General features: G+C 42.1%; 9 protein-coding genes across 22 annotated transcripts; 4 read left to right on the plus strand and 5 right to left on the minus strand.

The window, feature by feature from the left end:
* Window positions 1–15,027: 15,027 nt before the first annotated feature.
* On the minus strand, window positions 15,028–543,095 carry MCTP1 (multiple C2 and transmembrane domain containing 1). 9 transcript variants are annotated; one of them, XM_069962934.1, is made up of 21 exons: window positions 542,072–543,095; window positions 381,727–381,841; window positions 357,681–357,823; window positions 348,230–348,309; window positions 338,526–338,637; window positions 328,377–328,415; window positions 305,344–305,514; window positions 302,536–302,666; window positions 285,083–285,269; window positions 255,158–255,251; window positions 230,988–231,090; window positions 219,529–219,631; window positions 219,028–219,129; window positions 218,565–218,639; window positions 207,109–207,228; window positions 102,325–102,444; window positions 69,759–69,812; window positions 21,503–21,612; window positions 20,840–20,949; window positions 18,818–18,915; window positions 15,028–15,692 (listed from the first exon to the last, which is right to left on the minus strand). In XM_069962934.1, the coding sequence occupies exons 1-21, from the start codon at window positions 542,684–542,686 to the stop codon at window positions 15,621–15,623; spliced, it is 2,754 nt and encodes a 917-aa protein (XP_069819035.1). In that variant the 5' UTR covers window positions 542,687–543,095; the 3' UTR covers window positions 15,028–15,620. The 9 variants fall into 9 exon arrangements, with proteins under 9 accessions (XP_069819035.1, XP_069819027.1, XP_069819032.1 ...); XM_069962926.1 differs by lacking the exon at window positions 328,377–328,415; XM_069962931.1 differs by lacking the exons at window positions 328,377–328,415; window positions 542,072–543,095 and adding an exon at window positions 477,258–477,340.
* A 52,017-nt stretch (window positions 543,096–595,112) lies between these two features.
* Window positions 595,113–623,710, plus strand: FAM81B (family with sequence similarity 81 member B). Its single transcript, XM_069963539.1, has 8 exons — window positions 595,113–595,141; window positions 596,866–597,103; window positions 598,073–598,191; window positions 601,138–601,267; window positions 616,127–616,233; window positions 618,736–618,868; window positions 621,606–621,801; window positions 623,384–623,710. The coding sequence occupies exons 1-8, from the start codon at window positions 595,113–595,115 to the stop codon at window positions 623,515–623,517; spliced, it is 1,086 nt and encodes a 361-aa protein (XP_069819640.1). The 3' UTR covers window positions 623,518–623,710.
* A 4,431-nt stretch (window positions 623,711–628,141) lies between these two features.
* On the minus strand, window positions 628,142–712,195 carry SKIC3 (SKI3 subunit of superkiller complex). Of its 3 annotated transcripts, none has more exons than XM_069962935.1 (41): window positions 712,124–712,195; window positions 707,304–707,404; window positions 706,724–706,867; window positions 705,797–705,888; window positions 703,752–703,827; window positions 702,512–702,652; window positions 701,016–701,114; window positions 699,995–700,103; window positions 697,329–697,469; window positions 695,344–695,445; window positions 695,122–695,261; window positions 692,604–692,690; window positions 691,897–692,000; window positions 691,663–691,789; window positions 682,225–682,404; window positions 681,222–681,346; window positions 680,129–680,382; window positions 678,404–678,506; window positions 678,018–678,194; window positions 676,586–676,730; window positions 674,467–674,545; window positions 673,952–674,013; window positions 671,882–671,938; window positions 670,478–670,546; window positions 669,969–670,043; window positions 668,019–668,160; window positions 667,768–667,861; window positions 665,480–665,557; window positions 663,372–663,496; window positions 662,131–662,254; window positions 659,455–659,676; window positions 656,833–656,905; window positions 654,181–654,234; window positions 653,986–654,097; window positions 651,552–651,680; window positions 647,851–647,975; window positions 646,662–646,820; window positions 644,109–644,261; window positions 641,946–642,073; window positions 632,189–632,312; window positions 628,142–628,317 (listed from the first exon to the last, which is right to left on the minus strand). In XM_069962935.1, exons 2-41 carry the CDS (start codon window positions 707,391–707,393, stop codon window positions 628,240–628,242), a joined length of 4,698 nt encoding a protein of 1,565 aa, XP_069819036.1. In that variant the 5' UTR covers window positions 707,394–707,404; window positions 712,124–712,195; the 3' UTR covers window positions 628,142–628,239. The 3 variants fall into 3 exon arrangements, with proteins under 3 accessions (XP_069819036.1, XP_069819038.1, XP_069819037.1); XM_069962937.1 differs by having other exon boundaries at window positions 712,147–712,176; XM_069962936.1 differs by having other exon boundaries at window positions 712,115–712,133.
* An 8,515-nt stretch (window positions 712,196–720,710) lies between these two features.
* ARSK (arylsulfatase family member K) lies at window positions 720,711–756,091 on the plus strand. The gene is made up of 8 exons (XM_069962938.1): window positions 720,711–721,007; window positions 729,638–729,767; window positions 732,918–733,077; window positions 736,099–736,381; window positions 739,015–739,186; window positions 746,834–747,058; window positions 747,614–747,841; window positions 755,709–756,091. The coding sequence occupies exons 1-8, from the start codon at window positions 720,864–720,866 to the stop codon at window positions 756,047–756,049; spliced, it is 1,683 nt and encodes a 560-aa protein (XP_069819039.1). The 5' UTR covers window positions 720,711–720,863; the 3' UTR covers window positions 756,050–756,091.
* Window positions 756,092–765,190: 9,099 nt separating this feature from the next.
* Window positions 765,191–766,453, minus strand: GPR150 (G protein-coupled receptor 150). Its single transcript, XM_069963540.1, has one exon. The coding sequence runs from the start codon at window positions 766,451–766,453 to the stop codon at window positions 765,191–765,193; it is 1,263 nt and encodes a 420-aa protein (XP_069819641.1).
* Window positions 766,454–783,056: 16,603 nt separating this feature from the next.
* On the plus strand, window positions 783,057–788,146 carry RFESD (Rieske Fe-S domain containing). Its single transcript, XM_069964654.1, has 4 exons — window positions 783,057–783,121; window positions 785,914–786,097; window positions 786,331–786,365; window positions 787,435–788,146. Exons 2-4 carry the CDS (start codon window positions 785,920–785,922, stop codon window positions 787,702–787,704), a joined length of 483 nt encoding a protein of 160 aa, XP_069820755.1. The 5' UTR covers window positions 783,057–783,121; window positions 785,914–785,919; the 3' UTR covers window positions 787,705–788,146.
* A 54,667-nt stretch (window positions 788,147–842,813) lies between these two features.
* RHOBTB3 (Rho related BTB domain containing 3) lies at window positions 842,814–881,430 on the plus strand. Of its 3 annotated transcripts, none has more exons than XM_069962940.1 (12): window positions 842,816–843,132; window positions 846,073–846,268; window positions 850,813–851,005; window positions 854,751–854,905; window positions 860,716–860,821; window positions 863,855–864,202; window positions 867,032–867,138; window positions 869,068–869,167; window positions 870,338–870,511; window positions 873,639–873,805; window positions 875,903–876,028; window positions 878,182–878,303. In XM_069962940.1, coding segments are annotated over exons 1-12 (1,728 nt in total). In that variant the 5' UTR covers window positions 842,816–843,130; the 3' UTR covers window positions 878,236–878,303. The 3 variants fall into 3 exon arrangements, with proteins under 3 accessions (XP_069819042.1, XP_069819041.1, XP_069819040.1); XM_069962939.1 differs by having other exon boundaries at window positions 842,819–843,132; window positions 875,903–875,999; window positions 878,182–881,430; XM_069962941.1 differs by lacking the exons at window positions 875,903–876,028; window positions 878,182–878,303 and adding an exon at window positions 872,924–872,993 and having other exon boundaries at window positions 842,814–843,132; window positions 873,639–873,714.
* A 4,597-nt stretch (window positions 881,431–886,027) lies between these two features.
* Window positions 886,028–892,703, minus strand: GLRX (glutaredoxin). Its single transcript, XM_069964655.1, has 3 exons — window positions 892,399–892,703; window positions 886,428–886,544; window positions 886,028–886,111 (listed from the first exon to the last, which is right to left on the minus strand). The coding sequence occupies exons 1-2, from the start codon at window positions 892,603–892,605 to the stop codon at window positions 886,431–886,433; spliced, it is 321 nt and encodes a 106-aa protein (XP_069820756.1). The 5' UTR covers window positions 892,606–892,703; the 3' UTR covers window positions 886,028–886,111; window positions 886,428–886,430.
* A 25,753-nt stretch (window positions 892,704–918,456) lies between these two features.
* On the minus strand, window positions 918,457–960,282 carry ELL2 (elongation factor for RNA polymerase II 2). 2 transcript variants are annotated; one of them, XM_069962942.1, is made up of 12 exons: window positions 960,009–960,282; window positions 941,016–941,063; window positions 935,074–935,195; window positions 934,463–934,626; window positions 933,520–933,779; window positions 930,252–930,376; window positions 929,845–929,929; window positions 927,491–928,052; window positions 926,362–926,431; window positions 924,694–924,865; window positions 923,290–923,334; window positions 918,457–922,303 (listed from the first exon to the last, which is right to left on the minus strand). In XM_069962942.1, the coding sequence occupies exons 1-12, from the start codon at window positions 960,138–960,140 to the stop codon at window positions 922,187–922,189; spliced, it is 1,902 nt and encodes a 633-aa protein (XP_069819043.1). In that variant the 5' UTR covers window positions 960,141–960,282; the 3' UTR covers window positions 918,457–922,186. The 2 variants fall into 2 exon arrangements, with proteins under 2 accessions (XP_069819043.1, XP_069819044.1); XM_069962943.1 differs by lacking the exons at window positions 941,016–941,063; window positions 960,009–960,282 and adding an exon at window positions 936,779–936,841.
* Between the last annotated feature and the right edge of the window lie 193,151 nt (window positions 960,283–1,153,433).

The following is a 1,153,433-nucleotide window of genomic DNA, read 5'->3' on the forward strand; positions in this document are numbered from 1 at the left end:
AATGATGCTAAACGGCAGAGAGGATCAGAGCCTTATTGTGGGGCTCAACTTCAAAGATAACAGATGCTTGATCATAATATGTGCGTGGAAATGAAAAGAAAAAAAAAATCAAAAAGTTCTTTACTTTATTCCAATATCACCGTTACAGGTAAAGAATACAGCGTGCTGTGTGGTGTTACAGGTAGAGAATACAGCGTGCTGTGTGGTGTTACAGGTAGAGAATACAGCGTGCTGTGTGGTGTTACAGGTAAGAGAATACAGCGTGCTGTGTGGTGTTACAGGTAGAGAATACAGCGCGCTGTGTGGTGTTACAGGTAGAGAATACAGTGTGCTGTTACAGGTAGAGAATACAGTGTGGTGTTACAGGTAGAGAATACAGTGTGCTGTGTAGTGTGACAGGTAGAGAATACAGCATGCTGTGTGGTGTTACAGGTAGTAACTGTGCTGTGGTGTTACAGGTAGAGAATACAGTGTGCTGTGTAGTGTGACAGGTAGAGAATACAGCAAGGTGTGGTGTTACAGGTAGAGAATACAGTGTACTGTGTGGTGTTACAGGTAGAGAATACAGCGTGCTGTGTGGTGTTACAGGTAGTGAATACAGCATGCTGTGTGGTGTTACAGGTAGAGAATACAGTGCTGTGTGGTGTTACAGGTAGAGAATACAGTGTGCTGTGTGGTGTTACAGGTAGAGAATACAGTGCTGCGTGGTGTTACAGGTAGAGAATACAGCGTGCTGTGTGGTGTTACAGGTACTAACTGTGCTGTGGTGTTACAGGTAGAGAATACAGCGTGCTGTGTGGTGTTACAGGTAGAGAATACAGCGTACTGTGTGGTGTTACAGGTAGAGAATACAGTGTGCTGTGTGGTGTTACAGGTAGAGAATACAGTGTACTGTGTGGTGTTACAGGTAGAGAATACAGCGTGCTGTGTGGTGTTACAGGTAGAGAATACAGTGCTGTGTGGTGTTACAGGTAGAGAATACAGTGTGCTGTGTGGTGTTACAGGTAGTGAATACAGCATGCTGTGTGGTGTTACAGGTAGAGAATACAGTGTGCTGTGTGGTGTTACAGGTAGAGAATACAGCGTGCTGTGTGGTGTTACAGGTAGAGAATACAGTGCTGTGTGGTGTTACAGGTAGAGAATACAGTGTGCTGTGTGGTGTTACAGGTAGAGAATACAGTGCTGTGTGGTGTTACAGGTAGAGAATACAGCGTGCTGTGTGGTGTTACAGGTACTAACTGTGTGCTGTGGTGTTACAGGTAGAGAATACAGCGTGCTGTGTGGTGTTACAGGTAGAGAATACAGCGTACTGTGTGGTGTTACAGGTAGAGAATACAGTGTGCTGTGTGGTGTTACAGGTAGAGAATACAGCGTGCTGTGTGGTGTTACAGGTAGTGAATACAGCGTGTTGTGTGGTGTTACAGGTAGAGAATACAGTGTGCTGTGTGGTGTTACAGGTAGTGAATACAGCATGCTGTGTGGTGTTACAGGTAGAGAATACAGTGTGCTGTGTGGTGTTACAGGTAGAGAATACAGCGTACTGTGTGGTGTTACAGATAGAGAATACAGCGTGCGGTGTGGTGTTACAGGTAGAGAATACAGGGTGCTGTGTGGTGTTACAGGTAGAGAATACAGCGTGCTGTGTGGTGTTACAGGTAGAGAATACAGTGTGCTGTGTGGTGTTACAAGTAGAGAATACAGCGTGCTGTGTGGTGTTACAGGTAGAGAATACAGCGTGCTGTGTGGGTGGAACCACAATGAAATCATAAATTCCTGAAAATAATTCAGTAACACAATGAAACTGCAATGTGTGAACACAGCCTAGATGTTCTGCAAGAGCTTTGGGCGGGGAATAGGCAGGGTGGAGGACTGTGATGAACAGCTGAGAAAGCATTGCATTCTGGAACCTGTAGTCCTGTGTACAACTGATAAACCAAGAAGTGCAGAAACACAAAACAACAAAAAAACCCAAAATAAATGGATTTTTGGTAGTTTTAAAACTGGAATACATAGGTAAGTAATGCTTTATGCTTCTGCAGAAGTTTCATTTTTTTTTAACCTCTACCTGGAGTTCCCCTTTAATGTCAGGTGGCTGTGGATGCCAGTTTGTCTGCACAGGCTGCAGGGCGGTATAGTACTGGGGGCACAAAGGGGTCATTTTAACCTTGTGGGAGAAACAAAGAGAATTATTAAAACGTTGGTTCTCAAAGGCAGGGAAAGTATCCATAAAGAAGACAACATGGATATTAGTACAAAGGAGGTAGAGTAGAATTACTTGGTGGTGAGAACAAGTGTGTTTGCTCTGAGAGGAGTAGTGGCAAGAAGGAGGAATTTATGTGTGGAGCCTTAGTTGTGGCTGGAAAAAGTCTTCACAGTCATCTTGGTGTGAATACAAAGGAAGACTGAGAGCCAACAATACCATACATAGGGCTTATCTGCTGGTTTGTGCCCCTGACCCTAGCCATGTCCTTGTCTGCTAGTGTGGCCTTGATGTGACCTCACAATGTAGTTGAAGGTTACAAACACCTGGCAGTGGCCATGAAGAGACGTTGCCTTGGCGGGCAGGGAAGGATGTCCAAGCCGAACTTTTGCACTGAGGCCCATGAGCCTTTAGCTACACCCTTGCACATACACACACACACACACACACACATATATATATATATATATATATATATATATATATATATATATATATATATATATCACAGCTTGTAAAGAAGAACAGATTTATCAGGTTGAACATTTTCCGTAAACGGCCTAAGAAAAATAAGCTAATCGCTCAAGTCTTGATGGTAGATAGCAGTTGAGCCTGTTAGTAGCAATAAGCTGGTAAGATACTGGGGTGAACCATAAAGTTTATAGACTATCAAAAGTTATTGTTAGTGCTCCTGTTTTATGACTGTACTTATAACAACTTTCAATTTGTCCAGATGGTGAGTATATCCAGACAGATATTAATAGACAAGGTCTTTCTTGACAGGTACAAAAATAGATATTTCTCCATTGACAAATTTTGACTTCAATCTTCATCCATGATTGTTTGATTGTTCCTAGGAACATAAGAAGAGACAATAAAGCCAAGTATATTTTCAGCCTTTCAAGGGTCCTCTTAAGGAAGTTTAGCTTTAGTCAGCTATACAGAGGTGAATGTCACCTTCTGTATGAAGTCCGGTGAAAATTTTTATTAAAGTATTGTATTACCCCCCAAAAGTTATACAAATCCCCAATTTATACTTATTACAGGAAAAACTTTGTGTGTGTTTCCCATAATAAGTGTATATTGGTGATTTGTATGATGTTTGAGGGGGAAAACAATACTTAAATAAAAAATTTCGCCGGACTTCTCCTTTAAATCCTCGTAGAAACAGGCACTTACCAAATTCTAGCAGTTAACAAGCAGAACAGGCTCCATTAGCAACAAAAACTTTACAAAACTTGCAAGACAATCTCACAGTTCTACTTTGTGATAACCAAACATTGCAGCCAAATATTCTGATATTTCAGTCAATAATTCATCCTGACAATATGTGAAAACTTTAGTGTTGGCTTGGCCCTAGGCGGTGTCTATTATTTATCAGCTCGATATTGTTTTACTTTTTAATGATAAAATGGAATGCTAACCACTTCCTTTCATTGTCATTTTCTAAAGAGGATAAAAGCAGTAATTCAATTTATTAGCAGCATGTGTATCCAAGCTCTTCAAAGAAGACTTCTGTGTATGAGGTGAATGATCTGAGCAATGGTAATTTCAGGTTTTACTGGGAGAATGTTCAATCTTTTTCTTTTTTTTTTTTTGTTTGTTTCAAGGAGGTTCTATCTGTATTATTGCATTATTTATATAGGGGGCTTCTAGATTCTTTGTAATCTGCAACAGATAGAAGGATTTTTCTACACATCCTAAATACTATATGGAATGTATTTACCATATGCTTATCCTGAATATTTCAGTGGCCTGCTTTCATTTGTACCATGTATTCAGCTTAATTCAAGAGAACACTTGAATATAAACTGCACATACAGTTTGTCTTTGACACATTTGTTTAGTGTGAAGTGTGAATTACATGTCAAAAGTTGGGGTCTGGCTGCTCAGGCTAATGCACATCAGGGGAAGCATTCAGTGAAGTGCTTCTCTCCCTGACTCTCTCCTCACTGCAGTCTGCAAAGCCTATTTTATGCAGCAAGCTGCGAGACAGGGAGAAGAACTTAAAGGGGCTATCCAGCGCTACTAAAACATGGCCACTTTTCCACCTACTGTTGTCTCCAGTTCAGGTGTGGTTTGCAATTAAGCTCCATTTACTTCAATGGAACTGAGTTTCAAAACCCCACCCAAACTGGAGACAACAGTAGGGGGAAAGTGGCCATGTTTTTGTAGCGCTGGATTACCCCTTTAACCAAGCACTTCTCACTTGTAATAGTGGAGGCCTGAGCACTCACACCTGTCAAAAGTCAAAAGATTTTTTTAGGTGACAGTGACACTTTTAAAGCAACTCATAGAGAAGCAGATCCAACAGCATCTGTAATGAAGCCACTTAAATTAATTCACATATCAGGGTACAAGGAAGCAACAATTCGACCCTTACATTTTAGTTAAAGCGAATGTACCATCAGTACATTTACTTTGAGTTTTTCCTACTGGTAGAACAACACTGGCACGGGTTTTTTTTTAACTAAAGCCCGGTTCCCCCATATGGCAACCTTCTATTCCTGGGCACCGGCTGGGGGTAGAGCACTAGAGGTGGGCCGGCACGCCCCCAGTGGAAGGAAACCAATGCCCCACTATGATACAGCTTCATTAATGCGGCTCTCTATGGAAGCATCATAGAGGGGCGCAGGTTTCCTCCCACTGGGAGCGGGTCGGCCCACCTCCAGTACTTCACCCCTGCTGGTGCCCAGGAATAGAATGGCGCAGTATGTGGGAACCAGACCGTGTTTCAAAAAACCTGCAGCACCGACTTCCCCGTGCCAGTGCCGTTCTACCCGTGTGAAAAGCTGTACTGATGGTACATTCGCTTTCACAAACACCTAAGGGTCAAAACGTTGCTTCCATGTACCTTGATATGTGAATAAACTTACGTGGCTTCATTACAGATGTCGTTGGATTTTCTCTCTGTATGAGTCTACAGTGCCCACACTGAGGAGTGTGGGCCTACCTGCGTGCATCCTATCTCTCTACACAGTAGCTGTTACAGGACATTTTCCATAAGGTGCTGTTGGACTTTCTTTTTTGTTGGAACTTTTAAAGCAACTGTCTAGACTCTTACTTACTAAAGATAGCCATTTACATTAGATAAATGTTGTTCAAACTAATGATTTCAATGCTGTGGTATCCTAACTGTACCTCAAAGTCACAGGGAAGTGTAGGGAGCAATGCAAAATGGGAGTCACACAGGAGTGTTCAGCAGAAGAAGGTTACCCAGTTTACTCACTGGACAATTAAAGAGGAACGGAGAAAGAAGAATACGCTAACAGATGAAAATCACTGTGAGGTCAAATGGGGATATAGTAGTATAGTTCAATAAGATAGTAAGGTACGTGAATTTTCATGAAATGAAATTCTGGTCTATCCCTTTAAATGACACCTTCTTATTATGTGCGTAGCTTCTGCAATTCCAAGTCTATGAACAAGTGCTTGTACCTACCATCAGAAGTCTCTTCATATATATTTTCTGGTCTTGTGACCCAGTTTGAGAACTAAATTTTTACTTCTAATTTTGAAATTGGTCATGTGATTTGGAAATATCTGTAGCAGATGCTGACCTATGTGTAAGAGCTTATGTGCTACCTACCGATGTCAAAGTCATTTGGCTTCCACAGGTAAGTACTTGTGTAAAGTAATATTGAGTTCAGATATGGCCACATGTTTTAACATCCATGTTATGTCCACTTTAAAGTGGACTTGATTCAGATTTAGTTCTTGGTTCCAGATTTTATTTACTGTAAATTACATAATAGCACATGGATACAAATAATCAGAATCCTAATATAGGTTCCACTTTGTCTTTTATTAAAATAGATGCCAGTCTGAAATGCATTCTGGATACATTACTGGATGCTACTTGAACTCAGACTATAAAATAAAACATAACTTGATGTCACCAGCAAGGAACCTTCAAGTACCTATGTCACATTCCATCAACTTTATATACAGGATACAGGAGGTGCGGGCATATGTCACTCTGCTTGATGGCCCTGATAAAAGTTATTAATCCAAACTCTTTCTGGAATCTGATTTTGCATTATAATTCTCATAAAAGACAAGAACCACTGTGTAACTCAAAAGAAATGTGGCATTTATAATGCATCCTGTGATAGTCTGGTAATTGCACGCATCTACGCATGACGTAAATCTGCTGGCTGATATTCCCGCAGCACAATGTCTTTCCGGTGATCAGGCTTACCCTGCACCATAAAAAGGTGGAGAATAGCTTTTCTGACTACATTTACCTAGAGATGATCGAACAACGCAAATGTAATACCTAGGCTGTATTCCTGTTTTCCAGGCGGTACTTGGGCTGTCTCTACTTTCCCCACGGAACGGGAAGGCAGCGGGAGTCAAATGCTGATGGTTCAAGTTCGAACAAAGAGAAATCACAGATGCACCACCTCGTATGGGCGTGCAATAACCACGGGCCAAATACGTGTAAATTATATTTAATTTCCCAGAATCACTTATAAAATCTAACTTTTATTAGATATGCATAAAAAGTAAAAAATCTATTAAAACAAGTGTTCTACACATATGAAATAGGCACTTCAAAACAGATCTAGGGTGTTGACCCTCTGATAGACTGGTATACTTAGGGATAGATTAGCCCAGATGTATAAAGATGAAACCAGACTTCAGAAAAAATTGCGATAAACAAGTATCTCTGTCTCAATCCAAATCTCTACGCGTTTCACCCAGATATATCCCTGGGATCATCAGGAGACCTTCACAAAACACAGTGGTTACTGTTTAGAGATTATATAGAATTGTTGTGTTTAAATAAATACAAAAATCAAATGAATATAGAAAAGGGTAGGAGACAAGTGGGGGTATATATAGTGTGTGCACTCTGTGTGTGCGTCGGGTGTTCACCCTGGCCCGGCCTCCGATAAGCACTTGGAGCGACTGAAAATTCACGCTGTTTTATCATCTTTACATTTACTATGGACAGGAATAGGAGGAAGGTGTCCCTTAAAAATACGTGTATGGAAAGGACAGGAGAGATGATTGATGGGTATTGAAGGTGTATGGTCATGTTTGTCACAGTGGCTCATGCTCAGTTTGTCACATCTTTAGACTTTGAAGTTGGCAATGACTATATTTTACCACATCAGCTCAGTAAGCCACACATTACTACTCCCTCCAATGGCACCGCTTCCCCCTTTCCCGCTGAGCCTGCCCCTTTTTGGTGAGCAATATAAAATGTTTAAATAATGTAATAAATGTGTTTTTGCTAAAATCTAGGAAAAATGCACAAAGATAGGTCTTTCCCCTTGTTCTTGATTTGCAATGATGTTCTGGCTCTATGTTCCCATACACTTTCTACTGATGGACGAACCTGCCACAAGTGGCATGAGTGTAAAGTGTATGGGACTCTCCCAAGACTCCACTGACAGATGACAGGCGTGATGGAAAATCACTGCTCAACTACTTTGTTCTCTGAGAGATAAACCACCATTAGAGCAGTCTGGCTACAGCTTACCCCTCCCCGAAGAGAAGACATGAACCTTTGTATGGGAGTACAGGAGAGAGAACTGCCGGCCAGCCAAACAAAGGTGGATGGCCACCATAACACATCTAATATACATGTTACACAATTGTCTGTTCCAGTTGATTATAATTTTTTAAGTCAGGGGTGGGGAACCATCAGGTTGAGGGCTGCATCCGGCTCCTGGGTAAAGCCCGTGCACAAAACCTTCCTGTGCTTTGTAGACGGTGTGCACAGTATAACACTGTACGTGGGGGGCACCAGACACAGAAGGGTTTTGTGTGTCCTGCCTCCTTTATACCAGAGCGGCGCAAGTCTTATCTTTTCCTCTCCAGGCTACTTGATGATGTAATATCATTGGAGAATCTTGGCGGGTTAACAATATTAACAGGGACATCATGGGGGACTGATTTTAGGTGGAATCTTGGGGTGCTAACTACAATGATAGGGACATCAGGGGACACAATACTTTGCCTTGCCCCAGACACTGCCAACCCATGCTATACCACTGCCATCCCACACTATGCCACTGCCATGGACAGTATACCATTGAGTGTGGTGGCTGTGTAGTGTATGGCCCTCAAATGATTGAAAAATGAAAAAAAAAAAGAAAAAGAAATATTGAACATGGTTGCCTTCACACTACTACAAAGGAGAAGGGAGAAGAGCCTAAGACCTGGGGTAGACACAATTAATAAAATAAATTCAGTTTCTTACTTGCAGAGATATAGCAAAAAATAACATCAGATTGTTGAGTGTATTGCATTTATTTTATTAGACAAGCAACAAGTGAATACAATTTATAGGAAGCAAGCCTTTCAAGCCAGTCTACTGCAAAGAATAAGGGTGATGGGCACATCTGTCGTGCGTATTGTACACAAATCCCGAGTTAGTCCAGTCTACAGATGTCTGTGAATCTCAAGTCTCATACTGAACCATTCTGGCTCGCCAATTATAGCTTCACAGGTTAGAGATCAGAGACCTGAACCCTGGGACAATGGATAGCACATCTATAAGGCTCAAAAGGATATGGCTTAGTTATATTATCCCCCGTTTCTTCAGAGGGGAATAAATGTTTCGAGGGTCACCATGGAAAATAAATAGGTTACAGTGCAGGCAACAACTGCAAGCATCTGGTTAATATTGTCGTATTACAATCTCATTTATTAACACAATTGTAAAATTTAATGAACCCCAAATAGTTGTTTTAAAAACAAATTCCTTGTAAATTATTGGTTAATATTAATACTATGAAAGAGTCGACACACAAAGACATATTGGACATCAAAGGGACATGCAGCATATAGGACAGTAAGCTTGGAGCTAGTAAATGGTCGGAGCCATCCTTGGAGTCACAAACTTTTCCATTTACATCTGGTACTTAATAAATGTGCTGCTTCTGTTCTCTAACTACCCCACATGTAAACTTCTGGTGGTGATGTGATCTTTGGTGAACATTTATACAATAAGCTAATGGTTACCTGAAAGGGCAATAGAAGAAAACAAAATACTCTATTATATTTAATTTGGTCAAGTCTACCGTCACAGCATGCGACGTGATATGGCTCCCATAGAAAACAATGGTCCCATGCAGTACTGAATTCATACATGGTAGGGCTATGTTCAAACACCGTTTTATTTTCAGCCTTAAAATACTACTGTTTTTCATGTAAAAAAAAAATCTGAAAATGTTAACCTATATTTTCAGCCAGTTTTAAAATTGGAAATTTTGACTAAAATTGGCTGTTTTATTGGTTGTAAATGGCAGTAACAGGACAGGACACTTAATTTTAATACATTTTCAATTAATTTTTCAGTTCAAATGAATGTTTTTTGAGCTGTAAAACAGCTGGAGGTTTACAACTGAAAAAGGGTCCAGTTATTGTGTGTGAACATAGCCTTATATGAAAGTTTTTCTTACAAAACTGCTAAAAAAACAATTGCCATTGTCTATTAACTGATAAAACCACTGCTTTCTGAGAGACTATGGCACCATACTGTGACACATGAAGAAACCACAACTGTGAGAAAACTCAGTAACTAGTATCAAACTATATACAATATGACACCAGAAAACGTCTCTAAGAGCAAAGGACTTCTAGTAATTGTAAATCTATCACTACTGGCATGCATGGGCAGCTAGGTGGTGTCCAGTTATGCTGGGAGTTTTAGTTATCTAATCAAAGGATGAGATCTAAGATTGAATATACTATAAGAATTTGGCTTTTACAGCTAAGTCCAGACAATAGAATAGTAGTTGAATAAGCTTCCATTATATCAGGGATGGGAAACGTGCGGCCCTCCGTCTGTTGCAAAACTATAATTCCCATCATGCCTAGCTTACTGTAGTTTTGCAACAGCCGGAAGGCCAAAGGTTCCCCATCCCTGCATTAAATGATGGGTAGGGGCCTATCTTTAAGGTAACTTAAAACAGCTGAGTTGGCAGACATGGATGGCAGATGGCACAGTGCGATACACATGACAAGTTTTGCATATTGATGTTGTCCTACTGTACATAGGTCGGTATAGCACAACATCATAATTTATGGAGGCTACTAACACGGGGGACTAGGTACTGGGACCAGCAATAGCTTTTGCTTTGGGGCTCATAAGCTTTATAATATACAATTCATTATGTATATGAAAAAAGCATATAAAAATGCTCTCCTCTTGTAAAGCTATTATTGATATTTTTATTCCAACTTTAACCGCATGTTATAATATATATATTCTATATGTGCTAGATAAAAATAAACTGCTTATACATAACAAGATACATAATAATTCATTATGCCTGTAGATAAAGTGCTCAACTATCTAACCTATAGCTTTGTCCATTCGTAACCATGGTATATTATGTATATCAGTCCATGACCATTCAATAACAATTCTAGCAGTCGCTAGTAATGGTGGTATAGTCATTGAGTCTTTTCCAGTATTTGATTATTAATAATCTGCGCTCTTTTCCATTCAAATTCAGATTTTTAAAATTTTAGACAAATTTAATTTTTATTACTATATTATTACTTTTAAAGGTCTTATTGTTCCCATTTTAGCTTTTCAGCAAATCTGTGTTATATAAACCCCCCACTATTTCCTTATCTTTTCATTTTAGGTAATTTTAAGATTCATTTTATTATTTTTTAAGGTGCTTCCATGTCATTAGGTCCCCTACTAAGTATTACATTTGTGGCCAGTTATGGACTAAGTATGATTCTACTGCGCTGGACAGGGACGCAGGCACATAACATACTAATATGCAATATTAATCGTCTGCAATCAAGCTACAAAGAGTAATAAAAAGTAGAGAAAATTTCTAATTACAACAATATATTACAACAGAAAATTCCCTTTTTTTGTGCAGAATTCTTCCTCACGTCGCCTCTTATTGAAAATTATGGCCTTTTTTCAATATTCAGGACATTATCGTATAATTATTACAAAATAATTGTAAATGTACAGAAACATAAAGTTGTACTTTGGCAACGGTTTACAAGGAAGGTATTTACCCGGTGGGTTAGAAATGACAAGAAAGGGTTCAAGGTTACACAGGCCACTTATATTCCGGCTGACTGTAGAGGTAGAGGAGCTGCAGTAGGCTAGTTCATTCACACGTCACATACCCATATCTTGTAATCAGAACCAATGTAAAGATAATTCAAACAAAATGGACATATATGGTTTATGAATTTTTCATCTTTATCAAAGTACATTCTAAAAATTGCATGTTAAATTTTGACATTTAGCTATGATAGTTTGATGGGGAGGAAGGTACTTTTTAAACATTCTTATTTAAAGGGCTAATGAGACTGGAAATGCCAATTTAGCCAATCACTGGTTTAGGTGTTTGGAAGAGGGGAGCAGCTGTGATCGGAAGATACCAAAATGGCAGCTGCAGGGAATGGTTTAGTAGGCCTTAGAGATGAGGCAGAGGTGGTGCTGTTTTTGGAAGAAAGTGACTATGCTTTTCTAATCCTGGTTATGCTATTTTCCCACAATGGAAGCCATTTTTCTGGACAGCCAAAAGTTCATGATCATTATTTGTGGCAGTCATTAATAATAGATGCCATCCAGAAAGACCGGCATCATTTTACCATTGTGCAAACATAGCCTTAAAGGGAACCAATCAGCCCAATTGGGCTGATATGGTTTCCTAAACCGCTGTATACAGCCGCAGCCGTGGCACATACCGGTCGCGGCTGCAGCAGAAGCTGTATACCCAAGAAAAAGAGGTTTAATAACCTGGGCGCGTGACAGGCAGAGATGGGGAGGTAGTCATCTGGGCAGCTCCCCGCCGTTACTTGTAACTAGAGATGAGCAAACCTCGAGCATGCTCGAGTCGATCCGAACCCGAACTTTCGGCATTTGATTAGCGGTGGCTGCTGAAGTTGGATAAAGCCCTAAGGCTATGTGGAAATCATGGATATAGTCATTGGCTGTATCCCTGTTTTCCAGACAACCTTAGAGCTTTATCCAACTACAGCAGCCACCGCTAATCAAATGCCGAACATTCGGGTTCGGATCGACTCGAACCCGAACCCAGATCAGTCATCTCTACTAGTAACCCTCTCTGCCTGTCATCAGGCTCAGCGGGATAATGGACAGGCAGAGAGGCCAGTAACTGGCCTCTCTTCCTGTCAATCATCCCCTCCGAGCGCACAGGCAGAGAGCGGTGTCTAGTGACGGGCGGGGAGCTACCCAGATGACTACCTCCCCATCTCTGTCTGTCACGCACCCAGGTTATTAAACCTCTTTTTCTCGGGTATACAGCTTCTGCTGCAGCCACGACAGGTATGTGCCACAGGCTGCGGCTGTATACAGCGGTTTAGGAAAGCATATCAGCCCGATTGCGCTGATTGTTTCCCTTTAATGTAAACAATGAAGCCTATGTATATTTCATAATCAGATGACCCACATCTAGGGTGTGTTATAGATCCTTTATAGGACAATCATTTCATTTTAAAAAGTTTTTTTCTCAGAAGGGGCAGCTAATCTCAGGGGTCCTACCAAGATGTTCACTGGGATCAGATAACCTTGGGGGCACCTGCATTATGCAATAGGGCTACCCAAATTAATAGCTAAATAAGATTTATAGAGGTGGTATAGATGGAGAGACACAGGGAGGAAATGACTGAATAGTACGATCAGCAGAGGACAGTCAGCAGACATAGGCACAGGTTGTTGGACTGACAAATATCAAACTAATTCATAGAATTTGACCCTTCCTTCACACCTCATACGTTACCAATTGTGTTTGATATACCAATTATTTAGCTTGTGTGTTGTTGTACCGGTGTGTTCTATAACTCTTTGCCATAAGAGATGTGGCCAGTTCATGCTGTGGCCTACATTATGTCTATAAATCCCTATTTCAGCCAGATGTTAAATACTCCCCTCCCCAAAAGAAAGGAAATCTATTGGCTTCATACCCCTTATACTAATATTTCTATAGCCTTCCAGCTACTTCATAGAGTGATGTGGCATAGGGGGTTAAGGATCTTATGGTAGATGACATCTTCAGTCCTCATGTATGCTACCAATTTCCCCATTGGCCTTAAATGTAAACATTACACATATTATGCCTTTATACATTCTATATTCTATGTGATGCATATTCTGTATGGTCCACAAGATTTTTTAGAAAAATCTTAAATATATAAAAAAAAAATCAGTAATCTGAGGCAGACTGGTTGGCCACAGTAAAGAGGAAAAGCAGCTTGGCAGTAGTCAGGCCATGTCATCCCTATCTGGGCTTGTGTTACTAGTTTGGGTTGGTTATAAATTTAGTGTGGATAAATGATATAGATCCATATAAAAAGGAGTAACCTTGCAAACACATTGCACTGTACTGATCCTAGATTGTAGCATGTATTGAAATCCAGAGCTGCATTCAGAATTCTGCTATCTTCTAAGAACTTGGCTTTTCAGCAATATCATTTGTTACACTACTCAGACAATCTCTTCCCATGGGCCCATGTACGTGGCCATAGTGTATGGATCCATAATACCGCACCATTGTCTGCTAATGGACTAAATTTAAATGTGTTCCAACAAATTTACAAAGAAGCAAACAGGTTTGTTAACATGTTAGAGATGAGTGTACTGGCTTCGAGTCGATCCAAACCCGAACGTTCAGCATTTGATTAGCTGGGGCTGCTGAACTTGGATAAAGCTCTAAGGTTGTCTGGAAAACATGGATACAGCCAATGACTATATCCATGATTTCCATATAGCCTTAGGGCTTTATCCAAGTTCAGCAGCCACCGCTAATCAAATGCCGAAAGTTCGGGTTCGGATCGACTCGAGCATGCTCCAGGTTCGCTCATCTCTATTTCCAACACATGTTGTACTGCCGAGTTCTTCAGGTCCTTGCCTGGTATACAGATTACACTTTTCAGAAAGTAAATGATCAGAATAAGCTCTGTACAAACGTTGAAACAGCAGGAAATGCAAGAATGCTTGAGCACCATGTCTGCAGAATTCTGATTGCAGCTGTGAGTCTAAAGGGACTGTTAGGAAAAGGAATTTTCTCTCTATTTTGCTGGTGGCGTATTAAATGAACACTGCCATTTTGAAAAAAAACGTTTGATATGTTACACTGAAATTATGACCCTCGGTGTCCGTGTATGGCCAAACTGAGTGCAAGTCAGTTGTAGTCCACGCTTTGCGTGTTCTCTCCTGGCTCTGTGTCGCGCAACCAATGTAATTCTATGAGGCTGTCCTTGTCTACTAGACACAGAGTGGGGAGATCAGCGTGTGGCTGTTGGCTTCTCTTCTTGCTTGTTCTTATGATCGCCTAGGCACGTAAACAGTTTTTTAGAAGGACGGGTATGCTTTAGGTATAAACAATAAGCTATACTCACCTATTCCATTCCCCCTGCAGCTTCCAGTCTGACGTTTACAGGTTCCCCTTCATCACAGCAAATTCACGGTTGATCCTTTGTCTCAGCTTGTTGCTAGCTCAGTCAGAGAGTGGACAGAAGTTGCTGACACATGGCTTTAATAGGAACCAGAAAGTAGCGGTGATGAGAAGGAACATGAAGATGCCAGACCAGTATTGCAGAGGGAATGGGGTGAGTTTGGCTTTTTTAAAACACCCCAAGCTAAATATTTATAAAAATTCTCTCCACGGCCAACTTTAAATGATTTAGTTTGGTATAAAATATTCTAATATATTTTCAAGGTTAATCTAAATATCAACTATATAATGATAAAATGTAAACTTTTGGGTAAATTTTCATGGGTAAATTAGACATATGGACTTATGTATATATATATATATATATATATATATATATATATATATATATATATAAACTTTTTCTGTGCATATTAAATCTTTTCCTACTATATTAGTATAATGGCTTAAAGTGGGTGATTATATGTGTTATTGGTCTAAGCAACTGAAGAGCTTGAGGGACAAATCACAGAATGTATCACACTATAGCTTTAAATCTTCTAGTAGCCCACACAAGCCTGAGCTACCACACCAAAACCAGGGAACCTCTAGGCACTGAATCCAAAAGTGCATATTATTCTTTAAAAATTCCAAAGAGTAGCTCTGTATAATAAATATAGTTTTTTGGCTAAAGCATATGCATATAGTGTGCAGCCTTTAAATGCCTAAATCTCAGCCATAGATTAATAGTAGATAATATCTACACTACCATGAATGCTGCTTCATCGACAGCATCACACTACTGACCCGGGCAGAGCATTCACACAGCAAGACAAGAACTCCCAAGTTTATATCAAATTAGTATTGTACAATGGTATCTGCCTTTATACAATATATACAAATTTTCTCAATCATGATAAAAATACAGTATAAGGTAACATAAACAATGAGAATGCGTGTGAGGCCGTAGGGCTTCCCTTTTTCAGCGGTGAGCAGATGCCTTTCTTCTCCATGCGTAGCATTGGCTAACCAAGATTATTTTTCTTCCTTTTGCTGGGGCTGTGACTGGGGTCTGGTTTTAGTTCTCGATATTGCACCTGTTTAAACACACAGATTGGGAGACAAAGCCGGTCAGTGGATGCATCCCCTTAATAAAAATAATATGGCGTTTTTTTTTTTTTAAATCAAGGCTACAGCCAGGACTGAGAAAATACAAGATGGAAAGATATAAAGGAAGAAGTTGTTGCAGAGAGGAGACAAGTGAGCCAGAAATCACAACACGGATTCAGACAAAGTTATTTCCCACCAAAATATACTACATAAAAAAATAACTTTAGAACCTGACGTTATCAGATATTTTCGGTTACAGATCAGGTACAGGTTGTTTCCGACATTGGGTTCTTTCCTAACGGCAGCCAAGAAAATAATAATTCTTCCTTCACATTTACTCTACCCTTATGCGTTTTACTCAGTCCTATCACCCTTTACACTAATTAAGACAACTGAGAAAAGTAACTTAATAACACATGGCTGGGTTGTGTACAGGAAGTAGTGGCACTTAGAGTACTAGGAAGTCATAATCCACATATTGTTCTCTACAGCACCAAATTTTTTAGATGTTCTCCCCTGGAGGCAATGTTTCTAGAGGAGAAAACTACCTAATACAATGCATACTATGAAAAAGAAATCTACATTTCTCTATTGTACTGGACCAGGTTCCTATGTATAAGGTGTTACTAATTTTTTGTAGTTCATATATCCAACCAGCCTATGTCAGAACTGTCCATGATGTCACAACAATGATCACAAGTAAAGCCAAATCACAATTTATCAGACTGTTATATATAGAACATACTGTACGTATAGTATTAACATGATATATAAACTGCTTTAATGGACTGTATCTTAAGCGCTTGTGCTGTGCTGTGCTGTATAATGAGAGTCATAGAAGTGTCCGTATGGAAGGAAGGTGTTTATCACTACTTGTTGGATATAGATACTTTGGATGACTCCGCTTGTCAACTATAAATTAGTAGGTTAAGGAGCAAGACCTATCATTTTAAGCCATAGCTTTGAGAGGGCTCTGGGCTGTTTGCCATAATCTTCCCTATGGAAAAGCAGCAACTCAAAAATAACAGGGATCAGCACTGTACGGAAAATAGCTGTATTTATAAAGGTTCTTCTCTCTATGCAATTTGTACAAAGTAATGCAAAGCATAAAATGTAAGACACCTCACCATATACAGCGTACATTAATAACAATAAAGTCTGTATACACTAAGGAGAAGTTACAGACATCTAAAGCTAAGCTACTATATACTATTTCTGTCCCACAACAACTTAAGTAAAATGTTGTATGTTGTTCAATAACAGTGGGATTTCTAATGGGTCCATAACTGTTAAATACTGTATAGTAAGCATTCTTCAGCTCATATATAGGAAGAATACTCTCCAGGTGTAAAAATGACGTTCCTGAAAAGGTTTCTAACCTTTTATCAGGTGGGGAGACACATTCAGGGCAATGGGGGAAGAGATACATAGATGTATATAGCTATTATTTAAGGGTTGTCAAGGGAGCAGAAGATGGCTGAGGCATTCTTCTTCTTGTGATCACTTCTATAATAACACATCTTTTAAGAAGGTACTGTTGCCTTCCGAAATGAGCCCACCCCTCAACATCTTGGAAGACTTGCTTCCAAGACATCAAAAAGATGGGAATGAGCACTGGGGAGCCAAAGGGTTATCTGGCACTGGCAAATTTTTAACATGTTGCTGCCATATAAGAAAATATAACAAATATTATATGCTTACCTCTCTGCGCTCCCCAAGTTTCCAGTTGCAGTGTCGCCATGTCCCCCGCTGATCATGGCCGCCGCTACTTCCGAGACAAGCCAATCTCGGGAATGACAGCCTGCTCAGTGAATCACTGAGTAAGAAAGGGCAGCTGAGATGAGCTCATCTTGGAAGTAATATTGTATGCGAGCCACAACGGGCTACTGGACCATGGATTCCCGGCTTGATGTGGGCGCAGATGCTCAGTAAACCACACTGTTACGTGGTTAATCCGTAGGTAAAATTTATTATCGGCAGGAGCTGCGCTGTCTGTCCTACCTTTCCCTTCCATGTGCTGCATAGAGTTGGGCCTATCCTTGCACAACTCTATTAGGTGAGTGCAACTCATCTTTTATTTTGACAAGATTATCTTCTTTTGTCATATTACACTAGGAGGCGCCCCCGCCTTTTCTCTTCCTTCTTCATCTTGGAAGTAGTGTCAGCTGCAGTCATTGGGGTACACCAGCAGGACACCAGCAGAGCGAGGAGAGGTAAGCATATCATGTTTGTTATGTTTTGTTATATGGCAGCAACTTGTTAAAAATTGCTAGCTGTGGATAACCCCTTTAACCACTGTGCAGGTTTATACCACCACACCCCTTTCCACTTGGGAGGGACAACTGCTTTGGTTGCTTCTACCTTGTTTGTTGATGATTGTGCAGCAGCCAAGAAGAAGGAAACAATGTGCGGGTTCTCCTTCCAGGGGCCCTATAACAGTCTTTATATTGCATTAAGCTTTATTTTCCCTCCCAAAATACCAGATGGTCAAAGAGACATAGGGGAAGGTTTATCAAACTGTTGTAAACCAATCAGATTCCACTTTTCGTTCCTCACAGATTCTTTGAAAAATAAAAGGTGGAATCTGATTGGTTACAAGGGCAACTAAGACAATTCCACTATACACCATGTTTGATAATTCTCCCCCATAGTGCATAAAGACTGATGTCCACAGATTATGTACAGTATATATGATTTTCATTGGCTTTGGTAGTATTGCAGTAAGAACTCATAAAATAATATACGAGCCTGTACGCACCATACATAATATGATTATGAAATAGTAGATACAGTAGAGTGGGTACTTCTATGCTGCTGGGTGCCAGACTCACCTATCCTGGAGCATTATTTCTCCAGCTTTCTAGAAAGCATCCAAGTTAAACTTGGGTTACTGCCTAGAAAACGGTCACAAATTATCTTTCAGACGTTCTAGTAAAACATTGTACTACTATTACTTCTTCCAATGCATTGTCTTGTTGTGTATGTGGTTGTCAGGAGAAATAATATCTTTCTTCCAATAATTGATAGCTTCCAATATACTGACATTTCAGGAGCAGAGGGCGGCAGTGTTATAGAGGTGGTTGTGTACAGACCCCAAGGTGGTGATACTCACCAGCTGCACATCGGAAGGAACTCTGGAGAGGAAGTCGAGGATCTCGTTGTTGTCAATCGTATATGGACTACGAATTTTCTTTGTAAACTTATTAATTCCTATAATTGCAGAGAAAAGGAAAGCACACCAAATATATTAATACCATGTAGTCTAAGCCATAGTGCAATATGTAGATGTTTTGAGGACAGAAAAGGTTCATGCTTAAATTATATTTTTCTTATTCGCATCTTATCTATGGAAATCCCCCCCCCCCCATGCAGGGCACGTTTCCTAACAAATGATAGGGATAGATAACACTAGCAGCTGTTACACCTGACAGATCAAGTCCTGCCATGTATTTATCGACTACTATCGATTATGGGAGTTCCTGTCAGTATTTGTGGTTTTCTTGCATCTATGCCAGATTTTAGTTGTATGGAGTTTTTGTTGTGATTTACGCCCCCCCTCCCCCCCAGATTATTGGATTATTTTTGGAACCATTTGCCCCTGTTCTGCTCCCAAATAATTGTTCCTGATGTTTCTACCTTGTTAAAATTGCTTTACTCTACCCCTTTATATTCAGGAAGACAATGTATAAAAGTATAAAGGATAATAATAATAATAAAAAAAAAAAAATCTACTGGAAAAGAGTGGTAGAAATGAATCCAGCTTTCTGTAGCCCGCAATACTTCCAATAGCTGAATATTAAAACCAAACTCTATTTGTCATGCCATCATGCAGCAGAATTAGATATGTTGGCCCCGCTTTATGTGTTTTGGCAGAAGTGCTGTCGTCTGGGAGAATTCTGTAAAAACCTTTGTATGTAATATGTGAAGGGAGCCAACACTTTGCTTCAATCTCTTTAGTGCTGGCGTGGCATGTCGTACATTATATTGTTCTCACTACCATAAAATACTATTAAATATAAAGTGCTCCATGAGGAACGGGGCAACACAGACACTTGCATTAGCAAACTGTTCTTGACTAAATTAATTCTGTGACCCTTTACCCTATGACGTGTGACCTAATATAAAAGTACACCATGCAGTTAAAAGGGCTGTAGTGGGACTAGTAGGGGTCCAGTATGTGATATCTATCTATCTATCTATCTATCTATCTATCTATCTATCACCTGTGATACTCTCCTGCAGGTACCAGTGGCCTTTCACATAGGGCAAAATGGTGTTATTATGATTTAACAATGAAAATTTTAGGTTATCCTCTCCAAATACTATATAGTCTGATGTAACAGTCTATCTATCTATAGACTATCTATGAGTCTCTCTATCAATCAATCAAATGACGGCATAGTCAGAGGTTCCTAAGAAATTTCAGCTGCTTTATGCCTTTGTCAAATATAGTAGAAATGATAATAGTACAAAAAAAACAATTGAAGAAGGTTATAAGATTTGTAAATTACTTTAATAATAATACCTTCAATAGTATTCCCTGCAGGAAGTGGTGTATTCTTTCCAGTCTGACACAGTACTCTCTGCTGCCACCTCTGTCCATGTCAGGAACTGTCCAGAGCAGTAGCAAATCCCCATAGAACACCTGTCCTTTTCTGAGCAGTTCCTAACATGGACAGAGGTGGCAGCAGAGAGCACTGTGTCACACTGGAAAGAATACACCCCTTCCTGTAGGACATACAGCAGCTTTTTATATAAAGATCTCTCTCTCTCACTATATATGTATATATACTATATATATATATATATATATATATATATATATATATATATATAGAGTTAATACCCACAAACAATGTATAAATAAATATGATAGATACACAGACCTATCAAACTTTTGGTCTTTTTTTGGTTATCTTAATAAAACAGATGCATACAACATAAGGGGGGCCTATAGTTATACTGTAGTCTGTATCCAAAGATCGTCAGATCTCCTGAACTGTTAAAGGTTGGTTGTGGGGTTTTTTTTCTGCCTTTTTAATTCGGTCATGGACGCTCCGGTCACTATAACTCATCCTCTTAAAAACCACTTATCAGGGAGCAGCATCAATAGCTCAGCCAATCTGTTACCTACCCCACAGAAGGACGATGTATCTGAGCGGGATAAAATATAGCACTGCTGTGAGTAGACAGAGGGCGATAATTGCCAGCCAGGTTAAGAATGGGACCGTCCAGTTGAATGTGCTACATGGAAAAAAATTGCATGAGTCACACGGCTAATCCTCTCATATATCTAATAAAAGACATAACAAATAAAGTGCGGATGTCTAAACGAGACATGCAGGCATATTACTCTTCATTCCCTCCTCCTGGATGTGCACGAGAGGAAACGCAGAGATAAATGGTGCCAAATAAATTGTATCTCAACAACATTACAGACAATGGCATCTATTAATCATTGCTCAATACCCAATAACTCACTTACTAGAAATAATATACTTAACTGGGAATATTGACCGTCGAGCTCTTCATCATGAATAATAACTTTCTATCATGTCTTCATACAGCAGCAAATGTATATGGGTATAAATCAAACCATTTCATCCAAAGCTCTATTAATATATGCTGTACTGTAGCCATATACAATAACCGATGGAGGAGCTGAATTATACATTATGTTAGCATAAGACATGCAGTACTAATAGAATCTGCTAGGGCCAACAAAGTCATGAGAAAATCCTTGTAAGACACGAGGCAAGATGTAATAGAAGGCCTTTCATATATTGTAGGTACTTACTTCTTTATTCTTTCACCAATGGAAGCTACTTCATCGAGAACACTCTGGACACTGACGCAGACCTCCTGGATAGCATATAATTTATTCATAAAACCCTTTTTCTCACAGTCCTAAGGATAAAAAAAAAAAGATTATTTATCAAACTATTTTATACTACTCAACAAATAGGAGGGCACTGGTTGATTTACTAAAAGAATACAGTTATATAATACAGCCCTTACATATTAAACACAGCAATCACTGAAGTCAGCGAGTATTGGGACACAAATAGGGAAATACCAGTCCCATACGAGTGGGACTTAAGGGGCTACGTACATATTAAGGAGCCCTTACATATTAATACATTGGAGATGGGTGCAACAGAAACAGCAGGAAACTATGTATTTTAATGCAGTCATAAAACTTAACAGGTACATTTTTATTTTAATGTTATTTATCCTGTACTGTGAACACAATTTTAGTGCTGCTATAGTTAGAGGAACGTCCAGCCCAGGGCCTACTATACACTTAATCCACCAATGCATCCTGTACATATACATAGATTGGTAGCTACAGGGCCGTATTTGCCACTAGGCACCCGTGGTCCGGTGCCTAGGGCGGTGCCCTGCGGGGGGCGGCACCCGCGGGCAACAAAATATTTTTTTATTAAAAAAAATAATAAATTTACCCCCCCGCCGCCCTAGGCACTGGACCACGGGTGCCTAGTCCGCCCCCGGGGGGGTACTTTGTACAGCTTCTGGGCCGGCCGGGCTGAGCTTCTGGCACCTCAGCATGAAAAGTGCCCAGGGCAGCATGAACGCTAAATACAGGCCACTATGCACAGTGTGTCCAGCCACTATGCACAGCTCCACTTGGAATACACTGTAGATAGTAGATGTTATTTAAATAGTTGTGAAATTTTTTTAATGTACTAGTAAGTATTACAACTTTTGCCAATGTTTTCCAGAATTTGCAGTGAACCCCTGCAGCACAGATAAGTGACAGTCACCCACACTGTTTATAGACACACATATGCACAGATGGATAAACACAACAAGAACAGAAATGTGGTGATGTAGGAAATGAGAGATGAAAGAAATGAGAACTGTGTAATCCTGTGACATTTCGAGAGGTGGGTAAAAGTGACAGAACTGACTGCTATAAACAGAATGACTGAGGAACAGACTCTTCATAACCTCCATAATTCTAGAATACTCCAAGGAATTGATGTAGCAAAGCAAAGCAGGAGTGATCAAGGCACAAATAAGCCCGCCATATGTACAGTAGAAAAGTGATGACTCCAGGTGAACACTTTACAATGTGTTACTCAACTTTCTTTCCCATAAGTTAAAAGCTCAAGAGGCTCCATTATTCAAGCCTGGTAGAACGAGAGGGGCCTAGATGTTGCATAAATATTCACCCCATATTTCCGAGAAGATATGATGCACAATATCTTCCTTGAAACCTGCAGTGAATCTGAAAACACTAAGCGGCAGATTGATCAATGTATCACAAAACAGAGTTAAAAAGTTCGGAAAACTGTCAAAAGTGCAGAGCACAGTATCTATCACATAGCTGATACTTTGTAAGGCTGGTTATATCTTTATCACTGTTGTCTTTTCAGACCAAGGTAAGGTATGTCGAAACTGATGTTGGTGTCAGTCATGTTCAGATAGGAAATCTTGTCTTACATTAGTGAGGTGTGTTTGGAACGATACAGGTCAGACCACACAAATAGTTTATGTATGTTATATTTAATTTTATTTTAATTTTATTTTGTTAAATTAGTCCTATTTGGCTGGGTAAAAACCAAACTAATACTATATAGAAAAGTGGCACATTTTAGACTTACATTTCCACCTATGTCTCCAGGGTAAGTCTCACATGGTTATCAGTGTCCACACTTACCTTTCCTTTGGTTAAAGGAGAAATTCGGTAATTCAAAAAATCCTGCAGCCCGCTAGGGGGAAATTGATTACAAGTACTAACTTACCTCTTCCCGTGCACAGTGTAATGACATGCTACCTGAATGCTTAAAAACACTTGGCGTCCACTGTGTGTTAGTGATATGTGTGGCGTCCATTGTATGTTAGTGATGTGGGTGGTATGTAGCCAATTGGTTAGTGATGTGGACAGCATGTTGATAATATATTAGCCGTGTGTGGCATGTGATCAGTGTTTTAGTGATGTGCATGGTATGTGACCCACCACTCACTGCGGGCACGGGCAGAGATAAGTTACTAATTGTAATCAATTTCCCCCCTGCCCCTGCTAGCTGGAGGATTTTATATATCGCCGGACTTCACCTATAAGGATTGTAATATCTGATGAAAACCTTTCAGCACGTAGTAATGACATGCTAACTGAATGCTTAAAAACACTTAGCGTCCACTGTGTTTTAGTGATATGTGTGGCCTCTATTGTGTGTTAGTGATGTGGGTGGCATGTAGCCAGTGTGTTAGTGATGTGGGTGGCATGTAGCCAGTGTGTTAGTGATGTGGGTGGCATGTGGCCTGTGTGTTAGTGATGTGGGTGGCATGTGGCCTGTGTGCTAGTGATGTGGGTGGCAAGTGGCCAGTGGGTTAGTGATGTGGGTGACATGCGGCCAGTGTGCTAGTGATGTGGGTGGCATGTGGCCTGTGTGCTAGTGATGTGGGTGGCATGTGGCCAGTGGGTTAGTGATGTGGGTGGCATGCGGCCAGTGTTCTAGTGATGTGGGTAGCATGTGGCCAGTGGGTTAGTGATGTGGCTGGAATGTGGGCAGTGGGTTAGTGATGTGGGTGGCATGTGGCCAGTGTGCTAGTGATGTGGGTGGCATGTGGCCAGTGTGCTAGTGATGTGGTTGGCATGTGGCCAGTGATGTGGGTGGCATGTGGACAATATGTTAGCCGTGTGTGGCATGTGACCAGTGTGTCAGTGATGTGAATGGCATGTGCATAGTTGCCCACATTTTAAATATCCAGTCCTGTGAAGGGGAGGGGAGGATCGGCATGGAGCGGCAGTGAGTTATAAGGCAGCAGGCTGATCAGTGGATTTTAGAAGTGCTTTGCTTTGTTATTAATATAAATTCTCTAGTAGCAATGGCCTTAGTAATGATGCTGATGAACTGAACCTGAATGAGGCAGATACCAAAACCCTGCCCTTGTGCAACACTGATCGGAATAAATAATATTAATGTAACAAAAGTTTAAACTGCATTGAGGCTTTTTAATATTGACAGCGATATAGGCTTTATGCGGTTATCTGTAGGTAGTGACCCTGTGTACCCCATGCCGTATACCTCACTCATTATTATATATATTATATCATATAAAATTAAGGACATTGGGCATCGCTGTCTTTATACCTTTTCATTTCTGCCTCTCATTCATTTATGGCTGCTGTCTCACACATTTCCGTCTCATTGTTATCTGCAGATAACAAGGCAGATAGAGGCGAAGCCGAAGCCGTTACTGTCAGATTAAAGTGTGCTGCAATGTTCAAGGGCCACCTTGTGGCAGAAACCTCTGCAACCAGCGACAGAGACGTTAATTAAGACGTCTTGGCTCGGTGTGATAACCTCTGACGCCACCCTCTCTGACACATCAAATGATACAGGGGAAAAAAACAAGTCTTAAAGCTTTATGAGATCACACTAATCTTCTAAATAGGATTCGAGAAGAGGCAATGTTCTCAAACTCTTTTGTTTGTTCTACTTTAGTTCTGGTGGGAACGCGGCCCATACTCCCAAAGCTTCAAAGCTTTTTCTTGTTTATTATTTTGGCTTTATAGTGCTTTATTTTCTACAGTATAGAGGTTAGAGGAAACTAATATTCAACATCAAGAGATTTAGCCTGGTTTAAATGCTCATATTCTATATACGCCTGATGTTCTAAGTTTACTAACTATGCATGAACTTTATATGTTATATGCTGAATTCATTAAATATTTAATATAATATTGAACTATTGGACTAGCTGTACATAGCTGCTGACATGTCAGATCTGCTTCGGGGTAGTCACCTATGATGGATTAATATCACATTGCTTGGATGTACCATCACTTAATGATCGGTGGTGGTCAGATCTCAGGAACTCTCACTAGTCCAGAGAAGGAACAGACCTAAAGCATTGCAGACTCTGCCCAGTGGTCGCACAGGGAACTGCAGCTGAGCCCCATTCATTCTCAGGATTGGTGGGGGTCTCAGAAGGCAGGAACCTACAACGTCATGGCATATACCAGCAATATACCATCAAGATGGGAATAACCCTTTGTGGACTAAAAACCCTCTAAATTTCTGGATGGGATCCATCAGACCTCAGCATTTTCAAGGATATATTTCTATAAAAAAAGTAATTAACCTGTTCTAGATTTTAATTCCTAATAATTATAACATTTATTAGAGAGACATTACAATAGGAGAAATTGCCTCAGTATTTCTGATCAACTGGTGCCAGAAAGGTATACAGATTTGTAAATAACTTATAATATATTTTAAAAATTCAAGCCTTCCAATATTTAGCAGCTGCTGTATGCTACAGGAAGTGGTATATTATTTTCAGTCTGACACACTGCTCTCTGTTCCTCTGTCCATAACAGGAACTGTCCAGAGCAGGAGAGGTTTTCTATGGGGATTTGCTACTGCTCTGGACAGTTGCTAAAACGGAAAGAGTTGGCAGCAGAGAGCGCTGGGTCAAAAACACTATTTCCTGCAGGTCATAAAGCAGCTGATAAGTACTGGAAGACTTAATTTTTTTTTTAAATAGAAGTAATTTACAAATCTGTATAACTGTCTGGCACCAGTTGATTTTAAAACATTTGTTTTCTCCGGAGTACCCCTTTAGGGCTGTGTTCACACTACGTATATTTTAGTCAGTATATGTATATTTCAGTCAGTATTGCAACCAAAACCAGGAGTGGATTAAAAACACAGAAAGGATCTGTTCACACAATGTTGACATTGAGTGGATGGCCGCCATTTAATGGCAAATATTTGCTGTTATTTTAGAACAACGGCTGTTATATTGAAATAATGGCCGTTATTTACTGTTATATGGCGGCCATCCACTTAATTTCACCATTGTGTGAACAGATCCTTTCTGTGTTTGTAATCCACTCCTGGTTTTGGTTGCAATATGAGGACCACAATACTGACTGAAATATACGTAGTGTGAACGCAGCCCCCAGGCAGAAAGGGATGCAAACTATATAACACAATTACTCCAATAGCAGGTGAAGAGTACAAGAAGCACCACGTTAATCTAGAGGCATATGTCTCTTAAAGTGACTCTGTCACCCCCTATTTGCATTTTGACTGCTCTCCACAAGTGTAAAGGGTAAATGTTACAGCTTTCATTACTTATTTTATATCACACCTCATGGTGCTTGTTCTGGTAAAAAGTTGTTTTTATCACCTGTGGATTTGTATATGTGGGCGGGGACTCACAACCTTTGTGCCACATCGCTCCGCCCCTAGCACCACTTAGCCCCGCCCCCATTCGCGACGCCATGGCCCCATAGGCCCGCCCCCTCAGCAACCATTGGAAGGGCCAGCCTAAAGCTCTAGTGTTATTCAGTGTACAAGTACATAGCAACGTTTCAACACCCCCCCCCCCCAGGTTTTTTTTTACAGCATACTTTTTTCAAGATATGCTGACATTGGGTAAAAACTGCTTCTGAAAAGGACCCGGGGGTATTGGTGGACAGTAAACTCAACTTTAGTGATCAGTGCCAGGCAGCAGCTGCCAAGGCTAATAAAATAATGGGATGCATTAAAAGAGGCCGAGATGCTAAGGATGAAAACATAGTTTTGCCTCTTTATAAATCACTGGTCAGACCACACAGGGAATACTCTGTACAGTTTTGGGCACCGGTATATAAGAAGGACACAGCTGAACTGGAGCGGGTGCAGAGGAGGGCGACAAGGGTCATTAAGGGAATGGGTGGGTTACAGGACCAGGACAGGTTATCAAGCTTGGGGCTATTTACACTAGAAAAAAGACGTCTTAGAAGATGTGATTACAATGTAAAAATATATGAATGGACAGTACAGAGACCTTTGTAGTGGTCTTTTTACTCCTAGGCCTGTAACCATGACAAGGGAAGGTTTCACCATGACAGACACGGATTCTTTACTGTAAGCAGTAAAACTGTGGAACTCTCTGCCACATGATGTTGGCAGATTCATTAAATAAGTTTAAGGGAGGCCTGGATGCTTTTCTTGAAAAATACAATATTACAAGTTATGGGCAGTAAATTACACGTGGTAGAACGTTGATCCAGGGATTTATTCTAAAAGGGGTATGGCTAAGGAGTTGTTAAATTTACCAAATTATATTATAGTATATGTTTATTATATTATATTTATAATATTGCTGTAAAGTAACCCAACCAAAAGGTGACATAAGGGGAAGTGGCTAACATATCTCTAGCATGATGTGCCAAATCTATCACATGGCATGGATCACAATGATAAAGCAGGTATAATGTGTGTCTGTCTCATCTAGTTTTATGCTAGTGTTGCTAAACCTCTTGCATTGTGTTATTTCTAGTGCAGATCACATATTCAAGCAGGGGCGTAACTAGAAATGGCTGTTCCCCATAGCAAATATTTGATCCCCCCTCTTCCCAACTGACCACTATGCCGTCAAGTGTAGTCATAACTGCATAGGAGTGTTTTTAGTTAAAGGGACACTTACAGAACCCAGGAGGCCTACTTGGCCCCCTAGTCCTGCAAATGATGTCAGCTCAGGGGGCCAGTGTATTGCAGGAGCGGGCCACAGATCCCGCTGGTGCGGGGGGCCCCATAGAAGCTGCTATGGCTGCTACAGTGATAGTTACAACCCTGGATTCAAGGAACAGTAAAGAAAGAATGCAGGTGTCATGTACCACCCCCTGTGCCCCTAGTCATAGTCAACTGAGTGTTCTTATTGCCTTCATTCTATATATACACACAAGCTATTGTGTGTGAATGCACCGGTTTGACCTTTGTAAACTCCTTAGTTCCAACTTCCAAAAATCTGAAAAAAAAAAAGATAAATGATGTACCAAAGCAATGTTTAATCCTAAAATCTGCAGTTCTGTTGTGCACTGAACATTAATATTGTCTGGATCGATGAATTAGCACCGCACAGGTGCCTCCAAAAGGAACCCAGCAGCTGTACAGCAGCCAAGTGCTCCGAGGTTATGCTGTATAGCGTCTGAGGAGTCGGAGCTGGACTGCTCAAAAGAAAAAGGAGAACTGTTTGATTTGCAGATTTAAAAATCTCTTCCAATAATTTCACACAGCCGTGCGGGCTTGAAATAAAGGGGTCATCCTTCAGTTAAACCCTGCTGTCAGTTATAGCTGCAACAAACGTGTATTCTGAACAGGAGAGCTTTTTTATTATTAGGTTCTGCAGGATACTTGTAAACTTAAAAGGTGAGCGACAATTAGGCTTTATATTCTCACAAATCCCAGCATTGTCAAAGATTTGTCCTCGTGCCCCTGCTCGCCCCCTGGTACTTAGATTGTTTGAAGTCATTATTACCATAGACAAGCGCACATAGATAAGAGGTCAGTGCACACGATTTATGAAGACAAAAATACTCTTGGAGGTTTTCTTTCCACTTGAAAGTTTTTCATTCTGACATTTCATTTCATATTACTTGGGACTAGTCAAAAAAGCGCAGTGAGGATGTACTCCGTCCATGTGATAAGTTTCCTGCTATCGCCATCATCTCACATCAGAGAGACGGAGAGATCTGAGGCCTGACCATCTCTTTGTGCAGCTAATTAGACTCTACTGTGATTTCCATCAAACTATAGTCTTACAAAACAGACATAAAGACTAAAAAGACATAGATTAGACAGCACATAAAAATGTTATACACCCATTCAGTACAACCTGTTACCTAGCAGTGTTGATCCAGGGGGGCAATAAAATCCCTATGAGGTAGAAGCCAGTTTTCTTCATTTTAGGGAAAAGAATTCCTTCCCAGCTCCAAATGTGGAATAATTCAGAATAAATCCATGGATCCATCTCTGGTAACAGCCATAGCAAGACAGAATACAGGAAATGGGGGTTTGTTATGTGCTTAGATGGGGCGGCCTGAGAACTGAGTACTTGCAAGCTGTGAGCCTCCAGAGGATCTAAATTCTCTATACAATGTAAAGGCTTCCTTGTCATCCTGGCAGCAGCATGACTTATTGTAACCCTTTGCTTGTGTTGCTGTTTAATTCCCTTTTGCTCACATAGCACCCTGCAAAGCCATTGCATCAGCAAGCCCTCTGCCATTTATAGTACTGTACTGTAAATCCATCACCATGCACAGTACAGCTTGTTTATTGGTTATAGTTCACAGCTTACTGTGATGCTGCTGCTGTTTCTTTCTTTTGAGCACACACGGCACCTTGCAAACTTAGTGTATCACTAACCTCTTCTCCCTCCACATACCATCTATAGTACTGTACAGTGTAAATCATCCTCTAGAACAGTGCCAGCTAGTTTAGTGCTTTTCCCCTAGCAAGTCATGGCATAGTATGGAGAAGTATGTGTTGTGTTGTGCTGTGATTGACTAGAAAAGGAAGTCCTGTATACTACAGTAAAATAGTCTAGCTCTGGTGCCCCAGCCTAAAATTTTGAGAATTATATATAATTATTCATAAGAGAGGGGACTCTCAGGGACTATATAACAGAAAAGCTAAAATCACCTGGGAAATGGTGATGTACCATATGTTTGTTGAACTGGTATTTGCAATGTCCTTTATTTGGTACACCTTTATATAAGAGATCTGATTTATACAGTACAAGAATAAGCACACAATCTATATACTGCATATGGAGTGCCCACCGTTGTTGAATATGGATTAGTCAAGGGTGTAGGATCTCAGTAACTGCACCATTTCCAACCACCCAAATCATGTCCTTGATATAGCTATACATTTCTACCTAGATTTATTTACCAGAATTAATAAAATAAGTGTGTGTGATAGATACAGAAGCACTAAACATATGCACTATAATGAGGAGCATATGGTGGTCATTGTACAACACTACCGTAAATCACTGTTAACTATATGCCAAATGTGTGATCAAAATCATAAAACGCCATCATAACATCTAGTGTGCACTCCTGGTTTTATATTATAATGATAAGAACAGGGCAACAGATGGGAAAGAACAAATGTTTTCCAATGTTAAAGCAGAGGCATGTCAATGGTGTCGCAGCTGCTTCATTTCTCATTGGACCAATATGGTGATTCTGTGACCTCCCCCCCACACCATCACTGACTCTCTCCTTTTAATTTCTGCCAGTGACTCTATGGCCTGCTGGGTGCGTATCACTCAGAGAGCTCTATGCCTTTTGCTTTGAAGGTTCTGACTCCTGGAACTCCAGGAGCCAAATGGAGTTCACAGAGGGAGCTGAAGGATAGGCCTCCAGATGAATATAATCCAAACCAGGTTTCACTGGTTACAGGAGGTGATACAGGTGCAATGTGCAATATTTCATAAGTGAAAATATGCAGCAGCAATTTACACTACAGAATCTGGGCTCTTTCTTCTCCTGGACACTTGATTTCTCCCATACAGAGCTGTCCAGGGATTGCGTATATTCCTGTGATATGGAGATTAGACTGTAAGGACCTATGTCAATGCATCCTATGTGTAGCACTGCACATTATATCAGCAACATATACTGATGTAGAAGAGTACGTTTTTTACGGGTGAAGAGGACAAAAGGGTCTGGTATAGGCCTGGAATGTATTGCTTTTTATAAAATAATTCAAGACATTGTGACATAACATCTGTTGAAGCCATGCCCATATGAGACTGATTTTTTTTAAAGGGAATCTGTCACTAGGTTTATGCTGCATTAAATGAGGTCAGCATAACCTAGTGACATAAATGCTGAACAGATCGGTGTATTACTTACATCATTCTGTTCAGCTGTTCTCCTAATATGCAGGAGAATAGGATTCTTGCCACACCCTACCCCTGCCCTCGAGCTGCTGATTGACAGTTGACTGCCTATATACAGTATGAAGAGATAACTGCCAATTAGCAGCTGGTGGGCGGAGTTTTCTACCTCTCATGAATATCCAGGACTACTGAGCTCACGCACATAATTGAGAGGACACCTTATTGTCTATGTTATTCAGGAGGATATTTCTGGATCAGCTGCACAGAATAATGTAAGTGATACATCATTCTGTTTAGCATCTCTGTCACTAGTTTATGCTACACTTAGATTGGACAAGATAAACCTACTGACAGAGTCTCTTTAAGTATCTTAGTGTCTAATCAGCCTCTAATGTGTAACTGGTTTAGGGTCAAGCTTCTTGTATTATGTCAAAGCACTAGCCACTTTGCAGTGTCCCATTGGTACACTGGGGTCTGTTGTTGGGTGTTGGTTATCTGTGCTTTATTTTATAATGTTTGTCTTACTGCATTGTAATGCATTGTTACTGCATTTGTACCAGTCCTGGTTGAGAGTAAGGGGTTAACCAATCTAATAAATACAATAATTTATACTGGAACCATTCTAGAGTGAATAGGAGCTTGCTTTGAACACTGCCTCTCTTTCTGCAAGGCCAGGGATTTCCATTCAGTTGTGTAGAGTAGTGTAGGAAATGACAGGAACTCCCTATCTTCATCCTTCTGTGAGTAAGGCCTAATGGTGTTTTATCGTAGTCGCTCGTAAGGAAGAAAGGAAGAATCTGGGTGAGGGGGGGAGTTGTGGAGGTGCCCCAAAGCTTACCCAAGGACCTCACAGGGCTTTAAATTACATCTAGGAACCAAGCACCTACCTGAACTACATTTCTTCAAGGAGCCTGCACCTTACAATGGGCAGTGCAGCTCAGATTGGGTAAAGACATCTAGGGATTCACTTGGAGACAACCAGAAGAGTAACTTGGGACTAGTCTTAGGGTAGGTTCACACTACAGAATAGGGACGGATAGTCTGCCGCAAATTTCATTGCTCGCCCCCACTTGTATTTCCGCCCATCCCATAGACTCCATTCTGTCGTCGTGCGGATTCCACCATCCACCGAAAGAATTGACAAGTTAATTCTTTCGCCGGATGGTGCAATTCGCCCAACCATAGAATGGAGCCTATGGGACGGGCAGAAATGTGAGCAGGGGCGTGCGACGGAACTTCTCTGTGTGGATTCCTGAGTGTGAAAGCCACCCTAACAGTACAGGATAGAATAAGATCTTAGACCAACCAATGATTTTAGAGCAGAGCGGTGGTCAGTACACTAGACAATGAGCTGTTACCAATGGGAGGGAAAGAGAAGCATATCAGGAGAAGGAGATAAGTTTGCTTAATGTGTTTGTAAAAATATTTAACTTGACGAGCTCTACAACAATCCATTCTACCAGTGCAGACGCGTTTCGTTGTTCCAACCCACATGTTTGTAACAAACCACACCTTAAATGCAGTGAAGTAAGTAGGGTCAAGGATCCAGTTCCTGTATCTAAATACCCTGGGCAAAGCATGCCTGGTCAGCACCCCTATAACTCCCAGTATACATGCCCTCCCTAGCTGCACCCTTGCTGTACTGATCTTTGTGACCTTTTTCCACAGACAACACCCAGAACATCAGAAGCAGAAAAGTTAGCGCTAGTTCTGAGGACCCTCATATACTGCTTTTCGAGAGAAAACTTAAACATTTCCCCACAGTATATAAAAACTGTGCTGTACTTAATCTGTTAATGTGAACAATATGAAAATGAATAAATGGAGACAAAAGTGTTGCCAGAGTTGTATTCACTGCTTCTTTTCTGATGGGAAGCTTCTCCCCATACAAGGTGGCATAAGCCTTGTGCACCTGAATACAGCAAATAATTAAGATTTCATTGAAAGAAGAAAGACATCTATCTCCACTTGTAGCATTGCTAGATGTGGATGCACAACAGGCTTCTACACCACAGCTCGAGTGAAATGGCAATGTATTCATATAAATAGAAAGACCTGTAAACTAATTATCAGCTTGGAATGAAAAGAATGAAAGAAGACTTTGAAAGCAGATGCCGAAAAATTCAAATATGAAAAAAGAGAATCGTTCCGCTTAGTTTTGGAAATTGTCTCCTCTCGTATTGTAGAAAATTCAGAGCGATCATCAGTGAGCAGACCATTCCATAATAGGATGTGAATGTATGTTACCAAGGGCACAGGGGCTGGCAAGCCTCTAACACACTCGACAGTAAATTACCATGAATTCAAATCATCTTTATTAGTGTAACCCCCTGGCCATTGGCAGAAGGGTTACATTGGCACTACTGAGCACCATCTGGCACCATTGAACGCCACTCTGCGGTGTCACTCAGGAATGAGTGATTGGGTGAATCTATAATCTTGAATTGTTTCAGTGCATATGCACAGAGGAGAGTCCAGTAAAAATAAAGATACGTAATGAGCCTTAATATCTATAAATGGGGGGAGAACGCTTTGCTTAAATAATCCCATAACATTTACATACTGGATCTGATGAATAAAACAGCTCATACTGGAAATGAGAAAAGAGACTGGCTGGAAGTTGGAACAATTACATCAAATTTATAAAGGCTGCAACATATTTAGCGCAAGAAAATATAAAAAAAAATATATCACATAAAATGTACAATGTACAATTAAGAAAAAAAAAAGTGAAAAACTATAATAATGTGGTACACCTTAGGGCTATGTTCCCACAATGTAAAAATGAGTGCAAATAACGGCTGTTGTTGCAGAACAACGCCGTTATTAATGAACATGATCACTGATAACAGCTGCTGTTTTGCAACAGTGGACGCTATTAGCCCTTATTTTTACATTGTGGAAGAATAAGCCCTGTAATAGATTGGCGCTGTGTGCGGGAACTGGGCCACAGTTCCAAAAAAGGACCGGGGCATCGGCTTCCCCGCACGGGCGCCGTTCTATTGATATGGTTCACTTAAAGCGAGTGTACCTGATGGTACATTCGCTTTAACCTTGGTCTCATCAGACCATAGCACATTTACGTTTTGGCAAGACATAGTCATACTTGGATGTTTTTGTAAAAAAAAGGGCTTGACTTGCCACACTCCAGACATATATAGGAGATTGGTGTCACATGCAGTACACAACCAGTACTTGCCAGAAATTCCTGTAGAACTCTTGGCAGCATAAATGCCCTAACAGAGTCACAAGGTTACTCCAATCGGGCCACTTAAATGAATGCTGTCACTCACAGTAGACAACATTCTGGCCAATGGATAAATGTAACGGACAGAGAAAATGCTGTTTGGACCTACCCCTAGTGTATATTCATATACAGCAGATTTGTTGCAGAATTTTTTGAAACTGTCTCGTTTATCTCAATAGAGTTTAAAAAAAAAATCCTTGCACGTCTTTCGGAACAAACCTATTCATATGGAATTGATTTTTAGTCGCAGCTATTTTTTAAACCAATCTGTCACAGGTGAATATACCCTTAGGTTATTTTAACACTGAATATTTTTTTCTCTCGGGAAAAAATACACTGAAAAATAGGATGGAGAAATTCCATGGGTAACAATTGATCTTTGCAAAGTATTTTGACATTTTGGATTGTGTTTTTGGATGCAGATTAACCCCTTTTCAAAGAGGCTAATCCGATGCTCACTCCAGAATGATATGCTTAGAATAAGTGCCATGTCAAAAAAATATGTGTTGAAATTCAAAGTGAACTGTAGCATTTATTCAACTTGAAAACAATAGGCATGCATTGTACTTTTTTCAGCATGTATTTTGGTGTGTAATATGCAGACATATGAATATGCACCCTAGCGTACGCCGTTACAAAATTCTGCTCCTTTTCCGAGCTGTAAGCCTAGCTTGCCTAATGGAGGGGCAGGGGGCACATCAAAGTAATCCTACCGCACCTGATTTATCATGGTTTAAACCTGCAAACAGGTGTGAATCACGGCACAAACCTCTCTGCTCTGGAGCAGGTGTAGATTTTTGTGCCCGCAATGCAGCAGGCACAGGTCCCGCCAGATTTACTAAAAGGCATGTGCTTCTTAGTATATCCTGCAATGTAAATGGGGGAGTAGGGCTTTATTGAAGACTGGCATACTCATGATAAATCTCCCCCTATATACACAGGATAGGGCTAAGATAGGGAACCTATACTGATTTTGGAAATGAAGCACAAATGTCCTATGAATGCTGGCAGTGTGAAAGCGCTCAGAAAACTTTGGAAGCCCCACAGAGAATGCCTCAGTTGCTATCACTCCATTCATTTAGCGGAGGTCCCAGCAGTTGAAAATCTATTCCCTATCCTGTAGATAGAATACAACTTTGGATAGTGGCACCTCCTTCCTGTCTCAAAACACGGGAATAGCCAAATATCCCTCCAGGGAAGGAAACCGGTTGCTTAGGAGTGATTACCAAACTACCCTGATATGTAGCCGCTTAAGTCGCACTCGGTTGCGAGTATTTGGGACTATTTGACACTATTGGGACACTAATAGGGAAATATCACATTTTGGCTTTGGTAATCCTTTGTCATGTCGCAATACTCACAACTAAGTTAGACTTTGACACAAAAGGGGCCACCCTGGTATTTCCCTATTTCTGTCCCAATACTGGCAACCGAGTGGGACTTAAGGGGCTACATATCAGGGTAGTTTGGGGATCTCCACACTGGAAGGCACTCCTTAGCAATAGGTTTCCTTCCCTGCAGAGATATCTGGCTATTCCCCTGTTTTGAGACTCACAAGTGAAGCATCACGGACCCCTTTATTACATATTCAAATTTTTTAGGGGACAATGTATCAATGGAGATTCTTGAATGAGTACTTAAAGGACAAGTGCCATGAAAAACTTTTTCCCAGTATTTGAAGCACATTACAAAGTTATATAACTCTGTAATATGCTTCAATCACCTATCTGCCTCCCTTCCCTGTCTTTCCCCCCTCCACCAGGAAGTGTCCTGACTCACACAGACCTGATTACTGTCGTCACCGTCACCAAGCTCTTCTCTCAGCTCCTTCTCTTGTTACACTAGCCTCCCCCCTCCCCTGCCTTGTCAGGTGACAGGCTTGCTCACCTCCGATTGGCTGAACAACTGCAAGCCATCACTTTTCACTTCTCACTTGCTTATCTTCCCTCCGGCTGACTCCGGCACATAGGCAGCTCCCCCCTCCCCTCATCCCCTCTCTCCCCCTCCCCTCATACCCTCTCTCCTGCTGCCGTGGACTCAGTGAAGGAGTCATGTCACTAGAGAAGATAAGCTGAGCAAGCAGAGTCACCTGACAAGGAGGGGAGGGGGAGGCTGGTGTAACAGGAGCTAGAGCAGCCCTCCTGCTGATGACTCACAAGAAGGAGCTGCCTGGTGACGGTGACGACAGTAATCAGGTCTGTGTGAGTCAGGACACTTCCTGGTGGGGGGTGGAGGGGGGAAAAGACAGGGAAGGAGGACAGACAGGTGATTGAAGCATATCACAGAGTCATATAACTTTGTAATGTGCTTCAATTACTGGGAAAAAGTTTTTCATGGCACTTTCCTTTAATTTGATTTTTTCGCTGTTCTCCCTGAGATCAGTGATTGTTGCGTTTTGCTAAATATTATTATCTTAAATATTATTAATTTCAGTTGCAATAGAATATACTCACCCCTTCAATACTGTCTATATACATGACACAGTAAGGATGGGTGTCACTGTCAATATGGCAGCCTCCAGGAATGTTAAAAAAAAAAAAAACTAGCTTAAAAATCTTAAAGGGGTATTACTATCTCATTGAATTACACCCTAGGATAGGGCATAACAACTGATCCTGAATACAGAGAGAATGAATGGGCATACACAGTACACTTTAGCTACTCAGGGGAGCCCCACCAATAAGCTTGTTATCCCCTATCCTATGGACTTAGGGTGTGTTTACACAGAGAGATTTATCTGACAGATTTTTGAAGCCAAAGCCAGGAATGGATTTCAGAAGATGAGAAATCTCAGTCTTTCCTTTATGACCTGTTCCCTGTTTATAGTCTGTTCCTGGCTTTGGCTTCAAAATCTGTTAGATAAATCTCTCTGTGTAAATGTACGCTTAGGCCATGTTCACACAAAGTTAAGTAAAGTATAATAGTTGCTGATTTGCAACATGGTCGTGACTAATACTTAACTTACAATGTGCTGCAGCTAGAGGGAATCCCTGGCGGAGTGTATACACATAGTATACAATCTGGCCGGGATCGCTAGTGGCCACGCCAAAAACTGACATGTCAGTTTTCTGTGGCTGCTATTCATTGAATAGCAGACGCAGAGAACCTGTCAGTTCCCACAATGGAGCGTGCGGCTACGGCCGCACGCTCCATTGTGTGCAGCAGGGAACATGGATGCGGGCGCACACTGATGCGCCTGCATCCAAATTCATTAGTAGTGAAGAATATCCGGCCAGTACTGCAGTACCGGCCGGGATGATCTTTAGTAACACCGGCTGTTCTGTGATCCGGCTGGGTCATTGAACAACCGGTGTTATACGTAATGTGAACATGGCCTAAAAGTGTAACTCTCAGCTCTTATTTCCTTCCGTTAATAAAGCTTTTATTAAATGCATGAAACATTCCCTTTAATAATATTGTACATTTACCTGCAGTCCTATAGAGAGTAAAGACAAGACATTAGCATCAGAGATGAGCAAATTTACAGTAAAAACTAAATGAATTGCTTTGTTAGCTCGGCAGTCGGCTTATCAGCTGGCTGCCTTTGAAGTCTGTGCCACTCCGGATGCTGGGAAAAGCTGGATCCAGCCCTGGGAAACTGGGAGAAGTTTTCCAGGACTGGATCCAGCTTTTCCAGGCACCCGGGGAGGAGCGGCATAGAGCAGCATGGACTTCACAGGCAGCCGACTCGCTTTATTTTTACTGTAAATTCCCTCATCTCTAATTATGATGCCACCATAAACCGTGCCAAGTACCAGACTATATAAACCATATAGTATATTTCTTATCTGCTTTCTAAACCTGTAAATTCTGGAATGATATGTCAGGCCTGAAACATCTCTTAGTCTGTGTCATGAAAAACCTCTGGTTCCCTTTATAAAGAATTATTTCCAAATCAATAGCACAGTCTCATTCACTGCCAGCCCCGTCTACCTTTTTAGATCATCTTCTTTGTCAAAAACTCACAATATAAATATGTGCAATATTGTTTTATGTGCTTTGCCTTTGATACAGAGGCTTCTCCATTGACGCTTTGTACCATCAGTCTTTTCCTTTGTAGATTTATCACAGTAGCTAAATAATCCTACTTCATTTATGTTCACATTCCCATCACACCGAGAGATCAATTGGTCTGCTGTAAGAAGCACTGGTCTTCAAAGTGGGTGACAACTCTGTGCTCACAGCTTGCTGCCTACAAACTTTTCTCTCTTTTTTTTTTTAAACATTTGGTTCCTTGATTAAAGATTTCACGTATTGGGAAGTAATAGCATTTGAATGCTTTTTGCCATAGGTGTGAAAAACTGTGTTGGTTTGCTGTCAGTGCAGCATATGAATGTGTTGTCAATATCTGTATTTGCAATCACAGACGTCTTGACTGAAATATGTTTTCTTGGGGAAAAAAAAAAAAGAAAGAAAGAAAGACGGAATATGTAAATTATTCAGCAATGCGCAAACAAGCTGGCAGTGCCTATTCCGCTGCAAGATCAATATAAATGTATTTTCTTTTGTGACTTCACCGTTCTTGACATTAACATGAATAATAAAATCCCTTATGACATCAGGATAGCATCTGTAATGAGTAACACTTGTGTTTTCCAGGTCAGCGTCATTAGGACACAGTAGGTTACATGACTGAAAGATGAAGGGGCCACTGTTCTAGATGGATACCATTATTTTACATTACAAATCCCCCTTCTCATCTGGAAGTAGGTCACAGGGGCTACACGATCTACTTTCCTTACAAGTGAAGGGAATACTCAGATAGCAAAAAAAAAAAAAAAATCCCTCTCGCCTGCCACGGCGTACAGATTCAATAACAGCTCTCATCTCCAGCACTTGGCAAAACGTTTTTGTATTTATTGTGTAGTAAATAAAGCTTAAATGCTTTGAAGCCCCGCTTGCAATCTATCCAGCCATTCACAGCCCAGTAACAGCAGGGAATAAGAACTGCCATCATCTAATGTCTTTCTTTTCCCTCCTCTGTGCACATCTTTTCCCAAGATTTCATTATTTTTTTTTTCTAGTGGATCTGTACACGCTGTCATATCTAGGGCACGGCAACACTAAATAAACAGGGAGATACGATTCGAAAATAGTTTATCACCGCAGAAAACGGTTTGGTCGGAAACAATAGCGCCGAGGCTGAAAGGTGGATTTGAGAATACTGCTCTATTCAATGGCTTGCCAATAGAGGGGGAATCAGAGGCAGAATGCATCCCCTCCCTCTTGGAAAATGATCTGCCTTTCCTTCTTTCTGACACATAGAGATTACATACAGTAACACTTCAGAGACGTTTTACTTTGTCACAGACCGGGTAGAACATAGATTCCCATACTGCTAAACCAATCACTGATGTTTCAAACAGCATGGAGAAGCAGCCTGCCATTCACGGGGCCGTTCTGAGCATTTGCCGAGCGCACGTGTTAAATATTTGCTGTCGGTTGTCAGTCAGCAGCTTTATCGCTTATTTCATTACTAACTAATCTGTATTTACCAGGAATTATTGGCAGAATTATCATTATGTATCACTGGTGAGAGCCATCCAAACCTGAAATATAATTCCTCCTAATGGTCTGAAGTCAATCTCATTATGATATTAAGGCGGAAAAAATGCATGAAAAAATTGTGCATGACTTTAAAAGGGGTAATGATTTTTTTTTTTTTTTTTTTATTTTCTTTATACATTAAAGTTTTATTAGTTTGTATTATACCTTCATATTTATACATTATTTGATGATGAGTGGCAGCAGTGGGGGGCAGGTACAGGCTCCTGAGTTTGTGCTGGAAACTGCAGGGCTGTCCAAGCCCTGCTTCCTGCTCCCCCACACTTATCCATATATTGATATAGAATAGGATATCCCCCCCTCCCCACATACAATGTATTCTTATTAGAATGTACAACACACAGAGGGAAGCTGCCTGCTGTTATCGCCGCATGGGGCATCCACTAGCAGAGTGAGTAGTCATAGTCATCACTGCCAGCTGTGCTGAAGCTTCTCCACTTTTTATTGCCTCCCATTCTGATTTTGGTTCAAAGAAAGAAAAACAAACTAATAAATGTGAATGAAATAAACAAGACGATAAGTTCCAATTACACATTGGTGCAGAGTGTTTGTATGTAACAAAGCCCCATATTCACCCTATGTCAAGGCACAAGGAGCCCCCACAGATTCTTATTACTACTATTTAGTGGGCATTCTGTGTATCATAATAAGGTGTTTCTAGAAGTAATGCAAAAATATATCACTAATACTGTATGTTAAGGAGCATGCCATGTTTCTTTTCCCACAGATTTATATACTGTAAAACCCATAAGGGAAAAACAGTCCACTACTGTCTTCTGCTAGCTATGGGCACCACATTACATTGTGAAGTTCAGCGTGGGGCCATATGCTACCCATGCACCTTATACTAAATAACTATAAAGTTATATAGCGACCTCCCAAGTCTCCAGATGATGTTTGAAGAAGAGAATAGTCAGGCGTACTGGATTTTTGCTGCCTGACCCTTTTGATCTTGCAGGGGTAAGCTGGAGCAAGAGCAATCTGGATGCAGCTTACCCCTCCCCTCCTCCTAGAGAACACATGAAGGTTCGGCCGTGAGATGACAGCTATTGGCGGTGTATGGCAGTACGTGGTGTATGACCTTTCACACCTTCCTATTATAGTCCTTGGTAAGACAGTATATTGAAAAGCAAAAACAGGACTGGTTCCCATCAGTGAATAGCTCACACCTTTCCTACTTTCCTGTTAGAGTAGCTACTCTTCTTCCCATCCAAGAAAATGGTTTGCTGTTAATACACAATGTAAATGTAGCCTTAGGCTTCATGCATACCTTGCAGTTATGATGCATTTCAATGCCTTTCAGCCAGAACATCTTCATGCTAATGGCATCTGCCATCTTTTTACTATGATATCCTCCATGGATAAGTATGCTTTTTCAAAAAACATTTGTAGAATGAATGTAAAGTAAAAGTAGAATGCCTGTATTCACACATTACCTATTACATCATGTGACTGACAAAGTAATATGCTTCTCTGATAACAATACAATGCGTCTATGTCTTCTATTCTGATATTACAATGTATCCCTCATATACTGACATTGCAATCTTTGGCAGTGCAGTTCATTCTACATGCTTGGAAAATACAATACATTCCTCATGCTGGATGACATGTATTTGTGCCACCACTCTGACATTACAATGTATTTCTCATATTCCAGGAACACGTCGTCTGCCTGTTCTGACAATACAGATTACCTTAGTTACTAACCGTCAATCGATGAGCAGACCTTTACTTTTTCCAGTAAGCTCCTCGGTTTGCTCAAATACATCTCAATTACTGCTTAAGAGCCCTGGTTTATTGAGCACAATGCATTTATTGAATAGAAAGACTTGGTATAGGAGGGTTACTTCTGAGAAAGAAGTAGGTTCCTAAACTGACTTCTATTTAAGATTATGGGGAGAATTTATGCTAAAAGCACACAATTTTTTTTTTTTTGCAGAAACTTTTTTTAATTTTACTTTTTGATGCTTTAACACCTTTTGCAGAAGCCTTTTTGTACAAAATGTTTTGACTTTCTTAAGGCTTTAAGGGGGTATACTTAAAGTGACTGTACCATCAGGACCAGGCTGAAGCACTGGAGGCGGGCCGACCCACTCTTAGTGGGAGGAAACCCTAGCCCCTCTATGATAGGGTTCCATTGATTCTAATGGAGTCACGTCATGGAGGGGCTGGAGTTTCTTCCCACTAGGGTTGGTCGGCCCGCCTCCAGTGCTTCAGCCTGGGCCTGGTGGTACAGTCACTTTAAGGAATGGGTCCACAATACTCATAGTAAACTGATTGCAGTTCAGATTTAGAGGATAGAGAAGAGACGAATCATATACCCATGTAGTTCAAAATTTACTTTGATTCCTGACAAATGCTAAGAATTTCTGGGTACCAAATAAACATTTTTATTCCAGATACATATTAAAATCAAGCAATATAAAGAAACACCTAATCTAAATTTACTAAGACACATTATCAGGATATGGGATATGTAGCTGATTGGTTGGGGTCTTATCACTAGGACCCTCACTGATCATGAGAACAAAAGTCAAATGTTCCAAGAGTTAATGGAGGAAAATTGCAGAGTACTGAACTTAGATTTATTTATTTCAAAGTGAATGGGGCAACGGGCAACCATACATGTTGCCATTCCACTGTGCATAGGGGATATATTTCAATCTTGGGATAACCCCTTTAAGGCTATGTTCACATTTGGTAAGAGACCGGCTGTTCCGTGACCTGGCCGGGTCACGGAATGGCCAGTCTCAGAAAAGATCATCCTGGCCGGATGATCTTTAGCGCCGCTGAGTTCTGACGCGGGAGCATCCGTGCACGCCCGCATGAGAACTTCCCACTGCACACAATAGAGCATGCGGCCAGAGCCGCACGCTCCACTGTGTGAACTGACAGGGTTTTGTGTAAACTGACATGTCAGTTTCTCACGGCGCCGCTAGGGATCCCGGCCGGAGTGTATACGATGTGTATACACTCCAGCCGGGATTTCCTCAACCTGCAACACTACGTAAGTACCGCAGAAATCATGTCCGTTGTAACAACGCCCGTGATTTCTGCAGAACTTATGTAGTGTAAACAGCCCTCATTTTGAGCTCAAACAACGGGTGTAATTTAGGTTCATAATGAGAGCCATCCAAAAAGACAGCCGTCAAACGGCCAAAAAAGGCATGTGGTTGTGCCCCCCCCCCCAAAAAAAAAGCAAATAACGTATATTCAGATCCCCTGTATAATAATATCAGACACTGCAAATTTTCGGTTCAAAGTTAAGTTTCCCCATAAGGCATTGATTCAAACTATCACATGTTATGACCATAAGCTTAGAAAGGATGTTCTCCCTCTGCCATGGTGAGATAGATCTTGTGTTATACCAAGACACAATGTCGCTTCCTGCAAGGGCACATCAGCTTCTTTAATCACAGAACCTTACGTCTCAGGCCTTTACTATACTAAAGAATTACTCCTGTGCAAGCATATCACTGACCTGCTGTATGTCATACACATGGCTCCTACTGACACAGCAGGGGTAATGAAGGAACAGATGCACAATGTTCTACCAATACATCTTTTACACCTCCCCTGATAATACATTTGGTAGGACATGACTTCGGCACTAGTCCTGGCATCCAGGTCAGTTAGCGGCTGGTGCAGGCTCCTTCTTCTGGTGTCAAGGAGAAGGAGCCAATGCTGGGAACTTTAGGGAGCCCGGGGTCATGGGGCAGTGCACTTGACCTCAGATCTGGGCTGCTGTCTGCTTCTAAAGTAGCGCTGGTGCAGGGAAAATACAGTAAACTGTTAAAGTGATACTAATCTACAGCCAAGAACTATTTATAGTGTTTGTGCTGACAAACACTAGTACCTGTACAGTATTTGGCTTTGAACTATTGGACCAGTTTTTAGTCTTGTTAATTGTCTTACACCAAATGTTTATAATTATCATTAATTCTATTTTGGAACTAACAAACAATAAAAAGAAGAAGAAAAAAGAAATATAGAAAGAAAGAAACAGAAGGTGAAAGTGAGAAAAGTGCAGATGGCAGTACATGTCATACATCATGCATACACAAAAAGAGTAACAGTAAATCATATGTTATATTATCTCCCCTGTGGGCTTTCCTTACTGTTGAAAACCAGGAATCAGCAGGTAGCTTTGGGCCATTCTTATATAGCGCTATAGCACAAAATGGCCATTATAACATATAAATATTACTTTACATTAAAGGGGTTATCCACCTAAGAGTGAAAAAAAGAAATTATAGCTGGTCTTACTCACCAAGCCCCCCTGAGTATTTTGAGCCCCATCTATCTAGCTGCTGCCATTCTTGAGTTACAAGTTTTCCTAAAAGTCTATCTATATCCAAGATGGCGCTGTCCAGGAAACACAGGACTGCACAGTAAACACAGGACTGTTTTTTTCCACTGATTTTGCATAATATTACCTCAGTATGTATTCCATACTAGCTGATGTAGCAGAGCTGTTGCACGCTTGGTGTAGCTATGTGCTGCATAATGGGCATCTGTTTACCAGGGGGTGGGGGGTGTAGTGTAGGTTTAGATCTCTACAGAAACCTAGGCTCAGGGACACGTGTAAGTTTATGGAAGCAGCACTTTTACCAGTGAACAGGTGCAGATGATGTCTCCTGGGGGCCAGGTTACCAGCTTACAGCTAACCCAGCCCCCAGAGAGGAGATAACATCTCCTGTTACCACAAAGGGAGGGGGGAAGAGAGAGCTCAGCATGGTCAGTGCTGAGTGGAGGATTTTAGACATACAGAGCAGATAAGAATGAGAAAAAACAGGGAATGGGTGCAAGATAGGTTATGCATGTAAATAGACATTGGGTGCTATTGGAAAAGGCGACTGTTTAGAGCAGTGCTTCTCAAACATATTCTACTGGAGCCTCACCCACCAGACCAAGGCAATGTCTGGGCCTCACCAGACTGACCAAGAGGATGCCTGGGCCTCACTACATGTGGTGAAAGTCCATTTAAAAACTGAGAATGATGCTAGGGTTGCCTTTCATCCATCTCCCAAGCTCTATATACTAATAAATTAAGTACAAAATTAATTACTAATGTTGCTAAAAAGGAGATTTTTCCTTACATTTCTACATAACATGTATTCAAACTAGTGGGTTCACCCAGATAAAGCAAATGGATCATAAGTAGAGATAAGCGAACCTGGAGCATGCTCGAGTCGATCCGAACCCGAACTTTCGGCATTTGATTAGCGGTGGCTGCTGAACTTGGATAAAGCCCTAAGGCTATGTGGAAAACATGGATATAGTCATTGGCTGTATCCATGTTTTCCAGACAACCTTAGAGCTTTATCCAAGTTCAGCAGCCCCCGCTAATCAAATGCCGAAAGTTTGGGTTCGGATCGACTCGAACCCGGTTCGTTCATCTCTAGTCATAAGCAACATAAAGTCAAATCCAATAAATACAACAGAGAAGGGCACAAAGAAAGATAGTAATTAAAGGGATTATCTGTAGAGCAGAGAAGGTCCTGCCTTTACTGCTCTCCATAAGTCCACTTCCTTCCTCTGCCCGTCTTAAGAAGTGAGAAGTGGGAAAAATATCTGGATAACTTGTCATTTATTAATGGAAATCCCTGCCTATTCTGGGCTAAGTAGTCAAGTTGGCGGTCCTCTATATGCATGGATGTACAGTAGGACCAACTAATTGACTACTTAGCCCAGAAAAACACGAATTGTCCGTTCTCAGAGAGTGATTGACTGAGTGGAGCTATTCCTGCATAGTTATGATGTCACAGGAAAGAAGCTGAGAAATTGGAAGAGGGGGAAGTGGTGGGGAAGCAGGAAGGGTGAGTATAGCTAGTTTTTTCCATGGCCATGGCTCATTGTGACAACTGGGTCCATATGAGATCCCAAAGCATTGCATAAGTTTGTTTTGCTATCCTGCCCTCTTCTGTGCTTCCCGACCATTCCAACAACCAGACTACACTTCTAAAATATAGAATATGTTAAATTATACGCTGCAATATTCTCTTTAGTTTTGACTTCCCTGTGCATTGAGGGAACTTTGCAGAATCTAATCCCTGAACTTTATGTGATACAGAGAAACAGTTGAGTTAAAATGTTATTTTCTCCCAAGTTGACATTGATATTTAAATCACATTAGTGATAGCTGGGTGAGCTCGAAAATAAACAGATTGCTGGCGGATTTTCAATAGTGCAAGAGATTTCTATTTCTCAGTACACTCAGTGCCGGAGGTGATGACTTAACTGTAAACCTGGGAGAGTGTTAAATACGATAATATTAAAAATGATACATTGAAGATGTATTTGCAAGTACAGAGGAAAGTAAATCCTATGTGAGATGCTGCCCCCGTCGTGACCTCTTTCCTCAATAGAATATATGAACAAATAGATTGACCGCATTAATTCATACCACACTTTACCTTTTAACGCATTCTACTTTTATACACACTGACACACATAGCATTGAGGTCTCCATTATTTTTTCATCAAAGGAGTTTCCTCCTCGAGCAATTAGTCAGTTTTTGCTGATGATTATTATTCTGAGCAGAGAGAACTGACAGCTCCTGTTATAAGGAAAATAAGCCTGGGAAAAATAGTGGTCCTAGCAGATCATGATCATCCTCCTCCTCTCTGTAGCAGGAAACTTATGTCATTGTGCCGGCAGAACCTTTTACAAATGTATATTTGGAGAGGAAGGTACTGACTTGCTAAACTAGTTCAGCTGACCTCTTCTTCCAATACGGCAGCGCTCGGTCACTACTGGGAATAGATCACAACCAACAAAGCATGGCGGACACTTTTTAATAAAACAGCCACTTCCAATTAGACGCAGATACAAACAGGAGTTTTTTGTTCTGGCGAATGGTATTCTGCTTATAAAGTTTCATCTACTGGAATTTATACATTTGACTTCAGTTTGGGGCAATGCAGGTGAATGTCATTTTAATCTATGCTTGGATATATCCCATGTTGATAGACCTGGGTAAATATATTTGTAATTACAGTTTGTTTTACATTTAGGCTATGTTCCTACAATGTCTTTTTTTATGCAAAATAACGGCCGTCCTTTTAAAAATACAGACCATTATTTTACAATGAGAATATTATATTGAAAATATAGGTGTATTTTCACTTAAAAATTACAGTCGTATTTTTATGTTATGGTTTGTAAACAAAATGAAAGGCAGCTTTCAAAACAATGTCTGTCATTGTGTAAATAACGTCCGCACCGTACATTATTTGCACAGTGACGGCAATTGTTATGAAAGATCATAGTTCATTCTCAGTTTTGGGGTCTATACAACTTCTCTTATTATTGACAGCCAACATGTTAAACTACATGTCATTACTCTACTTAGTAAAACTATGGAAATATACATAAATGTAGGGGGCTCTTGAAATGTATAGAACAATTCATCCTAATAGTACTAGCATGCTTTTTATAGATTTTAGCATGTTTCTTTCCATTTGCCATCACAAATATCTCACAACATTCAGGATATATTCACTGTCCATAACCCATATTTTCTTCCAATCTGCCTGCCATGAGTATCCAGGTCCATAAAATACATGTTACCACTTATGTCTTTTTTTTTAAATAATTTGTCGTCACTGTCGTCACATTCAATGTACTATAGTTAATACAGTCTTAGCTGTTGTTCCTTTTTCTCAAACAAATGGTGTGATATGGGAAGTGTACATATTAGAGTATGCCATATGTGTGTGTTTATTGTACCTAAGCTGCTAAGAGCAGACAGGAACCCTCAGATACAGAGTGCCACCTCTAGGAGAAAGAAATTAACATACTGCCATAGTAAATTTTCCTAAAAATTTTTTTTGATACTTTTACACACAATGCAATCCATTTAATTCATAATAGAACAAAGAACAGCTTCACATACAGTATTTGTAAATGTACAATTCTGCTATTGTGGTGCATATATTGCTACAGTATAAAGCTATGGTATAAAGTAATGCTGGGCACACTATAATGGCTTACCTAGCCAGATAACAACAGTTCCACTGTCCTCTTATTTGAAGCTTTGCAGATTTCATTTCAAGGTGTGCTAGTCTCTCTAGTACTTTCCTGCTCCTCAGTTACAAAAGCCAGCTCATATTTAAGCTGGTCTCAGTATCGGAAAATTAAGCCAAAACCAGGTCGGGGTCACGAGCAGCTGGTTTCCTTTCTGGCATCAGTTTTCTATTTTCTGCCCTTGTTTAGCTGATAGGTGGCAGGGATAGTGGGAGTTGTGCCAGCAAAGTTCTACTTGGCAGTAGGCAGGAAAATCCTATGCCAAGAGCCAAGGGTGCTAGGCCATCAGAAAGGAGACAATGGAACAGCTGTGAATGAAGACTTGAACTGAAAACTGCTTCTTTTCTGATTCAATTACTTAGCCAGACTCCAGCTCTACCAATACCAACGCCGTCTGTAATTCTTCTTCACGGTGAATTAGGATATGCGTCTGTCTGAAAATATGCAACAGCTTAAAAATTGCAGACATATCTGAAGTTATGACATACACCATTATAGCTAATCTGTCAAAGAACTGGCTTTAAAGAAAGACTTTGTTACTATGAAAACTACCCCCTGAGTCAGTGTAATGCCTAGATAGATCCCAGATATGGACTTCTTACCTTCAAGCTACCCGTCATTCCTCTACAGTAAACCTGCGAACACTCTATGCTTTGTATATTTATACCATACATACATCAGACTCAAATGCTGTTCAGGGCAGTTCTGGTTTTATAAAATTCAAGTTCAGCCATGTTTATGGAATTTGTATGGAATTATCGGAAATTATATGTATAATTATGTATACATGCACATACATGATATCTACAGGTGGACTTAAATGGTCACTGTCATTTCAAACAAATACCCGCCATTTTATAGCCAATGTGATCTATATTTCTAAATCACTTTATTAACCGAAAATGACTCCTTACCCCAAAAAACACCCTCTAAAGTCTTGGCCACTAGGTGTCACCATTCCCTGCAGTCTGCTGTCCACTGGAACATTATCTTAAGTAACAGCTGGATCAAGACAAATTACAGGAAGTATGGGTGGGGCATATTGTTCTATGTGCAGAAAATAGATAGATAGAAATAGATAGAAAGCTTGACAAAGCCTAGGCTGTATACCTTAATATAAGAGATCCATCTGCCTGTGGCGGAGACCAAAGTGTCCAGGTTTTGCCGAATTGGGGAAATCTCTTATTTGTTATGCAATTTTTCCTTTATACATATGACAGGATTAATTAAACACTTATATGCCTGATATATCTGATTTATAAAATTTATATACTATCTTATGAAAATGGCATGTATAAAGATGATGTCATTTCATGTTATTTCTTTTGGTACTTTAAGAAATTCAATAAAAAGTAGGCCACTGTTAAAATCTATCTATCTATCATTTATCGTTCATCTATCTATATCTATCTATTGATCATCTATTGATCATCTATTTTTTATCTATCTATCTATATATCTATCTGTATCTATCTATCTATCTATCTATCTATCTCCTATCTATCTATCGATCTATCTATCTATCTATCATTTATCAATTATCTATCTATCTATCTATCATTTATCGTTCATCTATCTATATCTATCTATTGATCATCTATTGATCATCTATCATCTATTTTTTATCAATCTATCTCCTATCTATCTATCTATCTATCTATCTATCTATCTATCTATCCATCTACCTACCTGCAATGGCCCATTTAAAGCACCTTGTCACCATACACATTAGTGTAACTCTCGGGTATAGCATGTCACACAACAGGGCACATTGCTCTTGCACTGTCATATCCATCAGGGAAGAAGGTTATTTGTATTCTTATGTAAAACCACAGATTAAACCCCCTAATATAAGGAGTTGTGCCAGATACAAATTCTACTCTGCTACTTCTGACAGACTCATCTCCGCCACAGAACATCTGTATACTTGCACTATCTTTGCCAGTAAAATAATGTGTTTTCTATTCCATATGTAGTTACCATCATGAAAAGGCTGGGAAACACGGCTTCAACAAAGCTTCCAGCATGTACGGAGAATAGAACGATCAGATCAATTTGCACATGGAATAGGAAAGCCTGTTTGTAATTTCCTAAGAGCCTGACAAGTCCTCTATTACAAGCTCATTCTCCTCACCCCAATGAAGCCCCTTGTATGCATTACTAAATCGCTGGCAGTCTCTTTCCTATAGTCACTGTCTATTATTATAACTAATGGCAGAAAAAAAAGCCATGCCTTCTAGCCGGTGGTAATTGTGTGAACATATAGAGAGAGTTAGGGCAGAGAAATCTGTCCAGTCACACATCAAACAAAGCTGGCGCGAGAATGCCCACAAGGACTTCATCTACAGCCACCGGACTGGCCTGTGAGAAAGGGACTGATATCTCCGCTGGCTTAAAGACAGACACTTTTTATAATCACCCCACAATCTGCTAAGTGATAACATATGGACGGGCTTAGGCAGGGCCTACCAGGGGTCTTTGTAGAATATAAAACAGGTGCTTTTGCTTTGTGCCACATAAGACCACATTTACCCCAGTGTCTAAAGGTTACAGGACTAATAGCTGCCTTGTGGCAATCAGGCAAACTTCAGGCACTAGCCAGGGCGGAACATCTGGGACATATTTGCATACCTGCGACATATGCTTCAACTCCAATTAAAGAGAGGCTTTGGCACATTTATTAATCTTTTTCACTTTTATCCCATTCACCAGTCATCTGACCTCATTTTACAATTCCACCACATGAGAAAACAGAGAATGTAATAAAAGTCTCGCTTACAGAAACTTTTTTTTTTTTTTTTTTTCGGTGGAATTGTACTAAACGGAATAGCAGAGCCAATAAACCCAGACATACATAGACAATTACTAGTGACGTATAAATACTGGGAGAATCATGAGAAATATGTGTGCTATAGTGTAACTACTATCCCCACAACTTCTAACATGCCAGCAGTTATCACTGGTTGTAGAGCTCTGCTATGTGACATAACTCTCTGGCTTCGGAGCTGTGTGAAGGCAGCTGGGCAGCGGACACACAGAGATGTTGTCTACCACCATATGGTGCTCTGTTGGATGCCAAATATCATAGGTATTCTGCCCTAGAGGCAAGTCGCACTGAATTAGACGGGACAGAAAACAAAATGCGGCAGATTTATGATGTTTATAGAAAAGACTGGAGTACTAAAGATAGCATTTTTGCGTAAATTAGCAAATTTTTGACATGTTTGTGAGATGCTTGCTAATTTTTATATACTGTAAAGTGGTCAGGGTTAGATTGTAATTTGTGACACGTGGACTGGCGTAGATGCAATAAACTTTGTAAGAGGCCCAGACATCTCAATAAATTTGTTGCATCAAACGCTAGCTCAGTACAATACAATCTTAATCACTTTTTTCCATTGCAATTTTTTCTTAAAAAAGGCACCGAAGACTAATGTCTGTTTTTTTTTTTTTTTTGTTTTTTTTTTTTGGGGGGGGGGGGGTGTCTTATGGACTAACTGGTGCTTAAAGAGACTATCAGTAGGTTTCTGTTGTCCTTGTCCTATCTCAGGTAGCATAAAGTAGTGACAGAGAAGCTGAACAGAATGATTCACTTACATTGCTCTGTGCAGCTGATTCAGAGATCTGTTCTGAATAACATGGACAATAAGTAGTTCTCTCCATTATGGCCATGAGACCAGTAGTCCTGGATATTCATGAGAAGCAGAAAACTCCGCCCACTAGCTGCTGATTGGCAGTTGTCTATCCATGCTGTATATAGGCAGTCAGCTGTCAATCAGCAGCTGGAGGGCGGGGGGAGGGGTGTGGCAAGAATCCTATTCTCCTGCATATTAGGAGAACAGCTGAACAGAATGATGTAAGTAATACACCGATCTGTTCAGCATTTCTGTCACTAGTTTATGCTGCCCTCATTAAAGGCAGAAGAAATCTAGTGACAGATTCCCTTCAACAAGCTATTTTGTGGCTTCCCCCCTTAACATAGAATGTTTTAGTAAATGCTTTTTTTTAATTGGGGTTTTTCTCATAACATGTAATTCTTTCGTCAACTGATTCAAAGGTTCTATTAAAGAATGTGAAAATAACAGAAACAGATAAATGCAGGACAAGAAAGAAAGATGGGTGCGTCTCCTCTTTTTAAATCCATTCCCCACTTTGTATGAATTAACTGCAATAAAAAAAAAAAAACCTCAATGTGTGAACACACCCTGAGCTGGAAGGTACTCTCAACCGAGTATTAGGCTATGTTCAGTTTTTATTGGATAGCCATCATTTAGCAACAAATAACGGCCATTATTCTATAACAATGGCTGTTATTACGAGATAACTGTAGTTGTTATAAAATAATGGTTGTTAATTGTTTAAATGACAGCCATGCAATAAAAACATCTATCATTTGTACAGCGTGTGAACATAGCCTGAAACCTTTATCCTTGCAGATCACGTAGCTGCTGTCCTCGGTCCTAATAGTGTGGCTCCACTGTGTAATCTAAGTGGCCTCCCCACATACCCTGGTATATACCATAAACCCTGTATACAGTACATATAGTCTCGATGCTGAAGACACTAGCTCTCTGTGTGCATTTTTATAATAATAAACAATTAGGGGTAATATATAGAAAATGAGGGGCCCCTTCAACCTCCTCCTGGCTTTGGATAATGTAAGATGGATGTCACTTTATTTACATTTATTATGCAGATAAATGCCAGGTATGTGAACACTGCTGTCAGTTACTTTTTACTTAGGGACATGTAAGATGAACACTTCAGATGCCAGATGTTCTTGACATGCAGGAGCACAGTGCGTGTGCTGGGAACATCTGCACATAGCAGATCCCTGTCACATAAGAGTGGATATGCTCTGCATGCTTTGGATATGCTCTACATCCATTGCTCACAGGCTGTATCAGCTGTAATGCACCAGAAACTCAATGTTTTCACCTTCTGCTATGCACAGACTAGCTCATAGTGTAAGTGCTGGCTCCCTGCTCGGTCGGTATCCTATGTGCTGGAAACACCTGTCAGACATAGCCTGTAGGGAAATCATTACTTGCATCTGATTAAGATGCTTCTGCAATGATCAAAGTAGCATCGCATAAAATATAGTTTTATATTTTAGTAAGATTTTTAAAGTTAAACTTCTCTTTTGGGGATGCTGTAAAAAACTTTTATTAGCTAGTTTTATAAACAGCATACAGTATTTCTAGTTTCCCTATAGCCTATGATAGCCTATATGATTCTTAACTAGAGATGAGCGAACCGGGTTCGGGTTCGAGTCCATCGGAACCCGAACTTTCGGGATTTGATTAGCGGTTGCTGCTGAACTTGGATAAAGCTCTAAGGTTGTCTGGAAAACATGGATACAGCCAATGACTATATCCATGTTTTCCACATAGCCTTAGGGCTTTATCCAACTTTAGCAGCCACCGCTAATCAAATGCCGAAAGTTCTGGTTCGGATGGAATCGAACCCGAACCCGGTTTGTTCATCTCTAGTTAAGAATCATATAGGCTATCATAGGCTATAGGGAAACTGGAAATACTGTATGCTGTTTATAAAACAGCATTGTAAATAATTGTAAATCACTTCATTTACCAAAAATTACTCCCTACCCTAGAAAAAAAAAGCTAAAGTCTTGGCCACTAGGTGTCTCCTTTTTCTTCAATCTGCTGTCCACTCCCTATTGTTAACAGACCTTTGTCTCTAATAACAGCTAGAACAGGAACAAAAGTACATGAGATGGGGGGGGGTGGCTTACAGTTTACTGTGCAGGAAAAGGACAGTGAGAGCCTGGGCTGTGTACCTGCGACCTGAGCCAGTCTATTCATAAGGGTAAATTAAGGCTTCCATCTCAAAATATCAATGTGTCTATTGCTGTATGTCCACAATACTGCAGTGTAATCTCCTTGACCCTCCCTTTAACTTCTCTGCAGCAACAGTGCAGTGCCTGATGTAACCCCTTCCTTGCTGTTCCTTGACCTGCTTCTTTAATTTCTGCTCACCTTGTAGAGCTAGAGCACTAGTAACCATTCTACCCCAATACCATCAGTAATGTACTATGTATATCATCCCCTGTTCAGTATTTTGCAGTTTCACCAGCACTTTCTCTTGACATGGCAGCAGGGGTGTAGCTAGCGGTTCAGCCTCGGGGGGGCGAGTGAGTCTCAGTGGGCCCCCAACCGATTATGTTACCCATGGGGAACCTCAGTAGATGACAATGCTTTCCGAATAATAAAGGGTATTTCCTACTACATTATACATAGTGAACAGGGACTGAGAACAGTGGAAAAGACTTTCTACATTTCACATATATAACCATGTAAAAATTAAAGGGGTTATCCAGCATTACAAAAACATAGCTGCCTTTTTCCAGAAACAGCACCACTCTCCTCCAAAGCTTGGATGTGGTAGTGCAGCTCAGTTCCACTAAAAGAGAATGGAACCAAGTTGTAATACCACACACAACATAGAGGAAGCTATGGCGCTGTTTCTGTTTTCTAATCCATCCATTCTTCTATCTCTTTTTCTCATACCTATCTGTCTAATATCTATTGGGCAGCATGAGGACTACACCATAGCTGATGGTCAATGACCAAATAGGCAACATCCGAAGGGTATACCCGCAAAACTAATAGATTAAATGTATAGTACAAATGCTGGGTAAAAGCAATAAATAGTCCCATGCAGTTCAAGGCAACTATACTAAATAATCTATATACAAAAAAGCCAGACTACTGCAACATAACTAAATGGAATACAGTGGTGCCTTGGATTACGAGCATAATTTGTTCTGGGTCCGTGCTTGTAATCCAAATCCACTCTTAAACCAAATCAAAACTTCCCATAAGAAATCACTGAAATGCAGACAATTGGTTCCACACCCCATAATATAATGATTTTTTATTCTGAATAGCATGTAAAACAAATGAAACAAAGATTTAGAAAATGCTGGATATGTTATAAATTCCATCACAGTATAGCAATCGGCATGTGGTGTATAATGTATAGTAACTGCATAAACCTGAAAAAACATCAGCTATTTGTAGATACAGGATGGAACTGCAGATCCCCATAATGGCTGAGTGTGAGTGCAGGCACAGTATAGCAGCAGTGTGTATAGCTGAGTGTGAGTGCAGGCAGATTATAGCAGGAATGGAGAGGATGGGAAACAAGGGCTGACAGAGACTGCAGGGAGCATGAAAGAATGAGCAGGGTAGATGTGGGCACATAAATGCAGCACTCTCTGTCTGGGGAGAGAGGGGTTACAACTATGAAGAGATTACCTCTACAGTCCTGTCCCTGATGTAAGCCCCAGCCTGAAGTGGATCTGCTAAGATTTGGAAGGTGAGGGAGACTTCCTGGGTCAGAGTACAGTGCTGTAGATCACCCTGCATTAATTGGCAAAATCTTCAGTGGGCCCCCTGCCTGTGTGGGCCCGGGAGCGGCTGCCCCCATCTGCCCCCACCAAATTACGCTACTGCATGGCAGGGAATAGTTTGTGCTGTACTGTGCTGTGTTGTGCTGTACTGTGCTGTGTTTTGCCAGAGAAAGAGAGAATAAGAAATAGCCGTGCACCATGGAGGGAACTTCTCAGAGGCTCAGACCACTAAAATTCCATTGTGACCACTCTGAATGGGTTCTAATGTGCTGTGTAAGCAGAAAAGAAAGAAGCAGCGGCAGGATTTCAGGAAGAAAAAGGTTTACCCTAAGCACTGAGCTGCCACTGTTTTTGCCGCTGCTGCTGAGAGGCTTCTGTAGGGAGGAGAGTAAACAGAACTCAATACACTGTTATTTTCACAAAGGTAACCGGTCAAGAGCTTGAACAGTGGTGAGAGATGAGACAGAAATCTTAATTTACCTTTGAGGATTAGTGTGGATCTCCTGGAGGCGGGCAGACCCACCCTTAGTGGGAGGAAACCCCCGCCCCTCTATGATAGGGTTCCATTGATTCTAATGGAGTAACGGCATGGAGGGGCTGGGGTTTCTTTCCACTGGGGGTGGGTCGGCCCGCCTCCAGTGCTTCTGCCTAGGCCTGGTGGTACAGTCACTTTAAGGCAGTATTTTGCAAATATGTTAGGAATCACATACAGCAGGCCATCAGATAGAGGGAAGACGTTTGGAATCACAGTGCCCATTTAAGCTTTGAGCGATATTGTCACCCCTTTACTCTATGTGCTGTTCTCCACATCTTCCACAAGCTCAGATGCTGCACATTCAATATCTATCTGTATAAAACTTCTGTATCTTCTTTCTGCTCTAAAAATTTTTAATCAGTGGACAGTGGCGATTAGGTGGTGCTTTATGGCATTTAGGCACTCTACACACCCAGGAGATAGAGCCTAGGTGCCACTGTCCATATAGGAGAGATGGCCCAACTGCCACGAAACCCTGCCTAGGTGCCACGGCCCATATAGAAGAGATAGCCCAACTACCACAAAACCCTTCCTAGGTGCCACTGTCCATATAGGAGAGATGACCCAACTGCCACAAAATCCTTCCTAGGTGCCACTGTCTATATAGGAGAGATGGCCCAACTGCCACGAAACCCTGCCTAGGTGCCACTGTCCACCGATACAATTAAGCGATTTTAGAGCAGAAAGAAGACACAGACAAGTGTTATACAGTATATTGGATGTGTAGCATCTAAGCTTGTGGATGGTGCAGAGAAGCGCACAAAGAGTAAGGGGGGTGACAATACCACTTTCAGTACTAAGGTACTCTATGCTGCTACACACTAAATCATATAACGTTCCGTAAGCAGCAAAAAGATATTACAAATCTTATGAAAAATAGTTTTGTGTTTTCTACAACCAATTGTTTTCTACAACCAATTCAAGGGTAATTATCCCATATCTTCCGCTGTAAATCACCTCCCAAAAAAAATCAAATATTGTTAACACAAAATTTGTAAAAGCAATGCAACAATTGCTACAGATGCCTAAAATGTGTTAAAATATTTGCTATTTTCCCTTCAACTACCACAAATGACTCTGAAAACACATCAATCATTTTATGTGGTAGTACATCTGCCATTTCATACTGTGTAAGGCTCAGGGAACACGAGTTTCCAGTTCGGCAGCAATCACCAGCTATTTTTAAAAGTAAGAACAGATTCTGCTTTATCATAAAACTCAAAATAACTTATTTCTCTGTATTCTAGAGAAGTCAGTTTTTGAAACACTCAATAAAATGTTTGGTTTCTTTGCTGGTTCCATAATGGGTCTCCCAAGACCACACAAAGTACCCTCAGGAGAAAGCATAATAAAAGCCATGAATGCTATAAGGTTGGTCACCACTAAAAAAACTGTGTGCATTCAACTTTTTATAGTATACCGGGCTAATATGTTACCTGGACACGCTCCTGCTTGTGTCTTAGGCTTCCGGTTCCTTGACATCAGTGGCTGTGGTCGGACAGCGCACTGATTGGCTGAGCGGGACACCAGGGAGCCGGGAGCCTGAGAAGCAAGCAGGGGTGCAGCCAGGTAACAAATTCGCCAGGCAGTTCTGGGTTAAGTGGGAAGGAGCTTTAAATACTCGCAGAAGCATGAAAAATCCACTGGTAGTATGTAAACCCATACAAAATTACAGTACCGGGAATCGCAGCGGCTTTCGCAGTGTGAAATCCACTGCAATCCGGTATATGTGAGGCTATCCTCTCTCACTCTATGCATGCTGAATGGGAGGCCTGTTTCTGCTGTGAGGTAAGAGGAGGGCCTATGTTGTGAACTAGATGTGATCCCTGCTGCTCCTCCTCTTCCACTCAGACAGTTTCAATAAAACATTAAGTACCTGCAGCTGCATCCCCCCCTTTCCAGCATTTATTAATTTATTATGCTCTATCTAAACAAGCATCATACTCCTCCCAGGTAACATAAAAAACAAAACAAAAAATTAACTGACACACTTCTAGAGTAAGCTGAATGATAGGAATGAAAAGTATCCTTCCAAAACGGCCTCTTAAAATAATGAACGAAAATAAATTTAGTAATAAAGTTTAAAATAAAGTTTCTAGAAATCAAAGTATGCCGGCCACCCCTTTCTTAACATAGTACAAAACCTGCACTCTTCATTACCAAAGCCCAGAACATTCCACATTAAAGGGGTTATCCAGCGCTACAAAAACATGGCCACTTCCCCCTCTCTTGTCTCCAGATTGGGTGGGGTTTCAAACTCAGTTCCATTGAAGTAAATGGAGCTTAATTGTAAACCACACCTGAACTGAAGACAACAGTAGGGGGAAAAGTGGCCATGTTTTTGTAGCGCTGGATAACCCCTTTAAGACCTGTGTATCCATCCATCATTAATTCCTGCCATCCTATATATTATAGAACAAGGATAAAGAAGGTCTTGCCACTCCATACTCTGGGGAAATGAGGAAATGAAAAATAAATAAAAAAAGTAAAAAAATAAATAAATAAAAAAAACAAAGCAAAACAGGACGCTTTTGAAGTTTTCAGCTTTTTCATTATAAAAGCAGGAAAAAAAAATTCTGAATCCATTGCACAATGAACACCAACAGAAAATGACAGACCTTAATGAAGTGCGATATGGTCCATCAGGTTTTGTTACATACATGTAATGGGGAGCTTACATCACTGTACCATATGTCTTCCCTATGCATCTGTTCACTTCCTGGTTTCCTGTATTTGGTTACACAGACCTGTCTATGCAGTACCGACTACACACGTGTCTTAGGGCTGAAAACTCAATAAAAACTGCCTGTAATGTCAGTCTGTATTTATTTACACACATGTCCACACGTCACACTTTATGGACACACAACTTACAGATATACAGCGCATCTATATAAAGTACCCTATGGAAGTGTACTGTATGTAAGTAGCCACATCCTGTCTATCTGAGATCCTGCTACTTTACAAAGCTCTAGTACATAGTGCTGAGTGCATCCTACTTATTAATACTATTACAAGACACATGGAACTATTCATCATGGATAGTCTCATAAATAGCATCAATGTCCTAGAGTCTGCCAGTTGTTCATCAACATATACATTTGTTACTATCACATCTGGAAGAATATAGTTGTAGTATGTGTTGAACATTTTCTTGCCAACATATGGCATAAATTCCAGATCTTTTGCAATAAAATGTTGGGGCTATACCAGAAGTACAAATATAAGTACTAAGCGTATACTGAGAAAAATGTTTGAATTTTCAGCAGATACCATGTTGGATGTGTTTATCATATTATTATGTCTTACAACATCTGATGTCATCACTAATTGTCATTAAAAATAACTTTTGACATGTCAAAAGTTATTGATCACAGCAGATCTCACTGATCTGGAGATACAGCCGGTGAGACAATCCACTTCCTGGATGCTTGCTAATTCCGACAATATAGTCTCAAAGAATTACATTGTCAGAATTAGCCAATATTGAGATACGCCCAGACAGCTGATCACGCTGCCGCTCTCTCTCTCCGGCTATATCTCCAGTCATAGTGAGTCTAAACAGTGAGACCCACTGTGATCGATAACTTTTGGCATGCCTGATGTTTTGTCAAAAGTTATTTTTAATGGCAGTGACTTTTTAATCTTTTGTATGATATTTTATATATTGTGGTTCTATCCGAGAACTAAAAGTAAAATTTCTATCTATAGAATAGAGGATAACTAACTGATTGGTGGGATTCTAACTGCTGGGACCACCATGACCATCAGAATGGAAGTGATATGTGCTCTGGTATGAATAAAGCAGTAGGATAATCAATTATATTTTGTATAGTTAGGATTTTTATGATATCCATGATTTCCTTCAACAGCAAAGGACAAACTATGCTTCATTTCAACATGGAATTTCCCATGAACAGCTTTGTGACTCTATTACTCATATTATCAGCGGCTGATGCTCAGGAAGTTGGTAGGTTTAGCTGACTAGCCATCCCCTATTATTAATAGACAAAAAACAAGATTTGTATGTGGCAAACAATTCTGTGATGTATAGGACAGTGACTTGGTGGTCTTTACACAGGGGTGGTACACACAGTTCATAAAAATTTAAATGGGGATCTATTAATGGTGTTAAGCCAGTTTTCTGGAAGAAAAAAAGTTGCAAATTTTAGCGCATATCCTTTAATATTTAAGCACTGTATTATGTTGAAAGGGTTTTGACTGTTATTTTACTAGCATTATGTCTTCTTTACCTGCTGTACACTCTAATTGGAAATTTAGCCAACATTATCTACTTCTTGACTATAACCCTGTCCAATACACATAGATGCCTCCCACATAGTAGGAGAGGGTAAAGTTGACTAAATTTCAAGCCAAATGTGAATCAGGAAACAATGTTGATACCAGTTTGACAGTTTGCATCAGAAGGAAAAGGAAAGTATTAAAATTGAACTCTGGTTAAGAAAGATTTAATCCTGTTCAATCCCCACCAATAAGCTTGTTTGTAATAGGTTTCTATTACATGAATTGGTCCATTAGTCTGCAGAACATCCTGACTCACCCCTTAAGGCTGCTGAAAATCCTCACTTCCTGGCCTACTCTGTCCTCCTCCTCCCTTCTGAGACAGAGGTCACATGATTTCTGTCTCTTCTGTTGCCAGGCAAGTTGTAACACCACATCTGTACCCCGCCCACCACTGACATCACACAGTGATCACCCGACCAAAGGCGAGAAAACAACAGCATCTCCTGAGTAGTATAGGGGAAAGGAGACACTGTTGTTTCATCTCTGTCGCTCTCTAATCTATCTATATAGATGAACAAATTCATAGATGGATAGACCATAAAAATAGACAGATACAGTGTTTACTATGTAAAGCAGAAGCAAATCAAACCAGTGTGCAGATAATACAAGAGTGGGGAAGGTACCCATTAGTTAGCTCTGAGGCACAATGCAATCAGAGAGATGTAGTTTCCTAGCCGGGGGCCATTACATACAACTGGAATCATTTGTAAAAGCTTGAATCTGGGGCTAGGAGCAGCATTGACAAGTGATAAAGGTGTCAAACAATCAGTGGGGTATCAGTGAGTGCACATGTATACTTTTTACACATTTTTTATGGGATTGCTGGAGTTTCCCTTTAAAAAGACCAAAGAGTGGTAGTAAAATAACTTTATATATCAATATATGTTTATTTATTAGACAGATGAAAATAGGTTTAATTGGAATTGGCTTTTAATATAATATATGAATTGTAAAACATAAAACAAATAATAATAAGAAGATATAAAACCTCCCGAAAATTTTTACAGAATATGCCTGTAAATACCTCTATTCTATCACTATTCCATCATTCCTACATTTTTATCCGCCATCCAGACTAGGTTGCTGACAAACATTGTTTGAATCTTTGACTTGTACTCTCTAAGGACTACTTACAGTTCTACCACTGATACAACTAGAGTTAGGTTATATCCAGAAAAAATTATAGTTTGAAGGAACAAAAGAACAATCACTTAATAAGATTCTGCTAATACGCTGATATATTTTTCACTATATCCAGTGCTCCCGCAACAAGAAAAAACAGCAATAAAACGATGGCCGTTAACTGCGTCTAAGTCCTAGTGGTTATGTTCAATTTGTAGAGAGTTAAAATACAGCCAAGTGATCGCAATGACCTTTGCAATAAATTGTCTATTTATTGCCATACATGGATACTTATTACCGCTTAACACTAGAACCATGACTCACATATGCTGCTTTTCCCCATATCATAATTTGATGAATTTTAAAGGATGGGAAGAAACCAGAACATTCTATAGGGATTTCTCATCCAATCTGTTGATTTCCAACTGTGAGCTAGTCAAGTCATCTGGGAGCATTACGTCTCCATCCTTGTTGAAGTGTAAGTGCATACAGGAGATTGTTCGGGGGATAACAAATCACACACAGTTTTTTGACATTTCTAATGCTTTCTGCCAAAGAGTAAGTTCTTACTGTGTTATATAACTATACATCTCTACTAGAAGCAAAGGTCGAGGGCATAAATTAAGGCACAGTTTTTCTCATCTCTTAAACACCATCTTCCTTTTAATAAAACATAATTCAGGAGGTCGGCAATTACAATTTTGCACTGACTTGTTATACGAGCACTAGATTTTCTATCTCTGAACAAGCAATGGGTATTAGTACTCCCTTGTCATATGAAAACACTCACAGATACAGGTTTTAAAGTGCATCTGTCACCTTATAGAGCAGCATGTAAAGGAGGTGATAGGAAGGTGCTAAATGGGCAAAGTGCCCCATACCAGCCAATAGCTCTGATAAGGAGTTCTCATCTGGTATGGCACACATAATGCACATACATGTAGTAACAAATACCACCATAAACTACAAAGATAGGTAGAGTAGTATTTATAAAGTGTACACACACCCTCTATCTTCCATTGAGTTGGGTGACCGAAAATAAAGTGTTCGTTGAGATACTAATTTATTTTCCAAACTTAATTTTAACTTTTTTCAGATTACAATATTTTGCTAAACACCACTACAAAACAGCTAAAACACCTTTAACCCTTTAAAGACCGGACCGATTTAGGTTTATGCATTTTCGTTTTTTCCTCCTTCGTTTTTTAACCTTTTTTGAGCCGCAGCACACTTTTTATACTTAAAAAATCCCGGGGCACACCACGAACCAAAATGGCACAAAATGACATTAAAACAGTACATATTATACATATAGTTAATAATATAGATTCTAAATGTATTTATACTCACTCAGTGTGAAACCTGGGCCTGTTTTCTTCTCCCCCCTGTGCTTCTCTCCACCATACTTCTCCTCCCTACTTCTCTCCTGTGCTTCTCTCCACCATAGTTCTCCCCCCTGCTTCTCTCCTGTGCTTCCCTCCACCATACTTCTACCCCCTGCTTCTCTCCTGTGCTTCTCTCCACCATACTTCTCCCCCCTGCTTCTCTCCACCATGCTTCTCTCCACCATGCTTCTCTCCCCCCTGCTTCTCTCCGCTGTTTCTCTCCCCCATCTCCATGTTTCTCTCCCCCCTGCTTCTCTCCCCTGTTTCTCCCCCATCCCCATGTTTCTCTCCCCCATCTCCAGGTTTCTCTCCCCCATGCTTCTCTCCCTGTCTCTCCCCCCCCTGTTTCTCCCCCATGCTTCTCTCCCTCATCCCCATGTTTCTCTCCCCCATCCCCAGGTTTCTCTCCCCCATTGTTTTCTCCTGTTTCTCTCCCCCATCCCCAGGTTTCTCTCCCCCCTGCTTCTCTCCCCTGTTTCTCCCCCATCCCCATGTTTCTCTCCCCCATCTCCAGGTTTCTCTCCCCCATGCTTCTCTCCCTGTCTCTCCCCCCCCTGTTTCTCCCCCATGCTTCTCTCCCTCATCCCCATGTTTCTCTCCCCCATCCCCAGGTTTCTCTCCCCCATTGTTTTCTCCTGTTTCTCTCCCCCATCCCCAGGTTTCTCTCCCCCCTGCTTCTCTCCCCTGTTTCTCCCCCATCCCCATGTTTCTCTCCCCCATCTCCAGGTTTCTCTCCCCCATGCTTCTCTCCCTGTCTCCCCCCCCCCTGTTTCTCCCCCATGCTTCTCTCCCTCATCCCCATGTTTCTCTCCCCCATCCCCAGGTTTCTCTCCCCCATTGTTTTCTCCTGTTTCTCTCCCCCATCCCCAGGTTTCTCCCCCCCCTTCCTCCTCCGATATGGTCGCCGCTGCTGTCCACCTCACCTACTGGCCACCCGTAGGGCCCGGACGTGCTCCTCCAATCAGTGGGGACCGGTAGCGTGGTGCGCTGCGGAGGGACGTAGCGCACACGTTGATTGGATGCTTGCATCACGGCCCGCCGCAGCGCACCACGCTCCCGGTCTCCGCTGATTGGATAGGAGGAGCACGTCCGGGCGCTACAGGCGGTCAGTAGGTGAGGCGGACAGCAGCAGCGGGGCGATCTGCAGGGGCACCATAGTTTGGGGAACTTTCCCCGCGGCACACGGCACACTGGTTGAAAATCACTGGCATAGATCAATGAGATAGGCACTCTATTGCTTTCGGCTGCTGCAGCTGAAAACAATAGAATGCCGAGCCGGGATCAGCGCCATTACTGTGCAGACTCCGGCCGGCACCAGGCGTTTCTCCCACTAGACCACCAGGGCACGGCTGCAGTAAGTATTCAGATGCAGCTGTCAACGTTGTCAACGCACGGTATAGCGGCTGGACAGGGAGATGAGCCTGGCCGCTGCATTGAGAACGGACTGGAGAGAGGAGAGTTTAGAGGAAGGAAGGCCGATTAGTAAGGAATTACAGTAGTCAAGATGGGAATGAATAAGAGCGACAATAAGAGTTTTAGCAGATTCAACAGTAAGGAAGGGACGGATTTTAGAGATGTTTTTTAGATGCAGATTACAGGAACATGAAAGAGATTTAATATGAGGAGTGAAGGACAGATCTGAGTCAAACATAACCCCAAGGCAGCGGGCTTGTTGTGTAGGGGTTATGGTTGCACCACAGACAGAGATGGAGATGTTAGGTGGGGGGCGGTTATCAGAGGGAGGGAATACAAGAAGCTCAGTCTTAGCAAGGTTTAGTTTTAGGAATAGGGAGGACATAACGTTAGAGACGGCAGACAGACAGTTACTGGTGTTCTGTAGAAGAGCGGGGGTGATATCACAGGAGGAGGTATAAAGCTGGGTATCATCAGCATAGAGATGGTACTGAAAACCAAACTTGCTGATGATTTGTCCGATAGGTAAAGTGTAAAGTGAGAAAAGGAGAGGACCCAGGACTGATCCCTGAGGAACCCCAACTGTAAGGGGGAGAGAAGATGAGGTGGAGCCAGAAAATGATACACTAAAGGAGCGGTCGGAGAGATAGGAGGAAAACAAGGAAAGAGCAGAGTCCTTGAGGCCGATAGAGCGGAACATGGAGAGGAGGAGCTGGTGGTCTACAGTGTAAAAAGTTGCAGATAGGTCCAGGAGGATGAGCAGAGAATGGTCACCTTTAGATTTGGCGGAGAGGAGATCGTTAGAGACTTTAGTAAGGGCAGTTTCTGTAGAGTGGTGAGGACGGAAACCAGATTGAAGGGGGTCAAGGAGAGAGTTGTCAGAGAGGTAGCGGGTTAGGCGGGAATAGACCAAACGTTCTAAGAGTTTGGAGATAAAAGGGAGATTAGAGACAGGTCGATAATTAGCTGTACAGGATGGGTCTAGAGAGGGTTTTTTCAGTAATGGAGTGATGGTGGAGTGTTTGAAAGTCGAGGGGAAGATGCCAGAGGAAAGGGAGAGGTTGAAGATTTTAGTAAGGTAAGTAGTGAAAACAGGAGAGAGAGACTGGACAAGGTGTGAGGGAATAGGGTCACTAGGGCAGGTGGTGGGATGAGAGTAGGAGAGGAGTCTGGAGACTTCCTCCTCTGTTACAGGTTCAAATATTGAGAGGGAAGAGGAGGAAATACAAGAGGGAATAGGATCAACACTACTTGGGGACTGGGAAGTAGCAAAATGCGCCTTAATTTTTCAAGCTTTTTTTTTTTTAGTGCTTCTATGCACATTTATGTTTTATGGGCCACTTCTATTTTAGGATTTTTGTAAGTGTTTTGTGCAAATCAGGTCATTGCTTGCTATTTTAAAGGGAATCTGTAATCATAGTCCAAACTGCTGACACTGATGTCAAGAGACACATGGTGCCTTTCATAAATCTCACTGTTCTTCAATAACATAGAAAATGTTTTTTTTTAATAAAGTACAAAGAGTCAAAGAGGCTTTCCTGAGCTCCTGAAGTGCAGCAAGCTGTAACGCCTTTACTCCCACCTCCCTACCTGATCCTGTCTGGGACTCAACTTCCAGGTGTTAATCTACCAGGAAGGGGTGAGAGAGGAGACATTGCAGTTTGCAGCTTCTCAAGAGCTTAGGACACCACTTTGACTCCTTGTACTAGAGAATAAAAGTATTTTTCTGTGTTCTGGAAGCCCAATCAGATATGAAAAGTACCATGTGTCTCCTTACCCCAACAGCTACCTAACTATGCCAGCCATATGGAATGTGAATTACAGCTGATCTGTAAACTATATATAAACTATCTGTGAACTGTCACACCTTTTCCCATTAATGCAATTCAATGGAGGAGGGGGGGGGCATATGTAAACTGGATGCTTTTTTGGGGGTGATAGCAGATATTTTACACCTTTAAATGCACTCTAAAAAACTGTGTGTGAACATAGCCTAAGGGCCTTACTACAATGATTTCCCTGTGTAACAGACCCTGCAATGAGGAAACAAAAAATATGGGTCACAAATATGTTTAAAAATCCTTGTTTGTCGACGAATAAGGACGGACAAATGATCCAGCTCATGTAGCCCTACACACAAGATAAATAATCGTTGATCTAGTAGATCTGTGATTGCATTGGGCAGTAATGGTGTCACTGTGTGGGAGAAAGGGATTAACCATAATTTCTAGCACCCATCCAATCAGCTGCAGGCCCCTCTGTGATGTCAGCACCTCCCCATCTATATAAGGCGGTTTGGTAACGGAGGTGGCCAGTCGGCTGTGTGTGGAGGAGAGAGCAGGATGGCACCAGGCAGTTAGAGCAGAGCAAAGAGAGACTAACAGAGAAATATAGGGACAGAGAGGAGAGGAATGGCAGATACTGGATGATTGACTGGCTGATTGACATTTTTTTTACATTGTGATTTTCCTATTTTTGAAACTTTTACAACAACATGCTTTAACAAATTTGCCCTTCTGTAATATGAAAATTCATTAAGATTTGATTCTTGAATCTTAGCAAGTTTGACCAAAAATTTGCAAAGCTCACAAAACGAATTTCCATCTGCTTCGCTCATGTGCTTTGGCGAGTCCTACGGAGACCTAAGGTCCAAAGTGCAACCAATAAAGCATAGTAAAGTCAGTGAATTGCCAGTGGTTTTGCATACATCACATAAGCCTTTGTTATTTCCAACTGATGAACATCAAGGGCTGGAACCATTTTGTTCAGTTTTTGATCTTTGGAATCCACAGATGTCCCTAGATAATAAATGTCATCCACACCACCGCTATGACGTATATATCACTTATGTCCTTAGTCCACAAAAGACCTAGAAAACTTAATTTTAAGGCTATGTCTCCTAGCTTATTATAATGATCTAATTTCCTAACCCTGATCAATGCTATAATACAGTACTTGACTACTAAGGAGATACATAAGAAGGATATGTAAGAGGGTAAAGCCTCCTAAAACGAGTCGTGCTGCAGAAGAAGACCTTTCGGTACTTTTATGAATATAAGCAACAGTCTTCAAAAGTTTAATTGTAACATCTCATCTTTTGAAGGTTCTTCCAGCAGCAGAGAGATTTGGGGTATTGTAAAAAAGCAGACAGTTCCAGACCTTTATCACTGCGCTCTTGTGTGCAGCAAAGTAGTCCTGCTAGCACAATCCATAGCTTTTGTGGTACAAGGTCACTCTAATTTCCTCCCTCTGGTTTTCATATTCCCTCAAGGACGACTAATGCAAGTGCTATCATATCCTGACACAATGAATTGTGGAAACAGGCTTGTATTTCTTTCTTCTGCTTCTCTTTTCTATGCTTTTTTTTTCTTTCTCTTTTTTAACAGTGGTTGAATTGGTCATGTGTCGACAGAGGAGCTAAAAATTTAACTCTTGAGAGCTGGGCAACCACATGCATGCCTAATGCCTACAATTTACTACATACATAAAGAGAGACAAATATAATATCATTATACTGGGTCACATGTCATGTACATTAAAGATTTGGAAGAAATGGAGTTATGCTCTTACATTATGAAGAAATTACTGAATATTATTTTTAACAACTTGGCATAAGAGGATGCATTAAAGACTTATAGGTATAGGCTTTTTTTTTATAGCATATGCAAACTTCTAAACGGAAGAAAACTGTCTACCCTCCAAGTCTATATCAAGATGCAAAGTTATACCCTACTCAAAGAATAGGGGACACATAGCTAATCAGTGAGGGTCCGACTGCAGAGATCCCTTACAGGTCCCAAGAACAGAAGGCAACTGTTCTCCCCAAAAAAAGAATGATCCAGTAACATATACATGTGGTCAGTGCCCCATATATTTTCTAGGGGGCTTTTAAGAATTGCCAAGCTCAGTGCTTGACAATGGAGATTGCTTGCTGCCAATCCCTTCAGTTGGGGAACGACTGTCCTCCATTCTCACAATCAGTGATGGTTGAACCCCTACTATGCTCTATCTGTAGATAGGAGATAAGTTTGCACCTTGGTTTAATCCCTTTAGGGCATGACTAAGAAATAAATTTGGCACAGCGTTTTCTTAGGCTAAAAAAAACCCATAAACCCAAAAAGCCATAAAATGCCCAAAAGGATTGCCATTTTTTTTGCGTTTTTCCAGCAGTTTCCCATTTTAGTGCAAATTAGTATAGGCGTTTTTTTTTTTTTTTTTTTTTTTTTTTAAGTCATCTGATCTTTACCACGTGATTCCATTATTTTCAATTGAAGAACTGGGGGTGTGGGGGTAGTAATACCAATATACTATAAGAATGGCATTAATTATGGTGTTTTTACCTTTTGTGTAAGTTCATAGGGTAAAATGCCAACATTTTTTGAAAAACGCACCCAAAGGCATAGCCTGCTGCAAAACTGCAAGAAATAGCTGAAAAAATCCTAAATTTCCTAACAAAACACGAAACCCAAAAAGATAGTTTGGTTATTGCATTTCACATTTCCCCACTCCTCTTAGCTAACATCTGGCCACAGCGTTTTTGAGTCAAAAAACACCATGCACTAATTTGGCCATTTTTATTTTTATTTTTTTATGCCTAGTCTAGTCTCAAGCGAACGTATCACCTACATTTATTCACTGAACCAGGTACTAAAACGTGCACTTCCTAACTAATCTGTCTCTATTTTCTTATTGTGTTTTCTTCTTGTTTTATTTTTGTGGGCCTTTTTGTTATTATGTGGGCTTTTCCATCTTCTTGCTATCCCGCCCATTATACATACACCACAGTCCTAGTCTTCACTGTCTGCTCTCTGACTATTGCTATATATATAACATATCAAATAAAGAAGAGCTGCCTCCACTGGCAGTATATAATAGCTCTATTTAATAAATGTGTCACTATGGCCTGTTAGGTGTACTGTCTGTCCATGGGATGAGAGGCCATTATAGTTATTGCCTTGTACATCAAAGACACCACATGGAAGAACTACTCCTTATTGTACCATCACAAAGACACAATGATGTACGGTACTGCTCTTTGGCTGTATGTAGCCCTTCATAGTCATCCCCGCAATTTATCCCATTCTTTTCATAGCCAAGTCTGCTATGTGTGTAAGTTTTGCGGCAGGACACATATTTTGTCCTTCATCCTCAGTTGTCAGTGCAATTATCATCAGAAAAGCTATCACATTCCAGACAGGTGGAATCATATTTGTTCTTGGCAGAAATAAAATATTTGACCCGGCTCTAGACAAAAAAAAAGATGAATTTATAGCTTACGCGGTAGAGGGGCATTGTTAGAATGATAAACAGAGCGTCCAATGTTCTGGCCTGAAACCTTTCAATTCCGTCTCCCTCTGTCTGTGTCATGCTTACATTCTGATAACCTCAGGTACCCATGTGTACAGAAGGATAATTACCTTGTCATCTTTGTCATCCTCCTCTTCCTCATCCTCCAGCATGTCCTCCATTACCTGCGGACAAAACACCAGCATGTTACTACTGTATGTGTCTGTCAAGCAAAAGGCAATCAATTCCACAACACATTCCGACTGATAAAACTTTAGCCTTCGAAATAAAAACCTAGAAAATATTCATAAGATAAAGCATATTTTCCTCCATTAAACGCCCTCAGGTTGTAGCGTTTTTATCTTCTTTCCCCATGTTTTATGCCATGATCGGTATATGTGCTGATCGTATAACACTTTATATTATGGCAGCAGCAGGGAGTAATCGGCTACTTATAAAGGGGGAAATTTATTAAGGCTGCACCTGGAAATTGCCCAAAAGATGCTAATTAGTCAGAATGTTCGGGTTCGGTAATGTTACTCGAGCCTGAATGCTCGGCGTTTAATCCCCTGCATGTAACGCTGAGCGTTCAGGCTGTAATAATTTTGACGCACCCGAATATTATGACAAGTGATTCGAGTGCCCAAGTTCATTCAGCGTATGAAGAATATTCCCACACAACCAGTATTAACCTCATTGATGTTGATATGTGTGTGCAAAAGAAGAGCCTGTGGAGCCTCATTTAAGAGTCTCAAAACACAGGACTAGCCAGATATCCCTCTGGGAAGGACCCAGGCAAGGGGTGGCTTCTGTAGGGAAACCGCCAAAACAACCATATTAAGTGGCCCTATAAGTCAGTGTATTGACAAGGGAAAAACCAAGGCCAGGTATCCATCCCCCATACAGCTGTTTCAGGGTGTTGCCCATAATCAGTGTGGAGCAGGATTCTGGCTAGGTGGGAGCAATGCCTAGTAAAGCTGATATGTGTGTATACTCGATACTGACTAAATCAAGATGTTTTGAATATTTTCTTTCTATGTTTTATTATTTGCATATTATTAACATCGACCCTGTAATTTCCATAATTCTATGGCTTTTTCTTGGTGTTGTAAATTCAATGTTGGAAGATTGTATCAAATACCCCCATAATTAATGCTTCTGTATGATCCTATTTGCAGGGCTCAATTTTATTCTGTCAATAGGTCATGCCCGTTTTAAGATGTCATTATTAGAGATGAGCGAACCTCGAGCATGCTAGAGTCCATCCGAACACGATTGTTCGGCATTTGATTAGCGGGGGCTGCTGAAGTTGGATAAAGCCCTAACGTTGTCTGGAAAACATGGATACAGCCAATGACTATATCCATGTTTTCCACATAGCCTTAGGGCTTTATCCAACTTCAGCAGCCACCGCTAATCAAATGCCGAAAGTTCGGGTTCGGATGGACTCCAGCATGCTCGAGGTTCGCTCATCTCTAGTCATTATGTATAGGGTGACATCACGGTGCATGTTATTCCTCCACTTTGATGTTATTGTGTGCATTATGCCCATACTATTATATTTCAGAGCTGTGATGTCAGTGTTCATGGTGACTTTGCACCAGTGTTATTATGATATCGTTGGGTACGTTATTTCAGCACTGAGAACTTTGGGTGCACATGATCATATGATTTATGAGATGTAATTGCTGTGATTATCCCTACCCCATGACAGGGTATCAAATGGTGCACTATCACTACATAACATAATGATGCCACTGTGTGCTGTGGCATTATTTCTGCAGTGTAACATAACTCTGTGAATGATCCTGCTGCATTAGGGTAAAACAGATGGCAGAGAGCAGAGACCAAAATCAGCATAAGCTTTTCATACTCTCACAGTCCCAGCAATAGCTGCTATAGAGGTAAAGGGGGAAATCACTGGCATCATCAGGTCCTTGATTACATTTTAGCTGATTTCTACAAGGAAGTGACTGCTTGGGATTAAAGGGGTTGTTCACCAAAAATTTTTTCTTTCAAATCATCTGGTACCAGAAAGTGCCAGAGATTTTTAATTTACTTGTATTAAAAAAATGTCACGTTTCCCAGTACTAATCAGCTGCTGTATGTCCTGCAGAGAGTGGTGTATTCTTTCCAATCTAGAGAGCAGGAAAGGTTTTCAATGGGGATTTGCTACTGCTCTGGACAGTTCCTGACATTGACAGAAGTGGCAGCAGAGAGCACTGTGTCAGACTACAAAGAATACACCACTTCCTGCAGGACATACAGCAGCTAATAAGTACTGGAAGAGTGGAGATTTTTTAATAGAAGTAAACTAAAATCTCTGACACTTTCTGGTACCAGTTGATTTAAAGGGCTTGTCCACCGAAAATCTTTTTCTTTCAAATCAACTGATATCAGAAAGTTATATAGATTTGCATTTACTTAAATTGCATTTACTATTAAAAAAATCTCAATTCTTCCCATACTTATCAGCTACTAAATGTCCTGCAGGAAATGTTTTATTTTCAGTCTGACACAGTGCTCTCTGCTGACATCTCTGGCTGAGACAGGAACTCTGCCTTGGTTTTATATGAATCCCTATAGAAAACCTCTTCTGCTCTGGACAGTTCCTGACTCGGCCAGAGATGTCAGCAGAGAGCACTGTGTCAGACTGAAAAGAATGCACCACTTCCTGCATGACATATAGTAGCTGATAAGTATGGGAAGACCTGAGATTTTTTAATACAAGTAAATTACAAATCTATATAAGTTTCTGATATCAGTTGATTTTAAAGAAGAAGAATTTCGCTGGATAACCCCTTTAAGTAGAAGTGGATAACATATAGATATTTTGCACTCTATTCATTTTTCTCCTGATCCAATATATATCATTCCAATATATACCACTGTGTCTCAATGCCTAACCCACTGCCTGGTTGTGCAACCATCACTCATACCGGTGAATAGGGTCACAAGTAGCCATTACTGTGCAAAGTTGAAAACATCCATCCATTTACTTGTATAAGTGATGGAGTCATGCTACCAGGCAGCAACACAGGTAGTGCAAAATGGTGGTTCTCAATTTATGGGCAAATGGATAAATGTAAGGGTGTCTTTAAACAGACAGATTTATCTGACTGATTTTTGAAGCCAAAGCCAGGAATGTATTTGAAAAGACGTGAAATCTTGTTATCTGTTTATAGTCTGTTCCTGGCTTTGGCTTCACAAATCTGTCAGATTAATCTCTCTGTGTAAACGCATCCTAAGATGCATCAGTTATTCAATCACTTCTCCACACATAAGAGGTGGATCTACATCAATCTAATTTTTTAAATATATATTTCCAAGTTACTTCATCTCTAGACGAACCAACAAAACAACATCTGCAAAAGTCCACAAAGTTTCTGTCTCCTTTTTTCGACCTGCGTCAAGGCGGCTGAATCCTCTGACAACACACACTTGCTCGGAATTAAATTGAAAAGAAAAAGCAATTTTAAAAAAGTGGCTGGAGTGAATGTAAACCTCCATTCTGACAACACTTTGGTCACAAAATTGCAGTAATTGCTGCAGCCACAAAAGTTTGATAAATTTGTCCCCATTTATTTTGTCCATTTTGATTTGTTCCATCCAGATGCCTTTAATAGGCTACTATTCCTGACACCGGCTTTCAGTGCATGCTGAGAAGCTGGCACAGTCTTCAGAGTCTTTTCAGATTCTCATCCAGAGAGCTTTGTGGGTCTTGACCTGCAGGATAAATGCGCTGGTTCACCTCGGTATGATAGAGGTGTTTATCAAGAATACATGCTGCACATTATAATGTTGTCTGCCTCCTGTCCATCTTATCCGGGGTGAGAAGGTCATTCGAATCGCCCCTTAAGACCTTTAGGGATAAAAAATGTGGTGATTTCTGGGAAGGTAGTAAATTATATGTCAGCCGCAGATGATCTCGCAGTTTGGAAATATAAAAGAGAGGGAGATGAAGTTTATTTTTTGTCACGGGATGTGGTGCTTTTTGTAAATGTTTTCATTTATCAAGGAATTCAGAGGCAAAGGGGTCAGCGAGGGGATGGAATGACTTTATAAAGTAGTGAAATTATTGAGTCTCCTGTCAGATTCCATATACTTAAGAGATGGAACGATTCTTACAGGCAAAATAACATGGGGCAAGCTGGGAATGACAGTTTAAATGTCAGCTCAAAGTGCTGCCTATTTTATCCCTGATGCCTTACGAGAAAAGTGCGCGGTTACTGGGATTGTGTGAGCAAATGGGCTATTTAATGGCCGTCCTTCGGCCGGACACTGACATGTCATTTCATGACACTGTATGAAGCTAATGTGTGTCAGTCATAGTCAATGACTGGTTCTTTAATTAAATGTCTAACACAGGGATGAAGAACCTTCAGCCCTCCAGTTGTTGCAAAACCACAATTTCCATCATGCTTGGACAGCCAAAGGCTGTCCAAGCATGATGGGAGTTGTAGTTTTGCAACAGCTGGAGGCAGGGGCGGATTAACTTTACTATGGGCCCTGGGCTGTTCACCAAGCTTGGGCCCCCCCAACCCACTGTAACTATGGTGGCACTAACTTAATTCTTTTTCCTCCATAATGCAGCCTGTAAAGGACCTGTGATGACATCATTGTCACATGATAAGGTCCTTCAATATATTCTCGAAAGTTACTGCATTGTTTCCTGGCTGCAGTTTTGCCCTGATTTGTGAACAATTGTGGTAAAAAGCAGCGATTTTTATGCAAATTATGACTGAACATAAGTCTGTTTGGGGGGCCATAGGCCCCTCAGGAGCTCAGGGCCCTGGGGTCCTGCCCGAAACGGCCCTATTATAGTCCGCTACTGACTGGAGGGCCGAAAGTTCCCCATGCCTGGTCTAACCTAAGGAAACCCTATTAAGGACCAGTGACTATATTTGAGTGTGGAGCTGGAGCCCTCTACGGAACATTTACAAGCAGCTCGGCGGCGGGCGGTCGCTGCTCTATCGGTTTATATTAATTCAAAATTTTAACATGCGGACCAGGCGGCCTCTGGGATTGGCAATCGGGGCAGCCCACCAGACATTTGCTCGGCCCGCCAGATTGCCAGTCCGGGCCTGCCCATGACCAGAAGAAAGCTCTGTCTCTGTTCCATTTGAACGACGACAAGCAGACATCATAAAATTGTGAGGAACTGATGCAAGACAATATTTTGGAAATTGTAGAATTTCATCTTATCTTAATTAATCAAATTTCCTAAAACCAGAATCTAACTGTTTGTTGACATCATCAGCGCTGGTTATTACCGCTAGGGATGAGCGAACCGGCCGAGGTTCGGGTTCGTATGAGCTTCTGATTCCCGCTGTCTGCCCGCTCTGTGGAGAGGGTGGATACAGCCTGAGGACCGCCTAGAAAACTGGGATACAGCCAATGGCTATGGCTGTATCCCAGTTTTTAAGGCAGTCCTCAAGGTTATATCCCCCCTCTCCACTGAGTGGGCAGACAGCGGGAATCAGAAGCCGATAGTTCAGGTTCATGCGAACCCGAACCTCGGCTGGTTCGCTCACCCCTAATTACTGCCTTAAATACATAATAGAATAAGAACTTGTTCATTAACATGTTTGGTCAACCAGGTTGTACTATATCACTGTTGTTTTCGAATGGCAGAATAAAGCAAGCTTTCTCAATGAAATTTCATGCTATAAAAAGTAGTCTCACTAGAGCTCTGTAAAGTGGGATCAGATTCCTTCTTTTCCTACTTCTTTTCCTAGTGCAGCACTTGATTAGTTTCCTTGCCGACTGACTGCACTGGTGACTCATTTTGAGGTTGTCAGTAATAACTACCCCTAAATCCTTCTCTTCTGAAGTCTTAAGAGCTGCTGATACAAAAACTTGGACAGAGAATGCCTTTCCCCTAAGTACATCACTTTACATTAGGGAAAAAATTTACTAAAATATACCTACAAGAAAATACACAAGAGAAGTTACGGTAGATTTGCTTCTAAATGGCTTTTCCAGCCGTATATTATATACAGCCTACTCTCATGATAGACCATCGATCTTAGATCGTTTTGTGGCCCGACTCCCGGAACCCCTGACAATCATCTGTTCAAAGTGGTTGCATCACTCATATGAATGCTGCAGCCTCTTTAATACTTACCAGTGCTCACACCTGCATAACGATACTTACATTGTTGTGACATGTACTGCAGCATTATGCCATTCACTTGAATTGGACAAAGCTGCAGTACCTTGCACCACCAGTACTAAAAGTATGGCGATACAGGTACAAGCATCATGGCCCCTTCAATCAACTAATTTAATATTAATGGCCTTTTATGATTAAAGAAGGCTAGATAACCCTTTTAAAGTAGCACTCTGGTTTGTATAGTTTTTTTGCCGATGCCGCTCCACCCTAATTAATGCTCATGTGACTTGGTCTATAACTTTCTGTTATCTACAGTTTCTATTACATAGATTAGAAGTTACTGCCACCTATGTATCTTTATGAGATGCGGATCGACCAGGTCATGTGGGTAGTCACTGAAATAGAGCAGGAACAAAAAACTTTAAAAGATTAACCTACAGACGTAGGTAAGCCTTGTGCCTTAGTGACAGGTGTGCAAAAATATATAAAAAATGAAGTGCCCTTTAAATGTTTAAATATGCTATTCAGCTTTTTAGATCAGCTGTATGAAGGGGCCATGATGCTCACACCCGTATTTTCTGTCTGGATATTCAGGGAGATATAACTTTTTTATTTTTCTATCTTTGCGCCTAGCTTGTTTTTTGCAGGACAAGCTGTCATTTTCAGTGGTACAATTTGAAGTTACATACAACTTTTTGATCATGTTTTATTCCATTCTTTGACAGGTGTGATGAACAAAAAACACAAATCCTGACATTGTTTGTATTTTAATTGTTTTATTTCTTTTACATAATGCAGCAGCAAGGGGGGAGGGATTTTATTTTCAATTTAACACCTTATTATACTTTTTTTTAATGCCACTTGGGGATTCAAGCATGCAATCTCCTATAATACCTTCATATTGCAGTGTAATATATCTAAACAGCCCTGGCAGAGCCTGATAGTAGTAGTAAGATGGCAGACAAGGAGGTCTTTATTAGTCATCTGGCTGCCATGATAACCCATTGGCATTCTTCAATAGGGCAGGTGGGCCAGGCAGGTAGTCCCTTACCTCTATAAACCACTCAGATGCCCTGGGCACTATTGACCATGACATGTACAAGGGTAAATGGCTGGGACAAGGACTGCATTGGGTGCTTGGCTCTACTGTGACTGGCTTATAGTGAGGCTCCTGCTGCTATTGCAGAAACTCCAGTGCCAGCCATGAAAGCTTTTACATGACACGGCCAATAGAGGTGTAAATACACAGCAGATAGTGATAAGGGGTTAATGCCCCTTAAATAGATGCATAGGGAACAGCTCTAACCCTAAGTACTTTATGATAAGCACCAGTTTGTTTTTATTGTCTGTGGGATGCGGCTGGCTATAGGGTCATGGCATTAACTATACTGTAGATGTATACTGTAAACCAACTGCTGGAATCATGTTGTAAGTAATAAGTCTGGTCTATGCTACATTAGGCATCAGAAATTAGGAATAACTTCAATACAACAATTTTCATAGGCTGTGAAACTCTTATTTTCTCCGATATTACTAATATTGTAAAGTGTCTCCATCTACTGGATTAAAATGCTCGTACCTAGTAGAATGTGCTGCAATAAGCTCTGCCCTGCCTGCGCGCCGCACTGCACTATGCACCAATTATTACTGGGGAAGAAACAATCCACCCAGCGTACAGTGCTTGCTTTAGATAGGGCTTTCTTATATCTAGGATAGGATAAAGTAGTATTAATCAAACAAAGGCTGGGCACATGGGAAATCAGACAGGTTTAATGCAAGCAGTTACAAGTGACATGACCTTCTGTAATGTCACTTGTCACAGACTTATATGCCACATACTGGTGGAAGGTCTTGAAGGAATCTGATGCTTGTTTCTATTCCCTGAATGTAAAACTAATACAAATGACATTTTAAGATAAAACAAAGAACACAATGATATATGGCACGCCACCTCCCCTCTTTCTGTAAAAGGACAAAGCTCAGTTTTTACCAGTAAGAGATCTTGCAGCATATCTTATTCACTATGGCTTTCTTTGTCCTACATTGTGTACTGTCTGTAATGCGGAGTTATCCTTACACAGAGAAGCTGATGAGCATCGGATTTACAAATTGTTTAAATGGGGAAAATAGCTGAGGGCTTACCGGAGCTAAGGGCTAACAAATACAATCCCTACTGATGGGATCTAGGTGGCAGCGATCACAGAGTAGATGCTGTATACAACAGAATCCTCTATGCAATAGAATTCTTATTAAATGTATAAGGATAAGGCTGGATCACACTGCGTTTTGCAATCCGTTCTCCCTGCCGCTGGTAAGCATTGCCTCCTAACCTTTCCTCCATCCTGTCCTCTACCTAACTATACTTATCATACCTTAGAAACTGCACACTAAAAAGGCCAGTTGTATTGCTTCTCCTTGTAGCTCCCTGTCTATTACCATTTTTCTGCCAAGAGTAATAATAAGGTTGTTTACGCCTTCCCTCTCCCAGATTTGAGGGTACTATTACACGGAACGATAATCGGCCAAATTGACCCTATCTGGCAGATTATCAATCTGTGCTTGTTTACAGCTATTACCAGGCCCCCATCGGCTCGTGTAATAGTACCCCTAGAGTTGGTCCTAGGGTCCTAGACCCACTTAGCAATGCATTATAATATATTTGCAAAAACAGCAGCACCCCCGTATTCCTTAATTGTACATTTTTTAAAACTAAATATCATAAAGGTTGGCCTGCAACTTGGTCCAGGCTTTTAATTTTGGTCCACTGTGTATTTGAGTTTGACACCCCCAGGGGCGTAACTAGCACTGTAGCAGCCATAGCGGCTGCTATGGAGATCACTGCATCAGGAGGCCCCATTGCCTGCTCCTGCAATAAACTGGGCCCCCTGAGCTTTCATTTGCAGCACCAGGTGGCCAAGCAGGCCTCCCTGGTTCTGCAAATGTCCCTTTAATTGCAAGCACTCCTGACGAGCACTTCCATTTATGAATACACTTGACAACTTAGTGGTCAGTTGGAAAGGGGGGGGGAGGGGGAATGAAAAGTTTGCCATGGGGCCCAGTCATTTCTAGTTACGCCCCTGGACGCCCCCACTTTGTGTCATCCTGCTAGAAGTCAAAACTCAACCCAACGTGTGGCGGTCCAGCTGCAAAACTACAATTCCAGTCATGATTATACACAGAGCAGTACAGGAGCAGCAGCAAATCCCCATAGAAAACCTTTCCTGCTTTGCACAGAGGTGGCAACAGAGAGCACTGTGTTTAACTGAAAAAAAAAACGAATTCCATGCAGAGCATACATCAGTTGATAAGTACTGGAAGGCTTGAGATTGTTTAATAGAAGTAATTTACAAATCTGTAAATCTGGAAGCACCCCTGTAAGTAAACTTTAAAATAAAGTGTCTAAAGAAACAAGCAGAATCCCCAATAGGTACATACAGAAGAAACCCAGATACACAAGAACTAGTTAAAAGAATTCTGCTAAATGATGGAAGGTAATAGCCATAAATGAGTCTGTACTGTACATGCTGAAATTTCTTGTTTATAAACAACATTGTATTAAAAAAGCTGAAAAACTGTATGGTAAAGTGAAGTTATACAGTGACATTATAGGCTTATTTGTGGTATTGGCTGTTCGTTCTGGTAATGGAGCTGTACTGAGGAGGTTTCAGCTTTTCAGAAGTAAATTATTAATACGGTGACAAAGAATGAAATGTTTAATATTAAAAGCTCTAAATTTCCATAGTGCACTCCATGTTTCTGCAATAGATGTTAGTACTTGGACATTTAATAAACTGCACAACTATATCTATGACTGGCTGGATGAGAACTTATTTTCTGGAGTTAATTAAGATAATTTTTTCCTGTCTTTGCCTCAACTAACTGCAACATGTGTTTGTATGTCATTGGATTTACTGTACTTATGTGAATACATGTCATAAAGACAGCCTGGATATTGATGGTCTGAAAGGAAGCTGATAGCTGCAATGTCTTCACAGGTCATTCTGCTGGACCTCCACCTAAAATCCATAAGGTTTTTGTCAAACAGTCCTCTATAACTGTGCCAAGGTGTGACCCTCAAAGCTTAACATCTGCATAATCTTCCTTCTTTAAGGCTTTGACCTGTGATACTGACTTCAGAGTATGAGACAATCTGATGCAATTATACACTGCCTGTGTCTGCATATAGTACACAGAGGGTGGCGCCTCTTCACCCAGGTCACCAATGTCCTGCACACTATGATGAAAATGTGTTATTCCTTATATGTAATACTGTAGCACATCCAGTATGAGTAGTTCATACACTCACAAGTTAAGGCCATGTTCACACAACGTGCAATTTGCAACAACGGCTATGATTAATAGGAAACATATTGTGCTGCCGTCTATGCAATTATGGCCGGAGTGTATACACATAGGGGGACATTTATCAAGCCAAAATGGCATTTTTTTTTTTGCGGAAAACGGCCAGATGGCTGTTTTGCGAAAATATATTTGCATCTGGCAATTTTTCGCCCGGTCCACAAGGGGGGCGGGGAAGGGATGTGGTGGGGGCGGAACGGGGTCCGCTTCATTTAACATTTTTTTCGCCAAAAAATTTACCAGAAACCTCCGGTGTAGGTTTCCTTGGCGCACACACTGGTGAGCACGGGATTTATGTAGAGGCAGCCTGCCTCTACATAAATCTCTGTACTGTCTGCGCTACGGAAACAGGCAGAAAACGCCGGACTTTATAAATGTACCCCATAGTATACACTCCGTCCGGGATCGCTAGCGGTTGCACAAAACACTGACATGTCAGTTTTGTGCGTCCGCTATTCATTGAATAACGGCTGCACAAGCCAGACAGGTCACTCAATGGAGAGTGCGGCTCCAGCTATGCCGTGCTATGGTGAATTGGGATGGGGGCGAACGTGGATGCCCAGCATGCCCAGGGATGCCCGGGATGATCATCACTGACAATGGCCGTTCTGTGACATGGCCGATCACAGAACAACCAGTGTCTTACGTAATGTGAACCTGGCCTGAAATTGCATAACAAGTACAATAAATGAAAGACTGCAAAGTTAGTTGCACATCCAGGAAAAAAAAATCTTGAAAGAAACCTGGAGAAGTTCTTCTTTCAAGGGAACCTGTATTATTAAAAGTGCAGTCCAATCTGCAGACAGTCTGATAGAGAACAGGAGGAGCTGAGCAGATTGATACAGTGTATATTTTGTTGGGAAAAGATCTGCAATAACTTTCGTTGATGATGCGGCTCCATTATAATCAAAGGAGCTCTATCATAGAAGGGTTCGGGTTTCCTCCCACTGGAGGCGGGCGGGCCCACCTCCAGTGCTTCAGAATGGCACCATACACGGGAACTGGACCGCAGTTTAAAAAGAGGAACGCGGCAGCGGCTCCCGTGCGCTATTTATGTGCAAGACTTAAAGCGATTTTACAGATGGTACATTTGCATTAAATTCATGTAAATCTCTGCTCATTCTGGGCTAAGAGGTCATATAGGCAGTCTTTATATACACACATATACACAGATAACTGTCAACCATGGATTTGGACCTCCCACTTGATTGCTTAGCAGATTTACATGAATAAATTACAAGTTCTTTTTAAACCTGTTAGCAAAAAACTTTACTCAGCTGCTCTGGCTGATTTACTAACATGTTCCCGGCAGCAAATTGATGGTTTTTTTGTCCACTTTCCCTGTCAGTTTAGTGTTCCAACATATTTAATAAAGGTGTGCCACACATCCTGATGGAAAACCCATCAAACCCGTAAAATTTTGCCCGAAAACCAGCCACTTCTGGAGTGGCAGGGTGGTCGGGTATTAGTTTTGCCCTGTGAAAAACCTTCCAGATTTACATAGTGCATGCTCCACATTAATAAATTTAACATGAAAAAACAGACACAACTGACAGCATAACGGCCTAAAAATAAGGCAGTTAGTAAATGAGGCCCATTGTCTGCAGAGTGGACTACATTTTTAGTGTGGAATTAGGAAATCAAACAGTGGAAGCAACAATCTGAAGAGATTAAGTTGGTTGATATGGATGGGTACAAATGTGTAAACATACGCACATTGTTACTCTACGAGACGTACAGTAAGTGTACAGGGTGACCCAAAAGTCTCAGGACACCCTTTTATTTCAGAAACAAAAAGTAAAATGACATATCTGAATACACCAGCAAATAATGGGTGAAGGGGCCTATCTTTTAGGCTATGTTCAGAACATAGATGCCATCTTTAAAGCTGTCATACTGGATCAAGGGTGAGTTGTTCCAATGGGAAGGTGGTCTGGTAGCATATGAGAGAAGACTAGATTTATCTCAGAAATTGACTGCTGTAAGACTTGCAATATCTCTAGTAGTTCGAAAGTTATCAACACCGAAAATGGCAACAACAACCGGGAACATTCCGTATGATGCACAGCTATTTGACATGTTCAATGTGTTGTTCATTGTGCTGAACACAAAGCAACTTTCTGTTTCATCCTCAAGAGATATTGCAAATCCGATTGCGGCAATTGTGGGACAATTCTATGACATGCTTCATGACCACCTCGACCATTGTTAAAACTTGCTCTTGATCCAAGATGGTGGCTTTCAAGATGGTTTCAATGTTCTATGCATACATGGACACTGACTGGTGACTGGCTCATATGGCCTTATGTGTACTAACCAGTTTTATATAAAAAGATGTCAGGATTTCAGAATAGGTGAGATCCGTGGAGTCGGTTGCTGGAATCACAATTTTTGTGTTCGCTCATAGATTGAGTAGAGAATTATAAACATACAGATATGTAAGTTTTTTTTTTTTTGGTGTGTTTGTATCTCTCTTCCTAGAGATGGGGGGGGGGGGGGTTGTGTATATGTGTCGGGTAAACAATTATAGTATTAGGGAGGAGCTTAGGTGTTGCCTATGGGGGAGATTTATCAAAGGGTGTAAAATTTAGACTGGTGCAAACTTCCCCCAGCAACCAATCACAGCTCAGCTGTCCTTTCAGCACTGCCTAAAGCTGAGCTGTGATTGGTTGCTGTGGGTAGTTTGCACCAGTATAAATTTAACACCCCTTGATAAATCTCCCCCTATGTGTTCGAACGCTTGGATACAAATGTTTTGTTAGGTAAAATGGATAATTGTTGTATTTGTAATATTTGTGTGTTATGTTGTCTTTTTTAAAAAAAATTATATGATAAACAAAGATTTGAAAGAAAAGATGTCAGGATCATTTCAAATAAAATCTTTCAAATGCCTCTATCTCCAATAAATGACTGCAAGGGGAAATCTTTAAAATGGTGCAAAGTTGGAATCAATACTTATTGAACAACCAATGAATGAAATCGGTTTTCCCACCTCAAACATTGATGCTAATGTTATTAATGAAACATTCTAGTCATGAATTTTTGGCAACAATTTCTTGTAACAGTCATTAATTTCATTTATCTATCTATCTATCGTTCTATCTACTATCTATCATTTTATCTATCTACCTGTCTCTCCCTCTGTTCATCTATCTCCTATCTATCTATCTATCTATCTATCTATCTATCTATCTATCTATCTATCTCCTATATGTATATATATTGTTCTATCTCCTATCGTTTTATATATATCGAGTATATATTTTAATACAGCCAAAGCTTACCACATAGAAATGCTATAAACACATTTGGATTATTCATTTAAATAAAAGTGTTAAAACCAATGTCCTTGGCCTATCACAGGCAGGTAAATGACTGTGCATACAGGGACTAGATATAATAATAATTAGTATCAGCTCCCAGTATGAAAGCCTTACCGCAATGGAGAACAAATGGTGACAGAATAAAAAGAAGAGTATTAGCACACTAGCACTGGAAATATCCTGATTTTGTCATAGACATTCAATTACAATTACTTGCGTGAAGAACACATTTCATCTGCTGCTCAGTCACTGTATTGTAATTCACTGACTTTTAATAGGGGACGTCTCTTTGATGTGGACATCTGATGACTTCAGATGAATGGCACTTCAAGCTTGATGTGATCAACAGCTACATTCTTATTAACAGTGCACTAGGCATATCTGTAACGCTTGTAAAGTAAATACCCTTTTGTGAAGGGAATGATGTGTAACCTTTGGACTAATGTCAGCTCGATATTCACACAGCGCTCAGCTGCTCAAGCAGTACAAGAACAAACCACAGCTAATTCACTTTGTGTCAGTAATGTGTACACCTATAAGTACTGCATGTCGTGTGTTTGCTGCTGCCCCAGTACTCTTATTAAGTGATCGCCTGAAAACTTTACCCTACTGTTAAGAGGAACCAATAAAACACAAAAACATTTGGATAAAAAAAAAAAAATAGAAATCTAATATGCATAAAAAAAAAGCTTTAATACTTTACTTCATTAGCACATGTAATATATGCACATCTAATGTTGTACATAAAACCAGCATTATATACAGATATAGTATAGTAATACATATAGGCTATGTTCACACAATGTTCTTTCATCTCCATTTTTTAAAAGAAAAAATTACATCTGTCATTTTGAGTTTAAAACGTCCGTCATTTAGCTGTTTGGGCGCCTGTCAGTGCAATGGCGGCTGTTAGTACATTATTCTAGTTCAGGTGGACAAATTGGCCTTTTGCTTAGTCTTTAATTGAAAGTCCATTAAATTTAATAGTAAAAATGTTAAAAAAAAGTAAAACTGTGTGTGAACAACTAAAAAATAACGTCCACTGTTTGCAAAAGACGTCCGAAAATAATTGTCATGATCATTATTTTGTTGTCCGCACAGAGAATGTCCGTCATTTTATACACTGTGTGCATTGGACGCCTGTCATTCCATTGAATTCAATGCATTGCATTAAAGTCCATAAAATAGCGTCTTTTTAAATAGAGAAGGTGGACGCTATTTCTCTTTTTTTGACATTGTGTGAACATAGCCATATACTGTACATAGATATGTCTCAAACTCCTCAACTCAATTTTCCTTTAGAATGGGCACAACGAAGGATCTTACTAGAAACGATAAAAAAAAAAAATAAATAAACTTAAATGCTGGGAAAAGATCAACCAATAAAAAACAGCCTTGTAGTAAAAACTTTCCAAAAATGTGTTTCTTTGAGATGACCACCTCCTTATCCAGACTAGATGTCATGTGACAGATTTTCTATCTATCGTATTTCATGCGTAGTGTCCATTTTTATTCTTTTTTTTTATTCTTTTTCTCAATAGAAAAACAAAAAGATCAGGCACTGAAATTTATTTTTACATATTAGCCATATACGACTAGGTTCATGTAAATTCATGAAACAACATGCTGTAGCCCAACTATGTAAGGGTGGGTAACAAATCTGGACAAAGTCTGGATATTGTATTGGAAAAATGTTTGCAATATATATATATATATATATATATATATACAGTGGTGCCTTGGTTTAAGAGTAACTTGGTTTAAGAGCATTGCTTTGGTTTAAGAGCTCCCTGTACTCGGTGGGAGGGCGAGTGAATGAGGGGCATGGTCTGCATAGCGGGGTCTACATCCCTGTACTCTGACCCAGGAAGTCTCCCTCACCTTCCAAATCATAGCAGATCCACTTCAGGTTGGGGCTTACATCCGGGGACAGGACTGTGGAGGTCTTTTCATATCTGTAACCCCCCTCTCCCCGGACAGAGAGTGCTGCATGTATGTACCCACATCTGCCCTGCTCATTCCTTCATGCTCCCTGCAGTCTCTGTCCACCCTTGTGTTTCCCATCCTCTTAATTACTGTACAGTAACTTATAATATCACATATTTTGCTGTTTCTGAATGTTTGTTTCATCTGTTTTACATGTTATTCAGCATAATAAATGATTATTTTGGGGTGTGGAACCAATTGTCTGCATTTCTATGATTTCTTATGGGAAAATCTGCTTTGGTTTAAGAGTGTATTTGGATTACAAGCACGGTCCTGGATCGAATTATGCTCGTAATCCAAGGCACCACTGTATATATTATTATATATATATATATATATATATATATATATATATATATATGGAGATAGTTTCCACTTTACACCAAAGCCATGAATCTGATGCTGGATCCACTATTCCACGGATATCTCTGGTGTCTAATGGACCCCTCTGACATATAATTGGGTCTGTTAGATTTAGTAGTTTTTAACCATAGTTTTAAATAAATAATCATATCTGACAGCACCAGAGACGCCAACACAGATGTCAACACAGCCTCACTTAGCTTTAGTTGATCAGATGTTATATGTATCAGTCATGGTTTATGTGTATAGTTCCTTTACTATGTTAATATTGCATAAGATGATCTATATGTATATGTGTGCGTATTCTTCCTCCATTGTCAGTTAGCTCATCATCATCATCATCATCATCATCCATACATACAGTGTTCATTAATAACTTAATTATAGGCTTCCTTTTCGAGAAGTCGATCTGAACCAAATTAATCCTGGCATCTGCAAGCAGTTTCTGAGATTTGCTAAATGAGCTCAAATAGAGCTATTTTACATTGCAGCCGAATTATCAGTCTCATTGGTGAACCAGTAATGAAGAAGGGGGGAAGGTGTCCCATCATGACTGGTCTGCTTTACATCAGCTTTGCGCTTTTATACTCTGCATGGATCATTACCATTGTGCGACATGAATATATATATAGGAGATCTCTAAAAGAAGACATTGTAGTGTATACACAATATAGGACATATATGTATTGTGAATGGAAGTCTTTATGTAAATGCAGAAAACATATATGCAACATAGATTTGCTCACAGATAAATAATCTTTGTTCATGTGAACATAGAGAAATGTAAGAAAAAAATGTCAATGTTAGAGGACAAAGCCACAAAGGTCTCACATGCTACAGTATGTTTTCGACTACTAGTTGGTAGTTTTATTGGCGCAAGTATGCACTATACCAGAATAGGGTGAATAACAGTTGTTGTTTTTTTTTAACCAAGTTATTATATACACTAGGTATTTTGAAAAATCTTTTATCTGACCTTGTAACTGAGCACACAAGACGCCTGATGTAAAAGATCACCCATGCCTATCACTGTTCTGGAGACGGCCGCAGTACAATATAATGTGCCTGCCCATAGGGTCCCATCAGGCCACAAGTTGGGCATCATTGATCCTAGTTCAATTTACTACTTTTATGCTTTCCTTGATCCTAATCTAAGGTAGGCTTATAGGATTGACAATCTGAATTATAGATAGTAGGGTAGAGCACTTGTAAGATGAGATCCAATTAAATTTGGGGGTAAATGATGAAATACTTTCATAGAAATTGGAGTTAAATTATTTAAAAAAAAACAACTTTCCAGCCTCTTCAGCTGTGGCAAAATTACAATTTTCATCATGTCTGGACAGCCAAAGCTTTTGCCTTGGCTCTCCAGGCATAAAGAAATTGAAGGTCCAAAGGTTCCCCTTCCCTGCTTTATAGAATATAATGTCATGTAATATTACTTTAAGGTCTCAGATACATTACTTATTTATTCATTCATTCATTCATTTATTCATTCATTCATTCAATTAATCGATATTTGAATTTTATTTTTCACAAATATAAATTATTGTTGAAGGAACTTAAAAATTCCTGTTGTGTATTATTATGCAGACCTAGTCTAGGGTCACACATTAACAAGCCAACCCTCTGTAGTTTGATTCTGCAATAAAGAGGACTTGTGGTCAATGCGGCAAAAATATAGTTAAAAAAAAAAAAAATTGTTGTGTAGCCTCAGGTGTCCTGGTTTCAACAATGTTTATATTTTGTCTCTATAGCCCCTTTATCCCAAAATTTATGGAGCCCATAGGGAGCCTGACTAACACCCTCTGACCCTTTATTAACCCCCTTGAGCCAAGCAATCGTTCCCCCTTTTTGGAATAAGGTTACTGACCATCTGACAATCCAGGCAAAAGTGCAGATAGTCAAACAGTAAAAAACCCTACTTTATGTCTTGGAAACAAAAGGGCTAATAATAGATTGGTAAATCCACAGGACTCCAATTCAAAAGAATCCACCTGTGATTTATATAAACATAAGAGCAGTACCGTGCATCCAAACATTTTGGTCCTCACAATGGAACCAATTTCGAGCTTGGAAACATTGTGACAAGTTTGGATGCTCTTACGCTTAAATAAATCCCAGTTGGATTAATTTGAATTGGAGTCTTGTAGATTTACCAGTCTACATATCCTCCATTTTTTGTACTGGCCACAGGTCCTCTTTTACATAGTTTTTTCTTTTTCTTTTATTTTACTTATTGCTAACATACTCATTGATATGCCAAGAAGTAGGGGACAGAGGAAAGGAAATATAATTTTCTAAAAAAGGTTTGCTTATAGTTTGAATCCATAAAGACCAAAAGGTCTGCATTGGAACAAAAACAATAGATTTTTTAAGAACATAAATACTGTACCATTTGCAAGGTTTGTAATATTTTTTATATTTTTTATATTCTCGATATCCCACTTTAAGCTAATTCTATCCACTAACTAATAACTAATAAGGACAGATACAGCAAGGATAAACTATATATTTTTCTATAGTACGATAACTTAGTAGCTATACAGAAGGTATAAAAGCAGCTCATAAAACTACGGACTTGGCAATATATAAATATGAGTATATATATATATATATATATATATATATATATATATATATATCATAATAAACACTAAAACTTTGAAGCCTGGATAATGAAGAAAGAAAATTTTAACAAAATAAATTATTACAATGCTGTTAAATTGCACCGAGATTACGATACGGGGGTTATGTCCCAACACCTTGGCTGCAAGTCAACAGAGCATAAGTAATATGCGGCACAATTTTAATTTACAGAGGTGCCAATTGTCCTCACCGTAAAAAGGGAAAAAGGTCATCAGGCTTATTAGACAAAGATATTGGATGCCATTTTAGGTACTGTCGCTTGTCACAGAATCAACCCCCTCCGCATCTCATTCTGTGGATATGGCTTTGTTATTTTTTAATTGTAGCGGCATAGGCGGTGGGGTCATTGCTAACTCATTCTGTTGCTAAAGAATTGAAGAGGCTTGACTAGACTCTGGAGTGGCATTTCCACAGGGACACGTGTCCAATGAGAATAGTGGCTGATCTTCTGATAATGGACGTCCTTATTAAGCTTTCTGGATGGCTGATGACGAGCACTTAATGGCAGAAATGAAATGAGGTCCCAGGTGGCAGATCACTGTTATACAGTCGGCTTGTTAAGGGGCTCTCTTTTTTTTCCAGTTAATGTTAGCTATGCAGCTTGCTAATGTGTTACAGCCTAATAAGTGTTGGAGTATAGTCCCGGATATTATGCCTTATGTCATACACAAGAAACCTGGAATTACTGTAAGGGGTTAATAATACACTCCAAATGTAAGAATACTTTACACTGCAGATATTACGTTTTATTTACTTAGATAACAGCAGCGGTACGTGTCATGATTTGTCTTCTTTTCTATGTAAAAATATGTTACTCTATCATTTACATTAGAGGACTGGGTAGGAATCTATAAAACCTCTATAGCAGGCCCAACATTTAGCTTTCATAAACTCCTGAATTGCAAATGTGCCCACCTATATAGTAATTCACCCCATGGCCTTGTATAACTACCCAATGAAACAGATATGGGACATTCAGAATTCTGCAAAAGGTGAAAATCCACAATGGTTTTTTAAATATCTGATGCAGAGTTTTCAATTGTTTTGATTTTATTGGAAAAAAATTGGACAAGGAATGGTACGGTTACCACAAATCAGTGCTGAATATTGCCATGTGGATAGGGCCTCAATTCATTCAAGACTTAGGGCCGTATTACATGGAGTGATAATCACTTATCTCTTATCACTTCATGTAATAGAGGCAACGATCAGCCGATGAAATGATTGTTTCTTTAGGCCCAGACCTTAAATCATTCCCGTCTGACTGTGCATTACTACATGTAATAGCGATGCGTGGCCAACGGCTGATGATTGCCCAAACATTTAATACTTCTCGGCACAGCTCGCTGTAGCTTCAGAGCGGCCTGTCTGAGCCGACAGCCAATTACTGGTCACTACAGAACTGTGGATAGGTAAAGTATTAACTGTTAAGACAAAGACAAAAGACAATGGACATTGATAACGATGTCTGTGCAGCCCTTGCTAAATGATTATTGGGCCATATAATAGACCCAGTAAACAAGTGCTGATTTAGCAGATAAGCGCTAGTTTACAGTATTGATCAGGCCTTCCCCGGCCCGTGTAATAGGGTCCTTAGAGTACGTTCGAATGTACTTAAAGGGGTGTTTCCATGTCAACTAATATAGTTAAACTTTGTAGAGCACAGTTAAATATTTTTCAAAAACACATCCATTTAACTTTACTTTTTCTGATTTGCCCAGTCTTTCCCTCCCATTGTTGACAGCTTGTTTTCTAAAAGAGTAGTTGGACTGATTATATATATATATATATATATACAGTGGTGCCTTGGATTACGAGCATAATTCGTTCTGGGGCCATGCTTGTAATCCAAATCCACTCTTAAACCAAAGCAAATTTTCCCATAAGAAATTATAGAAATGCAGACAATTGGCTTCACACCCCAAAAATAATGATTTATTATTCTGAATAACATGTAAAACAAATGAAACAAACATTCAGAAACAGCAGAATATGTGATATTATAAATTACTGTACAGTAATGGAGAGAATGGAAAACACAAGGGCGGACAGAGACTGCAGGAAGCATGAAGGAATGAGCAGGACATATGTCGGCACAGTATAGCAGCACTCTCTGTCCGGGGAGAGAGTGGTTACAGCTATGAAGAGATTACCTCCACAGTCCTGTCCCCTGATGTAAGCCCCAGCCTGAAGTGGATCTGCTATGATTTGGAAGGTGAGGGAGACTTCCTGGGTCAGAGTACAGTGCTGTAGACCACACTATGCAGACCATGCCCCTCCCCCACTCATGCTCCCACCCAGTACAGGGGGCTCTTAAACCAAAGCAATGCTCTTAAACCAAGTCACAATTTTGAAAAAATGTGAGCTCTTAAACCAAAACGCTCTTAAACCAAGTTACTCTTAAACCAAGGTACCACTGTATACATATTCTATGAAAAAAGGACTTATTCATCTCTCCCCCCTCTGTGTTTGGCCCATGTACCCTCCATTTCCCTATATTCAGTGTCCCCTACTGTGCATCTTCTTACAACTCCTGCATCCCCTGCAGCTTGTGTGGAGCAGTCGGGGAGCAGTACAAGTCTGCCATGATGCTCAACCACCCAGGATCAGGGATCTAGTCTAACTTTAACAAGGGCTTATTATTAAAGTAGGGCTTATATTTTAAACCTACTCCAAAAGCCTGCAAAATAAAGCTAGGTCTTACTTTTGGGGTATGGCCTATTTTCAGGGAAGAAAAGAGGGGGGGCTGTCAGGAGAAATTAGGCAAATTTGTTAAACGAAAAAATATTTAATTTGACAAGCTCTAAAAAGTTTAAAGGAAAAGTCTGGTGAAATTTTTATTAAAGTATTGTATTGCCCTCAAAAGTTATACAAATTACCAATATACACTTATTACGGGAAATGCACATAAAATGTTTTTCCCTGCACTTACTACTGCATCAAGGCTTCACTTCTTGGATAACATAGTGATGTCACATCCTGGGTAACATGGTGATGTCACTTCCTGGATAACATGGTGATGTCACGCCCCGACTCCCAGAGCTGTGCAGGCTGTGGCTGCTGAAAAGGATGACACTGGGGGACACAGGGCACTGGAGGGACACTGAGCATCCCTCTGCCATCATCCTCTCCAGCAGCCACAGCCCGCACAGCTCTGGGAGTCGGGGCGTGACATCACCATTTTATCCAGGAAGTGACATCACCATTTTATCCAGGAAGTGAAGCCTTGATGCCGTAGTAAGTGCAGGGAAAAAAACACTTTATTTCCCGTAATAAGTGTATATTGATGATTTGTATAACTTTTGGGGGCAATACAATACTTTAATAAAAATTTTCGCCAGACTTCTCCTTTAATTCTATAAGTTGAGAATAACACACTCCTCCTTAATCTGCTGATTTCATTCTGTGGAATTTATGCTGAAGATTTTGCTCCTATTGATTATGTAATTCAAATCTGTAACATAAAATCCATAACGTGAAAACTGCTAGGTGAAATCCACAGAGGATTAAGTACATAAGAACGCACCCATAAGGGTTTATGTCTGACAGCAGCTAACCTTAAAGCGCAACTATAAAATATTTTGACCTTTCAGTTTTAGTTAGCTTAGGTCATGATAAGACTTTTTGCAATATACATTAATAACCTAAAATGAACAGTTTTTTAAATACATAAGGCTGATTATGCCCTTACAGTTCTGTCTGGCTGTGACTTATTTCTGCATTCCTGCTGGACACCCCCCCTCCCTGCAGATCCGTCCTGAGTGTACGGACTCTGACAGGAGGATCAGATAACAGCCCTGACACAGAGAGAAACAAAACCTCCTCCCCCCTCCTAGCAGCACGTTCTCCCCCCTCCCCTCACAGAGGTGATTAAGCAGAGCTGAGGGTGTTGTGTGTGAGGTGCAGCGCAGGGGAAGAGATGGATGGAGGCACAAGTGTATCCAATGCCACCATGACTCCAATATACTGCATGAGGGAGAGTGGGTGAGTCACTGAGGGGAGGACTACAAGTCCCAGCACAACACAGCTGTAGTCCTTCCATAGTACATATAACACTCACTATCAGATGTCTGCAGCAGGTGCCCCCACCTCCATGCCTGACATTATCCTACAGTGTTATGAGAGCAGGTGACTGTATCTAACCCCACTGTGTGTGATACCATCTGCTGGGGCTCTGTATCTAATCTTACATTGTGATACTGTATGCTGGGGCTCTATCTGATCCCACTGTGTGTGATACATCTGCTAAGGTGCTGCTCAGTGACTGGAGGGACGCAGCCAGAGAGATGAGGGATAGGCCACGCACATTTTTCTCAGCCAGAAGAAAAATTCATTTATTCCTCTTAGCCAAACAACTGGGGATATCTCAGCGAGCGTACATGTTATCCACGCAGTTTAGGGCTCTTTTTAAAAGGTAACACGTGGGCTTTTTATTTGAGGAATTTCATTTTTTGGCTACTGAAATTATAGTTGCGCTTTAATGTTTCAGTATCCTCAATGTCATATGTATAGGACTCCAAGAAATTCAGACCAATAAAAACAACAAAAAAAGAAGAGCTACTTGAATGTTATTATAGGAACAAGTCTTATATCTCGGAAAGAGGGATTCTTTGGGGGTTTATTGCAGTCACATGTAAGCTTTTAGATTTTGAGTGAAGTTAAGGCACTCACACACTTTATATTAAAGTTGGCCGAACTCAATGGCTTTGTCAGGTTTGGCCAACTGTTTAGGCTATGTTCACACTTTGTATGTGTGCAGCTGAAACTATGACCGTGGGAAAAAATAGACATGCGGCTGAAAACATACGGTCATTTACTTGGAAATCTGGTTCAACTAAAAATAACAAATAAAATCTTAAGAAAGTGATGCAAACACCTCTGGATGCATCTGGGAAAGCAGGGAAACAGTTTACATGAATTGCTATTACCGGGGTTTGCGATCCTCTGCAGTATGCCGATGTCGATGCCTCTCATGGTTAATATATTGAATTAATAAAACACATTTTCGTTGTAATAAAGTCCCTTTCATTGTTCAATAATTAAATTTAAACGAATCCATCATTTTGCAATTAAATATACTGTTAAAATAAATATATATATAAATAAATGTATATTTATATATATATTTATTTTTTGACAGTATATTTAATTGCACAATAATGGATTCATTTAAATTAAATTATTGAACAACGAAACTGATTTTATTTCAACGAAAATGTGTTTTATTAATTAAATATTAATTAGTACAGGAAGCTCCATAAGCCGTTAATTCATATTGCCTGCAATAGAGCTTTCTGTACTAATCATCACTTTACTTTAATTAAAACATCAAATGTTTCTTCTAATTATGTTATCACAATAGCATTATTAGAAGAAACATTTAGAATTATATGTGCGCTCAGCTGATTGGCTGATCGGCTGAGCGCACATATAAAGAGCCGGTCCGCAGTACAGTCACTTCATTGTGCTGTGGACCAGCGAAGAGACAACATCGGGGTGAGTATAGAGCTCTCCCCACCCCCTCCCCAGCACTGCACCCCTCCCAGCAAGGAAGGGGGGGTCAGTTAACCCCTTCCTTGCTGGGATGGGTGCAGTCTGACATCAGTCTGGCCCCCAAGGGGTTAAGGGGGATGCAATACATCCTCCCTTAACCCCTTGGGGGCCAGACTGTAAGCAGCGATCTGTAAAGATGCTGCATACTGTAAGGAGCACAACACCGCTCACAATGATGGGTGTTGTGCTCCTGTTTGTGTTTTTTGTGTGTTTCTCCCTTTTTGTTTTTCAGATATCGGTATCCTGGGGATTACGTCGGACTCTGTGGACTACGTCGATGACCAGCGGTTGTTTGTTGTTGTTTTTTTTATAAAATGGTCAATGAGGGGTGTGGGGGTGTTTTTATTTGATTAAAAATTTTTTTTTAACTTGTGTCTTGTCTTTATTTCTTTACTTTATAGACTTAGTAGTGGAAGCCGTCTAAAGTCGGGGCCTAGTGTTAGCCGGTATAAAATGGCTAACACTAACCCCCCATTATTACCCCAGTACCCAATGCCACCAGGGGTACTGGGAAGAGCCGGGTGCCAGTGGTCCCGGAGCGTCAAAATTGGCGCTCCTGGACCGGGCGGCAGCAGGCTGGTAAGATTTAGGCTGGGGAGGGCCTAAACCAATGGCTCTTCCTACCCTGGTGTTACCAGGCTGCTGTTTTTTGGTTTTTAACCTGGCTGGTTATAAAAATAGGGGGGACCCTATGCGGTTATTTTTAAATAAATAAATAATTTAAAAAAAAAACGCATAGGGTCCCCCCTATTTTTATAACCAGCCGGGTTAAAAACCAAATGACAGCAGCCTGGTAACACCAGGGTGGGAAGAGCCATTGGTTTGGGCCCTCCCCAGCCTAAATCTTACCAGCCTGCTGCCGCCCAGTCCAGGAGCGCCAATTTTGACGCTCCGGGACCACTGGCACCCGGCTCTTCCCAGTACCCCTGGTGGCATTGGGTACTGGGGTAATAATGGGGGGTTAGTGTTAGCCATTTTATACCGGCTAACACTAGGCCCCAACTTAGTAATGGATTCCGTCTATTAGACGGCTTCCACAACTAAGTCTATAAAGTAAAGAAATAAAGACACAAGTTAAAAAATTTTGTTATTCAAATAAAAACACCCCCACACCCCTCATTAACCATTTTATAAAAAAAAAAACAACAAACAACCGCTGGTCATCGACGTAGTCCACAGAATCCGACGTAATCCCCAGGATACCGATATCTGAAAAACAAAAAGGGAGAAACACACAAAAAACACACAAACAGGAGCACAACACCCATCATTGTGAGCGGTGTTGTGCACCTTACAGTATGCAGCATCTTTACAGATCGCTGCTTAGTCTGGCCCCCAAGGGGTAAAGGGAGGATGTATTGCATCCCCCTTAATCCCTTGGGGGCCAGACTGATGTCAGACTGCACCCATCCCAGCAAGGAAGGGGTTAAGTGTCCCCCCTTCCTTGCTGGGAGGGGTGCAGTGCTGGGGAGGGGGTGGGGAGAGCTCTATACTCACCCCGATGTGTCCTCTTCGCTGGTCCGCAGCACAATGAAGTCACTGTGCTGCGGACCCGCTAATTATATGTACGCTCAGCCGATCAGCCAATCAGCTGAGCGCACATATAATTCTAAATGTTTCTTCTAATAATGCTATTGTGATAACATAATAAGAAGAAACATTTGATGTTTTAATTAAAGTAAAGTGATGATTAGTACAGAATGCTCTATTGCCGACAATATGAATTAACGGCTTCCTGGAGCTTCCTGTACTAATTAATATTTAATTAATAAAACACATTTTCGTTGAAATAAAATCAGTTTCGTTGTTCAATAATTTAATTTAAACGAATCCATCATTGTGCAATTAAATATACTGTCAAAAAATAAATATATATATATAAATATACATTTATTTATATATATATTTATTTTAACAGTATATTTAATTGCACAATGATGGATTCGTTAGAATTAAATTATTGAACAACGAAAGGGACTTTATTCCAAAGAAAATGTCTTTTATTAATTTAATATATTAACTATTAGAGGCATCGGCATTCGGCATCAATGCCGGCTATTTTTGAAGTACTCCGTACGGACCGCCTGTCAATCCACGGCCGCATTTCCAGCCGCAAACAATGGTCTTGTTCATTTTTTACGGGTCCGTTTACCGTAGGGCCGTAGATTCATACATAGTGTGCACTGTGCAGCCGTATATCGTATACTTTCCAGCGTACGCATGAACCGCCAAAAATACCGCCGCACAATTACAGCCGCAAATACAGCCGCACAATTACATAGTCTGAACCTAGCCGTAAAGTGTATAGTAGCCTCCCAACTCCCAGTGACAGATGATGTCATTGGAGAGAAGGGTCAGGTGTGTTGGATTTTTACCACCTAACCTATTGTTCTGGCTGCTGCTTACCCCTCCTCTTTCCTTAGAGGAAACATAAAAGTACAGCCATCATTTGGTAACACTATAAAACAAAAATACCCCCCCCAAAAAAAGGATTGTGCTTAATGGCAAAAGATCATCCAAATCCACCTGATCTCACCACTTGTATTTTCAGCTGACCACGTCTAAAAAAATCTAAACCTCTTCTGTACTCAATCCACTACTAGATTGACTATATTCAATGGTAGCCATTACATCCACTATAAATCAATGAGATCCATTAGGGATCCGTTTGAACACAGATAGTTCGATAAATGGAAACACTAAGTTGATTGGTTACTATAAGCAACAACCCCGCTTTCCCCCTTTTACTAATTTTATATGTCTCTCCCATTTTTAATATATAGAATATTTTATTTGCAATGGTCTTGACTATAAGTATTTAGTCGGATCCACAAGTGAAAAGATAAAATTAAAATCGAAATCCTTCCCTTTCCCCTTTATGTAGTGTGCAGTCTGATGGCTAAATTAGTGCCTAATCCACTTGTAATATTTATGGCGCCAACACTTAGTTAAGCAACCTTTATGTAAGATTTATGTTGATTTTTTCATTTCTCATTTAATGGCGAATTATAAGGACCATGTTTCATAAAGATAATTCTCCATTTAAATTCATCAGCCCATTAAATATTAAAATTATGTTTCTTATGCAGTCTAGAACAAATTTGTCCAGCTTCAGCGATTATTTGCACTCATAAAAATTAGGCCTGATTAATAAAATTTAAATGCTTGATTAAGTTGACATTTTCATGTTTCACTTCTGATTTATGAAAATTATTCCGTGTATGAGCCTCCAGATTTGCGTTGCTGCGCCTTGGTCTCATCTTTTCTAGTGCAGCAAATAGACAGATACCTTTCTAGGTACCAAGGGGTGATCTGGTTGCCAGATACCATTAGACTCACTCATCAGACTGTGAGAGTTTGTTAAGAGCATAACCAGGATTTATTTTTATTTTTTTTGCCTTTTCACAGGATTTTATGTAATTGCTTATTAGGTTACGACCTGGAATGACTCCTGTTAGACACTTCTGTGCTGAAAAAAAAAAAATCATTTAAAAATCTGCCGTACTAATATGTCACATAAGTCCACACTCCTTTCTGGTTGTTTGTCACACCGATGCTTAATGAGACTAAATACTGAATATTTTTGATCGACAAAAAAACAAAGCAACCATGAGCCCGTTATTTATATGACATGGGTAACCACTAGGGGACATCTGATCGCTACAAGTATCATTCAATGATGCAGAGGTCACAAATGCATCCCTATACTCCACTGGGTTACAGGTCGCCATAGTAGATAGCCATAGTTAGTTCAATAGGTAAATGCACACAAGTAGTATTTACTTATGGTCCTATTGATAACCCACAATAGAAACCTTTGAATGTAATCCATCTATGCCTAGAAATGTAATCCCAGAAAGGGAAAAATAAACATGTTCCAAAAACATAAAACAATTGGTAACATAAGGAAAAACTGGCCCTGTGAGGTCATAGTCAACATGTGAGTGACTTGTGCCCTTCTTATAATATAATATAATTTACCTATGTGCCTATTTACCATTATTTTCCATATTTATGATGTATTTTATCATATGTTGTGGGGGCTAAATATTATTGTAGAACTGCAGTCTCCATCCCCCAAAGGAAGTGTGTGTTTTTATGCCTGAGATCTCTTAATAACATATATACATTGTAATGAGATTTGGTTATTTCATGAGAGAATTCTTTTAGGTGTATATATTGTCCTTAGGTTCCTGTATGTTTGGAATACTTAGAGCTGTAGGCGTTCTTCAAAACTTTCGTATTCTTAGACAGTATAAACTTAGACTAGACAGTCTACAATTGCACTAGTGACTCTGTCAAATCTTTAGACTATCTAGTCTCAGTTGCACAATTGCTTTAGTTTTATGCTAAAAAAAAGTGAATCAAGATGTGGCAATCTAAGCCCTGCCTCTTTTCACAGAAGCTCATGCCCACTTTCTGATAAGCTCCACCCGTTTTTATATTCTACACCAGTATCGGGAGTGTAGCTATAATTGGTTCAGAGCCTACAGTGACACTCTGAATAGATACAAAAACGTATTGAGAAGACCAGTCCTATGAACGACAAGTAATAGTTTGGGGTCCCTGTTATATTTTGCATTAGGGACCTTGAGTGTCTGGTCGGTACAGTTTGATATTACAAGATCTGTAATGATGTTTATTACATAATTATGCAGAAGAACATTTTCCACCATTATAGCAGTAGCCTATGGGTAAGGTCATCTGGAATATTTACAATGATAAGTAGTAAGTCATTGCGTAATTTGCACTAGCTCAGAGAGGAGCGACTGGAGCATAGACTGCTGTAAATTAAAGGACAGTTACTCTAACATTCTACCATATGCTCCTATCTAATAAAATCTCTAACACGGCTGCAATCAGACCATAGCAAGAACTATCTGTGACTGTTATCCATTTTATGCCTGTGGCTAGCAAACTGAGCAGCCAGCAAAGATATTAAGATGTCTCTATTTTTGGCACTATACAATACTGCTCTGCTGTATCATGATGCTATTGCAAATAATTAAAATATGTGCCTAGACTGGGGATCGACTTAAAAAAAAATGTGAGCAATTCTGTCTGAGAGTCGCAGAACACATTTATTTATGAGCCAGAGAAACGCTTCTGTTTCTAAGGCAAAGGTTAAAACATTTATAACCAAATGAAATGCATATGGCCCACTATCTAACATTGTATTCACAAGTTGGTATCTATTTATTAAAATGTATCTATCTATCTATCTACAAAAAGATGTTCTGAAGCACACCAGCATAGATTAAAAAAGTGCTATTTATTACAAAAAGTGCAAAAAATACACAGGAGATGCAACGTTTCGATCTTCTCACAAGATCAGTATCAAGCTTGATAATGATCTTGTGAGAAGATCGAAACGTTGAAACATTTTTGTATTTCCTGGGATCCTGAGCCAAGTGACTTACTCTGTATAGCACCTGCTCCACCAGATTTGGAAGTGCGGCTTTCTCTTGCATCTATCTATCTATCTATCTCTAATCTATCTATCGCTTTAAAATGATGATGGAGATCATCGAAACGTCGCGTCACTTCTTATGCCGTGTTATGTTACTTCACTGATGGAATAAATTGCACTAGTTTTTTCAACGACTTTGTGTGCTGTGGGACATATATTATTGAATTATCTCCTATCTATCTATCTATCTATCTTCTATCTATCTATCTATCTATCTATCTATCTATCTATCTATCTATCTATCTATCTACCCATAATATGTCTGTAATATAGCATGACTAATGTTGGGTACCAGAACCTGTAATTTAATGCTAAATTACAGATAAGACCACACAAGGCTTTACCCCTATATAAACTTGCCTCTGTCAATTTAATCTGCAGACCCAAGACTATTTTCATTTAGCAATTTCAAGGTTGGGCTACAAAAAAAAAATCATGTAAATGACTATCTACATTGTAATTTCAGAAGCAGATTACTTGATAATACCAGTAGCAGAAAGGTCATTAGAGTGAAGATAATGCACAGATTGGAGTGGCTTATTACTGTACACATTTAGCATTGCTAAACACTGCTTCAGGAAGTTTAGAAATTTGCATCTCCTGATGCAGTATTAGATGAATCTGGACACTCACTTCTATAAGTCACCTTGCAAGGAAGGGTAAGCCATACTGCCCCTTAGGCCTTATTCACACGTTCTGTGCTTAAGGACAACACGGATGTGGATGAACGCCCCCCCCCCCCCCTCACACAGCAGAATCTCCAATATGATGCTGGGAGCGGGAAAACTGTATAAACATGTGTGGCACTGTAACAAAGCAGCCGCCAGAGTGTGCCATTACAGCGCCAAGCATATTCATACATTTTTCCCGCTCCCAGCATCATATTGGAGATGCTTCCATGCGGAGGAAGGGGGGGGGGCCTTCCACATCCTTGTTGTCCGTGAAGCACAGAACGTGGGAATAAGGCCTTACTGTTGTCACTGTGTCCACTGTTTTATGCCGCGTTACTGTTTGTAAGTACAGTGTTTATTCAAGTTACTATGTTAGTTGGTTCCAGGACGACCATTGTATGTTGAAAATATTGTATCTTGAGACCAAAACTCTGTGGAAAACTGGTAATTGGTTCTGAAGCCCCCAAAATGTCATCCCAAAATAAAGTTTTAAAAAGAATTAAATAAATAAAAAACAGATAACTAGTATGGATAAACCTAGAAAGAAAACAGGGTGGGTCAGCTTGCCTCGCAATTGTAGACAACTAGCCCTTGATTGAAGTGGGTGGAGGGGGGAGTGCATGGATCCTAACGGTAGCCGGCTGTGGGTTCACAGTTAAAGGGGTTATCCAGTGTTACAAAAACACGGCCACTTTTGCACTGCTCTTGTCTCCAGATTGGGTGGAGTTTCAAACTCAGTTCTATTGAAGTAAATGGAGCTTAATTGCAAACCACACCTGAACTGGAGACAAGAGTGGGGCAAAAGTGGCCATGTTTTTGTAGAGCTGGATAACCCCTTTAAGACAAAAGAATTCGGTGTCTAATCTAGCACGTCCAGATGTGTAGAAATTCTATGTTAAAACTTAACTTTTAATACATTAGTACAGCAAAAATCATAGGACCAACGCTTTCACACCATGGAGCTTAATCAAGGTGAACGTGTTGGTCCTATAATTTTAGCTGCACTAATGTATTAAAAGTTATGTTTTAACATGACACCAAATTCTTTTGTCTTCACGTCAGTATGGATAAAGCAAGTCCTTAGATATAACAGTCATAAAGAGGTACTGGAGACTGTAACTTGCTTCCTATGTAGAGGAACCAATCGTTTTCAGGGTCCCATATAGATCATGCAGGGTCCCAGAAAAATAAAAAGAAGTCATGCTCGCCTGGTGCCCAAAGGAGCAACTCACCCTGGAATATGGCTGCATGCAACTTCTTCAGCCACTGGGAGTCAAATGCCAAGTGCCTGGGTTGGATGAACCCGAATGTTTGGCAAGTTTGTTCATCACTACTCCAGGAGGTAATGCACTTATCCTGGATGTCTAGCCATCTTCCATTTGCTCTACTGCCAATATAACATCATGATGCTGTTCAACATGAGGCTGTAACATTACTGGCCATGCTATGTACCCTATTTGTGGCAACAGTGACTAATGAAAAGTAACAACCTTCAGATCTACCAGTATCTACCGGTACTAATAAAATGGACACAAAAATTCTGTTTGTTGTTTTTTTATGGCATTGGAGTGCTCTCCCAGATGAAGTAAGATCCCTTCTTACCCTAACAAAAATAGTTGCACCGAGATGTGTCTGAATGTTTTTACCTGGTAAGCCGAACATGTTAGGGCGGGTTCACACTAGGAATTCTCGCAGACAATGTCCGCGGAATTCCGTCAGCTGTCCGCCCGCACATCTGGGCGCCTTTCCGCCGGCCCCATAGACACCATTCTATGGGCCGGCGTATTCCGCTATACGCTGAAAGAAGTGTCATGTCACTTCTTTTAGCGGATCGCGGAATACGCCGGCCCATAGAATGGTGTCTATGGAGCCGGTGGAAAAGCGCATGCCCATGCGGGCGGACAGCTGACGGAATTCCGCGGACATTGTCCGCGAGAATTTCGTAGTGTGAACCCGCCCTTAGCGGGGAACCAGAGCTGTGGGATGATCAGTACTCTGATGCCTACATCTTACCTACACCGAGCATTGTTATCAGATGCACAAGATATGCTGACTGCTCGTACATTCACAACTCAAATGAAATCCACAAACCGAAGGCTTCAATTTACATCGCATTCCCTCTGCTATTCCGACATACATAGTTTGTTCAATTCAAGACAAACATTGACTATGATTACATTTTGTGAAGATGCGATAAGTATCACTCACCATATCCTGTGTTCTGTTATCTTTTCCTGATATGATTAAGAAATAGTTCCAAGCCAATAACAGCAACAAAGCCAGCGGGATCATGTACACCTCAAAATTCCACACCACAAGGAGGAAGATCTGCAGACACAAAATACATGCAATTTTATCATTGTATCCAATGTTATCTGATGTTTCTAATGTGTATATCACAGGGCAGATGAACAATTTCACTTTATTTTTTACAATTTCACTATTTCTACAAATAAAACCAGTTGCCTTTAAAAATTACAATGTAACAGTAATACACATGTAACAGGGCTGGATGTTACTGCAACTTTGTGCGATGTTATAATTCATTATTTTTACCTATAGAGGAAATTTACTGATAATACTTTCTGATATCAGGCTGAATCTTTCAGTGTAAATGGACCTATTAATGGATAGATAGATCGATAGGAGATAGATAAATAGGAGATAGATATCAAACTATTAAAGGCATTATCCAGCACTACAAAACCATGGCCGCCTTCTTCCGGAGACAATACCACTCTTGTCTGAGGTTCAGGTGCGGTTTGCAATTAATGCTGTCTCTGGAAGAAAGTGGCCATGTTTTTCTAAGTAGAGATGACCAGTAATCCACACCTGTCCAATACGTCTGCCATCTCCAAAGGTGATAGAGGGTGATAACACACGTGCCATTCTTTTTCATATATTTTTTTGATTGTTTTACATTTACCAGATTATAATGTTCTCTGTTTTCTATCATAGATTCAAGCCATCATTGGAAACGAGTAGTCTATCATCCCCTGCAGAGGAACATACGGCTGACATCACACATCGGTTTTGCAACTCGAACTTTACAGCTTTACCATCATGAATAGAGATCTAACAAGTTTATTTTGATCACTACGTTTTGGTCATATGGACAGAATCTATATAGGAGATCATACTCACCTCCTATCCTGGGACCAGAGAGTGTAGCCCCCATGGACTACAGCGGGAGGTTGTCCGCTATTCACATGATGCGGTTAATGCGGCATCTGTGGTGATGCAAAGGATTTTCCCAAAGGGGATGATTACGAGACCTATGTCTCCAGTCCCCGAGTCAGTGCTAATGCGACGGCTCACTTGACAATCCGGGTCCAGTTTATTGATATATCACTAATGTAACGTGAGTTTTATTTATTGATTTTTTCTAACATATGCATTTTATTTACGCCTAAGAGGTTGAGAAATATCACTTAGTTGCTCATTACCTAGTTTGCAATGTATTTTATTACAGTCCCAAGTCAAATAGATCTCTATACATATGTAACTTCATTAGTGGGTGTTCCTTTTATTGTCCGAGTCATCTTCATACCACGCATGCGCAACTCGTACGTACACACACCGAGTTGCGATCCATTCGAGCTTGCGTTCCACGGCAACGTGGATGTCTCTGTTGGACTGAGCTGTATGTTTCCTGACGCATCGGGTGAGCGATTTAACCTGATTCCTTTTAGATAATTTACAATGCATCTTCTTTCATTATATGAACACTTTCTGCACTGTTGTACATTTGTATATACATATGGTAACACAGAGGTATCGGGAGTGCCCGCCCATGATTTTGTAACTTGTGTGATGTCACGATTGAATACACCTGATTATGATGAGTATCACTTTTGCTGTGTATAAATACCCCTATATGCACGTGTGTTTTAGTAGCTTTAGAAAAGACCACAGTTGTGGTCAGAAACGTCGCGGTTTACTTTTGGGATGTGAATAAAAGCACGCTGTTTACTTTTTGAACACTATTCTGGAGTGCTGCTGCTTTTTTGGATTTAGATAGATAGATAGATAGAGAGATATCAAACTATTAAAGGCATTATCCAGCACTACAAAACCATGGCCACCTTCTTCCAGAGACAATACCACTCTTTTCTGAAGTTCAGGTGCAGTTTGCAATTAAGCTCCATTCACTTAAATTTAAACTAAGTTAAAGTGACTCTGTACCCAAAATCTGACCCCCCCAAACCACTTGTACCTTCGGATAGCTGCTTTTAATCCAAGATCTGTCCTGGGGTCCGTTTGGCAGGGGATGCAGTTATTGTCATAAAAACAACTTTTAATCCTGCAGCGCTGTGTCTAACGGCTGGGGCTTACATTTGTATACCCATTAGGCTGGCCATCATAGAAAGTCAAAAGTTTTGATCAGTCTGGGTCTTATTGTGTGTTTACACAGAGAGATTTATCTGACAGATTTTGGAAGCCAAAGCCAGGAATGGATTTGAAAAGAGAAATCTTTTCTTTATGACCTGTTCCCTTTTTATAGTCTGTTCCTGGCTTTGGCTTCACAAATCTGTCAGAAAAAAACCTCTCGGTGTAAAGTCACCATTAGTGTTTAAACCTGTAACGATCATCAGCTCCCCACTCAGCATAATCAGTATGGCTCCATAGACTTACATTATAAGCCTGACTGATCTCGTGATACAGAGAGAGAGAGCACATCAGCAACACAATCCACTCTCCGGCCATACAATTCCAACAATGGAAGTCTATGAGACTTCATTGTGGGAATTTAGAGTCAGCCAGGGAGTGGATCATGCTGCAGTGAGCAGTGAGACCCTTATTGATCAATAACTTTTGACATGCCTGACGACATTTCAAAAGTTATTTTTTTTGACAGGTACTTTCTCAATATTATTACTTGATTCTCAATCTAGTGATGTCATATCTATTATTAACCCCCAGACGACCCTGGGCATACCTGTACATCCTGAGTAGTTTATGTGTTATGAAGCGCGCTCCAGACGGAGCGTGCTTCATAGCAGGTGGGGGCCGGCTACAGTGAGCAGCCAGACCCTCACCTTTAACCCCTTAGCGACCCATGACGTATCTGATACGTCATGGTGCCGCTCGGGGTGTTCAGAGCGGGGTCCCGCCGGGACCGCGCTCTGAACGGCGCTGATCCCGGCTGACACGTGCAGCCGGGCAGTGCCTCTATTAGCCGGCGCGGGTCCCGTTGCCGCGCCGGCTAATTAAGCCTCTAAGTGCAGCTGTCAGGTTTGACTGCGCCGCACGTCCCCGGTGTCGAGTGGGACGGATCTCCCCCCCCGCGATGCGATCGCGGGGGGGAGATCCGTTCTTCTGCCCGTGCCGGGCCTCAGCGTCGGAATGACGCTGATCCCGGCTCGGCAATAGATTGCTATGGCCTGCAGCAGGCCATAGTAGTCTATGACCGATCTAATCGATCTTTGCTGTGTATATACACAGCATTGATCTCTATGAGAGATCAGTGCTGTCTATATACAAGTCCCCCAGGGGGGCTTCTAGTTACAGTAAAAAAAAAAGTAAAAAAAGTGTTTTTATTAATAAAAAATCCCCTCCCCTAATAAAAGTCCAAATCACCCCCCTTTTCCCATTTTATAAATATAAATAAATAAATAAACATATTTAGTATCGCCGCGCGCGTAATCGCCCGAACTATTAATTAATCACATTCCTGATCTCGCACGGTAAACGGCGTCAGCGCAAAAAAATTCCAAAGTGCAAAATTGCGCATTTTTGGTCGCATCAAATACAGAAAAAATTTAATAAAAAACGATCAAAAAGTCGTATATGCGCAATCAAGGTACCGATAGAAAGAACACATCATGGCGCAAAAACTGACACCTCACACAGCCCCATAGACCAAAGGATAAAAGCGCTATAAGCCTGGGAATGGAGCGATTTTAAGGAACGTATATTTGTTAACAATGGTTTGAATTTTTTACAGGCCATCCGATACAATATAAGTTATACATGTTATATATCATAGTAATCGTAACGACTTGAGGAACATGCATAACTAGTCAGTTTTACCATAGGACAGACGGCGTAAATGCAAAACTCCCCGAAATCAAAACAAATTCGTTTTTTTTTTCAATTTGACAGCGCAAATGATTTTTTTCCGGTTTCGCAGCATATGTTATGGAAAAATAATGCCTGTCATTGCAAAGTACAATTGGTTTCGCAAAAAATAAGCGCTCATATACGTCTCTAGGTGAAAAAATGCAAGCGCTATGGACTTTTAAACTTAAAATGGAATAAGCAAAAGCGCAAAAACGAAAATAGGCTTTGACCTTAAGGGGTTAATGAAAGGCTGCAGCGATTACTCTGCAGCCTGTCATTAACCACTTAAACACCTCGATCACTACGCGATCGCTGCGTTTAAGTGTGACAGAAGCAGCTCCTGTCACTTACTGATCACACTGCGGGGGTCCTGATCACTGTGTCAGACCGCCGGAGGTCTCTTACCTTCCTCCGTGGGGTCCGATCGGCGCTCTGTTGCTTGAGTCTGTCACAGGTAGGCTCAATCAGCAGAGCGCCTATTACACTGATCAATGCTATGCCTATTTTTTAGCAGTGATCAGTGTATGCAATCTAATGATTGCATGTAAAAGTCCCCCAGGGGAACTTAAAATGTGTAAAAAGATAAAAATGTTTTTAAAAATATCCCAAAGCCCCTCCCCACTAAAAGTTAACATCATCCCCCTTTCCCAGTATACAAATAAAACATGTAAAAATTAATATATAAACATATTATATACTGTAGCATGCATAATTGTCCGTTCTATTAAAATATAACAATCGTCATCCTGTACAGCAAACAGCATAAACTTAAAGAGGGAAAAAAGCTCCAGAATTGCTCATTTTTTGTTACATTATACAAATAAAAAAAAAAAAAAAAAAAGTGATTAAAACATCCGAGCTACACATATATGGTATTACTAAAAACTAGAGCTCTAGCACAAAAAATAACACCCTAACCAGCCATGTAGGTGAAAAACTAAAACCGTTATAAGAGTCACAATATGGCCATTTTATTAATACTTAAATTGCAAAAAAAAAAAAGGATTTCATTAAAAAAATATATACCGTATTTTTCGCTTTATAGGACGCGCCTTTTGATAAGACGCACCCCTGATTTTAGGGGTGAAAAATAGAAAAAAAAATATTTTGCTCATTGTCACAGTTTGGAGATAGCAGCAGTGTGATCGGTGCCAATCCCCCCATATAGTGCCCCACATAGTAGCCAATGCCCCCATATAGTGCCCCACATAGTAGCCAATGCCCCCATATAGTGCCCACATAGTAGCCAATGCCCCCATATAGTGCCCACATAGTAGCCATCGCCCCCATATAGTAACCAATGCCCCCACATAGTAACCAATGCCCCCATATAGTAGCCAATGCCCCCATACAGTGCCCCCATATAGTAGCCAATGCCCCCATACAGTGCCCCCATATAGTAGCCAATGCCCCCATACAGTGCCCCCATATAGTAGCCAGTGCCCCCATAGTAGCCAATGCCCCCATACAGTAGCCAATGCCCCCATACAGTAGCCAATGCCCCCATATAGTAGCCGATGCCCCCATACAGTAGCCAATGCCCCCATAGTAGCCAATGCCCCCATACAGTAGCCAATGCCCCCATACAGTAGCCAATGCCCCCATATAGTGCCCCCCATAGTAGCCAATCCCCCCTGCGACCAGAAAAACAACAAACATGCTACTCACCTGTCCGCCGGCCCCAGCAGCTCCTCTCCCGACAGTCCGGGCTCCCGTCATCCTCTGGCACAGGCAGCGGGGGACAGAGAGACTGCCTGTGCCAGAAGTGCCCTGCAGCCGCTGCAGAACACTTCCGGGACACAGGCAGCGTCTCTGTACCCCGCTGCCTGTGACGGAGGATGACGGGAGCCCGGACTGTCGGGAGAGGAGCTGCTGGGGCCGGCGGACAGGTGAGTAGGACAGCGATCCCCTCCGCCCGCCCAGCCGGCCCCCTCCATCGCCGCTTAGCCGATCAGGAGCCCAGGAAAGTGCTGCTCATTGCACTTTCCCGGGCTTCTGATCGGCTCAGGTGAGCGGCGATAGAAGGGGCCGGCTGGGCGGGCGGAGGGGATGGCTCAGGGCCGCTCACTATGCATATGCATAGTGAGCGGCAATACAGGGGGCGGGCGGGACGGCTTCCTTGCGGTGCTCAGCACTGCTTGGGAGCCGTCTTCGCTTTATAGGACGCACTTGGTTTTTCCTCCCACTTTGGGAGGAAAAGAAGTGCGTCTTATAAAGCGGAAAATACGGTAACATTAAAGAATCAGTGTAAACCTGCATATGGTTGTGTCCGGGATGATCTATAGAATAATGGTATCATGTCATTTTTACCGTATAGTTCATTGCATAGACACAGGAACTCCCCAAAAGTTACCATATTGCATTCTTTTTTCCAATTTCACCAATTTATATTTTCATAAATAATATTTTGGGGTTCCATCATACATGTTATGGTAGAATGAAAGACGGCATTACATACTGTAGAACGCCTATTCCTGTAAAAAAAAACAAGCCCTTACATGGCCCTGTATGTAGGAAACTGAAAGTGCTAGAGCTCTTAGAATAAGAGGAGGAAAAAACAAAAAAGAAAAAATCAAAATTGGCACGGTCCACTGGGTCATATTGGGCTTGGTCCTCAAAGGGTTAAGGCTCCACATGACCACAGAAAACTTATGACATCATTGATTTGTGATTACTATCATGATGTCTCATTACATTTGACGTGATTACCCATGAATTCTGACATTCTCCACAATGGAAAGGTTTCTAAAATTCTACCTTTTGAAAGGAACTTGTCACAACGAAAAAGAGGAGCCCAGTGGGTGAACTCAAAGTCCCCTCTGTGTGTAAGGATGCATACACAGGTAGCTGTCAGTCACTGCTTACTGGACTCCTTAGGGACTTCAACATTGCAAGCAATACTGAATCTTTCTGTTTTTTTTGTTGACCCTTTTATTGGTAAAACCCCGGTATTAGTGAACTGCATGCACTGATTGGCTGTCTAGTATCTCCTCTGTACAGTATAGTGTCATACTACATGTCCTGTACTGCTATGTGTGTGTCTAGTATCTCCTCTGTACAGTATAGTGTCATACTACATGTCCTGTACTGCTGTGTGTGTCTAGTGTCTCCTCTGTACAGTATAGTGTGATACTACATGTCCTGTACTGCTGTGTGTGTCTAGTGTCTCCTCTGTACAGTACAGTGTGATACTACATGTCCTGTACTGCTGTGTGTGTCTAGTATCTCCTCTGTACCGTATAGTGTGATACTACATGTCCTGTACTGCTGTGTGTATCTAATATCTCCTCTGCAGTACAGTGTGATACTACATGTCCTGTACTGCTATGTGTGTGTCTAGTATCTCCTCTCTACAGTACAGTGTGATACTTCATGTCCTGTACTGCTGTGTGTGTCTGGTATCTCCTCCCTACAGTACAGTGTGATACTTCATGTCCTGTACTGCTGTGTGTGTCTAGTATCTTCTCTCTACAGTATAGTGTGTACTACATGTCCTATACTGCTGTGTGTGTCTAGTATCTCCTCTCTACAGTACAGTGTGATACTACATGTCCTGTACTGCTGTGTGTGTCTGGTATCTCCTCTCTACAATACAGTGTGATACTACATGTCCTGAACTGCTGTGTGTGCCTGGTATCTCCTCTCTACAGTACAGTGTTATACTACATGTCCTGTACTGCTGTGTGTGTCTGGTATCTCCTGTCTACAGTACAGTGTGGTACTACATGTCCTGTACTGCTGTGTGTCTAGTATCTCATCCCTACAGTACAGTGTGATACTACATGTCCTGTACTGCTGTGTGTGTCTAGTATCTCCTCTCTACAGTATATTATGATACTACATGTCCTGTACTGCTGTGTGTGTCTGGTATCTCCTCTGTACAGTACAGTGTAATACTACATGTCATGTACTGCTGTGTGTGTCTGGTATCTCCTCTGTACAGTACAGTGTAATACTACATGTCATGTACTGCTGTGTGTGTCTGGTATCTCCTTTCTATAGTACAATGTGATACTACATGTCCTGAACTGCTGTGTGTGTCTAGTATCTCCTCTCTACAGTACAGTGTGTACTACATGTCCTGTACTGCTGTGTGTGTCTGGTATATCCCCTCTACATTACAGTGTGATACTACATGTCCTGTGCTGCTGTGTGTGTCTGGTATCTCCTCTCTACATTACAGTGTCATACTTCATATCCTGTACTGCTGTGTGTGTCTGGTATCTCCTCTCTACATTAGAGTGTGATACTAGATGTCCTGTACTGCTGTGTGTGTCTAGTATCTCCTCTCTACAGTATAGTGTGATACTACATGTCCTGTACTGCTGTGTGTGTCTAGTATCTCCTTCCTACAGTATAGTGTGATACTACATGTCTTGTACTGCTGTGTGTCTGGAATCTCCTCTGTACAGTACAGTGTGATACTACATGTCATGTACTGCTGTGTGTGTCTGGTATCTCCTTTCTTTAGTACAATGGGATACTATATGTCCTGTACTGCTGTGTGTGTCTAGTATCTCCTCTCTACAGTACAGTGTGATACTTCATGTCCTATACTGCTGTGTGTGTCTAGTATCTCCTCTCTACAGTATAGTGTGTACTACATGTCCTGTACTGCTGTGTGTGTCTGGTATATCCCCTCTACAGTACAGTGTGATACTACATGTCCTGTGCTGCTGTGTGTGTCTGTAGGAAGGAGATACTAAACACACACAGCAGTACAGGACATGTAGTATCACACTATACTGTAGAGAGGAGATACTAGACACACACAGCATAACAGGACATGTAGTATCACACTCTACTGTAGAGAGGAGATACCAGACACACACAGCAGCACAGGACATGTAGTATCACACTGTACTGTGGAGGGAATATACCAGACACACACAGCAGTACAGGACATGTAGTACACACTATACTGTAGGAAGGAGATACTATAGTGTGATACTACATGTCCTGTACTGCTGTGTGTGTCTGGTATCTCCTCTCTACAGTATAGTGTGATACTACATGTCCTGTACTGCTGTGTGCGTCTAGTATCTCCTTCCTACAGTATAGTGTGATACTACATGTCCTGTACTGCTGTGTGTCTGGAATCTCCTCTCTACAGTACAATGTGATACTACATGTCCTGTACTGCTGTGTGTGTCTAGTATCTCCTCTCTACAGTATAGTGTGATACTACATGTCCTAAGCTGCTGTGTATGTCTGGTATCTCCTCTCTACATTACAGTGTGATACTACATGTCCTGTACTGCTGTGTGTGTCTAGTATCACCTTCCTACAGTACAGTGTGATATTACATGTCCTGTACTGCTCTTTACCTGTGCCAGGATGAGCTGTTCCTTTAGGCACCAGTTAAGTGCGACTTTGTTTTATTTTTCTAGGACCCAATGGAACTGTACAGGACCCTGAAAACAGTCCAGTCTTCTACATAAGAAGTAATTTACAGCTTCCAGCGGTTCTTCCTGACTGTTGTATGTAAGGACTTGCTTTATCTATCCATTGGGGTCATATTTTACGGCTTCAGAGCCAATTATCAGTTTTCCATAGGGTTTTGGACTCATAATACAGTAGTTACAACATACAATGGTTGTCCCAGTACCAATTAATATTGTATGTTGAGGGACCACTCAGTTAAAGGCAACCTGTCAAGCAGATCAATCTGCCAGCAGCATGTTATTTACATATATATACTATATATATATATATATATATATATATATATATATATATATATATGTAAATAACATGCTGCTGGCAGATTGATCTGCTTGACAGGTTGCCTTTAACTTACATCCTGATAATCAAATAATGTACAATGTTACAAAGTGAGATGTATAGGGAAGACATGTCACACTCCAAATCACTGACAATCTCTTGTGATCTACTATTACCAGGGCAGGCCATAATATTACACTGTACATATTTAGGCTATGTTTACACTACGTAAAAGTATGGCCGTTGTTGCCATCGGCAACAACGGCCGTACTTTATGCAGTGTGGAACATTGCCTATATTTCTATGGGATCCTGGCCGGAGCATATACACATCGTATACGTTCCGTCCGGGATCCCGTGCGGACCCGCAAATAACTGACATGTCAGGCCGTAGGAAACCCTGTCAGTTCACACAATGAAGCGAGCGGCTCCGGCCGCTTGCTTCATTGTGTGCTGTGGGAGGTTCTGATGCGGGCGCGCGCTGATGTGCCCACATCAGAACCCTGCGGCTGGAAAGATCATCCGGAACGGAACGGCCGTTCTCATACGTAGTGTGAACATAGCCTTACACTAATGGGTGCCAGAGTATGTAGGAGAACCTATTTTAACAACACACCCCTAGGATACATCCACCTCCATAATGATATGTGTATATGTGTGTGTATATATACTCGAAACTGTGAATTCTGAAAACAAAAGCTTAACAATGATTGGTAATGCTCCTTATTAAATGGTTCTCGTTACATCTTTGAGACAATGCAACATTATTCAATGGTGAAATTATTGATAGTGGAGTAGATGCAATGTGTGAGGAATTACAATGACTTCCACCATGAATTCCAGAAGAGTTCGACCTATTTATATTACTGATTAACACTGAATCATTATTTAATACCAAAGACCTTCATCTCACTGGTGTAACAATGTCAGATGAGCCGGCGGATGATGCAAATGTCAAGTCTGGTACAGCTTGCCTGAAGGTCCTTTTGTTGGAAATCAGAAGTGATTAGGAAAAATTCTTATGCTGCGGTTAACAGTAAACATACATAAGAAGAAATGAAGAAATTGCTTTTAGCAGAGCTGCCTGGAATAATAACGCTACCAGTGATCACAGCATTTAAAAGAAAGTCATCAAGTATTTCACTGCAGAACAAATCCTGCGGGGCGTTCTCACACTGCAAGGAGGAAGAAGGAGATACAAATCCCCCAGGTAATCCAATGATTGAGCAGTGATTACACACAGACTATAGCAAAGTGAACAAAACCTGTTTAATAACATTCGATAATTTGGATGAGTCACAAGTGACCGCTAGTTCATTATTAACAAGTCTTACACATTTACTTCTTACTGCTCTCTCAACATGTTTTTTTTTGTCTGAATATAAAATTGCCTCTAAAAAATACTATGGGGGAGATTTATCCAACATGGTGTAAAGTGAAACTGGCTCAGTTGCCCCTAGCAACCAATCAGATTCCACCTTTGGAAAATGAAAGGTGGAATCTGATTGGTTGCTAGGGGCAACTGAGCCAGTTTCACTTTACACCATGTTTGATAAATCTCCCTCTGTTTTTTTTCTCACTTTTTATTTTACCTGCATTTTTTTTTATACAGTGACATTTTGTACAGTGACATTTTGTACAGTGACATTTTGAAATATACCATACCTGTGTTGCTATAGACGTTAACGTAAGTCACTATTAGTGGTCTAATACAAACATGATCAGAAACTAATCTATAAACCTGAACTTACATAGCTGCTTTTGTAATAAATTCATAGAAATAATGGAGAAAGGACACCTTTCTATTAATCCTGCTCCACTTCCCCAAGTTCAGATCCACAGCTCTCAGACATTTAAGACATAGGCTATGTTCACACATAGTCCAAAAAAGTAAAACGTTAAACTAAACTTGCAAATAGGGTAAAAATAAGATTTTTGTTTTAAAAAGTTGTTGCATCATTTTAAGTGACTTTAAGAAAATGCATTGAAATCTATGGATAAACGGACGTCTTTTTAGCGCATTGTATTGAATGACGATCATTTTTTAAGCGGACGTCATTCAATACACTGTGTGAAAAAGACGTCCGTTATTTCATAAACTTCAATACATTTTATTGAAGTCACTTAAAATTATGCAACAATGTATTTCTTTTTTAAAACAAAAAGCGGATGCCTTTTCCCATTTATGGACGTTGTGTGAACATGGCCATACCCTGTCAATATGCCATTAATGCCTGTGATGAAAATACCCCCTCTTTAAGGTGAATGGCATCTTTCTCATCTTCTTAACAGTTTGAAGCTCAGATTTCCTATTTGCAAGTTTATACCTCCTCAATCACCAAAAAAAACGTCTAATGTAAAACAGCAAATAGAAGACACTGCACAGTTCCATACAGAGCCATCCTGTAAAAGAAAAATATATGTTGCTCCTACATATAGTACAACCCTCTATGTATCTCCTACTACCTTGCCTAAGGAAATGGCCAGTTATTGGGCAAATGTCCTAGGAACGCTCATTTCTGATATTCAGCCCATATAAGAGGGACAGCAATCAGCTGACGAGTGTGAAAATCATCTCTGTCAGCTGACCGCATCTTTTGTACGGACATTTAAATCATTGTTATTAACCACACATTGCCCTGCGCAACCGGGTAATGTGTGGCCAACAATGATGAAGTTAAAGGGTAGCACGATTAATCAAGCTATGTGAAGCTTCTTTAGATGAGCGCTGATCTCATGGTTGGTGCCTGCTTTAACCATGTAAAAGGGCCTTTTGTCTGTCTGGCATGACCATACTGCTGGTGTTTGTTTTCTTCTTCTGTTATGTCTTGTAGTTTGCAGTGCTTATGGCTTCTCTCCCCTTCCCTGTACTACATCCAGGCTAAGAAAAACATGTCTGCTTTCTACCAGAACCAGCACCACTCTTGTCCTTAGTCTGGGTGTGGTTTGCCGCTCAGTTCCATTGAAATGAATAGAGCTGAATTGTAATACTACACACAACCTGGGGATAGGAGTGATGCTGTTTTTGCAAGAAAGGAGCTGTGTTTTCTCTAATTCTAGATAACTCCTTTAATGTTCACTGGTAGGAACGAACAAATTTAAAGTACTCGCAAACCACTTCGCTAGTCTCAGTCGTCTAGCCGGCTGTCTTTGAACTCTGTGCTGCTCCTCTCTGGAAGCCTGGAAAAGCTGTATCCAGTCCTGGGAAACTGGGAGAAGTTTTCTAAGACTTGATCCAGCTTTTCCACACACAAGACACCGCCTTTTCCAATAATTTTGCATAGTGGAAACATAGCCCTATAGTAGTCATTTAGAGAGCAGTCAGATTGTACTACTTTCCCTAGTTTGGTAAAAATCCATTTACCTTATTTTGGTACAAGAAATGTAAGGTAACCTCATAGCTCTTACACCAGACTGAACCTTTTTTTTTTGCCTCTTGCTGGAGGGAACTACCTTAAAGGGGTTATCCAAAGAAATCAAATTTCTTTCAAATTAACTGCTTTCAAAAAGTTATATAGATTTGTAATTTACTTCTATTTGAAAATCTCCAATCTTCCCATACTTATTAGCTGATTTATGTCCCGCAGGAAGTAGTGTTTTCTTATCAGTCTTACACAGTGCTCCTTGACGCCACCTCTCTGTATGATAGGAACTGTCCAGAGCAGTAGCAAATTCCTATAGAAAACCTCCCCTGCTCTGGACAGTTCCTGACATGGACATGGAGATGTCAGCAGAGAGCACTGTGTCAGACTGGTGAGAATACACCACTTCCTGCAGAACATACAGTAGCTGACAGTGTGGGAAGACGTGAAATTTTTAGGCAGATGTAAATTACAAATCTACATAACTTTTTGAAATCAGTTGATTCGAAAGAAAAAGATTTTCACTGGAGTACCCCTTCAAAGTGGACGTCTGCTCAAAACATACAGTGTATCTTTAGACAATTAATATATCTGTACAACTTGATCACATCCCTAAGATACATCTTCTCATACCTAATAAATGTCATTATTTCAATCTTTCAACATATCAGACATTCTCCATGCCCCTTATTAGTTTAGTTGCCCTTTTTTGCACTTTAATTCAATTCACTTCTTTTCACTTTGTATTTGTTTGTTTTTTTCTATATATCCTGAATGCACGGTTATAATTTACCTCAAACTAAGGCCACGTTGAGATGCCTTGCTTCTAATATGTAAATAATTGAATATTAATAGTCACAGTATGAAGAAGCATAATAAATATAAGCAGCATGAAATATCAAGAATCTGTGCGAGAGAAAGTCTCCTCCTGACAGTGTATATCTAGGAAACAGCTTGACATGCAGAATAATAAGGGTAATATCTTGACACTAAAAACGCCCTTTTCATCAGGGAGAAGGAAATGTTGAGCAAAACATCACAAACAATACAGAAAATATGGAATGATTTCTGCTCATGCAAAACTAGTAACCTTTACAGAAACTCAAATACTAAGTTAGTGTCAGTAATTTTATATTTTATTATATATTTATACATTTTATAATATATCTTAAATCAAATGTACCATCAGGTACATTTGCTTTAAGTGTTGCATATCAATAGAACGGAACCGGTGCGGGGAAACCCATGCCAATGTCCTTTTTTTGAACCGTTGCCCGTTTCCTGCGGCCGCTCTATTACCTCTCTAATGGAGCCGCGTCACAGAGGGGCAGGGGTTTCCTCCCACTGGGGCGGGCTGGCCTTCAGTGCTTCAGCTTGGGCTGGTGCCCGGAAATAGACCAGCACATGTACCGGATGGTCCATTCACTTTAGCTGGGTTCACACTACGTATATTTCAGTCAGTATTGTGGTCCTCATATTGCAACCAAAACCAGGAGTGGATTAAAAACACAGAAAGGCTCTGTTCATACAATGTTGAAATTGAGTGGATGGCCGCCATTTAATGACAAATATTTGCTGGTATTTTAAAACAACGGCTGTTATATTGAAATAATGGCCGTTATTTACTGTTATATGGCGGCCATCCACTCAATTTCATCATTGTGTGAACAGATCCTTTCTATGTTTTTAATCCACTCCTGGTTTTGGTTGCAATATGAGGACCACAATACTAACTGAAATATACGTAGTGTGAACCCAGTAAGGGTATATTCACACGGACGGGCTCGCAGCGAGATTCTCGCTGCGAGCTCGGCAGGTTCTGGCAGTTCCCATACACTACATACTTGCTGCGGTCTAAACGACCGCAGCGAGTATGTAATTATACTGCCCTTAACCCCTTCTGCGCCCCCGCTGTAAGCATACTTTACCTGTCCTTGCTGCACGGGTCCGGCGTCCTGCTCTCCTGTCCGGCCAATCAGTGTGTTGCCCAGCCGCAGCCACTGATTGGGCGGGCGGGAGAGCAGGACGCCGGACCCGTGCAGCAAGGACAGGTAAAGTATGCTTACAGCGGGGGAGCAGAAGGGGTTAAGGGCGGTATAATTACACACTCGCTGCGGTCGTTTAGACCGCAGCAAGTATGTAGTGTATGGGAACTGCCAGGACTCGCTGCGAGCCCGTCCGTGTGAATATACCCTAAGGGTGCGTTCATACGTACAGGATCTGCAGCAGATTTGATGGCGCAGATTTGAATCTGCAGCAAATCTGCAAAAGATTTGATGGCCCAGAGTTACTTTGCATTGAATCTGCAACTTCAAATCTGCGCCATCAAATCTGCTGCAGATCCTGTACGTGTGAACGCACCCTAATGGTGCATTCACACCGACAGGATCTGCAGCTGATTTTCTGCTGCAGATCCGCAGCAGATCTGCAGCAGATTTTATTTAAATAACTAAACACAGCATCAAATCTGCACCATCAAATCTGCTGCAGATCCTGTAGGTGTGAACGTTGGCGTTCACACGTACAGGATCTCCAGCAGATTTGATGGCGCAGATTTGAAGCTGCAGATTCAAAGCAAATCAATTCTAGGCCATCAAATCTGATGCGGATCTGCTGCAGATTCAAATCTGCTGCAGATCTGCTGCAGATCCTATACGTGTGAATGCACCCTAAGGCTAGCTTCACACGTACCGTAACGCTGCGTTTTTATTGCTGCGTTTTTGGTGCGATTTTTACATGTGAGTTTTGATTTTCACATGAAAATCATGTAAAAATCAAAACGCGCATGTAAAAAAACGCAGCGATAAAAAACGCTGCGATAAAAAAACGGTACGTGTGAAGGCACCCTTAGGTGGGTTCACATGGGACTGAGACACTGCAGCATTTCAGTACTTTGTGAACATGTCCTTAGATTATGCAGATCTACTGATGATCAATTGCAGATCATTTGCAGAAAATCTGCAGTGTTTCCGCACCAACTTATTCGATCAATGGGGGGGGGGGGGAATCTGTGCCTTTTTCCCCGAAGTATGTCTAGGTATACAAAGCAGCCATATTTTTATTTCTAACACATGTCTGTGCATATATTGTAAAAAAATGCACAGACCTTTTTCCATAGACTTTAATATAGCACATTATTAGATTCAAAATACGGCTGCGTTTTATATCTGTTTTACAACCAAATTTTACTTTTATTTTACTGTGTGCAAACATAACTTAAAGCATACCAGTCACTAAAAATATCTTTTGACATCTTATAAGTTATTGATCAGAGCAGGTCTCACTTCTGACACCCGCTCTGATCAGAAAATATAGCCGGGGAAAGACTGCAGCAGCACAATGCAATCCCCAGCCAGTAGTGCTGTATGTCAAAATTCATAATGGAAGTCTTTACGAGATTCTGAGCTGCCGACCAGGGAGAGGATTGCACTGTAGCGATCTTTGTCTGGCTATATCTTCTGATCAGAGCAGGTTTTAGCAGTGAGAGCCGCTCTGATCAATAACTTTGGACATGTCTGACATTTAAAGTTATTTTTAGTGACAGTGCCCATTTAAGTATGCAACCCTCATTCCTTTATCATTATTTCTATCTACACTTGCCTATAGCCCAAGTGATTCTCTCCTGCAAACTGCCTTGTATTTGCTTTCCACCCTATCTACAGCTGAGCTGCATTCCACATATACTCTCACAACTCTTCAAACCCCAAGCTGCTTTATATAACCCCTATCTCCATACATAAGCTGCACCCATTTAGTTCAGTGGAACTAATTTAGTCTAAAAGTGGCTACTTTCAGTCCATTTGAGCGTACAGCATACTGTCGCTCATATCTTAAATAAGAATGATATCGATGATATCTGCAGACATCTGTGCACATCGACATCATGAATTTTATTTATAATGGAAGCCACAATGCACAGCCATATCCATTGTATGATGAATACCAATGTCAGTTGGCTGACCCCACTAACTTTCAATGGAGTATTAGAGAGCTGTTATAGTGTTCTGATAGCAAGAGTTGTACTGCAAATGTGGATAGAGCCCTAGTGACTGCAATCCATTGATTCACTGGTTGGCTGGATGGGAATGACTAAATTATCTCCAGCATTGGACAGCTGATACAACCCCCCCCCCCCCCCCCCCACTTACGTAGACACAGGCTGTGTACTGAAGGGCAATTTAAGTCTGTGACTAATTAAAGTAACTTCCTTCCAATCTATATTTTATTCTTCACCTCAGATAATGAGGGTTATAAATGAATATATACCTTCTGCGGGATCAAGAGGTTTTATTCTAATGATGAGACAAGATCTTTAGCTGGGACAAAAGACGTCAAGAAGAATCCTCTCCTCATGGTCTTTCGTTTGCTTCATTCGAGCAAGAACAATGAACTTCTACAATTCGCTCGGCTTCAAGGCTTTATCAATTGAAATCTGCAGTTGAGAGTTTTGATAATGCATGCATTAAATGATCATTCAGAATGACTTGTGAGAGTATCCCTTGTGTAACACACTTCAAAAAAATAATTTAAGTTGGAATACTGAACATCCTCCTCTTACTGCAAACCAGAGCGTCTATAAAAGAGACTATCATCCGAAATGATTAACACCTTACAGCTCAAGAAACAAAGCCTGCCCTTTTATACAGACAGCTGTGGATCATTAGCTCTAGTGATGGGACCTATGTGATGGGAATTTTTCTTTCTAATTAAGAGATGAGATTCTCCCTGTAACTATCTCTTCTCTGCAAACGGAGAGGTGGAATTTCCATTTTGCACAGAATAGCTCTTTGCTCTTCGACAATAAGTTAAGCAGGTTGCTGTTTTTTTTTGTTTTTTTTTAATCTCCGTCCATCAGCTTTTACAGCACAACTTTACTTTTTAATTTTGGAATTTAATTTCATCCATTACATCTAATACATTTCTGTTCATAAGACTATACGCTATATGTCGCTGCCAGTGAACCAATACAGGTTACATGGATTAAGTATATAGCAAAATGGAAACAGGTATTAAGTATCATTCAATGGGTCCATTCTAGATAATGACAAGCGCTAACTAATCCATCAGTCTCAGAAAGCTATACAGATTTGTAAATTACTTCTTTTTAAAAATCTCAAGTCTTCCAGTACTTATTAGCTGCTGTTTGTCTTGCAGGATGTGGTGTATTCTTTCCAGTCTGGCACAGTGCTCTTTGCTGCCACCTCTATCCATGAGAGGAACTGTCCAAAGCAGTAGCAAATCCCTATAGAAAACCTCTACAGCTCTGAAGTAAATGGAGCTTAATTGCAAACCACACCTGAACTGGAGACAACAGTAGGGGGAAAAGTGGCCATGTTTTTGTAGCGCTGGATAACCCCTTTAAAGATTGAGTAGGCCCATGATATAAAGTTTTCTTTGCCTACTCCAATATGATTAGATCCATGCCCAAATATTATCTTAACATATGATATATATATATATATATATATATATATATATATATATATATAGAGTAAATAATTTTTTTTATTTTATATAAATGTCCATACCATCGCTTCTATAAGCTGTGATAGCTATTAGGCTTTATACTGCTCAATATAAATAAGAAGCTATGAATATGTGATTGGTGATGATCTGACCATTTCCATGGTCACATCACAAGAACAAAGTTGCATGAGTGTTTAGTTTTGTAAGACACAGTGCCATTCTTGCCCATTAACTGCCTCCGATATTGCACTTTAGCCTCATTTGCACTGCTGAGGGTATGTTCACACAGTCAGGTTTCTAACCGCAATCATTGAAGCAAAAGACAGGAACAGATTTTAAATGGAGGACAGGTCATAGAGAAAAGATCAAGACTTCTCTTTAAAAATCCATTCCTGGCTTCGTTTTCATTATTTGCAATTAAAACCTGAATGTGTGAACACACCAAAAGAACTGCAGCTCCCTAATTTTTAATTGGGTGTCCTTGGGAGTCTTTGTAGCAATCCCACATACAGTCAGATATCCAACCTACAGTATATATCTTGAGATATATGGGACGCCCATATAGAATTTTGAACACGGGGTCGCTTTACTAAGTACTATACTTATGCTGTCACTTGGAAGTTCCATAAGTTTTAATAAGGTTCTGGAGAGTGAATAGGAGTTATTCAAATAAAAACTTTCCAACACTGTCAGTTACAGGCTATACTCACACAGAGTAAACATAAAAAAATAAATCTAAATACAGTTGTAATTTTGAGTAAACATAAAACAGTGTGTGACCAGATGGAAAAAAACAGCTCTATTTTGCAAAAGTAGGTTCTAAATAATGAGCATGTTCAATCAATGAATTACGGACACTATTCTGTGTGGTGTGTGCACTGACGTCCAATTTCCCAATGACTTTAAAGCTATGTTCACACACAGTATTTTTGCTCAGTATTTTGGTTAGTACTTTTCAACCAAAACCAGGAGTGGATTGAAAACACAGTAAGACTATGTTCACACACTGTCGAAATTGGGTAAATGGCCGTCATTTAATGGCAACTAATTGCTGTTATTTTAAAACAACAGCCATTGTTTTGAAATGATGCCCGTTATTTGCTGTTAATGGCCATCCACTCAATTTCAACAGTGTGTGAACATAGTCTTTCTGTGTTTTCAATCCACTCCTGGTTTTGGTTGAAAGGTACTGACCAAAATACTAAGCAAAAATAATGTGTGGGAACATAGCCTAATAGAGTGCATTATTATATTTAAAATACGGACGTATTTTAACCTCAGAATTACAGCCATATTTTTATTTTCTTTTATGGGGTGTGAACATACATAGGAGGGTTGAAAAAAGAGACATGTCCTTCAAGTTCAACCAATGAAGAGGATGGAACTTGTTTAACTAAAACTGCATGCAACTTTGTGCATAATCCCTAGCGCCCATCCAATCAGCTGCAGGCCCCTCTGTGATGTCAGCACCTCCCCCTCCCCCTCTATATAAGGAGGTTTGGTAAGGGAGGTGGCCAGTCGGCTGTGTGTGGAGGAGAGAGCAGGATGGCAGCAGGCAGTTACAGCAGAGCAGGGAGAGACTAAGGGCCCTATTCCACCGGGCGATTATTGTTCGCATAATCGTTAACGATTAACGATCTCAAACGACTGCTATTCTGAAAGACCTGAAAACGTTCACTCATTTCCATGGAACGATAATCGTTATTTATGATCGCATTTGCAATAGTTTTTTCTGCACTATTTCTTTGATTTTCTTCGCTATTTCAAACGATTTAACGATAATCTGAACGATAATCATCCGGTGGAATAGAGCCCTTACATAGAGATATAGGGACAGAGAGGAGAGGATAGGATAGGAGGGCTAATTATGGGTGATTGTTTGTTGTAGCTGTCAACCAATTGTCCAGTTTACCAAGTAACTGGGTGCCTCTAGGAATTCACTGGGACCAGTGAAGACACATATTATTCACTCACAGGGCACTGTAAACTCCTGTAAACTCCTATTGAGTTATACCAATTTACTGGGATCAGTTAATGGAGTGTGCGCCTGACATAATCAAACGCCACACTCCTACTGTGTTTTAAAAATAAATTTTCATTAGTAATGGGTCTTTCTACGTCTAAAATTAAAAATCAATTGAAATTAACACATATTGGTGCAACGTAAACTAAATGGGGATACAAAGGGTGGCACACAAGGGGTGGTAAAGGGTACTTGAATAGGGATTGGGATGTGGTAAATGGTTTATTCAAAAATTTAGATATTTTATGCCACTGTTCCACCGATGTCCTTCGTTGCCATGGCTGAAACTGGATGATTGACAATTTTTTAAATTGTGATTTTCCAATTTTTGACACTTTTACAAGAACATGTGTTAACAAATTTGCCCTTCTGCAATAGTCCCAGTACTGTAGCTACTATAGTTTGGCTGTTTTATTGAAATCCGTTAGAATTCGATTTGCGAAACTTAAAAAAGTTTGACCCAAAATTCACAAATCTTGTGAAACTAATTTTCGGCTACTTCGCTCACCTCTAGTCTTCAGTATTGTTCAATTGCACAAAAATTATGTAATGACATAAACGTAAAAAAGATTGTACTAAAAACATACAAAACATCCACTGAGATCCCAGAGAGGACTTAAAAAAGAATTTGTTTTTCAGCGGCTCCTTGTTAGAGTAGTATAGTTCTTCCCAAGTGCTCTCTTCTTGATGTAGTGAATGTATTATTTCCATTACTTGATGCATTATACAAACCATATTAATTATGGTAATTTGTGCTCTTACAGCAGGGTACTACATTTTAAATAATGCTCGAAAGAAACGTTCATTACAGTCATCTCTTATATTCAGCATGTGGAGCACAAAATAAGACATAGCAAAAAAAACAACAACAAACTCAGCTCTAGTCCTGCTGTTTACACCCCTGAGGAAGATGCAATTTGGAGCAGAGAGATGTGAGGACATGGTCCTAGAGATAAATGGTTCTTTCAGAATCTGCTTAGTTTCAGGGCCCATTTAAAATGTAACATGTAAAAAGTTTTGATTGGTCTGGGTGCTCACACCTGTACTGATCGGGAGAAAAAGCGGGAAAAGACCGCACTGCAGTGCATCCTCTCCCCGCTCTGTGTAAGAAAAAAAAAGAGTTGGTTTCCATAGAGCTCCATTATAAGCTCAATTCTTTTTTAAAACACAGAGTGGGAGTGAACCATGCTGCAGAGTGGGAGTGGACTCAACCCTTCTCTCCACAGTCATCTTCCCTTCTCGGAGAGTCGGGAGGCCGCTGTACACCATAGAAAAATAGTGTAAAGTCTATAAGCACCTTAAGTTTACACTAAGAACTACAAACATCAGTAAATCCTCCCTTATTGTTCTTTATCTTATAGAATTATGACATCTGACAATGCACTTAAATATAATATAATAAAAATCTTATCCTTACCTCTGCTAGTTCGCTTGTTGTCCTCCTGCATCATCTCTGGGGCTCAATCTGACCACTGCTGCCACTTCCAATAAAAAGTCATCTCAGCAATGACAGCCTGCTCAGCCAATCACTGACTAGGGCTAGTTATTATGAAAGAGGGCTGTCATTTTTACATAGAGTGAGATTGGACAGTGATGGGGCAGCCAGTGATTGGCTAAGCAGGCAGCTGAGGACCCGAAGATGCTACAGGAGGACACCATGGGAGCATGGTGGGGTAAGAATAGCATGTTCATTATGTTTTGTACAAGTACAGCTCTATATAAAAAGTTTTAAAGTGCCGAAGTTCCCCTTTAAAAAAGGACTTTTTCTAACTGAACAAACCTTTCCTCAAAAAGAAGTAACACCGGTAATGTAGCTAAGCAGACATTTATGAATAACAAGGGGACAGAGGAGAGGGGGCAGACATAGGGACATCAGCTTATGGGATCATTATGATCCCATAAGCTGATGTCCAAAGACGACCTGGGCATTGAGGAATCAATGACCCAAGGTCGTGAAAGGGTTAATATGGCATCACTACAAGGAAATTATTACCCTGCTCCGCAGCTTATTTCCTTGGCCAATAGAAGAAGGTCCTTATGGTGGTGTGCCAGTTGGGACAAACCAAAAGTCAAATTAATCTCTGCCACGTCTTTAGATAAAAAAATATTTATGTAACCATCATTAATATAATGTAATGAAAAGTAAAATATTTATCCAATCTATAGAATAAATTAGCAATTAACAAAGCTATCAATGTATATGTAAAACGTCCGTCCGGATCTGAATACGGCATAATCGCAGCGTGCAGACAGCCCTCACATTGATTTACTTATCAGACAAATATTAGCCACTAAAAGTACATTAATTTAGCGCATTAAATGATGATAAATGAACATAGCTCTCTGTGGCCAGGAGCTAATATCACCATCTGAATAAACATGGCCAGTGTTTTCCCTGTGAAACCAAAAATTCAATTTAATTGCTTTTGTTTCAATGTAGCATTTTATGATACAAAAAGCCCTGCCTCATTTCTCAAGGGTTTCTGTACTATTATTCATTATGCATCAGCTTAGAAACATAAAGATTTCATTTCACATTCCCGAAAGGCATTACTGAATTGACCATTTAAAAAAAACTCCAATTTTTTTTTTCTCCTTATTTTTTAAACATGGACGGTATCTTCAGCATCCACATTTGTCTCATCTGGCAAAATGCCATTCTCTGCTTTTGGAGGGAAAAAGAAGACTTTGTACAATTTCTAGCCTTTATATTAAACAACAAAGCCTCGTTCAATGGTTAAGAAAGTACAAGTGATAATAATGCTTACACAGCTAAAACATAGAAACTTGACATCTCGCCTACAAGAGTGACCTTTCATCTTGAAAACCCAGACAGAAAAGGATTCTCAGCAATGCTCAACTCCTTATCCTTATAACTTGAGGTGTACAATGTTTGGTTCTCATGACTGCATTAGCGGTGACCTTCTATTACCAAGTGAATATCCCCAGTTATTTTGATGTAAGATGCTTTAGATTATCTTCAATTGTCTGGCTCAGACTTAATATCCTCCATAAGAGCACCTGGAAACAAAGTCGGGCATCCTCTTTACTTCCTGCTTCGACTTCAGGTTTTAATTTAAATCCAAAGGCAAACATTGTAAGTGAGGGTGAAAGTGATTGACGGGATCAGAAGCGCAAAGAGCGTGGCAGATCAGAAGAAGATTTACTAATGTAAATACTACACATACAAACTAATAATGGGATCACATACATACTCATAATTTGTAACATGAAAATTTAAAATTGTGTATTACATAGAAACCCCCCCCCCCAACTCCATATCTCTTCCGCCATTGTTCTATTTTTTAAGTAATTGATTATTCTAAAGCATTATAAACCAGCAAATATGCAAATCATCGATGATGCAAAACAATGTTTTATAGAGGAATATTTTGGCTTTATGAAATAAGCCATAAAAAATTTAAGGAAATCATAATTTTTTTACATAATATTTGCTTTTCAATATACAGAAATATAAGTAGAAGAAAACATTTTTTGCAGTCTTCAGATTCACACATATGTTCATACATATATTCACACACATATTGTCCGTGATTGACAGTCCGTGATATACTGACAAAAAAACAGAAGATGCAACAGCAACCGACAGGTGCAGGGGCTCACCGTATATACTCCTCCCAGCGTAGACACGCGGCAGATAAGTGGCTCACTTATTTGCTCTATAGACTGTAATGGAGTGAAACAGCTAACTGAAAATGGCAGGGGAGGGGACAGCACAACCAAATTCTTTACCCCTTTGTAACTAGCAATTTAGTAGCTTATTTCGTAGCCCATGGGCTGTTTGTGCAACTCCCATTATAGTCAATAGGATTTACACAAATTGTGCAACTCGCCAGATTTGGTAGTTTTCAGCTTTCCAACCTCCTCTGGTGGCAACACACAGGTTAGAAGGGAGTGCTAAGCCCCCCAATCTGAAGATAGATGTTGGTTCCAAAGGTGGGAAACACATCTAGGGGACATTTATGGCAATATGAGTATACCCCTTTAAGTCTATAAAATGTACAGCAACAGCCAGGTGAGTTAAGACTGGACTGGGCACCTGTGGCTCGGGATCTTTGGACATCCTATGGGGTTAGATTTCAAATGATCAACCATTAGTGCCAAAAGTACCAGGCTTATTAAAGAATGACAACAGATGGATTTAACTGGTCTGTCCCCTAAAACACACCTTAAATGCTTGACAAATTATATAAGTTTGTACGAATAAATTCCATCACATCAGAAAAAAATGTTAAATATTGTATCTGAGTCTATTTATTCAAGTCTTTCTGCTCCAGAGGCCTCACATAGAAAAACAAAATGTATTTTTTATGTTTATATAAAAAAATAAATTCTTTCCTAAAGCAAAACTATATTTTGGAAATAGACCTAGGGGATATCCTACAGTCTGTCTCCATCAGACATATAAAATATACTTAATGAAATTTTAAAAGGTGCAGTCGAATAGATTATCTACATTTGGAAATGGTCTAAGGGATTTCTTGTATTAGTTTTTATCACACTTTTTTAGACAGTTTGATATCTGAAATATTTGAATACAATTTGAAATTCTGTACCCTATATATGTGTAACAGACTCCATATTAACGGGGTATTCCAGTGACTTACTTTTCTGAAATATTATTCTCAAGCAAGTGATAGAAAGACACAAGGCTTATCCTTACCTTCCTCTATCCCCTGATGCCTCCAGTATCATGGAGCTTTTTTTATACGTTTTTTTATCCGTGTTTGCAAAAAACTGAACTGCATTTGTGTGCATCTGTTTTGATCCGTTTCTCCATTGACTTCCATTATAAAAAATGTGAATCAAAACAAATCCGTTTTTGTTTTTAACGTACACAAAAATAAGATCAAGTTTGTTTTTTGTGTACGTGAAAAAAACCTGATGTATTTTGATCCTTTTTTTTATAGTGGAAGTCAATGGAAAAACGGATCAAAACAGATGCACACAAATGCACCCGTTTTTACATCAGTTTTTTGAAAAAAACGGATGAAAAAAACGGATTGCAAGAACGTAGTGTGAACCCAGCCTAAGTCTATCTGTGGATGACGCAGAATAACAGTGCAGCCACTGATTGGCTTCGGCTATTTCTAGCTGACAGTTTCCCTTTAGAGAATGGGCCAGCACAGTGTCATTCCATATGTAGTGCCCAGTGTGGGCCAGAAGCTGATTTTAATATGGGTGTTTTGGGTGGTTGTCCACACTGTAGGCCATACCCCCCAAACATCTTAATAATACCAAGTAGATGTGTAGACCCTATGTCATACTAAGAAATTGACAAGTAATGTCATTAGTCATGGCCTGCAGCAGCCAATGTGTCTAGTGAGACCTGTTTTGCAAACATTTTGACGTCAGCATTTAGGCACCAACAGCCTTCTACAAAGGTTCGAGCACATTTCAGAATGACTTGCCCCATGCTGCAGCTACAGCGTTCTGCTCCCAATCCTATCCTCTTCTCTTCTCGCTCTCTGATTAGTAAAACTTTTCCCTTTTATAGGTCACTGCATAAAGCAAAAATAATTACTCCAAAGATGTTCACATTTTTATGTAGGATTTCACAGGTTCTCACTTGGCAATGTGCTCACTTAGCCTCAAGAAATATGAAACCTTTACAGATTCATATGATCATCTTCCTTATTACACCTACCTTCAAGGATCTAGCAGACAGCCAAAGTCATTGAATTTTGTCAGGCTGGAAAAAGGAACACTTAAAAGCCTCAGCTGCCATGGCTTCATGAAAACAAAAATGGCCTTTGCTTACATCAACATAGTATAAAGCAACATAGTCATATGGATAAAAACCTATGACTACTGTATGATACATATTATCGTCGCTTATAGGCTATGTTCAGACTATATTGTTTTTAAGTAAAGAACGGACACTGGTTGCAATGGAATCAGCATCCGTTCTTTACAGTAGGGACGGCATTGCATTAAAGTTAATGCAATGTCGCCTGCTGTGTTCACACAGAGTTATGTTGATGCCTGTTCTTAATGTACATGGCTATTATTTCCGGATGCTGTTCAGTGTCTGGAAACAATAGCTGTTCACACAATGTAAAGTGCAGTGGTGGCTGCACATTACATTGAAGTGAATGGCTAATTGATTTGCGGGCACACCTGAAGGTGCCACAAGGCAATTGTAAAAAAAAAAACTACTCCTGCAGCCGGTAAAGAGGCATCAGCTGCTGGAACATCCTGAATGCAGCCGTGCAACAGCCATGCAACACTATGCAACGGACGCTGTTAAACCAAGAGGGAACATAGCCATACACAGGGTTCATACTCTAAAGTACTGCAGAGCAAGATTTAAAGGTAATCCAATGGCTCAAAACTGCTTATATCCCTATACAGAGGTTGGAAAGGGGAGTTGAAAAATACCTGGCGTCTTAGTCATACAAATTGCATGACTAGGAGAAACACTATTTCCATTGCCGATAAAAAAAATGTCCTGGACCCTCCTCTGAGCAATGATTGGCAGCTCTGGTGTTGAATCAGAAAATAACTAAAATTGACAATCATAGCTGATAAGAGGGGATAGGAAGCTCTGTATACACACAGGTCTGTACTGTATTAGAATGTCTACTTCTTATGTCAGCCATGAATAATATATAGAGGAAAAGTGTCAATATAGGGGTTTTTGTTGAGATTTGTCAATTATAATTACTTCTTTAGCCATGATCTTCTAAATAGCAGAATGCTGAAGAATGCAAGAGGAAGGGGTTTGGGATGAAAAAAAAACCCACTAGATTTATATTGGTGGTATGTTCTATTTCACTAATTCTACTGGGAATGGGTATGGCCTCAGATATGCTGTAGATTTAATATATACTGTATATATTTATGATACAAACCAAAAAACTAAAAATTTACAACATGATCCACTGAGGAATATTTGCACCAAATAGTCCAGATTTGTTCTAGATATTTATTGCTGTGGATTTTGGTGGTAAATAAGGAGCATGTTCATTATTTCAACAGTCATCAATTGTGGACGTTATTCTATACAGTCTGTGCATTGCCAGCCAATTTCCTAATGAGTTTGAGGCTATGTATTTTTAGGCAAAAAAAAAACAAAAACGGCAATTGATTGGTAATGGTGGCAATTATTAATGATCATCATTTAGGGTTGCCACAATAAAATAACGACCGTTATTTTACCTAAAAAACATTGTGGGAACAAAGCCTAATGGAAACATTATTACATTGAAAATAAAACCATATTTGTACATCAAAATTATGGCTGTATTTTTTTATTTAAGTGTGTGTGAACATAACTTTACCATATGTTCACCCACCGTAAAAAGAGGAGAAAATATGGCCATATTAACCCCTTCGTGCTGCAGCTAGTTTGGGCCTTAATGACCAGGCTAATTTTTCTAAATCTGACCTGTCTCACTTTATGCTCTCATAGCTCAGTGATGCTTTAACGTATGGCACTTTATGTTAGTGGCAAAATTTGGTCACTACTTTGTGTGTTTTTTGTGAAAAACATCAAAATATCATGAAAAATGAAAAAAATTGGCATTTTATGAACTTTGAAATTCTCTGCTTCTAAAAAAAAAAGTCGTAGCACATAAATTAGTTACTAAGTCACATTACCAATATGTCTTCTTTATTCTGGCATAATTTGGTAAACATATTTTACTTTTTTATGGTGCGTTCACACCTACAGGATCTGCAGCTGATTTTCTGCAGCAGATTTCAGTTAAATAACTGAACACAGCATCAGATTTGATGCTGTGTTCAGTTATTTAACTGAAATCTGCTGCAGAAAATCAGCTGCAGATCCTGTAGGTGTGAACGCACCCTTAGGGTGTTATGGGGCTTAGAAATTTATCAGCAAATTATCACATTTTCGTGAAAGTTTCCAAAACTGATTTTTTTTAGCGACCAGTTCTTTTTTTAAATGGATTTAGAAGTCTGGTATCCTGAAAACCCCCATAAGTGACCCCATTTTGGAAACTACACACCTTAAAGAATTAATCTAGGGGTATAATGAGCATTTTAACCCTACATGGGGCTGGAGGAAAGTATTCACAATTAGGCAGTAAAAAAATGGAAAATTAAAATTTTCCAATAATATATACGTTTAGATTAAAGTTTCTCATTTTCAAAAGGAGAGAAAAAGCACCCCAAAATTTGTAACACAGGTTCTCTTGAGTACAACGGTACCCCATATGTGGGCGTAAACCACTGTATGGGCACACAGCGGGGCTCAGAAGGAAGGGAGCGCCAATTAGCTTTTCCAATGCAGATTTTGCTGAAGAAGTTTCTGAGCGCCAGGTGCGTTTGCAGAGCCCCTGTAGTGTCAGCAGAGAGAAAAACCCCCATAAGTCACCCCATTTTGGAAAGTGCACCCCTCAAAGAATTCAACTTGGTGTGTGGTGACCATTTTGACCCCACAGGTATTACAGGAAAGTATTCAAAAGAAGACAGTATAAATGAAAAACTCGAATTCTTCCAATAATATGTTCGTTTAGTTTGAAATTTCTTAATTTCACGAGGAACAAGAGAAAAAAAGTACCCCAAAATTTGTAACGCAGGTTCTCCTGAGTACAATGGTACCCCATATTTGGGCGTAAACCACTGTATGGGCACACAGGAGGGCTCAGAAGGGAAGGTGCGCCAATTAGCTTTTTCAATGCAGATTTTGCTGAAGAAGTTTCTGAGCGCCAGGTCCGTTTGCAGCGCCCCTGTAGTGCCAGCAGAGTAAAATCTCCCAATAAGTCACTCCATTTTGGAAAGTGCACCCCTCAGAGAATTCATTTTGGGGTGTGGTGAGCATTTTGACCCCACAGGTATTAGAGGAAAGTATTCAAAATTAGACAGTAAAAATGAAAAACTCAAATTTTTCCAATAATATGTTGGTTTAGTTTGAAATTTCTCAATTTCATGGGGAACAGGAGAGAAATGTCACCCCAATATATGTAACACAGGTACTCCTGAGTAGAACGGTACCCCATATGTGGGCATAAACCACTGTATGGGCACACAGCCGGGCTCAGAAGGGAAGGAGCGCCAATTAGCATTTTCAGTGCAGATTTTTCTGAAGAAGTTTCTGAGCGCCAGGTGCGTTTGCAGAGCCCCTGTAGTGTCAGCAGAATAGATTCCCCCCAAAAGTCACCCCATTTTGGAAAGTGCACCCCTCAAAGAATTCATCTTGGGGTGTGGTGACCATTTTGACCCCACACGTATTAGAGGAAAGTATTCAAAATTGGCCAGTTAAAATGAAAAACTCGAATTTTTCCAATAATATGTTGGTTTAGTTTGAAATTTCTCAATTTGACGAGGAACAGGAGAGAAAACTTACCCCAAAATCTGTAACACAGGTTCTCCTGAGTAAAACGGTACCTCATATGTGGGCATAAACCACTGTATGGGCACACAGCAGGGCTCAGAAGGAAGGGAGCGCCAATTTACTGGAGCAAAACCGCAGCTAGTAATGGTTATTAGAATAGCGCAGTTACTAAAATAAAATAAAAAAATGAGATTACTGGTAATGTGGGGTGGTTACGGGCAACCAGGGGTGGTTATGGGCAACCTGAGGTGGTTACAGGTAATCTGGGGTGGTTACGGACAACATGGGGTGTTCACGGGCAACCTGCTGTGGTTAAGGCAACCTGGGGTGGTTACAGGCAACGTGGGGTGGTTACGGGCAACCTGCAGTGCTTACACACAATCTGGGGTGGTTACGGGCAACGTGGGGTGGTTACGGGCAATGTGGGGTGGTTACGGATAAACTGAAGTGCTTATAGGTAATCTCGGTTGGGTACCTGTAATCTGGCATGGTTACCGCAATCTGGAGGGGGTCATTGGCAATTTGGGGTGGTCAGAGGCAACCTGCGGTGGTCGGAGGAAACCTGCGGTGGTCAGAGGCAACCTGCGTTGGTCAGAGGCAACGTGGCATGGTCAGAGGCGACGTGAGGTGGTCAGAGGCAACGTGCGGTGGTTACAGGCAACGTGGGGTGGTTACGGGCAACGTGGGCTGGTTACGGGCAACCTGCAGTGTTTACAGACAATCTGGGGTGAATACGGGCAACGTGGGATGGTTACGGGCAACCTGTAGTGCTTACAGACAATCTGGGGTGGTTACGGGAAACGTGGGGTGGTTACGGGCAACCTGCAGTGCTTACAGATAATCTGGGGTGGATACGGGCAACGTGGGATGGTTATGGGCAACCTGCAGTGCTTAGAGACAATCTGGGGTGGATACGGGCAACGTGGGGTGGTTACAGGCAACCTGCAGTGCTTACAGACAATCTGGGGTGGTTACGGGCAACGTGGGGTGGTTACGGATAAACTGAAGTTCTTATAGGCAATCTGGGGTGGATACCTGTAATCTGGCATGGGCACCGCAATCTGGAGGGGGTCATTGGCAATTTGGGGTGGTCAGAGGCAACGTGCGGTGGTCAGAGGCAACGTGCGGTGGTCAGAGGCAACGTGCGGTGGTCAGAGGCAAGGTGCGGTGGTCAGAGGCAAGGTGCGGTGGTCAGAGGCATCGTGGCGTGGTCAGAGGCAACGTGCGGTGGTTACGTGCAATCTGGCGGGTTACATGTAATCTACCGTGATTACGGGAAACCTGGGGGGGTTATGTGCAACCTGGAAGGGTTACAGACAATCTGGGATTGTTACTGATAAGCTGAAGTGCTTATAGGTAATCTGGGGTGGGTACATGTAATTTGGGGTGGTTACGGGCAATCTGGAGGGGGTCACTGGCAATTTGGGGTGGTTACGGGCAATGTGCGGTGGTTACGGGCAACGTGCGGTGGTTACGGGCAACGTGCAGTGGTTACGGGTAATCTGGGGGGGTTAGGGGTAATTTGGGAGTAAACTGCAATTATTACTATAATAAAAAGTGTGTGTTTTATTTTTTTTGTATGTTTGTCACTTTTTGTTCTTTATACATTCATTTTCACTGTATTACTATGATTAATGTGATATTTTCTATCACAGTAATCATAGTTCAGTGACAGAGACCAAATTGGTCTCTGTCACTTTAAATTTTCCAGAGTTGGCTGGTTGTGAAGCGCATGCGCACTTCACAACCAGCCAGGACGCCGAGGAGGAAGGAGCTCCAGGATCAGGTAACGTATATGGGGAAGGGGGGGGTGACTGGGGGACAGGGGTGACAGGGGGGTGGGGGGCGACTTGGGGGGTGGGGGACATCACTTTTTATCCCCTGTCACCAATCATTCATGGTGACAGGGGATAAAAAGTGCCGGCGGCACATGGTACAAGCGATCAGCGGTATATAGTATATACCGCTGATCGCTTGTACCGGGACCTCACAGGAGGGTCCCCGATGACTGCCCCATGCTCTCCGCTACCTCTGGTGTCGGAGAGCATGGGGCTTTCATTCATTTAAACTTTGCCATCCCTGCGAACAAACATCGTTTGTTCGCAGGGATGGCGGCGACCATCTTGGAAATGATGGCCGCCGGGGGAGGGGGGTTAGTGATCGCCCTACTAGGGGGGGCTGATCTGAGGTCTGGGGGACACTTATTTCATCTCCCCCCGCTGTGGATTCACGGCGGGGGGAGATGTAAGGCGGCAGCGGCACCGGTAATCCCCTTTACCGACGGCCGCCGCTATAACGTTAATAGCGGCGATCGTCGGTAAGGGAGGGGGCGGGACGGACCCCACTCACTGCCCCAACCCCTCAGCTACCTCCGGTAGCTGGGGGGATGGGGTGGGGTCCGTCCCGGCCCCGCAGCCTTATTCTCTGCCATCGCCGTAAAAAGCTGATGGCAGCAGAATAAGGACCCTTAGTGACCTCCGTAAAAAGCCGTATCGGCGGTCACTAAGGGGTTAAGAAAGTTACGGCTGTAAATAAAGAGCATGATCGGTATTTACCGCCGTAATTATGAAAATACGGCTGTATTTTTCCCTTATTTTTAAGTTATGTGAACATACTTTTAGGCTACGTTCACACATAGCAAAAGTGGCGGAATTCCGAGGCGGAGTTGACCGCAGCGGAATGCCACCAGCCTCATTGTCATAATGACAGTCTATGGGAGGTTCACGTGCCTCCTCTCTTGGCGCTGAAGAATAAACATGTTCAAGAAGCAGGAAGCAGAGGCACGGGCCTCTCGAACGATCCTTAGATCGTTTGGGCAGCCCATTGCAGTCAGTGGCTCCTATTACATGAAACGATGTGCTGCATACCATCGTTGATCTTTGAAAAATGTTGAAAGAGCACGATTGGCTGATCATTGCCTTTCAACATGTGCTATACTAAACGATTAATGACCTAAATGGTCGGTAATCAGCCAAATAAGGGCAATATTCATTCAGTATAATAGGGCCCTTATCCTGGCTATAAATGTGAAATAGTTGTGTTCATTTGGCCTACAGTTATCTTCCCTTATGCCTCCATACACATTATATGGTCAGTCAATGCCACTGAAATCGGGAGCAGTCTGACTTTATACAGACTACATTTAACTATATATCATCCTGTATTTAATTGTGACGTTTATCTACTAAATGATACATTATTACCATCAAATATTAATATCCCATTTCTTTCGATAATTAACAAGCTCACAAACTTTTTTTTCCCCAGCATCTAAAATTTGTGTCAATTTATTTGACTTTAGAGAGGAAGTTTTTCTGCCAGCGGAAGTAATATCAAGGCACGTCCTTTATCCGGGACGCGTGCACTCTGACAGAACTGTCAGCGAGAAGAAAGCCTTTCTGACACCGAGTCAAGAGTTTGCTTTGCTTTTTATTTTTCTTGTGATTTTTTTTTTCTAAACCTTACACCTTATAACTTCCCTTGACATTTCAAATTACTTTATGCAAGTCAAAAGATAAAAGTGTTATGCATTTGCTTTGTGAATACTGACATTTAAAGAAATTTAAATCTCAGATCCTCTGATCACAATCATTAGAGCAGCAACAGCTGAATCTCTGATGTAACATCGCACCATATTACTGCAGTTTTTTTTCTTTTATATTTTTTTTATATAGACCAAAACTGCAGTGCTGGAAGGAAAATCTAAAAAAAAAAAAAAACATACAAAAAGAAAAGTATTTGCTATTGTACAACGTAGCCTCAGCTGAACTGCTCGCTCACAGTGTGCAGTGCCATAAACCAAATACCTTTCTAGTTTTCACGGAACTAAAGGACAGGAAATCATTTTACAGCATCTGAGGCCAGAGTTCTGCAAGCTGCCCATCCACTTAAAGCGCATGTGACCTTCACAGACAGGTAGAGGCCACCCAGTAACCTGAAGATAATCAGCAAGTGACATCCCTGACCCTTGCTGATTATATATTTTGAACAGCTGATAAAAATGATAGGATGGAGTCAGCTGTATCTGTACAAGCATAAAAACCACATCACCAATTCATCCGAAAGGAACCACATGAATGTATTACATTAAAATGATGGTATTGGTCCCAAGAATTCCAAAGTACGGTACTTAGCACCAAATCCGGTAGGCACCGGCCATAAAGCTTAACTTGGTTATTGCATCTGAGGTTAAATCAGAGCTTATTAGGCAGAATGGAGCATGGAGCAACAGTATAAGCTGCAAAGTAGACAACAAATAAGGTACCAGGTATGTGATAATATATGTACATTGTGATATGTCTTAACAGGTGGCCAATGGTTTCAGTAATAAAATGGGGTAAACATGTAGACCAGAGCTTCTTAGACTTTTTGTGCCTGAGCCTGGTTGGCCCATCTATGGTGATTCACGCCCAGGCCTCACAACCAAGGAGATTTTATTATTTTGCTCCACATTGTCTCTGTATCAGCACAAAACAGATAGAGCAGCACATATAATACCATGATAGCAGCACCAAATATCATAGTGCAACAAAGCATACCTTCCATTAGCGCCAGACACCACACTGAATCTCCCTAACAGCAACAAACACCACACACTGCATATCTGCCTTGCAGTATCACACACCACAGTGCAACAGAATATACCATCTCAGCAGTACCACACACCACAGTGCAACACAATATACCATCTCAGCAGTACCACACACCACAGTGCAACACAATATACCACCTCAGCAGTACCACACACCACAGTGCAACACAATATACCACCTCAGCAGTACCACACACCACAGTGCAACACAATATACCACCTCAGCAGTACCACACACCACAGTGCAACACAATATACCACCTCAGCAGTACCACACACCACAGTGCAACACAATATACCACCTCAGCAGTACCACACACCACAGTGCAACACAATATACCACCTCAGCAGTACCACACACCACAGTGCAACACAATATACCACCTCAGCAGTACCACACACCACAGTGCAACACAATATACCATCTCAGCAGTACCACACACCACAGTGCAACACAATATACCATCTCAGCAGTACCACACACCACAGTGCAAACGCAATATACCACCTCAGCAGTACCACACACCACAGTGCAACACAATATACCACCTCAGCAGTACCACACACCACAGTGCAACCCAATATACCACCTCAGCAGTACCAAACACCAAACACTGCATCACACTATACTTCCCCAGCAGTACCAAACACCACACCACAGTGCAACACAATATACCACCTCAGCAGTACCAAACGCCACACTGCATCACAGTATATTTCCCCAGCAGTACCAAACACCACACCACAGTGCAACACAATATACCTTCTCAGCAGTACCACACACCACAGTGCAACACAATATACCATCTCAGCAGTACCACACACCACAGTGCAACACAATATACCACCTCAGCAGTACCAAACACCAAACACTGCATCACAGTATACTTCCCCAGCAGTACCAAACACCACACCACAGTGCAACACAATATACCAACTCAGCAGTACCAAACTCCACACTGCATCACACTATACTTCCCCAGCAGTACCAAACACCACACCACAGTGCAACACACTATACCACCTCAGCAGTACCAAACACCACAGTGCAACACAATATACCACCTCAGCAGTACCAAACACCAAACACTGCATCACAGTATACTTCCCCAGCAGTACCAAACACCACACCACAGTGCAACACAATATACCACCTCAGCAGAACCAAACGCCACACTGCATCACAGTATACTTCCCCAGCAGTACCAAACACCACACCACAGTGCAACACAATATACCACCTCAGCAGTACCAAATGCCACACTGCATCACACTATGCCACCCTAGCAGCAACAAACTAGGGATGGTCCGAACCTGCCGAGGTTCGGGTTCGTTTGAACCCGAACGCTCGGCAGCAGATTCCTGCTGTCTGCCCGCACTGTGGAGCGGGCAGATCCAGCGGGAGTAATGCCCTGAAAACTGGGATACAGCCTATGGCTATGGCTGTATTGCAGTTTTCCAGGTGGTCCTCCTGCTGGATCCGCGGGAATCATTACCGAGGGTTCGGGTTCGTACGAACCCGAACCGAACTCGGTTCGGACCATCCCTACAACAAACACTCACATTATTCCTCCCTAGCAGCAACAAACACCACCTCAGCAGTACTAAACACCACAGTTCAACACAAGACACCACCTCAGCAGTACTAAACACCACAGTGCAACACAATATACTCTGTCAGCACCAAACCAAAAAACACAACATTGCTGCACAACACTCCCATATGATGTGTTTTAGCTGTGCCTATATCCATACCTAGCAGAAGAGCAATACACTTATCGCACACCAGCACACTCTTATTATCTATGTAAATGTTCACAGTAATGTATAGTACATATCTTGACACGGTAAAATGTGAGCAGCTCATGTTATTTTGACTCCCTATGCCCATCGTAAGGCTTCTCTCAAACCGAGCAATACACATGACTATGATAGTAATATACTGCAGACTTTAAAGTTCTAAAGTTATCGTAGTTGGCAGTAAAAGGGTTACTGATAAGGTGTTGGTCCAGTGGCACCCAGCGGCTGCAGTCAAGCATGAGAACAAGAGATAAAAGGGATATTATATATCAATGTATAGTGTAACAGCCCCTCTAAAATACATTAGTGACTGGATCAAAGAAATGCTTTAAAATGAAATAGAGCTATTAGGCTCAATGAAGCATATCCCATCTTAGCTCTCTATTTCCCCTATATGAGTATCCAATTGTTCAGGAATGACCCACGCCTTTGTCTCGGCAGCAGTGCCTGACAGACCATTCCATACATTAATTATGTTCAAAGTGGAAAAATGATTCCGATAATGTCCCTCCTCAATTTGTTTATGTTTTACTTGTCGTTCGGCTGCTTTACTCTCTTATCTGATTTTAATTAAGAACAGTTACCTGTTACCCACTGTCCACACACACACATACCACACACACACACACACACACACACACACACACACACACACACTACACACTCACATACACACACTCTTTCCTTGACATTTAACAGTAAGGTTACATTTTAATGCAATCATTTTACTACTATATTGTTATCCCATTTTGCCATCTTTAGGGCTGATTTTTAAGCATGCCTTTTACTCGGATTGGATAAATAATAAAAAGAGTTTTCATGACTGTGACAGGGACAATTATCAGACCTGGCATGAGGGATAGGTGAGTTAAATAACCCCCAAGGTGGAACCCTGTATCAGGTGGGGTGGTACATTTTTCTAGAATAAACAAACTGTCCTTTATTGTGCATCCAAGCCGCTTCTGTCTTCATTTAGCCCGCTGAGCATTTTTTGTCCAACTATATAATAAGAATTATTCAGGGCTACAGTATCAGGGCAGCCGGCATCATAATAGCTTAATTTGGTCCAATGAGTGACACCATCATTATAAGGAGGAACATGCTCAATGGTCAGTGATTTCCTCTTCAGACTGATGGAGGCTCAGGGCAATGTGAATCTGTCCATCAGGAGATGTAAATCCCATAAGAATCACACCCTTAAGCCCAAGATTCATGACACTTTGTGAAAGAATGGTACAGCCCACTTGACTTTATGGGGAAACCTGAGACCAAATACCTCAGGAATGGTTATATAGATAACTCCAGGTTTTCTTAGACCTGTTACTGGTCTCTAGCTCAACTAATGTTTGATTTGGCCAGATTAATATCAATAATGTAGTGTAACTATTTCTCACCCTGAGTCTAGATGAAGCAACAATTTCACAGTTCTCGGTGTGGATTATACTATGGTTTTCTGCAGCCGAAATAAGAAACATGAACATGGATATTTGAATCTGCTTCATGCCCATTACAGCTGTCATTGCACAGAAAAACTCTTTACGTGGACTCAAAAAAACTCTAGGTGTATCAACCATATAGAGTAAAATTCTGATGCAGTGGTAGCTCGCCCCAAGCAGACTGGCACACACGACCCCAAATTACTCTAATCTATGTTGGCGTGGATGCTCCAAAAAGCTACACAATTACATATGTGAGGGAGAATCGCCACCTTATTAGCTCATTTTAATGCCCATCTCAATCAAAACCCCTGCCTTTGCTAATTTAAATTTACATCTATCTGACATCCCTTTTACTTACAGAGCAGTAGTTCATCATATTCTGACCAGACTTGCAATAGCACAAAAATGGGAATCTCTAACTCCTCCCTCCATCAATCACATCAATCAGGGGATTTGTAGAGTAAATCAACAATGCTACAATGAAACTACTCTCTCTCCCAATGCCTTGGATGTACAACGTTTACATAAAAAATTGACCCTCTGGATAATCTTCAATTATGCTAATTGATCTCCGTTTCCAAGTAAAATCTTGTCAACTTGGTTCATCGTTTGTTAGGGCTGGGCTTGTTTTGTAGATTTGCAATTTAAAAACTGAATAAAGTAAACAAATAAAAATGGAGCTGCAACACATATGTGTGAACTGCAGTTCTACTCTGCAGGGATTTCGGGTTCCACGTTTTTGAGATCTCAGGGGGCCTAAGCAGTTGAACCTCTGTAATCCCTTACTTATGCCTTATTCTGAGCATAATCTGGATAGGGCATAACTATCCCAGATGGGAAGATCTCTTTGGGCAGGTTCGAACTTGTAGTTTTTAGACTAAATATCAACTAATACCTTATTTTTATCATTTTTTTCAGGATTTAGTCTGGCCCCTTTTCCTCGCTAATAGGGGTCCTAAACTAAAGAAATAAGTCTACCATGTTTATATTTCCTTCTGGGGCATTATCTAGATAAGATAACCATTTTAAAGCCCCCCCAGGTGCTGATGCATCCAGTCTTCACTGATCTCTGCTACTTCTTGGTTCCTAGTGGCACAGCTCCTCAACAGAAAATGCCACGCTCCCACCTTGGCCAGGGACACATCTTGTGAAGATAAACGAATAAAGAGTAAGTAGGTACAAGGACAATTGAAAAGTAAGGACCAGAAATGAAGGCGCAATAGCTGAGGGGGCTTGGGGTAGGTGAGTATTCACAACCATATATCACACAGTATACCAATAGCATGTAGTGCAAAACAGGCTTATATTGGAGAATAACATTCTCTAATAAAATTCTTGTATAAGCCTAGAGTATACCTGTTCTAGTTGATGCATGGGTTTTCAGCCATCCTGATTCATATTTTGCCACTGATATGGTTTCCTAATGCTGGCTACATTTTTCATGATGCCTCTGGCTTTGCATAAAGGGGGATGGAGTCTCATTACTGCCCTTGCTCCTCTTTCAGACATCACTAATGTTTTTTTCTTTCCAGGTCTGTTGTCCACAATTATTTATTATTAATATTTACAATTATTGTAATTGTACTGTATAGTATTTGCAGATCCATTAAAGAGAAGGAAGTTGCCTGAAAAGAGGGAAACGGAAGGAAATTGTCCAAAAATTGAGGATGCCTGCGGACGTCAATTTGTAAGCTGTCTGCAATTTGCCTAGGCCCATTTATTTCTTCAGGCAAGTTTTTGGGCCCATACAATGTCTTTTCAGTAAGTTCATGGCCCCAGCAATAAACATCATTGGGTGAATACTGTCTGCCATAACGGATCTATAATTGCAGACAATATTACACTTATGTGTGAAAGGGGCCTAAGTGCAGTAACTTATATATTCTGTCCTCTTACACTATACAGTATGATACTTCACAAGATAAATCTTCAGACGCTCCCTTTTTCTCCATGTTAAAGGGAAGGTACCATCACCAATTTTGAATTTTTTTCTTGCAGTACCTGCTCGTCCCGGCTTGGGGATTTCGGTGGTGTGGTCCTTTTTTTTTTTAAATGCTGCTCGGTTCCTGCGCTCGGTGCAGTTTTCTGCTTGAGCACTGGCCCAGTTCGGAGCACTGGGGGCAGCCCCTTTGTCCCCTGGCGTGACAATAACCCTTTCCAACGGTGACACATTCCTGCTTGATCCTAATGGAGACTTGTCACTCAGAGCAGGGGTTGTCGTCACACCAGGGGGAGGGGAAGCACCGAGCCTGCCCCCAGTGCTTCAAGCTGGCACGGTGATCAAGCAGAAAATGGTGCCAAGCACAGGAACCAGGTGGCACTTTGAAAAAAGGACTACGCCACCAGGATCCCCATGCAAGCACCGAGCAAGTACTGAAATTTATTTTTCAAGATTGGTGATGGTACATTCGCAAGTCCCTATACACTGTATACTAATGTCAGCCAAACCTGCATCTTAGTAATTAGATTTATCTGTCAGTGCAAAGTGTATGAGCCGACTGCCAAGAACATTGGGTCCTATCCCTGGTAACAACCCTTTGACTTCTGAGCAGATTATCAGATATCACTCACAATCCAGATCATACATTCTATATTAGCCAATTAGCTTTGATCAAACCACAGTCATTAAATAATTATATGTATTATACCTACAATGCTTTTTTGGCTATAATTTCCCTGTGATATGAATGACATCAATGAAATATGGAGAACGTAGACGTGTTGCACATGTCATTTCAGCTGACTCATTTACTACTGCTAAACAAAAGCAAACAAAACATCCAGCCATTCTTCCTTTATTGCTGTATTCATCCTTCTTGTTTTAGTTGTTTTCATAATATTATTCCTGGCTTCAAATATGATCAAATTGTCATTTTTCTTCAGATGTTATTATTTATTCCTTTCAATCACATATTGTTTAAAGACACACATCAAACACAAAATGCCACATCTGTCATTCAATATAATTATGTATATTTCCTAGCATCCTCAATTACCTGCTTATAGTATTTAACCAGCTTACAGACAGAAAGATAGAAAATGACACAATGCATGTTGGTAAGGATTTCAGTCCTCGATATTCTGAGAGGGAAATATATTGAACACGTCCTCCCATACCCAATGTCCACCTTAGATAATGCATGGAGAGGCTTGGATGATTGGGGAAGTAGTCCAGGTCATGTGGTCATGTCGCAGTAAAGTTATAAGGTCTGCTAACCTTTGTTCCTCACATGCCAAGGACTGGCACTATAAAAGTAGCCACCTGTTTGGCTCCAATGCGTTTGTGCAGTATTTGAAGAGAGGAAAAATTTGGGCATTAAACAAATTATTTTCCTGTTAAAAATGATCCACAGACGGACAGTACACATCTCCCATTAAAGTCAATGTGAGACGTAAAGGATGCATCCATTTACATCAGTTTAAAACCCATTTAATACAGTCAACAAGAATGGATCTGTATTGAAGTACAGATGTGAATGGGCCCTGATAAGTATTAGGCTAGGTCCCCATTACTTTGCCTGTACAGCTAACACTACACATTTGAAGGGGTATCCCCATATTAGAATGATATGATATATCCCTTGTTTATGCCATAAAAACTTGATTAGTAAAGGTTCCACCTCTGTACATTGAAGAGACTGAAGTTGCTTTTGCATTTCTTCAGCATAAGGCCCCGTTCACACAGAGCAAGAGCGGCGGAATTCCGCGGCAGAATGCCGCCAGCCTCCGTGTCATAATGACACTCTAGGGCGGCACACTCTATGGGAGGCGCACGCGCCGCATCGCTCAGCGTCTTTACGTGCTGAAGAATGAACATGTTCATTCTCCAGTGCCGAGAGATGCAGCGTGCGCTCCTCCCACGGTGGCAATCTTGGTCTTGGTCTGCTCTTGGCCATCCCTATGCAGGGAACTGCATCATAGCTCAGTTTAAAGCACTGGGGGGCTGTGTTGTAGTCCCCTGGATATCAGTGAAGAAGGATCAGTGCTTAAAGGGGTTGTCCAACCATTAAGACCCCTATTCACATGACTGAGAACACATGTATGATTGCTGGGGTACAAATGCTAGGAGTCTCCAAATTCTTCTATCAAAAGAAGCCTGATCAGGTGTGTGCACCTTACTTGGAGGGATGACAGCTGTAATCTGATTTCCATGGGGTAACTGCCTTACTTTACACCAGTTTAAATAAATCATTCCTTTAAAACTATTACAGTTTCCAGTTAAAAGGAACAAATTACAGATTTATAACGCTGTTAGCAACTCCTAATAAGAGCAGCTATAGCGTATTCTTACCATACTTGGTGTGCCATCCACCTAGGCGGTATATAGGAAACAGCCAAGCATTGTACTAGGTATATAGGAAACAGCCAAGCATTGTACTAGGTATATAGGAAACAGCCAAGCATTGTACTAGCACCAATCATACACTCATTCCCTATCTTGTGGTTTGCCTATTACACAGGGCGTTCAGAGGGAACAAGCGAACACCGATCTTTTAGATCAGTGCTCACTTGCTCCTTGTTCCTGCAAGTGGTGGCAGCACAGAGCGATGGTAGAAGATCGTTGCTATCAAAGTCGCTTGTCTTTCAAAATATTGAAAAACAACAAAAGACAACAATCAGCCAACATTGTGCATATCGGCTGATCATTGCCTTTTATTTCACTTAGCATTTATCGGCCGTAATGGCTGATATTGGCCGAATACAGCCGATGATCGTTTTGTGTAATAGGGCCTTTAGACTTGGTTGTACAGTCCCTTTAAGGAAGGACCATAACCTTATTATATTTAGCTGGGATACCAGCAATCGACCCCTCATCTATGGGAGAGCAAATGTTTGCATTCCCTACGACATAGCTTTATTTTAATGTCAACTTCTGTATATAGCCAAATGTGCTATAAACTTGCCATTTTAGACAAGTATCTAAATTAGATGCAAAAGCATGACATGATAGAGACAGCTTACTAGCAAGAACCAAATAGACTGTATTATGTACATAAACCATAAGCAGAGCAGCAGCTAAGAAAAACTGCAGAATATTGACATCTATATAACAAAAGCAAACAGCAAACATATTGAGCTGGTGATATAGATTGACACAGGTTCATCCATCTTTACTAAATAAAACAATGACTGTAATAAACATATCACAGTGACATAATACCATGCTACTGCACTTCCCTGTTCCCAGAAACAAGGTGTCAGCTTCAGCTTCTACAAGTTAGATCACAGATCACAACAGGGCCTGTGCAAATCCCTCCGCTTCCTGCACCTCAGGCACAAATATTAAAATTCAGAATTCTATTTAACTCTTGTACAGCTTGACAATGAAGAACACTGTCAAATGTTTTTGAGAAATATAGTTATGCTACAATTACAATTCTAGGCTATGGAGGCAGCAAATTCTACTCCCATCTACTAGAGGGCCCATGCATGCAGATTTATGGCAAATTCACAGCAATGTACAGTACATGTGGATTAACGTGAAATGTGAGTCTCAAATCTGTAGCATGCTCATTGTTGTGTAAATAGTCTTGCAACTGATTCATTGATTTTCCAGTATCTTTCCCCACTTATCAAATTCATTTCCCATTCCCATCGCTCCTAAACTTGTAATTCTCATGGCTCAAATTCCTTTCTAGACGGAGAAGTTAAGTGAAGTGTTTACAGTTGCCTGCCAGTATAGAAACTTGTAGAAACTTGTGGCAAGTGTTTCTGGATTCACCCCTTACACTGCTAAGTATTGCCTTATAATGTCCTCCGTTCTGCTATTGCTGTTATAAAGGTAAGGTGATGTGCAGAATATGGGGGACATCATGACAGCAAATTTTCACTGTGTAGGTGGACAATTGGAAATTTGATAGAGAAGTTACCAGAGACAAGTAGATCTAAACTCTGCATAGACCTTGTTAGTAATAAGTAGTACAAAAAACAAAACAAAATGGGGTCTTCTCATTATATTATAGTGATAGAATTATTCTATAATATAGCATATCACAGAAATCCTGATTCATTACACGAAAATTACTCAGAATCTAGGATAAGGCTATGTTCACACCACGTAAGTTTTGTAATAATCATGGCCGTTGCAACAACGGCCATGATTACTACGGAACTTATGTAGTGCTGCAGCTGAGGGAACCCCGGCCGGAGTGTATACACATAGCATACACTCTGGCTGGGATCCATAGCGGCGCCAAAAAAAAACCCTGACATGTCAGTGCACACAAGGGAGTGTGCACTTCATTGTGTGCAGCGGACTCTGATGCGGGTGCACACGGATGCGCCCGCATCTTAATTCAGCAGCAGTGAAGATCATCCGGCTGGGATGATCTTCTTTGACACCGGTTGTTCCGTGACCTGGCCGAGTGACGGAACAGCCGATGTCTTACGCTGTCGAAACATAGCCTAAAAGTGTGGGGAAAAAAAGAGGCACACCATTTGTCCATGGAAGGTGATGGGTGCAGATTGGTATGATTTGTATATATATTTATTGATAATATAGTTTGATGCCACCAATGCTTACATTAGCAATAACACAAGGCATTGTAACACAAGTAACATTAAAACTAAATAATTTTATCATATATTTAGATCTCTACATTTATTACTCTATGTAGCATGTAGATGTTGACCTGATCAGATTTGTCCCATGAACCCCAGCACCAATGAGGGATGCATATGGTCCATAAAGTCAGGTTACTAAAGGTCAGATTGAGACTTTTACGTCGTATATGTGCTATAACCCTCATAGTAATTTATTGTACTCTGGATTCAGTCTTTAAATTGATGGACTGAATCGGGGCTATAAAAAACAAAAACTTCATAGGCAGATTATAGGGTTTTTCTTGAACTCTCTAAACATGTACCAATACCTTTAGATAATAGAAAGACAGTATTTATGCTAGCTCTATAATAGAGTGTTTTTTTTTATTTTACTATGCAATGTGTCTTATACAATGGAAAATATCATTACGCTCAAGTGTCTGCATTATTATCATTATTATATTACCCCTACAAACATCCTGGTGCACATGGGCAATGTCTTCTACGCTGCTTTCCATGGTCATATAATCCCATCATGGACATATACAATATGCCCATTTAGAAGGAGTAAGCTTATTACATGTGCCGAGAGGGAGACAAAGGTATCTGAGGAACATAGAAGACAGGTGCTCCTTGGCTCAGTTCCCACTGTTTTTATTGGCATTTCTCACTCACCAATTGCTGCAATCTAAGATGGCTCTTTTCTTCCTCTGGCTCTTTTTTCTGCAGCCAGTTTTCTCCTGCCGGTCTCAGTCCCGGTGAAACAGGTGTGGCTTTGTCCTCCTGCTCTATGACACTTGCCGGATTGAAGCTCACCTTTCAAGGCTTAGGGAACATTACACTTCATTGAAAATAGCTTTCCGTCCCAGACATGTTTGGTCACACTTCAGAAAATAAATTTTCAAGCTGTACCCTAATTGCAAACATGCTGATAATACAGATACAATTTTAGTTTGACTCGGGGACATTGAACTGTTCAAGCCCCATGTTGCTGGCACCACATAAGAGAAGATGAATACAGAATAAATGTAAAACGAAATAATTTTTTTTTCAAATGAATTTTTGTAATTTTCTTTCGTTATGTCCAAGGAAAAAATAGTAGAAAATATTACAATAATCATGTGCTGATGCCAAGTTATAGATGAAACTACATCAGGACATTGGATATTGGGTGGGCAGATTACCTAGTTGCCTTGAGTGCTATCTGGGGTCTGTACATGTGTGCAAATTGATTGATTAAAAAATATTCTTTCTTTCCATTTCTTTGTCCGTGCTACTTCTACAGATTCTGGGGTATGACATGTACTTCCCCAATGGGATATTCTGGCCTTTAGATAAAAATCTTGAATGAAGGCTGCAGGGTCATTACATACCGAACAACAGTGTAGGACTAATCCTATAGCCTATATATGTATAACTATCTTTTTGTCACTTGTTGCGTCAACATAAGGAGGTAACAGTCTACAGTTCCCATCATGCACTGCTGCTATGAACTGTAGGCTGTTCTCCCTGTATCTACCTGTCTGCTGCTCATTCCAGCCTCTTGTACTCTCTCACTGTTGGGCCTCTCACATTAGTTCCCATATTCTAGTGCAAATAAGGTTGGGTTCACACAACGTTTTTGCAATCCGTGTTTTCCATTCTTTTTTTTTGCAAAGAAAAGGAGGCATGTGTGTGCATCCATTTTGATCCGTTTTCCATTGAATTCCATTATAAAAAAAAGGATCAAAACGGATCAGTTTTTTTTTCGTACACAAAAACGTAGTCGACCTCATTTTTGTGTCCGTTAAAAAAAACTGATCTGCTTTTATCCGTTCTTTTTATAATGGAATTTAATGGAAAAACATCAAAACGGATGCACACACATGCATCCGTTTTTAATCCGGATGAAAAAAAAAGGATTGCAAAAACATAGTGTGAACCCAGCTTAAGCACCTGTGACCAGTAAACTGAAATTGAACTACAGGTCAGTCCTAGGTGACCAGCTAGACCAGTTAGACCAGTATGTGGAAATGAATGAATGGCCCTCCAAAAGTTACCATGATAAAATTTACAATCCAAAAATCCTATGCTATTGACTATATTAGCACTGAAACATGGATATTTTTTAGAGATGAGTGCAGAATTTGATAACCGGTGGCTGCAGAAGTTGGATGCAGCAATACTGACTCATGGAAAACATGCTTTGAGGTTCGCTTATCTCTGTATGTTTTCCCCTCAGTGTTCTAGAACCCAATTTTTTTTTTATTCTAAATTAAAAATAAAACAGTGCCAATTTGAGTATTCTAATTGTTTTCCCCCATTCTAAAGTTAGACATAGACATTAGGCCAGACATGCTGATTTCAGTTTCGGACTTGCTGACCTCATGTACGGTTGCCTTATGACATTCTTTAAATATCAGGGAAGAAAAGGATTAGGAAAGTTGGAGTTCAAATGCCTGATAAGCCGCCATTGGTAATATGTTGGCAACTACACCCACCCCCTTTACTAAAAACAAAAGGCGTTCACAAGGTTTATCTCTACTTTTTACTTCCTTACAAACAGTGGCATAGCAATCTTGGAATTTACAAGACCCGGATGAGGCCCTTAATTTTTGGCAGCGAACATGTGAATGTGAACAGAGTATAACACTTTATGGGTGCCTCTAACTTGGGCCTCGGATAACTCACCAAACTGGTTCCAACTGAAGCCTCCCTGGGTTTAAGTTCAGCCCTAGTGATGAGCGAACATGCTGGTAAATTTTGTATGTTTGTACGAACCTAACGCTAATTGTTTGTGTTCGCAGATCACAAACAATTTGTTTGGTGATCAGAATGGTTATAACAATGATTTTTGAACATATTCGAACATGTGAACGTTTACCTTGCGATGTACGCAACTGCATAATTTACGCTTTGCACCTGATAATCTGTACGCATGTCCGTAACCTTAGACCGTAACGTACGCAACAGCGTAATTTACACTTTGCACCTGATAATGAGAGCCAAATAATGTAGACCAAAACGTACACTTCTACTGTTCTTTTGTTGTTTTTTCGTGAATGTTCGGTGAACACAAACTGAACCGATCACGATCATTTTTTTTTTAATGTTTGGGATCCGAACCAAACATCGGGATGTTCGCTCATCACTATTCAACATCCAATAGCCCTCCCTGGCTCCCTCCAGCCAATCCTTCCTCAGCAGACTCAGCCAGAGCTGCCCTTTACTTAGGCTGACCATGCACTTCACCTATACCGTTCATGGTAGGCCTACACTGAGTTCAGTACCACATACTCATCCACAGTCAGACTCCCCTAGGCTGCAGGCATCACACCAAAACCTTTTATCTCATACAAACATTATTACCCACCGCCCAGATGACCTGTAACATAAATGCTCTATATATGCTTAAAGGGGTGCTCCAGCATGGGGGCACTTTTCTTTGGGGAGTGGACGTCTTTTATTTCAGCCACCTCCTCCCCGGTTCCAGCAGCGGGCCAGCATCACGACGCTCCGGTGCCCGGCCGCTTCCGGGTGTCTGACGCCGCACGAGACGCTACGTCTCAGGGCTGCTCAGCCACTCAGTGAAGGAGGCGGGATCCGTTTGAAGTCCGCTCGGATCCCGCCTCCTTCAATGAGTGGCTGAGCGGCCCTGAGACGTAGCGGCCGGGAACCGGGCACCGGAGCGCTGTGATGCGGGACCCGCCGCTGGAACCGGGGGGGTAAGTGGAGGTCTTTTATTTCAGCCACCTCCTCCCCGGTCCCCCCAAAAAGTGCCCCCACGCTGGATAACCCCTTTAACACTGTAGAGTAAATGTATATACAAACAGAAACAAGAACACCATTAAATGGATTATCCAGCGCTACAAAGACATGGCCACTTTCTTCCAGAGACAGCACCACTCTTGTCTCCAGTTTGGGTGGGGTTTGCCACTTAGTTCCATTGAAGTGAATGGAGCGTAATTGCAAACCACACCTGACCGGGAGACATGAGTTGTGTCGTCCCTTTAAATGAGTTATCCAGCGCTACAAAAACATGGCCACTTTTCCCCCTCTCTTGTCTCCAGTTCAGGTGCGGTTTGCAATTAAGCTTCATTTACTTTAATGGAACTGAGTTTGAAACCGCACCCAAACTGGAGACAAGAGAGGGGGAAAAGTGGCCATGCTTTGGTAGCGCTGGATAACCCCTTTAAGAAATTTCTCAGATAACCATCTAATCCATTTAAAAGAACATGCAAACATATAAAAAGCATATAAAGAATACATCCATGTACTCGATGGCAGAGCATAAGATTCATCCCTCACCCCCTACTTCCAGGTGTGTCCATTGGACAATGGGTAAGCAAAGTAAGACTGGAGTAATACAACCAGTAATGAGTTTTCTATAGCTTTATCATCCTGAAGACAGTGTATCAAAATACGGGTAAATAATCTCCTTGTAAACCTGGCCAATCAATCTTTTTTCCACAGCGCATTGGCCATGTAAAACCATGAATGTGCTCTTTGACTGCCAAAGAGCAAGGCACTATCTGACAAGTGGCTGCTTGAGTATCAAGGATGAGGTTTCAGGGTAACTGGGAATGACCTTTGGATTTTATTTTTTGCCCATGGTCACACATAACAAATTAAATCCTTTCCTGCCTGAGCACACTTAATATAGGCGAGCAACATGATCCAGAAGGAAAAGTATTTATTATTCTTTCAACTTGCTTGTTCATGGATGTCAGCAGTCATATACAACAGAGTACGTCTTGATTATGAGATAAGAACATAAACTCTGGTTACACCGCTTCCAGCCATCCAAAGCACAGTCATCTCGCTTCCTCTCGTATTCTAGGAAGTCAGTACGAAGAGAAGCTTAATTTTATTGTGATTAAGAAGAATTGTAAGTGGAGAAACAAACATGAGATTCTACTCTGTACAGTCCGGTTCCGGCTACAGGTTTAACTTTATCTATAAATCAGAAAGCATATCCTCAAGTACAGAAAGAGACAAACTGGACGGCTAGGATTTTATTTTCTTTCTTATTTACAGCGATACAGATCTGTATCTAATGAACTAGTATTATGGATGAATTACTACATTCATTTATGTTACCAGTACAGGTACATAACAAAGAATATACATAATCCATAACTTAAAGGAGACGTCCAGGGAAAATTTTTTATTAAAGTATTGTATTGCCCCCCATAAGTTATACAAATCCCCAATATATACTTATTACGTGAAATGCACATCAAGGCTTCACTTCCTGGATAAAATGGTGATGTCACGACCCGACTCCCAGAGCTGTGGGGGCTGTGGCTGCTGGAGAGGATGATGGCAGGGGGAACAATAAAAATATGCCCACCATAGCCAGGGGCAACCACAACATCGACTGAGGTTGGCCTGACTGTATTAATAAATTCTTGTATTCCCCATAACATAGCACATCTTTTATTCTTACTGGACTAGACTAACCAATCAAAGCTATCAGGGCCAGACAATGTAGGAACAACCCCCCCCCCTCCCAACTTGTAACACCCAGTTGGCTATTTACTTTCACCTTTTCATAGTAAAAATATCAAAGGAATAGCACTACACAAAGCTATATGAAAAGATGGTCCATAATTGTCATCTCATGGGGAATACAAGGATATACAACAATAGAGAGGTCAGAAGAGGTCACATCTCTTCTATTAAAGGCTATTTGAAGGAACAAGGTTGTGGAACCCTCCAAACTGTATTTACAGAGGAGTGGCTGATACGCTACTACTACATGATATTCAGATGAGCTTGTGAAGAATCTCAAATAACCTAATAAGTAAGGGGATAAAACATAAATAGTTGGTTCTTCATTATTTATATAATAATGGGAATATTATCGTCAACATACAACTGCAGGGGGCGCTCTTACAATGGCTGTTACATTTTATTTTGACTTCAAGAACTGACTACAGACAACAGAAAGACATTTAACTGCTCAGGCTTCGACTGTACACAATTCTAACACTTTAATAATGCAAAAGCCAGAAGTCATAATAGCCTTGTTCTTACCAGCAGGAAGATCTCTAAACATCTCCAATAATGAGGCAATGTATGCAAACAAAAATCTAATTTGTGCTCTGTGTAAAATACAAGCAAACATGAGAGGCCCCCGATATCTTTTGATAAAATTGACCGTGACCACTTCAATGACAAGCCGGACACGAGGTGACATTCGAGGGTCTCTGGCTTATCTCCGGTACGGCGTATTTGGAGGTGTTTTCACGAAATCTAGCAGAATTAGCCCAAGCAAACACCCCTGAGGTGATAACTGGAAGCCACACTGAGAGTTTGCCTCAATACATGAAAATAAACATGAATTTCCCAGCACTCCAGACGCAGTAAAAGTCGCCACAAACACTGTCACACGGGGGATAATCTATTTCTGCTAATTAACACACAGTCGTGCACGACACATGGAAACTGTTTCATAAGTTGCTCACTCCGAACTACAGCGATGCAAAGAACTAATAGATGACGGAGATGGAGAAGTGGGAGCTTAGCAGGTGTCAAATATGCACCACTTGTAAATAAGGCCTCGCACGTTACTTGCAAGTTTTTACATTAGAGAGAGAAGTCATTTAAATGCTGCCGTTAGACACATCAAGACCTAATGAGTAGCCTTGAGATCTGGTGTCATGTTAATGTAAGCATTACGCTTAATATTCCGGCACGCTGCAACATTAAATGGCTCCATATTTACCGTGTCTACACAAATGCATAATAATGAGCTGTGTAGGGCAGGCGCACCGTTTTAGGAGGGGAGGGGGGGGATATGAGTCAGACACAATGTTATACTCAGAAAAAAAAAATCTGTATTTAATACATATTATTGGTGTATTAAAGCAATAAATCCTCGCTGATAGAGACGACTGAGAAAACAGAGTCATCTCTCTAATGCTTCCATCCAAAGGAAAGATAGGTTTGTAATAATCGTTATGACGAGGAATCTGCTGACATTGTGAAATATTCCATTTAACATGAGGCGATGACGGGTGCATCGTGGCTTATGTGCTGCTATAAGACACTAGTTAGCACTATGGGATCCATTAGCATTGTCATTTCATGGGTGCATTTTCTTTTTTTTTTCTAGACGGATTACTCATTTTCTCTCCGCTGAAATGTTTTCGCCTTTCTCCTCTTTTCTAAAAAGTAAAAAAGGAATTTTGAAAAAGATGTTGTTGTGTTTGTTCTTTCTGAAAGTTCCAGATAGACTTAAAGGTATTTTTGGAAAGATATTCCTCATTTACATATTTTTCAATTGTTATTTGTCTTATAGTAAAATTTCATATCAATTCTCTATTCTCGTTACTTTTTTGCATTGGATTTTAGTCCTCTAAGCTTAGCAAAGGCAAATGCATCTTCCATTACTGGCTTTAGCTTTGTGGGTGCCTTTGCCCTTATCTGTGACCAATAGGAGACTAGACTTCATGTTCTAGTTCTGGTCTTCATGTTCTGAGGCAAAAACAGATGCCATGTATTGGGTAATTTAAAGATGCGCGAACAGTCGGACTTTTGGTCTGACGGCATCTGAGCTCAATCGTGATGCCTGCGATCCCGGGTGCATACTTGCTATCCCGGGAATATGCTGCCAGGATATTCCAGGGAATTTATCCATTCCCTGGAATATCCTGGGCACATATTCCCGGGATCGCAACTATGCACCCGGGGTCGCAAGCAACACGATCGAGCAAACTGCTTTCGGAACAAAAGTCCGAAAGGTTTGCTCATCTTTAGTAATGTTCTGGCAACAGTACCTCCACTATTGAAGACTGTTAAAAAGTTCCATCCTAGGGGGCCTTTCACACTGTCTGAGCATTACTAGAAACCCTCCTTTGCAGGTGGGGATTAACTTTACCATGGGCCCCGGGCTGTTCACTAAGCTTAGGCCCCCCAACCCACTGTAACTATGGCAGCACTATCTTTAGTCTTTTTCCTTCATAATGCAGCATATACAGGACCTGTGGTGACATCATTGTCACATGATAAGGTCCTTCAGTATGTTCTCTAATGTTACTGCATTGTCTCCTGGCTGCAGTTTTGCCCTGATTTATGCAAAATTGCAGTAAAAAGCAGCGATTTTTATGCAAATCATGGCAGAACTGTAGCCATGGGCCCCCCAGGAGCTCAGGGTCCCAGTCTGCTGCCCAAAACTGACCCACTATAATCCGCTACTGCTTCTTTGGTCTATACAGCCTCATATCATTCAGTAGCATAGCTCCAGGTTATTTTTTGTCCAAAAGTTTGCAACCACATGTTCCATTACTGGAGCTGCATCACATGACCAGCAGTCAGACCAAAAGAAAATTTTTAATGTGTCAGAGAAAGTGGTCTATCCTGTGAACTATACTGATGACATCATGACCTATCAGATTCCTCTTGGCAGCTCTAGCCCCCTTCCCACCTAGCTCTATCTGTATACTGCTGCAGCTGATGCTATCTGTTTAAGTAAGTATAGTACATACAATAAAATGCAACTGGTAAACATAGAATATAGAAACCAGATCTTCATAAAAACACTTATAATTGTGATTAGAGGTCAAAACACTGACCCAATCCCATAGCTCCCAAAGGTCCCGGATTCCGCGAGACAGTCCCGTTTTCGGGGTGCTGTCCCGCAGTCCCGGAACGGCACCCAGTGTCCCGCATTATATGTGGCCCCACCAAAAAAACAATAAACCAGTAACTCACCTGTCTGCCGGTCCCAGCAGCTCCTCTCCCGGCAGAGCGCGCACTCCCGTCATCCTCCGGGGTGGGCAGCGGGGTACAGACACTGACTGTGCCGGAAGTGACCTGCAGCCTCTGTCATTAATTACTTCCGGCACAGTCAGTGTCTGTATACCCTGCTGCCCACCCCGGAGGATGACGGGAGTGCGCGCTCTGCCGGGAGAGGAGCTGCTGGGACCGGCGGACAGGTGAGTTACTGGTTTATTGTTTTTCTGGTCGGGCCACACAAATGGGGGGATTGGCTACTATGTGGGGCGCTATATGGGGGATTGGCTACTATGTGGGGCACTATATGGGGATTGGCTACTATGTGGGGCACTATATGGGGGATTGGCTACTATGGGGGGCACTATATGGGGGATTGGCTACTATGTGGGGCACTATATGGGGCATTGGCTACTATGTGGGGCACTCTATGGGGGATTGACTACTATGTAGGGCACTATATGGGGGGATTGGCTACTATGTGGAGCACTATATGGGGGGATTGGCTACTATGTGGGGCACTATATGGGGATTGGCTACTATGTGGGGCACTATATGGGCATTGGCCACTATGTGGGGCATTATATGGGGGCATTGGCTACTATGTGGGGCACTATATGGGGGCATTGGCTACTATGTGGGGCACTATATGGGGGCATTGGCTACTATGGGGGCACTATATGGAGGCATTGGCTACTATGTGGGGCACTATATGGGGGCATTGGCTACTATGTAGGGCATATATGGGGGATTGGATACTATGTGGGGCACTATATGAGGCATTGGATACTACATGGGGCACTATTTGGGGGCATTGGATACTATGTGGGGCACTATACGGGGGATTGGCTATTATGTGGGGCACTAAATAGGGGGATTGGATACTATGTGGGCACTATTGGGGGGATTGGATACTATGTGTGGCACTATATAGGGGGATTGGATACTATGTGGGCACTATTGGGGGATTGGATACTATGTGGGGCACTATAATGGGGGATTGGATACTATATAGGGCATTTTGGGGGGAATTGGATACTATATCGGGCACTATTCAGTCAGCAGCATGTGGTGACTGTAGGGGAGTGGCTATGGAGGGTTGCTATGGGGGCGTGGCTATGGAGGGCCGCTCTGGGGGCGTGGCTATAGAGGGTTGGTATGGGGGCGTGGCTACGGGGACCGCGGCGCACATGTCCCTCTTTGCTCCTTGCAAAAGTTGGGAGGTATGCAATCCCAAAGCACTTACCCCAACCCACTTATGAGTAATCAGTTCACCGGTCTGAACGCCAGGAGCCTAAATAGGTGAAATACATCAATGACTCCAACCCCTTCTCACTACAAAGCCAGAGAGGCTCCATGGGACATGTAGGCAGTAGTAGAAAATTGGAAAAGTGCATTGAAGTAAGAATCAGCATGGCTGAAAACTCTGAAAAAATGCTGGCCACATCACCTAAAACAGGTAACACAAGGTATACACAATAACGTCTACATTATTCTCTAATACTAGCCTATGCTGCACTGAAAAAAAAAAAACCTGGAGTGATAAGAAAAGAGCAGGAAACAGACTACTAGAGCCGACACATTATCATGATAAAAAGTGACATATAAAAGAAAAAAATCATAAAAAAGTGTAATACAATATAACTGAACTGAAGTTAAATGAGATTTGCTCACGGCCTTCACTCCATGCCTTAAAGCGCTTTTTATATGAGGGTAATAATGTATGTTATAGCAGGCTGGTGATAACCTGTTTAGTTATATCTGTTGATACATACAGAAGCATGTGAAGTTGTGAAGAAATAGTTGTATGTTCCATGCTGATACTATAGTCTGTCTTCTGCACTGCCTCTAGAGGGGTTGTGTAGTATCATATAGTCCTAGAGGTCTGTAATACTGAACTGCAAGCTAGGGCTACACAGCAATTTTGGTGTAATACAAGCAATTTAATGTGTAGCTGTCGTTTAATTAATTCATTCATTTTTTTGCAGGAAACAATAGTACAGGCGATTTTAAGAAACTTTTTAATTGGGTTTATAAGCCGAAAAATGCATTTTTATCACGAGAAAGCAGTTTGAACCTCTGCCCCATTGTCTTCATTGTTCTCTATGGAGAGGGGAGGGGTGGAGGGAGATGAGGCCCCAAAACAGGACAACAAAGAGTTAATTTACAGCAACATCACTGGCCTTTCTTCTCTTAAGTCAGCACTGACCTCTCTGACCTCTGAATACGGGCTTTCACAAAGCTCCCGCTGTGTAATCCTTTGTTCTCTACTGTCTGTTGGTGAAGGTGATGAAGGTTGATGAAGGTAATCTCCCTCCTTCCTCCTCCCCCTCCTCTCTCCATAGAACAGACAGGGTTGTGTCTGATGCAACAAGTCACAATTTCCTGATAATGAACAGTGAATGAGAGAGAGGAAGGAGGGGGGGACCTGGGAAAAGTCCTTTTGAATGCAGATAATGGCATATTTGCCTAATAAACCCAATTACAAAATTTCTTAAAATCACCTGGACTATTGATTTCTGGAGAAAAAAACAAAACAAAACGACAGTGACACTTCAATGTTAGATGCAACACTGTATGTAATGGTGCCACAAAAACTGATTGGTCATACTACAGTATATATAAAGCTATCATATATGAGCACTGTGGATCGTGTTTTAATACATTTAGTCTACACAAAGTATTTTAGATATTGAAACCTTCTTCACTGGTGGGCCCCCAGGATCATTCCCTCTGGTGGGCCCCAGATACCCCAGTCTGACACTGAACATAACATAAGGCCTATTCTCTGCAGAATGTTTCTTTTACCATGTACTGTACCTTTGAGCTCTATAAAAAAAATACAAAAATTCTCTACAACTACCAATCCATTCTGAATATATCCGCTAATGTCTGCCCTCATGTAGTGATGTATTAGTATACCAATAATCTATCATGTATATATGTTTAGAAGAATATAACATGACATTAATAAATAGCAATACTAGAGAAGAGAAATACACCGAGAATCCAGACACACAACAAAAAAAACCTGCAGCAAAATCTGCATGTAACATACGCAGATATAGTGAGAAATTTCCGCCAAGTACAGACTTGACCTATAAATGCTTTTGTGTCGTCAAGGTGCCTAGATATTCTCCATGTCTGTGTAATGGGTTTTTACAACTCTTCATTTAGCAGCGACAAATGAGCACATCTTCAGGGAAGGTCCATAACAGCAGAACATGTCACGTCTGAAAACAAATGTACTGCGCTCCTTGTGGGTTCTCTCCCCCCCCCCCCCCCCCCCCACACACACACACACAAAATTGGTTTTATTATCTCTATTATACTTCCAACCAAGAGGTAACTCCCTCACAGCACAGCTGGCATGGAGGGCACAAAGGCTGAAGACTGTTCTTGTCCTAATGTTTAACAATGTCCTGCCAGCCAAGAAAAAGGAGAAGAAAAAAATCATCCTTTGTGACAGGGCCACCGCTCCCACTGTCATTTTTCATGCTGGAGAGCTGAGGATTGCATTCCTTCAGAAAAGTGAAAATGTTATCCTGTGGCCTGATAATGACAAATCATCCTCGTTCTACTCAGCGGTCGACTTTAATATCAGAGAATATTCCTCAGTAGGAGAGCAAAAGCTTAGGCAGACAAGGAAATTTACATGGGCCTGAACAGCATCCCTCATGGAGGGAAGTAAATGTGACCTTATTCCTAAAGGACGTTCACTAGGGAGCAGTAACAAAAGCTAGAGCTGTGCGTCTAGCCAAAACATATTCACACCAAGAAGTACAAAAGAAACATTTAAAAAAACAATATAAAAAAATAACAGTTGTTGGATATCTCCTTTAGCTTTTTTGTACCCCTATCTTCAACCTGCTGGTAGGTGTAATTTTTATTGGAAAATCTCAAATAGAAGAAAAAGAAGAAGAAGAAACAGCAGCACAGCACTAGCTTGGTGAGATATAGGAAAAGGCGAGTATAATGTACTTATAAAGCCAAGCAATATATACTTTGATCAGCCATATCACTGAAACTATTTGCCTAGTATTGATTCTATAATAAATATGTATAAGTATAGTAGACAAGCGGCACTCACTGATAATTCAAATGGTAATTTACTTGAATAATTGGTGAGTACCGCTTCTTTACTATACTTACAGTACATAATCTTTATGGAACTGTTACTTGAAGCTGAGCAGGTCACCCGATTCATGTCCCCACTGGGTTGGCAGCACCTGCATATGAAACGTGTTTGCTGAATGGGCTGTGATTATTAATGTGAGCATTAATGTGCCGGGATCTACTCTATAATATCTAGTATTGATCCTAACCCCCAAAAAAACGTTCTGCCATGGACGAGGCATGGAATCTACATATTCTTGTTCTATGGTGTTGTCCTATGTTGTGCTATGTTATAGGCTACCAAGACATTAGCAGCAAATCCTTTTACGGTTTACAACAACATTCATTTTTACAGCAGTTATTGTTGCAACTCCTCCATGGAATTGGATCAAAAGGGCTAGCCAGATTGTGATAGCCAGAGCAAATCTAAGGTAGTGGTTATTACCCACTAAAAGTGGTTCAACTAGTCGCAGGGTCACAGCTTTTGGATCTCACTGTGGAGCAAAGGCACACCTGTCTAGTCTGGACTCGCAAATTTCAGAAAAAGTTAAAGGGGTACTCTGGGCTGGGGTTATTTTAAGTGTATGGGCGGGGAGGGTGTGGATTTAGAAGCCACTGGTAACTAACCTTCCTGGTTCCAGCACCGGGTCCTAGGTTGCGCCGCCCCATTCTCCTGTCTGGCAGCTGCTTCTTGGTCTGAGCTGCGGCTTGAGATGTGACGTCTCAAGGCAGCTCAGCCATTCAGCGGCTGCGTCGAGACTCTGCCACAACTTCTGAATGGCTGAGCTGCCTTGAGATGTCACGTCTCAAGCCGCAGCTCAGACGAGGAAGCGGCAGCCGGATGGGAGAACGGGGTGGCGCGATCCGGGACCCGGCGCTGGAACCGGGAAGGTAAATGACCGGGGGCTTCTATATCCACCTCCTTCCTGCCCGTACACTTAAAATAACCCCAGCCCGAAGTACCTTTTTAATGCTAGCTATGATCAATGGAGGTCAGATCGTATAGTGAATATGCAAAAGAACACTGCAGAGACACCATCACATGTCTCGACGTCAGTGAACTAGCCAGACCTTCCCTCCGGGAAGGAACAACCGAGCCAAAAGCGTTCTCCAGTCAAGGAAACCACCTCAGCAAGGTATCCATCCACAGACAGCTGTTTCGGGGTTTTTGCCCCTCATCAGTGTGGAGTAGGTTTCTGGCTAGTGGGAGCAATGACTAGTAAGTGCATGCAAAAGGATGCTGGTTGACATCAGGGAGATCAACCAAAACACCGCAGAGACAACATCACGTGTCTCAACGTAAGTGTATTCTAGAACATTGCCCCCTGGGAAATCAAATATGCAAAAGAACACTGCAGAGACACGATCACATGTTTCGACGTCAGTGAACTAGCCAGACCTTCCCTCCGGGAAGGAACAACCACGCCAAAGGCGTTCTTCAGTCAAGGAAACCGCCTCAGCAAGGTATCCATCCACAGACAACTGTTTCGGGGGTTTTGCCCCTCATCAGTGTGGAGTAGGTTTCTGGCTAGTGGGTGATCGTATAGTGACTCATGGCTTGCTGCATTCAGGGCTGTGGAACATCTGGCATCTATGTGGATGTTGCTGTGACACATACAGTACCACCTACCTAAACACAGTGCACCTAATAACAAATACATTACAGACCATTCCCCACCACTGGACGCACCTAACACCCTCATTTACATATTAATTAACTTGAAGATTTAGCAAAACTGTAGACAAGGATGAAGGTAAGAAAACTATGCTTATTCTCAGAGTCCCGTGTACTATGGAAACATAAAAGCAGGATAGAGTCTTCTAACCTGCTGTAAGTTTCCCCTTAAGCGATTCACCATATTACCGCACAATATAACACAATACGCTATATAGGCTGAAAAAGCAGTGGTGCTACAGTACAATGTTAGAATTCCTCTTGGTGTTTGAAAGCCTGTATATTGAGCTGATTGCAAATAAGAGGCTGCGGAAGGACATGGAAAAGTACATGTTTTCATACTGAGCGGAATGTTCGGCTTTGTCCATCAAAATGTCGGAATGTATGAGTATTGAATAATAGGACTATCACTGCTACATAAAACATACTTCATTGTAAGCAAATCCAGACATAACACTTTACTGCTTCCCGTTGTAGTTTGCATCTTATCAATGCAAACAAACCTTCAGGCGTCACTGTCACTCAGCCATAAGTGTCAGAACAAAGCACTGAGCTGATTATTTTGTTCCTGTTGGAAACACAAGTGTCTGATACTTTACAAAGTTCTCCGCACTCTTCAGCAGGCAGTGCTTATTCTATACCAATATGCAAGCTACTTACTTGGAGAGATACTCAACACCTGTCTCTACTATAGAACTACTCGTAAACTCTGATATAGCAACCTGCATTATTTCATGCATCAAACCTACTTATCTGGTTTCAGGTACTTAACAAAGACTGTCAGTGAAGGAAAACAAACACCACTTTAGATCCAGAGCTTTTAGCCTAGTTTGGCAATGGAGATATGCCTTATTAAAGTGACTCTTTACCCACAATCTGCCCCCCACCCCAACCGCTTGTACCGTCAGATAACTGTTTTTAATCCAAGATCTGTCCTGGGGTCCGTTCAGCAGATTATGCAGTTATTGTCCTAAAAACAATTTTTAAACTTGCAGCCCTGCGTCATATTGATGTGGCCTAAAGTGTCTGTGCCCTAGGTTTGCACCACCTCTCCGTCCCTCCTCATCATTAGGAATGCCCCAGGCAGGATTTCTCCTAATAATCACCTGTCTGAACACTGCACATGGGCCTTAACGATCTAGCACATGTGCAGGGTTCAGATAAGTAATGAATAGGAGAAATTCTTCCAGGGGCATTCCTAATGAGGAGGAGGGCAGGGAGGAGGGACAGGCCTAGGGCACAGACACTATAGGCCACACCAATTTGACACAGCGCTGCAAGTTTAAAAGTTGTTGTTTAGGAAATAACTGCATCACCTGCCAAACGGACCCCAGGGCAGATCTTGGATTAAAAACAGCAGCTACAATCGGTTGGGGGGGGGGGGGGGCAGATTTTAGGAATATAGTCGCTTTAAAGGCTATGCTGTCTTGGTCATGTTAATGCAAAAATGGCAACAATATTTAATGTTTCTAACAGCCAAGTATATCCAGTATCCAGTTTGAATTACAAAAAGTTACTGGCAGTATGGGAACAACAACCATTACTGTTTCTGTATTTAACGTGTTACTGTAAACACTTACGGAAAGGTTTTTATTTAGGTCTGGGTATCCAGACGCCCACCAATCACTAGATAGAGATGGGAGAAGCATGCAGTCTAGTGCTTTACTGGTCCCCAGTCTCATTGCCTAAGAGTCTGTGACATGTCAAAAGATTATTATTTTTTTAAAGCTGGCCATACCCATTCAATACCTCTCTTGTTAGGCTCTTCCAATTACCAATACTCAGCTTGACCTAGCATGTAGTCTTTGTTATTGAGGAGAGGGGCTAGGCTGCCGTCAGACTCCAGTAGAGGTGGCATATCTCAGCTGAGAACACAAGGCAGGGGCAGTTGAAATCTAACACACCTGATATCTCTGGGGGAAACTTTAGAAGTAAACATTAATCTAATGTCAACTTAGATGGTCAACTTTAAACATAGAAATAAGAGTGTGGGAGCATAAGGGTAAAGATTTACATAAACTGAAGATGCATGTGAGATTGCTTAATAAACAAGGCTAATTGCCAGTTGTTAAAATTCATGAAAAAAAAAAAAACCCTTCTCCTTCAGTCTCCTGAAGCCAATCTAGCATAAAAGTAAGTACATAAGGAGTGGATTATGTTGCTAAAGCAAAGATTGCTGCACCTAGAGAAAAGCCTGTGCAGCATGAGAGATCAGCACATCACGGCTCCTGTCAAAGCTTCCTCCCCTGTCGTGCTTCACTGGGGATGTCTCACCACTGAGGCCACCCAACAGTTTGAGAAGCGCTGGTGTAGTATAGAATTAAAAATGATGCAGTTTAATAATTTGTGTATGAATTCTTCACAGACCTCTTTCTGTAGTCATTGAACAGGAACCATCACTGTTTTCTAGTTTCACATGACTTCTGAGCCCATATGTTGTCCGTATGTTCTTATCTGACCATGTGTTTTATAAACCTAAGAACATCATAGATCCCAGTGAGGCTGCTGTCACACACAGACGATTTTATTTATTTATTTTTTTTTAAATTGCCATCATGTTGTTTTAGCCAAAACTAAGGGCTTTATTACAGACAGATTCAGCAGATTATCACTCTGTGTAATAAAGACAAAGATCAGCCGATCATCGGCCTATCATGACTTATGGTCCTGCTTAAAAATCATTGGCTGTCGACTGTGCATCACTACGTTTAAAAGCGATGTGCGGCCGACAGCTGATGACTGTGTAAAAAAAATTAACAAACTTTGTATGTACCTGCCCATGCTCCCCGGTGTCCTTCTCGCTTCTGCCCACTCACCACCATGGCTGAAGCGTCTACATCTTCTACACACATTTTTAAAGTGACAGGCTGCTCAGCCAATCACTGGCCGCGGTACTGTCCCATCTCAGCCAGTGATTGGCTAAACCGTCTGTCACTTCAGACTGGCTCTCAACTTGCACCATCGGCTGTGGGGAGAAGCGAGAAGGACACCGGGGAATGTGAACAGACAGATGATCTGATTGGGTCATAGTCCTAAAATGTACTGCACTAAGATCATAATCACTCATTAGTGTTGCATGACTATGTTGGTTGCAGTCTGACTTACATTGAAGTCTATTCACCATGCTCTCTTACCTGTAGACCATGGCCAGGTGCCACAGGAGGAACTATGAAGAAGAGGGGAGCAAGAGCGGGAAACATTACATATTCCCTGCTTGTATGGTATAGGATACGGACACTGCTTTAAACCAGCTGTGATATTCACAACTGTCTCACAGGAACTAGGAAGAACCAACTGGATTCAACCACTGAGTCTGTGCGACCTGCAGCCTGCAATGTATATTCCAAACGGCTTGGCTTTCTTGACTATCACTTCCGATTGCATGAGATTGCATGTAACACACGACTCCATTCACATTAATATCTTCTGATATCATAATGTGTCATTGTGATCTTCCAATCCCTTGACCAAAGACACCATGTAGCGTTATTCTTTTTGTTTATATTTTGAGTACATGAAACTGAATGAGTAATATCTGTAAAAATGTAGTTATTAAATTATATGTTGTACCACTTGTATATGAGAATCCCTTGAATGTTTGAATTTCTTCAGTCTCACTATGTAATAAACTTGTTGAACATTGATCTTTTGCATTTAAATGTTGGAATCTTTTCAATTATTGACTGAGTAATAATCCCTAAAGTACTGCAAGTAAATGAAAACTCAAGCCAGATGGATACAGCAGCAGGAACGCCAGGAGACAGACCAGGACTGAAAATGACTGTCTCTACAGAAAGAGCCCTCTTACACTTGACGATTATTGGCAATCAGTGTTCCTAGAAACGTTCATTTGGCCAATAATCTGCTTGTGTAAAAGTAAAAGCTCAGGATTGTATCTTTTCTGGGCAGTAAAATTTATTGTAACCTGCTATTTATCTCAAGATGAGATGTGCGGCCGATAACATTGAATATTAAAGGGTACCTGTACAACTTTCAAAATCTAGATTAACAGGGGATGTGAAATAAAGCAAGTTTGCAATTTACATTCATTATTACTTTTTTTGTTGTTATCATGCTGTAAAACAAAGCTATACTTACCAGAAATCCAGGTCCAGAAATCCAGGTCCAGTCTAATGAAGGCAGATTTTTATCCTTGTGCTGGTTAAAAAAAAAGAGACTAAACGCAGGAATTTCTGGCCAGTACAGAGAGTCACAGCTCAATGCATGCATTAATCAAATGAACTTCTCTGTGGGTGTGCAGATGACCCTTCTTGCCTTCGGTCTCTTTTTAAGCCAGCACAAGACCAAAAAGCTGCCTTCAGGAATCTGGACCTGGATACAAGTAAGTATATATTTTTTTAACAAAGCATTATAGCTATGGTTAATTGGAATGCGGGCACACCCAAATGCGCCCGCATCCCAATTAAAAAGAAATAAAATTCATACAGACAGTACTGCAGTATTGGCCGAGATGAACTTCACTGACACTGGCCGTGTCACAGAATGGTTGGTGTCATGCATAGTAGGAACCCAACCTTAGGCTGTACATTGCTGGTATATGTGATTCAGCTCTGCTACAACAAAACAACTGAACTGATTTTTCACTATTGAACAGCAGCACAGTATAGTTGATCTACTTTTGTACATCTCTCATCACCTCATTCTCTTGTTTTCATCCTTAAAAGACAAAATCACACTCTTTCGGCCTCTTTTGGATAAAGGGGATCTATAAATATGTTTTCTGTGGGAGATTTTTCTGCGGCAAATAGTAAGCAAGCATTGTGAATATTGTGTGAAAATAGCTTAATAAAACTTATTTGGAAAGTAGTGTGTATGCCCAGCAGCACTCCTGTTATAGGAATATATGGCACAAATGTTTACCATAATGATTTATTTATATGCACCGGTTCAGCAAGCAAACTTTCCCTTCAAAATGGTTTTAAAATGTTACCAAGTATAGAGAAAGTGCAGAGAAGACAGTGAAGTCTAACCAAAGAGAGGAAAGTGATTTTCAGTAACGTAATAACTCTGATACAATTAGAGTTATAGAGAGAATGAAATACTTGAGTTGCTGAGTTTAATAGCTATGCTCCAGTAAGCATTTCAGCGGTGTCATATCACTCGCTAGCTACGAGATGTCTGAAAATGAAGATGACTGGTTTGAAAACTCGTACCTAAAAGCTTGAGATATCACACTGAGTAATCTTCTCTTACTTTTCTCATGAGAGATGTTGCTTTCTATGTGAAACAAATACCTATGTTCGGATAGAGCAGAAAGTAAGGGGGGTGGGGGGTGGAATTGGATTTTTACACATGTCAAAAACTGTGTAAACATGATACTCCGAATGTACAGGGGTGGAGGTGGCAATGTGTGCAAGAAAATAACAATCCCCTTATGTTATGTTTTAAGTTTTTCATTAATTGTTGGTATATATATATATATATATATATATATATAATCAATATAAGCCGACAATAGATTAATGCATACATGGACTAATATCCTGCAAACCCTGTAATGAAATCCAAAGAACACATACAATTAAATGGTGACCAAAAATTCAACAAACATTATATAAATCAGTAGTACAGGTAAATGTAAGAAACTCTGCAACATATGTTATCAGAGAAATACATCTCTATTCTTCCCATACAAGTCTATAGAAAAGTGAGTTCAGTGAGCAGAGGCAGACATATAGAAACACACAGACTGCAAAAAGATAACATAGAAACATAGAAGAATGTCGGCAGAAAAAGACCACTGGGTCCATCTAGTCTGCCCTTTTAGTATTTTCTTTCTTATTATCTTAGGATAGATATATGTCTATCCCAGGCGTGTTTAAATTCTGTTATTGTGGATTTACCAACCACCTCTGCTGGAACTTTGTTCCAGGTATCTACTACTCTTTCAGTAAAATAATATTTTCTCACATTGCTTCTGATCTTTCCCCAAACTAAACGCTTACTGTGTCCTCTTGTTCTTGAGCTTAGTTTTTTACTAAAAACACTTCCCTCTTGAACCTTATTTACTCCCTTAACATACTTTCAGGTTTCAATCATGTCCCCCCTTTCCCTTCTTTCCTCCAGACTATACAGATTCAAATCCTTAAGTCTTTCCTGATATGATTTATACCTCACACCCTCCACCATTTTTGTAGTCGTCTTTGGACCCGTTCTATTTCTTTTTTAGATGAGGTCTCCAGAACTGGACACAGTATTCCAGATGTGGCCTCACCAGAGCTCTATACAGCGGGATTACAATCTCCCTCTTCCTACTGGTTATACCTCTAGCTATACAGACCAGCATATGATTTGCTTTCCCCACCACCTGGTTGCACTGGTGACTCATTTTAAGGCTGTCAGAAATCACTACCCCTAAATCCTTCTCTTCTGAAGTCTTTTCCAACACAATACTGCCGATGTGATACTCGAATAAAGGATTCCTCCTCCCCAAGTGCATTATTTTACATTTGGAAACGTTAAACTTCAATTTCCACTGTTTGGACCACTTATCTAGCAAAGCTAAATCATTTTCCATATTACTGACACCTCCAGGAATATCAACCCTATTGCACACTTTTGTGTTGTCAGCAAACAGACAAACTTTACCTACCAACCCTTCTTCTATGTCACTTACAATCATATTAAAAAGAATAGGACCCAGAACAGACCCTTGTGGCATACCAATTGTAACCAGTCTCTGCTCGGAATATACACCATTAACAACAACCCTCTGATATCTATCCTTCAGCCAACCACAAATCCACTGAACTATCCAGGGATTAAGTCCAATTTTCTCCAACTTCTCTATCAGCTCTTTATGGGGAACTGTATCAGAAGCTTTGCTGAAGTCCAGATAGGCAATATCCACAGCACCACCTTCATCCAGCACTTTTGTGGCATAATCAAAGAAATCAATGAGAAGAGCAAGTATTAAAGTATTGAATCTCACCCCAGGACTCACTCACATCTTAAAAATACATAAATTGCAACAGCAACCCACAGGTGCAAGATCTTACCGTATATACTTCCCCCGATGCTGCCAATTTTTCCTTTTTCCTCACTCACATCTTAGACTGCTTAGTACCGTTCTATAATGCCCTCCATGCTATTACTGCTGTTTTGTATATATGGCCGCCCATCAGTGCAATGGCGGCCGTTGGTACATTATTTTAGTTCAGATTGACTGATTGCCCTTTGGATGTGTCTTTAAATGAAAAGTCCATTGAATTTAACAGTAAAGATTATGAAAGGACGGTGAAAAAAGAAAAACTGTGTGAACAACTAAAAAATAACGTCTGTGAATAATTGTTATGACCATTATTTTGCCATCCGCGCAAACAACGTCCGTTATTTAATACACTGTGTGCATTGGGTGGCTGTCATTCCATTGACTTTAAGTCATTCCATTGACATTTATTAAAATGCTGCTTTTAATAACAGACGACATTTTAAAAAGACAAAAGAGATGCTGTTCTCTTTTTTTTTTTTTTTTTTTTTTTTTACTTAGTATGAACATAGCCTATGGGAGACAACAGAGAGCTTATAATGTGCTGAATATTTGTCCAGTTACATTTTATTACATACATTACATACACTTGATAACATTATCTCTATTGTATACCTGGAAAATAGTATAGTCTTTACTGGACTATATATACAAATATAACAAAAAGTTCTGTCCTCTTTGCTAACATACATTGGGTGGTTTAGGTACAAAGGTAGACACAGCTTTCAATGAGTCACAACTGGTGTTGAATGAACTTGACTATGGCTGTATAAATGTTTTTCGGGACCCCTAGGGTGATATCCAACTTCTCAAGAAGCCGGTTCGGAGAACTCAAACAGTTCGGCAAGTCTGGTCAACATTAGTTACAACAAAAGTTATGTTACCAGGGACACAGAAATCATCACAACTAGCCAAATGTTCTGGATGGTATTCTACATGGTGGATCTCTTCCAATTTGATCTTATTGCTTCACCCATGAACCTAGCATTTGCCAACATTTCTATTGTAAGAGTAGAGCCGAAGCCCATCCACTCACTAAAACTAATAATACCAATGTAGAAATAAGTATGGGCTCTAGTATCAGCCATATTTATGTACAACCTACATGTAAAATAACCAATGTTACCTAGTTTGATCTAAAGTCCTATCTGGATGTCCCCTAATTCTTTAACCCAATGATTATAGCTTATATTGACATGCGGGAACGGTCTGATTAGCTGTGATTTGAAGAAGGAATAGTTAAGAACAGAAATAAGCTTGCAAAATTTCTCTTCAATAGTTGAAGAAGAAATAAGCCTAAAACAAGAAAGAGATAGTAAGTCTGCAATGTTTTATGTACGTGTTTGCTAATTGACAATTAAGAAGAGACACAACAAGCGGTGGCACTATCACACTTCAAACACTTGTTAAACAAAACAATAAAAAGAATTCTTTATCTGACTCCAGAGTATGACTCCCTTGTTGTCTCACTAGTTCACAAAACAACCTGCGCAGAAAGAAATAGCCATCATTTTAGGGACAATAGAGTCCCACTAGGGCACTCACAGCATAATAGGTTCCTATCATTAACTTTCCTGTACTTCCAGACAATAAAACTGAAAAAAAAAAAAAAAATCTCAAATTCTGTAAGGTTGCAGGAACAAACTTTACTATGAGCCATTTTCTTAGAACATATTTACAGATATAATCAGGTTTAGCATGCCCAAGAGCAAGAAAAAAGCAACCCCAATATTAATATTTGACTGCAAGGTACACAGGGGTGCCCAGCATGGAGAGGACTTTGCTACACTGTGATACTGGTCAATACTGGAAATACAATTGGTAGGCTAATAATTTAATTATAAGCCCTGTATTGTGTTATTATCATTCATATATTAAAACAAATAATACTTTACTATGGGACAGAGTATACTACAAATCTGCTATGTTCCTTAAAGATGTCATAATGCTGAACTGCATTGCCCAGCTTAACAAGCTGCAAGATGGCTCACTGGGGGGCTATGAATGTGTGTGGGCAGTCTGTAGCTTTTGTGGTGTGCTGGGATTAGGAACTGGAGCTCAATGCCCTGAGGTATGCTATGAACATTGCAGTCACCTATAAGTCCCGTGTGTTGTGGGTATGCTGTGACTTTACTGTGACTTATGGGAGCCGCCATGGGGCACTAGTATTACACACTTAGCACTGTATTACACAGCCAGATAGTAGCTGTAACCAAGCACAATACTGCTAGATCTGTGCTTGCTTACTGAGCATATGACATGGCTCAATGATCGCGTAGCTAGGGCTGCATGGCCATTGTAGGCAATGTTCTTGAAGCCCTTGCTGTGTATATAGAAAATAATAAAGAAATACGTACATGTCAACACTCTCTGTGACCTCCTGGGCCCTCCCCACTGCCGCTGCTGACACTTCTCTGAAATTATAGGCCTCTCAGCCAATCACTGACCAAGATGGGACAGTGCCGCAGTCAGCGATTGGCTGAGCAGCCTGTCACTTCAGCAACAGCCTCAGGCGCTTCAGTGGCAGCTGTGGTGAGTGGGGAGAAGCCAGGAAGACATCGGGGAGCATGGACATGCCAGTATTACTTTATTATTTTGTATATGCCATGTCATCGGCCGCCGACCATGCGGCTGATGATTTTTTAACCTGCTCAAAGACAATGATCAGCCGGTGATAGTTCCTTGGCTGATCGTTGTCTTTATTACAAGGGGTGAAAGCTGCCCAATACAAACACATTTTTGTTAGTTTTTTGATCATTGCCTGTATACACACAAAAAGGATATTGCTTAAATTCGAAAGATAAAATGATTTTTTGCACGACAATTTTTCCGTGTAATAGGGCCCTTAGACTACATATGATAGCTGTATATAAGAATAGGAGTGATATTACACAGCCCGATGATCAATGTAAGTGATGTGCTAGATTGGCGCTCACTTACAGAGCCTATTACACGGCTCAAGAATCATGTGGCAAGGGCTCTCTCTCTATATATATGTTGTTAGCGATGTCCATGCAACCCTGGCTTTATATAAAAAATAATAAAGTGCCTTTCCCCTGCTCAACGCTAAAGCTTCTAAAGCCATGTTTGAAGTGACAGGCAGCTCAGCCAATCACTGTCTGAGATGGGACAGCGCTATAAGATGATGGCGCCCTGCTACTCCATCCCTCAATCCTTCACAATGGCCAAAAATCCAGTGATAGGGTTGTTAATCACTAAAAAAACATTGGGCCCTTTATAATATTTCCATTTCATCCCACCAAAACCTCTACTTCTACCTATCACAGAAGCCAGATGTGTAGCAGGTATACCATTCCTGCCATGTATCCTTCTGTGAAAATGAGACAGTGTCCTATACGAATTTATGCTCCCAAAGATGCGCAAGGTCTTATTTTCAGGGGATGTTTAATTTTTTTTATGAAGTCACATCCCATGCACAACAGGGACAGAGTGTACGTTATGGTGGCTTCTGGTCACCAGGGGGAGCTCACAACAGCACAATCGTACAGCACAGCAGGGACAGTGCACGGTATGACGGCAGGCAACAGGTTAACGGCAGACTGTGTACAGCTTTACATGTGGCGGTAAGGCACAGCTGGGGTGGCGGCAGGTGATGGGCCTCTTGATGCCTTGCCTGCACATTTACAAGTGATGGCGGCGGAAGGGAATCACAGCTGGTGTTCTGATGGCCGGGCATGTTTTCAAGCAAAAACTTTGCTAGCTCTTACTTTTAGGGGAGGCCTTATCTTCAGGAAAACAGGGTATAGAACGAGAGGGTTTTCCTGAAGCACTGACCCACACTGCTTATGACTCAATAACAAAGTAGACAGTAGTAAAATATATAGTATATATTCTATACATGGGTAATGGTCTGCAAGGAATTGGGATACACATTCTCTTCCACTCTATGTTTCAGTCTAGCTTTCTTGACTGCCAGTCTCAATGGAGAGCTATTGAATTCTATTTCAGCTAATAACAATGTATTACAGAACTAAAGTTTCTTCAGTTTAATAAGTCTATAAGCACCAACACATCTCCCAACAAAGCAGAGAAATTGTCACCTTTCACATCACTTCTATCCCCAATGAGTCTCACAATGTAATTTGGAACGCATCATTGAACCAGAAGAATATACACTTATTGTAGCAAACCCCTAATGACTGCATATACTGCTCGCTTATAAAGAATGATAGCTGATGAGTTAGCGAAACCTTAAATGCATGTTTTACTAAACCAACTATACTAACTATGGGTAATTATTATAGTTACTTATTATAATATAGAGACCATAAGAGAAGATAGTATAATGTTATACAATTCTGTGTTGGGGCAATGCTGGCCTATGAGACTAATCAGTGCTTTCTGCACATTATGTGGAATGATGCTGCCCTCTACAGCCTAAAAGAAAAACAGCAGGTAATCACAGTGAGATACACATCACATTTGTAGTTTTATATGGTCTAATTTATTAGGATGTCAAAAATCTTACAAGAGTGTCATACACAATGTGGTGGAGCACTAATGCACTAGTGCAACTAGATATTCTTTACAATACCACATCTTGGTAACTGTACTTCACGCATTTAATGTAAAGAATGATACTAATATGATATATACTGTTTAATAGTTAATCCGGTCATAATGGGTTGCATGCCAGGATATATGTACCATAAGGGCAAACTATGCGGATATATATATATATATATATATATATATATGCTGTAAAGTTACCTCTGAAAGGTGTTAGGACACTATGCTTTCTTAGCCTATGTTCACACAATGTCAAAAATAGAAAAAAGGTGGACATTTTTGCAATTTAAAATAACGTCCGTTTTCAAAAAATTGTTGAAGTAAATGGAAAGACAGAAGTCCAATGCCCACAATGTATTGAATAATGGACATTATTGCCGCGGACGTTCGTGTTCATTATTTTTGGACGTCTTTTGCAAACAGCGGACGTTTTTTATTAGTTGTTCACACACAGGTTTTCTTTTTCCACCGTTCTTTCTCCGTTTTTACTATTAGGCTATGTTCACACTACAACAGCCGTAGAATTACGAGCATACGGGCTGGTCGTGAAACAATTTTTAATCGGGCTGAAACATGTCATTTAATTTAAATACTGCGACTAGCCCAATAAACCAAATTAAAATCAAGTTTAATTTGGCCGAAATAAAATTTACGTGTGCGGCGCATTGAAATTCACGGCCGTAGGTGTAACATTACCGGACGCAAAAAAATTTACATTTTCATTTTTCACAGGTCCGTATGAACTACAGCCGTAGGCTTATACGCTGTGTGCATTGTACATCCATAGTTCGTACGAATTGCTTTATCGTATCTTCCTTAAAACAACGGCCATAGTTTTACGGTGAAAACTATGGCCGTTGTTTTATGTAGTGTGAACATAGCCTTAAAATCTATGGACTTTTCAATTAAGACACACTAAAAGGGCAATTAGTAACCAAACTAGAATATTGTACTAATAGCTAATAGGGAAGGCCAGACGGCTAAATGACGTCCGTTATTTTAGACTCAAAATGACAGACGTCATTTTAAACAGAGCAGAAAAATATTATGTGAACATAGCCATACAATGAGAATAAAAGTGTTTGATCTTATAATGACCTTATATTCTGTATACAGCATTCTGTAATTCATCATCTTCTATCTTATAGAGCCACACACAGCCATGATACATAATGTACATGGGAATATGTTATAGTAAAGTATTCGAGTAACATTCCCTAGCTCCATTGACAGAGACCAGACTGTGGCATCATCCCATACATTTTAATGAAAAAGAGAAAGGTTATCACCATTAATACAGGGAATCGTATAATCAGTGAATGGTTCTGGCAGATTTAAAGCGGCGGCGCAAGGTACAATAATCACATAGGAGAGATAGCATGCAGGCGCATTATCACTAGAACAACAACTTCAGGACATCAATATAATATTGCATATAATCTATAATCTTGTTGTGAAGATAATATATCCAAGGCTGACACATGTCACTAGAAAATAATCTACTGGTACATGAAGCGTATCCAGAGTAAGGGTATTGAAAACAGCATACTGTCCATGGAAGCTCAACTGGGAAGAGAGGCTGAAGTGGATGAGCCACAGGGAAATGTAACAATTATATTGTATTGTATGGTATACCGAAGATTCTGATAATCAGGACATAGGCCGACAGCATGGCACATTATCATTTACAGTCAGGGTGCAAATAGCAGCCTACATACTGTATAAGATTTTTTACTGGATTCACACTACGTTTTTGCAATCTTATTTTTTTTGTAAAAAAATTGATGAAAAACCGAATGCATTTAAGTGCATCCGTTTTGATCCGTTTTTTCCGTTGACTAATGTACACAAAAATGTGGTCGACCACGTTTTTTTTTTGTGTACATTAAAAAAAGAGTGCCCTTTGATCGGTCTTCTTATAATTGAAGTTAATGAAAAAACGGATCAAAACGGATGCACACAAATGCATTTGTTTTTCCATCCGTTTTTTCATCCTTTTTTTTGCAAAACCGTGTGAACCCAGCCTATCACTACTTAGGGTAAGGCATTTAACAGTTGACTACTCCATCCCTAAAGAACCCTTTCCTGTACTAATGTCTACATAATAACTAAAAGGGGGAAAAAAATACACAGTCCCACCTACTGAAGTCAACTTTCCTTTAAATCAATGTTCAACCCTCAAAAAGCTTTAAAATATTATTAGAGATTTTATGTGAAGCCAAAATCTCCTCCAAAAAGGGGGGTTACCCATGAACAAGAACTCTGGAACAGCTGTCTACAGATGGATAACTCCCCCTTTTGGAGGAGATTCTGGCTTGACATATAATCATCATCACATGTCAAAAGACATGATCAGACATGTCAAAAGTTATTGATCACAGCGGTTCTTACTGCTGACACCCGCTCTGATCAGGATATATAGCCATGTACAGATGGCAACAGCACAATCCACTCCCTGGCCGCTTATTCCATCAATATTTTCTCATAGACTTAAATTCAAAAATATTGATGGAATACGCGGCTGGTCTGGGAATAGATGGTGCTGCTGCCATCTCTCCAGGACTATATCAGCAACTTTTGACATTTCTGATGATATGTTAAAGTTATTTGTAGTGACAGGTACGCTTTAACAATAATTTTAAGGGAAGTGCCCTTGGTCCTCTGCACAGTTAATAGCTAAAGGGAACCTGGTGGAGCCCCTTATACTTACCCCTTCCTCGAGTCCCGGTCCCGGACCCTGTTCCGTCGCCAAGAAATCCCCGTCGGAAGCAGTGCGCGCACTTACTAAAGATAAGTCCGACGCCCATAAAGAATGACTGCTCCAGTCATTCTCTATGGGCGTCGGACTCATCTCTGGTGAGCCCGTGCACGGCTTCTGACAGGGATTTCTTGGCGGTGGGACGGGGTCCGGGACTGGGACTCGAGGAAGGGGTAAGTATAAGGGGCTCCACCGGGGGGTCGGATGGGCTTCACCCCGGCAGCCAGGGTTACAGGTCCCCTTTAGGCTATGTTCACACAACGTGAACACCCGTCCGTTCCATGACCCCGGCTGGGTCATGGAACGGACGGTCTCAGCCCAGATCATCCCGGCCGCGCATCAGCGCGCGCCCGCATCAGCGCGCGCCCGCATCAGCACGCACCCGCATCAGCGCGCGCCCGCATCAGCGCGCGCCCGCATCAGAGCTTCCCATAGCACACAGTCAAGCAAGCGGCCGGAGCCGCTTGCTTCACTGTGTGAACTGACAGGTCTTTCTGCGACCGGAATTCACTGAATTCCGGCCGCAGAAAACTGACATGTCAGTTTTTTCCGGTGCCGCACACGATGTGTGTACACTCCGGCCGGGATCCCATTGAAAATAAGGCTATGTTCTACCCCTCAAAACTACGGTCGTAGTTCTGCGGCGAGAACTACGGCCGTAGTTTTACGTAGTGTGAACATAGCCTTAAATGGCAACTAAAGCTGAAAAAGACATGTCCATAAAATTCACTTTTTACCCATAAACAGTACTACTTTTGAGTCAAGTATTGCATGGGGCTAAGTGGCCTTTACAATTGATAATCGCTACGTGTAATAGAAGACAACAATCAGCCGATATGCACAATGTGACAGTGATAAGTTTATATTGTATTCTATGAAGAATGAGCCATCAATGCTGTGAATGGAAGAGGACAGAGACATTGGTACAGTGGCTGGATAAATGATGAGCCTGGTTGCTGCATTCAGGATAGATGTTCGCAGAGGGGAAATTTCCTCATTAACATATTATAGTGTGCGGTATATTACCTCCGAGATTTAGCTATCCCAACCAGTGTTAATAAAACAAGAGTTGGTAAATAATATAATAGTCTGTACCTGCAGAAAGCTGTATTTCCCCTGCAGCTGGGAAGGTTTGCTATATTCATATGCCTGCTGAAATATCAACACTTCTCAGGAGTTTTATTTGGGTGTCCTGTACTTGTCTTATTTCTTAGTGATTGGAATTACTGTCTTGGAGGATAAAAGTGCCAGTCTGCCAGTTTGAAAGACTGGCTCACGATCATGAGAACATTTTATTCAGGTTGATGTCATGCAGAATGAAAAAAAAAAGTGTAGACATCAACAAACTATACTAGAAATCATATTTACATCTTAATGATCTATAAGTCACTGTATGTTATGGGGGTAGCAGAGACGGGTTTGTCATTTAGCTGCATGCATTGTGTAATCTGTACATTGTACAGCATTGTCCCACAGTACATATTCAATAAAGAATCCTAGAAGTCATTACACAATCCTTATTTAGAGGACGAGACTGGTTATACCAATGGGCTTATGTTCTCCTTCGAGATTCCACTGCTTTTTGACAGCCTTGTGGATCCATTATTAGTCAGTGGGATCAGTCAGTATCTGTTTAGCTATTCTCACATGGTTTGCCCAAGGTAGGAGGAACCTAGGAGGAACATGCATACATCACTCTGGTTATATGTTTTTTTTTTTACGGTATGTCTCTCTACAGAATAGCATAGTCTACCGCACTATGTCATGCAACAACGTAAACCCAAAGTATACCACCCTAATAGAGGTTAAAATTACACTGCTTTGACATCCACTGGATCAAGGTGGTCCATGAATACATTTAGGCTATGTTCACACAATGTACTATATAAAAAAAAAAAAGAACGGCCGTTGTTCCATTGACTTCAATGCATATCATTGCAGTATGAAAAGAACATCCATTCTTTAAAAAAAAATAAAAAATAGTACGTTTTGTGAACATAGCCTTATAGTGTATCCTTCTTTTATTAGAAATACACTACTTATTATCATGAGCAGTACTCAATGCTGTTCTCCTGCTGTAGGCTTATACGCTGTGTGCATTGTACGACCATAGTTCGTACGAATTGCTATATCGTATCTTCCTTAAAACAACGGCCATAGTTTTACGGTGAAAACTACAGCCGTTGTTTTATGTAGTCTGAACATAGCCTTAAATCTATGGACTTTTCAATTAAGACACACTAAAAGGGCAATTAGTAACCAAACTAGAATATTGTACTAATAGCCTTCGTTGCACTAAGGGAAGGCCAGACGGCTAAATGACGTCTGTTATTTTAGACTCAAAATTGACTTCAATGCATATCATTGCAGTATGAAAAGAACATCCATTCTTTAAAAAAAAATAAAAAATAGTACGTTTTGTGAACATAGCCTTATAGTGTATCCTTCTTTTATTAGAAATACACTACTTATTATCATGAGCAGTACTCAATGCTGTTCTCCTGCTCTAGCACTGTATTTTTGCGTCTGCTGAGTGTGTGCACCACTTTACTAAGCAACAGGCATCATGATACTATTTGATTCCAGCCAGACCCTTGCCTGAACACCAGCATAGCCCAGCTCAGTTTGCTTGGAGTCCTGTTCTAGCGAGTAATGCCTTCCACTAGTCTGCTTTTGATAAATTCATTAAGACATAGTTATTTGAACCCATCCATGTATCTCATTCACTATCTGAGTGCAGCTTACAGTTTACAGTGCATTTCCTGATCCTTTCAATGGTTCCCTGTGGATCTAATCTCAAGCTGCCTGGTTCTTTCTCTGGAAAGACTACCTGGCCTTGTTTCTGGTCCCTTGTTTCCAATTGGATTCTCCATTCTGAACTTGTAGTACTGTATGTCCTGGCTATTCCTGACTATGCTTCTGCCTTGTTCACCGAAACCCTCCTGATTACTACTTACTGAGCTCCAGCCCCACCCTTGGTCTTAGAAGTGAACAGTATGGTTCTGCTCTATTCCTGGTGTAATACTCATCATATTTAGCATTATTATTAGTAGTAGTATCATTATTATCAATAGAGGGAGAGACAGATGGCCGGCACTACACCATAGATATACAGGTCAGGAGATCGGACTGCGGTAAGCTGTGTCCCGGTTGCATATAATACAAAGGTGTGTGGAGGTGCTACACGCTAAAACGATCAGTCCAATATAGGCAACAGTAAGGAAAATAGAAGCGGGCACTCACCACTGTATCACCGTGGAATGCTTTATTAGTCCGGGTGGACACACAGCTCCTCCATCTTCCCCTTTCCCTGCTGTGTGTCCACCCGGACTAATAAAGCATTCCACGGTGATACAGTGGTGAGTGCCCGCTTCTATTTTCCTTACTGTTGCCAGTATCATTATTATGTTGGCTGTACTCCACATTTGGCTTTCCTAGTTCTGTTTCATGTCTTATGTTTGGCATTGTCTTTGTCTTATTATCATGGCGATATCTGGCTGCCAACTGGTGACAATTCTGGGGATCATGATCTTGAGATCGTTCTACAGTGAAGTCCATATCTCCTTGCATGAAAAGTAGCCAATAGAGATAAGCGCAACTCAAGCATGCTCAAGTCCGATTGTCCAGCATTTGAATACCTGTGGCTGAAGAAGCTGGATGCAGCCCTAGGCAGTCTGGGAAAACATGGCTACAGGCTATTGCATTAGGGCTGCATCCAAATTCTTCAGTCACCAGTATTGGCGAACAACCAGACTTGAGCATGCTCGAGTTGCACTCATCTCTAGTAAGGATCCTTAAAATTTTGCACCCTAATCTATTTTTTGCAAAAAATCTGCCGAAATCTTGCATAAAATGTTAAACCAAAAAAACAAAGTAACACAACTTAACTGGTATAACTGAGACTGTGCATCGATAACATAGCAATGGTTTTATTATGCTCAGAACTGACTGGAAACACATATGTTGTATTGTTACAAAGTTTGTCTTTGGTCATAACAATGGTGATCCCAGCACCGGAGTTTCTTTGCCCCATAGGCCTGTGTGGCTTTAATGGAGAACATCATTTGTTGGGGGATGCCTGTTATGGTTACTGACATCCCCATTTGAGGACAGTCTATAACTCTTAAAGAACATCCTCATTTTATTGTCAGTTTAAATTTACTGTTGGACCAACTTTTATCCTTTCCATATGAACAGTTTGTCAAAGTGATGTTCAGAGGTCTGAAGGCCACAACATGTCTCCAGGAAATATTGTGATTTACAGCGTTCAGAAGGATTTATTTTAATCCAGAAATTGGTGGGATTATTCACTAAGTCCACATGTGCTTGTGCCAGGTTGTTTTAAATAGAAAGTATATCTAACACAGAAATTCTGTATGAACAAATTGCAAACGTTTTTCAAAAACATAATGTAAAAAATAATAATAATAATAATAATAATAAAAAATTTATATATATATATATTTTTTTTTTTTTTTAAATGCATTTCTATTTGTTGTGTAAAGTTAGTTTCAGGAAACACATTGGGGGAAGAGTTATAAAGGCAAAGGCAAATTTAACGAGAGGGAAAGAGTGTAACAGTCGGCCATGTGCTTCTCCCTGCTCTATCTGGCGAACAATGGGGGAATGAACAGCCAAACTCTGACCAAACAAAACTTATGTCAAAAGCTTTTACTGTGAAAGTAACACTTCAAAGTGTCACTGTCGTTTGTAAAGACTTTTGACATATCATAGAGACATGTCAAAAGTTTTGATCGTGTTCTGAGTGTTCAGACCCATACCGATCAAGTGTTGGGCTCATAATGTAAGTCTATGGAGATTGAGTCTTTTTTTTTTTTTCTTACACAGAGCAGGAGAGGACACACTGCAGCACGGTCCTCTTCTCACTCACTCTCCAAATCGGTACAGGTCTAAACACTCAGACCCGGATCGATCAAAATTTTTGACGTGTCTCTATGACATAGAGAAAAAAAGACAAATTTGGTCAGCTCTCCTAGAACGCCATTCACACTAGGCAGGAGCACGTTGCTATGGCTAAAGTTGCAAACACACAAAAACACAAAAAAATGCAACAGCTCACCGCAATGGCAAAATGGGTCTGTATTTTGCCATTGCGGTGAGCTGTTGCATTTTTTTTTTTGGTTTTGTGTGTCTCTATGACATGTCAAAGGTTTTAGAAATGTCAGGTACATTTTAAAGTGATTATCCAGCGAAAATGTTTTTCTTTCAAATCAACTAATTTCAAAAAAGTTATATAGATTTGCAATTTACTTCTACTTAAAAAATCTCAAGTCTTTTTATACTTATCAGCTGCTGTATGTCCTGCAGGAAATGTTTTCTTTTCAGTCTGACACAGTGCTCTCTGCTGACATCTCTGTCCGAGACAGGAACTGTCCAGAGTAGGAGAGGTTTTCTATGGGGATTTGCTAGTGCTATGGACAGTTCCTGTCTCGGCCAGAGATGTCAGCAGAGAGCACTGTGTCAGACAAAATAAAACATTTCCTGCAGGTCATGCAGCAGCTGATAAGTATGGGAAGACTTGAGATTTTTAAATAGAAGTCAATTACAAATCTATATAACTTTCTGAAACCAGTTGATTTGATAGAAAAAGATTTTCGCTGGATAATCCCTTTAAAGTACATATAAGATATAGATAAATATACAATAATTAGCTCACAAAACAGCAATTTAGAAAAAATAGCAGTATCCAAATTTTGCGATTTGCTCCAGAATGCAAGAAAGATTCAGCTACGATAGGGAGTGATTCCCATAAGAGAATACACCTGCTTCTATGTTTTTGAGTTAGATGCTTTCACTGGACTCTGTTAGTAGCTTATGCTGCACATTGAGCACCGAGCTTCACATTAGATTTCCAGTACATTTACATTGCTTTGGACATATTAGATTTCCATCGCCTATATTACCCTAGATAGGCAAAAAATGTATGCGTTGCATATTGCTTCCCTCTAGCCAAGCAAATGTAATAAACACTATGTACTACAATCCTCGGCTCCTTCAAATATGCTTTACATGCATGTTTCCTAGTGCTAACATCCCCCACACTAAATAGAAAATAAAATTACCTTGTAATGTAATAAGAGCAATAAAAATAACAATAAAACTCTTGGTGGTTGGTATCTCTTAGTATTTAGAAAGTCACAAAAGAAGAGCTAAAATATGACTTACAAATGATCAATTATGAGAAATAATCTGTCGGGTGATGCTGTGCTAATACGGAAAGATGGATTACTTGCCATAAACCAATAACTCCGCTGTTTGCTTAGTCTATAGGTAATTTTGTTTCTACAGGGTAACGTCAAATGATTTCAAGACTGCATTACTTTAAAATAAATGCACTTGTCACTCAGGTGTGCACTACAAGGAACAACAATGCAATATCGCATGTCAAGTGTCATGTATCCATTCACAATGCACAATTTAACCATTTAAGTAGACAGGTACATAATCAAACCTAAAAATAAAACCCCACAAAGAGAAGAAAATATAGGGCATGGACATCTGTGCGATGCAGTGCTTACATGATCAGAACTTTTGGACTTATAGGTTGTTACTAGACATCTGCTGTTATCTAATGCTATGGAAATAATGGTACAACAAAGTCTGGGGAAAGGATACAAAATACGTCCCTTGTTATCAGTTCATCACTTTGTATCAGTTGAACCTGCTGACATCTCCCTGTAGCACAAGGGTGCCGAGGATGAGGTAGGTTTCTTACCTTCATCCTCAGGGCCGTTTCCATGTAGTTATCAGTTTCATCCTTATACTAATTAGGTGTTTCCTTATGCTTATCTGCCCCCCCCCCCTCCTTTCCAAGCTGGCCCTCTCTGCTGATATTCTTTAGAAGGTCCGGGCCGGCCAGGGGCAGATCAGTGTACTGGGGGTGGCGGTCCAGATACTTCTAACCTGCTCATGGTTTCCCTTTGGCTATGTTCACATAACATCAAAAAAAGAGAAAGGCTATGTTCACACAACGTCAAAAATATTAAAAAATAATATTTAAAATAACGTCTGTTTTTGCCGAGATGGAACTGACTGCAATGCAATGCATTGAAGTCAATGGGAAGACGGACGTCCAATGCACACAGCGTATTGAATAACGGAGTTTTTTGACGCGGGCGTCAAAATAATGAACATGATCATGATTTTCGGACGTCTTTTGCAAACAGCGAAGGTTTTTTTATTTGTAGTTCACATACAGTTTTCCTTTTGTCACCGTTCTTTCTCAGTTTTTACAATTAAATTCAATGGACTTTTCAATTAAGCCGCATCCAAAGTCCAATTAGTAATCCAAACTAGAATAATGTACCAACAGCCGTCATTGCACTAAGGGGAGGTCAGGCTGCTAGATGACGACCTTTCCCCGTTTTTACTATTAAATTCAATGGACTTTTTAATTAAAGACACAACCAAAACACCAATTAATCCACCTGAACTAGAATAATATACCAACAGTCGTCATTGCACAGACAGCCAATCCTTAAAATAACGGACGTCATTTTAAAAATTATAAACCATCAAGAAAAAGGGTTGTGGGAAAATATCCTTTAAATACAAAGCCAGGAGTGGATTTTAAAAGAGAAGTCTCATTCTTTCCTTAAGACATGTCCTCAATGTATGATCTGCTCTTAGCTTTGTAATCATTAATTGCAATTAAAAACCTGAACATGAGAACACAACATTGTTGGTTTAAAAAGGGTATTTTTTAATTCCTTGTTGGGGAATTCTACACCAATAATGGGGATCCCCTTGTTCAGGGTTCTCCTCTATTAAAGGGGTTATCCCACAAAAATATTTTCCTTTCAAATCAACTGGTTTCAGAAAGTTATATGGATTTGTAATTTACTTCTATTTAAAAATCTCAAGTCTTCCCATACTCATCAGCTGCTGTATGTCCTGCAGGAAATGGGGTTTTCCTTTCAGACACAGTGCTCTCTGCGGCCACCTCTGTCTGAGACAGGAACTGTCCAGAGCAGGAGTGGTTTTCTATGGACAGTTCTGGACAGTTCCTGTCTCGGACAGAGGTGGCAGCAGAGAGCACTGTGTCAGACTGGAAAGAAAACAACATTTTCAAATAGAAGTAAACTACAAATAATAACAAATATATAACTTTCTGAAACCAGTTGATTTGAAAGAAATTTTTTTTTCGCTGGACAACCCCTTTAACAGAAGGGGTGGGAAGCTACAAAGAGTGTCTTTCCCTATATGCTCATTTTATATACTGGCATAATTTAATGGACACTGTGTAATGCAGGAACGGGGAACCTTCGGCCCTCCAGCTGTTGCAAAACCGCCAAAGGCTGTCCAGGCATGATGGGAGTTGTAGTTTTGCAACAGCTGGAGGACCGAAAGTTCCCCATCCCTGGTGTAATGCATATTTGTTTTAGTGAAGGCTCCGTAGGAAAAACTTACGGCCAGGTCCCCCCATTAATTATACTGGATCCACCACATGTTCATGTTTTGTACATAAAAATACTGAAATGAAGAAACTTTCACAGATTTTATGAATTGTCCTTTTCAGTAAACTTGTGAACTTATTAGTTATGGCTACAACCACAACTACCATGGCAGCCAATATATCAGCCATTGCAGCTCAACACAGGTTGTCGGTCGTTCAGATTTCCCGGAGTTCTAAATAAAAAAACCTGCAACCATGTAAGAACAGGGATACACCAGTATAACCAGCTCTAATGGTAGCCATATGACTCAGCTTTTCCAGAAACAAATAGAAGCATAGACCAGTTAGTCTGACTCCTGCTGTCTGTAAATGATGGGGAGGTAATGTAAGAGATGACTTGCTAACACACAGCAGTAAATAATCTCCTAATGGATAATCGGCGTGCATTCATGAAAAACACGTCGTCTCTACAGCATGCTCAGTTTTTACGAGGAGGTAAGTGCAAACCTGGATGTTGGTAATGCTGTGCATGTGATATAGCTGGAGTTTGGAGAATCATTTATTGACCATGTGCTGAAGTTTCAGGCACATGGACTAGGGGAGAATGTAGTTAAAGGACAGATGGAGCTGACAATGGTGCACTCAAAGTTCAGCACTGGCCTCACTGGTTTTTGTTAAGGGTACAAACACACACACCGTATTCGCAGCAGATACACAGCAGATCTGCAGCAGATTTGATGGTGCAGATTTAATGCTGTGTTCAGTTATTTAGATCTAATCTGATGCGTATTTGTTGCGTATTGCAGCAGTAAATACGCTGCGTATACGGTGTGTGTGTTTATACCCTAAGGGTGCGTTCACACCTACAGGATCTGCAGCAGATCTGCAGCAGATTTGATGCTGTGTTCAGTTATTTAAATGAAATCTGCTGCAGAAAATCAGATGCAGATCCTGTAGGTGTGAACGCACCATAAAGGGGTTTTCTAGGCATGTACTTGTCACTAGTAAGATAAGTAGCACCACTCAATGACAACCAGCAGCTGCAAACACAATAAAATGGAGTTTATAACTGGGGAAGGAGTAAGAGATTGCCAACCAGGCATTGGGAGTTTTTTTTTTTTATGTTTTATTGGAGTTTTATATATTTTTGAATACAAACAAATCAAAGCGATAATACTTGTTGCCACATGGTATTTCACATAGTATAATGCAAGCAGTAGATTTATTATTCAAATTTATATGTACATTAAGGGGGGAATTTATCAAGGGCTTTACGCTTTTTTTAGGTGAATAATTTTATTTTTCACCCATTTGTGGTCTAAGTTCTATTTATGAACCAGTATTCAATGGGCAAATATTTGTAGATGTGACTTTTTTTTTAATCTGCCTGTTTTGAGTATTCACCCAAAAAGTTTGCATAATCCGGGTTTAGCACCTAATTTATTATTTGCGACTTACCAGGTGAATATGCTTGCACAATTTTCGCGACTTTTTCCGTAACTTTTTACTAGATGCATTAACTATGGCAGTGCTACATTTTAATAAATCAGTCACAAGATAATAGAACAAAACATACACCAATCCTCATTAGAAGAGTAACACACATTAGACTCCTTAGTAAATGTCCCCCTAAACTGATACAATGTTGCATTATAAGGCCATGTTCACACAACGTATGTTCTGCATAAATCATGGCCGTTATTTATGAAAAACATACGTCGTACTGTATATACGCTCCGGTCGGGATTCCAACCGGCCGCACATAAAACTGACATGTCAGTTTTCTGCGGCCGCTATTCATTGAATAGCAGCTGCCAAAAAACACGTCAGTTCACACAATGGAGAGTGTGGCTCCAGCTGCACTCTCCATTGTGTGCAATGTTGAATTGGGATGCGGATGCACATGGGTGCCTCAGCATCCGAATTCAACATAAATGAAGATCACTGTAGTACCGGGCGGGATGATCTTCACTAACAGCAGCCGTTCCGTGACACGGGCAGGTCACAGAACGGCCAGTGTTTCACGCTGTGTGAACCCAGCCTAACTCTGTAAATAGGTGAATATATGTAACCAATTCAGATGAATTTTAATGAGACCAAATGCTTGCTGGTCATGTTCCACTGGTGTAGGTGGTCTAGGCCAGGCAATGTTCCCTGGGAAAAGGTATGTAAATGAGTTCTTGTCCAGAAGGAGGACAGCTAAAGGAAGTATCTACCCTGTACCTCAATGTCCGATCCATAAAACAGCCTTGAAACATGAAAGGTAATTATCAGCCATTCCAGAATCTCATCTGTAGCTGTTTCTGGGTTCTTGCCCCACATCAGTACAGACCAGTAGCTGGTAAGAGGTCTTTGACATGGAGGATAGGAAATAATATTTCAAAAATCTTGTCAGCAAGGACTTGGGTACCTACCTCCGATAGGTGGCACTAGAGAGACAGAAGTCTTCCTTCTAAAGGAGAGCTAATTTGCATAAACAGGGAAGTAAATGACTACAGTCCCTGATTCTAAAGACTTAATTCCTATCTATTTAGGCTCTGCTCATCATTGTTTCTATTTTTTAGAATATATATATATACAGTATACATATAGAATACAACTGAAGTCCTGTATCTAGTTCCCAATAAAATGACAATATCAAAAAATGCAGCTTCTGTTCAGTATTAGGAAACAGAATATATGAATATAAATAAAAGAAAAAACAGATATAAAGACTATATTTAGTCACGGGATGTGAAGAATTACCCATTTTAATTTCCAGGTGTCTATATTTTTAATAGCACATAATAGAAGGTAACCTGACTACTTACGTTCAGAGAAGCAGTGATTTCATGCTTGTATGCACCCACCATGTGTGCTCTCCAGACAAACCCCCCTCTCATCCAGACTACTTTTAACTAAAATGCTAAACAGGTGTTTGGAGCTAAGTCTGTAACCAAAATATTTCCCCTTCTAACCTGCAACTCCAATAAGGCCTCTGCGGAAATATAGTGGTTACACATTCCTGTTATACCTTTAACAAACCACTATTTTCCTCCAGTCATGCCGCACAATGTAGCATCTATTTGTTCCTCTCTTGTACCAAATTACAGATAAAGTTTCAGCAAATTTGTTTTCTAAAAAAATCACTGAGGCCTAATATCCCCGGGGGCAATGACAGCCTTGTCTTTCATTTGGAAACAGCAACGGCATAATTTTCTATCAAACAAACTCGACTTCCTGTCACAATGGGGCTGTTCTTAAAATTCTGAATGGGATACAGCTCAATTTGCAGGTGTTCAGGTAGAAAGGTAAAAGGGCGTTTGACCCCTGGTGGGCAGTTGTTACCCTGGAATGTAACCTAAATCTCTTTATGTGGATCATTCCACTGGCTAAAGCTATAGACTTACCGAGTAAAAATCAAGTCAATTCATACTAAAACTGATACAAATACATGAGGTGAGCGAGATACTTTTACATGCGGAGCAAAAACTATATAATACAACAATACAATAAAGCTATTGTTATTTATACATACAAAAGCACTTAGAAAAGGTGCTAGCTATAGCACTTAAATAGTTAGATTAGTTATATTAGCTTTACTCATGCTGCGTTTACAGAGAACGATAATTCGCCCAATCGTACGATGAACGATTTCAAAGTAACTAATTTTTTTTTATAAGGATCAGCATTTAGACGGAACGATATACCGTACGGAAAAATCGTTTTGCGATCGCTTAAGCCTATCTCGCATATAGGTAAAATCTGTGAACGACTGTTTACATGGAACGTTTTTTGCAAACGACAAACGACGATTTAAGAGCATGTTCAAAGATCACAATGAACGATTTCTCGCTCGTCGTTTGATCCTTCGCTGCATTTACACGTACGATTATCGTTCGAATTCGATCGTTATTGTGCAAATTTGAACGATAATCGTTCCGTGTAAACGCAGCATAAGGCTATGTTCACACAACGTGAACAACCGGCCGTTTCGTGACCCGGCCGGTCTGTGCCCAGATCATCGCGGCCGGTACTTAAGTAGCGGCCGGACGATCTGTCCGGCCGCAGAGCTCTGATGCGGGCGCATCAGCGCGCCCCGCATCAGAGCTTCCCCCTGCACACTATGGAGCGAGCGGTCGGAGCCGCTCGCTTCATAGTGTGAACTGGAAGGGTTTCCTACGGCCGCAATTCATTGAATTGTCAGTTATTTCCGGCCCCGTACGGGATCCCGGCCGGAGCGCATACAATGTGTATACGTTCCGGCCGGTATCCCATTAAAAGTAAGGCATTGTTCCTCCGCACCAAAAGTACGGCCGTTGTTGCAGTTGGTAACAACGGCCATACTTTTACGTAGTGTGAACATAGCCTTAAAGAGTACCTGTCTAGAAAAATAACTTTTGACATGTCATCAGACAAAAGTTATTGATCACAGCGGGTGTCACTATTGACACTCACTGTGATCAGGAGATATAGCCAAGGAGAAACTGCAGCAGCCATAGTATCAATTCTCTAATTGTATCTCCTTTACAGCTGAAAGCCTCAGTGGAAGTCTATGAGACTACCTAGATGGACAGAGCATGTGGTCTCTCCCCAGGTATATCTCCTGATCAACTACCCTGACTCTCACTAATTCTGTCAATATAATACTATGAAACTACACTGACAGAGACCCACTGCAATCAATAATCTTGAGATGTCTGATGACATGTCAAAAGATGTTTTTCGTGACAGGTACTCTTGACAGTTTCCTAGTAGAATAGGCATCTGTTTGAACCCTGTTTTTTTCAGATTGTACACTGACCTGGTAAACATATATAATATAACAGGGCAGGTCACCTTTGTACAGTGCTGTACAGGCATAGGTTAATTTATTTTTTATGTTGGAAGCTGAAAGTATAATTTTCATTTCAGGCACTTTTTAGGATAAACTGTTATGAGTACATGAGGAGTAGCACTACTTCAGGCCATTAAATAGCTTGCATGTTTCATTATTATGTGGTTTTCCACTCTGCAGACTCCATCTTTAATTTTCAGTTGTCCTTGAGCTAGTGGATGGATACTAACGGTTATTGTAACTCACATAATCGCACACACGAAAAGAGGGCATCTTGCTTGCCAGTATTTTGATAGAACACCCTCAGATGCAGCATTGCATTGGTGACATTATGTGGAAGTACTGATCAGTTTAAGCTGTAGCACTGAAATGAGGAAGACTCCTGCAGTCTGTGTGCGTCCCTTTGTCTATCTGTTCTTGTCTCTTGTGCCACTCTTCTCTCCTTCTTTCCCACATGCCCACTTTATAGAATTAGGCACCTGTAACCTGTTCCCTCAGCGAGCTGATCCATCTCAAGTTAGATTTGACCATCTTTTTTTAAAGTGAATGATGAGTATTGGCAGAAAGGGGTGAAAAAAGACGCCTCAAAAGTGATGAAAGTGATAAGATAAACTACAAAAGCAAAGGGATGGCTCCTGTACGGAGTCCACCAATACAACCACCATCAGTGGCCCTGGGCATGTATCATCTAAATTTTCTTTTTCTGATTAGAGTCAGATGCTAAAACTTGTTACTTTATTCCTATCTGTTTCTATTTTCTGACTATATTTTTTTATTTATTTCACTTTTTGTACATTGGTTTGGGGGCTCCCATCTTGTCTAAGCTGTTTTTAACAGCACTTAGTGACATGCTTTACAGCAAGACTCATGGACATAGACGACAATACACAGAGTCTGCCCCTTTGAGATGAATGTGAAGCATTACCGAGCAAGCGCTCTGTGACCTTGAAGAGGTCATTCTACAGGGAGCTGCTTTTGTCTCCTCTATCTACTGGAATCACATGTTGCTGCAATGCTGTACAGATCACTTTACAGCAGTCTCCTCCTATCAGTACAGACAGAAAAGGAAGTCTCAGCTTAATTTTAGCCCCAGTGGTGAGAATGAAAACTGCAACATTTTAGGATTATTTTATATTATAGACAGAGAAATGCAAAATTAGAAAAAATGTCACTAAAAATGATGACACATTCCCTTTAAGTCAATATCCAACTCAGTTATGAGTTAAAGATATGAAAAGGGAAATACCTAATCACTAATAGCTGGGAAAGCAGCTAAAGAAAACACTGTATGTCCCTTGTTAAAGTGCTCAACACAGTATCTCTTGTCATATACTTAGACTTGTAACTTGGCTGGATATTGACTTAAAGGTCCACTTATAGTGGTGGTTTTGGTGGCTTTGGTGTCTTTACAGGAGTCACCCCTTTGCTTGGTTTTTCTTCCCTGGAAGAATATCTCCGAAAAATATCTGGCTGTTTTGAGACTCATTAAAGAGGCTCTGATGACTTTTTTTTGCATATTTTATTTTCCCAGGCGGCAATGTACTTTGGTGTCTTCTTTAGATGGTCTCCCTGAGATCAGTGATTGTTTTGTTTGAGTGCTCCACCTAGCCAGAATCCTACTCTACACTGACGAAGGGCAACACCCCAAAACAGCTGTCTGTGGATGGATACCTGGCTTCTCTTCTCATATCACTAGACTCCTAGTTCGATATTGACTTAAAGGGCCACTTATGGTGGTGGTTTTGGTGGTCTCCTTACAGGAGCCACCCCTTTGTTTGATTTTCCTTCTCTGGCGGGATACCTACCTATTTTCATGTTTCGAGACCCGTTAATGAGACTCCACAGACTTTTTCTTTGCTTAAACAAAATAAATTACAAAGTTCCTCCCATAAACTTCTGGACTGCCTCTATTGGCAGCAGCAAGTAGCACCAAATTTGCTGTTTACTTTTGTCTATGAGCTCTACATCAAAAACCTGATGTAGTTCTTAGAACCCAACAACAATTATAAAGAAATGACTATCAAGAATTTTGTTGTTATGTATATTCACTTAAACATAGTTCAGTAAATCTTAAAAACAATAGATCATTTATTAAGACAAATGTTTTGGTCTTTTTAATTTTACATTCCCTGTATAGAAGACCAGGATTCCTACAATGTAAAAAAACCCATTATGCATTCCAACTTCTATTGAAAGGAAGAGTAATAATTCTTTGCACGTTTCTTCCCATTATTTTGAGAGTAAAATATATTAACTTGCAGATTACATGGAAATGGAAGAGGGTAAATGTGAAAAAGAACTATCATTTGTTTCTTATTTCCTTGCTATACAATGTAATTGATCTCCTCTAATAACCGGCTTTATTAGTATTTTATTTTATTGATCCTATTTGATGTTTTTTCAGATTCTGCTTGTATCTCCGGCATTAACATCTCCGAAACTAAATTAGTTTCGAAAAAGAGAAAAATCAAATGCGTTAGGGAATTGTTGTTAATATAGCTTGATAATCTTAATCATTATATCGAGGAAATTATATTGTATTTCACACAATAATAATTTGACACTTTTATTAGCTAAAAATCCCCGGGCTAACAATGGTGCGTAAGGGATGTGTTAATTAAGAGTGCCGCAAATATTAAAAGTGCCTGCATACAAATTCTTCAATCATCCTAACAAGGTGTTCTACAGCAAAGGCAGTTTAATGCATTTCTTCCTGGCCAAAAAAAAAAAAGAAGTCGAACACAATAAAGTGCGGCGTGTTTCATGGCGAAATAAATTACACTCTGGATTATTTTATTCAGCCAATTTGTATGGTGCTACTAAATTAGACGAACAATAAGTATCACGGATGTAATTGGTTTACTGTAAAATATCTGTGCAAAAGACTTTAGCCGAGACTATAAATCATATCTTGATCTGGGCTTACTGTACTGTCTCCTCAGTCACCAGTATTTACAGCACCCGCAGTCTTAGCATCTTTCTGTGGCTTTATTACTGTCACTGTACTACAAAAACTACTAGCGTGTTTTACCAATATGGGGGGGGGGGGTATGTTTAAAAAAAAAGTTAAAGGGGACCTGTCACAATGAGAAAGTTCCATGGCAACTAGTAATTTCTGCATGTAGTTCTCTGATTCTTCTGGGCTAAGTGATCATGTGGGAGGTTCTACTGACAGCTAAGTGTGTATAAGTGTGCGTAGCAAGACGTCAATCACTCAGCAAGACCACCTACATGACGACCAGAAGGAGGAGAGATTTCTAGGGATAAATGACAAGCGATAGTCGAGTTTTCCCCACACAACTATGTATCAATCTATGTTACATGTTCTCTTTGAATAAAATAATACTGCTCATTCTGCTCTTCCTGGTTCATGAATCCCTGAACTACAGTAAATAATAAAAATTGCACAGTTGAGAAACATGGAGTATGCAATTCTGGGTTAGCAAAAAGCTGGTTTATAAATCCTTATTGCGGCAAAATGCTAAAAAAAATAATTAACAAAGGGGTTGTCCAGCAAAAAACTTTTTCTTTTAAATCAACTGGTATCAGAAAGTTATATAGATTTGTAATTTACTACTATTAAAAAATCTCAAGTCTTCCCATACTTATTAGCAGCTGTAAGTCCTGCAGAAAGTGTTGTTTTATTTTCAGTCTGACACTGCTCTCTGCTGACATCTCTGGCCGAGACAGGTACTGTTTAGAGCAGGAGAGGTTTTCTATGGGGATTCATAGAAAACCGAGACAAAGTTCCTGTCTCGGCCAGAGATGTCAGCAGAGAGCACTGTGTCAGACTGAAAATAAAACAACATTTCCTGCAGGACATATAGTAGCTAATAAGTATGGGAAGACTTGAGACTTTGTAATAGAAGTAAATTACAAATCTATATAACTTTCTGACACCAGTTTATTTGAAGGAAAACGTTTTTCTCTGGACAACCCCTTTAATGCAGGGCATTGGCACACTGTCTTAGGGTATCTTGCCCACTATATCAGTTTTGTCTGGAACACTACCTTAAAGGGGTAGTCCACCCAAAAAAAATTTCTTTCAAATCAACTGGTGCCATAAAGTGCCAGAGATTTGTAATTCACTTCTATTAAAAAATCTTAAGTCTTCCAGTACTTATCAGCTGCTGTTTGTCCAGCAGAAAGTGGTGTTTTCTTTCCAGTCTGACACAGTGCTCTCTGCTGCCACCTCTGTCCATGTCAGGAACTGTCCAGAGCAGTAGCAAATCCCCATAGAAAACCTCTCCTGCTCTCTAGACTGTAAATAATACAACTTCCTGTTGGGCATACAACAGCTGATAAGTACTGGAAGGCTGGAGATTTTTTTATAGAAGTAAATTACAAATCTCTGGCACTTCATGGCAGCAGTTGATTTGAAAGAAATTTTTTTGGGGTGGAATACCCCTTTAAAGTGGGTTTTTAGGGCTTTTATATTGATGGTTATTAATACTAAGTCAGAAAAGGTTTAACTTCCAGCTCCCTGCTGATCAGTTCCTTGAAGGTTCGTAGTGGGCAGGTGATAACTACTTGCTTCTTACCACTTGCCAGGAACAACTCTGTACATTTGACAGTGGTTGCAGCTGAAACTGAGGTCATCCCATTGAAGTGAATAGGACTGAGCTTCACTACCAGCTAATTTCAAATGAGACCTGCCTAAGCCCCTCACTGGTTAATCAGATATTTCCTGTGTGATGACATGTGGACCAGTAACCCCTGCACTTCTGAAATGGCAAAAATGGGGGAACATAGAGCTGAGTATCTATTTTATTAAAAGCGAGACTAACCTGGTCACAGTGGCGTAGCTGCCATAAAGGCAGACCACGCCACTGCCACGGCACCTTTAACTGTCAGCATTTTTGATTAACACTCAGTTAAATTCTGTGGCACTCTATCTAACAAAGCAGGGCCTCCCGCCCTGCCAATCTCTCTTGTCACATTGCACTTCCAGCCACAAGAGGCCAAGCCAGGTGAGTATATGGGAGGTGCCTGTACAGGATACATGAGACATCATACAGTTTTTTACTATGGGGCCCCATGAATCCTAGTTATTCCCCTGCTTGCTGCTATCTCCTTATGGTAAACAGGGTGATGAGAATGAAGGTGAGTTCATTTTCCATAATAAATTTAATCCCTAGGCAAATTAGCCATTTTAGTTCACTGGGGGTGGGGCTACTGCCCCCAGTGCACTGACCTGCCCCCGATTAACCCGATCTGCTGGTATTAATTAGAAATGGCAGGTTGGTGCACCAAGGCGCCTCTAACAGCGTAGATGATGAAGGTACAAGAATCACCTTCATCCTTCATGCCCCGTGCGCTATAGGGACATTTCAGCAGGTTAGATTCTTTTAATCTGCTGATAATCTTAATGAAACAACTTCTTTGCATATAAAAAGAGGCCCTCTCTCTAACCCAGAGCAAGGTGCCATGACAAGGGGACAAAAAAAGACAGCTCTGGCTCTAACAAATAGTAAATGGATAGCCATTCATCTTAGTTGATGTATATGTATATATTTCGGATATGTGGCTGTAGTAAGGATGTCAAAAAATTGGTCAACAAAATGTGAGACTATGTTACTGTGCAACATGCATAAAATTCACAAAACCATACATGACCCTACACGGAATGTTTCTTTACTTTCTGTGCAGTTTCCATTGCTGTAGTGTGTGGTTCCATGCATGTGTGTGACTAGCCACACGTTCCAGGAAAGGTTCCCTCTGGCTGCACAGCTTGGATATGGAGCCCTCTAGTGTTTCTGTCCATGGCAATAATTGCACAGTCCTCTCCATTGATTTCCTCTAGCTCTGGGCTGTCAGATAAGGACGAGTCACTCGGAAATTATACCCTCTCAATCAATCAGGGGATCACTGTTATCTCAGCGTAGTATACATGGAAGTGCATATATAATGTCATTAGTTTTCACATGATAGTCTTCAGGTGGGTTGATATGTACTCGAGGAGGCTACAAAGTACCATTTTCTGATCATCATGTGGGCATAGTACTTCTCTCCAAGTTAAGGGGGATGCTCATTAACATATAAATGAGTATGATGTGCGAGGAGACGCAGTCCCTAACTACTTTAGAAAAGTATTAAATCTATAGTGCAGAGTAAAGCATGACATCACACAAGGTATCTGTATATGTATGAAAGAAATCATATTTTGGACAATGGACTGAAATTTATGCTTATTTTACATTATACAAGCTCCCCGTCCACAGTATAGGTCCACTTTTAATGGATCTCAATTAACACATTAGGGAATCGCTTAAAGGGGAACTCCATATATGTGTGTGTGTGTGTGTGTGTGTGTGCGCACGTGCGTGCGTGTATACAATATTAAGCACATGAAATCACAGGTTTTATAATTAAAGACTTGAAGGGGCACTCTACAGAAAAAAAGGTTTTAAATAAACTGTTGTCAATAAATTATACAGATTTGTAAATTGCTTCTATTTAAAAATATCTCAATACTTATCAGTTGCTGCATGCCCTGCAGGAAGTGGTGTATTCTTTCTAGTGTGCCATGGAGCTCTCTGCTGCCACCTCTGTCAATGTCTGGAACTGTCAAGAGAAATAGGATAACTCCGTAGAAAACCTTTTCTGCTTTAGACAGCTCCTGACACAGACAGAGGTGGCAGCAGAGAGCACCGTGTCAAAGTGAAATAAAGTACCACTTCCTGCAGGACATACAGCAGCTTAACTGGACTTGTATTGGTAAAATACTCCTATTATAGGGATATAACTTTAATCACTTCCTTAAAGTCCCCCGCCCTCGGGCTCTGGATGTTCAGCTCCACACATAGATAAGGGGAAGCACATGGCTGAACACTTTACAGGAAATGGCCTCCACTGTAAGTCTATAGAGCCTGTCTCTTGCACTAATACAGAGGTCGGGGAGAGAAGTGCTCGGTCATGTCCTTCTTTTGCCTCTTTTTAAAGATCAGTGGAGGTCTGAACACCCAGACGCCACTCAATCAAAACATTTGACAAATCAGTGTGACATGAAGGAGGAAGTCAAGCAGCACTGCTGTCAGGGGTATACAAAGAAGGCAGACCACGCTTTCCCAGTCCCCCTTACTGCAGAGGCCCCATAGCAGTGGCAAGGTCTGCCTTCATCGCAGCTACTCTACTACTACTAAATACTGCTTCACTTGTAGTAATCCAACAAATTGTTTCACATTTAGTAAACTAACACCATACTGCAGAAATACATACTGCTCCACCTATAGTAACCCAACATACGACTCCAACTATAGTAAACCAATACCACACTGCAGATTTAAATACTGCACCACCTGTTTTAACCCAGCCCTGCAAGGCAAAAATGAATAATGCTCCCCTTGTAGTAACCCAGAATGACAATGAAGTAATAAATTCCTCTTCATTTCTAGTAAACCTACACCACTGTGAAGAAATAAATCCTGCTCCACCTCTAGTAAAAAAAGACCACAGTGCAGCACTAAGTACTGCTCCACTTGTAGTAAACCAACATCAAAGTGTAGCAGTGTAACCCCACGCACACTAACTTCAATGGTAGCTTCTCTCCTCATGCCGTCCACCTCATTCTCCCATTCCCAGCTCCTAGATCTGTTGTAGATGAGTGAGAAAAGGTGGGAAGCCTCACATGTGGAAGTGTTTATGATTGCTTTTGAATCTACAGTATTTATGGCTTTGTCTAAAATAAAAACATTAAAAAGTGTGCAACTCCAAACTAACATTGATCTCTTTATATGGTGGTGTTTGTCATTATTATTTTAAGGCATTATTAAAGGGGATGTGTTACCATTTTCTTTTGCGGATTAGAGTCAGATACAAAAAAATTGTTCTTTTATTGTACTCTGTTTCTATTTTCTGACTGTAATTTCATTTTGCTCATTTTGTGTACATTGTTATAGGGGCCGCGATCCTGCCTGAGCTGTTTTTAACAGCATTTAATGACATGCTTTACAGCACGACTCATGGACATAGACAACACTATAGATGAATGTGAAACATTACTGAACGTACTCTGTGACCTTTAAAGAGGTCATTCTATATGGAGCTGCTATTGTCTCATCTATCTACTGGAGTCACATATCGCTGCAATGCTGAACAGATCACTTTACAGCAGTCTCCTCTTATCACCACAGACAGAAAACGAAGTCTCAGCTTAGTTTTTTCCCCAGTGGTGAGAATGAAAATTGAAAGATATAATGATTACTTTATAATATTGATAGAAAAATGGAAAATAAGAAAAATTGTCACCAAAATGTTATGTTTAACATAAAAACATTAGTTAAACAATAAGTCATTTTCTGATGACACATTCTCTTTAATTCCAGGGCTCTGGATATAAGAAAAAGTGGTTTAAATACATATAATGAAACCAAATATACAATAATTGTAAATTTAATGCATGACAGAGGGAGAGACCTTGTCCAATTGGACTTACTATCTCCAGGAGTAGGGGGAAGCAGACAGTAACAGTGTACTATGATGGTTATGGCATTGCACTCTGAAAGTACGTACGGCATATTTACCTGCTTGACTTGTATTTTGTATCTGGTTACAAAAAAAAGAAAAGAACTGAAACTGAAACTTTGGAGATTGAGATCTAATATTCATACAATAAATAAAAATGTTTAGCCGGCGTTGCCGAGTACGGCGCCTCTGTTTGGCTGATTTGCAATTACAGCTAATTAGAAAGTGGCCTACCTGTTGCTACGTCTGCTCTAATGTGCGGGCCACGCTCTGAGATAAATATACACTGAGCAAATGTTCTTCCAATGCAACAACACTGATCAATCATAAGCAATGTGTTTTAATTAAAATCGCAGCCTTTCCTGTGCCGCACAGCAGGCTGTCTATGGAGGAACACTGCCCTCTGCTGCTCACATTCATTACACATCACCTTTGTGTTTTAGGGTTCAGCACTAAGAAGAAGAAGTGCCTTTCTGGGATGCTAAACTAATAGATTAGAGCTTAATAAATCATTTGCTATTACGTTGGAGACACAGCAGCTTATTAAGTGATCTTTGCAAAGTTTCTAAAGATAGAAGCGATATAAGTTACAGCGACAATGACCTGATTAAGGTCGTAAGATTCTGACAAAAAGAAAGATACAAATTACCCGTCGCTAGGCACAACATCTGGTAATGTATTGTTTACACCGCGACAGCAGGAAGAACCAAAACCCTACAATCACTCGTCTGACAAGACTTCTATTACACAGCTCTCCGCTACATGTGATGCACACTTCTCCAGTCTAATTGCAGGCTTAAAAAAAAAAAAAAAAATTATTTCCGTCAAAAGGGCAAGTTTTCTAAAAAAAAAAAAAATTATATATATATATATATATATATATATATATATATACACACACAGTGGTGCCTTGGATTACAAGCATAATTTGTTCCAGGACTGCGCTTGTAATCCAAATCCACTCTTAAACCAAAGCAATTTTCTCATTAGAAAGCATAGGAATACAGTCAATAGGTTCCACCCCCCAAAAATAATGATTTATTATTCTGAATAACATGTAAAACAAATGAAACAAACATTCAGAAACAGCAGAATATGTCATATTATAAGTTACTGTACAGTAATGGAGAGAATGCGAAACACAAGGACTGACAGAGACTGCAGGGAGCATGAAGGAATGAGCAGGGCAGATGTGGGCACATACATGCAGCATTCTCTTTCCGGGGAGAGAGGGGTTACAGCTATGAAGAGAATACCCCCCACAGTCCTGTCCCTTGATGTGAGCCCCAGCCTGAAGTGGATTTGCTATGATTTGGAAGGTGAGGGAGACTTCCTGGATCACAGTACAGTGTTGTAGACCCCGCTATGCAGACCATGCCCCTCCCCCACTCCCCCTCCTACCCAGTACAGGGAGCTCTTAAACCAAAGCAATGCTTTTAAACCAAGTCAAAATTTTGAAAAACTGTGAGCTCTTAAACCAAGATACTCTTAAACCAAGGTACCACTATATATATATATCTCAACTTAAGGTTTACTATAATTAAAACTGCATCTCGGTTGACCAGTAATCCCAAATCAAACATCCATTAAAACTGCAAAAAGCATTAAACTTTTATTGCATCACCATGCATAAGAGAAGCTAAGTTTTGACTTTAGATGGCCTCGACAAGGACCACGTATGGTTGAAATGTTTCTGCTCAATAGAAGTTTGACGATGCTGTTGGATTCCTTTACACTTGCTGTCTATGTGATACATCAGGATTTGGTTTTAAATGATCGTAAGACCCGAAAAGATACAAGATGGCAGCATTGAGACTGTCTGATGTCACCTCCTGTCAGTTTTTTATAGAAAGAACCACAAACAATGAGAGGACAACTCTAACAATCAAATGCAGCCTGTGGGGACATCTTGCAACAAGTGTTTAATTTCCCTACAGCACCACCACAGGCAGAATTAAGCATTACACAATACCTACTGACATCAATGCACACACTGGGTCCCTCAGGGCAAGACTCTTAATTCCTCTGAATAAAAGTTAAACATGCAAAAAAGAGCCAGTGGAGCCTCACAGGACTAGCCAGACATCCCTCTGGGAAGGGTAGGCTCCTGTAGGGAAGCCCCCCAAAACTACAATCTTAAGTGGCCCTATAAGTCAATGTAATGACAAGGGAAAAACCAAGGCTAGGTATCCATCCACAGACAGCTGTCTCGGGGTGTTGCCCCTCATCAGTGTGGAGCAAGATTCCTGTGGGGACATCTTGCTACAAGTGTTCAATTTCCCTACAGCACCACCACAGGCAGAATTAAGCATTACACAATACCAATTGAAATCAATGCACACACTAGGTCCCTCAGGGGAACACTCTGGATGACTCAGATGTGTTTTCTTCTCTAATGTATATTGTAGTCCAAATGTCTGCAGTGCTAATCTGATACATCAGTATGATTTGTATGATTATATGAAAACTCCTTAAGGGTGCGTTCACACCTACAGGATCTGCAGCAGATCTGCAGCAGATTTGATGCTGTGTTCAGTTATTTAAATGAAATCTGCTGCAGAAAATCAGCTGCAGATCCTGTAGGTGTGAACGCACCATAAGAAAGTGTTCCTTTGGTATCTCTGTCACTTTAGTAATAGGACTATTCTGAACATATCAAACCGACCTGCTATATAATAAGGGGACACAGACTTATGAGTTGACAAGAACGCAGTGGGGAATAGTCTCCGGCCTTCCTGCTATTTTATCACAGCATGTTTGCTACAAAATGGAGCAATTTTAATAATAACACTATATTATGGAAGTGCTATTTAAGGGACTTCTCATGCTGTGTCTCACAGTGTCCGTCGGAGTAATTGTTGGGGGAATTCCCAGATGTATACCTCCAACATATAGCTATGACTGGTGGAGATTAGTGAAATCCAATATATACAGATGTAAAGTATATACCACAGGGTGTACTTTACTGCCCGTATAGTATAGTGCTTTACAGCAGCCTGTATGAAACAAACATAAACCCCAATGTAAACCACCTGAATAGAGACCAAGTATTCAGAAATGGGGGGCAAAAGTAGGGAATGAATCTCCCTATACTGTATAATAAAAAGTGCTACAGCATGAACAAAGTTTCTTGGCAGAAAACTTTGTGACTCTCCTGAGTTTTTGCCCCCAGCACTACTGTAACAAAGTGGGAGGAGCTTAATAAACAGAGGTGGGGCCTCCAATGCCAAACAGATCTATAGCTCACGCCAGTAGCTGATGCAAAGTACAGTATACAGCTATATAGAGTTAGAGATCTCTATCTCCTGTGCATGGGCATCAGCTGTAGTCACAGATTTCTAATGAATCTGAAATAGCCAATAACAGTGGAGTTTACTTAAAGGCATACTTCAGAGAAATATTTTTGCTTTTGAATTGAACTTAAAGTTATACAGATTTGTAAAATATTTCCATTTCGAAATCTCAAAAAAAAAAAAAAAAAAAAAGTATTTATCAGCTGCTGCATGCCCTGTGCTGTCCAGGCAGGAGCAAATTCCCATAGAAAACCTCTCCTGCTCTGGACAGTTCCTGACATGGACAGAGGTGGCAGCAGAGAGCACAATGTCAGACTGGAGAGAATACACCACTTCCTGCAGGACATACAGCAGCTGCTAAGTACTAGAAGATTTGAGTTAAAAAAAAAGTACAAATCTGTATAACTTGACACTAGTTGATTTGAAACCTTTTTTTCCCCTCTGGCATGCCCCTTTAAGGTGAAACACCAGTCTCTGCTAATGTTTCCCTTGGTATAGTAAACAGAGGTGTAACATGTACTGTAGCTCCTGAGATCCAATGCAAAACCTGTAACAAGGCCTAACCAGGGTTTGGATGCAACCACTACTGCTGCAGCACCTGTAGCTGTGTCATTTACACTAAATGATAAAAAAGCCAGAGGTTATCCTCAAAATGACACAGAAGCCTCACAAGTATAAAATATGCCTGTGAACACGAAGTAGGGCAATGTATATAAAGTGTCGTTTACATGTCAGAGTCAGTGCAAATAAGTCTCAAAGTATGCAAACAATGATGTACTGTATGAGTGTATGAGTCATGTCATGTTGTATACAGCCTTTAAAATGTTGCTTAATATTTTGTCACACACAGCTCCTGATTTAGAGTTTTCTGGCATTAAAGGGATAGTTCACCGAAAATTGTTTTCTTTCACATCAACTGGTACCAGAAAGTGCCAGAGATTTGTAATTGACTTCTATTAAAAATATCAAGTTTTCCAGTACTTATCAGCTGCTGTATGTCCTGCATGAAGTGGTGTATTCTCTCCAGTCTGACACAGTGCTCTCTGCTGCCACCTCTGTCCATGTCAGGAACTGTCCAGAGCAGTAGCAAATCCCCATAGAAAACCTTTTCTACTCTCCAGATTGGAAATAATACCACTTTCTGCAGGACACACAGCAGCTGATAAGTACTGGAAGAGATTTTTTGAGATTTTTTAATAGAAGTCAATAACAAATCTCTGGCACCAGTTTGATAGAAAACATTTTTTATTGAGCAACCCCTTTAAGGAAAATACAAGTAAACACTCCAAAGACGAAACAACAACATTTTCACGTTTTTTTTTTTTAAAGTTCTCTAACTTCAAAAGAACATAGAATTCTTAGAGATCTGACCCGTTTCCAAATCAAAGACTAGAAAACTACTGTATCCTATAGAAAACTTCACTTTCTTCCAGAAGACTGAAGCCATTATGACAGAGAGAGAGAGAGAAAGCAATTGAGGAAAGTACCCAGTGAGATAAATGCAGTACGCAGCACACCGGCACTCTAATGCGGAGAGCGAGATTGATAAAAGCAGAAAAGAGACAGGACGTATAGGTCAATGTTTGCCGCTTTCTGGTGCCAAAGAAGATTTTAATGACACTTATTTTAATGGAAGCGATCTCTTGTTCGGCTGAAGCTGGAATCAGTCTACTCAATAGGGGCACGCTGGCAATGTACGAGAGCCGTGTAAAGGAGGGAATACATCTTGTTTTTCAAGTGGAGCAAAATGCCAGTCAAGTCTCTAATTGTCCTAACTATACCAAGGGTGCTTTGTAAAAGCAATTTCTTAATACCAAATCCAGTTAGATTAGGCTCCTCTTCATATTTCATGTTCAATGTTCCTCTAAGTAAAATATGCACTTTCCTCCTCTCATTCGGTTACGAGCGCTGTGTAAAAGGCAAGGGCGCCTTTTTTTTTTTCTTTTTTTTTGATAATGCACATCTTAAACTTTTCATTAAACAACCACATTTAAATTCTACCTTTTTCTGCACTCTGACATTTTTGTCTGGCATTTTCATTAATTTTGCGACATACATAAATGTAGCTGAAATGTTAACTGATCAATACTTTGTCTCTCTCATGTAGCACTAGAACACCGTTCCCAGAGGAACACACAGCAGTACAGAAATTAAATGTGTAAAATATCAAATGTTAATGTTAAACACAGCAGCACTTAGAACGACTGAAAAGGCTAAAACAATTCCAAATGGACAGATGGTACCACAAATTATCTACAATCACTTTTAAAGATTAAAGTTTGTCCTGCAGAATAATTCATCGACGCTCGCTTAAGTGTGTCCTTTCACTGATGGCTCGCTTGGCCAATTATTTTTTTGTGCTCGTTACAGTGAGGAATGAAAGCAATAGAGGGAGAAGAAAAGAGCAAAGAAGCAAGACACGGGCACGCGGCGTTATGCCTCTCCTGAAACTAAGATTTCAAGATAGGAAGTTCAAGGCACATGGGCGTAGCAGAGTTAAGTCAGTGCAGGTGAAGTAGAGCAGAGTTTGTCATTTAAGACTGGGCTGATAGTAAACTAAAATTGGCTTGAAAAGGCCATGTCCACACGGTCCTGTTAGTATTATGGCCCTGTTCATATCACAGATGGCTATCCTGTCGAAAGACTTTTCTTTTTTGTGTTCAGATAAGCGCCATTCGAAGGTTCAGCATTTGATTGCAGAAGTTGGATGCAGCCCTAGGGAGTCTGGGAAAACATGGATGTGACCTATGGCTGTATCCATGTTTTCCAGGCAACTTCTTCAAAATCTTAGGCTATGTTCGCACAACGTAAGTTCTGTAGTAATCATGGCCGTTGTTGCCGATTTTCAACAACGGCCGTGATTACTACTGAACCTACATTGTGCTGCAGGGAGTATAAATAGTATACGCTCAGGCCAGGATCGCTAGCGGTGCCGTAAAAAACTGACATGTCAGTTTTCTGCGGCTGCTATTTATTGAATAGTGGCCACAGAGAACCTGTCAGTGCACACAATGGAGCGTGCGGCTCCGGCCACACGCTCCATTGTGTGCAGCGGCGAATTGGGATGCAGGCGCGCTCGGATGCGCCTGCATCCCAATTCATCAGAAGTGAAGATCATCTGGCCAGTACTGGGATGATCTTTTCTGACACTGGCCGTTCTGTGACCCGGCCGGGTCACAGAATGACCAGAGTCTTACGCCATGTGAACATTAAACTAGATGCAACAGGATTCCTACAGAAGGAAAGAGGAAAATCTTTGTCCTGTTGCATTCTCACATTCCCATCAGAATTTTTTCATTTATTTCTCATTTTTCTGGATCCCAATGAGCCAGTTTTTGCACTTGACTATAATACCCATAAGAAAAAGATAAACAATGAACAAGAACAAGAATGTTGTTTAAAATCCAAACAAACAGATGCAAACTGATACAACAGATACATAAAAAAGTAGAAAAAAAAGTTCTTAAAAAGCCCCCCAGTAAGAAAAAAAAGAAAAGTAAGAAATAAAACTGGATATTCCAATAGGATGTCAAAATGTGATTTGAACCTAGCCTAAGTCATACCTAAAAATAAACAACAAAAACTCATGCCCCGGGGCCGCAATTCGTCCTCTTGCAGGTACTAGGATCCATGGACTGATCAGTTATATAAGCACTACCATGAACAAGTCCTTCATAACAAATTCAGCTCTGCTACATCTGTGTTCGTTCCAGGGAACTTAAATAGCATGGGAAATGTTACCAAAGTTCTACACCTGCAACCATTATTTTCTTTGCATTTTAATTCAATGCAGGGCCCTTATGATACCAAAATACTGTACGTCATCTATAAATAAAATGGAAATTAATACCCAAATAAACCAGAGCTCAAACATAAGCTATCCTTTTTTTCCTTTAACATTACGCAGATTCATGACAACATTTTGGCCACTGACAACTTCATTCTATACATCTGAATGTGGTCCCATTCACAGTATGTACATACAGTATTACCAGCCCCTTTCAAATGAAAGCTGCTATTGCAGAAATTCCGCAACAAATAAATATTAAGCAAGAAATTGCAAAATGAGTAAAGATTTAAGACAATGTCATAGGTTTACCTGGTGTACTTTGTAAAACCGCAGATAGAAAGTTTGTAACAATGGAGAAAACAGGTGGTTTAAAAAAAAACAAAAAAAAACACTCAACTCCGCTGCATCAAATGATTCGATACCATTGTACATTCAAATTCACAACAATAATCCGGTGTAACAACCTTTCTATTCTCATTGATGCATCAAAAGACACAGCAGGACGCTCCTTTAGTAGCTTACTGCCTGTAACACTGAGGATGAACGTTCACGCAGTTCATTACATAGAATAAAGAAAGGTAAGCTCCACAATACATGTGTCTTTCCAAAACTCCAATTTACAGGTAAGTTGCTATAAAAAGACTATTATTATTTAAGATATATTGTCTAATAAATTCTAATAGATTATATATATATTATACAGGCTAATCTGCATATGAATTTACTGAATCTGCATATGTATTATAGATATACGCTCGTAAAGTGGAAGGATATATATATATATATATATATATATATATGCTGTAGCTGTAACCATAAGCGAGGAAGAGGAGGGCAAAGAGGTTTTAAGGACTACACGCCTGGAAAGTATGTGTATAAAGGGCCATTTATGGCTTATACGTAGCACAAAAGGAGCTTAGTATGTTCATTTGGCCCAAGTCATTATGATATCATGATGATTTAAACAAAAAAAAAACATGAAAATGCAGAAGAGCCCTAAGAGTTAAACGACCAATTCCGCACTGCTATACCATAGCTCTTAGTATTAATGGTGCCTTTTCATAACTGTGCTTTATATAAGGTAAGTAAATATTACATTACAGCAAATAATAACTAAAAAGGAAATTTATTTTTCAACCTTTTAATATATTTTAGATATTTAATCATTCGCTTTATAAATTGTAACCATATCAACGTTCTTAATAAGAAGCCGACGTCAGATGATAACAAAGCAGTCCTTGGCGGCGGTGGTGTCCCTGCAGGGGTTAATTTCCTGAGGTTTCTAATCAGCTGTTTAGTACTGTATACCTTCCTCTACAGACAAAGGTGAAGAGCACGTACCTACCGCACCGCCGCCATGCATAAAATATATCACATAAATTATAAACTACATTTTCTCATTAAAACTTAGTCTCACGTTATTTTCTTCAGTGCGTACCCAGAGATGACCTTTACCTGCTGCCAGTGAAGACCTGGCATAAGGTACATTATACGCATATGGCACTGATGTTCAATTTCTTCTCTTCAAATTAATTATGATTCTAACAATGTTCCAAGTGAAGGGAAGCCCCATCAGGCATATAGAGATTAAACTTCATTTTTTCAAATACCAAACCAAACCATATTACCTTAAAATGTCCTTGCACACCAGCTAAGTAAAACATTAAAGCAACAGTGCCTCCCGAATAAGGGCGACATAGAAGACGTCCTCTGGAGTCATTTTAATATTTATAATAATGACAGATTTAATGCCCGGTAACTGATAAAAAAAAAAAAAAAAAAGATTAAATGGCTGCTCTGCGGTAAATGCTCACAAACAGTTTTAACTTTTACCTTTTAATATTTACGTCGGAGAAATACATAAGTGAGATTTCATTTATCTTAAAGTGACACAGATAAAGAGCAAAGGCACGATAAGCCTTCCTGCAAATACCAACTCCAAATAACTGGAATTATAGACGTCCCGGAAAAGTAGATGATAAAGGGGAGAGATATATGAGATAAATACAGTATGTCATAGATAGATAGATAGATAGATAGATAGGAGATAGATAGATAGATAGATAGATAGATAGATAATAGATAGATAGATAGATAGATAGATAGATAGATAAATGTGAGGCAGGCAGCTAGAGATGCAAGGTAGATAGATGTGTATATACTGTAGCTACACAGAATGGAAAAAGGTAGCTATATAGAAAGATAGATAAAACTAAAGAAAGATAGATGAAAAGAAAATCAAGAGAAAGACAGACAGATAGATAGACAGATTATAGTTATATAGATAGATAACAGGTTAATAGACAAATAGATAAATATGAGATAGAAAGATAAAAGAAAGATGATGGATAGATAGATAGATAGATAGATAGATAGATAGATAGATAGATAGATAGATAATAGATAGATAGATAGATAGATAGATAATAGATAGATAGATAGATAATAGATAGATGATAGATAGATAGATAGATAGATAGATAGATAGATAGATAGATAGATAGAAAATAGATAGACAGATAGATAGATAATCTATAGATAGATATATAGAAGATAGATAGATAGATAGATAGATAGATAGATAGATAGATAGATAGATAATAGATAGATAGATAGATAGATAAATAGATAATAGATGATAGATAGATAGATAGATAGATAGACAGATAGATAATCTATAGATAGATAGGCAATAGATAGATAGATAGATAGATAGATAGATAGATAGATAGATAGATCTGTCTTTTGTATGTAGATACCTCTGCCCATTCAAATTTTCATAATTTTCATAACAAATTCTAAAGACTGACAGATGAAGATGAAGACATTAGACAGGAAAGCACACTGCTAGCTACCTGGTGCCAAGCAGCCTGGCCGGGCACGCAGATGGGGGGGTGCAGTAGTTGACGTTGCGCTCCTCCGCTTGGAGGGACTGGGAATTAGAGGCTGAGTTACTGTGGACTCTGCTCATTAATTGTTGTGCTCGGAGTTAGGGAGATGACATTTATAACTTACATTCCTTTTAGAAAACAGAACGGATGAGATAATTATGTAAGACAGAAGAGGATTATCATACCAAGAAAGCAGCAAGACTCCTTTGGGGTGAGTCCCAATCAAAGCAACTGTTAATATAGTAGGCTGCATTGATGAGCACCATGACACAACGCTTCATGCGGATAAAGTTCCTCAGCAGTAACTGTGAGAAAGATGAAAAGATGAAAATATTATCAGAACAATTAAGTCTCAGAATGACCTGGAAGGTTGACAGCTACTTCTAGACAATCATGCTTAAAAGACATCTTGTAAAGGGAGATCTTGAAAAGGTTCAACACAGGGATCAGTTTAAATCAATAGAGAAAAAATAACTAAGCTCAAATTACACACTGCGCCCTGGAAGGAGACTTAACATCCAATGAACTGTTTGCGGCATAAATTAGACAAAGCTAAGTGGGAAAACATCATTATTTTGCTGCTGGAAGTGATGCTAAGTGATGGTGGCGAGTCACAGGTTACCAGACAAGGAGACACCACATGGAGGCCAATGGATGGGGAATTGCATTAATTACAATGGTAAATCGCAACAGCGCAGTATAACATCAGATCATTTCTTCTGCAATACAGAAAATAGGTCAATGCCTTATTTTAGTATATTATTTAAATTATTATTATTATTAGTAAGAAATATTATTATTTTTTGTTCCCTGTGGTCAGCTACTGGTATATAGCACTAACCGAAACTAGAAGTACAGAGCAATTCAGAAAGAGCAGTTTCAGGCCTGGTAGCTATATATAAACCAAAACTTCTATGGCAGTTGCATAGCCCACATGAAGGCAGACCACGCAACTGCTACGAGTCCATGCACCAAGAGGGCCCGTCCAGCCAGTGGCACATTATAATATGGGCCCGAACTACCCATATTCACGTCGGTGTCCACTCCGTCATCCAGGGGCCCCACCGCCGCAACACCGGGCCTTTGTGCAGTGGGCCTTTTAACTGTGAGCGCTCCTTACTGTGAGCACAATCATTAACACAGCGAGGAGTCATTGGCACCACGCTGTGCTATTCTCTCTTGTGACTCCAAGCCACAAGAGGTCGCTACCTCCTCCAGTGCTCAGGAAGCGCAGGAAAAAGGAAATGGCGGAGGGCGGAGCAAGATAGGTATGTGTTTATGTGGGGTTTTTCTGTTATTTATACAGGGAGTTGCCTACTTGGGGGATGGGGGACCTATACAGTTTTTTTTTGTTATGGGGCCTCATGAGTCTTAGATACACCCCTGCTCTGTGCAGTAAGAACAACTAGACAGGACAGTCATGGAGAAGAGGGTTGCAAAAAGCAAACTAAAATGTGGCATAGGATGTACCCAGGGGCGTAACTAGAAATGGCTGGGCCCCATAGCAAACTTTTGATTGGGCCCCCCCCCCCCCCCCCGACTGACCACTAAACGGTCAAGTGAAGTCATAACTACATAACTGCTAGCTCTGGTCAGGAGTGCTTGCAGTTAAAGGGACATTTGCAAAACCCAGGAGACCAGCAGGGCCACCCGGTGCTGCAAATGTTGACGGCTCAGGGGGCCCAGTGTATTGCAGGAGCAAGCTATGGGGCCCCCTGATGCGACAGGCCCCATAGCAGCCGCTATGGCTGCTATAGTGGTAGTTACGCCCCTGGATGTACCATAGGAAGGTTCACAAAGAGTCTGTAGATCCATACGTGTATCTAAGTTCAGTTCTGTATAACAATAGTGGAAAGGGTCGGAGATTTCGGACCTTCTAGCCTTAATATGGATTCTGAAATGCAGCACGAAAGTATAAAAATATTCATTTAACTTCCTAATGTGTATTAGCACCTACCAAGAAAAGACTGGAAACCATTGCTCTATAAGACTGAAAGACTGTAAAGCGACGTGCCCACACTCATTTAATGGTAATGTTCAATATCATTTCATATCTGTAAGTATTACGACCTTAAATTATTGCAAGAGACTTCCTTTGGGCAATGTTTCTGCCATGCCTTTTGAGTCATAAACATCCCCCCAAAAGTCAAAAAATCCTTTGGCTATAAAAAAAAAAAACAACAAAAACACTGTTCAAAAAGTGTAAAAAAAAACAAAAACAACTGTCTAAAAGCAAAATAAAAAAAAAATTTAAAATGTTTTCAATTGCAGAAAAAAGTAAAATATCTGACCTTTTTTCCGTAAAACAGACTTTTTAAAATCTCAAAATATGAACCATAAAACTGTGCACAACGCCTTTAACTAAATGTAGCAGGTTTACTCCTCCTTTTCAGGCAGTGAGCAGAGTGAACACGCTGTATTGTAAGAGTTCTAGATGAAGGAGTTTTCTACATATGAAAAAAGTGCAAATAAAAAAACTGAGACAAGGAAAATTTTAGAAGTTGCCCATCAGCAGTCAGGTCAGAGCTTTTAGTTCCTAACCTGTCTAACAAATATGAGTGCTTTAATCACATTACTTGCTGTGGGCAATGTCTCTTTGTTTGCAAAAGTTTTCATCAATCTTCCCTAGTTTTTCCTATATTAGTATGCCTTTTAAGTGTCGACTCTGCCATCTACTGGTCATTTTCAATACTACAATATAAAACTGGTTCCTCCAGAGTTTGAGGGGGACACTGGGAAAACTATAAGATAAGAGGGTCACACATTTGAATTCACTAGCATGCATTATACTAGATCACTTGTTCTATTATGGAATAAGATAATTAAAATCACTTTATTCTGTTTGGTTATGACTATGTTATTAAAAATAAAATAAAACAGAATGGCATTATGAGAGAAGGGAGTATCTATGGTGAAGATAAACGTTAGTTCTGTATAGCGTAACTTTTTTCTGTATATTGGAATGACGCTCTGGTTTTGACACATACTATATAATTACATCTAAAATATGTTATAAGTAACTTCCTGTTAAATCTTACTTTTGTTTAAAATTTTTGAAAGGTTGTTTAAAAAATAACAAAACACAATACTTTTTTTTTCTATCTCTTGTGTTTGATCCCCATTACTTGACCAGTAAGATATGATGATACTGGTAATCTATGGACATTGATAAATGGGTTGCTACAAACCACTCCCATCTGCAGGATAGGCAATAAAAATCTGATCACTGTGAGTCCAACTGCTGGGACCCCTACTAGGGGAGAGATAGAGGGTTGCACATGCCCTCATTTGTATTAAGTGACAGTCAGTCAGACACTTCTCACCTAAGTTTTTACCATCATAATTCATCAGTTTAAGCCACTATTTTTCTTAAAGTGTCACTGTACAGAAATCAATAGTACAGGTGATTTTAGGAAACTTTATAATTGGGTTTATTAGCCGAAAAAAAAATGCATTTTTATCATGAAAAAGCAGTTTGAAGCTCTCCTTCCTGTCTTCATGGTTTTCTATGGAGAGGGGAGGGGTGGAGGGAGATGAGGCAACAAATCAGGACAACAAAGTGTTAATTTGCAGCTACATCACCGGCTATCCCCTCTGAAGTCAACAGTGACCTCTCTGACCTCTGAATACAAGCTTTCACACAGGTCCCAATGAGAAATCCTTTGTTCTCTGCTGGCGACTAATCTCCCTTCTCCCCCCACCCCTCTCCATAGAACAGACAGGGCCCGACTGATGTAAACTAGTCGAGATTTCTTGATCATGAGCAGTGTATGAGATAGAGGAGGGAGGGGTGGGGAACATGGGGAAAGTCTTTTTGAATTCAGATAATGGCATATTTGCCAAATTAAGCCAATCACAAAGTTTCTTAAAATCGCCTGGACTATTGATTTCTGCAAAAAAACACAGTGACACTTTAAATTCAGTACACCCAATGCCCATACACTAATATATAATATATTTAATTGGCCAAGTGGTTTATAAGATAGAGAATAAAAGGGAGGGAAGCTTATTGGATGAGGAAAGCTTATTGTATTTGCTAAATCAGAATCCTACATAATAACAGTAATAGCTTGCTGGATGTAGTATGTCAGGAACTGGACTTGCTATCAGGTGGTCAATGTTAAAGGTGTACTCCAAAGAAAATCTTCAACTGGTGTCAGAAAGTTATATAGATTTGTAATTTACATCTATTTTAAAATCTCAAGTCTTCCCATACTTATCAGCTGCTTTATGTCCTGCAGGAAGTGGTGTTTTCTTTTCAGTCTGACACAGTGCTCTCTGCTGCCACCTCTGTCCGAGACAGGAACTGTCCAGAGCAGCAGCAAATTCCCATAGAGAACCTTTTCTGCTCTGGACAGTTCCTTTCTCGGACAGAGATGGCAGCAGAGAGCACCATGTCAGACTAAAAAGAAAGCAACACGTAAAAACGTCCATTATTCAATACATTATGTTCATTGGACGTCCGTCTTCCCATTGACTTCAATGCATTGCCATTTGGGCTTTATTAAGCAAAAGGCGGTTGCATTCACCGGACCGTTGTGTATTTATGGTGGACTGAATAACCCTCACTGGATGCTGTCCCGAGACCCTCTGCCTACAGTTGTACAGGGTGTGCTATCCTTACTGTCACACACGGAGTAGAGGTGACCTGTGCTGGCTCTTTTTTGCAGGGGGTGTCTGTGATGAGACAACTCCTTTAATGTTTGGCAAAACTCACACAGAGTTCTCTCTCCCTTGAAGGTCTACACTTAATAATGATTTCCTGCTGGATAGGAAAGACACATAGTATCTAATCAAAGTATGTATGCCGGTATGGTGCACAATTATTCATGATATATGCATATATAATATATACTCCCTTGTTACACCACTTTAATGCACAACTGATCTACTGTTGTAATTTGGTGTAAACTATGGACATTAAAAACTTCCTGTTAATATTCAGTTATATGTAATTTTTTTTTTTTTTTTTTTTACCAAATCTTATTAATTCCTCAACATAATTGACTTCTGCTTCCAATTTTCAAGTCTATTCAGTGTAGGAGGAACATGGCATAAATTGATTTGCAAAAGATTGCTGTCCATCACGTTCTCAGCGGGTGCAAACCATGGAACACCTTGCTCGGGGCTGATTTGCAAAGTTGCTTCCTTCCACCCTGTTGGCTCTCTTAATTGCCAGGGTTCAAGGACGGGAATGAGTGAGATGTGACAGTTCTGGGACAAATACAAATTCTTTTCTAACCCGTTGTGTGCCGCAATGTCCAGGGCCATTCTAGTAGTGTAAATGGAGAGATGGAGAGTGGAGATGTATGCCAGCCCATAAGTGGCTACATATGTAATGTTAGAATAGACAACTAGCTCTGTCATTTCCTTATAGTGCTGATGTCCTTGGTGCATGGAGGGTACATAGTATTACTTAAAATACAGAATATAAAATTCAGTGCAGACATCCTGGTGTTAATATTAGTTTTGCAATCTAGACATAGCAAATACTGTGCATAAAATATCATGCAAACAGTAAGGGCCTTATTACACGGAGCAATAATCTGCAGAATCCGGTCAACTCAGCAGATTATCGCTCTGTGTAATAAAGGCAACGATCAGCTGATGATAACGATCATCGGCTGATCGTGTCTTTTGATCCTGTCTAAAACTCCGGGCACAAGTTGTTAGGCCATGTTCACATGGCGTAAGAGACCGGCCCTTCTGTGACTGAAAAGATCATCCTGGCCGGTACTGCAGTACCGGCCGGATGATCTTTGGGCCTGCAGAGTTCTGATGCGGGCGCATCTGTGCGTGCCCGCATCAGAACACCCCACAGCACGCTATGGAGCAGGCAGCTGCAGCCGCTCGCTTCATAGTGTGCACTGAAACGGTTTTCTATGGCCGCTATTCACTAAATAGCGGCCGCAGGTAACGGACATATCTGTTGTTTGTGGCACCGCTAGGGGTCCCGGCTGGAGTGTATACTATGTGTATATGCTCCGGCTGGGATCCCTTAGACACCCCGCCAACATATTTTCTCGTATTAAATACGGCCATTGTTGCAATCGGCAACAACGGCCGTAGAAATACGAAAAAATATGTTGTGTGAACATAGCCTTATGTAAAATATGGATGCACAGGTGGCGGCTGATGATTGTGTAAAAAAAATTAAATAAACTTCATACATACCTACCCATGCTCCCGTTGTTCTTCTGACTTCTGCCCGCTCCCCCGCTGCCACTGAAGCTTCTACACTGGTTTTTGAAGTGGCAGGCCGCTCAGCCAATCACTGGTTGCCGTGCTGTCCTGCCTCGGCCAGTCATTTGCTGTCACTTTAGAAACCAGCTTTGGCGTTTCAGTGGTGGCTGTGGGGAGCAGGAGGAAGCTAGAAGAACACCAGGGAGCATGGAGAGGTATGTATAAAGTTTCTTATTTTACATTTAAGGCAAGGGCTGCACGGACATCACTAACGATATATATACAGCCCTTGCTGCACGATTATCGAGCCGTCTAATAGGCTCAGTAAGCAAGAGCTGATCTAGGAGATGGGTGCTCACTTTTCCGGAATAGTGGGCCTAACACTGATAACAGCCCTAACACCTGTTACTGTATGTATATTATATTAGTTAATAGTTAAAAAATGGTGCATAGAACCAGGGCTGTGTAAAGCCCCATTCACACTACTGCACACTGGGCACCAATGCTAATTCTGGACACAGTTGTTGTTGGTTGTTTGATAGCTCCAGCACTAAATTTGTTTTTCTGGGGGAACTAGATCTTAAAATAAATTGTCCAGTGCCACACTATTGTGGTGTATGGATGCTTAAGCTGGAATAAAAGAAAAAAAAAAATCATGCTTACCTGCCCGGATCCCCAGCCTTATCCATCCCTATGGTCACTAGACCGGGCTGAGCAGTGCATTCTGCTTCCCTTTCAACTCACAAGAAGTGGCTGCTCTGCTATTCGCTGGCCAAGGTGGTGCTGCGGCTAGTGATTGGCTGAGGAGTGCTTCCAAGATGCTGAACGGAAAGTAGGGGGCAGGATCGGGGACTTTCAGAAGAAATATGGTGGGGGATCAGGGCAGGTTAGAAGCTTTAAATTTTTTTTATCTTGGCTTGAGCCACATTGGCATCAGACTACCCATCTTAGTATTCAAAGCACATCTGTAAGGAGTTTTAAGATAAAGGGCCAGGATCACACATTTTTTTTGAAGTTACAAATCTACAGAACTGTTTTATAGTAAGTGTTTGTTTCTTACCTTCATAGCAGATACCCGTTCTGCTAAACTGAGTTCAATATTAAGGTAAGCTTAGTTAGTGAAGTTCAGGGAGTTTATTCTATGTAAACAGCAGAAATACAGTATGCCTGCAATCCACATCCAATAATCTAATAAAGCTCTACTGTTCTATGCTCTGCAAACAGCTATGACAAGAAGAGTGTCTTTTATAATGTTTTCAATGTCATAAAGCAGAAAAGCATTTATAATTAATATATTAGCAATATCTCCCTACTGCAAATCTTATTAATGCTGATGAACATGCAGGGAAAGCAATTTGGGATGTGACGGCATGCTGTGCAAGTAATGCAGCGCAAGAGGATGTGGAGTAAAATGTGACAGTTAGAGCAAAGACAAAAACACAAATGCTCCAATAAAAGTGTAATGGTGATATAGGGCAAGGCATGTAAGTGCGCCCATAAATACGCACTGGAAAGCAATAGGGCATTTACAGGAGTAGAAAAAAGTACAGGCAATCTTTTATAACTTATCAGCAACTACATTAAAACAAAAACCTCTATTCAGTGGATGGAAAGTAAAGCAAGGAGCGTAATAGTGGAATAAATTACACAAGTGCAATATTAAAGATGAGATGTTTATACTGGTTAACAAAGATGGAAATCTGCATAATAGTAAAAGACTCCCTTATGGCAAAAGTTTAAAGTGCCATTAGATGGCTGGCACAGAGTCTTCAGAAGTGGAGTTTGGGTATGCTGACTGCTTTCTATTTACTCCTTATTAATGGCCTATTTTTTGTTTATTTTAGGAACCAAGGTTTCGGTTGGATCTATACAATTTTTTTTAAGCTGATCATATTGGATTGGTCATCAGTTTTTCAATAAATTTTAAAGTTTTATAGGCCCTAAGATTTTTGTAAGTGGATCTGGTAAATATATGTACAGGCGCATCTTGTGTCAAACATGTTGTGCTGGCACATGTCATTATAACATACCAGCATGACATGCCTAAAACAAGCACAGTATACTGCCCTGTTTCTGACATATTGAACATTTGTTGCATATACAGTAAGCTAGGGATGCTGTATGAGTTCCTAGTTTACTGTCAGTAGCACCTCACTGGGGCTTCTGGCCTGGCCCAGTGACTTCATGGCTGCCAAGCCACATTATTGCAGAAGACCTGCAGCCTGCAAGGGGCACTCAAGTTCAGTGAGGAGCCTGTCTTTCTGCACTGCAAACATCAAGGACACCCACACACATACCCACACTCCTAGATACTTGGGTATTTCCCTTGCTGCTGAGACAGCCTGTGTATCCACTGGGCTTTAGTATGTGAGCGATGTTCATCTTCCGTGTTTTTTTTATCACTGATCCTGGAACAGGATCACTTTTTGTTGGATGTGCCAAATATGAAAGAATATGGCCTTTCTGGTATCAACGCCTAACAATATTTTAAAAAGCGAGGTAGATATTGCTATGACCATTATGGCATTTATAGATAATCCTATTAAGCGGGGTCTAGTGTTCCAGGCAAGAGTCAGTTCTAATGATCCCTGGCTAAGGGAGGTACATAATGTGAGTCTAGGTTAATAAGCATACTCATGTGCAACACACAAACTTTAAAAAATACAATAATAATAACAACAACAGTAAAAACTTCTTGTGTATATACTGCCTGAATCCTTTCTTAGGACTCTAGAGCCATATTTCTTATGCTGTGAGATGGGCCTCCCTGCCGAGGTACGCTCCAGCTGTTGGTGATGTACAGGAGGGGAGGGAGGTCTGACAGAAGTGATCACTGGCTGCAGACACCTATCTCCAGCTGCAACAATCTGGAGTTTAGAAACAGAACCTATTCCTTTTGGCTTCTATATTCTTGGTTTACTGGACTCAGGAATCTTTAGGATAAATTAAGGTAATTTTTACAACTTTTGTAATTAACAATGAATTACAGTATAATGAGGCCATCAGCTAATTGTGAAAAGGTTGAGAAGCCGGGCTGCACAGAATAAATCCTTAGGGTACAAACCCACTTGACGTATTTGCTGCGTGAATCAGTCTTAAAAATAAGCAGGCAAAACGCAGGTTGGCTTTATACAATTGTTCTGTGCAAAAATACGCAATTGCATATTTTAAAAGCGTGAAGCTACATGCGTTTTTCGCACAGGTTGTTAACAACTGATGCTTTGCTAACAACAAGCTTCACGCTTCAAAAATACGCAATTGCGTATTTTAACGCAGAACAATCGTATAAAGCCAACCTGTGTTTTGCCTGCTTATTTTTAAGACTGATTCACGCAGCAAATACGTCAAGTGGGTTTGTACCCTTAGGGTGCGTTCACACCTACAGGATCTGCAGCAGATTTGATGCTGTGTTCAGTTATTTAAATGAAATCTGCTGCAGAAAATCAGCTGCAGATCCTGTAGGTGTGAACGTACCATTAAAGTTTATCCGTAAGACAATTGTCATGATGTGCTTCCTAGTGTACAGTGCTGTGACTGGGAAGAGAATTGTACTTATAAGATAACTAGCTAACTATGGGCCTCACAGCTTAAGTTTCCTACTGTTCTGTGGACAATAGTGAATGTCACAGAATAGTTCGGTTAGGGCCCTACTACACAGAAAGAATATTGGGCAAAAAATTGTTAAACAGTATCATTCGAATTCAATCGTTAATCTTTGCGTATGTCATTCTTTTGAGCTTTCCATAAAAATCATTTTTAATCATTCGCAAATCTTTCAGTGTAATCGTCTTGTGTAATAGAAGGCAAATATACGATGTTGGCTGATCGTTGCTGTCGTTTGTCTTTCAACATATTGAAAGACAAAGGACTGTGGTAACAGCGATTTGCTGCCGTGGCACTGTGGAATAGGAGTGGCGGCAGCAGACCGCTGCTACCTGTTATAAGCTGCTCGGACAATCACCTGGGCAGTCCCCTCAAAACTCCCCGCGGCACCCGCTGCACTCACCCGCTTGCTGCAGACACGTGTAATAGCGTCGGCAGCCAGCGGGGAAAGAGGAGCGTTGACAGCCCTCGTTTGCTCCTCTCTGTCGCCCTGTGTAATAGGGGCTTTAGTTTTGCTCACTTATATTATCTGCTAACACATGATAACCTATGGATTTTAGTACTCATATGACCTTCACTATGCACTTTGTATATTCTTCCAATTTTTAAACAGCGACATAGGCTGAGTGGGAATTTCCTGGGTGAAGATGAGACAAGGAAATGATGATCAGTGAGGTCCATTTAGCATTGGAAAAGCAGTAATAAGAAAATTGGGGACATGAATGACGATTTTTTTTTTTTGTACCCCAATCGGTCCCTTTAAAAGGAGATAGACCACTGGACAATCCCTTTAATTACAGACTATCAAATTGATGATTGGAACAATAAAACCCCCTACCGTTATTCAGCATTGGTTCCCTTTCTAAGCTCCACACTAACAAGTCATTTATTCTCGATCTTTCACTTAATATTCAATCTTTGACTGACTCTTGCTACTTCCCGTGCCCTTGTCTCACAATGTTATCACCGAAATGTAAATGAAGACCCATATAATAAAAAAATATTAAGTGTAATTAACACAAAGCACATCATTATCTACAATGAAGAGCAGAATTATGGAGCTAAATAGCAACCTGGGTCAAATAAAGGATGACAAACTTCTGCATTAGCGGGTTATGTTTCTCCATTGTATCTGAAGACGAAATAAACAGGACTACCATCAATGTGATAGATGGGGCAGGATTAGCAGCTCGTACTTCATATGCGTTCTGTCACTGACAGGGTGCAACTTCTAAGAAAATTAGGACCAAATATTTGCATATGTTTGCTTTTATGCAATTTAGTTTTTTTTTTTTTACCATGATATCATCCTGGTTCTTGTAAACCTAGTTTTCCCATGAGAATATTTGTCCTTATGACAACCTCCCAACCCCCAAGCATCAGATGGTTCCATACAATTCTGTTATTTACGCAGTCTGAGACAAGCATAATTTAAGTTATGATTGAGGTACATTGTCAGGATGGTGTCGAGGAGCTCTGCTCCCCTGTGTATAGCTCTATCTCACTCTTATTGTTATTATTTTTTCACACAACATATGCAAAGAGCGGCCTTATTAAAGGAATCAGTGCTAAGCAAGATTCATGCTTGAGATACAGTCTGTTCACCAACGCTCGCTATATGTAAGCATTGTGATTACGCGTGAATAATAGGAAATAGGCTCACTTTGTATGTAATATTCTAGAGAGCTGATCGTATCTTCTGACATATGATGAGGTTTGTTGTGGTTTTGCAGGTAATCCTATTACATTGCCTAATTAAGATGCAGGCTGAAACCGTTTCAGCTCTGCTACATCTTTTATCAGTAGGGCTCTTTTCACGGAGCGTTAACTTGTCAGCGGACAGCGGCTTATTTACCTGTTTAGAAAGTCTCTGTTCTTCCTCGACATATTTCTGTTCTTTTGGTATGAGTGTGGCCAGGCTGGCTCTTACCTGCACATAATAATACATATTGGCAATGAGAGGACTCACACAAATGATCACTTTTCTAGCTTAATTGTAATCTGTGACCGACACATGCACCCTGATTGAAAATTCACAAAAGCAAAGCGTATAAAGGACATAAATGTATAATACCAAGGGAGGGTAACTCGCATGCATACTTAACAGGAGCAATGTCATTGCTAGCAACAACAGCTGAATTGAAATTTGTGGGGAGGGTGCGCCATGCTGTGGCTGTGTCGCTCCTTGTCTCCACTCGCGGGGAGGTTGAAATAAAACGTCTAAGTCTAACATTCATATACTTTATATATAAGGAACAAAAGCGTTCAAGGGGCCGAGCTTTTTGAGAAGCGAGAAGAAAGGCAAAGTTAAGACTTACAGCATTAAAAATCACATCTATTTCAAGATAGATGACCCCCTTTGTTGGCCCTGTCAGCTGCTTGTTTTTCAAGACGTAGGCTTTCTGTTCACCATTTTGAATCTGTGGGAAGAAAGACATGACAGCCGTCTGTCTCATGGTCTCTACTGAATACACTCCCCCGGCCACCTTTGACCCCCAGCTGCTAAAACTGACAAGGAGCCCAAAACAACTGTGGCAATTCTGACAAGTACCTGTTCATTACCAGCACCGAGCCTGTCAGGAGAAATTAACTACCGTGGGATTCAACATGGTCGTGGACCGAGGGTGTTAAATTCCATTTATTATTTATTTTCGTCTTTTTTTTTGTGTGGGTGTGTGTGTCTGTGTTTGTGTGTATGCGTATGAGAGATTTTTAATATCTCAGTTGAGGATTGACTGACGCACGGCAGAAATTTTCCTTTTTTTTGCCTTATGGATTGAGAGAAACATTGAGATGTATGGCAGGTGAATGAAACTTACTGACAGCAAGGGGATGGCAACTTTGCCCAGGAAGTCGGCACTTCGGTCTCGGTCTTCGTCGTATACCGTCACTTCAAGGACGGAGTGGATATCATTGATGTTGCTTTATGGCAAAAGGATATAAAGAGAGGAGCAATGAATTATTCATTAGCAAGTATATATTGAAGAATAATAAGCTTCCTATGGATAATTTAATTTAACTCAAAGTTATATGAATCTCATGTTTTCAATGTATTTTGTTAAAGAAGGTTCCTGAAAATATTAGAAAACTACTGAAATAACAGCAAAGAATGTAAATCGACCAATTTCTTTTTCTCACTGCGCATGCATGACAATGAAGCCATACATGGCACTTTCTGTACAAAAGTACTGATTAGTATTCAGTTTTCCAGCTCAGCCATAGGGAACTACTTAGTAAATGTTTAAAATGTGACAACTGTATTTCAATAATAAAATAATGGCTGCCTGAATCTGTCACTAGGGACAGCTTAAAGCAACATAAGTGTATCCATGGGCCACATTGAAAATTAAAAAAGAAAAAAACTTTTACTCACCCTCCCTGATGACCCCCTACATCCATCCCATGATGCCTGGTCCTGGTTGGCAACACCTCCTACCCACTCAGCCAATCAGTGGTCACAGAGATGACCTGCCTTGGCCAGTGATTGTCTGAATGGGCACTTCTTGCATGTCACAGAGGAAATGAGGTAGTGTTGCACCATGGGATGAACACAGTGGGGAACTGGGCTAAGTGTGCAAAAGTTTTTCTCATTTTCGTCCCAGCCCAGAAACACGGTTTATTTTCTGTTAGAAAGGACTGAAGATGGAGTAGTGGTAGAGTATGCATGATGCTGCTCCATTCACCTTCTATGGGATTAATGGAGGAGAAAGCCGAGTACTGCATGCTTGCTCACATGTCGTAAGAGACCGGCCGCTCTGTGACCCGGCCGGGTCACGGAACGGCCGGTCTCTGAAAGGATCATCCAGGCCGGTACTGCAGTACCGTCCTGGATGATCTTTCAGGCCGCAGCCGCTCGCTTCATAGTGTGCACTGACATGGCTTTCTACGGCCGCTATTCACTGAATAGCAGCCGCAGAAAATTGACATGTCAGTTGTTTGCGGCGCCGCTAGGGGTCCCGGCCGGAGTGTATACTATGTGTATACGCTCCGGCCGGGATCCCATAGACACCCGGCCAACGTATTTTATCGTATTAACTACGCCCGTTGTTGCAATGGACAACGGCCGTAGAAATACGGAAAAAAAAGTTGTGTGATTATAGCCATAGAGTGGACAAGGGATTACTTCCAGGAATTGAGACGTGGCATTGCAAGCGTAGCATAGATATTCGCCTCCATACAACTTACCTGATTTAGTGAGAAGAGAATGACACTTTATAGGAGGCACTTTTAGAATTTTGATTAGTGGATGATATTGAAGGGGTATTCCGGTGGTGGTGTGGAACACCATATATATATATATATATATATATATATATATATATATATATATATAATTATTTTTTTTTTAAAGAAATTCTTTAATAAAGCCCTCTTTGCTGCCACCAATAGCTGTGGTGGGAACTGCAGGGCTGCTTTAAGAGATTATCTGGTATCAAAAAACTGTATCTAAACAAAACTATCCTCCAAGACATACAACTTTCTAATGTAGAGTACTGGCTTTAGAATGCTTTGTGTGCTTTATCTTCTTTAGGACATATAGGAAGAGTGAGGTATGATTACAACATGCTGCCTTGTGTTGAATGATGCTGCAGGTGCTGCTACACAGACCCCTATGTATGTGACTAGTGATGTGAACTGTATGCATTGGCAATCACTTCACAGTACATTCCAGGTGTGAATGTGTGACTAGCACAACGAACATTCACTCACACACACACACACACACGGTCCAGAAATCAGTCAGTAGATTGAGGAATTAAAAGCTACACAAACAAAAAAAAAACTATGTAAGTGCTTCTACTCACCAGAGAGGACTGCAGTAGTTTCTACATATATCACTCTGCACTCTATGCGGTTATTTTAAGACACAGTAGCGGTGTATATATTGCCGGATTAAGTTTAACTTACTGTACCACCTAAGCTATAAAATATTTCATATTTCCTTTCATTTATATTGTAGGAGTATTTGATTTTCCGAGTCTCCAGCGTGTGAATAATAACCCCCACTCTGTTTTACAGCATGTAATAAGTAAGCCAAACCGCATTAGAGGATCCCAGTCAGTGGCTGTAAATCTGCATTAGTCTTGTGACTCATTTAATCACTCAACTAAATAAGATATTCTGGATCCCTCTCCTGGAGTTAATCTTAAAATCTTACACCTCTAAAATGAATGCTATACTACATAAACAAATTCAGAAATAAGGTGGAATTTACGCGCATTTACAGAGCTTTTGAAAGTTAAAGAGAGGTGATATAAAATATAAAGCACATACGACTTGGTTAATAAGATGTTATTGCTAACCACTTTGATCATACAAACTTCCGCAATATAGCGTGTCTGCAGCAATCAGGGAAAGTAAGATTCAAGGATGTTATCTCTTTGCACTTAAATGCCAATTTCCTCATGCATTTCAAGCCTCACAAGACTACAGAAAAGGTTGCAGTGACATTGTTTCAGTACATCGGAGAAGTCATCAGAAATTCCATCCAGCAAAGAAAAAGAAAAAAAAATGGAAAAAGAAAAAAAAAAACCATAAAACCTCTAAGTAACATTACAAGTAAAATTTCACACTTGGACATAAAGTACTGAGGTAATAATGTAATTGTAACTTTAAATGAAAATGACTCATATATTGCAAGTGCCATTTGTTACGCTTGCTCATGGTAATGCGGAAACATTATCGTGAGGCTAATTTTAATCCTGAGTCACTTGAAATTTGGTCTCAAAAATAATCCCAAAGGCATTTTAATCCAGTGTAACATATGGGTAGTAAGGTGGCAGAATAGATGATGTGGTGTATTGGTTCTAGGTACAGGAAAAAGGTAGCATTTTAGCATTTAGCATTATGGCATTTATTAGCACAACATAAGTGCCTCCCAGTTTTTTTCAGTTGTACATATACCACATTGCTCCTTCTTCGAGGGCCAGGACCAAAGGTTGGAGAAGTAGGCATCCTTCTATGGTGCCTTTAAGGACTACAAATGCTGACTAGTGATGAGTAAACCTCGAGCATGCAAAGTTTGTCCAAACTTTAAGGGCCCTATTACACGGAGTGATAATTGGCCAAATCAGGCCGATTATCGCTCCGTGTAATGGAGAGAACGATCATACGATAATACGATCGGCTGATCTAGACCTAAAATCACTGTGCGTTGGGGGTGCATCGCTACATGTAATAGCAATGTGTGGCCAACAGTTGATGATTTAGTACAAAATAATAAAGTATTTACTAACCTTACCACATTCCCGGGTGTCCTTGGGTGCCCTTGGGTCTTCCCTGGTCTTTGCACCTCTGCCTTTGGTTCCCTTCTAGTCCGGTCTCTGCACTGACTGGTCGGTCAGCCAACCACTGGCTGAGACAGAACTGTGGCCAGTGATTGGCTGAGTGGCCTGTCAGTACAGAGACCAGACCAGAAGAGAACAGAAGATAGAGCTGCAGAGACCATGGAAGGGCTGAGAACACTGGGGAAGGCCCAAGGACACCCGTAAATGTGGTAAAGTAAGTAAATACTTATTTTACACTCAGTAAACAAGCACCCCTTTAGCAGATCAGTTACACTTTATGATCGAGCCGTGTAATAGGACCCTAGAACAGGGTGGCTGAAAAAGTTGGATGCAGGAATCTTGGAGACATGGATACAGCCTATGGCCTTAGAGCTGCATGCAACTTTCTTAGTCAGCAGTTTTTGGACTTTTAAATAGAAGTAAATTACAAATCTATATAACTTTCTGACACCAGAAACATTTTTGCCAGAGAACACCTTAAAGTCCTACTTAGCAACAGTCTGTCAGCTACCTACAGCCTGAAATCTGCTTTTCCCAGCTTTTCCATGATGATACTCAGGCCTTACTAAGGGGTACTGCTAATTGTCATTAGTCCAGTTGCCCATCCACTAATCCTCTATCCTCAGAAATACAGCTTTTTCCCAGCCCATGACCTCTCATGACATTTCCCAGCCCTTGACATGTTCTGACTTTCATTACTTCAGTATGGTTATTGTACCTCGGGCCTGCTAGAGCAGCTACACAGATTACCTATATATTACATGTGGCTTCATCCACACACTGACTACACTTCCTGCTATCAGCTCCCTTACATCACCTCATCCTGTCATTTCCTATATACTAGTGGAATCTAGTGGTGACAGGTAAAGTATAAACTATATACATAGGATTACCAGCAAACAGTAACAAATGAGAAAACAATGGAGACAATCACATAAGCAACATTTATTTACCACCTTTATGTACAAACAATTCCTATTCTTTATAGCTCTGCTAAGGACCTGACCTGCTTTTTTTTTCTCTCTTGTGCCCTAGCTCCTCGCCACATGACTCCTTAACCAATCCTGCTATGTTCCATCAACTACTTTTCCCATGCCATAGTCTAGAAAATATCTCTCTCTCTCTCTTTACAATGAGAGAAAAAGTTCCTCCCCCCAGCCTTACAGATCTGCTCTTGTAAAGGACACAGGAAAGTAAACTCACCGAGAAATCAATTCACTGTGCAGCCACAATGAAAATAAAACATAACTAGTATAACTAATAACTAATAATGTAAATTAGCCATAATCGGCAGTGCCTTCTGCTTGGCTTCACCAGTGAGTGATGGAATGATAGTCACTCACACAGTCTGCTAAAAGTGACTAATTGTTTTGCTTATCACACGGGTGACTGGTCTGCATGAAGCTGACCATACTCCCTAATGAGATGACACAGTACTAGAACGCTATCAGTGCTATAGGTCCGCAGAGTGCAACTCCATCGCCAGTAAAAGATCCAAATTACATTTTCATGCTTATTATTCTTTTAATTGCCATCCATATGTAATTCCAACTGCATGTTCCTAGGTTGTGCTTTTTCTTCTATTATCACTTATAACCACAGATGAGCATTATATATACTGTAAGTTTAAAAAACAAGAAGCCGCACATCCAACGGTAGAACCAGTAAGAGAGTGCCAGCAGGAAAATGCCTTATTCTAGAATTCAAATGTGCAAACAACCAAGAAGGAACTGCAGCACTCCAGTGGATTTATTCAACTCTGTATTTATTTATTCACAACACATAGTTGTGCATCAAGCACAGAGAAAAGATTTAGGTGTCAGAGTTTTAGTTTCCCTCCACGAAGCTATAGACCCAAACCAACCAAAAGGGCTCTCCAGGACCTAAGCCACACAACCAAACCAGCCATACATTCCCTCCAGGAGCCAACTACACAACCCAACAGCCATACAGTCCCTCCAGGAGCCTAGCCACACAACAAAACCAGCCATACATTCTCTCCAGGACCCAAGCCACACAACCCGAACAGCCATACATTCTCTCTAGGAGCCAAGCCACACAACCCAACCAGCCATACATTCTCTCCAGGAGCAAAGCCACACAACCCAACAGACATATGTTCCTTCCAGGATCCAAGCCATACAACTCAACCAGCCCTACGTTCCCTCCCGGAGCCAAGCCACAAAACCAAAGCAGCCATATGTTCCCTCCAGGTGCCAAGCCACACAACCCAACAGCCATATGTTCCCTCCAGGAGCCAAGCCACACAACCCAACAGCCATACATTCCCTCTAGGAGCCAAGCCACACTAACCAATCAGCCATACATTCCCTCCAGGAGCCAAGCCACACAATAAACAGCCATACGTTCCCTCCCGAAGCAAAGCCAAACTACCCAACCAGCCATACATTCCCTTAAGCAGCAAAGCCACACAACCCAACCAGCCATACATTCTCTCACGGAGCCAAGCCACACAACCTAACCAGCCATACATTCCCTTAAGGAGCAAAGCCACACACAGACACCAACTAGCCAAACATTCCCTTCAGGAGCCAAACCACACATCCTAACCAGCCATCAGTTCCCTCCAGAAGACAAGCCACACACACACACACACACACACACACCAACCAGTCATACGTTCCCTCCAGGAGCAAAGTCAAACACCCCAACCAGCCATTGATTTACTCCAGGAGCAAAGTTAGGCTATGTTCACACGTTTTTTATAACTGATGTCAGTTAGATGCCTGCAATGACTGGTGTTTGTACATTATTTTAGTCTGGGATTACTAATTGCCCTTTGGGTGCGGCCTAATTGAAAAGTCCATTGAATTTAAAAGTAAAAACGGAGAAAGAACAGTGACTAAAGGAAAACTGTGTGTGAACAACTAATAAATGTCCGTGAAAGACGTCCAAAAATAATGATCATGTTCATTATTTTGACGTCCGCGGTAAAATGTCAGTTGTTCAATGCACTGTGTGCATTGGACTTCCGCCTTCCCATTGACATCAATGCATTGCCATTGCAGTCAGTTAAATCGCGGCAAAAACTGTTTTTTTAAATATCAAATTCGGACGCCTTTTCTCTATTTTTGACGTTGTGTGAACATAGCCTTACACACAACAACTAGCCCCTGGAGACAAGCCACACACTCCAACCAGCCATAACATTATAACCACTGACATGTGGAGTTAATAACAATACGATTAGAGATTAAACAACAGTAAGATTAAATTCACAACCTACATTAAGCTAAATGGCTGCCAGTTGCCTTTGCCTGATTTGGATGTGTATTTAATAGCATGATTCTAAACCCTTTAAATCTTGCATCCCATTTAACATTATGCCTGTTTAATTCCCATTACTTTCATTGTACAAGTTCAGCAAACAGTGAGTCAATGCTAGGCAGGCACAGTGAATTGCAACGGCTCTGGGTTTCAGACGGCCTAATTTGCGGCCATCTCCTGAACACACATAAAAGACCACAATAAGTGTATTTTCTGAAAGATTTCTTCCATTCAGAACCCAGACAAGATGCTTTTGAAAGCTGCGCCTTAGGTGACACAGTTCAGGAGAAGTAACAGCAGCAACAGATTTTTTCTTTGTTTGTTTCAAGTTCATCATTAGGGCGCCTGTGCTAAAGAAGAGAAAGCAGAGTTTAGATCTATTGTCTTTTTTCTTTTCTCGGTGTACTTTTTCGCCCAGAAATGACTGGTTTTTAAAAGCAGAAGATAGCCAAATCCACAGGTGGCTTTTGAAAGCAAGTATGTACTTAATTTCACTATTAAGCCTGGGACGCAGAATACTTTCCACAAAGAGTTTGTTTGTCATTTATAAATGGTAAAAGTCCTTATGATCAGATCTGTCGACTGTCGAGAGCGTTTTAATATTGAGCAATAAAACATTTTCTCTCTGTATACGATCAGGTGCTATAAGGACACTTGATGGAAGTTTTCTTCTCTTTGAAAAATGTGAACTTGAACGCCACAAGAAAACGTAAGAATCGCCTACGTCTTCTTACACGCTGGTACTTGATATGTCCCCATTATCTGTCGTCTCGAGTGCTCGATTTCTCTGTTGATAGCTGAGTAGAGCTTCTTATTACTTTTCATTAAGGTATTGTAATGTCTAGAAGGTACAGCCATGTGACTAATGAAGCATCTTGACCATGGATCTCACTTAGAGAAATGGTAATGCTTTTGGCGTATGATAAAGCATGTCATCTAGCTGCTTCAAATATTACATTGTCTTAACGGTATGCTCTGTCAGTAAAAATGTAAAGGTGAAGACAGTGGAAAAGAGTGGTAAAGCTTGACGGCCCTCTTGAAGCTCAACCTGGAACCCTAGTTTACCATCAATGACAACCAGCACACCAGTACTATAAAGTGTTATCATAGTAAACCGCAAACGAAAAAAAAAATGTAGTACAGCAGATTGGTGTAAAGTCACACTCATCCATCTCGATACTCCAAAGCCACCAATCCACTGCTTTTCTCATTTATTTCAAAAGTTTCTATGATGTCATGGCACCCCTGAAGCTGTCTGCTAACCCAGTCAGTGACTAATGCGGGATACCACTGCAGATACTGACTGGACGATTACTGTGGTGACTCAACGTAATAGGAACCAGAAGAGAAAGGACACCAACAGGGGACCGAGAGTGGTGGCTGTGGTAGACCAGGATAGGTCAACATGAAACAACTTAAAGGGTTTGTCAAATGAAAATTAAAAAAAAAATGGAGGAAAGTAGGGTGTGGTGTAAACATAAAAAAACAAGTTGCACTCATTCATGTCCACTGCAGCCACCACTCCCAATCTCTGGTGATGGTGGTGTTCCACCTCAGTCAGTGACATCACAGGATCTTTCAAATAAATGAAAAAAGTGGGGGATCAGGAGTGGCGACTGTGGAGTACTGGGCAGGGTGAGTATAACTTTTTAAGGTTACACCAACTCTTGCTTGTGTGCATTTTCTAAAGTGTGACTTGACAAACCGTTTAAAGGGGAAATGACAGCATGGATATGCATACATATTACACATGCAAACATTGCACAACTATCTTCAGCGCTGCTGTGTGATCTGGCATTCTAAAAAAAAAAAAACATTCTTTATTCCAGGCTGACAGAGTCACAGAATCTCTAAAGTTTCCCTTTAAGTTGTTGCAGGTTGACCACTGTGATTTGACAATGCTGTAAATTAAATTTAAATAACCCCAAACCCTCACCTGCAGTCCAATGGAGTAACTCATCCTGTCACAGGTGCACTACATGTAGCATTAGAGGGGTGCTACTAGACAGTAGAGCCCACTCAAACAGTGTTCATGTACTAAGTAACATAACATCACCCAATGTAATCCCATCGTCCACAGACCATTACCATCACAGACAGGTACTTTAGAAAGACGGCCTATGGGCCTTGGCTGCAATTATTACCCATGCAACTCCAAAAGCTATAAAACTCATAGAAAACCATACCGTTCTAAGCAAGAGAAGTATAAATCACAGCAAACCATTATAATATTAAGAAGGAATATCTAATACTCAGAGATACCTTAAAGCTTAAAGCAATAATTACTGGGTAGACAGTCAGAAATATTGTTTTCTCTTTGATATATAGAGAGGAAGTAAAGATTTAGTAGATTTCTTATCACCAACAGAGACTGGATATGGCTTCTGCACAGTCATTCCTTTGGGAATTCATACAATATGTAGAAACTAATAAAACTCAGGGCAATATTCTTTGCTAGATAAAGAATGAAGCAAGGGGAGGGTAATTGCCTCCTAGGTCGCTGTTTGTTTTACAGATGATGACTAGCGGAGACCACCACAGAGCACCATCTCTCTACATACCACCATATATCATCATGTATCATCATATAGCTCCATACATTAAAGGGGTTATCCAGTGCTTCAAAAACATGGCCACTTTTGCTCCTCTCTTGTCTCCAGTTCAGGTGTGGTTTGCAATTAAACTCCCTTTACTTGGAACTGAGTTTCAAACCCCACCCAATCTGGAGACAAGAGAGGGGGAAATGTGGCAATGTTTTTGTGGCACTGGATAACCCCTATAACTTATAATGTAATATATTATGTAAAATTACCATGTATCAACATTTCTAATATATCCTTATAAGGCTAGGTTCACACTGCGTTTTTGTTGTCCCTTTAATGTATTTTTAAAGGGGAAAAAACGGATGGTAAAGATGGATGCAGTCGTGTTCCATCCTGCAGTTGTATGCCATCAGTTTTCCATTGATTTAAATTATTAAAAAATTATGGAAAAGCACCCAGAGTTCCAAACTTTGTCTATAGCTAAAGGCTTAAAGCGAATGTACCAGGTATCAGGTACATTCGATTTAAGTGTTACACATGACTACACTGGTGCGTTTAAGTGTCACACATGAATAGACTCGTTCGAAAAAAGGACCGCGGCACTGGCTTCCCCGCGCTGATGCTATTCTATTCACGTGTAACACTTTAAAAGAATATACTGCTGGTATGTTTGCTTTGAAGGAACGTGGAAACAGAAAACGACCTATTCTCTAAATTCGATTTTTATGTTAAACCTATTATTAAGAATTTTTGGTGATTTTGCTTTATTTTTTAATTTTATTTTCCATATACTAAAGTAATCCTGTAATATTAAATCGTCCAATGAAAGAATGGCAAGGGATAAAGAAGGATCTGACCACAGATACATATACTGCTTTCTCTACTGCTTTTCTATATATGCAACACTGTTAATATCACACCCGCTGTGTGTCCTTTATGTGTCTCCATTGTTGACTCTCTCACAGCACGATAGCTGAAAAATAATAAATTCACTCAAAAAAATATTGTCCCTGTGTCTGAACGTGTTTGCCACATTTGTATCAACGTGGCACATCAGGGGACCAATGATGACAAACAGCTAAGCACTGATAAATGTGTCCCACTGCTGGCTACTCTATAGCTTTCTGCCCTATAGACCAGGCAACATGATGCATTGTACACACGCTTTACTATGCCCTGATAGTGTCTAACCTAACTGAGCCAGAGGTGTAAGGTGTGTGCCTCTGTCCTGAAAATACAAAGGCCTAAAAGGTAAAAAATATGCTGCCACATATTGTTTCTCTGTGCATTTTATTAGTTTTACCAGCAGGGCTTTTCTCGGTTATACAACATATTGTATAGCAATTGTATGATGACAATCAACATGTTCTTGCAATAGTAGTAATATATAGGCTAGTTTGCACTTTTGATGATTTGATGATTTTCACTTTTATATACTGTACGTTATCCATTATATCAAATGGACAACAGTGAAACCTTTAAGAGGGAAGTGTTTTGTAAAGAAAAAGAGGGACACAATCTGAGGTTAGTTAAGGGAAAGATAAGGAACAAAATATTACTTAAGGCCCTATTCCACGGGGCAACTGGAGGAGCAAACAGGCGCTGTCATCGCTCGATTGCTCCTTGTTACCCGTTCGCTGCCACCGCTATTACAGGCGGCGAGTGCGGGAGGGGCTGCAGGGAGCTGTGGGGGGGCTGCCCGGGTGATCACTAGATTGTCCGGGCAGCTCATAGAGGATGGTGGCGGTCTGTTGCCGCCGCTCCTATTCCACAGAAAGAAAGCAGAAGATCGCTTACATGTTTGTAAGACAAACCACTGCAACGATCACCCGACATGAACGATGTTGGCTGATCGTTGCCTTCTATACCAAGGGACGATTATCGGCCGTAACGGCCGATAATCGTTCTGTGAAATAGAGCCTTTAACTGAAAGAGTAGTGCTTAGAGCAAACTTCCAGCAGATGTGGTAGGTAAACCTACCACAAATTATTTTAAACCTGCCTGGGATAATCATATATCTCTCTCTATATATAATAGGAAAGGAAATCATAAAAGGGCAGACTAGATGGACCAGGTGGTCTTTTTCTGCCGACCATCTTCTATGTTTTACAAATATTTATTACACTAAAGCGTTATCTATGAGTATAAGGTAAAACTTACAAGGTAAACACTTTTTTCCACTCGGGGTTTAGGTTCTTGTAAACGGTGTGTGTCATCAGACGGTCATTGTTCAACTCCACTACACAAAATGGGTCACTTTTACCTGCAGAGAACAAAAGAAAAGCAATTAGTGACATAAGTGGCATATCCAATTCACCATGTCTAAAAATAACTGAGAGCTCTAGTATACAGGAGCAAGAGAATAGGCTACCTTTTCCAATTTGATTCAAGAATACTATGCATGGCTAATAAACACACATACATATATATGGAATATAATATAATACTCAGCACATGAAATCACAGGTTTTATTATTGAAGTATTTTGGACCTGTGGCCAACCCCAAAGAAATTAGATACTACTATAATTAAATATCTTAAGAGGTCCTCATCTCACAGCTTTTTACAGTTTCTTGATATGCCTTCCCTTTGGGTTTGTGGGTTTACAATTTGCCTGACATTTAGTTAACAGATGAGGTTGGTGAATATCAGGTATACTGTATATGGGATTATACATTTAGGGAGTTTAAATATTTTTTATTACATACTAGTACATACTCCCCCACTGTATAATCACACCTATCACCCGATACTCACATTACTAAAATAATTTATGCCCACCTGACTTTTAAGCAAAGTGTCAGACAAACTGTAAACATTGGGTGAACAAAGTACAGAGCCACTAATCTAAGTTGCTTGGGGAAAAAAAATCATATGGTTAAAGTGTCCATTTTGGCTTCTTTGTTATCTGGGGCTAAGACATCTACATTGGAGCCATTATCTGCTACGTGTGACACTGCATATACTCAAACAGGAGCTCTAACCACTTTAACTGGGAATACCTAATGAACACATATAAATATCTCCCTGTTACACAGTACATGCTTATTCACCAGAATAGGACTAAAGCATTAAAGCTAGAAAAACGAAATCCAGGTACCAAACAACTACAGTAATAAAATAAGATGGCTAAGGTTTAGGCTGAAACTACAGTCCTCTACTTATATATTTTTTCATAGATGCAAAATGTAATCAGTGTACAGCAATAAAAATTCACTTGCACAATAGCATAAAATATGATCAGAAATATTTGCAAACAGGACAGATTTTATAAATTCTCCAGGTCTATAGTATAATATAGTAAATATGTCAGTTATAGCTAGTTTACATGCAGTCATATGCAAAATGTGACACAAAGAAGATCAGGGACCCTATCACTATATCACCCTTATTCGTTTAGAGTTTAAAAGATATATATACACACACACACACAAAATTACAGCTGTTTTCTTTTTTTTTTAACAAGAAAAACCGCTGACCCCCCCCCCCCCACACACACACACACACATACACATACGGAGGCTGAAAATAAGGACCAAAATCAGTGTGCCTTATTTTGACATTGCCATTAAATTTCTATTAATTACTTATCTTTTGCCACTACACAATGTCAATGAATATATTAATTTCGTTTTTTTTTCTAGTTTTTCCCTTCTGCATCAAATCAAATATCCACACAGATCATAAGTAATACATGAATATTACCACCCAGTGACCAAAGTTTTGTTATACTGTATCTGCAGTACCATTAAAAATGAAAGAGCCATCCTTTAGATAATGGCGTACCCATATGCTAACCAGCAATAAAAAATAAAAACATAAATGGCCTATAAAGAGAAACATTTGCCTATGTGGTTGTTATAACAGTAACAGTAATGGTAACACAATCGTGTTCCCCTGCATATAAATGTCAGCAGCATTTTGCACCATAGGAGTCCTTTTCATCCTGAGTGATTCCGTACAGTATGCCATTTTCTCGACATTTCTAAAGAGTTCCTTATAGTAAGTGCACCATTACTTAGGAGGCATTCAAGCATGGCTCCCAATTTCCCATAAAAAGCAATGTGTAGGTATTTCAGGGGACACATATATAATTTTGCTCTTTTGGGGTAAAGTGTCCAGGGTCTTTGGTTGCTTTAAAACACTGCAATTTTCTGGAAAACGGCTGGAGCGGAAACATCAATTATTAAAAGGGAAGATTGAAGTGTGCTGTCTTTAGTTAAATCTTTTTTTGGGTAGTTTGAAATACTAGGTTTTGACAATAATAGCAACTTCTTTTTCCTCTCTGTGCAGTTTACCATCTGTTTGATTGGTAGAAAAGAAGCCGATCCTGCTGTGTTTATTGACTCCTCGATGGGTAATTTAAAAGTAAAGTGCAGCATTGCTTTGTACATCTGTAGGGGTGCATTGCTGTGGTACCACCATATTAATGCCAAATCACACAACTAAATCATGCCCTCATGGCCTCGATAAACTGCTAGCCTGCTGCACACAATTTGACATTAGTAGCTACGCGGCATGAGAGCTGTCGTTACATTCAGGGCGAGGGATATGAAAGTTATTGAAATCTGCAACTTGGCTCCATTAAGATAATATCTAAGACACTCGGCAATTGTATTCTGTCAGTTGTTCAATATGTTAGTGATGCAATTTGCGGAGCACGTTGGGATGTGCAATCGATTATACATCTCTGTTTGCAGAAGGTTTGAACCCTTTGATTTGTGGTGGAAGAAGAGCTGCTAAAATGAAACAGTTTTATAAAATGGTGACTGCGGGGGGCGACCATGAATAAAGCAAAATCTAATATTAAATTGGAAATCTGTGTAGTCGCTAAGTCTACACTCATTTATTTTGTTTACAAAATGTCATTTGCCTCCAGACTCATTAAGCCTCCAGTTAACTCTCTCGCTGCACTCGGCTTTGTGACTCGTCTGCGTTGTAGAAGCGCGGCTTGGCTTTCTCCGGCACTGAAGGAGTACATTTTATCTGCTGTTCTTGCAACAAAAAAGGATTAGTGCTGTGAAATAGCAATATGTTTGAAGCTAGCAGACTCCAAAAATTGCTAATTTCGAGGTACGATTTGTGTTGGCAAAGAAAGGACAATGCCATTCACTGGTTAGTATGAGGTTTTAACTGTATGAACGGTACACGAGGCATAGAGTTACACGAGATCTTTTAAGGAGCACAGTATTGATATTATAGTTACAATTAAAGGGGGTGTGCAGGGTTAAAAAAACATGACTACTGTCTCCTAAAGACAGTGCCACAGCTGTGCTAAGGTGGAGAGAGGTATTGCAGCTCGTGCCTTAAAACTCTTAAAAAGAGTTGAATTGAAATACAATTATTATCTCACGCTCCGTACTCGTTGAGCTGAAATACATGACACAACATGGACAGGTGTGGCCCTGTTTCAAGAAGCAAGCAGTCAATTTTTTCATCTGTACATCCTCTTTATTTCTGTAAAATCCCTTTTAATAAAAGCTATCTTTATGGTTATCATTACAGCACCCAGAGGGGTTACCTCCTAAAGATGTCAGATTCCAGTGATAGCCAAGATTTACTAAAACTGTCTAATTCTGGTACTGCATTCCAACTTAGGACACACCCTCTTTATACACAAACCATGCACATTTCCAGTAAGCCACACCCCCTTGTAAGTTGGTTACATTGCTTATTTCCATTGGCTATTACCCGTGGTGTGCTTTTGCACTATGGGCCGCACTTACACATTGGGAGCTGGCTGTAATATTACAGAGCAGGGCCAGGGATTGGGAGTACACCTGTGCAGTAGCCTTCCCTGAAAGTTTTCCATCACAGGAAAAATTATGAAAGCTGCCCGGGTCTTTCTATTTCAGTGCTTTTCCCCAATTCCCAGAGACTGCAGAGTGCTTACTTTCTGCTCTTTGTATTACTGATGGTCCAGCTGTATGGTTTGGTTTACAAGCTGAACAAGCTACCTTCTTCGTCATGGCTAATTTAGAGAGGCTGGGTTATCTAGCTTCTATTCTTCTTACATTTCTGTATTGTTGACTCCAGAATATTTTCTGGTTCATTATCATCATTATCACTGAACTTATAGACTACTTTCAGCTTGAGTGGCAGGTTCAAATCCCACCAAGGACTAGAGATGATCGAACATCAGGATTTTGCAGGTTCTATCGAATTCAAACTTTTCGAACCTTCTACATTTGATTCCCACTGCCTTCCCGTTCCGAGGAGAAGGAGGAGACAGCCTGGGTACCACCTGGAATTCCAGGATACAGCCTAGGTAATAGGCTGTATCCCGGAATTCCAGGCGGTACTCAGGCTGTCTCCTCTTTACCCACGGAATGGGAAGGCAGCGGGAATCAAATGCGGAAGGTTCGAGTTCGATGTTAGATCATCTCTACCAAGGACAACATCTACAAGGAGTTAGTATGTTTTCTCCATGTTTGCGTGGTTTCTGGTTTCCTCTCACACCCTAAAGAAACATACAGATGAGTTTGTATCTTATATTGTGAACCATGACTAGCTATGAAAAGTGCTGCGGGATAAGTTTGTGCCACATGACTAGCTATGTAGTGCTGCGCAATAGGTTTGATCTATTTTATGTATAATGAAAAGAATTAATATTATTATCCACTGATCCGTCAATAAAGTAGCAAAATAAAGAAAAGGTAGGTTTCAGTCACTCATGTGCCCTGATGTCAAGTTCCCTTTTGGTTTTCCTTAATCAGTTAGGTGTCCTGAGCTTTAAATAGTAAACCTTCCCAAACCCATCGCTATCGTAATGACTGGATTCTAATAGGAGATAAGGTACCAACTTAGAAAAAAGTAATGCCACTTTTCTGTGCAGTACCACTTTGAAGCTATTGAAATTAATGGGAGCTCTAGGACATGACCCGCAAACTTTAAAATACAACAAATAAAAATGTCCTCATTGATAAAACCCTGTAGCTGCGGGTCATCTACTATTCAAAGTGACATCATGAGACCAAATCATCTATGATTAGAGGTGATCGAACCTCAAGCGGGCTTTTCTTTCCCAAACCCGAGCGTTAGGGCTGTTTACTGTATTTATTTTTTTCTAATTTGGGATGACATTTTTGGGGCTCCAGCAGCAATTACCAGTTTATCATAGAGTTTTGGTCTCAAGATACAATATTTTCAACATACAATGGTCGCACTGGGATCAACTGATATTATAAGTTGAGGGACCATGAATAATGATAATAATAATTATCATTAACCCCTTATGTCAGCAATACGTAGATATACGTTCCTGCTGCACATACCAAGTGCAGCAGGAATGTATATGCACATCCCTGACACTAAAGTGGTTTGATGTGTGCGGGACCGCTGCAGTGAGAGCAGCCCCGCATACATCAGTGTCCGGGGAGCTGAGGGTAAAGAGAGACAGCAGAGACCCCGCAGCTGCGTCTCATTTACCCCTTGAACGTCACGATCTATAGCGATCTCGGCATTTAAGGTACTCAGTGACAGAACAAGCATCTGTCACTGAGTGATCGGGACCCTCTTACCTCCATCCTGTCGGTTCGGCATTCTATGCATAGAGTCTGCTCTCAGGCAGGCTCTATGCATAGATCGCTGATAACACTGATCTATGCTATGCTATGGCATAACATAGATCAGTACATACAATCTAATAAATAATATAATAATAAATGCATGTTTTACTAAAAAAAAAAAAGTGTAAAAAAAAAAAGTGTAGTAAAAAAAAGTTTTTAAAAGTAATAAAAAAAAAACCCTTATACCCCCCCCCCCCCCAATAAAAGTTTAATATACCCCTTTGCTCACTATAAAAATAAAAATATTTTATAAAATGAAATAAATTAACCTATTATATATCGTAGCGTGTGGAATTGTCCGATCTATTAAGATATTACATTACTGTTCCTGCACGGTGAAAGGCGTAAACAAAAACAAAAAAAACACCAGGATTGCAGATTTTTTTTAAAATTATGTATCAGAAAAAAATTAATAAAAAGCAATCAAATTGTTTTTGTTACACCAATATGATATTAACAAAAACAAGACATCATGGCACAAAAAAACGACAACCCAACCAGCCCTGTAGGTGGAAAAATAAAAGCACTATGGCTCTTAGAAGGTGGGGAGGCAAACTGCATTAATTTGACCAGGACTTTTGTGCATCAAAAGGCTCAGTCTTGAAGGGGTAAGGATTATCTTAGTTACTATAAACATAATGGTAGATTTTGATGACCAAAACTAAGACCTAGTAAATACATTAGCACTAACTAAACCATATCACCTACTAAGCAGATTATTATATTCCCATAAAATGTATACTTAGATGTATATGTATCTGCACTACATAATCCCTTTTAAACAAATGGAGGTTATTAATGTATTAACCTGAATGCAGCAGTCATTTCCTAACATTTATGAATGCTTTTCTGAGCGTGTTATTCAGCTGCTGTTTGAATATCTGTATTAATTTACAAATGCTACACAGAGCTGACCTTTTATAGATGAAAAGAACATCAATGCCACATTACCAGGTTGTTCATCATGCATGTTACCTGACCTTATCATCTGAGCAACTAGACATCAGGACTACAATTAATACACTGTCTATTGTCATAATACTCTTACACACTTACCATACATCTCAATATGTATTTTCAACATTCTGTGAATTCACACAAGACAAACAAGGGATAGGAAAGGCCATCTATTGATGGAAATGATGGAAATGTGATTAATGTCTTATCTGACGTGCCGTAAGTTCAGGGTTTTTATGCTACATCAATGTAATAAATTACAGTATAGCAAGTACAAAAAAAAGTACATTATAACATTTATTGGAATGTGGAACAGAACAACAGAGGTATTCATACTTTCAAAGAGAACCGGGTCAACAAGCCTGTGGATATATATAGGCTCTACTAAGATAACATGTTTCAACATACTTTGGAGGGGAAATTTATTAAAACTAGTGATGAGAGAACCTTCCAAACTTTTGGGTTCAGCTCAACCTGAACGTTCCACATTTGACTCTGTGGCAGAGATGTTGGATGAAGCCCAAGGGAGCCCTGGAAAACATGGATAGAGCCATAGGCCCTAGGGCTGCATCCAAAATGTCTCACACACCAATTTTTACTAGAACTAAAGGCCCTATTACACCAAGCGATTATAGGCCATATTCATACTATTATCGGACGTTACTGCTGATAGGCAATGATCAGCTGGTATGCACGATGTGGGCTGATTCTTGTCTTTCAACATATTGATAGATTTTTGAACGATAATTAAGATATACTGGCCGTCACTCTGAGTAATAAGAACGGCGGCAGCAGACCACCGACATCTCCCATGGGCTCCCTGGATGATCTAAAGATTGTCCTGGGAGCCCCCCTGCAGCTTCTTGTGGCCCCTCCTGCTCTGACCCGCACACTGTCTGTGCATGTAATAGCACTGGCAGCGAGCGAGGAATGAGGTTGGCACTCACTTTCTCCTCACCATTGGCCCGTGTAATAGGGGCTTAAAGGGGTTATCCAGTGCTTCAAAAACATGGTCACTTTCTTCCAGAGACAGCACCACACTTGTCTCCAGCTTGGGCAGTTTTTTTGCTGCTCAGTTCTATTAAAGTAAATGGAGCTTAATTGAGAACTTCACCTGAACTGAAGACAAGAGTAGTGTTGTCTCTGAAAGAAGGTGGCCATGTTTTTGTAGCACTGGATAACCCCTTTAAAGGAGAAGTCCTGCGAAAATTTTTATTAAAGTATTGCATTGCCCCCCAAAAATTTTTTAGAGCTGTGCGGGCAGTGGCTGCTGGAGGGGATGATGGCAGGGGGACACTGAGGGACACAGGGCACTGGAGGGACACTGAGCATCCCTCTGCCATCATCTTCTCCAGCAGCCACAGCCCACACAGCCCTGGGAGTCGGGTCGTGACATCACCATTTTATCCAGGAAGTGAAGCCTTGATGCAGTAGTAAGTGAAGGGAAAAAGCACTTTATGTGCATTTCCCGTAATAAGTGTATATTGGTAATTTGTATAACTTTTGGGGGGGGGCAATACAATACAAAAAGTTCACCAGACTTCTCCTTTAAGAGTTAAAATAACAGAAAAGTGCTAATCTTTCCAATACAGTTTTTCTCTATGTCAGTCCCACTGGTTTTGCACAAAGTGCACATAGCCTAGAACTGTATACTGTGTGTGAACTCTTACCTAAGGCCACAAGTTTAGCAGAAAGTCAATGTCCTCCCTAGACTGTATTTCTATGATACGGCAATAACACAATGGATATTTTTATCCATTATTCGCTTAATATTTTTCTAGGCAAAATTTTATAACAAGCAAAAGACAAATTAATTTCCACCAGTGTTGCACAAATAATTAAAGACAATCCAGCTATTATAGTTCTTTATGATGCAAACATATTATAGTGTAAGCATGGCAGGTCCTCAGCTTGAAATGCCGCATAAATGATCCAGAAAAAAACCCAGGGTTCAGGGGTCTCTCATTTTTCAGCTCTATTGTAAAGCTTAGTACAAAAATGATCCTAATTAATCTTCTCCCGTTGTGTTTCCGCTCCCGCTCACTAATTGCACTCTTGTGCTCTTTATCATTAAAGCGCATGGCATCTCCATGTCTAACTGAAGATGAACATAGTTATCTCCATACTCCACCGCTTGTAAACCTGCTCTCCCCCTTCTGTTGAATTTATCTCTTATTTTTTAACCTCATTATCTAACAAATCCCATCTTCAATAGCACAGCACATCTTTATACTGGCCAAGCCTCTCTTATTAAGACCTGTAAGCTGTCATGTGTTTACGGCTAGGGACACTCAGTAGGGGGAGGTCACAACTGTATTTTATTGAGATATTGTGGGTGATAAAAATAACTATATAATAAGAGAAAAAATAGCTGGGAACCTTGGATTAGTGCTTGTAAGAAGGTAATTCCTAGGTTCTGTGTGCTGCCCGCCCGGCTCACCAGCTCTTGCTCCGTGCTGCCCGGTCCCGGGTGTAGTCGTTCCCCCGGCTCACCAGCTTTTGCTGCCCGGTCTGTGAACAGGAGCGGGGCGCTGCAAATTAGGTCAGAGTGGTTCAGCGTGCCACAATCCATGTGACACGGTTGGGGGTTAACTCACTACCCACTGGCCGACCTCTCCTTTGCAACCCGCCGGGTCCGCCCGGGTAGGGCTGCATGCCGCTGTCACCATGGGGCGGTATTCATACTGGGCTGTGTTCCGATGTGACTCCCGGCCCCCGCACACAAGCCGCAGCCTCCTCACTACTTGCTTCTCGTCACTGTACATCGCCTGTTGTGTACGGAGCGGCTCGGCTGCTGCTGACATTTGACAGCGGCATCTACACAGTTAAATAGCGCTGTCAAAAGTGTCAGCAGCATTCGAGCCGCTCCGTACACAGCAGGCGATGTACAGTGACAAGAAGCAAGTAGTGAGGAGGCTGCGGCTTGTGTGCGGGGGCCGGGAGTCACAGTGGAGGGGGAAGGGAGGGGGAGTGACGCCGGGACCGGGCAGCATGAAGCAGAAGAGGCTGAGCCAGGATGTGAAGGTTCTGCTCCACTACAGCTATTACTATCCCCAACATACTATACTAGTGCTATGGGTCAGCACTAGTATAGTATGTTGGGGGTAGTAGTTGTATAGCTGACACATAACACTAGTGTAGTATGTTGGGGGTAGTAGTTGTATAGCTGTGTGTCAGCCATACAACTACTATCCCCAATATATTATACTGTGCATCTGCCATACTATTACTCTCAACATACTATACTAGTGTTATGTGTCAGCCATAGAGCAAATTTTCCCTAACATACTATACTGTGCATCTGCCATACTATACTAGTGCTATGTGTCAGCCATACAACAAATACCCCCAACATACTATACTGTGTCAGCCATACAACTACTACCCCTAACATACTATACTGTGTCAGCCTTACTACTACTACCCTCAACATACTATATGGTGTGTCAGCCATACAACTACTACCCCTAACATACTATACTCTGTGTCAGCCATACAACTACTACCCTCAACATACTATATGGTATGTCAGCCATACAACTACTACCCCCAACATACTATGCTGTGAGTCAGCCATACTACTTCTACCCCCAACTACTATAATAAAAACAAAAAAGGGGGAAATATTGGCATCATAACCTGTGTAAATGCATGTAATGCGTGTAAGTTGTAAATTAAAAGGAACATATATTGTACCTTTGTAATAGTACCGACCTGAAGAATATAGATGACATGTGAGGTATATTACATGGTGAACATTGTATATGCAGTCGGGGGAGTGGGGGTGGGGCACTTTATAGAATTATTATGGGCGGGTTATACGCTAAGTATCGAAATGGTATCGAGTATCAAAATAAAACAGTTGGTATTGGTATCGAACTCAAAATTCTGGTATCGTGACATCCCTAGTGACAATGACTTAAAGGGATTATCCCAAGGTTAAAAGTTTTCCCCTATTCACAGGATAGGAGATAACCAACTGGCTGGTGAGGATCTGACCACCGGGACCTACACCGATCAAAAGAATGGAGGTTAATTGTTCCCTAAAGTCAATGGCCAGTTCAGCACTTGGCAACATTTGGAATTCCCCTAGAGAGTAAATAAAGGTGGTGGAGAATGCATTTAACATTGGGAAATAAGCGCTGCACGTGAGACCCAGGACAGGACATAAGAATAAGCTGGATTTTAAAAGACAACTGTGGCTGGCACACAAGGGAGATGTCTGTAGGATACACCTTGCCAAATATCTATAGCTGGCACTGTGTAGAGTGATCTGTAACAGGCACTATTGGAGTTATCTATGGGTGGCACTCTGAGGGGGCACAAGTGGATTCTGGAAGGGGTATCTATGGCTAAGGCACTTAAGAAAGTATCTGAGATACAAGTTCTGATACGGGCAAATAAGCACCATTGAGCCCACCTGAGATCAGAACATGTTAAAGGGGTTGTGTTGTAACTTTTAATATACAGCTGCCAGGTAGGCTTTTACTCCCAAGACAAGTTAGTCTCGGAACTCTGAAGAAGGACTCTGGGGGAGCATGGAGAGGTAAGCATATGCTTTTTTTTTTTATATATATATATATATATATAACAGTAGCAGTATATTAAAAGTTGTCTAATGCCAGATAACCCCTTTAATAAATTATTTGTGTTTTCTTGTTTTAATTGTTGGAGGGATTGTCCTATGTAGCTTGCTTACTTTGTATGTAAACTCTTTTTTTTTCCCAATCTGACTTTTATGGTGTCTGACTTTGCTTCACTTATAGCAGACAGAAATCATAGCGTGTCATGTTTTGCTGATGTTTCCACAGCAGCAAATATGGCACTCTATTGTATTACTTCCATTTCATGTTACTGGAACTGGGATGTCATTGTGACAGCCTGACCTATGTGACAGCAGTGTGCACTGGAGCACAATCTATCATCAAACCTAACATCCTTCAAGCACTAGGTTCTTCCTTAAGAGAAGGACTTTAATGACATTGCACACACTAAAGGATTAGTCCCACCTTAGAGGTTTAGAGATCAAATGGAAACTTGAACTTTTTTTCCACAAAAAAAACCCCAAATATTTACTGGCTCATATTTTTAACCCCTTCGCCGACATTCATTCTGAGCCTTAATTTTTTTGTCCACGATCGCCTCCCGAACAGTGTAAAATAATTATTTTTCAATCAACATTATTGTTTTACTGAACAATTTGTACTTTTTATTAGTACCATAAGTGGTACTAACTGGTACTACGAATGTGGTAATACCTAATATGTGTATTAGGTCATTAAGAGGTTAACCAAAACATTTTTCTAAATACTGCAATATATACATTATACTATAAAGACTGGTGTCATACCAGCATCAAGATGTGTACTTTGTATCGCAAAAGCAGCAACATGTAATTGGAAAGACCCAAACAGAATATGGGACAATGTAAAACGACCATGTCATTGCTAAGTATTTAAGCTGATTTAGATTAGGTTCACATGTAGAGTATGTCAGAACTTTAGTCAGGGAGATTCATCCCAAGTTCCCGTAAGCAGTATTTTGTTTGGTCAAATCCTGCAGAATAAATGGACACCAGACGGAAACTCAATGGACACCGCTGAAGCCAACAGGATCTCTCTGGATGCATCTGGAACTGTTGGTTTCTATTTTATGGTGCTGAACAAAGGCTGAGGTGGAGGATTTTGGATTGGCTGCTGAAACCAGTTTTTAAAAATATTCCCTCTTATGTACATGACACGGATGATCACTTGACAACACTAGAACCCTTTTGCTGGCAAAGTAGCTTTTAGTTGCTCAGTATTGATGTAGAAAGCCTGTACACCTGCACATCTAAGAAAAAGTCACTATACTTTGGACCACTCTCCCCCAGTATACTGTTCTATTATTCTTATTATGCCCCTTTTGCACTCTCTATTCCTTAAATAACTTTAAAAATTAAATTATGCCTCTTCCCTTTAGTTAGTATAGGTTGACAAGGCAAGATGACAAAGCTGGACCTGCCAGTTCAGTCAATCACTGGCTGAGGTGGGACACTGTTACAGCTTATGACTGGCTGAGCAGGCAGGTCCTTCTCTGACACCTTATCTAGATAGCAGGGAGATGAGATGAGCAGTGGGGGATCAGAAGGAGCCTCAATGGGAGCTGATGGGTCCAGGGTATGTAAGTATGACAGAACTAGCAAAATATATAAAAAAAAATAATACTAAATTACTCTTTAAATACATGTGATGTAATAGAAAATTCTTTATGTTGAATATATATATATATATATATATATATATATATATATATATCATATAAAAGAATCAAGTAGTGTGGTAACTGTGGCAGACAGGGGCCTGGGGTGGGGGAGAGGCCCACTCAGGCCCTCCCAGGAATCCAGAACACATGTCCCCGATATCTGGGCGACCACTTTGTTAATCAGTTTGTGCCTTTGTCTCTTTACCAGGTCGCCAGCACTGGTAGCTGAGAGAGGAGAGTGTACCAGGAAAAGAGATACACAGCTATGGGGGAGCAGAGTAAGAGGCAAGTTTTTTGGGGGGACACAGAAGAGGTGCCCTATATATACCATATGAGGACACAGACGGGATCTATATTTACCATATAGGGACAGAGAAGGCCTCTATTTGCACAATATATGGGGCACAGAGGGGGTCTATATATATATATATATATATCATGTGGGGGCAGAGAGGGGAATATATACTATATAGAAGCACAGAGGGGCCTATATAAACTATATGGGGGAACAGAGGAGGCATGTATACTATATGGGGGCACAGAGGGGGCCTTTATATAATGTGGGGGCAAAGAGGAGGCCTGTATAATATATAGGGACACAGAGGGGGCTTATATACTATATGGGGGCACAGAGGAGGCCTGTAAACCATATGTGGGCACAGATAAGCCAAACTACTGTAAAATGGCACAGATGGGAACTTGAACCCCTCTCCTATACTGTACCTGCTCTGGCCTATAACCCCTCCCAGCACACATAACCACACCTAACCAATCTTTCTACCACTAATGACCCATCCCAGCCTAATCCCTAGCCCTGTCATGTCAGACGGCGGCTATGCTACACCCTGCTCCATGCCTTCTCACTAAGGTCATAACAATACATGTGCAGATTATGACCCATATAACATATATGTTTCTGTACATTCTCAAAGTAATAGAAAAGAGCGGATTGCTCAATAATCCACACACTGGACCATGGAGGGGGTTCATTTTTGAGTACAAGTGCAAATGTAAAATTCGAAAATGTAAAATTTGATCTCCCCTTGTTATAACTGAAAAACAGACATAAAAAGTTCAAATATAATCTGAATCACAAGTTTATATGTGGCCATCAATACATCTACAAAACCAAACTATGGAGTGTTAAATATCAGACGTTGGCTGAATCCGCCTTGCCAATAGATTTGTAATTCAGCCACGTAGAGGTCATGTAAAAGTTTTCATCCATCACATTGTTTTTTTGCCTGATCTCTCGCTGCTTGCTCTGTCTCAATAATTAACCTTTGGAGGCAGGGGGTAGCAGAGATGGGCACATGTTTATATCACTATACACATTCACTTTCAACATTGAGCTTGAAAGAACCTTTACGTCTTTGAGATACCAATAAAAGTTGAGATTGGCCCCGAAAAACCTTAAAAGCCATCACTATGTGGTTCTATTGTAAAGCTCCTTATGTTGTCAAAAATCCTATCTCCTTCCAGCCATGACACAGTATGTTTCCTTTGTTTGTACGGAACAATACACGGAGCACAATTCTTTTATCATCACCTAGGCTACTTTCACTAGAAAGGCATTTTTGAAATTCTCAGGCTATCGCCGATTAAGTTTGGGGACATGCGAACGTCTCCGACACAAAGCTCCTTAATTCAACTGATTTTTTTTCTCATAAAACATCAGCAAAAATGTAACATTTTTGTTATGTTTCACCCCAATACCAATACAGCTTTCAATCACAGCCAAGTGTCTCTTCTCTTCAAAGTTGTGCAAATGTGAAAGGGTAGCTGGCTTCACCTCAGAACATTTTGTATGGGGCAGCACTCCTGCCGTTCACATTCTCTGTGTCGGCCATTGAGGATGGAAGCATTTGATTGGCATTCCTTAGATTTGTGCACCGATTAAATACTGCAGCTCTGACCTGCGATAGCTGTGAAGATGAAAAGCTCTGAAGTAACGAATGAAACACTGATGTGACGCTGGCAACATGCTCTTGTTAGCCCAGGCACAGAAATATACCAAGTAAGCCAAGAGATATGACAATGCCAGCGATGACTAAAGAAAGGAGAAAACTACAACTAATACTAAAGCATTTTCTTCTTGCCGGTAAAGAAGTTCAAAGCTCGGAGAACGAAAATACTGAATTTGATTTCTATGAACAATACCTTTAACTGCACCTTGAATCCATGAACCTAAAATATTTTTGTTCGTGTTGAAAAGGGAAAAAATCTATTATTTGGATTTCTGTTGCCGTATCAGACCAAGTGCAGAAACATTGTGTAATACACAAATCTAAAGGTGGTCACATGCCTTCAAATAAGGACAACCAAAAGAGTGGCGGCGGGTATGGACGGCAAAATTATAAAGTTTATGGGGACGGCGCGGCGTTTAACATTTATTCACTAAATAACACACATTAAAAAGGTATACAACCTTGTAACGTGTGTTATTTAAGTGAATGGCCCCCTTCCCCATGTTCCTCCCACCCCGGAAGTGTGAAGCGGTACTTACCACTCCAGCCACCCCTCATGCCAATCTCAGCCAATCGTGGCTGAGCAGCTTTTGACGTGGCGGGGGGGGGGGGCGGCATGAGGGACGGCTGGAGCGGTCTGGACGGCCTCCAGAAGAGCATGTCGTCGACCCAAGATAGTGGCCAGGGTCGACAGCGAATACGTAAGTATAATGCACCACACTTTCGTGGTGGAGGGAACACGGGGAAGGGGGCCTTTCACTTAAATAACACACAAAGTTGTATAACTTTGTAATGTGTTTTATTTAGTGAATAAATATTAAACGCTGGACTACCCCTTTAAGGGATGCGGTCACAATCTGAATGCTGTCCAAGCAGATAATATAGTAGGAGAAGTTCAGCAGGATGATACAGAGTTTTGTTAGAAAGTTTCCAGGATAACTTAGAATTTATTCATGTACAGAAAGGGTGACATGGGCAGAGGGGGACCTAATAATACCTGTAAACGAGCGCCGATCTGCTAGATTGGCACTCGTTTACTGTGCCTATTACATGGCCCGATAACGATGTCCTTGCAGCCCTTGCTTAACCCCTTAGGGACGGAGCCAGTTTTCATTTTTGCGCTTTCGTTTTTTCCTCCTCATTTTTAAAAGGCCACTGCGCTTGCATATTTCCCCCTACAGACCCACATGAGCACAAATTTTTTGCGACACCAATTATACTTTGCAAATACAGACAGATTTTTCTATAAAATATGCTGAAATAACAGAAAAAAAATGATATGTGCAGTGAAATTTGAAAAAAGGTGCAATTCCTTTTATTTCGAGGGGTTTCGTATTTACGTCGTTCGCTCTATAGTAAAACTGACATGTTATCTACAGTATGTTTCTCAAGTCAGTATAATTACAACGATATGTAACTTGTATAACTTTTATATTATTTTATGGCTTTTAAAAAATTTAAACCTTTTGAGAAAAACTAAATGTGTTTAAAATCGCTCTATTCCAATCCTTATAGTGCTTTTATTGTTAGGTCTATGGGGCTGTGTCAGGTGTCATTTTTGGCACCGCGATCTGTTCTTTCTTTCGGTACCTTGTTTGCATATATGCGACCTTTTGATGACTTTTTATTACATTTTTTTCTGGATTTAATGTAAACAAAAATGCACAATTTTGCACTTTGGCGGGGTTTTGCCCTTATGCCGTTTACCGTGCGAGATCAGGAATGTAATCATTTAATAGTTTGGGCGATTACGTACGCGGCGATACCAAATATATTTATTTATTTATTTTTATTTATAAAATGGGAAAAGGGGTGTGATTCAAACTGTAAGGGGAGTTTTTTTTTTGTTTATAAAAACATTTTGTTTTATTTTCACATACAGTAATTAGAATCCCCCTGGGGTACTTCTATATACACAGCACTGATCTCCCATTGAGATCAATGCTGTGTATATAATAGAGCAATGATCCATCAGATCGGTGCTCTATTATACTGTCTGCTGCAGTTCATCTACATAGATTGCCGAATCGGGATCAGCTGCATTTGAATAGTTGATTAGCCGGCAGCGTCGATCGGCCGCATCAGCTAATACCTGCAGCCCCTAGCTACTGCAGAGAGGGCTCATGCCGGGAGCCCTCTCGGATCCCCCTTAACGGCCGCATGACGGGTATACCCGTCATGAGTGGTTAAGGGGTTAAACTCTATACATTACCTATCCCATGCGCTGCAGCTCCAGAGAGGCCTGTCTGAGCAGACAGGCCACTCAGCCAATCACTGGCCGCGGCGGTCCCGGGAGAATCAGAGCGCAAGAGGAGCCCTGCAACATGGATAGGTAATGTATAGAGTTTGGAAATCGTCAGCCACCAGTCGCACTCCGTTATTACACGTAGCCAACCTATATCAACAATCAGCTGATTCGGCCGATTTATCGTTCCGTGTAATAGGGCCCTAAGTTTTAAATGAGAAGTTTTACAAAGAACTTTTCTGACATAACTCAGCACCTCCTGCTTTAGAACATGATGCTTGTAGATTGCCCCACATTCTCAATGTAACAGGTTCACTTTATGGGTCATCAGTGTGGTCCATAAGGGCTACTCTTAACTAGTGATGAGCGAATAGTGGGATATTCAAACATTCGATATTCGTACGAATATCCCACGAATATTCGATCGAATATTGGATCCCATTAAAGTCTATGGGAACAAGTATTCGATTTGTGAAAAACATCTATTTGACCTTTTGGAGGGTGAAACCGGAAGCTGGGGGATTTGAATGCTTATCGAATATTCGTCGAATATTCGCGGGATATCCGTACGAATATCGAATATTCGAATATCTCGCTATTCGATCGAATATCTATTCGATCGAACAGTATTTGCTCATCACTACTCTTTCCATGTTTGGGTATAGGGATAAATAGGGGTGTCAAAAGGTGCATGGGCCCCAATGCAAATGCTTGGGTTTGGGCCCCCCATCTGTCTCCAATAAATACACTTACATATATATCCTTCTGTTTATGGTGCGGTGTTGCAAGAGGTGATACTCGGACCCCGTAGCATTACTTGTGCAGACCTGGAATTGAAGGTCCAAGAGCTGTAATGCTTGTCCTGGCCATGACTATAGTCAGAAAACCCAATCTATATAATAAATAAATGACTTAATTTAAACCCTTGTTGGTGAACATCATAGACAGATACCAAATTAAAGGATAACTCCCAGGAAAAATTTTTTAGCTTACTTAGCACACATTACAAAGTTAACTAGTATAACTTTGTAATGTGTGTAAATAAGGGTTCTGGCCCCCTTCCCCCACTTTCCGACCCCCCCCCCCCCCCCCCCCCCCCGGTAGTTAAATAAAGTTTACATTAATAAATTACTGTCGACACCATCCTCTTCTCCTGGGCGCCATCTTGTGACAATGTTGTCATAGCTGGGGGGCGGGCAAGGTCTTCTTCCTTCTCGGCGTCTTCTTCTGAAGTAAATGGGAGAGGAAAAGGCTGCTGGTGCATCAGCAGCCTTTTCATTGGCTGGAATGCATCACATGGCTTCCAGCTTGCTCAGCCCTGATTCACCGGCAGCCTTTTCTCTTCCATGGACCCAAAACTGAGGGAGATTGCAGGACGGCGGCCTGAGGAGACGGAGATGCGGACAGCGGGCAATTTAAGTGGCGATCATCACCAGAGGGATGGTGAGTATGGTTTGTGTGAGTCTGTGGGTTTTTTTATTTTGCAGGTCCCGCGGGAGCTGTCCTTTAAGAGAAAGTGGTTAACACGCAGTTTCTATCTCCTCTGTTCCCGTCAATTCAGTTTCTTGTTTTATGACTTTACTTCTCTGACCTCTTTTGGTTTGGAGAGCCCAGTACGTCTACATGCAATATCCTGACAACACATGGGTTTCAACTGACACTGTGTAGTGCTTCATTTCACCTGTAGTAGTGCTAAAGGGGAATTAAATACATCCTACCAGGCTAACCACAAAATGCACCTGACCGCTCTTTGTCTCAGTGGTGGGACATACTAAAAGTGTGTCATCAGCGCCAATCCATTTACTAAAATAAAAGCAACAATATACCTGGCCCTGTGTAATTTTATGATGGATCAAAACCTGATGACTCCATCTACCTTGTACAGATATAATAATAGCTGTTCTCAACAGCTGAATATTTTTTATACACTCCCTAAAAATAGCATTAATAAAAGTTGTATGTGCGTCAAAACCTTGTCCCACAAAAGCAAAGCCTTGTGTGGTCCATGAGTCCATCAGAAAAATACAAAAGTTACAGCTTTTGGAATATGAGGATGAAAAAGACAAAATTGCTTGGTCTTCAAGGCCAAAAATAGAACAAATGAGTTAAAGGGGTCCTCTAGCTAAAATTATCTTCTTTCAAATCAACTGGTGTCAGAAAGTGACAGAGATTTGTAATTTACTATTTACTTAATTAAGTCTTCCAGTACCTATTAGCTGCTGCATGACCTGCAGGAAGTGGTGTATTCTTTCCAGTGTGACACACAGCTCTCTACTGACACCTCTGTCTGTGACAGGAAATGTCCAGAGCAGTAGCAAATCAGTAAATAAAACCTTTCGTGTTCTCCAGGCTGGAAATAATACACCAAGTCCTTTAGGACATACAGCAGCTGATAAGTACTGGAAGACTGGAGATTTTTAAATATCAGTAAATTACAAATCTCTGGCACTTTCTGGCACCAGTTAATTTTAAAGATTTTTATTTTATTTTTTTATTTTTTTTAAGGTAAGTCCACTTTTGGTACAGTATGGGCCATACATTTGCTGTATACATTGGCAGAACAATATGCCAATGTATAATGGTGCATAGCTGTGCCATGCTCATTCATTTCAGTGGACCAAACATTGTCTACTTATCACTACGGCCATGCTTTTAAATCCCACAATATTAATCTCAGAAATGGACTGTGCATAAGTACTTTGAACATCACTGTAGTCTTGGTGCCAAGTAGACTGAATCTGTGACATGCTGATTTGCCCTCTTTTGCATATATTTGTGGTGCCCCCCTTGCCTTTGTCGCAATCCCTTTAACTAAACTAAAACTCAAAATTTTTCTATATTGACTGCATTGCTTTTGATGTTGTTCAACCACTGGATAGTCCACCATGCATTCTACAAACTAAGAATTTATAACAATTTGTACATGCACGTGGGCCATACACCACAAAGCATTTATATGGCGGTATTTGCATATTGAAGGGCTGAATTATTCTTCGGTGTGTCATTGCCATGTGTCTGGGGGTGTACCGGCCTATAAATGTGCAGCATTTTTAATGAATGCTAAAAGGCTGACCTTTATGGCATCAGGACAGTAATACACTGTCACTGGCAAAGCTGGATTTTAATCCCTCTGCATTAGCGCTATGCTAAAGACAATACTTATCAGAAATTTCTGGCGAGAAATATTGAGGTGTAAGATGATTCAGATAAATGGCTCAATTAATTGAATTGAAGCAGACTCCATCGCACTGAACCAGAGCTATGAGCTCTTTATTAAAAGCACTGTTCTGTAGCCCATAACCTTGTTCCTTGACTCCTCTCTAGTTTCCAATTTAAACAAGTCCCCACGCGGCCTGCTCTAAAGGCCTTTGTCTCCCTGTCATTGTTAAAAGAGCCGAGGCATCCTGGAAGTGTGAAATCAGAACTCATGAGTTGAACGGTTCCCCCGGGAACGCTGTACTGCTCAGAAGGTCAAAGTCATGGGCTGGACCATCTAAAAGTGTCTGATCGCCAGTCTGTGACACAGCGGGTGGAGGGCAAAGGAGCTAGAACTGAACACATCTTAATTAAAGCCCGCAGAAAGCAAAACAGACTGTTTTTAAGTGGGCTGTCAAGAAGGACTTGGATGTAACCCTGTTAATGAATGTGAGTCTGCTAAATGTTAAACCATAAGCTAATAGGGATGTTCATATGATAATTGTTAAAACTGCATTATAACTTCTGCAGATATGTCTTTATTTCGTATTACATTCAGATTTCATGCTCTATTTGTTTTAGGCTTTTGTGTTTTGCCTAGGTTTAGGGACATATATAGCCATATAATTTCTTTTAGAGCCCCATAAAGATATAGATATTAAGGGGGAGATTTATCAAACATGGTGTAAAGTAGAACTGGCCCAGTTGCTCTTAGCAACCAATCAGATTCCACCTTTCATTCCTCACAGGCTCTTTGGAAAATGAAAGGTGGAATCTGATTGGTTGCTTGGGGCAACTGAGCCAGTTTCACTTTACACCATGTTTGATAAATCTCCCCCTTTAAGTGTTTAGGGGACTGTGAAAATTCACTATCCAAATTTGAACCTGTCGATAGTAACAGGACTAGCCCATAAAAAATAAAAATATTTAAATTTTCATTTGAATGTGACCCCCTCCTTTAAAGGGGTTGTCTGGGAAAAATGTATACTGAGCCATGCTACTGGGGCTGCGGGGACATATCTGTAATGTATACTTAGCTAAGCATACTTATTTGGTAATAGACACGTATGAAACCTAAAAAAATATATAAATAAAGGTGATAATAATGATGATAGTAGTCGCAAGTATCTCACTCTCTATGAACTACCTGTTGATAACTAAGATTATACGCATCACCATATAGCTTGCATTCCTTTAGAAAGCTCAAATTAACTTGTAGACTTGTAGAATATTACTTTCTTCTATACAGAAAACAGCTTCCCTATACCTCTCTGTTCACAGCTTTCATCCTACCTTCTGAGGTCTTAGCTCCCACTCCTTATGCTCAGGGCCGGCATTTGGGTATGCGACCTGTGCGCTTGCACAGGGCTCCCGGCCACCTGGGGGGAGGGCGCTTCAGCAGACAGCTGCACATCTAACTTAGAAATAGAAGTTAGATGTACTGTCTGTGTGCCAGAGAACCTGGCCTCCTCCCATAGTAGTTTGTTCAAAGCGCTTCGGCAGACAGACAGCACATCTGGGGGGGGGGGGGGACTTGGGGCTGTAGTTGTGCTGGGGGGACTGTAGATGTGCAGGGGTCAAGGGGCTGTAGTTGTGCAGGAGGCTGTAGTTGTGCTGGGGGGCTATATTTGTGCTGGGGGCTGTAGTTTTGCGGGGGTCAGGGGGCTCTAGTTGTCGGGGGTCTTGGAGCTGTAGTTGTTAGGGGGGCTTGGGGCTGTAGTTGTGAGCAGGGCCTAGGGCTGGAGTTGTAGGATGGCTTGGGGCTGGAGTTGTGGGGGGCCTAGAGGCTGGAGTTTTGGGGGGTCTTGGGGCTGGAGATGTGTGGGAGACTGGGGGGGTACTTGCTTGTATAGCTGGGAGGGGTCGGGTAGTTGTGTGTATGGCGGGCGGGTCGGGTGATGGGTGTTGATTGTCGTCTGCAGGGGTGGGAGGCTGAAGGAGCTTTATGTTACCTTAAGGGGGCGGGCACCGAAAAAAAGGTTTTGCACAGGGCACCATTTACCCTAAGGTTGGCCCTGCTTATGCTATCCCCCAATCCTTCTTCTCATGACCCTATTTTACAAGGCTTCAGGGATTTTTGGTTCTCCCATCTTCAGTGTTTTACCTTTTTACTACAAAAGATTTGATAATATTTTATGATGCTACTGCTAATGCCCCATGCTAATGCCCCATGCATCCTTTACATCCATCCTTATAGCGTTACACAATTGTGACAATGTACACATACATGTAACAGTGTAACAAAACAACCACCAAAATACTATAATTGTGTCATATAGTAACACATGGGTTAGATGGTAGATAAGCCAACTAAGTTGTAGATATTGGAGATTTCTTTGGGAAAATTAATATAATTTTTAGTGGAAGAATATGTCAATGCTAATATTTGGGCACAGACTAAGAAAGCAGGGGCAAACAAAGGGATTTAAGATTTTGCTTCTTAAGGCCCATTCACACAGAGGAAAACAGGCGGAAATTCAGAACAGAATGCCCGCCTCCCTATACTTATCATTAAGACACTCAGGCAGGCGGGATTCCAAGCGGAGTCTGTAGCGGGTATTCTGCTCAGAATTTCCACCTGTTTTCCACAGTGTGAACGGGTCCTTATTTGGGAAGATAACACTGATGACCACAACTACTGTAGTTTGTCTTCTAAACCATGCATTTAGGGTTCTATTCCACGGGCAGATGGGGGGGCCTGATCAATAATGTAAAGGAGCGCCAATCTGCTGGATCTGCAGGCCGTGGCGGTCCTGGCCAGTGATTTGCTGAGCAGTCTGTCAGCTAAGACAGGCCGCACCAAAGCTGCTGCTGCTGCGCGCGGGACCGGAAGGAAGAAAGAGCACAGAAGAAGACCTGCGGTAGGTGTCCGATGATTTTAGGTTTGAACCTAAACAAACGATCAGCCGATGACACGATTATCAGCTGATCGTTGTCTCTATTCCACGGAGCGATAATCGGCAAAATTGGCCCGATTCGGCCGATTATCGCTTCGTGGAATAGGACCCTAAGGAGTCGCTCTTCATCACTCTTGATCCCATCATGCGGATATGGCCTTTGCTAGTCAGACCATCATAATGATACATCTTAAACACAGACTGATGTTTTTGCCCAGATACAGCAAGGCCTGAGACATGCCCAGGACATGTACAGGAAATAAAGTGAGCAGGGAATAAAAGCAGACTAGTAGTATACTGTATGTACATGTATAATCTGGACCGGCTGGGTGGGCACAGGGGACATGGCAGAATAACATCCACAAGACACATACTTGTCAACCTACAAATCTGCAAATTCTTTCAAAAAGATGTTTATTTCCCTTTGCTTAAACCACTCAGTGTTACAGCCCAGTTAAACTATGTTGTAATGCTGCCTTTTAAATACAACCTAAAATGAAGGGAGGGATCTGGCAATTTGTTGGGCGACAAGTTTGTGTCTTGTGGATGACATACAAGCACCAGGGTCGGCCCGCTCATCTGTGCAATGCACACTTCAAGACCGACATGGTGGTGAGTGTAATTACTTTGCTTATTGCATATCAGAGCAGGATAGGCCAGGAACATGGAGTATACAATATATAGAAAGTACAGAGTAACAGGCACCCAGATTGCAAATCAATCAAGATACTCAGTCGTAGACTGGCACCAACAATCACCAAAATAATGACATTGTGTGCCAAGCACCTGAAATAATAAGCCCAACAGTGTCACCAGATTGTAGGCTGTGCCAGTATACATCAGTCACTTTGCTGTCTTTAGCGGTGACAATCCCCCAGCTTGTATATTCATAACGCAAATATTTCACCTGTTATTTCATGCAAATGTATCAGGATAGGGATTAACAAATATTAGACCTTAGAGGGGCCCATGGTACATGTGAAGCAAGCTGCCATAGTTATTCTTCACAGTCCATGAAGACATGAATTTAATTACTCTCCTCTCTATCTCCACCTCTAACAAAGCTGCAAAAACAGCAGCGGAAGCTTGTCACCTTTACTCCTGTCATTGAGGTATTGTATGTGCCCCAGAAGTAAAATCTAACAAATACATGTCACCAAATCACAGCTAAACATTTCACTCACAGATTTTCCCTGTTTTAATTAACAGCTGCTTGGAGAGTATATATTAATCCCGAGGAAATCTCATTGCCTCTTACCTGTGACATCAGCTGCCATCAATCCCTCTGCTCTTATGACTTTCACTTGAAGAAAACCCACATCATTAAAATTGCTGAAGGACCTCATAAGACTCTGCAATAAACAAAACACATGCACATAGGTAATTACACTGGATTATTTTTCATCTACATACTAAAAATACTCCAATATTAGAATTACTACATGTTATCGCCACTCAAACATTAAATCGACTCTGTACCCACAATCTGACCCCCCAAACCACTTGTACCTTCGGATAGCTGCTTTTACTCCAAGATCTGTCCTGGGGTCCGTTCGGCAGGGGATGCAGTTAATGTCATAAAAAACAACTTTTAAACTGGCAGCCCCGTGCCCTTTGTCCGTGGCTTACATTGTGTATGCATTAGGCTGGCACAACCTCTCTGTCCCTCCTCCCCACCCTCATCATCATTAGGAATGCTACAGGCAGATTGCCTCCTATTCATCAGCTGTGCGAGCACAGCACATGGGCTAGATCGTTAGGGCACCTGTGTAGTTTTCACTGCAGAGAAAAAGGAAAAATGGTGAAGAGGGTGGGGAGGAGGGACGGAGAGGTTGTGCTAGCCTAATGCATACACAAACTAAGCCATAACCAAAGGGCATGGGGCTGCCACTTTAAAAGTTGTTTTTTTATGACAACAACTGCATCACCTGCCGAACGGACCCCAGGACAGATCTTGGATTAAAAGCAGCTATCTGAAGGTATGAGTGGTTTGGGGGGGTCAGATTGTGGGTACAGAGTCGCTTTAAGGGAACAGGCACTTGTTTCAATGCAACTAAAATAAAAAAAAATTAAGCAACTCAGGAAGTAGTCTTGATTTAGGAAAATCCTAAAGTTTAGTGTATACTGGTCCTAGGCGGATGTCATGTGTCTTTATGGCTACAGACTAGAAAGAAACACTGGTGCAGATTTACACATTTTGAAAATGTGATGAATATTGATGTTATTTACACTAAAAAAAACTGATTTATTAATTTGACATTTATTAATTTAGCCAGTTTTCCACCAAGTCAATGCCACAGAGTAGGTGTAGAAAGGACAGCACTTTCGCGGGTAGGTGGTGCTTGTGGTGGAAAAGCCAGATGTATGATAGAGAGGACCCGACACTCACCAAGTTAGTTCAGCTGTTTATTAAGGTACAGGAAACATCAGGTACATACAGGATGCCTTTACCTTTACTATCTCTAAGCTGATGAAGGCCATGCTTGGCCGAAACGCATCCTGTATGTACCTGATGTTTCCTGCAGCTTAATAAACAGCAGAACTTACTTAGTGAGTGCCCAATCCCACAGGAGTGTCCGCAACAAAAGAGAAGTGGCTTCATTAAACGTGCATGGCTGAGGAAGTGACATAATGTCCAAAAAATGGCAGAATTCTGGTGGAAGCTCCGGGTACAATGTAAGCCAACTAATAGTTGGTCTAAATTAAGACTAGGCAGCCTAGATTTATACAGCCAGCAATAGATTTATACAAAAGTTGAGCAAAGTTAAGTTTATACTGTAAGGTCCCCATTCAGTTTATACTTGTTGTTGCTGCTGCTTGCTGTAATAGAAAGTGTACAAAGGGTAGAGATGGGCGTGTTGAAATTTCAATGCTCGGCCCCTTTGTTCTCGGTGAGATAAGCCACCACCAGAGCAGTCCGGCTGAAGCTTACCATTCCCTTCCTAATAGCGAACACATGAACATTCAGCCTTGCCGATCGTTTAAGTCTATAGGAATGAAAGAAAAGATAACAGTCAGCCAAACAATCATTTGGCCAACAGTTACTGAAAGTGTATGGTTTATTAAATCTGGACCACTGTGTGTAGTCTGAAACCCTTTGTACATCATACATCTGTGTTGGCATATATGTTGGCATACCAGCAGAGCAGAATGTCAATGTATACCTTAGCGTAACCATCCCTTTGACCCAGTCTATTGACTTTAATGGACTGAATATGGACTGCTAATGACAGCATTCATTCCTTTTACAAACACATGCAGTTTTTTAAAAGAATCAAAAGTGTAGGTGATCACACTTTTGAGTCCTGCAAAAAGTTGTTTAACTTTGGAAATGCCCAGAACAGAGTCCCTAGTAGACTATGTTTGATCTATTGAAATGAATAGACATGGAATGGGTGTGTCAAGGTATACAGTGGCATACCATTCTGCTAGTATATACGCAAATCCCCAGAATGTAGGCTACTTATATGATAAGAACATAGCCTTCTCCTGTAGTTAGGTTAGTAAGAAGAAGGGAGGTGAAGTTAAAGGGGTTATCCAGTGCTACAAAAACATGGCCACTTTCTTTCAGAGACTCTTGTCTCCAGTTCAGGTGTGGTTTGCAATTAAGCTCCATTCACTTCAATGGAACTGAGCAGCAAAACCCCGCCCAAGCTGGAGACAAGAGTGGGGCTGTCTCTGGAAGAAAGTGGCCATGTTTTTGCAGCGCTGGATAACCCCTTTAACACATGGCTGCAGGATCAGACTACACACAGAGTGTGTTTGTAGTCTGTAACCATGAAGACAAGTTCTATGTAGAAACTATAGACACAAATTTAAAAATATTTGAACAAGTGCTTCATTTTCTTTTTTTCTTGATGCGTTGGAGCAATAAAAAAAATAGTTACAAGTTCCAAATAGTTCACACACCTTTTAACAAGGGAAACAAAGTTTTCAGCTTTTGAATAAAGCCAATACAAGCAAATAAAATAAGTAACTCAAAAACTTCAAACGTTTTTTAGTAGTTGCTGTAAAAAGTGAATCGTGGGTAACATATTCTTTACTGTTATTCTTGTTTTCATTTGAAAATTAATGAATATGCAACACATCTTCCAAGGTCAGCCAAGCCGAGAAAAATTACCAGGATAAAGAAGCGGCAGGTTCCTGGCTTAAAAGTTCTCTCTCGTAAATGTCACATACAAAAAGTACTGACACAATTATTTTTAATGTAAAGGGAAAAAATGCTGAACTAAAATTTATTTTGTACAATATGCATTTGTTTCAGATACTTTTTTCCATTTTTGTATGTTCACCATGATTTGAATGTATAGAAAAACAGTTATAGCCTTCATAGTGCAAGAAATTGTCACTGAGCCCTACTACATCTTTTTTAAAATGTGATGTGAAACTGATAAGGTAAACTCTCTCCACCTCTTTGACCACCCCCTTATCCAGGCCAGATTTCCTTAGTCCACCAAATATCTTACTGGATATTTCTTTGAGAAGAACAACTTTACTGAAATTTCGATGGTCATCTCAAAGAACAATTCAAACTACGGTATGTACATCCTAAATTGTATTTTTTTTTAATTTATGTTTTTTTTTTTGAACCACAAGAGTAGCAGTAACAAAATGGTTTTCTTGAAGGGTATAGAGGGAATTAGAGGTACATCACAATTTGACACAGTCATAAAGTTAGAATTCTTCACGCCCTTCTATTTATCTATTTATGTAATGAAAGTAGGTCCAGAATGGAGTGTAGGGAACAAGAACATTGCCCCAGTAGCATCACAAATAACTTTCAAAGTCAGCAGTGGAAGATGCCTAGGCTCTGAAGGCTTAAGAGCCAAAGTACAGTATGTTTGTAGGCGTATATGTAATTTGTATATCTACATACACGGAAATGTACAGTATTTATGAATGCATATATGTTCACACGACTTTTAAGGGACTTTCTCCATAAATAGTTTTTCCATAAAGGGCACTTATTCACAGAACGGTGTCTGATCTGTGGGAGGTTGACCATTGGAACCTCCATCGATAATGAAACACACAACTCCCATTCATGTAATCAGTTGTGGTTCCAGTGGTCAGACCCCACCAATCATACACGCATCACTGATCTGGTAGTTTTGGAAAGCGTATTTTAGTTTATTCATAAGAAAGTTTTCCTAGGGCAGGATGGAAAACCCATGGGCAAACCATGGGTTTACACATACAGTAGTATTTCTGTCAGTCTTTTTTCAACCAAAATCAGAAGTGGGTTGAAAACAAAGAAGTGGAAATCTTTCCATTATAATATTGCCTTGTCAGTTCCACTCCTGCTTTTGGTTGAAAAAAGACTGACAGAAATACTATGTGTGAACATAGCCTAGGACTGCCTATAGACCATCTTTACATTCTAGTGTCCAATCCCTTGCAAACTAGTGTACAATATTATAAGTACTAAGAACTAAATTTAGGTACTGATTAGGCACAATTTTCCATCGTGCTGCTCCTTTACTTTCTTGCTGGAGATGTATGTATAAATGTACACTAATGGCTATAGCAGAATTTGCACTTGGCTAAGTAGCTTTACTCAAACCAATTTTGGTGAATTCACAAGTCTCTCAATGAGTTCACAAATTAAAAAAAAACATGTTAACAACACAACAGGGATGCACAGTGTGCATTATGGCAAGATCCATTCAGACAGAGAGATGAGAGCATCTTAATGTATGAGCGCAGGATGGCATATTTACTAAAGGGAAACTGTCAGCTGTTATACTGACATACTCCGCTATAGTAAGGGTTCTCTTCCCTATTTCATATTGACATGTTCCCTTTAAAACGGCCATTCTTCTGTCAGTGCTTTATCATCTTCCAAAAGGCTACACAAAAAACCTTGACCAAGACCATGAACGTTAATAAGCCAAACAACTGGTCCTAGCATTAAGATTCATGAGAAGCACTGATCTAGAATTTTAATATGTGTCTCATTTACCAAGACCTTGGATATATTTTTGGCATTGGAAAAGGTTAAGGACATCACACAAAAATGTGTCCAACAAAAAGAAAGACAAAATGTCCTGAAATTAGTATTCCTGAGCATACGCACATTTCTGGATCATAATACGTTAAGTATGCCATTGTGCCAGTGAAAATAGTAGTTTTGGAATGTAAAATTATCAATAAAAATGTTATGGAAGTAAAGAGCAGCCCATGTTTTTATTAATAATATGAGAGAGCTGACAGTCAGAGCACACCATGATATTAACATTATACGTCCCAAGTGACTGCTCCCTGTTTACAGTGAAGATATGACCTTGGTTTTCTGAGACGAGAAATTATTAAGCTAGGTATATTCCCCTATGTGTATTAATATGATATTTCTTTATATAAAAAGTATTTATGAGCCCTGTTAACTTTCAATCTTTTTACATTTGTTTATTTTTCAAGCCGAGTCTCAGAGGTGCTTAAATGAAAATAGGCTTCTACATTGACACGGAAAAAAAAAAGGTTGTGAATGTTAGAGTAATGACTTTAGGAATTACTGCCCATGAACATTTATTTATTACCATTACCAACCAAACAATACCCATTAGCTTAAATTTTTAACCATATACTGAGGCAACTGAGAGTTCTATGATGATGTTTTTTAAGCCGTATTTGTCTCTTGTGATTTACTGTACACGTGACTGACCTCCTAATAAGTGTTACGTTGAATAAAAAGTGTCTTTCCGTTATTTGGTTTCACCTGTTGCTTATATACGACCACACAACGTAAATTTTCTATTAATCACGGCGGTTGTTGACGATTTGCAACAACGGCCGTGACTAATAGAACATTTACGTTGCACTGCAGTCAATGGAATCCCGGCCAGAGTGTATACATGTCAGTTTTGTGGGGGCGGTCATTGAATAGCGGCCGCAGAGAACTGTCAGTTCACACAATGGAAAGTGCGGCTTCGGACCGGACGCACTTTACATTGCTATGGTGAATTGGGATGCGGACACACACAGATGCCCCCGCATCCCAATTCAGTGCAAATGAAGATCATCCAGCCGATACTGCAATACCGGCCTGGATGATCTTCTCTGTGAAGCCGGCCTAAAGCTGTACAGACCTCCTCACCATTTACTTCCCCCAATGGGGGTCACAGCCCCATTCTCATTTAAATACAATACACTCTAGAGTCAAAGTCTTAAGAAGCTAATTAACCAGTATGTGTTCAAAGAAACTTAAAAACTTATCAAAAACCCACAAAAAACATTGAAATTGCAACACCAAGAAGAAAAAGTCCTGGCATTATGGAAATCCTATTTTATGCAAAAAATGACAGCAAAATAATAAAAATTATTATCATATAATGATTTTTTTTAGTATTGAATATAAGCGCCACATGTAGTACACTTCTATGCTTTGGCATGCTATCAATGAGGTAATTGCAGAGACTGAATGAACTTGGGCTGTAAAGTCACCTAGATCTGTTGCTGGCAGCTCTCTTTGCAGTTGTCGAGCAATGACGTCCCAGATGTGCCTGACTTTAGAAAAGTCCAGAAATGCTGCAGCTTTTTGAGGCTAAGTAGGCTACTTACAGTAGCACGAACATGCGCCCTGGTGTTGATGTCCAAAAAATTGTCCCTAGGACACGCTGAGAAGGCCAAATAAACATGACGCAGAGCTGCTACTGTACCTGAAATGAAGACTAGGGTCCAGCTATCATACATTATTCAGCCTCACACAATAATGCCAGGAGTAATGTGACGTTCCTTACTCAACTATGACATTGCACCAAGAAGGACAAGCTGTAAGGTTATAGTGCAAGGCAAGATGGCGGATGAAGGCCGAAGATGGAAGCAGGGATAAAATATATCCCTGTCAGTAATGAGTGACACTTTTGTCTCTGACACCAGAGATTGACCTGGAGACCACATGGGCAATGCCATGAAAAGGCCCTTACAAGGTATGGGGGTCTTTCAAGCCTTCTCAGATAGATGTTGGGGGAGAGAAGGATCAAGAGAGTTGAATTTCAATGCCTGATTCTTTAGCTCTTAAGGAAATAAGCCACCACCTGAGGAGTTCGGCAGAGGCATACCCCATTAGCATTCAGAATGCTGAGTTTAGTGTGGGTGGATTGGAAGGGATAGACAACCAAACTAGCAATCAGCCAACAGTTATTGTATGCATTTGGCTAGCCTTATTTTCCATTGGTAAAGGTACACTTCTTAGGGTATAAGCACATAGAGTAAATGTGGTGGAACACTCCGCGGGTTTCTGACGCTCATTCCCGCGTGCTCCCGTTTGGCTATCCGCCTGTGCCATAGACTCCATTCTATGGTCCATTCCGCAGTCCATCCAAAGAACTGAAACGTCAATTCCTTGGGCGGACGATGGAATCCGCCCGAGCATAGAATAGAGTCTATGTGACGGGCAAAACTTTAAGTGGGGGCATGGAGGGGAGGCGACGGAATCCTTGCAGAGTTATCTGCCAAATTTACTTGCTGTTGGGAAAAGCTGAAATAAATTAGATGGAGGAGACCCCTCAATTGCCCTCCCTATAATCCGACCCTGACTATATAATACAGTATCTAAAATGACTTTGGTCATAGAACAGCGAAGTAAGGGGTAGCAATACCATGCAAAGTTATTATGTGAAATTGATTAATATGCTTCAACATTTCCTTCAGAAAGTGAGAAGTGTATAAAATATAACGTTGTACAATTCAAAGTTGGAAGCAGCATTTCTACAATCCGTCACAGCTCAGAGCTTTTTAACCATGTTGTGGTCTAGAAAACAAAGGGCATATACTACTTGGCCTTAACATTAAAACCACTACTTATCATGTGACAATTGTACCTAAGAGGTGAGATATATTGTACCAACAGCACAGGAACAGTCAGTTTTTTTTTAAGTTGATGTATTAACAGCAACAACAAATGGGTAAAAGTAAGGACATCAGTGTCAATGGCCAAACTGTGATGGCTAGACAACTGGGTCAGAGCGTCTCTAAGATGGCATGGGGTTCCTAATATACACTGTTCAGTACCTGAAAAAAGTGATATTGGACAAAGAGAGAGCTGTTATCAGGGTCATATGTGCGCAGAGCTTTTATTATAGTGCTTGAAAAGCACTATATTGTAATCCGTATTCTTCTTCTTCTTCTTCTTCTTCTTCTTCTAGCCATTTTTCTGCGCGTAATACAGCCCGAACCGCTTTGTGCACACACTCCGTTCAAATTGCGTTTCGAAGCCCTCGGCGGTGTGTGGTGTGCTATCTATTTTTCGTTTCGATCGGATTTGTCGTTTTTAAGAAATTTACGTTAAACGACCCCAAATTTCCCATAGAAAATAATGGCCCATTGCAAATAATGGCCACACTCTAACCGCTGACAGCCAATCACAGCACATATGCAAATAGCTGAAATATAGCAGCCAATAGGAACTCTAAGGTCTCGTCATGCAATGTATCACACCATCCACAGTCACATGTCCACTATTGGCCAATAGAAGATGTAATATATGGAAGGTCCTTAACGATTTTGTCTCCCCGACATGAGTAAGATTGTCATGGTAACCGAGCAATGATCTTTACCATTATAAGTACTCAGATCGCTCTTAAAGGGACCCAGGTCACCCTTAAAGGAACGCAAGTCGCTCTTAAAGGGACCCAAGTCTCTCTTAAAGGGACGGGAGCCATGTCGCTCTTAAAGGGACCCAAGTTGCTCTTAAAGGGACGGGAGCCATGTCGCTCTTAAAGGGACCCAAGTCGTTCTTAAAGGTACCCAAGTCGCTCTTAAAGTGGCGGGACCCAAGTCGCTCTTAAAGGGTCCCATGTAGCTCTTAAAGGGATCCAAGTCGCTCTTAAAGGGACGGGACCCAAGTTGCTCTTAAACGGACGGGACACTCCAAAAGGTATGGGACCCATGTCGCTCTTAAAGAGACCCATGTCGCTCGAGCGACCTGGGTCCCTTTAAGAGCGGCCCGGGTCCCTTTTAAGAGCGACCTGGGTCCTTTTAAGAGCGAAATATGTCCCTTCAAGAGCGACCAAGGTCCCTTTAAGAGCGGCCCGGGTCCCTTTTAAGAGCGACCTGGGTCCTTTTAAGAGCGAAATATGTCCCTTCAAGAGCGACCAAGGTCCCTTTAAGAGCGAAATTAGTCCCTTTAAGAGCAACCTGGGTCCCTTCTAGAGCAAAATATGTCCCTTTAAGAGCGACCTGGGTCCCTTTAAGAGCAAAATATGTTCCTTTAAGAGCGACCTGGGTCCCTTTAAGAGCGAAATATGTCCCTTTAAGAGCGAAATATGTCCCTTTAAGAGCGACCTGGGTCCCTTTAAGAGCGAAATATGTCGCTTTAAGAGCAAAATGGGTCCTTTTAAGAGCAACCTGGGTCCCTTTAAGAGTGAAATGGGTCCCTTTAAGAGCAAAATGGGTCCCTTTAAGAGCGATCTGGGTCCCTTTAAGAGCAAAATGGGTCCCTTTAAGAGCGAAATGGGTCCCTTTAAGAACGAAATGGGTCCCTTCAAGAGCGACCTGGGTCCCTTTAAGAGCAAAATATGTCCCTTTAAGAGCAAAATATGTCCCTTTAAGAGCAAAATTGGTCCCTTTAAGAGCGACCTGGGTCCCTTTAAGAGCAAAATGGGTCCCTTTAAAGGGAACCAATCACCCAGAAAATCAATGTAAAGACAAGGATATGTGCTGATAGATCACCCAGCACACTTCCCAAATATGCCCCTGTAACCTCTGTGCCCCCCTCAATTAGACAGTAATCTTACTTTGTTCAGGTCACGCGCTGTATGTAAATTTTTGCTAAGTAGTCCTGGTGGGCGTATGTAGTCCTGGTGGGCGTATGCAGTCACGGTCCGGGGGCGTATCTAGTCACGGTCCGGGGGCGTATGTAGTCACGGTCTGGGGCTGTAATCACGCCCAGAGGGGCGTGATTCGGAGGCTTGCGGTCCAGTGACGTCATCCGGCGGCTTGCGTTCCGCGTCGCGGCCGCGCTGACGTGTTCGGGAACCTGCGCATGCGCAGTACGTCAGCGTCGTCTCCCGCCGTACTGCACATGCGCGGGTTCCCGAACACGTCGGCGCGGCCGCGACGCGGAACGCAAGCCGCCGGATGACGTCACTGGACCGCAAGCCTCCGAATCACGCCCCTCTGGGCGTGATTACAGCCCCGGACCGTGACTAGATACTCCCCAGGACCGTGACTAGATACGCCCCCGGACCGTGACTACATACGCCCACCAGGACTACATACGCCCACCAGGACTACTTAGAAAAAATTTACATACAGCGCGTGACCTGAACAAAGTAAGATTACTGTCTAATTGAGGGGGGCACAGAGGTTACAGGGGCATATTTGGGAAGTGTGCTGGGTGATCTATCAGCACATATCCTTGTCTTTACATTGATTTTCTGGGTGATTGGTTCCCTTTAAGAGCGACCTGGGTCCCTTTAAGAGCGACCTGGGTCCCTTTAAGAGCGACCTGGGTCCCTTTAAGAGAAAAATGGGTCCTTTTAAGAGCGACCTGGGTCCCTTTAAGAGTGAAATGGGTCCCTTTAAGCGCAAAATGGGTCCCTTTAAGAGCAAAATGAGTCCCTTTAAAAACGACCTGGGTCCCTTTAAGAGCAAAATATGTCCCTTTAAGAGCGAGATATGTCCCTTTAAGAGCAAAATATGTCCCTTGAAGAGCAAAATGGGTCCCTTTAAGAGCGACCTGGGTCCCTTTAAGAGCGAAATTGGTCCCTTTAAGAGTGAAATTGGTCCCTTTAAGAGCGACCTGGGTCCCTTTAAGAGTGAAATTGGTCCCTTTAAGAGCGACCTGGGTCCCTTTAAGAGCAAAATGGGTCCCTTTAAGAGCGACCTGGGTCCCTTTAAGAGCAAAATGGGTCCCTTTAAGAGCGACCTGGGTCCCTTTAAGAGCGAAATGGGTCCCTTTAAGAGCAAAATGTGTCCCTTTAAGAGCGAAATGGGTCCCTTTAAGAGCGACATGGGTCCCTTTAAGAGCGACCTGGGTCCCTTTAAGAGCAAAATGAGTCCCTTTAAGAGCGAAATGGGTCCCTTTAAGAGCGACCTGGGTCCCTTTAAGAGCAATCTGGGTCCCTTTAAGAGCGATCTGGGTCCCTTTAAGAGCGATCTGGGTCCCTTTAAGAGCGAACTGGTTCCCTTTAAGAGCAAAATGGGTCCCTTTAAGAGCGACCTAGGTCCCTTTAAGAGCAAAATATGTCCCTTTAAGAGCGAAATATGTCCCTTTAAGAGCAAAATATGTCCCTTTAAGAGCGAAATATGTCCCTTTAAGAGCAAAATGGGTCCCTTTAAGAGCGACCTGGGTCCCTTTAAGAGCGAAATATGTCCCTTTAAGAGCAAAATATGTCCTTTTAAGAGCGACCTGGGTCCCTTTAAGAGCGAAATTGGTCCCTTTAAGAGTGAAATTGGTCCCTTAAAGAGTGAAATTGGTCCATTTAATATGACCTGGGTCCCTTTAAGAGCGAAATATTTCCCTTTAAGAGCAAAATATGTCCCTTTAAGAGCAACCTGGGTCCCTTTAAGAGCGAAATATGTCGCTTTAAGAGCAAAATGGGTCCTTTTAAGAGCGACCTGGGTCTCTTTAAGAGCGACCTGGGTCCCTTTAAGAGCGATCTGGGTCCCTTTAAGAGCGAAATATGTCCCTTTAAGAGCAAAATGGGTCCTTTTAAGAGCGACCTGGGTCCCTTTAAGAGCAAAATTGGTCCCTTTAAGAGCGAAATTGGTCCCTTTAAGAGTGAAATTGGTCCATTTAAGAGCGACCTGGGTCCCTTTAAGAGCGAAATATGTCCCTTTAAGAGCGACCTGGGTCCCTTTAAGAGCGACCTGGGTCCCTTTAAGAGCGAAATATGTCCCTTTCAGAGCGAAATATGTCCCTTTAAGAGCAAAATGGGTCCTTTTAAGAGCGAACTGGGTCCCTTTAAGAGTGAAATGGGTCCCTTTAAGAGCGACCTGGGTCCCTTTAAAAGCCATTTGGGTCCCTTTAAGTGCAACGGGGGCCCTTTAAGAGCGACCTGGGGCCCTTTTAGAGTGAAATTGGTCCCTTTAAGAGTGATCTGGGTCCCTTTAAGAGCCAAATGGGTTCCATTAAGAGAGACCTGGGTCCCTTTAAGAGCGACCTTTGTACCTTTAAGAGCGACCTGGGACCCTTTAAGAGTGACCTAGGTATCTTTAAGAGCGACCTGGGTCCCTTTAAGAGCGACCTGGGTTCCGTTAAGAGTGACCTGGGTCCCTTCAAGAGTGAAGGGACCCACGTCGCTCTTAAAGTGACCCAGGTCGCTCCTAAAGGGACCCATGTCGCTCTTAAAGGGACGGGAGCCAAGTTGCTCTTAAAGGGATGGGACCCAAGTCGCTCTTAAAGGGACGGCACCCAGGATTAAAGTTAAATGGAAGTCACTGGTAAAGGGGCGCTCTTTTCAAGCACTATGTATTTCCCTGGAAATGCAAATCTAGTTATTATTATTATTATTATTAGTAGTAGTAGTAGTAGTAGTAGTAGTAGTAGTAGTATTCTGTCTATGTAGCTGTGTAAGGGCTCATTTTAGCAGGGTGAGCTATTGTTATTGATACAATTATGTGTGCGTACATCTTTTTCATCACTTTTTAATCCATGGTTTCAAGCGGTAAAAAAAAATAGTATTGGTTAAATGATTTTAACAATTCAGAGATTTGTGGATGTGATAATACAAATTTGGTTCTGCCCCTTCTTATATTCTCTCTCATGGCAATGCACTTAGGTTATTTAAGGTAAAGTGCCCGTGTTAGAGTTGTTAGTCCTTTTTATTGTATTTCTGATTGTTCGTCTCACATTGTAATGTAAAATATCGAATTGAAAAAAAAATAAAAAAGTAGTAGAATTTTTTTCTACTTGAAAAATGGGAAACTATTCTTTATAGATTACCCTTTGACCCTTCAGCTGTTGCAAAACTACAATCCCCATAACACCTGCACAGCCAACATCAAAGCTTTGGCTACCCAGGCATTGTGGGAATTGTAGTTTTGCTACAGCTGGAGGGCCAAAGATCCCCCATCTCTGGTCTAGATGCGGCAGTTAGTAGAGACTAGTCAGGATAAAAGTTATCTCTAGAGATGAGCAAACCTAGAGCATGCTCGAGTCGATCCGAACCCGAACTTTCGGCATTTGATTAGCGGTGGCTGCTGAAGTTGGCTAAAGCCCTAAAGCTATGTGGAAATCATAGATATAGTCATTGGCTGTATCCATGTTTTCCAGACAACGTTAGAGCTTTATCCAAGTTCAGCAGCCCCCGCTAATCAAATGCCGAAGTTCGGGTTCGGATCGACTCGAACCCGAACCCGGTTCGCTCATCTCTAGTTATCTCCAACCCCAGCCTCTCATGGCAAGTGTCAGCTGCTGAGCCTGTTCCTCCCCTCTAACGCCTCTATAATGTAATAGCACATTATGGTGTATTTGGTAGCATGAGGGACAGTACAGATGTAAGTGGGTTCATAGACAGTGTATGGCCTCTTCTATACTAACCCTGCCTCTGGCTGGAGAACCTATAGAAAAAAAAATCCAGGAAGCCAAAGAATCATAGAGCTCAGCTAAGCACTTCTGTACTTTCATTCCATCAATTGCTGCAGGTCACAGAATTTCGAAGCTTCTGACAATTACATGTTTTGAAGGCAAGCAAATGGATTTTTGCAAAAACCCATTCAGATAAATGGGACAGTTGTAAAATTTCTTCCACGTTTGATTTCACCTTTAACTTTAGAAATTGTGCACACATCTGACAAGGGGCAACTGTATTCATACAATGGTAGAGAAAAACATGCCATTGGTGTGAAAATAAAATAGAGAGGGATAGAGGGGAGGTAATAACAAATAATAATAAACTGATAGTAGCAAATGCATAAGGCCTTATGCTCACTTCAGTATATTTTTGTCATGTCTGTAGATTTTCCCCGCTATCCTCTCATACAATCCGCCAAAAAAAATTACGGATTGGGCACCTGTAGTGTATCCGTATTTACGTAAAACCATTTTTTAGAAACACAACCTTTCAGCATGTGACTAACGACTCATCCTTATTTTTTACAGAAATACGGATGCAAAAAAGGTTACAATCCATAGAAAATAGCGGATCCAATTGATTTCTATGAGAATCTGCAAAAAAAATCTGGGTCCGCACTAGGACATTTTTTCAGGATTGGTTTGCGTCCTGCTGGTTGTGTCAATACCCTTACAGAGATCAAGTACAGAAATACGGATCCGTAGATTACGGGACGTGTGAATAAGGCCTAAGGTGCCAATATATCATATAAACAATACTGCTCTATAAGTATGAAACTACTGTATATATCACAGAATGTATATACTAGCAGACAGGAAGAATAATTTTGAAACAGAAAGTATGATATAATAAAAATAGAGTAAGGTCCTTACAGTGTTAACACTTACACACACTTTTATACACATCAAATAGTGTTTTTATCTGTGAAACAACCAGAAAAAAAGTATCCCTTTAAACAGCCTGTATTTAATTAATGCGTTGCTATCTCTGTGCGGAATTATTATGAAAATGCAGATTCAAGCCCTATGTGTTGCCTCTTCCAGCAGCCCACTCATTTTCATAGGAGTGACCTGGAAATGAACTGCCGCTCTGCTCTAAACTCTTTGAAGTTTCGCTCTGTATTCACCCGGGAGTTTGTAGGACAACAGAAACCAGGGGCTCATAAACGTCTCTTCCTATTAACTCCATGCCTGACACAAAGGTGACTGGATTTCAAGAAAAAGTGCCAGGATGCAACTTTATAATCTGCAACTCGTATTAAAAATTTTTATGTGCCATTAATGGTAGAATCCTAGAATATATAAAACACTATGGGTAATTGTATAATAACATACAGGTTATGATGACTTGGTTAGAGTTGAGTGAACCTCGAGCATGCTCGAGTCGATCCGAACCCGAACTTTCGGCATTTGATTAGCGGTGGCTGCTGAACTTGGATAAAGCCCTAAGGCTATGTGGAAATCATGGATATATTCATTGGCTGCATCCATGTTTTCCAGACAACCTTAGAGCTTTATCCAAGTTCAGCAGTCACCGCTAATCAAATGCCGATCATTCGGGTTCGGATCGACTTGAACCTGAACCCGGTTCGCTCATCTCTAGACTTGGTCCATATAGGGTCAGTTTATCAAATTCTAGATGGTAAATTATCTGGCCGGATTCTATTTTGTGAAGTCAGAACTTGTAGTTGGATGTAGATCCTTTCCAGATGATGTTTTTTGTAATGTCCAGCGGGGGTATACAAGTGGTGACTCCCTGACGGATATTTCTGCCATAGGCCTAGATGCATACCTCTATTGTATAGCTATAACAGATGCTACTCCTGGCGCCCATCAGGTGATTGGGGGCTATGAATATGTTTGCAGTATTCATCAAGCGATTTTCTAAGGCAAACAGAAAATGGACACCATAAAAGGACTCTTGGCAAAGCAAAGTCAGGCTCTTTTTACACCGCCATAAGACATGTTCATAAACCACAATCACCTGTAATGAAATGATTGAACACAGCATCAAATCTTTGGCCGATCCAGTACATGTAAATGTAACCTACAAAAATAATAGCTCTAGAGAAGGATTGTAACTAGAGATGAGCGAACCTCAAGCATGCTCGAGTCCATCCGAACCCGAACTTTCGGCATTTGATTAGCGGTGGCTGCTAAAGTTGGATAAAGCCCTAAGGCTATGTGGAAATCATGGATATAGTCATTGGCTGTATCCATGTTTTCCAGACAACCTTAGAGCTTTATCCAAGTTCAGCAGCCACCGCTAATCAAATACCGAACGTTCGGGTTCGGATCGACTCGAACTCGAACCCGGTTCGCTCATCTCTAATTGTAACCATACTGATGTCCCACTCCCACCTACACTAGAGACCTTTCCTCTCACAGACCACAGAACCAGCAGGGTGGAAATGGTATGTGCAGCAGTGTGCGTCTCTCCTCAGCTGTCAATCAAATCCAACTCTTTTGCTTCATTACACTCTACAGAATAAAGAATTTGGATGTTCTGTCGGCTAGGGACTTCTATATTTTTTTTCCAGCCTAAAGTGTCCCTGTCAGGGCCTTGGTGTTCAGAACCCCACAGATGTCTAGAGGTTGCTGGGAGAGGCATACAGCTGGGTGCTTCTGTCTCCAGCTTGCAGTGATGTCCATCTTGCTTTATGAGACATGGTCCATTATAAGACTGAGGAGCGAGACAGTAACCACTGCCTCATTGCAGTGGGGTTCTGAATACCAAGGCCCTGATCCATCAAAACATTTGACATGTTTCTGCTCAGCTTTATCTAGAGGTTAGTGGAGATCTGAACACTCAGACCTTGACAAATGAAAACTTTTGATCCGTCTCTATGACATAATAACCAGTATGGAGTGTATTAAAAAAAAAAAAAAAAAAAAAAAAAGCTTTAAGTGTCACTGTTGTTATAACTTTCAAAATCTAAATCAACAGTAGATGTGATATAAAGCAAGTTTGCAATTTACATTCATTATTTTTTTTTAGTTATCATGGAAAACACGGAACTTCCTGTTTTATGACTCTTTTTTTCTAAAATAAAAAACAACAGGAAACAGGAAGTCCTGTGTACCCCAGGCCATCTGAGCACTCACAGAGAGAAGGCAGTCATGTGATTAATGGACACATTGAGCTGTGACTCTCTGCACTGGCCAGAATTCCTGTGTTTAGTCTCTTTTTTTCAACCAGCACAAGTTAGAACATCTGCCTTCAGGAGACTGGACCTGGATTTCTGGTAAGTTCAGCTTTGTTTTACAGCATGATAACCACAAAAAAATAATGAATGTAAATTGCAAACTTGCTTTATATCACATCTACGACAGGTACACTTCAACTTTTACATCTCACCATTGACCAATCCTACCAAGAGAGTCAAGCTTATATAAATTATTATTGTATTACACAGGGGCACTGTATGAGATACCTCTTGAGTGCTATTCAAGTCCTAGTCCAATAGTATTATCTTTTTTTTTTTTTTTTTTTTAGAAATGGTGCAATTGCCCTAAAAAGGCATCCCCATGCTGAAACCTCACAATACCACTCATGGGTCACCCTATTTGAGAGGTAGGATTGCTTAAACAACAGTGGCTACACATAGGATCTTTCCCTTACTACTTAAAGAAGTTTCCTAACTCTCCCTTCACACGAAGGCACTGTTAGGGGATACCTGTTGAGCCTTATTACAGTTACCTGTCATACCCTTCTTGAGGAGTGGTGGAATCACACTTAGGCTATGTTCACACATCATAAAAGTACGGCATGGAACACTGCCTATTCTTTTATGGGGTCCCGGCCAGAGCGTATACACATGGTATACGCTCCGGCCGGGATCCCATGTGGCGACACAAAGAACTGACATGTCAGTTTTCTGCGGGCGCAATTCAGTGAATTGCGGCGGCAGAAAGACCTGTCTGTTCACACAATGAAGCGAGCGGCTCCGGCCACTTGCTTCATTGTGTGCTATGAGGAGTTCTGATGCAGGCGCACGCTGATGCGCCCGCATCAGAACACTGCGGCCAGAAAGATCTGCAGTACCGGCTGGGATGATCTTTTCAGAGACCGGCCATTCCATGACCCGGCCAGGTCACGGAACGGCCGGTCTCTTACGTAATGTGAACATAGCCTAAAGTGATCGGCTTCACTTGAGAATTTTCCCTTGCCATTCCTGACAGGGGATGGGAATAAGATTTAATAGGTATCCTAATGCAGATGGGGGGGAGGTAAAGAGTGGAAGGGAGAGAACAAGATGGGGGGGGCATTGCTTTGCTGAGATGATCACAGGAAACAGTCACTTTCTATTTGTAGTCTCTAGGACTTCACAGAGGATCTCTCCGCTCAGGTCTGCGGATGCGTTCTTCATTGGCATCCAGCCAATTTGCTGCTGCAGCTGGATCTTCAAAATAGTGAGTAGTGTTGAGGGCAACAACCCGCAGTCAGGCAGGGTACATAATTGAATACGGCATAGTCAGGGCCCTCAGTCTCCTCTTCACATCCTGATACTTGGCACGCAGTTTCTGGACCTCTGCAGAGAAGTCTGGTAAAATAGAGACATCAGCGCCCTCTATGGTTAGGCGACCAATCTCACTCGCCCTTCTTAGCACAATGCTGCGGTCCTTTTAATGTAATATACAAATAAGAACAGCTCGAGGTGGCGCCCCTTAAGGCAAGGGCCGAGAGGGCACTCTGTGCGCTCTTTCCACAGCAAACAGCGGAGTCAGTGAGTCCTTACCAATTGTAGTTAGCAGCCAGTTTTCAAAAAACTCCCCAGGATTGCGACCTTCCACCTTCTCAGGCATGCCAATAAGCCACACATTATTTCGTCTAAGTCTGTTTTCTATGTCATCAGCTTTAGCTGCAAGGGCTGAGACATGTGTGATTACTCTCTTCTTGTCCCTTCTTATAGGGGGTACTTGGTCTTCCAGCTCACTAACGCGGCCCTCCACCATTTCCATGCGGCCTAACATTTTCTGGAGGATGGAGGATTAATGTCCTCCATCATAGTACCCATAAGCATTTTCAGGTCAGCGTTCCCCGTGGCAATAGCTTTCAAAACATCTTGCAGGGTAGGCTCAGCAGCAGCATCATTCTCAGTATGTTCCTCGGCCACCCGTCCATCTGGGTCTCCCTCAGTCACTCCTCCTCCCCCTCCATGCTACTCACTGCGCCCTTTGTGAGCATATATCGCTGTGCGGCCAGACTCAGCCAGTCTGTGTGAGCTGCTCGGAGGCCCCGCCAGTCCTCATCCTCCTTCCCCTCCATCTCCACCTCGGCAGCGCGGGCATACTTCTGCCGCCGCGCCTGGATAGATGCCACTTGCTAGGCTTCAAAGATGGCGCAGACGGGCCCGGGCCCGCCACGCTGCCGGCCTTTCCTTCTCCTTGTTCTGCCTCACGCTGCTTGCCGGACATTTCACTGCAGGGTGGCTCTCTCACTTGTCCTCTCACAGATTTGGGGTAATTTGCCGGTTTTTATGGCCAGATGCCTAGGATATTTGTCAGATGAGGTGAGGAGCTCTCTGCAGCACGTCCGCTCACCATGCCATCCAAGCCATGCCCCCCATTTCAATAGGTATCCTGCACAGTGTTCCTATGTTATTCTAGTGTAGGTGTGCTGATGAATAATGTATTTACACTGACTAGTTATTGGTGGGATTTTTTTGATTACTCTGTATACACTTCCGTTGACTGGCAGCAGTAAGGGACGACATGGCCCCTCTGCTGCCACCAACGTTTGTGTCAGGAATTGCAGGGCTATCTTACAGATCCCCTGCTCTATTCTAGCGCTATTCTATTCTAGCGGTATATATTTTATTTTATTCTAGCAGTATATAAGAATATAATGGGAAATGGAAACCTGCTCTGTATGGCAGCACTAAAATAAAGCAGCCCTGCAGTTTCTGACATAAACGTTGGTGGCAGCAGAGGGAGCCATGTCACCTCTTACTGCTGCCACTGAGGAGTAGTATATACTGTATGTAAATTAAAAAATATATTTTTTAATAAAGGTTATATCACAATGCAATGTACAAGAAAAAAAAATTGGTCAGTCTCCAGAGTACCCCTTAAAGTTTCAAAAATGCAACTTGAGGTTTAGATTACTGTTTATATTTCTATTGACAGTTACGAGAATTGTCATCTCTACTACTATATACCTGTGTGATACATTGCAGGCACACTTAAAGGGAATCTGTCAGTACCTGGGCCCTACTTCAGGTGCTGACAGTGTGCTGTAGTTGGCAGTCCCCTTTGAGCATGTTGCCTTTTGGTCATTTGTCTGTGCAGTGAATTATGCATAATCTTACGTCTCCTACTGTAAAGAAGAGTCAAAGAGGAGATGTGCCTCAGCATTTGTGTCGCATTCTAGCATGCCTCACCACTCCTTCCTCCTCCCTCTTCTTTATGAATAATCAATGCTGCCCGGCCATCTGCTAACTCACGTTGTCAGTAAGTATCTGCCAACAGAGCAGTGATCTGCAATCAGACATAGTTAAAATTCCTAGCCTGTGTTAGAGCTGCGGTCTAGGGGTAAATCACCTGTCTAGAGACCAGCACTAGTTTGTTTTCTTTGGTTTGAATCCCCTGATGGAAATTAAATATATTTTTTTCTCATCAATGTATCATTTTTAAAAGTGCAAAGAATTTCCAATCAGGTCCACATTAGTTTTTACTTATGTTTTTTTTTTCTATACAATGATTGGAAAAATATTTATATATTTTTTTTCTCATTAATGCATTAAAAAAACTAAACTAGCCACTCGCTCCATAGTGTCCACTGACAGGGTTTTCTGCGGCCACTATACACTGAATAGCGTCCACAGAAAACTGACATATCAGTTGTTTGTGGCGCTGCTAGGGATCCCGGCCGGAGCGTATACTATGTGTATACACTCTGCCCGGGATTCCATAGGCGGCAACGGCACGTAAATTTTCATATTAATCATGGCCGTTGTTGCAATCAGCAACATTTGATAACGTTTGACAGGTCCGCCCAACTCTAGTTTTAAACAAAAACTTATTGTTATCGGGCCAATAGCATTTTCTCATACAGCAGCGCACCTAAAGGATTTGAAAAACACCAAGAAAAAACAGCTTGCACATGTTAAAAATGATAAAATACAATGAAAACATTTCAAATTCATGGCATTTTTCCAAGCAAAAATAAAAAAAACAAGTCAGTGTGAATCCGGCTTTAGAGAAAACAGCATTACGGCCCTCTTACACATTTATTTCTACCTCGGAGTCGGAACATTTGAAGAGAAAAATACTCCATGAATTCTATAATTAATAGCATAATCTCGAATTAAACTGCGACACAAAAATACGACATTGTTTACAGCGCTATATCTTAGCGTGTGAGAGATATTAAACAAATGCAAAGCATGGAGCAACAGACATAACCATTTTTATTGGAAAGATGTTAAAAAGTTAATGAAAAAGTATTACACATACAGACTGCAATGTGTTTGGGACAGGGATTTATTAGAGGCTTATTACTAGACTGTGCAGCGGTAGGATTGCATAATAATAAATATGTATTAACTTCTGTACAGAGTAAGCACCCATAATAAACTCTCAGCTTTGTAATAAGCAAATATAAATGCTAGATTATCATAAATACCTGGCTCTACAGAGCAATTTGTTATCGGAATTTGTGATGTGTTATTTATGAATATTGTCATCGGGAAAGAAAAAAAAAATCTGGATGTTTTCCTGGGACTAGAAAATAATACCACTGCATTGGAATCTATGATTTGCTGTGAATTCGTTCTTCCTTCAAAGGATGGGGAGAAGAAAAAAAAATTGAAATGCTCCAGAGATGAGCCCTCTTTATTTTTTTAATGAAAGGCTGTATAATATATTTTCTGTATGGTTGCTGCAGCTGTCAAGGAGAGAGCCTCGGCTCAGCTCCATTATGGGAGACGCAATACCCGTTCCTATGGCATTGAGTTCCACAGAGGGGCCAGTGCTGATTGACAGCTTGTCACTATGACGTCTTATTCCATCTCTGTTATGGAGAAAATTAATGTCACACCAGCAGCCTTATGACTCGCTGTCATCTTGGAAGCGCTCACCTTTTATCAATGCTCTAAATAACATTTCAAGCCCATCGTCTCACAGTGGACAATCCGGTCAAGGGACATTAAATCGGATGACTGTGAAATGTCATAATAGAAATCGAATGCTAACAACTTCTTTTCTAAACTAGCTCCTACGGTTTTTAAACTGTGACAAGGGGAACCGAGGGTTCAGCACTCCCGTTCTGAAAAGGTCACACAATCTCTCTTGGTCTGCTAGCCATTAGTGGACCTTATCCTTAAAGGAGAGGATAAAAAAAAAAAAAAAGCTTGTGTAATCTTTTCAGGCATTTTACATTATCAGCTCAGGGTATATGTCCATTTAATTTGCAGGGCTCCAAAGTCCAACTACCAGTAGGCTAAACAGCCCTAATCTTGTCTTGTCTGAGGACTTTTCCATCTAGATGTAGGGTCAACTCATTAGCTGTCTTATCCATGAATATCTTGTAGAAGTATGCATCGCGAAGAGGGAAAAGTCATCCATGAATACATTTCGTTTCATAGCGCTGCGATAATTTATACAGGTTTTTTATAAAAGACACAAGGCTAGGTGAAGAAAGAAGCAAATAAAACAGACTATCAATAGAAATGATGGCAATTGTGTCATTACTGTAAGAGGCTTAGCCATCTGTTTCCACTCTCTAGTACAGTATCTATGGGTCATTGGTCACAGAAGGAATTATGGCAATTATAACGGAGGCAGACTAAAGGGCCTTTTATACGGGAAGACCCATGCCCAATACGAGCGCCAATCTGGCAGATTGGTGTTAGTTTAATAAGCCTTCTATACAGCTAAATGATTATGTGGCCAGGGCAGCAAGTACAATCATTGCATCATTTGTTTAGCCCATCATGTATATCATTGTTGGGCGCACATCCCCATTTACATAGGGAGTTTTGTGGCTAACAATGATTTTTAGGGCTGCATGATCCCAGTGGTCAACCGGCAAAGGGGTGGTTGCTTATTCTTTGGCTAATTGTTGGGTCTACTTGGGACAACATTCAACCTGTTTGGCGATAGTCACCCCATGTAAAACGTGAGAAACAGAAAAAAACATATGGTACTCTTGGTTAGCGCTGTCCCAAAAACGAGTTTTCAATGGTTAAATAACATTAAAAGAATTTATTAAATAAATAAAATAAGCACAAAATATGATGCGTTTCGAAGACGTGTCCTCTTTATCAGATACAAGCACTTGAAAGAAAAAACTCTTTTTTTTAGGGGGGGGGGGAGCATTTGTATTTACGCTGTTCGCCCTAGGGTAAAACTATCTTGTTATATATGTTCCTCAAGTTGTTATGATTACAAAGATATGTAACTTGCATAACTTTTATTTTATTTGATGGCTTTCAAAAAATTAAAACCTTTTTTAAAAAATTAATGTTTCTTTAAAATGCTCTATTACCAGGCTTATAGCGCTTTTATTCTTTGGTGTATGGGGCTGTGTGAGGTGTAATTTTTTGGGCAATCTGTACTTTCTATCGGTACCTTGATTGTGCATATGAGACTTTTTGATTGCTTTTTATTACAATTTTTCTGGATTTGATGCGACCAAAAATGCGCAATTTTGAACTTTTTGCGCTTACGCCATTTACTGTGCGAGTTCAGGAGTAAAAGAAACTAAAAGTTCAGGCAATTACGCGGGCGGCGATACCAAATATGTTTGTTAGTTTATTTATTTACTTTTATAAAATGGGGAAAGGGGGGTGATTCAAACTTTTATCAGGAGAGGGGATTATTTATTAATAATAAAACATTTATTTCCCTTTTTACATATATACTAGAACCCCCCCTGGGGGACTTCTAGTGTATGCACACTGATCTCTCATAGAGATCTATGCAGTATAGATATACTGCATAAATCCATGAGATAGGCACTCTATTGCTTTCGGCGCAGACCCCGGCCGGCACCAGACGCCCCCCACTAGACCATCAGGGAAGTGACAAAGCAGCATTTTAAATGCAGCTGTCAGCTTTGACAGCTGCATTAAATATGCTAATTAGCGGGCACAGCGATCAGACCATGCCCGCTAATTGCCGCGCTCCCGGGCTACAAGAAGCACCCGGGATCGCGGCGGTTAAGAGCGGGGTCGCCGCGCCCCCCCCCCCTCTGAACTCCCCCATCCGCATGGGGACGTACAGTTACTCCCTCATGCAGGAAGGGGTTAAAAGCCCCAGCAATATTTAAAAAATATGTGTTCAGAATACCCCCTTCTAGGTCATGTTCACATACCAATAATACCAAAATACAATAATTTTGAGGTAAAAAAAAAAAGCCATGTTTTCAATGTAAAAATGTGCTTTATTGAAGTCAATGGGAAATTGCTCAGCAGTGCACACACCATATAGAATAATGGCTGTAAAAGATTATAACTAGAGATGAGCGAACCTCGAGCATGCTCGAGTCCATCCGAACCCGAACTTTCGGCATTTGATTAGCGGTGGCTGCTGAAGTTGGATAAAGCCCTAAGGCTATGTGGAAAACATGGATATAGTCATTGGCGGTATCCATGTTTTCCAGACAACCTTAGAGCTTTATCCAAGTTCAGCAGCCGCCACTAATCTAATGCTGATCGTTCGGGTTCGGATGGACCCGAACCCGAACCCGGTTCGCTCATCTCGAATTATAACCGTCAGGTTATGTTTCCATAATATTTTGGCGGCAAAATACAGGCACATCATGCAAATTACTGTTGTAATTAGCATAATATGCCCATATTTTGGGACCAAAATGTTGTCCATTCAAAAAAGCAGCTATAAAATGGTCAAAAAAGAACATTGAGAAAACATACCCTCAAACTAATACACAAGCTCACTATTTACAAGCTTTTTTTTTTCCAATTGGATTCCATTTTCTGTAAATTTTTTTATTTAATCTTTTTTATACATTATTATGAGAGCAGTCTCCCTGTTTGAGCTGTTTTTAAACAACATTTTTAGATATATGTCCAATGGACATGGATATAATGGTCTGGACCTGACCTCAAAATTCATTAAAATGAGAATGTTTAATGGGCATGCTCTGTGACCTGGGCAGAGAGCATCCGTGTAGAACCCACAGTCCTCTAGCTTTTTGAAAACTACAATTCCCATCATGTCAGGCCAGCCAAAGCTTTGGCTGTCCAATGATGATGGCAATTGCAGGTCTGAAACAGCTGGAGAGCAACAAGAGTGACGTGTGTGCTCTAAGGAAAGAGCAAGGCTGAGTTTTAAGCTTCAGCTATTGTAAACGGTGTCTTATATATGTACTGGTATCACTTATTACAGTCATCCTTTCTGTGTTGGTAACAAGCATACTCTTGGAAATCGATCTATTCAGACTGGGAAGTGTCAACTGAGTTTTAGGCTTAGTAGTCAGAATGAAAACTGCAAGATTTCTGGACTAACTTATCAGCTAGTAACATAAAAAAAATAGAAAAAACATCACCAGAAATTCTTTAAAAATATGTTTAACATAAAAAAAACTGGATTTAAACTATATGTAATTTTCTGATGACACAAGAGGCTGTCAAGGATCAGTAAAACAGGTGTCTTTTTGTCAGAAACAGTACCACATTCGTCAATGGGTTATGTTTGGTACGGTAGCTTACCTCTATTTTAAAAGATTGTCTTATGATGAATACCAATTATCTATGCAGAGCATAGGTGATAAGTGTCTTATTGCTGGAGGTCCCCCCTCTAGACCCCCCCAACAACAAGAACTGGGGTTCTGGCTTATCACTTCTTAAAAGTCTATGGGTTTGACTGACTTACAGATATAGCAGGTGCCAACTGTTTCTGTGACACACACATTGTTTCTGTACCTTGAGCACTAAAACTTACAGCGGCGATGCACACTATACAGCATATAGAGCGAACAGGGTGGCAGTGTGCCTGCCTGACTGCTATTTTATTCAAACAAGACGAGACTCCTTTTATCATTACTGTTGGGAGTAATTACACCTATTCTGTTAATAGGAGATAAGTGTGTATTTTGGGACAACCCCTTTAAATTTGAGTAGAGAGAGAAGATCTCCCCCCAATTATAGACAGCCCCTTCTAAACAGACCACTTCTCCCCTGCCTCAACTGGTCATATATAGTGATGAGCGAGCATGCTTGTCCGAGCTTGGTACTTGTTCGAGTATTAGGGTACTCGATAGTGCTCGTTACTCGGACGAGCATCTCGCGATACTCGAGACAATCCCATTTTCCTCTCCCTGCATGTTTGGCGGCTTTTTCTCAGCTAATCATCATGCAGGAGAGTCTTTGGGAGCTCGTAGCATCACGTGGGAACCCTAAATGTCGATATCAGCGATAGGCTGGCCAGATCAGATGACCAGGGCATATAAGATTTAGGTCCCGCGATGCTTGCGTCAGACGCAGGCTGGATGAGCTTAGGGAGAGAGCTGTTGTCTGTCAGGGAAAGTGTTAGGCAGGGAATTAGTGTGCAGTTAGGCAGGAATCCAACACAAAGAACCCAACAGTCCTTCTAAGGGATTAAAAAATTTTAAAACATTTTTTTTTTTGCTACTCTTGGCTGCTGCCTTGGACTTGTAGTGCAGCTGACAGTAGTCAATTTGTCCTGTTGCTGACATTCTCTTGGCTGTCTGGGATCTGTAGTCGAGCTATACCTATCCTCACTGTGCTGTGTCCTGTGCACGTGGTGCCTTAAAAAAAAAAAACACCAGTTACACACATACTCTATACGTTTACCCCAAAACTGCTGTCAGTAGTCAAGTTGTCCTGTTGGTGTAATGTTGTGATTAGCCAGCTCCAGAGGTGCCCATGCATGTTGCCCCTGCTGTTTCCTGTCCATTTCCGTGTTGTTTTCATCATTTTCTGAGGTTTCCAGGTTTTCAGGCAACCTTCCCTGTGCAGAGCTTTGGTCCCCCGTAAAAATGCTCAAGTTTCCCACTGACTTCAATGGGGTTCGTTACTTGAAACGAGCACCCAAATATCGGGAAATATTCGTGTTGAGTATAGAGCACCCAAGCATTTTAGTACTCGCTCATCTCTAGTCATACATAATACAAAAACAACCAGACCTAGTAATGTCCTTAGTAATATATAGCCCTATAGTAAGCATGAATAGGCATAGATAGCACCCTCCAGAGATTCTCAACTAAAAAGACTATAAAAAATGGCAAAAAGGTATAATCAGTGCTGGCAATGTCATTCCATGTAATGACGCACCCTATTGATATGGGGAAATATACAATATGTAATATGTATAATATATAATATGAGGAGGAAAATCACAACACAAAAATCTAAAAAAAAGTATTCCTATGCTATGTTCCCACAATGGGAAGACGGCCATCTTTTGGTGTCAAAATGGCGACCGCAAGTAATGATCACAGAAATTATTTGTAGCTGTCATTACCAATAGAAGGTCATAATTTTCCCATTGTGGGAACATAGCCTAATACTGCTATTTCATAGGTAATACAAGTATTTTCTTCAACAGGTAAGTCAGGAATGCTGACAGGGCCTTGACCTAAAATCTGTACCATATTACCTATTACTATATTATAGTTCTACTTACATACCTAGGAAACCCAAGTCTGCTATTATCAAAGTAAAAGCAACCACTCGGGATATTCTTACTGCACAGCACAGGTGGAAAATTTATATTAGTCTCACTTTAGTAGTGGTGGGATCTAAAAAACCCTTCTCTAAATGAGCGGCCCACAAACATACCAGATAAGCTTTTTATCTGTATATTCAGCAATCGTTTCCACACATCCTGCCCTACAAGATACCAGAGTTCTCATTCTTATCTAAATAGAATTTCTATGCTACAAACCTTCCGCAGAGGTGATTAGGTTTTTTTTTTTCAACTTGTAAAAAATGTTATTATCTTAATTTCATGGGATTTCTTTTCATATGACATCTTTAATGGAGCTACACAATTAACAGTGAGCGCAAGACTATGCATTTCTATAATATTCAGATAATAAAATAGCAATGTACAACTGTCAAAAACAGATGTATATCTGTGGCTAGGTTCACACAGGGCCCTACTGGCACAGATAAAAATTATTTAAAAAAACCCACAAAAAATAGACATGGGGGGATTTATAATGCCTTTCACATCAGTTTTCTGGTATACAAAGGCAGTGCAAAATGCAACCTTTTGCACAGAGCTATTTATTGCAGGAAAATCTGGAATTATGTGCTCTTACTGCATACTTTTTAAAATGTGGGAGGAGCCTGCTTATACATGACAGGTTTCAGTGTGTGGCCCATAGATAGTCACTGAAGAGCCAATCATAAAATAATTTTTACATATTTTTGTTATTATTACCTTGAGTTAAATTGTGGCTTTCAGTCTGTATTCTTCATTCCTTCATTTACTTTCAGACTCCCTGATATTCAGTTTACAACCTGCTGTAAGATTCAGAATTTTTTCATGTGGATGTGTCCTCTCTATTCTTTTACACATACCATGTGATTCTCTTCTACAAACAATCTTGTGAGTGCTTTCCTCCCTATCTACAGCTGTATGAACTGCCCTCCATGTATGCCCTCCCAACTCTCCACACTCTGATCTGCTGTGTATAATCTCCTACCTGCCATTATCTCTAACACTAGGAAAAGGGACGGGTGGAGGAGAAAGCCATCAGATCAATGACTTCCACAGACTGCACAGAAGCAAAATAGTAAGAAAAGCTTAATGAAAGTATAATCCTTTTAATTTTGCATTTAGGAAACAAAAGAAAATTAAAGCGAATGTACCAGCTTCAAGATCTTTACATCAATAGACTGGCGCCGGTGCGGGGATCAGTCAGGTTTTTAAACCCCAGCCCGATTCCTGTGCCGATCAATTTCCAGGCACCAGCTTGACCTGAAGCACTGGAGGTGGGCCTGCCCACCCCTAGTGTTACAAACCCCTCCCCTCTGTGACACGTCACAGAGGGGAGGGGTTTCATCACACTGGGGACGGACAGGCCCTCCTCCAGTGCTTTAGGCCAAGTTGGTACTCAGGAACAGATTGATTTTAAAAGTAAATTCCCTCATAGTATTTCCAGCATAGTGTACATTATGAGTAAAAAAAAATGTGAAAGGGTTATTAACTTTTCTTAAAACACCTTAATGTTGAAAGACACAGGCTCTAAGAGTGGGATTCCCATCAACCCTTTGACTGCTGGGCTACCGAGAAGTAATGGAGAATACACAAGAAACTATCTGAGGATATTGATGTCTTCCACTTGTTATGATAACCCTAAGCTCTTGGCCTAGATAGTTCCGAGCCATGACACAGTAGGCTATCCCGCATGCTCTGATATAGGAGGCGGCTAAGGGCACTAAAAACCTTCTAAGCATGATTGCTGTTATAATACATCCGCTTCAACTGACTAAATACACTCACTTCAGTTTCCATTAGTTTTCCTGAATGAAAGGTTTTGTTTAGCGGCGCTAAGTCACCTCTATTTAAGTGTGTTTATGATAACGCTATTGGTGTATGAGTTGTACAAGCATTAGCAGACAGCTGATTCAGTGCAGATAGCCTGAATACATTTACCGAGGCGCACATCCAGCTAATCTGTTTGAAGAATATTGTACGGCATTAGTACCAGCACTTCATGTTATCTGCACTGCCTGATAAGGTACATCTTTATTAAATTCAGTTATTGAAAGGGTACCAGTCAGGGAGTAGGAATATTTTATAATCTAGAAGAAAAATTAAGCGTCTCTTTGTTAGGCAGAGTTTGGTTTAATGGCTGAGTGTCTAGAGAAGCCTTCTAAACACCTGCACTATTGTACAATAAAAGCTTTGTGATATTAAGTGGAAATAGCTTTTTCTCTCCTCTTGTACATCCTTTCCAGTGATAGTCTCCGAATCCATACACTGTATTAGAGCTCCACTCTCTGTCCTATATGTAGAACTGCTGAGGACTGCTCCGCTCTATTCCATATATGTCAGACCTAAGACCCCATAGAGTAATAATAATATAAAGCAAGTTGTTTTTTTACATAGCAATCCTTGAAATGTATTATGATGTGGCTTTCTATATCTTTATACATACAGGAGGTAACAAATATGTGTGTAATATGACATTTAATATGAAATGCTTATATGGGTGTCAAAATAATAGTGGTTTCGTATATATATATATATATATATATATATATATATATATATATATATATACACACACACACAGACATACATTTATGTATGGACATGAATAAAACTGACATGAATATTTGATATGTATTAACATACATATATATAAATATATATACATATACAAACACACACATAATATATATATATATATATATATATATATATATATATATATATATATATATATATATATCTTTTAAATGCATCACATAAAAAATATACAGACATATAGATTCTGTATTCTATTGTTAAACTAATGGTGCAGCCTCATTTCAATTTTACTAGCGGGAACATCATTTTCATATTAATTGCTGTAATTTGTATAGTTAATAACTATGTATTAGTCTATATATTTCTATACAGCTGCATATAATTACATGACTGCTTTAACCCCTCTTTATAGCATCCAATCAGGGTTTGCTAGCCAATAAAACACCGTTTGATAGACAGCTAATTGGTATTACGTACGTATCTCCGCAGAATTTCCTTACGCTCTTTTTGATCCTCCGAGCAGCTGACAGAGAGGTCGGAGACACTGATGGCAGCTGAAGCTGTCAGAGTCACTAGAAGAACCAGACAACCTTCCCCTTCTTCCAAATTCAGCTTCAGTTTGTGAGTTTGTTCTTTGCTTAAGGCCGACAGGTCAATCTGGCACCTAGAAACAAATGTGTGGAATAAGCAAGTGGCTCTCTGCACCAAGTGAAATAAACTGGGCCTAATGTAATGTGGATGATGAAGCCAAGAAGAAGACAGATCACACTCTGAGATGGGGAATACAATGCATATTTCCAGCCTCTCTACCTTTACTCTTTAAAGTATAATTCAGACACAATACCAGGGAAGGCTCATAGTAATACAGCTCAGCCAACCATGGACATGGAGAGAAATTGAAAAGCCCATTCATTTCAGAATGTAAGGAAAATACAGAGTGGCGCTTCTCCATTTCTGAGCTATAAAGAGATGATGGTTGATCTTTTACTGTATAGAAAAAAAATTACAAAGATCATTCAGCATAGCGGGCGCACAGGGTATTTTATACAATACAGTGAGCTATAGCTAAAGTACTAATGTTACGACCACTACTCTATCATTGTAAAACTTGTACACCAGTCAAGTGAACTGTTATAACTGTGGACAGGCACCAGTGGTGTTTCCAGTCTATTTAGATGTATTTTTTTCATGTATGTAAAAAAGAAGCATTTGAATACCGGTGGCTGAAGAAGTTAGATGCAGCTCTAGGGAGTCCAGCCACAGGCTATATCCAGGTTTTACAGGACTCCCTAGAGCTGAGTCCAACTTATTCAGCCACTGGTATTCAAATACTGAACAATTGGACTCGAGTTGCACTTATCTCTTTTTGTTACATTTGGAACTGGTTGCCACCATATTCTCCTCCAAGGATCGCTTGGGTTTCCTGGAACCTTAGATGGTAGCTCTCTCCATCCTAGTTAAAGGACATGTATCACCTAGATTTTCTTTTACTAATTAGAGTCAGATTCTAAAAGTTGTTCTTTTATTTGTTCTGTTTCTATTTTCTGACTGTATTTTTTACTTCACTTTTTATACATTTTTAACAGCCTTTGATGACATGCTTTACAGCAAGCCTCATGGACATAGATGACAATAAGAGAAACAGATCTGATCTGTTTCTATTTCTATTATGGCTTTACTAGGCATTGCTCCCACCTAGCCAGAATCCTGCTCCACATTAATGAGAGGCAAAACCCCAAAACAGCTGTCTGTGGATGGATACCCAGCCTTGGTTTTTCCCTTATAGGGCCACTTATGGTTTTGGTGATTTTCCTAGAGGAGCTATCTCATGGCTGAGTCCTTCCTGGAGGGATATCTGGCTAGTCCTATGTTTTGAGTCTCTTAAATGAAGCTCCACAGGCTCTTTGTTTGCATATACAGTAGATGACAAAAAGAAGTCTGTCCCCTTAAGATGAATGTGAAACATTACTGAGCCTACTACCTTTGAAGAGGTCATTTCACAGGGAACTGCAATTGTCTTAAGGGCCTTTTAAACAGGCTGATTATTGGCCAGGAGCATTGCTAGAAATAGCTGATAATCAACCCGTGTAAAAGTGACACCGATCAGCTGGGGACAGGGAAAACATCCTTGGCTGATCTTGTCTTTAGAACAAGCTATAACATTTATTGTTGTCAGCCACATATCTCCCTGTTTAAACAGGGGTGTGAGGCCCATAACAGATATGTACATATCTGTGCTGTCAGTTTCCAGATAACAAGCAGCATAGTTGCCAGCCAAGCTGCTTGTGATCCGGCATTTAGGTCTTCGGTCCTCCAGATGTATCTTCAGGCCCTGCCTCCTCCAGAATGATTGACAACTGGAGAAGGTGGGACATGAAGACACAGCAGGTGATTAGAAGACTGGAGACCTGGATGGCGGTTCACAAGCAGTATGCATGGTGAGTATGTATTGTTTCTTGTAACATGGAAACTGACAGCACAAATTTATACATATCTGTGCTGTCAAGGATTGTCTGTGCAGCCTGGCCGCCTGATTTGTCGTGCCGTGTAAAAGCACTGCAAAAAAGAGTTGATCTCGCTGACCGGTGCTCTTTTGCAGCAACAGCAGCCAACAAATCTGTGCATCTAAAAGGACCATAATACTGGTGTTATCTATCTACTGGTATCACCTGTCACTGTAATTCTGTACATATCCCCACACAGCAGCCTCCTCCTATCACCACAGAAAGAGCAGGAAGTCTCAGCTTAGATTTTAGGATTATAATATAATATAGATAGTAAAATAGAAAATTAGAAAAAAAAACATAACTAAAAATTCTTCAAAAAGATATATAACATAAAAACATTATTTAAACAATAAGTCATTTCCTAATAACGTATTCCCTTTAAAAAGTGGACCTTGCAAGCTGGCTCTAAGCAACTCAACCTCAACTGATAAAAACTTCTGACATGTCTGTGTATCATGAATGTTTTTTAATGACAGAAATGCCCCAATTTTGGTAACTATACTGTACACAGAATCTGGGCTCTGCCGCTCATTATACTCTATGTACCACTTTACTTAGTTTCTCATACTCTTACACATCTCTTTTCCTTGTCCATTTATTTTGACGTGGGTCTTAAAAAAAGGGGCAAACAACCAATTTATGACAACCACTAAAACTGCAATGAAAATGGTTTTCTAGAGTTGCGTCCTCTTAAAAAGGAGATCAACATACACAGAAAATAAGGGGACTGTAGAAGAGAAATGTGGTCAAGATGGGGCGTGGTCACAGAGTTGAAGAGGTTTCACTCTACATTTTTCCATTTAAAGTGGGAAAAAAGCAGTTTTTAGTTGGAATTTGAATGTGAGCACATTAGGGTGTGCCCACGTTACAAATTAGCCATTGCAGACAATGTAAAGTCCGTCCGGAGCCGTACTTTACATTGTCTGCACAGTCAATTTTGTGTGGTCGCTATTTAATGAATACATATATACATTGTGCAAACGTGTCCTTAAGCAGGTAATAAAACACCCATCTGTGAATCCAGCAATGTGCTGTACATTTGGGTACTTTGGTAAAATAACCGTGACAAAACTGAGACTCAACCATGATGTGTGAACGGGGCTGTAATAATAAATGTATACATTTGGCAAGTGATTTCCGGCAAGATGATCCCAAATGCAGAAGTAAAACTCATTTACCTATAGAGAAGAGATTGGAGCAAACTGTGAATTGCTCTTCCTAGCTGAGGCGATTTACTGTCTAATGTGAATTTCAGGACAGTAGCTCTTAGAACCCTAATGTATAACAAACCTTATTCTTCATATAAATGCCAATTGAATTTGAAAGTAAAAATAATGAAGTGACCGAAAGGCCATGGGGCTGAGGTAAATATGGGAGACAGGAATAAATAGGTTTTTAATGAAGGCTATGACCAATTACTGAGCAAATCTATTGCATAATATTTGCATCAGCGCTATATGCAAAGAATGTCATAATGGACCTTTTCTGCGCTCTAATATCTTCTGCTTGAGTTGTCAGATTTGGCAATTTATATTGGAAAAAGACAAATAGTTTATAACATATTTTGTGGAAAATTGAATATTAATTCCTTCTAACTCCCACTCCTAAAGGTCATGATTTTGGTAACAGAATTAATCTATATTAGAGATGTATTACATTATGTACCTTGATTCTCCTTTGGCTAAAAACTAAACCTTTTTTATATATGTCAATTTTGAAAGTAAAAAAAAATGTACTTAACAATCTACAGGTATGGACTTCACTACAGATCCATGGCAAAATCTGCAACACTGCTGATCTATTGACTTTTTGCAAAGACTGATTCCCCTATTGAAGTCAGTGGGTGAAATCTAAAATACATTCACAGCAGGTCTGCAAAAAAAAATAAAAAATTGACACGCTGTGGATTAAAGGGGTTATCTAGAATTTAAAAAAACACAGCTACTTTCTTGAAAAAAATAAATAAATAAATAAATAACACCACCCCTGGTGGCATATGGTATTATGGTTCAACTCCATTCATTTCAATGGAATTGAGCTGCAAGACCAACTCCCAAAATGAGGAAAGGAGAGGTGCTGTTTCTGGAAGAAAATGGCCACGTTTTTCAAAGTCTGGATAACTCCCTCAATCTCTTTACCACAGTTCAGTATCCACTGTAGATTTTTGACAACCTAATTCACAGTGTCGGCACTATATAATTTGCTCTGGATTTTTTATGCACGTAAATTCACAGTAGAAAATCTGCAGTGGTTATAAGATGAGCGAACTGAACCTGCTGAACCCAGATTTGTTTTGAACTTTTTTTTTTTAAAAAAAAGGGGTTCCGCAAAAAAAAACATTCTCACCTGTTGATGGTCCCCCAGGCTCTCTGGTCCCAGCCCAGCCTCCTTAATGGTGAAGGCCCACTCAGCCACTCAGGATGGGGCAACACCGTAGCCTGCGATTGGCCGGCTGTCACTCTTGTCTCTAGTCAGCCTGTGATTGGCTAAGCGGGCCTTCATTGTAGAAGACGCCAGGATGGAACCGGAGAAGTAGGGCCCCGAGGGTGTAAGTGTAAAGGGTGGCTTTTAAAAGCTGCATTAAACCTGCTAAAAACCTGGAGTCGTTTAGCTGTTTTAATGCAGTTTGTTAAAGTTTGGTTTGGCAACTTTACATTAAAGTTCGGCAAACCTTAAAAGTTTGCTCTTCTCTAGTTATAACCCATGTGAAAGTACCCTAATTCAGATTATGGGTGCAAAGAAGGATACCTTGTTTATTGAGCAACAGTAAAGTCCGATTCCTGTTTTTGGTATTTGATATAAAAATGAACTTCAACAAAAAAAGGCAATAGATTTTAAGGAAAAAAAATTATTTCGTAAGGCTTGAAACAAACACTGCAGTTTTTGTGCCAAAAACAGAAGAGGATTGTATGGAAAAGGTAAGTACAGGTCCTCTCTTTGTATTTTCCATCCCATTTGAATTCACTTTTTGTTTTGGCACAAAAAACTGCAGTGACAGTATTTCAAAAACTGCTGTGTGTGTTTACAGCCTAAGGCTATGTTCACACTACGTATATTTCAGTCAGTATATGTATATTTCAGTCAGTATATTTCAGTCAGTATTGTGGTCCTCATATTGCAACCAAAACCAGGAGTGGATTAAAAACACAGAAAGGATCTGTTCACACAATGTTGAAATTGAGTGGATGGCCGCCATTTAATGGCAAATATTTGCTGTTATTTTAGAACAACGGCTGTTATATTGAAATAATGGCAGTTATTTACCGTTATATGGCGGCCATCCACTCAATTTCAACATTGTGTGAACAGATCCTTTCTGTGTTTTTAATCCACTCCTGGTTTTGGTTGCAATACTGACTGAAATTTACTGACTGAAATATACGTAGTGTGAACGCAGCCCAAAAGAAAAATTCTTGACAAGAAACATAAGGGCAGTGGCTTAAATATGACCATATTATTAGTAAGCTATCAGAATGCAACAAAAATGATATAATTGTACACACACACACATATATATATATATATATATATATATATATATATATATATATATATATATATATATAAATAATTGTACTGTTTACTATAAGTCAATGGCATACAAAATAAAAACTGCTTCCAAAAAGCCTCATCCCATATTGTAAATAACTTGTAATAAGTTATTACACTGGAACGTATCACTTTTTCTTTTCTTAAGGAATAAATTTGTCCCACAAAATCCCCGGCATACACTAAAATGGCTTCATGATTGTATGCTACTGTATTATTCTGCGGGTAAAATACAAAGGCTAAGTGGGTCAAATAGTCCTTGTCGCCTATGATTTGATATGAAAGAATTTCTTCTATTGAATCCAGAAGACGTTGGCATAGAGTGTGATTACAGGTATGTCATCCTCCATCCAGCTCTATCTTTTCTGATATATTGTTTTGCTTATTTAGGAGTAAAGACTGAAGAGAGACAGAGGAGAAGGAGGATTAAGGCAGAAGGTCATGGGATGCGAAGACACTGATGATCAGGCACAAAACAGGAGAAAAGGAATAAAGCTATCAATTGCAATATTTGTATAATATGTATGTGTATGATATATGCACCTTTTAGCTGCTCCCATATTCAAAGGTTCAGTGTTGAACCATATGAATTTCAGTATATTAGTGGTGTTTAGGGTAAGTATTTGGGCTGCATGTGAGAATGGAAAGATTAAACTAAAAAGTTCTAGTATTGTGAACAAGCTTCATGTTATCCATAATATCAGAGATGCGACCTCCAACTTCTGGAACCTCTAATGCTGAAACCTCTAATATTTCACCCCTTCATAATCTATAAATATTTAAGGCTTTTTATGTGTCCTATTTTATGCTCACGTAATATATTATGGAGGTATTCCTTCCTAAAGCATTACAGAATATATCTGCAACTTGGAGTCATAAATAGGTGCCATAACAAGGAGTGCCTAGACCACTGTAGCCATAGGACCTAATGTACCACTTAAAGCATCAGTGCACACAGTGCCAGACCTTTGGGTAAAAACTGGTGCCTAAAAATGAACGGTACTGCTGGTGTTGCTAGAAAATTAAAGAAAATTTTTATTAAAGTATTTTATTGCCCCCCAAAAGTTATACAAATTGCCAATATACACGGTAAATGCTTATAAAGTGCTTTTTTCTCTGCAGTTACTACTGCATCAAGGCTTCACTTCCTGGATAACATGGTAATGTCACTTCCTGGATAACATGGTGATGTCACTTCCTGGATAAAATGGTGATGTCACGACCCGACTCCCAGAGCTGTGCGGGCTGTGGCTGCTGGAGAGGATGATGATAGGGGGGTGCTCAGTGTCCCTCCAGTGCCCTGTGTCCCTCAGTGTCCCCCTGCCATCATCCTCTCCAGCAGCCAAAGCCCACACAGCTCTGGGAGTCGGGTCGTGACATCACCATGTTATCCAAGAAGTGAAGCCTTGATGCAGTAGTAAGTTCAGGGAAAAAAGCACTTTATGTGCATTTCCTGTAATAACTTTATATTAGGGATTTGTATACTGTAACTTTTGGGGGGCAATACAATACTTTAATAAAAATTTTGCCGGACTTCTCCTTTAAGGATTTCCATTATTTTGTTCCATTATAGAAGCAAAGCAAGAAAATATCGGAAGAGTTGGACCCCGACAGGACCCAATGGCCCTCAATCAATCTAATGGGGTCTGTCCGGTTTCTATCACAAAATTTAACATTTCACTGGACAAACTAACACTCTATGCTTTGCTATTTTGTCCGCCATTTTTGGTGAAATCTCTGAAGGTGGAACATCTGATGTATCAACTTAGCTTTTGCTAACAGCACTTCATTTTGGCCGGACTTTTTCTTTAACATAGATGACAACTGGGCTAAGGTTGGGTTTACATATATCAGGCGATATTAAACCAAAAAAGAAAGGGGGGGGGGAAAAAAACAAAAACGAATGCAAGACCAGATATAATCAATTGTTATTCTTTATTAGATATATATCAAATGTATAAAAACATTGCCCATGATAGTAAAATACACAATAGGAGCTGGAGCATATAGAAATCCCCAAGAAAAAAGGTGGATGGAAGTAAATTACGTTACATAGTAAAGCCATACATTATTGGAAAAACTGAATGTATTCAGATTACAAAAGCTTATTTACATACGCATGTACTGGGCACTGGGCATATAACTATAACATAACACAGTGGATAAAAGAGCATGAATCACACAAAAAACTGATACGCATTACCCATATATCGTGCGCGTTTCACCCTCGATAAAGCAACAAAGAAAACGCACGTCAGGTGAGTGGTGGCCATTGTACTAAGGACACAATGAATGGGTAATGCATATCAGTTATGTTATAGTTATATGCCCAGTGCCCAGTACATGCGTATGTAAATTACCTTTTGTAATCTGGATATATTCGGCTTTTCCAATATGTATGGTTTTACTATGTAACCTAATTTACTTCCATCCACCCCTCTGTTGCGGATTTATATATGCTCCAGCTCCTATCATGTGTATTTTACTATCATGTGCAATGTTTTTATAAATTTAATATATCTAATAAAGAACAACAATTGATTATATCTGGTCTTGAATTAGTTTTTTTTTTTTTCTTTTTTCCCCCTTTCTTTTTTCGTTTAATTTGTGAAATAGGTGCGCATATGGACCAAGTATATTAGAGCCCCATATGGAAGTATATATCAGGCGGTCCGGCATCCTTCTTTTTTGATAACTGATGCCACAACTGATGGCCCAAATGCATCAGTTGTCATCAGTTGTCTTATCCTTTTTTTTTACATTAAAGATCAATGACGTACGGCAGAACGCAGCAAGCAATGTTCTGATGTACGGCGGGTCCAGCTGTCTGGCAGCACCATTAACACGTTTTAAATAATGCTTTGAACTGTGCCATTGAAATCAGTTCAAACATGCACTTCCCTCCTGTACTTTTCTACTGCATTGGAGGGAAATGCCACTGGATCGCCGGATAAGTGAAAACCGGGCCTTAAAGTGTCACTGTCGTTAAAATTTTTATTGCCGAAATCAATAGTCCAGGCGATTTTAATAAACTTTGTAATTGGGTTTATTAGCCGAAAAATGCATTTTTATCATGAAAAAGCAGTTTGAAGCTCTCCCCCCTGTCTTCATGGTTTTCCTATGGAGAGAGAAAGTAAAGGCAGCAAAAACAGGACAAGAAAGAGTTAATTTACATTAACATCCGGGGCTCTCTTCTCTGACAGGCACCATGGAGCTATCTGACCACTAATTAGGGCTCTGAATAGCTCCCCTGCTGTGCAATCCTTTGTTCTCAGCTCTCTGCTGCCCGCTAATCTCACTCCTTCCCCCTCCCCCCTCCCCTCTTCATAGACCAGGCAGGATCCCACTGATGAAAGAGATGAAAAAACACTCTGAGGAGTGGACAGCAGAAAGGAGAGGAGAGGAGGGGGGGCCTTGGAAAAGGCTTTTTACATGCAGATAATGGCAGATTTGGCTAATAAACCCAATTACAAAGTTTCTTAAAATCGCCTGGACTATTGATTTCTGCAAAATAAAAAATTAACGACAGTGACACTTTAAGGTGTTTTTTTAATATACAGTGCAAAAGCTTTATAAAAGACCAATCACAAACCAAATGGCAGTCAAAAAAGTCAAGGCAGGCTGCCACTTGGTAGAACAGGGTCTCTGTCTATAAAAACAGATTTGGCTAGGGTATAGCAATTTTGTGCCATTTTACAGATGTTAAAAATAATTTATAAAAAAGAACATCAGGACCAGAATTGATGTCTGTACTGAGCATTTCTTGGTCATCCATGATAATCTTTGAACAACAATTGAATATTTGACAATTTTAAGCCTATTTTTTTATGTGAAACATAATGACCAGGGCAAAGCTTTCTTTCCCCGGACAAAAAGCCTCATAAAAACAATTATCATGTGAAAAGAGGTCATGCTATAAAGATGTCAAAAACCTAAAGAGCCAAACAGAAGTCAGGACATATGGTCACTTGAAACCATAGTGGACTTAAAGGAAATGACTACAATTAGTAATGATGAAGATGTTGATAAAAAACTGCAGGGCTGTATTTTTATATTTTCCTTCTTAATGTAGGTATATATGCATCAAGGCTGCATAAATCTTGAAAACTGTAAAAAGCAATATCACACATTGTAGGGGAAAAAAATCCACTTGCCCTGAATGATATATGAAGAAAATCAATGTCCTTTTCAAGATAAACATGCATATTTTCACACCAATAAATTCAGCCATAAAGCCACCCACACTGGATTGCAAACAGCAGCTAAATCAAAATTGCATGACACAGGATTTACTTATTCTACGGGTTCAGAGACACAACTTGCTCCCTGACAGCGCTCATTCAAAGCAATTTATTGCACTTGTCAGGAGGCAATTTGTTCACATTACCACTATGCATAAAGGTGTAACAATCCTCCGGATTTATCTGCTGATTAGAGTTAGGTGGCTCCAACATGATGTGGTCACAAACAACGCCGCTGACATGAAAGTGAAATAATTACATGGAGATTAAAATTGCTTCACCTCTGCCTGATAGTTTAATCCTAATGACATTTACATTCATCTCTCAACTGGGCCCGGAACTTTAATCAATTCCGATGACACAATATTTCCTAAGGTAAAATAAAACATGCATGGCTGCTTAACGCTTGGTGACATTAACAATGCCGCCATCACAAAACCACCGAGCAACAGACAACATTGTTCTTTCTCATCCGTTCAATTAAGATGTGGGGTTGTAAATGACTAATAACATTTAGAAAAAATTGTAAAAGTACAATAGTCAACGGTAATGAGAATTATGAGAAGTACTGTGTTGCATTTAATAGGCTCTTTTTCTTTATTATGGATCACGATTCATCAATTTTATGTGGCCTGAATCAGGAGGTCCCAGCGACTTCTGTTTCTCTATTGGCATTGATTGATTTTTCCCCTATACATTAAAGCGAATGTATCATCAGGTACATCGATTTGGGTTGTTTACATGAATGGATCGGCACCAGCGAGGGCATGCCGATGGTTCAGTGCTTGGTTTTTGCACACAGTCTACTCCCGAACACCAGCCCAGCATGAAACGTTGGGGACGGGCACGCCAGCCCCCAGTGTGATAATCTCCTCTCCCCTCTGTGACGCATCTCCATTGATTCTAATGGAGCTGTGTCTTAGAGGGGAGGGGGTTTTGTCATACTGGGGGGTGGCCCCAGTCCTTCATTCCAGGCCGGTGCTTGGGAATAGACCATTGCCATGCACAGGAACCGGGTGGCAGTTCTAAAAAAGCTGATCAATTCATGTAAAAAAAAACCTGATGGTACATTTGCTTTAAGAGGGAGAGATCTATCAATCAAAACTGGTGGGGCAGGGAGATGCCACAGGGATGGTCTGATGACTGGTGGTTCCTTTTAAAGAGGTGTTTAACTAATGTTGGGTTAACACCTGTGTTGGACTCTCTGTTGAGTGCCTCCGTACAATATTCTGTCAAAAGTAGCAGACAAAATAGCACATAGGGGGAGAGTTATCAAACTGGTGTAAAGTAGAATTGTCTTAGTCGCCCCTAGCAATCAATCAGATTCCACCTTTCATTCCTCACAGATTCTTTGAAAAATGAAGAGTGGAATCTGATTGGTTGCTAGGGGCAACTGAGCCAATTCTACACCAGTTTGATAAATCTCCCCCATAGTGCTATGCTATTTTGTCCAATAAAATGGCAAACACCACAGCAGACCCTTAATGGCTGCCATTAAACATGGGGTTTGTCAGGCACATTATTTTTAGTTCTGCTTCAATGATGAAATGCTTGGAATAAACTTTCAGCAGATGTGGTTGGCAAATCCTCAGTAAATTAATATAAATATGTCTGGAATAAGTAAATATCTATCCTACAATAAAAATAAGGGAAATAATAGACTAGACAAACTAGGTGATCAGACATGTTAAAAGTTATTTAAAATGAAAGTAATGCTTTAGTTATCCACAATACAGGTGATAGCTGTAGAAGCACCAGGACCTCCACTGAGGCTGGGTTCACACTAGGTTTTTGCAATCCGCTTTTTTTCATGCGTTGAAAATGGATGAAAAAAACGGATCTATTTGTGTGCATCCCTTTTTCCATTGTAAAAAAAAAACTAGACAAAGCGGATCCTTTTTTTTTAGCTGACACTACTTTTGTGTCCGTAAAAAAGAAAGGATCACTTTTGATACGTTTTTTTACAATGGAAGTCAATGGAAAAACGGATCAAAATGGATGCACACAAATGCATCAGTTTTTTGCAAAAAATGGATGAAAAAAACGGATAGCAAAAACGTAGTGTGAACCCAGCCTTACCAGTAACGGGCTTGTATTATACTAGTGGTACTCTACAATAACCTCCATGACGTCATTATTGTTACATACATGGCTGTAATATGGCAGCAAGCAAAGCAGCAGCTATTGGTTCCAATAACTAAGATGGCTCATCTCAAGGTGGAGGTGGTGCAGTCAGTGATGGAGGCTGATGATGGACAAGAATGAAAAGGGCAATGGGAAATTGAAAGCAGATCTTTGGGAAGCCGATAAAAGAAGGAAATTACCCATAAAAAAGAATGGAGAAATAGCAGCATAAGCTTGTAATATCATAAGCTCAAATGCTGCTGAAGGTGGTCACTGTGCCAAGAAACAGCTTGGTTACTTGTAATGTCCCTGTACATAAGTATTAATATCATCTCCTTCGTATGTTATTATGTCAGCTCTCACAATAATACTATTAGTACATCATCATTATTGGTACTAAGGAAAATCTCTTAATCTCAAACAGCTGTATTAATGTGTTATATAAAAAAAATGAAGGATGGAGCCAATAAAAAGTTCAGTTCGGTGGAAAGAGCAATGAATATTAGGAGATTTCCATTTCTATTCCATACCCATGGAAAAATCCGTCCGTGATCATAAACCCTTAATCCGTGCAAGGTGCTTTTTATGCATATAATGTGCCCTCTATAAATATTCTATGAAGGCCCTCAACATTCATTGCCATTCCCTGCACACGTAACTACTGTACCTTCAGCGCGGATACATTTAGGGAGACAGGAAGGGGTGATTATTTTAGCATAATGCATCAGTTCCTGAGCTACAATGTGACAATCTGATAACCTTGAATTCTACATTTATCATAAAATAAAACAAAATAAACCACCTTCTTCAATTGAGTCATATGGTACAATTGTGACAATCTGCAGTAGATTCAATTGAAGCAACCTTTTATTATTATTGAATAAAATTGTCTATGTGTCTTTGGTTTATCGGGAAGATAGACGCCATCAATGCCAACTTTACATATTACTTTTTATACTTACGTTTTCATTTACAAATGTGGTTGAATAATATTGGACATTTTTGAGGACTACCCAGCTAGCAGCCTTGTTATCAACTGGTGTCGAGGGAGGGAGGGTCCCTGAGCAGGTGATTGGAAGGCTAGGATATGTATATTGAAAATGTATTGTGAACAATAAAGAAGAGGAAATAAAGGAATAGAAAATAAGGTTGGTTTCGTCTCTCTCTCTGAACCAGTAGTGCCTGATAGAACTGGAAGGTGGGAGGTAAAGAGGGAAGAACTGGAAGTTAGGAAAGTCTTTGGCTGAATTGTTGCCTGGTTTGTGCAATGGGATGCCTGGGTCTATGGTGAGAAGTAGAAAGGAGGGAAGGCATACTGTAGGTGGTGAGAAGGTGAAGAAGAGGAGATTGGAGATGGTCTTGTTTTCAATTGTTTATTGTTAATTGTTAAAAATCACTTTACTCTAATAGGACCCTAAGCTGAGAGAAACATAGGGCTGGGTGCTTTTCTACCCGACTCTCTGCATTACCCATCTCGCTGCAGGTATTAGGCCAATGAGACTTACTATACAATCTGTCTTTTTCAGTGATACATGGAGAGCAGCAGTTTGGGGAGAGAAGAGCTCAGCTGCATGCTTCTCCCAGCCAGAGCAACACTGTGTACATGTTTTGGCTCCATTTGGTCTGCTTCCTGTAGTTTTTTCCTGTTGCCATGAATGGGGACTGGCTAGGAATGGCCATTGTGCAATTAAGGGAGCCAGGTGATGCAGTTATTGTCCTAAAAAACAACTTTTAAACCTGCAGCCCTGTGCCCAATGGCCGTGGCTTGGAGTATCTGTGCCCTAACTTTGCACCACCCCTCTGTCCCTCCTCCCCGCCCTCTTCATCATTTTTCCTATTTCTCTGCAGTGAAAACTACACAGCTGCCTTAACGATCCAGTCCATGTGCCGTGCTGACACAGCTGATGAATAGGAGAATACCTGCCTGGGGCATTCCTAATGATGAGGAGGGCGGGGAGGAGGGACAGAGAGGTTGTGCAAGCCTAATGCACTCACAATCTAGGCCACGGACGTTTGGCAGAAAGCTGCAAGTTTAAAAGTTTTTTTTTAGGACAAAAACTGCATCACCTGCTGAACGGACCCCAGGACAGATCTTGGATTAAAAGCAGCTATCTGAAGGTACAAGTGGTTTTGGGGGGGTCAGATTGTGGGTACAGAGTCACTTTAAATGTGCCCTGGCTATGTGATGCTCACACAGGTACTGGTTACAATACAGCAATACAACAAAGATCTTTCCGTCCACCAGCCATTCACTAGCATGAGGGTGATTTTACACACAATGGGGGAGATTTATCAAACATTGTTGTTGTAAAGTGAAACTGGCTCAGTTGCCCCTAGCAACCAATCAGATTCCACCTTTCTTTTTCCAAAGCGTCTGTGAGGAATGAAAGGCGGAATCTGATTGGTTGCTAGGGGCAACTGAGCCAGTTTTAAGACACCATGTTTAATAAATCTCCTCTAATGTCTTTCTAAAAAAAAAAAACAGTCCAGAAAAATGCATTGCCTTTTTTAGGTTAAAAAAAAACAAAAAAAATCTGCAACCAGAAGTTTTCAGAAATCAAAACAAACATATAAAGTGCTATATCTACAATGTTCTTTCCTTTGTGGCATTGGCAAAAATTTAACAAAAATGCAGCAAGCTCTAGGCGTGGCAATTGTATGTGGTGTTTCTTGGCCATACACCCAGGGCCGATTCTGGCTTCTCAGGCGGCCGCCCCCTCACTGGCACTCCCCCATCCCCCTCGCGCGCGCCCATAACAACCCGAATACTGCCACCAGCACCGCCATCCGCCACCCCCCCTGCTGACCACACTCACCCCCCGCCGTCCCGATCGCCTAAACGCGACCCCCGCCGACCCCTGGCACTCACCACAGCCTGGAGGAGGATGAGAGCTGCTGGGTGATGTCACTAGAGCCCGGCGGGAAATGCGGGACATCTGTGAGTGTGGGCGTTAAGTGAAACTTAACTAAAATGACAGCAGGGGGAACATTTTGCCGCCCCCTGCAGGACCGCAGAATCTGCCGCCTGAGGCGGAATGCTCATTCCGCCTCATGGCAGAAGCGGGCCTACATACACCTCCATACGGGTAAGGCTTTTTTGTTTTTTTATTTTATTTTATTGCTTTATCAAAGAATCACATGCCTTGTAACAGGAAAAATGCCACAGGAAAAAAAAACATAAAAAAACAACAAGATGTACTACAACATGAATTTAAAAAAATAGAATTTTTCTTTTTACAAAAGCAAACACAAAGTACAGTAAAGCACAAAAAAGCATGTGTGAAGGAGGCCTAATGATAAAGAAGATGTAACACAGAGGGTGAAACCTAACTATAAAGTCAGAAGTTGCAGGTTTTTGCCAGCAACAAATCAGTGTAAAACAAAGTAATTGGAATTTTTTTATATTATTATTTGTTCTCTATAGGCCAGGAAAAAGCCATAAAACCCATGTTAAGTAAGCCTAAAGGTTCTATGGTACATTACTAATGTCTGCAAAGACAAGCAGACAGAAAAATGACTCCAAAAATCTCATGATAAATGAGCCCCTTAGTGCCTCCTCCCAACATGTTGCGCATCAAAGCACCATGGCAATCCTAGTAATAGAAATGTGTTGAGGAGCAGGTGTGACCTTTGACAAGTTATTATATCTTATAATATAGGCGCCTGTAGCTTAATATATTTATTTTTTGTGGAGCTTAAGTGAAGTGGCTGGAGCAAAGTTTGAGCTCAGCAGAACTGCCAAATAGGCAACACACTGTGACATCAGAATTTACTATAAGACCTCCCTGTATAAGCCCACCGCTCCTCACCCTCCTCTGACTAGATTTCTGCCTTTACTATCTCCGTCTGGGTCTTAAGTATAAGATGCCTCATGGTTCTTATTGAGGAGACTCAGAGATCTGTAGAAACGTTAGTATTTAGGGCTAGCTCAGCTCCTGAGACCACTCTATGTGCAGTGACTGCTGAGACCCTATAAAAGACATATCAGCAGTTGTTAGGAGGTTGGTATTATTGCAATATTAAAAAAGCAGAATAAAAGTAAAGTCACACTTTTCCTGCACTGTGAAATCAGAACTAATATGGTTTTTTAAAAAACAAAAAACAAAACATTCTTTCAAACTGGTGCCAGAAAGTGCCAAAGATTTGTTATTTACTTATATTAAAAAATCTACCAGTACTTATCAGCTGCTGGATGTCCTGCAGGAAGTGGTGTATTCTTTCCAGTCTGACACAGTGCTCTCTGCTGTCACCTCTTTCCGTGACAGGAACTGACTAAAGCAGGAGCAAATCCCAATAAAAAACCTATCCTGCTGTGTAGACTAGAAAGAAAAAAAAAAAACATTTCCTGCAGGACATACAGCAGCTGATAAGGACTGGAAGACTTGAGATTTTTTAATAGAAGTAAATGACAAATCAATGACACTTTCTGGCACCAGTTGATTTAAAAGAAAAAAAGGTTTTGCTCAACTACCCCTTTGAAGTAGCCATTTTAAAGGGGTTGTCCGGCGATAAAAAATTATTCACAGAATAACACACATTACAAAGTTATACAACTTTGTAATGTATGTTATGTCTGTGAATGGCCCCCTTCCCCGTGTTTCCCCCCACCCACGCTAGACCCGGAAGTGTGGTGCATTATACTCACCGCATGTCATGTCGTCCACGGTCTCCGATCGTCAGCAGTGACGTCTTCTTCGTGAGTCCGGCGGATCTTCCCGAGTGCCGGCAACCCTCTGCAGCGTCATCCGAAGCTCAGCCGCGATTGGCTGAGCATAACTGTGCTCAGCCAATCGCGGCTGAGCGGCTGATGACGCGGCCACGTCATCAGCTGCTCAGCCGCGATTGGCTGAGCACAGTTATGCTCAGCCAATCGCGGCTGAGCTTCGGATGACGCTGCAGAGGGCGGCCGGCACTCGGGAAGATCCGCCGGACTCACGAAGAAGACGTCACTGCTGACGATCGGAGACCGTGGTCGGCACGTGAGAGGTAATGTATAGCGCACCACACTTCCGGGTACACGGGTGGGGGTGGTGGGACACGGGGAAGGGGGCCATTCACAGACATAACATACATTACAAAGTTGTATAACTTTGTAATGTGTGTTATTCTGTGAATAATTTTTTATCGCCGGACAACCCCTTTAATGTGCCATTTATCCCCCCTCCCACCCCCAAATACCTGTTGACTAAATAAATAGAATAAAAAGTAATACATATGTTATTCATCTCAGAAAGTAAAGAGGAAAAGAACAAAATAAAATAAATACACTGCAATGGGAATGGATTAAACTTCCGACGATAATATTATTTAGATGCAAAAGTAGAATTTATAACTTCAGAATAATGTAAAAAAAGACATAAAATGGAAAATACATTTATAAAAGCTTGGGAAATATGACATCTACTGGCTAAAAGCTGAACTTCCGTTGGCTGATTTGTAACATAAACAATGAAAAAATCAAAAGATTAGATACACAAAAGCGATGTGTTTATGGTTTCTAGTCACCCACCTTCCAATAAAATCATCTCTCTTGCCGGCATCTTTGTCCCACACTGTGATGTCAATTATTCCTCCATGCTCCTCGAAAAGATGCATGTTAAACTGCTCTCTCCACTGAGGATTCAGGGTCTTTGGAAGAGTCTAAAAGGGTGGAAAATACAATCATAGTTTAATCATGGCTTAACTGTAACAATAGTAAATGTTCTTATTATGTCCTAGAAGGGGTGACCATCAAACACACTACTACTGGGGCCTTTTCCCTCTGGCGGAGCTGGCACATTGGTCTATTACCAACTTGGTCAGTTAATTTTACTGGAACTGTGCAATGCTTCATTTCACCTGAGGTGGTGCTGTAAGTGAAATAAACAGTGACTACCAGCTTCCTCCGCCAATTATACTGGGGGGATACTCTGTGATCAGCTTATCAATGGGAAATCTAGCAAAATTTTCCTTTTATAAAGAGAACCAATGAGCACAATTGTACTGATATGGCTCCTGGCTGCATTCTACAGATCTAGAATGCAGCTCCCCTACCATATGAGCCGCATCAGCCGAGGTATCCTTATACTGGGGAAAAATGTGTTTTACTGTGGGGTGTGGGGCTGGTAGTTTCAGCAACTAGTCAATCGGGGCAGAGAGCCAGTTAGTGGCTTCTCTGTCTTTCAACCATCCCCGAAGAGCGTGCTGACCAGCAGAGAGCCGTAACTAGTCGCGGATGGCTCAGCGCCCAGGTGACTAGTTGTCGCCCCTTCCTCTGCCTTGCTGCCTACAGTAAAACACTCCCCCCCCCCAGTATAAAGATACCCCGGAGACGCTGCTCGTAGGGTAGGGAAGCTTCATATTAGATCTGTAAGATGCAGCTTGGAGCCATATCAGTACAATCGTGCTGATTGGTTCCCTTTAAATGTAGAGCCAATAAAGGATTGTGAAAACGACATGTGTTTATATCAAAAGTTACATCTTGACTAGAGATGAGCGAACCTCGAGCATGCTGGAGTCGATCCGAACCCGAGCGTTCGGTATTTGATTAGCGGTGGCTGCTGAAGTTGGATAAAGCCATAAGGCTATGTGGAAATCATGGATATAGTCATTAGCTGTATCCATGTTTTCCAGATAACCTTACAGCTTTATCCAAGTTCAGCAGCCCCAGCTAATCAAATACCGAAGGTTCGGGTTCGGATGGACTCGAGCCCGAACCCGGTTCACTCATCTCTAATCTTGACCTATCAAAAAATGGACTTAAAGGGGAGATTTATCAAACATGGTGTAAAGTAGAACTGTCCCAGTTGCCTCTAGCAACCAATCAGATTCCACCTTTCATTCCTCACAGACTCTTTGGAAAATGAAAGGTGGAATCTGATTGGTTGCTAGAGGTAACTGGGCCAGTTTCACTTTACACCATGTTGGATAAATCTCCCCCCAAAATGTTGCAGCAACTTTTGATATTGCATTGGATCTTACTCCTAGAACCCACAGCGATCCTAATATAAAGCTGGGAGGAGGAGAGAGCGCCTCAGATTCTGGCCTAGATTATAATAAAATGTGCCACGCTGTCTTGGCCCCACCCCCTTTTCACAGAAAGTCCTGCCTTCTTTTTCAAAAGTTTTCTGTGACATTTCTTGCATAGATAAGCTTTGTGCAAAAATTATCTTTTTAGCCGTATTTTATACTTGAATTTTACAGTTTAAGGACCCTTGCACGCCAAAGTAATCACACAGATAACTTGCTGCTTTTGCCAGTCCCATAGGCTCTATTCTATGGTCAGGCAGAATCCATTTTCCTCCCAAAAACTTAACATGCCGGCTGAATCTGCCTGAGCATAGAATGGAGCCTATAGGACAGATGGAGAGTGAATCGGGAGTGCGCATGGAATCAGCCACAAGTTATCCACGTGATTTCTGTAGTGTGCAAGGGTCCTAAGGATGTTCACACACTGTTGAAACTGAGTGGATGGCAACCATTTAAAGGGGTACTCCAAGTAGAGGTAAAAAAAAAAATGAAACTTCTGCAGAAGCATAACGCATTACTTACCTGTCTATCCCAGTTTTGAAACTACCAAAAATCCATTAGTTTGGGGTGTTTTTGTTCTGTTTTGTGTTTCTGTGTTTCATGGTTCAGCAGTTCCCAGAATGCAATGCTTTCCCTCACCTGACTATCACAGTCCCCCACCCATCCCAATCAGTAAAATTAGTGCAGCAGCTGCTTCTGGCCGGACAGAGATGGTGAATCAGTCAGTGGATTAGCGGATCCAGCCAAGCCTCCTGTAACATCACGCTCTGCCCCCTGTCTGCATCATCAGCAAACACACATAATGTGAGACAGAGGCATGGAAGATTTGTCTCCTAAGGGGGGAGAGCAGAAGGAGCAGGAGACAATGTGAATTGGCACAGGGGCCATTTTTTTCACTTCAGTTACCAGTGTGGCAGAACCGTACAGGTACAGTAATACATTGTATAGACACATCTATATAACTTTTAATGTATTTTTAATAGAAAACAAGTTTTTCTTATCCGGAGTTCCCTTTTAATGCCAAATAATTTCCATTATTTTAAAACAACTCCCATTATTTTATAATAACGGCCGTTATTTGTCATTAAATGACGTCATCCACTCAATTTTAACAGTGTGTGAACGTAGCTTTTCTATGTTTTCAATCCACTCCTGGTTTTGGTTGCAAAATACTGACTAAAATACAGTGTGGGAACATAGCCTAAAACAAAAATACATCAAATCAGTAAAATGATACACAAGTGCCCGATCTTTTTTATCTTAAACTAATAACAAAACCAACAACAACTGCAAATAAACTTATATTTACCTTGCTCTTATATTTCTGATGCCCTAGTCGAAATTTCACATAAGGGTCACTTAGTCCATTTGTATCCATGGCTTTCAGATCCTGTCCCTCGATCAGGGTGATGCTTACTACCCCTCTCCATAAGTGAGACTTCCGATGTAGGTCTGTAATTCGTAAACTTTGTGTCTGAAACTGCAGAAACGAAAAAAGAAGCAAGATAAAAATGTTATATGGAAGCAGACATAAGCACACTGTCATCTAATGCAAATACAACAGTAACAAAGGGGTAAAATGGATTTGTGATGTCCTCTCCTCTTCTCATTTTTTTCCTGCACCCCTTTACTATTAGTGCCATTATTTTCAGTGCCCAATATTTTGAAGAGATCTTACAACTGGGCCCCGATCACCACTGATAAGTTCTCAATGTTGAGAGAGCTTAAAAGTTACTGCTGCTCAGTTCTCAATGGCAGAGCTCAGTGGTTACAACTGCTCAGCAGTCAATGGGCCATGAGGCTATTGAGTAGTTCACCCCCCCAAAAATTATTTAAAATCAACTGGTGCAAGAAAGTGCCAGAGATTTGTAATTTACTTTAGTTAAAAATCTCAAGTCTTCCAGTACTTATCAGCTCCTGTAGGAAGTGGTGTATTCTTTCCAGTCTGGGGGGCAGGAGAGGTTTTCTATGGGGATTTGCTGCTGCCCTGGACAGTGTCTGACATGGACAGAGGCGGCAGCAGAGAGCACTGTGTCAGACTGGAAAGAATACACCACTTCCTGCAGGACATACAGCAGCTGATAAGTACTGGAAGACCTGAGATCTTTTAGTAGAAGTAAAATACAATTCTTTGGCACTTTCTGGTACCAGCTGATTTGAAAGAATTTGAAAAAATGTTTGGCGAACAACCCCTTTAGTATCTAAAGCATGGATAATATGCCTCCTGATCTATATGTGTTAGTTTATCTCTTATACAATACACAGCATCTCCAATGGTTATGACTGATTTCATACTGTAAGTTATTCCAATACTTAAAGAGAAAAGAAAAACAAATATTTTCAAATCAATTGGTGCTAGAAAGTTATACAGGTTTGTAAATTACTTCTATTTGAAAATCTTAAGTCTTTTCAGCTGCTGTATGTCCTGCAGAATTCTTTCCAGTCTGACACAGTGCTCTCTGCTGTCACCTCTGTCCGAGCAGAAGAGGTTTTCCATAGACATACAGCAGCTGCAGGACATACAGCAGCTGATAAGTACTGGAAAGCTGGAGTTTTTTTTACATAGCAGTAATTTATTAATCTGCATAACTTTTTTTTACAGGAGTAGCCCTTTAATATTGCATAATTTAGTTAGAGTATAGTTGTTCAGGTCCAAAATATTATGAGACTATTGAAAAACCAAAGTTTTTTCGCCGTATACATATTCTGATATTTCAATTAATTCAAATGAATGTCTGATCATGTTACGTTATACAATATATAAACATGCCAGGTCTGCTCTTGCCTGTAGATGTAGTCCAGAGCTGGAGACCTCTCGATATGACAACCTCTTTAAAGGGGTACTCTGGAAAAAATCATTTTAACTGGTGCCAGAAAGTTATACAGCTTTGTAAACTGCTTATTAAAAAAAACAAAAGCCTTAAGCCTTCCTGTACTTATAAGCTATTGTATTCCTCAGAGAAAGTGGTGTATTCTTCATATTCACACATGGTGCTCCCTGCTGCCACCTCTGTCTGTGTCAGGAACTGTCCAGCCCAGAAAAGGTTTTCTATGGGGATTGCCACTGCTCTGGACAGTTTACAACTTTCTCCAGGGCATACTGCAGCTGATACTGCAGCTGATACTCGAAGGCTTAAGATTTTAAATAGATGTAATTTACAAATCTTACTGGGACCAGTTGATATTTCTTTTATCTACAGGGTACCCCTTAAATGTTGTGAGCTGGGACAATCCCCTAAACCTGGTTGCAAAAATGACAAAGTTTACATTACATGGTGGGGGTATGGCCATTCCCAGGTGATGTCAGGGCGGGGCTTAAATTTCCTCACTATGGCTAGTAAAATGTTGGCAGTTGTGCCATCGCTCATTTAATATTTGGTTGTTCTTTCATTCCAGGACACATTGGCTTTAAAGGGGTACTCCAGCGAAAATCTTTTTCCCAGTAATTGAAACACATTACAAAGTTATATAACATGTAATATGCTTCAATCACATATCTGCCCCCCATTCCCTAGCTTTTCCCCCCTCAACCTCCCACCAGGAAGTGAACTCATTCTTACCTAATGACTGTTGACCCCAGGCTTTTCTGTGGCAGCCATTTTGTGACAATTACATCATCAAGAGGGAGGGGGGTCTAACCCCTGTTAGGCCAGCTGACTCAGATGACTCAGGTTGCTCAGCTCTGAATGGCTGAGAAAGCTGTAAGCCATCTAACAGTTCTACAGAGTCAGTTAGACATCACAGGAGACAAAGTGCATCATGGGAAACCCCAAACCAGGAAGTAAAGAAAAAACTGGAGCTTAAGTTCAGGGGTTTTTTTTTATCAGTGTCGGAGTTGTCCTTTAACTTCTGACTTTCTAATAATGGGTATATAATGAATTTTCACTCCTTTATGAGCATCTACAACTAACAAAAAGGACAAAGTGATCGCTTTAAAAAAATGAGAGGTTTCACTTTCCTCCTGACATACACAGATAATTTAATACTGCACATTGTAAAGTGAATAATGAATGCATATATTAAATGGTCGCATAGTCACAGTATTATATGTGGATTAGTGCCAAAAGTCAGACGTTCACATTGTCTTATTCTTATTTTATTCAAGTGAAACACAAAGTCAGACTCTATTTACATAGAGAAGTGCATTTGTGTTTCCAATCTTTCATTTATATTAATAGTTTCAGATTTTCTTATTAGTAATGTGAAAAAATGCATGTCTAGATTTTATAATATCAGTTGTGCATAAATAAGGATATAGAGAGGATAGTGTGACTCAATGGGACATGTCTATATATTCTCCATAAACTTAGAGTCACTGTCATTAAAGGGGTATTCCAAGAAAAATTAAGGATCTCCATATCAGCCCGCGGCTTCTGTGTTATGAACAGAGCCGCAGATACGGCATGTGACCAGCGGCTCTATTCATTCCTATGGAGGTGCCGGAGAGAGCAGAGTAAGCTGTAAGAGTGTGCGCACTCGGCTTTCTCCGACACCTCTAAAGGAATGAATATAGCCGCGGGTCTCATGCCGTACCCGTGGTTCTATTCATCTATTGATAACACAGAAGCCGGGGAGCGATACGAAGATCGCCGGGGGGTTTCTTACTTCCTGTGGATTGGGGACAAGTTAATTTTTCTTGGAATACAAACTCACTGGGCGTATCCACATCAGATTTTTCGCTGCGGATCCCTGCCCTGTACACTCTATAGGGCAGACAAACTCGCAGCAGGATAGACATCCCGCTGCGAGTTTCTCAGCAGTCCGCCCCGTTAATCCCTCCGCCCCCGAAGCATATACATCACCAGGTCCCAGCTCCGGCTTGCTTCGGGGCTCCCGGCCTCTTCACGTCCTGCTCAGCCAATCATTGTGTTGCGTGAAAGCCGGAATTCAGAGGTCAGAGAGGTCAGTGCTGACTTCAGAGGAGATAACCTTGTGATATAGCTGTAAATTAACTCTTTGTTGTCCTGTTTTGGTGACTCATCTCCCTCTCCACAGGAGAACCATGAAGACAAGGGGAGAGCTTCAACCTTCTTTTTCATGATAAAAATGCATTTTTCGGCTAATAAACCCAATTACAAAGTTTCTTAAAATCGCCTGTACTATTGATTTCTGCAAAAAAAAATAATTAAACGACAGTGACACTAAGTAGTTATATATTGTCTGGATAGCAGTCAGACCTGGGCCCTGGTGTCAAAGGCAACCCATGGGAACTGTTATAGATTTTGCAATAAGAAGCTTCAAATTATGCCATACACATCTTTTATTTTGTATATATTATTTTGCATACTAGATGTCTATATCATTCCCCATAGAAAACAACTAACTGTAGAATTTCACTTACTTTCTATATAAATTTAACTCTACAGAAACCTCTTTGCATAACATTAAATTAAGATATATACAGTGGGGGAAAGAAGTATTTGATACACATCAGATTTAGCAAATTGGAGAGATCTGTAATTTTAGGTACATTTCAACTGTGAGAGACAAAATCACGTTTAATTTGTAAATAATTTTGCATTTTATTGCATGAAATAAGTATCTGATCACCTACCAACCAGGAAGAATACTGGCTCTTACAGATCTGTTAGTTTTAAAAAAAAATCTCCTCCTACTTTACACTTAGTACCTGTATTAATTGCACCTGTCTGGACTTGTTACCTGTATGAAAAAAAACACCTGTCGCCACAGTCAATCAATTACACTCCAACCTCTGCACTATGGCCAAGACCAAAGAGCCATCCAAGGGCACCAAGGACAAAATTGTAGACCTGCACAAGGCTGGGATGGAATACAGTACAATAGGCAATCAACTTGAAGAAAAGGCAGTCCTATTTCAATACGAAGAAACCGATGCAGATGGTGGGATTTGGGTGGCCATTCGAAAATTTTACTTCACCAACAGGATCCCTGTGCAGACGCAAACCAGGATATATATATTTATACCATTTATACCATTCATTAGCCTTAGTGGTACATTCGCTTTAAGGCTTAATAATAAATCCCCACCCCTGCATAAAGCAGGTCATAATGAGCACGTTTATTTATGCCATTACCTAAAGAGTGCTGTCATTACCAATAAATAATGTTAAAGCAGCAGGGGAGGAGGTATTCTAAATTTTTTACTTGTTTTCTATATGCCACTATGTATCTCACTTTCTGGAAAACTGTAGTCGAGGCTCCAACACTAAGGCCATTTGGTCTTAAAGCGAATGTACCATGATGTACATTAGCTTTAAGTGTAGCATATCATTAGACCGCCACTGTGTGTGGGAACTAGCCGGCGGTGCAGAAAAAGGACCGTGGCACTGGCTTCCCTGCACCAGTGCTGTTCTATTGATATGCTACACTTAAAGCGAATGTACCTGATGGTACATTTGTTCTAAGTAAAAGCTGCTCTGACCAGGCTGGCCCAGTGAAGATGAATGCTGATTTGCCTGCTGCCGTGCACACCCCTGTACATGCCCCTGTGCACTGAGTAAGCTCACTGATCTAAGGGCCCACCCAAAAGCTCAAAAATGAAATGCTTAGACATAAGCAGCTTAATAGGGCACCACATAGACTGCTGGAGCAGTAATATTAAAATCAAAATGGACAGCATACATAAGGCAAGCATTAACTACTGTATATATGTCCGCCAGTTCCTCATAGACTTCAATAGAGCGCATAATACAATGGGAAAAAAATGTATTCTTCACAGATTTAAATATGCACTAAAACGTAGACTAGGCAATTTATCTTTGCAAACTATTATATCCTACACATAGGTGCCATAGTCTCCCTCACCTTCCAAATCATAGCAGATCCATTTCAGGCTGGGGCTTGCTTAAGGGGACAGGACTGTGGAGGCAAACTAAAACATTTAACCCCCTGCACCCCGGACAGAGAGTGCTGCATGTATGTGCCCACATACTGTATACCCTGCTAATTCCTCCATGCGCTCTGCAGTTCTTTTGTTTTCCATCCTCTCCATTCCTGCTATAATGTGCCTGCACTTACACTCACCTATATACACTGCTGCTATAATGTGCCTGCACTTACCCTCAGGTATACACACTGCGTATAGAAAAGTCTCGGTCAGTATCCTCCTGCACAGCTCTGTGATTCTCACTTTCTGATTGGTAACTAATGGGCCCTATTCTGCTGCCATCAGCTCTTTATGGCGATGGCGCAGAATAGTGCAGCAGCGCCAGTAAGGCCCACAGCCCCCTCCTCTCAGCTATCGGAGGTAGCTGAGGGGTTGGGGTAGAATGTGGGGTCAGTCCCGGCCAGTCCCCGCACCGACGATCGCCGTTATTACCAGTATAACGGTGGCCACCGGTAACGGGCATTGCATGCTTTCATGTCCTCTCACCGTTAATCCACAGTAAGAGGAGATGAATACATGTACCCCCCCTGTCCCCCCCCGGAATAACCTTAGTGTTCACAGTGAGTAATTCCTTAGGGTACAAACACACTTGCTGTATCGGCAGTGAGTTTCTCGCTGCGTATTCGCAGCGATACTCGCTGAGGATCCCGGCCCTGTGTACTCAGTGGCAGACAAAGTCGCAGCAGGGATGTACATCCCTGCTGCAAGTTTGTCCAAAGGCCGACCCATTAACCCCCCGGCGACTATACATCACCTGGTCCCGACTATACATCATCTGGTCCTTCGCTGATTCCCGGCACGTCCCGCTCAGCCAATCAGTGCGCTTCCCCACCGCAGCACTGATTGGCTGAACGGGCAGTGAAGACGTCGGTAGCCCCGTAGCCGGGATCAGGTGATGTAGAGTTTCCGGCGGCCGGGGAGTTAACGGGGCGAGCTGCGGACAAACTCGCAGCAGGGATGTACATCCCTGCTGCGACTTTGTCTGCCATTGAGTACACATGGCCGGGATCCTCAGCGAGTCTCGATGCGAATATGCAGCCAGAAACTCGCTGCGGATACGACAAGTGTGTTTGTACCCTTAAAAAAAGATCAAACTCTCATTCTCTCCACTACCAGAGGTGGCGGAGAGCATGGGGCAATGATCAGGGACTAGCCGATGTGGTCCTGGCACAAGTGACCAGCGGTATATACTATAAATGCTGCCGGTACTTTTTGTCCCCTGCCACCAAAAATCATTGGTGACTGGACAAAAAGTCAAGTGCCCCGGATTACCTGTAACCACCTCGCATTACCTGTAACCACCCCAGGTTACCTGTAACCACCCCACATTACCTGTAACCACCCCGCATTACCTGTAACCACCCCGCATTACCTGTATCCACCCCGGATTACCTGTAACCACCCCGCATTACCTGTAACCACCCTGCATTACATGTAACCACTCCGCATTACCTGTAACCACCCCAGATTACCTGTAACCACCCCGCATTACCTGTAACCACCCCGCATTACATGTATCCACCCCGGATTACCTGTAACCACCCCGCATTACCTGTAACCACCCTGCATTACCTGTAACCACCTCGCATTATCTGTAACCACCCCAGGTTACCTGTAACCACCCCACATTACCTGTAACCACCCCAGATTACCTGTAACCACCCCGCATTACCTGTAACCACCCCGCATTACCTGTATCCACCCCAGATTACCTGTAACCACCCCGCATTACCTGTAACCACCCTGCATTACCTGTAACCACCCCACATTACCTGTAACCACTCCGTATTACCTGTAACCACCCTGCATTACCTGTAACCACTCCGCATTACCTGTAACCACCCCACATTACCTGTAACCACTCCGTATTACCTGTAACCACCCCAGATTACCTGTAACCACCCCAGATAGCCAGTAAACACCCCCAGATTGCCCGTAACCACTTCATATTGCCACAGGCTACCCATAACCACTACAGTTTGCCACAGATTGCCCGTAACCACCCCAGATTGCCGGTAACCACCCCAGATTGCCCATACCCACCCCAGATTGCCTGTCACTTCTCCCCCAGATTGCCCATCACCACCCCAGTTTGCCTGTGACCCCCCCCCAGATTGCCCATCACTACCCCAGATAGGAGTACCCCATATGGGGTACCATTGTACTCAGGAGAACCTGCGTTACAAATTTTGGGGTGCTTTTTCTCTCCTGTTGCTTGTGAAAATGAGATACTTTAATCTGAACGAACATATTATTTGAAAATTTCTATTTTCCTTTTTTCTCTGGCCTAATTGTGAATACTTTCTTCCAGCCCCTGTAAGGTTAAAATGCTCATTATACCCCTAGATTAATTCTTTAAGGTGTCTAGTTGGGGTCATTTATGGGGGTTTCAAGTATACAGGCCTCCTAAACACACTTAAAAAAGAACTGGTCCCTAAAAAAATTAGTTTTGGAAATTTTATGAAAAGTTGGTAATTTGCTGATACATTTCTAAGCCCCGTAACACCGAAGAAAAGTAAAATATGTTTACGAAATTATACCAGAATAAAGAAGACATATTGGTAATGTGACCTAGTAACTATTTTATGTGATACAACTTTCTTTTCTTAGAAGCAGAGAATTTCAAAGTTTGTAAAGTGAAAATTTTTCAAATTTTTCATGATATTTTTATGTTTTTCACAAAAAACACAAAAGACAGTGACCAAATTTTACCACTAATATAAAGTACCATATGTTACAAAAAAAAAAACAATCTCAGAATCGCTAGCATATGTTAAAGCATCAGTGAGCTATAAGCGCATAAAGTGAGACAGGTCAGATTTTGAAAAATGAGCCTGGTCATTAAGGCTTAAATAGGCTTGGTCCCTAAGGGGTTAAAACAACGGCCGTTGTATGGAAATAATGGCAGTTATTTACTGTTATATGACGGCCATCCACTCAATTTCACCATTGTGTGAACAGATCCTTTCTGTGTTTTTAATCCACTCCTGGTTTTGGTTGCAATATGAGGACCACAATACTGACTGAAATATACGTAGTGTGAACATAGCCCCATCCTGAATCTACAAACTACTGCAGTTTTTTCAAGTTTATGCACTTACTATACATTATACTCATATACTATATATAGTATACTGATTTGCTTTGGTTTAAAAGTGATTTGGATTACAAGTATGGCCCCGGAACAAATTATGCTCATATATGCTTATATATATATATAAAATAATTATTTTTTATTCTGAATAACATGTAAAACAAATTATATAAACATTTAGAAACAGCTGAATATGTGATATTATGAGTTACTGTACAATATAGTAACCAGCATATGGAGTATAATGTATAGTATGTGCATAAACCTGAAAAAAGACAGCAGCAGTTTGTAGATACAGGATGGAACTGCAGATCCCCATAATGCAGTAGCATAGTACAACAGGCTAGAAGAGAGAAGCAGGGCTGCTGCCATAGGTCTGTGTGGTCACATGACAGCAATGGGGAAGCTGGGTGTATTTAGCATGGACAAATCAGAAAGTGAGAATCACACAGATGTGCAGGAGGACAGTGACAGAAACAGCAATGTGTATAGCTGAGTGTAAGTGCAGGCACATTATAGCAGGAATGGAGAGGATGGGAAACACAAGGGCTGACAGACTGCAGGGAACATGAAGAAATACGCAGGGCAGATGTGGTCACATAAATGCAGCCCTCTGTCTGTGGAAAGAGGGGTTACAGCTACGAAGAGATTCCCTCCACAGTCTTGTCCCCTGATGTAAGCCCCAGCCTGAAGTTGATCTGCTATGATTTGGAAGGTAAGTGAGACTTTCTGGGTCTGAGTACAGTGCTGTATACCATGCCGTGCAGACCATGACCCTCCCCCACTTCCCCTCCCACCTAGTACAGGGAGCTCTTAAACCAAAGCAATGCTCTTAAAGTCACAAGTTGGAAAAAACGTGAGCTATTCTTGCCAAAGGCTCTCAATTCAAGTTACTCTTAAACCGAGGTACTACAATACACATATATATAATTTTTTCATATCCCATAGTTTGGAGAGAAAGAAAACCTTTTATCTTGAAGCAGGGCATGCCACAAAGCAGGTATGTGTACACAATTTGGATTACAGGCATCTGCTCTCATTATACTGTATTTCTATAGCTTTATATTTCAATCCACTGCAGACAATGATATCTGAACTCTCCTACTCTTGCCGGTTAAATATGAAGACTTGCAGAAGCTCAAATTGTCTTTCACATTATAATCATTTGTCTTCTCTATGTGTTTTGTTTGGAGAAGCATTTATGAAGAAGTGAAATGGTCCGGAGGCAGTCCTCATTAGGAAATGTAAGTTATCTTGAAAGGTCAGTAATGCAGCTTGGTATAACTTGCACCTGGAAATGAGAGTCCTATCAGAGAAATGCTAAAGCTTTTATCAGTGAAAATGTGTTCTCTCTTTGCTAAATGTATTTCTGTAACAATACAAGTCAGAGCAGTCACCCATGTAACAATTCATCCAATGATCAAAATTGCTTTTCAAACTTTACACTAAACCAATCAAAAGCCCATAGCATACAATACTGAGCAGATACCGAAAACTTGGCCACAAAGGTAACTCAAGGTTATGGCAACAAATTAGTAAAGGATTTATGGATTCTAAGAGACCTCGAAAAGTTACTTTCTTGTAGAAACAGCATCACCCCTCCACCAGGTTGTGTGTGGTATTACAATTCAGCTTCATTCACTTCAATGGAACTAGCCTGCAAAACCACACCCAAACTGAGCACAAGAGTGGTGCTGTTTTTGGAAGAATGTGGCCATGTTTTTTGTTTTTTCTATTCCTGGATAACCTCTTAATGTTAAAGAAAGGAAAAAAATAAAAATAAAAGAAGATGATTCAAAATGTATCAAAAAAGATGACCGCTAATTAAATCTACCAATCAAGAGTCTACAGGGTATTCCTCAAAACATGGTTTGTACAGAAGATAACATGACTTTCTGATATGGTGGTGTGACTCCCAGAACCCATTTTATCTTGGTTTGTTCACTTTAATAGACCAAACATACTCTACTTGTGACCATGTTTAGGTTATCTGTCCAAGTTTTGTGGGGCTCTAGAGCACGGTCAGACCACTGTGCTTAGGTCCTGCAAAATATAACCATACGTTTGAAAAACAGACTGAACGCAGTAACTAGTCGACCAGTTTTCTTCCATTAAAGTCAATGGGAATGCTGTCATATACATTAGCATTCAATTTTGACAGCATACCATTTTGCTAATATCCCATACTGTACAACCTGAATGTGATGTGAACCCCGCCTAAAACAGCATTGTGGTGTCTTAATCCTTAATCCTCACTGATCAGAAAGTTATTGCCTTTGCAGTCCCTCCATTACACCTTGAAGCTACCTTTGGTATGAGATCAGCCATTCCTTGACACGGCCGGGTCACAGAACGGCCGGTCTCAGTAAAGATCACCCTGGCCGGTACTGCAGTACCGGCGGTATGATCTCTAGCGCTGCTGAGTTCTGACGTGGGCGCATCCGCATCAGAACTCCCCACTGCGCACTATGGAGTCATATATGTGTATACACTCCGGCCGGGATTCCCTCAGCCTGCAGCACAACAAAAGTACCGCACTAATCACTTTTTACTGCGGAACTTACGTTGCGTGAACATAGCCTGAGACTGGATTGAGAGAACTGCTAAGTAACTACAACACAATCTCCTAGATTTGACAGGAAAGGGATAAAGGAGAAATCCAATGAAAATCTCGTAAATGTAGTCATGATTAGTGAAATTCTATTTGATTGTGGTTCTGAATCATCAATAAACCCTTTCTGCTAACTCTGTTAGGTTCAGAGCCCAGGCCTAGGCTCATTTGACACAATGTTATGCAGTGCAGGTCAGTTGTACACATGGGGGACTCCCTGACATACATACATCCTATGTATACCTATGACAGATGGCACTTTTTTTTTTAGTTGGATCAAGTTCAATTAAATAGTGAGAATGTCTACGATATTCCATCCAGCAAGCCTCAGTGGTCCCAGCGCCTATATCTAAAACTCAATCTTACTAAGACTAAGCTGCTTGTACTCCCTCCCTCTGCTAACTGACCCACACCTGACATCTCCATCTCTGTCTATGGTGCAACTATAACCCCTAGACAGCAAGCCCGCTGCCTTGGGGTTAAGTTGGACTCTGATCTGTTTTTCACTCCTCAAATTCAACCCTTTACATGTTCTTGTCACCTGCACCTAAAAAACATTTCTAAAATCCATTTCTTCTGCACTGCTTAATCAGCTAAAAATCTCATTGTCCCTCTGATTCATTCCCTTATAGAATATTGCCATTCTCTACTTATCGGCTTTTCTTTTCTAAACTCTCCCCTCACCACTCCATTCCTAATGCAGCAGTCAAGTTCCTCTCCCTGTCTAACTGCTACACCAAAGCCCCCCCCCCCAAGTGCCAGTAACTACACTGATGCCTCCGCTTGTGCAAGTCACTACACTGATGCTTCTTCCTGTGCCAGTCACTACACTAATCCTTCCCCCTGTGCAAGTCACTACACTAATCCTTCCCTCTGTGCAAGTCACTACACTGATGCCTCCCCTTGTGCCAGTCACTACATTGGCTCCCCATTCAGCACAGAATACAATATAAACTCCTCCTGTTCATCTACAATGCTCTCCATGGTGCTGCACCTCCCGAAATCTTCTCCCTCATCTCTGTATACCACCTACCTGTGCTTTATGCTCCACTAATAAATTACACCTACCATCCTCTATAGAATGTATTAGCCAAGAAAATTAGACTCAGGCTTATCAAGTTCCCTAATTTGGTCCCTCCCTCCCCTTCCCCCTCCCACGAGATTTCCATGACTTGGCCCTACCTGAAGTGCTGATAGTGTACTGTAGTTGGCAGTCCTCCAGTGAGCATATTACCTTTTGGTAATCTGTCCATGGAGTGGATTATGCACAATCTAAGGTCTCCTAATGTAATGAAGAGTCAAAAAGGAGTTGTGGCTCAGCGTTTGTGACACACTCTGTTTTCTGGTGTTGGTCTAAACCTTTGAACCAAAGAAAACAAACTGGTGCTGGTCTCTAAACAGATGTTTACCTCTAGACCACAGCTCTACACTGGCTGGGAGATTCAACTATATCTGATTGCAGATCAGTCATCTATTGGCAGATACTGGCTGACAGCTGAGTGAGCAGGAGGCCGGGCAGCATTATAAAGGAGAGGGAGGAGGAAGGAGTGGTGAGGTGTGCTAAAGTGCTGCACAAATTCTAAGCCACAACTGTGGGAGATCCAAGATTGTGCTTACTCCACTCCACAGACGGATTACCAAAAGGCAACATGCTCACTAGGGGACTGCCAACTACAGCACACTGTCAGCACCTTAGTTAGGGCGTAGGTGCTGGCAGATTCCCTTTAAGTACCTGTACATACATTTTTTATAATAGATGGTGGGGCCATGGTAACAATGAAGTACTTTAGCCCCTATGCCTTTTGTTTCCAACCCCTTCCTCATAGATTGTAAGCTCTTGTGAGCAGGGCCAAGTCCTAGAGAATCTATTGGCGCTGTATAAACAAAAATGATTATTAATTACTACATATCAGAAACACATTTATATTAAACCATCGATAGGACAGATTCTATAAGAGAGATAATTTATTCTGTAATACATCATTGTGTAGCTACTGCATTCTGTATTTATCACACTGTCATAATCGCTCTATCTATATAGCTGCACATAGTTATTGGTAAAACAACGCTGTATATTTTAATAATGCTTTAGCTTCTACTGAGACCTGGATTATTAGGAGCATAAATAACGTTATACCCCAAACTTTCAGAGATGATCACATTCTTGCCTTGTCTAGTATGGCAGGAAGATATATGGTTTCGGAATTATAACACATTTGTTACAGACTTTCACTAGCGACTAAACCAGATCTGAACAGCAATTACTTTCCCACTGTCCAGAAGCCGGCTATTTATCCCTCTCATTCCAGCAGTAAATACCATGTCACATTATCATAGTGCTAGGAGAAGCCAGTTCTCCATAGACACAGACCATTAGTGGCATCAATGCCTGAGCAAAATGAGAAAAGACAAGTTGGCCTCAGTTCTTTGTGGGGTTTGAATTAACTCTCCTGCCGCAATATGATCCCATAATGATCACAACAAAATCACTTTGCTAAGCCGTCTTAACCTAGCAATACTATATCATTACTTCCCTTGCTTCTGTGTGTCTCTTCGCTTTATGACACACATTTTATGTATAAATACTCTCCTCACTAGAAGACAAGAGGACAAAGGAAGGAAGACTGTCTACATGCGGCAACTAGCCTCTTCTCCTCTATAGTAATACCTCCGTTCCTGAACACCTCGGTGTTCTAACAAATCGGTGTTTGAACTAAATTTCCCCCTAAAGTTTTGCTCAGTATCCGAACAAAAACGGGGATAACTGTCAGCTAAACTATTGTTCAGCTGCCAGTTAGAGGTGTTCATAATGACGGGAATCCCCGCTCCCTGTTCCCTGCAACAGAGAGAAAGGCAGGAGCGAGTGGCTTTTAAAAACTTGCCGCCCTGCACCTGCTTCTCTCAGCAGAAGGGGACACCCTGTAAAGAAGGGGGATTCCCATTCCCCCATAGCTGAGAGAAGCAGGAGCAAAGTGGCAAGTTTAAACAGCCATCCGCTTATTCCTCTCTCTGGGGAACACTCTGTAAAGAAGGTGGATTCCCATGATATTGATGGGAATCCCCTGCGGCTGGCCCGCACTGCTCTCCTATCTCCTGCTGCTCCCCACCACCAGTTACATCTGTGCTCGCTGCAGGGATATCCCGCGGAGGCCCGGGGTACCTCCCGCATTCTTCCCCAGCCCGTATGCACCCATGTACCCGCCCCATTTACCTACTCTTTAGCCTTCTGCTCTTGCTTCTCCTCACTGCCTCTGCAGACTGTCCATCACCTTGCAGAGGCAGCGGGGAGCAGCGGGAGCAGGGGGCTGGGGCGAAGGGCCGCCAGCGCAATAGCTCGGTCCTCAAACTGCTTGGTTCTGAAACAGCCTATAAGAACCAATTAAGTTTGAGAACAGAGGTACCCCTGTATATAAAGTTCATTGTACTGAACCTAATTCTTATTGATTTTTAAAAAAAGTATTAGCCTTTCTGTTTCTGTCCCGGTATACTAAATAGACAATCATTTGGAATATATGTTTGGTAAGGTTGCCTGAGAATACATTCTCTTTAAAGGGGTATTCTCATCTCAACTAAGAGTAGGAAACAAAGAAATCAGCGCAGCTCAACAACTACTAATTGGGCCAAAGTTTACTGTGCTATGACCACCCTAGTCATAAATATTTATTTTTATCATACCATAACATTTGTGAACCAAGTAAGACATTTTTTGTAAATACATTCATTAGCAAATTTGCCTCCCTCTCCTGATATGCTCTTTTCTTCCCAATGTCAACAGCTCGTTGTCCAGGTTACTGACCACCACTCTGCTCTAAAAGCAGTGTCTGGCTGGTGTATATACAGTGTCGGACTGGAGTATCAGGGGCCCACCAGAGAAAATTATCCTGGGGCCCCACCAATGAAGAACCAATGAGAAACAACATGTCAGTAAGTGTTAGTGCAGGTTCTAAAGCTGGGGGCCCACCGGAGGATCCTCCGGTACTCTGGTGGGCCAGTCCGACACTGTGTATATATTGCTACAGTGTATATGTATAGAGATACTGTATATCTACAATATCTATATAAACACCTGCCACTGCTTTTAGAGCAGAGTAGTGGTCTGCAACCTAGACAACAAGTTGTCAACAATTGGAATGAAAGAGCAACATATTGGTAAAAGGAGGAAAGTTTGTTAAATGAATGTTTTTTTGTTTTGTTTTTTAACTTGACAAGCCCAACAAGTATTACTATATTAATTGGGATGATAATACCCTGTACCGTGTAGGTGTTTTTACAATAGAGGGCAGTGGGTAAGAACAAAAAAACGCGTTTTGTAGCCTATAGTGCCCTGGTTTCAACAATGTTTATTTTGCTGCTGTGCCACCGTTCCTAAGATATAAAGAGTCTCTATTTTGAAAAGAGATGTGAACACCAGGCCTCAGGGGGGCCGGGGGGGGGGGGGGCGGTATTAATCAGGATCAGATGGGTATGAGTAATAAGCTTTCGAATCAGGGAACCAGGGACTATCAAATGATTTTAAAAATTTTAAATATTAAATTTTAAATATTTTTTAATACTGTCCTATGACAAACACTGACCCCTGTTTCTACCCATTTGGTTTTTCAGTTGTTATGCAATGCATTTTCTATTTTCAAGGCATTTTGCTTTCAGCTTTCTTTCTTGAGATCTTCAGCTGTTTGAGGTTCATTTCCTGTAGCCAGAATATTCAGCAAATGTTGTTAATATTGCCATGGGTTTAAGGTTTTGGTAAATGGTAGGCCTTAGAGACATTGTTAGGTTCTTGGCTACCATGGTATTAATGGGCTTGGTGTGTTCTCTCCTGTTTCTGTGTCATGTGACCTGGATGGACTCCTAATGGAAGTCTATGGGATACAGATTGGGAAAAGGAGTACGCAGCTTCATACTTCTCTCCCCTCTCATCTGACATTTCCTTAGGACATCAAAGATGATGAAATCCAACATCATCCAGTACAGTGTAAACATTTAAGTAATTTATTAAATCTCGTATCTCGTAAATTACTCGTATGATACATACAATATACTGTGTTGTATGTACCATATTAGTAATGCTGATTGCACATCTGATGTATGCATGATAAAGACCCTTGCAGGGTCAAAAGGTAGCTCACATGTGTTTAAAGATTTACTGAATCTCGAAGATGTACACTATCCTGGATGCTGTTTGATTTCTTCATCTTTGATGCATCAAGGCCTTCACCTGGGATTGTCGGCCATCTGGCGTGCATCTACATTCCACTTTGCCACTCTGATTCTATTTTTATGCTGTCCTATTAGCTATGTCCATGGGACTTGTAAAAATTTTCTTTTTTTATTGGCAGGTATGCTTTAAACTTGTTGCACTGCTAAATTTTAGGAGACACAATTTGCCATAGAAACCTATAGCACTAATATATATATATATATATATATATATATATATATATCTATATCATAAAAATCAAAGTCTGTCTGTCTGTCTGTCCTTCTGTCTGTCTGTCCTTCTGTCTGTCTGTCTGTCCTCTATAGACTTCCAAACGCCTGAACCGTTTGACCCCAAATTTGGCACACAGATACATTGGGTGCCCGGGAAGGTTATTGCGAAGGTCCCGTCCCCGCCAGATGTACAGGAGGGGAGGGGGAGGGGAAAGAGAGGCGCCCCATAGAGATGAATGGGAAAATCTCCTCACTGCACACACAGGTGATATAATTAGCTGCAGCAGACATGGCAGTTGGAGCCTTAGCAACCAATAGGATTACTGCTTTCATTTTTACAGGGAGCAATGGTTGCTAGGGCAGCTGCCTCACAACATCCACAGTAATAACTGGTAGACTCCCTACTCCATCTATACAGTACATGTATATACAGGACCTCCTACTCCATCTATACAGTACATGTATACAGGAGCCCCTACTCCATCTATACAGTATATGTATACAGGACCCCCTACTCCATCTATACAGTACATGTATATACAGGACCTCCTACTCCATCTATACAGTACATGTATATACAGGGCCCCTACTCCATCTATACAGTACATGTATATACAGGACCCCCTACTCTATCCATACAGTACATGTATATACAGGATCCCCTACTCCATCTATACAGTACATGTATATACAGGACCCCCTACTCCATCTATACAGTACATGTATATACAGGACCCCCTACTACATCTATACAGTACATGTATATACAGGGCCCCCTACTCCATCTATACAGTACATGTATATACAGGACCCCCTACTCCATCTATACAGTACATGTATATACAGGAGCCCCTACTCCATCTATACAGTACATGTATATACAGGACCCCCTACTCCATCTATACAGTACATGTATATACAGGACCCCCTACTCCATCTATACAGTACATGTATATACAGGACCCCCTACTCCATCTATACAGTACATGTATATACAGGGCCCCGTACTCCATCTATACAGTACATGTATATACAGGACCCCCTACTCCATCTATACAGTACATGTATATACAGGGCCCCCTACTCCATCTATACAGTATATGTATATACAGGACCCCCTACTCCATCTATACAGTACATATATATACAGGGCCCCCTACTCCATCCATACAGTACATGTATATACAGGACCCCATACTGCATCTATACAGTACATATATATACAGGGCCCCCTACTCCATCTATACAGTACATATATATACAGGACCCCCCTACTCCATCTATACAGTACATGTATATACAGGACCCCCTACTCCATCTATACAGTACATGTATATACAGGGCCCCTACTCCATCTATACAGTACATGTATATACAGGGCCCCCTACTCCATCTATACAGTACATGTATATACAGGGCCCCCTACTGCATCTATACAGTACATGTATATACAGGACCCCCTACTCCATCTATACAGTACATGTATATACAGGGCCCCCTACTGCATCTATACAGTACATGTATATACAGGGCACAACAGGTATACCAAACTGTGACTGGGTAACACTGCTACACCAGACCTGACCAATACTGCCATACTGTGCTGGATAACACTGTCATACCAGACCTGACCAATACCGCCATACTGTGACTGGATAACACTGCCAGACCTGACCAATACCGCCATACTGTGACTGGATAACACCTCCATACCAGACCTGACCAATACCGCCATACTGTGACTGGATAACACCTCCATACCAGACCTGACCAATACCGCCATACTGTGACTGGATAACACTGCCACACCAGACCTGACCAATACCGCTATACTGTGCTGGATAACACTGTCATACCAGACCTGACCAATACCGCCATACTGTGACTGGATAACACTGCCACACCAGACCTGACCAATACCGCCATACTGTGACTGGATAACACTGTCATACCAGACCTGACCAATACCGCCATACTGTAACTGGATAACGCTGTCATATAAGACCTGACCAATACCGCCATACTGTGAATGGATAACACCGCCACACCAGACCTGACCAATACCGCTATACTGTGCTGGATAACACTGTCATACCAGACCTGACCAATACCGCCATACTGTGACTGGATAACACTGCCATACCAGACCGGACCAATACCGCCATACTGTGCTGGATAACACTGTCATACCAGACCTGACCAATACCGCCATACTGTGACTGAATAACACTGCCATACCAGACCTGACCAATACCGGCAAACTGTGACTGGGTAACACAGCCACACGAGTCCTGACCAATACCACCATACTGTGACTGGATAACACCATCATATCAGACCTGACCAATACTGCCATACTGTGACTGGATAACACCGCTATACCAAACCTGACCAATACCACCATATTGTGACTGGATAACACCGCCACACCAGACCTGACCAATACCGCCATACTGTGACTGGATAACACCCCCATACCAGACATGACCAATACCGACACACTGTGACTGAATAACACTGCCATACGGGTAAATACAACCCTGCAGGTATACAGGACACTACAGGTATACAGGACCCCAAAACTATACACTACAAGTGCACGGGACCTCCACAAAACTATATACTACAGGTATACAGGACCCTAAAACTTTACACTACAGGTATACAGGACCCCAAAACTATATACTACAGGTATACAGGACCTCCACCAACTATATACTTCAGGTATACAGGACCTCCACCAACTATATACTACAGGTATACAGGACCCCAAACTATACACTACAGGTATACAGGACCCCAAAACTATACACTACAGGTATACAGGAACTCCACCAACTATATACTACAGGTATATAGGACCCCAAACTATACACTACAGCTATACAGGACCTCAAAACCATACACTACAGGTATACAGGACCTACACCAACTCTATAATACAGGTATACAACACCTTCACCAACTCTATACTACAAGTATACAGGACCCCAAATATACTACAGGTATACAGGAACTCCACCAGCTATATACTACAGGTATATAGGACCCCAAACTATACACTACAGGTATACAGGACCTCCACCAACTCTATACTATAGTTATACAGGACCCTCAAACTATTTACTACAGGTATACAGGACCCCCGAACTATATACTACAGGTATGCAAGACCTCCACCAATTATACACTACAGGTATCCAGGACCCTCAAACTATAAACTACAGGTATACAAGACCTCCACCAACTATACATTACAGGTATACAGCACCAACTATATACTACAGGTATACAGGACCCCCGATCTATACAGTACAGGTATACAGGACCTTCACCAACTGTACACTGCAGGTATACATGACCTCCCTCAACTATACACTATAGGTATACAGCCCCCCCAACTATGCACTACAGATATGCGAGACCCCTAAAAACTATACATTGTGGATATACAGAACCCCTCCAACTATGCACTACAGGTTTACACTAATTCCACTGATTAACTCAGATGAAACAATACCTTTAGCTTGGCCTCCTGGGCACCTTAGAACAAATCTAATTAACACACTGACACTTTATACCCGGGCAGCGCCGGGTACATTTTCTAGTATATATATATATATATATATATATATATAATACGTAAAAACAAATCGCAGCACTCTGTTAATCCAGGTGGGTGCCTGCAAAAGTACCAGGATCCTCTGGTGCTTGGCTAAATATGTAACAAACTGTAGCTTCAGTGAAATTAGTAGTGATTTATTCCATAAACAAAAAACAACACAGCAGCGACGTTTCAGTCCTATCAGTAAGGACTTTTTTCAAGCTAGTGAGCACACTCCCCTCGCGGGGTTATATATCACTTCATCTCTTCATGTATGACTATTTCTCTGGACTTTCCAGGATATTTTTGCACAAAGAACTTGTTACACTTACGGACTTTGGCACTAATTTGGGACTTAATATAGTCCCCATAAGGACACTTTATCTTCATGAAGAAGGCTAATACATATTCATGTATCTTTGTAAATTATATGCACTTTTGTATGGCACTGAAATGATGTTTACTATTTTGTAGATCACGTGATGTATTTAATTGATTACACTTGAGTGGAGTTGTGTGATATATAACCCCGCGAGGGGAGTGTGCTCACTAGCTTGAAAAATGTCCTTACTGATAGGACTGAAACGTCGCTGCTGTGTTGTTTTTTTGTTCATGGAATAAATCACTACTAATTTCACTGAAGCTACTGGAGTGCCGCTACAGTTTGTTACATGTATATATATATATATATATATATATATATATATATATATATATATATATTATTGTGACATAATTAACTTTGTTATCGACTACAATAAGTAAAAAGAAAGCAAAATTTGACCTATGACCACCTTTATGTTAAAAATAGAAATTCACTAAATTACCTTTTACTACATTGCTGGAAAATGGTTGCAGTCATGTGATAATTAAGCTCCTCCCAAGATAATAAATATTTAAAAACAGCAGCAATTAGGTATTACTGACCTAATTTAAAGGGGTTGTCAGGATTTAAGATTTGTTCACATATTCAGGTTTTTAATTACAATCACTGACTATAAAAGCCAGGAAAGGCTTCTTTATTTATTATCTGTTCCCGGCTTTGTAATTAATAATTGCAATTAAAAATCTGACCTTGTGAATACACTCTAAAGTAACATTGCTGCTTTCTTCCAGAAACAGCAGTAAACGTGTCTATGGGTGGTGTCTAGCATCTGGAACTGCTTTTCAGTCAACTAAAGTGAACAGGGATGAGATATGAAATGACAGCAATTTGCAGACAGTTATTATATGGCACTGTATTTGAAATAAAACAGCCAAATATATGTAATCCTTACTTTAGCAAGTAATAAAGTATTTATTCATCTTAAAGAGGTTATCTGGCACCTAAAAACTTTTTTGGGGGGGATTTATGAAGACTGGTGTACAAGTACGCCGGTCTTATATAATGCCCCGCCCCCTTTTCCCTGCAGGATTTACTAAGAGGTGCACGCCTCTTAATGAATCCGGCCGGCAGGACGCCCGAACCTGCGCCCGGTGTACTAAATCTACACCTGCTTCCAGCAGGTGTAGATGTGGATCATGATTTACGCCTACGCCTCCTGTTGGCTTGCACTCCGCCCATGTCCCAAGGCTGCTATAAAAGAGATCATTTGGCTCCTATCTGCCCAGTTGTAGGCTTATTCAGCCCAGGAGAGGCCATTGCTAGTGTAAATATGCTAGAGTAGGGACCATGTCTCAAGGACGCCTTAACGTTGGCGACATGGTACACTCTGTTTGATCAAATAGTTTGCTAGGATCCTCATTTAAAAAAAAAAACAAAAAACATTTTTTATATTTTAATATCTACAGAGCGGGTGTTTACCGTGTGTACGCTGGGAGGAGTATATACAGTAGGCCCTTGCACCTGTCGGTTGCTGTTGCACCTTCTGTTTTCTGTTTACGCCTGCGAGCAGGCATAACTCATGATGAATGTGGCGCAGGAGGAGGCCACGCCTCCTGCCCACCTCGTCAGGTCCCCTTAAGCTCCCCCAGGCGGCCCATCAGGCAAGCGGGGCGTACAGGAGGCATACGCCAGGGAGAAAGGGCGAATCTACACCTTTTCCCTGGTGTATGCCTTGGGCGGACGCTTCGTAAATGCCCCCCCTTTATATGTTGATTTCCTTGCATAAAATATAACATAAATCCTATTCATACTTCTCCATGCTCCCCTGGTTTTCATCTGCGGTGGCTAGGTATCCTGCTGAACACTGCCGCCATTACTTCCGAGGTGAATTCTTCTTGGCAGTGACAGCCTGCTCAGCCAATCACTGGCAACGGTGCTGTCCTGTATCATTCAGTGGTTGGCTGAGCAAGCCTGCACTGCTAAAGAAAGTTTGTCATAGAAGTGGCAGTGGTTGCGGTCAGCGGATGACCCTAAGAGACCACAGATGGACACCAGGAAAGCGTGGAGAGGTAAGGAGGAGATATTTGTTATGTTTTATATAAATGCAGCAACATATAAAAACTTTCAAAGTGCCAGAGTCCCCCTGTAACCCAGTTTTTTTCTAGGATCTTTTGTAAGAGGTATCCTACAGTGAATTTAACAATGTACAATTTACTGACTAGAGTTGTTCTTTAACTTAATTTATAATTCTGAAACATTAGAGAGAAGATTAGAGAATGCATATATAGGAAGGGCTATAGACACATAAAGACCTCTTATAATTATACAGTGCCTAACAATACCTAATTAAACAGTGATCTAACTATCTACTTGCAATGTTAAAAATAACTTCTCAACTACCACAAATTACCTTACTTGATCTCTTCCAATTCTTCTTTGTAATCATGTTCTGCAAACAAAATATATTGTAGTAATGATTTTTTCCAATAAGCACCAAAACGACCAGAGGGATCATTCCTTGTTAAGGCCTATTCAGTACAACGTATTCAGGGCAGTTAAACGCAACAAATACATGTTGTTATTTGTAAAGAATTATGGAATGACTGATAAGGGTTACATTTATATTGCAGTACTGAGCAGAAATGTGGTAAAACTCTCCAGTTAAGGTAAAAAAAAAAAAATCCTTCAAGTGAATCATTTTGCTTTTAATGTCAAGTATAGGTAAAATAATATGTAATAAGTTTTTATATATACAGATATTTCTCTGTTTAAAATAATTTTAACCCAAATAACACAATAAGGCTGAGTTCGCACTACGTTTTTGCAAATCTGTTATTTCAATCCATTTTTGCAAAAAAACAGATGAAAAAACTGATGCACTTGTGTGCATCCATTTTTCCATTGACTTCCATTATTAAAGAAACAAATCAAAACGTATCCGTTCTATTTAACGTACACAAAAATAAGGTAAAGTACATTTTAGTGCACATTAAAAATAATGGTTGCGTTTTGATCCTTTTTTTTTTTTTTTTTATAATGGAAGTCAATGGCAAAACAGATCAAAAAGGATGCATCTGTTTTTTCAAAAATGGGTGAAAAAAAAACGGATTGCAAAAACATAGTGTGAACCCAGCCTAACAAATTAAATGTAAAATAACTTTTTAATAAATGTGATCAAAGGTTTAATTGTGTAGTAATAGCCAAATCTAGAAATGATGCACTGGCATATACAGTATGCTACTGATGTATTCCACTCTGCATTTATAAACTACAGTTATTTTTTCTTTTCTTTTCTTGTAATTATAATTTAAACTTAGAAAGTTTAGTATGAGGAATGGGTTAACTTTTCCAAATTATTCTCATTTTCAAATACAGAATTTTCTAGTAATGGACTCTCTGTAAAAATAGAATTTGAATTTAATTTATGAACATAGTTGGCCATAAGATGTCAATCAAAACTAAGTATTATCGTCTACTGTATATGAAACCTATGAATGCTGCACAAAGCACAGTTACCCTGAATATGTCCTTATAGACCAGTACTTGGCGAGACCCTCTGGCTGAATGAACATAATAGTCGTGCATGGATGTACTGTATACAGAAAGCAACAGCATCAGATGCATGATACACTCAACACAAATGTACAACACAAAAGAAGATCAATTCATGCAGTTGCGCTGCTGGTGTCTATACCGCGGAAGGCCTGTTCTCATATGTTTAAGGGTAACCTAAGGATAATGTTATTGTGAAGTGGAGCAGCATGGAAAGACATCTTTTCTATTGCTTTAAACAGCCACTCGATTATTCCTTATATCTTACTCTTATATACTCAGAAGCCACTGACAAAATGACGTTGATTTTTTTGGATGGCCGTCATTTAACAACAAATAGCGTCATACAAATATCGACCGTTGTTATAAAATAACAGTTGTTAAATGATGGACGTCCAATAAAAACACCCATCATTTCAACGGTCTTAAAGGAGAAGTCCGGCCAAAATTAATTTTTGATATGTTGTTACTTATGAAAAGTTATACAAATTTCTAATGTACATTAATTATGGGAAATGCACATATACTGCTATTTCCCTTAATGTAGTAGATCAGGAAGTGTTAGAAATATCTCTGAAGAAGTGACGTCACGACCCAGGGTGTAATTCCTATGGAGTGTCCAGCAGGGGGTGCTCTCTATATAGAAGTCTATGGGACTTTATTGTTTCTATGGGTTTCTATGTAATGTAATGTAATGTAATGTAGTGTACAGTGCTTTATTGAATGAATACATCTATGGAATACTTTGGGGAGCAAGTGTCCTTGCTCCCCAAAGTATTGCATAAATGTATTCATTCAATACATTCAATACACAGTAAGCCCGCCGATCCGCCGCATTTCCGCCGCATTCCCGCCGATCCGGACCATATACATTGAACTACAGCTCCCATCATCTGCTTCTAGTATGAACAGGTGATGGGAGCTGTAGTTGGGTAAGGGATATCACATGCCGCCGGGCGCAGGGGGGAGCCGCTCAGTACACAGGAGCGCTCCCCCCTCCTCCTCCTCCTTCCGTGATAACTTCCGCCTATACCAATGCTGACTCCCTGCCTGGCCGCCGCTCTCCGCTCACATATACCGGCTCCCGGCATCAGCGCGGACACCAGGATGCATCGGGAGCCGGTATGTATGGGGGGGAGAGCGGAGAGCGGCGGCCAGGCAGGGAGTCAGCATTGGTATAGGCGGAAGTTATCACGGAAGGAGGAGGAGGAGGGGGGAGCGCTCCTGTGTACTGAGCGGCTCCCCCCTGCGCCCGGCGGCATGTCATATCCATTACCCAGCTACAGCTCCCATCACCTGTTCATACTAGAAGCAGATGATGGGAGCTGTAGTTCAATGTATATGGTCCGGATCGGCGGGAATGCGGCGGATCAGCGTGTGGCGGATCGGCGGGAATGCGGCGGAAATTCGGCGGGCTTACTGTGTATTGAATGTATTGAATGAATACATTAATGCAATACTTTGGGGAGCAAGGACACTTGCTCCCCAAAGTATTCCATAGATGTATTCATTCAATAAAGCACTGTACACTACATTACATTACATTACATAGAAACCCATAGAAACAATAAAGTCCCATAGACTTCTATATAGAGAGCGCCCCCTGCTGGACACTCCATAGGAATTACACCCTGGGTCGTGACGTCACTTCTTCAGAGATATTTCTAACACTTCCTGATCTACTAAATTAAGGGAAATAGCTCTATATGTGCATTTCCCATAATTAATGTACATTAGAAATTTGTATAACTTTTCATAAGTAACAACATATCAAAAATTAATTTTGGCCGGACTTCTCCTTTAAGCAAAGCCCTATACAAATGCCACCATTCCCTATCTAAGAAAGACATTTGATCAGCTTGTCAATAGTTACGTCTAGCTCCCTGTTAGGTGAAGACATTTCCAGATATTTTATAACGCAGCAAATACTATTAATAATTATTTTTATTTTCAACTGCACATGCTTTTCACCTCCAAGTATGCATTAGCTTTTTTGTAAAAGAAAAAAGAAAAATTATAGGTGGCCTTAAACTGATAACTATATCACTATGACACCATTACATAAGTTTGTTCATGAAAAGACCTGAACAAAACTGAATATTTTAGTTTCGTAAGTGCGTGAGCACCTTTAAGGCTTCTTTTTTTCTCGGCTCTTCCTTTACCTTGCTCGCAGCCATGTATTAGACACCTTAAGGCTATGTTCGCACTCAATAAAATATGACTAAAATATGGCTGTCATTTTGAGCTAATAAAAACTATGGGGGAGATGTATCAAACATGGTGTAAAGTGAGACTGGCTCAGTTGCCCCTAGCAACCAATCAGATTCCACCTTTCAATCCTCACAGACTCTTTAGAAAATGAAAGGTGGAATCTGATTGGTTGCTAGGGGCAACTGAGCCAGTTTCACTTTACACCACGTTTGATAAATCTCCCCCTATGTTTTTACTATGTCAGGGGGTCAGAATTGTGTTGGCATTATATAGGGGACAATAATTATTGGCAGGTTCTAATGTTATGGCTGATCGGTGTATTTACAAAGAGTTTACATAAAATCTAGTATTTAAAAAATACAGAACGTACTATAAAGTAAGAGTAGAAAACAAGGCCTATATGACGTACAATAATTTGGATGCACATATTCTCACAACTGTTTGTACTTGACACAACACCACTGAGGCCACTTTTGACGCGCACATGAAAGATACACCATCTTAGCAGCTGAAAGCAAATCTAGGAACTGAGAATTTGATTTAGGCGAAAACTTTGGCATCAATAGGATATGTTAACACGTACTTAATCTGCTGCAGATTGGATGGTACAGATTTAGCCAATATAAATAAATATCTGAAACCTGCAGCAACAAATCAACACCATCAAACACCCATAGGGGTGATTTATCAAACTGGTGTAAAGTAGAATTGTCTTAGTTGCCCCTAGCAACCAAACTTTTCATTCCTCACAGATACTTTGAAAAATGAAAAGAGTCTGATTGGTCGCTAGGGGCAACTAAGACAATTCTACTTTACACCAGTTTGATAATTCTCCCCTATAGGGCCTGTTTAAACTGAGCAAGAACGGTGCGGGATTCCACAGCGGAGAGCTCCACAGCAGAATTCCTCAGTGTGAATGGGGCCCTAGACTCCAAACCTGAAGAGCCTTGCATAGCAGGTCTACTGTCAGCCTTTTGCTTTGTGCAGTTGTGAAGATGCACCTCATTTATCAAGTTCTTCAAAAGCAAAGCAAACTAATTGTCTGCAAAATCAAAGCAGGGACACAATTTCAAAAATACACAAGGGAACTTCTACACTGCAAATTCTAAAACACAAAGGAAACACCGCAAACCAACCTGTGTATGCACAGTGAGAGAGGAACATCAAATGTTCTGTAGTAGAATCTTCCTACATTTTTAAAGGGGTATTCCAGCAATGCATTAAAATAAAAAAGCAAGCATACTCACCTGCTCCAATCCCTCACCACTGACCACAGTGCACTCATCTCGGTTGCTCCAGCGCTGGCACTCCAGTCTGCCCCCTCCCACTGCATACTTACCTTGTTGATGCGCTCTCCCTGCTCTAATGATGCTGTTCTAAATACACTAGATGCAATCATTGAGGCTAATATGTGTTCAGAACAATATGAGGAGAACTGGGAGAGCAAGTAGACCGGGGCAGACCTGAGCACTGATGCCGGGGCAGGTGAGTACAGTGTAGTTTAAAGCCCTAGCAGGCAACAGTTGTTTTTTTTTTTTTTTTTTTTAGGACAACTCTTGCCTTTATTACCTTCAAGACATATGGACATTGGAAAGAGGGTGCACTGCTCAGCACCACCCTCTATGGGCCAAAAAAGCGATGAGGTCCAGCCACACATAACAAGGAAAACCATTCTTTTGAATGGCTATCCTATAATGTAAGATTTATGTTGTGGTGGTCATGCAGAGGGAATGAGGGCCAGAACCAGCTTCGCACAGCAATGGCAGCTAATCTATTACTATAGTAGAAGCTAAACCCAAGTCTTGATTTTAAAAAAGTTTTGTTTATCCCCCCACTCCAGTTCCCAAAAGAGTTTGTCTCAGTTTCAAAACGGTGAAAAGCTAAAAACTTCTGGTCTCCAAAAGCAATGTTTATTACCATCCATATAGGTCCCAGGACAACAAACTCTCTACTTGGGTGTGTCTGAAAGTAGACACCACCTTCATAATAACAACTTATAAAGAAAAGATTCCATATAAGACATGCAATAATAAGTAATGGTAATCAAGACAATAAAATCATGCAATGACTTTCACAGTGAAAAAAAAACATGGTCATGCTTCAATGGATGCAGCAACAGCACAATGGCAATAGGCTTCACAGCGAACACACTGCTTACCGGCTCAGATGACTTGAGCATAGATAAAGGCTGTGAAAAAGGTTAATGTGTTATGGAGGTTATCATCAATGTTCACATGTTAGCTATAGTCAGTAGTTATTTTTTGTCAAACAAGTTCTACACCTTGCTGGTAGCAATAGCCATGCTAAGTATATATACTACATACAAAAAGGGATATGTGACTTGCAAGTGAAATTTTTGGAAAAAATGTAAAAAGTTCACGCTACAGTGATATTATATCATGAAAATAAGCCATTTAACCCCTTTAGGACTGGCTAATTTTTACTTTTGCACTTTAGTTTTTTCCTCCTTTTGTTTAAAAGGCCATAGCGCTTGTATTTTTTTTACCTACAGACTCACATGAATGCTTATTTTATGCGCCTCTAATTGTACTTTTCAAGGACAGACTTAATTTTTTCATAAAATATGCTGCCAAACCAGAATAAAATTATTTGCGCTGTGAAATTGAAAATAAACCACAATTTCTTTTTTATTTGAGGTGTTTTGTGTTTACACCATTCGCCCTATGGTAAAACTGACATGTTATCTGTGTTCCTCAAGTCAGTACGATTACGATAGGAAACTTGATGGCTTTTAAAAAAAATTAAACCTTTTTAAAAAACTAAATGTTCCTTAAAATTGCTCTATTACCATTCTTCTAATTGTTGGTCTATGGAGCTGTGTGAGGTGTCATTTTTTGTGCCTTGATCTGTAGTTACGTCCTGGGTCGTGAAAAGTTTAAGTAGTTGCATGCAATGGTGACCTCCTTAACTTTTGAATGCACATGTCCAACTTTACTTCCAATAACCTTTGCACGACTTGCTGTTATCTAACAAGTTGATTGTTAGGTGGTGGTGGAGGCGGTGTTACAGTGTGGGCAGGTGTGTCTAGCGATAGTGTTACAGTGTGGGTAGGTGTGTCTAACGATGGTGTTACAGTGTGGGCAGGTGTGTCTAACGATGGTCATACAGTGTGGGCAGGTGTGTCTAACGATGGTGTTACAGTGTGGGCAGGTGTGTCTAACGATGGTGTTACAGTGTGGGCAGGTGTGTCTAACGATGGTGTTACAGTGTGGGCAGGTGTGTCTAACGATAGTGTTACAGTGTGGGCAGGTGTGTCTAACGATGGTGTTACAGTGTGGGCAGGTGTGTCTAACGATAGTGTTACAGTGTGGGCAGGTGTGTCTAACGATGGTGTTACAGTGTGGGCAGGTGTGTCTAACGATGGTGTTACAGTGTGGGCAGGTGTGTCTAACGATGGTGTTACAGTGTGGGCAGGTGTGTCTAACGATGGTGTTACAGTGTGGGCAGGTGTGTCTAACGATGGTGTTACAGTGTGGGCAGGTGTGTCTAACGATGGTGTTACAGTGTGGGCAGGTGTGTCTAGTGATGGTGTTACAGTGTGGGCAGGTGTGTCTAGTCAACACAGAACTGTCCTACACTTTGTGAATGGTACAGTGACAAGCCCATACTACTTGTATAATGTCAGTAATCTAGTGATTGTGCCTCTGCATGAACAACACAGGCCTAATATCATGGTTATGGAGGACAATACTCCAGCTCATTGAGATGGCATCTTTAGGGAACGGCTGCTGGAGACTAGGTGTCCTCACATGGAGCAGCCTGCACTTTCTCCAGACCTGAATCCTATAGAAAACCTATGGGATCAGCTGAGTCACCATGTAGAGGCTCGTGTGGGATGCCATGCCTCAGCAGACAATAAGTCGAAGAGCATGAGATGTTTTTGTCAAGCTGTAATTGATCCTCAGGGTCACATGACAATTTAAAGAGATATTGACATTCTTTGTTTGGTTATGTCCACCACTGGTGTTGGCTTTTGTTTCAATAAATTGTTTTAAATGAGGAAATCACCATTGCTGCTTCTACCTAAATGCCTTACATTCATGCTATAACATCACTGTAGCGTGAAATTTTTAGATTTTCCATCAGATTTTCCATCAGATTTTCACCCACAAGCCAAATATTGCTAACTTTTTGTGAGAAGTATATGTGTATCAGTATAGAGTGTGTACTGTATATAGACCAATCAGCCACAACATTAAAACCAGGCGAAGTGAATAAACACTGATTATCTTACTACAATGGCAACTGCCAACAAGTGGGGTATATATGACGGCAACCGCACAGTTCTTGAAGTTCATGTATGTAAGGATCTGAGTGTGTCTTTGAAGTGTTCCTTCTATAATAGAAGTGGTCCAAGGAAAGACAACCAGTGAACCAACAAGGGTTATAGCCACCCCAGACTCACTGACTAAAGCGTGAAGGCTAAGCCTTCAGGTCCATTCCCACAGAATAGCTACAGAAGCATAAATGATTTTGGTGTTCTGGCTGATCAGTGTATATATGTATATTATAAGCATTAGGCTAAGTCACAATGCATTCCTGAAGTGGTTATCAAAGAGCATAAAAGATATTACTACCCCCCCCCCCCTGCTTTACCTCTACTTTGCCGTCATCACAGAAACTTTTAAGACAGGGGGAGTGGGTACTTTATCACAATCATCACGTGTGAGCGAAATGTGCAAGGTGATCAGTGACCGGACAATGTTTCCCCCACAAGCAATGACTGATGACTGTGTTATAGTAAACCCCCCTATTTTAGAAAATAAATATACTTTTGAGGTGACAGCAGGGTGAGGGTGGAGGGCCGGAAAGTGAGGAAAGGTAATATTTATTCTGTGCCCAAATAACTTAGATAACTATTTGTTGCTCTGTAATATAGGTCAATACACTCAGACATTCAAAATTGAAGAATAGGTTGAACCCCAACTTATGACCTAAGAGTGAAGGGAAGTCAAGGCACAGTGCACAGTTTTATTCTATTATAATTTGTATAGCCCAACATTCATTACAGCAATCTATAGAGGAAGTCACCTAAACCAGTGTGCCTTAAGTGTATGTCCTCAACAGATGTCCGGTGCAGATTTTTATTAAAGTATTGTATTGCCCTCCAAAAGTTACCCCTCACCCATATACACTTATTACGGAAAATATGGTGATGTCACTTCCTGGATAACATGGTGATGTCACTTCCTGGATAACATGGTGATGTCACTTCCTGGATAACATGGTGATGTCACAACCCGACTTCCAGAGCTGTGTGGGCTGTGGCTGCTGGGGAAGGTTATGGCAGAGGGATGCTCAGTGTCCCTCCAGTGCCCTGTGTCCCTCAGTGTCCCCCTGCCATCACCCTCTCCAGCAGCCACAGCCCGCACAGCTCTGGGAGTCCGGTTGTGACATCACTATTTTATCCAGGAAGTGAAGCTTTGAAGCAGTAGTAAGTATAGGGAAAAATACACTTTATAAGCATTTCCCATAATAAGTGTATATGGGTGATGGGTAACCTTTGGAGGGAAATACAATACTTTAATAAACATTTTGCTGGACTTCTCCTTTAAGTACCAACCACTCCTTCAGAATGTCCCAGAAACAACCTCACAGTGCATCAGCCACAATATCTCTATAAGAACTAGGCCCATTCTCACCTCTGCACAAGGGCTTCCATCTGTGACTGATGTTAGCCGTTCACATTCACACATTAGATGCAGTAACGTCCATATGTGTCAGTATCAGTTACAATGGAGATTCCAGCAGCATGATATTATAGCTGCCTCCCCATGGTATATAGTTAATTCTGAGAAATACAAGCTAGAACTAAAAAGATGGGGCTTAAACCATACTAGTCAATCAGGTGACTTTTTTAGCATAATCCTGTGTATACACATGAGGAAAAGTACTATATCTGGCCATTATTTATCTGGCATATGGCATTTTTAGCAGATTTCTGTGTCTTTTAGCTGTCTTTCTTTATGTCTTCTTCTTCACTCCCCATCTCATCTTCCTCCTCCCTCCCTCTATAGACTTATAATGTGATCACTGAGTTAGCTACAAGTCCTAACCAGTAAACACAGGTCGTTGCTAAGCTGATTCTGAGAGTAGACGTCAGTTTATCAGAAAGAGGGGGAGATACTTAAAAACAGGAGAAGGAAGAATTTTTGTCTTATAAGATATATTACAAAGTTTCCTTGCTTGTGCTATTGATCTGTGCAAAGTTTGTTGAAATGACATATTGTATTTAACTACAGAAGGTGCTGGGGTGGCATTCACACCTGGGTCCAAGAGACTGAATCACCTTTGCCACGAAAGAAGGCACCATCATTATAAAAGGTACATGGTAGACAAGGGGCTTTGTTACAGAATCTACAGGAGCTACAAGTTATATCTATGATTAAAATGTTTCCTTTCTTTAATGCTGATGACCTATCTTTAGGAGATCAAACAAGTGGCAGCCTGACTCCAAGAACCTCCACAATCAGCTGATCGAGGGGGGTACATCACTCCTGTTTTACATGTACCAAGAATGTACCATGTACCAGTTCATATTAATAATTTGGCTATAAAAGTAATTGTAAAATGTATATATTTATATAACACAGAGTATATATATATATATATATATATATATATATATATATATATATATATATATACTGTATTTCTATATATATATATATATATATATATATATATCCACCATATTATTAACTAAACATTAACTAAACTAAGCATGATAGTCTGTCCAATGCTACTAATAATTTTTTACTATGAAGTATCTCACCATATCCATGCAGACATTGTCCTTCTGCGATAGAACGACCGATAAATATATCGTTCCCAAAACATGCTCAGGATGCTGGGGGTCCTTTAAATGTAATGCAACGTCTTTTGGGCTGAAATACAAGAAGGAGAATAATAATGAGAAGAAGTGTTACACTGTGGTAATGATTAGTACTATGGTAGATGACTAATGAAAACTCTTCCTACTGAATTGCATATACCTTATTATTAGATCTTCTATCCTGACACAAACATATTATCCTTATTGTGTGCACTGCATGTCAAGCCCAAGCACAGCAACATAAACTAATATAATTTGCCTTGACACATTTCAACCTGGATTCTATAATTGATAGGAATACAGCATAGAAACAGGATACATACAAATATATATTTAGCCAGAGTTTTATCAGCGTCTACATCAGCAATACTTAGCCGACAAATGCTTATATTCCCTGGCGTCCCACAGCGGCACAAATGGGGTTTATTGCCCCTGTGTACTGGGCAGGACAAAAAGAAATTTTAATAGACAATGAAAGAAATAGCTCCTCCCCTCAGGAGTATAAATGAAGCATTGCCCCGGTACTTACTCAGTTTTATTTTTGTCCTGGTGTAGGGCAGGACTGACTGTTCTCCCCTCCCCCGGTCTTTTTCTTTCTGCAGTAATTGTGGACGGCGCGTGGAACGCAATCTGCGTTCCACTGCGCCGCGCCGCACCGGAAATGACGCGCATCGCGTAGTTCCGGTGACTAAGCGCATGCGCAGTTCGCCGGCAGGGACGCGATGTGCGTCATCAACTCCGGCCGGATGTAGGCCCTCGCTCGGGCTTATACAGTGCCTGGAACGCCATCCTAATTGCAGGTAAGCCTGGCTACGGTCGGTAATTCTGCTCGGAATCGCTACCTGTGTTGGTCGCTTCCCTTGTGGAGATACATCAAGTAGGTCTTGCTGGAGTCTAGGTTAGTAGGTTATAGAGCCTTGGCTAATTGTACTCCCTCCATAGCATGTCGTCTAGAGAATCATCTGGGAGAAAGAGTTCTGCTAAAAGGCAACATCTTGTCTGCAGAGAATGTGGTATGTGTGTTACTTTTTCCTCCCTCCGTTCTGCCACGAAGGAGGTATTGATTATCTGTATCTTTTCAGAGACACCTCTCCCTGATGATAGTGATTACACCACCTGTCTCTCCTGCCGTCCTAAGATTCAGGACAAGAATGAGCCTAATATCCAGGATGTGGTTATCTGGGTCAAGGATCTCATGCAGTAAGACTTCTGGAATAAGGTTGGAAAAAAATTACATTATTATTAGGAAGACACTTATAGTGTGTCTCTTAGGTCTTCCATGAAGGATATGCGTGAAACCATTAAGGGAGACATTGCTGCAATGATTCCTAAAAAGAGATCCAGAAGAGGTTATACTTCATCTCCGTCCGCATCTGGTGAAGACTATACCATCTTGGATGAGGTTCATTCCTCCCCCTCCCACAGAGAGGTGGATGAAAAGGAGGACAGATTTATATTTAATCCTGAAAAAATTTCTAGACTGCTAAGAGCTATTCAAATTGATAATCCTGTGGATTATGCTGAGATGCCAGGGTCCTCTAAGGGCCCCAAAGGTTTTTGTATTGATGAATTTGTCTCTGAATTGATTGATTCTGAATGGGATAAGTTAGATAAGGCCCCCCCTATTAGTAAGAGGTTTTGGTCCTTATTTCCTCTAAATGAGCAACAATCCAAAGGTTGGATTAATCCCCCAAAGGTAGATAGAGCCATCTCTAAGTTAAATCGTAATATTATGGTACCCTCTGAAGATGGGTCAAGCCTGAAGGATCCAATGGACCGCAGGATTGAAGCCACGCTTAAGAAAGCCTACAATACTGCGGCAGGTCAAACAGCTATTGCCGTTTCTAATCATGAGGTTTCAAAAACTCTAAAGAAATGGGTGTCAAAGATCCAGAATGATATAGATTCTGGTATCAGTAGAGATTCTATCCTAGATTCTTTTAAAAATCTCTCTCTAGCGGTAGATTATCTGTATGATTCTGCATCACATCAGGTAAGGCTGGGAGCCAGAGCCATGGCTCTGTCATCTGCATCCCGTAGGGCCTTGTGGTTACGTCCATGGTCGAGCGACAATCAGTCCAAATATAATGTCTGTAATTTAGAGTATACTCCAGGTAAACTTTTTGGAGCTGAACTAGATACACTTATGGAAGAGTTATCCGACAAAAAAGGTAAATCCTTACCTAGTGCTCGGAGTTCCTTTCGGAGGAGACAAGCTCGTTCCCCCCCCAGGAACAGACAGTATCGCTACAGAGGCAGAGGAAGAGGTTATGGCAACTATAGGAGAGGAGGTCAGACCAAGGGAGCCAAGTCTCCAAATAGAAAGAAGGAGTTCTGACGCCACCTCAGAGGTAGGGGGTCGCATTGCACAATTTCTCCCAGCTTGGGAAAGGGTTGTGTCCGATGTCTGGGTAATAAACATAATAAAAAGAGGTTATGTATTACCACTGCACCCCCTGCCTCCAGAACGTTTTCTTGTATCCTCCCGTTTTTCTCCCCAAAAACAGATCATTCTAGAGGATTCTATCCTACAGTTGGTCAAGATCAGAGCCCTGGAAGAGGTTCCTATGACGGAAAGAAAATCGGGAGTTTACTCACCGGTTTTTCTGGTTCCAAAGCCTTTAGGGAAATGGAGACTGATCATAGATCTGAGGTACGTGAATCAGTTTATGACAAAGAACAGATTCAGAATGGAGACAATAAAGTCGGTAAAATCACTTCTGAACAGAGGAGACTATATGGCGTCATTGGATCTCAGAGACGCATATTTCCATATTCCCATATTCGAAAACCACAGAAAGTTCCTGAGGATAGCCGTATACATCAAAGGTCGGTTACAACATTTTCAGTTCAGGGTTCTTCCCTTCGGGATTACATCTGCCCCCTTTGTTTTTACGAAGGTAGTAGCTGCTGTCGTTGCTCCTCTCAGGTTACAAGGGATATCTATTATCCCATACCTAGATGATTGGCTTCTCCTTGCAGAATCAGCCGAACGGCTAAGTCACAGTGTTATAGTGACATTGGAGTTTCTATCCTCTCTAGGATGGATAGTCAATTGGGAGAAGTCAGACCTGACCCCCTCATTGACCAAGAGATTTCTGGGGTTTATAATAGACTCGGAAGCTATGCAGCTTTTTCTAACCCCAGAAAGGAGAGGCAGAATCCAAGAAGGGTGCAGTTATCTGAGAGTGCCTCATCTAGTTACCCTCAGAACTCTGATGCGGTTTCTAGGTCTCCTTTCCTCCTCAGCGGAAGCAGTCCCCTGGGCCTTATGGCATATGAGAACTCTCCAATCAGAGGTTCTTCAAGCTTGGAACAGGAGACCATCAGGCCTAGAGAAAAAGATAAGATTATCTCTGGAAGCAAGAACTTCGCTCCGCTGGTGGTCTCGAGTAAAGGATGGACTCAGTCTAGAAGAACCTATTTGGAAGATCCTGACGACGGACGCTTCAGGCTCAGGATGGGGAGCACACCTAGGAGACCTAAACATTCAGGGCATCTGGTCACCCTTAGAAAGAACCCTCTCTTCAAACGAAAGAGAGCTAAAAGCCATTTACAAAGCCCTGCAACACTTTTCTCCTCACCTTCAGGGGATGGCGGTGAAAGTGAAGACGGACAACATGGCGTCAGTCTTTTATATCAACAAGCAGGGCGGCACCAGATCGAAACCTCTTCTGATAGAAGTAGGAAGGATCTTGGATTGGGCGGAGAAGAATATACATCGCATCATGGCAGTCCACATCAGAGGAACTCACAATATGTTAGCAGATCGTCTGAGCAGGCAGATGACGATCCCAGGAGAATGGTCCTTGAACAAAACAGTCTTCGATCAGTTAGTCGAAAGATGGGGTCGACCAGAGATAGACTTAATGGCAACAAGAATGAACACCAAGGTCCCAAGATTTTGCTCTCTATATCAAGCAGATCGCCCAGATTTCACGGATGCGATGTCAATAGAATGGAACTTCAACCTAGCCTATCTATTTCCGCCCACGGCCTCGATGATAGTGGTCATACCCTTTTGGCCAAAGAGGTCCTGGTTTGCCCAACTCATGTTAATGAGCCAGGGAGACTACTGGAAACTACCAATGATACACAATCTGGTGTCTCAGGGCACTCACTTGTGTCAGGACCTGGGGGCTCTCCATCTCACAGCTTGGAGATTGAAAGGTCCCTACTAAGAAGTAAAGGGTTTTCCAATAGAGTGTTGGAAACACTATCTCATACGAGAAGTGAAGCTACCAACAAGTCATACTCTAGAGTCAGAAGAGTTTTCCAATCTTGGTGCTCTTCTAGACAGAAGGACTCGACTAATCCTTCCACACCGGACATACTAGAGTTTCTACAAGAGGGATTTGATAAGGGCCTCTCTCCTAGTACCCTTAAAGTTCAATTAGCCGCCATGTCGGTTTTTCTACAGAAAAGACTTTTGCTAATTCCTGAGGTGAAAAACTTTGTTAAGGCTGTATCTCGTCTGCGCCCGAGAATATCCAGACCGGTGTGTCCATGGGATCTGTCTTTAGTCCTAAGGGTCCTGGCTGACCAGCCCTTCGAGCCTATTTCGGAAATCTCCCTTAAATTATTAACGTTAAAAACGGTTTTTCTGTTAGCTATCACATCAGCTAAAAGAGTTGGAGAATTACAGGCCCTATCCTCAACCGAGCCTTATACAACATTTTTTCCAGATAGGGTGCTCTTACGGTTTTTACCTACTTTCACCCCCAAAGTACCTACCTTCTCAAATCTTAATCAGTTAATTTCAATTCCTATTCTGTCCCAAGAGGCCATTTTGGAAGACAAGACGTTGGAAAAATTGGATATAGTGAGATGTCTGAAGGTATACCTACAGCGCACAGAACAGATCAGAACAACAGAGAATCTATTTATCTCCTTTGGAGGAAACAACAAGGGAAAGAAAGCTTCAAAACCTACACTCTCAAGATGGATTACAGAGTGTATTAACATGTGTTATTCACTCTCTGGCAGTGAACCTCCAGAATTCACGAAAGCACATTCCACACGGTCAGTGGCTTCCTCTTGGGCAGAAAAAGCTTTAATTCCGCTGGATCAGATTTGTCTATCTGCATCATGGTCTTCTCCCAAGACCTTCTTTAAATATTATAGGATTAGTTCCTTGTCTTCTCCTGTTTTCTCGTCTTCCGTCATACAGGCTGCGACGCAGACCTCCCGCCCTGTTGGGGTTAGTACTAGCTAAATCCCCATTTGTGCCGCTGTGGGACGCCAGGGAATTTAACATTATGTATGTTAATGTGTTTTCCCTAAGTCCCATCAGCGGCACAAGTCTCCCTCCCATTGGAATATTGTTAAGTCATGTTTGTAATTTCTTTTGTCTTTATAATAAAACTGAGTAAGTACCGGGGCAATGCTTCATTTATACTCCTGAGGGGAGGAGCTATTTCTTTCATTGTCTATTAAAATTTCTTTTTGTCCTGCCCAGTACACAGGGGCAATAAACCCTATTTGTGCCGCTGATGGGACTTAGGGAAAACACATTAACATACATAATGTTAAATTCTCATACAAGAGGCTGTTTCTTAAGAGAAACCCATCAGCAGAGTCCACCTCCATAAAAGTCTTAAAGGGGTTTTCCAGGATTAGAAAAACATGGCTGCTTCCTTCCAGAGACAGCATGACTCTTGTCTCCAGGTTGGGGTGTGGTTTTGCAATTCGGTTTATTCACTTTAAAGTGTCACTGTCGTTAAAATTTTCAAAATCTAAATCACAACAGTAGATGTAATATAAAAATAAAATATATACAGTGGTGCCTTGGATTACGAGTATAATTCGTTCCGGGACCGTGCTTGTAATCCAAATCCACTCTTAAACCAAAGCAAATTTTCCCATAAGAAATCATAGAAATGCAGACAATTGGATCCACACCCCAAAAATAATGATTTATTATTCTGAATAACATGTAAAACAGATGAAACAAACATTCAGAAACAGCTGAATATGTGATATTATAAGTTACTGTACAGTAATGGAGAGGATGGAAAACACAAGGACTGACAGAGACTGCAGGGAGCATGAAGGAATGAGCAGGACATATGTGCACACAGTATAACAGCACTCTCTGTCCGGGGAGAGAGGGGTTACAGCTATGGAGAGATTACCTCCACAGTCCTGTCCCCTGATGTAAGCCCCAGCCTAAAGTGGTTCTGCTATGATTTGGAAGGTGAGGGAGACTTCCTGGGTGAGAGTACAGTGCTGTAGACCCTGCTGTGCAGACCATGCCCCTCCACCGCTTGCGCTCCCACCCTCCCACCCAGCACAGGGAGCTCTTAAACCAAAGCAATACTCTTAAACCAAGTCACAATTTTGAAAAACTGTGAGCTCTTAAACCAAAACGCTCTTAAACCAAGTTACTCTTAAACCAAGGAACCACTGTATATATTTTTTTGTTATCATGGAAAACACGGCACTTCCTGTTTTCTCCGCCGGTGGTGCTGGCTGGGTTTTGGTGTGGCATTTTTGGGTCTGGTCCTGTGGCATGGGGGTTGCAGGGCCGTTCCATGGCCTCCCTTCCCTGACTGTGCACGCCTGCGGGGGTGGTGGTCGCTGACTGGCGCAGTGTGAACTTAGTGTAGGGACCCATGTGTATCAGATACCTGCACGCGGTACATGGGGCAGTGTGGCTTGATCAATTCACATACAGAATTCTGATGTTTTTTATGCAGCCAAGAGGTACTAGTATCAGCCATAGGTGTGAGGTGCAGCACTCTTTTTCTTCCCTGAACCGTACTTCCTGTTTTCTGACTTTTTTTTCTCTCAAAGAGTGAGAAAACAGGAAGTCCTGTGTATCCCAGTGCTCACAGAGAGAAGGCAGTCATGTGATTGATCGACACATTGAGCCGTGACTCTCTGTACTGGCCGGAATTCATGTGTTTAGTCTCTTTTTTTTAACCAACACAGAAAATCTGCCTTCAGGAGACTGGACCTGGATTTCTGGTAAGTTCAACTTTGATTTACAGCATGATATCAACAAAAATAAATAATGAATGTAAGTTGCAAACTTGTTTTATTTCACATCTACTGTTGATTTAGATTTTTAAAGTTACAGTAACAGGTACACTTTAATGAAATAGACTTGCAAAATACTGGAGTCAAGAGTGGTGCTGTTTCTGAAAGAAAGCAGCCATGTTTTTCTAAGTCTGGATAACCCCCTTAATACCGCTAAATGGTGCCTGGAAACAAGGTAAAACAGCCCTATTCTATGATAATCCAAGTCATGTGCCTTAGGCTAATGAATCTTTCAATGGGGGTATCCTAAGATCAAACATTATTCACAGACTACCACCTTTCACAAGGATGGAGGTCGGTTGTCACGCGACTGAATGAAGTGGCACTGCTGGTGCTCACAACCTGCTCTGTTAATCGTCTATGGAGTTTCAGAAGAGAGCTGAGCACCGAACTTGCACAAATTTCACCTATTTTATACTGGTGTAATGTGATGTGGCCACATAATATTATCTACATGGTGAGTCAAAAGTCTCAGGACACCATTTAATTCAGAAAGAAAAGGGAATATGATATATCTGAATACTCCAGCAAATAATTGGTGAGGGGGTCTATCTTTTAGGCTATGTCTGGAACAAGGCCTCCATCTTGAAAGCCGCCATACTGGATAACAGGCAAGTTTTTCTTAGAAAGGTGGTCATGTAGCATAATCAAAGAAGACCAAGATTATTGCAGAAATCGATTGCTGCAATCAGATTTACAATATCTTTTGTGGTTTACAAGTCATCAACACAGAAAGTTGCTTTGCGTTTAGCTTTAGCTCCGTGTTCAGCACCAGGGACAGTTGCAACAATACTAATGGTCCTTTTACACGGAACGATTTATCGTTCGAATCTGCACAATAACTCGTTCATTTTGATCTTTCAACATGTTTTCAAATCGTTGTTGATCGTTTGCAAAAAATTCCCAGATCGTTCCGTGTAAACATTCTTTCCACGATTTCACCTATGTGTGAGATAGGGTTAAGTGATCGCAAATAGATCGCATAACGATTTTTCCGTACAATGTATCGTTACGTCTAAACGCTGATCGTTATAAAAAAAAACATTGTTCATTCAAAATAATTAATCGTGCGATTGGGCGAATCATCGCTCTGTGTAAAACCACCATTAGGAACATTCCAAGTGATGCACAGCTATTTGACATGTTTAATGTGCTGTCTCTGGTGCTGAACACAGAGCTGAAATTGAACACAAAGCAACCTTCTGAGGGAGATTTATCAAAGGGTGTAAAATTTAGACTGGTGCAAACTGGCTCCAGCAACCAATCACAGACCCTCCTTCATTTTACCAGAGATGAAAGCTGAGCTGTGATTGGTTGCTGTGGGCAGTTTGCACCAGTCTTAATTTTACACCCTTTAATAAATCTCCCCCTCTGTGTTTATAACCTATAAATCACAAGAGATATGGCAAATCTGATGGTCTTTTGGTCTTCTTTGATATGCTACATGACACCTTCCCATTGGAAAAACTTGCCCTTGATCCAATATGGCCGCTTTCAAGATGGAAATTAGAAAAAGTGCTCATACATTTTTATGAGCAATCTTTCTAATTTATTCTCAACCTCTATTGGGGTACTTGACAGCTTGGGACACAAACCATCCTACACTGGTACGCTGCCACAATACACTGCTGTATTGCATTTATTTCATTGTAACCACCATGCTATTGACTTGGGGGTCTTTATTAGGCCCTCGACTGCCATCTTAACTGCTTGGAAAAAGGTAGACAGTGCTCCGTAGCAAGGTTCAGTGAGAAATAGGTTGGAGAACTATAACAGGTAACTCCCACCTGGTAGGGTTGTGCAGACCAAGGAGGCACAACTCTCAGTAGGGCGTGTGTTGGACCAAAGCCTCTACCGATATCCTCTAGGGATAAAATATGAGAAAACAACACCTTCCACCTTGTAACGGGTATAGCTGCCACAGGTCCACTGCTGTCGGATTTAATACAGCCATCCTAGCAGCCACTACTCAGGTCTTTAACTCAAAGCCGTATTAAATCCGACAGCAGTGGACCTGTGCCAGCTATACCCGTTATAAGGTGGAAGGTGTTTTCATCTTAACTTTTTTTTTTTTAATTGCTTGGCATTGCCAACAGTAAGCGGTATCCTGTAATTATTGGATCACCTCTTTAAGATGTTACTGGTAACATTCATGGTGGTCTCAGGTATATAAAAAAAAAGTGGATTAAGATAGTCCGAAAATAATGCCTAGGAGAGTGCAGGGATAAATGTTATCTGCTATGGGAGTTTGGGCCATTTGGAGGTTTAATGTTAGCACCTTTGGTGTTCCAGAAAAGCAAGGAATGTCAGAATCCCTGATGGTCTAGGGTGGTGAAGGGATTAATATTAGCATTACTAATAAGGTACAGCATGAATGAGGTTGATGTTTGCATTTCTGGTGGCCTAGGGTGTTCAAGGAGTGCAGGTGTAGAGCTTCATTTTAACTGGGTGAGGATAGGAATATGCAAACTAAAATTCATAATGACATTTAATTAACTGTATCTAGTATATACTGTATATATATATATATATATATATATATATATATATATATATATATATATATATCTCCACACACCCACACACACAAGGAATTCTGTTACCTTTGTAGTTCCAGTGTTGTAAGATCCAAAAATGCTGACCCCATAAAGTCATCTTGAAGTCCAAAGTCATAGTCAAATACCTGTTAAAGTTAATAAAAATGCTTATTAGTGGCTATAAATATAATAATAGATGATCAATGTGTTAGGTCTTAAAGGACAGGTGCAAATTAATTTACTATAAAAACAGAACCAACTTTGAAAATAGTTACTTATGCAGGCCTATGTGGTCTCATGGTGACAGACTACAAACAGTAAGTCTATATAGTGCAGCAGTCTTCCTCCCTTCCGTCTGTCCACTAAGTCTTACTAACAAGTCAATGTTGTGTAACAGTCATAAGCCATTGTCTGCTCTGCTACACTGACAAGAATGCTCAAAAACATTTTAATTGCACATATGTGTTTGTACTATATGTACTGTATGTAGGTTTGGTATACTCCTTTTTTATATAAGCTTTTTTATAAGGTTTTATGTGGCATTGCCTGTGCGTTTGGCTCTGTTCAAAATAGATATAACAGATACAATAAGGCCATGTTCACAAAATGTAAATTAAAGGAGAAGGCCTGGAAATTTTTTTATTAAAGTATTCTATTGCCCCCAAAAAGTTATACAAATCCCCAATATATACTTATTACGGGAAATGCTTATAAAGTGCTTTTCCCCCTGCACTTACTACTGCATCAAGGCTTCACTTCCTGTTCCAGGATAACATGGTGATGTCACGACCAGACTCCGAGAGCTGTGAAGGAGGACACTGAGGGACACAGGTCACTGGAGGGACACTGAGCATCCCCCTGCCATCATCCTCTCCAGCAGCCACAGCCCGCACAGCTCTGGGAGTCGGATCCTGACATCACCATCACACTCCATTGTGTGCAGCGGAGAATTCGGATGCTGGGGCACACAGGTGTGCCTGCATCCGAATTCATCAGAAGTGAAGTTCATCTGTCCGGTACTGCACGGCTGGTGTCTTACGCCATGTGAACATTACCTAAAGTGGTACTCCGTTTAAAACTTATATACAGTCATAAGTTAGCAAAAACATCACCAAATAGTCTTAAAAATATGTTGAACATAAAAACTAGATCTGAACAATAATGAATTATTACTAATTTTACTTAATTTTAATTCAATCTCTTTTTTTTTTTTTTTTTTTAACAAACCTACAGTACTTTATAGTGCAGTTTCTTTGAATGGTCACTAGATGGCAACATTTCCATAGGATTTAACCTGATTACTGCAGGGATGCTGAGTGTTCAGGCTTCTTGATTGTTACTTTGCAATTGGGAGCTGTTTATATTTGAACCTTAATTTCTGTTTCAAAATAGAGAAGAAGAGTAACTCCCTTTGGTTGGTCTGTGGATCACAATGTCCTGTCTTGACTAAGGTCAATAAAATAAAAAAGTTTGTCGCTGGAATGGAGATATATATATATATATATATATATATATATATATATATATATATATATATATAATATAGCTGATTATGATATATATGTATATATATATATATATATATATATATATATATGCCTGATAATGATTCTGGATTGAATCGAAAAGTTGTATGTACCTTGATGATGGAATAAACACTATTCACCTTTACTCCGGTGTGCTGCAGTCTCTTGCCGTTTCTACATTGGGGATCCTATGCCAAAGGACTTTCACTGCACAGCACCCACTGCTTTGGAATTGGATGTGCGGCTGCTACTCTGCTCGCTCTCTCTCTCTCTCTCTCTCTCTCTCTCTCTCTCTCTCTCTCTCTCTCTATATATATATATATATATATATATATATATATATATATATATATCTGTCCACTTCTATCCCCAGCATCCAGCTTCTGACTTGATAGCTTTGGGATCCATTAGAATAGATAGTGGCTGACACATCTTTACAGGAGCACTGATAGGGTTGGAAACCATCTGTATATTCCCAGACAGTCCATAAATTTTTTCCTTATCATTTCACAATTCAATATAAAGGCTACTAATGCCTCTACAGTATATTAGTCTTCTGGATTGAAGGCATGTATTACTTTATTTCTTTATGATTCGCTATAATTTCCCAGGATGTCCATAGAAATTACTTTAATTTTCCATGATCCTTTGATAATATGCCAGACTGGCATCTCTGTGCGGGGAACCCTGGCTATGGACTCCGTATAGTTGTGAAAGGGGGCGTAGTGAAAGGCTTGTAGGCCCTGAAGAAAAATTTCAGCATGCCCCCCCCCCCCAGTAGACACAGTCAGGGACAAATTGTTGTGCCACCATACCTGGGTGCTGTGTAATGGAGTGGAACCAATCGCTCTGCTCTGCATTACACAGATAGTGCCCAGGGGCAGGACAGGGAGCATAGGACTCCCCATCTCCTGCCAGGACTCAGCTATTCCCCTGCAATGGAATACAGGGAGAGCAGCCTGCAGGTTTTCTAAATGCAGTTCTCCTAAAACAGCCATTATTTTGGTAGCCAATTTAGGAGAACTGCAAAGTGACAGGATATGGTGAGGGGGGCTGACGGGACACCTTAGCGTACAGGCCCGGTGTGTTGCGATCCCTATAGCTATGCCATTGGTTGTGAAGAATTAGGGATGAGAAGTAGGATGGGGAGCAGTGACTGACACTGCTATCCAGTTGTGATTTGGTGGGGACAGGACTGTACAGGGACCACCCAGGACTTGTATGTTTTATCCAACTGTGTAAGTGTTGTGTTGTTCTGTATGACATTTTTAGTGGGATGAAATTGGCATAACTATGTAGAATGTGGCCCTCCATACATTTTATAGGACTATTGACGGTGGCCACAATTATGTAGATACATGTTTTCAATTCAAACTAAAATTTCCTGTGATAGGACTGCTCATACGTCTCTTGAGTGTTCATTTAGACATATGCATTGGATTTTCCTACATATACCTATGACTGAAGACTGAATGCCACTGTAGGGTAAACACTGCCCAATGGCCATAGGACCCTATATGGTAAGAAAACACATTGCACTATTTATGGTTGTTTTATTTTTTATTTTACTGTATACCTCTGAATTGAATAGTATTGTCAACTACATTATTCCAGTGTGAAAAAAAAGTATCCAGACACATTCTCTAGATTCCTATATTATTGTCCTTGCAAGATTCTATATGATTTTTGCAGAAAAATTTCTACTCAGAATGCAGTTTTTAGAAATTAGAGCTGGTCTAATACGGAGATCAAAAGATGCCAAGTAATCTGCAATTTCAATGAAAAGTAAGCAATCCAATTGTTCCAATTTATATTGGACTTGTAATTTCATAAACTGCCACTAGATGGCGCTCAAGTCATTATTTCTGGAAAGAATGTAAAGCATTTGCTGTGGGTTTACATACAGGAATGCATCCTACTCTATCTTGGGACCCTTTGTGCATCAATATATAGTTTTACAGAAGAATGTTAAGCACAATAAATTGTATAATATTGTATAATATATTGTATAATTAAATATACAGTTTTCTAATTAACTTTGTCAATTTTTTTAAGATCTCAGCCTGCACTTCAAACACATAAAATTTAGTCTAGGTCAAGTAGTGTAAAGGAACTTAACTCAACTCAAAAATCAACGGCCCCTTGCAGACTGCCTTGCCTCTGCTTCCCTGATTTGTCTCTACAGCTTGTGTAAGCTGCCCTCCATGCATGCTCTCCCTTCTCTGCACACTCTAGTCTGCTGTAAACACCTCTTCCACTGCCGCCTCTAACGCTAAGAGAATAGATAGCATATCTGATGGATTCATGTTATTTCTTTCTTAGTAGCAGCAAAATTCTAGCTGCTGCTGTTCCTGAGTTCCAAGTTTTTCTAAAAGCCGATCTATATCCAAGATGGCACCGGCCAGGAGATACATTGTTTCTCCCTAATCGGTCCCTTTAGGTACCTGCCCCCTTAGCTTTCTTTCCCATTGCTCCTCATTAGTAGGCTGCACAGTAAATGGGACAGTGCAAAAGTGTTCATAAGCTTTAAAGGGGAACTATCAGCAGATTAGACAAATCTAACCTGTTGATAGCCCCCTATAGCGCTGAGGATGAAGGTATATGTCTTACCGTCCTCCTCGGAACCAGTCCCGTCATGTTAGTCGGGTAAACTTTACTCCGGAGCACCCTTAGGTGCACTGCCACGTCATCCAGCCTCCTCCTTCCAATGATAATCAATGGAAGGGGCAGGCCAGATTATGCGGCAGCAGGGTCAGTTTTAGACTTAGGCTATGTTCACACTACGTAAAACTACGGCCGTAGTCCGAACCGCAAAACTACGGCCGTAGTTTTGAGGTTTATGCCTTGGCTGCAATATATACGAACTACGGTCGTACAATGCACACTACGTATCAGACAACGGCCGTAGTTTTCACGGCTCCGTGAAAAATGAACATGTCATTTATTTCCGGACGGAAATGTTCCAGCTACGGCCGTGGATTTCAATGCGGCCGCGGACTGAATATTTCTTTCTGCAAAATTAAACATGGTTTTGAAATAAAAAAATTTCTGTGTGGTTTATTGGGCTGGGCGCAGTATTCCAAATAAATGACTTGTTTCATCCCACTCAGAGACAAGCTAGAAAGCTAAATTATACAACGGATGTAGTCTCACGGCTAGCCCGTATGGCCATATTTCTACGGTCGTAGTTTTAGGCGCACACGTCCGGCCGGATGAAAACAACGGCCGTTAATTTACGTAGTGTGAACATAGCCTAAATGTGGCCCTGGGCAAAGTTGAAGGTGAGGCCCCAAATGCTGAAATATTGTAGCAACAATGGTACCTGTTGCTCGTGGTGGGTTCGGCCATCAGTGTAAGGTGCATGAAGTTCTCTGGACAGTTCTCTGAGATGATGTCAGTGGACGTGGGAGTCGGACGTGATGAAAAATCAATGCCCAACCTCTTTCTTCTCAGAGAGATAAGCCGCCATTAGATCTGTCTGGCTATGGCTTACCACCCATAGAGAACACAGGAACACTCAGCTGTGCCGAACATTCCTGTGTATGGGGAGGACGGGGCCGGATGGGAGAGATAATCGTCAGCTGAAGGATTGTTCAGGCAGCAGTTATTGGAAGTGTACAGCCACTTTAAGGGCCCTATTCCGGATAATTCCGGATAATTGAGCGCCAATCTGGTAGAATGGAGCTCGCTAAGAGAGCCTACTAAATTGTGCAGCAAATGTTATATATATATATATATATATATATATATATATATATATATCATTAGTGATGTCAGTGCAACCCTTGCTGTATATAGTAAACAATAAAGATATATACTAACTGATCGCGTTCCCCGAAGTCCTCAGGCCTTGTCTGTGCGATCTCCCAGTCAACACAGCTGTCACTTCTGGTGTCCTCTCTGATGTGACAGGCCGCTCAGCCAATCACTGGCCGTAACAAACAGACAAAGCCTGAGGACACCGGAGAGCGTGATCAGGTACGTAACAGCTTTATTATTTTATATGCACAGTCATCAACCAATGATTTTTAAACTTGCCAAAAGACAATGATGAGTTGATGATTGTTGTCTTTATTACACAAAGCGATATCGGCCTGATTTGGACAATTTTCGCTCCATGTATTAGGGCCCTTAGTCACATTGAGTCAGTTCAGAAGGTTACATGCCATAACTGCCGCTACATGCCAGGACTGCCGCTACATGCCGGGACTGCCGCTACATGCCAGGACTGCCTCTACATGCCGGGACTGCCTCTACATGCCGGGACTGCCTCTACATACCGGGACTGCCGCTGCATGCCAGGACTGCAACTACATGCCGGGACTGCCTCTACATGCCGGGACTGCCTCTACATGCCGGGACTGCCGCTACATGCCGGGACTGCCACTACATGCCGGGACTGCCGCTACATGCCAGGACTGCTGCTAGTGATGTAAACACAAAAACTATTTATATGCATTGTTTAAAAAAAAAAATCACTATATCAGGACCAAATATTACCCCCATACCGTTATTGATGAAAACACACGATATACAGGCCAATATTACCACCATAGAGCGACCACTGCATAATGACACTATATACAGGCCAATATTACTACCATAGACTGACTACCATATAATGACTTTATATACACTATATACAGACCAATATTTTGTGGATGTCACTCCTCTACACTTCTGATTGACAGTGGAGTCAGCAGTGCTGGTACACACAGACACTATATATATATATATATATATATATATATATATATACACAAACACATCCACGAAAACACATACAGATCCAAACCATACAGTACACATTATACACCTACATTCATACACATTAACAGTACATATACATTATACCTACTCCCACTAGCAGCATGCTGGGTGTAGTGGTGCATCCCCCTCATGTTCATTGCAGCATGCTGTGATCCTCATACCCTCTCCTCCATCGTCCCAACTGCTGTACACCAAGGGTAGTGACTAAATGCCATACCGTAAAGGGACCTTGCTGGGGGTGGACACACAGCTCCCAAGCAAGCCCCGCCCCGGACGGATTTCATTGGCTTCTCCACTTCGGCCTTCCTAGTAGCCAAAATCAGACCCTTCCGGACCCCCGACCCTAATCCGAACGTTTAGCATTAGGGTTAGGGTTGGGGGTCGGATTGGGGTTACTACAAACATGATTTAACTATCCCCTTCCCACACAACCCTAACTCTCCGGGTTGGTGCTAATCAGGAGGCTTCGACATGAGAAATCAGTGGGACGTAACCCTAATCCGCCCCCCAACCCTAACCCTAATACTAAACGTTTGGATTAAGGTCGGGGATCCGGCAGGGTCTGATTTTAGCCGCTAGGAAGCCCGGAGTGGAGCCGCCAATAAAATCCAGCCGGGGCGGGGCTTGCCTGAGAGCTGTGTGCGCGCCCCCAGTTACACAGGGATCAGACACCGGGAGCACAGCGTCCTGTAGCCTCTGTGTGACCCCTGATAGCAGCAATTAGCTGCAGCAAAGGATCACTGCCAGAGGCTGCAGGACGCTGTCTGTGTGGTCCTGCCCCTTACACTTAACTGTAACTGCGGTAGGGGGCCCCTTGGGAAATTGCCCTGTCCCCCCCCCCCCTAACGCCGACCCTGCGCTGCAGTGCTTCTAACAGTGCACTGGAGCAAAGATTACTCCAACTAACAGTGTGGGAGCGGTGTCGAGAATGAAGGTAAGACACATACCTTCCTTCTAAGCGTTCCTGGCACTATAGGCGGCTATCAGCAGGTTAGCAAATCTAGTTAGCAAAATAGTTCCCCTTTAAAGCAATGTTCAAATATTCATTTGCAGGTATGGGATTATACTGTCTTTTGGCTCCATTAAATCCTATGAATACCCAACTGTACATCTAAAATATGACAGCTGTGCTTTATTTATACAAAACCTGAAAGTGGAAGACACCAGGGATAAGAGTCACTGAATTATAATAGAAATCTACAATGGATTTCCTGCCATTGAAAGACGCAGACAATGTAATCAGTAGGCTAATGCATTAGACGTCTCTTATTTCTCATGACACAACAGCTACAATTCAATACATATTTATGCTGCAGCACAACTTTACACAGAGCTATTAATACAGGGATACGTTACCAGTCAGCAATGTCTATTATGTTAACATACAGTAGTTTACAGATTTGTAAGAAGCTATACAGACATATTACACCAAGAATCTTTATTGTCTGAAACAGATATAAACCTTTAAAGGGGTTATCAAAAAATTTTTTTTCCAAATCAACGGTGTCAGAATGTTAGATGTATAGATTTGTAAACTGCTTCTATTTAAAAATCTCCAGTCTTCCCATACTTATCAGCTGCTGTATGTCTTGCATGAAGTGGTGTATTCTTTCCAGTCTGACACAGTGCTCTCTGCTGCCACCTCTGTCCATGTTAGGAACTGTCCAGAGAAGGAGCAAATTCTCTCCTCTCCTCCTCTACACAGTTCCTGACATGGACAGAGGTGGCAGCAGAGAACACTGTGTCAGAGTGGAAATAATACACCACTTCCTGAAGGACATACAGCAGCTGATAAGTACTGGAAGGCCTGAGATTTTTAAATCGAAGTAAAAGACATACCTTTCTGACAGAAAAATAATTTTGCTGGAGTACCCCTTTAACACATCCATATAAGAGGTCACTGTATTTTTTGCCACTTGAAGGATGTTCGCCGTGAATACACTGAGAAATCTGCACAGAATTTCTCAAACCTAAAGTATTTTTCCCACCAATGACAATAACTACCTATCCACAGCTAAAAGTAATCTAAGTATCTTCTATCTATCTATCTCCTATCTATCTATCTATCTATCTCCTATCTATCTCCTATCTATCTATCTATCTATCTATCTATCTATCTATCTATCTATCTATCTACTCAAAAGAAAGTCCTGCAGCACTCCTTAAATGTCAAACAGGTAGGTGCCAAGCAGTCAGCACAAGGGACCAATAGTGCCAAATACGTAGAAAAATAGAAAACCGCAGAAAAAAAATATGGTATTTATTTTAACCCAAAAACTTGCAACATTTCGCTCTCCACTGAGAGCTTTTTCAAGCAGTGTCATTGTGTCAGTGTCAGTGACACTGCTTGAAAAAGCTCTCAGTGGAGAGCGAAAAGTTTTTTTGTAAAAATAAATACCATATTTTCTTTAGTGCATTCGGATTGCTGCGGTTTTCTATTTTTTTTATCTATCTATCATCTATTTACCTCTTATCTATCATCTATTTACCACTCAATTATCAATCTATTTCCTATCTATCCACCATGCTTCCACCATCTCATGTAAGGGCAGCGAAGGGCAGCAAAAGTTCCTTTAAAATGGCCAAGTGGCCATGTAGCAAACATACTTTTACCCAGCCATTAATAAGGTGACAGATATGGCAGCCGAATCTCTCTCACATGTGGTGTAGTATATTTAATGTCTATTTTTGTCATTGTCTGTAAATCGTCTAATAAGTACAAATTCTTAAAGAATGTTATATTGTTAGTACCCTTTAAATCCAGGGGAGAGGCAACTCTCCAGCCATGGTTCCCTTGAGGTTTCTTCCACAGGAGGTTTTTCCTCACCTGAGCGCTAAAGGGTGACTCTGAGTCGGGGGTCTGTCATTTTTTCAGCGTCCTGAGATTTTAAATAAAATTTTGACCCCTGATAATGTGTCATGTTCTTTATTTTGTGTTCTTTAATTTCATTCATTTTGCTTAGGACTTGGCTGTCCATCACATATTGCATAAAAACATCTGCCACCAAAGAAATACCTCCTCGTTCCATCTTCACCATGGGACCGGCTAATATCTTTCTGTAAGCCCGTATCTGCTCTCCTCTCTTTAGCCTGCATGGGCTACCCTCCATATATGCTCTCCCTCCTCTACATAACATAAGCTGGTGTGTAAAGGTGTCCAAGGCTGTTAGGATCATCCCATTATTTTCTTGACAACACACTTGCTGAAATTATGTCCTTACCTTAACATATAAAGGCTCTTTACGATTTTCAATAAGTAAGGAAACTTTTTCTTCCCAAACAGGGTTAAGGTTCTTGTGTATTGTCTTGCTTCGAAAAACTTCTTTTCCTCCAATTTTGAACTTGACATATGGGTCACTTGTCCCTTTAATGAAAAAAAAAAAAAAAAATTCCATAAAGTAATATGTAACATAACAATGCATTTATATTTATACGACTGACAGATCGCCTGGGCACATAAGCCAATTTGCTTATAAACAATCATAATTAGTAATTAGAAATTAATAGAACGGTTTAGCTGAGGAGTCAGCTCAGATATAATAACAGGGCTGAAAGGCAGTAGTCATTGTGATTGATATCACTGTGACCTTCAGACTGCTGCCTCTCTTCAGTGACAGCTCCGAGTAAGGATTAGTCACAGACTCCCTTTAACCCCCCCCCCGCCTCTGGCCACCCGCCCGCAGCCCAGGCTCCTTTAACACCCTTGGTACCTTTCACCCCCCCCCCCCCGGCTGCCTGCAGCCCCGGCCCCTTTAACCCCCCCCCCCCCCCCGCTGCCCGCAGCCCCGAGCATACATTACCTGCTTGGCGCCACAGCTGTGTGCGACGCTCCCTGCTCTCCTAACTCCCCAATTACTGATTGGCTGATGGGGAACGAGGATAGCGGGGAGCGTCCCATACAGCCGCGGCGCCGAGCAGGCCGGGGATACGGGTGAGCGGGCGGCCGGAGGGTTAAAGGAGCCGGGGCCGCGGGCAGCCGGCGGCAGGGGGGGTTAAAGGGGCCGGGTCCCATACATGCAACCGATCCGCTCTGTGTATGGGACCTATTCACCTTCACAGTACAGGATTCGCAGCGGGTCTCGCTGCGAATTCGCAGCAAGAAATCCGCTGCGGATCCGGTACGTGTGAACGTACCCTTATGTGCATTTTCCGTAATAAGTGTATATTGGTGATTTGTATAACTTTTGGGGGGCAATACAATACTTAAATAAAAAATTTCACCGGACTTCTCCTTTAACATACTGTATGCAAAACTATACAGCAAGAGCAACTGTCATTAGGAAAAACTTTTGACATGTCCTAGGAACATATCAAAAAGTGGAAAGTCTAACAGAACCTCTGGCAAGTTGATTTGATGCACACAGGAGGCCACCAATCCCAAGCTAGGAGGCCCATAAATGAAAGTAGAAAAAGTCGAACATGATTAATTGTGGTTTAAAGGTTTCACCAGGTGGCCTGGTACAAACACGAACATACAACCCATTGGATTATACATCAAACAGATCCCTGGAACGCAGTGGAATACCATCTTTATAAGGATTCATCGCAACAGAATCTGAATACATAAGAAGATCATAACAACATTACAACTTAATCTGCATGCATACATATGACATCTAGTGGCCAGATTGTATAACACACTTTATAGTAGACAGTGGGGCGCTTAATGCAATATTAAATATATTTGCACTTCCTTTATATTGCAAACACAGGACTGGCAAACGGCATTTAGCAGTGTACATGTACTGCACGTATAGTGTTGTGTATAGACCCTCACCTTTTTAGTCCTGAGTCAACTTCTGAGTTATTATCTATTTAATCCCCTTCCCCAGTTCTGAGCTGCTGCTTTCTGCTAAATACACAAAGAAACTGTGAGCTTTTATCTCCATCTCCCCCTCTTTCCTCTTCCTTCCTAGACGGCTGATGTAAACAATACATGGCAGGCTTTATCTGCAACTTTGTAGCTTTTTTTTCATAATGCAGGGAGCATTAATCTGAGGTTAAGTTGCTGATAAACTCACTATGATTAATTCTCGTGGCATTACAAACTTGCAGATAGAGACATGTTTACACCAGCCGTCTGGGAAGGGGGGAGGGAGATGGAGAAAAAAGCTTTCACACAGTATTTTGTGTCTTCAGCAGAAAGGAACAACTAAGAACTAAGGGGAGGAAACTGAATAGATAATAAGTATGGGATAAATTGTTAGCCTTATCATGGGCAGCAACATATGAAAAGTTATGTTTGAGTGGAATACCCCTTTAATCTCTGCCCTGGAGCCACATTTTTTTTTGTACGCTACTGCCCAGCAACAATGAAACATAAAGAGATAAAGAGATATTGTATCCAACAAAATATATACCGTACAAAAGAAATAATCTATTTAAAGAAAAGAGAAGAAGAAAACAAAGTGCAGAAAAGAGCAGTACTACAATAGCTGCTGTAAACCAGTTCAGCCTTTCCATGTTTCAGCCACAAGGTGGCAGCCTACACTAACATAGCTCTGAACACCAACATAAAAAGCTGTTCTGGGCAAACTTTTCAGAGAAGTATCTTCAGCAAGTAGAACATCATCAGACAATATCAGTGAAACCAGCAGACAAAACGCTCATTCTTAATTCATGGAGTCCCAAAGAAAAGATTTTCCTCACAGCTTAATAGTATCTGTGTGAATGCTGCCTTATAGAACTGCAGCTATTAGTTTGTAGTTTTCAGGAAGTACGTGAACTATTGATCAGTGCTGGGGGACTTTAAGGGGAGTTCATTCATTTATTGGTTCATTTTGGCAGAAGTTTTATAGAATCAATATGAAGTGAAAAGCAGTGATATTCATTTTTGTATCACTTATCCAGAAATAACAGTGAATGAATATCATGAATGGCTCCACTGTTAGGCTGCTATCACAATATATAGTCACAGTGGTATTCGTATGATATACAGCATACATTGTGAAATCCTCCTACTATGATTATTATTATTATTATTATTATTATTATTATTATTATTATTTGAGTATAACCATAATTCCTGAGATGGAGAGACCTACTATGTGAAGAAATCCTTACAGGATGCTCGTCTGTATGAAAACAGCAGCTATTCTACTTCTATGTGCATAGTAATCTAATGGTTTCTCAGGTCTCAGTCAGAGCCACCAGTAAGATTTATTCCCTTTAATAAACTTCAACCTCTCTGTGTGTAGATACCAGTCATCGCACACTAGGTGGCAGTAAAGTTCTATTGTCCGCCAACACACCTCTGTAAAACATATACTTGTTGTTTATTCTTTTCTAACTAAAAACAGAACACGTCCCCTACACGCTCTACCAATAAACTGGTTTATAGGGATGAAATTGCTACAAAATGAAGAACACTAAAAACGGTAAATATTGCAAACCTGTAGACTGCGCATGCTGCTTGGTGACTGCATAGCGTCATATCTGTTGTTTTTCATAGGACTGCAGAAAAATCTAGTTTTTTATTACGAACAACTATTATTTTCATGGTAACTCCATGACCACTTTAAGGGGTATTCCACTCAAACATAACTTTTCATATGTTGCTTCTCATGGTGAGGCAATTCATACTTATTATTTTCTATTCAGTCTCCTTCCCCCAGTTCTGAGCTGCTGGTATTTTTTGGTGAAGACAAAAAAAACTGTGAGCTTTTCTCTTTGTCTCCCCCTGCTTCTCCCTCTTTTCTGTGAAAGTCCCAGGCAGGCTGTAATGCAGGGAGGGTTTATCTGCTGATGGACTCACTGTGATTAATCCTCCTGGCATCACAAAGTTGCTATTAAGTTTTAGATAGGGACTTGTTTACATCTCAAAAACATATGAAAACATATGTGAAGTTATGTTTGAGTGAAAAACCCATTTAAAGGGGTCATCCAGTGAAAGTCTTTTTCTTTCAAATCAACAGCTTTCAGAAAATTATATAGAGTTGTAATTTTCTTCCAATTAAAAATCAAGAGTCTCCCCATACTTATCAGCTGCTGTATGTCCTGCAGGAAATGTTTTTTTTTTTGTTGACACAGTGCTCTCTGCTGACATCTCTGGCTGAGACAGGAACTGTCCAGAGCAGGAGAGGTTTTCTATGGGGATTTGCTGCTGCTCTGGACAGTTCCAGTCTCGGCCAGAGGTGGTAGCAGAGAGCACTGTGTCAGATTGGAAAGAAAACATTTCCTGCAGGACATACAGCAGCTGATAAGTATGGGAAGACTCTAGATTTTTAAATAGAAATAAATTACAAAACTATATAACTTTTTGAAACCAGTTAATATGAAAGAAAAAGATTTTCGCTGGATAACCTATTAAACTAATCGGAGCTTCTAAACAGCAAACCCTTACAATCTACTAATCTGTTCCCACAAATGTTCACTTAAGCAGTGTGGGTTTTTTTTCCCTTAAAAACCATGCTGTTTTATCTTCAGAGCTGTTGCCTACTAATATTTGTATGTTTTCCGTCTGCTTAAAAAAAAAGCGACGTGTTACTCTCGGTGAGGTTCCCCCTGAAAGCAGTGTGGTTTTCTCCCATTCAAAGCAATGGGAGAGCTCCAAGAACACATCTCATGTACATCTTGGGGCCCAAAACATACTAAAATTAAAAAAAAAAAAAGTCTTGACTAAAAAAAACTCTGAAATAGAAGTGGTATCGTAGCTGCTTAATAAGGTGGATTTTAAACAGGAAAATATTAATTAAAACTGAAAAAAGTTTATTAATAGTTTTATTAAAATTGATGGAAACTGTCCAGCAATCGAAAAAATTACACTTGTCCTGTGTTTTGTGCAATAATTTAAGAGCATCAAACACTACACTATGACACGTCCCTTAGCATAGTAGTAGGAGAATGGGGGAGGGGGCAGAGGGAATGCACACCCACCTGTTTAACCGTTTAAATGCCATGGTAGTGGTTGACTGCATTCAAGGGGCTAAACATCCAGAAGAAAAAACAGCTTAGCTTTCTCTATACTGACATTATGATGTTCGGGAAGAGGTTATACAGGAAATAAACTTGCCCCCATTTGTCAGTCTGCAGCATCTTCTGCATGTTCCAAGTAAAAACATAGAGGTTACCCCACTGCTGATCTTTTCTATATTCTGGCAGGCCATGGCCAAGTGGGAGAGTTTAACCATCATTTTAGTCCTTTTGCAGACAGATAATAGAATTAGCAGGAGGAGATGGCTGAGCTGCAGAAACAAATATCTATTTCTTAGATTTTATTATATCAGACACAATAGGAGAAATGATAGGGAGAGATAAAGGGAGGAAATGCCAGGATATTTTTATTTTATTTTATTGAGCATTTTATTTGTTTAGTCTTCCTTTAAGTCGATAACTGTGTGAAGGGAAGTCGGGGATTTAGAGGTCTGCATCGTAAGAAATGAGCCTAAGCCCTATAAATATATGTTTATACTATAGCTACGTTTTATAGGTAGCTATAAAATCTGCTGATATTCTATGCATGCCATATGAAAACATACACAGAATTATACATCGAGAATTGAACATCCCTGCATCTAATAGAAAAAAATCATTATATCGGCATTGCCATCAGACAGTGACGTTGTCATCAGCCGTTGGTTAGCTCAATGTCACACATTCACACCTATTAATCACTATTAATCACTACTTTACTTTTTTAATTTAACCATACCAGGACTGAACTATATAAGGTAATAAGATATAATGGAAAGCTTTAGGCTCTGTTCACATCTGTGTTGGAGGCTCCTTAATAGAATTAGAATAGAAAACAAAATCATACTTACCTAGTGCTGGTCCCCCTGCTACTCACCTGAGAAGAAAGATAATTAGGAGACCAAATACAGGCAAACCGGAGCAGTAGGGGGGCCAGCACTAGGTAGGATTTTGTTTTCTATTCTAATTCTATGAAGAAGCCTCCAACACAGATGTGAACAGAGTCTATAGCTTTCCATTAGATCTCATTTTGGAAGCAAGAAGAGGAGAAACAATTGAGGGACTGGACAGAGCAGTGGGGAACCAGGGATAGGTAAGTATGATATATTTATATATATACTGTATATATTTTTTAATTTACCCACCTCCTCCAGCCTCAGCAGCATATAAATGTTTACACTAGAGCCAGAATACCAGTTTAAGGCACTGCCAGCAGAAGAATGAAGTGGTCTGTCCAGAGAATTAACAATATTTAGTTGCTATTGAGGGCAGCAGTGAGTGATCTGATCACTGCCAGTTCTACCTTCATCCCTACTATAGCAGATACGAGAAGTACAGAACAGGAAACAAAGAGATCCATAGGTTGGGAAGCACTACTGTAAGGACCCTATTACATGGGACAATTATTGTGCAAAAAAACGTTCAATCGTTCGCATTTAAACGATAATCGTTCTGTGTAATTGCAGGCAACGATCGAAAAATCGTTCGTATGTCGTTGATTGTTGATTTAGATCTGAACCTAAAATTATCGTTAATCGTTCACTAATCGTTTGCTAATAGTTTACTGTAATTATGCATTCGTTCGCTCAAGTTTCGCGTTTGTTCACTAATCGTTCAGTGTAATTGCACATTGTTCATTGTTTTGCTGGGATCAGAAGGAGTAAATGATCATAGTAACAGTCGCAATAACGATCGTAGTAACAATCGTAACGACCGTCGTTCTGTGTAATATGGTGAACGATTTCAGGTTAACGATAAACAATCTGGTTTGCGATCATTTATCGTTGGTCGTTAATCGTTAAAAATCACTCCGAGTAATAGGACCCTTTAACATAAGAATGTAATAAAGGGTGGGTTCCCTACTTGGGACTTCCCTTTATGAGCAAGAATAGAGAGCTGCTCTAACAAAATGCAACTCTTATTCTGATAGACCAAAAGTAGATTTCCCCAGTATGGTGGCAGACTACAATAAAATGGAGGTTAACTGAGGACAGAAATATAAAAAACTAAGGTGTCTTTTGGGATTATATTACAATCCAACAGGGAGAAGAAAACATTAAGATTAATAAAAACATCTGAGAAAGTAAACTCTATTTTCAGACTAGGAAAAATGCCCGTAACTCTCCTTACTAGGAGCCATAAAACCACAGACTGGCAATACAACAACAGTAGAAGGTATGAAGCATGAAGCAATCTGCCCAGCCAACAAAGGCTAAAAGCAATCCTAATGCTGTACTGCAGGTGAAGAGCGACTACAAGGGAAGAACCCTTTCACTGCAGATAGATTAATAACTAATTATTCAAAGGCAATGTGCAGAGTTTTAGTGAAGAGTTTTTTCTATTTATTTACAGAAGAGCACATTAAAGAAAGCAGAAATATAATCGAACATTTTCCCTTTTTATCCAATCCCAATTTTTTACAGACTTATTTCCATAAATTTGTAGAATTTGAAGTAAAAATCAATGCCAGTTCCTAAATGGGGTAGATTCTATTCATGGTGTATGGACAGCCACTGATGCAACAAATTTAAAGGCGAAGTCATGCAGAAATAAAAAATCATAGTAACTATAGGGATAGTGTGAGTTCTACTGCTATAGTACCTCCTATATAGTCTCTCCTATACCCTGTGGAGAGTGACGGAAAGAGAAAAAAAAGGTCCAAGCGGCATTCACCAAAAATATTCTTTTCTTGCAATCTTTATTGTGGCATATGAGGAGTTTTTTCATCGGGGCAGGGAGAAACAAGTAGAACACTGTGCACCAAGGCTAAAGACTGTTTCGCGGGTAAAGCTTCCCGCTTCCTCAGGCCATGCAATCAGCCGGGTCATGACATTGCAGCATCAGGAGCCGGGGCTATAACTTACAAGGATGCTGGGAGAAAATTACATGCGGTGGCTGTCAGAGAGTGGCGAGAGTGATGCTACGGGGATACGGAGAAGGGTACTTATTAGGTTCCCGCACCGCCTGCCTGCAGATGATTTTTTTTTTTTTTCACAGGACTTCTCCTTTAACAATAGATGGTTGCCTCCTGATACATTTGTTGCATTTTGTCCAAACACTTTCCCATATGAACAGCATATGAAACGCTGATCTTTAGTAAACTTCTCTTGTAGATTATCTCCAACTGGTTCCTGTGTATCTACGTACACTGCAACCCGACAATTAGAGGACCAGAGCAGGGACGTATTTATCACTAGGCACCCATGGTCCGGTGCCTAGGGCAGCACCTTTCAAGGGGGCAGCATCAGGGAGCAGGGGGGAAGAAGCAACTTTTTTTTTATTTCCCACCACCTATTCAGACCGGTAAATCTGGTGAATTTTCAAGGGGGGGTGTGCTTATGGTGGAATTATTATTCAGGCCTGGTATGGCAGTGTTATCCAGTCACAGTATGTCAGTATTGTTTAGGCCTGGTATGGCGGTTTTATCCAATCACAGTATGGCTCCAGTCACAGTATGGCTCCAGTCACAGTATGGCGGTATTGGTCAGGTCTGGTATGGCGGTGTCATCCAGTCACAGCATTATGGTATTGGTCAGGTCTGGTATGGCGGTGTCATCCAGTCACAGTATTGTGGTATTTTCAGGTCTGGTATAGCGGTGTTATCCAGTCACAGTATTGTTTAGGCCTGGTATGGCGGTGTTAAATGTGCCACCTGGAGCTATTACCTACCAATCTACCAATCCTGTGGTGATAATTCCTTCAGACAATATGCAGAATGCTCTAATCATTGATTCGATGTGGAAATGTGTTTATGTTTTAAGCCGTTAAACACCATAAAAAACGTGATTCCGAAACCACTCTCCACCATGTTCCCCAAGATGGGGATTTTTCAGGTTTAGTGCCTAGGGCAACAGCTATTAATGTGCAGTATAATCTGATGGCCACTCTTTTCCAGAGACAGCACCAGTCTTGTCTCGAGTTCAGGTGTTGTTTGCATTTACAAATCCCCACCGAAACTGGAGACAAGACTGGTGCTGCCTTAAGGGTGCCCTTACAAATAACAAGTATGTAAATCACCCGCCCTCAAAACCCACACGCTGCCTACGCATACATTACCCGTCCTCGCTCCAGCTTGCTGCATGGGCTCCCAGCTTCCTGCTGTCCCGCTCAGCTAATCAGTGCGTTGCGCAGCCGTAGCCACTGATTAACTGAGCGGGAGTGTAGAAAGTTGGGAGCCCATGCAGCAAGCCTTATTGAGGATGGGTGATGTACAGTATGTACAGGCAGTGTGTGGTTAAAGGGGTGGGTGATTTACATACTCGCAGCAGTCTGAAAGACTGCCAGACCTTGGTTCGTAACAGATCTCGCTGCAAAACTCGCAGCGAGAAATCTGCTGTGATCCGTTATGTGTAAAGGCCTCATTAAAGAGGAAATAATTCCATAGTGGCAATTGAAAACTCTCTACAGATCCGTCTGGATAACTATAGGGTAAACTGAATCTATATAATTTTAGAGCGGTGTTCCCTTCCCTGGAGAGGCTGGGGTTTGCAAATAAAAAAGGTTAAACTTTATGAACTGTTTATTTGTTCGTTATAAGTATAATCTGTTCCCGGTCCGCGCTATACTGTGGGGATATCCTAAGATATATTAATGTTAGCAGTCTGGTGAATCAAGGTGTTAATGCATCGTGCTAAATGATACTAGTGGCACTAAGCTGTGTGGAGATACAATAAGTGAGAGCGGTACAATAGTGGTAAAATAGTGGTAAAATAGTTGACATCACAGCACTACTATGAAACAAGCTACCATGTCGAGGGAGCTTGTTCCTCCACAGAAACCATAGTAGTGCTGTGACCTTACACCTGCCTGAACTGTTCCAACTTACAGAGTAAGCGGTCCACAAGTTACCAGCCAGAGCGCGCCCCTTGCAGAAAAAGGACTATCACCACCATTATCTGGAGGAAACCTTCATTGCCATTCACCAGGAATAATTGATCCATCTCACCGAGGTTGGACTGCGGCCGTGAGCTTGCTCTGGGGTGAACCAGTGGGATCCATCTGATTTGATACAACTATACAAACCTTACGATACAAACTGCTTCCACCACTCTCCGTGCAAAGAATCGACATGTATGCATGCATGCGGAGGCACGCAAGCCCTCCCATAGAGAAGTGTCACACTGAGGCAGGAGGGATTCTGCGCCACATTTGCTTAGTATGAACTGCCCCTTAGGCTATGTTCCCATACAGTATTTTTGGTCAGTATTTTGAACCAAAACCAGGAGTGGATTGAAAACACAGAAAGGCTATGTTCACACACTGTTGAAACTGATTGGATGGCTGCCATTTAATGGCAAAAAATTGCCTGGTTTTTAAAACAATGGCCGTAGTTTTGAAATAATGGCCCTTATTTGCCATTAAATGACGGCCATCCACTACATTTCAACATTGTGGGAACATAGCGTTTCTGTGTTTTCAATTCACTCCTGGTTTTGGTTCAAAATACTGACCAAAATACTGATAAGGGGACATATTTAAAGTATTTTAGTCTGTTCCTACATGTCTTGGCTTGACCTTCAAAGGGCACCTGGGAATCCCCTGATACAGTCACTGTACATGGGCTTGATGTTCCCCATATATCCCCCTAACCTTGGCATGGCTTTCATCTGCTAAATGTGAATTGAAACACAGCATGTTATAAACAATCAGGAACTAAGCTCAGTAGGAACTTCCAGTTTCTTGTAATAGAAGTCTGGTACAATGGATTTGGAAGGTCTTCAAACGCTTTTACTATTTTCACCCTTTATATTGCTGCCTTATGCCGAAATACATTCCCTCATCATTCTGTACTCTATACCCCTTTATGACAACATGAAAACAGAATCTTTGCTAAGTTATTAAGAAGGAAAAAAACTACATATTGTACTAATGCACATGTACCTATTAAATTCTATAGAAAGGGGAGGAGAGAATAAAGATAGAGGAAGATGGAGACACATCCAGAAGCTTGTAGTACGTTGACAGCTTACACTGCTTAGTACTGCTATATAACATCCTCCATGCTGCTGCAGAGGAATCTCCTCTTCTATATGTGAGAAGAGTATGGGAGCCATCAGAGACATTATTCTACACTCAACTGCTCAGGGACAACTGAAAATAGCAGATGGAACTTTGAGAGAAACCTGGTGGATAATGCCACACACAAGTTATATAACAGCCAAAAATAGTGCTGCTCCTCATGTAAACACAAATGACAGCTTATCCTGAAAAGTTTCCTGGTGTTCAGCACCAGGAAGAATACATTGAACCTGACAAATAGCTGTGCATCGCAAGGAATGTTCCCCGTTGCACATTCCTGCGTTAATAACTTTTGTCATAGTCTTAAAGATAGGCCCTGTCCCTGTTACTTCCTGGGGTATTCAGACATGTCATTTTCTCTTTTCTTTCTGAAAGGGTGTCATGAGACTTTTGACCCATCCGATATATGCTAGGTGCTTAATATTAGAGATGAGCAAAGCGCTCAGAAATTTGCTTCATAAATTTCACAAATTTCACGAATATTCAGAAATGAAAACTAAACGAACCACACTAAAACATATTTTCATTTCAATTTTGCTTTTGTAAATGAATTATGCTGTTTAAGTAAATATAAACTAATATGACTGGCGGCAATGCATATAGACGAGATAACCTTTCTGCTTGTCATTTTAGTTTATATTTACTTAATACAGCATATTTTTATTCCAATTTTGATATTTTTCGATTATAATAGCAAAACTGAAGCGAAAATTTATCAAAAAATTGACCAATATAGAGATAAGTCTGTGGGGATTCCTTGTGTGAACTGGGCAGGTGCTCGGCAGGTAGCGCGCAAGTTCAAACAAGGAATCCCCACAGACTTAACTGCATGAACAGGAGCAGCTTCTAGGATTGGGACATTACACCCTTGTATTGCTCATCTATCCAAGTCAGCACTGGTTGCCATAGTGTGATACAATGTGAACTACACAGTAACAAGTTGTTTTCAGCTCTGGACATATTGACAGATACAGTGTCCACTCCATTTGTTGCAAGTTGGCACACATTGCAGTCAGTTTGACACACTACTTGCCACCCAGTAACAAGTTGCTTACAGCTCGGCACAGATTGAGATACACAGTACGTACTCTATGCATTGTAGCATACACATCTGTTCAGTGCTGACAGTTGATATATCACACAGGACTATCTGCCTCTTCCTTTCTACTTATTCACAGTTTGGCTATGTTCAGACGCTGTATGAGACCGGCTGTTCCTCGACCCGGCTGGGTCACGGAACGACCGGTCTCAGAAAAGATCATCCCGGCCGGTACTACAGTACCGGCTGGATGATTTTTAGTGCCGCCTCTGTGCGCGGACGAATCAGAACTCCCCACCGCACACAATAGAGCGTGCGTCTGAAGCTGCACGCTCCATAGTGTGAACTGACAGGGTTTTCTGTGGCCGGTATTCATTGAATTGCGGCCAAAGAGAACTGACATGTCAGTTTCTTGCGGCGCCGCTAGGGATCCCGGCCAGAGTGTATACTATGGGGGACATGTATCATCCGGCGTATTTTTTTTTTTTCGGTGTTAAGAGCCGATTTGCGAATATTTTATTTGCAAAACGGCCGATTTGCGAATAAAATATTCGCAAATCGGCTCTTTACGCCGGGTACGCTGGGGGGGCGGGGAGGGGGTGTGGAGGGGGAGGAACGGGGATATGCGGACTCATAGTCCCCGCGATTTATCTTTTTTTTTAAAGATACGCCGAAAACCTACTCCAGCCCTCAGCTGACGTAGGTTTTCGGCCGTGCGCACCGGCTCGTACGTGCAGTCCGCCTCTACATAAATCTCCGTAGCGCCGTAGATGCGGGGGCATTTTTAAGTCCGGCGCAGAAAACGCAGGACTTAATAAATGTCCCCCTATGTGTATACACTCCGGCTGGGATTCCATAGATGGCAACGAAAACGATATTTTCGTATTAATCACGGCCATTGTTGCAGTCAGCAACAACGGTCAAACTTTCACGAAAATATACGTTGTGTGAACATCGCCTGACTGTTTTAGACCAAGTTGTGCTGGGTTTACACACATTAATACACTTTTACAAATCTATCTTTCCCCTGGAATAACAAGCAAGCTGTACAGAGAGTATGGCTATGTTCACACAATGTCAAAATGATTGAAAAGGCGGATGATTTTGATATTTAAAAAAACGTCCATTATGGCCGCGATTTAACTGACTGCAATGGTAATCCATTGAAGTCAATGGAAAGATGGACCAATGAACACAGTGTATTGAATTACGGACCTTTTTACCACGGACATCAAAATAATGAACATTATTTCCGGATGTCTTTTGCAAACAGCGGATGTTTTTTATTAGTTGTTCACATACAGTTTTTCTTTTTTCACCGTTTTTTTACTATTAAATTCAATGGACTTTTCAATTAAGACACACCCAAATTCAAACCTTTTTCTACCCGCTTTGGCTTGCCCACACGGCATTTCTTGCTGTATAATCAAATTAAGAGTTATTGCCAAGGAAGGGTGAAACGTATAGCGGATGCTGAGAGTCCGGGAGACTTTGATGAGCTACTGGGTTCCGACCACACGGCAGCTTCTATCTCCTCATTATACCCTACACTGAGAAAGCAGATGTTAGGACGGGAGAAGGAGGAGGTGTTCCAAAAATGGGCCAGGGAATTAGAGGATGAAGATCTCCCCATAGGCATATTAAAAGAATGGGAAGGGGTGCGCAAAGCGATGGTCAACGAACAGTGGCTGGAGATGTATTTTAAAATCATTCACAGGGCGACTTACGCCTTTGAATTTCCATATACAGACGCTCCGGCTCATTACCTTAGGGCCTGTCCCTCCTGCAAAGAAGATAGAGCAAATCTCATACATGGCCTTTGGTCTTGTCCGGAGGTGTCAACGGTCTGGAGGGAAGCGATTGAATATGCCTGAACTAGTATGGAAGGCTACCTTGCCATTCATCCCCCAAGCTGCGATATTCCATGTTTTATTGCCAGACATGCCTGGATTGGATTTAAACAGCGATCCAGTCCCGATCATTCATACATTTTTGTTGGTAGTGAAGAAATGTCTCCTCAGACACTGGTTACAGTCTTCAGTACCAACACTAGCAGAGATCACGGACACCATGAATCAAATATTGCACCTGGACAGGCTAGAGACAGAACGTCACAAAGAAAAGAATGCAAAAGGTTTCTTCAAAAAATGGAAAGCGTTTATTAAACACCACTACACAACCAGGGAAATTGAGGAGCTCATGTTAGTCTTCAGATACACAGAGTGGTACAACAAGGAGGTACTGAAAAATACACTGGGCAAGCTACGACTACCTGACAGAAGGGGAGACAATTAGCGGGAACTCTATGGACGAGAGAAGAAGGGGGGGAGGGGGGTAACAGTTGGGTTATGGGGCGGGATATAGTTACCTACTAATACTTTTCCTGTACAACACTTAGTCACTTTTTCCGAATCCGGTGTCACAAATGTTTCAGTTATAAAAATGTATGAAGAGCTGTTCAGACATTATTCTGATGGTCAAACTAATTATCTCAACGGCTATATTACTTTTCTGTGACGCAATTGAAATGTTTTCATGGTTGTAACTCTACTGGAATGTGGCATTGTACATTATGAATATGCCAAGTGTTGTGACGTTGTATATTCTAATAAAAAGATTTTGGAAAGAAAAAAAAAGACACACCCAAAGGCAAATTAGTAATTCCAAACTAGAATAATGTACAAACACCAGTCATTACACTAAGGGGAGGCCAGGCTGCTAAATGACGTCCGTTATTTTAGACTCAAAATAACGGACGTAATTTTAAACGGAGCTGAAAAAACATTGTGTGAACATAGCCTTATACTGTATTAAGTGCAGCTCACTTAAAGTTCTAAAGAGGATATCGAGGTGCCTGGATCAGGCACTAACCCCAATGCAAGCAATAAGAATACTTTAAGAAAAGGATAAAGTCAGCCTTCAAGATATCTAAAAAAATACCTATAATTTAATAGACACATATAAAATATAAGTCATAAATCATGAAAACATATTTCATACAGATGCCACAGGGCCGTTGTGGTGTCATGAAATCAACCAAATAGGAATAAAATCAGAGTTTACACTACATTTTTGCAATCTGTTTTTGCAAAAAACGGATGCATTTGTGTGCATCTGTTTTACTATGTTCACACTACGTATATTTTAGTCAGTATTGTGGTCCTCATATTGCAACCAAAACCAGGAGTGGATTAAGAACACAGAAAGGATCTGTTCACACAATGTTGAAATTGAGTGGATGGCCGCCATCCACTCAATTTCAACATTGTGTGAACAGATCCTTTCTGTGTTTTTAATCCACTCCTGGTTTTGGTGCAATATGAGGACCACAATACTGACTGAAATATACGTAGTGTGAACCCAGCCTTAATCAATTTTTCCACTGACTTGCATTATTAAAAAAAGGATCAAAACGGATCAGTTTTTTTAACATATACAAAAGCGTAGTCAACCTCATGTTTGTGTCAGTAAAAAAAAACAAAAAAACGAATAACTGAATGATAATGGATCAAATGGGATGCACACAAATGCATACATTTTTCCATCAGTTTTTTCATCTATTTTTTTGCAAAAATGGATTAAAAAAAAGATTGCAAAAACGTAGTGTGAACCCAGCCTTAGTCTTAAAACCAGTTGATTAGCAGTCACAGTTTCTGTGAAGGCATTGATTTTTTTCCACTAAATCGCTGCGTGGTTAAATGCCATATCAGGAGACAAATGGCCAAGTTCAAATAGTGTGGAACATGGTACTTTGACACGATTGGGGTTATCAGAGCTTTGGAGTTGTGTATATGGCCCTGCAGCGACGTGCAGCAGCTCTGTAACTCTCAAAATTCTTAGATGCAAGTGTATTAGAGCCAATGAATAGCAAAAAAACTGCACCCCTCTGAGCCCTCGAGTTGTATATGTAACTCTGAAACAGAGTGTAGCACAGTTAAATATTCAACTCGAGGGCTCAGAGCGCAGGATTCCCTTCGCTCAGCTCTACTTAATGTCATTACAGAACATGAGTATATGCAAAGTGTAACTCATTACTGAGCACAGCCAAGTTTCCTTATTCTTAATAGAGCACTAAGCCTGTGCTTACTTGCATTAATTATCCTGCTTTCAGTAATTAGTTTAGTCTTTTTTTCCCCAATGAAAAGTTATACAATTTTTAATTATAGTCTCTATCAGTTATTCACAATTTAAAAGGTCTCTGCGTCCTGCAATGGCCATAGTTAAGGCTAATGCTGCCCTGGGCACTGACCCTGAATACACCCCTGTACATTTACACTTGCTAACTATGTAACATCCCCAGTACCTGAATAATATGTCCATACTGTGACTATGTAACATCCCCAGTACCAGAATAATACCTCCATACTGTGACTATGCAATACCACCAGCACCTGAATAATAACACCATACTGAGACTATGTAGCACGACCAGTACCTGAATAATATCACCATACTGTAACTATGTAAAAGCACCAGTAACTGAAGAATGTCACCATACTGAGACTCCACCAGTACCTACATAGAGTAATAGAGAATAGAGAGTAAAAGAGTCCGTGAGGCTCAACCTAGAGAAACCCTAATGTGTTGATCCAGAGAAAGGCAAAAACCCTTATGAGGCAGATGACAATTGCCCCATTACAGGGAGAATATTCCTTCCTGATAACATCATGTGGCAGAGAGTTCCATAGTCTCACTGCTCTTACAGTAAAGAATCCGCATCTGTGCTAATGGTGAAACCTTCTTTCCTCTAGACGTAGAGGATGCCTCCTTGTCATGGTTACAGGCCTAGGAGTAAAAAGATCACTACAAAGATCTCTGTACTGTCCATTCATATATTTGTACATTGTCTTTTTTCTAAACTAAATAACCCCCTGTCTTGGTACTGTAACCCACCAATTCCCTTAATGACCTTGGTCGCCCTCTTCTGCACCCGCTCTAGTTCAGCTGTGCCCTTCCTGTATATCGGTGCCCAAAACTGTACACAATATCCCATATGTGGTCTGACCAGTGATTTATAAAGAGGCAAAACTATGTTCTCATCTCTAGCATTTATGCCTCTTTTGATGCATCCCATTATTTTATTAGCCTTGGTAGCTGTTGCCAGGCACTAATCAGTTGAGTTTACTGTCCACCAATACCCCCAGGTTCTTTTCAGAAGCAGTTTTACCCAGCTTTTTATTATTTAGCACATAGCTGTACTTATTATTTCTACGGCCCAAATGCATAACCTTACATTTATCCACATTAAAATTAATTTGCCATTTATCTGCCCAAGCCTCCAGCTTCTATAAATCCCTCTGTAATATGATATTATCCTCCTCTGTGGTGATTACTTTTTCCAGTTTAGTATCATCTGCAAAAATGGAGATTCTACTCTGTAGCCCACCATACTGTGACTATGTAACACCACTAGTACCTTTATTATACTGATATACTGTAGTTGAATAAAAAACACAGAATACAAACTGATATAGACAGCTGAATGCTTATCTTCACTAGTCCTAATGACTAGTGAATGATGTGGCAGCATGCATGCCATTTTCACCATACTGCACCCACAGAAATAAGTTAAGTGTCTTAGAACTACGTTTATTAATTCTGGCAATTCCTGAATAAAGTTTATTAACATTTATTTTATTGGAGATAAGTCCAGGACTAGTGTTGAGCAAAAGATACCAATACAAATAGCAGATGCCATATCCGTATTGTTTATGCAATCTACAGGTACATTTCTTGTTCTCCATGTGTCCTATGGCTCTGCCTGTGTGTGACTGTACTTCAGCAGTTCTGGCGTTTTGCTTATTAACCAGAAAGCCAAGGATGAAAAGATTTATAATTCCCTTCCAGAAAGAAGAGAGTGGATTTATGAGAGGACACAGAAAGAGATTTCAAATAGTAAAGTGAACAATCTTTTTCTTCTCAATTCTTTATTAGAGTCTGCTGGATTTCTGGCAATATGTTATTTTACTCCAATACCCTGAGTTTTTATACAATGATCACCTGAACACCTGAGAATGTAAGAAATACATCATTGTGCCTACTGTATATGTTATTATCACAAAATGCTCTACATTCCCAAATCTGACAATTTTATGGAATTTCTGAATACCTGAGCCCAGAGGATTCCTTAATATATCAGTAAAGGACATCCCTGTAAATCCACAAAAGCTAAGTAATACGAATCGATCAATGCTTTAGCTATTGTATCACAGGATTCTGCCATTCCTGGAGGACCATCTCATAACACAGCCTGGATATTCTCTGTATCACATATATTTTCCAGCTAGTGTAAAGTCCAACAGCACCAGTGTCAGATATGTGAAGAGAATCCTTTGCCGTAGTAGTGGTGGGACGCACGTCACAGTGTCTCCAATCCCAAATAGAGACCATATGAAATCCACAAAGAAGCAATCCAAAAGCATCCGATAAAGAAGAAACAGTGACATTTTTTCAAGCATCATACACAGGGGCAACATTTCAACCCCATTGGGTCTTTCTCAGGCTTCATTATCGAATGATCGCTTCTTTGTGGATTACATATTTTTCAGCTTTCACATTTCTACAACTGTAAAGTGGCTAAAAATCACCTTGAGCCAGCAAATCCCATAACTTTGCAACATGTACTGTACCTGTGTGTCCACCACATTACCTAGAGAGATTTATTTAATCTCTCATTTTCTCATGTCCATAGACCATCCTGGACCAGCAGGATGTTTATACCATATGGATGCTCTTTTGGCATATGTTTGGCTAATAGGTGTCTACAAATACATTCAGCAGTGTAGCTAAAGGGTGCCATGCTAGTCAAAACTGTGATCAATGTGCAAAAATGTATTCCTGGGTTTCTTAGCAAATTTTATGGACAAATTTAAAAAGTAATTGAAAAGTACAATTGATGTTGCAAAAAATAAGGGCTCATGTGGGTCTGTAGGTGAAAAAATTCAAGGGCTATGGCCTTTTAAACACAAGAAAAAAAAAGGGCAAAAATTAAAACTGGCTCCGTCGTGAAAGGGTTAATGAATCCCAAAAATTCCTTAATATTCCTTATGACAGCAATCTGTCACTAGGTTTATTCTGGCTTAAATGAGGGAAGCATAAACTAGTAATAGAAATGCTGAACATATCTGAGTATTATTTATATAATTTTGTTTAGCTGATCTCCTAATATGCAGGAGAACAGGATTCTTGCCACACCTCTCCTCCTGCCCTCCAACTGCTGATTGACAGCTAACTGCCTATACACAGCATGGATAGATTACTGCCATTCAGCAGCTGGTGGATGGAGTTCTCCGCTTCCGATGAATATTGAGGACAGCAGGGCTCATACACATAATGGAGGACTACTTATTATCCATGTTTTTCAGGAGGATATCTCTGGAACAGCTGCACTGAGCAATGTAAGTGATACATCACTCTGTTCAGCTTCTCTGTCACTAGTTTATGGTACCCTGGAATAGGACAGCATAAACCTACTGACAGAGTCTTGATTACAGTCCCTAACAAACTATTTTATCAGCAACCCTACACATCTAGGATATATAAGGCCACTACATCTTAAAGAAGATACCTGCTATCTTGGAGCTTGATTTATCACTTCATGTAATATCTTACCAATTATATGTAGAGAAAAGCAGACAACACTTCAAATTGTAACTCAATATCAGTTTATGACTCCACCTAACATGTTATGAGGCACACTGCCTTTACCTGCTCTAGACCTCTCCCCGAGCCAGGGTAATGAGCTCTTCTCAAGGAGCCGCCCTGACTCTAGTAGATCCCCAATTCTTGATGTATTACATAGAATGCCTTGTCATGTTTATCCAAGAAATCTCAACCAACATCACTCTAGAGTGCCTCGGAGCCTTTCTTCTCACAGTGGTTGGACAGCTATGTTGACAACCTCACTGGATGGGCCATCAATAAAGAAGTTCTGAAAAACTTCTTAACTACGTTACAAGCTTGATGTTTACTCTGGGGAAATCTTTCAGCATTCATGCACAGAACAAAAAGTCTAAGGGCCCTATTACACGGCCGATTATCGCTCTGTGTAATAGAAACAATCAGCTGATGAAACAATCATTGGTTGAATGTTGGTTTAGGTTTGGACCTAAAATCGCCGGGGGCATCGTAATAGCGATGCACGTCCGACGGCTAACAATTGCCCAAACACCTTATACCTTACCTCTCCCCACTCCCGGTCTTCTCTCCTGTGTTCCACTGTTTCCCGTTCCCGGCAGCAGCAGCGTCTGAACTTCCTGTCAACTGACAGGCCGCTCAGCCAATCACAGGCTGCGGAGGTCCCCTCCTGTAATTGGCTGAGCGGCCTGTGAGCTGACAACTCAGGAGAGAAGACTGGGAGCGGGGAGAGGTAAGGTATCAGGTGTTTGGGCAAGGGCTGCATGGACATCCATGCAGCCCTTGCTGTTCGATTATCGGGCAGTCTAATAGGTCCAGTAAACAAGCAGATCAGCCCTTGTTTACTAAAATGATCGGGCTGTAGTTAGCCTGTGTAATAGGACCCTTACTGTATGCCGTATAATGGCATATGTCATCCATAGGGTCTCAGGGGAAAGAGACACACAGTATATAGTATCACACCATTCTGCAGACTACACATTTCAGAACAGCTGAATAAAGGCATTCGTGCACATCCTCACCAAACATATGCTGGATAATTTGGGCCCAATGAACAAGGTCTAAGTAGATGCCAGGAATACTGCCGGTACATATGCCTTACACAAACTACACATAGCCCTGGGGAATTCTATATTCGTAAACTCATTAAACATGTTGTGACATATGTAAATAGCAAATCAGAACATTACAAGTGGATGGGAACACTAAGTGCCAAGTGACAGCATCTACCAAGATCAATTTATTGGCATTTTACCTGTCTGTGACCAAAGTATGTACTATATCATTTGCAGCTGTCTGTCATTCATCAATGCTTCAATGTGGAGTAAACTCAGACACACAAGGCAGGGAAACAGCACAATTACTGCAGCCAGGAGAGCAATTATACACTTTCATCTCAGCATCGGAGATGTCAGCGAGGAAGCAGAAATGTTGTCTACAGAGAAATAATCAATTTTCATTAAATGCAAAGAAGCGGCTGTAAAAAAAAACATTAACTGAATAAAAGGCCTCAAACCGAGCGGATCTAAATCAAACTGGTTATCTCAATGTAATACTTCTATACGCTATGCAACGTCCACCGAGAAGGAATAATATTATATTAAAGCTTTTTTATATGTGTCAGTGTCTATAAAAAGACTGTCAAAGGTCACATCGTAGTTAACTGCTTTATGATGTTCTTCTAAAGGTACCGCTTTTATATGCAGTAAAGACATAACTTACTTTATTTCAAATTCTACACTAGATTGAGTTATTTTCCTGTCCATGTATTGGTCATGTTTTATGCATGTATTATTGTATCACACTTTATTTTTACCAGTATTGCTGGCAGACAGGGAGGGGGTTACCATACACAAACATCCCACTAGTTAGGCAACACGGCCACCTACTGACCTTTTTACAGTATTACTGGCATTGGTTGTTACAAGGAACTTTCTAGACTAGGGAGGGGATATGGTAATTAGCCCCTTTATATATCCAATAATCGAATAGCACAAGTAAGTTGAGGGAGAGAGTCAGACACCAGCTGCCCCATCTGGGGATAAGGCCCATTTAGGCCATTGATACACAGGACCGCCTGATGCTGCTAATATATGCTACAGAGGCATTCTGGTGCACTGGGGTGCACCCCCTTAGTGCACTGACCTTCCCCACCATTCTAAAGAATACTGGGGCAGTGCTCTTCTAATATTTGTTTGGTGGAGGATGGGCTGGGGCCAATCGATGGGCTAAGGGTGGTAGTCCCAACCCCAGTGCACCAAAAGACCTAATTGGCATATTGAGTCATAAAGTTCATAAAGTCAAACATTTTTCTGGCCTTCAAGAAATGTGTAGTCGAATTCAAACTACTGCAGGGTGCGGAAGCTGTGGTCACACCTATGGCCTAGGGCCAGAAGGAAGCCAATGAAAACTCTGCCATCCCCAGTAACACCTATGCTGTAAAAAAAAATTTGGCTAATTGTGCCATATGACAGTTTAGAATTTTAGCATAATTTGCGCCAATAAACACATCCATGCTGTGTATGGTGAAATGTTTAAGTACTGCCTATGGGGCAAAGGGGGAAAGCCATAACAAGACAGCACTGCCATTGCTTATCCCTCTCAGAACTATAGGGTCATACGGTGAAAATCCAACAAACCCAACACTTCTCTCCACCCATTTCATCTGTTGGGGGCGACTCGGAAGTCAGCATACTGTACACCTTTAACTGCAGCAGTCATCTGACTTTAGCCCAAGTATGTGGGCACTTTTAGATTGGAGGGAGAGTGTTGTGGAGAGGCTTAACATGCAACGCAATGCACTTATGTGATTGAGACATAACAAATTTGTCAAAATAATGGAAAAACCTGGAATACTAAATATATATATTTTTAGTTTTTTTACTTTTATGCTTTCATTATGAACAAGACATCTGTGAGAGCACTGCCAGTGCCAAGGTCTCTGTTGCAGGGGCGTAGCTAGGATTCATGGGGCCCCATAGCAAAAACTGTAAGGGCCCCCCTCCCCTATGCACAACACAAAGCACTGTCTCTGTGATGTGGCCAAAAAACAAAATCACTTGTGGCAAGAGGCAGAATCCCGCCTGCAGCCACAAGAGTGACTGGCAGAGCAGATAGCCAATGGCTGCTTGCTCTGTCACTATACTGTTTTTAACTATAGGGGCCCATTAGGAGCCCTTATGGTTAAACATATGTGTATAGGAGCAGACTACCTTTTGCTTAACCCCTTATGAACTGCAGTGTGTAAGTGACCCAAAGTTCAAAAGACAAGGAGATATTTTATTTTACAGCTGGTGCACTGATAACCCTTGACCTCTGCAGGGAGCTCTACACATTTTCCTACTTGATAGGCCAGGGGTTATCAGTGCAGTGAAGCAGAGCTCTCTTTGTCTTCTGCTTATTAAAGTGACTGTACCACCAGGCTCAGGCTAAAGCACTGGAGGCGGGCCGACCCACCCTTAGTGGGAAGAAACTCCAGCCCCTCTATGACGTGACTCCATTAGAATCAATGGAACCCTATCATAGATGGGCTACGGTTTCCTCCCACTAAGGGTGGGTTGGCCTGCCTCCAGTGCTTCAGCCTGGGCCTAGTGGTACAGTCAATTTATCCCTTTTTTGTGTTGCAGTATGTAAGTAAACATTAGGTCACTTAGACACTGCAGTACATAAGATATTAAGTAGAAAGGATGGGTCTTATCTTCTCCCCGGACCCCCCCTCCTGCACGGGCCCCATAGCAGCTGCCTACCCTGCCTCTATGGTAGCTACGCCACTGCTCTGTTGTATATACAGATCGCTAGTACAGAAACACATCTATATCTTCGCTATACTAGTTCTGGGTTAAAGCCCATATGTTAGCCCAGAGCTAAATTTACAACTATTCGGGATTCAGAGTTGCAACCTCCCAGCATCCTTTGCTGTTTGCTGAGGTTATATTCATTCTCAGAAGTTTTCAGCTTCCATTTACTAAGCACATTGGGTTGTTGTAGCAATAATCTCAGGAGGCTTTGTTTTGTTCTTAGGTGAACAGGCCGCACCTCCTACCTGACCTTTTCCTACTTAGTAATTATTTGGACTGGATTGAAAATTAAACTTTATCTGTAATGGACAATATAAATCTCTTCGCCATCAACTTGTCATAGCTGTAACTGCGGTGGATCCGGCTGCCTCCTACTGAAAGTAATAATTCTGGTGTGACTTATGTTGACATTTCTGGGAACATGAACAACTATAATGTAGAAAGGAAAAAAAAAAGCTAAGACAGCATTCCCTAATCTGGTATCATGACTTGTCTGACTATACTGATAAGGCAAAGATCTCAGATCAAGAAAGTGTAAGCACTGGCAGTAATATACAGTATTATGGATGGCGTCTGGGAGATAAATGTTGGCTAGGGCTGGTAATACGGCGTGGCCTTAGTGTGTTGCCATTGTGAATTCAGAAGTGTTTATTTGTCACGCTGTGAAATTACTGCAGATAAAACTCGACAGAGACCAAAGTGCTCACAATGCAGACTAAGCAAAAAGTGCAAATATTTCATTCGGTGCCATTTATAAAACAAGGATAATGGCATTCCACTTTACTTTCTGTTAATTTGGCTTTTATATCAGATTGTCCCATAAAACAGAATAAGCACTTAATCATATAGTCAGGGAATGGACTGTACCTCCTCGATCCCGTGCCGCTAGATTGCTTCCTCGTTTTAATGTAACATCCAACTGGTACATTCCGGGATTAGGGAGTGGAAGATCTGCATTACTATTTCCCACACTGTTGTTTTTCTGCCAAAAAAAAAAGAGAGAAAAAGTTAATCCCCCATCCACATCACAGCATATGTTATGGTAAAAATCAGCAACCTGTCAAAACCAGATGTGGATGTATAACCCAAAGTCTTCCCAATGGGCCTATTAACGTCAATGTGCTGAACTTAGGATAATTGTGATTACACTCGGGCCGTTTCCCGTACGTGCGCTGTTTCTGGGAAATGGGCAAGGCTCAGGTACGTGGCAGTATATGCCAGTATACAGCGAACATATGGTCCGTAACCAATGTGAATTTGCCCTATGAGGACTGCACTCTATAAACGTATTAACAGCATCCAGATATTACGAGACGTGATGTTTGTTGTGTGATAATGACTCACTATACTGGGGACTACAAATGACTTCAAGGTTTTCCCATCAGATACATTACAATAAAAAAGACAGTTGCATAGACTTGGCAGCAGTAAAGACCGTAAAGGACACCAGCTTTACCACTGTAATGACAGGCAGACTTCTCGTGACAATCTCAATAAAGTTAATTCTACCCGAGTCCCCCAGTGACTACTCATAAAGATGCCTAGAGACTAGAAAGTGATAGAATGCGCAGAATACCCTGGTGTTTGCTTATACAGTAATATCTTTCTAAACATCACTTTAATAGCAGGAACGAACATTATGTGCAGTCTCAACAGTCAATTCCCAGAGCCCCTGTGGTTAAACCATAGATGTTATACAGCTCAACGTCATCCCGATGAGTTCTATCTGGAAAACACAGTTGAGCAAATTATCTCTCTTATAAGAAACAATCATGGAATATGGTTTCGATAGAGAGATCACAATAAATTCCCAGAGTAGTAATAAAGTAATTGTATCATCCAAAAGAAATAATTACAACACTTAATGATTGCTTGATGTGGCATCTCCCATTGTTCCTCTACAAATTATAGAAAAAAGATAGGGATGTCCCAAAATATTAATTTCATTAAAAAAAAAAAAAAAAAAAACAGTATTTTGCCACAAGAAGGCTGTTGGCCTTTATGTTTATATTTTTGGCCATATTTTCAGATTGGGTTCACACTATGGGGGAGATTTATCAAAGGGTGTAAAATTTAGACTGGCCACAGCAACCAATCACAGCTCAGCTTCCAGCTCTGGTGAAAGGAAAGAGGAGCTGTGATTGGTTGCTGTGGGCAGTTTACACCAGTCTAAATTTTACACCCTTTGATAAATCTCCCCCTATGTTTTTCCTATCGTTTTTTTTTTTTTAAACGGAAAAAACGTATGCATTTGTGTGCATCCGTTGTGATCCGTTTTTTCATTCACTTCCATTATAAAAAAAACGGATCAAACACAAAATGTACACAAAAACGTAGTCAACTTACAAAAAACTGAACCGTTTTGATCCTTCTTTTATAATGGAAGTCAATGGAAAACCAGATCAAAACGGATGCACACAAATGCATCCATTTTTTCCATCCATTTTTTGAAGAAAAAAAAAACTGAAAAATGTAAAAATGTAGTGTGAACCCAGCCTAAACCTTTTAAAGATTTTGGTTAAAATCCACATATCTTTTTGCGATGTAAAGGAGGTGAGGGGGGTGAGGATTTGTGTCATCCACTATGAAGCAAACAATGAAGACCTGTGATAATGGTGGGGTGCAATGGATGGTTGTATGGTTCAATCACATATTATCAACCAACAGATGTACAGACATTTTGCACAAAGGGGTGCTTAAAGACCAGCTAAAGTGAGAAGTACAAAACGTTTTCAATTAAATAGATTTATTTTACAAACTTTGGGGGAGATTTATGAAACATGGTGTGAAGTGAAACTGGCTCAGTTGCCCCTAGCAACCAATCAGATTCCACTTTTCATTCCTCACAGACTCCTCTTTGGAAAATGAAAGGTGGAATCTGATTGGTTGCTAGGGGCAACTGAGCCAGTTTCACTTTACACCATGTTTGATAAATCTCCCCCAACATGTACTGTATATAATGTTGTGGAATTGAGGGGAAGGAGGCAATGCGTCAAACTGAACCTTATTTATTCCAAGAGTCACATCTGAAAGGCCTCAGAATGTTTAACGTGATCCATGGATGCAATACCGTAAAAAATGTGTCAGCGCTATCTTCAGCTATTAAAAGTCCCTTTCACACAGGCTCACAGGATTCTCCGTGATCAGCACTAGAGATGAGTGAATATTGAGTACAATCGCGTTTGTTCAAGCTGAACGCTCTGCATTTTATTACTGATGACTGAAGAAGTTGGATACAGTCTTATGGCCCTTTGATACAACCTATGGCTATATCCATGTTTTCTAGGCAGCCTAAGGGGGTTCATCCAAATTCTTCAGCCATTGGTACTCTAATATAGAGCATGTGGGTTCAAACGAATACTAGTGTGCTGAAGATTCACTCATCTCTAATGATCACTTTCTGATTTTGACTGCATGGACAGGTTGTACCAACGATTAAGCAGTTACCATCTGAATGAGTCCTCCTACTTATTTGCGATAATAGAACCAATTAAAAGGCCAGCAATCAGCCAATGAACACGCAAAGACTTGTTTGTTGGCTGATTGGATTGTTCTTGTGGCCCTTTAAATTAATAATTTGTGACCGCACAGGTGTAGAGAGGAACCATTAGTGAGATGTTCTCCTCCTGTGTCTAATGACCTAGATGTGCCAAGCGGTCAGACAGACAGATGAGTGACGGACACCTGAGTTAAGGGACAGGGATTGAAAGACAAACCAGTTTTTAGAGTTTGTACATCCCATGACAATATTTTTAGAGATGAGGACACACTTATTCAGAATACTGTAGCTACCTCACTGGTACATGGCAGCCTATATAGTAAGTAGGCAATGACTTGAATGAATGTCACACCAAATGAAAACTTCAGGAAAAAACGATACTGCAGGCGAACCCCGTGAGACAGTCATGCAATGCCTTTCTGGGCACAGAGTATCAATGTCCCATAAATGTATAGATATCTAGTACCAACGTAAGAAGTAGGAAAGAACCTTGTGTAACATGAATCTTGCCGTCTATCTGATCTTGCTTGTAAACTACTTGATCTTACTTGTAAATCACCACTCTCACGCCTCCACCGTGTGATCAAATTCCGTCACTACTCAGAATTAAGTTTCTGTCGCACAGCAAATTATTTTCTAACAAGGATCTTTGCCAAGTCTTTTGGGAAGTTGGAGTTCAGACTGCAGAATATTTATGGCATGACTATGAAAAGCTTAAAGGCAAGTGACACCACACGTTCCCAGGAATTGTAAGCACTGTGTTTGTCCATAATGTATTAGATCTGTTTTCTGAAAATTTTGTGTTAAATTCAGAGCACGTTGAACTGTTTGCATAGTAAGGGCCTTCATAAAAACAAGCCTTTAATTCTGAAACTGGAGTCTTTGGTGGACGGATGGTGCATGGCTCTACATTCATCATGTCAACAAGTAGGACAAAGCTTAAGAGGCTGTGTTACCACTTTATGACTATATATTACATAACAGGCAACACCTATTCAAACACTTGTACACACAGACTAATTCTCATATGAATTACTAATCCTATTCATTTCTAATACACTACTTCCTACAGAACATACAGCAGCTAATAAGTATGGGAAGACTTGAGATTTTTAAATAGACGTAATTTACACATCTATGTAACTTTCTGACATCAGTTGGTTTTAAAAAAAATCTCTGGAGTACCCCTTCAACAAAATTGAGATATGTGCTCTAGAATTAGTAGGATCATGATAAAACAGCATGGTGTGATCTGGCCACATTGGGTTGATGGCATTGTTTCTCAGCTTTACAGATGAGTTAGGTATTCTGAGAAATGACTCTAGCATTACACATTTAGAACAGAATTCTAGTAGAAGTGGGAATGTGGTGAATGAGTGTCCCCGTACACAGACGGAACTGAAATATAATAAGCGCTCAAGAGGATAACACACATTCATTGTCCGCCTCTTTTCTGCAGTACTACATTAAGGCGCAAGTCATCTAGGAGCAAGTCTTTAGATATCATACTGTGAAAATGTCACGCTATTATTCTTCTACACAACAGATTAAAACACTGAGAGATTTCTATGCATATGCTCGCTCTAAAAATATACAGAAATATATCATGGCCATAGTTCCGGGGCTCAGCCATATACCGGTTCTTTGTGCTGGTACTGTAGTATGTTTTTTAGATGATAAAACTAAGGCTGGTTGACAAAACGCATCAGAAACTGTGTTGTCTCCATGCTGTCAGCTGATTTTACTTTTTTTTTTCTCCAGATCACTAAGTTTGGGTTTTATCATCTAATACTATTCTGTATGCTGCTGGATATGGACCTTTCTCTTGGGAATCCGTGCACTTGGTGGGACTTTATTATGCAGCGAGCTGGCTTGTGTCCAGGAACAAAGTTGATTTACTATGTTCTAGATCAGGGATAGGGAACCTTCGGTCCTCCAGCTGTTGCAAAACTACAATTCCCATCATGCCTGGACAGCCGAAGCTTTAGCTTCAGCTGTCCAGGCATGATGGGAATTGTAGTTTTGCAACAGCTGGAGGGCCAAAGGTCCCCCATCCCTGTTCTAGATGTTGTATGACTGTAGAATATTCCCCCCAAAAGCACTGCTTCTAGGGAAAAATACCTCTGTAATATGTAATCATATCAATGCACTACACAACAGTTCATGGTCTTTATTGACTTTACATGACTTTACTGTACCACAACGCAGAGCCATATTTCCCATTGCAAAAGAAGAGCCCTAGGAGCCTCATCAAGGAGTCTCGAAACACAGGACTAGCCGGATATTCCTCCAGGCTGGGTCCTTCCCAGTGGGATGTCTGGCAAGTCCTGTGTTTCGAGCAGGGGCGGATTAACTTTACCATAGGCCCCGGGCTGTTGACCAAGCTTGGCCCCCTCCCCCACCCCACTGTAACTATGGCAGCACTAGCGTGGTGCTCATAGTACAGGATAGATAATGTCATGATGCTCTGATTTGTGCAAAATTGCTGTAAAAAAGCAGTAATTTTTTGCAAATCATGGCAGAAATGTAGCCAGGAGACAATACACCACTGAAAGCATGTCTGTTTGGATGGCCATGGGCCCCCCAGGAGCTCAGGGCCCCGGGCTACCGCTCAAAAAGGACCTATTGTAAAGGACCTATTGCCTCTTTGATGAGGCTCCACGGGCTCTTCTTTTGCATATTCATGTTTCCCAGGGGGCAATGCACCTAGGACTTCACTGCACTATGCGCTTTTACTAGCAGCAGCCACTGTTGTCGTTTGGCTGGTCTCCCCGAGATCAGCCATCTATTTCTCTTATATTTCCCATTGGGCAGGGTGTCTGTCAGTGTCATTCTATCTTATAAGAACAGGGCCATGGACCGCACCGCAGGGAGCTGTACCCCCCCCCCCCCCCCAGCGGTTCACCGCTCTGCCTGGGGGCCCATAATGCTGTTAAGACGGCCCTGCCCCAGTAATTTCCCATGCTCTGCTCTATCATAGGAACAGAATAACAACAAAAATGTCAGGGCTGGATGCCTCACAAAGTAGATACGGACAGCACCCAACGGAGTGCACTGACTAATGGGGCCTGATGGGATTTTACTAGACAAAATGGCAACAGTTTCTATGGAACAGAGGAGATGGCAGATTTCATTGGCAGCATTGTCTTCCGCTATACGTATTAGGCTTTGGTACTTCCCCTGCATCTGTATATAACTTTAAAGACTTTAGTACAACCCCTGGCAAAAATGACGGACTCATGTTTAGTCAATAACCCCTTTGTGCTGAGAAGCGCAAACAACGGCCACTGTTGTAAAACAACATCTGGAAGTAAGTTCATGATCATTAATTCTGGCCATTGTTTTACAACAATGGTCGGTGTTTGGGTTAATCAGTACGTAGTGGGAACATAGCCTTACAGGGGGTTACCCCATCTTTTTAACTTCATAGCAGATACACAAATAACACAAAACAATATCCAACAGCTGAATAATTGGCCTTTATAAAACATAATCTTAGAAGACAGTCAGCAGAAAAAGACCACCTGGTCCATCTAGTCCGCCCTTATATTATTTCCTTTCTTAAGATATATATTTATCTCAATCAGGTTTACATTCAGTTACTCTGGATTTACTAACCACATCTACAGGAAATTTGTTTATTCTTTCAGTAAAGTAATGTTTTCTCATGTTGCTTGAGATCTTTCCCCCAACCAATCTCAGACTATGTCCCCTCATTCTTGTGTTCATCTAATATACCTTCTTAGACCCCCAAATCCAGGAAAGATGGATTGAAGCTTGAGAAGGGCACTGTATTCACTACACTTCCAGTATCGGTTAAGATCCTAGCATGCTGCAATATCTGGACGGCCGTGGCTTTTCTGGCAAAATCCAGCAGAAGCTGCAACCATTATCATAGCAGTACCTGTGTCCTTCACTATTAACTTCATCTCCAAACCTATTTTCTATTGATTGATTTAGAAAAGTATATATGTATTTCTACATATACATGTGCATTGACTGTTCAGGTAAATATCCACAAAGAAATAGCAACCTCAACACTATTCACACTGGGAGCAGGCCTGTATTTAGAGTTCATGCTGCCCTAGGCACTTTGCACGCAGAGGCGCCCCCCCCCCACGTTACTGTACATGCATGGTATATACCCTGGCACTTGTGTGCCGCTCTGCTTGATGCCCGCTGTTCTCATCAAACAGATGTGATGGAGGAAGAAAGGAGGCCAGGGACATCTTAGTTTGGGGACTGGTTCTGTCCAGTGTTGGACTGGGGTACCTGGGGCTCACCAATATACAACCAGTGAGACACGACATGCTGACCCGCTCCTTTCCTGAATTCATCTGTATCTGTGACAAATCTCAGAACACCCTCAATTTATACAGCTCTCAGGGTATGCTGGGAGTTGTAGTCTCTGAGAGGACAACCCTGTAATAAATCACTGTGTGCAGAGTCTCCTGGTGGCTGCAATCTGTGGGTGACAACCATCAGCCCTGAAGGTCCAGCAATACATCTATCTACAGCGGCAGCTATTAGAGGATTGTACTTCTGTACTACAACTCCCAGCATATCCTGAGGGCTGCAGACTGTCAGTACATGCTGGGAGTTGTAGTGCCTGCAGCTGTTAGGTCCTAGGAGGCTTGGTGGAAGATCAGAATATATAGATCTGTGGGGGCTCAGTGCAGGGAAGTGACCCCAGAACATCACTAATAGGGGATAGAACAAAAACATCCCCCCTATCCCCTATTAGTAATGTTCTGGGGTCACTTCCCTGCACTGAGCCCCCACAGATCTATGTATACTTATATGCCACAAAGCATCCAGTGTGTGATGCACCTAGGACCCAACTACAGCAGCTGCAGGCACTACAACTCCCAGAATATCCTGAGGGCTGCAGACTGTTCTGGGAGCTGTAGTGCCTGCAGCTGTTGTAGTTGGGTCCTGGAGGCGTTGCGGGAGATCAGAATACATAGATCTGTGGGGGCTCAGTGCAGGGACGTGACCCCAGAACATCACTAATAGGGGATAGGGGGAGATGTTTTTGTTCTATCCCCTATTAGTGCTGTTCTGGGGTCACTTCCCTGCACTGAGCCCCCACAGATCTCTGTATTCTTATATGCCACAAAGCATCCAGTGTATAATGCACCTAGGACCCAACTACAACAGCTGCAAGCACTACAACTCCCAGCATGTACTGACAGTCTGCAGCCCTCAGCATACGCTGGGAGTTGTAGTGCCTGCAGCTCTTGTAGTTGGGTCCTAGTTTAAAAGTTTGCACTAGTGTACTGTAGTGACCGCAGGGCTGCGTCAGTACACTACCGCAAACAATACACTGACCCTTATAGACCCCAATGGTACACAGGCTCTGCACACTATAGAAGTAATTACAGTGCAGTTACTAATGACTCACAGGTGACGTCTTCTCTGATTGCCGTCGCTAACTTTTTGCTTTCTTCTCCATCTGGCGCAGCATCATGAAGACTTCTCCGACCACAACTTGTCTGCAGTGTGGGCAGCTGGGGGTGACAGGGGAAGGGAGGCAGCTGGGGGGGGCTGGGGAAGGGAGGCAGCTGGGGTGACTGGGAAATGGAGGCAGCTGGGGCAACAGGGGGACTGGGGAAGGGGGGCAGCTGGGGGTGACAGGGGAAGGGAGGCAGCTAGGGGTGACAGGGCAAGGGAGGCCGCTGGGGGTGACTGGGGAAGGGAGGCAACTGGGGGTGACTGGGGAAGGGAGGCAGCTGGGGGAAAGGGAGAGCAGCTGGGGGAAAGGGAGAGCAGCTGGGGGGCAGGGGACCAGCAGGGAGGGGCAGCTAGGGTGGCAGGGGAGAAGCTGGGGTTCAGGGGGAGCTGGGGCTCAGGGGGAGAGGCTGGGGGTCCGGGGAAGCGGTAGGGGGGCAGGGAAGAAGCTGGGATTCAGGGGGAGAGGCTGGGGGTCAGAGGGAGAAGCTGGGGGTCAGGGGGAGGGGCTGGGAGGCAGGGGACCAGCTGAGAATGCAGGGGAGAGAGGCTGGGGGCAGGGGAGAGGCTGGGGGCAAGGGAGAGGCTGAGAATGCAGGGGGGAGAGGCTGGGGACCAGGGGAGAGAGGCTGGGGTCAGGGAAGAGGCTGGGGTCAGGGAAGAGGCTGAGAATGCAGGGGGGAGAGGCTGGAGACCAGGGGAGAGGTTGGGGGTTAGGGGGAGAGTCTGGGGGGGGCAGGGGAGAGGCTGGGGGGAGCAGGGGAGAGGCTGGGGGGCAGGTGAGAGGCTGAGGGGCAGGGGGAGAGGCTGAGGGGAAGGGGGAGAGGCTGGGGGGCAGGTGAGAGGCTGAGGGGCAGGGGGAGAGGCTGAGGGGCAGGGGGAGAGGCTGAGGGGCAGGGGAGAGGCTGAGGGGCAGGGGAGAGGCTGGGGGGCAGGGGAGAGACGGGGCGGCCAGGAGCAGGATGGGCAGGCAGGCTGGTTCCCTCCCCCCATGCAGCGCCGAGGTCCGGGGTGCGAGGCAGGGGGTGAGCTTCCGGCACACACAGTCTGACAGAGGCCGGAAGCTCACAGCTGCAGCCCCGCGGTGCAGGATCTTCTCTCCTGCTCGGCGATGACGTCACATCACGTGAGCACCGCTGAGCAGGAGAGAAGATCAGGGACCGCGGGGCTGCAGCTGTGAGCTTCCGGCCTCTGTCAGACTGTGTGTGCCGGAAGCTCACCCCCTGCCTCGCACCCCGGACCCCGGACCTCGGCGCTGCATTGGGGGAGGGAACCAGTCTGCCCACCAGCCTGCTCCCGGCCGCTCCGTCACCCCCCCCCCCCCCCCCCCCGTCGCGGACTAGGCACCCGTGGGCCGGTGCCTACGGACGTTTTTTTTTTGTTTTTTTAATAATAAAAAAAGTGTTCCCTGCGGGTGCCGCCCCCCCCAGGGCGCCGCCCTAGGCACCGGACCACGGGTGCCTAGTGACAAATACGGCCCTGACTGGGAGGTGACACCAAGGCGATCACAGCTGGACTTTAACCCTGGGTCGAGGTGCTCAACACTAGGAATAGACAGACCATACGTAAATTCTTCATATAAAGGGCAAAAGAAGTGTGGCACTCACCAACAGACTTTAAAGGGAACAAGTCAGCCCCACTGTATAAAGCTCCTGTGCAGCTCGCAGCAATAATCAACCACGGCTGCAGCAGTAGCTTTATACCAGAGAAAATGAAGTTTAATCCCCCATCGCTTGGCAGTGAGAGGGGAGGGAAGTAGTCATCTAGTTGGCTCCCCACCTGTGTCTAGTCACGCTCTCTCCCTGTCATCACACTCAGCAGCATGATTGACAAGCAGAGAGGCGCCAGTAACGGGTCTCTCTACCTGTCACTAATCCCTGCCAAGCTCGCTGACAGGCAGAGAGCAATGACTAGACACGGGCGGGGAGCCGCCCAGATGACTACTACCTGTAGGGTCCCATTCACCTCTCTGCCCCTGAGCTTCAGTAACAGAATAAAGCTGCATTTTAAAACCCACTGGTGAGAGCTATACTTCTTCTGTACTTTCTATGAGGAATTGTTCAGAGAAATGTCTTTGTTTTCTTCAGGGATCAAATTTATATTTCATTGATGTAACCAGACAAGTTGTTAGTGTTGATTAAATATTGTGCCCAGTGCAAATATTCATATCTCATAGGATACCTCCACCAGGAAAGAGTGCCCCTGAGCTCTCCCCTTAATGATCAGGCACTCTAATTATACCATACACAGTGTTCTATGTCTCCTCCCTGAACTCATTTCTATGATCACTATAGGGAGGAAACTGGAAGCTGAACAATTAGTGTTCAGTATCCTGCTACTGTCAGGACAGTGCTGGGGCATGGAGGGGTGAGTAACAACTGGACCCCTCATATGTATCATTAACATTTCCATTGCCTTCCAGCTGTATTCTTAAAAGTATCCATTTGACTGCTGTATACGAACAGGAATCCTTACATTCTTACAGGAATCACTTATGGAGATCTACAGATTGGCACTCATTGTTTTACTACTGTAGTCTTACATGAAAATTGATATCACCCATTCACTTACCATAATCACCAGGAATAAAGACACAATACAATTTTATTGCAAAGATCACTAAAGATGTAGACAACAACCTGGACTGGGATGCTTTTAAGTACTATTTACTTGGATGCTATGTGGCCCTATGCAGTTCTGTACAGCACTCAGGCCCCATTCACTAGATCTGTGGAGGAAACACTGCTCACAGCTCCTATGGAGATCCAAAAAAGCTGGGGAGGCAAGCCACATGTCTCTTCAATATTAAGCAAAATCCAAATCATCTATTAATTTTAAGAACTCGGGTAGTTCTTTAGTGCTGAGAATGACATTACCTTACATTCCCCCTACAATAGATAAAACGGCCATATGGCCAGGAGTTGCCTACATCAGATTACCCAATTAATCAGAAACTAATTGAAAAAATACTTTCAGCATACAAAATATCCCCTGCCCATAGCTGTCAGTGTGTGTTTGTTGTAGAAAGACATTTAATGCTGCTCTCATAAATTGCTAAATTAATTATAAAGAAACTCATTCCTAATGCTGTATACATGGTCCAGACGTCTTTTCCAATTAATAATATTTCATCCTGAGCTTAACTGTGAATTTCTTGAACACTGGCCCAATATCGGGTACATTTAGGCTGGGTTCACACTACGTATATTTCAGTCAGTATTGTGGTCCTCATATTGCAACCAAAACCAGGAGTGGATTAAAAACACAGAAAGGATCTGTTCACACAATGTTGAAATTGAGTGGATGGCCGCCAAGTAAATAACTGCCATTATTTCAATATAACAGCCGTTGTTTTAAAATACCAGCAAATATTAATTAATTAATTAATTAATTCCAGGCTTGGTTTTAAAACAATGGTCATTATTTGCCTAAGCTGCATGTAGTGGGAACATACCGGCTTAGGGTATGTGCACACTACAGAATCCGCGCGGATAACTTCCAGCAGATTCCACTGCTTGACCCCCTGCGCTCTGGCTTGAAGTTCGACCCCCCGTGCACGCAACTGAAGTTCCACCCATCTCATAGGCTCCATTCTATGCTCAGTCAGATGCCGTTGTCCGTCCAAAGAATTAACATGTCAATTCTTTGGGCGGACGGTGAAATCTGCATAGAATGGAGCCTATGGGATAGCGGAACAGAGGGTTGAACTTCAAGTGGGAGGGCAGGGGGTCGAGCAGTGGAATCTGCTGGAAGTTATCCGTGTGGATAATACCCCGTGTGGATAATACCCTTAGTGTGCACATACCCTTAGGGTGAATAAGTAGAAGGTCACTGCTGGCTAGGGAGTAGAGTGCACTGCTGTGCACCATCGCTGGTTGTATCTTGTGATTGCAGCAGTATTAGAAGTGAGATCCAGTGTGATCAGTAACTTTTGATATGTTAAACACTTACATAGAGCTGATCGCTGGGATTCCTAGCACTAAGACATCTTGTTATTAGAGATGGGTGAAACTCGAGCATTCTAGAGTCCGGTCATTTGTTTACTGGTGGCTGGAGAAGTTGCATACAGCCCAAGGGAGCTACAGATTCTCTAGGGCTGCATCTAATTTCTTCAGCCACCAGTATTCAAGCAACAAACGATCAGACTCGAGCATGCTCCAGTTGTGCATTTCTACTGTCAAAAGTGAACCAGACCTTTATTTATTCAGTAAATAACTTAAAATTTAATCAATTACTGCCCACTTTATAATTTACACAAATTTTTGCAGTTAGATAGTTTCATGCTTCCTTTATAGGGCTGACAGGGCAGTGAAGGGCTTGAATTTTAATGCAAGACTCTCAATCCCCCTGCCGATAAGGCTTCTGAAGAGGCTACGTCCCTGTTATTCCCAGGCACAGCTCTGTACTTTTAGTAGCAGCTGTTGAATGGAAAACCAATTCAAATTGCTCAAGTTCAATACTATACTTTACTTTATACAATTACACGTACACAGATGTATATCAATTGTAAAGTGATTGCCAACTTAAGGGGAATTTAAAGGGGAACATTGCAAGTAAATGTAAAAGTACACAGAGCACTGGGCATACATGTAAGCTGGATATCATAAGGATGCTAGAAACCTCAGCGATAATATCATATACGCTGTGTCCCTATGATACCTTTGCGTTTTCTTGCCTATGTTGGCCGTCTGCTTTCATAATCTTGAGTTATTCACCCTTGACAGTCATAGTCTTCAGAAAACAATTTCTGAGTTGCCAGTGGAAAAGGATAACCATCTAATGTAACATGGCTAGAGATGATTCACTGAACATGAGCACAGGGGGCATATGGAAACACAGTACCGTAGAGAAAAGCCGGAATAAACTAGATTAGTGATTGTGACCGAACACATCGAAAAAATGGCAGAGTTAATAGGTCCTGAAATACCTGCAGTGTGATAAAATAAAATAAATGCACGGCCTCATTCTCTCTCTGCTTTTGGCGCTGTTTTTAATATCCAATCATAGTACGGCAGAACACACAGCGGTACACCATTAACCCCTCAGCGACCAAGCCATTTTGGGTCTTATTGTCCAAACCGGTTTTATTTTTTTCCATCATCACATTCTAAGAGCTGTGGCTTTTTTATTTTTTTGTCAACACAGCCGTATAGGGGGTTGTTCTTTTTTTGCGAGACAAAGTGCACTTTTTAATGGCGCCATTTGGGATTCATATTGCTGTGTTTTAATACACCATTCATTGTGAAGTAAAAATAGTAGTACTGTACTTTTATTACAGAGGCAGAACAATTACAGTGATACAAAACATATAGGGGGAGATTTATCTAGATGCGCCATAGCATATATTACAGAAAAGGGGCAATTACATCTCTTTTCTGTGGTATACCCAGGGGCACGGCAAGGAGGGGAGAAGGCTTGGCCTTCTCGCAGGTGTAAATCATGATATAAAATCTACACCTGCCCCGAGCCACAGCTCCCATAGGCCCTGGTAGTTCCACCAGACACCAAGCAGACAACTCCTTGCCACTGTAGGGTAGTCATCCCATACACTGTTGGGAACAGATACCTTACCAGTTCCCTTGTTTGTTTTTATTCACCTACGGTCTTTAGTGTGCCTCGCTATCTTGAGGACCCCGGCATACCCAGCAGAAACGCGTCAGAAGGTGGGAGACCCACACACTAGGTAGGGAATCAATAGGGATCACAACAAAGAGGTAGTTCTGGGCAGGGGTCACCCTTTTTAGGTCTAATCCCTGTGTGTGCAGGTGTAGTTTGTCCATTAACCCTGGATAGGGCATAATAGGGTCAGAGGGTCCCTACTACCTGGATGTTGGACTAGTTCTACCACTGCTCACTCACTATGAGAGGAGATCCATGATGCCTGCCAAGGACATATGACTGGTGAGATAAAACCTTTTTCCAGCCTCTCATGGTGTTTATTGTACTTGGAGCCCCCATGATTCTATAGAAGTGTTGTTTTTGTGTATTAGGGGGATATTAAAAGTTATGTTATAAGTGTAATACCCCTTCTGTAACAACAGGTGTAGATTACTGCACTATGCCAGGCGCAGAGCTGGCCCACTGTACTAAGAGCTGTGCGCCTCTTAGTAAATCTGGCTTAGGAAGAGGGACGAGGCTTTAAGACTGGGGTATGAGTATGGCGTATGCCAATGTTCATAAATGCCCCCCATAGTTTTTTTTAAGGTTTTATAAAATCTGTAAAGTTTTTTCTTGATGGAGCTAAAGGGGGGGGGGTTGTATTTTTGCATATCATTATCCAGTATGTAGCATTTTTCCCAGATTAACAAACTTCGGGGGGAAAACGGATGAAAAAATTAAGGCATTTGTTTGCATCTGTTTTGATCCGATTTTCTATTTACTTCTCGACCAGAGATGTCAGCAGAAAGCACTGTGTCAGACTGAAAATAAACCAACATTTCCTACTTGAAATACAGCAGCTAATGTATGGGAAGACTAGATCTTTTAATAGAAGTAAATTACAAATCTATATAACTTTCTGACACCAGTTGATTTCAAAGAAAATGTTTTTCGCTGGATAACCCCTTTAAAAATAAAATTCGGAGCACAGTGCCTCTAATAAACAGTACTATCCCACAGAAAGAAGAAGAATACCCCCAGTAAGTAATACCCCCAAGAGAATGCATACCAATAAACAACACTACCAGTAGATTGCCCCCTATAAATAGTACCAGTAACATGCACACAATAAAATAATACTTCAAGCAGAGAAGCCCCTTACAAACAGGTCCAGCATTAAAATACATATAAAGTTTGTTTACCACCCTGTTTACGCCAATGGGCTGCAGGGACACTGCCCAAAATACTGCCTATCCATGTGCTCACAACCAGGGCAATTCTGTTACATTAGGAAATTGCATATACATACAGTACACACAAGAGAGCCAACATTTGTCCTAGAAGATGGGGTTGAAGTTTATTGTACAAATTATAAATATTTTTTTTTCTGCAGTGAAGATTTATCAGGAATACCCTCCAGGCATTGTAACGTTAGACAAATAAACCACACAGTATATACCTGATACAGATAACAGAGGAAAATGTGTGGGCTTAAATGAATCTGACAAGATACAGAAGAGGATTATTACTACAATCATAGGAGCCTCTTATCAAAAATAAGGAAATCATAACAGTAATTACAGGCAAATAGATAGATAGATAGATAGATAGATAGATAGATAGATAGATAGATAGATACTGTATATTGTATATAAGTCACAAGACTTGTTACTGCAATGTGAGTGCATGTTCTTACTAAAAGATAATCATGGAAGGATGGATTATAAAGCATAAAACAATATAAAAACTTCTAACCAAAACATTTGTTGAAGGTGGCATCTAACACGACAGGATGCTGGGGTATACAAAGTAAAATGAGAGCGTAAAAGAATAAATGTCAGAAACAGAATAGTATGAATCAGTATAAGCTGTAACTGATAATACATTTACAGTTTTAATATCTACTGGAGGAATTGAAAAGTACAATATGTGTATAACATCCGGTTATTGAACATTATTTCCATTTGAAGATTATGAAATTGATCTGTTTAATTTACTACAGTGAGGTCATGTTTGTTACGGGATATGTCATGTTATTAGACATTATTTATATGTAGCTATATGGTGGCGGTTAAAGTTCCGGGAAATACTTTTTATGTTATGTTCTGATGATGTTTTTGCCCTACGCCTGCAGTATACATTGGTAACCTGTCCAAAGAAGGCTGCAAGCATAAACTGCAGCTTCATCCCAACAGGCTCATAGACTTTAATGGGCTGATGGAATCGTTTAGTTACTATATACTCTACATTTCGTTTTATGAACATTTATGTTCATGAACATATACGTTTGTAAAAAGGACCGATAGTCACTAATTGGCTCAGTTGGTGCCTGACAGGAATATGCTGCAGTATACGTAGGCAATCTTTTTAAACAGGTTGCCAATGTATACTGTGGACGTAGGCCATGATGTTTTCCAAAATGTAATGGGAACAAAGCCTTACAGTGACATGGGCTCAGGCTGTAGGGGGTGGGGGGGACAATAAAAAAAAAGGCCAGTCAGTGAGTGAGATAAGTGGCTGATCGAGAGCTTGTGTCAAGACTGGAATCGGAATGGTATGCAGCAAGACCGGCCTCCAGCTGTACCATAATAATATATGCTTTTATTTGTAAAGTGCACACAGATTCCGCAGCACTTTACATAGTTTACCAATTATTGCTCCATGAAGGAATAATATACAGTGGTCCCTCAACATACAATATTAGTTGGTTCCAGAACAACCATTGTATGTTGAAACTATTGCCTGTGGGGCAGATCTTGACTGTCTGTAGCATTGTAGGCTGTATGTTGAATTTGGTCTCAAGTTACAATGGTCCAGAAAGGAACATTGTATGTTGTAAATATTGTATCTTTTTTATAATATATGTGTCCCTGTTGTTATAACTTTCGAAATCAACAGCAGACGTGATATAAATTTTTTTAGTTATCATGGGAAGCACAGCACTTCCTTTTTTTTTTTTTAAAGTGTCTAAACACAAGAAGTCCCATGTTTCCCAGGTTATCTGAACGATCACAGAAAGCAGTCATGTGATTGATGGACACATTGAGCCATGACTCTCTGTACTGGTCAAGTCTTCACTGTTTAGTTTTTTTTTTTTCAAACAGCACAAGACAAGCGGTCCTTTAGGAGACTGGACCTGGATTTCTGGTAAGTATAGCTTCGTTTTAAAGCAGGAAAGGTAAAAAAAAAATTAATTTAAATTGCAAACTTGCTTTATTTCACATATACTGTTGTTGATTTAGATTTTTAAAGTTAGGTACACTTTAATATTATTGATTTATTTGAAAAAAAAATGTATTTCTCCTCTTTTATTAGTTTTTTTTTCTTTTCAAATGTACTGCCATATATAAATATAAATTTCTAGACCAGACAGCCCTTGAGTGTAGATGTCTAATACAATGACACTCCCCCTGATCACACAGGCTCAGCTGGCAGACATGTATGGAATTCTTTAGGAACTACAGTCCACCGGTGAAGTAAAAGTATGTGACTTTGCAATAAGGGGTTAAGAGTGGGGAAAAAAATACATTGTTTCTTTACAAAATGAAATGCATGGACAAAAGTGATTACCAGAAATAAAGCCCCATTTAAGCATGTTGTATCTGTGTGTATGGCTACGGCTACCTCTTTTCTTGGCTCTGGCTAAATAAAAATCCCTGTAATGGAGTAAAATCCTATATTACTGTCTGTCATAATGTGTCCAGCTGACCAACAATGTTTTTACACAGAAAAAAAAAATCTAGTGTCTAAAGCCATTTAAGTGTAGCAGAAATACCTATGGGCCTCAGGATTAGAAGCCTGGATGTGATTAGAATTTTTTCCACTCCTGTTGCCATGCAGTTGGCACGATATTCTTATAAGTGAGAATAATAACACATTTAGTAGAAGTTGCTGAGGGAATCAATGACTTGGAGCATTAGATGGTATTTAATTCAGTTTTCCGATTACACAGCAGAATTAAAATATTCACACACATCTATTAGAAAACTATTGACTGTTTTATGACAGTGTCCGTCTCATTTACAGATGGCATATAAAGCAGTCTATAGCATGCTGACAAACACTGAGGAAAACAGGGGAACACTCCAGGCACAGCTGATCCGCTGTATTATAAATAGGGCTGAAGAGTGGTGCACGGCACAGGAATCTAAAGAACGACATAGTGAAAATCCTTATGTCATACTTGCATCTTCATTACCTACACTAGCCATAACACAGCCTTTTGCTGGTTCATTGAATCCCATAATAATATGTCACAAGAGTAAGGCAATATGCTATGACAACAGAGGGGTAACTGTAGCAGCCTTAGCGGCTCACATGGGGCCCACCACATCAGGGGACCCAGTGGCCCGTTCCTGCAATAAGGTTGGTGGCCTGAGCCGTCATCATTTGCAGCACCCGGTGGGAGAGTGGGCCTTCAGGGTGCTGCAGATGTCCCTTTAACTGCAGGTGCTCCTGACAAGCTCTTGCAGTTAAATGTTAGAGGTTATGACTGCACTTGACGGGTTTGTGGTCGGGGGGGGGGGGGGGGGGGGGGGGGGGAATCAAAACTTTGCTATAGGTAGCTCTGAAAATAACCATGTGCTATGTTAATGTTTAGAGTCCTATAGTGTTACATGTGTCAGGAGTCCTCCTACTATTTCTTTTTTTTCAGCGTTTTAAGCATTAAGACATTTGAAAGGCAAAAGTCTCTTAGGGACCAAAAACTGGCCAAACAGTCCGATATCACCCTGTGTAAGAGGGTCAGAGATCAGCAAACGCTCATTTGTCAACTGATCAGGTCTTCTGACCAGTCAAAAAGAATAATAGCGAATGTGCAGACAATGACTAATGGCAGCAAAGGGCCAGATGAACGATCTAGCAATCGTTCATACAGCTGTGTAAATGATCTGTAAGTTGATCCTTTTCTGTCCTATTATGAGTCCTAAGGGTATCTGAGTGCTGGGACTGTTATTTTGATGCAAGTTCTGAAGTCCAGCAACCATCATGGTGACATATATCAAGTAAATTAAAGTTTTTTTGCCACTATCAGTTACAGACAGTGCCACTAAGGTGGAGCTTAGTATTCTTTGACCCCCTCTCACAGAGGAATTGTGGATAACAGCACTGGACCAAGGCAAGGATAGGGGGCTCAATGGATGCTTAGCCCCCCTAGGTGACACTGTCCAACAATGATAATAGCACCCAGGAAAACTGGGTTTACAGTATCACCTTAAGTGGCAGCCGAACACGTGTGTTGTCACTCCATGCAGTCGGGGGACCCTCAATCATGTGATCAGTGTGGATAGATGCTACATTTTGGGATATTTTGGGTAATTCTATTTTCACACTTTCATAAGTGTTTCATGTCAGTGTATCATAGAGGAATATTCAGAATTGTGTTAAATGTTGGTAAATGAACATTTCTGCTTCCTCCACTTGGCAATTAGTATTCACTATATCATATGGGTTCTCTGGAGGTCTGCCAGTGACAGGTCCACATCAGAGTATTAATGCTAATTTATATCTTTGGGCTCCTCTGACATATTGTAAAATAATATTATATTGCACTTCTAAAAGATGACAATATTAAAAAATACTAGAGTTTAACAACACTAAGTAGTTATATGAAACCTTACTGAAAGAACATATTTAATGTTGAAAAACTCTGTATATCATAGTTACAGGGTGAATGTGTCAGGTACATAAAAGCCTGTTAGGTATACAAAAAAAAGTTTAGTTTATTTGTTTATTACACTCTGCCAGTGCTGAATATTAAAGAGTACCTGTCACAAAAAATTATTTTGACATGTCATCAGACGCCAGGGGGGAGTATGTACTGTAAGCTCCTGCACCTGTTGCTGTTGCTCTTTTTGTTTTTGTCTGTACTTCAGCAACATGCGGCGTGCTACCTGCAGTGTGAAGAGAGGCATAGGAGTGCTGCCAATTTCAGCTTTTTTTCTGTTGTATGTGGGGCGGCCAGACAGTGAGACCGTGTTGCTGCCGCTGCTTCTTCCTGGCCAGTGGGTCTAAGCAGTTTTTTTTTTTTGAGAGGTATATATGGAGCACTTAGCACTATCTATATATATATATATATATATATATATATATATATATTACTGTTTTTGGCATTTATTCATATGTATTGTTGACTATATGTCTTGTGCTCGGTGTATTTATATTATCACATTAGCAAGGTCCTTTGTGATTGGTTATTTTTAGCCTTATCTGGTATATTACTTGTTACTCCAAGTATTTGGTTCTATGTTGGCTGTTTTTTTTGGCCACTCTTTCAATTTTTTATAGCATTGTTTTGATGGTAGTGCAATGATAAAGATTTGTAGATTTGTGTATGATTTTTGAGTGTGCAATTCTCTTACATAGCTTAGTTGCTTGCAATCACATGGCAGGGGATAATCCAGGCGCCACTATACCACACTTGATGTGCTTTTAACAGCATTTAAATGCACGCTGTTATTTTTGACAGCCGCATTTAAAGCAAATGTGTCATCAGGTACTTTTTTTTTTTTTTTAGACGCTCAGCTAATCATTGGAGCCACGTCACAGAGGGAAGGGGATATGGTCACCGTGAGGGGAGGTAGGCCTGCCCTCAGAGCCAGTGCTCCGAGGCCAGTGAGGAGCGTGGGAATCCGATGCTGTTTAAAAAGACAAAGTACAGCACCACCGGGATCACCATGCTCGCTAATGTAAAAAAGGTTTTTAAACGGTTAAATAGCCAGGGACGGCTCTGTACAGAGGAGGCTGACATCGTGAGCCCTCTCTGTACATCCCTCAACCCATAAATGACGTCCCTGGACATTAAAATGGGTTTAGGGGTCATAGTAATATCTACATCCATACCAGTACACCAACATATTTCAGGGTGGTGACCCCTTAATCATGGCACATATGCATATGGTTACATTTATTAGTGATCTATATTCATGTTGCAAGTGTGAACAGGTCCCTATGTATAGGTCGGAACATCTAAGGTATTCTAACCTTTGTTATTTCCCTATTTCCCACTTTCCTCCCTCCGGGGGTGGAGTAAACTAGGTTGTGTATTTCACTTTGTGTATTTTAAATGATTACGGGGTCACCACTCTGAAACGCGTTGGTGTACTGGTGTTTTATGGACGTCGATATAATTTTAATATGATGCAATAAAGATTTCTTCAATTAACCATTTTTTTTCATAATTTATTTCATATCATTATACCCATGAGTGATTATTGGGTAATGCTAATGTTTATGTCTGTAAAATGGATTCATCGGGGGTCAATGAATAAAAACAGCTCTAAGAATAAATCTATTAATGGTTAGTGTGTAAGTTGAACAACTGTCCCAGTCACTTATTTGCTCAAAAATGTGTTTCCTGTGTTTTGTGCAAAAATTTTGAAGTTTACAAAACAATTTGTGATATTGAGTTTAAAGGGGTTACCCAATATTAGAAAAACAACTAAATTCTTGCAACAACAGCAGCACCCCTGTCTTCAGGTTGTGTGTGGTACTACAACTGAACACCATTCACTTCAATTCACTAAGCTGCAAAACCGCTGCCAAACTGGAGACAAGAATAGTGCTGTTTCTGGGGGCCATGTTCTTCTAAGCCTGGATAACTCTTTAAGAACTAGGTGAATAAAGTTCATAAAGGGTTCCATGGAGCATACATTGTGGAATCTGTATCATCATCACATTAGCCTACGCAGACTCAATTAGTTCAGCCAAAGCCTACATGCATTGCACAGGTCATCATAACGTGTAATGCCAAAGGCTGTGTCACATGTCATTGGCTTTACGATCACTGGAATGCATGTAAAACAAGGAATCACATGGGGAGAGTACTAGCAATCTGCTGGCACTGGATTACAGAAATGTTTCTGCTGGTCTGTATAAATTTCCTTATCTTATGTTCTATATTCATGTCAGTTTTCATCATTATAAGTTTTCTTCAAAATTTGATCTCTGATTTGTTTTTCTTGTTAAACATAAAAGAAACTGTAGAGTTTGGAAGGTTTATTAAATATTAACCTGTTTTCCCACATTTACCGCCATTCATTATTTATGGCTCCCACAAGAGTTTACCAATTTAAGTACATTACTTTATTTAAAACATCCACTTACTGCTGAATAAATTCCACCGTATCATGCAATTGTATATATAATGGACCTGCATGTGAATAGTAAAATAAATTGTTTAAAAAATATACAAATTCATGATGTCAGATCACAAATACAGAGTTAGTTATACATTTTTACAAGTTTATGCACTCAATATCTGTTAGATATAAAAAAAAATGTATAAAAGGTCACCCATAGGTGGCGCTATAGCAATGCAAATGTTGAATATGTCTGATTTGGTTTTTAAAAACACTCTCCATTCATCTGCTTTCCACGTCTGAACCCCCTAAATAAACTTTAATTGCTACACAAATGCTCAAAAATGCTGTTCTTCAGACCTGAGACCAAAGGGGTAATGTTTCTCGACATAAAGCGACATACAGATTCAGTCCATTCATGCTCCACTGGGTATTCTGGGAGGAAAGGATATACAGAAGCAGCTTTCACACCACCTTTTCAGGGTAGGTTTCCCATAAAGGGATACTCTTGGCATAGGCCTGTTTAATATATATTTGGGGATGGGTTGTTTAAAAATAATTCAGGATACTTACCTCCCTGACACCACTAGTATTATACTGCTCCATCCCACTGTTCGGCGGCTTATAGGACCTGTTGTCATGGCATTGCAGCCCTGTCCAGCCAATCAGCAGCTGCAGGGGTGTCCCACCTTTTTAGCTTATTGGATGTGTGGGCCTGCAAAGACAAGACAACAGGTTCCGGGAGTGGCTGAACAGCAGGACTTAGCAATAACATACTGGCAGGGCCGCAGGGGCCAGGGAGTAGTAGCTGAAGGGGCTAGCTGGGACTGAACAAAAAGGAAGAAATAGGTCCCATATGGAAAGTTGTGCACAGTCACACTATAGTATAATATTACACAGTGAGTCACCCATGGTCATCCATGTACTGCATAAGCCAGACTGCCTGAAGCTGCTGAAACTTACAGGCTATATACTCTGGTTCATAGAGGGAGTTTGCAATCTGAAGAAGCCGCTCCCTTGTGATATCCTTATTCTCCTATAATAGCACTACTTTTGTCACACTATTATTGAGAAAGTTGTGGTGGGTTATAAGTGGCCTTACTTTGCACGTGCCACATGATATCTATTACTTTTAGTATTTGGGCATTTTTTTTCATAAAAATTATTGAGAAGTATTTTCTTATATCTAAAAAAAAGTACACAAAAATAAATAAGTGTTGCACAATGCTCTAAAAAAAAATCTGCAGCCTGTTAACCCTTTTTATACTATATTTACATTATCCCTCGCGATAGCAAATTGTTTAAGGAACTTGAAGGAACAAAGCTTGCTTTGCAACAAGCTTTTGTCACACGTTTGTTTTTGGACAGCGGTCATTTTGAGAAAGAAATTTGTCCGAAATATGCAGAATACGGCCATGTTCACATGGTTTAAGACACCGGCTGTTCCGTGACACGGCCGGGTGACTGAACGGCCAGTGTCAGAGAAGATCAGTACATAGCGGCCGCAGAAAACTGACATGTCAGTTTTTTGCGGCACCGCTAGCGATTCCCCTAGCCTGCTGCACAATGTAGGTTTAGTAGTAATCACGGCTGTTGTTAAAAATCGGTAACAACAGCCGTTATTACTACTGAACTTACGTTGTGTGAACATAGCCTACTTCTGCATTTTCACCTCAAGTACAGCCAGAAAACGACATTGCTGTCTTATGGAGGTAGCACCCCTCCACATCAATGCTTGACCCTTTAAAGGGAGCTTTGAAAAACAGCTAGGGAATATCAGTTACTTATTTTTTGCTCATGCATACTTATATTTTTTGAGTATTTTCCCAGTAGAGCATTGCCTTTAAGGCTTCACATGCCTAACAGCACTCTCTTCGAAGAGAAACTTTATTCCTCATAGTCATATATTTTCTACAAAAAAATTGCCAGCTCCTACCCAAATAACCCCTAGAAATTCTGCCCGTTTCCACTTAAATAATTAATTTTAAAAAAGCCCCAGGCCTATAGTAAAAAACAAATAAAACAACACACTGGTTTAATCAATATTATGAGGAAAGTTTCTGAAGGACATAAAAATATTAGGATATGTTCCAAACCCGTCCAGTTCCATGCACAACCCCTATTAATTAAAATGGGACTCGCGCACAGAACTCGCTCAGCGTCCTTCCAACAGCAGCTGCTTCTGCACACCAAACGTGAAAGATCAGGTCTGTGACAGATTCCCTTTAAGACTTTGTTCACATATAATCTCTCTTAGGATTTAAAGCCTCACTGTCGGGGTTTTTTCTTTTTTTGCAGAAATCAGGTACAGGCAATTTTAGGAAACTTTGAAATTGGGTTTATTAGGCAAATATGTCATTATCTGCATTCAAAAAGACTTTCTCCCAGGTCCCCCCCTCCCTCCTCTCTCTCATTCACTGCTCATTATCAGGAAATCTCGAATCTTTTACATCAGTCGAGCCCTGTCTAACCTATGGAGAGGGGAGGGGGGAGAGAGATTAGTCACCAGCAGAGAACAGAGAAGAAAGGATTTGACAGCGGGACTTGTGTGAAAGCAGGTATTCAGAGGTCAGAGAGGTAATTGCTCACTTCAGAGGAGATAGCCGGTGATGTAGCTGTAAATTAACTCTTTGTTGTTCTGTTTTGGTGCCTCATCTCTCTCAACCCCTCCCCTCTCAATAAGAGAACCATGGGGTGGTGACGTATTTGAATAAAGGCAGCCATATTCTTTAAAATGATGTTTTCTATACACATACAATTAACATCTAGAAGCACATAATAATAAATTTCCATATGTCAGCCTGGCTTACTACATAAAGAAAAGTACCCAAGGATAAATGCAGCTGTTGAGGCGTATTCTGAATAATTTCTCAGGGTAGCACCAGCTGTATACAGTATATTGCACTGACTACAATATACTGTAGTGTTACATAAGCATTATATCATATAAAATAAAATTATATATATATATATATATTTTTTTTTTTATAATTTATTTTATTTTTTGTGAATATTTTTCTTCACACTAATAATTTATTTATTATTATCCCTGCGGAATCTGTTGACGCTATACAAATAAATATTATTTTTATCACTATTACCATTTTCTTAGGCATACATGTAATGTTTTACAGTACTAACAGAAGCAGAGTATCCAAGTGCTTTCCTAACACAGGATTGTGGCATAACAGAATATTAATGATGTCAATCAAAAATCAGTCCCTTCCACCCAGATTGAGTTATTTCCAATTTTTTTTACTTCAGTTTCACTCCTGACGATCCCCCTCCCCCCTTTAAGTTTCTAAAATAAAACGAATGGCATGGCTACAGTGGAAGGACCAAAGTTATCAGTTACAAGCTCCTGAATAAATCAAAGCTCAGGTACCGATGAGAATGCACTTGTGATGATGAATGGTGTATATATGAATGGCGTATATATTAACAGTGTATATATGAATGGTGTATACATCATAGGATATTTAGCAGGAGAATGGTTAAAGTAGCCTTTACATCTCCACAATAGTATCAGTGATGTGTGGTATAGACGTTAAACTGAAAATGCAATCAGATAGATCATATCTACCATTCTACAATGTGTCCAAGTTTGATATCCTCCAGAAAACGCTTATCATTCACCAACATGAGTATATACTGTGAAGCTTTATGATGTCTGCTAACACACAAGAGATTGCTATTACAGCCCTAATGCAATATATGAATGTTTAGGATGCTGACTCCCTGTTTGCATATAGCAAGACAAAATTTCACAGAACAATGATAGATAGATAGATAGATAGATAGATAGATAGATAGATAGACAGACAGATAGGAGATAGAAGATAGATAGATAGATAGATAGATAGATAGATAGATAGATAGATAGATAGATAGACTGCAGAAAACCACACAAATGCTGAACACTTGCCAATAGAAAAATACAGCATTGAAAGTTCCAATAAAATGAGGGTATAAACTCTACCTGAGCAGACTGCAATGGCAAAGTACCTATATTTTTCAGCTTGCAGATGTCTAACATAATGCCGCAATAGTGGATAACACATCTTCAGACTGGTCCTGCTCCTCCGGATTCATGACTAGCCTCCTCTGATCTGTGCCTGTAGTGACAGCCTCTTGTACAGATAACACTTGCCTCTGCTTTCCAAATAGCATGCAGTAATATAGAGGGATTGGGACATAACGGAGAGGCACTGTTGCTTCACGCTATAGGAAGGAAATGATTTACTGTAGAAGTGGCAGGCTTTTTTTTTTTTTTTATGGAAGCGGAGATCTGTGCAGTGTTATAAGATTGTTGTATTCCATAAGGCTGTTACACTGAGATGATCACATTTTCTTCGGCTTAGGATTTGCAATCAGTAATTTAGGCAGAAGCGAAATGTTTGATGTCAACTAGTTACATTTTAAGGATCTCTAGCTAAAAAAAAGGAAAAGATGACTGGCAGCACTTACCATAATATCCGTAATCTTCTCAATCTTGCTGTGTCCAGTTTCACAAGGCAAATGGGTAAAGTGTGCGTCTTCTATGTGTGTCCCAGAGGGCATCCATCTTACCTCCCCATCCTTCCCACTAGCGCTAGTTCATTTTAAAGAAAATAAATGGGGTGAAAAGGTGGGACTTCAGCTGTTCCTCTGCTCTGTCTGCCACAGAGACTGGGGGAGCTACAGCCAACCATGTGATGTACACCACGCATTTTAACCAGTCCCAGGCGAAATGTGGAGAAGACAAAAAGATCAGATCTCTTATCTTCTCTGTCAGATTCCCTGCAGATTTCTGCAAAACTTTATACTTGAACTTGCAGAATATTTTACAGAATGATACACAGTTGTTTTTTTAATGGTCATCATAGTTTTAACTAAGTTTGCATAAATTACCAAGTAATATTATAAACTTTGCATTGCTAGAAAGAAAAAAAAAAGCTTTCCTTTCCTAAACGTATTACTGTAAAAACAGCTAAAATCTGTCCTGGCACGCAACATGGAACTACAACTTACTGAGGGATTAGATTACAGCTGCCCTTGCAAAACATGAGCAAACAGAGACTGCAGCAAGACTACAAAAGTAAAAGATTCCATTGAGTATTTATTTTTACAGGGCTTGACTTACAGTTTACATTGCTCAGTACTGCTTTATAATGTCCTCAATGCTGCTGCTGCATAAGAGAGAAATAAAAGAGAAGGATCCCCTCCTTTGTGTGTGTGTGCAGTGTATAAGACCTCACAAATGTTAGGCTGCACCCACTAGCTTAGGGACAACTGATAAGTAGAGATGGAGTTAGAAGAGGGGAAGACAGGTGTAAAATGCCATATACATGTTATATTATGGCAAGAAAAATGTTACTCCTCATGGACATACACACGAGAGCTTATCGTAAAGTTATCTGAAATGACTGGGGCGCTTTGAAGTGTACCTGTCGTTATAACTTTCAAAATCTAAATAAAAAGTAGATGTGATATAAAGCAAGTTTGCAATTTACATTCATAATTTTTTTAAGTTATCATGGAAAACAAGGCACTTCCTCTTTTCTCACTCTTTGAGAAAAAAAAAAAGAGTTAGAAAACAGGAAGTCTTGTGTATCCCAGGCCATCTGAGAGCTCACAGAGAGAAGGCAGTCATGTGACTGATGGACACATTGAGCTGTGACTCTCTGTACTGGCCAGAATTCCTGTGTTTAGTCTATTTTTTCCACCAGCGCAAGTCAGAAAAACTGCCTTCAGGAGACTGGACCTGGATTTCTGGTAAGTTCAGCTTTGTTTTGCAGCATGATAACAACAAAAAAATAATGTATATTGCAAACTGCTTTATTTCACCTATACTTCACCTAGATTTTGAAAGTTATAACGGCAGGTACACTTTAAAGAACCACTCCAAGGCAAAAGAGGTACACTGTGTTTTTCATAGTAAAGAGTCTGAGAAAGTAACATAAAAGTTTAAAGTGTAGGAAATAGGGAACCTGTGTGTCATGCATCTTCCCCTCAGGCCCTACACTTAGGGTGGTATTACGCGGGCCGATGGGGGCCCGATAATAACTGTAAACGAGCAGCGATCTGCTAGATCGTCGCTCGTTTACTGGGCCTATTACATGGCCCGATAATTGTTTAATAAGGGCTGCAGGGACATAGTTACTGATGTCCTAGCAGCCCTTGTCTAAACTACATACATTACCTATCCACGCTCCAGGGCTGCTTCTGCGGTCCGCTTCTCCCCAGGTCCCGTGCGTTCTAGCTTCGAAGTGGCCTGTCAGCTGACAGGCCGCTCTGAAGCTAGAGCGAGTGGGACCCGGGGAGAAGACCGAGCAGCCCTGGAACGTGGATAGGTAATGTATATCGTCAGTTGCCGGCCGCGCACCGCTATTACACGTAGCGGTGTGCGGTCGGCGCCCGACTAAAATAGGTCAAAACCTATATCAAAGATCAGCCGATGATCATTGTCATCGGCTGATCCTTGTATTTATTACATGGAGCGATAATCGGCCAAATCGGGCCGATTCGGCCGATTATCGTTCCCTGTAATAGTACCCTTAGAATACCATGATAAGCTTTGTGTACAGTGAAAAAATTATTCCACCAGTTTATAGACTTTCATTAAAGTTTTTTCTCTATAATGCTGTTGACCACTACAGCGTATCCACATAATGTGCAAAAAACGTCACATAGCCTGTACATTTTCTTTTTCTGTATCTACCATACAATTGAATGCAGTGAGCCAACTACATGTATGACCAGCTTTCCATTTATTCCCTACCTAGATGTGGTGGTCACCTAACCACCAAGGACAGTAGTTGTGGGGCCACCATCTTGGATGTCCCAATGTAGGACCTGAATCTATCCATAGTATAAGTGCTAAAAGTCTAGGATGGGAATACCACTTTAGCACATAACACTGCTTTTCTATACGTAAACCAGCATTTGTCATGAGGATTCTCTGTATTCTTTGGCCTTTTTCATAACTGTTTGCTTTTTCATTAATGTGACTAAACACTTTAGATGTCCCAGTTATCATTTATTTAGCAGACAGAAGTGGCACTAATGTTGAAATGACTCAGTTTAATATTGCATGACTGGTTATGGATTACACATTTGTAAAAGATGCTGGGTTGGATCCAAAACCATCCAGCAAGATATAATAAAGCATTATTTTGTATGCCATGAGCTCTGCTATTCTTACAGCTGGCTCACAGAGCTTGGAGGAATTACATTCTCCTTAGGTTACAGCCAAAAACATTTATGGATTACTTATGATTTTGAAGGTATTTACAATAACCACATATGAGCAGCTCATACAGCTCTGCTCCAGGGCAGGTAAGAATATCAATAGTCACCTCATACTGCGCAAGACTAAACTGCATCGGATCCAACTGTTTGGTGCCTGGACAGAGCAGCTGGGTGTCTTGGGGTATTGCGAGGATTGTATATGTGTAAAGGCAGATATTTAGCCCTCATTTCATCATTTGTTAAAGAGTCACTGTCGTATTTTTTTTTTTGCAGAAATCAATAGTTCAGGCGATTTTAAGAAACTTTGTAATTGGGTTTATTAGCCAAATATGCCATTATCTGAATTTAAAAAGCCTTTTCCCAGCCCCCCCCCCCCCTCTTTTCCATCCACTGCAAAAAAATCAGGAAATTGTGACTTGTTGCATCAGACATACCCAGTCTGTTCTAGGGAGAGGGGAGGGGGGGGGGGGGAGGGAGTTAGTCAACAGCAGAAAGCAGATAACAGAGGATTACAGGCATGGAGCTGAGTGAACGCTGTAATCAGAGCTCAGAGATGTCAGTGGTGACTGTCAGAGGAGATAAAGGGTGAGGTATTTGTAGATTAACTCTTTGTTGTCCTGTTTTGGTCTTTTATTTAGGTCTCTCCATAGGAGAACAATGAAGACAGGGGGAGAGCTTCAAACTGCTTTTTCATGATAAAAAATGCATTTTTCGGCTAATAAACCCAATTACAAAGTTTCTTAAAATCGCCTGGACTATTGATTTCTGCAAAAAGAAAATTTCACGACAGTGACACTTTATGCTGATTGAAGTGTATACTTAAAGGGAATCTTTCACTAGGTTTATGCTGCCTTAAATGAACATAAACTAGCTATATAAACACTGAACAGATCGGTGTATTACTTATATCATTTTGTTCAGCTGTTCTCCTAATATGTAGGAGAATAAGATTCTTGACACACCCCTCCCTCCACCCTCCTGCTGCTGATTGACAGTTAACTGCCTATACACAACATGGATAGATAACTGCCAATCATCAGCTGGGACTACTGGGCTTATGTACATAATGGAGAGGACTACTTATTGTCCATGTTATTCATGTGTGAATACAATCCTCAATAAAAACTGGTAATCCGGCACTTGCAAAGAAGAATGCTGTATCTCCAAAAATACAGTAAGAACAAAAAACACCTTAGTGCAGTGACCCAACAGAAACAGACGCGTTTCAAGCGCATACGCTCTCTTGCTCAGCTCACACTCCACCTTTTCCACCCTCTCTAAATAGCAACCACACCAGGTGTATACTACAGGTGTGTGGCTCTGTGATTAAAAGAACACACAACCAGAATACAATTACTACAAAACCACAAATTGACAAAATCACAAATAAATAAATAAATGTATAAGGCAAGACAGAAGTACGCATCTTCACAGTATAGATAATAGTAATAATAATAATAATAATATAGACAGCACAATTATATAAATACCTTTAACTTTTACTTGTATATAGTCATTTATCAACGTTTAGTACATACTCAGCGCATGTCATATGAAAACATGTGAGAGGCAAGAGAATAAGTGATAGATGATAACTGTGGCACTATCAGCTGGCATTATATATATATATATATATATATATATATATACACTATCATATATAAAAACTGCCTTTGTAAGCTGACATTTCTGCTCCACAGAGTGTGAACAGATTCCAATGAAAAAGCGACTGCTAACTATATTCTTCCTATGTCCTGCAAAGAGCAAAAAATGCATGCTAGTATTTTTGCAGGAACACGTTAAGATGTGAACATGTACCAAGGAAAATGATTTTTTTTAAAGAATCATGTGTACAAGTCTATGGCAAGAAAAGTGATACTATTTGCCATGAAATAATTAGTAATGAAATAATAATTCACGGCCTATGTTCACACCCTCCAGTGATCTAGTAAAGTATATTGCCAGTAAGCCTCTCTGTCTCTTAAATATTTTTCTCTATCTACACCCCTGATTTTAGGAATACTTTTTTCAATGCCATTTATTACAAAATTACTGCATTTTCCTTGATGATTTTGTATAAAATGTAACCATGATTTTATAAGCCTTGGCAGCCACTACCTGGCACTGATCACTTAAAGTGACACTGTCACCCCATTTTTTCATTTTTACATAATCAAAAAAGTTTAAATGACTAATTTAGTTGTCTCCATACCTTATTTCAGATTATTAATCATGGTGCATGTTCTTGTGAAAAGTGTACTTTTATCCGCTTGTTACTGCGCTAAAGGGGCGTGGCTTCATCTCTAATGTGCCACATCGCCCCGCCCCCATCCATGACGTCATTGCCACATAGGCCCCGCCCCCTTAGCAGCCATTGGTATGGGTCAATCTAGGGGGTGGGGCCCAGATCTTTAGGCTGGCCCTTCCAATGGCTGCAGACTGGGCGGGGCCTATGTGGCGATGATGTCAGTGATGGGGGCGGGGCTAAGTGGTGCTTAGGACGCGAAGCCTTGCCCACATATACCAATCCACAGATAATAAAAAACACTTTTTACCAGAACAAGCACCATAATGAATAATATAAAATAAGCAATGAAAGCTGTAACAGTTACCCTTTACACCTGTGGAGAGCAGTCAAAATGCAAAAAGGGGGTGACAGTGTCACTTTAAGTTTAGTTTACTGTCCACCAATACCCCCAGGTCTTTTTCAGAAGCACTTTTACCCAATGTTTTATTATTTAGCACATAATTGTACTTATTATTTCTATGGCCTAAGTGCATTACTTTACATTTATCCACATTAAACTTCATTCCCAAGCCTCCAGCTTCTCTAAATCCCTCTGTAATATTATATTATCCTCTTCTGTGGTGATTACCTAGTTTAGTTTAATCTGCAAAAATGGAGATCCTACTCTGTAGCCCCTCATTAGGTCATTAATAAATATAATAAAAAGAAGTGGATCCAATACTGACCCCTGCGGTACCCCACTAGTAACTAAAACTCAATCCGAGTATGTTCGATTAATGACCACCCTCTCTTTTCTATCACATTTACATATATTTTCCCCTAGTCCCAGCATCCTCATTTTATAGACCAACCTTTCATCAGCACAGTATCAAATGCCTTTGAAAAGTCCAGATACACAACATCCACAGCCTCCCCCAGGTCCAGTCTATAACTTACCTCTTCATAGAAGCCGATCAGATTAGTCTGGCAGGACCGATCCCTCATAAATCCATGCTGGTGCTGCGTCACAAGATTGTTTTCCATTTTCCAGTATAGCATCTCTTACAAACCCCTCAAATACTTTACCCACTATAGATGTTAGACTTATAGGGATATAGTTTCCACAATCACTTTTTGAATGTTGGTACCACATTAGCTATGCACCAGTCTCATGTAACAATCCCTGTTATTATAGAATCTATAAATATTAGGAATAAGGGTCTGAGATGGATACCTTCTGGGCCTGGGGATTTATGGATTTTAATGTTTTCAAGGTGCCACCTAACTTCTTGTTGTGTTAGGCAGGTGAGATTTATGGGAGGATTTACATTACCCCTAGTCATGTTATCTGCTATAGGATTCTCCTCTGTGAATACAGTAGGGAAGAATGTATTTAGTGGATTGGCCTTTTCTCCCTTCACCATAACACCTAGATTATTTTTGAGAGGACCAACATTTTCAGGTTTAAATCTCTTGTTGTTTATTCAGGCGAAGCAATTTGCTTCTTTTATTTGTTTTTTTCTTTTTACACAGTCTATTCTTCTGCCTGTAATGGTTTACTGCCTCCCCACTACCTTCTTGTTTTAGTAGTCTGAATGATTGTTTTTTATCATTTATTGCACCCTCAACAGTTGCAGTAAACCACATTGGGTTTCTCCTATTTCTATAATGTTTACTCCCATAGGGGATGTGTTGTTCACAAGACCCACCTAGGATGCCCTTAAAAATATCGCAATTCCCTTGTGTACTTTTACTTTTGAGGGCATTGTCTCAGGCTATGTCCCCAATGTCCTCTCTTAGTTTCTGGAAATTAGTCTTTTTGAAAGTTAATGTTTTTGTTGCCCCCCCCCCCCCTCCCCCTTCTGCTTCTTTAACTATACTTAGAGATTTATAACTCACTCCTAAGAATTTTATTATTCTTCCTACCTCCCTGTATTTCCACCCAAAGAGACTCCATATTATCATCACATACAGTATATCCTCCCTAGTTAAAACACTCCTCCAACCTATTAGCCATCTTTTCCCCTAGCACAGCTGCACCCCCACCTCCCCATTGAGATGTAGCCTATCCCCACTGTAGAGCCTCTAACTGACAGAGAAGTTGGTCCAGTTCTTCATGAACCGAAATCCCTCTTTTCTACACCAGCTCTTGAACATCTTATTTACTTCCCTAATCTCCCAATGTCTCTCTGGTGTGGCTCGTGGTACAGGTAATATTTCGGAAAATATTACCTTGGAGGTCCTAGTCTTATGCTTCCTGCCTAAGTCGCCCACCTACCTCTAACCACCTTATCTCTACCTCTTACCCCTATCATTGGTGCAAATGTGCACCATTACCACTGGGTCATCACCAACCCCTTCCAGTAATCTATGAAACCAATCTGCAATGTGACAAACTCGAGCACCAGGTAGGCAACACACTGTTCGATTATCCCCCTCATTTGCCAACTTGGCAAATTTGTTGGAGTGTGCCAGATTGGGACTTGTCTTCCTGGCACTCTTCTCTCTACCCCGTTTTCTAACTGTCACCCAACTAGCTGCCTCATCCTCCTGCACCTCTTACTATCACCCACTCCCCCATCTACCCCTCCGAGTGCTTACTCAGTGAGCAGCAGACTCCTTTCCAGTTTGCCAATGGCTCTTAATCTTTGCATTCAGTAGAAAAAGAGACTTACAACTTCATTGGTATCCCAAAATGACACTTATGGCCTCATGGCATCCTGGGGTGATCTTCCCTGCCACCATATTGCCAAACTGCAAAAATACTGTTGCCGCAGCACTGCCAGTAGTCTATAAACGTCACCATCCTATACTTAGAAGGGTTAGTTAGCTCTATTAACATTTGACCCTACTTACACGTCTATGACCCACAATAGATTTACTGTATAGGCTACAGTATGACCTGCAGAAATATTCACTACTTCAATGTTATTTGGTATAATAGGATAACCTAGCCTTAGAGGAAATTGTATTAAGATAACAAATTATTCAATTTATAAGGAGCACAAAGTTGCTTTTTAATATAATGTAACTTTTTTTCTATTGAACTAAAGCACCTGAGGTCCCGTATCCACTCGTTTTAATTGGATTATAAGCAACCTTGAAGCATTCCATCTACAGATAACACCAAATTATATAAGATAATGAACTGAGAGCAGGAATCTGTTCCTCTCAACATTGATTTCAATAAAAAGCTTTTCCACCTTTAGCTTTCTAGATCTAAAGCACACAGCACTGCCAGCGGTTGTTTCGGGCTGTTTTTTCACAAATATGGGTGATGGAGAGGACAAACTGGGATATTGCTGTAGAACCATATGATGTCAATGTATGCCATTAATTATTTTTGGACTCAAGGCACCATGTTATATGGAGCTGAAGGATTTATTTGGTACATAGTTTAACTCATGGAAGTCATCTGTTTTTAGGTTAGATAACACTTTTGCATACTTTTTAGGGCCATGTTTACAAGGCATAAGACACCGTCCTTGTCACAGAACGGCCGGTGTCAAAGAAGATCATCCCAGCCGGAACTGAAGTGCCGGCTGGATAGTCTTCACTTCTGCTGAATTCGGATGTGGGCACACCTGTGTGTGCCCGCATCCAAACTTACTGCTGCTCACAATGGATCCATTGTGTACAATGACATGTCTTCTGTGGCCGCTATTCAATGAATAGTGCCTGCAGAAAACTGACATGTCAGTTTTTCCTGCGACCAGATGGAATCCCGTCAGGAGCGTATACTATGTGCTCCGGCCAGGATTCTATTAATTCCAACAGAACGTGTGTTTTGCAAAAATCGCGGCCGTTGTTGCAAATTACAACAGCGGATGTGATTTATATAAAACATACGTTGTGTGAACATAGCCTTGATCAGCGTAGGGATCCTTGACTCTCCAGCTGTTGCAAAACTAAAACTCCCATCATGCCTGGACAGCCAAAGCCAAAGCTAAAACCCCTGTTTTAGATGGACAAACACTAATCTAAGTAACATGGTTTTCTGACCCACAATATGTGACCATTAAAACTCCTATTTCTCCCCTTCACAGATTCCATGTCAGCAAAGTTGTTTAGTGTGTCTACTTTGTACATGACACAAGCAATTTTTCCAACACATTTTGACAAGCAGACCATTTAATTTATAATTCACTATATCAAAATTGCAGTCGGTCAACTCAGAAGGCTACACAATGTCAGCTGACTGTGCTAAATTTCCAGAAAATAACGCCATAGCTTTAGAAGCGTCTGACAGTGTGCATGTGGCAGGATTATTAGGCCTACTTGCCTCTATGTTGGTCACAATAGGAAAATATAAAAAAAATCAGCAATAACATCCGAAAAAGAACTGTGAAACGCAACAAGTTTGGTACAGGTCAGTAATTTCATTAAGTTCCCAAGTTCAACTGTTTACAAGGTAATATGCAGGTTTAAACCTCATGGGACTAAGCAGCTATTATACAGCACAGGAAGGAATCACAATCTGTCTCCTAAAGAAGAACATTTGTGCAAGAAAAGTACAAATCAATCCAAGAACAAACGTTAAGATCCTGGAGGGATAAATGTTTCTACAGCCACATGACCTGAACGACTGCTCAGCAAGGAACAAGCCTCTTCCCCAAAACTGATATCAAAATTCATAAAACAAAAATGGAATTGTAGGGAGGTAAAAGACAACATTGTAGAGTGAAAAACACCATCCCAACCATGAAGTTATCTTCCTCTTCTCTGTCCGATGACGGTAATAGAAACAGGCGGTCCAGTGAATGCCCACGATCCTATGTGTGGGCATAAAGACTTTAATAGAAGAACATCCAACAGCATCAGTCTTGTGGTCAGTTTCCAATCTTTACTTACGGTACATCATTAAGTACTGGGAAAATGTCACATTTTGTGAGCATGCTTGAAAAAGACCTCAGGGTTAGAGATGCACTCGACACCTTGAACCCAAACACTCAGCATTTGATTAACCCATAGGCTGTATCCATATATTTTCAGGATTCCCTAGGGCTGCATTCAAATTCTTCAGCCACCAGGAGTGAAATACAGAGCGTTTGGGTTCGGACAGACCATACGTCGCATTTTCCCGGTACCTGATGACGTAATTAAAGCTTGAAAAGTAATCTTAAGGGTAGCTTCAAACATACCAGATTTGCAGCGTATTTCACGCCCGGAGTTTGCAGTGAAATCCGCAGCCAATCCTGATACTGTCACTTCAATCGGGTTACATACCCGCAGCGGAAATTTCTTTCCGCTGCAAGTATGTAACCCGGCCCCTTTAACCCCCCGCTGCCCGCAGCATACATTACCTTCTCGTCGCCAAGGCTACATGTGAGGCTCCCATCAGTCCCGCTCAGCCAATCAGTGCATGGCCCTCTTCTACCTGCGTCAAGACCTGCTTGCTCAGCAAATTTCTGGCCTAGACCAGACAATGTAAGTATAACTTTTTTCTATCTTTTATGGTCCTAGCAAAATATATATTTTTTTAAAAAAGGTCATAAAAATGTAGTCTGCCCATTTGGGACTGAGGTACCAGGCTATATGTTCAGCTATGTGTTATCAAAGCATAATAAATACCCTCTACATTGATTCATTTAATATTGTACTGTATTGGGGTCCTCAGTCACCTTTACAATTTTGTATTGGAAACTTTCTACAGCAGAAGGGCTGTGACTAGAGGGAGTAACATGAAGCATTGCAGTACATTGCTACTTCTATACTCCATAAGTATAAATGACTTGAGAGCTGTATAATAAGTGCTTTTTGTACCCGTTAGATTAAAGGACAAGTCCCACGAAAATCTTTTATTCAGTAATAAAAGCACATTGCAAAGTTATATAACTCTGCAATGTACTTCTATTACCGATTGGTAAGCATTACAGTGTTTTCAGTAACACTCACCCACACCAGGAAGTATCAAGTCTGTAGAATTGCGTATGCTGCGTCGTCACCGTGTATCCCCGGATCCGCCATTTTGGTGACGAGGACGTCACTGTGCCGATTCCACCCCCTGGGCTGGGCTCCATCTCCTCTGACCGGCCCCCCTGCCCACGTCACTGTGCTGATTCCACCCCCTGGGCTGTGCTTCATCTCCTCTGACCGGCCCCCCCCCTGCCTACGTCACCCGATGATGTCACAGGCGCTTTCTGATTGGCTGGTAAAGAGAATGGCCATGTGATCTATTTTGTCCAATGGAAACTGCCCGGGCGAGCATGCTCAGAAGCATGGTATAATTTTCTATCAACAGGGTATATTCACTGCTTCTGCGCTTGCGCAAATAGCGCAGAAGCAGCGAATCGGCTTTCATCTTTATTCTAGTGGGCTTGCTAATGTAATTAGCAAGCCCAGGTTATAAAAGGGACTGTAAAATAAAAAAGATTTAGAAAAATTCATTGTGGTCTGGTGGTCTGGTGTTTTCTTCACAGCGGCGGCGGCGGCAGCAGAAGAAGTTTTTTTGTATACAAATCAAGTTTGATATTACACCTGGTACAGGTAAAGAATAATGCTGAGAAAGCATTGTATTTTATTAAGATAGTTATTTTAAACAATATAGTATAGTGATTTATTATCTATATGTACAATTTTTTAGATTTATTCTATTATGCTAGAATATTTTTTAAAATATATGTAGAGATATACATATATAGAGATATATTTGCAGTGCAGCAAGATATAATTTATGTCTATTTGATAGTATTTAGACACTACAGTGCTATATGCTGTACCCCCATCTCTACATGTAGGAATTCATTAGGACAACATTCTGCAGAGCATTGCACTACGGTGTCCTAATGCATTCCTATATGTACAGTTCACTCTGCAGAGCATTGCACTGTAGTGTCTCTATACATGCATATATACAGACACTACAGTGCTATATGCTGTACCCCCATCTCTACATGTAGGAATGCATTAGGACAACATTCTGCAGAGCATTGCACTACGGTGTCCTAATGCATTCCTATATGTACAGTTCACTCTGCAGAGCATTGCACTGTAGTGTCTCTATACATGCATATATACAGACACTACAGTGCTATATGCTGTACCCCCATCTCTACATGTAGGAATGCATTAGGACAACATTCTGCAGAGCATTGCACTACGGTGTCCTAATGCATTCCTATATGTACAGTTCACTCTGCAGAGCATTGCACTGTAGTGTCTCTATACATGCATATATACAGACACTACAGTGCTATATGCTGTACCCCCATCTCTACATGTAGGAATGCATTAGGACAACATTCTGCAGAGCATTGCACTACGGTGTCCTAATGCATTCCTATATGTACAGTTCACTCTGCAGAGCATTGCACTGTAGTGTCTCTATACATGCATATATACAGACACTACAGTGCTATATGCTGTACCCCCATCTCTACATGTAGGAATGCATTAGGACAACATTCTGCAGAGCATTGCACTACGGTGTCCTAATGCATTCCTATATGTACAGTTCACTCTGCAGAGCATTGCACTGTAGTGTCTCTATACATGCATATATACAGACACTACAGTGCTATATGCTGTACCCCCATCTCTACATGTAGGAATTCATTAGGACAACATTCTGCAGAGCATTGCACTACGGTGTCCTAATGCATTCCTATATGTAAAGTTCACTCTGCAGAGCATTGCACTGTAGTGTCTCTATACATGCATATATACAGACACTACAGTGCTATATGCTGTACCCCCATCTCTACATGTAGGAATGCATTAGGACAACATTCTGCAGAGCATTGTACTACGGTGTCCTAATGCATTCCTATATGTACAGTTCACTCTGCAGAGCATTGCACTGTAGTGTCTCTATACATGCATATATACAGACACTGTAGTGCAATGCGCTGTACTCACACCTCTACAAATAATAATTTATTTCAAAATAAATGTGCATCAAATAGCTAGAAATATGTTTTTGTTTTAGTCTATATAGATATATCATTTTTTTTTTTAGATTTACACCTTTAAAAAAAATAAGTATAGCAGGTTCAGTTTAGATTGTCCTATTGTCTCCATCGCAGACGTCTAGGCTGCCTAATCAGATAAAGAATCTTTTCTGTTCCCAGCCGCCTCAGTCATTCGATACTCCGTCTATTGTTTAAAAAATAATTAGGTTAGCTGGATCCTTTGCTTATCTTGTATCTTTTTTTTTTTTTTTTTCAAGGGATGTTCTACAGTTCTTGTTTTCCAGTTATATAAGACTAATACCTTATACCTTATAAGTTGTGTATTATATTAGGTCTAATTATGCCCTTAGCCAGAGACACTGAGAGCCATTGAGGTAGTCATATGTCCACCTCAATAGACTTAAAAAATATCATCTGTAGGCAAGAGACATAAAAGTTGAATTATGAAAGTATAAAGCCCTATTCCACCAACACATCTCCAGACAGATATTACCCCACACTATGCTGGCAGATGTAGTCCTGTATATTACCACACCATGCTGGGAGATGTAGTCCTGTATATTACCACACAACATGCTGGGAGATGTAGTCCTGTATATTACCCCACACACCATGCTGGGAGATGTAGTCCTGTATATTACCCCACACACCATGCTGGGAGATGTAGTCCTGTATATTACCACACACACCATGCTGGGAGATGTAGTCCTGTATATTACCACACACACCATGCTGGGAGATGTAGTCCTGTATATTACCACACACACCATGCTGGGAGATGTAGTCCTGTATATTACCACACAACATGCTGGGAGATGTAGTCCTGTATATTACCACACAACATGCTGGGAGATGTAGTCCTGTATATTACCACACACCATGCTGGGAGATGTAGTCCTGTATATTACCACACACACCATGCTGGGAGATGTAGTCCTGTATATTACCACACAACATGCTGGGAGATGTAGTCCTGTATATTACCACACACCATGCTGGGAGATGTAGTCCTGTATATTACCACACACACCATGCTGGGAGATGTAGTCCTGTATATTACCACACAACATGCTGGGAGATGTAGTCCTGTATATTACCACACAACATGCTGGGAGATGTAGTCCTGTATATTACCACACACACACCATGCTGGGAGATGTAATCCTGTATATTACCACACACCATGCTGGGAGATGTAGTCCTGTATATTACCACACACCATGCTGGGAGATGTAGTCCTGTATATTACCACACAACATGCTGGGAGATGTAGTCCTGTATATTACCACACAACATGCTGGGAGATGTAGTCCTGTATATTACCACACAACATGCTGGGAGATGTAGTCCTGTATATTACCACACAACATGCTGGGAGATGTAGTCCTGTATATTACCACACACACCATGCTGGGAGATGTAGTCCTGTATATTACCACACAACATGCTGGGAGATGTAGTCCTGTATATTACCACACACCATGCTGGGAGATGTAGTCCTGTATATTACCACACACACCATGCTGGGAGATGTAGTCCTGTATATTACCACACAACATGCTGGGAGATGCAGTCCTGTATATTACCACACAACATGCTGGGAGATGTAGTCCTGTATATTACCACACACCATGCTGGGAGATGTAGTCCTGTATATTACCACACACACCATGCTGGGAGATGTAGTCCTGTATATTACCACACAACATGCTGGGAGATGCAGTCCTGTATATTACCACACAACATGCTGGGAGATGTAGTCCTGTATATTACCACACACACACCATGCTGGGAGATGTAATCCTGTATATTACCACACACCATGCTGGGAGATGTAGTCCTGTATATTACCACACAACATGCTGGGAGATGTAGTCCTGTATATTACCACACACACCATGCTGGGAGATGTAATCCTGTATATTACCACACAACATGCTGGGAGATGTAGTCCTGTATATTACCACACAACATGCTGGGAGATGTAGTCCTGTATATTACCATACAACATGCTGGGAGATGTAGTCCTGTATATTACCCAACAATGCTGGGAGATGTAGTTCTACTGTGCCACTGCCTCCCCCCTCCTATACTATGTCAACCTCTAATCCGTTGCAGAACTTCAACCCCCACTATGAACCGTCAATAGGGCATGATGGCAGTTGCAGTTCAGCTACTTGAATGTCCACAGTCTGCAAAACTACAACTTCCATTATGAACAGTTAGAAGGACATAGTGGGGGTTGTAGTTCTCTGGGGGTAATCTCACCCGTCCTGGTTCCTGCTCAGTCCTCTGGTCCTGTGTGGCTTCTGTGCCCGCCTTCCTCTTCTCTCTGGTCTGTGGGGGGCAGTGTGGGGGCCCTGCAGGTCATGAGGTTGGGGGGAAGGCTTCACAGGGGCCTCTGGTACATTGGGGGGGGGGGGGGGGTGGCTGGCACACTGAGTGGGTGGGGGGGGGATTGGCCCTGGGAATCTGTGGGGGACACTATATCGGGGGGCTGTTGCTGGGGACACTATATGGGTGACTGCTGCTCGGGACACTATGGGGGGGCTACTGTTGGAGACACTATATGGGGGGCTGCTGCTGCGGGAGCGGGGGCCGCAGGGGGACACAGGACGGGAGCGGGGGCCGCAGGGGCCGCAGAGAACGGGGGCAGGGGCCGCAGCAGATGCTGGGGACAGGGGCCGCACGGCGGTAGTTCCGCCACTGGCCAGCCCTCCAGAATACTCTTATATAGTAACCAGTCCTCCACCATAGTCTCATATAGTAGCCAGCGCTCCCCAATAGTCCCCTATAGTATACAGTCCTCTCCCATAGTCTCCTATAGTAGCCAGTCCTCCCTCATAGTCTCATATAGTAGCCAGCGCTCCCCAATAGTCCCCGATAGTAGACAGTCCTCTCCCATAGTCTCCTATAGTAGCCAGTCCTCCCCAATAGTCTCATATAGTAGCCAGTCCTCCCCAATAGTCTCATATAGTACACAGTATTCTACCATAGTCTAATATATTAGCCAGCCTCTTGCCCAGCAGTAATATCCCTGTTAATGCTCTTGGCGGTTAGCCACCACCATCACTGTGAGTAGACTGTAACTCAAAATTTGGTACCCCCCTTTGCAGTTATTGAGCACATCCCATACCCAAAACCCAACAATAAATTGCTTCACATCAATTAGGCCCAGCCAGATTGGTCTCCCACGGGTTTACAAACGGGGGTAAAAAGACAAAACTTACTTGCTGTGTGTTTGCAGTACTGTACTCTTTTCATGTGTACTCTCTCGCTGCTTTGTGAGCGCATGAGTGATATCACTAGCTCTAAGGGAGGAAACGGCATATTGTAGCCAAAGCATTGATCAGTATGATGCAGAGCCAATGCTCTCCTCGCCTTGTCAATTTCCATGCTGCATTCATCTGTATGTTCTATAGGCATAAATGCGCATACAGTTAAATGGTCACACTCAACCTTTGGTAGCCATGTGCGACCCCTCTGAGCACTGTTTACTCGCCAGTGGCCAACTATAAACAATCCACAGTTATGTCTGTCTGCAAAAGCAATATCACTAACTGGCAAATTCTTCAGTGGGCACCTTGCCTGTGTGTGCCCGGGAGCGTACACTCTTTTTGCTTTGTACTGGATAGGTACACCGTTCGCGTCCCATTGGAGGATGAAATTTACAATGGTTCTTGTGAAGTCCACTAAAGCTGTGCCCCCACCCACCCCTTCAACCTCAATGCCCAGGCATGCTTAGTCATGAATAGGCATTTGTGCACTATTTGCATTATGTGTATAGTTCATGGCACCCTGTTTAGGGGAACTTATACTAGATACATTACTCAGTGCATCTTACTCGAATAGATGCAACCCAGATTGATTCAAAACAAATCCTAAGGACATAAGAACAGAAAATGTATTATACAGTCCAATTTTTTTAAAAAAATTTACTTTATATTTTAAATGCAACCCTGTATATATCAACGAAAAAATGATGTCTATTTATGTAGGTCGGCTTATCTAGAATTATGTAATCTACTTTTCACTATCCAAAAAGAATGGAAAATCAAATCAAAGAAGAAAAGTTTACATTAATAACAATGTTTGTTCTATTGTTACTATAATTTTAGCATGCCATCCTGTATTGTGAAAGGATGTACCAGCAAGTGGCGCAAAAGGGATCCTACAATCATTTTTCACAGTTTTCCATGGGACAAAGCAAGAATTCGTTTATGGCTTGAGAAATCCGGACAATTTCCAACAAATTTGGAAGAATGGGTGGAGAAGGTGCATTATGGCAAAGTAAACGACACCTATCGGATGTGTTCTGCACACTTCACTCCTGACAGCTACAATTATGATGAACACCGTCGTTATCTACGTAAGGATGCATGTCCTACATTATTTGCAAATCTGCCATCAACATCTTATGTTACAACATCTGCCAGCATTGTTCCATTAACGTCAACGGATCCTGTCACCGCAGTTGTGTCGATATGCACAAGTACTAGTTCAACTTTAATACCAACTACTTCTGTTACGTACAGTACCTCACAAATAATCACGAGTACTGTAACGTACTCTACATCGTCAGTTGTTACCAGCATTCCTACTTTGTACCGTACTGATTCTTCAATGACGTCTCAATCACAAGGCTCAATGGAAGATGAACCATCAAAAAAGCGTCAAAAGAAAAAACATACTCTTACGACAGATCCAACTTCTTCATGTTTGGAAACTGAACAAAGTCTAGAATCCACACCTAAAGATTATTCAATCTCGTCTCAAACCTTTTCATCACAGCTATCTCATATTCTTCCCCAAACAATAATACGCCCAGATACACGAGATTTTGCTACCAACACTATACCATCAATCTTTAGTAAACATAAAAAAATTCAAACAAGTGTCAAAAAAAAAAACAAAAAGGTTATGTGCCGTCGTTTAGTTTCTAAAGATGACATCTTAAGGTCTGATTCAAGGTCAACCAAAACTTCAGCCGTGGAAAGTGTGGAAGCGCAACAACTGTTACCTTCAGAATTTACAACTGGAGCTCCAACGGAGGATTATACAGAAACAATTTCAAATCCTACATCAGTGTTCCAAACAGAACAGATTGAGGAATTTACATCTGTAAGTACTATGACTTCCCAAACAGAAGGATATACATCTGCACCAACCACTTCTACTCCTTTTAAATTGGATATTCCAACATCAACAAAAATGTCAAAAAATTTTTCTGATCATACCTATTCTTTAAATTTTGAATTTGACACTAACCTTATTGAACAAGAATTCTGTCCAGAAACTATGACTACTACAAGTGACATTAATTTAAAAGGCGCAAATTTGCCACCAATATCACCAATTATGTTGAGGCCTGTTTCCTCAAGTCACCTAGTGGAAAGCCCGATTATTGCGCCAACAGAGCATGACACTTCAATTTCAACTTATATTGACCCAGAGGACACAACCTTCAACATCAGTGACTGTGAGGATGACCCAGAAGAATCCTTTTTGGTTACAACAGACGATGAAACTGACTTAGGAAAAGATTACGAAGACATTACATCTCCCGATAAAGACGCTGTAAGGGATCGAAAATTTTTGGTGTTTGAGTCTTGCCTAAAAAAATTAATTTCCTTGATCCCTTGTCCATCCAAAAAGAAATGCATAGCACCAATTGTCAAATACAAAAAAAAATTACAAGGCAGTTACATGTCCATTCATGTTTTGTGTGCTAATGGACATGAGCGGCCATTGTGGGAAACACAACCTAAACTAAATAATACACCTGCTGGAAATATATTGTTAACCACGGCCACTGTTTTAAGTGGAAGTAGTTTTTTGAAAGTGCAAAATTTTTTGAAATTACTCAACATGTATAGTATTTCAAAAACAACATTTTTCAGAATGCAAAGGGAGTACATTTTTCCAGCAGTGGACAATGAATGGAAAAAGGAGAAATCCAAAGTATTACAAGAATTAGGCAATTCACCTGTCTACCTAACAGGTGACGGTCAGTGTGACTCTCCAGGATTTTCGGCCAAATACTGCATTTATTCACTTATGGATGCAGAAAGCAAAAAAATATGCAATTTTTCAATAGAGCAATTGATACCGTCTCTATCATCTGTGGCACTAGAAAAAAAGGCCTTTCAAAATTGCCTTGAAGAATTAATTGAAAATAACGTACGCATTGCAGTGCTTGCCACCGACCGCCACGTGGCGATTAGAAAACTTTTGCGCGTTCAATATCCTGATATTGAACACCAATTTGATGTTTGGCACCTTTCAAAGTCTGTTGGAAACAAAATTTACAATGCTTCTAAATCAAAATATGCAGACATTTTAAGCAGTTGGGTACAGCCAATTAAAAATCACATGTGGTGGTGTTCACGACACTGTGAAAAAAATAAGGAAGTATTGTTAGAACGTTGGAAGTCTGTAGTCCATCACGTGACTAACGAGCATTCTTGGACTGAGGAAGATTTGAGCAAAAGCTGTAACCACCCAACATTGTCTGATGAAAAAATTGCAAATACAATGTGGCTCTCCAAAAATACACCATCACACGATCTTTTGGTCAAAATTGTAATGAACCCTGTCATTTTACGCGATATTCAACAGATTTCACATTTTTGCCATACTGGTGAACTGGAGGTGTATCACAATCTTTGCCTCAAATACCGCCCTAAGAGATTACATTTTTTTTTTGACTCTATGGTTGCCAGAACCCAACTAGCCGCTCTAGACCACAACAGAAATATTGGAAGAATCCAAGCTACGGTGAGGAAGGAAAGTGCACATGGTGATGCTGTTGGGTCTTTACGGCACAAAGTTGTGTATTCTAAAGGGCGCAGGGCGTGGGTTGTCAAAGCAATCTATGAACCCACGTCTCAAGAGTTTCTTTATGAGGTGATGGATACCGTTGTTGAAATGGTCATGGATCCAACAATTAGCACTTGGCAGTCGAGACGTCCATCTTTGCCAACTAACATCGCTCCAGTGCCCCGACCTGACAAAGCTGCAATCATTTCAGAACATACATCAAGATTTGAATAAAACTGAGATTACAATGACTGATGTAGCTAACTTGAAAAAATATTGATTACAATATCTGCTGTTATTTTGTTCAATAAATTTATTTTTTAAAAAGAATTGTTATATTTTGATGACTAAGATAAACACCACCAATACTGATTTATTGTAAACATGTTTTTTTTATTCAATATTTGAAATAAACTTTCTATTTTGTTAAATAACAATTTAAATTTTTTTTTATTAGATATGTAAACAACTTATAATATCATAAATAACATTATAACTTTAATAAAAAAATATTTTACTAACAGGTTAAATAAAATTGCCTCATAAAAAAAAATAAAGTGCTTTATCGCAGTAACAAAATAGTAACCTTGTAAGTAAAGATCAGCAAACAGGCAGAGGTTCATGTTTTTATGATCGTGAACTGTTGGCATCTGATTCCCGCTGTATACCCGCTCGGTGAAGAGGGTGAATACAGGCTATCGACCGCTTAAAAAACTGGGATACAGCCATTGGCATAGGCTTTATCCCAGTTTTATAGTCGATCTTTAGGCTGTATCCACCCTCTGCAGGGAGCAGGCAGACAGCGTGAATCAGAAGCCAGGAGTGTAGGTTCATACGAACCAGAACCTGTGCCGGTTCCCTCATCTCTAATAGTAATTAACTGAACATATTTTTTAAAAATTCAATGCAGAGTGCATATGAAAGGAATTATATTCAGTAAACCATTTAAAACCTGTGTAGCTGTCCGAGGGATCTGGATATCTCTCCCTTATTTTGTGTACCGCGCAAGAAGGAATTGGGACTCGATTATGTTTGCCCAGTAGCCCATAAATCAACGAGCAAAAAGATCTATAGGCTGCCCAACGTAGATGTCTAAAAAAGAAAAAAAATATATATATCAGCCACTTTAAAAAAATGAAACAATAGAAAAACACATTAGTAATAAATGTTTTAGACTAACCTATTTTGATTTTTAGAAAAATCTTTTTCAACGACAACATTTCCCATTCCAAGAAAGTGTCGCAAAGTTCTTTCATCAAGAACCCATGCATCAAAATCAGGGTGTGAACATACACATTGATATTCTCCTTTAAAATGCATAATCTGGGAAAACTCATGGCAGCAAAGACTCTCCTCCACGTTCTGCATGACCCGGCATTCCATACAGTGACACCAATTATTATTTTGCAGCCTTCCCTCGGTGTCTGGTATAATAACTGGTCTCCGGTCATTTGGACCCCATTGAGGGTCGTTTTGAAAAGAGTAGGGATCCAATCGGTTCTCAACATCCACTCTTTCTTGTAGTCTATTTAAAAGTTGTTGAAATGCCTAAAAAAAATAAAAAATAAAATAAAATCGTCAAAGTAAGAAATAATTATCGGCTGCAGACACGTTATTTTTTCACAACTGATTTTCAAAACAGCCTGTTTAATCCGCCATGTGAACATGGCCATGTACTGCATTATTGGCCGGATGATCTTTCATGCCATGTTCATATGGCGTAAGAGAGCGGCCCGTATCTTGAAAGATCCTCTCGGCCCATAATGCAGTACCGGCTGGATGATCTTTTCGGCCGAAGAGTTCGGATGCGGGCACATCCGCGTGCACCCGCATCAGAACTTCACACAGCACACAATGAATCAAGCGGCCGGAGCCGCTCGCTTCATCGTGTGAAATTACAGATCTTTCTTGCGGACGCAGAAAAATGACAGGCCGGTTGTTTGTGCCACTGTATGGGATCCTGGACGGAGCGTATACTATGTGTATACGCTTATGCTGGGATACCATAGAAAATAAGGCAGTGTTCCACACCGTACAAAGTACGGCTGTTGTTGCCAATGGGAACAACAGCCTGATTCAATAGACAGCAAAAATCTCCCTCTATGTGTATAAATTCCTGCCGTGATTCCATAGGTGGCTATTTATTATTAATCTTTTTTGTGTGCATATATATTTATATATATATATATATATAATTATATTAGCTTACTGTATCATTGGCGTATCTATTTGGTGTTGGAGGTGGTATTTCCTCCTCTTCTTCCTCCTCAGTCTGCAATATATGATAAAAATCAATCTAACAACAAATTATGACAAAAATAAATAAATAAATTAAAAATTGTACTTTATGGATAGGGCCTTTTAGCACTAGTATTATATATATACTTTATTATACTCACCAGATTTGAATTCCACTCTGAGATTTCTGAAACCGTTTCAGTGAGGACACTGTCCTCTTCACTCGACAAGCCGTATGTTGACTGAATATAAAGAAAATGAAAATATAATCTTTGTTGAATTGTTATATATATATATATATATATATATATATATATATATATATGGGAAGTATATATAGTGAGCTGGTGAGTGGTAGTATATATAGTGAGCTGTTGAGGGGTAGTATATATAGTGAGCTGTTGAGGGGTAGTATATATAGTGAGATGGTGAGGGGTAGTATGTGTAGTGAGATGGTGAGGGGTAGTATATATAGTGAGATGGTGAGGGGTAGTATATATAGTGAGCTGTTGAGGGGTAGTATATATAGGTAGCTGTTGAGGGGTAGTATATATAGTGAGATGGTGAGGGGTAGTATGTGTAGTTAGATGGTGAGGGGTAGTATGTGTAGTGAGATAGTGTGGGGTAGTACGTATATTGAGCTGTTGAGTGGTAGTATATATAGTGAGCTGGTGAGGGGTAGTATATATATTGAGATGGTGAGGGGTAGTATGTGTAGTGAGATAGTGTGGGGTAGTACGTATAGAGAGATAGTGTGGGGTAGTACGTATATTGAGCTGTTGAGTGGTAGTATATATAGTGAGCTGGTGAGGGGTAGTATATATATTGAGATGGTGAGGGGTAGTATGTGTAGTGAGATAGTGTGGGGTAGTACGTATAGAGAGATAGTGTGGGGTAGTACGTATAGTTAGCTGGCGAGTGGTAGTATATATAGTGAGATGGCGAGTGGTAGTATATATAGTGAGCTGTTGAGGGGTAGTATATATAGTGAGATGGTGAGGGGTAGTATGTGTAGTGAGATGGTGAGGGGTAGTATATATAGTGAGATGGTGAGGGGTAGTATATATAGTGAGCTGTTGAGGGGTAGTATATATAGGTAGCTGTTGAGGGGTATTATATATAGTGAGATGGTGAGGGGTAGTATGTGTAGTTAGATGGTGAGGGGTAGTATGTGTAGTGAGATAGTGTGGGGTAGTACGTATATTGAGCTGTTGAGTGGTAGTATATATAGTGAGCTGGTGAGGGGTAGTATATATATTGAGATGGTGAGGGGTAGTATGTGTAGTGAGATAGTGTGGGGTAGTACGTATAGAGAGATAGTGTGGGGTAGTACGTATAGTTAGCTGGCGAGTGGTAGTATATATAGTGAGATGGCGAGTGGTAGTATATATAGTGAGCTGGTGAGGGGTAGTATATATAGTGAGCTGGTGAGGGGTAGTATATATAGTGAGCTGGTGAGGGGTAGTATATATAGTGAGCTGGTGAGGGGTAGTATATATAGTGAGCTGGTGAGTGGTAGTATATATAGTGAGCTGGTGAGTGGTAGTATATATAGTGAGCTGGTGAGGGGTAGTATTTGTAGTGAGATAGTGTGGGGTAGTACGTATAGAGAGATAGTGTGGGGTAGTACGTATAGTTAGCTGGCGAGTGGTAGTATATATAGTGAGATGGTGAGGGCTAGTATATATAGTGCGATGGTGAGGGGTAGTACGTATAGTGAGATAGTGTGGGGTAGTACGTATAGTGAGCTGGTGAGTGGTAGCATATATAGTGAGCTGATGAGGGGTAGTATATATAGTGAGATGGTGAGGGGTAGTATGTGTAGTGAGATAGTGTGGGGTAGTACGTATAGTGAGATAGTGTGGGGTAGTACATATATTTAGCTGGCGAGTGGTAGTATATATAGTGAGATGGTGATGGGTATTATATATATCCATAGAGATAAATATATATGTATATATGTATTTTTATATATATATATATATATATATATATATATACACACGCACACTTGGTTTAAAAGTAACTTGGTTTAAGAGCGTTTTGGTTTAAGAGCTCACAGTTTTTCAAAATTGTGACTTGGTTTAGGAGCATTGCTTTGGTGTAAGAGCTCCCTGTACTGGGTTGAAGCGCGAGTGGGGGAGGGGCATGGTCTGCATAGCGGGGTCTACAGCACTGTACTCTGACCCAGGAAGTCTCTCTCACCTTCCAAATCATAGCAGATCCACTTCAGGCTGGGACAGGGACAGGACGGTGTTTACTGAGCAGCGTCCGGAAATAATGGACACGCACATTATTAGAACATTATTAAATATCGGGCGTTAGGGGATGTATGAACACTGCCGGCGGCATTGCATTGACTTCAATGCAATGCCGCCCTTGAAGAAAAGGAACGACGCTGAGGCAATTGCAATCTGCGTCAGTTCTTTACGTAAAAATGAAAGTTGTGTGAAAATAGCCTTATAGAGAGAGACATAAAATTCTATATTTAGATATTTTTTTTAATCAAAGTGTTTGATGTTGTGTGATATATATATGTATATATGTGTGTGTGTGTGTATATATATATATATATATATATATATATATATATATATGCATATATATATATGTGTTTATACATATATACATATATATATATGTAGATACATATGTGTGTATACATATATATATATATATGTGTGTACATATATATATATATATATATATATATATATATATACACACATATGCATGCATATATATATATATATATATATATATATATATATATATACACACAATTTTTATGTATAAACAGCTATGTATAAATATATCTTTTAGTTTATAAAGTATTTTTAGGGATGATATAATCATTTCGAGATAATTACCATTTTATTAGGTAATGTGGAATGTGCAGGCCAGGCCGTGTTGAATCTGCTGCTCCCACTGTGCAGTCTGGAAAACAGATTGCACAGTGAGAGCATGCTCAGAAGAGAATTCAGCTGTGTATTGCTATAAGTAGGTTAGGGAGTTTTCAAGGGGCGGGCTTGAGGAAGGAGGAATACTAGAGGAGGGGGGAGGAATACAAGATGAGGGGGGCGGAATACAAGATGAGGGGGGCGGAATACAAGATGAGGGGGGCGGAATACAAGATGAGGGGGCGTGCTGGGACAGCCAATAGGACGACGATTGAAACGCAATGGGTTATGGGACGCGTCGCGTGACGTCATCACGCGCTACGCACCCGAAACCCGGAAGTGAGTGGAAATTTGAACCGGAGCCCGGGCTGCTGACGGGGCTCAAGAAAGCGGCGATTTCAAGCGCAAACAGTGTCAGGTAGGACATAAAGTTATATACAACAGTTGGTTAAGTTTATTTGAAAAAATTGTATTGTGGGAGTTGTCCTTTAACACGTAATTGGTATCTTATAAATAACCTTGTTTAAGGGAAAAAAGGAAGTTGAATCCAGTTATGTGTTTTCCATTTCCCCACAGTAGAAATGTTATCTATTATATTCCAATTTTGTAGAATCCTTTCAGGTTATGAAGCAACTATTTCTATATATCACAGCTGAATAGCCTATAAGGCAGAGTAATAAATAAATACCCCCAGTAGTCTGGTAATACATCTAGTTACTCCAAGTTTCATTAGCAAAGGGCTCTGGAATTAACTCCTTCCTGATAGTTATTGCACAATGTTATGGTGTGTTTACACGTAACTATTATCGTTCGCATTTCCGCGATAACAATTTCATTTGAGCGATGATCGGCTCGTGTAAACACATCGAACGATCAAGCGAAGAATGATAAATCGTTCATTGTGATCTTTCAACAAGTTCTCAAATCATCGTTAGTCGTTCGCAGATCGCTTCGTGTAAACAGTCTTTCAACGAAAAATCAAAATTGTTGCTTCAAAATCGGTAAACGATCAATTGGGCGAATTATTGCTCCGTGAAAACGTAGCATTCGGAAGTGACTATAAAGGGAGTTCCATGTTTTTGGCTGTGTATTACAACTGGAACCTGTTGGCAGTGATTGGGATCAGAGATAACTCTCATGTCCCAGAACCCCATCATCACGTAAGAGCAAAGCAGAGTTAGAACAGGCTTTACAAGTCCATGACGGGAGGAAGGGCTATAGGTGAATAAGTGAGCAGGAAGTGCTGAGATGTAAAGAAAGAGCAGGGATTCTGAGAAATGGCCGCAATCACAGATTGGACAGGTCCGTTCTTTTGTGGGAACCTCTGAAGGTTTGCTACAGTGAGGTAGGATTGCAGGTACCCATTTTAGTGTGTATGTAGTGTATAGGAGGCAGCACAGAGGTTGGTCTGGATCCACACTGTGGCTGAGCATAGGGAAAGCAGACAGAGAGAGAAGCTTATACCACACTAGTGATATAATGGCACAATAATATCAGCAGTAATTATAACAACAATATTTATTTAACCACTCCGGTCAGGGGGGGTAGCTAGGATTCATAAGAATCAATGGCTGCTTGCTCTGTCAGTCCCCTGTATTTAACTGTAAGGGCACATTAGGAGCGCTCATGGTTAAATACATAGATGAAGGAGCCGACTACTCTCTGCATAACCCCTTATATACTGCAGTGTGTCAGTGACCCAAAGTTACTGCCACATGCTGCAAGACAAAAAAAAAGTTTAAAAGGAAGACAAGGAGATCTCTGCTTCACTGCTCGTGCACTGATAACCCCTGACCTCTGGCACATTTTCCTACTTAACTGCAGCAGCTGGAGAACTGTTCGACGATCGTTCACCGATCATTCGCCTATTTGTTTGTTTGATAATCGCTATGCGTCATACGACCTTTACACACAGCAGTACATAAAGAGTTAAGCAGAAGGACATAGGAGACTCTTATCTTCCCTCTACATCCCTGGGCCCCCTCCCCCACTGACCCCATAGCAGCTGCCTACCCTGCCTCTGTGGTAGCTTTGTCACTGATTCCGGTTACATCATCAGTCTGGGGGCCTAGGCCCAATATCTAATGATAATACTTACTCTCTTATTAGGTCTCACTTCTGGTATTGGCTGAAAAAGGCTGCATAAAGAATTGCACCAGTGTGTGAATTAGGTTTTACAATCTGCTTTAATGAAATCACATAATATTCTTGTATCAGGTATATAATGTACCTGTAATTTGTTTGACAGATACAATATAAAAAATTGTGACATTACCAACCTACAAGCAAATAGCTAAATTATATCTAGTATTTACTTATATTTGTAATCAGTATCATATATATATCATATATATATTATAACATTTTATATCTTGTCATAGAGCAGTCCTGACTGGGCAGCGCACATAGAGGCTTCACAAGGCCTGATCTGACATTTGCTGTGTGGGATGAGTTTGGCAGGAAGAACGCCATTATTAGTATCTGAGGCTTCGTGACTTTTAGATGATAGGGATCTTCATATGCTGCAATAAAATACTACATGGAGGTCTCAAGAGGTGAGCTGTAGTGCCAACAGTAAAAGCAGAAGAAACAATGCTCACAATGAGAAGACTGTGAGCTAGAAGCAATGTATATATAGTATAGTAAGGAACTAATATGTGTCGGGCAGTAATTATGGCAGGTAATGTAGCCAGCCTTGCAGGCGACACCAGCGGCTCTGGGAGCTATCTGTGAGCTGCTGGCAGTCAGCAGTCGTGGGGGAATGGATGAAGGCAGAGGCATAACTTGTAGCTTTGGGACCCTAATGTAAAACCTATAACAGGCCCCACCTTGTCACATTTGTAATACTGCTTTCTTATGGGGCAGAAGTGCCTGGGGACCCCCTCAAGCGCCAGGCCCACAATACAACTGCTATCTCTGCATCCCTTACAGGTCTGTCTACTTTCTGCCACTGATCTTTATAACAGAGTCTGTTCTACTAATATTAGGGACATTCTGTAGGTACCCTTGCCCCTTTACATATACATCATTTGTAGTGTATATGTGCGTATGTTTATGTGTCTCTGCAAATTTGTGTATGTGCTTGCCCAGATGCTACTGTCCCACCACAACCTCCATTCCTCTACTACAACACCTCTGTTAAGGCTATATTCACACTACGTAAAACAACGGCCGCAGTTTTCACCGCAAAACTACGGCCGTTGTTTTGAGGATGGTACGATAGAGCAATTCGTACGTACTACGGTCGTACGGTTCACACTGCGTTTAAGACTTGGTTTATTCGGCTAGTCGCAGTGTTTCAATTAAATGACATGTTTCAGCCGATTAAAAACATGCTAGGAATCAAAATTAAACAACGGCCGTAGTTTCACGACTAGCCCATACGTTCGTAATTCTACGGCCAATGTTTTGGCCTCAAAATAACGGCCGTTGAAAATAACGGCCGTTGTTTTACGTAGTGTGAACATAGCCCAAACCCTCACAGCACTACTATACCACCTTTACATTTCTCTGAAGCACTATCACTAGATAATCCCATTAATACTACTATACTGACAATTCCTCCCCTACTCTCACACTTATTTTCTCAGCAATCCTGGCAATATATAAATGAAAAATAAAATCGGAATGTTTAGAGTCCCCCTTTAATATGTAAAGTAAATGTAAGGATGGATCTGGAATGGTTTATTTTTTTTTTTAAATGCCAAACCCTTTGTAAAATTTATCTTACAGTCACAAGTAACAAAGATTTATAGATAATCTAATCCAAGCCCCTGTAACAATAGATAACCATAGCATTGACAGTGCAGACATGTCCCATGTTATAACTGTGGTATTTGTTCTCTCATTAGCAGTATAATTTATCAGCTGCTTTCTGACAATTATCCATCAAATATCTGCGCCCATAAAGAATTGGCAGAATTCAGAAGATTAAACATCTCGGCAAATTGAACTATATAAATCTATATTGAAAAGAACTGATAGCTTCATTTTAGATTAGATTGTACGTCAATCTACAGTACAAGGGTGCCAGGCATAAGGCTCTAAATAATTCATCCTCATAATAAATGCGACATCTCCCGGGTAGAGCCTTACAGCATTTTAACCATCTAAATCAATATTATCAGTGTGTCTGAATAGATTTGACTGTAGTCATACAGTGCTAATACCGTGTCTCTGTGAGTCGCACATGGTGGCCTAGCCTAAGTTCTGCATGGGAGTACCAGGCCAGTGCAGCTGATGCTGAGAACTGTGTCTACTGAGAACTGTGCTTCTAACAGCCAAGATGGGAGGAACTTTAAAGTGTTAGTCAATTGGGAAAAAAAAAAAAAAATGTTATGTCATGCTGAGACCATGACAGATCTCTTTCTATATAAGTCTATAAAGCAAGAACCGATCAGTGGGAATTTTCGAACATTTGTCATGCCTATGTGATATGTCAATAGTTTTTTTCTTTATGACAGTAACCCAATAATCCGTTAGATCCAGTTAGTTGCACCCACAGCACCCAAGTAGTTCATAGAGGAAGGAGGTTCCCTCTCTAAGTCAAATGGTGACTTTTGGGGCCAAATAATTGCCGTTACTTGTACAATGGCGGCTTTTGATATTAAATAAAGACTGTTAAAGGGCTGTTAAATGGCCAAAAAAGACATTAGCCAAAAGCTGTCACTAAATCAGTATTGCAAAAAACTCTAAAATGATTATATTACAATTATTATATATCAAAACTATGCGAGAATTGCTGTTTCTTTTGTTGAAAAACAAAAACAAATTTAAAGGTTAGCTGTATGCGTGCCAAAATGGTACTAATATATGTAAGTTATGTGTATCCCAAAATGGGGCTTTAAAAATATTACAATAAAAATATAAATAGAAAAATTATGATTTTTCTAACGTGTAAAAAAATGGTAAATTGCTTAGTCATTAAAGGGGATGTCTGGAATAAAGTTATATTTTGCTTTTCTGCCGGGGAGGCGGAGGAGATGCCATTCCCGGGTCCTGAGCCACTCTCTCTTCGCCACCGCCAGCAATTTCAAAACATCCGGTGATGCGCCATTCCTGATGGAAATGGAAGCTCAGTATAGCCAATATAGAGTCTATACTGAGCTTCAATTTCTGGTGGGAATGGCACGTCTCCGTTTTGAAATTGCTGAAGGTGATGGAGAGGAACAGGTAAGTAAATGCTCCTGACATCTCCCCTGAAGAAAAAGCACAATACCTTTAAGGCCCAAAATCAGGTCATAAAGGGGCTGATCTACTGAACTATAAGTAACCATAGAACATTAAAGGGAACCATTCACCCCGTGGCCCCCGGCAGAAACTGACATACAGTGACATAAAGGTCAATATACTTACCACATCGCTCCCGGTCCCGTCCCGGATCCCGTTGTTGACACGGAGAAATCGCCGATTCTTCTTCTCCCGCCCATTATGGTAATGAGCTGAGATAAGTCCAACGTCCATAGGAAACGACGGACGAGTCCAACTTATTCATGAGGTCCTCTTCTCGTCGCCGCCCATCCACGCCTCCTGGAACTTGATTGACGTCTTCAGTCTTCAGTCTTCTGCCGAATTCCCGCGCAGGCGCCGCTGTGATGGTCTCGTCACCTCTTCTGCGCCTGCGCGGTAAACAGGATACGGTGTTCGAGCAAATCGGCGCACGCGCAGTAAACAGTGAAGCTGCGGAGCGGCTTCAATTGTGAACTGCGCATGCGCCGAAAACGACTGTCACGGCGCCTGCGCGGGATCCGGCGAGAAGAAAGAAGACGAGGAGGAAGAGGACCTGGCGTCAATCAAGTGTCGGAGGCGGGGAGAAGGCTGGACTTCGGACCCGGCGGCGCTCATTACCATAATGGGCGCGAGAAGAAGAATCGTCGATTTCTCCGTGTCAACAACGGGCTTCGGGACGGGACCGGGAGCGATGTGGTAAGTATATTGACCTTTATGTCACTGTATGTCAGTTTCTGCCGGGGGCCACGGGGTGAATGGTTCCCTTTAAAGGAAAAAAAAATATTCTGGGCTGGGAAAGGGGGAACATAAAAAAGAGGTCATACTTACCTGTCTTGGCACCAGCGCAGCACAGCATCCCGCTCCTGGACCCCAGCAAGCTGCCTTCTTAGCTTCCCTCCGGCTACGTCACCACCCGGCTGATGGATGCCCCACTCAGCCAGACAGTGACTGGGGCAGGACACCGCTGCAGTCACTGATTGGCTGAGCGACCTAAAACCTATCCACTTATGACGTTTCAGTTGTGACGTAGCCGGAACCCGGGAGAAGATGACACCTGGCGGATACAGGAGCTCGGTCATGCCGCACAACACGGGCAAGGAGACAGGTGAGCTTAGTGTCTTTTATTAACCTCCCACCCCCTGACCATAATGATTCCCCCCCTCCCCCGACTTCTCCTTTAACTACTCCTGTGCATACAATGGTAAATGTGAATTTAACAGCTGTAAAGCTAATTTGTCCCAGAGCTTCTATATTAGGAGACAGAATAGCTCTTGGTACTTTTTTCCAAGGTATATATCTTAGTGCAGGACTTTACCATTTTCACTATTAGCACCTCATCAGTCAGAAGATGGTGATTCCATTAGTGGTCAAAGTTCAGAGCAAAATATAACATTTATCTCTGCCATCCAGAATATTATTCAAATACCATAGGCATAATAGGAGTCAATTCTGTTGCCAAACTTAGAGAACTTATGAGATCTGCACAGAACACTATACAGTCTGCCAAAAGTACCCCCCCCCACACACACACACACACACACACACCAGCAATCCATTACAAGCACCTGGGCAGGACCACAGCTTGAGAAGTACTGCCTTACTGTACTGGATGTACTTATGGAGGTAATGTTAGAAGCACTAATGTGAAAGTTATCTAAGTAAAACTATTTAGATAAGGTACTATCTTTGCACTCCTGCAGTCTTTAAGAGCAGAAAAGAAAACTTAGTAATGTTAGACTGTAGATAAAGAAACAGCATTCTTTGCTCCTCAGATCATTTCCTCCTGTCATAGACTCGGGAAAACTGCTTCTTGCACCTATTTTTTTCACGTCATCACTTACAGAATAAATATAAAGAGAGCAAGATGACACCTGAGAGTCTAATGTGTTGTTCCAAATATTTCATTGAAGGAATGGTTCCAAAGAAGATATAATGTTCACCAATTTATAATAAAATCAAAGTCTACATTTGAAATGTTATTTTAAAACGGCATGGTTTTGTTAGATTTACTCTTCAGAGTGGTGATAAGATGGTTATAGTGCTGTCACTGCTGTTATTGAACTCATGAGAGTCACCACCAGGGTGCACAGCTCTTATTCTCCTTATTTCAGAGGGTGGGACCAAAGCTGGGCTGTATACAAATAGCTCTCACACAGGGACTTCCTTTCCATTACTTCTCTGGCCAATCACAGGACAGCATCAACTCCTCTCAGCTATGTCATGACATATTTCTGATGAGTTGGATTTACCACATCTTACGCCAAGGAACTGGTATAAGTTGCAGCTAAAATCACTCAAGGGCAGCCACAGATGTAATTTATTATGGCCTTAATAGTACTGTTTCATAAATTAGCTAAAGAGATTTTTAGTAAATCTTGGCCTGAATATAATGTCATGGGGACACTGAAAATGAACAGCTGCAAGCGTCAGACCCGTAACACCAGGTACTCATCTGCACGCAAGAATAAAGTAATAATACTTATTTGCTGAGTTATAAAAGGGCTTTAATATAACTTTTTAGAGTTTCCATAATATGTTATAATAAATGCTGTTCTCCTCATCTTAAAGGGAACAAACAAGCACATTTGTGCTGATTGGACTCTCAGGCCGCTAACGGGCCTCCTTGCCTGTCAGTCACTCCGTAGAGCACTCTGACAGGACAGAGAGCCACGACTAGTCACAGCCCAGATAACTCGATCACAGCTCTCCTCCTGCATTTTAAAATGCATTTTACCAGAAATGAAGACCATGTAGCCCGAAATCCCTGTCACAACAGGAGACCTGCGCGAGCATATGGCTATGGCTGTATCCCAGTTTTCCAGGCAGTCCTCCGGCTGTATCCACCCCTCTCCACGGAGGTGGAAGACAGCGGGAATAATTGCCGAGAGTTCAGGTTCGTACGAACCTGAACCTCGCCACTTTCGAAGCCATCCCTACTTTGTAATATACCCCATGTTAAACTCTGATCAATGACTTCTATGTACTGTGAGGGGGCTTGTCCGAAGCATGGCATGCATAAATGAGCTTGTAAATTCCTACTGCAAATGTATCACCACTGTCCATAGTAATATTTTACGAGAGTATATTAATATGTTCCCTCATTAAGCCATAATAAACCATAACATTAATTGAAGAGAATACAGGGTTACCTCTAACCTCTATCAGTTAACCCCTTCTCTGCATCTTTTTAGATTTTCTAGTTCTGATGTAATAAAAAGGTCTAGGTCTAGTATTTACAGTCCAAAATGCAGAGTCACTTTATGTACGAGATCAAATGCCCTCTTTGGAAATGGCGCACCTATGAAGGGCAGGGAATACGATGGGTCTCACAGATTTATTCTGGCTCTGCACCATTTCCAACTGTGGTCTCTAAGGACAAGCATGCAGATGAAAGCCATTGGCTCCTAGCCTCATTTTTTCATCTTGTGGGCTACAGACAGCTTCATGCCAGTGGCCTACAAGAGGCTGGCAGCATCTCTGCACTCAAACACAGGCATCCACGATGGCACCACTCATTATGCAATGTGCTTTACAGCAGAGAGTAAAAAGAAGACTCTGGTGTACTGCATGGAAGCGCGGAGAAAATGTGTACTACCTATACTATGTAATGGGGGAACCTACCTACCTAGCTTAAAGAGAACCTGTCACCGGGGACGCGGGCACAGAGCCCGCCCGACCCCCCGATGCAGCTCCCGGATACTTACCCTTTGCGATGAGTCCCGTTCCTGGAGCCGGTCCCGGGATGAAGATATGAGCGCCCGAAGCCGTGCGCGCGCCGGTGAGATGAGTCCGACGCTCATAGAGAATGACGGAGCCGTCATTCTCTATGGGCATCGGACTCATCTCTGCTCATTTGCATACAGCGCGCGCACGGCTTCGGGCGCTCATATCTTTGTCCCGGGACCGGCTCCAGGAACGGGACTCATCGCAAAGGGTAAGTATCCGGGAGCTGCACCGGGGGGTCGGGCGGGCTCTGTGCCCGCGTCCCCGTTGACAGGCTCCCTTTAAAGGAGAAGTCCAGCAAAAAATTTAATTTAAGTGTTGTATTGCCCCACAAAAGTTATACAAATCACAAATATACACTTATTACCGGAAATGCACATAAAGTGCTTATTTCCCTGCACTTACTACTGCATCAAGGCTTCACTTCTGCATCAAGCTCTGGGAGTCGGGTCATGAAATCACCATTTTATCCAGGAAGTGAAGCCTTGATGCAGTAGTAAGGGCAGGGAAAAAAGCACTTTAAGTGCATTTCCTGTAATAAGTGTATATTGGTGATTTGTATAACTTTTGGAGAGCAATACAATACTTTAATAAAAATTTTCGCTGGACTTCTCTTTAAAGGGGGAACCTACTGGGACAATCCTAATGCCTAACAAATCTAACAAACTGTAAACATACATTGATATAGAGTAAACAGTTAATCACTTTACATATACAAATTAAAAAAGGCATGCCCATACTAGTAGTAGTAGCCATTGGAAATATTATACAGTGGTGCCTTGGATAACGAGCATAATTCGTTCCGGGACAGTGCTTGTAATCCAAATCCACTCTTAAACCAAAGCAAGTTTTCCCATAAGAAATCACTGATATGCAGACAATTGGTTCCACACCCCAAAAATAAATATCTATTATTCTGAATAACATGTCAAACTAATGAAACAAACATTCAGAAACAGCAGAATCTGTGATATTATAAGTTACTGGACAGTAATGGAGAGGATGAGAAACACAAGGCTGACAGAGGCTGCAGGGAGAATGAAGGAATGAGCAGGGTATATGTGAGCACAGTATAGCAGCACTCTCTATCCGGGGAGAGAGGGGTTACAGCTATGAACAGATTACCTCCACAGTCCTGTCCCCTGATGCAAGCCCCAGCCTGAAGTGGATCTGCTATGATTTGGAAGGTGAGGGAGACTTCCTGGGTCAGAGTACAGGGCTGTAGACCCCGCTATGCAGACCATACCCCTCCTCCACTCGCGCTCCCACCCAGTACAGGGAGCTCTTAAACCAAAGCAATGCTCTTAAACCAAGTTATTCTTAAACCAAGGTACCACTGTATTTTGTTTTTGTACCAAATTATGAATAGATTTCAGCATAGAAAAAGAGGAAATAGTACTGGATTTTTTAACTGAACAGAGAGATGGACAAGAGATCGATAGATGAGAACCTGATGGTGTCTGACGCTGGTGTGAGCTTTAATTGTACAGTACATTAGTATTTTCTTACTTCCTCCTTAAGTGCTATAGTAGAAAGCTGTTTTAATGGATTCCTGATAATTGGGATACGGAGAATATTACCAGCACATCAAGCACAGACCTATTTGAACAGTATTGCTTACTTATCCTCAGCATCGGTGCATAAGAGCTACTCACTGAGCTTTTCTTTTATTCATAACTAACTATATTATATAGTCTTACTCAACGAGCTGTGGAAAAAAAGCCATTACCTCAAGAAAATTGAAAACCTCAAACCTGCCCATTAACTGATAGTCAATATTCCCCAATCAATACAAAATAGTAGATAAATAACGATTTACAATGAAATCCCTGTCTGATGGGTTAATGTCCGTTTGATGTTTATGGTCTTACTGTTTGGCATGCAAATGAATGTCAAGTGCGGTTTAACCCCTCATAGATATATAACAGCCATAAAGATCATGAAGAAAGTTTAATTGGGGAGAGGTTAATTGCCTGTAAATGTTTCCATCAAAGCTAATACTTCTCTGAAGGCCAATGATAAAATGTCAATGCAAGCCTAGATCCCTAGGGAAGCCTGACACATTTCAGAAATGATGGCATTTCATCAGCCAATCTATCTTCTAGACATTCGCCAACAGCTAGACCAACACAACCTACTGTACACAGGTTTATCAATAATAAAATGGTAATGCGGTTCCGTGTGAAGTGTGCCACCAATAAATTTAAAGGAAATTTATACCTTGAAAAATTAATTTAGAGACAACAAATATCTTGGATATAAAGAATCCTGTCGTACCGAAGGCTGAATTATAGAGTGGCGATCTGCAGAAACACATAGCTACTGGGTTCCTGCATTCATCTTTGTAATAACATTCCGAAGCATCGCTCGTCCTGTGTCTTCAGATGCTTTATTTAAGCAAGTGGAAAAGTAGCAGGTATAAAACTATAGAGAGGAGGCTGGGAAATCATTCTTGCTGAACTTAAAGCGGTTGTCTGGAGAGCAGTAGATAACTGAAGCCTTCTATTCCACAGCGCTCACTTCCTATGATTCCACATCTTGGAAGAAGGCCTTCGGAGAGATGGAGCTGCAGTACATCACCAATGTAGAGGTGACATCGTACAGCTATTTGACATTATTAAAAATCTCATAACATGTAATAGTGTAAAACGCCGAAACGTGCGTCGGGGTTACAGACGCCAGACTCCACTATGGGTAAGGGATATTTATATTTTCCATCTTAGATATACATCCTCAGGTTATGCAAGTCTGCTTTTAGCAGCCCTGAGGCCATGTGGATACACTGCATGTGCTGATACTTATGCCCTGTAGACGCTGGCCCATACTTGATTATGTGATTATATGACCGTAATACTGTGGTTTCTGTTGGTCTCTGCTGGATCCTTTTTACACTATTACATGTTATGAGATTTTTAATCGTGTTAATAAAATTATGTAATTTTTAAAACGCATAGCCTTGCTTTGTGTAATTGTTTATTAAGAAAGGCTATTATATGGTAAATTCCTGGACAGAGTAAAATGTGGTGAATCAATCTCTGCTAGGCAGAAACCAATATAACAATGTAAATGTCCATTGGAACTATTGTGTATAAGCTATTTGACATTGCGCGTGATGATTGCGATATACACCGATATAGACATTACAGGAAGTGAGCACTGGGGAGCAGAAGGCTTCAGCCAGGTCTACTGCTCTTCTTTAAGGCAGAAGCCATTAGTTTGTTTTTTAGCTCTGTTACTTTTGAGTTCACTGACTCCAGCTTAGGCCCTATTCACATCAAGTTTTGCTGATACGTGTGAGGTATACTCTCATGATTCTGGCAAAATGGTATGCCGCCATATACCATGGTGTACTCTCAGTAGGCCCACTGAGTTTCATAGAGCAAACAGTGTACTCTTGCCTACATTTGGTCCATTTTGTAAATTTATATTTTAAGAAGTATTATTTACTGCACTTTTGAGTCCGACATAAAAAATATATTTTTGGTAAATGAACTGAACAGTTACTTGTAGACTAAATTTGGTCTATCAAACTCAGTGATAAACCTAGCGGACCCAGAGCCTGTAACCCCCCCCCCCCACACACACACACACACACACACGTTCCTACCCCTCCCCACCTCCTCCCTGCCCCTCTGGCGCAACAGGCATAGAGGGGCCAGATGAGAACATTTATTCCCTCTACACCAAAAAATAAAAAAAATATTGGCTTAATAAATCCCCCCTATGTGCTTTAAAGTCCTCAATACGTTTAGATTAGATGAGTGCATGAAAGTGATTATTTGCAAACTTTCATAATTCGTAACTTGGAAATTTACATACCAGAAATTTTCATTAAATTATTTTTTTAACCCAAACATATTAGTGCGTTATTTGTCTGGGCGTTCCAGCTTAGATAATTTAGTTCATAATGGTTCTGTTACTATGCTAAACCAGGTTCTGGTTCAATACAGCTCATCTGTACACTGCACAGTATCTGTGGCCTTGCTACATTATACCAGTGTATGTATAGGCAGGGAGAGAGTAAGGTGGTTGGCACTACTGATACTGTCTGATTGCACCCACTCCTCCCCTTCCCCCTTCCTAGCCGTATTTCTATCTAGACAAATAAAGCATTCAACGGCTATATCGTGGTGAGTGACCGCTTCTATTTTCTTCATGCACCTATACCAGTGTATGTATTCTCAGTCACTAGGCAGAAAGCCAATACAAGCTTTCTAGACCATCTAGGTCTCGTTACCATGTCCGGCATCTAGAAATCTTGCAATGTCTTTGCACTGTGGAATCTGTTAGTGCTATACAAATAAATATTATTATTACCTTATAACAAAGAAATCTTATTATTATTATTACCTTCTCTTTACCATCAAAACGTATCAACTACTGACGTCTCTCAATTTTATATAATTTCATGACCCAACAGGCGAAAACTACTACTGGAGCACTAATGCCCTAAAAAAGGTTTTCAAATATATTCTTATATGCCGAGGAGGGCTTGAATTATATTAGAAAAAATCTTTTGAAAGGTTTGAAGAGGTGGTCCATATTATAAAAGGGCAGTGTGGTATCCTTATACAAAGCCTAATAAACCTTGTAACATATAACACCAACCAGTCGCCTGTTCTGTTCATACATTTATGTTACATGTACACATTTACAGAGCCATGAATGAAAAAAAAAAAAACACTTTGGTTTTAAAGGCCACAGCAGGTGGACATGTAGAAATATAAAAGACCATAAAACACTAAAAGTGACCCTGAAGGGAACATTCACCATCTGCAAGATTAAAAGAGATGTAATGGGAATTTCCTCCAATACATCATCAACGTATCTGCACTATGAAAAAGAATCAAGCCCTCTAATGCAAGAGCCAAGCCCTTAATAGCACATTACCTCACGTGGAGTAACAATCGCTACTTAAAGCCTGTGATTTCTACTTTACTTCATTTTGTTAAAATAGCACATTTTACAGCTCATATATCTAGCTTATTTAAGTCATTACACTTGCCAATGCAATTTTCAGATCAAATTAGCTTGAAATTACTGTGTTCAGTCAACGTTACGCTAAAAGGAAACCACTGCCATTTGTCAAATTTATTTATCTATCTATCTCCTACCTATTTGTCTCTTGTATTTATAAAGTGATAGCCTGTCCTCTGAGCATTTCACAGATCAGACTATCAGGGGCATGGCTTCCATGATGGGGCTTATGGGCAGTGTTGAGCGAATTTGATGAACGTTTGACTTCAGCCATACCAGAATGCTTGGCATTTGACTTCCAGTGGCTGGAGAAGGTGGATGCAGCCAAGTTCACACAACGTAGTTTTTTATTAAACAACGGCTGTTGTTGCAGGTTTGCAACAACGGCTGTTATTTAATGACAATGGCAAATCGCATTGAACTGTATACACTTTGGCCAGGATTCCATGCAGCCGCACAAAAAGCTGACTTTGCATTGTCTGCAATTGTTAATTGGAACACGGTCACCCGAATGTGCCCGCATTCCAATTCAAAAGAAATGAAGTTCATCTGGTTGAACTTCATAGACAGCGTGTCACAGAATGGCCACTGTTATACAGCGTCTGAAAGAGGCCTATGACTATATTCTAGTTTTCTATGACCTATGAGGGCTACATCCAACTTCTTCAGGTGTTCAGAGCGTTCAAGTTAGGCATATTTGCTGAACACTACTCATGTACAGTAAGCTCTCCAGTGTCTTTAATGTTTACTTCAACTAATAGATGGCTCATACTTATTATTTGGAGTAAAAGTTCAGTATTGCAGTGTTGTCCTGTTCTCTTGAATGGCAAAAAAAAACATTTAAAAGAAAATTACAAATAGTATGGTGTCTGTAATAACGAACTTGCCTACAGCTAATCTAGACACTGAAGAGGGTGGAGTGCTACCATAAACACCATGGGCAAACGGAAGGGCTGTCGAGAGTCTTGATTCTTACCAGCTAGCCATGGGTGGGGATGCAGCCACATACTTTACACTTTAGGATTGATAGGAGGAAGAGGTGGACCTTATAAATGACAAACCATTAAAGATGAGCGAAACAGCTGAAAATTTGTTTCATGAGGTTCATGAATATTGGGTCGGATTCGATAAAATTCCCAAAACAAATGCAAACAAAGTCATTAAAACAGCCAAACTATAGTAGCTACAATAGGGAGACTATTATAGAGTAGCAATTTTTTTTTTCAACAGATGTTGTTGCAACAGTGTCAAGAATTGGAAAATGCCAAATAAAAAAAATGTCAATCAGCCTGGTGGATCGGTGGCATAAAATCAGAAAGCTTTCTACTAAAACATTTCATATGTTCCAGTCCCCCTTCAAGTACCCTTTCACCTCCCCTTTTGGGGCAACCTTTGTCTCCCCAAACAATTTGAGTTGCATCAACTGAATTTAATTATTTCAATTTAATTAAATGTATTTCAATGTGAATCCAATTATACGTTTAATTAATTTTTTTTTTTTAGATTCAATTTCAATACAACTGGAAGTTTAATTTTTATATTTTTTACATTCAATTTCAATTCAATTAGAAGTTTAATTTTAATAGTCTTTACATTCAATTTTAATTCCATTTAAGTTTAATTGTTATTTGTTTAATTTAATTCAATTCGCAAAATGAAGCAAATTGACAGCGTGATTCGCAGCGAATCAGCTTCGCCGAATTCGCTACACTCATCTCTACATAGCATCTTAGCCATTTCCCATTCACTGACAGCAAACTGTTGTAAAAAGGAAGCTTCGAAGATAGCTGTGGAAAGTTTCGTTTACATAAAGATGTAAAGACCCTTTAAACAATCTTAAAAAGATTCTAAGCAAATGGTATATCTATAGCAAGTAAATAAAAGGCTGGGACATCACAGAGCAGCCGTCCAGCTGTTCTGGTTAGAAGTGAAGTTAATCACACATGCAGTAATTGTTTCCGTATTGGAAGTGAATATAATAAGGAATACAAAGATTTTTACTCCTTCATATCAGACTGAAATAAATATTAATGTGTTACCTATAAATATTAATAAGGAAACTGAGCTGTACAAAAAAATCGAAGCACGTCAGTGAATAGGCATTGAAAAATGAATACAAATAGAATTTACCTTCATGTTCCTCTATTTAAATAAATAGGTATCTATATATCCCGTTGTATGAGTGTCTTTACTTCCAGTATCCTGCTGTGTAATAATACAATGGGAATGATTAACATGATGAATGACTCTTTAATGCCCACTTCCATACTATTCCAGGATTACTGTAATTCCTGACGTAAAAGAAGTTTATTCTTTCTGCTTAAATGTATGACAAAGTTTAAAGAAGCACTCAAGTTTAGTTTTTTTACCCTCATACAATGCACACTTACTATCACTAGTCCTACAGTGCCATCTGTTTCACTCAGTTGTATCCATGCATTTCATTATTGTAACTTTAAACGAAATGCAAAAGGACAGCGCTCCATAGCGTGGATCAGTGATATAACAGGGAGAATTTAGTGTGTCCAAAAAACTCTCACCTGGTGGGGTTGTGCTGTAGTCGAGGCACAACACTCATTAACGCATGTGTTTGAGGACCGCAGCCACTCCCGCTATCCCAACGGAATAATAAATGTAAAAACACCTCCAACACCACAAAACACGGTTCCAAGGGGCGCAGGTCCAGAAAGAATAAAATGATAATAAAATACTTTGCTTTATTGAGACCCAACGCGTTTCGGAGCCGTACCGGTTCCTTTTTCAAGAGTCATAATGTTCTGGAAGGGTCGTACACAGTTAGGCAGGACTCTAATGTGCGCATGTAGTTATATATAGCAGGGTTGCTGCCGGCCACCTTCCAATCCCCAGATGGGTAATCGGTGCAATGTAGAACTTCAGCAAGTGAGAGAAAAAAAGTGGTGGATTCCTATTGGCTCCAAACCCTCATTTGAAAACCATCCAGGTGTCTCCAACTTCCCAGAGAAATGGCTCACGGCTTCTGAAGTCAAGCCACACTTTATTGGTATGCTACGCGTTTCGAGGGTGAAAATCCCCTCTTCATCAGGCATCAGGCATGCCTGATGAAGAGGGGATTCTCACCCTCGAAACGCGTAGCATACCAATAAAGTGTGGCTTGACTTCAGAAGCCGTGAGCCATTTCTCTGGGAAGTTGGAGACACCTGGATGGTTTTCAAATGAGGGTTTGGAGCCAATAGGAATCCACCACTTTTTTTCTCTCACTTGCTGAAGTTCTACATTGCACCGATTACCCATCTGGGGATTGGAAGGTGGCCGGCAGCAACCCTGCTATATATAACTACATGCGCACATTAGAGTCCTGCCTAACTGTGTACGACCCTTCCAGAACATTATGACTCTTGAAAAAGGAACCGGTACGGCTCCGAAACGCGTTGGGTCTCAATAAAGCAAAGTATTTTATTATCATTTTATTCTTTCTGGACCTGCGCCCCTTGGAACCGTGTTTTGTGGTGTTGGAGGTGTTTTTACAATTATTGTAACTTGGTCATGTGATCAACAGCCTGACCTACAGAAAGTCATTGTTCAATATGTCAGAGGAAGTGGTCTGTGCTTCCTTTTCTAAAAACTGCACATGATATAAACTAAACTGACCCACAACCCACTTATGAGTCCCAGCAGTTTAGGCTGCTGGAGTTTAGACTATAGGTTATTAGATAAACAGGTAATATAATTGGGGAAACTGTAGTGATGAGACACTACCCCCTACTATAGCACAGTTCCATAATTTACTATCCATAAAGAGTGAACGGAACAGAAGCCAAGTATACGTGCTGCCACTTCTTGTAATCGGTGAAGGCCCCAGTAATCAGATCTCCACATCTTTCCTGTGTAATCATTTTTATTCTGGGAATATTCCTTTTAGCCAGTTCCCCCACCTTGACATAATAGTAGGTAGTTTAATGACTATATTGTTATTTCAAGGTGATTGTGAAGATACTGAATTGTGAATGTAATACACATCTGTACCTCGGCCATAACTGCTAGGATCATAGAAAACTCTGAATCTGACAATAAACTCCTTTTAGCTTTGACATAAGTGTTGATGTTAGTGTTACTGTTGGAATAACCTGGGGTGAGACAAAGGTTACCCAAGGCTGTCTCTTGTAAAAGCCTCTTATGGCATAACAGTGGCATACATATCTTTGGCAGTAAGGCTGCGTTCACACTGCATTTTTTCATTAAAAAAATGTGGCCGATCACATTTTTGTGTACATAAAAAAAAAAAATGGTTGCGTTGTGATGCTTTTTTTTCTTATAATGGAAGTAAATGGAAAAATGGATCAAAAGGGTTGCAAACAAATTAAATCGATTTTTCATCTATTTTTTGCAAAAAAAAAAACAGATGAAAAAATTAGAATGCGAAAACATAGTGTGACCCCAGCCTAAGCTTTGATAAAAAAAAATGTATGTGTACAAAAATTCCTATATGGGTTACGTATTATAACAAAACAGAATTAGTATTTCATTTTCAGAACATATTTAAGACTAACATAATTCCCATCTATTTGGCATCCCCATTCTCTGCCGCAACTAGAACTTGCCCTACAAAACCTAAGGCCTCATATCGCTATACAGTGGAAGATAATCTATTTAATGACTGGTGAGGTCACCTGAAGTTGAGGATCCTGACTGTGTATTGGAAGACAAAGCCTTAGATTAATATACTACATAAAGTTTTGATAACAGCCAATGTAACCTTTTTCATCCGGATCATATACTCAATTATGTGTTAGATATTAAGTATGCACAGTAGTTCGTAAATCACTATGGACACCAAAACTTTCTTTTGACAGCATTTATTATCCAACCAAAAAGAGGATTGATGACTGGGAATATGCCATTTTAATAACGGCATTACTCATGAAGTTGTTCCGCAGACACCGGTAGTCATAATTACAGCCCAGACTCATAGTTATACATTGTATGTCAAATATTTAAATGAAACTCATTTTCTACAGTCTACAGAGTATTCATTACAACCTCAAGTATGATATTGCTAATGAATTAATTATAGTATTTTACTTTTATTTTCCTGGATAAGAATTAACTCTCTCTAATTTATTCCAGCCATATTCCGTAATTGAAAGTAACTACTGATGAATTATTACCAACAATAAAACTATCCTCAAACATTTTACAGTTGCATAGTTTTATACTCTCTTTTAAAGTGTTCCTGTACTTTCAGGTAACTTTTCAGGGTAAGCTGTCTTGCATATGTACATGAGGAGTAACACTATTTCTGGCCAATATACTGTTTAACATTAGGCATTCTTCACCAGTTCTCTCTCTAATAAATGATCCATCTTTAAATTTCCTGAGCTAGTAGGTGGAAACTAGCTGCTATGATGTGCCCCACTGTACAAATACAAAAAAGGATATCCTGCTCTCTACAGTACATCCTTATAAGCAGCAGCAGCATGGAGGACACAATAGAGAAGTACTGAGCAGTCTAAGCTATACCCAGAACTGAGGTAACATACAACATCAGGATTTTGAGAAGCTTTTCTTTGTCACTTTCTGCTTCAGCCTCACTCCCTACCCCCCCATAGACTGTAGCATGAAGCCACTAAAGCATTAAAGCTCATCTCTCTTCAGATGCATTTTAATGCATGTTCACTTATGCTATTGATTTATGCAAAGTTTGGTAAAACTGCCAATTTATGATTGCTTAATAATTACATATATAAACCTCAAATTCGTGACTGCATTAACGTTATCAGTTCTCTTATGATTATTTTTTGATGAGACCCATTCAGGTTGTTTTGATTATTGAGGTCAAAAGGTGTAAAAACGATACAGTTTCCCAACATGCAAAATGGTACAAAATAAGTGGATTTACATCTTAGACTCTGTATTAGTGTTTTTATGTGTGACAAAGTCAATTTAAAGGGGCTTTCCAGGATCAAACAGTAGGTAGGGTGGCAACACCAGGCACACCTTCCAGTCAGTTGTTTGGTGCCCACACTAAAGTGAGAGTGGAGCTGGAAGCAGTTGGCTCTGTTCCTTGTATAGCTGCGGTGTCGATGGACTGAAGCCTTAAGGCCTTATTCCACCAACAGATCTGACAACAGATTATCTGCCAAAGATTTGAAGCCAAACCCAGGAGTGGATTTGAAAAGAGGAGAAATCCAGTCCTTCCTTTATGACCTGATCTCTGTTTATAGTCTGTTCCTGGGTTTGGCTTTAAATCTTTGGCAGATAATCTGTCGTCAGATCTGTTGGTGGAATAGGGCCTTTAGCTTCTACTTAAGTAAACAGGAACTGAGATAACAGTAAACTGGTGCCACCGGTACACAGGGAAAAACTGCTGTTAATATAATTGGCCATATATGCCAACAAGCAAATGCAATGGCCAATGTACAGGTATCTTATGAAGATCTGAAACGACAGCATTACGGATGGGAACACTTTGCATGTATCCAGAGGTCTTAAAGTACAGTGATCCGTCAAGTTACAATATTAATTGGTTCCAGGGTGACCATTGTATGTTGAAAATATTACGACATGGAGAGAGGAGCAGCTGCACATCCCACATATGGCTGACACTAGTGCCGCTAAGCCTATTTTAAAAACAGTCAGGGTGTCGGTATATAATTTGATCAAACCTTAATAGCCCTGTGTACCACGTGCAGATCCCCTGGTTCACATGGGTCCCTACGCTAACTCACCACCGTGTTGGTCAGCGACCGCCACCCCCGCAAAGCGTGCACGTGCAGGGAAGGGAGGTCATGGAATGGCCCTGCAACCCCAATGTCACAGGACCAAACCCAAAGTGCCCCCCCAATGTTGAATATATTGTATCTTGAGACCAAAACTTTATATAAAACTGGTAATTGGTTCTGAAGGCCCCAAAATGAGAAAAAAAAGTTTTAAAGTAAAATAAGCAGCTAACTAATATGGATAAAGCAAATCCTTATATACAACAGTCAGAAGGAACTACTGTAAACAGTAAATGGCTGTTTAGAGGGCTGGAGCGTTTTCAGGGTTCTGTACAGATCACACAGGGTCCCAGAAAAATAAAATGAAGCTGCCCTCACCTGGTGCCCAAAGGAGCAACTCATCCTGGCACAGGTATAGAGAAGTGCTGGACATGTAATATAACACTGTACTGTAGAGGTAAACAACAAGAAGCATTAGGTAGGGCACTCAACATAAAAACTTGACTTTTATTCTATTTCATTAAAACCCATTACCGTACAACGGACGGCCGGGATTCCAGCACCATGCGGTTAACGTGACAGCTGTTCCTTGTCCGTGAGCATGCTTCTCCAGACGTCTGGAGAAGTGTGCTGACGCACGCAAAACATGTGTCAAGTTTTAGGTTGAGTGCCCTATCGAATACCTCTTGTTGTTTACCTATACACGTTTGAAATCTACACTATTTTTTGGAGTAAGCACCCCGTTATGTGACTAAAGGCAACATACTGTATCAGCATGACATTGAATAAGACTCTCTACACATAACAATAGTGCCAATCCCTTTTTTTATTGCTTTGGACGTGACAATGTACTGTAGAGATACTGTAGACATACTAGACAACCCCAATCACTGCAAGCACTTCAGTAATACTGGGATTTTACCTGTAAAAGGGCCACAGATCTTGACTGTCTCTGGCATTGTCTGTTGAGTCTGGCCTAAAGTTACGATGGCCCAGGAAGGACCGTTGTATATTGAAAATATGTATGTTGAATTTACCTGTGGATCCATCCAGACAGGTGAAATCTACTACACTGTACCGATACCAGCCAATGTTGAAAATAAAATAGAGCATCATGGGAATCTATTCTGCATCATAAACCCGGGATTACATAAAAATAAAACAAGGAACTGGCAATACATGGAGGTAGCCACATTATTCACTACAAGGAGAAATAGAGATTCCACACTCAAATACTGCTCTCTCGGGACACCTTTCCATGCAAGGTTGCCACCAAGTAGAGGAATAAGAGGAGTGAAACTACTCTTCTTTAATAAGATTATTTTACGTTCTTCCTAGTTGGAGAAGGCATTCTAGACTAGAGGACATATAGACAAGTTATTCTTACGAGGCTACAACAAGGCAATATACAATCCTTCTAGTACTTGCCCAGTCATTATTACTCCAATAAATATAGAAAATTCTGATCTGCAGGAACAGACAAGTTACTTTCTGCTGAGAAGCATGAAAACAGCAAATTTATTTCTGAAACAAAATGTTGCATTAAACGGATGTTATCCTTCTAACATGAAGTATTTCTCCAGGCTGCAACATTAAAAATGTTTTTATAGCAGATCTGAGAGATCCGAGTGTTCAAAGCAACATTTAATGGCAAACACTATTTCCAAAGTAACTAAAAACTTTGTTTACAATATGCTGAGTCTAGACTTATACTATAAGGACCTATCCTGTAGGACAATGGTGACTAGTTTCTGCCTCTCCACACTGATGATGATGAGCATAGGACCATGACATAGACATTTTATTCCACAAATCCAGTCTCCTGTGTGCACAAGCCCATAAGATGGCAAATTTTTTAGAAGCTGCTAAAATGATTGTTCTGACCTAAAAGTCATCAGTAGGAGCTTCAGCCAAGCCTCTTATTTATGTCAATGAAGACGGAATATGGCTATGTTCCCACAACAGGATTTTAACAGGAAAAGGGGGCTGTCTATTTATATCGACGGCCACAAATAATCATCTCAATCATTATTTGCGACAAACACCTTTTCCAGCTACATGATGGCTCGTTCCCATATTGAGAACATAGCCTCTATTTTCTCTATTGTCTGTATGAGAATCCTAAACCAATACCATGGTCTTAGATTCCCCTTATCTTAGTTAATAGTTGGATTACAAAAAAAAGCAGGAGACAGGAAGAATAAGATTGGCTGACAAGTCCAAGTGTCTGGGTTGACATGGCACCTCTACAATCATTTATGAGGACTGTCTCTTTACAGTTTCAGTGAGATTTTTTTATCTTCTTTTTATTAGAAATAAAACCAAAGTAAATTATACAAACATATTGTAAAGTATACAGATATACAGTATGTATATAGCCGAGATAGTTTCAGAAGCTAATAACAATAATATCTATACACAAATAGAGGTGTATAGCCAAAGACTAAAACATAGTCAAATGTGTATCCAGTGTTTTTACCAGAGTTGGAAGAATGTCCGTGAACCAGTCTTCCACAGAGCTACATTCATATCGGAGAGATCAGCTGCAACACATGTGTCAAAGTCCTGACGTAGTTTCTCTGGGATTTTTAACCATTTTAAAGAGGTTATCCAGCGCTACAAAAACATGGCCACTTTTCCCCTTCTCTTGTCTCCAGATTGGGTGGAATTTTAAACTCAGTTCCATTGAAGTAAATGGAGCTTAACTGCAAAGCACACCTGAACTGAGACAAGACAGGGGGAAAAAGTGGCCATGTTTTTGTAGCGCTGGATAACCCCTTTAATTGGATAGTTAGAATTACCATATACAGTACCTCAAATGGTTAACCTCAGTACAATAAATCTCTATGTCCTCTAGACAAATCTAAAGCTATAACAAAGAATGACTTTATATTTAAAGGCAATCTGTCATCTGCAATTCATGTTCCACACAGCCAACACTGTTAGACAGCTGTCAGGGTAAGGAGACACACAGTACCTCTCATATAACCAGCTGTGCTTCCAGAATGTAGAAAATGTTTTTATTCTATAGCACAAAGAGTAAAAGAGGCTTTCCTTAACTCCTGAAGGGCAGCAAGCTGTAACACCTCTGTACTCCCCACTCTCAAACCTGACCCTGCTTGGTACTCTGGGGGCTTCCAGGGGGAGAGAGAAGACATTCCAGCTTGTAGCTATTCAGAAGCTCAGGATAGCCTCTTTGACCCTTTGTACAGACAAATATATGAAAAGTACCATATTTCTCCTTGTCCGAACAGCTATCTAACAGTGACAGCGGTTTGGAACCTGAATTACAGCTGATTCACATGACGTTAATAACCAAATTTTCCTATCTGTTCAACATCTAGTTTTCCTTTCAACAATCTTTATCATAATCAAGGATGCATAACCCTCCTTGTAAATCCTGTGAAGCTTACCGTTCAATAAAATGAATTTTTTTCTCTTCAAATTCATAGAGGGAATGATTTACAGGACACAACCGCATATTAATAAGTGGTTGGCAAAACGCACATCCCTTTTAATAATCTATTCTATTAAAAACGAGTCAGCAGTTTTATTGCACAAAGCCATCTGGACTGCCTCCAGTTTCCTACTGTCTGTTCACATTTCCTTGCTTTGTTTTTGTCATTAGAAATATTCAAGTGGCATGGCCAAAATGTTTAGTCTGAGTGGATGGAACGGTGATGGATTAGTGGTTAAAAGCCAATTTCCATCAGAATTGGACTTTTTAGATGGAATTAAACTCAGTTTTGGCTGGAGTTTAAAGTTCGCTATTACACACAGCGGCAGCGAACGGGTAAGTGCAGGGGAGGCAGCTTGGAGCTGCAGGGGGGCTGCCCGGGTGATCGCTAGATCGTCCGGTTAGCCCGTAGGGGATAGCGGCAGTCTGCTGCCACCACTCCTATTCCACGGAGCGACAGCAGCAGATCGCTGCTATCCCAGTCGTTTGTCTTTCAACATGGCTGTTGTTGTACGAAGAACAGCCGCTGTTATAAAATACCGGCCGTTATTTGACGTTAAATGATGGCAATCCAATGAAACAGCCGTCATTTTGACGGTGAACATAGGCTAACACAGCATCACAAAATGCTACCAGGACACTCAAGACTTCACTTACATAACAATCACTGGGTGTCCACACACAGCCAAACCCAACATAACATACATCTCATGATAAAGGGCAGAGTCATGCAATCATGATGCTGTGAAAAGCTGGTAATCTCAAACCGTACATCTATACATACATTTATAGAGATTTTTAGAGATAAATTAAGAAAAGACATATATATATATATATATATATATATATATACACACACATATATCAGTATGAATGTGTGTGTGTGTGTGTGTGTCATAGTGTAAATGGTATACACTCACCGGCCACTTTATTAGGTACACCTGTCCAACTGCATGTCAACACTTAATTTCTATTCAGCCAATCACATGGCAGCAACTCAGTGCTTTTAGGCATGTAGACATGGTCAAGACAATCTCCTGCAGTTCAAACCGAGCATCAGTATGGGGAAGAAAGGTGATTTGAATGCCTTTGAACGTGGCATGGTTGTTGGTGCCAGAAGGGCTGGTCTGAGTATTTCAGAAACTGCTGATCTACTGGGATTTTCATGCACAACCATCTCTAGGGTTTACAGAAAATGGTCCGAAAAAGAAAAAACATCCAGTGAGTGGCAGTTCTGTGGGCGGAAATGCCTTGTTGATGCCAGAGGTCAGAGGAGAATGGGCAGACTGGTTCCAGCTGATAGAAAGGCAACAGTGACTCAAATAGCCAACCGATACAACCAAGGTAGGCAGAAGAGCATCTCTGAACGCACAGTACGTCCAACTTTGAGGCAGATGGGCTACAGCAGCAGAAGACCACACCGGGTGCCACTCCTTTCAGCTAAGAACAGGAAACTGAGGCTACAATTTGCACAAGCTCATCGAAATTGGACAGTAGAAGATTGGAAAAACATTGCCTGGTCTGATGAGTCACGATTTCTGCTGCGACATTCGGATGGTAGGGTCAGAATTTGGCGTCAACAACATAAAAGCATGGATCCATCCTGCCTTGTATCAACGGTTCAGGCTGGTGGTTGTGGTGTCATGGTGTGGGGAATATTTTCTTGGCACTCTTTGGGCCCCTTGGTACCAATTGAGCATCGTTGCAACGCCACAGCCTACCTGAGTATTGTTGCTGACCATGTCCATCCCTTTATGACCACAATGTACCCAACATCTGATGGCTACTTTCAGCAGGATAATGTGCCATGTCATAAAGCTAGAATCATCTCAGACTGGTTTCTTGAACATGACAATGAGTTCACTGTACTCAAATGGCCTCCACAGTCACCAGATCTCAATCCAATAGAGCATCTTTGGGATGTGGTGGAACGGGAGATTCGCATCATGGATGAGCAGCCGACAAATCTGCGGCAACTGTGTGGTGCCATCATGTCAATATATAAAACAAAAAACATATTATTCTTACCTGTCTGTGCTCATAGAGGGGTGGGGGGTTTCCTCCCACTGGGGGGTGGGCCGGCCCATCTCCAGTGCTTCACCCCTGGCCGGTGCCCGAGAATAGAATGATGCTGTACCTGGGAACTGGGCCGCAAATTTAAAAACGGAAGGCGGCACCGGCTTCTCTGTGCTGGTGCCGTTCTATTCATGGGCAGAACTTAAAGTGAATGTACCTAATGGTACATTCGCTTTAACCTTACACTAAGGAAGTCTTGGGTTTGGTTATAGACAGTACATACTAGTGGAAACTATTCTGGTCTAATACTATAAAACAAAAGTACAAAACAAACAATTATAGCCATGCATTGAAACATCTACAATGCTAATAACAACCCTTGTAAATATATTCATATTGTCTGTCATTTTGCTTTCCATATGAAATTTTGCTGGGGCAGAGGAGATAACAGACTGTCATATCTTCTAGTGATTTTGATAAATGCTATGAAAAAAAAAACTAAATATTTATCTCCCAGCAAGAGTGAGCTGAAACAAACAGTTCTGACATGCAAAATGTCACATAAAAAGTGCTTAAAGGTCACCTGCAGAATTACTAAATGATTAACCAATTCATCACAGCCAACAGTATACGCCAGTATGTCAATGCAAAGGTTAGAAGACCACATAAGAAAACTAACCTGAAGTAAAGCCCAAGAAGTCCTGGAGTGATGGAGCACCAGATACTACTGTACACTACTACTATAACTTACATAACAATGAAATAACTATTCATACCCAGGACAGTATTTTGTGATGGTGCTTTATGGCTGAAAGTAAAGCCTAGAATTATCTATTCTTCATTCTTTACTGCAAAATCGTTCTTGATCTGTCAAGGTTGGCTCTATTCACATGCATTATTAGATTAGTTGCAAGATAGATTCCAGCTATACATGGGAGACACCATTGATTTACAATGTATTTATCTGGCTTCATTACAGTTTTCATTCTCTTGATGAGAAGAATTGTGCTACATGCTGGGTCTGCCAATATACTAACGTAGAGAGCACAGCCTAGCATGGAAACCACAAGTTATTGACCAGGTATTCCCAGCCGCAGACATACATCCTTGACCGCATTTTTGGCTTCAAGTTTGGCATTGTTGTCTTGCTGGAAACCAATGGTGCGTTTGCACAGACAGATTTATCTGACAGATTTTTGAAGCCAAAGCCAGGAATGGATTTAAAAAGAGGAGAAATTTCAATCTTTCCTTTATGACCTGTTCTCTGTTTATAGTCTGTTTATGCAGCAGTCAAACCAGCGCCCAGCTCTAGTACCGCAAGATGTGAAGGAACAGAGGCGTCTCAGTACTGAGACGCCCCCATTCCTTCACATCTTGTGGCACCAGATTGGTTGTTGTGCAACTTGTTGCGCTCAATCTTCCAAAGAGCTTTCTTCTATGGGTCCTTGTTCCCCCCTAGTGTTGTTTCTACAGTGTAATTCATTACCTCCACACCTTAATCACTTGTGTGATTTCAGCTATACTATACCAGAAAGCGCCCTTATCTTTTCTGTTCTCTATAGTCTGTTCCTGGCTTTGGCATAAAAAAAACGCACCATTAGTCTCCTAAATTGCAGTATCATTAGACCAGGGAACGTTCTTCCACTTGATTCCACACAATCTCTGGTGAGGTCATTAGATTCAGCAGCCAGTACATTAGGGAAGGGGTCACACATGGTGGATTCACTGCAAATTTACCATACAGAATTTTACTGCAGAAAAATGTCAATGGTTACAGTAGTGGGCGAGATCTGAAAAACTTTAACCGCACATTCGGCAAGAATAATGTGGAGTGGAAGTAGCTTTTACATCTACAATATGTCAATTGTTGGGTTTGATCTGCTGTAGATTTATTGCAGCTTTCCCACTGTGACTTCAGTGGGGAGGTCATACTCCATAATAAATCTTCAGGTGTTGCAGATCTATAATGCATGCCCCACTGCAGATTTATATGACATTTTTCATATTCTTCCCCAAATCCACAGAATCGCATCCTTGCGGACATGCCGCTGCATTGGCACAATGTATGGCTGCACCATTTGGCGATTTTATAGTACAAACATCCAAACAGCACATAGGTCATTAGGTCATTATTACAGGATAGTTCATGTGTGCATTCAACTCATAGGATAGGTGATACATGGGGGACCAAACCAATAGATCACAAGAATAATGAACCCCAGTCCCCACTTTTGCTATTAAGCAGTGAGATATGTAAGGAACGATAGTCAAGTGGGTCAAGCCATATAACTTGTAGGGAACTGATAGAAGAAAAGCATCAACACTAGCATACACCTTATAGTACCACATGTATTGCATATACAATAGTAACAGAGGCAGCAAACAATTTAATCCAGTTGTAATTCATATACAATCTTAGCCATATAGTACCAGACATTCGACTACTTAGTGACCAAATAATCGTAATATAATAATAAGTAATAATAAGTAAAATAATAAGTAATATAAAGCAGAAATAAAACCAAACAATGCTCACTATCATAGTACCTTATGCCATTGTACTTTACAAATAACTGTGACGTAGATTTTACATGCATGTGGTCTTACACAGCTCTTCCGCATTAGGAGAAGTCGAATATTAGCTGTGAATCAGTGTCTCTGAGTTAGGATATTCCATGTCTCTCTTATTACACATAGGCCAAAACTTTGCTAAGATTGATGTATTTTAGGCCAGATGAAAAATTAACACAAATCTGCAGCACATCACAATGGACACTATAAATGTGACCACTATCTTTTATGATGCAAATCAGACTTCAATAAAGACCTTAGCAATGTTGCATCCCGGTGCCATCTCTTCCCCAGGTAAATGATGCACACACACCCAGTAATCCACTTGAAGTAAAGGCCATTAGACGGCCACCTTGTCATTAGTTCATAGCCCAATTCTGATGCTTACATGGCCATTGTGTCTAGTTTTATAGACTTTGCATTGGGGCCAAGGATATGTACATAAAGCAATCTGGACAGCTGCTACAGTATCTGGTCCATCATTGCGGCACAACTTCACTTCATTACAGTCCTAGACTACTGTACATGCTATAAAGGCAGATGATTTAGAAGTAATCTCAGTTTGCAGCTGCTGGTGGGATTCTGCCTCTAGAATCAATTGTTTCTTATTATGACTTAATTTATGGATCTCATTCAGATGCACATAGAGCAATCCGGGCAGTGATAAGAACCAGTGCAAATCTGGGAGATAACACAAATATATTACACATGGCTTTCCTCCCTTGTATACTAGTTGCATGAAAGTTAATGAAATGGAAAGGAAATGTTTACTCTATGGTGGTTTCTGGTATAGGAAAATACTGGGGATAATGATCATACATTTTCCATGTCTGAGCCTGCACATTTCCAATATTTGTCCTCACCTGCTATGCTGATAATACATATATATCACCTGCTCCCGAGCACAGGAAAAGCCTATGCAAATGTCTGATTTATGATGTACTTAAATCACATGCACTGTTATTGCTTCTCCAAGATTACGAAAGTATATTTCCCTGCCAAATATAATCAAATCCATGTTTTTTTTTTAATTAAAAAACACAGACATGACAAAGATTTTACCGGATCTTAGTACCGAGACCCCCACAATCTCTAGACATAACCTGTAGCTGTGCATTTTATTCATCTTATCGAACACTAAACCCAATGGCACATGGCCTGGGGTACAGAACCCCTTCTCAAAGTAAACCCCCTATATCATATAATAAATACAAAATAATCATTTCAATAAGTTTTATTTTATATAAAGGGTTTAGTGTGAGATGGGGTTCCGTAACCCGGGCCATGTGCCTGTGGGTTTAGTGCTTGATAGATACGTTGGGTGTGTAACCCCGGACCCACCTGTGAGAGAGAGCTGTGTGTCATTTTTTACTCCTCTTGCCACCATAGACAACTCCATAGACTTTAAATAAAACCCATTGCCTACAAGGAGCTGGATAGAGCACCAAGCTAGAGAAATAAAGCATGTTTCTCACAGCTATATGTAACAGAACAAGACATAACAGACAGCCTACGCCCCCCCCCCCCCCGGGTCGAAACTTTTAACATGTCAAAATTGTTTTTTTTTTTTTTATGACATAATTGAAATATACAAAATGATAATTCTAATACAAAAACTTTTGCTATGTAAAACATGTTATACTCCTCTAGGCACAGTAGCTAATAAATAAGGCATAAATAACAATAAAGTATAGGCCCAGGTACAGCACAGAGCACACAGTGTAATAACACATACCTCACGTGCTCGACACAGACTAGTGATTCTGCTGTATGTAGCTGACAATATATTGAAGGGTACATATCTGCCCTTCAGTTTAACTATATTAATAAACCAATGAGTCTCAAAGGCTTACACTGCACTACCTCCTGAAAATAGCAGATACCACCAGAAGAAGCACAGTAAGTAGATATAGTTTTAGGTGTTCACATGTTCACCTGAACAGTAGCGGCAGAGGATCAAAAGGAGAGTATGACTTCTTTTATTATTTTATAACATATTGAGCTGTTTTGAAAGGAAAAAAAAAAAATTTTCACGACGGCCTGTGACCATATGTGCTGTCAGGGAATATGCCCTTGTAGTATTCTCCTCTATGAGCCATTGTGTGTTACCATTTATAATAAAAAACAGCTATTATTATTATGTCATGTACTGAACATTGGGTGGCACTTGCTCCCCGACGTGTGAAAGGCAGCAGATAGCAATACTGCATTTTATCAAAACATAATGCTTCAATAAGAAACTCTTGGCACATAACTGGAAAAATATAGATAACGTCATATTTATTGAATGTAAAGGTCTCCAGCATTTACTGGTGTAAGGGATTATTATTATTATTACTATTATTATTATTATTATTATTATTATTATTATTATTATTAATATTATTATTATTAATGCACTGGACCCCAGTGACACAATGCATGTACTATATATGGGCCTAAATAGCATTAGTTTATTTATTAGTGTAGGTATGAGTTAGGGGCCGTATTAGACGACCCGATGCCACCTACAAGGGAGTGATGATATGCTCAATAATCTTTTGGCATGGGCTGCACAGACATTGATAGCGATATCCGTGCAGCCCAACAATCCATTACATTTGCATTTTGACTATTGTGTCAGAGTCGTGTTTTGTGCCAGCTGACCACATTGGCAGTCATTAGATACAATATGCCTAGGTAATATTGCAATGTTCGTACTGTAGCACGACCTTCATGGTCTTCTTTCTTTACATCTGTTAAACTTGTATTTATCATTCCCATTTTATAAATTCTCAGTACATCCCCAACAAGAGTTTTCAATCGGTGCGGTAGGGGGTTAATTCCATCTACTATGGCAGCTTTAGTCACCTTTACACACCCCGTCTTTTATTAGACCCACATGTGGCTGACTTACTTTTCACATGGTGTGAACTCCAAACATAAAAATAACAGTTGTCGCTGACCATTAGTCAGCATACATTTCCACCATCACTTATAAGCTGTCAGCACTCAGCGGGACCACAATGAACTGGCCAAAGGACAAATACTTTCCTATTACATAGAGGTAAATTAACTGCTACATTGAGGAACGACGCTAAATATAAGCTAGGTAAAATACAAATTCACAGACAAGGACTCAGACTTTAAACAAAACCCAGACAGCCATCACTGACATGTTACCTAAAGATCAACACTGGAAGCAAAACTGAATGTATCCTCTAAATCACTCAATACATGTGGTGTGTATAAAACCAGCCTAGCAGCCATTGTCCCACAATGGTGACATGGTAATTCATTGCCTAGAAATCAATAACTGTCCTACATTAATTTCAATTTTTAAACAGGAGCTCTGCATAAGGCGCTGTTCACATCTATGTTGCAGGTTATTTTAGGAGGACCAGCTGCAAACTTTGTCAAGAATACAGAACACAATAGCACAACATCCTGTGTTGTTTTGTCTAGTAAAATACCATGATTTAGAAAATAAATAAATAAATGACAGACCTTATTAGCCCCCTAACATACCATGACACCTGTACCTTGAAAGCTGAGTCCACTCCATACCCAGAATTTGCCGGCCTCACAGACTTCACAGCATGCAGATGTGAAAACAGCCGTAGGCCTTATTCCTATATACATTCCTATATAGAGCTGCCCTCTATGTTTTCTCTACCTTCTGTCTATTATTAAGGTGGCAAAAAATTCCATCCCTGCTGCTGTCTCTAGCACTGAGAAAACTGAAAGACCAACAGATTTTTCTTATCTTTCCCCAAGTAGCAGCTAAATCTTGCATTTAGGTAACAAATGAATAGTAAAAAAAAAAACTATTCAGTTTAAATGTGTCCACAACATTAAATTTCCAGGAACAATTAATCCCCATCCAGTTAATGTAGTTAACATGTTTGCGGATGGCTGACATTTGGATAAAAACAATCGACCGAAAAGAAAGGGACAAACCGTATTATGTTTCACTAGTGAATTTCATTGCAGGGCCATGACAATGAGACAATGAGAAAAGAAGTTTCACAGTGTATAAAAATATCACTTTATAAATCTAGAACGACATATTCCAGGGTGTCTAGGGATGGTTGTCCAATTCACTATGCAAGGAAAAGAGTCATGCATCCACCTTATTGGATCAAAACTGTCTACGTTAACTTTGAAAATTTCAAAGTGTTCATAAGTAAAGGGGTTGTTCAGCGAAAATCTTTTTCTTTCAAATCAACTGGTGTCAGAAAGTTATATAGATTTGTAATTTACTTCTATAAAAAAAATCTTATTAGCTGCTGTATGTCCTGCAGGAAATGTTTTTTTTTTAGTCTGACAGTGCTCTCTGCTGACAACTCTGGCCGAGGCATGAACTCTCCAAAGAAGGAGAGGTTTTCTATGGAAATCCCCCTAGAAAACCTCTCCTGCTCTGGACAGGACATACAGCAGCTGATAAGTATGGGAAGACTTGAGATTTTTTAATGGAAGTAAATTACAAATCTATAAAAGTTTCTGAAACCAGTTGATTTGAAAGAAAGAGATTTTCGCTGGACAACCCCTTTAAAGGGTATGCTCAAAATGTCACGGAAACAATTACTTTCATATTTATCAGGATAGTTTCTGGAGATTCTGTATTGCTGCTTCATCATTAAGACTAGACATGAGCGAATCTATAGTAGCAACAAAGCAAAGCATTTTGTTCTTATTGGCATTCTGCTCATCAGGCTGTGGGCTGCTCCGCTCCCTGTCGCTCCTCCCTAGGTGTTGGAAAAAGATGGATCCAGTCTTGGGAAACTGGGAAAAGTGTCCCAGGACTGGAATCATCTTTTCTCAGCACCCAGGGGGGAGCGGCCGTGAGCGGAGCAGACTTTAAAGCCAGCAGCCCAATTAGCAGAATGCAGATAGGAACAAAGCTTTTCTCTTCGTTCCTACTGTAGATTCATTCATCTCTTATTAAGACCCACTTTACTTTCATGTCTAAGCTTACACATGACAGGTACAGAATACCAGGCTTTAATGAAACTCTAGAAACTTTAACTCTAGATCTAGATCTATGGTTACCTGTCCATTAGGAAAATCGAAAATTTTAAAACATCACAAGTCAATATAATAAATGACGCAATCCGCAAACTCCCCATGCCTGATCATTAATAAGATCAAATAAGACAACATTTGCGCGGCTCCCCGTAGTTTCTATTTGTTTGCACTGTACAAATGCCAAGCACTAGTCAGTAAATGTTTAGTGACTCTCTTCCGTTGGGATATGCTAGACTTACTTGCTCGCAGTATACCTTGTCTGCACTAATAAACACATCAGTCAGTCTGCACAGACTATCCGCTCTAGTTTGGCTTACTTTCCTTTATAAAACTGCAGAATTTATCTGGAAGCCCCATAACACTTCACTGCATTATACACCGGTGCCAAATGCTCCATCAGATGCCGCAGTGTTTGTCTTCTGAACTGTTACTTCCCAGTCGTAATGCTTGCTGCTCAGAATGTGACTGCGTTCTCAAGTGTTCCTCCTTCCCATTCAAACATAAGATTCGTAAATGCCAAATTATGAACAATACATGCTTTCCATTCCACTGTACGTCAGCAAAACACTTGTTAAATACATAAAAACCCTGTCTTTATGCCCATGTTTGTAGATTTTACATGCATAAAACACAAATAAAAGTAGCAGTCACTCATGAACCGGCTATAAAAGTGAAGGTCTTGTTGGATTGGCATCACTAACAATTCCCTATATAATCCCAAATATAATTTAAATTTTGGAATGACTACATTTAAGAACCATGGGGTAGATTTATGAAACCTGGTGTAAAGTGAAACTGGCTCAGTTGCCCCTAGCAACCAATCAGATTCCACTTTTCATTCCTCACAGACTCTTTGGATAATGAAAGGTGGAATCTGATTGGTTGCTAGGGGCAACTGAGCCAGTTTCACTTTACACCGTATTTGATAAATCTCCCCCCGTGTCTGCTTATTATCTGGGCATGGTTATGTGGGAAATCCCTTGACTGAGCACAAAAACATTACAGAGGGCCTTAGGGGACTAGACAATCTGCTCATGAGTAGTAATGTACTATATGTGAAATCTCTTTTTCAGCTTTTTGGATCTTTAGTAAAATTGAAATTACACAGCTCAGTGAAATTGATATAATAACATAATAAAACGGTCAGTAAATTCATAAATCAATAATGGAAGCGAATGTAAGAAACTGTGATATACCGTATTAGAGAAGAATGCATTTCTCCATAAGTCCATAAGATTGCATTTCTCCATAAGTCTCGTGCCCCTTCCTAAACTCAGAATTTGCTTTAAAAATCGGCAAATATCCATCAGTCAAACATACAACATACAAGTCACTAAACAGCAGAATATCAAGCTGCCGTTAAAAGTCCATGGGGAGGAAAGGGGGCTGGAAGAGTTAGCTACAGAGTTAGACAGAGGGAAAGAGAGAATATCCTGAAAGCTGGTAATTTACACTGCTCAGTAGTGATCTATAATGTCCTCCATGCTGCTGCTGCTTCTGAGGGTAGTGATAGAATTGTGGAGCAGAATCCCCTCTTCTGTGTATGTGTGGTGTATGGGAGACATCACAGCATATAGTCTCAACCCACTAGTGCCAGGAAAACTAAATACTGGAGATGTAACCGATTGACAGTAAAACTGGTGAAAAATGACATATATAAAATCTATAATATTCAATGTAGAAATTTGGCAGATACAGAAATTGTTGTATGATAAGATCCTTTAAGCTTCAGGTCTTTGAAGGCCCCTATTACACGGGCCAATCAGCAGGTGAAGCGAGCGCCGACCTGTCACATCAGCGCTCGCTTGTGCCTCTTTCCCTGCTCGCTGCAGGAGGGGCTTCCCCGCGGGGGCTACAGGAGTGGGATCCCCAGACAATCTTTAGCTCGTCTGGGGAGCCCATAGGAGATAGTGTCAATCTGCTGCCGCTGCTCTCGTTCCACGTGGCGGCGGCCAGCAGACTGTCGTTATCGTTGAACAGTTTTTGAGTTCTACGTTTTTTCTTTCTCAATATTCACTGCCTCTGATATGCAATGTGTTCCACAGACCCGAAGATTCACCACATGTACTTTAACTGCTGTAGAACAGGTAATTCATCCTAGCTTTGCCACATATAGTATACTTATTTATCCAGTCTGTGGGAGGATATGATTTAGCTAAATTACATACATTTACAGCAATTCTAAAAAATGCTTCCTCTTTTATGATATTGCAGGTGTGTTTTATAGTGGAAGAATCCAGGAGTGAGGAAACATATTGCAAGACCCATTATTAACATGAGGACGATTGTGTAGCTCCCTATCCAGTACAAGTATCGCACAGTTTGATATAGAAGACATTATCTTGACAACTAGAAACATGAACAATAACTTTTTTTGTACACTGCATATGTAAAATAGCAAATTTCCTCACCACTTGTATATGTGAAGACAATATACACTCCACAATTTACTTTTTACAATGAAACAATTTTCTCATAGGGGACTTTCCAATGGCACAACATATGAGAAAATATTTGCCACAAAACTTTCTAATAAACATGGATGCTTTCTTCCAGAGACAGCAAGACTCTTGTCTCCAGAATGGGTGGGGTTCTGTAACTGAAGTGAATGGAGCATAAATGCAAACCACACCTGAACTAGAGACAAAGGGAAACATTACTCGTACGCCAGTCTTAAATAAAACCCACCCCTTTCCCCCAGCCGGATTTACTAAGAAGCTCTTAGTACAGCCAGCCGGCCCAGCGCCTGGCACAGGCATTGCAGTTAGGGATGGTCCGAACCCGCCGAGGTTCGGGTTCGGATGAACCCAAACGCTCGGCATCGGATTCCCGCTGTCTGCCGCTCCGTGCAGCAGGCGGATACAGCGGGAGGACCGCCTGGAAAACTGGGATACAGCCTATGGCTATGGCTGTATCCCAGTTTTCCAGGCGGTCCTCCCGCTGGATCCTCCTGCTGCACGGAGCGGGCAGACAGCGGGAATCATTACCGAGGGTTCGGGTTCGTACCATCCCTAATTGCAGTACAATTCTACACCTGCTTGGGAGAAGACGTGGATTTGTATCATGATTTACGCTTACGGGCATAAATCAGGATAAATGAGGCTTAGGAGAAAGCCATGCCCCTCCCCCCCCCCCCCCGCCCACACATCAGGTGAGTGGGGGATACGGCTGGTGTACATGAATCTTCCCCTTTTCCATGAAAATATTTTTGGAAATTACTTCTGTGTGCTTACTATTGCCAACTCTGTCTATGTCAGGAACTGTCCAGAGCAGGAGAGGATTTCCATGGGGATTTGCTACTGCTATGGACAGTTCCTGACACAGACAGAGGTGGCAGCAAACATGTCAGACTTGAATATGAATACATATTCATTTGAATATGAATACAACACTCCCTGCAGAACACAGAGCAGCTGATAAGTACTGGTACACTTGAGGATTTAAAAAAACCCTGAAATTTACAAATCAGTATAACTTAAAGCAGTACTCTAGCTAAAAGCTTTTTACCAGTAATTGAAACACATTACAAAGTTATATAGCTTTGTAATATGCTTCAATCACCTATCTGCCCCTTCCCTATCTTTTCCCCCTCAACCCCCCACCAGGAAGTGAAGTAAACTCATTCTTACCTAATGACTGTTGATCCCAGGCTGCTCTGTGGCAGCCATTTTGTGACAATGACATCATCAAGAGGGAGGCGGGTCTAAGCCCTGTTACACCAGCTCCCCTTTGTCAGATGACTCAGGTTGCTCAGCTCTGATTGGCTGAGAAAGCTGTCAACCATCTATCAGTTTTACAGAGTCAGTTAGACATCACAGGAGACAAAGTGCATCATGGGAAAGCCCAAACCAGGAAGTGAAGAAAAAATGAAGGCACCAACTGGAGCTTCAGGAACCTGCAAACAGCGGGAAATTCAAACGGAGACAGACTCAGTAGGGATGGTAAGAGTAAAAATTATGTTTATGATTGATTGTTTTTTTTTTATCAATGCCAGAGTACACCTTTAAGCTAGTATAAAATGTTAGTATGATATGCACTATATCTATAAGCACAGCATATGAAGAATACAACACATAGGTTACTGCCATCTGTGTGTAAGAGCAGTAGAAAAGTACAGCACAGCCCCTTTGCAAATGAACAGTATAAAAGGTTGTACTCTCTTAAAAGTAATCATTAAGTAAATAACTATATAAAAGAACACCATCACAGGTATCACCACAACCACTTGATGGTCAAATATATGGGCCTTGAAGTTTGCTATATTATTCATCCATACTTAAGGGGGTATTCTAATCTATATAGTCTTTCCAATGCAAGTAGATAATATAATCCATTTTAGAATCAGTGATTTTTTTCTAAGCAGGATCCTTTGATTTCTAGTGTACAATGCTGTTCAGTTCCAAGTCAATTACCCATCAACTGTATTTATTACAGATGTCACCAAAATTCAGATATTCATAAACCCCCAGTAGTAAATGACATGCCTAGTACAGGGATGATTATATAGTAATGCACTATTTCATTGGATTTGTTTGCTTTTATAATATTCTCATTTGGAATTAAATAGAAACTACAGGCTTATGATATGAATTGAATCTCTTAAAGAGTTTTCCTCCAACTCTAGAAGGTGAGTAGTAGAGCTGCATAATACATCTATCAATCATCCAGCGGAACATGCAATGTTCCATGAATCAATAAAAAAAAAAAACTATTTACTTTATTGTGAGGCAGCTCTGTGCCAAATGTACTTTTCTACTGTGTCAAGTTCAAACCATAAAATAACAATGGTAACTGAAGTAAATGAAGTTTGAAGGATATAAGGCTGTGTTAGGCTGGGTTCAAAACACATTCGTTTTTTTTTGTGTGTGTTAAAAAAAAACGTGGTTGACCACTGGTCAGACCCCCATTGATCAGCTTGTTATTCCCTATGCTATGAATATAGGATAACAAGCTAGATCCAAACCTAGGTACATACAAATCTGCTGATATGTACCTGTAGGGGGAGAGCTGCAGAATCAAGCACTGTTCCTATTATCTTCCTCTGTGGCACTTTTTTTGGTTATTATATTATTAGCCAAAAGAAATATGTAAATGAGCCCGTTTGGTGCACCAGCCCCCCCAGGGCACTGTCCCGCCAGACCGTTGGCCCGTTTATTGCCTCCCACTTATGCATATTCATATATGCATAAGTAGTTATGTCCACTTCCTTGCCCAGATCTCACTCCTGTGCAGTAACAGTAGCTCAGCGGTGTACAGATGCTGTTACTGTGCAAGATCTGGGGAAGAAGACTTCACTATTTAACCCCTTAACGATATATATATATATATATATATATATATATATATATATATATATGTAGAAGGCAATGAACAAGCCGACTGGCAGGCAGGACGGTGCACAGAGGGGCTCATTCACATATTACTTTTACATGGCTACATAGGTAAAAAGGTTAAAAAAAAAGACAAGAATCCAGCAAGTTCAATCTTTAACCCTACTGTGTTGCTCCAGAAGAAGAAAACCCTGATGCCAATTGCCCCATCACAGAGGAAAAAAATTCTTTCCAACTGCAAAATGGCAATCAGAATAAATCCCTGGATGAACGTCCTATCACACAAAGTCTAGTGCCCATAACTTGTAAAGTTATATTTTGGCTAATAATAACAAAAAAACTGAGCCATGGAGGAATATAAGAAAAGCAATGCCGGAATCGGCATGTCTCCACCTATAGGTAGTTGATAGTTTACCTATAAAATACATTATAAAATACATTATCTTGGATTTCCTTGTTTCCATCTCAATTACTCTCCCATAAAGTTCCGTGAACTCTATAAAATACTGAATTGTGGCATGCTATGACAATCTGTTTGTAAACCGTATCTGTACCTGTACACAGTATGCCTACCTGTGCTCTCTATACCAGCACTAGCCACTATAGCATTACAGTATATTGGAGAGAATAGTAAAGCTGCAGAATATAACAGCTAATACACAAACATTTAGCCAATTTCCCACTGATAACACAGCCCTTACATTACAGTACTAATAGATAATGGGGAGAAAACAGCTGCTGGGATTCTCCCACTGTTCTGGCAATGACATTGTGCCAGCTGTTCTAGCATAACACTGTTGTAATGCCCAAGATTCCAGCCAATAACATTTATCACTTTCTTAACTCCAGTGGAGTTGTATAGAGCATGTAGATAAGCATGGAGGGATGAAGAAAAATTATTGGCTGAAATACCCTTGCAGAATACACGTGTCTATTTGTTTTGCCCGAATGCTAAATGTAGCAACTTTGCAAATACTTTATACATCTTCTATGAAGATCAAGCCCAGCTTTGTTTTTGTTTTTTAGGTAAAATTAAATCACCAGACAAGCTCTTTAAAGGGAAAGACGAAAGACAACTCTAACCTGCTGTTATGTCCCTTTTGTGCATGGGCCGCCGAGGATGGAAGTAAGTTTCTTATGTAGTTATATCCTTAGGCTATACAGCGATTTAGAGCACTGAGTGTGGGAAAACCAGCTCCCAAGCACCAACCCACCTCCGGCCGGCACACCCCTACCAATAAATATCAATGGAACCGGCTGGCTGGTTCAGTGCACTGAGGGTGGGATTCCATTAGCATAAGGATATGACTACAAACTACATGGAAACGGTACTGAGGATGAAGGTAAGGAAACTTCTTTCCCACTCAGCACCCTGCAGGGACATATCATGTGATTAGATATGTCTAACCTACTGATAGTTTCCCTTTCTAACACACACAAATCAGAGGAAGTCATAGCAGCTTACAGGTGATCATTTGAATGTAATGAATCATTTTCTGAAAATACAAAAAGCAGATCCACTAAGGAAATTATGCATAGGACCTGCACCTGATGTATTTGCATGGCACTGCTTGTTGTGTTTCATGGTACCTGCAGCAGTGAATTCATAATGTGTCGTGCTATACATGTTTGCTCACGCTGCTCAACTGACTGTGACATGGTACTCAATATAATAGTTATACTAAGTCAACACTGCTGCAGTAGAGGTGCAGCTCAGGTTGAGGTGCCTGATGTCCAAATGATCACTTTTTTTTCTATTTTACTTGGGGTCTATACTAAGCATCACATAAAAACAGACTGCACTTCAAAAAGATCCTGCAGGATTTTCCTTCCCATCTAACCCGGATGACAGCAATGTTCAGCCTGGCTGGGCTGGCACTTTCTTCCATCAAAAAGAGGCCAGGAATTGATGAGTAAGGGAAACAGTCAGAATGGCAGTGGGGGGGTCATGGCACATGTGTACATATGTTTTAATTTTTTTTTAAGCCCAGTTTGACCCATTTTAAACATAAAAACGAACAGACAACTCCTATAAGAAGCCCAAAACCTTCAGATACTAAGGAGTCATGGTGTGTGGACCAGGGCTTACATGGGGCAAAATTTACTGGTCCAGCTAAATTGTTGCCACTAAGGTTTCCAAAGAGGGGTAGTAACTGGTAGAGGACACTGCTCTGTCCATAGACACCAAAGCACAACAGATGACTGTGTAAAGAAAATAAAGTATATACATCGCCTCTCCATGCAGTTTTCTTCCTGGCCTCTCCCTGGTTCCTGCAGTCTCTGAAGAGACAGGCTGCTCAGCCAATAGCTGGTCACGGCGATCCAGGAAGACACCGGAAGCGCGGAGAGGCATGTATAAACCTAAAGCCAGGGCTGCACGGACATCACTAATGATCTCCATGCAGCCCTTGCTGTACAATTATCGAGCCAGGTAATAGGCACTGATTTAGCAGATTGGTGCTCGTTTACATTACTAATCCATGTAAAGCCATGTAATACAGTGCTGAGAAGTAGGGGATTTAATACAGAGAATCTAAGACAATGCAGAGGAATGAAAAGCCATTAAGTTTGACCTCAGGGAGATCAACCAGAACTCAGCGGAGACTCCATTACATGTTTCACAACATCAGTGAATCTAGGATTCTAGGATGCAATTTGTCCTTGATCATGTAACTGTGCACCTAGGCAGTAATAAAAGGGGCAGTTTATATATTCCATAGCACATAGGGAGAGATATATCCAGTGGTCTTACAGTAAGATTCTCTTAGTTGTCTGTAGCAACCACATCACAGCTCTGCTTTCATTTCTCACACTGCTCTGGTATAATGCAAGCTGAGCTGCGATTGGCCACTATATGGGAAGTAAAAAGAATCTTAAACTTGTAATAATAAGACAGCTTGATACCCCCCCCCCCCCCCCCAATAACGTTTTCTACCTCTTAGGTTGGGTTGTTCTACTCCCCCCCCCCCCTTGCTAAAGTACAATTTTACGTATAGTAAATGTTTATAGGATATACATTTTTTTTTTATTTATAAAAAACAGGTTTCATTAGAATGATTGTTTTGTTATTTCTGATGCAGCATAAAGCAGCTAGATAAATGGCCGCCCAGTGCATTAGCGTTCATGAGGAGGACAGTAACACAAATCATACTCTATTATGAGAGTGAATGCTGAAATAAAACATTGTATCTAAGTCAGTTTATTCTAATTAACTAAATGCAGATTTCAATTAAATTTAATGGAGTAAAACAAAAAAAATAATAGCAGCGTGATATTATACATTGTAATAATCAGGTTGGCACACAATGGTTTGTATTGAATTAAGTTTAATTCCAGTAAATCATCATAACAACTGCTGGGACTCAGCCAGGACTTCAGACTGATACAAGATACACTCCTCAGCCTGTAGTATACAGTTACCGGCATTGGTAGTGTCATACGGATAGTAAGGCTGCATGCAGAAAGTTTACAACGTCTCTGCTGCTCCATAACATTAAACAGCAGGCTCTCAGTGTGCAACTATAGTGCTGACTAGCATGGCTTCTGTAATGGATGGAACACAGTGGATCCGCTGAACATCCACAAGCAAAGGTAGTAAGCCACACAGGGGAGCGGAATCTAAGGGGTCACTGGTCATCATATATATATATATATATATATATATATATATATATATATATACTGTTTGTATTGTCAATACACAAATAAATCACTTAAAAGACAGCTGAATATACTGTGACTCCTTTTAGCTACAGTGCAGCCAAGTAGGGGCTGAGTGTCTGCAATAGATCAGCAGTTGTTGAGAGTCCAGCACCTGCTGCAGGTCAGGATCAGTCACTAGTGATTCCTTTCTAGTAATAAACGCAGCGTCAGGAGAGATGAGGAAAGAGGGCTGTCCTCTTAATTACAATAGCCTCTTTATTTTCCTGCAATCCATATTTCATTTGCATGAGACCTCATGTCTCATATTCAGTGACGGATCATTTGCATTCAGTCATTTGAACAGTTTTTACATATCAAATTTACAACACGGATAAGTGAGAATTGTCAATTGGCTTCTTTCGAAATAGTCATTTTTTTACTATCTTAAAATTATTAGAAAAAAAGTCAAGGAGGCAAAGGGAAGGAAAGGAGCACTGCTTCTCAGGTTATTATAAATGAGAGATCTGTTCTTTTAAGAAAAGTGGTATATGGGTAAATACTACAATGTTAAATAAAAAAATTTTTAAAAAAAAGATAAAAGGAAAATCAAAAGGAATTTCATAATAAATATGAGCCCTAAGAGAGTATATAATGTAGCACCAGTGCCTGTACAGACCTTAATGGGTTAGAAATGTCCATTGAAGTGTAAATTACTGCTAATAGGACCGTTCATATATTGATTTCAGTTAGTGATGGAGAGAGGTGTGTAATGGCCTTTCACTCACATACTGTACAGATTTCCAATATTAAGTGGTAAAACATAATGCATACTGTACGGAATATAAAACAGAATACATAGCAGTTCACATATAATAACTTTGACTCGGTGACCTAAAATGTAACCTATGACACAGTGTTCAATGCTGGATTACCGCAGTATAATGCATGGTCATACGTACCTACTACACAGCTCGGAATCATTGCACTTGCATGACATCTGCTATCTATTTTTGGGACAAACGAGGAGACCAAATACTAATGTAAATGTATCAAATGACACGACCTTCCCATCACATATAAAACCGGTCGCCACTTGTGAAGGCTCAGAAGTACTAGAAACTCATGTCTGAAATATGTGCATTGACACACATACAAGCACAAATATATCTCTATCTATCTATCTATTATATATCTATTAATCTATCAATTATATATCTATCCATCTATCAATCTATCTATTAATTATCTATCAATCAATTATCTATTAATCAATCAATCAATCCATCTATTATCTATCTATCTATCTATCTATCCTGATGTAAAAAGAACATAGTAAAATGCTATATAGTTTGCAGTATGGTGACTGTGAATGTACCTTAGTCGTTCCTCACAGTTCTATATAAAGGGGTTACAGCTGAAGGCTATAGATCACCATGAACAACAGTAAAAAAACATTTCTTACCATGACATGTAAAGAAGAAATAAGCTCTGGAACAGTTTCAAGATAACTGGCTATGGTGCTATTCCTCTGGAAATCTGCCATCTACAGTAAGCATCAGGGTCCAGGAAGATCACACACAGCTGCCAGACTGAGAAGTGATGTTCAGTGATAATCTGGAAGAACCTCAAGGACATAGAGGTGTGGTCCTAATCTAAATGGCATTTCCATGTGGACAACACTTTGCCTAACCCATAAGAAATGACAGGACAAGTGTGTCTTGTCAACTATATGTTAGTCAAGTACTCTACAAGAAACATTATCTATACAGCTAATTATATAAAAAAAAAAATAATGTACCTGATTCATCTGAGATGTAACTCTAAGGCAGTGATCTCCAGTCCGTAGCACTTCAGCCCCTGCAAAACTATAACTCCCAACAAGTGTTCCTACTGCAAGGATGTAATAGCCAATTGGTGTCCACCACTGTGTTACTGAACCGGAGTCTAAGTACCCTCTAAGTTTTCACCCTTTTCCGCCCTCCAAAATACAGAGGCTGTACTTCTGCTGCTAGAGGGAATCAGGTTACATACCAAGGGTGGTTCCAGGGTGGGTTGCAGGTGGCCAAGCAGCCTACAAACAAGCAAAAGTCCTCTGATCGTTTTGTTTGGCCTTGCTAAAAAATTGTTATTTGCAGGCTTCACATCTCCCCATGTAATAGGGGATGCACATCCAATCAATGATGGAAGCAGAGCGCCATGCGATCAATCAATAGCTCGTGTGGCCTTCTCTGCATGACAGGTGAACCTTATAGTGATGTCTTTAAACAGGTGCAGATCTATGTTTTTACTTTTTTTTCATAGATGGTCATACAAACTAGTAATCGAAACAGTGACTTAAATCCAGTGACTCACAGTTGACGCCTTCCCTGATCGGAGTCGCTCACTTTTCTTTTTCTTTTCCACTAAGTCCGAGCCATGACTCTTCTCTTCAGACTCTGCCGGAGAAACATTTTAGGTTCCTTGCTCCAACACAGAGTAGTTAGATCCCCTCTGTGCACCCATAAAGTAGTTTGTCCCCCTCCCCCTGTGCCCCAGAGGCCTTCTCTGTGCTCCCATATAGTATACGCCTCCTCTCTACCCTCACACTGTATAGGCCCCCATTGTGCCTCTAAATAGTATAGGCCCCCACTGTACATTCATTTAACAAAGGCCCCATCTGTGCCCTCATATAGAATATGCCCCCTATTCAGCAGTTCCCATATAGTATATGACCCCCCTCCCATGCAGCATTTCCCATATAGAATATGCGCCCCCTATGAAGGAGCCTCCATATAGAATATGGCCCCCCGTGCAGCAGCTCCATATGAAATATGGCCCCCCTGTGCAACAGTCTTCATATAGTTAAGGCCCCACTAAGCAGTAGCCCCTAAATAAGGGCTAGGGAACCTTGGCTCTCCAGCTGTTGCAAAACTAAAACTCCCATCATGTCTGGCTGTCCAGGCATGATGGGAGTCGTATTTTTGCAACAGCTGGAGAGCCAAGGTTCCCTACCCCAGCCCTATATGGCATAGCCCCCCTTTGCTACAGTCCCAATATAATATATGCTCCCCCCCTTTGCAGTCTCCACACAGTATATGCCCCTTGTGTAGTAGCCCCCATATAAAATAGGCCCCTGTGAAGCAGTCCCCATATAATACAGGTTCCCACAGTGCAGCAGTCCCCATATAGCATCTTCCCGCCTGTGTAGCATTCCCCAAATAGAATAGCCCCCCTGTGCAGTTTCCTTATAGTATATGCCCCCACTGCTGTGCAGCCCCCATGTGGAATAAAAATAAATAAATAAATAACATACTCACTTCTCACATTGCTCCCCAGTAGCATCTCTCTTCTCACAGAGCTCTGGCCCCCTGCAGCTATTCAGAGAGCTTCTGATGCAAAGATCCTAATACTGCCTGCACCAGAGGTTCCCTGCTGCAGCGTCTTCTGCCCTCTCCTCCTGGCTCCTCTTTGGTATTTTGTAGCAGATGTGAATGCATGCACCAAGTCTGCTACAGAGGTAGAGGCAGAGGTGTAATTGGGTGTAATTGGGTACCGGGCTGGGGTGGTCTATGTATTATTTATTTGGTAGCACTCCTTGTGAAAGCTTACATTTAAGAAGCCAGGCGCAGCAATCTGTGGCTGGGTGCTGTTGCTGGTCGTGCCTGCCCCCTTCCAACAGCAGGGGGTGCTGCCTGAGGCCAACAATCAAGTGGCAGCATGCTTGTTATATTGGAAGAGCTGGAGACCACCACCCTAGACTCTTTCTGCCCCCACACTCTTCCTTTTTACTTATGTTAGTATATTATGGCAAAGTAGCTAACATACGAAATACGGATTTTATGGCACATACTGTAGATAAACATTTAATTTCTGATGATGGATCTAGGCCTATCTTATCAATAAGGATTCTCAACCCGGAAGGCAAAATGCATTGCATGAAGTATAATCCAAGAGTAAACACTCTGCCGGTAGATAGAAAAGCAAGCTCAATCAGTAATCGGATGAATCCTTTGACATCTTACAATATCTGGATTGCATCCAGTTTTACACATAGGGATTATATAAACATCATCGAAAAAAACTCTGAAATCAAGATGAAAGAATTACTTGTTTTATCGTGCAGGTTACCTGACTGTATATTACTTCTAGCATAAAGGCCTAAGGCCGTGGTAAGGGTTTCAGAGGTATAGCCTTCAACCAGGTAAAATAATGGAAGCAATAGAGTTCTAGCCTGTGGTATACGAAATGATCAGCAGATCTGAAGGGGGAGACAATGACAATCTGTGACAAGAACATAGTTTTGACACTTAATACATTGCCTGTCAGATCGCACAAGAACTACTGTATACAGTTTACAACACCAGTGTACAAAAAGGACACAGTAGAGCTTGAATGGGTTTATTAATGGTGGCTGTTATGGTCTCATTCAGGTCTAACGAGAGGCTACAGCTTTATCCACTGGCTGAAGAGGGGCAACTGGAAACTCCTCTTCTGTCTTCAATCAGGTCCCTTCTGTTTCCAAATTATACTCTATCTCTCGCTTTGCATTTATCGCCTGGTTTCTGTGGTTTTATTCCTGAAAATTACTCCTGGCCTCGTCCTAACCACTTTTGCACTGATAACCCTTGGCTACATGCCTGACTTGCTACTTCTTTTCGACACAGATGCCTCCAATCCTTGACTATTCTGGGGAGTGCAACCTAGAAATCTGACGAAAAAAAGATTTCTATCCCAACATAGAATGGGATTTTTACTCTTTGTAAATTAATTTAAAAATTTTTATTCTAAAGCGGTCTGGGTGACTTTATTCAGTATAATGATATTTAATGTACAGATGAATAAATTTACACTATAAACGCAGCAAAGTGCTTTGTTAGCTCGGGATTCGGCTTTCCAGCCAGCTGCCTTTGAACTCTGTGCCACTCCGCTCCGGATGTCTGGAAAAGCTGGATCCAATCCTGGGAAATTTCTCCCAGTTTCCCAGGGCTTGATCCAGCTTTTCCAGGTACCCGGAGCAAAGAGACACAAAGCAGCACAGAGTTCAAAGGCAGCTGGCTGAAAAGCCGAATGCCGAGCTAACAAAGCACTTTGCTGCGTTTGTAGTGTAAATTCACTCATCAGTACAAGCTATAGTTACTGGATTAATAGTCAGGGGTTGTTCCCATAGTTTAAATTGACAATATTCTTTAAGTCCTGTCATACTGTGGTCAGTGTAATTTTTTTCCTTGGATTGATGAACATTGCAGGATATTAGGCTAAAATTGATGGATTTGTTTATGTACGGTAAGTGGTTGGGTAATAGTTAAAAGACCTGAGCAGAAGTTTGCCCACTAAATTATGATTCTGTCTATAGTAAGAGAATCACACAATGTTCTCAAGTCGGCACCAGGATCATATTCAGAAACAATAGATAGCAAAGAAATCAATACAAAGAGCCAGCAAATAAAAATGAGTGTATATGAGATACAATTGAATCAGACAAAATGAATATTCAAAATGAGCCCATGCTTGTAAAGATGACACAGATGTGTCCATTAATAAGGAGACAGAAGTATTTTAGCCCAAAATGACCTGAAGAGTTTGGCCAGTTTAAAGGGGCAAATATGTCAAAAAAGTGATTTTTCTTTAAATTTATTTTAACTAAAAGGAGAAGTCTGGGGCTGCAACTAATCTTGGAAACAGCAGGGACAGGGATGAGGGGGAGGGGGATATAATAACAACCACTACTCACCCATCCTCGTGCCTGTCCAGTGCCAGATTGCCGCTTGGACCCCCACTGGCCTCTTGGTTGTTCTTCTTAGCTGCCTCATTGACAACCCACTCAGCCAGTCAGTGACTTGGGTGGGACGCCCCTCCAGTCACTGATTGGCTGAGCGGGCTGTCATCACAACCCCTATCTCCACCAACATCATCTATTGGACGTATGGAAGACTCTTATACACCTTACACCTTTGACTGACTTTTGTAAAAAAAGTGTATGGAGATCTTTAGCTATAATCCTGTTTTCCAAGTCTCAAAAACAGTCTCTGAACGTACAGTATCATCACTAAGCAGCAACTCAGCCCTCCTAGTCTCTGTTGTGGTCTAAGAAGAAGTCATCACTGAGTGGCAACCGAGCTTTCCCAGTTGCAGAAAATATCATCATATAACCAAGCTTTTCCAGTCTGTAAAGTTCTAATTTACTGTTCCTTGGAGGCCTCCTATTATATGAGTCACAACCTCTAACTTCTCCCTGGTCAGGCAGATGGCCTCCCACACATATAGTACTCACATAGTGCCTATTAAAATGTGAAAAAATTGAAGTGTTTCTTTAAAGCTTCACTCCAGAGATATGGACCCACACATTCTGCACATTACGGCGTGCAGAGTCACTGTTTACATTGGCAATCAGCATGCCGAGGCAACTCTATGACACCCAGCGAGTTATGTACATGTCTTATTAATTAGAATAGGGCTTGTGCACGGAATATGCAAGGAGTGGTACAGTTGCTCCGTCAACCCAACTGCCCGGCTTGCTCTGCTTCTCCATGGGGCAGAATCACTCAAAATACACTATAAATAGTCATACAGTGAGGTGCACTGATATGTTAAATTGTGACCTACATTAGGCGGACTACACTTATAGACAGCTCAGTAAGGCTAGGTTCACACTGCGTTTTTGCAATCCGTTTTTTCAACGGATGAAAAAAACGGATGCATTTGTGTGCATACGTTTTGATCCGTTTTTCTATTGACTTCCATTGTAAAAAGCTGACACTACTTTTGTGTCCATTAAAAAAAACGTATCCGTTTTGATCTGTTTCTTCTACAATGGAAGTCAATGGAAAAACGGATCAAAATGGATGCACACTAATGCATCCGTTTTTTTTCAGCCGTTTTTCATCCGTTTCATTCATTTGTTAGTAGAACTGACATAAAGCCTATGTTCTAGAATCACCCATTCAGGAGTGAAAGGTCAGTCTGCCTGGTTTCTCCTCTTCCAGTAATAACAATAACGGGAGGTGGATTCCACAACTTCATTGCTTTTGCTTTTCCCAGTTTTAATCATCAGATATTTTGCTCCTGGATCCCTCAGCTTGGTGACAGATGTACAATTCTCTCATTATGTTCCAAAACCTAATGCAAAATGGGCTGAGCAGTCTGACGGTACACTCCAATACATTACTGGAGAGCAGTAGAAGTCTGTTGTTTTTATTAAATACAGAACAGATTTTTTATTGAATACAGGAAATTACCACAGTACATTAATTCCGAGTGGCGAGAATTTAACTGAAACCAGAAAATTCATGGAATAGAAAGGGAATCTGTCATTAAGATAAACCTTTTAGAGAGTCGGAACATCTCTTAAACGCGATATATAAAAAAAAACAGCTTAGCCGTTGCTATTGCTTTTCATGGATCTTTCTTGAAAAGTACATTACATGCAAATGACACCGGTAGGCGGAGCGGCTCAACAAGACCACATCCATAACTCTGTTAGCTTACAGTGCACCTGTCATTTCAAAAGATTTTAATAAACTTGTACAGTATGGCTTTTTTAGGGTAACGCTTAGGTGATTTTAATGCTCTCACTGCTGTTATTGAGACCCTGAGTCCCCTCCATGGTGCACAGTTATATGGAAGGGGGTATAGTAAACACACAGAGACTTCCTTTTCCTTTCTTCTCTCTCTTCTATCATTATATAGCAATGAAAGTACACTGGACTGAACAGGCTGACACTCTGCTAAGTTTATATTATACACAGTAGGGTACCAGATGGCATGTGGAAGAAGAAGGGGTTACTGATGCACTGAGTTTGCAATGTGCTACGTGCAGAAAGTAAATAAACTGTGTCAGGTTTACAGAAAGAAAGGATTACACTAGGTTACTACTGTTGCTTTAGGTACACTGGCATATACACAAAGGAAAGCTGCTTAGAACTTTAGGACTGTTCAGAGATAAGAGGGAAGCCTTTAAGAAACTGTATGGACAATCTTCAGCAGGTAGACTGGCTCAGCTTGGAGGTGCACAGCCCTGACACATACTCCCAACCCGATAACCCCCTTCCCCTGAGAGATGAGGAAATTTGCCAGACCAGCCTATATACCATATCAATAACGGTTAATCTCTTAACAACAGCTGATACACCATTTCATGGTGGCTCAGTCCAGTTATTGCACAGCCAAGTAGCCAAAACCAACCTGCAACTACCAGGAGTGGAATTCAGTCCCATCCTGGCAGTTTAACCCTCTACATGCTGTGATCAATAGAGGGTATGGAAAATCTGCTTATACAGTCTGTCTCAGACAGGCTGCGCAGAGTATCAATTACACTGATCAATAAACATAAAATAATACCAAACACTAGAATCATATCATATATGCGATAACATAGAATAAAAAGCTAGCAAAAAGTCAAATCTAGCCCAAATTGGCACTGATAAAAACAGATCATGGCACATAAAAATCAGATTGTTCTGTAGAATAAAAAATCAAAAGCTTATAGAGATGCATAATATATGACAAAGGAGTTAACCCCTTCATAGTACTTTTGCCCAGGGGCTTCATCCAACCTTCCATTACTGCTCAAACTGGTCAAAACCGCTTATATATTGGATCTTCAGGATCTTCCGACAGGAAACTAGTGATCAATAATGACTCATTATGGCATTAAGATAATCCCATCTACAGCCATCTAAGAGATTTTACTACTTGTTTTCCTAAAGCAAAAACAGAACTTAAAGACTCCATTTCCACTTGCATGGCCATTTGAAACCAGCCTGACAGTCTAATGTTGCAAGTAAACTAATACTAGCACTGATCCAGTTGTTCTCAATGGGATGATTTAAAGAGAATCTGTCACTATTTTTATGCCGCCTTAAATGAGATCAACATAAACTAGTAATAGAAATGCTGAACAGATCGGTGTATTACTTCCATCATTCTGTTTAGCCATTCTTCTAATATGCAGGAGAATAGGATTCTTGCCACACCGCTTCCCCAGCACTCCAGCTGCTGATTGACAGTTGACTGCCTATACACAGCATGGATAGATAACTGCCAATCAGCAGCTGGTGGGCAGAGTTTTAGGTTTCTCATGAATATCGAGGACTACTGGGCTCATGCACATAATGGTGAGTACTACTTATTATCCATGTTATTCAGGAGGATATCTCTGAATCAGCTACACAGAACAATGTGTTACATCATTCTGTTCAGCTTCTCTGTCACTACTTTATGCTACCCCTGAGATAGGACAGGCTAAATCTACTGACAGAGTCTCTTTAAGGCTTCCAGTGTATCAGTGGGGATACCAGGCTGGTTCAAATGCCGAATAGAAAAACACTTACTTTGTGGCTCTAAAAATTCTCTAGAAGAAAGTGTGGAAACAAAACAAATTTGATTGGTGAGAACATCATGTATAATAGATAAATGATCTGTCTAGTTAATTATTTATCAGTCTGTTATTAATTTCTCTGATGTGTGACCCTTGTCTGCTATATGCATTCTCACTATCAAAGATAATGGATTGGAGGCTGCATATGCACATCCTGTCCCATCAGACGACTCGGACCCCAGATATCAACAGGAAGGAAGAGGCAGGAGAGCCTCTTTAACCCAGCCTGGTTGGTATTCTGGGAATCCAGCATTGTCACTGGCACTTTATACGGATTTAAATCTTTATTCACAGCAATGTACACATCCTGCCGTACACATAGAAGTACTGTATATAGGTAATATTATTGTATATGTAGATCTGGATCCATACAATTTTGCTCTGACAAGTGAAAATACAAGTTCTCCCTCTTCTCCCACTGCACAGGACTTCCCTCCCAGCAATGAGATCTGTATGTCAATCAGTGTTAACATGGCGGTGTGTGGGGGGGGGAGGGGGGGGGGAGTTGCTGCTCCTATGCACCTCTATGGCGCTTTGGCTGTGCAAATAATTGTATGTGCATCCATCTAGACAAAAGTAAGATTAGTTTTCTCTCCGTAATAGCTATCCACTGGTGCCTAATGCTCTGTACCTAGTATGCAGCTGACAAATTCCCATAACCTGTTCCTTCAAAGGTCATAATGATATATGTTACATTGGTGATCATGAGAGGAAGTGCAGCTGTCCCCAGTTCTTACAGCAGAGATCAGAGAAAATGTTCACCTCTGTGGTTTAGCCCCTTAAATGTATTTAAATAGTATAACCTCATATATTCTATGGACAGTATGACCCAATGTCTTTATTTGCAGACCTTTATATATGTGTATCTGTGCTATTATATATTTCAAAATGTACTGTGATAAGTCCCCTTCCCCAACTACATAATGTATTGATGTGCAGGGGATTCTTCTCAGGATCTAGTATAGTTAGAGTGGGACGTCTACCCAATCCTTTAGAGAACCAAGATGGTTTTTAGATGAAGCACAAGACAAGTGAATCTCACAAAGAAACCTGAGGGCTACTCTGGAGAAGCTGTGAAGTACAATTATTACAGAGAGAAATAACCGTACAGCTCTCATAAAACGAACGTATCACCTCGATTTTTTATTGATTAGACCCAGATAGTAAAACATGTTTCTTATTTTTTAACTGCAAATACTCTGTACATTATTATAGGGGCAGCCATATTGCCTAAGCTTTTGATTCCCTCTGGTAACAGTATTTAGAGATATGTTTATAGACCTTAGGAAACAATAAACTGGAGAGGAAACAATAAACTAGATTGGTTGACTTAATTTTCTAGGCATGCTCTGTGACCTGTGCAGAGGTAGGGGTGTAGGGACAGAGAGGAGCTACTCTGACCCTAACCAATGCATTAGTGTCCATCATTTCTTTATTATATGTCTATCCATTTATCAGACTACAAGACAACTTGATTTAGTGTATAGAATGCAAATTACCATGCTGACAATTTCCTGCCTTTTAAAAAATTATTGGTCAGGTCCACTATGTTACTTTTGACCCATTATTCTCGGTATACTACCCCATAAGGAAACACTATCAATCCCTGTGTGTGCAGGGGTGCAGGACTAGCTTTCTCTATGTGTTTGTACACTGGAGGAACCATAGAAGGAATTGTCCCAACATCATAAATGTGCAATGATTACACGCATTTGGATCTGACATCTGAATTGCACGCATAGTCCCCGGAAGATCGTTTTTTTTTTTTTTTTAAATTCTTTATTTCTTTTTCATTTATAATATATAAAAAATATCCAACATACAAGAATTGCCATACATTCCATTGGTCAACATGACCCTCTGGCTCAAAATCAATATTCATTGTTAAGCGCTTAGCAATTCTATCCCCAAGGATCATACCCACTCAAAAACCCTCCCTCCCACCCAGACCCCGGCCAGGAAAGCAGGGAAGGAAAAAAAAAAAAAAAAAAAAAAAAAAAAAAAAAACATCCGAACCACAACGGGTCCTACCATGCATCCCACTTCTTCATCAGTTTTGTCTTTTTACTCCACACTTCAAACATCTTAGCTCTATTAACTAAATTTAACCATTCATCTCTAGTAGGTTTTTTATCATTAATCCAGTTCCTGAGGATGGTCAGCCTGGCCAGAAACAGCACGGAGCTAATCAAGCTGCTGCGCTCTCCCAGGCCACCCGCATCCCCAAGGACTCCTAGCAAGATTGGGATGTCCCCTTCATAGATACCTCTATTATTTAACTCTTCATTAACCTCTGACCAGAATTCCCCTATGACTGGGCATGTCCATAACAGATGCAACAACCCTGCACCTTCCATCCTACACTTACAACAGCAAGAGTTGTCCCTAATACCGATCCTTTCCATAAAAACCGGAGTGTAATGAGTCCTGTGAATAACTTTAAATTGGGTAAGGTTATGCTCTAGATTCGTGGAAACCTTAGCTACACTGCTAACGATACTATCCCATTCTTCAGTGGTCAGTGGTCCAAGATCCCTCTCCCAATATTTCTTATAACCCTCCTTTATTAAACTGTATTTTTGTGTTAATAAAATCTTATATATCTTAGAAACTATGTGTTTAACACCACGTATTCCCATTATATCATGAATTCCATCATTATAATAAACAAAAAATAAACTTTTATCCGGTGTTTTATCATGTGCATTTTTTAGTTGCAAATATCTAAATCTATGTCCCCATTCATTCCCTCCCCCTAAGGACAGTGAACCTATATCTTTTAGAGCCCCATCTACAAAAAAATCTTTTACTTTAACATAGTGTAACTTTTTCCAGTACCCTTGTGAGGTAATTTTGGCAAATTCTGTCAAATATGTATTCTCCCATAAATCAGTGCATTCTAAACTCCCCCTAACCCTACATATCCTTTTTATTTCTTTCCAAACTTTTACCAAACTTTTACCAAACTTTCAACGTTTACAGTTGAAAAGCATTAGGACAGATACCTAATTATCTTCAATCAATGACAACCATTATGGCAGACTATGCAGCTGCTATGGGGCCCATGTACCGTAGTAAGTGGGCCCGGGAAAGCAGAGTCTCCTTCATGGTATGCCACTGACAACACTCATGATGTCACTCGTGCGCCGGGGAGATAGGAGAATGAAGAACAGGCCGTACAGGACCCATTGGGTTCCTACAGTTTTCTGCTGTGGGGCCCCATAAATCCTAGCTATGTCCCTGATGGAAACCGCAAGGTCTGAATATTACTTTAAAATGTAGGCAGTAACATGGAAAATTAGAAAAAGAAAAAAAAACATAAAAATGTTTATCATAAAAACTTGAGTAAAACAATACATGGCGTCTTAAAAGTAAGGAAACAGTAACGTCAGGTAACACCCATATAAGATGATTCCATTTTAGACAGAAGTTGTGGGGAAGGGTGAAACCTGTAAGGCCATGTCCCCAAATGCCACTATCTTGGATTCATCTGACTTATGGATGTCTCCTAAAGGCTAAGGAGACACCAAGTAAATCACGGGTGTAAAACTCAGACCTCAGCTAAAACTTTGGCCATCCAGGCATGATGGGAATTGTAGTTTTACAACAGCTAGAGGGCCTGAGATTGACACCCTGATAGTAGATCATTTTCTGATGACACATTCCTTATAAAGAGCTATATGATTTGTATCTGAAGATGTGATATAGAGATGTGAGAAAAGCTGAATTTCAGAAGTCTTCATACAGTACTTTTCATATATGTGTAAAAACCTGTGCCTATCAGATGAAATATCTATGATCTGCAGCCTGCCCCCCCCCCCCCCCCCCCCCCGCCTAAATAATCTCACTATACAAGCTTTTGACTTTCTTGGACAGGTATCCATTGCTCAAACAATCAGAATATTGTGGCACTGTTCTATCCAGCAAAAATGATGATAAAACCTGAAATCTGACAGTATAAAGTAAAAAAAAAAGTCAGTAAGATCTGTCAATCTGCCAATAGGCTTTGTTATGAAATGGATCATAACAGATCTGTCATATCAATCATGGCTGAAGTAAAAATAGAAGCCAGAACACTTGAGTTAGCAGAGCCTCACATCACCTCCTTGTGCTTGTCTTGGAGTGCACTAGATAACATTGTAAAGAGGACAAGATCTTGTAGTTATTGTATTGCAGCACACATTGCTTATTTGTTGTACGTCTAACATATTTTCTTTAATTCTTCTGGATAAGGCATTCTGTCCCTTTTCACTTCCCACTGTATATTATTCTTATAAGTTACATATTTTATGCAGTGATTATTTTGCTAGACGGTACAATAAATCATACTACATTCAGAGACAAGAGAGCCCCCTAGTGGCACATTCTGTTTAAACTATATAGAGCCAGCTTAGTAATAGGAAATTGCATATCTGACTTTAATGATTTGTTATTAAAGCTTACTCATTCTGTAAATGAAAAGGTTTCTAATATATTTTGTGTTTCAGTTATTTAACATTTTCTAGATACTTGTTTGCTGAGAGTTAATGAGAATATTCTTGTCTACAGAAGCAGCAATCCAGTACATAGCTAGTCCTGCACTATTTCTGTGTCCACCCTACACATGTACCATAGTAGCTCTTCTGGAAAGTATTAATCACTCTTGTATTCTGTAGATATGTAATGGCACAGTTAATTATAGTATGCTAGAAGTATGTTGTATGATACAGTAGATGATACAGCGGATGAGTCCATACAATAATAGCCTGTCAAACTGCTATGTGCAGATTCTCCAATGTCTTCCTGATACAGTTTGACACAAGTCTCCCTGCCTCCCTTGTAAAAGCCAACAGGGCAAATCTTCTTACAAGGAAACTGAAGCTGCATCACATAGGAATACACAGAGACTCTGCATGCTAATTCTGGGAACAGAAGCTGTGTGGCACTGATCTATTAATCGCTGCACTTAGAACTTACATCTGGTGCACTGACAAGACGCTGTCCCCTCTGTTTCTGCAAATTCAGTTACATCATGGCACTAGGAGATTCAAATCAAAGGGCAAGAAGGAATTAAGATAGGAAACAAATCATGGATGAATGAAATTAAGCATGCACAAGAGACTGTACTTTATTCTATAAATTGTTCCAAAAACTTTTGATATGTTGCAGAGACATATAACAAAGTTCCCATTGGTCAGGGTTTGAGTGTTCAGACCCCATTGATAATTAGAAGAAGCCAGTCATTCCCTGGGGTAATGCAATGAGTCAATGGAGCTTGTCTCCTGTAGTGAGAGGGAAAAGACAGGAAGCCAGGGAGTGTTTCTCCAGACTCGTTCTAATGATTGGTGGGGGTCTGAACACCAAGCCCTCAACAGATCAAAACTTTTGACATGTCCCTGTGACATATGTGATAAATCATTACAGGCCACTACTCATTGCCTGTTTATCTGAAAGGATAATACATTACTAACTATAAGGGTTATGCTGAAAAGTGTTTCCACACCAGTTTTATGACCACACCGACCGACGGACCATCTACAATAAATGTAACTGTATGGGTGCTGTAATAGAGATTTAAAAAAAAACTAAAAAATGACAGGGTATGCTATAGCATTTTTGACTACAATATGTGACCAGAATATTATCAGTAGATGATAGGAATAACTTTCTCAATAGAGGGCAGGAGTTTCTAGCGTCAGGGTCCTGTACAGAGGACATGATATAAACCAGGTTGTACTTTTACCAAATTAAAGCACATTAGGTTTTCCTCTGGAGTACCGTAATACAATCTGACAATGTGATTCTACCACTAAAAGGTTTTCCGTCCCAGCTATAACTGTTGCTTCATCTTCAAGGTCCCTTAGAATAGGGAAGTGAGAAATATCTTAGTATATGACTTTTTCAACATCACTAAATTCAAATGGGTGGAAATGGCCTTGAAAAAGAAAGAACAATTGTATTTTATTCTTTTCACACATATCATGCATGTGTCACAGGTTATATACTGAGACAACTCATCTTTTCCCATTTACAGCAGACATGAAAGTGCAACTTACTACTGAATATAAAAGTTCATGAACACTTCTAAAGAGTATGTAAGCCAGTGGCGTAGCTACCATAGAGGCAGGGTAGGCAGTTGCCATAGGGCCCGTGGAGGAGGGGGGCCCTGGGGAGAAGGTAAGAGAGTGTGTCCTTCTGCTTAACCCTTTATGTTTTGCATAAGTGACCCAATGTTTACTTACATGCTGCAACACAAAAATGGGTTAACAAGCAGAAAACAGAGATCTCTGCTTCACTCCACTGATAACCTCTGACCTCTGTTCTCCAGCTGGCAATGAAGTAGGAAAGGAAAATGTCTTCTCCTTGTCTTCTAAACTTTGGGTCACTTACACACTGCAGTACATAAGGGGTTAAGCAGAAGGTAGTCTGCTCCTGCACCTATGTATTTAACTATAAGCGCTCCTAATAGGCCCTTATAGGTAAAAACAGTGGACTGTCACAGCAAGCAGCCATTGGCTCTCTACTCTGCCAGTCACTCTTGTGGCTGCAGCCAGAAACATCACAGAGCATACACTGTACATATATGTGCAGTGCTTTGTGTTGTGTGTAGGGGAGGGGGGCCCCTTAAAGTTTTTTGCTATGGGCCCCCGTGAATCCTAGCTACGCTCCTGGTTTAAAGTGACTGTATCACCAGGCCCAGGCTGAAGCACTGGAGGCGGGCCGACCCACCCTTAGTGGGAGGAAACCCCTGCCCCTCTATGACGTGACTCCATTAGAATCAATGCAACCCTATCATAGAGGGGCTAGGGTTTCCTCCCACTAAGGGTGGGTCGGCCCGCCTCCAGTGCTTCAGCCTGGGCTTGGTGGTACAGTCACTTTAAGCAGTTATATATTATCATACACACTGATGTTTACATAGAATATCAGTAAACAGTAAAACACCGTCATACTATAACCAAAGGGCAACATTTTCCATCTCTGCATAAGCAATCTGCCAGCATGAGGCCCCCATATATACATGGCAGTCTATGCTAATTCAATACTGGAATTTTCTGACCTACTTAATCAATACATTAGTGTATTGTATTTCTTCATTATATATCAATTCAGACTACAAGACAACTTGATTTATTATGGAGAATGCTAATCAACATGCCGACATTTTCCTTCCTTTTAAAAAATCATCGGTCAGGTCCAGTATGCTACTCTTGTCTGTATACTACCTAATGCAGGAAAAGCTGTCAATCCGTGTGTGAGCGGGGGAGCAGGACTAGATTTTTCTATGTGTTTGTACACAGGAGGAACTAAAGAAGTAATTGTCCCAACATCATAAATGTGAAACCTGTATACTCAAGAATTTTGGCCTCTTGTGGATTCAGGTATCATTACTCCCACTTGGATCTGACATCTGATGACATGTATGCATGGTCCCCTGAAGACACTTTACAGTTGAAAAGTTTTGGGACAGATAAGTACTAAATGATTATCACCAAGTCTAATGGGTATTTTTTTTTCTTTCTGGAAATCTTTCTTTTATTTATGACTGAGGAATTTCTTACATGTTGTGACCATTATATGTTGTTACAATTAGTTAGTTTAGGCTAGTTCCAAGGAGTAACATCCAGGATGGTTTCCCTGAGATAGTAGGGCAATTCAGGGAGTGTCGGGTTCAGGAGCAGTGACACCCTCAGGACTTACACTCCGCCTAGGACTAAGGACTGGTATATTCCCATAAGCTCCCTTTCCCATGTATTCCAGTTTGGTTAGAGAGTCGTGTCAAGCTTTATGGTAATAACATACGATATAATGTTGTCTCTGTACTGATCTCCTGTTTGATATTGATCCAGATCCAGGCAAATCTGTTTTTCGTCAGTGGAGCCTCGTTGGTAGAGCAAGGAGAGCATGTCATCAGAGAAGTAAACAGAGGGACCGGGGTAGAGCTGTACCAGGTAAGGTGAGTATGCTGCAGTTTGTTACTTTATACTTGTACCATGCTATAGTTATGGTCTTAGGTAAATTGGAAAACCACTTTAAAACTAAGAACCAGACTGATTAAATTTAGACCGTAAAACCCTACATTAATGGAAACCCCAGATCCTGATCAGGTAGTAGGTACTACTGATCTGTTAGATGATTTTCTCTGGCATGTTTAGACAGTGAAAGCCTAGACTAGATAGTCCAAGAATGCACCATATTTATCTGTTGTTCTGGCTGTTTGATAAATTTCTTCTGTTCTTCGATTGTCTAGTCTACATTTAGACCAATTATTACTCCTCTCAAACTACGACAGAATTCTGGAGTATTGTTGGTCACAAGGTCACATGCTATACCTTGCTTCTTAAGGAATCCCACCCCTAAATAATCTCACTATACAAGCTTTTGACTTTCTTGGACAGGTATCCATTGCTCAAACAATCAGAATATTGTGGCACTGTTCTATCCAGCAAAAATGATGATAAAACCTGAAATCTGACAGTATAAAGTAAAAAAAAAAGTCAGTAAGATCTGTCAATCTGCCAATAGGCTTTGTTATGAAATGGATCATAACAGATCTGTCATATCAATCATGGCTGAAGTAAAAATAGAAGCCAGAACACTTGAGTTAGCAGAGCCTCACATCACCTCCTTGTGCTTGTCTTGGAGTGCACTAGATAACATTGTAAAGAGGACAAGATCTTGTAGTTATTGTATTGCAGCACACATTGCTTATTTGTTGTACGTCTAACATATTTTCTTTAATTCTTCTGGATAAGGCATTCTGTCCCTTTTCACTTCCCACTGTATATTATTCTTATAAGTTACATATTTTATGCAGTGATTATTTTGCTAGACGGTACAATAAATCATACTACATTCAGAGACAAGAGAGCCCCCTAGTGGCACATTCTGTTTAAACTATATAGAGCCAGCTTAGTAATAGGAAATTGCATATCTGACTTTAATGATTTGTTATTAAAGCTTACTCATTCTGTAAATGAAAAGGTTTCTAATATATTTTGTGTTTCAGTTATTTAACATTTTCTAGATACTTGTTTGCTGAGAGTTAATGAGAATATTCTTGTCTACAGAAGCAGCAATCCAGTACATAGCTAGTCCTGCACTATTTCTGTGTCCACCCTACACATGTACCATAGTAGCTCTTCTGGAAAGTATTAATCACTCTTGTATTCTGTAGATATGTAATGGCACAGTTAATTATAGTATGCTAGAAGTATGTTGTATGATACAGTAGATGATACAGCGGATGAGTCCATACAATAATAGCCTGTCAAACTGCTATGTGCAGATTCTCCAATGTCTTCCTGATACAGTTTGACACAAGTCTCCCTGCCTCCCTTGTAAAAGCCAACAGGGCAAATCTTCTTACAAGGAAACTGAAGCTGCATCACATAGGAATACACAGAGACTCTGCATGCTAATTCTGGGAACAGAAGCTGTGTGGCACTGATCTATTAATCGCTGCACTTAGAACTTACATCTGGTGCACTGACAAGACGCTGTCCCCTCTGTTTCTGCAAATTCAGTTACATCATGGCACTAGGAGATTCAAATCAAAGGGCAAGAAGGAATTAAGATAGGAAACAAATCATGGATGAATGAAATTAAGCATGCACAAGAGACTGTACTTTATTCTATAAATTGTTCCAAAAACTTTTGATATGTTGCAGAGACATATAACAAAGTTCCCATTGGTCAGGGTTTGAGTGTTCAGACCCCATTGATAATTAGAAGAAGCCAGTCATTCCCTGGGGTAATGCAATGAGTCAATGGAGCTTGTCTCCTGTAGTGAGAGGGAAAAGACAGGAAGCCAGGGAGTGTTTCTCCAGACTCGTTCTAATGATTGGTGGGGGTCTGAACACCAAGCCCTCAACAGATCAAAACTTTTGACATGTCCCTGTGACATATGTGATAAATCATTACAGGCCACTACTCATTGCCTGTTTATCTGAAAGGATAATACATTACTAACTATAAGGGTTATGCTGAAAAGTGTTTCCACACCAGTTTTATGACCACACCGACCGACGGACCATCTACAATAAATGTAACTGTATGGGTGCTGTAATAGAGATTTAAAAAAAAACTAAAAAATGACAGGGTATGCTATAGCATTTTTGACTACAATATGTGACCAGAATATTATCAGTAGATGATAGGAATAACTTTCTCAATAGAGGGCAGGAGTTTCTAGCGTCAGGGTCCTGTACAGAGGACATGATATAAACCAGGTTGTACTTTTACCAAATTAAAGCACATTAGGTTTTCCTCTGGAGTACCGTAATACAATCTGACAATGTGATTCTACCACTAAAAGGTTTTCCGTCCCAGCTATAACTGTTGCTTCATCTTCAAGGTCCCTTAGAATAGGGAAGTGAGAAATATCTTAGTATATGACTTTTTCAACATCACTAAATTCAAATGGGTGGAAATGGCCTTGAAAAAGAAAGAACAATTGTATTTTATTCTTTTCACACATATCATGCATGTGTCACAGGTTATATACTGAGACAACTCATCTTTTCCCATTTACAGCAGACATGAAAGTGCAACTTACTACTGAATATAAAAGTTCATGAACACTTCTAAAGAGTATGTAAGCCAGTGGCGTAGCTACCATAGAGGCAGGGTAGGCAGTTGCCATAGGGCCCGTGGAGGAGGGGGGCCCTGGGGAGAAGGTAAGAGAGTGTGTCCTTCTGCTTAACCCTTTATGTTTTGCATAAGTGACCCAATGTTTACTTACATGCTGCAACACAAAAATGGGTTAACAAGCAGAAAACAGAGATCTCTGCTTCACTCCACTGATAACCTCTGACCTCTGTTCTCCAGCTGGCAATGAAGTAGGAAAGGAAAATGTCTTCTCCTTGTCTTCTAAACTTTGGGTCACTTACACACTGCAGTACATAAGGGGTTAAGCAGAAGGTAGTCTGCTCCTGCACCTATGTATTTAACTATAAGCGCTCCTAATAGGCCCTTATAGGTAAAAACAGTGGACTGTCACAGCAAGCAGCCATTGGCTCTCTACTCTGCCAGTCACTCTTGTGGCTGCAGCCAGAAACATCACAGAGCATACACTGTACATATATGTGCAGTGCTTTGTGTTGTGTGTAGGGGAGGGGGGCCCCTTAAAGTTTTTTGCTATGGGCCCCCGTGAATCCTAGCTACGCTCCTGGTTTAAAGTGACTGTATCACCAGGCCCAGGCTGAAGCACTGGAGGCGGGCCGACCCACCCTTAGTGGGAGGAAACCCCTGCCCCTCTATGACGTGACTCCATTAGAATCAATGCAACCCTATCATAGAGGGGCTAGGGTTTCCTCCCACTAAGGGTGGGTCGGCCCGCCTCCAGTGCTTCAGCCTGGGCTTGGTGGTACAGTCACTTTAAGCAGTTATATATTATCATACACACTGATGTTTACATAGAATATCAGTAAACAGTAAAACACCGTCATACTATAACCAAAGGGCAACATTTTCCATCTCTGCATAAGCAATCTGCCAGCATGAGGCCCCCATATATACATGGCAGTCTATGCTAATTCAATACTGGAATTTTCTGACCTACTTAATCAATACATTAGTGTATTGTATTTCTTCATTATATATCAATTCAGACTACAAGACAACTTGATTTATTATGGAGAATGCTAATCAACATGCCGACATTTTCCTTCCTTTTAAAAAATCATCGGTCAGGTCCAGTATGCTACTCTTGTCTGTATACTACCTAATGCAGGAAAAGCTGTCAATCCGTGTGTGAGCGGGGGAGCAGGACTAGATTTTTCTATGTGTTTGTACACAGGAGGAACTAAAGAAGTAATTGTCCCAACATCATAAATGTGAAACCTGTATACTCAAGAATTTTGGCCTCTTGTGGATTCAGGTATCATTACTCCCACTTGGATCTGACATCTGATGACATGTATGCATGGTCCCCTGAAGACACTTTACAGTTGAAAAGTTTTGGGACAGATAAGTACTAAATGATTATCACCAAGTCTAATGGGTATTTTTTTTTCTTTCTGGAAATCTTTCTTTTATTTATGACTGAGGAATTTCTTACATGTTGTGACCATTATATGTTGTTACAATTAGTTAGTTTAGGCTAGTTCCAAGGAGTAACATCCAGGATGGTTTCCCTGAGATAGTAGGGCAATTCAGGGAGTGTCGGGTTCAGGAGCAGTGACACCCTCAGGACTTACACTCCGCCTAGGACTAAGGACTGGTATATTCCCATAAGCTCCCTTTCCCATGTATTCCAGTTTGGTTAGAGAGTCGTGTCAAGCTTTATGGTAATAACATACGATATAATGTTGTCTCTGTACTGATCTCCTGTTTGATATTGATCCAGATCCAGGCAAATCTGTTTTTCGTCAGTGGAGCCTCGTTGGTAGAGCAAGGAGAGCATGTCATCAGAGAAGTAAACAGAGGGACCGGGGTAGAGCTGTACCAGGTAAGGTGAGTATGCTGCAGTTTGTTACTTTATACTTGTACCATGCTATAGTTATGGTCTTAGGTAAATTGGAAAACCACTTTAAAACTAAGAACCAGACTGATTAAATTTAGACCGTAAAACCCTACATTAATGGAAACCCCAGATCCTGATCAGGTAGTAGGTACTACTGATCTGTTAGATGATTTTCTCTGGCATGTTTAGACAGTGAAAGCCTAGACTAGATAGTCCAAGAATGCACCATATTTATCTGTTGTTCTGGCTGTTTGATAAATTTCTTCTGTTCTTCGATTGTCTAGTCTACATTTAGACCAATTATTACTCCTCTCAAACTACGACAGAATTCTGGAGTATTGTTGGTCACAAGGTCACATGCTATACCTTGCTTCTTAAGGAATCCCACCCCAATTGCATAGTACACAGTCTTTAGTCACATGGGCGGTGTGTGTGTGAATGAGCGGCCAGACTACATATATACTTAGAATGATATCCCCTTCACGGTATGGATGGGTATAGTTCATCAAAGCGGGAACTGCCCTTAACACAGGTCTCCTTTCTCGCTCACATGGGAGGGTCCCAAGCAGGGGGACCCCCTCCAAAAAGTCCATATTACCTAGTAAGTCACATGGACAAGAATTGAAAGCCCCTGTAAGGAAAACTTCAATACATGATCCTTGAGGACTGAATTGGTGTTCTGCAAAAATTAAGGTAGGCCTCAGGTAGGGTGCTAGTATGTAGAGCCATACATCTTATAATAAAAGACAAAATACTCAATGGAAAACATGACTAAACAATAGTTAAGGCACAATGGAGAAATTATTATATAGTATATTCACGTCCTGTTGAGAATTTTACAATATATCTGCTTTAACAATTATTGCTCAGAGTCATTATACGCTTAAGCCATCGCCTGGACCATATAAACACAACAATCCTATAATAATGTCAGAAACATGGTATTTATAGCATTAATAAAAGAATATGATTTCCAGATTTTGATAAGTATAAAAGAGTAGCACGTCCCAGAGTTCTAACGTTCTCCATTATACAGACAATCAATCCTTCTGTCTGCTATTATGCTTCCTAAATAACTGATCATTTTAACGCACAGTAACAGAGGCTACGTACACCAGGCTACCGCCATAAACAAACCTGCAAGGTCAGGCTATCCAGACATATTGCAGCTCTAAATCTTTCGGAAATGTGAGACTGCTCTCAGGCAAGCAATTAATTTAGGGTCTGTGAAGTAAACTAGTAAAACAACATAAAACTGCTTTCATAAACCATGTCATCCTGATCAGATCATTTGCCAGAAATATTTTACTTAAAATTTGACCATCGGCCATATAAACTTGGCTTATAAGTGTTAGGGTCCTTTTAAATATTAGCATTTGTCGGCCGCGGGCGTCCTCAAATGACGTCCGCAATCAGTCAGATTGGTGATCATTTGCAGTGCCTTTACACAGAATGACAAATCGAGCGGCCGAGCTGCACGAACAATCCCTGTATCGTTCATGCAGCACAGAAAACTGACAATACAGATATCTATACATCTGCGCTGTCAGCTTCCAGCTCACAAGTGTATACTTACCATCCACACTGCTTGTGGTCTGGCATCTACGTCTCCAGTCTTTCAACCGCCACCTTCAGGCTCAGCCTCCTCCAGAATGATTGACAGACGGAGGAGGCAGGGCCCGAAGATACCGCCAGCTGGCCGGAAGACTAGAGAGACATGTCGGAACACAAGCAGCACAGATGGTAAGTAAACCCTTCTGCTTGTGTGATCTGGATATATATATATATATATATATATATATATATATATATATATATATATATATACATACTTATCTGTGCTGTTAGTTTCCTTTTATTGTTTTTGGCCTGACGTCCTCTTTTTATGCAGGAAGATGTGTGGCTGACAGCGATAAATTTTGTAGCTTGTTCTAAAGACACAATCAGGCATTTTCCCGATCCTCAGTTGATCATTGTCACTTTTACAAAAGCTGATTATCATTTGCAGCATTCTCTAGCAATGCTCCTGGTCAATAATCGGCCTGTCTAAATAGCTTGTGCCATTGTTCTTAAGGTATTTGGGTTTTTTTTGTAATTTCTTTACATGGTTTATTGCTTGCTGTATTTGCATTGTAAATTGTGATACAGATCAGTGACTTTTATGACCCTCTGGAATCCAGAGATGGGACCTTCAAAATGAACAATGGAGACAGCACTTCTAAAATAGTCCTCAGAGTTTATTACACATGAATGCACTGGTGTGTAATAAACGCTGAGGACTATTTTGGAAGTGCTGTCTCCATTGTTCATTTTGGATTCCTTGATGCCAACCTGGTCCGGTTTGGTGAGGCGTGCACCCACATTATCTGTCTTTCTTATGTGCTGCTGAGAGACTTTGCTGTAAGATGGGACCTTCTACACTCTCAATAGATAGGGAGCAACTTCTACTGGTGAGATAACCCCTTTTAGCACATGCTGTACAGAGGAACATGCCAGTACACAATTTGCACATTTAGCTGTCACACAGACATGTCAAGAATTTAGTTGGTCTCATTACTGAGTTCCCCACAGATTTCTATATAGCTGGGGAAAGCATGCTGCTGTGCCTTGTGTCTTATTGTAGGAGACATTCTCCATAGACTCATAATAGAGTGCATATCCTGCAATGAGTCCGAGTGACTAGAGAGCCAGGGAGTGGCGCGCATGGGTGCAGGTTTCTCCCAGCTATATCTTGAGATTGGTGGGGGGGCCTCAATTGATCAAAAGTTTTGACATGTCTGGGTGACATAACCGAAGCAGAAAAGGATCCAACAGCCCCGTAGAATAGTCTGCCCGGGTGTAATTAGGCCAGATAGCAGCACAAGGATGCACGCCGAATGGGAGTAATCGAAACTTGTAGAGAATAGTCCAACAGCATCAGTAAAAACTCATAATATTCTTTGCTTTATTGTCATTAACAGGTACACAACATGCAACATTTCGACCTCACAGAGGTCTTTGTCAAGCATACAACCTCTGAGAGGTTGAAATGTTGCATGTTGTGTAACTGTTGATGATAATAAAGCAACAGATGCTGTTGGACTATTCTCTACATGCCTGTATGACATGTCAAAAAACATTTTTTATGACAGTAATATTTTAAGACCTGCTTATTGCAATAAACTGGAGCATAATATGGCAAATATATTAGGAGACATAGGGCACATCTGTGACTGTCTGTGCACCAAAGACTTTAGCTATAATTTATGACAATTTCAGGTGTCAATTAAAGTCCCTTACCTATAGCTTCTCCTTGCCAAGCCCTCAATCTTTTTTTTTTTTTAATGGCTAGCACAACATAAAAAAAAACTAAAATGCTGAAAAAAATGTGTGACTCTTGTGTGCCAGAAAACCTAAGAGACAATAATAATTCTTCTTAGGGATAATACACTACATAACATTGTATTTATTATTCTAATAAAGTAGGGCCTTGAGAATATTATGAATTGAATAATCAGGATTGTTATCATATGCTTCTTGGGTATAGGACTGCTTTGTCCTAAGGCTCGAGCAATATGAAGGGGTCCACTCACTGAGAGGCAAGGTTAGGTTTCAGACGAGTATAATTATGTAGTGTCCCACCACAGGTGGTCCCCTAAGTCTTGTGGTCCTTTTACATGGAACGATAATCGTTCGAATTTGCACTATAACGATCGCATTTGAGCGATAATCGTTCCGTGTAAACACAGCGAACGACCAGGCGATGAGCGACAAATCGTTTATTTTGATCTTTCAACAAGTTCTCAAATAGTCGTTGGTCGTTCGCAAAAAAAAATCGCAGATCGTTCCGTCTAAACAGTCTTTCAACGATGTAACCTATGTGTCAGATAGGCTTAAACGATCGCAAAACGATTTTTACGTGTGATATATCGTTCCGTCTAAACGCTGATCGTTATGAAAAAAACATTGTTCATTCGGAATCGTTAATCGTGCGATCGGGCGAATTATCGCTCCGTGTAAAAGTACCATTATACCACCCAAGTAACACTCTCAGGTGTCAGACCAAGTGATTTCAGCTGTGATTTACACTGCAGCCACTAGGTGTCTCACTCCCCCTGTACCTAGCTGTTCAGTGTTTGTCTGAAGGTTAAGCTATGTTTATATGTTTTATCCAATCACAGGTGCCTTTTCTCTACGCTTCTGCTCTCTCTATTCTCCCCAAGTCCTGTCACACGACCCTATATAGGATAGGGAAGAGGGACTGATCCCCAGTAAAGTAAAAGTACATTAAGCTGAAGTACTTCATTGATACTACACTTGACTATATGGGGAAACCTTCACTAGTTAGCTACTATCTCAAGAGTCTGTCAAAAGAGTACTGTTAAGTTTTTGCACTAACAGCTGTGAGCAGTATTGTAACTATATTTTGCATTACACTGAAGCTGTTTCAAGTAAAGTCAAACTACTGGTTAAGTCGGGACTCTGTCATCACTTATGTCGCACCTGCATCTACACCTGCACTTCACACTTTTTCTACTAAGGTCCGGTGCCTGTGTGTCTGGGGGTGGGTGCTATCACTCCTGGTCACCGTAACAAGTTGCCCCAAAACACCAGAGCCCAGGCTGTAATTGAGTTAGAATAATCTACAGCTTGCTATTAGGGGTTTTCGTGTTATGCTATTTAGGTGTTTTGGTGCACTGGGGGAGTCCCACCCACTTCCAGTGCACTGATCTGGCCGTCCGAGGGCAGATCTGTGTAAAAACGACTAATTAGCATAGGGTTTAAAGTCCTAAGAGCACAGAAACTGAACAAAGGAAGAAGGTAAGAAACGTACCTTCATCCTCAGCACCCTGTGATCAATAAGGACATAATTTCCCTTTAGGTTAAGATTAAGGTTGGAAATCCGCATGTAAATTTCGACAGAAATCTCCCCAGGTGAACCCAGCTTTATAAATGACAACAAATAGGCCCAGACTATCCGAATAATAAAAGCTGAGCAACTAATTGCAACCAAACTTTTGTTATTTGCACTGAAATATTCACCCAGATTGTGCACACCTCTGAGAAGAGCAATAATGCTGCTGATATCAAGCAATAAATGTACCGAGTACAGCATGCAAGACAAGTAATTGCTCTTATCTGTATTAGTGATGCTCATTTCACTCTCATGTCCTCACAAAACATCAATCTGTGCTAAACTGCTTACATCCATATTAAATGACACTTGAGAGAAGACCGGAATTAACTGGGAAAAATGACAACACAAACAATTAAACAAAAAACAATTAAAACATGCCTGACTAAATCATGAAATATAATTATAATGTGATTATAACCCACCAAAATATTAGTATAATATAGTAATATAAAAGCAGCAGGAAAGTCAGGAAAATAATAACACAAACAATTTATTATGACAGCACATGAATGACAAAAAATATATAAAAATTGTGTGTTTTTTTTTTTTACCTAAGCAAGTGTGGACACCAAGGGAATGGGGCAGAGCTGTAATGCCATACAAAATGCCAGGATGACAAAGCGCTGTGTCTGGTGGATATCTGCAGGAGCCACAGAGAATTGTGGCTGAAGCTTACCCATTAACTTTTATGGGAGCTTTCTAGGCATGCTCTGTGACCTGTGCAGAGGTCAGTGTCTGCACCTAATTTATTATGGTTTATGTTTGGAAACAGGCGTAAACCAGGCAAAAGTCTACACCTACTTTAGAGGAGGTGTAGATTTTTGGGCAATGCCTGCACAGGGTTGTACTAAAAGGTGTGCGCCTCTTAGTAAATGCGGCCTAGGAAAAGGGGATGGGGCTTCATTTAAGACTGGCGTACTAGTACATCAGTTTTGTTCACAATGAACAAATAGTGTGATCAATCCCCATGCATTCATAGAAGCTTGTCCAAAATTGTATATGTTATTAATTTAAATAAATAGAGAGAACGATCAGCTGATGAATCAATCATCGATTGATCATTCCTTTAGATCCAGACCTAAAATTGTCAAGCGCATCGCTACATGTAATAACTATACATGGCCGACAGCTGATGATTGTAGTTTAAAGTAACAAAATATTTACTTACCTTACCACGTTCCCTGGTGTTCTCCGGCCTTCCCCGGTCTCTGCAGCAGGTCTGGCAGAAGGCAGATCGGGTCGTGTAATAGGATCCCAACTCCGCTTTACTGCAGTGTAATTAGAACTATTGAATCACACTTCGCCAATCTCTGTTCCCCAATCGCTTTCCTTCAGGTGGAATTTCTTTATATCTCACACCTCCTCCTCGTCTTGTTTTATACATACCTAAATATCATGTCATGTTTTGACTGCGGTTTGGTTATACAGAACGTCTTTAAATGACTATAAATGCAGCCAAGAAATGAAAAGGTGGCCAGAGAGTAATCTGGAGAACGCTCAGAGGCTCGATACATGCAACGCACTAAACCATAATGGTATACACTGCACAAATAATATATGTTGACTGCCAAGAAGGTCAATGCCAGTTTATGGGTCTGTTTCTGCTCCAATAAATAAAGTAATGGAGCCTCAGTGCAGCTGAAGAATAATAGATGCCAAAACACCGAGGACAGTTTAATTACAAAAACGAAGGAAAAAATAAAAAGTCCCCGGGAAAAAAAAAAGAACAGCAGCATTTAGGTATATGGTACATTAAGTCACTTTTTGAGTTGTTTTAACAGTACTGGAAAATAAATGATACTGTATGATTTCATGGTACGGTCAGACACTATGTACAAGAGTCATCCTATTAGCACATGGATTGCAGAACATCAAGCAGCTGGAATTCCCAGAGATCAGCCACATCATGTCATGAATCTCAGATTATTAACTAACCCAACCAGTCTCTGCCTGTGCATCAGCTTCATCCACTTACAAGTATGGCACCAACACAAAGGGGAAGGAAGCTCTCTGCTTTTTGACTGTGTTGGAACAAATGTGGACATAGATCTTTTACCATCACTAAAATAAAAATATCAATGCTTATTTTTATTTTAAATACCTTCTTATGAAAACCCCTTTAAATAATGTGCACTCACCCCTCCATGATGCTGCTTACAGCTGCTCTGGTCCCCAGTCCCCAGCAGCTTCCTGGTTAGAGAGGGGACCCGAGATGTGACGTGTCAGGCCCACTGATACGTCATATCCTGGGTCCCCTCTTTAATCAGGAAGCAGCTGGGACCGGGGACTGGAGCAACGGTATGCGTCATCAGCAATGGAGCTGGGAAGAGCATGTTATTTCTTTCAGCCCCCCAAATCGCCATGCTCGGAGATGTCCTTTATGTTTCCTAACCACAGTACCAATTTTACATAAAGATCACTGAGGCTGTTCACATAAGGATACAACTTCCACAGCTGAGGCTGGATCACATCGCGTTTCCCCAGTACATCAGAAGTATACATTGGCAACCTGTCAAAAGGGTACAGTATGCCAATGTATACCGCAGCATACTGGCAGCAGTCTTACTGAATTTAATGGGCCAAGCATAGTCAGCTAGTGACTACATCCAGTCCATTTCCTGAATGTATACGTTTATTTTCAGGACTCATATGAGCAGCAGACCATACTTTTGAGTCCGCCAAAAATAACATATACATGCAGGAATTGGACCAAATGTAGCCACTAGTTCACAATGTTAAAGCGATAATCATTCATCATAATCAGTTTCAGTTCTGAGACTCGCTGTGATCACCAGTTATAAGAGAGTGAAATGCTACGTTTACACAGGGAGATAATTCGCCCAATCGATCGTTCGGCCCAGCGGGGGGGGTGGGGGGTTGACGATCGAGCAGGTGCGGGGGGCTGTAGGATGCGTGGCCGGGCTGCGGAGGAGCGGGGGACGGGCGGACTTTCGACGACCGTTTACACGAAGCGATCAGCAAAATTTTAGCGAAGGACCAACGATGATTTGTGAACATGTTCACAGATCAAAGTAAACGATTTTTCACTCATCATTTGATCGTTTACACGGAACGATTATTGCTCAAGTGCGATCGTTTAGCGAAAATTCGAACGATAGTCGTGCCGTGTAAACGCAGCAAAACATGCAGTAGTCAACTCCCCAGCCAGGTATTTAAAGAACAACTCCGACGACTATACAAGAAAAAAAAAAAAAAAAAAAAAAATTAAACACATTTTTTCATACTTACCCTTACTCCTTGGTCCATTTTCCCGCTGATTGCGGGTCCCCAGAGCTCTGGTCTGCATCTTCATTCCTTCTGAAGTTCCTTCTTCTGCGGCTGGCAGCATCAGATGACTGACAGCTTGCTCAGCCAACTGGAGCTCTGAGTCATCTGGCAACGTAGCAGAGTGGAGCTGGCCCTCTGTGAAGATGTCATCGACACAAGTTGACATCAGTCATGGTCGACAGGGATCATGTATGTATGTGTTTTAATACTTCCGGGATGGGTTGGGGGATGTCGGGGGGTCGGTTTCAATAGGGAAGGGGGCAGAAGGGTAACTAAGACACATTATAAAGTTATATAAATTTGTAATGCGTTTTAATTGCCTGGAAAAAACACCAGATTTGTCCTTTAAATACATCTGTTGTACTGAGGGAAAGGAGATGTGAACCCAGCCTAATCCTGCTTTGTGCTGAAGAGGTCTAAAAGATGGATGTTTAAAGGTAGGGCATGTTGGATCTTCAGGAATAAGGGTATGTGCACACTGAGGAATTCTCGCGGATAACTTCTAGCAGATTCCGTGCGCCCTCCCGCTTGAAATTCACATAGGCTCCATTCTATGCGCAGGCAGATTCCACCATCCGCCCAAAGAATTTTTATCTCAAGACTGGACCATAGGATTTAACTGCAATATACGCATGATTTGTACACAATGGGGGAGATTTATCAAACATGGTGTAAAGTAAAACTTGGCTCAGTTGCCCCTAGCAACCAATCAGATTCCACCTTTCATTTCCCAAAGAGTCTGTGAGGAATGAAAGGTGGAATCTGACTGGTTGCTAGGGGCAACTGAGCCAAGTTTCACTTTACACCATGTTTGATAAATCTCCCACATAGACTTGGGGTGATTTATAGGACCAGAAAGTAAAGTTTTTAGTACATAAATCCTATTATTTTCTCATTTTGTGAAGAATAAATAGTTTTTTAAAGTTTTCTACACAAATCAGTGCAATATTATAATAAATTTGTGTTGCCCTTATAGACAAAGGCTTTGTCTTATATTTCATCATTTACATTCTTTAAGTTGATTTATACCCCAAATACAGTCTGATACATTTCAGCTGTCTTGTAGCACTTACCAGACTAATAGGTCTAATGCATCCACTATATGACTTGATGTCACTTTATGCCAGTAGTTGCAGGAATCCTGCTCTATAAGCATATTAATAGTTTGTGTAAAAGAATAAAACAACAGATATGAGATATTTCTATAAGAATAAGCCAGGGGCATCACAATAAACTACTGAATGTCCATAAGAGAAGAAACCATCTATTGATCCATTCTCCATTAGCATTTAATGGTGTCCTTGGTGGAAAAAAGGAATCAGAAAAACGGCTAATGCTAGCTTTTTACCATCCGTCCCTAAATTTAAAGTGATTTACTGACAGGGAAATACAATTTTTTCTATTTTCATGCTATGACATTATGAATGATGATATAGCTGTATATCTTTTTATGTCATGATATACGGTAAGGTAACCAGCAGGGTATCTATGAAAACAGCTCCATGCTCCAACTACTTCTGTGCAGCAAGTGAAAGTCGCAGTTAGGGCCACCATGGGAAAGATCTGGGCCCCATATGGATAAATGGTCAGTGCCCCGAAACTCTCTTTTATGTCCATTAACCTAAACACTCTCTCACACATTTAGGATAGGCCTGTATACTTCATCTCAAGCCACAGGTGACTACACTGTGTACTAGACTGATAATCTCTATGGTAACTGTTAAGGAATCCGTTATTGGAGTGAGACTAACTTAAAGGGGCACTTTGTAATTTACTTGCTTTAAAAAATCTCACATTTTCCTCCAGTACTTATCAGCTGCCGTGTGTCCTGCAGGAAGTGATGTATTGTTTCCAGTCTGACACAGTAGACTCAGACTCAGACTGGAAAGAAAACCTAACTTCGTGCAGGACATACAGAATTTGGTAAGTACTGGAAGATTTTAAATTTTTAAATAGTAATTTACAAATCTTTATAACTTTCTGATACTAGTTGATTAAAAACATTTTTTTTCCTTTGGAGAGCTCCTTTAAGTGATTAAACAATATCTGAACAACCACAGTAAGACAATGTAAAAATAGCTCTGGTAGACGAAAAATAGTAAGATCAGCCCCCAGTCCCTGTCACTGTCTGTCTCAACACATTGCAGACTAATCTAAACTTTTTCTGTAGACATGGTTGTTCTTTTCAGTATATTTCAGACACAGTGTGACAAGCAGCAGCACTAAATTCTGACATCTCTTCTTCTTGTCACTTTTGACACACTTTAAATAAGGATTTATATATGTACCTAAGGGAGGCAGGGTGCAGGTGAAGGATGCAGCTTTGGAATCTGGTCCGGCAATTTTTGCATGGCACATACATCAGCACTGTCGGTGTGGGCTACAGCTTTGTGACTGGACTCTTGTTACTCCAAGATGCTTTCTTTTCATAATAATTGTACGGTGTCAGGCATTACCACTGCTTTTCTTATGTGGATGGCTCCATTCTTGTGTGGAAAGTGATGTGGTTACAACTAGAGATAAGCGAACCGGTTCAGCCGGTATGGGATCCGGTTTGGATTTTTCCAAAAGTCCGAGCCGGTCGGATTCGGATTTTTGGAAGTCCGCTCGAAATTTTTTTTTTCTTGCTTTCTAAAATGGGAAAGCAGGAAGTGTTCTGGGCGGGAAAAGCGCTTTCCCATGATGCCTGGAACACATCCAAGCAGGGATGTTGCACTAGCCCACCTCCTGTGTGACGTCGGTATTGCTTTAAGAGGAGCGGTCACATGACCGCACGACGCAGTCTGCAGAGAGAGAGGAAGAAGACTGTTAGCAGTGCACAGAGCTCGTCAGTGACAAAACGCTGCTGCTGCATGCTGCTGTACTGAGAAGATATTGTACAAAAGACAAAGACAAAAAGACTACTGGGAAAGCGGAGAGGAGAAACATATAGTGATTGAGAGAGAATAATAGAGAGGATGAACGATAGATAGATTAGGCATAGGAGAGCAAAGGGTGCACAGAACAAAAAAGTGCTATACAGATATACAAGTACTAAAGTTGGACCCTTGCCAGAGTGTATATGACATACGTGTTTTCCTGAAGCACAAATATATACCTCGTGCATGTGTGTAGAATTAAACTTTTTTTACTGCATAGACCCTGTAATGGTGAATTTCCTGCATAGACCCTGTAATAGTGAATATTGAAGTCTAAAAAAAAATTGACTTTGAGATAATGAAAAGATAATGATGTTACTGACATGTAGAGCCCTAAATTCAACCAAATACACTACCCCCGCATCATATAAATGCTTTAAACTATGAAATCAGAAGAAATCTGAAATTTGGTCGAACCAAACTTTTAAAAAAAAATCCAGAAGTCCGGTTGGAACGAACTTTTGCAAAGTTCGCTCATCTCTAGTTACAACCTTACCTGCTCTGAAGACAGCAGGACAGGGACAGGATGTTAAAGGGCATCATTTCTAGAGCGTGGCACAAGCCACCTGGAATGCAGGCATCCCCCTATTGGGTGAGCCAGCAGTGAGACTGGGCTGAGCAAAGAACAAAGAATGCAACCAAGACCAGACTCAAGATGAATATGTGGAAGGAGGAGGCGTCTCACTGCCAGAGAGGCCAAGATGAATATGTGGAAGGAGAAGGCGTCTCCCTGCCAGAGAGGCCTGTGCATTGCGCCACAAGGCTGGGTGAGGACATCTACCAGACAGACTAGGGTCCTTTTACATGGCCCGACATTGGGCCATGCAAGGATGCAAACCAGTGCTGATCAGCAAGATCTGCACTCATTTACAGTGCCTTTACATGGAATAATTAATAAAGCAGACAGGCCGCACAAACAATTCTTTGAATCCTTTGTGCAGCCATGGAAACTGACAGCGCATATATGAGTGCTGTCAGTTCCCAGATTACACATGCAGTACATGCTTACCATCAGCTCTGCTGGGTGATCCAGCACTGTCAGCTGCCGGCCAACGCTCTAACTACAGGCCTGAAGACACAGTGGCGGCCGCAGAGCAGGACAGGGGCTGACAGTGTCTATTCACACAGCAGCATTGATGGTAAGTATGCACATGTGTGATCTGGAAACTGACAATATGGATATATGCATATCTGTGCTGTCAGTTTCCCTTTGCTGATCTCTATCTCTATTACATGAGATGATTCTTGGCTGAAGGAGCATTTCTAGCAACACTCTTGGACGATAATCTTCCTGTGTAAAAGGCCTTTAAGACTGAACGGTGATGTGGCTTGAGGGTGCTCTGAGGGGCGACTGTGACTGTGAATGATCCAGGGAAGACCAGGGAGGGAGGAGGAAGCTAAAATACTGATTTATGGCAAAGGTGGCATCTTATGACATGGACATAAACTCTCTATGCTCTTCAGCATAAAGCTGGGTTCGCACTACGTTTTTGCAATCCGTTTTTTTCAAAAAACGGATGAAAAACTGATGAAAAAAATGGATGCAATTGTGTGCATCTGTTTTGATCCGTTCCTCCACTGACTTCCATTATGGAAAAAAAAAATGGACCAAAACGGATCCGTTTTTTTAACGGACACAAAAATGAGGGCGACCATATTTTTGTGTACGCTAAAAAGAACTGATCAATTTTGATCAGTTTTTTTTTATAATGGAAGTCAATAGAAAAACTGATCAAAACAGATGCACACAGTTGCATCCCTTTTTTTTCATCAGTTTTTTGCAAAAAAAACGGACGAAAAAAAAACAGATTGCAAAAACGTAGTGTGAACCCAGCCTAACCTGTACTACCAAATACTGTCTATGCGGATTATATGACTGTGTACTGGAAACGGGTGCGGCTCAAACACCTGAACTGAATAAACAGAAAGAGTATCAACATTTTTGGATAACAACGACAATGCTGATTTCCACAACACTGCCCCTACAGGGAGAACTGGTCATAACAGGTCATTTACACAACACAGATACACAACAGGACACAGCTTTATTTGTTAAGCAGCAGCGAGGCATGGTATTACATAATTTTATAAAGCTACATGAGTTAATCCCATTAATGTTTTATTTAGGAATATGAATAAAGGGTTCTGCCCACAACCAAATACATTATAGAAAGCATGGCTCAAGTTGTACAAAGCAATCACATTTGTGAAAGGAAAATAGTGGGCCAGCTGTTATCAGTCATATGAAGGAGGGAGGATTTAGATTCATGGTTACAAAAGATTAAATACTGCTGACAAAGAACATTGACATGCTAAGCGCAGAAGGAAGAGATGAGATGAACTGCAGGATGAAAGGTTCATTTCAATTAATGGGACTTCAATCTAAAACACCATGTCATGTCTTTAGTTATGCTGGCAGCAATACCACATAATTGGTATGGTGAGTCATTAACAATATTGCAGCCTAGGGCATCGTGTACATGATCGTATTACCAATCCATGTCGTACAGATCCATAATAAGCCACCAAGATCTTGAAGGCCCATTTTGGGTTGGATTTTATATGGAGGCCCATACTTGCCTTAATTAAAGGGGTAATTCACCCCCCACCCCAAAAAAATTCTTCTAATCGACTGGTGCCAGAAATTTGTAATTTACTTCTATTAAAAAATCTCCATACTTCCAGTACTTATCAGCTGCTGTGTGTCCTGAAGGAAGTGGTATATTCTTTTCAGTCTGGAGAGCAGGAGATGTTTTCTATAGGGATTTGCTACTGACAGTTCCTGACATGGACAGAACTGATAAGTACTGGAAAACTTTTTAATACAAGAAAACTACAAATCTCTGGCACCAGTTGATTTGAAATTTTTTTGGGGTGAACTACCCAAATTTTACTACTTCAAATTTTATAGTTGGACTTTTAGTTAAGAGTTTTTGGATATGGTCTGACAATGTGGGCAGTGTATAGAACACATGTTTCAAACTCAAGCCCTCCAGCTAAAGCTTTGGCTGTCCAGGCATAATGGGAATTGTAGTTTTGAAACAGCTGGAGGTACTGAGTTTGACATCCCTGGTATAAAACAAAACCCATGCCTGCATGCAGTGACCAATAACTGTATGGCCATTTGCCATAATAGGTAGTTTTACATGCAACATTGTGCACCCACTGGCCACATTCAGGTGTAATGTCTATATGCCATCATTTGCAACATCCAACTTTGTCAGCAACCGGTAATCAAATGCCGAATGATACAGCTGGAGCATGCTTGATTTGTGCTCATCTCCTATACAGAGGGAATATGTCAGCGTCTGGTATGGCGAAAGGCAGTCAGACAAGACACGGACAGTGAGCCCTGAGCTGACCCCGCCCACTGCCTCTGCCAACTTGCCACAAGACAGTCCTAGGCAACTGCGGATAACCACGAAGACAGTCCCTATTCTCAATAGGGTGAAACACAGAACAGCAACAAACACAATAAATCCAAGGTCAACAATCCGGGTCGATAACGGCGGGCAGCAGAAGTATAAGATCGGCAGACAAGTCCGGTAAACAAGAACAGGCAATAAGTCAGAGCAAGCGGCAGACAGGAAAGAGAGGGAACAGGCAAGGGTCAGAGAAACACACAGCAGATATCAGAGAGTACGCTTAGCCTAGATTGCTCTAATAGCCAGCGACTTGCCTCTGGCCATGCTGACTATTTATGAGTACCAGGAGCCCGGTGCAGATCCTTATCCACAGATCCACAAAGACCCTGACTGGCAGAGCCATCTGTCAGTCAAGGGAAGCACTACATTGCTCAGCTGCAGGAATCAAGCTAGCAGAGAGCAGGGTAACTCTTGCATTGCCAGGAGGCTAAGGGGAAAAGCGGGTGGGGCTGAACAAATAAAAACAGAACCCTGTTCAGACCAGGTCCAGTGTCTTCTGCGCCGCACACAACGAACTGGGGAACGCAAAGGTACATTCCTGACAGAACATTTACCTCTGAGGGCTATTTATAGGAGGATTTAGGGTATAAACCCACACACCGTATATGCAGCGTATTTACTGCTGCGATACGCAGCAAACTCGCAGCAAACTCGCAGCAAAATCGCAGCAGATTAGATCTAAATAACTGAACACAGCATCAAATCTGTACCAACAAATCTGCTGCGTATTTGTTGCATATCTGCTGCATATACGGTGTGTGGGTTTATACCCTTAGGGAAGCTGCTTTCCACTTCAGACCAGGATACTGTGTGAACTGTTACTTAGCGGTCCCCAAAGAGTAAAAGCATCTCTGTGGCAGGGAGGAGGGTATGTAAATTTTTTTTACAGAGGATATTGTATACAAAGAGCACTTACTACATATAAGCTGTAAAATGCTTCAATGTTAATATATACTTAAGTACTATATTATTATTATATACTTATAAGTACTGGGCTTCTTTTTCAATAAAAAATACATAAGGTTACTGATAAAACATTTATTGATTCATCCAATTAGCAGTGGGATCTGGAAGCCATTTTTCCACTAAAATGAGAATTGGACTAATCCGATTGTTTCACGACCTACTGATGCAAGGTCCATTTACTTCATGCCTGCTACACTGTTGTCTAGCACCAATCTATTAGCAGAACAGTGCTCAAACCCTAGAAGCATAAACCCCCCTTGGTAGTCCAGGACTGAGTATGTTCACACAACGTCAAAAACTGACTTCAATGCCGGACGTCCAATGCACACATTGTATGAAATAATGGACATTGTCTGTGTAGATGTCAAAATAATGAGCATGACAATTATTTTCGGTCGTCTTTTGCAAACAGCGGATGTTATTTTTTAGTTGTTTTTCTCTTTTCACCGTCCTTTCACCGTTTTTACAAATAAATTCAAGTAACTTTTCAAATAAAGACACATTCATAGGGCAATTAGTCCTCCTGAACTAGAATAATGTACCAACAGCCTTCACTTTACTGACGGGTGGGCAGACAGCGAAATTTGATGTCATTTTGAACTCAACATGACGGACATAATTTTTTCTTTTCAAAAACGGAGAGGAAAAAAACGTTATGTGAACACAGCCTAAAAGTACCTGGTGACTATCACTACAAACCAGGAGATTCTGTATGACTCTAGCGCAGTAATGATACCAAGCATCTCTGTGGATGGAAGGAGACCATGTAGAAACGTAAAGAGAATGACAATGTAAAATACAAACAATACGTTATTTAAAGGAACGAAGACATCTTCATCTAGCAGAAAGGAAGAGAGCGCTGTTACAGAAATGGCACGCCACTTCCTCCTGTCAGCTCAGTGATGCAATGCTTGTAAGCTGGTGTGACCTGTCATATCATGGTCTAGTCAACATGAAACGCAACAAATTTCAAGACAGGGCTGATATTACGTAACATCTTCCCTGTCAAAAACAGTCCTCTCCAGCCCCCATACACGGAGCCCACAGAGATTGCTAAAAGCCACTTACGTCTTCCTTTAGTAAGTAAAATATATATTTTTTTTTTGCAAAAACAACAACCAACCTTTTAAAAACCAAACTAAAGACTTCATAGATAAAGGCTAACGATGATGCATCACAAAGGGAGTCTAATAAATGTAATGAGTGAACACAACATGGCATGGGGATATTCAATTACCTAATGGGAATGTCCTGAGGATTTATGGGAGACCCATGTGTGTAACTGGGCCAGATAATAAGACGCTGCATCACCCTCACTTAAGAGGCTGCTCTCTATAGTGTATATTTGTTTGTTTGCCAAAGGCAAAACTAAAGTCTCATCTGATGTTTCCTTGACAGGCGGGGGAATAGTTCACCTGCCTATAGCAGCTGTGTGAGTCATTGTTCTGACTTCTATATCCATTAACATTAACTGCTATAAAAATCTCGAAGGATCCGTCATGACTCTTTGTGCTAGCGCTTAGTCTGTGTTAAAGCTCGTGTCCCCCATTCATTGAGTCAGGCATCAGCACTGCCATTCGTATTGTGTATTAAGTTTTTCATCAGGAATTAGTTTTACAGATGGGCTGGATGACATAACAATCAGATTTTCTGTGACTCACAGCAAAGTAAAGGAATAAAATATTCCATAGACAAAGCAAAATTCATTTGTTCCGGCCTGATTCAAAGCTTTACGCAATCAGCTGATATTATGTCCGTAGCTTATCGCACACTGTATGCACAGCTCACATCATCCGCTCTCATACAGTGCTCGGACCCTTTCATTAATTATAATCAGATTACGGAGGAAACAATCCATGAGATTAACAATGTAAACAAACCATACTGCAGAAACCATAAGTAAAGTCATGCAGACTTTCGAGGTGCTGTTTGGTTCATACAACCCGTTTCCATATGGCCGATCAGCTGAAATATGGGTAAGAAGAAGGATTTTATCATTTGGTAAGGCTCTTGTGAGGGATTCCAGGATGCAATTTGGTGTACAGAAAAATGTGGTCAACTACGTTTTTGTGTAAGGCTGGGTTCACACTATCCAAAAAAAAAGTCTGCCACAAAATAATGCGTTTGCAATTCAAATATTAAATATCAACCAAAGAAAAAATTGCAGAACTAATAAGTGAATAAAACATATTTCTTTATTTAAATCAATAATAAATTACATAATTATCACCATGAGATACACAGAAGTACAAAACTGGAGAGGGGAATAGATGTCAGTGTGGTATATGTAGGACAAAGGACAAATAATAATATAAAAGACAAATAATAGGTAAACAGTGTGCGTTCACACCTACAGGATCCGCAGCAGATTTGATGGTGCAGATTTGATCCTGTGTTCAGTTACTTAAATGAAATCTGCTGCGGATCCGCAGCAGAAATTACGCTGCTGATCCGTTAAGTTTGAATGTACCCTAAAGGGGAAAACCCCGTGTAAGGCACAGCTATATATATAGATTAGATAACCTCCTGTATGTGCAGGGCAAACACACAGGGCAGAAACAAGTGTATATAGTGGAACAAAATAATGGGTTCACACTATGTTTTTGTAATCTGTTTAATATATACATTTTATGGAAAAAAACGGATGCAATTGTGTGTCATCTGTTTAGATCCGTTTCTCCATTGACTTCCAACTCCCCCCATAAAACAGATACGTTAAACAGGCTGCAAAAATTCAATGTAAACCCATCTTTCCACTATGTTTAAGGGTAGCTTCACACACACCGTATTGCAGCGGATTTTCTGCTGCAGATCCGCAGCGGATCCGCAGCAGATTTGATCTAAATAACTGAACACAGTATCAAATCTGCTGCGGATGCGGTGTGTGTGAAGGCACCCTAAAGGGGCAGTATTATCAAGTTAGACAAACCTAACCTGCTGATAGCTTCCTAGTGGGCATGGAGCGCTGAGGATGAAAGTGTGTCTGTTACCTTCATCCTCTTCGCCGTTCCTGTGGTGTTTATTTGGAAATCCTCTGCCCATTAAGTTGTTAGAAGCAGTGGAGGAGTGGCTGCTGTACCCCCCCCCCCCCAACCCACCAAACCAGTCCCCTCCATTTATGATCACTGGGAGGGCAGATCGCTGCGTGGGGGTGGGGCCTCCCTTCTAATGATCCCTTTCAGCCTAGTGGTCCCTTTCAGCCTTCATCTGACCAGTATCCTTCAGTATATCACAAATAAACAAACTGTGGAATAGTGTTAAACAGTAAACTATTTTCCTAACCCCTTAAAGACTGAGCATTTTTTCTTCTTTATTTTACAGAACTATAACTTTTTTTCCATTGATAAAGCTGCTTTTTTATTATGGGCCAACACTTTGTACAGTAGTTTACTTTGCTACAGTTCTTGGGTACATTCATAGATTTATTTTTTTTTTATTAGTTAACTACATTTTTTTGTTGTTGCTTTTTTTTAAGGTAGAAAAATGTTAAGTTTATTCTATATGCTCATACAATTTATATAGCTTTTTTTATGCCTCATGGCCTAGAATCTTACTGTTTTTTCTTTTTTTGTATGAGGATTTGTTTTTAGTGGGATAGGTTTTAGGTTGATTGGTAACATTTAGAGGGACATAAACTTTTTTTTTATATATAACACCTCTTATTTGATAATTTTTCATAATGCTTTACCTGTTAGTATAACACTGACACATGTTTTTGTTGGCATGGACATAGCTCCTGTGCCATTCATCGGACATATCAACACTGCAAATAGGATACATGTATATTAGCAAGGAGGTCAGAATACATACAGGAGATGCTCTTTACTTTCTCCGATCATACTGCTGATCAGCTTGTGGCTCTTACAGATTATTAGTGTCAGTACACAGAGCATTGCCTGCTGGGGGAAGCAGAGCGGAGACAAATCAGTTTGCTCCAGTTGGAGCTGCATCCACTTTAGGCTTCACACTTGTTTTCCTCTGCAACTGATCGGAACGTATTCAAAACATATGGCATCATGGTATCAATTTACATCAGATGTATTTTCAAATCATCATTCCTCTAATTGCTAGTGAAAAAAAGAGGTTGGCGTACTGTATTTCCAGCAAACCCGAATAGATGCACTCCAGTGTGGTTGGGCTAGGTCAAGATAATCAAAAACTGTCTAAAAGGAGAACTCTCCCTGTTGCTCATATCAACCAATCATGGCAATTTTTAGAATTTTAGCATTTTTGTTTTTCCTCCTCCTTCTAAGAGCCATAACCCTTTTATTTTTCCATGTACAGGGCCATGTAAGGGCTTTTTTTTCAGGAACCGCTGTACTTTGTAATAACGTTTTTCAATCTACTGTAACAGTTTGGGGTGTGAGCTCAGGTAAAGAGACACTTTAAACACAGGTTTCTTGTCACCCAGACGTGTCAGCCACTTTATTTCCAAGCATAGAAGCTCCACAAACAAAATACAGCTTTCTTCAGCAAAAATAAGTCTTTCAAACGGCATAAATGAAAATCCACAGAAATCATACAGTCCTGTACAGTATCCTGGAGTACAGTCACAGCAGATACAGGGTTATCTCTCACCCATCTGTAACTCAGCAGTCTCTCCTGGTATACAGCTCCAGTATTAGCAGCAGCAGAGCAGTGTCCACACATGCTGCATTCAAGTCCAACTCCCATCAGACTAGCCAGGGTTTTAACCACCTGCACCTGTGTGGAGATCAGCCTCCAGGTTAACCTCTTAGTAGCCGGTGAGGAATATACCTGCCTTGCCAGATTAACCCATTCAACCTTCTACACTACCATAAAATGTATGATGGAACCCAAAAATAATACTATGAAATTGTGAAAAAAATGCAATTCTGCAAATTTTGGGGGGATTCCGTGTTTACGTAATGCACTTTATGGTAAAAATGACACAATATCTTTACTCTATAGGTCAGTCTGAATACAGTGATAACATGTTTACATAGCTTTTCTAATGTTTTACTATTTTTTTTATGAAAGTTGTTGGCCCTTTAAAGTGAATGTACCATCAGGCCTGGGCTGAAGCACTGGAGGCGGGCTGACCCGACCCCAATGGCCAGAAACCCCCGCCCCTGAATGACACTGCTCCATTAGAATCAATGGATCAGTGTCATACAGGGGCAGGGGTTTCCTCCCACTGGGGGTGGGTCAGCCTGCCTCCAGTGCTTCAGCCCAGGCCTGATGGTACATTCACTTTAACGCGTATATTTTTTCACCTACAGAGCTGTATGGGGCATCATTTTCTGTGCCATGAGCTCTTGTTTTTATTATCATCCCATTTGTGTAAATCAGGTGTCAGGATGGTATCTTTGCGGAGCGTCATGCGTCCCTCTGCTCATGCTGTGCGGCCGAGAAGGTGCTGATTTTCTTGCATTCTGTTTCTGTGTTTTGTTTTGTAGTGTGTGAACACTGGTTATTTGCTCACCTTGAGAGACACACCCGACTTTACCTGCTGAGTTCTGTCTGGCCATGTCAGGGTTAATCTGTGTTTTGGTTCTGCTGTGACTGACAGGTCTTCTTGCCAGTGGATCTGTTTTGTTCTCAGCTGTCTGTGCTTGGAGTTCAGGGGGATGGTCCAATTATGTTCTGGATCAGAACCCTGGCCTCCTATATAACTACCTCAGTCTGGGATATCTTTGCCGGATATTGAGCTTGTCTCTGCCTGGTTCTGTGTTTGCTATTTTTGCTCTGTTTATTCTGACTCTGCTTTGTATTTCTGACCTTTCCTGCTTGCTGCCTGCCCCTGACCATACTGCCTGTTTTTTGACCTTGCCTTTGGATTGTGATTTTGTACTTTTGCTGCCCGATTGTTGTGACCCGGACTGTCGACCATTCTTTATTGTGTTTTGTCTGTCTGTCTTGTATTTGTGTCCCACCTAGCCAGTGCAGGGACTGCCGCCCAGTTGCTCGCCGCCATCTTAGGGCGGATTGTGGCAAATAGGTAGAGGACAGTGGGCGGGCTGAGCTTAGGGCTCACTGTGTTGTCTTGTCCTGCTGTCCGGTTCCTGACAGAATATCCGGTCTAAAAAATTTTTACTCCTTACCTGAGGCTAGTATGGACTCAGCACAGGAGTTGTCTGCCCACTTTGAGGGTCTTGCGGCCCTCGTTTCTGAGCTGGCCAAGCAAGTTCAGTTATTAGCCCAGCAGCTACCAGCTACCACTCCTGCCACCCCAGTGGTCACGCTCAAGGAGCCTGACAAGTGTGCAGGGGACCTGAACACATATCTGACATTTAAAGAAGCTTGGGTTAGTCACCCCACCCCTAGCTCCTTTGAAGAGGCCATTTCCCTGGCGATTTTTATCAATCGCACACTAAGGGATCATAATGAAAATAGACCATGCCATGACCACCCCTGTGTCATTGATGTTCCTTCCTCTGTCCCCTCTAAACCTTTGCCTTCTATAACTTGTCCTCTGGTCACCCTGGAGGAACCTCCGGAACTGGGCAAAATTAATAGATCCCTGGCCCGCAAAGAACACAGAAGAAGGAATGGACTGTTTTTATTGTGGCGAAAGTGGACACTACATCAGCTTTTGTGCCAAGCGTCCCTCGAGGCCAGATCATCAGCGTCCAGGTGACTACCAGGAGGGTCATCTGGGCGCCCAGGTGGGTGTAGTTAGTGTGTGTCCCGCCGAGGATACCAAGTCTGCTGATTTGTGTAAGGTGGAAATTGGCTCTGTATATCCTGGTGATTGTGCCATATCTGTGTCTTCATGTAATGCTGAAATTGGCTCTGTGTCGGGTACCGATTTCAGCGGTTATGGGAGATCTGACAGGAGACTAGTTGTCCATCACTTGGAGTCTGATTCTGATGAATGGGAGACGGACGATGAGATCTCTAGCGATGTTGAGACATGTATTGTAAGAGGTCCGTTTCCTCCCAGGTCTGGTTCGTCTGGTGAGGGTCCTGAGGCCCCTCATAAAAGGGGGGGTACTGTCAGGATGGTATCTTTGCGGAGCGTCATGCGTCCCTCTGCTCATGCTGTGCGGCCGAGAAGGTGCTGATTTTCTTGCATTCTGTTTCTGTGTTTTGTTTTGTAGTGTGTGAACACTTGTTGTTTGCTCACCTTGAGAGACACACCCGACTTTACCTGCTGAGTTCTGTCTGGCCATGTCAGGGTTAATCTGTGTTTTGGTTCTGCTGTGACTGACAGGTCTTCCTGCCAGTGGATCTGTTTTGTTCTCAGCTGTCTGTGCTTGGAGTTCAGGGGGATGGTCCAATTATGTTCTGGATCAGAACCCTGGCCTCCTATATAACTACCTCAGTCTGGGATATCTTGGCCGGATATTGAGCTTGTCTCTGCCTGGTTCTGTGTTTGCTATTCTTGCTCTGTTTATTCTGACTCTGCTTTGTATTTCTGACCTTTCCTGCTTGCTGCCTGCCCCTGACCATACTGCCTGTTTTTTGACCTTGCCTTTGGATTGTGATTTTGTACTTTTGCTGCCCGATTGTTGTGACCCGGACTGTCGACCATTCTTTATTGTGTTTTGTCTGTCTGTCTTGTCCTTGTGTCCCACCTAGCCAGTGTAGGGACTGACGCCCAGTTGCTCGCCGCCATCTTAGGGCGGATTGTGGCAAATAGGTAGAGGACAGTGGGCGGGGTTGAGCTTAGGGCTCACTGTGTTGTCTTGTCCTGCTGTCCGGTTCCTGACATCAGGGCTGTATTGATCACTTTTTATTATCTTTTTTTTAATATAAAATGTAATAAAAAAAATCAGCAATCCTTGCGTTTTTTTGTTTACCACTTTTTGTTTACCCCGTTCACCATGCAGGAACAATATTATTTCATTTTAATAGATCGGACAATTACGCATGCTACAGTATATAATATGTTTATTTGTTTTATTATTTTTATGTGTTTTATTTCTAAAATAGGAAAGGGGGTGATTTTAACTTTTATTTAAAGCGACTCTGTACCTACAATCTGTCTCCCCCAAACCACTTGTACCTTCGGATAGCTGCTTTTAATCCAAGATCTGTCCTGGGGTCCGTTTGGCAGGTGATGCAGCTATTTTCCTAAAAAACTACTTTTAAACTTGCAGCCCTGTGTCAAACTGCTGTGGCTTAGCATATCTGTGCCCTTACTTTGCACCACCCCTCCGTCCCTCCTCCCCATCCTCTTCATCATTAGGAATGCCACTAGAACATTTTCTCCTGTCTGAACATTGCACAGGTGTCTTAACAATCCAGCCCATGTGCCGTGCTGACACAGCTGATAAATAGGAGACAATCTTCCTGGAGCGTTCATAATGATGAGGGTGATCAGGCTGATTTGGACAATTATCGCTCTGTGTAATGATTAAAATGATCATTGGCAGCTGGGCACACATCGCTACATGTAATTGTGATTGGAGGCCAACGACTGACGATTGTGTAAAAAAAAAAATTGTATAGAAAACCTGGCTGTGGTTCCAATGTTCTTCTTCCCTCTGCTCACTTTCAGGAGCCGACGCTGTAGCTTCAGCGCAGGTCTCTAAACAGAAATGCCCCTCAGCCAATCACTGACTGTGGAGGTCCCGGCTAGTGATAGGCTGAGCAGCCTGTAAGAGACCAGCTGTAAAGCAACAGCGGCAGCTCCGGGAAGCAAGCAGAGGGCAGAAGAAGACCGGGACCGTAAAAAGGTAATGTATACAATTTAAAGGTAAGGGATGCAAAGACATCACTAACGATGTCCATGCAGCCCTCGCTAAATGATTATCAAGCCGTGTAATAGGCTCAGTAAATGAGAGCCGATTTAGCAGATTGGCGCCCGCTTATAGGAGGCATCAGGCCATCTAGTACAACCTTTAAATGCCACGGTCGATGTGTGTTTGCGGCATTTAAGGGTTTAATGGCGAGTGGCCACGCGATCCAGATGCCCATCGTTGACGGTGAGGACCCAGCTGATGATAGCAGATGGTTCTGACCCGCTATGAAGCGAGCTCAGCTCCTGAGCGTGATTCATTGCTCTAAACCCCGGGAGGTTGTATATTTATACCCTCTTGTGAAAGCCCAGGGGCAGAGGGCTTAAATGTACATCCTCTGTCGTTAAAGGGAATCTGTCACTAGGTTTCTTCTGGCTTAAATGAGAGCAGCATAAACTATTGACAGAAATGTATTACTTACATCTTTCTGTTCAGCCATTCTCCTAATATGCAGGAGAATAGGATTCTTGCCACACCCCTCCCCCCGTCCTCTAGCTGCTGATTGACACCTGACTGCCTATACACAGCATGGAAAGATAACTGCCAATCAGCAGCTGGTGGGTGGAGTTTTCCACTACTTATTATCCATGTTATTCAGGAGGAGATCTCTGGATCAGATGCACAGCACAATGTAAGTGATACATTATCCTGTTCAGCTTCTCTGTCACTAGTTTATGCTACCCTGAGATAGGACAGCATAAACCTTTCTGGAGACAGGGTAAATAGTAATGCAGCAATAGTTTTTTTCTTTCTTTTTCGTTTAAGGCGGGACCATACTTAAAGCGGCACTATCAGCAGGTTCTTCCCAGAGAACCTGCTGATATGCCGCAGTAGCAGATAACCTCAGTAGTATATCGCCATTAGTTTTACCTCTCTCCTTCCCCGCATTGTTTGTAAAGTCGCTAAATACTCTTATGCAAATTAGAGCCCGTCCCGCCCCCACCCGTCCCCTCCCGTCCGAGAGGGGGCAGGCTGGGCAGGGTGCGGCGATGCTCACCGGCCCCAAGCAACGCCCTAAATGCTCTTAAGCAAGTAATTTGCATAAGAGCATTTAGCAATTTTACAAACAATGCTGGGGAGAAGAGGGGTGCAACTAACTGCAATATACTACTGAGGTCCTCAGATACTGCAGCATATCAGCAGGTTCTCTGGGAAGAACCTGCTGATAGTGCCGCTTTAATATGTGTATGAAATATGGAGATTTGTGTGTGTGTGTGTGTGTGTGTGTTTTTAAACTTTACCACATTTTAGTTTTATTATTTATAAATCCCACAAGGGGACTTAGAGGAGCAATTAAAGCATTGCTTATATAATACACTGAAACATAAATGTTCTATGAGTTAAGTATGAGTAATAGACTTACAGCCAGCCTATTGGATCCTGCCTCTGGCTTATGGTAAAGGCTGTTGTAAAAGGAAGACTAGAGGACCATTGTTAGGCCACCGGCTGCCATGGTAACCCAGTGGCATTCCAAAAATACTACAGATTTCAACACAAAAATCTAAAAAAAATTCATTTATTATTATAATATCTGCAATAATTCTGAAGTATAACAGTAACAATAAATAATACCGTACAATGAAAGGATGATATAATATATAATATTGGCTTCAAACTTCCCAATTTGCTAAGCAGAGATCCTCATAGAAAGAATACCATACAGCAGGGGTCCTCAACTGGCGGACCGCGGTCCGAACCCGGACCGCGGAGGCCAGCTGTCCGGACCCCTGGTCAGACCTCCTAACCGCCCGGGACGGACCGGATCCGGGGCGGTTAGGAGGTCCCGCTCCCCACCGCACTGCCTCCCGCCCCATAGGCGTACTGTCCTTAGATGTCAGTACGCCTGTGGGGCTGGGGGCAGTGTCGGTCCGGCCCCCGGCTGATACGCGCTCTCTGGGGATGTCCCGGGGATTCCCCAGCAGAGCGCGCACCACAGACCTCAGTGTATGTAGCCGGCCTGTCCTTCCCGGAAGTGCAGGCCGGCGGCGTACGCTGAGGTCACTGATGCGCGCTCTGCTGGGGAATCCCCGGGACATCCCTACAGAGCGCGTATCAGCCGGGGGCCGGACCGACGGGAAGAGAAGAAGACAGCCGCAGTGGGGAACGAGGTGCTAGGTGAGTTGTTTTTGTTATTTTTTTTTTTCTGTCTGGGGGGCATCTACAAGGGGAGAGCGCACAGGTGGACTATATACTACAGGGGGGACCTCACAGGGGGCTATATACTACTGAGGGGGCTATATACTACTGGGGGGAGCGCACAGGGGGCTATATACTACAGGGGGGATCTCACAGGGGGCTATATACTACTGAGGGGGCTATATACTACTGGGGGGAGCGCACAGGGGGCTATATACTACAGGGGGGATCTCACAGGGGGCTATATACTACTGAGGGGGCTATATACTACTGGGGGGAGCGCACAGGGGGCTATATACTACAGGGGGGACCTCACAGGGGGCTATATACTACTGAGGGGGCTATATACTACTGGGGGGAGCTCACAGGGGGCTATATACTACAGGGGGACAGCGCACAGGGGGGGCTATATACTACAGGGGGAGTTCACAGGGGGTTATATACTACAGGGGGGAGCTCACAGGGGGGCTATATACTACTTGGGGGGAGCTCACGGGGGCTATATACTACTGGGGGGAGCTCACAGGGGGCTATATACTACAGGGGGAGAGCACAGGGGGGCTATATACTACTGGGGGGAGCTCACAGGGGGCTATATACTACTGGGGGACAGCGCACAGGGGGCTATATACTACAGGGGGAGAGCGCACAGGGGGGCTATATACTACTGGGGGGAGCTCACAGGGGGCTATATTATACAGGGGGAGAGTGCACGGGGAGGCCATATACTACTGGGGGTAGCTGACAGGGGGCTATATACTACAGGGGGAGAGCGCACAGGGGGGCTATATACTACTGGGGGAGCAACAGGGGGCTATATACTACTGAGGGAGAGCGCACGGGGGGGCTATACACTACTGGGGGAGCAACAGGGGGGCTATATACTACCAGGGCAGTCACCCCCTTTGTACCTAATATCAAAGGCCTGGTGAGAGAGAAAAAAATGCCAGTTTTCCCGCTAATAAGCAGCAATTCTGTATATAAATAGTTGAACGTTTGTGACAAAGTAACAAAACACGTTTCCTACTGATGTTCAGCTCGGACCTTCACCTGACAATAGACCCCGGTAAGTGGACCTTCACTAAAAGTTGTTGAGTACCCCTGCCATACAGTAAAACACAAATGCGTGTTTCATCTTAATTATAGGTTAGCATAAGAAAATGGTAAAATGCTCAAATATGCTATATATATATATATATATATATATATATATATATATATATATATATATATATAAATATAGGGATATGATGCATCACCGCACAATAGAATAGGAGTGGGCTCAAAACTTAGTCACCAATCTGAGTTTCTTCCTATTCAATGCCACGTCATAGGAAGAATTCCTAACCTTTATTAACTATCGAGGGAACTGGAAGTGTTAAAGCCATTCCACACACAGCTACTAGGAAACACACAGTGCATAAAGAAATAGAATTAAATCTTAATACTGTGTCAGTGCCAGCAGCCGTGAATGAGTAATGTACGTGGAGGGAGCACCTCTAGGACCACACTATGGCGAAATAACGTAGCTGAAGACACGATTAAACGAAAGCCCATTAACAAAGCAATACCGTGACAAAGGAGCCAAAGATGATGGGACGGAGTCTATTGACAGGCAAGGATGGACTATATTTAGCCTTTCAACCTCTCCAGACCCGTGATTTATTTAACAGTCCCAGATCAATCTACAGTCCTTTCATTATACTCCTTTGCCTTTTTAGCTTTCACAATTCCTTAGTAAATTGACTATATAACATCAACTGCGCAACCCTAGCATATTTCCTATAAAGATAAAAGCTTGGAATGACAGTAGGATTGCATTGCAATATATAGGATGAAAAACACAACATGTCTTAACTAAGGGTTAAGTAATGCTATATTATCATGTGTAGGCAATCTATAAATGATGGGCAGGTATATAAATATGCATAAATGTCCCACATGCAGATTTCCCTTTTGTTCTTTCATCCTACTGCATAACTATCCGTCACCAGCCCATACATATTACTCACATATGTAGAAATATGTGACCTAACCAATATCACCACTGAGCGATTTCACCGCCATGGCTGATAGTCATACGGAATCTATATTGCATCCTATCTGCACTATCTATATGAGAAAGTTGATCATCTGCAGTGCATCCCATACTCTATCATTGCCTTCCAGACCCTTAGCTTATTCTCCAGAGATCTCAAGGAAATTCAATACTATATATATCAGGAAAAAATCAATGTCTTTTTCTGGTGAAAATCTTATGATGGCAAAATACTTGACTTGCACTACTGTACATTGTCGACCTGTAAATGTCACATTATGCCAATATCATATATATTTATTTTGCTCATGGCAAAATCTGATCAGATTCAATATGTTAAAATCTTTGAAATCAAGTGCCAGAAAGTGATAAACATTTTCTATGGAGATTTGCTACTGCTCTAGACAGTTCCTGACATAGGTGGCAGCAGAGAGCATTACGTCGGACTGGCACTTCCTGCAGGACATTTAGCGGCTGATAAGTACTGGAAACTGGAGATTTTAAAATAGAAGTAAATTCCCAATTTCTGGCAGTTTCTTACACCAGTTAATTTGAAAGAAAAATATAACCTAGAACACAGTAAGGGCGGTCTCCTCCATATTCCAATGTATACCAGTGCTTACTAGTAATGGGTCAGATAACTTAAATAGACTGAATGTAGGCAATATTCACACCTTCATGTCTGTGGCATACATCAGAATACCAGCAGAGAGGTATGAATATGTATACAGTAGTGTTCCTGCAGCGACCATCAGTTATCTCTCCCACTCATCCTCCCCATACACAGGAACTTTCAGCCCAGCCGAGTGTTCCTCTGTTCTCTATGGGAAGGGTTAAGCAGGTGCGTTTACACAGAGAGATTTATCTGACAGATTTTTGAAGCCAAAGCCAGGAACAGACTATAAACAGGGTGCAGGTCATAAAGGAAAAACTGAGATTCCCTGTCTTTTCAAGTCCATTCCTGACTTTGGCTTCCAAAATTGGTCAGATAAATCTGCCTGTGTAAACGCACCATAACATGTACAGTCCACAGGTGTTAGTATAGAAGAGTGTTTATACACAATCTCCAGTAGTAGTGCACACAGTACTAGTTCCTGGTGAGTAGTGAGCAGAATACTCCAGTATATATAGTGCAGCCTCTTGTTTTCCATAGTACACGATGCCTAGGCCGGAGTCCCCCTGTGATTAATATGTGCTCAGTGGTTCCATCTCTTATTTATTGGTGCAGCACTGTCACTGAGCGCCATGAGCCTTCACTGACTAATCTCCAGAAAGCATTTCATTACTCCCAAGAGACGGTATTTCTATTTTCATTTTCTTAAATTCTAATGCATCTCACTCTTCTGTTTAAATGCTCGACTGGTCAGACCCCCCTGACCCTGACTATGGCCCAATAAAAATCCAGGGCCATAAAAGACTGAGGATGTCAAGCCATAACGAATAATAATACAAAATAAAATAAATTTAACCATTAACTGTGAAATAAACACATATATACTCACTAATAAGGGCCTGCTTTTTATTGTGTTTATTTGGCACACCATTATTAGCTGAGCCAATGTAGACATAATGCGTTCATTGTGCCAGTCAGTAACTAGTGGTGCAATGATGTGGAAAATATTATAAAGTTATAAAATACAGTGCTGAACAAAAGAGAACAGTATTAAAGGGGTTATTCAAAAAATGGACACTTTTGTCTCTAGTTCAGGTGTGGTTTGCAATTAAAGGAGAAGACTGGCGACAATTTTTTATTTAAGTATTGTATTGCCCCCCCAAAAGTTATACAAATCACTAATATACACTTATTATGAAAAGGCTTCACTTCCTGGATAAAATGGTGATGTCACGACCCAACTCACAGAGCTGTGCGGACTGTGGCTGCTGGAGAGGATGATGGCAGGGGGACACTGAGGGACACAGGGCACTGAAGGACACTGAGCATCCCTCTGCCATCATCCTCTCCAGCAGCCACAGCCCGCACAGCTCTGGGAGTCGGCTCGTGACATCACCATTTTATCCAGGAAGTGACATGACCATCTTGTCCAGGAAGTGAAGACTTGATGCAGTAGTAAGTGCAGGGAAAAAAGCATTTTATAAGCATTTCCCATACTAAGTGTATATTGGGGATTTGTATGACTTTTGGGGGGCAATAAAATACTTTAAATAGACTTTTCCTTTAAGCTCCATTTACTTCAATGGTACTGAGTTTCAAAACCCCACCCAAACTGGAGACAAGAGTGGTGCAAAAGTGTCCATGTTTTTGTAGCGCTGGATAACCTCTTTAAAGGGTTTCTTCATATGTTTATTCAGCTTTCTATTAAATGGCAAAGATGAATGTTTTTCTCAATACACTTTGGGGGGAATTTGCAAAAACTGTCAAAGACCACATTGCCACATGCCAGGGCTACATGCATGGAGCTGAAACCATTGAAATCAGTTAACTGTCTATAACTTATATATTTTTAGAATAGATAGGCCACATCCCTTTTCTGTTAAGACCCACCTCTTTGTCCAGCAAAGCTAAAAAAAAATAAGTTTTAAAACACATCATAAAGGTGATGCAAGTCATGTGAGACCATCCCAGCTCATTTCTAATAGTTCACACTTGTGCTGCTTGGCGGCCACCTTCTCCGCTGGGGGCGCCTGCGGGGTGTAAAAAGGCCCAGTGGGTTTGGTCCTGTGACAGTGGGGTTGCAGGGCCATTCTGTGGCCCCCTCTCCCCTGTTGTCGCTTGCTTTGCGGGGTTGGCCGTCGCTGACCAGCCCAATGTGGTTTTAGTGTAGGGACTCATGTGGGCCAGGGGACCTGCACGTGGTACATGAGGCAATATGGTTTGATCAAATTTTATACCAACATTCTGGCATTGGTTGTTAAATATAGCCGAGAGGCATTAGTGTCAGCCATAGGTATGAGGTGCAGCTGCTCCTTTTTCTCTTGGTCTGTATCTCTAATAGTAAGTCTGCCCTTTTGTGTTTTATTTTTTAAGTAGTAAAGCCTCAAGTTAATATTCATGTCTAGAATGTTGCTCAAACTAAGATGGCACTGGGTCACCTATCTGGGTTCTCAGATAACTGTCCATGTTCTGATGATATACAAAGAGCTCAGTATAAACATCTGTAATATTCTTGTCTGCACAGAAAGCTCCCTATAATATTGTGCAGTGTTAGACTCACTCAGCATTGAGATCACACCAACAGTGCAGCGTGGCAGAGGGTGGCAAATGATCATTTCCTTCTCTCTACAGAACTATTTATAGTATAATACAACATGCAGTACAGTGTATATAGCCCACATCTCCCTTACTTATGGTATCCAGTGAATGCCTTGTCCTAAATATCCTCATAGTCTGGAGATTACACAGTCCCACATCGCAGGGAAAGGTATCCTGACTACCAGGACAGCTCCTTCCCCTAAGACTCTATTACATATGGAAGATCATTTGTCACATTTGAAGCAAATACAATATCAAGATTGACGCGTTCCACCAGTCCCAACCACCCACACAGTCCTCATTACACGTAAGCATGGCTATTCTTATTGAGCATTTGTAAAACTAGGAAGTGACCGTATTGACATCTTGAAGAAAACCCGTCAGATTTCCTGACAAAGATGCGGCCAGGGACAATGCTGCAAATGATGCACTACATCCATCATAAAGCACACTACGTTTTATATTCTTTAATGGGTTCCTGTATCCTGAGGAGTACAAAGGTTTCCCAGGACTATTTTTTTTTTTACCCTATAAAATGGTCAAAAAGGGGTGTGGAAGAGAAAAATAATTTTATTCTTCTGTTTTTAATAATAATAATAATAATAATAATATTACTTGTACTAACATGGGAGTCATCTGATGGGTGGCTCTTCATTACTAAGCAGGGCTTAGTGTTATCCCTTAAGTGATAAACTTTAACCATTTTACCCTGGTACCCAATGCCAGCAAGGATGCCGGGAAGAGCCAAATACTGTCATAGTGCATGTCTGTATTAGGAGAGACAAGTGGTGTCCATGGAATGCAGGATATCTATACAGTATAGGGCTATGTTCACACTACGTAAGAGACCGGCCGTTCCGTGACCCCGGACGGGTCACGGAACGGCCGGTCTCTGGCCGGATCATCTCGGACGGTACTTAGGTACCGGACAGATGATCTTTCGGCCGCAGAGCTCTGATGCAGACGCATCAGCGTGCGCCCGCATCAGAGCCGCTTGCTTCACTGTGGGAACTGACAGGAATTCCTGCGTCCGGAATTCACTGAATTCCGTTCGCAGAAAACTGACATGTCAGTTTTTTTCAGCGCCGCATGGGATCCCGGCTGGAGCGTACATGATGTGTGTACGCTCCGGCCGAGATCCCATTGAAAATAAGGCTATATTCCACCCCTCAAAACTACGGCCGTAATTCGGCGGCGAGAACTACGGCCGTAGTTTTATGTAGTGTGAACATAGCCTTATAATGTTCCTCTGCTATTCCTCCTGCAAATGTATCAATTAACAACCTACACAGTCTAACACTATAAGCATTTGTCAAATAGAAAGGGGACATGGCCTCTTGAGAATACTCCAAGAGCTTAATGCGGGGCCGGTACTCGGGAATAGACTAGCGATGTGCACAGGAAACAGGCAGTGGTTAAAAGAAAAACGCGGCATTGGCAGTCCCACGCCAGCGCCAATGCTAATGCACGTAAAGCACGCAGCGGGGTTACAGGGGTGGGTAAGCATATAGTATAATATGGGCTTGTAGCAAAATAGGTTGTGCATACTGGTGTTTACCAGACCTAGGAGGCCATGTAGATACACTACATAATTTAGTCAATCTGATTTATATGCTTACCGTGACCATTTTTGAGTTAATAGAGGATATAGACACTGTGGCTGGTGGCTGTCTTTAATACTGGATCCTTTTGCATTGTATTATTAAATGGAGATTTTTAAATCATGCCAATAAAATTTGTTAAATATTTTTAAATCATAGCCTTGTAGTGTGTAATTGTATTGTATAAGGGTTATTTAGTATTTTTGGACAGGTTATACTATGAAATGACAAACAATACAGACTGGATACACAGGGACTAACACATTCTCGGTAACAGAAGAAAGAAAAGGAAACGAGAACCAAAATCCTCACAGGTACCGAGGTGAGCAGAAGTCCCCTTACAGTCCAAATCAGTTGACGTCAGGAGGTGATGGTCCAATACACAAGTAGGCAAGGGTCTCCACAGTTGGTTGGCCACCAACGGTATAATAGTACGGGGACAGCTAGACCAGCCACTAGTCATACGCTTGTAAACATTACATTACAAGAATAATTTTACGAGGATGACTAATTTTTTGTCCGGTGAGCTTACCTACAGTATTCAGCTTTCGGGGACCCTAGCTACCCATTGGCCCTGACTACTTTTAATGGATATGAATGACCAAATAATCCCACATAAGCGAAGATCGTCATGTGTAATGCCAAGCATTCATTCTGTAATGGTGGAAAGTAAGTCAATAGTCCACAATCTATAGGTCTATGTAATGCGTCCTGCAACTGAAAGCAATTGGGTCTATTACAAACTGCACCGGAATGGCATGGGCAGATGTAAGAATAACAGGATAAAGTATAGGTTCTTTGGTTATAAGAAGAATCGGATTTTGTTAGTTACGCGGGTGGTGTTCAAAAGCCTGACCGAAATGTAAGAACAAACAGCAAGTATCTGTGACTCTAATAATTAATCTCCTTCTGTCTTTCTGGCAGCCGCCCAGCAGCCCTGTCACTTGTAATTCAGCGGCTCCAGGAATCAGATCTTTAATGTTTTTCTACATATCACAAATTGAAACTGTAGCTCATATGGCTTTTCTATCAGAAAACTGCTGATATCCGTCTGTAATTTTCAGAATATATATAGAGATGAACACTCCTGGAGAACCAGTGGATGTGTTTGGCATCTCCGGAACCATACATCACATCAAGAAGTATAACTATATTGATACAGGGGGCCACAGAAGCATGTACTGTAAGACTATTGGCCCAGTGCACATGATTCTAGCTCCAGCCATCTCTCCTTAGGGTTCTCCATGTTCTTTAGCGGTTAAGGGAAAAGCCGGCCTCAGGGGGTTGTTGAAATAGCAGGGCACGGGGGGTGGGGTGGGAACAACAAATGGCACTAACTTAACTCTCCCCGTGCCAGCAATCCGCCTTCTGACCTTTCCCCAGCGCCCTGCCGGCTCCGGGATCTCATCTGCTGCCGACATTACCACTCAACTGCCTGCTCAGCCTGCGGGATGCCACTCCAGCCACTGATTGGCTGAACAGCCAGTCCATCAGCCGGGTTAGGCATTTTCTCCCAAGTCATGACATCATCACAACTCGGTGGAAAATGGCCTCTGGCGGGGATCCCGGACCTTCTGGGATAACGATTCGTCGGCATGGGGAGAGGTAAGTAGTAGTTCCCCTTCATTTTACCCCCTGCCCCTGCCAGATTAAATAAAAATCTCCAGATTTCTCCTTTAAAGGGAATGTACCATCAGGCCCTAGCTGAAGCACTGGAAGTGGGCTGACCCACCCCCAGTGGAAGGAAACCACAGCCCCTCTATGATACGGCTCCATTGATTCTAATGGAGCCGTGTCATAGAGGGGAGGAGGTTTCCTCCCACTGTGGGTGGGTGAGCCCGCTTCCAGTGCTTCAGCCCGGGTCTGATGGTACAATTACTTTAACAGCCATAGAAGTGCTATCCTTCTTCCCTACAAAGGATAGAAATGGCGAAAAAAGCCTGATTTTTTTTTCTTTGCTTTGCCTCCTGCCCCCTTAACCTATGTATGAAGCAATACAGAGACATTTCAGAAAATACCAGGTAATGATACCTTTATTGATTACCAAAATTAAACAAAAAGTCCCATGAACCTAAAAAATCCGAGGCAGGCAGGGGGATGTGGGAACATAACATAAGGAATGTACTGTATACTTACCCGCCCCTGTGCCCTCAATTTTGGCCAGCTTTCGCATACGTCACAGCCCCGTCTCCTTCTGCTGCAATGTCTTGGATCCATTGATGGATTGCCCGCTCGGCCAGTTAGTGACTGCAGCCATGTCATTGATTGGCTGAGCGTGAAATTCATCAATGGGGTAAGTGACATTGCAGCAGCAGGAGCTAGTGAAGGCCAGCGGCTGGCAGATATCAGGAAGGTACAGCAGTGAGGGCACAGTGATGGGTAAGTATACTTTCTTGCCTCTGATTTTTTTTCTTCTCTTTTAAAGAGGACCTATGACGTCTTTAAGACACTCCTGATGTTGGGAAATATACTGTATATCCCCACCACTCCACTGGTTCAGGCACATTTTTTTTGGCTTACAGCTCAGCACTTGATTAGTAAGAGCACAGAGTGTGAACCTGGCGGCCACCGATTCTCGGTTCTCAACAGATGCTCAGGGTCATAACTGAGCATTTGTGACTGCCCAGTTGACGGTCAGCATATTAGATGTGGGGAGTATAAGAGTGGACATCTGATGGCAAATGGGCCATGCTCATAGGATCTTTACTGATGTTGATGCCACAGTGTACTGTACCTTAGAGACACTGAAAGCTCGGAGCTAAATGCCTTAGGGACACAGGGCCCAGAAGAGCCGAGGCTTGCAGCGGCATGCAGCACACAAGAATCATCTTTCATCAGTTACAACACAACATTTACTGCCAAGTTCTCAACAGTCTCAGAGGTAACAGCAGAGGAGAAGATCCAATGACCACACACAAGCCTATGGTTACCATCTGTAATGCCATGCATTGTCTGCCATGTTACAGATACAGCAGAGCTGCAGATTGGTTGCTGGCCTGTTACGGGACCATAGCTGACGGAGGGTTAGCAGAGCATGTCTCAGGTAGAAATGGCTGGCTTCCTGAAGATGCTATTATTGTAAAAAAAAATATTTATGTATTTATTTATTTGATATATAATTTAAAGAGGCACTTTGTAGAGAAAAAAGTTTTAAATCAACTAGTGTAAGAAACTTATACAGATTTGTAGATTAATTTTATTTAAAAAATAAAAAACTCAAGTCTTCCAGTACTTATGAGCTGCTGTATGTCCTGCAGGAAGTGGTGTATTATTTCCAGTCAGACACTGTGCTCTCTGCTGTCACCTCTATCCATGACAGGAACTGTCCGGAGCAGTAGAGATTTTCTATGGGGTTGCCACAGCACTATTGTTGTTAAAGGGGCTATCCAGTGCTACAAAAACATGGCCACTTTCTTTCAGAGACCACACGACTATTGTCTCCAGTTCAGGTGCGGTATGCAATTAAGCTCCATTCACTTCAATGGAACTGAGCATAAAAACCCCGCCCAAGCTGGAGACAAGAGCGGGGCTGTCTCTGGAAGAAAGTGGCCATGTTTTTGTAGTGCTGGATAACCCCTTTAAGGTGCTATTAAAAAGGTTTGTTAAAAAAGTGTTTTTGATTTTTTTTGTGATTATTATTATTATTATTATTATTATTATTATTAATAATAATAATAATAATAATAAACAATCCTGAAAATGCTTAATTGATAATTACTCAAAAACACAGGCATCTGTCAATACGTCCGTACATACATTCTTCATATGTATTTCTGTTGAATTCGTAAAGAATTAAATAAAATAATTAAAGAAATGCTGGTTGTAATACTCCAGTCTGTGCTATACCCTCCTCCCCCTCCTCTTGGTCTGCAGCTGGTTATCAGATGCTTACTATCTGTGCTCCCAACCCCCTCCCCTGCTGACCTAAGGGTGAGGGAAGTGTAATGGCCTCTGCTATCTAAGCACACTGCCTATACTATGTAGCACTGAAGGTTCAGTGTATATACTGAGATTACTATATAGGTGAGTATATATATATATATATATATATATATCATTGGTGATCTCACTACAATGGCACCTGTCAACTGATGTGTTAGAAGCAGGGAAATGTTAAAGGGTAAAGTAAGGTATACAGGCCTCCTAACTCTCCCCACACAGATGATGTCAGGGTAGAAAAGGATCAGGCAAGCTGAATTTCAACTTTTCCACCCTTTTGTGTTCAGGGAAAAAAGCTGCTGCCAGAGCTCTCAGGCAGAATCTTACCTCTTCGTCCACAACACATGAACGTACAGCCAAGTGTAAAGGGGCAGTCACATCGTCTCCACAACCTGTCCTGTCCACAAACTGTCCAGACAGTGTCCTGCAGAGTGGATCTCGGAGCTCCCTGCCAGGGCCGCCGATAGGGCAGTACAAGTGGTACTGCCGTATGGGGCCCGGACCCTAAGAGACTCGGGGGGGGGGGGGGGGGGGGGGGGGCGGCGGGCCCGCCGGCCGCCGCCCCCCGACCGCTACGCTAGGGGGGTCCGCATGGCCCCCCTTGCCACCTGTTTTTGAGCATACCGAGAAGCTGCGGCCACGCAGCTTCTCGGGATGCACTGATCGCTTTAATGTTCCGCCCGCACAGCGGGCGGAACATTAAAGCGATCAGAATACAGGAGAAGGACCTGTCAGCGTCCTCCTCCTGTATTCTCTCCCATAGGCTGCCGGCACTTCATACCAGCAGCCTATGGGAGGCCGGGCCGTGATCATGTGCCCCTCCGGCAGGCGTGATGATGTGACGTCATCCCGTCTGCCGGAAGTCCCGTCCCTGCAGCTCGCAAGATGGAGCCCGAAGAGGAGGAGGAGCTGCTGCCTGCACAGCGCGGATTAGGTGAGTAGGATGTTTGTTTTTTTAGGGGCACCTCTGGGGGCATTATTAGTATATGGGGGCACCTCTGGGGGCATTATTAGTATATGGGGGGCACCTCTGGGGGCATTATTAGTGTATGGGGGCACCTCTGGGGGCATTATTAGTGTATGGGGGCACCTCTGGGGGCATTATTAGTGTATGGGGGCACCTCTGGGGGCATTATTAGTATATGGGGGCACCTCTGGGGGCATTATTAGTATATGGGGGCACCTCTGGGGGCATTATTAGCTCATGGGGGCACCTCTGGGGGCATTATTATCTCATGGGGGCACCTCTGGGGGCATTATTATCTCATGGGGGCACCTCTGGGGGCATTATTAGTATATGGGGGCACCTCTGGGGGCATTATTAGTGTATGGGCGCACCTCTGGGGGCATTATTAGTATATGGGGGCACCTCTGGGGGCATTATTAGTGTATGGGGGCACCTCTGGGGGCATTATTAGTGTATGGGGGCACCTCTGGGGGCATTATTAGTATATGGGGGCACCTCTGGGGGCATTATTAGCTCATGGGGGCACCTCTGGGGGTATTATTAGTATATGGGGGCACCTCTGGGGGCATTATTAGTGTATGGGCGCACCTCTGGGGGCATTATTAGTATATGGGGGCACCTCTGGGGGCATTATTAGTATATGGGGGCACCTCTGGGGGCATTTTTAGTGTATGGGGGCACCTCTGGGGGCATTATTAGTGTATGGGCGCACCTCTGGGGGCATTATTAGTTCATGGGGGCACCTCTGGGGGCATTATTAGTATATGGGGGCACCTCTGGGGGCATTATTAGTTCATGGGGGCACCTCTGGGGGCATTATTAGTTTATGGGGGCACCTCTGGGGGCATTATTAGTATATGGGGGCACCTCTGGGGGCATTATTAGTATATGGGGGCACTTCTAGGGGCATTATTAGTATATGGGGGCACCTCTGGGGGCATTATTAGCTCATGGGGGCACCTCTGGGGGCATTATTAGTATATGGGGGCACCTCTGGGGGCATTATTAGTTCATGGGGGCACCTCTGGGGGCATTATTAACTCATGGGGGGCATCTCTGGGGGCATTATTAGTGCATGGGGGTACCTCTGGGGGCATTATTAGTTCATGGGGGCCACCTCTTGGGGCATTATTAGCTCATGGGGGCACAGCTGGGAATCCTACATACAGGGGGCACAGCAGGGGATCCTACATACAGGGGGCATCCCACACAGCGCAGTTACTATGGGAGCCTACAGGGGGGAGAAAGGAAAGGAAGTTGCTAGAAATGTGCGGAGCCTAAATTGTTTGTCTCGCAGGTTCTAAGGGGATGAAACGTATCTGGAAGGAATCATCATGGAGGTCTGGGCCGGATGGAGAGGAAAAGGGAAAGTGACGCCTCAGATCAAAGAAGACGTCACCTGTGAGTCCCTGTATGACACTTTTCTTATTTTGTAGAACATCATTTAGTAGGGGCACCCCGAGGTGACAGCTACTACATTATCTGTACTCAGAGATATCACTGTGTTATCTGTTGTGTTACATAGGACTGCAGGTGACAGCTACTACATTATCTGTACTCAGAGATATCACTGTGTTATCTGTGGTGTTACATAGGACTGTAGGTGACATCTACATTATCTGTACTCAGAGGGATATCACTGTGTTATCTGTGCTGTTACATAGGACTGCAGGTGACATCTACTACATTATCTGTACTCAGAGATACCACTGTGTTATGTGGTGTTACATAGGACTGCAGGTGATATCAGGTGATTTCTCCAGGTTGCAGAAGTTCAAACTTCATTGTGCCCTGGTGTGCTGGTGTCTGTATACATGTGTGCTGGTGTCTGTATGTGTGTATACATGTGTGCTGGTGTCTGTATACATGTGTGCTGGTGTCTGTATGTCTGTATACATGTGTGCTGGTGTCTGTATGTATGTGTGCTGGTGTCTGTGTGTGAGATCAATTCTAGAGAACTGGCTCATATAGCCCATTTTCCCCAGTGGCTTAAAATGTAACCTCTGTTATACAGTTATAAAATTGTAGAACCTAAATGTGAACAAGGTGCAATTCAAACAGACACTTACTTGTATAGCTGCCTCTTGTGCTCTGTATGCAGTGCATTATACTCACCCTTGCAACGTACAATTTATAGCGTGTCTACAAGCCCAGCGGGGCTCATTATGATGGAGACTAAAACTTACACAAGAGTGGGGTAGGGGTTCCCCTGTATTCAGAATGCTGTTGAGTGCTAGGCAATGCCCCGTCTGGGATTATTGAATTTCGAGGGTCTATGCAGAGAAGGATAAAGACACCTCTGCTGCACAAACAGGATCTCCTAGAAAGCGTTCTCATCGCCATGTATTCGCTATCACTGGCTTGGGTGAGCTAAACTAGTCTGCCTGGGGGGGGGGGGATTTGTATATGCTCACTAACATGGAACAGCCTCATTATATTAGCCTTATCAACATATTCTATGTTAGTGAGCATACCGGGGGGGGGGGGGGGATATTGGTGAACATATACAAATCAAACAGCCCCCCCAGACCCTCGAAATTCAATAACCCCAAACGGGGCATTGCCTAGTACTCAACAGCATTCTGAATACAGGGGAACCCCTACCCCACTCTTGTATAAGTTTTAGTCTCCATCATAATGAGCCCCGCTGGGCTTGTAGACACGCTATAAATTGTACGTTGCAAGGGTGAGTATAATGCACTGCATACAGAGCACAAGAGACAGCTATACAAGTAAGTGTCTATTTGAATTGCACCTTGTTCACATTTAGTTTCTACAATTTTATAACTGTATAACAGAGGTTACATTTTAAGCCACTGGGGAAAATGGGCTATATGAGCCAGTTCTCTAGAATTGATCTGAACCAAATTATACCTCCCAGCAAGGCGTGGGTCGAACACACAATTTTTTTTATTTTTTATTAATGTGGGGGGCCCAGACACTTTGGTTGTATGGGGCCCCGAAATTCCTTATGGCGGCCCTGCTCCCTGCATCAGTCCCATAGCATGGACACCATCCATGCCACAGAGAGGTTGTGAAGATTGTGTTAATACTCCCTTTTTTAAGGCTTTAGGAGACTTTGACATGAGATGAAATGAGCATGCCTATGGAAGCCTACAGGAGCATACAGGAGCACATACAAATAAATCCAGCGCCGTGTTTGACAGGATAGGGAGCCATTGGCCCCCCGTCCTGCCAATCAATCAGTCTTTTTATTTATTTATTTTTTCTTCAGTTTTTACAATCAGGAAAAACTAATGATTTCCTGAAGCTTCCTGAATGACTTCCTGATCAGTGTTTCCCGACTGAAAAAACTGGCAGAGGTGTGCCATGTGTTCCCCTTAGTGATAACTCCTTCTCCTTCTGGCAGCTTAAATTGTATTCCTTTTTGCCTTTTTAATTCTTGCAAGCTAAAGAGGAGTCTTCTCCGCTATACTGCCACATTACTGCAGAAGCTCTGGTCACATTACAAGCAGAAAGCTATTTCAATGTTAAAGTCCCAAAGAAACCCTTTAACACCTAGACAGATGGAACTATACAATATTCTTTCCCTCTCAGAAGAGAGAAAGTAAAAGGCTGCAGAGATTGAAGTCTCCTCCTACAGCATAAGGCAATGGTTTGTTAAATATGCAAACACTCCTTTATCAGCTCATCACTCAATTCTGACATGTTTAAAAAATCAACGGCCGACAACTGCACATCACCCTGTGTAATAGAGGACGTGTGGCCGATGGCTGATTAGAGCCAATGGCGGCACTAATGATCTAGTGATTGTGCGCCCAGCCCTGGCTACATGATTACCGAGCTGTGTAATAGGCTCAGTAAATGAGCGCTGATCAAAGAGCTGTGTAATACACATTAAGGGGTTAACTACTGAAGGCATTTATCAGTTATCTACTGAATAGGTTATAAATAAGCAATAGCTGGGAGGCTATGGGATAACATTCACTGTTATGGGACTGATGGAGACTCCATTTACATGGGGCACTCGGGAACCTCTGTTCTCATGATCGTTGGGGGATCCTGGCAGTCAGACCCCCAGGATCACATATTTACCACCTATCCTGGTTATAAATGCTTTAGGAAGTAAAAACCTTTATGGTCACTGTTAGTTAATTTAGGAGACTATGCATATTATTATTATTATTATTATTATTATTATTATTATTATTATTATTTTTATTGTTATTAACTTGTAATTTTTTGTGCAACATCCATATTAGACCTATAAGTATCTATTACAGTAATGCTGGATACTATGTATACAAAAGCAGACAACCTGTAGTACAAATAATCCATCACGTGTATAACCGGCCTGACCCATCATGTAATATCCCAGGCCTATTCACCTGCAAATCCCACATGTAAATCAAGTTGGGAAGAGATTTCTGGTAAAGCTTCTGTACCTTCGCACTGCGATTATATGTAATGGATACGTTTTATACCCTGGAACAGGATAATACCAGATACCTTATACGTTTCTCATTGATTTAAACTGAAAGATATTTTTTCCGCTGTATACAATAGCATAGTCAGCGTAGTATACAGCAAGTAGTCAGCGCAGTATACAACAAAATGAAACGTAACCACAGCACACAATGTGAACGCAGCCTTACCAATGTATGCAATGTTATCTCCTGGTGCACACATCATACATTGCCTGGTAGGGTTTCTCCTGCCCATCCTTCATGTATGGACCTTACACCCACCATCCTTCATATATGGACTTTACACCCGCCATCCTTCATGTATGGATTACACACCCGCCATCCTTCATATATGGACTTTACACCCGCCATCCTTCATGTATGGACCTTACACCCACCATCCTTCATATATGGATTATACACCCGCCATCCTTCATATATGGATTACACACCCGCCATCCTTCATATATGGACTTTACACCCGCCATCCTTCATGTATGGATTACACACCCGCCATCCTTCATATATGGACTTTACACCCGCCATCCTTCATGTATGGACCTTACACCCACCATCCTTCATATATGGATTATACACCCGCCATCCTTCATATATGGATTACACACCCGCCATCCTTCATATATGGACTTTACACCCGCCATCCTTCATGTATGGATTACATACCTGCCATCCTTCATGTATAGGTTATACACCCGCCATCCTTCATGTATGGATTACATACCCGCCATCCTTCATGTATGGATTATACACCCGCCATCCTTCATGTATGGATTATACACCCGCCATCCTTCATGTATGGATTATACACCCGCCATCCTTCATGTATGGATTACACACCCGCCATCCTGCATGTACAGGTTACACACCCGCCATCCTGCATGTATAGATTATACACCCGCCATCCTGCATGTATGGATTATACACCCGCCATCCTGCATGTATGGATTATACACCCGCCATCCTGCATGTATGGATTATACACCCGCCATCCTGCATGTATGGATTATACACCCGCCATCCTGCATGTATGGATTACACACCCGCCATCCTGCATGTACAGGTTACAGACCCGCCATCCTGCATGTATAGATTATACACCCGCCATCCTGCATGTATGGATTATACACCCGCCATCCTGCATGTATGGATTATACACCCGCCATCCTGCATGTATGGATTATACACCCGCCATCCTGCATGTATAGATTATACACCCGCCATCCTGCATGTATAGATTATACACCCGCCATCCTTCATGTATGGATTACACACCCGCCATCCTTCATGTATGGATTATACACCCGCCATCCTTCATGTATGGATTACACACCCGCCATCCTTCATGTATGGACCTTACACCCTCTATACTTCATATATAAATTATACACCCGCCATCCTTCATGTATGGATTATACACCCGCCATCCTTCATGTATGGATTATACACCCGCCATCCTTCATGTATGGATTACACACCCGCCATCCTTCATGTATGGATTACACACCCGCCATCCTTCATGTATGGATTACACACCCGCCATCCTTCATGTATGGATTACACACCCGCCATCCTTCATGTATGGACCTTACACCCTCTATACTTCATATATAAATTATACACCCGCCATCCTGCATGTATGGATTACACATCCGCCATCCTGCATGTACAGGTTACACACCCGCCATCCTGCATGTATGGATTATACACCCGCCATCCTTCATGTATGAATTATACACCCGCCATCCTTCATGTATGGGTTATACACCCGCCATCCTTCATGTATGGATTATACACCCGCCATCCTTCATGTATACGTTATACACCCGCCATCCTTCATGTATGGATTATACACCCGCCATCCTTCATGTATGGATTATACACCCGCCATCCTTCATATATAGGTTACACACCCGCCATCCTTCATGTATGGATTACACACCCGCCATCCTTCATATATAGGTTACACACCCGCCATCCCTAGCCCCTGTACTCTGCCACCACTATGTCCTGCACTGACTGCAGACAGAGGACAATGCGCACTCCCAGCCACCTGAGGGGAAGAAGCGATGAAGCTCAGTCCCATCCTCCTCTCCAGCAGCAGCCTATAAACTTTCCTAACTCCCCAGCCCTGCTGTCTCTGTAGCACAGGCTGCCGGCATGCTGCAGTAATACACATGTAGCAGAGCTGACCGTGCCACCTGCCTGCACTCCCTGCACACATGACAAGCTCAGCTCTGCTGCCTCCCTCCCTCCCTCCCTCCGGGCTGACTTACCGGCCGGTGCCGGTCGCTGTCCGCGGTGCTGGAGCCGTGCAGCAGGTTCTCTATGCAGGCGGTGCCGGGCAGGGACGAGCTCTTCTGGTGGGTCAGCTGGTGCCCTCTGCCCGGGGTGGTGACCGCCTCGCCCGCTCTCGGTGCTTGCAGGACGTCCCCATCTTTGCCCGGTCCCGGTGTCCTGCTGTACGGCAGGAGGTGATCTCGCAGCCGGCGCAGCGTGGAGCCAGGCTCCGGGGTATTGGCGATGCTCCCGGGGCTACTGCAGGGGGCGCTAGAGGGTAAGGACTCCACACCGGAGCAGCAGAGATTGGGCTGGGAGGACGAGAAGACCCGGTCCAGCGCCTGCTTCCTCCTCTTCAGGCCGCTCCAGCGGATGATGCCCGGGACCACCTCCTCCATGTAGTTCTCCTGGTCTCTCCTCCGAGCTGCCGGCGGGGAAGGGCACGGTGTCCCCGCACTGCGGCGCTCCACTCCGGCTTTGGCGCCGCTGCTCTGGCCGGTGCTGCTCGCTGCGCTTTTTCTGGATCTCCCGAGCTGTAAGTTCTTGAAGAGCCGGGCCTGGAAGGTGCTGGAGGAGGGGGGGTGAGTCTCTGAGCCCGGCACTTGCTCCATCACCCTCCTCGGCCTCGCGGACCCTTTACCGGGGGGTTTGCGGCGCTTGGAGGGGAAGCAACAGGAGCGGAGGCAGCTTAGAGGCTTCACAGCAGCCCGAGAAGAGCGGCAGCTAGGGGGCGTGAGAGGGAGGGGCGGCCCGGAGCTGGGTCCTGGGGGCAGACGGGGACGGCTCCGGTCTCTGCACTCTCACCCTGCTCTGTGTCACTCGCATCCTGCCCGGGGACTGATGGGCACTCCACCTCCTCAGCATCGGGCATCTACCGGGGCAGCGGGGAGCGCTCCATCCGGGGGAGCACGTGGAGGAGGAGGGTCCTGCTGCTCGTCCACACGCTGCGTTATAGGCTGCAGCCGCCGTGTAGTCAGCCCCGGTGTGTGCCGGGACCCGCTCAGGACTGTCCCCTCTGCCGCTTCTCCCCAGCCTCCATCTGTCAGCGAGGAGCGTGCAGGAAAGGGTTAATCCGGATCCTCCCCGCCGGTGATGTCACAGCTCGTGCGGATCCTCTGCTGGAATCTCAGGAGCTGCGATAGAAGAGAGCTTCACTAGTAGAGAGCTGCGGTAGTAGAGAGCTGCACTAGTAGAGAGCTGCGGTAGTAGAGAGCTGCACTAGTAGAGAGCTGCGGTAGTAGAGAGATGCGATAGTAGAGGACTGTGATAGTAGAGAGCTTCACTAGTAGAAAGCTGTGATAGTAGAGAGCTGCACTAGTAGAGAGCTGCACTAGTAGAGAGCTGCACTAGTAGAGAGCTGCGATAGTAGAGAGCTGCACTAGTAGAGAGCTGCGATAGTAAAGAGCTGCACTAGTAGAGAGCTGCGATAGTAGAGAGCTGCGGTTGTAGAGAGCTGCGATAGTAGAGAGCTTCACTAGTAGAGAGCTGCGGTAGTAGAGAGATGTGATAGTAGAGAGCTGTGATAGTAGAGAGCTTCACTAGTAGAGAGCTGTAATAGTAGAGAGCTGCACTAGTAGAGAGCTGCGATAGTAGAGAGCTGCACTAGTAGAGAGCTGCGATAAAAGAGAGCTGCGATAGTAAAGAGCTGCACTAGTAGAGAGCTGCGATAGTAGAGAGCTGCGATAGTAAAGAGCTGCACTAGTAGAGAGCTTCACTAGTAGAGAGCTGCACTAGTAAAGAGCTGCGATAGTAGAGAGCTGAGATAGTAGAGAGCTTCACTAGTAGAGAGCTGTGATAGTAGAGAGCTGCACTAGTAGAGAGCTGCGATAGTAGAGAGCTGCGATAGTAGAGAGCTGCACTAGTAGAGAGCTGCGATAGTAGAGAACTGCGATAGTAAAGAGCTGCACTAGTAGAGAGCTGCGATAGTAGAGAGCTGCGGTTGTAGAGAGCTGCGATAGTAAAAAGCTGCACTAGTAGAGAGATGCAATAGTAGAGAGCTGCACTAGTAGAGAGCTGCGATAGTAGAGAGCTGCGATAGTAGAGAGCTGCACTAGTAGAGAGCTGCGATAGTAGAGAGCTGCGATAGTAAAGAGCTGCACTAGTAGAGAGCTGCGATAGTAGAGAGCTGCGGTTGTAGAGAGCTGCGATAGTAAAAAGCTGCACTAGTAGAGAGATGCAATAGTAGAGAGCTGCAATAGTAGAGAGATGCAATAGTAGAGAGATGCAATAGTAGAGAGATGCAATAGTAGAGAGCTGCACTAGTAGAGAGCTGCAATAGTAGAGAGGAGTTTGAGACTTTGCACAGATCACACTGGGCTGGAGCCAAAGCTAAGCTCCATTTCCTATTGTAATTCTGTCAGTCTGCTCCTTAGCTTCCATAGGGGAGCACTGTGCTGTGCCTGAAAAGATAGAGGGGGCTACAAGCAACAAGAACTATAGTTAGAGGGATGACTGCTGGGGGAATCCGCCTAGCCACCACTGTATTGTAGAATGGCCAGCATCTATTATATATGATAGTAGCTACATCATTCTGTAGCATCTGCTGCCCCGACGCCATCCCTGGGTCTATCCTGTTGCCACCCTAGAGATTTAGGTGAACTATTTAGATGACTGGCTGCAACATTTCCTTGAATAGTCAGGTGGGTGTGAATGCTAGGCTCATGGCCCATTAGACACATATTCTCATCCCCCAGTATGATTCTCACCCCCTCAGCCTCTAATTTTTACACCTGTCCATTCAACCTCATATTTTCAGACCCTGAGACTGGTTCACACCCCCTCAGCCTATTATCACCCCTTGAGCCTTATTTATGCCCCTCAGCCTTATATTCTCACCCCTGAGCCTGACGTCCCCTTAGCCTCATATTGTCACCCCCCTGAGCCTAATTCATGTCCATTCAGCCTCATATTCTCACCCCTGAGCCTAATTCATGTCTATTCACCCTCATATTCTCACCCCCTGAGCCTAACTCATGTCCATTCAGCCTCATATTCTCACCCCCTGAGCCTAACTCATGTCCATTCAGCCTCATATTCTCACCCCCTGAGCCTGGTTCACCCCCTCAGACTAATATTCTCACCCCCTGAGCCTAATTCATGTCCATTCACCCTCATATTCTCAGCCCCTGAGCCTAAGGGTCCATTTACACAGAAAGATTATCTGACAGATTATCTGCCAAAGATTTGAAGCCAAAGCCAGAAATGGATTTGAAACTAGGAGAAATCTCAGGCTTTTCTTTATGACCTGATCTCTGTTTACAGTCCATTTCTGGCTTTGGCTTCAAATCTTTGGCAGCTAATCTGTCAGATAATCTTTCTGTGTAAATGGACCCTTTCTCATGTCCATTCAGCCTCATATTCTCAGACCCTGAGACTGGTTCACACCTCCTCAGCCTATTATCACCCATTGAGCCTTATTCATGCCCCCTCAGCCTTGTATTCTCACCCCTGAGCCTGACCCCCCCTTAGCCTCATATTCTCACCTCCTGAGCCTAATTTATGTCTATTCAGCCTCATATTCTCAGCCCCTGAGATTGGTTCAAACCCCCAGCCTATAATCACCCCTTGAGCCTTATTAATGCCCTCTCAGCCTTGTATTCTCACCCCTGAGCCTGACTCCCCCTTAGCCTCATATTCTCACCTCCTGAGCCTGGTTCACCCCCCTCAGCCTCATATTCTCACAGCCTGAGACTTGTTCACCCCCCTCAGCCTCATATTCTTACCCCCTGAGCCTAATTCATGTACATTCAGCCTCATATTCTTACCCCCTGAGCCTAATTCATGTCCATTCAGCCTCATATTCTCACTCCCTGCGCCTAACTCATGTCCACTCAGCCTCATATTCTCACTCCCTGAGCCTAATTCATGTCCATTCAGCCTCATATCCTCACCCCCTGAGCCTGGTTCACCCCCTCAGCCTCATATTCTCACCCCCTGAGCCTGGTTCACCCCCTCAGACTCATATTCTCAACCCCTGAGCCTAACCCATGTCCACTCAGCCTCATATTCTCACTCCCTGAGCCTAATTCATGTCCATTCAGCCTCGTATTCTCACTCCCTGAGCCTAACTCATGTCCACTCAGCCTCATATTCTCACTCCCTGAGCCTAACTCATGTCCACTCAGCCTCATATTCTCACCCCCTGAGCCTGGTTCACCCCCTCAGACTCATATTCTCAACCCCTGAGCCTAACCCATGTCCACTCAGCCTCATATTCTCACTCCCTGAGCCTAATTCATGTCCATTCAGTCTCATATTCTCACTCCCTGAGCCTAATTCATGTCCATTCAGCCTCATATTCTCACTCCCTGAGCCTAATTAATGTCCATTCAGCCTCATATCCTCACCCCCTGAGCCTGGTTCACCCCCTCAGCCTCATATTTTCACCCCCTAACCCTAATTCATGTCCATTCAGTCTCATATGTTCACCCCTTGAGTCTGATTCACACCCTCAGCCCCAAGTGGAAACGTGCAGACAGTTAAACAAATACTACATGAAGGGTGTTGCTCGCACCAGTTACCTGGGGTCAAAGCCTCTGATATGCTGCTCTTTTCTTCCCATTGTTAATAGCTACCATTTTCTAGGTTACCAACCATCACTCTGCTTTAAAAGAAGTAGTCTGGCTGAAGTGAGTATATAATGTATAACATATGTATACATCTGTATCCTCCACACAGTAGAATCAGCAGACTCCCCACTTGGCTGCACAGCTGTCCTCCAGGTCGGCTCCAGGACAGCATCTCTTCTAATGCAAACAATTCTTACTTTATTGGGCCAAATGCATACAAAAATGCTGTTGCGGCATAAAGGCTCAGTAGATTGTAGAGCTGAAATGTCGTTTTTTGTATGCATTTGGCACTAGTAAGAAATTTTTGCATTAGAAGAGATGCTGTCCTCACTTGCTACAGTTTTTTGAATATGTATACATCTGTATACTATATATATACACCAACCATATCACTGCATTTAGAGCAGAGTGGTGGTCAGTAACCTAAACAACAAGCTGTCTGCAATAATAAGGAAAGAGCAGCCTATCAGGGGAAGGAGGCAAATTTGCTAGGCCAGACTAGGTAAGTATTAGTCCACAGGGGGGACTTTATTACTATATGGGGACACAGGGATCATAATGGGACCCCAAGTGCATAATAGGGCATAGTACATGGAGCTTTATTACTGCATGGGGGCACAGTTGGGACATTATTATAATATTGTACACTAATGGTGGCACCATACTCTGCAGGGATGAATGGCAGCTAGAATAAGCCATCTGATCAGACAGACAGAACTCCTATATTATACAAGTATCTATCACTGTAAGGGAGGAATATTAGGTATATTGGTCTTTGCAGTAGAGACAGTGTATGTTGCCATGGTGTGTAGAGATTAGGTAAGTGCAGGACTGTATTATGGGAAGATATGCTGTTGTATATGCTGCACAAATTATCTGAAGGCAGGGCTGACATATATTAGTTCAGGTTTTATATTAACCCCTAGACTTCCCATGCCATATGCCATTATTTGTTTATTGTTATGTAACTATGAAGCGAGCTCAGGAGCAGAGGTCTTCACCATCAATGACGGCAGCATCAAACGGACGCACATTAACCGTTTGAGTATAAGTTACAGATTGTCCGGTTGAGACCCTGCAGCGATGCATTGGCATAGCACTAACCAGTGTAAGTAATCACATGACTGCCTGTACTAGTCCCCTAGAAGGACTTAAAAAGTATTTTTAAAAATGTATAAAAATGTAACAAAGCCCCTCTCCCAATAAGTTTAAAGGGAATTTGTCAGCAGTAATTCACATTCCAAACAGCTGACACTTTTAGATAGCTGGTAGGGCAAGAAGACACATGGTCTCTGTGTTCATATATCTGTATGTGCTTCCAGAATGTACAAACATGCTTTTATTCGGTGGTTTCAAGAGTCAAAGAGGCTTTCCCGAGTTCCTAAAGTGCACCAGACTGTAACATCTCTTACTCCCCCCTCCCATACCTGATCCTGGGTACTCAGGAGCTATTCAGGTGCTTGGAAAAGTCTATTTGACTCTCTGTATGGGAGAATAAAAGCATGTCTCTACATTCTGGAAGCACAGACAGAGATAGTAAAGATATCATGTGTCTCCTGACCTAACGGCTAGCTAACAGTGTCAGTAATTTGGTATATGATTTAAAGGTGACAGATTCCCTTTAAATCACCCCCTTTCCCATTTTGCAAATAAAGTCTATGTTCACACTACGTAAGAGACCGGCCGTTCCGATCACTTAAGTACCGGCCGGATGATCTTTCCGGTCGCAGAGCTCTGTTGCGGGCGCATCAGCACGTGCCCGCATCAAAGATTCCCATAGCGCACAGTGAAGCGAGCGGCCGGAGCCTTTCTGCGGTCTTTCTGCAGCCGGAATTCACTGAATTCCGTCCGCAGAAAACTGACATGTCAGTTATTTGCGGCCCCATATGGGATCCCGGCTGGAGTGTGTACAATGTGAATACGCTCCGGCCGGGATCCCATTGAAACTAAGGCATTGTTCCACCGCGCCAAAAGTACGGCCGATGGCAACAACGACCATACTTTTACGTAGTGTGAACATAGCCAAAACATGTAAACATTATTAAATAAACATATTTGGTATCATAGGGAGAGATTTATCAAACTGGTGTAAAGTAGAACTGGCTCAGTTGCCCCTAGCAACCAATCAGATGCCACTTTTCATTCTTTGCAGATTCCTTGGAAAATTAAAGTGTGAATCTGATTGGTTGCTAGGGGCAACTGAGACAGTTTCCCTTTACACCAGTTTGATAAATCTTCCCCATAGTTTGCAGAATTTCCAGTCTGGCACAGTGCTCTCTGCTGCCACCTCTGTCCATGTCAGGAACTGTCTAGAGCAGGAGCAAATCCCCATAGAAAACCTCTCCTGCTCTGGACAGCTCCTGACATGGATGATGGTTGCAGAGAAGAGAGCACTGTGTCAGACATGAAAGAATACACCACTTCCTGCAGGACATACAGCAGCTGATAAGTATGATTGTGAAAAAGAAATAATTTACAAATCTTAAAAACTTTCTGACATCAGTTGATTTGAGAACTTTTTTTTAAACCGGAGTACCCCTTACAAATTATTTGACAGCAAAGCAGTGGGGCTTTATTGTAACATCATGGGTGATAGTGCAGAAATCTTGGTGTAAACAAACTAATAGCTGGTCCTAAACAGCCTGAGCTACATTAATAAACCTGGCACAATTTTAGCCTGTCTAGTCTATGTTTATATTGTCTATTGATATTAATAAATCTGAGGCTTTATGAATAGAAAGGCTTTATAGAGCGGGATCAGGAGTGACTTGTGATTATATGCTCCTCCCCCTAATGTGACTATGAGGCAGCCTGGAACTTAAAGTTCTGGCTTGCGGAAGTTTTTATGGAACATTGAAGATCACAATGTGGACAACTGCCCGGTCTCCCTAAGTGGTAGGAGTAAACTAGAAGAAGAGTTTTCCTATGAAGAAGTGTAACAAGTTGTGTTGGCGTCTGAAGTTTTCCTGGTCGGCAAACCAGCATAGCAAAAAAATATATTCTTTTTTTACTCTTGTACATTTATTTACCCGCTTATTGGTTTCTACTGAGCCCCTAGATATATAAGATTTTATATCTTGATTTAACCAGCGTAGTCTGTCTGCATTTTCTTTTATTTAATCATACATTCATCAAATAAGAGGGAAGGTACAAGGTCACTATATCAGCTACGGTAATAGCTTGTCTTCTCTCACCTTTTAAAGTAGTGATGAGAAATTTACTGACAGATTTACTGATAGATATATAGAGATGAGTCTAAAGTGTTCTGAGAGTTTAATTTTTGAGATACATAAAGGGGTTTTCTTAGTGACCTAACTTCATTCCTGGCTCCACCATTTCCATGTCCATGCTGACACCGTCTGATCTGTAGGGGATGGACTGTGTCACTGTGGGTGTAGTCACATTGTAGCTGCAGTATGCCATGTCTGCGTGTGGTGGCCAACAGCTATGCAATGTCGTAGCCGTAGCCACAACTTATTACGTGTTCATATACTACCCCCTCCAACCATGGGGAAACATAGTGGAGCACAGAAAGAAACACAGAAAGGCTCTGTCCACACAATGTTGAAATTGAGTGGATGGCCACCATATAACAGTAAATAACGGCCATTATTTCAATATAACAGCCGTTGTTTTAAAATAACATCAAATATTTGCCATTAAATGGCGACCATCCACTCAATTTCAACATTGTGTGAACAGAGCCTTTCTGTGTTTTCAATCCACTCCTGGTTTTGGTTGCAATATGAGGACCACAATTCTGACTGAAATATACGTAGTGTGAACCCAGCCTCATCCTGTTGCCAGACAGTGCAGCACCTTTGTTTTGATGCCGCCAGGGCTTCTTGCAGGCAGTATTTCTATATAATAGCTTTCATGATGTCTTTTCACTCCTACAGTCATTGCCTCCATATACAGCTGCCTGTCAGATTTAGGTTACTCTGCTTGCACACCCTGTATTGTTATTACTGTTAACACACAGATCTGGTACTGGGACACTGGTCTGCTGTGTGAGGCCCACTCTAGAGACAGGCATGGTCATGTGGAAATATTAGGCAGAGAAAAGGCATCTGATAGTTATTAAAGGTGTCTCAGAAAGAAGGGATGGAATGATAGTCAGTCTTCAGAGTATATGAGGTCAAACAGGAAATAATTTCCATGTCACACTATTGGCATAGAGCACCATGGAATGTATGTATAGAAGAGGCAATTACTGTCAATGGGAAACTCCCTGCTACTGTAGGTAATGGAGTGAGCGACCATGCATATAGTTCTAGGCCAATGAAAGAATACCCAGCCTGGCAAGTGAGTGAGCAGTGATAGATACAATACTGTATGCATCTCCCAGCAGAGCATACAGCAGCTCACAGCCTCCAGTCCAAAGTCATCACAGCCACCAGTCCAAAGTCCTCACAGCCACCAGTCCAAAGTCCAGTCCAGTTCCTGTGGTAAACCATTTTGTACATATTTTTTATAAGATTGAAAACTATTTTGAATGGTTAGAGAATTCCTAAAATAAATTCCCCCCTCTCGGTGCCACTTGTGTAACCATATACTATAGTCAGAAACCTCCTTCATAATACTGAGCAGCTGAATTACGTTTGCATCTGGACATCATGAATTGTAGATCAGTATGTAAATGGCACATGTGCTACATCACACAAAATAAAGAGTAAACAAAGAGCACAGAGCTGTTTTCTTGAGTCTTTATGGATGTTGACAAGTATAAGGATGCTGGAGAATACTCCATGATTAACCAGGGTTTACTGGGCTTGAATTATACATCTTTATTACAACTGATACTCAAGAGATTGTGCATTTTTGGCAGCCATGTATACCATCTGCTGCCAAGTTTTAGCTCGTCTATCAGTAGAATAGAACAAGGGTTTCCACTTATTAAGGTCTACAGATACATTGGAGAGAAGTCACAGAAATTTGAGCAGATTTTAAAGAAGATGTCTTATGAGCACAACCCCTGCCATATTGTCTATTAAAGGGGTTGTCTGGGGATAAAAAATTTTTTACATATGCCTGGATGCCCTGTTGACACACCTGGTAATCTTAAAGGACAATTCCATTTGGTATTTCAAATCAACAGTCTTCCAGTACTTATCAGCTGCTGTATGTTCTAGACATAGATATGTAGGACATACAGCAGCTAATAAGTACTGGTAGACTTGAGAATTTTTTATAGAAGTAAATTAGAAATCTCTGGCACTTTCTGAAAGAAAAAAAAATCGCTGGAGTTGCCCTTTATTGATGGATTTTTAGCTTAAATGAGTTGCATTTCCACAATTGTCCATAGCACTTTCTGAGGACTTAGGGGCACATTTATCAATGTGCACTTGTTTTAAAAAAAAAAAATTCCTCCAGTTCACACAGCTGGATTTAGAAGAGGCTTCTGGAAAAAATGTTGATAAATTTTGCGTGTGGGGAGGCAATGCTGTGCCCACTCTTCGCCCCCTTTCCATCCATATGGTGCCCAAGGCGCAAACTTGAAAATAAGCGTACAGTTTTCGTACAAGAGGGGTTCTCATGCAAGAATTTGGCACAGAACTTGAAATATGTGCTCCTTAAAGTGTCACTATCGTTGCAAATAACTTTTGACTTGTGAGGGTTCAGACCTGTACCGATCGGGAGAACGAGACAGGAGAAGACCGCAGTAAGCACGTCCACTCTTTGTTCTGAGTTATTATGGAGCTCTATGGAGCTTAACTCTTTTCTCTAACTCAGAGTGGGGAGCGGACACGCTGCAGCGCAGTCTTCTCCCCGCTCATTCTCCTGACCGGTACGGGTCTGAACACTAAGGGGGACATTTATCAAACTAATTGCGCCTGTTTTTAGTCTAATATATCTAGTTTGCGTTCAAAATAAATCCAATATGAATTTATGAAGCTTTTTTAGACAAGACTATCCAAATTGGATGCAACTTGTTGAATTAGATTTTTTGTTGTTAATTAGATCAAAAGTGCGCCAGAATTCTTTTTTTTAGCTAAATTTATTAACTGCTCAATTTTTTACAATGTCGCATATATTGGCGCATCACTACGTCTGCTCCGAACCAGGTAAATTTATTAGACTAATTAAAAAAACATTATTTTTAGGACACATTTACTATGCTATTAGACAATTTACATAAATTTGACTAAACACATTAGATTGGAAATTATGCCAAAACATCTTTGACAAAATCGTGTTTTTAGATTTGTTAGTAAATATCCCCCTAAGATCTGGACCAATCAAAACTCTATAACATAAGAGCACAGAAGGATCCAACAGGATCTTACAGGATCAAAGTCCACTGTCCAAGAGGAGCAAAGTTGGATGCTAGAGGGTCAGTAATCCCAGTAATTGACTATACAGCATCAGAAATATGGAGATTCCAACAAAATCCACTAGGTAAGTCAAGATTCTATTGCATATCTAGGGAAAGAAGAGTGCATGTGATGTTTCCACCAACCTATTGCGATAGGTCAAAATGTCGCATGTACTCTGTTGTACCTGGATATGCAATAAAATCTTGAATTACCATGTGGATGCTGTTGGACTCTCCATATTTCTGATGTCTCTATGTGAAAAGTTTTTGTAATGACAGTGACACTTTAATGTCCTTTAGGGAGGACACACAAACAAGGCCAAATTTGGAACACGGCTCTGCATTGTCGGTGGTGAATCATACAGTATAATTGAACTCTGGTAATTTTGGTTGACATAGTGAAACAATGAAGTTAGCTGTTGCATATGAACACCATTTTACTGTGAATTGCAGACAGCTCTTTCAGCAGAGTGCTATTCTTATTCAGGTTGGGTTCACCATCCCTTATGAAGCATCAGTATAAAATGTAGTTTAAGGAAAGAGGGGCATTGATCTTTTCATTCTGCTCTGTCACCTTTGAGACATCAGCATGCTGCCTCTAGATCAAGCATGGCGTGTAGCTCCAGCAGGTAAGAAATTAAAGATAAAAAATGACAAAACTAATCTTTCTGGTTGTTTTTCCAATTCTGTTTTCGATCGCATACCTGCAATGTAATGATAAAGCCAATGCCGCACATTGGAGATAGAAGAGGAAGTTGTGTCTTCAAATAGAATAAACTGCATTGTGATTCAGCAGCTTTCATTACTGACTTTGAAATGCTTCTTTCAGGTTTCATAGATTTTCTAGTCTCAGGGACGTTCCACACGTAAGCTGAAGATTAGACTTGTAAATAGGACACAGTGATCTGGAAGAATGGATACATATGTTTTGCATATAATCTATGTACCCAATTTGCATGAATATGACGTGTTGCCTTACAGCATCCCAGACTGACGCACCTGTTCACATTACAGGATAGAGTTAGGACCTCTGACCACTGTTCCCTTTAACATTTAGGAGGAGATTTATCAAAGGGTGTAAAATTTAGACTGGTGCAAACTGCCCACAGCAACCAATCACAGCTCAGCTTTCCTTTCAGCACTGCCTAGAGCTGAGCTGTGATTGGTTGCTGTGGGTAGTTTGCACCAGTCTAAATTTTACACCCTTTGATAAATCTCCCCCTTTGGGTACATTTTGCTGATAAACTATAATAACACTGAGTAACCTGTTTGCAGCAAATTTTCATAGTTTAATGTGAATTGCCAAGTATTTATGGCAAGTAACAATGTACTTGGTTACTGCAGCTCATTCACAGTATATAGGGCCACCTATGTAGGTATTAAGCGAACACGAAGGACACTGAGTACTGTTTCCTATAATCTAAACAAAACAAATCCAATAAATAATGGTGCATAACAACCAAATAACTAACCAAACAATAGCCAGATACATGATGCGACAAAGCTTCCAAGTAAATAGTTTTATAGAATATTTTTAGAATTTTGACAATATAAAACTGCATAAAGCATCAAGATAAAGAAGGGAAGCTCAAAGGATTGCTGGGCCTTTTACATCATCTTCATCCCTGCTGGTCTAGAGGTGAATTTGTGTGTTGCTGAAGATCTGCATTGTTAGAGATGTGGGCAGCTAAGAAGGTAATGTTTTTTTTTTGTTTTTTTTTTTATCCCTGGTGGTCTAGGGTTCTTGGTAGTCATCTACTGCAGTGTTTGAAGTATTGCTGGACTTTTTACATAATCTGCATCCCTGGTGGTCTATAGGTAAATATGTGTATTTCTGAAGTTTATGGGAAAATATCTGCATTGTTAGCAGTTGTGGGCTTTAAAGAGGTTAATGGTTTTAGCCCTGGTGTTCTATGGCAGTGAAATGTTTAATGTATGCATTTCTAATAGGCAAGGGCAGAGAAGGGTTTAACACCAGTAACATAGTGAGCAACAATAGTGAACAGAGAGTAACAGCTTCCCTGGTGGACTAGTAGAGAGAATTGAGAAGAGGATCATAGCATCTCTTGTGGGTTGGGGAATACATAGTGATTATGTATATATATATATATATATATATATATATATATATATATATATATCTTGCAAGTTTCATTTTGGCCCATGAGCTTCATAATAGACTGACATTTCCTGTTGTGTAGACATCAATTTTCAGCAGTCATCTCCTTATGATCCCACAGAGAATTACAATGTGAGGTGACAACTACATAAAAATAATACAGAATCCACCATTGACATTGACAGCAGGAGAGGGTCACAGCAAAGGTCAATGAGGCAATCTTTGTTTTTCATATTCTCATGTCTTGCAGCCCCTTTAAGTTGTACCATTGTACCGTGTGGGCCTCAGACTAAAAATATGTGTGCACCCCATGTCTTATGTCTTAAAGAATTTGTTGTAACAAAAAACTTGAAGGATATCTTTAAGTGCAAAGCTGAGGCCTGAGAATCAAGCTGATCAATTGCATGTAAGCCAAGATTAGTCTCTGAAAGCATCTGGTGCTTAGTGCAATACTCAATGATGCTTGTGCTACCCAAAAGGGGATTCTGTGCAGGTTAAAATAGAAAACAGTGACAACCCTTAATCTGTCAACCTCGACTGAAATCTTTAATTATCCCTTCAGTAAATCACAAATGCCAGCGAGATTTACTACTTGAAGAAAATGGAACAGAACAAAATGAGTGAAATGAGCAGGTATCCCTATAAATCACTGATTCGCTGCACACTTGTAAGGTTATATGTTTAGTTTAACAATGGATTATGTTGACATATGGTGATTATTACATCCAACTGCCCCAATGTAGTATTATAAAGCTCTGGGGTTGATTATTTTAGAAATACAGGAATAGGAGCAATATACCCTAATTGTTCTTGTGTCCATATGAAAAAGGTAAAGCTGTCTGTGAACACCAGCCTGCATTATACATCTTCCCATGCACTTTGCTTTATGGTCGCTGTCGTTTCAAACAACTATATGATAGCCTAATCTAATCTGTAACATATTTGGCAAATAAGCTCTAAAGTCTTAGCCACTAGATGTCTCAATTCCCTCCAATCTGCTTGCTGCTAGTTGTTAGGCGCAGTCTGTCTCTAGTAACATAGACAGCAAGACAGAACACAAAAAGTGGAGCAGGGGCTTAGCATGTGCTATGTTCAGGAAAGAAAGGGGAACTGGATTGCGTGCCTTTAGTCTGTGAGCCTTTTTTTGTCCTTCAGATGATTCTCAGTGTTCCTAAAAGGTAAATCAGTGCTTCCCTCTCATCTCATCGTCAGTTCAGTGCTTACCGTAGTTTAACCTCTTGCTGTGCTGGTTCATTTCTGTTCAAATATCACCTTGCAAAGCCAGTGCCTCAGTAACCTCCTTCTCCTGCAACCAATAGTAGTGTACTATAAATCATCCCCAAGCACAGTGCCAGTCTGCAGCACTATGCCATTGCCAAACAGTAAAGAGCAAGTGTTGTGCTGTGATGGGCAGAAAACTAAGGCAAAGGAAGTGCCTCTGTGTGTATGTACTAAAGGCAAAAACCCAAATTTTTGTCTTGTTTATTTTAGAGGGCTGCATTAAAGCAGCATTAGACATCACTAACAACACAGCTTCTTTACTGGTTGTAACGCCTGGAGTAGTGGATCCACTGGACCGTCACCAGCGATGGCACTAACCTCACCAGGGAGCGGAGTCTAAGGGGCCGCTGGTTTTCACCAGAGCCCGCCGCAAGGCGGGATGGACTTGCTGCGGCAGGCGACCCCCAGGTCGCTACCCCTGGCTTGGTTGCTAGTGACGGCAGGCGAGGCGTGGCAGGAGCAATAGGCAGAAGATGGTTCTGGCAGAGGTCTGTAGGCGTAACCGCAGGTGACAGGCTGAACACAGGAGCAATAGTGTAACAGAGGAGCAGGAACCAGGAACAAGGACTAGGGACCAGGTAGCGGACAGGAATCAGGAACAACAGGGAGCTGGGCCAAACGCTATAGGAAGCATATAGAGGCTCCAACCCCTGTAGTGGGGCAGGGCTGGAATTTATAGGAAGTGATTAGTGCACCTTCCAATAAGGGGCGGACTGGCCCTTTAAATCTGAGACAGCCGGCGCACGCGCGCCCCAGGAGGCGGGGACGCGCGCCGGCCGGCACAGCGGGTGACAGGAGCGGGGCGAGGTAAGGCACCCCCCGGGGCCGAACTAGTAGCAGCGCCGGGTCCCTGTACATGGACCCCGGCAGCTGCATGGAGAGGTCGCGGCGGCGGTCCGGAGCACGGGACGCCGCGCGGCCGTGACACTGGTAGACTGTGCTGGTGATATACAATACTGCTGCAATCTAAGGAGCTCATTGCTCCATTATCATGAACTGCTACATGTGTTGAGAGTACATCGATAGTGAGGATACCAGGTGGCTGCAGCGTATAGAATGACATTATGGATGCACAGATGCATCATTGTTCATATTTACTCCCATATTCACAAGCACCAGTTGTGCTGTTGGTTATAGGGTTCCTGATGTTAGAATTACAATTTTAATTTGTAATATGAATTTTGCATGGATCACTATAAGGAAAGGTGTAATTCAGTGTCCAGCAAGAATATGATATAGAGCAATGGCCCCCAATAGTGGTGCCACATGTAGCTTGCAACCCCTGCTGTGCTGCTTACCAAAGGAGTCTGGAGTTGACCATATGAGGCTGACAAATGATATAATTCCTATTATGCCCCAACCACCAGTGTTCATATGAATAGTATAACAACTTCTTTTTCTCAACATTTAAATTTTCTCCCCTCCATTGTTTAATGTCACTCACAGTAGAATATGGCTTTCAAGGTACATATGGTTGAAGACCCCCGATATAAAAAGTAATATAATATTTCAGTATGGTGACATACATAAACATTCTTTTACTTTTTTGACTAGCTCCATAAAGGGACTCATGTCATCCCCTTGTTGCTCATATAATATACAGTGGTACCTTGGTTTAAGAGTAACTTGGATTAAGAGCATTTTACAAGAAGAGCTCACAGTTTTTCAAAATTGTAACTTGGTGTAAGAGCATTGCTTTGGTGTAAAAGCTCCTTCTACCGGGTGGGAGGGTGAGTGGGGGAGGGGCTTAGTCTGCATAGCGTGGTGTACACCACTGTACTCTGACCCAGGAAGTCTCCCTCACCTTCCAAATCATAGCAGATCCACTTCAGGCTGGGGCTTACATCAGGGGACAGGACTGTGGAGGTAATCTCTCCATAGCTGTAACCCCTCTCTCCCCGGACAGAGAGTGCTGCTATACTGTGCCCACATCTGCCCTGCTCATTCCTTCATGCTACCTGCAGTCTCTGTCAGCCCTTGTTTCCCATCCTCTCCATTCCTGCTATAATGGGCCTGCACTCACACTCAGCTATACACACTGCTGCTATAATGTGCCTGCACTCACACTCAGCCATTCACACTGCTGTATAGAAAAGATTCTGTCACTGTCCTCCTGCACAGCTCTGTGATTCTCGCTTTGTGATTGGTCCATGCTGAACCCTTCCCCATTGCTGTTATGTGACCACACAGACCTCTGACAGCAGCCCTGCTTCTCTATTCTAGCCTGTTGTACTACACTACTGCATTATGGGGATCTGCAGTTCCATCCTGTATCTATAAACTGCTTTTGTTCATTCAGGTTTATGCAGTTACTATGCATTATATTCCACATGCTGATTTTTATAATGTACAGTAACTGATAATATGACATGTTCAGCTGTTTCTCATTGTTTCATCTGTTCTACATGTTATTTAGAATTTTAAAAAACATTATTTTTGGGTTGTGGAACCAATTTTCTGCATTTCAATGACTTCTTATGGGAAAACTTGCTTTGGTTTAAGAGTGGATTTGGATGACAAGCACGGTCCCGGAACAAATTATGCTTGGAATCCAAGGCACCGCTGTACTCTATTACCATATAATGGATTCAATTGGCAGGATTGGAGGTTTTTCCGGTCCTAGCAGTGTGGAAAGGATCCCACCACTGGACCCACACTTAGAATAAAGTCCCTTAGTGACTGTTATAAAAACACATATGGGTGGTCACTAAGAGGTTAAAGGGTTATTCCAGCATTTAAAAAATTTTATCTAAAAACTATTGCTGGGGAAAGAAAATACTCAACAAGACACCAACTAAGTGATCTTCAGAAGAGAAGAGATCCACACAGCAGCTGGTGGTAACAGGAATTGCTGGAACATCCCTGTCAATGACAATTTTCACACTTACTGGTAAATTGATTTCTCTGTGTTATTCTGGGCAAAGTGGGAATACAATTGTGTGCAATGGCTGACATCTATAATAATTTTACATTTAGCAGCAATTAGACGTCCTCATCCCTACGACAGTGCTGTCACGGGTAGTAAGGAAAAAGGATAAGTGTCCTCTGCTTATTAAGGGGATGGTGAGGCAAGATTTTTACCTAAGCCTTCTGAGAACCATAAAGAGAAGGCCAGGAAAACAGATGTCTAGAATTCACCAGGGACCCTAATAAGAATGAAGAAGCCATAACTGGGAAGACGTCAGACTGAGATCAATGACACCAGAAGAAGAGAAACCAACAGATCGGTAAACCAAATGGTGATGAGCAGAGGTGATGTCACATCTGTACTCCACCTAAGTCACATGCATGTATATGACATTGCATACACAGGGTATTTTTTAGGACTGGTGTCTCACAGGCCAATCATAAGGGCATGGTATGGGCAGAGGACTTGTGAGTGATATGTTTGGGGAGGGGGTGATTGAAAATAATAAACTACATTCAATTCCCTGCGTCACTGCCATTGCCAGCCTTACCAAAGAGTCGGCAGCCGCTGTGGTGTCCCACCTCGGAAGGGCCTGCAACGTGACGGCAGGGACTGAGTGATATCATACTGATAAGGTGAATGTAGTTCATTATTTTCAAGGCCCCCCTTCCCATATCACTCTAAAGTCCCCTATCTGGACAAGCCCTTTAAGTAAATAACCTATAACGTCATTGATCACATAATACAAAGATATTCACAGTTGAAACACGTGATCAATAAATCAATAAAAGAAAATCTGCTGTGAATTGTTAATATATTTGTGCTCCACAAATAAAATAGCATCTAAGCATCTAATCAAATTATGCAGATGTTCTAAAGGGTATATATATATATATATATATATATATATATATTTATTAAAATATATATATATATATATATATATATATATATATATATATATATATATATATATATATATATTCTGCCACATGTAAATATTGAATGGGGAATTCTAAATGTGACTCGCCGCTGCACGCTGACAGCACATCTGGGATTTTCTCTGCTGTTCCATTTTCTAGTTCATTTGTTCCAGACTTTCATAATTCAGGAACAGGAGGACGGACTCCTGAGCACCTATGTGTGTCATTTCATCACCGAGATGTAGAGAGGAATTTAGAGTGAAATTCCCAGCTCGTACAATGTACAAGAGAATGAGAAATGTTACAGTTACTGAGCGGTCCGGGGAGATGTTTTATTGGGATCTGTATTCTTCATATAGACATCTCCTTTTATTACATACTCACCTTAGGTGAACCAGACACCATCAGGGAATGGCCTATACAGCATTTATTAATGTCTAGGAATCTAGCTTTTATTCAGGGCTTTTTCAATATAATAGAATCTGAGGGATTTATTTCAAGCTTCACAAGACTGTACGTATGTCTGCAGATCAGTAGTCAGAACGCTAGGGACTGCTCAAAGTGATAAATTAAAGAGGCCAAATTCACTCTAGTCCTGTGGCCTTCATGACCACCATGAACCCCCATCAATCAGCAGTGCCCCATGTAACTGGAGGTGTTGTGCACCTGCGTGACCACCAGTTCATTCACATTCACTATAACTGACAGCTATAGCTAGAGATGAACAAAGCAGACGCAATTTCGTTTTGCAAGTTTTGCGAATTAAAGATTTGCGAATTTCATGAAAACAGCCAAAACTATAGTAGCTACAATACTGGGACTATTACAGAAGGGCAAATTTGTTAAAGCATGTTGTAAAATTGTCAAAAATCAGAAAATCACAATAAAAAAAAAAAAGTCAACCCGCCAGTCAGTCATCCCGTTTCCTCCATTCCTCTCCTCTCTGTCCCTATATTGCTCTGTTAGTCTCTCCCTGCTCTGCTGTAACTGCCTGCTACCATCCTGCTCTCTCCTCCACATACAGCCAACTGGCCACCTCAGTTACCTACCTGCCTTATATAGAGGGGGAGGTGCTGACATCACAGAGGGGCTTGCAGCCGATTGGACAGGCACTAGGGATTATGGTTAATCCATTTCTCCCACTCAGTGACGCTACAGACAGCATGTGCTGCCGCCATTTTGTTTTTTTTGTGAATTTACTTAACAAAACAACAGGAATTCGATTCGCAGAACACAGCGAATTAACAGTGCGATTCACAGCAGATCTTCATTCGCCAGATTTGCTTAGTTTATCTCTAGCTATAGCCAAGCACGGCGCTTGGCTTTCACTAGTCACATAGAAAGTGAATGGAGTACAAATGGGCAACAAGAATGTGTTTTTCCGACACTATTTAACATTAATAAAACTAAATTCCATTTATAAATTTCCCCCATTGTATTCAATAATTTGTTCAAATCCAGATAAGGACAGGGAGAAAGGTTCTCCGCTATTTCTCTATATAAGAAGATATCTTTATGTTTGAAGCCAATCATGTATATATGTATTGGTAGGTGCAATGCTATATAGGAATGCTGTCAGTCCCTGTATGTTGTTATTAAAATTCACAGTGAGAACAACATTGCTGACTGTGTATGGAGCTGGTGTGCTAGGGATTATGGGATTGCATGCCTTACTCTGGAATTTGCATATTTGCAAATTTGGGGTTTATGTGTCATCTGGGATCTTTGTGATGAAAATAAGTGTGGTACCATGTATGTAAAGCACATTACACATGCTCTTAAAGAAAAATAAGAATAAGGGATCCTGCACACCTACCTGATCCACAGCGGATCTCACTTCTGCGGATTCGAAGCGAGAACCGCTGCGGATCCGGTACCATTCACCCCTATGATAGCACATATTCGCAGCGGGATTAACATCCCGCTGTGAATATGTGCTTTAACCCCTCGCTGTCCACAGCCCCGCCGCCGCATTAGCCCATCCTCGGCCGCATCCCCCATCTCCGGCCGGATCCCCCCATCCCCCGCCGCATCCAGCAGCCCGCATCCACTATCCCCGGCCGCATCCTGCAGCCCGCCGCCGAGAGCATAAAGTACCTGCTCGGCGGCGCGGCTGCAGTGAGGCTCCCGTCTCCGGTCCCGCTAATGAGCAGGACCGGAGCCGGGAGCCTCACTGCAGCTGCGCCGCCGAGCAGGTACTTTATGCTCTCGGCGGCGGGCTGCAGGATGCGGCCGGGGATAGTGGATGCGGGCTGCTGGATGCGGCGGGGGATGGAGGGATGCGGCCAAGGATGGGCTAATGCGGCGGCGGGGCTGCGGACAGCGAGGGGTTAAAGCACATATTCACAGCGGGATGTTAACCCCGCTGCGAATATGTGCTATCATAGGGGTGAATGGTACCGGATCCGCAGCGGTTCTCGCTTCGAATCCGCAGAAGTAAGATCCGCTGTGGATCCGGTAGGTGTGAAGGCACCCTAAAAGCAAATGATGGGTCTGTTTTATTCTGGAAATGGCCACACACTGTCTGTGGAATACTCTCTATAGTAAAGCTAAAGGGAGAGATTCATCAAACCTTGTGAAAAGCAACACCCCAGCTTTCAGCTTCATTTTTTAAAGGGTTTTTAAATAAAAGAAGCAATGTGAAATCCAACACAACCGATCTATCTGCTGGTGGAGAGTTGGAAGGCCACCACACACCTTAGACCAGAGATGGATAACCTTTGACCCTCCAACTCTTGCAAAAGCACAATTCCATCAGGCCTGGAACGCTTGGCTATCCAGGCACAATGGGCATTTGCAATAGCTGAAGAATAAGGTTTCCTACGCCTGCCTACTTCCTTTGGGTATGTCCGAGACCAATCCAGACATTTGTTCTCACCCATCCCACTACCTTACAGTCTTGGCTATGTTCACACTACGTAAATTTCTGGCCGTAGCGCGTTCCGTGAATAAGCGGCCGGAGATTTACGTAGTTTGCGTACTATGGAAAGTATACGATCTACGGCTGCACAGTTCACACTATGTACGAACTTACGCCCGGATGATATGCGGCGCCGTAAAAAATGAACCATACCATTGTTTCAGGACAGAAATGCTGTAACTTACGCCCGTAGCGTAACATGCGGTCCCGTACGGAGTGGTGATTTCTTCATTTTGCAAGCTTTTTGTGCCGATCCAAAAGGTTCTGTGGGATGTCCGGGGCTAGCCGAAGATATCGAAGTAAAAGACCGCTGTCAGATCGCTACGTACGGCGCTCGGGAAGCGTAAGTAGACTACGGGCGTAAGTTCGCGGACCGTACGTAGCCGGCCACAACTTACGTAAATCCCCGGCCGGAGTTTCACACGTATATGTCCGGCCGCGTAAAATATGAGGCCGGACATATACGTAGTGTGAACATAGCCTTATGAATAATAGTCTTAAGCTTATTCAGAGCTGTCTTTCCCTTGGGCAGGGTAGGCGGCTGCCCAGCAGGCCATGACTCATAGGGGGCCCCTCTGCGCTCTGAACACGGGGGACACAGAGGAGCTCAAAGAAGACACAGAGGAGCTCATAGAGGACACAGAGACAGAGTGAGTGACAGACATATTGAAGCACACAGCTGTGATCACAGTATTGCAGGGTCCTCTCTCTCCCGTACACATTACATGCTTTCTTCTCTCTTAAAATAATCCCAACACTCCCCTCTTCTTTAGACTGGGAGCTGCTGGATTTGAAAACAAATAATATTTAATGCCAGCAACTACAAAACCCATGTCTTCTTTCCCCACTCATTCAGTCAGTGTCCCCTAAGGCCGGGTTCACACTGAGCAAAACTAGCGGAATTCTGTGGCGGAATTGCCCGCCGCGGAATGCCGTTAGCCTCCCTCTCATAATGTGAGTCTATGGGAGGCGCGTGCTGCTGTTCTCACAGAGTCTCTTCGCGCTGAAGAATGAACATGTTCATTCTTCAGCGCGGACAGAGCAGGAGCGCGAGCCTCCCATAGAGTCCCATTATGAGAGGGAGGCTAACGGCATTCCGCGGCGGACAATTCCACTGCGGAATTCCGCTAGTTTTGCTCAGTGTGAACCCGGCCTAAGCGTTCCCACGCTAGCCTCCCAGTAGCTGACTATAATAGGTCCTTTTCGGGCTGTAGCTCGGGCCCTGAGCTCCTAGGGGGCCCATGGCCACCCAAAATGACTTACACTTTCAGTGGTGTATTATCTCTGGGCTACAGTTCTGCCATGATTTGCAAAAAAGTAGCTTTTTTACCACAATTTTGCACAAATCAGGGCATCATGACATTATCTATCCTGTACTATGAACGCCAGGCTAGTGCTGCCATAGTTACAGTTGGGTGGGGGGGCCCAGGCTTGGTGAACAGCCCGGGCCTATGGTAAAGTTAATCCGCCCCTGCAGCCTCCTAAACTTGGGCTGCACTTGGTTCTGTTTGGCTAGGAGACAACATGAGGTTGTTAGGCCATTCGGAGATCAGAATAGTAATGTGCAGCTTTACATAAAGATCACTTATCTTACCCTTGCATATGACATAAAGCCGCTATGCACTTTGTGTCAATGTGTCAGCTGTGTCAGCTGATGTTTCCCGTGTGACACTGTTAATATGCTGCTTTGTGTGAGAAATGTGATTTCCTGTGTCAACTCTATTTGCTGCATCTTTATTTAAAGGGGTATTCCATTCCAACATAACTTTCTATATGTTGCTGCCCATGGAGAGACTAATAATTCATTTCATACTTGTTATTATCTATTCTGTCTCCTTCCCCCAGTTCTAAGCTGCTGCTTTCTGCTGAAAACACAAAAAACTGTGTGTGAGCTTTTCTCTCTGTCTCCCCCTTCACCCCCTCCCTTCGGAGACAGCTGATGTAAACAAGTCCCTGGCAGGCTTTATCTGCAACATTGTGGCGTCTGTTGTAATGCTGGGAGAGTTAATCTGAGGTCAAGTTGCTAATGAACTCACAGTGACTATTGCTCCTGGCATTACAAAGAAGCTACTATGTCGCAGTTAACAACCCCCAAGAGAAAAAAACATTTGAGCCACACAAGGAAATTTTATTACAAAAAAGATTTTTTAAGAAATAATTCATGAAATATATGTCACATTGTTGTTATAAAAGGAAGCAGGACAAACTTACAGCATAGGGAGAGAAACTGCACGGGCTACATATGTAAGGAATAAATAAATAATATATAACACACTTTAACCAACAGATTTTATATAGATCAAAGTGCCATGTGCATGCTATCAGAATAAAAAATGGCGGAGGTAAAGTGTGCTTACTACTAAGTATAGTCGGATCACAGCCCAATAGTTGAAAGAAAACCCATACAAGTGTGTAGTCATATATGAAACTGCACCAGGTATATAGTCCCGTGGAACACAAGTATCAGAGTATATAGGAAACCCTGGAATTAGGTAAACAGATGCAACATATTTGTAAGAGGAAAAGGCTGAGAAAACATTTTCCACATGCAGCAGAGCTGTGCAGCTCTCTTGCCTTGAGAAACCCTTAGGGTGCCTTCACACCTACCGTATCGCAGTAGAAAATCCGCTGCGGATCCGCAGCAGATCCGCAGCAGATTTAACTGAATGAATGAGCACAGCATTAAATACGCACTGTCAAATCCGCTGCGGATCCGCAGCAGATTTGTAAGTGCGGATTTAGTGCTGTGTTCATTCATTTAGTTAAATCCGCTGCGGATCCGCAGTGGATTTTCTACTGCGATACGGTATGTGTGAAGGCACCCTTAGGGTAAGAGAGCTGCACGGCTCTGCTGCATGTGGTAAATAACTGAACACCGCATCTAATTAACTGAACACCGCATCAAATCTGCCCCATCAAATCTGCTGCAGATCCTGTACGTGTGAACACACCCTTAAACAGCTTGACAGCCCCTTTTGTACAGTCAGTGCAGTTTCTCTATTGATTAACTAATCAGGTGATCACCGATTTCCTATGAAAGCCTGGGAAATGTAGTGTTACATGCCACCCATACTGTCTTTACTCTGGAGGTAGGGATCCCCTCATTCTCTATTCATTTCAACAATACTCTCATAATGCCCTTTCAACATACAATTACATCAGATTGTCAGCTATCTCCTTCATGTTAACAAATCCACGTATATAACCGTATACCAGTTGATGCTAAACTGAGTGACTGCAAATGCTGGGAATTGTAGTGTTTTAGAAATGTCAGTGAACCACAATTGTCCCTCCAAAAAGTTGGGAGGTATGAAGGAAGAGCTGACTGCAAAGCATTATGGGGAAGCTTGATGTCCTGTGTTTTCATTCATTATCATCATCATCATCATCCTCATCATCATCATCATCATCATCATAAAATTTACAGCAATGGAGCAGCTTTATCAACCTGTCAGAGACAAAACACGGTCTGATTTGCCCATAGCAACCAATCATAGATCACCTTTCACATCTTAACAAGCTCTTATAACATTAAAGCTGAGCTTTGATTGGTTGCTATGGGCAAGTTAAACTGCCTAAATTGTGCATGGCAACCAATCACAGTTCAGCTTTTATTTTACCAAAGTAATTTAAGAAATAAAAGCTGAGCTGTGATTGGTTGCTATGGGCCACATCAAACCATATTATTTAGTGTTTTTAGTGTGGCCTAACCATAAGCTGTTTGCTTGGTCACAAGTGTGTTTAGTGACCTCTGCAGTAAAGTGCATTGCCAGTCATTAATGGGTTAATGCTTCAGATGTGTTTACCTGCAGTAACCACGGCAACTGTGCACTGTGATGACAAGCGCTTATGTCATAAAGAAGCTTCCATAAAGCCATGCACCGCGCCCTGATCAGTGCCATCTTGGATGCGCCAGAGGACCTTGAGCTTTATTACTTTACTGCCTACTACCCTTGATGAAATTTGGAGGTTCTAGCAGGGGGAAAGGGGTGGTCTGCTTTAGACTACCCCTTCATCCAGTCTCCCCCTTCCTGAGAAGTGGACCTGGATCTGTGAGGAAGAAGAGATACAGCTGCCTAGCCAACAATAAGGTGACAGATGTTGCAGCCAGATCTCTTTCACATCTAGTTAATTATATTTATAGTATGGTATTACCCTCTAAGCCCAGGGGAGGGGCAACTCTCCAGCCATGGCTCCCTCGAGGTTTCCCCCACAGGGGTTTTTCCTCGCCTGAGTGCTGGAGGGTGACTCTTCGTGAGTCGGGGGTCTGCCATTTTCAGTGTCATGTAACTTTAAATAAAATTGGGACCCTTTGACACCTGATTACAATGTGTTGTGTCTTTATTTTGCGTTCTTTGGTTTAATGTATTATGCTTGGGAGTTGGGGGTCCATCACATATTGCAGAGTCATAAAGCTGGACATCTGCCTGCTACACAGATCTATCACCTGCATAATGAGAGCAAGTAGGATGGAGCAGTGGATAGAAGAACTCCTGCATGTATGTGCAATACCTGGATTAAAGGAACACTTAAATCTTAAAGAAAAAACATGCATCACAAGGTTTATACTGACATCTGCAAGGTTTGTCAAAAGGTTTTTTCAAGTGACAGGTCACACCAATCATAGCATATCATAGCAACATGGACATCTCCATAAATATACATCATATATACACAACCCAGTGGCTCTTGTGTGTGTGGACAGCATCAGGGGTAAGGCAAAGTATTGCACCCCCACACCTATACATCCAGGTGTGGCCTAGGTAGCTGCCCCCTCCCCCTGCAAGGATAGGGGATATCAAGCTGATTGGTGGGGGTCCCAGTGGTCACGAGAATGTGGGGAACGTGTCCCCCTCAAATAAACAGTAGGGACAGTGCTCCATTAATTCTCTATAGCAGTGTTTCTCAACCTTTTCAAGCCAAGTACCCCCATGCGACGAGATGCTCCAGCCAAGTACCCCCAAGGAAGCCATCCTTTAATAACATTGCCCAGGGTAGATTTACGTGTACGTTTCACAGCAAAATCCACTGCGATACTCTGCACTGTTATGGCCTATGTATCTGCATTCTCACAGAGGATTTTCAATCTGCTGCAAGAATGTAGTCACAGCCTATTTACCTAATTCGCTGTCGGCCCTTAACAGATCCTGCTTACCTGCCTGTACTTCCACCTGCTTCTCTGGCTCCCGGCTCACTGACAGCCCGCTCATCCAATCAGTGGTTACAGTGGGACAGTGCACTGATTGGCTGAGCCTGCAGTCAGTGAACCGGGTGTCAGAGAAGCAGGTGGGATATAACCCACAGAGATGGATATGTCCCCCTGCAGCCAGATACCTCCCCCCATGTAGTCAAGAGGCCTTCTTCTATGTAGCCAGATATCTCCCCTATGTAGCCAGATACCTCCTTATATGTAGCAAGATATCTCCCAATGTAGCCAGATAACTCTCCCCCATGTAGCCAAATATCTCTCCCCCATGTAGCCAGATACCTCTCCCCCATGTAGCCAGATACCTCTCCCCAATGTAGTCAGATACTTCCCTCTATGTAACCAGATACCTCTCCCCCATGTAGCCAGATACCTCTCCCCCATGTAGCCAGATACCTCTCCACCATGTAGTCAGATACCTCCCCCCATGTAGCCAGATACCTCCCCCATGTAGCCAAAAACCTCCCCATGTAGTCAGATACTTCCCTCTATGTAGCCAGATACCTCCCCCCATGTAGCCAGATACCTCTTCCCATGTAGCCAGACACCTCCCCATGTAGTCAGATACCTACCCCCATGTAGTCAGATACCTACCCCCATGTAGCCAGATACCTCCCCCATGTGGTCAGATACCTCCCCCATGTAGTCAGATACCTCCCATGTAGTCATATACTTTCCCCCATGTAGCCAGATACCTCCCCCATGTAGCCAGATACCTCCCCCATGTAGCCATATACCTCCCCCCATGTAGTCAGATACTTCCCCCATGTAGCCATATACCTCCTCCCATGTAGTCATATACTTTCCCCCATGTAGCCAGATACCTCCCCCATGTAGCCAGATACCTCCCCCATGTAGCCATATACTTTCCCCATGTAGCCAGATACCTCCCTCATGTAACCAGATACCTCCCCCATGTAGCCAGATACCTCCCCCATGTAGCCATATACCTCCCCCCATGTAGTCAGATACTTCCCTCTATGTAGCCAGATACCTCCCCCCATGTAGTCAGATACTTCCCTCTATGTAGCCAGATACCTCCCCCTATGTAGTCAGATACTTCCCTCTATGTAGCCAGATACCTCCCCCTATGTAGCCAGATACTTCCCCCCATGTAGTCAGATACTTCCCTCTATGTAGCCAGATACCTCCCCTTATGTAGTCAGATACCTCCCACTATGTAGCCAGATACCTACCCCCTTGCAGCCAGACATCTCCCCATGTAGTTAAGATACCTCCTTCTATAGCCAGATACCTCCCCCCATGTAGCCAGATACCTCCCTCATGTAGCCAGATACCTCCCCCATGTAGCCAGATACCTCCCCCATGTAGCCAGATACCTCCCCCCATGTAGTCAGATACTTCCCTCTATGTAGCCAGATACCTCCCCCCATGTAGTCAGATACTTCCCTCTATGTAGTCAGATACCTCCCCCTATGTAGTCAGATACTTCCCTCTATGTAGCCAGATACCTCCCCCTATGTAGCCAGATACTTCCCCCCATGTAGTCAGATACTTCCCTCTATGTAGCCAGATACCTCCCCTTATGTAGTCAGATACCTCCCACTATGTAGCCAGATACCTACCCCCTTGCAGCCAGACATCTCCCCATGTAGTTAAGATACCTCCTTCTATAGCCAGATACCTCCCCCCATGTAGCCAGATACCTCCCCCCATGTAGTCAGATACTTCCCTCTATGTAGCCAGATACCTCCCCCTATGTAGTCAGATACTTCCCTCTACGTAGCCAGATACCTCCCCCTATGTAGTCAGATACCTCCCACTATGTAGCCAGATACCTACCCCCTTGCAGCCAGACATCTCCCCATGTAGTTAAGATACCTCCTTCTATAGCCAGATACCTCCCTCCATGTAGCCAGATACCTCCCCCTATGTAGTCAGATACCTACCCCCTTGTAGCCAGACATCTCCCCATGTAGTTAAGATACCTCCTTCTATAGCCAGATACCTCCCCATGTAGCCAGACATCACTTTTCCTTTGCTTCTCCATCTGGCCCAGACCACCATGATGATTTCTCACAGCTACAATTTACCTCTTGCCAGAGAACCTGACAAACATCTTAGGCGTCACCGTTTTCCTTTAACTTCCCTCCTTTTTTCCTACCTATAGGCTCCCATACAGTAATAATTCTGCTGTTTGGTGTCATGCGCTGTAAAGTGAGTAGGTGTGTGGGTTGTCCTCGTATTTAGGATCCCTCATTTAAAAATAATATCCCCTTCTATGACCCCCCATATAGTAATAATGCCCCCTGTTTTCCCCCTATAGTAATGACCACCATTCTACTCCCCCCCCCCCTCCTGCCCCAACAAACTTCATTCAACAAAAATTCATACTCACGTTATCCGCGCATGGAGGGGGTCTTGTTCTGTTCTCCAGCCTCTGAGCCACGAGGAGATCAAGGGGAGAGTAAGGTCTGAGGGGAAAAGAAGGAAAGTGGGGGATAGAGGAGGTAAAGGGGGAGAAGAACAGAGAGGAGGTGATGGCGGGGGGAGAGGAAGAAAGAAGAGGTGAAGGGGGAGGAAGGAAGAAAGAAAGAAAGAAAGAAAGAAAGAAAGAAAGAAAGAAAGAAAGAAAGAAAGAAAGAAAGAAAGAAAGAAAGAAAGAAAGAAAGAAAGAAAGAAAGAAAGAAAGAAAGAAAAGGTGGTGGGGGAGAGGAAGATAGAGGAGGTGATGGGGGAAAGGAAGAGAGAGGAGGTGATGGGGGAGAGGAAGAGAGAGGAGGTGATGGGGGAGAGGAAGAGAGAGGAGGTGAATGGGGGACGAAGACAGGGGAGAGAGGAGGTGTAGAAGGGAGAGGAAGAGAGGAGGTGAATGGGGGAGGAAGACGGGAGAGAGGAGGTGAAGAAGGTAGAGGAAGAGAGAGGAGGTGAATGGGGGAGGAAGACAGGGGAGAGAAGAGGTGATGGGGGAGAGGAAGACAGGGGAGAGAGGAGGTGAAGAAGGGAGAGGAAGAGAGAGGAGGTGATGGGGGAGAGGAAGACAGGGGAGAGAGGAGGTGATGGGGGAGAGGAAGACAGGGGAGAGAGGAGGTGAAGAAGGGAGAGGAAGAGAGAGGAGGTGAAGGGGGGAGAGGAAGAGAGAGGAGGTGATGGGGGAGAGGAAGACAGGGGAGAGAGGAGGTGATGGGGGAGAGGAAGACAGGGGAGAGAGGAGGTGAAGAAGGGAGAGGAAGAGAGAGGAGGTGAAGGGGGGAGAGGAAGAGAGAGGAGGTGATGGGGCAGAGGAAGAGAGAGGAGGTGATGGGGGAGAGGAAGAGAGAGGAGGTGATGGGGGAGAGGAAGAGAGAGGAGGTGATGGGGGAGAGGAAGAGAGAGGAGGTGATGGGGGAGAGGAAGAGAGAGGAGGTGAATGGGGGAGAGGAAGAGAGAGGAGGTGATGGGGAGAGGAAGTCAGGGGAGAGAGGAGGTGAAGAAGGGAGAGGAAGAGAGAGGAGGTGAATGGGGGAGGAAGACAGGGGAGAGAGGAGGTAATGGGGGAGAGGAAGACAGGGGAGAGAGGAGGTGAAGAAGGGAGAGGAAGAGAGAGGAGGTAAATGGGGGAGAGGAAGAGAGAGGAGGAGAGGGGTGATGAGGGGTGAGAGGAAGTGATGGTCATTGGGGTAGAGAGGAGGTGGAGAGGGTACAGAGGAGATGATGGAGGTACGAATGAGATGATGGGGGTACGGAAGAGATGATGGGGGTACGAACGAGATGATGGGGGGTAGGGAGGAGATGATGGGGTGAGAGAGATGATGGGGGTAGGGAGGAGATGATGGGGTGAGAGAGATGATGGGGTAGGGAGGAGATGATGGGGTGAGAGAGATGATGGGGGTAGGGAGGAGATGATGGGGTGAGAGAGATGATGGGGGTAGGGAGGAGATGATGGGGTGAGAGAGATGATGGGGGTAGGGAGGAGATGATGGGGTAGAGAGGTGATGATGGGGGTAGAGAGGAGGTGGAGGGGGTAGAGAGGAGATGATGGGGGTAGAGAGGTGATGATGGGGGTAGAGAGGAGGTGGAGGGGGAACAGAGGTATTTATGGGGGTAGGGAGATGATGTAGTGGTGCGCCGGGTTACCACGCCGGGGCTTCTGCTGCAGTGGAGTGTGGACTGGGAGATCGGGCACCCCACTTCCACAGGCAGCTGCGTCAGTCGTAGGACGTGGGGGGCCCCATCTCCTGGTCCACATTCCAATGCAGGAGCTCCGGGCGGGGTAGCCTTGCGCACCACTACCCCCTCGCAACTGAGTGACTCTGAGGCCCTGCCGGTGCGGCCGCCTGCGGGGACATCAGCCTGCTGCCGCCGCATCTCCTCTCCTCTCCGCCGGGTCACCTCAGGCAGCCTGTTCGGGATTCGTCCCCAGGCTGCCGCATATCCTCCTGCAGCCCCTGGCTGGACGCTGCAACCCGATCCGGCAGCCTCATGCTCTTCTCCCGCAGGCGGCCGGACCAGCAGTTGCGAGGCTGCTGGTCTGTGATCTCCGACTTCATCCTTCCCCCAGCAGCTTCACCAAGTCCCATACCCCACAGAACACTGGTGAGGCTGCTGCTGGGGGAAGGATGTGAGAGCAGCGGCGGGGATACAATTTTTTTTTCCCCCACCTCCCGGCATACCCCCTCAGCCTGCGGCGCGTACCCCCTGGGGTACGAGTACCGCAGGTTGAGAAACAGTGCTCTATAGGTCTTGTTATCCCTTATCCTGAGAATAACTTAGGGGGAGGGGTATGTTCTCATCTATTATATGGCTGGACCCAGTCTAGGGTTTTTTCAAAAATATGCCATATGGCATTTTTTGGGGTTTAAAAACGCAGAGACCTGATGTTAGCTGTTAGCGAAACGCAATACCCAAAGGACATTTTTCTGCTATGTTTTTTTTTGTGTGTGAAATCATAGCAGGCTGTTTGTTTGGTGTTTTGCCACAGACTTCTATAGGGGGGGATATTGCTAGGTCTTAATGGAAATTACTGTTTTTTTTCCCCCAGTTCTTCATCAGCAAACCTAGAATCACATGATAAAGAATCACATGACTTGTACTGAGAAAAAAAAACCACAGGTGATAAACCGCTAACAGTAATTTACACAAAAGTGAGAAAATGGGAGAAAAAGTGCCTGAAAAAAACACCAAAAAGCAGGAAAATGTGTAACAGTCTTATTCTTGGTTCAGATTTGTAGTGAATTCAGTAGAATTAAATGGGTACTCCGGCGATTTTTTTTCTTTCAAATCAGCTGGTGTCCGAAAGTTATAAAGATTTGTATTTCACTTTTATTTAAAAATCAAGTACTTATCAGCTGCTGTATGTCCTGCGGGAAGTGTTGAATTCTCTCCAGTCAGACACAGTGCTCTCTGCTGCCACCTCTGTTCATGACATGAACTGTCCAGAGCAGGGGGATTTCTACTGCTCTGGACAGTTCCTGTCATGGACAGAGGTGGCAGCAGAGACTGTGCAGATTGGAAGGCTTGTAAATAGACGTAATTTACAAATCTATATAACTTTCAGACACCAGTTGGTTTGAGTAGCAAAAAAGTTTTTGCCAGAGTACCTCTTTAAATTAAATAAAAAAGTCAATTAGCTTGATATTGGAAACTTAGACTAGACAGTTTAAAAATGCACCATAATAAGGTCTCGTTTTTACTCTTTTCGCTCCCTGACAGATACCTTCCCCTATAGTTATGATGGACGCCACTTAATACCATTTGGTCTACATAGACTCCCGTACTGCAATACCTCTCATTCTTGCTTTTTGTCCCCCAGGGGGACTTCAAATTAACCCTTTGAGGACCAGGCCCAAAATGACCCAGTGTACCGCGCAAATTTTGATCTTAGTGTTTCCGTTTTTCCCTCCTCCCCTTCTAAGAGCTCTAGCACTCTCAGTTTTTTATCTACAAGGCCATGTAAGGGCTTATTTGTTACAGGAATAGTTGTACTGTGTAATGGCGTCATTCATTTTACCATAACATGTATGATGGAATTCCAAATATATTATTTATGAAGATATAAATTGGTGAAATCGCAAAAAAGAATGCAATATGGTAACGTTTGGGGGGTTCCTGTGTCTACGTAATGCACTATATGGTAAAAGCGTCATGATACAATTATTCTATAGGTCAGCCCGAACACAACCATGTGCAGGTTACACAGATTCTCTAATGTTATATATTTTTTTTAAATGAAATCCTTTTTTTGGCAATTAATTATAAATAAAATAGCCCTATTGTGACGCTTATAACGTTTTTATTTTTTCACCTACGGGGCTGTATGGGGTATCATTTTTTCCGCCATGATCTCTAGTTTTTATTAATACCATATTTGTGAAGATCGGACGTTTTGATCACTTTTTATAAATTTTTTTTCTATATAATGTAACATAAAATCGGTAATCCGCGCACTTTTTTCCCTCTTTCCGTGTACGACGTTTACCGTTCGCAATGACGCTTGTAATATTTTAATAGATCGGACAATTACGCACGCTACGGTATATTATATGTTTATCTATTTATTTATTTTTATATGTTTTATTTATATAATGGGAAAGTGGGGTGATTTCAACTTTTATTGGGGGAGGGGCTTTGGGGTTGTGTGTTAGTGTTTTGAACTTTTTTTTTTTTACACTTTTGAAGTCCCTTTGGGGGACTTTTACATCCAGTACTTGGATTTTTACACTAATCATTGCAATGCCATAGGCATAGCATTGATCAGTGTTATCGGCGATCTGCTCATTGAGCCTGCCTGTGCAGGCTCAGTGTAGCAGATCGCCGATCGGACCGCACTGAGGCAGGTGAGAGACCTCCGGCAGTCCGTTTTACCGATCGGGACCCCCGCAGTCACACTGCGGGGGTCCCGATCGGTAAGTGACAGGGGACTCCCCCTGTCACTTACACTTAAACGCCGCGGTCGCGGCGTTTAAGGAGTTAATGACACGCGGCAGCGCGATCGCTGCAGCGTGTCATTACCGGTGAGGTCCCGGCTGCTCACTGCAGCCGGCCCCCACCTCCTATGAAGCGCGCTCCGCTCCGGAGCGCGCTTCATAGCGGGAGAAACACCCAGGGCGTACAGTTACGCTCTAGGTCGTCTGGGGACAGACTTCCATGGCGTAACTATACGCCCTGGGTCGTCTAGGGGTTAATATGTGTATAAAGGAAATTTTTTTTTTTTTTTTTTGTAATTATAATTAAAAGAAATCCTCCCTAATAAAAGTTGAAATCACCCCCCTTTTCCTATTTTATGAATAAAAATAAATAAACAAACATGCTTGATATCGCCGCTTGCGTATTCTCCCAAACTATACAATTATCCCATTCCTGATCATGCACGGTAAACAGCGTAAGTGCAAAAAATGCCAAAGTGCAAAAGTGCGCATTTATGGTCGGATCAAATCAAAATGTAGGTGACAAAATGCAAGCTCTATGGCCTTTTAAACATGAAGGAAAAAAAAAAGGAAAATTGCCTCAGTCCTTATGGGGTTAGGGAGTGCTATGAGGGCACGGGAACAGGTAAGTATACTTTCGCTATTATGTTCCCGCACCCCCCTTATGTGGCACGTTATGCTGTTTGCATAGAGTGACTGACCAGTTACTAGCAGTAAGCTAACATTGATGGTCACATACACAGCTCTGTGCAAAGTGGCTATAGCAATGTGAAAGGTTTGGCACTGGTTATATCTGGTATATGTAGGGTGGGCCCCTAGTATTAAATTCCCTGGTGGGCCCAAGGTACCCCAGTCTGACACTGATAGTATACAGTATGTACAGTGGCAGACGTCATTATTGAAATCATCACACAACATGTGGCAGCATGCTGCAGCAGCTTTTTATTACTTTACATCCTGAAGTATTACTATCATAAAATAAGCTACGTCTTAAATTGAATTCAAGGAACTTAATATTCTGCTTTATCCTTGTTCTTTGAACCAGCTGTTTCTTTGACAACTGGTTTAGGTAAACTGAAAATAACTAAGGGCGTCTAGGGGATACCCATGTCCCTGCCTATCTCCCTTTGCGTCCGTCACTTGATGTAGCAGAGCTGAGTTAGGTAACAACTGAGCATAAAAAAAGTATGTATTTTTTGTCCATTGAAGTGCATGTATCAACCTTTACTATGTTGCACAAAAATAAATCACAACATCAGCTCTGCTACATCACCTACAAACCCAATTAAGCTTTAACACTCAGTTTTCCCATAGATGAAATATTCAGTGCACACCGTCCGCAGGTAATGCATCATTGCTGGCAGTCACACAGTCACGTGATGCAGGTATAGACGTGTGCTCAGACAACACTTCATTCCAATTCCAATAGACTGCTCTATTGTATGGTTAGCATTCCTGTAGCCTGGTAACTGCAGTAAACACAAGCCCCAGCTGACTACTGAGAGAGGGGTGTGAAAGCTGATGGCAGGGTGAGGGGAACCTGGGAGTGACAGGCCGGGTTATACCAGAGCTGTCACCTGTACACCTGTAAAGGTAAATATATATATATATATATATGTATATATATATCTATATTAGTTGGTGCTGTTGTGGTCAGTGGCCAGTGAGTCATCCAGGGAGAGTTGGCCGCTGTTACCGGTGTATGAGATTAGATAAAAGTTTTCTCCATCTATAGAACAAGTTTGGTTAGTTTGTTGTCTCCAGGATATGTTTAGTACAATGCTGGGTAAGGCAGGGCAGACCACAATCCCCGCTGAGCGTAGGAGCTGAGGTGAGATCTGACTTTTTCCTAATGGCTATTAATAATTCATTCCTTTTTTAACGACTTTAGAAACACAAAATCCTTAATTGATGCTTTTTAATTGGAGTTCTCGCTCTCTTTTTTTGTGTTTTCTGTTCTGTTTTAATTTCGCCATTTAACTTGCTGTTTGCTGGGATGGTGGGGCAATGGTCTGAAGCTGCGGTCATACATGGACCAGTTTGTGCTATATAATATTTTTTGGTCAGCACATGTGTACCGAGGAAAAAGTAACTGAGCAGATGTAAGAATGAAAGGTTCCCATTCACACACAGCAAGCAGAGAGCTTTAAAATGTGTGAAATTGATTTAAAAAAAAAAGTATTGTACAAACCATATAATTATTGGTACAGACTTGTTATATGTTGTAGTGGCCAAATGTTATAATCTGGCCCCTTAATGTTTTCCATTTGTGTATATAGTGTCCATATATTCCATAGCGCTGTACACAGATTGTTATCATGTAATACATTCCCATGCCCATTGTAGATTGCAGTTTTAAATCTCTCAGATATATAATATATAATGCTTCACAGAAAGCCAAAAATAGATAGACTGAAAGATCATTGACATGTAAATGTACAGATATTAGATAGATAGATAGATAGATAGATAGAGATAGAGAGAGAGATAGATAGATAGGAGATAGATAGATAGATAGAGAGAGAGAGAGAGAGAGAGAGAGAGAGATAGATAGATAGATAGATAGATAGATAGATAGATAGATAGATAGATAGATAGGAGATAGATAGATAATAGATAGGAGATACATAGATAGATGATAGATAGATAGATAGATAGATAGATAGATAGATAGATAGATAGATAGATAGATAGATAGATAGATAGATAGATAGGAGATAGATAGATAATATATAGGAGATAGATAGATAGATAGATAGATAGATAGATAGATAGATAGATAGATAGATAATAGATAGGAGATAGATAGATAGATAGATAGATAGATAGATAGATAGATAGATAATAGATAGGAGATAGATAGATAGATAGATAGAAGATAGATAGAGCGAGCCAGTATCAGGGCCAGTAGCTATTCTGAGCATTGGTACCTGTTCCTGCACACTGTGTGCTCCCATGCATACAGAAATATGTTCTAGTCCCTCCAGAGACCTGATAATGAATAGTTAATAGTGTTAATTGTTTCTGGAGAACATATTACAGCTTTCTGGGTATTGAGTGGCTCACAGGCCCGACGCTGACTGTGCAGGACTTGTGTTCGCTTTGTAGTTATCACTTGTTGTGGTGTGAAGATGGATGGTTACTGTGTATTGTTTTTTATAGATAAAAGTACTGTAGGAGTAAAATGTCAAGAGAAAACACTGTGCAGCTTGTCCCCTATCCTGACAGGTAAGGATTGTTCTATACATCTTTCCAGGGCAACTTTTCTATATGATATCATGGTGAGCAGATTCTGACCTTTGCAGAATTATTATTATTATTATTATTATTATTATTATTATGTTGTTGTTGTTGTTGTTGTTGTTTAAGTTCTGGCTTCTCAATGGCAAGTAATGTACCTGTGTACAGTATTTTCTCTCTCTATTATATTGCTGGCTGTCCTTTTTCTGATCTGCAGCTGAAGATTCAGAATTACATGACAAAATCTTAGCTGCCACCAGGTGACCTTAGGTTCTTGGTTCTGTAAATAGAAACTTATTATAAATATTTTAGGGTGCATTCACACGTACAGGATCTGCAGTGGATTTGATGGTGCAGATTTGATGCTGTGTTCAGTTACTTAGATCACATCTGCTGCGGATCTGCAGCAGAAAATCTGCTGTGCTACTGTGTGTGCGAATCTACCCTTAATGGGAGTTTTATGAATTCATATGTCTTATGCTCCCTCTGGTGGTGGCTGTGGGCAGCCTGAATTTTATCATCCAACTCCTTGACTGTGTATAAGAAAGTAAAAGATTGTTTGTTCTTTTTATTTTAAATCCCTTAGAGGGAAAAAGATAGATTGTGCAATGCAGTAACACAGAATTTTGAATCTAAAAACAGAAGGATGTTAAAACCTGGAGACTCATATTAGGCGGATGAACGTTAGGTCTGATCCAGTATGTGAAAGCAACCCTTCCTATAATACATAGCGCTAATGCTGTGTTTACACGAAGCGATAATTCGCCCAATCGATTGTTTAACGATTTTGAAGCAACGATTTGGTTTTTATAACGTTAAGACGAATAAATCGTTAGAAAATTCGTAAGAAAAATCGTTATTGCGATCGTTTTTAAGATCGCTTAAGCCCATCTTTCACATAGGGTGAATCTTTAAAAGACTGTTTACTCGAAGTGATCTGTGAATTTTTAGCAAACGACAAACAGCGATTTGAGAACATGTTGAATGATCAAAATGAGCAATTTCTCGCTCGTCGCTTAATCGTTTGCTGTGTTTACACGGAACGATTATCGCTCAAATGCCACCATTATTGCGAAAATTTGAACGAAAATCGTTCTATGTAAATGCAACATTATATAGATTAATTATATATTTACTGCCACCTATAAGTTAAACATCCTGTCTAAAACCAACTATAATAGTCTTCTTTGGGAATGCCAAAGATAGCTAAGCACAGTTCTTGATTTCCAAACAGATATCTCAAATAAATGATTAGGCTATGTTCACAGTACGTAAAAAAACACGGCTATATTTCATAGCAATGGCCGTATTTGTTCAAACAACAGCCGTTGCTATGAAACACGGCCATGTTTTTTAGGTACTGTGAACATAGCCTACAAAGCAACATATATATATTTTTTTTTAAACAAAACTGCTGGATGTAACTAGATGCCTATGCACTTTTATACATTTTCTATTTACTGCTTTTAACCCTTTAGCTGCAATAACAATTTTCAAACACATTAAATATAAAAATCCATGTATTATATTATACCTCAATACCAATTTATATTCTGAAATAAGACACAAATGTGAAAACGTCACCCCGTACAGTATACTTAATTGTGTTCCACTTAAAAAAATGCATAAAATGTTATATTTGTGGTTAAAAATCAGAGCCTGAGACTCACAAAACCTACTAAAAATAAAAGATACAAGATGTGCAGGGTTCATAAATGCCACGTATGCCAATGTCTGCATGACTGTATTCACAAAATCACCAGAACTGAACAGACCAAAAATATCAAAGATCCAGATGGCATAAACTCTCATGTCTTGGAGTCAACACACGTCCGGATTAGGTGCACCGGGGATTACATGCACAGCTGCTCATCTTCTCACCTCTCTAGTAGAAAAAGTCCCCGTCCCCCCATCCCGCTACATGTGACAATCAGACTGTGACATTAAAGATCCTGTACCCCCTACCCCCTTCCTCCCTTAGGGTGACTTTATCGGAGGAGAGAGTAGAGCATATTTTTACATACAGTTGTGGAAAAGTGAGCTGGTAACGTCTTCTTATTACAGCTGGGTCTGTGGATACTGATATGTACAGGCCAGGGACTCCATTTCAGCATACATTCACCCAATAAATTCTATGGACTTGTCTGTGCATTGTTACATTTTCTGACATATAGCGTACCACAGACATGGAGTGAATCAATCCCCAGACCTCCTCACTTCTCGGAATTCTCTATAAGACTTCACATATAACATGAGTGCAGCCATATCCGTTGCAGCTATTTTTTCTTAGAACAGATGGATTCTGTTATGTTCACAAAGAGTAATTTTGGCTGTTTGAAGATTTTTTTTGTATACTGCACAATGAAATCTGCTTAAAATCTGTCTTCCAGCAGTGGCAGTCTATGCTGTAGTTCATACAGTGCAGAATTGTTTAACAATGCTTTGACATTTACATCATGGTAAAACAAAAATTCCCATAATTCATCCAGTAACTAACACCCATTTTACTACCAAAAAATATCAATAAAAATTCTATTATAAAACACACCCCATATGCCCCTGAAGACGCCTAATTTCCTTTGGCAAAACACGTCAGTGGGACTTTTTTTTTTAAAACAACAAAGTTTTTAGCGTGTACCAGAAGGTACATGGGGCTTACCATTCCCATATTCATGCTGCTTATAGTTGCTGCTGTTGGGACCCTTTCTAATTTTGCAGTTACTAATGAAAGGTTTAATTTCTTTTTATTGAATGATAAAAATGGTATTAGCTTCCAGATGGTAAATAGTGAATAATGAGAATATTTTGTACCCTCCATTTACCCGGATCATGATGTGTATGGAAAAAAGTGACTTCTTAAAGTGGATTCTGCTTGATAACTGTGGTGGGGGGCAAACAGATCTGTTGCATTTGAAACTGCTACCAATTGAACTGCAAATCCATGGTGGCTTTTTCCATCAGAAACACTGGCTTGTAAACATTCCCTTATCTTTAATGACCTACAAGAGAGTAGGGGTTATCACCTATCCACAGATGGGGGTCGAACAGCTTGGACCCTTAGTATTTATGAGAATGGGGGTCCCATGTCCCCCGGGTGATTGATGCTGTAGCATGTATACTACTGCCAAAGATACAGTACCTTGTGGCCCTCTTGAACTTTTCAACCCTTTGCCACATTTCAGGCTTCAAACATAAAGATATAAAATTTAATTATTTTTTTGTGAAGAATCACCAACAAGTGGGAAACAATCGTGAAGTGGAACAGAATTTATTGGATCTTTTAAACTTTTTTAACAAATAAAAAACTGAAAAATGAGCGTGCAAAATTATTCGGCCCCCTTGTGTTAATACTTTGTAGCGCCACCTTTTGCTGTGACTACAGCTGCAAGTCACTTGGGGTATGTCTTTATCAGTTTTGCACATCGAGAAACTGATATTCTTGCCTATTCTTCCTTCCAAAACAGCTGGAGCTCAGGGAGGATGGATGGAGAGCGTTTGTGAACAGCAATTTGCAGCTCTTTCCACAGATTCTTGATTGGATTCAGGTCTACACTTTGACTTGGCTATTCTAACACCTGGATACATTAATTTGTGAACTAATCCAATGTAGGTATTTTTTATGTTTTGGATCATTGTCTTGTTGGAAGATAAATATTCGTCCAAGTCTCAGGTCTTTTGCAGACTCCAACAGGTTTTTTTCCAGAATGGTCCTGTATTTGGCTCCGTCCATCTTCCTTGTCCCTGCTGAACAGGGACTGGCCCAAACCATGATGCTGCCACCACCATGTCTGACAGTGGGGATGGTGTATTCAGGGTGATGAGCTGTGTTGCTTTTTTATTTTGGTTTCATCTGAGCAGATCACCTTCCTCCACATGATTGGTGTGTCTTCCAGGTGGCTTGTGGCAAACTTTAAACAAGACTTTTTATGGATATCTTTGAGAAATGGCTTTCTACTTGCTACTCTTCCATAAAGGGCAGATTTGTGCAGTGTATGACTTACTGTTGTCCTATGGACAGACTCTCCCACCTCGGCCGTAGATCTCCAGTTCATCCAGAGGGATCAGGGGCCTCTTGGCTGCATCTCTGATCAGTCTTCTCCTTAGGGTACAAACCCACTTGACGTATTTGCTGCGTGAATCAGTCTTAAAAATAAGCAGGCAAAACGCAGGTTGGCTTCATACGATTGTTCTGCGTTAAAATACGCAATTGCGTATTTTTGAAGCGTGAAGCTTGTTGTTAGCAAAGCATCAGTTGTTAACAACCTGTGCGAAAAACGCATGTAGCTTCATGCTTCAAAAATACGCAATTGCGTATTTTAACACAGAACAATTGTATAAAGCCAACCTGCGTTTTGCCTGCTTATTTTTAAGACTGATTCACGCAGCAAATACGTCAAGTGGGTTTGTACCCTTAATCAAGATAAAAGTTTAGAGAGATGACATGGGTGTTGGTAGATCTACAGTGGTCTAATACTCCTTCCTTTTCAATGTGATCGCTTGCACAGTGCTTCTTGAGAAGTTTAAAGCTTGGGAAATCTTTTTGTATCCAAATCCAGCTTTATACTTCTCCACAACAGTTTCTGGGACCTGCCTGGTGTGTTCTTTGGTCTTCATTAGAGATGGTCCGAATCGAGTTCGGTTCGGGTTCCTACGAACCCGAACTCTCGGTAATGATTCCCGCTGTCTGCCCGCTCCGTGCAGAGGGCGGATCCAGCCAGAGGACCGCCTGGAAAACTGGGATACAGCCATAGCCATAGGCTGTATCCCAGTTTTCCAGGCGGTCCTCCTGCTGTATCCACCCGCTCCACGGAGCTGGCAGACAGCGGGAATCTGATGCCGAGCGTTCGGGTTCATACAGGCTCGGACTGGGCCACCGGGGGGCCGGGGAAACCCCCGGTGGGCCCCGAGCTGGAGTGGGCCCCGCCCCCTGTCAGGGGACACAGGGCTGGAGACTGCAGCCATGTGGTCTCCAGCCAGCAAGCCCAGCCGGGGCCCCGTGCTCCCGGGGGGCCCACTCGGGTGCGGCACCTATCTTTTTAACTGGAAGCGATCGCAACAATCGCTTCCAGTTAAATGTAGTGTGCTGATTGACAGCGCGAGAAGCCATAGGCTTCCCGCCCTGTCAATCACTCTTGTGACCGCAAGCAGCGTTTGCTTGCGATCACAAGAGTGTCAGTGTCACCTCCGCTCCCGCCCCCGACAGATCCGCAGCATCTTGGGGAAGTCCCGGGCAGCACGTCGCTTCTGAGTTCAGTGTGCGCTGCGGCGGCTGGGACTTCCGGCTGGGAGCGTGTACCGGAAGTCTCAGCCGCCGCGGCGCACACAGAGCTCAGAGGCGACGTGCTGCCCGGGACTTCACCAGGATGCGGCTGATCTGTCGTGAAGAGAGAAGAAGACACCCGCGACCGACGGGGGAGCGTGTTGTAAGGTGAGTTGTTTTTGTTTATTTTTAGGGGGACATCAGGAGAGGGCTATATGGGGGATGGACAACAGAAGGGGGGCTATATGGGGGATGGACAACAGAAGGGGGGCTATATGGGGGATGGACAACAGAAGGGGGGCTATATGGGGGATGGACAACAGAAGGGGGAGCTATATTGGGGTGAACAACAGAAGGGGGGCTATATGGGGGATGGACAACAGAAGGGGGGCTATATGGGGGTTGGACAACAGAAGGGGGGCTATTTGGGGGATAGACAACGAAAGGGGGCTATATAGGGGATAGACAACGAAAGGGGGCTATATAGGGGATAGACAACGAAAGGGGGCTATATGGGGGATAGACAACGAAAGGGGGCTGTATAGGGGGATGGACAACAGACGGGGGCTATATAGGGGGGTGAAAAACAGAAGGGGCTATATAGGGGGGTGAAAAACAGAAGGGGGCTATATAGGGGGGTGAAAAACAGAAGGGGGCTATATAGGGGGATCGACAACAGACGGGGGCTATATAGGGGGGTGAAAAACAGAAGGGGGCTATATAGGGGGTGAACAACAGAAGGGGGCTATATGGGGGATTAACAACAGAAGGGGGGCTATATGGGGGATGGACAACAGGAGGGGGCTATATGGGGGATGGACAACAGGAGGGGGCTATATAGGGGGTGGACAACAGAAGGGGGCTATATGAGGGATAGACAACGAAAGGGGGCTGTATAGGGGGATGGACAACAGACGGGGGCTATATAGGGGGGTGAAAAACAAGGGGGCTATATAGAGGGATTAACAACAGAAGGGGGCTATATGGGGGATTAACAACAGGAGGGGGGCTATATAGAGGGATTAACAACAGAAGGGGGCTATATGGGGGATTAAAAACAGAAGGGGGGCTATATAGAGGGATTAAAAACAGAAGGGGGCTATTTAGGGGGGTGAACAACAGAAGGGGGCTATATAGGGGGGTGAACAACAGAAGGGGGCTATATAGAGGGATTAAAAACAGAAGGGGGCTATTTAGGGGGGTGAACAACAGAAGGGGGCTATATAGGGGGGTGAACAACAGAAGGGGGCTATATAGGGGGTGAACAACAGAAGGGGGCTAAATGGGGGGGCAACAGAAAGGGGCTAAATAGGGGGGTGAACAACAGAAGGGGGCTATATAGGGGGATGGACAACAGAAGGGGGCTATATAGGGGGATGGACAACAGAAGGGGGCTATATAGGGGGATGGACAACAGAAGGGGGCTATATAGGGGGGTGAACAACAGAAGGGGGCTATATAGGGGGATGGACAACAGAAGGGGGCTATATAGGGGGGTGAACAACAGAAGGGGGCTATATAGGGGGATGGACAACAGAAGGGGGCTATATAGGGGGATGGACAACAGAAGGGGGCTATATAGGGGGATGGACAACAGAAGGGGGCTATATAGGGGGGTAAACAACAGAAGGGGCTATATAGGGGGGTGAATAACAGAAGGGGGCTATATAGGGGGATGGACAACAGAAGGGGGCTATATAGGGAGGTGAACAACAGAAGGGGGCTATATAGGGGGGTGAACAACAAAAGGGGGCTGTATAGGGGGATGGACAACAAAAGGGGGCTGTTTTGGGGCGATGGACAACATAAGGGGGCCATATAGGAGGATGGACAACATAAGGGGCTGTATAGGGGGATTGACAACAGAAGGGGGCTATATAGGGGGATGGACAACATAAGGGGGCTGTATAGGGGGATGGACAACAAAAGGGGGCTATCTACAGTATATGCGGGATGGATAACACAGGGGAGCCATTTATAAGGGGGACAACATAGGGGAGCCATTTATAGGTGAGACAACACACGGGGGATGTATATAATAGGGCATGCACAGAGGGGGTCATATACTATTGGGCAGTGATAGGGAACCTTGGCTCTCCAGCTAATGCAAAACTAAAGCTTTAGCTGTGGCTGTCCAGGCATGATGGGAGTTGTAGTTTTGCAACAGCTGGAGGGCCAAGGTTCCCTACCCCTTGTATAGGGGATGCACAGAGGTTGTCATCTACTATAGGGGGACTGCGCATAGGGGGATTTCTACTATAGTAGATGCACATGGGACCATCTGTATGGAAGACTGAACAAGGGACCAGTAAAGGGGCCAATACAGATGTGCAGTGTGTAGAGAGATGAGGATGGTGCCAGAGTGTGAAGCCTAATATGTCTGTCTGGCAGATTCTGTGGATTCGTGGCTCGGAGAAGTTCTAATAGCCCAGGGCAGATGGAGAAGAAAATGAAAAGCGAAGAACTCCGATCAGAGAAGACGTCTCCTGTGAGTCACCTGATGTAACTGCAGTGTAATGTATATGGTGTATAGAGCCTGTGTAGAGCTGGGTCTGCCTCTATATGACTGTATGAGGTGATAGTGGTCTGTGTACAGAGGATTTTATTCAGTAGCAGTGGTGACGGTGTAAGTCAGTATGTGGTGGTACTAGTCAGTAGTAGCGGCGGTAATATTTCCCCCTTGTATACTGGTAATATTGGTCATAGTATACAGGATTTGGTCAGCACCAGTATAGCGGTAATATGTATGGTGATACTATTTCCCTCCTATATACTGGTATTATTGGTAATATCAGTCTTGGTATACAGGATCTGGTCAGTAACAGTATGGCGGTAATATGTGTGGGGATATTTGCTCTTTATATACTGGTGTTATTGGTAGCTGTATGACTTTTGTATCTGTATAAAGTGTTATCATGCAACGAAACCTGTCTTATAGCCAATTGCACAGGGCAATTATAGGTAACAAAAGCTCCTAGGAAGCCCCATGTAAAAGTGTCAGAGATCAGCTGACGCGCAAATGCCCGCTAGTCGGCTGATTTGATCTTTTGTGCAGCTGTATAAATCATTGTTGCTGGCCGCACATCTCGGTGTATTCCTGCCCTGCTGATTAGCAATCGTTTGCAGCCCTATGCTGCCCCATATCACACCGTGTTAATGGACCCTTATTAATGTTACCATAGATAAGTATAGTGGCTGAAGGGTGGGCCCCATGAATGATTTCCCCTGGTGGGCCCAAGCACTCCAGTCCGACACTGGGTTCATATGAACCCGAACCTCGGAGGGTTTGGACCATCCCTAGTCTTTATGATGCTCTCTGCGCTTTAAACAGATCCCTGAGACTATCACAGAGCAGGTGCATTTATACAGAGACTTGATTACACACATGTGGATTCTATTTTTCATCATCAGTCATTTAGGACGACATTGGATCATTCAGAGATCCTCACTGAACTTCTGAAGGGAGTTTACTGCACTGAAAGTAAAGGGGCCGAATAATATTGCACGCCCCACTTTTCAGTTTTTTGAATGTTAAAAAATGTTAAAATATCCAATATCCAATATCCAAAATATCAACGTCACGATTGTGTCCCACTTGTTGTTGACTCTTCACCAAAATTACAATTTTATATCTGTATGTTTGAAGCCTGAAATGTGGCAAAAGGTTAAAAAGTTCAAGGGGGCAAAATACTTTTTCAAGGCACTGTAACCTAATACAGAAAATGCAACACACCTTTACCTGCTACGAGAGTACATTGCTTTATTATTTACAGAGATAAACTAGGAACAATTACTGGCATTAAAGTACATAAGAAATATACTACATTTACTCCATATGTTTCCCATATTATCTGCTGTAATCTGCCCGACATAGCATGGTAAATTATATCACACCGAACAGACCAGAATGTATGTATAATTGACATCTGGCAGCATATAAGAAATGTGACGTTTGCATAATTTCAGTGATAATGCAGCAAAGTTAAAATTTTATGATGAGGAAGAGGATTTTTTTTTTAGGATGCACAAAAATTGCAACTAAAAGCTGCAATAAAGATGGCATGTAATTATAAAAGTTGCTTTTTTGTGTCAAAAACACAGAAAAGGTTAACAAAAAATATTTTTTTGTTAATGTCTCCCATGTTTGCTGATTGCAGCTGCAAATCATGTTTTCCTTCAAATGCCATAATGGCAGTGCAGAGCTGCTGCATATGCATCTTTCCCCTCCACCCAGGGCCGGTTTTAGACTAGATGTGGCCCTGGGCAAAGTTAAAGGTGGGGCCCCAAATGCTGAAATATTTTAGCAACAATTTAAGGTCCCCATACATTTTACTCTTTTGTTGGTGGTACCTGTTGCTCCTGGTGGGTTCGGCCATCAGTGTAAGGTGTATGGCGCTCTCTGGACAGTCCTCTGACAGATGATATCAGTGGACATAGGGGATCAAGCTTGATGGAAAATCAATGCCCAACCTCTTTGTTCTAAGCTTTACCCTCTCATAGAAAACACAGGAAAACTCAGATGTGCCAAATTTCTATGTATGGGGAGGACGGGACCAGATGGGAGAGATAATTGTCAGCTGAAGGAATGTTCAGCCAGCAGTTATTGGAAGTGTACGGCCACTTTTAAGGCCGTATTACACGGCCTGATATTCTGCAGAAGTGAGCGCCAATCTGGTAGAATGGAGCTCGCTTAGAGAGCCTACTACAGCAAAAGCTATGGAGGAGATTTATCAAACTGGTGTAAAGAAGAATTGGCTCAGTTGCCCCTAGCAACCAATCAGATTCCACCTACTTAGAATCTGAGTAATGTAAGGTGGAATCTGATTTGTTGCTACGGGCAACTGAGCCAGTTTCACTTTACACTATGTTTGATAAATCTCCCCCTATGTGTATATATACAGTATATCATTAGTGATGTGTGTGCAATCCTTGCTGTATATAGTAAACAATAAAGATATATATACTACCTGATCACGTTCCCCGGTGTCCTCAGGCCATGTCTGTGATATATACTACCTGATCATGTTCCCCGGTGTCCTCAGGCCTTGTCTGTGATATATACTACCTGATCATGTTCCTCAGTGTCCTCACAGAGCGATAGCGTCCTGATTCGGACAATTTTCGCTCCATGTATTAGGGCCCTTACTCAGTTCAGAAGTTTACATGCCGCTACATGTCAGGACTACCGCTACATGCCGGGACCGCAGCTACATGTCGGGACCGCCGCTACATGTCGGGACCGCCCCTACATGTCGGGACCGCCCCTACATGTTGGGACCGCCCCTACATGTCGGGACTGCCTCTACATGTCGGGACCGCCCCTACATGTCGGGACTGCCCCTACATGTCGGGACTGCCCCTACATGTCAGGACCGCCGCTACATTCTGGGACTCCCCCTACATGTCAGGACCGCCGCTACATTCTGGGACTGCCACTACATGCCAGGACTGCCGCTAAATGCCAGGACTGCCCCTACATGCCAGGACTGCCGCTAAATGCCAGGAATGCCGCTAAATGCCAGGACTGCCCCTACATGCCAGGACTGCCGCTAAATGTCAGGACTGCCCGCTAGTGTTGTAAATACAAGAACTATTTATATGAATTGCTTTAAAAAAATAAATTTAAAAAAATCACTATAATCAGGACCAAATATTACCTCCATACCGTTATTGAAGAAAACACACTATATATAGGCCAATATTACCACCATAAAGTGATCGCCCCATAATGACTCTATATACACTATATACAGACCAATATTACCGCCATAGAGTGACCACCGCATAATGACTCTATATACACTGTATACAGACCAATATTACCGCTATAGAGTATATATAGAGTCATTATGTGGCAGTCAATCTATGGCAGTAATGACTCTACGCTATATACGCTATATACAGACCAATATTATTGCCATAGGCTGACCCCTGTATAATGACTTTATATACACTCTATATACAGACCAATATTACTGCCATAGACTGACCCCTGTATAATGACTCTATATACACTGTATGCAGACCAATATTATGTGGCGATCACTCTATGGCTGTACTATATATACTGTACTGTGGCTGTACTGTATATAGTGTCATTATGTGGTAGTCAATCTATGGCAATAATGACTCTATATATACGCTATATACAGACCAATATTAATGCCAAAGAGTGACCACTGCATAATGACACTATATACAGAACAATATTACCGCCATAGAGTGACCACTGCATAATGACTCTATATACAGACCAAAATTACTGCCATAGACTGACCCCTGTATAATGACTCTATATACACACTATATACAGACCAATATTATGTGGGCGATCACTCTATGGCTGTACTATTGGTCTGTATATAGTGTGTATATAGAGTCATTATGTGGTGGTTACTGTATGGCGGTAATATTGGTCTGTATATAGTGTCATTATGTGGTAGTCAATCTATGGCAGTAATGAGTGTATATATATACGCTATATACAGACCAATATTAATGCCAAAGAATGACCACTGCATAATGACACTATATACAGACCAATATTACCACCATACAGTGACCACCACCTAAAGACTGAATACCACCTTATTTTTTTCTCAATAAAATACACCGTATTGCCTTAGTGATGTCATCATACACTATACATAGGAGCTGCAGCAATTACATAGGACTGATGAGGCCGGAGAATGGCTGCAGCTCCTATATACAGTCTATTCACCTCAACACTTGGAGTCAGCAGTGCTTCTTATACACACACCATTATATATATATATATATATATATATATATATATATATATATATATATACATACACACACACACACACACACACCATTATATATATATATATATATATATATATATATATATATATACACACACACACACACACACACCATTATATATATATATATATATACACACACACTCACACACCCATGAAAACACATTATACAGATACAAAGATACAAACCATCCAGTCCATACACTACACACAGGACATGTAACACACACTACATTCATGCATTATACACTTACATTCATACACATTACACACTACATGTACAGAATACTTACTCCCTCTAGCATGCTGGGTGTAGTGGTGAATCTCCCTCATGTACCTTGCAGCAGCAGCAGGCTGTCATCCTCACCCGGCAGCCCTCTCCTCCATCGTCCCGACAGCTCCACACCAGAGCAGGAAGTCACGTGCAGTGAGAGGAGCTGGAGGGAGGGGGAGGGGGAGCAGACACCGAGCCCAGCGTCCTGCAGCCTCTGCGTGACCCCTGATAGCAGCAGCCAGGGATCACTGCCAGACGCTGGAGGACGCTGTCAGTGCTCTTCTCTCCACTGGAACTGCGGTAGGGGGCCCCTGGGGGTTGGGGGCCCTGGGCATTTGCCCTGCTTGCCCCCCCCTAACGCCGGCCCTGCCTCCACCCATCCCTGCTTGGATTACAGAACTAAGTCCTGTACATCAATCATGCAGGCAGGGAAGGGTAGCGGGATTTGGAGCTCACCACCACCCCTATGACACTAGAGCTTGGAAGGAAAACATGATTTTATAACTCGGCAAACAGCTATCAGTTAAGAAACCTGTATTATTTGTTCTTTCTCCCTCTCAGTCCTTGTCTGCAGCTCTGAGCATGATCTGTACAGTAGCTGACAGATTCCCTCTAGGTAGCAGTAGGCTCAGCTGCACACAGGTTACATAGTTTGTTTGCCCATCCCTGCTTTCTAAAGTACAATCTGTACAGATACTGAACAAACTGGCAATGCTGAAAGATTATAGCTCTCAAACATGGGCTATAGTACATGCTATAACTCAATGCCCTATTCCATGGAACAATTATCGGCCGCATTCGGCCAATATCGGCTGTTACGGCCGATAATCATCCCGTGGAATAGAAGGCAACGATCAGCCGACATCATTCATGTCGGCTGATTGTTGGGTCGTTTGTCTTTCAAACATGTTGAAGGACAAATGACTTGTACAGCAATGATATGCGGCCGTCGCTCCGTGAAATAGGAGCATCGGCAGCAGAGCGCCCCCCCCCCCCCCGGCTCACCGGCTCACTACTGCCGCGTGGAATAGCGGAGGCAGTGAGCGGGGCACGAGGAGCAAACAAGCCTAATAGCGCTCGTTTGCTCCTGTCAGTCGGCCCATGGATTAGGCCCTTCAGGATTGGTGAAAGAGAAATGGTGTATCTCTCCACAAAGTGATTTTATGTTCACATCTACATGATTTTACTGCTAAGAGTGTATGGGGTGAGCTTAGGATTTTTAGCCCACTTCATACCTGCTTAAAGGGGTTATCCAGCGCTACAAAAACATGGCCACTTTTCCCCCTCTCTTGTCTCCGGTTCAGGTGTGGTTTGCAATCAAGCTCCATTTACTTCAATGGAACTGCGTTTGAAAACCCCACCCAATCTGGAGACAAGAGAGGGGAAAAGTGGCCATGTTTTTGTAGCACTGAATAACCCCTTTAAGTGATTAAGAAGGCACATATCTGCAATCGTAGTACAGATAAAAACCACTGATCACAGCACAAAAATGAGCCCTCTCATAGCCCCATACCAGTCAGAAAAGAGCATCTCAAATATGGAGACTACAATGGAGCAGGATGGAGCTGTGGGCTGTGCATGTGGCTGCGGCTCCATTCTGTCTATATGGAGCTGTTGGGGATAGACAGGGGTAGCATTCAGCTATCTTTTAGCAGATTTGTAGAGAATGAAAGAATCCTTGTATTTTTGGGTCCACATTCTCAGGATCTTGGGAAGCCACAGGGCTTAGACTGTCTGGTTATGCCTTATCCCATGGATACTGTGGAGAACATTTAATAGTATAGGTTCTCAGCTCTGTTCTCTGTCCATGGCCTATATGTGTACATACTGTAAGTGATGGTTACAGAGTCAGTGGAATTATTTATTAGCAATGTAGCCTTAAGGCCCTATTCCACCAACAGATGTGACGACAGATTATCTGCCAAAGATTTGAAGCCAAACCCAGGAGTGGATTCTAAAAGAGGAGAAATCCAGTCTTTCCTTTATGACCTGTTCTCTGTTTATAGTCTGTTCCTGGATTTGGCTTCAAATCTTTGGCAGATAATCTGTCGTCAGATCTGTTGGTGGAATAGGGCCTTTAGGCTACAACACGGTTGGTTATCCTGTTGAAAAGTCCATTTGATTTATTTTTTTTCAAACCGATCTATTGACGGATCTATAGGATATCAATGGGTCGTCCTTCATGGTTAAAAGTGTCTTTCAGGTAAAAAAAAATTTTAACAGGACCCTGGTGGATTTTCTTTCTTTTTTTTTTTGTATAATACAAGCGTATTGCAACAGGATGTTGCAATGTGAATGTTCTGTTAGGCATCCATTTATTTCTTAATAAAATTTGCAACTTAAAGGGGTACTCCAGCAAAAAGAGACAAAGATTTGTAATGTCTTCCAGTACTTAGCAGATGCTGTATGTCTTGAAGGAAGTGGTGTATTCTTTCTAGTCTGGAGAGCAGGAGAGGTTTTCTATGGGGATTTTCTACTGATCTCGATAGTTCCTGTCACAGACAGAGGTGGCAGCAGAGAGCACTGTCTTAGACTGGAAAGAATACACCACTTCCTGCTGGACATACAGCAGCTGATAAGTACTGGAAGACTTCATTTAATAATAATAACAACTCAAAGAAACACAAAACCTTTTCATAAAAAAAAAAAAATGTTTTTTATAGCACAGTAAAAAAAAAAAATAGCGTTGTAGCAACCCCCATAGAAAACCCCTCCTGCTCTGGACAGTTCCTGGCATGGACAGAGGTGGCAGCAGAGAGCACTGTGTCAGACTGGGTAAAATACATCACTTCCTGCAGGACATACAGCAGCTGATAAGTACTGGAAGACTAGAGTTTTTTTTAATAGAAGTAAATTACAAATCTCTGGCACTTTCTGGCACAAGTTGATTTGAAAGGGGAAAAAAAATCGCTGGAGTACCCCTTTAACTCCTTAAGGACAGAGCCAATTTCGATTTTTGCGTTTTCGTTTTTTCCTACTTGTGCTTAAAAGGCCATAGCACTTGCATTTTTCCACCTAGAAACCCGCATGAGCCCTTATTTTTTGCGTCACTAATTGTACTTTGCAATGACAGGCTGAATTTTTGCATAAAGTACACTGCGAAACCAGAAAAAAATTCAAAGTGTGGTGAAATTGAAAAAAAAAAAACGCATTTTGTTTATTTGGGGGAAATGTGTTTTTACGCCATTCGCCCTGGGGTAAAACTGACTTGTTATGCATGTTCCTCAAGTCGTTATGATTAAAACGATATATAACATGTATAACTTATATTGTATCTGATGGCCTGTAAAAAATTCAAACCATTGTCAACAAATAAACACTTAAAACCGCTCCGTTCCCAGGCTTATAGCGCTTTTATCCTTTGGTCTATGGGGCTGAGTGAGGTGTCATTTTTTGTGCCATGATGTGTTCTTTTTATCGGTACCTTGATTGCACATATACGACTTTTTGATCGTTTTTTATTACAATTATTCTGGATTTGATGCAACCAAAAATGCGCCGTTTACTGTGCGAGATCAGGAATGTGATTAATTAATAGTTCGGGCGATTACGCACGCGGCGATAGCAAACATGTTTATTTATTTATTTGTTTACTTTTATTAATAACCTGGGAAAAGGGGGGTGATTCAGACTTTTATTAGGGGAGGGGGCTTTTTACTATTAACAACACTTTTTTTTACTTTTACACATATACTAGAAGCCCCCCTGGGGGACTTCTAGTATATATACTTTGATCTCTCATTGAGATCTCTGCAGCATAGATATGCTGCAGAGATCCATGAGATAGGCACTCGTTTACTTCCGGCTGCTGCAGCCGGAAGTAAACGAGTGCCGAGCCGGGGACGGCGCCATCTTGGAGCGGTCCCCGGCCGGCTTCAGTTACGGAGATCGCTCCTCCGGGACGTTATCTCCCCACTAGACACCATGGATGACGCTGTGTCCGGTAATCGGATGCAGCTGTCAACTTTGACAGCTGCATCTGATTACTGTATTAGCGGGCACGGCGATCGGACCGTGCCCGCTATTACCTGCGGTCCAGGGCTACAAGCGGCACCCGGGACCCCCGCGGTTCAGAGCGCGGCCCCGCTCTGAACGTCCCTAACGGCATCAGGGCGTAAATATATGCCCTATCTCGTTAAGGGGTTAATCCCTGATTAGTTCAGTAGATTTATGCTTGGCCAAGTTTAAAGTCTGGATAAAATAAAGAAAAGAGGGGACATGATCGAAACCTTTAAATATGCTAAAAGGTTGAGGAGGAAATTGTTTTTAATAACCTGAACACAAGAACAAGGGGACACAGTCTGAGATTAGTTGGGGGAAGGGACAGAAACAACACAAGAAAATATTACTTTACTGAAAGAGTAGTAGATGCCTGAAACAAACTTTCAGGAGATGTGGTAGGTAAATTTACAATAACTGAATGTAAACCTTTCTGGGACAAACATATATCTGTCCTAACATAATAAGAAGGCAAATAATATAAGTGCAGGCTAGATGGACCCAGTGGTCTTTTTCTGCCCACAATCTTCTATGTTTCTAATCTGACTGGAGTTCAGACACAGGGCAAACTGATACAATGGAGCTGTCAAAACAATGGACTGTTGATTCTGCTTCTTATAAAAAAAAAACACTTTTTTAAGGTTTATTAAAATATAATAAAAATACATTTCGACAGAATGCAGAATTGTACTGTGAACTGAGGCTGATTGTGATAATTGTGTTTTTCTATCACCTCCTTCAGCTCAGCAAGTCTTAAGACTCATAGCAGGACTCCATTGGATTTTCATTAGCTCCATCACAGCTCTGATGAATAGCACATTCATTATCTTAAAGTGATAGATGAGATGCAGCAAAACTGAAACAAGTATCCAAAAGCCAGTACTACAGGCATTGTTTAGATATGGATCAGGACCATACAACCTCTGGGATCTCACCTGTTGTGCTATTCCATGATATTTCTTAGCTGATCTATCTTATAATAGGACATTGGAGAGATCTGCCATGAATTTTCTCTGCAGATTTCACTTTTGCATAGCAAAGGCAATGTAAGAGTTAAATACACTGCAATATCTACATGTATTCACTACTTATTTTTTCCACTCTTTCTCATCTCCCTTTTAAGCTGATTTCACACATAGTATATAGGTCAGTATATTTATTCAGTTCTATTCCTGAAGTGGAATCCACACAGGAAAAAAACTATAATTGAAAGATTACAACCTTTTTTAGTGTTTTGGTCCTACTCCTTATTTTGGCCAAAATAGTAGATATGAGCCGAGCCCTAGGGTACGTTCTCATGTGACAGGTTTTGTCAACGTCAGGTATGGCAACAGGCAGTCTGACATGACACGGACAGTGAGCCCTAAGCTGACCCCGCCCACTGTCCCTGCCTGCTTGCCACAAGACAGTCCTAGGCGACTGCGGACAACCATGATGGCAGTCCCTATACTCAATAGGGTGAAACACAGAAAAGCAACAGACAAACAAACGCAATAAATGCAAGGTCAACAATCCGGGTCGGAAACGGTGGGCAGCAAAAGTACAAAATCGTCAGACAAGTCGGGTAAATGAGAACAGTCAATAAGTCAGGGCAGACGGCAGACAGGAAAGAGAGGGAACAGGCAAGGGTCAGCGATACACACAGCACAGAGAGTACGCTTAGCTTAGCTTGCTCTTATAGCCAGCATCTAACTGCTGGAGTGTCAGGCTTTTATAATAGACCAGGAGCCCAGTCCATCATCTCATTGGACCGGCCGCCTGAATCCACCTGTGGAAATAAACACTGGCTGGCAGAGGGATCTGTCAGTCAAGAGAACACAATACCGACCAGCTGAAGGAGCAAAGAATCTAGCAGCAGAGTAACTCCTTCACTGCCAGAACTCTGACAGACAAAACGGGTGGGGCTAAACAAGACAGATCCCTGTTCAGACTGAACTGACAAGCGAAAAGGCACAATCCTGAGAGGTTTCTTGCTAATATTTCTGCAGCCATCCCTTATAATCATCAAAACCATTCATGTGATGCAAAATCAAACAAATTTCTATTCTGATTATTCATGATTATTATTAATAATAATAATATTATTATTGTTGCTGTTATTATAATTATTATTGTATTTTAGGGGGCAATCTTTCCTGCCAGCAATTCCAGGACATCGAGTGGAATTATTGGAGGACAGATTATTTAACCAAGAAAAGACCACTACTATTCTCTTAGATCAAGCCTTCAAGATAAAAGAAGATGTATCCATGCTACGAGGAAATCGTGGCCAATCCTGGGACTTAATGGCCCAACGTTTACTTGAAAATCACATGCAGGCAGTCATACAAATAATCAAGCAACTAAGCAGAGACATTGAGGTATAATACCACCCACTCCATCCCAACTCGAGCCTGCGGCATGTGACTACTGATGGCTGAAGAAGTTGGATGCAGCCCTAAGGCTGCCTGGAAAATATGGATATAGCCTACAGTATGACTCCCTGGGGCTGTATCCAGCTTCTTCAGACACCGGTAATCAAATGCTGCATGTACTCAAAATTTGTGCTACAGAAGATTTTATGTGGGATCAGTGACCAAGTCGTATAGTGCATTGTATGACAGTGTAAGGCTATGTTCACACAACGTCAAAAATAGAGAAAAGGCGGCCGATTTTCATTTGAAAAAAAAGTCCGTTATTGCCACGATTTAACTGACTGCAATGGCAATTCATTGACGTCAATGGAAAGACGGACGTCCAATGCACACAAGGTATTGAATAACGGACAGTTTTACCATGAAAGTCAAAATAATGAACGTGATCATTATTTTCGGACGTCTTTTGCAAACAGCTGACTTTTTTATTAGTTGTTCACACACAGGTTTTCTTTTTTCACTGTTCTTTCTCTGTTTTAACTATAAAATTCAATGGACTTTTCAATTAAGCCAATTAGTAACCCCAAACTAGAATAATGTACCAGCAGCTGTCATTACACTAAGGGAAGGCTAGACAGGTAAATGACGTCCGTTATTTTAGACTCAAAATGACAGACGTCATTTTAAATGGTGCTGAAATAACATTGCGCAAACATAGCCTATATTATTGCTATATACAATGGAGCACATTAAAAGGAAACAATTGAGTGTATAACAAACTCCCAAAGATGGGTAAATTATATTCATAAAGTATTTCACATATTATACAGTATATTGTGTGGATTTATGAGAAGTATTTCTAAGAATTTATTTATTTTTTTGTTGCGATTTTAGTGCAGTGTAATAATGGTGGTAATAATAAATGCTGATAATTTAACGTTCATAGAAGATGAATGATTCTTCTCACTGTTGTAGGTTTTGGAGAATGATATAAGAACCAGAGACACAGTCAGCTCAGGGACAAGCTTTGCTGTACAAAGCCTGGACAGGAAGCACCTAGCTGGGATTGGTGATCTACGAGGACGTGTGGCCAGGTGAGTGTCTATGACTTCCATATGTACATAGGTAAACTCATAAACTACAACTTCCAAATCAGACCCCTTTACATTATCCAACACATTATTCTTTTAGATGAATATGGGTTTGTTTTTTTTATTAACGACAACTATTCAAGATTCCCATTTCTGCAAATATACTCAGTCATTAAAGTGTTATGGTCATTGGTAATAATACTACTCACGAGAGACAGCTCCTCCAGGATGATTAATGTTTTATTACGACTGGCCAACCATCAGCAAGCTGCGAGGAAAATGCTCCCAGAACAAAGGACACATTAGCTTATGTCTTCCTGATTACATAGTAAGTGTAAACCCAATTGGACGGCTAACATCAACATTCTACCCTATTGGTTACACATGTGCATGAAATGCGCGTTATACAACGTATGCCTTCCTCGTAGTTAAAAGAACAAATGAATACCATATGGCCAGCACAAACAACTTCTTTGTCCTGCCAAGATCAAAATCAATCAGCTTTCAAAATTATCCTCCACCACTGGAATGTGAATTACATCAGGTAATTGAGGAAATGTGGTGAAAGGCAAAACAGGGGGCCCAGATCTAATCTTCTCCTTCACTAACAACCTCTGACATACCAAAAAGTAAGACGGTCTGACAGCACTGTGAAACAACCTGTTATTGGAAAGGTAGTACGTGCCATATATAATGTAAATAATGTATATATAATGTATATAATATAATGTATATAATGTATATATAATGTATATAATGTAAAAAGTCCTACAGCATCCGATATAGGGACAAAATCTTCAACGCTTTATTGAATTCCCAAGTACAAGTGAGCTGCATTTCAACGCAAACGGGTTTTTATAAGGCATTTCACCAGATATGTCAAAAATGACAAAGCTGGGGGGACAGCGTGGTAGCATGTACTGGGACCTTTTTGGATAATATATTAGCTGGAAGTATTAAAAAAACAAACAAACACATGCCAATTTCTAAAGCTCCGGATAGATTTTCCTGAAGGCCTTATGCACACTACTGGTAAACTTATCGGAATTTTCCTGACCCATAGGGTTCTATTGAGCAAGGACACCCTTTAGGATTTTTCCTGAAGGGTGCCCATGCCTGAAAATAGGCCCAGAAATTATAGGAAAAAATTCTATAATTGTCTGGAATTCCATCACAGATGTCCCATAGAACTTTAGATGCGTATCCTAAAAACTGGCCAGAATTCAAGATGCGCTGTTAGCCAGCCTGGATCAGCGCCAGCACCGAAGCTAATGCCACCAGGTGCTGACACTAGCCCTTTAACTGTACTCCCTCCTAATCAGAAGCACATTGTTCTGCAAACTCTCACACTGCAATTTTTTTCTTCAGATTTTTTTTTTTTTATAAAATATCTTGATAGTGCTCCATTTTTTTAAACAGAATTTTGATCACCTGCTTTCCTAAAGACTATAAAGCTATACACTATAGACTATAAAGCTATAGAAAATATACCCTATTCAGTATAGTAGTGCAAACTAGATACGCACTGTCATATCCATCTAGTTCTCCACTTACTGCCCTATGCCTCTATTATTTTATCATATTTAACCTCCTTACTAACCCCCTCTGCCCATATAATTATATATGCAGCTAAACTGAAAATTGGATGGGAGATTGAAGTTCTAATAAAATGCAAAATGCAGCTTTTTTTTTTTATTTAATGAAAATGTTGAATCAGGAGCCAGACACAAGAACTGCTGACACACTGCATTTTGCTAATATGAGATTTCTGTACTAAGAATTGTAAAGATGGACGTTACTTATCAAGTACAGCCAAGAAAGAAAGTAGTTTTATGCATAAACTATAACAGAATACTCACTGTCATGGCTCAAGATACAAGATTTAAAGCTGCATTACATATGGGTTCTATTGGCAGCTGGGGGGGGGGAGTTAAAGGTGTAATGCCCAGTCTCTGCAGGTTGTAGCTGGAGGGGGTGGCATAGCAAGTCCTTTGAGAATAAAAAATCTGCTGCAGGCAGGGGGGTGCAGGAACATAATAAGAAAGTATACTTACCTGTCCCCATGCCCCCGTAGCCCAACTCTGGGGTCTCCTCATGGAGACTCTCTGGCTGGCTTCCTCATAATTCACGGCGATTAGATTTTTCAGTGTTTGCACCTGGATTATGGAATATTCTGCCATTCTTCTTTGCAGATGCTCTCAAGCTACGCCAGGTTGGATGGGGGCCATAGATGGTCGCCATTGTCAGGGCTCTCCAGAGATGTTCCATTGCGTTCAGGTCAGGACTCTGGCTAGGCCGCTCAAGGATATTCTCAGAATTGTCTCTAAGTTACTTCTTTGTTGTTTTGGTTGTGTGCTTAGGGTCATTGCCTTGGTGAAAGGTGAACCTTTGGCCCAGTCTGAGGTCTCTCTATATCTCTGTACTTTGTTCTATTCAGCTTTTCCTCAACCCTGACCAGTTTCCCTGTCCTAGCCACTGAAAAACAAACCAATAGCACCATGCTTCACTGTAGGGGTGGTATTGGGCAGGTAAGGAGCAGTGCCTAGTTTCCTCCAGACATGACGCTTAGAATTGGGGCCAGAAAATCTTGGTTTGATCAGACCAGATAATGGTTCTGACTTGCACCACCTAGGCTTAGGGTCATGCTTAGGAAACACAATGATTATACATTGCAGCTGTATAGTTAACCAACACATCTGTATGGAGTTTAGTCTGTATGTACATAGACAATTCTGATAAGCTGTAATCACCTGTATAAGTCATATGTACATGATCTGATTTTCATAATCCACTATAATATGGTTTAGCTGCAATGGGCAATTTTATGGCCTTGACATTCAATGGACAGTGGCATTTCCAGGAAAAACTCTGGCATTATAGCTCCTATGGTATATATGTATTAGGATTATCTCCAACCAAGTTAAGTATTTTCTTTTTATGTTGTTTTAGATGTGATGCTAGTATAACTAAATTATCTGGAGATCTAATGACAACTAAACAGGAGCTGCACGCACAAGAGAAGGAGATTCACAATATCAGCGCAGCACTGGAAGCACATATCAAGGAGCTCGACCTTAAGGTAAGAATGCCGACTAATGTCTGCACTGTATGCATTGTCTTCTATTAGGGCAGGGTTTTCCTAAGCCCCACGTAAGTTTGTCTGTTTGGCGGTGTTAGTAAGCAGGAATAAGCAGGGGGGTTTGGGAGGGTCTATGTTGGTATTGGTCAGGTCTGGTATGGTGGTGTTAACCAGTTACAGGATTATTAGCCATATGCCTATTGATTACCACATGAGGGTCTGGTTTCAGCTGTATGTGGTGACGTACAGTAAATATGGGAACACGGCATAAGACTGATCAGATATCAATATGATGCTCAGAAACTATCATGATGCTAATTGGTGAGGGAAGATGGCTAGATGGTTCTGTGCCTAGGGCAGCGGCAGCTGGTAACACGGCCCTGCATGTCATAGACATGTCAAAAGTTTTGATCTGTCCAGACTGTTCAGATCCGTTCAGAGCAAGAAGAGGACCATGCTGCAGCTCGTCTGCTTCCACAGAGGTGGGAGTGGACCGTGCTTAGCGCAGCCTTCTCCCGGCTCCTTCTCACAATTGGTACAGGTCTGAACACTCACACCAAGACTGATGAAAACTTTTGACCTGTCTCTATGACGTGTGAGAAGTTTTTTTTTTTTTATAACGACAGGTACACTTTAAATACATAGCAATGGCTTACACAGAGTAGCTGTTATGTATGAGAGCTTATATAACTAACCCTTCCCAACATATAACATATAGTTATGTCACATGTCAGGTGTCAAGTACTGTATGGAGCCAACTCAGGAGCTGAAGACACCTCCTATTCAATGAGTGCTGGCTACTATCTCTAAACTTCTAAGATGCTACAGGTATAAGCCACAGCATATTGAAAGTTAAATGACAGGTGCTGGTCCTTAAGGTTCCCATAAGCACCTTAAAAATGTGATCATGCTGTGCCAATTAGTTGTCATGGCATAGTTGTCATAAAATTTGTCAGCTGGCAAGGGCAGGAGGCAACAGAATAAACAATCACTACTTACCTCTCCGAGTGCCTCAACAGCACTGTGTCACAGCCTCTTGGACCCCTGCCAGAAGGCACTTTGCCTCGAGTTCCAATGTTGTCATGACTCAGGGGAAATACCCAACCTGGCTGATGGGTTGCCCCATGAGCCAATCAGTGACTGCAGCGGTGTCCCGCCCTGGTCACTGACTGGCTGAGCAGTAAGTCATCAACTGGGTATGGAAAATTTACAGCTGAAGGAGATCCTGGAGCCCAGCAGTGGTCCAACAGCGGCCAGTCAGTACTGCAGAGGCACAGGGAGAGGTAAGTAGTGATTGTTTCTTATATCTCCCTTCCCATCTTCACCTGCCAGCTGGCAAATTTTAAAAATCACTGGAGCTTTCTTTTACGATAAGAATGGCCTATAAGGGCATATATCACCTAGATTTTATTTTACTGATTAGAGCTAGATAATCTGTTTCTATTTTCTGATTGTAGTTTTTTTTCACGTTGTAATGGGGACTGCTGTTTTAATAGTATTAAGAGACATGCTTTACATCAAGCCAGACCCTGTCCAAGTGAGAGGAATGTAAAACATTACTGAGTGTACTCTGTAACTTTTAAAGAGGCCATAGCACAGGGAGCTGCTATCTATCTACTGGTGTCACATGACGCTGTAATGCTGTACAGATCACTTTACAGCAGCCTCCTCTTATCACCACAGACAAAACAGGAAGTCTCAGCTTAGTTTTAGAACTAGTCGTAATAATGAAAACTCAGTCATTAAAAATTCTTTTATTGTTTATTGTTCATTAAAAATATGTTTAATACAAAAACTTGATTGAAACAATAGGGCATTTTCTGATGACACATTCCTTGAAGGAAATTTTTTATTGCACCACACATATATTCTGTTGATGAAAGAATAAAAACATTGTAGAGCTTACACCAAAAAGGAAGACATTTTTTATTTTAACTCTACAATTGGAAAGGGATAAAGATACCTCAGGGTGATCTCCCACACTGTGTAGCATACAAGTTGAATACAGCTATGTGGTATAATACTAAGGGAGTCAGGGAAAATAGCTTTTGGCTGAAGCATTTGTTTAACAGCAACAGTATGCTATGTCTCCAGCCAGCCCTAGTGTTACTATGTTCTATACATAGACTCTCTACACTGTGCATTTCAGCGCTCAGTAAACAGAAGGAGTTGGCATCAATGTTTTCTCAGTAAATACAGGGCTTACTAATCACATACGAGTGGGCTGTGTGTTTAATCTCATGTTATATCTAGTCAGGAGAAGAAGAGAGAATATGGAGAAATGCATACAGGTTACACAATTGTGTATATACACTTATCACTCATAGCATTAAACCATAGAAGGTGAACGGAATATCTCACATTGCATTTGAGGACAAAACAGCCTTAGTAAACCTGGGCCCATATATGCCACTGGTTAAGGTACCCCACCACCTATCTTACCTGATGACCATTGAAGACTATAGATCCCAACTATGTGTAGCTTTCTCTACTGAAATAAAAAGTTGCTGCCATGGCTAATAAGAGCTCCATGTATTGGGGTTGCATTTACAATCTCCAGGCTTTAAAGGGAATCTATCAGGTCCGTACCAGGTACAGAGCTGCAGACACAGACAGATATAGGCAGATAAAACAAATGATGCCTTTGTCTTAGTCTTTGCTAATGGCCATGTGCAGAGATTTAAAAAGGCATTTTTCCTTGGAAGCTGAAGTGCCGCGGAAGTGAAGCTGAGCCAAAGCATGCACACTGCCTCCTCCAACTCTCCTTGCCTTGACTGAGGGGTGGGGAATGGAAGAGGCATGCATGCTGTGGCTCAGCATCACTTCTGTTTCACTTCAGCTTCTAAGAAAAAATGCAATGGCCATCAGCAAAGACAAAGGCATTGTTTGTTTTATCTCTCTATTACCTATCTGCCTGTGTCTGCAGCTCTGTATCTGGTACGGGCCTGACAAATTCTCTTTAAGGGTACGTTCACACTTACCGGATCCGCAGCTATTTCATTTAAATAACTGAACACAGCATTAGTGATGAGCGAATAGTGAAATATTCAAATATTCGATGTTCGTACGAATATCTCCCAAATATTTGAATATTCGATCCCATTAAAGTCAATGGGAACAAGTATTCGATTATTGAAAAACACTTATTCGACCACTTGGAGGTAAAAAACGAAAGCTTGGAGATTTGAACGCTTATCGAATATTTATCGAATATTCGGAGAACTATTCGATAATATTGAATAGATCGAATACCTTACTATTCGAACGAATATCTATTCGATCGAACAGTATTCGCTCATCACTACACAGCATCAAATCTGCACCATCAAATATGCTGCGGATCTTGTAGGTGTGAACGCACCCTAACATGGCAGAATTTATTCTAACACTTTTCCATATTGCATGGTGCAAAGGGGACATTAGATCAATAGCACAGGTCACACGCTTAAAGGGGTTGCTATGTCATAGTGAACTGAGTCAGTGCTGTGACACAGCGAAGTCCTCCTATACATTACTCTTATACCATTAATGCTATTTATTGGTGAGGCAATTTAGTGATTATATTTAAGGAATTAAAGGATTTCAGAGCTTCTTCTTCTTCACTGGAAGTGTGTACATAGATTCTGCCTCCCAGACATTCCCGGCATATGCTGCATGGTGTGACACTTCCCACAGACAGTGAGGGGGCTGAACTTGGCATCATTCTTCTAAACCAGGAACATCTTTAAGCTCCTATTTTTATTTTACTATTACCAGTTCATGTGCATTACCTTGTATTACATAGTAGATGGATGTGACTCATTCTTAAGGTATCTGCTCTTGCCTGTATCTCTTATTATAACACCTGAAATAGATATATTTTATGTAAATCCCAAGTGGTAAGAAGAACGACACCCAATTAAACATGAAGGATAAAATATGGTTTTAGTTTTCCCCATATGTGGCCTGACCATGTATGCATACTGTGCCAGTGCCCAATGGTCCTTGAAGGGGCCCAGAGCTTTTAGTCATTGAAATTAGGGATGGTCCGAACTAAGTTAACAAAATGTAGCAGTATAATTTTTTTTGCAGCCCCTATACTTAGTATGGGGGCTGCAAAAAAATTATACTGCTACATTTTGTTAACTTAGTTTAAGTGTATCATTACAATAGTAGGTGGTGAAGGACAATTAAAAGGGTTGTCGAGGGGCACACATTTTTTCTTTACATATGTCTGGAGATGCATTAAAAAAACAACTCACCTATCACAAATTCTTTAAGCTGCTGTTTAGTTACCTTGCGATCCCCCCTTTCTCACCACAAAAGCTTCCAGTTTCCTGTGATATGATGACCCCTAAGGAACTGCCTGCTCAACCAATCACTGACTGCAGCAATGACTCATCTTTGCTAGTTATTGGCTCAGCAAGTAGTGGGGTCAGTGGGCTACAGGTACCACTGATGGTAATGAGTGAGGACCAAGAGGTATCTGAGAAGCAGCTGTGGGGGGGTTGACTATGTCAGAAAGACTTATTTCATGTTGTTAACATACCCCCAGCGATATGAAAAAGAAAAAAAACAACAACATCATATCCCCAGACAACCCCTTTAACAATTATGTTAAATTTGTTATTGTTGGGTGGTCAAGACCATTTTTAGTCCACCCCTTTCTTATTAGAAGTAAATTAGTGGAATTATACAGTAAGTGGGATCTCCCTTTTTAGTTGGAGGCCCTCCTTTAGGACTTTTAGGACCCTATTACTATTACACAGAGTGATCATCTGCTGAATCAGTCAGAATCGGACAGATACAGTGTATTAGCCAAGGAGTGAGCAATTGTTTGCTTGTCCGCTGATCCAGGCAATGCTCCATGTAATAATAGATGTACGGCCGACAGTTGACGGAAAGGTACTCCGGTCTATAGAAACCCCTCAATGCTCCCCTAGCGGCCATCGGCTTGGGAGCTGGGCGGGCAGAGGCCGTGCGGGGTGGCGCTGGCATCGTCCCAGACACACCTCTGTGACATGGTCAGCCCAGTAATAAAAAATTATTTTTAAGAAGATGCCGAATCACAGAGCAGCGCAGATGGTACGTACACACAGCTGATGTGATCAGCAAGGCTAAGCTGGCAGCATGCATACGTGTATACAGTATGTATATCCGTGCTGTCAGTTTCCCTTTAATATATATTATGTATATGTTATATACTGTATTTTACCACCTTACTTTCCAATAAGAACTACGATGTACCACATACTGCATTCTTACAAATGACACAATAAAAATAATTAAAATTAACAACTATAAAACTAAATATGTAAAAGTAATAACAATGATCCAACAATAACAGATGGCAATAATAGTGCAGATGCAGCAGTATCTTACGGATTAGGTTTACCATAAATATGTCCTATCAATAAAGTTTATCGGGCTATTACATAAAATGATGAGAAGTGCTTCTATAAAGATGTACATAGCACCGAGCCAGGCGGGGAGATAAATGAGGACGTTCTCTGGGATGGACATCTGCCCATTTTAAGGCAACCGAAAATGCATAATTGCTGCCAAGGCTAAATAGCTAACAGAAGGGATATATGTCAAAATCCCATCAAGCTGTCAGCCAGGGTATGTCAAACAAATAGATCTGCTAGATGAAGACTTTTACTAGACAGGATGGCAACACTAGTGAGAATCAGGGAAGGAGAAATCAACCTAATATTCATCTAAATGTCCAATGTGTTCACTGGGTAAAGCAATCTATGAGTACTTGGCTGTAGGGCTTTGTAAAGGAGGTAACTGGGGCAACACAGAGTTTGTAGGTTATTATAATGGTTCCCAAATCAATAAAATAAATATACACCGAGAGAATAAAATACTCTACATATAATGAGAATTTAAATTACAACTCCGGCCAAAATGTATGTTTTAATATGTTATTACATAAGCAAAGTTAGATAAATTCATAATGTACACTAATTATGGGAAATGCACATATAGTGCTATTTCCCTCAATTTAGTAGTTCAGACAGGCTTAAAAAAAAAAGGTGACGTCACGAAACCACCTCCCTACAGGAGCCACCCCTTAGTCGGGTCCTTCCCAGAGGGATATCTGGCTAGTCCTGTGTTTTGAGACTCTTGAATGAGGCTCCACAGACTCTTCTTTTTTGCACATTCATGTATCCCAGGGAGCAATGCACCTAGGACTTCACTGCATTGAGCGCTTTAACCAGCAGCTGGCAGTGTTGTCGTTTGGCTGGTCTCCCTGAGATCAGTGATCTGTTTCTCTTATGCTTCTACTAGGCATTACTCCCACCTAGCCAGAATCCCGCTCCATACTGATGGGCATTCTTTAATACAAAAATATTTCAAATCTGTATAACATCTGTATAATATTTGATATAAAAACATTTTTCCATAGCACTTTAAATGGTCACTATCCTATAAACAGGATAAGATGATGTGCATGTACATGAAGAGTAGCACTATTTCTAACATTTTTCATAACTTTTTTCCACTGCAGTCTATATCTCTTATTTCTTAGTAGGTAAATTGCTGCCTTCCATCCACTACACACACACACCTGCTTTACTACATAGCACACACTTAGAAGCAGCATGAATGACATTATAGAGCAGTACTGAACAGTGTAAATTGTGAACTCATAACTGGGGGAAATACAACATTTACTACTGACTGCTGCAGCATCCATGTGTGTGTGTTTCATTCATTGGCAAAAAATTGCTGTTATTTTAAAACAACGACCATGGTTTTGAAATAACGGCCGCTATTTGCCATTTAATGACTGCTATCGACTAAATTTCAATATTGTGTTAACATAGCCTTTCTGTGTTTTCAATCCATTCCTGGTTTTGGATGCAAAATACTGACCAAACTACTGAGCAAAAATACTGTGTGCGAACAGAACCTTATAGAGAATTCAGAATCTGTGTAGTAATAACCTACATATAGAATAGTGAATGGAAACTACTGACCTAACCCATTACCTGATCTACTGAGGAGCAGACACTGATCGACAGAGCGCCGTCTATAGTCATTGGCTAATTAAGAGGAGTTTGTGTGTGTATGGAGGGGCGTATCAATACTGTCACACTATAAGCATTTTTAATAACATTTATTAAGGGAGTTTAATATTGATAACTGAAAACCACACCTATATTTTCAGACTAAATTGGATGTATTGATGTAATTCTTTTGAGTTTTTACAGCTTCGCCCACACTTGATATTTGAGATTATATATATATATATATATATATATATGCATCTTTTTGATATAAAAGTGACTCTGTGCAGAGAAAAGACTTGAGGGCCACTGAGGACAGGGACCAGTGATCAATAAGCGTATAATCTGTAAAGAGCTGCTGAATGTTTGTGCTATGTAATAATAGGACATAAATAATAAATAACCTGAAACACAAGCATATGGATTTACATATGGAACACATGTTAAAGGGTTTTCAGGACTTTTTATTGATTATCCTTGGGATAGGGCATCAGATAGTTATACATGGTACCCCCGCTGATCAGCTGAAACACAGCGCCAGCATATACAGTAGAAAGAAGACAGCTCCATACATTATATAGTGGCTGTGCTGGGTTACTGCAGCTCAGTTCTCATTAACTATAGTTATCGTCAGGACCAGCCTTAGCTATGTGCCTCTGGTGCGGTCACATATCGGGATGGGTAAGTGATCCACCTACTTGCCCATTCATGGCGCCTGCTGCTGTCCTCTTTAACCCCTTGCCGCAAAATGACGTTTGGGGAACGTCATGTAAAGTAGGTAGTTAATGCAACATGACGTTCCCCAAATGTCATGTTGTTCCTGCCACCCCCCGCTGTCGGTAAGTGAGATCGGGCAGCGGGAGGAGGCAGTATCACACCACATCCTCCCGCTGCCTCGCTCCCCCCGAGCAGTTAACCCCATAAACGCCGTGATCGATGCGACCGCAGCGTCTATGGGGCAGATGTGATGTTTGACGTTAATCGGGTGGCGGGAGGAGGCTGCAGCACGTTATCTCCTCCCGCCGCCACTGTGTCCCCCGGCCCCCCTGCCGGAGATCGCCGCTATCAACGTTATAACGGCAATCTCCGGTACCGGCGCCGCCGACAGCTTTCATCTCCCCCCACCGTGAATCCACGGTGGGGGGAGATGAAAATGTAATAATCAGACCCCAGATCAGCCCCCCTAGTGCCCCGATCACTAACCCGCTCCCTCCCCGGGCGGCCATCAAATCCAAGATGGCCGCCCCCATCCCTGCGAACAAACAATGTTTGTTCGCAGGGATAAAAATGAAAAAATGATCAAAGCCCCATGCTCTCCGCCACCGGAGGTAGCGGAGAGCATGGGGCAGTGATCGGAGACCCCCCTGTGGGGTCCCGGAACAGGCGATCGCCGGTATATACTATATACCGCTGATCGCCTGTTCCCAGTGCTGCCGGCACTTTTTATCCCCGCTGTGTGCCCATACAGTGGTTTACGCCCACATATGGGGTACAGTTGTATTCAGAAGAACGTGCATTACAGATTTTGGGGTACTTTTTTTCTGCTGTTCCCCGTGAAATTGAGAAATTTCAAACTAAACTAACATATTATTGGAAAAATTCAGGTTTTTCATTTTAACAGTCTCATTTTGAATACTTTCCTCTAATACCTGTGGGGTCAAACTGCTCACCACACACAAAGATGAATTCTTTGAGGGGTGTACTTTCCAAAATGGGGTGACTTATGGGGGTTTTTCTCTCTGCTGACACTACAGGGGCACTGCAAACGCACCTGGCGCTCAGAAACTTCTTCAGCAAAATCTGCATTAAAAAAGCTAATTGGCGCTCCTTCCCTTCTGAGCCCCGCTGTGTGCCCATACAGTGGTTTACGCCCACATATGGGGTACCGTTCTACTCAGGAGAACCTGCTTTAGTAATTTTGGGGTGCTTTTTTTCTCATGTTTCTTTTGAAAATAAGAAACTTTAATCTAAACGTATATATTATTGGAAAATTAAAATTTTCCATTTTTTTACGGCCTAATGGTGAACACTTTCCTCCAGCCCCTGTAGGGTTAAAATGCTCATTATACCCCTAGATTAATTCATTAAGGTGTCTAGTTTCCAAAATGGGGTCACTTATGGGGGTTTCCAGTATACAAGCCATCTAAATCCATTTAAAAAAAGAACTGGTCCCTAAAAAAAATCAGTTTTGGAAATGTCATGAAAATTTGATATATTGCTGATACATTTCTAAGCCCCGTAACACCCTAAAAAAGTAAAATATGTTTACCAAATTATGCCAGAATAAAGAGGACATATTGGTAATGTGACTTAGTAACTAATTTATGTGCTATGACTTCCTTTTTTAAGAAGCAGAGAATTTCAAAGTTCATAAAATGCAAATTTTTCATGATATTTTGATGTTTTTCCCAAAAAACACACAAAGTAGTGACCAAATTTTGCCACTAACAAAGTGCCATATATGATGAAAAAACAATCTTAGAATCGCTAGCATACGTTAAAGCATCACTGAGCTATAAGTGCATAAAGTGAGACAGGTCAGATTTTGAAAAATTAGCTTGGTCATTAAAGCGTAACTGTCATTTCAGGGTCATTTTTCTGAAAACATTAAATATCAACAGTACAAGCGATTTTAAGAAACTCTGTAATAGGTTTTATGTACTAAAAGAGTTTCCTTCTGGACTGAAAAAGCAATCTCCCAGCCTCCCCCCTCACATCAGATGAAGCAGGATTTCTGTGTCCATTATGTGGCTATGGAGAGGGGAGGGGCTGTTAGGAGTGACTGAGCACGGAGCAGTCCTGCACAGCACAACACCCTGCAATCTTCTCTCAGTAAGTTCATAGGTAAGCACTGACCTTTCTGACCCCAGAATCCTGTGGTTTAGGTGCCCAGAGAGTCTACAAACAGCTGACCTTCATGTCACCTCTTCCTGCTCCCTCATCTCCCTCAGCCCCTCCCCCCTCCATAGGCTTACAATGGAGAGAGCAGAACCCGTCTTCACTGGCTTCTCTGTAATGAAGACGTGTTTGCCTGATAATGCACAGATAAGAAGTCAGGGGGGGAGGCTGGGAAATTGCTTCTCGAGTACAGAAGGAGGCTTTTTTGGCTGATGAAACCTATTACAGAGTTTCTTAAAATCGCTTATACTACTGATTTCTGCAATAAAAAAAAACATGACAGTTACTCTTTAAGGTCAAAACAGGCTTTAGAGGCAAGGGGTTAATGTAAGGTTCCTATTACACAGAGCGATTTTTAACTATAAACAACTAACGATCGCAAACGAGATTGTTTATTGTTAACCTGAAATCGTTCACCGTATTACACAGAACGATAGTCGTTAGATACGATGGTTATTATGATTGTTATTGCGATCGTTACTATGATCGTTTATTCCTTCTGACCCCAGAAAAACAATGGATAATGTGCTATTACACTGAACGATTAGTGAACAAATGCGGAACTTAAGCGAACGAATGTGGAATTACAGCGAACGATTAGCAAATGATTAGTGAACGATTAACAATGATTTTAGGTTCAGATCGAAATCAACGATCAACGACATACGAACGATTTTTCGATCGTTGCCTGCAATTACACTGAACGATTATCGTTTAAATTCTAATAATATAACGATTTTTCGCACGATAATCATCTTGTGTAATAGGGCCCTAACTACAGTATGAGCACTCACAATGAGCATTCATAGTTATGCAGCAACACTGACAGAGCGGGATCCATCAGCTCCCTCCCTGTCAGGCACTCTTGTTACCACAGGCAGTGTTTTGCCTGCGGTCACAAGAGGCCGCTCTCCCTGCTTCCCGACGCTTAAGGGACGTCACTCGAGCGCCGCTTACAGAGAAGAGGAGAGGCGCGGGCCCCAGGTGAGTATAAATGTTGTTTTTTTGCTATGGAGGATGCCTGCAAGGGGGCAGCACCTTGGGGGGTCTATATACTACTAGGGGCAGTACCTTTGGGGGGTCTATATACTGCTGGGGCAGCACCTTAGGAGGGTCTATATACTACTGGTGGTAGCACCTTAGGGGGGCTCTAAATACTACTGGGGACAGCACCTTAGGGGGGCTCTATATACTACTTGGGGCAGCACACAGGGGATCTATATACTACTGGGGGAGCACACAGGGGTCTATATACTACTGGGGCAACACACAAGGAGCTCTATGTACTGCTGGAGGCAGCACACAGGGGTCTATATACTACTGGGGAGCACACAGGGGTCTATGTACTGCTGGGGGCAGCACAAAGGGGTCTATATACTGCAGAGGGGTCTATACTGCTGGGGTAGCACACAAGGGACCATACTACTATATTGGGGCACAGAGCATTCCTAATAATTAAGTGGGGGCACAGGGACACCTTAAAACTATGGGGGCACAGGGGGGTATAACTACTATATAGGGGTACAGGGAACCTAACTACTGTATGCATGGAGCCTAAAATATTTCTCTGGCAGATTCTGGAGAGAGGATTCACAGCTAGGGAAAGACTTCAAGGTGTCCGACACTGGTGGAGAAAAAAAGGAAAAAGTGAAAGACTATCATCAGAGAAAACGCCCCCTGTGAGTCACTGGATGTAACTGCACTCTGTTATAGGGTTGCAGTGATAGGGGTCATGTTGTGGTTGTATTATGTAATGGTATTATTGATGTGTTAGGGTCTTGATACTGTGTGGGGGCATTTTTAGGGCATTATACTGTGTGTGTAGCACTGATTCTGATAATGCTGGGTTCAGGTGGTGGGGGCGGCAAAAGTTAATTACGCACAAGGCGCCGTCTACCCTAAGGCTAGCCCTGGTTATCAGTATCTGCAGGCACCCTGTCTCTGGCAAATGGCTGATGCAGGGATGCTGGTTGTCAGTCACCAACCACTGATCTTATATTTAAAGAGTAATATCGGGTTAGGCTAGCAATAAAAAAAGTAATTGAAGTTGGAGCTGTGGTCTAGCGATAAATCGTCTAGACCATGGGTCTCAAACTCGCGGCCCTCCAGCTGTTGCAAAACTACAATTCCCATCATGCCTGGGACAGCCAAAGCTTGCTTTGGCTGTCCCAGGCATGATGGGAATTGTAGTTTTGCAACAGCTGGAGGGCTGCGAGGTTGAGACCCCTGGTCTAGAAAATCCCAGCAGGTCTTTCTTTGGTTCGAATCCCCTGATGAAAATAAAATATAGTTAAAAAAAGCAATGGAAAAAACCCTTTAACATTATACTCTCTAGAGTTAAACATCAAATTGACATATTCAACATCTTTATATGTTAAGTATGAACCCAAAACTATATATATAGCAGCAGTGATCCTTTCATTCTATTACTTCTTGTGCGCGTATTAAACATCCGTGTCCGTGGGCTGCACATAATGAACCAAGCAAATCCCCTGCCCCTTATCTCCTCCACAGTCTGTAGATGTCAGCTGGCAGTGGGACAGCAATGTGTCATTCCTGAGAGGCCATTAAAGGCATAATTACATTTCCTAAAATACTGTAACAATCAAACATTTGGTAGACGAGGAGTGATAAAAATAAATCTTTACCAATCTAGATGAATGTGCTTCAGACTGGAGCAGTGATTCACAACATGAGTCAAGCTAATTAGGAATTACCTGAGACATGGGAAAAAGTTTGAGTTACCAATGTGGGAAGAGCAAAGCTGGGTTCCCATATAGTGTAAAATCAGTAAGAAGATGATTATGTATATCCAAGAGTGTATCTACTGTATGTACACATCTAGAGGACAGATGGCTTTTTATACCAACACAGAAGGGGATTCTTTACTGTAAGAGCAGTGAGACTCACTGCTAGATGAGGTGTTGGTGGTGTATGCCTTACTGGAGTGTAATAATATTAATGGTTATACTGTGGTTACTAGATTGTGAAGAAGCATCATTGTTTCAGATCTTTTCTGATAGATCTGGAGTCAGAAAGGGTTTTCTTCTTTGATAAGCAAAATTGGCTTTTTTTTGCCTTCCTCTGGATCAACACAGCAGGGCAATAACGTGAATGCTTTCAACGGGAAAATGGTTTAAAATACAGGAAAAGTCCATTTTTTTGTAGAAATTGCAAAAAAAATTGTGGCAATTATTTATGCCAAGACAGTCACAGAACCCATTGATAACGGCCTCCTATATGTTACTATATTAGACAGCTATATGTAAAGTGGCTGCATTTTTATGTACAGTGTCCCTGTCTGTTATAAAAAAGTTCCTGTCTTAAAAATGTTATAATGCTCCTAATGCATCCTAATACACCCCTTAGCACACTTTCCAAATGTATATCTATAGCAGGTACACCCTTTATGGGCCTGATTCACTGCCCTTTCTCATTCAATAGTCATCCAGAGGCAGGCCTGGCAGCCAATGTCCATCTTACCGGGGACATGCGCAGTACAGTGGAGGAATCATTCTGCTGAGTCGAAGGCTATTTCGGACATGTGCAGTATAGCGGGAATAGGAAACCATTGTACTAAGCATGTTCCGTGGGCTGAAGATGTCGGCTGCTAGGTCCGCCTCTGGATCACAATTCAATGAGAATTACACCCATAGAGGCGTGACCACCGTGAAACCCAGCCCTCAAACCATGACTAGTTTAGCCTGCAGAAAGACCTAGATGACTAGATGGACCCTATTAGCATACAGTGCGGGTATTGATAAAATTATATTTTTGGGGTGTACCTGACAAGCAGCCACTCTGTAAATATATTTGGAAAGTGTGTTAGAGGGTGAATTAGGATGCATTAAGAGCATTATAAAGTTTTTAGTTTTTTTTTTAGGTGATTGGTTCCCTTTTATACTTACCATCTACAGTATGTCAACTCATGGTGGCTGTCTTTATTATTTCTTGTGTGATTTACCGACTCTCCTCAACAATTGTGTTTACATCGATATATCCACATATTGTAGGAGTTTTAAAAATAATGTTGTGACACAAGAATAAAGTATCTGTGTTTAATTGTGGCTTGGCATTCGTTTGCTATATGGGTCCTGGTATTCTTGCCTTTTTTGTTTCTTAAAGGGGTTATCCAGTGCTCCAAAATTTTTACATGTTAGTAAAAATGCCATATTAGTAAACAAACATTATATGCTTACCTCTCCGCATTCCCCTGGTGTCCCGTTGCAGTCACCGCTGTCCCCCGCTCTCTGTAGCTGCCATTACTTCTGAGATGAGCTTGTCTCGGGAGTAACAGGGCCCTCAGCCTGTCACTGAGACAGGACAGCACTGCAGCCAATGATTGCCCGAGCGAGCTGTCACTCCCGCGACTAGCTTGTCTCAGAAGTAACAGCGACTAGAGACAGTGGAGGTCACCAGTGACTGCATCGGGACCCCGGGGGCAGTGCAGAGTGGTAAGCATGACATGTTTGTTATGTTTACTAATATGGCAGCAACATGTTACAAATTTTGGAGTGCTGGATAACCCCTTTAAATCTTCAGTGCATCTTTATGTCATCGGTGGGAAGTAATATCCACAGCCGGCCAACCACTTTACAAAACTACCGGCTGAACAACATTCATTTTTAGACTAACCAATGTAAAGCATTGTTTTAATTACTTCTTTTACTGCAACACAATATTGAGTCATTTATATTGGATAATATGGTTATATTTACCAAAACCGGAGGCAGAAAAATAAATTGGGTCAAAGCAAATAGTCCGTTTTATTACAATTTCAGTGATGCATTGAGATTAGGGCTGAGGGCTTTCATTATGCTGGGCATAGAAACCTGTGGACAGCCGAGATGTGGATGTACAAGCTGGCTGAGGCTGCAGGAACTTTTCTTCTTGAGTGCTTGAAGTAAAAGGTGCATATTTAATGCAGGATCTGATGGACTGTCGTCTGCTGAATTTTCATTAGGTGATGCAGCTAATAGGAAAAATGGAAACATCAATTTTTGAGCAGAACAACAAAGTGAAGAATACCCAGGGGGAACAACGCCACGAGATCCAGCTTCTAGATTTCAAGTATGTTTTTTAATTACATTAATGCAGCTCAGGGCAGGATGTAATGACTAGCCTGGCACAGAACTAGACACCTAATCAATACCGAATACAAAAGCACAACTTTCTAATTTTTACTGCATCTTGATCACTTTTTGCTATTAACTCAAAGCGGTTGTAGGATTTGGCAATAAGTAAGCATTACATGGTGCTTAATAAAATCAATTGGTTGTGTAGTGCAGTGCAGGACAGGTCCACCAAAACGAGAGACCATATTTGTTACTACTTTGTACTAGAACCAAGAGATGAGGATCCTGAACAGAGACCCCTCCTCTATTAAGGATGGGTTTACACTGCGTTTGTGCAATGCAAAAAAAACAAAAAAAAAAACTGTTGCATTTGTGTGTATCCGTTTGGATTCATTTTTGTGTAGCCTAAAAAAATGGATGCATTTTGATTAGTTTTTCATCCCTTTTTATAATGGAAGTCTATGGAAAAACGGATCAAAACAGATGCACACAAATACATCAGTTTTTTTTGCATTAAATGGATGGGGGGAAAAAGGATTGCAAAAACGCAGTGTGAACCCAGCCTAACTCACAATTCACCACTAAGATATTTTAAAAATTATTCTGTAGGCTAGATAAACTCTCGAAATATTCTTTATTTTCTTTTTCTTTTTTTTTAAATGTACACTAGGAATTTCTTTATGACACAATATATTTACACAACAAAGAAGTGATACATCTTTGAGAAATGTATCACTTAAAGGAGAAGTCCAGTGAAATTTTTTATTTAAGTATTGTATTGCCCCACAAAAGTTATACAAATCACCAATATACACTTATTACTGGGAATGCTTATAAAGTGCTTTTTCCCCTGCACTTTCTACTGCATCAAAGCTTCACTTCCTGGATAACATGGTGATGTCACTTCCTGGATAACATGGTGATGTCACAACCCGACTCCCAGAGCTGTGCGGGCTGTGGCTAAAAAATCTCAAGTCTTCAAATACTTATCAGCTGCTGTATGTCCTGCAGGAAGCGGTGTATTCTCTCCAGTCTCCAGTCCAGTCACAGTATTTTCTGCTGCCACTTCTGTTACAAATCCCCATAGAAAACCTCTCTTGCTCTCCAGACTGAAAAGAATACACCACTTCCTGCAGCTTAAAAGTACTGGAAGACATGATTTTTTTAATAGAAGTAAATTACAAATCTTTGGCACTTTCTGCCACCAGTTCATTTGAAAGAAATTTTTTTTTTGTGAACTACCCCTTTAATGAAAGAAGGTGATTTTTCTGGCCTAATGCAATGTAAAATAAGCATATCTAATGACTTACATAGATTTTTGCAAGTTCTTCAAGGTGATAAAACTGTGTAAATAGCAAGTAATTCAAGCTGAATGTAGTGATATTACTGAGTTCCCAGTCCACTACATCATAGGACACCGGCCATAGCTGCTTCTCAGAAAAGCAATAATGACTCTGCAAAATCTAATTTAGCACATACTCCAAAGCACACCTATTGTACTTTATTGGTAGGGATGGTCCAAACCAGGTTCGGACGGGGTTCGTACGAACCCGAACCCTCCGCAATGATTACCGCTGTCTACCCGCTCCGTGCAGCGGGCGGATCCAGCGGGAGGAATGCCTGGAAAACTGGGATACAGCCATAGCCATAGGCTGTATCCGTTTTCCAGGCGGTCCTCCCGCTGGATCCGCCCGCTGCACGGAGCGGGCAGACAGCGGGAATCCGATGCCGAGCGTTCGGGTTCAGCCGAACCCGAACCTCGGCGGGTTCGGACCATCCCTATTTATTGCTAAGGGATTTAATAAAAATTTTCTTAAACCTGTGAATACTTATATCTTATTCCTCTTTCAAACCACAGAGTCAATGCATCTTTGCTAAGGGTTGTCCAGTTTAGAAAACCCATATACCTATAAGGGAATTCTGATTCAACAGAGTCCCCTATTCAGGATCCTCTTCTCTTGAGCAGTGGAACAATGCCTTATTTTTAATGGGATCTCGGCCGGAGCATATACACACCGTATACGCTCCGTCCGGAATCCGTGCGGCGCCGCAGATAATTGACAAGTCAGTTTTCTGCGGCCGCAATTCAATGAATTGTGGCCGTATGAAACCCTGTCAGTTCGCACAGTAAAGCGAGCGTCTCCGGCCGCTTGCTTCACTGTGTGCTATGGGAAGCTCTGATGCGGGCGCGCACTGATGCACCTGCATCAGAGCTGTACAGCCGGAAAGATCATCCGGCCGGTACTTAAGTCACGGAACGGCCGATCTCTTACGTTGTGTGAACATAGCCTTATAATGCTTCATTTCCCCTGTGGTGGGGCCATAAGCAAACCAAGAAGTTTCCCAATTGGCAACTGCTTGAGGTCCCAGCAGCAGAATACTTTCTGATTAGCTAATTGGACAATATCCACTTGTTAAAGGGCTATCTTAACAAAATGGAGAAACCCTTTATGTGACTTTCTAATAGCTCACTTAAGAAACAAATGTCTGTTCTCAGACTTGCTGGTTTACTAGAAGACATCCAAGGACAAATCCAAAATCAACGCAAGTGGGCTGAATCCCAGCTAGAAAGAACAGCGGACGGCCAGACTCAGCACATACAACTCATCAATGCTCTGAGAGAACGGATGGTGAGCAGCACATCACATGGCTCTAGTTTGTAATATGTACATATAGAATTTTTGTACTGTAAGCATGGTCAGCGTATTGTGAGCTGTGGAGGGCATTGTGCTGTGCAAAGGACATGCAGGCTACTGTTTGTATTTTGTACGGTGGTCCACCATCAATAAATGTAGTCTATTGCATGACTCTTAAAAAGTTAAACTCTTAAAAGAAAGTGAAAACACCCACTCGTCTGCGGATGACATTTTTTTTAGCAGGCCAATAAATAATCATTTACCAGCTGCACATCTCTGTGTAAACAATAAAGCAATGTTTTTGAATGGCTGGACAAACAACACAGGTATTGTTCATGCGGCCTGCCCGATCAATTATTTATACCATGTGAAGCCACTGCAAATGATCACCGATCTCGCTGATTGGCGCTTGCTTGCTTCTGCAGATGGCCCTATCTTATTTTTTTTTTTTTTTAAAGGATCTATTGACATCATCTTGAAGCTAGACACCACAATATACCTGCACAAGCCTTGTGTCGTCCACGCATCAGGAACATAAGGCTTGTTGGCTAGAAGTGACAATTGCTCTAGTCAGATTCATTTTCCCTAATTAAGAGTTTCTATGACTGTACAGCTTGTTCTTGTGACTGAACGTTTCTGAGAAATAACCAATTTAGAACATTAATGTCCTTTAGTAGATGAAATTGCGTCATTTATAATGTTCTAGGAATTTCATTATCTCAGTAAGCATTATTTTCATTTACAGTACATCAGCAATGATGTTGTTTAAATAAACTGATTTAATGTGTTGATAGTCGCCAGGATTCTGTAAAATGATAGATTTAGGCTGGGATCACACCACTATCTATTCCATTGCCCTGAGCCACAGGAGCATAATAACATCGTAATGTCAATGCCATCTCTGCTGCATGCTTGACATCAATGGCGCCTGATAGACCCTACTGATATTAACGCACTACATGCTGTGCTATTTTCTCCAGATATTCTGACAGAGGTTCCGATGGTGCCTCCATCACAGAATTTGACATCATAAATGTGACCCGTGCTACCAGGGGCAGATTAACTTTACCATAGGCCCCAGGCTGTTCACCAAGCCTGGGCCCCCCACCCCACTGTAACTATGGCAGCACTAGCCTGGCGTTCAGGGCATCATGACATTATCTGTCCTGTACTATGATTTGTGCAAAATTGCCTTAAAAAAAACTGTGATTTTTTGCAAATCATGGCGGAAGTGTAGCCAGGAGACAGTACACCACTGAAAGTATGTCTTTTTGGGTGGTCATGGGCCCCCCGGAGCTCAGGGCCCCGGGCTGCCACCTGAAATGCCCCTATTATAATCCACTACTGCGTGCTACAGGCCTATACATAAAATGATGTCAGTACATTTTTTCCACATATGTCCTGTTCAGCAGAGGCATAACTCAAAGCTTTAAAGTGTCACTGTCATTTTAAAAAACTTTTGACAAGTCAAAAGTTTTGATCTGTCCAGTCTGAGTGTTGAGACCCTCACCGACATGAGAATGAGCAGGGAGATGATGAGACGAGCGAGGTTCTCTCCCGGTTCTGTCACATGATGAGTCAGGCCTATAATATAAGTCTATGAACCCAACTCTTTTCATTGACACAGAGAAGGGAACAGACTGGGCAGTCCTCTCCCAGCTCGTTCTCAGACTGATTAAAACTTTTGACGTCTCTCTGAAATCTCAAAAGTCTTTTTTAGGGTACAAACCCACACACCGTATACACAGCAGATACGCAACAAATACGCAGCAGATTTGTTGGTACAGATTTGATGCTGTGTTCAGTTATTTAGATCTAATCTGCTGCGTTTTTGCTGCGTTTTTGCTGCGTGTTTGCTGCGTATCGCAGCAGTAAATACGCTGCATATACGGTGTGTGGGTTTATACCCTTAAAATGAGAGACATTTTAAACACGTACCATTTATACCCTAGCATACCCCATAGAGCTATGCCCCTATGGTTTCATTTTCACCAACAACCACACTAGTGCTAATATTCTACTCATCTGAGTATGTAATACCAATAATAATAATAATATCATGTAGACCTATTTATTGTGAACCCTTCAGGTGATTTATGTTTTCCTAGGATATGTATCGGAGACAATATATAGGTTTATGTGATCTGGAGTAGGATTTCTGGGTAAACAGAAGAGTATATTTTAAAAGGACCTTAAGAATACATAGTGAGAGTCTTGCTTACCCCGCCCCCTTACAGTGATTGGCAGCTTCCCCTGTGTCAGTAGCCTGTCAATCAGTGTGTGTTGGTGGAGTAAGTAAAACTCTAGCTGTCTCTCTTATACATTTTCAGAAATCCTGCTCCAAAGCATATACCCATATAAGACGTGCTGGCTTTTCTCTTTTTATCATATCCTGTTCTGAGATAGGGTGGGAAAGGTCACCTTACAGGTGTAAGCGTACCTGTCACAGTGTAGACCTTTAATCTTTCGTGTGCAGTCTCAGCTGATGCTGGAAGTTCGGATTATCATGGAAACATCCCATGTGTTGGGTTCTTGCATGAGCCCTATTATATTAGTACAGGGCTTGCGCAAGGAACTCACTCACGTAGGATGTTTCCACTTTTCCCTTTCAGTTCTTAAACAGTGCAACACCAAAATGTTCCAACACAGCTTTGGTTTGTCATATAGTTTATCACTATATTGTAATTCATTAAAAAATAAGCAAGTGTATAATAGAGTTGTGTATTCATAGGACAATACAGAAAGGAGACTACAGGAGAATGTACATAACCTGACTTTAAAAGTAGACAACACCGATCATGCACAAAGGCTGGAAGCGAAGTTCAGCAAGCTGAAGCATGGAGAAGACAAAATGGCGGCCAGAATCGCAAAACTTGAAAGCCAAATCTGGGATGAGATTGAAAATATGAAAAGTGAATACAGAGCAGGCAAGTCATTGTCATTCCTCCAGTACTACTGCTTTCAGCTCAGTCATGATCTACAGCAGCATTGTACAGATGGAGGGGGAAAAACATTAGCATTTAATTTAAAAAAAAAAAATCCACCCAGGTTTAGGGAGTAACTAAGATGCATTTAGATGAGTGTGTGGGAGGTGGTATAAGATGTGTTCTCTTTAATAACTATCGTAAATGGAGCAGAAGTGCTATTGAGAGCAACTTAGGCAGGGGCTTCATAGATTATTACAGATTATAAATGTTAGAAAAGCAAAGAAAATGTCAGAGTAAAAACAGCCAATTAGAGGGAAAAGTAAAAAAGAAATTTACGAAAAAGTGCAAATGTTCAGAATATATCATTATTACGTCATATTGGCCTTAAATTACCTTTGTATTCTGCGATTGCATATTTTATTTTACTGGTTTTCTGTGGTACGTACATGTTGAAAAGCCTATGTAGTATATACATAAATCAGGGAAAATGGCAATCCTTCTGGCTGATCAGAACTTACCACAAGTCAGCGAGGTGTCAATGGCGTCACATTCAATGGACAAGACCAGTTTAGCCACAAGAGAGAGAATGAATGGCTAGATAGTAAAGTGAATTATAGCGGACTGTGAAAGGGATCTTCAAGGTTCATTCACCAGTAATCTTTCGAAAACTGCTATTAAAATATGGTCACAGACTGGAAATTTTGTGCCAATAAATACTATGTTTAGACAATCTCCAAGATCTCATATAAGAGCTGACATTTCCTGTAGTACTGCTAAGATCTAACAACTTTATTGTGGATTAGTTGATACATCACTAAAGAAATAACTTTTGTTAAAGAGAGAAAGAAATTACTCTTCCATTGAAAACGACAAATTTCTAGCAAAAACCGCACCACCCCTGTCCCCATGTTGTGTGTAGTATTGCAGTTTAGGTTCATTTACTTCAACTGAGCTTCAAAACCAGAGTCAAACTGAGAACTGTTCCTAGAAGAAAGCAGTCATGTTTTTTTAAGGGTCCTTTCACACGGCAAAGATGCTAGCTACTCTGGCCACATGAATAATCACTATATTGTTCATGTGGCCATTTAAAGGAGAAGTCCGGCCATTTTTAAAATCTGGTAGCCAGCAGGGGGTAATTTGATGACAAGTACTAACTTACCTCTCCCCATTCACGTGGTGAGCAGTGAGACTGGCCTCGGGACCCCCACTGGGCTTCGGGCTCTCAGCCACTGCGCATATTACGACCCAGCTGATGGACTGGCCGTTAGGCATTTCCCCCCGTAATCACATAGGAGACATAGAAAGGGAATGTTCACACATTGTTGAAATTGAGTGGATAGCCGTAATTTATTGGTAAATAATTGCTGTTATTTTAAAACGCCTGTTTTAAAATAACATCCATTATTTGCTATTAAATAGCAGCCGTCCACTCAATTTCGACAGTGTGTGAACATAGATTTTCTGTGTTTTCAATCTACTCCTGGTTTAGGTTGGAAAATACTGAGCAAAAATACTGTGTGTGAAGATAGTCTAAAGGGGTATTCTGCTCAAAATTAAGCCCCTTATTTTGTTTTGGTTACAGGTTTCCAGGCAATACAGGAGTCTCTAAATTCTCTTCAACAAATCCAAGAGACAAAAGTGAAACTAGAAAGTAGAAAATTCCAGAAAGACATCAAGCAAATACGTCGGAAAATTGTGGAACTGAAAGATATTTGAACTATCCTTGGCAATATGAAATGCTGCTGGGTTCATTACATTATAGCATTCATGCCACATGACCCAAGTGCCCGTATCCTGTCCAAGTTGATATTGAGGTTGGGTTCACGCTACGTATATTTCAGTCAGTATTGTGGTTAGGGCTGTCTTAACAGCATTATGGGCCCCTGGGCAGAGGTGCGAATTGGGCCCCACCCCCCGCTGCTGCCATCAAAACCCCCCATCTTTGCAACCCCGCCCCTAGCCAGTACAATCACGTACAATAAAAAATACAAATTATTGTTAACAAACTTTAATTCACAACACAGTCTTTCAGCAGCGCAAAAACAAAAAATAACCGTGCGTGCATGCCTCACCAAACCAGACCAGGTTGGCTTTAAAGTATCCAAAAAACGCAATGGAGACAGCACTTCCAACAGCAATCTGCAGGGTTTATTGTCACACCAGTGCAACATGTCTCATATATACAGAGGGGCAACAACATGACTATTATATATGAGAACCATGTTGTCTCCCTGTATGTATACTGTATAATACAATATACAGGGAAACAACATGGCTTATATATAGAGAAGGGCAAAACAACATGTCTCATATATACAGAGGGGCAACAACATGACTATTATATTATATATGAACCATGTTGTTTCCCTGTATACAGAATACAGGGAAACAACATGGTTCATATATAATATAATAGTCATGTTGTTGCTCCTCTGTCTATATGAGACATGTTGTTTTGCCCTTCTCTATATATATGCCAGATAACAAGCAACAAATATTACCACCGCATACTGACTAACACCACCGCTGCTACTGACTAATCCACTGTACACAGATCACTATCACCTCATCCAGTCATATAGAGGTACCCAGCTCTACACAGGTTCTGTACACCATATACATTACAGTGCAGATACATCAAGTGACTCACATGGGACGTCTTCTCTGATCAGAGTTCTTCCCTTTTCATCTTCTTTTCCATTTGCCCTGGGCCGCTATGAGAACTTCTCCGAGCCACGAATCCACAGAATCTGCCAGACAGACATATTAGGCTCCACACTCTGTCACCATCCTCATCTCTCTACACACTGCACATCTGTATTGGCCCCTTATAGATAGCTCCCCCTGTATTACCCCCTTATAGATGGCTCCCCCCTGTATCCCCCCCTTATAGATGGCTCCCCCTGTATCCCCCCCGTATAGATGGCTCCCCCTGTATTACCCCCTTATAGATAGCTCCCCCTGTATTACCCCCTTATAGATGGCTTCCCCCTGTATCCCCCCCTTATAGATGGCTCCCCCCTGTATCCCCCCCCTTATAGATGGCTCCCCCTGTATCCCCCCCTTATAGATGGCTCCCCTGTATTACCCCCTTATAGATGGCTCCCCCCTGTATTACCCCCTTATAGATGGCTCCTCTTGTAGACGGATTTCCTCTTGCGACCGCAAGCAAGAAAGTGCTTGCGGTCGCAAGAGAAGGGGGGGCGCGCTGGGCCGTCTTACCCATTGGGCATGGAAGGCGGCTGCCCGGGGACCCTTGCGTCCTAGGGGGCCCCTGCCCGCTGTCACAGCAGGCAGGGGCCCCCTAGGACGCAAGGGCCCCCGGGCAGCCGCCTACCATGCCCAATGGGTAAGACGGCCCTGATTGTGGTCCTCATATTGCAACCAAAACCAGGAGTGGATTAAAAACACAGAAAGGATCTGTTCACACAATGTTGAAATTGAGTGGATGGCCGCCATTTAATGGCAAATATTTGCTGTTATTTTAAAACAACGGCTGTTATATTGAAATAATGGCCGTTATTTACTGTTATATGGCGGCCATCCACTCAATTTCAACATTGTGTGAACAGATCCTTTCTGTGTTTTTAATCCACTCCTGGTTTTAGTTGCAATATGAGGACCACAATACTGACTGAAATATACGTAGTGTGAACCCAGCCTTAATGTGTGAATTGTTTGCAATGTCGATTTTCTATACTACTTAGTATTTCCCCTTTAAAAAAAATTCTGGCAGCATTAAAGGCTCATTACTGTGAAATACTGGAATGTAATGAGTAGCTACACCAGAATCTATAACCTATAAAAAGAGAATAAATAAGTGAATGCTGTACAATGATCAGGGTGTAATATATCAAAAGAAGCAGGGACATAAAACAGCCTGACTTCAGTTTTCTTCTGGGTAGCTTTTTTTTTTTTTTTAAACCATTTAGTAGAGCACAACAATACATGAAGAAAGCCACTTACCTCCAAAGATGTCTTGAAGATGGACATAGGTAGTTATATAAATAACAGATGACTACTCTTTTAAACTGGTTCTAAAGTTCAGAGCAAACAGCACCACTCTTATCCTCAGTTTGTGTATGTTATTGCACCGCAGTTCCATTGAAATGAATAAAGCTGGGTTGTAATACCAAGCACAACCTGAAGACCAGAGTGGTCTTAAAAGAAAGCAGCTATGTTTTTGTTAATCCCAGATAACCCCTTATCCCATGTATGGATTCCTGCAAATATATGTATTGCCCATGTAGTAAATGAAGCAAAACATACCATAATGTGCAGGTCATATTTAGGCACTGGTAAAGGAGAGGGACGGAACTCTGTGGAGCTGTGGTGCACAAGGTAGAGAAGTCCAAATAGTAGTATAAAGACAGTCCTGGCACTCACCAACGTTCGTAGATGCTAACTTATTCATTGCATGAAGCAAAAATGCATGGAGGATGGGTTTCAGCCAAAAAAAAAAACCTTCAACTAGCCGAAATGTGTCCTTGTTGCATTTTTCCTGAACGAATATTTAGGCACTGTTCACATAACGTTTTGTTGTTTAAAATTGGTCTATAGGCCACCAGTGTATAAAAGAAGAAGAAAGTATTGTAGTGGCCAATTGTATATAAAAAGCACAGTGGATGTTGTTACCTAAAGCAGCAGATGACCCTCTATATACCACAATTCAACTTAATGCAATGTCTAAGGTATTATATAGGCTTCCCATTAGAACCCCTCACAGCGGTATAGACTTATTCACAGGGAGTCTCCAGGTTTGAGGTGTCCAAGATAGTCTGGATTGGCAGAATTAATGGCAGAGAAAAAATTGCAGTGAAACCCTATGTCAGAGGTAGCCAGGGGTAAAGAAGGAGAATTATGTGGCTGTCCAAGGATCAGCAGCAGTAATCAGACAGGAATTGCAGAGACAATCAAGTTCACAGTAATAAACCTATAAGCAGCCAAGGTCTGCAGGTCAGGAACTGCCTACGATATCAACTGTGGCTGATAGACTCTGGAGGACCAGGATCCTATACAGCAAAAAAAAAAAAAAAAGAAAGTATACAGTTGTACACCAGCTTTGTGAATTAAAAAAGAACGCTATGGCATTTGTCATGCTTATGGGGGCTAAGGACGCTTTCAATATTTCATCATGTAAAATTATATGATGGCCATTTAAACAATACAAGGATGACACACAAGCAGAGGACCCTTAAAGAAATGTCCATAGAATAAAGGAGTTATCCAGCATTTGAAAAAACACAGCTACGTGCTTGCAAAAACAGCACCGCCCCTGTCCACAGGTCGTTTTAGTTATTGCAATTCAGCTCTATTCACTTCAATGGAACGGAGCTACAAAACCCCACACCAAAACTGGGGATAGGAGTAGTGCTGTTTATAGAAGACAGCGGCCATGTTTTTGTAATGCTGGCTTACCCCTGGATACAGAGAGTATTTCTATATATAACTATAGTACGCTTGTACAGATGGATTTAATGCCTTAGCTCTTGGTTTTGTCAAATTTTAACCACTGGCCGTGAGGAACAAGGTAATTGTTCTAAGTGGGAGCAATACATATGGAGATGACTTTAGATACAACACGTTTGCCCTAATAACATTCTTATTAATATACTTATTAATCTCATACAATGTTCTTAGGGCTTCTGTTTTATACTGATGTTCTTCAGTTTCTTCCACTTTAATGGCTGTATTTTTCAGAAATCTTCCCTTTTCATATGTAAATGCAAATTCTGCACTAATTGTCCTTGTTTTTATAAGAATAAATCTGTTTTCCGTACCGGATTGGAGTCGCTGGTCTTTAATTAGCAGTAGGTGTTGTGGATAAAAGAAAAACAAATTAAAAGAGTCTTGGGAGTCGCCATTTTATTACCGAGGCGGTAAGAGAAGCTGAAAATTACGTGTGTTACCATTGTATGTAATAAATAGTCCGGATCGCAAAGTGACTGATAATTGTGAGCATACGTCTGCTTGGATTATTATTCATTATTTTTCTTTCTATAACATAAAAATGCAATTTGCCAGTAGGTATACAAAGACATAATAAAGTGTTCGTCAAGCGTTCATAATTCCATGAAACACTCATCTACATATCTTAAAGTGGTATTTCAGCGAGTAACATTTATAGCAAATACCAGGCAGAAATCTATGAGAAAAATTTTTTCCCAATTTTTAAAGCTTCCTATTACTTGCTATAACTAAGAGCGCCCCAGCTCTAAATGTGAACTGTATGTGACATTGAAATATCTGTTTGCCAATATCAACTATGTCTATGTCTGAATGAAACTCAGAGCTGTCTAAACCATCCAAGGAAGACAAATCCGAAACAAACAGGAGACTATTACATGGGACCTGACAGTGTAAGTTTTATTGAGCAATACATGAATTCACAAGTAACCCGGTTACATTCCAGTAGATAGTAGCGGAGTAAAGAAATCTCTAGGAACCTTCAGAAAGTTGCTTGTGGAGATTAAGGACTCTGTTGTCTTCATGGATTTTGGCATTTTCTAACAGTACCTGAAAAACAAAAAACAAAAGTGCAATTTATCAAGATGTAAGGTAACATTTCCTGAAACATTACAAGCAGAAAAATATATGTATAAATATATGTATATGTAATCATTATTCTAAACATTAAAAGGGTATTCTGGAGAAAAAAATATTATCAACTGGTGCCAGAAAGTTAGACAGATTTGTAAGCTGTACTTTTCAGCAGCTGTATGCCCTGCAGAAATTGGTGTATTCTTTCCAATCTGACATGGTGTTCTTTGTTGTCACCTCTGTCCATGTCAGGAACTGTCCAGAGCAGGAGAGGTTTTCTATGGGGATTTGCTATTGCCCTGGACAGTTCCTGTCACAGACTGAGGTGGTAGCAGAGGGCACCATGTCAGAAATAATACATCGCTCTCTGCAGTGCATACAGCAGTGGATAAGTATTAGAAAGCTGGAGTTTTTAAAATTACAAATAAGAGTATTTTACAAATCTGTAAAACTTTTTGGCACCAGTTGCGAATGTACCACTTAGATGAGTGAAAAATGTTTTTATACTACCTTGTTGGCGCCGTCATCCCATCCCAGTGGCGTGGTTCATTTTTTTTTAACTGCCGTCGGGTTCCCGCTATCTGCACCGGTTTCTAAAATGCAAATTTGGCCGCTCCTAGTGTACTGATATCCCCTCCCCTATGGGACGCAGCTCCATCAGAATCATGTCTGGTCGCATCACGAAGGGGAGGGGATATATATGCAAAGAGCAGCCAGATTTGCATACTGAAAACCGATGCATACAGTACAGCAGGAACCTGGCAGCTGTTTAAAAAAAAAACCACGCTACCGGCATGTACACACAGGTGCTTAAAAGGTGGTATGAATTTTTTTTTCCGCTCATCTACTGTAAGTGGTACATTAGTTTTAAAGGTAAACAAGTAGAAGGATTATGATTGTGTAAGGGTGGAAAATAGGTAATATTTAAATATGTGTTTCTACTGGTGTGTACCATAAAAATTGATTGGCTGAGTGGGACATCAGGGAGCCAGGAGCAGCAGAAACAGGCCGGAGCGCCGAAGGCGTAAAGTATTCATCTGGGTCATGGCAGGTTAAGGCTTTTATCAAAATTCTGCTGCAAGTATGTAAACCCATACAGAATGGCAGTACTGGGAATCGCAGAGGATTTAGCTACGAACTCGCAGCATGAAATCCGCAGTGATTTTATTAAGTGTGAAGCTACCCTAAAGGTGTAAAATGAAGAGATATACTTACCTGTCCATGCTCCCCCGATGTCCTATGGCCCTGTCAGTGGGATTCATTGCACCACAGCTGCTGCTGACACTTCTGATCCCGTCTATGAAGTGACAGGCCACTCAGCCAATCACTAACGGCGGGGCAGGGTAGCAGCCAGCAATTGGCTCAGAACCCTAAGACAATGATCAGCCGGCTCCTTGATTGGCTTCTTCTGCTGATTTTGCCTGATTGGGCAGACAATTGCTCCGTGTAGTTACTTATAAACTTTGGGGGAGATTTATCAAACATGGTGTAAAGTGAAACTGGCTCAGTTGCCCCTAGCAACCAATCAGATTTCACCTTTCATTTTCCAAAGGGTCTGTAAGGAATGAAATTTGGAATGTGACTGGTTGCTAGGGGCAACTGAGCCAGTTTTACTTTACACCATGTTTGATAAATCTTCTCTTTTGTGTTCCAGTTTTTAAAGTTCTACTGGCTGTGATTGAATAGGAACATTCGTATTTACAACCAGAGGCTGAATACCTCTATAGGCCAGTCACTGTGGGTCTGATACAAATGTATTCAGCCAAAGCAATCAATTGTGAGTTATATATATCCCTCCCCAGTTGTTATCATTTGTATCAGGGATATATAAAGGCAAATCTCTGGCTGTTCAGCACACATGGAATTACCTAGACCCAGATATAATACAATTACAAGAGGGTGAGCTCCACTTTACAGTGAGAACTGTTACATGACAGATAACCAGTGTTCTATAGACTGTATAAAAGGAAATACTCTGCCCCAAGCTGTGAACTGTTACACCTCATGGGCAGAAGTGTAAGCCATCTGACTATTATACTGTATTTTATGCATCTTTATTGTATAAAGACCTTTGGAAAAGAATTCCGTTTCAGACGGAGAATCTGATTATAAAAAGAATCTGAATTATTAGGCTGCAGTCAGTGGGTTCCTGATAACCTGTAATTTGTTGTGACTTCTTGTACGGCATGTGGGTGGTTCTGCTGAATCTATTTAGGGGCACTGCACACTGGCATCAGCACACACGCTTACAAAGCAGTACCTTACACAAAGCAGAACAGAACCGTGACATAATCATTATTTGAAGATACAAAATAGTGGGTAGTGGGCTGCTGTGTATACACTATATAGATAAAAGTATTGGAACACCTATAGGGGATATTAGCACAACACACTCTAAATTCATACAATTAGGTCGGTGCCCACTTTGCACTTATAACAGCTTCCACTCCTCTGGGAAGATTTTCTAAAGATTCTGAAGTGTCCGTGGGAATCTTCCCTTTTAAAGGGGCGGCTATATTGCTGCAGCTGACAAGTAAATTTCAGAAGTAGCGGTGGGATCATTCAATGGGGGACCCGAAGACTTCTCAGGATGACACTGGGGCAGCACAGTGAGGTAAGAATAGCATCCATATTATTTTCTATATAAGCACAGTGACCAGTGATTGGCTGAGAGGGCTGTGACTGTCTCAGTGGTGGCACGATCGTTCAGCAGGGGATCCGAATACACCACAGATAGATAACTGCAGCAATATATAAAAAGATTTTCAACACTGGAGTACCCCATTAATCCTACAAGCATTTGTGAGGTATGTTGGATAAAAGGGCCTGGCTCAAAATGACTGTTTTTGCTCATCCTAATGGTCTTGGACGAAGTTCAGGTGAGGGCTCTGCGCAGACCAGTCAAGTTCTTTCACACCATCCATTCCTTTACAAACCTTGCTTTGTGCACTGGGGCAAAGTAATGCTGGAACAGACCAGGATCGACCCCAAACTGTTCCTACAAAGCTGGAACCAGCTTTGTCCAGCATGTCTGAAGCATTAAAGGGGTACTCTAGAGATTTTTTTTATTAAGTGTTGATACATTACTTTGCTTTAATACAAATATATTACTTTAATTATATAACTTAATTCAAATAAATATATACTTTTTTCCATTGAGTGGCAGTAGTAATGGGCGATACTGGCCACCAACTTTTGTGTTGGGAACTGCAGGGCTGTCAACGCTTGACAAAAGCAGAGGTTTTCAAAAGCCCTGTAATTCACAACACAAACTTTAGTGGTAGCAAAGGGGCCTGTATCACCCCTTACTACCACTACTCTACAAAAATATAAATTGTATGAAATGTATTACAGAACCACCCTCATATCATTAAGCTCTTTAGAAAGACCCACTCTTCCACAAATGTTTGTAATGGTGGACTGCATTGGTAGGCGATTTCAGTCTGAACAAAGATCTGAATTCAATGATTAGGAAGTGTGTCCATAAAGTGTCACCCACTCATGCATTAGGTACAAGTCAAAGCTCTGGTGGTTGTTAGATGCCTCATTTCCCCAGTAAATAGAACGTCTCATATATAGGATAATAACTAGGAAATTTTTTTTTCCGTATGAGGAATGTGAGTGATCATTCATAGAACTGCAGGAGCTGACATCAGTTAGAAGCGATTAAGTCAAGTTAGAAGCGATTAAGTCAACTGTGAAGTACAATAGGCAGTTGTCAGATGACTGTATAAGCTTGTCTATGGTAACTCCATCATGACATGTAAGACTGACACTTGTAATTGATGTTTTTATAAATGTGACAAGACTGGAGCGATCAATCACTGAGCCAGAAGAACAGACTTACTTCTATCAACTGTTCATCGTTTTTGGCATGTAAATGTCTTAAGAGATACCAACGGGCAACGGAGGCCACGGTCTCACTGCATCCTGACTGGTAAACCACTTTCTCCAAAAGCTGTCGGGTTTTCCTGAAGAGATAAAGCAAAGGGTATTAACCATTATTTAAACTTAAGTGTTATCTGAGATTACAAAGACACCCCCCCCCCCCGAATTAGTGCCCCTCTTATCGATAAAAAAATACACAGGACCCCCAAAAAGGACCCCCAAAGGGGGAGTCAATATAATGCAATAGGAATAGGCAATTGTTAGTGTTCCATGGGGATGCACTAGTGTTCTACAATAAGATTCACTAATTTTCAATCTTATGAAACAGTCGTTGATTTGTTTAGTCTTGTAATAGCTGTTCTGCGTTTGATTCCTCTGAGAAGTGTCTGGCATCACACAGTCCTATGAGAGCTCAGTCTCATTCCAAACTTCTACGGTGAATAGGACATTTTTCAAGACTAAATACATTTACAGCTATAGTTCATTAAATTCTGATTCAGCTAATTTTCCTGGAGATTCACTCATTTCTAATTATCAATCAATACACCGTCTATTAGCAGTGATAACTCATCTGAAATGGTAAAACGTTGTTTTGACCTTTAAAAGTACATTCTTGTGTCTTTTGTATTCCATTTCTCCCCCTCCCAGCACTGAAGGAACAATGCTGAGAATATGGCATACGTACTGTAACTGCGTCTCATTCCCAGGCCCCCCCGCTGTCTGCAGAAGGCCTTGGTGTCTTTCTCCACCTTAGAGTATAGTCTCTCTGTATAGTAATAGTAATGCCTACATACAAGTGTATCTCAATAAATTAGAATAACACCAAAATGTTTTTTTTTTTTGTAATTCAATTCAAAAAGTGAAACACGGATATTATATTGAGTTATTACAATGTGATAATGTTCTAGTTTATTTCTGTTAATGTTGGTGATTATGGTTAACAGCCAAGGAAAATCCAAAATCTCAGAAAATTAGAATATAAGACCAACTGTAAAAAAGAGTTTCAACACAGAAATGTTGGCCAAATTAAAAGTATGAACAGTAAATGCAGTCAATACTTGGTCGTGGCTCCTTTTGCATGAATGACTGCGTCAATGCAGCGTGGCATGGAGGCCTTCAGCTCATCTGCATTGTTGTCATCTTCTTCTTGACAATACCCCATAGATTCTCTCATTCTCTGAAGTGCTCTCATATTTCCTGGTAGATGGCTGTGCTGACTAACACAGTGGACCTACTCCAGCAGATGACATGGCTCCCGAACCATCACTGATTGTGGAAACTTCACACTAGACCTCAAGCAGCTTGGATTGTGTGCTTCTCCACTCTCCCTCCAGACTCTGGGACCTCGATTTCCAAATGAAATGCTAAATTTAGTTTCCTCTGAAAACAGCAATAGTACAGTTCTTCTTCTCCTTAACCCAGGTACGACGCTTGTCTATCGGTCATGAGTGGCTTGACACATGGAATGTGAAACTTGTAGCCCATGTCCTGGATACCTGTGTCTGTGAGTGATGGCTCTGTAAGCACTGATTCCACCAGCATCCACTCCTTGTAAATCTGCCACAAATTTTTGAAGGGCCACTTCTTAACAATCCTACCAAGGCTGCAATTATCCTGCCTGATACAGCAACAAATGATATAGCACTCTGAACAGCCAGCTTCTTAAGCAATGACCTTTTGGGGCTTACCCTCCTTGTTGATTGTGTCAATAACTGCCTTCATCTGTCAACTCTGCAGTCTTCCACATGCATGATTGTGTCATCTACTGAACCAGACTCAGGGTCCATTTACACAGAAAGATTATATGCCAAAGATTTGAAGCAAAAACCAGGAATGGATTTGAAAAGAGAAAAAATCTCAGGCTTTCCTTTATGACCTGTTCCCTGTTTATAGTCTGTTCCTTGCTTTGGCTTCAAATCTTTGGCAGATAATCTTTCTGTGTAAATGGACCCTTAGAGACTAAGAAACACTTAGGAAGCCTTTTCAGGTGTTTTAGGTTAATTATTCTAATTTTCTGAGATATGAATTTTGGGTTTTCCTTGGCTGTAAGCCATAATCATTAACATTAACAGAAATAAACACTATAAGGATGGCTACCTGCTATGTTAAGGCACAGAGGGCTTAAATGCTGTATGGATTCACAGAGGGGACCACGACTTTCTATGAGCACAGAAAGGCCTATTTACTAGCTGGCGTTCCAATGGTGCCTTATTGATCCCTTCTAGCTGGCGTTCCAATGGTGCCTTATTGATCCCTTCTAGCTGGTGTTCCAATGGTGCCTTACTGATCCCCTCTAGCTGGCGTTCTGAAGGTGCCTTACTAATCCCCTCTAGCTAGCGTTCTGAAGGTGCCTTACTAATTCCCTCTAGCTGGCGTGTTTACTAGCTGGCGTTCCAATGGTGCCTTATTGATCCCCTCTAGCTGGCGTTCCAATGGTGCCTTACTGATCCCCTCTAGCTGGCGTTCTGAAGGTGCCTTACTAATCCCCTCTAGCTGGCGTTCTGAAGGTGCCTTACTAATTCCCTCTAGCTGGCGTTCTGAAGGTGCCTTACTAATTCCCTCTAGCTGGCGTTCTGAAGGTGCCTTACTGATCCCCTCTAGTTGGCGTTCCTAAGGTGCCTTACTGATCCCCTTTTGCTGGCGTTCCGATGTTGCCTATGTCCCAGCTGATCTCCACTTGCTGACAGCCCATGTTCACACAAGCAGATGCCCTCACAACTGTATGAGTTAGGCCACTACTCCGACCAGTGATTGGCAGATCCACATTTTTCTGAAAGGGGGGCCAAGAAGTGGAGGTTATTGGTGACCTGGGCACTGTTGGAACAGCTTTGGTGGGTTATGGATGACTTTAACCAGGTTGCTTCCTTTTTTTCTTGTATAGTCTGCCATTAAGCCTTTAAGGTGCTGCTAATAATTCAACATTTATGGGCAGCTTAGACTTGTCAGATTTATCTTGTTAAGTAATGGCTAGATAATTAGATAGATAATTTCTATTGACTCCTACTGCTCATGGATAAGTGCCAAGAGCCGTGTCTGGAAAAGCACATTTTACTATTACTGTACAGAGCAACCTTCACGTCTTGCTTCAGGGAGCAAGAGTTGAAGCTTTAGGCCAAATAATGGGTCAGCACCAAGCTATCCTATGCTATGTGCACCATTCCATTTACCACAGGTATTTTTCTTCTATCTGCACAAAAATAAAAGAAATAAAGCAACGTCTATATAACATATGAGCGCTCTCCTTGTGTTTGTGTGGGTTAAAGCAGCTATTAATAGCCATTCAGGATGGAAAATGGTTAATGGGATAGCTTGGGTCTAGCTTCTTTTATGTCATACAGCTAAGCTGTGTAAGAGTAAATAACAAAGCCAAGGGTTCCAAGAAAAAGTGGAATATTCCAGGCTTTCCTGTGCTCTTATCTCCCTATAGGTTTCTAACAAAACACATTTCTTTTGTTCATTTTTTGATGGCAAAGACATCTTGAGAAATCGATACTTCTATCACACAACTGAAAAGTGTAAGAGAAAATCCTCACTTGCTGCAGTACAGCCATAGCTTTGCCAGGATGAGATCACAGATTGCCGACGCTGGGTTGTGTGTATTGCAGAGAACTAAACACCAGGGTAAAGGACGCCAACTGCCAATTGTTGTCGAGAAAATCTTTTCATCTCTAAGTAACCATTCATTGCTGTGCTCCATAATACAAACCACATAAAAAGGCAATGTGCTAGGACTGGAATCTTCTAGGCTTTTACATTAACGCCTGGGATTGGAAAGGTTTTTAATAAGTATATTGATGTGTAAAGGAGTTCCATCCAAAAGTGTTAGGAAATTAAAAGTAAGACTTATAACCAAAACTTTTTTAAATATATATATATATATTATATATATTTATATTTTCTATGTATGTTTTTTTTCTGCTTTGTGCAAGGGCAGTTTTTGCTAAGCGGATATAGCCTATGCGATTCCATCTATTTGTAAATCACTTTATTTAAATTTTTTTATATTACATTTTACATTACAATATTTCAATTACATAAAATTACTCCTTACTCCGTACAAAAAAACAGCTCTAAAGCTCTGGTCAATAGGTGTTTCATTTGTTTGCAATATACCGTCCACAGCCTGTTCCTAAAGGATATCTGTCTCTACCAACTGCTACATCCAGACACAGGAAATGGGGGAAGACTGGGGCTTAGCATGTGCAGTAGAGAATAGGAGAGAGGTGGAGGAAGCATGGACTGTAGCTGCAAGCTGAGCGAGTCTGCCTGCTTAAGATGATCCACACTGTTGCTGAAAGGTAAATCAAGGCTTTCCTCTGATCTATCACCACCCATAAAGCTTGGGACAGTTGTCCACTGTAAATAGCAATGTAGCTAGTTCTGTATGTCCACAGTGCTGCTCATCCCTCACTTACCTTAGGTTCTTAGCAACAGCTCTTTGCTTAGCGTAACCCCCCCCCATCCTTCTAGCTGTGCTGCTATTCCTTTCATTTTTGCTTAAATAACACCTTGTAAAGTCTGTGCATCAATTTCCCCTTCTCCCCACACATACCATGTATAGTAATGTACTGTGTAAATCATCTCCCACCATAGTGCATTTTAATCAGTGCATTCACCACCACTACGCCATGGAATAGCAAAGAAAAGTATGTATTCTGCTGTGACTGGCCAGATACATAAGGGAAAGGAGGTACATATATGTCTTCTACTGGCAATTAGCCCAACTCATTGGTAACCTTGATAAGTTATCATTTTTTACATGTAATTTCTCCATAGACTGTGCCCCCTGCTGGACCCTTCAGGTATAGACAGGTTGTGACATCAACTTTTTTTTAGAGAAATTGAAGCCTGCTTGATCTACTAAATTGAGTGAAAAAGCAAGGAAAATAGCACTATATGTGAATTTCCTATAATTAGTGTACATTAGGAATTTGTCTTACTTTGCTTATGTAATAACATATTAAAAAATACATTTTGACCATAGTTGTCCTTTAAGGCCGATTAGGAGGCAAATATGAAGTCCCCACAACCTACTGACTAGGCAACTATAGAACATCACGGAAGTCCTGCCTTTCTAACAATTTTCAGAGTAACCACAAAACCAGAAGTTAATGATATATAGCAGTAAAGGGTCTCTGACAGAAAGTGGAATGATTGTTTCTCTCCCTGTGGCTATTTCTGCAGCTTTTTATAGACACCTACCCCAGTGCTTAGACATCATAGTATCGTGAATCAGATTTTAAATCAGAGACATAAACAAAAAGCAAAGAAAAAAGGTTAATAAAACATACAGTGGTGCCTTGGTTTACGAGCATAATTCGTTCCGGAACCCTGCTTGTAATCCAAATCCACTCTTATACCAAAGTAAATTTTCTCATAAGAAATTATTGAAATGTAGACAATTGGTTCCACACCCCAAAAATCATTTTATAATCATTATAGCAGCAGTGTGTATAGCTGAGTGTGAGTGCAAGCACATTATAGCAGCAGTGTGTATAGCTGAGTGTGAGTGCAAGCACATTATAGCAGCAGTGTGTATAGCTGAGTATGAGTGCAAGCACATTATAGCAGCAGTGTGTATAGCTGAGTGTGAGTGCAAGCACATTATAGCAGCAGTGTGTATAGCTGAGTGTGAGTGCAAGCACATTATAGCAGCAGTGTGTATAGCTGAGTGTGAGTGCAAGCACATTATAGCAGCAGTGTGTATAGCTGAGTGTGAGTGCAAGCACATTATAGCAGCAGTGTGTATAGCTAAGTGTGAGTGCAGGAACATTATAGCAGGAATGGAGAAGATGGGAAACACAAGGACTGACAGAGACTGCAGGTAGCATGAAGGAATGAGCAGGGCAGATGTGGACACAGTATAGCAGCACTCTCTGTCCGGGGAGAGAGGGGTTACAGCTATAAAGAGACCCCCACAGTCCTGTCCCCTGATGCAAGCCCCAGCCTGAAGTGGATCTGCTATAAATTGGAAGGTGAGAGAGACTTCCTGGGTCAGAGTACTGTGCTGCAGACCCCGCTATGCAGGCCATGCCCCTCCCCCACTCATGCTCCCACCCAATACCAGGAGCTCTTAATCCAAAGCAATGCTCTTAAACCAAGTCACAATTTTGAAAAACTGTGAGCTCTTCTTGCAAAACGCTCTTAAACCAAGTTACTCTTAAACCAAGATACCACTGTATTTAATTTTGTCTACAAAAGTAGACGGTGTAGGTAAAATACACAGATTTATTGCCTGCAATGCCCAGGGTCAGCTGCCAGCTCCTCAAGCATACAAGATGGGCTACTAACACACCCTTTATGTCATTAGCCAGCAATTCAATAAAGCCAAAGTTATCATCCACACTGAACTAGAGGGCAATCCATCTCTCTGTTAGGATCAGACATGTAAAGCAAATCTGTAACCCCCAAAGGTGATGGTGAACTGCTGCATACATTACATCAAACGATACCTAATGATACTTTTATATTTGTTGTCTGTGTCTCTCTGTTCATAAATCGCTGTTTTATGGGTCAACAGTTAAGAAAGCTTGGCCCACTGTGCCCTAAGATAGCAACTCCTCTGCGCTCTTGCATATTGATAGGCAGGCCCAGCTAACATTCCACTCATGCGCCACTGTATTCAATTGTAAAAGCGGGCAATGATTGCAGCTGTGGGCTCACTTGTCACCCTCACCACATATGTGCCACCAAAATGACAGCGCCAAGAGGATTTCATGTTTCACTGGTGGCACATTAGCAAAGAGGGTGACAAGTGAAATTATGGTGGCAATCACTGACTGTGCATGCCCCGCAATCGGATACAGCGGGGCATAAGTGGGGTGTTTGCTGTGCTCATCAGTGTGGGTCAGGTCCTGTCCATTACTATGTTACAGGGAAGGGATTCCACACACAGAGGAGATGAGCCCCTAGGGTACAACTGACCATAGGCCATGCCCCCTTGACACGGACAATAAAAAGGTGATTAAATTCGAAGACAATATATACAAATTTTTTATAGATATTAGTTTGCCGTAATTTATACAACATTGCTGGCGTTTTAGCACCTCTCTGGGGGATGACAAATTTGCTTTATAATTTAATCAGGGCGAGTATCTGACCCTCTCTTTTCTAATTGTAGATCTGGACTTTTTAAAGCAAAACCAAAAATACAAATTGGGATTTGATGATACAGCATAGTGTTTGCCACCATCTTCCCATGCCATTGCCAATGCCAGATGATTTGGCAGCACTCAGGGTGTTTTAATGTGACTTCTATTTATGTTTTGGGTGCATCCTACCAAGGCCTATAAATACAGGACACCAGCAGCAGATACATGATCAGCATTCACATGCAGAGCAAACCTATACTGACTGATACTGATGCCAGAAAATGCCTGAGGTTAAAGCTGTGTCAGTATGAGTCCCCAAATCAAGAAGTGTCTGGGGTTATGCTGCCCATTAGAGCTCCAAATGCCCCCACTCCAGTATGATGGACATTCCCCTCTGGTTGTGACATCAGTATTAGAAATGTCCATCATCCCTTTCCAGCAGTGAGTCCATGACTCTGAAACCTATGAGCCCTAACGTGGCGTCATCAGGTACTTTATTTGTATAAAGCATGAGCCGGGATTAAAATATATGTCTGAGACAAATGTAATTTGTAACTAAAAATTACATCATGGCTGTAGTTTGAAAGGGACAACACAAAGGTTTGCTTAAGGGGGACATTTAGATTCATGAAATTCTCCATTTAATATCAACTCTTCCTATGAGTGCATTATGGAATCAAATGTAGTCAAAGTGGCTTTAAACATTCAAATAATTTTTCTTTGACCTAAAGTGTACCTGTCGCCTGTCTGAGTGTTCATACCGATCGTGAGAACGAACAGGAAAAAGATCAGTCCGCTCCCCACTTTGTGTCAGTGAATTAGGAGCCCTACTCATCCTGTGACACAGATCTGGGAGAGGACCATGCTCAGTGCAGTCTTCTCCCTGCTCGTTTTTACGATCGGTACGGGTCTGAACACTCTATGACATGTCAAAAGTTTTTTCCAAACAAGTGACACTTTAAGATTACACCTGTCTCTACCTGTAAGCAAACTAGCTGCAGCAGTATCCTCCGCCAATTGTGTCTGCAACACAAGACTAATCCCCCAAGCCCACACCTCTTACCTGACTGACAGCAGATCTCATTTGCTTTAGATAGTGGAACCCCCAAGTCACAAAGACTACAACTCCCCAATAATAAGCACAGTGCTGGGGACACATAACATGGCAATCCTTCTCACCTATGTATGGGCTTTGAAGCTCTATAATTGGTGTCAGCATATTAATAATTTACGCACTAACAATATGCATTAGTTCAAGATTAACAAGAATATCTGCACATTAGCCATTTCCGATATATATCACTGCTTACAAATTCTCTAAGCGAGGACCATCAGTACGGGGAAGGACCTATTAAGCTGCCTACAAGAATAGGAATGGCTACCACTTCTTAGTGCTCAAATCTTTTTACCGTCATCTCCTGTATAATTTATTCCACTTGTAAAGTTACACTGTAAAACTGAACTATCAACTTCACAGATCAGAAAACAGGAAATCTCTTACTGCCGGAAACTGTTAGATTAAAGTCTACATATCAGAGAGAGTAATAAATTACAGCATAACCGTGCTTCATCCGAGGGAAGCCCTAAAACCATGTAAGAGGTAACAGAAATAACTTTATAACACAATGTATGTGGGAGGGATATGTAGCTATTGTTAGAGTAGTGCCATATAATAACACAGAGGCCATGCCAGTGAACAAGCACTAGTGGGATTATTGAAAACTGGCTGCTTAATACTAATGGAAAGTAATGGGGCCAAAGACTATGACTAAATATAGTTATGAGTAGTGCCAAGTACCATGGATTTACTGTCAGTAATGCAGTCCCTTTGCCAAGATGAATTTCCAAGCGCACCACGTACTGTACCAACTTTAACAGACACAGCAGTATCACGAGGGCCAGCTAGCGGATATGATCTATGGCTTCCAAGAATATTATTTCAGAATGCATTAAGCAGTGACACATAGGCCAGTATGTAAAATAATATCTTGGTAAATCATTAATATAATGGTCCTGAAATAAATCAGCAGTAACTAATTCCAAAGATTAGAAAAGTTCAGTGAGTAACACCCTGTAACAGAGATAGGTTTGGGTCCAGGTTGGCAATATATATTCTGCACAGCCGCAGTGTGTGGCAGTACCCAATCACTTGTCATCAACTGACACCCAACTGCATTTACCAGCAAGAACGCTGAGGGCTGAGACACCCAGGAGTCCTGGACAGAAAACCTACATCTACAATGAGTTTTCGTGTTGCTCCTTCAGATACAGCCACATCCAAACACAAGGCAGTGTCCGATACGTATAGGCGTATGTGAGCTGACATGCATACATATGCATTGCAGCTCACTACAGTACGTTTCGTGACACCCTAAACTGATACCTAAGGTAATAGTCAGAGGCAGGGGTCCTTGCTTCTGTACACAAAGCAACAGTGTGCCTCACCACTAAGTTAACAGTTACTGGGATAGCCATAGAGCGTCCTGTTCAGCCCAGACGTAAGCTGTATGCATCACCACTTATAGTAACTACATATGTTACACCGCTTTATAGGAAGAAAAAAAGTTTCTTATTTTTGCAAAATTATGCATAATTAGCTGAAAAGTAAGTATTAGTGTATCTCACCGTGACCCTTTTGTGCTGAACTGCAACATCCCTTGAAGAAGAATGGCCAATGGGCAAGAGGTCATCTTTAAAACTTCACTTGTGGCCTCCTGCAGAAGTGCTGGCCAGCGAGCATCGGGAACCTTAGCCTACACACAGCAATAATTTAAATATATTGAATATTGGAATGCATTACTGGTTTGCAAGCACTTAAAATCTATGAAAGGAAGAATAGGAAAACCAACTTTATATTATAAAAGTACAAAATAGTCAGAGTAAGTGAATAAAAAAAGTGACTTATAGACATGACACTTCTGTTCTGGTTTTAGAAATCTCAATAACAGTCTAATAATAGTCCTAATTACCTCTATGGATTATTAGGTCCAGATACAGATGTAGTATAGCTCTATTCACCTCCTATCCATAAGACATAACTGGCTGATAGGTGGGGGTCTCAGAATAGAGACTGGTTGTCTCCTGAGTGAACGGAGCACGGCCAGCATTCCATTCATTCGTTATGGGGCTTCAGAACAATTTTGAGCATGAAGCTATGGATAGGAGCTAACTTTTTTAAAATTCTGATTTTATTAGAATTTTAAGGCTGAAAAACACTTAAAAAGGAAACACCTGAGAGAAAAATAACAATATCCCTATGCAAGGGGCAACATCAGGAGTGGCACACTAGCAATGACATGACACAGCAAATCCAGTCTAACAATCAAAAATCAAATGGGCTCATGGGGCCAAAAGGAGGTAGACCACAGAAACCAGAGGAAGAGGACAAGGAGGAGGCTTCTCAGGAAAACATCAAGGTCTTGTCGACATCACAGTTAACAAAGCCGGCCCAGTAAAACCAAGTCTGGAAAAATCTCTTTGAGTGGTCATTCAGGAAGGAACATGTATATGAAACATTGACACAATGGTGTAAGTAAAATTTAGCAGAATAACGATTCATGCACACCATCATTGTGCGGTGAGTTAGTTAGGAAGCAATGGCTACAAGGTATCTGTAATACAGTCCATGCACATATTTGCTGTGCTTTGTGTACCACTACCGATGTGTCTTATGTGCTGAGCAGATAACACAGAGATTCTGAACACACCGCACAGTACAAGCTGCTTCCATAACGCTGCACTGCCAGGAACTTAGATACATAAGGAGCTTAGAGTCTGTTGCTTCTATACACTGGCAGCTACCTGCACGTGGACAGAGTTTTTATCAGTTTAGCAGTGAGGAAAATACGGGAATTGCAGTATTCTAGTATACAGAGTGGGTCAGTGTAGGGAGCTGCTATTACCCTCTGGCACAAGTTATGGAATCACCATAGTTAGAGCATGATCACCCAGCTTTCATAGAAAACTCACAAATAAGACACATAACAATGTGTGTTCAATACCTGCACATTCTAGCTGCATGACACATACCAGAAACATAAAAATGCTAATTATTTATGAAATAATATATGTCCCCTAGCTGTGAGACCTAGATAATTGAAAGAAAACATGATCCCAATGACATCAACAATGAAAATGGTTAGAAAACCAAGATAGAAATCCAACATGAAGTGCGACAACAGATGTTGGTTGTTCCCAGTTGTTATATGTGCCATTGTTCTGTGTCGTATCTGTGTATTCCGGGTGATCATCCTCTAGCTGTGCTTATTGTAATATGTTGGTAACTGCATATTTTTTGCTAGTAGATACATAACAGTCTACTATGCAGGGTAGGTTGGTGTATAGAGATTCGGGGTTCCGGGTTCGGGTTCGAGTCGATCCGAACCCGAACGTTCGGTATTTGATTAGCTGGGGCTGCTGAACTTGGATAAAGCTCTAAGGTTGTCTGGAAAACATGCATACAGCCAATGACTATATCCATGTTTTCCACATAGCCTTAGGGCTTTATCTAACTTCAGCAGCCACCGCTAATCAAATGCCGAAGGTTCGGGTTCGGATCGACTTGAACCCGGTTCGCTCATCTCTATTGGTGTACTAAACTACTATATAAAGTGAGTTAGAGTTTTGCTCCAACCTTTCTTGAAACACAATAATACAAACACTACATTGATGCATACCATAGAGTAATCATGGATCGTAAATGGTTAGCATTGTTTTCATGCAGCATTATGGTCAAATCCAACAAAGGACAAAATAAATATAGAAAAACAGTGTGTGTCGCATACGTACCATACAAACTTTAAGTGCAAGAAGGGCTAAACGCAGCAAACTTGAGAGTTTTCCATTCCAGTTTCCTTGTTGGGATGCCAGCTGTAAACCCTTCCTGTAACACATCTCTGCATCTATCATCATTCCCTGGGACTGGTAGACATTAGCTAACCACTGAAATAAAACAAAGGGCATTGTTACTACTACTAGTACACATAATGTTACCAATAAACTAGAAGAGGTCACCAGAAGGACGACACCCGGCACATAACCAACTCTCTGAACTCACATTTCATTGGTCTGTCTTTGCTAAAATTTCATTTAACAAAAGCTTTGATAGGTTGGTTAGGGCCTGGGTGCTCAGATCCCCATCCATAGAATGAGTGGGGAGAAGCATGCCACATTGCGATTCACTCCCCTACTCACTGTGTTCGCACTGAATGGGCTCCATTATAAGTCTATGTCAGAAGTTTTGGTAAATGACAGGGATACTTTAATAGGCAATTCTAAAAATGTGTACAATTTCAAACTCAAGTACACTTGTCAGACTAAGCAACTATTTCTTCTATAATACAACCTGAGTCACAGCTTTATTTTACTTATAATACAATAGTAGTGATTTATGATGTTGTTCATTGGATTGCGAAAGAAATAAAGGTTTCCTTTATACGACAGCTGTGCAAAAGCAGTGTGGGCAGCAAAGTGAATCATTGAAAGCAAAGTTTTTCTATCACAGACTAAATAAAATTTTCTTTCACAAATTACCTATGATTGTAGTATTGAAACTAGAAGACAAAAAGGTGATGAGAAAGGGCATACATAAATCTTTCTGTTCCCTTACATTATATAGGGTAAGCAGCGGGATTGTGACAGTTCAACCTATTTTAAAGGAGTTATCCTCCTAAGAGCTAAAAAATGAAATGCTAGCTCGTCTTACTCACCAAGCCCCCCTGAGCATTTTGAGCCATTTCATGTCTTTCTAGCTGCTGCCATTCCTGAGTTACTAATTTTTTAAAAAGACTATCTATATCCAAGATGGCACCAGCGAGGAAACTACATTTCCCATCATGCATCTCCCTGATTGGTCCATTTGCGTTCTCATCCATCACATCACCCCAGTATGGATTCTATACTAGCTGATGGTGTAGCAGAGCTAACATGCGCATGATGTGGCAGAGCTAACACGCACATTTCCAATATACAGAACTGTGACACAAAGACAGGTACATATGCCTACATTCACTGACAGCAAGCATAGAACTCTAACTTTTCATAATACAGAAACCTAGGCTGAGAGCCACATATAAGTGTATGAAAGCAGCACTTTCACTAGAAGTGATCAGTGGCATGGATTAGATGCAGATTATGTCTCCAAGTCAATAGTATGTAGCACATGGTGGTTACTTTGGATAATGGTTGGTGTTAGTAATAATGTACATAATAATCTACAAATTACCAACAACTAGGGGGCACATCAGTTTGAGAAGCACTGATCTAAGAATATGGCATTGCTAAAGCTAATGTGGAGTACTGTTCTAAGTGTCCCTGTCACTTTAAAGAACTTTTGACATTTCCAATTTCAACCAAAGAGATTTATTTTCGGGTGGAATTTAAATATAAATTTAACTGGTTGTCCTAGTCTGACCTTGTCTGAACTTTTCAATCTTCAGTAATCTACGAACGCTCTTTCTCTGAACCTTGCTCAAAGATCGCTTGTCCTTTGCCAGATATCATTGATCATGTTCGGCCAGTTTGAATGATAAAAAGGTCAGTATGGACTAATATATGTAATGTTGCATCTGTAAAATGACTGGTCACCCACATTTATCTAACTTGTATAGCTACTACAACATTTCATACTGTAATCTCTTGTTCCTCCAAAAATAGGATGGGGTCTTATGTTATTTTTTTTATTCTGTAAAAAGGGCTAGGGCTTATTTTCAGGATACACTGTAAACCGTAGCCCCACTCTATATGGTTGTTAGCCACAATACTGTATGTCCCACTGTTGTTAGGTGCCTATAATGTAAGTGTCCCTGTAGTTAGGCCTCCTTACTATATACCTACCTCCCCTCTTTACAGTTGTTCCCCCATACTGTATACATCCCTACTCTGCAGTAAGGCCTCCTATACTGCATACCTCCCTCCCCCTTTGTAGTTGGTCCTCCATACTGTATACATCCCCCCTCTGAACCCTGTGTCCTCCCATATTCAATGTTCCTTACCGTACATCTTACCCCTCCAGTCTCCCCTGCAGCTTGTGTTGAGCAGGTGGGGGCAGAGCATAACATGACTGGCACTGATTGGCTGACGCTCAGCCACCCAGTGTCAAGGATCTGGTCAGCTGACTGTAACTAAGGTTTATTTTAGGGGTATATATATATATATATATATATATATATATGTCCCAGAATTGTAAAGTGCTGTAGAAACTGTTGGTGCTATGTAAACAAAAAATATTATTATTTCAAGCCTGCTCCAAAAAGAATTATTTTCGAGGTAGGTCCTATTTTCAGAGAAACACGGTAGGGGCTGCAGCCAGCTGGGCACAGTGTGGGACCTGATGAGACTTACATGCCAGGCAGTCTGTGAGTTAGGGTTAGACATCACAGTCTTCTTCAGCTCCTCCAGTACTGGCTCTGATAATGAAGCCTGCGACTGCAGCAGCTGTCTAAACTGAATTTGTCTTAGCAGCAGAAATAAGGGTGCTTGGTCGGGGCAGGTTTGTAATCCCTGAAACATTAAAAATTCAATAGTTAAACGGATGAAGAAAACACATACATTTTACATAATGAAATACTGCTGTCCATCTCTACTATCCACTATCCAGTCAGTTATAGTGTTAGCAGATGATATATTATTTATAGCCCAGATTTAAATAAAAGATGTTAACAACATTAAAAGCTACAAGCAAGAATACAAGGAAAAGATCCATTGAATATATACATAAACAGTATATATATATATATATAGATGAAAATTTAGTTGTTTGTATATTGGCCATATAACCTAGACCTTCCAAGTTTCCTTCTTATGGTGCGACAGTCACAATTTTTTTACACAAGTCTCTCTTTGCTATATTGCTCCAGATCCTAACTTCATATGAGACCTCAATTTTATATATTTTAATGGCCTGGTGCAATTCAAGGCAATATGCATGCATGAAAAATGGATCTGTGGAAGTACTGCTCCAGACGATGATATGGGTTGCTCCCCCAAATATTTTCTAAATTATGCTTGAGGAAACTATATAGTAGATAAGAGCAATATTTAATGCATAATTTAGAAAAACAGATCTTTCTAGCAGCAACATTTAGCATTTTGCTGATACACAACTATATATAATTATAATACCTCTGTCACTTTAATTTAAAAAAATTTTTTCACATGTTACACAGACATGTCAAAAGTTTTAACTTATCGGGGCCTGGGTGTTTAGACTTCCACTAATCGATCTGGAAGAAACACAATGCTAAACTCGCCAGCTCTCAGTTGCAGGATATGGGTGCCACAGACTTACAGTGAAGCCAGTCTTCTGCAGAAAAACGGAAAAAGCAGCGAGCGGGGAAAGAACCACTTACCCACACATTTCTACTTTGTCTATCTAGCGATCAGATTGGGCCTGAGCACCCAGACCGTGACATGTCTGTCTAACAAGGCAGAAGTTTTTTTGTGTTGTTTTTTTTTTAATAATAGGGACACTTTATATACATACACACGTAACACTGCACATTTAAGCAATGTATACAATCTACAATATTACCTTGGTGCAAAGAGCTTCAGCCTCGGTAAACTTGTTCTGATCCTTTAGTGATGAGATAGCCTGATACAATGACCAGCTCTCCAGGGACTGAGCATAACTAGTAGGAAGTTTACTTGCACTTTCAACTGTAGATATAAAATACACATATAATATATTTTGTAGAACTGAATAATGACGCACAGAATAACAAAACACAGACTAGAAGTAAATGACAGAAATCAGTCAAAAGATAAGGAATAAATCAGAATGGAGCTCACTATCTACCACAATAATCTGTCAATGACCACCACTTATTTACTATAAATGTATTTAATAAACTGAGGGCAGCAGAAACTAGTGACAGAGAAACTGATTACAGCAATTTTTTATACACATTGTGTAATGCAGACATTCTTCAATTATATTTTTGCTGACATAGAGGAAACCAAATTTATTGGCCGCACATCTCCCTGTGTAAACAGGAGATGCGTGCGTGGCGAATAGCAAAGGGAAACTGACAGCATGGATATACATATATCCTTGCAGCCAGTTTCCATATCACACAAGCAGTGTATACATACCTAGTGCACTGCTGTGTGATCCAGCATCCTGTTCTCCAGTCCTGCTGTATGAGCCTGAAGAGACAACAAGACAGGAGAGCCGGAAAGTGAGATGCCAAATCACACAGCAGCGCAGAAGGTATGCACTGCTTGTGTGAGCTGGAAACTGACAGCACAGATGTACGCATTTCTATGCTGCCAGTTTCCATGGCCGCACGAACGATAAGAATAGTTTGTGTGGGCCGGCTGCATGACTACTTGTGTGCCGTGTAAAGGCACCGCAAACGAGTGCCGATCTTGCTGATCAGCACTTACCTATGGGCCCATCGTTCAATTGACTGCTGTTTAATAATATAAAAAAGTTTAAACAACACTTACATAATGACATTTACGTTAAATAATAACATTCTCACTGCCTGCTGCTACCATGTAAGACCATTAGGAAACTTAGAAGCAGGCCGTGGCTGCTGGAGAGGATGATGGCAGGGGGATGCTCAGTGTCCCTCCAGTGCCCTGTGTCCCTCAGTGTCCCCCTGCCATTATCCTCTTCAGTAGCCACAGCCCGCACAGCTCTGGGAGTTGGGTCGTGACTAGAGAAGAGCGAACTGTCGGACTTTTGGTCAGACGGCATCTTCGCTCCATTACTATGCCTGCGATCCCGGGTGCATAGTTGCGCTCCCGGGAATCTGCGGGCAGGATCTTCCAGGGAATTCAAGATACATACCTGGAAATGCAGGGAATGTATCTTGAATTCCCTGGAAGATCCTGCCCGCAGATTCCCGGGAGCGCAACTACGCTCTGGGATCGCAGGCATAGTAATGGAGTGAGCGGCTTTCGGACTGAAAGTCCGAAAATTCCGCTCATCTCTAGTCGTGACATCACTATGTTACCCAGGAAGTGAAGCCTTGATGCAGTAGTAAGAGCAGGGAAAAAAGCACTTTATGTGCATTTCCCGTAATAAGTGTATATTGGTGATTTGTATAACTTTTAGGGGGCAATACAATACTTTATAAAACATTTTTGCCAGACTTCTCCTTTAACACACAATGACCTTGATTTTAAAGCAATAGACAGGGCATTTACAGCTGCACATAAAATAACAGCTGGTAGACCTATTCTACAAAATAAAAAGTATAGAGCTTCCTCAAAAATTAAAGTGTTGCTGTCATGTTATGAACATGCCAAAAGTTGTAATCTATCAGGGACTGGCTATACCTAGCACGGATGTCTAGGTATAGCCAGGAGAAGAGTACCGAAGTGTGTTTTACTCCTCAGTTTGGCAATCAATCTCATTGCAGGAATAAAGCTCCATAAACTTATTAACCCTTCATTGCGTCAACGAGTTCCTGGTGAGGTTGGGCTATATAAACATGGTCACAACAGTAGTCCACTAGCCATGACTAAGCGTGTGTAGTCACTAGAAACACGCTGGTGCTATAGTCTGGAAGTCGCCTGATGATGTCCTGATTGATATTGTGGGTCCATGTAAATAAAGTTCAAGATTTGGTTTACATTCACATCAGTGATCTGTTCTTCTTCTAGGAATTTTGCCACTAAGCCACAGCAAGATGTGGATAATGCGGAACGCAACCTAACGGAGCGGTGAGCTGGCAACACACTTGTCACTTCTCAATGGGAGTAATGCTTTAACATCCACTTTCCTTTGGCTTCACTTGTGATATAAGTGGTCATCAAATCATCAAACTAGAAATCTAGTTAAACCAGTCTATTAGCTAGTAGTCCAGCATACAGCAGTGAGGGTGCACATAATATTATAGACCATCAGCATTTAATATTCTATGCCGTCAGTACCAGTGTAACTTGTGACAAGCCTTCATACTAGAATTATATAAAATTCTGACATTTGTTTTCTAGTGATCCATTTTACCCGATATCAGTATGACTGACACAGTGGTTATAGCTTTCAAGTAAACGCTGCTGAATCCAGGAGAACTGAGAATTACCATACAATTATAGCTGTGAAAGACAGTAATGCTTGCTTTTACTAAGCAGAATTAACATTAATGCCATCACTGCCTTTTTTCCCTTAGAGACAACTGCTTTTACTATGTAGGTTGATGAAGTATGACTATGTGAAGTGATGGGAAGTGAACAACTGCTGAATATATTTACTTATAGTGGGGGAGATTTATCAATATTGTCAGCAGATGCATGAATAAAGTGGTTGGGAAATGTATAATAATACACTCATGGAAAAAATAATACAATTGGCGGCTTCTGGTAGGTATTATAGAGATTTCTGTTATTTGTGCTACTTTATAGCATCATTTATATAGCTTTCAACCTGTGGTTCTCCAGCTTTTGAATGAATATGTATACTTTACGATTGCTCTTGCAGTTGTGGTCCTTGAATAAGGTCAGTCCTTGACTTTCTTAGGAAGAATCCGCAGCAATAAGTACAATGTTACTTATTTCTGACTTATTTTTGAAAATTAACACAAATTTATAAATCCCATTAACATGCATTGGACACAGACTGCCCCAATTTTAGACTCAGATTTAGAGGTGGAATGCCGCATCCAAATCCGACACATGAATGAGCCTATATCTTCTTATATATCGTCTGACTTAAAGGTCACAGGAATTTTCTGACCGACAACACTAATAACTCACTCATTCTCAGAACAGATGATGATATGAGGTGGTCTGACTGCCGGGACCCTACTGGTGCCATGCATGAGGATATTTTATATACTTTAAAACGTACCTGTCATTAGAAAAAACTTTTGAGATGTCACTGAGAAATGTCAAAATGACAGTTCAGACCACAAACGGTCAGGAGAATGAGCCAGGTGAAGTCTAAGCTGCTGTGCGCTCCTCTGCCAACTCTGTCCGACCTGGATGGCCCGAGAGATTTAAATTTTGCGGCCATCCAGGTCATAAAACACAGCGCTGAGAGAAAATGCACTGTGGACTTCTCCCAGCTACTGATCGACATGTGATTTTTTTTTTTTTTTTTTTATGACAGATACTCATTTTTCAATATCAACAAGGCCAATAAAAAATTGGGGACACATTAAAACTGGTCAGGAATTGTATATGGAAGCTGCTTGATGTTGGGTTCATGTTCCCAGATTTATTCTGATCCCCAATATAGTTATAAATGGCCGGCTTGATGGACCTGCAGCAGTGAGTACTTACTTTTGGACTTTACAGATGCCACAAACATGATATCACGCTCAGGGCCTTTAGCAGGTTTCTTAGTAATATTGGATGCAGTTGTTTCCCCTTGACAGGCAGCCATTATTCCAGCCCATACTGCAGGATTATCTAACAAAAAAGAAAAAAAAAAATTTTAAGTATAAACGTGGACCTGAAATACATACATAGTACACACTGGATTACACTTCTCAGAATTGGTAACATTGGAAAAATAATATTCTGAACATGTTAGTTTTATGTGATATTACTGTCATGCACCCCTGATGAGGATTTTCCAGGATGCAATCAGTTCGCTGCTGGTTGGACTGGAATGCAGAATCTAAGGGAAGCCTTGATATTTACCCTTAAAAGGGGTATTCCCATCTGCCCCTCTCATCTCTGCAATGCTTCTGTGACCAACTATGCAGGACGGGATGCTTGTATCATATTGCTAGTATGTATCTGTATTGGACTTCTGGAAAGCCCAGAAAATCTTTACCTTTACTAAATCTCCCCTCAGCTCTATGATGAGAATTGAAAGGGTCTACTCTGGTGTAGCAGCTGGGGTACTTTAAAGGAGCTTTCAAATATATGTAATAGAACCTCTAGATGTGTAGAATTATAAGGCCATTTTTGTTTCTAGAAATGACAAGTTGTGTTTCATGTACTGCACGGCTGATGTGCTTCCCCTGAAGAGTACACAAGAGGGCACTCTAGTAACGTGTCAAAATATGTCCCATCCTATATCCATCTATCAATATACCTCAATAGAAGAATATGGGTAGAAATATCCTTAAAGGTAGCTTCACACGTACAGTAGCCGCAGCAGATCTGCAGTAGATTTGATGCTGTGTTCAGTCATTTAGATCAAATCTGCTGCGGATCCGCACCATCAAATCTGCTGCGATACGGTACGTGTGAAACTACCCTAAGGGTACCATATTGCAGTGGGTTTGATCGTGCGGATCCGCAGCAAATGTGATCTAAAAAACTGAGCACAGCATCAAATCTGCTGCGGATGCTGTACATGTAAAGCTACCCTTAAAGACGTTTATGTGCTGTCCGCTGGATATGTTATTAATGTATGAAAGATGCCAGTCCCATCATAGAAATCATAAAAGGGTCTTCCTGGATCTCTCATTATACATATCAAGGTGGCGGGCTGATGAGCCCATGTACAGAATAAATGGAGAGGTAGCCATATGAGCGTCTATTTCCATTAACTTCAATGGGAGCTGAGGTGCAGTAACCTTTAACAACCTCTATACAATGAAAAGAACATTCTGCTTCTGTCCCCAATTACTGTGTATATGCCAGTGCCAGGAGTTGACTCTCCATTGATGAGACATTGATGGCCTATCCTGATGACTGATTGTAAGCCCTCGCGGGCAGGGTGCTCTTCCCTCATGTACCAGTCTGCCATTTGCCTTCATGTAATGTGTTTTGATCTTGTATTGCTTGTTACCCCTATCGCTTGTATAGCACTCTGGAATTAAGGGCGCTTTATAAAAAAAAAATATATAATAATATTAATAATGACTGGCCATCAATGTACAATTTGCAGAAAACCCCTATATCATAGATCCTAACAGGTACATGGAACCTTTACTATGGCGCTCTAGTGTGCTGTTTTTATGTAATGATGGTTTTACTGATATGCTAGACGCCAGTGTACCGTCATAATCATGACTCAGTATTCATTGGGGGGGGGGGGGTCGATAGAGGAGCAAGTGGTTGTTTCAAAGCACAGAGGGTGTAAAGTATTACCCCAGAAGCAGTAAAAATAGAATATCAATAAAATCAGGGCGGCCATGGTGCCCAAGCCTCTGATATTCCGCCAGTTCACAGCATTAAAAATATGCTTTACAGTAGCCACATGGTCCTTGGAAACAACTGGAAATGGAAATGGGTCATTGACTTCTAAAGGATAATTTTCTAGGCATGCTTTGATCTGTATAGGGGCCGTTGTGCAGGGAGGGGAGCTCTGGTCATCACCTATTGTGAATGGTGGATTCTGTGTTATTGCCTGTGATGTTAAGAAGGAAACAGCTGAACAGTTTTCTCTACAGAACAAGAGGAGTTAGCTTATTATTAGGCTTAGTGACCAAAACAAAAATTGCAAAACTTCAGGATTATATTAAAACACAACAGCAAGACGAAAATTCAAAAACATTTCTTAAAAAACATGGTTAACATAAAAAAAACAATAAGGGGGAGATTTCGCAAACATGGTGTAAAGTAGAACTGGCTCAGCTGCCCCTAGCAACCAATCAGATTCCACCTTTCATTCCTCACAGACTCTTTGGGAAATGAAAGGTTGGTTCTGATTGGTTGCTAGAGGCAACTGAGCCGGTTTCACTTTACACCATGTTTGATAAATCTGCCCCTATGTTTTTTTTTAAAGACACATGAACATATTACAGATTTTATATACCTGGAAAGAAATGTGCTGCTCTTTGCATTGTTTTCAGAGCGTTCTGCTTTGTGTCTTCAGATGCTAAACACCCAGCGGCTAATTCATTCATCGCTGTGTACAACAGAGATGTCTAAGGGGATAAACAGGAAGGGAAGTTATATCTGCTTGTTTTATCAGGAAATATTTTACTAATTTCCAATCATCAGGCCTTACCTTTGCTTCACTCAGGTTAAGTGAGTGTGCAACAATGCCGGCCGCTGCTCCTCCCTATGCATAAATACAGATATCATCAGGAAGAAACTAAGCTGTACAATTATATTGAAAAAAAGAACAGAATGCCGCAATGTAAACACTTCAGTTACAATATAATGACAACCCTCTGCTTTCTTCTTAAATTTTTATGTGCAATGGACCATACATTGGTACAGTGTATACAAAAAGTCCTTAACACCTTAACAACCGTGGGCGTACATTTACGCCCCTACTGCCTGGGCTTTAATGCAGAAGGGCATAAATGTATGCCCTGGCGCGGTCCCGGGCTCACAAGCTGAGCATGCCCCAATAGCGGGTGAGGACCGGCTGCTATCTTCCGTTTAAGTGTAAGTGACCGGAGCATCTCCGGTCACTTACCGATCTGGACCCCCACAGCGTGTCTGCGGAGGTCCCGATCGCATGGCCTGACTGGCTCCATAACTCCGTGCAGTCTGATCTTCCATCCTCTGATTTAGTCTGCCATAGGCAGGCTGTATCAAAAGATCACAGATAAAACTAATCCCTGCTATGCTATGGCATAACAGTGATCAGTGTTACTGGTTTAATGTATCATTGTAAAAGTCCCCTAAGGGAACTTAAAGGAGACCTGTCACCCCCCGTGCCGGGGTGACAGGCTCCTGACCCCCCGTTACAGCCCCCTATACTCACCTGATCCCGCCGGGTCCCACTTCCTGATCCGGTCGGGTCATAGAGATATGAGCGCTCGAAGCCCGGCGCGCGCGCTCACAGGAGAGTCCGACGCTCACAGAGAATGAATGGGGAGTCCGATGCTCCGTCATTCTCTATGGGCATCGGACTCTCCTGTGAGCGCGCGCCGGGCTTCGGGCGCTCATATCTCCGTGACCCGACCGGATCAGGAAGCGGGACCCGGCGGGATCAGGTGAGTATAGGGGGTCGGGAGCCTGTCACCCCGACACGGGGGTGACAGGTCCTCTTTAAAAAGTGTAAAAAAAAAAATTAATAAAAGTTTTACTAAATGCCCCAAAGCCCCTCCCCTAATAAAAGTGAAAATCACCCCCCCTTCGCATTTTATACATAAAACACATAAAAATAATAAAGTTAATTAACATATAATATACCGTAGCGTGCATAGTCTGATATGTTAAAATAGAACACCGTGAATAAAAAGCAGTAAAAAAAACGCAAGGAATTAACAAAAAGCAATCAATACGTCTGATCTAGAAAACAAAGTAACTACTAAAAACTAGAGATCATGGTGCAAGAAATGACACCCCATATGACCCCATAGGTGAAAAAATAAAAGTGCTGTAAGAGTCACAATAGGGCCATTTTAAATACACCTATTTGCAAAAAAGTTTTACTGCTAGTAAAAATTGTAAAACGTAAGAAAAACGAGTAAACATGTATATTGCTGTGTTCAGACTGACCTATAGAATAAAGGAAAAATGCCAGTTGTACTGTAAAGTGCATTACGTAAACAAGAAACCCACCCAAAAAAGTTGCGGAATCACATTTTATGACCCAAATTCCCCCCTTAAATAATATTGTGGTGGTTCCGTTATTCATTTTATGGCATACCTTGTTGTTTTTAACCTGGTTAAAGGATGCTTTAAACCGATGAGCAAGTGTCTACTCATTCATCACCTGAAGGCTGGGCCTATTACACAGGGTAAGATCAACTTATTTGGTCAATATTTGCCCTACGCAAAAGGCCTTTATTTTTTAACTCATTAAAGGAGAACTCCAGCACTTTTGAACCCGGTGAAAGAGTGGGTGAAAACAAAAACACTTACCTCCCTGGCTCCAGCGCTGACGCCTGCAGTCCACAGCTCCAGTCCACAAAAGCTTCCTGGTGGTGAGAAGGGGCCTGTAACGTGATGTGGCAGGGCTGGTCAGCCCGTCAACTGCAGAGGTGGGACACTGCTACAGCCACTAAATGGTTGAACAGGCCTGCCACATCAGGTCCCTTCTCACCACCAGGAAGAGGCGGCACACTGGGGACTGAAGCAGTGGACTGTGGCTGTCAAAGCTGGAGCCGGGAAGGTAAGTGGACCTTTTGTTTTCACTCACCCCCTTCTTAGGTATATTAGAAAAAAAATGTTCTGCCCACAGCTCTCCTTTATTCTAGGCAAAATGTATATACTTTTCTACAACTCTTTGGGCATTCACACATTCTGAAATTACGGTCCATGCATATACGATAAGCTACGAACCGCTGTGTCAGTACAGTAGCGTGAAGATTAAATCGTTTTAGAGTTCACAGCATCATTTTTGAATGACGATGCCAGGAGTTCCAAAGTCTGTTTCACAGCACATTAGCACATGGAAAGTGTGATTGCTTTCTTATAAATCATAAAATACATTAAATCCATATTAATGATGGATGAAATAAATATTAATGTGCACTATTACACTAAGCCAAGTACCTTAATAATCTGACACATCCCTCGATAAGGGGAATGGTCTTGTCCAGTCATCACTATATTCCATTAGGAAGCTTACAGGAAAGATGCTCTACAGCTATTATTTTATGTGGCATACAGGACAGCTCCATTATAATGCAAATTCAGCTGAGAAGCGCACTGTAGCTTTTACAAGTTATTGAAAAGAAGCTGATAATGTTCCCCTTACCCTGGCGTTTCTGGGAGAATACTGAGGCACAATCCTTGATAAGAGAGTCCACAATGCAGGATTCCCCGGATGGCTACATGAAAGAAACCAAGAAACAAAAGAATGTAGATTACATGGACGGCCCGAGACTTGCACAAGGCTATTTCATGTTCTCTAAAGAAAGCAGGACTGGAGATAAATACAGAAGAATATTAAAGGGGTAGTGCGACGTAAAGAATTATTCACAGAATAACACACATTACAAAGTTATACAACTGAAGATGACGTTTGGCACAAAATGGCGGACGGCCCTCGACACGGATCAGGTAATGTATAATGCACCACACTTCCGGGTACATGGGTGGGGGTGGTGGGACACGGGGAAGGGGGCTATTCACAGACATAACATACGTTACAAAGTTGTATAACTTTGTAATGTGTGTTACTTCTGTGAATAATTTTTTAGCGCCGCACTACCCCTTTAATAAAATGTAACACAAACAGTAATAATATAATATAGTGTTATTCCATGAGAAAAATAAAAAGCATAATCTTCCTACGAGACTGGAGGGCAGTGCAGTCACTTATTACATGAAGGAACTGAATTCATTTCCTGTTAATATCTAGGCGAGGCAGTAAGTCATAATATATATGGTAATATCTTGGATTTTAACATTGCTCTTTTTCACCTTTGCAAATACAATATACACAGTTTGATGCTATAACATGTATGTGGCTGTTTAGCAGACCAAGTTAGTCACTAATAGACAATGTTTGGTCTAATAATAGTATTTTTAGAACACTTGCTAGTGCTGTTTCTCTTCTATTCCTCCTACAAATTTATCTTTTAGGCTGGGTTCACACTACTTATATTTCAGTCAGTATTGTGGTCCTCATATTGCAACCAAAACCAGGAGTGGATTAAAAACACAGAAAGGATCTGTCCACACAATGTTGAGATTGAGTGGATGGCCGCCATATAACAGTAAATAACGGCCATTATTTCAATATAACAGCCGTTGTTCTAAAATAACAGCAAATATTTGCCATTAAATGGCGGCCATCCACTCAATTTCAACATTGTATGAACAGATCCTTTCTGTGTTTTTTAATCTATTCCTGGTTTTGGTTGCAATATGAGGACCATAATACTGACTGAAATATACGTAGTGTGAACCCAGCCTTAAAGTGTTACTGTCAATAAAAAAAAAAAAAAGACATGACAAAAGATTTGATTGGTCAGGTTCTAGGTGTCCAGACCCCAACTGAAGAGGGTCCATAGACTTATTTTAGAACACTCCTCCTTCCTCTATCTAGTAATGGGTGGAAATTTGAACATCTAGATTCCTAATGATCAAAACATTTAAAATGTCAGTGTAATATGTCAAAAACAAGAAAGTAACCCTTTAAATTGGCATATTGGGGGTGTGATTGAGCCTTTTTGGGCCACATCAGGAGGGACAGTCAAGCTTTCTTTGATACAGGTATATTGGGTTATCCTCTGTAATATGCATATGATTATCAGTAGTTCATTTATGAGGAGGAGATTTCTTCACGGTGGTGGATAGTGAAAAATATATCTGTAAATGTAAGTCACTCTCTAAGGCTAGGTTCACACTGCATTTTCAGCATCCGTTTAACGGATCAGTTTTTTGCAAAAAACTGATTGCAAAAAACGGATGCATTTGTGTGCATCCCTTTTTCCATTGACTTCCATTATAAAAAAACGGATCCAAACGGATGCGTTTTTTTTTAAGCACAATAAAGTACTGTTGACACTACTTTTTTGACCGTTAAAAAAAACGGATCCGTTAAACGGATGCTGAAAACGCAGTGTGAACCAAGCCTAAGGGTATTTACACACTGAGTAATTCGGACGGATCACCTGCCGCGAATTAAGCAGCTTGCCCCGCATCTCCGCCCATGCCATAAACTCCATTCTATGGTCGGATGGATTACGCCGTCTACCCAAATAATGGACAGGTTTATTCTTTGGGCGGATGGTGGAATCTGCCTGACCATAGAATGGAGTCTATTGTCCAATCAGTGCTGACATGGTCATGCTGTAGGGACACCCCAATTTGAAAAGGGGAATATAACACCGAGTTGGCAACTTATTCATAAAGTTTTAGGAGGAATAGCAAAAAAACAAGATAAGGAGAGTTATAAAAAATTGATGATCCAGAATATTTACTAAAACAGAAATATCAGGGTCATCAGCAATATGAGGCTATTGTAAGGGTATGTGCACACTACGGAATTCCGATGGAAAACCCGTTGCGGATTCCGAACCTCGCACCCTCTTACAGACAGATTAAGCCGCCTGTGCAAAGAATGAACCTGTTCATTCTTTGGACGGACGGCGGAATCTACCTGTGCATAGAATGGAGTCTATGGCACGGGCGGAAATGCGTGTGGCTGCCAGAGTCCACGAGCGGGTGCAAGCTGAGGAATCTGCAAAGGGTTTTTCGTCGGGATTTCGTAGTAATGGTAATACAACCATTTATAAATTAGCTAGCAAAGACTGGAGTCAAATGCGTATCCTATTACCAATAAGAAATTAATTTTAATCAGAGTTGGACAACAGCATGCAGTGGCTTCTGTTATAGTGGACATTGACGCAACACAGCGCAGAACACTAACCTGTGAACAGCTTTACAGGCCTGTCTCTGTACAGCAACATTCCTTCCTTGTAAAGCGTATATGGCCAATGTAATAAGGCACCTCTCATAGACATTATGATTAATTTTAACATGCTTGAGAAGCTCATTAAGAGCAGCTGTTGCCAGAGTAACATCACGTTTAGCCAGACCCAAAGCACACAGAGCGTGCAAGCTTTCAATGCTGGGTTCCTTTAATACAGAGCTGTAAAAACAGAACAAACAAACAACATATAAAACATGAGAAATTATAATAAACTAGACAAACCCTGGATGTGACGCGGCCTCCGCTTCCGGCTCGGTGCGCCGCAACCCCGGAAATGCGGGTAAGTTAATTGGGACTTAGACATATATAAGGGGGTAGGGAATAGAAGGGGGCAGTTCCCTGAGGAAGATAACGAAACGTACGTAGGGACGGCTCTTTCTGGTGTTCTGGCAGCATGGGTGAGTGCAATAGAACTAGAGGATAATAGTAGCTGATTTTAGACCCCTTGTAATTTGTATGTAAGCATATGGGATATTAGGAGACTCTTTAGCTCCCAGATATATATATATACCTCTGTGCAGCATATTGAGGTAGAGTGCTAAAACAAAAGATATCATAGCTGCACCTTCCATGATGATTTATATCTGCTGACACCAGTTTTTTATGTAATGTTTTTTAATTAACTTTTTGTGGTCATTTTTAAATTTTACTTGAATGAGATAATATGTATTTGGTACCAATGTATACATAATAAAAATTATATATATTTTTTATGAACTAAGCCCAGTGTTCGTTTGTATAAACCCTAATAAAAGTAGGACTAGGACATGGGATGTATGTTACTCAGTTCAACACATTTGGCTGTTATATACTATTAGGTATTTTATGCAGACTGGTCAACTGCTGAGAAATGCTTAAAGTGTCCCTGTCATTTGGAAAACATGTGTTCAGACCTGCACCGATTGTGAGAACAAGCCGGGAGAAGACCACGTTAGGCACCGTCCTCTCCAGGCTCTGTGTCACGTGATGGATCGGTCTCCTAATGTAAGTCTGTGGGGCCAAACTCTTTTCTCATGATCGGTACAGGTCCAAACACTGCAGCCTGGACTGATCAAAACTTTTGACATGTCAAAAGTTTTTCCAAACGACAAGTACTGTACACTTTAAAAACGGTAAGGATTAAAAATAAGGATGAAGGAAAGAAGGTGTAGATCCAGCACTCCAAATGAAAAAAATTCTTAAAACATAGCAAGACGATGCGTTTTGTGCATGCATGCTTAATCGTGACATGATTAAGTGCACAAGAGCGAAACACGTCATCTTGCTGTGTGCTCCCGAGTGGAGCTTTTAACTTGATATGGTTTAAGTTTCAAGGTTTTAAGAATTTTTTGTTTGGAGTGCTGCATATACACCTTCTTTCCATAATCTTTGTCCGAAACATGGGGTGGCAAGCCGGGATCTGTGCACCCCCTATACAACATTTGTACCGAAATCACATTTGAGAGGTGAGCTGACACAACTTTACTAGCTTCAAATGGCAAAAATGTGATTTTAAAATATGGAAATACCATTGTTAAATCAGGCTCTATACTTTTCTATGACCATCATGGAGTACATTGCATCCTATACTAAAGTGCTGGCAAACAGATAAATATATCCAAAAAAGCGCCAGTGTAAGCCACTGTCCAACAGGTAAAGCCACTGGGCACTAAACAAACTACTCATACTATGTGTGTGCACTCTACAAACTGCAAGAGAAACAGATCGCAGATCTCAGGGAGACTAGCCAAACGACAACACTACCTGCTGCTAGTGAAAGCGCTCAAAGCAGTGAAGTCCTAGGTGCATTGCCCCCTGGGAAACATAAATATGCAAAAGAAGAGCCTGTGGAGCCTCATCAAAAAGTCTCGGAACAAAGGACTAGCCTGTTTTTCCCTTGTCATTACATTGACTTATAGGGCCACTTAACATGGTGGTTTTGGTGGTTTCCTTACAAGAGCCACCCCTTGGCTGGGTACTTCCCGGAGGGATATCTGGCTAGTCCTGTGTTTCAAGACTCTTTGAGGAGGCTCCACAGGCTCTTCCTTTGCACTCTACAAACTGCTCATACTGTGTGTGCACTCTATAAACTGCTCATACTGTGTGTATGCACCATAATTGGTCATACTGTATGCATGCAGCATATAAATGGCTTATACTGTGTGTGCACCATAAACTGTTCATACTGTGTGTGCACCATATAAACTGCTCATACTGTGTGTGCACCATATAAACTGCTCATACTGTGTGTGCACCATATCAACTGCTCATACTGTGTGTGCACCATATAAACTGCTTATACTGTGTGTGTGCACTCCATAAACTGTTCATAATGTTTGTGAACGACCTATGAACTGTTCATACTGGGTCATCTGGATGGTGCCACTAGTGATTTCTTTCTTCAATTTTATAAGAAAGCAAAGTCTGCTGCACTTTCTTATATAGAGGTAAACAAAATCATACTACACAGTTTACTTTTAACACCAGAAGCCCATGGATGTCTTATTATTACTTATGTTTACACAGTAGCATACATCTAAACAACAGGCTGATTTGTTATAACTTTTGGGCAAACAATTACCAAAAAACAAAAAACAAACCGACACAAACAACATTAGGTGTAAGACCACTTACCATTTAAACAAGAGGGTTTTGGAGGATTCAACGTCACCCTGGCTGTACTCGATTATTGCCATGGCAGTAAGGATGTGAGCTTTTTCCTGCTCTGTCTTGGCAACAGATAAAGCTGTCTTGTAAACTAATAATACAATAAAAAAACATAAGGCTTTTGTGCTTATAATTAATGGACAACCAAAGTAAGGGAACTAAAGATAGCACAGACAATGGCTTAAAAAAGATGTACAAAGGAGGCTTGTTCACAAGAGGCTGTTTTGGAAAACACAGAACAATGTGCAGTACTTATATTCCCCCTCTGACATTGATCAACCTTTAATGAATAGGTCCTTTGCTATAGACACACAGGACGTCTCTATGTATCTTCATAATGAACACAAAACAGCTCTAAAAGCAACAACAGAATTAACCTATTATATGGTCACAATAATGTCTGTTTCAATAAATGAAAAAAATGTAGAGAATATTTTAATATTTACTTTACTTGCCCTTTTATCTTGCTTTCTACTTATTATAAAACAAAACCTTTTTCTTCATATCTTTATTTAAAAAAAAATCTCTTCTGCAATGCTCTGTTCTCAGTGAGATCTGTCAGGCTGTTTCTGATATGACAGGCCTAGTATTAACTCTGGACAGCCCCTACAGCTTACATCACCCTCTCCCTAACATATACACAGACATGCTTATTGGAACTTTTAGGAAAAAATACTTTTTTTTTTTTTTTTTAAAGCATGCTGCATTGTGCTAAACAATGCCACAGATAGTGAAGTAGACAGGGAATAAATACAGCAGGTGCACATCATCCTGCTGTGTTATACAACAATCTGCAAGAGCTCTGGACGAAAAACGTGCAGAAGTGCTGTGGGAGGTTATTAACAGGGACGGAATGGAAGGGTGGTGATAAAGAGCTGAGTAACAGTCTGGGACTTGTAGTACTGAGCAACTGCTCAAGCAGGATGTAATAATTCCTGACTTGTTAGAGGAAAAGACTACAGATAAACAAAAGAAATCAGTTTTTGGTGATTTTAGAACTGGAGAAGACAAGAAAGCAATGGTATATGCTTCTGTAGCCTTTTTTTTTTTTTTTAACCTTGAGTAAAAGTTTCTTAAAATTGCCTGTACTATTGATTTCTGCAAACAAAAAAAAAAAACTTTAAAAATTCTTTATTTCCACTCCAAGCACAGCTGATAACACAGACCATCGGTCATGCTTTGATGAAAAGAAATTATGCAAAAGTTACCTTTCAAGCTTTCTTGCAAAAGGCCTTTCTTGAAATATGCAAGAGCCAGCCCATTGAGGTCATCAAGCTCTGTTAGAGGTGTAGACATATAGGCTTTGATGGCTTCATCATACTGACCTACAGCACTGAGAAAAGGGACAAGACAAAAGACAAGAGTAAATACTACAGACACTTTTAATTTGATCATTTTGTCTGTATCTTTGACTGACAATTATCATTAACCATTGAAGAGAAGAGCTGCTGTAGCACAGTTGGAACTGAATAGCCACAGACAGGTCAGAGGGCCATGATGACCCAGGTCAACCCAAAGTGCCTACAACAGACATGTGAGTTTCAGGACTGGACCTTAAAGCAGTGGAAGAAGGTGCCCTGGTCTGATGATTTACATTTACTGTACCATGTAGACGGCCAGGTGCATAGGTGATGCTTGAATGGGAAAGAGAAAGCACTGAGATGCACTATGGGAAGAGGGCAATGCAATGAAGCTTTGCAATGTCCTGTTGGAAAACCTTGCTTTGGTTAAAAAAAAAAAACAACTAAATAAAATAAAATAAAGCCATCTGCGTTTTATCACAGTAAAAAAAAAGTAAATATAGAGAAAACCAACTAAAAAAATCCCAATCAAAAAGCTTTTTTAGGCTTTAAAAATGTACTTCTTTTGGGCCCTTCACATGTAAAAATATGTCCTTATTTTGGGATGTAAATATCCCAAAGAAAAGTCCCATTTGCAAAAAGCCTTTTTTGGGGCTATGGCTTTTCTTGAAGCTCAGAGCCATCTGAAAAAGTGACCCAAATGCAAAAGGCTGATAAATTGCCCAAATAGCTAAAAAGATAAAACAGCAATTGGCTGGACAAGGCGCCTCCTCCTACTGCCCTTACTGCTACAGGGGAGCAGTAACACTGATGCCCCACAGAGAGTCCCTGCAACATTCTCTGCAGCAATTGGCTGGACAAGACGTCTCCTCCCACTGCCTGCCCTGACAGCTACAGGCAGGGCTGTGGAATCAGTAAGCCGCAGCTCCGACTCCAACTCCGACTCCTGAATTTTATCAGGACCGACTCCGACTCCCGACTTCGACTACTGCCTACTGCCGCCATAGCACACACACACACACACACACACACACACAGCCTGCTGCAGCCATAGCATACACACACACACACACACACAGCCTGCTGTAGTCATAGTACACACACAGCCTACTGCAGCCATAGCACGCACACACATATACACAGCTGCAGACATAGAACACTGAAGAAAAACACACAATCCTCCTCTATATTACACAGGATATCTTCATATTACACTGCTGCTCATATACAGTCAAACAGCATCCAGGAAGAGAACAGCACAGATCTCCCCCCACACAATGGACTCTTCCAGCTCAGAAACAAACTGCCAAATAGTGACCGACAACTTTTCCATGACCACCCTTATGTCATAGGGCCAGTGTCCTATCAGAATGTTGCTTATAATATTTATTCATGATCAAAACTTGTAAAATTCATATCAAAATTCAATTCTACATTTTTTAAAGATTTTTTTAAAGCTGGAGTCTGAGTCGGTACATTTTTGTCCGACTCCAACTCCGACTCCGACTCCAGCCAAAGCTAGCTCCGACTCCAGCCAAAACTAGCTACAACTCTGACTCCACAGCCCTGGCTCCAGGGGAGCAGTAACACTGACGCCCTACAGAGTCCCTGCAACATTCTCTGCAGCAATTGGCTAGACAAGATGCCTCCTCCCACTGCCCTTACTGCTACAGGGGAGCAGTAACAGTGACGCCCTACAGAGAGTCCCTGCAACATTCTCTGCAGCAATTGGCTGGACAAGATACCTCCTCCCACTGCCCTTCTTACTGCTACAGGGGAGCAGTAACAGTGACGCCCTACAGAGAGCCTCTGCAACATTTTTACAAGACTATAGAAGGCAAGTGTAAGCTCATATACACCTCTGAGCTACTAGAGATATACAGCAATTTTATCATTTGTTACATTTTATATCTTATGGTTATATCACACTTCGAGTTCTAGTACTGAATCTTCAGTATTGTTTTTAGGAATTGTCTGTCTATAGTACTTTAAAATCAAAATAAAAAATATTTTACCAAAGTGACCGTCCATAATGTCGAAGTGCAAGAATATAGCCATCTTTGTCTCCTATATCTCGAAGGATCGACACGGCCCTTGGAAAATAAAATGCAGAAATATGAACATATAAAAAATAGGTAAAGTGACATTACATCTTAGAAATGCAGACAAGACTAGAAACACAGACATGAGCATTGTAGCTTCTTTTTATGTCTAACAGGCCTTACTGACTTAAAATGGATCTGTTACATTTGTCTTTTGACTGAATAAATATTGTGGCATGTGGGGCTATTTTTCCCTTTAAAATAATGGAATCTGTGAGAGAGACTCCTAACAGAAATCTCTAGCGAAATGTGAACAGAGTGTATAGCACGTAAACCTAGCCTTTATTTTGATTTCTCAAGTTAAATGTTAAGGCAAAAGTTCACCTTAATTTATTCTCTTACATGTTATTCATTACTTTGAAACAAATGGGACTGCATTCACAAGAAAACCCGTCAATAGGTTACGAGATCCAAAGATCTACCAGTGAGAAGCTGAAGGAAGAACCCCGCTGGGCCTTTCATTCAAGCCACCAGTGACATTCTCTGACATTTCCCAAGCATATGCTAGATGTTGTGTAAAGATAGAAAGGTGAAACTTTACACTCATCACCTAGAAACTAAAAACTTATGTTTGGAAGTCAGGGTTTGTTCACTGGCATCTAGGAAAAGACCTAATCCACAGGATAGTTTGGTACTATGTGACCTATTAGGAAGTTGTAAGATGTTCTGAAAATGAATTCATACTCTATGGAAGTAGTAGCCTTATGGGATGCAATCTCCTCACCCGTATTAGGTCACTAGTTTTCCTGCTACAGAAGAGGGAACCTGAAAAGTTCATATCAACCTCAAACTTTATATCTGATCCTTGTACAGTGTCATTATAAGTGAATATACTGTAAGGCTGGGTTCACACACAGTATATTTCAGGCAATATTTGGTCCTCATAGCAACCAAAACCAGGAGTGGATTGAAAACACAGAAAGGCTCTGTCCACACAATGGTGAAATTGAGTGGATGGCCGCCATATAACAGTAAATAACTGCCATTATTTCAATATAACAGCCGTTGTTTTAAAATAACAGCAAATATTTGCCATTAAATGGCGGCCATCCACTCAATTTCAACATTGTGTGAACAGATCCTTTCTGTGTTTTCAATCCACTCCTGGTTTTGGTTGCAATGAGGACCTGACATGAGGACCAAATACTGCCTGAAATATACTGTGTGTGAACCCAGCCTAAGAGAGTATATTATAGGGGTTTCCCCCCCAATAACACTCATGCCCTATGCCCAGCAGATTGTAAGCCCGCACAGGCTCTCCTTGTGTACCAGTCTGTCTTTTACGTTATTCATGTTGTTCAACCCCATATTATATATACTTCAATCTAGAATAAAAGGCGCTTTAAAAATGAATAAGAATAGTATGCTTAGTATGGCTGATGTCTGATCAGTGTCTGATCACTGGGCGGCCCACCTCTGGGACACAGCCAATAACAAGGACCCGTATCCTGCCGCTACATTCACTGCCATGGAAATGATAGGAATAGCTGGATACAGCTCTTCGCTATCTCTGCCAAAGCCATAGCCCACACAGCTCTGGGAGTCGGGTCGTGACATCACCATGTTATCCAGGAAGTGAAGCCTTGATGCAGTAGTAAGTGCAGGGAAAAAAAGGAATTTATAAGCATTTCCCGTAATAAGTGTATATTAGTGATTTGTATAACTTTTGGGGGGCAATACAATACTTTCATAAAAATTTTCAGCGGACTTCTCCTTTAAAAGAAGCAGCAGCAATGCAAACAGAGAACATAGGACCTCCATTCATGTGATTGTTGGATGCACATCATCACTCATCAGCCATTCACTGAATACGTCATGCATGTTTCTGGTGGAAAAGACCCTTTAAGAAAAAGTAGCAAGAACATACTGTATATGAGGAAGGGTCACATGGGGCAGATATTCTGTGGATTTTCCATCTGGTTTTGCTGGCAGAAAATCAGTAGTAAAAATCTGTAACTATTGTGTGGATTTATGGAACAGGGTTTCTTGTGAAAACTTTTTTTTTTTTTTTTTGGCTGTTCTTGTCTTCCCAACTGAAGGAGTTCAGGGGGCCCACAATTGCAAGATAGGTGTGGGGCCCTAATGTCACAAATGTCCACATGGAAATGGCCCTTAATGAATTTGCCATTGATTCTCTGCCCACTAAGCAGAGTATTTCTCATACATTATATATAAATGTATTGTTATCACAGTTACATTACCTTTCATACGCATCCTTTGCTTGTCTCTTTAATTTCAGATGTTCATTTAAATATCCCAACATCCCAAATGCTGTTGAATCACTTTGTATTCGCTCTATTGGGAGGACACATATAAAATATGTAAGAAAACACTTCTGTTACCTTGTTAGTAATATTATATTCCCACCATTTCTGCACGCTCCACCTCTAACTGGAAATTAACTGTTATATAAAATACAATGAACTGGAGTGACATTGCTGGGATAAGTTACCTGAGTACTTGTTTAATGCTACATGAGCTGCGGTGATAGCGTTCATCTGAACAATGTTATAGCGGTAAAGCTCAGTGTTCCTATTGCTTTTATCCAGAAGGGTCAAACAGACCCAGTGAGCATATCCTTTTGCTCCCTCAGTCTAGGAAAGAACAAGAAAAACAAGAAATCAATATCCTTTTCAGAAATCCAGGAACACTAGACTTGTGCACTTTCCAACTATTGTATTACTGTATACCTGTAATGCATTTCAAATAACAATGAGGGTAGCAAAGAGTCTCTATTAAAATATTATATTATTATTAAAATATTACATTACACTCCGGTTTTTATGGAAAGGATTGGTATTAGGGATAACTCTTGCTGTTGTAAGTGCAGGATGGAAGGTGCAGGGCTGTTACATCTGTTATGGACATGCCCAGACATAGGGGAATTCTGGTCAGAGGTCAATGGAGAGTTAAATAATAGGGGGATTCTCGAAGGGAATATCTCAATCTCGTTGGGAGTCCTTGGGGATGCGGATGGCTTGGGAGAGCACAGTAGCTTGATTAGCTCTGTGCTGTTTCTGGCCAGGCTGGCTATCCTCAAGAATTGGATTAGTGATAAAAAACCTACTAGAGATGAATGGTTAAACTTAGTTAATAGAGCTAAGAGGTTTGAAGTGTTGAAGAAAAATGTAAAACTGGTGAAGAAGTGGGAAGTATGGTAAGGCCCCCCCCTTTCCTTTTTCCTTTTCCCTTTCCCCCTTCCCTGCCCTTTCCCCCTTTTTTTTTTTTTTTTTCTCTCATTTTTCTATTTTCCTTCTTTCCTGGCCGGGGTAAGGGTATGGGTTGGGCGGGGGAGGGAGGGAGGGAGGGTTATGAGTGGGCATGAGCTTCTGGGGATGGAATTGTTAAGTATTTAACAGGGAATGTTGTTTTTTCTTGAGCCAGAAGGTCATGTTGACCAATGGAATGTATGGCAAAGTTTTGTATGTTCATCTTTTTATATATTATAAATGAAAAGAAATAAAGAATTAAAAATAACCTAATAAAAAAAAAAAAAAAAAAAAAAAAAATATTATATTATGTACACAGCCCCTATGCTATCCAAAATGCCCATGGTATTAAACTACAAACAAACGTTGTGTGTAATCTGCTCTGGCACTTGTTACTCCTTCCTTCTGCCCCCAACCACCTTTAATAAGACTTTAAAATAAAACTATTTCTTGGTTTTTACATTATTTACTGGTCCCAAAGGGGAAACTACAGCCATGGTCCTTACATGTTACAGCTGATCTAAGTCTTCACCATGAGAAAGACAGAAGTGGTAATAACCTCTCTGCCTTATCTATGCGGCACTCAACTGGAGAATTTCTGGAGTTAAAGCTGGATATATATGTAAAAGTGACAACAACAAGCAAGGAGCAGGAAAATGGCCGATCCATTGCCACTGTATCTTCAGGCCACTGCCTCCTCCAGAATGATTGACAGCCAGAGGAGGCAGCCTAAAAATGTACAGAGCAGGATGGGAGAGCTGGAGAGCAGCATGCTGTCACTCTGCCAGGCATCAGATATCACTGTGTTGTGATCTAGAAACTGACAGCACGGATATATACATACCTGTGCTGTCGGTTTCCATGTAGCCTGGCTGTTCATTTTGTCACGCAGTGTAAAAGGACCCTTACTGACATGTTATCCCATGGCCTGCCCATCAAAATACAGATTACCCTCAAATATGTATCCAAAACTGCAGAAAAATCCATAGTATTAGAATATAAATCCATGATGGAGATACCAGGGTACACACAGGATTTCTGAGATAGACAAGTGATGGGTTTTTTTGATGGATATGATGTCACACACCAATAATGTATTCTATTCAGGCCAATAACAGTGTTCCTTATACTGCATCAACAAAGTTAAATTGGTATTCCAGGCAAATGTTGGCGGAGTTGACCAATAAACTTACGTGCATGCTAAGCTCAGTGGTATGCCTAAAGAGATCCATAGTTTCATAGCTTCCTACAGTTTCTGCAATCAGTGCCTAAGGGAATAACAGATACGTGTATGATCAGAGAATGGATTATCCAACCATACGGTCAATGAAATGTACAGTGATCATACATCACGGCTCACGTTAAGTAACACTGTAATTCACTTTTCTTATAATACAGCATTCACTGCTGGTTCTCACAGCATACAGCTGTCAGGCTATTGTTAGACATGGCTCCTCCTAGCTTCTATAATATAGTAGGACTTTTTCCTACATCAGACAAGCATGATACAGAAGCGTTCAGAATGTGATTCACCAGCAATCTCTCTGTAGACATTTAGCCATAACACAATGGCTGGACGTTTCAGCTAGGAAGCATGTAGAATTGTGAATACAATTATGGACTATGCAACATGTTGTAGCAGGTTTATTACCAGTTTTACTATAAAGCCAAGACACCCTGTACACGTTTGTTATACTCTCACCTGACCAATCCAGCATCTCACATACGACGGATCAAGAGACTGGGCTACTTTGAAAGCTTGATGGCTAAGCTGTAAAATAGAAGTGCAAATAACATGTTTTATAGAAGTGATATTCAGACAGCCGCTCATACATATTCCAAAGTAGCTGGCAATGTAAAGTATAAAATGCAGATACATTGTATTTATTAGTAACACATAGAAACAGCAATCTCTATCTTCCAGAAAATGACACCAATATCGATATGTACACAAGACAGGTACAATATTCATATCTGAATCAGTAAAGCGTCCTTACTTACAGTAGGTTTCTTTTAATATTAGAATAGCGTTTCCTGTCCAACTAAGTGCCAGGTATCCAAATACTAATCTCACAACCACAGTTACAGGAATCTTCTTCCCGCAGGATTTCTTTCTTGTAGTGTCCCCCACCCCATTTACGGCCTATTCTAAGGACAGTTGATATATTTTAAATCCATAAAAAACAAGTGCTCGAAAGTTATTCAGATGTGTAAATGACTGTAAAAAAAAACAACAACTCAGGCTTCTCAGCACTTATTAGATGCTGTATGCCCTACAGGAAGTAGTGTCTTCTTTCCAGTCTGCTCTCTGCTGCCAAACTTTGCCATCTAGGCTTTCTTTGAGGATTTGCTACTGCCCTGGACAGTTCCTGACCTGATCAGAGGTGGCAGCAGAGAGCACTGTGTAAGACTGGATAGAATATGCCACTGCATACAGCAGCTGATAAGTACTGGAAGGCTGGAGTTTATTAAATAGAACTAATTTAAAAATCTGTGTAACTTTCTAGGACCAGCTGATTCTCTGAAGTACCTCTATAGTGAGGTATTCTCAGCTCCAAAAGCTATCCCCTATTGTGGGGCACCTGCTCCATTTATTTTCTATGAAGCTTATAATCATTGCCAAGTACGGTGCGCTTCATTCAGCACGACAATTTTAAACCATTCTTATGATTAGTGAGGGTCTTACCGCTCGGACACCTTTCTGTTCAGCATCTCGCATCAGTGCAGGGAGTCGGATACATTTTCTTGAAGAGGCAGTAGGTGAATGGGTGCACTTAGGGTGATAGTACCGCCCTTAGTGCACCAAGAAACCTAACATATTGATTAACACAGAGAATTTAACGTAAATGACGCTGAGTATGAGGGTAAAACCATTACCGTAATTCTCAGTGTGCCCGGCCCCGGGGACATAATAGCAGGTTAGAGTGCTCTAACCTGCTGTTAGCTTTGAAATGTTGTAGAGAGAGGAAGTAAAAGAAGTAAACTTCTCTTCGCATTTTCCACAGGAAACTATATTTTGCCTGGACTCCTGAATGACAATGCTTTTGTCAACAGCTTTTAGGTGTCGATAAATATGGAAACAACATCTGCACTATGAGTAACTTACCTCAATGTTCTCATTCAGCAAATATAAAGCACCAAGGTTAGTCCAAGCAATGGCATTCTGCGAAAGATAAAAATAGCTTAAATAGGCTGATCGGTCCTGTCCTGATTGGTCGGGGGTGGCCATTTAACACGTGGTCAAACTGACATGTTATCTTTTTTCTACAGGTCAGAACAAATACAATGATACTACATTTGGTGTAGCTTTTTTTTTAAAGATGTACTTGTTTTTAAAAAAATGTAAAAACATTTTTGTTAAATCTATATGCCTTTTTTTGTTTATATTTCTTTATTCAAAAAATGGGAAAAGTAGAGTAGCTATGGCAGACTGCAGCAACAGATCAGTCACAGCAGCCACAGAGGCCCATGAGGTGCAGTACAGGCCCTGGAGGTGATCTATTCTCATTTTACCACTTATAATGCACATTTACGGAATAACAGTTAATAGCCAGCATGGAGTCATCGCTCCGCGCAGGCTGTTAGTGGCACCTGTCCGCTGCTGAATGTAGCAGTGAGCCTCCAGGTATGGAGCAGGCCTGCCTCCTGAGCCCACCCCATGCACCGTTAACAGCACTATGACGTACCAGTACATCATGGTGGGTTAATGGGTTAATAAGGCTTTGTAAAACACTTTATTTCATCAGGTACATAATACAAGTAAAAGAGTCCCAATTAAAACCATTTAAAAATCCCCAAAACTCCAGTGAAGGCATAAGGTCTAATGCAATCCAGGACAAACAACCCCATATACAATATATATATATAGTATCCCTGTCACATAAACAAATATAGTGAGAAGATGTAGATGTAATTATAGAGCAGACCACCATATAAGTCAGCAGCCACTGCTCCTAGACACACACTCAGCGTGCGCACCTGCACGGAGTGTATCACGGTCTCGTCTGCCACTGCAGCAGCCGTTAAGCCCCAGCTATAACTATTCCCTGTATTGTACCTTGCCTCCTTGAGAAATCCAGTCACCTGGAGGAAACGCGTCGGAGGGTAAGGGACCAGCATTATTGCGTTTAGGGCATATTAGGGTGTTGATTCACCAAGGGGTAGACCAGGGTAGGGGTCGCCCTTCTTAGGGCGAGTGCCCCGCTCCCCCCTGTGCGAGTAGGGGTAGTATATACATATCACTTGGTAGGGCGTAATAGGGTTACAAGGTCCCTACCCTATATGTATCCTTATACCCTGGTGGTAGTAGGAAACCCACAGCCATAGCCGATACAGAGTATTTAGACAACTGTCTATGGTTCTGGGTATATACCATTAATAACAGTGACTGCTGATTAGTCTTTGTTTCATGTTGTGTATTGGTCTGTCTAAGTGGGGTATATTTTTATTGGTATTTAAATAAACGTTAGGTTTTATATATTGTTTGTGCACCCCCTCCTGTGAATTCTATGATATAATTATGGGGTGCAGTTAAACACACTCCCCGAGTGGATATGTGTACTGTGTTTTCACCATATAAACAGAAATACAGAATATAAAGGCAACAAATCGGAACTAAAAGTAAATGATAATGAAAAAGCAAGAAATATAACTGTGAAAAAAGATGACCAAGGCTGTATATCACCAAATAAGGGAGACAGGGATGGACTGGGGTGCCGACCAAACAGTCCCATGCGTTCCGTCCGTACTCTCGGACTTCCTCAGACCCCGAGAGTACGGACGGAACGCGTGGGACTCTTTGGTCGGCACTATATTTGTTTATGTGACAGGGATACTATATATATTGTATATGGGGTTGTTTGTCCTGGATTGCATTAGACCTTATGCTTTCCCTTGAGTTTTGGGGATTTTTAAATGGTTTTAATTGGGACTCTTACTTGTTTTATGTACCTGATGAATTAAAGTACCTTTATATATCTAATACTTGGTGTGCCGCTGTTGCCATTATAGTACACGTCTTTTGTATTCTTCATGCTTAGCTCTTTCATGTACTGGCACTGTGCACCCACTCCCTTACTATTGTGAGCTGTGCATGTCCTATCTTTCTCACATAAAAGGCTTTATAAAAATACATGTAACATCAGGTTGCGTTTAAAATGAAAAACCAAAGACTCACGTTTTGCTGACACTGTATTGACTTGATGAACGCGTGCTGAGCAAGGGCCTTGTTGTTGACATCTTAAAAAAAATGTTACAAGGGATGCCTTGTAATAGATACAGAACACTGGCAACAATCAATATGACTGGCAAGCAAATACTTCAGATGCAACTTAAAGGGGCATTCCGTATTCCATAAATGTATTCTAGATGAGGGTCCCTCACCTAACTCTAGATAAAAGGCCACCTCCATCAGATGCTAGCATACCCACAGGGGTCCTCATTCCCAAATGGGAATACTGACATATTCTACCCGCAAGGCACCATGCCTCATCAGCACCTACAGCCTCAATGGGGAGACAAGCAGATGGGCCATAAACTAGACAGGACAAAAGATGATGACAGGAGCCAAAAGTGGTTTACAGCTTACAGACCCCCCACACATGACAGTATTTGAGTTGCAATAGTTGTAAAAACTGGAATTATGCAATAAAACTAAATGAACAGTCAAATAAATGAATCAAGCAATCTCACCTTTGGAGCAACAAAGAACGCCGAGTGCATTCCAGTACTGGTGGTTCCCGCTGTCCATCATGATTGACTTTTTAATGCACTAGATGCCGGAAAACAGAAGAGGAGACTCGTGCTTACACCATTACTCTGCTCTTTCATTATAAAAGCCTGGCACTTTAGTGTTTGAGAAAGTCATAGAAGGTGACAAAATGCTTAAATAAAGTTTCAGCCATATGACGCCAAGGTTATAACTTGGAAGATTTAACATTATTTTTAGCTTAAAAACCACTCAGCCTAAAACAGCAGTTGTGCCATTGTAATGAAGTACTAAAAGTCAGAACGGTATAATGCACTGCGTTCTTTATGTCACCAAGCTGTGCGCAAGCTTTTCTTAACTCTGCAAAAGATGGCAAATTTAACGGCACAAGCTGGCATCCAACTGTATCACAATATGAGGCGTGACAATTCCTACCATAGTTGCCCCATTGGGAAAATCACTATATTAAACCCATTACCAGGACACAATAGGCCAGCAATACCTCCAGGCACAGGCACAGAAACATAACATAAATGGCATAACACAGACCACTGACTGACGGCTTATGTGACCAGCAGCTGTTTACACTGCTTCAAAACATCTTTATAAAACATTCATTTTGCTAGTATTAAATGTCAACTAGTTTAAGAAAATTAAAAGACTGGGTTAACCTGACACAAGAAAGGTTTGATATAAATTGCATGCATCATGCAAAAGTAGCGGTATATAAAAACATCTTAAGCGTACAAATGTCACAGCGAGCCTAAATACAAATTCCCCTTAGGAGTTGCTTACGTATATTGGTTCTATGGATAATGTATTGTCAGAGAATGTCCTTTTGCTTAAAGGAGAATTCCCACCAAACTCAAACAATGGAGGACAGCAGAAAAGTGTGGGAAAGCAATAAACAATGTAAACTCACCCCTCCACGAGCCTCTATTGCGCCACTCCAGAGTCCCGCTACCGGCTGCCATTTTCTGCTAGAAACCAGGTATGTCATATAAACGGCTCCTCCAGCTGCAATATCACAGCCCAACCGAGCAATTGCCTGCTTAGCCAGTAAGTGACTGGGGTGGTGACCCGCCCAAGACACTGGCTGGCTGAGCAGGCAATCACTCAGCTGGATACGTGATATTGCAGCTGGAAGAGCTGCAGGACACCGGCGGCTGTCAACAGAGAAGAGATTCCAAGATGCATGAATGAATAGGTCCACAATGGCTAAATGAAAAAACAGTTTACTGTAGTAACAAAGAAAATACAAAACAAGAGGATATGCAAAGAAGCATACAAGAACAGGATACACTTGGCTATGAATACAGAAAACAGCTGTCTGTAAGGAGGCCCTCCATTAGCTGGATTACCATTCAAAGGAGGGCCTCCCCTGGACAGCTGTATCCTGTATTCATAGCTAAATTTATGTTTTTTTCACTTAGCCATTGTATCCGGACCTATTCATTCACACATCTTAGCATCTTCTCACCCTGGATTAGGGGATATAACTCTTATTTCATTATCAGTTCACAGAGGAGATGTTCACATACAGGCATAGGGGCGTTCGCTAGGAGAGCATATACTGCTGTATTTGCTGTCAGTTTTCGATGAGGTCGCTGTGCTACAATTTTTTGAGTTATATTGATTAATTAGTGGATAAAGCCCACAGGGCGTTCCCCAGGGCTGCAGAAACCCAGCAACATTCAGGGGGAGATTTATCAAACTGGTGTAAAGTAGAATTGGCTTAGTTGCCCCTAGCAACCAATCACATTTCACCTTTCATTTTTCAAAGGATCTGTATCTGTAGGAGGAATGAAATCCTGAATCTGATTGGTTGCTAGGGGCAACTAAGACAATTCTACTTTACAGCAGTTTGATAAATCTCCCCCTGAATGTTGCTGGGCTTCTGCAGCCCTGGGGAACGCCCTGTGGGCTTTATCCACTAATTAACTCAATATAACTCAAAGGATTGTAGCACAGTGACCTCATGGAAAACTGACAGCTAATACAGCAGTATAACAAAAACATATACATATAACATATACAGAAACATATACAGAAACTGTACAATGGTTTTTGTGCGTGGCAACACCCTCAGTATTAAAACATTACCTGCACTGACTTTTCTAATAAATCACTTTGGTTATTTTCTTCAGGGCTAGAAAGCTGCAAATGCTGCGCCTGGTGGAAATAATTGATGCCAAGATCACACCATATGTTTGCAGAGGGCTGAAGCTTCAGTGCGCGACCATAACACCTGTAAGGTACAGTGGATGTGCCAATAGATTAGTTCAATTCTCAATTTGATTAGCTTTTGTTCCCAAATTTGCGATTTTGTTGCATTTCTTTGTTTTTTGTAGTCAGCGTCTAACCCATTATGTGGGCTCCTGCAATTTTGTTCAAATTGGCTGTCTGGGCTTTGCCATGTTAGTGCCAGACTTCATCACCAGTGTTCACCTTGTTATAATCGATCTGATGAAGCCTGGTATTGCTAATTACATAAAAAAATCCAGACATTCTTTGTGCTGGAAAATGTGCCTGTTTTTGGAACATATTTTATAATTTTTTTTTGAGCTCTAGCAAAAACTACAGGTTAAAAATCTATTTTCATCCTGGTAAGTATTTTAGGGTGTTTATGGCCCAACACATACAGCATACCAGATTACGTGCAAAACTATGTGCCACAACATGTCCATATTTTGATAAAAAAATCATAGTCTCATGTCAGGTTCTTTTGCTGATTACCCCTGAATTGTCATCTAGCTGGGGCTGTAAAAAGTAACGCAGTCCAGGCTGAAGCCATGTCTCCTGGGCATGTGCAAAGAACCAAAACACACTTGACCTCACCAGCACTTTGTGCATGTGCTGAACCTCCTCACCAAATCTCCTTTATAGACACAGGAACCTGGCGCATGCACAGATGAAACCAAGGCATATATGAGAATTCAGAGCATGTGCTATTATAGCTTACTAAGAATATCTCCAAAAAGACTAGACTCCAAAATATAAAAAATTCTCCAAACACAGAACCCCCCCCCCTTTTTCTTTTCTTTTAAAGCATTTAGTTCCAATGAGAAACTAATATGTAGCCTACCACGGTTGGAGTTTTTTCCATGTTTGGAGAAGAATCATGTTCTTTTTTATATTTTCGAGTTATGCCTTCCTGAAAAAATCTTTTGGTTGAATAAGTTTGGAATTTTTTTTAATGGAAGGGGTGCTGTTCCTTCTTCATTTTGTTTGACATTATTATAGCTTAGTATTTCCACACAATCTAATAAGTTTATTTAAATTCATGTTGCTAAAGCTACTGAAGGCCAGAACAATGCGATGATTTCAGGGGGTGTAAACTGACTTATAGAATCCATTCAATGCAACCACGGATATGTAACAATATACTCTATGCCTATACAATTCACGTAGTCTATGTATGTGCTTCTGGTATGTGACTCATCACTATGTGGGCAAACAATTTATCAACTATTAACTCTTTCACATGTACATTTTATATAGAAACATTGCTAGAAATTAAGCACTTATCATCTACCTCCCGCCAAGTTCCAAGATCTCAGATTTATTCAGTAGCTTTTGATCTGTATTCTGTCCTACAAGGGCTCCCATGACATTAACTCTGACTCTGGCCGGAGAGACGAGGTGTAGACAGGTGCAAGAATCTCCAAGTAGTTTCCATAGACATAGAAGGTCCGGACGCTGCTGAATAGCTCTACAAGATAAAACAGAAAAATTAGCCTGTATGCAGAATTAATAATTATCGTCCATCAGTCAGGAGACACAATGTTTAACCATAAAAATTTAAATATGAATGAAGATGTTTGTTGGGAATGTGTGCTGTGCTTTAGTATGATGGTATAGATCAAGTAAAGTGCATAATATTACTTACAAAGAACTTAATAAGATACAAATTTGACCAACCTTGTCAAATATTCAAGAGCCTTCTCTATGGAATCCACAGCTTTGGCATCAAGGAAATCAGCAAGGGAACCTTTAGCAAGCATAAGATGACATTCACCGAGGCCTGCAAGATACATAAAGCTGTGTTTTAGCACTTTCACAAAACAAACGTTTACTGATACAGAGTGCAAAAGGTTAATGGTGCGTTCACACCTACAGGATCTGCAGCTGATTTTCTGCAGCAGATTTCATTTAAATAACTGAACACAGCATGAAATCTGCTGCAGATCCTGTAGGTGTAAACGCACCCTAAAAAAGTAACCTGTATAAAAGAAAATAGTTTATTCACAAAGGTGGCCACAGATAGTCATGATATAACTTTTTCTCCTAAAAGATTACAGACTATGGAGTTGGTTGGTTGGTTGGTTCATGCATCAACATATGTAGAAAAACCTATAATTCTGTAACTATAAAATAGACACTAAATATCTTTAGTAAAAACCAGATCTCAGATCATGAAATGATGATTGATATGTAGTTATTTATTGATCTAAATCTGTGCTCATTCAGGCTCAATAAGTTTACACGCTGTCACTCTCTTTGCACAGAGAGCATATCACACACTGGCAGGTGTCGAACACAGTGCACAGAAAGCTAGGGCGGAACCCTCATACAGACCTGAGTGCCACAGCAATGTTTACACAGAGCAATAGACAAACTCCTCCACTCCAACAACAGGATGCTGGGCGCAGGTCCAGGTAGCCAGGAATTGATAGCGAATATTAAAATAATTTAATATAACATATAATACAAGGCACAACTCGTTTCAAGACTGGTCGGGTCTCCATCTCAAGTTTCAATAATAACACCTGAGAAAGAGACCGGACTGGTCTTGAAACGCGTTGTGTCTTATATTATATGTTTTATTAAATGATTTTAATATTTGCTATTGATTCCTGGCTACCTGGATTTGCGCCCAGCTTCCTGTTGTTGGAGTGAAGGAGTTTGTCTATTTTGTTAATCCCTGAGAGGATTAAACAGGAGTGGCTGCGGCTCTTTTATTTGTTTTTTTTTGTGAGAGTTGTGCCATATACTTGCACAAGTCACTAAAGGTGAGAGTTTCATATATACCTTCACCTTATTCCTTTAGTCTGGATTACGCTATGGAGCGCTGTCTCTCATTCTATTTATACACAGCGCAAATTTGGGGTCAGTGGGCGCCATAGGTAGGCCATATGTTGTAAAAGATGTAATAGATAACCACCATTATTCATTGAATTTTTTACTATACGTTTGCTCTTTAAATGGAATCTGTCACAAGGCTTATGCTACTTCAAATGAGGGCACTATAAACGAGTGACAGAGATGCTGAACAGATTGGTGTATTACTTACATAATTATTTTTATCCATTCTCCTAATATGCAGGAGACTAGGATTCTTGCCACACCTCTCCTCTCGCCCTCCAGCTTCTGATTACAGTTGACTGCCTGTACAGAGCCCGGAGTTTATTGCTTCTCATGAATATTGAGGACCATTGAGCTCACGCACACAATGCAGAGGACTACATATTGACGATGTTATTTAGGAGGATATCTCAGATAGCTGCACAGAACCATGTAAATGATATATCATTCTGTTTGGCTTTCCTGTCACTAGTTTAAACTACTCCTAGAAACGACAGCAGTCGTAGATAGTCGTAGATACTGACAGAGTCTCTTTAATATCTTGTAATCCATTGACTCTACCTTTCAGAGCTGGCACATAATCTCCGGACTTCTGTATGATATGCTGGTATTCATTTACCGCTTCTGCATACGTGCCCAGGAGCTGTTTGATGGATGCGATTTTGAATGCGCTGTATATTGAATCTGGATTCAGTTCGCTGGCTTTCATAAAGGATTTGAGAGCAGTAGAATAGCCCCCTCTACTCAGATACGCCTCTCCTAAACACTCCCAGCAGTTGGGGTCCTTGGGATCAGCTCTCAGAGCAGCATGCAAGCTGAAGCATTAAAAAAACATAACCAATATATCAGCAAGATGATGGAAAATAAATGGCCTAAAACATTACAACACATTTCAATAAGAATCAAATGGCTGACAGTAAATGCCCTGGGCGCAGACCAGTAAGTGCAACCTTCATCTGGAACCCATATCAAATGCATAAATAAATAGCACAGTCATTACATCAGTGCTAGAGGTCAGGCGCCATCCAGCACTACAGGACTAAGGGAATAACTACATCTGGACGTGTGTGGGAGCACGGACATGGAAGCTGCATGCAGAGATCAAGCACGCTGTGAAGTCAGGGGGTAAAAGGAAGCTATATATGCAGTCAATAGCTCCCTGTTGTCTTGCTGTATCAAAGCCATTAGGTATTGGAAATATGGACGTCACATACGCCAGTGAATATGATAGACGTGTAAAAAATCATAACACTGGATTTCTCACCTTTAATTCACTTCAGTTCTAAAATGAAAAGTATTGTTTTTTCTAGTTTTACATAAATAAAGGTAAGATTACCATGTGTTGCTCTGTATTTTCAGCGTATATGTCGGCAACCTGTCTAAAAATATAGCTACGTACAAAGTGACATATGGATAGCAGATCCATTGAGTTTAATGGGCTAAACAAAGGCAACACTATTTCACATTTCCTGAAACCAAAAAAACTTTGGTTGCCTGTGTCGAGCATATAGGGCAAACTACTCAATGGGAATGTGCTGGCCATGATTGATGAAGCACCACAACTCTTCTCAACAGGCGACCAGTTTGGTGTGCCAGTTGTCAGACCCCATGATCGGAGAAATAAAGCATGAGAGGTTTGGCCCGACACACTTACTCAGACACAGCCTTGGAGTGCTGACCAACTCTCAGATAGAACAGGCCCCTCCGTAGCCAGGCCCACTTTGCTGTTCCTGCACTCGCTCTTTCTGTTACACTTGTCAAAATGGCTAATGCCGTGTCCTAGAAAGAAAAGCAATTCATGCTCATGAGTAGGTAACAAACAAGCATGTACTCTTTATGAAGCAATATCCAGGTGTATTATGGTACCTATTATTGCAGCAGGTAAGTATTATTATGGAAGGTGACTTTCTGGGGACATAATTCTAGTAGGAGTGGAAAAGGTTAAGCAAAGATGGTTGAGTGCTTAAAGTGACTCTGTACCCACAATCTGACCCCCCCAAACCGCTTGTACCTGCAGATAGTTGCTTATAATCCAAGATCTGTCCTGGGGTCCGTTATTGTCCTAAAAAATAACTTTTAAACTTGCAGCGCTGTGTTAAACTGCCGTGGCCTAGAGTGTGTGTGCTCTAGGATTGCAACTCCCCTCCATCATTACTCCCTGCCCTCCTCATCACTAGGAAAGCCCCCCGGCAGGATTTTTCCTATTCATCACCTGAACACTGCACAGCTGCCTTAACAATCCAGCTCATGTGCAGTGTTCACACAGGTGATGAATAGGAAAAATCCTGCCAGTGGCATTCCTAATGATGAGGAGGGTGGGGAGGAGGGACTGAGAGGTGGTGCAAGCCTAGGGCATAGACACTCTAGGACACGCCAATTTGGCACAGGGCTGCAAGTTTAAAAGTAGCTTTTTATGACAATAACTGCATCACCTGCGGAACGGACCCCGGGACAGATCTTGGATTAAAAGCAGTTATCTGAAGGTACAAGCGGTTTGGGGGAGATGTGGGTACAGAGTCGCTTTAAAGAAGTTATAAAATGGCATAGTTTAATGTTCCTGATGTTTCTAGGAACATAAACATATGGCTTTTTTCTACATTTGATTAAGAAACCTTTTCTCATTGTAAAATCACTTGATTCCGGAAAGGTTGAGTTACCATGTCATTAAGCTCCACACTTAGATCCACCGCTTGTGCTCCTGATTCTCCATCACTGCCATCTAAGTCAAAGGCTTTCTTATAGCAACCACGAGCCCTGGTCTTGTCGCCTACGACTTCTCGGTAGTAATGACCCAAGTAACAAAACACTTTGGGCATGTGGGGGTCCAGTTTAGCAGCCTGCACATCACGACAAAAAGGTGTTCAGAAAAAGAGACAGAAAGGTTGTAGTTTTGAGCAATGTAATAAAATTGAGGAAATTTGCATTTACAGTTGTGGGTTAGTCTATTTCAGGACAGCAGCAGAAACTCTGGTATAAGTCTGGTACAAGGAGCTACCACAGGAGACATGTAACAATGTCATTTATCCTAACACAATATAGACTAACCATTAACATATAGACTGGCGTATTTCTTTATTTGTAACATCAACATATCCTGCAGCACTGTGCAGAGACCGTCATCAGCTACATCTGTCCTTGTCCCCAGTGATGCTCACAATCTAATTTACTATGACAAGGACCTCAGGAAGCGAGCGATGATCTGACAGGTCAGCGCTTGCTTCCTCCTCTAGATCGTGCCGTGTAATGCACCCTTTAAAGTGTCACTGTTTAATTTTTATTTTTTTTTGCAGAAATCAATAGTACAGGCGATTTTAAGAAACTTTGTAATTGGGTTTATTAGCCGAAAAATGCATTTTTATCATGAAAAAGCAGTTTGAAGCTCTCCCCCCTGTCTTCATTGTTCTCTATGGAGAGGGGAGAGGTGGAGGGAGAAGAGGCATCAAAACAGGACAAGAGTTGATTTACAGCAACATCACCGGACTATCTCCTCTGAAGTCAGCACTGACCTCTCTGACCTCTGAATACTGCCTAATAAACCCAATTACAAAGTTTCTATAATCACCTGTACTATTGATTTCTTTAAAAAAAACACACAAAAAAAAACAAATACAACACTTTAAAGTATAAGTAAATCTGTTGCAGATCAGTTACAATTCACACACACAGGGTCTGTATCGCACCTACCCCTACCGCACCATAATGCGATAGGGGAAGGAGTACCTATGCGATATATACTTACTAGAGATGAGCGAACCAGGTTCGGGTTAGAGTCGATCCGAACGTTCGGTATTTAATTAGCAGTGGCTGCTGAACTTGGATAAAGCTCTAAGGTTGTCTGGAAAACATGGATACAGCCAATGACTATATCCATGTTTTCCACATAGCTTTAGGGCTTTATCCAACTTCAGCAGCCACCGCTAATCAAATGCCGAAAGTTTGGGTTCGGATGGATTCGAGCATGCTCCAGGTTCACTCATCTCTAATACTTACCTATTTATTATGATTATTACACACAGAACCAATTTCTTGGTTCACATGCTTTTTATCTTACACACTTTTGTTCTTTCTATAAATCGTGCTTTAGTGAATTTTCCAAAGTACAATAGAAAGAGAGTTCATATCCGGTACTTGATGATTATTGATGACTGAAGTAGAAGGCATTTTTCATAGCCATCAAAATGGAAGACTATCAATTATACTGTGGTTCCTTGGCAGAAAACTGACTCATTAAAGTATGAAGCAGAACTGTATACACCCTGATGTGGTTGTCCTTACACACAAATGTGCAGAGGGGTTAAAAATGTTACGATGCCCAGTTTATTTGTTACTATGACAATGAAGTGAAATGCATTTGTCTGCTCTTTTATGTTTTTTTATGCAGGCTACTTCACTACACAAGAATACTTCAGAGGGGTTGTTAGTTATCTCTAGTCTTCTAAATCATTTATCCCTAACCACCGCTGATCATCCTGTCCATAGTGAACTAGCGAAAAACAAGGGATGACAGGCAGATGGTGAATCTGTGAAGGGATGACAGGCATCGTGAATCTGACCACACAAATGGATAATGATAGCAATATAAAAAGTTCCCTTATATTTAGTTTTTATGCTTTAAAGGGAATGTATCATCAGAAAATTTCCTATTGTTTGAGTCAAGTTTTTATGTTAAAAATATTGTTTAACCCCTTGCCTCCGCAGCCTGTTTTGGCCTTAATGACCAGGCTCATTTTTCAAAATCTGACCTGTCTCACTTTATGCGCTTATAGCTCAGTGATCCTTTAACGTATGCTAGCGATTCTGAGAATGTTTTTTCGTCACATATGGCACTTTATATTAGTGGCAAAATTTGGTCATTACTTTGTGTGTTTTTTGTGAAAAACATCAAAATATCATGAAAAATTTGAAAATTTTGCATTTTATGAACTTATGAAATTCTCTGATTCTAAAAAAGGAAGTCATAGCACATAAATTAGTTACTAAATCACATTACCAATATGTCCTCTTTATTCTGGCATAATTTGGGAAACATATTTTACTTTTTTAGGCTGTTATGGGGCTTAGAAATCTATTAGCAAATTATCACATTTTCATAAAATTTCCAAAACTGATTTTTTTAGGGACCAGTTCTTTTTTAAAGTGGGTTTAGGAGGCTTGTATACTGGAAACCCCCATAAGTGACCCCATTTTGGAAACTAGACACCTTAAAGAATTAATCTAGGGGTATAATGAGCATTTTAACCCTACAGGGGCTGGAGGAAAGTATTCACAATTAGGCCTTAAAAAAATCGAAAATTTAAATTTTCCAATAATATATATGTTTAGATTAAAGTTTCTCCTTTCCAAAAGGAACATGAGAGAATCTGCACCCCAAAATTTGTAACGCAGGTTCTCTTAAGTACAACGGTACCCCATATGTGGGCGTAAACCACTGTATGGGCACACAGCCGGGCTCAGAAGGGAAGGAGCGCCAATTAGCTTTTTTAAAAAGTTTGAGCGCCAGGTGCGTTTGCAGTGCCCCTGTAGTGTCAGCAGAATAGAATCCCCCCAAAAGTCACTCCATTTTCGAAAGTACACCCCTCAAAGAATTCATCTTGGGGTAGGATGAGCATTTTGACCCCACATGCATTAGAGGAAAGTATTCAAAATTAGACAGTAAAAATGAAAAACACGAATTTTTCCAATAATATGTTCGTTTAGTTTGAAATTTCTCAATTTCACAAGGAAAAAGAGAAAAAAAGTACCCCAAAAATTGTAACGCAGGTTCTCCTGAATACAACGGTACCCCATATGTGGGCATAAACCACTGTATGGGCACACAGCGGGGCTCAGAAGGGAAGGAGCGCCAATTAGCATTTTCAGTGCAGATTTTGCTGAAGAAGTTTCTGAGCGCCAGGTGCGTTTGCAGCGCCCCTGTAGTGTCCGTAGAAAAGAACCCCCCCAAAAGTCACCCCATTTTGGAAAGTACACCCCTCAAAGAATTCATCTTGGGGTGTGGTGACCATTTTGACCCCACAGGTATTAGAGCAAAGTATTTAAAATTAGACAGTAAAAATGAAAAACTCGAATTTTTCCAATAATATGTTCGTTTAGTTTAAAATTTCTCAATTTCACAAGGAACATGAGAGAATCCGCACCCCAAAATTTGTAACGCAGGTTCTCCTGAGTACAACGGTACCCCATATGTGGGCATAAACCACTGTATGGCCACACAGGAGGCCTCAGAAGGGAAGGAGCGCCAATTAGCATTTTCAGTGCAGATTTTGCTGAAGAAGTTTCTGAGCGCCAGGTGCGTTTGCAGCGCCCCTGTAGTGTCCGTAGAAAAGAACCCCCCCAAAAGTCACCCCATTTTGGAAAGTACACCCCTCAAAGAATTCATCTTGGGGTAGGATGAGCATTTTGACCCCACATGCATTAGAGGAAAGTATTCAAAATTAGACAGTAAAAATGAAAAACACGAATTTTTCCAATAATATGTTCGTTTAGTTTGAAATTTCTCAATTTCACAAGGAAAAAGAGAAAAAAAGTACCCCAAAAATTGTAACGCAGGTTCTCCTGAATACAACGGTACCCCATATGTGGGCATAAACCACTGTATGGGCACACAGCGGGGCTCAGAAGGGAAGGAGCGCCAATTAGCATTTTCAGTGCAGATTTTGCTGAAGAAGTTTCTGAGCGCCAGGTGCGTTTGCAGCGCCCCTGTAGTGTCCGTAGAAAAGAACCCCGCCAAAAGTCACCCCATTTTGGAAAGTACACCCCTCAAAGAATTCATCTTGGGGTGTGGTGACCATTTTGACCCCACAGGTATTAGAGCAAAGTATTTAAAATTAGACAGTAAAAATGAAAAACTCGAATTTTTCCAATAATATGTTCGTTTAGTTTAAAATTTCTCAATTTCACAAGGAACATGAGAGAATCCGCACCCCAAAATTTGTAACGCAGGTTCTCCTGAGTACAACGGTACCCCATATGTGGGCATAAACCACTGTATGGCCACACAGGAGGCCTCAGAAGGGAAGGAGCGCCAATTAGCATTTTCAGTTCAGATTTTGCTGAAGAAGTTTCTGAGCGCCAGGTGCGTTTGCAGAGCCCCTGTAGTGTTCGTAGAAGAGAACCCCCCCAAAAGTCACCCCATTTTGGAAAGTGCACCCCTCAAAGAATTCATCTTGGGGTGTGGTGACCATTTTGACCCCACAGGTATTAGAGGAAAGTATTCACATAAGACAGTAAAATTGAAAAACTTGAATTTTTCCAATAATATGTTTGTTTAGTTTGAAATTTCTCAATTTCACGAGGAACAGGAGAGAAGCTGCATGCCCAAGTCTGTAACGCAGGTTCCCCTGAGTACAATGGTACCCCATATGTGGGCATAAACCACTGTATGGGCACCCAGCCGGGCTCAGAAGGGAAGGAGCGCCAATTAGCATTTTCAGTGCAGATTTTTCCGAAGAAGTTTCTGAGCGCCAGGTGCGTTTGCAGAGCCCCTGTAGTGTCAGCAGAAGAGAACCCCCCCAAAAGTCACCCCATTTAGGAAAGTACACCCCTCAAAGAATTCATCTTGGGGTGCAGTGAGCGGTTTGACCCCACAGGTATTAGAGGAAAGTATTCAAAATAAGACAGTAAAAATGAAAAACTCAAATTTTTCCAATATATGTTCGTTTAGTTTAAAATTTCTCAATTTCACGAGGAATGGGAGAAAAAATGTACCCCAAAATCTGTAACGCAGGTTCTCCTGAGTACAACGGTACCCCATATGTGGGCATAAACCACTGTATGGGCACACAGCAGGGCTCAGAAAGGTAGGAGCGCCAATTTGCTGGAGCAAAACCGCAGCTAGTAATGGTTATTAGAATAGCGCAGTTACTAAAATACAATAAAAAAATGAGATTACAGGTAATGTGGGGTGGTCACGGATAATCTGGGGTGGTTACGGGCAACCTGCGGTGGTAACGGGCAACGTGGGGTGGTAACGGGCAACGTGGGGTGGTTACGGATAAACTGAAGTGCTTATAGGTAATCTGGGATGGGAACCTGTAACGTGCGGTGGTCGGGGGGCAACGTGCGGTGGTCGGGGGGCAACGTGCGGTGGTCGGGGGGCAACGTGCGGTGGTCGGGGGGCAACGTGCGGTGGTCGGGGGGCAACGTGCGGTGGTCGGGGGGCAACGTGCGGTGGTCGGGGGGCAACGTGCGGTGGTCGGGGGGCAACGTGCGGTGGTCGGGGGGCAACGTGCGGTGGTCGGGGGCAACGTGCGGTGGTCGGGGGCAACGTGCGGTGGTCGGGGGCAACGTGCGGTGGTCGGGGGCAACGTGCGGTGGTCGGGGGCAACGTGCGGTGGTCGGGGGCAACGTGCGGTGGTCGGGGGCAACGTGCGGTGGTCGGGGGCAACGTGCGGTGGTCGGGGGCAACGTGCGGTGGTCAGAGGCAACGTGCGGTGGTCAGAGGCAACGTGCGGTGGTTAGAGGCAATCTGGGGGGAATTACATGTGATTAGGGGCAACATGGGGTGGTTACAGACAATCTGCGGTGGTTACGGGCAACATGGGGTGGTTACAGACAATCTGGGGTGGTTACGGATAAACGGAAGTGCTTATAGGTAATCAGGGGTGAGAACATGTAATTTTGGGTGGTTACGGCAATCTGGAGGGGGTCACTGGCAACGTGTGTGAGTTAGAGGCAACGTGCGGTGGTTAGAGGCAATCTGGTGGGAATTACATGTGATTAGGGGCAACCTGGGGGGGTTACAGACAATCTGTGGTGGTTACGGGCAACCTGGGGGGGTTACAGACAATCTGTGGTGGTTACGGGCAACATGGGGTGGTTACAGACAATCTGGGGTGGTTACGGATAAACTGAAGTGCTTATAGGTAATCAGGGGTGGGTACATGTAATTTTGGGTGGTTACGGCAATCTGGTGTGGTTACGGGCAATCTGGAGGGGGTCACTGGCAACGTGTGTGAGTTAGAGGCAACGTGCAGTGGTTACGTGCAATATGGGGGGGTTACGGGCAATCGGGGCTGATTACGGACCATCTGGAGGGGCTCACTGGCAATTTGGGGTGGTTACAGGCAACGTGCGGTGGTTATTGGCAACGTGCGGTGGTTATGGGCAACGTGCGGTGGTTATGGGCAACGTGCGGTGGTTATGGGCAACGTGCGGTGGTTATGGGCAACGTGCGGTGGTTATGGGCAACGTGCGGTGGTTATGGGCAACGTGCGGTGGTTATGGGCAACGTGCGGTGGTTATGGGCAACGTGCGGTGGTTATAGGCAATGTTCGGTGGTTATGGGCAACGTGCGGTGGTTATGGGCAATGTGTGGTGGTTATAGGCAACGTGCGGTGGTTATGGGCAACGTGCGGTGGTTAGTGGCAACGTGCGGTGGTTATGGGCAGCGTGCGGTGGTTATGGGCAACGTGTGGTGGTTAGTGGCAACGTGCGGTGGTTAGTGGCAATGTGCGGTGGTTATGGGCAATGTGCGGTGATTACGTGCAATCTGGGGCGGATACGGGCAATCTGGGGCAGATATGGGCAACCTGCGGTGGTTACGGGTACTTTGGAGGGGCTAGGGGTAATCTGGGAGTAAAGTGCAATTATTACTATAATAAAAAGTGTGTGTTATTTTTTTGTATGTTTTTCACTTTTTGTACTTTATACATTAATTATCACTGTATTACTATGATTACTGTGATATTTTCTATCACAGTAATCATAGTTCAGTGACAGAGACCAAATTGGTCTCTGTCACTTTAAATTTTCTGTTTCTGAGATAACTGATTCTGGAGCGCATGCGCACTTCAGAATCAGCCTGGACGTCAAAGAGGACGGAGCTCCGTGGATCAGGTAACGTATGTGGGGAAGGGGGGTGACTGGGGGACGGGGGTGACTGGGGGGGTGGGGGGCGACTTGGGGGGGGCACGGTGACACTTTTTATCCCCTGTCACCAATGATTTATGGTGACAGGGGATAAAAAGTGCTGATCAGCACTGGGAACAGGCGATCGGCGGTATATAGTATATACCGCCGATCGCCTGCTCCGGGACCACACGGGGGGGTCCCCGATCACTGCCCCATGCTCTCCGCTACCTCCGGTGGCGGAGAGCATGGGGCTTTGATCACTAATTAATTTCCATCCCTGCGAACAAACATTGTTTGTTCGCAGGGATGGGGGCGGCCATCTTGGATCTGATGGCCGCCCGGGTAGGGTGATCGGGGGGCTGATCTGGGGTCTGAGGGGACATTTTTCATCTCCCCCCACCGTGGATTCACGGTGGGGGGAGATGAAAACTATCGGCGGCGCCGGTAATGCCCGGTACCGGCGGATCGCCGCTAAAACGGTAGTAGCGGCGATCCGCCGGTATCGGAGGACGAGGGGAGGGGGCCGGGGGACACAGACTGAGTGGCGGTGGGGGGAGGCAGCGTTCTGCAGCCTCCCCCCGCCGCCCGAGCCGCCCGATCGGCGGGGGACACTGAATCTCCCCATAGACGCTGCGGTCGCATTGACCGCGGCGTTTATGGGGTTAACTGCCCGGGGGGGAGCGCGGCTCCCCTCCGGGCAGTGGCAGCAGGAGGATGCTGTGTGACACAGCCTCCTCCTGCTGCCCGATCTCACCTAGGGACAGAGGGGGGAGGCAGGGAAAGCATGACGTCCAGGGACGTCATGATGCATTCTGCCACTGCTTTTCATGACGTCCCTGGAAGTCATATTGGGGGAAGGGGTTAAGAATACTTGTTGATGTCTTTTTCTAATTTTATATTTTACTATATGTATAATAAAATAATCCTTGCAGTTTTCATTATGACCACTAAGCCTAATATCAAACTGATATTAGGAAGAGCCCGGCACTCACCAAGTAGATTATGCTTCTTTATTGTAGTGTAGCAAACATATGGTACAAGGACGCGTTTCGGCCAAGCATGGCCTTCATCAGCTTAGGGGTGTACACCCCTAAGCTGATGAAGGCCATGCTTGGCCGAAACGCTTCCTTGTACCATATGTTTGCTACACTACAATAAAGAAGCATAATCTACTTGGTAAGTGCCGGGCTCTTCCTAATATCTGAACATTTTTCTCACCTCGAGCACCACCGCCACGGAAGTGCCGTCTTCTACATATTTCTATAATATCAAACTGAGACTTCCTGCTCTGTTTTTTTTTTCTAATCCAGGATGACCCCAGATCTCGTTGACTGCTTTAATACAGACCTTACATAAGTTATAAAAGATGGATAATAAATAAAATGCAAATGGCAGCAACGTATAGCAGGCCTAAAGGAGTTGTACATTTTAGAAAAAAAAAACCTTTTTTCACATACCTTAGGAGGATTATGGGTTACAGGGGTCCTGTGGTATCTCTAAGATGTCAGGATTTATATATACTTGCGGCTTCACTGATTTAGGCACTTTTTTTTCTCTCCTTCCCAATGCTGGTCAACTAGGTGGTCACCAGTGCTTCACAGCGAGAACGCCGAGGTTCATTCCAAAATGAGAACTGAGCAGTGATGATCACCTGATTGATAGTCTACTTTTCTCATCTCTTGGCCAGACTGGAGAGCCTGACCTGTTTTCTATTACAATAATATCAATGAGCACTGTATAATACCTAATTTCTCCTGTGGTGGTGATGCAAGCATTCAATCGCTGCATCATCTGTGTAGCCATTAATTAAAATATATTGTTCTCGGCCGCACATCTCCTGTTTAGACAAAGAGATTTGCAGCCAATAACAATAGTTTTATGTCTGAACAAAAGACCAAATCAGCCAGTCAGTGGGCGTTTACTCGACGGCCAATCAGTGGCCCTTTAGCAGAGGCCGATTAGTGGCATTTCAACGGAGGCAAATTATCGGCTGAATGAGCGTTTCTAGGATTGCTCATTATCGAAAATCTGCATGTGTAAAAGGGCCTTAAGCCTGTCATGGTAACCCACTGGCATCCTAAAATGAACACAGGCACAGTACATACATGCACCAGAGCATACTATTAAGTTATATAGCAGTAAGGACACTATCAGGAATAAATACCTCAACAGCACCAGATATCAGAAGACTACATACAAACCAACAACTCTAAGACTCATATGACATCTGGGATTACTCAAATTACCTTTAAAAATTGTGTGACTGCCTTAGTTTTATCTCGCCTGGTTTCTTCATTCATAAACCAATAAGTTAAGCCAAGGTAGAAATGGTAGTTTGCAGCCTCTGGATTCTTCTCAATGGCTTTATGAAAACTGAAAACAAAATACAATTTATTTAATATTAGATACAGGTTCCATAACTTAGTTTAGGAATCATATCAAGCTCTATAGCGTACCAGGAACACATTATACCATATTACCTCTTCTCTGCCTCTGTGAAATTCTTCAGAATGTAATGACGCTGACCCTCCAAAAAATGCGTCTCTGCAAAGTCAGGATGCGTCTGAAGGAGCTCACTAGAGATCTGATGAAATAGTGAATAAATCACAGAATAGTCACACAGGCTTTCATGACACACATGGCCTAATCTATTCACAATCTCAACAAAAACAGAAGAGCAAACATGAGTATACAGCTGAAGGCATGCAAATATATCAAACCGTCCATTTCTAAAAATGCTTTCAAATAAAGATACAGCAATGAAATAATGGCAATCTAAGGCTGTGCTATTCATCAAATTTAGTAAATTCAATTGTCATTTTAGTCACACAAAATCCTGATTAGAATTGTGAAACTGAATCCGTCCTTGTCCTTACAGGCTGATAGAGTTGATGTGTCAGTGTGAGCTGATCGGCCTCCATTCTCATGCTCCATACTGTGCATGGCACGAACTCTAAAAGTACACTTTAAAAAAGTACACCCTCTCTGCGCTACACTGTGCCATGGCTGCAGTGCCCCTTACAGCTGCCAGTCAATGGAAAAGTGTATCAGTGTATACAGCATATGGATTTCCTAATAGAATTACATAAAGGAAGAAAGCGGGAAATGGGCAAGTGAGTTTTGAGGAGAAGAAAATCCCACTGAACAACCAACTAAAGCATTATATATAATTTTTTAAAGAACATACCTTTGATGCTTCTTCTAATGATCCCTTCTTTAAGTATACCTGGCCTTTTAGAGCAGTAAGAAATGGATCATCGTCTTTATTGGAAATCTATAAAATCAGAAAATATGCAAAATTTCTATAACACACAAACCTTTAAAGTGTCACTGTGTGTTTTTTTTTCAGAAATCAATAGTCCAGGCGATTTTAAGAAACATTGTAATTGGGTTTATTAGGCAAATATGCCATTATCTGCGTTCAAAAAGACTTTCCCCAGGTCCCCAGGTCCTCCCCTCCTCTCTCTTCACTGCTCATTATCAGGAAATCTCGACTAGTTTACATAAGTCGAGCCATGTCTGTTCTATGGAGAGAGCAGCAGAGAGCAGAGAACAAAGGATTACACAGTGGGAGCTTTGTGAAAGCCTGTATTCAGAGGACAGAGAGGTCAGTGCTGACTTCAGAGGAGATAGCCCTGTGATGTAGTTTTAAATTAACTCTTTGTTGTCCTGTTTTGGTGCCTCATCTCCCTTCACCCCTCCCCTCTCCGTAAAAAACCATGAAGACAGGGGGGAGAGCTTCAAACTGCTTTTTCATTGTAAAAATGTATTTTTTGGCTAATTAACCCAATTAGGCTAGGAGTTTTCAGCATCCGTTTAACGGATCAGTTTTTTTTGCAAAAAACGAATTGCAAAAAAACTGATGCATTTGTGTGCATCCATTTTTGATCCATTTTTCCTTTGACTTCCATTATAAAAAAAAAACGGATCTAAACAGATGCGTTTTTTTTTACGCACAATAAAGTACTGTTGACACTTTTTTTGACCGTAAAAAAAAAAACGGATCCGTTAAACGGATGCTGAAAACGCAGAGCAGGTAATGTATGCTCCGGGCCGGGGGCTGCAGGATGCGGGGGGTTAAAGGGGCCGGGTCACATACTGGCAGCGGAATGAAAATTCTGCTGCAGGTATGTGACCCATTCACTTTACACTACCAGGATTTGCAGCGGATTTGGCTGCAAACTCGCAGCGTGAAATCCGCTGTGGATCCGGTACATGTGAAGCTACCCTAAAAGGGAGTTTCTGGCAATATTGACTGCTGAGCTAGTCACAGGATAGGTCTCCTGGTACTGATCAGCTCTTGTCCACTTAAATGGGAGCTGAGCTGAGTTGAGTGTGGCACGAGCATTGATTTCTCGGCATTTGAATACCAGTGATTGAAGAAGTTGGATGCAGCTCTAGGGAGTCCTGCCCTGCAGTCTATGACTGTTTCTATGTTTTCTAGGTCTCCCTAGGGCTGCAACTTTGTCAGCCACCGGTATTCAAATGCAGTCACACTAGTGTTCCTCGCTAGTCTCTACCTGTACACAAGGGAAAGGGACAAATTACTTCCAGTGCCATTTACTGTGTGGTGCGGATGGGACTGAACAGCTGATGTGTGAGCATCCTACATGGAATCATGGAATGTTAGGATTTGAATTGGTTGGTGAGGCTGGCAACCAACTGAACTGAAAAGGGAAGGGAGCGTCAGTGTTAGGGGGCTGGGGTGGGCCAGCGCTGGAAAGGACAACTGTAGAGTCAATGTTGAAGGGCTGGGGTGGGCTTGGTTGGGGAAGGGCACCAGGAAGGGCTCGGGCTAACAGTTTTAAGTGAAGAAAAGGTAAATTAAGGGTTGGGATGGGTAATCGAATTAGGGTGGAGGGGCTCCCTCATGGTGCCTTCACCTTGACGTGGTGAGGGAGCTTGCGTGCCTTGGTGATCCAATGAGCTAAGCTGGTGGGAGTAGTACTCCTAGCGGGGTCAACCGTGCCAGATAGGTCAATGGGGAGAGGCCAGACTAAGCAAGGCACTTGGAAGAAAGGGCTGGTATTCTAGAAATATTTTAATATTTAAAATACAATGGACATATACTATCGACAATATAGCTATCACTCTCACTGCATATACATATATCAGTCAGCAGGACACACCAGGCATTGCTATTCTCACCTGCTTTAGTTGTTGTTGACTGATAAACCTTGTGAGCCTCTGACAGCTGGCTTCTCTTCTGTACAGTGCTGTCTAAACGATACAGCTTTTTTTTAACCAATGGCTTACTATGTTGTTAAGTTTAGGGAGAGTGCTGTGCTGGGGAAAAGTGAACTGTCAAGGTGTTCATTAACTGGCCCACTTAGCACACCGGCTCATCTGGCATTTGCCCAAACTGCCAGATGGGCAGTCCGGCCCTCGGTAGAAGCAATGAAAATTCTATGGACAGAATAGGCTTTGGCAAGGGGGGAGCAGGCATCTGGGAAATGGAAAGTGTCTATAGCTTGGCTTAGCAAGTACTCTGTAGAGAAGCAAAGGGAAAAAGTAGGAGGGTGGGGCTCTGAAAAGGAACAAAAAGGGAACACTAGTTGTACAGGGATAAGCTGGAAAAGTAGGGTGGCACATAAAAACCCACTGTGGGAACTGATGACCATAGATAACAAATATAGGTCAGGCAACAGCTTCCATACATTTCCAAACATTTCCAGTAAACAGTATGGTACCCATCTTTTCCATACCTGGTCGAGGATATTTAGGATTTCCTCACAGTGATCTGTATCTGTGCATTCCAGCAGAGCCTGTGCCTTCAACCTAAGGGCACGATCCTTCTGTGGAGTGTCTCCCTGAGATACACTATCCTGGGATATAACTTGGATGGCTAAAGAAAGAAAAAAACAAATCAATGTTTTATTCCAAAAGAAAAAATGGTTTGAGTCTAAAGACTAATAGATGATAGCCACCTTGTTCACAGGATAGAGCCGCCTTCTCATGTTTATGTACTTTTAGTTGAGCTTGTGCAAGGAAGTACCACGCGCTGGGACAGGTGTTCACCCGCTGCACTCCTGGGAAAGCACAATACATATTAATCATTATATGTATGATTAATATTATATCTTCTGTATAAGCTTACATAGGTTCATGCACAGTTTACAGGGCCCCTTTTATGGGGATAACGCCTCATAATTGCTCATAGTTGGGAATCTACCACATGGAGAACACAGCACCCTCCAATACAACAAAGTGTATTGAACAGACTTATACAGTTTTGAAGAAGAAAATTTATCAGAACTATTGATTTATTAATTTAAAACTTTGCTCTTCCTGGGCTTAGGATTCAACAGAGTAGTTCTACTCAGTTAGTGTGTGCCATCTCTGAATGCACACTCATTGGGGATGACTGAGTAGGACCGCCTGTTGGACTCCTAAGCCCCTAACGAGCAAATCTTTAAATTAGACTAAATCTTTTCTCCAAAATATTATATCACCCTGCTCAGCATCTTTTGCCCTGTAACAGGCTGCCCAAAAATATATTGCTGTATCCGTGACAGATTTTCTGTAAATCGTACCTCCAGTAAAAGCTAATTTTTTTTAGTGCTCTCAGATCCTTATATGTGGTACACTAATACAAAGTTCAGAGACTTGTCCCTGAAAGACCAGCCATTTGTGCTACAGACCTTTGCATCTTTATAATTAACACAAAGTTGTGAGTTGTCAGATACAGTGGACTTGCAGCACAATCACCAGGACAAGTCTGCTAGACCTTCTGCACTTTCCTCTCCTAACCTAACCTATCTGTGGTCCGGCAAAGTTTAGCTATTTAAATTTATGCCACTACCCACTGCCAAATTGTGCAGGTCTGTCATAGAGGCTTTCAAAGTTTTGATCAGTCGGGGTACCCCAAGTATTCCTAGAATGAGCTGGGCAACACACTTCTCTCCCTGGCTTGCAGCTCTCCTTTGGAGTAGACGGGTTCTGTAGTAAGTCTTTGAAGCCTGATGGGAATGGCAGCATTCATTCTAGTAATCAGTGGGGACCTGAATATCCAGATCCTGACCAGTCAAAACTTTTGACATGTCTCTATGACCATGTGAAAGGTTTTGTAAGATTTGTTAGAATTAGGCAAACATAATTTAAAATTTATACACAGCATACTACATACATACCTGTATTACTTTTAAATATTCACTTAAAGCAGTGTTTAGTAGATATGAGGACCCTTCATGTAGTACATTAAGGTTATATGTGACATTGCATTGATATAGATATCACTCAGATTAAGCCCCCCTTAACATGTCCGTGGCCGTTTTCACGGGCAGGAAACACTGATGGGGAAGCTTTTCAGAAGACTTCAGGCACCATCAGTGTTTCCCGCACGTAAAAACTGAGAAGCAGAAACAAAAAAATCATACTCCCCTGCTGCAGGCTGCAGCAGTATGCTCCTCTGGCTTCTCCTTCACTCTGCGTGAATGCACGGTCAATCACAATGCCGCTATTTACTGTATGTACTCCTGATTAGGAGCATGAACACTTAAGGGCCAGTGTCACCACTCAGCAGCATTTACCCAGGTGCTGCCGCTAGCTCGGACTGCTATGCAAAGCTTCTGGAATTCCGGACAGATTCCAAAGTTGTGCATCTGGAGCTTTCTGGAATTCTGGATGCCTCCATAGGGTTCTACGTGGTATCTGTGCCAGGATTCCAGACAAATATAATATGTAATATATATTTTCCAAAGCTATTTTCCAGCACGGACACCCTTCAGAAAAAATCCCGAAGGGTCCGGAAACTTACATGGATTTCCTGATAAGAAATCCAGGTAAATTGCCTGGAGGTGTGAAGGGGCAGTTACAGATGCAGCTAAGATTACACTTAAATTATAGTAATAAGCAGTTTGCTTTGGCTTTTACTATAAATTACTTAAAACATTTGGAATACATTTTTTATTACCTTTGGAAAGCTTTTCGGCTGCAATGTCATACTTTTTATCATGTAGAGCTTTCACACCTACTCCAATAAGACCAGGACCACTGCATGGCTGCATTTCAACTAACTTATTGTAACATTTGACTGCTTCTTCACTGATGTCCCCTACAATATAATAACAAGAAAATGAATACAAACACAATAATTAAAGGGGTTGTCAAGATATTTCTTATGTTTTTTAAAGGGTGTTATGATTGACAAACATATTATGACCTAATATGAATGTAAAATAATAAAACACAGCATACTCACCCTAGAGGGAGCGCCAGGACCCCACATCTTACTGCACACCTCTTCCTTGTTTTGGTGTCAGCACAAGGACCTGACTACTCAGCCAATCACTGACTATGGTGGACAATGTATTGAGAGATTGGCTAAGCAGGCAGATCCTTGTGCCGCCAATAAAAAAAGAACACTCTATGCAGTGGGACTGGGCTCCTTGACAATGACCGTGGTGGGAGGGGGACAAAGGTAAATATAAGGTTCTTTTCTACTTTACCGTGACATGAGTCTGAATCTTCCAGAATACCCCTTTAAATGAATGGAATATTTTATACTGTATTATGCCTTACTATATATATCTATAAATTAGAGGGTACTATATACCTGTAAATTAGAAGGTCTTGGAGCACACCTTGGTCATAATGGGGGGAAGGGAGCAATTCTCAAGACTGTATGCCTGCAGCCTTTCCTCACCCCTAAACCAGATTTATTGAGAGCCATATGCCAGTTTGAGAGCTGATGTAGATGTATGCCATGATTTATGCCCGCTAGCAATCAGGCGAGCAGGGTAGACATCCACAAAAAGACACAGATTCCTAGGCCAGACGCAGTCTTGATAAATCCCCAGTAAATTGTGAACCCATCCCCCACTACAAGGTGACCTCATACAGATAGTTCCTATAAAATAAGTACCTTGTGAGTAATAAATTATGAATAAATAATACAAAAACTGCAGGTTTGAAAATAAAATGTTAAAATAAACCAGCTACATGATGCTGATAGTTCTACCTATACTACCCATAACTATAATGCTGGTTACTGAGATTTTAGCTCTTGGAACAAAAAGCGGTCACCCTGATTATTTAAATGTAGCTGGGCACTTTCTGAGCTTCTGCTTCTGGATACTTTATTCCTTATGATGGAGTATAAATAACCGGCAATCAGCAGTGAGGCAGAGGAGAAGATGGATAATGATGGACCTTTGTCTCTGAATTCACTGTAATTACTAATAGTTCTCCAGCACTATACTCAGTACACCTTGTACTCCATGTTCTTTCTCATAAGTGGAAAACAACATGCACCTGCTTTCTATATACATTATTCTATATAACCCCAATTACAAAAGCTGCATATAGAAACATATGTGCCTCCGAATGATGTGGCCTTACCCTTATAGTAATGCAGCAGGTGAAGAGTCCAATGTGACATCTAACATTGGCAAATCTTTACACAGAGCCATTATACACTGCATGGGATTTATAAGGGTAAATACACAACCATATTACAGCTTTATAAATAATAATAATAATATTCATCATCATCATCTATGGGGCCCTACTTGTACAATGTCATACATAGGCATAAGTTGTTTTTCTGTTGGCTGTGAGTGAATTCAAAAGCCAGCAATTTCCATTCAAACCATGTTTTCTGTGTCCGCTATTGTTTTTGCTTTTTAAGTACATAGTGCGTTCTAAATTGTGTTTTAACCTGGAGAATAAAAGAGTACTGGAAAATGCAACGGCAATGGTGGAGACACAAAAACACAAAGCAAAGTGCTAAATCAGCAAGCCCTAACACTGCTGCTCAGATAAAATATGCAGTCAAGCATTTTTTTTTAACAAATTAAATGATATTCAAAATAATTTACTTTGTTTTTATATAATGTTTATTTCTTCTTCTTCTTTAATATCCAATCACTACAACAACATTAAGTAGAAAGCAGAGAAAATTACACAGTAGTAAATTATTACGCTATTAGGGTATGTTAGAGTAAATGTGGCGGAATCCTGCCTGCCTCGGTGTGCCATTGCCTGTCTATGAGAGATATCTTAATAGATCTACATTATAGCTATTAGTAGAGCAGCCAAAGCACTGACTTTAGAGCAACCTAGAAAATGAGCGAAATGGAAAAGTGCAGAATATCAGGTTTGCTAAATAAACGTATTTGCAAAAAGAGTTAACTTGAAAAGTCTAACAAGTTTAACTACGTTGGTTGAGACTGAAATACCCTTTAAGTGGTAGTGCCCACCTTTCAATTTATTCATACATTCCTTGAAGAAACAACAGAGAAATAGCAACTTGCAGAGATTCACAGAGAAAAGGTGCTCCAGAATTGTTGTTTCATGGAGGATTTTAAGAATTTACTAAAATAGCAGAAATAGCATTACTCTTGCCTGTGGGTGTGAATGGCACTACCTGAAATATAATGCACAACCCAAGGACAAAAGTGGCACTGTTTTTATTTTTTGCTTCTTTATTTTTTTAATTGGGGGGGGGGGTTGTGTTCATGGACAATTCCTCGTAACATTTTTAGGGAGGGAAGCTATTCTTATTATCAAAAATAGTTTATATTATATGAAGTGCTGAAAAATAAAAAGATGACAAACCAAAAAGACTTAAATACTTACCAGACTTAATGTAATGTAAGCTAAGTGCTTCCAGGGGATAGGACAGAGAAGGGTATGCTATGGCCATGCTGTTACATATCTCCTTTAGTTTGGGCTCTTCATGTGGCAGCTAAGGATAGAAAAGCCAAGCACATGATTATGTGTGGTGCTATTACTACACAAGTACAGGAACAAAACACTTTGTGTACTAAATGTGTTTTCCATAATACGTTAAATTCCCCTGAAAATAGCCATAGTCTATGAGTGAAAAGAACATTAAGATTGTAAGCCTCACTGGGGAAATTATGTTGCATGTGATATACTGTATAGGAATACTTTGACGCTATATAGTTAAAGGGGTTGGCCACTTTATAGTAAAATAGGTTAGTACAAAGTATTAGTAAGTGTACTTCACTGTATATACTGACAGCAGGTACCTCATAGAGCTAAAATCAGGCTCCCCTTCACCAGGCTGGGCTGCCTTGCTGTGTTTAGTTTCAGTCCACAAAATGGCTGACATGGAGGAGCATGTGACCAGGCCCTGCCCCCTGTGTCCTCCATAGACATATACAGGCTCAGTGGTGGACACTGGCGGCCGGGGCATGGTCACATGCTCCTCCATGTAAGCAATCTTATGGACCAAAACACCACAGAGCAGGGCAGCCCAGCCTGGAGTCTGATATTAGCTCTATGAGGTACACAGGGAGCTGCTGTCAGTATATACAGTGAATACACTTACTAATACTGTACACTGAGCAATTTTACTATAAAGTGGCCAACCCCTTTAAAAATAAATATGGCACATGTTAATGTCTCGGAAGCTGAGTTCTGGGTTAATTTAGTGGCTACAGTTTGGGCATAATCGGATTTTTAGTCAGTGTTTAAGAAATTAACTACGTTTCTGAATATCACATAACAAGGAAATTTCTACTACATGTATCATGGCGGTCAGAAAATCTTCCTATGAGTACTAGGCATCTTCTGAGACTACAAAGAGAAAACACCACCCAAAATACTAACCCTACTATAAAGGACTTCTTACCTTAGACAAGCAATAAATGTACTGCTGACAAAGTTCCCTATGTTCTTCTGCCGGGATCTCCTCCAGACAGGACAGGCCATTCTCATATGCATTTAACAGCTGCAATAGAAGCAATAGAATATTATGAAACTAACAGGAAAAGAATGTATTTCTGTATGTACCTGGTACATGGTGAAATATGGACAAAACACAGTGTATATACTGCTAAGTAATACCCAATACTCTTTAAGGCCATGTTCACACAACATAAGTTCTGTACTAATCATGGGGTATACACTCCGGCTGGGATCCCTAGCGGCGATGTAGAAAACTGACATGTCAGTTTTCTGCGGCCGCTATTCATTAAATAGCGTCCACAGAAAACCCTGTCAGTGCACACTGTGGAGCGAGTGGCTCCGGCCGCACGCTCTATAGTGTGCAGTGGGGAGCTCTGATGTGGGTGTGCACGGATGTGCCCGCATCAGAACTCAGCAGCGCTAAAGCTCATCCGGCCGGTACTGCAGTACCAACTGGTAAGATCTTTTCTGAGACCAGCCGTTCCGTGACTCGGCCGGGTCACAGAACAGCTGGTCTCATACTACGTGTGAACATAGCTCTATAGGTATAGGAATAAGTGTCTGAGTGCCTATTCTTCCCACTGCATACAGCAATACTTTGTGAAACAAAGCTGACTGCTGCATCTCTATAGCTCCTATCTCTAGTGTGGGATTCAGCACTATAGACTTACATTACGCTGGGTCTGGAGACAGAAATATGACGACGTGAGCTACTGTATGCAAAGACAGTCTCATGCTCCATCCATCATAGGTAAGACAGGGACACAGGCACTCAGAAACCTATTCGAGAACTGAAATCATAAAAGATGTATACTAGAGAAATAATGTGCTGCACAACAGCGGTTTCTAAAGGAAACAGCAGAGGTACACTTTATCTAAAGAAGTATTCCCTTACATAGCTCTTTATATTGGGTATATACCACAGCAAGAGTAAAGCAAGTCATTTTTTTTATTGATGGCTTGCCCTCAGATTGGTGAGGTCCAACACCCACGTTTTGCTGATGAGATCTTTGCCACAGCCATAATTCCCACATACAGAGAACAGAGACAAATGCAGACAGCTCCATACGTTGAGTAGAGTTGAGTAGTGCTGGGTTACTACAGCTCAGCTCCCATTCACTTGAATCAGAACTACTATCTGCCACCATTATTGTGTTCAGATTTCATTGATCTCTTCAGTATCTAGCAAATAGAACTACAGTAACCTATGCTTTACCATTGTCAGAGGTACATGTGCCCTATACCAAGTAAGAAGACTCATTCTATAAATTGCACACAATAATTGTAGGGTCTCAAGCTACCCCTCTACCTCTGGTGCTACCTATATAAATCATTTATGTGCCAACGAAAGTGAGCAATGTGTTTAAATATTATATATATTTATATAGAACCTTTGTGTTCTAGCACAAAGTACAAGGTAAAGCATTAGCACAAATTTACCAGTTGTTGTGTCTCATTGTCCTGGAGTTCAATGTCCTTTCCCAGCAGCTGTGTCATCTTCTTCCAGAGCTGGTAAAGTTCACCTTTTTTGATGTCTTCATCTTCCTTCATCTTAATCAACTGTTGCCATGCACGTGCAGCCTGCCGGAAAATGGTATTGCAACAGACATGGGTCAGAGGCCACAATGAAGACATTTTGAATACTTTACTTTGTATTTCATAGTTGGGTTGCTTTTGATGATTTAAACACCTATATATAGAGGGTTGATCAGGTGATTGATCCAGTGTTCCAGCAAGAGCCTTATCCCTTTCATTGTTTAAAAGGCACAGCCCCATTCATACCATAATGGTTAAGCATGGCATTGTATCTCGGTCAAACAAATAATCCAGGTTGATGACATGGATAAAGAGGCTGCAATGTTACATCCAAAAGTTGCACATCCTTTTCATTGTTTGCAATGTACAGCATCATTTACAGTATATCGTTGTGGTTAAAGAAGCACTCAAGGACAATTTTTGCTTATACAGTGCTATACTATAGGCTAGATGGTTTTTTTAAGTATGCTTTGTGTTTACCTGTTTTAGATGATATAGGTAAAGGCATATAGGTATGTGTTTTCAGCCATATTGATTTGTATTTGTCACCTAAAATGATATTCTAATACTGCCTACATTTCCTATGAAGCCTCTGACGTTCTGACCTCTGACGGTTAGAACCTGACGTTCTAATCACCAGACTGTCTGGAAATGACTGGGTTGGCGTTAGTTAACATTTTTTGCAGTCATTCAAAGGATTTTTTAGACAAACATTGCCACAATTGAGGTACTTTACGAAAGATCTGAACTCGGTGGGGTATCAGAAGTCAGAACAGGCAACTACTGTTATAGTCTCTAAAACATTCCTTTTTAAGCATCATTTATTTGTTCTTTTGCCTTTACCCTTCTCCTGAATGTTCCCTAAATATCATAAATGCACAATTACATTTGATATTTTCTTACGCTACCAACTTGTCACTAACCAATTCCAAAAACTGTTACAACAATGTGCAGTGAGCCATTGCCCATGTGTCATATAAGGTGAATTCACATGAGGCAGATCGTTCCCTAGTGTCCTGTGCATTTAACATTCATCAAACATTTCTGCAACAAATCTGCTACAGGTGAACTCACCCTACAAGTTTCAGTCTATAATTTATTGGCCAACAAGACAATAAATAACATTACTTGTAAACTTGCTCACCTGTATATATTTCTTCTCCTGCTCATACAACTCCACCAACTTTTTACAAACTTCATACCACTTCTGCTTGTCAGTACTACAGGAGCAAGTAACAGTTTACTTGGATTACAAAATTAGTTGAACAAATAAGAACATATAAATGTTTTTATGTAGATATTAATTGAATCTAAAAATAAACAATTCACAATGAACTCTGGTAAGAAGCGAGTCTCTCACTCTGGAGGACCTGTCTTGTCCCGCATCACACAAACAAACCATTCATGTGAATAGGCCGTGTGTAATGCTTCATTTCCCCTGTAGTGGCGCTGCAGTGAAACGGACCACTTACAGACAGATTATACCACTTACTAAAGTGGTAATACTATGTATTCAGTGACCACACATGCAATTCCTTCACTAATAATAGTGGGATGACTATTATGATCATATTCAGTCTGCATAGCACAGCTTAAAGAGAGCTGTACATTACAAGAAGATTATATAGTTTAATTTCCATGAAATGTTGTTTTCAATAAATAAGGCCTGATTTCTGATAAGGCTAGGTTCATTAAACTGGAGGTGAACAAAGAATACTGCATGCTACGTTCCTTTGTCCGGTTGTTTGGAGGGATTCTACATTGGGGGCTTTGAATCAGCCATATAAAGGTCTATAACGTTTATCTTTGTCAGATGAAAAATAATGGTAGGTCCAACAAAGTATAACAGCACAGTATATAAAGGTTTCATCCAAATATTGTCAGACAAGGTCCTACTATCACACAATCCAGTATGAGTCCGTAAGGGGCCCTGTACTGGTGTATGCGCAATCACTTACATTAAAGAGAACCAATCATGGCCGAAATTAAAAAATTTTTTTTTTGCTAATTAGCTGTAAATTAATATTTTATTAATATTTGTAATTGGAATTATTTACTTTTATGCCCGTGATTTTACAATATACACATTCTCTTTTCCTGTCTCGCGCCGGCTCTTTTCAAAAGAGCCGGCGCGAGACAGGAAGCTCCCGGCATGCCGAGCGGTGGGAAGGGCTCCCATGAGCCTTTGCCGCCGCTCTGTAAATACACAGTGATCCCGCGCTATACAGCGCGAGATCACTGTGTATGTCTATTCTAACTGGGCCTATTAGTATGTCCCTGAAGATACAGACTGCCTGTGCAGTCTGCATCTTATGCGTTTACCTAATCCTGTATAGCGGAGCAGTAAGGGCGGGGGCGGCCATCTTGATGACGTCACTGGTGCGTTCCAGCGCTGGAACGCAAGGGACGTAATCAAGATGGCGTCTGGCTTAGCTGCACCGCTACAGAGGACTGGGTAAAGTATAAGATACAGACTGCACAGGCAGTCTGTATCTTCAGAAATAAACTACATGAAGATACAGACTGCCTTTGCAGTCTGTATCTTATACTTTACCCAGTCCTCTGTAGCGGTGCAGTAAAGCCGGGCGCCATCTTGATTACGTCCCTTGCGTTCCAGCGCTGGAACGCACCACTGTGACGTCATCAAGATGGCCGCCCCCGCCCTTACTGCTCCGCTTTACAGGATTTTAGGTGATTGGTTCTCTTTAAATGTTCTTTTATACTAACTCTCCTTATTTCAGGAGAAGTAGAAAAATCTGCATGTAATCATCGCTTTATACTGAGCAAGTAGGTATAGAAAATGGGGCGAGAGCTTTTAAAATCATTACACAGAATGATGGTAGAAATAACTTGCTATGTGAATGCTAATGGCTGTCAAAATCTACTTAATGGCTTCTGAACGTAAAGGTTGAAAAGTGAGTCACCATTATCAAGGTGAACAAATCTTCATTACAGTCACAGTTATAGCCGGGCTAATGTGTACTTTAAGTTACTAGTGACAGATATAAACAGGACTACGTTTTTAAGAATTTCAAATGTTCTAATAGATCGGATGCAATATGTTTTAGAAAAAGGAACACTGCTGGGTAACTGGACTATGGGATCTATTATATATAGGACAAAGACACAAAGGATAACAGAATTATTAGTAGGCATACATATTATATACTGTACATACTTATAACTTACCTCTGGTAAAGTTCCAACAATTTTTGATACACATTCGGCAAATCTTCTTTAAAATCTTTTTGGCTGACCTTCTCATAAAGGTTTACCAATCCCTACAATATAACAACATTCATACTGTAATAATGTGTTACAAATATCCAATATGCTTGTGCTTTATTCAGAAATCAGAAGATACAATAATTGTATTCACTTAATACAGCAACTTTTTTTATTGCATGTGAATTAGATTTCTATTAAAGGGAACCAATCAGCCCAATTGGGCTTATTTGGCTCCCTGTAGGGGTATGTTCACACTGAGTAAAACAGGCGGAATTCCACGGCGGAACAACTTTTAAACTTACAGCCCTGTGTGATATTGGTGTGGCCTAGAGTGTCTATGCCCTAGGCCTGCAATGCCTCTCTGTCCCTCCTCTTCACCATTAGGAACACCCCGAGGCAGGGTTTCTCCTATTCATCACTTGTCTGAACACAGCACATGTGTTGGATCAATAGGGCACCTGTGCAATGTTCAGAAAAGTGGTAACTAGGAAGGTTACCAATGATAAGGAGGGCGAGGAGGGACGGAGAGGCATTGCGGGCCTAGGGCACAAACACTCTAGGCCACACCAATCTGACAAAGCGCTGCAAGTTTAAAATTTGTTTTTTTAGGACAATAACTGCATCACCTGTCGAACGGACCCCAGGACAGATCTTGGATTAAAAGCAGCTATCCAACAGTACAAGCGGTTTGGGTGGGCAGACTGGGGGTACAGAGGCCCTTTACTATCAGCCTGAAGTAATACTGGTGTTCCTGTCCTCTGCCAATAACTGACATGCATTTCTACAAAGCTATGTATCAATATACCCAGAAAATCATCTTCAATATGCAAGCATGGTCCATCTAAAGGGGCCAATTCAGCTCCCATACTCCTGTCCCCCATCCCATACCTGCCAGGCCAACAACTGTTCTGGCTCAATCTCTGAAGCCTTCTTGTAGGCGGCCTGGGCCTGCTCCGGTTGCTCAAGCTCAGATGCTGCCAATCCAATGAAAACCCAGGCATTGTAGTTATTTTTCTCTATCTTCAGAACAGCCTATATATAAAAAAAACAAACAAAAGTAAATGTATAATTCACTAACATTGTATTATCTATGGGTATTCCTAAATTGCTGTGTTTTACAGTTTACAGTCTGAGCAATCTATACGGCAAACATAAGGGATAGGAGATTGCTCTACAGCATAGATGTCAAACTCAGGACCTCCGGCTGTTACAAAACTACAATTCCCATCATTCCTGGACAGCCAAAGCTTTAGCTGTCCAGGAATGATGGGAATTGTAGTTTTGTAACAGCTGGAGGGCCTGAGTTTGACACCTATGCTTTACAGCAAGAAAGAAATGCACATGCAGTTTTTCGTCTTTCAGTGGTCTTGTGTGAACACAGTCCTAAATAAAAACTGCACAAAGCTGAAAACATTTTATTTGCTAAATCACTCATATCACCAAGCAGTGACAAGCTATGGCCTCTTACCTTACAGTGCTTGAGTGCCTCTTTGTATTCCTTATTCCTGATTGCATCTCTGGCGCTCTTCAATGCAGCCTTCACTTCCTTACTCGACATGGTAACTGAAGCTATACAGAGAAACAAGAGGGATTTTATACTGATATAATGCTGATACTAGGCTGTACTTTGCACTAAAAACAGGATCCCATGTTGTTGGGACAACTTCTTGCAGACACAATGGGGATCATCTGATTACTGTGGATTCCGCAGTGCAAGCAAAATGTTCATATCATGCAGACTCTATATCGAAATCTATATAGCAAAAAATATCATCCACAGAAATACACCGGTTACTAGGTAACTTTAGAATTAAATGGGCGCTGTCATTTCCAAAAAATGTTCGATGAGCAGGAGAGGTGATATACTACATATTTCCAAAAAAAAAAAAAAAGAAGAGATTAAATGCAGGAAGTTATGTCAGTTCTCTGGCCAATTGAGGATAACTGCTGATTGGCCAGCGGCCATACACGCCCCCTGTACACTGCTGCAGCGGAGTACACTATGGGGGACATTTATTAAGACCGGGTTTTTTTGTGACAGACTTAAAAATGTCCCTGCAGCTCCAACACTACGGAGATTTATAAGGAGGCGCACTGCCTCTACATAAATCCCGTGCGCACCAGTGTGTGCACTGAGAAAACCTACACCAGCTCAGAGAGGATGTCCCCCTAAGAGCTGTATACCATGGCCTGATATTGAGAAACTCACTGGGAGTCATACAGCTGACTTGGAGATCTGACAGCCTTTGTCTCTCTCCATTTACCATCTGAAGAACAGGTGGGAGGTACTAAGGCAAAAAAATCTTTTAATTTCAAATCAATTGATTTCAGAAAGTCAGATTTTAAATTTACTTGTATTTAAAAATATCACGTCTTCCCATATTTATCATCTGCTGTATGTATGGTTATGCTCTCCAGTCTGACGCAGTGCTCTCTGCTGCTACCTCTGTCCGAGACGGGAACTGTCCAGAGCAGTAGCAAATCCCCATATAAAACGTTTCCTGCTCTGGACAGTTCCTGTCTCGGACAGAGGTGGCACCAGAGAGCACTGTGTCAGACTGGAAAGAAAACTCCACTTCCTTTGAAGGGGTTATGCAGTGAAAATCTTTTTCTTTCAAATCAATTGATATCAGAAAGTTATATAGATTTGAAATTAACTTATATTAAAAAAAATGTCAAGTCTTCCCATACTTATCAGCTGCTATATGTCATGCAGGAAATGTTGTTTTATCTTCAGTCTTACACAGTGCTCTCTGCTGAAATCTCTGGCCAAGACCGGAACTCTGTCTCGGTTTTCTATGAATCCCCAAAGTTATATAGATTTGTAATTTACTTTTATTAAAAAATCTCAAGTCTTCCCATACTTATCAGCTACTATAAGTCCTGCAGGAAGTGTTTTAGTGTTTTATTTACATTCAGACACAGTGCTCTCTGCTGACAGGAACTGTCCAGAGCAGCAGCAAGTCCCCATAGAAGACCTCTCCTGCTCTGGACAGTTCCTGTCTCGGCCAGAGATGTCAGCAGGGAGCACTGTGTCAGACTGAAAATAAAACTGCATTTCCTGCAGGACATATAGTAGCTAATAAGTATGGGAAGACTTGAGATTTTTAATAGAATTAAATTACAAATCTATATAACTTTGACACCAGTAGATTTAAATTTTTTTTTTTTTTTTGCCAGAGTAGGTATACTTATTTTCTACCAACCAACTGGTGGTCTTCATTTAGTCAATGACCTAGATTAGTTTCCAGTATTAGGCCATGTTCACATGGCGTAAGAGACCGGCCGTTCTCTGCAAAGATCATCCCGGCCGTTCTCTGCAAAGATCATCCCGGCCGGTACTGCAGTATTGGCCGGATGATCTTTCCTGCTGATGCGGCCACTGCACACTATGAAGCAAGCGGCCGGAACCGCTCGCTTCATACTGTGAACTGACATGGCTTCCTATGGCCGCTATTAACTGAATAGCGGCCGCAGAAAACTGACAAGTCAGTTCTTTGCGGCATCGCGAGGGATCCTGGCCAGAGCGTATACGATGTGTATACGCTCCGGCTGGGATCCCATAGAAGGAGAGGCAATGTATATATTCGTGAAAAGTACGATTGCAACAAGGGCCGTAGTTTTACGTAGTGTGAACATAGCCTATTGCACAATTTTTGCTATAAGAAGCTAAAATAAGGTGTCTGTCACATGGCAGGAGACGTGGCACAGTGTGCTTCCTTCTCCTATGTATATAAACAATGATGCAAATGTTAGCAGTTAACTGTCTTCTCAGTCCGGCTGAATTATCTTTAGTTTTTTTGTATGTTTTCCCTTCCCCAGTTGTTTTAGAATATATTACACATGTATGCACAAAGGGGGATTTATTGAACTGAGGAGCAGTTGCCCATAGCAACCAGTTCAGCTTACAGTTTTAAAAGGGGCCTCTAATAATGAAAGCTGGAATGTGATTGGTTTCCATTGGGCACCTGCTCCACTGTTTGTAAAAGGCTTGATAAATCTCCCCCAAAGGCGGCGTTCACACGTCCATTATATAGGGATGATGTACGGTCTGTATACCAGCTGTATATCATGGACCAAACTCTTCACCTTATATTGGACTCCCTGCATTATAATGTATTATCATACAGAGAGCTCTGGAGCTGGAGCTCTAGTCTCCGGGAGCTCATTGTATCATAATACATTATAATGCAGGGAGTCCAGTAAGAGGTGGAGTTCAGTCCATGATATACAGCTGATCCATCATCCATATATCAGGGATGTCTAAACACAGCCTAAGGGTGCCGTTACACGTACAGCATTGCGGCAGATTTCATGCTGCAAGTTCTTCAGCGAAATCCACTGCAATACTTTGTAATGTCATTCCTTAGGGTATGTTCACACTGAGTAAAACAGGCGGAATTCCGCGGCACAATTTTCCGCCGTGGAATCCTGCCTGTCTATGGGAGAGCGTGCGCTCCTTCGCAGCTGCTGCTCTCCACTCAAAGAAGTGACATGTCACTTCTCTGAGCGGAGAGTGACGGCAGCGGAGGAGCGCGTGCCCTCTAATTTGCTCACAGCGGCACGGTGGGATTCCGCCGTATGTGCTCAGTGTGAACATACCCTTATGGCTCTACATTCTGGCAGACACTGTGAGAGTGTAGCACCTGCCTACAGTCACTGCTTGGCTGAACAGGATGTCAAGGAAAAACAGACAGGAGGGTGGGCAGGTAGGTAATGTATTAGCCCCGGCAGCTGGTGGGTTAAATTGTTAGGGGCTACAATCTCATAGTGGAATGAAAATCCCCTGCGTGAATGTAGAGCCATAGTAAATGACCCTGCAAAGTATAGCAGCAGATTTCGCTGCGGAACTATACTGTGAAGGCATCCTAGGAGTACTTCTATCCCATAAAATCCTGCAAGTCTAATTCATGAGACACCTTGGGCACACTATGACAGGCACTGGATTATGAGGGCACCCTAGTCAACAATACCATGACACAACCAGACAGAAGTAAGTCATACACATACGGAGGCAGCATGTAACAGGATCAGCCATAGGCGCTCAGCCTAGAAGCAGCCAGCATGCAGCACCCGAGTGACATTATACATCTCCATCTCGTACACACCGCACATACACTGCAGGGAGTCCCCCCCCCCAGCCATACACACAGCACATACACTGCAGGTTGTCCCCCCTCCCCAGCCATACACACAGCACATACACTGCAGGGTGACCCCCTCAGCCATACACACCGCACATACACTGCAGGGTGTCCCCCCCCCCCCCCCCCAGCCATACACACGACACCCCCCCCCCCCAGCCATACACACCACACATACACTGCAGGGTGTCCCCGCCAGCCATACACACAGCACATACACTGCAGGGTGTCCCCGCCAGCCATACACACCGCACATACACTGCAGGGTGTCCCGCCATCCATACACACCGCACATACACTGCAGGGTGTCCCCGCCAGCCATACACACCGCACATACACTGCAGGGTGTCCCCGCCAGCCATACACACCGCACATACACTGCAGGGTGTCCCCCCCAGCCATACACACAGCACATACACTGCAGGGTGTCCCCCCCAGCCATACACACCACACATACACTGCAGGGTGTCCCCCCCCCAGCCATACACACCACACATACACTGCAGGGTGTGTCCCCCCCAGCCATACACACCACACATACACTGCAGGGTGTCCCCCCCCCAGCCATACACACCACACATACACTGCAGGGTGTCCCCCCCCCCAGCCATACACACCACACATACACTGCAGGGTGTCCCCCCCAGCCATACACACCGCACATACACTGCAGGGTGTCCCCGCCAGCCATACACACCGCACATACACTGCAGGGTGTCCCGCCATCCATACACACCGCACATACACTGCAGGGTGTCCCCGCCAGCCATACACACAGCACATACACTGCAGGGTGTCCCCGCCAGCCATACACACCGCACATACACTGCAGGGTGTCCCGCCATCCATACACACAGCACATACACTGCAGGGTGTCCCCGCCAGCCATACACACCGCACATACACTGCAGGGTGTCCCCGCCAGCCATACACACCACACATACACTGCAGGGTGTCCCCGCCAGCCATACACACAGCACATACACTGCAGGGTGTCCCCGCCAGCCATACACACAGCACATACACTGCAGGGTGTCCCCGCCAGCCATACACACAGCACATACACTGCAGGGTGACCTCGCCAGCCATACACACCGCACATACACAGCAGGGTGTCCCCGCCAGCCATACACACCGCACTCACATCACAGGCGGCGCAGTTCTCACATCCACGTAGGCTGAAGGACCTTTGCTGATGTGGACCACGTGACCTGTCACATTCAGGGGAGGAGTCGGTTTTTAGACACTAGCGCTGAAGGACCTTTGATGACGTACTAGTCACGTGATCAGTCACTCGTTAGGGAGAACCTAGCTCAGTGCTGAGCGGCTAGACACGTTGTTAGTCGTGCATATACGCGGTGTAACCACCGGGGCCGGTAACCGGCAGGTTTAGGGCTGTGTAGAGGAATCTCTATGTGTACTTTTCATGTGGCACAGGAGTGTAGGTGATGGTAGCACGGGATGGGGGTGGATGCAGCTAAGAGTTCTGTATGTATAACTTGCATGGATAAGATAGGAGTTTGGTCTGTGCATGTAGTGTGGTTATAGTGGCCGTGCTGCACTGTATTATAGATGCATAGTTCTTTGTATCTAGTATATACTGCACTGTGGGTATAACTAATCAGCCATATGAGCTAGCACATCTTCTTCTTATTATTAGTGAGGACTAAACTGTATCACTATAACAGTCTCCTCAGATAGTGCCCCTGTATAATTGGCCCCTCCACCTTACACCTACACGAACTATTAGGACAACCTATTCTCAATGGCCTTTAAGTGATTATCCAGCGCTACAAAAACTTGGCCACTTTCTTGCCGAGACCGCACCACTCTTGTCTCCAGTTTGGGTGAAGTTTTGTAACTCTGTTCCATTGAAGTGAATGGAGCCTAATTGTAAACCACACTTGAACTGGAGATAAGAGCGGTGCTGTCTCTGGAAGAAAGTCACCATGTTTTTGCAGCTGGGTGGTGTGATGCAAAATTACTGTGCAATGGTAATGACAGTAGTGGGCAGTAAAGAAAGCTAAGGGGGCGAGTATGCAAACATACCAATCAGAGAGAAGCATGATGGGAAATGTAGTTTCCTGGAAGGCACCATCTTAGATATAGGTCAGCTTTTAGGAAAACTTGTAACTCAGGAACAGCAGCAGCTAGAAAGACAGGAGATGGCTCAAAATTATTGGGGGAGGTCTTGGTGAAAATGACCAGCTAGGTTTGGGAGCATTTAATTTTTTTAAGCACTTAGGTGGATAACCCCTTTAAACCAGCTTAGTTGGTTGTAACCGAGGGTAACATTATCAAAACAATGCAGGCGCATGGGGGATTAGTACATCTGTCAAACAGTACAGCTTCAGAAACGCTGGCACAATTGAATTATGTTTTATTTCACATAATGCATCAGTTTAGATTTAGTTTTCTTAATGGCAATGTATAACACTGTAGAGCAGGGATGGGGAACCTTCGGCCCTCCAGCTGTTGCAAAACTACAATTCCCATCATGCCGGGGCAGCCAAGGACAGGGGCGTAGGTAGGATTCATGGGGCCCCATAGCAAAAAATTTTAAGTGGCTCCCATATATATATATATATATATATATATATATATATGTCCTCTGTGATGTGGCCAAAAAATAAAATCTCTTGTGGCCAGAGGCAGAATCCTGACTGCAGCCACAAGAATGACTGGCAGAGCAGAGAGCCAATGGCAGCTTACCTATAAGGGCCCATTAATAATAATAAATAATAATAATAAATTTATTTGTATAGCGCCAACAGATTCCGCAGCGCTTTTTTTTTTCTATGCATACAGTACAGAGGTACATAATACGCAGTTAAATTGGAATAAATAAGTACATAGTTAATAAAAACAACAAAAAAAATATAAAATACAGAGTATAGACGAGACCTGCTCGTTGGAGCTTACAGACTAATTTTCATAGACACCAGGCATAAGTGCTTTATTTGTCCATGGTCCAGCCATTGTACATAATTAGAATTACAGGATGAGCCAGTAACAACGCCAATGTCTGATGCAGGTAAACATATAAAGTGCAGGAACAGTCAGAGAAATAGAGCAAGGGAAACAGAAGGGGGAAACAGTTTAGGGAACGTTATAAGCGAGCCTGAAGAGATGAGTCTTCAGGGCACGCTTGAAACTGTGTATTGGGTATTAGTCTGATGTGTTTGGGTAGGGCATTCCAGAAAATTGGTGCAGCACGAGAGAAGTCTTGGAGGCGGGAATGAGAGGTTCTGATTATGGAGGATATTAAGGTTAGATCATTTGCAGAGCGCAGAGCACGGGAAGGATGGTAGGTGGAGATGAGGGAGGAGATGTATGGAGGGGCAGAGTTGTGGAGAGCTTTATGGGTGAGGGTGAGGAGCTTGAAGTGGATTCTGGATTTGATGGGTAACCAGTGCAGTGACTGGCACAGAGGAGAGACATCGGTATAGCGGCTGGAGAGGAAGATGAGTCTGGCTGCTGCATTCAGGATAGACTGGAGAGGGGAGAGCTTAGACAGAGGAAGACCGATTAGTAGGGAGTTACAGTAGTCAAGACGGGAGTGGATCAGGGCGACAGTCAGAGTCTGAGCAGTGTCAGTGGTGAGAAATGGGCGGATTCTGGAGATGTTTTTGAGATGGAGATGACAGGAGCGTGTAAGAGCTTGGATATAGGGAGTAAAGGATAGATTGGAGTCCAACAAAACCCCCAGACATCGAGCCTGATGCACAGGAGTGATGCTAGTACCACAGACTGAGAGGGAGATGTCGGGTTTAGGTTTGTTAGAGGGAGGAAATACAAGAAGTTCAGTTTTAGAGAGATTAAGTTTGAGAAACAGAGAGGTCATAGTGTTAGAAAGAGCGGATAGGCAGTCACTAGTATTTTGCAGGAAGGCAGGGGAGACGTCACGGGAAGAAGTGTATAACTGGGTGTCATCAGCATAAAGATGGTATTGGAAACCAAACCTGCTGATGGTCTGTCCGATGGGGGCTGTATAGAGGGAGAAGAGGAGGGGACCCAGGACTGATCCCTGGGGAACCCCAACAGTAAGAGGTAGGGGACTGGAAGTAAAGCCAGAGAAGGATACACTGAAGGAGCGGTCAGAGAGGTAGGAAGAGAACCAAGAGAGAGCAGAGTCCTTGAGGCCAAGAGAGCTGAGCATGGAGAGGAGAAGCTGGTGGTCCACAGTGTCAAATGCTGCTGCGAGATCCAGGAGAATCAGCAAGGAGTAGTTTCCTTGTGACTTGGCCTTCAGCAGATCGTTTGACACCTTGGTGAGAGCAGTTTCAGTGGAGTGAAGGGGTCGGAAACCAGACTGTAGAGGGTCAAGAAGAGAGTTATCAGAGAGATAGCGGGTTAGGCGAGAGTAGACAAGACGTTCCAGGAGTTTAGAGATGAAGGGGAGATTGGAGACAGGCCGATAGTTGGCTGCACAGGATGGATCTAAAGAAGGTTTTTTCAGCAGTGGGGTTATAATAGAGTGTTTGAATGAGGAGGGAAAGATACCAGAGGAGAGGGAGAGGTTGAATATTTTGGTGAGGTGAGCAGTGACAGCAGGAGAGAGGGACTGGAGGAGGTGCGAGGGAATAGGGTCACTAGGGCAGGTAGTAGGACGAGAGGAGGAGAGGAGCTTGGAGACTTCTTCCTCTGTCACTGGGTCAAAGGCTGAGAGCGAAGGGGGAGAGGGAAGGGGACCTATGGGAGAAGTAATAGGAGCTATGGGACTTTGGGGCTGGGAGGTGATGTCGGAACGGAGAGTGTCAATTTTGGTTTTAAAGGAGGCCAGGTCTTCAGCGCAGAGGTCAGTAATGGGTGTCTGAACTTTGGGCTTAAGAAGAGAGTTAAAGGTGTTGAAGAGGTGTTTTGGATTGTTGGAGAGGGAAGAGATGAGAGAGGTAAAGTAAGCCTGTTTGGCAAGGTGGAGGGCAGAGTAATAAGATTTGAGGGTGAATTTGTAATGAATGAAATCAGCAGAGGTTCTCGATTTCCTCCACAGACGTTCGGCCGTCCTGGAGCACCGCCGAAGAAAGCGAGTTTCCGGGGTGTGCCAGGGCTGCCGGCATCTGTGGCGGGGTGTGCGGAGAGTAGGGGGAGCTACAGAGTCTAGGGTAGTTTTCAGGGTGTTGTGGTAGTGTTGTGTGGCTGTGTTTGGGCAGGTGAAGGATGAGATTGGGGACAGTGAGGATTGAAGGGAGTCTATGAGTTGAGGAGTGTTAATACCACATAGATTTCTGTATATGTATGGGGTTGGAGTGTCAGGAGTGGGGCAGATGTTGGTAATGGAGAAAGAGAGAAGGTTGTGGTCTGATAGCTCAGATGGATCGTTAGAAAAGTTAGAAACAGAACAGTGGCGGAAGAAGATCAGATCCAGGGAATTCCCACCATTGTGTGTGGGAGAGTTGGTTAGAGGCCAAAGGAGGAGGTTAGAGAGAGAAGCTGAGAGGCAGCAGGGGAGATGGGAATATCAATAGGGATGTTGAAGTCACCCAGAATAAGTGTGGGGACTTCTGTTCATAAGAAATGAGGGAGCCAGGTGGCAAAGTGGTCAAGGAATTGTCGAGGAGAGCCAGGGGGACGGTAGATGACAGTTACTCTAAGGGGGAGTGGGCGGAAGAGTCTGAGGGTGTGAACCTCGAAGGAGGGGAATGAGAGTGAGGGCTCGGGTGAGATTACCTGGAAGGTGCACTGTGGGGAGAGAAGGACCCCAACTCCTCCACCATGCCTACCCTCAGGTCTGGGGGTGTGGGAGAGATGAAAACCACCATAGGATAGAGCAGCAGGGGAAGCAGTGTCCGATGGTTGCAGCCAGGTTTCAGTGAGGGCAAGAAAGGTGAAGGATTTGTTAATGAAGAGATCATGAATCTCAGTGAGTTTGTTACACACTGAGCGAGAGTTCAAGAGGGCGCAGGTGAAGGATGCTGGAGAGACAGAGGAAAGGGAGGACGGCAGACAGTGGTTCTTAGTGAGCTTAAAACAGTTTTTGGATGGAAGTGAAAGAGAAGGATTAGCAGTAAAAGGAAGGAGGACCAGGATTAGGAGAGACATTATGGTTAAATACATAGGTGCAGGAGCAGACTACCTTCTGCTTAACCCCTTATGTACTGCAGTGTGTAAAGCCCCTATTCCACGGGCCGACTGACAGGAGCAAACAAGCGCTATTAGTGCTCGTTTGCTCCTCGTTCCCCACTAGCTGCTGCCGCTGTTCAACCCGTCGGCAGTGAGTGGGTAAGTCTGGGGGGAGGGGGCGCGGGGGGGGTTGCCCATAGCATACAGCAGCGGTCTGCTGCCGCAGCTTATGTTCCACGAAGTGACGGCAGCAGATCGTTGCTGTAGGAGTCGTTTGTCTTTCAACATGTTTGAAAGATAAATGACGCAAAGATTGGCCGACATGAACGATGTTGACTGATTGTTGCCTTCTATTCCACTGGACGATTATCAGCCGTAACGGCCGATAATTATTCTGTAGAATAGGGCCTTAAGTGACCTAAAGTTCAGAAGACAAGGAGATATCTGTTTTACTGCTGGTGCACTGATAACCTCTGACCTCTGCAGGAGCTCTGCACATTTTCCTACTTGATTGGGCAGCTGGAGAACAGAGGTTATCAGTGCAGTGAAGCAAAGATCTGCCTTTTGCTTGTTAACCCTTTTTTTTGTGTTGCAGCATGTAAGTAAACATTGGGTCACTTACACACTGCGGTACACGAGGGGTTATGCAAAAGGACACATGCTCTTACCACGTCGCCTGGGCCCCCTTCCTGTACAGTCCCCATAGCAACTGCCTACCCTGCTTCCATGGTAGCTCCGACACTGGCTTTGGATGTCCAGGCATGATGGGAATTGTAGTTTTGCAACAGCTGGAGGGCCGAAGGTTTCCCATCCCTGCTATAGAAGATTGTTGGAAGAAAAGAAAATCACACCTGGTCCATGTAGTCTGCCATTATTGTTATCTTAGGATTGTGTTCAGTTTTGTTTTGTTTTTTTTTTTTCATTTTTTAAAACACTTCTTTTCTGAACCTTATTAAGTCTTTAAACATATTTAAAGGTTTCGATCATTCTTCACAGTATGGAATCAGGCGAGTTATGTAATTTGTGTAACTCCCATTGACTTTAATGGGAGTTGTGCAAACAGTGGAGCCCACAAGCTAGGCTGTTTATATAAAGCTGCAAGCATTTGCACACATTACACAAACAACATTACTATGCTTTGTAATACTCATATAATTCACAGAAACTGTACCCAACCAACCAACAACTGCATTCATACATACAGGATCCGCAGCAAATTTGATGGCGCAGATTTTATGCTGTGCTCAGTTATTTAATTACATTGATATCAAATCTGCTGCAGATCCTGTACGTGTGAACGCACCCTAAGGGAAGCTTTACACTTTACAGAATTGCAGAGGAATTGTGCCTGCAGCTATAAATAGTGTTATATAGCCCCCAGTACTGTCCCCAGCCATATAAGTTATAGTTCTCAGCGTTACTCATATGGCCCAAAAAATGTACTTTGTAAATGTCCTGCGCTGTATGTAACGTATACCTATGTAGGCATCGGGGTGTTTCTCAGCAGCTAAGTAGTCATGGCTGACGGAAAACAATTTTTGGTTTTCCAGTCTCTTAGCATAGGAGATTGTACCGTCTTGCGGAATAAAATAAAATAAAATTTGATAAATTCCTAAACAGCTAGGACATCACCATTACATTGTACTATAAATAACGTGGTAAGAAGTTAAAAAAATTAAACAAACAGTGACACAGTGTAGTGCGGGCACCAAACAGCCGATCATCAGGTACCATCCCGACGATTAGTGGCTAATTCGCTATTAAGTGGATAACTCATCAGTCTTTTCTGCCCAGAAAACCCCTTTAATGAATGTGGCTAAGGTGTAGGGTTACATGACCTTAACCAGATAGATAATGTGTACAGTATATATATATATTGTAGGGATCTTCCCGGGGGATGGTGTGTTTGGACACAGTTCAGGCAGCAAACTTGGGCTCATAAAACAGCTTTGGGTGTTTATTTGTAGCATAAACGGTCCAGCAACATAAATACAGCAACACCGTGCAGTGAGAATAAACAAAACAAAAAGTCCTGCCCGTCTGGGCGCTTACTAATACAGCAGGTTACCTCTCTGTCACTTCACTTGGCAGGTAATATTGCAGGGTGTGCATAAGCCCCAGCTCCCAGCGAACACACCATGCAGGCTGTTCACTCCTGTCTGAGAGCAAACCAAGGATCCTCTGCAGGGCTTTTCTCTGTCAGGCTTGATTAGGGCCAGAGACACCTGACCCCAAAACCTGACCTGGATTGGGGGGAGGGAATGGCCATCTGCCATTCCATGTAAGTCCAGGCCCGGCAATAATAAATAATAGCTCAGCAGCATAACACTGCTGAGCACAGATGCCTCCTGGACTTACCATCTCACACTCCGTATTAACCTGGGTGAGATGTACACCCCCTCGAGCACTTTTCCCGTGACATGTCCACAATATATATATATATATATATATATATATATATATATATATGTGTGTGTGAATAATGTCAGCAGCTTAGAAAGGAGATATGATGTGGGTGCCAGCGAATAAGCGAATAGAATCTTGACCAGAGATGGACTTAAAAATCAAATGAATACTTCACGGCGCACCAACTTCTTTGATGCAAACAAAGTGTTTATTCCATAAACGTGCAAGGCATAAAGAAGTAGTGCAGCACAGCAAACAGTCACAGACGCGACGTTTCAGCCAATCAATCGCCATTTTCAAGCGTGACCCCACGAAACATCATAGGTGCGTTTCCAGAATTTCAGACCGCCCCCAGTTTCCAGTGTAAAGAAGGTGTTAAGGGAGTATGTATGGTCATACTCCTACAAGTCCTTTGTAAAGTGTCCTTTAAAAAAAAGTCCATTCAAAGTGTCCATATGTGTCAAGTGAAGAAAATAAAACTTCTTTATGGTGCGTTCACACCTACAGGATCTGCAGCTGATTTTCTGCAGCAGATTTCATTTAAATAACTGAACACAGCATCAGATCTGCTGCAGATCCTGTAGGTGTGAATGCACCCTTAGTATATATATATATTCTAAAGTCTTAAAGGGGAACTATCAGCAGGTTAGACAAATCTAAGCTGCTGATAGCCCTTTATTCCGCCTGGGATGCTGAGGAGGAAGATATGTGTGCTACCATCCTTCTCGGTGTTGGTCCTGCACTGTTAGTCGGAGTTATCTTTGCTCCGGAGCACTGTTAGGAGCATGCCGCATCATCCAGCCCACCCCCTATATTGATTATTAGTAGAAGGAGCGAGCCGATGATGTGGCATTGTTCCTAAGAGTGCAATGGAGCGAAGATTACTTTGACTAACAGCACGAAGCCGGCGCTGAGGAGGAAGATAACAGACATAACTACATTCTCAGCATCAGGTGCTATATATTCATCTAACCTGAAAAGAGTTCCCCTTTAAATGTCTCTGCCATCACGGAATATGTAATAATTATGTATACAAAGCAGTGCATAGATATGGTTACATGTATATATGCATGTTGCACTTTAAGGATTCTCCTAAAATAATTGCAAATATTGAAGACTTTGAATATGGCCTTTCTATATTCTATGGACTGCTCGCTCAGGGCATGCACACTGTGCTGTTGGTTTTTATCATGTAAATACTGCACTTCAGCAGTAAACCTAACCATAGAGCTCACATAGCAGGAAGTGGGAACTTATTAAACATTTCCCTTCTAGTTACGTATGTGTTGAAGCGTAAACAACTTTCAGCGCTCTCCCCTTCAAGTTTACAGAAGGGTTTTTTCCAGAAGAAGTTGACGTGACCTCCAGGAGTAACTATTACTTTCCTCTCTGCTGGAATGTATCTGTAAGGGAAGATGTCTTCAGTGCGCTGGAGATCTGCAGCTTTGCTCTCCCTTCTGTTTCTCCTGCCAGCAGTTCACATGAATCCGATACCACCCCTCCATACCAGCAGCCGCAACGTCACCTATAATGTGGTCATGGTGATGAGTGATGCCTTTGTAAGTAACATTACTTCTCCTGTGTCACTAACCATTTTTTATATAGTTTGTTGCCCTTCGCCAAGGCAAAATTCTTCACTGTTCAGTGGCTGCTCCTAAATGTTTGATATTTAACAACATAGCCAGTCTACAGTATGTAACTTGTAAGGAAGGGTAATAATTTCAAGACAAATATGTACATTAGTTTGCCAAGATATATAACATTTTAGTTATGGTTATCACACCCATAATATTTTACTAAGGTTGTGTTTTGTTGTGATGAGATCACTGGAGCTTTTCCTGATCTTCTTCCAGATCAGGAAATTTCCATAAACTACAGTACATACAAAATGCAGCAGAGGGAGCTTTACTGTGCACAAGTGACTAGGCAGTGTATAATACAGAGAGAAGATTAGGGAAAACCAATTCTTGTGATCTTACATTCATGAAACTTCAGGTATCCTTCTCTCTAGTTGCCTCTTAAAATTCACTAGAACTTAGAAGTGCAGGTAAAACACTGTCAGGATGGGTTCACGCGCAACGGATCTGCAGCAGATTTTACACTGTGAGTGTGCAGCGAAATCCTCTGCCGATCCTTCCCTGTCACTTTCAATGAGCTTACATACTTGCAGCAGGATTGTCATCCCTCTGCGAGTATGTAAAAGTCAGCCCATTAACGGGCCGGTACATACATTACTGTGTCCACGCTCTGGCTTGCTTCTGGGCTCCCAGCCCTCAGCGAATCAGTGTGTGGTGTCCTACCATGGGTGTTACTATTATATACACCCTTCGTAAAAGCCTGTACTCATTGTACTTGTGTGGTGATGAAAGTAGTGATAAAGTTTCGCCACTAGATGTCGCTATGTCAGATACTTGTGTTCAGATGCTACACAGCTGAACTGTGTAAAGGGTTATTGTTTCTTTGTGTGTCACATGGGTCTGCGAACCAACATGAATCTGCTCTTCTTCTCTCCTATCACCTCTTCTGTTTGCGTTCTTCACCCACTTACAGCGTACGTTAGTTATGCTAAGGAAGGAAGTAGAGGAAGTGCATGGGTCTTTTGTGTTGGACATTGTAGAGAAAGGACGCAAGCTAGATAGCTCGCTACAGTGGTCCTCTTTGGGCCCTGGCACTCTGCCAGGTCCCCTACTCTAGTCAGCCTTAGCTAGAGCCCCGTAGGGGAAGGAAGCAAGACAGGACACAGCTAATAGTTTTCTCAGTAATGTTACACAACACTATGCAGTGTTAAATCCCTTTCAAGAGAGGACAAGTCAGAGACAACCTCAACCTACGCCGTGGACTAGGAGAATAACAAAGCCAAAGAGCTAGAAATTGATCTAGCTAGAGTAAGTTGCTAAAAGCCTAGGAACTCTATCTTGCAGCATGGTTGTCAGCAGGGAACCCTCAGCATTCTGCTCATCCCAGGTAACAAGGTCTGGGGCTTGTGTCACCCCCTAGGACGGTTCAGCCAAATCTATTGGGCATAAGGTGGTGTGAAGACTAACAAAAGGTCAATACACGGGCACAAGTGTTCTTCTTCTAAGTATTCTTCTACTTCATGCTCCAAAATCCCGGCAGAGCACAGGACTACTTGGGTTGAGACTCTCAAGACATCCTCCTTTCTGCTACTCTGCTTCTCTGTATCACTCACTACACTACTCAGTCAGCACAACTGTACTATACACTGCAGTCCTGTCGCACATTTGGTTGCTGTCTTATCAAGTATTTATCTACAAAGTGTTATCAAGTGTATTATCCAGTGTTTTATCAAGAGAAACACCATAATTGTGTATCCTGCTACCAGCAAGCACTTTTTCAGTAAAACCAGCTTATTTACGGTAAAGAGACTCTGTGATTATTGTCCTCACACTGACACAGCGCAAACCGCAACCTTGGGACATTTCCCTTTCTGTGGGTGTCAGATCCAATAGTGCGGGAGGGTCAATATACCACTCTGGCCATCCCTGATTACACTATAGCAAGGGACCCCGTAGCAGCCGGCAGGACACTGACCACAGGGGAAAACGGTACAACCGGCCATGTAAAATAAAAGCAGGCGTGCCCTCACACCTGTGGGCCCAACAGGCGCTGGCATCCCGATATAACACGTCAAGGTCTGGCTGTATCTCGCCCAACCACCACTGGAGTGGAGTTACACTTTACCACCTGGCAAGTGACTGGCCAATCCTCCGATAAAACATGACATCGGGGGCACACCACAAGTGAGCTGCAAAATTTTGCACATTCCATGAAATTTGATTTTCATTCATACGTGAACGTCATACTTGCTAACAATGAAATACATGTGTGGTGCCTGCTGACATATTCTGCAGCACTGTACATGGGATATTACTCTGATCTGTTCTTGTCCCCATTAGGGGTCTTTGGAGTGTGGGGGGAAACACAGACGGTCAGGTTTGATCCTAGGACTCCCAGTGCTGCAAGGAAGCAATGCCAGCCCCTTTAACAAATAATCCTTCACTATTTAAATATCTCCCATTTCAAACACCGCCACACCAAACCTGACCAATACCACCAAACACCCCCCCCCCCCCAAAAAAAAAAACAGATTTACTGGCAAGTCTGAACAGGAGATGGGGGGCTAAAACATTTAAAACAAAAAAAGGTTGTTTCCTTCCCCCTGCTTCCTGGTGCTTCCCCCCTGCTAGGTGCCGCCCTAGGCACTGGACCACAGGTGCTTAGTGGTAAATACAGCCCTGGCTATAATGCGACAGACAACCTCTAGTCCAAGAAAACACTGGTAAAAACGGGCGAAGGACTTCAGCATGAGAGGAGCGTTTAAAAAATGAGAAAAAGAATAAATATTGATAAAGAACATTTAGGTATTTTATCAGTATTTTTTTTATTAAAAAAATTACTTTTTCACATTTGAGCTGCTCTCATGCTCGTCCATTTTTATCTGTGTTTTCTTGGAGTGGAAGTTATCAGTAGTATTTCTTTGAAATCTGCCTTTCTAAAATCCTACTTTGGTTGCAGTATAGGATTGTTGACAGTTTGTATGTCAAACCATAAAAATTGGTGGTCACTGGTTTCCTTCCTTTTCTTATCTGTCTGTCCCAGACCGTCATGATGACTTGGGTATGACTTGCTTTTGCATCACATGTGTTCCCTGCAGGTGTTCATGTTACCCTGTGCATCTAATAAATAAATGTTCATTCTGTGCTCCCTGAATAACAGAAACACCCACACTGTGCTGCTGAGGGGGTAAAAACACCCACACTGTGCTGCTGAAGGGGTAAAAATACCCACACTGTGCTGCTGAAGGGGTAAAATACCCACACTGCTGCTAAAGGGGTAAAAATACCCACACTGTGCTGCTGAAGGGGTAAAAATACCCACGCTGTGCTGCTGAAGGGGTAAAAACACCCACACTATGCTGCTAAAGTGGTAAAAATACCCACACTGTGCTGCTGAAGGGGTAAAAAAACCCCACACTGTGCTGCTGAAGGGGTAAAAACACCCACACTGTGCTGCTAAAGGGGTAAAAATACCCACGCTGTGCTGCTGAAGGGGTAAAAATACCCACGCTGTGCTGCTGAAGGGGTAAAAATACCCATACTGTGCTGCTGAAGGGTAAAAAAATACCCACACTGTGCTGCTGAAGGGGTAAAAACACCCACACTGTGCTGCTAAAGGGGTAAAAATACCCACACTGTGCTGCTGAAGGGGTAAAAATACCCACACTGTGCTGTTGAAGGGGTAAAAATACCCATACTGTGATGCTGAAGGGTAAAAAAATACCCACACTGTGCTGCTGAAGGGGAAAAAAATATTCACACTGTGTTGCTGAAGGCTAAAAATACCCTGTGGATAAGGGAAAAGTTAATTGTCCCCAGAATGCCCCTTTAACAATCTGTGCTTCCCCAGTGTCCTCCTTATCCCTTCCCCCGCAGCCGCTTAATAGCCTACTCAGACAATCATTGGCTGCGGTGCTGTCCCGCCTCAGTCAGTCAGTGATTGGCTGAGTGGGCTGACACTTTTTTCTCGGGACAAAGTTCTCCGAGATCATGCAGTGGTGTAGTGACTGTTACACCACAATTTTTTACTGAAGGAAAACTACATTTCCAACACCAATATTACCTCTGAAAAACAAAAAAGGGGCTATCCAGCGCTACAAAAACATGACCACTTTTCCCCCTCTCTGATCTCCATTTTAGGTGTTGTTTGTAATTAAGCTCCATTTACTTAAATGGAACTGAGTTTGAAACCCCACCCAATCTGGAGGCAAGAGTGGGGGAAAAGTGGCCATGTTTTTGTAGCGCTGGATAACCGCTTTAACTATAAATGTGGCTACCCAGTTCCACTCACTTGTTTTAGAGCACTGCCCATTCCCAGATACAGATACAAACAAAGAAACAGGTTTGCTCTATGTTTTCCTGTATATGTATATTATACATGTATATTACAACTTCTTTATGTATTTTATATTACAGTACATAGGAGTACACAAATTACAGTACATGTTGGGCAACAATGACGGTTGCACAATATGTCATTCTTACTCATGTCAATCACAAGCAAAACAAAGGTTAACTGTTTAATGACCAGAGGGAATTCAGCAGGAAAGAGATGGGTGTGGTGGAGAATCAGTTACCAAGGCAGATGAAATTGAGGTGTGTTTAGACAGTGTTCAGTCTAGTGCAATTTAAATACTAAATTATGGCTAAGAGAGCAGTCTTGGCTGTATACTACGAGGACCACACATTTCTAAAATTGAAATTTGGAGGTAGTATACTAAATGTAATAGAAGCAATAATAAAGTTGTTCATGCTATTTTTAACATTTTCTATTGTAATAGTAAAGACTGAAAAAAATTTGATTGTTTTGTCTGGAGAAGAAGCAAACAAGTGGGTTGCACAGTACTCTGTTGCCATGGTGTTTTTTTTAATTCCTCACTTTTGTTCTGCAGAGAAAGTATTAATAGCTGCTGCCAGCAGTGCCAGACATAGAGATATTTCAGACATGCGGAATGGATTCCTTACTTCTTTACAAAAATTTACTTACAAAACCATCAACTATGAGCTTTTTCTAAGTTGTAACTTAACCCTTTCCTGCCACTGGGATTTTTAGCACAGGTGTTTTAGTTTTTTCATCCCTGTTTTCCAACACCCATAACATTTGTATCTTTCTATTGAGGGCTTGTTTTTTGCCAGCCAAGTTTTTTGGGGGGGGGTTTTAGCACCATTTTTGTTACTGTACAATTTATGGTCAGCACTACTGGGCACAGAGCAAGAGTCAGTAAGTGCACTTACTAAGTATACAGTTGTGTCCCCAGCAGCCCTGACAGCATGGTAGAATTTTAGTTTATGCTGGACAACCCTTTTAAGTATGATACCAGGCAAATAATGTAAGTAGAACCCACAAAAACAAACTGAAGGCAAGGTAGGCACTACTTCCAATAGACAACCTGTTTATATTGACCTCTCTGCTCACCAACAAACAGTATTTTCAATACAATCCAATATAAAGAAAAGGAGCTGCCCCTACCCTGCTGTATTTCAGTAAAGGAATTTTAAAGAAATACAGAAGGGTGAGTGCTGCTCCTTTTCTTGGGTTGGATATTGGATTCAAATAAGAATATAATGTTTACACTTACATAAAAGATAATTTTTTTTTTTTAAAGGAGATGGCCAAAAGGGAAGGAAAAAGAAGCAGAAAAGGAAAGAAGGAAAGAAAAAGAGAAGAGAAGGGCAAAGTGGTTTGACAATCACATTGTGAGAGATCTTGTGTAAAGGTTACCAGCTAGATGGCTGTATGCCATTATTAAGCCAGAGAACGAAGCAACAGGAGCCATTCAAACATTGTGTTGTAGTAGGTTGTGTATTGGTTGTTGTTAGTTGACTGGAGTTTGTCCTCAAGGTGTCAAGGGCCTCCACCCAAAGTACACATGATGGGCAGACAGTAGTTTTCCAAAGTCTGGAAATAAAGTGCCTCGTTATTTTCCCTGTTGAACCTTGAAAGCATCAAAAGGAGGGTCATTGGAGTGTTTGGTAGGGATAGAACAGTGGATTTCCTCAGGAATAGCTAGGAACTAGGTTGCCCACCAAAGATGTTAATGGCCAGTGCATAACATCAGGTGGAGACAACTTGCCAAGTGCCCCCAGCTTTGAGATAACCACAGTAGAATTGGTGACAGATCAAGACCTCCCACCCTGTGTATTTCAGGAGCCAAAAACTTTTTTGGATCACGTTTTAATATGCAAGAAAGGGGTCTGTGAAGCCTCAGTTGTGAGTCTCAAAACACAGGTATAGCCAGATATCCCTCCAGGGAAGAAAACCTGTTGCCGAGGGGGTGCCTTCCAGTGGGGAGATCACCAAGCCACCCTGATACTTAGCCCCTGAAGTCCCACTCGGTTGTGAGTATTGGGACACAAATAGGGAAATACCAGGGTGCCCCGTTTTGCATCAAAGTCTAAGGCTACGTTCACATTAGCGTTTGACCATCCGGCACCATTCTGTCTACCTTTTCCGTTTTAGAGTAAGCAAAACAGAAACTGTCGGATCCGTTAAAATCCCCATAGATTCCCATGCTATTTTAGTGTGCTCCGTTTGCCCTAATTGTGCTGTTTGCATGCAATCCGTTCAAGATCCGTTTTTTTCAACGGAAGAAAAAATAGTGTTTGCAGTATTCTTTTCGCTTAAAAAACGGATCACGAACGGAAAGTGCACTTCCGTTTTTTTTTTACATTGTAGTCAATGAGGACGGATCTAAAACGGAAGTTATTTCCGTTCACATCCGTTTTTTTCCATCCGTTTTTGCACTGAGCATGCGCAGAAGCAGCAAGAAACCAAAGAAGAAAAATAAACGGATAGAAAAACGGATGCTGACTGATGCAAACTGATGCAAACTGATGTACAAAAGTCAGTATTTTTAATCCAAAATACAAATGGACCATTAAAAAAGATGAACATTTTGCAATCAGTTCGCATCAGTCTGCTCATCAGTTTATGCTCATCCGTTTAATTAATATAGACGGATCCGTTAGAAACAAAGAAAAACGCTAGTGTGGCCGAGCCCTAACTCAGTTGTGAGTATTTCAACATGACAAAGCCAGGCATCCATCCACAGACAGCTGTTTCAGGGTATTGCTCCGCATGAGTGTGGAGCAGGATTATGGCTAACATTAGACCAACAAAACACAGCAATCACTGAGCTCAAAGAAAAAAATCCAATTGAGTTTTCACTTTAGAATCTCCATTGATACATTGCCCCTATAAAATTTGAATTTGTAAGGAAGGGGTCCGTGGAGCCTCAGTTGTGAGTCTCAAAACAAGGGAAGAAAAACCTGTTGCCAAGGGGTGCCTCCCAGTAAGGAGATCACCAGACCACCCTGATACATTGCCCCATTTTAATCAATTTAGGTATGGCATGTTGACAAAATTGTAATTCTGGAGCTGCATATTTTTTATGTTGCCCACTGTGCAGGATTAATATAATGTTAATGGTTAAGGTTAATAGGTTTATATCTAAACTTATTTACATGACAAATGGAAGTGAAGACATAGTTGATTTTATAATATTTTGGATTACTTTTTTTTTTCTTTTTTACATCATATTCCTTAAACTTTTAGCCCCTGAAGGGAACATAAATAAGGAATTTGAACAGAGGAGCAACTGAGTTAGACTTTGACGCAAAAGGGGCCACCCTGGTATTTCCCTATTTATGTCTCAATTCTCGCAACCGAGTGGGACTTAAGGGGCTACGTATCAGGGTGGTTTGGCGATTTTCCCACTGGAAGGCACCCCCTTGGCAACAGGTTTCCTTCCCTGGAGGGATATTTGGCTATTCCCATGTTTTGAGACTTGCAACTGGGGCTCCACTGACCCCATATTTAAATTTATAGGGGGCAGTGTATCAATGAAGACTCTTGAGTGAGTACTTGGATTTTGTTCACTGATCTCCCTGAGCTCAGTGATTGCTGTGTTTTGTTGGTCCACTTTTCATTGCCCCCATTAACCAGAATCCTGCTCCACACTGACGAGGGGCTAATACCCCGAAACAGCTGTCTGTGGATGGATGCATGGCTTTGGTAAAAACTTGTCATGTCGCAATACTCACAACCGAGTTAGGCTTTGACACAAAAGGGGCCACCCTGGTATTTCGCCATTTGTGTCCCAATATTCACAACCGAGTGGGACTAAAGGGGCTACGTATCCGGCTGGTTTGGTGATCTCAGCACTGAAAGGCACCCCTTGGCAACAGATTTCCTTCCCTGGAGGGATATTTGGTTATTCCCGTGTTTTGAGACTCACAACTGAGGCTTCACTGACCTCTTTTTTGCATATATATGTATACCTGAAGGCAACTTAATCATAGGAGTTGAACAGAGGAGCTCTGTTTAGATGTTGGGGTCAATTTTGACCATGGTATCTAGCACAAAGATTGTAATCTTAATCTATAGTCACAAAACCATAGGAAATTGTAATCACCCATGGTAATGTTGCTGCATTTTCCATAGTAATGTAAAGACAAGAAAAACAATTACCGTAATGGCGGACACTAAATTAGCAGTCAGAAGGAAAACACATTTTGCAAGTCAGACGTAACATTTTATGTTTCACTTCATGTAATTCTGCCTAAGTATATAAGTGACAAAAAACAACTTGCGACAATTTTTACCATTGCAGGATGGACGACTGACCATTGCTCAAGAAAATAATCTAGTGGATCTTCCTAATTTAAACTTTCTAAAGCAGCATGGGGCTGTATTCCTGAATGCATACACAAACTCCCCGATTTGCTGTCCTTCTCGTGCAGGTATGCCTTATGTATTATGTACAGCTCATGCAAAGCTTTACAACACCCATTTTATGTAATGCTACTTAATCAAAATATTCAAATATTCTGGTTTGTTTTTGAGCATTGATTATCCCTGAGGATAAAACAGGATATTAAGGAAGACTTTTCATTACTTACGCCCTGCACAAGCACTCCAATAGTGCCGTTGTCGGACACTTCTCTGGGGAAAAAGTTTGAAAAGTTTATAGTCATCTTTAACTTTAAAGTGTGGAACAAGAGCATTTATGCTGTAAAAGTGCTGTAAATGCATTGATATACTGTATTTGCCTCAGTGAGTTAACACTGTTTACAATCTGATTGTACTAAAGGCGTTATCCAGTGTTAGAAAAACATGGCCACTTTTTTTTTTTTTTTTTTTTTACAAAGATAGCATGACTCTTGTCTCCAGTTTAGGCGTGGTTTGCAATTAAAGGGGTTATCCAGTCAAAATCTTTTTCTTTCAAATCATATGGTTTTGGAAAGTGATATAGATTTGTAATTTTTTTCTATTTAAAGTCTATATCTTAAGTCTTCCTATACTTATCAGCTGCTGTGTGTCCTGCAGGAAATATTGTTTTCTTTTCAGTCTGACACAGTGCTCTCTGCTGCCACCTCTGTCCCAGACAGGAGCTGTCCATAGCAGGAAAGGTTTTCCATGGGGATTTGCTACTGCTCTGGACAGTTCCTGTCTCGGACAGAGATGGCAGCAGAGAGCACTGTGTCAGACTGAAAAGAAAACAACATTTCCTCTATGACATACAGCAACTGATAAGTATGGGAAGACTTGAGATTTTAAATAGAAGTAAATTACAAATCTATATAACTTTCTCAAACCATTTGATTTGAAAGAAAAAGATTTAAACTGGTGTACCCCTTTAAACTACACCTGAATTGGAGGCAACAGTCATGCTATCTTTCTAAGAAAGTGGCCATGTTTTTCTACCACTGGATAACGCTTTTAGCACAATCAGATTTTAAATTACAAATCTATATAACTTTCTCAAACCAGTTCATTTGAGATACAAATATTTTTGCAGGATAACCCCTTTAAGCTACCTTCATTTAATGCCAAGGGGCTCTTGGTGGACAATTCTATGTAATAAATGGTCGGCCGTTTAGACAGTTTGTCATGTAATAATACACAACAAAAGTATGCAAAACAGGAGTCCGTGGAGCCTCGGTTGCGAGTCTCAAAACACGGGATAGACAGATATCTCTAGCCTGTTGCCACGGGGTGCCTCCATGATAGGGAGAGCACCACACCACCCTGATAAATAGCCCCTTAAGTCCCACTCGGTTGCGAGTATTGGAACATAAATAGGGAAACACCAGGGTGGCCCCTTTTCGTCAATGTCTAACTCAAGGTGCGAGTATTGTGACATGACAAGGGCTTGCCAAGGCAGGCTTCCATCCACAGACAGCCGTTTCGGGGTTTTTGCCCCTCGTCAGTGTGGAGTAGGATTCTGGCTAGTTGGGGCAATAGCAAATCGACCAACAAAACACAGTTATCACTGAACTCAAGGACAACAGTGAAAAAAATTCCAATGAAGTACTCAATCAAGAGTATCCACTGATGCCCCCAAAAATTTTAATATGCAAAACAGGAGTCCGTGGAGCCTCGGTTGCGATTCTCAAAACACGGGATAGCCAGATATCTCTAGCCTGTTGCCACGGGGTGCCTCCATGATAGGGAGAGCACCACACCACCCTGATAAATAGCCCCTTAAGTCCCACTCGGTTTGGGGGCATCAGTGGAGACTCTTGATTGAGTACTCCATTGGAATTTTTTTCACTGTTCTCCTTGAGTTCTGTGTTTTGTTACACAACAAAAGTAGACCAAACTCATCAAGAAGTAAAGTAGATTGAAAAACCGCCCTCACCACCCTCTCATCATGAAATAATTGAATATATATATATATATATATATATATATATATATCTTGCATTACATAATAATGATAGCATATGAGCTTACTTAGTTATAGGATATGGGCTTGCAGATATATATATCTTAAACTAGGTAAGGTTTTGGGGTTTCATTGTATAATAATGCCATTCAGTATCATGTCAGTCATGTACCATTTGGCCCTTTGAAATAAATTATGCCCAGTGAAAATGGTCTCTGAAAACATATATAACCCACTAAAGAATACAGTGTTCTTTGAAATACTTGGAATTAATTCAAGTTGCTTCAACGGACTGTACTGCTTCACCTCTACTGCCAATCCCATTTGCTAATATATAATTGTAAATAATTATTTTATTCTTAATATTACGTATTATTGATGCGAATCATCCTTGAGAAAACCATGGTGGTACAGGTCACGATACTAGCAATAACCAGTACAAGAACAAGACGACGTTCCAGCTCCCTCTTTTAACAACTCTTAATGTAGTCCATTCAAACAAAAGACAAATCACTCACCAAGTCTTCATTAATAAAAACAAAACAGAAGCCATGAAAGGTTATATACTTATAATATTACTATATGCCTTGTAGAGGGCCATTTTTATTGGACAGCTGCCATTTATTGGCAAGTAACGGCCATTATTTCAACACAAATGGCCATTATAAAATAACAGCTGTTGTTTGTTGTTAAAGGGGTTGGCCACTTTATAGTAAAATAGTCCATTGTACAGTATTAGTAAGTGTACTCTCTGTATATACTGACAGCAGCTCCCTTTGTACCTCATAGAGCTAAAATCAGACTCTCCTCCTCCAGGCTGTGCTGCCCTGCTCTGTGGTGTTTCTGTCCATAAGATGGCTGACATGTAGGAGCATGTGACCATGCCCCGCCCCCAGTGTCCTCCATAGGCATATACAGGCTCATTGGTAGACACTGGGGGGCTGGGCGCGGTCACATGCTCCTCAATGTCGGCCATCTTATGGACAGACTCACCGCAGAGCAGGGGAGTCCAGCCTTGAGCAGGGGAATCTGATATTAGATATAAGTTGCCAACCCCTTTAAATGATGGCAATCCAATACAAACTTCCATTATTTTAAAGGTGTGTAAATATAGTCTTCTAGATACTTCCTTCATGACTTGGTGCAGACAAACAATATAATCTTACCAAGCATCTTACTGCTACAGGTCACCCTATAATTTTCTGATTCTGCTTCATTCTAGCCATGTGGAGTGGTCTATTCCCTCACCTGACAGAGTCTTGGAATAACTACAAGTGCCTAGAGCCTGATTACCCAACATGGATGGACCTTGTTAAACAGAAGGGATATATTACTCAGAAGTTTGGCAAACAAGACTACAGAAGTGGATCTCATTCCTTGAGGTGAGATGAAAACACTTTGAATAGCCTTGAAACACAACTCAATGATTGACACTATCTCCAATAGGTGGCAAAAGCGCTCTTACTTCTGGGGGAGAGCTACTAGGTATATTTATTTCCCGATTGAGCATGGCCTGTAAGACCACCTTAAGGAAACACCTTATTTAGTCTCCCACCCAAAGCCTCTCTGTTAGCCAACCAGAATCTTGGTCTGTACTAAGAGGCAAGAACACAAAACAGCTGTCTATGGATGGGTAACTCCTCCTTCTGGGATAGATTCTGGCTTGGCTAATAATCCCCAGCCGATCTATAAAGGGTCAAGCATTGACCTACAGGGACACTGCTTCCAATAGGGGGCACCAGAGAGCAAGCTTTCTTCCTTCTGGAGGAAGGCTACTTTGTATATAAATAACACAAGTTATATGTACTCCCCAAACAACACAAAAAATACTATTTCTGCTGTGTAAAACAAGATGTTATAGATACAGAGAGGCAACAATGAAAATAATGTGCCTCATTGAAAGGGTTATAAAGGATTAGAAAGTACAGCTACTTTCCTGCGAAAACAGCACCACCCCTGCCTCCAGGTAGTACAGTATGTGGTATTGCAATCAAGCTCCTTTCACTTGGATTTTTACTGTAACTGAAAGAAAGCAGACCTTAAGCGAGAAGTCCCACCAACTTTGAAATCTGCAGGCAGGTGGGGGTGGGTGTAAAAATAACTAATAAGTTAAATCACCCGCCCCCCCCATGCTTCGTAGCAACACCGCCTGGGTCCTATTCACCGCCACGCGTCATCTTCTGCAGGAAACCGGGTTCTTCATGTACCCGGCTCTTGCAGCAGCAACGGCACGGCACGGCTGAGCGATTGCCTGCTTAGCTAGTCAGTGACTGGGGCAGTGTCCTGCCCCAGTCTCTGATTGGCTGAGCGGGCAATTGCTTAGCTGGGATCATGATGTTGCAGCTAGCAGATCTGTAGGATCCTAGCGGTGGTAAACGAGACCCTGCAGCAGTGCTACGAGGCATGGGGGATGGGTGAGTTAACTTGTTAGTTATTTTCACACCCACCCCTGTCTGTTTGCAGATTTTATAGTTGGTGGGACTACTGCTTTAGGCTGGGTTCACACTATGTATATTTGAGGCTGTATTTGTGAGGCTGTATAGCAACCAAAACCAGGAGTGGATTGAAAACACAGAAAGGCTCTGTTCACATAATGTTGTAATTGAGTGGATGGCCATCATTTAATGGCAAATATTTGCTGTTATTTTAAAACAACGGCTGTGGTATTGAAATAATGGCCGTTATTTACTGTTATATGGCGGCCATCCACTCAATTTCAACATTGTGTGAACAGATCCTTTCTGTGTTTTCAATCCACTCCTGGTTTTGGTTGCTATGAGGACCTGACATGAGGACCAAATACTGCCTGAAATATACTGTGTGTGAACCCAGCCTTAAGGTTAAAATGAGTTTAGTTATTAAGAAGTTAAAATAGTGCTTTCAATGTGTTTTAGAGCTTCACAGATTTCATTCAAAGATTTCATCAATTGAATGTTATATATTATGTGTTAGACCAGTGCAAATATAATGGACACTAGACACCAAGAGAAGACTTTCATGATTATTTCAAGGAATCAAAAGGACACATTTTGACCTTAAGTTTTACAGTGAAACTATTAAGCCATCTTAGAGCAGAATAGATAGAATTTTCCTATTTTTCTCAGCTTAATTGAGTATTTTATTATGCAGTTATCTGGAGCTTTGGATGGCACCATTACAACACCTAGATTAAACAGTTAAAGGGGTACTCTAGTGAAAAAAAAATCTTTCAAATAAACTGGTGTCAGAAAGTGCCAGAGATTTGTAATGTACTTTTATTTAAAAAAAATAAATCTTAAAGGACAACTCAGGCGAAATTTTTTTTGGCTTATTTAACACACATTACAAAGTTATATAACTTTGTAATGTGGTTAAATACCCGGTCTGGCCCCCTTCCCCCACTTTCTGACCCCGGAAGTTAAAGAATGTATACATTACCTATTACGGTCGTCACTTTCCTCTTCTCTGGTGTCGGGTGACGTCAGAGCTGGGGGGCGGTCCGGGTCTTCTTCCTCTTCGGCGTCTTCATTGAGAGTGAATGGGAGAGAAAAGGCTGCTGGTGCACATGCGCACCAGCAGCCTTTTCATTGGCTGGAGCGCATCACATGGCTTCCAGCTTGCTCAGCCCTGATTGGCTGAGCTTGCTGGAAGCCATGTGATGCGCTCCAGCCAATGAAAAGGCTGCCGGTGCCCAAGCGCACTGGCAGCCTTTTCTCTCTCATGGACCCGGAAGCAAGAGACATCGCTGGATCGTCACCGGAGGGATGGTGAGTATGGTGTCTGTGTGTGTCTGTGTTTTTTTTTTTTTTGTGGGGGGGGGGGTCCCGCTGGAGTTGTCCTTTAAGTCTTTTAGTACTTATCAGCTGCTGTTTGTCCTTCAGGAAGTGGTGTATTCTTTACAGTCTGACACAGTGCTCTATGCTGCCAACCTGTCTGTGACAGGAACTGTCCAGAGTAGTAGCAATTCCCCATAGAAATATTATCCTGTTCTCCAGACTGGAAATAATACACCACTTCCTGCAGAACATACAGCAGCTGATAAGTAATGGAAGACTTGACATTTTTTAATAGAAATAAATGACATGTCTCTGGAACTTACTATAACAAGTTGATTTAAAAGAAAAACAAATTTGCTGCAGTGCCCTGATGTAGAGTATGGAAAGGATAGGCACCACAACATGGCCACTAGTCCATGTGTTGAAAAAATACTGTAGCAAAAAGAAGGGAGTGAAAACATACATAAGGACTGCACCTTGCAAAAATTTGTGGCTTAAGTTAACTGTGAAAGTAAGAAAGTGTAGTCACTATCTCACTGCTCCTCTGCTGCCCATGGTCTGTATCTGGAGATGACAGGTTCATGTTAAGCACTTTACAGTATGTTGTCAGCTGAGTCAATCTACAATACCTAGTCTGTCTACTTTTAGCAATCGTGTGGAAGCCTGGACCAGGGATGTGCCATTACTCCTTAGACAAGAAGGCCGGCCTGTGATTTCTCTTATTGCCAACAAGACTCAGAATCGCATTATGCAGGAAGACTGGAAAAATGCTGATCTAGCCACCAGCTGGTTAAGAAAACAGGCAGCAAACTCTTCCCAACCGTTCTTTCTATATTTGGGCCTGAACTTGCCGCACCCGTATCCTTCAGTAAACATGGGAGAGAATTTTGGCTCATCGACATTTTTAACTTCTCCTTACTGGCTTCAGAGGGTAAGTTTATTCATCGTTCAATTGAATTGCACATAGCATTTAAATGGGATCTGTCATCTATTCTGACTGTAGTAGAAAATACTTTTAGGGTGCCTTCACACCTACCGGATCCCCAGCGGATTTGACTAAATGAATGAACACAGCATTAAATCCGCACTGTAAAATCCGCTGCGGATCCGGTGTGTGTGAAAGCACCCTTAGGCTATGTTCACATTACATAAACATCCGGCCGTTCCGTGACCCCGGCCGGTACTTAAGTGATCTTTCCGGCTGCGGATCTCTGATGCGGGCGGATCTCTGATGCGGGCGCATCAGCGCGCGCCCGCATCAAAGCTTCCCATAGCCCACAGTGAAGCAAGCGGCCGGAGACGCTTGCTTCACTGTGTGAACTGACAGGTCTTTCTGTGGCCGGAATTCACAGAATTCCGGCCGCAGAAAACTGACATGTCAGTTTTTTCCGGCGCCACATGGGATCCCGGCCGGAGCGTATACGATGTGTGTTCGCTCCAGGTCGGGATCCTATTGCAAATAATTCTATGTTCAACTCCTCAAAACTACGGCCGTAGCTCTGCGGCGAGAACTACGGCCATAGTTTTACGTAGTGTGAACATAGCCCAAGGGTGCGTTCACACGTACAAGATCTGCAGCAGATTTGATGGTGCAGATTTGAATCTGCAGCAGATCTGCAGCAGATTTGATGGCCCAGAGTTGCTTTGCATTGAATCTGCAACTCTAAATCTGTGCCATCAAATCTGCTGCAGATCCTGTACGTGTGAAAGCATCCTAAGGGTAGCCTCACACGTACCGTACCACACCAGATTTTCTGCTGCGGATCCGCAGCGGATTTGACAAAATGAAAATTTTGAAAAAATGAAAAAATCTGCTGCAGATCTGCTACAGATTCTGTATGTGTGAAAGCACTCTAAGGGTAGCTTCACACGTACCGTATCTATCGCACCAGATTTTCTGCTGCGGAGCAGATTTGACAGTGCGAATTTACTTAGTCAAATCTGCTGCGGATCTGCAGCAGAAAATCTGGTGCGTGTGAAGCTACCCTTAGGGTACAAACCCACACACCGTATACACAGCAGATACGCAACAAATACGCAGCAAATACGCAGCAGATTTGTTGGTACAGATTTGATGCTGTGTTCAGTTATTTAGATATAATCTGCTGCGTTTTTGCTGCGTGTTTGCTGCGTATTTGCTGCGTATCGCAGCAGTAAATACGCTGCTTATACGGTGTGTGGGTTTATACCCTAAAAAAGATTTTTTCTTGTATTGTGGGTAAAATATGGAAAAAAATTATAGCTATACATTTTAGCTTTACATTTACAAGATCTCTGGGAAAATTTCTGATTTTTTTTTCTGCTGCACTAAGGAACACTTTTCCATGAGGTGTTTGCTGAATCTTAGGCCTCATCCACACACCAGTTTTTCTATTGGGACCTCAGAAATCTGGATCACTGATGTCCTGGAGAAACCATCAGTCTGGTATCGGTTTTGCATCAGTTTACAAGGCTCCACAAAAATGGATAGGAGGGTAATGAATGGCCACAGGTGGAGCCTGCCTCGGGCTTCCTAAGAAATACTTCAGTAAGAAACGGACAGCGTATGAATGGTGCATCCATGTGTCGTCTGTTAAAAAACCAACTCCTTGACGTCTATTGGAGCTTCAGTTTGCCAAAAACTGAACATACAAGTGCAGGTCCCACTTTTTTGCAAAACGTATCAGTAGTCAAAAAATGGATCAGTTTTCAGAATGAATGCGTGAATGACCACGTTGAAATCAATGCGTCCTTTTTCTGCCTATAAATCAGGACAGAAAAAAATGACGTGTGGATAAGGCCTAAGGTGTGGAGTAAAACTGACGGAATTCTGCAGCGGAATTTTCCGTTTCAGAATCCCACCAGCCTCCATGTCATACTGACAGTCTATGGGAGGCTCGTGTGCCTCCTCTAGCCGCAAGGAAGAATTGACATGCCCATTTTTCTGCGCGGAGAGAGGAGGCGCGCGAGCCATCCATAGACTGCCAGTATAACAGGGAGACTGGTGGGATTCTCCGGAATTCCGCTAGTTTTACTCTTGTGTGAACTGGCCCTAATAGAGACAGAGACATTCACTATACAGTATAGTTCTCAATGAGCACTATGTTGACGGCAAAACAACGGAGGGAAGCAGTTACAGACTCCATCTATCCTCTCCTCTGCTTAATTGCCAATGGCTGTTTGCTCTTTTAAAGCTGGCCACTAAGCCCACATTCCCAATTCCGATTTACAGGCATTTTCAGTACCAGATGTTAGAGGTCTCCTATTGTGTGGTACATAGACTAACAGTATGAAGATTTTACTTTATAGGGCTTTATGTTTCTTTTTCAAAATAGGCCTGAAAGTAGAAAAAAAAGATTTTCCTATTGTACCAGTTATATTGGGTGTTAGTTTAAAAATGATTCACGTTGGAATTTTAAAATATTGCCTCCAGCTTGGTTAGTTTTTCTCTGATTAGATCGTAACATTGAATAATAAATACCAATGTTTGCTTTTCATAATTTTGTTCTTTTTAGATATAATGCTTTGCGTGTCAATATGAATAGTAGATAGTTGGCTCATTGGTTGTTTGGTATCTTTCCATAGGTTTCATATAAGGACGTTACTATTCCCAAATGGTTGCCATTAAAAGCCATGCATCCAGTGGATTACTATTCTTCCTATACCAAAAACTGCACTGGCAATTTTACAATCCAGGAGATCCGAGATATAAGAGCATATTACTATGCAATGTGTGCAGAGACAGATGGTATAATGGGTAAGTAATAGGAGTCCAGCCAATGTTTTAATTACAGCATGGTTAGCTTGTTCTGCTCAGAACATAAAGCAAACAAATGTTGATTTTTTTTTTCTTGAGATGAAGACAAAAGATTGTAAATGTATTCCTATATCTGCAAATTATGTTGTGTCTGCTCATTGACATCTAATGTAAACAAAACTAGCAAAAACTGTTGCATATACTTTTTTAGGCTGGGTTCACACTACGTATATTTCAGTCAGTATTGTGGTCCTCATATTGCAACCAAAACCAGGAGTGGATTGAAAACACAGAAAGGCTCTGTTCACACAATGTTGAAATTGAGTGGATGGCCGCCATATAACAGTAAATAACTGCCATTATTTCAGTATAACAGCCGTTGTTTTTAAATAACAGCAAATATTTACCGTTAAATGGCAGCCATCCATTCAATTTCAACGTTGGGTGAACAGAGCCTTTCTGTGTTTCCAATCCACTCCTGGTTTGGGGTACAATATGAGGACCAAAATACTGACTGAAATATACTGTGTGTGAACCCAGCCTTAGGGCCCTATTCCACGGGCTGATCAATAATGTAAACAAACGCCGATCTGCCAGATCTGCCTATTCAACGGCCGATGGTCGTTTAGCAAGGGCTGCAGGGACATCGTTACCGATGTCCTTGCAGCCCTTGCAGCATACATTATCTAGCAGGGCTTCTCCTCCGCTCCGTCTTCATCCCAATCCCACTCGCAGCATCAACTCCGGAGCGGCCTGACTGAGCTGTCAGACCACTCAGCCAATCACTGGCTGCGGCGGTTCCGGCCTGTGATTGGCTGAGCGGTCTGACAGCTCAGTCAGCGGCACCGAAGCTGCTGCTGCGCGTGGGACCAGGATGAAGACGGAGCGGAGGAGAAGCCCTGCTAGGTAATGTATGCTGCTTGAATTGTCGGTCGCCGGCCTCGCAGCGCTATTCCACACAGCGATGCGCTGTGGTTGACCGATGATTTTAGGTTTGGCCCTAAATAAACGATCAGCCAATGACACGATCAAAAGCTGATCGTTTTTTCTATTCCACCGAGCGATAATCGACTGGGTGTAATAGCACCTTTTTCACTCTCACTTTTTTCTGTTGAGTCCTGCACTTCTTACCTAGCTAATCCTATGCATACAGGAGGCATGGAGGCGGTTCTATTATTTCCCTTTATAGGGCATTGATTGGTTGGCAGTACTAATAATCTATGTGACGATTGCCCCACCATATGTTTAGCTTGAAACAAATAGGCTAATTAGAATTCAGAGCAGATGCTATTAGTACTAGTTTTGAGGGGACACAATGGATGAGCTGAAGTAGAGCGATGTTTCATTAGACATATAGATACAAATATCACGGTTAGTAATTCCATAAATCCCATCTTGATCTTCAGATGCACTTAAAGGGGCTTTTGAGAAGATGTTTGCGCTAAAATAAGATATTCTATAATGAGGTTTTAGTTTCGTTTAGAGAAACAAATGCGATTACTATTCCATTAAAAAGTAATTATTTTGTCTTAGTTTCATTCCCTCAGAGACTGTTTCATTGATACTTATATTTTCTGACAATCCTTTTATTCCATCACACAAGGAAACAAACGGGTGTCGGTCAGATTCTGTTAAATTCTGTAGCTTCTGAAACATGGTCCCTTTCTTTATAGTCAGTGCACAATGGAGTAAATTCACACCATATGGCTATGTTAACACAACGTAAGGTTCATAATAATTACGGCCCTTGTTGTTGATTTGAAACAACGGCTGTGATTTATACGAAATATACATTGTGCTGCCCTCTTTGGAATCCACATAATATACACTCCAGCCAGGATCCCTAGCGGCGCTGCGAGAAACCGACATTCATTGAATAGCGGCCGCAGAAAATACTGTCAGTGCTCACAGTGGAGAATGCGGCTCTGGCCACACTCTACATTGTGAGCAGCGGGGAATAAGGATGCGGGTGCGCAGGGATGCTCCCACAGCCGAAATTCAGCGGCGCTAAAGATCATCCAGCTGGTACTGCAGTACCGGCCGGGATGATCTTTTCTGAGACCGGCCATTCTGTGACACAGACAGTCTCTTACCATGTGTGAACATAGCCTATAAGACTATGTTCACACGCAGTATTTTGCTCAGTATTTTTGTCAGTATTTTTCAAACAAAACCAGGAGTGGGTTGCAAACACAGAAAGGCTATGTTCTCACACTGTTGAAATTGAGTGGATGGCCATCATTTAATGGCAAATATTGACAAGTTATTTTAAAACAACGGCCATTCTTCTGAAATAACAGCCGTTATTTGGTGTTAAAGGGCGGCCATCCACTCAATTTCAACAGCGTGTGAACACAGCTTTTCTGTGTTTGCAACCCACTCCTGGTTTTGTTTGAAAAATACTGACCAAAATACTGAGCAAAATACTGTGTGTGAACATAGCCTAAAACTGGATGATAGTTTAAAGCTAGATTGGAAAAATATTCCATCAGTTACTTTGGTACATGCTCAGAAATGAAAATCTGGACTTTGTATATTCCCCCTGTGCAATTTTAAGTGTATGCTGTGAATGATTTACTCATCTCTATTCATGTTCTGAAACAAAGAAACTATAGGATTACATTGCAGAAGTGAATGCTGAAGACAGGAGAGAGGTGAGAAAGGAAAGAGAAATTCTATTGTTGTGCCATTTCAGGAATTCTGATGCGTATCTGTACAAATCCATATGAAAGTACTATTTGTACGTTCTATTCTCTTACAATTTGTCTTTGGTCTATCTTTATTTCCACCACGCACAGACATGCACATGCATCCCCGGTTAGGAGTCACTATGTTTCTAGGCTATAAATGCAAGAAAACACAAAATCAATAATAAGAACATCTGCATGGTGGTAAAATATGTTCATGTTTTCAAATTGCTGAATTCAAGCTGGATATGGCCATTGAACCATGAAAAGTGTGGGTGTGCAGTAATCTGACAATCAGCCGGCTTTTATAGCTTTAGTGGAGGCTTATGTGCAATTGGCACACACTTGTGGCACACTACAGGCTTCACCTTTAGACACAATGGCAAAATAAAAAGGCAATAGGCTTTAACCTAGGTCTCAGTCACTTACGGGATTAGTTTGTTTTAATCCATGACGACCATTGGTTAGCATCTAGACGTAAGCTAGAAACCTAGTGAGCTCAAATCAAATCAAAGCTTTAGGTCAGGGATGGGGAACCTTCGGCTCTCCAGCTGAGGCAAAACTACAATTCCCATCATGCTAAAGGAGGCAGGGTGGAATATATATATATATACACTCACCGGCCACTTTATTAGGTACACCTGTCCAACTGCACGTTACCACTTAATTTCTAATCAGCCAATCATATGGCGGCAACTCAGTGCATTTAGGCATGTAAACATGGTCAAGACAATCTCCTGCAGTTCAAACCGAGCATCAGTATGGGGAAGAAAGGTGATTTGAGTGCCTTTGAACGTGGCATGGTTGTTGGTGCCAGAAGGGCTGGTCTGAGTATTTCAGAAACTGATGATCTACTGGGATTTTCACGCACAACCATCTCTAGGGTTTACAGAGAATGGTCCGAAAAAGAAAGAACATCCAGTGAGCGGCAGTTCTGTGGGCGGAAATGCCTTGTTGATGCCAGAGGTCAGAGGAGAATGGGCAGACTGGTTCGAGCTGATAGAAAGGCAACAGTGACTCAAATAGCCAACCGTTACAACCAAGGTAGGCAGAAGAGCATCTCTGAACGCACAGTACCTCCAACTTTGAGGCAGATGGGCTACAGCAGCAGAAGACCACACCGGGTGCCACTCCTTTCAGCTAAGAACAGGAAACTGAGGCTACAATTTGCACAAGCTCATCGAAATTGGACAGTAGAAGATTGGAAAAACGTTGCCTGGTCTGATACGTCTCGATTTCTGCTGCGACATTCGGATGGTAGGGTCAGAATTTGGCGTCAACAACATGAAAGCATGGATCCATCCTGCCTTGTATCAACGGTTCAGGCTGGTGGTGGTGGTGTCATGGTGTGGGGAATATTTTCTTGGCACTCTTTGGGCCCCTTGGTACCAATTGAGCATCGTTGCAACACCACAGCCTACCTGAGTATTGCTGCTGACCATGTCCATCCCTTTATGACCACAATGTACCCAGCATCTGATGGCTACTTTCAGCAGGATAATGCGCCATGGCATAAAGCTAGAATCATCTCAGACTGGTTTCTTGAACATGACAATGAGTTCACTGTACTCAAATGGCCTCCACAGTCACCAGATCTCAATCCAATAGAGCATCTTTGGGATGTGGTGGAACGGGAGATTCGCATCATGGATGTGCAGCCGACAAATCTGCGGCAGCTGTGTGATGCCATCATGTCAATATGGACCAAAATCTCTAAGGAAGCTTCCAGCACCTTGTTGTATCTATGCCACGAAGAATTGAGGCAGTTCTGAAGGCAAAAGGGGGTCCAACCCGTTACTAGCATGGTGTACCTAATAAAGTGGCAGGTGAGTGTATATATACATTCACACACACACATATATATATATATATAGTGGTGCCTTGGATTATGAGCAAAATTCGTTCCGGGGCCGTGCTTGTAATCCAAATCCACTCTTAAACCAAAGCTAATTTTCCCATAAGAAATCACTGATATGCAGACAAATGGTTTCATTCCCCAAAAATAATGATTTTTTATTCTGAATAACATGTAAAACAGATGAAACAAACAATGAGAAACAATTGAATATGTCATATTATGGAATATTGTACAGTATAGCAAGCAGCTTGTGCAGCGTAATGTATAGTAAGTGCCTGAACCTGAAAACACAGCAGCAGTTTGTAGATACAGGTTGGAACTGCAGTACTGTCAGAGGTCTGTGTGGCTGAGTGTAAGTACAGGCACATTATAACAGGAATGGAGAGGATGGAAAACACAAGGGCGGACAGAGACTGCAGGGAGCATGAAGGAATGAGCAGGGCAGATGTGGGCACAGTATAGCAGCACTCTCTGTCCAGGGAGAGAGGGGTTACAGCTATGGTGAGATTACCCCCACAGCCCTGTCCCCTGATGCAAGCCCCAGCCTGAAGTGGATCTGCTATGATCTGGAAGGTGAGGGAGACTTCCTGGGTCAGAGTACAGGGCTGTAGAACAGAAGGCAGAAGCAGGATGCAACCAGCTCACCCTTGTAGCATGTGCTTGACCCAAATGTATGAAGAGGTATTCTGGGAAGGAGCAGGTAGTCTGGAACACCTGGTGCCGGCAGGTGATGGCAGGAACCTTGTAGTAATAGAAGATCCACCGCTCCAGTGCAGTAAAAGAGTAGTGGATGTGGAAATAAAGTTTACTCTTTTACTGCATTGGAGCGGTGGATCTTCTATTACTACAAGGTACAGTGCTGTAGACCTCGCTATGCAGACCATGCCCCTCCGCCACTTGCCCACCCACCCAGTACAAACCAAAGCAAAACTCTTAATCAAAATTACAATTTTGAAAAACTGTGAGCTTTTCTTGCAAAACGCTCTTAATCCAAGTTACTCCTGAACCAAGGTAACACTGTATATACAGTATATGGACAATGTATCATGCTCTCATCCCTCCCCCTCACATCCTACACACATTTAAGGCCCTTTAACCCCTTAAGGTCAAAGCCTATTTTTGTTTTTGCGCTTTTGCTTATTCCATTTTAAGTTTAAAAGTCCAAAGCGCTTGCATTTTTTCACCTAGAGACGTATATGAGCGCTTATTTTTTGCGAAACCAATTGTACTTTGCAATGACAGGCATTATTTTTCCATAACATATGCTGCGAAACCGGAAAAAAAATCATTTGCGCTGTCAAATTGAAAAAAAAAACGAATTTGTTTTGATTTCGGGGAGTTTTGCATTTACGCCGTCCGTCCTATGGTAAAACTGACTTGTTATGCATGTTCCTCAAGTCGTTACGATTACTATGATATATAACATGTATAACTTATATTGTATCGGATGGCCTGTAAAAAATTCAAACCATTGTTAAAAAATATACGTTCCTTAAAATCGCTCCATTGCCAGGCTTATAGCGCTTTTATCCTTTGGTCTATGGGGCTGTGTGAGGTGTCAGTTTTTGCGCCATGATGTGTTCTTTCTATCGGTACCTTGATTGCGCATATACGACTTTTTGATCGTTTTTTATTACATTTTTTCTGGATTTGATGCGACCAAAAATGCATTTGATGCGACCAAAAATTTTGCACTTTGGATTTTTTTTGCGCTGACGCCGTTTACCGTGCGAGATCAGGAATGTGATTAATTAATAGTTCGGGCGATTACGCGCGCGGCGATACTAAATATGTTTATTTATTTATTTATTAATTTATATTTATAAAATGGGAAAAGGGGGGTGATTTGGACTTTTATTAGGGGAGGGGATTTTTTATTAATAAAAACACTTTTTTACTTTTTTTTTTACTGTAACTAGAAGCCCCCCTGGGGGACTTGTATATAGACAGCACTGATCTCTCATGGAGATCAATGCTGTGTATATACACAGCAAAGATCGATTAGATCGGTCATAGATTACTATGGCCTCCTGCAGGCCATAGCAATCTATTGCCGAGCCGGGGTCAGCGTCATTCCGACGCTGAGGCCCGGCACGGGCAGAAGAACAGATCTCCCCCCCGCGATCGCATCGCGGGGGGGGAGATCCGTCCCACTAGACACCAGGGATGTGTTTACCTAAGCCTCTAAGTGCAGCTGTCAGGTTTGACAGCTGCACTTAGAGGCTTAATTAGCCGGCGCGGCAAAGGGACCCGCGCCGGCTAATAGAGGCACTGCCCGGCTGCACGTGTCAGCCGGGATCAGCGCCGTTCAGAGCGGGGTCCCGGCGGGACCCCGCTCTGAACACCCCGAGCGGCACCATGACGTATCAGATACGTCATGGGTCGCTAAGGGGTTAAAGACCTTTCTCTTCTCTCCAAATAACCCCTTTACAGCATATGGACACACAACAGATCGTTCCTGCAGTCCTGGTCTTCTGATTGCAAGCCATGTAATAGGCTTAATAAACAAGCGCTGATCCTTGAGATCGCCACCCAGTTACTATGAGCATCAGGCTGTGTATTTTGGCCTTTAGGCCCTTTGACCCACTTGTAGTTTTGGCTTACAAATACTGATGCAAAATACTGAGCCAAATGCTGCAGTGTGAAACCAGCCTAAAGGAGAGAGACTGCTGAAATGTTCACCTCCTCCTGTTATTAGATATTTTTTTTTATTTGAGATTTTTGAATAGAAGTAAATTACAAATCTATATAACTTTCTGAAACCTGTAGATTTTCGCTGGAGTACCCCTTTAAATAAGCCTAAGGGGATGAGTACATTTTACAGGCACGGAACTGTGTGATAATACATGAAAATATTAGAATCATTTAATTATCACTAAATGAGAAGGCCCCTGGTGTGTCCAAATATATCCTTTTAGCAGCTAAAATAGTAATTTAAACAGCCATAGCCATAATCCTAAATACTGCTGTTATTCCAATTACATTACCTATAACCATGTGTTGCATTGACAGTTTGTTCTTTATTGGAAAATAAATAAACATTTTGCAAGCAAATATTTTTAATGAATCGCTTCAAAATCTCTTTTTTCTTGTCTTTGTTAGGTGAAATCCTTTTAGCTCTAGCAGATATGGGGCTATTAAATACAACATATGTGTTGTTTACATCAGACCATGGAGAGCTCGCAATGGAACATAGGCAATTTTATAAGATGAGCATGTATGAAGGAAGCTCTCATGTACCACTTCTAATAATGGGACCCAAGATTGCACCTGGAAAGAGGGTATCAAATATTGTGTCTCTTGTAGACCTTTACCCCACCATGCTTGGTAGGTACAGTGTGAAAGAAAATCAAACTTTTACCATTTGGGTCCAAGCTTGGGGAACATATACATAGGCTTCTCTAAGCACATTTATTTAGAAGTATTTCATATTAAAAAGAGTGCTTGGAACTGTAATTGCTGAGACTGGGTATGTTTACACTGTCCGGCCTTGTGTCTGGCGTAGGCATTGTGAAGCAAGTCTACCCCTGCTCCTTAGGTGTATCATGATTTGCGTCTGAAAACAGGCGTAAATCATGATAAATCTGGTGCGGAGGAGGGGGGGGTGTCCAAAACTTACATATCTTTATTCTATAAGTCAGTCTGAATACAGCGATATGCAGTTTATATAGCTTTTCTAATGTTTTACTAACACTGATCATTGCTATACCATAGCACAGCATTGATCAGTGTTATCTGTGGCAGATCTGTGTGAGACTCTATGCATTGATCGCCGATCTGACTGCTTGAATGCATGTATAATGTTATACAAAGAGGCACAGCCAAATACTTATCTGTTTACTTCTATTTTTATGCTTTCATTTTCCTTTTCTTTTTGTTTAGACATTGCTGGACTTACCGCACCTCAACACATTAGTGGTTTTTCTCTATTGCCTTTATTGAATCCAAGGTCAAGCAATGATCTGATTTCAGGGTCCGTCTTACATCCTAACTGGGCTCTGAGTCAGTTTCATGGTTCTGACGCAAATGCTTCAACCTACATGCTGAGAGTGAATGACTGGAAGTACATTGCGTACTCAGATGGTGATTCAGTTCCCCCACAGCTATTCGGTAAGATCATTGCTGAGGGTATTCATTGTAATTTGTTATGTTACTAGTATATGAAGTAGATTAGATTTGTTTCTGACTAAAAGGCTAATCCACCTGGTATAATATACTACTCATTGAATGGAAACCCAAACACAAAGAGCAATTGATTGCTTGTGCAGTGCTTAAAGGGATTATGCAGCAGCAGAAAAATACATTTTGTTTATGTGAAATGATTAAACATACTAATATACAGTGTGAGTCAATTTCAGAAATTAAAGGGGAAATTTCATATATGACTATCCCAGCCAGTGGCCCCCATCTTGAGATGGGAAGGTGGTCATGTAGCATCATTAAAGAAGACCAGAATTGTCTCAGAAATCAATTTTCACAATTTGATTTGCAACATCTCTTGTGGTTCAAAAGTTATTAACTCAGAAAGTCGCAACAACAACTGGGAACAGTTGGTTGTGTTGTCCTGGGTGCAGAACACAGAGATGAGGATCCAATCAATTTGGAAACAATTCTGGTCTTCTTTAATAGGCTACATAACCAGATTCTCAATAGGAAAAACTTGCTCTTCATCAACTATAGTGGTTTTCAAAATGGCAGCCATGTTCTGGACATAACCTAAAAGATCGGCCCCCCACCCATCACTTGGTGGGGTATTAGAATACTTTATTTTCCCTTCCATATCTAAAGTAAAAGGGTGTCCTTGGACTATATAGAAAAATATAACTTACGCTGGCACTACCAGAATCTCGTTTGTGACGGGGGGGGGGGGGGGGTGTTCGAAAGGTAGGGAGTGGACGAAACAGTGGGCGTGAAACACACACAAGGAGGTGTGGCCTCTGCACATGCCATAAATTGTTAGTGAAATCTTTGCTGCCTCCTTGCTGGCGTAGATTTCACTGATGACGCACAGGGAACTCCAGTGCACTGGGATGTGCACCTCTACATAAATCCTGTCTGCCCTTGTACTGTCGGGGGATTTTTTAAGACCGGCGTGTGAGATGCCAATCTTGATACAGTCCCACCCATTGTGTCTGAAATGAAGGAAAGTCCAGCCTCTGTGTGCACCACATTTATAATTTTTCCAGGGGAAAAATGATACTGAAACCTGCGCCAGCTCTGAGCTAGCGTAGGTTTCAGATTATTTGCATGGTGAGGCTCCGTGCGATCGGGATTTATGTAGAGGCAGTGCGCCTCTACATAAATCCCCTGAGCTCCAGAGCTGCGGGGACATTTGTAAGCCCGACGTAAAAAAAAACACCGGACTTCATATGTCCCCCTAAGTGTATTATATATAGAGCCCTTTTGTGAGCTACATTAATTTTTAATAGTACATTTTGCCCAGTATTCTAATATAAGACATCACGATTAATGTTATCCAGTAAAGCAAAAAAGAAAAAGTTCAAATGGATTTAACTTTTTTTCCCCCAACAAAAAGTATTTGCTAAAGTTAAAAATGTGTTCTATTATATTGTTAAACTCATGTGCCAATGGGTCTGGGTCAGTATGACCCCACTTGTCTCAACCAGCGGCACTTGTAGAAAGACCAGCTTGATGAGGATAATGTACAGCAATTTTCTCTAGTTAATGTTTCTGCTATTGCCTCCATTCTCTTGCTCTCAGTTTTGCCATATTCTGACTTAATACTTTAATGTTTTACTTTAGAGCCACAAAATTAGGCCTTATGCAGGAGATAAAGCTTTGACTTTATGTTAGCATGTGGTGGTGTATAACAGAATCCCAGGCATGATGTGTGCCAGGCCTAGGACCACGTAACATGTAATGGAATGACTACAACATGAATCCTTCATACAGCAATTTGTATGCACTCTTAGGCCCAGTTCACACAGAGCAAAAAACGTCATAATACCGCGGTGGAATCCCGCCGTGCTCAGTGTCCTGCAGTGTCTGAATAGAAGGGCATTCCAGGTCTGCGCTTGTAATCCAAATCTTCCCATAAGAAATCACTGAAACGCAGAAAATTGGTTCCACACCCCAAAAATTATGATTTTTTAAAAATTCTGAATAACATGTAAAACAAATAAAAACAAAAACCAGAGGGGCGCTTCCTAGTGCAATAAATAAGGTATCAAGGATGTCAAGTCGGGGTGCTGGTGTGCACTCACCTGGTGGAGTTGTGCAAACGATAGGCACAACTCTATAATAGACATATAAGATGGTACGTCACAGCAGTTTCTAGGCGATACACCCCATCAAGTAGGAAAGAGGCATGTAGTAGCGTGAGCCAGCAGGATCACTAAACTAAGAGGACACCCCAACAAACTGGAACAGCGCAGGTGTACCGTAGTAATCAGAGGTCATCAAGGATCGGAGATATGGAATGTACTTTTTATTGACGCAACGCGTTTCGGCCTACAACATCTAACTTTTTCAAGAATAAAAAGATCGATCAAACACTCTTATAAAGACTCATACAAAGGATTAACTAGAAAAGACTTCCAGGTCAACGGCCTCAGAGGTTGCAGGAAATGAACATATTTATTAAAAACAGGCAAACAATTTAAAGGGCATATAAAAAGATCGAGATCTTAATTAAAGACATCTATCTAGTATATACCGGGCCCATTCCCGGCCTTCGCGCGCATTCTCCTCCGCTACCGTTGCCAGAGGCTTCAGGAGGCTCCGGAAGTACCCGAAGCCTCTGTCATTCTTCCAAAGCTCTCCCGAGCAGCCGAGCATCTCCGATTAGACACTCGGCTGCCTGGGAGAGTTTTGGGCATCCCCGACGCAGTCAGTGAACATCACACTGGCTGCGCCGGCATCGGGAGCGGAGAAGAAGAGGGGCGGAGGCCGGGAACGGGCCCGGGTGAGCTAACTGTTTGTTTGTTTCATTAGTTTAGCTGCAGTTAACCCTGCACTGCTGCGGTCAGGCAGGGGTTAACATTTTCCGGCGTATAAGGCGAATTCCTGACAATCTGATTAAATGTCAGGGGTCGTCTTATACGCCCAGTCGCCTTATACGCTGGAAAATATGGTATTAATCACATAAAAGGCGCAGATAATTCATTAGATAAAAAAGTTGGTAATAAATGCGCTACGTGATGAAACGCAAAAATATGTATAATATGTGTCATAATTGACATCAAGTTTGTGTACTCAATGAATGTTAATATATATTTAAAAATATGTATCGGATCTTCAGGTGGGGAATATCCGCATCATAAGTGTAACATCAATGATGTGGGGGGCCGAATAGTGGCTTCTATCCACCATTAGAGCTGTCTCAACTCGGTAACAGGAGTCAAGCGGCGTGGACTACTACTATGCTCCGCTTGACTCGTGTTAATGAGTTGAGACAGCTCTGCGTCAATAAAAAGTACGTTCCATATCTCCGATCCTTGATGACCTCTGATTACCACGGTACACCTGCGCTGTTCCAGTTTGTTGGGGTTTCCTCTTGGTCCAGTGGTCCTACCGGCTCACGCTACTACATGTAAAACAAATGACCAGAAAAGGTTAACTGCCAGGACCCAGCAGAAAACAGATTGTCCTCTCGCATCTAGGGCGCAGGTGTTCAAATATAGACACTCTAATAGCTCAACCGCATCTGAGTCTGAACGCGGTGCTAAGAAACGAGTGTCAACCTTATATTGTCATGAAAAACAAAGGTAATTTATTTTGCCATTTTGCGATTACTAGCGTTGTGCCTAATTGCACAACCCTAGTAGGTGAGTGTATAGTCTGCCCCCTTGGGTATCTCTATTGCTCATTTATCTCAATTTTCTGACTATATTGCACCAGGAAGCGCCCTTCTGTTTGTGTTTTGTTTTAATGTAAAACAAATGAAACAAAGATTTATAAACAGCTGAATATGTGATATTATAAGTTACAGTACAGTACAGCAATCAGCATGTGGAGTATATTGTACAGTAAGTGCTCAAACCTGAAAAACAGCAGCAGTTTGTGGATACAGGATGGAGCATGGGAAACGCAAAGGGCTGACAGAGACTGCAGGGGAGTATGAAGGAATAAGCAGGGCAGATGTGGGCACATACATGCAGCACTCACTGTCCGGGGAGAGAGGGGTTACAGCTATGGAGAGATTACCTCCACAGTCCTGTCCCCTGATGTAAGCCCCAGCCTAAAGTGGATCTGCTATGATTTGGAAGGTGAGGGAGACTTCCTGGGTCAGAGTACACGGCTGAAATAACAATCAACCAGAAGAGATTCTCGGATTCTAATTGGATTTCACAGCAGCTAGGGCTGCTGTAAAAAGAAAAAAAAAGTCATGCTTACCCCAGTCCCCAGTAGGTTCCCCTGAGGCTCCTTCCGGACCCCTGTTGCTTACCTAGTCTCCCTGCTTTTTTTTTTTTTTATCCCTGTGTTGATTGCATAAATAATGGAAGTAAACAGATTGGAGGCTTGTTAGTGTAGGAAACATAATTATAATTCCCCAGTGGATTAGGCTTACTATTTCAGCACAAAAAAGCTTGACACATAATTGGTATAACTACTGCATAATTGTATATTGCTGTGATAGTAGCACATAACATTTATGGGGGTAATTGCATACCAATGATTCTAATATACTATACATACATACACACATACATATATACAGATAGATAGATAGATAGATAGATAGATAGATAGATAGATAGATAGATAGATATAGATTTATAATTAACTTTTATTTAAGAACTTCAAGTCTTCCAGTACTTATCAGCTGCTGTATGTTCTAGGGGAAGTGGTGTATTCTTTCCTGTCTGACACTGTGCTCTCTGCTGCCATCTCTGTCTCTGTCTCAGGAACTGTCCAGAGCAGCAGCAGATCCCCATAGAAAACCGACAGAGGTGTCAGCAGAGAGCACTGTGTCAGACTGGAAAGAGTACACAACTTCCTGTAAGACATACAGTAGCTGACAAGTACTGGAAGACTTGAGATTTTTAAATAGAAGTAATTTGCAAATGTATATAACTTTATAGTCAACTTTATCGTTAAAATAGCCAGCAATGGAGTTTGCTTCATGCTGGTTATTAGCCATGTCCCTCTGCCAGGTATAGAGAAGTTCCTGAGCCCTCCCTATATCCCCATAACCACACCATGGTGTAACTGGAGCAGATAGGGGTTAATTTACACACTGGTACCACTGGCTTCACTCACTTGTGAGGACCACCATGCAGGGATGTGCCCTTACTGCCAGAATTGCCCACAGATAACAGCTGGTCACTGGGGCCTCCATAATATGTCATCAGATTCTAACCCGTAGGGATTGTCCAAAGCAAAGAAACAATGCAATTCATTGGCTGTTATGCTACTGTACATCCATCAAGGTCATGTTATTGTTACTAAACAAAGAAACAGTAGGCTGGACTTAGCGTTGGCTGGCAGCCTAGGACAGACCCAATCCGAAACGTATGGTGCCGTTTTGGCAGGAGGTAAATGCAGGTCTCTATAATCATAGTCATTTCTGCTTTGCATATGGTCGGTTCATTATTGCTCATTTATATGTACACCCACGTCATTTATTAAATGTGCCCTGATAAGAATAAAGTTATAAAAGTGTGCATGTGCCCACCTTGGTATATCCCTGTGTTATTATGATCTTGTTATAGAGACATGACAGGCAGAATAGAGCAGAAAATGAAAGTTGACCATGTTTCCAATGAAAGATATTGCTGCCAGTTCTTAGTTTCAGTAATAATTAGCTATAAACATATGTAGTTGAGGCTTTCTCCTGGCCAGCAATAGTGGTTTCCTGGTGAGCCAAATTATACTTTTGTTGTTTTAGACGTCCATTCATCATCACATAAGCCACATGCAATCCACTGTCTACTTCTAATTATTACTTCATGTTAAAGATGTATTTATAGCTGTCCATTGTATATAATTACCATACATTCTATGCATGTTCTTTCTGCTAATTTGCAATTCATAAAAACAAACAACCTGCATTGTTTAAAGCACAATGTTTCATCTAATAGTGTATGATAGAGGCACATTAGGTTATAGTTAAAAAACAACAACATCACATTAGAGTCCTTTTAGGCTATGTTCACACAACTATCTTCAACGGCCCTTATTTGATACTTGAAATAATGGCCGTTGTTTTGAGTAACAAACAACGTCTGTGGTAGAAACATGGTACCTTTCATATATACAGCTGTGCTTCCAGAACATAGACAATGCTTTTATTCTATAGTAAAGGAGTCAAAAAGGCTTTGCTGAGCTCCTGAAGTGCAGCAAGCTGTAAGACATTACAGCTTGCTGCTATTCAGGAGATTGAAAAAGCCTCTGATTCTTTGTAGAAGAATAAAAGCATTTTATACATTCTGGAAGCACAACTGGATATATGAAAGGTACCATGTGTCTCCTTGCCCTGACAGCTAACAATGGCCACAGTTTGGAATTTGAATTACAATTGACAGATTCTCTTTAAAGGGAACCTGTCATTAGATTTTATACCCCATCCAAAGCATCAGTGTTGCCTTGCCATGTGATGTAGGTGACCAGCCTTCTAATTCTGCCTCATTGCGAAGGGTGGCTTCACCCACAGCTTTTTTTGAGGCCTTCAAAAAATGGCAGAAAAAGATAACGTTTGCCACTTTATTTTGGCGATTTTGACTTTTTTTATGCCTTTGGCGTTTTTGCGATAAACAGAAGAAATTCCACCAAACTGTATGGAAGAGAAACAACACAGATTGCTAAAAAAAAAGAAGACCGCTTAATAACACATATTACAAAGTTATATAACTTTGTAATGTGTGTTAATTAAGCAGAAAAAAGACTACCCCTTTAAATAACTGCCATGGTGTCATTGTTTTGTCTTTTGTCGTTTGGGAAAAATTCTAATTCTTACATTGTATAATAGACATAAATATGATTATATCCCATGTAGTATACTGCATTACAGAAAAGATGTCTCAGATGATGCCAAACATCTCAATGAGCAGATGTAATCCTAATGAAATGTATTTACCATGAAAAGTTGAAATGTTTCCATAGTGACTATTAGATGCGTGTCTGTGAATAGATATTTGATGATCTGCATAGGGAACAATAAGAAAACTACAAGATCTGCTACAAAAAGTACTTCACACTCTGGGGTGTAACTACCACTATAGCAGCCATAGTGGTTGCTATGGGGCCCACCACATCAGGGGGGCCCCATTGCCTGCTCCTGCAATACACTGGGCCCCCTGAACTGTCATAATTTTCAGCACCAGGTGGACAGCTTAGGGTCAGTCGGGAAGGAAGGGGGGCCCAATCAAAAGTTTGGTATGGGGCCCAGCCATTTCTAGTTACGCCAGTGTTCACACTTAAAAGACATGTTTACATGGTGCTTGTGGTGAGGGATTCTGTCTGTCGTGCTATATCTGTGCTATTATTGAATGAGTATTATTTATTTATTTATTTATTTACTTTTTTAAATTATACTTTTCACTAGCTATACTTTAAAATCCTGAAATCTTGCTTTCTATTTGACCACTAACCTAATAAAAAGCCAAAACTTTCTGTTCTGTAAGGTCTCCTCCTTATCGCCTCAAGCAATATTACAATGAAAGGGGACACCAGTAGATAAGACATGATTATGCCATTCACAATAAGCAATATTGTATAATGCACAGGCTACAAAGTGTGTCTAGAAAATTATTCCATAGTTGTTAATACTCCCCCCCTCCCAGTCTATTGTTCCTTCTATCCATGCGGCTTCTGTTAAGCATATAGGAGCCTGAAAAATTCTAGATGACACATTCCTTTTAGGATGGCGGTATCTTCTACACTCTACTTTGAAAATGTCTTTCTACACTTAGATATAAGTAGATAATCCATGATTGAAATTCTCTATTCACTTGATAAGACCCGTACTTGACATAGAGGCACATTTTAAACCTCTTACTTTGTTATATATTTTCAGACCTAATAAAGGACCCAGAGGAACTGAACAATGTTGCAGCACAGTTTCCTGACATTGTCCGCTCTATGGAGAAGAAGCTGCGGTCCATTCTAGATTATAAGGAAGTCTCTGCCAGGGTGCACCAGTACAATAAGCAATCATTTGCCAGCTGGAAAGAAAGTCTAAGAAGTAATTACACTAATGTCATTTCTAACCTGAGATGGCATCTGGATTGGAGCTTGAGACCCAAGACTTATGAACTGGCAATTGACAGATGGCTGAAGAATGAGAGTAATGGAATTTCCAAAAGTACAGGTCACATATCACATAAAACATTACATGCAAAGAGAAAAAAGCACTGAATAACCATGAATGTGTAGTAGTAGTAATAATAATAATAATAATAATAATAATAATAATAATAATAATACAATGATACACTAATGTTTTGATTTTTTTTAGGTAGGCAAACCAGAACAGCATATTCTCTGTATGATTTTAAACACTTTTAGGCTATGTTCCCACTACAGGAACATAATGGGGAAAGGTGGCTGCCTTGTTATAATCACAGCTGCGAATAATGATCATGATTACCTGGCCAAGGGCAGGGAAACAACAGCCTCTCCTGAGCAGTATAGGGGAAAGGAGACACTATGGTTTCATCTCTCTCTTTTTTTTTATACAAGTCCTAAAAGTAGTTATAGAGAACCAAATGAAATCAACAAGTCAGTATTAGACTTGATCCTTTATTTATTGATAAAAATGATCCAATAAAGCATATTTGTCAGTATGTCAACCTTTGCTTTCAGTATCTGGTATGGCCTCCTTGTGCAGCAATAAATGCATCTAAACATTTCTGGTAACTGTTGCTTAAAAGACTTTTAGCCCATTTCTCCCTACAAAACATCTTCCAATATGTTATGTTGGTTTTCCTCCCATGGATTGCTTGCTTCAGGTCCTTCCACTACTCTATTTCACAATTTCTATTGCATTAAAGGGGTAACCCAGTGCTACAGAAACATGGCCACTTTTGGGTGCGGTTTGAAACTTAGTTTCATTTAAATAAATGGAGCTTTATTGCAAACCGCACCTAAACTGGAAACAACAGTGGTGCAAAAGTGGCCATGTTTTTGTAGTGTTGGATAACCCCTTTAAGGTCAGGACTTTAACTTGGCCATTTTCAAACGTTACCTTTATTCTCCTGTAGCCATTCATTGGTGGAAGAACTTGTGTGCTTAGGGTTGTCTTGCTGCATATGACCCTCATTCTCTTGAGATGCAGCTCACGGACAGCTAACGTCCGGAGATTTTCCTCTAGAACTGATCTATACATTGAACACATTGGAAAGAATAACCTCCTGGTATGCTCACATCAATATTTATCACTACATCTCAGACTATTGCTCTATTATCTTCACACATCTGTTCTTGTTATTAAAGGTCATACCAACAATTTTTAATAATATAATCTATGATTTAGTTTGCAAATCTCTACATGTCAATGCTTGAGTTATTATTTCTATTCAACAAGTTGTTCTGAAAATCCTCCTGATTGCCAGAGGCTTTTATGCTCTAATCATATTTCCTCTCATAATATTAGATTTAATACCAGCAGTATTCCAATTTGCACGCTAACCATCAGACGCCTACTTCAGTTGTGATTCCATGTATTAGGCAACATAATCCCATGGGCTTTTTCTTTCTGCAGATACAGTATTCCGTCTTATATCTAGTCATTGGTAGTTTAGAGTTGGCTTTTGCAACCTTATTGTGGCGAATGTTTATCCGCGCAATTCAGTGTGTGTCACATGGTCAATAAAGTGGGCATGTTTCACAAAACCCAACTGATTCAAAGTAGTCATAAAATTATAATTATTCTAATTCTACCACAATAATGTAGAGCAGTGCTTCCGGGAACCACTTTTGGATGAGACTTTTGTTTATGACCCCCCACCACACACACACACACATTACTGCACTTAGTTCCAGTCCATAAGTAATTCGCAAACGAAAATCCATAGAAAGGAGAATAGGGAGAAGGCACTCACCATATAAAATTTTTCTTCTTTATTCAATCCTAAACATAAAAACTAGCAGTGTAGCAAACGGCAGGGACGGCATTCAATCACTGAAAGCAGCTACAGCAACAGCCGTTTCACTCTGCTTGTTTTTATGTTTTGGATTAAATAAAGAAGAAAAATTTTACTTGGTGAGTACCTTCTCCGTATTCTCCTTTCTATGGATTTATAAGTGTGCTTGCTGCACTTCCTTGAGGAGCACCCCTGAACTTGCTTGCTTCTGCCTGTTTAAGTGTCCTTGCTTGGTTGTCGATACTTTGGAGTAGTTAGATGCCGGTCCACTGTTTCTCCCTTTGTCTCAAAAATGAAAATAGTATTAAAAAAACATTAACATCCTAAAAACAACAACAGCGCCTATATGAATATTTTTTTATGTTGATAATTGAAATCACCCCTCATTTCCCATTTTACAAATAAAAAGTGTTTTTTTTTTGTAGTTTTTTTTTTTTAAAAGCATATCTGGTATTGCTGTGTATGGCAGAGGCAATGATAGCCAAAAATGTCTGTGGCCCAAGCCTCCAAAGAGTTATGACTAGTCCTGAAAGTGTCTGGCCCCTGCCAACGCAGCAGCGATACATGGCCTGGCGCATCAGATGGCCAGCGACCGACTGTGCCTCCCGATTGCTAAGAAAATGCCCCTTTGACTGCAGGTGATCCTGATGAGAGCTTGAAATAGCGTTGCTGTGATTGCAAAGCGAAGATCTGTGATGAGCATGCATCATGGTATCAAGGCAATGACCCTTTAAAAGGGTGCACACCAGGTGCAGACTATTAAGAGTTGCAAAATTTTTGCACATTTTGTGACTGAGAATGCCAAGAGGTCAAGAAGGGGCAGCGGCTTCGTTTGGAGTGGATATGGTCTCCACATGCACCACATTTATTACAATTGCAAGCACATCCTATATCTGTTTCATCCTGCACACAGCTTTCCTTGTACAAGAATAATTCAGACTTGATTGGCCAGGTGCTATGATTACTTGGTATCTCAAGTATAAGTATAGCTAGCTCTGTTCCTAAAGAGGTTAAGAATGTCCATATTGAAAGAAACCGGTACAATTACAATCAGAAAAGCATTTCAAGGAGTGGTTTACATCCAGGGGCCAATTTTTTGTAATTATTTGTTTCTCGGAGATGAAAGCTTACTGGATCTGTTATTGCTTTGCATTCAGAAATGTACATGGACTAGTACTTTGCTGTAATGATATACAGTGGGTTCAGCCAGGAGAGCCTGAAGGATTGTGATGATATAAGAAAAAAAAACACCAAGCTGTTATTTATACCATTACACTGTACATCATGTATACTAATGCTGTTGGGTCGTGGAAGATGAAGACAGTCTTAAAGGGGTTTCTGGTAAAAAATAGTTTTCATATCAACTGGTGCCATTAAGTTATACAAATTTATAAATTATTTCCATTACTTATTGGCTGCTGTATGTCCTACCCTTCTTTCTGTATAGATAACCTCTCATGTAGAAAACCTCTCCCATTCTGGACAGTTCCTGTCACGGACAGAGATGGCAGCAGAGAGCACTGTTTCAGACTGGAAAGAATACACCACTTCCTGCAGGAAGCGGACAAGTACTGGAGGACTGGAGATTTTTAAATAGAAGTCATTTACAAATCTGTAAAACTTTCTGGCACCAACTGATTTGAAAACTTTTTTTCCCACTGGAGTACCCCTTTAAGTGAAATGTACTTGTAATGTCAGCTGAAGTAAAAAACAAATCTCAGTGCAAACTATTCCTGCTCTCTGCCAAACTTTTTAAATTTAACTGCAAATAAAACTTTTTGGTTTGAAATAACAGAAGGGTGAGAGCTCACAGCCCCAGGAAGAGCAAGAACGTCTTTATTGTTTATCTGTGTGTCACTGTGTCTGAATGTCTCTTAGCATATTACCTGCGCATACTATCATGTGCCACATGACCAGCACAGACTCCCAATGCAAGTCTATGGGATCACACAGACAGAGCTGGGGAAGAACTCTATGACATGTGAAAAGTTTTTTTGACAGTTATTCTTTAAATCCTGACTAACATACTGTAGACCGTTACCAGGAATAGACACAAAAGGAATATCTGCTTGACCTATGAGATAAATAAACTGAATTAGAATAAAAAATATGTATAAAATAATAAAATATTTAACCTCTTTGGGACCGTGCAAAAATTTTATTTTTGTGCTTTCGTTTTTTCCTCCTCGCATTTAAAAGGCTGTAGCACTTCCTTTTTTTCCCCTACAGGCCCACACGAACCCTTATTGTTTGCACCACTAATTGTACTTTGCAATGAGAGACTTATTTTTTCCACAAAATATGCTGCGAAACCGGGAGAAAAAAATTTGCACTGTGAAATATAAAATAAAACACAATTTATTTTTATTTGGGGTGGCGGAGTGTGTTTGTGTTTACGCTGTTCGTCCTAGGGTAAAACAGACTTGTTATCTATGTTCCTCAAGTCAGTATGATTACAATGATATGTAAATTGTGTAACTTTTATTTTATTAGATGGCTTTTAAAAATCTAAATGCTCCTTAAAATCGCTCTATTCCCATGCTAATAACGTTTTTATCCTTTGGTCTATAGGGCTGGTTGAGGTGTCATTTTTTGCGCCATATTTGTGCTTATAATTGGTACCTTGATTGCGTATATGCAACTTTTTGATCGCTTATTACAATCTTTCTGGATTTGATACGACCAAAAATGCGCAATCTTGCACTATGGCAGATTTTGGCGTTTACGCTATTTACAGTGCAATATCAGGAATGTGATAATGTAATTATTCATGTGATTACGCACGCGGCGATGCCAAATATGTTTATTTATTTATTATTATTTATAAAATGGGAAAAGGGGGTGATTTAAATTTTTATTAGGCGAGGGGATTTTCTATTAATGAAAAAACTTTATTTTTTTTTTACACAGTAATTAGAAGTCCCCTAGGGGACTCCCATTGAGATCAATGCTGCGTATATAATAGAGCGGTATCCATTAGAGCGGTGCTCTGTTTGTCTGGTCTGCTGCAGACCAAATCAGCAGAATACTGAGTCGGGATCAGCATCATTCTGACGCTGTGGCTCGGCCGGGTAAGTTAAACGGATCGCCCCACCGCAATCGAATCCTGGGGGGGCGATCTGCCCACTAGACGCCAGGGATGGGGGGGAAATAGCAATTTAGATGCAGCTGTCAGCCATGAAAGCTGCATCTAAACGGCTCATTAGCGGGTGTGGTGATCGGACTGTGCCATCTAAGGCTGCATTCCCACGTTCCGTGATCCTCACTGATCACGGACGTGGAATGCATGTACCGGAGTCCCCCTGCGCCTGGACAGTATCTGTAATTAGATGCTGGGAGCGGGGGAGACTGTATTCATAAGCGCCGCGCTGTAGTAACAGCACCACGTGGCTGATTCATTACAGCGCGGCGCTTATGAATACAGTCTCCCCGCTCCCAGCATCTCATTACAGATGCTGTTCGGGCGCGGGGGGACTCCGGTACATGCAATCCACGTCCGTGATCCGTCAGGATCACGGAACGTGGGAATGCAGCCTAATAGCAGCAGTCCTGGGCTATTAATAACACCTGGGATTGCAGTGGTTCAGAGCGGGTTTGCTGTGCGGCCCCGCTCTGAACTCCCCTACCCGACAGAGGACGTACAGTTACGTCCTTGGTCGTGAAGGGGTTAATAAATATTTTTGAGTGGCCTCTGATGTGTTTCCCATTTCTCCCCCACAGTCATACAACTGCAGATGTCACACCACAACTACATATCTCCATAGAAGTATATTGACTCATGACATGCATACTGTACATTTACACTACTAACACGGTGTTGCGTCATCAGTTTTAATTATTTATATATTCTTTAATTATGTTCCATGAACTTTACCAAAATCAATCAGTTTCACTACAAGTACATAGCCCACACAAAAATAAAAAGACAACCAGCAGCTTTCTACTAAAATACTGAGCGTCACAATGCGCTGACTGTACAGCATTGTAGCATAAGAGAGGGCAGCGAGCAATACAGAACTATACAACAAGCTGTTTGCCATTTACAGACTGCCAAATTCATAGGAAAGCAGGTTTATGTTAACAGGTTTATGATTTCTATGTTTTATTGCTTTGCATTTTGTTGGTTCTGTAGTAAATCTCAATTAAAAATTATCTTAACATTGCGATCAGTTAACACAACTATGAGCCCTACAATGACATTATAACATAGATTGTGCATGACCATTGATTAATCGAGAAATAAGCAAAGTGTCTAATCAAAATGAATGTCCATTGTTTGATGTCTGCTATCCGTTCTTTATGCATGGCCAAACAACTGAATGAATCTTTATCAAAGTTGGCACACAACTGCTTCTATAGGAATGGGTTCAGCTGTCTAGGACCTAATACGTTCTTCAAAACACAGTGTATAATATGGACGTATCGCCACTGGTGAGACATTCGATTTCTGTGCATTACAACCCAGCCATTTTTTTTATTTTTACTTTTATGTTACATTCTTCTGTTACATTCTTCTTTAGCCCACTCGCCTTATATTCAGAGCTTGAGATGCAGTTACATATAGTGTGGTCCTTTTTAGACCCAATGCATTGTAATGTAGACCCTGTAGCACTGTAAGGACAAAGCCACAGTCACTACAGTGCCGCACAGTTTCCAACAGTTTTCCCTCTTTCGGCATGATATTATTACATTGTGGCGTTTGGGGAAACAGTCCAGTACCGGGATTCACCGCCCATGTCGTCCGTGCTCCACAGAGTGAGCAAGGATCGTGTGAATGCAGCCTAAAAGGAGAAGTCCGGCATAAATTTTTATTTTTATTAAAGTATTATATTGCCCCCTAAAAGTTATCTTTTGGGGGGTCAATACAATACTTTAAAAAAATTTTTTAGCGGACTTCTCCTTTAATTTCATTAGCATCTTGGATATATAAAAATGGATTTCTATTGTCTGTTCTGTATGCATGGCCAACCAACTGCACCAATTTGCACCAAATTAACTCATGGGTAATCAGGTGCCTGGAAAGGTTCTACACTAGGTTTCATCTCTTTGGGACCTAACGTTCTCGAGATAATTGGAAAAGAAAACGGAATACGAAGTAAATATTAAAGAGGTTGCCTGGGAAATGAACAAAAAGAACACTCATAGTACTTTCCTTGCTTCTGCACCACTGCAGGTATTGTGATGCGCCAATCCCTGTTGTGCCGGACCGGGAACATGCTAGCACAGGCCTGATCTCCCACTAATTGGCTGAAAAAAACTTGTAACTTTATGTCCCCGAACCTAGAAGCACCACACAGCACCTAGAAGCACCATAGCGACTACCGTAATACTGGCAGCAGTGCAGGAGCAAGCAAGGTAAATGTGTGTTTTGTTTTTTTTTTTGTTCAAGTGAATGTACAATCTTTAAGTTTTGCACAAGGATAGAACGGCGCCGGCGCGGGAAAGCCAGTGCTGCAGTCCTTTTTTTGAACCACAGCCTGGTTCCTGTGTACGGCGCTGATTTTTGGCGCTATTCCCAGTCACCAGCCGGGGGTTAAGCACTGGAGGCGGCCGGCCCACCCCTCCATGATGCAGCTCAATTGATTCTAGGGAAGCGGGTAAGGAGTTGTTACAGCCCTAAGCACTTCGGGAGCTTTGGAAATCCTTTTTTACACCAGAAAAAAGGCAGCATTTTTCCACATTATGGAAGCACAGCTCAATATATGGAGAATATAAGGAAACGTGTTGTCTTGACCTAAATAATATCTAACAGTGTCAGCAGTTTGGCACTTTAAAGGGGTATTCCACGTTAATTTTTTAACTCATCGGGATGCCCTGAATCTAAAGAGACCTTTTCTGCTTTTTATTGTTGCTCCTCTGCTGAGATTGAAGTTTTTATGATCAATGTATAATTATGGCACCGGCTGGGAAACTACAGGCCTCCTTCATCCCATACTGTATATCCTCCCTCTCCTCCCACTTGTCATGTGCGGCAGGGGGAAGGGGATGGAGCACAAAGGGGAAGGGAATGGAACGCAAGGGGGAAAGGGAACAGACCACTGATAGTAGGAACTGATGCACTTGGATCATGTGTCCCACATTTCTGCAGTGGGAAGGGTTAGCGATTACAACCTGGAACACTGCAGAGACAGGGGACATGTGATCCATGTTTTAAGGGGAGGGACTTTCTAAAATATCGCACACAAGAAAAAAACAACAAGAACTTTATAAATTAACATGTGAATTAAAACTCCTTGAGGTGTGGTACTCTGTGTTATACAGTGAAGCAGGCAGAGGGAGCATGGGTGGTCTAAATGCTATAACTAGAGGTATGGCTCACTGGCAAGCCAGGGAGATGATGTCAATGTATCATGTGTCCTCTGTCTTTTCAGTGGGCAGGGTTATAAGCGCTAACCCAGTTCATTGAAAAGACAGAAGACGCGTGGTTCACATCTCAGAAGGTGGGGGCCAGGAGGCAGGAGCAAGACGGAGAGGACTTAATCTAGCTGATTTTCTGCGTCTAGAGGGGGGTAGTACGCCTAAAAAGTAAAAAAAAAAAAAAAGTGGCGCAGAACCTTATAAATATTTGATTTTACAAATACAAAGGTATGGGTGGACTATTTATTAATGTAAAAAAGATTTTTGGTGGAATACACCTTCAATTGCAGATAAGAGATTCCCTTTTCACAGATTCATGAACACCTGATGGAGGAACCAGCATTAAAATTTTGCAGTTTTAATCCTTTTCAAATCAGAATCTCCAGTATTTTTGTGCTTTCGTGGTCAGGGCACAGAAAATTATGGGCTAAATTTTGTTGAATGACTCACTGCACTAATAGCAACCTGCTTGTGTTTGGACTTGCATATTTGTGAACAGCTCTGAAAGTCAACCTGTTAGCCCCATTATGTTTTCATCTTTGAGGGCAATATATTAGTGACATGGATTTTAGAGGTCTGTGCCAATGTGAGGTTTGTAGAGTGTAGCCAACACTGCTGGCAAGTAGTCTAATGATATTCATGATGTGCTTGTTCAGAGTACAGTCAGTTGAAAATTATGCAGAATTCTGGCCATATTTGCAGGCAGACAATCCATATTTCTTCCACAAGATTATCCTCAGTGCCAAATCATTTTTTTTCTATGCAGATTTGTTGCAGATTTTACTACATATTATGAAAAAAGCAAATAATGGATTTAAAATCAGCCCCAAATCTAAGCAGTAATTCCACAGGGGATCCATCCACATCATGTAAACATACCATTATGTGTGCATATGGAGAGAATTGTCAATCAACAGCAGCAAAGGGGGGGGGGGGGGGCATGCATATCAGGAATATCATTGGACTCCTTGATGACAGCCTGTGTGCATTCTGCTAAATATAATGTACATTCTAAAAATTCTTTACATTAGCAAACATTAGCCTGTCTAACAATACATTACATACAACTTTCACAGGGAACACTAAGTCCTTTGTTTAAGGGCGTCACTGAATGCAGGAAAGAGAGTGATCGGTGCAGTAAAGAAGATGCCTCCACTTCAGAGGTGGTGGTGCTGGATGCCTCTTTTTTGGGTGTAGGGGCACAGGATGGGAAGAGCTCCCTCTGAAAGGGAATTTCTTTGTGTTCTTGGAGGCAGCAGGAAAAACAAACCCTCTTCTCCAGTTTCCGCAGGAAAACATTGTTGGTTTTAAAGAACAGATACACATAAGGGTTGACTGCGCTGTTAGTCACAACAAAAATCCCCAGAACAGCCATGACCTCTTCGTCCAGGCCAGTGATGGTGCCAAATGCTACTTTCATCTCTACGATGAAGTAGGGCAACCCACACACAATGAACAGGATGATGATCACCAGGGTCATCTTTAGTGTCTTGATCTTAGCTCTGGGAATACAACTATTGGTAGCCATTACTTTCAATGGTCTCTTGGTGACCTGAAACTCCCAGTCCCCAAAGTTGTTTTTTGGAGTTTTAGATGTCCTGCCCTTTCTCCAGATGATCCACAGTATACGAATGTATGCAACAGTCAAAATACAAAAGGGCAAGAAGAAAACTGTGACCGAACTGTATATGATATAGACCTGGAAGTGCCACCTGGGTAGCTGGCCAAAAACATTGCGGCACCTGCTTCCCTCCTCTGTATACACAGCTCTGAACACGAAAGCCTGTGGGATGGAGAGAAGAAGAGCTAAGAGCCAGCCCAAGGCTGCAAAGCATCTAGTGGGCAAAGGAGTGCTTAGAGGGTTCATGATAACATGATGCCTCTCCAGGGCAACTATGGCAATGATATTGGAGGATGCCATGAGTCCGGAAACTTGAAACACTTTGAAGATTCGACAGAAGACATCTCCAGCCAACCACTCATCCTCCATGAGCTCCCACACAATCTGTGAGAAGAGAGTCATAAGAGACACGTACAGGTCAGCTAATGCCAAATGGGTGATTAAAAAGTTAATTTTCCTCTTTTTGTCTTTGCCGCTGCAGATCTTGTACAGCACTATAGAGTTCCCCACCAGTGCCACAATGAAGATGACCGTCATAGAGATGATCCGCAGCTGTCTGTTGTACCGAGGGGCTTCTATCACTTTGTTCTGCTCGGAACTAGAACTATTCAGAAGTGACTGAGCTGGGGGCACACTGCTGCCAACCACAGAACGGTTATTATCTTGAGCAAAGCTCCCATAGAGGAATAATTCATCCATGATCCTATAGTAAATGCCTGCTGAGCTGTCCGGCGTCACCGTGGTGCTGAAGTCTCCAGCCAAGCAACAGATTTGTAGAAGAGTACGCAGAGTAGGAGCTTTTCATATATCCCCATCATCTGACGCTGATGTATGGGTGGTCTCTAGACATGCCCCTGTAATCCATTGCTCATTACATGTGGAGGGGGCAGCACATGTCGCTCAGGTCCGCACAGCTTCTCATTGTGCACAGATCTCCTCTTCCACAGTACAGTGATGCAACCTGTTGCTGTTCTGATGTTGCACAGATCTCTGCATGTCATGAGAAGCAGGGCTCGTAGGTAAGTAATAGATGTATAGATCTACCATAGCTGGAGTACTACATATCCAACATGTATAGTATAGTCCCTACCTCTCCATAAAATGTGTTAGTTTTATAGTGCTGGGTGTGGGACCCCACTAACATCATCTGCAAGTGTTACTACAAAGTTTTCATTTAAAACTAACTGGGATACATGGGAGCTTTTTGGTTACAGTGGTGGAACACAACATATATACTTTCTACTATACTGTAACAACATAGGGACAAGGCAGTAGTCAAGATGGATGTAGTGTGATGTGATTGCCTTAAAATGTAACTTTCATTGAATGAATCATTTGTGAATAACATTATAATGCTCAAACTCTGTTTACCTCTGTGTATCACAGTCTTCCTCTGCTTAGTCGCGGGTAGTCAGCCTGGAAGTAGGAGTTAGTAGAGCCCCTTTTGCTCTTCTTGCTTTATTATATTAAACAGGAGTCTCTTCTGTCTCACATGTTGCTCAAGCTCTGAGATTCTATTGAGGACTTGTATTGGGTATTTCCCATCACTTTGTTAGGAACACGTTACTGGGTTCCACTGTGCCTCCTGCCTAGCAGATCTTCTACTGAGCTATGTTAACCCTATGCTTAGATATACAGCAGTACTCAGTAAGTGGGAATTATAGAGAAACAGAGCGTGATAAGGAGCAGTATGTTAGGGCTACAAGTTGACTTTGGCCGTGTCATAGATCATGCAACCAAAGATCGCAAGGATTGTGCTACATCACAGCTAACATAATTGAATGGGGTTGCACTGTGATCCACAATCACTTTTGGGTTGCACTGCAACCCCCTTCACTTATATTACCAGTGATGCAGCAATTGCGATCTTTGGCTGCATTACTTAAGTCATAGGCAGAGTTGCCATGTAGCCCCAGCCTCAAGTGCTGACACACATTTCACCACTGGGTTCACACTGCATTTTTGCAATCTGTTTTTTCTTTTCATCCGTTTTTGCAAAAAATGGACGGAAAAAGGGACGCATTTATGTACATCAATTTTGATCCGTTTTTCCATTGACTTCCATTATAAAAAAAAGGATCAAAACGCATCCGATTTTTTTAACCTGCACAAAAACGTAGCTAACCTATTTTTGTGTACGTTAAAAAAACTGACACGTTTTGATCTAATCTTTTTTATAATGGAAGTCAATGGAAAAACGAATGAACACAAATGCATCCGTTTTTCCATCTGTTTTTGCAAAAATATAGTGTGAACCCAGCCTTAGCTGTATTCTTCCTAGGGCAATAACACTACAATAATGTATTGCTGGTACTAATAGATTAAGATAGCAAAAGTAACTGAATTATATTCATTATCATTAATATAATTAAGATGTACGCATCTTGGTACCATGTGCTGTAACACAAGGCATATTCTGCATATGGCTAACCCTGTGCACTTACTCTTACACCACTGTACTTCTTAGGTAAATGATTGTGCCAACAATTATAATGCAGGTGAAAGAGTATCAGGAAAAAAAAGACACGGGGAGCTATTATAGATGATGGAATATAAGATAAGGAACCATAGCAGTATAGAGGGGCTCATAGTTCTATATTATAAAGCCACTTATTTATAAAGTCAATATGACAGAACACAAATGAAATTGAAGTTCTCATTGATATCATTAGTACTTATAAAGTCCATATGAAAGATCTATATACTTTCTAATTGCAGCCACTTCTCATCCGGATCATTGTGATAAATTGAGTCCTCCCATTGACCTTCACAACGTTTCTGGCTAGGGGAATCTCATAATTATACTGCTCATAAGGATGCTCTGCCTGCTTCTCTGTTCTCTACCTATTGCCTGAGCATTGCTGTAAAAATTGAGGATAGGGTTAACATTGCTCAGTAGAAAATCTACTAGGCAGGAAGGCTCAGTCAAACTGTGGAACAGTGATACAGCAATGGAGCATACAACCTGTAGTAATCCCTCTTCAGAGTCTGAGCTGTCTAAAAGAGCATGCCTGCCGCCCAGGAAACTGCTATGAGACAGATGAGACCAGTCTGAATGAGTAAGTCTGGGTTCACACTGTGTTTTTGCAGTCCGTTTAACATATTCATTTTTAAATGGTTACTTTTACCATAAATGAACACGTTGTCAACCACAATTTTGTTCCCCCCCCCCCAAAAAAAATCCATTTTTAACTGTTGTTGTTGTTTTTTTTTTAACAATAGAAGTCAATGGAAGAACGGGTCCAAATGCATTGCACACAATTGCATCAGTTTTTTCCTTAAAAAAATAAAAATAAAACATATACAGACTGCAAAAACACAGTGTGAACCCAGCCTTACAGATATGCGTAAAATTAGGAAGCAAGGTGAGTAAAAGGGCTCTGCTAATGTTTTTCTTAATATACCTATATATGATCCAATAGATGTATATCCTAGGGTCCTTATGCACACCTTAAAGACCACCATACCACTCACCCGACGCACGTTTCGCGTACTTGCTTTATTTTGATCACCCTTGATAAAAAAAAGTACGCGAAACGCGCGTCGGGTGAGTGGTATGGTGGTCGTTGCACTAAGGACATATGGGTAGTATCTAAATATGCACTTTATGGACTTGTATGCACCTTATATAGCACTATGCATAAATTTAGCTTATTACATGCCCAATGCCCAGTGCTTCGTTTGTGTAAATTAATTTATTACCTCTGCACTTTGTATACATATTGTTTTGTACAATTTACCACCACCATTGTTCTGGGGATCTGTTTATGTGTCAGTTCCTTTACTGTTTTAAATTTTTGCTTTGTAAATACATTTTTCTATATATGCAAATAAAGATAAATAACATATACATATTTTGTGATTTTTGGTCCTGCATGTTTTGCTAGTGGGGTGTTTTTTTCCCCCTCTTCTTAATTTTTGATTTTAATGTTTTTCTTATCCTGGATAACCCCTTTAGGCTATGTTTACAGCATAAAAACAACTGCTGTATTTCATAACAACAGCCGTTATTTGAGAAATAATGGCCGTTGTTTGCACAACAATGGCCTTTTTATGAAATATGGTTGTTGTTTTTACATAGTGTGAACATAAATATGCAAAACAAGAGTCCGTGGAGCCTCAGTTACGAGTCTCAAAACACGGGATAGCCAGATATCTCTAGCCTGTTGCCAACGGGGTGCCTCCATGATGGGGAGAGCACCACACCACCCTGATAAATAACCCCTTAAGTCCCACTCGGTTGCGAGTATTGGAACATAGACAGGGAAACAACAGGGTGGCCCCTTTTGTCAATGTCTAACTCAAGGTGCGAGTATTGCGATCATGACAAGGGCTTGCAAAGGCAGGCTTCCACCCACAGACAGCCGTTTCGGGGTTTTTGCCCCTCGTCAGTGTGGGGTAGGATTCTGGCTAGTTGGGGCAATGAAAAATCAACCAACAAAACACAGTAATCACTGAACTCAAGGAGAACAGCGAAAAAAATTCCAATGAAGTACTCAATCAAGAGTCTCCACTGATGCCCCCAAAAATTTAAATATGCAAAACAAGAGTCCGTGGAGCCTCAGTTACGAGTCTCAAAACACGGGATAGCCAGATATCTCTAGCCTGTTGCCAACGGGGTGCCTCCATGATGGGGAGAGCACCACACCACCCTGATAAATAACCCCTTAAGTCCCACTCGGTTGCGAGTATTGGAACATAGACAGGGAAACAACAGGGTGGCCCCTTTTGTCAATGTCTAACTCAAGGTGCGAGTATTGCGATCATGACAAGGGCTTGCAAAGGCAGGATTCCACCCACAGACAGCCGTTTCGGGGTTTTTGCCCCTCGTCAGTGTGGGGTAGGATTCTGGCTAGTTGGGGCAATGAAAAATCAACCAACAAAACACAGTAATCACTGAACTCAAGGAGATCAGCGAAAAAAATTCCAATGAAGTACTCAATCAAGAGTCTCCACTGATGCCCCCAAAAATCTAAATATGCAAAACAAGAGCCCGTGGAGCCTCAGCTGCGAGTCTCAAAACACGGGATAGCCAGATATCTCTAGCCTGTTGACAACGGGGTGCCTCCATGATGGGGAGAGCACCACACCACCCTGATAAATAACCCCTTAAGTCCCACTCGGTTGTCATGATCGCAATACTCGCACCTTGAGTTAGACATTGACAAAAGGGGCCACCCTGTTGTTTCCCTGTCTATGTTCCAATACTCGCAACCGAGTGGGACTTAAGGGGTTATTTATCAGGGTGGTGTGGTGCTCTCCCCATCATGGAGGCACCCCGTTGGCAACAGGCTAGAGATATCTGGCTATCCCGTGTTTTGAGACTCGTAACTGAGGCTCCACGGACTCTTGTTTTGCATATTTAGATTTTTGGGGGCATCAGTGGAGACTCTTGATTGAGTACTTCATTGGAATTTTTTTCGCTGTTCTCCTTGAGTTCAGTGATTACTGTGTTTTGATAGTGTGAACATAGCCTTAAAGGGGAACTCCACATAAGGAAAACTTGTTTTCTATTAAAAGTACATTAAAAGTTATATAGATGTGTCTAAACAATGTTTTACCATATCTGTGCGGTTCTGCCACACTGGTGACTGTTTGAAATCCAGGAGGTGAAGAAAAATGGCCTCTGTGCCAATTCACATTGTCTCCTGCTCCCTCTGCTCTCCCACCTTAGGAGACAAATCTTCCATGCCTCTGTCTCACATTGTGTGTGTTTGCTGAGCACAGGCTGATGATGCAGAGAGGGGGCAGAGCGTGATGTAACAGGAGGCTTGGCTGAAGCAGCTGCTGCAATTTCACTGATTGTGCAGAAGTGTGCAGTAAAATTAGGGCTGTGTTCACACATGTTGGAGTTTCATTGCAGTACTGCAGTGTATTCAAAAAAATAATGCAGTAAAACAAGTAAATAATGCTAAACGGCAGAGAGGATCAGAGACGGCACTGCCAATCCCACCTAGAGAAAAAACAAGGCATAAACAGTATATCCCATGTAAGATAATATCTGATAAACTCCTTATTGTGGGGCTAAATTTAAATTCAAAAAGTATTTGACTATATTCCAATACCAGCATTGAAAAAAAGTAGAGAATACAGTGTGCTGTGGGGTGTTACAGGTAGAGAAAACAATGCTGTGTGATGTTATAGATAGAGAATACAGTGTGCTGTGTGGTGTTACAGGTAGAGAATACAGCGTGCTGTGTGGTGTTACAGGTAGAGAATACAGTGCTGTGTGGTGTTACAGGTAGAGAATACAGTGTGCTGTGTGGTGTTACAGGTAGAGAATACAGTGTGCTGTGTGGTGTTACAGGTAGAGAATACAGCGTGCTGTGTGGTGTTACAGGTAGAGAATACAGCATGCTGTGTGGTGTTACAGGTAGAGAATACAGTGTTCTGTGTGGTGTTACAGGTAGAGAATACAGTGTGCTGTTACAGGTAAAGAATTTAGTGTGCTGTGTGGTGTTACAGGCAGGGCCGTTTTAAAACATTGGTGGGCCCAGTGCACAGGCCTCAAGAGTGGGCCCCCTCCCAACCCAGCGTTATCAGAATCGGAGCTCCACATACAAAATGATCCCCTGAAAATGTCCCCACACTGTATTAAGAGCCCAAATACATACGGTAGTTACTATATAACCTTATAAAGATATCACCAATGATACCATTACATAATACCGCCACACCATGACCACTATCACTACAGCCCTATAACAGTTACATCCATTTACTCACAGGGGGCGTCTTCTCGGATCAGAGTCTGTCACCTTTTCTTTCACTCCATCCAGCCTGGGCCACCATGAAGTCTTTTCCTGGCTGTGAATCTTCTCTCCAGAATCTGCCAGAGAAATATTTTAGGCTCCAACACATACAGTAGTAAGGTCCCCTGTACCCCTATACAGTAGTTACCCCCCTATGTACCCCTATACAGTAGTTACCCCCCTATGTACCCCTATATAGTAGTTACACCCCTCTGTGCTCCCCCACAGCTGTGTGCTGCCCCAAGTACTATAGACCAATAGGTGCTGCTCCCAGTAGTATATATACCCCCTGTGCACCCCCCAGTAGTATATAGACCCCATTGTGCTGCCCCTAGTATATAGACCCCTTGTGTGCTTCCCCCAGTACTATAGACCACTAGGTGCTGCCCCCAGTAGTATATAGCCCCCTCTGTGCTCCCCCAGTTATATATACCCCTTGTGCATCCCCCAGTAGTATATATACCCCTTGTGCATCCCCCAGTAGTATATATATCCCCTGTGCTCCCCCAGTAGTATATACTCCCCCTGTGCACCCACAGTAGTATGTATATCCCCTGTGCTCCCCCAGTAGTATATAGTCCCCCTGTACATTCTCCAGTAGTATATATACCCCCCTGTGCACCCTCCAGTAGTATATATATCCCCTGTGCTCCCCCCAGTAGTATATAGTCCCCCTGTGCACCCCCCAGTAGTATATATATATCCCCTGTGCTCCCCCCAGTACGCTTTCCCAGTTATATATAACCCCTGTGCACCCCCCCATTTATATTTATATATATATATATATATTTATATATATATATATATATATATATAACCTGTGCATCCCCCAGTTTTATATATATATATATATATATATATATATATATATATATCCCCTGTGCGCCCCCGAGTAGTATATAGCCTCCATGTGCGCTCCCCGTTATATATACCAGTTATATATACCCCCTGTGCGCCCCCAGTTATATATACCCCCGTACGCCCCCCAGTTTTATATACCCCCTGTACACTGCCCAGTTGTATATATATCCCCTGTGCACCCCAGTTGTGTATAGCCCCCCTCTGCACTCCCCCAGTTATATATACCCCCCTGTGCGCTCCCCCAGTTATATATATACCCCCTGTGCACCCCCCAGTTATATATACCCCCCTGTGCACCCCCCAGTAGTATATAGCCCCCTGTGCACCCCCCAGTAGTATATAGCCCCCTCTGTGCTCCCTGTTATATATACCCCCCTGTGCACTCCCCCAGTTATATATACCCCCCGTGCGCTCCCCGTTATATATACCCCTGTGCGCTCCCCCAGTTATATATATACCCACTGTGCGCTCCCCCGGTTATATATATACCCCCTGTGCGCTCCCCCAGTTATATATATCCCCCTGTACACTCCCCCAGTTATATATACGCCACTGTGCACCCCCCAGTAGTATATAGCCCCCCTGTGCACTCCCCAAGTTATACTGTATATACCCCCTATGCACCCCCAGTAGTATATAGCCCCACTGTGCCCTCCCCGAGTTATACCCCCCTGTGCGCTCCCCCTGTTATATATACCCCCCTGTGCGCTCCCCCCAGTTATATATACCCCCTGTGTGCCCCCCCCAGAAGTATATAGGCCCGTCCTGAGGCACCACTAGTAGTATAGACCCCCGCTGTGTGCTGCCCCCCGTTATATAGCCCCCCTTTGTGCTCCCCCCTCCCATATAGCAAATAAAAAAAAAAACACTTTATACTCACCTGGGTCCGCGCGTTCCTCTTTACCTCACCTCACTCTTATGGCCGCAGGCAGTGCTTTGCCTGCGTTCACAAGAGGCCGCCCTCCCCTCTCACAGTGTCGGCGCTGAGTGACGTCACTCAGCGCCGATACCACTACGGAAGAGCGGCCTCTTGTGACCGCAGGCAAAGCACTGCCTGCGGCCACAAGGATGACTGACAGGGAGGGAGCCAATGGCTCCCGACCTGTCAGTGCCGTTGCTGCCGCCTGTACCTATGAGCGCTCGTTACGAGCGCTCATAGCTACAGTTCAGAGTGCAGCAGCAGGCAGGGGGGGCCCTGCAGGGGGCGCCATGAATGGGTAACTTACCCATCCCGATGGCGCCCCCCTGGCAGGCTGGTGGCCGGAGCCCTGTGCGACCGCAATGGTCGCACAGAGCAAAGGCCGGCCCTGCTCAGGGTGGGCCCCTTTAACCAGTGGGCCCGATGCACGTGCACCATGTGCCCTCTGGTTAAAGCGGCCCTGGTTACAGGTAGAGAATACAGCGTGCTGTGGGGTGTTACAGGTAGAGAATACAGTGTGGTGTGTGGTTTTACAGGTAGTAACTGTGTGCTGTGTGGGTGGGACCACAATGAAATGATAAAGTACTGTAAACAATTCAGTAACACAATGAAACTGCAATGAGTGAACACAGCCTAGATGTTTTGCAACAGATTTGGGCAGGGAATTGTCAGGGTGGAGGACTGTGATGAACAGCTGAGGGAAAGCATTGTATTCTGGAGCCAGTACTGCATTCTGGGAACTGCTCAACAAGGAAGTACAGAAATACAATACTGAACAACCCCCCCCCCACCAAAAAAAACAACAACAAAAAAACAAAAAAAAACTAATGCATTTTTGGTAGTTTTAAAACCGGGATAGATAGGTAAGTGATGCTTTATGCTTCTGTAGAAGTTTCATTTTTTAAACCTTAACTATAAATCATGTTCCAAACCACTGACGCTGTTAGATAACCATTAAAGAGTAACTCCAGGTAGAGGTTAAAAAAATGAAACTTCTGCAGAAGCATATAGCATTATTTACCTATCTATCTTTTATCTTTGAAGTTGAGCCCCACAATAAGGAGTTTATCAGATATTATGTTACATGGGATATACTGTTTATGCTTTGTTTTTTCTCCAGGTGGGATTGGCAGTGTCGGCTCTGATCCTCTCTGCCGTTTAGCATCATTTACTTGTGTTACTGCATCATTTTTGTGAATACGCTGCAGTACTGTAATTGGGGGATCCAGCCCTGCCCCCTGTCTACATCATCAGCTTGCGCTCAGCAAACACACACAATGTGAGACAGAGGCATGGAATATTTGTCTCCTAAGGTGGGAGAGCAGAGGGAGCAGGAGACAATGTGAATTGGCACAGAGGACATTTTTCTTCGCTTCCTGGATTTCAAACAGCGACCAGTGTGGCAGAACGGCACAGATATGGTAATACATAATATATACACATCTATATAACTTTTAATGTACTTTTAATAGAAAACAAGTTTTCCTTATGTAAAGTTGCCCTTTAAGTAAAGGAGACACATGTTACCTTTCTTATATCCAACTGTACTTTCAGGATGTAGAAAAATGCTTTAATCTCTGCTACAAAGAGTCAAAGAGGTGTTTCCAAGCTCCTGAATAGCTACAGGCTGGAATGTCTCCTCGCGCCCTCCCTCCCTGCTTGATTGACACCTAGAAGCTAAGTCCCAAGCAGGATCAGGGATAAGGAGGGGAGTAAGCAGGTGTTATAGCTTGCTGCTCTTCAGAAGCTCAGGAAAGCCTCTTTAACTCTTTGTACTATGGAATAAAAGCATTTCCTACATTATAGAAGCACAGACAGATACCATGTGTCTTTCTGATGACAGCTATCTAACAGTGTCAGCAGTTTGGAAATGAAGAGGCCAAGATTTAGATAGCGGAGGGGAAACACTTTTACTAATTCAGAGACATCGGCTAAATTTACTAATGCCTCTTCGCCAGAATATTTTAATTTATTTTTTAAATTTATTTTAGGAAAGTGCACCAAAAATCTGGACCATTCACTCAGCTAGAGAAGCATTGGGTAGAGGCCTCATAGCTTCAGGACACAGTGCAGTTGACAGATATATAAGTAGTCTAGAACAGTGCTTCTGTGAGGTGAGCCCCTTGGTCAGGCACAGCTCGCTGGTTGTTTGGGCATGGGTCCCTGACAGTCAGAGGTCATCTATCCCATGCATAGGCGCATGGGTGGCTGTTACTCCTCCTGGCTCTGAGCATTATCTATTTATGTCAAATACATAAAGAAACACAAATAAAATGTAGGAGGATTACAATGTAAGTTACTAGAAGTAAAGAACAAAAAAGATATATATTTTTAGTTTCTCAATGTAATATCAGTGGTCTAAAACCTGTCAAAAACAGAGAAGCTTATTAAGTTTTCATTTCTCAGGTTAAACTGACTGTGAAAATACTTGTAGAGTCGTTTGTCCTAACTTCTTTCTTCTCTCTTCCCATAAATGACATTTAGATCTATTTTTAGCTGGACTTTAACATCACAAGGTCTTTTTTTTTTTTTAACCGATGGTTTGTCATACAAATTAGTATTAGTATTATCCCACATTTTACCATCTATGTTATGGCCAAAAGTCCCAACCTGACCGCAGGTCTAATAACCTGCTGGAACTTTACAGTTACCAAAAGTTTTCAGCTCTGTTACATCTACACCTTGTGATGGCTAAATCCATTAAGGACCCATGCTATACCAGTAAGTTATGGGTGCCTGTCACGTAAAGACCCATGATTTACCAGTACGCTAGAGGGTCCGAGGCTCTGTGAAGCAAGCTCAGAAGCCAAGCTCGCTTCTCGTCCTCACTGCTAATGATGGGCCGCAGCGATCACGCTGACATCCATAATTAACCCCTCAAATGCCGCAGATCACTGCATTAAAGTGTCAGTGACAGGAACAGCTCCTGTCACTCAATGATCAGGACCCCTACAGTGTGCTTGCAGCATTCCCGATGGTTTTTCCTTACTGTCGGAGCTAAACTACTTGCTTGCAAACTACTACTTGCTTGCACATTATTCCCCCAATAAAAGTTTAAATTACTCCCCTTTACCATTTTATATATAAAACACATAAAAAAAGGATATCATAGCATGCATGATTGTTCGATCTAGTAAAATATAACAATAGTGTTCAAGTATGGTTAACGGCGTAAACAAAAAAAGCAAAAGCAGGATTGCTGATTCAAACACGCTCTCAAAACTCATCTTTTCAAGCCGGCTTCTTAGATTCCTTTAATTGGCCACCCCCCCACACTCCAAGCCCTTAGATCTGTAGCACGCAGGCATTGGTCGGTGCTTTACCCTCCTTCACCAGCATTACGCTTTTTATAAAAAGATTGCCAGACTAATGCAGAAAGGAAGCACTTTTGCCCCTCTGCATTTTGTGGCCACTCCTTATGGCCCTATTCCACGGAACGATTATCATTCATTTTCGTACGACATCGACCGCTACGGACGATAATCGTTCCGTGGAATAGAGTGCAACGATCAGCCGACATCGTTCATGTCGGCTGATCGTTGCAGTCGCTTGTTTTTCAACATGTTGAAAAACAAGCGACTGATATAGCAGCGATCTGCTGCCGTCGCTCCGTTGAATAGGAGCATCGGCAGCAGACGCTGCTATATCCTATGGGCTGCCCGGACGATCAGCGATCCTCCGAGCAGCCCCCCCGCAGCTCCCCGCCGCCCCTCCCGCACTCACCAGCTCGCTGCAGCCGCGTTGAATAGCGGCGGCAGCAGCGAGCGGCGAACGAGGAGCAAACGAGCGCTAATAGCGCTCGTTTGCTCCTCTAAAACGACCCGTGGAATAGGGCCATTATAGTCTGTAAGCTCCTGTAAGCAGGGCCCTCACTCCTCGTGACTTGATGGTTACATGTGTATCTCTGTAATGTCTGATGCTGTCTATGTATGTATCCCCAGAATTGTTAATTGCTGTGGAATATGTTGGCGCTAAATAAATAAGAATTATTATTATTGGCGGTGAGCTGCTCCAACTTTAAGTGTTGGTCTGCTCTTGCTTACTTTTAAAATTGATGGTCACTTCACATCATTAGCACGTAGTGCTTCACAGTTTCCATGTCACACAGTTACAATGGTGCCATTCGTCCATTCATACACTTTCATCACAGCAGTGCAGCATACAATCTGCACAGTTTCAGAAATACTGCCAATCTTGGCATGAAAGTCAATAATCTTCTACTTTTGCAACTGTGATAAATTGCAACTTTCACATATGACAGAAACAAGGGATATGTGTGCATACAAGCTATCATTAACTTCCTTCATAAGCTATGTGCTGCCAACATCGAAAAATGGGAAGTGGTCATACTGTTTAGATTTTAACTGATGCATTTTGTGAAATTAAACATATTTTAAATGAACGTGTTTAGGTGCTGTTAAGCCAGTGTGCATACAAACCAGTCTGTGGGTACTGTGAAGCCAGTATCCATCTAAAACCAGTCTATGGGTGCTGTTAAACCAGTGTTTATTCAAACGAAGTGTGTGGGTGCTATGAAGCCATAGTGTATACAAACCAGTCTGTGGGTGCTGTGCCAAATACTAACCTGCAGAGATGGGGCTGTGTAATGGTAGCTGCAGCTGTTGGTGGTTACGGGCAAGATGTGGCATAGGGTCCTGTTTTTTTCTTACAGGCAGTGAGGTGGTGGCGTTCCATGTGCTGCCGCATAGAAGTTGTAATTGGTTTTCAATCCCATTGCTTTGTAGGAAGATTCCCATGCCTAGCTCTCTTGACTATTTTCGGGGCTAGCAACCCCTAAAGTTTCAAATGCTGACTATCCTCCCATTTAAAAAGATCATCTGAGTACTGTGGCTGAGTCCGGTGGGAGTTTCCTCAGCCCTGTCTATTGTCGTGTCTTGGCCGTAAGTCACCTTTGGTGGACCATCAACCAGAAAGCTTCAGAGGAAACTAGCACAGTAAGGACCCTTCAAATGATTGCTGGCTCCGGGACTGACTACTGACTGCCGCGGATCCATTCCACAATTCCAGCCTAGCTAGTACTCACCAGACCACTGGGTCTTACTGGAAGCTGCAACCTTTGTCCAACTCCGTTAGGATGGCCACTACCACAACCCCATGTTCCACCACTTCCACCCCCTTTACTGCTACCTCTCCTGCTGCCACTGGCCAAAAAGGGCCAGATTTCTTTAGACGCTTCAACATCCTTGCAGAGGTCAATTTATTTCAATCAAAATTAACTTAATAAAAATCAAAATGAAAAATAAAAAAATTGACACATATCAATAGATACATATTGGTGCCATGTAAACTAAAAGGGGATACAAAGGGTGCCAAACAAGGGGAGGTGAAAGGGTACTTGAAGGATCATTGGAACATGTGTGTATAAATGGTATACAACTAAGGCATAGGGTGGTTTACGTCATCATAACAGGACGAGGTGCTGGAGGCACGCAATAACCTCTATTTGGTGTTGCTGCCGCTGCGCCAAAAAGTGTATCAATGTTTATTCAATAAGCAGCGGATACTCACAATAGTATTCCTTTTGAAATTAAATAAAATAAATGAATTATTTCATACAATTATTAATTAAATTTAAAATTTAAATTAAATTGACTTTAATTGGTGCCACTTAAACTAACGGGATACAAAGGGTGCAATACAAGGGGAGGTGAAAGCGTACTTGAAAAGGAATTGGAACATGTTAAATGGTTTATTAGAAAGTGTATATATTTTATGCCGCTGATCCACTGCTCTCCACTGCTGAATGATTGAGTGGCTGATTGACATTTATTTAAATTTAACCAATTTTCACATTTTTGACAACTGTCACAACAATAGCTGTTGAACAAAACATTACTCTGTAATAGTCCTACTATAGTTGCTATACTACTTTGGCTGTTTCACTGAGAGTCATTTGTTTGCATGCGATTTGCAAGCCTCTCCCCTTGTGCAATACACATTAGTAGGTTTGGATGTTAAAGTGTCACTGTCACTGTAAAAACTTTTGATATGTCATAGAGAAATGTAAAATAGAAGAATATCCAACAGTATCCGTGATGAAATAATAGTGTGTAATTTATTTACATGATAGGGTACACAGGAGCAACGTTTCGACTTTTAGATTTTTCTCAAGAATAACATCAAATAACCAGTAAAGGTTTATATGTACAAGGAAAAAAACACAGCCTATATAGTGAAGCGCCCGCATCCCAATTTACCATAGCCGACAATGGAGCGTGCAGTCGGAGCCGCATGCTCCATTGTGTGACTTGTCAGACTTGTGCGGCCACTATTCAATGAATAGTGGTAGCACAAAACTGACATGTCAGTTTCTTGTGCGGCCACTATCGATCTCGGCCGGAGTGTATACTATGTGTATACACTCCGGCCGGGATTCCCTCTAGCTGCAGCACAATGTAAGTTAAGTATTAATCACGGCTGTTGTTACAAATTGGCAATTTATTAATACTAAACTTACGTTGTGTGAACATAGCCCAAGAGTCCACTGTGGTGCAGCGCGTCCTCTCCAGCTAATTCTTCCGATCGGTACAGGTCTGAACACTCAGACCAATCAAAACTTATGTCATGTCTCTATGACATGTCAAAAGTTGTTACAGATGAAAAGCACACTTTAAATAATGTGTTTGCCAGCTAATAACAGTAATTTCATAAATTAGCTTTGTGTAACTGTAAAATACACAAATAAAAGTGGAACAAGGTAGCCACAATGCGCTAACAAAAGAAGCAAGCTTTTTCCTTAAAAAAAAACTTATTGCAAAACTGATTTAAATTATCCTAAATCGGACTTTGATAAAGTGCATTTATGATATAATGGAATGATGAAATAATTCCCAGGGCTTTGATTATGGCCGTCATGATCAGTATAATTTTACCTATGCCTAAATTGCTCTAAATGATGGTGAATGACGGTTAATAATGGTTAATTCCTGGATTTAAGCAAAAAAAGAAAAAGAAAAAAGGTCCTTGCAGGGAAATATCTAAATCAGTATTTTATTGTGTAGTGAATGGGTGCCCTCCAGTTACAGCGGAGGGGTAGGTATTCCTATTATCATTAAGGTACCTGCACAATGTTTTGGTAAATTACAGCTGTCACTTACAGAATACTTCCTCAGGGTAATCAGTTATAGATGGTGATTGTCTCTGTAACATGAAAAAGAGGTTTTAGACTCTGAAACATGTTGGTTATCAGAGACTGTCAGAGAGAAAGTTTCACTGTTGTTACAAAAAAACTTTTGACATGTCATAGAGATATCTCTCCTGCCCAAACCACCTGTGGCCTTTTCATGCTATTTTAAGCACCATATCAGCTCTCTCCTGGTTCATAAACAGATTCCTGAGGACATCTCAGCACCTGGTTCCACATTCGTCTTTCTTGCAACTTCTTCCCTTTGTCCAAGGCTCTCAACTTCTTTATGGGACCTTTACCATTACATCTGCATCCATCTTTCTCACCCCTCAGTCTCAACCAGCGGCATAAGAACTACTACAGCAGCCTCCTTTGCACTATTCACTAGCTTACACAGGAGAGGACAAATTTTTTTTTCCCTACTAAATTGATCCATATGACTAGTCTGGCATGTTCTGACTGGATATTTCATACAAACATATGAACAATCTCATAGTTGATTGATCCACTAGTTTGTGGCCAAAGTCTCATGTGTATGGCCCGCCTATTATACATATTCACATATGCATAGCTAGGCCGCTTGTAACGGCACATGTGCAGGAAGCAGCACATAACAAGTGGCCTAGCTATGTATATATGAATATGCATAGTGGGCGGGCCGGGAGAAGGCAGGCTAGGGCGACGGAGCGGGTGCTCCAGCAGCATGGGGAACGCCCCAAATGCTCCGAAACCGCTTATTAGCATATTAGCAATTAGCAGAAAACGCCACTATACCGGACTGCAAAGAAATATGAATTACAGCCCTGGAATCCTAAGGTAAATAGGAGGTGGCTCATATTAGCAGGTTCACTGCCCGAACCTGCTGATGGTGCCGCTTTAAAGGGGTTGTCCAGCGAAAATCTTTTTCTTTCAATTGAACTGGTTTCAGAAAGTTATTGAGAATTGTAATTTACTTCTATTTAAAAATCTCAAGTCTTCCCATACCTGCGAGAAATGTTGTTTTCTTTCCAGTCTGACACAGTGCTCTCAGTGCTGCCATCTCTGTCCGAGACAGGAACTGTGCAGAGCAGGGGAGGTTTTCTATGGGGATTTGCTGCTGCTCTGGAGAGTTCCTGTCTCGGAGCACTGTGTCAGACTGGAAAGAATACACCACTTCCTGCAGGGCATACAGCAGCTGATAAGTATGGGAAGACTTGAGATTTTTAAGTAGAAGCAAATTACAAATTTATATAACTTTCTAAAACCAGTTGATTTGAAAGAAAAAGATTTTCGCTGGACAACCCCTGTAGCACACAATTCCTTCTAGTTCCGCTGCAGAGACAAGTGCTAGGTTTGAACACAACTTTTGTTTTCATTCCATTAGCTTTCTTTTCCACATTGTAGATTCCTATTGCAGAAATCAGAGAAAAAGGCATCTGCTTAAGAATCTATAACACATTCTTATTATGAATCTGCAATGTAAAAAAAGCTTTCAGCTTTCAGCTATGTCTCTCACTGTTTATATTTTTTCTATAATTTTATATCATTATGAGTTCCTAGAACACAACCAGTTAAGTAGAAGCCATCCATGTCCTATCCTTATCAGAAGGGCGGGACATCTACTACAAAACTGAATGATGTGACTGTCTGCACGTACTTGTGTCCCTATCTCTCACACACAGGAGGACTGGGGCATTGATCAGGATCTTGTAAGTAATTTGAACTGTACATAGATATGTATTACACAGCTGAATAATAGCACATAGCAGGAGGGGGCATAGTTCTATTCTACTTCAATCTTATTTTCAATTATACTGTATATTATATTCAATAGATTTTGTTGCAAAAATATCTGTGACTAATAGTTTCTGAACACATTTATTTCTATGACAAGAAGAGAAATAGCCACAATAAAATTGGGATTTTACTTTAGGTCACATACCCATAACCTTTATCTATAGACCTGTATGGAGAATTTGTCAGCTATGAATCACATTCCAAACTGCTTAAAACTCAGCTTTTAGGTGTCAATCAAGCAGGGAGGGGAAAGAGAAAGCAGATCAGGAGCTCGGGAAAGCCTCTTTGACTCCTTGTATCAGAGAATAAAAGCATTTTTCTATATTCTGGAAGTGCAGACTGATAGATAAATGGTAGCATGTGTTTCCTTGTAGTAACTGTATCCAACAGTGTAAGTAGTTTGGAAAGTGAATTACAGCTTACATATCCCCTTTAAGGACACTTTTTTAGCTTGTAGGATGCCTCTGTGGGGGTGCTAAAACTCTAGGAGAAAATACCTGGAACGGAAATATTGAAATTTCAGCATGTAGTGGTATCTATGAGGAAAGAAATCTCGGTGTACTTTTCTATAAAATCAGAGGCAACGCCCAAACCCTAATAGGGACACTTGGAGCATATATAGATATATGCTCATCAGAGTCCTCCTTAAGGTTATGATCACACACTGTAAAAAAAAGATCAAATACGGCCATCCCTTAAATGTAATAATGTTTTGGGAAAAAAAAAAATCTGTTCAAACCTTGTTTTATTTTTCACTCAAAATTAGGGTTGTATTTAGCTTTTATTTTACTGTTTAATGCTGCGTTTACACGGAAAGATTATCGTGTGAATTTGCACAATAACGATCGAATTTGAACGATAATCGTACGTGTAAACGCAGCAAACGATCAAATGACGAGCGAGAAATCGTTCATTTTGATCTTACAACATGTTCTTAAAACATCGTTCGAAAAAAAATTTACAGATCGTTCCGTGTAAACCGTCGTTCACCGATTTAACCTATGTGCGAGATAGGCTTAAGCGATCGCAAAACGATTTTTCCGTACGATATATCGTTCCGTCTAAATGCTGATCTTTATAAAAAAAAAATCGTTACTTCTAAATCGTCAATCGTACGATCGGGCAAATTATTTTCTGACACATATTTTGCAAAGAGATTTTTGGCCTAAAAAGTCCCCCAAAAACTGCCAGCAGTACTTACTGCATGTTGCCATTTTATGCTGTTTAGTTACTGTATATTGGGCATTTCTTTACTTGCCATATTAACCCCCCTTTTTCTTTTACCATGTGATTAACATATTTCTACTAAAGAATGTGGAGAAAAAACGTCATACACATATTGTACACACATGACATTTCCTCATCACATCTATTGAAGTCTATGGGAGAAAGTACACCACAATTTCTTGGGAAGAAAGCCATACCCTGAGTAAGAACAAAAAAAACAACACAAACACGATGTGGGCATGGACTTTTTATATTTTCCAGCTGACTCCTAGCTAATATTTGGTCTCATCTTTAGCCAAAAAACACCATGCAGTGAACATGTTTTTTTTATGCCAAGTGTAAATTCAGCCGTGCAGCTCAATTCCATTAAAATGAATGAGGCTAATTTGTAATATCACTGATTTAGGAAGAAAGGAGTTATGGAGTACCCCTTTAATTGCAGATCTTCTCTTTTTCCACTTTTCTTTTGTATCTTTTCCCAACTAAAAAAAACCTACATCAAACTTCTCTGTGTGTATGTACTCTTGGTGCAGGCACCATCCGACAATTTTTTTTGAGTTAATACAACCAGCTCTCTCGGGCAGAGTCCTCCCTCTCTTCCCATTCTGTATGCTAACCTCCTATCGTTTGTACAGTGTTGAGGAAAAAAAGAGCGCTTTAAAAATAAATAATAATAATAATACTCTAATGCACTGGATAGTTTACTGCTATGTTCTGTATATGTTGTGCCTTAGATAATGTAATGCAGATAATGTAATGCAATAATGCAGATAATGTAATGTAACTAATGCAGCAGATTTATTGCAGAAAATTCTTTGACTTTCCCATTCATCTGAACTAGGCTAAAATAAATGCATGTGCCTGATGCAGAAACAGCCCCAAGAATTTCTGCAACAAAGCTGCCATGTGTGAACATGTAGCCAAAATGAGTGGTCTAAATTAGAGGCAGTCTTTAATAAGGCTGAGATCACACAGAGTAAAACTGGCTAAATTCTATGGCGGAGAATCCCGCCAGCCTCCGTGTCATAATGGCATGTCCATTCAAAGAGGAGACGCATGAGCCTTCCATAGACTGCCAATACGACACAGAAGCTGGCGGGATCCTGCCAGTGTGAATTGGCCCTAACAGTCCCAGCTGTTCCCCGCACAGGTTTATAAGTTGAGATGAGCAAATCTACAGCAGGAACAAAGTGAAGCACTTTGTTCCTATCGGCATTCTGCTCATCAGGCTGTTGGCTTTGAAGTCTGCCCCCCTCTGCTGGAGATGGATCCAGTCCTGGAAAAGTGGTAGAAGTTTTCCGGACTGGTTTCAGCTTTTCCCAGCACCTGGGGAGGAGCGGCACTGAGCGGAGCAGACTTCAAAACCCGGAGCCTAATGAGCAGAATGCCGTTAGGAAAGGTTATCCCTAGGCTACTATGATATTTGTTCTAATTACCCAATGTACTGATTTTTGACCATTTACTGTTGATACTATAGAAGGAAATGGGCCAGCAGCAGACAGTCATCTCGGAGCCAGAAGACCTGGATGAATCTGCTGTCCTTGTGGGAAAAGTGGAAGACTTTAAAGTTTCTAAGCGGATGAGAACCACAGTGAATGATAGAGAAGTAGTGATATTTCATCATCTGGGAAACTTCCATGCCCTGGACCTTCGCTGCTATCGTGAGTACAATCTATAGAGGAAAAACAGACAGAAAAAACAAAAATACCATAAACAGGGACATAATTTTAAAAAAATCTAAAATGCATAAACCAATTTTTTTCTGTAGTCTATTTCGTATTTCACCATAGATGATAGATAACTTCTGACTGCACAAGAAATGTACATGAAAAACATGTTTTGGTATATAAATAGCCTTTATAGGTTTAGATAAATGTGTTGTTTTTTTTTATAGATACTGGAGGTCCTCTTCATCTTGGAGAAATCGAGGTGGGTTCATTTACAAGCATAATAAACCATACACTGTTAGGATTTCCTCATTGATCTCAAAAGGAAAAATATAAAGCACTGAAGCACACGTACAAGTATGAAGTTTTCCACATAAGTTTCCTAGAAATGCATCAGAACTAGAAAGCCTCATCCTTCTTAGTAGAGCACTATGGGCATTTTGTTGTTCTGTGTATCCTAGCTTGGTATTTGACTATTTGCCAGGGATACGTTTGCTGCAGTACATTATGTACCCAGTATAGGAAGTGACATAGTAAGGAGTGGATGAGTTATGTACTGCGTAGTTGTGCTTCATTGGAAAAGACCGGATAGTTTCTTATCTGTCTATGCAGACTTGAGAAAAGTTGCTTATGGGTGTTATCTCTACCAACATACCTAGGTTGACTCTGCCAAATAAGCATTTACCCGCTGAATCTTAAAGACATGAGATTTTGTGCTTAACACATGAGTGTGAAATCAGCTTTGTGCTGAGCAGGCCTTAGTCATGTGAACTGATAGTGTTTACGGTTTAATTACGTAATATTTATCAGGGTCTTAGTGCACTTAGTGTACAGTCCGATTACTACATAAGTACTAGCCTATTGTACAGCCTATTGTACTGTGCTCACTGTAGTCTTGTCTGATAGGCTCTGACAGGCTACATGACCACCTTCCTATTGAAAAAACTTGCCCTCGACCCAATATGGTGGGTTTCAAGATGGTGTTCATGTTTTGGGCATAGCCCCATAGGCCGCGACCACACAATGTATTTTTTTGGCCGTTTGATGGTCACTTTTTTTGGATTGCATCATATTTATGGCCAAATAATGGACATTAGTTGGCTATGAAGTGACGGCCGTCCATGAAATGGATAGAAAAAGACTTTGTGTGGTCATGGCCTAAATGATAGCTCCCCACACCCATTACTTGCTGGGCTATTCAGATATATAATTTTCCCTTTTATTTCTGAAATAAAAGGGTGTCCTGAGACTTTTGACTCACCTTGTACTATGTAGCGCAAATGTCAACTGAAGTAGGTCTTGTGATAAGATATCTTCTTTTCTTTGTACAGGATATTGATGGACGTGCATGTATTGTTTGTCCTTGGCACAAATATAAAATTGTTTTGGAGGATGGAGAAGGCCTGTACAAAGGGGTTAACCCCAAAGATCCACAATATGTAAAGAGGTGGTTCTCTAAAGGAAAGAAACAAAGGACTCACAAAGTAACTGTCAAGGATGGGAATGTCTACGTAACACTCTCAGATATGAATACGAACTATGATTCTGATATATTTGCGAAAGAAAAGTTCAATGATGAAGCCTGCCCTGATCCTGTTTAAACCTTCCCAACTAACCATGATAACTCTTACTCTGTGTATTGTAAGCCATAAGTCATACTCAGGGCTTAGCGTAACTAGCTGCCATAAATCAGAGATGACATCACATCCACATAAGGTTTCAATGCATTAAACATCGGGCTCATCCTGAAAGCACGGTATTCTTTTTCATGCATATCTTTTGGACTATGTGCAACTGACTGTATGATGTCTCTATATAACCTCTGGGGTGTACAGAGCCCTAGTAAAATGCCCAAACAAAAGACTCCATGCACAAAGCTGTAGACATATTGGATGGGTGGAGCTGGGGCTATGGGTACATAATACAATGTATTGGTTTATTGTAAAATGCTACCTGAATCTGCATGTGGTCGATGTAATATGACTGGTTGCTGTTTTCTGTTATATTAAAGTCTTACAAGTCTTACTATAAAGACATAACTTACTATAACATTACTACTCATTACTACTGTACAACACAATCCTGAGCTCCATACTTCTACATAGTCAGGTTCACGTTGGCATAAAATATATACTCAGGTGCCTGCTTCTCATTCTCACTATTGTCTTTAGGAACACTTTTTCTTTTAAATATATGTTTATTTAAGTGATGGGGTTAGGGATTGTGCAGAGGCCGGCACTAGTTTTGTGCTGCTAGTTAGCCTAGTTTACAAGGGTCCAATCACTACGTCATGTCAGTGTCTCTGCTCACATGACTCCAGTGCACACCTCCGAGCGGCCCATATCCTATCGGGATCACTGAGTGCTGATGGCTGATACTAAGGGGCCTGACAAATATTGCATTATGTATTGTCTGTCATTGACATGCAATAATAATGCTTTGGTATACACAGTATACATGAGTTTAAAATATAACAAAATAACTAAACTGGGGCAATCATGTAACCTTCAGTGCACTGAAACATCTGCCTGTCCACTCCTCTAGCGACGATATCTAAAAAATACTGGGAAAGCCTAGTAATAATTAGGGGGCATCGCTAGAGGAGTGGGTGGCCGGCCGTTTCGGTGCACTTGAAGTGGTGCTGCCATGAAGCAAATTTGGTAAAATCAGATGTGTGTTACATCATATATGTAAGAGAGTACAAATACGCTGGTTCTAGTAAAGTAGTCTACATCACTGTACAGTTTCTTTCAACCATAGATTTAATAACTCTCTGAACTGTGACCCGGCTGTTATCAACAGGTTATCAGAACAATGCAGGTATATGGGGGATTAGTAAGCCTATATCTCTTGTACATTTGAATTATGTTTCATTTTGCATGTGTCGGTTTAGACCCAGTTTTCTCTTTGACACAAGAGGAAAGAACCGCCCACCCATGTATTAAATCGACTAATTAGCCTATCAAAAAAACATCTGTTACTTAAAGGAGAAGTCAGGCGGAATATAAAATCCTGCAGCCGGTAGATGTAGAGGGGAAATTGTTTAAAAGTACTAACTTATCTCACACAAGAAACCAGGACTATCTGGTTTCCCCCATAGCAGCCAATCACAGCTCAGCTCATATCTTACTAAGCTCTAGTACAATGGGAGCTGACTTGTGATTGGTTCTTATGTACAGTAGTATAGAACATGACCAGTTCTTAGTGCAGGATTCAGAAGTTGAGCTGGGTTCACTCTGCATTTAAAAAAAAAAAAATTACATTCAATAAATAAATTAAAAAGGAAAAAACTTATATATTAATAGATGATAAAGGCTGATGCTGCTCTATGCCATACAGCAGAATATTTTCTCATTTATTTACATTGTTTAACAAAAAAAAAACACACTGCAATGTATATTTTTTTTAGACAAACACAAAATGTTTTAATGTCAAAATCAAGTCGAAACACTGAAAACATCTGAAAAACGCACCGTGTTTTTGTGTATGTTTCACTATTCCCTAGCCCGTGCTATTCGTCTAAGCACTATGGCCCCTGGGTGGCATTACTGGGATTAAAAGACTTCAGCGACAGTGTATACTGTATGTGTTTCCCCCACCACCACCACCACCATCAAAAAATATACGGAGCACTGTATAGCTACGAAACAAAAAAACTTTTTTATATGACAAACTTAGGTACATCACCTCATCTGTAGGCTGTCCGGGTATATACCATTTTTCCCGGAAAATAAGGCATCCTCCTTAAATAAGAAACCCCAACTAATCTACCAAGTAGCCCAAAGTAGGGCACCCCCGAAAATAAGGCATCCCCACCCCAAAAGTAAGGCACCCCCAGAAAGTAAGGTTATCCACCACTACCCGCAATCGCTCACACCCTCCCTCCCTGTGATTGTCCTGCAGGACATACAGCAACTAATAAGTATGGGAAGACTTGAGATTTTTTAATAGAAGTGAATTACAAATCTATATAACTTCCTGACATCAGTTGAATTGAAAGAAACAGATTTTCGCTGGACAACCCCTTTAAGCTTTAAATGGGCTTGTTACTATGAAAGCTTTGTCTAAAAGAAAATCTATGCATCAGCCACTAGCTGTGGTGCTCAGCACAGTCCTGTAATGTGGCGGCTATTGCTGATGGAGAAGTGTTTATTCCTTTCTTGTTGTGATAGATTACTATGTTATTACTTGTTCTTCCTACAGGTCAAAGCTGCAGCATTAGCAGGCAACCTGTGGAGTTTAATCACTTGTTCTTCATGCTTTGAACTTTCTTTATCCCGGTTTGTGTTTTTCTTAAGCTTGATCTACATTTTATTTAGTAATAGTAAAAGAAGTTTCAATAGACAAGAAAACGTTTCCAATGTAATGAATTATCTGTACTGACAGTTTATACTGTAACTGTACATAGGTGCCTTTTAAACACTTTATGGACTCAAGAAGACAATATGGAGTGCATCTCAGGAAGTTGTCTAGTGGTTTCATATATTGTACAAATCCACAACCTATTTTTGTGGTATTTTTTTTCCTATAGACATCTATTGTTTGTTTTCTGCTTAAAAAAAACTAAATGGGTGTGGCATTGTTTTAAAACCCTCATGGGAAATCTTTAAAGGGAAACCTCTAAATCTAACCTGCTAATATGCTTATGCCTATAGTGCACTGCTTTTCTTACCTTGATCCTCGGGGCAGTTTTCAGGGAACTATGTTGTTTGTTGGATATGTAAAATAGGTGGTTTGGTGCACTGGAGGCCGGACTACCACCATTAGTGCACCAATTCCGCACTCCTAATGATTATTGGGGTGGCACTCTGTAGTAATGCCACTCCAGCGCTTATCACTACAGAGCACCGGATCAATACCCATTAGGAGGGCAGGCCAACTGGGTTGGATTGGTGCAGTAGTCCTGTCCTCAATGTACCAAACCACCTTATATACATATCTAATAAACTACAAAGTTGCAGAAAATAGCGCTAAGGATCAAGGTCAGAAATTTACCTTCATCCTCAGCGCTCTGTGCACTATAGGGACTTATCAGCAGGTTAGATGCTTCTAACCTGCTGATATTTTCTCTTAAAAGGTGAATTCCCATGTACAGGATCTGCAGCAGATTTGAAGTTATAGATTCATAGCAAAACTGCATCTTCAATTCTGCACCATCATATCTACTGCAGATCCTGTACATGTAAATCACATGATCAATTGAGCAATGTTTCTTGTTATTGCTGTCTACACTGACTTTACCTTCTGGTGTATAGGACGAATGGGCGTACAAGACAACTCCCAACTTTTGCAGTTAAAATATAGAGTTTGGGATATAAACACCGTATCAGACTAACCCTCTTCCAACGCACAGCAAATAAAAATGATTGAAAAACATCAGACAGCAGCGAGATCTGAGAGGCAGAGAAGGAGGTACAGTAATACCGGTAGGACACAAGGGCGGACCAGATGGGTTAAAGAGGTGTGATTTTCTGGGCACAGCACCACTCTACCGTATCTCTTTTTTCCATCCCCCGGACACCTGCAGCTTGCTCTGCCCTTCATACGGTTGCCACATACAGCGGGATGTGGCCGTTTTTGAGCTCCCCCCACCTTATGCAGCGACCACACATTTTCCAGTCTGGTTCCGAAGTTTTGAGAAGATTTTCCTTGGTTAAAAAGTAGTCTTATACACAGGAAAATACAGTATTTTATCCTAGTCTAATGGTATAGACTAATGCAGGAGTGTTGCAAAACTACAACTCCCATCATGCCTGGGCAGCCAAAGTTTTAGCTTTGGCTGCCCAGGCATGATGAGACTTGCAGTTTTGCAACAGCTGGAGAGCCAAGGTTCCCTACCCCTGCACTAATGTATTCTTATTCACTGTTTTATGTACATTTGACTTCAATGAAAACACTGAAACAGATGACAGTTATTTCCAGTTCTTCAAAAGCACAGTATATTTAAGTTAGTCAGAATAAAGGTCATGTCATTGTCAGTGGCATCTGAACAGTGCTAGAATAATGCTCCACCATGGGGAAATCAGCATAGGTAAGTATATGAACAAGCCTGATGCCAGGGGTAAAATTAAAAATAATGAAAAAAACAAACAGGGAAGCTTTTTTAACCCTTACAAGACCATGGGTCATTAATGCCTCAATGCCCAGGTTGTTTTAGGACTTCAGCTTATGGGATCATAATGAAGTCCCTAGCTCTGCCACCTCTCCTCTGTTTCCTGCCACTGTTAGAAGCTTGTAACAGCGGCAGGGGAGAGAGAAGAGGGGGCAAAGCGACGTTAATTTACGATACACCCTTACTGCAGCTCCGATGCTGACAGTTGCGGCGGGTTCCTAGCTATCACTTACAGCCAGGACCTGCCACGGATAACACAAGCACAGCTCCTGTTCCTGTGTCATCCTGTTTCGACGTTAATTTACAGTGTAGCGGTGGAAGGGGTTTAACCTATTTACTGATTACTTTAGTATAGGGAGAAGGAGGTTTGGTGGTGACAACCATTAAATTTCTACATTATTTTAGTGTATGCAAATGTAGGATGGTAGCAGTGGCAAAACTACCACTGTAGCAGCCATAGCGGCTGCAACGGGGCACGATGCATTAGGGGGCCCGGTGCCTTAACAGACACTTGCAGCACTCAGCCGCCAAGCGGGTCACCTAGGTGCCGCAGATGTTCTCCCGCATTTCCCGACCATACACACTTAGCATCCCTAGCGGCCCCCCTCCACCACCACATACACACACAGCATCCCCAGCGGCAACCAACTCCTCACCACCACCAATTATTTTAAAAGAGTGGAGGCAGCTGTTTTACCTAAAGAAGGAACCATTCAAGAAGATTTAAGTCAGCTAGTAATACAGGCACATGGAGGCAGGTAAAATATAATACATTAAAACACATTTTTATATTTTTCAGTTTTAAAGAATATTTATTATATATATTTTTTTTCAAACAGGGACTCAGGACACAGGAGTCTACAGTACAAGTTATGCAACAAATCAATGAACAAGTTAGTTTAGTTCTAAAAAAAAAAAAAAAAAAAAAACAGGAGGAAATGAACCTATTGGTTGATAGAGTGGAAGAAGCTGATCTGATGGCTGTTGAAGGTAACAAAGCCAACCTGTTGGATAATAAAAGGAGAGAAGATGAAGTGCACCTTGAAAGTCCTCATACTGCCAATGAAACAACAGATGACCCTTCTGAATCAATTGGTTTCAGACATTGCAATATACAGGTCTGTGATCTCAAGTTTGTACCTCAAAATTCATCAACTTTTAGGTTAGTAAAACTTCAGACCTGCACGTCGAGACTGTTGCACAAAAGTTCAGTTACACAAAAGTTTAAAAAGGGAGAACAATCAACATAAAATGTAGCAAACACGTTTTCATTAGAAATAATCGAAATGGTGAATTTGTCAACCAGTTTTATGTCTGTATGCTAAGTGCACCACAAAAAGACAGCCTCTCTGGAGAAGGATTGTGTGACTGGGAACATGCTAATGTTTGGATGGGTGAGTATGAAATATCAAAGTCGCACCTGAAGTCTGCCTCAGTTTTGGCACAACCAGCAACTAGAAAGGGAACCATTAATGCTCAGTTTTTGCAGAAATCTGAGATGTGTGGATACTGGGAGCATGTTCTTTTGCATGTTTTAAGCACTTTTTGGCAGAAAGAGGCCTACCCTTTTGAGTCGAAATAGAGCTTCAGAATTTTCCAATACATGGAAACTTTATGGACGTAATGGTGCTTATAGATGCGTTAAACAACATGGTCAAAAAGGAATAGGCAGAACAAACTACCTATCTTCCACAATTGTAGAACAGATAATTAAACTCATGTGCCCAACAAAGTATAATAGACAGAGGAAAACTATCTAAGTTTTACTCAGTTTACTCAATTTCTGATAAGGCAAAGATAGACTAGATCAATTGCGAAAGAAAGATTCCTTATCTTTCTCCCTAATTGTGGTCATGCAGGATCTGCTTTAGCTAAAGCTTTGCTGCCGTTTTTACAGAAACATAAAATAGAAATGGGTGACTGTCGGGGTCAGGCATATGACAATGTTACAAATATGTGTAGCACATATTAAGGAATAAAAAATTTTATAAAAAAAAAGTGCAAAGTGGCGGAACTTATACCTTGTTGTGAGCAATAAATCTTGTGTTAGGACTCGAGTCATGTGCTCAGCTCGGCGTCCATAGCAGTCAGACTGCTTTTCATGTTTTTACTCTGCTCTGCTATTCCTGGTTATAGCAGAGTCCAGTGTTGCACTCCCCCAGCAGATCAGCACTAGGTGTTTGTGATCAGAGTGATTGTGACTGACATCTGACTCTCCCAGTTAGCTGTCAGTAGCTGGGCTGGGCTGGGACTTCTAGGCCTATAAGTATCTACACTTGCCTCATGTTTCTTTCCTGTGAAGGTGCCTAGCTCACCCTAGTGTTACTTGATCTAGCATTTCCCTGTATTCAGTTTCTGGTAACCTGACTTTTGCTATTGACCATTTGACTACCCCTTTGGACACGATTTTGTACTTTGCTGCTCGGCTGGTTTTGACCCAGATTTCTGACTTCCCTTCATTGTGTTGTGTATTGTCTTGTTTCGTTTTGTATTTTCACTTTAGTGAGATCAGGGACTGCCGTACAGTTGTCCCTTTGCTATATTAGAGCATCTGAGGCAAATAGGTAGGGGCAGCGGGGCGGGTGCCAGCTTCAGGGCTCACCTGTCCTTGTGTTTCCCAGTCCCTAGCCTAACATTTTCACAGGCCCTTACCCACGTCAGCAATCCCGACGGTTCAACATGTCTGTTGAACCGTCCATAGCTGACCGTTTACAGGACATTGCAACACGTATAGAGGGCATGGCGGGTTATATGGCACAGCTGACGCAGCAGGTGGATGCCTTAACCCCGTCAACTTCCCAGATGACTGTGACACGAGCTCCTGTGATCTCACAGACTGCCCGACCTAAGATGCTTATGCCTGACCGGTTTGAGGGGAACCCGGACAAATTCAGGACGTTTAGGGAGTCCTGTAATTTGTACTTTAGGTTTAACAATTTCTCAGGAGACGCTGAGAGGGTAGCTATGGTGGTGTCTCTCCTTCAGGGGGCGCCCCAGGACTGGGCGCTGGCTTTACCTCCTGAAGCCCCTGAATGGAGTTCACTGCAAAAAAATTTTGTGTCCCTGGAACAAATTTATGACGACCCTAACCGCGCTGCCCTGGCCGAATCTCACCTGTTATCCATCCAGCAAGGTGGCCGTACCGCTGAGGATTATTCAGCTGAGTTTAGGCAGTGGTGTGCGGTAACAGGGTGGACAGACGCACCCCTTAAAACCGTATATCAACACGGACTGTCAGATAACATAAAGGACGCTATGGTCAGCCATCCCTCTCCCGACTCGCTGAGTGATTTAATGACGTTAGCTATCTCAATCGACGGACGGCTCAGAGAGAGAAAACGGGAGAAGCAGGGGGTGACAACCATTATTTCACATCAGGTAGTCACAACAAGGTGTAACGTAGTCTCGTCTCCTACTCCACCAGAAGATGGACCGATGATTTTGGGCTCCACTTCGGCTGAAGTTAGTTTAGTTCTACAAAAAAAAAAAAAAAAACAGGAGGAGATGAACCTATTGGTTGATAGAGTGGAAGAAGCTGATCTGATGGCTGTTGAAGGTAGCAAAGCCAAACTGTTGGTTAATAAAAGGAGAGAAGATGAAGTGCACCTTGAAAGTCCTCATACTGCCAATGAAACAACAGATGACCCTTCTGAATCAATTGGTTTCAAATATTGCAATATACAGGTCTGTGGCCTCAAGTTTGTACCTCAAAATTCATCAACTTTTAGGTCAAAAAAACTTCAGACCTGCACGTCGAGACTGTTGCACAAAAGTTCAGTTACACAAAAGTTTAAAAAGGGAGAACAATTGACATAAATTGTAGCAAACACGTTTTCATTAGAAATAATCGAAATGGTGAATTTGTCAACCAGTTTTATGTCTGTATGCTAAGTGCACCACAAAAAGACAGCCTCTCTGGAGAAGGATTGTGTGACTGGGAACATGCTAATGTTTGGATGGGTGAGTATGAAATATCAAAGTCGCACCTGAACTCTGCCTCAGTTTTGGCACAACCAGCAACTAGAAAGGGAACCATTAATGCTCAGTTTTTGCAGAAATCTGAGAAGATGTGTGGATACTGGGAGCATGTTCTTCTGCATGTTTTAAGCACTTTTTTGGCAGAAAGAGGCCTACCCTTTCGATTCGAAATAGAGCTTCAAAATTTTTCAAGAAATGGAAACTTTATGGACGTAATGGTGCTTATAGATGCGTTAAACAACATGGTCAAAAAGGAAGAGGCAGAATTAGGATCAATTGCAAAAGAAAGATTCCTTATGTTTCTCCCTAATTGTGGTCATGCAGGATCTGCTTTAGCTTTGCTGCCGTTTTTACAGAAACATAAAATAGAAATGGGTGACTGTCGGGGTCAGGCATATGACAATGTTGCAAATATGTGTAGCACGCATTAAGGAATGAACATTTTTATTAAAAAAAAGGGCAAAGTGGCGGAACTTATACCTTGTAGTAAGCAATAAATCTTGTTGGCAAAGCAGCTGCTAATGCCTACCCTAAAGCTGTACATTTTTTAACTTTGTCCAGCAGCTTTACATGTTTTTTACTGCATCTACTCACCATTATCAAATTTTAGTGACACATCTGAGGAAATCAAAAGCAAGGTATTTTGTTCCAAAAAGTTTGAGTGATATCTTCCTATGAAGTAATAGCTTACAGGTTTGGATTTCTTCATGACCTGGCAGTAGCTTCTCCATTCCAAATATCATCTGCAGTTCATAACCTTGTAAATATTTATGAAGACGGTCTTGACCCCTTGCTGGAAAATGAATTACGAGAGTTTGCTTATCTTGTTAAAAATTCGAACTAGAGGAATGTGAAGATTCCTCCAAAGCTCTGTATGTATGAAATGGTAGAAAAAGACCCTTTCAAAAGTACTTTCCCAAATGTACGTCTCCGCAGCACAATGGGCCAGGAACATTATCTCATCTCTGTTTGTTAAGCATTGAACATTAATTTTTTTTAAAAAAATTGGACTTTTCTGATTTAATTGCAGCCAAAAAAATCAAGAAAAGCTCATTTTAAAGTTTGCACTTTTGCACACTGGTTAACCCATAGCTGCACCAGGACGTTACTGGGTGCCGCATGTAGCCCGGGATTGCGGCTATTAGTGGGCACGGTCCGATCGCCGTGCCCGCTAATTAAGTACTTAGAAGCAGCTGTCAAACTTGACAGCTGCTTCTAAATACTTGCTCATATCCATCCCTGGTGGTCTAGTGGGGGGATCGCCCCCCTGCGGCGCGATTGCGGGGGGGCGATCCCCGCATCCATCCCGGGCCGGGGTCTGCGCCGTAATGGCGCTGATCCCGGCTCGGCATTCTATTGCTTTTGGCTGCAGCAGCCAAAAGCAATAGAACACCGATCTCATGGATTCATGCAGTATAACTATACTGCATGGATCTCTATGAGAGATCAGAGTGCATATACTAGAAGTCCCCCAGGGTATATAACCCTAACCCCAGGGGGGCTTCTAGTATATGTGTAAAGTAAAAGAAAAATGTATTTTTAATAACACAAAATCCCCTCCCCTAATAAAAGTCTGAATCACCCCCCTTTCCCCATTTTATAAATAAAAATAAATTAATTAATTAATAAACAAACATGTTTGCTATCGCCGCATGCGTAATCGCCCGAACTATTAATTAATCACATTCCTGATCCCGCACGGTAAACGGCGTCAGCGCAAAAAAATCCCAAAGTGCAAAATTGCGAATTTTTGGTCGCATCAAATCCAGAATAATTGTAATAAAAAGCGATCAAAAAGTCATATATGCGCAATCAAGGTACCGATAGAAAGATCACATCATGGCGCAAAAAATGACACCTCACACAGACCCATAGACCAAAGGATAAAAGCGCTATAACCCTGGGAATGGAGCGATTTTAAGGAACATATATTTTCTTTAAAAGGTTTTAACTTTTTACAAGCCATCAAATCAAATAAAAGTTATACATGTTACATATCGTTGTAATTGTAACAACTTAAGGAACATATATAACGAGTCAGTTTTACCCCAGGGCGAACGGAGTAAAAACACCCCCCCCCCCCAAATAAAAAATAAATAATTTTTTTTTTCAATTTCACCACACATATAATTTTTTTCTGGTTTCCCGGCACATTTTAGGCAAAAATTACATCTGCCATAGCAAAGTACAATTAGTTGCGCAAAAAATAAGGGCTCATTTGGGTCTCTACGTGGAAAAATGCAGGCGCTATGGCCTTATATACACGAGGAGGGAAAAACGAAAACGCAAAAATGAAAACTGGCTGTGTCCCCTAAGGGTTAAAAAGGTTAGTAAAGTCACAATTTTCTACCTTTTACTATTGACTTTAATCATGTATAAAATTGACAGAAAAATATCAACCCTCTTCCCCCTCCCCAAACATAATGTTCAGTTCCATACAATTTTTTAGCCATATTATCTCTCTAAATATCTGCACACCCCAAATACTTGCTTTTTTTATGCTGCTCTACATGACATGTTTTCAATCCCTTCTTGTATTCCTTTTTTACAGTTCTGTAAAAGTTCAGGATATTTACATTGGATTATTAAATTATTTGGACTTCTACATTTGCCTTAGAGATGTTAAGTATGTAGAGGAAATCCTGCATAGGAGGTAAGTAAGGCTGGGTTCACACTACGTATATTTCAGTCAGTATTGTGGTCCTCATATTGCAACCAAAACCAGGAGTGGATTAAAAACACAGAAAGGATCTGTTCACACAATGTTGTAATTGAGTGGATGACCGTCATTTAATGGCAAATATTTGCTGTTATTTTAGAACAACGGCTGCTGTATTGAAATATTGGCAGTTATTTACTGTTATATGACGGCCATCCACTCAGTTTCAGCATTGTGTGAACAGAGCCTTTCTGTGTTTTCAATCCACTCCTGGTTTTGGTTGCTATGAGGACCTGACATGAGGACCAAATACTGCCTGAAATATACGTAGTGTGAACCCAGCCTAAAGCTGTACGGTTTAATGCGAATGTACCATCAGGTACATTTGCTTTAAAGCGACTCTGTACCCACAATCTGACCCCCCCCAAACCACTTGTACCTTTGGATAGCTGCTTTTAATCCAAGATTTGTCCTGTGGTCCGTTCGGCAGGTGATGCAGTTATTGTCAAAAAAATAATACTTTTAAACTTGCAGCCAAACTGGAGTATCTGTGCCCTAACTTTGCACCACCCCTCCGTCCCTCCTCCCCACCCTCTTCATCATTAGGAATGCCACTGAAATATTTTCTCCATGCTGAACATTGCACAGGTCCTTAACGATCCAGCCCATGTGCCGGGCTGCCACAGGTGGGGAATAGAAGTCAATCTGCCTGGAGCATTCCTAATCATGTGCCAAGTTACGGCACAGATACTCCCATTTGGCACAGGCTTTAAGTTTAAAAATATTTTTTTAGGACAATAACTGCATCACCTGCCGAACAGACAGCAGGACAGATCTTGGATTAAAAGCAGCTATCTGAAGGTACAAGTTGTTTGGGGGGGTCAGGTTGTGGGTACAGAGTCGCTTTAAGTATAACATATCAATAGAACGGGGCACAGGGAAGCTGGTTCCCGGGGTCCTTTTTTTTTAACAGTGGCCCGCGAACCGCGCACGCTTCCGGTCTATTACGGGGCACCAGACGGTAGTGAAGCACTGGAGGCAGGCTGGCCAACCCCCAGTTCAAGGCAACCCCTGCTCCTCTGTGACGCAGCTCCATTAGAATCAATGGAGCTGCGTCACAGAGTGGCAGGGGTCTTTTCCCATTGGGGGGCAACTGCACAATGCCTATGGCACAAGCTGCAGTGTGTAAGTCACTGAACATCTTTATATTTCAATGGGTCTTACTGTAAACTCTCTCTGTTAGCGAGGCAAAATGGTTTTCCTATAAAAATATGCAGAAAATAAAAGGGTGGGTGTGGGCCAGAGCCCAGGGGGGCTATGTCTGGCAGCATTGGGGCTGCTGGGCAACTGGATTGCTCCCATCTGTGGCGCAGCTGGTTTTGTTGTGGTGGTGGTCACCACATGGGGCTGCACAATTTTTAAGTTAGGGACCCATACTTTTTTAGGGGAACCTTGAAGCGGTGTGTGGGCTTATGCCTTTTGATCAAAATGTAACTAACCCCTGATGTTAGTACTAAATGGTGCTGAGAAGCAGATGGTCAGCCATAAGCATTGTGGATGTGCGGCCATGTCTATTTTTTCTCTCCAATGAGTACAGAAAATAAAAAAATCTACAGTTAGAAATAAAGAACATATAACAGTAAACACTATAGGATATACATTCCTTTTAAGCCAACATAGCCAAAACTTCTGAAGCTTTAGTAAAAAAAAAACCAAAAAAAAAAACCTGATTTATTTTTATACTTAAAGCCACTCTGTACCCACAATCTAACCCCCCCCCCCCCCCAAACCGCTTCTACCTCTACCGCTGCTTTTAATCCAAGATCTGTCCTGATACAGAAATCTACCCCAGGTCTGAGCTCCTCCTTGCCTTGTCGCGCCCCTCCTGTCCGCCCATCAGGGTGTAAAAGACGCTGATTTTTGCATAAACTAATATCTGCACCTTTTTTTGATGGTCGCTGGGCGCAGGCTTAATAATTCCAACCTATAATGAACTACACCAAAGAGCTAATTTGTTGCCTGTTTCTGTTGAAAGCCAATACCATTTGATTACCCTAAAATGCACTGCAAGGAAAGTGGTGAGTCGCTTTCATTTCTGAGAATCTAGTTACATTCGCTATTCATTCCATTGTGTTATTTGCTTAAAAGCTGCAAGAAATACAAACTGCACTCAAGAGATCAAGGACACATTGGCTGACAATTTAGTTTTTAGTGGTGGAAACTCATATTTAATATAAGGGGTATTTGGGAATAGAGTTTTATTTCATTCTTGAAAAGTGCTTTCCAATATATTTGCTGTTCATGTGTCCTTGTTTATCTATAACCATACACAACAATTAAAAAGTCAGCTCAAGCCGCTTAGATGCACCGCGATCCATGTTCCCAGGCACTATCCAACACAAAAGGAAAAGCCTGAGTTAGGGTACGTTCACACTTACCGGATCCGCAGCGTATTATCCGCAGCAGATCCACAGCAGATTTCATTTAAATAACTGAACACAGCATCAAATCTGCACCATCAAATCTGCTGCGGATCCTGTAGGTGTGAACGCACCCTTAGGTAACTGAATTGTGCACATTCAAATAATAATACAAATGCCTTCAGTAAACACACAAGCTAAAAGCAATCTGTATACAGAAAGTCCAACTAAGGGGGGAAATAAACCACCCCAACCAAAATAACAATACAATGTAATGCACTATAGAACATCCTTTTGCAAAGATAGATTAAGGGTGTGTTCACACCTACTGCATCCGCAGCTTATTTTTCCGCGGAAATCCACAGGTCAGATTTCAACCTGCGAGAAATCCGCGTATGTGTGCGTTTTGCGGTTTTTCCGCAGCAAGTTTATCGCAACTGAAATGTCCGTTTAAAATGTCTCTCTTTCTAAAGGACATTTCAGTTGCGATAAATTTGCTGCAGAAAAAACCACAAAACGCACACATACGCGGATTTCTCGCAGGTTGAAATCTGCACTGCCAGACCTGCGGATTTCCGCGGAAAAATAAGCTGCGGATGCTGTAGGTGTGAACGCACCCTAAAGCATAACCCATGAATGGATGAGGGCCAAATGAATTGAAAGTATCAAAATAGCTATAAAAGTTCTAATAAACCAAATTAGAATATATATATATATATATATATATATATATACACTCACCGGCCACTTTATTAGGTACACCTGTCCAACTGCACGTTACCACTTAATTTCTAATCAGCCAATCACATGGCGGCAACTCAGTGCATTTAGGCATGTAGACATGGTAAAGACAATCTCCTGCAGTTCAAACCGAGCATCAGTATGGGGAAGAAAGGTGATTTGAGTGCCTTTGAACGTGGCATGGTTGTTGGTTCCAGAAGGGCTGGTCTGAGTATTTCAGAAACTGCTGATCTACTGGGATTTTCACGCACAACCATCTCTAGGGTTTACAGAGAATGGTCCGAAAAAGAAAAAACATCCAGTGAGCGGCAGTTCTGTGGGCGGAAATGCCTTGTTGATGCCAGAGGTCAGAGGAGAATGGGCAGACTGGTTCGAGCTGATAGAAAGGCAACAGTGACTCAAAAAGCCAACCGTTACAACCAAGCTAGGCAGAAGAGCATCTCTGAACGCACAGTACGTCCAACTTTGAGGCAGATGGGCTACAGCAGCAGAAGACCACACCGGGTGCCACTCCTTTCAGCTAAGAACAGGAAACTGAGGCTACAATTTGCACAAGCTCATCGAAATTGGACAGTAGAAGGTTGGAAAAACGTTGCCTGCTCTGATGAGTCTCGATTTCTGCTGCGACATTCGGATGGTAGGGTCAGAATTTGGCGTCAACAACACGAAAGCATGGATCCATCCTGCCTTGTATCAACGGTTCAGGCTGGTGGTGGTGGTGTCATGGTGTGGGGAATATTTTCTTGGCACTCTTTGGGCCCCTTGGTACCAATTGAGCATCGTTGCAACGCCACAGCCTACCTGAGTATTGTTGCTGACCATGTCCATCCCTTTATGACCACAATGTACCCAACATCTGATGGCTACTTTCAGCAGGATAATGCGCCATGTCATAAAGCTACAATCATCTCAGACTGGTTTCTTGACCATGACAATGAGTTCACTGTACTCAAATGGCCTCCACAATCACCAGATCTCAATCCAATAGAGCATCTTTGGGATGTGGTGGAACAGGAGATTCGCATCATGGATGTGCAGCCGACAAATCTGCGGCAACTGTGTGATGCCATCATGTCAATATGAACCAAAATCTCTGAGGAATGCTTCCAGCACCTTGTTGAATCTATGCCACGAAGAATTGAGGCAGTTCTGAAGGCAAAAGGGTGTCCAACCCGTTACTAGCATGGTGTACCTAATAAAGTGGCCGGTGAGTATATATATATATATATATATATATATATATATATATATATATGAATAGATGTAAACAATTAGACATGAAAACGTGGAAAAGTGCATAAATAATCAAAATACAAAGAGTATTGTGCCGACAGACTGGTGTAAGGCAAATGAAGTGACGATCTTAAAAAAGGGCTTTAGGACCTCCCCAGGTGATTGTAGACTGGTAAGCCGGTAAGACCAGTAAACTTAAAGTGAATGTACCATCAGGTACATTCGCTTTAAGTTTTTGAACATGAATAGAACAGTGCCGGTGCCATGGTCCTTTTTTTGAACCACGGCTCAGTTGCTGTGAACAGCACTGCTCTATTCACGGGCACTGGCTGGGGGTGAAGCACTGGACACGCCCCCTAGTGGGTGGAAACTCTATGACGCGGCTGCATTAGAGCCAGGAGATGGAAATCACAGCAAGCAGAGGAGTAAAGGACATAACCGCGCACTTCTCCCAGCTTGGGTGTGTACACCGATCAAAATTTTTTACATGTGTCTGTAACATGTCGAAAGATTTTTTAAGCCACAGCATCTAAAATAAGGAGGGGATTTGGACTTGCTACTTCCTCCCCTAGACAACAACCAATTGAGACTGCAATGTTGTTGCAAAAAAAAAAAAAAAGAGCATACAGAAGATACAGCTATTTAGATAGGGGCCAGAATAATTGTATTCTGTTTGTGATGAACTTCAAAATGTCAATAGAAGAGAAAACTTTTCTTACATAACAGAAATAATAGCAATGGTTTACAGCAACAAGAACTAGGAAGACATATGAAGTATGCTAATGGTAGCAATTTCTACATTACATACGGTGGGCCAGTGCAGACATCTAGAGACAGCCGTGAAAATTATCATTGTGCTTATGTAGGCTTTGTTCCTTAACGAACTAAAGATTGCAAAGTAAGGCCCTTGTTTGTTAAACAACAGTCAGAAATAATTTTCATTAACAACAATGGCAGTTCTTTACAATTGTTAGTATGTTGTGGGAACATAGCATTAACCCCTTGCCGCAAAATGACGTTCCCGGAACGTCATGGCTTTCAAGTACTTAGCGCAACATGGCGTTTCGGGAACGTCATGGATGTAAACTGTCACTGCGCTTAATCGCGCAGTGACACTCAACGGATCTGGCCGCCAGCGGGTCCCGGGGTCTCCTGGCAACAACCAGGAGACCAATCCGGGGGCAGACCGGACAGCGATCGCTGTCATTGGTCCATATGGACCAATGACAGCTAAGAATGAATGAAGCAGTTAAAGCATACACCGTGCGAAATTGCGCGGTGATGCTTACTGCTGTTCACCACTGGCGGGTCCCTGGGGTCTCCTGGCAATGGCTGACAACAGCCAGGAGACCGATCGGGCGGCGGATTTGGCAGCGATCGCTGTCATTGGTCCGTATGGACCAATGACAGCTATGTGAATAGAGGCCATAGTAATAGTGTAAGCATCACTGTGCAAAAGCACAGTGATGCTTACATTACCTGGTGGGTGCCTCTCAGGGTCTCCTGCCAACAGCCAGGGGGACGATCTGTGGGTCACCTGCCAGGGATCACTGTATATACCCCCCGATACCCCTGCAGCCTCTTCTGCTCTGATCTCCTCCATTGTGTAATGGGGGAGTTGAGAGAGAAAGATTTGTCTGCTGGTGGATACCATGGTCGCCTAGTGAAAGCCAGGCGACCAATGCCCTTGCAGCTTGGACAGTGATGCTATCATTGGTCCATCTCTGCAGAGGTGGACCAATGACAGCTCACTATCTTGTCTTCTCACTTCTCATCCTCGTTTCTCCTCAGTTGTGTGACTGAGGAGAACAGAGAGAGACGTGCATAACTTTGGTGGAGTGAAAAAAGCGAAAAAACTCATTATAATCCCTTGATCGTAGCCCCCCTATTCCCTGTGAGCTGTCATCATCACCCCTCTATCCCTGTGAGCTGTGATCGTCGCCCCCCTTGTCATTGTGAGCTGTGAACGTCCCCCCTGTCTACTGAGAACTGTGATTGTCGCCCCCCCTGCCATCTGCTGTGATCGTCGCCCAATTTACCTTTCTGTGTTCCTGTGTTAAAAAAAAATATATAAAAAAAAGTAACCCGTTGTCATCGCCCCTGGTCCCCTGTAAACTGTGATTGTCATCCCCCAGTCTGCTGTGAGCTGTGATCGTCGCCCAATTTCCCTTTCCCTGTGTTAAAAAATAGTGAAAAAGAAAAAAAAGAATTAACCCCTTGTCCATTATCATCGTCCGTTATATCCTGTGAACCGTGATCGTCTACCCTCTGTCCGCTGTGAGCTGTGATCTTCGCCCAATTTCCCTTTCCTGTGTTCCTGTGTGAAAAAAAAATGTAAAAAATCTAAAAAAAAAATAAACCCCTTGTCCGTTATCATCGCCCCTGGTCCCCTGTAAACTGTGATCGTCATCCCCCAGTCTGCTGTGAGCTGTGATCGTCGCCCAATTTCCCTTTCTGCTGTGTGAAAAAAATTTTTTAAAAAATCTAAAAAAAAATAAACTCCTTGTCTGTTATTATCGCCCCTTGTCCCCTGTAAACTGTGATCGTCATCCCCCAGTCTGCTGTGAGCTGTGATCGTCGCCCAATTTCCCTTTCTGCTGTGTGAAAAAAAAATTGTAAAAAATCTAAAAAAAAATAAACTCCTTGTTTGTTATTATCGCCCCTTGTCCCCTGTAAACTGTGATCGTCATCCCCCAGTCTGCTGTGAGCTGTGATCGTCGCTCAATTTCCCTTTCCTGTGATAAAAAATTGTGAAAAAGAAAAAAAAAAAGAATTAACCCCTTGTCCATTATCATCGTTAGTTACATCCTGTGAACTGTGATCTGTCCGCTGTGAGCTGTGATCTTCGCCCAATTTCCCTTTCCGCTGTGTGAGAAAAAATTGTAAAAAAATCTTTAAAAAATTAACCCCTTGTCCGCTTTCAGTTAGCATTCATACACTATTACTACAATATTTTTTGTGACCAACACAATGTCACAACAGTCACAACAGCGTTACAGTGCTGAGGAGGCACTTGCTTACATGATGTCAGACACAGAGTCATCTAGTGAGGAGGAATTTGAGCTAACCTCATCCTACTCAAGTGAGTCCTCATATGAGCCCCCCCGTAGACGTGCTAGAAGGTCTGCAGTGACCAGCGCCAGTGACCCCAGCGCCAGAGACCCCAGCACCAGAGACCCCAGCACCAGAGACCCCAGCACCAGTGACCCCAGCTGGATTCCTGTAAGCTTCTATGAACCCCAGATTCCAGCATTTACGGCCAGCCCTGGCATTCAAATACCTACTGTCGGGTTCCAAGAAATTAATTTCTTTACCCTCTTTTTTAGTGAGGAATTGGTGGCCAGCATGGTGGAACAGACTAATCTATATGCTGACCAATTTATTGAAACCCATCCCAATTCTTACTATGCCAGGCCCCAAATATGGACCCCCACCAACCCCTGTGAATTAAAAAATTTTTGGGGCATCTTACTAAGCATGGGCCTTGTCAAAAAACCCACAATTAGGTCATACTGGGTGAGCGACATCCTATATGCCACCCCAATGTATGCAACCATCATGTCCAAGACACGGTTCGAAGTGTTGTTAAAATTTTTACATTTTAACAACAATTCCCTGTGTCCTCCTGCTGGCAGTGCTGATTACGACCGACTTTACAAACTGCGCCCTGTTGTCTCCCACCTGAACCAAAGATTCAGTCAGTTGTTCACACCTGACAAACAATTGTCCATCGACGAATCTTTGGTTCATTTTAAAGGCAGATTACATTTCAAACAGTACTTGCCCAGCAAAAGGGCCAGATATGGGGTGAAGCTGTACAAGCTGTGCGATAGTGGCACAGGCTATACACAGAAATTTAGAATCTATGAGGGCAGAGATTCTATAATTAACCCCCCTGAGTGTCCTCCTACCCTCACCCTCACTGGAAAGATTGTGTGGGAGCTGCTCCATCCATTCCTGGACAAAGGTTACCATTTGTACCTGGACAATTTTTACACCAGTGTGGCATTATTTAATTGCCTATTGTCCAGGGGCACTGTGGCCTGCGGTACAATCAGGCGGAACCAAAAGCAGTTGCCCAAAACCTTTGTGGAGCATCCAGTAAGGAAGGGGGAGAGTCGGGCAGTGTGCTCCAACAACTTGTTGCTCATCAAATACAAAGACAAGCGGGACGTCTTTGTACTTTCCAGCATACATCCGGACAGATCCAGCCCCGTTGCAGTCCGTGGATCCACAGTACCTGCCATCAAACCTGTGGCTATCCAGGTTTATAACAAGTATATGGGCGGGGTGGATCTGTCTGACCAGGTTCTGCAACCTTACAATGCCCTCCGGAAATCGAGGGCGTGGTATAAAAAGATTGTTCTGCACCTGATACAGACTGCTCTATATAATTCATTTGTGTTGTACAAAAAAGCTGGCCATGGAGGGAGATATCTCGAATTCCAAGAAGCAGTCATTAAGTCCCTTCTATTTGTGCAACACGATGGGGCAAGCAGCAGCAGTGGCCCACCAACTGCAGTGTGCCGCATTGTCCCTGGGCAGCATTTTCCAGCAGAAATTCCCCCTACAGAGAGAAAACTCAGACCTCAAAAAAGGTGTAGGGTATGCTTTAAGCGAGGGATCCGAAAGGATACATTTTACTGTTGTGAGACCTGCCCTGGCAACCCAGGATTATGTATCAAAGATTGTTTTAAAATTTACCACACCTCTGTAGATTTTTCTTAAAACCCCATTTTTATTTTTTTTATACATTTCTGAAAACTGCTGAGAACTTCACGACCTTATTTTAGTCCCCCTTATGCCCCATTATTATACTGCCCACATACTAATTGGCATTAAAAAATTCTCATTATACCCCTAGATGAATACTACGGCTGGAACAGTTTATGTTTTGCTGGCTGGATCTTATTTATATCTGAAACTTGGCATTACATATCCAGCTATTAAAAACTAAATTATCATTATACTCCTAGATGAATATGGGTCCTAACGTGTTCCCAAACAGCGGATTTTGCCCACTTATGGGGTATTAATGTAAGAATTGGTTTTACAAATGTTGGGGTGCATTTATGCTAATGTTTTTTATACAAATGAGAAACTTTAAACTAAAATTATTTATTATTTGAAAAACTTTGATATTTAGTTTTTTATGCACTAATGGTGAATACTCTCCTCAAACACCAGTGGGATCAAAATACTCACTTAACCCATTGGTACATTCTTTAAGGGGTGCAGTTTTTAAAATTTGGTCACTTTTTTTTAGATTTTTAGTCAATCAATACCACAAAACTCATGTAATTTGACATGGTACCTGAAAACTATTCCATAAAATTGTGCACTGAAAAATGGCACTCCTTCCCTTCTGAGCCCTGCTGTGTGCCCAAAGAACGGATTATGCCCACATGTGGGGTACCGTTGTACTTAGGAGAACTTGTGTTATAAATGTTGGGGTGCATTTTTCCTTAAGTACCTTTTGAAAAGGAGAAACTTTGAACTAAACGAACATATTATTTGAAAAAATTAGATTTTTTATTCATACGGCCTAATGGGGAATATTCTCCTCAAACCCCTTTGGGGTCAAAATGCCCACTGTACCTCTAAATCAATTCTTTGAGGGGTGTAGTTTCCAAAATGGGGTCACTTGTGGTTGGGGTCCACTGTGCTGGTACTACAGGAGCACTGCAAGCGCACATGTTACCCAGAAACTTTTCAATCAAAATCTGCACTGAAAATGCAAAAAGGCGCTCCTTTCCTTCTGAGCCCTGCCATGTGCCGAAAGAACGGTTTATGCCCACATATGGGGTACCCTTGTACTCGGGAGAACTTGTGTTACAAATGTTGGGGTGCATTTTCCTTAAGTACCTTTTGAAAAAGAGAAACTTTGAAATAAACAAACATATTATTTGAAAAAATTAGATTTTTTTATTCGTACGGCCTAATGGGGAATATTCTCCTTAAACACCTTTGGGGTCAAAATGCCCACTGTACCTCTAAATCAATTCTTTGAGGGGTGTACTTTCCAAAATGGGGTGACTTTTGGGGGGGTTCTCTTCTGCTGGCATTACAGGGGCTCTGCAAACGCACCTGGCGCTCAGAAACTTCTTCGGAAAAAGCTGCACTGAAAATGCTAATTGGCGCTCCCTTCCTTCTGAGCCCTGCTGTGTGCCCATACAGGGGTTTATGCCCACATATGGGGTACCGTTCTACTCAGGAAAACCTGCGTTACAAACTTTGGGGTGCGGATTCTCTCATGTTCCTCCATGAAATTGAGAAATTTTAAACTAAACGAACATATTTTTGGAAAAATTCAAGTTTTTCATTTTTACTGTCTAATTTTAAATACTTTCCTCTAATACATGTGGGGTCAAAATGGTCACCACACCCCAAGATGAATTCTTTGAGGGGTGTACTTTCCAAAATGGGGTGACTTTTGGGGCGGTTCTCTTCTGCGGACACTACAGGGGCATTGCAAACGCACCTGGCGCTCAGAAACTTCTCCAGCTAAATCTGCATTAAAAAAGCTAATTGGCGCTCCTTCCCTCCTGAGCCCTGCTGTGTGCCCATACAGTGGTTTATGCCCACATATAGTGTACTGTTGTATTCAGGAGAACCTGCCTTACAAATTTTGGGGTACTTTTTTTTCTCTTGTTCCTCGTGAAATTGAGAGATTTCAAACTAAACGAACGTATTATTGGAAAAATTCGGGTTTTTCATTTTTACTGTCTTATTTTGAATACTTTCCTCTAATACCTGTGGGGTCAAAATGCTCATCCTACCCATAGATGAATTCTTTGAGGGGTGTACTTTCCAAAATGGGGTGACTTTTGGGGGGATTCTATTCTGCTGACACTACAGGGGCTCTGCAAACGCACCTGACGCTCAGAAACTTCTTCAGCAAAATCTGCATTAAAAAAGCCAATTGTCGCTCCCTTCCTTCTGAGCCCTGCTGTGTGCCCATGCAGTGGTTTATGCCCACATATGGGGTACCGTTGTATTCAGGAGAACCTGCGTTACAAATTTTGGCATGCTTTTTTCCTTTTGAAAATGAGAAACTTTAATCTAAACGTATATATTATTTGAAAATTTAAATTTTCTATTTTTTTACGGCCTAATTGTAAATACTTTCCTCCAGCCCCTGTAGGGTTAAAATGCTCATTATACCCCTAGATTAATTCTTTAAGGTGTCTAGTTTCCAAAATGGGGTCACTTATGGGGGTTTTCAGTATACAAGCCTTCTAAATCCATTTAAAAAAAGAACTGGTCCCTAAAAAAAAACAGTTTTGGAAATTTTCACAAAATGTGATAATTTGCTCATAAATTTCTAAGCGCCGTAACACCCTAAAAAAGTAAAATATGTTTCCCAAATTATGCCAGAATAAAGAGGACATATTGGTAATGTGATTTAGTAACTAATTTATGTGCTATGACTTCCTTTTTTAGAAGCAGAGAATTTCAGAAGTTCATAAAATGCAAAATTTTCAAATTTTTCTTGATATTTTGATGTTTTTCACAAAAAATACACAAAGTAGTGACCAAATTTTGCTACTAATATAAAGTGCCATATGTGACGAAAAAACAATCTCAGAATCGCTAGCATACGTTAAAGCATCACTGAGCTATAAGCGCATAAAGTGAGACAGGTCAGATTTTGAAAAATGAGCCTGGTCAATAAGGCCAAAACAGGCTTTAGAGGCAAGGGGTTAAGATGAAGGCAGAGTTTTGAATCTGCATCGTTTTTTGTGTGCAGGTGTTAGTTATTACACACTGTGCATATTCTTGCTTTTTTTAGTTTTTTTTTGCCTAATACAGCCTGGCTAATAGAGTATGGTAGGGTAGCAGTGGAGTACTGCTGTACATGGTAAGTCTCACATAATGGCAAAGGCCATTCACTGCAGATAGGTGGAGGTACATCAGGCAGATGATGATAAAATAACACCGAAATTAAGGACCAGACTCTTCTGAAAAGGAGCTGGTTTTGGAGAGGGAGGAGGCAATGGGGATGCTACTCAGATGATACTTATTGCAATTAGCTCAGGAGGAAAAAAATATCACAATCATCACATGGAACTTGTAATGTGGCCAAAACTGGAGATGTTTTCGCTGATGCTCTTATGTGAAAAACAACACCGTGAGGAGTATACAAACATCTGGACAGTGGTGTGTTTCCCTTTAAAATCAGTGGAGCACAAATATGGAATATTTGGATGTTGTCTTGGAATATTTATGTATTATGTGCCAAAATAAATGTCAAAATTTACCATACTTGCCATACTGTGTGACTACATCCTAACTCCACAGCCAGAGACGACATTTCTCCTCACAAACCAAACAAGGAAGATGAAGATGGTGACTAAGTGTCCCTCCTAACCTGGGAGCTGCATAGTGAATGTCAATGTGGAGGCAATAGTTGTTGTTGGGTAAACATACGCTATATAATGTAATAAAATGTCAGAAATCCTAATTTATTTTTTTTTTCCATTTAAACCATTCACCATACGTGGGCACTATTGTTAAAGTTTGGACAATTATGCACGCTATGAGATATAACATGCTTATTTATTTTTATGTGGTTCCTGGGAACATAACCTTAACATTATTTAGTTTAGTATTTACATTTTTTGGCAACTTTTTCTTCTAGAAACTAGTGAATATTTTTTTAACGATCCTCTCTAAGAATTGTGCTTTTTTTTAGAAGACAGCTCAGGGCAGCCTAACCTTATCAGGTCAGACAAGTTTTCTAAATTGTGAAAAAACATGCAATTGCCTATATTAATAGCTATTTCCAGTGGAGTGTTTTTGTATATTAGAGAGGAGAAGTAAACTTTCGGAGTTAGGAACATTCTGTTATTTTAAACTAAGAAGTAAATAGAGGCACCAGGGAGAGCCAGAGGTGGCTGTTTTTTTCAATAAAAAAATGGGAAAAAAAGTGTTGCACACAAGTAAATATGTGGGAACACTAAAGAGCTTCGGAAGAATAGCAGAGGCAGAAAGTCCCCGAGACCTCTGCCATTCTCCTGAAGCTCTCCCGGCAGCTGAGCATCTCCGAGCTTCTCCCATGAGACGCTCGGCTTCACGGGAGAGCTCCGGGGACCTCTGGCGCAGACAGTGTCTCTGCATCACGGTGTCTGTGCTGGGAACATGAAGGGAGACGCACGGCTGCCGGGAACGGGTGACAGGTGAGTTTTAAAGTTGTTTTTTTTTTTATAGCGGTCGCCGCAAACGGTGGGGATGCGGCAGTTTCTGAGCTCCCCACCGAATGCAGCGACCATTCCCGGAGTGTAAGAGGACCCCCGACTTCTGGGCAGATTTTTGGGGTAGAAATGTCGTCTTATCCGCCGGAAAATACGGTAATATTTGGCAAGATTTAGTACAAAGCAGGATTGGCCTTCTCCCCCATTTTTTATGTAGTAAAGAATGGTTCTTTGCTGCCCTGGTATTCACAGTCCCCAGATCTTATGGTGGATATCCTGGAAGCAAAAAAGGCCTTACCAGTTCCCCTCCCCAGCTCCCCACTAGTAAATAATACATACCAAGCATAACATGCAATAAAAAAGTACAACTAAAACTTCTTATTCATTTAAAGTACTATCCACAGTTGCCTAATCTATTACTATTACCAGCCACATGTCTCCTGCTAGATCTGCTTCAAGATGGAATTTCTCCCCCTCCCCATCCAGCTTAATTGACACCTGGAGTCCCAAGCAAGTTGGACCTGCGCCCCACAACCCGTGTGTTTTGGTGTTGGAGGTATTTTTCTGTCTGCTCTATGCAGATGATATTCTTTTGTTTATGAGAAATAGAGAGTATGCTTTACATAAAATAGTTAAAATGGTCTCACGATATGGCGAATTATCTGGGTTAAGTGTTAACTGGGATAAATCCTCTCTTCTTCCTTTGGACGGGGATTATGGGGTATCTTGTCCCTTGGTAAAAATGTTGGGTCCCAGGGGACCATCTAGAATATCTGGGTATTCAAATCCACGCAGAGGTCAGAAAAGGATTACGAGGTTAGATTAAGGAAATTAATCTCACCCCGTTCATTAAAAGGACTAAAAAAAAAATGGAAACTTGGTCAAAACTGCCACTATCTATGGCTGATAGAATTGCTGTCATAAAAATGATACTGCTCCCTCAGGCCCTGTTCTATCTGCGTGCTTCCCCGGTCTTGGTGCCTGATGCCTGGTTTAAGAGATTGAGTGTGTTGCTGAATTACTTGGTTTGGGGGAGAAAGAGGGCTAGAGTTAAATACACGGTTTGGACTTGGTTTGAAGGGGAGGGTGGGTTGGCCCTACCCGACCTTCAAGTTTATTTTTGGTCTGTGCGTGCACAAGAGTTAAAGAATTGGCAAGGTTCACCAGTCTTAAAGTTTGTGACATAGAATGTAGGGTATGAGTATTTAGATATTTTTGAAGCTGCTGAGGCAGGTTTTGGGGGTTGTCACACTTTGTCACAGGTAGACATGTACACTAAAACTTGGAAGGCACTTAAGCATATTTGTGGGATAAAGGGCAGTATGTCTTTTGCCCAATTATGGGGTAATAGTAATTTGAAGAATTTCACAATAGATGGTGAATTACAATTTTGGGTTAGGAAAGGGTTAAGAAGAATAGATCAGTTAGTGGATGATGGTAAGTTAGTGTCCTTTTAGAAACTTAAAGCAGCTTTTGGTGTGTTGGATAGGGATATTTTGAGATTTGGACAACTTAGAAGCCTGTGACTGTGACTGTGGTGTCAATAATGTAAATGTATGGCTCTTAAGTACACATGATTTTTTCACTAAGTTAAGAGATTTTCCTGGGGGTCGTAAATGCTTGTCTTTTATTTACAAGGGTCTGATTCGTGAGCGAGGTGGCATGCAGATGGCCAGGGTGATAGAAAAATGGGGAAAAGATATGGGTCCGTTGGAGGAATGGAAGTCTGCGGTTAGTAATGTCAGGGTGGCATCAGTAAACTCCTCCCATAGATTGGTGCAAGTTAAAATCTTATACAGATTATATCATTCTCCGCAGAGCCTGGCCAGAATGGGGTTTAGAAGTAGTGACGACTGCCCTAGATGTGGCAGAGACCAAGCGAGGTTCCTACATTTACTTTGGGAGTGTCCTGGAGTTTTTGCCTTTTGGGAGGAGGTGTTGGAAATGGGAGCCCTGATGAATCGGTTGGTTTTGGTCGCCAAGATCCTCATTGTGAGGAGGTGGATGGGGAGCAGTGTCCCATCACTTGGAGAATGGGTTTCCTACTCCTGTAAAATTAGGAGATATGAGGAGGCGCTGGCTAAGAAATCATCTCTGAAGGCTTTAAAAAAGTGCCAGAATTTATGGGGGCACTGGTCTTTGGCAATGGAGTAGCTTGGGATAGGCCCTTATTCAGCTTGGGGGGGGGGGCTTGGATGTCCGGCCTCCTTGAAAGTATCATGGGTATAATGGGGTGGTGTTACCTTCGTATGTTTTTTTTTTTTTTCTCTTTTTCTTTCCTCTTTCTCTTCTCTTGTCTCTCTCTCGGGGGCGGGAGGGTGGGTGGGAGGGGTTGGGGAAAATTTTTTTTTTTTCTTTTTTGTGCGACTCTATTTTCGTGCGAACTATGGCTCTGTTGGTTATTAAATTGTAAAATAAAATTCAATAAAAAAAAAAAACTCCTGGAACAACATGTCTACCATGAACTATCCTCCCACTTTTCAACTAACTTGCTTTTTGACTCCCTGCAATTCGGCTTCAGCCCCCACCACTCCACAGAAACTGCCCTCATCAAAGTGGCTAATGACCTGCTAACTGCCAAAACCTCACGCCAATATTCTGTGCTCCTTCTCCTTGACCTATCTTCTGCCTTCAACACAGTTGACCATTCTCTCCTCTTACAAATTCTCTCATCCCTTGGCGTCACTTGCTCAGCCCTCTCCTGGATCTCCTCTTACCTCTCCAACCACACTTTTAGTGTTTCCCACTCCCACACCACCTTATCTCCTCGTCCCCTTACTGTTGGTGTTCCCCAAGGCTCTGTACTTAAGCCTCTTCTCTTCTCCATCTATACTTCTGGCCTGGGACATATCATAGAATCCCACGGCTTCAGGTACCACCTCTACACTGATGACACTCAGATCTACCTCTCTGGTCTGAATGTCACCTCTTTGCTATCCAGAATTCCAGAGTGTCTATCGGCCATATCTTCCTTCTTCTCCTCCCGCTTTCTAAAACTCAACATGGACAAAAGAGAACTTATCATCTTTCCCCCATCTCGCTCCACCTTGCCATCTAATCAGTCAATCACTCACTGGCTGCACTCTGTCCGCTGTTCCTCAAGTCCGCTGCCTCGGGGTCACCTTTGACTCTGCCCTCTCCTTTAAACCCCATATTCAAGCCCTGACCACCTCCTGCTGCATTCACCTCAAAAACACTTCCAGAATCCGCTCTTTTCTCACCCCTGACTCTACCAAACTGCTGGTACATGCTCTCATTATTTCCTGCTTGGACTACTGTAATATCCTCCTCTCTGGCCTTCCATCTAACTCCCTTGATCCCCTCCCGTCTATCCTTAACTCTGCTGCTCGACTAATCAACCTTTCCCCTCGCTTTGCCTCTGCCTTTCGACTCTGCCAATCCCTCCACTGGCTACCCATTGCCCAACGTATTCATTTTAAACTGTTGACCATAACGTACAAGGCCATCCACAACCTGTCCCCTCCGTACATCTCTGACCTGATATCCCGCTACAGTCCCTCACGCAACCTTCGATCCTCCAGTGACCTCCGTCTGCACTCGGACAGGGTCCTCTTCCCCATGTACCAGTCTGTCATTTGCCTTCATGTAATGTGTTTTGATCTTGTGTTGTTTCTGCTCGTTACCCCTATCTATTGTATAGCGCTCTGGAATTAAGGGCGCTCTATAAATAATAATAATAAATAATAATAGAACAGCTAACACTAACCCCCCACCTATTACCTCGGTACCCACTGCCACCAGGGGTACCGGGAAGAGCCAGATACTGTCAGGCCTGGAGTGTCAGAAATTGGCGCTCCTGGACTGGGTGGCAGCAGGCTGGTGTTATTAGGCTGGCAAAATAAATGGCCCTAATAGTGTCAGGCTGCTGTTGCTTGGTTTTTTATCTGGCTGGTTATGAAAAATATGGGGGAACCCATGTTTTTTTTAATTAAGAAGTCGAAGACAAAAAATGTGCAGGGTCTTTAAAGAAGCTGTTTCAGAAATCAACTGAATCAAACAGTCCATGCTCTTCAAATGAGACAGCTGCAGAACAACATGAGCGTGTAGAGATGCACACTGAAAGTCCAGTTGAAATTGATCTGGGTGAACCTTCCACATCAGGACAATTATTAACCCCTTAGCGTCCCATGACGTATCTGGTACATCATTGTGACGCAGGGGGAGTTCAGAGAGGGGTCCTGCCGGGACCCCGCTCTGAACGGCGCCGCTCCTGGCTGTGATCTGCAGCCGGGCAGTGCCTCTATTAGCCGGCGCGGGTCCTGTTGCCGCACCGGCTAATTAAGCACTTCAATGCAGCTGTCAAACATGACAGCTGCATTGAAGTGCTTTATACATAATCTCCCTGGTGTCTAGTGGGACGGATCTTTCCCCCACAATGCGATCGCAGGGGGGACATCCGTTCTTCTGCCCGTGGCGGGCCTAAGCGCCACACTGACGCTGATCCCAGCTCGGCAATAGATTGCTATGGCCTGAAGCAGGCCAGTACAATCTATCACCGATGTGACTGATCTTTGCTGTGTATATACACAGCATTGATCTCTAAAGTGAAAGTGTTTTTATTAATAAAAAATCCCCCCCCCCTTATTAAATGTCCAAATCACCCCCTTTTTCCCATTTTATAAATAAACAAATATACAAACATATTTGGTATCGCCGCGTGCATAATCGCCCAAACCATTAAATTATCACAAATACTGATCTCGCACGGCAAACAGCATAAGCGCAAAAAAATTCCAAAGTACAAAATTGCGCATTTTTGGTCACATCAAATCCAGAAAAAATGTAATAAAAAGCGATCCAAAAGTCATATATGTGCAATCAAGGTACCGATAGAAAGTACATGTCATGGCGCAAAAAAATTACACCTCACACAGCCCCATAGACCAAAGGATAAAAGCGTTATAAGTATGGGAATGGAGCGATTTTAAGGAACATATATTTGTTAACAATGGTTTGAATTTTTTACAAGCCATCAAATAAAATAAAAGTTATACATGTTACATATCGTTGTAATCGTAACGACTTGAGGAATATGAATAACAAGTCAGTTTTACCCCAGGGTGAACGGCGTAAACACGAAACTCCCTGAAATGAAAACAAATTCCTTTTTTTTTTCAATTTGACAGCGCAAATTATTTTTTTTCCATTTCGCAGCATATTTTATAGGAAAATAATGCCTGTAATTGCAAAGTACAATGGGTGTCACAAAAAATAAGGGCTCATGTGGGTCTCTAGGTGAAAAAATGCAAGTGCTATGGCCTTTTAAACATAAAGTGGAAAAAGCAAAAGCGCAAAAACAAAAATTGGCTTTGACCTTAAGGGGTTAAACATTGATGGCTCTCCACAGTGTGAATCAGAGAAAAAGACAGGGGATCCTCAGGTTTTAGAAAATGTTAACCCTGAAGTTAGAGAAGAACTAGAGGAACAGTCTGCAACTGGCACAGCAGTTGATCACTATGAAACTGATATTCCAGGAGACCCCAGTAATTCAATACTGATTGACACTGACCCTGCTTTGTGGCCTACTACATTATAACCAAAGTAATAGATCACGGTTCAGGGAAGAAAAAGAGTGCTGCACCTCACACCTATGGCTGATACTAGTACCTCTCGGCTGCATAAAAAACATCAGAATTCTGTATGTGAATTGATCAAGCCACACTGCCCCATGTACCGCGTGCAGGTATCTGATACACATGGGTCCCTACAATAAGTCCACACAGTGCCAGTCAGCGACCACCACCCCCGCAGGCGTGCACAGTCAGGGAAGGGAGGCCATGGAACGGCCCTGCAACCCCCATGCTACAGGACCAGACCCAAAAATTCCACACCAAAACCCAGCCAGCACCACCGGCGGGGGAAGCTGCCCCCAAACAGCACAAGTCTGGATAAGGTATTGCACTCACCATAGCTATCAAAGACAGAATGGCACAGACAGGAGGGATTAAAACCATGAGCATTTAGGTGTCTCCTGCTCATTGCGGTCATGTGGGTCTCACCAGGAGGAGTGCAAAGCACGGAGAAAAGAGAGAAACAAAATACGGTTCAGGGAAGAAAAGGAGTGCTGCACCTCACACCTATGGCTGATACTAGTACCTCTCAGCTGCATAAAAAGTAATAGATCACATTGTGGAAACTGGGCCTGTTACATAACAGATATTGAGTTATAAAAAGATGCAAATGACCATTACTTTTCAGCTGAATTCTATAAGAGAATTTTGGTTAATGGACAACACTGCAGGAGACAGTGGTTGGTGTACTCAAAATCTACAAAGTAGTCTGCTTTTGTTGTAAATTGTTCGATAGAAAACCAAGGTCATCTCTTGCTTTGGGGGGATCTCAAGACTGGCAGCATATGTCATCTATATTAAAATAGAGTCCTCACCAAATAATTTTTTAGCAGAAAGTAAATGGCTAGAGACTCAGGTTCGGCTCAAGAGGAATGTAACAATAGATTCTAACATGCAAGCTTTAATGAATCAAGACAGACAACACTGGAGAGGAGTTTTGAGTATTGTGCAGTTTCTCGCAGAGAGGAATTTGGCATTCAGAGGTAGTTCTGATCGTCTTTTTACTCCCAGTAATGGGAACTTTTTAGGTTTTGTGGAGCTACTTGGAAAGTTTGACAGAGTGATGGCCGAACACCTGCATCGATTTGTCTCCAGAGAAACAACAGACCACTACTGTGGTAAAACCATTCAAAATGAAATTATTACTTTGATGGCAAACCAAGTTGTTAACAACATTGTTACACGCTGCAAGAAGCAAAAGTATGACTCCATAATACTAGAGTGCACCCCTGATTTGAGCCACAAAGGGCAAATGTCATTCACCATTCGCTTCTTGGATGAATTATCTGACATATACACAGTTAAGGAGCATTTTATCGGATATAGAAATGTCATAGACACAACAGGAAAGGGATTGTCTAATTCCATTTTTCAGTTTCTGAGTGAGAAAGATTTAGATATTAATGACTGTCATGGTCAAGGCTTTGCACCGTGCAAACATGGCCGGAAAATACAACAGCGTTTAAGTTCACATTTTACAAAAAAAATCTTGTGCTGGCTTTGTGCCATGTGGATGTCAATGTCTTAATCTTGTGGTTGGAGATGCAGCAAGGTCAACAGCAAGGTCAACTTGACTACCTTAAACCCTTTTGTTATCAGTTAGGAGAAATAAATGAGGCAATAGGAAAATACCTTTGAGCCAAATGTGTCTTTTGAAGCCAGGACCCTTTCTCAGAAGATCATGTTATTTATTATAATATTATATTATATTCAGAAGAGGAAAACGGGGTGGATCTAGTAGCAGAGGATTTGCCGAACAACAGCAAAAAAGAAAAAATACCTGCATAGAAACTACCAATAAAAACAATAATACTCTCCCTAACTCCCTAAAATATTCAATCTCTCATCACATATACTTAACAAAAATGAGTTTTCATTGCTACAAAAGGGCTTGTCTTTTTGTCCCAAGAACAGGCTAAGGAACTTTGATGTCTTCTTGGATCTCCACTTCACAAGAAAATTGACACTACAACGTCATTTCTCTTTTCTCTCAAATCAAAGGGAGGTTACTAGTAGGACTCACAATACAGAACAGGCAGTAGTCGACAAACACCCGACCGTCAAAACCAAGTCGAAATTCTATCAAATTGACAGCCAAGGCCCTGCCATCAGGACATTCTATGATGCCGTTGCCAAGGACCTCCGTGAGCTGACACCTACCAACAAGGTACAGGTAGCCGGTTTACTCAACGCCGGAGAGAAGAAAGCCCTAAAAGACCTACAGGACAACCATGACTTGAATTAGATCTGCAGATAAAGGAGGAGGTATAGTCGTGCAAGACTATATGGATTATAACTTGGAGGCTATGAGAAATCTGAGGGATGCGAAATATTATCAGGCAAAAGGAGAAAACTCTATTCCACAACTACAATTAGATATAGCCAAACTGCTAAATGAGGCCCTGCTACAGAACATTATTACGAAAGAAGAAAAGAAATTCCTATGGATAAGGAACCCCACCACACCCTTCTACTACCATCTGTCAAAAATACATAAGAATGAGAAGAAACCACCAGGCCGTCCCATCATCTCGCGAATCAATGGACCCAGTTGTAACATCTCACACTATCTGGACCTCTTCTTACAGGAGTATTAAATCTAGATTCCTATCAGATGCCCTGATAACCTTACTAAAAGAACACCAATGGACAGAGGATACAGTTCTCCTTACAATCGACGTCTCAGCTCTATATACAAACATTCAGCATGATCTTGGAATAGAGTGCACCAGCTACTTTCTTGACCGAGATTCCACTATACCATCTATCCAGAAAACATTCTTAATAAACTGTCTGAATTTAATTTAAAAAAAAAATTTTTTTGAATACAATGGAGCTATTTACCATCAAATATGCGGAACGGCTATGGGTACACGAGTAGCGCCCGCATATGCCAACCTTTTCATGGGAAGGTTCGAAACCCAGCACATCATCACAAAAGATATATCGATGACCTCTTCTTTTTGTGGAAAGGAGACATAGAAGAAATACATATATTCCTAAAGGATAAGGATAAGGAAAGGATATTAATAAAAATTACTGGGGTATTACCCTAGTCCCACACTACTCCAAAGAAAAAGTTGAATTTTGGACTTACTCATCTCCCATGAAGACCAAGAAATAGTAACAGCAACATACTTTAAACCCGTGGATTCAAACAGTTATTTGCCCTTCAATAGCAATGACTCAAAAAAATGGAAACTTAACATCCTATTTGGACAGTTCAGGCGAATTCGGAAAAACTGCACTACCACCAGGAAATATCATGAACAAGCAGTAACAATTAAAAACCGATTTCTGGCTAAGGGCTACCCTAAAGAATTAGTCAATGCAGCCGAAAAAGCTGCTAGTTTGACACAGGAACAATGCCTCCAGTGAAAATCCTTCCTGTGGGACACGCAGGACTTTTTATGCAAAGTTAAACAAATATCTATGACTAACATCACATATTTGTGTACAATGGATGTACAATCCCTGTACACGAATATTCCTCATACCGAAAGTATGAATTATATACATGAGCTGTTAATACAAGATTCCAGACTTACTAATCCCATGGTAAAATTTATCATGGGACTACTGGACTTTACATTATCTAAAAATTATTTTAGATTTAATGAGGATTATTATTTACAGACGTACGGAGTCTCAATGGGCTCTTCTGTGGCACCCAGTGTTGCAAACATTTTCATGGAGATGTATGAAAGACAGTATGTTGTCCCCCACATGGACACGTCATCTACGTGGCTACGCTTCGTGGACGACGTGTTTATGGTGTGGAGCAACACAGAAGAAAAACTATTAATGTTTGTTGAACAATTAAATGCTAGTCACGATACTATAAAATTCACTGTAGAATACCATCCACACACGATACATTACCTAGACGTGGAATTACATCTACATGACCAATAGCATGGTAACAGCATCTCACTTAGGCGGAAATATAGAAAAAAGGAACTTTATTCCAGCATGGCACACAGAGCGACGTTTCAACCTTAATGGTCTTTTTCAAGCAAGACCATTAAGGTTGAAACGTCGCTCTGTGTGCCATGCTGGAATAAAGTTCCTTTTTTCTATATTTCCGCCTAAGTGAGATGCTGTTACCATGCTATTGGACTTGTATTATTTTGTCCTAATAGGACACAGGGACAGGTAACTATTGCATCTATATCCCTTATCTCTATTTTTTATGACATAATTAGACCGGATGGTCTTAGTGGGGAAGTGCTATAGTGTTTATCTCTTTTTTACATTACATCTACATGAAGGACAACTAACCACGACACTATACACTAAAGACACTGATAAAAATAATTATTTACATAGAACTAGTTTTCATCCGCCACATGTATTTAGAAGTATAGTAAAGAGTCAACTAGAGAGAGTAGACAGAATTGTGAGTGATAATACAGATAAAGAAACATGTAAAACTCGCATGATACAAAAATTCATCATAATGATCATAAATAAATGAAAACAATAAGAAAAGAACACACATATCCCAAACATCAAACACGTGTCAAAACACAACATAAAACTATTTTTGTTACAAAATATGATCATCACACAAACTTAATAAAACATACGGTAACCAAATATTGGGGACTCTTACAAAGGGACCCGAAGTTTGGTAAACTATTCCAAGACAAACCAATCTTTGCTCTACAAAAAGGTAAAGGTGGCAAGTTCTGGAAGAGATTGATAATAGAGGCACACAGACCAGCGTCAGGAAAAGATTATTACAAAGGGAATGTTATTGGGTAAGAACATTGCATAGCGTGGAGCCCAAAGGGTTAAACGAAATATGTAGTTTTAGATCATTCCTATAAGGGTTAATATGAGAAACTTTCATTACCTTTTACAAAGGACCGGTACATTATACGCTGAAATGTATACTATTGATGTATGTAATACAGCAAAATGCATATGTAATGATTTATTTACCTGAAATATTACTCATGATGTCATAACTAGAGGCCGGGCTGTATGGAGTAAAAGGGAGAGGTGTGTATCCCGTCGGCACGCATGAGTAAGAGGGACACGTCCTCGAAACGTGGCATGGCAGACGGGACCCACGCCAACTCCGTGGATGCAGACCTCTAAAGCCTCCTCAACTGAAAATACGTAAAAGAAAATGAATAAAATATGAAGACGGCAAAAAGTGAGTCTATCTCCTGCTTCCTTATCATTTTTCACCATCGTATAACTGTTGCATAAGTATTGCACGCTGGCTCCAATTCCCGTTGTATGAGTTTCCAGGGAAAATCCAACAAAGGAGCAAATGCAATAGAGGCAACAAAGAAAACAGATTTTTCCTCCAACTTCATCACAACATACTCCACGGATCATAACCATCTACAAAACATACTTCAAAAACACTGGCATATCCTAAAACTAGATCCTTTCCTCGAAAAAACATTACCCAAAAAAACAAGAATAACTTACAGACGTGCTCCAACTTTGCATATTAGTGCCTAATCGCCTGCGAAAACACAATACTAACCATGAAAATGCCACAGGCTATGAAAAAGGGATATTTAAATGTAATGCAAAAAGATGTCTTTGCTGTGAATCTTTGAAAACTGGGATGACCAACTTCACTGACAAAAAAGGCAAAAGCTATAAAATAAAACATCGCCTAACATGTGCATCCAAATATTTCATTTATGTCATTGAGTGCCCATGCAAACTAAAATATGTTGGAAGAACTACACAACCATTGCATCTGAGGTTGAATAACCATTGTGCTAATATCAGAAGAGGTTTTCTCAAACACAGCCTTTCCAAGCATTTTTTAGAAAAACATAAGTGCAACTACAAAGAACTTCAGATCTACCCCATAGACCATGTCCCTGAGAATACAGTAAATCGTTTTGGTAATCTAGTCCGGAAAGAAATGTTCTGGATCTATTGCTTAGACACTTTACAACCCAATGGCCTAAATGAAGCCACGGAAATAATCACCTAAAAAAAAATTCAAGTTGTTAACATTAACATAACATAAGAAAGTTTTAATTTGCTTTTTTTCCCTTCTCATCTGCCATGTGTAGGGTTTGAACCCAGTACCTTTAGCCATGCAACCTGAACACCTACCTCTGCTTCATAGCCTTCACTTGTTTCAAAGGATTGCCGGAACTAAATGTTATGGATGTCCCTACTAAACAACTATACTAAGAGGAGTCATTCATTCATATTTTTAATCAGAATTGCTGTCAACTACTCAAAATGCCTGTGGTTAAGTAAGTTTACACATTAATTTTTATGAATTTACAAATACACCAATTAGGTGGAATTGAACTTATGACTCTGTGCATGGGAGGCTATTACTATACCACTATTCTACAGAGCCATTCACAACACAAGCTGTGATACAATGCGTGTTAGCTCTATCCAGCATCCCTTTTAATACATTTTAAAATGCCCATTTCCTTGTACTGCACATTTTACAAATATGCATCAATGTTTACCTCGAGATATAGTCAGTTTTACTAAAGCTGATGATTTTTATTGTTTTTTTATTGTATTTCTATTTTTATTATGTTTATCCATATAATGGTGTTTCAATTAAAAAAAAAAAATTGGACCAATCAGAACACCCCCTGGGCAATTCACTGCTTTATCCTGCATAAATATCCTGTGGTCAGTACTGTTTGTTATATTGATCTGATAACGAGGCGGAGCCTCGAAACGCGTTATCACTGCAATAAAAATATAGATTTCCACTACGATTCTCATCAGTCCAAGTAGTGTATCTTCACTCATGCCGTACAGCGCCTAAAAAGTCCTGGACCTCTGCAATACTGTGCCTCCAGTTTGCATCTTCTGCTTTGGATTTATTATATGGTATGATATATTGTTTCAGATAAACATTGTTAGTAAAGCTATGCAAAGACAAACTTCTGATCTCACTACAGTGACAGAAGTAATTCATAAGTGTCTCGAATTTATAAGGAATTTCTGGGAAAATGGATTCAACATGGCACTGCAGAATGCAAACGAGGTTGCTGAGAACTTGAATTTGAAGCCGGTGTTTAGGTCACAGGCCCGCATCCGACTGAAGAAGTATTCCTTTGATTATGAAGGACGGGATGAAGCAATAACTGACCCTCAGACTAAATTCAAGGTAGAATTTTTCTGCCTTTAGTAGACACAGCGTTGACATCTTTGGCAGAGCAGTTCAAACAATTAGAAAGCCATAACAAAATATGGGGATTTTCATAAGACATCAAAAATAATAGTTTTTCTAGAGAAGACCTGAGAAGAAGTTGCTTAGATCTACAGACTGAGCTGGTTAATGGAACCAAATCTGATGTAAATGGAGGAGAGTTGGCCCAGGAATTCTTCTACATTCAAAGTATTCTACCTCACGATACTAAAACTCCTCTCCATGTGCTAAACTTTATAAGCAATAATAGTCTGACTAACACCTTTCCTTATCTGTGGGTAGCACTTCATATGTTATTGACAATCCCTGTCACTGTGGTTTCAGGGGGAAGTCGTTTTTCCAAATTAAAACTAATTAAAACGTACCTGAGGTCATCAATGTCAGATGACAGACCAACAGCTGTAGCAGTACTGTCCATTGAGAGTGACATTCTCCAAACACTGGACGTGAATACCACTATTAATATGCAAGAGTGAAATCACGTAAAGTTATGTTCTGAGCAGCCAGGGAGTTCATTTATTTGTTTTACATTGCACTGAGTACTAAATGTATACAATTGAAATTGATTGCAGCAGTTTGGTTGTTATTATTTATTTAATTATTATTATTTATTTAACAAATAAATAAAGAATGCTGTTTGTGGAGGAATTACTTTCATTTTTTATACAATTACAGTGGTACCTTGGTTTAAGAGTAACTTGGTTTAAGAGCATTTTGGTTTAAGAGCTCACAGTTTTTCAAAATTGTGACTTGGTTTAAGAGCATTGTTTTGGTTTAAGAGCTCCCTGTACTGGGTGGGAGCGTGAGTGGGGGAGCGCAGCATGGTCTGTATAGAGTGCAGATCCACTTCAGGCTGGGGCTTGCATCAGGGGACAGGACTGTGGAGGTAATCTCTTCATAGCTGTAACCCCTCTCTTCCCGGACAGTGAGTGCTGCTATACTGTGTGCACATATGTCCTGCTCAATCCTTCATGCTCCCTGCAGTCTCTATCAGTCCTGATTGGTCCATGCTGAGCACACACCCCTTCCCCATTTGCTGTCATGTGACCACACAGACCTCTGACAGCAGTCCTGCTTCTCTATTCTAGCCTGTTGTACTACGCTACTGCATTATGGGGATCTGCAGTTACATCCTGTATCTACAAACTGCTGCTGTGTTTTCAGGTTTATGCACTTAATATACATTATACTCCACATGCTGATTGCTATACTGTACAGGAACTTATAATATAACATATTCAGCTGTTTATAAATGTTTGTTTCACGTGTCTTACATGTTATTAAGAATATAAAATCAATATTTTTGGGGTGTGGAACCAATTGTCTGCATTTCAATGATTTCTTATGGGAAAATTTACTTTGGTTTTAGAGCAGTTTTGGATTACAAGCACGGTCCCAGAACGAATTATGCTCGTAATCCAAGGCACCACTGTATATATAAATGGGGGGGTGCCCAAAGAAAGCTTTGCACAGGGCCCAAACTACCCTAAAGCCAGCCCTGGCTGTCAGCGCTCGTTTGCTCCTCGTTCCCCGCTCGCTGCCGCCGATTTTCCGCGCATCTGCAGTGAGCAGGTGAGAGTCGGGGGGCGTGGGGAGCTGCCCGGTGATCGCTAGATCGTCCGGGCAGCCCATAGGAGATAGCGGCGGTCTGCTGTTGCAGCTCCTATTCCACAGAGTGACGGCAGCAGATCGCTGCTATCCTGATCATTTGTCTTTCAACATGTTAAAGACAAACAACAGCAACGTTCATGTCGGCTGATCGTTGCCTTCTATTACACCAGATGATTATCTGCCATAATGGACAATATTAGCCAAATACAGCTAGTATTCGTTCAGTGTAATAGGGCCTTTACAAAGGTAAAGGTTAATTCCCTATGACATACACTCTCCAAACCCTTGAAGAAATAATTTTCCAATACAAAATAGGAAACAAGAAAAACCTTTTTATTAGAATAGTTCTTTGATATGGGCAATGATGAGATACTGAATTACTAATAGACATGAATACAATAAAGTGGCTCTCCATGAGAGTAAGACTTCATATTCACTTCATATATTAGCTGTGCTTTCATGTCTGACACAACTCTTGGCAGAAATTATCATCTTAATAGCTGAACATTCTGGCTTCATGAAACATCCGTCAAAGCAAATAAAGGGAAATTATTTTAATTAATGGCAGATGTTTTTCCAGATCACCGACCTAGAGGTATAAAGTTAAAGAATCACATAATGTTGAGGCAAAAATTATAGAATTATTAGCTAAAACCATCCATGTTAGTCTTTCATTGCGCCTGAATATTCTACATCTAGCTGGTTCCAACTTTCTGTAAAGTTTTGATCAGACTTATTACATTATGCTAAAAGGAATTGCCACCCTGAAATCACCGTCACCACACCTATTTTCTACCGGCTAAACAAGGAAAAAGACCAATATTTGTACAACAGTGACTGTAGAGGTAATGGTCGCCACCTCTCCTTTGTCTTTACCTGACAATACACCCCATATCATAAATGAGTGGGGAAGTACACTCAGCTTTATATGTTTAATCATCACAACAACACAAGACAACATTCCCAGCATCATCACCCTGACTAATTTAGATATCACTTTCATCCATTCCTCCACACTTTATCATCTGCTTCTTTTTAGCTCACTGTAACCTTATGTCCTTCTGTTTGGGAATGTGTGATGCTTTTTGTTTGGCTTTTCTGTATATAAATCTTTTTATTTAAAAGGGGTACTCCGGTGAAAATCTTTTTCTTTCAAATCAACATCGTGTCAGACGGAAAACATAACATCACTTCCTGTAGGACATACAGCAGCTGATCAGTACTGGAAGACTTGAGATTTTTTTAATAGAAGTAAATTACAAATCTATATAGCTTTCTGACACCAGTTGATTTGAAAGAAAAGATTTTTGCCAGAGTACCCCTTTAAGCAATTTCTTACAGTTCTTTCAAGGACAATAATATCTATTGCTCATTTAGTCTATTGTACATTTTCAGTTTTAGATCCTGACACCATAACATCCTACTTAGTCTTCCCATATATTTTCCTTTTTTTATAACCTTGCAATTTTGTTTATACTTCCAACACATTTTACTCACACTGGACTGGGAACAACCAACATCTTTTGTGGGTGTTTATGGTTAGAAGAAAAAAAATGGACCAAAAATCAATATGTGAACATGATCTGAAGAACTTTTAGAATTCTCCCCATTGTTTCAATTGACTCTTGTTGGGACCAGGTTGTCTTTAAAATATCTAAGTCCCAGTAAGGTTTGTAAGCTATTTGCCATACAGTGTAGAGTAACTTGGTGTGTTCTAGGCCAAAGTGTATGGGATGTGACCAAAACCAAACTGACATGCAGGTTGGCACTTCTTTCACCTTGACTGCAGCTAAAAGTACTTTGGTGAATATGCTATGCCTTCTGTCATTTTGTACACTGTCAACCATAAACACCAATGGTAAAAAAAAAATAATAGGAAAATTATTGTTTTCTCCAGCATATCAAAGGATATGACTATACAGCCTATGGCGTACAGCTAAAGTATCTTCTCAAATGTACCTGGCATGTGCGTTTCTGCTAAAAACTCCATGGTCATAACAGAACTCAAGTAAAGGATGGAGATGTCACAATGAGAGAAAAAAATTGTAGTTAAATTTATTTTATTTTCATATTAGTGAATAGGAGTTTAACAGCAGTTGCACGTCACCATTGCTACACAATGAAGGGAGACAAACTCTATGCTGCACCATGCAGCATATAATTGTATTATATACATTTATATTACATATCTCTTTTATGTATGAGCACATATCCCAGTACTTTTATACAACCACATAAAGCAGTCCTTCTCAACAGTCTGAAAACTTTGCAACTGCATGTTGCTGTTTTAGAACTAGTGTAAAAAGCATGCCATCTATTGGACAAATACTGCATTACCATACAAAGGAAATTTGCATTGTAAATACTAGGGATGGTCCGAAACTGCCGAGGGTCGTGTTCGTATGAACCCGAACGCTCGGCATCAGATTCCCGCTGTCTGGCCGCTCCGTGGAGCGGGTGGATACAGCGGGAGGACCGCCTGGAAAACTGGGATACAGCCTTTGGCTGTATCCCAGTTTTCCAGGCGGTCCTCCCGCTGCATCCACCCTCTTCACGGAGCGGGCAGACAGCGGGAATCATTACCGAGAGTTCGGGTTCGTACGAACCCGAACCGAACTCGGTTTGGACCATCCCTAGTAAATACCTAAGGGTTTTTTTGCACAATGTTTTTTTTTCATCCATCCATCCTTCAGCTATCTGCAGGATAGATGTAAGTGATCAATCAAGGTCCCCCATGAATCGTAGAAACGTAAAAGCCGGGATCTCATGTCCTCCTAGTTGCATATCACTCCATGCCAGTAGTTGTAGCAGACTGCAAGTCTCTTGACTCCTGCTAAAGCAAGCCGTCTACGGAATTTCTGGAAGTCCCATAGGCTTGCATAGCAATGCAGGTCTATGGGACTTCTAGCAATTACATCTTCACTTTAGCAGTGTTCTATGGATTTTTGAATGTGTCAGTTTAAATAAGTATCCTGCCCGGAACCCCCAACACCAATGGAGACCTGGCTGTAAGGTGCGTGCAGCCATTCTAGGAACCCACTCAGCACAAATGTGCTTGTTGGTTCGCTTCATAGTCAAACATCCCTGGTGATAATGGAGTCCGGTTGTTACAGCAGGTAGATCAGTTAGTGGAAAGTGGTGTTGATGAGTATCTAATATAATGAAAGGGAAATGTCATGTGACAGACCTCTTTAAATCTGTTGCCTGACCTGTACAACTCTCTCTATTTTAGGTCATCTATGCCTTAGAGATTCTATTCTAGGCGGAGTCTGATTCCTGACCTTTTTCAGACTTATTCTTACTCCAGGAGGTTAGACCTTGCATGGAGCCCCAGACAAAGGAAGATTCACAGTCATCTTGTGTTTCTTTCATTTTCTAATAATTGCACCATTTGTTGCCATCTCACTAAGCTGCTTGCCTATTGTCCTGTAGCCCATCCCAGCCTTGTGCAGGTCTACAATTTTGTCCCTGGTGTCCTTAGACAGCTCTTTGACTTTGCCATGGTGGAGAGGTTGGAGTGTGATTAATTGTGTGGGCAGAATGAGATCAAACATGTGCAATATATGCAGGTAATGAGTGCAGAGTAGGAGATCTGTGAGAGCCACAATTCTTGCTGGTTGGTAGGTATTGGTAATCAAATACTTATTTAATGCAATAAAATGCAAATATTTAAATTAATTAATTTAAAAACCATACAATGGTTTTCTGGATTTTTTTTTTATAGATTCTGTCTCTCACTGTTGACGTGTACCTATGATAAAAAATTACAGACCTCTCCATTCTTTGTAGGTGAGAAAACTTGCCAGTGTATCAAATACTTATTTTCCGAATGTGTGTACATTTACCTCCAGGTACATGACCTGTAGATTATAATATGATTAGTCATTTTAGCACCTAGTACAACATGGCTATATGAAGTCTTTGTACAGCTGTATTGATTTTCCATTATTCTTTAAGGATAATGACTACAGGAAACCTGAACAATACAATATTGACAAAATGATAAAGAATAATATTTCCTTTATGTGGCATAACATATAAGTGTTGTAATGTATTTACATAGACTATGTCAAAGTACGCCATCAATCAACCAAATTATATATGTGCTCAAAGGAGTTTTCTGGAGAAAAGGCATTGACGGACTATTCGGAGGATAGGCCATCAATAGCTGATTGTAGAGGGTGCCGATACCCGGCCAAGCTGCGGTACTGGAAGTAAATCATGTACATGAGCCTCAGTTCTTTACATTGTCTTCAGGATTCTAGCAGCTGACAATAGATATAGGGGGAGATTTATGAAACTGGTGTAAAGCTGAATTGTCTTAGTTGCGCCTAGCAACCAATCAGATTCCACCTTTCATTCCTCACCGGTCCTATGGAAAATGAAAGGTGGAATCTGATTGGTTGCTAGGGGCAACTCAGCCAGTTCTACTTTACACCAGCTTGATAAATCTTCCCAATAGTTATTTGCACATTTTTGTAAAAGTAAAGGATTTGCTCAAAAAGTGAATTTACTCACATTTAATTACCTCTTAGTAATGCCCCTTTCACACATCCGCTTATTCTGTTCTGAAATGCGGACAGAATGCAGACCCATTGATTTCTATGGTCTCATACACGCATCTGAAGGTGTTAGGATCACCTCTTTAGGTAGTCTGTCGCTCTATATCATTCTCTGAGCTCCATCCTCCCGGACTTGCCTGATTGACGTGTACAGCTCCATCCTGGAAACAAGCTCTGTATGTCAATCAATCAAGGCACGGAAAGGTAATGGGGTGGAGGAGGCTGCATCCTGCAGCTCAGCATAGCCTCTTTTCCCCTAAAAGGGTTATCCAACATTAGAAAAACATGCCACTTTTTTCCAGAGACAGCACCACTCTTGTCTCCAGTGCAGGTGGGGTTTTGCAACTCAGTTCCATTAAAGTGAATGGAGCTTAAGGGTGCGTTCATACCTACAGAATCCGCAGCAGATTTGATGGTGAAGATTTGATGCTGTGTTCAGTTAATTGAATGAAATCTGCTGCGGATCCGCAGCAGAAAATCAGCTGCGGATCCGATAAGTGTGAACCTACCCTAAAGGGGTTATCCAGAGAAAATCTTTTCAAATCCTTTCAAATCAACTGGTTTCAGAAAGATATAAAGATTTGTGATTTATTTCTATTCAAAAATCTCAAGTCTCCCCGTACCTATCAGTTGCTGTATAAAATGTTTGCTGAATAACCCATTTAATTGCAAACCACACCTGAACTGGAGACTGTCTAACGCTGGATAACCCCTTTGAATTCTGAGCATAATGTACAGCTAATAGATTCCCTTTAAATGAATAGGTCTGTGCAAATGTGGACGGTTATGGATGCACATTAATAGTTCTGGCTATTGTTGCAGGTCCGCTGCTACTGAGAGCACTATGGTAAAACTATGTGTGAATCAGGCCTAAGCTGTAGGAGCTATCTGAAAATACAACAGGACTCTTTACTGACTCTATGAGAGCGCCAGTTTTCAGGGGGCCCCTTTAGAAAGTGATCATATGCGTATGGGGTGGAGCAGTATGGTCTGTCTCCAGCAATGGTAGGAGAATGTTTATTTCTCATGTAATTCCACATAATTATTGACTTTACTCTTAGCTGACTCTATATAGTCAGACACACACCATATACAGTTAGGCAATGGCGTAGTCTGTGTCTGAGCTATTACCCTATACCTTTGGTTTTATGGTGTATTTAGCATAATTCAGTAGACCAGAACCATGTGACACATATATAACCTCAGCTAATGACTATGCTGACATGTGGGTAAGAGTAATTTTCTTCCTTGCTCTTTGTTAATGACTTACTTTATATGTAGCTAACAAGATTGTTTGCATCATTTTGGAGTATGGACATGTGTGCTTGATACAAATTTACTCAGGACCAGGACTGCTGGCTATTGTGGTGCCTCTTTTACATCTTCTATAGTGTGTGCTATATTGGGTTATCAGTAAGGATTTTTAGCAAAGTTGTCACCCCTTTTCTTTCTTGTAAATGTAGTTAGGGTGTCCGTTCTTTACATAATTAATGGGCATGCACTAATAAATTAGGACTCCTCTATTTGGGTATTTATGTCTACTAGGACCCTGTGTAAAAATACTTTTATTTAAATATTATTTTTAATTGAAAAAATTATAAAACATAAGCACTCCTGTAATCAGAAAGTGAGCGAAATTGTCACTAGTTGACTATGTTGGCCCCATTAAAGCGGTTGTCTTCCTCTCATTCAACGTCTTGGTAGTACCCCTACCAGGATGTGGATGGGCAAATCTAAGTCCTGATCAACTATGCTCACACGCAGTGTCCAATAGCTGCACAGTGTCTCTGATGTTGCTGTGCAGCTATTGTACATTACCCATCCCATCAGGACTTAGACCTCCCCAGAAAGTTATATACTTTAGCCATCTTCTGCTCCCCAGACAACCCCCTTTAAGGGTTTTTCTCTTTACAAGTCATGTGATTTAAGGATTTCTCGGCTCACTCCTATAGAAACATATGGGAGGAAAAACACCACAAACACAAAGGGCAAGGACTGGCTGCTTTTCCCCTCTCCCCCGTCATACACAGGGCGCTCTCTCCCTCTTCTCCATCATACACAGGGCAGGGACTGGCTGCTGTCTCCCTCTCCTCCATCATATACAGGGCAGGGACTGGCTGCTCTCTCCCTCTCCTCCATCATACACAGGGCAGGGACTGGCTGCTCTCTCTCTCTTCTCCATCATACATGGGGCAGGGACTGGCTGCTTTCTCCCTCTCCTCCATCATACACAGGGCAGGGACTGGGCTGCTCTCTCCTTCTCCTCCATCATGCACATTGCAGGGACTGGGCTGCTCTCTCCTTCTCCTCCATCATGCACATTGAAGGGACTGGGCTGCTCTCTCCCTCTCCTCCATTACACACAGGGCGCTCTCTCCCTCTCCTCCATTACACACAGGACGCTCTCTCCCTCTCTCCTTTACACACAGGGCACTCTCTCCCTCTCCTCCATCATACACAGGGCAGGGACTGGCTGCTCTCTCCTGCTCCTCCATCATACACAGGGCGCTTTCTCCCTCTCCTCCATTACACACAGGGCGCTCTCTCCCTCTCCTCCATTACACACAGGGCGCTCTCTCCCTCTCCTCCATCATACACAGTGCAGGGACTGGCTGCTCTCTCTCTCTTCTCCATCATACATGGGGCAGGGACTGGCTGCTCTCTCCCTCTCCTCCATTACACACAGGGCGCTCTCTCCCTCTCCTCCATTACACAAAGGGCGCTCTCCGTCTCTCCTTTACACACAGGGCGCTCTCTCCCTCTCCTCCATCATACACAGGGCAGGGACTGGCTGCTGTCTCCCTCTCCTCCATCATATACAGGGCAGGGACTGGCTGCTCTCTCCCTCTCCTCCATCATACACGGGGCAGGGACTGGCTGCTCTCTCCCTCTCCTCCATCATACACAGGGCAGGGACTGGCTGCTCTCTCCCTCTCCTCCATCATACACATTGCAGGGACTGGGCTGCTCTCTCCCTCTCCTCCATTACACACAGGGCACTCTCTCCCTCTCCTCCATTACACACAGGGCGCTCTCTCCCTCTCCTCCATTACACACAGGGCGCTCTCCCTCTCTCCTTTACACACAGGGCACTCTCTCCCTCTCCTCCATCATACACAGGGCAGGGACTGGCTGCTCTCTCTCTCTTCTCCATCATACATGGGGCAGGGACTGGCTGCTCTCTCCCTCTCCTCCATCATACACAGGGCAGGGACTGGGCTGCTCTCTCCTTCTCCTCCATCATGCACATTGCAGGGACTGGGCTGCTCTCTCCCTCTCCTCCATTACACACAGGGCGCTCTCTCCCTCTCCTCCATTACACACAGGGCGCTCTCCCTCTCTCCTTTACACACAGGGCACTCTCTCCCTCTCCTCCATCATACACAGGGCTCTCTCCCTCTCCTCCATTACACACAGGGCGCTCTCTCCCTCTCCTCCATTACACACAGGGCGCTGTCTCCCTCTCCTCCATCATACACAGGGCAGGGACTGGCTGCTCTCTCTCTCTTCTCCATCATACATGGGGCAGGGACTGGCTGCTCTCTCCCTCTCCTCCATCATACACAGGGCAGGGACTGGCTGCTATCTCCCTCTTCTCCATCATACATGGGGCAGGGACTGGCTGCTCTCTCCCTCTCCTCCATCATACACAGGGCATGGACTGGCTGCTCTTTCCCTCTCCTCCATCATGCACATTGCAGGGACTGGGCTGCTCTCTCCCTCTCCTCCATCATACACAGGGCATGGACTGGCTGCTCTCTCCCTCTCCTCCATCATGCACATTGCAGGGACTGGGCTGCTCTCTCCCTCTCCTCCATCATACACAGGGCACTCTCTCCCTCTCCTCCATTACACACAGGGTGCTCTCTCCCTCTCCTCCATTACACACAGGGCGCTCTCTCCCTCTCCTCCATCATACACAGGGTGCTCTCTCCCTCTCCTCCATCATACACAGGGCGCTCTCTCCCTCTCCTCCATCATACACAGGGCGCTCTCTCCCTCTCCTCCATCATACACAGGGCAGGGACTGGCTGCTCTCTCCCTCTCCTCCATCATACACAGGGCAGGGACTGGGCTGCTCTCTCCCTCTCCTCCATCATACACAGGGCGCTCTCTCCCTCTCCTCCATCATACACAGGGCAGGGACTGGCTGCTCTCTCCTTCTCCTCCATCATGCACATTGCAAGGACTGGGCTGCTCTCTCCCTCTCCTCCACCATACACAGAGCGCTCTCTCCCTCTCCTCTGTCATACACAGGGCGCTCTCTCCCTCTCCTCCATTACACACAGGGCTGCTCTCTCCCTCTCCTCCATCATGCACATTGCAGGGACTGGGCTGCTCTCTCCCTCTCCTCCATCATACACAAGGCGCTCTCTCCCTCTCCTCCATCATACACAGGGCAGGGACTGGCTGCTCTCTCCTTCTCCTCCATCATGCACATTGCAAGGACTGGGCTGCTCTCTCCCTCTCCTCCACCATACACAGAGCGCTCTCTCCCTCTCCTCTGTCATACACAGGGCGCTCTCTCCCTCTCCTCCATTACACACAGGGCTGCTCTCTCCCTCTCCTCCATCATGCACATTGCAGGGACTGGGCTGCTCTCTCCCTCTCCTCCATCATACACAGGGCACTCTCTCCCTCTCCTCCATTACACACAGGGCACTCTCTCCCTCTCCTCCATTACACACAGGGCGCTCTCTCCCTCTCCTCCATCATACACAGGGCGCTCTCTCCCTCTCCTCCATCATACACAGGGCGCTCTCTCCCTCTCCTCCATCATACACAGGGCAGGGACTGGGCTGCTCTCTCCCTTTCCTCCATCATACACAGGGCGCTCTCTCCCTCTCCTCCATCATACACAGGGCAGGGACTGGCTGCTCTCTCCTTCTCCTCCATCATGCACATTGCAAGGACTGGGCTGCTCTCTCCCTCTCCTCCACCATACACAGAGCGCTCTCTCCCTCTCCTCTGTCATACACAGGGCGCTCTCTCCCTCTCCTCCATTACACACAGGGCTGCTCTCTCCCTCTCCTCCATCATGCACATTGCAGGGACTGGGCTGCTCTCTCCCTCTCCTCCATCATACACAGGGCACTCTCTCCCTCTCCTCCATTACACACAGGGCACTCTCTCCCTCTCCTCCATTACACACAGGGCGCTCTCTCCCTCTCCTCCACCATACACAGAGCGCTCTCTCCCTCTCCTCTGTCATACACAGGGCGCTCTCTCCCTCTCCTCCATTACACACAGGGCTGCTCTCTCCCTCTCCTCCATCATGCACATTGCAGGGACTGGGCTGCTCTCTCCCTCTCCTCCATCATACACAGGGCACTCTCTCCCTCTCCTCCATTACACACAGGGCACTCTCTCCCTCTCCTCCATTACACACAGGGCGCTCTCTCCCTCTCCTCCATCATACACAGGGCGCTCTCTCCCTCTCCTCCATCATACACAGGGCGCTCTCTCCCTCTCCTCCATCATACACAGGGCAGGGACTGGGCTGCTCTCTCCCTTTCCTCCATCATACACAGGGCAGGGACTGGCTGCTTTTTCCTTCTCCTCCATCATGCACATTGCAGGGACTGGGCTGCTCTCTCCCTCTCCTCCACCATACACAGAGCGCTCTCTCCCTCTCCTCTGTCATACACAGGGCGCTCTCCCCCTCTCCTCCATTACACACAGGGCTGCTCTCTCCCTCTCCTCCATCATGCACATTGCAGGGACTGGGCTGCTCTCTCCCTCTCCTCCATCATACACAGGGCACTCTCTCCCTCTCCTCCATTACACACAGGGTGCTCTCTCCCTCTCCTCCATTACACACAGGGCGCTCTCTCCCTCTCCTCCATCATACACAGGGTGCTCTCTCCCTCTCCTCCATCATACACAGGGCGCTCTCTCCCTCTCCTCCATCATACACAGGGCGCTCTCTCCCTCTCCTCCATCATACACAGGGCAGGGACTGGGCTGCTCTCTCCCTCTCCTCCATCATACACAGGGCACTCTCTCCCTCTCCTCCATTACACACAGGGCGCTCTCTCCCTCTCCTCCATTACACACAGGGCGCTCTCTCCCTCTCCTCCATCATACACAGGGCAGGGACTGGCTGCTCTCTCTCTCTTCTCCATCACACATGGGGCAGGGACTGGCTGCTCTCTCCCTCTCCTCCATTACACACAGGGCGCTCTCTCCCTCTCCTCCATTACACACAGGGCACTCTCCCTCTCTCCTTTACACACAGGGCGCTCTCTCCCTCTCCTCCATCATACACAGGGCAGGGACTGGCTGCTGTCTCCCTCTCCTCCATCATATACAGGGCAGGGACTGGCTGCTCTCTCCCTCTCCTCCATCATACACGGGGCAGGGACTGGCTGCTCTCTCCCTCTCCTCCATCATACACAGGGCAGGGACTGGCAGCTCTCTCTCTCTTCTCCATCATACACAGGGCAGTGACTGGCTGCTCTCTCCCTCTCCTCCATCATACACAGGGCAGGGACTGGCTGCTCTCTCCCTCTCCTCCATCATACACAGGGCAGGGACTGGGCTGCTCTCTCCCTCTCCTCTATTACACACAGGGCGCTCTCTCCCTCTCTTCCATTACACACAGGGCTCTCTCCCTCTCTCCTTTACACACAGGGCACTCTCTCCCTCTCCTCCATCATACACAGGGCACTCTCTCCCTCTCCTCCATTACACACAGGGCGCTCTCTCCCTCTCCTCCATTACACACAGGGCGCTCTCTCCCTCTCCTCCATCATACACAGGGCACGGACTGGCTGCTCTCTCTCTCTTCTCCATCATACATGGGGCAGGGACTGGCTGCTCTCTCCCTCTCCTCCATCATACACAGGGCAGGGACTGGCTGCTATCTCCCTCTTCTCCATCATACATGGGGCAGGGACTGGCTGCTCTCTCCCTCTCCTCCATCATACACAGGGCATGGACTGGCTGCTCTCTCCCTCTCCTCCATCATGCACATTGCAGGGACTGGGCTGCTCTCTCCCTCTCCTCCATCATACACAGGGCACTCTCTCCCTCTCCTCCATTACACACAGGGCGCTCTCTCCCTCTCCTCCATTACACACAGGGCTGCTCTCTCCCTCTCCTCCATCATGCACATTGCAGGGACTGGGCTGCTCTCTCCCTCTCTTCCATCATACACAGGGCACTCTCTCCCTCTCCTCCATTACACACAGGGCGCTCTCTCCCTCTCCTCCATTACACACAGGGTGCTCTCTCCCTCTCCTCCATTACACAGGGCGCTCTCTCCCTCTCCTCTATCATACACAGGGTGCTCTCTCCCTCTCCTCCATCATACACAGGGCGCTCTCTCCCTCTCCTCCATCATACACAGGGCGCTCTCTCCCTCTCCTCCATCATACACAGGGCAGGGACTGGCTGCTCTCTCCCTCTCCTCCATCATACACAGGGCAGGGACTGGGCTGCTCTCTCCCTTTCCTCCATCATACACAGGGCAGGGACTGGCTGCTCTCTCCTTCTCCTCCATCATGCACATTGCAGGGACTGGGCTGCTCTCTCCCTCTCCTCCACCATACAGAGCGCTCTCTCCCTCTCCTTTGTCATACACAGGGCGCTCTCTCCCTCTCCTCCATTACACACAGGGCTGCTCTCTCCCTCTCCTCCATCATGCACATTGCAGGGACTGGGCTGCTCTCTCCCTCTCCTCCATCATACACAGGGCACTCTCTCCCTCTCCTACATTACACACAGGGTGCTCTCTCCCTCTCCTCCATTACACACAGGGCGCTCTCTCCCTCTCCTCCATCATACACAGGGTGCTCTCTCCCTCTCCTCCATCATACACAGGGCGCTCTCTCCCTCTCCTACATCATACACAGGGCGCTCTCTCCCTCTCCTCCATCATACACAGGGCAGGGACTGGGCTGCTCTCTCCCTCTCCTCCATCACACACAGGGCAGGGACTGGGCTGCTCTCTCCCTCTCCTCCATCACACACAGGGCGCTCTCTCCCTCTCCTCCATTACACACAGGGCGCTCTCTCCCTCTCCTCCATCACACACAGGGCCCTGTCTCCCTCTCCTCCGTCATACACAGGGCGCTCTCTCACTCTCCTCCATAACACAGGGCGCTCTCTCCCTCTCCTCCATCATACACAGGGCACTCTCTCCCTCTCCTACATTACACACAGGGTGCTCTCTCCCTCTCCTCCATTACACATAGGGCGCTCTCTCCCTCTCCTCCATCATACACAGGGTGCTCTCTCCCTCTCCTCCATCATACACAGGGCGCTCTCTCCCTCTCCTACATCATACACAGGGCGCTCTCTCCCTCTCCTACATCATACACAGGGCAGGGACTGGGCTGCTCTCTCCCTCTCCTCCATCACACACAGGGCGCTCTCTCCCTCTCCTCCATCACACACAGGGCCCTGTCTCCCTCTCCTCCGTCATACACAGGGCGCTCTCTCACTCTCCTCCATAACACAGGGCGCTCTCTCCCTCTCCTCCATCATACACAGGGCACTCTCTCCCTCTCCTCCATCACACACAGGACGCTCTCTCACTCTCCTCCATTACACACAGGGCGCTCTCTCCCTCTCCTCCATCATACACAGGGCGCTCTCTCCCTCTCCTCCGTCACACACAGGGCGCTCTCTCCCTCTCCTCCATCTCACACACAGGGCGCTCTCTCCCTCTCCTCCATCTCACACACAGGGCGCTCTCTCCCTCTCCTCCATCTCACACACAGGGCGCTCTCTCCCTCTCCTCCATCTCACACACAGGGCGCTCTCTCCCTCTCCTCCATCTCACACACAGGGCGCTCTCTCCCTCTCCTCCATCTCACACACAGGGCGCTCTCTCCCTCTCCTCCGTCACACACAGGGCGCTCTCTCCCTCTCCTCCATCTCACACACAGGGCGCGCTCTCCCTCTTCTCTGTCACACACAGGACAGGACGCTCTCTCCCTTTCCTCCATCACACACAGGGCGCTCTCTCCCTCTCCTCCATCTCACACACAGGGCGCTCTCTCCCTCTCCTCCATCTCACACACAGGACGCTCTCTCCCTCTCCTCCATCAGACACAGGACGCTCTCCCTCTCCTCCATCACACAGGGCGCTCTCTCCCTCTCCTCCATCACACAGGGCGCTCTCTCCCTCTCCTCCATCACACACAGGGCGCTCTCTCCCTCTCCTCCGTCACACACAGGGCGCTCTCTTCCTCTCCTCCATTACACACAGGGCGCTCTCTCTCCTCCATCACACACAGGGCGCTCTCTCCCTCTCCTCCATCTCACACACAGGGCGCTCTCTCTCTCTCCTCCATCACACACAGGGCGCTCTCTCCCTCTCCTCCATCTCACACACAGGACGCTCTCTCCCTCTCCTCCATCTCACACACAGGGCGCTCTCTCCCTCTCCTCCATATCACACACAGGGCGCTCTCTCCCTCTCCTCCATCTCACACACAGGGCGCTCTCTCCCTCTCCTCCATCTCACACACAGGGCGCTCTCTCCCTCTCCTCCATCTCACACACAGGGCGCTCTCTCCCTCTCCTCCATCTCACACACAGGGCGCTCTCTCCCTCTCCTCCATCTCACACACAGGGCGCTCTCTCCCTCTCCTCCATCTCACACACAGGGCGCTCTCTCCCTCTCCTCCATCTCACACACAGGGCGCTCTCTCCCTCTCCTCCGTCACACACAGGACGCTCTCTTCCTCTCCTCCATCACACACAGGACGCTCTCTCCCTCTCCTCCATCACACACAGGACGCTCTCTCCCTCTCCTCTGTCATACACAGGACGCTCTCTCCCTCTCCTCCATCTCACACACAGGGCGCTCTCTCCCTCTTCTCTGTCACACACAGGACGCTCTCTCCCTTTCCTCCATCACACACAGGGCGCGCTCTCCCTCTTCTCTGTCACACACAGGACAGGACGCTCTCTCCCTTTCCTCCATCACACACAGGGCGCTCTCTCCCTCTCCTCCATCTCACACACAGGGCGCTCTCTCCCTCTCCTCCATCTCACACACAGGACGCTCTCTCCCTCTCCTCCATCAGACACAGGACGCTCTCCCTCTCCTCCATCACACAGGGCGCTCTCTCCCTCTCCTCCATCACACAGGGCGCTCTCTCCCTCTCCTCCATCACACACAGGGCGCTCTCTCCCTCTCCTCCGTCACACACAGGGCGCTCTCTTCCTCTCCTCCATTACACACAGGGCGCTCTCTCTCCTCCATCACACACAGGGCGCTCTCTCCCTCTCCTCCATCTCACACACAGGGCGCTCTCTCCCTCTCCTCCATCACACACAGGGCGCTCTCTCCCTCTCCTCCATCTCACACACAGGACGCTCTCTCCCTCTCCTCCATCTCACACACAGGGCGCTCTCTCCCTCTCCTCCATCTCACACACAGGGCGCTCTCTCCCTCTCCTCCATCTCACACACAGGGCGCTCTCTCCCTCTCCTCCATCTCACACACAGGGCGCTCTCTCCCTCTCCTCCATCTCACACACAGGGCGCTCTCTCCCTCTCCTCCATCTCACACACAGGGCGCTCTCTCCCTCTCCTCCATCTCACACACAGGGCGCTCTCTCCCTCTCCTCCGTCACACACAGGACGCTCTCTTCCTCTCCTCCATCACACATAGGCCGCTCTCTCCCTCTCCTCCATCACACACAGGCCGCTCTCTCCCTCTCCTCCATCACACACAGGACGCTCTCTCCCTCTCCTCTGTCATACACAGGACGCTCTCTCCCTCTCCTCCATCTCACACACAGGGCGCTCTCTCCCTCTCCTCTGTCATACACAGGACGCTCTCTCCCTCTCCTCTGTCACACACAGGACGCTCTCTCCCTCTCCTCCATCTCACACACAGGGCGCTCTCTCCCTCTCCTCCATCTCACACACAGGGCGCTCTCTCCCTCTCCTCCATCTCACACACAGGGCGCTCTCTCCCTCTCCTCCATCTCACACACAGGGCGCTCTCTCCCTCTCCTCCATCTCACACACAGGGCGCTCTCTCCCTCTCCTCCGTCACACACAGGACGCTCTCTTCCTCTCCTCCATCACACATAGGCCGCTCTCTCCCTCTCCTCCATCACACACAGGCCGCTCTCTCCCTCTCCTCCATCACACACAGGACGCTCTCTCCCTCTCCTCTGTCATACACAGGACGCTCTCTCCCTCTCCTCCATCTCACACACAGGGCGCTCTCTCCCTCTCCTCTGTCATACACAGGACGCTCTCTCCCTCTCCTCTGTCACACACAGGACGCTCTCTCCCTCTCCTCCATCACACACAGGTCGCTCTCTCCCTCTCCTCCATCTCACACACAGGACGCTCTCTCCCTCTCCTCCATCTCACACACAGGGCGCTCTCTCCCTCTCCTCCATCTCACACACAGGACGCTCTCTCCCTCTCCTCTGTCACACACAGGACAGGACGCTCTCTCCCTCTCCTCCATCTCACACACAGGGCGCTCTCTCCCTCTCCTCCATTACACAGTCCTGTCACAGTTCCCGCCCACCACACAACATGCTGCTTGCAGTGCCTTGTTTACAGACAGTGATGCCAGCAGCTTCCCGGGCTCCGGTGCATCCTGGCAGGGCGGCTGTGCGGAGCTCATGACGCCGGGGAGGGCTCCGCTGCAGCAGGGACTGATGCACACTCCGAGCTGAACATTAACCCACAGCTAGCCGGGCCCGCCCCTGCCAGACACTACAGCCCGCGGGCTGCTGCACACAGTGATATGACGGGAGGCAGCTGATCTACAGCAATGTAGGTGATCACTGGTATCTGCATCTGGGGTGGTGTCTGCTGGTCTGCTCAGTGCAATGAGGGGGGAGGACAGTGCTGAGAGATGCAGCTGGGTCTCCTCACTGTGTACTATACATTGTGCAATAGTCTGCGGAGGGGGCTGCAGGCTCCACACGGCTCTTCCTATCTGCTATGGGAATGGATCAGTGTCGTTTATGGAAAGGAAGTTCTGCTTCTTGTAACTCTGCACTTAGCATCTTCTCCTGATATATGATGTTATACTTCTTGGATAGTCTCTGTATACAGTACTTGTACTCCATGTATTATTTATTAGACTTGTCAGTGTGTGATTATACATTGCCATACTGTATATATAATTACATGGCTGGGTGATTTTTTTTTTTTGCATATATATATATATATATATATATATATATATATATATATATATATATAATGACTGGTTGGACATCTCTTTGACCAAGAGGCGTGAGAGTTATTTAGCATATACCGTCTTTTCATGACCGGTTGATTATACAAATATATGGTATATATAATGACTGGTTGTAGTCATTACCGACACACAACTGGTAGCAGGACCTGTGGCAGGGCTGTAGGGATCTGCATGTAGCCGGCCATACATATAGGATGAAAGTTGGACAATCGTTGATGTAACACTTTATGCAAACAATTTTACTACGATGTGTTGTAAAAGGTATTTGATCTGCTGGTTTAATATTAATATTGTTTGGAATATTGCTAGTTAGATTGTTCAAACAAACGTTCCTTTAACAGTGATGCATGGCCGGAACATCTAATAGATTTATGTCATATCTCTAGAACAAGCGCCCCCCACCCCCCCACCTGCCAAATGTAGTGGCAGATGTGGTCAGGATTACAATATCAGCTGTCTATCCTCCCATTCCCTTCTGTGAACTATGAGGAAACAGCGTAGACCAGCCTGCGTGGCCGTTGTAATCCCAGCCACATCTAGCTGACACAGTCTGACAGGTATTCCCGTCTCTGCCGCTACCCTTTTAGGCCATAATCCCATATAGTATTTTGGGCTGATTTGAGACATAAAACAGCAGTTTTACTGTTTAAGAATAGGCCACAAAAACTCACTTGTAAACCAGCTTTTTGTTTAGACACAGCTCAGAAGATGTCCTAAAGGAAAACAGCTTTTTTTTTTTTTTTTTTTTTTTTTTGTTTTAGCTTTTGCCGTAATAAAAAATTGGCCAAAAACAACCCAAATGCAAAAAACTGTTATATTTAAGAAACAAACAGCAATTTTTGATGGAGTCCTTCTCCTCCAGTGAGGAGAACAAGCACTGAGCTGAGAACTGCTCATTCTTGCGATCGTGAGGGTCTAAGCACTTGGACCCTGACCAATCAAAACTTTTGAAATGTTTCTACGTATCAGAATTTTTTTAGATGACAGTAATCTAAAGAGCTTCTTCCCCTTTTACAATCCCTACTTGTAAGGGATTGCCAAAAAAACTCATCACCAAGGTCCCTCCTGTTGTAATCTGTGGGGAAATACAGTAGTAAGTGTTCCAGTTCCCTGCAACGCCCCCATATTGTATTTTAAAGCGATATTACCATCTCAACTAACATAGACCTCTTTCACACGTTCTGTAGGCTGTCCTCTTTTGCACTATGGACCCATACAATTAAATAGCCCCGTTCACATATACGTGCGTGCTGGGGCGTAGCTAGGATTCATGGGGCCCTATAGCAAAAAAAATTTTAAGGAGCTCTCCCTCCACTACGCACAACATAAAGCACTGCATATATATATATATATATATATATATATATATAGATCGATCTATATCTGCTTTACTGATGGTGCACTGATAACCCTCTGACCTCTGCATGGAGCTCTGCATATTTTCCTTTCCTACTTGATTGCCAGCTGGAGAACAGAGGTCAGAGGTTATCAGTGCAGTAAAGCAGAGATCTCTGTCTTCTGCTTGTTAACCCTTTTTTGTGTTGCAGCATGTATGTAAACATTGGGTCACTTAAACACTGCAGTACCTAAGGGGTTAAGCAGGACACATGCTCTTACCTTCTCCCCTGGGGCCCCCCTCCTGCACGGCCCCATAGCAACTGCCTACCCTGCCTCTTTGGTAGCTACGCCACTGCGTGCGTGTTAAGGGGCTGTGACTGCAGCATGGATTACCATTGTCTATAGGCTGGTTCCGTGAATTGCCGATGTATGAATGCAAACTTCCATAGGGCTGTCTGTAGTTATGGATCCAGGGTTACAGACAGAATGTGAAAAGGGGTAGCCCACCAAAATCTTTCTCCTTTCAAATCTACTGGTGACAGAAAGTGCCAAAGATTTATAATTCATTTCTATTAAAAACATGTGTTCCAGTACTGATCAGCTGCTGTATGGTCTGCAGGAAGTGGTATTCTTTCCAGTCAGGTGAGCAGAGGTTTTATATGGGGATTTGCTCCTGCTCTGGACAGTTCCTGACATGCACAGAGGTGGCAGCAGAGAGCACTGTGTCTGACTGAAAAGACAACACCACTTCCTGCAGGACATACAGCAGCTGATAAGTACTGAAAGATTTGAGATTTTTTTTTTAATAAAGGTAAATTACAAATTTCTGGCACCAGTTAATTTGAAAGAATTGTTTTTTTGTGAACCACCCCTTTAAATATTTGTGCAAATACATTCATTTAGCCAACTTGTCTCCTTCTCCTGATATGTGTGTGAGTTGGGAATACCCTTTATTTTATTGTTGTCCTTTAGAAGATGCTGTATAGTGGTTGTGGGTGGTTGGGACTATAGTTCTCTGAACATCTACTTGTGGGCCTCTTCCATTCATTTAGTTGCACACAGATTATCTTTTATTTACAGACCTTTCCAGAGTACATTGTGATTGTTAAATCAACCTTATAAAGTACCTAATATTTAGACTGAATGAGTAACCAGTCTATTTGTTTAAGGTCAATTCAGATTGTGTCACTCGGGAACGAGGACAACGGATTATCTGAGGATGAAAGGAATCCGAACGTGGTCTCATTCTATCTTGGTCACAGATGTAATCAATTGCACATAGACGATAGCCAACCAGTCTTCAAGGTCTACCAGGCCAATATTCTGAGCAACGTGGATATTGTGGTGCATGAGTGTCCTGACTGGGTAAGTTCTGAAAAAAACATGAAATGATATTACTAAGTACATAGGAATTTTAGACTGGTGCAAACTGCCCACAGTAACCAATCAAAGATCAGCTTTCAGTTTACCAGAGCTGAAAGCCTAGCTGTGACTGGTTGCTGTGGGCAGTTTGCACCAGTCTAAATTTTACACCCTTTGATAAATCTGGTCCATAGATCGTATATAAAGCATATTATCCATGTTGCCACAGCAGTCATCATATGCAGTTGTACACATCTTTACACTTAAAGGGGTTATCCAGCTAAAATCTTTTACTTTCAAATCAACTGGTTTTAGAAAGTTATATAGATTTGTAATTTACTTTTATTTAGAAATGTTAAGTCTTCCCATACTTATCAGCTGCTCTATGTCCTACAGGAAGTGGTGTTTTCTTTTCAGTCTCACACAGTGCTTTCTACTGACATCTCTGGCCGAGACAGGAACTGTCCAGAGCAGCAGCAAATTCTCATAGAAAACCTCTCCTGCTCTGGACAGTTCCTGACATGGACAGAGGTGTCAGCAGAGAGCACTGTGTCATGCTGGAAAGAATATACCACTTATGCAGGACACACAGGAGCTGATAAGTACTGGAAGACTGGGGATTATTAAGTTGAAGTAAATTGCAAATCTATATAACTTTCTGAAACCAGTTGATCTGAAAGAAAAAGATTTTCATTGGACAACCCCTTAAAAGCTGTACTTTTTTTTTTTTTAAACTAAAGAGCCAGATACTTCCCTTGCATTTCTTTGTCTCGGTGTTGGCACTATGAATGGCCTGATCAGCCAATTCCTTGCTGAGTTGGAACACTTGTCAATGTAACTATTAGTTTCCTATGGTTTTCTGGAAACTTCAATGAATTGCTATAAACTTTCAGTCAGGCAAGGTGTAGAATGTGCCATGTTTTATTGTTACCTAATCTTATATATGTTGTTGGCCGAAGTTATCCAGTAACTGATGAGAAGAGTGTGTGGGTACATTGTCCTTCACGGGAATGTGCTGTAGCATAGCAATTCATTGAAATACTCCGCTAGATCCGTGCCTACTTCTCTAGCCACATTCTCACATAAAAGCTTCATTGTACATTTGTAAGTTCATCACCAACGCTTCATTTCAACACTTAGCCTGTAATGAGAGAAACAAATGCTAATCACTGAGTTCACATGTGCCGAAAGTGTTCGCTACAGTGATTGGTATAATGCTGCAGTCCTGTCTTATTAAAGGAGTTATCTTAGTGTTAAAAGTTACAACCTATCCATAGTCCAATCACTGATCCCCAATCCAAGGAGAAGTACACATGCTCAGCTTATGCTCCATATATTTAGGGTACGTTCACACGTATCGGATCTCTGCTGCGGATCCGCAGCAGATTTGATCTAAATAACTGAACACAGCATCAAATCTGCACCATCAAATCTGCTGCGGATCTGCTACAGATCTGCTGCAGATCCTGTACGAGTGAACGCACCCTTATACAGAATTTCCAGACATTGCCAAGTGCTGTACTGGGCTAGTCTGATAGTCAGTGAGTGGGGTGGTGGCTGAGCATGCCCTCTGCTGCTCCTTTAGCCCGGGGGACAATTGACCTGTATTTTTTGGTCAGTGGAGGTCACAGGGGTTGGACCTTTACTGCTAAATTAGTTAGTAGATAGAAAATAAACTTAAAGGAGAAGTCCAGCCGAGGGAAAAACATTTCTAACATCAGGGACAGGGGGGAACTTAAAAAACTACACCAACTCACCTCTCTTTGTGCCTCTCCAGAGCTGGATCGCTGCTCCGGGACCCCCGCCGAGCTCTAGAATCTCCAGCAGAGGCGATGTCACAACCCTGCTGATGGACCGACTGCTCAGCCAGTCAGTGACAAGGAAAGGACACCGCTCCTGTCACTGATCGTCTGAGTGGGCTGTCCATCATCCAGGACAGGCCTTTTCCCCCAAGTTGTGACGGAAGAGGTAAGTAATAGTTAATAATTATTTCCAGATTTTTGGGAGGGCCGGACTTCTCCTTTAACTCCATTAGGGTTTGTTCACACTGAGCAAATACGGCATAATTCCGCAGTGGATCTCTCCTCCACGAAATCCCGCCGTGCTCAGTGTCCCGCTGTGAGTGAATGAGAGGGCATGCACTCCTCCGCTGCTGCCGCTCTCTGCTCAAGGAAGTGACATGTCACTTCCTTTAGCGGAGAGCGGCGGCTGCAGAGGAGAGCACGCTCTCCCATCCATGAACTATGAGACACTGAGACAGGCAGAATTCCACCGGTTTTACTCAGTGTGAACATACCCTTAAAGTTATACAGTATGTAAGGTGTGAAGAGTTGGCACCTTGTAAGGAAAGGATTAGGAGTACATATCAACAGCCAATTTTCTTGTGAGCTTTTCTCAATAGATATGGGATTACTAGAACATGAGAAGCCTTTCAGATGGAGTGTTTTTAAGGACAGTAACATAACTTTCTACCAGTAACATAACATTTCTACCAAGACCAAGGGGAGAGGATAATGGGTTTAAGGGGTCATTCACACGTATGTAACATTTTTTTTCTGTATGCGGACAGTGCTCAGCGGGCTTTACCTGGTAGCTCCCAGCATCATGATTAATGAACTCCTAAACAAGGAAGGAAGGAACAGATCTCATGGTTTTAAAAAATATTTAAAAAGATGTTGTAAAGAAAAGGTTTGGTTCACTTTAACGACGCTTCTCTGATAGTACGGTAGTACAAAAGTGCAGGTCTGAACATTGGCTTTAGAACCAGTAACCATTGAAGAAATAGTGAACTATTAGTATATGTTCTTGTTTAAGCCTGTTGCTGTGTAACTGAGATTTATGTCTAGACTGTTTAAAGGGGTTGTCCATCGAAAAACTTTTTTTTTCAAATCAACTGGTATTAAAAGTTATATAGATTTGTAATTTACTTCTATTTAAAAATTTTCAAGTCTTCCCATACTTATTAGCTACTAAATGTCATGCAGGAAATGTTGGTTTTTTTTCAGTCTGACACAGTGCTCTCTGCTGACATCTCTGGCCGAGAAAGGAACTTTGTCTCAGTTTTATTTGAATCCCCATAGAAAACCTCACCTGCTTCGGACAGTTCCTGTCTCGGCCAGAGATGTCAGCAGAGCGCACTGTTTCAGACTGAAAATAAAACATTTCCTGCATCACATTTAGTAGCTAATAAGTATGGGAAGACTTGAGATTTTTTAATAGAAGTAAATTACAAATCTACATAACTTTCTGACACCAGTTGATTTGAAAGAAAAAGATTTTCACTGGACAACCGCTTTAAGTGTCCAGAAAAACAGCCTGGATGGATAGGGCTTTACCTGCACAAAGCAGTACAATGTAGCCACATAGAACATCACCTGCAATGCTACACCAATGCTGTATCCACCCTCATGATGGTGGATGTTTAAGAGGTCAGAACCCCACCAATCATAAAGTGACCGTATATATTAGCAAAAGAGTGTCACTTTAATAGATGAGAAAACTCCTTTATATGGCTCCTCACAAAAAGTCTTTGGGGCACATTTATCATGTATGTGCCCCTGGCGTACTCCACGAAAAAGGTGCAGAGTTTATATTTTTTACCTCCAGTGCCTAATTTATCATAGGTTACACCTAGAAACAGCCGTAAACCATGACAGAAATTTACACCTGCTCCAGAACAGGTGTAGATTTCTGTGCAAGCCCTGCAACGGCGCAGGTCCTGCCAGAGGCATACTAGTAGAGGTAATTGGGGGTGGGACTTTATTTAAGAGCGATGTATGACTACATTGGTCTTTATATATGTCCCCCTTTAAGTCCATATTTTATGTAGAGGAAGTTGGACATTAAAGGGGTAGTGCGGCGCTAAACAATTATTCACTAAATAACACACATTACAAAATTATACAACTTTGTAATGTACGTTATGTTAGTGAATCGCCCCCTTCCCCGTGTTTCCCCCCACCCACACCAGACCCGGAAGTGTAGTGCTCTATACATACCTGCGACACGCGTCATCAGCTGCTCAGCCGCGATTGGCTGAGTATAACTGTGCTCAGCCAATCGCGGCTGAGCAGCTGATGACGCGGCAGAGAGCGGCCGGCACTAGGGACGGTCGGAACGGTTCGACCGGCCGTCCGAAGATGACATCATTGGCACAAGATGGCGGATGGGGGTCGGCAAAAGGCAGGTATGTATAGAGCACTACACTTCCGGGTCTGGTGTGGGTGGGGGGAAACACGGGGAAGGGGGCGATTCACTAACATAACATACATTACAAAGTTGTATAACTTTGTAATGTGTGTTATTTAGTGAATAATTGTTTAGCGCCGCACTACCCCTTTAAATATGAGAATTTCCTGCTTGGGATCCCATTCTAGGAGATCCCTTAAAACGTAAAAAAAAACTTTTGATCAATTTTATTAGGTGATAGTAACACTTTAAGTGATGCAACAGGATACCTAAGTTAAGTGAAGAAATTTGTAAAAATGCCTAAAAAAACATTTTATGAAAATGCAGTAGAAAATGTTGTTGTGCTTGCTGTTTTCCAGGACACATTTGCCAGTGATTTGCAGAGGTCTCAGGCCACCATTGCAGAAGGGGATATTTTTATATTAAAGTTTGCAGTCAACAACAAATCTCTATTTCTGGAAATAAAGAACAACTTTGCTCCATTATTAAAACAGATATTCAGTCACCGCTCCGTGCCAGTAATCGTTTTAGCAATTGGTGCGAGGCAAAATGGTGAGTATTGCGATTGCTGTATGTTACTAAAATTGTGAGTAATAGAGTTAGCAGATCGATAATAAAAAGCAATACCACTATAAGGCTTGTACCACAAGGGACAATGGATAATGCTTCCTCTCCGAAGATGCTGTGAGTAATGGAATACGATGACATAAAAGCTTATTTGTCTTTTAGGTAGCAGAGTGTTAGCTCAGGGTTATGTCATCTGGAGCAAAGATTCAGTTTGCTGCTATATTTAAATACCTTGGTTGAGGCAGAATAGGTTTTTGGCTCTGCTCCCCTGGCACCCACTACCTGGGGCATATGATGACTATCCCTCCTTTCCCCCCTGACATATCTAAATACTATGGCCAAGGCAGAGTAACTTGTTGGCATTGCCCATTGGCACCCAGTAACTGGGATACATGACCGCTATCCCTTTTTTCCCCTCCTTATAAGGCTCACTCACTACACAGGTAGGGGAGATTTATCAAACATGGTGTAAAGTGAAACTGGCTTAGTTGCTTCTAGCAACCAATCAGATTTTACCTTTCATCTTCCAAAGAGTCTGTGAGGAATGAAAGGTGGAATCTGATTGGTTGCTAGGGGCAACTGACCCAGCTTTACTTTGCGCCATGTTTGATAAATCTCCCCCTATATTTCTGCTATAAACGGGCACACACATGACAGACAAGTTGCATGAGTTGATAGTAACTAATAAAGTTGATAAATCAACTACATATTCAAACAGTTACAAACTGAGATACTTGCCCATCAGTGGAATAACCCGTCATTATATGTTCTGACTGTTCTGTTGTGCGTGGGCCCCATGGGTATATTTGAGCCTTATACTATAGTAAAAAAATATATATATACTAACTTATGTTAGTTCCATGTACCAAGTTCCAAGGGGTTATATTGAGATAACTATCTGATCTCAGTGGTACTACTGAACATTGCCAATTCTTTGCTGAATTCAGCTATGTTCATTAATGCTGCAGACAGTAAATGGAGAGGTGACCGAGCTTGCTTGTTGTCCCGTCCCGCTGTCGCTTCCTGGTCTGAGCTGCAGCTTGAGACGGCTTGAGCTGAATGGCTGAGTTGCCTCGAGACATCACGTCTCAAGTCGCAGCTCAGACCAGGAGGCGTCAGCGGGACGGGAGAACGGGGTGGCGCTGGAACCGGGGAGGTAAGTGAATGGCGGCCTCTATATCCACCCCTTCCCCAGCCATACAATAAAATAACCCCAGCCCGGAGTACCCCTTTAAGATTACTGTCTGCCTTCATACATAGACGTTAATATTTATCTGGGGTGCTTTCCTTCAAAAACTACTATTTGTAAACAAAAAAAAAAACATCTTGCAATAGCGTTCTAGAGATTTACTGTAAAAGGAAAAAAAAAAGTTTGTATGAGAATGTTAGTAAAGTTATCTGTATTGTCCGGCTTAATCTCTTATCACTTTAAAGCGGCATAAATACCTGAACGTCTTTGGGCCAAAGTGTATGTGAAGTTAATCTTTAGCAAGCTTGATATCTAACTTGCAGTTTTCTCAGCTGTAAATCATACCAGACTCCGTGCTATCTGTTCTTGTTTCTTTGGGCAGTTGCACCCAAATTTTGCTATAAACCGGAGCTACTTTCCATACAACTTTCATAAAAAAAAACTATTTTTAAAAACACTTAGTAATAAAACATAGTATGCAGATTGAAGAGAGTAGAAAGAGATTTATGAAAGGGTGTACCGCACTTTACATTGTCTGCTATGGGATTGGAATGCGGGTGCACACGGATGCGGCAGCATCCCAATTAAGAAGAAATGAAGTTCCTCCGGCCGATACTGCAGTACCGACCGGGTCGAACTTCACTAACACCAGCCGTTCTGTGAATGCCAGTGTCTTACGTTGTGTGAACCCGGCCTTTTAGAACATTAGTATGCTGTGGTGAGCAGGTTGTTTGGAGAAGCCGCTGATCTGTTATGGCACTGTTGTGGGCATAAAAGGGGTGTCTGTGCCATTACTTGCATGGGCCAGATGTATTTTACAGCTAGTACTCTGACAGCTGGGATCAGTGATATCACTGTTTAACCTCTAAGACGATGCATTCAAAAGTCTCTACAAGCTCTATAAGACCATCCCACCTGGTGCAGTCTCAATATGCCAATGGGTTGCTATAGCAGCGGGGGCCTAACAATGGCTTCTAGAAATCTCAAAGTCAAACGAGATCGGTACTTCCACTAAGTGTTGTGGTCACATGGCAATAAGGTGATCCCAAATACAATACAGATTGAAGAAGGCCTGGCACTCTTCAATGTTTTTCTTCAATGTAGATATACTTTATTTCAGAATCCAAGTGTACAGCCTGTAGCCTTTTTTAAGTATGTATGATACATCTCAATATATGACTCTATAAGAGGCCTCTTATGTCATGTATTGAGATATATCATACAGTTGACAAAGGCTTCAAGCAGGATGAAACACATCATGCCTGTGTATTGCTGTACACTTGGATTATGAAATAACGTATACCTATTTTGAAGCAAGATGTGAGTACTGGGCTTTCTTCCATTTCTAACAATGGCTTCTAGGCAAGGCCCCTATATACAAGTCGACTGAACTCGCCATTTTTGGTGGGATCGGCCAACCATCTATAATCTATGAAGGATGGCGACAGAAGGTTTAGGCATGTTGGATTTCAGTAACCTGGCCCTTTTGTTTTTAAATAGATAAGCTGCTGCCAGAACTGTCTTGCAGAAGCTTTTCCCACCTCTTTCCATTTAGAACACATGAAAAAAAAACTCAGGGTTTCCAGTCCTGCAGGCAGCGGAGTTTTCTTTCCTGGCTGACACAGTGTTTTCTGCTGCCACTTCTGTCCATGACAGGAATTGTTCGAAGCAGGAAAGGTTTTCAATGGGGATTTGCTTTGGCTCTGTACAGTTCCTGACATGGACAGAGGTGGCAGCACAAAGCATTGTGTCAGACTAGAAAGAACACACCACTTTCTAAAGGACATACAGCAACAGCAACCGGGTCCCGGAGCCCGTCCCGCCGCAGAGATATCCCCGTCCGAAGCCGTGCGTGCGCGCTCATCAGAGATGGGTTCGACGTCTATAGAGAATGACTGGAGTCGTCATTCTTTATGGGCGTCGGACTCATCTCTGGGGAGCGCGCGGCTTCTGCGGCGGGACGGGCTCCGGGACCAGGACATCATGGATGCAGTAAGTATATGTGTCTGCATCGGGGGGTCGGCCGGGCTCTGCTAGGTTCCCTTTAAAAAATTGAAATCTTTAAATCAAAAGAAGTAATTTACAAACCTGTCTAATTTTCTAAAAGTTCTAACAGTTGATTTGAAGAAAAAAAAAAAAAATCTTAGAAGAGCGAAAAAAAACTAAACAAATTGATTTATTGACACATTTATGTAACAGAACGATAAGGATATATAAATTCATAAATAGTTAAAAATACGTAAAAGGTTCTAAAGAAGTTTGTGTTCATGTGAAATCCTTTGGCAGCTTCAACGTTTAAAATTGGTGTAATGAAAATTTTTTATCCATTAAAACTAAAGAGGTAGGAAAACAGAGCATGTTAAATCCCAATTTCTATGGGAAAGCAAAGTTCAGGGAGAAAAGTCATGGTCCATATATAGAAGAACCCGTCGGCTTGTGTGGGCTGCATACTGTATGAGAACAGAATGTCATGCATTTCATTAATATTATTAAAATAAGGCAGACATGACTGAAGGGTCTGTAAATGTTCTTTATTCTTAGATGGACCATCCTGCACCTGCCCCCTATGCAGCTTAGACAGAGAGATCTGCGTCCCTGCTTCAGAAGGGCTTCAGCTTGCCAAGGACATTGGAGCAACGTACCTAGAACTGCACGCTCTTAATGTCTTCTATGTTGTGAAGTACTTCGGAGGGCTGGTAAGTTCACAAGAGAATAGAGTTATACAGGATATTTCCTGTTATGACTGTGCAGATGATTGCAGTGGGAAACATGTTCTGTTTGATTGTGTTATCACGGTGCCGCATGCTTCTATTACCAGAGCCAATAAAAGGAAAGGATTCCATTAAACAAAGTAAAAATAAGGCATCAGTGTCTTTAAGCATTTGTGTATTAGAGAAAATTATAGGGCATATAGCCAAATAAAGAAATGTTGCAATTTTAAATTTATTTTATTTACAAAATAATTTTGATTCAATTCCAGGAAACCAGCTTGTTTAAAGGGGTTTTCCTAGAGTAGAAAAAACACAGCCACATTCTTGCAAAAACAGAACCACACCTGTCGCCAGATTTCTGTGCTTTATTGAAATTAAAGAAGCAGTTCATAAAAAAATATTATTGGTCCCCCTGGTAGGCGCTGGAACATATATCGCAGCAGATCGGTGTCCCGCTGCGCTACTTTGTTCTGATCCCGCGGCGCCGTTCAAATCCGGCGCGCACTCACTTCAGCTTCTGCAGTGACTCTCTTCTCTGCCTTGCATTTGAACGCGGGAAGTCACACGCTTACATAGAGAATGCATGGATGCATGGAGTTCCGACGTATAATCACAGGACAGAAAAGAGGAGTCACTGCAGAGGCGGATGTGAGCGCGCCCCGGTTTTGAACAGCGCCGCTGCAGTGAGTATATGTTCCAGCGCCTACCGGGGGGGGGGGGGGGGGGCAATAATAATTTTTTATGAACTGCTTCTTTAAGCTCCATTCGCTTCAAGCTGAAAGCCACACCCAAAATAAGGTGGGGTGCTGTTTCTGGAGGAGCACAGCCATGATTGTCTGGACAACCACTTTAATAAAGAATGGTTAAAGAGGTACTCCGGTAAAAATCTTTTTCTTTCAAATCAACTTTTCAGAAAGTTATATAGATTTGTAATTTACTTCTATAAAAATCTCAAGCCTCCCCATACTTAGCAGCTGCTGTATGTCCTGCAGGAATTTTTTTTCTTTTCTGTCTGACACAGTGCTCTCTGCTGACATCTCTGTCCTAGACAGGAACTGTCCAGAGCAGTAGCAAATTCCCATATAAAACCTTTCATGCTCTGGTCAGTTCCAGTTTCGGACAGCGATGTCAGCAGAGAACTGTGTCAGAATGAAAAAAAAAAACACTACTTCCAGACTTGAGATTTTTAAATAGAAGCAAATTACAAATCTATATAACTTTCTGAAACCAGTTGATGTGAAAGCAAAAGATTTTCGCTGGATAACCCCTTTAATAATCAGGGCAGGGACAGACTGAGAATTGGCCCCCTGGGCCATAAGTATCATGGGCCTTTACCGCCCACAATACAATTACGGTTTCTACTGTTTTTCACTTCATTTAAAACATGGCCCAGATTTATCAAAGTGTGTTAGATAGTGGTGTAAACCATCTGTAGTAACCAATCACAGCTTAGATTCTAGAGCTGGTAAAATGAAAGCTGATCTGTGACCTCTGTGTTCTATCCCATATCCTACTTTTATGTGCTTTTACGAATTAATTATTGAAATAAAGACTTTTTTGTAATAATTTCATCTATCTGTGCAATTTCTTTGGTTGTTTTGAATATTGTTGCACTTTAGGACATATTTTGTTGGCAGGACTTTTGTTGGGTTGGTCGGTTGTGATTGGTTGCTGTGGGCAGGTTACACCAGTTTCTATATTACACACTTTGATAAATCTAGGCCAGGTAAAAATTGCAAATATAGGAGAAAAAGGTTTGGATTATTCTTATTCCCGAAATTCTTTGCTGGTCTCCTGCTGCTTGAGGTGAAAAGACTAAATGGTGATGCATGTACAGTAATATCACATAGCCCTATGATTCATTTGTTGAACCTTTTACCCAATGAAGCAAATGTTGCACCCAAGATGGAACACAGAATTTGACACTGGCTAGTTCTCCAGAGGATAACCATGTCCCTGAAAGGTAAATCAAGTGTCCCTATTATTGCAGTAGCACCAGCAGTTCAGTGTAAATCCTTATTTGCGTTGATGCTGCTGTGGTTTTTCAGCTCTGCTCACATAATACCTAGTAATATCAGTAACCCATTTCTTAGTCCACATGCAATTTATAGTGGTGTATTATCAATAATTTTGCAGCACAGTACCAATTTTCTTGGTCCAGTGTATTTTCACCAGCACTAGGATGGGCATAGCAGTAAAGAGTAGATGCTGTGATTGACCAGACAGGAAAGGAGGTGCCTGTGTGTACCATTGGCAAACAGCCCAGCTCAGTGGGATGGAACTGCTGAAGGGCCACCGCCATCACTGTTTACAGAATTAGACATGCCAATGGTTATCGTCAGTCAAAATTTTTTACGTGCACAGAAAATGGCACAGACATTTCTGTGAATAAACAGCTGTCTATATTAAATGGGTTATACCAACATAGTTAATAGGGTTGAAAGAAGACAAGTGTCCATCAGGGTTAACCTAGGGAAATCCTACTGGGTTAATCCAGGGAAAGACAAAAACCCCTCTAAGGCAGATGACAATTGCCCCATCACAGGGAGAAAATTCTTCCCGACTCCAACTTGTAATATTATCTTTTTCAAGAAAAGCATCCAGGCCTCCCTTGAACTTATTTAATGAAGTAGCCATGACAACATCATGTGGCCGAGAGTTCCACAGTATCACTGCTCTTACAGTAAAGAATCCGCTTAGATGCTGATGGTGAAATCTTCTTTCATCTAGACTTAGAGGATGCCCCCGTGTCATGGTTACAGAGTTGGGAGTACAAAGATCTCTGTACTGTCCATTCATATATTTGTACATTGTAATCAGATCGCCCCTAAGACGTCTTTTTTTCTAGTGTAAATAAACCCAAGCTTGATAACCTGTCCTGGTACTGTAACCCACCCATTCCCTTAATGACCTTTGTTGCCCTCCTCTGCACCCGCTACAGTTTAGCTGTGCCCTTATTATATACCGGTGCCCAAAACTGTACACAGTATTCCATGTGTGGTCTGACTAGTGATTTATAAAGAGGCAAAACTATGTTTTCATCCTTAGCATCTCGGCCTCTTTTGATGCATCCCATTATTTTATTAGCCTTGGCAGCTGCTGCTTGGCACAGATCACTAAAGTTGAGTTTATTGTCCACCAATACCCCCGGGTCCTTTTCGGAAGTAGCATTACCCAGTGTTTTATTATTTAGCACATAATTGTACTTATTATTTCTACGGCCCAAATGCATAACCTTACATTTATCCACATTAAACTTCATTTGCCATTTCACCACCCAAGCCTCTAGCTTCTCCAAATTCCTCTGTAATAGGATATTATTCTCCTCTGTACTCTACCCAGTTTAGTATCATCTGCAAAATGTAAATTCTACTCTGTAGCCCCTCTACAAGATCAATAATAAACATATTAAAAAGAAGTGGACCCAATACTGACCCCTGTGGTACCCCACTAGTAACTAAAACCCAATCTGAATATGTTCCATCAATGACCACCCTCTGTTTTCTTTCACACAACCAGTTACTTACCCATTTGCATACGTTTTCCCCGAGTCCCAGCATCCTCATTTTATAGTTATATTTTATTATGGTTGTGCTGTGTTAAAAGATTATTTTCAGCAAGATACTCCAGTATAGCGTCTCTTACAAATCCCTCAAATATTTTACCCACTATAGATGTTATACTTACAGGCCTATAGTTTCCAGGATCACTTTTTGACCCTTTCTTGAATATTGGTACCACATTAGCTATGTGCCAGTCCTGTGGAACAATCCCTGTCATTATAGAATCTTTAAATATTAGGAATAAGGGTCTGTCTAACACAAGATCAGATGTTATGCCTATCCAAACATCCAATTTTCCCCCAAATTAATGGAGTGTCATTGTGCTTGCATTTTCTCCATGGGACTTCCTAACATTGCTAAGTTCAGCACTCGCCAATGTTTGGAAGCCCCATTCATGTTGCTTAATTTATTCGGGAACCAGTTGATGTACATTCTCGGGGGGCTACAGTGGTCAGACCACCACTGATCAGCTAGTTATCCTCTATCCTGTGGCTGTAACTCAATAGTGCCCTATATACAGGATATCAAAGTGTAGTCAAGGCCTTTAAAGGGGAACTATCAGCAGATTAGACAAATCTAACCTGCTGATAGCCCCTTATAGCACCCGGGATGCTGCTCGGCCCTGGTCCTGCTCTGTTAGTTGGAGTAATCTTCGCTACAGTGCACTTTTAGGAGCATCATCCAGCCTGCCTCGTCCATTGATTATGATCAGGAGGAGTGGACCGATGATGCTGCTTGCTCCTTACAGTGCACCAAAGTGAAGATTATTCTAACAGCGCGGGATCGGTGCCAAGGTGGAAGGGAACACACATACCTTCCTTCTCTGCGTCCCAGGCGCTATAAGGGGCTATCAGCAAGTTAGATTTCTCTAACCTGCTGATAGTTCCCTATTAAAGGGAACCAATCACGCCGAAATTGCCCCCATTGATAAGGAAGCGTGCTGGTACATTAGCCAGCACGCTTCCCAAACATCCCCCTGTCCCCTCCGTCCCCTCTTTTGTTAGCCCGTAATCTTACTTTTGTGATGTCCCGCGCCGTATGCTAATCAGCCCTAAGTAGTCCGGGTGGGCTGAACTAGTCAAGGTGGGCTGTACTAGTCACGGGCCTGGGCGCTGTAATCACGCCCAGAGGGGCGTGATTCAAAGACCTTCGCTCCACCGACGTCATCTCTGGCCCGCGTTCACGTCGGCGGCGCGCCGCGTCTTTCGCATGCCGCGCATGCGCAGTACGGCGGGAGAAGACGCTGACGTACTGTGCGTGCGCGGCGTGCGGAAGACGTCGGCGTTGGAACGCAAGCGCCGCTAACGTCTTCCGCACGCCGCGCACGCGCAGTACGTCAGCGTCTTCTCCCGCCGTACTGCGCATGCGCGGCATGCGAAAGACGCGGCGCGCCGCCGACGTGAACGCGGGCCAGAGATGACGTCGGTGGAGCGAAGGTCTTTGAATCACGCCCCTCTGGGCGTGATTACAGCGCCCAGGCCCGTGACTAGTACAGCCCACCTTGACTAGTTCAGCCCACCCGGACTACTTAGGGCTGATTAGCATACGGCGCGGGACATCACAAAAGTAAGATTACGGGCTAACAAAAAAGGGGACAGAGGGGACAGGGGGATGTTTGGGAAGCGTGCTGGCTGATGTACCAGCACGCTTCCTTATCAATGGGGGCAATTTCGGCGTGATTGGTTCCCTTTAAGGCCTTGACTACATTTTGACATCCTGTATTTGGGGCACTATTGAGCTACAGCCCTATTCCAAAGGCATACACTGAGCTACATGCAATCTGTCACTCCACAGCTAAAGATCAATCTGTTGTAGTACAGGAAGTGTCTTTATTCCAGGGCTTTAGGGCCCTGGAACCTTCAGCACCCCAGCTGTTGCAAAATGGCAATGTCCATCATACCTGGGCAGCCAAAGCCATATCTCTGGTTTTCCAGGCATGATGGGAATTGTAGTTTTGTAACTGCTGGAGGGCCAAAGGTTCCCCATCCCTGACTTAGGGTTATAGTCAAACCAGTGTGCCATTTTCCCATAGGATGTATAGGATTTGCTAACTATTACCACATAAGGGGCAAAACAATTTTCTAATTGGTGCCTTAATTTACTAAAGCAAAAATCAATGTGCCAATCACACAGACTTGAACTGGTAAGCTTCTACATCTTTAATAGAAAGAGCATCCCCAGAGCCAGAAGCCTTTCCCAAATGTCACCATTGTGTTATATTCTGATTTCCAGCTGGAATACTTCATACTGAAAACCATGAACAAAAAGTCAACTGCAGCCGAAAGAAAAAAGAAGAATCAGGCCGTTAAGGTGAAACCCCCCAAACTGGGACAACCCGGTAAAGTATCTCTTTATTATATTTTCCATTAAACTGTATCAGATAACACAAGCAAGATCCATGTCTTGTTATATTATCAGTGATAAGCCTTACAGCATGTGGCGTTTCTCGGAAATTCATTGTCTGACTATGAATGGGAAATAGAACACGACCTGTAGCCCATGGGTTATTGACTTCAAGACTCGCTGCTCTACTTTCTGTCTGTTCTGAACATTTCCAAACCACATTCACTTTAGAGATTTTTGGCATTTGCTGATTTAGCAAATCTGTTTTATTTGTTAAGCTGTCCAAATAGGTTTTATAAGGACAAAAGTAGTAAAACAAAGTACTTTTCCATTTGTATACTATGGATGTTAGCCTTCTAATGTTTCCATAAAAAGTTTTTAATGTGCTTACCAATGTTATTTTTAAAATGAAGATAAATGTGAATACAAGTGGCCCATGGCAGTTGTTTTACTTATTATATGTATATTGCACATATACATCATGACAGGGACTGGGTTCAGCAATACATTTGAGGGTCAAATAAGGGATGTTGTCTATGGAGTAGTTGTATCAACTGGAAAAATGATAAAAAAAATAGCAACAAAGACCAAAAAGTTGGATGGATATTTAATAGGCAATGCCAGGGTCAGACTGGCTGACAACCCCATTTGAAGTTGCATTTCATCGCAACTAGGCATACACTGGACACAGCAATGACATTTACTTTTCAGTAAAAACTGCAAAGACTATGATGCAACCATACATTAACCATGCACTGTGTTATTTGCTGTTTTTTTAGTTGTTCATTTGTTTCCTGAACTCTAAGTTAAGGAACATTCTTAATAGCCTTCATTAAAAATTTCCAATCAATTTGCTGATTTTCAGAAAGATATGCCCAGATCAGTGGTGTAGCTATCATAGAGGCAGGGTAGGCAGTTGCTATGGGGCCCGTGCAGGAGGGGGGCCCAGGGGGAGAAGGTAAGAGCGTGTGTCCTTCTGCTTAACCCCTTGACCAGGGTGTACTTACAAGCTGTAACACAAAAAAGGGTTAACAAGCAGAAGACAAAGAGATCTCCTCTAATAACCTTTGACCTCTGTTCTCCAGCTGCACCATCAAGTAGGAAAATGTGCAGAGTTCCCTGCAGAGGTCAGGGGTTATCAGTGCACAGGCATTAAATCAGATATCTCCTTTTCTTCTGAACATTGGGCCACTTACACACTGCACTACATAAGGGCTTAAGGAAAAGGTAGTCTGCTCCTGTACATATGTATTTAACCGTAAGGGCTCCTAATGGGCCCTTATATGTAAAAACAGTGGATTGTCATAGCAAGCAGCCATTGGCTCTCTGCTCTGCCAGTCACTTTTGCGGCTGCAGCCAGGATTCTGCCTCTGACCACAAGAGATTTAATTTTTTGGCCACATCATAGAGCATATACTGTACATATATACAGTATATATCAGATTGTGGGTACAGAGTCGCTTTAAATGAGTTGTCTGGGTTATTTAAAATTTTTCCCAGATTGGGATAAAATTAAAAAAAAGAACCTATACTCATGTTTTTTCATGTCCAGTGGCGCTCTCCTACTCCTCACTTGCTTTGTTTAACCCCTTAACGACATCGGGCGTAAATTTACGCCCTGATGCCGGTAAGGAAGTTCAGAGCAGGGCCGCGCGGCGACCCCGCTCTGAACCGCGCCGGTCCCGGGTGCCGCGAGTAGCCCGGGACCGTAGGTATTAGCGGGCACGGTCCGATCGCCGTGCCCGCTAATACAGTAATCAGATGCAGCTGTCAAACATGACAGCTGCATCCGATTACCGGATTCAGCCGTTCCCTGGTGTCTAGTGGAGGAGATCGTCCCGGAGGAGCGATCTCCGTAACTGAAGCCGGCCGGGGACGCGTCCAAGATGGCGCCGTCCTCGGCTCGGCACTCGTTTGTTTCCGGCTGCCGATCTCATGGATCTCTGCAGCATATCTATGCTGCAGAGATCTCAATGAGAGATCAAAGCACTTATACTAGAAGTCCCCCAGGGGGGCTTCTAGTATAAGTGTAAAAGTAAAAAAAAAAAGTGTTGTTAATAGTAAAAAGCCCCCTCCCCTAATAAAAGTCTGAATCACCCCCCTTTTCCCAGGTTATAAATAAAAGTAAATAAATAAATAAATAAACAAACATGTTTGCTATCGCCGCGTGCGTAATCGCCCGAACTATTAATTAATCACATTCCTGATCTCACACGGTAAACGGCGTCAGCGCAAAAAAATCCCAAAGTGCAAAATTGCGCATTTTTGGTCGCATCAAATCCAGAAAAATTGTAATAAAAAGCGATCAAAAAGTCGTATATGTGCAATCAAGGTACCGATAGAAAGTAAACATCATGGCGCAAAAAATGACACCTCACACAGCCCCATAGACCAAAGGATAAAAGCGCTATAAGCCTGGGAATGGAGCGATTTTAAGTGACGTGTATTTGTTGACAATGGTTTAAATTTTTTACAGGCCATCAGATACAATATAAGTTATACATGTTACATATCGTTTTAATCGTAACGACTTGAGGAACATATATAACAAGTCAGTTTTACCCCAGGGCGAATGGCGTAAAAACACATTTCCCCCAAATAAACAAAATGCGTTTTTTTTTTCAATTTCCCCACACTTTGAATTTTTTTCTGGTTTCGCAGTGTACTTTATGCAAAAATTCAGCCTGTCATTGCAAAGTACAATTAGTGATGCAAAAATTAAGGGCTCATGTGGGTCGCTAGGTGGAAAAATGCAACTGCTATGGCCTTTTAAGCACAAGGAGGAAAAACCGAAAACGCAAAAATCGAAATTGGCTATGTCCTTAAAGGGTTAAATAAAGTTGCAGGAAAGAACAGGAAGGGCGGTGTTAGACATGGCAGGGGTTAAACCAGTTGAGTAAAGCTCTGGCAAATTCTTTTGTCCCTTATTGTACCACACAAAAATAGGGTCCTAAAAATGTGTGGAAATAATTGTTTAACCATATGTAATGTCATTCTAAGTTTTTTTTTTTGTAATATTTTTTTCCAGAAAAGATGCCTGTCTTGAAAGATAAGCCATCCCAGTATATGTCTGACATCAAAAACCTGCAGGATCACTGCCAGTGTGTGGATGTGGTCTTCTGTACAGCTGACTTAAATCCAATTCATGGCGCTCACAGGGTGGTGCTATGTAGTGTGAGCTCAGTATTAGGGCCGCTGTTTGGTATGGTATCTGATATAGATGGGTATGACACCATCGCACAACAGACTGTCCAAAGCCTCTTCTCTGTATACCAGGAGCCTGCGTCCTCCACTATGAATTCTCCAGTAAGAGTCCTTGTTACAGACGCCCTCTTCCATAAATGTTTAGTTGACATCCTTCACTTCATTTACTCAGGTACCACAGTTATTCATTTGCATATCTGCTGGTGATTCATATACACTGCATTGTGTGGGTGTCTGTTACTAGTAAATAAGGGGGATTGTAGCCTTCTTTTGGTCAATTTTAGTGGGACAAGTTGTTGATAATACATTGCAAATAAATGTATAGTTTTTCCTTTATAGTGCAACTTCCATTGACTGGCAGCAACTAGGGATGACAGGGCCCCCTCTGCTGCCACCAATGGAACTGCAATGCTATCTAAGCCTTTCTAAGTCTCTCACCTTCATCCTTGGCGCTGTTCCTGTGCAGTTGAAGTGTAATCCTGCATCTGGTAAGGCTGTTTGGAGCCCCCAGTGCTTCAAGCAGCCTTATCTGACACAGGATTACACTTAAAACTGCACAGAAATGTGCACAGTAGGGAACTATCCGCAGGTTAGACTTGTAGTTTACCTTTAAAGCGACTCTGTACCCACAATCTGACCCCCCCAAACCTCTTGTACCTTTGGATAGCTGCTTTTAATCCAAGCTCTGTCCTGGGGTCCAATCGACAGGTGATGCAGTTATTGTCCTAAAAAACAACTTTTAAACTTGCAGCTCCGTGCCCTATGGGCGTTGCCTAGATTGTGTATACATTAGGCTGGCACAACCTCTCTGTCCCTCCTCCCCGCTTTCTTCATCATTAGGAATGCTCCAGGCAGATTGTTTCCTATTCCTTACCTGTGTCAGCCTGCCGCATGGGCTGGATCGTTAAGACACCTGTGCAATGTTCAGACAGGAGAAAATGTTTCAGTGGCATCCCTAATGACGAGGAGGGTGGGGAGGAGGGATGGTGCAAAGTTAGGGCACAGATACTCCCGTTTGGCACGGGGCTGCAAGTTTAAAAGTTTTTTTTTTTTTTTCAAACAATAACTGCATCACCTGCCGAACGGACCCCAGGACAAGTGTTTTGGGGGGGTAGGGGGGGGCAGATTGTGGGTACAGAGTCGCTTTAAGATGCAGTACCATGTACCAATGCATCCAAATTCTGGCACAAGATTCTGGTGTAGTTTAAATAAATTGGTTTAAAGTTAGACTAGACAGTCTAGGAATGCAACAGGTTTAGACAGGTTTACAAAAGCATGGCCATGTACTTCTAGAAACAGCACTACTTTTGTCCTCAGGTTTTGTAGCTCAGATATATTGAAGTGAATTGAGCTGATTTACAATACCACACACAACCTGAAGACAGAGATGGCATTGTTTTTGCGAAAAAGCAGCTGTGATTTTTCTACTCTTGGATGACTCCTTTAAATTGTCTGGTTTAAGTTAACACCGTCTAGGAAATAAAAAGTTCTAGAAATGTTGCCCATTTTTATTTTAGATTTTTTTAGCCTTTTTTTGCCACATTACTAATTATTTTTAGGTATTGTATATTTTGTGTGGTATTAAACACACCAGTAGAAGGGAAACACTGCCTAAGATATATAGAGCTTACTCTAAGCTGTTACTGAATAGCAATAGCCTTTATATATACTTCTGAAATATTAAACGTTAAAGAATTCAGATATCTAAATATGGCAACTAAGTTCTGTGTAAATAAGTGCAATGACGTTCATATGGGTGGGTGTTAGAAGTTAAAGGGGAACTAAAGATAAGGAAAATTATTTTCTATTAAAAGTACATTAAAAGTTATATAGATGTGTCTATACAATGTATTACTATATCTGTGTGGTTCTGCTGCACTGGTAGCTGATTAACATCCAGAAGGTGAAGAAAAATGGCCTCTGTGCCAATTCACATTGTTTCCTGCTCCCACTGCTCTCCCACCTTAGGAGACAAATCTTCCATGCTCCTGTCTTACATTGTGTGTGTTTGCTAAGATCAAGCTGATGATGCAGACCGGGGGCAGGGGTTGATGTCCCAGGAGGTTTGGCTGGATCCCCCAATCCCCTGAGTGATTCACCATCTCTGACCAACCAGAAGCAGCTGCTGCAACTTCACTGATTGTGGAAAATTCTGCAGTGAAATTAGGGCTGTGTTCACACATGTTGGAGTTTCATTGCAGTACTGCAGCGTATTCACAAAAATAATGCAGTAACACAATTACATGATGCTAAACAGCAGAGAGGATCAGAGCCGGCACTGCCAATCCCACCTGGACAAAAAAACAAGGCATAAACAGTATATCCCATGTAAGATAATATCAGATAAAGTCCTTATTGTTGGTCTCAACTTCAAAGATAAAAGATGCTCGATCATAATACATGTGTGGAGATGAGAAGAAGGAAAAAAAATAACAAATTCAAGTTCTTTACTTTATTCCAATATCAGTGTTACAAGTAGAGAATACAGTGCTGTGTGGGTGGGACCACAATGAAATGATAAAGTACTGCAAATAATTTAGTAACACAATGAAACTGCAATGTGTGAACACAGCCTAGATGTTCTGCAACAGATTTGGGTGGGGAATGGGCAGGGTGGAGGACTGTGGTGAACAGCTGAGGGAAAGCAATGCATTCTGAGACCTGTAGTCCTGTGTACAACTGCTCAACCAGGAAGTACAGCCATAAAAATATAGAAGAAAGAGATGGATTTTTAGTAGTTTCAAAACTGATAAGCAATCCTATATGCTTCTACAGCAGGTTTATTTTTCTTTTACCTTCTTCATACATTCGCTGCATGATCTCAGAAAAACAAAGGCATCCCTTAAAATATGTTGCCCATGTTATAACCTGTCACATTCCTACAGGATTTTCATTATTTATAGAGCAGGTAAAAAGTGACTGTCTGTATACATGGCACATAGAATAAAGTGTACACATATAATATTATAAAGCATATTGTCACTATGTACTGTTTCTATAGGTGCATCGCAGTGGCAGCAGCTAGAACATCGTCTTAAAGAAAAACTGAAAGACGCGGAAGAAGTAGCATACGTGTCCCACATAGTACAAAGCATATTAACACAACCAGTAAGTGTCATCAGTTTTATTTTCTCCTTTTGTACTCTTCCCCATACTTTCCACAAGCACAGGTACAGTAACTCTGCATTTTAAATGGCATCATATATAAGGTGTGTGCACGGCTGTCAATCATAAAACAAACAGGCTGTCACTTGAATGTTGCTGGGCTGCAGTACTGTGTACGGCCACACCGACAGATGTGCTGCTGTGCATGACAATCCCCCATCAATCACACCCGCTGATGGCTTATCCTAAGGGTAAACAAACGCCAGGTTGTGCAATAGATAATTAATGAATGTCACATTTTTTCAGTCAATAAATAGATCACATCTGTTTTGAAATCCAAATGTCGTAGGAAAGTAATGTTTCTACCATTTGCAATGTTTTTCCTGAAATCTGTAGCGTGTGCAAAGTTAAAAAAAAGTGTGTGGGATACCTGTAACGTCAACCCTGATATGGTGCACACTTTGCTGTTGTTTGCGCCATCTTCTCCTGTTCCCCAGTTACAAGTAGCTTGACCACTGTCCTTACAGGATCTGCTGGGATTTCTTATGCAGATCTACATTCTTAAAAGTTTTACTTAAGAGGTACTCCAAAGGAAAAAACTTGTGTTTTGAAATAAACTGGTGCCAGAAAGTTATACAGATTTGTAAATTACTTATATTTAAACTCAAGTCTGCCAGTACTTATGAGCTGCTGTATGTCCTGCAGGAAGTGGTGTATTCTTTCCAGTCTGACACAGTGCTCTCTGCTGCCACCTCTGTCCATGTCGGTAACCCTCCAGAGCAGGAGAGGTTTTTTTATGAGGATTTGCTACTGCTCTCGACAGTTCCTGTCATGGACAGAGGTGGCAGCAGAGAGTACTGTGCCAGACTGAAAAGAATTCACCACTTCCTGCAGGACATACAGCAGCTGGAAGGATTGTTTTATAGAAATAATTTAGAAATCTATATACCTTCTTGGCAACAATTGATTTAGAAACATTTATTTTCTCCGGAGTACCCCTTTTAGGATTTTTATTGATGGGTTATAATAAAGGTGTTGCCCCATCTGGACAGCCATTTTCCATGTATTCTATCACAACATATAGACTTCTTTGGTGGCTTCCTTTTCTGAGACTCTTCTCTGACCAAGAAGCACTTCAATAAGAAGCTCCTGCTGTGCATATACTGTACATTAGGTAAATGGTAGCTGAAACTGCTGATTTTGGAGAGAAATAACAGCAACACTCACCAAGGCTTATGTAATTATGAAATATGAGTTATTGGGAAAGAGTGAGAGTTACTAGAGGGTTTGGAGAGCTTGTCTGACCATGTCACCACACTGGCTCCCACCCTGGACATTTACTGACACAGATAGAGATAGCAGCAGGGAGCACCATCTCAGGACTTGGAGATCTCATGCACTTAACAAGCCTTGTGCCCATCAAGAATGGTTTTGCAGGTTCATTTTCTATAGCGCCTAGTATGTGATCCTAGTTTGTGCCATTTCCACCAGAGCTGAAGAAGAGGAAATTTTAAGCAGAAAACTTTCCTCTTCAATTCCTTGCCTATTCCTTAGTGTGAACATACCCTAAGGGGGTTTTCTGGGTTCAAAAAAAAAAAAAATTGCTAGGGGCAGGAACTGAATGGGAGAACAAGAAAAATCTATACTTACCCCTCTGGTCGCTCCTGTTCCAGCATGGCCAATACTTTAAAGGCTCTGATGGAAGTTCCCCATGTAAAGTCACTCTACATTCAGCACAGGACACTGACAAAAATCACTGTCCTCATGGGATACAAAAACAAGTGCTTATTACTGCAGAGGCCAGCGATTGGCTGCTGCACCTCCTCATGCACAGTGTATGACGATGTAACCAGTGCACTACTGCCGGCGACCATGGAACAGCGGCCATACTGGACCCAATTTTATAATTGATATTTTATTTTTGTTCTTTAGGACACAGGTTCACTTTCCAAGAAGCCACTGCCTTTATGGGAATCTCTTGGATTCTTTTTTAACAATGCTTCATTGGCAGATGTGATCTTCCAAGTACAAGGTAATCCAGTTTTCTACCCATCACAAATTGGCCCTTGTCAAAGTTGCTTATGCTGCGTTTAGAGAGAGAGATTTATCTGACAAATTTTGGAAGCCAAAGCCAGGAGTGGATTTAAAAAGAGGAGAAATCTCAGTCTTTCCTTTATGACCTGTTCTCTGTTTATAGTCTGTTCCTGGCTTTGGCTTCACAAATCTGTCAGATAAATCTCTCTGTGTAAACGCACCAATAGACCTGTCAATTTTTCTTGCTTCCAATATACAGTCTTCAAGAACTGACGGCTCACTTGCTTTCGATAGAGATTTCTCAGAGCATATTCTTTAAATAAATCTCCCCGACAGCCGCATTGCAATGTGTGTCCAGCATCTTTATTAAAACATGTCTGACGTCTATTTGCTTAACCTCTTGTGTTTTTGTGTTCTTGCTCAGTGTTGTGAATTAGCATTGCCCACATAGCTACTACTTAAGTAAAATATGCAGCAACACACCCGTGCATCACGGCAAGCCAACCTTAACATGTTCCTTTAATTCCTGGGTGTTTGTCAGACAGAGCTATGTGTGTGTAATTTTAGAATTTCCTGTTTATCTCATGCAGCAGGACAGGTTTTCAGTAGATGAATGTAAACCAATTATAACATTTGTTGTGTTTTCTTTTTTTTTCATGCAAAAATCATTGGTTTTAAAATCCACCGATTTAATTCAACGCAAAATCCACAACAATTCTTGTTATTGGGCATTAACTTCCTCGTTGAACATGATGAAATAAAATGGGGAAAATCTGCGATTCTGCAATTATCACATTTGGGTGCGCCCGCATTCCAATTACCCATAGCCAACAATGTAAAGTGCGTCTGGAACAGTACTTTACATTGTCTGCTCTGTCAGTCTTGTACGGCCTCTATTCAATGAATAGCGGCTGCACAAAACTGACATGTCAGTTTTTTGTGTGGCCTCAAGGAATCTTGGCCGGAGTGTATACAGAGTGTATACACTCCAGTTAGGATTCCATTGAAATCAATGCAATGTATTTTTTTATTTAATAACGGCCGGTGTGCTGAGGGATTTCTTTATTCGCTTATTTTTTAAGCTTCTTCTGATGTATTTAAAAATTTTAAACCAATATACATAGTAGCACATACTATTTAGCGTATATTTTTCTATTGCGGAGAACAGATACTATGATTCCTGCTCATCGAGCTGTGTTGGTAGCGCGCTGTGAAGTGATGGCTGCCATGTTTAGCGGAAGTTACATGGAAGCTAATCGAGTTGTTATCCCAGTGTATGGTCTCTCGAAAGACACTTTCCTTGCTTTCTTGGAGTACATCTATACAGATACCTTCTGCCCTGGTAAGATATACATTATGGATTAATACAGGTTTGCAGCAATATTCTGGATTCTGAGACTTTAGTCAATGTATTCCATAAATGTTAGTGCTTGAAGTCCTGAAGACCTTACATTTCCTGTACTGAGATGGTGAGAATGCTTGTATCTTGCAGAAGGAGACATAGTAGGTATTCACACTAAAACCTGTACTCCTCAGGGACTCAGTGAACCACTTACATACAGCCATAGCTTATGTTCCCACACCGTATAATTGCCCAGTATTTTGCACAGATTTCACAAATTTGTGAAGGGGGCCTATGTCCCTTTGTAGATTCATCATTAAAGGGGTTATCCAGCAAAAAGTTTATGAGATTTTTAAATAGAAGTAAACTACAAATCTATATGTGTTCCAGTACTGATCAGCTGCTGTATGTTCTGCAGGAAATGTTGTTTTCAGTCTGACACAGTGCTCTCTGCTGCCACGTCTGTCCGGAACAGGAACTGTCCAGAGCAGGAAAGGTTTTCTATGGAAATTTGTTACAGCTCTCAACAGTTCCTTTCTCGGCCAGAGATGTCAGCCGAGAGCACGGAGTCAGACTGAAAAAAAAAAAACAACATTTCCTGCAGGGCATACAGCAGCTGATACATACTGAAAGACCTGAAATTTTTTAATAGAAGTAAATTACAAATCTATATAACTTTCTGAAACCATATGATTTGAAAGAAAATCTATACTGGTAAATGGGTAATCTAGGCTTACAAAAACATGGCTGCTTTTTTTCAGAAACTGCAACACACTTCTCAGTTCCTTAGTTCGATTTAAAGGGGTAGTGCGGCGCTCAGAAATTATTCACAGAATAACACACATTACAAAGTTATACAACTTTGTAATGTATGTTATGTCTGTGAATCGCCCCGTTCCCCGTGTCCCCCCACCCCCACCCGTGTACCCGGAAGTGTGGTGCATTATACATTACCTGATCCGTGTCGAGGGCCGTCCGCCATCTTGTGCCAAACGTCATCTTCGGACGGAGGGCCGAGTCGCTGCCGCCCGTCCCCCCTCCGCCGCGTCACAACTGTGCTCACCCGCGATTGGCTGAGCACAGTTATGCTCAGCCAATCGCAGCTGAGCATCGGATGACGCTGCAGAGGGCGGCCGGCATTCGGAACAGTCGGAGCTGTTCGCCGTCCGCCCGAAGAAGAAGTCGCTGAATGAAGATCGAAGACTGGTGTCGGCACGTGACAGGTGAGTATAGCGCACCACACTTCCGGGTACACGGGTGGGGGTGGTGGGACACGGGGAAGGGGGCCATTCACAGACATAACATACATTACAAAGTTGTATAACTTTGTAATGTGTGTTAGTCTGTGAATAATTTTTTTTACCGCCGCACTACCCCTTTAAGTGAATGGAGCTGGGTTGGAATACCACATACAACCTTGAGTCAGGTGTGGTGCTGTTTTTGCAAGTAGCAATGTCTTTTGCAGTGAGACACAGTATTTTGAAGACAGAAAATCTGTGAATTTACACATCCCAAGCTACATGTATATGACCCTTACAGGTTATTTATGTGCGGTGGTCAAATTATTCATATGGCAAAAATCACTGTAAACACTGTGGTATGACCTCAACATATGAGTGCACCCAGACCCAGCAGCAGGTTGTCATACATTTGAGGAGTAAGGGTGGCATTACACTGGCCGATGGGGGCCCGATAATACCTGTAAACGAGCAGCGATCTGCTAGATCATCGCTCGATTACTGGCCCTATTACACAGCCCGATAATCGTTAAACAAGGGCCGCAGGGACATCGTTACCGATGTCCTTGCAGCCCTTGCTTAACTATATACATTACCCAGCTAGAGCGTGCAGGACCCGGGGAGAAGAAGACTGCAGCAGCAGCCCTGGAACGTGGATAGGTAATGTATATCGTCAGTCGCCGGCCGCGCACCGCTATTACAAGTAGCGGTGCGCGGTCGGCGCCCGATGAAAATAGGTCCAAACCTATATCAACGATCCATCGGCTGATCGTTGTACTTATTACACGGAGCGATAATCGGCCGAATCGGGCGATTATCGCTCCGTGTAATAGTACCCTAACAGAGGAATTGCCAAGAAAAGATGGTCCACAATTATTTAATGGGGAAACCTAAAGCCTGTTATTGTCAATCTTTTTTTTTTTTTTCCTTTTTTTTGAGAGAAAAAACTTTATTAACAATTTCATCTTATACAAAACAAATAAAATAACAGAATCCTCAGAATCATCCCTTCCCCTAGACCCAATAAGGATATATCATAATTATCCCAAATATTCACAATTTTTCCAACAATAAAATACATACTATTAGATTACGATGAGGTATATCTCCTCCCGATGCCAAAAAGAGGAGAAAAATAAAAAGACTCAGTGATAACGTCTAATCTATTCCATAGAGGAGGCACTGAAGAAGGCAGCCGGGGATACAGACCCGGACCACACACCCCCCCCAGCCCGCCAGCAGAGGTAGGAACCCATGTCCCATATTCTACGATCTCACATATTCAGCAAAATTTATCTCATCTCCAACCCACCAAAGAAAAAAAATATATATATATATAACCAGCTCAAGGAGCATATGTTGGAGCTATCCCATATGGTTTCACTTGTGTTCTTTACTAGATATAATCCATATCGTCCTTCCTTCTTTCTAGGAGAATGAACCCTGTCAAGGCCCGTCCCCCCAGAAAGGGAAAGTTCTAATACATTCTGACACCCCGGTCCCCAGAATCAATGGAAACCAGGGGTATCCTCCTGAGGCACGTTACAGTGACAGTGCGCACATCTCACACTGACCACTTGTATCAGCCCCAGCCCACTCATTTAACCACACACTATCCTCTCACCAGTTTTTACTTATGCTCCTCCTTTAATTAATCCATAAAGCTTACTACTAAAACATGAGATCAAGACATAGGACAAAAGGCCCCACTCCACGAGGCCCAAACCTGCCCCCCCCCCCACCTCTCCAGCACCCCCTTCTGCCTAATATCCATACTAGATGTACATCTATGGCACCCGGGAGACAACTCCATCGTTCACATTTGAATGCAGATCTAATTTTTGCACTTTCCTTTTATTATTATTGTTATTGTCAATCTTTACTTCTAGCTAGTGTCCTGCAAGCCATGTCTCTTCTGATTTGTGCCGAGATGTATCAGGTGTCCAGGTTACAACATATCTGTGAGCGATACATCAGCACCCAGCTCCAGAGCGTGCCCAGCAGAGAGCTGGCATCAACAAGTCTAAACGTGGTCAGTCTGCTCAGGAAAGCTAAGGTAATATCATACGTGGTCAGCCCTATGAAATATCTATATCAGGCCTGTGCTTATGTATGTAGCATATAGTAGAATAGGATTTTTTATTAATAGCCTAATTTTTTTTAGATAAATCAGAGCTGAGGTGCTATGACGTCTCCCTTGTACATGTAGCATGTAGCCCTGATTGGAATCTGATACAAAACCTCTTCTTTTCTTCTAGTTTTCAGCATTGGTTAGGACTAGAGATGAGCGAACCTCGAGCATGCTCGAATCCATCTGAACGTGATTGTTCGCCATTTGATTAGCGGTGGCTGCTGAAGTTGGATAAAGCTCTAAGGTTGTCTGGAAAGCATTGATACAGCCAATGACTATATCCATGTTTTCCACATAGCCTTAGGGCTTTATCCAACTTCAGCAGCCACTGCTAATCAAATGCTGAACGATTGGATTCGGATGGATTCGAGCATGCTTGAGGTTCGCTCATCTCTAGTTAGGACCTGTCTTCATCATTTAGCAAGTTGAGAAGGAACAGTTAAGACAGAAGCGAATGTGGTTGACTACATAGGACACGTTTACCACAATCAAGGGTACCCGTTTATAACAAAGAAGGGTACCCAAATGCATATTTTGAAAAGACATAAAGGGGCTAATAGGCTTAGAAAACCACTTTATTCCAGAAACTGTACCTCTCCTGTCCTCAGTTGGGGTGTGGGTTTACCACTAGAACCACTGATATCATCTGCCGCTTTTTGTCCGGAACTGCCCCATACACCTTAGATTGATGGCGGCTGCATCCGGGTTCGTCTGTCTAAAGTTTAAGGTGTAAAGGGAAAATTTGTACATACAAGGTACATATGTACCTGTAGGCATTTTGATGCCGATTCCAAACATAACTTTTGCTTAATGATCCGCTGACCATTCGTTCCATAATTCCTGTGTGATTTATCAAAATACTAAGGGGGACATTTATGAAAGTTACAACCAGGGCATACACCAGGGAGAAGGCACAGATTTGCCCTCTTCTCCTTGGCATACTACTGCCGTATTCCCCGCTCCCCTGATGGGCAGGCAGGGGGAACTTGGGGGGTGCGGCCAGGTAGGGAGGAGGCGTGGTTTCCTCCTGTGTCTTATTTATTATGATTTACACCTGCTCACAGCAGAGAACACACCAAAGGACCTACAGAAACAGTGGAATGGATGACCAAGCAATAGTTATCTTTGGAATCGGCATCAGAATACCTACAGGTTCATACCAGCAGAATTTTCTATATTTCTGCACATATTTAACCTAAAACTGCATCAGCTTTTTACGCAAATTCTAAAGTTAAATGAGAAGACACAAATAACAAAATGAGTCAAAAATATGAAAAACCTGAAGGACTTTGAAGCTGTAGGCATTCTATATGATGTTGCAGAATGCTGCGTATTGTACCGTTAGGCTATGTTTACACAACGTTTTTTCCTTGCCCTTTAACTTGACGTCTGTCATTTTGAGTTTGAAATGACATCTGTCATTTTGCTGTTTGGCCGCCCGTCAGTGCAATGACAGCTGTTGGTACATTATTCTAGTTTAGTTGACTAATCGGCCTTTGGGTGTGTCATTAATTGAAAAGTCCATTGAATTTAATAGTAAAAACGGTGAAAGGATGATGATACAAAAACTGTGTGTGAACAGCTAAAAAATAATGTCCACTGTTTGCAATAGACGTCCGAAAATAATTGTCATGATCATTATTTTGACGCCCATGCAGACAACGTCCGTCATTTTATACACTGTGTGCATTGGACGTCTGTCATTCTGTTGACTTCAATGCATTGAAGTTAATTACATTGCGTCAATAAGGCCTTTTCTCTTTTTTTTGACGTTTTGTGAACATAGACTAACAGGGTTGTTTACTGCACAATACAGCTTCCATTTCTGATATGAATCTGTAAAAACTTTTTTGTATGACATCAGAGGTAAAGGTACAGTTGTGTCGCAGAAGGTCTGTATGTGCTCTATTGTGACTTTGTACAACACACTGGTTGAGCCCTAAGAGAATTAGCGCTTGTTTATTTGTCAGATAAAACCAATTTAATAATTTCCTTTAATTGTCATTTTATTTTGTTGAACAGTTCCATAACTCTGAAAATCTTTACACCTGGCTCCTTTACTTTGTTGCCACACACTACCTGATCTTTAGTCAAAAGCAGGAGTTCCAAGACCTTTCAGGTAATTTGGCTTTGACAGCTATGATGGAGGTAAATATAGTGCAAAACAGCTCTGATCTAACGGGCACGAACTAAATGCAATGCAATAGTGTTTAGGGAAAAATGCAAGCACACAGAGATGTAATCCAAACAGCAAATTATGTATATAATAGACTATGAGAACAGATAAGCATCCATATACCAGACTTTTGACTGCCACCCTCTATATAGGCTATGGTACCTCATGTTAGTCATGACAACTGACTCACCCACAAGTCCCACTGACCCTAATGGCCTCTGATATCACAGGTAATTAGGTTTATGCTATGAACACATTGTTTATGTTTCTATTGGGTAATAGCAGGTTTCTGTACGTTGAACATTACCCCTGAGGAAGCTGCATGGAGTAGGAGCGATACACGTTGGGTTCTTTTTACATTGTGGGAACATAGCCTTAGGCTCCTTTAGGTGGAAAAATGGCCATTAATAATTATAATTGTGGTGGGGCTGTAGCGCTTAGGCAGATGTTGATTGTCTGCGTCAGGTCAGCTGTGTTAATGTCGTGACACCAGTACTTGTATGTTGGTACCTGCTTGTTGTATGGCTGGCTGTGTTCCCCAAATGGTCGGTAACCTGCAGGGCTGTGATGGGTCCCTTGGGCTCTTGTCACGGCAGTCCTGAGTGGCAGTTGACCAACCCGTACTGTCGGTACCACCACCCACAGAAAGGAGAAAAATAATCCAAGGGCTACAGTGTTGTGTGTATAGGTGGCGGTGTGTATAGAAGATGACAGAGTCCAAATAGTATAAAAATAAAAACAGCTTTACTGTAAGGCTTTTCAAGATAACAGTACACGTTTCACAAAATAGATAATTCTTTACACAGACTTTAGTGCTTGACCTTTTAAAGCCTGAGAGGGCACTTGAGAAGAAGTAAGAGAGGTAGTTGTAGCGGTGCTTGTAAGGTAGAGTAGAGTAGAGTAGAGTAGCATAGATGAGAGGAGTTGGCCAGAGGAGTCCCAACCCAATGTAGCAATGTACTATGCTAGGACCTGAAGATATCTTTGTAGTACTTGTATTGTCTATAGACTTTGGTCTGACCATCTTCTGCCCCCTGGTATCGTCAAACCCGTCCCAGAAGGGTAATACAAGCCCTAGTCATGGTTATCTGTTTGTAGCTAATTGTCCGAGACGTCGCAGTTACCTGCACTGCGTGATAGGATACCTAGGCCCTCAGTACTGGCTGCTTTGTCCTATCGAGGCTAGATCCTCTTGTTTCAGGATACTGCCCTGATCTGTGTAGATGTGTTCTCAGCATGGGTAAGGGTGTTCCTTTGTGACTTCTCCCTTTTAAAGTGCTTAGCACAGCATAATAAATAAAATAGTAGTAAAAGAACTGGTTGTCTTCAACTGCATCTGTACGCTGTGGTGTCTAGACTGATTTTGTTGTCCCTGACAGGTTTACTGGCATCAGCCAGGCCCTGGCTTATCTACTGTAGCAACAGTGTTTATTGTGTCTTTCCTCTAACCAGAACTAAACTGCACTTCCTCCACCAGTGAAACTCCTCCTACAGGAGCCTATGAGTGGTGGGGACGAGTGTGTGCCAGAGAAAGGATAAAAAAAGAGAGGTTAGAAGGGAAGAGCTCCTCCCATTGGCACACATAAAACATTAACCCAATACTGACTTCAGCTGTGCACATAAATAGGAGCATAGAAAACACCTACACCTAATGGTGAAACTTTAGAATACCTCCTCACCACTTTAACCTGAGAGAAAAGGATTTTGGACAGGTGCACAGGAGAGACAAAAACACCTGTGGTGGGACACCACATAATAATCATTTATTTTTTTAGCAGCTGTCAGTATAAAAAAAATGCCTTTTTTCACCTAAAAACATTGACATAGACATTAAGGCTATGGTTACACATAGTAATTTGGCAAGTGTTTCTGTCAGTTTTTTGGTCTGTATTTATAGCCGAAATAAGGAGTGCAGCCAGAAACCAAAACTACAATGGAAAGTTTCTGTGTTTTCAACCCATTCCTAGTTTTGGTTTAAAAAATACTGACCAAAATACTATGTGTGGACATAGTTTAATACTATGAGCTTTGTTGCGTAAAGTAGCAGCCAGAAACATTGTCACATAAGGTAATTGTATTTAAAATATTCAGTTTATTCTCACTTCCTTCATTTTTTTTTATTTAGCAGAGGAACTGGATTTTGTGGAAAGACACAAGTGGCCTTCAAGCTGTTACCTGACACAGCTTGCAGAATATAAAAGATTCATCCATTCTCCAAAGCACAGATGTGCCATCATGTGACCCGAGCACATATTACCGTCCTTACTTCTATAAAACTTGTGAATTCATAATAACTATGCTGTATCCACAAATAATATACTGCCACTTACAAAGATACTTTCCTGAATATATTAACAAGTGCTTGAAGTTTTAATTGTCAGAAGATAGTGTCTGGGGGAAGGGTGAGAACTGACGTCCCCTCCAACATCTAAAACAGATCTCATAGCCTTGGGGGTTCCCACCAGTGCTATCATCTGACATGTCACAATGAAAACTTAACTACCGTAATGGAGCTGTCTAAACAGTTCAGCCAATCTGTAACATCCCCTACACATGAAAAATTCATTCCATATATGTAAAGGGGGTTGTTTCTGCAGCATGTATTGTGTTTGGATTCCTGTTATGTGTCAAGATACTCTTAAAGGGGTTCTGTACTAAAAGTGACTGATAAAAGGATATTCTGTCAATCTGTGGGTGCTGAGAGTCCATCACTCATATGAATGTGATCTATCTGCCATTGATAGGCTTTGGCAGTCCTTCAAAACATCATAACCAACACTTTTAGTAGCCTCAAAAAAGGAAAGAAAAATGCTAAAAAGACAGACTAGTAAAACATCTGCAAAATAGAATCCTATGGGGACATTTTATGTGTGGCGTAAGAAATCCTGTGTGATTTGAGGCAAAAAAAATGATTAATACTTGCTGCTTTAAATAGTCTAGCCCTAGGTAGGTCACGGTAGTAGCCACTATGTAATGTTTATGAAAGTGAAGAAAGTTCTTTAAGGTGACGGAGACAAAGCAAGACACATCCAGTAATAATCTATTCGATCCACAAGAATTCAATGGGTTCTGTTTGAAAACCAATCTGCCATTGCTGCAGAGATGGATGTGAGGTGATTTCTAGTTCTTATAACAGCCCGTAGACACATAGGCACATTAGAGTGGCCCGGCAAGCATGGCCCTAGGGAGAGGAGGAGAAGCAATTTTCAGACACACCTGGCATGACTTATATGCCAGGTAAGCATACCTTGTGTTCATTCCATTAATACTTAGAGCCAGCAATAATTGATACCTGCATAGGCCATATTCACATTACATATAATTGGACAGGACGTATCACAGGTGGCATAACAACTTTGCTGCCAGGTGTGATGTGTGCATCTCTCTGCAGAACAAAGATGTCAGCATTCTATGTCCTTATGTACATCTAGCCTTTAGATTGATTGATTTTTTTTTTATTTTTTTTTAACCACAATGATTATACTGATAGGATAGGATATGCCATCGCCTTTTGTGTGGTGAGGATCTAACTGCTGGTGCCCCTACTAATCCTTACTAAAGCACCAAGGTTTGCAGTCCAACCACCTCTGATCAGACGCTGATGACATATACTGTGTGCCGTATCAGAACAAAACCAAAGGTCTAGGCCTCAGTGGGGTCTCGGGTCAGACTACCAGAGAGTGAACCACTAAAGAATAGAAATTGATTCTGCAACTTTTTGTAGCTCATAAAATTGTGAATGCTTAAAGTGAAACTGACAGATCACACAGGCATCGCATAGTTAACCTTCAGCAATGCTGTGTAATCCGGTATGTTTGTAAATAATTTTCTTTATTTCATGCTGACCGTTTCACAGAGGTGAGTCTGTGACACTGTGTGCACCTGCCCCGCTCTGTCTTTATCTGGCCCCGCCTCCTCCTGAATGATTGACAGTCGTCTCACATTGAAATCCTGTGCAGCCAAAGATGAGCCAGCTGTCAATCATTCTGGAGGAGACGGGGGCATCCTGGGGCAGGGGCAGACAGTGTCACAGACCAACATTACTGACATGGCAGATCACTTACGATTGCTAAAGATATGTATACAATGCTCGCATAATAGGCTACTGGAAACTGGCAGCATGGATATAGCGATATCAATGCTGTCCGTTTCCCTTTAGGTTGAACACTTCTAGCAGCACTGTATGGATCCAGGTGGAGCATTGCTATGGCTGCCTCCAATGTATAAGTATACTGCCATATTTGTATTACCTATGCACTTTAATGTAGGCACAGTTCTGGAATGTAGCAGGTTATCCATGTACATGGGCTCTTTGTACATTAATAAAGTTAGAACATTTAACTATAATTTGTGTTGGCTTGTTAGGCATGATTTTTGTTTTAGGAAGGGAATATATGCCAGCAGAGGTAACAGGAATACTTTCCTTTTAGCCTCTGCTGAGATCCATTTCTTTATTATCATTCCTGTTTCAGCATTTAAGGCATATATATAGCATAGCTATGAGATTTTTTTTTATAAAATCAGGTAAATTGAGACTATGCTCTGTGTTTTGTAAGTGAACATTCAATGATGGAATAAAACGGTGGAGAAATTAAAGTCATTTGTTGTATACAGTGGTTCTTCAAGTTACAGTGGCCTTAGGTAACAACATTTTCGGCATACAATGGTCTGTCCTGAACCATTGTAATTTGAGACCATACTCAACATATAGTGCTAGAGATAGGATATGTATAGAAGTTCTGATCGGTCCACTTTGGAATTTGACTGGGGAAAACCCTGTATTACTAAAGTGCAGGCACACAGTTTTCTAGTAGCGCCCCTCTACAGTAGAGTGCAGTACTACATGTCTTATTCTTTACTATTGTTGATCGGACCTGTCAAACTGTTTAAGTTTGGCAACATTCTTTGGATACCAGGTGAGGGTGGTTCAATTTTTTTCTGGGACCATTTGAAGCAGCTCTATCTTTAAGGGTGCCTTTACACAGAGAAATGTATCTGGCAGATTTTTTAAGCCAAAGCCAGAAATGGATTATTAACAAGGAACAGGTCATAAAGAAAAGACTGAGATTTCTCCTCTTTTCAAATCCATTCCTGGCTTTGGCTTCTGTCAGATAAATCTCTCTGTGTAAAGGCACCCTTACACATTATGTTATTTACAGCTTCCAGCAGCTCTTTCTGACTTTGAGATGCAATGACTGACTTCAGGTGTATTAGTGTACCGGCTTATTTTCTAATTCACTGACAACCGAAACTTGTTCTAATTACCAAAAGCCAGAGAACAGAAAAACAACTAAAACATAACTTTTATAGGATAGCTCTATATATGTGGAAGTTTTGTGTATAATGTGTTTATAATAAAGATTATTTACTATCACATCGTGTGCCAGCTTTTATTTACCACATACAGTATGCTTTCTCTTTGTTTGCTTTGTTGTATGGCTTTAGCGGTATATGGCCTGCTGTGCACCCAAATCTCATTGTAATGGCCTTGAACAAATGTGCTATTACTGTGTTCTAATATCTCCCAGTCGGCACTACGGTATTTTCTAGAAGGTTCTTTGTACTCCCTAGCATTGCTAGGTACACTGGTATTTTCTGTGCAATGTTGTTAGCAATGTTTTACTACTGTTTGGTCACAAGATGCCACCACTGAGTACTTATTTTTTTTCCAGCACCTTAAAAGTAATTATGATTAATGCATTTGATTCTATGTGATGTTTTACATGTACAAGAGTGTGATTGCCGTACAGATTTCATTCACTGGCCTAGATTCTAGAAGGTTCCCTCCAGTGGGATGTCGAGTCACCTTACAGCTTCTCCACCAATGGGGGATTAGCTCACTTGCCCCTCTATATATAGGGAGATGATCAAGGTTAAGTTTAGATTAGTGTTCCTGACAAGAGTGAGTTGCCTCAGGGCCTGGCTCTTGTGCCCACGTGCCTGCTCCTGCCAGAGACTATCTTCCTCCTAAAGTATCTTCAACCTAATGATGGCCAACTACTATTGAAGGGCTTCTACTACCTTGTCTACATCTGAGGTGACTAGCTCTCTACAAGTATTCTCAGGAAGTCCTTCAACTGACCAGGACTGTCCCCAGTGTGTTGGTTAAATGCACCTAAAGTTGAAGTACCCCACTGATTGCTCAATTGCCTTGGGTAATCTCAAGGGATTAGCTCCTCCTAGGTTGTTCAACCACAGGGCCGTATTCCTGGATCTGGCACTCTGTGATCTCTTCCAGCAATAGGTGGTATTTTTCAAACCGTGAGGATAGGTATTCTTCTAGCAAGCCATGAGGTCACCCGAGTTCTAAACTGCCTAGATAGCCCCCTGTCATATGCAAGTATAACCTATTCTCAACTATCACCCAAGTATTTCCAAGGGAACAATGGCCATCATACTCAAGCATAAAACAGCAGATTCTAAACTTGTGCAAGGTATTAAGTTGTACTTAAGCTGTTTCCAGTATAGCATTCAAATGGTTATGTTACCCTGGACTTTGTGGTTCATCTGCACTACACCTACAACCCTTTTAGGGTGGTTTCTCATGTAACAGAATCGCAGCGGATTTCATGTTGCGACTCTCCTGTCAGTTTCAATAGGATTACATAATCCCAGCAGAATTGGTATCCCATTACGAGTATGTAAGTGACAGCCCCCTTAAAGGGGTTATCCAGTGCTACAAAGACATGGCCACTTTCCCCCTACTGTTGTCTCCAGTTTGGGTGGGGTTTTGAAACTCAGTTTCATTGAAGTAAATGGAGCTTAATTGCAAACCGCACCTGAACTGGAGACAACAGTAGGGAGAAAGTGGCCATGTTTTTGTAGCGCTGGATAACCCCTTTAACCCCCCTGGGGCCTGGTGCATACATTACCGGTCAGCGCTCTGGCTTGTTCTGTGACTCCTAGTGCGGTGGGGCAGCGCACTGAGTGGGACATGCAGACATCATTATTTAGGCTATGTTCACATTAGGTAAAAAACACCGCCGTATTTCATAACAACGGCCGTGTTTGCGCAAACAACGGCCGTTATTTTGTGAATAACGGTCGTTGTTTGCGCAACTACGGACGTTTTTATGACATACAGCTGTGTTTTGTACGTAGTGTGAACTCAGCCTTAGGCTGTACATATCTCTGATGTGTGTTTTAAAATATCAGTAGTCTAGTGGAAAATTTGAAAAAACATAAAAAATAAAATGCCAATAAATGCCCTTTCGGACGATAATTGGCCAGTGTAAAAGTGCCAGTGATCAGCCAATAAATGAGAAAACACCTGCTCTTCGTTTGGCTCTTTTGACCGGTAATGCGTGTGAATGTTAATGGCCGCATGGTTCTTAGTGCCTTGTAAACGGCGCTTGTGTGTGTCCATATGGGGCCATATAAAAGGACCCTTATAGGTGCCCTCTTACAGCTACATTGAAGTTCACACTTGTGCCTTTGGAATGGATACAGACTGGTTGCTAAGGCAGCAGATCCTGAGCTCCTCAAATACTCAGTGCTGTAAAGCAGCTTTGCAGTATTCAGGCCAAATCATCCCTCGTCAGTCTTTTCAACAGTGCAGATTTAGGTTTCTTAAGCAGACACCACATGAGATACATAAAATAATTGGCTTCATATTTTTTTTTCTATTTACAGGTTTTTATTGCTACCCATAATCACCAGTTTTTGTTCTTTTTTTTGCATAGCACAGAGGGTGCAGTTACACTTGGGCCTAAGAGCCTGTGGGAGCAGATTTTGCACTGGGACCCACTGGCCTCAATTAATACCACTAGTTGCAGTTTACTGGCGAAACTGTGCCTATATATGGTGGCCAATAAGTCAATGTTTATGCCAATAATATCACTGTTTTACCAGAAAAAAAATTCTGTGCCAATTGGCCATTGTATGTGGGTGTGGTTTTGTCCAAGTGCAGTAGACACACCACGAGAATCCGGTTAAAAAGGGTCTTACACTACCATATGCCTAACCATTAGAGATGAGCGAACCTCGAGCATGCTCGAGTCGATCCGAACCCGAACTTTCGGCATTTGATTAGCGGTGGCTGCTGAACTTGGATAAAGCCCTAAGGCTATGTAAAAAACATGGATATAGTTATTGGCTGTATCCATGTTTTCCAGACAACCTTAGAGCTTTATCCAAGTTCAGCAGCCCCAGTTAATCAAATACCGAACGTTCGGATCGACTCGAACCCGAACTCTGTTCGCTCATTTCTACTAACCATATACCTGGTGTTTTCTCCTGCCTTTGTGAGTTTTCATAAGCTATAAAAGGGGATTCTCTACATCACATTCATCCGGGGCTCCCTGGCCCCCTCCATTCCTTTCTGTAGGGGGTGTTTCTCATGCTAGGCAGCCAACAGTGTGGGTTTCGAATGCTGAGCCCAGTCTATTGACGAACTGAGCAGTAGAGATGAGCGAATTACTCGGAAATTTGTTTCGTGAAGTTGGCAAATATTCGTGAAATCACAAATATTCACGAATCGAATACAAACGAAATTTTATTAAAACAGGCAAACTATAGTAGCTACAATAGTGGAACTATTACAGAGTAATGATTTTTTTTAACAGCTGTTGCTGAGACAGCTGGAAAATGTCAATTTTAAAAAATATCAATCAGCCCAGTCATTCAATTTCCACCATGGACACTAGTGGACGTTGGTGGATCAGCAGTGTAATATCAGTTTTCTCCCAGGACAGCAATGGACATGTGGTAAATGAGCACACAGTGAGTTATAAAGATGGACACTGTGTTCACTGTGACTTCCTGTAATGCACACCCAGCGACTTGGTATAATGAACAACCGTCACCCAGTTACTTGGTATACTGGACAATGGCTTCACTGCTACCACAGAAAACCACCCACAATCCACCCTTCTCTCTGTCCCTATCTCTCTCCCTGCTCTAACTAGCTGCTGCAACCTGCTCTCCAGTATACACAGTCGACTGGCCGCCTGCAGGAAGCCAATCACCTTATATAGAGGGTAAGGGGGGGGGGGGGGGTTACTGACATCACAGTGGGGTTTGCAGCTGATTGGACGGGCGCAAGGGATTATGGATAATTCCTTGCTTGCGCCAAAAGACAGATCTGTAAGCTAGCGTGCAACCGCCATGTTGAGTGAATTAGCGAAGTGAATCCGGCGAATTCGCAAATCGTTACAAAGCAAATTTAATGCCTGATTCGCGGCAAATCAGAATTCGTCTGATTCGCTTTGCTTTTCTCTACTGAGCAGCAAATACATTTTCCTTTGTTGTTTGTGAAGACTGAATAATTACAGTCCTTATTACATTAATTACATTCTTATACCCTGTAAGCGCGGGCTCACACTACAGAATTATCGCGGACAATGTCCGCGGAATTCCGTTAGCTGTCCGCCCGCACGGGCACGCGCTTTTCCGCGGGCTCCATAGACACCATTCTATGGGCCGGCGCATTCCGCGAGCTGCTGAAAGAAGCGACATGACACTTCTTTCAGCGTATAGCGGAATACGCCGGCCCATAGAATGGTGTCTATGGGGTCGGCGGAAAGGCACCCAAATAAGCGGGCGGACAGCTGACTGAATTCCGCGAACCCACCCTTATAGAGAGACCTACACAGATCATGAAAACGGCAGTTCTTTATGTTGTAATCCTGCCCACAGAGAGCCCTGGCAGCATCGAGAGAAATGTGTGGCACAGACTTAGGTATTGGGCAAAATACCAAAAGTAAAAATCTATTGCTTTTCAGCTCTCAGTGCTCTTCCGGTGTACTCAGCGAACTCTTTCCATTGGCTCCATAGGTATGAATAAAGCCCCGGGTCATGTGCCGTACCCACGGCTCTATTCATTACAAAGAAGTTGGGGCCCTATACGGAGATCACAAGGAGGTACAGAGGTTGGACCACTTGCAATCTCGTTATTTTTTCCTGGACAACCTCTTTTAAGTTAAAAGGACAAAATATTTACAGTCAAGGAAATAAAGGGTCTTAGTCTTAACTGATTTAATCTTGGCTTTAATGGAAAAATCCAATAAATATTTTGAATGGCAATAATAGTCTGCTCTGGAAGCGGCCGTAGTCTTCTGAAATAAATAAATTAAAAAAGCATGTCAGATTCTATTATTGCATGAAACGGCATTTAAATACTAAATATAGTGTCGATATTACATACAAAATAGAAACATATGACTCAAATCTTCTCCATTTACGTCAGATAAATAAGTAATGTAGCAGGGGAACTGAGGAAGATTCTTGCTTTCAATGCACTTCTCGGAATATTATATAAAAGCATTTAATTAAGACAAACCAATGGGAAAACGTTATCTTACAAATGGCATAAATGCCACAGAATACAACAACTTAATGGCTAACAGAATCCCGTCTTATGCTCCTTATTACCGATTACTCCAGAGCTCCAATTGATTGCAGCATTTTCTCTAGCTCTCCACTGCCCTCTAGGGCTACTAGATCAGAACAGCCACCAATGCACTTTTCTCCAATGAATATCCGAGGGACCTTGAAATAAAAAATAAAGTCTTAGATAGCGTTGCCATTATCTAATTTCCTTATATTAATCTACTGTTATATCTGTTTTGCTAATTGTAATTTTTTTATTTAACTTTTAACCATAGACTCTGATTATATTAATAGGATATGCCATCCCCTTTTGTATGGTAAAAATCTAATAGCCGGTACACCTACTTATCCCTCCCAAAGCATCAAGGTTTGCAGTTCAACCAAATCCAATCAGACCCCGGTGATATATACAATGTGCAGTATCAGAACAAGACCAAAGGTCCAGACATCGATGGGGGTCTCAGGTCAGACCACCACCAATGGATCACTAAAGTAATGGAATCTACTTTTTTTTTTTTTTTGAGTTCAGGAAACAGTCTCAGGCTGAACATTTCCAGCAGCACTTTTCATTTTCACCCCCTGACAGTCATCTGAATAGGCTAAATAGCTGCGCTAGTAATTCCCTTTCCATTGCTTTTTATTTCCAGGATAGGAGCCCTGCTTCCTGCTGTTGCACCACATCAAACATGCTGACTCGTGACTGGAAGTCGCTTTCACTATTCCTTTCTATAGGATGCTCGCTGTCAGCACCATGCAAAAGACCAGTGACTTCCAGTCCACATGGCAGGCACTATGGGAATTAGCAAGGCCAACGTGCGGCCACATGACATAACAGTTTGCTTGTGAATAGTATTTTCTATTGTTTCATTGGTTACCTAAGGTCTCTTTAATGTGGCAGCATTTAGCCCAGTTATTTGTAATAGAACATGTATGTTAAAATTAGGGAAAAAAATATGGAAAAAGGTGCATAGTTTACACTAGCACAATATTGGAGTATTTCTGTGCTCATATTACATCTGTAAATCCTGGCCTGAGCACCAGTTTCATCATCCCAATGAACAGCATTGTAGGTCTTTGAGTTGTGAATGAGAAGGTAGCACAAATGTGCCATGTCCTGTCTGTCATACTGGTCTTAGGTCATTGTTCCCTCTTTATGTAATGGAATTGTCAAATATGAAAAAAAAAATTCAATAAAAAAAAAAAAAAAACCTTGTATACCAAGATACATTAAAGTTGTGTGGGAGGCATATGGACAGAGGTTGTAGTTATGATATAATGCCTTTAAGGGTAGCTTCACACGTACCGGATCCGCAGCGGATTTCACGCTGCGAGTTTGCGGTCTATGGGGTCACATACCCACAGCAGAATTTTCATTCCGCTGCAGATATGTGACCCGGCCCCTTTAACCCCCACATCCCGCAGCCCCAGCCCGGAGCATACATTACCTGCTTGGTGCCATGCCTATTTGAGGCTCCTGGCTACCCATGAGCCAATCAGTGCTGCCATCCCTCACACACAGCTGCGGCACCGAGCAGGTAATGTATGCTACGGGCGGCGGGATGCAGAGGGGGTTAAAGGGGCCAGGTCACATATCCGCATTATAGTAACTGTGTATAGCTGAGTGTAAGTGCAGGCACTTTATATCTGGTATGGAGAGGAAGGGAAACACAAGGGCTGACAGAGACTGCAGGGAGCATGAAGGAATGAGCAGGACATATGTGGGCACATACATGCAGCACTCTCTGTCTGGGGACTTCCTGGGTCAGAGTACAGTGCTGTTGACCACGCTATGCAGATCATATCCTCCCCCACTCCCCCTCCCATCCAGTACTGGGAGCTCTTAAACCAAAAGCAATGCTCTTAAACCAAGTTACAATTTAGAAAAACTGTGAGCTCTTCTTGCAATACCTCTGTATATAAGTGTAAAGGGTTGCCCACTTTATAGTAAAATTGCTCAGTGTACAGTATTAGTAAGTGTATTTACTGTATATACTGACAGCAGCTTCCTGTGTACCTCACATAATTAAAATCAGACTCCCCTCCTCCAGGATGTGCTCCCCTGCTCTGTGGTGATTCTGTCCATAAGATGGCTGACATGGAGGAGCATTTGACCATGCCCTGCCCTCTGTTTTCTCCATAGATATAAACAGGCTCATTGGTGGACACTGGGGGCAGGGCAGGGTCACATGCTCCTCCATGTCTGCCATCTTATGGACAGACTCACCACAGAGCAGGACAGCACAGCCTGGAGGAGGGGAGTCTGATTTTAGCTCTATGAGGCACACAGGGAGCTGCTGTCAGTAAGGGCAGTGAGTAAACTTACTAATACTGGACACTGACAATTTCACTATAAAGTGGCCAACACCCTTAACTAATATGTCAGCAAAAAATTCATAGTGTATCCCTGGATCATATATTATTCTATTGGTGACAGATCCAGCTGCCTCTGTAACAGCCTCTGTTTAATGTATACGCCTTAGAGCAACAGGCAGAAGAATAGAACTGAAAGTTCTTGTCTGCTGTTGTTTTAGCATTGATAACATAGTTACCTATAACTGTATATGGTCTCTGTGTATACAGCACTGTTCACATTAGCAACCAGGGCAACAGATGTATTGCTAAGGACCCCTTCACAAAAAAGAAAGAAAAATGATGGCTTCCTTAAGGCTATGTTCACACATAGTATTTCTGTCAGTCTTTTGGTCGTTTTTTTTTTTTTTAACTAAAACAGGAGTGGGTTGAAAACACAAAAATTGTGCAAATCTTTCTATTATAATTTTGACTTGTCAGTTCAACTCCTGATTTTGGTTGAAAAAATACTGACAGAAATACTGTGTGTGAACATAGCCTAAATCTGAGCTTATTAAATGGATATTCACATCTGGTAATGTTAGGTTAACCCTTTCTTAGAACTTGTGCTTTTGTTGCATTAGAGAATAATTAAATTAGACTTTACATAGCAGAATGTACACCCTTGATATTAACCTCTTAATGACCGCCAATATGCCTTTTTACTGCAGCCTGGTGGTCGTCGCATAGAGAGCAGCGCCAGGAGTTGAACCTGCACTATATGCAGTGTTTGTCAGCTCTATGTTACAGTTGACACCTGTCTACAATTACCGGTAGCAGACTTCAGTCCAATCCTGGTAATTTAACCCTAAGCATGCCACATTCAATATTCAATGCAGCCTGCACAGAGACCTTGCAGGTACCGGATCTGTCATGGCTCCAATCGGCACCCCTGCAGCAAGGAGGGGGGGCAGCCGAAGGGTAATACTTACCTTCTGGGGCAGTCCTGGCCTCTCTGTGGATAAAAGAGGAACTCCATATAAGGAAAATTTGTTTTCTATTAAAAGTACATTAAAAGTTATATAGATGTGTCTATACAATGTATTACTGTATCTGTACGGTTCTGCCACACTGGTAGCTGATAGAAATCCAGGAAGTGAAGAAAAATGGCCCCTGTGCCAATCCACATTGTCTCTCCCACCTTAGGAGACAAATCTTCCATGCCTCTGCCTCACATTGTGTGTGTTCTCTATGCACAAGCTGATGATGCAGACAGGGGGCAGGGCATGATGTCACAGGAGACTTGGCTGGATCCCCCAATCCCCTGAGTGATCCACCATCTCTGACCAGCCAGAAGCAGCTGCTGCAACTTCACTCTGCAAAACTCTGCAGTGAAATTAGGGCTATGTTCACACATGTTGGAGTTTCATTGCAGTACTGCGTATTCACAAAAATGATTCAGTAACACAAGTAAATGATGGGAAACGCAGAGAGGATCAGAGCCGACACTGCCAATCCCACCTGGACAAAAAACAAGGCATAAACAGTAAATCCCATGTAAGATAATATCAGATAAAGTCCTTATTGTGGGGCTCAACTTCAAAGATAAAAGATGCTTGACCATAATATGTGTGTGGAAATGAAAAGAAAAAAAATTAAAATGATATTTAAAAAGTTCTTTACTTTATTCTAATATCAGCATTACAGGTAGAGAATACAGCGTGCTGTGTGGTGTTACAGGTAGAGAATACAGCGTGCTGTGTGTTGTTACAGGTAGAGAATACAGCGTGCTGTGTGGTGTTACAGGTAGAGAATACAGCGTGCTGTGGGGTGTTACAGGTAGAAAATACAGCGTGCTGTGTGGTGTTACAGGTAGAGAATACAGCGTGCTGTGTGGTGTTACAGGCAGAGAATACAGTGTGCTGTGTGGTGTTACAGGTAGAGAATACAGGGTGCTGTGTGGTGTTACAGGCAGAGAATACAGTGTGCTGTGTGGTGTTACAGGCAGAGAATACAGCGTGGTGTTACAGGTAGAGAATACAGCATGCTGTGTGGTGTTACAGGTAGAGAATACAGTGTGCTGTGTGGTGTTACAGGCAGAGAATACAGCGTGCTGTGTGGTGTTACAGGTAGAGAATACAGGGTGCTGTCTAGTGTTACAGGTAGAGAATACAGTGTGCTGTGGGGTGTTACAGGTAGAAAATACAGCGTGCTGTGTGGTGTTACAGGCAGAGAATACAGCGTGCTGTGTGGTGTTACAGGTAGAGAATACAGTGTGCTGTGTGGTGTTACAGGCAGAGAATACAGCGTGCTGTGTGGTGTTACAGGTAGAGAATACAGGGTGCTGTCTAGTGTTACAGGTAGAGAATACAGTGTGCTGTGACAGGGAGAGAATACAGTGTGCTGTGTGGTGTTACAGGCAGAGAATACAGTGTGCTGTGTGGTGTTACAGGCAGAGAATACAGCGTGCTGTGTGGTGTTACAGGTAGAGAATACAGGGTGCTGTCTGGTGTTACAGGTAGAGAATACAGTGTGCTGTGTGGTGTTACAGGTAGAGAATACAGCGTGCTGTGTGGTGTTACAGGTAGAGAATACAGGGTGCTGTCTGGTGTTACAGGTAGAGAATACAGTGTGCTGTAAAGTACTGCAAATAATTCAGTAACACAATGAAACTGCAATGTGTGACAACCACCTAGATGTTCTGTAACAGATTTGGCCGGGGAATGGGCAGGGTGGAGGACTGTGATGAACAGCTGAGAGAAAGCATTGCATTCTGGAACCTGTAGTACTGTGTACAACTGATAAACCAGGAAATACAGAAACACAAAACAGAATAAAACCCTCCAAAACAAATGGATTTTTGGTAGTTTCAAAACTGGAATAGACAGGTAAGTGTAAGTAATGCTATTTGCTTCTGCAGAAGTTTCATTTTTTTACCTCTACCTGGAGTTCCCCTTTAGCTCTGCCTGAGACTCAATCAGCAGAGCACTAATATAACTAATTATTGCTATGCTTATGCATAGCATTGATCAATATATGCAATCTAATGATTGCACACTATAGTCCCCTAGGGCGACATAAAAAAGTAAAAAAAAAAAAAAAAAAAAGTTTTTAATTTACAAAAAAAAAAAAAAAAAAAAAAAACACACTTCCCTATTAACATTTTAAAGTAACCGTAAACAAAAAAACACATTTGATATCATCTGATATATTAAAATAAACTATTATTGATCCTGCACAGTGATTGTCGTAAAAGAAAAATAACACCAAACTCCAAAATCCCAATGTGAACAATGTAGGAGCAAACTGGCCAAGAATCTCTTACGGGAGAAGGGGTTAAAGACAACTGCAGAAAGAAATACATTGAGTTACATGTGAATGGGATTGAATTACATAAAGTCCTATAAGCGGTAAAACCAAGGTGTAATAATGTAATACCAAGAATATTAGCTTTGTTCTCTCTTTTGGCTCTGAAGCAAGGACACATCCCGCCTTATGCAATCCTTTGATGATATACTATCAGCATTGTGTATGATCCACATACAAGCACACACCCTTCCTAACAACTATGTACAGTGTATGCACCGGTTGACACCTAACTGGAAGTAAATGGCGGTGTAAATCGTCACCATACCTGCAAACCATGATTAGAATCAGCCCCGTCCTGAACTTATTTTAAATATTATACAGGAATAATTGATTATTTGCCCTTCGGTGAACTTACCGTTCTCTCTCCAGTGGTTTTTAAGAAGTGATCTTGCAGACAGTCCATTATATCCAGATCAGCAATATTAATGATTTCCAGATGTCCCGGCTTAAACCTATATTTTTGCAGAAGGCTTTTGGCTCTGACACAAAAGGGACATGAGCTCTTCACAAACATGGTCACTTTGGATGGAGAGATTTTGCTTTGGACAAAATTCTGAGCCATTGTTGGAGAAGGAGAAGCCCTTGTTAACAAGAGGTAGCAATGCAGAAGACTTGTCAATGAGGGGTAGATGGGCTGTGGAAGCCAGCCCAGGAGGAGGAGAGAGAGGCCTGGGGGAGGATGTGTTTGCTGCTCAGTTCATGTTCTTTTAACACTATCCTTTCCTCCTCCAGCTCAGCCTGTTAAACCACTTCCCCACAGCTCATGTAACATTGGAAATAAAAGTAACACAATGCAGATGTATTATTGCTAAGTCACTGCCTGCAGCGCTGACTAGTTACACAAAGTGTTATTTTGCATATCATTTTCCATGCACATATTTAACCTGGTTTGCATCAAAGCCATTGCTAAAAATACTGACAGTATGTGCTGCGAAACAATAAATTGCTGCATACACAATAATTTACCCATTTTCACATATGCTGGTTCTCATGAGGCTTGTGCCAAATACAGTGGAGCAGGACAAGAGGTTGATACAGTATTCCCTTTATACATGTACCTTAATAATCCACTTCTGGCTTTAATGAAACAAAACAAAAGAAAACTGCACATGTGATTTTATCCCGAGGGTGCATTCACACGTATAGGATCTGCAGCAGATTTGGTGGCGCAGATATTATTCTGTGTTCAGTTATTTAGTTACATTGATATCAAATCTGCAGAATGGGGGGCGCAGATACGCCGAAAACCTACTTCACCTTTCAGGTGGCGTAGGTTTTCGGCTGTGCGCACCGACGCGCACGGGATTTATGTAGAGGCACTCCGCCTCTACATAAATCTCCGTAGTGCCGGAGATGCGGGGACATTTATAAGTCTGGCTTAAAAAATGTCGGACTTAATAAATGTCCCCCTATGTGAATATACTCCGTCCGGGATTCCCTCTGACTGCAGTGCAATGTAAAATTTCTATTAATCGTTTTTTTTTTTTTAAAACGGATGGAAAAAACAGATTGCGAAAACGTAATGTGAACCCAGCCTGAGACTGGGTTGACATGGTGGTGCATTTTTGGAGCACATTAGGGTGTGTCTCATTGTTTTTAGTGAGAATATCAGCAAACAAAGTTCAATACACCCTTATACACTGCAGGTGCTACGTGTCAAATACCAGAGTCGCCTACTCCTGAATACCATGTGATACAAATTAATGCCCTGACACGACCATAGACCATTCTTCTTAGATTCTTTTAGTGAATATCAAAAAAGCAATACAAATATTTCTAACCTTTTGTGATAAAAAAAAGTCTGAATACCCACAAGTGTGAACACATTAAAGGGGCTCCGTCTTCATGCTCTGCAGGAGCGCTGGTGAAGTCCGTGTGTTCAGCAGTGAGAATATGCCGCAGGCAGGGCCGGCGTCAGCACCCGGCTAAGTAGGGCAAATGCCGGGGCCCACAGCTCCTCTAGGGGCCCACTCCCGTTTGTTACTACATTTTTTTTGTTAGTAAAAAAGAAAAAAAAGTGTAGTAACAAAGGGGACTGGGCCCCTAGAGGCTGCATGTGACAGTTAGGGGCCCACCGATCCATACTGGGGCCCCCGAGCACCTGTCTTCCATCACAAATCTTCCCTAGAGCCGAATAGGAAAGAGGACCTTTGAGTCTGAAGGACCTTTGATGATGTCACGGGTCATGTGATCGGACACATGACCTGAGGGCAGCAGGTAGGCTCTGCAAACTAAGTGTCCTGTATGTGCTGGTTCTTCTACTTGTTTTGTGTATAGAGGTCCTGCTGTAATATATCTATATCTATTACAGCAGGATATATATATATATATATATATATTACAGCAGGACCTCTATACACAAAACAACTAGATATCTGTATCTATCTATCTATCTATCTATCTCCTATCTATCTATCTATCTATCTATCTATCTATCTTCTATCTATCTATCTGTATCTATCTATCTATCTCCTATCTATCTCCTATCTATCTATCTATCTATCTATCTATCTTCTATCTATCTGTATCTATCTATCTATCTCCTATCTATCTATCTATCTATCTATCTATCTATCTATCTGTATCTATCTATCTATCTATCTATCTATCTATCTATCTATCTATCTATCTATCTATCTTTCCATCTATCTATCTCCTATCTATCACGCTTGAAAAAGACGACGGTGGTCGTTGAAACGTTGCTTTGACTTTTTTGTGCTGTGTTTCACTATGCAATAAATCACGTTTGATTGCTACATCGGAGTGCTGTGGGAATTTTCTACGTATATCTATCTATCTATCTATTTCCCTATCTCCTATCTATCATATGAACATGGTGAGACCTCTAGTTCTCCTATATTCAGGCACTGCAGTGATATACAGTGTGTGTGTGTGTGTGTATATATATATATATATATACAGTGTCGGACTGGAGTCCTTGGGCCCACCAGGGGAAATCATTCTTGGGGCCCACCCTTCTGCCACTATACTTATCTATGGTAACATTAATAAGGCTCCAGTTACACGGCGTGATATGGGGCAGTGTAGAGCAGCAAACCATTGCTAATCAGCAGGGCAGGAATATACTGAGATGTGCGGACGCCAGCAATGATTTGTACAGCCGCACAAAAGATCAAATCAGCCGACTATGGGACATTTGCTTGTCAGCTGATCTCTAGCACTTTTACATGGGGCTTCCAAGTAGCACTTGTTACCAATTATTGGCCTGTATAATCGCGCTATAAGACAATTTTCTTTGCATGATAACACTGTATACTTAGATACAAAAGTGATACAGCCACCAATAACGCATATTACCGCCATACTGTTACTGACCAAATCCAGTATACCAAGACTGATATTACCAATAATACCAGTATAAAAGAGGGAAATATTATCACCTCACATATTACCACCATACTGTTACTGACCAAATCCTGTGTACTATGACCAATAACCAGTATATAGAAAGGAAATATTACCGCTACACCACAACCACCATATCGTTACTGACCAAAAGTATACTAAATCCAATAAAACACAGTACCACATAAATAGTAACAAATAATACCACCACATACTGACTAATACCACCACATACTAACACCACCGCTGCTACTAAATAATCCACTGTACACAGATCACTATCACCTCATACAGTCATATAGAGGCTGACCCAGCCCTACACAGGCTCTATACACCATATACATTACACTGTAGTTATATCAGGTGACTCACAGGGGACGTCTTCTCTGATCGGAGTTCTTCCCTTTTTATCTTCTCCATCTGCTCTGGGCCATCATGAGAACTTCTCCGAGCCACGAATCCACAGAATCTGCCAGAGAAAGATATTAGGCTCCTCACTCTGGCACCATCCTCATCTCTATACACACTGCACATCTGTATTGGCCCCTTTACACCCTCATTTAGTGGGTAGGCTGACATATATATCCCTTATAGTATATGCCCCCCTCTCTGTAGACACCTTATAGATGGTCCCTTGTTCAGTCCTCCATATAGATGGCCCCATGTGCATCTACTATAGTAGAGAGCAGTAGTGGATTATAATAGGGGCGTTTTGGGCGGCAGCCGGGGCCCTGAGCTCCTGGGGGGCCCATGACCACCCAAAAAGACTTATACTTTCAATGGTGTACTGTCTCTTGGCTACACTTCCGCCATGATTTGCAAAAAATCACAGTTTTTTTATGGCAATTTTGCACAAATCAGGACATCATGACATCATCTATCCTGTACTATGAACGCCAGTAGGGTGGGGGGGCCCAGGCTTGGTGAGCAGCCCGGGGCCTATGGTAAAGTTAATCCGCCCCTGGTAGAGAGCCCCCTCTGTGTAATCCCTTTATAGTAGATGACAACCTCTGTGCATCCCCTATATCAGGGGTAGGGAACCTCGGCTCTCCAGCTGTTGCAAAACTCCCATCATGCCTGGACAGCCGAAGCAAAAGCTGTAGTTTTGCAACATATGGAGAGCCAAGGTTCTTTATCCCTGTCCTCTGTGTAGTCCAAAATAGTAGATGCCTCCCTGTGCATGCCCAATTGTATACGCCCCCCCCCCATGTAATGCGCCTTATAGATGGCCCCTTTGTTGTCCCCCTCTGTGTAGTGACCCTTATAGATCGCCTTCCCTCTGTTTTCCCCATTATAGATGGCCTCCCCTGTATTGTCCCCCTTATAGATGTCCCCCTGTGTTGCCCCCCTTATAAATGGCACCCCGTATTGTCCATCCCTCATATATATAGCCCCCAGAGTTGTCCATGCCCCATATAGGTAGCCACCTTATGTTATCCATCCCCCATATAGATAGCCCTCAGTGCTGTCCATCCCCCATATAGCCCCCTTATGTTTTCCATTTCCATATAGGTAGCCCCCTTATGTTGTCCATCCCCCATATAGACCCTTATGTAGTCTATCCCTCATATAGCCCCCAGTCCTTTCCATCCCACATATAGCCCCCTTATGTTGTCCATCACCCCATAGCCCCCCTTATGTTGTCCATCCCCCCATAGCCCCCCTTATGTTGTCCATCCCCCCATAGCCCCCCTTATGTTGTCCATCCCCCTTTAGCCCCCCTTATGTTGTCCACCCCCCTATAGCCCCCCCCCCTTATGTTGTCCAGCCCCTCTATAGCCCCCTTATGTTGTCCAGCCCCTCTATAGCCCACCTTATGTTGTCCACCCCCTCTATAGCCCCCTTATGTTGTCCGGACCCTCTATAGCCCCCCCTCATGTTGTCCAGCCCCTCTATAGCCCCCCCTCATGTTGTCCAGCCCCTCTATAGCCCCCCCTCATGTTGTCCAGCCCCTCTATAGCCCCCCCTCATGTTGTCCAGCCCCTCTATAGCCCCCCCTCATGTTGTCCAGCCCCTCTATAGCCCCCCCTCATGTTGTCCAGCCCCTCTATAGCCCCCCCTCATGTTGTCCAGCCCCTCTATAGCCCCCCCTCATGTTGTCCAGCCCCTCTATAGCCCCCCCTTATGTTGTCCAGCCCCTCTATAGCCCCCCCCCCTTATGTTGTCCAGCCCCTCTATAGCCCCCCCTTATATTGTCCAGCCCCCCATGTTGTCTAGTCCCTCTATAGCCCCCTCATGTTGTCCAGCCCCCCATAGCCCCCAGTGTTGTTCATCCCCCCATAGCCCCCCTCATGTTGTCCAGCCCCTCTATAGCCCCCAGTGCTGTCCCCCTCTGATAAAAAAAAAAAACCAACAACAACTCACCTTACAACACGCTCCCCCGTCGGCCTCGTGTCTCTTCTTCTCTCTTCCCTGTCAGATGAGCAGCTCCCTGGTCCCGGGCTGCGCCACCACTGAGCTCCATGTGAGCTGCGGCGGCTGCTGGGACTTCCGGTATGCGCACCCTGTACCGGAAGTCCCAGCCGCCGCGGCACGCACACGGAGCTCAGTGGTGGCGCAGCCCGGGACCAGGGAGCTGCTCATCTGACGGGGACGGGGGCGGCACGCTTGTGACCGCAAGCAGAACGCTGCTTGCGGTCACAAGAGTGATTGACAGGGCGGGAAGCCTATGGCTTCTCGCGCTGTAAATAGGAACCCTGCTACATTTAGCTGGAAGCGATTGATGCGATCGCTTCCAGTTAAAAGGCAAGGTGCGGCACCCGGAGGCCGAGTGGCCCCCCCAGGAGCACGGGGGCCCCCCTTGGGCTTGCTGGGTGGAGACCACATTGATATGGTCTCCAGCCCTGTGTCCCCTTACTGGGGGGCGGGGCCTACAACTGCTCGGGGCCCACCGGGGAATTCCCCGGTCCCCCGGTGGCCCAGTCCGAGCCTGTATATATATACACACACACACACTGTATATCACTGCAGGGCCTGTATATAGGAGAACTAGAGGTCTCACCATGTTCATATTATAAATAAATATATATATATATATATATATATATATAATGCTGGTGCTGCTAGTTCTCTAGTATACAGCTCCTGCTCTGTGTGTGTGTATGTATATATACACACACACACACACACACACACAGAAGGAGCTGTATACTAGAGAACTAGCAGCACCAGCATGATATATATATATAATCCTGTGACTGGGTCTGACTCCTCCAGAGTCCTGACTACTGCAGAGATCAGGAGATACAGGAGGAGAAAGATATGCAGCAGCCGCATGTTTCTTCTGCTGCAAATCTTTCCTCGCCTGTCTCTCCATGATTTGCTCCTCAAAGGGGCCCGCCGAGGCTCTGTCGCCCAAGGGCCCACAAAAAGCTGGAGCCGGCCCTGGCCGCAGGACCAGATTTATCAGACGGAGATGATAAATATGGGAAAATAGTCCAGATTTACTAATATGTCTGTGCCATGCTTTTGGCAGGTTTTGTGATGAATTACTACTTACTAATTACTACTCCTGTTAACAGATCTTTTTTAAGTTGCCAAAGGGGGCGCCATTACTCCATGCAACTTCAAGTCAGAGTTATGAAACAAAAGTGCCAGATTGTGGTGCATAAATCTGTTGCATAATATATATTTTTGAAAATGGTATAAACAAGGTCTAAACAAGCAGCATGTTAGCAAGATCACACATCTAGTACCAAAACGATCATAACCAATCCACCACAATAGTAAACACTACCAAGAAATGTAAGAAAAGCCTACTAACATTCACCCAAAAGTGTAAAAATGAGCGATGGCAAACCTCGTAATTTCTGCCATGTTTCTTGCACTGAATTTTTAGAAAAGATCCCTGTATACCTAGTCTGACCTAATGTTACCTAAATATAGACTCGAAATGAATGACTAGAGTGCTACATGCGAGTTTGTCCTACTTTCATCAAATGTCCTACTATAACCATTTGGAACTGTGGATAATTATAAAAAATTGCTTATAATAACTATAATGTAATCCGTCTCCCATGAAGGTGCGGTGCCCTTAAATAATGTCTTTGCAGGTCCATAAATAGGCATGCCAACTGTCCTCAAAAACTGGTTGATTGGTACTAGAGATGAGCTAATCTACAGTAGGGATGAAGCATTCTGCTTATCAGGCTGTGGCTTAGAAGTCTACTCCACTCCCTGATGCTTCTCCCCAGGTGCTGGGAAAAGATGGATCCAGTCCTGGGAAACTCATCCCAGACTCACCCTCCCTACACGGACAATTTCACAACGTTCTAAGCCCTACTCGGTCAGATCTCCCTATACCGACTAACTACCACTGTTAAAATTGCTACCTAACTAAATTCAGATGCTGTCCCTGTTCATTTCACTCTCCCTACTGAACAGCACAAGAATCAGGAAAGACTGTGAGAAATTCACCTCAGCGTCACGTTTTTATAGCATGTATGTAACCTACGTAATGACGCTAATCGTACAGCCAATCACAGTAATGGCAGTACTGAACATGGCTACTACATTGCCCGATGTGCCCTTGCTTCCCCACATGTTTATTGGCTCTTTCAAATGGATGGGAGGAAACGTAAGCAGTTGCGTACATCGCAAGATAAACGTTCACATGTTCGAATGTGTTCGAAAATTATCGTTATAACCGTTCCGATCATTGAACAAATTGTTCATGATCGGCAAACACGTACAATTAGCTTTATGTTTGTACATGATCGACTGTACAAATATCAGTACCCCCCCCATACACTGACCCATTGACCCATTTAAATGTAGATAGCAGGGGGACGGCAGTGAACCTGGTGCCAGAGAGCAAGCTGGAGCGTGGGCAGGTAATGTATACACTTGTTAGCCCGGCAGCTGCTGATTTAAGTAGGCTGTGGTTAACAGTACAGAGTATTGCAGCAGATTTCATTGCAGAACTGGCAGCAAGTAATTTGATGCCATACCGTACGCGTGAAGGCACCCTAAAGCTACATTTGAAACGGGGGTGGGGGGGGGGTGGAACAGTTGTGGAAAGTAGAAGAGGAGATCCACAGCTTCCGTAAAACTTCTCAATCTTTATTTCGGAATATAAAATAGTACACAATAAAAACAGAGGCCTACGCGTTTTGGGATTAACCCTTGATCACAGCAACATAAAGGGGAAGAATACGCCAGTCTTAAACCCCCATCTCCTCTTCCTTGCATATGAGGGCGGGCATAAATCATGATAAATCTAGTGTGGGAGGAGGCCACGCCAACAGGCCTCTAAAATACTCGTGTTAGACTTGAAAACAAAAACAGGCCTCTAAAATACATGTGTAAAGTACCTGTACTTCAGAAGCATTTCTGCCTTGAAATACACATGTATTTTTTTTATTTTGTTACCATTATGTGAATCCAGCCTTACATATAACTAATGCAAAATACTGCACAAAACACACAAGTAATATCAAATGCTTCTCCGTCTGGGACCCCTTTGTTGGCAATGCACGAGGAGGGGGTTGGTTAAAAAAACAACATTCACTTACCTCTCCGGCTCCAGTGCTGTCCCTGCCATTCCACGCTTAAATCCACCATGTGGGGCCGCTTACTAATCTTCAGGCGGGACTCGAGAGGCAACATGTCCCGCCACTGGCTGGTACAGCAGGCCTGCCGTAGACACCGGGCACCAGAGAAGCAGAATGGAGCCAGTAAGGTAAGTTGATGGAATTGGTCTTACCCACCCCCTCCCTGGGCTTTGCAAAAAAAAAAGAAAAGGTCTCAGCTGGGGAACCCCTTCACAGCCTTATACCTTACATGCAAAGCCAGAGAAAAAACAAAGTAAAAATAAAAAAGAAGTTTCATTGACATTGCTATGAATCAAAGGTCAAAAGTGTTCCTTATCTGTAATAGCTTTATTTACAGCAGATTACTAAAGATGTTAGATTTTTGTGGGCCCATTTCAGTGGTTTTGACCTCCCTGACAGTCAGATGTTGGCAATGTCCACACAGCTAAGATACAAGGCTTGGATTTTTGCTATGGATTTTCACTTTAAGGCTAAGTTCCTACACAGTATTTATGCTCAGTATTTTTCAACCAAAACCAAGAGTGGATAGAAAAGACTGAAAGGCTATGTTCACACACTGCTGAAATGTGGGATCCATTTAACTGCAATTAACGTCTGTTATTTCAAAACAATGCCCATTGTTTTAAAATAACGGTAATTATTTGTTATTAATTATTAAATGGCGGTCATCCACTCAATTTAAACAGTGTGTGAACATAGCCTTTCTGCGTGTTCTATCCACTCCTGGTTTTGGTTGAAAAATACTGAGCAAAAATACTGTGTGGGAACATAGCCTTAAAGCGGTTATCTGGTGATAAGTACTGGAGAATTTGGGATTTTTAAATAAAAGTGAATATACCTTTCTGACTCCAGTTGATTTAAAAGAAAAATTATTTCACCAGAGTTCCCCTTTAAGGTCTTCCTTTATATTATGATCATGCATACCCTGGCCATTAGTTGTGACCTGTCTTACATAGAGGTTCTGTTTTTTGTGATAAGAAGGTCAAGGAATGCAATTAGGATTTAGATATTTAACACTGTTGCTATGGCTGGCATTTCCCTCAATCCCTAATTCCATCATTAATACCGTGAGATGAATTGTGTTTCTGTTTCTATACATTGTAGAGTTTATATAATGTTTTTTTTCTGTTTCTTGTAGAAGCATCTTACACGCTATAGTACACACCATAATCTAGAGCAGGGGTCGCTTTTCAGCTGTTGCAAAACTACAACTCCCATCATGCCTGGACAGCCATGACAGCTGTCCAGGCATGATGGGAGTTGTAGTTTTGCAACAGCTGGAGAGCCAAGGTTCCTTACCCCTGATGTAGATTGTAAGCCTAATAGGGATAGTCACAGACGGAAGTGATATGAAGCTTTTGAAAAGTGCTACAGAATATATATATATATATATATATATATATATATATATATATATATATAAATTATTATTGTTATAAATTGACAAATGGGTGTCGCCATTACTCTTAGTATTATGGTGTGTCCACAAACTACCTGACATTGACACCACTGACTGGACACAGACCCACCCCATTGACAAAGTGAAGGGTAACATATGTATCTATATGTTTCCAGGAGGAATTCAGTCTGAATTGGACCACAAACAGTTAAAACGTCCCCCATTCATACTGTACACTTCCTAGCATGAAGAATCCTTTGCCTAAGATGGCAGAATTCCAACTTATTTTTGTGCAATGCTGCAGGAATCTCCAGTCTGCCCTACACTGGTTCCAGGAATGGTAGGGCATGTCTCATTTCCCTGCCTTCAAATATATCAGTGTTAATGTTCTATTGTCAGTGAAAAGAACAAGAATCTTTGAAAGCCATGATCTCAGCATTAAACGTTTCAAACACGTTTCACCCAGAAACTGCGCAGCTCCATGACCCCATGAAAGGGCAGTGTCACATCCCCCTCCCTAATGTATAGCACTGGGCACAAAGCCTACTGTCTCCTACTGCCAAGTTTTGATGTGAGCAGGAGGCAGCTTTCCTGGGTGATGCTGCCACCTGCTGGCTGCATTGTACAATAGCTACTGAAGCTTGCCAAGGAAAATAGAAAATGCACAACATCAGATAAACGATTAAAGGGGTGGTGTCATGAATAAATGTTGGTAAAACCAGATGTGTACCACATACATATAAGGAGTAAAATGTGCAGTTTTTTTTTTTTAGTAAAGTAATGTACCACCCTGCTCTGTTTTTCTCCCCATGGATGAAATCACACCCTGCTTTTCCCTAAACCAGGGGTAGGGAACCTTCCATCCTGCTTTAGCTTTGGCTGACAATGCATGATGGGAGTTGTAGTTTTTCAACAGCTAGAGAGCCGGTATTCACTACCCCTGCTCTAAACTGTGACCATGCTGTTGCCAAGCAATAGTGCCGACATTTTGCCACAACCCCCCTTGCTTGCAAGCTAAAGTTCCTTTTTAATTGTAAACCGCACCTAAACTGGAGACAAGAGAGGGGGGAAAAGTGGCCATGTTTTTGTAGCGCTGGATAACCCCTTTAAAAGAAAACACACAGATTTATTAAAGGTGAATTCTGGATAGAGAAAATTATTGACTGTCCAAATATACCTTACAAGTTATATACATGTTACAATTTAATGGTTAACCATCTCTGCGCCATTGTCCCTAACTAGTAATTTAATGCTGACCAGGAAGTGCTAAAAACAGGCCTCTGTGGCATACAATTTGTCTCCTGCTCCCCCCCTCCCAGCAGGAGACGAAGACCATGAGACCCCTGTCTTTGACTGGGCTGTCAGCCAATCGCTAGCCAGCTTTGGTGTTGTGGGCTTGGCCAATGTCTGGCAATGTCTGGACGATTTTTAAGGGTCAGTTCTGGCATAACAATGTCCAGGGTATATCCTGTGAAGCTCTGCCCTGTGTTTAATTATAAGCACTCTTAATGAGTGCTTATAGTTAAATAGTGCAATGACAAAGCAAGGAGACATTGGCTCTTCTCTCTGACAGTACCTCTTGTGGCTGCAGGCTGCATTCTGCCTCTTGCCGCAAGAGGTAGCACTCTCCCCCCGCTGCATGCGTGAGATGAGTCGCAGGAGCACTGCAGGCAGGGGAATATATTTTTTTGCCTAACATGATGGGAGGGTGAGGCTTACAGGGTAATGTCTACATTGGAGTCCCAACTACATTACATATTGGGGGCCTACAATGTTGGGATGTCACGGGGTCTTGTGCTGTGCTTTGCTGCCAAGGATACCAAAATCAATCAGTTTTGGGAATATAAGTGGTTAAAGAGATATTTTTGTTTCAAATCTACTGATTTCAAAAAAGTTTTACAGATTTGTAATTTTCTTCTATTTAAAAATCTCCTGTCTTCTATTACTTATCAGCTGCTGTATGTCCTGCAGGAAATGGTGTATCCTTTTTAGTCTGTCACAGTGCTCTCTGCTGCCACCTCTGTCCATGTCAGGAACTGTCCAGAGCAGGAAAGGTTTTCTATGGGGATTTACTACTTCCCTGGACAGTTCCTGTATCGGACAGAAGTGGGAGCAGAGATCATTGTGTCAGGCTGCAAAGAATATACCACTTCCTGCAGGACATAGAGCAGTTGATTTGAAAGAAAAAGATTTTCGCCTGAGTACCCTTTTAATGCTGGGTGCTGCCTAATGAACATATCATTGCTTTCTATCACAAACAGTGTCACACCTGTCCGCAGGCTATGTGAGGAATTGCAGGTCATTCTTTTCAAGGGTGCCGAGCTGCAATACCAGATAAAACTTCAGAACAGGTGTGAGGCTATTTCTGGAAGAACACTGCCATATTTTCCTAATCATCTGAGTAACCCTTTTTAGCTTCATTGACATAATGCCATTTAGTCACCTCTGCATCCACCTGCCCCATCAGTGCAGTGTTACCAGGCACCAGTCATAGTTATCATAGGATTGTCCCTTGAACCATTCAGCTGGATCCAGTAAAACAATGTATATCACATGGTTTTTTTTAATTAGGGAGTCTATGTATGATGGACACAGTTTAGGGTGCATTGACACAGAAAGATTATCTGACAAATTATCTGCTAAAGATTTTAAGCCAAAGCCAGAAACAGACTATAAACAGACATCAGGTCTAGGGATGGTCCGAACCGAGTTCGGTTCGGGCTCGTACGAACCCGAACTCTCGGAAATGATTCACGCTGTCTGCCCGATCCGTGGAGAGGGTGGATACAGCGGGAGGACCGCCTGGAAAACTGGGATACAGCCATAGCCATAGGCTGTGTCCCAGTTTTCCAGGCGGTCCTCCCGCTGTATCCACCCGCTCCACGGAGCGGGCAGTCAGCAGGAATCTGATGCCGAGCGTTCGGGTTCTTATGAACCTGAACCTCGGCAGTTTCGGACCATCCCTAATCAGGTCATAAAGGAAACACTGAGATTCCTTTTTTTCAAATCCGTTCCTTGCTTTGGCTTCAAATCTTTGGTAGATAATCTGTCAAATAATCTTTCTGTGTAAATAGACCTTTAGTGCATCTATTATAGTCAGGGTAGGCCTAAAGGGTAATTTACACAGACATTTATTTGACAGATTATTGAAGCCAAAGCCGGGAATGGATTAGAAAAGAGTTTATAGCCTGTTCCTGGCTTTGGCTTCAATAATCTATCAGATACATTTGTCTGTGTAAACAAAACCATTAGGTTAACTGGTGGTCTGTACCCCTGTAGAAAAAAAATACTTTACTAGACAAGGTCCCTCGCTGCTTCCCTGTGTGGTACATGGGATGGTCTGTTATGAACTCGGCCAGTGATGTTATTTGTCTTGACGCCAGTGCTAGTGCAGCACACAGGTGTGATGTTGATACCTGTTTTTTGTATGGCTGGCTGTATTCCACAAAATGGTCGGTAACCTTCCGGGCTATTGTTGGTCCCTTGGGCTCTTGTCACAGCAACCTGGAGTGGCAGCTGACCAACCTGGACTGTCGGTACAGCCACCCACTGAAGGGGGAAAAAATACCCCAAGGTGTGCGGTAGTGTGTGTATTGGTGCAGAGATGAACAGAGTTCCGTGCATTTGATATAAAAATAGAACAACTTTACTGTATAACTTTGGCAGGTTTACAGTACACGTTTTACAGACAATAGCAATCTTGACACAGACTTGACTGCTTACTTAATGCTTGAGGTAGGTACTTAGAAAAAGTAAACGTAAAATGGCTTGTAGAAGGTAGAGAGGAGAGGAGTTTGCCAGAGGAGCCCTATACCGAGTGTAGCCTTGTACTTTGCCGGAACTCTAGTAGATATATCTCTGTATTGAAGTGATACTTGTACTCACATTTAGAGAGTACTATGTCTGACCACCTTCTAGTGTCGTAGAACGCGTCCTTGGTGGGTAGCACAAGCCCCAGGTGTGGTTATCTGGGTGTAGCTAGGTGTCCGAGATTTCACAGTTACCTGCACTGCACAGTAGGATACATAGACCTCTTATTTACGTAAGCTTTGTTCTACAGGGATCAGCTTCTCTTGCTTCGGAAGTTTGTCCTGCACTTTGTAGACACGCGTGGGCTAGGGTGTTCCTTGGTGGCTGCACATAACACATGGTATAAACAGACAATTAACCCATTACTTCCTTCAGCTGTGCAATAGAATATATACATACAAAACACTGACACCTAGTGGGGAAACTGAATACTTCATCCACCACTCGGTGTAACCTGAGAACTTTTGGAGAGGTGCAAAAAAGGAAAACACCAGTGGTGGGACACCACAACTGCAGCTACCGTTTGCCTCTGTCCAGGCACACTGCCATTCCATTATTTGTCTGCAAGGCTGCCAGAGATAACCAAGTAACATATTATGACCATTGCTCCATTCCGATAGAAAAGTTGGCTCCCCAGTCCTCAACATAGTGGAGGATCCTAGTGGTTGGTCCTCCAAATTGATGATTTTTGTGATAAAAATCTGAAAAAATGAATAAAAAGTGATCAATCTATGCAAGTAATTGAAAAAACTAAACAAAATTTTGCAAACTAGGTATTAGTATTTAGTAGGTCATTGACATGGTATCTTTTTTTGGGGGTCAGCGCCATGTTATGTTTATTTTTTGGGTCAGTGTGATTATAATTTATATAGTTTTTGTCATTATCTACTACTTTTAAGTTATGAGGAACACCCCAGTGCTCCAAATCACCTAATTTACATATTTTTAGAAGATTTAATTTCTCAAAAACAGTAAGACCGGAGAGAGGAGCTAAGTTTTTTTGTATGGCTGGCTGTATTCCACAAAATGGTCGGTAACCTTCCGGGTTATTTTTGGTCCCTTGGGCTCTTGTCACAGCACTTCTACTGGGAACTATCAGCAAGTATGTGTTCATGAACCTGCTGATAGTTTTCCTTTAATGGATATACTTTTATTTTAAGACTTTCACTACTTACGGTGAGGCCCTGATTTGGCTACAAATACTAACCAAAATACTGACCTAAATACTGATCAAAATACTATGCGTGAACATAGCCTAAAGCTGTTTAAATGTTTCTCTAGTGTTATCTGGAAATCTGGAATTTCTCTGGAAGTTTCTAAATTAAACTGATGAATTACACAATATCCACAAGGTGGCGATGTTACCCTGTAATTTAGAAGAATAAACCAGAGCAATGGCCTGGATTTGAAGCCATGCAATCATGGAACAGCAAGCAACTCAGGACCCGAAATGATCCTGAGAACAGAACGTTCTGGTGACAATATCCTGTAACAGGTCTGGTGTACCATCAATGGAATATTAATACATGGGAACATAACATGTTTTCTGTCTATCTGTCTTTTGCGGCTTGTATTTCTAAGTAACATCATTCAGTACATAACAAATACTATAACTCAGAACTGCTCCATTGTAGGCCTAATGCTACTTGGAATCCATTATAAGTCACTGGCTGCAGTCAGTGCCTGATGCACTATGGATCTTGGGTGTCATTCCTGTTTACTGATCCCTGTGATGGAAGAGAAAAATCGATGATGCCAACTCAGCCAAATCGGAACTCAGCTTTATTGGTTTTATAAAAATATAAAAATTTTGTGAAAAATCTAGCTAAAAACCAATGTATAGCATACAAAACATCAGCAGTTCGGCAGTGTATGAAATTTAAGACGTCCTGAACAAAAGGCCCAGATTATCATTGTCATAGCTGCCAAACACCCCCACACTCTCACATTAATAATAGCTCTGATGCAGAAAACTAAACTTACGTCTGATTCACATTAGCATAATACAGGGGCATTGTTGTGCCTGGTTCTACGGCCATAAGTCCTGGCTATTGCCCAAACTGACAGCTAACATTGTAGCTCACTATAATGCTGACAGGCCAGGTTATTAGGCCTGTAGATGGGTAAAAAATGCAGCCTTATTATGTTCATGTAAATCCAGTGATATACCTTTGTACATTAGTGATTGAGCTTATATTGTCTTAAAGTGTACTTGCTGTTTCAGAGGATTTTTAAAAACTTGCATGGTTAAACCCTTTAGATTGTCGACAAACTAAGTTCTCTCACTGCTGCTATTAAGCCCCCAAAAGTCCACTCTATGATGCACAACTATTTCTTATTAAGTGGGTGGGGCCAGGGTTGGGTACTTTGCCAGTAGTATACATACAAGACTTCCTTTCCCTTACTTCACAGCACAACATACTCTTTTTTGCTATGTCTTGACAAAGTGCTGGAGAAAGTGTACTGGTCTGAACAGGTTGACATTGTACTGGGCTAATGATTTACATAATACAGTACTAGATGACATATTGAGAGAGAAGAGGTTACTGATGCACTGGGTTTGGAAGGCGTTGTGAATAGAAAGGAAAGAAACAGCAGCAGGATCAATGTAAGGAATGTGTTTACACTAAGAAGTGAATCTGTTGCTGCTGCTGGGACACTAAGGGGTGGGGAAAAAGTAAACTGGCATTGACAGGGACAGCTGCCCAGAACTTTATGGGTGGTCAGAGTTGAGAGGGAAGCCTTGATTTACCTTTGAAGAACAATGCAGATCATCTTTAAGAGGCAGTATCCGCAGCACTCTTATTCATGCAAAAGGGTTCAACAGTTTATTAACAGCGTGCAAAGGAATAGGCCAGGTATGTATACAACATTAATCACCACACTGGTGAATATAGAATTATGAACTTTGTTTGGCGACTGGTTGACGTTTCGACCCAGCCAGGGTCTTTTTCAACATTGCAGTAAGGCAGTATGTTCAGGAGTGCTCCTGGCGCTCTCCTGGTGCGTGTCAAGCACAGTGGTGGTAATACACCATGGTATGGTATGGTGGTATTATTTGTCCCCTGTATTGTATTGTTATTGGTTATATTGCACTTGGTTTTATTTACTAAGAATATAATGGTATAACATGTAGTTATTATGTAGTGGTGATATCTTTTTGAACAAGATGCAACTTAGGGGCCGGTGCCCCAGATTTGTTGTAACCCTTGCAACCCCCCTGGCGGCAGAAGCTCTGTAAGAGAAATTATTCTTCATATGCTCCACTCAACAGTGGGTGAGCATCGTCAGCTGAGTCTGACTCAAAATAAGCAGGGTAATGTATGGGAGGGGGAGAGAGGAGACATTGCAGCTTGCAGCAGAGCAGGAGCTAAGACCACTTTGCCAACACCTCTTTGACTCTTTGCATTGTGGAAAGCATTTTTCCATGTTCTGGAAGTATGAATGGATATATGAAAGGTACCATGTGTCTTTTTTTACCTAACAGTCATCTAACAGTGTCAGCAGTTTGGAACGTGAATTACAGCTTTAAATAAACAATTATGGATCTACTCTATGGATTTACTCTAAATATCATTACAACGTGTTTGTTTCTAAATGATAATAATGATAAAAGTAAATGTAGAGAAGGGTCGGCTGTTCTTTACTGGTGATCTTATACGATAGTGACACTATTACAATCATCATTATTGGTGGTATGATCGGTGAATGCTGCTCATAACATTTCTATGTGTCATACAGTGCAGCAGCTAGTATTGCATTGACAGAATCCTCAAATCACTGACCATTTATTAGTGGTTGAACTTTTACTGCGTGTAAAGGCAGTGGATGTATCTCACCTATGTGGCTGATCTCTCCAAACAAATCTCCATCATGTCCATATAAACCAGCACCATGCTTATATGTGGTCACAGTTTTGTGACATGTAAAAAAGTTAGTGACAAGCTGTTAAAAGCTTTGATCGCCTGTACATGTGCAATTTCCCTTCCTTACTGAATAGAGCAGCGTGTGCATTGATTTGTACACAGTGTTCTCTGCTCTCCCTTTGTCACAAACTGTCCAGAGCAGAAGAGGTTAGCTATGGGGATTTGCTACTGTTCAGGACAGAGGTGGCAGCAGAAAGCACAATGTCTGACTTGAAACAATACACCACCTCCTGTAGTGCATATAGCAGCTAAGTACCAAAAGGGTTGTGTGTTTTTTTTGTTTGTTTGTTTGTTTGTTTTTTTATAGAATTTACATATCTTTATAACTTTTTGGCACCAGTTGATTTTATTTTTTCTTTTCTCTGGAGTACTCCTTTAGGTGCTGTTAAATTGTCCCAGCAGGGAATGGAGGGCAGTTCAACGCATCAGTTTAATTTATATGTCTCCTTCCAGCCCTGCTGTGTAAGGAAATTGGCTTAAAACCAGCGTACCATCAGTACATTCATTTTAAGATTTGCACATGAATAAAACGGCGCTGGCAAGCCAGTTCACGCGTACGGTTCCGGTCTATTACCAAGCACTGGCCTGGGCTGAAGCACTGGAGGCGGGCTGGCCCGCTCCTCCATGATGCAACTAAATTGATTTTAATGGACCCTTGTCATAGAGGGACTGGGGGTTTCCTCCCACTGGGGGCGGGCAGGCCCGCCTCCAGTGCTTCAGCCCAGGCCAGCCTATTGCCACCATGCGTGGGAACCGGGCAAAGGTATAAGAAAAGGACCACGGCACCGGCCCCATTCTATTCATGTGCAAAACTTAGGGCCCTATTACACCAATAGGTTATCTGACAGATTTTTGTGAGCCAAAGCCAGGAATGGACTGAATAGATAACAGGTAATAAAGGAAAGACTGAGATTTCTCCTCTTTTCAAATCCATTCCTGGCTCTGTCAGATAATCTGTTGGTGTAATAGGGCCCTTACTGATGGAACATTCTCACTAATCTGCAGTCTGGCTTTAGTTTAGAATCAAGCTAGATCTGCCATATGAGACACCCCATCAGAACTTATTGACTTACAATTAGGTTCATTTTAATAGGAAAAATAGATCTGCATTTGGCAGTATTCTTCTCATCAAATCTGAAGGAATTGGAGTCAATGGCTCAGAATGGGGCCTGCGACTCACATGTGAATAGGGTCTCAGGTGCTGAAATTCCTTCATCGAATTATAACTACAGAAAGGTAACTGAGTCACCATTGTTTCAATGTAATCAGCAACTTCATTCCATAATACTGACGCATCCTACCATTACCTATTAAATAGGGAGTAAACTATTGAGTCACACGTGTCTCAAACAATTACTGACACTCTTTTATAGTAAAAAGCATTGAACGCGTCACATGTCAGCGCCATTGTCTGCCAGAGGAATTTGTCATGTACAAACACATGAATGCCGAGGATCTTTTCTTGAATATGTCTCTATTTGTTATATATGGTAATTGTAAAATTAAGAAATAGCTGAATTTTTTTTTTTTTTAATTGACCGTTGGCAACGCATCGCTTCATGTAGTAACTGATGTTCGGCTGACAGCTGATTTCAAAGGTACATTGGTATGTAGAAAATAAAAATGTTATACTTACCTCTCCATGTTCCCTTTGTGTTCCGCTGACTAACCAGTCTTAGAACCAGTGATCTAGTAGGTAGCTCGCTTACCCTGCTCATTGGCCCAATAATCCTATTGTAGTCAATACAATATACATAATCTAAGCATAGGATGCATAGGGATAGGAATTATCCTGTGGTTCCCCACCGTCTATCTTTGGGCACATTTTATTGCGTCATTATGTCCCATATTGAATTACCATACCATGGAAATTCACTACCTGGTTATATCTTCCTACATGTTACAGTTTCGCTCCTTTACAGCCTTCAAGTGACAGGCACAAGAGTTGCGTCACACACAGAATGTCAGGTAACTAGTTTATCTGCTTGCTAGGGAAGTAGGTTTAAAGGCTTGCACTGAAACTCAGCATGGGACTATATTTACTTACACACCTGGTATTTTCTCACACGTAAGTCATCCCTGGATGTGAAGCGCATTTAATTACAGCCTAGGTTTATTTCTAATTTCCTGGGTGGTTCCCAAAGTCCACTCCCTATGACAGGCAGCGTTAACCTTCTTAAACCAAAGAAGGAAAATGTTTGTCCCTGGTCCCTTTATCTGTGGACAGCATGGCAGAAGTTCATCATTACAATGGTTTATTAAAGGAGTTATGCAAGCTTAGCAAAACATGGTGGTTTTCTTTTAGAAACAGCACCTCTCCTGTCCACAGTTTGGATGTGGGTTTTGTAGCTCAGTTTCAATTAAGTGAATGGATCAAATTGTAATACCACACACAAGGTGAGCACAGGGTCAGTGCTGTTTGTGCTTACCTTGGATAATCCCCATGAAGGGGTTATCCAGCACTACAAAAACAAGGCCACTTTCTTCCAGAGACAGCACCACTCTTGTCTCCAGTTTGGGTAATGTTTTGTAACTCAGTTCCATTGAAGTGAATGGAGCTGAATTGCAAACCACACCAAAACTGGCGACAGGAGTCTTGTCATCTCTGGAAGAAAGTGGCCATGTTTCTGTAGTGCGGGATAACCCCTTTAATATAGTGCAAATTTGCAGTCTGCTACTCTGTATTGGCTGACTGATACAGGTTATCTAACATCTATTTATAAAACATTTGGTACAATGTAAAAACTACTGAAATCAAAGAAAAAAAAAATATTCAAAGTTATGCAACTTTCCACCAACAAGCAAAGTTTGATAAGGCTAGGTTCACACTGCGTTTTTAGCATCCGTTTAACGGATCAGTTTTTTTGCAAAAAACGGATGCATTTGTGTGCATCCGTTTTTGATCCGTTTTTCCATTGACTTCCATTATAAAAAAAAAACGGATCAAAACGGATGCGTTTTTTTTGACGCACAATAAAGTACTGTTGACACTACTTTTTCGACCGCTAAAAAAAACGGATCCGTTAAACGGATGCTGAAAACGCAGTGTGAACCTACCCTAACCATTTACTAGAGAGGGGATCACATGGCATTTGAATAACTGTGGCTGACGTAGTTGTATGCAGCTCTAAGGAGTCTGGGAAAACATGGATACAGCTATCACAGAGGTTTCCCACAAACTAAAATGTAACCTTTATTAATATTTGGTAATAAAGTTTAAAAACGCCTACATTTACTAACATCAAGGTCAGCCAGTTGCTCGCCTAGTGTAACCGGGTCCCAATATGGCCAAATACTGGCTAAACGCTATATTGACCAACAATGTAAACAATTATACTGTTCCAATAGGCTAAGTTGTAATAGAAAATAGAGATATTTTTATATATGTACAGAAAAAAGGTAGAGCGTCTTTGGAAGAGACAGCTACCGGCACTACCACCTCCATGCAGTTTGGTTCATATGTAAGAAGATAGGAGTTGTATTGATGGTGCAATTACAGCTCTAGTGGTGCTCAATGTGCGGATTGCAAGGCGGCATGTGAACAGTCATCAAACAGAAGAAGTATGCCAGGGCACTCACCAGTTTACATGCTGTATTCTTTATTATGCAAAGTGTATCTTCATTACAAATAAAAAACAGGCAGCGGGGTGGGCGCTAACACCCTCCACAGGACAGCTGTTTCGCGTTTGCACGCTTCGTCAGTCTACGCCCCTTCCTGCTCGTCAAAGGTAAATACACCTTCTGGCATGACGTGTAGGAAAGGGGGCGTTACAATGATTAAAAACAATGTATTAAAATCAAGGACAAGACAATAGATCTATACAATGTTGTCAAGGAAACATGTTCAGATCTATACGGTCATTCAGACCTAAATTACCTTATGCTCCAGTGATCATAATTAAACGTGCCTCTTTTTGTAACAGTGTTTTATTAACATCTATGTTGCTTGCATTAGAGACTCGTTCTAAACCCATAAATTTTAGGACCGTAGTGTCACCATTGTAACGCCCCCTTTCCTACACGTCATGCCAGAAGGTGTATTTACCTATGACGAGCAGGAAGGGGCGTAGACTGACGAAGCGTGGAAACGCGAAACAGCTGTCCTGTGGAGGGTGCTAGCGCCCACCCGGCTGCCTGTTTTTTATTTGTAATGAAGATACACCTTGCATAATAAAGAATACAGCACGTAAACTGGTGAGTGCCCTGGCATACTTCTTCTGTTTGATGAAAAAAGGTAGAGGTTATTGGCAAAACAAATCAAATTCATTCAAATAGATAGTACATCTGTGAAAGTCTCTTAGGGTACAAACCCACTTGACGTATTTGCTGCGTGAATCAGTCTTAAAAATAAGCAGGCAAAACGCAGGTTAGCTTTATACAATTGTTCTGCGTTAAAATACGCAATTGCGTATTTTTGAAGCGTGAAGCTACATGCGTTTTCCGCACAGGTTGTTAACAACTGATGCTTTGCTAACAACAAGCTTCACGCTTCAAAAATACGCAATTGCGTATTTTAACGCAGAACAATTGTATAAAGCCAACCTGCGTTTTGCCTGCTTATTTTTAAGACTGATTCACGCAGCAAATACGTCAAGTGGGTTTGTACCCGTAAGGTGCAACACCACTTGTATCAGTGGACAGCCATCCTATACCATACACAGTGTAATGTTAGCCAACTACAGCCCAGATGTTCCTATCAAAATGGGTACAATAGAAATTAGAGATGTGGCTCAACTAAGCCTCTTACTGTGCAGATTCATGTAATCCGGCAGCCTATCGGGCTGCTCACATGGCGTCCCACCTCAAACAAACCAGCAAAGATACATGGGACCAAAAAAACTGCCATGGGACCAACACAAACTGCCCTCAATCACATTATTATACCTAGTGCTATCATGCACACTTAAGTAACATGTCTGTGAGGAAATGTATACACCATTGACCAGGCTCATAAACCTTAAGAAAGCAAGTATAGTTTCGAACCTCATTGAGCCCGCTAACTCTGACCCAGTGGTTGTACTTACATGTTTAGAGACATTTACATATGGGCAGGCCTTACAATTTCCACATCTATACATCCCTACAGTCTGTGTCAAGCTAAGTAGTCGCTGTTCTAGATCTAGTGGCTATAGACTAATCTGTCCCTAAGATTTTGTCCCTTTCTAAATGTGATACTTGGACGTGGAGAAAGGATGTCCACTATGTCCTTATCCATCAGTAAGATGGGCCAATAGGTGTTAAGTATTTAGCGATTTTCAATGGACTTACTATCATAGGTTCCCACTATCCTTGCAATGTTTTTTTCCAGTTTCGGGCATCATTCTAGGTGTAAGTAGCTGTAGTCTATCCAGCCCTGGGCCACAAATCTACCCTTAAGAGTCCTTGCCTGATGGTGAAATTCACTTTCTGAAGAACAGTTCCTCCTGACCCTTATGTATTGACCCCTAGGGATGCCTTTGCGTAAAGAGGGAGATAACTGTCCCAATGCAAGAGGCGATTTGTAGCCGTGGACTTCCGAAAGACAGTGGTAGATATTTTGCATCCATCCCTATATACCATTAAGTCAAGAAAATAATCTCTCTTGACTGCAAAAGTAAATTTTAGACCAAACCTATTCAGTGAAATAAGGTAATTCACGGAAGTCCTCCATGGTACCCGCCCATAGAACGAATATATAGTCTATGTAGCGGGGCCAGAAAATAATGTTATTTTTCCATTCATGGGGTGCTGTAAAATGGACTGCTTCTGGCCCTTAGTTAGGAACAGGAGCTGAGTGCTGTTTAAATCTGGCGCCAAATTAGCGATCTGCGCCACCTACATGACCTGGTGCCGCTCCGGAAGTGAACCGGCGACCTCTCTTCCGCTCCGGCCTTCTGCAGACGCCATGGTAGTTAGCAGGCCGAACTCCCGGTTTTTGGACGCGCGGCGTGGGGACGTCACCAAACCCCGGCAAGTAGGCCTCAGCCCACACAGTCGTTGGGACGACCTAGTCCGATGCGGGCGTCCCCTGGATTCAGCCTGAGGCAGTCTGGAGGGGATGCTGGAGCTGGGAAGCTGCGATTCAGCTCCCGAGCAAGCGGTGGGCCAGCCAGAGGGAGGGTGGAATGATTTAAATCTTGCCCGATCCTCTCCACCATTGTTAGTAGCAATAACCCGCCAGGACCCCACAGAGCCCTAGCACCTCTCAGCTCCTGCTCCTGAAAGGGACAGGAAAACTATTGGAGGAAGGGGTGGGGTTTTTAACCTCTCTGGTGTTTTTCCTGTCCCTGATCAGGAGGAGGCAGTCTCAGGTGTGCTGTCGTGGAGACGAGGGGAGGAAAAAAAAAAAAAATCACAGTATCCTCAATGTTGGGAGCAATTGGTCCATGTACATAAACACCTGGTGTAACAGTATCTTCGACAATCTGCAATGTGTTCTGTATGAATAAAAACTCAACCAGTTTTATGATGCTCAAAGTTAACATTTTATTAAACTGATTTTCTTTAACACAGAGGGGTAACATTGGCTCAAAAATTAGCTAAAAATACCCCAAATCCATTTTACCATTGAGATTTTTGATACAGAATGTCTGGAACATTTGAGATAGTTCATTTTTTGTGCAGGGTCAACAGCCATCGTAAACTTCAGTTACTCTATTGTATTGTTTAACGCATAGTGTCATAGTAGCCCTGTATGCTCTGGAAAGAAGCTTAAGGATGTACATTCGAGGATATACCAGGTATCCAACAAAGAGCACAGGAAAGGAATCCTTCATACATTGGAAATGGTTCTCAATACTCTTCTCAGGCTGTGTTTAAAGGGGACAGGGTATGAGAACTGACTTCTGTAAATGCAACCATCTGGTTCTAACTGAAAAGCCGAACATGCGCATGATACATTTGCCCATGGCATACCAGATTCCTTTGGAGGAATGGAAGGTGTTGCATATCGCAAACCAAAATTTGTATTCACCCCATATTGTTTTTACAAGGGCAAACACTCTAATACAAGAGAGTACTAATAAATTTGTTGCATGTTTGAAAGTTCTTCACATTCACTGAACACAACCTGATTTCAATGCTTCAACAATTACATTGTTTCCTCACACAACATACAAAAAAAAGGAACATAATGAAGGGACAACAATAATTTACAAAACACAAAAAGGCAAGTCCCCTTTATGACAAGGTGGTACATAGACACAAGTGAGATCTAACAGTAAACAGTTCAACTACAACAACTGAGACAATTGGAGACCGTGGATAAGATTACCCATTTTCATTCAATTCTTCACATTTTTTACAAGTCAGTGGCAATGAGTTGTTAAAGGTGTATACATTAACCTTATACACAGGATGTCAGTCTAGTCTCACCATAATACAGCTGTATTAAACAATGCATTAACTAACAACTGTGCTCCCGCTACTTGAAGTCCATGCTTAAAGAACCCTAGACTGACATGACATTTTTCGGTTTGGTTATAAGTCACTTGTGATACGAATACTGCAAAAAGTAGAGATGAGCAAAACTACAGCAAAGGTGACCAAAACAGACAGCTCGGCCACAGATTGGTTTAGTCTGAATACATTAGTGTTGCCTTCAAAGTGCTCCAGTTTCTAAAAATACACAGACAGAGTCCTAGGAGACCTTGGAACATCATCCCAGATTCTCCGGACGACCGAGCACTTTAAAAGCGGCAATAATTTATGTAGACTAAACTAATCGATGGCCGAGCCATTGATTTTAGCTGTAGTTTAGCTCATCTCTGGTTGTAAGTTATCATTGTTTGTTCAAAGGAGGAATGTGAAATAAAAGGTATTACTGGGGAAAGAAAGGCAGCAAGTTAACTAGTTTAAGGCTAGGTAATGTGACAAACTGATGTATAAGGCTAGGGCTTCACAGTGCTGTCCTCCAGTCACAATAGAGTTGTGCCATTCCTGCAACTGGTGCCACAATATCAAAGTTTTTCTACGACTGGAAAATTTGGTAGTGATCTTGCAAACATCACTATAGAAAAACCGTCAGACGCTGCGGACTCCAGTGGTCTCAACCTCCTTGGAGATTTTCCATTGAATATGTGGTATAAATGACTAATGCCACATTTTCATGCAGAATTGTAGGCAACACCATTTCAGTGTGGAACCCTAGCCTTAATCTAAGGTTACATTCACATGGGTGTACCACGGGTACAAGTCCTGGAGTGACTGCAGGTCTAGAGACTAGAGATGAGCGAACCTCAAGCATGCTCGAGTCCATCCGAACCCGAACTTTCGGCATTTGATTAGCGGTGACTGCTGAAGTTGGATAAAGCCCTAAGGCTATGTGGAAAACATGGATATAGTCATTGGCTGTATCCATGTTTTCCAGACAACCTTAGGGCTTTATCCAACTTCAGCAGCCACCGCTAATCAAATGCTGATCGTTCGGGCTCGGATGGACTCAAACACTGTTTGCCCATCTCTACTAGAGACCAGATCTTGAAGAAAAAAAAAAAAAAAGTGATCGATGATGCAGTCAGTTCATGCCAGACCTTGGGCATAATATGGATGTGTGTTTACACCAGTCTTATGGACATGTGTGAAAGTGGCCTACATCAGTGTTTGCAAGTTGTTCCCTCATCCACTGAGGTATACACTGTTAGTCAATTGAAGACATCTAGTTGCAATATATCTTGCAAAATGTAACACTAGCCTTAAAGGGGTTATCCGGCGCTAAAAAAAAAAACACGGCCACTTTTCCCCCTCTCTTTTCTCCAGTTCAGGTGTGGTTTCAATTAAGCTCCATTTACTTCAATGGAACTGAGTCTCAAACCCCACCCAATCTGGAGACGAGAGGGGAAAAAGTGGCCATGTTTTTGTAGCGCTGGATAACCCCTTATACTTCATACATTGCAGACAGAAGACCTCATGTACCCAATGTATTGAAACTGATGAAAAGTATGGAACAACTTTCTCTTGTCAGTCATTCCTGCACTAGATAAAAACTAGCAGGAAGCCAATTGACTGCCATAGATAGTTGTCCCTCTATCTGCTCCCCCCAGTTGGGGATTATACTAGAATGGATCACAAGAACGCAGAATAGATTCACTTATAACTAGCTAACACACTTGCCATCACTGAGCCTTGAAGCATCATTTACCAATGACGTTTGGAATGCATTCTTAATATTGTTTCCACCCACAAAATGACTGTTCATCATATAAGGAAGGCAGGTATACTTTAAGGTAAATGCAGGGATTCGGCTTAATGCACATGTATATTAATTCAAGGATTTTGGTTCAAAAATGTGTTTTCCAGCATTGATAAGTTTGTCTTGTAAACCAGAAGGTCTGTGCCAAAGGAAGAAGTTATATGTGGGATCGCATTGAGGCAAAAGTGTGCATACAGCCAATATGACAGCTACAGGACAACATGTGTGGAAGGATTAGGGTTTTAAAGCTGAATTTGGAGGGGTGGGGGTGAGAAGAGAAAATGTTTAAGACACTACTGAAAAGCAGATAACTAAGATGCGATACAACAGCATACCTTGCACTGAGGTAGATAACAAGGTTATGTCACATTAAAATTGAGGATAGTAGTATAGGGGTAATCTACACCGCCATTATACTACAAAACGATGCAGACAGTTTGTAACCAAATATCTATAATGTAATATATGTAGAGGCCACAAAGTGTAGCCCAACAGCGATGCATGTACAAAAGCATGCACCCCTACATTGCAGAAGGGGGTGTTAGCTGAACACTGCAGCCATGTTAGGTATATGGAAAGCTTGAAGGGAACCCGTACAATAAATATGTAGACTCTTTTTGCAGGCAGCAAAAGGCCAACTAGATTCAAAGCAACCTGTAATTTATTGGGTTACTGATCGAGATCAGCAAATATACAGAAAGCAAAGCACTTAGTTAGCTAAGCAGTTGGGCTTTTCAGCCTGCCACCTTGGGTGCCTGGAAAAGCTGGATCCAGTCCTGGAAAACTTCTTGAAGTTTCCCAGAACTGGATCCAGCTTGCCCAGGCACCTGGAGCAGACCGGCACAAAGTTCAGAGTCTGCAGGCTGATAAGCTGACTGCCGAGCTAACAAAGTGCTTTGCTTTGTTTATTCTGTAAATTCACTCATCTCTAGTTACTGATCTTTCTGATGTTAGGGGTCCAGTGGGTGGTCTAATTCAGTGACTGCTATCGTATATAAATGCATACAAGTAAGGCTATTAATCACTGTTAGAACTGCCCACTAGATGCTTAAGGTCAGAAAGAGCACAGCGGTAAATCAATTACAAGGTACAATGAATCTTTTCTTACAAAACTCAATTTACTTTGCTCCTTCTATGAAAAAAGGAATGCATTTTCAATGTGATGAGTTCCCTTTATGTGATGGCAGAGCTAAGTGTGGGCTCATTTATCTGCGATGGCCTATGGCCACACAAAGTACCTTGTAAGAGGACCCTCTTCCCCCACCTCTCAAATGCAGCATTAATGTCAATTCTGAAATGTAGTCAGGATGTATAAAGTATTAGTACGTGGATTAGTGATATGAAATGTTTTACTTCCCTCCCATAAAACTGGTTCGTGACCCTTGAAGAGCTGCACAATGCTGTTCCTCATGCACCGGCAGACCCACACCGATGGCACGTAAGACACGTGACATTTAACCATCACATGGTCCTAATTTAGGATTTCTCAACTTGCACAAACATTCTGGTTTACAGAGAGACAAGAGCAAGCATGTTTGATGCTGGAGGCAATGTTTATTACAGATACTGACAACAAGTTTTTTTGGCAAACATTCCAATAATCACATCTGTAAACATTATGCGTCCCTTTTTTTATTGGCAGCACTTATGAGAGGGGAAAAAATGGATTTCATTTTACCCAGAATGCTAAGAAAATCCAAAATATATAAAAAAATTCCCACATGGGAAAAAAAAAATTAGTTTTAATTAAAGTAAACTGGTACATTGCATGAAATGCAACTTTGTGCTGTCTGATGATCACAGTATATCTTAAAGTTAAATATATCTGTACTTTAGTTAAGCTCCTGGTTCGCAGGAGGAAAAGAAATCTTTAAATAAACATGTAGGTAAATAGCTTCTTTGCATAATTTTTTTTTCTCAAAAATACTTTATATCCGTATATAAATAAGTTACCTACATGGTTACATTTCTTAATTTGTCACCCAAAAAAAGGTTTCTTGGTTAAACCTCTTCACAAGAAGTCAACCTGCCTCTACTGAAAGGGCTCTGCTTGGCTTCGATACCAGCTCCCTCATTGACCCTCTCTTCAGTCCTTGATGTCAATGCTGACAAATTTTTGAAATGGAAATGCTAATGTTTTTCCACAAGTAGCAAAGTCATAGGAAAAACCCTACAATAACACTCGTCAGTTGTTCATAACCTGAGCGTTTGGCCTATTACATAGCAGCTTTGTGATTTCATCATGCATGCTCACACCCACGCAGTCCTTGCACACGTACAAGCACACTCCTAGACGCTGATAGGCCACAGTGTGCTTCCCGTTGCTTTAGTAAGAGGGGAAGCGGTGTAGCTAATACTTAACTACACTAAATATAAACAGGCAAACACCTTAAGGCATCCATTGAAGTGGGGGGTATTATTTGAAAATGTTTAAGTTAAAGGACAGATTTTCTTTTTTTATATATATATATTTTTTTTTTTCTGTCTCTTAATTCTAAATATTTTTTATTTTATTTTGTTTTTAAATAGATTTTTGTGCAAATTTTTTTTTAACCTTCTCCCACATAAGGCGAAGGGTTTGCATTTAAGAAAGGGCAGAAGACAGACATTTATCCAAAAAGCACATCATTATGCTACATAAAACTTAGAATGCGCAGTTGATCAGGTACAGGCACTGGACTTCCAGTATCTATACCGATTTCCACAGATAAATGAGAGTCCAGAGGACAAGGAAGAGGAGAAAGCAGCTTTTAAATAAGCAGGATAAAGGTAAAGATGGGCACCAGGAGGAGGGAAGGAAAACAAAAAATAGTCTAATACTGAAACTCCTGAAAAAAAGTTTCTTTGCTTTATCCTAGCGTAACACATCTGGAATTTTAAATAAATAGCGTTAAGTATTCACATCTTGAATAAGCAGAGCTTTAGTGCCAGGACTCTGCTCGTCGTTGGTCAAATTCTCCTATTAGTCTTTTGATGTGGGCAAGCTTGTTGTGCAGGTATTCACATCTATACTTTTCTTCATAATAGTTCGGACTTGCCTGTAAACAGAAGGGAAAAGATAGAACTGTAATGACTGTACACACTGACTAGTATGCAAGGCACAGGTAGAAGACTACAGGATATACATAAAACAATATGGTGCCTTTTAGAGGTAAATTGTATGGAACCCAAAGATACAATCGTAAGACGAGATTCTAATGCATTTGTTAGGTATTCAGTGTCTTCCACAATGTATCCATAGTTTTAATCCTCACGTCAACTCTTGACAGTGCCATTGTATTAACTTTTGACATTTCAGAAGTTAGGATTGTAACTTGCTGCGTTCATAAGTTATACATGTTCCAGGTGAAGCATGGCACATCTGCTGTCTACACCTAGGGATCAGGGCTAAGATCCTGACTGATCAAAACTTTGACATCTGTATGAGTTTTTTTTTTGTTTTAAATAAAAGCTCTGGATGCTGCCAAAGTATGGAATAAACCATACTCACCTCTCCCCTGCAGCGCCAATCTTTGGTCCTCTCTACTTTATTCTGCTTTCACATCATTCCAACCCTGCAGCAACTGCATGCTCAGCCAATCACTGAGGCGGCTCACCATTATGGCCAGTGATTGGCTGACCAGTCAGCTCCTGACATCATAAAAAGCAGTAACTTCAGGAGACTGGGGAGAGAGTGCCATCAGAAAGGCAGCAGCAGGGAATTGGGATGGTACAGTATGTGTGTACACATCTGGTAAAGCTAGGAAGCCTACATGCAAAATTTGCATATGTGGCAAAGTCTTATAAAATAAAAAAAACGAGGTTAGAAACCCCTTTTAATGTTCTATTAGGCCATATGGGCATTAATGCATGCGTTATTTAACAACGTTACATATAACCTGCACACCTGAGGAATTTTATCAGCCACATCTTTTACTGAATTATATGGGAACTATGCTGATCTGAGAACTGGCCTTCAAGTCTGTATACATAATAAAGGATCCAGCCTATTAACAAGATATTACATTGTGCTAGAAATCCATACCTCTTTAAATTTCTTGTATTCTTTGATAACCTCTTCATGTACAATCTGTAAAGAAAAACAGTTCCAATAAAATACAAGCCCATCAGAAACTATGTACAACCAGCACTCAAAACTGATGACTCCCATTGATTTTTCACAAAAACCTGCATGGATATTCCGTATATGTGCAAGATGGGAATTCCCCCTAAAATGTTACTTTCCTGCTATTTGGGAAAGTACAGGCCAGTAGGAGACATTATATAAAACTTTCCAGCCATACACACGACCTTTGACTAACACTTAGTAAGAATGTGATAAAATGCATTAGCTAATATTAGACTATGGACAATTTCAACAAGCTGAAACTGATTCTCACATGTTAGTGCAACTTTTTAACCACTAGGTTACAGGATGCAGTTTCACTCAATTTTCAAACCTCCTAAAGTTTAATGAGTTGTCCAGTAATAGAAAAACATGGCCGCTTTCTTCCAGAAACAGCATGACTTGTCCTCAGTCTGGGTGTGGGTTTTGCAGCTTAGTTTCATTACAGTGAATAGAGCCAAGCTGCAATACCACACACAACCCGAGGGCAAGTATGGGGCTGTTTTTGCTAAATAGTAGCTGTGCTTTTTCTAATCCTGAATAATCACTTTAGCTATCTGCTCCTGGGTTTCAGACTTCTCATAAGAACTAGGCCCTCTAACTAAAACATGCTGGACATGATGTGTGTGGATACAGACATGCTGTAAGAATGTGCAATGCTCCTCCTGCTGCCAGTGTAATGTCTCCAGTTCCTGCAAAGGCAAAGTAAAAGCAGCAGCACAACCAGCTATGTAGAGGAGATGCACAGACTCTACAGCAACAAAATATTTGGAGTTGTCTAAAATTATTAATTTATTTACCTTAAAGGGGTAGTTCAAATTTTTTCTTTAATCTCTTTGGCAGATATTTGGAATTTACTTGTATGTCTGGCAGGAATTGATGTATTCTTTCCAGTCTGGAAAGCAGGAAAGGTTTTCTATGTGGATTTACTACTGCTCTGGACAGTTCCTGACACGGACAGAGGTGGCAACAAAGAGCACTGTCAGACTGGACAGAATACACCACTTCCTGCAGGACATACAGCAGGTGATAAAAAGTGCCATGTCTTCTAGTACTTCATAGAAGTAAATTGCAAATGCTTGCACTTGCTAGGAACAGTTTTGAAAGATTTGCATTTTTGTGAAGTACCCCTTTAATACAAAAGTAACCACAAAACAACAAAATACACATGCACAGGTTTCCATAGCGCTTAAGATAAATTCTTCTTTGGCATCTCAGGTACAGCGTGCAGTGAATACTGGAGAATCTTTCCCACTGCTTGTGAGCAGATGAGATTTACTAATCCATAACGTCCCCAAAATTTTTTAAAAACATTCAACATACCTGGTATTCCTTAGAACCAGGGGAGAGGCGCTTCCTCTGTGCATCCAGCTGCATAAATTTTCTAGTGATATTTTCTACTCTGGCATGTAAACTGCGATATTCATCATATTCAGAGTTGAAGTCATCTTTGTAACTTTGCCTCTGCTCTTTGGACACAATAACAGTGTATTTTCTAGAAAGAAACAATTGAATGTTAGTGAACAGTCCATGAATAGACAGTGCAGTTATTTTTTATTTTTTTATTTTTTAAGAGAAAAACAGCACTTCCTGTGTTTCTCAAGATTTCTGTAAAGTCTGCCAAGCCAATTTCTGGTTTACAAACCAATTAGATACCCTACTATGAAAAATGAACAATTGCCAAAGGGGAGACAAGGAGTCCCTTTCTTTGGAGAGCCTTGGAGTATAAACTGTAAGGTCTCGTTCCCACTGTGGTAACACCACAGGGCATTTATTCTGCAAATGCACCATAATCGCAAGTAGTTTTAGAATCCTGCTTGTTTACACAGTCTAGTTTTAGTCTGTGCCATCTTTAATGTGGCTTAGGTTTTGGGACACACTTGGCGCACTTAAACCATACCCAGTTTTGCACCAAAATTCTGATACACACACACTTATTTTCCCAGTTATGTCTTAAAGGAAAAGTCCATCAAAAATTCTGAATTAAGTATTGTATTGCCCCCCAAAAGTTATACAAATCACCAATATACACCTATTACGGGAAATGCTTATAAAGTGCTTTCTTTTCTGCACTTACTACTGCATCAAGGCTTCACTTCCTGGATAACATTGTGATGTCACGACCCGACTCCCAGAGCTGTGTGGGCTGTGGCTGCTGGAGAAGATGATGGTAGAGGGATGCTCAGTGTCCCTCCAGTGCCCTGTGTCCCTCAGTGTCCCTCTGCCATCACCTTCCCCAGCAGCCACAGCCCGCACAGCTCTGGGAGTCTGGTCGTGACATCACCATTTTATCCAGGAAGTGAAGCCTTGATGCAGTAGTAAGTGCAGGGAAAAAGCACTTCATGTGCATTTCCCATAATAAGTGTATATTAGGGATTTGTATAACTTTGGGGGGCAATACAATACTTTAACCAAAATTTTTGCCGGACTTCTCCTTTAAGTTTATAGGTAGAAGTACACTGGCCATTCACATTGCAAAATTGGAAAGAAAAATCACAAATCTGTGCTAACAGTGTGTGCGCAATGCTTTACATGTTCTTCACAATTGTTAATATCTACAGGACTGAAGCTTACTGCTTCCTGCTGGAAGTGTTAGGGTATGTTCACAGTGGAATAGTCAATGTTTAGGACACAAAAGGAGTCAATTTCCATGTATAGTGGTGCAGTATGTAACTGCCCGTGTCCCTTCTGTTCAGTAGAAGCCCCCACTGGAATTACACAGCAGCTGCACTCCACACGTGGCCCATGTGAATGTGAATTAAGTTCTCTCTCTATCATATATATAGTACCCTCTACATACATTGGTAAATATATCCATAGACTCAGATTACCGGACAGATGTAAATCACTGGACTACATCTGCTTCCTCCAAAGCATATTCCCTAAGCAGACACTGAGTGAGAAGAGCCCAAGCCAAATCATAAGTATGCCATCCACTTCATGTGATACTCTTACTTTAGTGGTGCCGCACAGCCTTTTAATGCTACTTACATCATGTAATCTGGTAATTCTGTTGTGGATGAAGGATCTGATGCTGTGCAGGTTTCTTGAACATCTGTTACTGTAACAAAAATGATATGTACTTCAAGTTACAGTGTAGGAATAAACATTATAAAGTCATTGCAACAGTTTGAATCAATTGTAACAAATACGCCTGTACCGACAGCTGACCACCCCCCTGTTATATACTATCTGCATGAGAAAAAGGTTTGTAATTCAGAAGTTTAAGAGTAAATATTATTTTGGGTTGAACTATGATTTGGTACCAACTACAGTAGGGCAGTCCTGTGTGCAAAATAATAAAAAATAAGATCTGTCAACGGAGACAAAGATCCAGACTTAAATGTGTCTTAAAGTACAGCTTGGCTCTGAAGCAACTGTGCTTGAAGGATATACAATGTATTCTTGTAAATAATCCAAGCTACTTACACCAATCCACTGGAGAAAAGCAGCAAATGCAAAACATGACACTGCAGAATCCTATAAGCTTCCATCAGAGGCAACACCCTTAGAGGGTGCAGAAAGATAAGGACCTCTGCTGCATGACTCGGCAGGTTTTCATACATTACTCAGCCTTTTAGTTGTAAGGTTTGAAAGATTTATACTAAGAGGGTGTAAAGCCGTGTACCCACAACAAAAAAAATATTCTTGCGTAGAAGCGCAGTATAAATATATCAAATGTTAGGGAACACTGGATGAGACCACAACATGTAAATTTACAATAAATCTGAAATGTAGACATAAAGGTGCTAAGAAGGAATACCCTACTCTATTATTCCATGTGAAATAATGCTGAAAAACGCAACACTACAGTACCATTCTTGCTCCAGGAAACGTATAAATGGATTGACAACTAGGCATTACCTTTCCACTTGTCAGCAGTCCTGGACAATGCCAGAGTGCTTAGCAGCATGCTACCTTAGCAAGGGGAATGGTAACAGTTGTTAATTCAGATGCCCCAGATGCATATTTTACAATAAAACAGGAAAATATAAAGAACACAAGCATATGCAATAAAAAAACTAAACAAAAAAACCCATAAAAAAGGTACCCAAGCTAAACTGAATTAAATTACTTCGACCGCTAAATGGGTTAACTGTATAAAATGACAAATCTGCACCTTTCTTTTCATCTGGCTTGGGACTCTTTTCCACCTTAACTATTTCTTCTTTTTTCAGGTGAATTTGCTTTTCTTCCATAGGTTCGGGTTCCAGTTTTTTGCGCTCCTTGTCCTTGTGTTTTTTCGATTTCTTTGCTTTTTTGTGCAATGTGCCATTTTTATCGTCCGTGGGATCAGAGCTCGCCAACTTTATTGGCGTTGATATAGAGTTATCCACAGTAGTCCTAGAGGTATATTTATCTTGCTGGTCCTCATAGGTGCTGCTATTTTGACTGAAACTGTCCATGGGCAGATCCTGCGTCCCCCTACCCTCTGGAGTACTGGGAGAGTTGGAGTTAGAGTTTATAGTTTGTGGATTTGAAACTGGAAGGCGTGCAGGTGGAAGTAGAGGAAGTGCTGGGGTGGCAGCAGCGGGCGGAGGAGGTGGTGGTGGGGGTGCTGGTTTGTCATTGGTTAAACCTAAGTGTCCATTTAAAGTTGGCTGCACCCTATTTGTAAGATGGGATATCCTTGGTTTCTTATTCATTAATGGATCAATGAATTCAGTATCCAGAAGACGTTTCTAGGAAAGAATTAAAAATGTATGCATATTAGAAATCCAAATGGCATAACAGTTAACAGTACTGATGATATTACAGTCCTAAAGGAACGAGCATACATTAATACCCAGAGGATGGCTGAGCACTGTACATGCTATAAGTAGAAATGAGCGAACCTCGAGCATGCTCTAATCTATCCAAACCCGAGCATTTGGCATTTGATTAGCGGTGGCTGCTGAACTTGGATAAAGCCCTAAGGCTTTGTGGAAAACATGGATATAGTCATTGGCTGTATCCATGTTTTCCAGACAACCTTCGAGCTTTAACCAACTTCAGCAGCCACCGCTAATCAAATGCCGAACGATCGTGTTTGGATGGACTCTAGCATGCTCGAGGTTCGCTCATCTCTAGTCATAAGTGCTAGATTTAATAGACTTTAGAATGAGACAACCTATAAAATTGATAACTGCACAGTACACTATTCAAGAACACACAGAAATCAAGAACACATACTTTTAGCCAATATACATTTGACCCCCTGGGTGAAGCAGTAAGGAAACACGTTGGGGTTGGGGCATTGCAGTCTGTTCTGGTTTCCTCTTTGTAGGATGCAGGTTTAGTATTACACTTGCACTAAGGTTTATTACACTGCTTTGTTATCAGTGTAGATACAGATTTGCACATTGCAATAGAAAGACTGGGCTGCGCCCATTAGGTCTTTGTAATCAAAAGAATAAGCAGTTTAATAAATGACCATAGCAAATAATAAAACCACATTTTTGAATCTATACTATTTTGGGGGTTGTGGTTTTAAACACCCATTGTACTTGAATGGATAAGTTTCTAAAATCATGCAATGCTAGTAGTTCTTTAAGAGAGGACATTCAACTTACATCCTGGTGGGTCACATTATGGTATTTCACAATACAAAAAAAGGCTACCCCTAATACACAGTTTATATTACTGCCCCCAAACTGGGTACAAGTTATTTAAAAATAAGTTAACAAATCGCTCCTCTGCTTAGCACTTGGGTGGAGAGTGGTACTAAAGTCTCTTGCTCTGGAGGACCAGGCACATCTGTGCATTGAACCAACAGATCAATGACTTCAATGAGAACCGTGTAATGGTTCACATCCCATGTGGTGCTGCTCCTGAAGAAATGCTGCCAACATGCTGAGACATTTTAGAAGTGTGGGAGATTTTATTGATCAAATCAGGAACATTAGAATGAAACAAAGCATAGCTTTGCCAGAAGGTTTTGCTACCCATTAAATGCCAGTTTAAGCTACGTTCACATTACAAATACGTATTCTAAAGACACCTGCGGTTTAGATTGGCAGAAGCTTCTGTCAGGTGTATACTTTTGCAGGCCCATTCTCTGCATTGAAAAACACTGTTTGGTCCATTCCTTTTTTGTGAGACTCAAAAATGTAGTATACATTACCTTAAATCCTGGATTGGAAACAGACCAAAGACTTATTAGTAGATGTTGTTATTGAAGTTATTAGGCCCGTTGAGAGTGCACAACGGTATGCCAATGTAAACCAAAGACAAAGAACATTGTTGCTAAAGCAGAGTCCACGTTAGAATAGTGCATTGTCAACAAAGTTACATAATAGTTTTGTCATTCATTCCCCTATACACTGGTTATCTGCAAAAACTTACAGCCATATTGACAATGTATTCAGTGAAAATGAAAGGCTGTATAATATACAGACCATGCAGCATCTGTTCTGTCACATAAAGAATGTATTTAACACCCAGCAGCCTCTAAAACACTAAGTTCATAGACACTTCCGTGGCCATATAAAATACCTGGGAAGGAGATGTAGATGCAGCACTTAAAGGCGGAGAGTCTGATTGAGCGGAGCTGGTAGCATTCTGAGACTGATTAAGTTTTCTGTCAAAAATGAAACCACACGCTAGATTATTGACACAAAGCACGTTTTCCAGAAACCAAATGCTTAATATAGATGAAGAATACCCACCACTATGACCTTACCATTATGTTACGTTTACACTGCCAGATAAAAAGCTGCCAATTTACTGTACCATTCCCATCTAAAGGTAAAGGTACTGTATACACAGCACTTAGCCATAACTGCTTTAGCACAAGGAAGGTATGAACGCTATAGCAGGAATGTGTGAACATCAAGAATGCCAAATTACTAGCTAGATGAGAAGCATTGCACAGCTCTATCCTTTTCACAGGAGGCACGTACCTGGAAAGAACTTTGTCTAATAACTGTTTGTCAAACTCCGAGTACCCAGGCCAGTCTCTCTGGATTTCCTTGTAAATAAAGTCTTTAAGTGTATATGAATTGTCCTTGGGGTTCAAGTTGGCAACCTAAGGAGAAAAGGAGGACATATTAAATTTTAAAAAGGCCTGGTAGCTATAGCTCCATATACATTTCCACACATACATATTCTCTGAAGACCCACAGCTTGGAGCTGAAGCAATACTATTGCAAAAGAAATTAGATATATTTTTTTTAAAAAGGAATAAAAGTTTTGCAGTCTATATATGCAGACATCAAGCTCACCTAAAAGTGAGTTTGACAGGGAAGACCGATTAGATTTTACTGCAATAATTACATGGACATACAGTAGATTTCCATGCAGCAAGACAAGAATTGCTTTAACACACAAACCCCTAATAGAATTCATAGCAACCAAAATCTAAATTTAATGGTTATAATGTATTTATTTTTCCCCCATCTATGAAGTAAAGATGAATTCCACAGCTAGTAGGTTCACATGAAGTCATCAAGGCATGAAATAATGCATTATTGGTACTGTGTAATGTAAATCAGAGATCTGCATCCAGCTTCCCCAAATGTGTTCATGAGGATCTATTAATACACATCACTACTATACTTAGTCCATCATTTACTATGACACCAGAATGGCCAGAGCGCTCCACAACCGGGCATGAAAGTTCCAAGCACATATTAGATTACCCTGCAACACAGCCTTCTATAGTCTTCAGCTAGTCCAAGTCCTTTAAAAGGCTTTGCTAAATAAACCAAATCCCAAAGTGAAACACTATAGCTCCTCGGCATGCTTCTCTATGAATAATGGACGCTCCACAAATTAATCATCATTTACAACATACACTACGGTCTACGTGCAAGAAAAATCCTACACCAAAAACACTGTATATATTAGGATTTCTTTCGGCATGGTTTGCCCATGCTGGGAATGAAAATGTAACTGGATACAGCAACCCTTGCACTATGTCATCTGTCTGGAATGAGGCTATAGACCCAAGACCCGCACAATCTAGCATTTTATTTTTCAGGCAAATTCCTTTCAAAGGGTTTTATTTCATCCACAATCATAGGCAGAAAGGTTACGTATCAATAGCTGAAATCAGACTAAGACTTCTAATTTTTTTTACAAAATCTGGATTATATATGGGGACATAGGTCCAAGGTTTGCCAAATGTACAGCTCTTAAATGTATTCACCGAAAGACATGTTGACCTACATTACACTAGTATCTCAGACAGACTTGGCATATATGGTGAAGTATCTCCCTTCCCAGGAAGGGGGATAAATATAAACCTATCCTAAAATGGCATTAAGACTCCAGTAATTTATACATGATATGCCAGTGGCTAGGACATCTAGTATATCGCAATGCTACCAACAATAGCAGACCCATGCTTTAAAACCCAAATGGAAAATAATCCAATTATAATCATAGCCATAGACAAAGGCTTTGTGCATTTATACTGTAATTCTTATTCCATCCTTTAAAGTCCAAGAAAATTATATATATTATATATTTATTTTTTTTATTTAATATATATTTTTTTTCACTGAAGGGGGGGGGGGGTTTCAAAGTCAAACAAAATACATCTTGCAGGGCAGGTCACCAGACCAAGTGCATATCTCTGCAAATAAGTTTTTTGCAACTTCTATAAAGGAGGTAATATTATATTAGATTAGAAGTCCCCTGTAGAGCCAACATACTGAGCAGCTGCAGTGTATCCTAGCATTTAATACTGCATTTAGAAACCATAGGGTTACAGATGTTTGCTCTTCTGGCCACTGAAAAACCACATAAGACTGCCCTCTTTCCTAGTACTGCGGGTGTTTGGCTCATTGGCAGAGAAGAGTACAGGGTTGTACTGTTTCAGAAGTCACGGAGCACAAAGACTCCATCTGTGCCATTTAACTCCTTTAACCCACTACCAAGACTACATTTAGTTTAGAAGGAAGCACAAAAACTCTGGGGGTTTACAACTGGAATCTAAGAGGGGAAAAAAAAAAAAAAGGTTTCCCTTGCCTTGAAATAGTTTGCATATTCATAATATGCAAAATGCCTCAAACCCAAAGACATAGCAAGGTGATGATACAAGACATTCCCAAACATACGGCCAAGGTGTAGCACTGCCCAATAAGGGTGTGCATGGATTCTGTAGAGAACGCTCGGCTTGCTGCAGCTATAAATAGAGCACAGTATGCCAGCTGTGTATGATGAGCTAGCACTGTACAAAAGCAGAAGCCTTGCTTGCTGACTTCTGAAATGTAATGTAACAAAGAACTCCCTTTTCCTTGTGTAAGTGGTTGCATATTTAACCCTTATAGAGAAGATTTACAGTGCATAATAATCCTTAAGAACCAGTATCAGGAGGGCACAATTTTCAGAAGCACCAGGCTTTGTATCCTCCTTGAAGTGCAAAATATAAAGACAGTCTGCAGTTGCTATTCTAGCTGCAAAACAGCAGAACCCAAAAAGTCAGTGGATCCCATCCAGATGTGTCAGAAAATAGATCTGAAAAGCAGAGTTTGGCGGCACTACTGGGTTGTGGGGTAGTGCACGTGAAAGGAGTAAATCCCATGCAACAGTCCAAAGTAAATTCCGGCAGTCACCAATTAATGCTAGTAATTTTCATTAATCACATATCCAATAATGCGTTTCGGTGTTTAGCCTTCAACAGTTGATAAAGGCTAAACGCTGAAACGCATCCTGTGCCATTGTGCCCTGCTGTAATTATTGGATGTGATTAATAAATATTACTAGCATTAATTGGTGAATGCCGGAATGTACTTTATACAGAAAATAGATCTGCACTTCAGTCATTGGTCAGCTGCAAATGGAAGCCATGAGAATAATGTGAACACTAATCTTATTTTGAAGCCTGGAACATTATACTCTCGTACTACTGTGTATCGTAACCATTACAGAGCTCCTGTAATAGTGCAGCAGATTTAACTGATGGCAGGCTAACCCTAGCCGCATATTTGTTTTCTAGCCCAGTCCAGAGGTTTCATGATCAAATATGAACACAGCACACCTAACCATGGATGCCCTGAAACACTTAAAAAATAAATAAATAAAAGGGGGTTGATGGGATACTAAATCTATAAATGGACATTAGGGAAATCCACAAACCCCCATGTAAAACTTGCAGGTACCCAGAAGCATGTGGGAAAGGTACAAGACATTTTCATGTCTACCATCTGACTGAGCTATTCTCACCTGTGGCAGGATAACACCAAGAGAGTTCTTGTCTTTTTGATTAACACCATCTTTATGTAAACGAGCAAGTATCTCTGGTTTTTTATATGGCTTCAGTGCCAGCAGATGAATCACCCTTTCCCTATACGGCCGCTGTGCAATACTGTTGCTGATATTTGTCTTTCGAATGGTGTTTGCTGGATTAATGGGCGTGGACCTTTTCCTTTCTGGTGCTGTATCTAAAATACTATTTGCTGGTTTACGAATCTGGACCCTCTTCCCTATAAGAGATTGGAAAAACACAAGTTAAAAAAATCCAGATCAGTCCAGAAGTAGCCAAACCCTGTTACCAGCATAACGTTTATTTGACTTAAATGCCACACAGCTTAGATATGTGCACGATCAGGCCGCCTCTGCACGTGCGTCTTGCGACACTAAATTTTGTTAGTCAGATATTTAAAGTGGTTGTTCCTGTTGGATCTTGATGTTCATAGACAGGGCATAGCCAGGTCCTGGAGGAAGGGCACAACACGAGCACTTAAGGTTACTATGTGTCATGGGCATCTTTCCAGTTATCAGATGGAAGATTCCCATTCAGATACTATGTTTTATTTCTGTAATTTATAGGGGAAACACTGGCAGATATTGAACAGGGAATATAAAAATACACTAAGGATGCCCAACAAGAGGCAAAGTTTTTAACTCTTTAAAAAAAATTTTATTGCCATGTATAAAATGGAACACAGACCTAATGATCTAATTCAAAGTTACATATGAGGGAAAAAAATGGGTTTAAAATGAGATAGTTGAAGAAATACCTCCACCTTTCCTTCCACATCAACCGTACCCCATAATCACTGGGGCAACCTATGACTGCAGACAATAATTTGGGCATTAGCCTTTGACTCCTTGAAAACCAGTAAAATTCTTGCTGCAAGACCAATAGCCGCCAACCAGTGCTTACCTACAAATGGGCCACCAGGTTTTATAACCTTTGTACTTCGGCTTCGTGTTTCTTCTTCTGCCTGGGTCATGCGGTCTCTTGTAAGCTGGTAGGAGTCATTAGTGGCACATACTGTTATTTTATCTTGGATGAATCCCAGACAATTCAGTTTTGATACACCAGTGCTGGAAAGAGAAATTAGAAAGTCCAATTAGCATAAAACAGGGGGGGATACTATGGATAAATGCCCATTGGAGTTTGATATTTGGAGACCTATCAATGGCACTTTACTTTGTAACGGTCTTTAATATCTCTACAGCCAAATAAATATCCCATATTACTCCATATATCTTTGGCCCACAGCAGCAGCCAAGTGTAATAAACCACGTGAAAGATTGTCTAAGCTCAACGCAAATTTTGTTTTGTAAAAACTACAACCGGTCGCCAGGATGGCAGCATCTCTTATGGTGTCTTTTCATTTCGGACCAATGAAGGGGTCTCAAGGCTTGGGAGCACTCAATCTGCAGCAGTCAGTAATAAACTAGGACACATCTGATTGTTTTTGTACTGGGGATGAACCATCACACTTAGCTCACAAATACTAGGCCCATAGCAAAAATGTCTATTCTTACCTTGACACAGTTTGCTGGATACAATCAAAGCTGCCTTGGGGGTTATCTTTTCCTACATTCGATAGATAGAAGTTAAAGTTGTGCATTTCATTGAGGCAGTCTGATTTTGGAATCTTGATACACTTAAAAAAGAAAAAGGGGGCAAAATGAAAGCATTTTGTTGATGTCCAGAAAATAGCAGTAAGGCATTAACAATTACACCAACCATTTAATGCATAAGTAGCTAGGCTTCTAGATATTACTAATAGCATGTAAAGTAGTTTCTAAAAAAAGTTACTATTTTCCTGTGGGAATCAGGAGGGGAGACCAGCGACTGGATTATAAGGCCTCATGTACAAGACCGAATCCTTATTACTGTTCACAAACACAGATGTATATCTGCATGTGTCCACAATTATAGACTTCTATTGGCCAAATCCAAGCAGATTCGTAGCTTACTTCAACTCAGACACTTTTTAAGTAAAGGCAATCGTGGCCAACAGAAAGGAATGGGTCTACAAATGCATCACTCTTTACAGGTCAAGCACAACACTTGTATGAGAACAAACTGCATTTTGGAAAAAGAAGTGCTTCTAATAAATGGGTTAGGCCTTGATATGACCAATACTTTACCCTGCTGATGGACCTTCTACACGCTCATGCACATTAATGTATTACAGCTCTATACAAGCTAAGCTGTCTGACATGGCACCCATTGAAGTAGAGTGCCTCTGGCTTTGTTGTAAGGAGCCCCAGCCATCCCACTTGCAGTTAAATAACCTTTACAAAGAACATGAAGACTAGTTTTATCCGTATAAAGGCATTAAAAAAATTAATAGAACTGGTCATAATTAGTGAAGAAAATTAAAAAATTAAATTACAAATTAAAAAAAACTTCTGAAAGGTGTGACAGCGCCTTGGGGTTCGGCAAACATCAGAAGCAAACAAGTGATGCAAGTACTGAGGTAAATGATCAGATCACATTCTTACACAAGTTCCAGCATTCACCATCACTACCTAGGGAAAAATTAACTTTCTAACTTTCTTCTGCTTTGCAATAGAGATTCTGGACAACAACATTGTGCTGAAACCCATCTGTGCTGCTGCGCACTGTAGCAGGACCTATCTATGGAGTCTATGGAAATTTCAAGGCTATTTTCACCTTCATGTGTTTAACTCCTTACAGGATAAAGTGAATCTAGGTTTACACTGTTACCATGCTACAGAACCAAGCTGAAAATCAGTATGTATTACAAGTTAAAGCGCACATCATTGATCAGATACTATATGGCCTATGCTGAGGATAGGTTTTCAGACACAAAATCACAGAAAGCCCCCTATATTGCTGATATCACCCACTATACCATGAGGAAAATTGTGTTCCCAGGTAATCCAGTTGTGTTTTGCACATATGCCTATAACCCTGTATTCCTGCAGTGTCATTTATTTCATCCCAGCTAAGCTGCATGCATACATCAGCTCAGTCACTGAAACCAGACTATTTACGTACTCCCCCTCAGGAAGTGATCTGTTCTGTGTTAGGGCCCTATTACATGGAGCAATAACAGATCAGGCCGATTCTGCAGATTATCGCTCTGTGTAATAAAGACAACAATCAGCTGATGAAACTATCACCGGGTGATCATTGTCCTTTATTCCAACCAAATAAGTGTAATAGCAATGTGAGGCCGGCGGCTGATCACTGTAAAATAATCTTTATACATACCGGTCCACAATCCCAGAGTCCTCACTTCTGCCTGCTGTCACTGGTGGAACTTCAGAGCTGGTCTCTGAAGTGAAAGGCAGCTCAGCCAATCACTGGTCACTGCGATCCAGTCTCGGTCAGTGATTGGCTGAGCGGCTTGTCACGTCAGAAACCAGATCTAAAGTTATACCAGTGAAAGCAGGCATAAGCGAGGACACCTGGGATTGTGGACAGGTATGTATAAAGATTTTACACTTTTGGGGTACGTTCACACTAACCGGATCCGCTGCGGATCCACAGCAGATTTCATTTAAATAACTGAACACAGCATCAAATCTGCTGCGGATCCTGTAGGTGTGAACGCACCCTTAAAGCAAGGTCTGCATGGACATCACACACAGCCCTTGCTGCACAATTACTGAGCCAGACTATAAACAGGAACATGTCATTTAGAAAAGACAGATCCCTCCTGGCAGTTCACTGATCCCTCCCCTGTTCAGAGACTTATGCAGATAGTGTTTACTTTTACCTATTGTCATTGGTGGATCCTCTGTTTTCTATATACTGGTGTCACCTTTAATTGTAATCCAGTGATTATAATACGACTCTTGAGAAGCGTTCAGAGAAAAGGAAGACACTCTTATGAGACTAGTCCAAAAACAGCATTCCCGTTAAAAGGGGACACTCTGGCGAAATTTTTTCCTTTTCATATCAACTGGTGTGAGAAAGTTAAATAGATTTGTACTTTACTTCTATTTAAAAATCTCAGACCTTCCAGTACTTATCAACTCCTGTATGTCCTGCAGAAATTAATGTTTCTTTCAAGTCTGACAGTGCTCTCTGCTACCACCTTTGCCCGTGACAGGAGCTGCCCAAAGCAGGAGAGATTTTCTTTGGGTATTTTCTACTGCTCTGGCCAGTTCCTGTGGTGTATTCTTTTCAGTGTGACTCTGCTCTCTGCCGCCACCTCTGTCTGTGACAGGAACTGTCCAGAGACTTAACAAATCCCCAAAGAAAATCTCTCTGGACATTTCCTGTCACGGGCAAAGGAGTTAGCAGAGAGCACTGTCAGACTTTAAAGAATACACCACTTCCTGCAGGACATACAGCAGCTGATAAGTACTGGAAGACTGGAGATTTTTAAATAGAAGTAAATTACAAATCTATATAACTGACACCAGTTGATTTGAAAGAAAAAAAAATTTCACTTGGGTCATCCATCTCGGACAATACTTCTACAGTTTAGGAACTTTTCTATCAATATTTCAGGGGTAACTGTTCAGACTAGTGACCAGCTGTAATCTGTGGGGAATCCAGTAAGCAGGATTAACTTCCTCTACAGCAATCTTGTAGGGCAAATGAAGCATTACACCTAACAGCTACTGACTACTCATGTAGTCCTACAAGTGTCCTACCATAGTTTATGGATAATTTATCAATTTATCAAGGAAACTGCTAATACAAGATAAGAGATGCTATGTGGTTCTGAAAGGGAATATTTTCAAGGGAACTTCGCATGTGATGTGTCGTTTTATTTAAAGTACTTAGAAATATTTTATATTAAACATATACCTGTTGTAAAGCGTCAAATAATGGAAGCGCTGGGCTAAGATGTGCTCGGCCCAGACGTACTTGCATCTAAGTAGCTCCAATTATTTGCTCTAATTACTTTGGTTAATAAGATTTTTAAACTAGAGCAACTGATTTGCCCCCTGCTGGGAAACTGGCTGCAGCGACATTCACGGCTAATCTACCCCCCCCAAACAAAACCGCAGCCTTTCTACAAAGGGGAACTGAAAGGAAGAGACACCCACCACAAACAGGTGCTTTGTCTAGAAATCAAACACCAAATCTAGAAAGCACACCATAAGGCAGAGAGAGGCGTACTTATTGTAGGGGAAATAAAGCCACATTACAGTTTGGGGACAGGCAAGCCCGGCTGTGGCCGCCTTCCAAGGTAATCATGCAAAATGCACTTAAACAGCTATAAGTCGACAGGCACACTGAGGCTTTCCAGGAAGAGGAAGACGTCACAGAAAGCAGAGTTAGACTAGAAATGCATCAGTACCGCATAAAGGAAACCATGCGCTAATGAGGAATTAAATGAGTGGCATCCTGGTGGGGGTTTTACACATTTCATTGTCAATGATCCCAGCTGCATCATCAAGGTCTTCATGGTGACAGCTTGCAGAGATACAGAGGAATGGGTTACTTATCCTACGTGGTAGATGGGGAGATCACAGCTGGAATGTGCACTGACAGCAGATGACTGGGATCGGACAGGACACAATGGTTTGTGCAGTAATTCTGATAGTGTGCTTATACTTATCACGGGTCTGCTGAGAGGTCAGGGACCCACAGAACAGCCAGCACTACCAGCAATCTTACACACAGATTCCCCGAAACCTCAGTGACTGCAATGTCCAACATTAAAGATTTATCTGACAATAGGGCCAAAAAAGACGAATAATTAGCTAGTGTCTACTATAGGCCCATTGCCTGCACCTATACATTCATTATAATAAACATACAAAGTCAATTTACACTTGTCCTGCCAAATAAAAACACATAAAACAAATTGTCACTTTTGACTTTGTCCAGCCCATTAAATGGGTATATCAGAGAAAACATGTTTTTAAAGTCAACTAGTGCTAGGAAAAAAAAAAAAAGTCAGATTTGTAAACTACTTCTATAAAAAAAAAAAAGTTTAAAGTTTTCCAGTACTTATCAGCTTCTGTATGTCCTGCAGGAAGTGGTGTATTCTTTCCAGTCTGCCACAGTGATCTCTGCTGCCACCTCTGTCAGGAACAGTCAAGAGCAGCAGCAAATCCCCATAGAAAACCTCTCCTGCGCTATACTACACTAAACAGTGAGAAGCACTGCCCCATTACTGCAGCCTCGGCTTCTATTTACTTAAAAAGGCGCAGAGGCTGTATTAACGCAGTGCTGCCTCTACACCAACTACAAAGCCAATTGCTCCTGACTTCACTCAGTGTAGTGCCGGCACCAAATAGCTGATCGGCTTTCTGTGTTTTTTCCTGGAAAACCTCTTTCCTTTATGCAACTTGATAAATATGACAAAAAAAAAAAACAACCTGCCAACATGCTTGCATACCACCATGCATTTCTCAGCTTTTTTTCAGTTATAAATGCCTAACCAACCAGACTAACCCTTAAAAGGAAGAGTCTGGCGAAAATTTTTATTGTATTGTTCTGCCCCCCAAAAGTTATACAAATCCCCAATATACACTTATTACAGGAAATGCTTATAAAGTGCTTTTTCCCTGCACTTACTACTGCATCAAGGCTTCACTTCCTGGATAACATGGTGATGTCACTTCCTGGATAACATGGTGATGTCACTTCCTGGATAACATGGTGATGTCACTTCCTGGATAACATGGTGATGTCACGACCCGACTCTCAGAGCTGTGCGGGCTGTGGCTGCTGGAGAGGATGATGGCAGGGGGACACTGAGGGACACAGGGCACTGGAGGGACACTGAGCATCCCTCTGGCACCATCCTCTCCAGCAGCCACAGCCCGCACAGCTCTGGGAGTCGGGTCGTGACATCACCCATTTTATCCAGGAAGCCTTTCCCACCAATAGTGCCTTAATATTTCATAACAGTATACAGAGAGGTTTCCTGTACAAGCACAATGGTAATCCAGTGCTATGCTGTATAGTGCACTGCAGCCTGTGTTTCTGTGAATACTACTATGTATTATGCTGGGAACCATAATGCACATTTTACAGCCGCACTAACAGGAATAATGCAAATCCAATATTTCTCATTCTATAAAGCTTGGCAGCCAGTGCAGGGCTCTGCTCACAATTACAAGGGATACAAGTAGTATTGCATCTTTACTATCTTATTTGCGCATAGTGAGGTTTAGCAAAGCTAGCAGGACAAGGAGTAGCCAATGCCTCACAGCTCCATTCCTCCGTTATACAACATTGCAGCGTTTTAGACTGAATGATCCTTTGTTGAAATAAGGGAAGATAACGTAGGGGCATGTAACATGCATGTTTACATATGACAGACACTAGACTGCAATATATATCTGTGTTGGAGTAGAACTAGGATTAATCTGGGCATAGGGCATATAGGAGACAATCAGGAAGGGACACCTAACATGAAAAACTACAGATCTGCTGGAAAAAGCCAAAAATCCAAAACAAAAAAAATCACTATACCAGCATGCCATTCACAGTAAGCAATGTATATATAATACTGAGTAGCCATGAGTATACTTACTCCTTGGAGTCCCTGAAATTGAATGGATGGTCGTGCAGGTAGAGAATTCTAAACAAGGGGGGGAAAAAAAAGAAAAGAAAATTAGAACAGGACTAGACTTATTGGTTACAACCCTCTTATCATCCCCCTCTATTTATCAATTTTTTTAAAAATAGTCAGCTGGCCAGACCTGTATAAAATGCTCCACTCATTGTCTATGGAGCCGGTGGAGATGGCCACTCTCTGCCAGCTTCAGAGACCATGAACAGAGCAGCGATATGCACGCAAGACAAATACACGCCAGGCCCGTTCAGGATGACAGCGGGATAAGTGTTGGAACTCTGAATATCCCTTTAAGCCATGTAGAATAAAAATAAAAAATGGAGTATAAAGTCCATATAAATGTTATTTTTGGCCTTTTACGGAGGACTATAAACTACCAACCAAACCTGCTATGAGTGGTCGTGTTCAAATAGGAACAAAAAACTGCAATCCATGAGCCCTTGTGAAAACAAATAAACACACAAAACTGGAAGAGTTGCCCATGGACTAAAACTACATGAAGGTCCTGCTGCACGCAGTCCACCAGCAGGGAGTGTACCTTCAGCAGACCACCTACATGCACCCACCCCTGCAGAACTCCTTATACCTGCAGTACCTAGGCAAGAGGTCTGAACAGCCACCATCCACACATACAATAAGCAATGGGTATAGCCACAATATGGTAACAATGCCAACACATAAAAGATGCCAAAATGACAGCCCCTTTTAATTTGGCCATTATGTAGACTGCACAGTTTATCCAGATATAAGCAGCTTAATGTCAAACAAAGGGTTCACAGTGGAAAGAATTCCAATAAGAGTCCTAAAATGGCCCCCTCCAGATGAGTAGTACATAGGTGTATATGTAATGGAGGGGTAAGCAGAATCTGTCCTTTCCACCCCAGGATGCCACGATGCAGGACAAGCAATTGATCTGCACTCCTATTTCTCTCAGCATGAGGGTCACTTTACAGCTGTACACTTTCCTGGGAACAGAGTATGACCCTGATCAGCAAACTCCAATCCATCTGCTGTGACAATATCCTGCACAGACACCATATCAGAGCTCTTAAGCTGACCACCATTTCATAAGGATAGGCACCTTATGAACATGAAAAAGCAAGACGCCACTACCCCACCACTGAGGACAGATCCTGTATTTTGTTATATGAAATACTCTAGCCACCAGGGAAACCAACACTGCATCTTCACCAGGGTCTGCAGAGGCGGGATCCCCCTGCTGCTGTGGATATCTGCAGTCACAGCAGTCTGAAGAAGCAGCCATGACACATACAGACTATGAGCCACCACATAGTCAGTAGTCACCAGGACCACACCCTGAATTACTGGATGACCATGCATAGCACGTACGTTTTCCACTGTGAACTTTCCTGCAGAATCATCTGGTATTTCACCCCCACTATAATGACTGTGCAGAATGCTCTCACTACTGGTATTAAGGCCCAGAGGCCCCTCTCCATGTGCAGGACCAGGGCCAAGCAGTTTGCCAGCAGTACACACATGGGTACTTCCTCCCTTTCTTCTCTAACCAATCAAAGTACAGCATAACACTGCGTGTACTCATCTGTGCTCTGCCATGACAGTATGGTGCTGGAGAAAGCGCCAGATGATTTAAACAGTGCTAATGTAGAGGGAGAAAGGGATTACTGATGCACTAAGTTTGCAAGGTGCAGAAAAAAAAAAAAAAAAAAACAGTAGAAGCTCTGTGACCGCAGGGAGACAGTTTTTACTGCGCTGCTACTACTGTTGTTGCTGATAAGCTAAAGGGAAGAGAGGAGATTACATTGCAGAACATATTAACTTATAGGTTGTTAAAGACAAGAGGGAAGCCCTCAAGGAACAGTGCAGATCTTCAGAAGGTGGACAAGCTCATTTACCAAGTATACATTTCAGGCTCTCCAGTTCCCCCCTGCACATGGTGATCCGCACCCCCTGTAACTTGGGTCTGCTCAGTTGGTTAATAGAGACAAATTTCCCCTGACAACAGATAGTGAAGAGCAGATTGCAGGAAAGGGAGACACCCAGTGGACAAGACTTTAGAGATGCCTGGGTTAAGGAGTAATTTTTCATAACCTAATTCATATGCAAATGTTAGGAACCACACAGGCTATCAAAAGGAGGCAAGTTGTGTGAAACGACACTGCTCATTTAAAGCGAATGTACCAGTCAGACTTTCTTCTGCCCTTTTTTCTAAACACCGCTGGATTCCCACACTCTGCACCAGTCCACTCTAAGCACTGGAGGTTGCCCGGTACCCCCAGAAAATGGCACCAAGCACGGGACCGAGGGCGGTGTTTTGAAAAAGGACAGTGCTACAGGGATCCCCGCACCGATAAAGGTATTTTTTTTCCAGTAATGGTACATTCGCTTTAAAGACATGTTCACAAGTTTACGGGTGTACGAAAGTTGGACATTTTAGCACAGGTCTCATCTGTGCGTAGTTTGCATCTTTACCAATCCTTGCCAGATCATGACTGGCGTAGATTACAGCTTGTGGGCTCACAGATAGCCAGAAGTAGGCCAAGTTTCCCAAGCTTGGCCCTCTGCCAAGTCCTACACCAGTGTCCGTTTGAGGCAAGGCCAGTCTAAATAAATATCTGACCCCCCCAAGGCTTTCATGTAGTAACAGGGCCCCATCAAATACTTAAAGGGGTTATCAAGGAATAGGAAAATACATGCCTTCTTGCAGAAAGTGCCACACCTGTCCTCAGGTTGTGTGCTGTATTACACGTGGGCTCCATTAATGGAACCAGGCTGCACTAACTAACCCAGAGGACAGTTAAGGTGCTGTTTCTGGAAGAAAGCAGCTATGTTTTTCTAATCTTCAATAACCCCTTAAAGATGAAATCTCATATGATCAAAATTGTGAAAATTAAACAAAACTCTGTTGCACCCACCTATGTTTTCCAGTATCAGCAGTCTTTTACCTAGATTACCTCACTTACAACTAAAGGTATACTACTAGGTAATACGTCTACTAACCCTACAATGCCGCAGAAAGCTTGTGCAAGCTGTCATTTTCTATTTGAGGATATAAATACAGATCACTAAACAAATACAAGGATTTGGTCTTCCTGCTTTCTGGAACAAATGCACTCAGCGATTGCTGCCAAAAAGCTTTATGTCTATGCACGACTTGATACTTCTGACCGGATATCTGAGCCTTGGCAGGCAGCACCGCGGCAAACCTGCAGGAAGGTGCGCTGTACCAATCCGCAGATTCAGCGGGTAAACTAGATCTTCTGATAAAATAGGATTATCTCCTTAACAGCAGGTCAGCGGCCAAACACGTCTGTTCAGCCAAGCAAGAAAAAGACCTCAGCTCTGCAAAGAGTTAATTTAGTCTGAGTAATCCCATCTTAAATAGGGAAAACAGACAAAATAAAGACTTTATATACAGTAAAGAGCTTTCACTAACCGGTCACCTTGCACAGTTACAAACAAGGGGAAAAAAATAAAAATAAAAAAAATTATCCTACATGTTCTAAGGGGGAAAACACTTCTACTCTGGCCTTAAGGGTACAAACACACACACCGTATACGCAGCGTATTTACTGCTGCGATGTGCAGCAAATACGCAGCAGATTAGATCTAAATAACTGAACACCGCATCAAATCTGCACCATCAAATCTGCTGCGTGTGTTTGTACCCTAAGGGTACAAACACACAGCAGATACGCAGCAGATTTGATACTGTGTTCAGTTATTTAGATCTAATCTGCTGCGTATCGCAGCAGTAAATACGCAGCATATATGCCGTGTGTGTTTGTACCCTAAGGGTGCGTTCACACCTACCGCATCCGCAGCTTATTTTTCCGCGGAAATCCGCAGGTCTGGTAGTGCAGATTTCAACCTGCGAGAAATCCGCATATGTGTGCGTTTTGCGTTTTTCCGCAGCAAGTTTATCGCAACTGAAATGTCCGTTTAAAATGTCTCTCATTCTAAACGGACATTTCACTTGCGATAAACTTGCTGCAGAAAAACCGCAAAACTCACACATACGCGGATTTCTCGCAGGTTGAAATCTGCACCACCAGACCTGCGGATTTCCGCGGAAAAATAAGCTGCGGATGCGGTAGGTGTGAACGCACCCTAAGGGTACAAACACACAGCATATACGCTGCGTATTTACTGCTGCGATACGCAGCAGATTAGATCTTAATAACTGAACACAGTATCAAATCTGCTGCGTATCGGCTGCGTGTGTTTGTACCCCAAGAGGCAATTTGGTGCCAGAAAGTGCCAGAGATTTGTAATTTACTTCTATTAAAAAATCTCAAGTCTTCCAGTACTTAGCAGCTGTTGTGTGTCCTGCACAAGGTTTTCTATGGGGGATTTGCTACTGCTCTGGACAGTTCCTGACATGGACAAAGAACATTGTGCCAGACTGGAAAGAATACACTACTTCCTGCAGGACATACAGCAGCTGATGAGTACTGGAAGACTTGAGATTTTTTTAATAGGAGCAAATTACAAATCTCTTCCAATTGAAATAAAACATTTTTACTGAACTACCCCTTTAATAAGGGCACATTTCTGGTTGGGCATTACTGCTACAAGTGCCAGACAGACCATGGGTTTATACACCCCATCTGACAGTATCCTGGATCCCTATGGGTCTTTAGGTCTGTAACACGTGCAGATATTAGCTTTTATTACGGGTATGTGAAAGCTGCCTAAGACAAATAGTGGACAGCACAGAGTAATGAGGTAGCTCAGCTGTGAAGCACAATAATAGATTCACCATTCAGAGGTGCTATGCACGTGACAATTTTCACACTCATTCGTGCCTCCTGACAGGTTTTACACGTCTTGCACATTACACACCTAATGACTATCCAATATTATAGACCTGACTGATCAGAAAGGCTGTACAGCAAGTATAAGTAGTTACTATGCCTCTCAGCACACACACACCATTAGCCCATACATGTACTTGGTAAGTGTAGACTTCACACAGTGTGGAAATCTGAAGCCTCTACCCGTAACCTGAGCCCTAGCCTGTCTCCTGCATGACCTTTTCCACACTACAGGGCAATATGCAACCTACGTCATCTACCAGGAGAAGCGCTCAATCTGCTTCCAAACAAAACAAGGACAAGCCATTTCTAATGGGAACCCAAGACTGCACCAGTATAGGCTGCCATGTTATGAAGGGGTGACAATCATCCTGAGGATCTATGAAAAGTAGAGGCAGCCATCTGAATAGTTGAGAAAGGCAAATACTCCAGGTTTCCTGTGACCTAGTTTTGGCACGTCCCCACAGCTCAGAAGGTACTCTCTCTGCTCCTAATGCAGAGACCCATAATGATCAGGCAGAGTGCTCCTGAATATAGAGAACGCTTTAGTCATACAGTTACAGCTGCACAGTCCTCTCCCTTCCCTGCACTCCTCTCCATGATTCATGAAGGGAGGAAACAGGAAGCTGAACCATCAGAGTTCAGCATCCAGATACAGCCACAACACTAAGGCTACATTCACACATCCGCAACAGCAGACTGCACTACAAATGTACACCGTAGTGCTCCATGTTTCACAGAGCACTACATGAACATAGCGATCCACACTACATTCTGTTTTTTGCATCACGGATCGCTTCCCCGTAAACGCTTACAGTGATAAGTCCTTGCAGATATCCACAGCCATTAGGAATCTGAAGCTTTATAAAGTGGACCTGTAAGCTGATTTTTGCTGACTAAAGCCCCTATTACAGGTTAGCGCTCGCTTGCTCCTTGTTCCCTGCCTGCACTATTGCACGTGCTAACAGCGAGTGAGGGTGAGCGGGTAAGAGCCAGGGGAGAGGAGTGAATGTCAGCGGCGGTCTGCTGCTGCTCCTATTACATGGAGCAATGGCAGCAGATCATTTTAGCCTGTTGAAAGACAACAATCAGCTGAATCCCTAAATCAGGAGATAAAACTTATTTCAATCCACTCAAGTGCTGAGATATAAGCTTTACAGGTTTTATGAAAATTTGGAGATAAAGCCCACAGGGTATTCCCCTTGGTTGCAAAAGTCCAGAAAAGTTTAGAGTAGGCGTTTACATGCATGCAGAGGGGTATTAGAAGAGAAGGGGCTGAGTGTTGCTGGGTTTGTGCAGCACATGGGAACACCCAGGAGGCCATCACTCCCAGTTTGCATTAAAAAAAAACTTCTAAAGCTTCTCAGTGCTGGAGTAAAGGACTCTAATAAGAGTTCTATCACCTGATTCAGGGACATAAGCCCTACTGAACAGGAACTTTACTGGTACATACACAGAAGGTGTGAACAAAGCCCTATACAAGATTCTTAAAATGTAGCAAGCAGATATAAAATCCAATGACCACATGCCTTTAATTCAGCCCAATCTGTCCAGCTGTATCACCTTGGCAGACCACCGCATCATACCATGTAAATAGCAATGCACTCGCAAGAGGCGGCTCTAATTTATTCATGAGGGAATGCTTCATGGAGTCCTGCTTTCCTGTTATTTGCTCACAAAATATCCTATAATGGAAACTTGGGTAAAGGTAGTCTTCATACATATAGCTATGCAACATTAATTCCCAGCAGCAGAAAACACATGCATATAAATGCAGGGGTTAATCTATCACGGTACTGACGTTTTAGCATTGCTTAATATTTATGGAGACACTGGAGTAAAGAGCAGCTGGATTTCCTGAACAGATCCATCAGAGAGAGCTGGGGGATGGAGGGCACGAACAAAAGCAGCATTGCCGAGAGGCAGTGACGCAAGATCCCTGACCAGAAGAGAAATAAACGCTGCCTGTAGATTATAAGCCCGTGTTTATCACTTACAAGAAAGTATCTGCCCACTTTATAAGAACTGATGGCAGCGCGTCAAGAGGGAAGAAGGAACAACTTATTGGTTGCACGCTGTCTTTCATTCCCCTGAGGCAACTGCAGATTCCCAGCGAGAACCACATAGAGCCTGCCTTCCGTATACATGGGATCTCGCTGCATATGAAATGCCTGCGCACTTTACCAAGACAGATGTGTATGGTGATAGCAACCTAACAAGGCAACCAGCAAATCTGATGGAATGACTGCTATGGCCCTGTTCGCACTGTGCTAAAGAACAAAAAATTAAAAAAAAAATAGCATACAGCTATAACTCATACAGTAAAGGACATATGTTCACACACTGCAGATTTATACCTGTGAGAACATAAAGATCCTTCATAATGGGACATTGTCACTACACAATAGGCACTTGGCAGTGACGATCACGGCCGTGAAAATGCCCACTAGATCCTCAGAAGTAGAGAAGCCTTTCATAGTGTTCAAGGACTTGGCAACCCCCATGTAAGAGGCTAAGTTTATGCTCATTTCTGCAGAACAATGGCAGCTTCTTTTTACCCCTGTAAACCTTTTGCACAAGTAAAAACTGGATTAAATTCCCAGAATGTCTGAATACAGCACATATCCTGCATGGAACGAATGGTGCTAATCTGTGTCCAAGATGTACTAAAATATGCTAAAACTAGAGGGTACATCTTGGATTTCTGCTATGCATTTTGCACCTTTTTTTCCAAAGAAAAATAAGCCATGTGAAGTCACCCTGGGGGTAAGGCCATATTCATATACAGCTGCAATGTGGTAAAAAAAACACAAAAACCCACAAACATTGCTGTAGTCTTGCAAAACCATTGGTTTCTATTGTCACAGCATTATACACGACAAGCTCCACAATATATAAGCTATGTCAAACTAGATTTTACTAAAGAGCTCAGAAGGAATCTTACTGAAATTGTGAAAAATGTAAACCGAATCTGCCTAGAGCAGCCTAACCAGGGACAGAGTACACGTCAGTCAGCGACTACACTACAGTCATTGCAAGTTTACATGGTGCACAACCTGCGCTGTATAATTAAGTGATCTGGAAATTGCTAGTCCCATGAAATGTGAGCTGTGCACGTAATAACTACATGTAACCCACAGCCCAGGTGTAATCTTTACCCTGCTGACCTCACACCTCCGGTCTTAGGCCTCATAACTACTCTGGGCAGCCCCAGCTATAAGTGATCACTAGACTCCTGCATGGCCCCAGTTTTAGGGCCCTATTCCACAGGACGATTATCGTTCGCATAATCGTTAACGATTTCAAACGACCGCTATTACAAAAGACCTGAAACTTTCACTCATTTCCATGGAACGATAATCGCTACTTATCGTATTTGCATTTTTTTTTCTTCGCTATTGTGTTGGTATCGTATTTGCGTTTTTTTTCTTAGCTATTGTGTTCGTATCTACTGCGAACAATGTCTTCAATGCGAACGATTTGCGATAGAGCAAAGATAAAAATAGGTCTAGGTCTTCTAAAGCGATCAACGATTTCTCATTCGGTCGTTAATCGTTAACTGCATTTCAACCAAACGATTATCGTTTAGATTCGAAAGATTTAACGATAATCTGAATGATAATCGTCGGGTGGAATAGGGCCCTTTTGCTATGAGATCAGCGATTGCTTTGTATAGGACAACTAGATGCGTCTGTCCAGAATCCCCAGCCTGCAGCAGAGAAGCCCTCACTGACTCCCCCACATGTGAAGTCTCTGTCAGACCTACAAATAGCCGAGCACAACATGTGAAATGGTTGTGAGCACAAGGCACATTAGGGACGTCACGCTGGCAGCCGCGGGGCTGGTGAGTTCATTGGCGTGAGTCAATGCAGATTAGTATGTGCGCTGCTCAATGTTTGGGTGAAGCGCTCAATCTGACCTTTTCTTTGGTGGGTAAAGTCTGCTGTGCGTCGATAAGTGACTACATAAACCCAGGGACAAACATTCACAAGGACGGAGGATATACAACAGGTACAGCTAGAACAGATCACAACCGCAGCGTCTTACCATTACATATGTTGTGGAGTGTACGCCAAAGAAAATGTTCTAGGACAGTGGAAAGTGCAGTATGTGCTCTGCCCAAATAAATACATCTCACAGCTCACACAGGACCGAGTGGATGAAGTGTTAACAGAAGGGGAGACAGAGGGGACGGTCTGCAGTGTCTTAGACAAGCCACCCAAGAATAGAAAAAAGGTCTTGCAAGACACAAAAGGCTATTACAGTAGGGATGCAGAACACCTACCGACAAAGGACCGCCACTGCCCTTTGTGTATATGAAAGGAGAAGACCTTACTCTGACCACATGTGCCCAAGTGGGATGACCCAGTCACCAACTAGACACTAATGTACAAGACTATGAGGAATATACTGGAAAAGCCCTTTAAAGGTGTTTCCCCACTTAAAACTAACTTGTGGGTACCCCACAGGGATCTCCAGATCAGATCCTTTGTTTTTAATACACCTGCGGGTACGGCATGTGACTCGCGGCTCTATGCATTCTCTATGGAGCCGCCAGAAAGTAGTGCTGTGCCCCTGTGAAAAGGGGACAAGTTAGTTTTAGGGTGTCTTCACACCTACCGGATCCGTAGCGGATCTCACTTCTGCGGATTCGCAGCGAGATCAGCTGTGGATCCAGTACCATTGATGCCTATGTTAGCACATACCCGCAGCGGGATTGACATCCCGCTGTGACTATGTGCTTTAACCCCCTGGCGCCCACAGCCCTGCTGCTCGCATTAGCCCCGCCACCGGCATCCTCTATCCCCGGCTCTATCACCGCCACCCGCATCCTCCATCCCGACCCCCCCCCCCCCCATCATCATCCCCGCCGCCCGCATCCTCCATTCTCCCAGCTGCCCGCATCCTGCTGCCCGCCGCCGAGAGCATATACATTACCTGCTCGGCGGCGCGGCTTCAGTGAGGCTCCCGGCTCCGGTCCCGCTCAGACGATCAGCGCACAGCAACACTGATCGGCTGAGCAGGACCGGGAGCCTCACTGCAGCCACGCCGAGGAGCAGGTAATGTATGCTCTCGCCGACAGGCTGCAGGCAGCGGTGCTGATAGGGGGCCGGGATGGAGGATGCGGGTGACGGTGCTGATGGGGGCAGGGATGGAGGATGCGGGCGACGGTGCTAATGGTGGGCCGGAATGGAGGATTCCGGCCCAGGATAAAGGATGCGGGCGGCGGTGATGATAGAGTATGCCGGTGGCTGGGCTAATGCGAGCGGCGGGGCTGTGGGCGCCAGGGGGTTAAAGTACATAGTCACAGCGGGATGTCAATCCCGCTGCGAGTATGTGCTAACATAGGCATCAATGGTACTGGATCCGTAGCTGATCTCGCGGCGAATACGCAGAAGTGAGATCCGCTACGGATCCGGTAGGTGTGAAGGCACCCTTGAGTGGAAAACCTCTAAGTTCCCCACATTGTAAAACCACATTGTAAAAAAGGATTGGGAAAGTGGTTTTCAACATGTCTGATCCATTTTTTGTAGGAGAAGATATCGTAATTCTTTCACTGAAGACACATGCACACTCAAGGGAGTCTGTAGGGATAGCTGTGAGAGGAACAAGAGTGATCATGTGTATTGGGGGGGGGGGGGGGGGAATAGGTTCTATTAACTTAAAGGGAAACTATCAGCAGGTTAGACAAATCTAACATGCTGATATGTCCTAATAGCGCACCTGCTGCCGATAAGGGCATGCCTCAAACCTTCATCCTCAGCACTGTTTCTGTGCAATTTGTAGTTTAGAGTACCTTCACACCTACCGGATCCACAGCGGATCTCACTTCTGGGGATTCGAAGTGAGAACCACTGCGGATCTGGTATCAATTCACCTCTATGATAGCACATATTCGCAGCGGGATTGACATCCAGCTGGGAATATGTGCTTTAACTCCCTGGGGCCCGCAGCCCTGCTGTCGCATCCCCCCAATCCCCCCATCAGCCCACTGTCGCCCGTATCCCGCCTCCGAGAGCATACAGTACCTTCTCGGCTGCGCAGCTGCATTGAGGCTGCTGGCTCCGGTCCCGCTCAGATCAGCTGAGTGGGATCGGAGCCGGGAGCCTCACTGCAGCCGCGCCGCCACTGTATGCTCTCGGTGGCGGGCTGGGGGTGGGCTGATCGGGGGATGTGGCCGAGATTGGGAGGGGATGTGCCAAAGTTAGGGCACAGATACTCCCGTTTGGCACAGGCTGCAAGTTTAAAAGTTGTGGGTCAGGTTGTGGGTACAGAGTTGCTTTAATGCTGCGTCTAGTAAGGGCGTTTTGGGGCACTGGAAGCAGGACTTCCGCCCTCAGAGCACCAGTCCCGTGTGCCCCTGACCGGACCGCTCCAACCATATTCATTAGAAGGGGCAATCCAGCCAGGAGGCGTATCGGTGCTCTGGGGCAGTAGCCCATCTCCAGTGCTCCAAACATTACTAGACACAGGATTAAACTGCAAACTGCACAGAAATGGCCCCGAGGATGAAGGTAAGAAACTTTTCTTCCTATTGCGCACAGGGTGCTGAGGATGAAGGTATCAGCAGGTTAGATTCTTCTGAGAAACCACCATGTGTGCAATGTTGCTGCTTTCTTACTTCACATATGGAAAGAAGCTAGAAGCTAGCTAGATAGAAGCAAAAAAAAAAAAAAAACCTGAGAACTAGGAGGCATGCCTCTTGTCTAATGTAAATAAATGGCATAAAATGGGCCAAGGATTGTATACAAGTTGCATTTATCCACATTTTTCAATATTACATTTCCGCGGCATTCCCAACTCACGTCATTATACCCCAATCACAGGATCGATAACAAGTTGTCCGATAGGAGTCCAACCACTGGGGACTCAGATCCGAGAACAGAGGGAAACTGTCCAAATAGAGCTCACCGCACAACCGCTGTATACACCAGGATTGTGCCACTATATAGCCATATGTCAGACATTGCACAAGGAAAGCACAGGCTGCTAGGTCTGGTGTATGCACATATGCAGTAAGCACAGTGCGTACATAGCCTTATCTGTATGTAGAGTGGAGCAGTGTGTACCGAGCCTTCCTGGAAGGGTCAGACTACCTGTTCATGTTAGCCACCTCCTCACCTTCTTATTGGAAGACTATAATAGACACCAGTAAAGAACATACACTAAAGTGCAGATAACTCCGACAACAGGCTCAGTATTTGTATGAGGTGATCAGTCTGCTGGAGACAGGAACAATTTGTTCACTCGGTGAAAGTAATCTGATCCGCATGTATTAAGTGGGAAAATGTGAGCTATGTAACTTTTCTTTCAGGCTGCACTGGACAATACAGGCAGCGGAGGAGCCTGTAAACTGCTTGACTTCATGCCGGTTATGTGACGTGAATCACTCTTCACAAATTCTTCCTCAAGTCCCAGCTGACTGAGGGTAAACAAGAGCCAAGAAGAACAAAAGTGAGCGGCAGCACAAGAGGTCACTAGGCCAAGCCCAGAGCCCGACGCTGTGCACTGTGTTAAGTACACAATGGCTTGCCTTCTATACAAAGATTTCCTTCTCGTAAACTAAACATCAGCAGTCTCCTATAGGAAAAGTCTACCAGACATATATACACTAGAAGGATGGAACCCTGAAGCGTCTGGAAAAGTTACACCTCTCGATTATAAGAGCGAAATCCCAAGGAAAACATCAAGAACAAGAATTTTCTAGTAGAGTATTTGAAGCAGCCGGTGACTAGAAACCTGCAGGCGCTTCAGATTGACACCTCGGGGCAGGAACACTAGATCCCTTTTATAGAAAACAAGAATTGCCCAGTAAGCAGTTTCCTGTGTGGGATTTTTTGGGCATTAGGTCTCTGAGGTCTCTTTTCTATTCATGAAAGCCTCTCTAATCGAGGCAGGCAGCGCACATTAATCCTGTCAAGCGGGAGCCTCGGCACGTACTGTGCTTCCATAGGCCAGTCATGTGATCACACGGAAAAGAAAAGAAATCGGAAACTGTACAAGGGACAGAACACTGTTTTACTTGCAATAAAAGAGCAAATGCAACAAGTGTACTTTGTACAGGTGACACCGAGTGCTGCACAACAGCCGAGCGTCACCACAACTGATCAATGATCAGCCAAACACCCGGCCCTTCTCCAACAGTGTTATCATGGAGCGATAACCAACCATAGCCAAAGAAGAATCACATACACAATAGGGCTGCTCAGTCCAAGACCATGTTCACGTGTTATACGCAACCCCATTGTTCTTAATGGCGACAGCCAGTATAACCCACAGTGAAAAGGTGACAATACCTACAATGACTGGGGCTAATCCACATCCAAAACTCTGGCAAGTGACAATTTTCATCCAGAAAAAAAAATACGGGAACACAGCCAGAAAGTAAAGAGAATTCAACGTCACATCAATGATGGCTAAAGGTAGGTTTACAGGGAGCGGGAAGCAATTTTTCGGAAAAATCTTAGACAAGATGGATACCCCTCTTCACATCAGATGGTTGGCCACTCACAAAGCTATCTGTATGTAGGCCTCCTGACTGTTCTCTAATAGTAAAAGCCAGGGCACAAAAGGGAAAGACATATGACTGAGCACCTAGTGAGTATTGGAAGATGTAGTTATAGACTGAAAGAATATACGGCAAACTTTCCAATGTTGCCCTGAGTGACGACACCACCAGCAGTCCATGTGTATGGGACATAAGCCTGGAGTCAGACACGGCCATCACAGGGCAGCAGTATACAGGAAGCACAGGGTGTATATCATGGTTTTCACCAGTTTTTCTGCAGCGTGATCCACTGCCACCCTGCCGGCAGCCAGAACCTGCGAGCCCAGTCTGTCAACAGGAAACCCGGTGTTTAGGATTTTCATAAACCCCTGTCTCTTCCATGGAAAGTCTCACGTCTTCCCACATAGTAAATCCTGTACATGTGATCCCCAGCTAAAGCCTTCTGAAGTGAAAAGTCAGACCTAGTATATTTAAATAGACCACTACTTTGTTTTAGTTTCAATTGAAGACTTATTATTGGAGATATATTCATACATAGCCTAAACTGTAGAGTCCAATTGATTGTGAAATCAATATCTGATATAAAATTCCTAAGGCGATACAGCTAATATTAATTATGCAAATAAAAGTGGAGGCACAGCCGAGCCAACGCCTCAGTGCCAGGGCAGTACTAAACACAGCGACACATCTCTTTTCTAAAGAAACTACAAAGACCTCCAGTGAACATCCTTTAATGCACCTCAGGACCTCGAGCCACCCGAGAACATGAGAGAAATCCACAGAATCTGGCAGCTTGCTGAGACTACAAACCCCATGACAGAACTATAGGACTACAAGAACTATGGAGACTCTGCAGATAGATGTGATAAAGGACTGATCATGGGGAGGATATTTACTAGACTGATAGGAATCCACTGAACACTACTAAGCTTACGGGTAACAGATCACATTCAGCTGCAGACAGGAGTCCTCACCAGAAAGCTTAGAGGGGCTGTTCACCAAAAAACATAAATTATTTCAAATCAACTGGTACCAGAAAGTGCCCATTGCTTATCCACTGCTGTATGTCTTGCAGGAGGTGGCGTATCATTTGCAGTATGTAGAGCAGGAAAGGTTTTCTATGGGGATTTGCTGCTGCTCTGGACAGTTCCCGACATGGACAGAGACAGCAGCAGAGAGCACTGTGTCAGACTGGAGAGTTTATACCACTTCCTGCATGACATACAGCAGCTGATAAGTACTGAAGACTTGAGATTTTTTTAATAGAAGTAAATTACAAATCTCTGGGACTTTCTGGCATCACTTGATTTGAAAGATATTTTCTTTGTGAACTTCCCCTTTAAGAGGACGTTCTCACGCAGCATATTTGCTGCAGATTTCTGGGAAATTTAGAGTGCTTAAAACTTGTGCAGAAAGGTCAAGTTGCAGGAGGTCAAGTTGCAGAGTGTGAATGGTGGTTACAAATACAGTGCAGATTTAGGACAGAAACTTGCTGTGATCCGGTGCCCTGTAAATTTCTATGGTTTTACATATTCGCAGTGGATTTTTCATTCCGCTGCGAGTATTTAAAGCCCCTTCCCACTTAACCCATCGCTGGCCACGCTCCTGCTTCTCAGGCTCCCGGCTCCCTGGTGTCGCGCTCAGCCAGTGTGCTGACCTGCGGCAGCCACTGATTGGCTGAGCAAGATGTCATACTCCGCTGCAAGTATGTAAAGCCATAGAAAATGACAGGACGCAGGATTGCAGTGGATTCCGCTGTGGAACTCACAGCATGAAATGCACTGTGGATCCTGTACATCTGAAACTGGCCTTGCTGCAGATATTCCCGAATGAAAAAACCACAATTAGTCTGCACAGTTGTAAATCCACAGCTGCTGATGTTAACACTTTACTAAATAGGTATCAGCCACTGCAAGTGCATACGAAATCAGCACAATTTGGTGCAGATTGGAAAACCACTGCACTGCCGCTCCACGTGGCCATACATCTTCATTGGAGGTCGGCCAAGAGCTATTCCTTCTAATCTAAAGACATCTACACTGAGCCAAGACTGCTCTCAGTAGGGAGAGGGGAGGAAGCAGCTGCTAGAGTCCTCCCATTGTGGCTGATTTTAAGGAAGAACCTAAAGATTCAAGTGCAGAAATTTTTCATTTTTTGTGCCTATGTCTCTGTAACTGAGACACTTGTGATGACACTAGAAAAGTGGACGTGTGCAGTTTCTATGTGCAGTGACCATTTCAGTGGGGAGCGACCATGCATGCGAGTACTACTCCTGAACTATAAACATACCAAACAATCCTATTCTTTCCCAAGTGGGGGGTCCCAGGGGATGGGCCCACCAATGCTCTATGACCCATAAAGGGTGATTCACATGCTGCAGATGTTCAGTGTGAATCCCACAGTGAAAGTCTGCGGCACCTTACATTACACTACATAAGCAATGGGTAATAAAAGAAACCCATCCACTCGCAGCATAGAAAGTCCACACGAGACTGAGGACAGGCACAGGATTTTCTAATCCATAGCATATCAACTCTTTGGCAGATTGCGGACGTTCTTTCACAGCTGGTATCAGCCTTTGTGTCGAGTAAGATCCACAAGTAACACATGCAGATTTTGTTAGGAATTTGAGGCAAATTCCCAGTAAACACAAGACCTGGAGTGTGTGCACTTTGCTCCGTACACAGAGGCGGGCCTTACCGCTTAGGTGCACTCCTGCGGCCACTTACTACTATCTCCTGTATTACTTTTAGTAGCTTATTTGTAGTTATAATGGTTCAGGCCATAAAGATACATAATTCTGACATTGAATAGTAAGGCCCAGGCATCCCATGTTCTGGCTGGTAAGGTCCTCAAGTTCCACTGTTTGAGTAGCCCTGACCCACACTATTGATCCTGAGGCTATAACCCTTTATTTCACACAAGATTCCCCACAATCCACCCCTCTATGGCAACCTGCAGAGCTGAGGAGTTTTTCCGAAATCTGCATCATGGAAATGAAAGAGGAGAGCTTGGCGGACTGCCCACCCTGAAAGGGGCTAATCCACGGCCAGCTCCAGCCATGATGGCAATCCAAAGGACTGCCTACAATTTTATCCACAAATTCCCTTGCAGATCTGCATTGCATTTTTCCATCTAATAGTCTCATGAGCTAGAAATCACCCTTAATGTACATTTAAAATACAAAGCCCTGATTGAAGAGCCTATAAGACGTTGCTTAGAAAGCAGTTACTTGACATTTTAGTTTAGTCCCCAGTAGTTGTGGTAACTAGAGATAACCATACAGTCCAATAGTTTGTCATTTAGGGTACAAACCCACACACCGTATACGCAGCAAATACGCAACAAATACGCAGCAAATACGCAACAAATACGCAGCAGTTTGATGGTGAAGATTTAATGCTGAGTTCAGTTATTTAGATCTAATCTGCTGCGTTTTTGTTGCGTATTTGTTGCGTTTTTGCTGCGTATTCGCTGCGTATCGCAGCAGTAAATACGCTGTGTATACGGTGTGTGGGTTTATACCCTTAAAGTGACAGTCCACCAAAAAATGTTCTTTCAACTGGTGCCAGAGTGCTAGGAATACATCACTGCAGGAAGTGGTTTATTCCTTCCAGTCTGGAGAGCAGGAGAGGCTTTCTAAGGGAATTTGCTGCTGCTCTGGACAGTACCCGACATGGACATAGGTGGCGGCAGAGAGCACTGTCAGACTGGAAAAAATAAACTACTTCCTGCAGGACATACAGCAACTGATAAGTACTGGTAGATTTAAATAAAAGTAAATCACAAATCTCTGGCACCAGTTGATTTGAAAGAATGTTTTGCTGAACAACCCCTTTAAATAAAGGGACTTCAGCCACCGTTATTTAAATGCCGAACAATCAGACTCTAGCATGCTAGAGTTGCGCTCATCTCTAGTAGGAATGTTCCAAAAATACACAGGTAGTATAGTGGGGAGCACCGCCCGGCCTCCGCATGGCTGCCCGGTAATCCAGCAGCAGACACAAGTAACTCTGTGCAACGATCTATTCCGCTATACTTAGGAGATGCTATTTAAGCATTTTCCTGTGTGGCAGCAGGTTCATTGTAGGTGAACATATACATGAATGTTCTCTAACCAAAAAACTACAATTCCCATCATGCCCGGACAGCAGATCATAAAAAGCCATTTATATTCACTTAACACAAAACACTTATCCACCTTTCTATAATAAAATATATGGTAAAACAATCAGGTCAATGCTACCTGCCCATTCTGATCGGTCATGTCAGTCACCCGATTCCAGAAAGAAAAGCTGCCAAAAAAAAAAAAACACTTCACAGGCCCAAGGCTAAAGTAGTGAGAAGTGACAGCTCAGCAGAACTCCCCCGTTTTCAGCTGGAACTCCATCTACTGAATGACTGCGAGACCAGCTGGCACCACACAGCTAGCACAGCAGAGCTGTATGTGCACTGGAGGCCGCACTGCTATTTAAAAGCTATGGCTGGAAAACAGCTCCAAATAAAGCCACCCCGGCCGCCCCACTTGCCACATACACACCATGGAGGTAGCCACCTTGGTCACAGTTTCTAGTAATCTATATTTAAACTTGTGTAACCATACGGAGCTCCGCAGTGACTTTGTAACAATTTACTGATAGGGATTTCCATAGACACTCCGGAACGCTGGAGAACAAGGCTGAAGACTAGTAAGCCATAGGAGGTGGCTCTGTTTAGCTGTCCCCCTACAATACTAGACAGGGGGGTGGGGGATGGGGTGAACTGCACTGACAACACAGCAGTAGGAGCCACCGAGCAGCTTTATAGAAGCTTACTCAGCTCTTCTATACAGGTCCTGGGCAACACGTACAAGTAGAACGCCCATGATATTACACTACTGCCCTAGTCAGCAACTCACCATAGAGCTCCCATCTCTGCAATGGCTGTGGGGAGCACCGGCCCACCCTATATATCAGGGATGGGGAACCTTCGGCCGTCCAGCTGTTGCAAAACTACAATTCCCATCATGGCTGGGCAGCCGAAGCTTTAGGCATGATGGGAATTGTAGTTTTGCAACAGCTGGACAGCTGAAGGTTCACCATCCCTGAATATATATATATATATATATATATATATATGTGATGGGGACACTGAATAGTCACCTTTATACACCTCCCTGCCCAATGGCTACAGAATAAGGGGCCAGTCCCCAGCATACATATAGGACAGGAATATATAAGAGTATACACAGAGTATCCAGAGCTGTCTCTCTATGGTAATACTACAACTCCCAGCATGCCCTGCCAACCCGAGACTAGAGAGTGACTAGATTACAGGAACTGGAAGTTCCCAGGAGTTAGAAAGTGAGTCATATAGTATGGAGCACTACAAGTCCCAGACACTAGAGAGAGGACATGGAGGAGAAGGCTGGGAGGTAAGGTAAGGGCTGCCCTCATACCTGGGAGACAAGGGACCAGCTGGTTCACAGACAGGCAGTCCCGGGCGCCCAGCACCTGTCCCAGCTGCGGTTAGTGGACACCTGCGGGTTTCCTCACATGCCCCCGGACACCCCTCCACACCTCCCCCAACTTTAGTCACAGCAGCGCCGCTTTAGGGGGTCCCCACCCTCAGCCCCCCACTTCTGAGCCGTCCGTCCTCACTTACCTTAGTGTTCTGGTAGTTCTCCAAGGCTCTGAAGGCGGTCTCAGTGAGTTTTACGTGAAGCACGGTGATCTGGTCCTGGGTCCCCCTCTCGCAGGACAGCCCGTACCTCCCCTCCTCACTAAGAGCCGCCATCTTCCTCGCTCACTCCCTCTTTCCCCTCCCGACTGGTAGCCGAGCAGAGGGTTTTGTATCTCGCAGCCTAAACTGCTAGCTGGAGTACGACACCGAAGCATGCGCCGCTGATTGGCTTACAGACTCGGCCCCGCCCCGCACGTATAGGCTCTGCGGTGCACATCTCCCGAGCGCTTTATAGCAAGGGAAAGACACTTTTTTTTCTCTCTCATTCGAGACGTCATCACGTTAAGCAGAGGTGGGCGGGGCTATCTGTGACGTACGACAAGTCTGTAGTGAGTGTATTTTGACATAGGTGGTGACGTTTACTCCCTGCTGAGCGCTGGGCTCCGGAGTGTCTGCTGAGAGTGTGTGGCAATGTAGCCGGCCATTGTATGGGGGAGTGTCTGCCGAGAGTGTGTGGCAATGTAGCCGGCCATTGTATGGGGGAGTGTCTGCCGAGAGTGTGCAGCAATGCAGCCGGCCATTGTATGGGGGAGTGTCTGCCGAGAGTGTGCAGCAATGCAGCCGGCCATTGTATGGGGGAGTGTCTGCTGAGAGTGTGCAGCAATGTAGCCGGCCATTGTATGGGGGAGTGTCTGCCGAGAGTGTGCAGCAATGTAGCCGGCCATTGTATGGGGGAGTGTCTGCCGAGAGTGTGCAGCAATGCAGCCGGCCATTGTATGGGGGAGTGTCTGCTGAGAGTGTGCAGCAATGTAGCCTGCCATTGTATGGGGGAGTGTCTGCTGAGAGTGTGCAGCAATGCAGCCGGCCATTGTATGGGGGAGTGTCTGCTGAGAGTGTGCAGCAATGTAGCCGGCCATTGTATGGGGGAGTGTCTGCTGAGAGTGTGCAGCAATGTAGCCGGCCATTGTATGGGGGAGTGTCTGCTGAGAGTGTGCAGCAATGTAGCCTGCCATTGTATGGGGGAGTGTCTGCTGAGAGTGTGCAGCAATGCAGCCGGCCATTGTATGGGGGAGTGTCTGCTGAGAGTGTGCAGCAATGTAGCCGGCCATTGTATGGGGGAGTGTCTGCTGAGAGTGTGCAGCAATGTAGCCGGCCATTGTATGGGGGAGTGTCTGCTGAGAGTGTACGGCAATGTAGACGGCCATTGTATGACGCTTTATCTGCTGCACTCTAATAACATTAGGAGTTGTTTAGCAGGTTACATGGTTGTCAGGCTTCAGGGCCAATGTTAATTTATAAGTTTTGATGCATTTAAATTAAAATTAAATCAACTTTTTACGATTCTTCCTAAATAGCAAATCGCCATTTGTTATGTGATTACAGCTCCTGTGTAGATTTATGTGTCGCCATGGCAACCTATTACAACCTTGGTTGAAAATTCCACTGCGGATATGTAACCCATAGACCTTCACACTACATGGATCTGCAGCGGATTTCGCTGCAAACCCGCAGCGTGACATCTGTGAAGGCACCCTTAGGCTATGTTCCGACACAGTATTTTTGCTCAGTATTTTGCAACCAAAAGCAGGAGTAAATTGAAAACACACAAAGGCTCTGTTCACACACTGTTAAAATTTAGTGGATGGCCGCCATTTAATGGCAAACAATTACTGTTATTTTAAAACAATGTCATTAAATGGCGGCCATGTACTAAATTTCAACAGTTTATGTATTTTTATATTGTGGGAATATCGCCCGAGAGGTTATTCTGAATTAACTTATCCCCAATCCACTGGGTAGGCGGTAAGGGTCAGATTGTAGACCCCCCGAGATCTTCAGAATTGGCTCTAACTCCTTTTTTTTAGTGAAGTGGCTGCTCATGCCTGCAGCACTCTATTCATTGTCTTTAGAGATGCCAGAAAGAAAGTTGGAATTAATGTAAAAATTTTGAGAGCTAAAGAGTTTGACCTCATAACTTCATAACAAAGTAAATGGTGACCTTACAATCAAATTCACATGTCAGACCTTGACATTGCTCCCCATCATTGTACCATGTGACTGATTTCAACTTTATCACGATCAAGTTTTTTTGCCAAGTATAAAGATTCTTCCTCCACATTCAGGAGAACCCGCAGTCAGCAGCCACTATAGGGGGGCACAGGGAACAAGAAGAGGTCACTTTTCCACTTTAAGCGTATGTGCACACTGAGTAATTGTGACGGAAACTCTGTCGCTGAATTCTCAGCTCGCGGACTGCAGAGGGCGCCCGTGTCATAGACTCCATTCTATGCACGGGCGGATTACGCCCTCCGTCCAAAGAATGAACTTGATCATTCTTTGGACAGATACAAGAATCCGTCCGTGCATAGAATGGAGTCTACGACACGGGCGGAGACGCGTGCGCCCTCTGCAGTCGGCGAGCGGGCGCGAGCTGAGAATTCAGCGACGGAGTTTCCGTCACAATTATTTAGTGTGCACATACCCTAAAGTGGCAGACATAGAGACATGTCAAAAGTTTTGAATGGTCTGGTCTAAAGCGCCTATTACACAGGGTGGTATGGCAAGCAAGCGAGCACCAACCTGTCAGCAAGCAGGAGCGGGTAAGAGCCATGGGGGCTGCCCGGGCGATCGTCAGCCCATGGTAGACAGCGGCGGTCTGCTGCCGCCACTCCTATTACACAGAGCGATGGCAGCAGATTGTTGCCAGGCTGATCGTTGGCATTCTAGCCTGTTGAAAGACAACGATCAGCCGACATTGTGCATGTTAGCTGATCATTGTCTTCTAATACACAAAGCAATTATCGTCCGTAATGGCCAAATACGGCTGATAATCGCTTTGTGTAATAGGGCCTTAAAGGGAACCTGTCACCCCCCGTACCGGGGTGACAGGCTCCCGACCCCCCGTTAGAGACCCCTATACTTACCTCATCCCGCCGGGTCCCGCTTCTGGATTCGGTCGGGTCCCGGAGATCTCAGCCGCTGCAGCCCGGCGCGCGCGCTGAGAGATGAGTCCAACACCCATAGAGAATGACAGGAGAGTCCAGCGCTCCGTCATTCTCTATGAGCGTTGGACTCATCTGTCAGCGCGCGCGCCGGGCTGCAGCGGCTGAGATCTCCGGGACCCGACCGAATCCAGAAGCGGGACCCGGCGGGATGAGGTAAGTATAGGGGTCTCTAACGGGGGGTCGGGAGCCTGTCACCCCGGCACGGGGGGTGACAGGTTCCCTTTAAGTGTTAAGAACTGTACCGATCATGAGTGTGTCAGTGAAAAGAGTGGGGCTTCATAGACTAAATGCCGTATTATATGGCACAATTTGCATGGGGAAGCGAGCGCAACCTGTCAGGTAAGCGATTCCTTCTCCCTCGTTCACATTGTTTTATAATATTTTTTTTTATAGTAGGCAGCATGGAAAAAGAAGTGTATAAAGACCTTCATAAGGTTTTGTCAACATTATTATTCTCTTGGTTTTGGTCTTGAGTTTTTCCAGTGCTTCTCCCACACAGCAATTATATGGATTGTGTTTGTTTTTTGGAGAAAAAGATCTAAAATAAATCAATGACTAAAAGTCTGTTACCAGTAAATAGGGGAACGCTATCCCACTGGTAGATACCAGGCATACATTAGTAACCTGCAAGCTACCAAGGTATCTAATCACATCTTTCTTTGATCAGAACAAGTCTAGTAATAAAAACCACATGGACGTCTCTCATTGTTTGCATGTGACCTGTCTTCACTGTCTGGACAGAAAGCCTAATTACAATTATCTTTATTCCATTAGTTAAATAATCCAAATACAATTCAAGACGGAGTTTGGAACTGTTTTCTGTTTTTACGTACTAGCTGCAGAAATGGCATATTGTTTAAGCAGTGTCCATCAATAATCAGACTATAAGTCAGTTTGTTAAGGCAAACTTTCCTGGAAGGGTGCCCATACACATAAGCAAAGTTGGCCAAACCACCAACTTTGGCAAGACCAACTTAAAGCGCATAAAAAAGTTGTATGCATCATCTCTCCCAATCTCCCCATAGATATAAATGCTTTTGGCCGCTGTCAGACAGCTCAAATTGGTTGGGCAGTGAAAATCCTTTTGGGTTATCAGTGGAAAAAAGTCAGGAGGCCTCCATACACTTTAGACATATGGTACTCCTGATGTTGGAGCCCATTATATGTATGTGGTTTGTTGGCAATTCTCAACCTTTTATTCTATAAGGAGAAATGTATACTGGGGGGGAATAGTTGTGAAACTAGGTTTATAAGCAGAATTCAGTGGGTACTTGCTGACCAGACCCTACAGTTTATACACTTCCCATCCAAATAATAAAAGTGGCATATGCTAGTAAATAAAAAATTCTATAGATAACTTTGAAAAGTCATTTTTTATTCTTCTGCAATCTGCATAGGTATTTATTAAAAATGTTGCTTCCTTTTTCCTCTAAAGCCTCTGCAATATACTGTATGATTTATAATTTGTCCCTCTGTCTATATGATTCTCCCCCTCAGATTGTCAATTGTCCTCTTTCTTTATCCTGTTTAAATCTTCCTCCAGTTTTTTTTCCTTCTGTCACCTATATAGGTTGGTCTGTAAAGTTGCGTTTACACAGGATGACTATCGGTCAAATAAATTGTCCTGCGCAAGAGGGCCTATGACGGACAAGCTTGTTCGTTGGATGATCTTTTGTGCAGCCATTTTAATCATCCCTATTAGCCACACATCATCCTTTGTAAACAGGCATGTGCAGCCAATAGTGATGACTTTAATAGACTGTCCCATAAATTGGAACTTTTGAAGTGCCCTTTTGAAGAGATTGGGGCCTAACCCTGTTTCTAAGGGTACTATTACACCAACAGAACTGACAAAAGATTATCTGCCAAAGATTTGAAGCCAAACCCAGGAACAGACTATAAACAGAGAACAGATCATAAAGGAAAGACTGGATTTCTCCTCTTTTCAAATCCATTCCTGGGTTTGGCTTCAAATCTTTAGCAGATAATCTTTCGTCAGATCTGTTGGTGTAATAGTACCCTTACAGGGAGAAAGTGCTCTGACAGACCTTGCATCTAAATAGTAGAAAATGTCTAATAAAGACTATTTAGAAAAAAAATTGTAAAAAAGGTGTTCATAGTCTTTTAAATAAAAGCCAAAGTCTAGTAATTATGGTACATTCTTTTACATCATAGACCAAAGCCTTGACTGTCCAGGCATGATGGGAATCGTAGATTGTAACAGCTGCCACAAAAAGAAATGCAGCCATATTGGTCAACGCTTCTGTATTAACGTTTTTACAACCTAATGGTAATACTGTCACTGTTAGTAGCTAAATATGCTTAGAGAATAATGGTAGCTTTTAGTTTTTATCAGGCATTAAAACAAACAGAGAATCGATAATAATCCAATACAGATCAATAACGTCATTCTGGGAGAATAATGGTTGTCATCCACATAAACTAAGTAAAGGATACATACCTTTTTTTTGAACAAAATATACTGGTGTAAGAAACAATCTAGGAATGGAAAAGATGTCACGCTGCCAGGAACCTATCTGTGCTGTAATGGATTTTCGCCATTCGATTTCATAGCAGTACGAGCCCTGTCTCGCATATAGTTACACAGTACTGTACTAATGTGTTGTTAATATTATAGCAGCATACGCTAACTGTATATTTGTGGTGACAATTGAAGGATTTTTATTGAATTCATACTGAAGATTTCCATTGGCTTCATGTTATATTAGTCATAAATTATATTTATATAGTTATATTAGTCATAAATTATGATGAGACACTTTGCCAAGTGAATGTAAACCTGCCTGGGAAACATATCTAGCGGAAATGATATAAGGGCAGACTTAATGGATGACGTATTCTTGTTCTTACGAAAATCTTCTATGATAATGAAAACTTTGCTCACTTACGCTAACATTATCAGGCCATACACATAACATTGGCAGAATCCTCATTTGGCTGAAAGTTTTCCTCTGACTTCCCCATAAACAGGTACACTTGGATCTGCATGTTTTCTCTAGTCGGGTATTGCTAGAACATGTCCACAATCGATTCTTTTCTGGAAGATGAGATATGTTAAATCCACCATGTCCAATCTTTGCTTTCTCCAACGTCTGACAATCCTGCACTGAATGGCCTCCATCCACTGCATGATGAAATAGGTTTGTAACATTCATTTTTATGGACGCCATCACTATGTGATTGATGATATTTACACATCATTTACAGACACTATTATAAACCTGTCACTGTATTGTTCCATGTCATGCCGCTGTCATATACTGGAATTCCGCAACGTTACCATAAAAATTAACTTTTAATTATCCTCTTGTTACCTTATGTAACCAGCCCGTCAGATTACTGACAATTCTACACTAGAGTCCAAAGCTCAGACATCAGACATGTCCCAGTATGTGTGAGAGTGTCGGTGATTCAGCTGTAAAGGGAGACACTGTGCTGATCATCGGCATGAAAGAAATAGAAAAGCCCAGACGTCTCTGTTGTGATGGAAACAGTAAAAAAAGCACTTAGAGCGATTTAATCCCCAGTCTTCTCTACTGACGTTATTTGTCACATTTCGTAAATTAACTTCTGTCCTGTTGTCACCATTAGTCCACCCCAATGAACTTCTGTGCATATGTGGACAATGGCTGGGTCCCTGACTCATGCAGCTTTCTGTATATTGCCCTTTTTAGTATAAAAGATGGTCAAATTATTGTACAGAACAAACATTTCTAGCTTTAGTATCATCCCTGTTTAGAAACATAGAAGACAAACATAGATTGTCGGCAGAAAAATACCAATGGGTCCATCTAGTCCGCCCTTTTAGTACTTTCTTTCTTATTATCTTAGGATAGATATATGTCTATCCCAGACGTGTTTAAATTCTGTTATTGTAGATTTACCAACCACCTCTGCTGGAAGTTTGTTCCAGGTATCTACTACTCTTTCAGAAAAATAATATTTTCTCACATTGCTTCTGATCTTTCCCCCAACTAACCTCTCACTGTGTCCTCTTGTTCTTGTGCTCAGTTTTTTTTACTAAAAACACTTCCCTCCTGAACCTTAGTCCTTTAACATACTTAAAGGTTTCAATCATGTTTCCTCTTAAGGGTATGTTCACGCTGAGTAAAAGTGGCGAAGCCCCCGCCCCAGAATCCCACCAGCCGCAGTGTGTCAACGGGATGCCGCTCACACCTCCACTCTCCGTGGCTCTCCACTCGAAGAATTTACATGTCAATTCTTTGAGTGGAGGCGCGCGAGACATACCCTCAAAACCTTTTACATAGGCCCATTATCTGTTAATTGAGCGTTCATACAAATACTCTCTAAAAGGGTCTCCAAACAGCACGCACGATCCCATAAAGATGTCAAAAAGTGATCGTTTTTATGACTGCACAAATCAGCTGGCGAATGAGAATTTGCTGATTAACTGATCCTTGGGATCTTTACAATAATCGTGAATAATCACCCAATGTTACCCAAGTGCCTTGAAGAACGGTCATTGGCTGTTTGTTTCCCTTTCCCTGCCTTAGGGCCCTATTATACGAATTGATTATCGGCATTACTTGGCCGATTACCCGCCATGTTGTTGACTGATCATTGTCTTTCCACATAAAAAATCAAGATCATGTTGCTCCGTGTAATAGGAGTGGCGGAAGCAGGCCGCCACTGACTTCTATGGGCAGTTTGAATGATCTATAACCCATAATTATAAGAACAATCTACAGAGAGACATTTACCATCAGGTCCAGTATTTGTTACGTCTGGCTGGAGCCATTCCTATTAGGTAAACTAAACATGTCAGACTTTAGCCCCACCATACAGATGAGACTTGTGTAGGTGGGTGCTGTCACCAACTCTCTGTTCCATTGATTGTTGGATTTGCCATGACCTATCCTATTGTTCCGGTTTATACTTCTTTAATGTATACTCGTGTATATGGCTGTGTTTGTAGTAAACTTTTGCTGACGGAGGTGTGAACTTTTCTAAACTTGAGATGCTTGACCACTGGCGGGTCTGTCTGAGCGCAGGAACCACAATGCCTGCAGACTTTTATTTTGATGCTAATGAGACACAGGAAAAGCCACTAAATTGCTGCCCATAAATCCCTATCTTGTGTTACCTATTTCTTGGCCATGTGCCTTTGAAACAAAGTAATCCTTTATTCCACAAAGCTCGGTCTCTTGTCGAGGTGTGAGCTCTAGGTACTGATCTGTGCTTTCTTCAGGAAGTTCTTCCCTTTCCTGACTCCTGGACTACCTGAGGCTTAGCTCCCATCCCCCAGCTAGTCACAGCAGCTCCATACCTTGTGAAATCAGCTGGCAGGCCTTCAGATCCAGTCTTTCTACCTTTCTATGTATATACATATGTAAAGTGTTTTTAGCCACCGTCAGACATGGTATACATCAGTATACCTTAAAGGGGTTTTCCACGTAAAAAAAAAAAATCTTTCAAATCAACAGGTGTAAGAAAGTTATATAGATTTGTAATTTACTTCTATTTAAAAATTTCAAGTCTTCCCATACTTATAAGCTGCTGTATGTCATGCATGAAATGTTTTATTTACATTCAGACACTGTGCTGTCTGCTGACATCTCTGGCTGAGACAGGAACTGTCCAGAGCAGGAGAGGTTTTCTATGGGGACTTGCTACTGCTCTGGACAGTTCCTGTCAGCAGAGAGCACTGTGTCTGAATGTAAATAAAACAACACTTCCTGCAGGTCATATAGTAGCTGATAAGTATGGGAAGACTTGAAATTTTTGAATAAAAGTAAATTACAAATCTATATAACTTTCTGACACCAGTTAATTTAAAGGAAAAAAAATTGCTGGACAACCCCTTTAATTTATTTTCTATACTCCAATTTTCTATGCAGAGACACCCCAAAAACACATGTGGTATATATTTTATAATAGGAGTCAAAGGGTCAGTGGCAGAGCTTTCCATTGTAGGTATACACTGGGGAACATGTCTGACTAGTTCCTTTGAAGGAAGGCTCAGGTGTGATGTGAACAGGGCCTAAGGGTCCTTTTTTAACTGATCAATTATGTACAAGTGAATCAATGCTCACTGAAATGATTGTTTAGACAGTCTGATTATTGGGAGTGAATGAGTGTTTACATGGGAAGATGTGCTTTACACAATGATTTATAGACCTGCACAGTCCATACATTTGCACATTCGTCAGCTGATCGCTCGGCCTTCTACAATGGACAATAATCGGGCTGCTTAACCAAAGATCTCTATAAATGTAAAAGGGCCTTAAAGGGGTTATCCAGCGCTATAAAAACATGGCCACTATTCCCCCTACTGTTGTCTCCAGGTGCGGTTTGCAATTAAGCTCCATTTACTTCAAAGGAACTGAGTTTCAAAACCCCACCCAAATTGGAGACAACAGTAGGGGGAAAGTGGCCATGTTTTTGTAGTGCTGGATAACCCCTCTAAGTCCAATCATCAATAAAATCTTGATGGAAAGATCGCTATTACTTATAAGGTCAAAAGTATAATGTTTATGGTACAATTAGCAATCAGGGCGGCTACTGTGCAAAACAGACTTACCAACATTTAATTGACAAAGCTTTTCTAGAAAAGCTCGTTCCCAATAATCTGCCAGTGTAAAAAGGCCAGAAATCAGCCGACGAACCAGTGATCGCTTTGTTTGTTGACTTGTTGGATATTTTTTGCGCCCACTTGAATTATTATGCACGCATGGGATGTGCAGCCGACAGTGCTTGTTGCTTGTCACCTGTCTAAAAAACCCACATAAACAATTAAAGAGGCACTCCCATTAAAAAAAAATCAAATCAAATGGTGTCAGAAAGTTATACAAATTTGTAAGTTATTTCTATTACAAAATAGTAGTTATCAGCTACTGAGTGCCCTACAGGAAGTGGTGTATTCTTTCCAGTCTGACACTTCCTCTTACGGACTGAGGTGGCAGCAGAGAGGACCATATCAGACTGGAAAGAATATACCACTTCCTGCAGGACATACAGGAGCTGATACATACATAAAGGATTGAGATTTTGTAAAAGAAGTAAATTACAAATTTGTATAACTTTCTGACAACAGTTTGACAATATTTTTTCCCATCTGAACACCCCTTTAAGTTTCTGATTATGTAAACGAATAAATGCAGCAAAATATGAATGTGAGAACAGAGTCTTAGGCTATGTTCACACAACGAGAGAGACCAGCCGTTCCGTGACCCCGGCCGGGTCACGGAACAGCCGGTCTCTGCACGGATCATCACGGCCGGTACTGCAGTACCTGCCGGATGATCTTTTGTCCGTAGTGTCCTGATGCGGGCGTCAGTTATTTGCGGCCCTGTACGGGATCCTGGTCGGAGCGTATACGATGTGTGTATGCTCCGGCCGGGATCCCACAGAAGGTAAGGCTATGTCCACACCGCACAAAGTACTGCTGTTGTTGCCGATGGCAGCAACGGCCTTACTTTTAGGTAGTGTGAACATAGCCTTAGTATGTTAGTTTGTCTGTATTGGTTGTTTGAAAACAGCTGGGGAAGATCAGCCCTCCATGCATTGTTACATTTTGATGAACGGGACATGACATGGAATGAATACCCAGCAAGAGGTCTCTTCAGAAGGTAAGATAGCCCATCTGCAATTGCCTCTCATCACTACAGAGCAGGGAGCTGACTGGCAAGTGAGAGGCCTATCGTTGTGGAATCAACCATGCATGCTATACTGGGAATTTTGGGAAAAAAGGATACACAAAGCAACTCTTTTCAGATCATTTCAAGGTTTTTTTTTTTTTTTTTTAGGGTAAATTCACACGGGCGGATCCACCGGGAGTCTCACGCATGAAATCCGCAGCTAATCCGCAATACACGTATTAATAATAATAATAATAAGAATAGTACGTGTATTGCGGATTTCATGCGTGAGACTCCCAGCGGATCCTCCTGTGTGAATTTACCCTTAAAGTGAGTGTCTCACTTCAACTAGGAGTCTTAAAACATGACTCAAATCGATTTCATGCAACAGTTGGGTCAGGGCCATGATTCCTGCAATGTGACATTGAAAATTTTGGCTTCACAACCCATCCTTTAACCAAAATTACTGTGTAGCTTTAACCTAAGGGGAGGGGGAGCTTGAAAGCCATATTGGAGTGTTTTGGCTTTGGTGCCTGGTAGTTTCTGCCTCTACTTCATCCTGAAAGTTATCATGAAAGTTTGCTGAACCAAATCAACATGCACATCATGAGTAATAACTGGTATCTATCATGCCTGCATGTGGTTATATGTTCAAAGGGGTTTTCCAGGACTATACTGACAGCTTAGCATGTGCAGCACTATGCAAGTGTACAGATGTACAGGGTTTTCCATTGATGGTTATATGATTTAGATTTTAGAAAATTCTCTGATGTTCCATTCATGTACAGAAAGCTCTAACAGAAAATCACCCAATCATGAAGATGGTGAGGGCAGGATCATAGAATAAGTCTGGTTTATTGCAAGCCATGCCTAGGTTGGGATCAGGGTGGACCGAGTAGAAGAGATCCCAGTTAGGGATGGTCCGAACCTGGTTCGGGTCGGGTTCGTACGAACCCGAACCCTCGGCAATGATTCCCGCTGTCTGCCTTCTCCGTGGAGAGGGTGGATACAGCGGGAGGACCGCTTGGAAAACTGGGATACAGCCATAGCCATAGGCTGTATCCCAGTTTTCCAGGCGGTCCTCCCGCTGTATTCACCCGCTGCTGAGCGTTCGGCAGGTTCGGACCATCCTAAATCCCAGTAGGATGCATGCTGGTTATGATAGGAGTGCACTGGAACATAAAAGATTGTCGGCAGATAAAAGACCACTGGGTCCATCTAGCCTGCACTTTTAGTATTTCCATTCTTATTATATTAGGTATGATATATGTTTATCCCAGGCAGGTTTAAATTCTGTGATTTACCAACTACATTTGCTGGAAGTTTGTTCCAAGCATCTACTACTACCCAGAAAAGAAGTATGGCATGGAAACAAAGCAGCTTGTGCTGCTCATTACGGGAATGGCATACTGTGTTTCCCCGAAAATAAGACCTTATAATAATTTTTGCTCAAAAACAGGCACTATGTCTTATTTTCGGGGTATATGCTATATCTCTCCACACCTCCCCAGAATACTTGCATCCTTACTAAAGCAGGAGCGCATCAGCAGCGGCACCAAGAGGGCATCAGCAGTGGGACATGCGACGACATGCTGGGGCCGTGAACCAGTATGCACTGGCTGTGAAGGCCCACGAGAGGATTAGGTGAGTCCTGTGTGGTGGCGGGGGCGCCTTACTTTTGGAGGGTGACTTAGTGGGTGACCTAGTTTAGAGTAGGGGTGCCTTACTGTCGGGGGGATGCCTTACTTTAGGCTAATTTGTAGGGTGGTTGGGGTGTCTTATTTTAGGAGGGCGTCTTATTTGGTACTTACATAGAGCCCTGCAGTAATTGATCAGCTATCCTGTGGAAAACGTATTGGTCCATTTTGCCCACACAACCCCTTTAACAGAAATCCTTTTTTTTTAGTAAACTGTTGAATGCAACAGTGTAGTCTCCTACGCTGTTCCATCCACCTTTTTGTGATATACCTACATGTACTGGCCAGTTAGGTCATTCTTTTGCTCTCTATTTCACGTGTACCCCTACGAATACATTTTCCCAATGTACATGCCAAACAAGAAGCAATGTGAAGTGACCCCAGCCAGCACTGTCATCTAATACAAGAGTGAGTGACCTGCACCTGGCTGCAGTCTTTTGTTTGCCACTCTTGTTAAAGAAGGAAAATAGAAGCGTAGAAAGAGACGTATGCTGCTGAAGGTTCGCTCCAGCAGCAACTGTGTATACAGCCTGTGGTATAAGCCTTCCCAGAAGAGTCTATATACAGAACTTCTGCTAGCCAGAAAAGGCCCAGGAATGTGTGCAGTGGCTGAGAGATCACTGTGCTGGCATTGTGCACTGCTCCCTCCTCAATGTAGACCTCTCTGTTTCTTTGGAATGTAAATCACCATATGGGAAGTCCTACTGCTTGTATGTGCTTCCTTTCACTTAACTCCTTTAGTGCCAGTGAGACTAAAAAATCTCTGACACTTTATTTACCAATAAAATAAATTTTTTTATTTTCATTGTTTTTCAAAAAACATTATATATATTTTTATGTAAAACTACATTATTACGCTGGGTTTACACTACGTTTTTGCAATCCTTTTTTTATTATATATATTTGTATGCATCCATTTTTCCATTGACTTCCATTATAGAAAAGGATCAATATCCATCAAGGTTTTTTTTTAACGCATACAAAAATGTGGTTGGGTATGTTTAAAAAAAAAAAAAAAAAAAAAAGGATTTTGATCCCTTTTTTTAATATTGGAAGTCAATGGAAAAACTGATCAAAATGGGTGCACACAAATGCATCAGTTTTTCCATCTGTACTTTCATTAATTTAAAAAAAAAAAAAAAACGTAGTGTGAACCCAGCCTTAGGGTCCATTTACACAGATTATATGCCAAAGATTTTAAGCCAAAACCAGAAGATTTCTCCTCTTTTCAAATCCATTCCTGGCTTTGGCTTCAAATTTTTGGCAGATAATCTGTCAGATAATCTTTCTGTGTAAATAGACCCTAACTTTCTGGATGGAACCTGTGGTAGTGTTATCATGATTCCAAACTCAATTTGACCTAAATGCCCATTGAGAGTCACCATCAAGATTTTTCTGTATTGTCAGCCGCCGGCCGCACACCGCTATTACATGTAGTGATGCGCGGTTGGTGCCCGACAATTATAGGTCCAAACCTATAATAACAATCACCCAATGATCGTTATCATTGGGTGATGGTTGTATTTATTACACTGAGCGACAATCAGCCAAATCCGGCCGATTCGGCCGATTATCGTTCCATGTAATAGTACCCTAAGACAATTACCTTCATCCTCCTTGTGTCATGCAGTATGAAATCAACAGCAGGTAAGAGTCTTCCAACCTGCTGTTAGTTTCCCTTTAAGGGAACAAGAAGGGATGGGGCATGTTGATTTTTAGCATGCTCTATCCTTTGTACACACAGGAGATAACCTGCCCTCACAGGGGTCTGAGTGTAGTTAATTGCCCTCTCCCAATGTTTGTAAATAGGGAAGTCAGAAGGAATTAGCTCTAATGTATGAGCAGCTATAAGCCTCTTACCATATGTTTACAAGACCCATACTAATTTATAGAGAGCTCTGAAAATCCTGTTTGCAAAACCAGACAGGGCTAGTACGGAGAGATCTGTTGACCAATGTCCCTCATTCAATGTGTCTATGTGATAAGTGGTATACATGCTCAGGATCACATCGCTAACTACATAAACAATGATGTGTGAGATCACCGGTCTTTAAATAAGAGACAGTGATGTGACTGCTCTCCAGATGGCAATGCCATTGACATCACTACTAGCCACATACTCAACGCAAATACATTTTACAACATAACTTAAAAAGACAATAAACCTAAGGGGGGTTTATCATCCTATTTGTCAAAAAGTCACATTTTTGTGTAAACACCCACTGTGTCATGGAAATCTCCGAAAACTCCTAGCTGTTGTTTAGTAAGGGTGCACAGGCAGTCTCAAAGCACTGGGATGTAGAGACATGCACTGGTGTAGGATTACTTCAGCCCAAGGCCTACTTTCTTAGCATGCTGAGCAGGTAAATACAGCCTATTGTTCCCATTAGCAGCCAATTTAGATAGAGAAGATGTTGTCTCTGCTGTAAATCAATAGAATTACTGACCAGGGGTCCAAAGAATAGGGCAGAATTTACCCTGTTAGTACTGCTGTAAGGACTTGTATGTTGTTCTCTACAAATTCACCAGTTTTAAGTCGTATATTGTATGCAAAATAATCTTTTACAAATTTAAGGCTTAATGTAGAGGCCCTATTACACACAGATATTTAACAGATTTTTGAGACCAAAGCCAGGAAGGAATTTGAAGAGAGGAAAAATCTCAGTCTTTCTTTTATGACCTGTTCCCTGTTTATAGTGTGTTCCTGGCTTTGGCTTCAAAGATCTGTCAGATAAGTCTGTGTAAAAGGACCCCATAGAAAAGACGACTTATACAGTATAGAATATTAATGTAATAACCCCAAGAACACAAGGATATTTTTATACAGTATGGCTATGTTCACACTAAGCTTAACAGCTTCTGTTGCATAGCAATGGATGCTGTTAAACTGCTGGCTGCTGGGCTGCATTCAGGACGTTCCTGCAGCCAATACCTCTATATCGGCTGCAGGAACAATTTACAAGTGACTTGCAAGTACCATCGGGTGTGCCTGCAAATCAATTAACCATTCGCTTCAATGCAAAGTGCGGCTGCAGCTGCACATTACATTGTGTTATTTCTAGACATTGTTCATTGAACAGAAAAAATAGGCATGTACATTATTTTAACACCCGTTCTTAAAGGACGGGCGTTAAAATAACGATGTTTGAACACAGCGGGCAGCATGGCATTGACTTCAATGCAATGCCGCCCCTGCAGTAAAAAATGGACACTGATTCCATTGTAATCAGCGTTCGTTCTTTTCTTTTAAAAAAAAGTATGAACATAGCTTAAAAAGGGTTTCCTAAGAAATATCTCATAATTGGTATTGAATACTTTATTGTGTACCTATTGTATTGCACCCACACAAAATGTTGTAGATACTTGTAATAATAATGATTAGCCTCAGAGATTTTATTCTAACCTATGTCCCATAGGTTTTTAAGCCTGAAACTAGATCATTATTTTTTTAAGCAAATACGATTTAGATTATGAAATGGTGGTTGGATTAGTGAATGTGGCAATAACCAGTAGCTGTCAGATCAGAAAAAGTGTCTATCACCAGTAATGGGTAAATCAGTTAACGTGGCTATCACTAATAATGCTCAAGTTGATAATTGGGATGGTCACCATTGGTGGTCAGATCAGTAGTTGTAGCTATTACCAGTATTAGACAGATTACTATGTGTGGTAATTGCCAATAGTGATTAGATTGGTATGATCACCAATAATGAGCGGATCTGTGAATATTGCTATCCCTAATAATTGTTAGATGTTGATGATGGTAATTGTGGCAATTACCAGTAGTGGTCAGATCAGTAACTGTGGTTGGATTTATAAATGTGGCAATCACCAATAGTGGTTGGATTGGTTTTTTTGATGGTGCGTCTACACGGAGTGATAATTTGCCCAATCGAACTATTAATGATTTCGAAGTAATGGTGTGTTTTTTATAACGATCAGTGTTTAGACGGAACGATATATCGTTTGAAAAAATCGTTATTGCGATCGTTTTCAGATCGCTTAAGCCCATCTCACACACAGGGTGAATCGGTAAAAGACTCTAGACAAAGCGACCTGTGAATTTTAAGTGAACGAACAACAATGATTTGAGAACTTGTTGAAAGATCACGATGAACGATTTATCGCTCGTTGCTCAAATGCAACTCGAACGATAATCGTTCCGTGTAAACGCACCATGGGAATCACCAATAGAGGTCAGATTAATAAATGTGATAGTCACCAATAGTGGTTGGATTGATTTGTGTCATGGTGCGTTTAAACGAAACGATAATTGGCCTGATCGTATGATTAACGATGTCGGAGTAACGTTTTTTTTTCAGAACGATCAGCGCTTAGACGGTACGATATATCGTATGGAAAAATCGTTTTGCGATCGCGCGCCCGCAGCCCGGCCCTCCGCTCGCAGCCCGGCCCCCCGCTCATCCGCAGCCCGGCCCCACGGTCAACCGCAGCCCCCTGCGCCGCCCCGATCGTCACCTCCGCCGCCCCGATCGCCACCCCCACCGCCCTGATCGCCACCCTCGCCGCCGCCGCTCTCATCGCCATCCCCCCGCCGTCGCTCCGATCGCCCCCGCCGACCCGGCCGCGAGCATACGTTATCTGCTCCGCGTAGCAGTCTTCGAAATCCCCGACTCCCTTCTTCAGCACTGATTGGCAGGAGAGGAGCCGTTTGAAATTCCCGGCTCCTCTCTTCAGCCAATTAATGCACGGCAGCACTGATTGGCTGAAGAGGAGCCGTTTGAAATTCCTGGCTTCCCTATTCAGCCAATCAATGCACGGCAGCACTGATTGGCTGAAGAGGAGCCGTTTGAAATTCCCGGCTCCCCTCTTCAGCCAATCAATGCACTGAAGAGGGGAGCCGGGGATTTTGAAGACTTGCTACGCGGAGCAGGTAACGTATGCTCGCGGCCGGGGCGGCGGGGGCGATCGGAGCGGCGCCGGGGGGGGGGGGGTTGGTGGGGGCAATCGGAGCGGTGAGGGGGGGGTGATCGGAGCGCCGGGGGCAGGTGATCGGAGCAGGGGTGGCGATCAGAGCGGCGGCGGGGGTGTCGATCGAGCCGGCCCAGGGGGCTGCGGATGAGCGGGGGGCCGGGCTGCGAGCGGGGGGCCAGGCTACGAGCGGGGGGCCGGGCGGAGCTGCGGGCGGCCGGACTTTCGCGCGACGACTGTTTACAATGAACGATCAGCGAATTTATTGCGAACGACGATTTGATAACATGTTGAAAGATCAAAATGAACGATTTCTTGTTCGTCCTTTCATCGTTCGCTGCGTTTACACGTACGATTAGCGTTCGAATTCGATCGTTATCGCGCTAATTCGCACGATAATCGTTACGTGTAAACGCACCTCCAGTAGTAGTCAGATGGATAAGTACCACTGTCACCTACCATCCCTGGATCTTTTTCATGGTAGCCTTTATATTTTTTCAGTTGTGCAATAAAACAGCATGTACTTTAGTTTGTAGCAGTGTAACATTTATTATATAGTTGTACTTGAACCTCCGCCAGTTTACATAGATAAAGCTAGCTGTAACTAGTCATTTGTTTTCCAGCACAACAACATATGTGACCATAAAAGAGAGACAAATCTACCCATTGTCCTTTTCTTGTTGTCTGTCATTGACTACTCTTTTTGTCTTTTTTTTCAGACTTTTTCTTCTCAAACATCTTTGCTTGTGCCAGTAAGTGTGATGGAACTCATTGCTCCCTCTGTGACCCCGTGCTTCATGACATGTGAACACCCGGTGGCTCAGAGACTTCCTCCCACAGTGACCTCTTCTTCTGATTTATCATCACAGGATCATGCCAGAGTTCAAAGGCAGATAATACCCGAGATTCTACATGTAACCACTGGCTGCCTGACCCATTATTATCTAGTAGCGTGCTCTGTTAGCCTGGAATCACATGGGCACTTTTTGTAGATGTTATTGATAGTGGTTTTTTCTACCAAAGTGACTTTTACCTTCTCCTTCCTGTTGGATCGAAACTGTATATGTGTTTCCACCCCCAAAATAAATAAAAAATACAATCAAATCTATAAAAAACACCACTTCTACAAAAAGTGGTAAAAAATTATCACATTCATCTTGGGTAGTTATGCCCTTTCCAGATTATGCATAAAAAAGGATAGGACATAACTAAGGGTCCTATTAGACGAATCGATTTTTATCGATTAATGGCTAAGAATAAACTATCGCAAACAAAATTGTTAACCTGAAATCGTTACTACAATCGTTTAATCCATCTGATCCCAGCAAAAGAAGGAACAATGTACAATTATGCTGCGTTTACACGATAATTCGCCCAATCGAACAATTAACAATTTCGAAATAACAATGTGTTTTTTTTTTAAAACAATCAACGTTTAGACGGAAAGATATATGGTTTGGAAAAATCTTTATTGCGATAGTTTTAAGATCGCTTAAACCCATCTGACACATTGGGTAAATCGGTGAAAGACTGTTTACACCAACATCTGTGAATTTTTAGCAAACGACCAACGACGATTTGAGAACATGTTAAAAGATCAAAATGAATGATTTCTCGCTCGTCGCTTGATCGTTTGATGTGTTTACGCAAGCCGATTATCGCTCAAATGCGATCATTATTGCGAAAATTCGAACGATAATCATTCTGTGTAAACGCACCATAACACTAAACGATTAGTGAACAAATGCGGAACTACAGTGAACGAATGGGGAATTAGAGTGAATGAATGTGGAATTACAGCAAACAATTAACGATGATTTTAGGTTCAGATCTAAATCAACAATCAATGAACACAAATTTTTTCGATTGTCCGATGTGCATGTGCAGGTGAGATTCATTGGGAGCCTGACTGCTAGAGACCCCGCAGCACGTCCCGGAGCGCTCCTATCATCAGTAACTCGCCCATGAATTATTACATCGGACCAGTAAGATTATCGCCAGCAAATTGCTTACGAACTGCTGCACCGGACCGGTAAGATTACAAGATATACAGTGAGCATTACGGATACTGTGAGATATACGGACATAATAGACTTTTAGCTATTGGTACATTGCCATGGACATCTCCTTATTGCCTATATAAGATCGGATGCAATATTTTTATATTGTTTGTATATCTGTATTTATTTTAAATTTTATATCGATATCTATTTTTACACATGAGGTTTATGAATACAGATTTTAGATATTATCAGAAATAAATCAACATAGTATGCTTTCAATCTGAGGTTCTCTCTCCATTTCCTTATCTGTTTCTTTCCATTACCTGGTGTGAACAGGGACACACCGCTAAGAGTTACCCAGTGACTGCAGCAGTAATTCTGTGGTGGTACCTACCTATCTATTCTGTGTGTATCTGTGCCTCTGAAGACACAATCATACTGTGAACAATTTCCTTTCACCCTAGGTTATGTTCACACAACGTTTTCCAGCTCTGTTTAAATATTTAGACTCAAAATGATGTACATCATTTTGGCCCCCGTCAGTGCAACATTATTTTAGTTTAGGTGGACTAATTGGCCTTTGGATGTGTCTTTAATTAAAAAGTCCATTGGATTTAATAGTAAAAACGGTGAAAGGACGGTGAAAAAAGAAAAACTGTGAGTGAACAACTAAAAAATAACTTTTCACTTTCAAAGTGCTGTCTTCCTCTTCATTATTGGATTTGTTCGAAAAGAAGTGTCATGATCATTAGGCTATGTTCACACAACGTCAAAAATAGAGAAAAGGCGGCCGCTTTGGCTATTTTAAAAAAATGTTCGTCATTGCCATGATTTAACTGACTGCTATGCATTGCATTGAAGTCAATGGAAAGACAGACATCCAATGCACACAATGTATTGAATAACAGACGTTTTTGCCCTCAATGGCAAAATAATGATCATGACAATTATTTTCGGACGTCTTTTACAAACAGCGGTCTTTTTTTATTTCTAACACTGTTACATTTACATACATGATCTGTCAACCTGTTGTCTGAAACATTAAAAGTGGTTTTCAGGGGTTTAGTGGGAAAAGAAAAGATGACATGTTGTTAGGGCCCTATTTCACGGGCCAATCAATAATGTAAATGAGCGCCGATCTGCTAGATCGGCGCTCGTTTAAAGGACCTATTCCACTGCCCGATGATCGTTTAGCGAGGGCTGCAGGGACATCGTTACCGATGTCCTTGCAGCCCTTCCAGCATACATTACCTAGCAGGACTTCTCCTCCACTCCGTCTTTATCCCGGTCCCACTCGCAGCATCAACTCCGGAGCGGCCTGACTGAGCTGTCAGACCGCTCAGCCAATCACTGGCTGCGGCAGTCCCGGCCTGTGATTGGCTGAGCGGTCTGACAGCTCAGTCAGGCGGCACCGAAGCTGCTGCTGCGTGCGGGACCGGGATGAAGACGGAGCAGAGGAGAAGCCCTGCTAGGTAATGTATGCTGCTTAAATCGTCGGTCTCCTACCGTGCATCGCTATTCCACGCAGCAATGCGCGGTGGGTGACCGATGATTTTAGGTTTGGGCCTAAATAAACGATCAGCCGATGACATGATGATTGGCTGATCAGTTTCTTTATTCCACCAAGCGATAATCAGCCGAATCAGGTGGATACGGACGATTATCGCTCAGTGAAATAGGCCCCTTAGGGTTGTAAAATAACTAGATATAGGATACTCACCTTGCCCCTCTCCCTCTGTTTAGTTACCTAATAGGTTATAAGTTGTTACAATGGAAAAATACCAGCAGGATTCTGATACCAGAACTGGTCCCATAGTTGTCAATGGGGTCATTCCTGGTATCTGTCAGTCGTCATACCAAACCAGTTCAGATGCTGGATAGGAGAACACATCCTGCAGTGTTTTCCTATCTGGATCTGAACTTTTCACTACATATAATTAAAAAACAGACACCTTTTTACATCAGTTGTATCAGGAGCGCTCAGTATTTGACTAAAAATCTGAGGCTGATGCTCCGGACATGTGTGAATCCAGCCTATACAACAACTGTGTAATAACTTGTTGATTATAATTGACAATAATGATTACATTTATCAGTGGAATTGAATTTCCATTGTGGCAATAAATAATATATTGCACCATTCTATTATAAATACATTCATTGATTCGCTTTATGTTCCCATTGTTTTGTGCTGTGTATTGTCCTTATCTTCTGCTCTATATGCTTCTCCACTGATACTCTTTGCATACACATTGCTGATTGAATTTACAAAAGTGTGAAATGACTTGAACACTTTAAGTGAAACCTGTCTGAACACTGTTGTTAATGGATTATCCCATATGGGCTCTTGTTTAAGTAGGAGCGGACTTGTCAAATTGTGCAATTGTGAAACCACCTCATGTGTAAAGTTCAGTTGACACCTTGCCTTTTTTTTTTGAGATCTCTTTTACGTCTGGTAATGCCATACACTCAGGTTAATACTGTCATATTATGCCATATCAATATGTCAAGGCAAAATAATTTTATTTAAAATGTTAATATGCATCCAGATCCAAGAAGTAGAAGTAGTAGTATACGTCCTTCTTTATATTTATATGGCGCAAAAAAATGTAATTGATAAAATCCTACCAAAGCTGTGTGTGAAACCCTCCTTAGATCCTGCCTGCCAGCTGTGAGTGCCGACTCATTTTCAGTTGTGACTATGTGCAATCCTCAGCATACTTGGAAAGTTGTTGTGTGAGAAATGAGAGCTGTGCACCCAAGGGCATGCCCAAACCGATTGCTTCATGACTACAGATAGCAGCTCAGCCAGGTCACATAGCAAGTCAGACATCAATCTACTCATAGTCTGTCATTTATCATTTAATATAGGGTACTTGCCTCTAGAACAAACCTCACAGACCAATTGTGAACGACAAGTCAATCAAACAGCAGCCATCTAAAATCTCTGTTGTATGGACAGCTTTAGTCTTGGTGATATCTGATTAAATCACATAACCAGCCCTTCTGCAGTGTAGACAGTGACACCTCTAGATCCAATTATGTCATTTGTATGCTGCTTGCTGTAAATGTATTTAAGTTATATATATTAATCAGCATTCATTAAAAGATATTCATTAGGGAGTCTGGAGGATTAAAGAGGTATTCCAGTGCGCTAAAAAAATTCACATATTATTAGGACTGTACAAAAAAAACAACAACAAAAACAATGTACATACTCCCAGGTAGGTAATGCCACAGGAAGAAGAACAGGCAACATGAATTCAGTACGTGCTGAAGATTTACTGACTGTGGATTATTAATCTGTTGTGTTCTGAAATATTCTGACAGGGCTCTGGCAGTGCTGCTGCGGATGACGAGTAAGGGTGCTATTACACCAGCTGATGGGGCCCGATAATAACTGTAACCGAGTGCTGATCTGCTAGATTAGCGCTCATTTACTGGGCCTATTACACGGCCCGATAATCGTTTAACAAGGGCTGCATGGACATTGTTACCGATGTCCTTGCAGCCCTTGCTTAAACTGTATACATTACCTGTCCATGCTGCAGGGCTCCTCTTGCGCTCTGCTGCTCCCCGGGTCCCGCGCTCCAGCTTCAGAGCAGCCTGTCTTTGCATATCATCAGCCGCCGACAATTAGAGGTCCAGACCTATATCAACGATCATCGGCTGATCATTGTGTTTATTACACGGAGTGATAATCGGCAGGATAGGGCCGATTCGGGCGATTATCATTCTGTGTAATAGTACCCTAAGGAAGGTTTTGAAAAAAAGCTGCTTGATGCAAAAGTATTCTGGGAATTGTAGTACTGAGTAAAGATGAGTGCAATTCGAATATGCTGGAGTCTGATTGCTATTTGAATACCGGTGTCTAAAGAAGTAGGATGCAGCCCGAGGGAGTCCAGGAAAACATGGATACATCCATAGATACAGCTACAGCCTAGGCTATGTTCACACTACGTATATGTCCGGCCGCATATTTTCCGCGGCCGGACATATACGTATGAAACTCCGGCTGGGACTTTACGCAAGTTGCGGCCGGATACGTACGGAACGCAAACTTACGCCCGTAGTGTACATACGCTTCCTGAGCGCTCTTCGTAGCGATCTGACAGCGGTCTTTTACTTGGAAATCTTCGCCTAGCCCCGGACACCCCACAGAACCTTTTGCATCGGCACAAAAAGCTTTCAAAATGAAGAAATCACCACTATGTACGGGACCACATGTAACGCTACAGGCGTAAGTTACGGCATTTCTGTCCCGAAATAATGGTCTGGTTCATTTTTTACGGCGCCGCATACGATCCGGGCGTAAGTTCGTATGTAGTGTGAATTGTGCGGCCGCAGATCGTATAATTTACATTGTACGCAAACTACGTAAGTTTCCGGCCGCTTATTCACGGAACGCGCTACGGTCGGAAACTTACGTAGTGTGAATCCAGCCTAAAGCTGTATCCATGTTTTCCCAGACTTCCTAGGGCTGCCAACAACTTCTTCAGCCATAAGTATTTAAATGCTGAATGACTGGACTCGAGCATGCTCAAGTTGCGCTCATCTCTTGTACTGAGCCAATGCTTAAGGCAAATCTATCAGCCCAGGTGCTAAGATAAGTTTTTATACTCACTGATCGGGGCTACTGCGCTAATTCCTGTGGTGACGTTCATTCAGACATTTTCCCTGTTCTCCAGATATCTGGGTTTTTTTGCTATACGCTTATTAGCAGGTCTGGTGCACTGGAGGAGGGCCCAGTGCACCCATATCTCCTCCATTTACTGTTGTGCATTATTACTATTCATGTGAGGCATGACAATGATGGGAGGAGACATCTGTGCACTGGGCGCTAGGCCCTCCTCCAGTGCTCCAGACCTGCTAATTAGTATATACAAAAAAATCTGGAGAACGGGGCAGCAGATCTCAGAATGAACGGCCCTGCTGGAGCTGGGCAGCACCAGTCAGTGTGTGTATAAAAAAAAATTACTGGTAAGCAATGGTAAAGCAGACTGGTAAGCAGTGCTTTATGCTTCTGCAGCATTTTTCTTTTATTCGCCTATTTGCCTAAATTACTTGTTAGCATATAGTCGGCCAGACTCACTACCGTACGGAGCCCTTCAGACTCTCCCTCAGGTTGGCAGGAAGAATGTGTTAATATGCCCTATCCTTTTTTCCCCATTGTCACAGGTACCAGGTAGTGACTTATTTCTATCCTTTCAATGAAAAAATATACCATGCTATTGGCAGTGCATGGCTGATAAGACTCGAAATGCCCGTGGGTGCTGTCTTTAAGCAGCAACTTTACCTTCACAGTGCACTGAAAATGTTTATTGTAAAGTCAAGCGGTACGGCTGTCAACCCTATAAGTGTTTGGTCAGCTATAAAGGATTTACTGTAAAGTTCCTACTCTGGAAATACAACTGTAAGCGGGAAATACTGGATAAAGCCTTGGTCTCATTATTTGAGTTTTGAGAAATGTATAGTTGGCCTAAAAATGTCCTTTTTCATTGTAAGATATTTTATAACCAAAGCCGACAGAAGTAGCAATAAATAGTGTTTGTAAAGCTGTGACAGAAAGCATTACCCTTTATTTTTTTTATTACAGACTTTCACATAAAGCGTGTTTTATTTGGTGTAGTAGTACTGTACACGATTTTTAGTATCTAAAACCTTATAGGAGTTTTGAGTACTACATGAATAATGACATGCAATAACTAAGTCAATATTTTCTTTAGAGATTATTATATGCGCTGTATAACTGGGTAGATCTGTTTATCCGCCTTATTGTATGTTTAGTCTTAAAACGCTACGAAAATATCTACCATACTTAAAGTAAATGAAAACTTAACGAGTCACTGTGATTAAAAATAACTTTAGACATGTCATCAGACATGTCAAAAGTTATTGATTTTGATCAGGAGATAAAGCTGAGAAGAGAGTTTGGCAGCAAAGCGCTCCACACCTGTGCTGCTCACATATTCTGAAAATGTAGCCTCATAGACTTACATTTTTAGAATTGGCAGAATTAGCTGTTACAGATATATGTCCGGGAGTGGATGGCACTGATGCTTTGCTCCCTCCTCAGCTATATCCTCTGATCACAGTGGGTCTCAGCAGTGACACCAGCTTCAATCAATAACTTTTGACATGCCAGATAACATCTAGTATTGGGAGTCCAACAGCATCCAAGTCAGTCTTTCAAGGCTTTAGGGCCGTATTACACGGGCCGATTATCGTTCGAAAAATTGCTAGAACGTTCGGATTTAAACAATAATTGTTTCGTGTAATAGCAGACAACGATTAAACGACCAACGAGAAAATGTTGGTCCTTTGATTCGGGTCTATTTTTATCGTTTGATCGTTCGCAAATCGTTCCCACATCGTTCGGTGTAATAAGAAGTCATAGCTGAAACGTACGCAATAGCAACGACAAAACAACCGCAAGAACGATCATAAGTAACTATTATCCTTCTGTGTAATTGGCCAAACGATTTCGGGTCGTTTGCCTTAGCGGTCGTTTGAGATTGTTAATCGTGAGTTGTCAAACAATCGCTTTGCGCAATAGTACCCTTAGGCTGCATTCACACGTCCTGTAAAATTGTCTATAGTCACGGATCCGCGACCACAGACAGTTTTAGGAGACATTCGCATGATCCGTACCGCAATCAGCACCACGGAAAAATAGGACATGGCCTAGTGCGGATTGCGGGACAGATCCCCCAAAGTGCAGCCCCAGCCTCCCGGCAGCAGAGATCATCGCATCTAACAAATTCTTACCTACTCCCCCTGTGCTGGCCGGCTCACATGTTCACCAGAAGTGGCGTGGACTACGCTGCTGCCTTCTCCTGGTTTCAGCACGACCCATTGTTCCGGTGAATATGTGTGAGCGGCCAGCATTGGGTGAGTAGTTGTCAAATGCGATAACAGGAGCGCACATTATGCGCTCCTGTCATCTCTGCTGCTGGGCAGCAGGGGGGCTGCACTTTTATTAGGGGATGCTTGCCACGATCCTCCTCTGGTCATTGCTGCATGGATCGCGATTCATAACTTCAAGAAACACTCCAGTAGTGGGATACACCACTATTGCTGATGGTTTGCTTTGTGCAAGGTAATCTCCGCTACCCGAAATGTCAGAAACAGAGTTTGTAACTGTAGTGAGTGATGCAGGAGAAAATAGAGGATTTTTACATGCCACATACTTCAGCTTTATGAACTTCTATGGTCTATCGCTGTTGTTATTCCTGGACAATTTAAAGTGATTGTAACAAGATCAAGCAGATCAGAAACCCTATGAACTGGCTTATACATAAGTTGTCATCTTATGACAGGGCTATGTTTAAAGTCACTGAACTTTTCAATATGAACCATACTAATACCACTGTTTGTCTATGGAGATTGTGTGGATTGATTTTTGTGTTTGCAAGAGGCAAGAAACCTCTACTCAGTCATTTGGAGTGGTGTCCCCATACTGGCCTACATGTAGCTGTTTATGGAACCACCTTATACGTATTGTCTCAACAGTACAATTTAGTAAATCTCATTATCTATCTATCTATCTATCTATCTATCTATCTATCTATCTATCTATCTACCTCCTATCTATCTATTTATCTCCTATCTATCTATCTATCTATCTATCTATCTATCTATCTATCTATCATCTATTTATCTATCTATCTATCTATCTATCTATCTATCTATCTCCTATCTATCTATCTATCTATCTATCTATCTATCTTCTATCTATTTATCTATCTATCTATCTATCTATCTATCTATCTCCTATCTATCTATCTATCTATCTATCTATCTATCTATCTATCTCCTATCTATCTATCTCCTATCTATCTATCTATCTATCTATCTATCTATCTATCTATCTATCTATCTATCATTTATCTATCTACATTGCAGTCTTCAGGGCTCCTTAGCTGGACCATTCTTGATAATTTACATTATGATTATCTGAATGTTACCTCAAGCCATTCCTGTGTGTTATACTATAGAAAAAGCTTACCCCTGAGTACTACTTGATACATGTTGCTTTACATGGTAATGAAACGTGCAGGTCTAAACAAACAATTGTTCATGTGACCCTAAACTTTTGTCATATATCAGTTGCACACTCGGAATACACGGGGAGACGTGTCACCAACAAACCAGAATAAATTTAAAAAAAAGCGGACAAACAAGCATTTGCTTGTCTGTTATATGATTGCTGTGTATATTGCTCAGGGCTATTACCAGGCTTTTCAGCCAATAATCACTCTGTGTCCTAAAATCTATATTACGTAGCCCAAGCCAAGCTGTAGTGTGCACAATCTCCTAGACTGGCTCTCTTTTACTGAACCTATTACAGGGTTCAGTAATCGGGCTTCACAACCTCCAATGTTGGTGCTGCCATTTGCTATAATCAGCCATCGGCCCCACATCTATTACATAGGAAGATACGCAGTCAACAGCAATTTTTTTTAAAAAAAAGCTCCCAATAGAGCAATCAGCTGATAGCTGTCCCTGTTATATGGGTTGATATCTGCCCATGTAATAGGCTGTAACTTGCCTTCTCTTTGCTTTCTCCTTATCTTGTGCTCACAGAAAAACTTTGTTTGTGTAAGGGATAGTATGGCAAGTGGGGATTCTGGGTCACTGAATACTTCTGTACTCATTAACAACCTGTTAACTCCTAATTGTACAATTACTATTAGGCATTCCGATTTCCCATTCATTCTGTGTCACAGCACAGTTTTCATGTCCTTGAATCCCTCTGTGACTAAACTGATTTGGATGTTAAATATCATTTTTTGCCATAGATTTCTTTGTGAAACATGCAGGATATACTTTGTAAGTAAATTAAGTGGAATTAGTTACTTGAGTCATTTATATGCATTTGCTGCTCTGTGATGTCACGCTGAAGGCGCCTGTGTTAGGTCAGGTAGGAAGCAGTGTTATTTGTTTTATATCATGCAGTGGAGAAACAAGCTGGCTAGGGTACATCCGGCTTCCTGCGGTGAGTGCCAAGAACATTTCTGTTGCTACAGTTTTGCAATCCAGCCAGTAAATAAATACCAAATCATAAGTGGTTTATTGACGGAATATTCAGTCTAATTTGCCTATGACTGGCGCTGGTTGCCTTGAAATTTCTAACAATACAAAACTAGGTAAATATCAAAGTTCAAAGAATAGGAAAAGTATATTAAAGTATACTGCCACATTTTAGGACATTTATTATTTTAGGGAGCCGTATTATGAGCAATTGTCTAAAATGTTATTAGGGACTGACTGAATTGTCAAATACATTCTGCAAAAGCCTTCTCACACTGTGTAATGCCGTATTGAGTATTTGTTGGCTTTACCTTCATTATTTAGCTTTGCGTAGAAATGAGAAAACCTTTAGCATGTTCTGGTTTCTCCGAACCTGAACACTCTAAATTTGATTACCGGTGGCTGAAGACGTTGAATGCAGCTCTAATGGTGCGGTAAAGCATTACATGCATGGAAGATGTGCTATGGACCAGAATTACGGACGCAAAGATTTAAAGTGATACTGTCACCCCCTTTCTGTATGAGGGCTTCTCTACACAAACTCTGCAGTTTTCACACCTTACTTTATTATAGATTTCTTGGTGCTTGGTCAAGTGAAAAGATGCTTTTTATAGTTGGTGGTTTGTGCCACCTTGGCGGAGCTTCACTTCCGCAGTGCCACTTAGCCCCGCCCACATCTGTGCCATAGACCCACTGGACCAAGTACCAAGAAATCTATAATAAAGTAAGGTATGAAAAGTCCTCATACGGAAAGGGGGTGACAGTATCACTTTAAATAGTTGCGGAGCTCCCAGCAACATAAGAATACATGATGTCAGGAGCTCTGCAACTGTATAAATCTTCTTGGTACTGTACTTAACCCTTTCTGGACCGGGCTAAGTTTTCATTTTTTCCTCCTTGCGCTTAAAAGGCCATAGCACTTGCATTTTTACACCTACAGACCCACATGAGCCCATGGGCTTTGTTTTTATGCCGTGTGTCCTATGTAAAAACTGACATGTTATATATGTTCCTCAAGTTGGTACGATTACAACGATATGTAACATGTATAACTTTTATTGTATCTGATGGCTTGTAAAAAATTCAAACCATTGTTAACAAATATATGTTCCTTAAAATCGCTCTATTCCCAGGCTTATAGCGCTTTTATACTTTGGTCTATGGGGCTGTGTTAGGTGTCATTTTTTGCGCCATGATATGTTCTTTCTATCGGTACTTTGATGACGCATATGCCACCTTTTGATCGCTTATTACAATTTTTCTGAATTTGATGTGACTAAAAATGCGCAATTTTGCACTTTGTTTTTTTTGCCGCTTACGCCGTTTACCATGCGAGATCAGGAATGTAATAAATGAATAGTTTGGGCGATTACACACGCGGCGATACCAAACATGTTTTATTTATTTTTTTTATAAAATGGGAAAAGGGGGGTGATTCTGACTTTTATTAGGGTAGGGGGCTTTTTATTAACAACAACACTTTTTTTTTTTTTACTCATATACTAGAAGCCCCCCTGGGGGACTTCTAGTATATGCACACTGATCTCTCATTGAGATCTATGCTGTATAGATATACAGCATAGATTGATGAGATCAGTGTTCTATTGCTTTAGGCTGCTGCAGCCAAAGGCAATAGAATGCTGAGCCGGGATCGGCGCCATTACGGCGCAGACCCCGTCCGGCACCAGACACGGAGATCGCTCCTCCGTGACAACGTCACGGGGGAGCGACTCCCCACTAGACACCAGGGAATCGGCTGCAGTAAGTCTCCAGATGCAGCTGTCAACTTTGACAGCTGCATCTTAAGACTTAATTAGCTAATAGCCGCGGCTACATGCCGCACCCGGGAACGCGGCGGTCCAGAGCGGGGTCGCGTGAGGACATACAGTTACGTCCTTGTGTGGGAAGGGTTTAAACATTGTTGCTATATCTATGTTTTCCAGGACTCCCTAGGGTTGCATCCAACTTCTTCAGCCTGTAAAGTGGACTCTACTGTCTGTGTCTGCCCATGGTTAATGATTAGAGATGAACGAACCTGGAGCATGCTCGAGTCCATCCGAACCCAAACTTTCGGCATTTGATTAGCGGTGGCTGCTGAAGTTGGATAAAGCCCTAAGGCTATGTGGAAAACATGGATATAGTCATTAGCTGTATCCATGTTTTCCAGACAACCTTAGAGCTTTATCCAACTTCAGCAGCCACCGCTAATCAAATGCCGATCGTTCGGGTTTCGGATGGGCTCGAATCCGAACCCGGTTCGCTCATCTCTATTAATGATGTTCCATGCAATGACATTAAACATGGTATAAGAGAACTGTATGCTAAAACTTTGTGGCAAAAAGCCCTATAAATAAAAAAGTCATGTCGAATAGTGTAATTGGCCATCACAATGACCTGGCATCAACCTTAACAACCTTAACCTTTTGGTATTATTTGGCAATCTGACTGCAAGCCAGGCCTTATCACACAACATCTGAGCTAGAACTTACAAGTGTCCTTGTAACTGAATTGGGACTCAAGCCATGTAGAAGAAATGGAAAGACTTCCTAGAGGAGTGGAAAAAGTTATAGCAGCAAAGTAAAGTCCAACTCCATGCTAGCTTTAAAATGTAACGTTAATCGATATGTGGATGTGATATAAATTTGTCACGTACTTCCTGTCATTTCAAAAACTTATGTCATAAAGACATAGCCAAATGAAAAGAACGTCCAGCAGCACAAGTGGGTATATACCAGATGGCAGGTAGCTGTGATGCCAGCTACCCCAGTTGGGGTCGCTGTCACTTTCACATGGGCCAATTATCGGTTGAATGACCGTTTCTAGAAACGATTGTTGGTAATTATCGGCTTGTGTAAAAGTGAAAGCAATCAGCTGATGAGCAGGAAAATGTTTGTTGTGTAGCCATATGCGACGTTCTGACCCTCACAGATCACTTGAACAAGATAAGAAACTGTTAAAACTGCAGCCTGTAGTCATCTGATGGGACTGTAAAGGTCCTTTTACATTAAACATTCTTCGGCCACCCGTGACCACAAACTTGTGCAGTGCCTTTACATGGCACAGTAAATTGCGTGGCTGAGCCGCACAAACAGTTCACTTTATTGTTGTTTGTACAGCCATTAACATTCATTGCTATGGGACACACAATAAATGTGCGACCAATAACGTTGATATTTTAGCGCCACCCAAAAGTTAAGATCAGCTAACAAGCGGGCATTTACCTGCTCATCAGCTGATCTCTGTCATTTTTACATGGGATGATTATCGGCAGAATGAGCGTTTCTAGAAACGCTTGTTGACGATAATCGGCTTGTGTAAAGGGGCCTTAACACAACATTGACAGCCTGTAGGTTATTGTCTTAATCTAAAGCTAGAAGATAATAGCAGTTATTAATCACTTACCACCATGGAGGTTGATATTTTTGTCATTGTCCTGATATCCAGCAGCACTTTGGTCTGGGGTTCAAATCCCATCAAGGGCAACATCTGCAAAGAGTTTGTATGTTCTCTCCGTGTTTGTGTGGGTTTCCTCCCGGTACTCCGGTTTCCTCCCACACCCAAAACATACAGATAGGTGAATTTAGATTGTTGCTCTAAACAAAATAATATCATATCCTCCACACAACTTTTGATCTTCAAACAACCTCCTTTTGTCCTCCCCTTGTTTATACCTCACAAAAAGGCCTCCCAAGATTTTGCCTCAGCCTCCCACATACTACAACCTCAAAACACATCTCTTTAAACTAGGCTTCAACCCACAATAATTCTGCACCACACTTTGACTGGCTGCTCTTTGCCATCTGTCTCCTCACCTTACCTTGTAGAAGGGATGGGGATATTTTTGTTATTTAAACTATAAATAAAGTTGCGCTCATATTTTGGCTGAATTTTGACACACCAAGCTGAAAAGGTTGCCCATCACTGTTCTTCAGGGCCGCTTTAACCAGAGGGCACATGGTGCACGTGCATCGGGCCCACTGGTTAAAGGGGCCCCCCGAGCAGGCCGGCCGTTGCTATGTGCGACCAGTGCGGTCGCACAGGGCTCCGGCCACCAGCCTGTCAGGGGGAGCGCCATGGATGGGTAATCTACTTACCCCTCCATGGCACCCCCTGCAGGGCCCCCCCGTCCGCCGCTGCCCCCGCCCGCTGCTGCTGCGGCGCTTCAGCAGCAGCGATACTGACAGAGAGAGAGCCATTGGCTCCTTCCCTGTCAGTCACTTCCTGCGGTCACAAAAGGCCGCACTCTCCCTCTAGCGCCCCACGTCACTGGAGCGTCGGCGCGAGGGTAAGGGGAGTGTAGCCTCTTGTGACCGCAGGAAGTGCGGCCACAAGAGGGAAGAGAAGAGGAACGCGTGGACCTAGGTGAGTAAAAGTGTTTTTTTTTTCAATGTTATATGGGAGGGGGAGCGCATATACTATTGGGGAGCACAGGGGGCTATATACTATAGGGGAGCTATATACTATGAGGGAGCACAGGGGAGCTATATACTATGGGGGAGCACAGGGGAGCTATATACTATGGGGGAGCACAGGGGGCTATATACTACTGGGGAGCAAAGGGGGCTATATACTATGGGGTAGCACAGGGGGCTATATACTATGGGGGAGCACAGGGGAGCTATATACTATGGGGGAGCACAGGGGGCTATATACTACTGGGGAGCACAGGGGGCTATATACTATGGGGTAGCACAGGGGGCTATATACTATGGGGGAGCACAGGGGAGCTATATACTATGGGGGAGCACAGGGGGCTATATACTACTGGGGAGCACAGGGGGCTATATACTATGGGCTAGCACAGGGGGGCTATATACTATGGGGGAGCACAGGGGAGCTATATACTATGGGGGAGCACAGGGGAGCTATATACTATGGGGGAGCACAGGGGAGCTATATATTACTGGGGAGCACAGGGGGCTATATACTATGGGGGAGCACAGGGGAGCTATATACTATGGGGGAGCACAGGGGGCTATATACTATGGGGGAGCACAGGGGGGCTATATACTATGGGGGAGCACAGGGGGGCTATATACTATGGGGGAGCACAGGGGAGCTATATACTATGGGGGAGCACAGGGGGCTATATACTACTGGGGAGCACAGGGGAGCTATATACTATGGGGGAGCACAGGGGAGCTATATACTACTGGGGAGCACAGGGGGCTATATACTAATGGGGAGCACAGGGGGCTATATACTATGGGGGAGCACAGGAGGCTATATACTATGGGGGAGCACAGGGGAGCTATATACTATGGGGGAGCACAGGAAAGCTATATACTATTGGGGAGCACAGGGGGCTATATACTATGGGGGAGCACAGGGGCTATATACTATGGGGGAGCTATATACTATGGGGGAGCACAGGGGAGCTATATACTACTGGGGAGCACAGGGGGCTATATACTATGGGGGAGCACAGGGAGCTATATACTATTGGGGAGCACAGGGGATCTATGTACTATTGGGGAGCTATATACTATTGGGGAGCACAGGGGAGCTATATACTATGGGGGATCACAGGGGAGCTATATACTATTGGGGAGCACAGGGGAGCTATATACTATTGGGGAGCACAGGGGAGCTATATACTATTGGGCAGCACAGGGGAGCTATATACTATTGGGGAGCACGGGGAGCTATATACTATTGGGGAGCACAGGGGTCTATATACTATTGGGGAGCACAGGGGGCTATATACTATTGGGGAGCACAGGGGTCTATATACTATGTGGGAGAGCACAGGGGGGCTATATACTATTGGGGAGAGCACAGGGGGGCTATATACTATTGGGGGGAGAGCACAGGGGGCTATATACTATTGTGGGAGAGCACAGGGGGGCTATATACTATTGTGGGAGAGCATAGGGGGGGTTATACTATTGGAGAGCACAGGGGGGCTATATACTATTGTGGGAGAGCACAGGGGGGGCTATATACTATTGTGGGAGAGCACAGGGGGCTATATACTACTGGGGAGAGTGCACAGGGGGGCTATATACTAATGGGGAGCACAGGGGAGCTATATACTATGGGGGAGCACAGGGGGGCTATATACTACTGGGGAGAGTGCACAGGTGGGCTATATACTAATGGGGGAGCGCACAGGAGGGCTGTATATAACTGGAGGAGCACATGAGGGTTTATATACTACAGAGACACCTTAAAACTATGGAAGCACAGAGGGGTGTAACTATATAGAGGTTCAGAGGGGTGTAACTACTGTATAGGGGTACAAGGGACCTAACTACTGTATATGTTGGAGCCTAAAATATTTGTCTGGCATTTTCTGGAGAGAAGATTCACAGCCAGGAGAAGACTTCAAGGTGGCCCAGGCTGGATGGAGAGAAAAAGAAAAGGTGACAGACTCTGATCGGAGAAGACGCCCCCGGTGAGTCACTGGATGTAACTGCACTCTGTTATAGGGTTGTAGTGTTAGGGGTCATGATGTGGCGGTATTATGTAATGGTATCATTGGTGATATCTTTCTGTTTTGTTTAGTGCAGTTTTTATGTAATATGTAATCACTGTATGGTGGAAATAGTGTTATAAGGTAACTACTGTATGTATTGGGGCTCTTGATACAGTGTGGGGGCAAATTCAGTACATTATACAATGTGCCGAAAGGGAAGGGGGGGGGGGGCCCACTCTTGAGGGCTGTGCACTGGGCCCACCAATGTATTAAAACGGCCCTGCTGTTCTTGTGCAATCCTGTCTTTTGATGATTAGGAGATGATAAGTACTCTCTACAGAACAGGAAGTGCAGTCTATTATGGGTTACAGGGGCCAGAGTAAAAAACTAACATTTCTGCATTATTTTTAAATATAGATAGCAATAACAAAAAATCCCCTTAACATTTTAAATAATATGCTTAACATATGGAACCCCATTTAAACAATAAGTTGTTTTCTGATTACACAATCCCTTAAGGAACTGTGTGAGTTAAAAAAGAAACAACAAAGAAAAAAGGCTTTCTCACACAAATGACGTGCAACAGAGTACATGGCAGATAAAAACCTGCTGAGCGATAACCAACTGAACACAGGGCTCACAGTGCTGCACATGAAGTAGGAGAATGTCATTTGCTATCAAGAAACAACACAGATAAAAGTAAATACATTATATTCAGGGTTTACAGCCTACAGACAACTGCAGGTTTAAAGGGAAAGTATCACCTATATTTTTATTAAGTAAAATCAGCTACAGAATCACATCTTTTATAAACTAAATTTTATTCTGCAAACAGTTATGGGGATGGCAGATTTCCTTAGCTGTCACTCTAAGCTATGGACAGTAGTTGGCTATGTTCACACAACGTCAAAAATGGAGAAAAGGCAGCCGATTTTGATATTTAAAAAAATGTCAGTTTTTGCCGTGATTTCACTAAATGCAACGGCAATGCATTGAAGTCAATAGAAAGGCAATAGAAATGCATTGTATAACGGACGTTTTCATTGACCGCGGACGTCAAAATAATGAACATGATCATTATTTTCGGATGTCTTTTGCAAACAGCGGATGTTTTTTAGTTGTTCACATACAGTTTTTCTTTTGTTAACGTTTTTTCTTTGTTTTTACTTTTAAATTCAATGGACTTTTCAATTAAGCCGCATCCAAAGTCCAATTAGTAACCCCAAACTAGAATAATGTACAAACACCAGTCATTGCACTAAGGGAAGGCTAGGCAGCTAAATGACGTCCGTTATTTTAGACTCAAAATAAGGGAAGTCATTTTAAACGGAGCTGAAAAAACGTTGTGTGAACAAAGCCTTAGGGTGCAGACCTAAAGTTTTTACAACACTAGGTAGATAAATAGCCACCGGCACTGCTGAACCTAGGCTTCCAAGGTCTTGGATCCCACAGACGCAAAGAGACAAGTCAGTAATCACTGGTTGGTGCTCACTACGAATGTAGATACATAGAAACTTAGCAGGTTCGTAAGGTAAAGATGAGGGCACTCACCGCTTATGTGATCTTCTTTTTATTTGTTTTTTAATTCATCTCTTTGCATGCGTAAATGGTGCAGGGCATACCAGGCTTAGCGTGGACGCCTGTCACGGCCGCGGCGGCGTCCCGCGTTCCGGGCCGCCGCCGCGACCGCTTCCTGCCCCATGCAGCAGCCGGTGTCCATAGTCGGGGACCCGGCGCTGCTATCACCTCGGCCCCGGGGGGCGCCTCACCTCTCCACGCTCCTGTCTCCCGCTGTGCCGGCCGGCGCGCGCGTCCCCGCCTCCTAGGGCGCGCGCGCGCCGGCTGTCTCAGATTTAAAGGGGCAGTGCGCTCCTAATTGGTAGTTGCACCTAATCACTCCCCTATAAATCCCAGCATGCCCTGTCCCCTGTGTTGGAGCCTCTACATGCTTCCCATAGCGTTTGGCCCAGCTCCCTGTTGTTCCTGTGTCCTGTCCGTTACCTGGTCCCAAGTCCCTGTTCCTGAGTCCTGTCCGTTACCTGGTCCCAAGTCCCTGTTCCTGAGTCCTGTCCGTTACCTGGTCCCTAGTCCCTGTTCCTGGTTCCTGTTTCCCTGTCACTCCACCTGTTCCCGTGTCCAGCCTGTCACGTGCGCTCTCACCTGCAGACCATTGCCTGTGCCATCTCCTGCCACGCCTCGCCTGCCGACACCAGCAACCAAGCCAGGGGTAGCGACCTGGGGGTCGCCTGCCGCAGCAAGTCCATCCCGCCTTGCGGCGGGCTCTGGTGAAAACCAGCGGCCCCTTAGACTCCGCTCCCTGGTGAGGTTTGTGCCATCGCTGGTGCCGGTCCAGTGGATCCACTACTCCGGGCGTTACAGTAGGCTCCAACCATGGATCCCGGCGAGGTGCCTGATCTCCGTGATGTCGCCAGAGTGGTCACTCAGCAGGCGCAACAAATCCAGAAGCAGTCACAGCAGATCCAGCAACTCACTGCCGCCTTACAGCAGCAGACTACTGCCCAGCGCACACCACCTCCTGACGCTTCTTCTTCACTCCGACTGGCCCTCCCAAGCAAGTACTCTGGGGACTCTAAGTTGTGCAGAGGATTCTTGACTCAGTGCACCATGCACATTGAACTTTTGAGTAGTCAGTTTTCCACCGAGCGCTCTAAAGTGGCTTTCATCATCAGCCTATTAGAAGGTAGAGCCCTGGCCTGGGCCACGCCACTGTGGGACCGTGATGATCCAGTTGCTGCCAATCTCCGGGCCTTCCTATTCGAGTTTCGCTCCGTCTTTGAGGAACCTGCCCGTGCTTCTTCAGCCGAGACTGCTCTCCTCAACCTCTCTCAAGGCAGCTCCTCTGTTGGTGACTACGCCATCCAGTTCCGCACCCTGGCAGCCGAATTGGACTGGAACGAGGCCGCCCTATTGGCCACCTTCAAGAAGGGCCTGTCTAGTCGTGTGAGAGACGTGCTCGCTGCCCGAGACCTGCCTACCTCCCTGAACGAACTCATTCTACTGGCCACCCGAGTTGATACTCGTTTTTCGGAGAGGGAGGAGGAGGTTCGGCATGAACATTTACTAACCCGTTCCCGTCGCCATCCCCAGCTGGCGCCGGTTTTCCAGAATCCTGACCTTTCGATGTCCCAACCCTCTCCTGAGATTCCTATGCAGGTGGAACGGGCTCACCTGACGCCTGATGAAAGAATCCGGCGCCTGGAGCAGAATCTCTGTCTCTATTGCGGTGGTTCCGATCACTTCCGGCTGGGATGTCCCCTACGTCCCCAAACATCCGGAAAATGCTCGCACCTAGGTCCGGTGGGACAGGTGTCCCTAGGTGTGAATGCCACCATTCCAAGTCTGTCTATGCCAGTTTCCATCCGGACTCTCTCAGGACGAAATCATCAGACTACTGCCTTCCTCGATTCTGGGTCAGCAGGCAGTTTTATTGCGGCAACATTGGTCCAAAGATGGCGGCTACCCGTGACCCGACTAGCCAGGCCCCTGACTATCTCCTCGGTCACGGGCGAAATTCTTACCGACCGTGTGTACTACCAGACCGCATCTTTAGTCCTCCAGGTGGGTCCTTCACATCAAGAAGAGATATCCTTCTACGTCCTGCCCCATTCTTCCCCCGCGGTCCTCCTGGGACTCCCGTGGCTACAAGAACATGCCCCTCAGCTGGACTGGAGAACCGGGGAGATTCTCACTTGGGGTCAGGACTGTTCCCACCAGTGTCTCAAGTCACCTCAGACCAAGTGTATTATGTCATTTCCTGTCCCAGCCAAGCCTCTACCCGACCTACCGGCAGAAGACCAAGACTCGGCGGATGCCTTCTCTGCCGAGGTGTACCCTCTCTCCGTACCCAAGACTAAGGTCGTGTCCTCTCACCACCGGGAGAACTTACAGAAGGTCCTCGTCCACAGACCCACAGTCCCTTGCCATGTTTTACCGCCTGATCGCCTAGCACCAGTCGTCACCTCCTCGCTTCAGAGAGTACCCCCCGGAAAGACTCATGTTCACCCTGCGCTTCGAAGAGGTATTTTGAAGTGGGGTCATTCCTCGTTGGAGGCCGGGCACCCTGGAGTCCGTAAGACCGGCCAACGGATCTCTCGCCACTACTGGTGGCCTAGTCTGTTTCAAGATGTCAAAGACTTTGTGGCTTCCTGTGCCATCTGCAGGCAAGAAAGAGGGGGAGGCCAAAGGGGGGGGGTACTGTCACGGCCGCGGCGGCGTCCCGCGTTCCGGGCCGCCGCCGCGACCGCTTCCTGCCCCATGCAGCAGCCGGTGTCCATAGTCGGGGACCCGGCGCTGCTATCACCTCGGCCCCGGGGGGCGCCTCACCTCTCCACGCTCCTGTCTCCCGCTGTGCCGGCCGGCGCGCGCGTCCCCGCCTCCTAGGGCGCGCGCGCGCCGGCTGTCTCAGATTTAAAGGGGCAGTGCGCTCCTAATTGGTAGTTGCACCTAATCACTCCCCTATAAATCCCAGCATGCCCTGTCCCCTGTGTTGGAGCCTCTACATGCTTCCCATAGCGTTTGGCCCAGCTCCCTGTTGTTCCTGTGTCCTGTCCGTTACCTGGTCCCAAGTCCCTGTTCCTGAGTCCTGTCCGTTACCTGGTCCCAAGTCCCTGTTCCTGAGTCCTGTCCGTTACCTGGTCCCTAGTCCCTGTTCCTGGTTCCTGTTTCCCTGTCACTCCACCTGTTCCCGTGTCCAGCCTGTCACGTGCGCTCTCACCTGCAGACCATTGCCTGTGCCATCTCCTGCCACGCCTCGCCTGCCGACACCAGCAACCAAGCCAGGGGTAGCGACCTGGGGGTCGCCTGCCGCAGCAAGTCCATCCCGCCTTGCGGCGGGCTCTGGTGAAAACCAGCGGCCCCTTAGACTCCGCTCCCTGGTGAGGTTTGTGCCATCGCTGGTGCCGGTCCAGTGGATCCACTACTCCGGGCGTTACAACGCCAAACACCCACCGGATCGGATAACAGCTGTTTCACACGCATTCGCGCTTCTACAGCGTGAAACAGCTGTTACCCGATCTGGTGGGTGTTTGGCGTCAACGCTAAGCCCAGTATGCCCTGCACCATTTATGCACGCAAAGAGATGAATTGAAAAACAAATAAAAAGAAGATCACATAAGCGTTGTGCGATACCCTGGCCCCTGGGGGCCACTTCCGCAGTGCTGGTGTTATGAGCGGGCAATAACCGGGGCAGCTGCAGGGTGTATACTTGTCACGGTATAGGCCTGAGGGCGGCACAGCTGTAGGGCCAGTCTGTGGAATCTGCGGGTGATGATGGGCATGCGATTCCTCGCTGCACTTAGTCAGGGCACCAGTTAGTGGACACCAATGCCAGGGTTCAGTAACAGCGGTTTTATTATAGATGAGGTAACTAGTAGCAACAGTTCTGTCCGGATGCATCCGGGTATATAGCAGGCTTTGACAAATAAAGCAGGAGTGGTGCTGCATAGGCTGTGAGAATACGTGCCGGATGATGGGAGTAGGAGTATGAGAGAAATAGCGTTGTTGGGTAGTTTACTGGAGAAGAATACTTGCTGTGAATCCTTGCAGCGATGAGGAGAGATAACGGAATGACACCCAGATGAGAGAAAAGACTCCGGACACTTGAGCAGGCAGATACAGCCGAAGACTTGAACACAGCAGAGCTCTCGATCCACACTTCTAGTGGTGAAGTGGGAGCTGCAAAGAAAAAGTCCAACTCCTCTGAGGTAGGAGAGAGACGACACACACCCTCCTTGCTTGGAAGCAGGGGGAAGACTAACTTGTCAGGAGGAAGTGGGAGGTCACATGGTTGCTCCTGGCCAGAGCTAGTCGGCCATTGGAGGAACCATGGTTACAGGGCACTGGCACGGTCACGTGATCAACAGCCTTGCATACCACTGTACAATGTAATACTACACAGGAATACATAAGAACATACATGAGAATGCACATTACCAGAGAATACTAGGGGAAAACCAGCAGCAGTTGCAGTGCAAACACCAGAACAGGCATTGACACAGCAATAGAAATGGCAATAATAGGAGTAGTAGTCCTTGCGTGTTTTGGGACACTGCAGGTGAGTGCCCTCATCTTTACCTTACGAACCTCCTAAAGTTTTTACAATATACAAGTATACAATATGTGACTATAGGTGCACTAACGCAATACGTGGACGCTTTCAACTTCCAAGTGGGAAGTCAGATTGGGAGACAGGCCTCCTTTAGATGGATGTAATATATGTTCCTGTATAGGAGCTGATTATTTGGTGCCGATAATAGGATTTGAATCTTTCGGAATAATGGGATAACATCTTACTAAAATGGTTTGTTTAGGGAAGGTTTCCTTGCACTGTCCTGACAGGACCTAAATAACTTCTACACAGAACTTGTATTATAGTTACCTGAATATGGGCTAAAGCTCTGTGAACTTAATAATTAACCCAATAATGTTCAGACTCTGGTCAGACAGACGTAAATGCATTCCTGTGAAGGAAGAGGCGCTGAGTGGCTGAGGGAGTCAAAAAAGGGCATTTTAAACAGACCGATTATCGTGTGATAAATTGTTTTGTTGTTCGAATTTAAATGATAATGTTCTTATGTAAATGCAGCAACGATCAAATGATGAACAAGAACTTGTTCGTATGTCATTGATCGCATCTTTTAAGCTGACCTCAAAATCATTGTTAACCCCTTCATTGATGCACAGATGTCCAGGCCACAATGAAACAGCGCTGTCCTCCTCGCTTTCTAAGAGCCATAACACTTTTATTTTTCCACCTACAGGGCCGGTTGGGGCATCATTTTTTTGCAGCATGATCTCTAGTTTTTATTGGTATTATATTGGTGTAAAAAGAATTTTGATATATTTTTGTTATTTTTTTTTCTGAATATAATTTTAAAAATCAGCAATCCTGGTGCTTTTTTTCCTCTTTTCATTTGCGCGGTTCACCTTGCATGAACAATATTGTTATACTTTAATAGATCTGACAGTTTTGCATGCTACGATATATAATGAGTTTATTTTATTTTTTCTTATTTTTTACATGTTTTTATTTTTATAATGGGAAAGGAGGTGATTAAACCCCTTAAGATCAAAGCCAATTTTCGTTTTTGCACTTTTCCTTTTTCCACTTTATGTTTAAAAGGCCATAGCACTTGCATTTTTTCACCTAGAGACCCACATGAGCCCTTATTTTTTGCGACACCAATTGTACTTTGCAATGACAGACTTTATTTTCCCATAAAATATGCTGCGAAACAAAAAAAAAAAATCATTTGCGCTGTCAAATTGAAAAAAAAAAAGTAATTTGTTTTCATTTCAGGAAGTTTCCTGTTTACGCCGTTCACCCTGGGGTAAAACTGTCTTGTTATATATGTTCCTCAGATATGTAACATGTATAACTTTTATTTTATTTGATGGCTTGTAAAAAATTCAAACCATTGTTAACAAATATATGTTCCTTAAAATCGCTCTATTCCCAGGCTTATAGCGCTTTTATCCTTTGGTCTATGAGGCTGTGTGTGGCCACGATCACCATAGATCACGGTGTTTAAGGGGATAATGACAGGCAGCAGCGTGACCGTGGCTGCCTGTGATTACCTCCTTCTCCGTGGACACTGTTGTGTGCGGAACTGCTCACATTGGAGTGGCCCCACACACATTAAAAGCCTCTTAACCGCAGGAACGTATATATACGTTCCCACTGCATGGGGCATGTGCAGTAGGAACTAGTGATGTCACCAGAATTTTGACTTCGATACCGATACCACATTTTTTATTTAAATACTCAATACCAATTCAATACTTAAGTATGAGAAAAAACTACAAGGATAGAACTATAATGCCCCCTATAATAACCCCACACACCAACTGTTTTGATGCCATTAAGGTCTTCAGGTCTGCACTATTACGGTGATACTAGTTTATGGACTTTTTATTTTATTTTACTACTCGTTTTTTTTCCACAAATGCATCATTTGTGGGACATATTTTTCACTAAACAATGTTTACATGGCGAAAGAGACCAGCTGTTCCATGACCCGGCTGGATGCTCTTTCACGCTGCAGAGCAATCAGCAACAACGGCCGTAGAAAAAATACGAAGTGTGAATATAGCCTTACGCTGTATCTGGTTGCTTGACCATAAACCAGGACTCAGAAGGAAAGGAGCACTGGCTTTCAACACATCATTTTAGGCTTCATGACCTGTTCGTTTCATTTTTGCAAACGATTGGGACTGCCAGAATGGCACCCACCCCCATAAGTGACCCCATTATGAAAACTGCACCCCCTAAAGTAGTCATTTAGGCCAGCAGTGAGCAATTTATGCCCATACAGTGGGACTGTGATTATTCCAAAGTCAGATAAAAAAAATGTAATTTGCTTTTTTTTCACTAATGCATTATTTGTGGGACATATTTTCCTCTGATCACTTGTAAAATGAAGGAAAAGCACCCCAACTTTTATCACACTGTTTGTCCTGTATCAGACGGTATCCCCACTTAGGCCATATCTGGTTGCTTTTGCTCATATTAGGACTTAAAAAGAAAGGAGCGCCCACTAGCTTTCAGCACATCATTTTAGGCCCATTCCATGACCCATTCCATTTTTGTAAACAATTGGAGCTGCAGGAACAATACCCCACCCCCTAAAATATAACGCTAATCAGAACATGCAAAATATTAGGTGCAGATTCGGCTTGAAATTCCTAACCGATTCCTCAGTGTGAACACACCCTGACACTGAAAGGCTTTCCCTAATGCTAAACCTAACTAGCTATTTCTAGCTAACTTTCCCCCTAACACCCTACACCTAACACTAATGCCCTTGCTGTGTGCGTATATACTGTAGTTAGATTTATTTATTTATTTATTGTTTTGTATTTTTGTATTTTTTTTATTTATATTTATTATATTTATATTTATGTGTGTCTTTTTTATTTAAATTATTTATATTTATTTATGTCTTTTTTTTTAAGGGAGTGGGAAAAGGGAGTGTGGTGTTTGGGGGCACAGTCACAGTAAAGTCTTTACAGAGGGGGGGGCTGCGTTCACACTACGTATATTTCAGTCAGTATTGCAACCAAAACCAGGAGTGGATTAAAAACACAGAAAGGATCTGTTCACATAATGTTGAAATTGAGTGGATGGCCGCCATTTAATGGCAAATATTTGCTGTTATTTTAAAACAACGGCTGTTATATTGAAATAATGGCAGTTTTTTACTGTTATATGGCGGCCATCCACTCAATTTCAACATTGTGTGAACAGATCCTGCCTGTGTTTTTAATCCACTCCTGGTTTTGGTTGCAATATGAGGACCACAATACTGACTGAAATATATGTAGTGTGAACCCAGCCTATGGCTATGTTCACATAGTGTAAGAGACCGGCCGTCCCGTCACTGACCAATCACAGCAATAAATGTTACAAAGGCTTAGTCCAATGTATCTGATGAGCTGTCACAGTGAGTGAAGAGTCTTGGAGCTTTGACAGCTCATCAGATACATCAGATCTGTCACTTTGACAGATTGGTCAGTGACCAGTCATTCTGACGTCACTGACCAATCTGATGAGCAGAGAGCAGACAAGTGGGTGGGAGGGTTGGAGTGGGGAGCTTCAACCCTCCTGCATCTCTGTCAAAGCCCCCTCCCCTGAAGCTGCTCCAACTCCAATACTCCCACTGGGGCTGTCAAAGCCCCCCCGATCTGCTCTTCCACCAGAAGCACTGTCAAAGCCGCCCCCGGCCCCCCATGTGTACCGCCTCTCCAGTAGCCCCATCGAAGCCGTTCATGTTCACCCGCTCATGACAGATATACCCTTCATAAGTCGTTAAGGAATTAAATTCAGTTAAGGTGGATCTGCTCTTTTTTTTAGTAAAATAATAATTTCTCGTGTTGCTTCTGATCTTTCCCCCAAATAATCTCAGATTATGTCCTCTTGTTCTTTTGTTCAGTTTCTTATTAAAAACTCTTTCCTCTTGAACCTTATTGAGCCATTTAACATATTTAAAAGTTTCAATCATGTCCCCTTTTTTTCCTTTCATTCCACCAGATTATACAGATTTAAGCTATGTTCACACTGCGTATGATTCCGGCCGTAGAGCGAACCGCGAATATACACACGTAGTTTTGAGGTCGATGCGTTCGCTTGAAGGTATACGATATACGCCCGCACAATGCACACTGCGTATGAACTTACGGCCGGATCGTATGCGGCGCCGTGAAAAATGAACCAGACCATTGTTTGAGGACGGAAATGTTCCAACTCACGGCCGTGGATTTCCATGCGGTCCCGTACGAAGTACTTATTTCAGCCAAATTGAACTTGATTTTTCGATCCAAAAGGTTCTGTGAGTTTTATTGGGCTGGGCGAAGATTTCCAAGTAAATGACCTGCCTCAGATCGCTTCGAAACAAGCTAGGGAAGCATAACTCTATAACTACGGGCGTATGTTCGCAGTTTGTACGCATCCGGCCGCATGTCGATTTTTCCCACGCCCGTAGTTTCAGCCGCACATGTACGGCGGCGTACGAAATGCGGCCGGACTCATACGCAGTGTGAACATAGCCTTATGCTGCGTTTACACTGAATGATTATCGTATGAATTTGCACGATAACGATAGAATTCGAACGATAATCGTACGTGTAAACACAGCGAACGATCAAGTGACGAGCGAGAAATCGTTCATTTTGATCTTACAACATGCTCTAAAATCGTTGTTCGCAGAAAAATTGCAGATCGTTCCGTGTAAACAGTCGTTCACCAATTTTTCCTATGTGCGAGATAGGCTTAAGCGATCGCAAAACGTTCGTAAAACGAATTTTCCGTACGATATATCGTTCCGTCTAAACGCTGATCATTATTAAAAAAAACGTACGATCGGGTGAATTATCGTTCCGTGTAAACGCAGCATTAGTTGCATACATTACTTGGCCACACTTTGGCTGGTTCTATGGCTTCCGACGTTTGGATGTTTGCCTGGCCATTGCGGAACTGTCCAGAGCAGAAGACGTTTTCTATGGGGATTTGCTACTACCCTGAACAGTTCCTTTCTTGGCCAGAGATGTCAGCAGAGAGCACTGTACCAGACTGAAAAGAAAACATTTCCTGTTGGACAAACAGCAGCTGACAAGTATGGGAAAACATGAGATTTTTAAATAGAAGTAAATAACAAATTTGTATCATTTTCTGCAACCAGCTGATTTGAAAGAAAAAGATTTTCGCTGGATAACCCCTTTAAGTTTTTTTTTTTAAAATATTTCAGCCTGTTTTTTGAATCGTTCTATTTTATCAATATCCTTTTTAAGGTGAGGTCTCTAGAACTGGACACAGTATTCCAGATGTGGTCTCACTAGAGCTCAATACAGCGGGGACACAACTTCCCTCTTCCTACTGGTTATACCTCTGGATATATAGAGACTGAGAGGAAGTATGTGGCTGTGCACGTGAAACGAATGTCACTTGTTTGTCCTCCTACATCTGTACACTGACTGTATGATGGAATAGAGTTTTCAATGTGTATCAAGCATTTGTGAGTGTCACATTTTTGCTCTTGCTGGACTTTTATTATATTATTAGCTTTTCCTACTGCCTGTTTGCAGTACGGGACTCATTTTTAGGCTGTCAGAAATTACCACCCCTAAATCCTTCTCTTCTGAAGTCTTCACTAATACAGAACTGTCTATACAATGCACAGAAACCACAAGTGCATTATTTTACATTGAGAAACATTGAAATGTAGTTTCCATTATTTGGACCAGTTATCTACCAAAGCTAAATCATTTTCCATATTACTGACACCCCAAGGAATATCAACACTTTTGTGTTATCAGCAAACAGACAACCCTTACCTACTAAACCTTCTCCTAAGTAACTTACAAACATATTAAAAAGAGCACGACCCTGAGCAGACCTCAGGATATGGGGATTAAGAAACAAGGTTTTGTGTCTGGAATGCCTCGTTGACTCGGTGTACAGTATATAAACCTTTACATTACGGCCAAGCTGTAAAAGTCAAAGCATAATTCAAAGTAAAATTTTCAGTTGTGTGTGCCATGAGCTTAGTTATTGTTGTGGTATATTGCACATGCTACAACCACATTATATACTGGTACATTATAAACATGGAGTGGTCTGACTTAAAAAAAAAAAAAAAAAAGTAAAAAACTAACAAACATAAAAATTTTTGCTCTGCTCACCTTTATTAATCCCCCACTGGCCCCCTGCTGGTCTTTGTTTACAAGCTGCCAGCAATGACGTCTGGGGACTGCTGGGCATCTGCGCTGGAATGCCGGGTGATTTATTTATTTTTTTTTGTTTGCTGATCCTGGATTTTTTTTTTTTTGAAGAGTTGGGCAACTCATTTAACTTTACTCAAATTTTTCCTTGCTAAGGTCACAAACAGAGTTGACTGCAATAGGAGAAGGCTGGATTTTGATTACTGGGAGATTATTCCACCATAGTGTTCCCTGATAGAGATCTGATAGTAACGGAACTTATCATATTGTCCTAGATTGATAAGATAAATTGTTACCGTGTATTTTAGTAAACTGGATGATGAATATATGTCTTACAGCTGTAAAATTTAGTGGTGATGACTGTATTAAATTCATTATTTTGCCATACAGCTCATCCAGTGTATTGCTATAAAAATGTTCAAGTCCACTTTTATTCCACTTAAAGTACTTATCGAAATTTTTTTCTTTCAAATTAACTGTACTTAACTAGTAATTTTAAGTTTTGTAATTTACTTCTATTTTAAAAAAAAATTAAAGGAGTACCTCGGCGCTGATAAAAAAAATCAATCAATCATAAACATAGTTTTTACATTTACCATCCCTCTGGAGTCTGCCTCCGTTTGAATTTCCCGCTGTTTGCAGGTCCCTGAAGCTTCAGTTGGTAGCTTCATATTTTCTTTACTTCCTGGTTTGGGGTTTCCCATGATGCACTTTGTCTCCTGTGATGTCTAACTGACTCTGTAAAACTGTTAGATGGCTTAAATCTTGTTCACCCAATCAGAGCTGAGCAACCTGTTTCATCTGACAAAGGGAGGCTGGCCTAACAGCGATTAGACCCGCCTCCCTCTTGATGATGTCATTGTCACAAAATGGTTCCACAGAACAGCCTGGGGTCAACAGTCATTGGGTAAGAATGAGTTTACTTCACTTCCTGGTGGGGAATTTAGGGGGGGAAAGATAGGGAAGGGGGGCAGATAGGTGATTGAAGCATATAACAAAGTTATATAACTTTTGTAATGTGTTTCAATTACCGGGAAAAAGCTTTTCACCAGAGTACCCCTTTAAGCCTTTCAGTACTTATCAGCTGCTGTATGCCCTGCGGTGTATTCTTTCCAATCTGACACAGTGCTCTCTGCTGCCACCTCTGTCATGTCAGGAATTGTACAGAGCAGTAGCAAATCCCCATAGAAAACCTCTCCTGCTTTGGACAGGTAATTTATATTTCCAGGAAAGAATGAGACTCATAAGAGTATATTTGCATGCACCATATATTTCACAACTGTCTGTAACTGTTCTATAGATGTGAATAAGACTTTTAGAAATTCATTTGTTTGCAGTCGAAACCAGATTAATGGAACTCATTTTCAACGAATCCTTTACCTTTGAACGTGTTAATGTACCCTAAAGAGTCCATTGTTATTGATGCAAAATGCATGTACCAATGTTAATGTTCTGATCAGGTCATATGAAAGTGTCCATATGTACTATATTGTAACTTTCCATACTCTATGTATCGCAAGTCTGAACCCACAGAATGATTTTTTGATCTATCATGAGATTGTTGTCTACAAATTTAACTTATAGCAACACCTTTACCAGTTTAAGGCCGGTTTTGCACTATGTATGACCCCGGCCGTTCTGTGACACAGCCGTGTCACAGAACGGCCGGTGTCAGAGAAGTTCATCCCAGCTGGTTCTGCAGTACTGGCCGGATGAACTTCATTTCTTTTTAATTGGGATGCTGGCGCATTCCTAGTTCCTGCATTTCAATTACCCATAGCAGACAATGTAAAGTGCGTCCACATCCACACTTTACATTGTCTGCTCTGTCAGTCTTGTGGGGTCGCTATTCAATGCATAGTGGCCACACAAAACTGACAGTTTTCGGTGTGTCCTCAAGGAATCCCAGCCCGAGCGTATACAGACTGTATACACTCCAGCCGGGATTCCATAGTAATGAATGTGATAGGTAAATTCATTAAATAACGGCCGTGGTTGGAAACCTGCAGCTATGGCTTTGTTATATGAATTTATATGTAGTATGAACTTAGCCTTAGTCATGTTTAACTACCTAATATGTATTTTCTTCCTGAATTGCCTCATTTATAAAACAAAGCATTCTGGGTAATAAAGAAGATCAGCAGCTATTAGATTATATTCCTGGTCCCACCATTAGAATACACATGCAATAAATACATTCTTTAAATGGGGTGAGCAGATACGCTTCTATCAAAAGCAAAACGCAAAATGGGGTGATCAAAACGCCTCCTCCTGTCCTCACATATGTCTCGTAAACTGAACATGGTGACACACCTCAGATACACACCATTTTAAAACCCAGTGAAATAAAATAATCATTCATTCTGATTACTTTTCAGCAAATTTACCAAACTGTTCATGTTTCGCAACTTTCTCCAAAGCTGAACACTGCTGGATGCTTCCCTAAGGCTGCCAGGAAAACATAGATACAGCCTATGGCAATGTTCACACATCATATTTTAGTCAGTATTTATGTCAACCAAAATGAGGAGTAGAACTGATAGGGCAAAAGTGTAATGAAAAGATTTGCACAGTTTCTTGTTTTTTCAACCCACTCCTGGTTTGGGTTGAAAAAATGCTGACCACAAGACTGACGGAAATACTATAGAAGAACATAGCCTATGGCTGTATCTATGTCTTCCAGGACACTCTAGGGCGGCATCCAACTTCTCCAGCTGCCGGGAGTCAAATGCCAAGCGTTCGGGTTTGGAGAATGTTGCCGAACCTAACAGTTCGGCAAGTTCATTCAACACTGATTCTGATTATACAGGGTGGCATTAGCTTATGCAGGACATCATTTTAGTCATATACAAGATGCTACATGCCAATTTAATAGTTTGCAATTGGTAAAAGAAAGCCCAAAAACTTATGAAATCCTGCCATTTGCCAATAAATACCAGTCCATAGCGGAAGTATTTGTATAAAGTTGTTTCCTAATGTTTAGTACACATTGAAGGAGTAGATACTGGTACAGATACTGGAGATACAACAATGGATGACATAGTAGTGGTGATTGAGTTCCACCCCATGATCAGACACTTTCCCCCTAGGATACATAGAAGATATGTCTTTAACAGTTAAATAAACTGTTGAAGTATGGTTTATGTCATATGAATGTCATGACATAAGTTTATTAATACATTTGATCTATTTGTGCAGTAAATTGTATTATTGTTCGATGCATAAAGAAAACAACAACCAAAATGATATTTGGCATGGCCGATGTCCTTCGCTAGGTCATATGAATAAATTCCCTGGTGATGTAGAGTGCTCCGCTGATATCATACACCGTTTAGTCTTCCCTATAAATAGACTTGATACAACAGTTTATTTTGCTAAATTTACAATCTGACATATAGGTCAGATACAGATTCTTCAGAACTTATGAATCAGAAGACTCAGAAGGAGCATACTAAAAATTGTATGAACAGATCTCATACAAAGGCTATCTCCAACAAAATCATACAATAACCTCTTATTACTCACTTCCTCTGGCTTTTAGAGGAAATCTCAGCATTGTGCAATGGCCCATAAGCTGCACCATTACTGTCTTGCTCTCTTCTGTTATATGTATTAAAGGGGAGTAAATGGGGTCTGACCACGACCACCTTTTAGTTTTTATGAGAAGTTGGACAGTTGCTTCTAATTAACTGAATTCTGTTGTTATTAGCATACCTCCCAACCGTGTCGGATTTCGCGGGACAGTCCCGTTTTCGGGGTGCTGTCCCGCGGTCCCGGAACGGCCCCCAGTGTCCCGCATTATATGTGGCCCCAGCGAAAAAAACAATAAATCAGTAACTCACCTGTCCTCCGGTCCCAGTAGCTCCACTCCTGGCAGAGCGCGCACTCCCATCATCCTCCGGGGCAGGCAGCGGGGTACAGAGACACTGACTGTGCCGGAAGTGACCTGTAGCCTCTGTCATGAATCACTTCCGGTACAGTCAGTGTCTGTATACCCCGCTGCCCGCCCCGGAGGATGACGGGAGTGCGCGCTCTGCCGGGAGAGGAGCTGCTGGGACCGGAGGACAGGTGAGTTACTGGTTTATTGTTTTTTCCGCTGGGGCCACACAAATGGGGGGTATTGGCTACTCTGTGGGGCACTATATGGGGGATTGGCTACTATGTGGGGCATATATGGGGGCATTGGCTACTATGTGGGGCATATAAGGAGGATTGGCTACTATGTGGGGCATATATGGGGGATTGGCTACTATGTGGGGCATATATGGGGGCATTGGCTACTATGTGGGGCATATAAGGAGGATTGGCTACTATGTGGGGCATATATGGGGGATTGGCTACTATGTGGACACTATATGGGGGATTGGCTACTATATGGGGCATATATGGGTATGTGTGTGTGTGTGTGCGCGTGTGTGTGATAAACAACTGACTGAAAAACTGACAAACAGTTTCATTAGGGAGAGTGGACAAAATTGATACTGGAGTTAATAAAATGGAATAAAAAATTCAAAAAATACTAGGAATGAGCGCAATCTCGAGTCTGATCATTCAGCATTAGAATTTTTGCATAGATGAAACCTCAGCTGACTTACATGGAAAACTCAGCTGGCCTAAGACGGTAAATGGGGGTTAAGGGCCCTACTCTCCCAGTAGATGAGTGAATCAAAGGTGGAATCCAGACTAAAAAAAAAAAAAGAAAAATTTAGAATTGCACAAAAGATGCGATCAGCCGATGAGCCAGTGCAAAAGGGCCTTTACATGGCAGTTCGTCTTGCTTACAAGTGCCTAATTATTACGTAATTCTCTGCTTTAAATTCTTTATGTACTGAAAGCATAGAGGTGAGTTAGGAACATGCCCACCAGCCCCCGACAGCAAATGGTAAGGCACAACATACAATACAAGGCGAATGTGCAAAAACATTAATACATATCGCCCACACTGTTGAACATCATCAATACAATTCTCAATAAGACCTCGGGCCCACCAGACCACCCCATGCCCATCAGAAAGTTGTTTTTTTTTTTAAATAGAACTATAGTTGCACCCTGCAGAACACTGCAGGAGTATATAGGGGTAGAAAACAATGGTAATGCTGTGCACGTGCATGCCTAAGGAGAGGGAGACACAATGAAAAAGAAGAAAAGAGAATAGAAGAAAGAAAAAAAAAGGGGGGCGGGGGTGAAAAGGAGAGGATAGGCGGCAGTGAACCTTAGACCCACAAGGTCCCTATGTGTCTCCATGTCCTCAGGAGCTGGTACTGCTGGTATCTGGTTCCCTCACCAACGCCTTATAGTGTCCCTAAATGACATCCAGGCAGACCAAGTTTCTGCAAACCTATTATTGCTATGATGCACGGACAATGACAAATCCCCCATGTACATAAGATTGTTGACCATGGACGCCCACAGGAAAATAGGGGGGGGGGGGTGTACTACCTTTTTCAATACAAAGGAATACAAGCTCTCGCGGCCATCACCACCAAAAAACGTAATCCTCTGCTTTAGCTGCACTTTACCGTTTTTATGTAAAATTATGTTTGGGAGTAATTTTTCCATAACTTAATTTTTCCTGTCTTAATTCAGGGTTAAAACCCAGAAGGAGAGGATTTAGGAATCTCTTCCTTGGTTTAGTGCCCGCTCTTTCTCTCTGTATTGTCACTGTAAATTCTGCCTTCCAGCATGCAGTGTAAATAAGATACTAAGGCATATTGAAACCTGGGAAGCGACAATTATTTCATAGAACAGCATGCCCAGCTGAAATAACACTGCATACTGGCTCCATGTGAACAGAGCTGATTGTTAGGGACGTCTTCGGCCAGCAGCACAGGAAGCTGGTATCCAAACGGAGGGCTTGCCAAAATCAGCAATTCTCTGTTATGTGCTATGCCTTGTATCTACCAGGCTGAAACACAGTAGAGTCAGCAAACACTGCACAGTCAGTGTACAGCAGGGATTTTAGGTCACAGTTTGGACTCCACGTTGCTGATTTAACTTGCACATTATTATGGTTTATACCTACAGTGTTATTTCATTGTTTCTTAGTTATTCTCAGCAGTTTCCTTATGCTGTATTGGTTAAATAGTCCTTAAATAAATGCCCGGATTTTATAGAAATATTAGCGATTTCCTAAATAAATTATTATTGAAATTCGTCGCAGCAGGAGCAATCTAAGAATAGAAAAGGGCAGCTGGGGTAATTCCGGATTCTTTGTCTATCCCTAAGTCATGGTTTGTTGGCATAGAAAATTCACTGAACCGAAATAATTCCTCTGGATGTTTCTGCTGCTAATGGTCCTAGTCTACACATAATGTTTAGTTGCTGATGTCTAGTCTGAACGTATTCTTTCCATATAAACTTGTTGATGGAGCTACAGTCATAGGAACCATAATTATTTATGTCTGCAAAGTCATTACCTGCCATAGAATTACTACCAACTGCCTTCAGACTCTCAACCCAACTTGAAACAGCAGTAACGAATAATTTAGCTTCTTCATGTCTTAGCAACAAATCTCAAGGTTAAAGGAAATCTGTCACTAGGTTTATTCCACCTTAAATGAGGGCAGCATAAACTAGTAACAGAAATGCTGAACAGATCGGTGTATTACTTCCATCATTCTGTTCGGCCGTTCTCCTAATATGCAGGAGAACAGGATTCTTGCCACACCCCTCCCTCCTCCCTCCAGCTGCTGATTGACAGTTGACTGCCTATGCAAAGCATGGATAGATGACTGCCAATAAGTAGCTGGTGGGAGGAGTTTTCTGCTTCTTATGAATAATGAGGACTACTGAGCTCATGTACATAATGGAGAGGACTACTTATTGTCTATGTTATTCAGGAAGAGATCTCCGGATCAGCTGCACAGCACAATGTAAGTGATACATCATTATGTTCAGCTTCTCTGTCACTAGTTTAGGCTACACTTCCATTGGACATCAGCTGACAGTATCTTCAAAGAGGTTATCCAGCGCTACAAAAACATGGCTACTTTTTTCCAGAGACAGCACGACTCTTGTCTCCAGTTCAGGTCTGGTTTGCAATTAAGTTGCATTCACTTCAATGCACCTGAGTTACAAAACGTCACCCAAACAAGAGTGGGGTTGTCTCTGGAAGAAAGTGGCCATGTTTTTTGTACATAATCTGGAAAGTTTCTGCTTCAATAAAATCCACCATTCAATTGTAGAGACAAAAAAGACACAAGAAGGGGCACCTCTAGTGGAGTATCCTCAGTTAGGGCCCCAATACATGGAAAGATCATCATGCAAAAAAATCGCTATACCATTCAAATTTAAAACGTAACTGTCATTTTTTTTTAATTGCAGAAATCAGTAGTATAAGCGATTTTAAGAAACTCTGTAATAGGTTTTATCAGCCAAAAAAGCCTCCTTCTGTACTCAAGAAGCAATCTCCCAGCCTCCCCCCCCTGACCTCTTATCTGTGCATTATCAGGCAAACACGTCTTCATTACAGAGAAGCCAGTGAAGACGGGCTCTGCTCTCTCCATTGTAAGCTTATGAAGGGGGGAGGGGCTGAGGGAGATGAGGGAGCAGGAAGAGGTGACATGAAGGTCAGCTGTCTGTAGACTCTATGGGCACCTAAAACGCTAAATTCAGGTGTCAGAAAGGTCAGTGCTTATCTATGAACTTATTGAGAGAAGATTGCAGGGTGTTGTGCTGTGCAGGACTGCTCCGTGCTCAGTCACTCCTAACAGCCCCTCCCCTCTCCATAGCCACATAATGGAGACAGAAATCCTGCTTCTTCTGGAGTGAGGGGGGAGGCTGGGAGATTGCTTTTTCGGTCCAGAAGGAAACTCTTTTGGTTTATAAAACCTATTACAGAGTTTCTTAAAATCGCTTGTACTGTTGATATTTAATGTTTTCAGAAAAATTACCCTGAAATGACAGTTATGCTTTAAGCGATAATCTTTCTGTGTATGCAGGTATTGAACAACTAACAAAAATTTGTTTGTATGTTGTTTATCGTATCTTTCGAGCTGACCATAAAATCATTGTTTACCATTTTAATCGCCCACAGATCTTTCGGTGTGTACATATGGTTTGTTCATTGGTATGATCGTTCATGTATTCATTCGTAACTACTATCGAAACTAACGACTATCATTCCATGTGTTATGGTTACATTCCAGGTCGCTCCCAAAACTGCTAATTTATTGTTAAAACAAAAAAAAAAACACTTTGTCTAATAGGATCCTTACACATTTGAGAGAGATATCTTCCACTACCTATTCCAAGTGCACACTAACCTGATAGAGTTGTGCTCCAATGCAGACATAACTGTTCAGAAGGCTTAGGAGTATACAACCCACATCCACTGTCAGGGTCGGGTCAAGAGTTCTGACACCTGTCTCAATGTGGCAGCCAACTCTGTAGTATAGTAGACCAGGAAGAAAAAGACTCAAACGGACCTTGGCACAGGATATCTCAAGAATGCTACACTCTCTCCATAATAAGTGGTTAGGCTTCTTTATTCAAACAAGACGTGTTTCAGCAACATTCCGTCACCTTCTTCAGGTCTAAATTCTAGAAGGCTGCGTTTATACACACAGATAGTTGACCGATTTATCTGACAGATTTTTAAAGCCAAAACCAGGAGTGAATTTGAAAAGAGTATCGTTGGTCAAGACAGTGCTCTATGTGAAATTAGTCTGGACTGCCCATAAGAGACTGGGAATTTGTTCTTTTTAATACAGCAGAATTGACCAGTGCCCATAGGGGATTAAGGGCCCTATGACACCAACAGATATCTGACCAATTTATTTGACAGATTTTTGAAGCCTAAACTAGGAACAGACTACAAACAGGGAACAGGTCATTAAGGAAAGACTAGAATTTTCTCTTTTCAAGTCCATTCCTGGATTTGGGTTTAAAAATCTGTCAGATAAATTGGTCAGGAATTTGTTGGTGTAATAGGGTCCTAAGGGTGCTCTTAGGGTATGTGCACACTGAGGAAAAGGCGAGGAATTAGGTGAGGAATTGAAGAGGAATTTCAGCTTGAAATTCCATCCGTAAAATATGTACAGAGCAAAGTCCTATTGTGTTCAATGGGTTTTCTGCTCTGTTGTTCACACTGCCGAATTTCCGAGCAGAATTTTCTGCTGTAGATCTGCTAGAGGATTCCTATAGAAGTCAATGGGGGGCTTAAATTCTGCTTGAATTATGCCTGAAAACTTTCTGCTTCAGTTCCTCGAGAATTGCTCAGTGTGCACATACCCTTACACAGAGAGATTTATCTGAAGCCAAAGCCAGGAATGGATTTGAAAAGAAGAGAATCTCAGTCTTTCCTTTATGACCTGTTCTCTGTTTATAGTCTGTTTCCGGTTTTGGCTTCAAAAATCTGTCAGATAAATCTCTCTGTGTAAAGGCACCCTGAGTGAGGACAGCCTCAGATTCACTGTATATACTGAGAGTTGTGTGCCTCTCAATAAATCCAGTGTGGGGCATGGGGCGGTGATATACCAAAAACCAGAGTATGCATTCATTACTTTGCCCCCCGAGACCTCGATTTCCAGATGGTGGTCCGAAGCAGTATACTGCCCTGCCTCCATTGTGCAATACACCTGATCCTGCATACCTTGCTTTCACCTAGCGTGGGCCTGATTTTGCATGTTCATAGATCTCAATATGTTAGAAACATTCACCATAGATGAGAAATTGTAATAAGAACAATTCTGTTCGGGTCTAGTATCATGGTGGGTTAGTAGTTTAGAAACCTATTTTTAGCACATGCTAAAAATATGTAAAAATTACATAGTGGTTTGAAAGGAAAAGGGAGCTTCACGTTTGCAAATTATTGGCTCCGTTCTGGCTGACTGTAAATTCTAGCATGGCTGTAAAGTGGTAAACAGCCTGTATTAAATGCTATCAGCGGCAGACAGTTCCTTCTTAATTATAGGTTTTAAAAATTTGCCCTGATCAAAATCAGAATGCAGACCTACTCCATATAAAATGGGGGAAACAAACGTACAGCCAGACGTCACATATGACCTTGTGGGTTTTATGAGATTAATATAATTTCACAAAATGTCACGTTTATCTTTAGACATCTAGTACATAAATTGCATTTGGTTTAAGACTGGTGCCTTTAAATGTAGGCACCCCTACAATTCCCATCAGCTTCGCTTTAGCTGTCCAGGCATGATGGGAATTGTAGTTTTGCAACAGCTGGAGGGCCGAAGGTTCCCCATCCCTGCCTTAAAGGGTTATATCAATGAAAAAAAAAGTCATGGCTAGGAGATGTTATCACTTTCTTCACTTGCTAACTGCTGGAGGTCCATTTGCCAGGACTCACACAATTTCTCTTTAGCATTGTACTCCCTAACAGGGGGTATCAGCTAAAGATCTCATAAGTCAAGAATAGAGATGAGCAAACTTGCTGAAAGTTTGGGTTCTCAGGAACCCAAACGATCAGCATTTGAATCCAGCTGTTTTATCCATGATTTCCAGGCAGTCCTCTGGCCGGATCTACTTTCTTCAGGCAGCAGGAGAAGGTGGATGCAGCCCAAGGACTGCCTGAGAAACATAGATACAGCAGTGGGATTGAAATTCCAATTGTTAAGGTTTGTACGAAACCTGAACTTTTGGTAAGTTCGCTTATCCCTAGTCAGGAACGGATTCAAAACTTCCTTGGAGGTGGCCATTTTGGAGACACACCCTTCTTTCCGGTATAGACAGTACTGCATGGTCTGTGCTACACTTGAATGCTGCTGAATGGGAGTTAATTGACAAAGATGATTATTTCCGTGTCCATGAAGCAATAAAGTAAAGTAAAGTAAAGCCTTCCATCATTGACCTGGGAGTGACAGGCTAGATGCATACAGAACCTTATCTATGTGTATGAGATGTCATAAATTCAGCTGTCTAGAGTATATGATCATCTTTAAAGGCCCTATTCCAGAGGGCCGACTAAGAGGAGCAAACGAGCTCGCTGCTGCTGCCGCCGCTATTCCACGCGGCTGCAGCGAGCGGGTGAGTCCAGGGGGGGGGGGGGGGTGCGGGGGGGGGGGGTGTTGTTTGTCTTTGAACATGTTTGAAAGACAAATGACGCAATGATCAGCCAACATGAACGATGGCGGCGGATCATTGCCTTCTATTCCATGAGATGATTATCAGCCGAATACGGACGATAATCGTTCCGTGGAATGGGGCCTTAACTATACAATCCATTTTATTATCCCCTGCCATAACACCTTTTGGTACAGTATAGAACCTCATTAACACTTTCCCTGTTACTGTTGATTCCAGCATATAACACATTGATGGATTATCCGACTTCAATCCTGGGAACTTTTTCCTATTACATTTACATTGTTGCAACTGGACCCATCGATCTTCTTCACCATCCTAATATCTCTGGGCTGTGATCTGGTATTGAGGCTTTGTTGGGTATGGATGGCTATCGGGATCTTCAGTGGCAGGTGAAGGGAGGCCAGAGGTGTCAGACACTGGGTACACCATGAAGAGTTGTTACAGGGGGTCTGAGTGGAAATGAGAGGGGGAACGTAGAAAATGATTACCATAAAACTGCTGCATATGCAAAAATATGCATTTCTCCCCTCTGGATTTCACCTGGAGGAAACCCCTGCATTCTATTAACCAAAGGCATATATAAGCAAAGGCATAAGGAGCAGGCGACAGGTTGTGCTCTTTGGTCTCTTACAAGCCCAGTGTCTGGGGACCATGACTCTTCACTATACCAGCACTGCACTAATAAGTAATTGTCTTACAACCGCTATTTGTTTTAATAGTGGCCAAATCAACAAGTCATCCAAATGTACAGCACTTACATGTAATATGTGTATAGGGGCCTACTGTCTCTCCCTGACAGATTATGTGGCATTTCAACTGCCTGATCCCTTGAAGGTAATGTACACCAAGCGGAGCCTGGCAGAAGCCCATCCTAACCCTCCAATGTGAATGTGCATGTCCACCTAACAAGTGCAGTCTGATGGATATAACCCAGGACAACTAATTCAAACAGTAAAACCCCTATTACACGGGGTGACTGGAGGAGCAAACGAGCGCTTTCAGAATTCCCCGCTCGCTGCCGCAGCTATTTCACGCGGCGGCAGTGAGCGGGTGAGTCTGGGAGGTGTGGGGGGGCTGCCCGGGGTAAGAAAATGAAAACATATCACACATATTATAACCAATTACTGACCTCCTTTAAAAAAAAAAACCAAAAGCTTTATGTCGCGCCCTAATAACCTGTATACATATAAACAGCTGCCTGATAATATCAATAGATACTGCATACAAACAAATTTTCTTTCATTGTTTGATCATTGCCACGTTTACACCAGAAAATTATTGCTTAAATTTGGCTGGGTTCACACTGCGTTTTCAGCATAAGTTTAACGGATCCGGTTTTTTTTAATGGACAAAAAAATAGTGTCAGCAACGTTTTTGTGTCAGTCAAAAAAAAAAAAACGGATCTGTTTTGATCCGTTTTTTTTAAATGGAAGTCAATGGAAAAACCGATCAAAATGGATGCACACAAATGCATCCGTTTTTTGCAATCCGTTTTATCCGTTTTTTTGCAAAAAACGAATGAAAAAAATAGATTGTAAAAATGCAGTGTGAACCTAGCCTTTGAACGATTTAGTGATTTTTTTGTACGATAATCGGCCCCTGTAAAAGACCCTTTCGGCTATGTTTACACGTTGTTGTTTTGGCACATTTTGCTGCCAAAATGGCACCATAAACAGCACTATCTGACCCCAGATTGTGCCAATCACAAGTCATGTCATGTATACCACAGTTTCTGAAAAAAGGAGGAAGCAACAGGTTGAGGCAACACTTAAACCATGTCCAAAAAAAACTGGTAAAACGCAAAGTGTAAAGACAGGGTAATAATCAGCTGGTACAGAGGATAATTGCTCTGTGCAGACAGATCTTTGGTACATTATAATCTGCAATGCTGCATCAGTCTGTTTACATACACAATATCATAATCACCATCATTCAGGATCTGTATTGGTATTTAAAGGGGTGCTCCAGCGTGGGGGCACTTTTTGGGGGGGACCGGGGAGGAGGTGGCTGAAATAAAAGACGTCCACTCACCTCCCCGGTTCCAGCAGCGGGTCACTCATCGCGGCGCTCCGGTCCCCGGTTCCCGGCCGCTTCCTGGTGTCTGACGCCGCCCGAGACGCTACGTCTCAGGGCCGCTCAGCCACTGAGTGAAGGAGGCGGGATCCGTTTGAAGTCCGCTCGGATCCCGCCTCCTTCACTGAGTGGCTGAGCGGCCCTGAGACGTAGCGTTTCGGGCGGCGTCAGACACCCGGAAGCTGCTGGGAACCGAGTACCGGAGCGCCGCGATGAGTGACCCGACACTGTAACCGGGGAGGTGAGTGGACGTCTTTTATTTCAGCCACCTCCTCCCCATTCCCCCCAAAAAAGTGCACCCACGCTGGATAACCCCTTTAAAGTTTACACAGCTATATGACAAAATGCATGCTTTCCCAGGGTAATGACACCATCTTTCTGTGCTATATTATTTGGTTTTGTCCAGTTTTACTTGCCGCCATAATACGGACACAGAACGGACCATCTGTATAAGGCTATGTTCACACAGAGTATTTTTAGGTTCAATAACGGCCATTGTTTTGAAAATAAGGGCCGTTATTTTATAACGGCGGCCATAAATAAAGATCATAATCCTCATTAACGGCCATCATTCTCAAAAATGGCCTAAAAAAAAAACTTGTGTGAACCTAACCTTACACTTATGTGAGCCTACACATGGCCCATAGCACGTTATTCCTGTGAAATGGATTGCTGCTGTGGAAATGAGCACATGCAAACCTCTTAGTTCAATTATAGGTGGTAAACAAAGATATTATTTGTAGGAGATTCTTAACAATGGACTTGTATAAGTCAAGAGGTTAGGGGGCTAGAGGGATTATGCAGACCTTTGTCCTCTATTGGATACACTTCACATCTTGGTCGCCCTTGGCAGAGGGAACCGCTTGGGATCAAGCTTACTAACTAATATGGGTTTAAAGCCCAGCTGTCACCAGCTCCTATCCCATCATTAGAAAGGAGAGCAACACATTAAGAATCAGACACCCTGTTCAATAAAAATATAATTTCTTTGTCCATTTTTGTTAAAATAGTTTAGATGCCATATACATATCTCTTCCTCTTCATACTAGTGTAGCTACTTTTGTTTTGTTTACAGGAAATTAATAAACAGTACCAGTTAATAGACTGTAAGGTTGGATTCATATATTTTAAAATATGTAAACAGAAGTACACACAGACAATGGAGCAAACAATAGAAAGAGAATGACGGGAATCCCCAGAAAATAATGGGGAATGTTGGTGTAAAGTGACAAACAAATAAACTTCAGAGATGAGTAGTGATGAGCAAACATCCCGATGTTCAGTTCGGATCCCGAACAAGAACATAAAAAAATTATCGTGATCGGTTCAGTTCATGTTCGCCAAACTTTCACAAACAAAAATAAGCGTACATTTCGGTACGTACAGATGTAAAGATGTACAGGTGTAAAGCGAAAAATATGTATTAGCAGAGCAATTACGAAGTGCGTAGCATTAGCGTATCTTTTATTCGCCTCTGCATATATAAACAATGACGTGCATTCATGTATCACGCAATATGCGCAAGGAATTCTAGGCTGCAGAGTACAGTCAGCTCAGCAAGCTAGAAGATCCCAGCGAGCCTCCCCATTAGGCCGCGGAGAATTCAAAAACATTGTGAAGATAATGGACAGGATGGACTATGATGGACGTCTGGTCACTACAGGGTTAAGAAGTAAATCCTTGTAGTGCTAAAACGCTGGATTCTGTCACCCTCCCTACACTGATAATTTCACAACGTTCTAAGCCCTACTCGGTCAGCTCTCCCTCCCTACTAACTGCCACTGTGAATATTGCTGCCTAACTAAATTCAGATGCTGTCCCTGCTTGTTTCACTCTCCCTACTGAACGGCACAAGAATCAGGAAAGACTGTGAGAAAATTTGCCTCAGCATTGCGTTTTTATAGCATGTACGTAATGCATAATGCGTAATGCCGCTAATCGTACAGATAACCACAGTAATGCCACTATTAACATGGCTACTACATTACCTGATGTGCCCTTTCTTCCCCACATGTTCATTAGCTCTTTCAAAGAGGAAACTTGCACAGTTGCGTACATTGCAAGATAAAGGTTCGCATTTTCGAATATGTTTAAAAATGATTTTTAGAAGCATGCCGATTATCAAACAAATTGTTCGTGATCAGCAAACACAAACAATTAGCGTCATGTTCATACGCACATGTTCACTCATCACTAAAGAAAAACACAACTTGGGTCCAACTGTTTGGTATTTGAATACTGAAGCTAAAGAAGTTAGATGCAGCCCAAGTGCAGCCCAAAACATGGGTGCAGCCATATGGCTCCCAAGAGCTGCATCCAACTTCTTCAGCCACTGGAAATGCCAAATGGTCAGACTCAAGCATATTAGAATGCCACTATCAAGGAGAATGATAGAAAGAATTAGTAAATTGAGGCACTAAAAAAAGTCTGCAGAGCAAAAAGTCCTGAATATAATAACAAACATTCCCTGAGTACAGGCATCATATCCCACTGTCCAGCCAATAATACCATTGAAAATGAAAGTGACCTTAACATCATGTCCTGACAATGGCGCCAAAGGCCTTGTTGGCTGTATGAGAATTCATATGAACACTAGTTCCCCCACTTGACCCATGTAAAAGGCGAGTGATCCGACAAAAGAACAAGAAACTACTCATTCGTTGGCTGGTTAGATCATTTATTCAACTTCAAAAATAACTATTTGTCAGTAGCACATCCCCCCCCCATGTAAACCAGGGATGTGTGGCATACAATGCCTGGCCTGTATGACCATTGAGCTGTGTAAGGGCTCATTAGATGAGCGTCAATCAACGAGATCAGCACCGGTTATTGAGACCTGCCTGGTGTGTCTAAACGGGCCTAACGTTATCTGAGCAACTCTGACAGGGATCAATTGATATGGCTAGCATAGTTCCAAAACAGCAGTCTTGTTCTGGGTTATATTTGTATGGAATTTATAGAAACAGTTTGATAAAGCATAAAAATACCATGAAATATTTGTTGTGATGCTACTTATTATGTCTAGAGAAGGATGTCTTCGTACACATGGAGTCTGATAGAAGAACAGTGCCTGGCGATTGTTTGGCTCTGTAATAAGAAGCCATACAGAGCTTTGCCACATGCAGGAGTCCTCAGGATATACAATAGCCATGCACTCTTTTGTCGTCTGCCAGCAGTACTGGTGAAAAATCCTAAGCAAAAATTAGGTGCCTGTCAGGAACTTACCTCGCCCGGATCCAGCGGCGTCTGATTCCAGCCCTGCCCCGGCAGGCCCGCCGGAGCCGAGTGATGTCACGGAGACCCGACGGCGTCCTTGACAACCAGGGACGCCGTGGTGTCACGTAACTGTTTGCCGGCCGGCCGTCACACAGCTGATCGCCTCATACTCAGGCTGAGTGACAGATCGCCCTGCCACTCAGCCTGCAGTGCCGCAGCTGTACTGTGACTGGATTCAGGAGGCCGGACCAATCAGTCTTTGGTCCGGGCTCCTGATCCAGTATAAGTAAAAGTCGGTGCCAGCCCCAAATCGCTGGCTATTAGGTTAATCCCTGGTCCCAGCTCCCCCGTGTCCTTTCCTGCAAAACCCCATCCTAATCCCTTCTGACTGCTCGACTCGTTATTCTGACCCCCCTTCTGACCTGTGACTATCCGTTTGCCTATTGATTCTGTACTGCGTTGCCCATGTGGTTTGACCTGGCTTTGTTCACTACTCTTATTGTGTTTCGTCTGTCCGTCTTGTTTCGTGTTCCACATACTCAGTATAGGGAACGTCTTTGTGGTTGTCCACTACCGCCTAGGGTCGACTGAGGCAAGTAGGCAGGGCCAGTGGGTGGGCTCAGATATAGGGCTCACTGTCTGGTTGTGTTATTACCTCTCTGGATCCTGACAGTGCCGTTACACACTTCAATTGTGGTTTTGATTTAAAGGGGTCTTCTGGGATTATTTAAAGTAATTTCCAGCAGTTGTTTTCCATGTCCTGAGGAGGAGCCGTGGTGCCTCACTGAAGAGTCTCAAAACACAGGACTAGCCAAATATCCCTCCGGGAAGGACCCAGCCAAGGGGCAGCTCCTGTTAGGAAACCACCAAATCCACCAAATTAAGTGGCCCTATAAGTCAGTGTAATGACAAGGTATAAACCAAGGCTAGGTAACCATCCACATACAGCTGTTTCGGGGTGTTGCCCCTCATCAGTGTGGAGCAGGATTCTGGCTAGGTGGGGGCAATGCCTAGTAGAGCCATAAGAGAAACAGATTGCTGAACTCAGGGAGAACAGCCAAACGACAACACTGCCGGCTGCTAGTGAAAGCGCTCAGTGCAGTAAAGTCCTAGGTGCATTGCCCCCTGGGAAACATGAATATGCAAAAGAGGAGCCGTGGAGCCTCACTGAAGAGTCTCAAAACACAGGACTAGCCAGATATCCCTTCGGGAAGGACCCAGCCAAGGGGCAGCTCCTGTTAGGAAACCACCAAATCCACCATATTAAGTGGCCCTATAAGTCAGTGTAATGACAAGGGATAAACCAAGGCTAGGAAACCATCCACATACAGCTGTTTCAGGGTGTTGCCCCTCATCAGTGTGGAGCAGGATTCTGGCTAGGTGGGGGCAATGCCTAGTAGAGCCATAAGAGAAACAGATTGCTGAACTCAGGGAGAACAGCCAAACGACAACACTGCCGGCTGCTAGTGAAAGCGCTCAGTGCAGTAAAGTCCTAGGTGCATTGCCCCCTGGGAAACATGAATATGCAAAAGAGGAGCCGTGGAGCCTCACTGAAGAGTCTCAAAACACAGGACTAGCCAGATATCCCTTCGGGAAGGACCCAGCCAAGGGGCAGCTCCTGTTAGGAAACCACCAAATCCACCATATTAAGTGGCCCTATAAGTCAGTGTAATGACAAGGGATAAACCAAGGCTAGGAAACCATCCACATACAGCTGTTTCAGGGTGTTGCCCCTCATCAGTGTGGAGCAGGATTCTGGCTAGGTGGGGGCAATGCCTAGTAGAGCCATAAGAGAAACAGATTTCTGAACTCAGGGAGAACAGCCAAACGACAACACTGCCGGCTGCTAGTGAAAGCGCTCAGTGCAGTAAAGTCCTAGGTGCATTGCCCCCTGGGAAACATGAATATGCAAAAGAGGAGCCGTGGAGCCTCACTGAAGAGTCTCAAAACACAGGACTATCTCAGAAGTATAACTGCATTGGGATGCATGCATACAGGTGATTGCTTGCTGACTAATGCGTATGGGGGCCTCCTGACTCTCCCCTGATGGCAGATATTAGGGGAGATGTCTTCCAGTACTTATCAGCTGCTGTATGTCCTACAGAAAGTGGTGTATTCTCTCCAGTCTGACACAGCGCCCTCTACCTCTTTCCATGTCAGGAGCTGTCCAGAGCAGTAGCAAATCCCCATAGAAAAGCACTCCTGCTCTCCAGACAGGAAAGAATACACCACTTCCTGCAGGACATACAGAAGCTGATAAGTACTGGAAGACTTGAGATCTTTAATAGAGCTAAAGTACAAATCTCTTGCACTTTCTGGCACCAGTTGATTTGAAAGAATTTTTTCTTCGCAAGAGATTTAGGCTACTGCAAGAATAATCTGGCAGTTTCTTATTTCTCTCTTTCCATTCAGATGATATTGCTCAGCTTAATAGGGCCAGTCTTATCCTCACAGCTAGAGCCGCTGTAGCTGCTTCCCTAAACAGCCGATCGGACCCCACCGATCAGACATGGATGGCTTATCCTGCAGCATAAACTCCATTGCAGATGAGAGGTCTGGAGTAGATCAATTGTTGAGTCAATTCTCTGGCAGATGCTCAGTGAACTTTCCTCATACATAATAACGGACTGCATGAAATATCTGCAGCAAATTTTCTGCTAAATTCATCATTCGTCAGCATACGTAGACATATAGCATATTTTTTTTCGACCTGGGGGGGGAAGGGGTGTTAAATTGCATTTATACTATTAATATTCTATAGCACCATTAACTTACAGGGTGCTGCACAAGGAAGCACAATAATTGCACTTATTAAATGATAGACATATAGAGGGAGCGATAATTTGCCCAATCAATCATTTAACGATTTTGAAGCAACAATATGGTTTTTATAACAATCAGCGTTTAGACGAACAAATCGTTAGAAAATGTGTAAGAAAAATTGTTATTGTGATTGTTTTTAGGATCTTTCACATAGGGTGAATCTTTGAAAGACTGTTCACACGAAGCGATCTGCAAATTTTTAGCCAACGATAATTTGAGAACACTTTGAAAGATCAAAATGAACGATTTCTCGCTCGTCGCTTGATCGTTCGCTGTGTTTACATGGAACGATTATCGCTCAAATGCCATCGTTATTGCGAAAATTCTAAACGCAGCATAAGAAACAGGACCCCAGCTGTAATCGCTTTCGGTCGGTGATTTAGCTTCTTGGTTGCTCTAGCTTTGTAAATTAATTTTGGAAGTTTTTTCTTTTTGAAAATGATTTGCTGTTTCTTTAAGGTGGTGAAAGGCATTACAACTGATTCCATAACATGGGGATGAACGAGAGAAGCGGAGTACCTGGTCCTGAACTATTCATTCTTTTTTCTCTTCTTTGTCTTCAATCTCAGATGTATCTGTGCATTCAAATCATCTATAATTTTAGTTGACTATATATACTTTATATAGGTGAATTTGTTTTATGTTCCGATGGATTTGTGCGACTACCCTCTAAGAATATAAAAATCTACTCCAACAGTCATACTACAAGGGAGAGAAACATTACAAAATACAAGAAGATATCTCATTGGTTGTCATGGGGATAACCACTAAAAAACACATCCTTTTCATAGAATTATTCTGTGTCTACAAAGGCCACCATTCAGCTGTTAAAATTGCCAACCCTACCCCCACATATTAAAACCTGTAGTACTGGTGAATCTACAGAATGGGAGCCTCGGCTGGTCTCGCTCTACAAGGTAATTTGAGAAATTGTTGCCCCAAGTCACATGTTCTCTCTGTTTGTGACGCCCATCCCCCAGACTACTGTCTATTCAATTGCTAAATTTATGCATGACGGCAATTTGCTTGTTTTATGTATAATTTTCTGACGCTCACAATTTTTTAGACGTTCAGTGTCATTTTCGTGATTTCATTAAAACTCGCACTAAAATAAGACCCTGATGTATGGAGTTCATGTATACACTGTAAATAGCCCATATTGTTTGTACCCATATTTAACACCACAGACTGATATGCCTATAATTATCTTCCATTTATGACGCATGTCTTTACAAAGCGCTGACCCACATCCCAGGGTCATGGAAGAGTAAAATGAACGCTCCATTGTGCAGAGATTGCCAGCGCTAGACAAATGGTATGGCAGATGACAAAGGGGCTGGAAAGCGCAGAAAAGGAAATGTAAACATACTAAAAAAAAATAATCAAAAAATCTATTTCTATTAGGTATGAAGCCGGGATGACACAATTAAGAGCCTCTGCCTTTTAGTGAAAGTGGATGAATGAGGTGACTGACACATGGATTTTTTATTTACTGGTAAATGAATCATCTTCCACAGGTGACAAAGAAGGGCCGCTAAACATTACCATAGACTCCATCTAAAATCAGCTCATTTACAACAAAAACAGGCTTTGCCTTTCACACCCATCCCCCTTAGAGAGAGTTGTTGTCTGCTTCATTTATTTCAGACAACTCTCTTCTATCTGTGACAGCTTCATCAATGGCTGCATTTTCCATACAGGTAGAGAACTACTTATAGTTCACATCGTCGTTCACTGGGCCCTATAGCGTTTGCTGCCTTTATGGGAAGTAATGGTAAAAATTTACGTTGTAGTCATGTCACAATTTCTCATTGAAATTACCCGTTCCCAAATGTAATCACATAGATTGTTATCTACTTCATTTTTATATAAATGTTTTTTTTTATTTTTATTAACATAATGAATGAAATAATCAAAATAATTAAAATGAACAAGAACCGAGAACCGAACTCAGTGTGCATGTACAGTCCCAGTTTGGTTTGTGCAGGTGCCTGTAGGTCAATCTACTTTTAAAGGGGTACTCAGAAAAAATGTGTTTTTTCAGATTACAGGTTTGTAGATAATTGTTATTTAAAGCTATTGTATCTGCAGGTAAATCTCTTTAAGAGTTTTACATTAATAGACTGGCGCCGGCATGGGGATGCCAGTACTGCACACCTTTTTTCGAACCGCGGCCTGTTCCTGCGCACGGCGCTGGTCTATTCCCGTTCAGTGGCCCGGCCTAAAGCACTGGAGGTGGCCCCGCCCACCCTCAGTGTATTAAAACCCTTCCCCTCTGTCACGTGGCTCCATTGATTCTAATGGAGTCACGTCCCACTGGGGGCAGGTGTACCCGCCTCCAGTGCTTCAAGCTAGAGCGGTGATTGGGAATACCGGCGCTGTGAGCAGGAACTGGGCCGCTGTTCAAAAAAAGGACCGTGGCATCAGCATTTCTGCCCCGCCGGTGCCAGTCTATTACTGTAAAGATCTTAAAGCGATGTACATTTGTTTTAAAACACTAAAATCTTCCAGAAAGTGCTGTATTTTTTCTAGTTTAAAACAGAGCTCTCTGCTGCCCCTCTGTTCATGACAGGAACTGTCCAAAGCAAGAGAGTTTGTCTATGGAGATTTGCTACTGCTCTGTACAGTTCCTATCCAGGACAGAGGTGGCAGCAAAAAGCACCATGTCAGACAGGAAAGAATACTCCACTTCCTGCAGGACATACAGCAGCTGATAAGTTTTTTGTTTTTTTTTAAAAGAAGTAAATAGAAGAAAATAGAAGAAAACTTTCTGACAATAGTTGATTAAAAAACATTTTTTTTCTCTGGAGTACCCCTTTAATAGGAGGGAAAAGTGAAGTTGATCTAAATTGTAAGCCTTCATAGACAGGGTATTCTCTCCCTATAAAACATAGACAGCTCCCCCATTGTATAGACAGACCCTTCATACACTCTGGGGCAGGAGACTCTCACCCTACTATGGCTCAATGGGTGTAAACTGACATAAGCTATTTAGTTTTCTGTCATGTACTATATATTCATATTGTTTTCTTGATTTTATGTTACATTCTGTATGTTAACCCCTTATTATATGTACAGTGCTCTGGAATCAAGGGCACTTTAAAAGTAAATAATAATAATAATAATAATAATTTATGCTTCTGTAGTTGACAAATCATGAAAAATATCTCTCATAGTTTGAAAAGAAATGATACCATAAAGAAATCAGGATCTTTCCGTTCTGAATGATCTCCTTTTTGTATATTTTCCGAGGATTCTTTCTTTTGTGTTATTGTTTTTTTCGAGTTGCTGGCTCATTGCTATTGTTTTATTACCCGGTTGATGGAACACTCAGTACTGACCACACTGCTGTCATCAACAATAACTTTACAGACTGTGCACACAGATCACATCCTTCTGCCTTCTGAGAAGTAGATTGTTATACAGATGGATTCAGAAGCATTTGGAAAGTGACACAAGTTTCATAATTTAACCTCTGTATACCACCACCATGGAGACAAAGCAAAACCATAACTATGGGATTGAAGTAAAGGCTTTAAATTGTTAATAAGTTTTCCAGTAGATTAATAAGATTTCCAGTAGAGCTGCTGTATGTCCTGCAGGAAGTTGTGTATTCTTTCTACTATGACACGGTGCTCTCTGCTGCCATCTCTGTCTGTGATAGGAACTGTCGAAAGCAGAACAGGTCTTCTATGGGGACTCGCTTCTGCTCTGCGGATTTTGTGGAGTATAAAAACGCATACTGTGCAGTTTTCAGGTGCTGTACCGCAGAGCTGACCACTTTTACACATAGCGTGACTTAACCCAACTACCACCCCATACTAGATTGGCAGGTAGGGGGTGCTTTAATTGTGTGAAACTGTGCTTCACTATTGCCTGTGTGGATTACAATTTGCCCATTCCACTGAGGAGTTGTTTCAGTGTGCCAGTGCAGCCTGTCCAAATTCAGATTGCCCACCAAGGGGTTAATTCTGTCGCCTGCACAAGCGCAGGAAAAGTGCAAAGTACTTCTTACCAGCCAAAGGAACTACTTCATCACCACCAGCAGGCAAACCCTAAAGTGTACCCTGTGTTTCTGGAGGGACCTCTCAAGCTGCTGCAATCTTCTACTGACATCACCAGGAGCGGCCATATTGCTGGAGCCTGCTCCCATAGAATTTCATTACTATTACTTGACTCCACCTACCGGAAGTGACCTAATCATCACATGCTTGCAAGATGGCGAGGGAGGAGCAGCACATGGTAGCGACTACGGCCAAAGCCTTACGAGATATTTTCCAGGTGTTTTCCTGGATACCTGCCCTGGGCCCTGGCATGTCCAACACTACCTCCTCTACATGGCCCAGTGATCAGGACCCTACCCCGGGTGGTCGCGACACCACCTTCCTCATGGTCTGAAGTAGGTGGCTTCAACACGACACTTAACTTGATGCTGGAGACAGAGCCCAAGTATGATTTCTCCTCTTTGGACGAGAAGGCTGCAGAACCCAAGATGACACCAGCGACAGAGTCCTAACCCGAACTGGCCAAGGCTGGACGCCGGTACCTAGATGCCCAACCCCCATCGTCACCTCAGTTAGCCCAGTGGTTCTTTGGGAATGAGCCACAAGTCTTGAAAGAGCTAGCTCCTAATGTTAAAACACCAGTACCTTTCCGTAATCTGGTGTCAGTTGAGGGTGAAGACAAGCCTTTCCACCACCTGGGAGGTATCGCTAAGATAGAGAGGGCACTCATACAGCGGTTGCAGAGGCCTCATCCAGGTGAGACCCCTCTTGAGAGGCGTAGAGCAACTGTGCTTGATAAAGTTTCATAAGGACCAAGGATTTGGTGTGCTGCAGGACTCCCATTCGGGCAAGTAAACAGGTAAGCTGTTAAGAGAGCCTACATCCCAGCGATCAAGCACAACTCAAAGGAAGCAGAGATAGTGGAATACACCTCTTTCTGGAGAGGAAGAGAGAAGTGGGCCGCTGCAGTGACCTGACCTTATCGTACTGTGCAGCACCCCTTCTAACCATTTGCTTCCACCTACCGAACTGAAACATGGGAGCAGTTCACCGGCTGAAAGCCACTGAGGAGACTGGCTGCTGATCAAGCTACTACCACTTCCTTTGGTGTGGTGACTGCCACTTCCACAATAGGGCCCAGACTCTCAGCTGCCACTCTTTCTGTGGCTGAAGCCGGGTCCATTCTTGGGTGACCTACAATGTGGCAGAGACCACGCCTTCTACTGTGCCTGTGTCAACTGCTGCCACTGCTACATGTATTCTGTGCAAGAAGAGTGGGTTGAGATGGTTGCAGCCGGTTCCACCTTGGCATATCAAGCCTACTACAAAATGGCAGCTGACAAAATTGACGTGAACTGCCCTGAGTTTGCTTCAAGTGAGATGAACTCACACCCACTAGGCCCTGTTGGCCATCCTGTTGCAAAGTTCCTGCTGAGTTTCCCCAGTTCCATCCCTGCAACAGTTCAAGTCCCCTCTGCTAAGAACTTCCCCTTATCCTTTTCCTCTTTCTTGTGGGGAATAATTTGTCTTGGTCTACCTCACACAGTTCTTGTGATGTATATGGACTGACACATCTTAGAACCACTGGGTATATATGGACTGATACGCCCAGTCGTTCTAGTTTAAAAAGTTTTTACACTATGGCTGATCTCACCATTGCTTATTGCACTTTAAGCGTTTTAGATATTTTATATAATGTACATATAATTAAAATGATTAATTATTTTTGTGTCTCATGGAAAATTACCCTGTTGTGCCTAACCTTCCTTGGATACTTTTTCCGCTGTGGACGGCTCGTTTTAAGTGGGGGAATATGTAGTGTCCCAGTATAGGTGTGCCACTATGCCTTTATTCCACCTGTCAAAAGTTATCTCTGTCAGGTGTCACACTGTGTGATGATGAGTACCTTTAAACACTATCATCACTTTATGAGAACCGCTGAAGGTCTAAAGGGTTAACTTTGTTCACTGTTTATCTTTTTTACCTGGGGGTGGGCATACTACTCCTGGCCACTGTGACAAGTGCCTAGTCAGTACCCCAACACCTAGCCCACTGCTAACAACACCTAGCAACCTCAGGTGTACTGCACATACATAGTGAATGATAACTTTTTGTAGTGGGCATGCTTGGTTACTGTACCTTTGCTGCCATTCACTTAAAGAATACTTTTTATTTCAAAAAGGCATGTAACTCTATGCGCTGTCTTAGAAGCTAAAGTGAGCAGTGTACGAAATTGCTGGGAGCCCCACAGACTTATTATGAGAGTCATTTAGGTGCTTTTTTTTGCAAACTCCAGAAGTGCTTTTATTAACCTTTTACTGAATAGAGACTTTTTTCCAATCACCCTGTCAATCTGTACCCAAACTGGTGGAGTGCTGCAGTAATATATATATATATATCTTCATTATGTAGAATACAGAAGGACAGTGGCTCTCCTAACCCAGCACTAAAGTTTCACACAGTTATTGTTATATGTGATAACTGACTTGCTTTATGTTATTTTACCAGCAGTTAAAAGGCAATGTGAGTGAGCTACAATAGGGAATGCAATCTGCATTCCACTACTGCCTTTATTCTAGTAATTTCTGTTTTTTTGCTGAGTGTGTGAGGTCATCTAGCAGCCACTATCTGTGCTGTGCGTAGACCTTCCCTGAATCTGACCAGTGCAGATAATGAAAATAAAACAGGTTAACTCTGCAACATTTCTCTGATCTTTTGCAAAGTAATGTGTTTAAAATAGCCAGCTTTTCACAGCAGAGCCGAGATTCAACCATCACTCTGAGCTGAAGCCACAGTTCTGCACCGCGGATAATGACATGAAATAATACGCTGAAAAAAGGAAAACTCATATTAAAGGACAATAACAACTATTTTAACAAGTTTACCAGGTGCAATTATTATTTTATATGCTTCCCCTTGCAGTAAAAACAAAAGGCATACTGACCTCCCTTGATCCACTGCTGCTGGCGGTCTGTTTGGTGCCCAATGCTGCCACTTCTTCCTGCTTCTGATAAAGTTTCATTCTTAAAGGAAATACCTGCTTTGTCAATCACTTGCCCCAGCGGTGACCTTCCTCACCTACAGAAATGCTGAACAGATCGTTGTATTACTTACATCATTCTGGTCAGCCGTTCTCCTAATATGCAGGAGAATAGGATTCTTGCTGTACCCCTCTCCCTGCCCTCCTACTACTCAGAGACAGTTTGCTTTCTTTACACAGCATAAATAGTTAACTGCCAATCAGTAGCTGGTGGGTTGAGTTCCCCACTTCTCATGAATATAGAGGACTACAGGGCTCATGCACATAATGGGGAGGACTATTTAATGTCCATGTTATTCAGGAAGATATCTTTGGATCAGCTGCACAGAACAATGTAAGTGATGCCTCATTCTTTTGAGCATCTCTGTCACTAGTTTATGCTGCCCTTAGATAAGACAACATAGACCAACTGACAGAGTCTGTGTAAGCAACAAATGTATTTTCTCCTCCCAGCATAAGGCTGCTGAGGGTAAAGGGTTTCTCCATAAGGGTGCTAGCTCCAGTCTCTGCTGCAGTACCACAAGCGCAGTGTGTATCAGAAGTACCTTTCCCAGTTCCTATAGACTTACATTAGAAAGGTTACTTTCCATTTACAAACCCTACTGTGAATTGGCTAGTTACACTGGGCATCAGCGGGCAGCAGATGTGGCTCTGTACCAATAGAACAGAGTGCCCTGTAAGGGGGGTAGCAAGGCAGCCATTATTTACCCTCAATGCCCATATGTTGGGAGGGAAAAATTTGTTCATCACTGGAGTGTCACTTTAAATTAGCTTAGAAAATTCCAGATTATCATAATGAATTGTACCTATTAAGAGCATTAGGTAGGATTTACAGTTTAGCTAGAATCTCAATGCGTCAAAAAATTGGTCTACTACTTAGATTTATTTATTCACTTAAAAGGCTTTGCAATTTATTTGCAGTAAAAATGTCATTCAGGCTTCCTTGGGACTGAATAATGCCTTTACATTTGTACAAAAGCCCAGCAGTAAGCACTAGTGAGACTTAAAGGGGTACTCTAGCGTCAGGTAATACAAAAAAATAAAAATACAGCAAAAACATATAGCATTACTTACCTGCCTGCCCCAGTTCTGAAAATATCAAAATCCATTTGTTTTATTGGTCCGTAGTTCTTTTCTTCCTACCTAATTCCTGATTGTGCAGTGGCTCCGTACCACAATTCCCAGAATGCATTGCTTACCCACCCTGCCCACTCCCCTCCCACACCATTGGCAATTCTTTTCTCATGCAGAAGCCTTCCACTCAGGTTCATAGATGGGGTCTCGGGTGTGGGACCCCACTTTATGTCTATATGGCCTAGAAGGGTATATGGAAAGTAGACTGTTTTTATAAACACCTTTATCTAAATTCACTGTATACTATAAAAATTTACAAAAAAAGTTCCCTTTGTAGATATTCTTCCCATTCCCTTAACTCATGTATTTTCCACATATAGTGTTGCGAGGTTCATAAATATTTCTCTGATGTCTGGCTGGTGACTGAGCACATGCAGAAAATGAACGGCTCTATGTGGGATAATAAGACTGTCAATCACTATCAGACAAGAGAAGTTCACATTTAATACCCATTTTGGCCAAAGCACCCACACAGGTCACATGGCTGTTTTCCAAGCATGTAATTCTGGTAACCCTGCTGATTTACTGTGGCATCATAAACCCTCTGTGAATGCGTAGACTATCCTCGCCTTATCCTCATTCTTAACAATCAGATTAACCTCTAGCACTGACATCAGATTTTTTGTTAAATGAACCCATCAAATTGCTATGGAGATATATCATTGCCTACTAACATAAAGGTAGGACTAGTTATATTTGCCAATCTGCTGTTTATTATAGCAATATATTATGATATCTAACAGTAATGGATTCTATTACTATAAAGTCATTGGCAATATGATAAGATAATAGGTAGTACGCTAGTGCGGTCGCTATTATAACTGGGCTTATGGGGGGCCCAGTTGTTTTGGCGTTATCCTTGTAAGCAGAATTTGACACATCATACACATTTCTTGTTTATTCAATGCGTCTTTAGTAAACAGGTATGTTGCATATACATCACACAGTGAGTTGAAAAGGCGCAAGAAAGTCCTCACATCGTCTGGTTTAAGGCCTATTACACTACGGAATCAGTGTCGAGATTCTGTGCGGAACCCCCCAACGCGGACTCAGCGCCAAATCCTGCCTCCAATGTGTTTGAATGGGAGGGCTCGCGTGCCTCCACTCTCTGCGCCTCTCCACCTAAAGAATTGACATGTCAATTCTTTGAGCGGAGAGACACGAAGAGCAGAGGTGCCTTCCCATTAAAAGAGATTGAAGGCAGGAGTTGGCTACTGTAGTGTGAACGCGGTCTTAATCCGGACGATGTATAAGGATTTTCTTGGGCATGGACACATATTTGCTTCCATGTTAGGGCTACTTTTGACGAGTGAACACATAGATTTTGTTAATTTTTTGTGTTGTGTTTGGGGCATAAGTTTAAGGCCGGGTTCACATGCTGTATCACACAGGCTGTTCTGTGACCCAGTCGTGTCATAGAACGGCCGGTGTCAGTGAAGATCATCCAGGCTGGTTCTGCAGTGGCGGCCGGATGAACTTCATTTATGTTAAATTGGGATGTTGGCACATCCGCGTGTGCCTGCATACCAATTCACCGTAGCACACAATGGAAAGTGGGGCTTTGGCTGCACTTTCCATTGTGTAAACTCACAATTCTGTGCTGCCGCTATTCAATGCGCGGCCGGGATTCTATTCATTTTCATTGCAAAGAATCTTTTGAATTAATCACGGCCGTTGCTGCAAATTGCTACACAAAGTTTTTGTGTCCTATGTAATACCTAGCATTGTGTGACATGTTGAAATATATAGAAAATATGCGTATCTTTTGGTCAAGATATTTATCACAAACTTAACCTTAAAGTGCGGTACAGGTACATTGCTTAGGGTTTTTTTACATTAGCAGATCAGCACTGGCGCAGGGATGTTAGTGGCGTAGTACTTTTTTTTTTAACCGCCACTCGGTTCCTGTGCAAGGCGCTGGTCTATTCTTGAGCATCAACCTGCCCCAGAGCACTGGGGGCAGACCTGACCCCAGTGCTCCAGGGCAAGCCCATGCTTGGGAATAGACCGGAACTGTGTGGGAATCGGACGGCGGTTCAAAAAAAAGAACACGACAACGGCATCCCTCCGTCGGTGCCGATCTGCTAATGTAAAAAACCCTAAGCAATGTACCTGGTGGTACATTTGCTTTAAAATACTCAACAGAAATTTTTTCAGGGGTTTCTCAATATGAAACTAGAAATGAATCCTTGCATTTCATGCTGTCTGCACTTATAGTGGACTTTTCTAACTATATACTGTTTATTATACGTTGTAATTTGAATTCTTTTTTCACTATGTTACTATTCAATCTTCTATCATTAACCACCCTCAAAAACAACATGTTGGCCACATTGTTACGGTTTTCTAACAAAATATCTGATTATGACAATTAAAGGGAGCCTAATTATACCTATTTAAAAATACCCTCAGAGAGGCTATAAGAAACAATTTGGAAAGTGCTGCTTCTTTTTCTTTTTAACCCCACAGAACCTGAGATGGTGAGAACATGCTGCAAAAGGTTAAAGTTGCTTAAAAGCTATAATTTAAATGGCCGCCGTTTGCAGTGTTCTTTGGGTTGCCTATTGTCATAGGAGCCCTCAGAGGTCCCCTGAGTACAGTAGGTAACTAACCCAGTGCCCTGGATCTCTAGGTGACCACTATAATCAGCTGCATCTGCATCATCCAGACACAGATGCAGGTGAATCAAATAGCGGAATACAGATCCATCAGCTCATTACTCCATTATTCTCAATGGAATCTCAGTCTGCAGCCTAAGAGCTGCCAGCACAGCTTCCCTGCAGTGGCCAGCATGATGATGTGACCCCATTATGCTCACCGGGGAATCTGAGTGGCATCTCTTAGGCCGCAGGACTGAAGGGGATAGTGGTGCACAGCCTTTACAATGTGCTATGTGAGGAGAAATGAAAGAAACAGCAGCAACACAGCAAAGTAGAGTACGGTTCAGGGAAGAAAAAGAGTGCTGCACCTGACACCTATGGCTGATACTAGTACCTCTCGGTTGCATAAAAAAACATCAGCAAACAACAGCAAAGTAGAGGTTACTATAATAACTAAATGGCTGCTAAGATGAGAGGGAGGCCTTAATTTATCTTTCAGGGACTGTGCAGATGATTCTGAGGGTAAAGAAAGCCCCACCCCTGTGTTCCATCCTGGTGTTTCTGTTACTATTGATTATTTTCCCTTTAACCCCTTAAGGACAGAGCCTGAAATGACCTTAAGGACAGAGACAAATTTTATGAATATGACCTGTGTCACTTTAGTCATTAATAACTTTGGGATGCTTTTACCTATCCGGACGATTCTGAGATTGTTTTCTCGTGACATATGGTACTTTACATTTCTGGTAAAATGGAGTCGATACTCATAACGAATCTTTATGAAAAACACCAAAATAACGTGAAAAATTGTGAAAAAATGCATTTTTCCAACTTTAAAACCTTTCTGCTTATGCAGAAAATGGTTATGCCACATAAATTATATATTAAATAGCATTAGCAACATGTCTACTTTATGTTGGTAGACAGGAGGGATTAAAACCATGAGCACTCAGGTGTCTCCTGCTAATTGCGGTCATGTGGGTCTCACCAGGAGGAGTGCAAAACACGGAGAAAAGAGAGAAACAAAATACGGTACAGGGAATAAAAAGAGTGCTGCACCTCACACCTATGGCTGATACTAGTACCTCTCGGCTGCATAAAAAACATCAGAATTCTGTATGTGAATTGATCAAGCCACACTGCCCCATGTACCTCGTGCAGGTATCTGATACACATGGGTCCCTACACTAAGTCCACAATGTGCCGGTCAGCGACCACCACCCCCGCAGGTGTGCACAGTCAGGGAAGGGAGGCCATGGAACGGCCCTGCAACCCCCATGCCACAGGACCAGACCCAAAAATGCCACACCAAAACCCAGCCAGCACCACCGGCGGAGGAAGCTGCCCCCAAACAGCACAAGTCTGGATAAGGTATTGCACTCACCATAGCTATCAAAGATAGAATGGGACAGACAGGAGGGATTAAAACCATGAGCATTTAGGTGTCTCCTGCTAATTGCGGTCATGTGGGTCTCACCAGGAGGAGTGCAAAACACGGAGAAAAGAGAGAAACAAAATACGGTTCAGGGAAGAAAAAGAGTGCTGCACCTGACACCTATGGCTGATACTAGTACCTCTCGGTTGCATAAAAAAACATCAGCAAACAACAGCAAAGTAGAGGTTACTATAATAACTAAATGGCTGCTAAGATGAGAGGGAGGCCTTAATTTATCTTTCAGGGACTGTGCAGATGATTCTGAGGGTAAAGAAAGCCCCACCCCTGTGTTCCATCCTGGTGTTTCTGTTACTATTGATTATTTTCCCTTTAACCCCTTAAGGACAGAGCCTGAAATGACCTTAAGGACAGAGACAAATTTTATGAATATGACCTGTGTCACTTTAGTCATTAATAACTTTGGGATGCTTTTACCTATCCGGACGATTCTGAGATTGTTTTCTCGTGACATATGGTACTTTACATTTCTGGTAAAATGGAGTCGATACTCATAACGAATCTTTATGAAAAACACCAAAATAACGTGAAAAATTGTGAAAAAATGCATTTTTCCAACTTTAAAACCTTTCTGCTTATGCAGAAAATGGTTATGTCACATAAATTATATATTAAATAGCATTAGCAACATGTCTACTTTATGTTGGTAGCTTTTATTAAACTATATTTAATTTTTTTTAGACAATAGGAAGCTTAAAACATAAGCAGCAATTTTCCAAATTTTCAGTAAAATTTAAAAATCAGATATTTTTAGGGACCTGTTCAGGTTCAGGCTGGGTTCACACTATGTATATTTGAGGCTGTATTTGGTCCTCATGTCAGGTCCTCATAGCAACCAAAACCAGGAGTGGATTGAAAACACAGAAAGGATCTGTTCACACAATGTTGAAATTGAGTGGATGGCCGCCATATAACAGTAAATAATGGCCATTATTTCAATACCACAGCCGTTGTTTTAAAATAACAGCACATATTTGCCATTAAATGATGGCCATCCACTCAATTACAACATTATGTGAACAGAGCCTTTCTGTGTTTTCAATCCACTCCTGGTTTTGGTTGCTATACAGCCTCACAAATACAGCCTCAAATATACATAGTGTGAACCCAGCCTCAAAGTGTATTTGAGGGGACCGTATGTTAGAAAGCCCCCCATTTCAGAAACTGCACCCCCAAACTCTGCAAAAACATATCCAGAAAGTTTTTTTTAACCTTTTAGGGGAGTCACAGAAATAAAAGCTAAGTGTGTAAGAAATTTGAAAATTTTTATTTTCTGTGCAGAGATTTTATTGTAATCCAAAATATTTCATTATGATAAACCTATTAGCAGAGAAATGCACCCTAATATTGATTGCTCCGTTTCTGCAGTTTATAAAAATACCCCATATGTGGCCCTATTGTGCTATTTGACGCAACCACAAGTCTCAGATATAAGGGAGCGCCTAGTGAATTTCAACGCCTCCGTTATATTTGGTCATTTTTGACCGTACCACTTCAGGTTGGCAGAGGCTCTGGGGTGCCAAAACCTAAAAAGCACCCCTAAAGGGACACCATTTAGAAAACTACACCCCTCAAGGAATGTAACAAGGGGTGCGGTGAGCATTTGGACCCCACAGGTGCTTCACAGATTTTCAGAACAATGTGGCGTAAAAAAGGAAAAATTCTATTTTTTACACTAAAATGTTGTTCTAGCCTTCATTTTTCATTTTTACAAGGGGATAAAAGAAAAAAAAAACACCAAACGTGTAGCACAGTTTCTCCCGAGTACAGAAATACCCCACATGTGGGGCGCAGGACGAGCCTCCAAAGGGAAGGAGCGCCAATTGGCCTTTGCAAGCTGGATTTTACTGGAATGGCATTTACAGAGCCCTCGTGCTGCCAAAACACTGGAAACCCCCCACAAGTGACCCCATTCTGGAAACTACACCCCTCAAGGAATCTAACAAGGGGTACAGTGAGCATATGGACCCCACTGGTGAGGGGCACAAATGTGGAACAATGTGACGTGAAAGGGAAAATTTTCATTTTTTCACTTTCACGGCACAAATGTGGCCATCATCAAGGGGTCCATATCCTCACTGCACCCCTTGTCACTTGTGGGGGGTTTCCAGTATTTTGGCAGCACCAGGGCTCTGTAATACGACATGGCGTTCATCATCCATTCTGGCTACATCCAGCCTCCAAAATCCAAATGGCGCTCCTTCCCTTTGGAGGCTTACTCTGCGCCCACATGGCGCTTTATGTCCACATGTGGGGTATTTACGGACTTGGGGGAAATTGCTCTACACATTTTGTGTGTTTTTTTCTCTTTTAACCTCTTGTAAAAATGAAAAATTTAGGGCTAAACCAATATTATAGTGTAAAATTTGTAATATTTCATTTTCACGCCATATTGTTCCACATTTGTGCCCGTCACCAGTGGGGTCCATATGCTCACTACACCCCTTGTTACATTCCCTGAGGGGTGTAGTTTCCATAATGGGGTCCTTTGTGGGGGGGTTCAACTGTCTTGGCAACACAGGGGCCTTTTAAATGCAACATGGCCCCTCGAAATCCATTCCAGCCAAATCCAGCCTCCAAAAGCCAAATGGCGCTCCTTCCCTTTGGACGCTTACACTGCATCCGCATGGCGCTTTATGTCCACATGTGGGGTATTTCCGTACTCAGAGGAAATTGCTCTACACATTTAGTGTTTTTTTTATCTTTTAACCCCTTGTGAAAATAAAAAAAAAATCAAGACAAGATCAATGATTTAGTGTAAAAATTAAACATTTTTTACACTAAATGTTGGCCTAGCCTTGATTTTTTCCTTTTGCACAAGGGGTTAAAAAAGAAAATGAACACGTGTAGGGTAATTTCCCCTGAGTACGAAAATACCCCACATGTGGATATAATGTGCTATATGGGCACAGGGCAAGCGACCAAAGGGACAGAGCGCCATTTAGAGGCTGGAATGGAGGATGGAGGCCATGTCGCAATTAAAAAGCTCCTGTGCTGCCAGGACAGTAGAAACCCCCCACAAGTGACTCCATTCTGGAAACTACACCCCATAAGGAATCTAACAATTGGTGCAGTGAGCATATGGACCCCACTGGTGACGGGCACATATGTGGAACATGTGCCGTGAAAATAAAAATACAATTTTTTCATTTTCACGGCCCTAATGTGGCCGTCACCAGGGGGCCATATCCCCACTGCCACCCTCGTTAGATTCCTTATGGGGTGTAGTTTCCAGAATAGGGTCACTTGTGGGTGGTTTCTACTCTCCTGGCCGCACAGGGGCTTTGTAATTGCATCATGGTATCCTCTAATGGGAATGGCGGCCATACCTATTTAGCTGGGGAAAAGGGACAATTATTAATTTATTTGGGGGTATTAGGCCAATTATTGGTTTATAAGGTTGAAAATGACAGGTGTCCATCAAATACAACCTGTGTTGATCCAGAGGAAGGCAAAAAACCCTTGTGAGGCAGACGACAGTAGCCTCATCACAGGGGAAAAATTCCTTCCCGACTCCATAATGGCAATCAGAATAATCCCCAGATCAACGTGACCTCTGAAATAGGAATTTAAAAAATGTAGAACTCCAATGACGTGTGGTGCGCCTTGAAGCGATCCAGTATGCAGAGGCCGGGGTGATCAGGACAGGCGTCACACTGGTAAATGGTGTCCTTCCTGATCCCCCTATTACGCCACACTCTGCACTTCTTCTGGGGTCTCCTGTTCTCCTGTGTGCGGGACATCACCTGGAAAATGTTGTCCTGGTGCGGTACGGGGTCCTTCATATCCAGAAGCGCTGGGTCTGCTCCATGGCTGCTAAATATTAGGGCTCTATTACTGCTTCTGATATTTTCGGATCGTGCCGCAAGCTACAGTAGCTCGGGCAGCAAGGGACCGGAAGAGGGGGTGCTGGTATAAAAGTTATCCCCGTGCAGGGGGTAACTTTTATCCAGCAGTGGGAAGATCAGGTCCCGAATGATCTCCCCACTAACTCCGAGGATGGGGGGGGTTTCATCTGGGGGCATCTGTGGGTGGATTTGGGTGTCCCTTCCTTCATACACTGTAATGGTACCTGCACACTGCGGAATGGCGAAGGATAACCCTTTGTGCATTCCGCAGCTGGCACACTCCATTCTATGCACGGGCGGATTCTGCCCTCTGTCCAAAGAATGAACGTGTTCATTCTTTGGACGGACAACGGAATCCGCCCGTGCATAGGATGGAGTCTATGACACGGGTGGAGACACGCGCCTGCATCAGTCCGCCGGCGGGTTCCAGCTGCGGAATGCACAAAGGGCTATCCTTCGCCATTCCGCAGTGTGCACGTACCCTAAATCTGTAAGTGTACCATGAGGTACTCTCACAGAGTTTGTAGAATTTCACGCCATACCGTCATCTCTTATTGGGACGGTTCTGGCGGAAAAGACGTGTCTGGGGGGCAGCGTACGCTACGCTACCCCCCAGACACGTCACTGGATGATGAGGATGAATGGAGGAAATAAGGATACCCCCCATTCATCCTCACTGGCGGTTTCGGTGTCGGAGGCAATAATAGTGTATGCGTCCGACACCGAAAACACCCTGGGGGGCCATCTTTATACGGGGATTGGTATATGGGGTATGTAAATGTGTAATATAGTGTAGTGTAAAATTTTATTCCATGTAGTGTGGTGTAGTGTAGTGTTTTTTACGTGTTTTTTTGACAGTAAGAAAAAATATCCCTACGCCAAGAAAGAAGCTGCTGATAAATGCCGCACTTATGTGCGGCACTTATCAGCAGACAGTGGCGGTAGGATATAGGGGGGAAAAAATGCCCCTACGCCAAAAAGGAGGAGTTGCTGATCAGCGGCGCACTTACGTGGGATGCTGATCAGCACTTAGCGGCGTTAGGGCGCAAAAAAGAAAAAAAAAATTGGGGAAAAAAAAAAATCTTTTTAACCCAAAGCAACTGATCAGTGAATGATATTCACTGATCAGCCGCTAGGGGGCAGTAGAGCGACGCTGCCAGAGATTGCCGAGGCCCTCCGAACCTGAGGACCCGAGTGATTACGAAGATTTCCGACGCTGGGCGACCGAACCCGGAAGTGACCCGAAGAAGACGCGAGGATGGCGCGGACCGCAGATCGTCGATCCGGACGCCCAGATCAGGTGGGTATGGTACACCTGCACCACACACACCTGTTCTGCACCCCTCAGCTACCTAGCTGAGGGGTGCAGAACCCGGCAAAACTGTGTTTTTACAGTGTGATCACCGTATGATCGTGGGGGTGGCACCGCGGCCATCTTTAGTGGGGACACTTATGCCGATTGGTGCTATCTCGGACAGCACCAATCGCCATTGCTTTCCGGGTCACTGGGTCACCGATGACGCCCGATGTCTTTAAGGGGTTAAAGAAGTCTTGTGAAACTAACGAATGACAGGCAGGGGGGTGCTGAAGGATAATAAAGAAAGTATATCCCCGTGCCCCCCTGTAGTGCGGCTCTTGTGTTTCTTTCAAGTCATCTCCTCCAGCTACAATGTGACTGACAAGTTACAAGCAGTGAGCTAGTATCACTGGTCACATACACAGCTCTGTGTAAAGTTGCTATAGTAATGTGAACTAATGTGGTTTGGCACTGGTTATATATGGTGTCTGTAGGGTTGGCCCGAGAATCAAATTTCCAGGTGGGCCTAAGGTACCCCAGTCCATCACTGTGCCTATGGATGGATTTTATTGGCAGGGGTGCTGAGAGTTGGATCTACATAGATCTGGTATTGATGGCAGGTCCTGGCAGTACCCATACACTACATACTTGCTGCGGTCTAAACGACCGCAGCGAGTATGTAATTCTGCCGCCCTTAGCCCTTTCTGCTCCCTCCCGGCTCCCCCGCTGTAAGCATACTTTACCTGTCCTTGCTGCACGGGTCCGGTGTCCTGCTCTCCCGTCCGGCCAATCAGTGTGTTGCCCAGCTGCAGCCACTGATTGGCCGGACGGGAGAGTAGGACGCCGGACCCGTGCAGCAAGGACAGGTAAAGTATGCTTACAGCGGGGGAGCCGGCCGGGAGCAGAAGGGGTTAAGGGTGGCAGAATTACATACTCGCTGCGGTCGTTTAGACCGCAGCAAGTATGTAGTGTATGGGAACTGCCAGGACCTGCCGGGCTCGCAGCGAGAATCTCACTGCGAGCCCGTTCGTGTGAATATACCCTAAATCCTATCCAAAGGTTAGGCTAATTAACTTTCAGGGGTTGCAGAAACCACTATACATATGACTTGTAGAGAAATAGTGAATCTGCTGTTATAATTACCGACCAAACAATGAGAATATTTCATAAAATAAATTAAAGTAATCATCTCCATGAAGTAGGGAATATTTACAGGATATCTATTACTTGTCTTGCTGAGCTTAGCTATAGTTCATCTCTTTCTGGTAGAATTTATCATTTGACATTCTGACGATGTAAATGTCATAATAAATACCTAGCATATACACACATGACCTCCAGAAAAGTAGACCCCAATGTAACCTGATATATAGAAGGTCAGAACAGGTGAGTCCCGGTCTAGTGGCATGCCAGAAAAAAACATTGTAATATGTAAATATTTCAAATATTTTTATTTATTTTTTTTTTAACTCTGCTACTGTCTTTGATCTAAGTGGCTTGCTCCAGTCACTTCATTCTCTGAAACAGTAAATATAGTTCCTATTCTATTTGACTTAAATAAAAACTGCAAACTCTCCTTTGAACTCAATTTTAATATGTTTTATCCACTTCTAGTAACAGAAAGGCAAAGACAAAACACAGGAAGTGTGTTTGCGATTTGGGGGTAAGAGGGCTTAATGTGTACTGTGCGATTTGGGGGTAAGAGGGCTTAATGCGTACTATGTAAAAGAGAAAAGAAAAGCTTGAGAGAGTCTGGGCTATGTACCTGCAAGCTAAGCCTGTGGGTCTGCTTAGAGTGATCCCCTCTGTTCCTGAAAGGTAAATCAATGCCTCCTTCTTATATTTCACCACTCATAAAGCTCAAGTGTATCTACTGCTGTATGTCTACATTGCTGTGTGATCTCTCTCACCTATACTTCAGCTTTTTCAGTCCTCATTTATTAGCACTGTCATGACTTAGCATCTATCTATCTATCTATCTCCTATCTATCAATCTATCTATCTATCTATCTATCTATCTATCTATCTATCTATCTATCTCTCCTATCTCTCCTATCTATCTATCTATCTATCTATCTATCTATCTATCTGTCTATCTATCTGTCTATCAGGTATGCTTTTTAATATGTCCTGTATAAATCACATTGTAACCATTTGGTTGACTTCATTACCTATGTTTCAATATGTACAGTGAAAAGTGCTCTGTGTATAGTTGGAAAAGGAAATTAGGTACTTTAACATATGATTAACAGCGAGCAAACATGTAGATAGTGAGTCAGAAATGTAAAAACTAAAACTGAAAGGACATTTAGATAATAGTTATTTACATTTTCATTGTAACCCATGTAATTATGGCCTACAGGCCTCAGCACGTTTTACATATTGTTCTCACTACATTCCAGTTTTGTCACGTGGTAAGAGCCATGGCATTATCTTTCTTTGCTCATATTGCTAATTGAGGCTTTGTTTTTTTTACAATTTTACATCAACATTATTTTTTTTTTAAAAAACAACACTTTAAATTATGTTTCAACTGTATTACATATAGGTTCTAACATGAGAATACCTAATATTCATTTTATGTACATTATAATAAAATTGTATTTATTATTATTTTATTTTTTTTGTTGGTGCTTGTTTATATTGATGACTTTTTTTTAGACTTAACTTACATTTTTTGCCCCACACAGGAACCTATACATTTGTATGTCATCATTGCAATGCACTAGAATACTTCAATGCATGTAATGAGCACAGGCAGCTGTTAGGGTGAGCCTAAGTGTCCCCAGGTGTCTGATAATGGCCATAGAATTAAAGACTCTCTCCTAATCCTGTTTCAGAGTCTTCTGTTGTGTATTTACTCAACAAATAATTTTGGGAAACACTTTCCTGATTCCATAAGGCAGGATCTGTGTTTCTTTAGTGGCTGCCTCTGTGTTAAAAAAAACAGTCAACAGTTTTTTCCAGTTCATTAAGGAAAAAAAAAATTCAGTGAAGTAACCACAGTGTAGAAAATCATTTTAGGCTGGGTTCACACTGCATTTAACATATCCATTTTTAAATGGTTACTTTTAATGTACACAAAATTGTGGTCAATCACGTTTTTGTGTACGCAAAATAAAACAAACAAACAAAAAAAACCCGCATGTTTTAATCCGTGTTTTTTTTTTTTTTTTAATAATGGAAGTCAATAGGCCTTAGGCAATGTTCACACAATGTAAGTTTTGAATTAATCATGGCTGTTGTTGTCAATTCGCAAAAACGGCCATGATTAATTCAAAACTTACGTGCACTGCAGGCTGATGGAATCCCGATCAGAGTCTATACACTTAGGGGGACATTTATTAAGTCCACGTTTTTAAAAAAATGTCCCCGCAGCTCCGGCACTACGGAGATTTATGTAGAGGCGGACTGCCTCTACATAAATTCCGTGTGCGCCAGTGCGGTTTCCTGCTTATTTTTACGAAAACCAAGTTAAGTGCCCCCCTTCCTTGCCTGGATGGACGCTGTGTGTGTGTGTGTGTGTGGGGGGGGGGGGGGCATGATATGGGGGGTTAGAGCATTCATACTTTCCATTTAAAGTCTTTTTTCTTCCTTTTTTCACCAAGCCCAGACCACTAAGTTTGATGTGTTCCGGGCTCTGGCTCCTCAAATCTCCACTTAGCCAGTCACTGAGAAAGGACACTGCTGCAGCCGCTGATTGGCTGAGCTGAAACTGCAGGAGTTTCTGATCAGCCAAACAGCGGCTGCAGCCGTGTCCTGCCTCGGTCGCTGATTAGCTAAATGATTAAAGACTGACGCTCCCCAGCGGAGCACAATCTGGCCCCCAGGGGGTTAAGTTAACCTGACACACAGCAAACTCAGTGTACCACGCCTGGCACCCACCCAAGCAAGGAAGGGGCCCCTTAACCCCTTCCTTTATGACGCAGGTGCATTCGGGTCCCTGTTTAAACCTGAACATGGACTTCGGTCCATATTTGGGTCCAAAGACACACAAAACACAATACACACTTAAACACAAAAATGCCGGGGGAAAAAACAGCAAAAAGCACAAATGCACCCGTAGTACCTCCTAGCTTCTTAACTTAGTATTTTTTATATTTGGGTAAAGAATGAAGTGTTTGTTTAGTGTACATTAATCTCTTGGCAAATCTTGTGTTGTTTGTTAATTGTGGCACTGCAAGAGCAGAAGAAATATTTACTGAAGAACTTGATTCAGGGTCAATATCAGTTTTTCATATTCATACGGGTTCAGAGTGAAATGTTAATCCCATACTACTTTTATTTATTTTCACACAATTTAGTTATACTGAATCCTTGAAGAGCTGGAGTAGACAATGAGGAATTATGTACTTTAAAGACCTTTTCTCTGCTTTGTGGTTCATATGTTATTCTTACTAGAAATGTATGTCTAAAGCCCCTATTACACGGAGCGACTGTGAGAAGCAAACAAGCGTTGTCAGTGCTCGATTGCTCCTTGTTTCCCGCTCGCTGCCGCCACTATTACATGTTGAGGGGCCGTGGAGAGGTGTGGGGGGGCTGCCTGTTTGATCGCTTGATTGTCTGGGCAACCCATAGCACATAGCAGTGGTCTGCTCCACCACTCCTATTCCACAGAGCTATGGCAGCAGATCGCTGTTATATAAGTCGTTTGTCTTTCAACATGTTGAAAGACAAACAACTACAATGATCAGCTGACATCTATTGTGTTCTATTAAACAGGACGATTATTAGCCATAACGGCCGATATCAGCCCGAATACGGCCGATAATCGTTCCATGTAATAGGGCCTTAGGGGTATGTTCACACATACAAAAGAAACTCAAATGACATTCCAAAAAAAGTTTTCAGTGCCAATTGAAGTAAATAAGTGCTGGAAGCAAACTTTGTTTGGGGAGTGGGGGAGTTTGTAGTGTCCCAGTACAGGGGTCACTAAGCTTTTTACCGCCTGCCAGAATGTAACTCTCTCAGGTGTCTCAAGTGCTGGCAGCTGTGTTTTCCACTCCAGCCACTAGGTGTATAACTCTACACAGTGCACAGCTGCAGTCTTACAAAGGTTTAACTATTTTTAACCAATCACAGGTACCTCCACTCTGCACATCCCTACTCTCTATTCTCTTCTCTTCCTGTCACACAACCCTATATAGAATAGAGGTTGAGAGACAGACCAGAAGTCTAGAGTTCCTGCTGCAGTCCCTAAGAGGACCTGGCTTAGGCCAGGGACCTTGACAGGGACTACACTTATTTCTTCATGCTAAACTAGCAGCCAGTATGCAGTGCTAAGTTTCAGAAGTGGGGTAACCGGAAGATTAGGACCAACCCTTGCCTACGCTGAGCATCTGTTCAATCAGAACAGTCACCCTCTAAGGAATGGCAGAGGCACTGATCCCCAGTAAGGCAAAGATGCTAAGAGCCAAAGTACCTTATTGGTGTATGCTCTTTCACCTGGGGAAATCTTCAGCGGGAGCTCAACCTAGAGACAGAGACCGAGGACTTGTACTACTTTACATGGCGGGTTTCTGAACTTGTGTAGTCCGAAGGTGGGCGGATATATATATATATATATATATATACCAGAGAAAAAAGTCCAGCACCAGGTCGGCATATACCATTAAAATTCCATACTTTATTAGAAAATCTTCACATAGGACAGTAATAAAAGTTTACGCGTTTCAGCGCTTCTCGCGCCTTGTTCACAACTGAAGCATGCTTCAGTTGTGAACAAGGCGCGAGAAGCGCTGAAACGCGTAAACTTTTATTACTGTCCTATGTGAAGATTTTCTAATAAAGTATGGAATTTTAATGGTATATGCCGACCTGGTGCTGGACTTTTTTCTCTGGTATGCTGTGACCCTGGCTCCGGGTCTTACCGTGCACAGACGGCTATACCACAGCAGGTGAGCTGACCAACAAACAGACTTTTGCATATATATATATATATATATATATATATATATACATATATCAACAAGAAGTTCCTCTTTCAAGTATTCTTCAACACACATCCCTGCAGAGTATTGTACTAATTAGGCAAGGGCTCCTATCAGGCCCCTACACTAACCTTGCACATTTGTCTTTTCATTCTCTCAACTATTTTTAAACAATCCACCTTAAAGGGGAAGTCCGGCAAAAATTTTTATTAAAGGATTGTATTGCCCCCCAACAGTTATACAAATCATCAATATACACTTATTATGGGAAACGCTTATAAAGAGCTTTTTTCCCTGCACTTACTACTGCATCAAGGCTTCACTTCCTGGATAAAATGGTGATGTCACAACCCGACTCCCAGAGCTTTGCGGCTGTGGCTCCTGGAGAGGATGATGGCAGAGCGACACTGAGGGACACTGGGCACTGGAGGGACACTGAAAATCCCTCTGCCATCATCCTCTCCAGCAGCCACGGCCCGCACAGCTCTGGGAGTCGGGTCGTGACATCACCATGTTATCCAGGAAGTGAAGCCTTGAAGCCTTGATGCAGTAGTAAGTGCAGGGAAAAAGGCACTTTATGTTCATTTTCCGTAATAAGTGTATATTGGTAATTTGTATAACTTTTTTTTTTTTTGGGGGGGGGGGGGGGGGCGCAATGCAATACTTAAAACAAGTCTATCTTCACTAGCACCTGTAAGCAGTTTTCTCTGTGTATTGTGTATTGCATTGAAGATATTTCCATTTTCCAGTTCAACTCCTGTTTATATGCTGGACCAGCCCCTGTACCTCACACTAGTTCTGTCAAGGTCCAGTGCCCTTGTGTAGGGGGGTAGGTATTATTACTCTTGGCCACTGTGACACGTTGCCCCAAAACACCAGAGCCCTCCTGCTGCACATAACATCTGTAACCAGTGCCCCAGGCCAAGGCACAGGTACCCAGGGCACATTTACAGGCTAAAATAACAAGAAGTAAAAACAAATAACAGAAAAGAAGATAGGCAGTGAATGCTCAAGTGATATAGGAAGTTGAAAGTGACTCTGTACCCACAATCTGACCCCCCCAAAACCTCTTGTACCTTAGGATAGCTTCTTTTAATCCAAGATCTGTCCTGGGGTCCGGCAGGTGATGCAGATATTGTCCTAAAAAACAACTTTTAAACTGGCAGCCCTGTGCCCAACGGCCGGGGCTTAGATTGTCTATGCATTAGGCTGGCACAACCTCTCTGTCCCTCCTCCTCGCCCTCCTCATGATTAGGAATGCTCCAGACAGATTGCCTCCTATTCCTCACCTGTGGCAGCGCGGCACATGGGCAGGATCGTTAAGGCACCTGTGCAATGTTCAGACAGGAGAAAATGTTCTAGTAGCATTCCTAATGATGAAGAGTGTGGGGAGGAGGGACGGTGGTGCAAAGTTAGGGCACAGATACTCTAAGCCCTAGCCGTTGGGCACGGGGCTGCAAGTTTAAAAGTTGTTTTGTAGGACAATAACTGCATCACCTACCGAATGGACCCCAGGCCAGATCTTGGATTAAAAGCAGCTATCCGAAGGTACAAGTGGTTTGGGGGGGACAGATTGCGGGTACAGAGTCACTTTAAAAGCCAGAATGTAAGAGTCCAAGTCAGAAAACAAAGGGGTAAACAAGATACTAAGCAGTGGGTCAGATGCACATTAGAACAGCACAGAAATATCAACGCAGGTCCCTTTTAAAATATCCCGGTCTGTAAGAGTATGAGACATAGTGAGAATCCTTGTGTCCTAGGAGTGACACAATGGGGGACATGTATTAAGGTGCGTATCGGCGAAAAGTGCCGATTTACGTATTATTTTATTCGCAAATGGCCGATTTGCAAATAAAATATTCGCATATCGGCACTTTCCGCCGGGGGGGCGGGGGTGTGGAGGGGGCGGGACGGGGGGGCGCGGACTCAGAGTCCGCGCGATTTATCTTTTGCTCCGGCAAAAGATACGCCGAAAACCTACTCCACCTTTTAGGTGGCGTAGGTTTTCTGCCGTGCGCACTGACGTGCACGGGATTTATGTAGAGGCAGGGATCTACATAAATCTCCGTAGCGCCGGAGATGCGGGGACATTTTTAAGTCCGGCGTTAAAAACGTCAGACTTAATAAATGTCCCCCTATGTCACTAAAGGTGGGAAGCTGCTGTGTGACTGATGGTGAGGAGCTGCACAGTGTCACTGATAGTGAGGGTCTACACAATATCACTAATGGCGGGGAGCTGCACAGTATCACTGATCGTAAGGGGCTGAACAAAGTCACTATTGGCAGGGAGCTGCCATGTGACTGACGGTGAGGAGCTGCAGTGTCAATGATTGTTGGGAGCTGCACAGTGTCACTGATGGTGAGGAGCTGCACTATGTTATTGATGGAGTGGGGCTGCACAGTGTCACTGATGGCGGGAAGCTGCTTAGTGTAATTCATGGCGGGAAGTTTCACAGTGTCACTGATGGTGGGGAGCTGCACTCATGCAGCCGCATAAATATATTACAGTATCTATGATTTTTTTAATGCAAATAATCCAAAGTTCAAAATTCATAAATTTTCGAATATATCTTTAAGGAGTTCAGATCACTGTTTTTCTAGTGCATAAATCTACAATACTTTGGCTGCCTGCGGCACTACTAGGGGTGAACAAAATTAATACAGGTCTTGTTGACTGCAGTTCAAAAATGTCTTCAGTAAACTTTTAAAGTAATCCTAGTGGTGGCTGCAGGCAGCCAAGCATTTGTCATGAAACCCTATGGCTGTGTAAATGAAAGCAGATGATTTGGAGCTCTGTAACTGTAAAAAAAAAAAAAAAAGAATACAAAAAAAAAAAAATGGAAATGGAATGCAATTTTAGAACTATTACATTTTAGACAATTTTTTAGGAAATCTGATAATCCAGGATAGAACTGCAAAAAATGTTTTATATGTTTTTCTATGACCACTTGATAATTTGGTATATCCAGTAATCCAGCATATGTGAGGTCCTATTTACTTTATCTAATTTTTTGGATCAGAGAGATTTATAAGAACTACCCATGCTATATGACACTATGCAAATTCCTATAGAAAAATGTATATTCTATGTATTTAGATATAGTTTCAGGGCATGCCTATATTAAAATAAAAGCAGTAAAACCTCTTTTCTCCCCCATGTAATCTGAGAATTATTAGATGTGATAGTGTGCTACTTATTAATTTCATGATGAAAACTGTTCCTCTGTGGTGAAGTGATACAGATGCAGTAGTGGCCTCAGCTCTACAGAGAGTAGTAAACTGGTTCATCGAGTTCTTGTATCTGTGCCAGCTCTAGAGTGCTCCAAAGGAAGCAAACCTTTTTTGCAGTGTAAAGCAGTGTCATGTTCTGTATTTAGGTTTCCAGTTTTCTGTGGAATCATTATCTGGTGTTCAGTTAACTACAAAAATAAAGGGTTTCGTAGGAAACAATATGTTTCATTATCTCTTCTGTGTTAATCAAGAAAAACAGATTTGAAATAACAGATTTGAAAAGCTCAGAGACAGGAGACCTGACAGGTTTTTAGGTGGTTAAACTAAGTACATGATTGTATAGAGCTTCTCAGTCTGATTTCACACATAACTTACTTTTACACATTGAGCCCTCCAGCACTTAGATAGCTGTCTTATTATTATTATTATTATTATTATTATTATTATGGAACTTAGCTCCAAAAACTCAGGGGCTGTTCCCCCTGGATACAAAACCACAGCTTTGTAAACCTCAATCCTTGCCTACAAAGTCCCTGTGCCCGCTTAAATCAGCCTCCAGCATATTTAATGACATTTACTAGGTTTCAACGTCACCTACTGAAAACTGAGCTTCCCCCAGCAGCCTTAAAGGGGTTGTCCAGTGTGGGGGCACTTTTTCGAGTGGACTTCACATGGATCCCGCCTCCTTCACTGAGTGGCTGAGCGGGCCTGAGACGTAGCGTCTCGGGCGGCGTCAGACACCCGAAAGCGGCCGGGAACCGGGGACCGGAGCGCCGTGATGAGTGAGCCGCCACTGGAACCGGGGAGGTGAGTGAACGTCTTTTATTTCAGCCACCTCCTCCCCGGTCCCCCCCAAAAAGTGCCCCCACACTGGACAACCCCTTTAATTCTGAACTTTTGACAGCTCAGACAAGCCCTAGAGACAGCTGGAGAAGCCCAGAGAACAATGCATATGCTGACCATGGTTTGCAGAGCCATCACACTGGATTTTATCTCAAGATTCAAGATATAAATGAGCATTGGGGTGCTGCAGGTAAGCTGTGGGATGTACATAGCCAGACTTTTGTATTCAGAAGGAACACCCCCGGGGCTTTTAGAGCTAATTTCCATATTAATAATAAGACAGCTATCTTGAGAACAAAATGAGAAGCCCTATACAATAGTTCTCTTAGTTTAACCAACTAAAACGTTTATAGTCTGAAGAGTTAATTACTACAAGGGCACCCCCTTTATCCGCCGGCTTAAATGTTATTTCCTTCATACCACTTAGCTCTTTTAAACACCTCCTTTCCTCGACACTCATATTTGGCTGGAAATTAGCATATTGTTTTTTCAAAACATAAATTTTTTTCATTACCAGTTGTATATAGCCTTCTTTCAAATTATTTGTCCTAGGGGGTTGAAACGTGCTCTTGTTAGACAAACCCAGCTTTCTCAAACTCGCTGTCAGGACCAGTCACACCAAACACACAGAGACAGTGAGCCCTGAGCTCAGCCCCGCCCACTTACTCTACCTACTTGCCCCCCTAGGCTAAACCCTAGGGCAGCAACTGGGTGGCGGTCCCTGTACTGGCTTGGTGGGACAAAAAGACAAGACAGACATACAAAACACAATAAAGAATGGTCGACAGTCCGAGTCACAACAATCGGGCAGAGCAGTACAAAAACACAATCCAAAAAGCAAGGTCAATAAACAGGCAATATGGTCAGAGGCAGGCAGCAAGCAAGCGAGGTCAAAAGAAACTAAGCAGGAGTCAGGAGAAACCAGAAAACAGAACACACAAGCAGGCAGAGACTAAGTCAATAACCGGCAAGGCACAGGCAGAAACAGAAATCTTAAATAGGAGACCAGGAACCATGTCCAGAAAGTGATAGGAGGGACCAGCTGTCAATCACTGAGGCAAAGGCTGGTTAACTGTTACAAGACCAGAAGAAACTTAGCAGAACAGACACGGGTGGGGCAGGGAAAACAATTAGCAGACCAGAAGAAATAAGACACAGTTCAGACAGGGCAAAAACAAGGCAAACAAAACACAGAATAAATGGAAGATTATGGCCAAAATCGCAGTCTTTGGCGCAGAGGTCGAATCTTTGCAGCAGAGGGTGGCACTGATGCCTTTTCAGTCGCGATCATGACACTCGCTTTCTCATTCACTTTCTGTTCTTTTTTCTGTATGCCAATTACATTCTCTTTGTCACAAAAAAAACTTTTAACCCCTTAACGACATCGGGCGTAAACTTACGCCCTCGCGCCCTGGTACTTGGCGCATCAGGGCGTAAATTTACACCCGATGTTTCCCCGATCGCTGCGTGTTCGCACACAGCGATCGGGGAAGATGGCCTGCTATAAATCATAGCAGGCCATCATAGCTTCTCGGCACGGGGGTTGGTTAACACCCCCCGTGCTTACGATCGCCGCTATAGGCTGATCAATTCAGATCAGCCAATAGCGGCGATCGGAACCTTTCCGGGTCATCGGTGACCCGATGACCCGGAAAAAAATGGCGGTCGGTGCTGTCCGAGGACGGCACCGACCGCCATTACTGTAAAAAGTAATGGTGGTCACCGTGCCACCGGCCCGATCGCTGTGAACGGCCAGCCGGCCGTTCACGGCGATCGGGCCGGTGGCACGGCGATCAGAGTCCCACAAAATAAAAAATACCTGCCCTGGACCCCTCAGCTAGGTAGCTGAGGGGTCCAGAGCAGGTATTTATACATTACTCACCTATCCCGGGGTCCTGATCGGCGTCTTCGGGGTTCGCGGCGTCCTCCGTCTTTCCGGCGCGTCTTCGGGTCTTTCCGGCGGTCCCCGTCATCTTCTGTCGGCTATTTTCGGCTCCAGCCTCGTCATTTTCCGGATTTTGCGCTCTGCTGCCCTCTAGCGGCTGATATGTGTAATACACTTATCAGCAGCTACAGGGATGTTCAGAATGTAGAAAAAGTTTTTTTTTTTTTCCAATTTTCCGAACCCTATCGCCGCTGAGTGTTGATCAGCATTGCACGAAAGTGCGCTGCTAATCAGCAACTCCTCCTTTTTGGCGTAGGGTGTTTTTTTTCTATATTCTACTGCCACGGTCTGCTGATAAGTGCCGCGCATAAGTGCGGCATTTATCAGCAACTCCTTTGTTGGCGTAGGTTTTTTTTTTTATACTTACTGTAAAAAAAACACGTAAAAAACACTACATTACACCACACTACATTGAATAAAGTTTGACACTACACCACTACATACCCCATATACTAGTCCCCGTATAAAGATGGCCCCCAGGGTGTTTTCGGCGTCAGAGGCATACGTTATTATTGCCTCCGACACCGAAACAGCCAGTGAGGATGAATGGGGGGATCCTTCTTTCCTCCATTCATCCTCATCATCCTGTGACATGTCTGGGGGGTAGCGTAGCGTACGCTGCCCCCCAGACACGTCTTTTCCGCCAGTACCGTCCCAATAAGAGATCACGGTATGGTGTGAAATTCTCCAAACTCTGTGACAGTACCTCAGGGTACACTTACAGATTGAGGCTGGGTTCACACGCTGTAACTGTGCGGCTGTATTTTTTATGCGGCTGTAAATGTGCGGGTGAAACTACTGCCGTGGGAAAAAATAGACATGCGGCTCAAAACATACGGTCATTTACTTGGAAATCTGGTTCAACTAAAAATAACAAATAAAATGTTAAGAAAGTGATGCAAACACCTCTCGATGCATCTGGGAAAGCAGGGAACACAGTTTACATGAATCGCTATTACCGGGGTTTGCGATCCTCTGCACTATAGCCGATGTCTCTCATGGTTAATATATTGAATTAATAAAACACATTTTCTTTGTAATAAAGTCCCTTTTATTGTTCAATAATTAAATGTAAACGATTCCATCATTTTGCAATTAAATATACTGCTAAAATAAATATATATATAAATAAATGTATATTTATCTATATATTTATTTTTTGACAGTATATTTAATTGCACAATGATGGATTCGTTAGAATTAAATTATTGAACAAAGAAACTGTATTTATTTAAACGAAAATGTGTTTTCTTAAATATTAATTAGTACAGGAAGCTCTATAAGCCGTTAATTCATATGCCGACAATAGAGCATTCTGTACTAATCATCACTTTACTTTACTCAAAACATCAAGTGTTTCTTCTAATTATGTTGTGACAATAACATTATTAGAAGAAACATTTAGAATTATATGTGCGCTCAGCTGATTGGCTGTTCGGCTGAGCGCACATATAATGAGCCGGTCCGCAGCACAGTCACTTCATTGTGCTGCGGACCAGCGAAGAGGACGCATCGGGGTGAGTATAGAGCTCTCCCCACCCCCTCCCCGGCACTGCACCCCTCCCAGCAAGGAAGGGGGGTCACTTAACCCCTTCCTTGCTGGGATGGGTGCAGTCTGACATCAGTCTGGCCCCCAGGGGGTTAAGGGGGATACGATACATCCTCCCTTAACCCCTTGGGGGCCAGACTGTAAGCAGCGATCTGTAAAGATGCTGCATACTGTAAGGTGCACAACACCGCTCACAATGATGGGTGTTGTGCTCCTGTTTGTGTGTTTTTTGTGTGTTTCTCCCTTTTTGTTTTTCAGATATCGGTATCCTGGGGATTACGTCGGATTCCATGGACTACGTCGATGACCAGCGGTTGTTCTTTGAATTTTTTTTAATAAAATGGTCAATGAGGGGTGTGGGGGTGTTTTTATTTGAATAAAAAAATTTGTAAACTTGTGTCTTGTCTTTATTTCTTTACTTTATAGACTTAGTAGTGGAAGCCGTCTAATAGACGGAATCCATTACTAAGTTGGGGCCTAGTGTTAGCCGGTATAAAATGGCTAACACTAACCCCCTATTATTACCCCAGTAACCAATGCCACCAGGGGTACTGGGAAGAGCCGGGTGCCAGTGGTCCCGGAGCGTCAAAATTGGCGCTCCTGGACCGGGCGGCAGCAGGCTGGTAAGGGCCTAAAACAATGGCTCTTCCCACCCTGGTGTTACCAGGCTGCTGTCGTTTGGTTTTTAACCCGGCTGGTTATAAAAATAGGGGGGACCCTATGCGGGGTTTTTTTTAAATAAATAAATAATTTAAAAAAAAAACGCATAGGGTCCCCCCTATTTTTATAACCAGCCGGGTTAAAAACCAAACGACAGCAGCCTGGTAACACCAGGGTGGGAAGAGCCATTGTTTTAGGCCCTCCCCAGCCTAAATCTTACCAGCCTGCTGCCGCCCGGTCCAGGAGCGCCAATATTGACGCTCCGGGACCACTGGCACCCGGCTCTTCCCAGTACCCCTGGTGGCATTGGGTACTGGGGTAATAATAGGGGGTTAGTGTTAGCCATTTTATACCGGCTAACACTAGGCCCCAACTTAGTAATGGATTCCGTCTATTAGACGGCTTCCACTACTAAGTCTATAAAGTAAAGAAATAAAGACAAGACACAAGTTTACAAATTTTTTTATTCAAATAAAAACACCCCCACACCCCTCATTGACCATTTTATAAAAAAAAATTCAAAGAACAACCACTGGTCATCGACGTAGTCCATGGAATCCGACGTAATCCCCAGGATACCGATATCTGAAAAACAAAAAGGGAGAAACACACAAAAAACACACAAACAGGAGCACAACACCCATCATTGTGAGCGGTGTTGTGCACCTTACAGTATGCAGCATCTTTACAGATCGCTGCTTACAGTCTGGCCCCCAAGGGGTTAAGGAGGATGTATCGTATCCCCCTTAACCCCCTGGGGGCCAGACTGATGTCAGACTGCACCCATCCCAGCAAGGAAGGGGTTAAGTGACCCCCCTTCCTTGCTGGGAGGGGTGCAGTGCCGGGGAGGGGGTGGGGAGAGCTCTATACTCACCCCGATGCGTCCTCTTCGCTGGTCCGCAGCACAATGAAGTGACTGTGCTGCGGACCGGCTCATTATATGTGCGCTCAGCCGAACAGCCAATCAGCTGAGCGCACATATAATTCTAAATGTTTCTTCTAATAATGCTATTGTCATAACATAATTAGAAGAAACATTTGATGTTTTCATTAAAGTAAAGTGATGATTAGTACAGAATGCTCTATTGCCGGCAATATGAATTAACGGCTTATAGAGCTTCCTGTACTAATTAATATTTAATGAATAAAACACATTTTCGTTGAAATAAATTCAGTTTCGTTGGTCAATAATTTAATTCTAACGAATCCATCATTGTGCAATTCAATATACTGTCAAAAAATAAATATATAGATAAATATACATTTATTTATATATCTATTTTTTTTAACAGTATATTTAATTGCAAAATGATGGATTCGTTAGAAATAAATTATTGATCAACGAAAGTGTCTTGATTACAAAGAAAATGTGTTTGATTAATTTAATATATTAACTATTAGAGGCATCGGCATTCGGCATCATTGCCGGCTATTTTTGAAGTACTCCGTACGGACCGCCTGTCAATCCTCGGCCGCATGTTCAGCCGCAAACAATGGTCTTGTTCATTTTTTACGGGTCCATTTACGATAGGGCCGTAGATTCAGAGATAGTGTGCACTGTGCAGCCGCATATCCTATACTTCCAAGCATACACACGAACCACCAAAAATACCGCCGCACAATTACAGCCACAAATACAGCCGCACTCTTACAACGTGTGAACCGAGCCTTAGGGTACGTGCACACTGCGGAATGGCGAAGGATAACCCTTCGTGCATTCCGCAGCTGGCACCCGCCGGTGGACTGATGTGGGCACATGTCTCTACCCGTGTCATAGACTCCATTCTATGCACGGGCGGATTCCATCGTCCATCCAAAGAATGAATACGTTGGACGGAGAGCGGAATCCGCCCGTGCATAGAATGGAGTCTATGACACGTGTGGAGCCGTGTGCCTGCATCACTCCGCCGGCGGGTGCCAACTGCGGAATGCACGAAGGGTTATCTGTCGCGATTCCGCAGTGTGCACGTACCCTTAGAGTGTATGTAGGAAGGGACACCCGAATCCAGCCCCCAGATGCCCCCTCCCCTCCCCCCATCCTCGGAACAAGTGGAAAGATCGTCCGGGAACTGATCTTCCCACTGCTGGATAAAGGTCACCACCTGTACGGGGATAACTTTTATACCAGCACCCCCTCTTCCGGTCCCTCGCTTCCCGAGCTACTGTAGCTTGCGGCACAATCCGAAAATATCAGAAGTAGTAATAAAGCCATAATATTTAGCAGCCATGGAGCGGACCCAGTGCTTCTGGATATGAAGGACCCCATATCGCACCAGGACAACATTTTCCAGGTGACGTCCCCCACACTGGAGAACAGGAGACCCCAGAAGAAGTGCAGAGTGTGGCGTAACAGGGGGATCAGGAAGGACACCATTTACCAGTGTGACACCTGTCCTGATCCCCCCGGCCTCTGCATACTGGATCGCTTCAAGGCGCACCACACGTCATTGGGGTTCTACATTTTCTAAATTCTGTCCCTTATTCCTATTTCAGGGGTCACGTTGATCCGGGGATTATTCTGATCGCCATTATGGAGTCGGGAAGGAATTTTTCCCCTGTGATGAGGCTACTGTCGTCTGCCTCACAAGGGTTGTTTGCCTTCCTCTGGATCAACACAGATTGAATTTGATGGACACCTGTCATTTCCAACCTTATAAACCAATAATTGGCCTAATACCCCCAAATAAATTAAAATTGTCCCTTTTCCCCAGCTAAGTAGGTATGGCCGCTATTCCCATTAGAGGATGCCATGATGCAATTACAAAGCCTCTGTGCGGCCAGGACAGTAGAAACCCCCCACAAGTGACCCCATTCTGGAAACTACACCCGATAAGGAATCTAACAAGGGGGGCAGCGGGGATATGGCCCCCTGGAGACGGCCACATTTGGGACGTGAAAATGAAAAAAATGGTATTTTTTATTTTCTCGGCACATGTTCTACGTAAGTGACTGTCACCAGTGGGGTCCATATCCTCACTGCACCCCTTGTTAGATTCCTTATGGGGTGCAGTTTCCAGAATGGGGTCACTTGTCGGGGGTTTCTACTGACCTGGCAGCACAGGAGCTTTTAATTGCGACATCGCCTCCATCCTCCATTCCAGCCTCTAAATGGCGCTCTGTCCCTTTGGTGGCTTGCCCTGTGCCCATATGGCACATTATGCCCACATGTGGGGTATTTTCGTACTCAGTGGAAACTACCCTACACGTTTTGTGTTCATTTTCTTTTTTAACCCCTTGTGGAAATGGAAAAAATCAAGGCTAGACCAACATTTAGTGTAATTTTTTTAAAATTTTTACTCTAAATCATTAATCTTGTCATGATTTTTTCATTTTCACAAGGGGCTAAAAGATAAAAAAAAACAATAAATGTGTAGAGCAATTTCCCCTGAGTACGGAAATACCCCACATGTGGACATAAAGCGCCATGCGGGTGCAGGGTAAGCCTCCGAAGGGAAGGAGCGCCATTTCGTTTTTGAAGGCTGGATTTGGATGGAATGGATTTCGAGGGGCCATGTTGCATTCAAAAGGCCTCTGTGTTGCCAAGACAGTTTAAACCCCCCACAAGTGACCCCATTATGGAAACTACACCCCTCAAGGAATGTAACAAGGGGTGTAGTGAGCATATGGACCCCACTGGTGATGGGCACAAATGTGGAACAATGTGGCGTGAAAATGAAATATTACATTTTTTACACTATAATGTTGGTTTAGCCTTGAATTTATCATTTTCACAAGGGGTTAAAAGAGAAAAAAAACACACTATGTGTAGAGCAATTTCCCCTGAGTCCGTAAATACCCCACATGTGGACATAAAGCGCCATGTGGGCGGAGGGCAAGCCTCCGAAGGGAAGGAGCGCCATTTGGATTTTGGAGGTTGGATTTGGCTAGAATAGATGTTGAACGCCATGTCGCATTTACAGAGCCCTCGTGCTGCCAAAACACTAGAAACCCCCCATAAATGACCCCATTCTGGAAACTGCACCCCTCAAGGAATCTAACAAGGGGTGCAGTGAGGATATGGACCCCTCGATGACGGGCACATTTGTGCCATGAAAGTGAAAAAATGAAATTTTTTACTTTTACGTCACATTGTTCCACATTTGTGCCCGTCACCAGTGGGGTCCATATGCTCACTGTGCCCCTTGTTAGATTCCTTGAGGGGTGTAGATTCCAGAATGGGGTCAATTGTGGGGGGTTTCCAGTGTCTTGGCAGCACGAGGGCTCTGTAAATGCGACATGGCCCTTGAAATCCTTTCCAGTGAAATTCAGCTTCCAAAAGCCAATTGGCGCTCCTTCTCTTTGGAGGCTCGTCCTGCGCCCCCTTGGCACTTTATTGCCACATGTGGGGTATTTCCGTACTCGGGAGAAACTGCGCTACACATTTTGTGTCTTTTTTTTCCTCTTATCCCTTTAAGAAAATGAAAAATTGAAGGCTAGAACAACATTTTAGTGTAAAAAATAAATTTTTCTTTTTTCACGCCATATTGTTCGGAAAATCTGTGAAGCACCTGTGGGGTCCAGATGCTCACCGCACCCCTTGTTACATTCCTTGAGGGGTGTAGTTTTTTAAATGGTGTCCCTTTAGGGGTGTTTTTTAGGTTTTGGCACCCCAGAGCCTCTGCCAACCTGAAGTGGTACAGTCAGAAATGACCAAATATAACGGAGGCGTTGAAATTCACTAGGCGCTCCTTTTTATCTGAGGCTTGTGGTTGCGTCAAATAGCGCAATAGGGCCACATATGGGGTATTTCCATAAACTGCAGAAACGGGGCAATAATTATTGGGGTGCATTTCTCTGGTAATAGGTTTATAATTATGAAAAATATTGGATTACAATAAAATCTCTGCACAGAAAATTAAAATTTTCAAATTTCTTACACACTTAGCTTTTATTTCTGTGACTCCCCTAAAGGGTTAAAACACTTTCTGGATATGCTTTTGCAGAGTGTGGGGGGTGACGTTTCTGAAATGGGGTGCTTTGTGGGGCTTTCTAACATACAGGCCCCTCAAATACACTTCAAACCTGAACAGGTCCCTAAAAATATCTGATTTTGAAATTTTACTGAAAATTTGGAAATTTGCTGCTAATGTTTTAAGCTTCCTATTGTCTAAAAAAAATGAAAGATCGTTTAATAAATGCCGCCAACATAAAGTAGACATGTTGCTAATGCTATTTAATATATAATTTATGTGGTATAACCACTTTCTGTATACGCAAAAAAGTTTCAAAGTTGAAAAAATGCAGTTTTTCACATTTTTTCACATTATTTGGGTTTTTTTCATAAAGATTCGTTATGAGTATCGACTCCAATTTACCAGAAATGTAAAGTACAATATGTCATGAGAAAACAGTCTTAGAATCAGCTGGATAGGTAAAAGCATCCCGAAGTTATTAATGAATAAAGTGACACTGGTCATATTCATAAAATTTGTCTCTGTCATTAAGGCCATTTCAGGCTCTGTCCTTAAGGGTTTAATCTTAATCGTCTAAAGAAGGCCTCAAGTTCAATGTCAACACCAAGCCAGTCCACATCCATCGTAGGGGTAAATGAAAGTCCTTTCTGGAGAACCTGTAATTGAATGGGAGTTAGTTCATATGTGGAGATATTTACCACTATGCTTTCGTCTGTTGTCTCGTCTGGTATTTGTAGCTCTATGGTTTCCCCCGTTGTTTGCCACAACTTTTTGGAGCTTTTCCTATGCTTACGGCCGCCTCTCCTCCTCCTGTGGCCTGACTTGTGCCTGCTCCTAAAAAAGGCTGCTGACCTTCATCCATAGAATCCGACTCTTGACGTTGTTGGTTTAAAAACCATGTGTAAACATGGTCACCATTTGTCACGCTTAGTGTTCTCAATATCCGTGCGATGACGCTCCAATATAGTTTTCATACGATCCTGAAAAGAGGTAAAGTCTGCTTCCGAAAGAGAAGATTTTAATTGTGTCTCCAAAATGTTATTTTTTACTGACAGTTCATCAATTTCTATTTTCAAATATTCCACATTTAACAATATCATATCGAAGGTATATTTATTTGTGATTTCCTCAAATCTCTTACAAAACATTTCGTTGTGTGGGAGAAGGTTTGGGCGCAATTTTGGTTGCATACCCCTCGGCACTCTATGTGCTTTAAAATATTCAGTCAATGTTTTTTTATGTAATTCCCACGCAATTAAGCGTCTAGAGTCCTGTTCATATCTTCGTTTCATTAATTCCACAGTTGGGGTGCTTAAAAAAGCAGTAGATGTATCCCCTCCAATAATCCTACTCACATCTTCATAATCCTACATTACCGGAGGCTTCTAGGCCCGTATCCAACGGATCATCCGCCATCTTGGGACCGCACGCTTCCTATTCGCCCACTAGTCACTCCAATTCCTCGTGGAAGCAGCGGAATCCCCTCTAAGACGCACAGTCCTCAGTCAAGTTGGCTGATGTAAATTAAAAAGTTTTCTTTATTTTGCCATATGCACACAGAAAAAGTTAGAATACAACCTGGGTGTCTTTCTGTAATTCCCCTACTGATTCCTACTCCTTTTTTCTTCTATCGCTACTTGAGTAATTAATGTTTTTTTATTGGTTTTAATATGAACTATTTTTATCTTTTTTATTAGGCATTGGTCACACCTGAGTGGCATATGGTCAAGTGCAGTGAAAGGAGGATTCTATCTCGTCCGGGGACTTGCTGTGATACCTTGCATATGTCTTGGTGGCATCGGGAGAGGGGCTAGCGCACAATTCAGACTACTGGTGAACATACAATATACTCTACAATGGTGTACTGACTTGGCAAAGATATAACGTCTAGACAATGGATCAAGAACATTGCCTAATATGTTTAAAAAGAAGCACAAGAGATGTGGTCGGTATACATAGAACGCAATAACATTGAATGTGAACAGTGTGTTTACGCAGGAGGTGCGGCAATTATTGGAGGTGAAGGAAACATGAACATGGATGATACATCTATACTGAGGATGTTGCTGCGGTTCGGATCTGTGTATTTGGAGGACATTGCAGCTTTGGAGGTGAGCGGTGCACCTATGCAGAAGAAACCGCAGCTTCAGGTATGAACAATGCATTTTAGCCGTGGAGTCGGCTTCCCGTGCTAATGGTGGAATTGACTGCACCGGTACGAACCATGGCTTGGTAGCCATGGTCCCGCTAAACGCTAATCCAAGTTGATACACTGTTTCTATGTGATGACGTGTCATGGACAATGAACCAACCCTATGAATGGCGTCAAGCCACCATGGTAACATGTTCACCTATGAGGACTTTTGATGTGCGCAGCCGCATTCCCTTTGTTTACAAGCAATAGTGAGGAGGCGGTGTGTTCAACCGGACGAGTGAGTCTTTCGGAGATTGGCAGGAGACCGTGTGCCCGAGGAAGAGGGTATGAGTAATAAAGAGCTTTGGAGAAAGCTAATATATATAAAGATGTATATTTGAACATAATGGATATAAAATAACCCGTGATTGTGTCCATGCCTATTGAACCTGTTGATTGGTCAATGTTTTTATTGTCACAAGTTGGTGATTGGTTCATGTGTATTTAAATATGGTGTCAGTATGTAGTAGCACTATACTTGAGGAAGGCTCAGGATGTACTAGAGGAGCGGAAATGTCGTAACTTTTTCTGTGTGTGCATATGGCAAAATAAAGAAAACTTTTTAATTTACAAAAGGACGCTGTCTTCTCAACCTTTTTTCTGGATTTTGTGTCGGGTGTCAGCCAACCTGACTGAGGACTGTGCGTCTTAGAGGGGATTCCGCTGCTTCCACGAGGAATTGGAGTTTTTAAAAAAGACATATAAAATCCACAACTAAAATTCTACCTGTACAATTCATTAATACAAGGGGGGAGTTAAACGGGTCCCCCTCCCCTCAATGTATGTGCTGTGCACTCAAATGCTGAGAAAAACTGTGTAAATGCACGCTTAACACACTGTACTGTACTGTACACAAGCATGGTGCAAAAGTAAAGGACCATACCAAACACATAAGGGATGAACAGTGAGACTTCGACAGATCAAAACTTTTGGCATGTCTTTGTGCCCCAATAATCTAAATAATGGTGGGAAGAGAATTGACCAAGAACTCAATGGTCACCGTGTCTGAGCTCCAATGATCCTGTGTGCGAATAGGAGTAACTTCCGGAAGATCAACCATCACTGCAGCACTCCACCAATCTGAACTTTATGGCAGAGCAGAAACAAAACAGTCACCGAAAAGGCTCCTTATTAGAAAGAAGGTTCTCTGGTTTGAATAGGCACTGTCATTTGCATAGATCAATAGTACAAACAAATATAAGATAATATAAGATAATAATAATATAATGCTATCAGAGAAAAATTCTTCCTTTTCCTGTTATCAATCATCTTACCTGATAAAGAGAAAGATGGTGCAGGGAGCCCCACCCCACCCCGCAGACCCTCCGCACTTATCAGCTCGCTGTCGATGAATAGCGCCAGCAGCGATCGATAAACTAGGAGCAAGCGAGCGCTGACCTGACAGCTTGGCGCTTGCATGCTCCCGCTGATCGGCCCGTGTAATAGGGCTTTCAGGCTATGTTTCCACGCAGTATTTTAGCTTAGTATTTTGATCAGTATTTTTCAACCAAAATCAGGAGTGGATTGAAAACATAGAAAGGCTATATTCACACACTGAGGAAGTTTAGTGGCTTGAATGTCATTTAATGGCAATTAATGGCCGTTATTTCAAAACAAGGCCCATTGTTTTAAAGTATTGGAAATTATTAATCAGCCATCCACTAAATTTCTATAGCGTGTGAAATTTGCTAGTGGTAAATGACAGCATATATACATATTTGTGCTGTCAGCTTCCCTCTTCATTTGCACAGGGAGATATGCTGCTAATAAAGATAATAAAGATTTTAAGGGTAGCTTCACACATACTGGATCTGCAGCGGATTTTACGCTGCGAGTTTGCAGCGAAATCTGCTGCGGATCCTGTAGTGTGAAGCTGAATGGGTCCCATACATGCAGCGGTGTGTGTATGGGACCCAGCCCCTTTAACCCCCCTACTGCCGCCCGCAGGCTCGGCCCCTTAAGCACCCCCGCCGCCCGCCCCCAGCCCGCAGCCATGGCCCCGAGCATACATTACCTGCTCGGCACTGCAGCTGTGTGCGACGCTCCCGGCTCCCCTTGCTCCTCATCAGCCAATCATTCACACAGCCGCAGCGCCAGCAGGTAATGTATGCTTGGGGACAGGGCTGCGGGCGTCCGGGGGTTAAAGGGGCTGTGGGCAGCCAACGGGGGGGGGGGGGGGGGGTTAAAGGGGCCGGGTCCCATACATGCAGCGGATCTGCTGTGTGTATGGGACCCATTCAGCTTCCCACTACAGAATCCGCAGTGGATTTCGCTGCAAACTCATAGCATGAAATCCGCTGCAGATCCGGTAAGTGTGAAGCTACCCTAAAGCAGGTTATTAACAGACAATCATTCGATAATTCCTGTACAGAAAATTCTACTTTGGAAAAAAAACAGTTGTTTAAAGGGGAACTACCAGCAGGTTAGATCTGTCTAACCTGCTAATAGTTCCCTTTTAAGCAACTATTTTTTTAATACTGGAAACAGATCACTGATCTCAGGGAGACCAGCCAAAGATAACACTGTCGGCTGCTGGTTAAAGCGCTCAATGCAGTGAAATCCTAGGTGCATTGCTTCCTGGGAAATACGAATATGCCAAAAAAATAAGCCAGTGGAGCCTCATTTAAGAGTCTCGAAACACAGGACTAACCAGATATCCCTCTGGGGGGGGGGGGGGGGGCGTGGCTTAGCTATGGCGGAGTGAGGACGCGCTTCTCTGGAGCTCCGCGCCACAGACCGCCAGACTACCTATTAAGAAGAGCGACACACAGCCACAAAGGATGTCCAGACGACAGGGTAACCCGCATCGGCCGCTGACCCGTTTAGCCGTCTCCACTCCGGGGATTGAGCGCTTCTTTGACCCGCCCGCCCCAACACAGCAGCCCGTGCAGGGAACCAACATGGCGCCGGCAGAGAGAAGGCGCGAAAGGGGCCCTGAGGCAGACGATCCACCGGACCAGGGGGTGAGTGATAATGGCGCAGCCTCCCCTCTGAGAGACTTTCCGCCACTACTGGTGGGTCTTGACCCGACGCAGCCGACCCCAGTATCACAGAGAGACTTACTGTCTCCAGCGACGCCATCAGCCGGCTCCCCTGCCGCCATTGTACAGGCAGAGCTGCAGCTCTTGAGGGGCCTCATGCAAGCACTACCCTCCAAACAAGATCTGGACACTGTAGTACAGCGGATTGAGGCTGCCCAGCAGCAGGCTATAGAGGCGGTTAGAGAAGATGTTACGGCCCTGTCCACACGCACCGCTGCGTCCGAAGACGCCGTTGTGGCCCTGTCAGCACGTGTCACCAGTCTTGAAGCAGATTCAGCGCTAGCCAGACAACATGTGCAATCACTGACGTTATTACTGGACGATTAAGAGAACCGTGGGCGCAGAAATAACGTGAGGGTTAAGGGGCTGCCTGAGCTCGGGTCGCAAGATGAACTGCTGCACAGAGTGACGGCCATTTTCAACCTGGTTACCCACAGGCCGAGAGATGCTACTTTCATGATTGATTGGGTGCACAGGGTCGCTAGACCACAAGGGGTTAATGCTCGGGGCCCTAGAGATGTGCTATGTCGGCTGCATTATTATACCGAAAAGGAGCTTGTCCTTCGGGAGGCCAGAGACTTAGGTACTATTATGTTTGAAGAGTCCGAGATCCGTTTGTTCCCAGATGTTTCCTCCCGTACCCTATACATGAGAAGAGTGTTGCAGCCTCTCCTCCTACTGATTCGGGACTGTGGCGCCTCTTACCGGTGGGGCCATCCGTTCCATGTTATTGTTAAGAAGGAGGAACGGACATTCTCAGGGCTCCGGAAGAGCTACCAGCCTTGTTTTTCTTCCTGGATACGGACCCGGTCTCGGTCCCCAACTGGCTTCAAGTGGATCGCATTCCTCCACCACTCAATAGACCGCGCAGAGGATCCGGCGTTGGTAGGAGAAATGGACGGGCGACTTCCCCACAACGTGACCCGGGGGCAACCCCAAAGAGGGGCTTGGGTCCTGATCTCTTGGTGGACATGCCGATGGAAGCCTGAATAGGCCCCCTGTACACTGGAACTTTCCTGGACGAGCTAGCTAGGGGCTTCTGTAACTAAGTGCTGCACATCAGAAGCTCCTTCCCAGGACATCTTAGACATTTTATGCACATTACAGTTTCCCTGTTTCTGAGTTATGAGGGTGGCTGGGTGGGCCATACGGTGGTCGTGGAAATGCTCAGCTGATTGTGTTCCCCCCCCATTCCACCCTTGATAGGGCTGTCCGCATTGGTCGGTAACACCTCATTTATTTCCACTGGCCCTCAGTCTACCCATGGGTCTTAGATCCCTACTGTGCCTGCCTTTGCCCATAGGCCTGAAAGGAAAATTGTGGCTTGTCATGGGTCATGCTGCAAAATGGGTTACCAAGTCCTGAACCTACCCCTGAACCCTTACCTCCCTCCTTCCCCTTCCATCCCTGGCCCCATTCGCCAGTGCAGGTGCTGCCTTGACCATGACTTCTCGGCCATCTGAACTCAGGATGGGCTCTCTTAATGTGAAGGGCCTACACGACCCTGGCAAACGGTCTATTTTACGGAATTTCCTGAAGAAACAACGATTGCATATAGTGTTTCTGCAGGAAACTCATCTAGTGGAGTCTAGACCAATTACTCTTTCTAACGCTGTTTTTCCCTCTGTGTACCACAGTTACTCGCCTAATTCCATGACAAGTGGATCATGCTTTCTCATCTCCAGAGATTTGCAGTGGGAGCACATAGACACTCGCACAGATGCTGAAGGTAGGATGGTCCTAGTGAAGGGCCGTATCGCAGCACACACGGTTACATTGGCTTCTTTTTACCTACCCACCTCGGGTCAGGGCCCAGCCCTGATGTCTATGCTGGATGTCTTAGAGGACTTTGCTGAAGGCACTTTGCTTTTGGCTGGTGACTTCAATGTGGCATTAAACCCCCTCCCTGGACTCTTCTACTGGTTCCTTTCATCTTAGTGAGGCGTCCCTGCGTAGGATTAGGCTGACTCTACATGAACATAGACTGGTAGACACGTGGCGGGTACTCCATGCAGCTGAGAGGGACTACTCCTTCTACTCCCCCGCACATAATGTGTACTCATGCTTAGACTTCTTCTTTCTCAGACATAGAGACCTGACATTACTGAAACAGACATGGATAGACAGCATTACTTTTTCGGACCACGCTTTGATAGTAATGACCCTAGATATGCCCTTTCTTCAGCGAGCACAGTGGCAGTGGAGACTGAATTCTTCCCTGCTGCAGGAAGTAGTGGTCAGGCGGGCGGCAGAGACTGCCCTGGTTGACTACTTTCACACTAATGTGACCCCTGACGTGAACCCTATGAGTATATGGGAGGCGCACAAATGCGGGGTGAGAGGCGTGTTAGTGCAACTCGGGGCGAGACATAAGAGGGAAAGGACACACAAGACGCTAAAACTGTTAGACCAACTTAAGGACCTGGAGGAGATCCATAAACGCGCGCCAAAGGAATTAGTTAAGGGCACACCTGATACATAATGCGAAGGCTACCCTGACGAAATGCAAACAATATTATTACGAGCATGGAAACAAACTGGGAAGGGCGCTGGCCAGGGCCTTACGCTTGCAGCAAGTGCACTCTTATGTCCCAATGATTAGGTCCCCCCGGGACACACCAGTACATGTCCCTATATTCTATATTCTATATACATGTCCCTATATTCTATTGACTCCTCTAACCCAAAGACCTCGAGCACAGGGTTCCGGGAACGGATACAGCGATACCTGGCGGGGTCGGGGATGCCTAGACTGGATGGGGATGCACTGGGGGATCTCGAGCGGCCACTAACTGCGGAGGAATTCTCCTTAGCCATTAAGGAATCTCACACTGGGAAGGCGCCAGGGCCGGATGGCTTCTCGCTAGTCTATTATAAAACCTTCCTACCACAGCTTAGCCCCCATTTCCTGACCGCCTTCAATGCAGTCTCTGAATCTGGTGAACTGCCCCGAGACACTACCCGGGCGCATATTACAGTTATTCCAAAGGAGGGCAAGGACAGTGCGCAGTGTGGCAACTACCGGCCGATATCACTTTTGAACGTGGACTTGAAACTGTTCACTAAAATCCTGGCAACCAGGCTTGCGGCCTTGGTACCGGATACCATTCACTCTGACCAGGTGGGGTTCATCCCAGGTAGGGAAGCTAGGGATAATACATAGTAACATAGTAACATAGTAACATAGTAAATAAGGTTGAAAGAAGACAAGAGTCCATCAGGTTCAACCTAGGAAAATCCTACTGTGTTGATCCAGGAAGGCGAAAAACCCCTATGGGGCAGAAGACAAACGCCCCACCACAGGGAGAAACTCCCCCCCCCTCCCCCGACTGCAATGGCAACCAGAACAATCCCCGGATCAACGTATCACCAGAAATCTAATGCCCATAACTTGTAATATTATATTTTTCAAGAAAATCATCCAGGCCTCCCTTGAACTTATTTAATGAATCAGCCATGACAACATCATGTGGCAGAGAGTTCCACAGTCTTACCGCTCGTACAGTAAAGAACCCGCGTCGATGCTGATGATGAAATCTTCTTTCCTCTAGACGTAGAGGATGCCCCCTTGTCATTGTTACAGACCTAGGAGTAAAAAGACCACTACAAAAATCTCTGTACTGTCCATTCATATATTTGTACATTGTGATCAGATCGCCCCTAAGACGTCTTTTTTCTAGCGTAAATAACCCCAAGCGTGATAACCTGTCCTGGTACTGTAACCCACCCATTCCCTTAATGACCTTTGTTGCCCTCCTCTGCACCCGCTCTAGTTCAGCTGTGTCCTTCTTATATACCGGTGCCCAAAACTGTACACAGTATTCCATGTGTGGTCTGACCAGTGATTTATAAAGAGGCAAAACTATGTTCTCATCTTTAGCATCTATACCTCTTTTGATGCACCCCATTATTTTATTAGCCTTGGCAGCTGCTGCCTGGCACTGATCACTAAAGTTGAGTTTACTGTCCACCAATACCCCCAGGTCCTTTTCGGAAGTAGTTTTACCCAGTGTTTTATTATTTAGCACATAACTGTACTTATTATTTCTATGGCCCAAATGCATAACCTTACATTTATCCACATTAAACTTCATTTGCCATTTCTCCGCCCAAGCCTCTAGCTTCTCCAAATCCCTCTGTAATATGATATTATCCTCCTCTGTACTGATTACTTTACCCAGTTTAGTATCATCTGCAAAAATGGAGATTCTACTCTGTAGCCCCTCTACAAGATCATTAATAAAAATATTAAAAAGAAGTGGACCCAACACTGACCCCTGTGGTACCCCACTAGTAACTAAAACCCAATCTGAATATGTTCCATCAATGACCACCCTCTGTTTTCTATCACACAACCAGTTACTTACCCATTTGCATACGTTTTCCCCGAGTCCCAGTATCCTCATTTTGTAGACCAACCTTTCATGCGGCACAGTATCAAATGCCTTTGAAAAGTCCAGATACACAACATCCACAGCCTCCCCCAGGTCCAGTCTATAACTTACCTCTTCATAGAAGCCGATCAGATTAGTCTGACAGGACCAATCCCTCATAAATCCATGCTGGTGCTGCGTCATAAGATTATTTTCATTAAGATACTCCAGTATAGCATCTCTTACAATCCCCTCAAATACTTTACCTACTATAGATGTTAGACTTACAGGCCTGTAGTTTCCAGGATCACTCCTTGACCCCTTCTTGAATATTGGTACCACATTAGCTATGCGCCAGTCCTGTGGAAGAATCCCTGTCGTAATAGAATCTTTAAATAATAGGAATAACGGTCTGTCCAACACAGTATTTAATTCTTGCAAAACTCTAGGATGGATACCTTCTGGGCCCGGTGACTTATGGATTTTAATGTTTTTAAGGCGTTTCCCCACTTCTTGTTGTGTTAGGCAGGTGAGATTTATGGGAGGATTAACATTATCCCTAGTCATATCGTCTGTTATGGGATTCTCCTCTGTGAATACAGTAGAGAAGAATGTATTTAGTAGATTGGCCTTTTCCTCTTCCCCCTCCACCATTACACCCAGATTATTTTTGAGGGGACCAACATTTTCGGTTCTAAGTCTTTTGTTATTTATATAGGTGAAGAACATTTTGGGATTTGTTTTACTTTCTGTGGCTATCCTTCTTTCTGTTGCTATTTTTGCTTCTTTTATTTGCGTTTTACACATTCTATTCTTCTGTCTATAGTTGCTCAATGCTTCCCCACTACCTTCTTGTTTTAGTTGTCTGAATGCTTGTTTCTTATCATTTATTGCACCCCTTACAGCTGTAGTTAACCACATTGGATTTCTCTTATTTCTACTACGTTTATTCCCAGGATGCACTTAAATATGTCCCATTTCTCTTGTGTACTTTTATTTCTGAAGGCATTGTCCCAGTCTATGTTCCCAAGGTCCTCTCTTAGTTTTTGGAAATTAGCCTTCCTGAAATTTAATGTTTTTGTAGCCCCTCTGCTAATCATTTTATTGAAGGATAATTGAAAACTTACTATGTTATGGTCACTATTACCTAGGTGACCCCCCACCTCTATACAATTAGAGCAATTGACCTTATCCATAAAGCTAAACTGTTGGGGGTCCCCCTGATGCTCCTCTCTACTGATGCCGAAAAGGCGTTCGATAGGGTCAATTGGTCTTTTATGACGGAGACGCTTCTCTATCTGGGATTGGGCCCTAGCTTCATGAAATGGGTCTCTGCCATTTATGGCACGCCTTCCGCCAGAGTCAGAGTGAATGGTGTCCTGTCTGGAGACCTATCTATACAAAACGGTACGAGGCAGGGTTGCCCACTGTCGCCGCTGATCTTTGTCCTCACTGTGGAGCCATTGCTGTGCAAAATCCGATCCAATCCCAACATCAGAGGAGTCACGGTGCGCGAAACGGAGCATAAAGTGGCGGCGTACGCGGATGACTTGTTATTTTTTGTCTCTAACCTGCTAGTCTCTCTACCCTCTGTAGTGAGGGAATTGGAGGACTATTCATAACTCTCTAACTATAAAATAAACTTCTCTAAATCCGAGGCACTAGGGGTTGGCCTTCCGGACACTCTAGTTTCGTCGCTCCGAGCCTCCTTCCGTTGTAAGTGGGCATCTACTTTCATCAAATATCTTGGCATTTCCCTTCCATCGGATTTGAAAAACCTTTATACGTTAAACTTCCCACCTTTACTAGCCAGGATTCAGACGCAGTGTGAAGGATGGACACGGGGGTATTTTTCCTGGCTAGGGAGGTGCTCCATTTTTAAAATGACGATTCTTCCTAAGCTGCTCTATTTCTTCCAGTGCATCCCCACCCGCATTCCTGCGTCTTTTTTCAGGTCTGTGGTATCTACGCAGCTCAAGTTTATATGGAACAACAGACCTCCACGCCTCAAGAGGCACACGCTGTGTAGGCCAAAAGCCAGGGGTGGGCTGGGTTTACCGGACGTCCGGCAATACCATACGGCGGCATTGTTGACGAGGGTGCTTGACTGGTGTCGACACGAGGAGAGTAAGCCGTGGGTTAAGCTAGAACAATCTTTCACGACCATTCCCCTCTATTGCATCCCTTGGCTCCATCCCTGTCTTCTTACGGGATTGCGTGTGCATCCTACCATAGGCCCGACCATCCAGGCCTGTGCTTCCACGACCAGTCGCTCGTACATGTTGCCCCACAGGTCCAACTGTTACCCAATTCTGGGGAACCCTGTCTTTCCTTCCAGTTTGCAAGACCCGGTGTTTAAGTCTTGGGTTAAGGCAAATAAATTTAGGACAGACACCTTCCGTTCAGACTCGGGATGGTTGACACCGGGGGAGTTACGGGAACACTGTGAACCGAGTCCGCTGGGCGAGTGGAGGATCGCACAATTGAGGCATTTCCTACGTACATTACCTTCTCCTTCCTCATATGGCACCTCCAGAACATACTTTGAGGCCTTTTGTCTGGATGTCGGCCCCTTGCGCCACTCTCTTTCCCTAACTTATGCCGCATTGCAGTCACCACCTGATCAACCTCCCCCAGACTTCCTACTGAAGTGGCAAGCGGACCTAAACTTATCTCTATCACCACCACAACAAGAGAAAATCCTTCAACTTGCACACAAGTCGTCTATTTGTTCCAGCTTTCAGGAAACTGGGTACAAGATTCTTACCCGATGGTATAGGGTACCTACTAGATTACATGCCATCTGGCCACACGTTGAGCCGGTGTGCTGGAGATGCGGCACAGAGGACGGAACACATCTCCATATCTTTTGGTCCTGCTCACTCCTCACCCCTTTTTGGGAGGGTGTGAAGAGGGTCATTCGACAGGTCACTACTAGTACTGTGGACCTCACGCCGGCGCTATTCCTCCTTCAGCACTGTGCCCTTCCACTCCCTAAATATAAGAAATCTCTTCTTAGATTCCTAATCATGGCAGCAAGAGCATGCATCCCCTTGTATTGGAAAAAGACGACGGTCCCTCCACTCTCCCTATGGGTGTCAAAAGTGAACGATCTTATGTTGATGGAGGACATGACTTCTTCCCTTCATAATTCCAATGACAGATTTAGGAACACGTGGTTTGCCTGGATGTCATTTCAGGATACCCCAGAATACCGGGCTCTACTGAGGGACCCGGAGGGCGGTCAGTAGAATGGTCCGATTCTCTTGAACTCCCAAGGTATGATAGGCTATGTAGCCCCAGTGACTGGCGATTTTGGCCTTTACCCAATCTTCCCTTCCCTACCCCCCCCCCCCAACTGATCCCTCCCCCCTCCTCTCCCTCTTTTCCTTCTTCCTTTATCCACTTTTGTGTCTGTGTGTGTACAGTTCCGTCTTGTTAGTATGTCTGTGTCCTCTAGCCAGGCCCTACTGGCTGTCTCTTTTTCTCTACCACTGCCACGACAGTGTGGGTGGCATATGTTTTTTCCCCAATAAAATAGAATAACTTGACGGGGGTGGGATGGTGCGGCTGCCAGCTAGCCCGTGTGGTTCCATGGAACAATTGTATTATGAAGATTGCATGCTCATGATTGTTATGGGATGTTTACTGATACCTCTTCATTGTCTGTTTTCTTATGGGGGCTGGGTGGCCTGTGGCCATGCCGCCTTGTGTTCTTCTGAAAATAAAGAATTAAAAAAAAAAAAAAAAAAAAAAAAAAAAGATATCCCTCCGGGAAGGGCCCAGCCAAGGGGTGACTACCAAAACCACTATATTAAGTGGTCCTGTGTCCGGTAAGGCCATTTGGAGCATATTTAAAAATAAACACTTTTGTCATGTACAGAAAATGCTTCTTTTTCTTTATTGTTAGTTTCTCATTCCTTTTACAGGATTGCTATTGACACCATGTGTGGTCTGTGCTCCTTATTGTCTGTGCATGTATTAGTCTGGAAAGGGAAAGTTTAATGCTGCTGCTGCACTAATTTCATCACTTCGCTTGGAGCTGAAAATAAATTCTTCCCATAGCTCAGGATGATGATTCACAACACTAAACAAATATTTTCAGATTTGGCAGAGGATTGTAAACTGCAGCATATAATCAAGATGTGGTTAGTGACTTGGCAGATCATTTTACTAATAGGGATCACGTTTTCAGACTGTACAGGATTTACATTGAATGGATCACCAGATACTGACCTATTTTAACAAGATTCTATTTTAAACATATATTTTACAATTGGTGGTGGTGTTTACCACCTCGACTCTTGCAGTTTTCACACTGGCCACTAAGCCTTTAATAGGATTGTAAAAAAAAGGAGAAAAAGTGGCCAATAACCTTATATTACAGCCACTGGCGGCGGGTTTGGCTGGGGGCCTCACCGGGGGGTCATTTGGATGGGGGCCCCACCAACAGATGATGCTCAACACCAGTCTGGCAGCAACTTATACCCCTCCACTTTTTATAGGGAACACATTAAAGGGGTGTCCCGACATAAACTACTAATCTACAATGCTGTAGCGGACATGACAATGAGCTATTCTTACCTGTCCCACTCCGCCACAGCTTCCACTTTCCAGGCCTCCCACTGTCCACCACTCTCTGTCTACATCCACTAATTCCCAAAGGAAATGGCCACTTAGCACTCTTCTGTGCTATGCACTATGCTGAACATCCGTTTCCTATGGGAATGGCACATCAGCAGATGCTGTGAAGATCGGTGGACAGCAGGAGGCCTGGGAACTGACAGCTGCAGCAGATCAGTATTGGTAAGTATGCAGCTCCGTTGTGTCCCCAAAAACTTAAGCAGCAGTGTAGATTAGTAGTTTATGCTGGACAGCCCCTTTAATGTTTTGCTTTGTAATACATTCATCACAGGAAAGATAAGCAACAGTTATTGGTGTATAGGCATCTTTTATAGATAAGTTATTTCACTTTTTTTTTTTCAGGATGGCCTTTAAAGTGTCCTTGTCATCTGCAAAAACTTGTCACAGAGAATGGAGCTGGCATTAAGTCAATGGAAGTTATGCAAAAACAGCTTTCTCAATCGACTATCCATGGCTACTGCTAGACGAAGGTTGAAGAAGACTAGTGGTTAGACCCGCACCTTTCAGACATAAATGCTGAGATGTTAAAGCGAATGTACCATCAGGTACATTCGCTTTAAGTTTTGAATATCAATAGAACGGCATCGGCGCGGGGAAGCCGGGCCGAGGGGTGAAGCACTGGAGGTGGGCTGGCTGCTCCCAGTGGGAGGAAACCCTGTGCCCTCTGTGACATGGCTCTATTAATTCTCATGGAGCCACGTCTTCGGGGGGCGGGGGTTTCCTCCCACTGGAGTCAGGCCGGCTAACCTCCAGTGCTTCAGCATCGGCCTGTGTCAGGTAATAGATTGCGCTTCCTTGCATCAGCGTTGTTCTATTCATATGCAAAACTTTAATGCCATTTTAACAAAGTTACTTCGCCTTTTATGCAGATTATATGTATGTATAATCCAAAGACTTTTACTAAAGTAACAAAATATTTTTTATTTGATTTATTTGTGTGTTTTGTGTGTGTGAGTGTGTGGATGGGATCTTTTCAGACATGGAAATATACACTACCACCACTGGCTCTGCTAGCTACAGTATATCTTACTGTCAGATATGCCTGCAAGGCTCAAAATGGCTAAGTGCAAGCTACAATACTTAATGCAATTCATATGTCACTAAAGCCTGACAACATATATGATATGCACTCGTGCAAAACATAATTCACTGTAATCAATACAAGCAGAAGCTTTACATGTGATTTCAATATCTTCCAGAAGAATACAAGATTCTTTTCACAGGTATTTCTGCCAGAGGGACACCACTGTAAGGCTGCATTCACACGTCCGTGATATATGGATGATATATGTATGCCAGTTGTATATCATGGACTGAACTCTTCACCCTTTATGGGACTTCCTGCATTATTATTTATTATGATACAAGGATCTCTGGAGCAGTTGAACACTACACTATTGACCTGACACAGCAGTTCAATAGCTGCAGTTGCAGTTCAGCAACGTTCTGCTCTAGCTGGTCCCGAGCTCCTTGTATTATAATACACTGCTCAAATAACACATCCTAGATCTGAATGAATGAAATATTCTCATTGAATACTTTGTTGAATGTGCTGACAACAAAATAACTCAAACATCATCAATGGAAATCACATTTATTAACCAATGGAGGCCTGGATTTGGAGTCACACACAAAATTAAAGTGGAAAAACACACTACAGGTGGATCCAACTTTGATGTGATGTCTTTAAAACTAGTCAAAATGAGGCTGAGTATTGTGTGTGGCCTCCACGTGCCTGTATGACCTCCCTACAATGCTCGGGCATGCTCCTGATGTGGTTACAGGTGGTCTCCTGAGGGATCTCCTCCCAGAGCTGGACTAAAGCATCCGTCAACTCCTGGTCAGTCTGTGGTGCAATGTGACTTTGGTGGATGGATGGATTCAGGTCTGAGGAACGGGTGGGCCAGTCCATACCTTCATTGCCTTCATCTCGCAAGAGTTTCTGACACACTCCAGCCACATGAGGTCTAGCATTGTCCTGCATTAGGAGGAACCCAGGGCCAACCCCACCTGCATATGGTCTCACAAAGGGTCTGAGGATCTCATCTTGGTACCTCATGGCAGTCAAGCTACCTCTGGTGAGCACACGGAGGGCTGAGCGGCCCTCCAAAAAAATGCCACCCCACACCATTATTGACCTGCAGCTAAAGGATGTTGCAGGCAGTAGATCACTCTCCACGGCATCTCCAGATTCTGTTACATCTGTCACATGTGCTCAGCATTAACCTGCTTTCATCTGTGAAGAGCACAGGACATCAGTTGTCAATTTGCCAATCCTGGTGTTCTCTTTGGAAAATGCCAAGCGTCCTGCACAGTGTTGGTCTGTGAACACTAGAGATGATCCAACATCGGAAAATCATAGGTTCGATCGAACTCGAACATTCTCCAACCTGCTGCATTTGATTGCTGATGCCTTCCCGATCTGTGCGGAAGGAGGAGCATGCCCAGGGATTTAGCCTAGGTAATACGTGATTAGGTAATTCCAGGTGGTCTCCGGGCACGCTCCTACTTCTGCATTGATCGGGAAGGCATCAGCAATCTTCCAATGTACGATTATCTTTAGTGAACACAACCCCCATCAGACAGACACAGCAAACGTTCTTGACACAGCTCGCATTGATGTGCCATTTGTGTGGGTTGTAGCATCTGTCTAATGCTACCACGAGTGTGAAAGCACCACCAACATTCAAACGTGACCAAAACATCAGCCAGAAAGCATAGGTACCCTACCTGCAGAACCACTCCTTAATTTCCACTGTCAATTAGTGTTGCTTCCTAAGTGGACAGTTTGATTTCACAGAAGTTTTATTTACTTGGAGTTATATTGTGTTGTTTAAGTGTTCCCTTTATTTTTTTGAGCAGTGTATATTGTATTGCAGGGAGTCTGCAAGAGTTCAGCCTGAGACTTACAGCTGGTATACAGACCATTTATCATCCATATATCACGGATGTGTGAACTCAGTCTCAGGCTACATTCACATGTTCAGTAGTTTTTCAAGACCGTATATGATACCTGCAATCGTCTGCAATCTTCGATCACATTACACAAAAAATTGTTGTCCATGTTTTTTGCAGATCAGCAAAAAGGGGGAGGTGATAGTTAAAGAAGTCGGAATGGTTTAAAATGATTACGTATTTTTTAAGGATTGCTCCTGGTAAGCCAGGGGCGATATGCAACATTACCTACATGGGTGGATCAGGTCCATTTCCATTTCTTATGTTTTATTCTATGTGTTGTTGTCTTTACTATGTTAAATTAGCAATGTGCAATGTCTGTCCTAAAACAGCCCCTTTAATAGCTTTCTTTATACTTTCTCAGAGTCCTGGGGTCCCCATAAATTCAAGAATTAGAATGAGCTTTGTTTCCAATACTTAAGATAGTTATCTGGTTTAGAAAAGCCATTTTGTAAAATACTTTTAGGGCACATTTAGGACTTTCATCCAATTACTGTAGCAGAGAGCCGCTACAAAGAGCTTCCCTCTCTAGAGGACCCAGCATGGCCACCCATTACAAGGATGGCCCATTGATTTCAATGAGCATTAAGTGATGCTTCATTTGCCCTGTGGTGGTACGTCAGAGGAACTAATCACTTGCTGCCAGGTTCTCCTAGTTGCTGGATGTCCAAATTATGAGGTGACTAGTGACCTTTCTTTTATTAGAAATACTCTTAAAAAAGAATTGTATAAAGCAAACAACCACCCATATATTAGCAAAGAAGAGGCTAAAGCAATAACGTTTCATATTACTTTTTTCTAGTTCTCAGCTTTTTGGGGGCAGCAAAAGTTTATTAATTTCTATATATATCTTTAGGCTTCCATTAGACACATTTTTTGCATTTTTTGTTTTTTTGGCGTTTAAAACACTACAAAAACTGCCAGCTGTTTTTTTTTTCAGTCTAAATCATGTGCATTTTTTAAACCATGTGATTGAAGAACTAAAGAAATGCCAATATGTTTCTAGGCATGATGTTTTTTTTTTAATGGTGCTTAACCCCCCCCCCCCTCCCCCCATAGAAGTCTATAGGGGAACAATGCCACTGCTTTTGTGGAAAAAACACCAAAGGCAGAGGCTGCTGCAATTTCAAAGCATGCCATGTGGGTATTGCGTTTTATATTGACTCCCAGCTAACATTTGGTTGCAGTGTTTTTTACTCAAAAGTCATACTTTACTTCCTCACTCTCCCACCATGCCGTGATATCATATCCCAGCTGTCCACCACACATCTAAAGCAGAGCCCCACAAAGCCCTTCCTGCTTATTGGTAGTGTAGACATGTCACTGGAGATGTATTCGAGGGGGTGTACATCTCACCTAGGCTGATGCATAGTGTGAGATGGTAAGTCCGGAAGAGGTCGGTTGCTCAGCAGTGATATGCTGCTGAGTTGTTATTTAATTTTCCGGGCCGGATTTACTGGAATGGCGGATAGGTTGGTAGTGGGATCTGCCATTCCCTCCCCCTCAAATCCAGTATGGGTTTTGGGATCAGGTGAGCTCTGATCCCAATCAGCCTGAGAAGGCAAAAGGTGTGCTCAGTGTGCAGAAGAATGCTCTCAGCCAGGAGTGAACAGCCTGGATGCTGTGTTTGGTGGGAGCTTGGAATACAGCCGCTGCTGAATCCTATTCACACCCTGCGATATTGCTTATCCAAGTGTCAGACAGGTGACCTGTATGTCTAGTAAGTGCTCAGACGGGCAAGACCTTTTTGTTTGTTTTTAAAAGCACGGTGTTGCTGTATTTCTGTTTGCTGGACTGTTTATGATACAAATAAACGCCAAGCTCCTATTTTGTAAAGCCAAGTCTGTTGTGAACTGTGTCCAATCACACCATCCCCCGGGAAGATCCCTACAATTGGTACTGCGGAGCGGGCAAAACGGTTGCTAGGGGCAACGGTGTGCATCAACTTGGCTACAGCTGCTTATGTCCTGGGTGAAGGCTGCTGCTTCACTCCAAAAACAGACAAGCAACATGGAGGAGATGATGAAGCAGTTAATGCAAGTGAGTCTGCAACAGCAACAGGCATTGGCTGCACAACAACAGGCTCAGGCAGCCACTAAACAGGATCAGGAGGCCGCTAACCTGCGCCATGAACAGACAATGGCTGCACATCAGCAAGCAATGGCTCAACAGCAGAAACTCATTGAGCACCTGATAGCAAAGCAAGAGGCGCTTGCAGGTGCTAATCCCCAGCTGGTGGCAGCAGCCGCTCCAGAGACTTTGTCTGTGAGAAGAGCTGTGCAGCAAGCGCTGCAAAAGATGACTGCTGATGATGATGTTGAGGCCTACTTAACTGTCTTTGAGCGTGTGGCTGAGCGAGAGAAGTTACCCTCCACTGAGTGGGCAGAGGTCATTGCTCCCTATTTAACAGGCGAACCTCAAAAGGCCTACTATGACCTCAGTGAGCAAGAGGTCAAGGACTATCCTCGGCTAAGAGCAGAGATACTTGCCCGACTAGGAGTTACTGCTGCTGTCCGTGCCCGGAGAGTCCGCAACTGGAGCTACAGTCTGGACAAATCACCGAGGTCCCAGATGTACGACCTGATTCATCTGGCAAGAAAGTGGTTGGAACCAGACACTTCTACTCCTGCACAGATCCTAGAGAGGGTTGTCATGGATCGCTACCTCCGCGCACTTCCTGCTGATCTGCAACGCTTGGGTGGGACAAGGCGACCCTAAGAGTGCCGACGAACTTGTCAACCTTGTCGAGAGGTTCCAGGCGACCGAGGACTACCTCCGTGATGTTCCTGCAGCACCTTCACCTCACCGGAGTGCCATATCTGTGCCGTCAGCTGGTAAGAGACTTCCATCTATTGGGGGAGTGTGGAGGGGTGCTGATAGAGGGAAGAGCGCTCAGGCGGTGTCTCAAGGGCAAAAGACTGGTGATGGTCCCAGGTGGCTAAGTGGCCCTAAAAAGGACTCCCCGCCAAGGAGACCAGGCCCTATCCAGTGCTGGAGATGCCATGAGACGGGACATATGTCTGCCCATTGCCCTCTTACCACTGAGCCCATGGAGTGTGACGCTAGCCGGCGTCAGTCGCTATTTGCGGAACCGTCTTTTGTTGCAGGCACTGGACTAGAGACTGAACCGCAAGTCTGCAACATTACTGTCAATGACTTCCCTGTCAAGGCGTTGCTGGACTCAGGAAGCCTTGTCACCTTGGTGCATGCCAGCCTGGTGACTGGGGACTTTGTGCCAGAAAGACATATGAGTGTGGTGTGCATACATGGTGATACAAAGGTTTACCCTATAGTACTGGCTAATGTCGGGACTGAACTAAGCGCTATACAATATGAAGTGGGTGTGGTTAAAAACCTTATGCATAATGTGATATTGGGGCGTGATTTTCCATTGTTCTGGGCTCTATGGGGAAAACAACAATCCCCTGAAAGGAGTGAAGAGACCCCTAAGTCTATTGCATTACCCACGGTAAATGATAAAAATGTACAGGATGAAAATGATGCTTTTCCATTGCAGGTCCTGGCTGGTGAGGAAGAGGCTCCTCCCACTGCGCAGAATGTTCCAGACTTAGAGGTGTCTAGGGATAATTTTGGTACTGCCCAATTACAGGACCCCACTCTCAGAAATGCGAGAGAGCAGGTCACTGTGCTAAATGGGGTACCTCAGGAACCAGAAGCTGAGAAAAAGTTTCCACATTTTTCTGTGACTAATGATCTCTTCTATAGAGTCACTAAAATTAATGATGAGGTTGTGGAACAGCTTCTGGTGCCTAAGTCGTACCGGCGTCAGGTACTCGACATGGCCCATAATCATGTCCTTGGGGGCCACTTGGGGATGGATAAAACGCAGGAGAGAGTCCTCCAGAGGTTTTATTGGCCTGCGATTTATGCTGACATAAAAAAATACTGTGAGTCGTGCCCCACATGTCAGCTTAGCGCCCCAGTGTCGCATTTTCGCAGTCCTTTGGTCTCACTTCCCATCATAGAGGTACCTTTTGACCGGATCGCAATGGACTTGGTGGGTCCCATCGTAAAGTCGGCAAGGGGTCACCAGTACATTCTAGTTGTATTAGACTACGCGACCCGCTATCCTGAGGCTGTACCCCTAAGAAACACTGCATCTAAAACAATTGCACGGGAATTGTATTATATGTTTTCCAGGGTGGGGATCCCCAAAGAAATCTTGACTGACCAAGGTACCCCGTTTATGTCAAAGGTGATGAAGGATCTATGCAAACTGTTTAAAATCTCACACCTACGTACCTCTGTATATCATCCCCAGACAGACGGGTTAGTGGAGAGGTTTAATAAAACCCTGAAACATATGTTAAAAAAAGTGGTGGAAAAGGATGGTCGGGATTGGGATCACTTACTACCTTACCTGATGTTTGCTATTAGGGAAGTGCCCCAATCATTCACCGGGTTCTCTCCCTTCGAATTGGTCTATGGTCGTCACCCAAGGGGTTTATTGGATATAGCGAAAGAGACATGGGAAAGTGAGTCCACCCCATACAAGAGTGTTAAAGAGCATGTAGCACAAATGCAGGACCGTATAGCCACTGTAATGCCCCTAGTAAGGGAACACCTCCAGAGGGCACAAGAGGGCCAAAGCAGAATTTACAATCGTTCTGCCAGAATCAGGACATTTAGCCCAGGTGACCGGGTACTCATACTTGTTCCCACGGTAGAAAGCAAATTCTTAGCAAAGTGGCAGGGTCCCTATGAAATTGTAGAGAAGGTCAGTGAGGTCAACTACAGGGTACACCAACCAGGTAGAAGGAAGCCTTTCCAAGTTTATCACATAAACTTGATCAAGCCCTGGAAAGACAGGGAATCCTTGGTGGCGACAAATCCTGTTGGTCATCTCTCACCACCAATCCCTCCGGTCAAAACTGGTGACACCCTATCAGTGTCCCAGAAGCAGGAAGCTAAGGAGTTCCTGCAGAAAAATAAAGACAAGTTTTCTGACCTCCCAGGGCGTACGCATCTCATTAGTCATCATCATATTGAAACTGAGCCTAGAAGCAGAGTAAACCTTAAGCCCTATAGGATAATAGAAGCACGGAGGGAGGCGGTGTCAGCCGAGGTAAAACGTATGCTTGATCTAGGAGTCATTGAGGTGTCACAGAGCGAGTGGTCCAGCCCGATTGTGCTAATCCCAAAGCCTAATGGAACTTGGAGGTTCTGTAATGACTTTAGAAAGTTAAATGAGATCTCCAAGTTCGATGCCTACCCCATGCCCAGGGTAGATGAGTTGATAGAAAGGATGGGTAATGCCAGGTACATAACTAACCTTGATCTCACTAAGGGCTACTGGCAGATCCCCCTCACTCCTGAGGCTAGAGAGAAGACTGCATTCTCCACCTCTGATGGGCTTTTCCAATACGTAGTGATGCCATTCGGGTTACATGGAGCCCCGGCCACTTTCCAGAGGTTGATGGACTTGATTCTGCGACCACATCGTGATTACTCCGCTGCCTACCTCGATGATGTGGTCATTTTTAGCCCGGATTGGGAAAGTCACCTCTGTAAGGTCCAGGCGGTGTTAGATGCCATAAGTGATGCGGGGTTAACCATCAATGCAGAGAAGTGCGCACTAGCCTTAGAGGAGGCCAAATACTTGGGCTACATTATTGGGAGGGGGTTAGTGAAACCACAACTAAATAAAATTGAGGCAATACAGAATTGGCCTCAACCCCTCACAAAGAAACAGGTCAGAGCTTTCCTGGGTATTACGGGCTATTACCGAAGGTTTGTACCGAATTTTGCCTCAATTGCAGCCCCGCTAACTGACCTGACAAAGGGTGCGAAGTCCACAATGGTGACATGGACTCCAGAGGCTGAGAAGGCTTTTCAAAGCCTTAAGTCTGCCCTGTGCCAACAACCTGTGCTAGTTACCCCTGACTTTAGGCGAGAGTTTCTAGTACAGACAGACGCCTCTAATAGAGGTTTAGGTGCCGTCCTTTCACAGGTCGTGAATGGCGAGGAGCACCCGGTGATGTACTTGAGTAGAAAGCTATCCCCGGCCGCGAAAAATTATGCCATTGTGGAGCGAGAATGTCTGGCAATGAAGTGGGCCCTAGAGTCCCTCAGGTATTACTTACTAGGCAGGAGATTCAAGTTAGTGACAGACCATGCCCCCCTAACATGGATGAAATTAAACAAAGAGAAAAAACGCAAGGGTGACTAGATGGTTTCTGTCCCTACAAAACTTCAATTTCACTGTGGAACACAGGCCAGGGAAATTACAGGTGAATGCTGACGCCCTATCAAGGGTACACTGTCTGTGGGGACAATACGCTCAGCCCTCCGGTCTGAAAAAGAGGGGGGGGGATATGTAGACATGTCACTGGAGATGTGTTCGAGGGGGTGTACATCTCACCTAGGCTGATGCATAGTGTGAGATGGTAATTCCGGAAGAGGTCGGTTGCTCAGCAGTGATATGCTGCTGAGTTGTTATTTAATTTTCCGGGCCGGATTTACTGGAATGGCGGATAGGTTGGTAGTGGGATCTGCCATTCCCTCCCCCTCAAATCCAGTATGGGTTTTGGGATCAGGTGAGCTCTGATCCCAATCAGCCTGAGAAGGCAAAAGGTGTGCTCAGTGTGCAGAAGAATGCTCTCAGCCAGGAGTGAACAGCCTGGATGCTGTGTTTGGTGGGAGCTTGGAATACAGCCGCTGCTGAATCCTATTCACACCCTGCGATATTGCTTATCCAAGTGTCAGACAGGTGACCTGTATGTCTAGTAAGTGCTCAGACGGGCAAGACCTTTTTGTTTGTTTTTAAAAGCACGGTGTTGCTGTATTTCTGTTTGCTGGACTGTTTATGATACAAATAAACGCCAAGCTCCTGTTTTGTAAAGCCAAGTCTGTTGTGAACTGTGTCCAATCACACCATCCCCTGGGAAGATCCCTACAGTAGGCATAAGTCATAGGGTCTGACAGATTTTTGAAGCCTATGGGTATGTTCCCACTGCAAAATTTGTGAAGAATTTTAAGCTGAGGCCGCACGGTGGCTTGAAGTTGCATCTGATATTCTGAGGCTCTATCTGCTGTCCACCTTTGGGTGGACGGTGGATTGAGCTTCAGAATATCATTGAGTCAATGGTAAAAGGAGGAACTTCAAGCGGAGTCTGCCGTGCAAAGTTCGCTTGAAATTTTCTTAGTGGGAACATACTATAAACAGAGAACAGGTCATAAAGAAAAGACTGCGATTTCTCCTTTTTTTTTTTTAAACCCATTCCTGGCTTTGGCTTCAAAAATCTGTCAGATATCTCTGTGTGTAAAAGGACCCTAACACATCAGCCAGTCAGAGGCTGCAGTGGTGTGCCACCTCAGCTGATTGGCTGACAGGCATGTTTTACACCCACCACTAACCAGGAAGTTTGGCAGGCGACTACATCACAGAGTTGCGGCAAGGCTCCATCATAGGCGTGCAGTCAAGGAGCAACGAAGGTATGTAAAGCTTTTCTCTCCCTTCCCAACCTGCATTACCGCCATTTTTAAAACCGATTTTCACAGTGGAAACCCCTTTACCATTCAGCTTTTCCTGTGATTACCTCTAAAGGGAACAAAGCAGCATACTGCCTGTTCATATGTTGGACCCAATAATAAAACAGCATGCAGTGAGCTTCTGAGTACCTTTAGTGTCTTGAGAAGCTGCATGCAGTAATAATGTTGAGATTCAAAACTATTGCTGTGCAGGGAATTTTAATTTTATTCAAACATGTTACTTTAAGTAATAATACTTACATAGTTACATAGTTAATACGGTTGAAAAAAGACACATGTCCATCAAGTTCAACCAAGGAGGGGATGGATACAGGGAAGGGGGAGGGGTGATAAATTAATCATATCTCCCCTTAAACGTCTCTTCTCCAGACTAAACAAATGTAATTCTTTTAATCTCTCCTCATAACTAAGATGTTCCATTCCCCTTATTAGTTTAGTTGCCCGTCTTTGTACCCTCTCCAGCTCTAGAACATCCTTTTTATGGTTCCAAAACAGGACAGCATACTCCAGATGAGGCCGCACCAAGGCTTTATAAAGCGGTAATATTAAATCCCTGTCCCGTGAGTCCATGCCTGCTTTAATGCATGACAATATCCTGCTGGCCTTCGAAGCAGCTGCCTGACATTGTGTGCTGTTCTGTAGTCTATTATCTACAAGTACACCCAGATCCTTCTCCATCAGCGACTCTCCCAGAGTAACTCCCCCTAGGACATATGATGCATGCGGGTTATTAGTACCCAGGTGCATAACTTTACATTTATCCACATTGAACCTCATTTGCCAAGTGGACGCCCAAACACTCAGTGCGTCTAAGTCATCCTGTAATATCTGCACATCCTCCATAGACTGTACTGTACTACAAAGCTTGGTGTCATCTGCAAACCTAGAAACATTGCTGTTAATTCCATTCTCAATATCATTAATAAACAAGTTAAACAGAAGAGGGCCCAGTACTGACCCTTGGGGTACACCACTTATTACCGGGGACCATTCGGAGTAGGAATCATTGACCACCACTCTCTGGGTATGATTATTAAGCCAGTTTTCAATCCAGTTACACATTAAACTTTCCAAACCGATAGACTTTAACTTACCCATCAGCCGTCCATGAGGAACTGTGTCAAACGCTTTAGCAAAATCCAGGTACATGATATCCACAGCTGCGCCCCCATCCAGGCTTCTACTCACCTCCTTCGTAGAAACATATCAGGTTGGTTTGACAGCTTCTGTCCTTAGTAAAACCATGCTGGTTATCACTTATAATACTATTAGCCACTACATATTCCTGGATGTAGTCCCTTATAAGCCCCTCAAATAGTTTCCCCACAATGGACGTTAAGCTTACAGGTCTGTAGTTACCTGGGGAAGTTCGAGAGCCCTTTTTGAAAATCGGCACTACATTTGCCTTACACCAGTCCCTCGGCACAATACCAGTAAGCAAAGAATCAATGAATATTTCATACAAGGGTAGAGAAATTACAGAACTGAGTTCCCTAAGAACTCTGAGGTGTAATCCATCAGACCCTGGAGCTTTGGCTACATTGAGTTTATTTAATTTATCTTGGACCATATCTATAGTAAACCAATTCAGTACATTACATGTGTTCGCAGCACTGGCCCCACCCACCTCAATACTGGCCCCACCCACCACAGTTCCATCCTCTTTTGTATATACAGAACTGAAGAAGCCATTAAGTAACTCAGCTTTCTCCTGATCCCCAGTTATTAACTCCCCGTCACATGCTCTGACCTTGGTTTTTTTGCATTAATATATTTGAAGAATTTTTGGGGGTTTCTTTTGCTATCTATAGCTACCTGCCTTTCATTGTGAATTTTTGCTGCTTTTATTACATTTTTACACACATTGAATTCAGCCATGTACATGACAGGGAAAACCCATAATAACAATAGTATGTATTGGATATAAACTCAGCAGAGGATCATTTTTATTGCAAAAAAAACAAATTGCACATTGTGTTTGATTGTGATTTGGGAAGGTGAAATACAGAACAATCCCAGGGAGAGCCATTCATTGAACTGAGAAGCTAGACTTGCTTTCACATTTTGACATGCAAAGACTGTGTGGATTTTTTTTGGTTATAGAAGCTTGCTAAAACAGTGAAAGTATTCAGAATTTCGCCCCTGGGTCTATTTGCCAGTGAACTATTCCCACTGGAATGTTTCACACTCAAAAATAGCCTTTGGAAAAATGAATATATTCTCTGTTCTTCTTCAGCACATTTATCTTTTTGGCAGTGACAATATGCTAACACATGATATGTAACTTACACAAATCCTACACATTACAGATATATTTTACAGGGCTAGTTCAGCAAAAGAGATTTGTAGTTTACTTCTATTAACAAATCTAAATTCTTTCAGTACTTATCAGCTGCTGTATGTCCTGCAGGAAGTGGTGTATTCTCTCCAGTGTTACACAGTGCTCTTTGCTGCCACCACTGTCCGTGTCAGAAACTGTCCAGAGCACGAGCAAATCACCAAAGGAAAACTTCTCCTGCTCTCCAGACTGGTACAAATACCACTTCCTACAGGACATAAAGCAGCTGATAAGTACTAGAGTTTCGGTCTAGAGTTGCACACATGCGTACAGATTATTAGATGCAAAGCGTAAATTACGCCATTGCGTACATTGCGAGATAAACATAGGTATGTTTGAAAATGATCGTTATAACCATTCCGATTATCAAACAAGTTGTTTGTGATTGTCGAACATGAACAATTAGCGTCATGTTTATATGAACATACATGTGAACATGTGTAACATCATGTCATAAAATGGCAGCCGTATAAGCAGAAATATGTTATAATTTCTCGGTGAACTGGGTGACCAATTTTACAACCATTGGTGTTCTAAGCGAACAGAAATTTAGCTTGGCTTCAGATATAATACTAAAGCCCCGGGGCGCCCCGGGGCAACGAGAGGGAGCAAGCGAGTGATGACCTGTCAGGTTGTCATCGCTCGCTTGCTCCTCGTTCCCCACTTGCTGGCGCCGCTATTGGACTTGTTGGCAGCGAGCGAGTAAGAGCCGAGGAGCTGCAGGGGGCTGCCTGGGTGAGCGCTATATCATCCTGGTAGCCCATAGAAGATAGCAGACGCTCCTATTACACGGAGCGATGGCAGCATATCGCTGCGATACCGATCGTTGAACTTTCAACATGTTGAAAGACAACCATCAGCTGACATCATGCAGGTCAGCTGATCGTTGTCTTCTAATTACACGAGACGATTATTTCACGTTTGTACATTATTATGGGAGCAGTCATCTTGCATGGGCTGTTCTTTAAAAGTATTTAGAGAGAGGCTTTATGGCAAGCAGTCTTTTCTTCTCTATCTACTGGGGTCTCCATTCACTGTAATTCTGTACAGATCACTTTCCAGCAGCCTCCTCCTTATGATCACAGATACAACAGGAAGTCGCAGTTTAGTTTAAGGCTTAGTGGTTACAACTTAAATTGCAAGATTTTAGGATTATTTTAAAATATAGATAGTAAAATAAAATAAAAATGAGAAAAACAATTACCAATTTTTTTAAAAAATGTTACCATAAAAACTTGCACAGAACAATAGATTATTTTCTGATGACACATTCCCTTTAAATGTTTCATGCCCTAATGCTGGTTTCAAATTAGCATTTTTGTGTCAGTATGACGGCCACAAATCCTGATCATCAGACCCACATTCAAGCTGGAACTTGTAGCCGTAATATGGACACAAAATGTTCATTGACAGTGTTATAAAAGCATTATATACCAGGGGCCATTGGGCAGCTGTTCCTTGAGCAATAACACAACTTGTTTCCACAAATTCAACTCAAGAGAAATGTATATATGTAAGAAAGTTATCAGGCCAATGAGCTGACAATTGACTTGACAGGTTTCTATATGTTTATTGTGAAAAGAAAGCTTAGCTTGTAAATCATAGAGGTATTAAATACCTAAGCCTAACACAAAGCATTAATATGTTATCACAATGACATCATCTACTTCTGATTGATTTGTAATTATTGTGTTCTCCCCTGGTATCGTGTTATGACAATAGAAATGAATCTAATCTGGTGTAATTCTATGTGTATACTGTATGGGAAGTGGCTGAAGTACATGTTTTCAATCACCATTTCTAATCTTGTAAAGCTTCCCCGCTCCTATGTAGACATCATAATGAGCATCACTGCCAGATCACACAGTTTGGTCTAGACACTTAAAGAGCATTATGTGACTGCTTTCTATGAAAACGAGGGCTGTGTCATAGCTATATGTCATTTAATGACAAAATGGCAAAGAATGACTAAGGATTTGTTATGTAATTGCAGCCAGGTAATATAGTCTTACTAATAAATATTATAAATATCTATGGTTCTTTCCTTGTTTATTGAAGGTCCCGATGCGGTCGCCAATGTAAACCATTCCACCATGTTAAGGTGGCCTCATGCCGGGATAGTCCTACACTGTACTACTGTTAGATGGATCCGGCATGCCCAGAGCATAGGCTTATTAAATGCCATAGAGAGGCCAAGTATAGTGTAGGACTGTACAGGCATTGGGCCACCTTAACGTAGTGAGATGGTTTGCACTATTTGGAAATGATAACTTAGAGCATCATTATTTTTATCAAGATTTTATTAGCAGTTCGGGAGGCTGATTTTAGCGATTTTCATATCTATATTGGGTCTGTATCTCGCCATTGCAGTGAGCTGTTGTTTTCATGTTTTTGTATGTTTGCTATTTCAGCCATGGCAACATGCTTCTGCCTAGTGCCAATGGTGTTGTAGAAGAGCTGACCAAATTTGTCTTTTTTGCCGGTCACTAATGCCCCCCACTCTCTTTACCTGCTGTTACTTCTGAGACAAGCTTGTTTTAGGAGTGACAGTTCACTCAGCCAATTGCTGCACACAGTGCTGTCTTGTGTCAGTCAATGATTGGCTGAGTGGGCTTGTCTCAGAAGTAAGGCCAACTACAGAGTGGGGCACACTGGTGACACCGCACAGGACACCAGAGGAGCCCGGGGAGGTAAGCATAGCATGTTTGTTATGTTTACTAATAGGACAGCTAAATGTCAAAAAAATTGAGTGCTGGACAACCCCTTTAAGGGGGTTGTTAGAGACTTAGAAAACATGACTGTTTTTTTTTTTTTAAAGAAATGTTGTGGCCATTAACAGCAGTTGATACTGAGATGTAATAATAGACAGTGCTGATCTGTAGGAAGGAGGTCTTGTACTGTTGCAGATGGTGCAGCAACCTACAGGCTCTGCAGCACAATGCTTTTACATTTGTAGTGCCCATCATCAAGTCAGCATAAGGCACCAACACAAAGATGGCATCTAGGTGGCCTGTGTTATCAACTAACACACAAATTGATGATATCATTAGTTGATAGTTTGCTAACCCTTAAAGTCCCTATACAATATAATGTGTATTGTGGCTCTCCTGAGACTCCACCGACAAATAATGTCAGTGGAGATAGGGGTCAAGCATGATGAAAAAAAAAATCTTTTGTTCTTGTAGATATATAAGCCGCCACAAGAGCTGTCTGGCTGCAGCTTAGCCCTTGACGTAGAGAGGAGAGGAATGTTCAGCAGTGCTGAACATTCATGTGTATAGAGCGGGCAGGAGAGATAACTGTTAACCTAATAATCGATGGTGACTAGGTGGTGACTAGATTCTGTGGAATACAAACCCCTCATATCATGCATACTTTTATAAATATTATTGCGGATTGATAAATGTCCATTCATTTTTCTGTTTGCAACCTGAGGCTATGTTCACACTACGTAAGAGACCGGCCGTTCCGTGACCCCGTACGGGTCACGGAACGGTCGGTCTTTGGCCGGATGATCTTTCGGCCGCGGGGCTCTGATGCAGGCGCATCAGTGCGCGCCCGCATCAGAGCTTCCCATAGCCCACAGTGAAGCAAGCGTCAGGAGCCGCTCGCTTCAGTGTGTGAACTGACAGGTCTTTCTGCGGCCGGAATTCACTGAATTCCGTCCGCAGAAAACTGACCTGTCAGTTTTTTGTGGCGCCGCATAGATCCCGGCCGGAGCGTATACGATGTGTGTACGCTCCCGCCGGGATCCCATTGCACATAAGGGTATGTCACACATCGCAAAACTACGGCCGTAGTTCTGCTGCGAGAACTACGGACGTAGTTTTACGTAGTGTGAACATAGCCTAAATTTTATAAGTTATATAAAATGATGCAGCCTTCAGTCTGATATTTTGCCTGCCCGGTCCTCCATAAACGAGAGCCATTGAGTTACAATGTGTCTCCTCTACATAGTTCACTGTTGTATTTTGTAACAAAGAAAAAAATAGGACATGTTGATCTTATTATTCTAGGAAACTAACAGTTTATTTAATTCGCGTATGCTTTGTGTCATATCTGGCATTTTCTGAAATTACATTAATAAAACAGGTCCGAAAAAGCATGAAATGTCATCTCAACCTAATTAGCCTGTGCCCAGGGGCCGCACATTGATCACTTGCATCACATAGCTCAGAATTCAGCAGGACGTTCTTGCTTTTGTGAACGTCTTGATGGCTGCAAAACTATTTCGGGTTTAGCAGATAACAGAAGGATAAAATTAACTACTGTGAAAAGCCACAGATTAAGAGCATTAAGGAATTGTGCCGAGTCAAAGCTTTGCAAAATCCTGCCTATGCCTTTCCCCAACTTAAACATACTCATAGACATGAAGGGGGAGATTTATCAAACATGGTGGTGTAAAGTGAAACTGGCCTTAGTTGCCCCTAGCAACCAATCAGATTCCACCTTTCATTTTCCAAAGAGTCTGTGAGGAATGAAAAGTGGAATCTGATTGGTTGCTAGGGGCAACTGAGTCAGTTTCACTTTACACCATGTTCGATAAATCTAATATATATATACACCTGTGGGGAAGAAAAAGTTTGATGCATGAGCAATGATTGTTGTTTGACATGTTGTCATACGGGATGGCTGCTTATTCAGCACAGCTGATGTACAGTTGTCAAGAGAAGACATGTCATTGTTGATGAAGAGACGCAGGGATAATGTTACTGAAATGCTCCATGTTTTATGAGCTTTGTCACAAACTGATATAATTGAGAGCGCTTGAGCTTATTGCGCAACCTTTAAACCGCCTGAGTAGGGAAGGATGCCGACATGATTCACAATTTGTCATCTCACAACAAATGTAAACACGTATACACTGGTTGAAAAGTGAACCTTGATGTTATTACTGCTGCATTTAAAGGCTATGACTTATTTCACAATCATTTTTTATCCTCCTAATGCATCTGAAAAATGAAGCAACCTTTCAAATAGTCTTGTTTTAACGTATAATTGTATTTCTACTGCTTCTTGGAAGGACTACCGTGCCTTGTGACTGCACTCACTCCTCCTGGTGTTTTTCCTGTTTTGCTGCATTATAACCTGAATTAAAGTCAGTTTTAATATAAATAAAATAGTTGTTTAACCCCTTGACGATATTGGGCATACATTTATGCCCCTGCAGACCGGAAATAATACAACTTCCTGCTGGGCATACAGCAGCTGATAAGTACTGGAAGGCTTGAGATTTTTTAATAGAAGTAAATTACAAATCTCTGGCACTTTATGGCAGCAGTTGATTTGAAAGAATTTTTTTTTGGGTGTACAACCCCTTTAAGTGTAAGTGTCAGAAGCAGCACCATCTCAATCGCATGGCCTGATGGCTGGAGGTCTCTTACCTTCTTCCATGTAGTCAGGTCTTCAGTCTTCTGATACAGTCTGCCACAGGCAGGCTCTATTAGAAGATTGCAGATAACACTGATCCCTGCTATGTAATGGCATAGCAGAGATCAGTATGAGCAATGTAATGTATGTATGTAATAGCCCCCTGGGGGAACTTAAAAAGTGTAAAAAATAAATCAATAAATAACTGTTTTCAAAAATGCCCCAAAGCCCCTCCCCCCAATAAAAGTCTAAATAACCCCTTTATAAATAAAACACATAAAAATAATACAATTAATTAACATATTTTATGTTGTACTTTGCGAAATCGTCCGATCTATTAAAATAAAACAATATTATTCCTGCATCGTAAATGGTGTGAACAAAAAGCAGTAAAAAAACGCCAGGACTGTTGATTTTTTAACATTTTATATATAAAAAAATTAATTAAAAAGGGATCAATATGTCTGACCTACACAAATGTGATAGTAATAAAAACTAGAGATCATGACGCAAAATAATTACACCCCAAGCATCCCAGTAGGTGAAAAAATAAAACCGTTATATCAGTCACAATAAGGCCATTTTAATTGTACCTATTTGCAAAAAAAAAGTTTTACTGTTAATAAAAATAGTAAAACATTAAAAAAAGCTACGTAAACATGCATATCATTGTACTCAGACTGACGTATAGAATAAGGATAACGTGTCAGTTCTACTGTAAAGTGCATTATGTAAACACAGAAGCCCCCCAAAATATGCAGAATTGCATTTTTTTTATCATAAAAGATATTTTGGGGGTTTTGTCATTAATTTTATGGTAGATTTAAAGGCACCATTACAAAATGTGATCATCTGGAAATATATGGTATGACAGGATAGACTAGATCCATATAATTGTGTAACATAGTGGTAAAGAGGTTTTAATGTCTGTTGTCACCTATGTAACAAGTGTTTTTGTGCAATATATGTATTTGTTATGATTTGTTTATTCACTTTGTTTATACACTTACCCTATAAAGGGAGTGGCAACGGAGTGATGTAGTAGGCCGAGAGGAAGCGTGCGTCAGCTGTGCACGCGAAACGATCATCAACGATTGTTTGTATCCACATCCCAGTGACCAGTTATGGAATAAAATTTTCTTCATGTTTTTGCAACTTATTCTGGTGAGTGCCACTGATTTATTTTACCTACGATACCATTACAAAGTAAACCTGCTCCTGAAAAAACAAGCCCTCACATGGCCCTGTAGGTGGAAAAATAAAAGAGGTATAGCTCTTAGAAGGTGAGAAGAAAAAAATGAAAATGCAACAATGAAAATTGGGTCGGTCCTTAAAGTGTCACTGTCGTGAATTTTTTTTTTGCAGAAATCAATAGTCCAGGCGATTTTAAGAAACTTTGTAATTGGGTTTATTATCCGAAAAATGCATTTTTATCATGAAAAAGCAGTTTGAAGCTCTCCCCCCTGTCTTCATTGTTCTCCTATGGAGAGAGCTAAAGAAAAGACCAAAACAGGACAACAAAGAGTTAATCTACAAATCCCTCATGGGATATCTCTACTGACCATCACCAGTGACCTGTCTGAGCTCGGATTACAGCTGTCACCCAGCTCCGTGCCTGTAATCCTCTGTTATCTGCTTTCTGCTGCCGGCTAACTCCCTCCTTCCTCCTCCCCCCTCCCCTCTCCCTAGAACAGACAGGGGACGTCTCCTGCAACAAGTCACAATTTTCAGATTTTTCAGAGTGGATGAAAAAGAGGAAGGAGGGGGGGACCTGGGAAAAGGCTTTTTACATGCAGATAATGGCAGATTTGGCTAATAAACCCAATTACAAAGTTTCTTAAAATCGCCTGGACTATTGATTTCTGCAAAAAAAAAAAATACGACAGTGACTCTTTAAGGCCATATATATATATATATATATATATATATATATATATATATATATATATATGTATGTATATGCCCTTTTTTCTGGGATATGCCTATATAAGGTTTGGTCCAACCATTTAGCTTGAGAGGTCAACCTGTATGTGTACAAAGTGTCACATGATTTGTCACATGATGTCAGTATAAATACACCTGTTCGAAAAGGCACCTTAATTTTTTTGGATGACTGGTTCCCTCTAAAGATGCAGTACTTCTTGTATCCTATGTAATTGGGAGCAGAGCCCTGCACTGGCTGCCAAGCTTTATAGAATAAGAAATATTGGATTTGCATTTTTCCCATTAGGGCCCTATTAGATGGGCTGATGGTGGCCTGCTCAATAATGTAAATGAGCACCATTCTGCTAGATCAGCACTCGTTTACTGAGCCTATTACACGGCTCGATGATCGTTTAGCAAGGGCTGCACGAACATTATTAGTGATGTCTGTGCAGCCCTTACTTAAAACTGCCATACATTACTTCTCCCCTGCCCTCTGCTTTCACTCTCGGTGCACCACTGCAGCTTCAGAGCGGCCTGTCTGAGCTCAACCAATCATTGGCCACGGTGGTCCCAGGCAGAAGAAGGCTGGGAGCCGGGAGAGGTAATGTCTAACAGTTTAATGGACTGTTAGCTGTTGGCCGTGCATCGCTATTACACAACGTGATGCAGCCCCAACAATTTTAAGTCTGGACCTAAAGAGACTATTAGCCGATGATTGTTTCATCGGCTGATAGTTGTCTCTATTACACAGAGCGATAAATTGGCCTCATTTGGCCGATTATTGCTTCGTATAATAGGGCCCTTAGTCTGCAAAACCATTAAGCAAGGAACTTTACTGAAAGAGTAGTAGATGCTTGGAATAAACTTACAGCAGATGTTGTAGGTAAATAATAGCTGAATATATACCTGCCTGGTATAAACATATATCTATCCTAAGATAATAAGAAAAGAATTTCTAAAAGGACAGACTAGATTGACCCAGTGGCTTTTTCTGCCAACAGTCTTCTATGTTTATATGTAACATAAAGACCAAGGAGTTCTCCAAACAGATCTGAGACAAAACTGTGAAAAACTACAGATCAGGATTCGGTTAACATATCTAATAGGCCACCCACCAAAATTAAGAGACTGGACATGGCAGACATTAATCAAAGATACTAAAATGACACTGAAGGATGTTCAAAGGACTACCTACTTAATGAGGGTAAAGCTTAGGAAAAAAAGAGTAAAATGTTGCTCTGAGCCCCTTTTTGGACAACCCTGACCCTAAAGTACCATTTTTTTCTTTTCTTCCTAAGGTTTACCTATGCTATGTGCTGGCCATTTTTGGGAGTAACCCATTTTTCTAGTGGTACAGTCAGCTTGGCAGTCCTGGTTTATGCACATTTACACCTGGATTTTATCCTGCTTCGGATCTCGGATCCCTTTTTTATGTTTTTGGTACCCCCAGGCGACAAGGCATGAAGAGGGGTGGGAGAAGCACCCCTCCTTCTTCACAATCCACCTGTTTATACAGTGAGGCAGAAAAAGGAAGCACTATTATGGTGCAGACCATTAGGAGGGGTTATTAATATTATGGATGGAAAGTTTGTGTTGAATAAAAAAAGGGGGTAAGGCGCTGAAAAATTGAGGAGCCTTAGATTATTGTGCATCAGATTCTTAGTTTTTACTGAAAGATGTCTTCATGGTGGCCCAAGCCGGATGAAAAAGAAGTAAAAAGTGGACAACTCCAATCATAGTAGCAGGGAGCCAAAGACACCTGCATGTAAAATTCTGCAGACAAAAATTGTGGCTGAAAAAAGTCATCTTGGCAGTCTGGGCTGGACAGAGAAGAAAAGCGACTCGAATGATGTCACCTTTAGTCACTGGATGCAACTGCACTGTGAGCACTTGTATGGTCTGCAGAACCTGTGTCGAACTAGTATCTACCAGTATGGTCAATGAGTGGGGGTAATGTTGGTTTTAGTATGGTGTTTTTATTTAATATTATCATAGTGGTATTATTCAGACATTGTATAGGGGTTATGGCAGAGTTCCTGGTGTAATAGAATTGTTTTGGGCTTGCATAGAAGTATTATTGGTAATATTGATCTTTGTATAGTTACTGTGAGTATTATATAAATATATACAGTACATATATACACAAATTGGTTGAAGACAGCATCAATCTCAGATTAAAATCGGAACTTTATTGTGCCTGTTGGCATATAAAAAAATTTGTATATGCGAACAGGCACAATAAAGCTGTCTTCAACCAATTTGTTTATGGAGGTATTGAGACGGACCTCGAGAGGACTGTGCATCTGAATAGTACTGACCCACCCCTAGTACTTGATATATACACTCACCGGCCACTTTATTAGGTACACCATGCTAGTAACGGGTGGTCTTCTGCTGCTGTAGCCCATCTGCCTCAAAGTTCGACGTACTGTGCGTTCAGAGATGCTCTTCTGCCTACCTTGGTTGTAACGGTTGGCTATTTGAGTCACTGTTGCCTTTCTATCAGGTCGAACCAGTCTGACCATTCTCCTCTGACCTCTGGCATCAACAAGGCATTTCCAACCACAGAACTGTCGGTCACTGGATGTTTTTTCTTTTTCGGACCATTCTCTGTAAACCCTAGAGATGGTTGTGCGTGAAAATCCCAGTAGATCAGCAGTTTCTGAAATACTCAGACCAGCCCTTCTGGCACCAACAACCATGCCACGTTCAAAGGCACTCAAATCACCTTTCTTCCCCATACTGATGCTCGGTTTGAACTGCAGGAGATTGTCTTGACCATGTCTACATGCCTAAATGCACTGGGTTGCCGCCATATGATTGGCTGATTGGAAATTAAGTGGTAACGTGCAGTTGGACAGGTGTACCTAATAAAGTGGCCGGTGAGGGTATATATATATATATATATATATATATATATATATATATATATATATATATATATATATATATATATATATATGGGTCTCTGCATTTAATTTGGCCTCCCCTGCCTAGAGTGACATCCAGATTTTTTTTAAAGATGCTGAAAGGTGGAAACCTGGAAATTTCTTAGACTTAGCTTCTCTGTTGTTGTGACTCAAGGTATTCACATCTGCCAGGTTGGCCTTGTAAGTTAGCATTGGAAATCCCTTTTCTTCAAAGCACTGTATCTAGTTAGCTTTTACCCCCTGTTCAGAGAATGTTCAGATACCATCTGTATATAATAAACCTGTATTGTACATTGTCACATCAGGCAAAGACTTAAATACAGGAAATTAACCAACTACCTTATTTCATTTAGAAGAAATCGCAGTAAACTCAAGTCTTGTAAAAGTATGATCATCACTTTATTGTTAAAGATTCTTGAAACCCACCGGGAATGAGCAGTGTTTGAAGTTGTCTCTGTCCTTTAAAATTTCTTCCATCATTGTCTGCTGCTGCTCATAGGTTTTTCCATCACCAAATTCAAAGGTGCCAGCGTTTCCTGTTCGGTCATCAGAGATCAGTGACTTCCTGGACGACGATCCGTAATGGGTTCTGTAATCTCAGGAGACCTTTATTAATGTTTTCATTTTCTGTTTTCAGGTTGCAGGAATTACTCAGGAGTCTGAAGAGATTTCCTGTTCAAGAAGCCTTTTTTTCATATTATCCTAAGGAGCAGGGAGGAAAACTGCACAAGGCTGCAATCACACATACACACGGTAGTTTTTTTGGAAAACTGCCACTGCTGTTTTTGTGCCAAAACCAGAAAAAGATCCAACAGCAAGGAGAAGTACAAGTCCTCCCTTGATATCTGACAATCCATTTAAATCCACTTCCGGTTTTGACACAAAATATTAACAATAACCACAATACTACTACTATTAACAACACAACAACAACAACAGCAACAACAACAGCAACCTCACCTTTCATATTCTAGCACCTATAGACAACATCAGACATTAAAGGACAACTCCGGTGGGGCGGGAAAGAAAAAAAAAAAACACAGACACACACAGAGATCATACTCACCATCCCTCCGGTGACGATCAGCACTTGAATCCCCCGCCGCCCGCGACTCTGTCACCTCAGGCTCTGGTCTTCAGAACTCCCTCACTTCCGGGTCTGTGTGAAGTGAATGGGAGAGAAAAGGCTGCTGGAGCGCATGCGCACCAGCAGCCTTTTCATTGGCTGGAGTGCATCACATGGCTTCCAGCAAGCTCATGTGATGCGGTCCAGCCAATGAAAAGGCTGCTGGTGTGCAAGTGCACCAGCAGCCTTTTCATGTCCCATTCACTTCAGCAGAAGACGCCGAAGAGGATGACGACCAGGCCCGCCCGACATCGTCACAAAATGACGCCTGGGAGGAGAGGACGGGGTCGACCGTGATCGAGTATGTATATTTTATTTAACTTCCGGGGGGGAGGGGGTGGGAAAGAGGGGGATTGGAGCCAGATAGGTTATTTAGACACATTACAAGGTTAAATAACTTTGTAATGTGTGTTAAATAAGCTGAAAAAAAAAATAAAAAAAATGCCGAACTTGCCCTTTAAACAAATGCACATTACCCTTAAATTGAAGAAAGAGTCAGGACCCTTTGTATGATCAGCTGTCAGACTCACGTCTCCTATTACCCAGGGATATGTACTGCTGGCAGCAGATTATTTTTTGACAGGTCACAATTTAGTGATTAACTGAGGAGCGAGTGTTCGCTCATTCATAATTAGTGGTTGGCTCTATTACCAAGGGGGATATCTGCCTGATTTGACGGCTAGTCATCCCACCTATTACTAATAACATTGCTTGCGTTACCTTTACTTGCCATTTTTGTACTCAATATTTTCTGCCATAGAATAGAAAGGCTATGTTCACACTATGTACAAAAAAGACAAAAGGTATTTGCTTTTTTTATTTTAAAAAAATGTCAGTTTTTTTCGACAATTTAATTTACTTTAATGCAATGTATCAACAGCCATCGGGTGACCGAACTGCGAAATGAGGGACATCATTTTGAACCCAACTTAATGGGGACATGGCTTATGTGTGAACATTGCCTAACTGAGAGAGAGAGGGACTATATTGCTAACTAACAATATACATTGATCATCCATTACTTTACCACTAACAGGTTAGTAAATTACCACAATTATCGTCTTATAATGGCACATGTCAATAAATGATATATGTGGATATATGATGGATATATGAGGCAGCAATTGAACCACGCATCTGTCAGGCTTTTATGGCATATCCAGAGGAAATTTTTTATAATTTGTTGAGAACTTAGAACACCCCTTTAAGTTTTTTTTTATATAAGAAAGTGCAACACTGTCACAATTCAGAAAAAGAATTAAATATAATTAGTGACTTCTATGGAACTATGTCTGGCTTGCCTCTTGAGGCCTAAGACTACTGGGCGAATTAGTTATATAAACCAAGTACTGACAACATTGTGGACTGACAGAAGGAGACAAGTGAGCTTCAAAATGGAGAGGAGGGAGCTTGGGCTGTGCTAGTGAAGTTGTCAACAATGCTCCTTACTCCTGAGAAGGATGTTTAAGTGGCTGGAAATGCATACGCTATCTATGGTTCCTTGATTTTCTTGAAAGCCTTAAGTGTGGTCCCCTGATAAGGCAACTTCTCACTGACCATGCAGAAGTTCATTCACTTGACCCCATCAAGGTTCAAGGGTTTGTGGCTTCCAAGCTTTTACTGTGGTCTATTGAGCAGCAAATTTATGAGCATTTGCTTTGCGTAAAGTACTGCCTCCCGTGGGACTCTAGTCAGGCTGAAACCAGCCACAGTGTGGATAATATGGTATGCTGTATCGACAGTCACAGACTTTAGGGCAAGTAAATCATAATTCTAGGGAAGATGTAGCCCAGAAAGCAAGCCAAGATATGTCTTAATTATAAAACCATTCTGTTGCTGAATAACAAAAACTATACTATACTAAAACCAACATTTCCCCCCATTCAGTGACCATAAAGTAGTACATATTAGTTCTACACATTCTCTGCAGACCATGCACGTGATTACAGTGCAGTTACACTCAGTGACTAAAAGTAACACCACTGATGACAAGATGACTTTTGGTTTTAGTTCTCTCATATTAGCCTTGTCATGGGTACAACAGATTTTCCCCGTTCAAAAGATTCTCCCTGTTCATATATTTTTAACGTGAAAAACGTCCATGTTTTGATAAAGCTGTACATTATTAATGATCATTATCATTAAAACGCCCATCTTTATCTTTAACAAAAGACAGAAGTTTTTTATATGTAAAAAGGACATTGTGCGTGGCCGCAGCTTCTAGGGATGCTGAAAGGGGACGTGGGCTGGGCAGAATCAGTAAGCGGGCTGGATGTGGCCCACAGGCCATATGATGCCAGGGTCTGACATAGAGTCTGCCTGAGGACAGACTCTATTTGAAGATTGCCAATCTGACAGGACTGAGGTAAGTATTATACCCCTGCCTGTCATGGAAAGTGATTAGGACCCCGTTTTCCTGTCACTAATTCCCTTAAATGCAGTGATAATGCCAGGCTCCTGGGACACTAATGTGTGTGGGGCTGATCACACTGAAGCAGCCCTGAACACATTAAAACCCCTACACAGCAGGAATGCATAAACACGTTCCTACTGCACGGGCAATGGCAGTAGGAATATATATACTCTGACGTCAGGTAAAAAATATAAATGGTACAGAAGCATACAGTATTGTTTATTTCTACCCCAGTGCTCAAACCACCAAAAATCCATTTGATTTAAATGTTTGTAGTATTCTCCCCTACAATGTACTCTTACTACTTTCAGAAAAAAAAAATATATATACAAAAATTTCCATCTACGCACATATGGTACCAATACAAACTAGAGATCATGGCTCAAACAGCCTGTAGGTGGAAAAATAAAAGTGCTCTGACTCTTAGAAGGTGAGGCAACAATAAAAATGCAAAAAATAAAGTTGGCCTAGTCCTTTAGGCTAAAATCTATGGTGTCTTTAAAGTGGTTATCCAGCGCTACAAAAACATGGCCACTTTCTTCCAGAGACAGCACCACTCTTGTCTCCAGTTTAGGTGGGATTTTGCAACTAAGATCCATTGAAGTGAATGGAGCCTAATTGCAAACAACACCTGAACTGGAGACAAGAGTAGTGCTGTCTCTGGAAGAAAGTTGCCATGTTTTGTAGCGCTGGATAACCCCTTTTGAAAGATTAAATACTATGACAATAAATAACAATTTAGACTGTTTCATAACATTTAAAGATGAAAAATTCAGTTCTCTTGTTGAGATCAGGCTTTTTGAAACTGAACAAAGGGTGTAGGGCTTATATCCATACCTACTACTGGTTCTTCTGCCAAAGGGAGAAAACATGGCAGCCGAGATTTAGCATTTGGCAGGGGCTGGCAGTGGTGAAGGAGAGGGCTGTGATATTTTATTTTGGTAATTAAAGTGGACGATCTGCAGGCAGCATTTTATGACTTTACTTTCTACAATAAATATATGGATATAGTCTGGGTAATGTACTATTTTGCAATCAATGTACTGTATAAGAATTATAATTGAATCTCTGTATTTTTTTTTATCACAGAGAAACTTCCTTTCCAGATGGGATTCAATTTCCTAATCCTGTTTCTGGTTTCACCAGTCTTACGGCTTCTTGGAGTGCAGGCGTGTTCATCTTAAGATCCTGTGAATCATCTGGTAAACACAGCACATAAGATATTTGGAAAGTATGCCTTAGGTGATTTACAAAGAACTGTAAGCCTCCTTCAGTTTACGGGACTCATATTCTCTTCAAAAAGTAGTATTACAGTATTCTGTATAACTGTAAGGGCTTTTATCTTTATGCCTATATGGCTTACTGTTTGATACCTGTGTTTTCTAAGTTCAGAGCAAAGCTGTGTGTGCATAACCCTTAAGATTAATGCGGCTACCTTGGTCCCTGGTTCGTGCACATGTGTGTGTGCTGTCATTAGCCCTCCTCTATTTTATATGTAATTTACAGCATTTTTGACAGTCTGCCCTCCCACTGATGCCCTCTTGCTATATCACATGGCTGAGTAGGCAGCCTCCAGTGTTTGGCTTGTAGTCATGTGACCACGCACTATCATGGTGAGGCGGTGAGTGTTGATTGACTGGATGGTGAGATGCATATGTCCTACTGACTTCCTGATGCCAGTAGATGCTGGGCGGCAGCACGAAACTTGAGTGCCTGCGGCCCTGAGATGGGTGCTGGCAGCTGGGGCGGACTGGAGGAGGTGTTCTCTGCAGTGGGGAGAAGCAGCGGCTCGAGGAACGCATTGGCTAGTGGCTGCAGGATCAGCTGGGGGAAGGCTGCACCGCCCTTGCTTCTCCTCGCTGCTGGAAACAGCTGCTTTAGCCTTCCCCAGCCCAATGGACCCATCTCTGGGCATGGAGAAGGGTCCGTGGAGCTGGGGAAGGCTAGAGGAGCTGTTCCCCACAGCAGGAAGAAGCAAAAGTGGTGCTGCAAGTTCAAACAGCCACCCGCTCCTGCTTCTCTCTCTGTCTCCGCTGCGGGTAACCTTGGTGTCCCTGAACAACTCTAAAAATGTCAGCTGAACAATAGTTGTCTCCAGCTGAACAACAGTTATCTCCCCTGATTATGTTCGGATACCGAAAAGAGTTCGAATACCGGATGAAAAAGTGTTTTACTGTATTATCATTATTATTATTATTATAATTTTACGCAGCCTAGGCGTACATTGTACTTAGATATCAGACAATAACAGAGGCATTATGGCATAGCTATAGAGGACACAGAGGTAGTGGTCTGATGCTTGAGATGACCAAAATCCTTTATGCTGCATAAGTAGACACCAGAATTATAAACATCACATAGTAGCTGTAGATTTTGCATTTAGGGTCAGAAGCTTCTAAATATTTATTAAATACCAGGTACTTATCTATAACTTTGACTTTAAATACTTTATACACTAAAGTGTTACAGTAAAAACTAATATTTGGGACTCCTACCCAAGCAGGCAAACACATTTTTTGCATTGCGGTTGTTTTTTACTTTAAGCTGCCTGGCCTGCGAAGCAGTCAATGACAATTACATATACACCAGTTATTAAACATACAAGCAAAGTAATACAGATGGGTAAATTGATGTGAAACTGAGGCAAGTACAGGGAAAAAAATGTGATCCTTGTGGGAAACAAATTTTAATGGAAAACTGATAATTGGTTCTGAATCACCCAAAATGAGAAAAAAAATATGATTTAAAGGAAAATGAGCAGATAACTAATATGGATAAAGCACATCCTTACATACAACAGTCATAAAGAGCTACTGGAGACTGTAAATTACTTTCTAGCTAGACGATGGGAGCATTTTCACAGTCCTATACAGATCACACAGGGTCCCAGAAAAATAAAACAAAGACGTCCTCACCTGGTGCCCAAAGGAGCAACTCATCCTAGCCCAGGTAAAGAGCAGCACAGCACTATGCAAAATCCTGTTAAGCATCTTTAAATTAAAGCATCTTTAACTTTAAATTATAAGTATTTTGATGGAAATGAGTGATAGCTTTTTAATGCTTACACTAGCTGCGTAGCTACAGTAGGTGGATCAGTAGTTTGCCTTGCAGTGGGGTCCTGGGTTAAAATTGAACAAGGACAACATCAGCATGGAGTTTGTAAGTTCTCCTGGTGGTTGCATAGGTTTTCCTCTGGGTATTCTGGTTTCCTCACATACTCCCTAAACTTACTAAAGTAGGACTGTAAGCCCCAAAAGGGGCAGTGACTGAGGTAAAAATCTCTCTATAGTGCTACCGAGTAGGTCAACATTATATAATGAACGAAAAGTGTGTTCTTATCAGCGACAATGCCTTAAGGCTGTTACAGCCGATAATCGTCCCGTGGAATAGAAGGCAACGATCAGCCGAAATCGTTCATGTCGGCTGATCGTTGCAGTCGTTCGTTTTTTAACATGTTAAAAAACAAACGACTCATACAGCAACAATATGCTGCTTACGCTTTGCGGAATAGGAGCGGCGGCAGCAGACCGCTGCTGTATGTCATGGGCTGCCTGGACACCCCCCCCCCCCGGACTCACCTGCTCGCTACTGCCGCGTGTAATATCGGCGGCAGCAAGTGGAGAGCGAGGAGCAAACGAGTGCTGATAGCGCTTGTTTGCTCCTCATAGTCGCCCTGTGGAATAGGGGCTTTACTCATCCACAACAAACAGCTGATTTTTCCTGCAGTAGCCGCCCATGTAATACCATAATTAGAGTCCACAAAAATGTTAGGGCTCATAGAGAGGGTTTCCCTCTATGTTATCCTAGTGCAATAATATGTCATATACAGTAGAAAGAGTTTGAACTGATCAGCTAATATAGTTACACTTTTAGGCTAGGTTCACACTATGTATATTTGAGGCTGTATTTGTGAGGCTGTATAGCAACCAAAACCAGGAGTGGATTGAAAACACAGAAAGGCTATGTTCACATAATGTTGTAATTGAGTGGATGGCCGTCATTTAATGGCAAATTTTTGCTGTTATTTTAAAACAACGGCTGTTATATTGAAATAATGGCAGTTATTTACTGTTATATGACGGCCATCCACTCAATTTCAACATTGTGTGAACAGATCCTTTCTGTGTTTTCAATCCACTCCTGGTTTTGGTTGCTATGAGGACCTGACTTGAGGACCAAATACTGCCTGAAGTATACAGTGTGTGAACCCAGCCTTAGACGTCATGAAGTTTAATATTTTCCCAAGCACATTCATTTAGCAAATTTACCTTCTTCACCCTATATGGCCACTCTTTCCTCTTCCACTGTTAACTAGAAGAAAAAGACAAATTTGCTAAATTAATGTATTTACAAAAATATTTAACTTGAGAAGCCACATATGTTTAACTATGTTAGCAGAGATGAGAATATCCCTTTAAGGTTTGAGATGGAACCATGGAAACATCCTTTTTTCATCATGAGTCTGCATCCTCTACTTTACAGCAGTTGTTTTTTTAACCCTCTGTTAGGAATTCCACCTTGCTGAAGTTCTGAGGCTTGGGAAAGCCTCTTTGACACTTTGCACCAGAGAGTAAAGGCATTTTTCTATGTTCTGGAAGCACAGATGGATATATGAAAGGTATTATAAGCTACTATGCTTGGACGAATACTGGCCACTCCAGACAATAATTGTTTTGTGTAATAGCTCATGCTTAAAAAACAATACTCAGCCGTCATGCACATGCATGTTGAATAAAAATGATGATGACGCCATTCTTTTCTATGGGCCACCCAGATGATCTAAAGATCGCCCGGGTCACCCCTTCCACTCCTCCCTGCTGGATATCAGTGTGTGTAATAGCACAGACAGAGAGGGGGGAACAAGGAGCAAGTGACAGGTTGGCGCTTGCTTGCTCCTAAATATCGAGCCATGTAATAGGGCCCTTATTAACTTAACAGCATCAGCAATTTGAATCCTTACTGCAGAAGACAAATTCACTCAAAGAAAACCTTTAAGACTCTTGTCTCCAGTTCAGGTGTGGTTTGCAACTAAGCCTAATTCACTTTGAAGGAACTGAGTTACAAAACCTGCACCCAAACTGGAGAAAAGAGTGCAAGAGTGGTGCTGTCTCTGCAGGGAAGTGGCCATGTTTTTGTAGCTCTGGATAACCCCTTAACTAAAGATTCCCCCTCCACAGCTCCTGTTTGAATCCTCCTAGCTCCCCTGTGTTCTATTTGCTTCTAAAATAAAAGCTCTCAGTCTGCCTATTCAGACAATCACTGGCCAAGATTAACACCACTGTGGCCAGTGACTGAGGCATGTCTTGTGCACTATAGTCACAATAGTGTCATGGGAAAAAACTGATCCATAGTCATGACCCAGCAAACAAAGGGACAAGAGGACTGCAGCTGGTAGAGGGAAACTGAAAAGAATTGCACCACCTTCAAGAACTTCAAAGTGTTCTCTTGAGGCAAATGGAAAGCCTTGACTCGCTATTCCAGTCGGCGGCAGCGAGTGGGTGAGTGCGGGAGGGGCCGCGGGGAGCTGATCGCTGATCGCTAGATCTTACAGGCAGCCCATAGAGGATAGCAGCGGTCTGCTGCTTCCGCCGCTCCTGTTCCATAGAGCAACGGCAGCAGATTGCTGCTATTACAGTCATTTGTTTTTCAACATGTTTGAAAGACAAAAAAACGCAATGATCAATTGCCTTCTACTCCACGAGACGATTATCGTACGTAAAGGCCGATAATCGTTACGTGGTATAGGGCCTTAAAAAAAAACTTTGGTCTCTCTGAGTCAGCAAAAAAACCATTCTGGCATTGTTTGAGAGACTTAGAATCTGTCCTATATTGCATCACTCAAATATAAAAAGTTGAACAGCTTGAAGTAGTGAAACAATATTGAAATTTCATAGATATACATCAAGGTAAACCTGTAGAAGCCTGAAAGATGACTCAACAACATGTCCTTGCCAAAACAGCCCCAAGTCTCACCTCCCTGACTCAACAGACTACATGTTCAAAGAAGGCTTAAAATATAGAGACGTTCTATGAACCCATTACCAGGAAATTCTTTGGGTAAGATTTAGGTACCTTTCTCAGGGGTAAAACCTGATGATTGGGGAAAGGAAGGGAGGAATGTTGTACAAGGATGCCATTTGGCTTAATTATTGGCTAAAGCAGTGATTGTGAAGGGTTAAAGGACCTGGAAAGAGCATAAGTTATGTTGTTTTCTCTCAGGAGGAAGCATGAGAAAAATCATGCCCATCGTGCTTGTTGGGGATTGAGTCTGTGAGCTGAATGGAGGTACTCCAGGTTCTTGTGGTCAGAATATTTGGCTTCCTCCAGAAGATGACACCTCTCTTCCAGCGCAAGCTTTACAGCTAACAATTCACAGTCTCCAACAGAACAGCTCTTTTTGGCAGAAAAAAAACTTTTTTGAAAAGAAACCACACTGGAAATGTTTCTGCCCCCCAAATTCTGGAAAAACACTGCTCAAGAGGAAATCATCAATCATCATCCAAAAAAAAACAACGTATGGTTGTTGAAGAACTGTGGCTTACAGGGGTTTCCAGGATAAAACAATTGCTACCAATCAACAATTGAACGCCAGAGAGTGCTGATATTTTGGCAACCTTGCCGATCAGCTCTTCACTTCCTGCACCACAGTAAAAATGGAGCTGGAAGCAGTAGACTTTGCTCCTTGTGTAGTGGAACCACCAGTGTACTGCAGCCTTAGCTCCTATTGAAGTAGAGTCAACTGCTTCCAGCTCCGTTATGACAGTAGTGGAGGCTTCGAACAGTTGATAGGGGGAAATGGATAGGCTATCCCTGACAACCTCTTTAAGTAAAAAAGGACTGTGAATGGTTAAAAGTTTAAATAAAATGACAATTAAAGTATTCAAATTCTGGGAATCCAGGAGAAATAAAGTAAGTAACCCATGAAGCCCAATTAATGACACTAAAACCGACATTACTTGAGCTAGGCATAGAGGCAACTCTCCTACAAATGAGATAGAACTGACTTGAGAAATTGAATTAAAAAAAAAAAAAAAAAAATCAAGCTGTTAGCCAACCACAATGTACTGGTAAAAGAAATAATAATTCACAAAATGTTGGTAAGTCACTAGATCATTTCATATACCAAAAAGAATCACTAGATATTCGTAATGACTGGTCCTACATGTTCAATGCAGTCCTCCGTTTGTTTCCCTTCTTAATTCAAGAGTAAATAAATAATTTTTCTATATGAATAGAGGAATCCAGCTCCTGATGAAAGATGGCCACCTTACATAAATCCGAGTAGTACTCATGAGTACACAACAGAGGTGTATAGGACAATGATTTCAAGAGGAACTATGAGCCTTGCAAATAAAAGATTTTACTATCAATAAATAGCTCAAGGTGCTCTGATTACACGTTTGTTTGTTTGTTTGTTTCTTGAGATGCCATTTAATTCCCATTAAGTAGATGTGATAATTCTAACTGAAGGGAATATTAAGTGACAGGGGTGATTGTACAGTAAGTGGGTGTATATTATGTAAATGTCAATACAAATGTAAAACATTCACACCCCCTGACTTTATAATCCCACCCAACACCTGATATTCTCGATTTCTTATTTCTTCTTCTTCTTATTATTATTTCTTCTTCTTATTTCTTCTTCTTCTTCTTCTTTCTTATTATTCTTGATTTCTCGAATTGTCAACCAAAAAAGAGAAGACATGTCAAGAAACTATAAATAGGTGTGTAAACATGGCACCCTAAGCTATTTAATGAAAGTAAAATCTATGGGATGGACACAGGTCCTCCTTAACCCATTACAACATACACCTCTCATTTTTTAGGGGGTGATAACAGGTTCTCTTCAAGAATCTCTTAAAAGTTTTAGAGCCCTATTAAAAGGGGCTTACCTATTACAAGGGCCTGTGTAAAAGGATCCTTAGGGGCCTTTTACACGTCAGCATTTTGCTCATGCAGTGGGGCCAGAAGCTGAAGCATATAGTCATTGTACTGACTATAGTCATCTGTGGAAGGCTGAATCAGACTTTTTTTTTTTTATTCCACTGCATTTAATAAAATAAGCAACTTCTTAAATAGTCTTGATGAAAAATATTCCACTGTTTGGTGTACACAGCTGCTAGACAGATGTATGTGTCTACAAATCAGTGACTGTCCCCAATGGAGCTCACGCTATCTATAAACACGTGTACACACACATTTGCACACAAAGATTAAATTAATAGAAATTAATCAATTTACGCTAACCACCCAGCAATTCTGCTCCTCACATTCGAATTCTGCACCTCAGATCAGCAAGAGGGGGATTTTGATTCGTAAGGTCCTCAAACAGTTAGGCTGTATTCACACGCCCCGTAAAATTGTCCATGGTCATGGATCCGCAACATTTTTAGGGAACATTGAAGTGAATGCAGCCATTCACATGATCCATGCTGCGAAAAAATAGGACGTGTCTTCTAGTGCGGATTATTTATTGTCCATGTTATTTAGGAGTACTGTATATCTCTAAATGAGCTGCCCACAACAATATGCTACCCATAGAAAGCACAGCATCAACCTGCTGCCAAAATCTCTTTTACAATAGAATAGCAAAGAATGCAATAACAATAGAAGTAAAGAAACATACCTAAAGGCCCTATTACACAAAGCAATTATCGGGCGTATTTGGCCAATATCGGCCTTTACGACTGATAATGACTTTGTGTAATAGAAGACAACGATCAGCCTACATGCACAATGTCGACTGATTGCTGCCTTTCAACAGGCTGAAACGGCAATGACCAGCGTAGAAACAATCTGCTGCCGTCACTCTGTGTAATAGGAGTGGAGGCAGCATACCACTGCTATCTCCTATGGGCTCCACGGATGATCTAAAAATTGTCCGGTGAGCCCCCCAGCAGCTCCTCACGCCCCTTCCCCCGCACATACCCGCTTGCTGTCGGCAATAGTAATAGCACCGGCAGCGAACGGGGATCGGGGAGCAGGTGAGCACTGTCTGCACAGGTCGGCGCTCACTTGCTCCAGCTGATCGCCCTGTGTAATAGGGGCTTTATAGGAGCTAGGAGCAATCGATTCTCTATGACCATGGTTTGTTATTTTATCCCATTTCTGTCAAATGGTAACTAAATTTTTAAAGTTTTGAAGCAAAGTCAGACAATATTAAATAACTTAGAAGCAATTCACACATTGTGAGGTTTTAGTCCACCAATTCGCACCTTCATCAGACTGGAAATACAAAGTGCCACATTTTTTGCACAAACTGATATAGTGGGTAACAGCTAAGTCTGATGAAGATCCAAATTGGTGGACTGAAACTTCACAATGTGTGAACTGTTTTAGAGGGCATTCACATATTCTTTGGTTGTGGTCTGTGCATGGAAGATGGAATACGATCTCCCATCAAGGTTAGTTATAATGGCATCATGGTTAGTTATAATGGCAGGAGCTCCAAATCAGTTTCAATCTTTGCGCTACATACTGATACTGTTGTGTGGCTGTGTCAGTACAATAGTGTAACGATTTACACTGATTCAGAGCTCCCATCATCATAATGAATCATGATGTCAGGAGCTCCGCATTCCATTACGCAGCACTTGGTCCATATATACGGACCATGTACAGAATATATGATGCCCCCTTACTCTGGATTGTTAGAAATTTGATTCAAATTTAGATAATTTTTAAGTAGAAGTACAATCTGACTCTGACATTGGCCACACCATAGTATGCTACTGAGCGGGAGTTCATTTAGACTCACATATTCCATATCCACGCCCAATTGATATAAGCCTTCCTCAGATGAGAAGAATATGGAAGGACCCCAATCTTAGAGGATATCATCTGTGAGTCCCTAGATTTAAAGGGGTCATCCCAAGATTAAAAAGTCAATAGTTGGTGAAGACCCTACTGCCGGCACCCTCATCTCTCTCTCTAAAATCGAGGTTAAATGTTCACTAAGTGAATGGAGTGGCAATGGCAGAACATGCATGTGTTAGCTATGAAGAAATTGCACGCTAATATTCATTTTCATTACAAGGACATGCCACATTTCAAATTAAAAAAAGATGTCAGGAGATGGTTCTGTATGGATGAAGCAAATCAGTCATCAGGACATTAAAACTCTTCTCAGCCTATAGTTTGCATAGTCTGTTTTATATTAGTCCATCATATGGGATACGGTAGGAGGTTAAGTTATGCTGCCTGCCATATGGTTCTTCAATTTGTAAAAAATTTAAAGTTCACTAAGGATTAGTCATTTATATGTCATTAGTATTTTGGCTTACTATGGCGCACACTGGCCTCAAATGAATTGTGTTTCTTACATTTTAATTTTCAATTTACTGCTTTCACTCTAGTTGGCTACAAAACATAATAACAATAACTTATGACCTAATCACAGTTTCCTGAAGATTAGCTAGGTCTCCAGACTGGCCAAAACACTTGGAACAACAACATATCATACCATGATTTCACTGTTTCTTTTGTAAGAGTAAACCCTTAAAAAAAAATCTCTGGACATGATGGTTTGTCATGGTCATCCACTTTAGGCCCCATATTATAGCTCTGCAAATTCTGACTTCTATGAAGTCTTATTGTACCTTGTGGGCTGGGGTTTACATTATAAAAGTGCAATATGTCCAATATGTCTATATTATATATCAGGATAGAAATGTATTTCTAAGTGCCCATTCATTTGAGCCTCCTGCACATGACTCGTGTGAATAATAACACAGAATGAATGAATAGATCCTAGGAGAAAAGTTAATCTCTTAAAGGGGAACTATCAGCAGGTTAGATTATTCTAACCCCCGGTCCCGTGCTGTTAGTCGGGGTAAACTCCCCTCTGGTGCACTGTTGTGAGCACTGCCACGTTATCCTGCCCGCCCCTTCTAATGATAATCAATAGAGGGGGCATTCAGTGTACAGTGGTTTTACAAGGTTAATCGGTATTAATCGGAATCATTTTCATTAATCTCAGATTTCTGCTAATAACTTTTTAACAGAACAGAGCTATACAAATTAGCTGTGGTGAGAATGTTTTACACGGCCAGAACAGTAATTGCTCAACACTGGTTAGAAGAAACCGCTGCAATTGTGAGAGACTTTGTCAGTTAGAGAAATTGACCCCTGAACCCGAAAAGACATGGTAACTGTGAAAAGCAGTACCCTGCAGATATTTGGGATGTTTGTATAAATATTCAGGGCCAATTATACATTTTTCCTGCTGAGGAAAACCTCAGATGGCCACCCCATCGCAAAGCCTTGCATCCCCCCCAATCCAGGTACTTACCAAAGCACAGAGTGGAGGCGGGGGATTAGAGCTGAGAGGTGACAATGAGGTCACAGATCGAGCCCGGCAGGATGTGGGGACGGCAGTGAGCGTGGGCAGCGGGACGGCGGCAATAGAGGTGAGCAGCTGCCGAGTGAGGCCATGGCTGCTGCAATTTTTGTTAGGTTAAACTTAACTAAAATGACAGCAGCAGGGAAAATTATGCCGTCCACTCCAGGACCTCTGAATCGGCCGTCTGTGCTGGAATACTCATTCCTCCTCATGGCAGAAGCAGCCCTGTAAATACCACAGATCTAGCTGGTGCGGTTAGAAATGCACTTTACAATTCTGAGGATACTTTAATCAGACATTACAGAATAACATGATGATCACACTATGTAACACAATTTTTGTTCGCGGATTCTAACTGTTATTATTTCAAGCGCTGTATAAACTTGATTAAAAAAACACCAATATTTTTAATGGAACTTTCACTTTTTGACAATGGCCTATGCTAATTTTGTATTTGTTGAGATGTAACACAAGGGAGAAATTTATTAAGGGCTTTGTGGCTATTTTTAGGTAAATAATTGGATTTTTTCACCCATTTTTACTTTATTTATGAACCAGTATTTATCAGACAAATATTTTTTAGATCCAACTTTTTTTAAATCTGCCTATTTTTAGTATTCACCAAAAAGTTTGCATAATCCGGGAATAACACCCAGTTTATCATTTGCAACTTTTTAAAAAATTGCACAAACTGGTGCAGGCTTGCGTCTGGTCAGTACCAAGTGAATTTGCTTGCACAATTTTTGCCTTCTTGCCTTTTTCTGCAACTTTTTACTTTAGATGCATTCACTATAGCAGTGCTACATGTTAATAAATCAGTCACAGGATATTGGAACAAGGTATACACCAATCCCCATTAGAAGAGTCAAACAAATTAGACTCCTTAGTAAATGTCCCTCAAAATGTTGACTAGTGTCTGTGTTCAATCATAGAAACAATCAACACTACAAACATGCACCCGTTATAAAAATTTGATAAATGTTACGTACAAGAGCTAAAAAAATGAGTATATTTCTTGGATCCACAACTATACTGCAATTCACTGTCTAAAATCAGCCCCCCCCCCCAAATATAGTCTCCTATTAGGTTCTTGTTACACTGTGCTTGGTAAAGGCATTCAAAGTTCTTTATGTCCTGGTAAAAGCTTTCGCCTTGCTTCTCTGAATAGGCTCCCATGTCCTCTCTGACTTTATCAGGATGGGTATTAAGGAGATGGACTTTGAGTGACATCCTGCAGCCAGTTGCATCATAGTTCTCTGTTAGAGCCTGAACCAGGTGTGCATAGTTTTCAGCCTTGTGATTGCCTAGGAAGCCATGAACCACTGTGACAAAACAGTTCCAAGCTGCCTTCTGCTTCCTATTCAGCTTCTTTGGTAATTCTTGAAGGTACTTAACAACTGTTGACTCCAAGGCAAATTTTTTTATGAGCCTTAACTTGATGTTTAGGGGTGGTATTAGAACCTCACGGGCATCCACGAGTGGCTCACACTTTACATTATTCTTCCCCACAGAACTCTGTCCACTGAGGCCAGTCCTGCCTGTGATAGTGCGCCTGAGTGTCCTAGCTGTCCCAAAAGGCAAAGAAAGCAAGAAAACTGTAAAACTGCCTTGGAGATCCATCAATAATACCAGCATTTTGAAATCTCTGATAATTTCCCAGTCATACTCATCATACTACAAGGCACCTAGAAGCATCTTGACACAGGTGTATTCCTCTTTCAGGTGCATCAAGATATCACCATGCTGACCACAAAAGCAAAGTTTAGGGGGAATAATAACTTTTTTCTATTCATTGTAGGCACAAACAATTAGGAAAACACAGTTAACACCTGGGAACAAAACATTTTTGGAAAACTATTCCAGAGATCTGGTGCAGCATAAGCCACCAGTCCTGGAAACGGGACGGAGAAGTTTCGGGTTTTGGAGCATTTTAATTTGATGGAGGAATGTAGAGACTGTGTGGGATGGTAGAGATGAGTGAGATGCAGCACCATAGAGAGCTGGTGGGTGACTGGAGGGATTTGATGGGAAACCAATGTAGGGATTGGAGCAGGAAGGAGGCATTGGTGTAATGGCTGGTTAGGGAGGTGAGCCTGGCTGTTGCATTTAGGATGGACTGGAGAAGGGAGAAATTTAGAGAAGAAGGTTTGGTTCGTAGAACGTAGTTAGCTCACCCTCCTCAACAGACAAGGTATCAGCAAACTGGGTCCTGGGTCCTGAGCATGGAAAAGAGCCTGGTCGACTCCCATTGTGTATCCAGTAGATGAAATAAGCGATAGTTCCAGCTCCCATATAGATGGGCCTGTTAAACAAAACAAAACAACTATTGAAACAAGTGTTGCGTTTTTTAACATGCTACAATAAAAGGTGGAAATTTTTATCCATATGGTAGCTGAAACTGTTGCTTATTACGTCTTAGAGAAGAGAATAGTAAAGATTTGGAGTAAACAAGACTGGAATGAATCATAGTGACAGTAAGAGTTTTAGCTGTTTCAGTGATGGATTTAGGAGATGTTTTTCAGGTGCAGGTGACAGGAGTATGTGAGTGACTGGATATGGGGTGTAAAGGCAAGATCGGAGTTTAGCATAAGGCCAAAACAGCAGGTATGAAGCTTTGGAGTTATGAAGGAGCCACAAACACAAATGGAAATGACAGGTGACTAGTGATATAGATAGATCCTTGCCACACGACAGTGATCTTCCAATCTAGTTTTTTTGCACAAGAAGGGGAAGGTAAGTGTCAGGGCCCCGGGGAACAAAGACACAGGACAAGTGGGCCCTATGGCTAACACCCCCAGCTGACCCTACCTACTTGCCACAAAAAGTACTAAAGATTACTACTGACAACTGGTCGACAATCCTTACACTGAAGTAAGTGCAACACAAAACAAGACAGGACAAACAAACACAATAGAGAATGGTCAGAGTACGGAGTCAGCAACACACAGGCAGCAAAGGTACAAAATCAGAATCCAGGTAGCAAAGTCAGGGTACGAAATCCAAAGGTCAAAGTCACAATAACAAACAGTCAGGAGAACTCTAGGTCAAGGCACAAGGCGCTAGGAGCAATAACAGACAATACACAAGGGCCAGAGACAGTAACAAACAAACTAGAGGACAAGGCAAGGCACACTGAGGACTAAGCAAGAAACACTGAACCAAAAGAAAAGGAAAGGCAAGAAACAAGCAAATGGATAAGGAAACCAAGAATATAGACAATATGACAAAGGCTGGATCTAGCTGACAGACAAGCTGCACAAAACTATCAAGAGCCCAGACTGAAGGGAGAGACCAAGCTATAAGCAAACAGAAGTCCTGGACTCCAAGCTGTCTGCCCACTCCATGGAGAGGGTGGATACAGCCGGAGGACCGTTTGGAAAACTGGGATACAGCCATAGCCTCGGCAGGTTCGCTCATCTCTAATCTTTACCACAGAGGGTGGCAGAGATCATGGCACAATCATGAAAGTAAGGGTTTTCATGTGTTTAGAAGGTGTAAGTTTTGCAGTTGTCTTTTTTTAATGGAAAGTATAATAATCACTGTAAATTAAAACATATAACCTTTAGATGGGGCATGCAAACTTATGCAACCAGTGTGTTATAATTAATTTGTTTTTGGTTTGATCTTGTATATTGGGTTAAAATGTGCCTAAAATTTTTCACTTTAGATTGAGGTAGAAATATTCTACATATGGTTCCTGAGGGTAAGGGCCATGTAATGTCTGCTACTTGGTGTTCAGTGGCAAGCCTGGTGTAAGGTCTCTGGAGGTCGCTGGTACACTCCACATCTGGGCTTTGGTGGACCAGTTCATCCCAAATAAAATAAATAAAGATAGGCTGAGTTGACTTCATTGTCAAGTTTTTTCTCAATTATATCTGTTTTGGGGAAAGCTGGGTGCTAACCAATATGGCTGCCGTAATAGATAGACCCCACACTTCTGTCACATGTTAGTGATCATTATGACCAATTGGAACAGAAAGGCAGAAATAAAAAAGTTTGTTTTTAATTCCCTTGCTTTAGAGGCTGCCCAGCTGCTCTGATGCTCAGCCTGTAGCTGTGCTTGTTTGTACCCCACTGAAGAAAAGGTCCTTTAACACCTGCCAAAACAACTTACGTTTACAGTAGTTCTCCTGTACTGCCCTACACTGAGCATTATGATACTGCATTATATCAGCAGGCTGAAACAACAAGATAGAGGAAGTCTGCACTCATCAATAAAACATGGGGAACTAGATAATGTAGCAGGATTGGACACTGACCCAGCAGTTTAGCAGATGCCGTGACTGTGTTGTACTTTCTGTAGAGAAGGTTGCACCAAGTTCTGTGACTCAGCACACTGCCACCTGCTCCATAGAATGACTCAGCGGTCTCCACCCAAAGACGGGTCTGAATTAAATATACCTTCCATATAGATAACACAGACGTACAATGCTACAGTAAATATACTACACTGTCATACTACTTAAAAGTCATACCACTCACCAGCAGTTTTTTTTTAATTTTCAGGAGAAATGCTTACAAAACCTCCCAAATATGTACAGCATATAGAACATCTGTATCACCTATAAAAAATGATTTTATAACACAATCCTACAATGGTGCAATAGTTAGTAGTAGAGATTTGCTGCGAATTGCGCTTTGATCTACAAAGCGAATTCCTGCCAATTCGTTAAAGGGAACCTGTCACCCCCCGTGCCGGGGTGACAGGCTCCCGACCCCCCGTTAGAGCCCCTATACTCACCTAATCCCGCCGGGTCCCACTTCTGGATCCGGTCGGGTGATGAAGATCTCAGCCGCTGCAGCCCGGCGCGCGTGCTGAGAGATGAGTCCAACACCCATAGAGAATGACAGGAGAGTCCAGCGCTCCGTCATTCTCTATGAGCGTTGGACTCATCTCTCAGCGCGCGCGCCGGGCTGCAGCGGCTGAGATCTCCGTCACCCGACCGGATCCAGAAGCGGGACCCGGCGGGATTAGGTAAGTATATGGGGCTCTAACGGGGGGTCGGGAGCCTGTCACCCCGGCACGGGGGGTGACAGGTTCCCTTTAAGGTAATTTGGTATGAAATGGTGGCCGCACATGCTGCCTGGAGCATCACTGGGTGGGAGAAAGGGATTAACCATAATCCCTAGAGCTGTCCAGTCAGCTGCAGGCCCCTCTGTGATGTCAGCACCAACCCCTCACTCTCTTTATAAGGCTGTTCGGTAACGGAGGGGGCCAGTCGGCTGTGTGTGGAGGAGAGAGCAGGATGGTAGCAGGCAGTTAGAGCAGAGCAGGGAGAGACTAACAGAGTAATATAGGGACAGAGAGGAGAGGAATGGCGGAAACTGGATGACTGACTGGCTGATTTTAAATTGTAATTATTTCGATTTATAACACTTTATAACAACATGCTTTAACAAGTTCACCCTTCTGTAATAGTCCCAGAATTGTAGCTACTATAGTTTTGGCTGTTTTAATGAAATTCATTAAGATTCGATTCAGGAATCTTAACAAGTTTGACCAAAGATTTGCGAAGCTCACAAAACATATTTCTGGCTGCTTTGCTCATCTCTAGTTAGTAGTCATGGTTAAAATTATTCTTACAGAAAATTCTTTTAAAGGGTACCTATCCTTGGGAGCAGGTGGCAGGATACTCCACAAAAACCCTGCTGGTGGGCTGTGAGCTTGGACGGGTGCAGTTCTTCCGTCTTGGCCTTTGACTGCATACACTTACAATACAGGCAAATAGTGAGCCAGAAGAAATCCGTCTATTGCGCACACCCAAAAGGACAGCCTGACGGCAGGATTTTTGCAGTGTATGCTGCAGCCCACTCCAAACAATAGGTACCCTTAGTTCATTAAGTGCAGAATTTGTGAACGGTGGCTGTATAAAAAGGGGCACTGTTGGTTGGTTGCAAACCATGCACATAAGTGATGCATAAATAAACCTATGTTCACACCACAAATGTGTCTATGCTAAACATGTCATATCCATAGCCTATAATGGATCAGATGTGTGCTAAAAGAAAAACACCTCCATCCCAAAATGCATACCTGGCCACCGAGTGATGTCACAGCCAGGCCACCCCTCACAAAGCAGAGAACACTGGTTGGTAACCTAGTTCTCAGCCAAAGGGAATAGAAGAGGGCCAAAATACAAAAGTAACCAATTTTCCTAATGAAAACCATTTGCAGTATTGCTTACTTTTGCATTTTCTATAAAATAACAAAAGCTAAGGAGATGAGAATACCCCTTTAATCTCTTTAATGTAATCTGAAATTGTAATCATATATTCTAAAAGCCCATTAAATCAGAGAACATTTCCAGCTAAATTTAAAAAGTAATTTCTAACGCTAGATGACAACCAATTTATCCAACACTGGATCTACTATCAGCTTGGCAAAGGTCGGAGACTCAAAGTTTTATGCTCATTGATGATGACATAAATAAAATTGTATTTTTGGTAAAGAATTACTGCGCATTCGGCCTCTATATTCGACACCATTGGCTGCGCATAGATAACTACATGTGAGATTTTTATACTATTCATTAAATATTATTACTTATATGTAAATATGAACATGAATCGAAAATTTAAATCTGTGCCACTGCTGAATTATAGAAGTGATAACAGCAATCCTCAGGGTGGGGGTGTGGGGTGGTATAATATGGATTATGTTATTTATGGTTATTAACAGATATTTCAAGTCATTAGGATTTCCAGGAGCTGGCGGAGTCACTGGCCTGGTGTATATACTGCGCTATATGACACACAGATGCTGCCTGTCCGTGATGAGAACAGATTCCACAGAGCTTGGAACCACTTACATGATAACTGCTTTTAATTTTCTGTGTATAGTTCAGGCCATTCATAATATCATGTATTTATTGACTGCAGATGATGTGATGTAAAATCAAAATACCTCTCGTTCAGATTGACTTCTTATTGTCTCGCCAGGGAGGCAATTCAAATTGGAAAAAAACAAACAAAATGATAGAGAAACCCAATTTTTCACATATTTGCTTCTTTTCATTCCATCGTTGTTTCTTATATCTGTAAATTATGTGCTGCTTCCTGACACAGAGAATACTTTTCCTGTATTTTGGGAACATAAAAAATATATTTGGGCTAATTATTTAAGATTAAAGGGAATGTGACCTATTGTTTATATTAAGTATTGATGTTAACCCTTTATCCAGATCCCAAAATGGCCTTAAAGGGAACCTATCAGCCGTGATACCATGACGGAGCCTGTCCAACCACCCGGTGGAGCCCGGCATACGTAACCCTCCCTAGAAGTCCCACTGCTGGATCCGGTCCCTGGGCAGAAAAATCACGTCCCGAAGCTGAATGCAAAGCTTTAGAGATAAGTCCGACGTCCATAGAAAATAACTGGAGCAGTTATTTTCTATGGACGTCTGACTCCTCTCCAGCAGCCACAGCCCGCACAGCTCTGGGAGTCAGGTCGTGACATCACCATTTTATCCAGGAAGTGAAGCCTTGATGCAGTAGTAAGTGCAGGGAAAAAAGCACTTCATGTGCATTTCCCATAATAAGTGTATATTGGTGATTTGTATAACTTTTGGGGGGCAATAAAATACTTAAATAAAAATTTTCGCCGAACTTCTCTTAATTGGTCAATTTGAAGTCTCCCGCTATTATGGTCTTTCACATCATCTTGCCAGCTCTAATGAACGTGATTTCACCGTCTTCCTTTCTGCTAGCCTGCCCACAGTTCTCTTCTTCTAAAGGTACACGGAGAAATAGATCAACACAATCATAAACAAACAAGGACCCAGATGTACTATTACAAAAACTTTTTACATGTCTTGGACACTTTTCACACCAGGTTTGATAAAAGGGGTGTGACCTCACATGGCTTTGTTAAAAAGGGAGTGTTACCTACATGTGACAAAAAAATACACCAACATTTTGATGCACAGTTCTCATTTGAAATAAATAACATAATAATACTTAGCAGGGGCGTAGCCAGGATTCACGGGGCCCCATAGCAAAAATTTTAAGGGGCCTCCCTCCCCTACGCACAAAACAAAGCACTGCATATATATATATATACAGTATATGCTCTGTGATGTGGCCAAAAAAATAAAATCTTATGTATTGTAGTGTGTAAGTGACCCAATGTTCAAAAAACAAGGATACATCTGCTTTACTGCTTGTGCACTGATAACCCCAGACCTCTGCACAGAGCCCTGCACATTTTCCTACTTGCTGGCCACTGCTGGAGAACAGAGATCAAAGGTTATCTCTCTGTCTTCTGCTTGTTAACCCTTTTTTGTGTTGCAGCATGGAAGTAAACACTGGGTCACTTACACACTGCAGTACATAAGGGGTTAAGTAGAAGGACACTCACTCTTGACTTCTCCCCCAGGCCCCCCTCCTCCACAGGGCCCCATAGCAACTGCCTACCCTGCCTCTATGGTAGCTACGCCACTGATACTTAGTCTAAACTTGACCAGGGGGCGCAGGCACCATTGGATGACAGCAGTGGGGGTCGGAGTAGGGTCTATCCTTTCATATTAATTCTAAGGCCTCCTGACACCTTGTATTGACTAAAATCTCCTTTCCCTGGACAACTTCTTTAAGGAATAACTATTTATGCAACAGTGGCAGGGAAAGTCATTCAAGGATTCCTATGGAGGGCCCCTCATTTGGACAGAAAAGGTGGCCATCCCTAAGCCTATGCTTTCATATATTGTAGCTGTTCACATGAAGAGCATATCCCAATCAGTGATTTCCTTGGATTTTACAGAGAGATTACCTTGAAACATTTTGGCAGCGACTATTCTTGCTGATGTGGCACAAGCTGTTGATCCCCTCCATAAACTCTCAAGCAGTTTCAGCAGATGTTACAGTCAGTCTGCCATAATGAAACCATCAGATCATCACTCAGCAAGTTATTAACAGATTCAGAGAATATTATTTACACGTTAGGACGTTGTTGTAATACAGTGAAGTTAATATTGGTAAAACTATATACATAAAAGAGAGCTAATGTGTAATCAATTTATGTGGCAAGTATTACACATGTATTATAACACTATATCGATATTTCTAAAAGTATCATTTTTCCTTTTGGGTCACTTTAATCTGTATATTATTTATGTGATGTTTAAGGCCCTATTACATTAAGCGATTATCATCCGTATTAAGCCATTACGGACAATAATCATCTCGTGTAGTAGAAGACCACGAACAGCATGCATGATGTCGGCTGATCGTTGTCTTACAACATGTTGAAAACAAAATGATCGTGATAGCACCGATATGCTGGCATTGCTTAATAGGAGCTGGGGCAGTGGACCGCCTTTATTTCCTATGGGATGCCTGGACGATCTAGCGATTACCCAGACACTCCCCCCCCCCCTCAGATCCCCGTTTCCTTTTTGCTCTTACCTGCTTGCTGCCGGTGCATGTAATAGCGCTGGCAGTGAGCGGGGGAATAAGGAGCAAGCAAACGCTGACCTGACAGTGTAATAGAGAATTTACACTCCATTCTTACAATTCTATCAAAATTGTATGGAAAGAACCAAAATGTATCCCTTCAGTGAGACCATTTACAGTAGTAGCTGCTACCCAGTGTACAGAGGTGTGCCAGGAGGTGGCAGTGCTCTCACAAGCAGGGGTGCCAGAAATTGGATCCCCCACTGTTCTGTCATGCCCTAAGAATATCAGAACTAAAGCCCCTATTACACAGGGCGATCAGTGGGAGCAAGTGAGCACCTACCTGTCAGGTAAGCTCTTTCTTGCTCCTCTTTCCCCGCTCTCTGATATTACATGTGCCGACAGTGAGCGGGTAAATGCGGATGCTGCTGGGATCTGCAGGGGGGCTTATAGGAGATGGCGGCGGTCTGCTGCCGCCATTCCTGTTACATGGAGCAATGGCAGCAGATCGTTGCTATCGCTTGTCTTTCAACATGTTTAAGGACAACGATCAGCCGACTTGGTGCATGTCGGCTGATCGTTGCCTTTTATTACACAAAGAGATTATCGCCAATAATGGCCGATAATGGGCCAAATACGGCCTATAAACGTCTTGTGTATTAGCGCCTTAAGATCAGGCCAAAAAAATTAAATAAATCAGAATGCCACTAAAATCTTGTACATTTACATTCAGTAAATTACCAAAATGAAAGCGTTAAATTCAAGTATTAAAATTCCTTCTGATTAAGAGAAATGTCTCAGCGCCAAAACGGATGCAGAAATCAACATTTATTATCATACCATCTTACAGTAAAAGTATGATGTCTCCTAGAAAGAATCCATTACTTTACTGTAAAGACGGTAATCGATACTCACATAGCTGCTGCACAATGTGAAATGGTTGGGATTTTATGGTTATTATAGGAAGATCTTTATCCAGGTCAAGTAAACAGAATAGTCACTGAGTCTCTAAGAAATGCTTTACATGCCTCGATAACGCATACGATTCAGCTATTAATGTAGTACGCCAGCTCTACATTTTGCTTTTATTTAAAGGGAACCAATCATGAAAAAATTGCCCCACAGCTATAAATACATTACTATGTGGCCCCAAGCACTGTTTCCAGGCATATAAGTAATCACTATGGGCATTCCTTATATGAGCCAAAAACGTACTTTGTAAATCCTCAGCTCCTAAATAGTCACCACTGGAGGAACATATACAGTAAGTAGCGCTCATAGCATTTGCTGATATGCCTGGAAACAGTGCGTAGGGCCACACAGTAATTTTTTTTTTATAGTTGCAGGGCTAATTTTATCATGATTTTAAGGGGTACTCTACAGAGTAACAATTAAAAAAATATATATATTATATATATATATTTATATATATATATATATATATATATATATATATATGTTGCTTTAATATAGTTTTATTACTTTATTATGTAACTTCATTAAAATAAATGTATACTTTTTGTTTATACATCAACTCCCATTGAGTGGTAAGGGTCGCCCCCCGCCGCCTCTCCGATTGCCTCCCGCCGCCGCCACTCCGATCACCCCCCCGCCCCCGCCGCTCCGATCGCCCCCGTCGCGACCATATGTTACCTGCTCCGCATCGCAGGTCTTCGACATCCCCGGCTCCGCTCTTCAGTGAACTGATTGGCTGAAGAGGGGAGCCGGGAATTTCAAACGGCTCCCCTCTTCAGCCAATCAGTGCTCCTCTTCAGCACTGATTGGCTGAAGAGGAGCCATTTAAAATTCCCGGCTCCCTTCTTCAGTCAATCAATGCAAAGCAAAACGGCTCCTCTTCAGCCAATCAGTGCTGAAGAGGAGCACTGATTGGCTGAAGAGGAGGCGTTTGAAATTCCCACCTCCCCTCTTCAGCCAATCAGTGCACTGAAGAGCGGAGCCGGGGATGTTGAAGACCTGTGACGCGGAGCAGGTAACATATGCTCGTGGCCGGGGCGGGGGCGATCGTAGGTGGGCGATTGGAGTGGCGGCGGCGGGGGGCGATCGGAGTGGCGGCTGCAGGGGGGCGATCGGAGCGGCGGGGTGCCGATCGGAGCGGCGGGGGTGGCGATCGGGGCGGCGCAGGGGGCTGCGGTTGACCGTGGGGCCGGGCTGCGGAAGAGCAGGTGGCCGGGCTGCGAGCAGGGGGGCGGGCTGCGGGCGCGCCATCGCGAAACGATCGCAAAACGATTTTTCCGTACGATATATCGTACCGTCTAAACGCTGATCGTTATAAAAAAATCGTTACTTCGAAATCGCTAATCGTGCGATCGGGCCAATTATTGCTCCGTGTAAACTTAGCATAATGGAGCGTTTACACAGAAAGATTATCTGACAGATAATCTGCCAAAGATTTGAAGCCAAAGCCAGGAGTGAATTTGAAAAGAGGAGAAATCTCAGGCTTTCCTTTATGACCTGATCTCTGTTTATAGTCTGTCCCTGGTTTTGGCTTCAAATCTTTGGCAGATAATCTGTCAGATAATCCTTCTGTGTAAACGCACCATAAGTATGACTTAAAAAAAAAAAGGCACTAATACAAAAATGCTGCATTTAAAGGGGACCCGCAATGAAAATGCAGTTAAATCTGCAGGCATCAAGATATACAGCAGGAAAAGCTGAGCAGACTGATACGTAGTGTTGTGGGAAAAGTTCCTGGATAACTTGTTATTTTATTCTTGTAAATCCCTGCTTATACTGTAGTCATGTGGGTGGTCCTGCTCAATGACTAACAGCTGTCTATTGCTTAATTATCCTGAAAATATTCCCACAAAACTATAGAGTATATCAATTTATTCAGAACGTGTTCTAAAACCAGACATCTGCAGATTGGACATATTTAATGTGACAAGTTGCCTTTAAGGCAGTAATTGGAAAACCATTTTCTTCCTCATCCCTTACACATACCGTAGCCTATAAAGCTGGTCAGTAGTATTGTTAGAGCTTTGGTGGCTTCGGAGAAATTATCCTTATTAGTCATGGTGTTCAGAAAACGATAGGTGTACCAGTGACCTCATGTTATCCTATGCGCAATGATCACTATATAGGCACATTTGTAAAGTATAGCAGTAATTACTACATAAGCAATAAAAATGAAAAATTAACATCAGCTGTAGAACCTAGTGCCAAAAAAACTCTTGCATTCATATGCATTTACAAAGCGTAGCCCTAATTTTATCAGGTCCATCTTATTTCATTGTGGTTTATGATAATAGCAAATATGTTTTGTTTTAGTCAACTACTACTACAAAAAAAAATATTAAAAGTTGTTTTGCAGTGCCATGATGTGACCCCACTCTTTTTTTTTTTTTTTTTTTTTTTACATTTTTCCATAGACGGAGCAATGTGGGGTAGATGGATCTTTTTGATCACTTTTTAATTCTATGTTTTTATTATGTGACAAACAGAATTCGATTCATTGTGCAGCATGTACAACTATGTTTTAATAGTTTAGCAGTGAGATGAAATGTATTATATTTTTTTATATTATATTTTTTTTTATTTTAAGATAGGAAAGGAGATCTATTTTTTGTTTTTTAAAACTTTTTTCCACTAGGATACTTTTCTGTTCAATATAATTGTATCGTAATGTATTCTTTGATTGGCCTGTATGGTAGGCTGTACTAGCAGATCTGACACTGCAGACGGTGAAGCTTTCATGGCCTTTCAGGCTGTCACAACAAGGAGAGATGAGCACAATTTGAGCATGCTTAAGTACGATCGTTCGGGATTTGAATACTGGACTGGTGGATAAAGAAGTTGGATCAGGGGCGTAACTAGAAATGGCTGGGCCCCATAGCAAACTTTTGATTGGGCCCCCCCGACTGACCACTAAACGGTCAAGTGAAGTCATAACTACATAACTGCTAGCTCTGGTCAGGAGTGCTTGCAGTTAAAGGGACATTTGCAAAACCCAGGAGACCAGCAGGGCCACCCGGTGTTGAAAATGATGACGGCTCAGGGGGCCTAGTGTATTGCAGGAGCAGGCCATGGGGCCCCCTGATGCGTCGGGCCCCATAGCAGCCGCTATGGCTGCTATAGTGGTAGTTACGCCCCTGAGTTAGATGCAGCCCTAGGGAGTCCTGGAAAACATGTTTGATCCATGTTTCCAGGCAGACTTAAGGCTGCATCCAACTACTTAAGCTGCCAATATTAAAATCCCAAACGATTGGACTCAAGTATGCTCAAATTGTGTTCATCTCTAATAACAAGTGATTTTATTGTGGTGGTGCAGATCACCACTGGGACAAAAGCTGCACCTGTCAAAAACTCCCTAGATGTAGTGGTTGATATGGACACCTAGGGAGTTGGACTGATTGTTGATGCTGGCTCAAGATCGCAGCTGAAGTCCACCATATATGTAGCTGGCTTAGCTACTAAGCCTACTCCATTCTTCTTCAGCTCATGTACCACTCTCTTGTGCCAACATTACCCCATGTCAGAAAATAGTTGGACAAAAAAAAACTTTGCTCACCTCCAGTTCAGGGCTTAGGACAGTCTTCAGTGCTGCAAGTAAGTAAACATAGTCAAGGTTTTAATGAGACCTTTCTAGTTTCTTAGTTCATAGTATTGCTTTGTGTTCAGCTTTTATTGTATTTGAGGATTATATAGAACCTTTATAAATAAATGGTATGTTATAGCTACTGTCTAGGATCGGTGATGGTCATACATTATCTTACCCTGTCTTATATTTGGCTTATCTATTTAATCACGTCTTCTCATCTGCTGCCTATCCCGACCTTTGCCGTTCTCTGTCTGGACCCATCGATATATGTTTTCTACTCGTCATCTCTGTGCCAGCCATTCCTAATGTACAGTTACCTTTCTAGTCTCCTGCTTTTCATATGACTGGCCTCTAAATCTTAACAGGAACAAATTCTATTATAGGTCAAATAAATCAATGAGTCCACTCTGAGGCTTATTGTGGCTACAAAAACACATACCAGTTTTCAATTGGTATATAATTTCTGGCCAAGACCTACAGTACAAATGGATGAGACTGTCTGCTATACTGAAGTGGTCTCATCCACTGAGTTTTGATGCTATCCACCATTTCCTGGGGTTTGCTAATTGCTTTCATCAATTTATTCCCAACTTCTCATCTTACATCTCATCTTTGTTCTTCAGGATTTTCCTCTGCAATAAAGAAATGAAGGCAGACTCCTATCTCCACTGATTTACCAAATTTTACTGATTGCATTGTCATCTGGGTGGTTGTCAACCATTTTGGGGAAATATTCAATGCCACGTCTTAGTTTAAATGGATTTTTTTCTACAAAAACTTTACCTTACTTTTCAATCAAGCGCGCTTTCTGTCTGTATAGGCTTCCTAAGTACATTGGGGGAATTACCAAAATCCACATCCACTGCACTTCATTTGCTTTGACCAACCAGCAGTAGGCAGGGGAATTCAGTGTACTTCCAAACTCTAGCATGTAGTTTGCAAATAATTGTGCCTATGATATATCGGCAGTGGTCAAATTAAGGGCCCTATTACACGGGATGATTATCATTCAAAAATTGTTATATTGTTTGGATTTAAATGATAATCGTTTTATGTAATTTCAGGCAGTGATTAAACGACTAACGAGAAATCATTGATCGCTTGTTTAGACCTGGACCTAAAATCATTGTTGATCATTCACAAATCATTCACAAATCGTTCTGTGTAATAACACGTTTGGTCATTGCCATGGTTTCAGCGAGGACAGGACCACCACAAGTAATGATCATCATTATGTGTAATTGGGTGGATGATTTTAGGTTGTTCAGCAAAGTGGTCGTTTGAGATAATTTATTGTTAATTGTTGAAAAATCGCTTTGTCCAATAGGTAACCCTTATGGTGGTTTTATACGGAGCGATAATTCGCCCAATCACACGATTAACGATTTTGAATAGAGATGAGCGAACGTGCTTGTCTGAGCTTGGTACTCGATCGAGTATTAGGGTACTCAGTGGTACTCGTTACTCGGACGAGCATCTAGCGATACTCGAGGAAATCTAATCATCCGTTTCCTGTAAGTTTGCGCGCTTTTTCGCAGCCAATAAACATGCAGGAGACTCTTTGGTACATCCTGCGATCACGTGGGACCCATACATGTCGATAGCAGCGATTGGTTGGCCAGATCAGATGACCCGGCCATATAAAACGCGCAGCCGGCAGTGCTGGCTTCAGACGCATGCTGTGAGAGATCAGGGACAGAGCTGCTGCTGGTCAGGGAGAGCGTCAGTGTAGGATTTAGCGTTCCAGTAGGCAGGGAATACTAGCAATACAAACAAACAGTCCTTTTCAGGGCTTAAAAGCTTTTATTAATACTATTACTATAGACTGCTGGCTGGGAGTTGCAGTGCTGCTACCGCAATTTAACCAGCACACTGTGGTGATCGGCTGCTGGCAGAAAGGGGGCATTAGGTGTTGCACACAGACCCCTAAAAAGTGCTCAGTGTACTCCTTTTCGATTTTGGGGCTGGTGGTCCTGGTGTACTGCACTGTATAGCTGGGAGTTGTAGTGCATCTCACCAGTGTCAGACTGGAGTGCCTTGGGCCCACCACGGGAAATCATTCTTGGGGCCCACCCTTCAGCCACCATACTTATCTATGGTAACATTAATAAGGGTCCAGTTACACGGCGTGATATGGGGCTGCAAACGATTGCTAATCAGCAGGGCAGGAATATATAGAGATGTGCGGCCGACAGCAATGATTTTTACAGCCGCACAAAAGATCAAATCAGCCGACTATAGGGGATTTGCTTGTCAGCTGATCTCTGGCACTGTTACATGGGGCTTCCTAGGAGCGTTTGTTACCCATAATTGTAATTGGGCTATAAGACTATTTTCTTTGCATGATAACACTTTATACTTAGATACAAAAGTCATACAGCTACCAATAACACCAGGATATAAAGAGCAAATATCCCCACACATATTACCGCCATACTATTACTGACCAGATCCTGTATACCAAAACTGATATTACCAATAATACCAGTATATAGGAAATATTATCACCATACATATTACCGCCGTACTGGTGTTGACCAAATCCTGTATACTATGACCAATATTACCAGTATACAAGGGGGAAACATTACAGCCACACCACAACCATCACCACCATATTGTTATTGACCAAATCCAGTATACTAAATCCAATAAAACACACTACTAGATTACAAGTAACAAATAATACCACCACATACTGACTAACACCACCACATACTGACTAACACCACCACTGCTACTCATTAATACCACCACATACTGACTAACACCACCGCATACTGACTAACACCACCACTGCTACTCACTAATACCACCACATACTGACTAACACCACTGCATACTGACTAACACCACCACCACTGCTACTCACTAATACCACCACATACTGACTAACACTGCCACATACTGACTTGATACCACCACATACTAACACCACCGCTGCTACTGACTAATACCACCACATACTGACTAACACCTCCACATACTGACTAATACCACCGCATACTGACTAACACTACCACATACTGACTAATACCACACATACTAACACCACCACTGCTACTGACTAGTACCACCACATACTGACTAACACCACCACTGTTACTGAATAAAATCCTCTGTACACAGACCACTATCACCTCATACAGTCATATAGAGGCAGACCCAGCTCTACACAGGCTCTATACACCATATACATTAGAGTGCAGTAACATCAAGTGACTCACAGGGGACGTCTTCTCTGATCAGAGTTCTTCCCTTTTCATTTTCTTCTCCATCTGCCCTGGGCCATTATGAGAACTTCTCCGAGCCACGAACCCACAGAATCTGCCAGAGAAACATATTAGGCTCCTCACTCTGGCACCATCCTCATCTCTATACACTACACTGCACATCTGTATTGGACCCTTTACTCCCTCTTTCAGTGGGTAGCCCTGACACTATGTAATATATATATATATATATATATATATATATATATATATATATATACATATATATATATATCCCCCCTCTCTGTAGACACCTTATATATGGTCCCTTGTTCAGTCTTCCATATAGATGGCCCCATGTGCATATACTATAGTAGAAATCCCCCTCTGTGCAGTCTCCCTATAGTAGATGACAAACTCTATGCATCCCCTATATCAGGGGTATGGAACCTTGGCTCTCCAGCTGTTGCAAGACTACAACTCCCATCATGCTTGGACAGCCACAGCTAAAGCTGTCGTTTTGCAACAGCTGGAGAGCCAAGGTTCCCTATCACTGCCCTATAGTATATGACCCCCTCTGTGCATGCCCTATTGCATACCCCCCCGTGCTGTCTCCCTTATAAATGGCACCCCTATGTTGTCCCCCTTATAAATGGCTCCCCTGTGTTATCCATCCCCCATATAGATAGCCCCCTTATGTTGCCCATCCCCCATATAGATAGCCCCTTATGTTACCCATCCCCCATATAGATGGCCCCCTTTTGTTGTCCATCCCCCTATATAGCCCCCTTTTGTTGTTCTCCCCCCTATATAGCCCCCTTCTGTTGTTCACCCCCCTATATAGCCCCCTTCTGTTGTTCTCCCCCCTATATAGCCCCCTTTTGTTGTTCACCCCCCTATATAGCCACCTTCTGTTGTCCATCCCCCTATATAGCCCCCTTTTGTTGTCCATCCCCCTATATAGCCCCCTTCTGTTGTTCACCCCCCTATATAGCCCCCTTTTGTTGTCCATCCCCCTATACAGCCCCCTTTTGTTGTCCATCCCCCATATAGCACCCTTCTGTTGTTCACCCCCTATACAGCCCCCTTCTGTTGTCCACCCCCCTATAAAGCCCCCTTTTGTTGTCCACCCCCTAAACAGCCCCCTTTTGTTGTCCATCCCCCATATAGCCCCCTTCTGTTGTCCACCCCCATATATAGCCCCCTTCTGTTGTTCACCCCCCTATATAGCCCCCTTCTGTTGTCCACCCCCATATATAGCCCCCTTCTGTTGTCCATCCCCCCATACAGCCCCCTTTCATTGTCCATCCCCCTATATAGCCCCCTTCTGTTGTTCACCCCCTATATAGCCCCCTTCTGTTGTTCACCCCCGTATATAGCCCCCTTCTGTTTTCCACCCCATATATAGCCCTCTTCTGTTGTTCTCCCCCCCATATAGCCCCCTTCTGTTGTTCTCCCCCCTATATAGCCCTCTTCTGTTGTCCAATCCCCCTATATAGCCGCCTTTTGTTGTCCACCCCCCTATAAAGCCCCCTTTTGTTGTCCACCCCCTAAACAGCCCCTTTTGTTGTCCATCCCCCTATATAGCCCCCGTCTGTTGTCCACCCCCCTATATAGCCCCCTTCTGGTGTCCCCCCCATATAGCCCCCTTCTGTTGTTCTCCCCCCTTTATAGCCCCCTTCTGCTGTTCTCCCCCCTATATAGCCCCCTTCTGTTGTTCTCCCCCCTATATAGCCCCCTTCTGTTGTTCTCCCCCCATATAACCCCCTTCTGTTGTTCTCCCCCCTTTATAGCCCCCTTCTGTTGTTCTCCCCCTATATAGCCCCCCTTCTGTTGTTCTCCCCCCTATATAGCCCCCCTTCTGTTGTTCACCCCCTTATATAGCCCCCTTCTGTTGTCCACCCCCCATATAACCCCCTTCTGTTGTCCACCCCCCTATAAATCCCCCTTTTGTTGTCCCCCCCATAAACAGCCCCCTTTTGTTGTCCCCCCCATAAACAGCCCCCTTTTGTTGTCCACCCCCATAAACAGCCCCCTTTCGTTGTCCACCCCCATAAACAGCCCCCTTTCGTTGTCCACCCCTATAAACAGCCCCCTTTCGTTGTCCACCCCCATAAACAGCCCCCTTTTGTTGTCCACCCCCATAAACAGCCCCCTTACGTTGTCTATCCCCCCATATAGCCCCCTTCTGTTGTCCCCCTCTGAAAAAAACAAACAAAAAACAACTCACCTTACAACACGCTCCCCCGTCGGTCGCGGGTGTCTTCTTCTATCTTCACATCAGCCGCATCCTGGTGAAGTCCCGGGCAGCACGTTGCCTCTGAGCTCTGTGTGCGCTGCGGCGGCTGGGACTTCCGGCTGGGAGCGCGTACCGGAAGTCCCAGCCGCCGCAGCACACACTGAACTCAGAGGCGACGTGCTGTCCGGGACTTCCCCAGGATGCTGCGGATCTGTCGGGGGCGGGGGCGGAGGTAACACTGACACTCTTGTGATCGCAAGCAAACGCTGCTTGCGGTCACAAGAGTGATTGACAGCGCGGGAAGCCTATGGCTTCTCGCGCTGTCAATCAGCACACTACATTTAACTGGAAGCGATTGTTGCGATCGCTTCCAGTTAAAAAGGAAGGTGCGGCACCCGGCGACCAAGTGGGCCCCGCGGGAGCACGGGGCCCCGGCTGGAGACCACATTGCTGCAGTCTCCAGCCCTGCGTCCCATGACAGGCAGGGCCCACACTCCAGCTCGGGGCCCACCGGGGATTTCCCCGGCCCCCCGGTGGCCCAGTCCGAGCCTGCATCTCGCATAGAACTTACTTCACTGCTCATATTGTTTTGGGGTGACAAAGCGTGTGTACAGTTGTTGCCCATACCAGATAGCACCACCTAAACTAGTGTGTACTGCACTATATAGCTGGTAGTTGTAGTGCATCCTGCATAGAACTTACTTCACTGCTCATTGTATTGGGGTGACAAAGTGTGTACAATTGTTGCCAATACCAGATAGCACCACCTAAACTAGTGTGTATTGCACTGTATAGCTGGGAGTTGTAGTGCATAGAACTTACTTCACTGCTCATTGTATTGGGGTGACAGAAAGTGTGTACAGTTGTTGCCCATACCAGATAGCACCATCAAGCCCCCCCTAAACTAGTGTGTACTGCACTGTATAGCTGGGATTTGTAGTGCATCCTGCATAGAACTTACTTCACTGTTCATTGTATATGGGTGACAAAGTGTGTACAGTTGTTGCCCATACCAGATAGCACCGTCAAGCCCCCCTAAACTAGTGTTTACTGCACTGTATAGCTGGGATTTGTAGTGCATCCTGCATAGAACTTACTTCACTGCTCATTGTATTGGGGTGACAGAAAATGTGTAAGTTGTTGCCCATACCAGATAGCACCGTCAAGCTCCCCCCCCTAAACTAGTGGGCACTACACTGTATTGCTTCTGTATCACTTCTAATGGTTCTCTATGTCCTCACTGCCATGCTCTGACGTCACACTACGTCTGCGGAGGAGCGGGACTGGTTGCCGGGGGCCCGCCGATTGTGCCCCCGCCAACCAGCCAGCTGTTTTATTTTATTTTTTTGGTCTAGCCTTGGCCGGGGCCTCACCACCCCTGGTCGAGAGGCATCAAGTGTACTCTTGATGGTGAGTGGTGAGTGAGAGCAGGCCTAGCCAGTTAGCTGTCAGCAACCGGGTTCATGTCTACTACATATCCCAGCCCCTGGACTCACTCCAATTTTTGGGTGGGCTCACTCACTTGTAATGGCTCTCTGTGTGCTGAATGCCATGCAGTGTCTGGCCTAATTTTTGGGAGGCTCACTAGCTTCCTCACTCACTTGTAATGGTTCTCTGTGTGTTCAAGGCCCTGCACTGTCTAACCTAGTTTTGGGGAGCCTCACTAGCTTCCTCACTCACTTATAATGGCTCTCTGTGTGCTGAATGCCATGCTGTGTCTGGCCTAGTTTTGGGGAGCCTCACTAGCTTCCTCACTCACTTGTAATGGCTCTCTGTGTGTTCAAGGCCCTGCAGTGTCTGGCCTAGTTTTGGGGAGCCTCACTAGGTGTGCCTGCCCTTGCCTCCTTTTTGCTTGCCCTTAACTGGCATCCATGTTGACTACTGCTGGGCCTTTACTGGCATCCATGTTGACTACTGCTGGGCCTTTACTGGCATCCATACTGGAAGGCTGACTGGCTACCGCTTCTACCTTGTTCACTCTGTCCTCACTGCTATGCTGTGTCAAGCTGAATATTTGGGTGGTTCATGATAAGCTACCTCTGTTTTAATGGTTCCCTGTGTTCTCAATGCCATGCTGTGTCAGGCTGAGTTTTTGGGTGGTCCCTATGCCTACCTCTGTTTTAACCAGGCTGTTGCACAGAATTAGGCATAATGGTGCCATTAGGCAGCCTCAGAGGCATGCATACATGCTGCCCCTGCTGTTTCCTGTCCATTTCCGTTGTGTTTCCATCATTTTCTGAGGTTGACAGGTTTTCACACGACCTTCCCTCTACCGAACTTGGGTCCCCTAAAAAAATGCTTGAGTCTCCCATTGACTTCAATGGGGTTCGTTACTCGAAACGAGCACTCGAGTATCGGGAAATACTCAGCTCGTGTAACGAGCACCCGAGCATTTTAGTACTCGCTCATCACTAATTTTTAATGAAGGATGTTTTTTTTATTATGATCAGCGTTTAGACGGAACGATATATCATACGGAAAAATTGTTATGCGATGATTTTGCAATTGCTTAAGCCTATCTCACACATAGGTGAAATCGTTGAAAAAATGTTTACACGGAACGATCTGCGAATTTTTTGCAAACGTTTTGAGAACTTGTTGAAAGATCAAAATGAACGATTTCTCGCTCGTCGCTTGATCGTTCGCTGCGTTTACACGTACGATTATCGTTCAAATTCGATATCACGATATTCAATATCGTTATCGTGCAAATTCGAACAATAAATCGTTCCGTGTAAAACCACCATAAGAGTCCATTTACACAGAAAGATTATCTGACAGATTATCTGCCAAAGATTTAAAGCCAAAGCCAGGAGTGGATTTGAAAAGAGGAGAAATCTCAGGCTTTCCTTTATGACCTGTTCCCTGTTTATAGTCTGTTCCTGGTTTTGGCTTCAAATCTTTGGCAGATAATCTTTCTGTGTAAATGGACCCTAAGTAAATAAATTAACTTTGTCTCCAAATAACAGGATAGCTGAGTGAATATGCTTCCATGAGTTCCTCTATAACAATCAGGAGATTCGTGCAAGCTCCGTCCATCTTTATCCTCTATGGAAATGTCCCAAACTCCCTCTTCCATTTTTTTATTGCCTCTGAATTTTCTGCAGCCAACTTCTGTCAAATGGATTATGTGCAAAAAAAATCGAGGACTCTTTGTGATTGCCGACAACAATGTGGACAAAAACTCAAGTCTCCTCCTCAGCTTTTGTCTGGCTTTCATCCAAGCACATCTGTCTCGAGACCCCACGTAAATTTTGCTTTTTGATTCCTGGGTCCTTGTTTGAAAAAATAAATCAATCCAATGTGGTGCAAACTTTTTATTGTTTCAGTATCTTTACAGATAGTTAATTTTATCCATGTCTCTTCTCTTAAACATTTGATTCTTAACTGCTCTCCAGAGAGTTCAACAACCCTCCCAGTGACTTCATCTGGTCCTGATGCTGAATAAATGGAAATAAGAAGGAAATTCTGGATCTCAAGAAATCCGGAGGCAAGTTATTTAATCTCACATAAAAAAAAATTATTAGGGTACTATTTATGACAATTCCCATTTCAACTCTATTGCTGCTTGGGTTATGTTGTGAATTTACTTTGGAATAAATAGTCACTGTGACCAATCCTCTTCTGGCACCCTGTGAATATCTCTGCAGCATTGGCCATTATCTACATTATACAAAAAAATACAGAACCCAAAAGAAATACAGAGCCCAGACTGCCCTCCAAAGAAATATAGGCAACAGGCCAGATCCTAGAATGATTACAGACATTAGACCCTTAAATAAATACAGAACCCAAGCCAGACCCCATAATAAAAGCTGACAACTGAATAGTCACCAGGAGTCAGATACTGATCTGTGCTCTCCTGGGCACTCTCTATGTATGTACATGTATAAAAGTGTATGTTTGCCAACAAATATACATTCATGCACACAACCATAAAGATTTTTTTTGAGATTTTTCATCACGCATTGAACATAATATGTCATTACACTTCTACACTGACCACAAAAGTATGTAGAGAGCAGGCTGTATGACTATACTTTAGCTGGTGCAAAAGGTTTATTATACAATAATTTTTATGTGACAACCACCATTACAGACATAGAAAAACAATATTTACACGTATAGTTGCAAGATTTGACTGTTCTGTCCCTGCCTATGCTGCTGCAGGAACCCCCTGGTATGGGCGTCCCCAAACTTCAGGTGCAGGGGAACTGTCCCTGCACTTCATCAGTGTAATACATGAACATATACTGGACTACACCATATATCCGTCTGAATAAACTGGTAAGCTGCATATAATAAAATGTAATTAATGATAAAACATTATATCCACTCAGCAATATGTTATGGCAGAGACAAAAAGATATGCACTGACTGGCACCCGTGGCTATTGTCTCTTCGCCATTCTGTGCCTTTGTATATACACTTCAACCAGACCCAATAGTCATTAATAGGTTTTTGAATTAGACGTCACACTTCTTCCAACGCGTTTCCCCCTGCTGTTGTAAATTAGGCGGGTTCATCAGGGAAATGTGGTGACTATATTGCTTGGTCAGTTGAAAATTGATATATCTCTTGATAGTAGGTACTCCTCACAGATGATATCTACTCTGTAGAGCCTTGAGGTCTAAGTAGGTGGAAGATGTTCCAAAAAGCCCATCTAGATCTTGATAAGTCTGGCTAACGAGCACACCTAGATCACGGAGAGTCTGGTTATCTGGATGCTGGTCCCCCGAGATCTGGTTGTGCCCCTCTTTGTGGTGCATATAGGTGTAGATATTATATACCGGATATCGGCGTCTGTGATGTCTGGCGAGCCGCGGTGCATGCGTCCATATTGTGGAGACCACATCTCCACATCATGGACGCATGCACCGCGGCTCGCCACATCACGGACGCCGATATCTGGTATAACCAGACTCTCCGTGATCTAGGTGTGCTCGTTATCCAGACTTATCAAGATCTAGATGTGCTTTTTGGAACATCTTCCACCTACTTAGACCTCAAGGCTCTACAGTAGTAGATATCATCTGTGAGGAGTTCCTACTATCAAGAGATATATCAATTTTCAACTGACCAAGCAATATAGTCACCACATTTCCCTGATGAACCCGCCTAATTTACAACAGCAGGGGGAAACGCGTTGGAAGAAGTGTGACGTCTAATTCAAAAACCTATTAATGACTATTGGGTCTGGTTGAAGTGTATATACAAAGGCACAGAATGGCGAAGAGACAATAGCCACGGGTGCCAGTCAGTGCATATCTTTTTGTCTCTGCCATAACATATTGCTGAGTGGATATAATGTTTTATCATTAATTACATTTTATTATATGCAGCTTACCAGTTTATTCAGACGGATATATGGTGTAGTCCAGTATATGTTCATGTATTACACTGATGAAGTGCAGGGACAGTTCCCCTGCACCTGAAGTTTGGGGACGCCCATACCAGGGGGTTCCTGCAGCAGCATAGGCAGGGACAGAACAGTCAAATCTTGCAACTATACGTGTAAATATTGTTTTTCTATGTCTGTAATGGTGGTTGTCACATAAAAATTATTGTATAATAAACCTTTTGCACCAGCTAAAGTATAGTCATACAGCCTGCTCTCTACATACTTTTTTTTACTAATTAGAAATAAGACTGTAGACATTTATTAACATATTATTGGTTCTAGTTTGACCAAGTGATAAATAATTACACTAACCACAAGCATTATGGGTTTTGTCTATGTGGGAGAGGATCCTTTGGGCCAAATTTAAATCCAGATGTAAGAGTCACATGTAAATTACTGTATAGTTATGCCACTAAGAAAAAAAAAGAAAAACAGGGGACCGAGCTTATGGGGTGGCAGGGTGCAGCTTGTCACGGTTGTAGTCAAGTTGGCCTGGGGGCTTCACAGGGTTATCCCATGCTGTGTGGGTCAGCACAGCAAAAGGGGGACTACACAGTTGGTGTTTATGGTACTAGTTCCCCAGGGGCACAACCTGCACAATGTTCAATTGCAAAAGTGCTGGGGAATGTTTGATGTTATACTGTAAGTTCAAACAATGAATCAGACACAGAAATAGATGAAATAAGGCAGAGTTCCTCTCTCAGTAGCTTAGTTAGTAGAGATGAGCGAACCGGGTTCGGGTTCGAGTCGATCCGAACCCGAACGTTCGGTATTTGATTAGCGGGGGCTGCTGAACTTGGATAAAGCTTTAAGGTTGTCTGGAAAACATGGATACAGCCAATGACTACATCAATGGTTTCCACATAGCCTTAGGGCTTTATCCAACTTCAGCAGCCACCGCTAATCAAATGCTGAAAGTTCGGGTTCGGATCGACTCGAGCATGCTCCAGGTTCGCTCATCTCTTTTAGTTAGTAAATCTTAATGTGTATGGGAGGCCCAGATAAAACAATGGTCAGAGCAGGGTTAAGGAAAATTAGATAATATGTTGGGAACCCAGATTTAGTCTGCATTCCACTCTAGTCCTTTAGGTTGATGCATGAATCCACTATATTCTTCTCTAAGGGGTGCGCACTGGTTTGATCAAAGGTCCCAGATGTGCTATGGGGTTCCTGTACAATTTACTAAAGGCTCTTGTCTCTATCTTTCTATCTTTTCCTCTCACTTCCTTAAAATGAGAATATAGTGGTACCTTGGTTTAAGAGTGACTTGGATTAAGAGCGTTTTGCAAGAATAGCTCACAGTTTTTCAAAATTATGACTTGGTTTAAGAGCATTGCATCCGTTTAAGAGCTCCCTGTAGTGGGTGGGAGGGGGGGCATGGTCTGCATAGTGGGGTCTACAGCACTGTATTCTGAACCAGGAAGTCCCCCTCACCTTCCAAATCATGGCAGAAACACTTCAGGCTGGGGCTTACGTCAGGGGACAGGACTGTGGAAGTCATCTCTTAATAGCTGTAAGTTACCCTTCTCTCCCCGGACAGAGTGCTGCATTTATGTGCCCACATATACCCTGCTCAGTCCTTCATGCCCCCTGCAGTCTCTGTCAGCCCTTGTGTTTCCCTCCTCTTGATTTTTGCTATAATGTGCCTGCACTTACACTTAGCTTTACACACTGCTGCTATAATGTGCCTGCACTTACACTTAGCCATTCACACTGCCATATAGAAAGGATTCTGTCACTGTCCTCCTACACAGCTCTGTAAATTCTCACTTCCTGATTGGTCCATGCTGAACACACACCCCTTCCGCATTGCTGCCATGTGACCACATAGACCTCTGACAGCAGCCCTGCTTCTCTATTCTAGCCTGTTGTACTACGCTACTGCATTATGGGGATCTGCAGTCCCATCCTGTATCTACAAACTGCTGCTGTTTTTTTCAGGGTTATGCAGTTACTATACATTATGCACCACCTGCTGATTGGCTATACTCTACACCAGTAACTGATAATATTACATATTCAGCTATCTCTCATTGTTTGCTTCATCTGTTCTACATGTTATTCAGAATAAAAAATTTATATTTTTGGGGTGTGGAAAAAATTGTCTGCATATCGGTGATTTCTTATGGGAAGTTTTGCTTTGGTATAAGAGTGGATTTAAATTACAAGCACGGTCCCGGAACAAATTATGCTCGTAATCTAAGGCACCACTGTATATGATTTATTCCCCACATAATGATAACAGTCCATGAATAGAATAGATACATTTTCTTCACTGTTTAACCATTGGTGTGCGGCAGATTTCTTTGTCTCCTGTGGATTGCTGGGCTTTAGATAAAGATTTGTTTGCTGCTTGTATTCTACTTTACATTTTGGATATGCTGCATTTCTACATTAATGCAGAGACTACAGGGTTATTCACTATTGTTGAGCGAACTTGCCTAAACTTCGAGTAAGGGTACAAACCCACTTGACGTATTTGCTGCGTGAATCAGTCTTAAAAATAAGCAGGCAAAACGCAGGTTGGCTTTATACGATTGTTCTGTGTTAAAATACGCAACTGCGTATTTTTGAAGCGTGAAGCTTGTTGTTAGCAAAGCATCAGTTGTTAACAACATGTGCGAAAAACGCATGTAGCTTCACACTTCAAAAATACGCAATTGCGTATTTTAACGCAGAACAATTGTATAAAGCCAACCTGCGTTTTGCCTGCTTATTTTTAAGACTGATTCACGCAGCAAAAACGTCAAGTGGGTTTGTACCCTATGGTGCATTCACACCTACAGGATCTGCAGCTGATTTTCTGCAGCAGATTTCATTTAAATAACTGAACACAGCATCAAATCTGCTGCAGATCCTGTAGGTGTGAACGCACCCTTAGAGTACAAACACACACACCGTATACGCTGCGTATTTATTGCTGCAATACGCAGCAGATACGCAGCAGATTAGATCTATATAACTGAACACAGCATCAAATCTGCACCAAATCTGCTGCAGATCTGCTGCGTATCTGCTGCGTATACGGTGTGTGTGTTTGTACCCTGAGGCAACATTCATCTGAGCCTGAACTCCCGGCGTTTGACCCCTGGTGTCTGGAGAACTTGGATTTCTCCCTAGGGAGTCCTGGAAAACAATACAGCCATAGACTAAATTTTCTGCAAATAAGCTTAACACTATTAATCACCCTTACTTTGCAGGCGCTAATTCGCCTAAATATTAAATGTTGCTGTTCCACTAGTATAGAGTCCACAAAGGAGCCTCTTAGCCTGAAAAGTGAGCTAGACTTTATCACACAACCTCTCCCTAGGGGAGGTTACTCCTAGCTAAACCAGTAGAGGTTTGTTACCTCTCTCTAAGGCCCCCTTCCCACTGAGCAAAACAAGCGGAATTCCGCGGTGGAATTGCCTGCCGCGGAGTGCCGTTAGCCTCCTGCTCATAATGGGAGTCTATGGAAGGCGCACGCTCCTGCCCTGTCCGCACTGAAGAATGAACATGTTTATTCTTCAGCGCGGACAGGGCATGAGCGCGCACCTCCCATAGACTCCCATTATGATAGTTTTGTTCAGTGGGAACGGGGCCTTAGGGAAAGCTGGGCTAAATTAGGCTCCTCCCACTAACTAAAATGTAACTGATGTAGTTCTATAAATGGACTTCCTCCCTTGCAGCCATTATAAAGGTGCATAATAATACAAAAGCAGAAAAAGCAGATACAAACAGTACAAAACAGTGCAACATCGTATATACATGTCAGACAACCAATACTCTTATCCCAGAGACATGTAGTGGGACACTGCACATATGACCTCATGGAATTCAGTCTCAGTACTCAGTGACACCTGAACATCATTCAATATATTTGCCTCGCCTAATTGCATCCCCAGCTGCCAATTCATTGTAGCTATTAGTTAAAACTACCTATTCCTCCGGGGCATTATGTGAAGCAGCCACTTGATGAGTGTAATTTTGCTGGTGCCAATAGTCTGTTTAACCAATCGAGAAACCACTTGCGTTGAATATATTTAGTATATTTAAGCTGTTATTTTTAATTGCTGCTCCAAAAAGAATACATTTATGGGATTAGAATGTTTTGTCTACGTGCCACGCTTAAGGTTTTTATTGAATTTGAAATTACAATCTAATAAGACTAATTCCCATTGTGCGCCATGCATTGCTGTGGATTATTATGTCCTCAATATAGCAAAGTCCATTCCAAATCGAGTAGAACGCATTCAGTGCCAAAATATGCAGCTAGAAACCTGACGTATGTTTATGAAATTCTGATGAATGAAGTAGAAATATTCGCAAAAATCCTGGAATAAGGATGTGTTCCATGAGCACAATAAATAAAGACTGGGATTCATTCTGTAAGGTGAGACTTTGTGTGAACTTTGTTAGTTTCTCTTGTGGGGGCCTCGTACCCAAGCATGTGCGTGAGGGAATGTATATCAGGGATTTCTAGAGTTGACCAAGACTCTGTACACTTAAAGGGGAACTCCAGCTATCCCATGAAAAAATAAAATCCACAAAAAGCATATAAGTGCCTTCACCGATCCCCTATCGATTGTTTGACACCTTTCCCACTACTCTGCTCCTAGCCCCAGATTTAAACTTTCAGAAATGATCCCAATTTTACATCCTGGCACCTGGCCGGTAAACTACATCTCCCAGCATGCATTGCACCTCAGAGCCAACTGCCAGGTACACAGCCCTGTCTTGGAGCCAGTGGTGGGCAGATGCTACATCTGTTTCTGCTTTGCACAGTAAACACAGCATCTACGTGATGTCCCACCACGGGTGTTACTAGTTTATACACCCCTCGCAAAAGCCTGTACTCTTAGTAAAAGTGTTAATGAAGTAGTATGTAATGAAGAGAGGGATAGCCGGTACCACGTACGACACAGACGTGTAAAACCACTAACTAGTAGCTGTAGAAAATGGCAATAGCACCTGTAGTTTATGGCTCGCCGCAGTAGGATGACATCAAAGAGGTTTCTTTATGAAATGGAGATTTATTGCTTCTTCTTTAAAAGTAGTGAAAGTTACAGAATTGAATAGAAAAGAATATCAGAAAAATGTCTCACAGTCCTTAGTGTCTAGTGTCCATAGTTCATATGAGAGACCTTTGAAGTGAAGGGTTTGTCTTACAAATCGTCACGAGCTTCAGGCAGCTGTTGCTTCACTCAAGCATCCTGGATGACATTCCTTCCTTCATGCTTCCATCATGGATTCCTCATGCGACACAACCTTCTCCTTGAAGGCTCTGGATCCTTCTTGTGACATAGGGCTCACAGCCCTGATCCAACCCACCTCCATCTTGGTGACTACCATCTTATATAGGATTCATGACTCACTGTCAATGTCATGTGTAATTACGTTTGTGTGTGTCTGCACATATATGACCATAACAAATATAGAACTCTTTCTCTATGCATCAGCATAACCTGTTTCCAGTTATAGATGTATAGTTATCGTGCTGTGTACTGGCATCACCACCCTACAAATGTCATGGAATCGTCAATAGTGCTGTGTACACTTATGTATCTATTTCCAACTTATACACGTTTCCTTAGTATAGAATATGATATTATAATGTCAGTATTACAATTACTTTATACAGTGAATAGTGTTGTGCTATTATGGTGAGGTCAGCAGTATATATGACTTACATTAGATTATACCAAGATATTGTTCATTGTAAAACACATCGTATTTTACAGTAGCGCAGGTAGCTTCCACATTCAAAAAACAGACCCTTGGAGGTGCTCAACAAAAATGCAGAAAAAACGCACAGTGTAAATACTGGTAAAGAAACAGAAGTTGGCACTCACCGCTAGGGGTCGTTAATATCCTTTATTGGAATAACGTGGTACACTTAGCTGGGAAGGGGGAGGGTGGGGAAGGCAGGTAGCGTCACTGATACAACAAACGTTTTCGCCCTGTGTCGGGCTTCGTCTGGTTGTGAAGTAGTACCTAAGTTTTGCCACTAGATGTCGCTAGTATGTCTTGTATCTATGTATTGCACAGCTGTAGTACTAAAGGGGTTATTGTTGTTTGTGATTTGTGCACCAATGAGAGCTCTTTTCTCTTCTCCACCTATCTCTGTTCTCTTACTTCTTTGCACTCTCTTCTCACCCACTCACAGCAGGTATTATATACCCTGTAGGAAGTCGTCACATGGGCAGAGGAAGTTTAGTCTCACACTAAGTCAGTCTTAGTCGGTTCCTGTACAGAGAGGACACAAGCCAGAACAGTCCCTACAGTAGTTAAGTTGGGCCCTGGCTTATACCAGGTCCCCTGTTAGAGGAAGAATCCAGTGTAGTCTAGTCTGGAGTGTAATAGTGGACAGACACACATGGGAAGCACGGACACTCTTTTCTTGAAAGCAGCACTTCTACACACTTTGTAGTGCTAAACGCTCACAGAGAGGACAAAGTCAGAGATCATCCCAGCCCACCCCACCCCACCCGGAGAACAAGTCTAAAGGTGCAGGACTGTATCCTGAAGCAAGAGGAACTGATCCGGATAGAGGAAAGTTGCTAGAAGCCAACGTACTCTATCTTACAGCGTGGGTGTAATCAGGTAAACCTGACCACTCTGCTCAACCCAGGTAACAGAGCACATTACTACTTGAGTTGGGACTCTCGTGACATCCTCCTCTCTACTTCTCTGAACTTACTCGACTTCTCAGCACGCAACTAAGCCAGCACGGCTACTCTACCTCTCAAGCTCTCAGCACAAGTCTTGTCAGTTAAGTCCAAAGTATATTGTCAAGTCACAAGTCTTCTGTATACTACTTATCAAGTGTTCCTAAGGTAAAGAAGAGTTTATTTATGGTAACAGGACTCAGTGATTATTACTTAAACACCGACACAGTAATTGCACCTTCCTTGGGTCATCTCCTCTTTCTGTGGGTGGCGGTACCAATAGTCTGAGTGGGTCACAACTCCACTCCGGACCACCGTGATAAGCACCCAAGGGACCCTCTCACAGCCCGGCAGGTCACAGACCACAGGGGAATGGGTATAGCTAGCCACTCTAAAATAAAATCAGGTGTGCCTCCATACCTGTGTGCCCACCTGGCACTGGCCTCACGACAGTTCAACATCTGGCGGAGCTATTTTTCGACCAACCACCACTGTAGTGGCGTCACACAGTACCATCTGGCAAGTGGCCGGTCGAGCCTCACAGCAGTGCCCCACATCTATCTATCCATCTACTTTAGAAGATCAGAGAGAGAGAAAGGGAGATAAAACAAGAGTCTCCTTTGCCCTCTACTACTCAGGAAGTGCTGCCAGCAAACAGACCAATTCATAGAATAGAAACCTATTACAAACTAGCTTAGATTATGGGTGGGGATTGAACAGGGATAAATCTTTATTAACCGGAGTTCCCCTTTAAGAAATGCAAGTAGATGTTGGTAGTGTAAAAGAAATTTTGTGGAGAATATGTCAAAATGATGTATTGTACACTGTTAGAATATCCTACAGCCCAGGCACCTCCAAGCATGTACAGTAGATATTGGTGAACCTCATTGATGTCTCCATTCCCATATATGCTTCTTGATGGCACCATTGTTTGTTGTCTTGTATATACCTTATTACTGGATGTTGTGGCGGCAGGCTCAGACTATCCCACAAGGGTGTAAGTGAATCCCCAGTGGGCTCCTGAGAGGGGAGATATAAACTCTGATCATAGTTACTGATGACGATTATGCAGCTCCTGTCACACAGTTATAATAGAATTGATGACAGTTCAGCCTCCATGACTCTATACTAGTCTCTTAGCTTATTTAGAGATATATAAAGAGGAGGATTAAACTGTCCTCCCATCAGGCAAAGATGGTTTTTGCTCTAGATACTTTACAGATGCATCATGGAATTGCTAGAATATTTTAAAGGGAGAGGATTACTGGCTAACCAGAGGTCACATGATCTAGAGGCAGTTATGAAAAGTATGGCTACAGCAGAGCTGTGATGAAACAGATGACACAGCAGGAATTGCAGTGGTGAGTATGCACTGTATAGCCAATATATATATAGGGCTCTATGGGGTATCTGTTCAAGAATCCTAGACAAATTTTGGACATGTCCTATAATTTCTTGGCCTATTTTCCTACGGGAAAAATCCTGAAGGCTGTCCATACCCTATAGAACTGTATGGGTCAAGAAATCTATCTGGATTTCCTGGTAAGACATTCAAATTGATTATCCTGACAAGTGAAGGAGACCTTAGCAAACACTGTATTTAGAAACAGAAAGGAAGTAGGTTGACTGTTAGCCACTATGGTTACATTCAGTAGGTGCATTATGATATAGAAAATATGTGACCATATACTTACGAAAAAGTTCTAGTTGCTGTCAAACATATCTTGTAATTATTGCTGCTCTGGAAGGCTTTTCTACATATTTTCTACAGATGTTTCTAAAGTTGCGCTATCATTGTAGTTATACATATGAAAACATGTACATTCCCAGAAGCTAACTTAGAACAGACATGCACAAAAGACTTTGACATATAATATTTGAGAAGGCTGGGAGAATATGTATTGTGTGTTTTATGTTGAAGTTCTTCAGTGATGACCTTAGTGGACAATACAAACTCCCAGTACCTGGGAGTGGTACTACAGGGGCACTGGGCTGTCAGCTGGAACCAGGAGCGGCGCTACAGGGCACAAGGATATAGAAGTTTACTTTGTTTATTATGTTCCCACAACCCCTTTCTCTCCCCCCCCCCCCCCCCCCCACACCTTTTAAATGTCATGGGACTTCTGTTTTAAGTCTTATTTAGTTTTCTTATATGATTATTATAGGAAGACTTGGTCCTAAAAGACGGAAACTTGCAAGTAAATGGGACAATCAGCCTCCCTTAACATTCTTGACTGCTAGGCAAAATTAAGGTTAGAAGTAGAGATGAGCGAACCGGGTTCGGGTTCGAGTCCATCTGAACTCGAACGTTCGGCATTTGATTAGCGGGGGCTGCTGAAGTTGGATAAAGCTCTAAGGTTGTCTGGAAAACATGGATACAGCCAATGACTATATCCATGTTTTCCACATAGCCTTAGGGCTTTATCCAACTTCAGCAGCCACCGCTAATCAAATGCCGAAAGTTCGGGTTCGGATGGACTAGAGTATGCTCAAGGTTCGCTCATCTCTATTTAGAAGTCAAAATGTGAAAGGAACAAAAGCCAATAAGCATAGTGCAATTTAAAGCGGTACTCTCATCTTCTAAATTTTTAATATTTTATAGATTATTTTTATTAGCAAAATTGCTTACTTTTGTATTTGGCACTATTCTCTTACTCTATTGTATAGAGACCATTGATTAGGTTACCAACTGTTGCTCTCCGCTCTGTAAGTGGTGGCCATCCAGTGATGTCACTCAGTGGTAAACTTTTTAGAAGTTGTGTCTCCCTCTGAGATCACCGACGTTGTGTGTAATCTCAATGGAAGACACAGAGGTGCAGATATTGTATCTTCAATACAATAGGGGCACAGATCTTATACAGTTGCAATAACAGTACCTTGGACATAGGATGAAAGGTGGTAAAAGGCACTGTCTGTAAAAGTTAAGCCACCTGGAGCGGAGTGGTTATGCAGAGCAGTCCTGATATGGCTAATTTCTGAAGTTCTGGAGTTTGACTGGAGTTTTGACTAAGAATCTTTTTCCTTGGCATAATGGTTAAATGATCAGTTTTAGGCTATGTTCACACTACGTATTAGATAACGGTCGTTGTTTATACGGCCCCGTGAAAAATCAACATGTCAATTATTTACGTCTGGTAATACTGCAACAACGGCCGTGGATTTCAATGCGGCCGCGAATGTAAAACTTATATCTGCCAAATTAAACTTGATTTTGATGTAAAAAAAATTCTGAGTGGTTTCTCGGGCTGGGCGCAGTATTTAAAGTAAATGACCTGTTTCATCCTGTTTATAAACATGCTAGGAATCAGAATTAAACAACGGCCATAGTTTCACGACTAGCCTGTACGATCGTAATTCTACGGCCGTAGTTTTGGTAGCAAAAGTCCGGCCGGTGAAAACAACGGCAGTTATTTTACGTAGTGTGAACATAGCCTTACAAGGTATCTTACATACAATACAATTTGGTCAAATGATCCTTCATTAAACCACACATTAGATGCTGCACTGGAACACTACACATCCTTCACTAGCATTGGGTAAAGAGAACATTTCCTCATGCATTGCCTTTAACCCATTCAGCTGTGAAGCTGTGCCCATGCCATCCTCGGCAGGTTCCCACTGTCAATCTTAGCCAGGCACGCGCCAAAACTATTGGGACTGAAACAGGGTTCCAATTCTGATAGCTAACCCTATAGATGCTGAGGTCTGTGCGACCACAGCATCTATAGGGAGAACAGAGGGAGAAATCTCCTTCTGTTCACCACCAGGACTCTGGTCACAGAGTCACTCACTGAGGTCTCCAGCGTCTAACTATGGAAGCCGATCAGGCTCTCCCCTATGGCTGATCCTGTCCATAAATCACTGACAGGCATAATACACTGCAGTCCAGATCTGCACTGCTGTGTATTATTTATGTAACCAAGGCCCATTTTTAAATCTGACTTTATGTGGTTATAGCTGTGGGATGCTTTATCTTATCAACGTCCTAAAGATTTATTCTTTACTTTGACTGTCCTACTAGGGGATTCTGATCACATAAACAATACACAGCAGTGCCGATCTACACTGCAGTGTATTATGCCTGTCAGTGATTCACGGACAGGATCAGCCATAGGGCAGTGCCTGATCGGCTTTCATAGTTATGACGCTGGAGGCCTCAGTGAGAGACTCTGTGATCAGAGTCCTGATAGTGAACAGAGGAAGATTTCTCCCTCTGTGCTCCTTATAGATGCGGTGGAGGCACTTCTCAGCATCTATAGGGTTAACTATCAAAATTAGAACCCTGTTCTGGTTCTAAAAAATTTTCGGTGGGTGCCTGGCTAGGATTGACACCCGCCGAGGATGGCATGGGCACAGCTTTTGTACCTATTTTATTCACAGACGTAACTGTATGTCCGGGAACAGGTTAGGAACCCAGGAGTCAGCACACAGTAGAGGTTACACTAGAGGTGGGAAGGCTAGAAGGAGCATAGCCGGCAGAGGGAGAGCAGTCTGACCATACACAGGTAAACTGTACAGAAGTGCCAGCTCTACAATAATTTGTGTTTGAGAGAGTTGTGTCAGGGCACTTTAAAAATGAACCATTGAAAGGATGCTGTATAACTAAGAACTGCGGTGTAAGTCATTGTAAGATAATTATAGAAACAGCAGCCCTGGGAGAGAATCTCGCTTTGCCTGATTGCTATTGTCTGATTCTGTTAAAGCATCCATGAATCAGCCTGTGATTGCGCAGGTTCACAGCTGACTGCTGAAAATGGAACTACGTCTGCTCTTCATTCACTGTCACGATTGGGGAAGTGGATGGTGAATCACATCCATTAATGACGTTTGAAGCAGCAGAACTGTATACGCACATAGCGCTTCCCATACCTTTCCACAAAATTGGATTTTTTTTTTTTTAACTAAACGATGTTTAAATGATAAACAGTAGTTCCAGAGTAAATCGCACTGTTCTTACCATTTCCTTAGATTGTACTGCTATAAATACTGTATGTTTACATTCTACTCTCCAGGATTACGGTATAAAATACATGCCATTTGGTGATCTAAGGGATACATTACTTGGTATAAAAGAATGATAAAAGAATTATGAAAGAAAGTGTTAAAGGTTGGATATATTATACTGCAAGTGAAAGATTAGTTCTTGAAGTTATTAAGGTGGAAACAGACAATGATTTAGGTGCCCTTGACAAGGACCAAATAGTAATAGCTAGTTCAGCGAGTATCCAAAGTGGAAGGTCCTTTGGGTTGTTCCTGGTATGCAGTGGTTAGTACCGATCTACTCAAAAACAATGATTGGTGAATTAACAATAGGAACATGAGTGCCCAAGGATCATTGATGGACTGGAAGTGAAGGCTATCTTCTGTGTTGTGATCCCACAGAAGAGCTACTACAGCACAAACTGCTGAAATTGCTAGCTCAGGTTTTGAAACACAAAGTGGGAGGGGATTTATCAAGACCAGTGTACTTGTACGCTGGTCACAAATGGGCCTCACCCCCTCTTCCCGGCTGTATTCAATAAGAGGCACACGGCCTTTAGGGAATCAAGCTGGCCAGGCACCTGAATCTGCACCTGGTGTACCAAATTTAGATCATGATTTATGTGATGTGGTACTCAGCCATTGATGGTAGTGTCATGACGCCAGTGCTAGTCCAGCCCACAGGTGTGATGTTGGTACCTGCTTTGTGTATGGCCGGTTTGTATCCCCAAATGGTCAGTGATCTGCCGGGCTGTGATGGATCCCTTGTAGAGATGAGCGAGCATGCTCGCCTGAGCTTGGGACTCGTTTGAGTATTAGGGTACTCGATGGTGCTCGTTACTTGGACACGCATCTCACGATACTCGAGACAATGGCATCTTCCTCTTTCTGCATGTATGGCGGCTTTTTCTCAGCCAACCATCATGCATGAGAGGCTTTGGGAGCTCGTAGCATCACGTGGGAAAATAGCAGCGATTGGCTGGCCAGATCAGATGACCTGGGCATATAAGAATCAGGTCCCACGATGCTCACGTCAGACGCAGGCTGGAAGAGATTAGAGAGAGAGAGAGCTGCTGTCTGGGAGAGTGTTAGGCAGGGAATTAGTGTGCGGTTAGGTAGGAATATGACACAAAGAACCCAACAGTCCTTCTAAAGGCTTAAAATTTTTAAAACATTTTTTTTGCTACTCTTGGCTGCTGGCTTGGACTTGTAGTGCAGCTGTCAGTAGTCAATTTTTCATGTTGCTGACATTCTCTTGGCTGGCTGGGATCTGTAGTTCAGCTATACCTATCCTCACTGTGCATTGTCCTGTGCAACGGGTGCCTTAAAAAAAAAAGAAAAACAGCACCAGGTACACACATAGGGGGACATGTATCAAGGCAAAATTTCGTACTTTTTTCGCCCCTTTCCACCGAGTACGCCGGGGGGCAGAACGGGGGGCGCGGACTCAGAGTCTGCGCAATTTATCATTTTTCACACTAAAAGATACGCCGAAAACCTACTCCACCTTTCAGGTGGCATAGGTTTTCGGCTGTGCGCACCGACGCGCACGGGATTTATGTAGAGGCAGTTCGCCTCTACATAAATCTCCGTAGCGCCGAAGATGCGGGGACATTTATAAGTCCGGCATAAAAACGCCGGACTTAATAAATATCCCCCATACTCTATACAACTACCCCCAAATCTACTGTCAGTAGTCTGCTGTGAGGGCCACACCCAGTTGTTGCCCATAATTTTGTGTGATGTTGCGATTAGCCAGCGCCAGAGGCATACATGCATGCTGCCCCTGCTGTTTCCTGTCCATTTCAATGTTGTTTCCATCATTTTCTGAGGTTTCCAGATTTTCAGCCAACCTTCCCTGTGCAGAGCTTTGGTCCCCTTGAAAAATGCTCAATTTTCCCATTGACTTCAATAGTGTTTGTTACTCGAAACGAGCACCTGAGCTTCGGGAAATATTCGTCTCGAGTATCGAGCACCCGAGCCTTTTAGTACTCGCTCATCTCTAGTCCCTTGGGATCTTGTCGCGGTAGTCCACAGTGGCAATTAACCCACCCGAACTATCGGTACCTCCACCCACAGAAATGGGAAAATTAACCCAAGTTGTACAGCTGGTATGACTGCGTTCCAGTGATGAAAAAATAAAACAGCTTTTCTGTACTGTCTCTTGAGAATACAAAACACCTTTACAGAAATAGATAAATCTTTGTAAAAGCTTTAGTATTTAAACTCAGTTGTGCGGAGGAGATACCTGAAAACATAGAAGAGAGGTAGTTG

This window comes from Dendropsophus ebraccatus, chromosome 3 (genome assembly GCF_027789765.1).
Source record: "Dendropsophus ebraccatus isolate aDenEbr1 chromosome 3, aDenEbr1.pat, whole genome shotgun sequence".
Taxonomy (NCBI): Eukaryota; Metazoa; Chordata; class Amphibia; order Anura; family Hylidae; genus Dendropsophus; species Dendropsophus ebraccatus.

Bases quoted from the DNA above. Each gene is read 5' to 3' on its own strand.
- RHOBTB3 (XM_069962939.1), top strand. The intron at 860,822-863,854 runs GTAAAGTATCTC...ATTTTTTTCCAG, and splicing joins CCCCAAACTGGGACAACCCG to AAAAGATGCCTGTCTTGAAA. The intron at 867,139-869,067 runs GTAAGTGTCATC...TTTGTTCTTTAG, and splicing joins AAAGCATATTAACACAACCA to GACACAGGTTCACTTTCCAA.
- SKIC3 (XM_069962935.1), bottom strand. From the start codon at position 707,393: ATGTCGAGTAAGGAAGTGAAGGCTGCATTGAAGAGCGCCAGAGATGCA. The intron at 697,470-699,994 runs GTAAGTATTTAA...ATTATATTGTAG, and splicing joins CTTACATTACATTAAGTCTG to GGGACATCAGTGAAGAAGCA. The intron at 651,681-653,985 runs GTATATAAAATC...CTTTTTTGTTAG, and splicing joins AGCAGCACATTTCTTTCCAG to ATAATCCTGCAGTATGGGCT.
- RFESD (XM_069964654.1), top strand. From the start codon at position 785,920: ATGGGCCAGCAGCAGACAGTCATCTCGGAGCCAGAAGACCTGGATGAA. The intron at 786,098-786,330 runs GTGAGTACAATC...TTTTTTTTATAG, and splicing joins CCTGGACCTTCGCTGCTATC to ATACTGGAGGTCCTCTTCAT. The intron at 786,366-787,434 runs GTGGGTTCATTT...TTCTTTGTACAG, and splicing joins TTCATCTTGGAGAAATCGAG to GATATTGATGGACGTGCATG.
- FAM81B (XM_069963539.1), top strand. From the start codon at position 595,113: ATGCCTGAAACAAACTTTCAGGAGATGTG. The intron at 601,268-616,126 runs GTAAGAATGCCG...AATTTTCATTAG, and splicing joins TCAAGGAGCTCGACCTTAAG to GTGATGCAGCTAATAGGAAA. The intron at 618,869-621,605 runs GTGAGCAGCACA...GTGTATTCATAG, and splicing joins ATGCTCTGAGAGAACGGATG to GACAATACAGAAAGGAGACT.
- ARSK (XM_069962938.1), top strand. From the start codon at position 720,864: ATGTCTTCAGTGCGCTGGAGATCTGCAGCTTTGCTCTCCCTTCTGTTT. The intron at 733,078-736,098 runs GTGAGATGAAAA...GTCTACTTTTAG, and splicing joins AGTGGATCTCATTCCTTGAG to CAATCGTGTGGAAGCCTGGA. The intron at 736,382-739,014 runs GTAAGTTTATTC...ATCTTTCCATAG, and splicing joins CTCCTTACTGGCTTCAGAGG to GTTTCATATAAGGACGTTAC.
- GLRX (XM_069964655.1), bottom strand. From the start codon at position 892,605: ATGGCTCAGAATTTTGTCCAAAGCAAAATCTCTCCATCCAAAGTGACC. The intron at 886,545-892,398 runs GTAAGTTCACCG...TTTTATTTCAAG, and splicing joins AAACCACTGGAGAGAGAACG to GTCCCTCGGATATTCATTGG.
- ELL2 (XM_069962942.1), bottom strand. From the start codon at position 960,140: ATGGCGGCTCTTAGTGAGGAGGGGAGGTACGGGCTGTCCTGCGAGAGG. The intron at 934,627-935,073 runs GTAAGAATAGAC...TTCTCTTTCCAG, and splicing joins ATCCAGCAAACTGTGTCAAG to CACTGGTGTATCAAAACTGA. The intron at 933,780-934,462 runs GTAAGCACTGGT...AATCTCTTATAG, and splicing joins ACCTGGTGGCCCATTTGTAG to GGAAGAGGGTCCAGATTCGT.
- MCTP1 (XM_069962934.1), bottom strand. From the start codon at position 542,686: ATGGAGCAAGTGCCGGGCTCAGAGACTCACCCCCCCTCCTCCAGCACC. The intron at 338,638-348,229 runs GTAACAGAATTC...CTTGTATTTCAG, and splicing joins ACAACACTGGAACTACAAAG to CCCAAAAGACGTTGCATTAC. The intron at 255,252-285,082 runs GTACGTAATACC...TGTTTATTGCAG, and splicing joins AGGAAATTCTGCGGAGATAC to AGTCTTATGAGGTCCTTCAG.
- GPR150 (XM_069963540.1), bottom strand. From the start codon at position 766,453: ATGGATGAATTATTCCTCTATGGGAGCTTTGCTCAAGATAATAACCGT.